General features: G+C 38.1%; 24 protein-coding genes, 2 non-coding genes and 1 pseudogene across 67 annotated transcripts; 12 read left to right on the top strand and 15 right to left on the bottom strand.

The window, feature by feature from the left end:
- Positions 1-12,369: 12,369 nt before the first annotated feature.
- On the top strand, positions 12,370-12,505 carry LOC129772056 (U4 spliceosomal RNA). The gene has a single exon (XR_008742555.1). It is a non-coding gene; the product is annotated as a U4 spliceosomal RNA (small nuclear RNA).
- A 12,087-nt stretch (positions 12,506-24,592) lies between these two features.
- Positions 24,593-40,000, bottom strand: LOC129771461 (calumenin). Of its 2 annotated transcripts, none has more exons than XM_055775118.1 (4): positions 39,854-40,000; positions 25,781-26,029; positions 25,115-25,633; positions 24,593-25,053 (listed from the first exon to the last, which is right to left on the bottom strand). In XM_055775118.1, exons 2-4 carry the CDS (start codon positions 26,005-26,007, stop codon positions 24,828-24,830), a joined length of 972 nt encoding a protein of 323 aa, XP_055631093.1. In that variant the 5' UTR covers positions 26,008-26,029; positions 39,854-40,000; the 3' UTR covers positions 24,593-24,827. The 2 variants fall into 2 exon arrangements, with proteins under 2 accessions (XP_055631093.1, XP_055631092.1); XM_055775117.1 differs by lacking the exon at positions 39,854-40,000 and adding an exon at positions 26,493-26,802.
- On the bottom strand, positions 39,927-48,647 carry LOC129771460 (protein MMS22-like). The gene is made up of 3 exons (XM_055775116.1): positions 46,766-48,647; positions 40,182-41,701; positions 39,927-40,118 (listed from the first exon to the last, which is right to left on the bottom strand). The coding sequence occupies exons 1-2, from the start codon at positions 48,555-48,557 to the stop codon at positions 40,206-40,208; spliced, it is 3,288 nt and encodes a 1,095-aa protein (XP_055631091.1). The 5' UTR covers positions 48,558-48,647; the 3' UTR covers positions 39,927-40,118; positions 40,182-40,205.
- Positions 48,648-57,070: 8,423 nt separating this feature from the next.
- LOC129766101 (uncharacterized protein K02A2.6-like) lies at positions 57,071-58,048 on the bottom strand. The gene has a single exon (XM_055766558.1). It carries the CDS (start codon positions 58,046-58,048, stop codon positions 57,071-57,073), a length of 978 nt encoding a protein of 325 aa, XP_055622533.1.
- An 876-nt stretch (positions 58,049-58,924) lies between these two features.
- Positions 58,925-60,580, bottom strand: LOC129766100 (uncharacterized protein K02A2.6-like). The gene has a single exon (XM_055766557.1). It carries the CDS (start codon positions 60,578-60,580, stop codon positions 58,925-58,927), a length of 1,656 nt encoding a protein of 551 aa, XP_055622532.1.
- A 3,870-nt stretch (positions 60,581-64,450) lies between these two features.
- LOC129771463 (60S ribosomal protein L21) lies at positions 64,451-65,736 on the top strand. Its single transcript, XM_055775122.1, has 3 exons — positions 64,451-64,504; positions 64,759-64,924; positions 65,328-65,736. The coding sequence occupies exons 2-3, from the start codon at positions 64,796-64,798 to the stop codon at positions 65,682-65,684; spliced, it is 486 nt and encodes a 161-aa protein (XP_055631097.1). The 5' UTR covers positions 64,451-64,504; positions 64,759-64,795; the 3' UTR covers positions 65,685-65,736.
- An 8,570-nt stretch (positions 65,737-74,306) lies between these two features.
- Positions 74,307-76,314, bottom strand: LOC129768165 (ubiquitin carboxyl-terminal hydrolase 46). Its single transcript, XM_055769623.1, has 5 exons — positions 76,114-76,314; positions 75,940-76,020; positions 75,113-75,880; positions 74,912-75,055; positions 74,307-74,849 (listed from the first exon to the last, which is right to left on the bottom strand). Exons 1-5 carry the CDS (start codon positions 76,114-76,116, stop codon positions 74,742-74,744), a joined length of 1,104 nt encoding a protein of 367 aa, XP_055625598.1. The 5' UTR covers positions 76,117-76,314; the 3' UTR covers positions 74,307-74,741.
- A 2,692-nt stretch (positions 76,315-79,006) lies between these two features.
- On the top strand, positions 79,007-81,833 carry LOC129767218 (eukaryotic translation initiation factor 3 subunit B). The gene is made up of 5 exons (XM_055767872.1): positions 79,007-79,227; positions 79,504-80,015; positions 80,084-81,109; positions 81,173-81,491; positions 81,552-81,833. Exons 1-5 carry the CDS (start codon positions 79,113-79,115, stop codon positions 81,644-81,646), a joined length of 2,067 nt encoding a protein of 688 aa, XP_055623847.1. The 5' UTR covers positions 79,007-79,112; the 3' UTR covers positions 81,647-81,833.
- A 6,468-nt stretch (positions 81,834-88,301) lies between these two features.
- LOC129771100 (kinase D-interacting substrate of 220 kDa) lies at positions 88,302-181,325 on the top strand. Of its 12 annotated transcripts, XR_008742283.1 has the most exons (12): positions 125,975-126,350; positions 151,825-151,956; positions 152,019-153,837; positions 156,699-156,834; positions 156,894-157,732; positions 157,795-157,960; positions 158,020-158,971; positions 159,071-159,103; positions 173,244-173,340; positions 174,381-174,551; positions 180,778-180,943; positions 181,115-181,325. XR_008742283.1 is itself a non-coding variant. In XM_055774422.1 (11 exons), the coding sequence occupies exons 1-11, from the start codon at positions 125,985-125,987 to the stop codon at positions 180,816-180,818; spliced, it is 4,752 nt and encodes a 1,583-aa protein (XP_055630397.1). In that variant the 5' UTR covers positions 125,975-125,984; the 3' UTR covers positions 180,819-181,043. The 12 variants fall into 12 exon arrangements, 11 of the variants coding, with proteins under 11 accessions (XP_055630401.1, XP_055630407.1, XP_055630408.1 ...); XM_055774422.1 differs by lacking the exon at positions 181,115-181,325 and having other exon boundaries at positions 180,778-181,043; XM_055774426.1 differs by lacking the exons at positions 174,381-174,551; positions 180,778-180,943; positions 181,115-181,325 and adding an exon at positions 88,302-88,753 and having other exon boundaries at positions 173,244-174,015.
- LOC129771101 (U4/U6 small nuclear ribonucleoprotein Prp31) lies at positions 181,013-183,058 on the bottom strand. The gene is made up of 5 exons (XM_055774434.1): positions 182,521-183,058; positions 182,254-182,458; positions 181,914-182,168; positions 181,492-181,855; positions 181,013-181,430 (listed from the first exon to the last, which is right to left on the bottom strand). The coding sequence occupies exons 1-5, from the start codon at positions 182,891-182,893 to the stop codon at positions 181,092-181,094; spliced, it is 1,536 nt and encodes a 511-aa protein (XP_055630409.1). The 5' UTR covers positions 182,894-183,058; the 3' UTR covers positions 181,013-181,091.
- Positions 183,059-185,915: 2,857 nt separating this feature from the next.
- LOC129767364 (transcription termination factor 3, mitochondrial) lies at positions 185,916-187,156 on the top strand. Its single transcript, XM_055768151.1, has 2 exons — positions 185,916-186,790; positions 186,848-187,156. The coding sequence occupies exons 1-2, from the start codon at positions 186,010-186,012 to the stop codon at positions 187,123-187,125; spliced, it is 1,059 nt and encodes a 352-aa protein (XP_055624126.1). The 5' UTR covers positions 185,916-186,009; the 3' UTR covers positions 187,126-187,156.
- On the bottom strand, positions 186,775-194,120 carry LOC129767362 (endoplasmic reticulum-Golgi intermediate compartment protein 3). Of its 2 annotated transcripts, XM_055768146.1 has the most exons (7): positions 193,810-194,120; positions 193,587-193,745; positions 193,305-193,521; positions 192,874-193,235; positions 187,432-187,633; positions 187,191-187,359; positions 186,775-187,125 (listed from the first exon to the last, which is right to left on the bottom strand). In XM_055768146.1, exons 1-6 carry the CDS (start codon positions 193,895-193,897, stop codon positions 187,224-187,226), a joined length of 1,164 nt encoding a protein of 387 aa, XP_055624121.1. In that variant the 5' UTR covers positions 193,898-194,120; the 3' UTR covers positions 186,775-187,125; positions 187,191-187,223. The 2 variants fall into 2 exon arrangements, with proteins under 2 accessions (XP_055624121.1, XP_055624120.1); XM_055768145.1 differs by lacking the exon at positions 186,775-187,125 and having other exon boundaries at positions 187,147-187,359.
- LOC129767366 (reactive oxygen species modulator 1) lies at positions 192,160-519,525 on the top strand. 2 transcript variants are annotated; one of them, XM_055768154.1, is made up of 3 exons: positions 192,160-192,445; positions 192,674-192,786; positions 518,992-519,525. In XM_055768154.1, exons 1-2 carry the CDS (start codon positions 192,309-192,311, stop codon positions 192,780-192,782), a joined length of 246 nt encoding a protein of 81 aa, XP_055624129.1. In that variant the 5' UTR covers positions 192,160-192,308; the 3' UTR covers positions 192,783-192,786; positions 518,992-519,525. The 2 variants fall into 2 exon arrangements, with proteins under 2 accessions (XP_055624129.1, XP_055624128.1); XM_055768153.1 differs by lacking the exon at positions 518,992-519,525 and having other exon boundaries at positions 192,674-192,866.
- On the top strand, positions 197,248-209,967 carry LOC129767359 (phosphatidylserine synthase). 3 transcript variants are annotated; one of them, XM_055768139.1, is made up of 7 exons: positions 197,248-197,515; positions 197,579-197,799; positions 198,272-198,530; positions 198,586-199,038; positions 199,093-199,428; positions 199,490-199,574; positions 199,983-200,542. In XM_055768139.1, the coding sequence occupies exons 2-7, from the start codon at positions 197,600-197,602 to the stop codon at positions 200,087-200,089; spliced, it is 1,440 nt and encodes a 479-aa protein (XP_055624114.1). In that variant the 5' UTR covers positions 197,248-197,515; positions 197,579-197,599; the 3' UTR covers positions 200,090-200,542. The 3 variants fall into 3 exon arrangements, with proteins under 3 accessions (XP_055624114.1, XP_055624116.1, XP_055624115.1); XM_055768141.1 differs by lacking the exon at positions 199,983-200,542 and adding an exon at positions 209,116-209,967 and having other exon boundaries at positions 197,252-197,515; XM_055768140.1 differs by lacking the exon at positions 199,983-200,542 and adding an exon at positions 208,928-209,967 and having other exon boundaries at positions 197,255-197,515.
- Positions 200,538-200,682, top strand: LOC129772430 (U11 spliceosomal RNA). Its single transcript, XR_008742625.1, has one exon. It is a non-coding gene; the product is annotated as a U11 spliceosomal RNA (small nuclear RNA).
- On the bottom strand, positions 239,032-275,084 carry LOC129767363 (mitogen-activated protein kinase p38b-like). Of its 3 annotated transcripts, none has more exons than XM_055768147.1 (8): positions 274,812-275,084; positions 274,294-274,750; positions 257,225-257,558; positions 256,855-257,089; positions 256,130-256,209; positions 239,697-239,851; positions 239,541-239,638; positions 239,032-239,480 (listed from the first exon to the last, which is right to left on the bottom strand). In XM_055768147.1, the coding sequence occupies exons 2-8, from the start codon at positions 274,395-274,397 to the stop codon at positions 239,410-239,412; spliced, it is 1,077 nt and encodes a 358-aa protein (XP_055624122.1). In that variant the 5' UTR covers positions 274,398-274,750; positions 274,812-275,084; the 3' UTR covers positions 239,032-239,409. The 3 variants fall into 3 exon arrangements, with proteins under 3 accessions (XP_055624122.1, XP_055624123.1, XP_055624125.1); XM_055768148.1 differs by lacking the exon at positions 256,130-256,209 and adding an exon at positions 239,953-240,032; XM_055768150.1 differs by having other exon boundaries at positions 275,010-275,076.
- On the bottom strand, positions 277,360-282,143 carry LOC129767358 (uncharacterized). Its single transcript, XM_055768138.1, has 3 exons — positions 280,777-282,143; positions 279,432-280,718; positions 277,360-279,374 (listed from the first exon to the last, which is right to left on the bottom strand). The coding sequence occupies exons 1-3, from the start codon at positions 280,801-280,803 to the stop codon at positions 279,153-279,155; spliced, it is 1,536 nt and encodes a 511-aa protein (XP_055624113.1). The 5' UTR covers positions 280,804-282,143; the 3' UTR covers positions 277,360-279,152.
- On the bottom strand, positions 282,334-339,195 carry LOC129767357 (peptide transporter family 1-like). Its single transcript, XM_055768137.1, has 5 exons — positions 338,457-339,195; positions 284,760-284,838; positions 284,471-284,699; positions 283,054-284,407; positions 282,334-282,990 (listed from the first exon to the last, which is right to left on the bottom strand). Exons 1-5 carry the CDS (start codon positions 338,490-338,492, stop codon positions 282,505-282,507), a joined length of 2,184 nt encoding a protein of 727 aa, XP_055624112.1. The 5' UTR covers positions 338,493-339,195; the 3' UTR covers positions 282,334-282,504.
- On the bottom strand, positions 316,383-316,544 carry LOC129772175 (U4 spliceosomal RNA; annotated as a pseudogene).
- On the top strand, positions 346,496-394,427 carry LOC129767353 (phospholipid-transporting ATPase ABCA3-like). 2 transcript variants are annotated; one of them, XM_055768124.1, is made up of 11 exons: positions 346,496-346,599; positions 367,013-367,096; positions 367,157-367,407; positions 367,462-367,663; positions 367,725-368,003; positions 373,175-373,562; positions 373,621-375,019; positions 375,081-375,525; positions 383,003-383,852; positions 383,907-384,957; positions 394,110-394,427. In XM_055768124.1, exons 1-11 carry the CDS (start codon positions 346,522-346,524, stop codon positions 394,288-394,290), a joined length of 5,208 nt encoding a protein of 1,735 aa, XP_055624099.1. In that variant the 5' UTR covers positions 346,496-346,521; the 3' UTR covers positions 394,291-394,427. The 2 variants fall into 2 exon arrangements, with proteins under 2 accessions (XP_055624099.1, XP_055624100.1); XM_055768125.1 differs by lacking the exon at positions 346,496-346,599 and adding an exon at positions 366,600-366,935.
- LOC129767360 (uncharacterized) lies at positions 366,249-396,136 on the bottom strand. Of its 3 annotated transcripts, none has more exons than XM_055768144.1 (4): positions 396,005-396,136; positions 395,823-395,945; positions 394,663-395,766; positions 366,249-366,263 (listed from the first exon to the last, which is right to left on the bottom strand). In XM_055768144.1, exons 2-3 carry the CDS (start codon positions 395,874-395,876, stop codon positions 394,663-394,665), a joined length of 1,158 nt encoding a protein of 385 aa, XP_055624119.1. In that variant the 5' UTR covers positions 395,877-395,945; positions 396,005-396,136; the 3' UTR covers positions 366,249-366,263. The 3 variants fall into 3 exon arrangements, with proteins under 3 accessions (XP_055624119.1, XP_055624117.1, XP_055624118.1); XM_055768142.1 differs by lacking the exon at positions 366,249-366,263 and adding an exon at positions 394,416-394,616 and having other exon boundaries at positions 394,678-395,766; XM_055768143.1 differs by lacking the exon at positions 366,249-366,263 and adding an exon at positions 394,416-394,616 and having other exon boundaries at positions 394,678-395,766; positions 395,823-396,126.
- LOC129767365 (serine protease easter-like) lies at positions 412,275-413,629 on the top strand. Its single transcript, XM_055768152.1, has 4 exons — positions 412,275-412,432; positions 412,536-412,758; positions 412,823-413,124; positions 413,179-413,629. The coding sequence occupies exons 1-4, from the start codon at positions 412,369-412,371 to the stop codon at positions 413,535-413,537; spliced, it is 948 nt and encodes a 315-aa protein (XP_055624127.1). The 5' UTR covers positions 412,275-412,368; the 3' UTR covers positions 413,538-413,629.
- On the top strand, positions 419,000-433,624 carry LOC129767356 (tudor domain-containing protein 3). Its single transcript, XM_055768135.1, has 5 exons — positions 419,000-419,295; positions 419,442-419,535; positions 419,881-421,683; positions 432,077-432,775; positions 432,834-433,624. The coding sequence occupies exons 1-5, from the start codon at positions 419,261-419,263 to the stop codon at positions 433,236-433,238; spliced, it is 3,036 nt and encodes a 1,011-aa protein (XP_055624110.1). The 5' UTR covers positions 419,000-419,260; the 3' UTR covers positions 433,239-433,624.
- Positions 450,248-471,666, bottom strand: LOC129767352 (uncharacterized). Its single transcript, XM_055768123.1, has 10 exons — positions 471,477-471,666; positions 471,177-471,412; positions 470,714-471,121; positions 470,460-470,650; positions 469,955-470,406; positions 468,681-469,895; positions 461,384-462,515; positions 460,320-461,329; positions 450,489-451,727; positions 450,248-450,430 (listed from the first exon to the last, which is right to left on the bottom strand). Exons 1-10 carry the CDS (start codon positions 471,570-471,572, stop codon positions 450,317-450,319), a joined length of 6,093 nt encoding a protein of 2,030 aa, XP_055624098.1. The 5' UTR covers positions 471,573-471,666; the 3' UTR covers positions 450,248-450,316.
- Positions 481,559-597,558, top strand: LOC129767354 (speract receptor). Of its 8 annotated transcripts, XM_055768128.1 has the most exons (18): positions 481,559-481,653; positions 481,904-482,050; positions 482,136-482,445; positions 551,714-552,536; positions 564,531-564,769; positions 564,869-564,991; positions 565,068-565,254; positions 565,571-565,821; positions 575,886-575,957; positions 588,293-588,438; positions 588,507-588,654; positions 588,782-588,793; positions 589,236-589,326; positions 589,760-589,947; positions 595,028-595,312; positions 595,382-595,628; positions 595,686-596,997; positions 597,060-597,558. In XM_055768128.1, the coding sequence occupies exons 4-18, from the start codon at positions 552,242-552,244 to the stop codon at positions 597,253-597,255; spliced, it is 3,792 nt and encodes a 1,263-aa protein (XP_055624103.1). In that variant the 5' UTR covers positions 481,559-481,653; positions 481,904-482,050; positions 482,136-482,445; positions 551,714-552,241; the 3' UTR covers positions 597,256-597,558. The 8 variants fall into 8 exon arrangements, with proteins under 8 accessions (XP_055624103.1, XP_055624105.1, XP_055624104.1 ...); XM_055768130.1 differs by lacking the exon at positions 481,904-482,050 and having other exon boundaries at positions 481,564-481,872; XM_055768129.1 differs by having other exon boundaries at positions 481,564-482,050; positions 482,139-482,445.
- Positions 597,559-620,714: 23,156 nt separating this feature from the next.
- Positions 620,715-895,031, bottom strand: LOC129767350 (disco-interacting protein 2). 13 transcript variants are annotated; one of them, XM_055768109.1, is made up of 18 exons: positions 724,829-725,295; positions 667,524-670,799; positions 650,222-650,299; positions 648,982-649,275; positions 643,087-643,554; positions 642,157-642,285; positions 641,032-641,941; positions 640,008-640,963; positions 634,729-634,865; positions 634,103-634,661; positions 632,941-633,140; positions 628,335-628,800; positions 628,183-628,273; positions 627,950-628,112; positions 627,389-627,886; positions 627,091-627,327; positions 622,690-623,041; positions 620,715-622,611 (listed from the first exon to the last, which is right to left on the bottom strand). In XM_055768109.1, exons 2-18 carry the CDS (start codon positions 670,672-670,674, stop codon positions 622,508-622,510), a joined length of 8,793 nt encoding a protein of 2,930 aa, XP_055624084.1. In that variant the 5' UTR covers positions 670,675-670,799; positions 724,829-725,295; the 3' UTR covers positions 620,715-622,507. The 13 variants fall into 13 exon arrangements, with proteins under 13 accessions (XP_055624084.1, XP_055624086.1, XP_055624085.1 ...); XM_055768111.1 differs by having other exon boundaries at positions 632,941-633,050; XM_055768110.1 differs by having other exon boundaries at positions 643,162-643,554.
- A 10,759-nt stretch (positions 895,032-905,790) lies between these two features.
- On the bottom strand, positions 905,791-997,495 carry LOC129766721 (failed axon connections). 2 transcript variants are annotated; one of them, XM_055767320.1, is made up of 5 exons: positions 996,425-997,495; positions 914,796-915,134; positions 914,458-914,604; positions 914,183-914,379; positions 905,791-909,617 (listed from the first exon to the last, which is right to left on the bottom strand). In XM_055767320.1, the coding sequence occupies exons 1-5, from the start codon at positions 996,818-996,820 to the stop codon at positions 909,440-909,442; spliced, it is 1,257 nt and encodes a 418-aa protein (XP_055623295.1). In that variant the 5' UTR covers positions 996,821-997,495; the 3' UTR covers positions 905,791-909,439. The 2 variants fall into 2 exon arrangements, with proteins under 2 accessions (XP_055623295.1, XP_055623296.1); XM_055767321.1 differs by having other exon boundaries at positions 914,458-914,595.
- Positions 997,496-998,540: the final 1,045 nt, after the last annotated feature.

The following is a 998,540-nucleotide window of genomic DNA, read 5'->3' as shown; positions in this document are numbered from 1 at the left end:
AAATGACAAAACAACGAAAAATCTCCAAACAAAAACATTGGCTAAAACCTACATTTATGATCCTGTAGGGGTACAATCCAATGGTTTTTTTTCTACATCACAATGTGTGTTCTTTTATCAAAGTAATACTGTATGAAAGTTTACATATTTTTTGCATTTTAGAAGGTTTTGTTTTTTATTAGTTTATGTGAGTTTATGTACTTTTCGCACATAGTTTCTTTAATCCGAATTTATTGTCCAATGCAGTTATACAAAATCGAATGAAATTGATGGTAAGCGATAACTAATAAATTGAGCTATTATTTGATGCCAAAACCTTACCATATGGTAGCTTTCCAAAGCAATGAAAAATTATCAAAGTTGCTGTTCGATTTTACGAACGCTTGGCCTGAAATCGGTTAAACATTTCTTCATTTTTTTCACGAATCAATTAACTTTCTGTAAAATTAATTGATTTCTCAATAACTTATTTCAATCGGGGCAGAGACTGATTAATTTGGCGTTGAATTGTTCTTAAGTAAACTGTTCGAATTTGATAAGTGATGTTTTGATAAGGATTTTAGCGGAGGAAAACCAAATAGCAATACAAATAACTTTTCGGGCAAGGTTAGTAAAAATATCAATGAGTCGTGAGTTTTCTGATGTATACATCGATTCTCCATTCCATCGGATTTGCATTCCGTTCGAATCCATTACTTCGTTCGAGATATAATTTTGCGTTCCCTATTTTTTTGAACAAAATGCAAAAACAACTTGAACGGAATACAGAATGGAATGTTATCAAGTCGATCGAAATATTTCGAATCGATCGAAATGTAGAATAGGAGTGGTAGTTTTTCCCGCGAACATTTTGAAAGCCATCTAGACACTCAATGAAGAATGGTCAATGGTCAAGCAATAGTAAGCAATAGAAAAATTAAAAAATATACATTGAAAATATTTCTAATACGCTATTAGTACCCTCTGAAAATTCCCGGAAATATTGCGGAAAAGGTTTCGCATTGCGCTGATGACTTAAAGTGAAGCGAATGTGTAAATGAATCGACATTTCCTGGGACCAATCGTACTCCGGAGTGAGCAAAAAAACTACACTCGACAAAAAAATAGAGGAGCAAAATGCGACATCGAAATTTTTTAATGATTTTGTGAAACGCTATAACTCTGTTATAAAATAATGCATTCGTCAAAGCAAAAACTGGACCTTGTATAGAATATTTGACCATCGATCTGCGGTGCGTTCATTATTTCATTAAATATTCATGATTCAAAATTAAAGGATAAACGAATCATTCGATAGAGAATACATCTGCAGAAAATTGTTCTACTGAAACTTTCTATGAATCAAATGAAAGCGAAATAATCAGGTTGATTGGGTTGATATTGTGAATATAATTTAAAATTTTTTAGAAATTTTGAAAGCAAACGTTTTATCTTTTCTTGCAATGTCTTTTGTCTACAACGCATATACACATTAAACTAAAATATGTACGTACGATATCCATAAACCAGAAATTTGTAGTTTGAAAATGCTGAATTTTTTGTCTTTATGTCATGATTTATATCGAAAGTACAGGCGTTTCGATATCGCTTAAAAATTTCGACCCTTTACTCCTCAATCCTTTATCGCATGAGGATCTTTAGATATCAGTGCATGGTCTCTATTCCATCTTTTCTTTTCTTGATATTCTTTTTAATTGATAAAAAAATCTGAGCATATAAAATTGTTCTGTTTGTTTTTGTGCGCTTCATAAACTCGAAAAGTTCGCCACTGATGGAGCTCATATTACGACACAATATAAAATCCACTTCAAGGTTTGTTGTTGCTACTGCCAATCCCTCGGGATGCTTTAAGATTTTAAGATGGAATAAGCACACTTCTGAAGTAAATCTGTGAGCCTAAACCAACTTTCTAGTATTGAATACGTATTCTATGTGGTAGCAACACAATTTTTTGCAAGTGTTTAAAAAATGGTGAACTAAAATTGTATCCGATAATGAATTCAAATCCATTTAATTTTATTCGATTGGCGCCGCTCAAGATCAATCTTTGGAATTGTGAGATGTAGATTCGGGTGCGGATTGTTCAACTGTATATTGCGCGTTTTTGTGTTGAAATACTAGATATCCAAAGCGTGGCAGGGTACAGCTAGTAAAATTTAAGTAAGTACAGCTAGTAAGCGCAATCCAGTTATTTTAAGCGTTTTCAGGTTTTTATGATCGGGAATAAATACCGTGCCTAAATATTAAATTGCTCTGTAAACAAATCTCTGGTGCTCAAAAATCAGTTGCCTGAAAAGAAATGATAGTTCGCTCGCATTTTATTATTCTTACTATATTCTATTACCTCATTTCTCGGCAACTGTCGAATGATTTTTTTCTGATATAACAGCAATAAAAATAAACATCTAAATCGACGAAGCAACGATACGATGATCACAATCTTGAATTCATTTAATCAAAACAGCAAACTTTTCGAAACTTTTAATAACTGATGCAGTCAAAGCTTAGCAAGAGTGTGTATAACTACCATCAAACACATGAGTAATTCGATGTTTGAGTACTATATTTTCAACAGATTTTTCTATGCAACCAATATTTTGATATTGGTTGCATAGAAAAATTTGATTGCGATAGAGATTTGTGAAAGAAATAGTACATAGGAAAAAGATTTCAGTATAACTGTGACAATGTGACAAAAATCAGAATGCTTGCAAAATACTTACTGCCCTCAAAGATTCAATGACATAACCTTTGTTTCTTTTTCGGAGTATACTATATTAGTGATGAAACGGATAGTGGTTTGACCGGATGCTGGATACCGGATACCGGCCAGCTTCGAGGTCGGATAGCCGAATATGCGGCGACCGGATATTCGGTTCTTTATTAGCAAATACAAAATTGAGAGAAACGGCGCATGACATGGTGCAAATAAAGTGTTAAATGTAAGAAAGAAATAAACACGTTTTTAAATAAAAATTTTGAACGAATATTCAATTTTTCGTTTAGAATAAGTGTCCAATTGGTCGGTTGTTGTTGTTGTTTTGAATTATAGAGACTTTGAGCTGTATGACAGTCATTCGTCTCTTTATTCCCCTTTACACACCGGGAGCAACCACTCAAAGTTACACAATACTTGTAGGTAATCATTTCAGGTGAGCGCAGGCGCCTCTTTTAGATTACCCTGGTACATGATACCAGGGTGTAAGCGTTCAAGTTTTGATTGCAGTATCAAATGTACAGAATCAGGTTAGCCTCTTTAAGGAAATCCAGAGTATCTCTTTCTTTCCGTGTGTCGTTCTGCAAAACGACATCTAGGCCACTAGTTAAGCCGTACCTCCTACGAAGGTCCGCAGTTCGCATGCTTTCCGTTAGAATATGCCCCACCGTCAGGCGGGTGCCGCAACAGGTAGGGGGCTCTTCTTTCTTTGCTAGGAAGTTATGAGTCAACCACGTATGCCCGATGCGAAGACGCGAGAGAATTCGCTGTTCATACGTGTTGGCTCGGTCCCTCCATTTGCCGGTTGATGCTTTAATTCTAAGAAAAAGGCAGGTCCCTTTCACGATTCCATTCAGCCTCCCAAGTGAGGAGAATGGAATTGTTCGCCCTTCTAATGAGGTCCTTACCAGGTATATCCATACTGGTAATGGAGCCTTTCCGCCCTTCGTTAGCAAGCCGATCGGCTTCCTCGTTCCCCGGGATCCCGGTGTGACCCGGAATCCAACATAGGATCGCACTACTTCCTCTCAGCTGCTCTGGGTGTTTGATAGTACCACCCTCTACAGCTTTGAGGACGCTCGCCGAATCCGAACAAACAACGACGCTATCAGCATTGGTGACGCTCTCTAATGCCAACTTAATGGCGAGACTCACACGAGAAGATTCTAAACTCATTGGGGACTCTCATGCTAGTCTTAAGCCAGCGCTACACGATGCTACGAACACCCTCGAATGCTGGACGCTCGATGATTCGACGCATCGTGTAGCCGACTTTCGAGCTACGAACCCCCAATGTCGAGTGTCGAATATTCGCGTTGGAAGGTGATCCGTTCGTTATGGATTACCTTCCAACGCGAGTGGCACGAGTCGAAGGATTTTTGTCATTCGCTCGATTCGACACTCGATGACATTCGATACACTGCTACCCTGCTACACAATTCGTCCGAGTATATTCTTGACAGATATGTTTGTTTACAAGTTGTAGGTGTAAGAGCTATGGAATTAATTCGTAAAATTCAAAATATGCGGTGCCGAAAGTGCTCTTGTTGATTGATTGGTTTGTTGTATAAAAAACACTATTCTTTGTGTTTCAATAAAATGTTTTTAATCAGTGGAAGGTTGGTGTGTTACTCTTCCGACGATTTTGTGTCCGCGCGGCATGAAACAGTTTTTTTCCGCTTCTAGGTTATGCTTGTGTTGGGTCAAAAAATAAACGAACGCTTAAGTCGTGATAAGCCAGGATGGCGCAAACTGATAGTGTCACGTCGATCCGGCTTGAGAGTGTTGGCCATTGTATGCACAAACCGAAGCCCCAGTTCGACGCTTGCTTCTCCGAATTTAGAGATTCGGCCGTGGGCGTGTTGATGTATCAAATCGCGACCAGCCTGGACAAAGTTATCAACATATCGCTAGGCAAAGCAAATTCCTCCGAAAGTCAAGTCTTTCGGATAGCGCTAGTCAAGGGAGTGTACGTTAAAATATTTTATCGTATATCACCTGTTTACACAAGCTTGCTTTTGTCAGACCTGTCTATAGATATCAATGAAAGTAGTATCGATTTTTCTAAATTTGCCTCTGCAATCCATATTTCACCAGGAAACCGACAATTTATTTAACAAATTTACTGATGAACGGCGTCATCGTTTTTCAAATATTCCAGACGCACGTTCCCTATATACTGCAATTTGTTATAGATTACAATTTGTATGGAATGAGCTTTCTCCGGGTTTCAGAACATGTGATTCACGAGCGAGCCATTTTTTTCCGATGAATACGGGAAATTCACCAGGAAGTGCCTCGCCAGCTGTTTTTACTACCTCAGGCGGATTGGTTAGAACTGTTGAGCTACAGCGCGTGTAGAAAAAACGAAAACATTCAAAGGCGAGATTATCATTAACTGCTGCATTTAAACAATTGATGGAATCCGCGCGTACTGAAAAAAAGTAAGGCGATTGAAGAAACTTTATCTGAAAGTTGGGCAACAGGCAGAGATAAAAGACATCGTAGATGGCGTTAAAACTTCTCAGAAAACCGACCTAAGCAAACTATCTGAAAGTCCTAACGTTACAGCATCCAATCAAAAAACGATATAATCGCACACATTCTTTTTGTTATGAGAATAATATCATTCGTGTATATCTCACAGATTCCTCACAGCGTGCAAGTGGCATCTATGAAAGAGCGACTTCTTGCCGATAGTTACCCGCAGCTGAACAATACGGGAAACATTTCTGCTACTACACCCAACAATAATACCAACGGCTTTATGGGTAACTTCAAAAATCATCTCCAGAAGGGCAAAGCGACGTGCGAAGTGTAACTTGTGCAGCATCCAACTAGCGCTAGAGCTTTGAAATGTTATTCAAACCAAGTGTTTACTCGAATGTTGATTCAGAATGAACTGTGTAATTTGAAAAAGGAGTAACTTTTTGTTATAAAACAGCATCTAATATTTTAGAGTTAGTAAATAATGACAAAATACACTATACTTTTCTTTACTATATGTTTTTTGATTGTAACAATAGATATTTATAAAATTATATTGTATTTTATTTATCTGCATTTCATCTTTCAGTCCTCCAGTAGGTGCCTGACAAACCACAAGGACGATTTTGCTTATAGACTGGTGAGATATTTTATATAGATACCCAAGGATGATAAAAGTATCACCAACTGCTAAGAACCGTAAAGCAACCGCTAGATTGACTTTTATTGGAATACCAAGTCTCATATTGGTGTCTTGTCTTGTTATTTCCTGTCCAATTTAGTTCAGCAAATATTTAAAATCTCAACTGACATTCCGTAGAAGTTATAAAATTTTCCTGACCATCAACCATAAATCCATCAATATATCCGATCCGTCGTACCTAAAAGTTTATATATATCTCATTACGGTTTGAACAAAATTTTTCTTTCAACTCACTTTTCTCTACTTTTATTTAAAGAATAACATCCACCAGCTCGTAGCACGTCTTTTGCGTTTATTTCTTTCAAGCATTTTTAATTCACATGCCGATATTGCTACGGCAGCAATTGGTAAATAAAAACAATAAACATTCGATCCAAATACTCGCCGATTGTTTGGACCGATTGCATTGAATCGAACATTCACTTCACCGTGTAGCAGCACATTCGTCACAACATTTGTCGATTCATCGAATCAAATGCTTGAGTCCAACATTCGAGTGAAACGTTGGACGATTCGTGTAGCGCCCGCATTAGCATTACAGTCGAGTATCCCAATGGCTGATGCGTCATCACCCTTAGAAAAATCCTCGGTCGAAAACTACTAAATACATTTGGTAATGCAAAATTAGTAGAATGTACAAATTTTTTGTATATATTGTCAACAAACCCGCATCCCAACCAGAGATTAGTATATTTTGCTCGATAACATTAGTAAGCTTGGATATTGTCATATCTGAAAACTGGTGAGAAAAGCGCGTATTAACCATTTTCATTGTTCCCATAAGGCAATACGGAGGTATAATAAGGATATAATTCTGATACGTGCATTTTCGGCGAGAAAATGTAGCCGATATTGGGCTTCCGAATCATGGTTCTGCTTGACATATGTGTTTATTAGTACGGTCGAAAATGACTATAGATTGGTAGTATTTACCAAAAAATTCGTTATATTTACTAATTATTTCTCTCAGTGCAGTGACGGACCCGTCAGTATAGACAATGCGTTTGTTAGCAAAGTCAGTACGTAGGGCCTCGTTCACCACCGCTTGCACCTTCTGGGGGTTATCCCCAGCCCTAACGAACCGTTTTACCCTCCAGCTGATGGAGGGAGGAACGGCATCCCAAGCTCTAGGAGAGCATCGACTTAACCGCAGGGGGCGAGGCAGTATCTCCCCCGTTAGGGTTTGATATTTTTGCCTGGCCCTAACCCCGTATGGGGTATCAAACGATAGGTTGGCTGGGCACTCCTCCCACCTGACTAGTGCATGGATCATCCTCTGCACACATACCATCTCGAAAGGTGGTTCCCCTATCTCAGCAAGTAGACTCTTAATAGGACTACTATAAAACGCACCCGTGATTATGCGAATTCCGCTGTTATAGGCTGATTCCAGCATTTGAAAATATTTATCCGCTTTACTAGCGAGGATGATACTGTACACCAGTCGTGGGATTATCCAGCTTTTGAAAATATTCAAAAGGGAGTCCCGTGGGCTGCCTTTCAGCCTTCCTTTAATCGCTTTTAGAACGTTCAGGTGATCCGCGATCTTTTTCTTGACCAGTTTTGCATTTAGCTTGAAATTCAAGTTTCTATCAATCGTGACTCCGAGGAGTGTAGAGTTGAATCCCTCTGGGATAGCTTTCCCATTCATAAAGATAGGAGCTCTTTGTGCACCCCTGGCCCGTCGTCTTATTGACAAAAAATACTTGATTTCTCACTAGAAATCGTGAACCCAACTTCGTCTGCCCACATCGATACACTCTTGACTGCGCTCTGCAATCGATTCCTGGATCTTTGCACTAAGCCTGATGATATTAGAAGTATGTCATCCGCATAGAGGATGACCTTCACTCCATCAGGGATGAAATCGAAAATCGAATTCATTGCTACCAGGAAAAGAGTGACCGATAGGATTGCACCTTGGGGAACTCCGTTTTCGGCAATTTTCTCACTGGAGAAGCGATCCCCAACTGCTACTTTGAAGGTTCTGTCGGTTAGAAAGCTAGCAAGGTATGCCATCATTCTTCCCGCAAAACCCCAGTTCGCAAGCGTTGCCAGAATATGGCGCCGCCACACCTGGTCGTAAGCCTTAGTAATGTCTAAGAGGGCACAGGTGCTAACATGTGAGGGCTTGAAATGCTTATGGAGGCATACTTCAAGTTCTACTAGGTAGCTTTCGACTCCCCTACCAGAGCGGAATCCAAACTGCCGTTCGTCCAAGAGCTTCTCTCTTTCCAGCGCCTCAGTCAGTCTTCTGTTAACCATCTTTCCCATTACCTTCCCCACGCAGCTGAGTAGCGTTATGGGTCTATAGCCACTGACACTAGATGTTTTCTCTTTGGACTTGGGTAAAGGTATTACGAACCCAGTCTTCCACACACTAGGGATGGTGCCACCCATCCATATGTCGTTATACACTTGCAGCAGCAAGCATTTCGCCGCGATTGGGAGGTGCTTTAACATGGGGTAGCCTATATCGTCTACACCGCATGCCTGCCCTTTCACTCTACTGAGTGCCCAATCAAGTTCGGATAGGCTATAAACTTCGTTATACTTGTCCGAGTTGTGTGTTGGGAAAACGAGAGGAAGCCTTTCACATTCCTCCTTTAGCTCTTTGAATTGCGTAGAATAAACATTCGAAGCCGACATTTCCGCAAAGTATTCGGCAAAAATTTCACTAGTACAAGCGGGGTCATCGGTAGTGGTATTACCGTTTACCAGCTTGATGGACTCTTGAATCGTCCTCCCACTAAGTGAATTGATTCTCTGCCATAACTTTTTAGCTGGCAGTTCAGAATTTATTTCACTAATGAACTTTACCCAGCTATCCTTCTTAGATTTCTATACACTCTTTTTAGCAACTCGCTGAGCTGTAAGGAAGGAAGTCAAAGCTTCCCTCTTTCTGGGATCGTCGTCACTCAACCTCCTAAGTGCTCCAAGAGTTTTCCGTCTAAGACGTATTGCCTCTTTAACTTCCCCGTTCCACCAAGGGACCCTCTTTCTACCGGGCAGCCCGCTAGTGCGAGGAATGTGCTTTGCAGCAGCATTCAACATAAGCTCAGTCAACTGGTCAAGATCAAGATGCGCGGAATCACGCAGTGAGCGATCTATATCGTCCCGATACCCCATCCAGTCAGCTCCATCAAACTTCCACCTTTTACGGTATCTGATCGATGGTTTGTTCCTATCAAGGGTGATAATAATTGGAAGATGGTCACTGCTGAAGGTGTCATCAGAAGTAGACCATTGAAGCTTACTGGTTAATGTGGGGGAGACCATAGTCAGGTCAATCGCAGTGGTTTGCCCTGACATATGGTCTATTCTGGTGTGAGCCCCATCATTTAAGAAGGTAAGGCCAAGATTATTGGCCAGCTCGATCACCGCCAAACCTCTACGGTTTGATTTGCTTGATCCCCAGAGAGGATCGTGCGCGTTCAAATCCCCTCCTAATAGGAGGGGAGCGATAAAGTTTAAAAGAATTTGCTCGATCTCTTGCACCACCGCCCTGTGATTGTGAAATCTAGGGGGTATGTACAAGTTAAAGGCGATGACATGTACGGGGTACATGATTTCAATGCCTAAGATCGGCAGACTCGATGTTATTGAGCATTCTTTAAACGTGATATCCTTGCGGATACCAATGGCAATACCATCTCTACCGGGGGTAGGATGTCCCTCTTTATAGATCCAACTATATTCTACGATGCTCTTCCAAGGGAAGATAGCATTCGGAACAAGTGTCTCTTGAAGTAGGATTATTGCCGGGGAGAACTTCCGGCTGAGAAGCTGTAAGTCTCCCACATTTTGTCGTAACCCTCTTATGTTCCATTGAATAATTAAATTCTCCGGAATATTGAAAATGAAAAATAAAAACATAGGGTCGAGTTAGCTAATGTCAATAATATTGGAATCAATACTAAGCGACGAGTTAGCGCTCGAAGGGGGATGTTCCGTTTTTCCACTCTTTTTGAGTGGCGGAGATAACCCCTCTGGGCTGCAGGGCTTACCAGACACGGTGTCCTTCTGCCTCTGCTTACGCTTCACACCGGCCACTCTCTCCACGAGGTGCATTTCCTCGGGAGAGAGTGCTGATATCGCTAACCCAGTATCAGCCGTGGAGTCGATAGCCGTACTGGCACCCGAAGCCGCGCACTGAGCATCCCCTCTAGGGGGATAACCCTTGCGGGTAACGGTACAGCAGCAGCACCAGAGCTAGGCTTAGGTGCCACGCTGGCCCTACCCTCCCCAGAGGAGGATGAGGTGCTGGGTTTGGACTTGCCGGTGCTAGGCAAGGAGCCAGACCCAGACTTAGAGACGGCGCTGGAACCCCCAACCTTAGCGGCGGGTGCCGCAGTCGATGTGGGTTTCCCAGCTGCCGATCTCGTGGTAGCCCCCTTCTTTGAGAAGGTACCTTGGGAGGAGTGGGCTTACGAGGATTTGAGGTGAGACCTGCACCGGGCCTCTTACTCAAACTAGTAGCTCCCCCTTTGGGAGTGCTACTACCCTCAGATAATTTTCTGGTTAGCTCGTTTACGACCTTCTCCAGCTCTGAGATCCTCTTTTTCAATTCTCCGATAAGAGCCTTATCGGAGGACAAACGCGTTGGTGTGCTATTGGTGCTGGCACTCTTAGGAGTGGCACTTGGCGCAGGGTCAGCTATCTTCGAGGACTTTAAGACAGCCGCATACGACGTTGCCGCCGTTTTGGCCGTCTCGAGTTTCCTTGCTTCTGCAAAGGAAACGTTAGCATTCATCTTTGTCCTGATGATATTTTGTTCTTTGAGAAAAACAGGGCAACTTCTGCTGTTTAAGCAGTGGCCGTTGCTCCTGCAATTCCTGCAGAACAGTTCATTGGTAACACTTAAAACATTGTGTTGGTTTGGGAATGTATTTTCTGGTCTTAATGACCAGAAAACCCAACCGAACACTTTCCGGCAGAATGGACGTATTAAACGTCAGGATAAGTAGAGGAGTGTTCACGACAACTCCCTCTACTTTCTTTGTTACGCGCTTAACTTTTATGACTTGTTGAAGTTTTAACTCCTTCTCCAAGTCACCTTCCGTCATATCTGTCGCATCGCGACAGAAAACCACCCCCCTGGACACATTAAGGGTGGGGTGGAACGAACATTTCACCTCTGTATTATCGATGAGTTTTCCAATTTTCACCAGCTGTTGGAAACTTCAACGATATACTTTCGACCTCTATCACTGGTCCTAGCTCCAACGATATACTCGCTGGGCCAGTGATTTACTGATAATGAAGGGTTTCCGAGGAAGCCCTTCCCCATTTTTGGCCTCTAGGACCAGAAAGGTGGTACCGCACACCACACTACACGCCGCGCTACTGCTATCTACCCTCTGGGGGTAGATAGTCTTCTTCTTATTCGTTTTGGATTTGATTTTTGTAAAACTCATAAAAGACCCACGAGTCGCTAGGAAAACACCGGTCCGCTGTGCCAGAGTCCTGCAGTAACACAGTAGGGGCAAAATTACTGTGGGGGGTGCCCTGGTACCCCACAGGTACCGTTAACGACTTCGTATTTGTATCGCCCCCTCCGCAATTCATCCATTGGCACGGTTACTGCACACCGTGGAATTAGGGGCCCGAATAGTCCATTTAGCGTTACCCAGGCTGCACCACGAGGAGGCGGACTACGCTACATTGAAAATTTCGAGTTATTGATTACATTTGATTAAGCATTATGTGAACTACATACCACATTTATCAGATTTGGAAAATCACGCATACAGCAGGAATAACGGATCGAAATTGTTATAATTGATCAACGAAAATCCATCATAGTATGCAGTCAGAGCGGACCATGTACCATTTATTATGGCGAAATGGCTCTATATCATGAGCAGACAAAGTGCACCATGTGACAATCATTTGTATGTTGAATTTAAACAATATCTAACCGCTGAATTCAAACCAACAAAACATTTTCTTGAAGCTAATAGGTAATAGCAAAATGTGCCTGAACCCGTTAGTGTAAAATGTGCAGATTTTGAGTATATTAAAAAATTAACATGGTCAACTTCGACTGAACGGATCAGTGAAAAATGCTGGTCTTCAGTGTGAATGATCGCAAAATGTACTATTTTAAAGTGCAATTTAGGCTGTAGCGATGACAATGAATTCAAATACTATTGACGAATATTGTCTAAGATGATTGAAAATGGGAAGTTTATGCTTAACATGTTTGCCGTGCAATCATATTTATGCCAACAGTAGATGGCAGAGACTATTATGCTGAACGCAAACAGATGTTTATGCAGTTTATGCAGTTGGCATGATACTTGATATTTTTTACAACTTTCATACGTCAAAGTATTGCCAGAGAGTAGCCAACAAAAAAATTGAATGCTTTGAAAATTGTAGAGCATTAAACTTTATGTTCGTTTTTCTCGAAATCAGAAAAATGTCACGTGGTCCGGTCTGACTTAACACCGACCAATTTAGCTTTGCGCAGTGGCGATATCGTAACCAATGAGGTTATACCGAGGTGCGATTATTGCTACTTGAAAAAAAATCTCATTTAATAGTTTATCATGTTTTCTACAAAGAATTTAGATCAGTTTTATTCTAATAATGGTTTCATATTATTATAAACAGATTTAATTAAAATAATTCGAATACTGGCCGTATGTATTAAAATAATTCGAATACTGGCCGAGTAAGAGTAAGAATAACATGCAATCAGCAATTAATTATTTTCGTTGAGATTGAGAACAAATTTAGAAATGTCTCCAGGGATGGTAGTCTGAGAGGGGGTACACTTACTTCACTACAAATCGAAATTATTATGATCGGCGACAAATTCATTAATTTGAAGACTTAACAACTGTTAGGCCTGGTGGAGAAGTGCGTTGGATTTTTATATATTCGAGATAATTTCACATGTTCCTGCATCAAAAGGTATTTGGATAAGGACGAGACTGCACAAAGAACACCAAACTTACTTCGTAGGAGATCATATTTGAACGCTTGAGAGTTCGTTCTAACTACTTAAGAGAAGATCAAATTATTTTGATTGCAACTTTTTTAGACCCGAGGTTCAGGTCAGACCATTTAGGTTTTCTCGAAACGTAAACAGACACACAAAAAATCATTAAAATCAAAATTGTCTCAAAAATATCTTGACACGAATCTTCGGAAAGTAACAGCTCATTGCCGTCTTCAAAGAAACGAAAGCGATGGAGCTGAATAAAACTTTGATGATATGAGTTGATAATAATTCAATTTCAATAGCATTCAATAACATTGACATGTCAGTAATCACACCTTATTTTTAATCACGTGTAAATGATGTTTATTTGCTACTATGTTATTTCGTATGTTATGTTATGTTATGTGTTATGTTAATAAGATATTTTTTTGACGTAGAACTACGTCTTTCAGGAAGGGTGCCAAATCAAAAAACAGGTCACGTTTTTATTAAATAAAGTTAACGTTAATAACTATTTTCATTGTGAATTCTCATGATTTGCATACCAATCGAATCGAAAGGAATCTCTAAGATTCGTTTGATATGCTATACATTACAATTCGCTAATCTCTAAACGGTTTAAATTCATGAAAACTGGAAGAACTTCCTTTTTCCCATACATTTGTTCCGCCGATTTGTGTGCTAACCCTACCCGTATTTCGAATGCTTATAACTCGAACATTCCTTAACAGATCGGAATGATGTTTGCATCAATTGATAAGAAATATTTCTACGCGTCTATCACAATTAATAAAATGTTATTTTTCATGAGATGAACAATTGAAAAACTGTAAAATGTCAAGTTTTATTTGAACGGCCAAGTTTGGCCCGATTTACGGTTTCCCCAACACAGACTTCAAAATCGATGTACCTGTGGAAATCCGCTCTGCAAATATACATGCAAGTTGAGGGTATTTTATTCCCACCGTGCTGTGTTTCCCTAACACGGACTTCAAAATCAATGTGCCTGGGGAATCTGCTCTGTCAAAACATGCAAATCAAGGGTATTTTTTCCCACTGAGCTGAATTTCCCCAACACGGACTTCTAAATTAATGTGCTTGGGAGAATCCACTTTGCAAATACATGCAAGTCGGGGTATTTTTGGTGTTGAGTACCTTTGTACTCGCTTGTCGTTGTGCAGACCGGAATATGTTTGTAGGTGAGTGAAGGTGAATGAACATTCACGGTTCAAGAACTACGTAAACATGAGATGTGAATATTTTCAGAGGGAGATGTAAAATACAATGATCGTTTGACAATTCTTCCGTTCACATATTTTGGTAGTCCTAGGCATCATATCAAACATAAAAGAACGTTCATCAAATTTATTTGTAACAAAGAACATAATTTATTGCAAAAATTTCGATGCATTCTAAAATAATATCTGAAGAAGTAAACAAGTGGATTGCAAAATATAATTGCGTAGTTCTACAACGAAAATATGCGGTCGTCTCCTAGATACAACCCCTTACAATTTTGTTTTGTTCAAATAACCGTGTCAATATCCGGTATCCGGTCGGATAGCAAATATTGGCCGGATAGGCCGGATACCGGATAGTTACCGGATATCCGTTTCATATCTATAAAGCGTGTGTCACATCAAATTGCATCACGGAAAAAACGCTGTAGAAATTCGCCCAGTAGACCGATCCTTTTGAAAATTTTAGACAGTAAAATAAAAACTATTAAACAACTTTTGGCATTTTCTTTTTATTCATACTTCGAGCCCAAGCCCGTATGCTCGCACCTTCCTCTTTACCCCGTCCATAAGGTTCTGTACAACGTCAGGTTGTAGTTTTTTTTGAACAGAAATCCATTTTCTCTTGAAGTCCGCCTCCGATTTGACAACTTTTGGGTTCTTCCGGAGGGCCTGCTTCATAATCGCCCAATATTTCTCTATTGGGCGAAGCTCCGGCGCGTTGGGAGGGTTCATTTCCTTTGGCACGAAAGTGACCCCGTTGGCGTCGTCCATTACCAGGCAATGCGGCTTCGTCAGCATTTCGGTGTACAGCTTCCGGGCTCGCGTCTTCCCCACCATGTTTTGCCTTTCGTCGCGGTTAGGAGCCTTCTGAACCTTGTATGTACGCAGGCCCTCCTGCTTGGTCCGCTGGACGAATGAACTTGACAAATTCAGCTTATTGGCGACATCCCGGACCGAACTTCTCGGATCACGTCTAAACTGCTTAACTACGCGCTTGTGATCTTTTTCACTGACGGAGCATCCATTTTTGCCGTTCTTCACCTTCCGGTCGATGGTTAGGTTCTCGAAGTATCGTTTTAGTACTCTGCTGACCGTGGATTGGACGATTCCCAGCATCTTACCGATGTCCCGATGTGACAACTCCGGATTCTCGAAATGAGTGGACAGGATTAATTCACGACGATCTTTTTCGTTCGACGACATTTTTCCAAATTTACGAAGTATTACCAGTGAAGCATGGCCAACGTGATCTATACACTCTTATCTGATTATAAGCGAACGCTGAAGATATAATTCCTAAAAATTAAATTTCTACAGCGTTTTTTCCGTGATGCAATTTGATGTGACACACCCTTTATTATATTTTTAAATAAACTTCGAAATCGGCACACTAACGACACGATGAACGCAAGATCATAGAATTTGGTTGAACATCGTAACGGCAAGTCGAAAATGTTATTGCTATCATTCAATAACATTTTCGACTTGCCGTTACGATGTTCAACCAAATTCTATGATCTTGCGTTGTGCAATTTAAATTTAGAAACATTATCTATAGGCATAATAACGAGTGATTCGAGGCTTCCAAATGTAAATGTGCATTTACAGCAAATGTAGTATTTGTAGTAAGTAAACGTTAATATGAAGTAAATAAAAAAGTTAATTTTGGCAAAAGCCAAACGAATGGGTAGTTTTCATGTTAATAAAACAGTTTTGACGTAGGACTACGTGTTTCATTTCTATACTGGGGTGTAAGTTCAAAGTTTCGAAAACGAAAGCGTTACGCCGGAGAACGAGATTTGAGCGTTAATAGCTTCTAAACAACTGAACGAAATGGTATGATAAACACTTCATTCGAAAGATTAAACGTCTACGCGTGATATGCTTGTTATTTTTTGATCCAAACTTGTTTAAATAGCCCTAAAATTGCTTTCAAAACAGGCTATTGAAATCACACCAATCGGTATATAAGCAAACGCCGCTCGGAAATCCACTCAGTTATGATTGCGCAACGATTGAGGTACGATCGCTGGAATGGATGGATGTTTCCCTAACACAGACATCAAAACCATATAGCCAGGGGAAATTGGCAATAGATGCAGACTACAAACCGGAATGTGTTTTCCCAATACAGATTCTGAAACCAAGATGTTGGGAAAATCGGCATTGCAGATACATTCAAGTCGGCAACACTTTTATATCCCCATGCATTTTTACACTCCGGAATTCGTTTTGCTAACAAGGTATACAAAAGCGGGTACAAATGCAACGCTTTGGCTCGATTATTCAAGACTGCTTTGGAAGATATCTCATCATGTCGCCAGCTCACTGAACTTCTACGCATACCGATGTTTACCCCTTCCGGACCAGGATGATCGATTTTTTCGGCTACAGTCTCTCACGCTTGAATACGATGACGAAAACGTGTCTGACCTGCACCTAGCTGGATCTGTTAGCCGTTTAAAAAAGCACATATCAAGATTTGAGACAATTGAAATAGTATTAAGATTAATATTGGGTTGTGTGAAAAGTTCATTCCGTCATTAATGTCAACCGAATCGAGACACTGATCAAGAATAATTACAAGCAATAATTCCACAAATTTTCCATAAAATCTATGTTTTTCAAGTCTTGTACAAAAGTCTTGTTTGTGGAAGTCACTACGATATATGGGTTCCTCACAATTTGACCGAAAAACAGGATCGCATCTCCATCTGTTACTAAGCTGTCCAAAATTTATCTCCACGTACATTTCGTTGCCTATAAGTAGGAATCCTTGATACCTCGTTAAAAGTTCGACTGAAAAATTCATAAGGTTGACGTCTAGATGGCGTCTCTTGCAAAAATCCACGATAGATACAATACGGTAGCGCGACTTGAGAGAAAGGCCTTTCAGCCATCTTGGATTTTGTATGTAAACAATCTACAATATTTTGCAATATCTTTTTTTTTGCTCTTTGTGTGTGGTATTGTTTTGGTGGGAATAAGAGCATTGAAAAGTTGAAAGGTAAGTCTTTTACGGTTAAAGTTAGGTTTGTAATATTCTCTATCTTATATGTTTCAGCTCAAGAGAATAAATCGACTTTCGGTGTCGGTCGGTGATGTAGGTATTTTTCCCGCGTTTTGCAGTTAGAGACGTCGGTTAATTATTCGATTGTATGGTTTCTGGAATTTCAAGTTTTCCTATATCTAATATTCTTTGTTTCTGTGTTCTTGGTTAACAAAAACTTAATGCCTGTTTTTGATGGGGCATAAAAAATGATATAAAAGGATATCTAGGAACTCCCTGCGACTTGTTTTATCGTCGATGTTGTTCAGCTCATATATTATAGAAAAAACCCGAAGCTGTAACTGTAAAAATAACCATAAGCCACCGATTAATTTATAATTTACAGTTTACAATTCTTCCGCAAGTGCATTTATTGCACAAGTGTGTATATGCGTGACCATTATATTTAGTGAACAACTATACGAATGTCAAACATTTGTACTTTACTTTTGCACGTATGAATATAACGACGAGTATATCGAAGAATAATATATGAATCCATTCAATCCGGTGACAAAAGGACTAAAATCAAATAAGAATAGTCCGAAAATGATATAATGCATTATATTTAATAAATATTCCACGCCACTCACATTAATTTATACATTTCATTGAACAGTATTCTAAAATAGGAAAAAAAGTCACTTGTCCAAACAAGTTACGCCTGTACGCGCGTCGGTGTCTCAGACCGAAGGTGGTGAAAAAGTGATATACGTCCCCTTCGTACCAACTTATACGATACGCTAAACGATGATGAACAACGAATGACGAAGCTAGAGAGAATCGCAATGTCGTAGTGTTGATGTTTTCTGAGAAATGAACGATTTATTGATTTCTTGGTCTCTCAGACCTATGCGCGAGTATAGGAGTGTTAACCGTCATGGTGTTTCGTAGAAATTCTTCGGATATGCTAAATCATTTACGGTTGAACCATAAAAATGATTCCCTGTTGGTGGAAGAGACTGGGAAGAAGAATTCAGGGTTTGCAGGAGTAAAATACGGACTTAAAGAAGGTGGTCTCAGCTCCCGTTCTAAAATAGTATTATTCAAATTCAGCGTGCCGAGGAAAATATACCATACTAGTGGTCAATGATTCTATAAATGTACCTCTTTTGAACTAGTAGCTATAAGAACCAAGCAGAAATATTCAAAGAAATCAGCTATTTCATTCAACATTCAAAGAACAGGTAATTTTGAACAGAAAAAAATTTATGTTGGTACAATAACAATACTGTGCATCATTCTCATTGTGTACTTTTTTTTTCAATCGTCCTCAAAAAATCATGAAATGGTAAATTTACCAATATACTAAAATACCATTTAATTCAAAAACAATTATTCTACACCATGTTTATTTCAAAATTATATTTAGTGTAACTTTTGAAATTATGACATCATACTTTTTTATTACAAATATGTCTGTTCTTTTTGATTACAAGAAATTAATATTCGCTCGGTTAATCGAATACTGAAAACAATTATTCGAATGAATCGAATATTTAAAAATGACCCCACGATTAATCGACAATTGAATAAACGAAAATCACAATGTTATAGTCATAAAATATTATTCGATTGCGATGAGTTTGGAAGAAATTTAATTCTGCGCAATTTCATATATAACATGTTATTTGCTTACCTTTTTCATTTGAGAAAACTGTATAAATATTGACAATGGTTGAATCAAAAAAGGAAATTCGAGAGCACAATCAAACACAAGTAGAAAAATGCACGATTCCTGCATGTGAGAACTACCTTGGAAAGCCCGGAAGAAAAATATACGTGATTTGTTTTTGATTTTTAGGTTACATTAGCATCATTTTCATAGTTCAAAAACAAAATCCAGATGTCTCACCGACCGTTTACGTTTTGCGTTAGATCGCCAATTGAGAGTTAAGCTACTTTTGTTATTGTGAAAAAAATGGAAAAATCACAAATCAATGAAAACGATGGCAAAATTGCATGAATTGGGCTTCGAATTGCTTCCGCATCCACCGTATTCTCCAGATCTGCCCCTCAGCGACGGAAGCGACGGAAGAGAATGCTCGCTGGCAAGAAATTTAAGACGATGAAGTGTTTACCGAAACTGAGGCCTATTTTGGAAAAACCGAAAGAGTACTATAAATATGGTATCGAAAAGTTGCAAGATCGCTATAATCGCTGTATCGCCCTCGAAGACAATTATGTTGAATAATAACATTGAATTTTGCAAAAAAAAAACTAGTTTTACTGTGTTATCTTATAAACTTTTCAACCGATGTGGTGGATTGCTGGTGCCAAAAGAACGATAAACTCTTCTTTCCTGTTCTTATTGTCAAACAGAGTATCCTGAGTTTGTTCTGATTAAGCTCAATACCTTTAAATGCAGCTTCCAATTGTAAATTCCACTACAACACGTCCGGTATTTCCATGGCCGAGAAACCAAATCAAGACGGATTTTAAATGAGGATGTCCAAAATTTTCTTCGAAATCTGACCACTTGTGTACATGAGCTTATCTCGCATATCTAAGGATAATTGAAAATCTATCATCGTTCGGCATAACGCTTGGTCACATGTTCGAAAGGTCGTCATGCATCTACACCCAAAATTAATTTTAAGCACATGTTTTGGCATCCCGATCTCTTACATCAAATGAGCTTTAAAATAACAGAAAATTTTCTACTCTCCCATACTGGTATAGGATTTGTATCAGCTAGGGTCAGCTAGTATTGACCCGGCAAACTTCGTCCCGCCCAAAGTTTAATTTTCGTTATCACATTCACGTTTTCTCACTAAGCTCATGGTTCATGGGTCAATCGCAGAACTGTTGATTGATGGATCTTCTCTTGAAAATTACCTTATGCTGTAAAATTCCTAGCACTTCTACCAAAATTCGTCAATATAATATTATTATTAGGGGGTTATTTTCAAACACAATTCTCGTTCAAGATTTTTCAACCACTTGCAAATAACATGTTTCTCCGTTACATGGAATAAATGTTTGATACAGAGAATATAATAGAATAAAGACAGCCCTAAATCGGCCAATTCCTTCCTCGAGTTTTGCTCTTATCAACACATTCGGCGATCCATTTTTATTTATATAGATAGAAGAAACTATAGGAGTGAGTTTTATCATATTAAAATCAATTTCCACTTTCTAACAAAGATCAATTTCGTTAGTGCAAACATCGAATGAACTAACAACGCTTGTCACTACGAAATTGTAGAACATATGGGAATTGAATTTTCGCAAATTTTTCCATTTTCTTCAGAGTTTTCCGAAAGTTTTCAATTGTTTGGTTGGAATATGTTTGATTGAAATATGTGTTTTAATTGTTTGGAACCTTCACATGTCAAATTTGGCTTTATTTACCCGATTGGTTTTCGAGGTATGCAGAAATTTGTGTTTCATTCGTATGGCAGCTCCCCCTTAGAGAACGGAGAGGAGTGTCTAACCACCATAGAAACATTTATTGCCCCCTAAAACCTTCACATGCCAAATTTGGCTCCATTTGCTTGATAGTTTTCGAGTTATGCAGAAATTTGTGTTTAAGTTGTATGACAGATTGCCGATTGCCGATGCATAGGTGGATTCACCATCAGGAAACGTTTATTCATCATAGTTTGATTTGTTTAGATCTACTAAAACGGCGGTATCAAAGATGAGTTTTTTGTACTTTTACCAAATTTATATAAAAAGAACTCGCTTTTGAGTTCCTTGACAGACATCTTTTACAGCTACTACATAAAACTTGTTCAGTTTCTGATGAGCTTTTAAAAAAATCAATGAAATGGCCATATTTCAGACTCATGTTTTTTGAATCGGTTATCCTCCATCGAACCATTTGCTCCGTTAGACCACACTTGCAGCAAATTTTCATTTCAGTAATCCGTCATTTGTTGTACAAAAACTACTTTGCAGTTAAAGAAACAAACGTATCTCTGACATATTTCCAGCTTCAATTTGATTTCCATCATAATTCAAATGACTAGTTTAATTACAGCTAATGATTGATTGTTGGGAAGCATTCGATATCTTTCATAATTTTGTTACATGTACAATTTTGATATTTTCATTTCACACCCTATATTTCCCTATTAAAAGTAGTCCTGCGTAAAAATTATTCAAACATGAAATCAACGCAACAGTTTTTGAAATACGATAAACGAATAGTACAGTAGAACCCCGATTATCCGCGAAATAGTCTGGCTAGCTCACCGCGAATAACGAAAATCGCGGATAATGCGATAAATGGCTAAAATGAGTTGTAACACGAAAAAAAGATATTTCAGCATGAGCACTGTTTTATCGATACAGAAATCATTCAACTATCCTTTTAGAAGGTCGTGTACACCAGTGGTCAGATAATATGAAAGCCATGACCAAAACAAAAGTACATGAGCCTATCATTCACTGACAAATTCCGGGAAGGTTTATGGATTTACTACGGAATTCGTTGTCGCGCATAATCCGCACCGCGGATCATCCCCTCGCGGATAATCGAGGTTCCACTGTATTTTGATATGTCTTACATATTACTATAGTTTATAAAAGACTGGAGCAAATATTTCTAGAGCCGTTAACTGTTTCGGTACGAATCTGTGCCAAAAATACTTCTGAGAAATGTCGAAGTCACGGAACAATATTATTGATAGTTAACTTATGTTTGAGTTTCATGACTGTTAAGTCACTCTGTATTTCAGTAGTGCTGTCAAAATATAATGACAAAATATAAACAAAAATAATGGGATTTCTCGTGAAATTTAATTTTTAATTTAATTTAATTTAACCCTTTAACGGGCCGTGGAAACTAGCTAACGAATCGACTCCAGCTTCAGAGAACATAATCCTTACATGAGGAATAACACATATCAACATTAAAAAAAATTTTAACTATTGAAACAGTTGAAAAAATTGGTGGCAATATAGCTGCCACTGCCCGGCTAGCGCAAAATGTTGGTGGCAATATAGTTGCCACTGCCCGGCTAGCGTAAAATGTTGGTGGCAATATAGCTGCCACCTGCCCGTAAAAGGGCTAGTGTTAGATGTTGGTGGCAATATAGCTGCCACTGCCCGGCTAGCGCAAAATGTTGGTGGCAATATAGATGCCACCTGCCCGGTTAGCGTAAAATGTTGGTGGCAATATAGCTGCCACCTGCCCGTAAAAGGGCTAGTGTTAGATGTTGGTGGCAATATAGTTGCCACCTGCCCGGTTAGCGTAAAATGTTGGTGGCAATATAGATGCCACCTGCCCGTCTAGCGGAAAACACTTGATGGTGAAAATTATCTTTTTGTAATTGAATTTTTGATGTTAGATTCAACAAAAACAACTAATAAAACTCATGATCAGACTCAACAGGTCCTAAACAATTCATATGCATTGAAAACTTAAGCAAAAAGACTGTATTTCAATGACTTTACGGGAAATTTGCTGTGGCTGCTATAAATCGAGAGTTGTTAACACAAAAATGGCTCAAAAATGAATAGTTTTTGATTTTTTCGTGCTTAAAAAAATCAGGCATGTTGCTAGACATCAGAACAAGTTACTACATAAGGTTTGAAGTGATAATTTATTGTTAAAGAAGAGAAAAAAATAAAATCGTTGGTGGCAATATAGATGCCGGCACCCGTTAAAGGGTTAATCTGATATCTACAGTACGAATTAACTAAATTTCTTCATCATCTTGGATGTGAACACATATTCTAGGAGAGGTGAACAGATATTTTGTGATCAATTCGCCTAAAAATTACTTTGTTGTTTGGGGGCAAAATTATCAGTGGTGAATAACGACTTAAAATGTTTTGTTTACTAAAGTTGATAAACCCAAATTACATGCTGCTCTTGAAGGGGCTCGTTTTGTAGCTTTAACCCTGGAAAAATATGGCACCACAACCAAAACCAAGCCTTATTATGCGAAGCGTTATGTGTTATTCAATCCCGCATTATAAATGTTCGATAGTACAACTTTTTTCCTTTTGGTGAGAAATGTACTATTTAGATACATAAGTTATCGCCAAGCCCATATTGCCAACGACGACATATCACATGGGACCCCCAACAATAAAACCAGCGAACATACCCACAGCATAAGACGAGCCGCAATTATAAACAACCCGGAACCAGATCGCAGCAGACGACCAACCACGGAGGCATCAAATTGTGCTGATTGATTCAATATCTTTCCAGTAATGAAAATAAGCAGATAATAATTTCCAACTTGTATTCAACCTGAAGAGATTCAATAAAGGCAGATATAGGCCCTGATTCTCGAATACACTTCACGGTGGAAACGAAATGAACGGCACGCCATTGAACTACGTTTTACGAGTTAGTGAAGTGTCGAAGATAGTGATGAGTTTTCAGGCAGAATGAGCACTTTTCAAATAAAAAATCATTAATGAAAATTATCTTCTTCGTATCAAACTGGTATTCAATGTGAGTGGAAAACTTTGTTTTCTTCATGTGGTATAATAATCCCATACAAAAATTTCATCTGAAGATAATTTGATATTATAATGATAAATTTAGTGGGAAACTAATCTCGCATCCAGATGTCGACACCGTACCGTTGTCATCGCGAATGCGTTTCATACCGTTTCCACCGTGAAGTGTATTCGTAGTGTATTCGAGAATCAGGCCCATAGTTAGTCAGCGGACGAAGACGGTCGTGTAATTATTTGCTCCTTTAGCTTTAGCTTTGGTTTAAATTTATATTTTTAAAAACATCACTTCCCCACATGGGAAGATAAGTCATATATTAGAACCCGTTTGCTATCTTGAACAACAATAAGTTGAGCTACAATATTTTTTGACAAGCTGGAATCGTAACAGTGGGCCTGATTCTCGAATACACTTCACGGTGGAAACGGAATGAAACGTATCCGCGATGAAAACGGTACGGTGTCGACATCTGGATACGAGATTAGTTTCCCACTAAATTTATCATTATAATATCAAATTATTTTCAGATGAAATTTTTGTATGATTTTATGGGCCTGATTCTCGAATACACTACGAATACACTTCACGGTGGAAACGGTATGAAACGCATTCGCGATGACAACGGTACGGTGTCGACATCTGGATGCGAGATTAGTTTCCCACTAAATTTATCATTATAATATCAAATTATCTTTAGATGAAATTTTTGTATGGGATTATTATACCACATGAAGAAAACAAAGTTTTCCACTCACATTGAATACTAGTTTGATACGAAGAAGATAATTTTCATTAATGATTTTTTATTTGAAAAGTGCTCATTCTGCCTGAAAACTCATCATTATCTTCGACACTTCACTAACTCGTAAAACGTAGTTCAATGGCGTGCCGTTCATTTCGTTTCCACCGTGAAGTGTATTCGAGAATCAGGCCCAGTATGTGGACACATCGAAAAAGCATATTCCTATACCCCCACTTCCCCTACCCATAACGCTTAGGAAAAAACTAATAATAATGTTTCTGTTAAAATCAGTTTTTTTATTATTACATGCAATACTAAACATGAATGGCTCAAATTTGTTAATGCGTTCACATAACTAGATCATAAATGCGAACTTAAAACGGTAATCTTATTTGTATTCTCGAGATTATTAGTATTTATGAAACACATAAAGGAAAGGAATACGTAATTAAGTTGCGTACGTTTGTCATGTCAGTCCAAATATTTATAAGCTCTAAAAATATAATCTGCCTAAAATTCGTCATGGCGTGTAAGCGCCTCTCCAAAATCGGTCGCTTGTGATCCTACAAATAGATCGTACTTCTCGATGATTTCATCTTTGGTTAACTTCTCATCGGCATCTGAGTCGGCTTCGTATATAAGGTGTCGAGCTTCCGCTTCCGCGTGGTCAAAATCGGCAGGAATGATCCAATCCCTCACTTCTTCTTGATTCATGAAACCATCCTTATTCTTGTCACTACAATAAAAGGTAATAAACATCAATTCATATACACGATTTTCACAGTGTTCAGACTTACCGGAAGTTAGCGAATGTCTCCCGTTCCTGTTTAATCCATTCTGGCTCCTCTTCGTTTTCCTCAGGAGCTTGGTACATTTCACCAATGTATTCTTCCACCGATACTTTTCCATCATTATCCTTGTCGATGTCCTCGATAGTTTCTTGCACTACGATATCCCTCATATACAAACTTTCTTCTGGGTGCAAGAACTCAGTGAACTCTGTTTTATTCAGGCGATCGTCACCATCTCGATCAGCAACACTCCACCGGCGTCGATCACGGGACAACATCGATTTGTACGAGAAATGCTCATCACCCTGCTCAAGATCCTTCGGATCCATATCGTCCAAAAAGCCATACACATTTTTCCGATAAACATCCCAGCTGATTTGATCGGTATTATTTGGATTGTGCTGTTTCCACTGACGACCCACATCATCCTCAATGTAGCGCCGCTGCGTATACTGTATCCAAGCCTTCAATTCCGCCTGGTTGACAAAATCATCTTTGTCCGCGTCGATTTTATCTACAATTATTCTACACCGCAAAAAGAAAAAAAAACAGGTCAATTACATATCGCACATAAATCTAACTAAATCTCAGACATCCGCAACGCGCGTCGCGTCTCGAGCTCAAATTATGTCATAGATGCAATTTAATGAATAACGCTGAGCGTTGTCTTACCCTAGCCTCCGTCTGCTTTCCTTTGGTTCTAGCTGATCGAACGTCTTGGCTTCCTCCCCCAGGAACGCTTCATGGTCGTACTGCTTGTTGTGCTCATCGTTCTGGAAGTGTTGTGCATGATTGAGAACGTCACGATCCAATACACGTTTTTCCTCCGGCTTAGGAATGCCCGACACGGCACAATTGAACAGTAAACAGATAGTGGACACTAGCAGCAGGAGATGCATTTTTTGTATATTTTTTTTCTAGCTGTAAGTAACGCAAAGGTTTCATAACTTGGATAAAATATAATGGTTCATGGTTCTATTCATGCTTAATTTCAAAACATATATATATTCGTTGAAACAAACATCCCTTCCTGTAATTGGAAAACCTAATCTGTTTCGTTTCTTGATAGCAGCTATTAGTTGATTCCGTATTTGGAGTGAGAAGAATGTATGTTCTAGAAATTTGAAGAAGCTGTCAATATCAGCCGTATTTTTTTCACAGACTTCATATTCTTATGTTAAAAACAACTTCAAAAAAGTATAAACTTAAAATTTATTCAGAACATCAATCATCAAATTTTTAAATCTTGCACTCTAAAAGAAAATTATCATCAAATATATATTTCAATTGCTTAGAATGTAACACTCCAGCCGTCAATGAAACATTCATAAATCGACAGAAAACTGATCCATTGACTGATAAACTCGTTCGATCTACAACGTACCCAGGTTTCTTTGGAGGCACTAATTTTGATTCACCGATCGTTCACGAAGTCGCAAATTCTGCCAAACAAAAATTGCCACGTTGCACCGTCCACGTCAGCTTCACACTACCGTTCTACACACTCAGTGACACGACTAGAATTCGCACGCATTTCAACAAACAATCCGTTCGGCGCGCAGATTAGAACTAACTGGCCGGAGGGAACTAATTTCTGTGAGTGCCAGAAAGAAAATGTAAACTAAACGATGAATTACATTTCTCCGGCATCTTTCTTCCTCGTTGTGCGTTCACTTGTTTCAAATTGTTTATCCCGACGCTCTGGTTTATATGCAGCAGCATCATAGCGCACGCATCTGTTACCGCCGCAATGGTATGAGATGAAGATAAGGAAGAGAGTGACAAATCTCAGTCACTCAGCATCATCGGGAAAAGCTCCACATTCGAGTGATGCCTACATATGGTGTTTGTGTTAATAATATCAATGCATCAGCGCAGTATGTGGCATATGGGAAACGCATGTCGACACAATTCAGGAGCACTGGACATAAGAAACACATTTGGAACAAACTGGGAAAATGCCCAAACGGGAACGTTGTACACACAACTTTTGTTGAAGTCGATTTCTTTTAACGAACATTATCATTTGAAAGATGTAAAACTACTATTGCTGAGCTTCTATTCTCTTATTTTTTCTGGTTGTCTGTAGAAACGGCGGATTTCTTTCACATGAGTCTAGAATCTTCCATCCAATTTGGGCGTGCTTGATGAGCTCCTCTGGACCGGTTGCAGTCGTACCATGTGACCAAACTACTCGTATAGTTAAGTTAAGAATGTGTTGCAACAACGATTTCGTGCTGAATTCATAATATTGAATTGAAAACATCCATAATAGCCGTTCGGAAATGCGAGAAGTGAAAAACGATCAAGAATGTCTTGACCCCTCTGAAGTCTCTATATCTGCGATGGCAATAACCAGTGTCAATCTATGAATGTGAATTGTTGGAAAATCGGTCCGACCATTCTCTCTATTCAGTAACAACTATCGTAAGTCGCGTAAGTCACGCAAACGATATCTGAATACCCGAACATTCAACAGTAAAAGCAGTCTCAGAATCGTCGAATCGCAATACAACGTACTTTTAAAGTCCATCCAAACGAACTGGAGTGAATGGTATCCCTTCGTCCCTTTCGAAATATTCGGCAAGTTCACATACTTCCCCGATTCCTTGTTCATAACGGGTTCACAAAGGTTTTTTGAGATATTGAGTTCAAATTTATTCTGGTTGTAGTTCAACTCTTACATTTTAAACATGAAATTCGAATTCGGACATATGACCACCACGGGCCCGTTTACAGCGATCAATTCGTTGGACCCAATTTTCCACTAACTCGGCCACACATTTCGACCGAAATGTTGCGATTTCGCGTTGGAGCTATCGGCGGCCAATCGACAAATCCATTTCACGAAATAACACGTTCACCGAACTTACTTTTCAATAAATCCATTGTAACGTGCGCTGTGTGGCAAGTGGCACCGTCTTCTTGAAACCACATATCATTGATGTTAAGATCTTCCAATTCTGATTCGCCAGAGCCCAATCGAAGAAATCTCGGCGCTTCATATGGCCAAGTTGCTTTAGTTCTTGAGTGAATTTGATCTTGTAAGGATGTAGCTCAAGATAATTTCGCAAAATACGCCACAATGAGGTTTGAGAGATGTCTAATTTTTGAGAACGACTGCAATTTATTGAATTGGCTCATTTTGGATGGGATCACTTGCGACTGCGATATTTTCGTTACTTATTGCGAGGCGGTTGAACCACAACAACTCTCCACTCAGCGAGAGAGTTGTTATATTATCAGCTCACAACCAAGCGCACCAACATCTGATCCCAAACCACGTTGTTCTCTGGCCCTTTTATCTATCGTAAAAATGCACAATTACATAAATTGTTAGTAGTAAGACCTACACGATAAAGACGTGAATTGAGCCCGAATTGATTGAACTTGGGGCATAATAGAGTAAAAACACCTTCAAGATCATCCCTCCATTGATTCTGCCAACTCATAAATGCCTGTTTGTCCGAAAAATGGAGATGGTTTTATATTATCCAGCACGTAGCGTAAACGGCACGTACCGACACGGGCAGACAAATACATGATGTATTCATATTATCAGGCACAGCAACTTCTCTGTACGGACCGGCAGCGCAGACGGAGAGGAGAAATTTGTTTTCGGAGTGGGAGTGTATTTGAGTGTAAATTGAGCCAAGCGTAGCTACTGGTGATTGAACCGATGTCGTACCGAAGAGCGACGAACGCACCCATACCACGAACATCGACGTTTGATTTGTATGTATGGTGCTACTCGCCTGTGTAGTTCGTGCCCGGCACCGGCTAAATATTCTTTTCGAGAATTTCTTCATGCATTTGTCTGAAACGTGCTGTGTATGCCCAGAGCAGTTCCGCTATATATACGCATACACATTTGAAACACACGCAATAATATTTGTCTTGCATGAAACGCGCCGTGCCGGTTACGCTACGTGCCTGATAATATAATATTACCTTAACTCTTGATACGCATCAAATCACATTGTGAGCTAACGCCGAAATGCAGGCGAAAAGATTGCTCGTTGCGTCAGAGAGGAAAGCGAGTGGTTAGCGCAATCGAAAAACCATGACGGGTCTATGGTACTAGGTGAGGCCGTTTCGTCACTAAGTTGGTTAGGGGAGCGGTATATGAAAACAGCACGGAAGAAAGTAGAAGGAGAATTATTTGCTTGTATCGTGAAAGAGACAGACTGATCACGAGCGAGCTTCGGCAATAGCGTATTGTGTTTTGTTTACAAACAAAACACAGTAGACTTCCAAGATGGCTGAAGAGTGTATATGAGTGTATACCTTAGTATATACTTCTAGGCGCCTTGCGAAAAACCATACCCATTTTAATCGTTACATTAGTTACTTTTCTACTAGGGGAAATGGGGGTAAGACGGACATGTTAAGTAGAACTTCGATTGTATCTTTGGAAACTCATGTTTTCCAAAACTTAAAAGCAGTTTCTTACAGTTCAATATAGGGTAAGTGTACCAATTATGGAGGACATATGTCACCAACTTGCAGAAATTGGCGAATAAATACTCTATTCTAGTTCAAAAGAATACAAAAGTATACTTTTTCTAGCCGTTTGAACTCTATTTTTGAAGATTCTCACTGATATTTCGATGATTAATTGACTAAATTGTATAAAAAACATGTTTGAAAATGCCACTTCCATGTACCCATTATGGTAATAGTGTTCCTGGAGTTTCGTCATAAGTGTACCCAATATGGTAATAGTCGGTGTCACATGGAAAAAGTGTTAATAGGATTCAAATAATACTTCAATAATAATTTTTAAATAAAACTATGCCTCTAAATTTCATTCCTAGTATGCAATATTATGTTGTTGATTCTACACTCGACAAAAATTGTAGGAACGAAGCGCGAAGTCGAAGTTTTTAAGTGATTTTGGGAACGCTTTAACTTTGTAAAAAACCAACGCATGAAGATGAGATATACATCATATTAGCTTCATTTAAAGCTTCAAGTCTGAGATGTAGATAACAATACTGAAAAAAAAATCATTTTTTTATGTTTTTTTAAAGATTTTGTAGATGACCACAGTGTTTTATTAACCAAGTCAATAGTAAATCCAATTAACCTTATCAATCAGCATTCATTTGATTCCAAGAACGCTGCTGTAGTTCATTTTACTACAGGAAAAAGTTTTGGTTCAATAACGCGATTTTTCCCAAATCAGAGACAGTTTTGAAAATTCCAATATATTCTGTTCAAGACTCATTATTTATTATTCATTATTCGGCAATGTTTGCCTAATTTTTGCTTTTGCTTTAATCGATTCTCTTAATTGACTTTCTCTTACGATAACCATGGCTTTCCAGACAGATATTGTGCCACATATTTACAATATGCAAAGAACATCAACCAATTACTTGTATTCAAAATGAAAAACAGGAAGTGGGTTATATCTGAGGTATAACCGCAAGGGTGACGTAGGACTATTGTTGATGTAGTGATCATTTGTTTTTAGTTGCGTCTGAATCAATTCTGAATGAATGAATAAATGAATATTTGGGGGACTTCGAAAACGAGAGCGTTACGTTGGAGGCACAATATTCAACAAAAGAATCAATCACACAAAAGTTGTATAATACATAATACATTGGTTGTATTGCGATATGATTTGTATTCCATTTCCAACAGACAAAATATCTGTTGCATCAAATCAGTCTGCATAATTTATGCGTTCGCTCATCCTTTCTCACAACACCCATTTCTCGTTAGAGAAATTGTTGAGTAAACATCGTTTGCCAGTGCGCGTAGAGCGGGAATTCCTTCTTAAGATTCGTTGCACCTCCAATAAAGTTGATCGCACTTGATTGAAAACTCACAAAACCAAATGTATTTGGTCGCAGTATTATATGGGTAGAAAACATCAAAATAAACTCTTTCGCTTGAATGTTTTTTTCAATTCCCAGGGTAACTGGCCGATTATTTTTCAGCAACGATGACATCTTTCCGGAATCTTCTCGATGCTGCATGGTAACCAAACGAAAATAGTTCCGCGCGTGTATGTGTGGTGGCTGCTCCAATGTCTCAAGCGGAACCATTTGTGGCATCATTCTCCTCCTGATGGATTCCCTTCTGGCCTAAGGTGCACAAACAGGCTCTTGGTGACACCGTTCATCAGTGCTTTCATGATAAACGAAGTTAGCTTCACCACAACAGCGACAACATGCTCCAATCGCTGTTCAATTATAACTGAGTGGATCTCTTTTTTTTTTACAACTTAAATGCATTTTTATTCAGATGTTTTGCAATTTGAATACATATTTTACAGTTCAAGTGACACAGTCTGGGCTTTACATCTTTGGTTCAGCTTTTGGATTTAAAATCATACTGTTGAGCAAAAGTTCCTTATTTTTAATTTGACAGTTGTTCACCATTTTAATGGTATTGTTTGAAATCTGAGTGGATTTCCGAGCGGCGCTCGCTTATATACCGATTGGTGATTTCAATAGCCTGTTTTGGAAGCAATTTTAAGGCTATTGAAACAAGTTTTTGGATGAAAAAGTAACAGGTATATAACGCGTAGACATTTTATCTTTCGAATGAAGTATTTATCATACCATTTCGTTCGGTTGTTTAGTTGATTTTACACCCCGGTATAGAAATGAAAGACGTAGTCATACGTCAAACATTAAAAACCTTCAGGATGATAATCTGAGAGAGGGCACACTTAATTAACTACAAATCAAAAAAAAATTATCGAGCATTACAAGTTCCGGTTATGATTTATCTTCTGTTAATGAGAAATTATTGTTTTTTTTTAATATCCGGTATCCGGCACATTGACCGGATAGGCAGGATACCGAATATCCGTTTCATCTCTAGATTATGCTTTTGTTAGTGCTTCCCGGTTGGCCTGCCGCTCGTTGCCTGGCCACTCTGCTAGCTGACAGAAGAAACACAAAGGCGTGAGGGTTGTGATGCAGTTTTCGCTTCTCTTCAGGAACTGAACAAAGTATATTAACACAATCACCTAAGACTTAATTTTCAACAGAGTGGATCAAACAAATATGCTCCAGTCGGACACGCATAGTTTCACTACACTACTGAGCGTTTAAAAACGCCCTATAATATGCAATTGCACTGCGTGAAAACGTGAGGTACAACCATAACAACATAACAACGTACAACCATAATAAGAACATAACGTGGCTCTGCTTTCCAGCTTTGCAGCGATTACGTACAACCATAATAGGAATAAGGCAGCTTTCGATATTGCGATAATTGGCAAGTAGATGTAAAATTGTACCAATTATGGTAATATAAAAATAAATGTTTATTTCGATAAAATAGTAGAATTGGGTCGATTACAACATCAAGAAGGTTGTAATGTATGCGTCTTCATTGTGTTTGCATCAAAACAGCCACTTCACAGAATAAAAATCTCATTATTTTTCGACAAAGAACAAAGAAGAGATTCCTGAATTTAAAAATAATATCAGAGCCTTCAAAAATAAGATATGCCACCGAAAAGTAGAACATTTTTCTCGATGCGGGTATAATGGACATGTAGGGGAGGGAATATGGACATGTTAATAATATACGAAGCGTGGAAGTTTATCGCTTGCGAGAGGAATAATTTTACTCTCTCAGTGCTCTCAGTGTTTGTGTGTCCAGTAACTGAAATAGAACCAAAAGAGAAATCAATATAAAAAAAAGTTGAATATTCTTCTCTTTACTTTTACACCAGAGCCAACATTTGGCTGCTAGATATGAGCCAAGTCACCCTCCCGACTATTGACCCATTAAGCAGAGTTGGTCAACGCCCATGGCACGCACATCCGCCAAACATAGACTGGTCAATCAAAAATGCTGTTAAGGCTGGGGAAGCCAGCAGCATTGTTACGGCCTGTTATAATAACCACCTCCATAACAAGTATCACACCCACCACCGAATCTTCACAGATGGGTCTTTTGATGGCAACCTAACAGGGTTCGGAGTTTTTGCTAATAACACGGAGCTAAAATTCCAACTGCCTTCCATATGTTCGGTATACTCCGCCGAAATTGCCGCTCTCCTTGTCGCGACATCACTCTGTGATAACGACAGTAAAGTGGTGATCTTCTCTGATTCCTATAGTGCATTACGGGCACTACAAAGTGGCGATAGTAAACACCCTTGGATACAAAACATTGAGGAAAAAATTACAGGGAAGGACATCACTTTCTGCTGGGTCCCAGGGCACTGCGGAATCCAGGGTAATGAACAGGCTGATCGTCTCGCCAAGGAAGGTAGGCTCTCCGAACTATGGACCACCTCCACCATCAGATGGGTCCGTCAATCCCTCAGATTGAGCTGGGAGAACAGTTGGTATTCCGCGACCTCTTCTTAAGAGGGATCAAGAATACTACCCTTCCCTGGAAGCATAGTATTCTCCGATCTACTCAAGTATGTCTGACATGTTTACGTATCGGGCATACATTTTTAACACACAAATTCATCATGCGTGGATTGGAACCAACACTATGTGAGTCGTGCAATGTAAGACTCACGGTGGAACACATATTAATCATATGCCCTAAATTTAATGCTTCAAGAATAAAGTTTCAGGTTGCAGACACCATAGGGACAGCACTATCGGACGACGCCGTCGAGGAAAAAAGGACCATCGATTTCCTAAAGGATACAGGTTTATTTGACCAGATCTAATGTCTAATTACTACATTTACTATACTGATAAAATTTTGTTTGGCTTCTCTTCTACTTTCAGCAAAAGATGAGCAGGTTTTTACGCCCCTTTTAGAAGCGAGCTCCTCAAGCACACTAAAAGGGTTTTTTCCCTGCTCCAATTGTTTGGTTGTGTGTGTAGGGTGCGGCGGTACGACATACATCCATGGCGGTTACTAGGTCGAGCGAGAATAATGAATTTTGCAGTAGTTTTCTTAGTTTTCTTTTTTCTTTTTCTTAGTTTTCTTTTTCCCGCCCTCAAGGGCAAGAGACGAATGAACTCTCAGAGTTTAAAGCCTCTTTAATTCAAAACCTTACCTTACCTTCTCTATACTTTCCATCATGCATTTGGATGTGATTATGGATGTTACTGTCCATTTCAACCCCACCAGTGCAATTATTTCAATAATTTAAATTTCTTCTTCCACTTCTTGAATCGCGTTAACGTTCCCTGTGGAACTTTTCCCGTCTCAACGTATGCATTAACTAGAGTCTTTTATTAATACTTATTTGAGATTTGTTAAGCCAAATAACACGCCTTGAATGTATTCCGAGGGGCAAGCTCTAGAATACGCGTGACCACAGTGCAAGTCGAAGGAAATTTCTCTGACGAAAAATCCCCCGGCCAGAACGGGAATCGAACCCGAACACCCGGCATGATAATGTGAGACGCTAACCACTCGGCCACGGGTGCACTCTAATAATTTAAATTTAACACTTACGAATGAATTTACTTTTCCGTACATACCTAATATCACTTCTCTGAATATCGTCACAAATCAAAATATAACCATTAGTGAATTCAATTTTGCATTAAACCACTCGGAATGCTTAATGTCGAAGCCGCAAAAATTACATCCACACGCGGAATCATGTTTGATTTTCGGTTTTTGTCTCCCTATTCCACTTTTGATCAGTATTCATTTTTATAGGATGGCTTAAATATTATAGAATATCATGAAGAATGGGTTCCCATCAACAGAAATTTGAAATTCATAATGCAACTTTACAAATCAACCACCTGTCCATTGTACCCCCACTGTCCGTCTTACCCGCGGTTCGCCTATATTTTCTGTTCGTATTTCAAATTGCTGTATAAATTTCTTGTCTAATGGTATTTAACACAACATACGAGGGTCGTTCAAAAAATAAGCTTCAGTGCCTCAGAAATCGCGGAAAAATAAAGTTAGGACAAAAACAAGGTGATTTTCGTGATCTACGTTTTATTTTCTCTTTTTCTACATAATCGCCGTAACGTTCGAGACATTTTTCATAGTGGCACGAGTTTTTCTATTTCGAGCGCGAAGTGCGTTGCGTCCAACTTTTTGGAGTACGATGTAACTGCGTCACGAATTTTTTCAGTGTTACCGAATCGTTGAACGCCGAACGCCTATTTCATCACCGGGAATAAGTGATAGTCGCTAGGGGCGAGGTCTGGGGAGTAAGGAGAATGCTCGAACGCAGTCCATTTGAATTTTTTTCAATTGCTCTTGAGTTACGCGAGCAGAATGTGGCCGCGCATTATCGTGGATGAGGAACACTCCTTTCGTCAATAAACCTGGCCTTTTGTTCTTAATCACGGTTCTTAATCGGTCCAAAACTTCACAAAAGTACTGTGATGAAATAGGCGTTCGGCGGTCAACGATTCGATAACACTGAAAAAAATCGTGACGCAGTTACGAATAGAAAAACTCGTGCCACGCTATGAAAAATGGCTCGAACGTTACGGCGATTATGAAGAAAAGTAGAAAATAAAACGTAGATTACGAAAATCACCTTGTTTTTGTCCTAACTTTATTTTTCCGCGATTTCTGAGGCACTGAAACTTATTTTTTGAACGACCCTCGTATGTCGCAATAACGATTTTGAGCAATATGCGTTTGAAACCTCTTAAAGAATCGTTACATTTTTCGTTCCCTATAAATCCCGGGACTTTACAGCCCATAAAGTATAAGCTGGCGCCCGCTTGGAAATCCATTTCATTGTAATTGTGAAGTGACTGGAAGATTATCTCGCTCACTCGCCTAGGCATTATGCTCTTCTCTACCAATCTAACTTCTATTCTGCCGTCAGCCGAACGGAAGTATCTGAACAAAGCATCGATGATAATACAGATTGCGTGCAAATGGTACCGTTGGCTATGGATTCGATAGCGGAGAATACGAAATGTTGGATATGGGGTAGAGAATATTTCACCATATCAAAGAAACCGCATTGTTTGGTGAAAGCAGCAGTTTCATTATCGAATTTTTACTAATCCTTCCATATATACTTATTCATCCACACACTAACAAAAAAAAACTTTCTCCAATCTTTCAAAATATTCTCTCATTCATTTATTGAGAATTATACCCGCATGCATTTTTGCCCTCCGGAATGTGTTCTCCTAACACGGACACATATTTTGGAAGTCCTCGGTAAATGGATACAATGACTTACTCACAACGAAGAATGTAAAATATCGCAATGCATGAAATGACCTAAATAGAGATTTATTCAAACCATTACATACAATGTAAATATATCGAATTAGAAAATTGTTTTATCCAATCGCTAGTTTAATCAATAATTAATTCAATTAAAACTAACTAGGCCAACGGTAGTCCTACGTCAAATTGAAACAAATAAACCATTACATACAATGTAAATATGTCGAATTAGAAAATTGTTTTATCCAATCGCTGGTTTAATCAATAATTAATGCAATTAAAACTAACTAAGCCAACGATAGTCCTACGTCAACCTTGCGGTTATATCATAGGTATAACCAGGGTTGCCAATAATATTGTTAACAAAACTGGAAGATTCTTCTTAAAAAAAGTGGAAGAGAACTGAATCCTGTAAAACCGTTTTATTTAAGATCGGCTTCGATTTATCCAAAATGATTAATTTTACCCAATTCAATGCTTGAGAAATAGAATTTCCTTCCAAGCCTCGTGTAATATTTATATGTAGCTCATAAAATAGGGTAATATACCATATGATATGATATGAATAATGCATCATTCTAGCAGATCAAAATGAAGTTTTCCGCCACTCGAACATCACTGTGAAAAAGTATTTGAGAATCTTTTTTTTTAAATTTTGTAATATAAGAAAATATGATTTCATTTAGGCAAAACTTGAAAAACCTCGTATTTTTTGCTCTATGAGTATAAAATCGCTAATAGAAGATCATCGCAAAACTGATCGCCAATGTGATTATTTAAGACGCATGGGGACACGGTTTCTGCTTGTAGATCACTGCTTCGAACCTTCGAACCTCAATCCTCTATTCTTTTTGTTCTAACGCGTATTTTGATATTTCTGTAATGTTTTTTTATCATCTTCATTGCTGTTTTTTCGCACTCACGAAGAAATGTTAAATGCAAAAAATTATAGTTCACTAAAAAATAGTTTTTCATTAAAAAGAAACGTACATTTTTTTCATTCATTAATGCCAGGTCGAACTGACATTTTGGCACTTCTCTAAACTTAATTATAATTCAATTTCACTTCTCGTCAAATGCTAAGTTTTTATGATTCTGAACGGTAGAATTATATTATTTGAACTTTTTTCTTTAATTAAAACAACTAACTAAATTCGAATTACACAAATTACAACATTTATTTCATTCGAGTTCATTCAAAAGATAGAAAAACAGGATCAATGCATAATACTTTGGATACGAATGCACCAACCTCGGTGTAAAGTATCCCAAATAAACAACAACAATGCATAATACTTGAATAAACATATTTCGCCTGTTGTGCTTCATTTTTCTCATTTTCCACAGTTTTTCCTGTATCAACGATTTTATGAAAAACGCTTCAAATCGTGGCAGTTAGATATAACTATTGAAACCGGCAACAAATTTTGATATTTGGAATGAACGTTTGACGTATTACGTTTACGTTAACATTTCACCTTATTACGTGACCTTACGTTTTCAGATATAACCCAACCATAGTTTTTTTTTTGTAAAAGCTTAATCGCATTATTGGAGGATGAAGTTTTTTTAGTGCCATCTATGAACTCTGAAAGTCTCGTAAATGAGGTTCAAAATGAATTTTTGAATGATCTTTTGTTATATTTTTTTCCATTTTTTTTGCTAGTTTTGCTCCTATTTAGGTGTAGCTATGCATCAAATTGTTCAAAAGTTATGTTTACTATGATATTTTTGATGAAAAAAGCACTGTGAAATTCACGGTGGTTCCAAAGAACGCAAACTCAAGTTCTGATGGCGTTCTCGAAAACCGGCAAGCCAATCTTCTCCGGCCAATTTGGATGTTTTGTCGAAAGAGTGATCCAAATTTTTTCACTTTGCGAACCTAGGGTATGTTCGGGATGTCGTGTGTTGTCAACCCATCAAATAACTTCTGCATATTAAGGCTGTGACTCACGAGTTACTCCTCCTGTTGTTAAGAAAACACAGTTTTAAAACGGCCTGACTTCTGCACATATTTGGCCAATGTTCTTCTGGGCAAACTATATTCCTCCGCAGCTCGTCTCCATGATTTACAGAATGTACGGCAACAACCATAGTTTCCATCTGCCACTAGTTTCGGAACGAAATCCGTTCATATTTACAAACCATGACCACGACAAACACAACCACGATTACACTATTTGCGTTTGACAGATCGAATTCGTGGTTACGACTATGGCATTTTTACCCCGGTAATAATGGCTCCTTTTGCCCCGGAAGTTGAGAGATAACAATTTTTTTTATTGAAATAATTGCGTACGATTTAAATTAGTTCATACAGTAAGTTGAAGAAAAATGATTATTCTATTTGTATTTATGGGTGAAGTCATGCAAACATATAGAAACTGAGAGTATTTCGTTAATTTGCGCCTGTGCGTTCTTATATAGATTGCAGTTGCAAGAAGCTCAGTTAGTATTTATCTGTTTTCCAATAAAAAAATATTTAAGGCTCTGACTTATAATATGTGAGATATATGCAGTATCTGTATAAAACAAAGTTTTGTAGTTAAATAATTGTAAAAGATGGAAATAGGCAAAATAATCAGATGGACACTCTTGCCCGGTATGGCACTCTTGCCCCGGGTTTCTCGGTTGGAAGTCTGTATCAAGTATTCTAAAGATAGTGGGCATTGATTAATGATGGGCATGTGAATAGAATCGATTTGGTTGTCAAAAAGAATCCAATAGAAATGTCAAAAGTGATCCAATAATCAGGAAGGGAAAAAGTGTTACTTTTCTTATAATAAACTTTTCTTATTATTATACATAGAGAAAGTATTTTTAAGAAACGAAAAAATAATCGAATTAAATAAAAGGAATGAACAACAATTTTTCATCGGTTAATGCTAGCGTTTGAAATCATGAAAACACAACTGACATTTCGGTAGATTCTGAAATTTCATTATTATTGATTTCTAAACCTCTCTAAACATAATTGAAATTCAATTTACTGCTCGCCAATTATGAGGTTTTTATTATTCTGAACACTAGAATTATATTATTTGAACTTTTTTCTTTCATTTAAAAAACTAAAAAAATGCGTTTTTACGAATCCACCTGAAAGTGTGGGAGCCCCTTTGATAGCTTTGTGTGGGTTTCAAAGCTTTTCAATCATTCAAATCGTTGGATGGGATAACCTAGGTGTCTGAAATGCTTATCAGAAGATAAATATTACGTTAAATAAATAGAATTGCATAAAAAACATCTTTAATTTGCTATAAGTTATATCTAAAATTTCACTTTGGTCAATTATAACGAAATACGGCAACAGATCTTCTGAACATTCAATACCTTCAGGTTCCCTTTATAGTGCACCCGTTGTCCCCAATCAAAGTGAGGCAAGTACTAGTACAGTAATACTAGAGCCCTACTCATCACATGATGTCCGGAAATGGGTTTAGGTAACGTGTGGGAATAATTAAATCTGGTTCGGTAGGTTGTTTGTTCATTTAATCGAACACCAGAACATGAGTAGAACGTGTCGATTTGTGTATTTATAGTATATTAGCGACAAGCCGGCTCGAAACAAGTAGTCAAAACAGCACAATCAGCAAGGCTCTCTTGAATCAAAATAGTAACTAAATCACTCACCTCTACAATCTTCTGACCGGCTTACTCTCTGTATGAGATCCTAAATCGTATCACCACTTCAAAAAAATTATCATTTGAAATATATATGATCTATATTTTATTTAACAAAACATCAGAATTTAAATGCCAGCTAGAGTAACTGGAATATGTTAGGAACGATGCTGCAATTTTTATTGTTTGCGTTTGCTATCCACTGTCATCCGTCGTTATTTCATCTGAGAAATCTCCATGTATTCATATCACAGCGACTGCGCACCAGCGCTACCTGCATGTGAGTGCGGGAAAACTTAAAATTTATAATTACAGTGAGTGCTGAATGTATTCGAACCTTATTTTCTATAAATGAACAGTTTCATTTATTCTGCCTATTCAAACTAGCTTCCACCGCTCCTTCTAGCTGCATCAGCAAACGTCGCAAGTGTTTGTCTTCTCCTACTCCTCGCAATCTTTCTGTTTCCGACAAATCCTCGCGTATCGTTGGTATAATTGATTTGATGAACGTTGGATTTTTGTCGGCTAGCTTGTACATGAAACGGAAATACTGAGCCGTTTCCATTGGTAGATGTTTCCTGGTGAATCCGGCTAGGCAAGACTTGAGCTCCAAATTGACAAGATTGGAATTATTGCGGGAGCATTCGAGCATTTTCATCACTATATCATTCGCAATAGCTTTGCTTGCACTTGATTCCGGAGCCATCAAGGCGTGATCCATTATAACAGATGCCATCAACCGAATAAATAATGCGATTTTTCCGTTATCTTCGGTTCTATGAAGAGTACTTAGCAAATGTAACAGAATGGTCATGCCGGTATCAGAATTTACTTTCGGGCAGGATGCTCGTAGCTCAACAAACCAAAATAAGAATCTGTTAAACGCAAATGCGACAAAAGCTTCGTTTTGCGATGAGAAAAACGTAATGAACGGTCTTACAGCATCCTTTATGTCCTTGTGTTTCATGAATTGAATAGCCCATTTGACCATCATATTTGATGCATGATCACTGATCAAAGGATCGTTGGTATAATTCATCGAACCCAACGCTTCCATTATCTTGTGCCAAACTCTTACCATAGCTAAAATCATTTCATTTGGGACATTCCTATCCGCGAGTACGGCAAGAGGTAAGAAGTATTGATGAAACGCTATGTGGTACAGACATGTCGGGTTAGTCTTTATGTAAACAATTGGACCGCATTCTTTCAGAGCTAACGCGAGCACTGCCATAATTTTTTTCAGCATAGCTACATTGGGGGTTGTTACCCATCTGTCGAAATGCTGGAACAACGCATGTATCCTAATGGCCATTTCCTGCTGGGCACGAATATCAATTGCTTCGTATTCCTTGCACTTCTTGCCGACGAATTTGAAAAATAATCCAATCGGTTCCTCATCTCCGTCACACAGATCATATTCCGGCACCTCACATAGAGATCGAAATTCGCCCATCCGACAGACGAATTGCGAGAAATCTCGCATCTCTGAATCTCGTCCAACCAATAGTGAAAATTTTAACCAAATTCGCAGCAGCAGCTTTTCCTCAATTTCACCTATCCGATCGCTAGCAACTATCAACTTGACAAAATGCAGACGCAGTTGCACGTTTGCGTTGGTATTATCCACGAAAAAGTTGAACAGCGTTAGAAAGTTGGGTGCATATGACTGGCCTGTGGAATACAGCGTAAAACGAACGGCCAGTTCTGCGATGAGAAGCGTTGTGGCTGTATCTTTAGCGAACGCATCCTTGATGTAGGGAAGCACATGGGTGTACATTGGCCGCAGAATCCTTACGTGGGCTTTTTCGTTGAGATTCTTCTTTCGGTCAATGCTTTCCACAACCCGGCAGAGACCTGAAACGCAAAATATAGATAAGTGTGATGTGAATAAATCATTATTGGACAAGTTATTTTAGCGTACGATTCTCATTTAGGGGCTGTCCATATACCAGGTGGACAGAAAAAGTACGATTTCAGACAACCCCCCCCCCTCCTCATCCGTGGACAAAAATGGACATTTTCTATAACGCTGCCTCTGTTGTCCACGTGGACATTTCTCCATTTCTTGGAAAACATAATCGGAAAATAGTTGAATTGCATCTAAATTCATTTTTATGTTTGTTTGCATTCTTCATCCTATGTTTCTACATTATATTACATTACATTACATTATTAATGATGAATTGCGGTGTCTCCTCACTTCTTCAAATAACTTTGGGGAACAACAACTCGTATTGCTGTTTGTTTTCTTCCAAATTCCATTTACGTTGTGGTCACGTTATAAAGTATTATATTTACGTTACTGGCGAATTTAATGCCAACTCGTCTTATGGCGGGTTTACATTAGGGAGATTTATAGCTATAGACGGATTTATTCACGCAAAAATAGATGTAAACGGTGAGAATATATATGATACAGGGATATGTAAACGTTGGTGAATTTCTCACTGGTGAGAAATAACTGAAGTTGAAAGCAGTTCTGCTTAAGTTGAATAAATTCACCGAAAAAATGAATATATTCATTATATAAGTTCGCGCTAGTGTAAACGGTTAATGCGATTTCTATAAATCTCATCATTATTCTTCACATGAATATATCACTAGTCTAAACCACCCACCGTTAGGAGTTGGCAGCACCATCTCAGATAGCAGCGAAACGTTGTGGTTGTAAACACATGGGTCTTTTAAGTAACGTTGCATACTTGAAATATTCAAAAAAGAATTAGACTACTTTTTTGAAAGGGCCAAACAATTTTTCTTGATTTTTTTACAAAAATTTATGACTCAATAACAAAAATTCAGGAATTTTTTTGAAAAAAATTTCGCTGGAAAAAAAATTATTTGAATTTTTTTTTTTCAAAAACGTATTTTTTTAAATTGTCAAGAAAAATTATATATATTATTTCCAAGAAGTTGTCCATACATCGGAAGATGAGCACTTTTACACGAAAAAAGTTTTTCTAACAACATTTTTTTCATGTTTTCTTTGAAAAACTTACAACTAATCCAAATTTTGTTTAAAGCCAAGATAGCAATATATTTGACAAAGTTTTAGATCTTATTGGAATATGAACTTTTGTCAAAGACGTCAACATGTTTGTATGGAGACCCCTGAAAAAATAATGTTTTACTCGTTACATTTTTGTGTGTTTTTTAATAATTCTCGCGTTTGACATGTTTTTGAATAGAAAAAATAGCAGAGCATGTATATCGCGATAATCTCTATATACATATAAAAATGTTCTGTTCGTTTGTGTACGCGTCAAAAACTCGAAAAGTACGGAACAGATTGAGCTCAAAGTTGTATACAATATACAATCCACTTCAAGGAGTGTTGTTACGGCATAAAAAATTGGAAAATTGAAAGAAAAATAATTTAATATATGACCAGAGTGCGTTTCTGAAATTGAGCTTCTAATGTAATGAATATGTGTTCTATGTGATGGAAACATCTTTTTCCCACGTGTTTGGTATAATCATGAACTGAAATTGAGTTTCGAAGTGATTAAAAAGTTATCGATTGTGTACGCATCAAAAACTCGAAAAAAACGGAACCGATTGAGCTCAAACTATGATACAATATACAAAACAACAAAACACATCTAGGATTGTTGTTACAACATAAAAAATGAAAAATTCAACTCAACCATGCAACCACAATGTGCCACAGCAAAGCGTGGCAGGGCACAGCTAGTTTATACATAAAAATGTTACGAACTAAACATTAATAGTACTTTTTCGAAAAAACATGAAAAAGTGCTGAAAACTCTGGCAGATTGGGGCGTTGACGGGAAATTACTGCACTTCATCAAGAACTTCGCCACACGCCGAACCTTTGAGGTCAAAATTGGTAACATCAGTTCCCGAGCTTTCCACGAGGAAACAGGAGTACCTCAAGGTTCTGTTCTTGCCGTCACCCTCTTTCTCGTCGCCATGAATAGCCTGTTCCATGTCCTGTCTGGGGGAGTCTTCGTGTTTGTCTACACGGACGACATTCTTCTGATGGCAGTGGGTGACACCCATAGGATTCCACGCATCAGGATACAGGCAGCTACCAATGCCATCGGCCGGTGGGCGGCCGAGAGAGGATTTAGACTTTCAGCGCAGAAGAGCGGCCATATGGTGATTTGCAGCGATAGACATCAGGGTCCCAACTCCAGGGTCCAGCTATACAAAAACAACATTCCCCGCCGAAAAACGCTAAAGATCCTTGGAGTATTTGTTGACCACAAACTTAACTTCCTCCGCCATTTCGAGGAAGTTAAGAAGAGCTGTGCCACCCGGTTGAACCTTCTGAAAACCATTTACAAACCGCACCGGAGCAACAACAGAAATATTCGGCTACGGGTGGCTAAAGCCATCATCAGCAGCCGCCTCACCTATGGCCTTGAACTGACGTGTTTGGCTGGAGACAAGCTCCCAAAATCTCTGGCACCGATCTACAACAAAGCACTACGGACTGTCTCCGGTCTCCTGCCATCAACACCAGCTGCCTCTGTCTGCGCCGAAATTGGAGAACCTCCTTTCGATCTGATCATAGACTCGGCGATCGTAGCCAGGACTGCCAGTTTCTTGTCGAAAACCAGCGGTAGAGGGGAGACCCACCTGACCGCCCTTAGCAACACGATCCTGCAGCGGGTGGCGCACGCCAACCTCCCCCCAGTGGCAAAACAATCCTGGTTTGGTGCGAACGACTGGAGGTTCCCAACTGTTCTCGTCGAGAACGGTATTAGGGACAACTTTCGAGCCAGGGTGAGCTCGATCGGTCTGCTAGAATATTTCAAGGACATCATAGCAGAAAAATACCGTCTCTACGAGATCAGATACTCGGACGGCTCAAAAGGACCATCGGGAGTTGGATTTGGGGTAAGCGATAATAATAATAGTCTGATTTCCAGCAAGAAACTCGCGGACATCTGCCAGGTCTTCTCGGCCGAAGTGGCCGGCATCTTCGAGGCAACTACAACTTCATCTTCCAAGCCGTTGTTGGTCGTCTCCGACTCGGCAAGCGCCATTGATGCCATCGGTGCGACCAGGTCCAAACATCCATGGGTACAGGCCATCAGGAAGAACATATTGCCCGACACTGTGCTCATGTGGGTCCCCGGACACAACGGCATCGCAGGGAATGAAGCGGCCGACCAGTTTGCCGGAATCGGTCACACCAGACCGTTCTTCACTCGGGATGTGTCGCTTGACGATGTGAAGTTGTGGATCACCAACTCTTTCCGCACCTTTTGGACCGAAAGGTGGTTTGCAGAGAGGGGGCAGTTCCTCAGAAAAGTCAAGGGCACGATTGTCAGGTTTGACGATGTTAAAGGAATGAGAGAACAACGAATCCTGTCCAGATTGAGGACCGGTCACTGCTCGGTCTCACACGGATTCAATAGAGGACCCTTCCATCTACTCTGCGACCTCTGCCAAATCCACAACTCCGTCGAGCACTTCTTGTGTGGTTGCCCGAAATTCGATGATCTACGAAACCTGCATGGAATCAGCGGGAGTGTAAGGGACATCTTGAAGGACGATCCAGCAAGAGTAGCAGCGCTTGTCTGCTACCTAAAAGATGCCGAACTATTTTTTAAGATCTAGCGTCTGAACAATGGATCAGTCAAGAAGATCCTTGTTCCTTCCCCTCCACGATGAAGGGGAATAAGAACACGCCGGCATCTTCAACGGCACGGCTTCCTCTCCACTGGCCTGAAGCCATGGTCCGAGGACATCCATGCCATCTGGTCCAACAAGCAAACAGCAAGTTCTTTGTTAAGTCATGTCTCGCAAAAGGATTTATATGTGTTAAATTTTTACGTCCAATTTTTATGTGATAATTTTATGTGCAATCTGTTCCCAACGAAACCTTGCGGCAATGCCGTCGATAAAGAGGCGAACCAGCCCAGGAGGCTGAAAACCTCTCAAATAAAAAAAAAAAAAAAAAAAAAAAAAATGAAAAAGTCGTTGTTGATTTTTTTTTGTTTTCATCAAAAAATATCAAGCAAATTTTTGAAAAAAAAATTCATTGAAAAAAAATATTTTGAAAAATAACATTTTTCGAAAAAATGTTTTCTTAAATTCTGAAAAAAATCGATGTGAAAACCACTTCTATTCAGAAACATGTCAAACGCGAGAATGTACACACAAAAACGTAACGAGTAAAACATTATTTTTTCAAGGGTCTCCGTACCGTATTTTTCAGAAACTATAAAAGATAGTAAGTTAACGTCTTCGACAAAAGTTCATATTTTAATAAGATCTAAAACTTTGTCGATATAGTGTATATCGCTATGTTGACTTTAAAGAAAATTGGGATTAGTTGTAATTTTTTCAAAGAAAACATGAAAAGATTGTTGTTAGAAAAACTTTTTTCCCTTTCATAAGAGACTTGTGACTTATGTCCATTTTGAAAGAGAGTACACTCTGTCCAACTTCTATAAGACCAGATGATGATCTTGCTGCTTTGTGTCATTGTAAACAAACAATGATTCAATTTATATTCTAGTGTGTATGTTAGGGTGCCAATGAAAATGATCATCTCCAATTTCAATCAATTCTAATTTCAAAAAGTTATTTAGAATTCTAATTTCAAAAAGTTACCTCATGAAAAATGTTCACCACGTCGAAAAAACACCCTATGCCAAATATCTGCTGTTATCTCGAAAAAAAAATTTGTCAAAAAAAAATGGTTTTTTTCCTGCGTTTAAACTGTAATGTTCACAGTGCAAGTCAGCAGATGTCGATGATTTTCAACACCATAGCTTTCCTTAAGTAAGGTATTTGGTTCTCGTTGGTGGAAATCCGAAAAATGACACCTTGTACTCAAAGTATGGAAAGTATTTTGCTAACGAGAGGATAAATGTTATCTAGTCATTTTACTTTCCGACCATAAACCATACAAGAGACTACAATGAATCTAATACTTACATTCCAATAGCGCATCACGCTCGCTCGCAGAGCAAACTTTCAGGTACGGCTCTAACCAGTCCCCTAGGAATGTTTCGTCTCCTTCATCCAATGAGCCCTTCGCCACAGCTTGGTCGTACACAAGACGCATTCCTTCGGCCAACACATTCAGCGCGGGTTGTAACCGCTCACCGTAAACCCGTAGAGCTTCGTTCACGTTTTGCAAGAAGATCCGCAAGTGGCTCGATTTGTCGAAACCCTTCTCTTTGAACACAATTATAAGTGCCATATTTGCCAAAACGATGGTCGTTATGCGTTGAATCGCGGAACTCACTGTTACCGTCTGGTTCGAGCAGTCATATTTAATCTGGAACAATTGTTTCGCTAGACGCGGATAGTCGTCTTGGTAAGTTGTCGCTTCCATCATGGTCATCATGAGAAGTGAGAAATTATAAATTGCTTGCTCAGTCATTTGTTCCAACTTAGGTGGGGTGATTCTGAAAATTGTGCGATTAAACAGAATCTGAACCTTAGTTTTTTGGGCGTTCTTCGAATAATGGCGCAGAGTGAAGGCAAGCAAAATAATGTAACATTTGAAACTGGATGTTTGTAAACTTAGACTATCAAATGCCTCTTGACTGGCTTGATAGCGAGCCTTTTCGATGAAATCTGTTGGAGACCGACTAATGCAAGCAAGATTACTGAGGGACTCAGATGGCACATGGAACGGTGAATTAAGGCGTTTACCGAAATAGTCCCAGAGAGAAACAATCAATTCATGTTTGATTTGCCACCATTGTGTGTAAATCGGTTTGATTAAAAGCAGAACTATTCTGGTTTGTTCTTCCGATTGATCTCTCTGTATGAGCTCCTTGATTGCCTTCTCCAGCACAGTATAATCTTCAGGAGTAGCGATTACCGGTTTCTCTTTAAATGTGACCTCATCAAGTAATCGATATTGATACAATGATGCAAGTCCGTTGATTAACCATGTTTGAAAAATAATATCATTCGCTTGAATTGAAACTGCTCCAAAACGTTTTTTCTGTTTGCTAGATGCGTCTCGATTGCCTTTTTGTATCCTCTCCAGCGTATTTTGTAAATCAGTCCAAAAACTAGAAATGTTTCTATAACTAGATATTGCCATTATTCCGATCCACATTTGTTTTATGCATGGACAATAAAATTGACGCTCCGTTACTAACTCCTTTCTGTTAGTTTTGCTGTATTTCCATAATGCCAACTCAACTAGACTTGCCAACATTTCCTCATATGATTGATCGAATTTTGTCTCCGTTTGTTCGTGTTTCTGAATCTCAAAGCTTATCAGTAATCCAAGCCATCGCCAATCCAACACGGCATGAAAATACTCATAGGACACAAGGGTCATTTCTTTTACGGGGACCAGCCCGAAATCCTCTACAATATCGACCAACGGCGGCAAACAGGCCTGTGTTATTGCTAGAATCTCCTGCAATTTACATAACGGAAAATTTTTCGATTGATCTAAGATGATCCTCAAGAATCGAGTAATTTCCGTTCGCCTCCGCCGGCATTCTGAGTCCCCAAGCTCGCGCCTAACTTCTGCTACTGTTAGTTTTCCAATATTGCCCCGCGCTGCATACACTAGAGTCTGTAGTAATTCCTCGTCCAAATAGTAAAAGTCGATACCGAACAGCTGCACTGGCGAATCTTCCTTTACTGCTACAGGAAACGAATAGCACTTCACGTAATGTTCGACCTCCACCAGCTGGCGTACATCATCGCCCACAAAACACGATACTTCAATTACTGGATTTTTACATTCGAACATAACTTTAGTGTAAAAACTTAAAAACAGAAAAATAATGTAAAATGCGTGCAGGAAATATTTCGCGGCAAAATCTGCATGAATAACGGATAAACTGATGTATAACTTTGAGTGCTAATGAGAACTGTGTTGACATAAAATGAATCGGATGAACATTGCAGAAAAAAACTATCAGGGATGCCAGATGTGAAGTCATATTCCGTTTCTCCCAAGGTGTTATAGTATAGGTGGACCGCAATGTCAAAGATGCTGTTCGGCCATTGCTTGTGAAAAAACAAATTTGTTTACAAAACAAATTGTATCTTTTGGTGACTTTGGTGACAAATGCATTCGTTGGCGAAATAGCTGCTCGCGCTTTGCTGTAGCCAGGTAATTTTCTCAGGAGGCGATCTGACGTAATTGGTATTATGTTGGTACCTCTCACGCAGAGGTCACGAGTTCAACCCAGCAAACATTAAATCGTATAATTTTCCACGTGCTTAGTCTTACAAGAAATCAGAATAAATCATAATCGCATATAATATCAATCAAAGAATGTATCGTGTATATTTGAAATAGCATAAAATGTAAAAACTCGATTTTATATACCATTATCAAATTAAGTCGCAATTCGGTATAATAAACATCAATTTTATGATGTACATTGTCGTAAAATATATTTAATCCGCATCATATGCGTATATTACGCTGATGCAAGTTGTGTGTCGTATAAGCGTATAATTTAAATCCGTTCAGTACTGCAGCAAATCGCGTTGCATGCTGAAGAAAATCATGAAACAGATATTAGATCCTAATAAAGAACATATTACATCATTATAAAATGTCAATGAAATGCTGATGCACTCGAAAGTTTTAACTGCTGTTGAATTAAATTTCAGATAGCCGCGCGAGATAGCTGGTGGCTGAGAATCCAGACGACCGGAGTTCGAACCCACATCGCAGCAGTTTTCACCAAACATCAATCTGTGCCATTTTTAACTTTCATATTTCACTCCCAACACAAGTCAATCAAACAATTATTATTTCTACAAACATAAAAACTCATATATAAAAATGGCGATTCGTGAGGCTATAATAAACATTTCACGAAAATACTGCGCCATTTGTTTTTTTCTATGTCTGTAATAAATCGTTTATGAGTATGGCAAAAGTCGTATTTGGTGCTTTGACAATTCTCGCGTAACTTTTGAAAAGGTCCTATGTAACAAATGTAAACAAATCGAGTTAATGGATGCACGCTATTAGTTTTCCATCATTGAATGTATTACAAAAACAATCGTTCACGTATCTATCTTCTTCATCTTTTTGTCACCGATACAAAAAATATCCAATGTACAGATTCGAATTTTAAGCACCCGGCTGTTACTTCGGACGCCACTTTCCTCCGACGGCCGAAACGTCCGAAGTAACAAAGCAGTCAAAACAACTCGCAGTCGTACTTTGGTCGTTTTGGAATTTGTTTCTTACAGGTGTTGTTATCGATTTCAGTGCAATTCAACGAGTGATAACAATAATAATCAGTCTTTAGAACGAAATGCTGATATTTCGATTGCTGTTTATTAGTTAGTTTCAAATTTTTATAGTGCAACGTAAGATGTCCAATGTGCAAACGCGGGCAGACAAAACGTCCAATGTAACATTTTTCGCTCCGAGGCTTCAACCTTAATCTCAAATCACGGAACAATAGTTACGATTGGTTTTACGAAGTTATTCTTGACAGCTCGTGGTGAAAACAGTGATAAAGATTAATAGCTTTTAAGATAATTCGCGAAATAATGTTCGGGTCTTCAACTACGTTTTTCTCGAGTTGGCGAAAATGTTACATTGGACCTTTTCAAAAGTTACGCGAGAATTCATGAATATATTCATATTAGATCGCAATTCAATTCAACATAATCGCTATTATAGCCGGTCAAAGTTGCATATTCATCCAAACAAATCAGGAGGAGAATGATTGGCCGACGAACAAAGTCACGACGGCGAGTAGAGCCGAAGAAGAGCTGCGTGCGGCATATGTCTGCAGTCACTTCATATCAGTGCCGTTAGTAGACGTGTCACGATTCTCGAAATATGAGCGGTTATTACGGAGCATGGCGTATGTGTACCGGTTCGTTGGAAAGCTGTTGCAACGTATCGAAAAACAGCCGAAGAATGGTGAGGAATGAAGAATGTCACCAGTGAAGAGTTGCTAAGAGCAGAACGAAGCCTGTGGTGACTAGCACAATCAGAGAGCTATCCGGACGAAATAGCCACACTGAATCGAAATGCACGTGTGGGACCAGAAAAGTAGAAGGCACTAGAGAGAAGCAGTTCGATAGCTACTCTGTCTCCTATACTCGATGAATACGGAATTCTTCGGATGGACAGCCGCATCTCGACTGCAGACTACTTGACATACGACACAAGATACCCTATAATTCTGCCGCGCAAACATCCGGTAACCAATTTATTGCTAGATTGGTACCACCGCAAATTTCGTCACGGCAATAACGAAACCATTGTCAACGAAGTTCGGCAGAGATTCCGCATTCCTCAGCTCAGAACTCAAGTACGAGCTGCAGAATATCGGTGCGAATGGTGCCGTGTGTATAAAACCAAACCAGAATCGCCAAAAATGGGTCCACATCTATTATGCCGTTTAACGCCGTTCCTACGACCGTTCACGTTTGTAGGAATCGGCTATTTTGGCCCTTACTTCGTAACGGTCGGACGAGCCTCAGTCAAGCGCTGGGTTGCGGTCTTTACTTGTCTGACAGTTCGCGCAATACATCTGGAGCTAGTCTACAGTTTGACAACGGATTCGTGTAAGAAGGCTATACGGCGGTTTATCGCTCGCAGAGGAGCGCCGCAAGAAATATATACGGACAACGGAACGAATTTTGTTGGCGCAAGCAGAGAGCTAGAAAGCCAGATACGGGAAATCAGCATCACGATGAGTAGCACCTTCACTGATGCGAACACCAAACGGCGGTTCAATCCCCCTGCTGCTCCCCACATGGGAGGATGTTGGGAACGTATGGTACGATCAGTGAAAACAGCGCTAGGAGAAATGCCTACGTTACGGAAATTGGACGACGAGTCATTCATGACATTGTTGAGTGAAGCAGAACATATGCTCAACTCACGGCCATTAACATATCTACCGCTGGATAATAGAGAAAAAGAGTCGCTGACACCGAATCATTTTCTGCTGCTCAACTCTAGCGGAGTCCGACAACTGGTGAAAGATCCGGAAAGATGCCAAGAAAGCCGTGGGAGAGAGCTGGAACATGTTTCAACATATGCTGGACCAGTTCTGGCGTCGATGGATAATGGAATATTTGCCAGTAATCTCGCGGAGGACTAAATGGTTCCAAGACGTCCCAGCGGTCAAAGAGAATGCACTGGTTTTGATAGTAGACGAAAGAGTTCGCAATCAGTGGATCCGAGGTCGTGTAATCCGCATATATCCAGGGAAAGATGGAGTGGTACGGCGAGCAGACGTGGAGACATCTGGCGGAATTATGCAGAGGCCCGTCTGTAAACTCGCAGTTCTCGATGTTCGTGGAGAAGATGGTGTTGAGGCAGGAGGCCATGAAGGCGATGCAGTCGAAGAAGAGATTGGCAGAGATGGTGACCTCGAACCATGCTCCGAGCGTCACGAGGGGGAGGATGTTGTGGTGAAACATTCCGCTCAAAGACCCCTTGTACAGCCATAAAGTAAATACGGTAGAATAGGTAGACGTAGATAACGTATGGGAGAAGTGTCAATAGATAAGAGCAACAAATCAAAAAATAGAATTGTAATCATTTGATTAAAAGCGTGAATTCGAATCTTTGAGGTGAATTAAATTATATTTCCTGATTATTAGACATACTAAACTTACAGCTGATTTCAGACAAAATCAACTAAAATTTATATTTAATTTGGAAACTGATAGAGAATGTATGATCTATGAATGAGACTAATTGTGAGTAATTTATTGATATAACCTGAATTTTGTACTCAATATTAAAATAAACCTTCCAGCTTTGAGCTAATCTCACCTGAAAAGAAACGAGTAGCTTCAAGGAACTCAGAAAGAAAAGTTCAAACAACAGTAAGCATTTGCCATGTATGTATATGGCCTCCACTTTTGCATGCATATGCCAGTTAGGCGCATTATATGCCAACCAAATTTTAGGGCATATGTTGTTATATATACGCTTGTTATGCGATTTAATGTTTGCTGGGAATTCTCACTCCCGACATTCTTCCAAAAATGGAAGTAAAAATGACGAACCAGCCGAAATGTGTTGAATGTCACTTTAATAGAGAAAAAAAAGGGAATTTTCTGAATGTCTATTATAACATTGTATTGCCAGGATTGAAGCAGTGCAGCGGAAATTCGTTCGATACTCTCTCCGCTCTCTCCCGTTGAGAGCTTCCCAGCAAACATTAAATCGCATAACAAGCGTATATATAACATCATATGCCCTAAATTTTGGTTGGCATATAATGCGCCTAATTGGCATATGCATGCAAAAGTGGAGGCCATATACATACATGACAAATGCTTATCGAATTAGTTTGGATGAATGTGCAACTTTGACCGACTATAATACACTGAGAGAAATAATTAGTAAATATAACGATTTTTTTGGTAAATACTACCAATCTATAGTCATTTTCGACCGTACTAATAAACACATTTGTCAAGCAGAACCATGATTCGGAAGCCCAATATCGGCTACATTTTCTCGCCGAAAATGCACGTATCAGAATTATATCCTTATTATACCTCCGTATTGCCTTATGGGAACAATGAAAATGGTTAATGAACTCTTTTCTCACCAATTTTCAGATATGACAATATCCAAGCTTACTAATGTTATCGAGTAAAATATACTAATCTCTGGTAGGGATGCGGGTTTGTTGACAACATGTACAAAAAATTTGTACATTCTACTAATTTTGCATTACCAAATGTATTTAGTAGTTTTCGACCGAGGATTTTTCTAAGGGTAGCGATTATGTTGATATTGAATTGCGATCTAATATGAATATATTCATGAATTGTCAACGCACCTAATACGACTTTTGCCATACTCATATACGATTTATTACAGACATAGAAAAAAAACAAATGGCTCAAAATATTTTCGTAAAATGTTTATTATAGCCTCACGAATCGCTATTTTTATATATGAGTATTTATATTTGTAGAAATAATAATTATTTAATTTACTTGTGTTGGGAGTGGAATATAAATGTTTAAAATGGCACAGATTGATGTTTGGTGAAAACTGATCCGATGTGGGTGGCGTGTTTCATTAGAATCATGTTTCATCGAACATCAGCAATTTCGAGTGCTGATATTCAGCAGTCCATTTTTGTAAATCCATAAAAAATCTATGGTTTCCTGTAATAGATTGAAATTAAACACGTTTTATGAAATCATTAAAAATTAAAAATAAATTACCATCATCAATGAAGTCATTGAATTGCTCTATTCCTGCAATCAAATCAAAATCCAAATTGTTTTGTTTTGGTGATTCATTCAACATTCCTTTTTCGTCTGTTAATTGGTTATGAGTTTCGCTAATATTTGTTTCGATCCGTTTAGCTTCTCTCCAGCGGTTGCGATGTTTTTTGAGTAATCGACTATAAGAGCCACTTTTTTTCAAATTTAATTATTTCATTCTTCCGTATGTGTTCAGACATTTCTGTTATGAAATTAAACTTGTCAATGTTAAAGCATTTCATTGACATTTCAATATGATGTCATATGATCTTTATTACGATCTAATATGATTTACTGTTTCATGATTTTCTTCAGCATACAACACGATTTTCTGCAGTACTGAATCGATTTAAATCATACGCTTATACGACATACAAACTGCATCAGCGTAATATACGCATATGATGTGCAAATTGCGACTTAATTTGATAATGATATATATAATCGAGTTTTTACATTTTATGCGATTTCAAATATACACGATACATACTTTGATTGATATTATATGCGATTATGATTTATTCTGATTTCTTGTAAGACCTAGCACGTGCAAAATTATACGATTTAATGTTTGCTGGGTTCTCGGTCTTCACACCCTTGAAAAACGACGATCTGTAGCTCAAGCAGTTTTTATGGCGAAAGTGCTGAAAGGAGAAATTGATGCCCCGAATATCCTCGCCGAAATCAATTTCCATAGAGAATCCAGGGCGAAGACTGCGACAGCGAGATTTCTTACAGCTTTGTATACGAAATGTAGAAAATGCACAACATGAACCAATTCGATATATGTGCAGTATTTTTAATGACAATATTGAGCTATTTTATTTTTATTTGACTACTAAGACGTTCCAACAACGACTCTATTCAAGACGATAACTGTTTGTTAGTATTGTTTATTGTGCGATTTTGTTCGTAGAGTATAAGAATTGAAATGTTCAATAAGACAAAAAAAAGTCAGTTGAAAAAATATTCAAAAACAATTTCTCATAATTGCTTCTATCTTTTCAGATATCTACAATAAGCAGTCGAATCATAACAGTGCAGAAGGATGTTTTAGTATATCTTTTCGCTTCTAGCCGCGCAATCAATGCCTTTCTTTCCAAGCCAGATGTATTTTTGTTTGGCTCCCATTGGCAGGGGAAAGAGTACTATCAGTTTACGACGAGGTGACAAGAAATGACGATGACGATGACGAGGTGACAAGAAATGACACCTATCGTTTCAGCATCTTGGTTTCTCCGGTTTATTTTTTTTAATTTTATGAACACTGAGGGAAATAATTAGTAAATATAACGAACTTTTTGGTAAATGCTACCAATCTATAGTCATTTTCTTCCGTACTAATAAACATATATGTCAAGCAGAGCTATGATGTCAAGTGTAAGTCAAATATCGACTACATTTTCCCGGCGAAAATGCACGTATTAGAATTACATCCTTATTATACCTCCGTATTGCAACAATAAAAATGGTTATTACGCGCTTTTCTCGCCAGTCTTCAGATATGACAACATTCAAGTTTACTAATGTTATTGAGTAAAATATACTAACCTCTGGTAGGGATGTGGGATTGTTGACAATATGTACAAAAAAATTGTACATTCTACAAATGTTTGCATTACCGAAATATATGGTAGTTTTTTACCGAGGATTTTTCTTAGTGAAAACATTTTGAATATACAGGCAAACCTCTTTTTGTGCACAAAACCGCACAAAAAAATCGTGCAAAACTTTACCAGTAGCTTTAAAAAATCGTGTTCGGTACACAATTTGAAAAAAACTTTTTTTTTGTGCGGTAGATAGAGACCGCATAAAAAAAGTTTCCCCCAAGAAAATAACTCCAATTCACGCCGTTCAATGTTGATTTTCCTTTTGTTTCTATGCTTTACGATGGGACAGTTTGCCTTTTCGGTTGCGCGTGGCTGTTTTGTACTTTTAGCTGCATGTCGAAACGTATTGCTGTTAGAAATCATGTCATGCAAAAACTTAGAAAAACAGCATTCGATGGGGGGAGGCGAATGATTTCAGAAGTGGATAATTGAAACGCAAATATGCTTTTTTTCGCACTGAAATGCATATAAACCATCGAAAAAAACGAAATGGACGATAACTTCGTCAAATATGCTTCTTTTCATATACCGCACAAAAAAAACCGCACAAAAAAAAATCTGTTGCAATTGAAAAGAACACGTGTTAAGAAAAAGCGTCTATCTTTATTTCTTGCTCCGCTCAAAACTAACTGAAGTGAAAAAATCACGTTGCTAATAGTAACCATCCTAGTTCATGCCTTCTACAGTAAAAACAACTAGGGATGCTAATATCTCCCCCCTGAGAAAGAACATAGTCTTGAAAACGTTGTGGAGGGTTGATGTTTCGTTTTGGCTTTGATCGTGCCAGCGTAGAACCATGTACTGCAGAAAATGGTCTAGGTTGAATAGGCTCCGGTTCATCGTCCGGCAGTTCAGGATCGTCTGGAAGTTCCGGATCGTCCGGAAGGTCAGGTAATTCTTGTGCTGAAACAAAAGAAGAATTTTCGTCGGGAAACTCCGCATTTGTTGTCATTCCGAAATCGCCCAAAAGAATGCTCAGCGGTAGTTCAATTTCTGTTTTTTCTTGTTTTCCAGAGTCGTTGGTCCGAAGATGATCGATGTGAAAACGAATTAGCCGCTTCCGTCCGGATGGTGCATCAAGGAGTAGATTGTAATGTACATTCCCAATCGCCTCGATGATGACTCCAGATTGCCACTTCCAGGTGGTGTTGTTTTTGTGTACCTTCGCAAATACCAGTGATTCGACTTAAAGTTTCCGTGCTTGGCAAGGCTTGGCTGCTACCGGTGGTTGTGGAAGTATGTTCGAAGGCTTCAGCATTTTTCTGCCGTTCAGCACTTCCGAAGGGGATTTGCCCTCGAGCAGATTGGACGGAGTTGCTCGATACACCTGCAGAAAGGTTTGTAGTGCTGCAGATGCTGGTAATCCTTCCCCCTCTTGGATTTTGCGCAGTGACCTCTTAAGCGTGTCGACGAATCTTTCCGCTTAACCATTCGATTGGGGGTGGAACGGTGCGGTGCGGAAATTTATGATGCCCAGCTTTTCGCGGAAGGAACGAAATTCGAATCCAGTGAACTGGGTTCCATTATCAGAAACAATTACCTTCGGTACGCCAAATCTGGCAAAGCTCTCAGTGAGGAACCCGATCGTCGAAGAAGCTGTCGTTGATTTCGTCTGGAACATCTCTGGCCACTTGGAAAAAGAATCGACGATGACCAGATAGCCGTCGATCGGTCCGGCATAGTCCACATGAATACGTTCCCATGGACCTTCTGCGGTCTGCCCCGGATGTGGCTCTGCTTGTGGTGGAGATTTTTTCGCATTCGCACAGCTGGTACAGCTTCGAATGTACTCAGTGATGTCGTCATCGATCTTCGGCCAGTAGATAATGCTCCGAGCGATGGCTTTGACTCGTTCGATTCCGGGATGACCTCGATGTAGCTGCTTCAATAGTTTCTTCCGGAAACACTCCGGAATCACCAACCGTTCCATCATCATCACGCAACCTTGTACAACGTATAATGATTCGCGCCGATGGACAAACGTCTGCAATGCTACATTCTGAATCGATTTTCCGTTCTTGGGCCAGCCGGAGTTGATGTACTGGATGAGTCGCTGCAACATTGGGTCTGCTGACGTAGCTTTCTGCACCATATCGAATGTGACTGGTAGGTGTTCGATGGTGCTGTCCAGAATGCACTGCTGATCGGGCTTGATGTTGACACTTGCCACCACAAATTCTTCCCCTGGTCGCTCGTGGCTGCTGATGAGCCTCGATAGTACATCCGCATAGCCGAAATTGTTGGTAGATACGAACTCGATATCGAAATCGTACCCAAGCAGTGTAAGTGCCCAACGCTTCAACCGATTTGCCGTGTGGATGGGAACTCTTTTCTTCGATCCAAAGACTTTCACCAGTGGCTGGTGGTCAGTCTGTAGCTTGAACCTTCGTCCCAATAGCATGCGGTGGAACTTGGTGACAGCAAAGACCAGAGCGAGCGCCTCCTTTTCGATTTGTCCGTAATTTTGTTCAGCCGACGACAGAGTCTTGGACGCATGAGCGACTGCCTTGATACTTGATACGACCGTCCGGGAAACGATGCATGATGACCGCTCCAATGCCGGTATTGGATGCATCACCCGCCACGATGATCTCCAACGCTGGGTCATAGTGGGTAAGTAATAGTTCCGACTGAAGAACTTGCTTGATGTCGGTGAAGGCTTGTTGGCATTCGGCACTCCAAACGAATTTTGCATCTTTTTTCAGAAGTTGATCCAGCGGTCTTCGGAGTTGATGCATTTCACGGATGAATTTTCCATAAAAATTCACTGCGCCCAAGAACGATCGCAGTGTGGAAATATCGGTTGGACGTGGCATCGTAGAAATTGCTGCTGTTTTCTCCGGATGCGGGCGTAGGCCATTTGCGTCGATGATGTGCCCCAGATATTTGATTTCCCGCTGATAGAAATGACACTTTTCCAGCTTCAGATGAAACCCATATTCTTGGAGGCAACTGAACAGGGTGCACAACGTCTGATAGTGTTGCTCCTCGTTTTTGCTGAAGATGATGAAGTCATCCAGGAACACCTCAACACCGGAAATCCCAGCAATCATGGTGTGCATTAGCTGTTGGAAAGCACCGGGTGCTGACTTTACACCAGGAGCCAGCCTGTTGAAGTTGAATAGGCCCCGGTGGGTGTTGATGGTGAGGAGTCGCTTCGATGCATCGTCGACTTCAACCTGTAGATCGATTATGTTAAACGCTTTGCTTCCAGCCAACTTCGAGAAGATGTCGTCCGGTGTGAGAAGCGGAAAATTGTGCGCCTCCAGCATCGAGTTCAGCCCAGTTGAGTAGTCGGCACAAATTCGAACCTTGCCACCCGGCTTCCGATAGGAGCTGCCCAGTCGGAGTAATCTACTGGTGAGATAATGCCCAACTGCTGCAGACGATTGAGATCGGTTTCGACCAAGGGAATGGCGTTGTATGGAACCGGGCGTTTGGGTCGAAAAATCGGTCTGGCATCTGGCTTCAGGTGAAGACTGATTTGAGCTTTCTGGCAATGCCCAAGAGTGTCCTGAAAAACTTCGGGAAACCGCATGAGGAAATGTTTTCCAGAAAAGGAATTTGAATTGGTTTGATTCACTTGATTAATGAACGATGACAATGGTTTCGTCCACATCTCGAAGAGGTCCATCCAATCCGAGCCGAACAGGTTGAGTCCCTTGAATGACGTTACTCGGCATAGTCCAGGCTTGATGACGTCGTTGACTCCTACGAGACAGGTGCATTCCCCCAGCAGCGGCAGAGGATCTTTGGTTGCAGAAAATGCTTCACAGGACGATGGCTTGAGTGCAGGTGATCCAACCTTCTTCCAGGTCTCTTCACTGATGATGGTGATTGGTGATCCACTGTCGAGTTGCAGTGTGACTTGACGTCCGTTCATCATTGTCGTGACGAAACGGGTGAGATTACCGGTGTGGTTTACAGTGTGAACGATGTTGGCTTGGTACTTGGTCTTCTTCTTCTGGTTCTTCTTACCCTTTTGGTTGGAATTATCCCCAGCAGGCGCGTTTGAAGTCTTGGTGAAGCATCCGCAGTACCCTTCCTTGTGCCCCACACGGTTGCAAGATTTGAACAGATGGCTGCTGTATGTGCAATCCTTCACGAAGTGCATCTGGCCGCATTGCCAGCACGGCATCTTTGGAGATTTGGCTTCCGGTTTAAACGAGGGCTTGGGGACTTCTGATGGTCTCTTCTTCTCACTGATGGCGTGTACTGCTGCTTTCGAGCTGGCTGGATGCTCAATTAAGCTGGTGTCTGATTTCAGATTAACGAGCTGCTGGAACTCGTCGATGAGAGTTTGAAGAGTCACTGGTGCGTCCGGTCTCTCGTTTTCCATCCGGGTGAGCAATCTGGTCCGAATATCAGCGTGCTTGGATGCCTTCAGTCCGGTCACGAAAACCAGACATTTGAACTGGTCGAATGTTAGGTTCGCAAAATCGAAATCTTCACACGCTCGGTTTACCTTTCCGCCGTAGGTTATGATGTCGTCTCTTACGCTTTTCGCCAGTTGGAGACACTGGAACCGGCGTCGGAAAAGTGAGGTTTGTTCTCCGAAAATTTTGGTTAACGTTTCCACGGTGTCCTTGAACGTAACATCCTTAGGGAGCCTTGGAAGGATGTAATTCAAATACCGACTGTGGGAAGCGGTGTCCAATTTTCGCAGCAACAGCCGAACCTTGGCTGCATCATCCAAATGCTGCGCGTCGCTCTCGAAAAGGTCGGTATAGCGTGCGAACCATTTCTTGAATGTGACGCAATTTTCTGGGTTGAAAGAAAACTCGCTGATGTTGGAAGAAAGGGCTTCCAACGTGTGTTCCGGATTTGGCTGCCTGAGAACTGCAAACCGCTGCAAGAGTTGGGTGATTTGCAAAATCGCCGTTTGCATGTCCTGGATCGCTTCTCCGGCTGGTTCTCCTCCTCCGCTTTCCATTTTAGATGATGTAAGCTTCTATTGACTCCGATTTTCACTTTGTCCTCGACGCCAAAATTTGTTGCAATTGAAAAGAACACGTGTTAAGAAAAAGCGTCTATCTTTATTTTGTGCTCAGCTCAAAACTAACTGAAGTGAAAAAATCACGTTGCTAATAGTAACCATCCTAGTTCATGCCTACTACAGTAAAAACAACTAGGGATGCTAATAAAATCGCACAAAAAAAATTATACAAAAAAACCGCCCAAAAACAGGTTTTACTGTACAGTAAGTTATATGTACATATTGCAATACGATGAGAGTTATGTATTTGAACGTAGGACTATGTTCAACAGAAACGTATAGAGTATAAGAAGAAACTAGAAATTGTGAATGTATGTGTTCGAGAAAGAATGACATTTTGTTTTGTTTTGAAATATTCCAGCCGCGTAGACGTATCCGGGTCAAGATCTCGACAACGAGAAACGTATTTTCAATTAGTGTCTGAGCCAAGTCGAACATAATTACAATATGAAAAATGAAATGAGAATTCGGGCATCTGCCACATCAAAATGAGTCAAAACAATAACAAACTAACTCGACTTTCCCTCGATCACGCACACAACGATGCCAAGTGAATTTTCTCGCACAATATGGAAAATGTGAATAAAAATAAGAAAATCAATCTAATTTTTCATGAACGGTTCTAAATGAGGGGCTTAGAATGAAAGGGTGTAAGTGATTTGATCGATTTCTCTACATCTACATCTCTCTTTTGGTCATAACTTAGCTGTAAATGCATTCCTAGCTGTATTTGAAAATGTGGAAGATAGGCCAGAACCTCATCTATCGGATTGTATAGCAAACTTAAATTGGAACGTTTTTGCAGTTGAGTTATTAACTAAATAAAAAGCTGAAAAAGAGAAATCGATCAAGTCACTTACACCCCTTGCATTCTGAGCCCCTCAAATAATATATAAATTATATAAATAATATTTATTCTGATTTATTGCCGTAATATCAAGACTTTGATTTAACAACTGGGGTAGAGGTAAGTTTACAGAACATAAAATGAGATTTGTAAAAAAATAGGGAAGATTTCATAGTATATTATGCAAAATCTTTATTTGCGATATATGTTATTATATACCCATACCTCGCTATACGGGCGCTCGTTATACGGCATTTTGTAAACAAATTCGGAACCGATCCGATAGAATTTGTATTCAAATAATTGATTCATTATACGGCATTTTTCTTAGTGGCTAAGGAACGTATCTATGCCGTAATGCGTGGTATGGTGTATAGATATCATTAGACGGGAAATTTATTTGCTCAAAAGACAAACAGTGAGGAGATCGAAACAAATAAACAATTGAACGAATAAAATATGTATGTTTTCTCGGTTTTACACGTCGGTCGAATTTTTCCCACAATGCGAGTTGCCACATTCCTGCATACGGTTCGCATTAGCTGTCATGATACTGCTTTTTCCTTAGTTCTTTGTTTTGAAATGTCTTCGCAAAATTAAATATCTTCATAGTGAATAAAATGGGAATAAAATAAAATCAAAATTGAGGCATGTATCTACATTTGGCAACCCTCCTCTCGCATGCGCGCTGTTATAAATTATGTCACTACTACCCAGCAAACATTAAATCGCATAACAAGCGTATATATAACATCATATGCCCTAAAATTTGATTCAACAGCGGTTAAAACTTTCGAGTGCATCAGCCTTTCATTGACATTTCAATATGATGTAATATGTTCTTTATTAGGATCTAATATGATTTACTGTTTCATGATTTTCATAAGCATGCAACACGATTTACTACAGTACTGAATCGATTAAAATTATACGCTTATACGACACACAAACTGCATCAGCGTAATATACGCATATGATGCGGATTAAATATATTTTACGACAATGTACATCATAAAATTAATGTTTATTATACCGAATTGCGACTTCACATTTTATACGATTTCAGCAAACATTAAATCGTATAATTTTGCACGTGCCAAGTCTTACAATAAATCCGAATAAATCATAATCGCATATAATATCAATCAAAGTATGTGTCGTGTATATTTGAAATCGCATAAAATGTAAAAACTCGATTTAATACACCATTACAAATTAAGTCGCAATTCGGTATAATAAACATCAGTTTTATGATGTACATTGTCGTAAAATATATTTAATCCGCATCATATGCGTATATTACGCTGATGCAGTTTGTGTGTCGCATAAGCGTATAATTTAAATCGATTCAGTACTGTAGGAAATCGTGTTGCATGCTGAAGAAAATCATGAAACAGTAAATCATATTGAATCCTAATAAAGAACATATTACATCATATTGAAATGTCAATGAAATGCTGATGCACTCGAAAGTTTTAACCGTTTAATTAAATTTCAGATAGCCGCGCGAGATAGCTGGTGGATGATAATCCAGACGACCGGAGTTCGAACCCACATCGGAGCAGTTTTCACCAAACATCAATCTGTGCCATTTTAAACGTTCATATTCCACGCCCAACACAAGTCAATCAAACAAATAATATTTTTACAAACATAAATAATCATATTTAAAAATGGCGATTCGTGAGGCTATAATAATCATTTCACGAAAATATTTTGCGCAATTTGTTTTTTTTTCTATGTCTGTAATAAATCGTATATGAGTTTGGCAAAAGTCGTATTTGGTGCTTTGACAATTCATGAATATATTCATATTAGATCGCAATTCAATTCAACATACTCGCTATTATAGTTGTCAAAGTTGCATATTCATCCAAACGAATTCGGTAAGCATTTCCGGGTGTGTCTCATATTCAACGGATTATAAAAATAAAATAATGTATGTATATGGCCTCCACTTTTGCATGCATATGCCAGTTAGGCGCATTATATGCCAACCAAATTTTAGGGCATATGATGTTATATATATACGCTTGTTATGCGATTTAATGTTTGCTGGGTACATAATACATGATAAAATAATACAATTCTACTTATTTTTTGAAAAATCGGTCAAACGGCCACCACGGCAGCTCGTTAAATAAAATAGAAGCAATCCATCATCAATGAAAATAGCAATAGCAATAGCATTAGCTGCAATGGAGCAAACAACGAAACTAATAAATTCCAAATCATCAAAATCACTAAACATCTAACCTTAACACACCTGGAAACCGAAAACAACCATAGTCAGCAGAATAAAAGAACAGCAAAGTGAAGCCGGCGCTTTCTAATTTCAACTAGGCTAGGGAACATAATTCTTATTCGAGGCCTCTGATATAGGAAAAGAAAATAAATTTATTTTAGTATCATTTGAATCTTCAAGTTCACCAAAGGTGTTTTAAGAAAGCCCCGAACTGCAACTTACGTTGAACCGGCGGCTTGTACTGCCGGCTAGACATTTATTTACCACTGATATCGCATTTTATCGCATCACATTTCATGCAATATCAATATATGTACGAATAATTCGTCCAGCAAAAAATACTATTCATTGGTCGTATTTACCAAAAAATTCGTCATAAATACAATTTTTTCATTATTTACTTTTTATTATTTTCATTAATAACATAATTTCAAAAGCGTTTTTATTTCTCTTGAAATACCTTACTTCAACCTAAATTGAACTAACAACACCTATTACAATCTTACTACATATATGGGAAACATATGGAAATCGAGTGAAAATTATATAAATTGAGGAATAACAACTACCAATCAATATTGTGAAATATACATTTAATTTCTTCCAGTTCACTTATTGTAACACTGATAAACATCGAAACCCCCCGAAAGGCCTTTTGGCTCAGAGCCTCTTACGTTTGACAACTCACCGGAACCCAGTGCTGCCAATATGATGTTGACATTTGAAATCCCTCGACACAACCTTTTCTTTAGCATACGTGAAGTTGACAGTACGTATTTGCTCTGTTTCCTCGTAATTTTTGTTGTATTTCGTTAGAAATAGTAGGTTATCTACCTATTTCAAGTGACCAAGTAATAGAATATGATCTGTTTAGTTAAATTGTTCGGAGTTTTTCCATGATACTAGAGACCATAAATTGAAATCGATCATAACAGTTGCTTGGCACACGATCCGTAGTTTCCTGAATGGGTGAACGATTTCAATGGTGCTGACCAAATAGTAACCAGTCTTATTCCGTTTCAGCATCGGGTCTACTTACATAACGCTATAATCCAGCAAAATGACTAACACCAAGGGTTATCGTCGTGGTACCAGGGACATGTTCTCGCGTCCCTTTAGAAAGCACGGTACCATCCCATTGTCAACCTATCTGAAGGTTTACAAAGCCGGTGACTATGTTGATATCAAGGTGAGTTTCTGAATTACATGTGTTGTATGTATTTCGTACGGAGATGTTCAGGAGAGGCAAACATCTGATTTTTGTTTGCCTTTTAACTTTTCTCCCAGAATATCGTGTGTTTTGTGTTGTTTCCCTATCCGTTTGATGCAGTTGGGGGTAACATAGATCGCCTACAAACAGCTAATATTGATTGCCCAAAACAATCTGTTTTAATTGTTACGACTGATGTTCATAATGATTTTTGAACGGAACAAATCTATATATATATATTTAAATATATATATATATATATATATATATATATATATATATATATATATATATTAAATATATATATATATATATTTAAAATAAATTGGCTTTAAAATTATATATTTAACATAAGTAACTGATATATTCTCGTATTTTGTAGGGTCACGGTGCTGTCCACAAGGGAATGCCCTACAAGGCGTACCACGGTAAAACTGGCCGTGTGTACAACGTCACCAAGCACGCACTCGGCGTTATCGTGAACAAACGCGTCCGTGGAAAGATCCTAGCCAAGCGCATCAATGTTCGCATTGAACACGTCAAGCCATCCCGTTGCCGCGAGGATTTCCTGCGTCGCGTGAAGAAGAACGATACCGAACGTCACGAATTGAAGGTGAAGAACCCGAAGGCTTTGATCTGCCTGAAGCGCAAACCCGTTCCACCCCGAGGCGAACAGGTTATTGTGAATCCACCCGAGCCCGTCTTTTTGGCTCCAATCCCGTACGAGTTCATCGCATAAGCAGTTGTATAGATGGGAAATACGTTTAATACAAATTAATTTAAAATTAAAATAGTTTTTTGTGATTTATCTTCATTCATTATCACCAATATTCCCGAAATGACTCCATTATGGGTTGTCTGTCTACCTTGTCTGGACAATTATCCAATTATCCATCTATCCATTTGAATTTCGACAATATCCTCAGCCTTATTTGACGTAGCCATTTACAGAACCATTAATTTCAATTACACAGGAGTTTGGTCGGATACCGGTTATCCGACAAGCTTCGAGGCCGGATGTCGGATATTCGGCTCTTTATTTGCGAATACCAAACTGGGAGAAATTGCATTTGTGCATGAAGTAAATAGAGGGTTACACTTCAGAAGAAATGACATAACATAAAATTTTTTTTTTTTACATAAAAATAATAAGCGATTATTAAATCTTCCTTCTAGAATGAATATCCTTTAACCCTTTTCAGGTAGTGGCAACTATATTGCCGCCATCGATTCTATCATTTCTAGCCTTATGTACCTAGTCTCGCTTCATAGCCTATTCTGATATCTAGCAACATGCCTGATTTTTATTTTATCTCGAAAAAATATCAGCTCGACCGGACTTAAGGGAGAGTGGTGCAAAGCGATCAAAGTTTGAGTTTTTTGAAAATCGAAAAATCACCCAAGGGGGGAAATCGGGGTTTTTGGAAAAAAAAAATTTGATGCCAAATGTTTAAATTTTGTTGAACTAGTTGTTTTCAAAGAGCATAATAATTGGTTGCATAAGTGTCTTACGCCATCTGAATAATTTCATGTAAATAAATTTTGTTTGTTAAAAGTGAAAAGTGCTTATCGTTTCGGATACAAATTGCTAACATTAATTACACATTTATTGCATCAATGGCAAAAGTGTCTCATATTCAACGGATTATAAAAATAAAATAATGTATTGATTATACTTCATAATTTTTATATAAAAACATCACATTAAAACACATTGTTAAGTTAATACATATATATATTCAAAAAATTTTTTTTCGTAATCTTGCATGTATTACTGCTTTTCCGACCAGTACTACACCCATGCCCAAATTTAATACGACCGCAAAGGGTTTAAATTGCATGAAACGTCGAGATCTAGTGTCATCTCGAATTTTTTTTTATCAAAAATCGACACTGGGACTTGTTTCGGAATACGAGACGAAACGTACAGCTCTCTCTTTCGATAACCACTGCCTTTTAGACAGATTTTGCTCCAGTTCTGCCATGTAATTTGATAAACAAGGCTCCCTTTCACTCTCCTCGAACACATCAGGAAATGCTGTTACTGCTGAGTTATTAATGAAAGAGAATGTAGATGAAGAGAATCGATCAAAGAAGATAGGCCCTTTTGACATGTCGATCTAGATATATTCGTGAGAGGTTATACTTATTACTTATGACAGACATACAACTGTACTAGCGTTGTACTTCGAAAATTGTATGTCTGTCACCATGTACAGTGCTAGAACCATGTAAGCAACTCGGTACAATCGTTGTACCTGTACCGACCTGTTTTACTGCTGCACTGAGAGAAATAATTAGTAAATATAACGAATTTTTTGGTAAATAGTACCAATCTATAGTCATTTTCGACCGTACTAATAAACACATATGTCAAGCAGAACCATGATTCGGAAGCCCAATATCGGCTACATTTTCTCGCCGAAAATGCACGTATCAGAATTATATCCTTATTATACCTCCGTATTGCCTTATGGGAGCAATGAAAATGGTTAATACGCGCTTTTCTCACCAGTTTTCAGATATGACAATATCCAAGCTTACTAATGTTATCGAGTAAAATATACTAATCTCTGATAGGGATGTGGGTTTGTTCACAATATGTACAAAAAATTTGTACATTCTACTAATTTTGCATTACCAAATGTATTTAGTAGTTTTCGACCGAGGATTTTTCTAAGGGTGTACATGGTTACAGTTGTACTGTGCGCAGCGCCATAGACGGTTGGTGGTGGGTAGCATGAACAAACCGAATCAAAGCACTTGGTAAACGTTCTTTTCATTGATTTTCTCTTATACCAGGGACAGACATACAGATGTACTTGCGTTGTACGTGTACAGCGTTGTACAGATACCATCGTACCATGACAGACATACTTTGGTTGTACATTGTACCGTATGTCAAACTGACAATCAGATATTTTTCCAATTTCCACCACATATTTCAATGAAAAAGGTTTTTATTTAGTGTCTAAACTATCAAACACAACAAAAAAGTTTCCAATCTGAGTTATTAACTTAAAAGAAAGTCAATGAAAAGAACGTTTATCAAGTGATTTGATTCTGCTTGTTCATGCTACCCACCACTAACCGTCTATGGCGCTGCGCACAGTACAACTGTAGCCATGTACAGCGGTAAAACAGGTCGGTACAGGTACAGCGATTTTACCGAGTTGCTTGCATGGTTTTAGCGCTGTACATGGTGACAGACATACAATTTTCGAAGTACAACGGTAGTACAGCTGTATGTCTGTCATAAGTATTAGACGTTAAATAAAAACCATTTTCATTGAAATATGTGGTGAAAATTGGGAAAATTTCTGATTGTCAGTTTGACATACGGTACAATGTACAACCAAAGTATGTCTGTCATGGTAAGATGGTACCTGTACAACGCTGTACACGTACAACGCAAGTACATCTGTATGTCTGTCCCTGGTATTACTTGCATGACACATTGTGCATCATTTGAGTTTGATCGATATCCAAACACTGATCGTTGCATCCTTTTTTTGTGAAGTGGAACAAAGGAAGCAGCGCTCTTGCAGCTTGCAGCCCTTGGCGGCTGTTGAACATCGGCATAACGGGAGCGCCATCGTGTGGCTGTCGTTAACGGGAATTATCATCACGTGACCGTGTGAGCTATTCTTGCGCTATTGTGTTGATCCATAGCGCGTAGCCTCTGTCTCTCCCTGATTAGGGCAGTAGAGCGCAGTATCGGAACAACTTTTATATTAAGGTACACATATTTAATATTAATAGTATTATTCAACTCATATGTTCATTGCTTAATATTATCATCATAATTTTTTGTTTGTTTGTTTTGTTATTTTTTTTTTTGAGATTATTGTTAAAATCAATAATAGATTAGAAATAAGACACAAATTTTTGTAAAATGGAGAATAGTGGAGGATCTCCAGAGATCTCCGATAATGAATCCCATGAATCCCATTTCGCTTCCCCCTTCTGATGTTTCCGATCCAACCCAATCCTCGTCCTCGTCCTCGTCCTCGTCTTCTCCCTCTGTTGTCTCCGCTCCACGTGTCAGAGTTTATCCAGAAGATGCACCTGGAACTGGCCCGTGGGTTGTTTTCCTCCGGCCAAAACCAAAAGGAAAAAGCCTTAACGTGATTCAGATCATGAAAGATCTGGCCAGATACTCTTCTGTATCTGAAATTCGCAGGGTTAGACTGAACAAATTGCGGGTTGTCGTGAATGAACGGAAACACGCAAACGAAATTGTTTCTGACCAACACTTCACTCTCGAATATAGAACATTTATACCCTCCCATAACGTAGAAATTGAGGGGGTGATAACTGAAGAGGGTCTGACGAGCGAACAAATAAAAAAAGAAGGAAAAGGCAAGTTCAAGAAGCTTCCCTCAATGGAAGTAAAGATCTTGGACTGTCGCCAACTCGGGAAACTCTCCCATGATGGGGACCAAACTAAATTTACGCCGTCAGACTCGTTTCGAGTCACCTTTGCTGGTGCCGCCCTCCCTGACTACGTTATGGTGGACAAATTGAGACTACCTGTGCGACTCTTCGTGCCAAAGCCCATGACTTGCAACAAATGCAAGTCAGTTGGTCACACTTCAGATTATTGTGCCAACAAGGAGCGCTGTGCCACTTGCGGAGAGCAACATGAGGGGAAATCCTGCAGTGCGACTGAGCATAAGTGTCCATATTGCGGAGGATCCCCACACGCGCTCTCAGCTTGTGAAACTTAGAAGAGTCGCTGGGAGAAACAGAAGCGCTCTTTAAAGGAACGCTCGAAGCGCACTTTTGCGGAAATTTTAAAGGGCGCTTCTCCACTGGCCCAACAACAACAACAACCAATCTCAACACACAATATCTTTTCCACGTTGCCAGTTGATGAAATGGAAGCGGACACAGCTAGCGGGAGCACACCGTTTATTTTCAAAGGGAATCCCCGGCGCAAAAATGTGACCACTCCCAAAGTTCAAGAACAAGTCCCCCCGGTGATATCCCCAGTTAGCTTGCCTAAAAAATCGAGTGCAGCGGACAAGCAAAATCAGGTTTCTCCTGGCTTCCGTGGGAATAGTTCACCTTCGAACGACCCAGCACTCGAGGGGACATCAAAAACCCCAACTGTCCCTGTTTTTCCGTCCAGCTCAACTTCCCAATCGGGATTTATAAAGTTGTCTGACCTTTTGGATCAAATCTTCAAGTGTTTTAATGTTTCCGACTCCATCAGAACCCTTGTCATCTCAATGCTTCCAGTATTAAAGACAATTTTACAGCAATTGATGCAAACATGGCCCCTCCTTGCAATGATTATCTCTCTTGATGTCTAATTTAGATAGAGAGGTCGGAGATATCACTGTTTTTCAGTGGAATTGTCGTAGTCTTATCCCTAAATTGGATACATTCAAATTTTTAATTCATAACTTCAATTGTGATGTTTTTGCTCTGTCCGAAACTTGGCTTTCTTCGCGAGATGATATCTCTTTCCACGATTTTAATATTATACGCTTGGACCGCGATGACAGATACGGAGGGGTACTATTGGGGATCAATAAGTGACACTCATTTTTTCGAATTGACCTTCCACCTATTGGAGGGATCGAAGCTGTTGCTTGTCCTGCAAACATCAGAGGCAAAGACTTCTGTATTGTCAGCTTGTATTGGCCTCCGAGAGCTGCGGTTAGCCGCAAACAACTTGATGACATGTGCTCCTTCTTGAGCCACGATTGATCTTGGGAGACTTCAACTCTCACGGAACTGCCTGGGGGGAACAGTACGACGACAATCGTTCATTGTTGATATATGACCTTTGTAACAACTTCAATATGACCGTTTTGAACACTGGGGAAACAACACGTGTGCCTAAACCTCCTGCTAACCCAAGTGCTCTTGACCTCTCGCTTTGCTCGAATTCACTATCGTTAGATTGCAAGTGGAATGTAATCCTGGACCCCAACGGTAGTGATCACTTGCCAATCAAAATTTCCATCACCATTGGGTCGAATTCTTCTGAATCTATAAACATGGCATATGACCTCACAAGACACATTGACTGGAAAAAATATGCGGACGCGATTGCTCTAGCCATCAATTCCAGAGATGGTTTACCTCCATTGGAGGAGTATAACTTCCTTTCTCGTTTGATCTATGACAGCGCGGTTCGCGCTCAAACGAAACCCATCCCAGGTTCCACTATTCGTCGAAGGCCTCCCAATCTATGGTGGGATAGCATATGTTCCAAGCTTTATGTAGAAAAATCGAATGCATTTAAAGCTTTACGGAAACGTGGAACCCCTGAAAATTTTCAGACGTATTTGGACCTTGAAAATCAATTTAAAAACTTGATCAAAGGGAAAAAACGTGCTTATTGGCGAAATTTCGTGGTAGGTTTGTCACGAGAAACGTCAGTGAAAAAATTATGGAAAGTGGCTCGAAACATGAGAAATCGCTCTTCAACGAATGAAAGCGAAGAATATTCACATCGATGGATTTTGAATTTTGCACGGAAGGTTTGTCCTGATTCCGCTCCTGTGCAAAAAATTGTTCGAGATATACCACAAGATAGGTGCGATCTTGATTCCGAGTTTTCGATGGTAGAATTCTCTCTTGCTCTCCTTTCATGTAACAATTCTGCTCCGGGATCGGATAGAATTAAGTTCAACTTGCTGAAAAATCTCCCTGATGTGGCGAAACATCGCTTGTTGAACTTATTCAATCGGTTTCTGGAGCATAATATTGTTCCAGATGATTGGAGACAAGTACGAGTTATAGCTATTCAAAAACCCGGAAAACCCGCGTCCGACTTCAATTCGTACCGCCCAATAGCAATGCTGTCTTGTATACGGAAATTGTTGAAGAAAATGATCTTGTTTCGCCTTGATCGATGGGTTGAAACGAATGGCCTACTCTCAGATACACAATATGGGTTCCGCAGGGGCAAGGGGACGAATGATTGTCTTGCGTTACTTTCTTCAGAAATTCAAATGGCTTACGCCGAAAAAAAACAAATGGCTTCAGTATTCTTGGACATAAAGGGGGCCTTTGATTCTGTTTCAATAGAGGTTTTGTCAGACAAATTACACTCTCGGGGTCTGCCGCCTCTATTGAATAATATGTTATATAACTTGCTTTGTGAGAAACACTTGAACTTTTCTCACGGAGATTCGGCAGTAAGTCGGGTCTCTTACATGGGCCTCCCCCAGGGCTCATGGGCTCAACTTCTATGTAAGCGACATCGACAATTGCCTTACACAAAATTGCAGCCTAAGACAACTTGCAGATGATGGAGTGGTGTCTGTCGTAGGATCAAAAGAATCCGACCTGCAAGGACTCTTACAAGATACTTTGAACAATTTTTCAACCTGGGCCATTGGGCTAAGGATCGAATTCTCCACGGAGAAAACAGAGATGGTGGTTTTTGGGTCTGGATGGGTCTGGTTCGACTCCAAATGTACTTGGGGAGCCCATATTAGGTATCTGAGTAAAAAATGTCAACAAAGAATAAACTTTCTCCGTACAATCACCGGCACATGGTGGGGAGCCCATCCCGAAGATCTTATTATGTTGTATCGAAAAACTATTCTCTCAGTGATGGAGTATGGCAGTTTCTGTTTTCAATCAGCTGCCAAAACACACCTCATTAAACTCGAGCGAATTCAGTATCTTTGTCTCCGTATTGCGTTGGGATGTATGCCCTCAACGCATACCATGAGTCTCGAGGTTTTGGCAGGCGTACTCCCACTAAAAGATCGCTTCAATTTATTATCTCTTCGGTTCCTCATCCGGTATAAGGTTATGAATCCATTGGTGATCGGAAATTTTGAGCAATTGATCGAGCTAAATTTTCATTCTGGATTCATGAGTTCATATCATGAATTCACCTCTATGCAGGTTGTTCCTTCTTCATATATTCCCAACCATGTTTGTTTTCCTGACTACATCAATTCCTCTGTACATTTCGATCGGTTCATGAAGGAGAAAATCCATGAAAATCCAGATTATCTTAGATTGGGGTTCGTTCCTACAATCTTCAATTCAAAGTATGGGCGTATCAATTGTGATAATATATACTTTACTGATGGGTGAATGAGTCCACAGAATTTGGAGTGTTCAACGTATTTTTTAGCACCTCACACAGTCTTCAGAATCCTTGCTCGGTATATATTGCTGAATTGGCAGCGTTATACTGGGCGCTGGACAGCGTCGCCTCACGACCTATTGAACACTATTACATTGTAACGGATAGTCTTAGCTCTGTCGAAGCTATCCGTTCAGTGAGGCCGAAAAAGCACTCGCCGTACTTCCTTGAGAGAATACGAGAAATTTTGAGTGCTTTATCCAGACGCTGTTATGTCATTACCTTTGTCTGGGTCCCTTCACATTGCTCAATTCCGGGTAATGAGAGGGCTGACTCATTGGCAAAGGTAGGTGCAATTGAAGGCGATATATATCAGCGTCAAATCGCCTTCAATGAATTTTATTCTTTAGTTCGCAAAAATACCATCGCTAACTGGCAACGCAAGTGGAATGAAGATGAATTGGGCCGGTGGTTTCACTCGATTATCCCAAAGGTTAGCCTCAAACCGTGGTTCAAAAGTCTGGACTTGAGTCGGGACTTTATTCGCACCTTCTCCCGACTCATGTCCAATCACTGTTCGTTAGATGCACTACTCTTCCGTTTCAATCTTGCCAGCAGCAATCTCTGCGTTTGTGGCCAAGGTTATCACGACATCGAGCACGTTGTTTGGTCGTGCGAGGTGTATCTGGTCGCCAGATCGAATTTAGAAAACTCCCTTCGGGCCCGAGGAAGACAGCCCAATGTGCCGGTGAGAGATGTGTTGGCTCGGTTAGACCTTGATTACATGTCCCATATATATGTTTTTCTTCGTGTGTGATTGTCCCTACAACCTTATACCCTCCTTTCCTTCCTTTGCGGGTAATTCGTCCCCTTGCTATAAATAGTAGAATAAGTTGAAATGTAAATAAACTATAGATATACGAATAGATTTAAGAATTGAGTGCTCATCAACATTGTTACAATTTCCTTATATCCCATCCTTCTCCTAAAAATATGTCACCCTTCTAAACTCGAGTACACCGCGAGTAATCGGTTTTCCACCTTACTAACCATAGATGTAAGAAAATTGTTTATATATATATATATATATATATATATATATATATATATATATATATATATATATATATATATATATATATATATATATATATATATAGTTTTAAAAATATATTTAAGAACTCGACTCCTTTAAACTTAAGTAACTGAGCCTGTAAAAATAAACGAATTAATAAAAAAAAACTGATAATTGCAGAATAATTTCGAATACTTTTGTAGAAAATAATAACCATTGGGTTACTTCTAACCAGTTGCATTTATTTTGACCCAGAGTCGTCACATTTCGGCTCCGTGGCCCTTCGGTAGCTTAGTTATGTTACACAACTGCTGCTATGTTTTTCCTACGGTATGGGTGCATATATAGGCTATTCTTTTCTGCATCTGCATCCTTGAAAACAGATTCACGCACTATTTGTACACATTCGATCTAAATAAGTATCTTCACAAGCGCGAAAAAAGCGTAATTTTATGCTATTGCTATTGATAAAAGCTACTATTGGGTGTTGGGGTCTATTTCGCCACATAACGCTATAAACAAATCGAAATATATTACTTTTCGAAGGAAAATAAATAAATTTAACGATCATAACCATCTCCTTCCATGATACAATCGAGAGTTCTCAGATGCTACGTTCCTACGCTGGAGACAGGACTTCCCCATTTAAACATATTTCAAGTCGCATCCCGCGACTGATAGAACAGTATGTAGCCAGTTTCGGAAGATTTTTGAATATCTGAAGTAAGACCATAAAAGTCTTCTATCGTCGATGCCTCGATTTTCTGAAAGATCAAATCCAAATTCAATTACTGTAATTTATCCTGTTCTGCAAATCGATACTTACATCAACCATGTCATCATCAAACAACAACCAGAATCCGTGACTTTTAACAATACTGATGTAATGCCCTCGGTTTGGTCCAGAACCACAATGAATAACTACGGCCATAAGGTCGTATAACCGATCCGGATTCACGGCATCGTCGGACTAAAATTATACCAAAATCAATATAATTTCCCTTCCAGCGTATGTTGTAGACGTTACCGTATTGAACAATCGTAACTCCAAAGGGAAAACCACTCTGTGCGAGACTTTAATGTGCCTATTGTACTGTTCCATATATTTAAAACGTTTTAGGTGTAATGCTAGGATCATAGGCAATTTTTTCACTCGCATTCGCTTCTGCGCTTCCTGATAACTACAACAGTTGTCACATTTGAATTTATTATCACTGCACAACGTTTCCGTGTTGCTGAAGCATCGCAAACAATGGGTGATGCTGGTATTCTGGTCCACGTCCACTTGCAGATCGAAGAAATTCTCATCTTTACTGCTAACCGTTTCACAATTTAGACATCGTGTTTCACTGGTGAGAATGCCCTGGAATATTTCGTGCACCCACGTGGGCTCTTGGGGTTGCTGTGAGTGATCCCCATTCATACTTGTTCCCATGCCTATGCTAGTTCCATTTTTGTTAGTACTTCCGTTGCCACCTTTAGCTTGATTACGCTCTGCCAGGATGATCTCGTTTATGTGGTTGATTAGAAAATTGAGAAACTCATGTGCATCTTGCTGCATGTAGTTATCAAATTCCTCCTTTTCTTTACGCAATCGTGCGATGAACTTTTTCGGGGCAATCGACCCAACTTTTTTCTTCTGTGTAGCAATGTTGTAAAACAAATCCGCCAAACAGGAAAGCAAGGTTTCCTTGGTGCGTTTGTTCTTCGCCTTATATTCGAGAACCTTTTCCCGGAAAGGTTTACAGAAGTATAGCGCTTGAAGCACAGAGTTGCTGTAACAAGTATTTCCGAACTAAAAACAAACAAATCGTTATACGATACAAATAATAGATTTCGGTATGCGCTAGTTACATTCACTAATCCAAAATAATGCTCATTTGGAGGGAACTGATCAGCGCCAATATCACGCTCGAGCTGGGAAATGTTTGCGCCCTGGAAGAAAGGTCATTTTAATTTGCATAACACAGAAATCTTATAAGCATTGCCGAGAGCGTCAAAACAGAGGAGCAGAACGTATGAACCTACCATTTCCTCGTAACAATCAACAATCACAAACAATGAATAGTAATGAACCACAAACTAATGTAACCAGTAGCTCAACGGAGAAGATATCGTAACAAAATCCTGCAGTTACAGTACGCTGGAAACATTTTTGCTAGTTTTTTCTACAGCTGATAGTTATTTCCTCTCTCTCCTGTGAATTTGATATTTTGAAGTGTTTTGCTTCTTCAGTTGACAGCCGATATAAGTTTTCAGGGGTGCTCAACACGCCCACCACTGTGTGGAAAAAAAATCTATACCATACTTTCATCAGGGCGAAAAAAAACAACACATCTCTATATATATAAAAATGTTGTGTTCGTTTGTGTACGCGTCAAAACAAAAAGACAAAAAGACAAAAAGGCTCTGTTCTAAACCACCTTCTCCCCCTCTGTGAACAAATGTGGAAATTGACAATACCTCTCCCACTGCAGTCAACAAGGATGCTCTTCTGTTTAAAAAGAATCAGTAAAATTATTGAATTTCGCCTAAATTTCATTTCAAGTTTGTGTTGTTTTGTTTTATTTTTTTATTGATGAAGAAGGAGATTCTAGAAAGCAAAAAAAAAGAATTAATTATTTTATCGGTAAAAAATGTTCACAAAGTCACAGAAATAATCGAATTTGACCGGTATGATCACGAGCTAAAGATCGACCATAAAACAATTTTAAGCCATTTGCGCAGAGCTGGATTCAAAAAGAAGCTCGATTTTTGAGTGTTACACCAATTAACACAAAAAACGGATGGCGACTGGAGATGAGAAATGAATCACATATTTTTTTAAATATTTTGCGAAAATGAATGCATGGTGGAGCAGCTCAACCAGTTTCCAAACAAGGACTGACGGCCAGGAAGGTTCTACTGTGTATTCAGTGGAACTTGAAAAAAAAATATTCCGTATGGTCAAGCACCAAATTGCGATTGACCAGAAACGTCCAAAATTGGCTAACAGATAAGATGTTATGTTCCATCAGGACATCGCAAGGTCACACAACATTTGTCTTGAAATACAAAATAATAATAAAACTATCTGTATATCTGTATATCTGCTATCTGTATATGATGTATGCCGAATGGTGAATTATTTACAAATTTAGAGGTGTTTCAGAAATTTTAGATTGTTTTTTTTATCATGCTGCATCCCCAAAAACATGTACCCGGGTATCGCAACCCCTACTCGATACCACTGATTATAAAAAATGTAAAGCATTGCAGATTTTCGGCGTTCTTTTATGGCTTGGATGTTTGCAGCGTGCTTCATTCAAAGAAAATGGTAATAAGATCCATTTCAGTTTACGAAATGCAAATAAAAGAAACTGTTTCTGAATTGTCTCAATGCGTTGTTCATGTACAGCATTATATGAGTTCTCCACGTTGTATTGCAGAATAGAACGTATATATGAAATTTATGATAGCTTTATAGTGTATAGATCCTGGAAGTTATATGAGAAGCGTTGGACAAAGTTTAACATACTATATGCCTTATTTATTACAGAGTTATAGTGTTCGATGAATGTTAGTCACTGTTCAGCACCGAATTTGTGAAAAAAGTAATTACAATAGCTGAAAAGGATAAAATTACATGAAGTTGCTCTAAAATCCAAACATAGTAGACATTAGAATACTATTTCTGATATAAGAAGAAATCAAAGAAAAATTAAACATTTGAGTTTGCGACATTTAATGTTTTTTTATAATGTAAAAAATATTTTTTGGAAATATGTAATTAGTTCCTGTATATCCTCTTTCAAAGCTATTCGTTGACACATTCAATTTTGTACCATTTGAGTAACTGACTGGTATTTCTGATATGTGAACTTCACATCTTCCTGGTTACTAATACAATCAAAGTTTAACATAACCAAAACCCGTGAATCTTCCCACCTTCTATTCTTCATCTCGCACTTTTATCATATGAATTTTTTTCCAATGTATTTTGGTTATCCACCGTCGGTTATCCACTATTATAAAAAAAGTAACATACATAAACAAAATCTGTGACGTCACAGATTTAAAAATCTTCCCACCTTTCATTTCCCATCTCCATCCACCGTACAGTATAAATAAAGGACGTGTTTTTGTATATGCTCTGTCTTTACACTGGTTCACGCGGTATCCGAAAAGTATCTGGTCGTATCGTGCTTGGCCGTCAAAGTGTTGTCCATCTTGCAATCTATCCGGGAATGTCGGTTTGTTTCCCCACAGCCTACAAAAATTCAGAGGGTTGAAATCCCTGTAAAAAATATGAATTGATTGAAGTATACGTTAGTGTGCTCCCGTGGCCGAGTAGTTAGCGTCACAACATTCCGGGGGTTCGGGTTCGATTCCTGTTTTGGTCGGGGGACTTTTCGTCAAAGAAATATTTGTCGACTTGCACTATGATCACGCGTATTCTAGAGGTTGCCACTCTAGAATATATTCAAGGTGTGTTATCCGGCGCGAGTAATACCTACGTCGAGAAGGCAAAAGTTCCACTGGGAACGTTAATGCCGTCCAAGAAGAAGAAGACCTAAAAATATTGGATCTATTTTTCTGGGAATATTCGAATTTTTAGTGACATGTTGAAGATGCAATTATGGGAATGGTGAGTTCCTCAGCTCAGTTCTTCATGCATAAAGGTGGTATTCTGTTAGGCCCTGTTAGGCCTTGTTTTGTCTAATTCCGTGCATTACACATGCAGATTGATGCCCTTCATGTACTTTGCTAGATTGCAAAAATGTATGTATCGTGTAGATAAATCCGATATTAAAATTACTTTCAGTGCGCATGGAAAAATATTTCCCAAATAAAAACAATTTACGTTTGTCGAGCTTGTCGACATTCGAACTGTCACCAAACTTTATTTATGTCACTCTCCGGTACCAACATACACGCGAAAAAATCCTCATTCATTCTTTTCCGGTGCGAGGTGTCAAAAACTGCGAAATCTCTCTGCTGTCTGGTACACTCTATCGAATAGTTTTCATACCGTGCAAAAAAAAAGAATGGCTAAAAAGAAAGGTGATACCTACGATAGTGACGGTGCCGATGATCAGGACTATGACGAGGAGCCTAATTTCGATGATACGGAGGGATTTGTGGACGATGTAACCGACGAAGGTGGGTTGTGTTGCTATTTGCCTGTGGTGGCTTCTTTATATTCTTGTGCCGCATCGAAGGTGTAAACTGACAAGTGAAAGGAAGGATGCCCACGTAGGCTCTTTGGATTAGATGCTTCGATTTATAGCTATTATTACTGGAGAATCCACAATCGTTTTCATACTTTTTGAATTCTAATGATTTTATAACTGAAAATTTTATTTATTTTTGCTTAGCAATTTTTGTTGTGTTTGGCTCATGACGAAATTTCATGGAGATATCTTTTCTATTCTACAGAATTGCTTGGTGACTTGCTGAAGCAGAAACCATGCGAATCGGATGGGGTCGAAAATGTCATAGTTGTAGACAACATACCGGTTGTTGGACCGGCTCGTTTCCCAAAGCTGCAAGGCGTGTTGGAGAAGATTTTCAAAAACGCCGGAACGATTGTGAATATTCACTACCCAAAGGATGAGGAAGACAACACGAAAGGATACGCCTTCATTGAGTTCAAGAACCCTGAGATGGCTGAGGAAGCAGTGAAAGCTTTCAACAATTATCGTTTGGATAAGTCGCATACCCTGCTGGTGAATCTGTTTTCCGACTTCCAAAAATACTCGGATATCCCGAAGGAATGGAGCCCTCCTGAGCCGCAGCCTTATAAGGTGCAAAATGATCTGTACACCTTCTTGATGGAACCTGATGCGCAGGATCAGTTTTGTGTAGTTGCCGAATCTACACCCGGTGCTGTACAAGTACAGTTTTGGCAAAATGCTCAACCGGAACCGGTGGAAATTTTAACTCGCGAGGTAAACTACAGGAAACGTTCAAACGTAATACGAAAATAAATTCAATTTTGGATTCGTTTTCTTTTTAGCGCTTCACTGAGACGTACATTAAATGGTCTCCCTTGGGAACGTATATCGTAACCTTCCACAAGCAAGGCGTGGTTATTTGGGGTGGTTCCAGCTTCATTAAAATCAACAAATTTGCGCATCCCGGAACTCAGTATGTCGATTTCTCCCCCTGCGAACAGTATTTGGTGACGTATGGTCCCAACGGTCAGAAGATAATGATTTGGGACATCAGAACCGGCACGGAGAAAAGATCTTTCGTTTCGGATGGAACCACTAACATGTCAATGTTCCGTTGGTCGCACGACGATAAATATGTGGCACGAATGGGTGATAATGCCATCCATGTGTACGAAACGAATACATTTTATCTGCTGGAGAAAAAGTCTATCAAAGTTCAAGGAATTCGTAACTTCAGCTGGTCTCCAACTGACAACATTATTGCTTATTGGATGTTGGAAGATATTGACGCACCAGCTCGAGTCACCCTTCTGGAGATTCCCAAGAAAATAGAAATCCGCAACAAGAATTTGTTCAACGTTGCTGACTGCAAGATTCACTGGCAGAAGTCCGGAGATTATCTTTGCGTGAAGGTCGATCGTTATTCGAAATCCAAGAAAGATAAGAAGGATGCCGACGTCAAATACTTGGGCATGTTTTATAACTTTGAGATATTCCATATGCGCGAAAAAGATATCCCAGTGGATTCCGTTGAAGTCAAGGAGACCATTTTAGCGTTCGCCTGGGAACCGGTAGGATCGAAATTTGCCATCATTCACGGCGAGCCATCGTCGGCGAACGTTAGCTTCTATGAGGCGAAGAAAGGCCAAGAGCCTACTATGCTGAAGAAAATGGAGAAGAAGGTGTGCAGCCATCTGTTTTGGTCTCCACGAGGCCAATTTATTGTCCTTGCCAATCTGCAAATGGGAGCGTTCGAATTTGTCGACACAAATGATTTCACTATTATGAAGAGTGGTGATCACTATCGTGCCTCTGAAGTAGAATGGGACCCTACTGGTCGGTACGTTGTAACTGGAACCTCAGGAAAGGTGAGTTGATCGCGGGTTCTATGATTTAGTTATGACCTAAAACCCTGATTTATTTTTACACAGGTTAAGGAAGATCACGGCTACTATATTTGGTCATTCCAAGGCCGGATATTGAAGCGTGTCAATTTGAAGAATTTCATGCTCTTTTTATGGCGTCCGCGACCACCTACCCTGCTTCCGGAAGAAAAACAGAAGGAGATCCGCAAGACTCTCAAGAAGTATTACGCACAGTTCGAAAGCAAGGATCGCGTCCGTATGACCCGTGCATCGAAGGAACTTCTAGAGAAGCGTGCCAAACTGCGTGAACAATTCGTGGAATATCGCGCCAAACGGGTGGCCGAATGGGAGGAGCAGAAATATCGTCGTTTGCAGTTGAGAAACAGTGAGTTCATAATTGTTTGTACACTACAGAAAATACTTAAACGTTTTGATATTTTCCCAGATGTCGATACCGATTCGCTGGAATCTGATCCAGTCAATGTTGAAGAAGAAATAGTTGAAATTCTAGTACGTGAAGACACAACCTTGCTCGAGTAGTCCGTAGAAGGCAACCAAGACTAGCCGGTTGTATGATATCGGCGCCCATTCATACCAGGAGAGAGTGAACACTTGTCAGCCAAAACGCTCTCTCTTATTATTCAGAAAACACAAAGAAAAATTGTAAGGAAATCCAAAATATCTGAACTAACAATAGTGATAATAAGAGGTTTTATTACAATTTTGACCGATAGTGTTTCAATTGTTAGACGAAAGAAATGTCCCGAGAAATCGTAACAGTTGTGTTTAACGGAGAAACATATGTTAAACTGCATATATGTTTTCAAATAAAACTGTATACGTCTTGGTCATGAATTCAAAAATGCATGTTTGTTTCTTGGAAATTCATAGTTTACTTTTGTTTACAACTTTGAATTATGGTTTCTAAGGATAACTATGCTTGCAAATGACGGATCTCTAGAGTAGCATGTCCGAGAAAGAACATGAGACTATTAAGAAACAGAGCAGCTGCTCAGTTAGATTCCATTCAGGATGCTCTACTCGGCCTGATTCTACGCGGCGTGTGAGGTGAGATGACAATTGTCACATCACCATCACGCAACTCTCCTCACTCTATTCCTACAGTCGTTTCGGATGCCGTGAGAGGTTCATTTGATGTATGTGAGAGGATGAACAGCAAGTGACAAGGCGTTCATTCTGCTGGTTGCCAAATCTGATCAGAGATGCCACATTCGCACATGTGTTCACGAATTTGTAGACATTTAACTTTTATCATAACCTTTTATTCCTGCTGCAGGCTATTTAAAATAGTGACAAAACATTATTGATTCCATATGATAAACGAAGCTGGTCAGTATGTCAGACATTAGCACATATTTACAAATATTTCAGATTTTTATCGCATATATTTGAGAAAAAACATCTGGCATCCCAGAATTTTATTTGTTTCGCTCAGAGAGGTCAGATATTTGTTTTGCTGCAGTCAGTACCGTATCTATAGATCTGATTTAACCTGGCCTGTTGTTAGTGTATCAGGACATTCTGCCGAATTTGCAGGTATTTGATTTAGATTTGGTGAAACAGTTGATTGCATCCTGTAAAGTTTAGCATTTTTGTTTGTTTTGGTCGTAGTTGCTGCTGCTCTCTGCACTCTCAGTGTTAAATTGTTGCTCTGGCTCCGGCTCGGGCATATACCACGGCTTCTGAAATGGATATGCAGTTCGGTGACGATGACTCGCGGATAGATAGATGAAACACAAGATCCATGTGAATGATATATTTTAGAGAAAATAAATAGATTTCATGAAATGAAAATAATTTCGGTGTGCTTATTCGTCCAATTGAGGAATAACAGACTCACTACCGCTTTCACAACAAAAAAAAACAAACTACTTGCAATTTGTCTCTCGTACTGTGAAAATTGAAGATAAATTGAATTTATTGATACATATAATACCATTACTATCGATTCTATACGACCCAAAAAACACTTATTATTACTCTTCAATTTTTCATTTGTTTTCATGCACTGTCGACACCTCAAGACATGTCGACGATTGTCACCTAGAAATCCCAGTTCATGTGACAATCGTCACGTATATTTGAGAGCGGGAATAAAGTGAGAGTTCATTCAAGTGAGATTTCTCACGGCATACGCCTGGTGGAATCGCGTGACATAAGTGACAATTGTCATCTCACCTCACACGCCACGCAGAATAAGGCCGACTGATTGCAATAGAGCAACAATGAAACAAACTGGTGGAACCAATGACACGAAACAGGTTGCTCTAGACCAGGGATTCTCAACGTGGTCCCAAGAGGTCGACACAAACGCAAACTGATTTTGAGGGTCGACGGGGTCTCAAAATCGTGTCCTATTAATAAACACAAGTTCTTATCTGAAACTTTCAAGATTAAAAATTACGTGAACCAAATTGTTATGAAAAAGACCAATTGTAATGAATTGTATTAATAATTATTAATTACACTTGATATTTACTTTATTTTCTTATCAATTAATAGACATAGTCATTGATAAGAAAATGATGTCGAGTTTACTCATTTGACCAACCGCAAAGTTTTTGAATTGGTAAGTATTTTGTGTGAATACAGAACAGCTCTATTCTGAATTCGATGGATTCCCATTTCGTTCCAAACCGTTCGAGTTATATTTCGAACGTTTTGCCTATTTAATGTGGGATTCACATAGAACGTTACGGAAAAGAACGTCCACGTTCCGTCACCGTCTCGACCAATTCACACATGCAGATAGAGACGTCGGTTAATCGTTCGATTAATTCAAATAATGGAATATCTGAAATTATAATCGAGTAATTTTGTATCGAATAATTCAAAATCAAAATATGAATAAATCGAATAATTGCCACTGTAATCGCGATTAATAAAAAAAGGAATCCTTCTCAAGGTTGACGCATTTTTAGGTTAAGAATCAGGCTATATAATTTTTTAATCGAACATTTTTATATCCATCCTTCTAACATCGACAACCAGATAGACCACGCGACCAGAATGACAACGTGATACGTGATTATTACAAAAATAAATATTCGCTCGATTAATCGAATATTGAAAAACAATTATTCGAATGAATCGAATATTGAAAAATTCCCCAACGATTAATCGATAATCGAATAAATGAAAAATTTAGACATCACTACATGCCGATTATGCTTGCAGCAGCACCGTCACGTCCCCTACCTGTTGCGGCACCCGCCTGACGGTGGGGCATATTCTAACGGAATGCATGCGAACTGCGGACCTTCGTAGGAGGTACGGCTTAACTGGTGGCCTAGATGTCGTTTTGCAGAACGACACACGGAAAGAAAGAGATACTCTGGATTTCCTTAAAGAGGCTAACCTGATTCAGTACATTTGATACTGCAATCAAAACTTGAACGCTTACACCCTGGTATCATGTACCAGGGTAATCTAAAAGAGGCGCCTGCGCCCACCTGAAATGATTACCTACAAGTATATGTGTACGTGTGACGCAAGAATACACAAGCGTTGATTGGAATGGTTACCATTAAAAGGTTTTAATGTTTTATTTTGTAGCAATGTAGTGTAATAATGCTGACGGCACAAACATATAGGGCCCTATTCTCCGGTGTGTAAAGGGGAATAAAGAGACGAATGACTGTCATACAGCTCAAAGTCTCTATAATTCAAAACAACAACAACCGTCACGTCAAATGTCAAACGAATGATTTATTTAATGTTATTCATGGTGTCGCCACCTACAACAGTTTTAAATTGCAATGCCCTCTTTCGAATGAGCCTGCTAAGGATCAGTTCTAAATTTAGAAAAATTCTATGAAAAAGACGTTGACGGAACGTGGACGTTCTTTTCCGTAACGTTCTATGTTAATGTGAATCGCACATTATGCGCTTTTCTTTATCTCGAAGGTGGTTTCGTTAATGCTTCCTATCTATCAATGGCACATGCTTTGAGAAGAAGAGACTTCGATGACTGTATTGTAGAATGGATTCATGGCATGCGCACACATAGACGAATCATCTCGGAGCTGGACGGGTCGCCGATATCTGTGATTGCAATAAAGGGTTGTCCACAAGGAGGCGTTTTATCACCTCGCCTTTGATCATTAGTTGTTGATGACCTTCTAAGTGATGGGCTTTGCTGATGATCTAGCCATAATGGTTCGTGGCAAGTTAGACGACGTTTGACGGCTACACTCTACCTTCTATGTCCCGAATTCCTATTAACCATTATTGGTTCGGCCAACGAGTGGTCAACATCCTCAACATCATTTTCGAAGCTCGATAGTGTGTCATGTTGTGAATGAATTTGCGATTTTGTTCGCAACGCCAAATTCAAAGTGAAACTCGATTGAATAATACAGAGGCGTCAGTTTTCAGGTCGCCTGGTAGTGAACACTTGTGTATTCTTACCAAGTACGCCTAAACACTAACAATGTGTACGTGTGACGCAAGAATACACAAGCGTTGATTGGAATGGTTACCATTAAAAGGTTTTAATGTTTTATTTTGTAGCAATGTAGTGTAATAATGCTGACGGCACAAACATATAGGGCCCTATTCTATATGACGACACGAATAATTCTAAGAATGCGACAACTCGGGAGCCTTATCAGTAAACTTTTAAAAGCACTAGCCCCACATACTAGCGGTATCTTAGCTTCGGGTTTCAGGAAGTGTGGAATTATACTGTGGGAACTCCATGAGGGCTTTACACCAGCCGCCATCTGGAGATATGATAATCGATTTGGTTGAAGAATTACTGGAGGATTTCTCAAACAACATCAGAAAGATGTCCAGGCTGCCCAGTAGGGCCTCAACGAAGAAGAACCCAAAAAACTCACCTGGAAAAAGTGTTTTATTTAATGAAGTCCCGTGTTTCCAAACCTTAGACATTTCATAGTTTACAGATTGTCCAAAATTATTTATTTTTCTGTTTATTTCAATACATTTTCAGAAATGTGGAAAGTAGCCCTCGACCTGGACATATAGAAAATTTTGGTTTTCGATATGATCAAAATTTCTGTTTTTAATGAATCCAGATTTTATTCAGCATAGTTATAGACATATAGACATTGAATTAATGTGAAAATATTCAGTACCACGATAGTTATAGTGTCTCTTTGCATCTGCAGAACGACGCACGGAAAGAAAGAGATACTCTGGATTTCCTTAAAGAGGCTAACCTGATTCAGTACATTTGATACTGCAATCAAAACTTGAACGCTTACACCCTGGTATCATGTACCAGGATAATCTAAAAGAGGCGCCTGCGCCCACCTGAAATGATTACCTACAAGTATTGTGTAACTTTGAGTGGTTGCTCCGGTGTATAAAGGGGAATAAAGAGACGAATGACTGTCATACAGCTCAAAGTCTCTATAATTCAAAACAACAACAACAACCGTCACGTCAAATGTCAAACGAATGATTTATTTAATGTTATTCATGGTGTCGCCACCTACAACAGTTTTAAATTGCAATGCCCTCTTTCGAATGAGCCTGCTAAGGATCAGTTCTAAATTTAGAAAAATTCTATGAAAAAGACGTTGACGGTTGACGTTCTTTTCCGTAACGTTCTATGTCAATGTGAATCGCACATTATGCGCTTTTCTTTATCTCGAAGGTGGTTTCGCTAATGCTTCCTATCTATCAATGGCACATGCTTTGAGAAGAAGAGACTTCGATGACTGTATTGTAGAATGGATTCATGGCATGCGCACACATAGACGAATCATCTCGGAGCTGGACGGGTCGCCGATATCTGTGATTGCAATAAAGGGGTGTCCACAAGGAGGCGTTTTATCACCTCGCCTTTGATCATTAGTTGTTGATGACCTTCTAAGTGATGGGCTTTGCTGATGATCTAGCCATAATGGTTCGTGGCAAGTTAGACGACGTGATATCGAGCTGATAGCTGAGCGTAAATTCATAAACAAAAAAAAACAATTATTCCTTTCACCAAAAAGAGAAGAAACATCTTCAGTCTTTGCATCTTGCATCTTGCAGCGCTTCAGTGAAACATCTAGACGTAATCCTAGATGCTAAATTAAACTGGAATGCACACTTAGATCCAATCATCCGTAAGGCCAATACAGTCCTATGGACATGTTCTAAAATGATAGGAAGAACATGATGTTTTGAACCTACGATGGTTATGTGCGTCTACACTATCATTGTGCGGCCTAGGATATTCTACACCTCAATAGCATGATGGTAAAATATTTAGGAAACTGTAGCTACAAAAAAAGCTAAACAAACTCCAACGACTAGCATGCGTTGCAATGACTGAAGCACACCTCCGAAGGCACTGGATGCTATCCTTCATCTATTCTTTGTTCATGTTCAGCTAGAGGCTAAGAAGAGCGCTCCAAAGCATAAAACATGGAAGATAATACTCGACGAGAACAAAACTGGTCACTTGAGCATCCTGAATTTCTTATTCATTGGATTATCCTCAGAGATGAACAATGAGTGGATGGAACCTAGGACAAATTACGAAATTCCGTACAGTTTAATTGAACCTTCTCGTTCAGTATGAAGGTAGTCCCAATGTTGGCTCAATCATGTTCTATACCGACGGGTTGAAAATGGGTATCAGAACAGGGGCTGGAGTGTATGTTCCAAAATCTCTATGGGAAAGTGGCGAACAGTTTTTCAGGCAGAAATAGCTGCAATAATAAAATCTTTGCCTCAAAAGAAAATATAGACATCCTAACATTTACATATTCTAAGAAAATCAAGCGGCACTTAAAGCATAAAAATCGAAAATTGCCTGGGAATGCATTTGCCTTTTACGGCAACTAATGCGGGCGCTACACGATTCGTCCAACGTTTCACTCGAATGTTGGACTCAAACATTTGACTCGATGAATCGACAAATGTTGTGACGATCTTGATAAGGCTATTCTGGAGCTCAAGGAAGTTCGGTTTGAGTCGCCGATCAGGATTATAAATTTCACTAAACAGATTATTCCTAATTTGCACTCGCTGTCAGTCTACTCCTTCATCAATGAGCCATTATTAAATTGAATTATTTTCATTAGCCAAAGAATATGCTCTACCGGCCAATCGAATTTTCTCCGCATTTTCCTAATCGGCAACACTTTCTGCAATGTAATTTTTGTTATTGTTATCATATGCTAACGTCAACAGCGATCAGCTGTCACTGGTGTCAGTGGACCGCAGAAAAGAAAAACTTTAGATTTATTTTCTATCGATGGGCTTCGTCCGTGCGTATTTTGATCGGTGCCTCGCTTAAAAAGCAATTAAAAACATTGTTTTTGAACTTGCGAAAGCATTACAAAAGTGCCGTGAGTATGCGTTTTAGCATATGAAGAGCGTTGCATTCGCTAGATAGGTTTAGAAAAATATATTCTATCCCGGCGGCAATGCACGACTTGTGTTAGTCGATAGTGTGCAAAAGGGCAGAGGGAAAATATTGTGCAACTGTGGTGTTTCTCAGTTGTTCATCTTCGGTAGTGACATTGAAAATTAATAAATCAAGTGCAATTTGAATTATAGTTGATTAGATCGATTGGTCTCCATCTCATTGTCTGCTACACATCTAGCTAGATTAGATAAGGGATCCTGAATTTGGATTCCCAGTACTCTATTGCACCGAATCGGGTAAGTTGGACCGAGTATTGAACTCACCTAAGTTATCATTCACTGTTGATTTAATTTCAGTTCCATTGTTTAATTTACTCATTAATTGAATAAATTATAACTGATCACATGTACAGAATACTTCTAAATTGATGGATATAGAAATCGTTTGGTTGAATCTACAGCGCGACATTCGTTTTTTTGTTATCCCTCGATGGGAAGCTGCTTTGAATGAACCTTGGCATATAAGAATTATACCACCATCTGATACCGATAGAGTTTGTTTATGCTTGATTGGCCCTTCGTACCACAAAATTACTCGTTGCGTGTACAGCAGGACTATTTTTAAACATTCCATCATCATACACTGTATGTTTCACCGTCTATTATCGAAGTTTATTTTTGTCTTATCTTCGCCGGTTCAACGTTCTAATGCTTTCTCACAATAATTAGCAGTGTCATTAGAACAATTCAAAGGTATGTGACCATTGGTGAGATTGACGATTGGACGCGCTTTAATGAATACATATTTTGTTAATTGGAATTCATCATTTCTTTAATGCACAATTATTTTGTTTACAGTTGAAGAGATTCGGTCCATCTTGCAGACTGCGTGTGATACAATTTCAATTTGGAGTACCGTCGTTTAGGGCAACTTTTGATACTCTTTAGATTTTTCCAGTTTGAAATACTATAACTATCGTGGTACTGAATATTTTCACATTAATTCAATGTCTATATGTCTATAACTATGCTGAATAAAATCTGGATTCATTAAAAACAGAAATTTTGATCATATCGAAAACCAAAATTTTCTATATGTCCAGGTCGAGGGCTACTTTCCACATTTCTGAAAATGTATTGAAATAAACAGAAAAATAAATAATTTTGGACAATATGTAAACTATGAAATGTCTAAGGTTTGGAAACACGGGACTTCATTAAATAAAACACTTTTTCCAGGTGAGTTTTTTGGGTTCTTCTTCGTTGAGGCCCTACTGGGCAGCCTGGACATCTTTCTGATGTTGTTTGAGAAATCCTCCAGTGATTCTTCAACCAAATCGATTATCATATCTCCAGATGGCGGCTGGTGTAAAGCCCTCATGGAGTTCCCACAGTATAATTCCACACTTCCTGAAACCCGAAGCTAAGATACCGCTAGTATGTGGGGCTAGTGCTTTTAAAAGTTTACTGATAAGGCTCCCGAGTTGTCGCATTCTTAGAATTATTCGTGTCGTCATATAGAATAGGGCCCTATATGTTTGTGCCGTCAGCATTATTACACTACATTGCTACAAAATAAAACATTAAAACCTTTTAATGGTAACCATTCCAATCAACGCTTGTGTATTCTTGCGTCACACGTACACATTGTTAGTGTTTAGGCGTACTTGGTAAGAATACACAAGTGTTCACTACCAGGCGACCTGAAAACTGACGCCTCTGTATTATTCAATCGAGTTTCACTTTGAATTTGGCGTTGCGAACAAAATCGCAAATTCATTCACAACATGACACACTATCGAGCTTCGAAAATGATGTTGAGGATGTTGACCACTCGTTGGCCGAACCAATAATGGTTAATAGGAATTCGGGACATAGAAGGTAGAGTGTAGCCGTCAAACGAATTTTATGGTTGAATGATGCAAATGTGAACAAATCATGTGTATTCCAACAGTACTTCGAGTTCCGTTTTTTTCTCGAATTCTACTGAAGTTTATAAAAAATAAGAATACGTAGGGGTAAAGTGCAACTTAGTGAAGCAGTTTTCATTTCATGAACCGTTTTTTATTTCGCTGATACACAATACAAAATCGAATAAGCGTACTCTTTTTCAGATAAGCATGCTTGAAGGCAGGTTTAAATTTTTAAAGAGATTTAAAAAAAATGGAAATTAGTTTTGAACGTTATTTGCATGCTTAGATCACATAGTCCTGACCCTTATACTATATGAGCTGAAAAGTCCCACGATTTTTCAGCAGATGGCGCCACCAAAAATGAACAAGATTCATTTCGAGAGGTTTATCTGTCACTAGCTTATGTGTGAAATTTCATGACATTTCGTTTATTTGTTCACAAACTACAGTTGTTTAAGTGTCACTACCTGAGCATTCGTATAGAAAATGGAAGAAAGTAATATTGTATTTTGAACAAACATTATTTTTTGATGAGGAAACTCCTGAACAATCAATGCAGTGATCGACGAAATGTTATTCCACTTCTGCTCCTTCGAGAACAACAGTTTATCGGTGATTTAGTGAATTTAAAATGGGCCGTACAAGCACCGCAGATGCACCCAGCTCTGGAAGACCAAAAGAGGCTACGAATCCAGAAATCGTAAAATAAGTGCATCGACTCGTTTTGAACGATAGTAAAGTGAAATTGCGTGAGTAAATGCCGTAGGCATTTCAAAGAGAAAAAAGGAGTGGGATACATTTTGCACGACATTTTGGACATGAAAAAGGTATCCGCGCAATGGGTGCCGCGTTTGCTGACCGTCGGGTGATGATTCAACAGTCGCTTTGGCGTTGTTGAAACATAATCGAATGGACTTCTTTCGACGTTTTGTGACAACGGATTAAACGTGGATCCATTACCACACTCCTGAGTCCAATAGGCGGTCTGCAGAGTGGCAATGAGGCATATTTCGAAGACTTAGACGTTTCGTACTATAGAAAGGGAATCGAAATGTTGGAAACTCGCTATACCAAGTTTATTGCCCTCGAAGGAAACTATGTTTAAGAATAAATACAGCTTTGTCCAAAAAACGATCCCGAGATTTTTCAGTCCATGTAGTTTGATAATTACTAAAAGACCTCCTAAATATTTTCATCAGAACATATGGGAAATAGACGAATTGTCCTGACAATAAGAAGATTGCTTATGTCAGAGCTACTGGAAGTTATAAGCATAACGCTGAAACTAATTGTAGTTCAATTTATATAGTGAATTGTGAATTAAGATATTGGCCAGCAATATCGTAACTTTTCATTGAAAACGGGTGAAACCTGCTGATCGATTAGCTTCAACGGCTTAGGATGAAAATTGAGCCGTTGATAACTAACCATGTAAAAAGTTTTCATATCAGCGAGTCGAATTTCCTTCCACCAAAAAAGGGGCTGTCCACATACCACGTGCCCATCTTGGGTTTTCTTGTGACACTGTTCATCTGACTGGCTGTGCTCAAAAAGTGCCAACATTTTCATCAGTGAACGTCAGTCAGTAGGGAACATAAAACTGTTTTTGCCATTTGACATTGTGGAACTCGAAAAAATGATGTATAGAACATGACATTCTCTCATATCAGTGAAAATAATCTGAAATAGTTCTGAATATAACTCACATAAACTGTGAGTAATCAGGGCAGGGGCATCTGTCCCATCGGTAGTAGAGAACTATTAATTCTAATTTTACTCCAATTTTTCTGGTCATACTATAAGGTGACAGTCCCTAAACCTTAAATATTATTCCGCTTGTCGCCCAACGCGACGTTTGATGAAGATCAAACTTAGTTTGTAGACAACTTTTACATGATCTAACAATATTTTTTATAATTTGAAGACGATTTGATAACAATAATACATGCCAAAATCATATTATATGGGTTTCGCAAACTTTCAACGAGTTTGTAATTGTCACGTATTTTTCGACGTGGATGTCCAGAATGAGTATACAGCGTTTTTTTAACAAAACAGGATGTATCGAATCATTCAGTACTGAAAATAGAACATTTTCAAATAAAACACTATCATTCCAAAACTGACTACTGCGAATGCTTCTGTAATCTGAATAGTGATTCTAATTGAATCGAACTTAGTTGGTAGCTACTCAGGCATACATTCAGGAGCATTTGAGTTAAGGAATCCTTCAGAAAATCCCTTCTTTAGTAGTTGATTCACTCGATCGATATCAACACAATATGTATAGATTATCAGAAACGTTGTAACTCGTTGCACTCACTAGTGGTTTAATATATGAACACCAAGGGAACGACAGTAATTTACACGCTACATGTGCACATCAGTTGTCTGATGATGTTAGAGCCGTGAAACTTTATTTATTCTAGCGTGGATTAATAGCCTAGACTGATAAGTCCGTTGCTACCACGAACCGCTTCATAGCAGCTACCGCACCGCGCCATCGTGCATGATAGAGATAGAACGAGTTAATACAACTACAAAATGAAGACAGGATTTGAAGTTCACCAGCATCTCGTCTAGTCTTAGCGAAACATTTACCACGAGCGCATAACCCGTCAACTCGGCTCGGGCATGAGTGTTGTTCGATTCGTACTTGTGTTAGATTTCTGTTCTGCCGGAATGTTAAAGTATGCTTTTTGTTCGTAGCGTGAATATATTGTATCGCATCAATTGTTTGTGAAAAATTGTACCGGCTTCGCTAGAGTGCACAACGCACAGTTCCTCACGCACACAATGGATAACAAGCGTCCTTTTATCAAGAACCGTACGCTTTCCGAGTTGTCCCCGCTGGCTGCACAGCCTTCCAGCAGTTCGGAGATGCAGCGGAATAACTCTTACGGTAGCATCAAATCATATGTTGGAATTCTACGAAACTCGCTGCTAAAGTCATCCTCATCGACTCAGGTACCACCACTGATAACGAAGTGTATACAAAACGATTGTTTTGTGTGACGTATGATTTTTGTGTTTACTTGATCGCGGCTCTGAGAATGTTTGCATCACTCGATGTGTACGAGCGAGGACTGTTATAAAATGTAATTGCACTGTCTGCGCTGATTTAACATTGAAACTACAAAATGTGAATAGTTCCACATTGAAGCGTGGCTATATTTGTAGCGATTTGTTCTGTATGAACGTGTCATTCGACGTTTTGATAAAAATATCCCATGCATACTTCATTGATTCGCATTTTGTTCTTCCGTCAAGCCATCAATTAAGTCACGAAGAATAATATGAAATTGAAGATACTTATCAGTCTGTCATTTTTTGTTTGTTTGAATCTCTGTCTGTATCTGTTTGCGGTTATTTCAACAATATTTTACTGTTTATAGTGGGGATGTAATCATTTTAATAAAAATTAGTTTGTTGATATTTCTTTACTGAGCCGTTTTTATTATATAGAAGGACTTAAGGGAATACGGACAGGTTAAAAAGAACTTCACTTGTATCTGTAGAAACTTGTGTTCTTCAAAACTTATATGTAATTCAATATACTGTTTTCCGAATTATTCCCTCTAATGTAGCACACAAAAATTTCGCTCCAAAGTTTTTAGTCAAACAAAAACAGATCGTTTTGACGTTTTTTCGTGAGGCGGGTAAAATGAACATATGGGGGGCAAGTGAACAGATAGAAATTTATTGCTCGCATAGAAACAATTTTATTCGACTAGGGCATGAAATTATTTCGAATGTTCGTGAGACGTTGAAAAAAAAGAATAATTCCACCTAGAAACGATATCGTGTATTCCTCATGATATTTATCTCCGAAACCTATCAAGTGATATTTACATTTGTCGATTTGATTTACAGAATAAACAGATGCATCAAAAACTTTTCACTGTCCGTCTTACTTCCGTTGTTCTTCTGAATACTGGGATTATTGCCTGATTTGTTGATTGAAACGACTTTCTGAATCATATACTTTCAGCAGCATAATAACTCATAAAGAGAGTTGCCTGATGACTTCCCAACTTCGCTGTCGGGAGCAGCGAATTCTCCACTTGATCCTTTGAGATTTTTTAGATAATCTCGACGTTTCATGCGATTTGAAGACATTAGACATCAACAATTTTTTTTTGAAAACACGGATTTCATGTAATACCTCCTTCAAACTTTGACGCCTTTGCAACATTAGTAAGTAGATTCCGATTGAGCTGAAATTTTGCATAGGGTATTTTTTACAGGAATCAACACTTCACAGGAAATCCCGTTCGAAAACTCGAAGGTCACTTTTTCCCCATACATTCATTGGCACTCTAATGGTCATACTGTTTTTCACTCTGAATTGTGGACAGATTAATCGACGCTATTAATGGTCGATTTTTTTGTGGTCAGCATTCGATCAATCGATTATTCGATCAATCGATTAATCGATTAGACGAATGATCACCGGACATCGTTAGTGATCCTAGGAAAAAATTACCTTTAGAACACTTTCAATTTCGCAACTCAAAATTTGAGATAAATTCTTTGTTGGTTATTTTCAGGCTTTGTAAAAATCACATGGTATTCAGTTTTAATCATAAAAATGAGATTTGTTCAAGGAAAATGCATTGACAAAAAGTGCCTAACGTAAATGATGTTGGTTAGTCCAGTCGAAAATTTGATATTGGTCTTTCCGCCGTTTTTTTTTTAGAATTTTAGCGACTTTCAACATTTTTTTTGGTTCGTAACTTTTTACTTCCATTTTTGGAAGAATGTCGGAAGTGAGAAATGAACTCGTGACCTTTAGCGTGAGAGGTATGGATGTTAGCACTACGCCAGATCGCCTCCAGGTCATCTGTGTCAAATTAGGTATTGAAATGTTTCAAAACATATAGGGTTGGGGAAAAAGAAATGTCGTATTTCTGATCGAAATTTGACGCTTTATTTACGGTTCCCGGAATAAATCGCCACAGAAAACGACTGCAACAGAAACCACCGCTTATAAAATGTGTAGTAGGCTATAAATATTGTGGCGCGGTATTGTATTTCAAAACAAGAATTAACCGGGCAAACGTATCGCCCCAGGCAAACGTAACGCCCCGGGCAGACGTATACCGTCCGACGCTCGCTAGAGCTCGGTCGGACATTGCTAAAGGATCGTATCCTATGTTTCAAACTAACCGGGCAATCAGTGGATCCCAGGTTTGCGTGCGAGACACCGCCGCTTCCGACGGCGGGTCGGCGGTGGACTCGGATTGCGTCATCTTGGCGGCATGGGCCGCCTCGATTCCTTATCCTCGCCAAATGGGGACTTCGTCCCCATTACATTGTCCTCAGAATAAATTTCGAAAAACGAGAACAAGAGAATAAATTTATAATAGAAATGTGAGGCACATGATGTTTTTCCCGCGCCAAATATTTCTAGCCTACTACACTTTTTCTAAGCGGTTGTTTCTGTTGCAGTTGTTTACTGTGGCGATTTATTCCGGTCACCTTATTTACATACACACCATTCCCAACACCATTCCTGTTGATCATTTCTGGCCGCTTCTGGTCAATCGCCTGCTTCAAACGGTCAAGCTGCTCACAGTAGAGAACCGAGTTGAGGGTCTGGCCAGTTGAGTAGTTCATAGTGGATGATTCCCTTCCAATCCCACCAAACATACAGCAAAACCTTCCTGGCCGTCAATCCGGGCTTGGCAATGGTTTGGGCCGGCTCACCGCGCTTCGACCACGACTTTTTCCGCTTCAGGTTGTTGTACGTGATCCACTTTTCATCACCAGTCACCATCTTCTTCAAAAATGGGTCGAGTTCGTTCCGTTTCAGCAGTGCATCGCAGGCGTTGATTCGGTCTAAAAGATTTTTTTGCGTCAACTCGTGTGGTACCCATACATCCAGCTTTTTTTGGAATCCAATCTTCTGCAAATGGTTCCAAACTGTTATACCCAGTTCCTGGCCAATCGAGCGAGTGATTCCAACGATTTTATCGGTTTCCACGACGATTGGCCTACCAGTACGGGGTGTATCTTCGACAGCTACTACACCAGAACGAAATCGATCAAACTAACGCTGTGCTGTGCGAATCGTTACAGTATCGGGTCCATAAACTACACGAATTTTTTCGGCCTCCTTCGTTGCAGTTTTACCTCGCAGGTAGTAAAAACGTAAAATAACGGGTGTTAAATAAAAAATGAGAATTTTTTTAATCACATATAAATTTTTTTTTCCATCGATTCTTTATTAATAACATAATGTATTTTCTTCAAAAAAATGTCAGTGAATGTTTAAATAAGGGCCGTGGTCTGCTGTTCGTCGCAACTTTGTCGCGATGCTCTCACAAGAACGTTGTACGGCACTTACGTCCATTTTCCGGATACAATTTCGGATTCTTGTACTCAGTTGCTTCGTGTCCTTGGCCCTCCAATTGTTTTTATACACTAGGGCAGTGAGCCAAAGAAATTGGGTTACGATCTTTCGGCACGAACGGTATCTTTTTCTACTCAAGATACGCCAGCGTCTTCTTGGTGTAATGGGAAGACGCCTTGTTCAGCCAGAAGACGTACTTCCCATCCGCGTGATGCTCGTTTAGGAACGGCAGCAGGATTTTATCGAGGCAATCTTCTCGATAGAATTGTTGGTTGATTGCCAGACCGCTCGGCTTAAACCAAGGCTTTGAAATGCCCCGGTCGGAAATGGCGATGTACAACATAACCTATTTTCAAACTTGTGCTTGAACTTGTATTTCACTTCAGGCGGTGTGGATGACTTGGAGTAGTAATTATCATTTCCTGGAATATGCGTTTTGGACAGCGGAAAATAGCTTTCGTCGTCCAAAACGAAAGACGTCCCGCGGTATTTTTTGGTCATCCACCGACACTGTGATTTAACCGTCTCATTCTGCTCCGGCATTCTGTGTACTCCGGCGACCTCGTCTTCTTCCTGCAGACGATTCGTCTTGAGGGTCCGATGGATCAATACGTGGGAGCAGCCATATTTCCGACCGGCGTCACGCAGGCTGGTTCCGTCCTTGTTGTCAAACAGCTTCTTTAACGATGTCTTCCTCTGCATCGTCATTATCGTCACCGGACGACCACTTCCGACCTCCCGCTCTACGTTCAGGGAACCCAGGATACGATATACCGTACTGACAGGTACATTTTCTTCCTTCTTCCTTTTTTCCTTGCTGGAAATGCGTTTCGTAGAACCGTACAATGCGTTCGCGGAGCACGTGCTGTTTCGACGCCATCTTTGCTTTGACTAAATTCAAACTAGCAAAACCAAACACGCCTACTGTTTCTAGGGAGCCCAAAAATCAAGTTTCTTGGAGAAAGAAAATTTTATGCTCTTTATTTGAGTTACTGAAAGGTATTGACAAAATTCTCATTTTTTTATTTAACACCCGTTATGGCGAATTTCTTGCTTGGTGGACTCCATCTTTGACGCACTATAACTTGAGACTGAAAAGGACAATCACAACACTGTCAAAACGACACTTGTAGCACAGATTGTCGTCTTTAAATAGCCGTATAGTATGACGGATGCGATAAGTACAACACAAGATATGTTTAAGTGTTGCCATATATTGACAATATACGAGTTTTCTTTTTCCCAACCTAATATAAATAAAATTGTCTTTTCCATGATTTACATTAGTTTTTCCCAATTCCAAATCCACCTTCTGTTGGTGTCGATGTGCCCCTCATTTGAGCTATCTTTTAATCAACCACCAGATGATTATTTGGTGCGTATTCAGACCTTCTCTGGATTATAACACTTACAAATATTGTAAACATCATGCTTGTACATCATTTGTATCAGATTTATATACACCCAGTTTTTTTTTTACGCGGGGGACACGTACCTCGTAAAAAAAACCGCGGTAAAAAAACCGCGTTAATTGGAAAAACCGCGTTAATTCGAAAATCCGCGTAAAAAAAACCGTGTTAATTGGAAAATCCGCGTTAATTGGAAACTCCCCGTAAAGAAAAAAAGGTCACATAAAAATCCTCTTGAGAATCGTGATGGAAATTACCGCATACGCTCTGAGGGAGCTTGAAAGGGAGAGATATGAACTGAGAGAGAGAAGTGATGTTGCTCAGGTTTACGCGCAAAAATCGGAAAATCCGAGAAAAAAACCGCGTAAATTGGAAAATCCGAATTCGAGTAAACATTTATTGTAACTCATTAGATGAGCGATTTTAGGGGGTATGACGAAGTGAGGTGGAGTGTGACAAAGTAGTTGTCCAGCCTAAGGTAAATTTTATGGTTTAAATGCTCAAAAAGGTGCGCCTGAGGGAGAGATGTGATATTGCTCAGATTAAAAATAACATAACAAATTAATTCAAAAAAATCCAAATGTTTAATATCTTTGTTTTTGAAATTAATAGAACACAGATTCAACCAAAAACTGATAGAATGTTTCGTACAATGCTTAATCGCTATCGTGGGGTTGGATGAAACTTCGTTGCACACGAAGGTCGTACGGAGGATTTCTGCTTCGCAGTGGTGTGCTCATCAACCCATTCTTGCACAAGCTTTATGCTATCTCGAGATACTTCTTCTTGCACTTGCAGATTCATCAGCTAGCGACCCAGCTTGTATTTCTCCTGGAAATGCTTTCTCTGCAGCGCTAATTGCCTCTGTTCCAACTCTAACTGCTTCTGGTCTAATTCTTTCTGTTCTGTCAGGCATTTGCGTTGCAAAATCTGCGACTTGACGTGGTCGTTCCCATCGAAACTGGCATAGGCGGTGGTGAACAACGCGGGCAAATTGAATCTGTGTTCGCTACAGATGCATCGAACCTGGCACAGATGAGGGACAGATTTGATATTGCTCAGTCTTTTTTACGCGGTGACCGCGTTAAAAAAACCGCGTTAATTGGAAAATCCGCGTAAAAAAAAACCGCGTTATTTGGAAAATCCGCGTAAAAAAAACCGCGTTAATTCGAAAATCCGCGTAAAAAAACCCGTAAAAAAAAACCGCGTAAAAAAAACCTGGGTGTATCTAGAAAAAGTAATTAATACATATTGGTAACCTCAGTTCTAATAATAGCTTGTCCGATTCACTGATGTTGGTTTGTCCACATGATTACTATGGTAACTGTTTGGCGCGCTGCAGTTTGTTTTTTTGTTCTATTGTCCTTAGCGCGATGCAAAAATAAAGTTTCTCTTTGTTGGGTGCTATTCACTTTTACAATGTCCAAGAAAAGACATTGTAAAAGTGAACAGCACAGCTTGAGAAAGTCTAAATTATGAATGGATCAGTATGATGACAGTAAACTCTAGCAATGAGAAATGTGGAGGCGATCTGGCGTAATGATAACATCCATACCTCTCACGCAGAGATCACGAGTTCAATTCTCACTCCCGACATTCTTCCAAAAATGGAAGTAAAAGCGACGGACCAGCCGAAAAGTGTTGAAAGTCACTATAATAGAGAAAAAAAAGAGAAATGCAATATTCACTTGAAAATTCGAATATTTTCGTTCAAAAATGGTGATTACTAAAACCCGACAAACCATGATCATTTTTTGGACAAACCATGATCATAATTCCTCTTTGAAGAAAATGGTTAAGAAAACCTTAATAAGGCGTCGTGCACAAATTACGTATCGCGATAGGGGAGGGAAGGGGATGCGTTACATTCTGTGTATTAGAGATAGGAAAATGCGTTACGTAGGGGAGGAGGGGGTCCAAAATCCGGATTTTTAGCGTTACGTAATTTGTGCACGACGCCTAAATTGAAAAATTTGAATGGTATTATTAGCAACTCGAGACTTGGGGCTTATCAACAAACCCAAACTCGCCTTGATTAATGTGATTTTCATGAATGTAAATCGATTTGCATATACTAGTTGCGTGAAAACACCCAAAAACGGACAAACCGACACCATTTATCTTACTACTATAACTTTTATTTTGGAGAACAATCCGAAGCATATTCAAAGTCCTTGTAAACGATGTGTCCTTTTGATTCCAGTACCTTTTATAGAGGTTTGGACATACTTTCCATGTAGTTCTTCAGACACTTTCAAGAACCTTAACACATTGCGGATGGATCACGAAATAATCCGTGTTTTCTACACTTGAAGGTTGAATCTTTGGTTTCCCAAGAATCTAACAAGACCTACCGATGGCTCGTCTTCGTCTCATCCACATCGAAGGAAACGATCTCATTCGTGGAATCCGAACAAATGAAGCGCTCAAGTTTGCCCCAAAACGTGCGGTCCTTAATGTGTTAAAGCAGTTCTGCGTGTTTGTACCATTGGTTTTACCTACGCGGGCATCGAGAATAGCCCTCAAACTATTCGTGGAGTATCTGGACTTTGTGGAGGTCACTCTTTTGATTTGATACGACAAAAGGAGGGGGGTGTCCGAGACACGACCGCATAGTTGACATAGAATTCCGTTAGGTTATCTGTTACATGATGATTACACAATTGTCACACTTATGGAAACAATTATAAATGTTTCTCACCACAAAAAAACATGGTACTTTTTTTAGAGAAAACATATTTAAAAGGAAAACGTCATTTTCATTTATGATTTTTACTTTCTGAGAGTGTCTATTCAATCCATTTCAATTTTCGCTTCAAACCCAACGGAATACGGTGCTATGTGCCCCAATGCAAATTTCAATTGGACTAACAGCACCTAATACGATACGTAGAGCCTATGAGAAATCACTTTTTCGAGTATTTCTTCACTTTTACAATTTTTTTCGCCGCATGAAGATGAACACGACAAAATTAATTAAAAATTAAAAATTAAAAATTTGTTAGAATTAATCGTATCACTCACCTTACTTGAAATACTAAAATGCCCCCGACTTTCTTTCTTTCTTTGTTTTTAAGAGGCTTTAAACTTTGAAGTTCATTCGCCTCTAACCCCCGACTTGCATATATTTGCAATGTGAAAATCCCCAGGCTGCTTGTCTTGAAATGTGTGTTAGGGAACACATTTCGGTGGCAACAAAAGTTCCTCCATCTTGCTTTTTTTTTCAATGCCGATCTCCCCAGGAACCTTGATTTGGAAGCCTGTAGTTTCATAAATTATTTTTTTTATCATTTTTCACTGTAATGGGCAAGCATGGAAAAGTTCTTTCGCTCATTTCTCCACACCTAATTATAAATCACTCTTGTATCTGCTTGGAATAATCATGGCGAAAAGAATGCAGCAAGCAATCGTGAGATTGCACGATGAATCATTTTACATTGACCGACCATCTTCATTCGGGAATGATAGTGAACATAACAAAACAAAGAGTGGAAAACAACATTCAACGAATGAATACTCCTTTGGAGAGATCGCACGAAACAAAATAACGATTGAGTCAAAATAGACTGAATCTGTGTGTATGTATGATTTTATTTTCTCTTATACTTTTTTCCTTGTCAGCATTCAAGTGCATATGAGTCCACTTTCCCGCTCACCAATAACTTGCGTTAATATAGTCTTTTGCGTTGACTTAGATCGTTTCATACTATAAACAAAAAAATGTCATGTAATAGTGCACAGGAAACAACTCGAATTCAACTATCTACCTATATTTTACTACCGCGATCGAGGCTCAATTGCTATTTGAGTGAAAACCGAATGATTTTACAGAGACAATCTCTGGCTCAAGCAAAAGTTTCCAGTTTGATTCTATCACCATCTAACGTCATTCCGAGAGGCAAATGAGGGAATGCAAAAATTTCTGAGAATAGATGAGCGGAATCGAGACAGTATTTTTCCGTTTTAATCGAGAATGAACTCTGCGAAGAGGATAGGTGAATGTTTTCTGTCTCTAATAAAGTGAGGCATAAACGAAAATAGAAGGGTGAGTTTTATGAATGAATGAGTGTTGTTGAACGAATTTCGATGCTATTTTGCCCATACCCGGTAATGAGTGCCCAATATTATTGACGCAAAACTCTCGTAAATCTATCAAAAAAGGGCTGGGCAACTATTGTGAGTATAAGAGGAAGCTTGTATCTTCGATTTCGACCAATCAGACCGAGGTATTTCTGTTTGGATAACGGTTGAGGTTTTTTAATTGTTCGATAGTTAGTTTCATGACATGTATTATTTATTCAATGTAAAAAAATGCTTTGGAGTGCCGAAATCGATTGACGTAAAAATCTCTGTAATCCATCGTGAAATGACTGAGCAATAAGCGTTTGAAATTAGATATTTTTCACGATGCGATCGATTTTCGTTTTGCAATTTGTACCCCCCAATATGTTCCCGAAAGACCTAATCCTACGTCAAAACATTGACTGTGTGTTTGGGATTGTTGTCTTGTTGTAACAAAAACTGGTTTTCCAGACCCATTTCGATAAGGGATTTTCACGCAGGAAGTTGGTGTGATAATTGGAAGTCATAATTACATCGTTTTTTTTTTAAACGACTCATGAAAACCCTCCAATCTATAAGGTTGCCTCCTCCATGCTTCACGGTGCCTGGAATATGTAGTTCCTGAAGATTCTCTCGGTTTACGCAAACGCCTTTCCTTATTGAAAATATCACACTTGGACTCATGCATCAACCTTCATCCTCGGGGCGATAGAAAAAAATCCCAACGGCTACTTTACTTATACACTGCGTTTCACAACTATAAAACCACTCGTTTTTTTCTAAGTTTCCTGAGATATGTAAGAAGTCGGTTGAATTGAAGTATATAGTATAGGATATAACAACTATCTTCATTTAATAGACTGGCTATTTAAGCTTTATTGTTGTGTTCAGGCGCGAAACATTCAAAAAACAAAAATTCCAGTGTTTCACAACTATAGAACCATATGGAAAAACTCTCACTACTTTACAAAATTAACGTCAATTTAACATGAATTACAATAACTTTCTAATTCGTAGGTCATCTTTAGTTCTCAATCAGTTCAAATAGAATTCCTTCATACTGGAAGGACTTATGGAACGTATCATGTAATTTTTCAACTCGTAACATTGCAGGCGGCAGTTTGATGGTTTTAGAAAATATTTCCAAAACGGCTTTGCTCAGATAGCAACACCAAGGTACAGTAAGAAGTGCAATGAAGTACTTCAGAATCATTTACTTCTGTTTTTGCATAAAAAAAACACCGTGATAATTGGGTAATTTGGCATCAATTCATAAAATCTGAAAAGTCATGGCATGGTTTAAAAAATAGGGGCTTCGGATTCTGGACTGGTCAGCTTTTTTACCAGATCAAAGGCCTATCGTAAACTAATGAGGAGTGATCGTACAAATAGTAGATGCAGCTTACAAGCAGTATGAATGATTTCGAGAGCCTAAACGAGCAGTATCCTCTGCGTAGAACGAGATACACACTACAACATGGTGCAGCTTGGTCGAAACCACACTGAATGGGTTATTTGAACTGATTGAGAGCTAAAGATGACCTGTGCGTTAGAAACTTATTGTAATTCATGTGAAATTGACGTTAATTTTGTTGAGGAGTGAGAGTTTTTCCATCTGGTTCTATAGTTATGAAACACTGGAATTTCTGTTTTTTGAATGTTTCGCCCCTGAGCACACCAATAAAGTTCAAATGGCCAGTCTTTCAAATGAAGATAGTTGTTATATCCTACACTATATATAATCCAATTCAACTGACTTCTTACATATCTCAGGAAACTCAGAAAAAAGAGGTGGTTTTATAGTTGTGAAACGCAATGAAGTAAAATGCGGTTAAAACGAACAAGGGTGGTGAAATGAAGCTGCGCTGTTTGGGGGCAAAATGAGCCGATACTTCACAACGACTTAGAATATTATGTTTTCTGAAGCTGATGTACCTTATCACATGTTGGAATTCCTTTTGTGGCTTTGGTCATGAAAAATATACCACCCCAAAACCCAGCCTCTTTATGCGAAACGTTGTGTTTTTTACTACGTTTTTGTTCGTATAAGAAAAATTCCAATTACGGCTTTAGGTAAATAGGCCCAGCTTATTTCATACACGCAATAAAAAAGCATATTCCTTATGATGTTCATTTTATCACCTTTTCCTCTACTGTTCTTTCCAGCATTATCCCGTTTCAATTCGCAATTTTTCACATCACAAACCTCCAGTTTACGGATACACAAAGAAATAGCTTTTTGAAAATATTGGGTTTTTCATGATTTTAAATTAACAGGTTTAGAAACAATGCAAACGTGTTACAAGAGCGCGAGAAATTGGATGTGGTGCGTCTAGACCAGGGTTTCTCAAAGTGGTCGACCCCCTGGGGTCGATTCCGGTTTCCCAGGGGTCGACGAAAACAAAAATTGATTTTGGGGGTCAACGAGTTTTGAATATCGACCCCTATAAAATAGCGCAAGTTCTTATTTGAAATATTCAAGATGCTACATAAGTTGTGTTATGTGAATCACTCTGTTATTAGAATGACTAATATTTTAGTAGAAAGTGTTATTGCTGTACATTTTAAAAATTCAACAAGACGATGAGCGTGTGCAAGATGGAAATAAAAAATTGCAAAAAGCACAAAATGATAAATTCGGCAAGTAAAAAAACTTGAACTGGTTCGTTCGAGACAATGTTTGAGAAATGCGTACAAGTCCTTCAGGCACGTTCTAAATTTCTCTGTATTTTAAACATATACGTCATCATCACATTCATGTCCAAACATGTCCTGTAAAACGAGCTTGTGCTTAGGTTGCAAGTTCATTTGCGTTCTGAAATGCGTAGTTGATGGAATGATAATATACTCATCTTCTAATTTAATTCAAGAGATTACAACATATTTACATAGCTAAATAAAGTGAACTAGTATAATGTGATTGAAAAAGAATTTACAAAATGCTTGCTTACCTATGTGCATGGCGTAACAAAAAAAAATATTTCAGGAAACTTGAGATGGCTCGCGAAAAGGATTGGGCGATCTTGGATCGAAGATCCAGAAGATCAAGAAGATCAATATTTTCCTTTCCGATTTTTTGGATCGATTCTTTGTTCTTAAGGAAATCGATCTTTTCTTTTCGATCTTTCCTATGTTTTTGATCGTAGAATATTTTTGTAAATTTGTTTTTCAGTGAACATTGATTTTAATCTCTCCCAACCACCTGACGATTTTCATAAACATTGGATCCCTTTTAAGGTTGTCTAATTAGTGATCGTAAATTTAGCAGAAGCAGATTGGTAAATTTGGTGATTACAAAACAAGTGGACATAAGTTATATTAGGCTGTCAAAAAAGTCCTGCGGTATTTCCGCGAGGTGTCGTTGTAAGCGCGTAGTTCTAGTTGTATTCATTGTATCGAGTCATGCTATAGCTTGTTGGAAAGGTATTTTTGCGCGCTATAATATAGTCCTTGGCAGTGTTTTGTTTGGTTAAGTAGTTCGTCAGTTATAGTGTCGCAAATATGGAGCAAAATAAAGAGAAAATCCGACATATTTTACAGTACTACTATGACAAAAGCAAAAATGCATCTCAAGCTGCCAATAAAATTTGTGCAGTTTATGGATACAGTTTCCATTTCCACCGCACAACGATGGTTTCAACGTTTTCGTTCTGGTCGTAGAGGTCGTCGAAGATGCGCCACGCTCCGGAGGGCCTGTCGTCGAAAATTGCGACAAAATCGCTGAATTAGCCGAGAAAGACCGGCATAGTAGCAGCCGTAGCATCGGCCAAGAGCTGGGGATAAGTCAAACCGTTATTAACCATTTGAAGAAGCTTGGATTCACAAAGAAGCTCGATGTATGGGTGCCACACACGTTGACGCAAAAAAACATCTTTGACAGTATCGACGCATGTGAATCGCTGCTGAATCGCAACAAAATCGACCCGTTTCTGAAGCGGATGGTGACTGGCGATGAAAAGTGGGTCACTTACGACAACGTGAAGCGCAAACGGTCGTGGTCGAAGCCCGCTGAAGCGGCTCAGACGGTGGCCAAGCCCTCATTAACGGCCAGGAAGGTTCTGCTGTGTGTTTGGTGGGATTGTCAAGGAATAATCTATTATGAGCTGCTTCCCTATGGCCAAACGCTCAATTCGGACCTGTACTGCCAACAACTGGACCGCTTGAAGGTAGCACTCATGAAGAAGAGGCCATCTTTGATAAACAGAGGCCGCATTGTCTTCCATCAGGATAACGCCAGGCCACACACTTCTTTGGTGACGCGCCAGAAGCTCCGAGAGCTCGGATGGGAGGTTCTTTTGCATCCGCCGTATAGTCCGGACCTAACACCAAGTGACTACCACCTGTTTTTGTCCATGGCGAACGAGCTAGGTTGTCAGAAGTTAGCCACAAAAGAGGCCAGTGAAAATTGGCTATCCGAGTTTTTTGCCAATAAGGAAGCGAGCTTCTATAACAGGGGTATTATGAAGTTGGCATCTCGTTGGGAACAATTCATCGAACAAAACGGCGCATATTTGACTTAAAACAGATGATTGTAACTAATTTTATGAATAATTGAAAATTCAAAAAAAATACCGCAGGACTTTTTTGACAGCCTAATATTTACACCACCACAAGACACATTCACATTCTGACAGTGAAAATTGTGACGAAATTGGATGGTGACAAGGGGCCGGAGCCGAAGCGTTCTTTTCTAAAACTGGAACTACCACCAAGATTTCGACTAAATGCCAGACATATGGCACGGTTGGATTTTATGAGATTATTGTTAGTGGAGTTCTGGATGAATATTAGCTGTTGAATTTCTGACAATAATTTTCAATTAATTTATTTAATTGAATAATTCCATGACAATTCAAGATGAATGCCCTAGGAAGTACTGTTTTATCTGGGCTTTCAAGTTTTTTTTACCTTAATTCTGAGAAATTTAAATTCCTCTGATGTATTAATAGAAATGTGAAATGTTTATACCATTTTTGAAAAAAAGACGACAGTTATATTGAACAAGTAGATAAATTGGGAAAAGGTATTCGATTTTTCAAAGATCGATTCTGCAAAGATCGAATTTTCGGTACCAATTTAATCAGTGAATCGATCCTTACGCCGTTTAGGAAATCGATCCGTCAAGATTATTGATCTTGATCTTATGTATATGTTGTTAGGGTATGTTCGAGATATTAAAGAAGAAAATATGTGCCAATAAATGATTTTTGCTACATAAATGAAGACTGATACCCGAGAAGAATCGATCATTCAGGCCGTGGAACGTTTTTTTAAATCGAGAAAGCTATTCCATGGAAGACTGATTTGGTTTCGTTGATTTGGATTTGGTTGGTCGTCAAAGTTGTTTTACAGCTCACGACTGCGTGAGGTACTGGTCATTCACTGCGTGATTCACAGAAAGCATTTAGTATCAAAAAATCGGAACCCTAGATCGCTTCAGTCTTCACTATATGTTACAAGTGCTATCAAAAAGCTTCGAAGCAATTCTTTGAGCACTCGATTATTTGCTCTGTTATATAAGAAAAACGACGAAATCTTTACTCGGTTGCTTCTACGCGCTGGAGCTCGCTGACTATCCTGAGCAGGGCCCGAAATCTTCGAAGGTGAAAAATGAAGACCGACTCTACTCTCAGTAGCTTCGCTTCGACTAGAACTGCTTCGGCAGTCGCCGGCAACAAAAAGTGAATTGACTATAAAATGAATTGACTAGCGTTGACTAGCGAGGATGACTGGTGAACTAGTCCAGTCAGTGGTTATTTTAACTGACGCGACTAATGAATACAAATCTGCCTCTTCATTCAACTGACTTCAATCCACACTTCCATTTCCCACTGATACTAATTTTATACCAGCGTATGCAATCTTATTTTATGTCCATATAAAGAGGAACGAAAACATGATTTCTGATGCAAAAAAGAAGTTACACCATCAATGGACGGTTTATTGTCTACCCATCGTGAACTTAAACCAACGAACTTAGATATTTATCAAGTATGCTATAAAGGTCCTCGCGTTAGTATTAGTTAGTATTAGGTGTGCAGAATAGCGCACACACTGCACGCTATTTTATACGTATGAGTAATTATCGTGTACGATACGAAAGAATCTAGCTTACCTGTAGCGTATGTCAAACCACGTTCAACTCAAACATCGATGCATGCACACGTACATGGGAGAGAGAAAGAGAGGAACGAATTCGTTTTGGGGGAAGTCACTACAAAATGAGGACAATTGGACTGGGAAGAATGAAATGATATAGTCGAGTCGGTAGAGGGAGATAGCGACTGAACGCTCGACTGACTGTTCAGTCGTTTTGGCGGAGAAACTGCGTGAAGAAGCCAAAAGTCGTTACTAATTAAATGCGGATGTAGTCAGTCAGATAGTCATCTGACTATCCTCAGTTGACTATGACTATGCAGAGCCCTGATCCTGAGGCTCTTAGCAAGATTTTCAGATATTTTTTTTGACTTGTGTTTCAGTTGCAGGGTGACGATTTCAACTCCATTGAAACAATATCGATGATATCGGCCTTTCTGACAAAACTTCAAAACCAAAATTTAAGCAGAAAAGAATATTCACAGTTTCCGCATTTGACAAAATTATCACAAAAACTTCAGGACCATGTTGTGTTATCATATGTCACTCACTTGGACGCATTACACTAAGATGTTTTAGGATTTTAAAAATTTTCAAATTAAAATGCCATGGAATGAGCCATAGTGATAATGCAAGAAAAGTTGACTATCATCAGCACAGATGAGGAGCTCAAGCAGGAGCACAGCCAAGGTTGTCAAAAGTTCTGGTTACAACGCAACATTGAAACACAGAATCCTGCGATGTGGGACATTGCTGAAAAATATGTTCTCGTTTTTCCATCATCATACTTTGTCGATAAAGGCTTCAGTGTGGTTACAAACAACCCGAAACCGGAGGAACTATTTGAAAATCAACGAACGCGGAGATTTAAGGCCAATATTAAACCGTATTTTGATATTTTGGTAGTTGCGGATAGATTAGTTTGCGATTTCAATGTGATTATAATTTGTGAGTAATTTGTATTATTAACTATTAATTACACTTGATATTTACAAAATTGTATGTCTATTTATTTGGTTGAATATGATGAGAAAATATTTTTTTCTGTATTATAGTGACTTTAAACACTTTTGGCTGGTTTGTCACATTATTTTCAATTTTTTTGAATATTGTCGGGAGTGTGAATTGAACTTGTGACCTTTTGCGTGAGAGGCACGGATGTTACCACTACGCCAGACCACCTCCATCAGAAAATAATGTCAAGTTTACTCATTCAACTAACTATAATGTTTTAAAATTGATAATTATTCATTAAGAAAAAAAATTTAAGATAGTGTTTTCGAAGAAATTTGGCTTTTATAAAATCGAATTATGACTATCATAAATCTCAAAACTGTGTGTTATATAAAGTGTAGCTACGAAGAATGGCGGCATTGATGACAAGTCCAGTTCATCATAGGGTAGTGCTACTCAAATTATGCGAATCAAACTTACTTGAGCATACCTGTACCTCTTCAAGGTATAGTGGTTTATGATCAAAAACAGTTCACAAATCTGAATTTCATTTGTTTACTTCGGATTATAATTTTTCACGAAAGAGTTTTAGTCAGCTGGAAAAGGCAGAATTGAATAAAAAATTTGATTGTATTTGCGGAACGATCCTTCGCTTTTGAACATCTCAGTGAATTTTATCTTCGTTGTTTGACAGACAGGTGACGATGACTTGACAGTAACACAAAGCCAAATGTGTCGTCGTACGGATATGATTTGTCAAATTCACAAGCTGACGTGAATTTAGTACCGTATCTCGAGATTTTCCAACAACTCTGGTAGAACCTATGTTTTTTAGTATTTCAATCTTCTACATTATAGTTTGTGGAAAATATTCAACTAGTTCACGTAGAAATTCATTCGCGCCGACCGTTATTTATATGACCGTGCTCTATAAAGGCAAATCGTGCGCGCAAAACCCGCTGTTTGCGTATATTAAGTGCCACTATCTTATGATTCAGTTGCTGTGCTAGACGTTCTCCGGACCAGATCGCTCTTCTCGTGGTCGACGCACTTCCGAGGGCTGAGGTGACTTCGCGGCATTCGCGTAATGAAACTACAGTGTGTGTTTATTGTTTTTCTTCCGTAAATTATCTTCAGTGAGGTGTAATATGTTTGGTGTGGCGCTGTTGAGAACACTCGAGCAAATATTAGCTATCAATACAAGTAGATGAAATTTTAAACAACGTTGTTTAGTAATTGGTTCCGGGCGCGCTGAATGTGTTTGCTTTCGGAAACATTCCGGCTTGTGCTAATCGAATGGAGCTATACTGGAGTATTTTGGGAATATGAAATCATGTCCGCACTGTCCAGTATTTGATGCGAGACCAATAGCCGATGAGAAATACGCTATTTTATATATGTAGGGTTGCTTAATATTCGATCCGACGATTCACTCGAAATTTATTGCGTTATCATGAGAATGCGATACTAGAATGGAACATTAAGTTCTTTGTTATCTACGTTCAAGTACTTAACATAGTTGAATTTACTTCACTACAAAACAACTTCAATTAAAAAAGTGAATCCACACGGTGTACAAAATAATTTAATACAATTTAATACATTTCATGACATAAGACAATTGAATGGTTGCGACATGCTCAATTTTTTAGTATATCTGTTATTTGAAAATTTTAGCTTGAATCAATTTAAATATTCGGAGGTATTTCAACTCCGACATTGGCTCTAGGATTCAAACCTAAGAGGACCTCGATATCAGTCCCTTATCTATAGCTATAAAACTTGATGTGGTTTGATGCGATTATCACTTGCAGCAGAGTTCGTACTCTGTTTGTGAAATCTGTGAATTACTCGAAGCAGCTGGTTTTGCTCACAAACACCACTCTGGTTCAATATTTCATAGGAATCGTTTCGTGAAATCAAATGTAAAAGTTTATTTTTCGAATATATATTGGCTTCTTCAGAGTACTATACAAAGTACATATATTGAACTCACATCTCTTAATTGCATTATGATCATTAGACCCGTCAGTAATTCCTCTGTTTTGGTTTTTGCTCGATCTTGTTTTAGGCGGAAATTCGCCTAATAATAGTGTTTCGCCCACCAATTATTTTCTGGTAAATTCCTTTAGGCACATAAACAATGCTTTAACACATAAAAAATCCGTCTTATCTATCTGATCTATTGGATCGTTAATAGTACCTTGTAGACATGGAGATCCAATCCTTCGTGCGATGCAGCTATAGATATGGTTAATTGAGGTGTTGAAATGAAGTAGTAAAGTTACTTTCAATCTGAATACGAATACCGATATGAATACGAATACGTTCCGGCGTCTTCACGTCGAGTATTGAGCAAATCTTCTAGATATTTTTTTACGTAGGACTCCATTTAACAGGAAGATATGGGGGGTAAAATGAAAATGTAAACACTGAACCAGAAACTCGATCATTTCTTAATAGATCGCAAAGCATTTATAACAGTAAATGAAATATTTTTTTGGAAGAGATTAGTTTAAGATAACAAGCATTATCTAAATGTGATAAATCTCACGTTTTGATTGGTCTAATTTGTTCTCCTTTAATTGTACCAAAAGGAGCAACTAGAGTAACAGCGGAATACAAATTCAATATGCAATACTACTGTGAAAACAAACGAAGCTATCCACCGTACACATCATTCTATCGAAGGGGAATAGGAAAAATAAGACAACGAAGGCAACACACACAAGTTGGCGAGCTGTTGTCTGCTTTCCTTTTTTTCCTAATGCTGCTGGCATATACAACGATATTGCTCGATACAATGGAAGCCTGAAGAGGAGCGAAACATCGCGTCGCAGCCAATTTTCTTCAAAGCTTCAAAGCGATCATAAGTGTTTGGATTTCGATCAAAATCGAATGATACACAATGTGTCATGCAAGTAACCTCTCACGATCATATAACCAAATATGAGAGGATCATTCAGATACTTGTATGAATGACAGTAACCACTTGTGTTACACTAAATGATAAAACCAACAGAGGAACGAAGACTGTTGTTTGCATATTCGAGCTGTATCAAACATCGCAAACCATTTTCGAAGCCTGCATACAAGTTTGAACTGCATATATCGTCCCACTCTACTATAGCGAAACCCACTGCACAGACAAGTGCAAAGCAATAAATGATACAAGAAAATGGGAATAGAGAGCGGTGTTGCTAGTAAAACTATGTGGTCTATATGAATATACATATTTCAAGGGATAGCGGCGTTAAAAATGGAAAATATTATCTGTCTACCCTTCCCTTAGCCTCTATCGAGCTAAATAATCATATAGTTTGCACACTCTGAGACTTTAAAATCAGGATCTGCTATATTAGCTGAATATGAATCATTCGCTTTGCGTAGTCCGTACGATCCTGCTGTTTCATGATGCATGGAGAGGTCGATATGCATATGTTAGAGGCAAAGAAGAACATAAACTTTCTGCACCGGAAGCGTATATGATGGTTCTACTTGCGTGTCGGTGTATCATGAAGTGCGAACCGATGCAGAGTTGTCTCATTCTATTTTGTGTTGTGATTTGCAGCACGTAACAACAAAAGAATGCCGCTGTGGTAAATGATTTGTGTATGATCATATTTGAACGAACGAAAGGGATTTTTTCAGTGAGTCGATCATTTGGCAAACACTGGCGATCATTCTTATTCTAACCGAAAAGCAATTCATATCAGAAAGAGCGATAACATAGTTGCAACATCAACGGACACAACCACAACCGCAGCATTAATATTGACAGGAAGCAGCAGCAAAGAGTTTCATTTTCCTTGCTCAATCTGAACCGTCTGCTTCGCTCCTGTCATAACAGAACATCACGCTTTCGGTAGTCATCCAGCTAGAAACCAGATGACGGCGTCAGCTAGAGACGAATGAACTGCAAAAGTTCAAATTTTCTATAATTAAACACTCACTCACCCCGAAGCGATGTATTTTCTGACCGATAGACAGTGTACATCAGGAACAAGAGCGATCGCAAAGCAGCAACAAATAAAGTTTTAGCAACAAAGTAGTCAGCAGCAGTTGTAATCGCAGCAAACGAGTTCAATTTGCTGGCATCCAGAGGAGAATAGTTACAGTGATGTAATCGTGGTGGTGATAACAGATGTAGAATGGTCTGTGGCTGCATTCAATGTGTCAAACAGCGGAGAAGTATTTCGTATTTTCAATAAGGACATAAATTTCGACACATGACCAGCTTGTTCTCGCGAGAACAAGAATGAATCTATGAATCATCCATCTTCAGCTGCTTCCGTTAAACCATTCTGCTTTTCAGAGCCAGAACCATGCAATTCAATGCAACAGTTCGACGTAGCTGTGTTCATTGGATGAAAACTTAAGGTGAGAATTCAACAATCGACATAATCGATTTTGAATTTTCTGTTGCCGTTCTGCGAAAGAAGCTGCACAGTATAATTTGTGGATTATTCCTTTGAGAATGATGATTTTGGGAGCAATGAAGATGTAATTTTAGTAAGAGGTATTGAAAAACTACATAGATATTCAAAAAGTTCAGTGTTTCAGTGTCGCTCTAGACAGTGAGCAACCAACAGTACATATGAGGCTGAGAGTTGATTTGGAAATTTTATTGCTTCCCCGCGTTGGAAATGGTTTGCGCCGCTCGCAAGCGTAGGAATACTTTGACACCTAGACACCACTAATCAAAAATGTCTGTTACCTTCTGGATGATCCTCGTATTACTCATATTACTATTGTATGCATTGATTTAAAGCATAAACAGTCCTGCTTCGTGTTCAAGTGATGTATATAAATCCACTACAGGCGCATCAGTGGAGTAAACTTACTAGAGATCTGCGATCCGTACATCGTTTATCCTTCCCAGCGTTCCTCTTTGATTTTCCATAGTTGCTATCAAACGATTGTTTGCGGCTTTGCTGACGATGAAGATGTAATGCTAAGAAACTTGGTCCTTGCGTAACTTTTTGTGTATCTAACGTTGAATTGAGTTGCTGACTATCAATCTATCAACCGGTGCTCGCATTGTAACAATTTTCCGGGCCCGCTTTGAAAAGTTTAGCAGTTAGTCTATCCACTTGTTGCTTTATGGTCCTCGATCTGATTGAGGGCCTCCTGAACTTTGTTATCCGTTAAAATGTTGTTGTTTATGTTTTGATATTTTGGTATGTTTTGGAGTAATCGGCTCGATCTGGTGCATTTGTACACGTGATTGCATTCGATTCAGTTGTAAAAATGGAGAATCGCACCGGGCTGTAGCTAGGAAGTACAGTATCAGCAAGGCAGTGGTTGGGAAAACTCTTCTAACAACTAGAAATGTTCGGATCAGTGGTGGACCGCGCTCGCAGAGACAGGAAGCGCAAAACAGATGAGAGAATGGAACCAAGCTCATGCGCGAAGTCAAAAAGAATCCGAAAGTAACTGCCCGTGAGATCCAGCAAACTTTTCAGCTATCAAATTCCGGTCGAACTGTTCGTCGCCTTCTCGTAGAACAGGGGTTGAATAGCAAAGTTGCCCGAAAACGCCCAATTATCAGCAAGACAAAACGGCTTATGTTTGTTACCGAGCATGCTGATAAGCCCAAAGGACTCTTTTAAACGGTTCTCTAGACGGGCGAGTCGAAATTGGAATTGTTTAACCAAAAGCGGCGGGTTCGTCTATGGCACAGAATGGGTGAGGAGCTTCAGGAACGTCATATCCAAGGCCCGGCGAAGCATGGAGAAGGAAATTTGATGGTCTGGAGGCGTTTTTCAAGGGGTGAAGTGAGAAACCCCACGAAAATTTACGGCGACAGATTCCTATCTCAACATCCTACGGAAAATTTTGCAGATTTCGCGGAACGAGTCTTGAAGAGAAGTTCGTATTTCAACAGGACAACGACCCGAAACATACTGTCAAATAGCCAAGTCTTTTTTTCGGTCTTGTCGGATCAAAACGTAGGAATGGTCTCCACAAAGCCCGGAACTCAACCCCACCGAGCATTTGTAGTCGATCAGGAATTGTTAACCGATTTTACCGTTACCGGTTTTACCGGTAATACCGGATAATTTTTCATTACCGAATTACCGGTAATTTTACAATTGTTAACCGTAATTTTCATTTTTACACCATAAATAATATTTGCCTTTATGCCGCTTTGAAATATGATTCGAGAATTAAAATAAGATCGAAAAATCACAACTGACAACACCTATTTACTGGTGTTTCGCCGATTCTACGACCTCCGAACTTCAGTTCAAAAACCGCTGCACGATCTGAAATCGAATCACAAGACAAGTTTCAGCGATGAAGACAGCGATAAAGGAATTGTTTGATGCCCTCGAACTAGTTCAGCTGTTAAACTGCTATTACGAAAGAAATGCATCCTTTATGAAGCTGACGTCAGATCGCAATTTATACTAGAACAGCTACCACAGCAACCATCAGAAATTTCGAAGAAGCATTTTTTTTTTTTTTTTGAATCCCTGATTGGAAGGATCTCAGAAATACGTTTCGTATATGAATAATCATTCTGCTCGTGGTTGTGACACAATAAATGATGATTATGGCGTGTTCTATCAAACGTCACGGACTGCATTGATCAAGCAGGCATTTGAAATTGTTCTGACTTGATCAAATTTGACGATGATGCTATTGATTCAGTAGCAGGACAACATGAGGAAATCCATTAGATGATGCAGAATCTGCAGAACAGCTGAACATCAAGGAGTAACTTGAACGACGATTGCAACAATCAAAGGTATCAACGTCCAGCCCAAGTCAACGTCTATAAACGGATTGATGAAAACCCTCGGACAAGAATTTTCGTACAGAGGGTATCAAAGAAAAATACATGACAATGGTATTCGATGCTCTTCGTACTGTACGCCCAACATAATTGAACTCTGAACGGGTGTATTCTTCTTCTGGAAACATTGTTAATGAGATCCAATCTAGATAAGAAGACGACAAAATTAACATTCTCTGTGTTCTTAAGTGATACTTTAACAAACTTTCCGTAAACTAATCATTATCAACAAAATCAACTTCTTCAAGAAAATGGTTTTATTTAAGAGTATTTTATACCTTTGGTAACAGCGACGAACAATGTGATGTAAATTGAATAAGGCAATCGCTGTGAACGCTTCTCGTTCATTATATTGATGAAGTTTTCTACCAGCGTTATTCTCTAACCAAACGAAAAGCTTGACCAGCTTGAATAAACCGAACGAAAAGCTGTACTCGAATATTTTGGACACGGTGCTTGCATATTGTGCTGATTAAGGGAGCATACATGTCGTTCCCTTAGCTAGCACGTTACGTCTACTGCAAGATTGTGTGTAAATCCAGCATTTCTATTTCTAGAGTTTGAACCATTTCTATTTCTAGATTTTTCATTGTAAATCATATTCGTCACAACGTTGGAGGGTGGATGTTTGGAACAGCGAGGGTTATCTTTAGTTGTAGATTTTAGTTTCTTTCATCTCACAGTTGTCACTGGAGATCGATGCAGAAACTGACGCTAGAAAATGACACAGATCGTTGATTTCGGAAATTCTCTTGATATGATTTTGCATCGAATTTGACTCAAAATCAATAAACGAGCAAGAGGCATAGAAACAGTTGCAACTCTTCCACAATGAGCAAATGTAAACACGAGATGGGCGGCCATTCGTTCTGTTGGCATTTTGAAAATAGTACACATGTAATGCCAAAGCAAAGAAACCGATGCGCGTCCCAACGATTCTTTCTACACTGGGTAGTATGGGTGGAGTGCATATTGGGTGATACTATGCTTCTTGTTTGCTGGTCCTCGCACTATCTCTGACAAACGAATTACAGAGCAATACACAATATTTGCCTCCAAACCCGACGTTGCTATAAAAGCTGCCGATTTCGAAAATATCAGTCGGTTGTTGGATGTGGATTCCAAAGTTTGGTTCCCGCTTTGTTCGGATCCGAATCCGGGTGTAGGAAAACCAGACAGCAAGTGTTGCCCTGCCGCCCTCGAAACAGCGATATTCTACCGATGAAAACTTGGAGCAACGTTATTGATTGATAGTTTCCAATATTGTGGAGTGTTCTCAACAGTCACGCTAGTCACGCCGACTAGGTATCGATTTATTCCCCGCGCTGTGTTTTTAAATAAAATTGATCGTAGGGTTTCAATTGTGAAACACTGTTATAGAATGTGGTTAGTTTGCTCGTGAAAATCTTCTTGGACACGTGGCTTTTATTTGAGTGATTTCAAATTCGGTAAAATGTTCCGACACAAGTTAAGAGCGTCGACTCTGGAACATCAGCAGGTAAATACAACACGCCACAAAATGCTTTACCAGCTCACACCTTTTTTTTAAAGATTAATGCTGAATATGAACTGTAGTAAATTTCATGTACAAATGACAGCTGCCTGCGGTGTAATAACATGTGAATAGTGTTAACTCAAATATTTCACTGCTCATTTAATTAGTTCAGTTAGAAACTTCCATCTTCATAATTTGATAACGACCGACTTCCAATAAGAAAGTGAATACATATGATATTCAAAGGCAACAACAAACATTTTTGGATCATCCGATTGATTAACCGTTTCATGGGATGCAGTTATGTTACAATATTGAGTAGTGTTCGACACACACAGGGTTATTTATAGTCAGGAAAGAGGATAAAAGGTTGGTTATATTGTGCGGCTTTTCTAATTCTGTTTTTTCCGATGAGCTACTGAACCGAACTATGTAATGCGCTGATGGACAATGACAGAAAGGGGACTTCATTCTCTACATTGGATGATGTACACAATTAGTTTCAGGGAGGCAAATAAAATGCGAAACAACAAATTTACATTCAATTCTAAACATCAAATTTCTTTATTTGTGCAGTACTCCACCTGCGAATCGACCAATGCGGAAATGGGTGTAAGGAAATCTTGTTCTAGGAGATCTACTCAGTTTGCCATAACTTCACCAGTATTTTATGCGTTTGAGATTATATGATTTATCAGCGAAAACGACCTGCATCGGAACCTTCGGGATATCGAAGATAGGATTGGGCGATCTTAGATCGACATTTAGAATATCGATCTTTTCCATTCCGATTTCCGATTTTTTCGATCTTAGAAGATTTTTTTGTAGATTTGTTTTGTACATTGTTCTGTAGATTTGTGATGTACTTTGAATCGATTTGAATTTCACCAAAAACCATCTAAACAAATTTATAAACATAATGTCAGCCTTTGGAGCGTTTTATTGGGCTTGCTGACGAAGTCAGTCTAACTCTTCTACGATTTAGTTCCGTACAGATGCTGACAGGATCAGAATTAGCGGGAGGTACTGAGAGGTGCTATGTACTGTATCCAATGGTTCATACGATCACTGAGCTAGATGATGACATCAGTTCCAGGCGAAAGGTTGGTTTTCTAGAACTGGCGCTAAAACAAAGAATTGGTTTCGACAAAATGACAGACGTATGGCACGGTTGGCTTTTATTGGATCGCTATCAGTTGAGTTATTGGCGGATATCAGTTGTTGAGTTTCTAATAATGCCTTTTCAATTAATTAAATGCTTCCATGACAGCAGAAGATGAATGAATGTTTTTTTAGGGTCTTCATGTTGACGAATAAAACGAAAATTGTTTTTGATGTTTGAAGAGAAATATTAAATTTGTATTTCATATTTATATTTTTTATTTAAGAAAAGACGACACTAATATAAAATAAGTAGGTAAAATGGAAAAAAAATACTTTTGATTTATCAAAGATCGATTCTTTGGTACCGATTTAATTGGTGGATCGATCCCTACACCGTTCAGAGAATCGATTCGCCAAGATCTATCTATTTATAAAGATCGCCCAATCCTAATCGGAGATACAGTTCCAACTAGTTAAATATTGAATGCAATCTTCGAAAAATAGATCTTGGGATATTGAGACGACAAGGATATTTAAAAAAAATATCAGTTTGATTGAGGGCAGCCCACTTCGACCTCTGTTCTTGAAATACGAGATTCAGTACAGAATAATTTGTGGTATTAGACCATGCCACATTACAAGAAACTCCTTTCGGCTTTATGTATACCACTTTCGCAAGAACTATCAACATTACTCTCATTCAGTCGATGATAGAGTAACGTGTGAGCAGCACAATTAGGGGATAATGCTTAGTTGTGTAACATTTTTCCGAATACCATTCATCCGAAACACGTTTACCCGAAACTCATTTTCCCGAATGCAATAAATACCCGAATAGCGATGAAAAATTCCTTCAAATCAGGTTATGCGTTTTGTCTAATCTCTTGATAATAAACAAGATTGAATCAATACGACATGAGAGAGACAAAACACGCAGTAAAATGAATAATATAATCGTATGTCGCCGTAGTTTTAATTTTTGTAATGAAATTTATTCTGAGATCAACGTAATGGGGGCGAAGTCTCCATCTAACAAGGATTAGGAACCGAATCGGCCGCCAACCCGCCGTCCGAAGCGGCGGCCTCTCGCAAGGTATCTGTTACGGAATTACTCATGTTACTATCACTGAGGAACTAGGACTTTTTTAGACTGATTCAAACATAGAAATAGAACGTCTGTTGAACGCAGAATCCGAGATGAAAAAACTGCCAAAAGAAGAATCAACAGTATATCAAATGTTCCTATTCAAAGTGTACTTGGCATAGGGGGCAGCTTGGAATACCGCGCCTCCTGAACTGAACACAGGATCAATACAACTTGGTAGTTCGACTCATGATGTCGCACGATTGTATCTCGACTATGAGTCTTGTTATGCAGCGATTTAAGTTGAAGTTAGGTGGCGTGTAGTCGGTCCGTTTTCAATAGCTCAAAAACTGCTATGAAAGCAAATTATTGAAATCACAAAATCTGTACATAAACGGACTACAGCACAGAAATCCATTTAGTTATGATTGTGCAGTAGTTGGAGCATGTTCTTGCTGTCAACTAATGCTCGCTGGCGGTTTGTATTTTGCTACCGGTCTTATCGGAGACGATGCATGTAAGGTCGCAGTGACACTGCTTGCAGCTTCTTAAGAAAATGTGGCTGCACGAAGCGCATGCAATCGTGAGAAGTAAACAACTACATAGAAGTGTATTGGTGTGGTTACATTGCTTCCCCCAGCTTCGTTTGAATTCGCCAGCTTCTAGCGAACTAAATTGTTTGCTTCTCCTTGTCAGTTGTCGTGCAATCAAATTTTCGTGCGTATTCCGATTCAAAGTCACCTCAACCTAAGCCACTTGTACTCGTATGCATTTGCAGCTCGGAATCTGTTTCCCTAATAGGAACTACTAATGTGCGATTCACATAGAACGTTAAGAACTTCATTCTCAGATGCAGTCTACACTTGCAGCAGCATCGTCACGTCAAATGTCAAACGAATGATTTATTCAATGTTATTCATGTTGTCGCCACCTAAAACAGTATTAAATTGCAATGCCATCTTTCGAATCAGCATGCCTAGAACCAGTTCTAAATTTAGAAAGATTCAATGAAAATCTTTGAATTATATTATTATAATGCTTAAACCCCGTAGTCCCGATCCAATAATAATATATAAACTATTTTCCTCACCTAGTCGCGTATGATTTTGACTCCAATGCTGACGGGTCGTTACGTTGCCGGCGTATGTGAATGTTTTCATTAGAATTGCATGGTAGAATAATTGACGTAACGTGACGTGACGGGACGTGAACATGACGTGGATGTTGTATGTGGATCGCACTCAAAGCGGACACCGTGGCGTTAACGTCACCGACGATCGAAGCAAGCTGCGAGAAATTAGTGATGTCATTGGCAGAGTTGCCAGGTGCATTGTTGGAAATAGTCTTGATAGTCTTGATTTGTCTGAATTTTTGTCGAACCTACATTTTCTATATTGAGTGTTTGATTGCGAATTTCATTGAACATTTTCACGTCTGATGTGTAAAAACGTGGTTGATTGTACACGTGTACACCTATTCCTTTCTTCGGTGTTCAATTCTTTGTGGCCAATATGCCAATATGCCAATATGCCATACAACTGAAGTTATATTCCGAAAACAAACGCTCTACCGAAGCAGACGAGTGTGGCAGAGCCAAAAGACTTGGGATGATTTTTTTCTTTATTGCGGGAATACAATTTCACTACCATATCTGGTTGTGGCTAGAACTTTACTCCAAAACATGGTAACATTGATTCGTTCATCCAGTGATAAGACTGAAAAATCAACATTGCGCAGTTCTCTGAATTCTTCATCATAAGCATAATTTCCTTGGAAACCAGATCATGAAATTTTGTCAGTAAGAGGTAGAATAGTTTGATGTTTTATTCCGATGTTATTGGGCGGGGCCAGCATGATCAATTTTATCATAACCGAATCATTCAAGTTCAATCTTTGAAGAATTTCATACGATAGTGTAATGTAGAAAAGAATTACATTAGCCTTAAATTCGTTGAGCTGATCAACAGATATTATACGTTTACGTACCCCTTAACAAGTAGTCCAGCCGTTGTCCCAGTTGTTTTTGATGCCAAATGTCTAGAAATTACATGAAACATCGAGATTATCTCAAAAAAAAATATAAAAAATTGACACTCAGGCACTCGGAATACGAGGCAAAACGTATGGTTTAGGGTGCCAATACAAATGATCATATCGATTTTTCATGTGGAACTTCGTGCGAAATGTTGATTTACACGATAAAAAACACAATGCAAAATATAAGCTCTATCGGACTTCATTCAGTGTCTTCTTCTTCTTCTTAAATGGCACTAAAGTTCCTAGAGGAACTTCGCCGTATCAAAGAAGCATTAATTGCGTCATTTTTATTAGTACTAAGTTGAGATTTCTATGCCAAATAACACGCCTTGAATGCATTCTGAGTGGCAAGCTCTAGAATACGCGTAAGCACAGTGCAAGTCGGAGAAAATCTCTTGACGAAAAATTTCCCTGACCAGAACGGGAATCGAACCCGAACCCCCAGCATGTTAGGTGTGACACTATCCACTCGGCCATGGGAGCACTTAAAGAGGTTAAGTTTATGTTTTTGGAAAACCGAAAAATCACCGGAAATCGGAATTTTCAAAATTTTGTTTGATGCCAAATATTTTATAATCGCACGAAACGTCGAGATTAAGTGTTATCTCGAAAAAAAAATAGTATTTTCGAAAAAAAAGTATTTTGAGCTAGTATTTTGTATTGGCTATATTATCGTGTAAATCAACATATCGCACGAAGTTTCATATGAAAGATCGAGATGATCATTTTCATTTGCGCCCGTTTTACCTCGTATTCCGGAAAAAAATCCCAGATTGCCGGTTTTTATAAAAAAAAAAAAAATATTTGCGATATGACAGTAGATCTCGACGTTTTATGTAATTTTTAGACATTTGACGTCATTTTTTTAAACACCATTTTCATGTACAATTTTGAAAGTGTGTTTCATTTTTTGAAAATGTGTTTAACTAGAATAATTACAGGCTGATGAAATGAGGGGGTTCAAAACAAAAGTTGTGCCATGGCGTACACGATTCCAGTCCTTCTGGTTTTCTGAAACAAAAAATCAAACAGATTCTGGATTAGTAAAAATGCCGCTATCGCATGAACCTCGGACAAGTCAAAAACATCTTTTTTGACAAGATAGAAAACGTTTGGAAAACAAAATGCGGTGTAAAACGTTTTTTCTTACGTTTCCCGATTTTTCAAAAAAAAGTCAAATTTAAAAAATATCGTTTTTAGTGGTTCATGCGATAGAGAGATCCTTGCAGATTGTATTCACTAAAATGGCTCTAACTCGGTAAATAATAGAATTTTCGATAAGTCCGTTCTATATATTCTTAAATACCTAAACTACAGAAATATGAAGAAAAAAGTTTTGTTTTTAATTCAAATTTTTAGACTAAAATACTGCCTTAAATTGCAATATTTCCTCTCTCCACAATGTCCCTTCACTTGTTGCAGTGCTTGTTCCCTGCTTTTGCATTTCCGATTAATTTAATATAAATATTGTACGTCGCCGATACATTAGGTGCTCGCTACTGAAGGCACGGATATGTAAGCACAGAAATGAACAGAAAAAATATATATGAGGGGCTTAGAATGAAAGGGGTGTAAGTGATTTCATCGATTTCCCTACATCGATTCTCTCTTTTGGTCATAACTTAGCTGCAAATACATTTCCAGCTGTATTTGACAATGCGGAAGACAGGTCAGAGCCTCATCTATCGGATTCTATAGCAAACTCAAATTGGAACGTTTTTGCAGTTGAGTTATTAACTGAAGAAAAAGTTGATGAAGAGAAATCGATCAAGTCACTTACACCCCTTGCATTCTAAGCCCCTCATATGGAAATGGGAATACTTTCAATTTTCGTTACTTTAAACGAGAAGTTGAGAACATTTCTAGGTCGGATTTAATCGTGTACATGAATCGTATCGACACATATGGTAAGTTACACAATATCGTCCTTTTTCGGCGTAAAAGTACTCCTTTCGTTCCACTGTTCAGTTGAACCAGATAGCGGAAACATTTTATATGAGACTTCTAACTGTTATGTTATTAATAGTACAGATAGTCCGATGTTTCTTGTTGAACGGAAACAGGCTGGATTATCATCACTTGATGTTTGTTGCTATAATACACACAAAGATCGTCGATTGAGGGCCCTGAGTTTTGAAGTGACTACGAGAACTTTACATATTTCTCTTGAGTCATACCTTAATTTTGGTTTTTATCGATCCATACTCCGATAAGTTTAGCATTTTTTCCCAGGAATGGTTTTCTTAGCCATGAAAGGCGAACCTAGTTTGCTCATCGATCGAGAGAACACTAGATTGCACTTTGCAATCTTTCTCTGGTAGATCAAGACTTTATTATCTGCTATTTTTGAAGATTCTGCTATAACAGAATCAATACTCAATAATTAACTTACTTAAACTCGAAAAAAATATGGAGGCATGATTTATGTTGTACTAGGTAGCTATCGTTGTACTAGGTAATGTTCTGGGTAAAAAAAACATGTTTAATTTGTCAACTCTCCCGCTCTTCCATTCAGTATAAATATCAGATATCTGATCGATTTTTTGTGTAGTTTATGAAAATTTGGTTTGATCGAAAATACGATGAATTCGTAGGTAATGAAGCTCGAATCCCGAAATTCTTTTTATTTGTATTATTTAAAAAAATATCCGTTTCCGATCTGATTTTCAAGACAACGATCAGTTCATATAAATTTCTTCCACTTCACATTATTAATTTTTCGATTTGAAATTAATGAATTGCATTCAATTTGTAGAAAGATAGTCTGGTGAAATTTTCAATTTCTAGGAGAATGGCAGTTTATGACGTGGAAAAAAATAAATGTCTCACTCTCGATCTCATAATTTTCCATTTCATATAATGATCGGAAGTGACACATCAACTCATCCATATTAATTCGTTATTGGGTGTATCTCCCTAAATCTACCAACATGATCATCATTTTTGCAGGGATTTTCACACCAACAAAAAAGACTGAAAAACGTCAAGCAAGCAAATGATTTCGTTGATCGATTTAATCTAGTATGCACGCCGAGAAACACGTACACTTCAAAGCAGCTTCCGCGAGATAATATGATTGCTGAGCGTATGAAAAATGTAGATTCAATTATTGACGATTTCACTTCCTGCCTCAGCGCCAACCGTTCAGATCACGTTGAAGGTAACGGATAGATCCAAAGGTTTCATTCGATAAAGTTGTCTGAACGTAGATTGTCACACGTTTGGCTGCTGGAGTAACAGAGCCACCGCAAATCATTCATTGCGGATCATATAAGAGCTTCGCGGAAACGCGAACCGAAGCATAAACACACCGAAACATGGTCATTGGTTTGAAGTAACCAGAATATGTTTTGTTTGTTGCCATATTTATTTCGACAGCAGAGACACCACATTTCGTAGCGTAAAGATATTGTTTCCAGGTGCATATAGATTCAACCAAGCCCAGTTAAGTGTTTACCACCGTCGTATTCAAATTAGCTACCGAGCCAAGATTGTTGCTACGCAGCTCGAAGTTGTTTCAATCAACGTATCTAATTCATACATTGTAATGCGCTTTAGATTTGAAATTGAAATCTAGAGTACTGGTCGAAATGTGATTGGTTATGATAACAAAAAAGTAAAAGATGGAATAACTGTTATTTGTTAAAAAATATTTCTGAACAGATAATTGTGATTAAAATATTATAGATTGATTTGGAACCATTTTAATTGTAGCGTATCATGCAAGAGGTTGAACATAGTTTATTTCACATATATTTTCTAACATTCATAACAATGACATTCACAACATTAATGTACTTTATTTGGAAAAATGTGCTTGTCATCATCATAGCGTATGAGAATACTATCCATATTAAATATTATGTATATATGTTCCATAATCAACAAAACAATGTTATTTGTCGTTTTATTTCCAGAATGTATATTTTCACTACAAAAATCGTTATTTGTTCGTACTGACCGATGCCTGTTACCGTAACTATCTGTCCTAGCGAATTGTTACCGAAAACGAACAAACTAACATTTAATCAGAGCAATTGGCATTCACAACCAACAATGATCATTACGTTTCACTCATATGTATTCGACTGGTTTTTGTATCTCATTACACAATTTATACGACCTCAGAAAGGGAATTTATGAGTTAGCTCTAGCTTCGACTCATCCAAGCAACAATATTGAGTAAATTTGCCTTTCTTGAATCTAGAGACGAAAGTATGGATCACAAGGGAAACTACAACCACGTAAAGGCTCTAGTTAGCAGCATCCATGGCTCATTTCCTAACACAGTATTTTTGGAGAACTCCTCCTTTCCGACTAGTGCTACCAGACCAACAGCCCCGATGACAGAAACCGAGGAGCGTTTCAATCGTCCCGATGCTACTCCATCAACCAATGATGCTAACACTGAGCCCGGTAGCCTTTCACCGAGCAAATTGCCCCATCTGCTCGGAATACCATCACTGGTGGTACCGGGCGCAACTTCACCCTTCCATCTGGGCAGTAATGCACCGGGATCTGGCGACGGTGAACATCATGCCAGACGGTTTAGCTTCGCCCTTATCAGACGTCATTCGAACATGGTACCTATGATTCAAGAAAAGTCACACTCAAATATGGAATGAGCAAGAGATTGTGTTCCTAATTTCCGCTGTTTTCTTTAATTATCTAAATTGATGTATCGCTATCACGAACTAATCTGCGCTCTTAACTCTCCTGCAATCAACAAAAGAGGTTAACAGGACATAAACTTTCTCCTTTGTTGCTCTTTCCCCTTTTTCACCACCCCGCAGTTGCTCCGAGACCTTCTCAATGTGTTGTTTTGGTTTGAAAATTCATATCAGTTTCAGAGTAGTTAATTCATCAACTGGATGCTCCAAACTTCATCATACCACACTGCACTATCTTTGCTCAATTACTCAACTGTGTTAGTCTTAGTGTGTAGTTATTAATGTTAAAGCCGTGTTAGCTTTGTTCTACTCATTTTGCTTGCCACATTCTGGCTAAGCAGAACTAATACACCACTAGAATATATATTTTTGATTTTCGTTGTTTGAATGATTCCCATCTCATGTCACAGTAGTTATTGCCTCATTAATCGTCGCGTCTAGTACCATATGCATGTGAAGTGTGTACCCTTTCACTATCAACGGCGCGGAGTGCTGCCAAATAACTAACAGAAAGTATTTGCGCTCGCACTGCACACGTGTAGAATGGCAAAATAGCTATTTTTGTCGAATAGTTCGGTAACTTACCCAGTGGATGTTGGCTTCAAAAACACATCGCATAGTTTGGTTACCAAATATTGTCGCAACCGATGCTGGAGACGATTTGTTGTTGATGCTGTGTTCTATGGAAGGATCCAAATTTACAAATATACATCATACGATGCCGAAAATAATATACTAAGCTAGCTGTAAAACTCGCGGTACGGAAAAAAAAGTAAATGATTCAAAAATTACTTTGTTCTTCATTCAATTAGTCTTTCCAAACGAAATAATCCATCAATTTTGCTATGTAGCATCTTTCGCAGAATGATAACAGAAAACCCAAACCGAATCGATTGTGTTGTGATGGCGGTGGTGGCGGGGTAATTTAGACCTTCAGTTTTCCACCAAAGAACACAGCACTTTCCGCTGGGAAACACTTTTTTCGCATCCGGTTTGCGCTGCACTTGTACGTCACTTTTCACCCGGAAATAATGCTCGAATTCACGAAAATTAAATGATCGATCAGAAAGAAGCACCAATAAGTAGTCATTCTCAATTCATCATTAATCTGGCTAGTGTCCTTTGTGAATCTTTCCAAACGATGATTCTCAAGGCTCAAGAGTTTTTTGACGTAGAACTTTCAGGAAGGGTGCCAAATCAGAAAACAGGTCACGTTTCTATGAAATAAAGTTAACATTAATAACTATTTTCACTGTGAACGAATTCTCATGATTTGCATACCAATCGAATCAGAAATTCTCTATGATTTGTTTGACATGCTATACATTACAATTCGCTAATCTCTAAACGATTTAAATTCATGAAAACTGGAACTCCTTTTTTCCCATACATTTGTTCTGCCGATTTGTGTGCTAATCCTACCCGTATTTCGAATGCTCTGAATAACTCGAACATTTCTCAACAGATCGGAAAGATGCTTGCATCAATTGATAGGAAATATTTCAACGTATCTATCGCAATTAATAAAATATTACTTTTCATGAGATGAACAATTGAATAACTGTAAAATGTCAAGCGTTATTGGAACGCCCTAACTGCCAAGTTTTGATTGGCCCGATTTACGGTTTCCCCAACACAGACTTCAAAATCGATGTACCTGTGGAAATCCGTTCTGCAAATATACATGCAAGACGGGGGTATTTTTGTTCCCACCGAGCTGTGTTTCCCTAACACGGACTTCAAAATTAATGTGCCTGGGGGAATCCGCTTTTCATATTGCATGTCAGGAGTATTTTATGGTGTAGAGTACTTTTGTACTCGCTTGTCGTTTTGCAGACCGGAATATGTTTCCCTAAAACGTACTTTTAAACTGAGAAGCCTGGGAAAATCGTCATTCCAGATACTAGAGGTGAATGAACTTTCGCGGTTCGCGAACTACGTAAACATGAGATGTGCAATAATTTCAGAGGGAAATGCAAAATACAATGATCGTTTGCCAATTCTTCCGTTCACATATTTTGGTAGTCCTAGGCATATTGTCGAACTTATGTAACGAAGAACATAATCTATTACAAAAATTTCGATGCATTCTAAAATAATATTTGAAGTGGTAAACAAATGGATTGCATAATATAATTGCATAGTTCTACGTTTCGGACTTCGAATCCGAAGATTGTAAGTTCGTGTCCTGTCACAGTCGCCATGTGGTGATATCGACAGCATTACAACGACGTATTATATTAAGTATTATACGACGTATTACATTAAGTATACATCGTTGTAATGTTGTTCAGAAACTGACCGACAAGAGTCCAGCTCCTCAGTTTTATTCATCTTTTGTTCCTGTGTAAATGACTATTCTACGTTGAATTAGAAGGCGCGGTCATATGCATTCTTCTAAATGAAAGAGTATAAACAGCTTCTCCAAATGCAGAAGTAAATAGGAAAAGGAAGTATAGGCTAGCATGTTATTGAAGCATGTGTTTAACATTCATTGCCGCTAGCCAAGCTAACGGCCTCAGAGGCCTTGACTATTGAAGAGCTAAACTATGTATGCGATCTCGAGTAATCATATTACCAGTATAAACGATCAAAACCTTGCACTCAAAACGTAACGCTCTCGTTTTCGAAATTTCAAACTTACACCCCACTACAGGAATGAGAAACATAGCCCTACGAAAAAGAATGCTTTCCACGCAGAAAATTTTAGAGTTTTTGGGACCAATGAAAATCTATTGTACATTGTCTTGATGATTGGAAGATATTTCCACTCTATTAAATAGGTCTTTTGCAATGAATGTTTTCACTGAAACCCAAAAGGAGTTTTCTAATATTAGGTTGGGGAAAAAGTAATCCATTATTTTTGGGTGAAATTCAAAACTATTTTTTATATACTTCGGATTGTCCGATTACACCGTTTTATTGTAAAATTTGTTGCCTTTCTAAAGGTAGCTTTATAATGTGTCTATCGTAGAAAAACTCTAGCAATAGATTTTTCTCTTGATCCCAATTTCTTATCACTCTGGAAATTTTGCAAAAATCAATATCTTGCGTTCGTATGTCGTAAACAAAATTTACTTTTGCATTTCAGGCAATAGAACCACCGACAACAGTATCCCACTTGTGAAACAATTTACACTCATGTAGACCACAAAGTGTTACAACAAAGCTTCTCTCGTTTTAGTTCTTCCCTCATTCGCCGCTTCTTCATCTATCTTTCATCGCTCTGCACTCGTCTGTGCAGCAATGATTCACAATAGGAAGAAAGAAACGATGTGTGCAGTTCAAAGCTGTACACAATCATTAAACGTGCTGTCCGTTGATATGTTCAGCTCGGATATGCAATCAATAGAATACATTCCTCGTTTTGTTTATTCATTTGGTGCAACAAAAGTGGATTCTTGCCGAAACCACAAAATGAGTGGAGGATTTAGATACTTGAACAGAGAACAGAACAGTTATTTGAATAATCTATTCATGTTGGGATATATATTCGTGAATTGTTGCATCTTTCATTTATATACTGGGGTACAAGTTCAATGTTTCGAAAACGAGAGCGTTACATTTTTGAGTTTTAATACTTATTTGCCAGCTGAACTAAATGGTATGAAAACCACTTCATTCGAAAGATAAAATGTCTACGCGTTTTATGCTTGTTACTTATTGATCCAAAACAATATTTCAATAGATAAAACATAGCTTTGAAAACAGACTATTGATATAAAAAAAATCTGTATATAAGCCGGTGCCCACTCGAAAATCGATTTATTTGTGATTATGAATCAATCGCTAGCTTACCAAAGGACTATGCTATCTCTCTCCCAATCCCGTTTCTATTCTGCCGTCGATCTGATCGGAGTGAAAAACGAACTATCGATGTTCATTCGATATAGATTACGTACAAATGGTGTCATTGGCTATGGATTCGATAGCGAAGAATACGAAATGTTTGATATGGAGCAGACTATATCGAGCATTTATAACATAAAATGTACACGAATACGGCAATCGATCGATGAATTTACTTGGCGGGGAGGAGGGTATTATTAACACTGGGTGTTTCCGAGGAGGATTCGATCCTTAGTTTGAGCGTGAATAATTCTTTCGCGGCTCAACGAAGTGATATAGTAATCATTTCATTTGAAAGACCAAATGTTTGAGATTTCTATGTTTGTTTATTATTGATCTGAAAAATTGTTTCAAGAGCATGAAAATACATAGCTTTAAAAACATGTAATTGAAATCACACAAATCTTTATGTAAGCCGATGCCCGCTCAGGAATCCGTTTAGTTGTGATTATGACGCCAGTATAGAATGGTCTCGCGCGCTTATCAAAGGATTATGCTCTCCCTCCCAATCCCGTTTCTATTCGGTTACCGATCTAATCGGAGCCTCCAGTGAAGTACGATATATCGATCCACACACTTCACTTCCTGATGCTTGTATAGTGAACACTGTTTACTAACAAGCATCGAACGAGAATGAATTGTTTGTAGACAGGTGAAGAAGGTGCATGGAGTACAGTTTTTTCCATAAGGGCCCTTTTAAGGGCTAAAGGCGAATGAACTGAAAAATAGATTACGTACAAATGTGCCATTGGCTATGGATTCAATAGCAGAGAATACGAAATGTTTGATATAAAGAATATTTCTCCATATAAAAAAACGCATTGTTTGTTAAAAGCAACAGTGCCAATGTTGAATTATCACGAAAGCCTTGAGTAGATCGCTACGGAAGCTCACTTGGGTTGTGTACATCGTTGGTTTTCATACCATTAGGTGCAGAGAGCATGCATACTGAGTCGCACGTAAGGGTTGTTGATTTTATGCGTTGACAAAGATATATGAGGGGCTTAGAATGAAAGGGGTGTAAGTGATTTGATCGATTTCTCTACATCGACTCTCTCTTTTGGCTATAACTTCGCTGCAAATACATTTCCAGCTGTATTTGACAATGTGGAAGATAGGTCAGAACCTCATCTATCGGATTGTATAGAAAACTTAATTTGGAACGTTTTTGCAGTCGAGTTATTAACTAAATAAAAAGTTGATGAAGAAAAATCGATCAAGTCACTTACACCCCTTGCATTCTAAGCCCCTCATATATTAATGGTCGTTGAACAAATATAGAATCGTCTGTGGCTGCGGTAAGAAGAGATACAAGGACACATATATCGTGTATTGTTCCTACGAGAACAAGAAATAATTATGTATCAAAAATCTTCAGTTGCTTCTACAACGCCATCCATCGATCCTTTTCAGGGCCAGTCAGTTCAAGACTCGAATTTTATGTTTTTTCTGTATCAATTATAATTCAATATATATACTCAGATATAACCCACCTCTAGTTTTTTATATCAGAATTTTATTATCAAAAACAATTAAAAATTTGTTGATTCGTTTCATCGAAAAATTGTCTTTAGCGATGAAACGCTGATTTTTTTTTTGAATCGATGATCATTGAAAAGTTTTTATGTTGAACGTGCAGGTGGTTTTATTTTTTTGACCATCACTGTATTCAAAAATTGCATTAAAACATAGGATAACATGGATGGGCTATTTTGTCGTTTCACCTTTTCAATGTTTATGCTCTACAATGTTTTCCCTCCGTGCTTCAACCCAATAGAGCGATGTGTTTGTATGACTAAAATTTCTCCAGTGCAATCTAACGTGAGAGCGAGAGCACTCGCGCATACCTGGCGTACATATTTGTAAGATGCCTCCGGTGTGCGGCATCCACCTTTGGCTTTATCTTCGCTCTTGGTGAACGTGAATTAATTCTCTCTCAGATGTTCTGACGATGCTGCTTCCGTACTATTCTCAGCTGATTCTTTGTCGCTGAACCCTTCCGACGATATCCGCGCGCTGAGCTTGAGCAGCGGTTTTGTTAGTTTCCGAGTTTGCTCGCATGTTTAAAGCATAAAACTTAGGTGAGCCAGCAGCTTGGGCAGCATTAGCGTATGAGCGTGCGATCCTGTCGATCGTGCTCGAATGGCGTGTTTCTGGCGGGCTCTCTCAGTCGAGAGTTGCACACGCGTTCGGTCGTTCAATGTTGTTAGTCCTAGAGTGGTCACTGCAACGCCACACCACCCTTAGCTGTAGTAATACATTATTGCTAGTTAGCGTACAAACAGCGGTGTGGTCAGTAATAATTGTCTCCGTCAACGTGAAATTAGTTTGCTGTCGTCGGCCGATGCACTACATTTTTTGTTATCGTATCCAGGAGTGGTCGGAAGAAATACGAAAAAATATCCGCGATTGAGAGCAGCGAATTCCAGTGAAATTCAATCATCTTCTCGGGCGATGCATACGCATACCGTTTGGCGCGTAAAAGTATGGAACAGTGCGTGATGTGTTGTTGTTGTTGACAAACTGTGTTGTAAAATATATTCATTTAACTAAAAATGTTGTCCCTTTATGAAGCTTTACTTAACCCGAATGCAGTATCAGTTGAATTCTCTAATGTCGATAATCGTTGAAAACTGCATAACACACTAGAATTCAAGCATGCTATGAGTCCATGAAGTGATAGTTTTGAAAATTAACTTTTAAGTATCTAACTGATGTGAAAAATTCAACCCATTTTCTACAATGGTTGCGATATTTTCGTGCTTTTTTCGACAAAACAAAGAAATGAATTTGTATGCAGATCGTGCAGTGTATTTGTTTCAGTAGTTCAGTGATTATAAATGGATGAATCGTGAAGCAATATGATCCTCTGTGTTATACGGTGCACCAGTGAAAATAGTAATTGTTTGAGTTAATCTTGTGATTTAGACGATGTTTTGTTTATGCTTGTATTTTTTTCTCGCCTGGTGATGAAAGTATGTCATTATCATTCCGAGTCTTGTGACACGGATATATTACTGAGGTATATCTTGGGACAAACTGTTGCTCATACTGATGTATTTAAATTTCATAATTCAAGTGGTTTTCAATTTCTCTCATCACGACGGTTGAAAAAACGTATTTTGCGTGTGCACTTAACTATTAATGTGGTAAACATTTCGAGAGTTAAATTCGTATTGCAATTGTAGATATCTGTGCTGTATAAATTTTCAACAATATGTATAGTTTCGGATTCCTCGTGTTACGAAAATTAAAAAAAAAACTCAGAAACCTACGATGAATGAATTTTTTTATATTCAGGTTTCCGTAGACACCAGTAATTATAGCAATTAGACTAAAATTATGAATCATGATGCAGAATTATTGTGTGGATCTTATACATACATAGGCGACTGATGGTTCCTTTGATATCCACGATATCTATCGGTCAATGAATTGCAAATAAAATAAGCAGCTTTTTTCTTCATTAGCGTACATATCATCTTGATCATATAACTTACCGAATCATCACAGTTAAAACAAAATGAGAACTACAAGAACCTTGGAAATGCTAGGGAAGTGTTTCAGTAACAAAATATTGCGTTGTCCGGAAAATTCCTGCACACATTGATATTTACCAAATAGAAACGCGGATTTGAAACAATTCTCGGTACATGCAGCATGAGTTAGCAGATTCAATACGCATGGCTAAAATCATCGTTCATGAGTATCTGGTGAAGTTTAGTTACATATATCCCAAAAGTATATGGCTTCTACACAATTTCGACCAAAAACATCTAATGGATCGCATCTCCAACTGTGGCTCGCTTCATAACCACAATGAAACCACATCGTTTTTGGAGTGAAACGTAACAGGGTATAACAAATTGAACATTTACAACAATGAACTATTATGAGCTACCCATTTGATTTTTTTTTTCAATGCATTTTTTTACCAAAAATCTCAGTGTCAAGAAGAAACTCAAACGTTTTCAAGATACTTCATCTTCTCAACACAGTTGAGTTTCTTTGAATAAAACACCCAAGATGTTCTTTCAATCAGCACAATCACAAAAAAATAGTGTGTTAGTACATGTTAAAACAACAAACACATAAATAGATGGTACTTAATACAGAAATATTGGCAGAAGTCGCTATAAATCGTATACAGTAGAACCCCGATTATCCGCGAAATAGTCTGGCAAGGTCACCGCGAATAACCAAAATCGCGAATAACGTGATAAAGGACTGCAAAAGAGCAAACACGAAATACAGATATTTTAACATGAAAACTATGCTGTATCAATACAGAAATCTTTAAACTGTCCATCTGTAAGGTCGTGTACACCAGTGATCAGATTATGTGAAGGCCATGACCAAAATCAAAAGAGCAAGTGCCTACCTCTCACTGACTAATTTCGAAAAGCTCTATAGAATTACTACGGAACTCGCTTTCGCGGATAAGCCACACCGCGGATCATCCGCTCGCGGATAATCGGGATTCACCTGTATTTTTGAATGGAACGGTGGGATAAATGTGAGGTGAACTGTGCAGCAAGGATATCTTCAGTGGGGGACACAATTGGCATTTGTATGTTTCCCTGTAGGGGATGCTATATTACAGTATCTGTTTAATTTGTTTTACGTGACCGTTTTACGTTTTTTATGTCCAATGGTCCTAACTTGAATCCAGGACGGGTGAGATTAGGATTTCTACACAATCACCGATACCGCTTTCCATGATATGAGATAAAATACCAGTATGCATCATAAATCATGTATTGAATTATACGTAACATTATGAATTGTAATCGTTTGATTGGATACTAGTTTCATCGTTCAACATTCTGTAAATAAACTCACGACGATTATCGGGAAGCAGAAATGCTATGGCCCTTATCCCTAGCTTGATTGTCGCTAATCACAAGTTTACTGAATTGTATCGTGTTAGATTATCTGTATCAATTCACCAAACAGGTAATTGTAACCCAAATCATGGCCCATGTTAAATGTTAGATTTCATAACTAGAAGCGACTGATAACTGACCAAACGTACCGTTTTGAGCGGGACAGTACCGTTTTTTCAGCCATTTTTGATTGTCCCGCCGTATTTCGAGTCTAAAGGAAAAAATATTTGTAATACTATCCTGTTGTACAACGATTAGTGATCTTTAAAACATCTATTGGCCGTGTAGGTGTTAAGCTCCGGTTGGTGGGCCGGTGCCTTGTCCCTGTGTTTGTCTTTAGATATCATTTTCAATTACTATAACAGTTTAGTCGGGTGGTCAGGTGAACATCGGGGCGTCATCCTTAGCGCCTTTTATGAATACAGTCAGATTGCAGTCAATATTTTTACTTAGAGTCGGTTCCATCTGAAGAAATTCTGAAGAAATGTTTCTTACAATCCCTCTACATGCATTTTTCATGAATCATCATGAGTGTAGCTTCCACCTGAAACGGGTTGCGTGCGAAAAATTTTAGCTATTGTGCTCCAAAGATTACAGCATACAGACTTTGAACCATTTCAGCACCTGAGTCCAGTGCGTGTGATGTTAAAATGTCGACGAAATGCGTTTTTGTCGCAATCTCTGACCGATTGTTTAAAAAAAAAAATCGATCCTCCAAAGCGTTTTTGCGTGAACTTTGTATCGAGGAAAACCGTTGTGTGAGACAACAGCATAAGAAGAGACTGCTGACTGCTTGCTAGTTGGAGCTAGATTGAGTATTAGAAAACGTGAATGATTTATTTCTTATTTATACCCAATAAGCTATGAACGGGCGGGGCTAATTTGCAATATCTCCTTTCTCCACATTATCCGTACAAATGAACGCTGCATTTGCATTTCGAGCGACCAATTTACGCACGCCTCATCCACAATAGTATTTGAACATTATATCTCGCGAATGCACAGACAAATGTATGGGAAAATGAGTATGCCACTGAGTGAGGATTGAAACATGGTAAACGCTCTAGAGCGAACCGAACAGGCCACTTCTGTACGGCTCCGATTCTGTTGACTCCATTCAGGTTAATAGGAATTCCAATTCGCTGAACAGTATTCCAGCTACTTAATCTTTCCTTCTATAGAAAGTGATCGTGAAGCTCTTATATGGATTCAGTGTCATACAGTTGGTGCGTTGACCATTTATGGAAAATTACAAAATTGCTGCTGGAGAAATAATGCGTCAATCAGACCTCACGTGGAAAACGACAGCTTCAAATCAACAGCGATGGGAAGCCAAAGACCTTCCATCGTGTTTTCGCATTGCATACGATTTCGGATACACATGATGCATCCTTTGATTGATATTTTATACGATTGTAATTTGATGCGAATTTATATGCGACCTAGCATGTGCAAAAGTTATACGATTTAATGTTTGCTGGAGAAGGGTCGGTAATGGCGGAGTTTTTTTTGGAATCGTTTCCGCTGGCATATCTCTTCATATCCAGTAAAGTACTCCTTATGGGACATAGGTTAAAATTTCCGCATCTCACCGAATACCCGTCTGGAAAGCGAATTTTCACGTTCGTTTCTCTCCATCATAATTTATTTTACACGTTTCAGTGATACTTTCGTATCCGACTGAAATATCCCATCCTGCGAGATGCGTAACCAAAGGAATAAAGGGTTCTAGTCAAAGCGAAAGCTGAAACATTGATATCTCCAGACCAAAGACCTCCTTGTCTGCTCGAACTTGGCGAGTTCTTTTCTTCATCTTTTGCTTCTTCTACTTCTTGGTTTTTTTTCTTATTTTTCTCCTTGTTCTTGTTCTTACATTTTCGTTTTCTTTTAGAATGACACTAACGTTTCTAGAGAAACTCCGCCATCTCAGCGTAGTATTTGACTACTACTGGAGGATGGGATGAAGGGAGAGAAGTAGTTAAAGGAGCGAGAAGTGTACGTTTTTTTACTTAAGTATTACTTGCATCATTTATATTAGTACTTAGTTGAGATTTCTATGCCGAAAAGCACGCCTTGAATGTATTTAGATAGGCAGGCTCTAGAATACGCGAGACCACAGTGCAAGTCGGAAAAGATTTTTTTAACACGTTCGTCGCTTCGTCACCAAGATATGGGTGACACTGACACACTCATTCAAATTGAATAGTATTTTTTAAAGGAATTTGATAGAATAGGCACCTAAATGTAACTATAGGATATGCAGACAAATCATAAAATCAAAACCATATTATTATATTTATACTATACTTTTTATCAATTTGGATTAAAGGGTGTGTCACATCAAATTGCATCACGGAAAAAACGCTGTAGAAATTTAATTTTTAGGAATTATATCTTCAGCTTTCGCTTATAATCAGATAAGAGTGTATAGATCACGTTGGCCATGCTTCACTGTCAATTATTCGTAAATTTGGAAAAATGTCGTCGAACGAGATCGTCCAATCCACGGTCAGCAGAGTACTAAAACGATACTTCGAGAACCTAACCATCGACCGGAAGGTGAAGAACGGCAAAAATTGATGCTCCGTCAGTGAAAAAGATCACAAGCGCGTAGTTAAGCAGTTTAGACGTGATCCGAGAAGTTCGGTCCGGGATGTCGCCAATAAGCTGAATTTGTCAAGTTCATTCGTCCAGCGGACCAAGCAGCGGGAGGGCCTGCGTACATACAAGGTACGCAGGCTCCTAACCGCGACGAAAGGCAAAACATGGTGGGGAAGACGCGAGCCCGGAAGCTGTACACCGAAATGCTGACGAAGCCGCATTGCCTGGTAATGGACGACGAAACCTACGTCAAAGCGGACTTTCGTCAGCTGCCGGGCCTGTTGTTCTTCTCCGCAGAGGACGAATTCCGCGTTCCGGAGAAGATTCGCAAGCAGAAACTATCCAAGTTTGCCAAAAAGTACATGGTGTGGCAAGCGATCTGCTCTTGCGGAAAGCGGAGCGCCCCCTTCGTGATGACCGGCACGGTAAACGGGCAGGTTTACCTAAAGAAGTGCCTACAGAAGCGCTTACTACCACTATTGAAGCAGCACGAGGGCCCGACCATCTTCTGGCCGGATCTCGCTTCGTGCCACTATTCAAAGGACGTGTTGGAGTGGTACGAAGCCAACGGGGTCACCTTCGTGCCAAAGGAAATGAACCCGCCCAACGCGCCGGAGCTTCGCCCAATAGAGAAATATTGGGCGATTATGAAGCAGGCCCTCCGGAAGAACCCAAAAGTTGTCAAATCGGAGGCGAACTTCAAGAGAAAATGGATTTCTATTCAAAAAAAACTACAACCTGACGTTGTACAGAACCTTATGGACGGGGTAAAGAGGAAGGTGCGAGCATACGGGCTTGGGCTCGAAGTATGAATAAATTTGGCAAGAAAATGCCAAAAGTTGTTTAATAGTTTTTATTTTACTGTCTAAAATTTTCAAAAGGATCGGTCTACTGGGCGAATTTCTACAGCGTTTTTTTCCGTGATGCAATTTGATGTGACACACCCTTTACAATATTACAGTTTTTAGCGAAACCCATATAAAATGACTTCGACATGTGTTTCTGTTGTCAGTTCGTCGTCAAATAAAAAAAATGCTAGATCATTTAAAAGTTGTCTTTGAACTAAGATTGGTCTTCATTCAAAAATTTATGCGCAAATTGGGCCCCGCAGAAAACTAAGTAACATCGCTTTAGGCGACGAAAGAAATATTAAATCTCAAAAAATCAATTGTATTTGATCTCTTTCATTCAAACTTGTTCACAGAGGAGCTATTGTTAGAGTTTTAATTTTTGAATATGCGCATTTTGCAGTGTTAGCAAGGCTTATAGTCATGAGACATAGTAACATTTTGTCATTGGTTAAAAAGTTATTATGTTAGGAAAAATGTAAGCAATTAAATTGCAGCTTTCTACATATCCCCATCCAACAATGTCCTGCAAACTACTCAGACACAGGCATCAAAATAAATACATTTTCCCGCCAAATGCGAGCAGTTGCATTTTAATATGTACATTATTCGATGGGTGATGACTGTCAACACATTAGCAAATCTATGCTAGTCTCATTTTTTCTGTTGAAGATTTTTCACCACTTTCATATTGCAAAATTCAACCTTTTCAGACATATTTGGTCTAGGCAGTCTACACTATTTTAGGGAAATTAAATATGCGAAAATGCTCAATTAGCGAACATCTTCACATCCACAAAGTTCAATTGAGAGAGTGAAACCAATCCCCTAGACGAGTTGACTGAGAACTGCATTATTTTCAAGTATTGAAATCCTGACAAATATAAGATCGAATGTTGTGAAACAATAGCGCAACAAGTTCACACGATTATTGTTTCATGTTTATTTTATTGTGGCTCCAAGATGTCGGTTTCTGCGTATGGGAATCGCTGATAAATCTTCGTACTAGATTCGTTCATTAATATATCATAATTTGTAACTTCGAATTATGGGTGGCCTCATTTTGGTCCAAATTTGCGTGGATAGGAATTTTAATCAATCCTGATCATTCAGCAATAAAGTATAGTTTCTCTTCCGCTCCACATGAGCGTGTGGCTCGCGAACATCCTAGCAAATGTAAAATGATATGATATTGAAATGATGAAGACACACATCATCATACTCAGGATCAGCTGATTGCTGAAAACGTTTTCTACAATTGAACGGCCGCAGGAAAAAAATAATAATGCAACCCAAATGTATTTCGTTATGACTACTCAAAAAAGTGGCTATAATCTTTTGTCGTCATCAGTATGTTACGACGGAGGTGAAGCCAGAATACCAAATTAACGAAACGTTTTGACTACGTATGATTGAATCAATGGAATTAGCATGCTAAAAGAGAACACAAATACCTGACGTGAGCCTCCAATTAGGTAGAGTAGGTGGGCCACACAGATTCATGTAATTTCTTCACTAATGCATCCGAGCATCAAAGTAGAATTTTCATAATTTGAAATAATACTATTATAAATGTAAGAAATAAAACTTTTGTCTACAGCTACATACTGGGCAGATGCGAGAAATCAGTTTTGTGGGAAATATATTACACTTGAACTCTTGGTTAAATTTGGATCACGATGAGCGAACACTATAGACACGATGATTCTGCATTTGCCAGATGCAAGTGAATCTAATGCAAGCATAAACAAAACACCATCAGCGAGAGAGATTTCAAGCACAGTCGGTAGCATACCTTTCACGCTGAGCCTCGATCTCGAATGTCACAAAGAGAACACCATATAAATTCCTCATAAATCGTGCGTGTCCTGAAAACAACCACCGTGTGAATGCATCTTCTTATGTGCTTTGTACCTGCCACAACGCAGCAGGAGACTGACCGCACTGCAGCAGTTCCAACAACAGCAGCAACAACAACTGCTCATCATTTACCAGAAAAACTCGGTGCAACAGCAATTGCTCATCACTGTCAGCCGCACTCCGAAAAGCATCGCCATGAAGATGATTGGCTACGACGAGTTGATTCTGAATGTACAACGCCTAAAGGAGTATAGCCGCCGGATCTCCCGATCAACAAAAGTGCACGTTAGTGTTGACTGATTGTCTGCTATTATCTATGCGCTTCTAGTAGCTGAAAACGGGCGAACCATTAAAAGCGTAGTATTTAAACAGGTTTCTAAAGAAATTGTTAATAAATATGTTGATTAAAGTAATACCAGATTCTTTCACTAGTGTTACACCGATATGCGCAGCTCTATAGCCACGCAGTCTTGACCCATTGCTCGTTTGGTAGCATTTACAATTGTGAGTTAGCTCTAGTGAAAAATATCATTGGTATGTTTGTTGCTGATATGTATAAATCAAACTCTCTGGCGTATGTCAATTAACTGGTGGGTAATTTGAATTTGTAATTGTGATATATCAAGTCAATACTATCCAAAGACATTTTATTTACTATAAAGGAGATTTTATGTCACGCTACTCTTCTACTGTGTGTTTCCTGTTTTCATTGGATCAAACTTTTGGTAAAAATCTCAATGAACTAAATATTCCAAGTCTATCGTAAATGTATGGCTGTGAGTGAAAACAAAAAAAAACTACTTATTTGTTGTTAGAAGGAAGATATACGATTCATATAAATATCTTTGAAATAAAAAATAGTAATTAGGTTCAAGGCTAGCTATATAGTAACGTATTAACAAGTAACACTCATTATTTTTCATAGTACATATAAATGATCAATTTCGTTCTCATTTTCTGAGAACCAAATAAAGACCAGTAAAGCGTTTGCGGCTGAGTCGATGGTCCCAATTACGCTGCATTCATGCATAGCTCGTTTGCCTCAAATAACTGCTACCATCATGCAATTTCGATTCATTAAGAACATCACGACTAATTCTGTTGTCTTGTTTGCTACGGATACAATCAATATTTGACATAACGCTAGACACGCAATATTTTTTTTTTTTGGCGAACCATTGCTAGTTTTCCCGGTATATAATGCTTCCAAGTATTTACGCGCCACCTAGTCGCGAGTGCGCTCGAATAATTGTGAAAAAAATACATTTAAACATTAAACTTCATAATTCACGAACAGGTCACAACGAGGGTACCGCTATATGGTTTCAATGTCGCTAGACATGTGCCACCACTCACCGGTTATAGGGTTACTACAACTGATGATGCAATTCTAAATCCTGTCTGGTTGATCTAACGTTTTCTGCAGAACTGTTTGATGGCCAACAACTTCGAGCTACGATTTTCTGCAAACTTAGACGCAAGACAGTATGTATTTTCTCACGCACGCGTAAGAGGGGTGTGTTTACAGTAACATATGCAAAAAATGGTCTGCTAGAAGAAAGTTCTTTATAAGGGATCTTGCTCCGTCTCGATTCGAATAAGTCGCACGATGAAATATATATCACTAGCGTCACTTTTTGTTTTTTGCCACTTTTCAACTAATATTGAGCAGATGTTTCCAGAAGACTAAGGTATTGAAATGTAGTTTGTGTTATCGATTCGTGTCAGGGAAAATGGTGGTGAATTCATCATTCATAAAATCCGCTTGAAGGAATTGTCAAAATTACACAGTCGCTAGGTTGGCACAATTGTGTTCAACATTGGTGTGAAGTTTCAGCGTGATCTGTTATTTAGCTTGGAACAAATTTTCGTTCAGCGCTCAACAGATATCTTGGAACCGGTTTTCCCTGATGTTTCTCCGTCTGACTTCATTTCTTTTCGAATCGCAAATTACCACTTCGTTATCATACTTTAGAAGGCATAATACAGCATTCTCCCCGCACAAGGAACCGTTCCAAACGCAGGAAGCATTAGAAGTTATCTGCTAAGCCATTCCCAGCGATTGCTCGTGTTCGGAATGATTCAAATACCAGGAACTTGGATTCCTTATGATTTGATGCCCAGGGACGCCTTTTTTTCGTCAATGAACAATTTTCCAATAGAGAAATTCTTATCGCATTGTGACTATGTATTTGGTGGGACCAGTTTGGTGTTATTTATGAGGAGCTGTTGAGACTGGACGAAACCAGCACTGGGAAACGAATTGAATTCAATTGATGTGATTGAGCTGAACTCTGAAGGAAAAACGACCACAAACCGAATAGAAGACTAAGGAAATAATTCTAAGACAGAGAAACGCTCGTCCTCATGTTGCCAAATCCGTTGGAAAATACTTGGAAACATTCCAATGAGAAGTCACACATTTTATCACCAAAAACTCATTTTAAATCGAATATTTTTGAATAAATAAACACACATTAGCTATGTTTTTGCGAAGTTGGTTTATTCAACCTCCTCTCCTAGACTAAATTCCCGCACCTTGGACCTCACGCTACCCATTCAACACTTGTGCCATCTTTCTTACACACTTTCATCCACTCCTTCTTCAAATCCTGGTCGTTTTTAAAGACCTTCATAATCGCCCAAATTTTTTCTATTGAGCGAAATTGTGGCGAATTTGGCGGATTTGCCTTCTTCGGCACAAAAACAACATCGTTGGTTTCGTACCACTCCAACAGCGGTTTCGCGTGATGGCACGATGCCAGATCCGGCCAAAACAGAGTGTCATCTTCACGAGACCGGAGCAAGGGCTGCAGGCGCTCTGAAAGCATTCTTCTTTATATATTTGGCCGTTGAGGGTGCCGGTTGTTATGTACGGCTTGCTGAATCTAGCACACCCTCAGATCGCCTGCCACACCATGTACTTCTTGACAAATTTGTCGACCTGCTTCCTCCGGAACTACCCCGGTACATCCAGGTGGGATTTGTCGACGAAAAACTTCAGGCCGGGGATCTGCTTGGCGTCCACTTTCAATGTATGTCTCGTCATCCATTACGATGCATTACGGCTACATCAACCACTCGCGGTACAGCTTACTGGTGCGGAATTTGGCCACCGTATTCTGTTTATTGGTTCGGTTAGGTGCCTTCCTTACCTTGAAAACATGAAGTCCTGTCCGCTTTATTGTCTGCTGGACGAACCATATGGAAGAATTGACCTTCTTGGCCACGTCCTACATCGAATGATTCGGATAGCGCTTCAAGTAATTCCTCATCTTCCTTGCCTTCATGGGGTTGGGACACGGGACCCTATCGAATCCACCTGTAGGGCTGGCCTGGATTTCCTGGCAACACATGACGTTCGAGAAAGATCTCAATTCGATAAGATTCTATAAGATTCTATTCTATAATATATTACAAAATACTAAAATTTGCTCGTTGTGATAGTTATAGGGATCGGATCAACAGTTCAATTCAATTTGCATAATAGGACCCATTATATCTGATGGACAGTTCTCTAGTACTATATTCATTTTCTAATGACTTTTTGATACAGTCAACATTAGTAAACCGCAGCCTAACATTTGAACAATTAGTCGCCCGTAATGTTCAAAAGTTGGCCCCCCCTGGTACCCCTGATTTTGTGACGTGACAACGCTTTGGAGGTCTTCGTAGCCACATTAGTTGCGCGTTCGCTTAGTAAACGATCGATCGTGAGTTCAAAATTCTGGACTCTCAACTGACCATCTTTGTGTTGTTACAGAATAACTACGTCCACGCGACAATCATCAGCGATGGAGATCGATCCACAGTCGAAATAAGATCAATTCATCCATACAATAGCTCTGCTCTGCAAGAAACATCGGGCTGGTGTTCTATTAATAACACATCAATGATCATATCAACTGTCTCCGCTGTCCGGTCTAACTGGACAATGGAAGAACAGAAATAATACTCTTACGCCTAAATGGCTGCTGTGTAATGTACCATATGCAATGGTATAGAAGGAATACTCTTACGCCTAATATGTCAATTGTGTAATGTGCTATTTATAGATAGATTCTGAATAGCTTTTTTTAATCCAATTGATCATTTATTTTGGCTCATTAGCATTTCATCTGTGGCCATGTAGATGTGTACATTTGATCGTGTACATGTTTATTGTCTAAGTACATATGGTAACACAATAGTCTTTTCGGCAAAAGAGTATTCCTTTTGTTCCACTGTACAGTTGGACCAGGCAGCGGAGACAGTTGATATGAGGCTTCCATTGTTGTGACATTAATAGCGCTTCCGACGGCGCATCGACGCTTTTTTCTGTGTGGCATTTACACCACTGTGATTTTTCTCCGCGCCAGCGTATTTCTTGTAGGCCTTTGTGGCATTACACTTTTCTCTCTGGGGTTATTTCCGTTGAGCTTATGACCATGAACAATTTTTACAGCCATTCCATGCTAAACTGATACTGTGGTTCTCAGATTTCCGTGAAAAGCGGTAGTTTTGTTTCTTATTACAAAATATTAGACCCTTATTTTTCTATTTTTAATATTTATGTTGTGGTCCAAAAAATCGTGTTTTCCACTTCTTCCCAAAAACTCTTTTTTTTCAAAAATTCATAACTGGACCGATTCCGATGATCAACATATCAAATCAAAGGTAATGAATTGGTCTTTTTTAAAAAAGAACTATTTGACTTGAAAAAACATTAATTTTGTTTTTGTAATTATTGATTGTTTTTGTTTTTCAATATATCAATTTGAAGCCAATGAGTTTGATTTCTTTAGAAAAATACCCCACTAGCATAGAAATTGGATTCTAGTTGCATAGATGTAGTATAGTCGCATAGAAATATTTGACGAAATCTGGAAACTTTGTAAATTTTAAAAATCATAACTCATAAACGAAAAAAAACACCTCTCTGATATTTAGATATGTTATGTAAAAAACCTCAGCTTTCAAGAAAAAATATTTAAAATAATGGCGCCTTTGGTCCCGAGACCTTGTAAACTATAAAAAACAAATACAGATCGGACTCGATTATCCGGAGTATTGATTTTTTTTTTCACTCCGTATAATCGAATCCTCCGGGTAATCGAGTCAAAACATTTTTTTTATTTGTTTTTTTTTTGCATGTATTTTTGGTTTTCTAAAAATAAAAGAGGAATTTGATTTTTGATTCATCCCCTTAAAGTCAGAAAACACCTTTCTCACATGAAAAAAAATAATTTATCCAGATTCTCTCAGGAGGTGATAGACGATCATATTTGATGAAAAAATCCTCCTACGCATACGTTCGAGTTTCAACAATGACAGAGTTACAGAACTTTTTTTGTTTCGGACTCTGTTGATTCATACTGACTATACATTAAAAAGTCTGAAAATTTAGTACAGGATATAGTAGTACAACTAAATTAGTGAATTTTAATAACATTTTGGAAGTGAAACACTTAAAAGTTATTATTTTTGAATGTGTTATTATTAATTTTATCCTAAAAATCTATATAAAATTAGATTTTTTCTATCAATTAAAATGAGGTTCTTTAACCGCTCCACAATTTGTTCTTTGACGCACAACTTCTATTCTATAAACAATTCCTGGTGAAAATTCAAGCAAAATCTTCAAAAATCACGATTTTTACCCCACTGTACATGTAATAGCCACTTAAACTTCACCTTAACGTTGAAAGGTTACATTTCTTCATGAAATAAGTCATATTTGAACTATAAAAAAAAATCCAAACTGAATATAATCGAGTCCCAAAATGGAATATAATCGAATCACATATAATCGAGTCCGACCTGTACTGTATTCTAGTAGTCAAATCATTTCATTTGATACCAATATTGAGGGGATTGCAAAAAATACATAGTCGACCATTTTGTGGCGGCGACCTTTTCGAATTTATGTTGCTCATAGTGTAGTGTATTCTCCCAATCAAGCCATTCAGCCATTTTTTTGCGGTGGCCAAATTGAATTTTTCAAGATCATGGAATACGCAGTTTTATAATGACAGTAGCTTTAAATGTTTTGTTCCAAATTTCAGATCAATCATTCAACAGAAAAGGGGTCAATTTTCTATTAATGTGGGACAACCCAACAAACATTCAAACATACATAAACAAACATACAGGTCAAGCTGAATGAAACCATTCAAAAGTAATTAGTTGTTTGGGGACTGCGGCCATCTTGAAATTGGATTTTTCGTTATCTGCTATGTTCTACTAGTCGAGAACTTTCTTTTGATACATTTTTGGGCATTTTTCATAAATAACTGTGTTCTAGTCAAGCCTTCACATTTGATACCCATATTGATGTGGTTCTGAGAAAATATGAAATCCGCCATTTTGTAGTGCCCGCCATCTTGGATTTGCATTTTTCATAAATAACTGTGTTCTACTAATCAAGCCCTTTCATTTGATACCCATATTGATGGAGTTCTGAGAAAATATGCAATCCGCCATTTTGTAATGGCCGCCATTTTGGATTTGCATTCTACTAGTCAAGCCCTTTCTTTTGATACGCATATTAGCTATTCAATATAGAATTATTATACAAATTGTTCAAAACTTCCGAAAATCAAAAATAAAATACTCCGGATAATCGAGTCTAAAATTCCGGATACTCGAATCCCGGATAATCGAGTCTCCGGATGGTCGAGTCCGACCTGTACAATCAATAATTACAAAAACAAAATCTAATTTTTTTTGCAAGTGTAATATTTTTTTAAAAGAAGACTAGTTTATTGCTTTTAATTCGATGTGTCGATCATTAGAATCGGTCTAGTACTTCAAAAGTTATGAATTTTTGAAAAAAGTCATATTTGGAAAAAGGGGAAAAAGTTGATTTTTCGGTCCACACTAAAATGGAAATGGGCACCCTAATGAAAAAATAGAAAAATATTGGTCTAATGGTTTGCAGTAAAGAACAAAATTATCACTTTTCACGAAAATCTGAGAACCAGTATATCGGTTTGACATGGACTGGCTGTATAGTAAAATATGTACCTACATATGGTGAAAATAGTTAAACGGTCGAAACCTAATCAATCTGTACGTAAGATGGCCATACAACTAGCAGATGTCTCAGTCGTCCATGTATCGTATTTCGGAAAACGTCCTCAGGCTTACAGCATACAGAAAACAACGCATTCTAAAATTTAGTAACAGTTGTGAAACATCTAAATTAATGGAATCAAATATAGCCACATTTTGGAAGTGACAAACATGAAAGTTTTCCGGATTTTATTTCATTGAAACGGTGGCTTCTTCGCCTGATTTCACGAAATTGTACACTCTGGCCACTGCAGTGGTAACCATCAGCGATTATCACTATAAATATGCTATTATCGGAACAATCTACTCAGCCAAATCGCAACTTAACCCTTTCTCTACGAGCGTCATCTATAGACGACATCCGCACGATGACTTGTGTGTACGAGCGTCGTCTTTAGACGACATGAGGGTGATACTGCCCATCGATCACACCAGCGCGATATGCATACTTTTCGGAGCTGTGCTCCGTACAGCGGTAGCACTCCGATGAAGCACACTGCCATATTGAAAGGGTTAAGTATGGTTGAAATACACCCAGGTTTTTTTTTACGCGGGGGATACGTACCTCGTAAAAAACCGCGTTAATTGGAGAATCCGCGTAAAAAAAAACCATGTCCCCTAATGATAAATATCAAATGGGACTATCTTTACGTAGAACGGATGTAAAAAGTTGAGTGTTGTTCGCTTCCGAAAACCCGTAGTTTTTCCTGCAATTTCGTTGGTTACTGGTAGCTATAGTTCGGTTTTCCTCACGAATGAGGTCATCTGCTGTTGCTAGAAGATTCCCTAGTAATTTGTACACTCTTCTGCCGAGGCACGTGCAGTACCACTGTTGGACCGTCCAGAGCTATGTAGACAGGGAAAGACATTCACGAATAGCTGCCCGTAAAAACCCCGTCCCGTTGTACCGCCCGGCGAGCTCCCCGTTACCCAACACCTAAAATCCACGTAAGAATCGTGATAAGGTGCGGCACTAAGCGCTAAACTCCGTTACAAGCACTAATTACCGTAATTTGCTCTGAGGGAACACGAGAGAAAAATGTGAGCTGAGGACCGCGTTAATTGGAAAATCCGCGTAAGAAACCGCGTTTATTGGAAAATCCGCGTAAAAAACCGCGTTAATTGTGTGTATGGCAAACCATATTTTCGATAAGATGAAAGTTTAGTGTTTTTCCTATAGCCTTCAAGTGCCAAATTGAGGCCCGTTTTCCAACACACTCAAATGAAAAATGGTATATTTTTTTTTAATTTTCATTTGTTCATAAAATTAGTTACAATCATCTTTTTTAAGTCAAATATGCGCCGTTTTGTTCGATGACTTGTTCCCAACGAAATGCCAACTTCATAATACCCCTGTTATAGAAGCTCGCTTCCTTATTGGCAAAAAACTCGGATAGCCAATTTTCACAGGCCTCTTTTGTGGCTAACTTCTGACTACCTAGCTCGTTAACCATGGAAAAAAACAGGTGGTAGTCACTTGGTGCAAGGTACGGACTATACGGCGGATGCAAAAGAACCTCCCATCCGAGCTCCCGGAGCTTCTGGCGCGTCACCAAAGAAGTGTGTGGCCTGGCGTTGTCCTGATGGAAGACAATGCGGCCTCTGTTTATCAAAGATGGCCTCTTCTTCATGAGTGCTTCAAGCGGTCCAGTTGTTGGCAGTACAGGTCCGAATTGAGCGTTTGGCCATAGGGAAGCAGCTCATAATAGATTATTCCTTGACAATCCCACCAAACACACAGCAGAACCTTCCTGGCCGTTAATGAGGGCTTGGCCACCGTCTGAGAAGCTTCAGCGGGCTTCGACCACGACCGTTTGCGTTTCACGTTGTCGTAAAGGGTGTGTCACATCAAATTGCATCACGGAAAAAACGCTGTAGAAATTTAATTTTTAGGAATTATATCTTCAGCTGTCGCTTATAATCAGATAAGAGTGTATAGATCACGTTGGCCATGCTTCACTGTCAATTTTTCGTAAATTTGGAAAAATGTCGTCGAACGAAAAAGAGCGTCGTGAATTAATCCTGTGCACTCATTTCGAGAATCGGGAGTTGTCACATCGGGACATCGGTAAGATGCTGAGAATCGTCCAATCCACGGTCAGCAGAGTACTAAAACGATACTTCGAGAACCTAACCATCGACCGGAAGGTGAAGAACGGCAAAAATTGATGCTCCGTCAGTGAAAAAGATCACAAGCGCGTAGTTGAGCAGTTTAGACGTGATCCGAGAAGTTCGGTCCGGGATGTCGCCAATAAGCTGAATTTGTCAAGTTCATTCGTCCAGCGGACCAAGCAGCGGGAGGGCCTGCGTACATACAAGGTTCAGAAGGCTCCTAACCGCGACGAAAGGCAAAACATGGTGGGGAAGACGCGAGCCCGGAAGCTGTACACCGAAATGCTGACGAAGCCGCATTGCATGGTAATGGACGACGAAACCTACGTCAAAGCGGACTTTCGTCAGCTGCCGGGCCTGTTGTTCTTCTCCGCAGAGGACAAATTCAGAGTTCCGGAGGAGATTCGCAAGCAGAAACTATCCAAGTTTGCCAAAAAGTACATGGTGTGGCAAGCGATCTGCTCTTGCGGAAAGCGGAGCGCCCCCTTCGTGATGACCGGCACGGTAAACGGGCAGGTTTACCTTAAGGAGTGCCCACAGAAGCGCTTACTACCACTATTGAAGCAGCACGAGGGCCCGACCAACTTCTGGCCGGATCTCGCTTCGTGCCACTATTCAAAGGACGTGTTGGAGTGGTACGAAGCCAACGGGGTCACCTTCATGCCAAAGGAAATGAACCCGCCCAACGCGCCGGAGCTTCGCCCAATAGAGAAATATTGGGCGATTAGGCCCTCCGGAAGAACCCAAAAGTTGTCAAATCGGAGGCGGACTTCAAGAGAAAATGGATTTCTGTTAAAAAAAACTACAACCTGACGTTGTACAGAACCTTATGGACGGGGTAAAGAGGAAGGTGCGAGCATACGGGCTTGGGCTCGAAGTATGAATAAAAAGAAAATGCCAAAAGTTGTTTAATAGTTTTTATTTTACTGTCTAAAATTTTCAAAAGGATCGTTCTACTGGGCGAATTTCTACAGCGTTTTTTCCGTGATGCAATTTGATGTGACACACCCTTTAAATGACCAGTCATCGCCAGTCACCATCCGCTTCAGAAACGGGTCGATTTTGTTGCGATTCTGCAGCGATTCACATGCGTCGATACGGTCAAAGATGTTTTTTGCGTCAACGTGTGTGGCACCCATACATCGAGCTTCTTTGTGAATCCAAGCTTCTTCAAATGGTTAATAACGGTTTGATGACTTATCCCCAGCTCTTGGCCGATGCTACGGCTGCTACTATGCCGGTCTTTCTCGGCTAATTCAGCGATTTTGTCGCAATTCTCGACGACAGGCCTTCCGGAGCGTGGCGCATCTTCGACGACCTCTACACCAGAACGAAAACGTTGAAACCATCGTTGTGCGGTGGAAATGGAAACTGTATCGGGTCCATAAACTGCACAAATTTTATTGGCAGCTTGAGATGCATTTTTGCCTTTGTCATAGTAGTACTGTAAAATATGTCGGATTTTCTCTTTATTTTGCTCCATATTTGCGACACTATAACTCACGAACGACTTAACCAAATAAAACACTATCAAGGACTATATTATAGCGCGCAAAATACCTTTCCAACAAGCTATAGTATGACTCGATACAATGAATACAACTAGAACTACGCGCTTACAACGACACCTCGCGGAAATACCGCAGGACTTTTTTGACAGCCTAATACAATCTATCAACTATTCCATAACCTCTACATCTTGTGTGTTCTTTTATGTTTGTTTATTGCGTTTCCGTTTTTGTCTTGGAAGTGTTTGCTTTATATTCTATGAATAATATGTCATGCTTCTAAATGTTGGAACATGCCCGACATAGTTACGATGTTTCATCTAGTTTCATACTTACCAAATTGTGTTCATTTATTTATAGTTCCCAAAATATACACCTAACCACAACATCAAAGTTTTGAACTGACGTCAAGCTTGGCAACCAATCGATATTTTTTAACCAAATATTAACAAAAATTTCAGCACTATAGGCGTTTTCTTTGTAATCGTTTTTCTGATTTTTCTATTAATTAGATATTCTTACAGATGTTTTTGGTATATAAAATAAAACAATTAAAATAAAAATATTTTTGTTCTGTTTTCTGTGAATCAACGCGAACTAGTTAAACATTCACTTAATGTATTTCCTTTGCTATCGCATTTCTGCGTGGATACTTGCGTTCTCTTTGCAGGCATTGAATCGGTGCGATTCAATGGGATCTCTGAGTCACCGCACTCTGCTTCAATATCTGGATTCAGATGATCTACCTGGTCTGAAGTCACTCCTTGGAACCCGTCAGCTGCAGGTCGACGATCGTGATGAAGTAAATATGAATAATAAAATATGAAATATGAACAAAACATTATTTTTGTGTTATTTCTCCAGAATGGAACCACCGTGCTGATGATCGCATGTGGTCGTGGAGCGGCAAATTTCGTCAAGGAACTGATTGCCCGTGGTGCAGACGTGCAGGCGCAAGATTTAGACAACTGGAGTGCACTTTTATTCGCTGCTAAGGCTGGACATGTGGAGATCGTTGAAATCCTTCTCGACAATGGCGCCGACATCGAGCATCGTGATATGGGCGGCTGGACCGCCCTTATGTGGGGCTCGTATAAGGGTCATACGGCAGTTGTTTCGTTGCTACTGCAACGAGGGGCCGACGTACAAGCTCATGGCAATTACCACCTGAATCCACTGCTCTGGGCTTCTGGGCGCGGTCATACAGAGATTGTCAAGCTGCTGGTAAATACCGGAGGAGCGAAGCCAAACGTTGGAGATAAATACGGGACAACACCTTTGGTTTGGGCTTGTCGAAAAGGCAATGCGGATATAGTGGATGTCTTGCTGAAGGCAGGTGCCAACGTAGATACAGCAGGCATGTACTCTTGGACCCCGTTGTTGGTTTCCGTGAGCGGTGGTCATCAGGAATGTGTATCGCTTCTGTTGGAACGTAAACCCAATGTGAACGCATTGGATAAGGATGGTATGACCGCTCTTTCGATAGCTTGCCGTGAGGGACTGACGGAGGTTGCATCGGCTCTAATATCTGCCGGTGCTTACCTTAATGTTCAAGATCGCGCAGGAGATACTCCGCTGATTAATGGTGTAAAAGGTGGTTATCGTAGTGTAGTGGAGATTCTTCTGAAGCGTCACGTTGACGTAGATATACAGGGAAAAGATAGAAAAACCGCATTATACACTGCGGTTGAGAAAGGTCACACATCGCTTGTTAAACTTATTCTACAATCTAATCCGGATTTGGAGCTGTCAACCAAGGATGGCGACACACCGCTTTTACGAGCAGTACGTAACAGAAACCTGGAAATCGTGCAAATGTTGTTAGAACGGAAATCCAAGGTTGGCGCTGCCGACAAACGAGGGGATACCTCTTTGCATGTAGCAATGAGAGCTCGCTCGAAAGCGATAGTTGAAGCACTACTTAGCAATCCCAAATATAGCCAATTATTGTACCGTTCAAACAAAGCCGGCGAAACGCCATACGGAATAGACGCGATGCATCAGAAAACAATTCTTGGTCAAGTGTTCGGTGCTAGACGGTTGAATGCAAATGAAGACTCAGAAGGAATGCTCGGATATGGACTTTACTCATCAGCGTTGGCCGATGTACTCAGTGAGCCCACGTTAACAACGCCGATTACTGTTGGACTCTACGCGAAATGGGGCAGCGGGAAAAGCTTTCTCCTTGCAAAGTTACGAGAGGAAATGAAAAGCTTCGCCCAGCAGTGGTCGGAGCCACCCATTAGAGCTCCGTCTTTGTTTTTCTTAGTGTGTCTCCATCTAGCACTGCTAATCGGTACAATAGTTGGCCTCGCCACATGGTGCTATGAATGTGGGATCATCACTGGAATTTCACTATTGGTTCTCGTTTACTTCGTTAACTATCTATTCAAATTTCTAGACAGACGGTATGATCTGGAGTGGCTTTATTCATTGAATTATGGTGTTTCGAAAAAGCTTGGGAGGCTTCGGTTGATCCTGCAAGTGGCTTTTTGTCATCCACCTGGCCCGCAGAATGATTCCCAACCTATGCCGGTGCGGTTTCATTTTGCAGAGGCAAGTAGTGCGGCACCGAATGGAGATACAGCTGTAGCATTTATGTTAGCCTCCATATTCGACGCGATCGAGGCTTATTATGGATCGTTGGCGACTGGACTTTATCGTGCATTTAGACCCAAACCTTGTGAGTTGAAGTGGAACAATTCCAACGCCAAATTAGCCGATCACGGACTCAACCCTCTTCGTTTTTGTTTGTAAATATACTGGCAACTACCTCAAATCACAATTTTCATTATCATTTGACAAATTTTAATCACGACTGCTTTTTTATAAGTATGCAGAAACATTGAACTTTTTTTCAAAAAATAACATTTGAAGTACGCCGTTAAAAGATTTTACACGAAAATCGAATTTAATGTTAAAAACCTTTCTATCTCAAAAAATCAATACATTCCGCCCCCTCAATGTTTGTCAATATATTTGACACTCCAATCTCCAACTTTAATCCAACAATTTTTTACATACAGTGGTGCGGCGTTGGACTTTTTAATGTAGAGATATGATTTTTTTCAAATTTATGGAATTTGAATTCTTTGCAAAATCCTATATACTCAAGAAAAGTAATATGAAAAATGGATTCTTTATGCGATTCTACATGAAAAATTATATACGTTTGCTCTAAGACTAACCGTTCTCAAGATATGACCAATTTCCAATATAATGAAAATAATGCTTGTAGAATTTCTATACAGTGTCGGAACCCTAGTCGTAATGTCCAGCTGCAGTATGGATTCTCCATTGGCTAATTTTACACCAACTCGTCTTAGAAATTGGCATCACCATTTCAAATTGCAGTGCAATGTTGTGGGTGTGAAGTAATAAGGATGAATCAGCAGCTGTTCTAACTGATGTCTTGAAAACGCGTAGCAAACGATTAGTTACGCAAAAGTTTGTATGTGTGAAAAACAGCTAGTACTTTTTGGTAAAGATACCATCATTGCTGTTTTCTTGGATCTAAAACACGCTTTCGAGACAATTTCTAGGCCCTTGTTGTTGAACACGATTAGAACACCACTTGGCTGCAAGGGCCTCGTCGGGGCCGTATCGGCTCTGTAGCGGACATGACTGAGTATTGGCTTATCATTTGACATTGCAATTTTAGAACTTATATTAACTTTTTTAACCGTGTATGTGTTTTGTGAGGAACCTGAATTCTTTAATTTGACTCGGAATGTGGACAAACAAAATTATATATTTATTGATTTGAATCGTCTAGTCGTGATTGATACTAGTGATTTTTCCGGTAGCAGCTCAGAATGACAGCGCTCTTCTAAATATACAACGAACCAAACTGGCCGCGCAGAATTTTGCCGGTGGCTGTTCGAAATGACAGTGCGAGATTTTATTGATAGTAGGTCGGGATGACCGCGTTAGATTTGTCGGTAGCGGCTCGAGACGACCGCGCAGGATTTTATCGATAGCGGATCGAGATGACCGTGCAAAATTTGTCGGGATGACCGCGTAGCATTTTATCTGAAGTGAATCGGGATGACCGCGCAAGATTTGTCGGTAGTGACTCGGGATTATTTTTTTTTTCAAAAAACGTTTATTAATCAGGCTCAATTACTTACCATCTAACGTTTACAGAGTCAAATTTAACCTTAAAAAAAATATTTTCTGTATATTCAACACTAACAATTTAATAATATCTAAATCAAACACTAGATTGTTTGGACAGGATTAGGATTTAGGACTAGGATAGAGCGAGTAAGATAGTCTGGATTGACGAGGAGGGAAAGACTCAAACAGTGACATCATTTCGTTTGAAAAATTGGTAAAGAGGGAGCATTAGACGGCTCGGATTATAACGATAGCGGGTCGGGATGATCGCGTAAGATTTGTCGGTAGAGGCTCGGGATGACCGCATAGAATTTTATCTGCAGCGGGTCGGGTTGGGCGGCCAAGATTTGTTGGTTACGACACGGGATTAGCCACGATTTCTTAAACTGATACCAGGACAAATCAACCGTGCAAGATTTCGTCGGTAGCGGCTTAGGATAGCCGCGCATTGCTGATTTGATAGCGCTCTAAACTTGCCGTTTCCGATTATTAAAGTTTTGCTCGTAACATTTTTGTGTGTAAATTCTCGCAATTGACATGTTCTGCAAACTTTTTGTTTTATTTCGAACTATGTCAAGAACATGTCAATCACGAGAATGTTACGAGTGAAACCTTAGTAGTAACTTTTCAAAGGAAGAAAAGGTTGGAAAAACTATTTCTATAGAAGTGCCCTTCTTTCGATGTTTGGATGAATTGTTGGTTATTATATGAGACGAAATTTAATGCCAACTCGTCTTAGGAGGTTCTGGTAATATTATTTCATAATTTAAAAAAATCTATTATTTTTTTTCAGTGTAATTTGAAAAAAAATATTTTTAATGAAAATTTAAACAATTTGCTATATTTCTTTCTTTAACCACAATTTTATAGGTCTTTTAGTATGAATGTTTTTTTTGTAAAAAATTAAGGAAAAAAATTTGGTCTTGAATTGGCAGTACCGTTGATGGGGGTGAGAATGGGTCAAAACGGAGAGGAGAAAGTTACTATTAGTAATATCTTGGCAAATATTGCGAATGTTTCTAAAAGTTGTGAACCCTTTAGTAAGAGACATATTTTCACTACTTTCAATAATTATTAATTACCTGTAGTACAAATAGTTATTGTTCAATACTTTTTCAAAGTTTGATTCGTAAATACATGTGTAAATATTTTTCTTAATTAAATTAACATTAAATTCAATTTTTGAGTATGGTTTTTTAGCGGTGTTTCCGCTTTTCTGAAAAATCAGTAGTAATTAAAATTGATCTTATGATAATGAAAATTGTGATTTCTGGTAATTACAAACATTAGTAGAAGGTTTCAAAAAAATCGGATAGGGCTGCATCAAAATCTGTCGTTTTTCGCCTGATTTGGCGTGGAAATGCTCAGTGTTCTATTTCTTATCGGTGTATGCCTATGAACTCATATTGTTTTTCTTTCCTCAAGTAAAATCAACCGGAGAATGGAGATGGCGTCGTATGTGTTGTGTTCCTGTGGTGCTACTGTTTGAATTGGGCATTTTGGGGCTAATCGCCACAGCTTCCCTATCGATTATCTATACTGAATACAACGTGGAGGGACGGTATGAATGACCATAATCCTACCATGAGAATAATAATTTTCGATGTTTCTTTTACACAGAGAGGCAATTGCGGTGGCCATTTACGTACTTCTAGGCTTCTTGCTAGCTGGTACAATTGCCAACCTACATGCGTGGTCCAAGCTGATAGGTGCGCTGTTCATGTCCCAGGGTAAACATCTCAAGCAGGCATTCAATGCTAACGAGGCGGCTCCATTAACGGCTCTCGGTGCAGAAGTGAGCCTTATGACCGACATGATTCGTTGTTTGGACGCTTTCACCAACCAACAAAGTCGACTAGTTGGAGTGGTCGATGCACTCGATTCCTGTGACACGGAGAGAACGCTCACCATTTTGAATGCCATCCAAACGCTACTTTCTGCTCCGCAGCGTCCATTTGTGTTATTATTGGCGGTGGATCCTCACGTGGTTGCCAAAGCAGCTGAGGCAAACAGCAAACGGTTGTTCACTGAAGGAGGAATCGGAGGGCATGATTTCCTGAGAAACCTTGTGCATCTACCGGTATATTTGCAGAACTCTGGGCTCAGGAAGGTGCAACGCGCCCAAAGCACCGCAATGGCCACATATCGTCGCATCATTCCGGATTCTAGCAGGGATGATGAACCACATTTAGGTCACTCAGTTTCCGCGCGTCGATTATCGAATGCTTCGGAGATTATGTCCAGCCAAGAAAAACTCAGGGCTATGCCGGGTACATCACGAGTTGGCAGTAAAAAGCTACGAGTATCGGATTCTATTTCTAGTTCTATCGGTTCCAATCTGCACAAACTGGGTCAAAATCCACCGGTGGATATGTCGAAGATTATACTGACGGACGATTACTTCAGTGATGTCAATCCCAGGAGCATGAGAAGATTGATGAATGTTATTTACATTACAGGTCTGTTTAGCCAATAGTTTACATGGATAATACTGACCATTAAAAACGTTTCGTACGTTCAGTGCGATTATTGAAGGCTTTTCAGATCGATTTCAGCTGGTATCGCCTTAGTTCGTGGATAAACCTCACAGAACAGTGGCCACTCAGGGCAAGCATGATCGTTTTAGAACATGATCAAGCCGGCGATAGTTTTGATGATGCGATGTCCCTACAAACTGTTTATGATAAGTATGACAGAAACACACATTGAAAGTCTGTTTCCGTTGAACTAACCTTCCGTTTTCCAGAGTGAGACCAAAGATCGCATGTTTGCGAGAAGCCGCCAATTTGCTGGATCTTGACAGAGACGAGCGAAAACTAGATGCCTTCCTACAATTACACAAGTCCGATTTATTAGTGTCGGATTTACGTATATTCTTGCCTTTTACTATTAATCTCGATCCTTATCTCAGAAAAGTACTTAAAGAAGACCAGCAAGCGTTGGAGGACGAAGGCATAATAATACCTGTTAAAAGCTCCATCCCTGCCTTGAAACCGCATAGCTTTGCCGCTACCCGTCACGCGCATCCGAACATGATCCATCCAACCCTGCACCATCCAAACAGTCTTCCACCAAGTTGGGCCGGGTTCTATAATGCACCACCTGCAATGGCTATGATGAATTACTATAATCAAAACATCGCCAGCCTTATTCAGCCTGAAAATAGCGGCCACAAAAAACCAAATTCAACAACCGTGTTGATTGAAAACGTGAACGATAACTATGCTGGTGCTCCATCGTTGACGGGAAACACTAGGGTTCCCTCGAAAAATCTTGGCTCACCTGGTACGCCACCGATCGATCTCGACATATCCAATACGCAACTTGCCAAGCTAACAGTAGAAGATCTTATCGACCTACTCGGCCGAGTGAATGATCTAAAGCCAGCACTCGAGAGAACGGCTCCTATCTTACGTGAGAATGCTATTTCTGGCAGGGTGTTGTCCTACTGTGACCTAGATGAGCTTAAAACAGTACTTAAACTGAACTTTGGACACTGGGAGATTTTTAAGATGCTCATCACTTCCTTGAGGGAGAACAATATTTCCAGAAACCAAAAAAAGAGTACCACTTACGCGAAGGGCTCCGGTGATAGCTCGGAAGTGACAGACAGCATGACATCGTCAACTCAAACATCGGCAACGCCATCCGTTTTCCAGCCGATTCGGCAGAAGTCACAAAACGTTATGGAAAAACAGGTAAGTCAACAGGCTGCTTGGAAGCGCTCATACGAAGACCGTTTTTTATTATTTGTAAATTGCCATGCTCTAACATATTGCCAATACTTGGATGTGCAGCCCGCCAAGATCCACGATTATGAATATCTACAGGTACAGATCTTACTCTTTCCGTGGTTAATATTCCTTGTATACCTTCCACGTTGTCTCTTACAAACTGAGTATTATTGCAGTTTCCCTATTGCGTATCACAATGTAGATTGTTCGTATTGATGTCTCTACTGGTTTCATTTTTTTTAAATCTATCTCTTAATAATAGATTAATTTCCCAAAAAAACTGACAGAACCATGTCTCAGTGATCGATGGAACTATTTTATTGTTTTGCATGAACCGTGTGTGTGATTATCAATACAGTGTGATTTTTGTATCTAAATCATAAGTTCCAATTATAAAGGGTTTGTCACATCAAATTGCATCACGGAAAAAACGCTGTAGAAATTCGCCCAGTAGACCGATCCTTTTGAAAATTTTAGACAGCGAGATTCGGCCAGAAGATGGTCGGGCCCTCGTGCTGCTTCAATAGTGGTAGTAAGCGCTTCTGTAGGCACTGCTTAAGGTAAACCTGCCCGTTTACCGTGCCGGTCATCACGAAGGGGGCGCTCCGCTTTCCGCAAGAGCAGATCGCTTGCCACACCATGTACTTTTTGGCAAACTTGGATAGTTTCTGCTTGCGAATCTCCTCCGGAACGCTGAATTTGTCCTCTGCGGAGAAAACAACAGGCCCGGCAGCTAACGAAAGTTCGCTTTTGACGTAGCTTCGTCGTCCATTACCAGGCAATGCGGCTTCGTCAGCATTTTGGTGTACAGCTTCCGGGCTCGCGTCTTCCCCACCATGTTTTGCCTTTCGTCGCGGTTAGGAGCCTTCTGAACCTTGTATGTACGCAGGCCCTCCGCTGCTTGGTCCGCTGGACGAATGAACTTGACAAATTCAGCTTATTGGCGACATCCCGGACCGAACTTCTCGGATCACGTCTAAACTGCTTAACTACGCGCTTGTGATCTTTTTCACTGACGGAGCATCCATTTTTGCCGTTCTTCACCTTCCGGCCGATGGTTAGGTTCTTGAAGTATCGTTTTAGTACTCTGCTGACCGTGGATTGGACGATTCCCAGCATCTTACCGATGTCCCGATGTGACAACTCCGGATTCTCGAAATGAGTGCACAGGATTAATTCACGATGCTCTTTTTCGTTCGACGACATTTTTCCAAATTTACGAAAAATTGACAGTGAAGCATGGTCAACGTGATCTATACACTCTTATCTGATTATAAGCGAAAGCTGAAGATATAATTCCTAAAAATTAAATTTCTACAGCGTTTTTTCCGTGATGCAATTTGATGTGACACACCATTTATGTAATTAAATCTATTAACGACATCCCGATGACGATAACGAAAAGAACTCTCAATACAAACCATCAGAAAGATAAATCTTGGAGAAAAATTTAAAGTCTTTGAAACTGCATTCAATGCGAGGAACATATGCCTGGAGTTATATCTTAAATTGGAAATTCTTATTTTAGGTGTGATTAAGAAACCTGTATCAAATAATCAGAGTTGATGTTTTTCATAAACTGATCATGAAAAAGTATTTCCGTTGTTTCGAAGTAGAATGGCTACTATGGCTGGCTATGAAAATAATTAATTCTAAATCAGTCATATTGGGTGTACAAATAAGTTTTGAAGGTCGTATAGTGGATTCACACATTTGATTTGATGAAATTAGATTTCTTCTAAAAGCTCACCAGAAAATTTAAACAAGGTTAATTATTGTTCAGTATATTATTATTTATGTAAAAACAAAGTTAATTCATGTGAGTTAAAAATGAAAAACTGAATTCTCTTGCATTTGAGACATGAAAAGTTAAAAAATAACACAAAAAAAGTATATTCACCCCTTTTGCGCTCATAGTTTTAGTATTTCATGTTACCACCTTTGGCTTCAATAACTGCTCGGCATCGACTCAACAAGCATAGCAATTGTTTACGGGATGATTTTGTCCCATTCAGTTGATATTAACTACCGCAATTGCTAGATGCTTGTTGGTTTTTGCTCCTGGAACATAATTTTCAAAATTGACTAGAGATGCTCGATCGAATTAAGATCGGTAGACTGTGCTGGCCACTCCATAACCTTGACACGCTTTTCCTTGAACCACTACGATATCAGCTTTGAGGTGTGCTTCGGATCTCCATCTTGTTGGAACGTATATCTGCGCCCCAAATTTGGCTTCTTTGCAGACGCTGGTAGTTTTCACTTCAAAATATCCAAATAAACCTCCTTGGTCATGATTAAATCGATGAACTCAAGTTCTCCAACGCCGGATATAGCCATAGATCCCCACATTTTGACTCTACCTGCAGGAAAAAATCAAAGTCATGCACAGTTGGTTGAAAAATCAGTGTTGGTAAAGTAACTCACCACCGCCATGCTTGACTGTAGGCCGCAAATACTCCTTTTTCAAACTTCCACCGGTTAGCTGCCATTTTTTCGTGATACCATCAGACCCAAATAGCATTACTTTCGTCTCTTCTAACCACATCACCTTAATCCAATCATCACTGGTCAATGAAATGTGGTCCTGGGCCCATGTAACGACAATTTGTTATTTTTTTATCGTTTCCTTTTCGTTTCCTATACTCGCATGATGGAGCTGTATATTAAGCCGCCATCATGCTAAAATTGAGCGTTACCTCATCAGTAGTCACCAATATTCACACACATACCTTGCCACCAATACGCATACGTACACTCTTCTACATACACTCACCTTTTGTTTGATCCGTGGAGCTTGCTGATTGGTTGTCCGCGTTCTTTGTCCTCACGCATCCATCTGAGAACCGGAAGTCCTTTCATTTCTGGATAAAGTCCTCCAGCCTCGTGCAACACCGAAACACACGTTTGCTTTTCTTTCCTTCTCTCAACAGAGAATCCAACGCGCGGTCCACAACACTAACTTGCTCTCATGGAGCCACTTCCGCCCTACCGGTGAATTGCCCCACCGACAATGTGATCCGACCACTACCGGATATTCTTCGATCCGCACAAAGAACTTTTCACGACCGCACTTTTCCATATTTAATTATTCGCGTCTATGCTATTTTTTTCCACGAGAAAACGCACCGCGATTTAATGGCCGCCAATCACTTCTTACAAACAGCCAATTTTGCCAACATCAGCAACAGCACATCCCTGCAATTCCAACAGCAGCAACAGAACTGAATTAAATCTCCGATGGTCGAAACCATTGGAGTATTCCTTGCCACGAGGCCTATGCAAATTTCACTTCCTTGCCACCAGGCCTATGCAAATTTCACTGTGCAATTCTTTCTCGCAAAAAAGTCTAATTTGATAAAAAAAGTCACAGGAGGGTTGTGTCCGAGACACGACCGCATAGTTGACGTAGGATTCCGTTAGGCTATCTGTTGGTTTTGGATATGTTTGAAGAATTACATCGTTAAACCCTTTAATAATGATTTGGTGGTCCTGAAAAGAGCTTTTTTGTTTGGTTGTTGGGTATTGTTTGTTCACTCCACCAGTGTTTACCGAGTGATGATGACAGAAAGATGGTAAATAGTCGTTGGATGTCGTGAAAAATATGAAAAAAATGTCGTGAAATAAGAAAAAAATATTTGAAATAGAAAAGGTAATTTTATTTTATAATTTTAACTTTCTGAGTGTTTATTCAACTCAATGCGAATTTTAATGGGACAACACTAAATACTATATGTAGAGTATATGGGAAATCACTACCCTCCTCTAATTTTCTTCATTTTTCCATTATTTCTCGCCGTATAAACTTTCCTTGGGTGAAAATGAACACAACAAAACAGACGGCTCAAACCAAACGACTCGTTCTCGAGCCGAAACACACCTTGGTTTTTACTTATGAAAATTGAAATAAATCGTTTCATATATCAAGTCATTTTTAACACAACTGCTACTATATACAATTTTACGCTTACACTTGTGCTAAATTTTTCACAGTACACGATCGGAAATCGGATGAAATTTACATTGGAACATTAAAGTTCCAAATTTAAATTATATTTGCTAGAATTAATCGTATCACTCACCTTACTTGCAATATAAAAATGCCCCCGACTTGCATATACTTGCAATGTCGATTCCCCCCAGGCAGATTTGTTTTAATGTCTCTGTTATGGAATACATTTCGGTAGGAACAAAAGTTCCCCCTACATTCATGTATTTGCAATGACGATTTCCCCCAGACAGCTTGGTTTTGATGTCTCTGTTAGGGACTCGTCGCATGTGTCGTCAATTTCGACCAATCAGAAGTGGGTATTTCCGTTAGGATAGGGGTTGAGATTTTTCAATTGTTCGATGATTAGTTTCATGACATATATTTTTTTCTTCAATATAAAAAATTGTTATGGAGTGGCGAAATCGATTGACGCGAAAATTTCATCAATCCATCATGAAATGACTGAGCAATAAGCGTTTGAAATTGTACAATTTTCACGATGTGTTCGATTGTCGACTTTCAGTTTGTACCCCAATATGTTCCCGAAAGACGTAATCCTACGTCAAAATGTGTAATATCTTACGGTGGGTTTAGACTAGGGATATATATTTATGTGAAGAAATATGATGAGAGTTATAGAAATCGCATCAATCGTTTACACTAGCGCCAACTTATATTATGAACATATTCATATTTTCGGTGAATTTATTCACCTGAAGTAGAGCTGCTTCCAACTTTAGTGATTTCTCACCAATGAGAAATTCATCAGCGTTATATGCCTGAATTTATTCTATTCATAGTAGTTATATACTCCTCGAAGAAGTGTATGATATATATTCTCACCCGTTTACATCTATTTTCGCGTGAATAAATCCATCTATAACTACAGATCTCCCTAATGTAAACCCGCCATTAGTTGAGAGTTTAAAGCGGCCCCTACACGATCATTCGTACTGACATTCCCTTTTATTCCGCGCGGCGAGTGACGTGAGATTGCAAAGTTTACTATTTTATTCTGGAAGCCACTTTACTTTTTAGCTCCTATTTGACGCTTGAGTCGATAACAAATGAGGACACGAGTTCAAATCTCAACTAGTGACGAACTATAGTCACGCCATTCGCCTACGGGAATGCAGTCACCTGAGCCATCTCACGTCATTCGCCGCGTAGAATAAGGGGGATTACCAGTAATGATATTCATTCGAGATTCACTTCAATCCACATTATCATTATTCTTCAGCCCTACACAATCATTTCCATTGTCATTACATTCCTACAGTATTGTTATGGTCTCTAATTTAAAATAATAAAAATAAAATTTCATTCTGTTGAACTAATGTCAACACGAATGATCGTGCAAGGGTCGCTTAAGATACATAGAGAGTTATACAAACAAAAAATAAAAAAGAAACATTCAAAAATGTATTTTTATGAAAAACCGACGGAAAAAGTTTATTTTCGTCTTGCAGAATTTAGCCTTGATGTCGTTTAACAACTGTACTGAGACACTTCTCCCTCGGATTTTAACAAATAATTTCGATTTGATAGTTGCGTTCACAGTTTCTGTAGCGAGACGATTTCAAACTTTTGTTTTGTTCGCATTATATTGCGAAAAAATATGATTTCCATTACTACTATATTTGACCCGTTTGACGGTAGCAAAATAGTTCAGTTCAGTACTGTTCGAATTGTCTGAATGAGTTTGTTGATTGTTACGTAAAATGATCAAATATTTAAAAATAATTATTGTTACAGAATCTGTATAAAATCTGCATTGATAACCAATAATCTGTAATCTGTATATACAGATTCTTGGTCAAAAAACATACTGAAAATCTGTATATGTGGCAACACTGCTCCGGCTGCTTCTAACTCGAAGCATGTATGAAACATTTCCGATTGTGTTGGATTTGGCCTAGCCGTCTTATACCAAAATTTCCATGCAAACATGTCGTTGTGCTCGCGCTAGCTAGATTATCGCGCCACCATGGTGAGGATGTTGCATGAGAGAGCGCTTGTTGTGTTGCGTCTTGGAATATGTGTGGTTGCCAACGTTAAGCGCTGCAACAATGTGACTACTAATGTTACACCCACTTCAATCTTTTTTGATATTTTTTGCGGACAACCATGGCTTCTTAAGTGCTACTCTGCCCTTAAGACCTTTCTTAGAAGACGGTTTCGTATGAATTGTGATGTCAGTTGAATGGAAAACTCGCTTCCAAGTTGTTTCGCTATCTTCGGAGCTGATAGTCCCCGGTCCAGCTCCGCCTTCTTCACTATAGCTCTGTTCATTCGGCCAGTTGTCTTTGAAGGACGCTTCGATCGCTTAGCTGGTGAGATAGAACCACGCTTTTTGTACATCCGCACAATCCTAAAACTTCAAGGGCACTAAATAATAGCTAGACACAATGTCGACATTCGAGAAAGTTTCAGAATACACACTAAAACTCTGTAAAACACACTTAAATCGTAATATCTGTTTAGGGTTGGATAAACTATTTTTTACGTTATCTTTCACCATCATATAAAATCTCAAGAAATTGGAAATTGAAATGCAAATCATCAAATTAACCTGATTTTCACCAGAAAAACAAAAAAATGTAAATGTAGGAGGGGTGGATAAACTCTTTTTGCATACGGTATGTCGAAAGACCTGACAAATTGATCTTTTTGTGCGGCATCCACATGTTTCAAAAATCATCAAGAAAACTCTGGATGGGTTCCTATGTGATGACATACTCCACCTGCTGTTTTAACTCGAATTCTATCACATTTTCCGGATGATGAATTATTACTTGGGCGGACAGCGCTTTACTTCTTTTGAAAAAGACATTTTTTTGGTCTATATTTGTGAGACTTTCAGTGAACAAGGAAGGGACCAGGATCTTTGGTTTGGATCACAAGTTATTATTTAATTTTTAAAACATAAGTCGGCATCCTTTCAAAAACAGAGTACGTCCCAGATGCTCCCGCTAATCCCGGAGGTTCTCGTATTTCGGTCAAACACAAGCGAGCCGGATATGCCGCTATGTATCCATGAGGGTCTAGATCTGCCCGCGCCAACAGCGTCGAAGGTGCTAGCCGAGTCGGTAATAGTCGGGATCGGTTTGGTTGACGAGATGGTGGTAGCTTTGGCCGAGAGTACTAGGCAGATGTCGGCGAGTTTCTTGCGAGTTTAAAACCCTCAGTGTATCGAATCTCTTAGTTGTGGTATCACCTCGAGATAATTCGACAATGGTTTGCTTTGTGGAGGTGATCTGGCGTAGTGGTAACATCCATACCTCTCACGCAGAGATCACGAGTTCAATTCTCACTCCCGACATTCTTCCAAAGATGGAAGTAAAAGTGACGAACTAGCCGAAATGTGTTGAAAATCACTATAATAGAAAAAAAACAAAGGTTTGCTCAGGCCCACTGAACTTGCCATAGCTCGAAAGTTGTTCCTATTTTCCTCTCGAACCGCCGGCATCCTCCAGTCATTGCCCCCAAACCAAAGTTGTTTAGCTATCGGTAGGAAGTGGATTTCATTTCTTAAGATAGTTAGGAGCGTCTCCTCGCCTCCGCTGGTTTTTGCAAGGAAAATCGTAGAAGCGTCCACAAGAATGTTAAAACCCTACCCTACTTCAGCGCATACCGAGGCTGCTGGTGTTGATGGTAGCAGACCAGATATAATCCGCATTGCATGGTTGTAAATCATAGACAGAGTTTTAAGGAGTTTATCTCCTAACCTAAACCTCCAGTAAGATTTGGAGATGGTTTCCAAAAGATTTAACCGGGTGACATATATATTCTTCACCACGTCGAAATTGTGCTTAAAGTGCAGACTACAGTCAACCGCATGCGTGTTATCCAGTTATATCGTATTTTGCCATTGTGCAAAGATTCATTTGTCAGAAAACAATAAGCGATAAGTGCGCTATCTCTTTCCGTACTCGTGAATCATAATGTCAACACGAAGAACTCTTCACAGCAACAGCGCAAATCTGAACATCAAAAAGCGCGTATGATCGGATTACGATGTAGATGCTACTCCCAGCCTCGTTAGAGGCTGTTATGCAGGCGATGAATCAACAGTTTGCGAAAACCTTAGCGCGGATGGAAGGGATCAATGAAAACAAGGCGGATTGCGCTGCAAAGCTCAAGGGCAACGATGATGCGCTGAATGTTTTGAATGGGAGAGTAGACGAAATATCACAATCTATTAACGGTCTTGAAACCAGGAATGAGTTGATCATGAGTGGAATCCCGTACTTGAAAAATTAAAACGTATTTCAATGCACTATGGAAGCATGCGGACTACCCGAGAACCCTATTCCTTCGGTCGATGTACGACGATTGAATTCGCGTACCCACAGCAATGGTTTGATCGTGGTGCAGTTTGCGTTCAAGAACGATGTCTCCAGAAACGAGATTTGAAACTGTGGCATCTGGATATTGATTCCCCCCGTCGGATCTATGTGAATGAGAACTTGACTGTCTAAGAACTGCTTTCCTTTTTTCGTATGATGCCGTATGAATTACAGTTACGCATCTTGTGCTCCGGAGTGGTTAGTGTCCCACGTTATCACGCCGGGGTTCGGGTTCGATTCCCGTTCTGACCGGGGAATTACTCGTCAAAGAAAATTCTTCCAGCTTGCACTGTGGTAACGCGTATTCTAGAGCTTGCCACTGCAGAGTACATTCAAGGCATGTTATTCGGCATAGAAATCTCAACCAAGTACTACTAATAAAAATGACGCAAGTAACACTACGATGAGAAGGCAAAAGTTTCACTGGAACGTTAGTGCCATCCAAGAAGAAGAAGATCTCACCTCCCCGGTGCAGAGTTGAATGCCGCTCTCCTCCCTGGTAAGTTGAATGCATGTCATGGAAACGCCCAAAAAATCAGTTAAATTGGATGAAATCAAGGACCTCCTGAGCGGTTCAAAGGTGTCAGTAGCTGGCTTCACGGAATCCTGGCTTTCGGATAGGAACAGCTCTCGTAGTATCTCCATCCCTGGATTTAATGTTGTTCGAAACGATCGATGCTATTGCCGTGGGGGTGGAATCGTGCTGTATTATAAGGATCACCTGTCCTGCTCTAAGATATTTAATACTCATTTGACACCCGAGTGGATATAACTGAGTGTCTGGCGGTGGAGTTGCGACTAGGAGTTGGAAAAATTTTGATTATGGTTATCTACAATCCCCCAGAGAACAACTGCTCACATTTCTTTGAAGAAAACCTATCAGATTTTGCCACTCGCTACAATAACGTTCGGCTAATTGGAGATATCAACACTGATATGTCGAAGCCTAGTAGACAGAGAATGCGGTTCGAGTCCATTCTAGTAAGGTTTGCCATGTGTTCCATGGGTGAAGAACCAATGTTTTTCCATAGAGACGGTTCGTCACAGCTGGATCTGTTTATCACAAGCTCTAGCGACAAAGTATTGCGATTCAGCCAAGTTAATTTCCCTGGACTATCACAGTATGACCTCATCTTTGGTTCACTGGACTTTGACGTCAGGCCTACTCAAAGGAACGTCACGTATCGAGATTATCTTAATTTCAATCCACGTTCAATCCACGTACGAAAGGCCAATCTTTCCATCCTCTGGAATATATTCTATATCCACGGTCCCAGCGAATTGGTTAATTTCTTCAACTATCACATAAACCAAACTCACGATGACTGCATCCCGCTTCGTACAAGAAAGAATGAAAAATCATCCAACTTGTGATTCAATAGCGAAATCCGTAAGGTTATGCGCGACATCGGTATAAAGTCCAGAGAAACCGGTTTCGGTTGCAAAAACGACGTATTTAAATCATCTGTTAGACGGCCGGGTACCATCAAATGTCCTTTGGAAACGGCTCAAAAGTATTGGAGTGGGTAAAGACAAAACGTTAACAATTTGCGAGTTTCACCCAGATGAAGTTAACCGTGTGTTCCTATCGAGCTATATCCTCAACGACAACCACAGTGAAATAAGGTGATAAGGATCTCATTCCGGTCAGTGGTGAACTGCCATCAATTGGTCTGGATGGCTTTCCAATCAAGTTCATCAAAATAATACTGCCGTTGGTCGTGCAGCAAATTACTTTTATATTCAACAGCATCATTGGGACCTCGACTTTTCCTTCATGTTCATTCCAAGGTTTCGCCACTTCGAAAGTGTCTTATCAACCTCTGGCGTTCCCCAAGGCTCGGTGCTCGAACCCCTGCTCTTCTGCTGTCACGTCAACGATTTAACATCCGTTCCCATGTGGTGATCGATTCAGCTGTATGCTGATGACGTTCAGCTCTATATCCGTCGCTTCGGCTCGTGTTCTAGCGAACTCATCAGAATGATGAATGAAGATCTCAAAAGAATCATGGAATGGTACCGTCGAAACCAGCTATTTGTGAATCCATCAAAGAGCAAAGCCATGTTGTTAAGGACCTTCGTATGAACACTGCTCAATCGAATCTGCTACCCCCTATTATTATGGATTGTTAAACTATAGAGTGGACGGGAAGCGCGACTATCCTCGGTTTCATTTTTCAATCGGATCTAAAATGGGATGGCCTGATCAATCAGCAATGCGGGGAAATTTATACAAGTCTTCGTTCGCTCTACTGTTATGCTTCTGCTGCTACCAACGAAACGCCCCTGAAACTGTTTAAAGCACTGATCCTACCTCACTTCGTATTGGGCGAACTCCTACATGTTAAACCAAGTTCCCATGCTATGGAAAGATTGCGGGTAGCGTTGTTTTCCTGTGTAAGATTTGTCAACGGCTTGAACCGCTACGCACACGTCAGCCATTTACAGAAAAACCTAATCGGATTTCCACTAGAGAAGTTCTACGTGTATCGCTCATGTATATTCCTGCGCAAGTTGATAATGACGTAATCTCCGCCAGTACTCTTTCAAAAGCTGTTGTTTTCCCAAGCCGCCTTCTGAGCTTAACTATTCCCCCAACAACTCAACCAGCTACTCAAGCACTTTGTTCGTTCGAGTTGTGGTAAACTGCAACTCTTTACCTCCTATCGTCAGACGCTCGACATCGATAGCAGTTTTTAAGAGGGACTGTCTGGAGTTTTTGAACCGCCAATAATGTTAAAAATGATAAATTTGTTAAATTTTTCTACATTAAGATAATTATAGTGTAGTTATAACCTCCAAAAAGCCGCAGGTAGCAAGGAAAAAAAGGTTTTCCTGTACGCTACCAGGTAATAAACAAACAAACAAATATCCTTTGTATGATAATACAACGGAATCACGCTATAGAGGCGACCCTTCTGACCGTAAACATCATATTAACATTCGTTCCCTTCTCCTAATGAAACTGAAGCTCGAATCACCGATACTTGCACAATGAGAATGATTTACTACTCTCAAGCGTCATTCAGTGTGTTCTTTGTGCAATTTCGCTGATTCAAATCAATGACGGAGATCAACGACGAAGTGTACCCAAGCTCTAGCTCAAGCTCAGCTACCACTTCTCCAAGGGATGCGAAATACGTATTTTCGTTTATACTGTTACGGAGAAGAGAGAGAGAAGAGGGAAGAGAGAGAGAGAGAGAGAGAGAGAGAGAAGAGAGAGAGAGAGAGAGAGAGAGAGAGAGAGGAAGAGAGAGAGAGAGAGAGAGAGAGAGAGGAAGAGAGAGAGAGAGAGGAGAGAGAGAGAGAGAGGAAGAGAGAGAGAGAGAGAGAGAGAGAGAGAGAGAGAGAGAGAGAGAGAGAGAGAGAGAGAGAGAGAGAGAGAGAGAGAGAGAGAAGAGAGAGAGAGAGAGAGAGAGAGAGAGACGAAGAGAGAGAGAGAGAGAGAGAGAGAGAGAGAGAGAAGAGAGAGAGAGAGAGAGAGAGAGAGAGAGAGAAAGCGTATAGAGACAGATGAAAATGAAGACAAGAAAGAAGGCTTCGAGCTTAGAAGGAAAGAAGGATAACTCGACTCCTTAGCTCACGGACCGTCGAAGGAATCGAGTCGAGATTCGAAAAAAGTTACAGTTGAAGTTACAAAAAGTTCAAGTGAAAGTGCGGGAGTAAGTAGGGGCAGGATAATGTTCGATTCACATAGAACGTTACGGAGAAGAACGTCTACGTTTCGTCAACGTCTCTATCAATTCACACATGCAGTCAATGCTTCCACCAGCACCGTCACGTCAAATGTCAAACGAATGATTTATTTAATGTTATTCATGGTGTCGCCAACTACAACAACTTTAAATTGCAATGCCCTCTTTCAAATCAGCATGCCTAGAATCAGTTCTAAATTTTGAAAAATTCAATGAAAATCATTGAATTCAATTATTTAAATGCTTAAATCCCGTAGTCTGACCCTTATTCAACAATAATGAAAAATAGAATATTTCTCACGAATGATTTTCACTCCGAAATTTGGAGCTAAGAGATATGTTGGCATAAAAAGTACAGTAAGTTACTTATAATTGATATGTTGAGGCACCACTCAGTGTCGCATTGGAGTCGATTTTGCCCAGTAATTGTGCATTCGCGACTGGTGGCGACATTCAATGTGGTGCCATAATTTGGGCCCCGAACTCAAAGTTTACAAAAATGTCCAAGTAAACGCGTTGCATCACAGATCTGTTCAATTATCTTAATGTCGAATTAGATGTAAATTACTGTACAACCAAATCAAAACAAAAGCCGAGACACAAAGCACAGACAAAAAACCAAACGAGCCGTCCGTCTCCGTCAATTATTCTTTTCTACAAATCCTTGCCGGTCGTTTTCGTTGAACGTATGCTGACGGGTCGTTACGTTGCTGGTGTATGTGAATGTTTTTCATGAGAATTGCATGGTAGAATCATTGACGTAACGTGTCGTGACGGAACGTGAACGTGACGTGGATGTTGTATGTGAATCGCACTTAAGTCACAGCTCCCAGAACCGTTCACGCTTGGTGACATCCGCTCCTCCTCCCAGAAGAAATCCAACGGTACCTCAGTGCCGGTGGTCAATGAGCCCCCTCGTTATCGTTGTTCCCCACGCATACGGGTAAGTCGGTTGGACGCAGCACGGTGAGGTCTGGTAGAGCCTAGCCCCCGCTCACCGATACTGGAACCGGTGAGACCGACCCCCCATGTGCGGGCACCCTGCGTGAGTAGAAAATACGCCAAACCTAACTGGATCCCATCTGTTCGGATCCTGTTCGGCCGCATCGAAATACTAACCTCCTAACCAGAAAAAAATAAATATATATAATTATAAATACTTACCATTCTCTTCTTATTGAGTAGCGAATGCTAGGGATAAAGTGGATCTATCTTGTTTCGAAATCCACCGTTGAAACTGTGAGTCCGCTTCGTGTTGTTTGTGAAGAGCCGACCCTGAGGTAATAATAACCTCTGAGCTAGCCGCTACTTACAATACGCGGTTGGAAGCCAATTGTCGGGGTGGTAAAATATTCTGTTTTCGGTCAAGTAGATGACGAGCCGTCGGTTCGGCAACCTCTCCAAGGTCTTGGAGGTACATGAGGTCAACGATATTGATCGGTACCCTTTCACGAAGCAGCTGTTCTGACCGGCTTTGGGGATGGGGATCACAATTCTATGTTTCTATTTGTTGTTTTGACGAGCTGTGCTGCTTCAGATTGATTACTGGTATTGGTGCGGGTCAACCATGATCTAGCTACGACGATCTCTTTTTGGTGAGAAGCGACGATTTCCTCTCTCAAGATCAATCGCTGCTCCATGGTCGCTGAAATGTTGGCCATCCGGCCCACTCTTTGAGGTGGTCCTTTTCAGTTATTATTTTTACTAGAACATTGTGGCTCTCATTCGGAGCGACCTCCATGGTTGCCCTGGTCCATTCACCTCCCTGATGATGCCTGCGATCGATCATTTTCTGTCTAGAAAATTAGTTGTGCGGTTCGATGGAACGATTTGGAATTCACCGCCTGAATCGAGTGGTTTTCAGTACAATTTTCACATGTTGGTGTGTCTTGTATAGATTTGGTTTTCGCATAGGCGACGGGTAGTAGAAGACAAAAGAAATGGGCACAATATTATGAATAAAATAAATTGCACTAATTTTCTCAAGTATATTTCAAAGTTACCAAAAATACTCTCAAAGCTTATTTACACACCTAATATTTTCATATTTCTCATGAATTTAAGTTCAGTAAATTATGCTCATATACGTATCTCCCATAACAATAAGCTTGGTCACCGTCAACGAATAAGATCTGAAAGTCTACTATCACTAATTACGTCCTATTCTATTTTTTTTCTCTACTGCTCTCTCCACTTGACAGGTCACCCTCGAGGAACAGATGATCTGCGGTGCGCTACAAACGTTGAACGAGGACGCCTTCGAGGATGTGGTAGGCAGCGAACGCCCTAGCCCCAGTGGTGAGATGTTTTCCCAATACCTAGCACCGATCCGTGAGAGCTCGGAGATTGGTTCACCGCCCAGGCTTAACTATAACTTCACTAATCCTAACCTACTTGATCACGCATCAACCACCAGTGGCGAACATTCATTTCAGCATCGCTCCCAGCTAAGATCACACAGCTTGCACGACGAGCCTCTTTCGAGTGTTGTTATCATGCCGCACTATCAGTCGAACTTCGATGATACCAAACTGTAGTTCTAATGATTACGTGCGATTTTCTTTCTTAGTATTATTATCATTATCATTTGAAAACACTGACGATAAAAGTGCGAATATTTGAAAAGAAAGATAAATGTTGAACGACGTGTTAAGTAGTTTAACTATTGTTAGTAGCAATTCAATGTTCATATAAACTTGTCATTGTGTGGCATACTATTTTTTTATTTACACGTACGTTGGGGATCTTCGAAAACGTCGGAAATCACAAAAAAAAAACCATTTGCTTGAGTGCGATAAACACTGATGTAATAATTCGTTTACTTGTTTTTGTGCGTAAAACGAAACTTTTTTTCCAGCAGGTATGATTAAGGCGAGATGATTTTTTGATTTCGAAGTTTCTGAATCAATTGCAAGAATAATAATATGGTGTACATCCAAAACATAGAATTACATAGAAACGTTGTAACCGAGATGGAGCATGATGTGTTTTATTTTGTATCTAGCTTGATTTGTTGTCGCATATGTACTCCGAGAAGGGTAACTAACAGGCACTAACAATGAGATGTAGTAAGTATGCTGAACTAAGCTGCTTTCAAATCGCGGGTAAAAGTAGAAGCAATGAGTTCAGGTAAGAAGTTATACGCATATATTTTGAAACTAATTATATGTTAGTGATGTGGAATAAATGTGCGTATTAGTGGCATAATTGGAATCACCTTCACCAGAAAATATGTATAAGAAATACACGAAATTGCAAAACCGTTTCACATCATTATCGCATCGGCATTTGATCCTATCGTTCACACTGGGCGAATAAATATTCTGTTTTTCTTACAGTATCCGTTCGAGGCTCTCCGCTTCCTTCGCCGAGGCAGTCGGTATCCATTCTCAAACCCACCGGAAGTATACGAAGAAGCGACAAACGTGTAACGGTATGCGATGGAAAGGGGAATTTGACTCCTACATTTATTGAAATTTTGAACGAAAATTTGAACCGCAAGACTTCCGGTAAGATATTTTACAATATTACATCTTTTAATCGTTCATATGTTTAATTCGATATTATCACATTATTTACAATTAATGTTTATAATTCCATCTCAAATCAATTTTGGATTAACCCTTTCCACTCAAGTCTCACATTTCAATACTTTCCACTAAAATATTAGTCACTCTTATAACGAGTTGGTTCACGTAACATAACACGTAACTATTTTGTCGACCCCTGGAAAACTGATATCGACCCCAAAGGGGTCGATATCAGTTTGTACCTTGGGCAATCCTGAAAAGGATGAAGATTCTACAGTGAATACTTGTTTTCACCGTTTGTTTGCAAGAATCTTTACTGTGTTTTTCACCACATTTACCACAACGAAATGTTTTCAGTTGATGCAATTGTAAACTTTCACATAATTTGGGAGAACGGATCCAGCGGAAGTCACTCGAAACGAGTGTGAAGGCCTGTAGACATTTTTGGAAAACTACAAAAATGTCTACAGGCCTTCACACTCGTTTCGAGTGACTTCCGCTGGATCCAGTTGCCTAACATCCAGAAACTTCACAAGCTCTGCAATTATCGAGTTGGTTAAACAATCCGACGATTTTTTTCAGTTCATCCGCACTCAAACTACGCCTTCTATTTCCCCATCTCGAGAAAGGATGTAAATGTGATACTCTCTATTAATAACCCCGCGGTCAACAATAGAGCTGGGCAAAACAGTTCACTTTGATGAACGGTTCAGTCACTAACCGTTCATCTAAGTGAATCAGTTCTTTTGCACCGTTCTTTTGTTCATTCGTTCAGCGGTGTTAATCTTTAGACAGCTATTCATTGATATCGTTGAATTGGATAGTGTACGTATGGGATTTATATTTTTGAAATTCAGTGGAGAAAGGTGCTTTTTCTTTAAAAGTCGCAAACTGTATGTGAAAATATGTTTATCGACCGACAAAAGTATATGTAATAAATTGATGCGAACAAATTGTGTGCAATTTTTCATATTTTCTGTTTGGACAACACACAGATTCCACGTAAAATCATATTTCATTTAGAGAGTGATTTTCTTTAAAAGTCGCAAACTGTATGTGAAAATATGTTTATCGACCGACAAAAGTATATGTAATAAATTGATGCGAACAAATTGTGTGCAATTTTTCATATTTTCTGTTTGGACAACACACAGATTCCACGTAAAATCATATTTCATTTAGAGAGAAAAATCAGCAGCGATTTTCACTAACAATCAATCATACAAACAATCACGATAACACGTACACGCAATAGGCCAAACAATGAATTGAAAGCAACGAAAAAACTTTTTTCTCAACTTGCCCTAACTATGAGATTTTATGTTTACCTAATTCATGAATCGCCCCAGCTTCCCCCAGATTTTTTTCATCAGGAAATATATGAATATTACGCGGAATTGGAAGAATACGTTCGCAAACAGTTCGCCCGTAATCACTCCGTTCTCAAACAGTTCACTCTCAATCAGTTCTTTCTCAAACAGTTCTTTCCCATACAGTTCACTCGCGAACAGTTCGTTCACTCTCAATCAGTTCGCTCTCAAACAGTTCACTTGCGAACCTTTTTTTCCGTTTTTTCGGAATCAGTTCATGGGGAGAACTATCGTTCTTTGACAAATAACGACCGTTCGTTCACTCTTTTCGGCGAACTAGTTGTATCGTACCGTTCGTGAACGGTTTGCCCATCTCTAGTCAACAATATTGTTTGTCACTTAAAAAGTCGGTGCTGCGATACACATGTCGTCGATAAAAATGACGGATTCTGGATTCACGTAGGAACGTGAATTCATAGAGTCCAAAAACTGTATTCACGGTTATAGCTTCAGGACGTCTACTGCTTCCACTAAATCGTCTTCCACAGGAGTAGAAACCGAAAAGATGTCATCGTTGCTGAAAAATAATCTATCAGTTTTGCTTTTTCCTATTTTCGAAAAACTGACATAGATAAAAATACAGTGTAAACAATACACTCCAAACTACTTCTACCCATTTTTTATGAGAATATACCCAATGGGTAATTTTCTACAGCGTTTCTTCCGTGATGCAATTTGATGTGAGACACCCTTAACTTCAAAATGTGGACATTAGGTGGGATATTAACGAAGAAGAATTCCACATCAGGAACAATATTTTGAAACCTTTGAGGAATGGTCTATAAGATTTTCAGTAACGGTGGATGGGTTATCTGATCATTGATACAGGAGCGACTTTTGTTGCCAATCAAACGATTTGATTTGTCTCAGATATTGATGGAGGTACCATTTGGACTTATGGCTAAAGTGACCAGACGTCCCGCATTTCAACAAAATGTCCCGCGTAAGATTACGTCCCGCGAAACGTCCCGCGTTTGGCAAAAGAAACGAAAATGTCTCGCGATATCAGTATATTTCAATATCACAATCTAATCATGTTGATTTTCTTAAATGGATGAACCTCAAAAAAAAAAACTTTTATTTGGCAGACTGTTCAAGAGCGCTTCTAATACATCCTAAGACTAATACGTTGAGCTGGTTTCATCGCACCGACAGTGGGCTTTTTGTGTAGAGAGTGTCAACTGGAAGCGACAGCAACAAAAATGTAAAATGATTTTTATAAAAGTCCCCTATTGATCCGCAGGGACCAACGCGAGTCAAACGAAAAGATCATCTTTGGTCCTCTAGCTCGGTCAGGGCTTAACGTTTTAAATAAGCCGGAAAAACTAGTGTATACTCGACAGGAAGAGGGAGGCTGTTTGATAAGTATCGTAAATGAAGCGCTGGGCGGTCTTACGGAAGTTGGTTGGAACCTCAACCATGGTCGATGAAAAGATGTATGTCGGCGTATTTTTTTACACTTCCGTGGCTTTGGTGGTCGACTGTCTCTCCATTTTGGCCATTCACCCAAAAGTTTTTAACGGTCGCAGCTGGGGAGTGTTGAGAAGGTTGGCGGTCTTCGCGACAATGATTATCTCCAGCCGATCCATCCTCCAGTGATCTTTTGGCATAATGGGCTGATCCCCGGTTCGGCATAAATACCACATCACCTTCGCAACTTCCGGCAATCACTTCGTACTATATATCTCCCCGTTCACAATATGATTAGAAAGAAAAGCGGCTTGGACATTCGCTTCACATCTGTCAGAGAAGGACCTTCTTCGAGAACTTGGTGTGGATGATATATTCGAAGTCATCGCTTACCTGGGGAACGTAAAGTACCCGATCCCCTGCCATTCGTTAAATTCTAGCATCAAGTACGTCTCGTCTTTCATTATAAGCACGGAAAGAAGTTTTTCACTTCTTTGGCCGGAAAGAGGATTTTCACCAGCACCTCAAGCTACTCCTTCTGGGTGATTGCTTGCTGCTCAGATACGGCCGGTTTCAGCTGACGCTTCCACATAAAATAAGTTTGACCAGATTCTCCTTCACCGTTTGGCCGGTTGCTTCGATGTCCCGGCTTAAGGAGCAGCAGGGATATGATGTTGTAAATACCAGATCGGCTATATCTGGCGGACACAAAGTGCCTCAGGATGTCCAACTCCTTCGCTGTGGGGTGGAGCTTGCAGTATGAAAAAATCATCAAGTTGCTTGACAGTGCTGCTGCTGCGTATCAACAGCCTTGAATAATTTTTGTTTTAGGCTTAATAAACGAAAGATTTAAGAAAAAATTCGAGCATTCCATTCGGTAATATTCGTAATTTCTTTTTCAAAGAAAATTGTAGAATTCAAATCGTGCTTGCCAGGCGTAAATGCTCTGATTGAGCGAGTGATTTTCAGGCGCAAACAAAATCTAAACCACCGAAAAATCACAACTGAGTGCCGATACTTAGAAAAAAATAATACATATCAGTTCAGACTCGCTAAACTATGGTATATGTTCCCAAAACCTATATACATAAGGTTTTGTTATTTGTGTCCCGCGTTAGACCTCTGACCATCTGGTCACTTTACTTATGGCGGATATGCAGTTGTTCTGTTTGATCTAACAATTTGCGTTTCTGGTCACTGTTAAGTTCTCGAGTGACCAGGGATGTAGTAGCGATTATTAGTTTTTGCCGTTTTTGCCGTTTTTGAACTTAGAGAACGTTCGGCTTAGTGAACACCGTTTGATTCAGCTGTATTTGAAGTTTCTTTTTGGCATTGTTCATTTGTTTCAGCAGTTCTGATGCGGGGAAGGTTGCGCCGTATTTCTATACTACGCGCTTGAACCTGGATTGCTCTCTCTGTTGAGATTCTTCTTCTTCTTTTTGACTTTAAGAGGGTTTAAACTTTTCAGTTCATTCGCCTCTAGCTCTGTTGAGATTTTTTCTTCATACAAGCGTATACGGTTCGCATGGAGACGCGCTGTTGTTTTTCTGCTTTGTTTAGAGCGAATGAAGACAAAGCGGGCGCTAGAATTTCATGTGTTTGCATGTGTTTGTGTGTATAGAATGAGACGCGCATCACACAAGTGAGAAGAGATGTTTAGCAACTGAATTTTGCGCCGAGTAGGGGTAGTGGGGGCAAATTGGTCATGGGGCAAAGTAGCCACCTGCTTGTTTGGTAGTATAACTATCAACTATAGATGTCGTATTGATAGTCACCTTATGTTTGAAGAATTTCACGACTTTTGAGTCACCCTGTACTTCAGTAGAGCTGTCAAAATGTCAAAATATGAATAAAAACAGAAATTGCTCTCTCCATAGCCATTGGGCCGTAGTTCTGTGCGCATGGTATCTAAGGAATTTCACGAAAATTTTGTATATTCAATCTGATATGTTGAACAAATCATCAGTTTGGACAACTACTCATCTATTCTAGGATAGGTGAACAGATATTTTGTTCAATCTCAGCGATTCATTAGCATAGAGATTTTTTGGTGTTTAGGGGCAAAGTGGTCATAGGTGTTATTCATGTAGTTCTGTTTACTAAAGCTGATATACCTCTTCACATTCTGTTTTTGAAGAGGTTTCTTTTGTGGCATTAACCTTGGAAAAATATGCCACTCCAACTAAACGAAGCCTTATTATGCGAAACGTTATGTGTTTCTTACTACGTTTTTGTATGCATGGGAAAAATTAAATAAATAAATTGAGACTCTAGGTGATTAGACCAAGCTTATTTCATACATGTACCTACTATATTAAATATGATTTGAACAAATTTGGACAAAAAACCCATAAATCTATCCCATTTAGCTTGATATGTGCGAGTGACCACTTTGTCCCTATTAGGTGACCAATTTACCTCCAAGCAAAAAAAAAAGTTCAATTTTTCACCTTTTTTTCTAATGATGAAAAATGTACTATTTTGAATTTTTATAGTAAAAGCCGAATGCTACCTTGAACAACAATGAGTTGAACTATAATATTCTTCGAAAAACTTGAAGCGGTATGTGAACGCTGGAAATGGACATATTCTTTAGGGTGACCACTATGCCCCACCTTCCCCTACATTTTGCACTGTCTTGTTTATGAATTTTGTGCAGTTAGCGCCAAGAGAGAATACCAGTTTGATTTGAACGCGCGCTGTTGAAAATTAAACTCAAGCGCAGCGCTGCGTTTGTTTTCTTAAGACTGGCTGTGACCGAAAATGCAGTATTCGGCCAACGGCCGTGTAGATGTACAATGTCGTAGGTGAAGCGAGTTTGACTTGTCGAACTGTGCTTGCCTTTACAGTGTAGACAGAATGGATCTGAGTTACAATCACTATAGAGGCTGTGGATTTCTAAGCAGTCGAGATATTTGTCCTTCACATTAGCACTTCCTTTTCCATACGCGTAATCCGTCTGATGGCAACTACTCCTTCCTTGTCGAGCCATTCCAGCATTCCTCCCTTCCTGTCATTATTCGATTTCGACTGGACGGAACTCAGCACCAATACTGTATTTCATATGATTGACTGTGGTTTGCAGCAAGTCTATCATTTTATTCAAATCTCACAATCTCACAATCTCAAACTCCACGAGCGTCGTCTATAGACGATATCCGCGCGATGAGCTGTGTGTACGAGCGTCTTCTTTAGACGACATCAGGGTGATACTGCCCATTGATCACACCAGCGGTATATGCATACTTTTCGGCGCAGTGCTCCGTACAGCAGTAGCATTCCGACGGAATGCCGTATTGAAAGAGTTAAACCATGATTGCTTCGAATTATTCCCACTGCGAAGAAGCGGAGGGCGACAAATGGAAACATTACATTTTCTTATCACAGTATAATCAATAACAATTTCAATTGTTGTTTCTTTTCAGTCAAAAGACAATTTAGTATCAGTGAATCGGACGTACAATGAAACCAAAAAATCGAGAAACAAAACTATGGTACTTCACACTTGCAGTCGAAGCGCATGTAGAGCTGTATCTCAACTAACAATTGCCTGTTTAGGCTGTCCAAAACTGTTATTTTTCGAAATATCGCGTAAGTACAGAATGGTAGAGATACGTTCCAAAGTTATATTTGACATCAGATTGTTGAAAATTCAAACGCTTGATTTTTAAAATAATTTATTAAACACATTGAAAAAAAAACAGTTCATTGTTTTAAGAACAATATCCGAACCAGATCCTTATGTGGTTTTCTTTCCGACAGATAAAAATCCCGATGTGTTTGAAAAATACTTTGCCGTACTTTCGCTAGCGGACTTCTCGGCCGCTTGTGGATTGACTATTTCAAGACCTTGCAATGGAGTGAAAGCTACGCTGGATGCAGTACCGGAGATTTGTTTTTTGACTGTGGTACTTCCACCCCACACCTGCTGCTGTTTTTGTAAGTTTTTCTGAAGCGTTTTACTAATCCGGACCTTAGTTTTTTCATCGATCTGTGGCAGTCGGATTCTGCCGGTGCCCGTCTTTCCAATGGTACCACGGGAATATCCCAAATCGTCTTGATATGCGTCCTCGTCAATCTTAGAAATAAAAAAAAAAATAATTGAAGGTGAATTCGAACAAATATTCTACAATTCTCACATCTCCAAAATTCATTCTGTTAGCCTGTTTGCGGAACTCAGTTATAGCGTATCGTTCCTTTATCTTTCGTACTCGCTTTCCCCCACGCTTCTTCTTACCACCTTCGATTGGTTTCGGCAGGGGTTTGATAAATTTGACAGGGGGAGGCTCTTGTAGCTTATCCAACTTCTTTTCGATCTCCTCGCGAAAACGTTGCCCGATTTCACCCAAATGGCTCTCGTGGCATGCGTCTACTCGAGCGGCTAACGTGCTCTTTGATGCTACCAAACGGGCTGCTTTCCTCCGCATATCAGGAGGAGTCTCTTGAACTATATCGGAATAGTACACATAACCGGCATGTGGCAGCATCGCCACTTTAGAAAACCTGAAAGAATGCTTCCATAAAACGATGTTTCATAATTTCCGAAAACTGGACACCTCACCCAGACAAAGTCTTTTTCTGTGCTCCCAAAACCAGAACGTTACATGCAGGCATTTTCGATAGTCTAGTTAGTCCACCAGCAAGCCCAACCAATTTTGCAGCTGTAGAAGCCCCGACGATCATAGACAAATTAGGTGCAATGAAAGTCATTCTGCTTTCCACATAATCGAAAATTTTGCTTTTGAAATCATTCAATTCTATAGCCATGCTGCAGGCCTCATATATTTGCTGGAGTTCCTTCTGCTCTAAACGAACTCTGTAAATATCAAATTCATTTTGATTAACAATGGTTCTTAAAATATATTGTTTTTGGTAGTATCATAGAATAGAAGTGAACCTACCCTTGTGTAGTAGAAGCTGTTACGGAGACGATCATAATAGTGGCCTGGGTTAAAATTTCCTGCAGTCGTTCATTGTTTTTCGCTTGATCCAGATCATTTCCCAGCTCTTTCACGCTCCGAATGTAATCCATTTCGACCATTATTAGGGAATCCAGTTCGGGAAATCTTTTTTGGTATTTATCTTTGACAAATTTGTGAACAATAGCTACAAAATGAAACTTATGAACATCGACAGTGAACTCGTGTAGAATCCTTCAAACTACTCACATATTTCATTATCGATATCCACAGCGATGTTGTTAGCCTCCACTATGAGCTGATACTCCGGATCCGACTCAACATTCCCAATCATTTCCGAAGTCTTCCGAGGATTCTTGGCGAACATTTCGATTTGAGATAGCACATTACACAAACGGTCAGAATCACGTAATTTGCAGATCTCTCTGATAGAATCAACTTTAACATCTACTTCCATCGGTTCATCTTTTACATCGGCTACGACCGCCGCCTCCTCTTCGTCTTCGGAAACCAGAGGTTCAGTAGCATCATACTTGGGTTCCTGTTTGACGGATTCCAGAAGTTCCTCGGTATCGTCATTATCGTCTTCAAGATCGGCTAGTAACTCATCTGCCAGAGACATTTTTCAGCACTAGAGCAGACTATGTAATGTTGATTGCTGTTTTTGAGAAAAGGGTAGGTATTTCGTTTTGCTGCTTCTGGTATACCAAAATATCTCCGAACGTTTATCCAACGTTGATAGTGGCAATGATGTCTCAGGCAAAAAAACGAAATATTGTAAACAATTACATTTGACGTTTCAATTTTTGCCGCTTGCATCAAGATAAATAGAAAACATGGGATTTTTCCTTTATAGGGTCGAGTGGCACATTTCGGACATCTAAGTACAATCAAAGAATGCAATTTTTTTTATTTTCGCTTATTTTTCGTCGGCCTATTTCCGCCACTTCAGTGCCAATCACCGACATCAGGGAGGCGACTCCACCTGTTCCTACCTATCAGACTCAACAACTCATGAGCCGGGCCAACTTATTTTACTTCCCCTCCGAAGGAAGACGTAACCAGACATTTTTCACCTCAGAAAATCCCAACGACGCCAGCTGGGATTGAACCCAGGCCGATCGGAATGTTGACTTCACGGTGACGGGACGTTGTATGTGTAGTGCACTTAATCCTCCTGTACTAGCGCACAAAATCATAATTCGTATACTCGCGCAGGGTGTCACAGACCAAAAGTTCAATATCTCTGTAACATTGCTATAGGAAGCGAATTGGTTTACATCCCTATCACTCAGGCCAAAGACCTAGTGAATGCGATGCGATGCGGGCGCGGGCAGGCTCGTTTACGGGAAAACCTCACTCTAACTACCGTCACTCTAACTACCGTCACTCTAACTACCGTCACTCTACTTACCGTCACCGCCTATCTCACTATTACTCTGCTGTGAAAGTTCATCATCGACATCACGATATGTAGATGGTGGTAAATTCTAGATCAACATGTCAAAAGGTCAAAAGGCTAAGCTGATGTTTGCGCCGGCTAGTGACCATTCTATCCTGGATTCCTCGAGTCGAGAAGACGCACCACGCTAGATATGGGGTACAGACTAGGGGGCGTTGCTGATTAATGGTCAGCTGCAATAGGAAGTATCCCGTGTCGGGCACAGGTACAGAGCATTGGACACAGCAACATCACAATTACGAAAACACTTGTAATACTAACCTCGAGCCAACCGCGAGTAATCGGTTACATATTACTAACATAGTTATAAGGCAAACATTGTCGAAATATTGAACTCCCGGCCCCGTCAGGTTGACGCCATATGAGCCTTAATAAAAATATATATTTTGGATAAAAAAAAATGTCAAAAGGTTGATCGATTCTCTTCACCGTCTTTCTCTTTCGATAATCACGGCCTTTCAGACAGATTTTGCTCCAGTTTTGCCATGTAGTTTGACAAACGAGGTCCCCTTTCATACTTCTTATCGTCGAACATATCAGGAAATCCTGTTACTGCTGAGTTATTAATGAAAGAGAATGTAGATGAAGAGAATCGATCAAAAAGATAGACCCTTTTGACATGTTGATCTAGAATTGGTAATTCGCGATGACAGTGGCAAATTAGGGCCATAATTTGGGACCAAAACTCGTAAGTGTAATCTCTATCTGATTAGAAGACACGAAGTCGGGTTTAAAATTTTAAAACTTGAATGAAAATTTTCACATCATGTTATTTATTTACTTGAAACACGTATTTCTGACTTTCATTCAACCATATAGCTATACAATTCCAACATTGTTACTGAATTTTTCCATTGTAATATAAAGTTGTCCTCATAAACAATTTTCGTATGAGACATTTCCCTCACATTCACACAAATTTGATAATTTGATACGGAAAAGCTAATTTTCATTTATAATTTTAATTTTTGAAAACGTTCATTAGGACTAAGTATCAGCTATTCTTCGACGCTCCCCTAAACTAGTAAACTCAAAGCTCAATGCCGTCAGCACGGATCGCTGTTTTGAAGAAAACAAATACTTTTGACGTTTGAGATGTTGGCACCAAAACATGGCGGGTGCTGTACAGCTGGATGCGGATTTCAATGCGGCGAAACTGTTTGTGAAGTGTTTTGCTGCGAGTGAACGCAAGTGATGGTTGCCAGACGATTTTCATAAATATCTTCACAATCGAACTCATCGAATTATACACGTTGTGAGAGTTATCTTTTAGAAACTTGATAAACCAACAGAAACAATAGTCCCGGAGATATGTTCCATTATGCATCGCGCGTACGCTTTATAGAAATTTAATTGCGACGGAGGAGAGTTATCTTTCTCTGCGTAAAAGCTATGGACAACAGCTATTAAAACCACCTTCCTTAGGGGCTTTGGACTCTTTGCTCTGGTTCTCAATAGTTTCAGGTTCATTTCCGGGCATGCTACTATAGAGATCCGTCATTTGCAGGTGGAGCTTTTTTTATTCCACATTCTTCGTAAGTGCGAAAAAGATAGCAACGAATATGTCAAAAGAAACTCTACAGAAATGTTAAAATTCGTGTTTGAAGTAAAAGAGCAGAGGATTGAGGTTCGGTTCGGCCATGCACCTCAGTTAATCACATTGTCGATCAATAAATACGATATTTTTCAAGTTTTATCCAAATAAAACCGTATTTACTAGAGGCTCTAGAAGGAAAAAAATTCTCAAAATAGTTTCACAGTAATGTTCGAGTGGTGGGAAACGTTATTTTGATTTGCTTGAATGGTTAATTAATGGTTTATTTCGCTATTCTATGAACTTCATATAAATAACACACGAAGCTTCGAAAGAAGGCCTTTTTCTTAAGCATTGGAATAGGTGAAAAAATCATTGTAGATCAATCAAAGCCAAACTTTTTAGAATAAAACGATTTTACAGAATCCAGTTTGCTTCCATTTTTTAAGAACAATCTTCCAGTTTTTTGAAAAAAAATATTCTTCCGCTCGTGGATAATCGGGGTTACACTGTATGTACAAAAATACGTACGTTCTATAAATGTTTGCAACGCCAAAGATATTGGGTTTATTTTTAGCAAGGATTTATCTGGGTGTAGGTACTGATTTCAACCGTTTGGTCAACTGATAAAAATATGATGATCCAGTAACACTGCTACACTGGAAGAGATGTGAGGAGATTCACACTTCACACATTATTGTTTACGTTCTGAGCATTATTTTATTTTCTGAATATTGTAAAAATGTTACCCGGGTACAGTTTATATTTCAGTAAAATACGTGATTGTGGCTGGAATCAATTTAGATGTCTGTTCAGAGGAATTTACAGTGCGTCAGTCGTTACATTTGAAGCGACACAGAAGTATGTTGATGACCTGAGTGCAGAATGTAGAGCCTTACAACCGGAAGCGCGATCCGTTTTGGAACCCATCGATGATACCGTTAGTGTGGAGGTGTATCCACAGACTCTACCGGCATTTAACTTCGCAGCCTACGTCAACAAATCGGAAACACTGAAACAACTGGTGAGATTGGGTGTAGACCTTCATAAATTGGAGAAACGAAAAGGAGTGCCTCAATTTATTTTGAAACTGGATTTCGACAGAGACATGAAAAATCACATCGAGTTCCTCATTGATGTTGGCGTGCCGTCGGAAGGTCTTGGCGAATTTATAACTAAAAATCCGCTTATATTTAAAGAAGACCTTGGTAATATGGAAGTTAGAATCAATTACCTCGAATCGAAACGATTTTTGTCCGATCAGATAGCTAGAATTGTATATAAGAACCCATATTGGTTGATGATAAATACACGTCGTATAGACAAACGATTAGGATATTTTCAAAAAACTTTCCGACTAAACGGCGGAGAGGTTCGACTGTTGACAACGAAACAGCCGCGAATAATCACATACAACCTGGAACACATTAGAAAAAATACATTCACAATCACAGAGGAGATGGGATTTGAGAAGGAAGAAATCAAATACTTGCTGCTAAGCAGTCCTAAACTTTGGATGATAAGTAAGTTTATTGTGCAAATAATTGTTCTGTATTTTTTTCTCATCCAATTCATTGCAGATCAAGATAAATTACAATACCGGTTTGATTTTGCGCATCACAAAATGAAACTTTCCCACGCGCAGATTTTGGAAGCACCTGAGATTCTTAACTCACGAGAATACCGATTGAAACATCGTCATGGATTTCTAAATTTCCTGGGGAAAGCACAGTATGATCCGCGGAAAGATCTGTACATTTCGTTGAAGACTTTGGTGGAAGGTACCGATGAATATTTTGTTACTAATGTTGCGAAATCAAATATGGAATGCTATAATAGCTATCTGAAGACATTGTAGCTTGAAAATAAAACAAACAAATAATTGCAAATCGTCGTATTCTTAAAACAAATACTTCTGCGGACCTAATTTTAATATTGCAGTTTTTATTTGGTGCTTTAGCTAAGTTTTCCTAGTTCGATCTTTCTTTTCAAGGCATGGATCGAGGTAAACAAAAACGAGTCGATTATACCAACAACGGTAAATATCCCTCCGATAATTGCGCACAAATTTGTTGCAAAGTGGCTGAATGAGCTGCAAATGTTGAAAAAGAGAATTATAATTCTGTTAAATCGAATCGAATCGAAATGTGAACACAATACATACTTTCTCTTTTCTGTGAATCTCACCATCAGAGGGGACAACTCGTAGTTAACGAATATTCCAGGCATGCCTGATTCTCCGCTCATCACCGATACGCTTTTCTGATGTTTCGTTACAGAAAACTGGTTTGTATGTAGGGTAGGGCCGTTGAGTGGAACAAATTCCGTTGGTACTATTTTTATATAGTACTGAAACATCATTGCTCCTGTAGGTGAAATTGGAAAAACATTCAGATTGATTATATAAATTACAAAAAACAGTTTTCATCTTTTAGCGTATAATTCCGATCTTAAATATTAACACGAACCTACGGAAATATTGGACCCTATTATGTAAATCGAATCGAGAAGACGGTACAATCATCACTATCACACCTAGCAATAATTTCGTATTTTCTTACCGGTATTCACTTACCGAGCACGAACTTCGTGTGTTGAAAATTGCATATAAAACCTGATCACGAACGTCACTTCACGGTGAAAACGAGATGAACGGCTTTATTACCGTTTCCACTTCACGTTAAAAACGAATTGAACGGCACGCTATTGAAATACGTTTTACGAGTTAGTAAAGCGTCAAAAATAATAATGGATTTTTAGGCAGAATGAGCACTTTACAAATAGAAATTATGAATGAAAACTATCTTCTCCGTATCAAATTAGTGTTCAATTTAATGTGAAACTTACGTTTTTTTTCATGTGGTAAAAAAATCTCTTTCAAAAATTGTATCGGAAAATTATTTTATATTATAATGATAAGTTTTAGTGGAAAACTAATTTCATTTTCACCGTGAAGTGGAAACGGAAATAAAGCCAGAAGTCTATATAACCTTGCAAACAAATCATTTTGTTTTCACCGTGAAGTGACGTTCTTGATCAGCTGCGCAACACATACAACCAGTGTTGCCACATTTTAATCTGTACCAGAGAGGTTAAAAATCTTTTTCATCTGTATTTTTTCTTCAAAAAATCTGTACCATCGAAAATATTCGTCGTAAAAAAAATATATGTTATTAGAATGAAAAAAAACCTCATTCATTTACTACAAATACTACATTTACATCCGAAAGTCATTCGAGTGTTTGATGATGCTGATGCCTGCTGGTAGCTAGTCAACTAAGACTGCATTAGATTCGCGAGTTCTGCGACGGTCATATCGCCGTCCGATTTAGCGGCTGAGTTACTGCGCAGTCGTGTCTGGTTCTCAACCATGGCGGGATTTAGCATATACAACTCCAGTGAACTACAGATCAACGCTTTTTATCTACCGCACAAATAATTTATGGTATTAGTCAGGAACGGTGATACTGGTTCTGATCATGAACGTCGCTTCACGGTGAAAACGAAATGATTTGTATGCAAGGTTATGTACCTTATATACCCGTTATTCCGTTTTCACTGTGAAGTGACATTCGTGATCAGGCCCACTCTCTTCAAATTATTACAAAGAGATAGGGTAAATGACCTTGGTTTGTCCAATTTAAGGTGTTTTCACGCAACTAGTAAATTTAAATCGATTTTTCTTCATGATAATTACATATAATCAATACGTTTGGGTTTGTTGAAAAGCCCCAAGTCTCTAGTTGCTAATGCTACCATAAGGCGTTGAAATTATTCAAATTTTTATTTTCCTTATTTTCCTTAAAGAAAATTATAATCATGGTTTGTCCACCTCTGATCATGGTTAGTCCAAAAATGATCATGGTTTGTCCGGTTTTAGAAATCACCATCTTTAAATGAAAAAAACGAATTTTCAAGTAGATGTTGCATTTCTCATTACTTGAGTTTGCTGTCATCATATTGATCCATTCATAATTTAGGCTTTCTTTAAAATATTGCCTTTTCTTGGGCATTTTAAAAGTGTTCATCTCAACACACTTAGTGATCTCCGATAATCGATCGATTAATCGATAAATCGGTTATTTGGGGCGATTAATCGTATCGAATAACAAACTGCTGAACAGTATTCGATTAGCTGATGAACGATTAATTTAAAAAATCGGGGATCAATAAATACACTCAACACAAAGAAACTACATTTCTGCTATGTACGAAGGACACAATAAACAAACTGCAGCGCGCCAAGCGGTTGCCATAGAAATCATGTGGACAAAACATGTGGAATCGGACAACTCCAGTCGGGTGCTATGATTGATACTAGGAACGATAGATACCCAATTCATGAGTAAACGGTGGAAACAAAGGGAAAATGTCAGTGTGTATTCGATATGTTGGCTCCTGTCAGGTCAATAGGGGTTCTCTAAAGACGTCACCCGGGTGGACAACTCATGATCAGAATTGTGTCATTTTCTTGAATGGCGTTAACGTTCCCTGTGGAACTTTTGCCGTCTCAACGTGTGCAGTAACTAGCGTCATTTACTAACCCATTTTAGGCCAAGCGTTCGAAAAATCGAACAGCGACTTCGATTTTTTCATGTCTTTGGAATGAAACCATATGGTAATGTTTTTGCACCAAAAGATAGCTTAATTTATTAGTTACCACTTACATCGATCTCATTCAATTTTGAGTAACTTTATTGGATAATTAATTCGATTTAAAGCAAGTATGTTTGGAAGGTGTTTTCAATTTCAATTAAAAACCCAATAAAATACAAAAATATGTGAACTTTTCTACAGTATTGTTTCGACAAAAGGACATACATTGTGATATAGAGCGAAAATCATTCGCTTGAGCCTCCTACAGGAAAAATACAGCCGGGGAAACTGTTAAAAAAATCGAACGTTGGCCATAACGAACATTTTTTTGTGCTGAATCAACACCAACACATCTAACCTCCGCTGCGCATTTTGATTTGTTTACTTTAGAAGACTTTAGAAGATTGTGAATGTTTGCAAATATCGATTAATTTAACAAATATTATTGAAAATCTGTATGGTTTTTTTTGTCCGTAATAGGTTATAGCGGCCCGTAGAATTTGTTTTATGGAGAAGCTGGAGGAAATGATCAGTACGTGTAACGGAATTCTAAAGAGATTGTTTGTGCGAATATTATTCTGCCAGACCTCCCAACCCTATATGCCATTGTTTTTTTTTGCAGTACTCTGGTACTTTGCAGGTTTTGGAAAATGTTCGATTTTCTCGAGAAATGGATAATTGTGGAGACTAATTTTTAAGCATTGACATTTCTCTACAGTTAACAATAAAAATAAGAGCATATGCTTTCGTTTGAAAGAAAAAGCCTGCCAGTAATTAATTAAAATTACATGAAATAAGAAATGCCACATCTCACCTTAGATGGATTCATTTGGGTTTATACTTAGAGACCTCCATTCACCTGTTCTTGTTTTTCCCGGAATCCAAAATTGATGCATTCATGAGTACCGTATATTTGCTAATTGAAGTGACTTTTAGTTAGCAGTATGTTCGTACTTGCAAAAAAAGGTGCGGGTTTCGGCCTATGTTCGATTCTTCGAACAGTCATTTCCCGGAAAATGGAAGATGGGAAAAAAATAATTCTTGAATATTGGAGTTCGAAATTACACCAATGGCTTTCGTCAGAAAAATAATTTTTACAGCTTGGTCGTTAAAGGGTTAATACTTATTTGAGATTTCTTAAGCCAAATAACACGCCTTGAATTTATTCCGAGGGGCAAACTCTAGAATACGCGTGACCACAGTGCAAGTCGAAGGAAATTTCTCTGACGAAAATTCCCCGGCCAGAACGGGAATCGAACCCGAACACCCGGCATGATATGAGATGCTAACCACTCGGCCACGGGTGCAAATAAAATTGAATTGGGTCATCGAAATGCATTAATTACATGGTTTAGCCATGTAAATCTGATACAAATGGTGTGCAAGCATGATGTTTACAATATTTGTAAGTGTTATAATCCAGAAAAGGTTTGAATATGTGCCAAATAATCATCTGGAAATGAGGGACGCATTGCCACCAATAGAAGGTGGATTTTATAATCCTTAAAAACATGTGAATCCGTAAAAATATACTATAAAACTACTGTAAATCATGAAAAAACAATATTATTTATATGTTTTGAAACATTCGAATACCTGATTTGACACAGATGAGCTGAATAAGAGCATTCAAAAGAGTGGACAAACCATGATCATTTTTTCGACTGGGCAAACCAAAATCATTTATCTCACGAGTTTTTTCTCAACTAAATTTACATGGAAGTTCCAAGACAATATTGAATCTAAAATGACACCCAGACTTTTAAAGTCATACACTTTTTCATTCAAAATCTGGAGATCAGCACATTGTTACTTTCTTCTTAGGTGACATGAAGAACATGTATTTGGTTTTCGCTAGGTTAAGTGAGAATAGATTTGACCTGAAAGTGATCCTCAAGGGGAGAGATGAAATAGTGCAGTATCGTTTTGCAGTCCTTTATAAAGGTAGTTTGCCAATATCGTTCACATACATAAAATAATAGAGGTTCAATATTGCTGTCTTGAGGTACCCTAATATTTATGAAATACAATGTGCTTTTTGCATTATTTATGGATAAAGATTCAGTTTTGATTTCAATACTTAAATCAAATAGGAGTACTACATTACAAAATAAATGTAACGTTTCTGTTGATTAATTAAGCATCAAAATTAGAAAGTCTTCTGTTTCAATTTAAGCATAGCGCTAAAATTTTAAATTTCCAATTTTTGAAACGGTTTTGTATGTCTTAGAGCGGTTCACATCTCTCTGAAAACATAAAGCGGCTGAATAAACGACGGCTGTAGCGAAGCTGTCAAAAATGAACGTCATAAACAAGACGATTACGTGATTGCATCACGCAAATTGTGCGGTGAAGTCAAATTAGCATTCACTTTTAACTTCACGATTAAACGTCGTTGTTTGCGATTTTCACCGGGAAGCAGACCAATACAAACGAAAAAGCACAATGCCGGCAGTACCAGGAAGTGTCTACGGTCAGAGTCAGCAGCCCTCCTGTTTTGATCGAATGAAAACTGGTTTCACTATCGGATTTTGTGTGGGAATGGCCAGTGGTGCTCTGTTTGGAGGATTTTCAGCATTGAGGTAGGTACATCCCATGGAACATGGTGTCGACCGCTCATCTGATTTGCAATCAATCGTTTCTGGATGGAATACACGAACAATTATCCCGTTTAACTTAGAAGAAATGTGTTGAACTGTTTTGTAGACTGAGCAAATAATTGAACTCATATCTTGCTACGGGTTTCCCTTGTGTTGTGCTTGCTATAACTGACAATTAAAACTATTTGATGCTATTTATTCTATTTGCAGGTATGGACTTCGTGGACGTGAGCTTATCAACAATGTCGGAAAAGTTATGATTCAGGGTGGAGGAACGTTTGGTACTTTCATGGCAATTGGAACAGGCATTAGGTGTTAAAATGATTAGAAGCTCGATAAATCAATGTGTGAAGAAAAAGGCAATAAAAAATATCAAAGCACCAACGGTATTATTCGATGTTCAAACTTACCTTCTTCGGCCATCACTTCAGTTGAGTCGAGTGGTCTCGTTTGACCATAACCGAATTCATCTCCGAATGAAAGCGTGTTGATGCGATGAGATGTGTTGAATTTGCCCGACGAGAAAGGCTGCACATCATGTACGTGGATATGACTGATAGAGAAACTCTTTCCCGGTGCAATGTGGAAGCTTCCACCAACACGATTTACTGCCATTGATCCATAAATTTGGCACCCTTCACTGAATGCTCTGGACTCAAGATTCGTTTTACCCAAAGCCGCTTCAATCTTACACTGTTCGAAGTTTTCCAGATTAGGATTCCACTTCTTCTCCCGATAAGCATCAATAACATCTTGGCAAGTGTTGCAACAGCTGAAAAAAATATGTGAAGAGAAAATTACAATTATCCGATTTTGAGGTGAAATGTTTGCTTTGCCGTACTGCGTACTGTTTGCCTGTGCCCCGTAACAAGAACCACACAATACTGTAGGTTTCATAGTAGAAGCATCTTCTTTCTTCACGTGTTTTATTGCTTGAATATCTTCTTTCTTGGCATCTTCTATCGGATTCCCGTGGAGATCGAGCCTTCTTTTGTAAATGCTATGCTCTATGTGCAGATGTTGTTCTCCGGTTGCATCCTGTGCATCCAACGAAACATCTAGAAATATGAACAAATATCGCTCATGAAAAAAAACCGACACATCGTTTCATTATAGTACTTACATTCACACGAGATTCTCGGGATGTAAAAGTCCAAATTGATTTTCAATTTTTGATCTCGTGTCGAATCGACAAACAATTCGTCGGTTATTGTGGGCGTCAAATAAGCTATTACTTCAGAATAAATGAGCATAACTATGATTATACTACTGGTGATGGTCACTGAAATAAAATACAACAAAATTTCATTATTGTGAGTTAGCACATTCAAAAGTATGATGCTTACGGGTAGCTCCTCCAACAGTCCTAATACTAAACTCGTTATCAATTTTTGGATACGCATCCAATCGTCGAAGCGAATCTAGTAACGGCATGGCGAATACGTGTCAAATATTTTCTTTTATATACACCGCAACAAAATAAACCAGGAATTAACTAGTTATCACTGAATAAACACTAAATCCGAATTGTACTGGGTATGCTGAACCATAACACCACTCAAAATAAGTATTTAACGTTGTGTAGATAAACTTTGAGTTTGTTATGACCTGTTATGACGTTTACTTGTTCCACAGATCAAATCGCGAAAGAAAAAGCAGCAACATCAATGCACCGGTGATTTTCAGTCAATTACGAATGAAGCATTACAAATGTTCAATAGGGTATGTGAACTAATGGGTGAGTAACGATATCTCTTTTACAATAGATGCCTTCAATAAAATCTGAGTTGAATCGGAGAGAAGAGCAGTACAGGAGAATATGGCTTTTTCTCGCATTGACGGTATTGAGCATCGTTTACTTGTTTAGGGGAGCGTCAAAAAATGATTGATTTTCAGGCGGAATTAACATTAAATTAAAATTAACTTTTTCGTATCAAATCAGTATTCTATTTAAATAAAAAAAACCCATTTAGCTTATTTTTTAGAAGTTTTGCACATTTTCAAATCAATATAACGTTTAAGGGGGGACTCGGGTCTGGAAAATCGAAAAAACCAAATTTTAGTTTTTTTTGCCCTTTTTAGAAAGCTTATGCCCTCATAAATGTTATCTCGAAAAGATCTTTCGATATATAATATCGTTGGAATCTTACAGCCAATAGTATGAGGTCACCTCAAGGGATGTAGTATCGCTGTACGAATTTTTAAACGCGTTTTTCTCGAAACCATATTTTTTCAACTGGTGGTATCGATATCTCAGGATCTACACGACCGATTTAGCTGAAATTTTTTATCAGTTTGTAAAAACGAATTATCTAATTTCATTTTTTTAGATTTTTTATGAGGTTCTAAACAGCGATTTTTCATGAAAAATAACTCATTTTTAACAAAATTGGCCGCCAATTTGGCTATTTTCCGAATTTTCAAAAATACCTATGTAACGTTTTAGGTATTGTCCTAAAGTTTCAAAATATTCATTGCAATTCGTTCTGCGACACCCCATTGCTTCAGAGCCGATACCACCAGCAAGGTACCGATTTACAGACAGCATCTATCATCCAGCTGTTAACAGCGTAATAATCACAAAATGGAAAATAGAACTTCAAATATACCTTAAACAATAACCAAAATACCCGAATACTTCACTTTATTCCTAACATAAAAAAATGACGAAAATTCATGATTTTTCGACCTTCCAGACAGGGTCCCCCTTAACACGTTTGATAAATGACCAAATCTCGTTCAATATGGAACCTTTTAGGTAAGCGTTCCATTGATAAATTTGGATGCGTTTTGCCGGATATATGACTATCGAAACCATTTGATGACAAATAACTGCAGATAATTTCCCAAAGGCTCAATATATGAAAAATGTGTAGTGGAGCTACTATCTTCTCGAAAAAAACGAAAACTACAAATAGAATGGCGAAAGTAGTACTAAGTTGAGGCTCCCCCAGTAAAGTTAGTAACATTCAAGAAGATGTAATAAATATTAAAATAAGCAAAGATTTTCATGCTCCAATTAATCCTTGAAGGCTGCTTTTTTGTTAACAATTCATTAGTTCAATTATAAAACGCGAGGTAAACATCTTGAAACGAAACATTTACTAATTGAAAAACATATTTAATCACAAATCATATTGATAAAAATGGATTAATTAAGTATTCCACTACGATTCTGAATTTCCGCCGTGGAATCGAGATGTTGGTAAATTCACCATAGTTCACCGGATTCGGTGAAAACAGTGGTGAATATAGACGTCAAAATATGTTTCTGTGTAAAATATATTTGATCAGTACCATCTGTATAAGTTGATCATATTTTATCTGCCAAAAAGTTTCAAATATTTGGCTTCGCTCAACCGGTGTATTTTAACCTTATTATTATTATTACTTCATAAAATACAAATATTTGATAACAGAAAACTAGAATTACGTCATATACAAATTGAAATGTTTAGGACCCCTTGGCGTAATGTTTTGAATAGATCCGGGACAGCCGAAGTCAGCTGTAGCGTTTGCTCACGATAGATACAATACGGTAGCGCAACTTATGAAAAAGGCCTTTCAGCATCTTGGAATTTTTATGTAAACAATCTGCAATATTTTGCAATGTTTTTTTGCTTCTTGTGTGTGGAATTGTTTTGGTGGCAATAAGAGCATTGAAAAGTTGAAAGGTAAGTCTTTTACGGTTAAAGTTACGTTTGTAATCTCATTCTCATTATATGTTTCAGCTCAAGAGAATAAATCGACTCGCGTCGATGATGGAGATATTTTGTCCGCGTTATGCAGTTAGAGACGTCGGTTAATTGTTCGATTAATTCAAATAATCGAATATCTAAAATTTTAATCGAGTAATTTTGTATCAAATAATGAAAAATCTTAATATGAATACATCGAATAATAATTAAAGTAATCGCGATTAATAAAAAAGGGAATATTTTTTTCAAAAAATACAGTGCAAAATTTGTTTCACCGTCGGTGTTTCATCGAAATTCATCGAATATGCTAAACCATTTACGGTTGAAGCATAAAAATGATTCCCTGCTGGTGGAGGATACTGGGAAGAAGAATTCAGGGTCTGCAGGAGTGACATGCGGACTTGAAGAAGGTGGTCTCAATTCCCGTTCTAAAATAGTAGTATTTAAACTCCGGGTGCCAAGGAAAATATACCATACTAGTGGTCAATGATTCTATAAATATACTTCTTTTGAACTAGTAGTTATAGGGAAAAAGCAGAAAAATACACACAAATCAGCTATTTCAACAACATTCGGTGAATAGGTAATTTTGAACAGAAAACATTTTATGTTGGTACAATAAAAATATTGTGCATCATTCTCATGGTGTGCTCTTTTTTCAATCGTCCTCAAAAAATCATGAAATGGCAAATTTATCAATACACTGAAATACCATTTCATTCAAGAACCATTATTCTGCACCATGTTTATTTCAAAATTATATTTAATGTAACTTTTAAAATTATGACATCAATTTTTTTTATTATAAATGACTGTTCGTCATTACAAGAAATAACTATTCGCTCGATTAATCGAATACTGAAAGACAATTAAAAATTTAAATTTAAAAATGACCCCACGATCAATCGAATAAACGTAAAATTTAGACATCTCTATTCGCAGTCAAATCCCTTTCCACAGTTCCATTTATTCCGTTTCCCCTCGCACACTTATTGACGAGACGGTCACACCTTTAGTTCAACATATTGGCGTTTGCTGTCATCAAACGTCAACTTTAAAGATTTTCTTATCGTTTTTAATGCGACCACTACCATACAATATTCTACTACTATTTTGCCCATATTCCAACACATGGGTTCTGCAGTCGGAGATTGAGATCTGAAAGCAAAACATCGATTTTTCTTCCGGTATAAGATGCAATTAGAGATGAATTCAATTGCATTTGTGGCGTGATGGCTCGGATTGTTGGATGCGAGTAGAAATCTTGATAGTGTTTAATCGTCCCGGGAAGGTGATAACGTAGCATCGTTGTGCTCTAGTTTTGATTGTCATCCATACAGTGTTTCTTGAAAAAGTAGGAATCTGGCAGGTACGGTTGGGAGCAAAATTATTTTTCTAATGCGAACATCACTTCCAGGGAGTGGTGTAATTAAGAAGGATGAGGAAGCGGACGCCACCACCGTATCTACTGGAAAATTCTCCAGTACATCCCGATCGAGGCGGAATGTCTATAAATGAGTTCAAATACATTAATGAACGGCCGGTGGACGACATTTCGCTGGATCTATTCTATAAACCCCACACGATTACCCTGCTGGCTGTATCCATCTTCGGTACCATGTATTTTGCCTTCGTGCGGTAAGTACTCATTTTCAGGGAATGGTCAATTAAAGTTGATTCAATTATAAAAATGGGAAAGAGCGACCCATGCTTTGAAGGATGGTTGTAACTTTTTCGATTGTTAGGTAATCGGATTGTAGAAGTGTTGAGTAGTGTGCGTGCATGTGTTTGTCAGTATGCCGTAGTTTTTTGCTTTGTTTTGGTTTCCTTCATTCGCCACGCGTTCTGACAAGAGTTAATGCTCTCTCGGTGTACAGAGCATGACTACAAATTTATATTGTTCTTACTTTATGGAAAGATGAGATTAGCTGCTTTCCAATTCGTGAATAAAATGTTTTGCATAGACAAATCACTTCTGATAAATTATCGTATTCCTCAAACTCATGAGAGCCATTCTTGTGGTGCGTTCGACTCACTTTAGTTCAGATATAAAATAGACATTGATCACATGAATCCTTCATTAAAATGCTATATTTTCTTTCGTTCGCAGTGACCAGTCTGACATCCAAGAGAACATATGGGCCGGCATGGTTTGCGTGATATTTTTCTTTCTGATCATCTCCATTCTCGCCTTCCCCAATGGTCCATTTACACGGCCACATCCCGTCGTATGGCGAATGCTGTTCGGCTTATCAGTACTGTATCTGTTGTTTCTACTGTTTCTGATGTTCCAAGGATACAGGTCAATTATGGGCATATTTTACTGGTTCGATCCAACTTTGCGCACGTTCAATATTGATATGGACAAAGTAGGTTTGTAATAATATATTCAGAATCAATTTACTAAGATTTTTGTTTTTGCAGGAGTATGGCGCAAATTGTTCGGACGTTAATCTAGAGCGTATATGGTCGCACTTGGATGTATTCGCATGGGGTCACTTCTTAGGCTGGGCCTTCAAAGCTGTACTTATTCGACATATGGGCATTTTATGGGCTATTTCGGTGATGTGGGAGATAACCGAGATAACATTCGCCCATTTGTTACCTAACTTCGCTGAGTGCTGGTGGGATGCTCTGATTCTGGACGTGCTCCTGTGCAATGGTTTAGGAATCTGGTGCGGCCTCAAAATTTGCCAACTGCTGGAGATGCGAGAATACAAATGGGCGAGCATAAGAGATATTTCATCGACGACGGGAAAATTGAAACGAGCTGTGCTCCAATTTACCCCGGAAAGTTGGGCTCCGGTACGATGGCTGGATCCTAAGTGCACGTATATGAGATTTTTTGCCGTAAGCCAGCTTGTATTGCTTTGGCAGGTAGGCGAATCATTCTCATTCTTAATTACCATGTTAATGAATTTTCATTTGCAGTTAACTGAACTGAACACATTTTTCCTAAAACACATTTTCGAGATGCCCCCTTCGCATCCTGTAGTTATTGGACGATTAGTTTTTGTAGGTCTTTTCACGGCCCCTTCGGTGCGACAGTATTACATATACGTTACCGATACGCGTTGCAAACGTTTGGGAACCCAATGCTGGGTATATATCGCCATTTTAGTTTCTGAGGCTATTTTGTGCATCAAAAATGGTAGAGAACTGTTCGAGCGAACACAAGTCAAAAACATCGTTTTCTGGTTGTTCATCCAAGCTGCAATTGCGGTACTGTTTGTCTACGGCTGTATGCTATGGCACAAATATGTGGATGTGAGTAGCGAAATGCACTATGGATGAGGCACAGTTTTGGAATTATGATGATTTTTTGCAGGAGAAAGAATCACAGGATTCCTCCCCGGCAAAGCAGCCAAGCCGAGAATTCAAAGATTCCGCGATTTTGTCAGGTGATTCTAAAGGTACGACAATTGATTGAAAATGGATTAATTTATTGATTGATAATTGTTAATTTTTTTTTATTTTGTCACCATTGGTTTATGCTTTTCATAATTTGCAGGTAATATTTTCAAACAACGAATAGTTGAACATTTATTAAAAGTAGTATAGTGATTATTCGACTATCCGAGAAACTCTTGCTATATATTGAATTATGCTTGAAAAGTATCGTTTACCGGATATCCGGAATGCTACTATTTCATTGAATTCTCTGCGGCATTCATGTTTTCAGTTTTGCAAATGCGAACCCCAACCTCAGATTTATGATTGACCTTCTGGTTATCGTGATTACATCTTCAATTATTTTGTGTTTTCCATTTTCTTCCCAACTGCGCGTCTCGCTATAAACATTACACTCCACATTGCACCAGGACCCGAATATTACGTTCATCCTATCTTCGTAGCTCACGCATACGGTAAACTTAAAGTTAATGACATTAACAGCACCAGTTATGATATTAAAATCAAAATTGTCTAGAATCGGAAATAGATGAATAGGATTTTACAGCCTCTTCTGCGCCTTTACCATTTTGAAGCGAAACAATACCAAACAAATGTGATAAATCCTAGATAGGTCATTTCAATGATGTCTGTTACAGTTCGGTTGATTATTCCAAAACGTTCAAATTGAAACAAAATAAATAATCGCCACGGAGATAAGCATTTAATACAAGCAGAATCGATTATCAACCACAAATTTAGATTCAGATTAAATATGAACCTACAACAAATATATTGTTTGCGCTGATAATGATAATTTGAATGAAGAGAAAACGTTTAGCGTAATTTCTAATCTAACTTTCTTCAGAAGTGCTCTAAACTTTCAAGATGTGTAAGTTTTGTTTGTGAGAAACATATATCCATCGCTAATGCAACATATCGTAGCATCTTGTAGCGTCTGTCGAGGCTCATCTTTCAACATTCTAAAAAAGGGTGCTTGCTGCTTTTGTATGGTACGTTTGGTCGAGTTTTCATCCCGGCCAGGCGAGGTATGGTTATCAAGACATACCTAGCACATAATTTTTATCCTTAGAGGGATGTTGATGATTGTTTCGACTAGTCGGCGCCCTCTTTCTATTGTCTTTGAAATATAATTTTGGGTTGTGGTCAATATTGTGCCACATTGAAATCTGTATTTCCGAGCTAAAAATCTATTTTATCTGTAGAGAAAATAGAAAATCTGTATTGCGGATTTGCACCTGATAATTCTTTTGTGTTAGAATTAAGTACGAAGTAATTAGTTGCATACTTGCTGTAATGCGATTAAAATAAAAGAAAATAGAGTTAAATTTCGGGAAAATTTATTTTATCTCCTTCAAATTACGATACATCTAAAGCAACACACATGTGCCAACGCTTGACCCAATCCTCCATGCATCCCTGGTAGGCCATTTAATTCGTAGGAATCGATACTTCTGCAACCATCTCAACCTAGATTTTGTTCTTGCGGAGGATAGTTGCTTGTGTACTCTGGAGATTCGGACTGGAACTTTCTGTTCAACTTATTCATTAGAGGAAAAACTTATTTCAAAAACTTCAGTATAGGTTTCGTCATTTGATCGTCCAAATGTGACAAGAGTGGTGTTATTAAGAAGTTGTATTCTTGTCATAACTGTACTGAAAGGAAAAAAAAAATCAATTTCGGTAAACACTTCAAGTTCCCTTTTACCACTGCTTCTAGAGAAAGCCATCGGGTCTGAGAGGTGTGAAGCGTACGTAATGGCTTAGTGGAGGCGATCTGGCGTAGTGGTAACATACCTCTCACGCAGAGATCACGAGTTAAATTCTCACTCCCGACATTCTTCCAAATAATGGAAGTAAAAGTGACGAACCAGCCAAAATGTGTTGAAAGTCACTATAATAGAGAAAAGAAAAAAAAAAACGTAATGGCTTGAATTCAACAATTTCTTGAATAGCTTTGAACTCAGATGAGCACATAACTTCAAAGAGTGGCATGTACATTTAACCACTATTATCCCTGGGTAATCTTTCTTACACCACAATTCTATCTATATATTATCACTGACCTCAAACTTGTCCTTTTCGTATTCATCCAACAGCCTAAAGTGCGATTCACATACAACATCCACGTCATGTTCACGTTCCGTCCAGTCACGTTGCGTCAATTATTCTTCCAAGCAGTTCTTATGCAAACATTCACATACACCGGCAACGGCAACTTCGACTTGCCGTTGCTGGTGTATGTGAATGCTTCAATAGGAATTGCATGGAAAAATAATTGACGCAACGTGACGGGACGGAACGTGAACGTGACGTGGATGTTGTATGTAAATTGCACTTAACAATCATGGCCAGAGTCTTCAATGTGCCCAGATCGGTCGATTCATCAATCATTAATGATTTTTTTTTGCTGCTGCATCTTCTTCACCAGTTCATCGTGCTGAACTTCCGCCAAAACGTCAGTCACCAGAGCTGCAGTCTTGAGTTTGGAGAACACTGTCGACTCAGGATCAATGTTTCTGAGAACTTAAACAAGATTATCCACGGCCGAGAATGAGATATTGTTTTCCACTGCCCACGAACAGAGTTTCATCTCCATGAACTTTTCGGGGATGGCATATTTCTCCATGCTTTTTATTGACTCATTCATAATCCTCAAAGCTACTTCCTGGTGCCTTTTTGTTTGCAGGTATGTTGTAAGGTTTGATTTCCCACCGTGTGAGACACTCAATCTATCCGAGCACACTTTACACAGTGCGGATCATTCTCATATTTTGTGAAACGAGAAAATTCGCTGGAAGAGCAATTCCAAATGAAATCGACAAATGACAAAACATGAGTATTTTTGATTCGAATGAAAGTTTGTATTCCGTTTGGGTTGAAGGAAATATGAGTTTTCCATAGCAATTGGGATTTTTTTGACTCAAGCGTAACTTTTGAAAAGGACGTATCGATTTTAGTAGGAGAAATCTTTGATAATTTATATCTAAAAAACTATGAGTCGTACCGACATAGTGTCTTAGAAAGAGTTATAGAGTATTCATGGCTAAACATGAAAAAAATATACACTGAGAAAAAAATTAGTACTCTTTTGTTTATTTACAAAAAACTTTAATTTGCATTATCCAAAATACAAATTTTTAATTATTTTTTTTTCATATAAAATAGAAGTCATGTAAAAAATTTTAAAAATGGGTCTAAGATGGTAAAACTAATTTTGACGAACTTTGTGGAACAGCGAATTTTTATGAATTTTCGAAACTTCGAATTTTTGTATGTTAACAATCATTTTTAGCCACAAATTATGATTCCTGATGAGATTCAAAACAAAAAAGCTCATTATAAATCTCCTTCTAAATGCAGATATCAAAATATCTCGAGATATTTTGAAACATATTTCTAATTTATTGTCTTTTTTATAGTAAATATTCCCTTTTAATATGTTTGTCGTGTTATACCGTCATGTTCATGAAGTTTTCTGAATTTGCTTATAATTTCCAACAACTTTTCTAAATACATAATCATGGTAAAAATATATGTTTAGGAGTTACGTTCAAAATCATTTGAACACATGTGGATTAATATGAAACGTAGCGATATTAAAAAATGCTTTTTTCATAACTTTTAACATGTTATACATGTTGCGCCAACAGAACACAAAATTTATAAAAAGAAAAAATATAATTCTTTACAATTTGGTCAAATAATTCCTATATTTATCGGAGTTTAACAGATACTAATAATAATACTAGATGTTGCGGTCAGAGGTTTGAATGTTCTAGGGCAAAACATACTATATATGTATTTGCCCTAAGGTAGATTATAGATATGGGCTGACCTGATCTCCAAGCGGCGTAAAGCTTATTCGTTTCCCGCGTGAGAATTCAGATCAGAGTGTCTGGGAGAGATTTCCTTGAGAGCTTTCGAGTATGCTACTTCTCGATCGCGAAAGCTGGAAAGCGGTGTTTCGACACTAGAATGAGACGGCCAGCTTTAGTATTGGATATCCGAGTGCGGCCGATAAGTTTTCGGGAAAAGCGAATTACTTAGCCTGATTCCATTTTCCCTGAGCTGAGGATTTCCAGGCTCGCACATTCTACTGCTGATAGCTTAAACCAGTGGAAGTGCTCGATTTTTGTTCGTCGTTTGAGTATTTGTGAAGTATAGTTTAAGAACGTTGCGAATTTCCAGGTGTTTAATTTTGTAATTTTTATAGTAGATCGTTCGTGCGTAGTGTCTGAAGAAAAAGCGTGTTAATTGTGTGTATGTGCAACCGATCACAAGGTAATCGATAAGCATTTTCAAATTGAATGCGAACCAGTGCTTATTTGAACGCAATAGCCGAAGGCTACGCTATTTCCCCGCAGGCAGCGCGTCCATCACAATTTCCCGTTCCAGCCGCATCGCACAGGAAGTACTGAACCGCAGAAGGAAGCTTCGCTGAACATCCGCTACAGCGAAATCATTTGGACCATCGGCTAAAGTTCACATCAAGTCGGTGAGTCCGTTCCATTGTTCGGCTTCTGTGGAGGGTGGTGTCCTGAAAGGACGCCACGGAGTTTTTTTTTTCTATTGTTCGTCAAAAGTTGGGATTATTGGACTGCGAGTCTGACGACGCGTCCAGTGAAAGAAATTCGACAAGCATTGATTTTGTGCCGTAATTCTCGGGCAATAGAACGTACATAAAGACGCTTGACACAAAGCCAAGAGACCCAAACGAAAACACAAAAGCACAAAGCACAGTCATGACACACGCACACACAAAGAATAGAAGCTATGAGAAGAGAAGTTAGGTATAAGAAAAACGATCAATCGTAATAAATGTAATTATTTATTAAATGTCGTTCATCAATAGATAGTAGCATACATTTATGATGTATAGATGTTTGGAAGTCCGATAACGGTTTGTAGCTATGGTTCTATTTGTTGTCCGTCTTTCGCTCGGCAAAATTTGAATTGGACTTATATGTGGTTCCATTGCGTTACGCTCTCTGGTGGAAAATAGCGGCCTGTGATGATATTCATTCAGGTACGAGTGAAATCTACCGTTCTCTTGGAGGCTAAATGAAGATTGAGGAGGCTTTAGTTGACTGTTGAGGTCTAGCTAGAGCATTGTAGCCTGGCTGAAACGATCCGTACTTCCATTACGGAAGTAGTTATACTTGAACTCGCCCTCAAAGGGAGTCTCTACCGGGCAAACGATCTTGGCGGGCAGTCTCCTTCGGGAGTGGCGCTTAAGCTGCGCGCTTTTAGAGGATCGGCCAGCCCACGGCTACATAGAATTTTTAGCATTTATTTTTTATCAACATTTATTTTTATCAACTAACAATTTTGTTGTTATAATTTAATTTTTTCATTATTTTCTTATATTTCTATACACATTATGATAACTTGCTGCATTGTCGTTAGAGTACAACTTTGCTGCTACTTCATTCTCGGATATAGGTTCAAAAGAATGATACTTTTGGGTACCTGGAATTTGTTTGGTGTTATCATACATGCTACTCAACTCTTCCACACCCTGATCATATTCTTCTTGTGACATATATGAAAATGACAATTTTTATGAGATAGTCTTCTGCTCGCTTGCTAGCCCAGTCAAATAACGTTTTGGCACTCGTAATCGGATGTTCATGCTGCTTAGCCAAACTAGCTCTTGTTGCCATCCGTCTTAATGTACCACCAATTGCATCACAAGGTCCTTTGCCGTGTGATGTTGCAAAAAAAAAGCCACTCAGCGTCAATGTCGTATTTCGATTTAAACTGACATAAACTCGCAAAATTTTTCCTATTTTTATACTGGGATGCAGCACCATCCGACATGAATTTTATTCTTTTTACCTGCATTTGTTGTTTCAAAAATGTTACCAATTTAGAAATTTTAAATTTGCCAGAGAACCTTTTTCATCTCTATAATAAACAACGAATGGATGGATTGTTGCTTGATCATTGTTCCAGTGATGACTTTGAACTTCATCTTGAAGCACAAATGAATTATTTTCGGAAAAATCGCAAATCACAACCTCATTTTATTGCAAATTAGCTTTTATATTGTTAAGAAATGTGGACTGTTGTGTTTTAATGTAATCATGAGTAAGTAATTTTTCGCAAAAATATGATACAAATTCTTCCACCGGTTTTACAAGAGTTTTAAATGGTGCATCGATCAGTAGAAATCCATTGTGCATAAGTGATTTCAATTAAATTGCGTTCCTGAAGCTCATCTAGAAACCAGTTTCCAAACTCGTCAATTGTTGGGTTTTTTTTAAAAACCCAACAATTGAAAAAACTGTTTTAAAAATTTTAAAAACTGTTAAAATTCTAACTTTTTCTTATCTTGTTGTCTCTGTGTGGTCAAATTTCTCTTTGAGCTGATTGATAATCTCTTCAAACTCTTTTGCCTTTTGTTTAAAGTTCGACTCTTCGTCTTCTTCATGTGAAAAGGAAAATAGATTTCTTTTAATACCTTTAGAAATTGATTTGAATTTTTGTTTGGGATAACTAGCCTGTCCAAGTCTTTTCGTCATTATTAGTGAAACGTTAATACCGGCGATTCCCTTGTTGAATAGCTCAATGTTGTTCGCTCGGGAATACTCTGGTATATTGCTGTTTTGGGAATCTTGCAAAGATGCTGAAACGACTGAAACTATTGATGGTTCTTCTTCTAAAGTATTTCCTACTGCTGTTCTGATCTGCTCCTCAGTATTACACTGCTTTGGTTTGGAAGAGTATACAGATTAACGGCATGATCCGCAAATTTTAAAAAATGTATCTAAAAGGATATTGCATCCCATTGACTTAAGTTTCTCAATCATTGACACGGTTAAGAAACGTTTTTCAGATGAACATTTCTTACCGTTTTTCGGAAACGGTCTACAACACGAAAAAAAATCTTTTAGTCCATTGTGGTATACTGTTATTCACATATAGAGGTACATTATAGAGGTACCTTAAAGGTACCTGACTTTATATACCTGTACAGAGGTAGCTTAAAGATACCTGATTTTATATACCTATACAGAGGTAGCTTAGAGATACCTGACTTCAGGTATAATCTAGGCATAACGTAAACAAGTTAATTATATTTGTACCCATAACGTCCGGTTGAATCAACAAGGTGTATTTGTTGTTGGGATTTCAATTCTACTGTTCGTGTTTTGATTGTGTTACCCTTTTCAAAAGTTACGCTTGAGTCAAAAAATTCCCAATTGCTGTGGAAAACTCATATTTCCTCCAACCCAAACGGAATACAAACTTTCATTCGAATCAAAAATACATGTTTTTAAAATCTGCATTATTTGGACGATTTCATTTGGAATTGCACGAAACGCGTCCATTCATCCTTGAACTTCCGCAGTATTGGCTTTTTCGTTTCGTTCCCTTTTAGCTATGGGAAAGGACTCTGTTCAGAGGCTGCGCATTCATGAGAAAATCGGTTGACTCATGATTGGCAACGGTTTCATTGAAAATATGTTGCTTACCTTCGATTGGAACGTTTGGTTTTAGAAAATACGCGTCTAAAGTTAGCTTGGACATCCAACAATCTGTAACCTGTATGTACAGATTCTTGGTAAAAAATGTTGAAAATCTGTGGCAACACTGGTCGTATTGCGAAAATGGTAATTGATTTTTCCAGGTGGAATGAACACAAAATTGAAAATGAAAATTACTTGAAAAAAAAATTAAGTAGGGGTCAGGAACTACGTGTTTTATTTTTCCTCGAAAAAAAATCAATTGATGGCATTTGCAAAAAATGCCAACGCTATAGAACATTTTTGGTAAAAGCCAGCAGTAGACGATTTTCGTCTACTGCTGGTTCGATTGTTTTATGGGCACAGGTGTAATCGTTCTGATTATTTGGAAGCGATTATGAGGCGAGGTCAAATTATGTCACATGGTCTATGTGGCATACCTGAGCGTTCGGTCAAAGTGAACCCCAACGATTTTGAGAAATGTACCTTCTATAATTGGGGTTTGATTGAGCATGAGTTTTGGTAACTTGCTAATATTTTTTCCATTATTGCTTATGTGCAGGAGTTGGGAGTTTCCTGAAGGAATTGAGAAGCCTGTTTCATCTTCCCATTCTTTAACGGAGTTGATAGATTGAAGTTTTTCCTGGTCATACGTTTGAAATGAAGGGAGGAGGTGAGAGTGATATCATTTGCATACACCAAAACATGAACATCAGGTAGAATATTAACGAAGAGGATTGCATACAGATCAAGAACAAAGTAGGAGCAATAATAGACACTTGAAAGATGTCAGCTTTAAACTCTATGATTCTTTTCACGGTCCACCGGAACAGTCCAACGGCAATTGAAATGTCTCTATGCGACATTTGCGCGTGGGACTAATCATGAACACGCTGTCACATGGTGTAACTGTCAAACTAAGGAGATCGGCTTCTTCTACTCGCAGCCTTTTATCATATGAATTACAGCTTCCGTGTATGCAAAGAGAACCGAAGTATTGTATGTACAACTAGAGATGATTAATTTTCAGATAATCTTCATTAAATTTTTAATAAACTTGAATTTTTTTTAATAATCTAAGAAATAAGAATTGGCAGGATAATCAAGGAACATAGTATATTCTCTGCTGATGATGAATCTCCGGATGTAGATGGATTTGTATTGACGGTCGAAGCTTGAAAACTATTACTGGTCTCGATTGATTGCTTTGTATTCATGTAGATCATGTTCATGTTTTGTGGGCATTTAAAACAAGTACCAGCAGATCAAGGTAATTTTGTCTTATCCCTCAGCTACTTGAACTAAGACTACACTGAATTTTTCCATAGAAAAATATTGCTTCACAAACTCATTGAGCACTTTCTCCGGTGGACCCTTGGTATTGCTTGCTGGTAGTTTCCTACCATAACTACCATGTGCCTCGAAGATGTAGATGTCTTCAGTCATATCCTCATAACAATAATTTATCAGGGAAATTGAAATTGTGGACGGTGAACACCTCGTTTAATGTTTTTGCATTCGCATATCGCGTCTAAAAATTTGTAGCATTATCACCTGCAATTGCAAATGTTATTAATATATTGTGCAAGAATTTTTCACCTTTTGCGCCACTTGTATGTTGTCTTCGGGGATGTTTAGATTCCAACTACAATTTCATGCTGATCAGGGATTCAGGGTACGTTTTAAAAGATCACATTCTGCATTTAAAAATATTAACAGTATAAAAAATGTGCCGAAAAAAATATCGTTCAAAAACACGCGCCATTCAAAATAATGTTTTATGTGACTAAGGATATGATTACTGTTCCGTCCACGAAAACCAATAGCTTCAGTCTTTTTTAGCTGTGTAATTTATTTTATTTTATTTTTTTTCTTATTTTTAGGCAAATCATCGGCTAGACTTTCGCCTAATTCCACTCCCACCAAAAATGCAAGATCTCATCACAATAGCGTTAAGGACGATTAAACTAAGTCTGACTGATTTACCTCCAAATGTTGTAGGATAATTTCCTAACTTCTTTCCATGTTAAACTCTAAACTCCGGAATATGCTCATAGCTTAATTTTTTTAGATCATAATGACAGTTTCAAAAACTATGAACGATGAGTACGCGATTGGGAGCGATGGATGTTTACTCTGGTGAAATTATCGTTAGATCAAATTGCCACCTGAAACAAACTTCCTAAAAGTGTACTAGTTCGCAACTACTTTTAACTACAGAGCTTTCTATAGTTGTTTAATAGGACAAGTCAAATGCTAGAACCAATAGTTCTATTACCAATATTGAACGTTGAGCGTTATGTGGAGGGTGTGCAAAGATTGCGTAATTTTAACTTTTCGCAAGTTCAAACAAGATGTGAATCTATACTATACTAAGATATTGAGTTCTTGTAACAAAGTTTTCTACAAAATGATTTCAGAACATTTATAATTGAATGGCAGAATAAGAATGTTATTTTTTCATTATTTCGACAGGCCTTTAGTATGCGAAGGGATACACAAAATATGCCTTGAAAATGAAAAGTGAATGTGAATGTTGAAAATAAAAACTTAACTGCGTTTCAAATTAGCACACTATGCGATCATTCGATACCATTTAATTAAACGCAGAAATCGATTCAATCGACATATCACTTTGATGAAATCGAAAAAAGGAAAATAAAACAGAACGACATATATGTTTGAATGGTAAGGAATTGTAAATATGTGGATTTGGATGTTGCTGTATGGCTTGTTTGTTTTAATGGAACGCATTGTTGCGAGTAAAAATCTTGATTAAATGTGCTGCAATGAATTTCCGACAATGTAGGTAAGATTTTGTTTCGTTTTAACGAAAGCGTCTAGTCAGTAAGATTCAACCGAAAGACATAGTGGAATATGAGTTTAATATATTATCTTAATAAAAAGGAATTACGGAAACATCCAGGATGTAGTTTTTTTTTCTGATGACATGAATGTCGATAGTCTCGAATTACATAATTTATATAACTATTGTCAAACTCTTCTTTTTGTGATACAACTTTGAGTGTTCATGTAATGGTTTTGGGTTCTTTCAATTGCGGCTACTCCGACTAATACCTTTATCAATTTATTTGTGTTGTGTGCTGCAACAAGATTAACAAAAGATCTCAACGAACTTAAGGAGCTAATTGCGTTGGGTAATGCGAAATTTCGTACCATGTAAGACCACATTGACTTTATAAAAGACTAGCTAACCCGGCAAACTTCGTCCCGCCCTTTTACTTGATTAATTCTCGAGTAATGCAGAAATTTGTGTTTTATTTGTATGGCAGCCACCCCTAAGAGAGGGGGGAGGGGTATCTAACCACCATAGAAACATTCATTGCACCCTAAAGTTTCCATATGCCTAATTTGGTTTAATTTGCTTGATTAATTCTCGGGTAATGCAAAAATTTGTGTTTCATTTGTACGGCAGCCCCCTCTAAGAGAGGGGGAAGGAGTATCTTAACACCATAGAAACATTTATTGCATCCTAAAACCTCCACATGCCAAATTTGGTTTCATTTGCTTGATTAATTCTCGAGTAATGCAGAAATTTGTGTTTCATTTGTATGGCAGCCCCCCTTTGAGTGGGGGAAGGACTGTCTAACCATCATAGAAACATTTATTGCACCCTAAAACTTTCACATGCCAACTTTGGTTTCGTTTGATTGATTAATTTCCGAGTAATGCAAAAAATTGTGTTTCATTTGTATGGCAGCCCCCTCTAAGAGAGGGGGAAGGAGTATCTTATCACCATAGAAACATTTATTGCATCCTTAAACCTCCACATGCAAAATTTGGTTTCATTTGCTTGATTAATTCTCGAGTAATGCAGAAATTTGTGTTTCATTTGTATGGCAGCCCCCCCTTAGAGAGGGGGGAGGGGTCTCAAAATATCACGAAAACCTTCCCCGGCCCCAAAAACCCCTACATACCAATTTTCATGTCGATCGGTTCAGTAGTTTCCGAGTCTATAAGAATCAGACAGACAGACAAACATCACTCCATTTTTATATATATAGATGATATCACAAACGCACTGGATATGGGCTTGATATGACAGAGATGCGTATCCAACAAGGTTATAACGCAGTACCAAGGATGCTTGCTCATGAACGACGAGGAGCCGTTCGTGAAGAGACAACGGCTTGAACAGATGTCTCAAGCAAATTCAAATTTATCTTTGCTGATAAATTGCATAAAAAATCATACTAAATCTGACGAATGATACCGTTCAAAAAAAGTCACAGGAGGGTTTGGTGCGAGGCATTATTGACGTAGGATTCCCTTGGGCATGCTGAATTTGGATATGTTTGAAGAATTACAACTTTAAATTCTCATAATGATTTGTGGCCCTGAAAAGGACCGTTTTTTGTTGTTGTTGGATATGGTTTGTTCACTTCACCAGTGTTTACAAACGAGTGATGATGACAAAAGGATAGTGATTAGTTGTAGGATGGTGCGTATCACAATAGAAGATGCCGAAGTGAAATGCGATATGATGAAAGCCGCCCTCTGTGGCCCTGGACGAGATGGCTCCTGTGTTATGTACGGATGAAATTAAGAAAAAAACATACCAATGTGATACAACATAATTATCATTATCGATTTTTTCTCACCAGAAAAAACATGTTACTTCATCATAGAGAAAACATATTTGGAAGGGAAAAGGTAATTTTCTTTAATAATTTTTACTTGCTGAGTGTTTGTTCAACCCATTTCCATTATCGCTTCAAGTTAGTGATGAAACGGTTAGTACTTTGGCCGGATACCGGTTATTCGGCTCTCTATTTGCGAATAGGAAACTGCGGGAAATTGCATGGGTCCATGAAGCAAATAAAGGATCACATTTTAGAGACAAATAAATACATTTTTCCATAAAATAATGAACAATCATAAAAATTTTCCGTTTAGAATGAATTTCTTTTGATGAAGTATCAAGGATTTTCTATTACTATGTAAAGTGTGTTGTGGATATTTTGAAATAATTTTAATACTAATCGAGTACTACTAATTCAAAAAAGCAAAGCACATCAATCAGCTATTTTCATTCGAGAATAGTTAACATAGAAATATCTTCAGGGATGATAATTTGAGAGAAGGCACTTATTAATTAGACTACACAACAGTGGAGCTTTATGGAGCAGTGCATTAAGCTTCTCTAGGCATTTGAAGAAATAACAGAAAATACAAGTTCTGGCTTCTCCTGTGTATCCGAGGTAAGTTCGTATGTTGCTGCATGAAAAAAGTATTCGGATAAGAATGAAACTCATAGAACACCGAACTTACCCTACATTAGAGCATCTTTCAATGCTGGATTGGGAAGTCATTTCAATTACTTAAAAATTCGGATTACCTAATAACAACCTATTTGGGACCGAAGTTCAAGTCAGACTGTTTTGGAGTTTTTGAACCGGAAACAGCCCGGCAGAAAATTTTATTAGAGTTTATAAAATAACTGGCGATGAATCTTCTAAGATTTTCATAGCATTTATGAGTATTTCAGTAATCAACCCTTATTTTCAATTATGTATGAATCATGTTAATGGCCTATTTTGTTAGGATTAATCTGTTGTAATGAAAAGTTGTAGATTTTTTCTATAGAGCTTGTTCTATCTCGAGAACAAGCAGCCTAAGGATAATAATGTCTGTATAGTTTTTCATGCAGAATTTCGTGTAGAATCATGTTTTCGCATTCTTCTTCTTGAATGGCGTTAACGTTCCCTGTGGAACTTTTTTTTTCATTAATACTTAGTTGAGATTTCTTAAGCCAAATAACACGCCTTGAATGTATTCCGAGGGGCAAGCTCTAGAATACGCGTGACCACAGCGCAAGTCGGAGGAAATTTCTCTGACGAAAAATCCCCCGGCCAGAACGGGAATCGAACCCGAACACCCGGCATGATAATGTGAGACGCTAATCACTCGGCCACGGATGCACATGTTTTCGCATTACTTTCCTCGAAAAGTTAGATTTTTTCAAAGTATTGGAATCCTGTCAATTTCTAGGAATTAATATTTACATTTGCGTGAAATGATCCATGCACCACTAGTCATCAAACTAGAATCAGTTGACCCAGTATTTCCTTTTTCTCAGAAAATTTCGCATGGATTGCAGTTGTAAAACATTTGAATTGATGGATTGAAGTGCCTTTTAGAAGTGAAAAAATACTTAAAATTTTTCGTTTTTTAAGGGTTTTACATTTTTTCCCCAAAAATACATGATAAACTTGATTGTGTCTATCAACAAAATTAAAGCTCTCTAACCCTTCTACAATTCTTTCCTCGACACCACAATGTTATTCCTATTGTAATCTTTCACTATTCCAAATGTTCTACAACAGAATATAATGGAAAATTTTCTCATCTTTCAAATGAATTCGTACTTTTGAATTGGGATCAATTTAAGGCAAAAACTGGGTCTCAAGAAATGTTCAACTTTCATAGTTAAGATTAAAGCTCGATTTCATAGTTGGGGATCAATGAATCGTGAATTGTCTGATGTCATTATTCCTCGCAAGCACTTTGAAAGTCATCTAGACACTCAATGCGGAATGGTCTATAAGCATTTGAAACATAATAAAATATCTTAATACGCTTTTAATACCCTCTGAAAATTCTCCGAGCTATGGCGGAAAAGGTTTTGAATTGCGCTACTGACTAAAGGTGAATCGGAAATCCAGAGTGAAGATGAATCGGCCATAGCAGTGATCGATCATATTCCGGAGTGGGCAAAGAATTTCTTCATCTAAAATTTTGAGTAACACTGTAACTCGGCCATAAAACAATGCATCTCTGTAGTAAAATATTCTACTGGAATTCCATATGAATCAAATGGAAGCGAATTAATCAAGTTGATTTGATTATTACTGGCGTCTATGCGATATCAACACATTTTTTTTGCAAGTGTTTAGAAAATCGTGAAAAAATGTATTTGAAAATGTTTTTAAATCCATTTATTTTTATTCGATTGGCGATTGGCAATCACAATTAGTAAAGCTCAAGATCAATCTTCGAAGTTGTGTAGTTTATATTCAGATGCGAATTATTCCTCACCTTAGTCAACTGTACATTGCGTGTTTCCGTGTTAGCAAACCAGATAGCCTTTATATATTCGCTTATAATGGAAAAACAAAAACTATCATATACTCATAAGTATTTCAAAATTAAACTCATATGAAGCATGTGCTTTGTTATGCTACCCAATAGGCCACAACTAGTACAGGGTACAGCTAGCGAAATTTGAAATAAAAACAATTTAAGGGGGGACCCGGTCTGGAAAATCGAAAAAAAGATTTTTTTTGCGTTTTTGGGAAGCTCCTTTTCGATACTTGATTTCGTTGGAAAGTTCTTCTGTAGGAGCATTGTACCACTGCGACCATTAGTTTGATCTATTGTAGTGACGTTGGAAAGTTACAACCACAAGTATGCCCTCACCCCAAGGGATGTATTATTACTGTACGAATTTTGAAACGCGTTTTTCTCGATACCATGTTATTTCGACTGGGGGTATCAATATCTTAGGATCTACTCGACCAATTTGGCTGAAATTTGTTTATCAGCCTGTAAAAATAGATTATCTAACGCGTTACAAAGCCGTTTTTTGATATCTAATTTTTTCGTTTCTTCATGAGCTTCTAAACAGCGATTTTTTATAAAAAATAACTAATTTTTAACAAAAATGGCCGCAATTTTTTCGAATTTGTGAAAACCCCTATGTGACGCTAGATATTGTCCTAATGTTTCTAAATATTCATTGGAATTTGTTCTACGACACCCCGTTGCTTCAGAACCGATACCACCAGCAAGGTACCGATTTTTAGACAGCATCTACGCATCCAGCTGTCTACAGCGTATTAATAATTATTCGTGTACTTAAAAAATGAAAAATACATCTTCAAATATACCTTATACAATACAATAAGACTCGAGCTCTTCACTTTATTCGTAACATTCGAAGAAAAAATACAAGAAAATTCATTGTTTTCCGACCTTCCAGACAAGGTTCCCCCTTAAATGGGATTAAAAATCAAATGGAATTTAGTCCTAAATCCTAATTTAAAAAGAAAAAATGTCCACGTGGACAAAGGGGGGTAGGGGTATAAAAATGTCCACGCTTGTCCACGGAGGGAGAGGGGCGAGTCTAAAACCGTGCTTTTTCTGTCCACGTGGTATGTGGACAGCCCCTAATCGAAACTAGTTGAAAGGAACAACCTCTGTTCCTGCTCCCTGCTCTACCTAGTTACGTTCAATTTTGTTCAAATAATCATATTTATAGAATATATTAACAAATTATTCAAAATTCTTGATAAAAAAAATCAAATCTCAAAAACTCCGGATAATCGAGTCTCCGAATAATCGAGTCCGACCTGTATTATTTTATTCAATGTAGACAAATTGTTATGGAGTGCCGAAATCGTTTGAGGCAAAAATCTCATCAATCCATCATGAAATGATTGAGCAATAAGCGTATGAAATTGGACATTTTTCACGATGCGGTCGATTTTCGTTTTCCAATTCTTATCCTCAAAATTTTCCCAAAAGACGTAATCCGTCAATACACTCGGTCCTACTTCTATAAGACCACCCTAAATATATTTCGTAGTAACACAAACAGTTAGAATTTCAACAAGATATTTTCATGCATTGTTGAATGCTTAGAATGAAGTCTATTAAACGTCAATTTCGTTCAAAAGAGTCGTTTGTTTATTTATTGAGGTTAAATATGATAATTTCAGATGTCCAGTTTTTATAAGACCATTTCAAAATCCATAAGTATTACAATGAAAAATTCAAAACAATCGGCAGGATTATATGTCAATGGTTGGTAACCTTGCCATTTCGATAAATCACCTGGAAAATTCGAGTTGGCATACAATTTATCGAAATCTGGAGAACAGATTTCTCGATGTTTTCCCATGTCTCCAATATTGCGGCCTTGAGCTTATCAACCGTTGTGTACCGTGTGTGTTTTTTTTGGTCCACATAAATCTTCCAAGGAATTTAGAAAATCGAAAAAAAAAATTCGATGCCAAATGACTTCAAAATGCATGAAACGTCGATATCTGGTGACATCCCGAAAAAAAATTTTTGGCCGAAAATCGACTTTTTGGGACTTAGTGGCTAAAAATTCAAAACTTTGAGTGCTTTGAGACACTCCTAAATCATGCCCGATTGAGCTGAAATTTTGCACAGGTCATTTTTTTGGGCCAATAAACAATATATACATGGTCGGTTTTTGAAATTCGATGATGATTTTTTTTCTCTTAACACCGACCAATTTGAAGCGAAGGAACTTGAGGCTGAAAAAATGAACATGCTGGCCGACGTCCAGAAAGATGCAGCATTGATGGACAAGAAATTAAAAGTGGTCAAAAAGTGTTGAAGATTGAACTGGATTTGTAATAACATCTCACAAACATAATACGATTAATTCTCATATCTTATGGCTTTCTCATGGTATCCAATGGAGACATTCATATCCTTGAAAAAATAGTAGCCGATAGATGAAATGTAGATCAAGTTGTAGTAAAAATGGGACACATTTCAAAGAGAAAGAAGTCAGATTCAGAGTCATTAGAAAAGTGTTACTCCGTGTTATTTACTTCATCTCATGTCATATGCTCCTATTCTTGCTTAGCATGTTTCCAGTGTTATTCAAACAAGACGGATTTTCTGTGTAATTTTATTATAGTAAATGAAATAATTAACTGCCGTAATTTTGCAAAGTGACGCAAGCGCCCGAGGGAAGAATTTTCAGTACGAGGCTTTTCTTAAAATTGCATGTATAATCAGCATACGTGTACACTACAAAAATCTGATCTGTACAAAATGTGTACACTAGATGAAAAAACATTGCCGTTGGCTTGATTTTTGAAAAAAATCAGTTTTATTTGAGTAAAATTACCAGCACCAGTTTTTTTTGTGGAAACAGTGAATTTAAAATCGCTGTTTCCACTACCTATTGGCGTTGATCCATCAAAGCATGTGAGAATCTGTCTCCAACTATTTTTGCACACAACCAGTCAAATTTCTTTCGCGTTTTCCAAGTTTTACCTAAATATAAGTGAGTGAAACGATATGGAGCTAATTCGTGAGTACGATAGCACTAGTGATAGTGAATCTGAAGAAGCGGCGGTCCATGAAGCACTTGTTGAGATCCGAAGAAAGCCACTTTGCAAGCGCCAGGAAGCTCATCAGCAGTATGTAGAGCGTAGAAAACTATCACGGGCCGTAATAGCTGTTGACTGTTTCTGTGATTTGAAGTGCTCTTCACACATTTCAAAAGGCAGAAGATTTGAAATCAATGAAATTTATTGGAACATATCTTTGGATAAGAAAAGATCGTTCATACTGGAACACAGCTCTCGTCAGGATATAAAACGTAGACGTGTTGAACGTGGTTCTGGATTCAAGCGGACGTATACGTATGCTTTTAGGCTGACCGATGAAAGGGATTCTGTCTATCCGGTATGCTTGAAATTCTTTCTAAACACATTAGGATATCAATCGAACAGCAAGTAAGTTACAGAATACGTTTATTATTTGTAACTAAAATTGTCAATATTTCATAATGTGTAATTTATTCTAGCAATTTAATATATAGAACACATAAATCAACCAACAAGGTGCTGCCTGTGAATAATCACAATTTAAGGAAGGTTCCATTGAAACCTCTTGCACAAGCTGTACAGGAAGATATACTGTCCTACAATCCAACCATTTCACACTACAGAAGAGAGCACGCGCCGAATGTCCGTTACTTACCGTCGGATCTAACATGTAAGAAAATGCATGAACTATTCATAGTCCGGCGTGAAGATAAGTCTCTAAAAGGATGCAGTTATTCATATTACAATAAGATACTATCGGATATGAAAATTCACTTCACCAAACTTGGTCATGAGCTCTGTGAAAAGTGTCGTGTAGCAGAAATTCATTTGAAAACGACTGGTTATCGAAAGCAGAACCACGAAGGGATTGAGTTTCGCAACGAAGTTTCAATGGCCAATGACAAAAGTGATGAGAATGAAAATCATCTTGAGCGAGCTGAAAGTAACTGTAGTTTCGAATTCGTCTCAGCTGCACCAGAAGTGAATGATGAGAAATGTGCTGAATGCATTGCTTGGTTAAAACACCGTGATGCAGCTATCACATCGCGACATGAATATGAAAAAGATAAAACACTTGCTGAAGGTCTTAAAGTTTCCGTGGATATGCAGAAGGTTTGAATTTTTTTTATATTTTTCAAGTTAATTAATACCTATATCTTTCCTTCGATCTAAAATAGGTAATTCAGTTGCTAAGAATGAAGCGATTTAAGGATGTCATTTTTGCCAGGAGAATTGTTGCCATGAATGAAACATTTGCACCACTAGCAGGAGGAAAGTTATGGAACGAAACCATAAGCGGACGAAAGTCATCAGATTTGATGAGTGTTTTCTAAAAACATCTGATTTTGAATGGTTCCACGAAAAGGGTTCTATACTGGTTAGACAATTGTTCTAGCCAGAACAAGAATTGGAACCTTTTCATTCACATGATTCTGTTAGTAAATTCTTCACTCGTGAACACTGAAGAAATAACGTTCAAATACTTAGAATCAGGACACACTTACATGTCTGCTGACGCGTTTCATGCCGCCGTTGAGCGAAGTATGAGGAAACATCAGAACGAAGAGCTCTACACATTTTCCGACTTTGTTACGTGCGTCAAACAATAATGAACTACACCGATTTTTTCCAAAACAAAATACAATTAAAGCCATCCGCATTAAAACACATGAAGCAGCGTCCCAAATTATCTGATGTAAAACATATACAGTTCACGCGAGGATGCTTTGAGTTTTGCTACAAGATACGTTTTGATGGAGAATTTAAGAGAGTACAACTGTTCACCAAAACTCAGCTGAAAGAAGTGAAGAAACCGTCATTTACCCTCCAATCAACACTAAGCTTCAATTCTTCCGAAAGAGGAATTGCGCAGTCGAGGAAAGAAAATATCGTCAAGAAGCTTTGTCCCTTGAAGCCTGAGAAAAAAACGACACTTCTGGGGAGACCTCACGATCAACAATAACACTGATGACGATTAATTATTTAGTTACAATAAAGATTGTAATGTGCAATATGATAACAGAAATACATCTCAATCTAGGATAAAATATTCCTTTAAGCTGACTTTCATTTTATGAACTTGAATATTGAACGAGATTTTAAAATAAAGATTCTAAATGCGTGGTTTACAGTTCTGATAGAAGATGGTTATTATAAATGTAGCACTGCGTGGGGATGGACTGTTTTCCATTAAAACATTAAAAGTGGTTTCTTACAAGAGAGATGTGACTCTCATTATGCTAAACGTCCATTATGGAATATGTTGCTGTGTGGAATTTACTGTCCCAGCTCGTTTATTCTATACCATCAAATCAGATAAAAAATAACATCGCATAACAATCAGCTTGATCTAATCATAGTGGAAATTGGCGCTTGCGCCGCCTCACAATGGAAATGGCGCTTGCACCACTTCGTTTTCAAGCTTTTACGGGGTCATTTTTCCACATTTCTGCAAAATTTCGCGGTTTATTGAAAGTATTTTGTATTCTTTATCGATCTATAACAAAAAACGAAAAACGTCAACCTTGGCGCTTGCGTCACTTTGCGAAATTACGGCAGTTAAGCACGCAGCAATCTGAACAAACTCACATGTTTCACTGAATCACATAATGAACTTCAAAAACATGATTGCTTAATTTTTTCATTCTGTTTGTTCAGGCATGCCAATTAAATTTGATTCAAGTAACTTACTTAATTTGACTTACACTGAATTTTGTGAAATTCAGTGTAAGTCAAATTAAGTGAATTTTGTGAAATTGTGAAAAAAATTGTGAGAAATTTCACAATTGTCTTCGATAGAAAAGTCGCATTATGGATTTTTGGTTCAACTCAGGAACTGATCATAAAAGGTACCCAGACATGCCCGAAATGTGTTTGGATGTGATCAATGAGGTTCTGGTCAGTTATTCTAACAAATAAAAATGTTTCAATTCTGAGTAAGTGAAGTTGGAGTCCGTATTCCCTGAACCCTACATCTAACCCAAAATTTTTTGCTGAGAAACACATCCACATGCGATACTTAGAAACAATAAAGAAAAAATATTTTCGCAATTTGGTTTCTACAATCATTTTTTAACTAACAACACAATTTTAGTAAATTTTCTTTTTTGAGAGTCGGGAATTTCGTGAAATCATGCGGGAAAAAGTCGGGAAAAATGCGGGAATTCTAAAACTAAAGTCGTGTGGCCACCATGTATATAGCAAAATGCATTCGTCTTAAAACATCCTTTGTCATTACCTAATACTTATGACAGACATACAGCTGTTCTACCGCTGTACTTCGAAAATTGTATGTCTGTCACCATGTACAGCGCTAGAACCATGCAAGCAACTCGGTACAATCGTTGTACCTGTACCGACCTATTTTACCGCTGTACATGGCTACAGCTGTACTGCGCGCAGCGCCATAGACGGTTAGTGGTGGGTAGCATGAACAAGCCGAATCAAAACGTTTGGTAAACGTTCTTTTCATTGACTTTCTCTTGAGTTATAAACTCAGATTTTAAACTTGGTTGTTATGTTTGATAGTTTGAATGCTAAATAAAAACTTTTTTCATTGAAATATGTGGTAAAAATCGGAAAAAATTCTGATTGTCAGTTTGACATACGGTACAATGTACAACCAAAGTATGTCTGTCATGGTACGATGGTACCTATACAACGTTGTACACGTACAACGCTAGTACAGCTGTATGTCTGTCCATGATATAAGATAAGATGAGACAACTGGCTTCTTAGGGTGGGTTTAGACTAGTGATATATTCATGTGAAGAAATATGATGAGATTTATAGAAATCGCATCAACCGTTTACACTAGCGTGAACTTCTATAATGAATATATTCATATTTTCGGTGAATTTATTCACCTGAAGTAGAACTGCATCCAACTTTAGTGATTTCTCACCAGTGAGAAATTCACAAGCGTTTACATATGCTGAATTTATTCAAGTTATATATACCTCGAATAAGTGTATCATATTTATTCTCACCCGTTTACACCTATTTTCACGTGAATAAATCCATCTATAGCTATAGATCTCCCTAATGTAAACTCGCCATTACTCTTCTTCGTCGTCCAAAAACGAAGCCATGACATGAAGATGCCAAAGTTGCCAAATATTATTAAATTTAGGATTTTTTTGGTTTTTATGAATCGTAACATTTGGTTGATGCGAATTTAATGATTTTGCATATTTTCAATTAGGCAATCTCAAAAATATGTATTAAAAAGATAAAATAAGTCTTTTAAATACCCATATCTATAATATAATAATGATATCCATAACAACTCGTCTAAAATTGTTTGGAGAGTCTTTTCTCCGTGCACAACAATGGCGCTCAACTCCATTGCTATTCAGGAACAACTTGAAAATTGTGACTCATTCGCAACACATGACCGTAGTACCGAATGCTTCGTATACAGCCGATACACAAGAACATCTTGTTGGATTGATGGACTTGTTATCAAAGCGACTAGAAGAATGTTCAGCCCAAAAATTGATGAACAGTGAAGCAGTATCGACATCATATCGATTTTCACCTTCATCTAATTTTAGTGATAATGTGCATGACATGAATATTGAATTCGACTATGAGTACACCGTCGGTGAAGCGAAAACTTTCCTCGACAGAACAACAAAATTCGTTGTTCTATATAGCTATTTACCTTATCAAAATAAGTCAGCGGGAAAGAACATGTCAGCAGTGTAACAATTGGTAGTTAGCAAAACACAACCTGGATGGTATCAATCATCTCTTTTTCATATTTACGAGCTAGAGCTAACAACTCTCCCATCCGCATAGTGAATGATGAGACTTTCCATTTCTTCTTAGCAATGGAAGTCATATTCGGAAATGTGAAATCGCATTAGGGACCTAACGAAGCTAAATTGACAAATGAGTGAACGGCACACTTTATTCTATTGTGAAAAAACACAACATAACCTGCATATAATTCCTGCACATTTCCTTCAAACTAAATATCGTAATATTCATTAAATTCACTATTTCTGAATTCAATACAAATCCAACGCTATTTATTTTTATTGGCAACACTGAAAAAATCTACTTTGTTTACAAAATTTATCGAAATCAGCCAATCAGAAATCAGAACGACTGACAGAAATTTGGTCCGTATATGACAGAAATTTGGTCCGTAAAAGACCTCCTATTGTCTGATCTTATCTTAGGTCATAACATACCATGCCCCACTGTCGGTTCATGTCGGGGCTTTGTCAACCCTATCCCAACCAATGCAAACTGAGCGTAGGCAGCATAAACAGGGCTCACGCTCTCAGGGCACTCAGGGCAAAACACAGTTGCAGGATCGCGCAGGAAACATTTAAATTTCTAAGATTGCTTTATTTACATAAGCGATTTTGAGGTATTCGAAGCTGTTCTAATTATTTCCCGCTTTAACCTGGTCAGAGAGCATATATTTACGTAGAGCTCTCTTCTTCCTAACCGTATCCTTGAGGATTCGCCAAATAATTGAGCATTACTTGATGGGTCCATCCAACCCGACGAGCAATTTCTCTGATACCAACATTTTATTGGTGAAATGCATCGAATTCTACGGCATTTTTCAGATTTATTGATCGAAATGAAAATTATGCAGTGTATGGTAGTCACCAATACACTAGAATATAAATACACTACATACAATACATACATACAATACACTAGAATATAAATTGAAGCATTGTTTGTTTACAATGACTTATAGAAGTTGGACAGAGTGTACATCCAGTTCGCGAACGACTATCGCACTACCTAAAAGTTGATCTTGTCCTTTGCCTTAGCCGATATCCACTTATTCCCTGGGATGACTTTTCCGAAGAGACCGAAGAGAGTACGTAAATGGTACTCTCTTCGGCCTTGTGTACATCTTCGTGTCGTATATCAAATGAAAGTGTTCTTATTCAAGTGAATGTTCCGTTTGGGTTCGAATCGTATTCACTAAAGGTAATGAAAACGGCAATGTGAAAGGATGTGCAGTATGTCAGTAGGAGTCATCAGTCGTCGGCGTCGATTGTGTGAATAATATGACCCCATTTGCCTGATAGTATAACTAAACTGTTACTCTCAAAATCAATTGTGATTATAATTTTATAGTTATATCATCAGGGTATTAAGCATTTCAATTTATTGTTACAGAGTGTCCGAAATATGATTCAAAACGGTATATGCGTTCATTTTTCACGAAGTTTCGGTGAAATCATTTAACATTTTTTGGCTTCGCCCTCTGTTCCTATAATTTTATATCGATTGTATATCAAATTGGTTTCCATTCGGCATATTCAAAAGGCACGAAATTTACTCCACTGTATCCTTGTTGGGACACTCATGGGTGCTCATTACACACAGCTAGTGGAATGCTTAAGTTGAATGAAATTTCGGTTGAGCATGTCAACACAATAGTTCCACTTACCCATAAGGAAGTTACCTGCTTATAAACACTAAAAGAAGGCTTTAATATTGGCATGTATAATTGATGATTTATGTTACGGATGCATATTAAAAATTGAACTAAATTCTTTTCACAATGTTATGAGCCTAAGAGGTAATGATTTGAATGTAAAGTTGTTGAAATAATATCGTCTTCCGACTAGAATTCTATCATCAAAAATATATTTTAAAACGTCTGTAAACTAATATGAATACAAATGTATTTTTCGAGACATTTACTGATTTTCCAATTCGAACCATTCACAATCAAAGTTGTTTCATTCATACATCTGTTGTGGGTGGCCACGAACATTGGATCCTATTTATTTATTATCATCTAAATCACAGTAAAGCATCACTAAAAGGGCATCATCTGTGCAGCATTATTTCATTCTTATCGCGCCTGTCCTTTCATCCTTCGGTGACACATTTGGGGGCACTCTTGCTGTAGGGAATCCGTTGTGTATCCCGTGTTGGTTATACTTCATTCGTGGGGCGTTTTTTTATCAGTTGCTTGCAGTGTTCACACTTGCGCAATAATTGAGCTCAATCGATGTATGAAATTGGAGACAAATGAAATTTCCGAACCAATCGCCTATCCTGCGAGCACAGATTGATACTCGAATCGTTGCTATAAAAGAGCCGTTACCGGAAGAATCCTGTCACAGTTCCCTCTTAGCTCTTTTAGCATCCGCGTTCTTCAAACAAACGAACGAAAACTGTAAGGGTACAATGGACAAGGTTAAAGTGCACTCAAAGTTGTTTTACTTTGGCTCAAGCGTGCTAGTTTTGTGCTTTGTGCAGCTCACCTTTGGTCTCCAGGATCAACGATTTTGCATGAGTGATGAGCTGCGTGAAGGCGAGAGTTGTTTCTATTCGGATCGACGAGTGGATCGATTGGACCAGGATCAGGAAAAACGGCTTCTTTTGTTCAATAGTGAATCCGAAAAAGAGACGAGATTTTCCGGACGGCTTGCCGTAGATCGAACCGATGAACGTCGCAGGATGAACGAACGTGATCAACGAGATGAACGCCATGCTGGGCGCTGGGAATTAAGGCGAATCACCGATGAAAATCGCCGGATGAATGTCCGTGAACGACAAGATGAGATCCGTGCGATGGATGATCGCATTGAACCTAGACGCGTGGAATCAAGGCTGTCTGATGAAACTAAACAAGATCGAATGGCCGATGAAAGTCGTAGGATGAGTATACGTGATCGAAAAGCTGAACGACGTTCGTTAGGCGATCGTGTTGATAGTGAGCGTCGAGAATCAAGACTGTCTGATAGAACCAATGGGGATGGAAGCCGCAGGATGAATTCACGCGATCGAAGAGACGAACGCCGATCGATGAGTGAGCGCCGAAGTTCAAGGCAATCAGATGAACGAAATGATCGATCTGGCGATGAAAGCCGAAGGGTGAGTGTACGCGATCGACGTGACAAACGCCAAGCATTGAGCGATCGGGTAGAAATTGAGAGCCGAGAATCAAGGCACCCTGACAAAAGCCACAGAATGAATGCTCGTGATCGGAGAATCGAAGGTCGGTCGTCGGGCGATCGTATTGACAGTGACCGCATAACGGATGAACGTCATCGACTAGATAACCGTCGATCACTAGACGATCGCCGAGTAAGCGAGCGCTGGGAATCCAGGGAAATTTGTGAAAGTACCATCAATCAAGTCACAGATGAACGCCGTAGGTTAAATGTACGTGATCGTCAAGATCGACTCGCCGATAAAGATCGTATTATGTCTGTGACCGATCGACGTGATGAACGCCGGTCATTGGATGAACGCGTCGAAACTGATCGTCAGGATTCAAGACGATCTGAGGAAATCGATCTGGATCGAGTGGCTGAAGAACGACGCAGGGTAACTATACGTGATCGTGACTCTACGAACGACCGACGAGAGGCACGCAATTCAATGCAATTCAGCCGTATCCATGATGATCCTAAAGACCGTCGAGTTCATGAAAGACTGAGTGATATTCAAGCCCGTGATAATCAGGCGCGTAAGTATAGACGTGAACGTATGGACAGGACTGGTGATAATGATAGAATAATCGAACGAATAACCCGCAACAACGAAGATGCCGAAGCAACAGAATCAAATGAGCGTGATACCCGTCTAGGAAATCGTCATGGTTCAGACCGTATCCATAGAAATCGTATTGAAGACAACCGTTTGATTGCCCATGATGAGAATCGCGAATTTTATTTACGTACCGAGAGACGTGAGCGTTTTGAGAGAGATAGAACTGAGAACCGAAGACATGTGTCTGATGATAGACTCGATCAACAAGAACGCCGTCAAAGTCATGAAATTCGTTCTCATCTCGAACAACTCAGCAATGGAAAACTACTTCTCAACGATAATATTCTAGCTATTCTATGCTGGAACATGGTCCAAGCTGCTTTGATTGCATACATTGGGGTCCAACTAATGAAGAAAAATGAGAAGAAATCTGAGCTCGGATTAAACAAAATGATGAAATTGTATAGTCCTCGTGGTTTTCTCACTTCCGCTGACTACTAAAACATCGCTTTCGTTGCATGGACCACGGAAAATGACCTATAATTTTCAAGAAAATCAACATAACCATTATTGTATAATGTTACAGAAACTTATTGCTCTGCACAGCGATTCATATGTAACCACAAAAGTAGCTTCCTGCTAGGCAAATAATCAAGGATCAGATACGCAGAGATTTATGATAATACTAACTTATGATCTCACACGCTGTTAGCTTCATGATTGAATATTCTTAGTTTTCATCCTTACAACAGCCAGGAGTAATTAAAGTTTGCTTCTTTCTCATGACCAGCTACATTTAGCTTATGTTTTGTAATCTGTATATACAATTTCATCAAATGATTGAAGAGCAAGTCAAGAAAATGCGTGTGATAATGTTAGAGATAGTAGAGGTATAGGTAATTGAGATTGAATATCATATAAAGATTATATATCCATACATATGCTGTGTACAGTTACATTCTGAATCGTGAAACACAAAAATATGCTGAAGAAAAACGAACTAAACTGCTGTTGACAACTATACCACTTAAAAATTAGAACTAATCACAAAGGGAGTCTGTTAAACTATCATTATTTTGTATCATTCACACAGCTTCTATTTTTCACAGAAGATATGGTTAGAGAGTTTTCTGATCTGTGTGCGTACTGTATGTAATATCAGAGGAAATATATATACACAAATACATATATCATAAACAAAACGTGTTGTGCTTTTACTAACGAAAATTATTCAGACTCTATTACCCTTTTTTGCCATCTCGTAAAGGTTATAAAACCTGCTAATACCCTAGATTGTGTCGTTTTTGAAATTGGGCTAACTCAAAAGTGTCTTGAGTAGACTGTCAATATCATTGTAATTCGTCTCCCATTGATTCCCGCAAACCAGAGGAGAGAATATATGTGGTGTTGGAAATTTCATACATTTACAAAAGTTTTATGTTGCATTGTTTTTCGATATATTTTTCCATTGATCGATCACCACTATGATCCCGTCGCAATTTCACGGCTTTCCAATGATAACATGAAGTTAAAGCAGTAGCAGAGAAAAGGGCTACCGGGCTATCTGAGCTTCAAGCGAGAGAGAATTCGACCAAGCACAGAGGAACACGGAACGAATTGATCACGTTCCTGAAACGGAAGAACCATCATCAGAAGATTCAGGAAATGAAATATGAACGGGCGCTAGAACTGTCTTTTCAATCATGGTAGGAGATCGTGTAGAAGTGGCAATCGTAGCAATATTTATGGCTGCCAGTTTCGGAACCACCCATTATTTCATTCAACAAGGCAGAGGGCATGTCTGTCAGCTCAATTAGCAGAGAATCACACTCATTGATATATTGGAAGAACACTCGATTTTGGATCGAAGTTGTAATGTAAGTAATTCTCGAGAGTGCTTTATGAACAAACAGGTGTCGTGAATACGTATGCCTGGGTGAAGGATTACCCCGGTCATTATTAAAGAGTGATATTGCAGAGCAGATCGGTGCGAAGGGAATAATTCAACCGTTGTGTACTGTAACTGAACCTTTTTGTCCGCTGATTACAATGAGATCTAGCTCAAAGAATCAGAGTCGCTTCGGATGTGGGGCGTTCTAAATCACGACAACTGGTTTTTAGACTAAACTAACCTTAACATCTATTGTTCACATGAATTTTCTTTGTCTCCGGATCCACCCAAGCCACCACACCATGTCTGTTGCTGCTGGTCCCCGATGTCCTGGATGACTCCTTTACATGAACTGCAGACATTCCGGAGAGAAAATATCTGCTGTCACGCAATGTTGTGCTTTATACCGTCACAAGGTGTACGTTCTCTCAAACAACTCCACAATTAGGAGGCGATCTAGCGTAACATCCATACCTTTCACGCTCAAGATCACGAGTTCAATTCTCACTCCCGATATTCTTCCAAAAATGGAAGCAAAAGTGACGAACCAGCCAGAAGTGTTGAAAATCACTATAATACAGAAAAAAAACTCCACAATTATTGGGGGAAGACCGTAGCACAATGAAAACTGTCACGCGGCTTTTCGTTCACTTGCATGAACGTTTTCTGGAGCATTCCCGCAGAATTTCCTTTTTTCTCACTCGAGTACACCGATATTGCATGATACAATCACCGGCGAATTACTTCTGCAAAACTTGTGGTTTATCAACGTGTTGCCTTTCAGACTCTTGAGGACCGAATAGAACCAACCTACGTCATCCTACGTCCTTTTATAATCTCTCTCATTACTATTGATCAGACACAGCGGGAATCGGATCCTTGGTTGTGGTGAATATGGCATGGTAGCTTGGGTGACTGGTGGCTGGCTTGGGCGGCGGTTGGTTGAATTTTTACTATATGATATTCATTGCGTATTGTGATCACTCGTACCTGCCTCACTCCGTTCAACTAACATTGACCGATCAGCTTGATGATGAGCTTCGACCACTGGGACGCATGAATAACAGCATCATGGAAGCCCCTACCGTACAACTCAGTCGAGCCCTGCAGCCTGTGTCAGAATAGCCGTCCCGGTCCTGCTGTTGAGTCTGGGGAAGGGGTCTTCCAACGTGCCATCCTAGGCGAGTATACTTCAATTGGGAACCATTCACGACCTGATCTGCCTTTGGTTTCTAGCGGGGGCGACACAAATGGTATATGGCTGTACTACCAAAACGTACGCGGCCTGAGGACGAAAATTGACGATCTCTTTGTGGCAGTAAGCGATTGCAATTACGACGTCATCATGTTGACCGAAACTGGACTTGACGAAAGTATCAACTCCCTGCAGCTATTTGGTACTGAGTTCAATTTTCGTGGCCGAACATTGGATCTGGTTTTCTGCGCACCCTACATTAACATAGCTATTAGCGAATCCGTATCGCCACTGTTACCGGTGGATCTGCACCATCCACCATTAGAACTGTCGTTATCAGCCACAGGTGGAGTAGTGTCGGCTGCTGAGGATCGTGACGAAGCTGAAAAATCGTTGAATTACTCTAAAATTGATTTCGCTGCATTCAATGAGTTTCTGTGTAGCTACGATTGGAGTGTCCTTGGTCAGGACATTAACAACATGGCGACGCGCTTTTGCGAAATTGTCTGTAGCTGGCTAGTAACGAATACTCCACGAAAAATATCTCAGATATCTCCAGCATGGAGTACTCCATTCCTACGCGTTCTAAGGCGCGACAAAAATTCCTGCCAACGCAAGTTGCGTCGTCGACGAAGTTTTGAAACAAAACACAACTTTCAACTCGCTAGCAATGCATACCGCAGTCTTCACAACTCTCTACAAATCATACGTACTTCGTATTCAGATGAACTTGCGCAGGAATCCAAGAAGTTTCTGGAAGTTTGTAAACTCTAAGCGGAAAACTGCAGATATCCCGTCTAAGGTGTTCTTATGAGATCGAGAGTCGTCCTCTGTTCCTGAAACGTGTGATTTGTTCTCAAAACACTTTGCTTCAGTGTTTGTAGCCGATGCAGCCACCCCGTCCGAAGCCAAATGTGCTGCAGCTAATGTACCGGAGGCTTTAATAGACTTGCGGTCATTCGCTGTTACTCCACTGATGATTGAGAGAAGCGTAAAAAAGTTGAAACGGTCAACAGTTCCTGGCCCAGATGGCATTCCTGCAATAGTTTTCTGTCGCTGTGCTCCAGCTTTGGCTTTGCCACTCTCCCGTATCTACACAGCTTCGCTGGATCAAGGAATCTTCCCAGATGTGTGGAAGCACTCCTATTTGTTTCCCGTCTTCAAAAAAGTAGATAACTGCCACATGATCGATTACCGCGGGATAACCAGCCTTTCTGCCGCATCTGAGCTATTTGAGATGATCGTGAACGATGTTGTCTTCTTCGAAGTGAAGAGCTATAACTCACCAATACAACATGGTTTTATGCCAGGACGCTCGGTTAGCACAAATCTTCTAGAGGTCTCATCGTTTTGTGTCAACCGCCTTGAAGAACGAGCTCAAGTTGATGTTATTTATATCGACATAAAAGCCACTTTCGACCGAATTGACCACCGCATCCTGTTGAGTGAACTATCTCGTCTTGGTGCTTCTGAAGGATTCATCTACTGGCTGAGGTCATACCTTTCTGGAAGGACGCTCCGTTTTAAGCTCCAGTCTCACACTTCATATCCGTTTGCTGTTTGTTCGGGAGCTCCACAAGGCAGCAATCTGCTGTTTGCGATATTTTACAACGACGAGTCGCTTATTCTCGCATCCGGCGGTGTATCGATCTACGCTGCCGATTTGAAGATCTATCTGGCTATCAAAACTCTCGAGGATTGCCTTCGGTTGCAGAGCTTGCTTCACCAGTAAGTATGTCGGTGCCGGCTGAACAAACTTACCATGCTGATGGCTAAGTGTGTGATCATGAGTTTTTATCGAAAAAGACAGCCAATTATATTTGAGTACATGATTGATGATATCATCTTGGAGAGAGTAAGTCAGGTCAACGACTTGGGTGTAGCGCTCGACTCTAAACAAGAATATCTAGGGACTTCCCCGATCCTTACTGCCTGAAGTCACTCTATTGTTCTTTTTTAAGGCCAATTCTTGAAACCGCATCGGTAGTTTGGAAACCTTACCAACATATGTGGAGCATCAGGATTGAACGAATTCAGAAACGCTTCATCCGTAGAGCGCTCAGGCATATACCTTGGCGTGATCCACGGAATCTGCCGCCATATATAGCTAGATGTCGATTACAGAATCTGGATACGCTTGAACGTCGTAGGCGTATTCAACAAGTCACTTTCGTTGCCAAACTAATTTGTGGTGAATTAGATGCACCTAACTAGAGATGGTTAACTTTCGCGCTCCCAGCCGAATCCTACGATCCTCGTATTTGCTGCGATCGTTCCGGCATCGTTCAACGTTTGGTCATCATGAACCGATAACGGGAATGATAAGGACATTTTCATTAGAAGAACATTTATTTGATTTCGGAGAACCGCCAAAACGCTTCAGAAACAGGATCGAGAATTCGAATGTGCTCAATGTAATTTATTTATGTGTTTTTAACTAGTTATAAGTATTTTATTTCATTAAGATGATGTTGTCAGATAAATTTAAACTCAAACAAATAAACAAATTATATGAATGATATTACGAATTTACAATTGTATTTTAGGATAACAAAACAAAGTACAAAGTAACAAAGTACCTCACAAATCGATGTAACTTAAAAAAGGAATACTCCTGTGTTACTCCTGTGGAGTGGGTTCTGAGAAACGCTTTAATCGCTCTCAATCTGTTCGACTCGAATCCAAGTGTGTTCATCCATATTTGTAAAGTAAATACTCTCTATCAGATTAGCAAGGCGGGATGCAGTTACAAATTGTTAGAATGAATCAATAAGAGGCGAACTAAATGCAAAGTTTAAAGCCTCTTCAATACAAACGAGGAAAAAAGAATGCATCAAATGAAGGAATGAAAATTATTACTTGCTGTAATTTGAATACCAGTTTTACGTGTTGCATGTGAAACAGCAGTGTTTGTCGATTGACCGTTCCACTGAATAATTCGCATTCGTTTAATCAAATATGATCGTACAGAAATAATTTTCCCCCAGTGACATTCTTTTGCTTTTACATCATGACACAAAAGAGAACGAGACAACTCTGTTTCGGTTCGCACTTCATGATACACGAGCAAGCAAACCATAACCGTCATGATCGGTTTTATCGTTTTCGTTGGTTCGTGGATGGGCACTGAACCTACCACGTATCGATTTGAACTTCTTCTCCTGGCCGATCTGAGTATTCAGATCACCGATGACGATTCATCGGTGCTACCTGGATGGGAGATGTGGACGTCGATGATTCTGATGTTGAAGAATGCCACGGGAGCACCTCCTGCAGCGCTACGAGGTTCAAATTCGGGTTCCCAATATTCTCGAAAGAATTCGGGTACTCGCAAAAAAAGTCGAAACACTCGTAGTTCCATGTCCCGAATTCCCAATCTCTAATCCGTGTTCTTTGCTTGAGTCTAGTCCGATTGTCTCGAATTTCTTTGTGAATTTTCCTGTGCGTTTCATTTTTCCGGATGGCTTGCAGGGCCAATCCCCTTATTCGCCGGAGAACCATCGTGCACAGCTTTGTTTAGAATCTCACGCTAGCACGAGGATATTGATCAACCGCCACTAACATGGGGAGCTATTTTGAGCCACACCTCTATGGTGAACAGACACTGTACAAAAATATGTTTTTGCCAAAAATCGACACTCTGGGACTTAGTTTTTTTCGGAATACGAGTCGAAACGTATGGTTCTGAGTGCCTATAAAAACAGTTATCTCGATTTTTCATTCGGAACTTATTGCGAAATGTTGATTTTCACGATAATATACCCTATGCAAAATATTAGCTCATTCGAACTTCATTTATTAGTGTTGCAGACGTTAAAATTTGAGTTTTTGACACTAATAAATGAAGTTCGAATGAGCTCATATTTAGAATAGGGTATATTATCGTGCAAATGAACATTTCGCAACAAGTTCCGAATGAAAAATCGAGATAACTATTTTTTTTGGTACCCAAAACCATACGTTTCGTCTCGTATTCTAAAAAAAACTAAGTCCCAGAGTGGAAATTCTCGGCAAAAATTTTTTTGCCGAAAATCCTGAAACGTGTGATTTGTTCTCAAAACACTTTGCTTCAGTGTTTGTAGCCGATGCAGCCACCCCGTCCGAAGCCAAATGTGCTGCAGCTAATGTACCGGAGGCTTTAATAGACTTGCGGTCATTCGCTGTTACTCCACAGATGATTGAGAGAAGCGTAAAAAAGTTGAAACGGTCAACAGTTCCTGGCCCAGATGGCATTCCTGCAATAGTTTTCTGTCGCTGTGCTCCAGCTTTGGCTTTGCCACTCTCCCGTATCTACACAGCTTCGCTGGATCAAGGGATCTTCCCAGATGTGTGGAAGCACTCCTATTTGTTTCCCGTCTTCAAAAAAGTAGATAAGTGCCACATGATCGATTACCGCGGGATAACCAGCCTTTCTGCCGCATCTGAGCTATTTGAGATGATCGTGAACGATGTTGTCTTCTTCGAAGTGAAGAGCTATAACTCACCAATACAACATGGTTTTATGCCAGGACGCTCGGTTAGCACAAATCTTCTAGAGGTCTCATCGTTTTGTGTCAACCGCCTTGAAGAACGAGCTCAAGTTGATGTTATTTATATCGACATAAAAGCCACTTTCGACCGAATTGACCACCGCATCCTGTTGAGTGAACTATCTCGTCTTGGTGTTTCTGAAGGATTCATCTACTGGCTGAGGTCATACCTTTCTGGAAGGACGCTCCGTTTTAAGCTCCAGTCTCACACTTCATATCCGTTTGCTGTTTGTTCGGGAGCTCCACAAGGCAGCAATCTGCTGTTTGCGATATTTTACAACGACGAGTCGCTTATTCTCGCATCCGGCGGTGTATCGATCTACGCTGCCGATTTGAAGATCTATCTGGCTATCAAAACTCTCGAGGATTGCCTTCGGTTGCAGAGCTTGCTTCACCAGTAAGTATGTCGGTGCCGGCTGAACAAACTTACCATGCTGATGGCTAAGTGTGTGATCATGAGTTTTTATCGAAAAAGACAGCCAATTATATTTGAGTACATGATTGATGATATCATCTTGGAGAGAGTAAGTCAGGTCAACGACTTGGGTGTAGCGCTCGACTCTAAACTCACCTTCGACGCACACCTCTCTGCGCTGATCACTGAAGCTAATCGTCAGCTTGGGTTCATTTCAAGAATATCTAGGGACTTCACCGATCCTTACTGCCTGAAGACACTCTATTGTTCTTTTTTAAGACCAATTCTTGAAACCGCATCGGTAGTTTGGAACCCTTACCAACATATGTGGAGCATCAGGATTGAACGAATTCAGAAACGCTTCATCCGTAGAGCGCTCAGGCATATACCTTGGCGTGATCCACGGAATCTGCCGCCATATATAGCTAGATGTCGATTACAGAATCTGGATACGCTTGAACGTCGTAGGCGTATTCAACAAGTCACTTTCGTTGCCAAACTAATTTGTGGTGAATTAGATGCACCTAACTAGAGATGGTTAACTTTCGCGCTCCCAGCCGAATCCTTCTTCTTCTTATATGGCACTAACGTTCCTAGAGGAACTCCGCCGTCTCAACGTAGTATTACTTGCGTCATTTTCATTAGTACTTAGTTGAGATTTTTATGCCAAATAACACGCCATGAATGCATTCTGAGTGACAAGCTCTAGAATACGCGTGACCACAGTGCAAGTCAGAGGAAATTTCTTTGAAGAAAAATTTCCCCGACCAGAACGGGAATCGAACCCAAACCCCCGGCATGTTAGGTTTGACGCTAAACACTCGGCCACGGGAGCACACAACAGTCGAATCCTACGATCCTCGTATTTGCTGCGATCGTTCCGGCATCGTTCAACGTTTGGTCATCATGAACCGATAACGGGAATGATAAGGACATTTTCATTAGAAGAACATTTTTTTAATTTCGGAGAACCGCCAAAACGCTTCAGAAACAGGATCGAGAATTCGAATGTGCTCAATGTAATTTATTAATGTGTTTTTAACTAGTTATAAGTATTTTATTTCATTAAGATGATGTTGTCAGATGAATTTAAACTCAAACAAATCAACAAATTATATGAATGATATTACGAATTTACAATTGTATTTTAGGATAACAAAACAAAGTACAAAGTAACAAAGTACCTCACAAATCGATGTAACTTAAAAAAGAATCAAAGTTACTCCTGTGGAGTGGGTTCTGAGAAACGCTTTAATCGCTCTCAATCTGTTCGACTCGAATCCAAGTGTGTTCATCCATATTTGTAAAGTAAATACTCTCTATCAGATTAGTAAGGCGGGATGCAGTTACAAATTGTTAGAATGAATCAATAAGAGGCGAACTAAATGCAAAGATTAAAGCCTCTTCAATACAAACGAGGAAAAAAGAATGCATCAAATGAAGGAATGAAAATTATAACTTGCTGTAATTTGAATACCAGTTTTACGTGTTGCATGTGAAACAGCAGTGTTTGTCGATTGACCGTTCCACTGAATAATTCGCATTCGTTTAATCAAATATGATCGTACAGAAATAATTTTCCCCCAGTGACATTCTTTTGCTTTTACATCATGACACAACAGAGAACGAGACAACTCTGTTTCGGTTCGCACTTCATGATACACGAGCAAGCAAACCATAACCGTCATGATCGGTTTTATCGTTTTCGTTGGTTCGTGGATGGGCACTGAACCTACCACGTATCGATTTGAACTTCTTCTCCTGGCCGATCTGAGTATTCAGATCACCGATGACGATTCATCGGTGCTACCTGGATGGGAGATGTGGACGTCGATGATTCTGATGTTGAAGAATGCCACGGGAGCACCTCCTGCAGCGCTACGAGGTTCAAATTCGGGTTCCCAATATTCTCGAAAGAATTCGGGTACTCGCAAAAAAAGTCGAAACACTCGTAGTTCCATGTCCCGAATTCCCAATCTCTAATCCGTGTTCTTTGCTTGAGTCTAGTCCGATTGTCTCGAATTTCTTTGTGAATTTTCCTGTGCGTTTCATTTTTCCGGATGGCTTGCAGGGCCAATCCCCTTATTCGCCGGAGAACCATCGTGCACAGCTTTGTTTAGAATCTCACGCTAGCACGAGGATATTGATCAACCGCCACTAACATGGGGAGCTATTTTGAGCCACACCTCTATGGTGAACAGACACTGTACAAAAATATGTTTTTGCCAAAAATCGACACTCTGGGACTTAGTTTTTTTCGGAATACGAGTCGAAACGTATGGTTCTGAGTGCCTATAAAAACAGTTATCTCGATTTTTCATTCGGAACTTATTGCGAAATGTTGATTTTCACGATAATATACCCTATGCAAAATATTAGCTCATTCGAACTTCATTTATTAGTGTTGCAGACGTTAAAATTTGAGTTTTTGACACTAATAAATGAAGTTCGAATGAGCTCATATTTAGAATAGGGTATATTATCGTGCAAATGAACATTTCGCAACAAGTTCCGAATGAAAAATCGAGATAACTATTTTTATTGGTACCCAAAACCATACGTTTCGTCTCGTATTCTAAAAAAACTAAGTCCCAGAGTGGCAATTCTCGGCAAAAATTTTTTTTTCGGGAGGACACTAGATTTCGACATTTCATGCAATTTTAAGACATTTGGCATCAAAATTGTTTTTTCGAAAACCCCGATTTCCTTTACTCCCCCTTTGGGTGATTTTTCGATTTTCAAAAATCTGGAACTTTGACCGCTTTGCGCCACTCTCCCTTAAGTCCGATTGATATTTGGCATAGAGTGTTTTTTCGAGGTGGTGAACATTTTTTATGAGATAACTTTTTGAAATTAGAGATGGCCATTTTCATTGGCACTCTAATGGACATTCACTGGGTGGTAGCGAAGTCAATAAATTTAATTATATGAGAAATATTTTTATTTATTCGTCTCCAACGTCAATGTCACTAATTTTTTTTGATCATGTTGAAATCGAAGTAAACTGTCTGAGGCTTTTGGGAGCGTTTGAGATGTAATTTTGCTAAGAGACATAGAAAAACTACTTAGATATTCGAAAAGTTAATTAAATTGACAGCGCTTGGTGTAAATTAGGATCGTCGTTGCAAGTCTGACGTAACAAGGCATCATGTTCATTTATCATTTATCGTGAACTTCCAAAATATGTGAAAAATATGTTAAACGATCTATGTATCTTACATTTCCCTCTGAAGGGCATCTCCCAAGTGTACTTACAGATATTCAGTTTTAGTTTTGATGTATACATGATATAAAGTGACCAGATGGTCAGAGGTCTAACGTGGGACACAAAAAACAAAACGTTATGTATATACGTTATGTGAACATAAACCATAGTTTAGCGAGTCTAAACTGATCAGTATTATTTCTTTCTGAGTATCGGTTTTGAGTATAGATTTTGTTTACGCCCGAAAATCACTCGCTCAATCAGAGCATTTACGCCTAGCAAGCACAATTAAAATTCTACAATTTTCTTCAAATTACCGAATGGAATGCTCGAAAATTCCAATTCATTTTTCATCGATTTTAGTGTTAACGTAGGCATTAAAAAAATGGACTAATCTCGGATGGCGATGAAAGATAATTAATAGGAACAAATTTTCTTCAAATCTCACGTTTATTAAGTGAACAACAAAAATGATTCAAGGCTGTTGATTCGCAGCAGCAGCACTGTCAAGCAACTTGATGATTTTTCCATACTGCAAGCTCCACCCCACAGCGAAGGAGTTGGACATCGTGAGGCACTTTGTGTCCGCCATATATAGCCGATCTGGTATTTACATTATCATCTCTTTGCCGCTCCTTAAGCCGGGAGATCGAAGCAACCGACCAAACGGTGGAGAAGAATCTGGACCGAGACCGGCCGTATCTGAGAAGCAGGAGGAGTAGCTTGAGGTGCTGGTGAAAAACTTCATTCCGGCGAAAGAAGTGAAAAACTTCTTTTCACACTCATTATGACAGACGAGACGTACTTGATGCTAGAATTCAACGAATGGCAGGGGACCGAGTACTTTACGTTCCCCAGATAAGCGATGACCTCGAATATACCATTCACATCATGTTCTCGAAGAAGGTCCTTCTCTGACAGGCGTGAAGGGAATGTCCAAGCCGCTCTTCTTTTGAGTTATATGGTGAACGGGGAACGAGTACGAAGAGCTTGCCGAAACTTGCGAAGGTGATGTGGTCTTTATGCCGAAACGGGGATCAGCCCATTATGCCAAAAGATCACTGGAGGATGAATCGGTGGGAGATAAACATTATCGCGAAGACCACTAACCTTCTCAACATTCCCCAGCTGCGCCCGATATAAAACTTTTGGGCGAATGGCCAAAATAGAGAGACAGACGACCACCAAAGCCACGAAAAGGTAAAATAACATGCCAATATACATCTATTCATCGGCCATGGTTCAGGTTCCGGCCAACTTCCGTAAGACCGCCCAGCGCATCATTTACGATATTTCATCAAACAACTCTGCCTCTTCCTGTCGAGTATACACTAGTTCTTCCGGCTTATTTAAAACGTTAAGCCCTGACCGAGCTAGGGGACCAAAAATGAACTTTTTGTCTAACTCACGTTGGTTCCTGCGGATCGATAGGGGACCTTTATATAAATCATTTTCCAATTTTGTTGCTGTCGCTTCCAGTTGACACTCTCTAAACAAACATCGCACAATGTCGGTGCGATGAAAGCAGCGCTCTTGAACAGTCTGCAAAATAAAAGTTTTTTTTGAAGTTCATCCATTTAAAAAAATCAACATGATCAAATTGTGATATTGAAATATAGTAAACGTTCACTAACTGGGCGAAAAGGGAAGACCAGTTATCGAAATTCACCTTTTAACTGGTCCGGCATGTTAAACGTCAAATAAAATCGAGGGGAACTTCATTGAATTGTTTGATTCGCGTTGATCATGAAATTGGATAAACAGAAGGATTCCAAGGGACGTTTCGCATTAAGTGCGACAACAGATATGGAATATAATTTGCGGAAATTGTTTTTCTGTAATTTAATCAATGTTTTTGTCATGCGAAAATAATGTCAATTTTCATATCATTTCAAATTACATTCGAATGCCCCTCACAGCAAATCTTCCATTTGAATATGGCGTCGATTGTTTACGAAATTCTGCTTTTTAACTGGTCCAAGGACCAGTTATCGTTCGCCTAGTTAAACAGCAGACCAGTTAAACCAGGACCAGTTAGCGAACGATGATATTGATATCGCGGGACATTTTCGTTTCTTTTGCCAAATGCGGGACGTTTCGCGGGACGGAATCTTACTGGTCAGTTTAACATAATACCTGTGGTCATGTGAGCCTTTAGAATACTTTTTATTCACAATTTTAGTATAAACTTAACAACCAAACATTTTTTTGTTATTTTTTCAAAGCTACACAATATCTTCTGATGCGTTTTTTAAATAATTCCCTGCCTGTTGGACATTGAGCTCATTGCCCTCAAGACACATCACATTTTTGTTTTGTTTTCAATAATGACGTCGAGTCTTTATAGCTTTAACGTAAATGGTGAATACTACGATTGAAAGATTACAGTTGGTTCGATTACTTAGTTCGTTACTTTTAAAGACTGATTTGCGCCTTCCACTGTACAAGAATACTCCTAACAGAAAAAAAGCTATTTTGAAAATGGCTATGTCTCGTTTGTATGTTTATTTCAGCTTCCCAAGCGCCTATTGTGCCTCTCCACCGATGTGTGCATGTTGTTGAGGGACAAAGTTGAGAACTTCTTGAAAAACAAGCTCTGAAAAGAAGAGAAAATTTTAACGAACTGCACAACACTAGGACTGTTCAATATACATACCCTTCCATTTTTCCACTGGAAGATCCATATCCTCAAAGCTTTGATCATACAACGAAGATGTAGGTTCGTCAGTAGGATCGGCATATTTTTCCAAATATCTAAAAAATATGTTTCGGTTATGCAAAGGTGAACAGACACATCTATACTCTAACTCACGGGTGTGCTAGAGCCTGCTCGGCGGTGATCCGGCTGTCAGCGTCCAATTCCAGCATCTTCTCCAGTAAATCCACCGCCAACGGATTAGCCCCGCGGAATACCTCGCTGAAGTTGCGTTTCTCCGTCTTCGGCAACGATCGGATGTAGTGCCTAGCCTGTCAACGAAAGGGTTCATGAAAGAATGCAGTTTGTTTGTGATTTAGCGTGTATGCACGTATTATAGGATGAGTAGCACTGCTTAAGCTTACGCACGTACCTCTTCACTTGTTATCTTTTGCATCTGCTCATCGCTAGGTATTCCACAAAAGAACATGATGCGGTCGAGATGATTTATATCTACGTTTGATTAGTGGGAGATGGCAAAATTGTACAACAATAATAGAGCCAGCGGATAAGGTGCATCAGAATCAGGCAGCATGTACATAACTTGAGTTAAGGTATTTCACGGTATAATTATTTCGCGGGGAAAATAATTTTGAATTGTCAGGGTGAAATTATACAGCCAAAATAGGGAAGAGAGCAGTAGGAGGAAAAGCAAGTTTTAACACCTCCACATTAATGCTGTCCATCAAAAAGCAGTATTACCTGAGGAATTTGTATACGACTGGCTTCAAAAACTTTCAGAGTACAAAATGGACGTCTTGCGAGATTTTTTGAAACGAATATTTGACGATAGCGACAAAAACCAAATGTCAGATCATTAATCATTTGTTGGCGTTCGACGTGATGTTGTCCATGAAAGAGTAAATTTCCAGGCAATGAATATTTTTCCGTCGCAATGTTAAATGAGATTGAGTGCTTATCAGAGCGACGCTAACACGCATTAGGTGTGTGTGTATAGCATATTTTCGAGAGCGCAGATTTTGCCGCAAAATTGTACTTACAATTGCGCCCGACCAATATAAAGTTATTGATGTCATTACATCACACTTTATCGTAAAATTGATAACATTTTTTTGGAAATAGTTGACCAAGTGGTTTCTGAACATACTTGAAAGCATTACTAAGAACGAAACTGAAACAGGAAATTGTAAGAAACCTGACTCCGCTTGTGAATGACGGATCTTAATAGTAGCATGTCCGAATAAGAACCTGAAATTATTGAGAACCAGAGCAGTGGGCCCAAAAAAGGAGGATGGTTGTAATAGATGTTATCCATGCTTATTAATAATAATAATGAAGGTCCCGCTTCATTCTCCTACATAGGTTTCAGTTGGTCGATTATCTAGGTGATAATTAAATAATACATAACCAGTTTTACAGAAGAAAACGAACTGATTTAATCTACAGATATGAAATCCCATCTTTGTGATACCAGTGTTTCACTAAGCTTCATCTATTCAATCGTTTCATTGGACATGCTTGAAGAGTAAACAGTAATTCCTTCAGTTCAGCCAATTCACAAGAAGAAACACGTGCTGTTCCGTCAAGCCATCCCACATCATCTTCTGAGTTCACTGTAACTTGACTGCCAAATTTGTCTGACAACCTGTTCTAATCTTCAGATTAACCATACATTTGACCCGTTGAATGAATTTCAGGTTGTAGCCTTTCCGTTCATTATGACGGTTGTCTGCTTGATCCTTCAGAAAAAGCTCTTTACACGACAACATTTGCTCTCACGATCTTCAACCAAACGTCAATCATAACTGAGCTTCTTTTTACCAAGATTTGCAAACTCAATTCCACAATAAGAACAAACTCTACTATGTTCCAATCGTTATCACAATTCAGATTTCTCATAGCTACATTCTATTTTCTTTCTTTCTTTCTTTCAATTTCTATAAACATATAAGAAATCCTTCATTATCATTGAGACGAAGATGGCAGTTCATTCTTCCATATATGCACAACTATATGAACTTCCATATACACACAACTCGTAAAAATTCGTTAAAAACTACTTCGTTAATCACAATCTCACTATCCAAATTACATTTTTGACATGTGAAATACATTGCCGTTTAAAATCCGCTAATGTGGTTGCCCTTTTAATGTGCCTAGGCATCGAATTGAAATGAGTAACACCTTTGGAAAACTGGGAGTTCTGTGACACTCTACTTAAGAAGTTTGGTGTTCATACCTCGTCAGCATTTCTAGTATTATATCGATGAATATCACTTCCTCTTTCAATTCGATCACACAAATATCGAGGCAGGAATCCTTTTAAAATTTTGAAAACAAACACCATGGTCAAATATACAGTTCTTTGCCTCTCAGATAGCCATTCTTAAACGGCACATGATACCGTATTTTTTGCAATTTTGTTGATGACATTATCTATGTGAGACTTAAAAAGCAGTTTGTCATCTATAGTAACACCAAGATACTTTATCTCTCTAACGCGATCAAGTGTCTCACTATTTATCTTTACAAAACAACGGTGTTATAATAGGCCGTATGAATAAAAACAAAATTCACCTTTACTTTACTTCATTCGAGCAGTCGAGCAGTGAGATTAAGTTTTTACTACGTTTGGTATGAATAAAAGAAACAACAAAGTGTTTACTTTTCGAAAATGGATGTTTAGCTGATTTCGTATGAATAAAACAGCATTCATCAAGTATTTACTTCGTTATTATCAAGTATGCTCATGAGCATACTTTGGATCTGAAAACACATTCATTCGTTCTGATGTCATATCCGATTTATGTTTAATGCTGCTATCTTGCGCTTAAAGTTAAACAAATTAACGATCCGCATTGATGTCATTGAGCTTCGTTTACTAGTTTAGGGGAGCGTAAAAAAAATTGATTGATTTTCAGGCGGGATGAACACGTTTTTAAAATTTAAATTATGAATGAAAAATAACCTTTCCGTACCAATTTGGCATTCTGTTTAAATGAAAAACACTTTTGTTTGCAGGTGGTGAAAAAATCTGGTACGAATATTGTTTTTGAAGACAACTTTATGTTATAATTAAAAGTTTCAGTAATGATGTTGGAAATGTATAGACAAAGGGTTAAATAAAAGTCGGAAAAAAGTGTTTTAAGTGATTAAATAACACGATGTGAACATTTTCATTCAAATTTTAACAATTGAAAACTGGCTTCGTGTCTTCTAATATGATAGGTATTACACTAACGAGATAGGTACCCAAACTATGGTCCCTAATTGAAAGTCGCCCCAGACGTCAACACTATTCCTTTTTCATCGCGAATTCTCGCTTTGTCAAAAAAAAAACCTTTTGAAACGAAACCTAAACAATCAGTTGATAGATGTTTGACAAAGTAAAAACTATGTTCGAATTCGAAAATCAAATTAGTAAAGTAAACTTTTATTCATACGGATTCAAGTAAATACTAGGAAAGTTTACTTTACTTGGAAACGGGCAGAATAAGTAAATACTTTTTTTTATTCATCTCTCGAAGAAAATACCATGTACTTGGTTTTTCCAACATTTAATTTTAACTGCTTATAGTTCAACCAAATACTGAGAGAAAGCATATCTCTATTTAAGTGCAATGCTGCGGATTCCAATTCTCTAGCAGCTACGAACAGAACTGTATCGTCAGCAAATAAATTTATGTCGCAAAAACGTAAGATGATGATGATGTTGGATTAAAGAGGCTTTAAACTTTTCAGTTCATTCGCCTCTAAAAAACGTAAGACTCGTTTCATGTCATTTATATACATTATGAATAAGATATGCCCTAACACGCTACCTTATGGAACACCAAACGTACTAGCTATTGGTTCAGAAACAGAATTAGCAAAAACAGTCCTCTGCATTCGATTACTCAAATAACTTTCGAACCATTTGAATGGAAAACCCTCCAAACCAAAGCGCCGTAGAGTTTGTAACATGGGCCTGGAAATAGTTTCAAAGGCGCGCTTCAGATCCAAGAATACTGCAATGACCGCTTCTTTGTTCTCGATGTATTCCTTCCATAGTGGAGGTGATCTGGCGTAGTGGTAACATCCATGCCTCTCACGCTTAAGCTCACGAGTTCAATTCTCACTCCCGACATTCTTCCAAAAATGGAAGTAAAAGTGACGAACCAGCCAAATGAGTTGAAAATCAATATAATACAGATAAAAAAAAAATATTCCCTCCATGGTGGTACTATCAAATTCAAAGCGGTTTCACAGGAATGTGATTCCCGATATCCCGATTACTCTGGTGCTAGTATTGAGTTATTATTCAAATGATTCACCAGCTGGCCTTTAACGACTAATTCTAGTAGTTTTTCTATGGTGTGCAACATATTGATAGGACAAAACTCTTCGGATTTAATCGTCCAGACAATTTTTTGTATTGGAACCACCAACGATTCATGTCATCGGACTATCCAGCAGGGAAGGTCCGATGACATGAAAGCAATCTTGAACAACTTTTGCGTTGACGTCATCAATACCAGCCGACTTTTCTCGTGTAAAACAAATTATGTGTAGGTCTGCAAAAGTTAATCGGTGAAAAAATCCAGTTTACATCCACTGGCCGTCGGCTGTATTATTTCGTCAGGTTCACTTACCAAATCAATACTTTCATTGATAAGTGAAACACTGTTAACGAAATATGAATTAAACTTTTTGGCAATTAGGTTTTCTGATGTTATCACTGAATTTCCGAAGGTCAACTGTTTTTAGCTTTTACTAAGCGTTTCAAAATTTTCCACAACTGTTTGCTATTATTTTTGTTCTGATCAATCTTTCTCTGGATATATTCTGTTCTGGCGATCTCGAATAAACATTGCGAGCAATTGTATAATAACGCCAATCGGTAGCTCTATTAGTTCTACGAAACTTTTTGTAACATCTATCCCTCGTACGTTTTTTTCGCACTAAGTCCAGAGTAGGGGAAAAGCGGTTAAAATGAATACCCTAAGGAATATGCCCATTTACTTCGCCTACATACTGCTACAATTTCCGTTCTTCGAAGAAAATTATAGCTTAACTAACTGTTGTTCATGATATCAAACGGTTTTTATTATAAAAAATAAAAATAGTACATTTTTCATTAAAGAAAATAAGATGTAAAATCGAGCTTTTTTTTTATCGTGCGGTTAAAATGATCACATGGTGGTGGTAAAATGAACGATTACACATAACATGCAAAATGGGATAGATTTATGCGTTGTTCCTTATCTAAATTTGTTTAAATCATTATTGAAATAGTAGGTACATGTATGAATCTAGCTGAGCTTATTCACCTAGAGTAGTAATTAGAATTTACTCATACGTGCGAATAAGTAGTAAGAAACACATAACGCTTCACATATTGAGGTTTGTTTTTGATCGAGGTGGCATATTTTGCAGGGTCAAAGCCACAAAAGGAACCCCTTGAAAAGCAACATTCGATGAGGTAGATTAGCTTTGGAAAACATGACATTGTTAGTCGTTATCAAGTGGTGGCTCATTTTGCCCCAAACAACAAAGTAATATCGAATGCGAATTAATCACTGAAACCAAACAAAATATCTCTTTACCTCTCATTGAATATGTGTACAGTTGTCCAAACTGATGATTTGTCGAAGATATCAGGTCGAATAAATTAAATTTCACGGGAAATTCCTTAAATACGATGCGCACAAAATTACATCAAAATGACTACCGTGATTTCTGTTTTATTTATTATTTTTTACATTTGACATTTTCATGTATAACAGGGTGTCTTAAACAGCTTCAAATGTTCTAAGAGTAGGATAATGAAGAAGTACCAATTTGTTTATAGTTAAAGTATCGAAGTTTGAGCACTGGTTCATTTTACCTACTCTGTTCATTTTAACCTCATTTACCCTATACCAAAAGTTCGTGTTTACAGTCTCGACCAAGCGCCACAACTACCAACACACGCAACCGGATCATCGCTGATCACAATTCCTTCGTTACACTCACTACATTCATCCATTGGCCTAGGCGCTTTATATCTAGCGAAATACAAACGCAATAGCGGATCTGTGATATCTAAATTCTACAAGCAGCAGCTTGTGGTTTAGCGGATAATGCTGGAAATAAATATCAGTTGAGGTAGCAACTTTTACTTATCTTTTGCAGAATCAATTACGCTTTCTTCTGGTTACGACTTATCACAAATTTAAACGGGATTTCACACACAACTATGTATTTTTTTTATAGACAAAAAACACAACGAACTGCAATCTTCGCCATTGTACACAATAGGAAACAAAGTAATGGCTAAACCCCTAAGCCAAGGTGTGATGCGACCCGTGCCGAGGGTTGAATGGGGGGGGGGGGGTCTAAACCCTGTCGTTAACGGAGCCTGTGGAGCACCAGGGCACCCTTGGTCGCAGTTGGGATCCCTGCAAAGGATGCTTGGCTGCAAGCACTGAGTCGGCAAATGGGTCAACAAAACGCCCCCGATGATCGGAGCTACCCAGTAGCGACGAAAAACCGATTCATAAAAAATCGAAGCAAAATCTCTGCCCCCGTAAAAGAGTGGAGCTGAATGAGCAGAAAAAAGATGCACATAACACGTTTCAAAACAACACCACAAAAACCACTATCAAATCTGGATTCTCCTTCAAAGAAGCCTTGAAGCAGATCCAAGTTGGAATTCTCCCGGAGAACTATCCCAACACTGAACTGACTACAGCTCAGCTAGATTCCATTCAGAATGCTCTACTCACTGCAATAGAGCAAAAAAGAAATGAACCGGTGAAACCCAAGTTTTTCAACTGCTGCCATAAGTCGGGTTATCTAATCCTTTCTTGTAAAGACCATCAAACTTCGGAATGGTTGAAGAAAGTGGTTTTCATGATAAACCTAGAAGAGAACATAAAACTGGTTGCTCTAGACGCAAAAAAATATTCCGCGTTCGGAAAGTCTTCATGCCTTTTTTCCACAAAGTGCAAAAACCTGTGCAACATACAGCGACGAGAGACTCAAAAGCCTCATAGAGAGCTAAAACGAAAATACCTCCACCGATAAATGCCCTATACTCAAGAGATCCAATCCCAATGAAATCCACTCGGATTGGACGCTAACAGTCGACGAAGGTTCAATGCGTCAACGTGTTAGCAACAACTTCAAAATAAAATTCCGATTCGTTGAAACTATGCTGAAACTATATAAATCCAAAGCAGCGCCAAACCACAAACTCAAAAAAAAAACTCCAGTGTGCTCGATGGACATCTGGTGCCAAGAAACGAGAAACCTCATAATTCCAAAAACCCAGGTAATCTGAAGTCTTCAGAGCCCAGTGACTCCAACCTTGTGGAGCCACAAAATGATCAAAAAGTCGTCAGCAGGGTTTCTGGTAAACCGAAGTTTCCTCGTGAAGAACCTCCGAAAAACATGAAGCTTGAATATCCTAGCATTGCTGGTCCTAGCGGTACAAACCCAACGGCGATCGCAAACAGATCAAGAACTTCGATTATTCCATGTGAAAAAAATGAGTTTCTTCGAACCCCCTATCAGCCCAGATTCAAAACGAACACGGCTCCTGGAATAAATAAAAGATCTGACCTTATTTTCAAAAAAAACAGGATTCCGAACCCCCGGATCAGTCAACCCAACCTAATGCAGAACACTAAAGTTTTGCAAATAAATCACGCTAATGCAGCGTCGAGCGTGTTATCCAGGAGGTTTACAAAAGACACTGTGGATCTAGTTCTTATCCAAGAGCCTACGGTTCACAAAGATGGAATACTAGGTATTCAAACAGGTTCATGTAAGTTGTTCTACGTTGACAAGCATGACTCCCCAAGAGCTGCCGTCTTAGTAAATGCAAACATTAAATGTTTTTCTATTACAGAGTTCATTCAACGGGACATCGTCGCGATCAGAGTGGAAGTACCGACCGCCAAAGGAAGATCCGACATCGTAATTGCATCGGCTTACTTTCCTGGCGACGTTCCTGAGGTTCCCCCACGAGAGGTAGCGGCGTTTGTAAACTTCTGTAGGGAAATCAACAAGGACTTCATCATCGGATGTGATGCCAACGCTCATCACACTATGTGGGCAAGTACCGACATTAACAATAGAGGTGAGTGTCTTTTAGAATTTCTCTCGTCAAACAACATAGATATCTCTAACAAAGGAAATCAACCAACACTCATAAACGCTATCAGACAAGAAGTATTAGACATAACGCTGTGCAGTCGGGTTATTTTAGGAAAAAATCATAACTGGCATGTGTCGGAAGAGGCATCTTTGGCTGATCATGGACACATTATTTTTGAATGGGATGGTGGCATGACAGCTCAGAGAGAAAACCGATATCCCAAAAAAAAAACAACTGGGATCGGTATTCCTTTGAATTCGAGTCAAAAACTCCAAACTCAAAAATTAGGTCGATTCAGCAGCTTGAATCAGCTTCAATAAGAATTGAACGAAACGACAGTCTCTGCCTACAACAGCAGTTGCCCACTAAGAAGAGTTTCTTCAACAAGAAACGTTCCTTGGTGGAATAAAAGGTTCGAACGGCTTCGCAAAACAGCGCGGAAACTGTTCAACAGAGCAAAAATTACTTCGGACTGGTCTCATTACAAAACCAGAGAACTGATACGATCCAAACGAAAATCCTGGGTATACAACTGCGAAAGCATTGAAAAAAACTCCAATCGTTGCTAGACTCAATAAGACTCTGGCAAAAGACCACTCGAACGGGTTAGGTTCCCTTGAAAAGGACGACGGTTCGTTAAAAAAAACTACCTCCGAAGTACTAGACTTACTGATGAAGACTCACTTCCCGGGATCTACATCTGTCCACTCGGATACAAATCCTGGCGCCTCACAGGACCTTGAAGTGCAAAGGATGTCGCAAACATAGTTGCTGGGTTAGTCTTCGCTAGGGCCAGAGTAGTGAACGCGGTGAGATCCTTTCTACCTTACAAATCTGCAGGTGCAGATGGGATTTCTCAAAACTAGTTCCGTCTCTAATCGAGATTTTTAAGGCAAGTCTGATACTAGAGCACATTCCTTCGATATGGAGACTTGTTAAAGTAGTTCTCATTCCGAAAGCGGGGAAACGTGACAATCACTCCCAAAGGCATTCAGACCAATTAGTTTATCGTCAATACTGCTGAAAACTATGAAAAAAGTAATATATGAATACATAAAGTCTGTATTCATGATAGGAAGAACATGGGGCCTTAAACCAAAAATGGTTATGTGGGTCTACACAGCAGTTGTGCGGCCTAGGATAACCTATCTTCTTCTTCTTAAATGGCGCTAACGTTCCTAGAGTAACTTCGCCGTCTCAACGTAGTATTACTTGCGTCATTTTTACTAGTATTTAGTTAAGATTTCTATGCCGGATAACACGCCTCGAATGTATTCTGAGTGGCAAGCTCTGGAATACGCGTGACCACAATGCAAGACGGAGAAAATTTCTTTGAAGAAAAATTCCCTGGCCAGAATGGGAATCGAACCCGAACCCCCGGCATGTTAGGTTTGACGCTAACCACTCGGCCACGGGAGCACACCTATGCCTCACTTGTATGGTGGCCAAAGACTTAGGATACTGTAGCTACAAAAAAAGCAAAACAAACTCCAACGTGCGTTGCAATTACTGGAGTAATGCGGAGCACACCCTCGAAGGCACTGGAGGCTATCCTTCACCTGCGACCTTTGAACCAAAATGTTCAGGTAGAGGCTAAGAAAAGCGTTCTAAAGCGTTCTAAAGATGGAAAAAATACTAGACGGGGGCAAAACAGGTCCCTTGAGCATCCTGAACCTCTTACCCATTGGACCAGCAACAGTTTTTCAGGCAGATATAATAATAAAAATAAAATATAGAGTCACGTTAGCATATCAGCCAAGTCAGCCCAGAAACGGACACCGCACGCGGCTACAGACTGCCAGATAAGCGCATCTTCACCAATGTGCACGATCAGCAGTTTTAGTCAATAAATAAGACCGATCGTGCTAGACCGAGTTAGTTAGTAAGAAGTACAGAGCGTAACCGGTAGTTGTAAAGTGAATAATTGTGAATAAAAGTGATTTAAAATAAACATTTCCCGTTTTTAAAAAGGCGATCACGGCCCGGGTAATGTGATTATAGCAATAAAATATAGACATGCTAACATCTGCATATTCTCAGACAGTCAAGCGGCACTTAAAGGCACTGAGAATGCATTTCCCTTTTAAGGCAATCAATTCAGATAAGTTCGGTACAACTGTACTGGATTCCTGGCCATTGCGGTATAGAGGGCAACGAACGAGTAGATGAACTTGCCAGGAACGGCTCAAACTCACCATTCATTGGTCCAAAATCATTCTGTGGACTTTCTGACTGTGTGTTGAAAAGTGAGCTGAATAAATGGGAAGACCGAGAAGTGACAGCCAATTGGATGGCTGCAAAACTTAAACAGGCAAAAAATATTACGCCGAGTATTAGGATTACTCAACAACTGCTGAGCCTTAATAAGAATGATTTCAGCACATTCACTGGTCTTGTAGCAGGACACTTTCCGAGTAAATACCACCTTGAAAACATAGGTTTAGCACAAAATGGTATTTGTCGCTTTTGTAATGCCGAAAGCGAAACCTCGGAACATTTGTTCTGTAACTTTTGCTCTAACAAGACGCAGACTTCAACACCTTGATAAAGCTATTCTGGAGACCAAGGAAATTTGGTCTGTGTCGCCGATCAGGATTATAAATTTTAGGAGGTACGCGAATGTCCACAGTTATCCACGGTGGGGGGGTAGGGGCTATGAATCATGTCCACGTGGGCACGCCTAATAACTATGGTATAAATGAAGTCTGAAATTTGTTCAGAACTTTCAACGATTTTTTTAAAACTGTCCACCCTTTGTACTTCGTATTTTTCTTAGTAAAATAATTTAGAGCTGCTTGATAGTGTTGCCCGGTCGAACATCCATCTTTTTCTCATATTTTTAAATTTCTTTACTGTAATGTATACTTTGAGACTAACTCACATAAAAATCACTGATATCTCGGGATCAAATGAGTTAGATACGCAAAAATACGCATTATGTATTTCACTTTATTTCTGATATATCTGTGTACTTTCCTTGTGACACCCACAATCCAACATTGCACAGCTGTAGTATCAAACTCTTTCGATAATTTGTCCCGAAGTTTTATCATCTGTGCAGTGTTCTTAGCTATTTTCCAATCTTCTTTATCCTCCGCTTCAAGCCTAATATTTTTCTATTTGGAGGAATTGAGGACAATTGGGTGGATCTGGGTTCTTGTCAATTAAATCCAAACCAAAACAACCAAAAAGTCCATCAAACAAACAATACTGTCACAAATATTTTGATTTTCGCTCCACCAGGGCAAATACCTTGCCAAATGACGAATTTACGAGCAAATTTATCCATGAATGTGTACACCCAAGTTTTTTTTACGCTTCATAAAAAAAACCGCGTTAATTGGAAAATCCGCGTAAAAAAACCCGCGTAAAAACATCTCACCTAATGATAGATATCAAATGGGACTATTCTTACGTAGAACGGAAGTAAAAAGTTGAGTGTTGCTCGCTTACGAAAACCCGTAGTTTTTTCCTGCAATTTCGTTGATTACTGGTAGCTATAGTTCGGTTTTCCTCACGAATGAGGTCACCTGCTGTTGCTAGAAGATTCCCTTGTGATCTGTACACTCTGCTGCCGATGCACGTGCAGTTCCACTGTTATATTGTTCAGAGCTAAGTAGACAGGGAAATCCATTCACGAATCGCTGCCCGTAAAAACCCCGCCCCGTTGTACCGCCCGGTGAGCTACCCGTTACCCAACACCTAAATGCACGTAAGAATCGTGATAAGGTGCGGCACTAATTTCCTTCATAAGCGCTAAGCTCCGTTACAAGCACTAATTACCTCCATATGCCAAATTTGGGTCCATATGCTTGATTAGTTCTCGAGTTATGCAGAAAATTGTGTTTCATTTCTAAAACTTCCACATGTCAACTGGTTTCGTTTGCTTGATTAATTCCCGAGTACAGGCAAACCTTTTTTTGTGCGGGGGATAGGGACCGCACAAAAAAATCGCATAAAAAAATCGTGCAAAACTTCACCAGTAGCTTTATAAAATCGTGTTCGGTACACATTTTAAAAAAACATTTTTTGTGCGGTAGATAGGGACCGCATAAAAAAAGTTTCCCCCAAGAAAATAACTCAAATCCACGCCATTCACCGTTCAATTACCTTTTGTTTTCCTACTTTGTGATGGGACAGTTTGCCTTTTCGGTTGCGCGTGACTGTTTTGTGTTTTTAGTTGTATGTCGAAGCGTGTTGCTGTTAGAAATCATGTCATGCAAACACTAAGAAAAACTTAGAGCATTTGATGGGAGGAGGGGAATGATTTCAGAAGTGGACAATTGAAACGCAAATATGCTTTTTTCGCACTGAAATGCATATAAACCATCGAAAAAAAAAAACTAAATGGACGATAATTTCGTCAAATATGCTTCTTTTCATATACCGCACAAGTACAAAAAACGCACAAAAAAAATTGCACAAAAAAAAATTCGCACAAAAAAAACCGCACAAAAACAGGTTTACTGTAATGCAGAAATTTGTGTTTTAATTGTATGGTAGACCCCTCTCTGAGAGGGAAGAGTAGTGTCTAACTACCATAGAAATATTTATTGCACCCCAAAACCTCCACATGCCAACTTTGGTTTAGTTTGCTTGATTAATTCCCGAGTAATGCAGAAATTTGTGTTTCATTTGTATGGCAGCACCCCCTTGGAGAGGGGGGAGGAGAGTCTAACTACTATAGAAATATTTATTGCATCCTAAGACCTCCACATGCCAACTTTGGTTTAGTTTGCTTGATTAATTCTCGAGTAATGTAGTAATTTGTGTTTCATTTGGATGGCAGCCCAACAAGAAAGGGGAGAGGGGTCTCGAACGAATCATTGGAACCTTCCCCGACCCCAGAAAGCCCTACATACCAATTTTCATGTCGATCGGTTTAGTAGTTTCCGAGTCCATAAGAATCAGACAGACAAACAGACAGACATAAATCCATTTATATATATAGACAATGACACATGAGGGGTTCGTGATAGCCAAAATCAATGGAGTCTTTGTGTGCAGCTGCTACGCACCCCCGAGGTGGATGATAGAACAATTTGACCTGATGCTCGACAAGTTAACAGAAGAGCTCATTGGTCGAAAGCCCCTCGTCATCGGCGGAGACTTCAACGCCTGGGCAGTGGAGTGGGGGAGTAGACTTACCAATACGAGAGGTTTTGATCTAATAGAAGCTCTTGCGAAACTAGAAGTGAAACTAGCTAACGAAGGCACAACCAGCACTTTCCACAGGAATGGTCGAGAATCGATCATCGACGTCACTTTTTGTAGTCCGATGCTAGCGGCGAATATGAATTGGAGGGTGTGCGACGACTACACTCACAGTGATCACCAAGCCATTCGATATAATCTCGGCAGTCGAAAGTCATCATCAACTCGAAGGCCAAGGCCCAGAGAACGGAGGTGGAAGATTAAGAATTTTGACAAAGATCTCTTCATCGAAGCACTTCGTGTACAAACTCCGCCCAACATGAATGCAAGCGAACTGACCGATACTGTGACAAGAGCCTGTGACACTGCCATGCCACGAATGCTACAACCAAAAAACGTACGCCAATCAGTTTACTGGTGGAGCGAAGAGATTAACTCTCTACGCGCTAGCTGTCTTCGAGCTAGGCGGAGCATGCAAAGAGCTAGGTCTCCCGCAGACAGAGAAGAACGCAGGGAAGCACTTAGAGTGGCGAAATCTTCACTAAAACGTGAAATCAGGCTCAACAAGAGACGATGTTTTAAAGAACTCTGCCATGACGTTGATGCAAACGCGTATAGAGTTGTGATGGCAAAAATCAAAGGCCCGTCGACCCTCACCGAACAGTGTTCGGAAAGGATAAATAGCATTATTGATGGGCTCTTCCCGCAGCATGCACCGACGAGTTGGCCACGTCCACCATACAGCCAAGAACGAGAAGGAGTCGAAATAGTAACCACGGAAGAACTATTAGCTGCAGCAAAAAGATTGAAGGGAAATAAATCCCCAGGCCCTGACGGAATCCCCAATGTGGCGTTAAAAGCGGCCATACAAGCGAACCCGAATATGTTCAGAGAAACTCTGCAAAATTGTCTGAATGAAGGAGTCTTCCCCGATATATGGAAGAGGCAGAAACTCATACTACTGCCGAAGCCGGGGAAAACACCAGGAGAGCCGTCATCATACAGGCCTATTTGTCTTCTAGATACACTTGGTAAGCTGCTGGAGAGAATTATACTAAACAGGCTGACGAAGTGTACAGAGAGCGAACATGGACTCTCATCGTCGCAGTTCGGGTTCCGGAAGGGTAGATCGACTGTGGATGCTATTATGCGCGTCATCGAAATAGCCGAGAAAGCTCTGAAACAAAAAATACGGGGCGACCGGTTCTGCGCCGTAGTAACAGTGGACGTAAACAACGCGTTCAATAGTGCCAGCTGGGAAGCCATTGCAAAGGCGTTACACAGGATGTTGGTACCGAACTAACTGTGCGCGATCCTGAAGAGTTACTTTGAGAACAGAATCCTGCTCTACAACGCAGGAAAGGCAGAAAAAGTGTTCAATATAACTGCAGGTGTCCCCCAGGGCTCCATTCTGGGCCCAACTCTTTGGAACGGGATGTACGATGGAGTGTTAAAGCTAAAATTGCCAAAAGGCGTCAACATCATAGGATTCGCAGATGACATCTCTCTAACAGTAACGGGCGAGACACTGGAGGAGGTGGAAATGCTGGCTACCGAGGCGATAAGAACGATAGAGAACTGGATGCTCGGGGCAAAACTGCAGATAGCGCATCACAAGACGGAAATTATACTGGTCAGCAACTGCAGGGCTGTACAAAGAGCGGAAATCACTGTGGGGGATCACACCATTACCTCCAAACGGGAACTTAAGTACTTGGGTGTGATCCTAGACGACCGACTTAACTTCAGGAGTCATGTCAGCTACGCCTGCAAGAAGGCGGCAAAGGCCATAACGGCGATAGCCAGAATCATGCCGAATAATGACTGGAATAGTAGCAGTAAAAGGCGACTTCTGGCTTGCGTATCCACATCGATACTCAGATATGCTGGTCCAGCCTGGGTGGCAGCGATCAACAATAAACAAAACAGAACGCTGCTGAACAGAACCTACAGAGCTATGGCGATGAGAGTAGCGAGTGCATATAGGACCATATCCATGGAAGCTGTATGTGTCATAGCGGGAATGATTCCCATCGATATTGTTCTGGCGGAAGACAATGCGTGCTATAAAGAGCGTGCTTCAACTGGACGGAATACCAGAGATGCTCGAAAACGAGCAAGAAGTGACTCGTTGAGGAAGTGGCAGCAAGAGTGGAACAACATCTCAAAAGGAAGATGGACCCACAGGCTGATTCCAGACATAACCAAGTGGATTACCAGAAATCACGGAGAAACGAACTTCCAGCTGACGCAGTTCCTGTCAGGTCATGGTTGCTTTCGGGAATATCTCCACAGATTCGGACATGCGAATTCGCCCCACTGCCCCCAGTGTGCACACATAGTGGAAACTCCGTTCCACGTAGTGTTCGAATGTCCTCGATTCGTCCAAGAACGTTCTGAAATGCTCGCATCTGATGTCGAAATCAACGAGAGTAATGTGACCCAAAAAATGTGCCGCGACGAGAGTACGTGGAATGCAGTAACAAAAGCGATTACGCTGATAATGTCAGAGCTTCAACGCAAATCGAGAGAAGACCAGAGAATGGCCCAATGAAATGAGTGCGTGAGCACTGCCTCCCCCTGAAGTAATACCAATGGGTGGTTCCGGGGGGGAAAAAAGGCACAGCGCATAGGAGGTGGTTTTAGTGAGTAAGAATCTCACACTACCCAGTCAACATGACGACTGGGTGTCTATGAAGATCTCCACCTTCTTCACCAAAAAAAAAAAATATATATATATATATAGACAATGTTCTACTGGTCTAGCCCTTTCATTTGAAACCCATATTGATGACCTTTTAAGAACATATGTATTCAGTCGTTTTGTGGCTGCCGCCATATTGGATTTGCATTTTTCATAAATGACTGTGTTCTACCAGTCAAGCCCTTTTATTTGATACCCATGTTGATGATGTTTTGAAAAAATAGTCCGCCATTTTATAGCGGTCGCCATCTTGGATTTTGAAGATCATGACAGAAATCGCATTTTAAGCGTTACGTACTTTGTATACCACACCTAACAAGCTCAGCAAAGCAATGCTTTTCTGGACATTTACTGCATGAAAGTTTGAAGTTAAATAGAACAAGCAAGAATAGTTGAAAGGCACCAGTCCTAAGAATCATCACTAGAAACTAAAACTAACAAAACGAAAGAAAGTATTCATGAGCATTTATGAAAAAGATGTACCTTTTTGGTTCATTAAATATTTCAATGTTATCTATATGTATGCAATATATTAAAAAGCAGTGCTACGCTAGAAATGGTTAATTTCAGGTGAACTTAACATAACGCAAACAACAGAATATTACTCACACTTTCCGAGGAGATTTTCGCCATAAATTCTTCATTCGGTGTCCCCAATATCTCCATTATAAGGTTAAGTTGATGGATGTCTGTATGGATTCAAGTTATTCAGCGAAAAGTTTTTCGAGTTTACATGAATTGAGAGAAAATCACGTGGCGATCAGTACATAAATCATCAGTTACAGAACGAGATCGTTGTTACGATTCACATGAATGAGAGAGTGGTAAAAATGCTTGGACATGTTTGCATGTTTGTTGACTGAACTTTTTTAAGCAGAATGTGAGAGAAGTCTGAATGCTATTTTATGCATTATGAATTAGTAAAACAATATATAAGAATGTTGTGCTTCTAGCCAAAAGAGGGCATCCCATATTAGTTCGTAGAATTGATTTGATGAATTAGTTGATTGTCTCGAGAACAATATGATTTTTTTAATCTGGTAAGGACAGTATCCCCAAAACTATTCTATATTCTAGGAAAAATGGTGCATTGTTTCCATGTGACAGGGTGTGACAGTTTTAACTCGATTAACACAAGAACAAATACACAGTGGTAATATCATAAAAAAATAGCTGTTAATATTAGAAGAGCAAATAATGATTTTGAGGTAGCGGTTATGAACCACACCATGAACACAAACATTTGAAGCAACAGGCAGTAAATGAAAACCCATAGAAGTAGACGCATAGTAAACCCAATCAACAAAAAAAGAATGTCTCTTTGTAAAGGATACGGTCTGTTCCGGGGAAAAGTGTCCGACCGGTTAGCAGTTCGGCCATAATGCATCCGACCGACCAGATATCCACCGTTTGATTGTAGTGCATCCAGTTGAGCATAATTTCCGGTGCCCGATACCATCGCGTCGCAACGTAACCTGTCATCTCGTTCTCCGTTGGCCGTGCCAAACCGAAATCCAATATTTTGAGCTCACAGTCCTCGTTCACTGCAATGTTGGACGGTTTCAAATCCTGTGGAAAGAGAACATTTTTATGATGCACCAATTAAGTGACAAAATGAGTATAAATAATTTACAACACAGCCCAATGCCGTCGGATGCAACTGAAAATCGATAGTACGATCGGTTAACCCATTCACTCACTTACCCTGTGTATAATTCCAGCGCTGTGAATGTATTTAAGGCCACGCAATATTTGATAGACTAGAAACTGTACATGGTCGTCTGAGAGTCGTTGCGTTCGAATAATGTTGTTTAGATCCGCTCCCATCAGGTGAGTAACCATGTAGACCTGCTGGAAGGAGTCCATCGTGTTACCTCCGGGGTGGAACACATCGAGCAGACCGATTATGTTCTCGTGGTTCATATGCTTCAGCATACGTAACTCACGATAGGTTCGCTTCGCGTGGACCGCAGACTGAAAGGGGCGTGCCAACTTTTTAATGGCAACTTTCACGTTGTGTTGAGTGTCTGTCGCTGAACTGTAAAAAATAAGAAAAAAAAGTAAGAACACTAGCACTTGCAGTTCTAGTGGACGAAGTTCTCTCTAGCCTACAGCTATGTAAATAATGTGTAGACATGTCTAATTACCATAATCACATGGGTAATTATTTTCTAGCGATCGATTGCTGTTCTGAAATCAGATATCAGATTCTTGTTTCAACAACTACAACCGACAGGGTAGTAATTGTGCAATTACAATAAGTCTGAAGAATAACATTCTTCATGCCAGAGGCATAATATATGGAGCATAAGCTTGCGATGTGAATATGTTGCTTCATCGATTCGATAACAACAAAAAATAATCCTTCTTATCACAAAGGCACACTCAGATTTCTCCAATTCCCAATTATTGTCATTTGTTTTGATATTCCTTCTTCTTCTTCTTTTTGGCTTTAAGAGGGTTTAAACTTTTCAGTTCATTCGCCTCTAGTTTTGATATTCCTTTCAATGGAAAAATGTTTTGTAGCAAAAAGTCGCCATCGAAGCCGTCTGAGCGACGATGTTTGTGACTTGTTGGCATTTATTACACGGTGCCAACAGCGTTAGTTTGATCCGCTGTGGTGTTTTTTTGTGAACGTCGCCGTCGTTGGAGACATTCTAAATCTTGTTGAATGGTTTTGTTTATCAATTCACTGGGTTTTCGATTCTTATTTCTGCTATTCTACTTATTACTATTCAAATAGTACATTTTTTCTCGATCGAAACAAACGTCATCATATCCATGGTAATTTATATATAACTTAACCCAGAATTTCTCACGTGAAGAATTTAGATCAGGGTCTGGATTTCTCGGTTCGTATGTTCTGCTCGACTCCGAGCATACCGGAGAAACTTGTTGCAGATTTTTTTATTTGTTTTATCACCTACTACAACACTTACCGTTGATTTTTGCATGATTTGAGCCGCAGAATTAGAGTTCGCCATTAGCATGAATGATCACACTCAGTTGCGGTTATTAGATGTGAACATTGTATGGGCTTGTGATGAGAGATATCTCCAATTGAATTCATTGGTTCGCACTCACAGAGCATGACTTCAAACATTCTATGAAAGTCACCACCAGATGTTCCATAATTTTGTATGTAGATTCTATTCCACAGTTCGGAATCACACCCCGATTCAGTTAAAACTGGTTTTATGCTTGTTTAAACTAGAACTGAATTGAACGGCATGTAATTTTTTATTATGATGATGATAGTTCCCGGATTAAATCGCCCCAGAAAACAACTGTAGCAGAAACAACCGCTAAGGAAAAGTGTAGTAGGCTAAAAGACATAGAGCATTTCCACCCTAGATCTGCCAAAACACAGCAAATTTTGACCCGACCCTCTCCGATTTTTTTAAAATTTAGTACTTATGATGAAAGCTACCCAAAATTAAAAAAAATATATCATAAAATGACCAATTTAAACTACGACTGATTTTTGGAAAGGGCGTATTCAAAATAATTGATCTTTATTTCAAGAAATCCTGACTTAAAATCCCGATGTCTGATTAAAATATGATGTTCGACAAAGTTGTTGAAAAATGAATTGGCAATTTAGGATAAATAACATTTACACACATAACACACTGTTATAAAATCTTACTCAAAAAATGAATTTAATATTATGGTCATGAATAGACTTCCATCATTCTTGACCAACGCAGTAGTGCAGTTACGCGGATTATGTAAAGATTCTCCAGCCAGTGAAACACATCGCTGACTGTCATCTGCTTCAGCAGGATTTGGACAATTTTGAGAGGTTCGTCGAGAGCAATGGACTGAGCGTAAACCCCAAAAAATGCTCCGTTAGAACCTTTACAAGGAGAGTTCAGCCAATAAGCTTCGACCATAGGCTGGGAGGTTCGAATCTACAACAAGTAGAGAATGTTCGTGACTTAGGCGTAACGATGGATCGATCTCTTTCGTTTGATTGCCACATAGAGCGAATCGTCAAAGAAGCGCTGAAACTATTTGCACTCACTCGTCGCTCCGGGCAGGACCTTACCGATCCGCACGCAATCCTAAAAATTTACACCTGCCTTGTACGATCCAAACTCGACCTTGCGAGTGTGGTGTGGCAACCGCAGTACGATCTACAAATTCAAAGACTTGAAAATGTTCAAAAGAAGTTTTAGAAATTTGCGCTGAGAAATCTGGAATGGAGAGAAGAACACCGGCCTCCATATAAAGGTCTCCGCTGTTTGGTAGATCTGCAGAAAATTGCAGACATAACATTTTTTTGCAACGCACTGAACGGACGGATCATAAGCCCACTACTCTACGACAGGATTCGTTTTTAGGTAAAGGTGGAAGCTAGCCACAATGGCGCTCATTTCTCTCTCCCTTACCCCTCGCCCGAAAATCAATAATTATGCGAAACAGTGTGAAGAAAATGATCGTTTTCACACACTTCCCATCAAGTAATATCAACCAAACTCTAATCGATTACTCACAAGATATTAAATTTTCATCTGCTGTCGCACTGTACAGTGCAAAACGTCGGAAAACTCGAGCTAGTTAGTGCTCTGAAAATTAAATTTTCATTTTTCAATTTTCGGCAATGGCTTTGTTTGTAATGGTGAAAGCATCGTCATTCATTCGATACTGATGCCAGACAACATCATCGAAACAGCTATAAAAACCACTCAATAAAATGTAATTCCTGAGCCATAGCGTTATTTTTACGTTTAATGGGTCTATAATGTAAGTTTTAGCAACTTCAATAATGGGTAAGAAAATTATATTGCAGAGCTCGAAACACTGCCACGGATGCCTATGCTTTCAAGTCAGTAAACGGAAAGTATTACATTCAATCAAAATGCCTCGGCCAACGAAGAGAAGGGTTAAGGCTCTCCAACGTGAATATGTGAAAACAATACGATCAACGAAGGAAATTCACTAAGACGCGACAAGACAAACACTTATTGTTCTTACTATTGAAACGGTTTAAAAATTACCTTAAATGTCGACCGGTTTCGGGCGCGAAGCTGCCCATCTACGGGACAATGTCCGAAAAGCAACGAAGGAAAATATTAAGGAATTATCAACATCGAGTTACTAGGAAGAACTTGTTAAAACCAAAAGAGCCCCAATTCGCATGTGTTATAAATTTGCTCATGTTACGCTCGCGTATAATCCGGATTTTACTTCATATGCAAATGCACCTTCTATATATATTTATATTTGCGATTGTTCATCGGAATATATCGTTCATACATTTTACTTTAGTATTGAATTGTTATTGACGTAGGGCTACGCCTTACATTAAGGGTGTCAAATCAGATCACGTTTTTATGAAATAAAGTTAACGTTAATAACTATTTTACTGCGAACGGATTTTAACGATTGGCATACCAATCGAATCGGAAATTTTCTAAGATTTGTATGATATGCTATACATTACAATCTCAAAGTTTGTATATGGTTTGAATTGATGAAACTTGGAAGCATTCCCATTTCCCCATACATTTGTTCTGTCCATTTGTGTGCTTACCTGAACAGAGCAGTCAATAACGGGCAACTTATGCAGCCGCTAGAATAGAAACAACGAAGGTGGATAGCAAAAAGAGAATATTTGCGAAGTAAACTCCACCCTTGCAGAGTTATTGCATAGTATGCATCCAATAGACGCGTGTTTGATGCTTGTTGGATGGCGATGCACGGAAGATGCCTCTCGTTAAAAACTGTTCAAAACTGTGTAATGCGTGCATTGATTTAAAGAAACAAATTGCGACATATGACCAATTAGTGTATTGCTCTCGCAAAGACAAGAAAGAATCGTTGTTTCTCGATTGATTCTACAAAACCACGCAAGCCATTAAACCTTTACAGGGTCCCGGAACTTTTTACTGAAGAGTTATTTATGAAATTTCGACGTATTTGCAAATAATATCCGAAATGATAAACCAACAAATTTAAAAAAAAAGAATGCGTAGTCCTACGTCCTAAGCGGAAAATCACCTGGCATCCCTGGTGGGGAAATGGCATGGAGTCATTTCCTTTCAACGTTAGCAATGCCAGAAGCATCAGGCATGTGGGTAATTTAGTTGCATGTTCATTATACAGGCCGGACTCGATTATATACAGACTCGCTTATATTTGATTATACAGTCAACTCTCCCTAACTCGATATCCAAAGGGACCATCGAGTTAGGGAGGTATCGAGATACAGAACATTTTTTCCTAATTTTTTTATGTCTTAAATTGTCATATATTAGGGTAAGTGTCCCAATTATGGTATTAATTTGAATTTTTGATTCATTCCCTTAAAGTGAAAAAACACCTTTCTCATATAAAAAAAATATTTTTTCCAGAATCTTTCAGGAGGTGATAGACGGTTATATTTCACGAAAAAAAATCCTTCTACGCATATGTTAGAATTTCAACGATGACAGACTTATAGAACTTTTTCTTTGTTTCGGATTCTGTTGGCTCAAACTGACTCTACATTGAAAAGTATGCTACGTAATCCGATTTTGTTGCTTTCATTTGAAAGATGAGAAAATTTAGTACAGGATATAGTAGTGGAACATCTAAATTAGTGGATTAAAATAACATTTTTGAAGTGGAAAATTTAAAATTTTTTTTTTATTTGTAATTATTAATTTTATCCTAAAAATTCATACTAAACTTGATTGTTTCTATCAATTAAATTAAAGCTCTCTAACCTCTCTACAATTTGTTCTTTGACGCCCAACTTCTATCTCTCTTAATTTCACTGCAATATCGATATAAACAATTCCTGATGAAGATTCAATCAAAATCTTCAAAAATCGCGATTTATAATCCACTGTACTTATAAAAGCCACTTAAATTTCACCTTAATGCTGAAAGGTTAATTTTTTTTCTTGAAATTATTCATATTTGAATTATAAAAAAAAACTTTTTTTTTCAAACTGTATACAATCGAGTCCTAAATTTTACATAATCTAATCATATATAATCGAGTTTGTATATAATCGAGTCCGACTTGCACGAGGCACTAGGTTAACAAAGAAAATATTGATTAAGTATGTTACTCAAACTGAATTGTAACGATCACGCAGGAACTGTTCAATCACAAAGAAATGTTCGAATAGTTTCACAGGAACATTTTCAGTTGATTTCAATATTCCGGATATATTCTTCAGGTTTGATTTAACGTTCGAATTAACATCTCAATAAAACTACTATCTTCAGCGTTTTTCTCAGGTTTTTCAACACTTTCTAGTATATCGGTATCTGGCATCAGATCACAGCAAATCACGTTTTGGTCCTTTTTGCACTAATTATTAAAATACATTGAGCAATCGAACGGTATTGTACCGTCGACATCGCTCACGACACATTAATTATGCCAGCGGAATATCACTCCCGTCCATGTTGGTTGTGCTTTAAAGTTAGGATTTCCCAGTTTCTGGACAAATTCTCAAGCCATATCCCGAAGAATAGAAGAGGGGTAAATTATTTTGTCTAGCTTGACAAGACAAAAATTCATTGACCGCTCCAGCTTCTCGATTCTGACCAACCTTATATGCTTTTGGTCTAGATACAATTTTCCATTCCGATTCCATTTTTACTTTAGTTTGAGTAGTGTTGATATCGCACTTTGTGCAATACTGAAATTATTTGCAGCTTCAGACCCCTTCCGTCCATATTTTTCGACCTGCTCGATGATGCTCAAACCTTGCGCAATGGTTAGCGTTTTGATTGTTCGCTTGAAAGGTTTCTCGTGGTTTTCCATACTTGAAAAGAAATTGTTTGATGACACGAACACTCCGTCTTCACTTTCAAGGGCAATTGAAATCTGAGGTAATAACGCACAAAAACATGTACGCGAAAATCAATCGAGTTAGGGAGGTGAAAATCCATGGAAAAATGAATCAAAACACATCGAGTAAGAGAGGCATCGAGTTAGGGAGGTATCGTGTTATGGAGAGAAGAATGCTTGTAAAATCGAAGGTGCCATGAAATCCATCGAGTTAGGGAAAATATCGAGATACAGAACATCGAGTTAGGGAGAGTTGACTGTATATAATTTTGGACAGTTTGAAACAATTTTTTTTATATATTTCAAAAATGACTTATTTCAGGAAAAAATGTAATATTTCAACGTTAAGGTTAAATTTACGTGGATATTATTAGTACGATAGGGTAAAAGTCGTGATTTTTTATGACTCTGCTTGAATTTTCACCAGGAGTTGTTTATATCGGTATTGCAATTTTGAAATTAAGAAAGATAGAAGTTGAAAGTCAAAGAAAAAATTGCACATCAGTTAGAGAACATTAGTTGAATTGATAGAAACAATCTAGTTTAATATGATTTTTTTGGATAAAATTTATAATAATAAATACATTAAATATTCCTACTAAGTTTTTCACTTTCAAAATGTTATTTAAATCTATTGATTTAGATGTTCCACTACTATATTCTAAATTCTCAAAGTTGTGTTACGCAGGGTCCTTTTTGATGTGGAGTCAGTTTTAGGCAACAGAGTCCGAAACAAAAAAAATTCTATAACTCTATCATTAATTAAATTCGAACATATGCGTAGGATATTTCCATCAAATATAATCGTTATCACCTATTGAGGATTCTGGATAATTTTTTTTTCATCTGAAAAAGGTGTTTTCTGACTTTAAGGAGATGAATCAAAAATTAAATTCTTCTTTTATATTCAAGAAACGAAAAATATATGCAAAAGAAAACGAATAATTTTTTTTAGATTCGATTATACACAGTGAAAAGAAATCCGAGACTGTATATAATCGAGTCCGCCCTGTATTTGGAAAAAAATATTCACAAAGGTTCAAGCGGATATTTGTTTGTGCCAACAATTAGCTTCAATCAATAACCGCGAAATGGGAATACACGTGCCGACCGTTTACCAAATATGCAAAACACGTGGAATGAGTTCGACGAGGTGCCATTCGTCACGCTTAGTGTTCGGGATGGATGTAAAATTATGATTTTGTACTAGAAAGTTAAGTTAAGAAACCGATCGTTGCCTGAAACTACTATAGATTTCTGTCAAGATATGTTCAAAGTTGTATATTTGCCTCGATTCTATCTTTTTCTCTAACGTATGCAGCTATAGTATGCAGTATGAAGCTGGAGAGGGAAACCTAGAGCAAGATAGTCTGTTCGTTCCACGCCTTGGGCCGGGAGGTCGGAGCACCGGCCAAACTGTGAACAAGTACATGGCTAAAATGGACTGAGCAGCAGAAAGAGCGGCTGAAGATAGACGTTGTACCGAAATCCGCCTACCCTCTCAAAGTCCCTCCCAGCCGCGACTGATAGAAAATTGCTGGCGAACCACAAATGTAGGAAGTTCTCCAATAATTTTGTGGTCAAACAAAAAAGCAACTGGCCACCAAGGTCACGAAAGATCTGGAGAACAACTGGAGAACATGAAAGATAAAAATAAGTGGACAGTTCCGAAACTAATTTAATTTCGATTGTTTCTTCATTTCTCGATTAGGTTAAAAACAGGATTAAAAAAAAAAAGTTATGCACCGGAGAACCAAATTTCAAATCTAGTTTAAGGAGAAAATTGAAAACGTTATTTGAATAAGCACTAGTTATATCATAAATTTTTTGTAACAAATTTAATCTTTATGCACCAACCTTTGAGAGAGGCGAGTTTAAAAAACTAAATAACTATATTTAAAATATTTTGGGTTTCCACTATTTTTATGTTTCTTGAGATATCTCTGCACATGCTTAACCGAACTTCAATGTCTATATATCATTGAATGAGTGAATAAATGCTGTTTGAAGAGCCGTGAGTAGACCTTCGTTTCATTATGTAATTTATGAGAAACAAGCATTTGAAAAACAGGTATTTTGAAGCGTTGTCACGTCTGAAAAATAAAGCATTTTTTTAGTTAATCAGATGAACATAACTTCAAACATTTTTTATACTTGGGTTTCTCTGAGCAAATAATGAAAGTCAACAGCCCACCAAATTTGGTTGAGATCGAACCACAAATAGAGGAGTATCAACTGTCCCTAGAAGTTGTTGTCACCTCACGAAAAGTATACGATCCATTCCAGTGTGACCTAACAATATTTTGACTAAGTACAAACACTTTTTTTGCGTTTTCATGAATAAAGCAAACAAAATTAAACGATGTTATAGACGAATTTCATGCCAACTCGTCCTAGGAGTTGGCAGCACCATCGCAGATAGTAGTGAAACGTTGTGGGTGTGAAGACATGGGTCATTTAAGCAACTTTGCATACTTGAAATATTCGAAAAACAATTAGACTACTTTTTGGGAAAAGCCAAAAATTTTTTCTTAATTTTTTATAGAAATTTATAACTTAAAAACTATGATACCTACAAAATTCTTGTCAAAGGATGAAATATAGGAAATTGTTTAAGAATGAAAGAATGAAATGAAATGTAGGAAATGACATAGGTTTTCATTAAAAATTATCAACAAATTTTTTGGAAAAGAAATTCATTGAAAAAAAAATATTTTGAAAATTAAAATTCATTTTTCTCGAAAACATGTGCTCTCAAAATTCTGAAAAAAAGAATATAAATAACCCTTAGAATTTCCAATAAGTTTTCCATACATCGGACGATGGGCACATTTGCATGGAAAAAGTTTTTCGAACAACAACTTTTTCATTTTTTTCTTTGAAAAAATACTATTAATGTTTAATTCGTAACATTTTTATGTATTAATTATCACAATTTACATGCTCTGCTAACTTTTCTCTATTTGGAAACATGTCAAGAACATGTCAAACGTGAGATTTACATACAAAAATGTTACGAGCAAAACATTATTTTTTCAGGAGTCTTCATACAAAAATGACATATATTCCAAAAACTATAAAAGATAGGAAATTGATGTCTTCGACAAAAGTTCACATTTTAATAAGATTTAAAACTTTGTCGAATACACTATATCTCTATCTTGACTTTAAACAAAATTAGGATTAGTAGTATTTTATTCAAAGAAAATATAAAAAAGTTGCAGTTAGAAAAACTTTTTCCCTGTAAAAGTGCCCATCTTCCGATGTATGGACGACTTGTTGGAAATTTAAAGGGCTGTTCATATATATATTTTTGGTAATTTTAAAAATATACGTTTTTGAGAAAAAAAAAGAAAAAAAAAATCCTACATTTCATCCTTTGACATGAATTTTATAGGTATCATAGTTTTTAAGTGATAATTTTTTTTTTATTTAAGAAAAAAAATTTGGCTTTTTCCAAAAAGGTGTCTAATTATTTTTTGAATATTTCAAGTATGCAAAGTTGCTTAAATGACCCATGTCTTTACACCCACAACGTTCCCCTGCTATTTGAGATGGTGCTGCCAATGGCCATTCGAGTTGGTATGAAATTCGTCTATAGTAAAATTAAGAAAATTTTCAACAAGAATCATCAGTTGGAGAATATGTTATAGTTAGATTGGCTTGTTGCCAGCTTTTTGCTGTTTGGGACTGTTGAGCATTCATGATTGAGTTAATTAATAACAGTTCCGTTTCAAAACATCATCTAGCTCCTATGTTTTATCAACAATATATGAACGTAGATAATATAAGATATAATCTTATTTCAACTTCCGGTTTGCTAAGTAGTATTGGATGTCGAATATCGTATTCCGATGCCATTTTGGAATCGAGAATGGTGATTTCCGGTTCATTAAAAACGGATAAAAAAGACTGGAAACCACACAATACGATCGTGAATGGTAATGTTGGCATATATCCATGGGTGCGCGAAGGAGGAATAAAAAAAAAGAATAACGTTTGATAGTGAGAGATAGGATTCAAGTGAGAGGGAAATAATGTTTGAGTGGAAAGAACTTAGCCTTAGAGCGACGTGTGTAGAGTTATACGAAGAAAGTGCACATACAACTGCACACGCAAACATCAACGATCAACGATCAACGATCAAAGTTAACGTCAAAGTCAATGTCATCTTCAACACGCAAACATAAACGCCCTTGCACAGGTATGTGCGCGTATGCATACAAAGAGTTTATCAAAAGTTTCTGATAGCAAAATCAAATGGGTTCTCCCGGTAGTGAGTGACACTCGATGAACCAGGATTGTGCTAGCCATTGATGGCAAGCGCTAGAGTGAACGTGTTTAACATACGATAACATTCTTGGCATCACTGCCGTGCTATTGAGTCGTGTTCTCCTATCGTTCCGTTTATTTATTGTTGTTTCATCGAAATTCCTCATCTACCATCGCTCAGCGCTGCATCTGCTCATCCGCTACGACTCGAATAAACCGCCTACGAAAAATCGCAATATTCCAGTCAGGTAGGATAAGTGAAAAATCATATTTTTCCGAGCTGGCTGGAGTGTGGTCGAAATAAACTGCCCGTCGCCATTGCCCCATATCAAAAGCCTCCCACCTCGCCGCTCTCCACCTGTACTGTTTTTTGCAACACTGTCGCCCCGTGCCGCCCACCGAAATAAGAACATTGGCTCATCATCCGTTCATCATCTCATCATCAATTTCCACTGTCATAAAAATTCATCTGTATCAATCTGATAATATATTTATCCCGCTGCTGCTCATCTTCTCACTCCGGATTCCGAAACAGACCCACAAGCAGCTCGCACATACATCCATCATCATCAGTTTTTCCGCATCGCGGCAGTTATCACCCTCATCGTCATCCAAGAGCAAAACGTAAACATACCAATCGTGAGTTAGTGTGCGTATTGCTCATAGTGATCCCCGATAATCGTTCGATTAATCGATTAATCGAATACTTCCTACAGAAATCGATTATTAATCGAACGAATACTGCATAACCAATAATCGAAGCGAACGAATAATTTACGTCGATTAATCGATCCAAACGCAGAGAGGAAAAAACGTACGGCTGCTGCAGTTTTGTCCTGAAAATCAATCATTATCTTTGACGCTCCCTTAAGTTCATAAACGTAGCTCAATGCCGTCAACGCGAATTGAGCTTCGTTTACGATTTTAGGGGAGCGTAAAGATAATAATTGATTTTCAGGCGGAATGAACATATTTTTGATTCCACATGGCTTTCTAGCAAATGAGGTTTAGGTATTAGTCTAACTAATTATTTCTCTCAGTGTTGCGATTAATCGATTAATCGATTATTTGGGTCGATTAATCGTATCGAATAACAAACTGCTGAAAACTATTCGATTAGCTGATGAACGATTAATTTCAAAAATCGGGGATCACTAATTGCTCAGAGCGAATAGTTTCTTTCTATTTCGTCGTCCCGTTCCGTTGCCTATTGTGTGTTTTGATTACCATCTGACATCTATACGTGCGCCCAGGTGGTGTTTTTCGAGAAGTATTACAGTGCTGCCAGTTTGTTTTGCTCCTCCGTAAAATGGAAATCTGCAATAGTTGCGCATCAAACATGACATCTGCTGAAGTTGTCTGTGGTGGTTTCTGTAAAGCGTCTTTCCATTTTAAATGCGCCAGAATAACGGATACATTATACAAGGAAATCTCTGGAAATCCCGCTATTTTCTGGATGTGTAAAGGATGTCGCGACATCATGGCAAACGCACGCTTTAAGAACACGATAACATCGATGAATGCTGCCACCAAGGAACTGAACGATGTGTACCAAAAGGTTGTCGATAATCTGAAGACGGAGATAAAAGACAGCTTGATTGCCGAGCTGAGAGTGGAGATACAAGGAGGCTTCAATAAAATTTCTCCAGCGGTATTGTCGCCCCTGCCTCACCGTTTTCAATTTGGCAATCGATCAACACCGAAAAGAGCCCGCGACGAAGATCCCGAACGACCTGAACGGCCAACGAAAATATTTCGTGGTACAGGTTTGATGGCGAACGGAGCAACTATCGCAGCCACAGAAAGATCAGATAACAGATTTTGGTTGTATCTTTCGAAAATTTCACCCGAAGTTTCTGAAGTGGAGATCCAAAACCTCGCCAAGGAATGTCTGCAGACGGATGATGTAGTGGCAAAATCGCTTATTCCAAGGGGCCGACCGTCAACCACGTTGACGTTTGTGTCGTTTAAGTTGGGAATCAACCAAAACCTGAAGATGAAGGCAATGGACCCCTCTACTTGGCCGCAAGGAATTGAATTTCGCGAATTCGTGGACAATGGCACCTCCACACGGCATTTTTGGAAACCTGTGCCAATAGCCGACCCGGGAGCAACGTCGACGTAACAATTCTGCCAACCTCAATCAGCACTCGTGATTTCTTGACCATTTATTATCAAAACGTCCGTGGTTTACGTACTAAAACGAACGCTTTGCTTCACTCGTTGCTCTCCTGTGATTTCGACGTGGTAATTTTCACCGAAACGTGGCTTCATTCCGACATTGCGAATACCGAGTTGGCAGCTAACTATACAATCTATCGTTGTGATCGGAACTCTCGCACCAGCTCATTTCAACGCGGCGGCGGCGTTTTGATTGCTGTCAATCCCAGACTTAATTGCAAATCTGTGCATCTGTTAGACAGTGAGAACCTTGAACAAATTGCCGTACAAATTGTTCTTCTACATCGATCGCTCTTCCTATGCTGCATCTATATTCGTCCCAACAGCCATCTGGATATTTATACCAAACACGCCGAGTCTGTGCAACAACTTATAGATATGGCAAAGCCTCATGATTCAACTATCGTCGTGGGTGATTATAACCTACCATATCTAGTGTGGAATTTCGAAGAAGACATCAACGGCCTGTTGCCACTCAATGCATCGTCTGAACAAGAACTTGCTCTTGTCGAGTCCATTTTGTCCGTTGGACTCAAGCAAATCAACGATCTAGTCAATGTGAATGGCAAGTTACTTGACCTGGTATTCGTTAGCGATTCAGACGGTATTGAGCTGTTTGATCCACCATCTGCTATTTTAAAAATCGACGATCATCATAAGCCGTTACTTTTAAAACTTGACGTCCATTCGCCTGGCCAGATCCGCCCGCCCGGTGTTCCAGCAGCTCGCAGTGAGTATGACTTTGCACGGTGTGACTTTAACGCTATCAACGAGCGAATCGGCTCGTTGAATTGGACAGAGCTTCTTGACCTCTCTGACATTGATGCAGCCGTCTCTGCCTTCTACGACAACATATATCAAATAATTCAAGACACCGTTCCTGTTAAAAGATGTAAGCCTTCCCTAAATTTCACACAACCATGGTGGAATTCCGAACTCCGTAATCTGCGTAACCATCTGCGAAAAGCTCGGAAACGTTATTTCCGCTCCAAAACAGCTGCTAATAAAACTGCTGTACAGTCGGCTGAAGCCGAGTATAGTGGTTTACATGAACTTAGCTTTCGGCAGTACATTGACAATTTGCAGAGTAGTTTCAAGATAAATCCATCATCTTTCTGGAATTTCGTAAATTCCCGAAAAGGCTCTGCACGTATTCCAGTGGACGTTACATACTGTAGTCAAAGCTCCTCTGACGCTGCTAGCTCTGCTAATCTCTTTGCGGAATTCTTCCGAACCGTTTACGAAGTCGATCAGACTCCGACTCCGCAGGAATACATCGATAACTTGCCGAGTTTTGATATTCGTCTACAGCAAATCACCTTCAGCCACGACGATATTTTCAAAGCCCTCTCTTCTGTTGACGCCTCGAAAGGTCCTGGTCCGGATCGAATTCCACCTTCCTTCATTAGGAATTGTGCTGCATCATTGACCATCCCTGTGAAGTTTATTTTCAATCGATCACTTCTTGACGGCGTCTTTCCTGAGTCATGGAAGCTAGCATCCATAACCCCGATCTTCAAATCTGGAAACATTCACAGCGTGGAAAACTACCGTCCAATCTCGATACTGGACTGTTTGGCGAAAGTCCTGGAAAGACTGCTACACGATAAGCTGTACACGGCAGTCCGATCGTTAATCTCGGAATTTCAGCACGGGTTTATGAAGAAACGCTCCACCATTACCAATCTGATGACCTTCACTAACACTCTGGTTGGTGCCATCGAGAAGCGTCGTCAAGTTGATGCCGTGTATATCGATTTCTCCAAGGCGTTCGACAAAGTTCCGCATGGTCTCGCTATCACAAAACTGAGCCGCCTCGGTCTTCCTTCGTGGATTGTTCGCTGGATAGAATCGTACCTTTCGTCCAGGAAAGCTTTCGTGAAGGTTCACGATGCCACATCGAATGCGTTTCAACTACCGTCCGGGGTTCCTCAGGGTAGTCACCTTGGTCCTCTCATCTTTATACTTTTTTTAAACGATGTATGCGACCACCTAAGCTGCTGCAAGCTCTTGTATGCAGATGACCTAAAACTCTACCGCATTATCAAGACGACGGTTGATTGCCTGGCTCTGCAAGCTGATATTGAACGCTTGTCATCGTGGTGTAAGATGAACGGAATGTTGGCAAACCCAGCCAAATGCAAAATCATCACCTTCAGCCGAAGTCGAACACCGGTCACGTTCGAATATTCGATGAATGAGTCACCGCTTGTGAGAGTATGCTCTATCAAGGACCTTGGGCTACTTTTAGACAGGAAATTGAGATTCAACGAGCACATATCGATGACAGTCACTAAAGCAAACTCCATGCTTGGCTTCCTGAGAAGAAATACAGCGCAATTTGACGACGTACATGCCATGTAGTCACTGTACTGTTCTCTGGTTCGCAGCGTATTAGAGTATGGAGTGCAGATCTGGGCCCCGTATCACAGTGTGCACGTAACACGTATCGAAAAAATCCAGAAACGTTTTATAAGAAGTGCATTACGGCGGCTCCCATGGACAAATCCCGACAATCTACCGCCTTACGAACATCGATGCGCGCTCATCGGACTCCAAACTCTGTCGAGCCGGCGTAGTTTTCTGCAAAGGCTGTTCATCTACGACGTACTAAGCAACAACATCGACTGCGGCAGCATACTGCAAAATATTAATATTCACGTTCCGAACCGCCAACTCCGAAGCACTTCCTTTCTCAGAGTTCAAGGGCACCGTACTACATACGGATATAACAATCCGCTAGATAGATGCTGTAGGCTTTTTAACGATGTGCACGATATTTTTGATTTTAACATAAGTAGACTAGTTTTTAAAGATAGAATTAAGAATGTCTAAATAGTCTGTGTGGTCTGTGACCAAAGATGGTAAATAAATAAATAAATAAATAGATATAAAAACTGGAGGTCGGTTTAGGACCACCCCAACTTTTCCCAAATAAAGACATACCGTGTATTACAGGTAACAGGTAGATTCAATTTATATAGCCTATTTTGATGAACATACCCTAAACAACTAAAATTTACTTGTTTCGCAGTGTTTCACAATCTAAAAGAACATAGAACTTGTTTTGCAGGGAAGAGAGCCAGAAAAAGTCACCATATTATCAAATTGTCAGCGTTATGACATCTTTCATTTGACACTAATAAAAATTCAGTAGGAAGCACCGTTCCTGAGATACAAAGAAGGGTAGGTTCAGGACCACCGGTTGCGTTAGGACCACCTTCCCCTATAGGATGGACTTTTTGAAGAGGAAGGGGAGATCTTAGAGGAGAGTAAGAAGTATTCAGAGTAATAAAAATATAAAAAATAGTATATCGCTTGCTACAATACGGTGAAAATCTTATTTAATACAACTTATTGATTGTGTGACGTGACAACGCTTCGTGGAGACTGTTTATTCGCACAGAGCGCGTTGTCACGTCACAAAATGCATGTTCTTGTGAGCTTTTTGAAAAACTGATTATACAGGAATCAACGTTCTTCTTTCATTGACAAATCATAGAACAACGTTTATTTGTATGTTTTGAAACGGAACTGAAAATACAACATCAATGTTCAAAAGTCGGAACCCGCAAAAAGACAAGTGTTGTCACGTCACAAAAGTATTGGGCTGGCAAAACTGCAAAATATTCTCCAATTGAAGATTCTTGTAGGAAATTTTCTCAATTTCACTTTAACCCTCTACCGCCCAAGTTTTTTTATTTATTTGAAAAAACCTACTCCACTTCTATCTCGAATTTCCGACTTTCATCATAAAATACTCCTAGCAGAAAGCTGCCAGCATAAAAACAATATGTATGTGTTATAGATGAAAATATTCTAAAGACGTTCTAGTGGGGGTGAACATTGAAAATAATGTAAAAATAATTTGAAAAGAGAATTCGCGAAGCCCGTCTATAGGCGGGCTTGGGCTGTAGAAGTTTAAAATCGTTTACCATTTCGAAATCGTGTGATTTATACATGAAAACGAGAAAAACCCTTTTTTTAGTGAGTCAAACCGTTGTCACGTCACGCTGGAATGGGTCATAATGACAGAAAAAATACAAGCGACGAAGAATTTTTTTATCAAACGTAATTCAAATAGAACAAGTTTTCACGGATGAAATTGACCATTATTCGCAATCGAAACAATTGGTTGAAGAGTATTTGCCGGTCAAACAATAATAGTTGCACAGCTTTATATAACGCCCCTTGATTTGCATTGGAAATAAAGTTGCCCCATTCACATTAGCAAAATAAACACGATATAGTTTCTTGATTCCTGGGATACACTACGAGAATGAGAGTTTTTGCTTTCGATGTATCAACAAACTGTTCATTTATCACGTGTGATGGTACTGGAGTGACTGTTTCGTAAAAACAACCGTGGGTAGTGGTGGGGCCGGTTTATAGATAATTTTGGTTGTGAGTGAGAGTTCGTATTCACTATAGATAGCACTTGTGAATGAAGCTACTAGAGTGACGTTATAAATTCACCAATCGGTTCATCGAATTCGTAGCTTATTGCGAAAAATCCTAAACTTACCACACTTGTCCATATGCTCCACTGCCGACTGGCGTGAGCATTTGGTACTTCTCCGGAACTTCCCATTCTGTTTTGTTGATCTCGACCTTGTAGTATTTCGGCATGGCGGAATCGCAGTTTTGTTTGGGTACGATCTGCTAGTATATAGTTCTGCACTGATTGGTTACACCTTTGCGCACTATTAACACATCTGTCGGTCAGCAAACAGCCCGAAATCCAATTGTGACCACAGGTATTAGTAAACGCCGTTTTACTGATATATCATCTAACAGAATACGAGATAAGAGAACAATCAAGGCACGTTGGGTTTGGGTTTCTTAGACATTCAACAGCACTGCACTGTTATCTTCTTTTTATTTTGTATATATTCTGCAGTCACTCAATCGCACAGAGCAAAAATATTATCACTATAGTTTCCACGGCTTGACTTTATGCAGCCAGTGTCCCATTCATCTTCCTAGAAATAGACCAAAAATAAACAAGCTTGGGCTTGGCTCGTCGCTTTATCTGTGTAATACCTGAAGTCAAACCCTGTCGATTACACATATATTCTTTTTTCGGTACAACACACAAGCTATATTAGAAGACACGTCACACAGATGTAATCACAAGAAGATCCAAATCACACTCATTCTTCGCTAATATGGGATGAAATTGAAACGGGATGATGTTTCTCGTTGTGATAGCGGTAAATGGGATATAATAATTGTATTTACAATCCCAAAGAACTGAAATATTTCTTATCACGCACGGTACACCTTACGAAACGACAGTCGAGGAGAGACTGACGATGATGGATGTCGGCAAAATCGTAAGCTGACAGTAACAAGGGACTGACAGGCGGAAATATTTTTTTTATCCAGAAGGAATTGGCGATCTAACGTACAAATCTACACCTAGGCGGCGCTGTGGTGAAAGTGATGATGGTTTTAAATTTTTTCATGAGAGCTTATGTAAGGTTTGTAGTTCTTTCCATGAATTACAATGTTATAATCATAAAAGATTATTTGATTGCGATGAGTTTGTAAGAAATTTAATTCTGTGCAATTTTATATATAACATGTTATTTATTTACCTCTTTCAGTAGTGAAAACTATAAAAATGTTCACAATGCTTGAATTAAAGAAGGAAATTCGAGAGCACAATCAAACACAAATAGAAAAATGTACGATTCCTGCATGTGAAAACTACCTTGGAAAGCCCGGAAGTAAAATATACGTGATTTGTTTTTGAGTTTTAGGTTACATTAGCATCATTTTCTTAGTTCAAAAACAAAATCCAGATGTCTCACCGATCGTTTACGTTTTGCGTTAGATCGCCAATTAGATCTCGTTTTTATTACCTTATCTACTTGATGTATGAATGCGCAGAATGCGAATCATAGGCATACAGACATAGACATCACGTTCTTATCGACATTCATTTTTCTTTTTGTTCGTGATGCAACACATAGTTTGCCAGATGTGTAGATTTGTACGTTAGATCGCCAATTCGCGTAGACAAAATCGTAAGCTGACAGTAACAAGGGACTGACAGGCGGAAATATTTTTTTTATCCAGAAGGAATTGGCGTGTCGAAGGAAGGAGGAAGAAGGAAGAAGGATGGTGTCGACATCTGGATACGACATTAGTTTTTATGAGGCCAACTATTTTCTATTGGCGATCTAACGTACAAATCTACACCTAGGCGGCGCTGCGGTGAAAGTAATGATGGTTTTAAATTTTGCCATGTGAGCTTATGGAAGGTTTGTAGTTCTTTCCATAAATTACAATGTTATAATCATAAAAGATTATTTGATTGCAATGAGTTTGTAAGAAATTTAATTCTACGCAATTTTAAATATAACATGTTATTTATTTACCTCTTTCAGTAGTGAAAATTATAAAAATGTTGACAATGGTTGAATTAAAGAAGAAAATTCGAGAGCACAATCAAACACAAGTAGAAAAATGCACGATTCCTGCATGTGAGAACTACCTTGGAAAGCCCGGAAGTAAAATATACGTGATTTGTTTTTGAGTTTTAGGTTACATTAGCATCATTTTCTTAGTTCAAAAACAAAATCCAGATGTCTCACCGATCGTTTACGTTTTGCGTTAGATCGGCAATTAGATTAGTCGGCCCTATGGCAGTTTTGAACTGCTAAAATTTGTATGAAATTTTTTTCTTGGCGTTATTTGCCTAATAAAGATACGTTCTTCTGACCCAAGTTTAAATTATTTTCTATGAATTTTCAGATATTCTCACCAAAACTGACCATTACAATATAAAATTATCTTTAAACTAAATTTGCGTGTGATATTTTTTCACTACTTGCAAGCAAAAGTGATTTTTATTTACATGGAGTACTAATTTGATTTGGGAAAAATAATTTTCATTCATAATTTTGATTTTATAGTTGTGTTCATTTCTTCTGCAAACCCATATTGTCATAACTACTCCCTCATTTCATAATACGAAGCTCAATGCCGTCAACGCGGATTGGCGATCTAACGCAAAACGTAAACGATCGGTGAGACATCTGGATTCTGTTTTTGAACTAAGAAAATGATGATAAGGTAACCTAAAATTGAAAAACAAATCACGTATGTTTTACTCCCGAACTTTCCAAGGTGGTTTTAACATGCAAGAGCCATGCATTTTTCTACTTGTTTTTGATGGTGCTCTCGAATTTCCGTCTTTGATTCAACCATTGTCAATATTTATACAATTTTCACTACTGAAAGAGATAAAAAAATAACATGTTATATAGGGCCTGATTCTCGAATACACTTCACTCACGGTGGAAACAAAATAAACGGCACGCCATTGAACTACGTTTTACGAGTTAGTGAAGCGTCGAAGATGATAATAAGTTTTCAGGCAGAATGAGCACTTTTAAAATAAAAAAATCATTTCAATGTGAGTGGAAAACTTTGTTTTCTTCATGTGATATAATAATCACATATAAAAATTTCAACTGAAGATAATTTGATATTATAATGATAAGTTTAGTGGGAAACTAATCTCGTATCCAGATGTCGACACCGTACCGTTGTCATCGCAGATACGTTTCATTCCGTTCCCACCGTGAAGTGTATCCATATACACTTCCACAGGTCCATATAAAAATGCGCAGAATTAAATTTCTTAAAAACTCATCGCAATCAAATAATCTTTTATGATTATAACATTGTAATTTATGGAAAGGACTACAAACCTTCCATAAGCTCACATGGCAAAATTTAAAACCATCATCATTTTCACCGCGGCGCCGCCTAGGTGTAGATTTGTACGTTAGATCGCCAATAGGCGCAAACGGCATCAAACAGCAGATTGGCGATCTAACGCAAAACGTAAACGATCGGTGAGACAGCTGGATTTTGTTTTTGAACTAAGAAAATGATGCTAATGTAACATAAAACTCAAAAAACAAATCACGTATATTTTACTTCCGGGCTTTCCAAGGTAGTTCTCACATGCAGGAATCGTGCATTTTTCTACTTGTGTTTGATTGTGCTCTCGAATTTCCTTCTTTAATTCAACCATTGTCAACATTTTTATAGTATTCACTACTGAAAGAGATAAATAAATAACATGTTATATATAAAATTGCGCAGAATTAAATTTCTTACAAACTTATCGCAATCAAATAATCTATTATGATTATAACATTGTAATTTATGGAAAGAACTACAAACCTTCCATAAGCTCACATGGCAAAATTTGAAACCATCATCACTTACACCGCAGCGCCGCCTAGGTGTAGATTTGTACGTTAGATCGCCAATAATACCATGGACAGACATACAACTGTACTAGCGCTGTACGTGTACAGCGTTGTACAGGTACCACGATAGCATGACACACATACTTTGGTTGTACATTGTACCGCATGTCAGACTGACAATCAGAAGTTTGAATTTATTGCATTGTATTTTCACCAATATTTCAATGAAAAAGGTTTTTATTTAGCGTCTAAACTATCGAACACAACAAATATGTTTCAATCTGAGTTATTAACTCAAGAGAAAGTCAATAAAAAGAATGTATACCAAATGTTTTGATTCGTTTTGTTCATGCTATCCACCACTATGGCGCTGCGCACAGTACCCTTAGAAAAATCCTCGGTCGAAAACTACTAAATACATTTGGTAATGCAAAATTAGTAGAATGTACAAATTTTTTGTACATATTGTCAACAAACCCGCATCCCTACCAGAGATTAGTATATTTTACTCGATAACATTAGTAAGCTTGGATATTGTCATATCTGAAAATTGGTGAGAAAGGCGCGTATTAACCATTTTCATTGTTCCCATAAGGCAATACGGAGGTATAATAAGGACGTAATTCTGATACGTGAATTTTCGGCGAGAAAATGTAGCCGATATTGGGCTTCCGAATCATGGTTCTGCTTGACATATGTGTACTATAGATTGGTAGTATTTACCAAAAAATTCGTTATATTTACTAATTATTTCTCTCAGTGTACAACTGTAGCCATGTACAGCGGAAAAATAGGTCGGTACAGGTACAGCGATTGTACCGAGTTGCTTGCATGGTTCTAGCGCTGTACATGGTGACAGACATACAATTTTCGAAGTACAACGCAAGTACAGCTGTATGTCTGTCATAAGTATAACACTATTCCCAGTCTAAAAAATATAATATCTATCCTAATTTACATATCCACATATTAAAACATTCTTTGGTGTGATAAAATATCTTTAAAAATCCACAATTTTTATGAACCTATTGGAACGTCTATCCCATTCAATTTTAAACCGAAAAAACGACTTGAATATTCACGAAAATTATCTTTGGAAAAACGTATCCTGAAAAATCCTGCAATAATCTTCGTGAGCACAGCTCAATTTTCAACCGGGAATGTAAATTGGATTCTGGTCGTAATGTTCATTAGTAAAAACCGTGGAGTCGACAGTAGAAACCCTGCAGCGTGGCATCCTCTCCCGCAGTTTTCCGAAAGAAAGATGCTCTGAAGAGTGGTCATTGCTGATGATGTAAAAGAAGCAGTTCTCTATGTTGAGTTTATACAGATGGGGCATCTTCAGCGGAAGATATGTCAGAAGAGAGATTTCCTGCGGACGAGAAAGTAAGTTAAATATTTTGTAAGTACGACACATGTCAACACTTACCGTAACGACAGTTTTTAGCTCCAGTTTCCGTAGAGTTGACAGCAGCGGGCATCTGGCGAATATTTGATTGGAGACAGACATATCCCGGATTGTTAACGTTTTCAGGAATTTCAATTCATCCAAATGTTTGAACGAGTCGGATGACAATTCATAATCGAAGTTCAACAAATTTAGAGTCTCGAGATTTGTAAACGTTTTCGTAATTTTCTGCACAAAATGAGCGTGATTTTTCTGTGAACTGCTATAAGACAATGTTCTCAGATGGTTGAGATTAGTGCATGGTAACATTGAGTAGTGCTTGTATGGCATGAGTAGTTCTCGGAGATTTGGAAGGTCCAAAATCAACGGTTCCCCTGTCGTTGAACATCCGCGCAAATTGAGATATTGCAGATTTCTGAATGTGGTTATAAAATCAACCACCATAGAATCTAGATGAATGTAATTCACCGTTAGATGTGTTAATTCTTTAGCATAAACGAACACTTTTAGGTAATTGTGCCTCAACATGTTGCATTTGTCAACAACTTCCAAGCATCTTAGATTTCCAATTGAACCCGTACAGATTTGTATATCGTCCCAAGTAATTGCAGCAGATGGCGATACAATATACGGCAGATATTTATCATTTTCTATAGAAAGATGTAGTTTTTCCAGGTTCTCAAAGCTACAAAGAAACAATTCAACAAGAAGATCTTTTGATTGAAAATTGACGGTGAGCTCTCTTAGTTGACCACTAACTCCTCTCAGTACATTCATATCGTTCGCATGTCTTATGACCATATCCAGGGATCTAAGCCTTGGTGTAATTAGAATGCATGGTGTGTTTTGATAGAACGTTAGCTTCAACTTCTCTAGTATGGCACTGTGAATTGGTAACCCATCTTTGTAGGCTTTCAACGCCTCATTTGCTAGTATTCTCAGACTTTTCAACCACGTCAGTTTCGGCAAGTTGGATATAACGAGATTGAATAGTTGTTCATGGTCCGATCTCAGAAACAGATCTATACATTCCACTGCTGCTTCACCACTTGGAAAACTTTGTGCCACTGTCAATAGTAGCTCCTTGGTATCGAGCATCGCGCTAGAGTGAAATTCGATAACCTTTTGTTTATTTAGTAGCTCCTCTTCAACGCCTGAGAAAAATTGAACTTTGGAATAGTTATATAGCACCAACTTTGTCTGGCGTAAGTATCTGTCAGAATTGACAATTTCGTTCCATCGACTGCATACCAGCGAGATTCGCTTCCGATTGCTCCACGGTAGTAAATCGAATATGCGACAAAGCACCTAAAATGAGCAACATTGTTTTCGTCTTGTTGAAATCAGAATGTTGGAAGAATATTACCTCGTTGGGCATGCACGAAATATCCATTTTTATGGTAAACGGTTTTAAATTTATACGCGCTTAAGTTCACTGCTGAGAGCGAAACGTGTTGGTATGATGCGTTGACTTGAACTGTCCAGTAATTACCGTGAACTGTGTCTATTCTACAGCTGATAACATTTTTGAGTAAACCAGATTTCCTGTTTGATCTAAACAAATACGCAAAAAAATTGACCACCCGTTAAAGCTAGAAAATATTACTGCACTCTATCACTTATAGGCAAGGTATTGAAAACATCAAATTTAGCTACGACGAACAAATAGTGTATCATGGGCTGAACATAATAGAATGATTGTAAATAAACTTCAATCCGGCATCCTTCAACCAAGGCGCGTAGAAGTATATCCTAAGGTGGGCCAACTTGCTAAAACCACTCTTCAGCCATATTGGAAGTCTACTGTGTTTTGTTTGTAAACGAAACACAATACGCTTGTGCCCAAGCTCGCTCGTGATCAGTCTGTCTCTTTCACACTTCAAGGAAAAAAATTCCCCTTCTGCTTTCTTCCGTACTGTTTTCATATACCGCTCCCCTAACCAACTTAGTGACGAAACGGCCTCACCTAGTACCATAGACCCGTCTTGTCATCAACATTCCAAAGCCCACACTATAAGGTGGGGAATTAGGCGAAGTTTATTCGCATTTGTAAATAAGGCGGCGGTGACACTGGATGCAGAAAAGTGGTCGTACGAATTGTATGCAATAGTGAAAGTAAACAACCACATTGAGTTGTATTGGTGTGGTTACATTGCTTTCTCCTTGCTTCGTTCGAATTCGTCTGCTTCTATAGAACAAAATTGTTTGTTTCTATTCGTACAATCATATTTTCGTGCGTACTCCTAGGCAATGTCACCTTACCCTAAAACGTCGTCACTATTTGTAACCTAAGGGTGGGTTTAGACTAGGGATATATTCATGTGAAGAAATATGATGAGATTTATAGAAATCGCATCAACCGTTTACACTAGCGTGAACTTCTATAATGAATATATTCATATCTTCGGTGAATTTATTCACCTGAAGTAGAACTGCATCCAACTTTAGTGATTTCTCACCAGTGAGAAATTCACAAGCGTTTACATATGCTGAATTTATTCAAGTTATATATACCTCGAATAAGTGTATCATATTTATTCTCACCCGTTTACACCTATTTTCACGTGAATAAATCCATCTATAGCTATAGATCTCCCTAATGTAAACCCGCCATAAGACCCTTTTCACGGTTCACCAGTGATTGAAATGTCTTCTTGCGACATTTGCGCTTGGGACAAATTACGAATACGCTGCCACTTCGTTATGGTGCAACTGTCAAGTTAAGGAGATCGGGTTCTTTTACCCGCAGCCTATTATGATATCAGTTACAGCTTCCGTGCAGGCAAAGAAAGCCAAAGCATTGTATGCACTGAAACGGGCGAAACGGGAACATTATTTGTTCGATGGTGCAAACATTATCATGCATACGGTATAGCTAGGATGTGATATGTAACCTAGGGAACGCGGAAATAAAAAGGTAGTATTAAAATATATGCACTGCTGCATGAATTAGTAATATATCTTCTGGCCTTATAGATATAGTATTATTAACAAACTTATTCGTAGACAGACCTGTTGCTTTGAATCACTTCAATAACTGAATATTGGCAGATTAAAATATACAAATAATACAATTAAAATGAGATTAGGATTTTCAACTTTCACAGCTCTCAGTCTTCTCGTAAGCATCGTTTGTATAGGCGGACTTAGCATTTTCCAACCCTTTCACCATTGGATCCTGATTAAGTTTGGACGGGTTCATATCCAGTCTATTATCGAGTTTTTTGACGTTACACGATTCAACATCATCTTCATTTTCGGCGTATGTATAGCGTGCGGCTAGAACCATGAAAAAGGCCATATCGAGGAACATAAGTGTTGCAAACAGGAAAAATTCGAGCGATTGCGAGTGGACAAATTTTGCTTCAGCAATAAACACGACCAACATATTCCCTATGGCGACCGTCAGCAGCCAGAACGCTTGTATTACTGATTTCATACTTTCGGGCGCTTGGGAATATGAAAATTGTAGACCTGTTATCGAGAACATTACTTCGCCGGCCGTGATTACAACGTATTGGGGAACGAGCCATAGCATGTGCAGCGAGTTGGGGGGTGTTATTATGTGTCGTTGAAGTGTCTATTAGGAATAAATACATGAAATCATTATTAGAAAATATTGGGTGCCGCATATAATACTTACAAATTCATTCTCCAAAACTTCATGTAGTATAACAGTGTAAACTCCTCCAAGCTCAAGCTTGAGTGCCCCAATTCGTCTCGTTCCATTATCGCTGAATACATCGTATTCCCCATCTGCAACCGTCATCTGATCAAAGCTTTCGAGTGAAACATTATAATGCGCATCAACGATCCAATTATTCTTCAGGGTTAAATTGTTGGTCGTTTTTGTGTTTCCGAGTATTCTGATTCGTGGCAATCCACGTTTATCCTTCTCAGTTGAGTCTGCAAACTCAAGCAGAGTCGTTTTATTCGATTTCTGACTAATGAAATAACTGACGGCATGTCCTGGATTTAAATAGAATGTTCCGGAAATCGTGGAAATGTTCGCTTGCACACAGAACGATTCGGTTGTTTCTGCTGTGAATCGGAACGTTGTGTTCTGCATGGTATTAACATGTACAGCTTCGAATGCCCCGAGTGATTGTACGGTGAACTGACTATATTCGGGTATATCAGTCTTGAAGTGGTAATCACAAGGAACTCCGTTAAAAATTCGCAATTGAGATTCGGTCGCCGCGGGAATCACAGCATTCGTTTTATCCAAGGCGATTTCAACAAACCCGGACAGGACGAAGGCAGCACCAGCCAGGATACCACCAAATGAAAGCTTCCGCAGGGGCGTTCTAATGCCAACTTTTTCCAGAACTGGGTATACTAGACTTTCGAAAAAAGGAATAAATGCAAGAATGAGCAGCGGGTTGATGACCTGCATTTGGTCTGGTTTGATAGTGAATGCACCGATTTCGCCGTTCATTCTCGTTGCCTGGAATGTCCACCGGGAGCCCTGTTGATCAAATAACGCCCAAAATACTGGCAGCGGAATGTAGAGTATCAAAATTTTCATTAGCGATTTTATATCGGAAACTATTTGTCGACCGTATTTAGTTTCGGCATAATCCAGCCAATGTTCACGTGGATTGGAGTGACGTTCTTTCATCCGCGTTGACAAAGCATTCGTTACACATTTGAATACCAGAACAACCATATTACCGGCAGGCTTCTTGATATTATACATTGATTTGCCACAGACAAATACAAAAATTGAAAATATCATAAGTACGGCTGGTACCCCGAAGGCAAGCGAGAAACAATCGGGACTGTCGAAGCAATGGACATCTTCGCGTAGAATTGGAGTTAGCGTCGTTGAGATCAGTGAACCTGCATTGATCGCGAAATAGAACAACGAAAAGAACTTTGCGAGTTGAACTGCCTGTTCGGGAAGTTTGAATTGATCTCCCCCGAACGCCGATACGCAAGGCTTAATGCCTCCAGATCCTACTGCTATGAATAACAATCCAAGTACAGTCATCGCTCTGCAACGAAGATTCGATTAAATTCATTCCGAAGGATGATGGTACAGGGTAAAATGTACTCACGTGGCTGGTAGATTGAGGGGCGGTATTGCCCCAAGTGCTATCAGTGTGCTTCCGATGCAGTATACCATAGACAGGTAGAAGATAGTTTTGAACTTGCCTAACCAGCTGTCGGCGAGGATGGCACCCATCAGAGGGAAGAAGTACGCCAGGCTAGTGAAAACATGATATATCACGGTAGCCGTATCATCATCGTAGTTGAGCTTTTGGGTAAGGTACAGGGCCAGCACCGCTATAACGAGGCGAAATGTTGTGATAATGCGGTCTAACGAATGAACGACTGGGTACTTACTTCGCATGCCATAGTAGTTGAAACGTTCGCTGAATTCATTGCTGATAATGAAAAATATTGACTTCGGATATCGTACAGGCTGTAAGCAAATGAGAGCACGTAGTTAGCAAATTGTGATACAAGTTTTATCATTTTATTCGTTGTGCAATATCGTGGTCTACAGGCTACATTTTAGTTTATCGTTGGGCTTTTATTCGTTGTGCAATATCGTGGTCTACAGGCTACATTTTAGTTTATCGTTGGGCTATAGCTTTTTAGTCGTTTCTAAATACGCGGGTGGGGAGGGTTTTTATTCTACAGTAGTTTGTCTCACTAGCTTGTACATAAATGTTCAGATCGATTGCTCAAACAGATGACATTCAAGAGCCTAATGAGCAAGGCGTCCTGATTGTCTACGTAAAAAAAGAGAATTCTAGGATGCGTGCGGTCATCGAGCAATTCTATGTAGAAGCCCTAACACCACTAAACTAATAGAACTACACACTGAGGTTCGATTACGTTAGAATCCAGGATCATTGTCCATTTTATAGAAGCGGTCGTAGAGGACGTATCTGAAATGTTTTGGCAGCAAATTGCTTGAAAAACATGTATCTTACGACGGTTAAAATTTCCTTCGATCCGTTTTTCTTTGAAAAAGTTTTACAGCCGAGAGAGAAAATTCGGTTTTGGACATCTACATTAAAAATCAGGCGTGGTTAGGTAATGAAACCATGAAATCGCTGAAAGTTGCTAAATCGACCATGTATGATATGCTGAAACGTTTCCGTGAACGTACAATTGTTGTTCGGTGGATCAGAGAACGCGTCGTAGTGGAACTTACGATCGGAAACTAAGGGTGAAGGTACTAAGAACAATTAAGGCAAACTCGGAACTCTCGGACTACGTCATCTCCAAAAACATAATTCTAGCAGAAGTACCATTCGAGAATACCATATGCGAGAAGTCGTAATTCGTAATTTCCTTGCCTGCAAGCAACCAAACAGGACGCTGAAGTAAAATCTGATGGCCAGAAGACGCGCTCGGAAGCTGTATAACAAGGTTTTTGACGAAGAACGATGGATGCATGCTGATAGATGACGAAACGTATGTGAAGATAGATTTTGGATCTGAAATTCTATAAGGCCACTGCCAAAGGAGAGTTAAGGCCCATTTATACGTTGCTAGTAGCTGACTTGACAATGAGCAGCTACTGACCCGGTGGACTCGCTTGACAATTGGTTGACTCGCCTTGTCCGTTCACATAGTGTGAGCTGCTGGCGAGAAACTAGATACTACGGCACGGGTTTACCTGGGATGCCAGGCGATTTTTCAAATGTCCATCAAATAGTCAGAAACAGCAATCAGGTCCGAATTTGTCAAATGATTGGTCCGAAATCGACTTCTTTATTGGTAGTTTTCATCTTAGGTTTTCAGTTGAATGTATCATTACACAATTTTATAGAGATTACAGAGCAGTGTTGAGAATAACACCTGAACAAGTGGAAAAACTGTTGAATTTAATTGCTCCACAAATACAACGCCAAGATACACTCATGAAGGATGCTGTACCTGCAAGAGTGATAATATAAATGACATTGATATGCCTTTCTTCTGGAATATTGTTCAGATTGTTGTCGATATTTTTTAGAATCTCGAAAGCATCCATAGCTAAGATAATTCCGGAAGTATGTGATGCTTTAAATGATAGTCTAGAAGACTTTTTAAAATTTTATTCACACGCGTCAAAAATTAAAATAATGAATGAAAATGTACTTTTTTAAATCGAATATGTATTCTGTTTCTTAGAACCTTACTTTTTTTCGCAAGTTGTGAGTGAATTTTGAATGAAAATTGTGCCTGATAATGATTCTATATTAGACATTCTCCAGAAAACTATCTCAAAAAGAAAGCGTGCCCCGCCAGCGTGCAAAACAGAATAACAATGATTTCGTTAAGAAACTATGAGGGTTTTATTTGTTTTTCCAATAATTTTCAAGTCTATAAATATCTTCGCATATTTTCAAATATCTTAAAAATAGAGACATTTCTTTACATTTGGCATCCCTGATTCGAACGCTAAATTCTGTTTTTGACGTTTTGAAGCATGCGAGTGCGAGTAAATTCAAAAAACTTTGAAGTAGCTCGCACGCCGGATCACACATGACAATAACTGGCATGATGTGTTCACACGGTGTGAGTAGCTGCACTGCAGTAACTGACTAGACCGACTCGTATGCTTGCTCGCACCGTCTGAACCCGGCTTTATGTTATGTATAACGGTAAGCTGAAGTGCTCCCGGGGGTTCGGGGGTTCGGGTTCTGGTAGGGATTTTTTTCGACGAAGAAATTTCTTCTGACTTGCACTGTGGTCATGCGTATTCCAGAGCTGGTCGCTCAGAATTCTTTTAAGGCGTATCATTTGTCATAGGAATCTCAACTAAGTATTAATAAAATTTCGCAAGTAATACTACGTTCAGACGGCGAAGTTTCTCTAGGAACGTTACAGCCAATCAAGAAGAAGAAAAGAAGGTGTGCTGATATTGAAGCTTTCCAAAGGCGTGGAGATTGTTGGCTTCGCGGATGACGTCGTACTAATAGTGACAGATGAAACACTCTATGAGGTGGAGATACTAGGTACAAATGCCACTGCACAATGGTCCGAGGAACGTATTTAGGTGAAAATTCGCATCTAGGGCTGAACAGTTATTCTTTAAACAAAAACTGTCTTCGACAAAGTTGTTACATATGATACAGCGCTCATTTTCATGTTGTCAAAAATAGGGTGACCAAAAAATAGTTCGACAATGTTATGGTCCCAGTTATTTTAAACATTCTTGTAGAACAAATTTTTTTCTATCTTTCAATACAATCGATTTAGCGCTTTTGTTCTAAATCAGATTAGGGTAAACATGAAAAACTGGGGTTTTTGCTCTTACTTTTATATTTCAAATTTTACATTCAAACTGCCTTCATAAGATTTCTAGAGTTTACCAAGATAAACATTTTACGATGCAGAACTTGTCAATATCTCAATTCTACTCAAAGTTATTAATATTTCTTCCCCAAAACTACGCCATTTTCATTTGATCATCGTTCTTTCCGAAGCAAGCAAAAAAAGGTTTTCGCGAGCATTAAATGCCCTTTGAATATTTGACCCATTCCATGAGGTCATGCATCAGAGAACCAAATTTCAAATCTAGTTTTAGGAGAAAATTGAAAACGTTATTTGAATAAGCACTAGTTATATCATATTTTTTTTGTAACAAATTCAATTTGTATGCACCAACCTTTGAGAGAGGCGAGTTTAAAAAACTACATAATTATATTTAAAATACTTTAGGTTTTCACTATGTTCATGTTTCTTGAAATATCTCTGCACATGCTTGACCAAACTTCAATGTCTGTATACCATTGAATGAGTGAATAAATGCTGTTTGAAGAGCCGTGAGTAGACCTACGTTTCATTATGTAATTTATGAGAAACAATCATTTGAAAAACAGGTATTTTGAAGCGTTGTCACGTCACAAAAATAGAGCATTTTTTTAGTTTATCAGAAGAACATAGTTTCAAACATTTTTATACTTGGGTTTCTCTGAGCAAACAATGAAGGTCAACAACCCACCAAATTTAGTTGAGATCGGTCCACAAATAGAGGAGTATCAACTGTCTCCAGAAGTTGTTGTCACGTCACGAAAAGTATACGATCCATTCCAGTGTGACGTAACAACATTTTGGTTCATTACAAATACTTTTTTGCGTTTTCATGAATAAAGCACACAAAATTAAACAATGTTATAGTAAAATTAAGAAAATTTCCAACAACAATCATCAGTTGTAGAATATTTTATAGTTGGATTGTCGGTAGTCAAATCAATCTGTGTCGTGCAACACCTGATTTTTTGTTATTTTGGATTAATGATTAATTTAATTTAATTATTTACAGTTCCGTTTCAAAACATACAGATGATCGTAGATTCCAATATATAATATATTATCTTATTTCAACTTCTGGTTTGCTGATGGTAGTATATGCAAATATTATAAGAGTTTTCAGTCTGTGCAACATTATAGCTAAAGACGTAGTGAAATAAAAAAAAAATAAAAATTCTAAAAAATATGGAAAACCCATACGATATGAGCTCACCAGCGGAAGTCGAATATTGTATTACGATGCCATTTTGGAATCGATGATGCTGACTTCCGGTTTGTTAAAAGCGGATACGAAAAACCGGGAATGGCTTGAAATCCCACAATATGGTCGTGAATGGTAATGTGAGAATATATCCATGGGTGCGCGAAGAGGAATAAAGAAAAAGAATAATGTTTGATAGTGAGAGATAGTATTTAAGTGAGAAGAAGATAATGTTTTAGTGTGAAGGACTTAGCCTTAGATCGACGTGTGTGGAGTTATACAAAGAAAGTTCACATACAAATGTACACGCAAACATCAACGATCAACGATCAAAGTCAACGTCAAAGTCAAAGTCATCTTCAACACGCAAGCATAAACGCCGTTGCATGTGCGCAGATGCATACGAAAAACTTATCAAAAGTTTCTGATAGCAAAATCAAATGCGTTCCCCCTGTAGCGAGCGCCACTCGATGAACCAGGATTGTGATAGCCATTGATGGCAAGCGCCAGAGTAAACGTGTTGATATAATCACGATATAAAAACTGAAGGTCGGTTTAGGACCATCCCGACTTTTCTCAAATAACGGCATACCGTGTATTACAGGTAACAGGTAGATTCAATTTATATAGCTTATGTTGATGAAATTACCATAAACAATTAAAATTGATTTGTTTTGAAATGTTTCACAATCTAAAAGAACATAGAACTTATTTTGCACACAGGTCGAATATATTTCTTCTCTGTTTTTGAAGGAATGAAAACGTAAAATGGCATAAAAACGTTAGAATGAAGAGATCCAGAAAAATGTCACCATATTATCAAATTGTTAGCGTTATGGCACCTTTCATTTGACACTATTGAAAATTCAGTAGGAAGCGCCGTTCCTGAGATACAAAAGAGGGTAGGTTCAGGACCACCGGTTGCGTTAGAACCACCTTCCCCTATAGGATGGGCTTTTGGAAGGGGAAGGGGAGATCTCAGAGGAAAGTAAGGAGTATTCAGAGTAACAAAAAAACATAAAAAATAGTATTTCGCTCGCTACAATACGTGAAATTCTTATTTAATACAATTTATGGATTATGTGACGTGACAACGCTTTGTGGAGACTGTTTATTCGTACAGAGCGCGTTGTCACGTCACAAAATGCATGCCGTCAAAATGCATGTTCTTGCGAGTTTTTTGGAAAACTGAGTATACAGGAATCTACGTTTATCTTTCAAAATATTCTCCAACTGATGATTCTTGTAGAGAATTTTCTCAATTTCACTTTAAAATCGTTTACCATTTGGAAATCGTGTGATTTATACAAACGAGTAAAAACGAGTTTTTAGTGAGTCAAATCGTTGTCACGTCACGCTGGAATGGGTCATTTGACTTGACATAATATAAGTTTTTCTTTCCGTTGTTTCCGAAAGAAAATATTTATTGGCAGCATTTCAAAGGGCATATTTGACACTACATAATATAAGACTTTGAAAAAAAAATCAAAAATCAAAAAAATCAATGTAAAGTTGAGATTTTGACAAGTTCTATATGGTCGGTGTTAAGTCAGAGGGGACCAAGTCGCAAAATTGAAAATTTCGAGTTATTGTTAGCATTAGGTTAAGCATTTCGTAAACTACATACCACATTAACCAGATTTGTAATATCACAAGTGCAGTAGAAATAACGTATCGAAATTGTTTCGAATGCTCTATAAAACCCCTTATAGCACCAAACTTCAAGCTCGTTTTTCTCGAAATCGTAAAAATGTCACATGGCCCGGTCTGACTTAACACCGGCCATATGTTCTCCAACCGCACTCTAATTTTTCACATTTTGCAATGTAACCAATGCAATAGATGAAATGTAAGAATGTGCGTCTGTCAATGTTGATAAAACAAGATGTCCGAAAAAATCCCAGATGATCGCTAGTTTTCCAGTATTTTTTCAGGAAAACTCCAGATGTAGACTATAAAATTCTTTATTAGTATTTTAGCCTCCTAAGACATTTAGTTAGCTTAAACAATGAAATTTAGGGACGTCTGTCAATATTTCGCAATAAATAATTGTTTGTAATTTTTTACTGAGTTAAACGACGACTGAGAAGAGCCGTAAAAAATAAAAAAAATGATTTACTTATACAGTTCAAAGTTATCTTGAAAGAGGCCTTGAACACTAGTAGAAAATTAATCATTTTATTTAGATTCGGATCAATTAACTGAATCATTTGACGTAAAAGCTTCTTTCTCCTGACTTTCTTTGTCTTCTAGATAAAGAGAATGACAATTTCGAATTCGTTGAATTCACTAGCTCAACATTTGATGCTATCTTCCGAAGTATATATAGTAGGGTGGCAGCGACTTTCATGCATTTTCAAGTCATTTGGCACCGGAAAAAAATTTCGATTTTCCAAATTTCCTTTACGAATGGAAGATTTTCGAGCATGATAAAATCAAAACTTCGAGCGCTTTGAGGCACCCCTAAATCATATCCGATTGAGCTGAAACTTTGCAGAGATAATTTTTTTGGGCCAATAAACAAAATGTACATGGTCGGTTTTTGAAATTCGATGGTGAATTTTTTTCCATACATCCATTGCCACCCTAATATATAGTATAGCATCATAAACTTGTGACATAGCACAATCGTTTTCTCATTCATGTTATCATAAAAACATTCGGTATTAAGGAGAAAAAAACGTTGGGGTTTCCACACGAGAGACAGAAGACCATTTTTGGTAAAAAGTACTGTGAACTTATTGAATCCATCCATCCTTTGGTGAACCCTGTAAAATATGCAATCCGAAGCTACCCAAATTCAAAAGTTTTTCTTCTCCATTTCGAATGTCCATTTGCAGCTCGCGTAATGTGACCAATTCGCGTTGGTACCATCCATCGATACAAGAAAAATTTTGTTCAAATATATAATTCCCAAGCATCCTCTAAAAGCTGCAAGTTGATATCTGATGTTTGAGAACGTCCCAAATACATTGACGTCATGTAACGATTTACAATTTCCTTCCCTTCTACATCCCAAAATCTCGCATTCAAATCCATCTGCAGTCTCTTTGAAGTCTTGTTCAAAGACTAGTTAGATGGTCTCAGTGTTCTGGCTGTCATCAAACTTTTTTTTTCAGTACAACCATGTCTTTTTCAGCAGTGCAGAGTGATTTGTGACACATAACTGTTTCCAGACATCACAGGATTTCAGCATGAATTTGTCGATAGTTTTCGAAGAAGAAAATAGGAAGGGAATGGGTTGAAGCTCAACTACTGGTACTGATTGCATATATAAGTGATCAGTAGCAATACAACCTGGATGTGACTGGCTCTCGATATGAATGCGGAACAGTGCGTCAAACATGACGAAATCTCCAGATTTTGCAGCTAAATTGACCTTGATGGGCAGTTTTGCCTGCAATTTCCTACTTATTATTTCATGCTTCCTATGTTACAGTAAAAATAGTATAATAGTAATATTTTCTTTAACATAGAGCTTGAGTTTGAGCTTGGGTAGACTATACGCTTCGTAAGTAGTATTTTCTTTAACATATAAATAATTTTTTTGAAATCATTTTAAATTGCCAAAACTCCATACTTTTGCTTCAGTTGACAAAAGGGAAGAAAGTCAAACAACTTTTATCGTACCTCTCTTTCTGCTTATGCCGGATTTACAATCATCCACGATGAGCGCGATTTTTTTCCTTCAATCGCGATTTTTACTCGTCAACCAATCAGAGCAAAGCGCGAAATCACCCATGACAGTGCGAAAAAAGATAGAGCTCTCCAAGCTTTGGCTGCGAAAATCGCGTTGCTTTGATAGGAGACACTATATACATCAGACAGGTGGAACAAAATATGCTTGATGTGTGGAACGATATATCGAAAGAAATGTTCAACTCTGTACATATGAAACGCTTCATAAAGTGAGAGCTGAATCGATCACTTATTGCAAGCGTATTGCTGCATAATCATAATTATTTTTACACATTTTTGTTAATATTTGATTGAATTCGTTAGTTTTTCAATTATTAATTATTTCGAGTTTTATACTTCCATTCACATTTCTAGCGATATGATTTTGTTCTACCAATCTAGTACGATCTTGTCCATAACAAATAATGACAGTATGATTAGCAGGGGTACGACTAAAAACGTCAAACGTCATATTGCCAGTGTACCCAATATTGCTGCGGTTCACTGACATTTTGGTTCTATCAATTACTGTTGTTTACAACTCAGTCCGGTTATATAGTCGAATAGTGGCTAACTTTAAACTCCATTTTCAATGTGAACACCTCCATGTGAAACCGAAATATGAAAATCGCTCATGCAGTTAGAATAAAGCAGCGCATTTTTCGATTTCAATCCTCGTAAATGATATGTTGATAAACAAATGACGCCATATTGATTTTGATTTTGGGTATCCTATATTCAATTGATGTCTAACCCCTGATGATTAGAGGGATGCAGGTTTGACAGATTATCGCGCGATATGGCTAAGCATTGTAAAGAGCTGCATTGAAAAATATCGCGAGTGAGTATTTCGCATGCGATTAAAAGCCTGCATTGTAAAGGAAGCATTACGCGAACATATCTGCCAAATGCCAGCAAAAATAGCGCGAATGTAAAAGCCGTCTACTTTTGCGCTGTTTACTCTTTGGTAGTACTAAGTTCACCTACAGGAAAAAGCAAACAATATATATTGAACAACCTACAGGGAGTCAAACTAGTCAAATACAATTTTTTTGGAATTATTAACTATCTAATTGTTGCAATAATCAAAATTCTAATTGGTGGAATTTCATTTTTTCCAGATTTCACAGAGAGCGTTGTTTCGATTTGACTTTTTTTTGCTGATTTATTTAAGCTCACAACTTCAAAATGCCAAAAGGAAAAGTTTTAAGTATCAAAGAGAAGAGGTTGATTGAAAACTATAATGAGGAGGATGCGATTAGAGTAAAATTATCATTTGAGGGATCCACAAAAGTATGCAACAGTATAGCGAAGCCCGAAAAAATCAAAGTTACATTAGGGTTACAATGAAAAAACTGTTTTTCTCGAATTAACTTTTATAATTAAAGTTCTTCATCAAAGCTGTCTTCGGAAGATTAATAGAGCTTGTCAAGACAAACATTTTGCAATACAGAACATATCAATATCTGGATCCTACCCAAAGTTATTGATGATTTTTCAGTCAAAATACATATAATAACATAGTTTTGAAAATCTTCCATTAAAAGTCAAATATGCCCTTTCAAATTTCGCCAATAAAAAAAAATATGTTTGCCCTAGAAAGAACGATTACAAATGAAAAGGTCGTTCTGAGGAAGAAATATCAATAACTTTGAGTAGGATTGAGATATTGACAAGTTCTGCATCGCAATATGTTTATCATGGCAAGCTCTAAAAATTTTATGAGGATAGTTTGAATGTAGAGTTGGGTATATAAAAGTTAAATATAAAAGTTTTCAAACTGGCGAGATCTACGGAAATAAATGCAGAACTTTTCAGGTGTAATATTGGGAAGAGAATGGTTTAGCTTGGGTTTTGTTCTACATGCAAGCGTGATATGGCGTTTACGTACTGTAAGATAAATTGTCAGTTTATGAGAAGTAGCTTGACCACATGTACGGTAATGTACAGTCCTAAAAAATAGTATTTGAACAAGATAACGCTCAACTACAATATTACGGGTTGATATACAAAAAAAAAAACGAATTTGGTGTAATGGTAGGGATACCATCTGGTCAGAGTTGAAAAATCAGGACACCTGTCACAGCAACGTTTATGATCGAAGGATCGTGATTCTTTGTGATATAAATACATAAAAAAGCGTGAAATTTATTTATTTAACATATTTCTTGGGGGATCCAAGCGGTGAAAATACTCCGGAGATGATGGCTTCTGTTTTTTTACGAGCACATGAGATTTTTTGGCGGTTTCAGAGTCATGAACCATCAAGTGCAATAATACAGAAGTACAAGCCACAGGTATTAAGCGCAAGAGCTCCTTCTGCAACCCAAATTTTGTGAGCTGCTGGATTTCTACACCACAGAGTTCAGCATGGATTTGGATGTGGATGCCAATCGAATATTCTAGCAATGTTTCGGTGTTTGGATATGCTTTTCCTAATCAGATCGATCTGTAATGTTTCATTGTTGATTTCAAACTTCTGTTTCAACAAAATGGCTAAATCTAAATACTGATTCGAGTCACCGACACTCACGAATCAAATATGCACCGTTGGCCTCATAATCCTAAGGTTTTTTTTTTGTGAAAAATGGGTGCTTCTGACACAGTTTATCGGTAAAATGACACTTTTGTTTAGCCATTTGAAAAAAAAAACAACTTGAAATATCGAGAAAAAATATCACCGTGTCCAGTGAAATGAAATCTCTAAATGGAAATAGTTGAAAGATCTCGTGGGAGATCCAACTATTCTTTATATGCTCACAAAACTTTGAGCAATACGATTTTCTTGGTTACTTAACATACAGCGGGCCTCCCTGATTATTAGCATTCTAAACATTTTCATAACATCGAATACTGGACCATCGCTTATTAAAGTAGAGGCGGTTTCAGAAAATTATCATGGAACTGTTTTTTATCCCATTTGTTTATTTTTAATTAGGCTCATTAGCATTTTAGCTGTAACAAAGCCGGAATTGTGTACATGTTACATGTTTTATCGTATCTATAAATTGCGGCCCTCCCTCTCTTAGGTGGGGCTGCCATACAAATGAAACATAAATTTCTGCATAACTACAGAATTAATCGAGCAAATCAAACCAAATTTGGCATGTGGAGGTTTTAGGGCTCCACCCCCTCTCTAAGGGGGAGCTGCCATACAAATGAAAGACAAATTTCTGCATAATACTAAAACTGATCAAGCAAATGGAGCCAAATATGTCATGTGAAGGTTTTAGGGTGCAATAAATGTTTCTCTAATGGTATGATATCCCTCCCTCCTCTGGAATGATCCATAAAAATATTACACATATTTCAACCGGAAATATTCCAACCAAACATGACAATTGAAAAATTTCGGTAAACTCTGAAGGAAAAAGGGAAAATTCTGAAAATTAAATTCCCATATGTTCAACAATTACATAGTGACTGTTAGTCCATTTGATGTTTGCGCTAGCTAAATTGATTTTTGTTCGAAACTGGAAATGGATTTTAACGTGATGAAACGGACTCCTATATCTACTTCTATCTATACCAAAAAAAAGGATCGCCGGATGTGTTAATAAGGGCAGAACTCGAAGAAGGAATTTAACGATTTAGGGCTGTCTTTATTCTATCATATTTTCTGTATAAAACATTTATTTCATGTAACGGAGAAACATGTTATTTGCAAGTGGTTGAAAAATCTTGAACGAGAATTATGTCTGAAAAAAACTGCTATTATAATGATGAGTTTGGTTAGAAATAAAGGATGTGTCACATCAAATTGCATCACGGAAAAAACGCTGTAGAAATTTAATTTTTAGGAATTATATCTTCAGCTTTCGCTTATAATCAGATAAGAGTGTATAGATCACGTTGGCCATGCTTCACTGTCAAATTTTCGTAAATTTGGAAAAATGTCGTCGAACGAAAAAGAGAATCGTGAATTAATCCTGTGCACTCATTTCGAGAATCCGGAGTTGTCACATCGGGACATCGGTAAGATGCTGGGAATCGTCCAATCCACGGTCAGCAGAGTACTAAAACGATACTTCGAGAAACTAACCATCGACCGGAAGGTGAAGAACGGCAAAAATGGATGCTCCGTCAGTGAAAATGATCACAAGCGCGTAGTTAAGCAGTTTAGACGTGATTCGAGAAGTTCGGTCCGGGATGTCGCCAATAAGCTGAATTTGTCAAGTTCATTCGTCCAGCGGACCAAGCACCGGGAGGGCCTGCGTACATACAAGGTTCAGAAGGCTCCTAACCGCGACGAAGGCAAAACATGGTGGGGAAGACGCGAGCCCGGAAGCTGTACACCGAAAAGCTGACGAAGCCGCATTGCCTGGTAATGGACGACGAAACCTACGTCAAAGCGGACTTTCGTCAGCTGCCGGGCCTGCTGTTCTTCTCCGCAGAGGACAAATTCAGCGTTCCGGAGGAGATTCGCAAGCAGAAACTATCCAAGTTTGCCAAAAAGTACATGGTGTGGCAAGCGATCTGCTCTTGCGGAAAGCGGAGCGCCCCCTTCGTGATGACCGGCACGGTAAACGGGCAGGTTTACCTTAAGGAGTGCCTACAGAAGCGCTTACTACCATTATTGAAGCAGCACGAGGGCCCGACCATCTTCTGGCCGGATCTCGCTTCGTGCCACTATTCAAAGGACGTGTTGGAGTTGGAGCCAACGGGGTCACCTTCATGCCAAAGGAAATGAACCCGCCCAACGCGCCGGAGCTTCGCCCAATAGAGAAATACTGGGCGATTATGAAGCAGGCCCTCCGGGAGAACCCAAAAGTTGTCAAATCGGAGGCGGACTTCAAGAGAAAATGGATTTCTGTTCAAAAAAAAAACTACAACCTGACGTTGTACAGAACCTTATGGACGGGGTAAAGAGGAAGGTGCGAGCATACGGGCTTGGGCTCGAAGTATGAATAAAAAGAAAATGCCAAAAGTTGTTTAATAGTTTTTGTTTTACTGTCTAAAATTTTCAAAAGGATCGGTCTACTGGGCGAATTTCTACAGCGTTTTTTCCGTGATGCAATTTGATGTGACACACCCTTTACTAGAATTGTTATAGTAAAAGATAAATTCAACGGGGTCGATTAGAAGATCAATCAATGAACATTTCTGCGATTGGACCCATGAACTTGCTCATAGTAAGAAAACGTGGATGTTTGAAGGTATTGATTACAAAACACAAACGAAGTTTGCCGGGTCAGCTAGTGTCATATAATACAACAAGTTCTTTTTAAAAATCAGTTCTCAAATTTCGCTTGAAATGTGTCGGACGTAGTTTTAAGACCGTTATGGTGTTCTACAAGGGCTGTCAAGAAAATAGCAGATCTTTTTGACAAACGCGGAAGCGGTCGCCGTTTTTGTGCCAAACGATTCCCACACTTAATACGCATTTAGCTAGGGTAGCAGGAGATCCGAATTTTGCTTACTTTTTCACTGCGACTAGTGAAAATGTGCGCTGTAATCCCGTCACTTGTGAAGGGCGTTCAGCAGTTTAGCCGTCATCGTGAACATTGGTGCGGGCCTTCTTGAAATCAATACACCATTGCTTTACATTACTTTCACTCATTATTTCATTCTCGTATATCCTACAAAGCTCGCGATGGTACGAGATTGGTTTGTTATTTTTTACCAACAAAACCATAATCACTGAACGCACTTAGAGGGTGACAGGATGTTCTATTGCAGTGCGGCTCTAGCTCCGCTCACCGTCACGCTGGTCAGAAACGTCTACTACTTTTTGGATAACCCCTTTTCAATATACCATAAGACGGGAAATCGGCCTAGCAAATTTTTAAAGTACAATAAAAATAGTGGCAATATTTGAGCAATTGAACAATAATTAAAGAATTAGCAAATAAAATAGGGAAGCTTCTTGAGCTATTTAGAAAAGCGGGAGAATAATCTCTGCTATGCAGGCTTCCCCATGATGCATACCACACGCAGTATTTTCTGTACAAGTTGTTTACAGTATGTAATTATGTATAATAATTCGTTATAAACATTTGATTTGCGTAATATGTGATTGAGATTTCATATTTCGTTGCATGGAATATAAGAATCGAATTCACTACGCTTGCCATTTTCGCAGCTGTATTAGACTCACGTGATAGTTCGCTATTGTGAACGAACATCATTTGCAATGGAAGCTAACACACGTTTCCTAAATTCCTCATCTAAATTTGGAATTCCCATCTATTCCATAAAAAACGACACGGCGTGCAGTTCGTTCCGAGCGACACTTTACATTTAACGACACTTGCAAAATCCCCGGTGGACGAATCGGAACAGAAAACAAATTCACTGCTGACATCGCAACGCGTCCGTGAGTCGTGCCTTAGTTTCACTCCCTTTTTCTGGGCCTCCCGATCGTAAGTTATTTCTGTAGCTATTAGACTTCACTCGCTAGAGAAAATCGTAAATTTTATCATTCCAACTGACCAACATACTCAAACTCTGATTTCTGCATGTGCATTAGAGTGTAAAAGAAATCGAAAGGCACTTTGTAGCTTAGATCTCAGTGGATAAAACGGCCAAAACGAAACCGTTCCACTGCTACATAATTCATGTACCCTTTCACTGTCGTAGGTCCGGTGCATTGCGGCCAGGCATTGGTTGCACTTTCAGTGTTGTATAATATTTAATTTTCGGAAACGTGATTTTGTGCGTAACGATAATCACAGCCGAACATTAACATGTCTCAGCGCTAGCGAATAAGTTCCTTCGTTTTGCGGTCATTGAAATTTTTCGTTTTGAAGGTAAAAGTATCGCGAAAAGCGTGTGGTGTCTGGTAGGTGCCAAGGCAATGAATCTCAACTGCGTGGGTGTTGTCAAGAATTTCAGTGACTATCCATGACATTTGAGAATTTTGTATACAGAAGTTGGTCAGAAATAGCTATTGCCTTAATCGGAGCTCTGGACCTTCAATGTTTTTCCGTAATAAATTGAGACCAATGCTACCACCCGCGCCAATCGACGATTGATGATGCGACAGACTTGTTCAGAAAAAGTTCTCTACTGCATGCTCACTTGATCAGCGCCGCATCGCTGGTCTTTACATACGGTATGCACACATCGCAAAAGAAGGTGAAGGCTGGAAGTCTCGTTTGAAATCTCGATTTATTTAAGCGGTTAAAGCTAGCTGTCTCGCACTTTTACTTATTTGTGTTGAAATAAAATTTTGAACGATTCATGTATACACAGCGGTTGGACAGAACAAAACACAAGACCATTACAATTTTTTCAGAGCCATAACACTTTGAAAAGTATATTTATTCTATCATTTTATTTATATGCAACGGGTTGCATTTGAGGGAGAAATTGCTGTTGTTCTATATGTTACATGCATGTACTTTTCTGACATGAGAAACTATCTATATTTTTACTGATTTAAAAACGAGCATTAATTACGAGTTTAATGTACAATGGTCCAGGCCAATTCATCGGTTTATTCACTTTGGGTCAAGTTGGAAGGAGCGTGCCTGTGGACGTTCTCATTGGAATTACCAATCGTCGAAGAATTATATCGAGAAACTGCAGCGATTTACGATTGGCCTTAGCGTTTTCGACTCTGCGTGTGAATGGTCGACCAATTTTGCCAAAAATGTTAATTCTGGATACTTTTATACCTTCAATAAAAATTTGGGTTTTTATCTCATTTTGTTCTCGAGTTATGAATTTTATAGGTATAGTACTGAATGCTTTCTAATTTAAAGTAAAAGATGAGTTAAAAAAAGTAAAGTAGAAAAAATCATTGCGGCCCGCGGCTATAATGAAAATTCTAATGTGGCCCGCATCATGTTCATACCTAGCCACCAATACTGTAAACGAACACTCCGGAACTAGCTACTCAAAAAAACAATTAATACGAGTTATTCGTATCGGCATCTTAACAAGGTACTTATACAAATAACGCAAGAAATGTTATTTAAAGAAACAGAAATTCTTTCATAAATATAAATGATGTTCAAGAAATAAGAAATATCACCGATTACGACATGGACTAATTATCTCGTTATATTCCGAATACTCAGTGTAAGTGTTAGTGTCTTCTTCTTCTTCTTCAATGGCACTAACGTTCCTAGAGGAACTTCGCCGTCTCAACGTAGTATTACTTGCGTCATTTTTATTAGTACTTAGTTGAGATTTCTATGCCAAATAACACGCCTTGAATGCATTCTGAGTGGCAAGCTCTAGAATACGCGTGATCACAGTGCAAGTCGGAGGAAATTTCTTTGACGAAAAATTCCCCCGACCAGAACGGGAATCGAACCCGAACACCCGGCATGTTAGTTATGACGCTAACCACTCGGCCACGGGAGCACCGTTAGTGTCAGTGTATGTAACTAAAACATATACGCTATAGTAGATTCAACTGAGCTGGTAACACCTGTCTAACAGAACCTCCATTACAATTATAATAATCTCCATTTTCACGCCAATTTGACGGTCCAATGGAAACGTCAATTAATATTAAAACTACCCTTGAACCGTTGCATCGGAAACAAATGAATGAAGTGAAAACGTTTTGGCACGCGATTGAACGGCTTCTTCTTTATTCGTAATTATGTTTAGCATTGACTGTTGCAAAAAAAAAAGTAATTGTAGGATATAAAATACCGAGTTAACTTTCGTTAACCACGTTAACCACTGATGAGCTTTACTTTTAGAGTTTAGAAGTAAACCTTACCTGTCATCGGACGTCATCGAAAATTAACTCACTATTCGATATCTTGAAAACAAATTTCTAAAAATTTAAATTTTACTTTAATTAGTACTGAAATATTCTACAGTATTTCTTCTTATCAAAGGGTATATCATTGATTACATATTCGATCTGGCTGGAAAGAATAACTCGTTATTTACATGCTCTGTTATTTTTTTTTATTTAGAAACATGCCAAGAACATGCCAAACGCGAGAGTTTACATATAAAAATGCTTTATATTCTAGAAACTATAAAAAAGAAAGTTGACATCTTGGACGAAAGTTCATATTTTAATAAGATCTGAAACTTTGTGGAATACACTATATCACTATCTTCACTTTTAACAACATGAAAAAGTTGTTGTTAGAAAAACTTTTTCCCTGTAAAAGTGCCCATCTTCCGATGTATGGATGACTTGTTGGAGATTATAAGGGCTATTTATATAATTTTTTGAGAATTTAAAAAAATACGTTTTTGTGAAAAATTATTATTAGTTAAAAAATAAAGTTAATTAATAAAAAAGTTTTGGTATTTTTTTAATGAAAATTTGAACAATTGCCTACATTTCATTCTTTGATCATAATTTCATAGGTATTTAAGTTTTTGAGTTATGTTTTTTTTTGGAAAAAACCAAGAGAAAATTTTTGGTCTTTTCCAAAAAGCAGTCTAATTCTTTTCTGAATATTTCAAGTATGCAAAGTTGCTTAACTCTTTGCGGTCGCTTGTCTGCTTTCAGTCCCCACAGCAAGGAAACATACTTATCTTATACTTTATTCAGCCATGTATCAATTTAGACTTTTTCTTAACGAATCTTGATGTCTGGTGAACCTGCTCACGAATTAATATAGTGCTTCTATGAATAATGGATAACGGTACTCAGTATAAACAATAGATGATTAGCGTAAAAACAACGAGAAAGAAATGAGAAATTTTGGTTGCAGTCCATTGTGGTATTTTTTTTCTATAATAGTGACTTTCAACACATTTTGGCTGGTTCGTCACATTAGTCTCAAGAATGTCGGGAGTGAGAACCGAACTCGATTCATGGTGTATTTGTGTTGTTGGGATCTCAATTCTACTTTAAAAACTGCTTATGTTTTTATTGTGCAACACGAATAATATGTTAAAAGTTTGTATTCGGATGAAAGAAAATATTTTTTAATATCGCCTAAAACATATATTTTTACCATAATGATGTATTTGGGAATTATAAGCAAATTGATGAAATTTCATGAATATGACGGTATATGACAAACATATTAAAAGGGCCTATTTACTATAACAAGACAATAAATTAGAAATATTTTGTTTAAATACCTCGAGAATGGCTGCATTTAGAAGGAAATTAATAAAGAGCTTTTTTGTTTAAAATCACATCAGGACTCATAACTTTCTGACTAAAAATGATTGTTCACATACAAAAAATCGAACTTTCAAAAATTCATAAAAATTCGATGTTCCACAAAGTTTGTCAAAAATAGTTTCACCATCTTGGACTGATTTTTAAAATTTTCTAAAGGGTGTGTAACATCAAATTGCATCACGGAAAAAACGCTGTAGAATGTTATAATCAGATAAGAGTGTATAGATCACGTTGGCCATGCTTCAATGTCAATTTTTCGTAAATTTGGAAAAATGTCGTCGAACGAAAAAGAGCGTCGTGAATTAATCCTGCGCACTCATTTCGAGAATCCGGAGTTGTCACATCGGGACATCGGTAAGATGCTGGGAATCGTCCAATCCACGGTCAGCAGAGTACTAAAACGATACTTCGAGAACCTAACCATCGACCGGAAGGTGAAGAACGGCAAAAATGGATGCTCCGTCAGTGAAAAAGATCACAAGCGCGTAGTTAAGCAGTTTAGACGTGATCCGAGAAGTTCGGTCCGAGATGTCGCCAATAAGCTGAATTTGTCAAGTTCATTCGTCCAGCGGACCAAGCAGCGGGAGGGCCTGCGTACATACAAGGTTCAGAAGGCTCCTAACCGCGACGAAAGGCAAAACATGGTGGGGAAGACGCGAGTTCGAAAGCTGTACACCGAAATGTTAACGAAGCCGCATTGCCTGGTAATGGACGACGAAACCTACGTCAAAGCGGACTTTCGTCAGCTGCCGGGCCTGTTGTTCTTCTCCGCAGAGGACAAATTCAGCGTTCCGGAGGAGATTCGCAAGAAGAAACTATCCAAGTTTGCCAAAAAGTACATGGTGTGGCAAGCGATCTGCTCTTGCGGAAAGCGGAGCGCCCCCTTCGTGATGACCGGCACGGTAAACGGGCAGGTTTACCTTAAGGAGTGCCTACAGAAGCGCTTACTACCACTATTGAAGCAGCACGAGGGCCCGACCATCTTCTGGCCGGATCTCGCTTCGTGCCACTATTCAAAGGACGTGTTGGAGTGGTACGAAGCCAACGGGGTCACCTTCGTGCCAAAGGAAATGAACCCGCCCAACGCGCCGGAGCTTCGCCCAATAGAGAAATATTGGGCGATTATGAAGCAGGCCCTCCGGAAGAACCCAAAAGTTGTCAAATCGGAGGCGGACTTCAAGAGAAAATGGATTTCTGTTAAAAAAAAACTACAACCTGACGTTGTACAGAACCTTATGGACGGGGTAAAGAGGAAGGTGCGAGCATACGGGCTTGGGCTCGAAGTATGAATAAAAAGAAAATGGCAAAAGTTGTTTAATAGTTTTTATTTTACTGTCTAAAATTTTCAAAAGGATCGGTCTACTGGGCGAATTTCTACAGCGTTTTTTCCGTGATGCAATTTGATGTGACACACCCTTTACATGACTTCTATTTAATATGAAAAAAATAATATATATATATATATATATATATATATATATATATATCTTATATATAAATTTATATAAAAATCTCGTGTCACGATGTTCGTGGTCGAACTCCTCCGAAACGGCTCGAAAACATGGTCGAACTCCTCCGAAAAACTTGGTAGGCATGAGAATAGGACGTAAACTATATATGATACCGATAGGATACCAATTACTATATGTTTAATACCGATTAGGGTGGCTCTATGCAAAAAAAATCTAAATAATTTTGATTTCAATTTTTTCTCAAATTTGGCATAAAAATACATATAACCTCAAAGGTTTACCCCCATCTCCTATTTTTAATCACGATTTTAGTATTTTGGTATAAATAATATTCAAATAAAAAAAATAATATTCAAAATTCGACCCGTAGTTTGTCAAAGAGAGCGAATTTATTTACGTTGTTAAATGACAGATGGCACTAAGTTCACTTCATTGAACACATTCATCCTCACATGCGCCAATAACCATTCAATGCGTATGTAGTTGGATACACTGCTGGAGTTATGGCAGGCGACTGCACAGTGACGCGAGAATTTGTGATTCGAAGAAGAAACAACAATCCGGAATTCATCGTTGACTCCCACCGTTCAAACGACACTCTCCATCTACTTCTTCAATGGTACTAATGTTTCTAATGTTCCTAACGTTCACCATCTCAACGTAGAATGAATTGCGAACGATATAGAGGTAGAGAGCGAACGACTGCGATTCTAAACAACCTGAAGCGGTGTGAGGAAAAATATACTCACATGTCAGATGCTATCATGAGCAACGCCGACGCAGCCTTCGATATTGCCAGGTCCAAACACATGCATTGTCATGATATTACAAAAAGTGTGTTCAAACAAAAAAAATAATAAAATGTAGAATGAGATTCATTACAACGTTACATGTATTTGGATCCACACCTTGCTGAATTTATTCGGCTGGATGGCAAAATTACAAAAAATTAGGATTACCTCATATGCACATTTTTAATTTGGATAATCGACAAAATACGCCCTGAGGATCGATTGTGTAATTTACTCAAAAATTCCAATCATTGAGCTTAGTGTTCCATTTCTGTGAAGTGTAAATTGTTATTTTTTCGAGTATAATAATAAACACGCTCTATTGTGTGTTCTGTGTAGTATTATATTCTATACAGGTATCTTGAACGAGAATAGTCTCTGATAATTATTTTATATTCTGAATGATATTTTGGTTGAAATGCAAGAACATCAATAGACGAATAGTTAAGTTAGGTACAGGACTATGTCCACTAAGTATTGAAACAACATCGAATAAAAATTTTCATTCAAATTTCAACAACTTAAAATTGCCTTCAGGTCAGGTCAGGTGATTGTTCGATATTGTTCAGGTGATAGATATTGTTATTGGATCATGACCGTGCGGTAATCTAAAACTTTTATAGCCTTGCATGGCAGACGGAAAATGTATAATGCATTTTCTTAAAGATTTCACCAACGACACGACCGCAACCTTAGGTGGATGCCCAATATATTAACGACTAAAAACTTATATAGACAGACAATCATTCATGAAAATTAACACACATACATTGACATGGAAAATCGTTCGGCAGTGCCATATTCGCCTCAGCTGAGCAAAACATTTAATGCTCATATGAATGTTGAGTTCAGTGGTTCGATGAAGAGCAACAAATACATTTGCAACAACGAAATTTATTTAGATATTCTTCATCAGGGCCTTGATTCCTTTCATTCTGCAAACAAAAGCGACGTTGGAAATCGTCACTTGGAAATTAATTTGAAGCATCCATGTATTGTGGCAGTTTGTATAGAAATGAATGTTTCCTTGCTGCATTCGAAACTTAAGCCGGGTTCAGACGGTGCGAGTAAGCATACGAGTCGGTCTAGTCAGTTACTGCAGTGCAGCTACTCACACCGTGTGAACACATCATGCCAGTTATTGTCATGTGTGATCCGGCGTGCGAGCTACTTCAAAGTTTTTTGAATTTACTCGCACTTGCATGCTTCACAACGTCAAAAACAGAATTTAGCGTTCGAATCAGTGATGCCAAATGTAATGAAATGTCTCTATTTTTAAGATATTTGAAAATATGTGAAGATATTTATAGACTTCAAAATTATTGGAAAAACAAATAAAACCCTCATAGTTTCTAAACGAAATAATTGTTATTTCGTTTTGCACGCTGGCGGGGCACGCTTTCTTTTTGAGATAGTTTTCTTGAGAATCTCTAATATAGAATCATTATCAGATCACAACTTACAAAAAAAAGTATTGTTCTAAGAAACAGAATACATATTCGATTTAAAAAAGTACATTTTCATTCATTATTAAAATTTTTGAAGCGTATTTATTGCACCTGCAAATCGACTATCATTTTCATTTCACAAAATAAATAAAATTAAAAAAAAATCTTTTAGACTACCATTTATAACATCACATCCTTTCGGAATTATCTGAGCTATGGATGTTTTCGAGATTCTAAAAAATATCGACAACAATCCCAACGATATTCCAAAACAAAGGCACATCAATGTCATTTCTAATTTAACTCTTGCAGGTACAGCATCCCTCATGACTGTATCTTGGCGTTGTATTCGTGGAGCAATTAAATCCAACAGTTTTTTCACTTGTTCAGGTGTTATTATCAACACTGCTCTGTAATCTCGGGGATCCTCATCGTAGAGTTCCTTCAATATTGTATTTGTTGCTCCTTTTCTTTGCATCTAATTCCTGGCCCGAATCCTTTTCTCTTTCTGCTTTTTCGGATAGTACCTTCAGTTCAAAGAAATTCAGCACAAAGTATGTATTTTTAAACACGATCAGCGTTTGTTTTGCTATAAAATTGTGTGATGATACATTCAACTGAAAACCTAAGATGAAAACTGCCAATAAAGAAGTCGATTTTGGACCAATCATTTGACAAATTCGGACCTGATTGCTGTTTCTGACTATTTGATGGACATTTGAAAAGTCGCCTGGCATCCCTGGTAAACCCGTGCCGTAGTATCTAGTTTCTCGCCAGCAGCTCACACTGTGTGAACGGACAAGGCGAGTCAACCAATTGTCAAGCGAGTCCACCGGGTCAGTAGCTGCTCATTGTCAAGTCAGCTACTAGCAACGTATAAATGGGCCTTTATTCACTGAAACTAATGGAAACGGTGCAGTGAGGGTTGTGTACAGGGTGGGCCATTTAAAGTGGAAGCATCTGGCAACCCCATAACTTTTGACAGAGATGTCAGATTAACAAATGTCATACCGCGTTGGAAGCGTCATTTCAGTACAATTTTAACCATGGCATTTATGCCGATAAAGTCATCGGCCCGTACTTCTTTGAAAACGAAAATGGAGCAACGGTAACCGTGAATGGGGAGCGTTATCGGACAATGATAACCGATTTTTTATTGCCATTTGTTCGTGAAAATGAATTGGACAATTACTGGTTCCAACAGGACGGCGCTACATGCCATACAGCGGCTGCCACGACCAAATTATTGCGCGAAATGTTCCCCGGAAGATTAATATCGAAAAACGGCGATTATGACTGGCCACCGAGATCACCTGATTTGACGCCTCCTGGCTTTTTTTTTAATGGGGATATTTAAAATCCAAGGTACACACTGGTAAACCAAGGACCCTGGCTGCACTGAAAGACAATATCCGACAAGAAATTGCTGCCATATCGGCCGAAACATTGGGCAAAGTGATGGAAAATGCCGAAAAAAGGGCACATTTTGCGGTCAAGGCCAGAGGCGGTCATTTACGAAATATCATAATCAAAAAGTAGTTAGAACAAATCTCCTTGGACCAAAATAAATGAATTTCAAAATTTTTTTTTTAAATTCCACTTCTTTACTTTGCTATTGCAAAAACAAATCCTTTCACTTTAAATGGCCCACCCTGTAGTATGCCTGCAGGAGTAATTATTTACCGACGCTAGTTGTAAGCGTGAAATTAGTGATGAAACGGATAGTGGTTTGGTCGGGTACTGGATACCGGTCAGCTGCGAGTCCGGATAGCCGAGTATTCGACAGCCCGATGTTTATGTTTGTGCTTGTTTGTGTGCGCGCATGTATGGGTGTGTTTGTGCGTGCACGTGTATTTGTGTGGGTGTTTGTGTATGTTCGCGCGTTTTTGGGTGTTTGTGTGTTTGTGCACATCGTGTTTTTGTGCACATGTTTGTGCATGTTTGCGTGTGCGTGTTTGTGCACGCATTTGATATGAGCGTGCTTCCGGCGTTGTGTATGCGTTTGTGCGTGCACTCGCAATTCTGCGTGGGCACGCTGAAAGCGCAGACCTAGTCGAAAATCGCGTAATTTCGAGCAAATCGTGTAAAAAAATCGCGTAATTTCAAGCAAATCGTATAAAAAAAATCGCGTAATTTTGAGCGAATAGCCTAAAAAATATCACGCAAAGAACGTATAAAAAATCCAGTGTACTTGCAACTAACATGCTTGTTCGTAACACGAAATACATGTTTGATACAGGAAATATAATGAAATGAAGACAGCTCAAATCGGACTATTCCTTTTAGCCTTAAGGCCCATTTATACGTTGCTAGTAGCTGACTTCACAATGAGCAGCTACTGACCCGGTGAACTCGCTTGACAAATGGTTGACTCGCCTTGTCCGTTCACACAATGTGAGCTGCTGGCAAGAAACTAGATACTATGACACAGGTTTACCAGAGATGCCAGGCGATTCTTCAAATGTCCATCAAATAGTCAGAAACAGCAAACAGATCTGAATTTGTCAGATGATTGATGCGAAATCGACTTCTTTATTGGCAGTTTTCGTCTTAGGTTTTCAGTTGAATTTATCATTACACAATTTTATCGCGAAACACACGCTGGCCGTGTTTAAAAATACTTTGTGCTGATTTTTTTTTAACTGAAGGTACTATCCGGAAAAAGACGAAAGAAAAAAGGATTCGGGCCAGGAATTGGATGCAAAGAAAAGAAGCAACAAATACAATATTGAAGTAACTCTACGATGATGATCCCCGAGAGTACAGAGCCGTGTTGAGAATAACACCGGAAAAAGTGAAAAAACTGTTGGATTTAATTGCTCCACAAATACAACGCAATATACACTCATGAGGAATGCTATACCTACATGAGTGAAACTAGAAATGGTGTGCCTTTCTTCTGGAATATCGTTCAGATTATTGTGGATATTTTTTTAGAATCACGAAAACATCCATAGCTAAAATAGTTCCGAAAGTATGTGGTGCTACAAATGGCAGTCTAAAAGATTTTTCAAAATTTGATTTATTTCGCCTTGACAACAGCTTCGTGTACCAATTTGTGAAATGAAAATGATAGTAAATTTGCAGGAGGAATAAATACGCCTCAAAAACTAAAATCGAATATGTAAAAAAAATCGAATATGTATTCTGTTTCTTAGAACAATACTTTTTTTGCAAGTTGTGAGTGAATTTTGAATGAAAATTGTGCCCGATAATGATTTTATATTTAGAATCCCAAGAAAACTATCTCAAAAAGAAAACGTGTCCCACCAGCGCGCAAAACAAAATAAAATGAGTAAAAAAACTTTTTAAGTTAAACGGTTTATTTGTGATTAAACATAATAATGTACTAAAAGCTAGAAAATAATTAGGCAAGTAGCAGTTAGAAGTTATCACACCTCTCCTTCATTAGTTTAGGGCATTGATAAGACTAAAATAAAATCGTGGGACATATGATGAAGTCACTAATTGTGGATAATGGAAATCCAACGTGCCCCACGATTTCATTTTAGTCTTATCAATGCCCTAGACTAATGAAGGAGAGGTGTGATAACTTCTAACTGCTACTTTCCTAATTATTTTCTAGCTTTTAGTACATTATTATGTTTAATCACGAATAAACAGTTCAACTTAAAAAGTTTTTTTACTCATTTTATTTTCTAGTTTTTAGTACATTATCTGTTTCATTAGAATATTTCTCTACAATAAAGCCATTGTACTGTATTCTATCAGTCAAAAAATTTCATTTGATACCGATATTGAGTGGATTGCAGAAAATACATAGTGTGTTCTCCAAGTCAAGTTCGTTGGTTTGATACACATATCTCAATCAACCTCTTGTTTTGAGATGATATGGAATCAGCTATTTTGTAGCCAAATTGGATTTTTCAAGATAAGCAGTTTTAAAATGACAGCAGAGAAAAAGGTATTTTAGAAATTCGGTCAGTTTCTATTGGTCAAATTTCTATTAATGTGGGACAATCCTACAGACATACGAACAGTTCAAGCTAAATAAAACCGTTTAATAAAGTAATTTGCTATTTTGTGATTACGGCCATCTTGGATTTTAATTTTTCATGATCTACTGTGAACTACTATTCAAGCCCTTTCATTTGAGAGCCATATTAATGGTGTTTTGACATAATATGTAGTCCGCCATTTGGTAGAATTTTGATGGATTTGCATTTTTCATAAATAACCGTGTTCTACTACTTCATTTGATACCCATAATAATAGGGTTTTTAGAAAATATGTAGTCCGCCATTTTGTAGTGGCAGCCATCTTGGATTTACATTTATCATAAATAACTGTATTCTGCTAGTCAGTCCCTTCCATTTGATACCCATATTAATGAAGTTATGAGGAAATATGTAGTCCGCCATTTTGTAGTGGCAGCCATCTTGGATTTGCATTTTTCTTAAATAACCGTATTCTGCTAGTCAAGCCCTTTCATTTGATACCCATATTGATGGGGTTTTGGAAAACCCACATTGATGAGGTTTTGAAGAAGAAAGGGATCCGCCATTTTGTAGCAGCCGCCATCTTGGATTTTCAAGATCATGAAATACGCAGTTTTGTAATGACTACAGATGTGTGTTTAATGTGAGTATTGGTTGATCTTCCTGTCTAACAACCATTTGGAGATATGCTTGTGCTAAATCCAGTTTAGAAAATTTCTCGCCACCGGCCATGTTGGCGAATAATTCATCTATGGTCGGTAAAGGATGTTCGTCCACTAACAGATTCTTGTTAACGGTCAGCTTGAAATCCCCACACAGACGCACCTTGTTGGCGGACTTCATCACAGGCACTATCGGAGTCGCCCATTCACTGTGGTTAACTTTCAACAAGATCCCCTTTTCCACCATCCGATTGATTTCGTTTTCCACAACATCTTGAATAGAAAAAGGTATTGAACGAGATTTCAAAAATACAGGTTTGCTATTCGGTTTCAGGGTTAGCGAAGCTTGAACTTTGGTGATCTCTCCAATAGAATCATCGAAAACTGAAGGGAACTCTTCGAGTACATTTCTCACCGTTCCGGATAACGGTGTACGCAGCGTTATTTTGTTGACACTAGAAAGATAGTTTTTCATGACATCGTTCCAATTGAACTGCAACGCACGCATCCACTCCCGCCCCAGCAACGGTTGCCTTTTCGAATCGACCACGAACAATCGCAAGACTTGTATTTTCCCGTTACACGCCACATCTACATCAATGGTACCGAAAACCTTTATTTTACTGCCGCAGTAACTACGCAATTCAACTTTTGTCTCATTAAGCGTAATGTCGTTAAACCATTTTACTCTGTCAGCAAGCCCAATCAAGGAAACTGGTGAACCACTGTCTACCTCAAATTTCATCAATACGTCGTTCACTTTAAGTTTCAAAAATATTTTCGAAAGAGGTTCTGCTCTAGAATCATCAAGTTTACCAACATCAACTACACATATTTCATCAATCTCTTCTTCTGAGTCTGACTCATTACCCTCCTCAACCAAATTTGTCTTATATTTGTATTGCTTACTCGAATTAATATTGTTTTTAATGTTGTGGCCCGGAAAGCTGAGACACACCCTTTGCAAATGACCGATTTTCTTACAGTGATTACAAACTGAGTTCTTATGTGAACATGCATTAGCCAGATGCGCTTCACTACCACACCTGTAACACTTAGGGTTAGTAGTATTAGTTACTTTAAAAAAAATACAAAAAAAATAAAAGAAAATACACAGTGTGTTCTCCAAGTCAAGTTCGTTGGTTTGATACACATATCTCAATCAACCTCTTGTTTTGAGATGATATGGAATCAGCTATTTTGTAGCCAAATTGGATTTTTCAAGATAAGCAGTTTTAAAATGACAGCAGAGAAAAAGGTATTTTAGAAATTCGGTCAGTTTCTATTGGTCAAATTTCTATTAATGTGGGACAATCCTACAGACATACGAACAGCTCAAGCTAAATAAAACCGTTTAATAAAGTAATTTGCTATTTTGTGATTACGGCCATCTTGGATTTTAATTTTTCATGATCTACTGTGAACTACTATTCAAGCCCTTTCATTTGAGAGCCATATTAATGGTGTTTTGACATAATATGTAGTCCGCCATTTGGTAGAATTTAGATGGATTTGCATTTCTCATAAATAACCGTGTTCTACTACTTCATTTGATACCCATAATAATAGGGTTTTTAGAAAATATGTAGTCCGCCATTTTGTAGTGGCAGCCATCTTGGATTTACATTTATCATAAATAACTTTATTCTGCTAGTCAGTCCCTTCCATTTGATACCCATATTAATGAAGTTATGAGGAAATATGTAGTCCGCCATTTTGTAGTGGCAGCCATCTTGGATTTGCATTTTTCTTAAATAACCGTATTCTGCTAGTCAAGCCCTTTCATTTGATACCCATATTGATGGGGTTTTGGAAAACCCACATTGATGAGGTTTTGAAGAAGAAAGGAGTCCGCCATTTTGTAGCAGCCGCCATCTTGGATTTTCAAGATCATGAAATACGCAGTTTTGTAATGACTACAGAGATAAAGGTGTGTTCCAAATTTCTGATCAATCGGTCAACAGGAAGGGGGTCAAATTTCTATTAATGTGGGTCAGCGCTACAGACAAACATGTCACAAACATACAAACAGATTACTGGGCAAGCTAAATAAAACCGTTTAATAACAACGATTCCGCTTAGAAACTATGAGGGTTTTATTTGTTTTACAATAATTTTCAAGTCTATAAATATCTTCGCTTATTTTCAAATATCTTAAAAATGTCTCTATGTAAAGAAAATGTAAAGATTTGGCATCTCTGATTCGAGCGCTAAATTCTGTTTTTGACGTTTTGAGGGATGCGAGTGTGAGTAAATTCAAAAAACTTTGAAGTAGCTCGCACGCCGGATCACACATGACACTAACTGGCATGATGTGTTCACACGGTGTGAGTAGCTGTACTGCAGTAACTGACTAGACCGACTCGTATGCTTACTCGCACCGTCTGAACCCGGCTTTAGAGAGGGTAGAAATCATAGAAATATTTCTTGCCCCCAAAAACTCGAGAAATGAATAGTCCGATATGTGCCGTCTTTCATTTTATTATATTTTCTGTAACAAACAAGTATTCCAAATCACAGAGATGTCATTTACAAGTGATTGAAGAACTTTGAATACGGTCCGCGACGATCCATTTTGGCAAAATAAAACTAACGTTTGAAAACAGCAAGCATCCTCTAACATGCGAAATGAAAATAAATATAACCCGTTCAAGTAGTTTTAATCGTCAGTGAAAGCTTCTGCTTTTATACTTGTAAGAGAACGAAAGAGGAAAGGAACGAAACAAAAGAATCAATGTTTCAGTATGCGTAGAGAATATTTCGTTTCCACTTCACCCCGATACACTGAAATTAATACACCGAAAATGACTGTAGTGGAAGTGAGAGCTGTATGAATAAAATTCAATCACTAGCCCTGTTCTTCATTTAATTTGTAAACTTTACGACAAAAATATATTCCTTTTTTCACTTCAGATTCGTTAATAAAATATATCGGGAATGGAATACAAAGAATGGATTGTGTTTTGTTTTTCAATCGTCATCGACTTGGCGCTCTATTCCTCGGTATGTCAAACACAAGAGTAACGAACGTTTCACGTATATGTAGATCGTTAAAACGTTTAAACACACTTACAATACATTAGTTATTTTTTATTTAACAACCAACATATTCACTAGAAATAATTTTTATGGCAAAACAACGTTTGTCGGGTCAGCTAGTATATATAAATTATAGATATTGCAAATTAATTTTTTTTTGTAAATAAAAAAAGAGTACTAATTTTTTTCTCAGTGTAAAGCGAAAGCGAAAAGTGAAAAGATCGTCAAAGAAGTAGGGCTTTTGTATCAGTGTCATTCGATCGCTTTTTTAATCAGTGTTAAGGCTCATTTATACGTTGCTAGTAGCTGACTTGAGAATGAGCAGCTACTGACCCGGTGAACTCGCTTGACAATTGGTTGACTCGCCTTGTCCGTTCACACAGTGTGAGCTGCTGACGCGAAACTAGATACTGCAGCATTGGCTTACCAGGGGTGCCAGATGATTTTTCAAATGTCCATCAAATAGTCAGAAACAGCAATCAGGTCCGAATTTGACAGATGATTGATCCGAATTCGATCCGTATTCGTCTCAGGTTTTCAGTTGCATTTATTTTATTTAGTTGCACAATTTTGTCGCGAAATACACGCTGACCGTGTATAAAAATACTTTGTGCTGAGTTTCTTCGAACTGAAGGTACTATCCGAAAAAGCAGAAAGGCAAAAGGATTTGGGCCAGGAATTGGATGCAAGGAAAAGGAGCAACAAAAACAATATTGAAGGAACTCTACGATGATGATCCTCTGGAGTACAGAGCAGTGTTGAGAAAAACACCTGAATTAGTGGAAACACTGTTGGATTTCATTGGTCCAAAAATACAACGCCAAGATACACTCATGAGGGATGCTATACCTGCAAGAGTGAAATTAAAAAACGACATTGATGTGCCTTGCTTCTGGAATATCGTTCAGATTGTTGGCGATATTTTTTTAAAATCTCGAAAGCTAAGATAATTTCGGAAGTATGTGATGCTAAAAATGACAACCTAAAAGTTTTTTTTTAATTTTATTTAGTTCGCCCAGCCAGCAGCTTCGTGTACCAATTTGTGAAATAAAAATGATGGTAGATTTGAATGAAAATGTACTTTTTAAAATCGAATATGTATTCTGTTTTTTAGAACAATGCTTTCTTTGCAAGTTGTGAGTGAATTTTGAATGAAAATTGTGCCTGATAGTGATTCTATATTAGAGATTCTCAAGAAAACTATCTCAAAAAGAAAGCGTCCCCGGCCAGCGTGCATATCAAAATAACAAGGATTTCGTTTAGAAACTATGAGGGTTTTTTTTGATTTTCCAATAATTTTCAAGTCTATAAATACCTTCGCATATTTTCGAATATCTTAAAAATAGAGACATGTCTTTACATTTGGCATCCCTGACTCGAACGCTAAATTCTGTTTTTGACGTTTTGAGAGATGCGAGTGCGAGTGAATTCAAAAAACTTTGAAGTAGCTCGCACGCCGGATAACACATGACACTAACTGGCATGATGTGTTCACACGGTGTGAGTAGCTGTACTGCAGTAACTGGCTAGACCGACTCGTATGCTTACTCACACCGTCTGAACCCGGCTTTACTTGTTTACTTTTGTTATTAGTAATCAACACGGACTTTTGCCTCGGATTGTTTTATAGCGAATTCGTTTTTAAAACTGAGTCAGTGCCACACTGACTCTGTAATAAAAAAACGTTTTCAGTTTCACGAATGCGGTGGTTTGTTGGTGTGCGTTATATAGTCTGATTTGTTTATATTTGCGACGACAAATGTACAGTGTCGACGTCTGGTGGCGATATTAGTGATTCTGAGGTAAATTATTCTCTATCAGATAAGAAGGGCCAAGTGCAGTGTAAAAATATAAAAGTTTGAATGACATTTTTTACTTCATATTGTTTGATTACCTAACACATGTAGTCCTGACACTCACTTAACCATTTGTCGTAGCATTTCCTGTTTGTTCCACAAATAATTACTATTATAATATAAAATCATCGTTAGACACAGTTTTCGTTCAATGTTTCTGCGATATCGGAAAAAAACCCTCTTATTTCATCACATAAAATAAATATTCGATACGTTAAAGTAAATTTTCATTCATAATTTTTATTTTGAGAGCATGTTTATTCCTCCTGAATATCCATAATAATTTTCGCCTCCCAATGAAAGCACACGGGGCTTAATGCCGTCTACACGACTATACTCTTCAAAATCAGAATCCGAATTGGATTACGATTCCAATAATACAACAACAAGAGCAGTAGCTTTTCCATTTTCATAGTCTTCATTTCTAGATTTTCCAAAACAATACTCGGAACTTGACAGTTCAGTATAGTTGTATTGGTGAACCCGAGTGCCAACCCGTGAAGCATCTCAGTGCGAAACTAGCAGCTTTCGGGACGAACTAGTGCGACACTGAGTGCGCAACTGAGTGAATAAAAAAACGTTTTGACAGCAGTTAGTGCGGCACTGGGGTTGAAACTGAACAAAAACGAATTCGCTATTAGTGTTCAACTAGCAATAATCACACCTCACATTAACCTCAATGGTTATGATATCGCCACTGCGCAAAGCTGGTCTCGGGGTCATTCACTCGCTTTTTTCAAACTTTTCCAAGTAGACAATCCACAAGTATATAGAATAAATTCAACTACGAGGGACCTCTAATGTCTCTAGAAGACATTAGTTCATTCGCACTAGAAAATTTGAATAATTGTGACGTTGTATTTTTATTAATTTGGACCTATATCGTACAATAGATTAACCTAGATCTTTCAAACGACCACTTCACAAAACGAAGGTATTCCGGTTACACACCGTTTCAATAATCAGTTATATGGATATGGTTTGGGCTACAACCAAAACTTCAAAGCTGAAATAAACAAATTGAGTTATCACAGTTCCGTTTTTGTGGAAAAACCGGGGCGATATTCACCCAATCAACGGTATATCAGGCTAATTATCATTTCTAAACTCATGAAATTAAGTTCGCCGTTCATTGTTCACATTTATTGAAATCAACTTCAAAACCTCAAGGCAAGTTAGTTTTGTGAAATATATAACAATGTCAATTAATATATATATTAAATAAGCTATCAATTTTTGTCCAAATGTAAGCTATGAATTTTAGTTTTTTCGATATGACTGTGAAGACATTTTTTCGTACCATGTGAAGACATTTGAAGACATATACCACCGAAAGTGGTATAAAAAGGACACACGTCCCCTTCGTAACGATGACAAACGACGAATGACGAAGATAGAGAGAATCGCAAAGTCGTAGTGTTGATGGTTTCTGAGAAATGAACGAATTATTGATTTTTCGGTCTGTGAGACCAGTGCGCGAGTATATGAGGAATGAAGCCGAAGATTTTAATCCCATCAACATGTAGCACACGTTAGAAAAAAATATTACAATAATTTGTTAAAGGCCAGCTGTTGGAATATTTAAATTGCTTTGTTAATACAGTGAAACCACATTGAACTTGATGCTAGCAAAATGGATAGAGAAAGTAGAGTGTGAAGATAATTGTTGAACCGTTTTTTCCGCTAGTTTTTGTTTGTGATTGTTATGACTGCTTGTTTTTTTCTTGAATCGCGAGTGGTTAGTATTGTATAAATGATCGATGTCCCTTTCAGGTAACTGTTACTGATAAAAAATAGTTCAAATGTCAAGTTCAAATCTGAATACAATACATCTAAATACACTGATAAGCAATGCACCCATAATTGGGGAAGACGACCTAAAGAAACTTCAGAAGCGCGCCTGGTGGATTTTCTGCAGCGGCTAACCTGATGTAAACGATGCGTTGTTCTGAAAGAGAGCTAAGTGATATCTAAGAATTTGTGGATGATGTGTTGTTGTAAGATGAGCAATATCACTTGTCCACCGCTGCCTTCGTCTGCCTTGAAGAGTTCGTAGAAAAATTTCTGTCGCGTTGGTAGGCTGCGTGACTTCGCTGGTCGGTTGCTTCCTTCGATGACAATGGCCGAACTCATCTTCACTCCACATGCGCTGCCAACTAACGAGTATGTGCTGACGAGGAATGTGAAAAAATTCGTTAAAAGCAATTTGCCTTTCAAAAAGTGTGCCTTCTGAAGCGCCCGAAATCGAGCAATGAGAGGACACCCATGCTAAGGTAATCTTGAATAATTTTTGACCAAAACACTCAATAGATGTCTTTTTCTTGTTAGGAAATAAGATGAGCGTTTATCGTTATGAGCGGATTGCCTCTATTGAGCTAAGACTGTCTGAAAAAATAAAATAATGGTCGATGGGCAGTGTTTCAATGATGCCTAGAGCATAGTATATCGCACCCATTTCAGCGACATACACGGAACAGGAATCTTTGAGTTTGAAAGAGGCACTGGAATTTTCATTAAAGATGCCGAAACCAGTGGACCCGTTTATCAATGAACCGCCAGTAAAGAACATTTGATCAGATCTAACTTTCTGATATTTTTCCGAAAATATCGACGGAATAACATTGGAGCGTAGATGATCTGGGATTCCATGGATTTTTTGTCGCATGGACAGATCAAAATTGACAGAGGAATTGATAAAGTATGGGAAGCAAACTTGATTGGAGATGCCTGGTGAAGGGTGCACATCGTGGGTAAGGTACTGATGGTATAAAGACATAAAGGTTGACTGAGTAGTCTGTTGAAGTAGATTTTCGAAGTTATCAATCACCATAGATTCATAATCTTGCAACGGATAAAAAATCTGTAAGATAATTGTGTGAACCGAAGAGTAAGTGGGGATACTCCTGCCAAGACTTCGAGACTCATCGTATGTGTCGAATGCAAACACCCCATGGCTATACGCAGGCAACGATATTGTATCCTCTCCAGCTTGAGAATATGAATCCTGGCAGCTGATCGGAAAAACTGCCATATTCTAACACTGATAATATCATTGTTTTGTACAACTGAATGAGGTCTCCTGGATGGGCGCCCCAACATGTTCCGGTTATTGTTTGGAGAAAATTGATTCTTTGCTGGCATTTCTGTTTCAAATACGCAATGTGTATTCCCCAGGTACTTTTAGAGTCAACATATACTCTAAGGTATTTGAAAAACATCGAGTGCCTGATCGTTTTGCCGGATAGTTAATAACCCGTTCGTTATTGTTTGTCATTGTTATCATTGTTTGTGCTTTCTGAATTGCATTTTGCATTATTTTTGCAGTTCGTATCCAGGTGATAAACCAATGGGAAAGTAAAAATGCCCTATGCAAAATTTCAGCTCAATCGGACTTTATTTGCTATTGTGACAAAGAACTTTGTTGATACCAAATGCTTTTAAATTCCATGGAACGTCGAGATGTACTGCTATCTCGTATATTTTTTTGGTAAAAAATTTGACTTTCTGGGATTGGGGTTGTTTATTTCAGGATACGAGGCAGAATGTATGGTAAGGGACCTCTTGCAAAATGAAAACTACGATTTCAAGTACTCCACCACTGGGTTATTTTTTTGATGTTCCAAAAAATCGAACTTCAACGTCTTTTTGACACTAGTAAATAAAGTTCGATTGAGCTGATATTCTGCATAGGGATTTTTTTTCGCGGAAATCGACATTTTATAGGAAGTCCCGTTCTAAAATTCTAAGGTAATTTTATCCCATACATTCATTGGCACACGGATGTATATAACCGAAAAAAACTTAGACGAAACACACGAAATGGTAGGTGAAGATATGTTTAAAGTAGCCCAGTAAATCTCGAAGTAAATTTCAAAGAATTATCCATCATTCGGTTAAGGGTGCAACGATTAAAATTTAGTTATCCCCAATTTAACGTAATTTTGAACGTGTATTAAAAAAAATGAACGCTCCTCATTTTGTAAATGTGTACTTGTAGAATAATTCCTCTGTTCTGATGTCGTTTATTCCACTATCATGTTGTTCTCGGCATTTTATTCCATCGTCTTTTTCCGATAATGTAAGTCTTCCAAATTCGACCATAAATGAACGAGTTTGTCGTATTTTGTTGAGGAAATACGACAAATGTTTCTCTAGGTATTTTTGGGGAACCTGATTAATTCATAGTTTGAAGATGTTTTCCACCTTTCCCCTACCCGTCGCTGGGTAGAACACCTGCCCCGGAAGTTGCTTGAAGTTCGATTTTGTCAACTTCGCGTGGGAGAAGCTTGGACTTTCGTTTTGCGCGAGCAACGCAACTAATCACAACTAATGTTACTCTCGAACTGGTTAAACTTGCATTGCTACACGTTCATCTTGAACTTCATGCTAAAAATATAAACATTTCATGTGGTTTGGAATCGTAATAGCAACTAAGATGGTTACCATGAGTGGAGTCTCAAGGAAAAAGCGAATTCTATCGGATTCATTCAGAAGAAATTTGTGCAGTGTGCATTTTAAAAAGGAAATGTTATCCGGTGACCGTCGTCATCGAAGGTTAATTCGGCTTTTTATATTCTGCTCAATTGCCGATTTTTTTTTTGAAGACGACATTCAATGCTAAACGAAATTCTCATGGGCAACGCGTAGGATACGACTAAAGGAGAATTCGTATTCAATATGTGATGCGGTACAACCAAAGTGTTTTTGCTCCATTCATGTTTTCGATGCAGCGCGGTTCAAGGACAGGTTTTTTTGAAATTTTATTAATTGTCGTTTCCATCGGACCGTCGAATTGGTGTGTAAATGGAGTTTATTGTAAACGTGACGGTTGTTTTCTTACACTACTGACACAGTTTCACAGTGTGGTGTGAATAAAAGTAGATTCCTTCGGGTCACCACTTGTTAGAAAAGGTTGTTCAGAAGTGTTCTGTAGATGGCGAGGTGAATGGTCCATTTTATGATCTGTAGTATCTGCTACATATGTTCATTGATTAATTCGAGACACTCATACACCGAGCAGATGTTTTCGTTTACATTTTGGTGACAGCAAAAGAGGAAGTGGAAGGCCACACATCTCGTTCAGTTATTTATATTCGATTGGCTTTTGATAAACAACAGACAGTTCAACGTTTCTTTTAGTAGTGCTAGAGGCCGCCAACATCTCGATCTGACTGGCTGGCTACATACACGGTGAATCGTGGGGGAGAAATAATGGGTGAAAGGCTTGCACAATCGGTCTGTGACACTTTTGGACGAAGGCCTGGCGAATTGATATCAATTAAATCTGAACAGTGATTTGTGCGTTGGCGGTTTTGGTTGCGATTGCTCGGAGGCGACGTCTTTTTTGGCAGGCGTATATGGATTTTGTTTCGATCAATATATAAGACTAGCTGACCCGGCAAACTTCGTCCCGCCCAAAATTTATTTTTCGTTATCACATTCACGTTTTTTTTACTAAGCGCACGGAGGTGACGTCTTTTTTGGCAGGCGTATATGGATTTTGTTTCGATCAAACCCCTACATACCCATTTCATGTCGATCGGTTCAGTAGTTTTCGAGTCCATAAGAACCAGACAGACAGAGAGACAGAAAGATAGAAAGACAGAAAGACAGACAGACATCACTCCATTTATATATATATAGATGTATACGTATGAATTTTGTACCGGAAAAAACTTTTTGCTGGAAATTGTATTGCATTATTTTCAAAAGTTTCGGTTCACAATTTGTCCAAACCGGAAGTGCACATATTTGAATGCTTTCTGAACGCGTATGTTACACACTATATGTTCTATCAGCATTAATTTGCGTCGAGCCTATTTGTACTTTAAAATACAGCGAAACGGTATTTATTTGTTTATTTACATAACGTGTCTTGTTACCTCATATGTTACTCAAAATTATCATATTTCATTAGATTCCATTACCGGAATCGATCACTTTAACCAGCATTTCACTTCTTCAGGATTACACTTAAGAAAATCAGTTTTCTTTGGCGCCAACAAGCTGCAATTCCCCACGGCTGCTTTCCTTTTCATCAGGTTCATTTATGTTAATGAAACACATAATTATCCCATCAACACCAAACATTGAGTTTCATCGACTTCATTACGAAAGCAGCGAACTCTCGAAGACTCGGCTCATAATTTCAAGAGCAAATCTTCCATTATCAATTAAAAACAACGAAACACGACCAAAGCAAAAGCGTGTCATAGCTCTCCCCATACGGAGGCGCGCAGCATCGAGCTTCTAGTTATTTTTAAAGTGAATTAGGCACATAATTATACACAGGCCGACATAGCTTTCCACTTGTCCGACGACGTAATTTAATGGATTTTTGACAATTGCTTTTTGTAGCACTAAAAATAGTGCACAAACAGTTTCAAGAGAATATTGAGCATTATGGTATGTAGGAAATTAATTCGCACTAACGATCAATTGAGTGGATGGATTATTCAAATTTCCGAGGTATTTGGGTTATTAAAATGTTCGAACAATAATAATAATAATGGAAAACTATTCTCATATCAAATAACAAAGACAGTTTGGATAGACAATTGTCATCCGAGATGGAGCATTGATGGGAGAATCCAAGGTTATTTGACACTAGTCATATATGACTATTGATGGTCATATATCGGGCAACACTAATGCAATTGTGCCAATGGAACGCGCGCCTAAAAGATGACATTTTAGTTTACATTTTTTGTAAACAAAGATTGGTGCAGCAGAGTCTCGATTATCCACAGGGGTGGCATTGTAGCTGCGGATAACACAATAAAAGATTAAAAATGACATTTCAGCCTGTAGACTAAGTTTTATTAAAATAAGAAAAATAATCGAACTTCAAAACTATATACAAACATATACATACCGACATATTCCGGGGAGACCAACATAATCACAATGCGCAATAAACTATATATCAGTAATGTAATTATATATTAGGCTGTCAAAAAAGTCCTGCGATATTTTTTTAAATTTTCATTTGTTCATAAAATTAGTTACAATCATCTGTTTTAAGTCAAATATGCGCCGTTTTGTTCGATGACTTGTTCCCAACGAGATGCCAACTTCATAATACCCCTGTTATAGAAGCTCGCTTCCTTATTGGCAAAAAACTCGGATAGCCAATTTTCACAGGCCTCTTTTGTGGCTTCTGACTACCTAGCTCGTTTGCCATGGACAAAAACAGGTGGTAGTCACTTGGTGCAAGGTCCGGACTATACGGCGGATGCAAAAGAACCTCCCATCCGGAGCTTCTGGCGCGTCAACAAAGAAGTGTGTGGCCTGGCGTTGTTCTGATGGAAGACAATGCGGCCTCTGTTTATCAAAGATGGCCTCTTCTTCATGAGTGCTACCTTCAAGCGGTCCAGTTGTTGGCAGTACAGGTCCGAATTGAGCGTTTGGACATAGGGAAGCAGCTCATAATAGATTATTCCTTGACAATCCCACCAAACACACAGCAGAACCTTCCTGGCCGTTAATGAGGGCTTGGCCACCGACTGAGCCGCTTCAGCGGGCTTCGACCACGACCGTTTGCGCTTCACGTTGTCGTAAGTGACCCACTTTTCTTCGCCAGTCACCATCCGCTTCAGAAACGGGTCGATTTTGTTGCGATTCAGCAGCGATTCACATGCGTCGATACGGTCAAAGATGTTTTTTTGCGTCAACGTGTGTGGCACCCATACATCGAGCTTCTTTGCGAATCCAAGCTTCTTCAAATGGTTAATAACGGTTTGATGACTTATCCCCAGCTCTTGGCCGATGCTACGGCTGCTAATATGCCGGTCTTTCTCGGCTAATTCAGCGATTTTGTCGCAATTTTCGACGACAGGCCTTCCGGAGCGTGGCGCATCTTCGACGACCTCTACACCAGAACGAAAACGTTGAAACCATCGTTGTGCGGTGGAAATGGAAACTGTATCGGGTCCATAAACTGCACAAATTTTATTGGCAGCTTGAGATGCATTTTTGCCTTTGTGATAGTAGTACTATAAAATATGTCGAATTTTCTCTTTATTTTGCTCCATATTTGCGACACTATAACTCACGAACGACTTAACCAAACAAAACACTGTCAAAGACTATATTATAGCGCGCAAAAATACCTTTCCAACAAGCTATAGTATGACTCGATACAATGAATACAACTAGAACTACGCGCTCACAACGACACCTCGCGGAAATACCGCAGGACTTTTTTGACAGCCTAATATAAGACGGATTTCGCGCAAACTCGACCAGATGTTGGCATGAACCTCTCTGAACTTAATGAAATTTTCTGGGCGTGAAGACCTTACCAAATAAGCAACTTGTCATACTTAGTTTTCCGAAAATTTATCTAGACTAACATATGGAAAAGGCCAAATATTTTTGATTATTTTGTTATAATATTTTTTTACTCGAAAATGGTAAGTCCTACAAAAAAGTGATCTAGGATCTAGTTTTAGGAAAATAATTGAATTTTCAGTAAAAAATTCTGAAAAATTATATTTTGAAATCCTACACTGAAAAAAATCGATTTTAAAAACTAAAAGTCGATTTTAAAAACTAAAAGGGTCTCAAACTATCACGAAAACCTTCCCCGGACCCAAAAACCCCTACATACCAATTTTCATGTTGATCGGTTCAGTGGTTTCCGAGTCCATAAGAATCAGACAGACTGACAGACAGACAGACAGAAATCCTTTTTTATATATATAGATAGATAGATTTTGAAGATTTTGGGATCATCTACTGCATTTGGAAACCTTTTAGCTGCGATTTTATTTTCATTTAGAGGAATAAAGCAATGAAATTTTTGTGTTCCCGATATTGTTTTCGCGTGATTGAATGGTTCCTCAAGCTCACTTGCCTTTTTGTATGCTGTTCTTTGGATAAGTAACAGACATTCAATTCCGTGATACATTTGTCACTTTGTTAAACTGCCCAATCATAAAGCTCAAGTGCTGTCGTTACAGAAGGGATTACAAATCTTCAGAATGTTAGATAAAAAGAAAAACTAGGAAAGATATGATGATTGTATCTCTTAGAACATAAGGTAACATGTACATCAGGGTGCTAATGAAAATGGTCATCTTGAATTTCAAAAAGTTACCCCATAAAAAACCAAAGCGGTCAAAGTTTGAGTTTTTTGATCGAAAAATCAACCAAGGGGGGGGGAGTAAAGGAAATCGAGATTTTTGAAAAAAAAAAAATTGATGCCAAATGTCTTAAAATTGCATGAGATCTGGTGTCATCTTTTTTTTTTGTCAAAAATCGGCACTCTGGGACATACTATCGTGTAAATCAACATTTCGTATTTCCGAATGAAAAATCGAGATAACTATTTTTATTGGCACCCGAAACCATACTTTTCGTTTCGTATTTCAGAAAAAAGGTCCCAGAGTGCCGATTTTTGACAAAAAAATTTTTTGGAGATGACGCTAGATCTCGACGTTTCATGCAATTTTAAACATTTGGCATAATAAAAAATTCGAAAACCCCGATTTCCTTTACTCCCCCCTTGGGTGATTTTTGGATTTTCAAAAAACTCAAACTTTGACCGCTTTGCGCGACTCTCCCTTGAGTCCGATTGAGCTGAAATTTGGCATAGGGTGTTTTTTCGAGGTGGTGAACATTTTGCATAGGGCAACTTTTCGAAATTTAAGGGTTGATTTTGACGTAGAACTACGTCTTTCATTAAGGGTGCCAAATCAGAAAACAGGTCACGTTTTTATGAAATAAAGTTAACGTTAATAACTATTTTTGCCGCGAACGGATTTTGACGATTTACATACCAAACTAATCGGAAATTCCCTAAGATTTGTTTAATATGCTATACATTACAATCCCATAATCTTTGTATGGTTTAAATTGATGAAAATTGGAAGTACTCCCATTTCCTCATACATTGGTTCTGTCCATTTGTGTGCTTTTCCGAACAGAGCTGTCAATAACAAGCAACATATCGACGAGCAACGAAGGGGAAATCGTAAGATGTAAAGTCTCCGTGAACAAAGGAAAAGAAGAAGAACGAAGTGGAATATTTGCCTAGAGTATAAACAGTGGATCTCGCTGAGGCAAATTTTCATTCTTTGTGTGGAAATCGACTGAACAACATCGTTGCTGGGCGAGCTGGACGGCGAGGGATCGAATGCCTTCTCAAGGCAATAGGGGTGGAGGTTTATGGATAAAGTAAAGTTTTCCAAGGGTCTTTTTGAAGGTTAGAGATGAATGAACTGAAGATGTTTAAAGTCTCAAGCAAGGAAGGTAGGCAAACTTTTAGTATCGTTCTGTATTCAAAGCAATGAATACCCTTGTTTTCCGTCATCACATGTCTTCGTTTCGGATTGAGCTGTGGACGCGGCCAACTTATTCACTCGCTGATATCTCTGGCATTGCAATCATTGCATCAAACTGACGCCATTACATTAAGGTTCTGAGCTACACAATTGTGTGGGGAATCATCAAGCTAGGATATCGTCAGCTCACCAAGAAAATAAATGTTCTGGCATTTTGTCTGTGATTTGGTTTCGCGTGCCAGTAGCGAAACATTCTCGACCAATGATGATAGCTACGCTTAACGAGACCGGCAATATTAACAGAAAGGGCTTCTGTTGGGAAAAGTTCAAAACGGAGATAAGTGTGTGTATATTTAGTTGCTTTAAGCGATCGATATATGGATATTTGTGTGCGTACGGGCGTGCTTTATAAACCGTACGTAAAAATAATGCATCTTCTCTACGCTGAAATCCCATTTGTATCTGCTCCCGTGTGCATTGGCCCTGTCACGATGCAACAATCGGAATTTTTTGATGCTGTGATTGACGTTTGGTGGTACAAACTATGCAGCCGTTATGATAAATATAAACAAGGAGGGGAGATAGCGGGAGGGACTAGGACTTGTATTTGCGCTAATCTTGATCATAATGAAGCAGTGCTACTCTTTTCGAGTTTGTTGAGATTACCAGAAAGAGTTTATTTAGTTTGGGTCTTGGTGACTAACAAGAAAGCAAACGTAGTTCTGAAATTTTGTATGTGATTTGGTTTCGCTTGCCAGCAGCAAAACTTTCTCCACTAAGGATGACAACTGCGTTTATCTCGAGCATGTATTGTTCTGCGAGCACAAGAATGATTCATCAAACAATTATCGTCAAATGATTCTATAATAAAAAAAACATTTCAGTGCGACCAAACTGGTAGAATGGTTATTTCAAAATTTTCGTAGCATTATAGAATAATATCCGCAGTTATAAACAAGCGACTTGAATTAAACTACAGAGTAGTTCTACGTCAAAAATGCGGTCGTGTCTTGAACACAACCTCCTATAATTTTTTACCATAAATTCATTGGCACCCTAATGTACATGTATAGGATCAGATGAATTAAAAATGAATTTAATGCCAAAAAATGTCATAAGTTTTATCACATTTGATTTGAAATAAAGACCTCTAACACACTCTTTCAACATTTTAATTATTATTATTTATTTTTTTTATTTTGGGTTGGCTTTCTGCACTGAACAAAAAAATAAACTTAATTTCAACAAAATACTGAAAAAGTTTTTGTTAGAAATTTTTTTTTGACTTAAATATGCACAAGTTGTAATGTATGGAAGAGTTGTAGGGCACATATTTATCTACCATTAATCTACCATTTCATCAAAATCTAAGATGACCATTTTGAGAAAATCGACTTTTAGTTTTTAAAATCGATTTTTTTCAGTGTAGGATTTCAAAAAATATTTTTTTAGTATTTTTTTCTGAAAATTCAATTATTTTCCTAAAACTCCCATAGATTACTTTTTTGTAGGACTTACCATTTTCGAGTGAAAAAGTTTTATAAAAAATGGTCAAAAATATTTGTTAGTCTAGATAAATTTTTGGAAAACTAAGTATGCCAAATTGCATAATTAGGTAAGGTCTTCACGCCCAGAAAGTTTCATTAATTCTGAGAGGGTCATGCCAATCCCATAGACGAGTTGGCGCGAAATCCGTAATAAGTAATTTACAATGTTCTAATTACAGTGCCTATTGTACTGTCCTGGTTGTTGGCACTTGCATTAAAATTCGTTTTCTTTGAGACTTTTTGGGCGGTTGGATTTGATGGTTATTTTTAGTCCGCAGTTTTTCGGTTTCTCCATGACCTACCATCGACTCTCAAAATATTAACAAAAAAGTCGCAGTTAAGCATGTCAGGCAAATTTTATTGCTGTTGATTCATTTCCATGATCTAAAAGTTCCCAAAATCACTTTGAATTGCGACTTCTTTTTCCCCCAGGGATAATTCTCGGAGTATTCTGTGTTCTGATCAATGTGGCATATATTTATATAGAATTATTCATTCGAGTCTCAAACAAACGGTTTGCAATCGTTATAGAAAAAAAAATGGTTGCAACATGTGTTGAACGCGGCGCGGTGCGAAATTAGTCTTCCCCACTGAATTGAATAATTGAACAAAAAGCAAAATGAACGATCACAATAAAATGCTTAACAGCGAAATCATAATTTATTGGAACGGTCTTATGAGACATATAAGTGGATAGAGACATCATTTTGAGGAAATAAAACTACAGCTATTAATAGAGTAGTTTTGTTATATGTCAGAACACATGTTTGAAGCTTTTTCACAAACCTGTTATTAAGAACAGTCATCGACCATTTCAGTTTCAATTAATTTTCAATGAATTCGGAGTTTTTTTTTGCATTTTTGAATGAGTATGCTTTCATACCCAAATTTCCGGGGTAATATTGAAATGAGAGAACATATTTTCAAACAACCAGTTAGAACATTGCTGATTACAGCATGATTTCAGTAATGTTAAGTCTGTTCACACTAGTATGTAATGTTTTAAACCTTTAGAATTATTTCCGCGTGTCAAATACTAATCACTGACAATAGGAAGTTTATGCCCTACCGAAATCGAAAAAAACGTATCAAAAAAACACAATCATCTCGGTTGGGATTGAACCAAAAAAATAATATAACCAATAATGCCTTCAAATTGGCGCATTTATGTTGGGTAACCATTTTTGATTACAAAACTCGCTTTCCATAAATTATATGCCATAACTGCGTATGATGACTTCAGTCGATAAGTAAGGTCGCTTACTGATTGATCTCTACGTTGCACATGCTGAAACAGTGATGAGCTTTGGCACTTTTTATGAACTGAGGCCTGCAAAATGTATGTTTCATTGGCTGACAGTAAACATAGTGCTGTGTAAAGCCCAGTAGCAGTGAAATGTTTTAAATATATGGTCAAAACATACGCGGTGTTGTGTGTTTGTCGTTTAGCTAACGGAAGTCGAGCCAAAATTCGCGATGTGACATGGTGTCGCAGTTATGAATGTAATTTTCAATGCCATTTGTAGTGGAAAGACTTTCCTTGTTTTACTCGCGATTGCCACTTCAACTCTTCCGTTACTGGTACTAAATACAGCGCTAGAAATGTCGATACAGAAGGGATTCCAGAGACAGGATTAACGTTGGGTTTCTCAATGCAGCCATTCCATGCCAAATCTATATATTGGATTGCAGATTTTCGTTGTTTTTGTAGTTTTGTTCCTTATCGCAAAATTTTAGACTTGCGTTTTTTACCTTTCCGTTAAGGTGACCATTTCTATTTTAAGATTGTCCGAAAAACCTTATTTTCCCCTTTTTTCCAAAAATGTTTCAAAAATTCATAACATTTGAACTACTAGACCGATTTGAATGATCGATATATCAAATTGAAACCAATGAGCTAGTATTCTTTAAAAAAGTATTGCACATGTAGAAAATTGGATTTCGTTTTCGTAGTTATTGTTATTTTTTTGTATTTTTTTACAGTTTAAATGGTCTCGGGACCAAAGACACTATATTTTTTACATTTATTCTAGAAAGCTAAGGGTGCCTTATTTTCATTGTAGGGTGGTTCGAAAATCAACATTCTACCTTTTTTTTTTTTTTTCCAAAAATGAGTTTTTTCAAAAAATTATAACATTTGAACTATTGGACCGATTCAGATGATCGACCTATTAAAATAGATCCAATTAGCCGATTCCAATTGGAAAAATATTACATTTGCCAAAAATTTAATGTATGTTATATATGTCCATATTAACCGCATTGAAAAAAAGTTCTACTTTTTGGTCTGTTTTAATTTCAGTAAAAACATTGAAAAGCACTTTTTGTTAGAACATTTGACAGATTATTTCAAAAAACAGTACAAACATTGTGAGAAACTGCATTAAATTTTTGGGAAAATTGGAGTTCTTCTTCACATGTCCTTACCACCACATGGTAATTTTATAGTTGTAGACTGCCGTTTTACGCATAGTTGTCCCATGTTACTTTTTGACGATTTTCACTTTTCTTCATAAAACGTTGTTTTTATGCAGAATCTTACGGAAAAACACAAAAAACATATAGTTTATTCCCAACTTTTAAAAAAACAACATCAAGCTCAATTGTCCCATGTTGATATTCTGTTCATAACTGTCCCACACCTTGTGTACACTTTGTTAGCGAATGCCTAATAACAATGAGATTTATATTCTGCGAAGGTGTTGCAGATCACTCATTTCTTCATAAGACGATGTTTCTATGCATAATCTTTCGAAAAAACACAAAACAATTATTATTTGTTCCCAGTATATCAAAAAACAACATCAAGTTCAATTGTCTCATGTTGATATTCTAGGCATAACAGTCCATGGAACATGGGACAACTATGCGTAGAACGGCAGTAGAGGAAATGCAAGACCTTGCGTACAGCAAAAACGATATTTTCATAATTCCAAAGAAACCTCTGTTGAAGGAATGAGTCGATTGCCATTTTAGGTTTTAATTGTTTATATTCTTATTGTTTCAAGTTTCAAAGGCCTCTCTAGAAAGGTAAACGTTTTGACCATAACCTAATCCGAAATGTGTTGTTTTTCGATTTGTATTGTTTACAGCCATTTAACAAATATATTTCCATACTCAGAAATATTTTCGCGCAATCATTTATCACGACTTTTGACAAGAACCATTAAGGAAAAGTGCATCGATCGATTCACTTCCACTTTTGGCAATTGGAGCCTCATTTATTGCCTGTGTTGAACGCTGCTATAACGAATTGAATCGTCTTAGGCGGCGGTGACACTGGATGCAGAAAAGTGGTCGTACGAATTGTATGCAATAGTGAAGCTAAACAACCACATTGAGTTGTATTGGTGTGGTTACATTGCTTCCCCCTTGCTTCGTTCGTATTCGTCAGCTTCAATCGAACAAAATTGTTTGTTTCTATTCGTACAATCAAATTTTCGTGCGTACTCCTATCCTAAGTAACCTTAGCCTTAGACGCGCATAAACCGACGAAAGCCACGAAGGCCATTCTAAATGAGTTTATATGTCCGAAAACATCGATGCTGCGCTAAAACGTGTAATAAAACTAACCGTCATGTGATATTTTGTGAGATATAGGCACCCATGGGTACTAGTTGCACTGAATATATGTCGATCTGGCAATTTAGCAATCAATCTGCCAAAGATGCAAGACAAAAGACATAGAATTAAAAATCTCGATGGCAATGCTTTTAAAGACTTAAGGACTCATTGATCTGCGAATATGAGTCGGAAAGTAAGCAGTAGTCGAATATATGAGTGCTTTAAAACAAACCAAATACGAACAAAAAAGCTGTTCGCGCTTAAAACAAATTGGTCACATGGTTTTGCGCATAAACTGGACATGTTGCATCAAAGCTTTCAAAGTAATGAATTCAGAAAGGATCACAATCATTTGTATGCCCGAGGGTGCGGGGGTTAAATAATCAAAACAAATAAGCGCCGTTGGATCACTACTAATCAAGGAAATGAAAATTGTCGCGCACCACATGTATTAACCAATAATTTGAGTACTGCAAAATAAAGTAAATAAATGTGTCATTCATCTTACAGTTCTGGTTTTTTACCCAATGACTTTGTTTTAGTTCTTGATTTCTCAAACAACGGTTTTCGTCGGCAGAAATAGCCATTAATGCATTGAAGGACCATATTTAGAAAAATAATAGAAAAATTGACAAAAATTGTGCACATATCTCTTATATACAAAACGAAGTCAGGGTCAGGACTACGAGTTTTAAGTATTTAGGTAACGTCATGTATTAATTTCCATTCAAATTTTACCAAATAAAAAATAAAAATATATCAGGATGAAGTGGTGGGCGATGTTTATTTGCAGTGATAACAAAAAATGGCGTAGTCATTGATTCAACTAAACATGAATTTCATATGAAAAACAAAACAGACAAATGTTCAAAATAAAACGGTATCATATTTTCATGGACTAAAACGCTTATGAAATCATAAAATGATTTGATTTTCAATGTATGCGAATTGTATTGTAACTTATTTTCATTATTGAAGTGATCATTATTTTAACGATACCGTGATAATATTTTGAAGCTTGTTTTAATGAAGGTAAGTGAGTAGAAATAACACAAAAACATCACATTTATTTTTTTTGTTCTGATCTGATTTCTCAAATGTTCACTGTACACTGTCACATTATTTTCATTTTCAGCAGGCAGTTGGGAAAAGATTACTGACAAAAAAAAAATCGGCAAAAGTAACCTTTTTCAAATGGAAGTAGTAATTTTCTAAATGGGAACACAGTTATCAATTTCAAAGGGATCAAACTAGTGTGAAAAGATATCATTAAAATATAAAATCATTTTCAGACATAATTTTCCTTCAGTATTTTTTACCACTTGCCAAAAACCTATTATTATTTTAATGTACACCGAGGCAAGTTGAAACGATTTTTTCGAAGTTCTTGGAAGTTAGCTTGAAAAATCACTAAATCACTACACTGATCTGTTTGCAGCATATACAAGGTATTACAGATGACCTTGATAAATAAATAGAGATTCAAACTGGATGTTTCGAAAAATATCAATTTTTAAAATGAGTAGTTTTCATAGGCTGTGTTTCAAGTTGTCCCGTAGATCGGAGCAATTTGAAACGCGGAACTATCATGAGCTTAATGTGCGGTTTTCCTTCCCGAACTACCTACTATCGGAAAATGAGGTTTTGGTACACTTAAGATGTGAGGGAGTAGTCTGATACACGCAATATGGATACTACATACTAGGAATTAACATACGAAACAATAACATCAAGAATACTATTTTAGACGCTTTCATGTCAGAGTAGAGCCACTTAAAACGACCACTAATGAGGTTTATAAGATCATTCAAATATTAATAAATGACGTAACACATTCAGGAAGGGAGGAGGGGACGCCTTGTTGAAACTTGTTTAAAAATAAAAAAACATGAGATGAGTTGAAATACTCAGAGCTATACGGGAAAAAAAATTCAGTTTAGGTTTCAAAACAATTTCACTTAATTCTCCCTATTTGGTTACCAGACGTGAAATTCTGGCGATATTTTTGAAAAAAATCAGTATTTTTTGACCGATTAGGCAAGCGCGCAAAAATGTTTGTTTTGATTTCAGGAACGAGGAAATGTAAACAAAGGCGCGGATTCCGTTAAGGCATTCCCATTTTCTGCCAATGGCTGTCATAAGGTGGGATGAAAGGTAATGTTTACTGAAACAATACATCACGTCAATCTATCATTCCTAGTAAAAGTTACGGTTTCCGTTATAACTTACCCCGAATTTCAACTTGCCCCGGTATACCTTACATAAAGTGTGTAAAAAAAGTTTATCCAACATTGCACATTAAGGACCGCACGTTTTGAGGCAAACTTGTACGCTTCATTTGTTCGGTTTCCACGAATGAGTTCCTTCGTTTGCTTCGGTGTGGACGAGACGGAGGCGAGCCATCGGTAGGCCTTCGTAGATTCTTGGCAAAACAAAGAACTTAACCATCAAGTGTAAAAAACACGGGTTATTTCGTGATCCATCCGTAGCAGACGGAACGCGAAACACGAGAAAACTCGTGAGCGGCCCGTAATGTTTTGATTTGCACATATTCTTTTTTGACGTAGGACTACGTCTTTCATTTCTATACCGGGGTGTAAAATCAAAGTTTCGAAAACGAAAGCGTTACGCAGGAGACCGAGATTTTGAGTGTTAATAGCTCCTAAACAACTGAACGAAATGGTATGATAAACACTTCATTCGAAAGATAAAATGTCTATGCGTTCTATACTTGTTACTTTCTGATCCAAAAACTTGTTTCAATAGTCTTAAATTTGCTTTCAAAATAGGCTATTGAAATCACCAATCGGTATATAAGCGAGCGCCGCTCGGAAATCCACTCAGTTCTAATTGAACAGCGATTGGAGCATGTTGTCGCTGTTGTGGTGAAGCTCTTCATTTATCATGAAAGCGCGGATGAACGGTGTCACCAAGAGCCTGTTTGTGCACCTTAGGCCAGAAGGGAATCCATCAGGAGGAGAGTGATGCTACAAACGGTTCCCCGGGAAGATCTCGAAGCAGCCGCTACACACACACACATACACGCACGGAATTCTTTCCGTTTGGATCGAGAAAGATCCGGAAAATAATTTGCCAGTTCCTCTGGGAATTTAAAATTACATTCATGTGAAAGAGTTTATTTTAATGTTTTCTATTCATGTAACACTGTGACCAAATACATTTGGTTTTGTGATTTTTGAATCAATCGCAATTAACAGGATAGCTTCTGAAGATTATTCTTCCCCATCAGTAGGATATTTCCGTATCCAATATTGGATGCATAAAACCTTGTGCCTCCAACGTAACGCTCTCGTTTTCGAAGTTCTCCAAATATTCATTCATTTAGAATTAATTCAGATTCAAATTCATACAAATGATCTCTAAATGAACGATAGTCCTACGTCACCTTTGCGGTTATACCATAGATATAACCCACTTCCTGTTTTTTTGATTGAAAACTGGGATAATCATTCGCTTATTTGTTTTGACGTGGGACTACTGTTCCCTTACACAGTCATCAAAACCAAGGTACCTGGGGAAATTGGCATTGCAAATACATGCAAGATGGGGGAGCCTTTGTTCCCACCGACATATGGTCGGTGTTAAGTCAGAGGGGACCAAGTCGCAAAATTGAAAATTTCGAGTTATTGATTGCATCAATAACAAACAAACAAATGATTACTAAGCCAACGGTAGTCCCACGTTAACCTTACGGTTATATAATAGATATAACTTACCCATTTTTATTTTATTTTTATTCCATATTGTTTCATCAAATTATCCTTACCTTAAGGAATTATGTTGTTTAAAATTAAAAACCAAATATGCTAAGTTCCATTTTGTAGTGTATTACGCCATTTCTGTCACTTTTTCGAATGTAACGTTGCATACAGTTGTTATTTGCAAAAAAAAAATGCAAATGCAAAATGCCCAAAAACCCACCTTGCTAATAAAACACTATGCCACCGACAAAAGATACGGTCAAATTGCAGATATCGTCCGACTAATCAAAGACGCGATTGCAGAAAAAGTTCAAAAATTCAAAAAGAGTAGTTCTTTCATACGAGCAACGTGATCAGGTCGTTCCTCAGAAACAACTTTTCGAATAAACGGAGCTATCGTCTTCTTCTTCTTCAATGGCACTAACGTTCCTAGAGGAACTTCGCCGTCTCAACGTAGTATTACTTGCGTCATTTTTATTAGTACTTAGTTGAGATTTCTATGCCAAATAACACGCCTTGAATGCATTTTGAGTGGCAAGCTCTAGAATACGCGTGATCACAGTGCAAGTCGGAGGAAATTTCTTTGACGAAAAATCCCCCCGACCAGAACGGGAATCGAACCCGAACACCCGGCATGTTAGTTATGACGCTAACCACTCGGCCAAGGGAGCACAACGGAGCTATCGTATCAAACGTTTATCGAAATCGAGGTTTATCCGCCTCTAACATTTCAAAACAAATAGATAGTAAGTGCACCCGCGTCCGAGTGATTAGCGTCTCACATTATCGTGTCGGGTGTTCGGGTTCGATTCCTGTTCTAGCCGGGGGATTTTTCATCAGAGAAATTTCCTTCGACTTGCATTGTCACGCGTATTCTAGAGCTTGCCCCTCGGAATACATTCAAGGCGTGTTATTTGGCTTAAGAAATCTCAACTAAGTATTAATAAATGACGCTAGTTAATGCATACGTTGAGACGGCAAAAGTTCCACAGGGAACGTTAACGCCATTCTAGAGATAGTGAGTTTTCCATCCATGTGACATGCGAAAACGACTTCATAAACAAACATCCGCATTCTTGTTTTCGAACGAATACAAAACGTTCCATCAAAATCAAGCCAAATCCATCAAAATAAGCTGTAAAACTGGAGCTCAAGACATTATGAATCAGATTTTTTGTAAACATGTAAATTTTTGCAGTAATAACTCTATTATTAAGAACGGAATTGATTGAATTGCATATACATCGATACGGAATTTCTCTACCATTTGTTTCATATGCTATTCGTTACGTTACGTTACGTTACGTTCATGAATAGTTTAATTAAACGAACGTTAGAAGCCTTTTTATTTTCAGTTACATTTGATGTCAAGTACGGTTGTTCTTTCTTTTTGTAGTTTTTTTTTCGTTCAAGATCGAAAGTGATTCTCTCCTATTGACCTATTAGATATCATAGGTGACTGCATGTGATATATATCGGCAATATTTTTTTGTGTACATTTGTTATCACTCTTGTAAGAAAATCGGAAAATGCCGAGTTTCAATTTCGTTTCATTCTGAAGAAATGTTAGGAATAATAAACAAGTAATTTAAAAGTAAACGTTTCGATTTATCTAAAGTTTTAGTTTATACTGTTTAGTGAATCAAATCAGGGATTAATTGAGTGGGTCGATTTCTGGATTTTTTCAAAACGCTGGTGATTTCTGCCTGAAAGTTGCAATTCGGGCGGTGGACATAAATATGAAATGTCTAAAAGCAGTAAAAAATGTAAAGTAATGAAATGATAAATCGGGATGGCCATTTCAAAATCGCTCCATACTTCCGGGATGTGTGAACGGATGGGAACAATGCCTGAACTCCTGATGTTCTGATTTGCTAAAAAAGTTTAAACCTTACATGTCGACAAAGCTTTTACGCATTCCAGAAACGGCCGAAAACAAGGGAAAACAATGAAAATTATCGCAATAATATTCAGAAAAGGATAAAAATTATTTGAAAAATTGTATCTAAAAATATGCGAAGTAGTATCTGTCTGAGTATTTTAGGTAGTATCATGCCATGAAGGATGTTTAAAGTTTCAGATATTATTGATTCAAGGTGAATATTGCGACATACAACGCGGAATTCTGATACCAGCTTAACACTTGAGCTCAAGTTTCGTCGTATCAATACAGGTCGAACTCGATTATATACAGACTCGAATTTATACAGACTCGATTATATGTGATTCGTATATATATATACAATTCTGGACTCGATTATATAAAGTTTGAATATAATATTTTTTTTATGTTTCAAATATGACTCATTTCAAGAAAAATGTAACCTTTCAACGTTAAGGTGAAATTTAAGTGGCTATGATGTGTACAGTGGGGTAAAAATCGTGAATCGTGGAGTTTTTTTTATATCGCAGAGAAATTACGAAAGATAGAAGTTGGGTGTCAAAGAACAAATTGTAGAACGGTTAGAGAGCTTCAATTTAATTGATAGAAACAATCAAGTTTAATATGAATTTTTAGGATAAAATTAATAATAACACATTAAAAGTTAGTAACTTTTAAGTTTTTCACTTCCAAAATGTTATTTAAACCCAATAATTTAGATGTTCCTCTTCTATATTCTGTACTAAATTTTCTCATCTTTGAAATGGAAGCAACAGAACCGTCTTCCGTAGCGTCCTTTTTATTGTAGAGCCAGTTTGAGGCGACAGAGTCCGAAACAAAAAAAAAGTTTTATAACTCTGCTATTGTTGAAATTCGTAGTATGTGCGAAGATGGATTTTTTTCATCAAATATGATCGTCTATCATCTTCTGAGAGATTCTGGATAATTTTTTTTTCAATGTGAGAAAGGTATTTTCTGACTTTGAGGGGATGAATAAAAAATTTAATTCTTCTTTTATTTTCAATAAATAAAAAAAGGATAAAAAACGAATCAAAAAAATGTTTTTTGACTCGATTATATACATCATTTGATTATATACAGTGAAAAGTAATCCTAGATTGTATATAATCGAGTCCGTCCTGTACCGCCATAAAACGACATAATACTTCTAGAAACTGGAACATAACTTTTTCCCAATATTAGACATAAATAAGTACACAGGTTTTTGTCGTATGAAAAATAGTATTAACCTGGTGGGAAATAAACTTTCAATACTTCCGAACCGTTTTTTTTTTCAGATTATGGGTTCGCATTAAGTATTTATATTATAGTCAATTATGCAATTGTACAAATAATCAATATTTCCATCATTTCAGCCTTCCTAAAAACTGCTATTAGTTCCATGGAACTTTTGCACGTTTGCGATCGCTTTTATCCTCTGGAAACACATTAACGTTATTTCTGCGAGAGCCGTACAGTTCACACAATTATCAAGATATGTTCAGCCCTTTCGGTGTACATCAGTGTACAGTGTACATGAGTGTACTCAGTCAGTTTATTGCAAGAACTGCTCAGCATAACTGATACCCACAGCTAATTAATATTTCTGATTATAATTACCGGTGAATTAGATACTTCGAACTGCGTTGAAACCATTTTCGTTATCGTTGCGTTGTCGGTGTTTTCCTGTCGCAATTTTCGAATTTTCCAGTGGGTTGCTTTTGAGCTAAACTATAAACCGCTTTCGACAGCTCCTCTAATCGACATTGATAGTAATGATCAGCGTGCATAAACTTTCTTTCCACCGACCACATGCAGTAACGACGTTCAATTAGTAAAATTTAACTTGCACGCGCGCTCATGTTCAACAGGTACTTTTGATCTTCACAAATTTTCCCCCGAGATCACAATACGTGCGCACTACTACACTTCGGTTTTGTATGTATATTTTATGGACACTCTTCTTTTATTTATTTATCATGAAGCACTGTTATTAACTTTTTTCAAAAGAAAGTACGATAATTTGATTCATCTCCTTTAGTGGTTAATTGCTCTGACGGTACGGGGGTGACACGGAAACGCGCGCTCGTAGCAATCTGCAACACTTCACTACGACAATGACGGAATAAATCCTGTCGCATTTATATCCTCTATTGATTCAGGCACCCTTAACACAATTAAATGGTCTTAAAATGCAAAAACAAACCAATGGTTACACATTTGCGGTAGCGAAAAATACAACACAAAACAATGACAAACACAACACACAGAGTATTTCGCAGCGAACTTCAAACCTCTCCGACTGCCGGTTAACGAAAGACTGAGCAACAACCGAACTGTTTTACTATAATAAACATATAGAAAATGAATTTTAATAAGATTTGCTGTACATGAGGCAAGGCCGCACTGCAAAGTTGTTCGCGACACAATAGTGTTAAAGTATTGTGATCGTAATATGGAACAACTGATCAGCTGTTGAGGATTGCGCTCAGATATCAATAGGGTCCATTGTATGTAACTTTGTTATTTCAAAACATAATATTATATTTCAACCATTAATATACTATTTTTCTGATTCAAAAACAGTAAGTGGGTTATATCTATGGTATAGTCGCAAGGGTGACGTAGGACTATTGTTGATTTAGAGATCATTTGTTTGAAGTTGAATCTGAATGAATGAATATTTGGAGAACTTCGAAAACGAGAGCGTTACGTTGGAGGCACAAGGTTTTATGCATCCAATATTGGATACGGAAATATCCTACTGATGGGGAAGAATAATCTTCAGAAGCTATCCTGTTAATTGCGATTGATTGAAAAATCACAAAACCAAATGTATTTGGTCACAGTGTTACATGGATAGAAAACATTAGAATAAACTCTTTCACATGAATGTAATTTTAAATTCCCAGAGGAACTGACAGATTATTTTCAGTAACGATTAGATATTTCCACATTTTCCTCGATACTGGAAGCCCACCAGTGGTTAATACTAACTCGATAACCACCTGTTAATAGCACTTGATTGAAACATATTTGGTCACAGTGCTACATGGATAGAAAACATTCAAATAAACTCTTTCACATGAATGTATTTTTAAATTCCCAGAGGAACTGACAGATTATTTTCAGTAACGATTAGATATTTCCACAGTTTCCTCGATACTGGAAGCCCACTAGTGGTTAATGCTAACTCGATAACCATCTGTTAATAGCACTTGATTGAAAAATATTTGGTCACAGTGTTACATGGATAGAAAACATCAAAATAAACTCTTTCACATGAATGTATTTTTAAATTCCCAGAGGAACTGGAAGATTATTTTCAGTAACGATTAGATATTTCCACAGTTTCCTCGATACTGGAAGCCCACTAGTGGTTAATGCTAACTCGATAACCACCTGTTAATACTGTTAAACTTGATTGAAACATATTTGGTCACAGTGTTACATGGAGAGAAAACATTCAAATAAACTCTTTCACATGAATGTATTTTTAAATTCCCAGAGGAACTGGCAGATTATTTTCCGGATCTTTCTCGATGCTGAATGGCATCCAAACGGAAAGAATTCCTCGCGTGTATGTGTGTGTGTGTAGCGGCTGCTTCGAGATCTTTCCGGGGAACCGTTTGTGGCATCACTCTCCTCCTGATGAATTCCTTTCTAGCCTAACGTGCACAAAAAGGCTCTTGGTGACACCATTCATCCGCGCTTTCATGATAAATGAAGAGTTTCACCACAACAGCGACAACATGCTCCAATCGCTGTTCAATTAGAACTGAGTGGATTTCCGAGCGCCGCTCGCTTATATACCGATTGGTGATTTCAATAGCCTGTTTTGAAAGCAAATTTAAGACTATTGAAACAAGTTTTTGGATCAGAAAGTAACAAGTATAGAACGCGTAGACATTTTATCTTTCGAATGAAGTGTTTATCATACCATTTCGTTCAGTTGTTTAGGAGCTATTAACACTCAAACTCTCGGTCTCCGGCGTAACGCTTTCGTTTTCGAAACTTTGATTTTACACCCCGGTATAGAAATGAAAGATGTAGTCCTACGTCAAAAAATGCTCTTTAAAATGAGATTAAGATATACGATACAGAATATAAAAATAGGATTATTGAGAGTACCGCATCGTTCACAACTGTCATATTGATATTTACTCGGTAAGATAGATAGTAGATAGTTTTACGGTATGTTAGTAGAAAGCGTGTATAGCAGTGGCGTCGACTGAAGGTGCGGAGGGGGCGGTCCGCCCCCGGGTGCACGATTTTAGGGGTGCAGAATGAACCAAATTTGTATGAAAAAAAATGGATAAATATGATTTATTTCTTTTCTGGCGGGGTGATGGTGGTGCAAATCGACTCTTCCGCCCCGGGTGCTAAAGATCCAATTGACGCCACTGGTGTAGAGGGTTTGCTTGTACAGTACATACACCTTTTATTCACGATGCAGAATGTAGGAATACAGTAGAGGTTTCTTTCACACATACAATATTTTCCCTCTTCAAGTACTTTTGTTCCTAATAAATTTCGTTTCGCCTATAAGCTGCCGAATTGGTTCGCACATTTGATCTTGGTTCAGTTAATTTCTTGAATATTTCATCCATCTTTCCGTTGTTGTTGGAGCACTAAATCACATTCATTGAAATTTGACAGCGCTATATGTTGAACTGCGTAGTTGAACTGTTGAACTGTTTTGGCGAAAATAGTAAAGCTGCGCTCCAAGGTTTTCCGCGTACTGGGAGCATCATCTCGTTGCAAAGAAAGTGGTCATCGCCAAGTACTTTGAGTCCGCCGGCAACGCCCGTTCCGGTATCTATAGTATTCTTACACCTATGGAGATAAATGAGAGCATTGAACGGAAACCTGGTTCCGGTCATTCGACGGTGTTACGCGATCGTAAACTTCAGCTGAAGCTAAAGCAGAAGACGAAGGAAACGGTGGCTACACCATTCGAACAACGGGGCTGACGGTGAAAAAATACCTAGCAGAGATGGACATCATCATGCGGAAACGTAAGTCAAGGCCGTCCGTGTCGAAACAAAGTCTGAAAGTGACGGAGAATGATTTTTTTCCGACGAAGCGGAACGTTGTGGTCGTCATGGACGACGGGACGTTTTTTATGCCGGATTGCAACGTCTGTCCCCCAACAAAGAGGTTCCGACGTGAAGTACATCTCCCACACCAAGATCCCACAGAAGGGGCTTCTGTGGCTAGCCATCAGCAAAAATGGGATGTCAAAGCTGCTTTTCTTCCGTTCAGGACTTGTGGTGAACGGGAAGATTTACATCACAAAGTGCCTACCGGAAGTTGCCTCCTTCATCAAAAAAATTCATCTGGACGAGAATGAGGTGCTTTAGCCAGCCGAAGGCCACTTACGCGAAGAAGTTGCTGGAGGAGATAAACCGTCTGAATATAGACGTTGTTTTGAAGTTCCCTAATCCTTCGAATGTCCCCCAATTACGTCCCATGGAGAATTTCTGGGCAAACCTAAAACGGAGGTCCAATTATCTCGTGGCGTTAACTGAGGTGAAACTAATAAATAAAGCTAATAAAAAACTGTAAAACATACCAACAAGTATGTTTTTGACAGCAATGGCGAAAATCCCGGGGACCCGAAACAGGTTTCTCCATCGGTGATCTTAAGGAAATATGGCCGGCCTGCACATCCGTAGACATAGCTGTATACTACTCGCGCCACTCATTGCTGAAATCAAGTCCTCAAGAGTTGGAAACTGGTAGAATTCTATCCTCAAAGCCTAAACCCTTGGCCTACGATTTATTTTCCAAAAGAGTAGGTCAAATGCAAACGCTATCGAATGAGTTGCTTTTCCGGAACATTAGTAAAATTTTTTACCGTTTGTCTCTGTCGCAATCAATTGTACAATTGATGCGCAACAGAGAAAAACTGAATCAACGTTTTTCTGTTTTTTTTGTTGTGAATTTGTGGATGAGCTCTTTAAAATGCACCGTTCTGCATATTCTTAAAAATTCGGAACATCTCCCATGTCCAGTACCCACTCATGGCCAGTGAAAGGGTAATGAAAGTAGTTTACTTTAAATTAATAAAATTTATTAATATAAAATTAATTGAAATTTTACATAGACATAGTTATATGTGTATAGTTAACACTCTGTAAGTTGATTTTATCAGGTGCGCGAAAGTATTCAAAATGGCGACGGAAGAATCGTGCTTGCGCCAAGAAGTTTTGCACAAGTACTTTGAGAATAAGGATCTTTCGCATCGTGCCATCGGAAAAAAAAGTTGGGAATCTCGTATTCCACGGTGTTTGGTATCATAAACGTTTCGAAGAACCGTCTGATTGTTGATCGGAAGCGAAGATCCGACAAAAAAACTGACCTGACGCAACGAGAACGATTACAAATGTGTGGTTGCTAAAAACTGCACGTGAGCAAGACTGTCGTGCAGTCACAGTCGTGCTAAAACTCGAGATGAAATATGTATGTTTATGGTTCAGAAGTCTCCAAACCGTGTCGAGAAGCAGAATACGGTCGCAGAAAGCCGTGCCGGAAGTTGTACGACCAGAAATTAACGAAACGACACTGTTGCGTAATGGATGACGAGGCATAGGGGTAGTCGGGGCAAACTGTTCATGGGGGGCAAAGTGGTCACCTGCTTGTTTATTTATTTATTTATTTATTCATTTCGTCAAACAAATGTAGACTACACACTTATACACTAATGTTACAATGTTTTCTTAGGTTAAATATTATTTTTGCGGTACATGTTTCTTTTTAGCTGTTTTTTATTCATTGTTGTGTCAATTATTTCGCAGTGCTGATTGTATATACGCATCATGCGATTGATAGGGGCGTTATTTGCATAATTTGTTCTGGATGTTTTGGTTAGAAACAAATTTCGCGTTCTTAGTTGACGCCCAGGTACATAGAAATTTAGTTTTTCTAGTAATTCAGCTGACTGTACTCGTTGCGAAATTAGGTCATTAACAAAAGAAAGCATTGCAAATTCACGGCGTTCTTTTAGTGTTTGGATGTTTATGAGCATGCAACGTGCTTCATATGAAGGAAGTGGAAATGAGGTCCAGTTGAGTTTACGAAGTGCAAATAGAAGAAACTGTTTCTGGACTGACTCAATGCGTTCTTCATGTACGACCATATACGGGTTCCAAACGATGTTACAGTATTCCAGAATAGGCCTTACATATGTAATATATAAAAGCTTTATTGTGTATGGGTCCTGGAAGTTATGTGAGAAGCGTTTGACAAAACTTAACACACTATTCGCCTTATTTATTACAGAGTTGTAGTGTTCTATGAATGTGAGTTTACAGTCCAGGACGACGCCTAGATCTCTAACTATTTCACATTTTTCTACATTTTGATTTCCAAGACATATTACAATATTTGGTACATGTTTTTTTCTGCTAAATGTTATAGAGTTGCACTTTTTCACATTTAGTGTTAGTAGATTTTTATCACACCAAGTATGGAATACATGTATTTCGTTTCGAAATGCTTCGATGTCGTTTTCATTTCCAATTTCCGCGAAAAGCTTCATGTCGTCGGCATACACAAGTACATCGATACGCTTGAGAACGAAGGAGATGTCATTAACGTACAGAATGAAAAGAAGAGGACCAAGATGAGAGCCTTGTGGGACTCCCGATGTGACTTTTACTGGATTTGAAAGAGAATTTTGAAAATGAACAATTTGTTCACGGTTTGTTAGATAAGAATTGAGCCAGTTTAGGAGTCTTTGTTTCATTCCTATTTTCTGCAATTTGAAGAGTAGTAATGGAATGTCGATGCGGTCAAACGCTTTACTGAAGTCAGTGTAAAGAGTTTCTACGTGTTTGCCATTTTCCATTGCATTCAAAATAAAAGTCACAAAAGCCAACAGCCAACGGCCTGCTTGTTTGGTAGTATAACTATTGACTATTGAAACCGTATTGATAGTCACCTAATATTTGAAGAATGTAATGACTTTTGAGTCACCCTGTACTTCAGTAGAGTTGTCAAAATGTCAAAATATGAATGAAAACAAAAATTGCTCTCTCGATAGCCATCGGGCCGTAGTTCTGCACACATGGCCTCTAAGGAATTTCACGTGAAATTTAGTATATACAATCTAATATGTTGAACGAATCGACAGTTTGGACAACTGTTCACCTATTCTAGGAGAGGTGAACATATATTTTGTTCAATCTCAGCGATTAATTAGCATAGAGATTTCGTGTTTAAGGAAAAAGTGGTCATAGGTGTTATTCACTTACAATGTTCTGTTTACTAAAGCTGATATACCTCGTCACATTCTGCTCTTGAAGATGTTTCTTTTGTGGCATTGACCCTGGAAAAATATGCCACTCCAACCAAACGAAGCCTTATTATGCGGAACGCCATGTGTTTCTTACTACATTTTTGTATGCATGACAAAAATTAAATTGAGAATCTAGGTGAATAGGCCAAGCTTATTTCATACATGTACCTACCAAGTATGATTTGAACAAATTTGGACGAAAAAACGCATAAATCTATCCCATTAAGCTTGATATGTGCGAGTGACCACTTTGCCCTCACTAGGTTACCACTTTACCTCCAAGCGAAAAAAAAAGTTCGATTTTTCACCTTTTTTTCTAATGATGAAAAATGTACTATTTTGAATTTTTATAGTAAAAGCCGAATACTATCTTGAACAACAATGAGTTGAACTATAATATTCTTCGAAAAACGGGAATTGAAGCGGTGTGTGGACGCTGGAAATGGGCATATTCCTTAGGGTGACCACTATGCCTCCACTTCCCCTATGTGAATGCGGACTTCAACCAGATTCCAGGAAACTTGTATATGCCTGCCAAGGATAAGTTGGATGTTCCCAAGAACCTCCGGACAAAAGATGTCGGCATTCGCCAAGAAGTTCCTAATTCTGCAAGCGATTTGTACTTGCGGAAAGCGGAGTACATCTTTCGTTACCGCAAGAACCAAGAATGGACAGGCGTATTTGGAAGAGTGCCTCCAAAAGCGGCGGCTTTGGACTTGGCATCATGCCAGTACACGAAGGGTGTGCTAGAGTGGTATAGAGCGAACGATATCGATTTCGTGTCAAAATTTCTCCGGAAATGCGACCAATAGAAAAATACTGTGCCATTATGGGCACCTTCTAAAACGACCTAAAGTGTCGTTGACAATAGAAGAAATGAAGAAAGCATAGGTTAATATGCAAAACGATTCTGATCGATTCTGAGGTCGTGCAGAACTTATGGCTAAGCGCATTCGTTTATAGGACCGAAATAAATGATGCCAAAACTAACTTGCTGTTTCCGTTTTTTTACTCCCTGAAAATTTGGTTATAATCGGATAAACTTTATGAGTTGATCACCGGTCAGAATAAAGAAACCTATATTCAGAATAGTTTAAACACCATCAATGTTACTTAGAGTTTGAATGCATTGTAAATCGTTCCTTTTCAGCCTTGCGACAAAACGTTTGCTACATAGGTCAAAACCGGCGCCAGTGGTTGTGTGGTTAGCGTAACATCCTCACAATCCGATCGGCCCGGGTTCAATCCCAGCTGGCGTCGTTGGGATTTTCTGAGGCGAAAAATCTCAGGTTACGTCTTCCTTCGAAGGGGAAGTAAAAGAAGTTGGCCCGGCTCATGAGTTGTTGAGTCTGATAGGTAGGAACAGGTGGAGTCGCCTCCCTGATGTCGGTGATTGGCACTGAAGTGGCGGAAATAGGCCGGCGAAAAATAAGCGAAGATAAAAAAAATAGGTCAAAACCGGTAAGTAAATCTGGAGATGTGTCACTCCTGAATGGAATGTATATATCGAATTCCCTTTGTTGATCGGGTACAATGTTAAAGTCATGTGTGAGTTGGAGACCGCCAGCAGATCTTGCTCGAGTAATATAATTGCTTGAACAACACAATGAAACCGAGCGGCTAGTATTGGCGTGCTTTTTTTCTCTTTGGTCAACTGAAGGCAGTCTACGCGTCAGCGTTTGTTGTTACGAGGAGAGAGAGAGGGAGAAACTGCAGCACTTCGGCGACCAGCAGCAACTCAATTTCAATAAGCCCAAAAGAGGTCTGCGTCTACACATACGCGAGGCGCAGACGATTCGTAATCACTCACTGTCTGAATCTTCAAGTGATCGTTCCTAATCGTTGGCGGCGTTGTTTGCAAGTGATCACATAATGATTAAAATGTTACCAGGTGCATTAGATTAGGCTGATGAAGATGCGATGATTGTATGTTGACGTGGGAAATGCGTACATGTAGATTACAACTGATAATCTGTAGCAACGTGTGATCTTCGAAAACAAGGATGCACGCCATTCGCAAATGCTTGTTCGTTTCGAACGACCGATCAAATGTCACGTGCGTTATCAAGCACAAACGCAGTGTGGTATAGAATTGATCACCAATACCCAAGTTATCCAGACACTGGAGACATTTTATATCTCCTAGTCTGGGAGTCTCCGAGGGTATACATCGTCATTTGAGCGAAAAAAACACGTGCTATTCCTTCGAACACTCGTCCGGATGCAACAGATACTGAGAAATTATTATATAAACTAGAAACAATGGTATTCAGCGTTACCACAAATTGATTATTAATAAGCATCTCTCGTGTGTGGATTATAACGATCAATGGTTGTGATGCTCTCAATGATATTCGTGGAACTTTTTTTCTGGACAATAGTTTTACTTGGGGAATTACCGAATGAAATGTCCAAAACATACTTTTGCTCACAAATGAATAATTTATGTAAAATATATTTCAGGAGATCATTCACATGAACTGCATTATTATTATTATCAATATAATTTGTGTATTCAATAATGTTTTAATGTGTAAACCTTTTTTCTGAGTCAATCTGAAGATCATCAAACGTTAATCTCTGATAATCGCTAAGCGTGGAAACACACTAGACGGCTCTACCGCGCGATTTTCACAATGACAAGTCGCAGCAGGAACTCGATGTAAAACACATTCAGCGGCTTTCGACGGTTTCACTATCTGCCATTATTATATGTTTATAGACGGATGCAAGACGATTCTATGGTACAAGGTACAACTGTTTGGACAGTAAGTGGATTAGAGAGGCGGTATATAAAGACAGAATGATGGGAAACGGAAGAGGGGATGTTTACCTGAGCGAGAGGGAGAGAGAACTTGATCACAAACGTCTGAAATATTGCATTTCTCTACAATTTGGATGGAATACGATTATCCGCAGCTACATGACCGCAGAGTGGAATTCACGTATTGGTTCACCTGAGAGTACATTTATTATTGCCTTGCTTTATTTTCACCTTTCAAAAGCGCATAAACACTAATACTCTCACAAAACCGTTGCGGCGCATCATCTCCATCGAGCCACCGCAGCGAATGGGGAACCGTACAACAGTGATTTTAGAATCGTACACACCCGCCCCGCCTTGTGTGTTTTATATCATACACATTCCATTATCGAGGCTCCGCGGCGGTTTGTCATTGCAAAATCCGCGCGGGAGAGCCGTCCAGTGTGTTCCTACGCTAAGCGTGGAAACACACTAGACGGCTCTACCGCGCGATTTTCACAATGACAAGTCGCAGCAGGAGCTCGATGTAAAACACATTCAGCGGCTTTCGATGGTTTCACTATCTGCCGTTATTATATGTTTATAGACGGATGCAAGACGATGCTATGGTACAAGGTACAACTGTTTGGACAGTAAGCGGGTTAGAGGGGCGGTATATAAAGACAGAATGATGGGAAACGGAAGAGGAGATGTTTACCTGAGCGAGAGGGAGAGAGAACTTGATCACAAACGTCTGAAATATTGCATTTCTCGTCAATTTGGATGGAATACGATTATCCGCAGCTACATGACCGCAGAGTGGATTTCACGTATTGGCTCACCTGAGAGTACATTTATTATTGGCTTGCTTTATTTTCACCTTTCAAAAGCGCATAAACACTAATACTCTCAAAAAACCGTTGCAGCGCATCATCTCCATCGAGCCACCGCAGCGAATGGGGAACCGTACAACAGTGATTTTGGAACCGTACACACCCGCCCCGCCTTGTGTGTTTTATATCATACACATTCCATTATCGAGGCTCCGCGGCGGTCTGTCATTGCAAAATCCGCGCGGGAGAGCCGTCCAGTGTGTTCCTACGCTAAGTGTTGCTACTTTTGTTACATGTGGCTCCATGTAGCGGATACTCTTGGGCATTTAGAAAACTTATGTTCCAGCGTCTCGATTTGCGTCAGCTCTCCCGCTGATGTGCAACAGTCCTCGATGTTTTGTGTTTTCGTTCACTAATAGGTAAGGGTGATACGTGTTTTTCGAATAAATATGTTGACACATGATTATCAGGCATAAAAATTCGCTAGGAGGAGGATCGTTTTGGAATAGAAAGAATCAGAAAAATGGAATAGCCATTTCTTTCAGGTGACAGTAATTGCAGTATTGGAACACGTGCTGGCAAGCCACGAAATAGAAACCTCTCTACTCTCTACTTTACTCTCTATCGCAGTCAGTCTTGCGGTGTGGAGGTTTTGTGGAGCTTTGAAAAACGCGATCCACCATGCTCTCGCTGTGGTGAACGTTTTCAGATTCATGACATGGTGCGACATGGTACTAAAACAAGGGTTCGAAAGCTTCATGAGCATATTCTGGATAATCCCAACCACTGCATTTTGATGTGCGACAAAACCTATTTCAATGGGACTCTAGAACGCTGTTGGCTGAGACCCCACCAAATCAGTTGGAGACAGTGTACCGACTATGGATACTACCAGGGATGCCAACCTTCCTGAATTTTCAGGATTTCCCAGACTTTTTGACACGTTCCCTGACATGCTGACAAACACTCAATTTTGTCTGATTTTTCTGAAATCCTGATTTTGTACTTTTAAGTTTTTCAGAACGAAGATTTTCCGTAAAAAAATATACTGGAGTCCCTGTCAAAGTTTTCTTGGTTGAAAATGATGGCTGTCATAATAGCTGTCCGGTCCGCTCATGTATAATGCTTAACAGTTCGGCTACAAAGTTCATAAGGTAGACGTCTAGATGGAGCCTCTTGCAAAAATCTACTTGACTTGATTGCTTCCGCATGCACTGTTTTCTCAAGATCTGGCCCCCTGCGATTATTTTCTGTTCGCAGACCTCAAGAGAGTGCTCGCTAGCAAGAAATTTAAGACCGATGATGAAGTGATTACCGAAACTGGGGCCTATTTTGGAAAAAACCGGTATTGAAAATTTGCAAGATCGCTATAATCGCTGTATCGCCCTCGAAGGCTATTAAAGGGTGTGTCACATCAAATTGCATCACCTAAAATACGCTGTAGAAATTCGCCCAGTAGACCGATCCTTTTGATAATTTTAGACAGTAAAATAAAAACTATTAAACAACTTTTGGCATTTTCTTTTTATTCATACTTTGATCCCAAGCCCGTATGCTCGCACCTTCCTCTTTACCCCGTCCATAAGGTTCTGTACAACGTCAGGTTGTAAATTTTTTTTGAACAGAAATCCATTTTCTCTTGAAGTCCGCCTCCGATTTGACAACTTTTGGGTTCTTCCGGAGGGCCTGCTTCATAATCGCCCAATATTTCTCTATTGGGCGAAGCTCCGGCGCGTTGGGCGGGTTCATTTCCTTTGGCACGAAGGTACCACTCCAACACGTCCTTTGAATAGTGGCACGAAGCGAGATCCGGCCAGAAGATGGTCGGGCCCTTGTGCTGCTTCAATAGTGGTAGTAAGCGCTTCTGTAGGCACTCCTTAAGGTAAACCTGCCCGTTTACCGTGCCGGTCATCACGAAGGGGGCGCTCCGCTTTCCGCAAGAGCAGATCGCTTGCCACACCATGTACTTTTTGGCAAACTTGGATAGTTTCTGCTTGCGAATCTCCTCCGGAACGCTGAATTTGTCCTCTGCGGAGAAGAACAACAGGCCCGGCAGCTGACGAAAGTCCGCTTTGACGTAGGTTTCGTCGTCCATTACCAGACAGTGCGGCTTCGTCAGCATTTCGGTGTACAGCTTCCGGGCTCGCGCCTTCCCCACCATGTTTTGCCTTTCGTCGCGGTTAGGAGCCTTCTGAACCTTGTATGTACGCAGGCCCTCCCGCTGCTTGGTCCGCTGGACGAATGAACTTGACAAATTCAGCTTATTGGCGACATCCCGGACCGAACTTCTCGGATCACGTCTAAACTGCTTAACTACGCGCTTGTGATCTTTTTCACTGACGGAGCATTCATTTTTGCCATTTGCATCTTTACCTTCCGGTCGATGGTTAGATTCTCGAAGTATCTTTTTAGTACTCTGCTGACCGTGGATTGGACGATTCCCAGCATCTTACCGATGTCCCGATGTGACAACTCCGGATTCTCGAAATGAGTGCACAGGATTAATTCACGACGCTCTTTTTCGTTCGACGACATTTTTCCAAATTTACGAAAAATTGACAGTGAAGCATGGCCAACGTGATCTATACACTCTTATCTGATTATAAGCGAAAGCTGAAGATATGATTCCTAAAAATTAAATTTCTACAGCGTTTTTTCCGTGATGCAATTTGATGTGACACACCCTTTATGTTGAGTAATAAAATTGAATTTTGCAAAAAAAAAATAGTTTTACAGTTTTACCTTATAAACTTTTCAGCCGAACTGTTACATTAAACTAAATTCTCCTGATACAAAGCTATATCTAACTTCATCGTACCTAATAGTCATTTCACGCTAAAGGTCACGAGCTCAATTTTTACTCCCGACATTATTCCGAAATGGAAGGTAAAAGTGACGAACCAGCCAAAAGTGTTGAAAGTCACTATAATACAGGAAGAAATGGTCATTAAAAATCGACTGAATAATATTTTCCCAAATGAGTGAATAAGTGAAAATTCCGAATCATTTTCACTACGCACAACTGTTTAGAGGCTTTTCAAAACAGTGCTAGATACTTTCATGAAACCAAAATATCTGAAGAATTTATGAAATAATAACGAAATTAAGTTAAAGACACAACATTACCTTGTATGATGTTTATGAACAAGCAGCCGCAATGTTATTCAATTAGTGAATAAGTGAAAATGGCGAATTATTTTCACTACGCACAAATGTTTAGAGGCTTTTCAAAACAGTGCTAGATAATTTAATGAAACCAAAATATCTGAAGAATTTACGAAATAATAACGAAGTTAAGTTAGAGACACAACATTACCTTGTATGATGTTTATGAACGAGCAGCCGCAATGTTATTGATGAAGGAATACGTTTCAGAGTGTAATATTACTCAAAAGAAACTTTAAGAATTCAAAGCCTAAAGACGCGTCCACATTACACTAATCGGCCTTGGCCGCCCGGTAAAGCCGACTAAATGTAGACGTACCGTGCCGAAAACCGACTCGAATCAAACCAAATCCAACCCGAAACAAGTGGGTCCGGTTCGATTCACTTTGATGGTGAAACTATATGAAATATATTATCGAATCAAATTAGATCAACATTGAAAAACATTCAACAATTTAACCACTGCTGATAGGTTTTCCTCATTCCAAAGTATTAAGAAAAATTCTGAATATTGATTTTTCTGCAATTCACTTAGTGATTTTTGGGAAAAAATATAAACGATCAAAAGAACCTGCAAATTTTTTTCAATGGAAAAAACTTCAACTCTATAGCCAGCATAAAAAAATACGACGGTTGGTTGGCTGGTAATTGATTGGTAAACGACTGGACTGAGCGTTCCATCGATACCTCTGCAGGCATAAAATAGACCCCATTCGTGGTCCTTAGCTTCTTGTCCAGTAACTCGGTTAACCAATCCCGGTGGGATCTTGGTCGTATGCTGACAGGGAAGGGGGCCTATCCGAGCGTCTGTTCACCATGGAGGTGCGGTTCAAAACAGCGTCTGTTCGCCATGTCAGGGGCGGCTGATCACTGTCTTTGTGCCCGCGGGGACTTTAAAAAGAGCTGTGCATGTCGGTCCTCCGGCGAGACCAGGGACAGACCCAACAAGCCGCCCTATAAAAACAAAAAGTTACAAATAACACAGAAGTAAATACGGATCGGAGCAATCGGCAAAGACCCAAGCGACGAAATACGGACTACGATTGGAAACTCGGAACATGGAACTGTAAATCGCTATGCTTCGCAGGTTGTGATAGGATAATATACGACGAACTCCAACCCCGTAACTTCGGAGTCGTAGAGCTGCAGGAACTTTGCTGGACAGGACAGAGGGTATGGAAAAGCGGACATCGTGGGGCTACCTTCTACCAGAGTTGTGGTACAAGCAACGAGCTTGGAACTGGCTTTGTAGTGCTGGGTAGTATGCGCCAACGCGTAATCGGCTGGCTGCCGATCAACGCAAGTATAAGTAGACTGAGGATCAAGGGTTTCTTCAACTACAGTATCACCAACATGCATTGCCCACACGAAGTGGGACCCGACGACGAAATAAAATCGTTCTACGCACAGCTGGAGCAAGTGTATGACAGCTGCCCACAGAGGGACGTGAAAATTGTCATCGGAGACATGAATGCTGTGATGCGGTGATAGGGCCGAACAGCCTGCATGTCGCATCAAATGATAACGGCTAACGATGTGTAAACTTTGCCGCCTCCCGTGGTTTGGTAGTCCGAAGTACTTTCTTTCCCCGCAAGGATATCCATAAAGCTACTTGGAGATCACCTGACCAACAAACGGAAAATCAAATCGACCACGTACTAATCAACGGAAAATTCTTCTCCGTCATCTTCAATATTCGTATGTATCGCAATGCGAATATAGATTCGAACCACTACCTAGTTGCAGTATGCATGCACTCAAAACTCTTAACAGTATATAACACGAGACGAAGTCGAACGCCGCGACACAACACTGAGCAACTAAGGGACAACGCTGTTGCCATGGAATACTCGCAGCGGCTGGAGGCAGCGCTACCAACAGAAGAGCAGCTAGGAGCTAACGTTGAACGATACAGACAGGCGGGAACAGGCAAAACTCGATCTTCCACACGAAAAAGTGCCAGCAGGAAGACAGGGATCGCGAAGCGATGGAACACCTGTACCACGCAAAAGACGCGCGAGAAACTTAACCGCTCGCGTAAAGGCTATGTGCCACAAGCCGATATGTGTCGAGATTTGGAGAGTAATCTTCTCACTAACGAGTGTGAGGCAACATTACGACGAATATCTTAACGGCGATGCAGTAGTGAATGTAAGCGGTACGACAATAGATCTAGGAGTACGTGCAGTCGATGACTGTTTTCCGGCCCCTGATCTCCAAGAAGTAAAGGAATAGATTGGGCGGTTGATAAACAATAAAGCCGCTGGTATCGATAATTTACCGAGCGAGCTACTAAAACACGTTGGTGAAGCACTAAGCATTGCACTGGGTAATCGTCAATATTTGGGAGGATGAGCGCTTACCGAAGGAGTGGATGGAAGGGATCGTGTGTCCAATCTACAAAAATGGTGACAAGCTGGATTGCTACAATTACCGCGCGATCACGCTGCTAAGCATCGCCTACAAGGTACTCTCTCAGATACTTTACCGCCGCCTATCACCGTTTGCAAAGGAGTTCGTGGGGCAATATTTGTTAATGACGTTTGCGTTTTTCTTAACAGTGTTAAGGCAATTATCTACGCAGATGATATGAAACTGTATATGGAAATAAAGAATGAAGAATACTTTCAAACATTCAAAAATGAAGTTGACATAGTTTATAATTGGTGCACTAAGAGTTTATTACAGCTCAATGTTAGGAAATGCACTTTGATTACTTTTACAAGAAGAAGAACACCATTGAACAATGGTGTTATACTGGGTAATCAACCCATCAGTAGATGTCAACGAGTAAGAGATTTAGGTGTGATCTTAGATTCGAAACTAACCTTCGTGGATCATTATAATACAATCATCCATAGAGCAAATAATATGTTGAGCTTCATTAAATGCTTTAGTTACCATTTCCACGATCCGTACACAATAAAAACATTGTATATTACATACGTCAGATCAATTCTCGAATACTGTAGTATTGTATGGTTCCCCTACATAACTTCACACGAAGACAGAATTGAATCTGTACAAAAACAATTTTTGTTATTTGCACTTCGTAAACTAGGTTGGTCTTCATATCATCTACCTCCATATGAAGCACGCTGTATGCTAATCAATATTAAATTATCCAGCCAGCTCTCTTTAGATTTTTAGTTTTATGTAAGTAGTTTCAAGTAGTATTAAGAATGTATCGGTCTACAATTTAGATTGACGACAATAAAATAAAAATAAAAAAAATATCAAGCGGGATTTATGGGTGCCCGAGGCCCACGGACCAGATTTTCGGGATAAGACATGTTCTGCAGAAATGTCGCGAGTTTTTGTTTCTTGTTTTTTTCAAAATCAAACAAAATCAATGCTTATTCTGCAAAATTGTCGATTGTCGTAATGAATTCACTTTTCATCGCCAGTAACGATTCGATGCAAAAATAAACCCTTTTTATGCCTTTGGAGCAATTCTTCGCACGTGAAAAACGGCATTCAACGGCTCGTGGCTTCAATTCATACGGCACCCAGTGTCCTATCTTTCGGATTATCCCCATTGCTTTTAAACGATCGGATATGGTTTGCTGAGCTACTCCAAGTGTATCTGCAAGTTCTTGTTGCGTTTGTCAATCGAGTAAAGTCACCAATTCTTTTTTGGCGGTCCGGAACGTTTTTCGTCTTCCAAGTCAAAACTACCACTTTTAAACCGTGCAAACGACGTCTGACACGTTCGCTCAGTTGGAGCATGGTCACCATAAACTTCCACCAAAATGCAATGACTTCCCGCAGCTTTTTTCTTCATACTGAAGTAACACTCCCCGCAAAAACACTCTCGTTGGTACGAAGTTCGACATATTCGAAGTGGCTAAAAACTATGTTGTTTACGCTTCAACTTTTTGACATACACTGAAAAAGATGCGCAATGACAGTAGCTTTCCAATGAATGTCTGGAAATTTGATTCACTGGAATAATAATCAAGTTACGCCATCTGTTATAAAAACCGAAAAAACTTACCGGTACACCTAATAATTCTAGTTGAACCGATCTCTATAGCTCTATTTTATTGTTATAGATATAATCGTGTGAAAGCTTTCGGTATAATTTTTTAGCTGTTTGGTTTGCTTGTTGCAATCCTGATACTTTGCTTTGGTAAACATTTCGGCAACGTTTCAAAATATGCAATTCGAAACATATGACGTTCGAGAAAGAACTCGATTCGAAAAGATTCTATCGATTTACGAAATACGAAAATTTGATATCGTGTAAGCTTCGAGGCCTGTAGGCCGAACATTCGGCTCTTTATTTGCAAATTTGAAACTGGGAGAAACTGCATGTGTGCATGAAGCTAAAAATGGGAGCAATAAACGCATTTTTACAAAAAAAAAGAGCTATGGTTAAATGATTATTTATGACTTACTTGTCTACTGTGGAACTGTAGAACTGATAGAAGTACAAATCAAATTAAACAAAGCAAAAGAGACGAAACTGAATTAAACCTTTCACGTGAAGCTCATGACACCTTTTGGAACAGTTTCAATGAAGTGGAAAATGAAAATGATATTCAGTTCCCATTTAAAGCAAATCCATTAGTAATGAAATCGACTGTTATGCGAAAACATTTCGAAACGATCGCAATAACATTCCTTACGTTTGGTGGTCATCAAACTCTAAGCAGTACCCCCAATTGACAAGGTTTGCTAGAGATTATCTTCCAGCTCCTTGCAGTAGTGTTTACAGCGAAAGAATGTTCTCTGAAGCTGGCCCGGTGTCCGAAGCAAAGCGTAATCGGTCGGTGAAAAAAAATTATAATAAAAGTAATAGTGATAATAAATTAATGTTATGAGTTAATATTAACTCATTTTAGAAAAAAATGTATGACTGATTTTATGCTAATGAGAAATTATTCATTTTTTTTCTAATATCTGGTAAATATTGGCCGGATAGTATGACCTATGATTTTCTGCTAATTAACCCTCTTATACTCGAGCATACGGTCTCACAGATCGAGAATCAATCATTTTGCTTTAGGAGGATGAATTAACTGTTCAATAGCCAATAGCCAGTAAATGAAGCTGAAGAAAAAATATTTTCTGGAGTTTTTTAATTTAATTATATTATTTTTTACTTTAAATAAATACCAGTAACGCCTACAAATACACAATAACAAAATTACAGAGACACGCACCATGCTCGAGTATAGGGATTATGACTTTGCGTACTAGTACGGGAGAGTTGGAACTTTATTTTATCGTCTAGTACAGGGGTTCTCAAAGTGGTCGATATCCCTTGGGGTCAATATCGGTTTCCTAGGGGTCGACGAGATCTAAAGATCGACCCCTGTTAATTAACATAAGTTCATATTTGAAACTTTCAAGATACTGCATAAGTTGTGTTACGTGAACCAACTTGTTATGACAATGACTAATATTGTTGACGATTCAGCCCCACATTTAGCAACCTTGCCGTTATCAGTGCCACTCACTGGCTAGATAAGGGAACTGACACAGGTATAAGCAAACGAGATCGGTTGAATGCTTGACGTAAAAAAAAAGAAGTTTTTTTGTTACTTGAGGAGAAAGAATGAAAGGTTGTATTCAATTCGATTCAATTATAGAAGTGTTCAATATTTTCTGAAGTGAATAATTAACACTATATTATAGCTGTCGTAGGTAGATAAAACTTATTATTATTGCGTACATATTCCTAAAGATTAAACTATGTTTCCATAGCAATCCCAGGAGTAAACGCACGCACAATTGAATTAGGTTAGCCTAATTCAATATATTTTAGAAGACCCCAAAAGGGAAGCCAAGATTTGTTCGGGGAGTAATAAGGCTTGAAGCCGTACCGAATTTGTAAGTTCATACATACGATAGACTTACACAATATGTAATTATCATCCAATAAATTTCTAGCTTGAAGCATTACGCTAAAAAGAATCGGCGATTGATTTTATTCCCGAACATAATCTTCAAGAAAATCGTTTAAGATGATCGAGGAAAGTTCTCAATATGATCCCGAGAACGCGTACAGTTGTGTCGCTTGCGAGCGGCCAGACTCGGCTGAGGATATTGTACAATGTGAAAATTGTAACGGTTGGTGGCACTACTCATGCGCAAACGTAACCGCTGCCGTCGCAGATGTTACGCATTGGGTATGCAAGAAATGCTCACCGTCACCACCGCCACGATCCACATCCATCAAGACGACATTGAGGAAATTGAGGCGAGAGATCTAGTTCAGCATGTTGAAAAGTGAGTTGGCGATTCAGTTGCGGCGCTTGAAGCGGATAAATCGCACGTCAAGTCAAAAAACCCAGCCAAACATGTGTCAGAACGCACTGCAGATGTTCCGAAAACCGACAAACGTTCGAATGAGGAAGAAGAAGGTGCAGTAGGCGGAACCATGGTACATGGGCCTATTCTTCCCCCACCAAATCCTTCATCGAAACTACGCGATCCTGCTCTCGGTAACGTTGAGGATAAACCGGGCAAAAAGCCTGAAAATAATAAAGATACATTGAAGTTTGCGAAAGAGAAAACTAAGGGACTCAGTGAGGACTATCACCTACTAAAGATGCAACTACGCAAGTGTGAAGAGGATTCAAAAATTGATCGCCAGAACCTTCACAAGCTTCAACAGCAACTTCGTGAGTTACAGCTAAAGCAATACCGTTCAGAACCAAGAGCAACAGAAAATCAGTTTGCACCGCCATTACGTGAGGTGTCGAGAGGGGCGATTCCTAAGGTTAAACCGTCAGTTCAAAGCGAGTGCGCACGATCGAAGGGCCTTTTGCATCCGACCACACGCGATCTAGATATAACTGATCCATTCCAAACACGTGCTCATGGGCAGCCGCGTAACAATTTCCCGCGCTCAACTGAAATTGGGCCATCTAGCACACCACAGAACTCACGCGAAAGAGACGACACTTTGTTCCGCCAAATGCATCGGCCGTCGCCAGAACAATTAGCTGCAAGGCAGGTGATGCCTAGAGACCTACCAGACTTCTCCGGGGACCCGGAAGAGTGGCCATTGTTTTTAAGCAGCTACAGCAATAGTACCTCTGCGTGTGGGTACAGCAATGTGGAAAACCTTGCTCGGTTGCAGCGTTGCCTAAAAGGCAATGCTCTCAAATCAGTACAATACAATCTGTTAAATCCTGAATCTGTACCAGATGTCATACGCACACTTCGAACGCTTTACGGACGTCCCGAAGTGATAATCAGTAAACTTATTAAGAGTGTGCGCGAAGCTTCAGCACCGAGATCAGAACGGTTAGAAACCCTCATTGATTTCGGAATGGCAGTGAGAAATCTAGTAAACCATCTTATCGCTGCCGACCAAACAAATCACCTATCCAACCCGGTTCTTTTGCAAGAGCTGGTGGAAAAGTTGCCGTCTAGTGTGAAGATGCAATGGGCTCAGTACTTGGTTCAGTTTCCCGTTGTGACACTACAGACGTTTAGCGATTTCATGTCCTCTGTGGTAGAGTCAGTGAGCAAAGTTGTCCTATACACCGGCGATCAGTACCAAAAGCCAGAAAAACCCAAACCAAGGGAAAAGGGATACATATATTCGCATACTGAAGTTGTAGAAAATTCGCAAAATAATACAGATCCATCTACATCCTGCTTGGTTTGCGGTAAGCGTGGTCATCGTATCAAAGATTGCGAGGCCTTCAAGAGAAGCAGCGTTGATAGCCGATGGAAAACCGTTTCTTCTTTGAAGCTTTGCCGCTGCTGTTTAGGCCAACATGGACGAAGGGCGTGTAGGAATTCGGCTCGTTGCGAGGTCGATGGCTGTCAATTCCGTCACCATAGAATGCTGCACTCAACAACGCCAAATATTGGCAAAACTATTATTCCAAAAGTTACAGAGCGCCACACTTATCATCACAGTGGACAGTCTGTGTTATTTCGAATCCTACCGGTGACCGTTTTCGGTCCATCAACGTCGATCGATACCTTCGCTTTTCTAGATGAAGGGTCATCAGCTACTTTGATGGAACAAGGATTAGCAGAGCAGCTAGGTATACAAGGTCCTGTTGTTCCTCTCTGTTTGAAATGGACTGCAGACGTGTTTCGTTCGGAACAGACTTCGCAGATGGTTTCGTGTGAAATATCGGAGCCAGGTTGCCGAAAGAGATATAGCTTGAAGAACGCTAGAACTGTGGAAAACCTAAATTTGCCACCTCAAACGCTCTGTTTTGAAGAACTGGAAAGCAAGTACCACCACTTAGCAGGATTGCCGATTCGCAGTTATGAGAAAGCCGTACCTCAACTGCTTATCGGATTACGTGATCTGTCCCTTGCGGTTCCCCAAAAAATTAAAGAAGGAAATGGAGGACCGATAGCGGTGAAAACACGTGTAGGTTGGTGTTTGTATGGAAATCTGTCAGGTGATACATATACGCAACAGTTCAGTTACCACATCTGCGAATGTGACAGTGCTATGGAACTAGACAAGTTGATCCACGATTATTTTGAAGCAGAAGATACTGGAGTCCGACCAGGTGAACCATTAGAGTCAGAAGAAATTCAGAGGGCGAGACAAATTCTTGAACGAACAACGCATAGAGAAGGTGACCGCTTCGTCACGGGACTTTTGTGGAAATACGACCACATCGAGTTTCCCGACAGTTTTCCGATGGCCGTACGGCGTTTGGAATGCTTGGAGAGGCGAATGGCTCGTGATGCTGCACTAAGAGAAAATATTCATAGACAAGTGCACGAGTATCAAGAGAAGGGCTACGCCCATCGTTCCAGTGCAGCTGAATTGGAAGTAGCAGATCCCAGACGTACATGGTATCTCCCATTAGGCGCAGTCACCAATCCCAAGAAATCGAACACGGTACGCTTAATCTGGGATACGACCGCAAAAGTGGATGGTATATCACTCAACACCTTCCTCCTCTCCGGACCCGATCAGCTGGTGCCTTTGCCATCGGTTCTTTTCCGGTACCGCCAGTATCCAGTGGCGGTCAGCGGTGACTTAAAAGAAATGTTTCACCAAATTCGAGTGACCGCAGCTGATCGTCACTCGCAGCGCTTTCTTTGGCGTGACAGCCCAGATAAAACTCCGGAAACTTTCGTCATGGATGTTCTGACCTTCGGAGCGACAAGTTCACCATCGTCAGCCCAGTTCGTGAAGAACATCAACGCGAGAGATTTCGAGGCTAAATTTCCTAGGGCGACGGAGGCTATCCAGAGAAGCCATTACGTTGATGACTTTCTCGACAGCTTCGAGAATGTGCACGAAGCTGGACAGATTGCTGAGCAAGTTCGTAACGTACACTCGAAGGGAGGCTTCGAGATTCGCAACTGGTCAAGCAATAAGCAAGAGGTTCTGGAACATCTGGGAGAAAAAGCAAAAAATTAAATAAAAAACTTCACTGAAGTAGGCAGCGTCGATTTCGAACGGGTTCTCGGAATGCTTTGGTTACCCGAAAATGACGTGCTGAGCTTTTCAACGTCATTCAGGGAGGAAATAGCATCGTTGATTGTGTCGAAAATGAGACCAACGAAGCACCAAATACTCAAGACCGTCATGAGTCTGTTCGACCCACTTGGGCTTTTAGCATCATTCTTAGTACACGGCAAAATAATAATGCAAGATGTATGGCGCAGTGGAATACGTTGGGACGAGTGTGTTGATGTCAAAATTGATGAGAGATGGCGAAAATGGATTGAATTATTCGACCGGGTCAGCAAAATACAGATACAGCGGTGCTATTTCAGAGATGCCAGCGTCGAGCGGTACAGAACTTTGCAAGTACACTTGTTCGTAGACGCTAGCGAGGTAGCATACTCGGGCGTGGTGTACTTCAGAATTATTGATGCGGAAGGAAAACCACAGTGTTCGCTGGTGGCTGCGAAAACTAAGGTTGCACCTTTAAAGTACATGTCGATACCACGCTTAGAGTTGATGGCAGCCCTCCTAGGAGCTCGACTACTGACGTTTGTTGCGGAGAACCATACGGTTCCAATTTATCAACGATTCTGCCTGGCTGCGCTCAGAACACCGCAAGTACAAACAATTTGTTGCTTGTCGCGTTGGAGAAGTTCTGTTGTTGACAAAAGAAAACGAATGGAGGTGGGTGCCGAGTAGATCCAACATCGCTGATGAAGCCACGAAATGGGGGAATGTTTTGATACTGAGAGTCGCTGGATTCGGGGACCAAAGTTTCTGAGCTTGCCGGAGGATCAATGGCCGAAAATGGAGAAACCGATTTTGGGAACCAACGAGGAGTTGCGGCCGTGTCATGTGCACTACGAGATGATAAAGCCTCTGATAATTTTCGAGCGGTTTTCCAACTGGAACAGACTGCTTCGAAGCATGGCTTTCGTTTTCCATGTTTTTACAGCTCAAAAGGCACGGAAAAACAGCGTGAAAGTCGAGTTTGAGGTAACACACGAAGACCTGAGAGCGGCCGAAAACCACATTTTGAAAATGGTGCAATGGTCGTCATACCCGGAAGAAATGACAATTATGTCGAACAACATAAATGCAGCATGCGGTGAACAGCGTCCACTTGATAAAAGTAGCTCTCTCTTCAAACTTACTCCCATGTTAGACGATGAAGGCATTCTACGCATCGACAGCCGCACAGGAGCGGCACGTGTGGACTCATATGACGTCAAGTATCCCATAATACTGCCTCGAAAACATTATGTGACGTATCTAATCGTGAACAACTATCACCGGAAGTTCCTTCACGGAAATGCAGAGACGGTGGTTAACGAGCTTAGACAGCGATATTATATTTCCCGAATGCGAGTTGTTGTGAGAGCTGTTTCGCGATCATGTCAGTGGTGCAAGGTGTACAAGAGTCAGCCAACCATCCCTAAAATGGGTCCACTGCCTGAAGCTCGTCTATCTCCTGGTGTCCGGCCATTTAGTTTTGTCGGGATAGACTACTTTGGGCCGATCCTCGTAAAGGTTGGTCGAGCCAACGCAAAACGATGGGTGTGTCTCATCACATGCTTGACCATACGAGCAGTGCATGTAGAAGTTGCAAGAGATTTGTCCACAGCGTCTTGCATAGAGTGCATCCGCAGATTCGTCGACCGAAGAGGAGCGCCACTGGAGATTTATTCCGACAACGGACGAAACTTTGTGGGAGCCAACGGAGTGCTACGACAGCAGATAAAAAAATTGATGAAGAAGTAGCTGCAACTTTTACCAACACACGGACTAAGTGGTATTTCATACCACCAGCATCCCCTCACATGGGGGGTTCCTGGGAGAGACTGGTGCGTTCGATTAAGGTAGCCATAACCAGTATACCCCAGAACAACAAACTCGATGACTTCGCCCTGTGGACGCTGGTGGTGGATGCAGAAGCAAACGTCAATTGCCGCCCACTGACATATTTACCACTAGATTCACCGGAACAGGAAGCACTCACCCCAAACCATTTCCTTCTGGGAAGTTCGAGGGGTGTAAAGCAACCTTCAATTAAATTAGGGCGTTCCGACAAGACCATCAGCAACACTTGGACGATTATACAAAATGACCTGGACCATTTTTGGAAACGTTGGGTTCGCGAATACCTGCCAACACTAACGAGGCGCACCAAATGGTTTGGGGATGTCAAGCCTGTTGGTGTTGGAGATATGGTGATCTTGATCGATGACAAGAAGCGCAACGGATGGGTTCGTGGCCGTGTATTAGACGTGACGAAAGGGAAAGATGGTCGAGTTCGACAAGCGGTTGTCCAGACGACAGACGGGTTATTTAGGAGACCGGTTTCGAAATTGGTGGTGCTGGACCTTTGTAGAAATAGTAACGCTGGAGTCAACACTCAGCCTTACGGGGAGGGGGATGTTGACGATTCAGCCCCACATTTAGCAACCTTGGCTAGATAAGGGAACTGACACAGGTATAAGCAAACGAGATCGGTTGAATGCTTGACGTAAAAAAAAGAAGTTTTTTTGTTACTTGAGGAGAAATGATGAAAGGTTGTATTCAATTCGATTCAATTATAGAAGTGTTCAATATTTTCTGAAGTGAATAATTAACACTACATTATAGCTGTCGTAGGTAGATAAAACTTATTATTATTGCGTACATATTCCTAAAGATTAAACTATGTTTCCATAGCAATCCCAGGAGTAAACGCACGCACAATTGAATTAGGTTAGCCTAATTCAATATATTTTAGAAGACCCCAAAAGGGAAGCCAATTTGTTCGGGGAGTAATAAGGCTTGAAGCCGTACCGAATTTGTAAGTTCATACATACGATAGACTTATACAATATGTAATTATCATCCAATAAATTTCTAGCTTGAAGCATTACGCTAAAAAGAATCGGCGATTGATTTTATTCCCGAACAAATATAATAGTAGAGAGTATTGTTTTTGTAATTTGTATTAATAATTATTAATTAAACCTGATATTTACTGAATTTTATGTCTATTTATTGATGAGAAGATTACGTCAAGTGGATATAGGGGTGGATGGTGTCACTCACTTCAATCTGGAAAAGGGGTCTCTGGCCAAAATAGTTTGAGAATCAAAATAGTTTGAGCCATTTAGGAGGCAACTTCATTATCTCTCCCTTATAAAGGGTGTGTCACATCAAATTGCATCACGGAAAAAACGCTGTAGAAATTTAATTTTTAGGAAATATATCTTCAGCTTTCGCTTATAATCAGATAAGAGTGTATAGATCACGTTGGCCATGCTTCACTGTCAATTTTACGTAAATTTGGGAAAATGTCGTCGAATGAAAAAGAGCGTCGTGAATTAATCCTGTGCACTCATTTCGAGAATCCGGAGTTGTCACATCGGGACATCGGTAAGATGCTGGGAATCGTCCAATCCACGGTCAGCAGAGTACTACGAGAACCTAACCATCGACCGGAAGGTGAAGAACGGCAAAAATGGATGCTCCGTCAGTGAAAAAGATCACAAGCGTGTAGTTAAGCAGTTTAGACGTGATCCGAGAAGTTCGGTCCGAGATGTCGCCACTAAGCTGAATTTATCAAGTTCATTCGTCCAGCGGACCAAGCAGCGGGAGGGCCTGCGTACATAAAAGGTTCAGAAGGCTCCTAACCACGACGAAAGGCAAAACATGGTGGGGAAGACGCGAGCCCGGAAGCTGTACACCGAAATGCTGACGAAGCCGCATTGCCTGGTAATGGACGACGAAACCTACGTCAAAGCGGACTTTCGTCAGCTGCCGGGCCTGTTGTTCTTCTCCGCAGAGGACAAATTCAGCGTTCAATTTCAGATTCGCAAGCAGAAACTATCCAAGTTTGCCAAAAAGTACATGGTGTGGCAAGCGATCTGCTCTTGCGGAAAGCGGAGCGCCCCCTTCGTGAGGACCGGCACGGTAAACGGGCAGGTTTACCTTAAGGAGTGCCTACAGAAGCGCTTACTACCACTATTGAAGCAGCACGAGGGCCCGACCATCTTCTGGCCGGATCTCGCTTCGCGCCACTATTCAAAGGACGTGTTGGAGTGGTACGAAGCCAACGGGGTCACCTCCGTGCCAAAGGAAATGAACTCGCCCAACGCGCCGGAGCTTCGCCCAATAGAGAAATATTGGGCGATTATAAAGCAGGCCCTCCGGAAGAACCCAAAAGTTGTCAAATCGGAGGCGGACTTAAAGAGAAAATGGATTTCTGTTCAAAAAAACTACAACCTGACGTTGTACAGAACCTTATGGACGGGGTAAAGAGGAAGGTGCGAGCATACGGGCTTGGGCTCGAAGTATGAATAAAAAGAAAATGGCAAAAGTTGTTTAATAGTTTTTATTTTACTATCTAAAATTTTCAAAAGGATCGGTCTACTGGGCGAATTTCTACAGCGTTTTTTCCGTGATGCAATTTGATGTGACACACCCTTTAAAACCCCCCCTCCTTATTTGCAAAAAACTCAGACAGCCACTTTTCGCAAGCCTCTTTTGAGGCCAATTTAGTATCACCAAGAGCGTTTTGCATGGACCGGAAGACATGATAATCACTTGGAGCCGGGTCAAGTCCGGTACGGTGGGTGCAATAGGACATCCCATCCGAGCTCCCGCAGCTTCTGGAGGGTCATCAAAGATGTGTGAGGCCGAGCGTTGTCCTGGTGGAAAACAACATCATTCCTATTGATCATTTCTGGGCGCTTCTGGTCAATCGCCTGCTCCAAACGGTCAAGCTGCACACAGTAGAGAACCGTGTTGAAGGTCTGGCCATAGTTGAGCAGCTCATAGTGGATGATTCCCTTACAATCCCACCACAGCAAAACCTTCCTGGCCATCAATCCGGGCTTGGCGATGGTCTGCGACGGCTTTTTTCGCATTAGGTTGTCGTACGTGATCCACTTTTCATCACCAGTCACCATCTTTTTCAAAAATGGGTCGAGTTTGCTCTGTTTCAGCAGTGCATCGCAGGCGTTCATTCGGTCTAAAAGATAAAAACGTAAAATATGGCGAATTTCTTGCTCGGTGGACTCTATCTTTGACGCGCTATAACTTGAGACTGAAAAGGACAATCACAACACTGTCAAAACGACACTTGTAGCACAGATTGTCGTCTTTAAATAGCCGTATAGTATGATCCGATGCGATAAGTACAACACAAGATATGTTTAAGTGTTGCCATATATTGACAATATACGACATTTCTTTTTCCCCAACCTAATATGTGGAAATCCTTAGGGTGGCGGTTTTACCCTGATTTCCCCTGCTGTATCACAGAACAGAATCGAAGCGTTTTGAAGATTTTATGGCAAGGTGCTATAATCGGATCGTTCGTTCGGTGTATCGCACAACATCGTTATTGCGCGTGCGTGCTGATCCACACACACTGTGGCGTAACACGTGCTTCAGGGCGAACGTGTTAGTGAATGGAATCTAGATTCTATGTTACGAATGGAAGAACTAACGAAACACGAACCTACACTAATAAAAAACAAACTATGATAAATCCGGATACGAACAAGTGTAGGAAAATCTTCCTCTGTTGCTTTTGTATGATGTCCGCCTACAGCTGATGTTTTGTTTATGGATTTTCCTCTCACTACACATTGTTGGTGGTAGCATAGTGGCTGGGCAAACTAGTGACAGCAAATGAATGGTGAGTCACAGTTCCAAGAATATGCTAGAGAAAAGTTTTACTCCGAGTAGTGTCTAAATTGCATCGTCACCCTCCAGGTCAATAGTGGAAACTATGAGGCAAACATTAAACTAAATAATTCTCTATATTGTGGAGCTGTACTTAGCGGACACCGGAGAAGGGTAAATTGAATTTCAATATGGTATTCTATCAATACAACCATACGTTTTATGTTAACTTAGGTAAATTTCGCTTGCCTTAAGAAATCACTGGTGCTGAAGATGACTACCACAGATTGGGACAAATTCAAACTGCTGTTATGGAAAAATTGGATCATACAAAAACGGCATTATATGCAGACCATTTTCGAAATCATGATCCCGGTTCTCGCGTGTTCGTTACTGATTCTCGTCAGAGGTCTGGTGAATCCATCCACGTATAAGAACTCGACTACATTCGACAGTCTCAACGTTAGCAGTATCGCTAGTATAAGGTAAATATGTCAGAAAAAAGCCCTATAGCATAGCATAAACTATTCTGACTGCAGGACAATGGTCACAAATCACCCAATCGACTTAACGCTGGCGTTTTCCCCAAAGAATAATTTGTTCGAGCAAGTGGTAAAAAAGGCAGCTAGAATGTTAGGAACGGACGTAAAAACGAAAGCCTTCAATGACAGTAAAAGTATGTATAATGTGTTGATAACGAACAATTACCTGGCTGGTATAGAATTTGGAGACGATCTGTATGTAGGTTTACAAAATGCTGTACCCCACTGTAGAGTAAGTTATCACTATATCTTCATTCTAGAACGCTACCTCAGTTCCTGATAATATATCGATTGCACTACGTTACCCCAGTGAGATGCGAACCACAATGCTACCAGGAGCGGAGTTCTGGGCTAATTGGCGGACCTTTCTAGTGTTCCCTCCTTTTCAAACATACGGTGCTAGAGCAATCAATAACAGCGATGGTGGATATCCAGCAAACTATTACAGTGAAAGTTTCGTCTCCGTACAGAATGCGGTTACACGAGCTCTTTTAAGTGCCAAGAATAGCTTTTATCAATTGCCCACAGTTACACTTCAGGTGAGTCTAACAATGGTGAGGGGAAAAGATACGAGGGTTTTTTCAGGAAGTAGTAGATTGGGCGATCTTGGATCGATATGTAGAATATCAATCTTTTCTATTCTGATTTCCGATTTGTTGGATCGATTCTTTGTAGGCGAAATAAGGGGAATTTGGACACCCTAAGCAAATCGTTTAATATTCCCAAACCAACACGGTCTAAATAAAAAATGTCACATTGTGCACTGAGCAACACTTGTCTTCTTTCAATCAATAATGTTTAATCATTACATCAAGCTTCAATTTACCAAATATATCATAAAATAAAAAAGATGATTTTTGGACATCAAAATTTGATGCGGGGTGATTTGGTCCAGGTGTGTTCCATCGAAAAAAACATACTTATGTTTATGTAAAGTATTTTGGGACAATGTTACAATCAATAACAGTGTTCTGATATCGATACCAGATGTCTTGGTCAGATTTCAGACCAGAAAAAATGCATTGAGACCATTTCGAATTCTGCATGAATTTTTTCACTGTTATTCGAGCATTTTCAAACACTTTCGATGCTTGGTCAAAGAAAATCCGTTCTTGATGGCCTGCGTTGCTGTTTCAAGCTCCTTCTTCTTCCAACGTTGTTTGCCCATCCTTTTTTTTTGTAATTCCGCGGCATCTAGAATCAATTAGACCAAAGAAAAGCTTCAAACCATTAGGACCAATTTACCCCACAGAAACGTGTCCATGTCACCCCACACAACAAGCAAAAATTAAAATGCAATAAATTTCCTTTGTTGTTATCAAATATACAGTTTCGATCCGTCAAATAGTTTCTCTGCTGTAGGCGAACAGAGCTTCACAGCACAATACACGAAACGTTTGTTTGTTGTAGCGGAAAAAACCTTAAAACCACGATAGAAAAACTCACATTTTCTGACAATTAAAGTTGCTTTGGTCATGGTACCGTTTCCCTCCACCTGTTAAATTTTACCAAAGTTTTTTTTACGTTACGTACATACGGTTCAACAATAGAAGGAGATGACATTATATAAAATCCAAGTTGAGATGTACATTTTGAGATAGAAGGGTGGTCCAAATCACTCCGTTTGACCAAATCATCCAGACTTACTCTACTTGAAAAAAAAACGCGAAATATTTCGCGAAAAGTTGTTTCGATTTATTCGATTTTAGAAATCCTTTATGTAGATTTGTTTTTCAGTGTTTTGTGTTTTTCAGTTCCACCAAAGACCACCTAAAAAATTCTAAAAACAAAATGATCGTTTCATTAAGCTTGCTGACAAAGTGAGTCTGATTCTTAAACGATTTATTTCCGTACAAATGCTGCCAGGATCAAAACAAGCGGCAGCTACTGAAGGGCGCGATGTACTATAACCAATGGCTCATACGATAACTGAACTGAACTGGATGGTGATATCAGTTTCAGCCGAATGGTTATTTTCTAGAACTGACACTAACACCAAGAATCGGCATCAACTAAAAGCCAGACGTATGGCAAGATTGGCTTTCATGAGATCGTTTTTTTTTATCCAAAATATATATTTTATTAAGGCTCATATGGCGTCAGCCTAACGGGGCCGGGAGTTCAATATTTTGACAATGTTTGCTTAGACTATGTTAGTAATATGTAACCGATTACTCGCGGTTGACTCGAGGTTAGTATTACAAGTGTTCTCATAAATGGTATGTCGCAGTCTTCGATGCTCTGTACGTGTGCCCGACACGGGATACTTCCTATTGGGATGCAGCTGACCATTAATCAGCAACGCCCCCCTAGTCTGTACCCCATATCTAGCGTGGTGCGTCTTTCTTGACTCGAGGAATCCAGGATAGAATGGTCACTAGCCGGCGCAATCATCAGCTCGTGTAGAGTTGTCATGAGCGGTACAACCTTTGGCTCTTGTTGAATAATCAGTGGACTGCACAACCTTCGGCCCGTGCATCTGTAAAGAGTGTGTGTTCATGAGATCGTTGTTAGCTGAGTTCTGGGACACCAGCTGTTGAATTTATAATAATGTTTTTTCAAATAATTTGTTTGATTAAATTATCTCATGACGGCACAAGACAAATGCATTTTCCAGGGCATTTGTGGGTTTTTTTTTGGGTTTAGCTGTGCCTTCATGCTAAGGAACAAACCAAATTATTTTGAGTTTGGATAAAAATATCGAATTTTTATTCCCTGTTCAAAGAAAATACGACACTCATATAGGATCTATATAAATAAAAATGGAAGGCCAAATATGTTGCTAAGCGCATTGTATTCGTCTCGGTCCGTAGATCAATGTTGTGGAGAGAAAACATCGGAAAATTTTCGGAAAACTCGGATGGAAAGTCGGAGATTCGGAAAATTGAATTCCAATGTGTTTTACAATTACATCATAATAAGTGTTGTTAGCCCATTTGATGTTTGCGCTAACGAAATTGATCTATGTTCGAGAGTGGAAATGGATTTTCAGGTTAAATAACGTACTCCTATTACTTCTATTCTATCTATATCAGCAGTAGTCAACTTTTTCGTCCATAGGGGCCACACACACGGGTTAGTCATGGTGTCGCGGGCCGCAGAAGAAAAAAAAACCGAAGACTGCATCGTTAACATAGAACTATGAATTATTACCGGCGAGAACAAACATTAAAGAAATTTTATAATAAAACTCTTTGATACAAATATTTGAATTACAAGGGCCGATAAATGGATTCATTCACTGAGTGAGGAACCTATGATGGCCCGCCTCATACCCATACACGTCTTTTGGAGTGTTTGGCTTACGGCTTACGTGGCTTACGAGCAGATATCTTTTGATATTTTTTTTTTCAATTCTGAGAGGTTCCTATTTTATCTTGCTTCACTTCCGTGTATTCCATTATTTTCACTTTACAAATATTTTTAAATTCTCTTGAATTATGTGCACGTTTTGCGGCTTCTGGAAGGTGGTTGAATAAGTGGTAACCCTTATAAAATAATGAATTTTGTGTGCATGTCTTTTTAAAATTCAGCAATCTTAGATCTCCAACTTGTCTTGTCTCGTAGCGATGCATATCCCTTCCATACCCTACCGTACTTATCAAGTACTGCCATTCCCTTTGAAAACTAATGTGTTGAATTCGACTCGTTGAAGACAGACATCCATTGAAGACAGTTCAACATACCTATCCTTGGTGTAAGCCGATCGCAACACAAAAATAATCGCATCGCCTTTTTTTTGGAGGATCTGCATCTGTCTCCTTTGTTGTTTCGTTGCGAAAAAAATGGAAGCACAATAATCAAAATGTAAGGGGGGGATTGTTGGCGATGATTGATTTGTAAATCAGAATTTTCGCATCTGTTGTCAGGAAGCGATTGATTCTGCACAGTACACCAAACTTTCGGGCTGCCTTGCGTATTGTATAGTTAATGTGTTCGTTAAAATTCAATTTCTCGTCCAACATAACTCCGTGGTACTTTATTGAATCTACTCTCTGAACTTCCTCATCGTCAATCTGGATTATCCTATGAATATCAGTACTCAACCGTGTAGTGACAACCATATATTTTGTTTTGGTAACGTTTAGCCTAAGCTTCCTCCATTTTACCCACTCGGAAAACATATTTAGCTTATGATTCATTTTATTCAAGCACTCGTCGAAACTATCTGCAATAAAGTTGCCTTCTAAATGGCAACAAGTTTGCGAACAAAACTACGTATATTTGACTTAAATTGGATAATTTTATGTTTGTTAAATAAAGTGTCAAATTTCGGTCAGAAATACGAAATTTCTTTTTCCCCAGCCCTATATATAGTATAAACAGCAAAGGTCCAAGTACCGTACCCTGTGGAACACCAAGCTTCACTGTTGCTGCCGTTGTACTTCGTCAATTGTACAAGATTTTCGAGATACCTGTGTAACCACTTCTGCACGGTCCCACGGATACCGATGCGCCTCAGCACTCTTTTCAGTTTCTCCCGAGCAATCGTTTCGAAGGCTCGTTTGAAGTCAACAAAAACAGCAAAAATTATTTCTCCTTGCTCTATGTACTGCTTCCACTTTAAGAGCAATAAGTTCAAAGCTGATCCATATGAGTGATGTTTCTGAAAACCGGATTTCTCTTCCAATAGTGTTCCGGTACTTTCCAAATACGCCATCAACTGTTCCTTCACAATCATATCCAAAACCTTTTCATAAAGCGGCAAAATGTTTATCGATTTATGGTCTTCTGGCTTCGTCGATTTCGGTATTTTTGGTATAGGAATCACCTCCGTCTTCTTCCATGGTTCTGGGAATATACCATGCTGAAGAGAACCGTTCACTATTAGAAGTAGTTGGTTCGCAATTACATTAAATGAATCAATCATCACTCACTTTGTAACACTGTCTACGACGGTGCAATCCTTTAGAGATGTAACCGTTTGCTTCAGCTTCCACATACTGATTGTTTGGAACTCATTAAAGCTATTTTGCGGCTCTTCATTTCCGTTGTTGCATCTCCTCCTGGTTTAAGAAGTGATTTCAGAAAATCCCATAGCTTTTTCGAATCACCATTGCACAATTTCACGTTGAACTGATTTGTTTTTGGATGCTCGATGTACCTATGTACGGGAGATGTCGCGCAGTAACCAATACTCTATCAAACCACGCAGGCTTCGGGTCCGTTTCCATGTGCGGTAGGCTCTATCCCTTTCGGCTTTCATCCATCCAGATCGGCTCCATACCAGCCCTGCGATCTGGCAGGTCTCAAATTGACTACACCTGTAAGTTGTTTTACCGCGGACACTAGTGAAACACTGAGTTGTTCAGCAGCATCGTGTACCGAAACATTGGTCCTGGCTAGCCCCCTCTCAGATCGTAGAATAGCTTATAGGCGATCTCTCGAATAACGCATCCAAGATACGATCTGTATCTTTCGCTCAGGTAGATGAACTCTTAGCTACGTCGAATCTATGAGTTCAGTACGGAGGAAAAAGTACTCGTCATACTTCCTTGGAAAAATACAGGAAATGTTCAATGTTTATCCAGACACTGTTATGTCACAGACCACCTTCGTCGAGTAGTGCTAAGCAAAGGTAAATAAATAGAATTTTACTCCTTAAACTACTTAAAAACTTGAATCAATGAAGGCCCCCATCATTAATCAATCAACAACGCTGGTTCTGATAAGATTTTTAATTCAATTGTTCTATCTCGTTGTCTTACAGAGATTTCCATACCCGCCGTTCTACAATGATCCGCTGTTGAGAGGATTGGAGAATCTTTTCCCAGTGATCATCATGATCGCATTTTTCTACTCGTGTATCAATACCGTCAAGTTCATAACACTAGAGAAGGAGAGGCAGCTGAAGGAATCGATGAAAATCATGGGTCTCAGTGGTTGGATTCACTGGACAGCTTGGTTCGTGAAAACTCTAATCTTGTTATCGATCTCAATTTCACTCATAACCATACTGCTATGCGTCAGCCTCACTACCAACACTGATGTGGCTATTTTCGAATTTTCGAATTGGTTTTTAGTATGGGTATTTTTGCTAATGTACAGCATCACCACGATCACGTTCTGCTTCATGTTGAGTTCATTCTTCTCAAAAGGTTTGTATGAGGACTGGATAGCAGGTAACTGTGAGCTTTCAAATTCTTTTTATTTCAGCCAACATCGCATCGGGTGTTTCTGGGATTATCTGGTTCTATTCCTTGACTCCATACAACATAACGTTCGGAAACTATGATAGGATGTCACTTGGCTCAAAACTGGCTTCCAGTTTGTGGTGCAATACAGCAATGGGATACGGGTTTATGCTTCTCATGAAACATGAGGGTACTTCGGCTGGTTTGCAGTGGTCTAATCTATTTTCTCCGGTAACTGTAGATGATCAACTCACGGTGGCACACATTTTGCTAATGCTGTTGGTAGACGCCCTGTTTTACCTATTGGTTGCACTATACGTAGAACAAGTTGCCCCGGGAAAATTTGGCATCCCCAAGAAATGGAACTTCATTTTTACGAGCGATTTTTGGAACATGAATAACCGTTACAGCAAGCAAACAGACAGTCTTAATAGAGAGCATCTCAACGAAGGCTCAACTGATAATACGGAGGATGAACCGACTGATAAACAGGCAGGAGTTAAGATATTGGAACTATCGAAAGTATTCGAAGGATCTAAGGGAACTAAGGCTGTCAATGGTTTATCTTTGAATCTGTATGAGGATCAGATATCAGTATTGTTGGGACACAATGGAGCTGGAAAGACTACTACAATGTCAATGTTGACCGGTATGTTCCCACCTACCTCCGGAACAGCGATTGTGAATGGGTACGACATTCGATTCGACATTCAACATATAAGGAACTCGATTGGGTTATGTCCCCAGCATAACGTCCTTTTTGATGAATTAACAGTATCGGAACATATTCGATTCTTTTCCAAACTCAAAGGGTTTGAAGAGGATGAAATCGCCGGAGAGATTGACAAATATCTCACTCTGTTGGAACTGGAGGACAAACGAAATGCACAAAGTCATACGCTGTCCGGGGGAATGAAACGGAAGCTCTCCATGGCAATCGCCCTTTGTGGTGGATCCAAAGTGGTACTGTGTGACGAACCAACGTCAGGAATGGATCCATCGGCGAGAAGATTGTTATGGAATGTGTTACAAACAGAGAAAATCGGGAGAACAATTCTGCTATCCACGCATTTTATGGACGAGGCGGATATTCTTGGCGATAGAGTTGCAATTATGGCTGAAGGAGAACTTAAAGCGGTGGGTTCTCCATTTTTCTTGAAACAAAAATATGGACGTGGCTATCGTTTAGTGTGTGTAAAAAACCCAGGCTGCAACTCAGCTATACTTACGAATTTCTTAAGGAAACATATACCGGACATTTGTGTAGAATCTGATATCGGTACTGAATTGAGTTATGTTCTGAAACATGAATATCGCCAAAATTATCAGAGTGTGCTAGCTGACCTGGAAGAACACTCACAGAAATGTGAAATTTCTAGTTATGGAATTACACTCTCGACGTTGGAAGAAATTTTTATGAGGTAAGATTCCCTTATTCTAGAATATCAAAATCCGGATTGAATATTAACATGCAACCTTTAGGTTGGGAAGCGATGGATACTTGACATCAGACACCTCAAACACACGTGACATAGGCTATCCGAATAACTCGAACGCCTTAGAACGACAAGAGCATTTGTATTCTTCTGAAATTGGCAGAACGTTGCTCTTCAATCACATCAAAGCTATGTTCCTAAAAAAATATCTTAGCTTTATCAGGACATGGAAAGTATCATCTCTGCAGACAACACTTTCGATGTTCTATATTATAGTGATAATTATTATCGTCCGCTCGTTTCCAAATAACGTAGTCTTACCTCCGTTGGAAATCTCATTTCATTCTTACGAAAAAACAGTAACTGTGTTGGAGACAACTGATACAAACGGTACCTTAGCCAAAAGTTACTCCCATCTATTCACTGGAATACCCAAAACGAACAAACTTATTACGATCTCAAGTTCATTTAGCGACTATATCTTAAGCAAGGTAATTTTCAATGTTAAAGGTCTATTCTCACTAATCCGTACCGTGTCCAGGCCGAGACCCATCAATGTTCGTCCGTCGTGCGATTCCGATTGATTGCATGTGTCCGTATTGATGTGCTTATACCAAGCCGCCCTTTCAGAATATCACTGCAATATTTGTTATATCCAAAGTGGAGGAAAAAGTAATCCATTATTTTTGCGAGAAATTCAAAATTTTTTTTTGGGTCAAAAATGCACTCTTTTGTTGTAAAATTTGTTGCCATTCTAAGACAGCTGTTGACCAATTCTGGACGTGTGGTCAATTGCTAGCTTCAAACGGTCCATTTGTTGACAGTAGAGATCTGAATTTAGTGTTTTGTTAATTTGTTAAAAACCTTCTAATTCACAGCTGAATGGAACAAAAAAAAAACAGCAAGAGATTTTTTTTAGTGTGAAATGTCACTTTTACAACGAGCCAAACTTGAAATTGTATGATCGATATTATGCGAGGTATTGATCACTAAAGCCAGTTATCGAGAAAATAATGGATTACTTTTTCCCCAACCTAATATTTTTCATGTTTGAACATTACAGGCGTTTGTATAATTGTATACTTGCATGCAGCTAAATATTATCGGAGACGTTTTATCAAACAAGTTTTTCATACATGTTCTCATAATTTAACAGTATCGCCATGCGAGGATACTTTCTTACCATTTTAGTTTTTATTGTTTTCTAACAGAAATCCCTTTTGAATTTATATTATATATTTTTTCGGCATTGTTATGAAATAATATTCTGGTACATTTGGCATAGTCCGCTTTAAAAATTCCGTCAAGGCTGCAAGAGTCGCATGGACATGATTTACTGTTCCAGGAACAATTTCCGGAACATCCGGAATCACTGTTCATTTTATAACAGCGGACACAGTAGGCGTGTTTTTTGGCGGCAAATTATTTCGAAAACCAGTATCTTTCGATGATAAAAATTTCAGGTTAATTCCCTTTGTTTTGAAAAAGTGTGGAAGCCGAGAGAAAAAAAGATATATTTTGGACACCCAAATTAAAAAGCCAGCGTGGTCAGGTATCGTGAAACCGCTGAAATTGGCTAATTCGAAAAAAGTTTCCTCGAATGTACAACTGTTGTTTGGATGGATCAGAGGACGCTTCGTAGTGGGACTTACGATCGGGAGCTGAGGTTGAAGGTATTGAGAACAGTTCAGGCAAACGTGGGACTCTCGGACTACGACATCGTCAAAAAATACAACTCTTACCAATGTATCATCCTGAGAATCCATTTGCGAGAAGGTTATCATAATTTCTGTGCCTTCACAAACCAAACAGGACGCTGCAGCAAAATCTGGTGACCAAAAAACGCGCTTAAAAGTTGTACCACAAGGTTTTGACGTAGTACAAAGAATGCATGCTGACGGATGACAAAACGTACGTGAAGATAGGCCCGCAAATAAATTTTCCAGAAACTTCTTGATGTTGTTAGCCTCACTGCTGGTTTCTTCGAGTCCTATCATACCCGAAAGTTTACGTCCCTTAACTCTTTCCCGTACAACGTTGAGTCTCACTCGTGATGTACTTGCATAACATAGGGCGCTAGAACGCTCAGCAGAGTAGTGAAATCACTTGATGTGTGACGTATTAAAAAAATCGGGAAGAGGTTAATTGGTCCGAGCGGTTAATAAATAAGTCGGGCACCGTGTCCTCGGTAGGCCAATAAACATTTATTGTTGGCCTCGTTGTCCTTTATTGTATCCTCATTATGGAACTGGAGCAGATCTCTATGGTGCACTTTGAACGGCGGGTGGTTCTTTCAGATGTTCGCGAATTTAATGCAGTTTATATTGTATTCCATGATTGTTGTTATTGATGTTATTGATGTTATTGATGTTCCACCAATATCCTTCAGCAACATGTTCAACCATACTGCTTCTTGGCTCGCCTTACTCAACTTGAGCTTGGGTAGACTGGGATAGTTGTTAGAATCAGGATTCACTATGGTGAGTGATTATGTTGAAATTGAATTGCGATATAATATGAATCTATCCATGAATTGTCAAAGCACCAAATACGACTTTTGCCATACTCATATACGATTTATAACAAACACAGAAAAAAAATGGCGCAAAATATTTTCGTGAAATGTTTATTATAGCCTCACGAATCGCCATTTTTATATATGAGTATTTATGTTCGTAGAAATAATAATTGTTTGATTGACTTGTGTTGGGAGTGGAATATGAATATTTAAAATGGCACAGATTTATGTTTGGTGAAAACTCCGATGTGGGTTCGAACTCCGGTCGTCTGGATTATCATCCACCAGCTATCTCGAGCGGCTATCTGAAGATTAATTCAACAGCGGTTAAAACTTTCGAGTGCATCAGCATTTCATTGACATTTCAATATGATGTGATATGTTCTTTATTAGGATCTAATATGATTAACTGTTTCATGATTTTCTTCAGCATGCAACACGATTTACTACAGTACTGAATCGATTTAAATTATACGCTTATACGACACACAAACTGCATCAGCGTAATATACGCATATGATGCGGAGTAAATATTAGGCTGTCAAAAAAGTCCTGCGGTATTTCCGCGAGGTGTCGTTGTAAGCGCGTACTTCTAGTTGTATTCATTGTATCGAGTCATACTATAGCTTGTTGGAAAGGTTATAATATAGTCCTTGACAGTGTTTTGTTTGGTTAAGTCGTTCGTGAGTTATAGTATCGCAAATATAGAGCAAAATAAAGAGAAAATCCGACATATTTTACAGTACTACTATGACAAAGGCAAGAATACATCTCAAGCTGCCAATAAAATTTGTGCAGTTTATGGACCCGATACAGTTTCCATTTCCACCGCACAACGATGGTTTCAACGTTTTCGTTCTGGTGTTGAGGTCGTCGAAGATGCGCCACGCTCCGGAAGGCCTGTCGTCGAAAATTGCGACAAAATCGCTGAATTAGCCGAGAAAGACCGGCATAGTAGCAGCCGTAGCATCGGCCAAGAGCTGGGGATAAGTCATCAAACCGTTATAAACCATTTGAAGAAGCTTGGATTCGCAAAGAATCTCGATGTATGGGTGCCACACACGTTGACGCAAAAAAACATCTTTTACCGTATCGACGCATGTGAATCGCTGCTGAATCGCAACAAAATCGACCCGTTTCTGAAGCGGATGGTGACTGGCGATAAAAAGTGGGTCACTTACGACAACGTGAAGCGCAAACGGTCGTGGTCGAAGCCCGCTGAAGCGGCTCAGACGGTGGCCAAGCCCTTATTAACGGCCAGGAAGGTTCTGCTGTGTGTTTGGTGGGATTGTCAAGGAATAATCTATTATGAGCTGCTTCCCTATGGCCAAACGCTCAACCTGTACTGCCAACAACTGGACCGCTTAAAGGTAGAACTCATGAAGAAGAGGCCATCTTTGATAAACAGAGGCCGCATTGTCTTCCATCAGGACAACGCCAGGCCACACACTTCTTTGGTGACGCGCCAGAAGCTCCGGGAGCTCGGATGGGAGGTTTTTTTGCATCCGCCGTATAGTCCGGACCTTGCACCAAGTGACTACCACCTGTTTTTGTCCATGGCGAACGAGCTAGGTAGTCAGAAGTTAGCCACAAAAGAGGCCTGTGAAAACTGGCTATCCGAGTTTTTTTGCCAATAAGGAAGTGAGCTTCTATAACAGGGGTATTATGAAGTTGGCATCTCGTTGGGAACAAGTCATCGAACAAAACGGCGCATATTTGACTTAAAACAGATGATTGTAACTAATTTTATGAACAAATGAAAATTCAAAAAAAAATACCGCAGGACTATTTTGACAGCCTAATATATTTTACGACAATGTACATCATAAAATTGATGTTTATTATACCGAATTGCGACTTAATTTGATAATGGTATATAAAATCGAGTTTTTACATTTTATGCAATATCAAATATACACGATACATACTTTGATTGATATTATATGCGATTATGATTTATTCGGATTTCTTGTAAGACTTGGCACGTGCAAAATTATACGATTTAATGTTTGCTGGGTAACCACCATAAAAACATTTATTGCACCCTAAAACCTCCACATGCTAAATTTGGTTTCAGAAATTTGTGTTTCATTTGTATGGCAATTTTGTCACAATCCAAATAAAAGTTCTGTTTGATAATCATTTATGATTTCAATATTGAGTCCTGAGTTTTCCGTTGTCCACATATCGTTCATCATGAAAAAATCATTCCAACTGATGCAGTACTGCTAGACACACATAAAATATAATAAGTAAACTAAGTTACACTATAGAAATTAATTTCCATTTTCGAGAATTTTTTACACTCAACGATTTGCAACTGGCAAGAATTATTAGATCCACCACCACCTTATCTAATCAATTTTAATTATTTTAGTTGTTGTGCACTCATCGGAATATTAGGAACTCCATCTAATAGGTTCACTTTCTCATCTTCGATGCTGGACGCTTTGCAATGGTTATCCGTGGAGCAAAGAATTGTTTATTTAAATATGTTGTTCATGTTTAAAGAAATTAACGGTTTGTCACCTCGATATTTGAGTGATCGAGTTAAAAGTGGAAGTGACTCTCATAGTTAAAACTCTAGAAACGCGAATGAATTAAGAACACCACATTTCTTGACATGTGCTTCACAAAATTCGTTGTATTTCAAAGAAAGAAATGTTTTCAAGTCGATGCCAAGACATATTTAAAGTGCAACAACATTAGCAGAATTTGAGAGAAACTGTGTTTCACATGTGAAAGATGTGTTTTCATAATAGCTGAATGATTTTTTTGTTACTTTATGACGAAAATTTTAACTGACGAAGTTTATGTGAATAATTTATTTATTAATAAAATCCATTTATATTGTTGTGCAGATACATCGTCTCTTTCAAGAAGACGAACAAATATTTGAAACGTCGCCAACTGATGTATCTGGTAGAAAGCAACTATAGTTTTAAGCATCGATTTCCAGTTGAATATCGTAGTACAAAAGGAACCTTTCCTTGCGAAAGAAAATTAGAGCGCAATCCCTCGAAAGCACTAAGAATCCTCTCGATAGAAGGTCCAAGAGAAAGTAATCGTGTGTTACTCTGCTCAAGCAATTTAGCATCATGTTCACCGACGAAATCACAAAAACTCTTAAATTTTTCTACACGAATCGTGCAAATATGAAGATATTCATAGAGTTTTATAACGAAGCTTTCAATATCGATTGAATGTTGAAGACAATTTTGTGAATACAACAATGTAAATCCCAATTCATTCAATAGGTGTTCATTCGAATAAAATTATTGGAAATAATGATAGTGGAATATTAAGGAATGTAAGAATTTTCTTTGGTCAGCATACACATATGCCTATTTTAATTCCATTTTTTTTTGAAAGACAGTCCGGGAACAAATATTAACTTTTTTTGTGTTTTTCCGGAAGATTAGGCATAAAAACATCGTTTTATGAAGAAAAATGAAATTTGTCAAAAAGTAACAAAAGACAACTATGCAACAAACGGCAGTATAACCCATTCAAATGATAATGAAATCGAGCAGTTTAAATCTTCACAAGAAAGCGTTTGCTTTCAAATTCAAAGGAAACGACAGCATAGCGAAATTAAAGAATACTCACAATCGAAAATTATTCTTGCTAAATAAAAAGGAAGAAGTTAAAAAAATCATTTTCATCGAAATTGTTATTGATTCGTTATTAATTTTTTTTATATTTTGTTTTTGAGTAAAAATTTTTTAACGTAGGATTACGTCTATCGGAAACATATTGGGGTACAACTGTAACTTTCTATTGGTGGCTAAAATTTTAAAATGTTTAAACGGAAGTATCATTTTACCGACAAATTGCACCAAAAGTATCTTTGTCTCACTGGAAGACCTAATGATTATAAGACCATCTATGTGTTGCATATGCGATTTATATGTGTTGATGGTAAATAGCGGTATAGTTTTTTTTTCATTTCGTTGAAACAGAAGTTTTGAATCCTTAATGAACCATTACAGGTAAATCTGATTTGGAAAAGCATATCCAAACATCAAAACATTGCAAGAATATTCAATTGGAATCCACTTCCAAAACCATGCTGAATTATATGGTGTAAAAAACACATCGCTCAGATAATTTGGGCTTCAGAAGGAACTATTGCGTTCCATATATCATAAAAAAATTCAAATCCATGGATTATCTCCGGCACTATTGCGCATGATGTTTGATGACTAGGAAACGGCCCAAAATCTCCTATTCTCGTACAGAACAGAAGCCATCGCCTTCGGAGTATTTTTACCGCATGGATCGTCCGAGAGATACGTTGAGTAAATAGATTTAAGTATTTAGGTCTCTTGAAGTGCAAATCACATACAACGTGTTTATGTTTATCTATATCTCAAAACAATGATAATGATTTGGTCGTAGCTGTGACAGGTGTCCTGATTTTCTACTCTGACCAGATGGTATCCCTACCTATAGCACTACCCCGCCACCAATCGTGCCTTGTACTTGGTAATCTCTCCAGCAGCACTCGACAAGCATGTGATGATCTCCTTATCATACACCTTGATGACGGCCGTTAGCGGCAGGAAATGCTTCGTTGTTGATCTCACGGAGCTGGAGCAAGAAGCAATGATAGATTCATCAACTTTTGGAACAGATTGTCGTGGAATTAGAATCGATATCTCCATTGGTTGGCGTGGCTGATTGATCGTTCCTGGCCTAACTGCTGATTCCATTCGGGATGGGGCAAGATATTATGTATGAGAACTTAGTACTGACTTGATGGCTTTTACGGAAATAATTGAAACACGCCTCCTCCTCCTTGATTTTGGTGTGCCGCTGAGTTACAGACATGTTCCTGAACACTGCGCATTTGAAGTTGAGATGCTGTTTAGGGAACCACTCACATGTGACGCTGTTAGGTAATATAGGGGCATGACACGCTCGTGGGACACTAAGGTTTCATGACTCTCACTGTTGACCGTCCGGCGTCTGACTGCGTCTATCACATTCTTGGCATTAAGCATTTCTCCAGATGATACAGATGAATGGAATCAATCGCTAAACTCGAGCATCTGGATATAAAACAACGAAATAAAAAATCTTCGATCTGAATGTGAAGTCAAGTGATCACTTTTTATGATGAATTATCCCTAATATGAAAAGCAAATAAAATGATTTTTATTGCGGGTTTTTCTTCGGTAAGTTTTCCTGTGTGCAAACCTATTCCCAAGCGCTATTCAGCGTGTTTTTTGTACTATTTCGCTTATTCAGCTCAATCACGGAGCGGAATAACAAAGTTTGCAGTCTAATCATCTCAATTTTCAATTCACACATTTTGCATAAATGTCACATACACAAAAATAAACAAAACAATAAAAAACGGCTCGGTCCCGGTCCGGACACAGTACGGAACAGTCAGAATAGACCAGACAGCTACAATAACTTTATTAACAATCCTTCATTTCTAGTCCTTCGAGAATATCAAAACAGTGGACAACATATATATGGTTGGCGCAACGCTGAACGAAATGGAGCAAAGCTTCACGGCTTGGTTTAATAATAAAGCGTACCACACAGCACCACTGTCGTTGAACCTGATCTACAATGCTATGCTGCAAACCTTTTGCAGTACCTGCCACGTGCAGATAATCAATAAACCTCTGCCTTACAGTTCGCGTGTGAGATTTTTAAGGTTACAAGCTGGCAGCAACATGGGATTCCAGCTGGCGTTCAACACCGGATTTGCGATGGCCTTCGTTGGGGCCATGTATATAATGTTTTACATCAAAGAAAGAGCATCCGGAGCGAAGCTGCTGCAATTTGTTAGTGGCGTGAATGCGATCACATTTTGGACTGTCTCATTTATCTGGGATTATTTGGTATTTTTAATGGCAGTGCTACTTTATATCCTTACCTTAGCAGCTTTCCAGGAGGATGGGTGGTCCTCTCCAACTGAGTTGCTGCGAGTTGTCGTTGTTATGCTCTGCTTTGGATGTGCGGTTATCCCGTTCACTTACCTCTGTTCGTACTTCTTCGATGTGCCCTCAACTGGTTTTATAAAGATGTTGATATTTAACATATTCACGGGAACGGTTATTTTCACGGGAATATTTTTGCTTAAATATAGCGAGTTTAATTTGAAGGACGTTGCAGAAACTATGGAGTGGTTCTATATGATATTCCCCCATTTTGCACTGAGTCACAGTTTGAACAATATCAACTTGGCATTGACCATAAAACAGATTTGTGATGCGCAATGTGAGGCGATGCCATTCTGTACCGAGAACTTGTTGTGTAGTTTTGATAAGAGATGTTGCGGTAAGTATTTCAATATTCATAATAAGCAGTATATGTTTGCAACACTATTTTCAGATACTGAAATTTTCTCATTCCGATCCAATGGAATCAGTCGCAATCTGGTATACATGCTAGCAGTAGGTTTTGTATCATTCGCGGCTTTATTGTGCAAGGAATTGGTTGTCATCAACTGCAAGATAAACTTTCGAAAGCCATGGAACTGTGTACCGATTGCATCAACAAGTGGATCAAAACAAACCATAGTGCTCGAAAATGATTCTGATGTATTGGACGAAAAACAACGGGTGCATTCATTCAGTGACACTGAGCTCGATAATCATACTTTAGTCGTTAAGGATGTCTCGAAATACTACGGTTCATTTCTAGCAGTAAACCAAATGTCACTGGCGGTTGAAGATTATGAATGTTTCGGCCTTCTCGGAGTCAATGGTGCTGGTAAAACGTCGACTTTTAAAATGTTAACCGGAGATGAAACCTTTTCAAGTGGAAATGCCTGGGTCCGTGGAATTGATATGAGAACAAAAATGGACGAAGTAAGTCGCCTTATCGGATATTGTCCCCAGTTTGACGCATTGTTTGAGGATTTGACGGGCCGTGAGACGTTGACAATGTTTGGCCTTCTGAGGGGTGTACCCAACTCTTCGATAAAACTAGTCTCCTTGATACTGGCGAATGATCTAAACTTCCTGCAGCATATAGACAAAAGGGTTGAGGCCTACAGTGGAGGTAATAAACGAAAGTTAAGTACAGCTCTGGCGTTGATAGGGAAGCCGATCCTGATCTTTCTGGATGAGCCTACAACCGGAATGGATCCCGCAGCAAGACGTCACTTCTGGGACACGATTTGTCGCATTCGAATGGCGGGGAAATTGATAGTCATGACCTCACACAGCATGGAAGAATGTGAGGCCCTTTGTACGCGTCTAGCGATCATGGTAAATGGTGAATTCAAGTGCCTTGGATCGTCGCAGCATCTCAAGAATAAGTTTACCAAGGGTTTTCATCTGACGATCAAGCTGAAAAAAAGTGATGTTAGTACCTCACAGGACCAGATGGATATGGTGAAACAATACGTAGAAGGCAACTTCGAGGGAGCTTGTTTAAGGTAACGTAATGCACTTGATTTTTATTTTTAAACTAGCTGGCCTGGCGAACATCATCCGGCCTGATGATCGACATCATATTGAATTATGGTCAGAGACGAATACAACAAAATAAAGATGGCTCAAATCAGACGATTCCTCTCTCGGGTTTCGCGCTTAGCAACAAATTTGGTGGTCCATTTTATATTATATAGATAGAAATTATGAAGCAATTCCCCTCCAAATCAGTCAAAATATAGCAAATTTGACATGCGATCCTCTTCGATTTTATTGAATCTTGGTACATACGATGGATGCTACCCAAAATCACAATTTTCTCTATCAGGAAGGCTCGGCATAGTCATATTCAACAGAGAATCATCAGGGAACTGTGGAGCCATCGACCTCCACATTCAATTGGATATGAGTTTTGTTTCTTCCAGCGGTTTCTCTGTCAACATAAATCGAAAGTCATTCGGGCCTTTTCGTCGCTATCTAAATGAAATGAACTTTACGGTATATCATGATGCACATTACAATCCCATAGTCTATAAATGGTTCAAATTGATGAAAATTGAACGGTATCGTTAACGTATAAAAGTTGCATTTCCTCTGAGGAAAATTTTCAGTCGCTTTCTATATCCAAAGCAACGAACATCACTTATTTTGCTCGTTTTATGTCATTCTCGTTTACCCTCAAGCTGTGGACGGGGGCGAATATTCGCCACATTATGTAGGGAAAAATCGAGCTGGGCCATTGTCGACGGCTCTCATGAAAAACGAAGAGTACATAATGTTTACAGGTGTGTGTATATATTATTTCGCTTCAAGACACAAATGTTTGGGTTTGTTTGTGTTACTTGTTTTTGTTTTGTTGGCTCGATTTACGATTTCCTCAACACAGACATGCAAGTTGGAGGAACTTTTGTTCCCACCGTCACATGTTTCCTAGCCATCAAAACCCATCATACATTACATGGCGTCTGTTCAAATTATTCACTTACACAGCAAATATGTTTCATTCAATCAATAATTTTATCAACAAACGAATGATTACTACATCAACGGTAGTCCCATGTCAATCTTGCGGTTATCATATATATAACCCATTTTTATATATTTTATCATATACAGTAAAAATTCACTAACTGGGCGAAAAGAGAAGACCACTTATCGACATTCGCGTTTTAACTGGTCCGGCATGTTAAACGTCAAATAAAATCGAGGGAAACTTCAATGAATTGTTTGATTCGCTTAGTTCCTGTAATTGGATAAATAAAAGGATTCCAATGGAAGTTTCGCATTGAGTGCGACAACAGGTATGACATATGATTTGAGAAAATTGTTTTTCTGTAGTTTAATCAATGTTTTTGTCGTGCGAAAATAATGTCAACTTTCATAACATTTAAAATTACATTCGAATGCCCCTCACAGCAAATCTTCCATTTGAATATGGCGTCGATTGTTTACGAAATTGTGCTTTTTAACTGGTCCAAGGACCAGTTAACGTTCGCCCAGTTAAATAGCAGACCAGTTAAACCAGGACCAGTTAGCGAACGATTACTGTATATAACCCATTTTTTCTGTATATTTTTATCTGTATATTTTTATCGAAAAAAATTTCCAACTCAACAAAGTTTAACGTACAGTGGAGCCGTGTTAAACACACCAAAATGGAAATATGGATTTACGAATATTTAAGAAATTTCAACATTTTCTGAAATATTACGCATTTGGGAAAAGTAACATGAAAAGTAATCTACGTGCGATTTTACACTGCGTTTCACAACTATAGAACCACTCATTCTTCCTGAGTTTCCAGAGATATGCAAGAAGTCGGTTGAATTGAAGTATATAGTGTAGAATACAATAACTATCTTCATTTCAGGTCATTTCAACTTTATTGTTGTGTTCAGGCACGAAACATTTAAAAAAACTAAAATTCCAGTGTTTCATAACTATAGAATCAGATGGAAAAACTCTCACTCCTTTACAAAATTAACTCGAATTCAACATGAGTTACGATAAGTTTCTAATTCGTAGGTCATCTATAGTTCTCAATCAGTTCAAATTCGCTGCTATTTTCATTTCGTCTTGTGATTTTCAATACTTCATTGTTTCATAGATTTGTTTGAAGTAAAAACAATCAGCAAACGGATTATTGTTCAATCAGTTTGTGTGATAGCAAATTTTGTTCGACAATCGAAAAGAATTGAATGTTTTCAATAGATATTATTTTTGATATGCTCTGAGTGATAAATTGGTTTGATATGATTTCGATTTCATAAATATTTTTTTAGACTACCTTACTTTTATTCCTATCACACACTTTTTTATAGCTTTTTAATGATTAATTTTGTGATGTTTAGCCCAAATTTATATTTCTTCCTCTACAGATTACTGTGATACGAAAATTTTCATCAATGGATTATTATGATTTTGATTTTATTAGATCGGAGATAAAATTTAAATAGTGAGAAAAGCGATTATTCTCACTAAAACGACAGTTCGCGCAGTTTTGCGCAGCGTCGGATAGTGTTCAATTGAAAGCTTATACTTTTACCTAAATTTAGAATGTAGCCTAAAGTGACCAGACGTCCCACGTTTCGCGGGACAGTCCCGCGTTTTAGCAAAATGTCCCGCGTTAGATTACGTCCCGCGTTTGTCAAAAAAATCGAAAATGTCCCGCGATTTCATTATATTTCAACATTACATAGGATACGTTACAAAGTTTGTGCCTGTAGCATCTCTATACGTTACAAAATGTAGCGATCAGGTGTAACTAACACTCCTGCAATGTCTTTCCTTCCTTACCTTGCTACTGATATATATTAGTTTTATGCTACGCTATTTTCAAACAGTTTTATCCGTTTTTTACGTCTTTCACTTTCAACATGGTGCGTGAATTGAGAAGAGAAAATAAATAGTTCAGTTTAATCGTAGAATCGCAACGTTTTTACTTAAAACTCAACTAGATTTTGGCGAACTTCGGAGTGACAAATTACGTGAGTTTTAGAAAGAAATAGTAGAGAAAAAAATTGTTATTTTTGCAAGGTAATATTTTTAAAACTTCATGTTATAATCATTTCAATCAGATAATCGTTCTACAGATTCCCATCAACCATGTCGAAAAAGCGTCAGTGTTCGTTTACTGACGAGCTGAGACATGAATTCCCTTTCCTCAAAAAGTCAAGAGTTACTGGAAATGTATTCTGTGGATCTGGAGGCAGAACCGATATTAAGAGTCATATATCGACAGAGAAGCATAAGCAAGCGCTGGAAGCGGGCGCAACTTCGTCAAAAGTTAGTGATTTTTACCGTAGAGCTGATTTTGGTGTGAAAGAACAGCAGCTTGCTCACGCCGAGGTTGTCTTTACATATCACACTGTAATGCACAGTCAATCTTTTCGATCGATGGACTGCACATCAAAGCTAGTTCGCTCTCTCTTTGAGCCAAAGTTCTTTTGCGGTCGCACAAAAACGGAAGCGATTGCAACGAATGTTCTGGCTCCGTATTCTGTTGAGCAAATAATAAACAGCATGGAGTACATAAATTTCCTCACATTTTTTTCCGATGCTTCGAATCATAAAGACATAAAACTGTTTCCTTCCGTCATTCGATTTTTCGATTACAAGCGTGGAATACAAGTCAAGTTATTGGATTTTGTGTCACTTCCTGGCGAGACAGCTGATATCATCGCGACATCAATATTTGAAATTTTGTGCAAATATAATATGCAGACCAAGATAATAGCGATTTGTGCAGATAATGACAACACGAACTTTGGCGGCCTTCTTAGGAAAGGTGCAAACAACGTTTACGCCAAGCTGAAGGATCGGCTTAAAAAACCGATAATAGGTGTAGGATGCGCTGCTCATATCGTGAGCAACACTATTCAGGCGGCAACAGATCAACTTCCCGTAGATGTAGAGGGCATCATGATCAAGATTTATAGTCATTTTTATATATATACCGTTAGAGTTGAGAAACTGAAAGATTTTTGTGTGGATGCAGAAGTAGAATATATGAAAATTCTGGGCTATAGTAAGACGAGGTGGTTAGCTCTGATGCCAGCAATCGAACGAGTGTTAAAAATGTTTGCTCCATTGAAATCCTATTTTTTGTTTATTGACAATAGCCCCAGAGTTCTTCGCGACTTTTTTGAAGATGAATGTTCTATAATGTGGTTGTATTTTATGTATAGTCAGGCTGCAGTATTTCATAGTACTGTGAAGAATATCGAGAGTGACAATGTTACAATCATAGAAGTTGTATCTGAAATTAACGATCTCATGTTTAAGCTCCGTGAATGATTAAGTCATCAGTTTCTGCCACTAAATGTACGAAATCAACTGAAAGTTCTTGAGGAAAATGGTTGGTCAAAATCAAAATCATTCAAGTCCAATGTAATTAACTTTTATCAGAAATGTATTGACTATTTTGAAGTACGAGTTTCACAATTTGATCATGTTGATTGTCTGAAATGGGTGAACCTCAAAAATGCTATCAATTGGCAGTCTGTTCAAGAGAGCTTTGAATATATCCGTGTTTTAAATAAGCCAGAAGATCTGGTAGTTGCTGACAAAGAAGAGACAGAGTTGTTTGATGAAGTATCGTACACGAAGAAATACGCGACAGATGAGAAAATTTCAAATTGGAATGACAATAATATTAAAATCGATGAAAGATGGGTAGAAATTTTCAAACACTTCGAAAATAATCATATTCCATTCGGTAATCTGAAGAAAATTGTAGAATTCGCATTGTGCTTGCCAGGTACAAATGCTGTGACTGAACGAGTTTTTTCGAGCGTAAACAAGATTTGGACCACCGAAAAATCACAACTAACTGTCGATACGTTGAAAGCAATATTACAAGTCAGGTTTAATTTCCAGGACACGTGCGAAGAATTTAGTAAAAACGTCTCTAACAATATTTCACTTCTACGTAAAGTACACGGAGCAGAAAAATATGTTTGATCTGAAAGCTCCAAAGGAATATGTTGTAATGTAATTATATCTCAAGTTAAGAATTTAACGAATAAATGACAAATGACACCAGTGTTTTCAACTATTTTTCGATTTTTGTGTACTTCTTTAGCTTTTGTTCACAGAACGTTTTTTTGGCTGGTGTCCCGCGTTAGGTCTTTGACCATCTGGTCACTTTAATGTAGCCACAACCGCGGCAAACTGCGGCAACAAAACTTTTAAGCTGGTTTTTTACAAAAAATCACAGTTTTTCATGATTTGTCTTTTGGGTCAGACCTTATGTGATCAAATTTTGCAATATCTAATGAAAGAGATTTGTTTTGTATAGTTTTTCAAACAACTTTTTATTTGGCGCCAAGAAAATCCAAACTATCATTGAAACTGCAGAGCGTTTCAAAGTAATGTACTTTCTTTCAAAAAATTGTCAAAAAATGTCACTATGCCAAGCTTTGAAGAGTCATAAAAAAATCAGATTTGATGATATTGCACTGAAATGTGGAATTTAAGCACTTGAATATTATATCTGCTATACGATGTCGAGACCTTAGTCATAATGTCCAGCAGCAGTAGATATGCATTTTAAAGGATTTCATGAACATGATTTTAATCATATAAAATTAGTTGAATCTCGAGAAGCTTTTCACGTAGAACAGCTTGTAAACTCTATTTTGTATGTTACTCTTCTTAAATGGTTACGATTTCACAAAGTATTGAAATTTCATAAATTTTCAAAAATTCATATTTCCATTTTGTTAATTTTCCAAATTTATCGAGCATCATACCTTAATCAGACATCTGAATTATGAGTAATGATTTTTTAAAAGTAAGGCCAATTATTTTGAATACGTCCTATGGAAAAATCAGTCGTAATTCGAATTGGTCATATGATAATGAAAATTGTGATTTCAGATAGTTTCCATCATAAGTACCAAGTTTAAGAAAACTCGGAGAGGGTAGGGTCATCGGCCGGCGGATTTGGCATGGAATTACTCTATACTACCATATTTGTATAGGTGACGTAAGCGACAAGATGAACAAAATCGACTTTTCCGTTGCTACGCATTCTACAAAATACAATACGTATGATCAACATGCAAACAAAAAAAAATGTTAGAAAACATTTGAGCAATTTTGGAAAAAACGTTTTCGAATAATCACAGTTGAATCCATAACTGACATAGTTCCATGCAACTTTCATTTCTTACAAAATTTACAGTAACAAGTTTCTTGTGATATATACGCTTGATTGTCCTCATAAATTGACAAAAGCATTTTCTAAATGCAACCATTTTTTTTTAATCGATAATATCCTTTAACTGAACAGATTGTCTCATTCGAAATGTGCATGGTTTTTGGATGCCGGCCATTTCCTTCTCCATATTGAACACCTTTAGTGCTTCCAGAAGTGTCTTCGGGACAATTCCAGTTCCAGAGAGAAAGACTGGAACAATTCTTGGGACCTCACTTAGCACAGTTCCTTGAGCTCCACGGCCAATGGTCGGTACTTTTTTGCGACCGTAGGCCTCCCCCAGATTTTTGTTCAGTGGAATAGCGAGATCGATGATGGTAAGGTGTCGGTCGCTCTTGTCATACACCATAATATCTGGACGGCACCGGCAGGCACCGGTAGTTGGGTACGTTGTTTTCCAGTAGACCACATTGGAGCGCCAGTTGTAGATGAACAATACGGGCCACGTTGTTGTGGCGCTCGGTGTATGCTGCGTTGGCCAAAACGGGAGAGCCTCCTATAATATGCTCTTTATTTTCTCCTGGTGGATGGCACATCCGGCAAATGTCATCAACGTCTTGATGCCAGACGTACCGCCTGCAGTTTCTTGTCGGCTTTATCCTGTCCTTGATGGCTATCATGTCGGCTTCTACTACTGAAGAGAATTCACCACGCGTTAGCCACAGATTAGATGGGGCCTTGTCGACTTGTGGCCGGACCAGTCGATGGAGGGTGGCACCATGCACTACTTTCTGCTTCCAAGCTGCAATCTTCTCCTCCACTGTCTGGAGATTGCAGTTGAGTTGGTACTGCGCTTGCGCCAAGTGCAGAGCGCTGTAACCTCTGTCAGCGACGTAGACAGTCCGGTATAGCGCGTTTTGTTTGGTGCAGTTGTCGTACCAGGGCAACACACAGTGCGGCTCTCCAGTGCCGATTGAGGATGGTGCATTCTGGTCTCTTTGAAAGGTCAGTTTTGCTCCACTTGACTATTCCAAACTGACGGTCAGCATTGGAACCGCGAATGTGTTGATCGCGCGTACCTTGTTCCCCGCGTTCAGGAAAGACTCAGGACACAGTTCACTCGACTCAAGAACACGAACCATGTCCCTAATAAATTCGCCCAGGACACAGTTCACATAAATTCGCTCAGGACACAGTTCACTCGACACAAGAACACGAACCATGTCCCTAATAAATTCGCCGTAATAGACACGATCATGGCTATAAAACAAGGTATGGTAATGGCGTACGCGAAGAAGTGACCCATACCGGCGGTCCGCAAAGGACCATGACCTTGACGAGTATATTATATTGTAATAAAATATGATTCATGCTATAAAATCTTTCATGGTTTTTATGTTCATTATGTCGTCTTACTGCATCTTTTATATCTGTACTGGGATGTGAATTCAAAGTCTCGTAAACGAGAGGGTGACGTTCGAAGGAAAGTATCCATCGGAAAATTGAACTCCCATATGATTTATAACTACGAGGGTCGTTCAAAATATAAGTTTCAGTGCCTCAGAAATCGCGGAAAAATTAAGTTAGGACAAAAAACAAAATGATTTTCGTAATCTACGTTTTATTTTCAATTTTTCTACATAATCGCCGTTACGTTCAAGGCATTTTTCATAGCGTGGCACGAGTTTTTCTATTCCGAGCACGAAGTGCGTAGCGTCCAACTTTTTGAAGTACGATGTAACTGTGTCACAAATTTAGATGCAACGTTAAACAAATGATTACTAAGCCAATGGTAGCTTTGCGTTAATCTAGCGGGTATATCAAAGATATAACCCACTCGTAATTTTTTTCGTTTTGGGTGGGAAAAACTGCAGACTGTAACGGCATTATTCAATAACTGGAAGGCCAGGGTTAGTTTTCATGAAGTCCCGTTCGCAGGCTATCGATCGCTCCAACCATGTCAGGATCAAATGAAGGAGTTCAGGATTTGTTTAGAAATCAAAACAAAAAATCCGTATCCATAGGGTTCGTGGACAACTCTTTGGGCTTTGGGCTAATTTTTCTTGCTGTTGAAAGGAACAGTCTAGACGAAATGGTCATTAAGAAGGTCTTATTAAAATACATCGATGAAAAATTTACTACTGAAAGGAGAATTTCTCATAAGATGAGTAAACCAAGTGAAAGACTTTCCGGGCCCGGTCCAACGGTGGAAGAGGACCTGGAGTGCATTAGTCATTTTTATTGGGAATTGCAAAAACGTCAAAATCGTCAAAAGAAGTGTCGGTCTCAGCTTCCATAGATATTTTAATCCTATCTTATTTGAGTCACATTTCGACATCCACAAATAAACATATTTTCTTATTTTGTAACTATTTGATTTTTCATTCGAAAACGAAAACTAAGTATTATAGACGGGTGACACTCTAGTAACCTGCCCCGGGTGTCAGCAGATCACGCTACGCCACTGCTAACAACGCTCATCACGATGTACGAGGCTCGTTCAAAAAATAAGGCGTAACAGGCGTTCGGCGGTCACCGATTCGATAACACTGAAGAAAGTTGTGACACAGTTACATCGTACTTCAAAAAGTTGGACGCTACGCACTTCGTGCTCGGAATGGAAAAACTCGTGCCACGCAATGAAAAATGCTTTGAATGTAACGACGATTATGTAGAAAAATAGAAAATAAAACGTAGATTACGAAAATCACCTTGTTTTTTGTCCTAACTTTATTTTTCCGCGATTTCTGAGGCACTGAAACTTATTTTTTGAACGACCTTCGTAGTTATAAATCATATGGGAGTTCAATTTTACGATGTTTCCCATTTTCCTTTCGAGTTTTACAAATTTTACCTCCGTAACATTGATATATGGATAGAGACGAATACAACAAAGCGAAGACGGCTCAAATCGGACGATTCGTTTTTCTGGTTTTGCGCTTACCAACACATTTGGCAATCCATTTTTATTCATATAGATATTACTATTATTCACAGGGAGCAGTATCAAGATTATTTGACATACCATTTAACCAAAACATCCCTAAAATGGTCAACGATGTTCGGATTAATGGAGAAGGCCATGGAACTATTCGATATCGAAGACTATGCTTTGGGGCAAACATCTCTGGAGCAAGTATTCCTAGCGTTAACTGCTTACCAAAGAGCGTGTGATTGAAACTGTGTTATCTGAAATCTATCAGTATTTGGCGATGGTCTCAATAAGAGGCATCAACTTATAACAATGCAAAAACGAGAACAAACAGTGATACTTAATAGATCTAGACGGAAGCTTACGTTAAATACGTTACGTTAAATAAATACATCATTATTGTGATATCACAGTCGTCCTATTGATACATCATCGAAAGCTACGCTTATGTGAGGATTTAGATATTTCAGCTTCTCAACTTCGTGTTTGGTGAATCCTGCACAGTGTGATATTTTAAGCCACCTAATTGCTGGAAATCGTTTCATAAGTATCAGGAGATGATTCTCTTCTAGCTGTGAAATAGGTAAGTACAATTATGTCGTCCCTCTAAAAACTCACCTAATTTCCACTTACTCTTTTGTAATTTGTAATATACAGCCTCTCGAGACTGTACGATGGAGTGAGCCGAAGCACTTCGGGATAAAACTTAACGTTGTTAAGTGCCAGAGTACCCATGTTGTCAAGCAGCATAAGGCGTTCAAACCAGTTCACATACGTACCAAAACCATATTTCACGGTGCCAAGCTCTAAACGCACTAGTTTTGGAAAATAAGCATCCAAAAGGTTTATTTTTTCTGCTGCGACCATCAACTTTTCCAGGCTCTTCAATTTACTTATATTGGACAGCTCAATGGTGCCCTCGCTGACTTCCAGTTTCAGCTCTTTCAAATTGGGAATACTACAACTGATCATCTGCATCACGTAGCTATCGATAAACTTTACGGTTAGATGTAATTTCGTCAAATGGCTCAGTTTCTCGAAGAAAGCAATGCTAATATCTTGTTCGCTTCTAGTCATCCCCTTGAGGACTCTCTCGATTGTGAGCTCTGTTAATTTTGGGAAGTCCATGTTGTAGAAATAGTACAAGTCTCTAGTACTGAATACCGCTGTTAATTTGCGAAGCTGTTCGCAGAACTGAGCTAATAAATCCAAATCATTTTGTGAGCAGATTAGCAGATGGAACTCATTGAGTTTTGGTGCATAAAGTCTGAAACAGTCAGCATAAAAAGCCTCTATCTTAAGTTTCTTCAAATTGCCGAAAGAAACACAAAGTTTGCCTTTCTCTGTTTTACATGTTCCCACAATGTGCAATTCTTCTAAGTTTTCGTGACTGAAGAAGATTTCCTCGAACATCCATCCGAAACGTTTATCTGTGCTCAAATTTTCAATTCGCAGGTACAATGGATACGGGCACATATTATCAACTAGTTTGAGATTCTTCATCATCTTGTTGGCGTTTTGATTGTCTAGCTTGAGAGATAAAGCATCATACTTTCTTCGGAAAATCAGTTTAGCGTCCATAACTCGGCCACCCTCTATGTGAAGAACAACATGCTTTTTGAGATATCTTTCCGACATCAATATGTTATTCCATCTGCTGCATACCAGTGATAAAGTTACGTGGTTTTTCAAATCAAGATATTTGAATATATTCTCAAGTATCTGAAATAAAAAAAATATGTTCATGAATCTGGCACCGAATTGACTTAGGAAATTACCTCATTGGGGAGGCGTGTGAAACAAGCCATCACATTAGTGGGTTGAATACTCATCGATATATATTGATGCTCTTATCAGTTCGCAAAAATAGTAATGCATTCATGGCATGCGTGTGATAAAACCTAAGACGATAAAACTGGTTTTGAAAATGTATCACATGATTCCTGATTTCGTATATCACTTGTTTTATCCATTAGTCAGCAAGGAAAGGTATAATCTAAGCTAACAATATCTTAAAGAAGTAATTGCACTAATATTTGTTGATACAGTCAGCAGGTTGTTTTGATACGAACAATCCCTTCGCGAGCGATGAACGACTACGAATGAACAATCACTGATGAACCAGAATGAATCTGTATCAGCATATCGAAAAGGCGCATACACATAATATTAAGTTAAATCAAAATGTGTTATAATTTCATTTAAAACTAGTTTTGTTTGAAACTAGCTAGTAAATATTTTGGCGGCTAAATAAAAAATAACTAATATATTGTAAGCGTGTTAGAATGTTCTAACAATCTAAACATTGAGCCAAATTTGATATAGTAGAGCTAAATTTCTTTTATAATTTTTGTTCTAAAAGCGTGCTTCTTGGATGGCACTAACGTTCTAATTGGAGGAATTTTTGCCTTCTCAACGTAGGTATTACTTGCGTCATTTTTATTAGTAGTACTTAGTTGAAATTTATATGCCAAATAACACGCCTTGAATGTATTTTGGAGTGGTAAGCTCTATAATACGCGTGACCACAGTCACTAATCCAAATATTCATTACATTTTTCGCATCACAGAAATGGAACACGAAGCTCAATGTAGTCTATGTCGAGTTGCGTGGCAAGGTTGAAATATTAGGCCAAAGAAAAAGTAATCCATTATTTTCTCGATAGCTGGCTTTAGTGATCAATATCTCGCGTAATATCGATCATACATTTTCAAGTTTAGGCTCGTTGTAAAGGTGACATTTCACACTAAAAAAACATTCTGTTGCAGTTCTTTGTTTGTTCCATTCAGTTGTGAGTTACAGGATGTGAACAATGGAGGTCAACAAAGAGAAAATTCGGTACATTCTACACTTTTTGGTTTTATAAAGGCGGAAATGTAAGCTAGGCCGCTGAAATTGTGAATGGTGTTAATTGTGCCGATACTGTAACGTAAAATAAGCGCAATTATTTTTTCTAATTTTAGTTTTTTGACGTAGGACTACGTCTTCCATTTCTATACCGGGGTGTAACATCAAAGTTTCGAAAACGAAAGCGTAACGCCGGAGAACGAGATTTTGAGCGTTAATAGCTCCTAAACAACTGAACGAAATGGTATGATAAACACTTCATTCGAAAGATAAAATGTCTACGCGTTATATACTTGTTACTTTTTCATTCAAAAACTTGTTTCAATAGCTTTAAAATTGCTTTCAAAACAGGCTATTGAAATCACCAATCGGTATATAAGCGAGCGCCGCTCGGAAACCCACTCAGTTATAATTGAACAGCGATTGGAGCATGTTGTCGCTGTTGTGGTGAAGCTCTTCGTTTATCATGAAAGCGCGAATGAACAGTGTCACCAAGAGCCTGTTTGTGCACCTTAGGCCAGAAGGGAATCTATCAGGAAGAGAGTGATGCCACGGTTCCGCTTGAAACATCGGAGCAGCTGCCATACACACATACACGCGCGGAACCCTCGTTGCTATCATCGTTGCTGAAAAATAATTTACCAGTTCCCCTGGGAATTGAAAAATACATTCATGTGAAAGAGTTTATTTTAATGTTTTCTATCCATACAACACTGCAACCAAATACATTTTGTTTTGTGATTTTTCAATCAATCGCAATTAACAGGAAAGCTTCTGAATATTATTTTTTCCCATCAGTAGAAAATTTTCGTATCCAATATTGGATGCATAACATGAAAAACGGAAAATGTTTCACATCGCGAAAATATTGTAATTTTCGAGCGATTATTTGCTTCCTACTCATAACGGGTGTTAAATATGAGAATTGAATGAGAATTTTTTCAATCACATATAAAAAAAGCGATTTCAGTATTTTTTTTTAATAGCCATACACACATACACGGAGCAGCTGCCATACACACATACACGCGCGGAACCCTCGTTGCTATCATCGTTGCTGAAAAATAATTTACCAGTTCCCCTGGGAATTGAAAAATACATTCATGTGAAAGAGTTTATTTTAATGTTTTCTATCCATACAACACTGCAACCAAATACATTTTGTTTTGTGATTTTTCAATCAATCGCAATTAACAGGAAAGCTTCTGAATATTATTTTTTCCCATCAGTAGAAAATTTTCGTATCCAATATTGGATGCATAACATGAAAAACGGAAAATGTTTCACATCGCGAAAATATTGTAATTTTCGAGCGATTATTTGCTTCCTACTCATAACGGGTGTTAAATATGAGAATTGAATGAGAATTTTTTCAATCACATATAAAAAAAGCGATTTCAGTATTTTTTTTTAATAACATAATGTATTTTCTTCAAAAAATGTCAGTAAATGTTTGAGTAAGGGCCGTGGTCTGCTGTTCGGCGCAACTTTGTCGCGATGCTCTCACAAGAACGTTGTACGGTAATTACGTCCATTTTCCGGATACAATTCCGGATTCTTGTAGTCAGTTGCTTCGTGTCCTTGGCCCTCCAATTATTTTTATACACTAGGGCACTGAGTGAGCCAAAGAAATCCTCTATTGGCCGGCACTGGGGCAAGTTGGTTGGGTTACGATCTTTCGGCACGAACGGTATCTTTTTCTCCTCAAGATACGCCAGCGTCTTCTTGGCGTAATGGGAAGACGCCTTGTCCGGCCAGAAGACGTACTTCCCATCCGCGTGATGCTCGTTCAGGAACGGCAGCAGGATTTTATCGAGGCACTATTCTCGATAGATTTGTTGGTTGATTGCCAGACCGCTCGGCTTGAACCAAGGCTTTGAAATGCCCCGGTCGGAAATGGCGATGTACAACATAACCTTTTTTTCAAACTTGTGCTTGAATTTGTATTTCACTTCAGGCGGTGTGGATGATATGTCGCTGGAGTAGTAATTATCATTTCCTGGAATATGCGTTTTGGACAGCGGAAAATAGCTTTCGTCGTCCAGAACGAAAGACGTCCCGCGGTATTTTTTGGTCATCCACCGACACTGTGATTTAACCGTCTCAATCTGCTCCTCCGTGTACTCCGGCGACCTCAGACGATTCCTTCCATCTTGAGGGTCCGATGGATCAATACGTGGGAGCAGCCATATTTCCGACCGGCGTCACGCAGGCTGGTTGTGTCCTTGTTGTCAAACAGCTTCTTTAACGATGTCTTCCTCTGCTTCGTCATTATCGTCACCGGACGACCACTTCCGACCTTCCGCTCTACGTTTAGGGAACTCAGGATACGATATACCGTACTGACAGGCACATTTTCTTCCTTAAAGTGTGCCACCGTGAACTTTTTTCCTTGCTGGAAATGCATTTCGTAGAACCGTACAATGCGTTCGCGAAGCACGTGCTGTTTCGACGCCATTTTTGCTTTGACTAAATTCAAACTAGCAAAACCAAACACGCCTACTGTTTCTAGGGAGCCCAAAGAGCAATTTTCTTGGAGAAAGAAAATTTTACGCTCTTTATTTGAGTTACTGAAAGGTATTGAAAAAAATCTCATTTTTTAATTAACACCCGTTATAATGCTGCGATCAAATACGCTTCGTTTTGGATTTTTCAATCAAGTGCGACAACGTAAGACCACATCTTACGGCAATTTATTAGAGGTGCAATGAATCTTTAGGAATTCCCGCTCTACGCGCATTGGCAAACGATGTTTATTCAACAATTTCTCAAACGAGAAATGGGTTTTGTGAGAAATGATTAGCGAACGCAAAAACGACGAACGGGAGAAAGAGATGTTTGGCGGTTGAAGGAAATTGGCAGAAAATATCTTCATTTTATTTTTCGAATAATGTGATTCATACCACTTCGTTTTGCCAGAAAAAGATTAGTAATGCTCAAAGGAAGAATCGAGTCCTCCGAGGAAATTACCCAGCGCAAATTAGAGTCGACTATTTATTGCGGCATTCGTACACAAATAATTTTATAATGCAGTTTCATCAAAGTGATTTCTTCGATATGGAGAAATATTCACTACATCATGTCATGTTTTTCATATTCTTCACTATCAAATCCATATCCATGGCACCTATCGGTATCGAATTATCATCGACACCACGATTTTTGCTAAATGCTCCTTTCAGTTCGGCCTGCAAAAAACGTCGCTATCAGAAGTCGACCGAATTGCTGATCCGCAAACTACCTTTGCAGCATTTGGTTCGTGGAATTGCTCAGGACTTCAAAACCGACTTTCGCTTCCAAAGTTCCACGGTTATGACGCTGCAGGAGGCCTATTCGAAGATACCAATTTGTGTGCTATCCACGCAAAACGCGTCACATCATGCCCAAGGACATTCAGCTTGCCCGTCGAATCCAAGGAGAGTGTGCTACATTAGCTTAGCATATAATCAACGTCCCTTTTCAGGGCTCTAAATTTGATGGATTACAGTTCAGAAACGTTTTTTGCAGGCCAAATTGAAAGGGGTATTTCCGTTTGGATACCATTCAGCATCGAGAAAATTCCGGAAAGTTCTAATCGTTGCTGAAAAATAATCTGCCAGTTCCCCTGGGAATTGAAAAATACATTCATGCGAAAGAGTTTATTTTAATGTTTTCTAACGATATAACACAGCGACCAAATATTTTTCAATCAAGTGCTATTAACAGGTGGTTATCGAGTTAGCATTAACCACTGGAGGGCTTCGAGTATCGAGGAAAATCTGGAAAAATCTAATCGTTTGCTGGAAATTAATCTGCCTGTTCCCTGGGAATTGAAAAATACATTCATGCGAAAGAGTTTATTTTAATGTTTTCTAACCATATAACACAGCGACCAAATACATTTGATTTTGTAATTTTTCAATCAAGTGTAATTAGCAGGAAAGCTTCTGAACATTATTCTTCCTCATCAGTAGGATATTTTCGTATCCAATATTGTATGCGCGCGCAACGGAAAATGTTTCGCATCGCGAAAATTATATAATTTTCAATCGATTATTGCTTAGTCGCCGAAAGTTTCAAACTCAGAGAGTTCATTCCCCTCTAGTTTGCCTTCCAAATTGCCATCGTAAACCACACCTTCTCTCGATTCAATCACGGACAAAAAGCATACTTAAGCGATATTCTGGTGCTGAAACGCGTTCATTTTTCGTGAGGACATCGACAAGACAATATCGTTACTAAACGAGCTGAACGTGTTAACACATTGCGGACCGCTCACGAGATTTCTCGTGTTTCGCGTTCAGTCTATTATGGATGGATCACGAAAAAACTCGTTTTTTCTACACCTGATGGTTAAATCCTTGGTCTGCCAGGAATCTAACAAGGACTACCGATGGCTCGCTTTCGTCTCATCCACGCCGAAGGAAACGATCTCATTCGTGGATTCTGAACAAATGAATGTGCGGTCCTTAATGTGTTAATGTTTTCTATCCATATAATACTGCGACCACATACATTTGGTTTTGTAATTTGTCAATCAAGTGCAGTTAGCAGGAAAGTTTCTGAAGATTATTCTTCAGAACAAGGCCTTGAGCCTCCAACGTAACGCTCTCGTTTTCGAAGTCCCCCAAATATTCATTTATTCATTCATTCAGAATGGATTTAAATTCAACTTCAAACAAATGATCTCTAAATCAACGATAGTCCTACGTCACCCTTGCGGTTATACCATAGATATAACCCACTTCCTGTTTTTTGTTAACTTTTAATTTGTTTTTTTTTATTTCCTGCTTTTTCATTTCAATGGACCGTTTGAAGCTAGCGATTGACCAGAAACGTCCAGAATCGGCCAAGAAAGGAAGTCTCGCGTAACTTCTGAAAAGGTCCTATGTAACAAATGTAAACAAATCGAGTTAATGGATGCACGCTATTAGTCTTCAATCATTGAATGCATTACAAAAACAATCGTTCACGTATCTATTTTCTTCATCTTTTTATCGCCGATACAAAAAATATCCAATGTACAGATTCGGGTTTTAAGCACCCGGCTGTTACTTCGGACGCCACTTTCCTCTGATGCCCGAAACGTCCGAAGTAACAAAGCAGTCAAAACAACACGAAGTCGTACTTCGGTCGTTTTGAGTTTTTGTTTCTCACAGTAGTTGTTATCGATTTCAGTTCAATTCAACGGGTGATAACAATAATAATCTGTCTTTAGAACGAAATGCTGATTTTTGGATTGTTGTTTAGTAGTAAGTTTCAAATTCTTATCGTGAAACGTAATATGTCCAATGTGCAAACGCGGGCAGTCAAAACGTCCAATGTAACATTTTCGCTCCTTGGAATCAACTTTAAACTCAAATCACGGAACAACATCTACGATTGGTTTTGGAGAGCTATTCTTGATCGCTAGTGGTGAGAGGAGCGATAAAGATCGATAGCTTTTAAGACAATTCGCCGAATAATGTTCGGGTCTTCAACTTCGTTTTTCTCGAGTTGACGAAAATGTTACATTGGACCTTTTCAAAAGTTACGCGAGAAGTGTTTTGTTCCATCAGGGCAACGCAAGGCCACACAACTCCAGGAGCCTTGATTGGGATGTTTTAATGCACCACATTTTCTCGCATTCTAAATCTTCCTAAGTGATAAGAAATTGGCATTTAGAGAAAATTGCAAAACTCTATTGCTAGAGTTTTTGTCCAATAAGAACCAAGACTTCGATGAGAGAGGCATCATGAAGCTACTTTTAGAATTGCAACAAATTCTACTACGAAACGGTGCATGTTTGACCCTAATCGGTCAATCCGAAGCATATTAAAAAATATTTTGAATTGCACCCAAAAATAATGGATAACTTTTTCCCCAACCTAATATTTTCACTGCTCGATTGGACTTGTGTTGAACGGATTACAGAATTCAAGATTACGAACCGTTCGGATAATTATGACTCGATCAGATTTGAGAATACGGGTCAGTAGTTGATCACTTTTTTTTTATTTCCAAGGAAATCGATTCCTCAGAGAGTATTCTGTCGACTAACTAAGTCGAAGAATGGCGTTGCCATGTCGATTCATCATATGATGTACATAAAAAATCCATAGAGCGCTCTCTCTTGTTTGTCCCGTTGTTTAATGTTTATGCAATATCCGCCTTTTCCTTCCAATATGGCTGGGAGATTTTACGCTAAAGAAATTCTTCTGACTTGCTCCATAGTCACCGTTTTTCTAGAGCTTGCATCTGAGAATACAATCAAGGTGTATAGTTTGGCGTTGAAATCTCAACTAAGTACTAATAAAAAGAATGCAAGTAATACTGCTTTGAGAAGGCGAACGTTATGAACGGTAGTGCCATTGAAGAAGAACACGAAGGGAGTCTATCAACGGTGTGTGTCAACAATGAATTCTTGATGATGATGAATTATCGTTTTTTCTCGAATCACAATTTTTCGCATCATTGTGCAGACGCCTACCAGCCTGATTCCAGCAGCGATTGCGCATTGATTCTATCCACATGCTCTCCAGCTGGTGTTTTATCAGAATTGATGATAATAGCGTGATTGTCATTTTGTAATCCGGGCAAGTGTGATTTGAAGAAATTCAATAATTCATTGTGCTCATTCAGAAAAGCTTCCAGTTCACCGGCGATGCGCCTGGCTGTAGACGAATCGAGGTTACTTGCGCATGTGAGGATAAAAGTTCGATGAAGCGGATGTAGCGCCATTTAACAATGTAAATGAATTCGTTCTATTTGAAAAACGAACTACGTTTAATTTTTTGAATACTGTTTATACAAACATATTAAAATAGCAATTACAATTAGGGATTGAAACTTTGGGGTAATATGTATAGTTTGGCCAAATTTAAGAAGAAAAAAATATTCAGAAAAAAAATTATGCTCAGTATCACGCTAATCGGTATTAAATTTATGGTAATCTGTATCATATTACGACCAAATCTCATGCCTACCAAGTTTTTGTGCATAATTTCATCAAAATCGGTTGAGCCGTTTCGGAGAAGTTCGACCACAAACACCGTGACACGAGATTCAAAAAAATCACTCAAGGGGGTAGTAAAGGAAATCGGGGTTTTCGAAAAAAAAATTATGCCAAATGTCCTCAAATTGCATGAAACGCCGAGATCTACTGTTATCTCGAAAACTTTTTTTTGTTGAAAATCGGCACTTTGGGTTTTTTCGGAATACCAGGCAAAACGTATGGCAAAACAGGGTGCCAATGAAAATCGTCATATCGATTTTTCATTCGGGAATCCCTGCGAAATGCTGATTTGCACGATAAAATACCCTCTGCAAAATATTAACTCATACGGACTTCTTTCATACTAACTTTATTTACTATTGTCGCGGATCTCAAAATTTTAGTTTTTCGGTTATTAAAAAACTCAAACTTTGACCGCTGTGCGACCCTAGTAAATGAGGTCCGATTGAGCTGATATTTTGCACAGGGTAGTTTTCCGTGGAAATCAACATTTTTTATCAAGTTCGCTTTGAAAATTCGCATGGAATGGCTGTAAAGATATGGGAAAATCATATTTCCTAGTGAGTTTTGAGTTGTAATCTTTGTCATGTAAGAATAGGTCATATGAATGAAATGATATTGGTTTTTTTATTTGCAAAAAAGAAACTGGAAGATACAGCATGTGTGCATGAACCAAATAAAGGATTACATTTTAGGGAGATAAGTCGACACATTTTTGCATAAAAATAATAAATAATGATGAAATTTTTTTTGTTTATAATCAATATCTTTCAATAGAGTATCAAGTTGTCTACAAGGAATGCTGAACAGATTTTTTTTTCTGATAAGGATTTCCTATCACAATAATGATATTTTTGTGGAATGTGTCTTCAAGGATGATAATCTGAGATATTCACTAAAAAACATGCTACAGGGCTTTAAGGAACAATGCGTTTGACTTCTGATATCGTTTGAAGAAATTACAAGAATTATAAGTTCTAGTCTCTCCTGTATATAGGAGGAGATGTCACGTTTTGCTGCATAAAAAAGCATTTGAAATAAGACGAAACTGCACATAGAATACCGAACTAACCTCGCATGAAAGCATATTTAGCATTTTATTAGGAAGCCATTTCAACTACTTGGGAAAAAAATCCAAATTACTTAACGCAACATTTCTGGACCCGAGGATCATATCAGACTATTTAGAAGTTCTTGAAACTAAGAAAAAGAGATATTTCATTACAAACGAAATCGACTGTTGTGTGAAAACATTTCGAAACGATCGCAATCATGATTCTTACATTTGATGGCAATTCTAAGTAGTATATTCAATTGAAAAGATTTGCTAGAAATAATGTCAAATTAATTTTGGGAAAAAAAATCTGGCATTTCAGTAATCAAACATTACTTTTAATTATGTATGAATGATGTTAATGAGCTATTTTGTTATTTTGTCTTGTGGTGAATAGAAATTATTTATATCTTCTAATATCCGGTATCCGGCCGGATAGTAGGTTACTATCCGGTCGGATAGCAAATATTGACCGGATAGGCCGGTTATCAGATAGCTACCGGATATCCGTTTCATCTCTGATAATTACAACATTTTTTGGACACGCTGGGGTTTTCTATCCCACCCATAATGTTAAAAAAAATCTATTTCGTGACCTTTCAATGTGATTTTTTTCTTTCCAGTCGCTTTGGTATCCGTCTTTTCTTTGATTCTCGCCTTCAAATTTTGCACTTTCTTGCTGAACTGTTTTCCAGACATCGAAATTCCGTACTAAATCAGAAGCTGTTCTTCTACCATTTTTAGCGCAGTTTTCTTTTTACGTATCACTTCTGGAACTTGACTTTTTTCCAAAAGAACCTTTTTCAAAACTTTGACGAATATTTCATCTTCGACCGCTGTTTTACTTGCTCCACTACGAGATTTATCTTCATCTTTGTCAGTATCTGGAATGTAATAATATGAAATAATAAATCATAAATGACTTTATGCTAATCTCGGCATAAGTTCAGACCTTGGTTGAATAAAATTATTCCTCTCGAGATCGGTAAACCTCTACGTTTCATATATTACAAACCTGTCCATATTACCCACACTATATGTCCATATTACCCGCATCGAAAAAAATGTTGTACTTTTCGGTCTGTTTTTATTTCAGTAAAAAACATTGAAAAACTCTTTTGGGTTACGTAAGAATTACAGGTTACGTAGCTCTCGAACAGTGAATAGGTGAGTATGCGAATATTTTTTACGATTAAATAACATGCCACACAAGTTAACAAGTAAAACTCGAATTCACAGCTGTACTGTTAACAAACTGTACTGAAAGGAACAATTAACCAATAGAAGAGGAATGATGTTCTATTAGAGTGGACCTGCGTCAAAAATCCGACGTGGTCCACTCTAAAAATCACGAGTAAATGTCGAATCGATTGTGTACGATGTGGTCAAACGGTTTCGTGAACGTTCATCTAAAAGTATTGAACACATTCGGGACAAACTGAGAGATCTGATGTCTCTAAAACATACAATTCCAACCACACTTTTCTACCAGTATACAACAAAATTTGGGAAGTCTCCAACTCAAAAACAGTATAAAGATTGTGTAAGGGGGATCCTGCTCGGATCTTCAAAATCTCCGACTTTTGCGCCAGAGGACAACGGCCCTCTGTCGGGATTCAAAGTTATAGTTGCCCGGACTAGCGTTTTCGCTTGGCCACGCGACAGTATCTACCTTCAATTGACCTTTCAACCAACTTTTTTTTTCCTGTTGGGTACATTTTCCACTACGACCAGTTATTTGATCTATTGTTATTAACCAACTTACCAAACCGATTCGAAATTTCCGATTTCGGAAACAACCAATTCGACCAAATCAGTTAGATTAACTAAATAAAAAAAAAGTGAAATTTAAAATAAAATAAGTAAAAAAAACTTTTTAAGTTAAACGGTTTAATTGTGATTCAACATAATAATGTACTAAAAGCTAGAAAATAATTAGGCAAGTAGCAGTTAACAGTTATCACACCTCTCCTTCATTAGTCTAGGGCATTGATAAGACTAAAATAAAAACGTAGGACATATGATGAAGTCACTAATTGTGGATAATGGAAATCCAACGTCCAACTTTTCCCTTGACTGAGGCAAACCATGGTGGAGTATTGCCGCTTGAAGAGTACGGCAGCCGTGGGACCGAGCTTCCTCACCGATGACCAACGCACTCCAGAATGGCCTATAGTAGTACGCAACTACGAGGCGATAGGCCACTCCGGGGGATTCTACCGACGCACCGATTCACAATGATGGATTCAATATCATCTGGAAGCGGAGCCATAAGGTTCCGTTCACTTGGTGCGCAAAAACTGCTGCAACCGTATTCCTTGTAGAATTGTTCTATAATAATCCTATTTACAAATAAAATTAAAGTTACACAAAGCTATTGTCTAATTCAATAAACGATTCACTTCTATTGTTTTTTTTTGGTTCCAAACAAACTCACAATTTTTTTTATATTTAAAAAAAATCCGAAGATTTCTGGAATACAAATTTCTAATTAAATCACAAAACTTTACTTGACTAAATGTTATTTCACCAAAACAACTACTGAAATTTAAAACCCTAAGAATCAACTGATTCGCTCGGCGGCTCAGAAGGAAATGATCGAGTCGGTTTTGTTTCGTGAATTCGAAACCTATCGAACATTCTAGAATACTTTTCTCTGTCCATTTTCCTTACTGCTTCCGGTTTCACGAATATTGTTCGTGACTTAATTCCCGCCGCGTCATTTTTGAATATGGAGTCTACATCGATTTATTACTTAAGTCTGATTCCAATAGGTTGTCTACTACTAGGTGTCAAATCTACTTAAACTCTATTTGAAACGACTATGCTCGTTTCAATTGGGTCTATGGACATCTCATCTCTGATTATCTCATCATCTTCAGCAAGTTTCAATTCGCTTTCGCCAACAAGTTTGATATAAAATTCTTCATCTTGTAAGGGGCTGTCCACATACCACGTGGACAGAAAAAGCACGATTTCAGACTCCCCCCTCCCAGTAACTAAGGAAATAACTGAATTGCGCCTAAATTCCATTTAAGTTTATTTTATTTCAAGTTTTACTAGCTGTACCCTACTGTACCAGCTTCGCTGTGGCTCATTGTTGTTTTACGGTAGAGAAATGAGTAGCATAACAAAGCACATGTTTCATTTAATTTTAAAATACATGTGAGTAAACAATTTTTTTTTGTTTTTCCATTGGCGATCTAACGTACAAATCTACACCTAAGCGACGCTGTGGTGAAAGTGATGATGGTTTTAAGTTTTGCAATGAGGGTTTATGGAAGGTTTGTAGTTTTTCCATAAATCACAATATTGTAGTCATAAAAGTTTATTTGATTGCGATGAGTTTAGAAGAAATTTATTTCTGCGCAATTTTATATATTGGGTTGGGGAAAAAGAAATGTCGTATATTGTCAATATATGGCAACACTTAAACATATCTTGTGTTGTACTTATCGCTTCGGGTCATACTATACGGCTATTTAAAGACGACAATCTGTGCTACAAGTGTCGTTTTGACAGTGTTGTGATTGTCCTTTTCAGTCTCAAGTTATAGCGCGTCAAAGTTGGAGTCCACCAAGCAAGAAATTTGCCATATTTTACGTTTTTACTACCTTCTAGGTAAAACTGCAACGAAGGCGGCCGAAAAAAATCGTGTAGTTTATGGACCCGATACTGTAACGATTCGCACAGCACAGCGTTGGTTTGATCGATTTCGTTCTGGTGTAGTGGCTGTCGAAGATATACCCCGTACTGGTAGGCCAATCGTCGTGAAAACCGATAAAATCGTTGAAATCATCCAAGTAGACCGGCATGTGAGCACTCGCTCGATTGGCCAGGAACTGGGTATAGACCATAAAACCGTTTGGAACCATTTGCAGAAGATTGGATTCCAAAAAAGCTGGATGTATGAGTGCCACACGAGTTGACGCAAAAAAATCCGAATCAACGCCTGCGAAACGGAACGAACTCGACCCATTTTTGAAGAATATGATAACTGGTGATGAAAAGTGGATCACGTACGACAACCTAAAGCGAAAAAAGTCGTGGTCAAAGCACGGCGAGCCGGCCCAAACCATCGCCAAGCCCGGCCCAAACGGCTAGGAAGGTTTTGCTGTGTGTTTGGTGGGATTGGAAGGGAATCATCCACTATGAGCTGCTCAACTATGGCCAGACCCTCATCTCGGTTCTCTACTGTGAGCAGCTTGACCGTTTGAAGCAGGCGATTGACCAGAAGCGGCCAGAAATGATCAATAGGAATGATGTTGTTTTCCACCAGGACAACGCTCGGCCTCACACATCTTTGATGACCCTCCAGAAGCTGCGGGAGCTCGGATGGGATGTCCTATTGCACCCACCGTACCGGACTTGACCCGGCTCCAAGTGATTATCATCTCTTCCGGTCCATGCAAAACGCTCTTGGTGATACTAAGTTGGCCTCAAAAGAGAAAAAAACTGGCTGTCTGAGTTTTTTGCAAATATGGATGGGGGGGGGGATAATGAAGTTGCCTTCTAAATGGCAACAAGTTTGCGAACAAAATGTCGCATATTTGACTTAAATTGGATAATTTTAAGTATGTTAAATAAAGCGTCAAATTTCGATCAGAAATACGACATTTCTTTTTCCCCAACCCTATATAACTAGCTGTACCCTGCCACGCTTTGCTGTGGCACATTGTGGTTGCATGGTTGAGTTGAATTTTTCATTTTTTTATGTTGTAACAACAATTCTAGATGTGTTTGGTTGTTTTGTATATTGTATCATAGTTTGAGCTCAATCGGTTCCCTACTTTTCGAGTTTTTAACGCGCATACAAACGAACAGAAATTTTTTATGTCTATGGAGATAGATGAGGGAAATCGATAAATTTTAAATCACTTCAAAACACAATTTCAGTTCATGATTTTGTCAAACACGTGGAAAAAAGATGTTTCCTTCACATAGAACACATATTCATTACTGAATAGTCAATTTTCATTAGAAGCTTAATTTCAGAAACGCACTCTGGTCATATATAAAAACATTTTTTTTCTCCAATTTTCCAATTTTTTATGCCGTAACAACACTTCTTGAAGTGGGTTGTATATTGTGTCCAGCTTTGAGCTCAATCGGTTCCGCACTTTTCGAGTTTTTGACTCGTACACAAACGAACAGAACATTTATATATATAGAGATATGTTATTTTCTTACCTCTTTCAGTAGTGAAAATTTTATAAATGTTGAATCAATAAAGGAAATTCGAGTGCACAATCAAAAACAAGTTGAAAAATGCATGGTTCCTGCATGTGAGAACCACCTTGGAAAGTCCGGGAGTAAAATATACATGATTTTTTTTGAGTTTTAGGTTACCTTATCATCATTTTTTTAGTTCAAAAACAAAATCCAGATGTCTCACCGATCGTTTACGTTTTGCGTTAGATCGCCAATTATCAGCGACGATATGCAGGCTATCTGGTTTGCCGACACGGAAACTCGTAATGTACAGTTGACCAGGTGAGGAACAGTCCGCATCTGAATATAAACTACACAACTTCAAAGATTGATCTTGAGCTTTACTATTTGTGATTGCAAACGCCAATCGAATAAAAATAAATGGATTTAAAATTATTTTCCAATACAATTTTAGTTCAGGATTTTTCCAACAATTGTAATAAAATGTGTTGATATCACACAGAATACATAGATACGATAATGTTAATTTAAGTTCACAGCTTTGTTTCAGAAGTGAACTTCGCCAATAATAATCCTATTAACGCAATTGATTCGCTTTCATTCGATTTAAGTGAAATTCCAGTAGATTTTTTTTCACAGAAATATTCTCGATCTAATGAAAATTTATCCTTTCATTTTGGATTATGAATAATGACAATGACATAACGATCGCGCAGCAAATCGATGGACAGTTTTGAAATGTTCTATACAAGACCCAGTTATTGCTTTGACAAATGCATCGTTTTATGACAGTTACAGCGTTCCAAAACCCACTTGAAATTTTCGATGTTGAATTCTGGTCCTTTATTTTTTTTGTTGAGTGCAGATCGTTGCCCACTCCGGAATATGGTCGATCACAGCAAATTCCGATTCATCTTCACTCTGAATTTCTGAATCACCTTTAGTCTGTAGCGCAATACGAAACCTTTTCCGCCATTGTTCGTAAAATTGTCAGAGGGTATTGAAAGCGTTTCAAAATATTATATTATTTTTCAAATCCTTATCGTCCGTTCTGCAATTCCTTAACCTTTTGGGGTCGTATGTCTGCTCTCAACCACCACAGCGAGGATTCATACTAAATACTTTATCCCACCGCATGCAATAATTTACACTACTTTTGTACGAATTTTAATGTCTAGTGAATTTGATCATGAATTGATACGCAGTTTCTATGGATAACAGATAACGGTACTCGGTATAAACAAAAGATTATTAGCGTGGAGAGATAAGAGGATCATAAGAAATTATGACGACTAGTGGTGCATGGATCATCTTTCGCAAATGTAAATATAAAATCCTAGAAATTGAAAAATTCCAATACTTTATAAATTGTTACTTTTCGAGAAAAGTAATCAAAAAATGGGTTTACACGTAATTTGGCATGAAAAACTATACAGACATTTTCATTCTAAAACTAACTGTTCTCGAGTTAGAAAAAAATCTATAGAAAAATATATTTGATGAATAAACCAAATATGTAATATCATGAAAACTCAACCATTATGGAATTGTTTAATGTTTATAGTTTTTGGTTATGAACGTCTATGTATAGCCCGTAACTATAAAAGTCATAGGATCACAGGAAATAGTTCGGCTGTTCACATTTTACGTGAGTTATTTTCAGAATATGGATTTCAGTGAAGAAGTCCAATGATTTAGTAAATATATATGATGCATTCTCAATAAATATCTGACTCTCAACTCAATCAGTTTATTGATAATTACGGAATACTCAGGTTGGGCGGAGTTTTGAAATTCGTGAATACGGAACGGTTTTTATTTAGTTTAGAGTGTATCGGTGATTATATTTGAAAAAATATTTATTCTTCGTATCCACGTGGACATAGTCTATACCCCCTCCATCCTCTCTGTGGACAAGCGATAGACCAGAAATCGATCCTTTGATAACCGGAAATAGTGAAAACAAAAATATACCTGATTGACTTTGTTGGATGTTTCAGTGTGACCTCTCCTGCAGCTGATATAAGACGAGCTAGGTATACTAGCGAATTTGCTGATAAGCATTCTCGTTTGAATTCTTTGTGCGAGAATGCAATAAGAAAGCTTCGACATGGGCATATGGTGGTTAGAACAGTAATAAAAATGATAAGCGAATGTAAACAAATGTACATCCGAGATTTATAAATACAAAATAATGTTCGGAAAAGATTTATTTCAATAAGTTCACAACGATTAGAACCAGTCTCTAACCAGCCGTTGAAGTGTACTGTGTTCATCATGGCGATTCGGAAAGAAGTGACCTGTTTTTTATTCCTTTTGCTTGCCTATCTCTACTCTGGGGGTACCAATTTTATCGTTAGAAAATAAATTACATTAGTTGTTGAATTATTCAATTTTCAACTACATATATGTATATCGATTTTGATGTTTACCTACCTTCGCAGAATGTTCCAGCCTACCGCAGCCCGGAGCATGTGGGGTTGACGCCTCCGATAGGATTTATGGCGGTAGTGTAACAAACATCGATAGCTATCCCTGGACAGCCATTTTAATTTTCCAAAATTCTCTCAACACTAACTTGTATCACTGTGGCGGAAGTTTAATTACGAATCGATACGTTCTCACTGCTGCACATTGCATTGATGGAGTCAGTGAAGACTACAATTTGTATGCATTGTTGGGTGGTTTTTGGATTATTTCATTTCATTTTTCCCCATGTTTGAAACTACAGGGTTGGAATCCGCTTGGGAGAATGGGATTTAAAAAGCGACACGGATTGTAACTCCGAATCTATCTGCAGTGATGCTCCGGTTGACGTTGGAATTGAGAGCATGGTGAAACATGCGGACTATAGTAGAGAAACTCTGGTGAACGATGTAGCATTAATCAAACTGAATGAAAGTGTTACATTCACCGATTACATAGCACCAGTTTGTCTACCGATCCCCGAAATCGCCAAAACGAAGAACACTGATGAAACAACTTTCACCGCTGTCGGTTGGGGCAATACGGAACACAAAAACGGAACTTATGGTAAGGTTGTTGTACATTTAAACCTTGTGATATTCTGATTATCGACGATTCTAGAATTCGGCAGTCGCTATAAACTACATGTGCAACTTAAAGGCGTTAACATGACCTATTGTAACGAAGCCTATGAAGAAGAGATCATCGATTCACAACTATGTGCTGGAGCCGAGAAAGGGGAGGACACTTGTCAAGGTGATTCTGGCGGTGGTTTAGTTGCTCCAGTTGACGGTTATTATTATGCGTATGGTATAGTTAGCTGGGGCTATGGATGCGGTCGGAAAGGTACACCTGGCGTGTATACAAGGGTAACAAGCTTCTTGGATTGGATCGAGAAAAACATGGATAAGGACGATAAAAAGAATGACGGAAAAAATGATGATGAAAAAAATAACGATGATAAAATCAATGAAAATTGAAGTGAACTAACACAAATGCAGTACGAAGTCAATGATAGACGCTCAGTAGATATGAACAAACAGTGAAAAGACAATTAAATGATAAAAACATATTTTACGTTTTGTTATTGATTTCGATGATCACCTACTTTCATGGACCTGTCACAGATCGAGCTCTTATTTATTGGTACTCCTATGTTAACGTTTGAAAGCGAAATGTTTAGAAAACAATACACTAATTGATAAATATTGTTAGCTTGAAGGTGACCGAAGGACAAAGCATAGAGCCTCTGCGATAATTCCACCGGGGAATTGTCTTGTTATTTACGCTATTTATTTTTAAGCCGTCGGAATCCAAGTGACCGCCAGTTCTATCAGTTTATTGTTTATAAACAGTTATATACATATAGGGGTAGTGGGGGTAGTGTGGTCACGTGGGGTAAAGTGGTCACCTGCTTGTTTGATAGTATAACTATTGACTATTGACACCGAATTGATAGTTATCTTATGTTTAAAAAATTTCATGTCTTTTGAGTCACACTGTACTATAGTGGAGCTGTCGCATGTCAAGAAATAAATAAAAACAAAAAACGCTCTCTCGGAAGCCGTAGTTTTGTGCGTTTTGAATTTACGGAATTTCTAGTGAAATTTAGTTTATTTGACCTGATATTTGCGACAAATCAACAGCTTGGACGACTGTTCATATATTTTAGGAGAGGTGAACAGATATTTTGTTCAATTTCAGCGATTATTTTGCGATTTCAGCGATTAATGTGCGAGTGACCACTTCGACCCCCACAGGTGACCACTCTACCTCCTCACTGAAAAAATGTTCGATTTTTCAATCTTTTTTCTAATAAAGAAAAATGAACGTATCTTGAACTACAATAAGTTAAGCTACAATATTCATCGAAGAACGGGAATTTTAGTGGTATGTGGACACAGGAAATGGACATGTTCCTTAGGGTGACCACATTCCCCCCAGTTCCCCTACGCGGTTCGCGGTATGAATCGTCATATGCACAGCAGCCACCGATACACCACGAGTGAGGTTCGATTTTGCAGGTGCAAGGTTTAATGAATGAGTGATATGTATATGAGTAATAAAATACAAAACACAATCCATTATCACTAATAACTTGAAAAAATAGGGGTGGGCTATATCTGTAATATAACCGCATGGTTAACGTAGGACTACCGTTGGCTTAAAAACATTTGTTTGAAGTTTAGAAGTCTTCTAAATCATTTCTTAATAAATTGTATTAATATTTTCGTATTTCTCTTGGATATAATGATACACCTTGGTAAGCTATTATTATTATCGCCATATCATTGGTTTTACTCAAACAGTATTTAGTATGCTCGTTTTAGACGGTACAATTTGAGATGCACAAATCGAACTAGCTAATACGTAGGATTTAGCACATTGACATAATGCTTGACATTTTACAGGGGGCGGGTTTTGAGAATTAGTGATAAGTAATATAATAAGGATAAAAGATAGTCATAGATAGTAATTGATTTTCAGGCGGAATTAACACGTTTTTTAAATTAAAATTTTGATTTTTTTCTGAGTTTCCAGAGATATTTATGAAGGCGGTTGAATTGAAGTGTATATTGTACGATATAACAACTATCCTCGTTCAAAAGACTGGTCATTTGAACTTTATTGTTGTGTTCAGGCGCGAAACATCCAAAAAACAAAAATTACAGTGTTTCATAACAATAGAACCAGATGAAAAAACTCTCACTCTTTTACAAAATCAACGTCTACTTCTCATGAATTATAATAAGTTAATAATTCGTAGGTCAGCTTTAGCTCTCAATCAGTTCAAATAACCCATTAGGGGTGGTTTTGACCAAGCTCCGCCATGTTGTAGTGTGTATCTCGTTCTACGCAGAGAATACTGCTCGTTCAAGCTCTTCAAATCACTCATACTGCTTGTAAGCTGCATCTACTATTCGTACGATCACTCCTCAATAATAACACAACAATAAAGTTCAAATGGCCAGTCTTTTAAATGAAGATAGTTGTTATATCCTACACATTATACTTCAATTCAACCGACTTCTTACGTATATCTGGAAACTTGGTTCTAACTATCTGAATGGTTCTATAGTTGTGAAACGCAGTGTATTATAATGAAAAGTTTCAGTAAAATTGACGAAAATATATAGACAAATGGTTAACTAACCCTTTCACGTACAACATCAAGTCTCACTCGATGTGAAATGATTGTGCCAAAACGTACAACATCGAGTCTCTTTCGTGGTGTGCTTGCATATCACAAGGCGCTAAGACGCTCAGTATAGTAGTAAAATTACTCGATGCGGGACCATCGAATCGTTTGCATTTGGTCCGGTCTTTTGGAAATAAAATCACACGCGAAGGGGTTAAGAGTCAGGAATACGTTTTTAAAATAACATTTTAATACTGACTTCGTGTCTTCTTATCTGACGTTTGGGACCCAAATGATGGCCCCTAATTGAAAGTCGCCAGTAGACGTTGACACCGTGACACTGTCATCGTGAATTGACGAACTTACGTTAGATTTACAACCAGACGCAGCGAGTAAAATGATGATGTTTGTTTTTTAATTTGAAATTTGATAGAATTTTTTAGAAAAATTAGATTTTTATTCAAATTTCCCGGTTTCAAATATTCGGGTGCTCCCGTGGCCGAGTGGTTAGCGTCACACCTAACATACCGGGGGTTCGGGTTCGATTCCCGTTCTGGTCGGTGGAATTTTTCGTCAAAGATATTTCCTCCGATTTGCACTGTGGTCACGCGTATTCTAGAGCTTGAAACTAAGAATGCATTCAAGGCGTGTTATTTGGCATAGAAATCTCAGCTAAGTGCTAATAAAAATGATGACGGCGAGGTTCCTCTAGGAGCGTTAGTGTCAGTTATTAAGAAGAAGAAGAAGAAGAAGAAGAAGAAAAAGAAGAAGAAGAAGAATTCCTTCTGCGCTGAAAATGGTAAGACAATGATTATTTTACATTGTTTCATCCATAACCCAACTGAAACTGAAACTGAAACTGTTGCCTTCTCAACATAGGTATTACTTGCGTCATTTTTATTAGTAGTTTTTAATTGAGATTTGCCGGATAACACACCTTGAATATATTCTGGAATGGCAAGCTCTAGAATACGCGTGACCACTGAGAGAACCGGAAGAAATTTATTTCTCAACATAGTCTCGTTTTAGCCCGATAAACATGACCCAGCGATGCTCCAACTTCTTTAATCCATCTGAAAAATACGTTTTCTCGAGGTCTGCAGAGGATGCCTCCGTGGCGGCGATGACCTTCTCATTCGACTCAAATTTCTGCCCGGCGAGTGACTTTTTCAAGTTTGGGAACAAAAAAAAGTGGCACGGGGCCTAATCTGGAGAATACGGTGGATGAGGTAGTATCAAGTACCAAGTACTTATCGGACCGTCGTCGTATATATTGTAATTCACATTTTTACAAGGAAAACTTGTTGCGCATATGTTACGTTTCAAATACTGCAGATCCTTCTCATATCTGCCGGACGGAATCCCCTGCATAGTCAATGATACCCAGTAACTTAGGCGGCGGCGACATTGCTTGCAGTTTTTTACGAAAATGCGGCTGCACAAAACGCATACAATCGTGAGAAGTAAACAACTACATATAATTGTATTGGTGTGGTTACATTGCTTCCCACTTGCTTCGTTCGAATTCGTCGGCTTCTAGTGAACAAAATTGTTTGTTTCTCTTCGTCATTTATTGTACAATCAAATCTTTCGTGCGTACTCCAATCCAATGTCACCTCGGCCTTAGGCGTGGTTAGTTCACAAATAGTTCACAAATTTCAAAGTTCGAGTTTTTCTTGTTGTTTTTCATGTCTTTGATGTGATATAATTCATTTTATATTTGTATATATATTTATATATATATTTAAACGAAATCATTTGTCAAACAAACTGCAAAACTAAAAACTTTTATACTGTGCCTTAATTTTTTGGGTGTAACATTCAAGGACCCTTCAATAAAAATGGCATTGAAACAACAGAGTAAAACTGACATACAATTATGACGGATGGCTACTTTTTGATTGGCGCGTGCTCCAACTAGCAAACCGCCAATTAAAAAGCACTCCAACTAAAAAAGCGCGTACTGAATGTGAATGTGTACTGTAAAACTGTAAAAAATATACAATCGAAGACTCTTTGTGTCGTTTATGAGTTTGTAATAATGAAGCAAAGGTAATAATGGATTTTTAATAACCATCTCAAAAAATATTGAAAAAAAACATTCCATTTTTAATTTCTCTTTCAATTTTGATAAAATTGCACTGAATAGTTGAAGAAGAGCAATATTAATATTTGAATAAACTTATGTAATTATAAATATGTTTATATAAACCTTCCCATCTTATAATTCATCATTAAAGACCTTGCGTCAAGACAGCTAGAAATCCATACACTCTCAAATCTAGTGTGCCTGAAAAAATTATATTCTTCACGTAAACAAGCGATGAAAATGTGGACACTTTTTAGTCAGTGAATTGTATGGAGTTCCACTGCTGTGCCGAAAGTGTTAAAAAGTGAAAAAGTGATACACGTCCCCTTCTCACCAACACATGCGATACGCTAAACGATGACGAACGACGAATAAAGAAGCTAGAGTTGTAGTGTTAATATTTTCTGAGAAATGAACGAATTATTGATTTCTCGGTCTCACAGACTCATACGCGAGTAAAGGAGTGTTAAAAACGCAACCTCAACCCCCTCTTCCACCTTCATGTGTTACGTAATTTGTGCACGACGCCTAAAATAAAAACATTCATGCCTAGACCAAGACGGGTCTATGGTACTAGGTGAGGCCGTTTTGTCACTAAGTTGGTTAGGGGAGCGGTATATGAAAACAGCACGGAAGAAAGGAAGGGGAATTATTTGCTTGTAGCGTGAAAGAGACAGACTGATCACGAGCGAGCTTCGGCAATAGCGTATTGTGTTTTGTTTACAAACAAAACACAGTAGACTTCCAAGATGGCTGAAGAGTGGTTTTAGCAAGTTGGCCCACCTTAGTATATACTTCTAGGCGCCTTGGCCTAGACCAAGGCGCCTCTATATATACCAGGTGAAACAATCATATGAAATGCACTTTCAGCCATATTGGAATTGCTGTCGGTATTGTTTACAAACAGCATCAGAACGCTGCCGGCGGCTCTCTACAAACTGCTGCGACGCTTATTCGAACGATGCCTACTTTGTTCGGCTTTCGCGAATTTATGTGAAAAAGACGGGATGATTTTGTAGAATTTCATTCTCATCCAGTTCATCCACTACTCTCGCATTTGAAAATGCAAAAATGGCGTATCCTAGCAATAACAAAACAAACAACCCCTGCTCTACAAACCGTAATCCCCTTCTCATTGAAGTGATGATGTTGCTTCACCTGTTATACATTTATACAAGCGCATGGCCTAGACAACAACCGAGCATTTCACGACACCTATTGACAAAAAAAAAACTGTTGACAACTGCCAGATAGTCTGACATTGAAAATGTCAGAAATCATAAATTCGGGAAAGTGTGAACAAAAAGTTCATATTCTTCTGCTTTAGGTGGCGGTGGTTCATACTGCTATCCATAAACCGAATTCGGAGTCAAAATAACCAGATTTTTGTTGACCATTAATTCGCCTGGTTCTTATTATATCGTTGATCGCTCACTGATTCGGGCTGAACAGCCGTGGAGCTCCAGGTCTACACGATGGGACTGCTAGAGCAGCTGAAGGACAAGGGATGGTAAGTCAGCAGAAAGTATCGATTTTCCGCTAAGGAGCCGAAATGTTTTGTGTCGAAATTTGTTTGGCCCATACGAACCGTGTATTGCGCTTAGATGTTAATTTCTTGCTGGCGTTGGCGCTATTATTAATGTTTCGATTTCGTAGGCATTTGCTGCCGGCCGGACTTGAGCGGCTGCTGGAAGGCGGAGTGACCGGAACAACCGTCGACGTGAATCAAGCTATTAAGCTGGCGCTGGACGTAAGTTGTGTTGTAAATATTGTAGTGGGTGGTGGTTGACATTCGAAATTTCGGGGGCGTTTGTTTTGATTTTGAAGAATCTCATAAATTACATGAAATATGTGATGGAGACTTCGCTGCCTTTTACCACTTCGGATAAGAAAGGCATCAGGAGACAACAACAAGACCTGTAAAGAGGAAATGTTTTGATTTTCTCCTCAATTTTAATTGACATGTTGTGTATATTCTGTGTTTATTTGAAATTGGAAGTGCCGGATGACGTGGAATTGACATGAATTTTTATTATTATTTCAAACATTTAAATGTTCATAAATTCATTGTTTATAATAAGTTCATCATTTTCAGGTCGATTTGAGGGAAATTGGAGGCGGAGCTCTGAGCTCGATCAGCTCCCGATTGAGCAAAGCTGATTCAATCGACGGGAACATAGTTGTTCAAATATTGAAAATAAGAAATATTTCCGCTCCCAAAAGCAATGAGGAATCTAAGGTTGCGCCTCGTCTCCTCAAACTGACACTCACGGATGGGCAAACTCAGTATTCGGCCCTGGAGGGTGAACACATTTCTGCGATAAGTCTGGATACACCACCGGGAACAAAGATCTATCTGAAGAACGGCCCGATTAAGATAACTCAGGGTTTACTGATTCTAGCCGCTGGTAATGTTTCAGTTTTGGGTGGCAAAGTTGCGTCTTTGGCGGAGAAATGGGAGTTAGGACGGGCCATGGCCAAATATGCCAAAGGAGGACGAATTCAACTGAGTGCTAACGGACCTCCACCATGGATTCCATTTGGACAAAAGATTCAGCAGAGTATCTCAAACGACAAAAACTTTAAAAGCTTGCAAACCAAGGAAAAAGATGACTCCAAAGAGAATGCCGAATTTACGGCGCTTAGGAATGATGCCATTGCCGAGGCGACCAAGCTTGGCACGAAGAAAACTTTCGGTGGAGGTGCAAAACAGTTGGTTGACGCAAATGTTCAGAAGATAATGGACAAAGGTTTCACTGAAGACCAAGCCAATCATGCCCTGAAGCTTACCCGCAACAATGTACATCGAGCTTTGAGTAATCTTCAAAGAATAGAAGACCGGAAACAGGTGCAAAATGATATTAAATCTGGTAAGATAGAACCTCCTCAACGACAGGGTAAACGAGGATTGAATGGAAAACGAGATTCCGAATCGGATGCGGGATCTAAGCCTTCAGCGAAGGTGTCCCTGTTTGATTTCCTTGAGGATATACTTCCCGAAAGTGACGCAGCAAACAAGAAGAGTACCAGTAAAGAAACAACACCAATTAATGGAAAGGATAGTAAACAGAGTACAGACATACATTCTAGCAAGGTTCCGCCGAATAATTCATACTCTGGAAGCTCTAACATTCGATCATCCAACTCAATATCTAGTGGCAGTGCATCCAATCAGCAGCAAACAAGCGTGTCATCACAATACAACAGCGCAAGTAAAAGCTTCAATCAGCAGCGTTTTGAAAACAACATTTCGAGCAGTTTTGCCAACAGGAATTCTCACAATGGTCCAAACAGTAGAAATTACAATCAGTTTCAGTCACAAGACCATAATGCCAACCATTCTTCTGGTACTAGACAATTCGCAGAGTATAATAATAACCGCTATCGCGGGTCAACCAATGCAGCGAGCGCAGACTATGAATCGTACCCTCGAAGTCGACAAGATTCAAAATATAACCACTCTCAATCGTCGTACAATTCGTATCAACAGCACTCGCACTACAAAAGTGACAATATGAATCCGGGGACGCAAGGCAACAAATTTAGTTCCAACACAAACAACAATGGGAAATTTCAGCAGTTCAATAGCGGTCACAATTCGAACACGGAGTCAGATAGTAAAGCTGGCCAATTTAACAATAATCCGGGTGATCCGAAGCATCCGAGGGCGAAGTCGAATCCCTATCAGCAACAACAACAATCTCATCCAACGCAGCAGGGTTTTCATTCTAGCAACAAACCAGTGCAGGGTTATACTAACCCTAGCATTAACAGCAACAGCAGTGATTCGGGTTCTCATTACGGCAACACAAACAATCATCATCATGCGCAGCCAAAAATGGGCAACCATAATAACAACAACCACTTTGATAGTGGCAATAGTGTCAATGATTCGAAGGTAAGGTCCTCTTCAAATATTAGGTTGGGGAAAACAGAAGTCCTTATTTTCTCGGTAGATGGCTGTAGTGATCGATATCCCGTATTATATCGATCTAAAGTTCAAGGCAACAAAGAGAAAGTCCGATATATTTTACAGCTTTTCTTTGATAAAGGCGAAAATGCAAGCCAGGACGCTGGAATTGTGAATAGTGTTTATGGTGCCGTTAATTGCGTGCATTTTTTTGCAGCTGATCACACTTTTTGAATATAACCATAATTTTCAAGAGCTTCTTAAAGCCAAAGAGGGACTAGATTCTGCGGAATTCACGTATCTGCATGCTCGTGTTGTTTAGTTCTGATTGAGGAATAGTCGGATAATCGCGCAGGAGCTAAGGATGACCGACTTTTGCCGGCCAATACCCGGGCAACACACAGTGCGAAAATTTCGATGATTCCAAATCCCCCTTCTTTGCGTGGTAGTTGTAGAGTTCTCCCCGGAGAATAACCTGCTAGAATCGAAACATGTTTTCTGAAGCACGCCGTTTATTTGCGACCGCTCACACCAATAGTTAATAATCTTCTGCCCTCTGGCAGCTTCTCCTAATCCTCGTTCCCTTCTCGTCATTGTCCACCATGCTTTCCCAATTTGTATCGTACCGGCGATGTATTACCGCGTTTGGGGCGTTTCGGAAGGTTGAGTTTCTGGATCCCATCCTGCGACCTCTTGCTGTGGAGTTCGGCTTGAGCAATGGAACGAACACGACGTGCTTGCTTGCGCTCTGTCTTCGTTTTCAAGTTTCGTAAATTTGATAGCTCAGAAAAGTGGAATACGGTGACTTTTATTTTTTTAATTCCGTTAATAGTTTACCAAAATTGTGGTTTTAAAGACTTTAATTGAGAAGTTTTGTTTTTTTTTTATATTGAAGTACGATCGCGTCGGTTGTTAATATGGCTTCGTGTTCGAAAAGATTTTCCGTTCCATCCGGCGTTTATAGTGCATGTGTGTTTGATCAGCTTGTAGTATGAAATGAAATGTTCTGTAATTGAAAATAAATACATAAATCGAGTGTAATAACTTCGCGTGTGTTAAGGTGAAGGTGGAAGCTAGCCACAAATGGCTGCCACAATGGCGCTCATTTCTTTCATCTCCCTCCCTCACCTCTCGCCCGAAAATCAATAATTTTGCGAAACAGTGTGAAGAAAATGATCGTTTTCGCACACTTCCCATCAAGTAATATCAACCAAACTCTAATCGATTACTCACAAGATATTAAATTTTCATCTGCTTTCGCACCGTATAGTGAAGAACGTCGGAAAACTCGAGCAAGTGCTCTGAAAGTTAAATTTTCGTTTTTCAATCTTCTGCAATGGTTTTGTTTGTATTGGTGGAAGCATCGTTATTTTTTCGACACTGATGCCAAACAACATCATCGAAACAGCTATAAAAACCACTCAATAAAATGTTATTCCGGAGTCATAGCGTCCCATGTCATGAAAATTAATAGAATAAAATTGTGTTGATATCAATACAACTATTATTTTTACGTTTAATGGGTCTATAATGTAAGTTTTAGCAACTTTAATATTGGGTAAGAAAATTGTATTGCAGAGCTCGGAACACTGCCACGGCTGCCTATGCTTTCAAAAACAGTAAACGGAAAAGTATTAAATTCAAACTAAATGCCTCGGCCAACGAAGAGAAGGGTTAAGGCTTTCCAACGTGAATATGTGAAAACAATACGATCAACGAAGGAAAATATTAAGGAATTATCAACATCGAGTTACTATGCGGAAGAACTTGTTAATACCAAAAGTGCCCCAATTCGCATGTGTTATAAATTTGCTCATGTTACGCTCGCGTATAATCAGAATCATATGCAAATGCACCTTCTATATATATTTATATTTGCAATTGTTCATCGGAACATATCGTTCATACATTTAACTTTAGTATTGAATTGTTATTTGTTTTTTTTTTCAAATGTATTCAAAGACTCGTGTCAATGAAGCGCCACACAGTCTGATAAGTGATCTATTTAGCGCCTAGAAGTATATCCTAAGGTGGGCCATCTTGCTTAAACCACTCTTCAGCCATCTTGGAAATCTACTGTGTTTTGTTTGTAAACAGAACACAATACGCTAGTGCCGAAGCTCGCTCGTGGTCAGTCTGCTCTTTCACGCTACAAGCAAATAATTACCCTTCTGCATTCTTCCGTACTGTTTTCATATATCGCACCCCTAACCAACTTAGTGACGAAACGGCCTCACCTTAGGATATACTTCTAGGCGCCTTGGTTCGAATAAGCGTCGTAGCAGTTTGTAGAGGGCCGCCGGCAGCGTTCTGATGCTGTTTGTAAACCATCCCCTTCATTCTGCGCGGCGAATGACGTGAGATTGCAAATTTTCTCTCTTTATTGTGGAATTCACCCAACTTTTCAGCTCCTATTTCATACCCAAGTGGATAACCTATGAGGGTACGACTTCAAATCTCACCTAAGCGACACGGGATACTTCCTATTGGGATGCAGCTGACCATTAATCAGCAACGCCCCCCCCTATTCTGTACCCCATATCTAGCGTGGTGCGTCTTTCTCGACTCGAGGAATCCAGAATAGAATGGTCACTAGCCGGCGCAAACATCAGCTCGTGTAGAGTTGTCATGAGCGGTACAACCTTTGGCTCTTGTTGAATGATCAGTGGACTGCACAACCTTCGGCCCGTGCATCTGTAAAGAGTGTGTGTATGTATTGCCGCGACTAAGTAAAAGTTTATCGGTCACTTTAATACAGAAAAAAATCATTGGGTGGTCGACCAGTTAACAGTTCCATTGGTGCTTTACCCGTTACCGAATAGGACGTTGTGTTGTATGCATATACATGATCTCGAATTGCCTTCCGCCAATCTGTATTGATTGCTTTGGCGATACGCGAGGTTCGCAAAATGCCTTGATTCTGTCTTTTCATTAGGCCATCCATTCGTACGCATTCTAGGCCATGGAATCGTACGCATTAGGCGAATATTTTTGCTTGTGCAGTAAACAAAAAAAATCTTTTCTTCGCTTTTAAAAGAAGTTCCGTTGTCGCTACGTATTTATTCTTAGTAGGTATGCTCCATAAGGATGGTCTCAAGGGCTTCAATTGTTTTACCTGCATTAGTGTCCTTCATTTCAATTACCTTGAGAAAGCAGCTGTAGTAGTCGACGGTCACAAGAAACGTTGCGCAGTCTTTAGTCGTGAAAAAATAAATGGCAATACCTTGCCAAGCCCTATCTGGCATTTCCTTTCGTATCATGATTTCCGATTGACCTTGCGAATTAACTGCTGCACATCCTGCACACCCTTGAATATAACCTCCGACATCGCGATCCATGTACGGCCACCATACTTTTTTCTCTAAGAATCCGTCGCATCGTAACTACTCCCGGGTGCCTACGATACGCTATTTCCAATGTTCGTCTGCGGAGATACCTCGGAAGAACAATCCTGCCATATCTGACCACGATACCGTAAAAAACTCCCAATTCTTTCAAAAAACTTGATAACGGAAAAGATCAGACGGCCAAACCTGGTTGTGTATCTTGCTTAGATTTGCGTCTTATTTCTTCTAATATGCCACAGCTTGCTGTTCTGACACAGCCGGTCATACGTTTCCTCATGAAGTCCATCTCCACTAGGTATTTTTTGCACTGTCTGGCCCGTTCCAGTACGCGTAAATCATGGATCGCAGTTGTTTTACTGTTTTCGCCATAACTTGCGCAGTTAGTGCTGTCAAATTTTGTTTGATAACTCTTGGGTTACTATGATTGACGATGCACAAGTGGTTTCATCTCTAGGCGTTAAGGTGAAAAATTGGCAAAAATTGGCAGTTTTTTTGTGCAAGCGTTAGACGCTGGCGTGAATCAGCGTAGACCGATCGTACGCACTTATTCGTGGGTGCCTTCGCCGTACCTCATAGCCGTATACGCCTGGTCTTTGCAGCCATGCGCATTTCTCTTGTATCCTTTCTGCTCTTCTGCGAAGATTTGGTGCTTTTCGTAGTTAGCAAAAACTTTGGCGATTATAATGCTGCTTAGTATTGTGTACAGGTTCGATAGGCATGTTATCAGTCTGTACATTTATGAGTTTAGTGTGTTGCGGTCTCTCGAGAGTAGGAAGATCGGAACATTTGTTTTTGTTCCTGGCGTTTTGCAGAGTCAGAGTGACGTTTCAGCCGTTTTGATACAACGCTTGATTGCTTGAAGAACGTGCTCGTTCATGAGCTTTACTGCACTTATCAGCTTGCGGGAAGGCTGCATTGAGTTTCGCATTGAGTGCGACAACAGGTATTGAATATAATTTGAGAAAATTATTTTTCTGTAGTTTAATCAATGTTTTGTCATGCAAAAATAATGTGAATTTTCATAACATTTCAAATTACATTCGAATGCCCCTCACAGCAAATCTTTCATTTAAGTATGGCGTCGATTGTTTACGAAATTCTGCTTTTTAATGACTGTTACTCCACACCGCTCGCTGCTCCCATTCAGTCCACGGTGGCGATGCAGCAGTAACAATGATTTGTGTGAAGAATCTGAAATAGGATATGAAACGAATATTACTGAAACTGTACGAAATAATGTCATAACTCTACCTACTCTGTCTGTTGTGAGTGATCGCATAGAGTATCGTCCTGTTAGTCCGTTGAACGTGGGAAACCATGTGGAAGAGGGAACAGTAATTATCATATACTATCAAAACATGAACAGTATCAAAGGGGTCGAAAGACAGAAGTACTTATATTTATCCTCTTTTGAACTAGACTACGATGCTTATGCATTTGTAGAAACTTACTTGGATTCTTCTGTGCAAGATAGTTTGTTGTTTACTTCGTGTTTTTCGGTCTATCGCTGCGACAGAAATACATTCAATAGCGATAAACGGTCCGGCGGTGGGGTGCTTGTTGCGGTTCATCATTCTATCGTCAGCACGGAGTATGCTCGAGCTGAAAACAATGAAGCGATCTGTGTTAAGATGAAAACATTGAATGGATACGTATTTTTGTGTTGTGGATACATTCCACCTACCTCGAATATTTCTCGATATCAGTCGTTCGTTGCGTTTGTTGGCTCCGTCATCGACGTCATTCAGCCGGGTGACACGGTGCTCGTGCCAGGTGATTTCAACCTGCCGAATTTAAGGTGGAATCAGTACATTGAAGAAGGAAATGACTCTTTTCTTACCTGAGCGAATTGTTTCGCAGAGTAAAGTAGCCATTGTTGATGGTTTTTCGACGTTTGGATTGATGCAAGTGTGTGATATACCGAACCAAAACAATACATATTTGGATCTTGTATTCACCACCGACACCGAAACCTGTCATGTTGCTGTGACGGACCCGATTATTAAGCATGAAATTCACCACTTTGCTATGCATATGACGATTGCGGTTGCTACACTGCGCGAAATAGAAGTTGGGAAGTCCAGAAAGCACTTAAATCTTAACCTAATGGATGTGGCGCTGGTTAAGGAGGCACTAAGGGATGTTTCGTGGAACGATATTTTCATATCTTCAGATGACTTTGAACGTGATGAGGAAACACATAAGCAACACGCCGCATCAATGTTCGAATATCTTAACTCACTGGACGTTTTTCACTGTGGACTCGATTGTTTTACGACCGTTTGCAACAGTACAGACTTCAACGTTATGTTGTTGTATTTCGTATTGTTCACCGTTTTCGCAAGGTTTGCCCCTTTCTACAGGAACCGCTCGAGATCGACAACCCCGTACCCGGAATGGTTTTCATCGACTATCATTCATGTTCTCAAAGAGAAACGCAAAGCGCTAAAAAACTGCAAAAGAATTCTTCCCCGAAAAATGTTGCCTCTTTACAAACAGTTATTGCGATCGTTCAAAGTGTTACACAGGGAAGCGTATCAAGTCTACATCAATGGTATGCAGAATGGGATAAAGGAAAATCCGAAATCTTTTTGGAAGTTTGTGAATAGCAGACGAAAGAACAGCGGAATTCCGGAGGTTATAACCTATGGTAACCGATCTTCGACTTGCGGACGGGAGACAGTCGAGCTCTTTGCGGAATACTTCAAGAGCGTTTATCAGGACTACAACCCAAGTACAGTCAACAATTCGATCTTCATGACCGCTGACTTGTTGGAGTTATCGCATCGGGAAGTGAAACAAGGCTTGTCGGATCTAGACTCGGGTAATTCAGCATGACCAGACAGACTCCCCGCAAAATATTTAAAGGAATTTAAGGATGAACTTGACTACCCCTGACTACCTTATTCAATTCTTCCCTTTCGTCCGGTTACTTCCCGCCGTTGTTTAAAATTTCCCATATTACTCCAATCCATAAGAAGGGCCCTCGCTCGGATGCTGAAAACTACCGGGGCGTTGCAATCTGCCCCATCTTTACGAACGTATTGCCGACCGTGTTTCACCAACACAGCATGGTTTCTTGAAAGGAAAGTCAGTTATCACGAACCTATGCGAGTTTTGCTCTACCGTCACGGACAGTATATCCAAAGGGTATCAGGTGGACTGTATTTATACAGATATGAGCAAGGCTTTCGATGTGGTAGGGATAAACAGCATAATGCGCGCAGTGGCTGATTTCGGCATTCACGGTAAAATGTTTGAATCTGGAGAGCAGAACGCAATATGTGAAAGTACACAACAATTCATCTAGGTAATTTGGTGTCCACTCATGAGTTCCACAAGGAAGTCATTTGGGGCCTATCCTGTTTGTCATGGTCATGAATAGTCTTCCATCATTCTTGACCAACGCAGTAGTGCTTATTTACGCGGATGATGTAAAGATTTTCCAGCCAGTGAAACACATTGCTGACTGTCATTTGCTTCAGCAGGATTTGGACAATTTTGAGAGGTTCGTCGAGAACAATGGACTGAGCGTAAACCCCAACAAATGTTCCGTTATGACCTTTACGAGGAGAGTTCAGCCAATAAGCTTCGACTATAGGCTGGGAGGTTCGAATCTACAACAAGTAGAAAATGTTCGTGACGATGGATCGATCTCTTTCGTTCAATTGCCACATAGAGCGAATCGTCAAAGAAGCGCTGAAACTATTTGCACTCACTCGTCGATTCGGGCAGGACTTTACCGATCCGCACGCAATCCTGAAAATTTACACCCACCTTGTACGATCAAAACTCGATTTTGCGAGTGTGGTGTGGCGACCGCTGTACGATCTACATATTCAAAGACTTGAAAATGTTCAACAGAAGTTCTTAAAATTTGCGCTAAGAAATCTAGGATGGAGAGAAGAACCCCGGCCACCATATAAAGATCTCTGCTGTTTGATAGATCTGGATACCATCAGCAGCAGGCACAAAATTGCAGAAATAACTTTTTTTTTGCAACGTACTGAACGGACGGATCAAAAGCCCGCTTCTCTACGACAGGATTCATTTTAACACCAGCCCCGTTTCTCTTCGTCGACGGAGGATGTTTGACCCACCCCTGAGGAACAGAAATTACACCCAGCATGAACCGACAGCCAAATTTATGCGTGAGTTCAACGTGCTGCAAAATGTTGTTTCTGTAAATATGACATCAGAAGAAATTTGAAGAAGATTAAGATTATATTTAAGAGACCAACTGAAAGTATAAGTTTTAAGTTTGTATTTTTTATGTTTTCTGTATTCATGTTTAATTTTAAGAAGGCCAACGGGCTTACAGCCTATAGGCCGAATAAATAAATAAAACCAGAACCAGTTAGCGAACGATTACTGTAGTACTTGTTAAGTGCGATTCATACTTCGACTTGCCGTTGCTGGTGTATGTGAATACTTCAATAGGAATTGCATGGAAGAATAATTGACGCAACGTGACGTGACGGAACGTGAACGTGACGTGGATGTTGTATGTGAATCGCGCTTTAATCTTCCGGCTCAGGGGGTTCTTGTACTGTGGCATCAACTGGTGCCAATGATTCACGAGCCCCACTAGTAGTCGTAATGTCGTTTTTTAATTATATTTTTTTAGTGCAATACACTAAATTCCGTTCCCTATTGTTAACAACTGGACCGTTTGAATCTAGCAGAAACGGCCTGGATTGGCCAACAGAAGAGGTGTTGTGTTCCATCAGGACAACGCAAGGTCACTTTAGTGCCAATGAAAATGGTCCTCTCATCGTCAAAATTTGTTGATGCCAAATGTCTTAAAATTGCATAAAACGCTGAGATTTGCTGTTATCTTATTTTTTTTCCAAAAATCGACTTTTCATTTTTCAGACGAAAAATGAGCTAGTGCCAAAAAGTCAACTATTGACAAATCTAGATAACAGTAATTCTAATATAAAAAAAATAAATATATAAAATCAAAACGTCGATTCTTTTTAGCGTAATGTTTAAGGCAGGAATTTAATGGTTCATTAATAATTACATGTTTAACAAGTCTATCGTATATACAAACTTACAAATTCGGTGCAACTTTCGAGCCTTATCACTCCTCGAACTAATATCTTGATTTCTTTCTGAGGTCTTAACACTTTGACGTCCGCACGATTCGTAAAAAAATCTTCGCTTGGCGACGGCAGCGCTAATTGGGATTACTTGGTTTGTCGCCGCCCGTTCTTGACATTATCGGGAAATTATAAATTGTTAAGTTTTACTAATCTCATCGATAGTTTTCATATGTTCTCAACCCTGTTCCCCTACTTTCATGACAAGATGATATACATACGTAAATTTTACAAACCTGTCCATATTCCCCCCACTATATGTCCATGCGGGTAATCATCGAAACAATGTTCTATTTTTCGGTCTGTTTTTATTGTAGTGAAAACATTGAAACACAGTCGGTCGATTAATTGAATTAATATTTGTCAGATTAACTTAATTGTGCGTGCGTTTACTCCTGGGAAAGCTATGGAAACATAGTTCAATCTTTAGGAGATCATAAACAATTATATACAATGAGTTTTTATCTACCTACGGCATCTATAGTGTAGTGTTAATTACTGCATAAATCACTTCAGAAAAATGTTAACACTTTTACAAAACGAAACTTAATGCCATATAACCAAGCAAACCATTTGTCATGACAATTGTCATGCGAAAATGCGAAAACAGAATAGAAACTGAGAGAGGTTGGCGTCGACATCATGCCTCATACCGTATGTTTCTATTCTGTTTTCGCATTTACGCATGACAATTGTCATGACAAATGGTTTGCTTGCATATAACCAATAATCCTTTATCCTCAAATAACGAAAAAAATCTTTTTTCAACGTCAGGCATTCAACGGATCTCATTTGCTCACGCCTGTATCAGTTTCCTCATCTAGCCTGTGTGTCAGTGATAACGGCAATGTTGCTAAATGTGGGGCTGAATCATCAACACTCGATGTTTTATAATGTTGAGACCTTTAGCTTACTTTTTTTTTGAAACCCGGTTTCATTTACTCTCCCTTGGATGATTTTTCGGTTTTCGAAAAAAATAGGGGTGTTATGTTAAAAAGGGGGTTATATCTATGATACAACCGCAAGTTTGACGAAAGACTACCGTTGGCTTAGTAATCATTTGTTTGAAATTGCACCTGAATCAATTTTCAAAGAATGATTTTTTATAAAAAACTAGCTGACCCGGCAAACTTCGTCCCGCCCAGAATTTGTTTTTTGTTATCAATAGCAATAAAAAAACAATACCTTCAAACATTCACGTTTTCTTACTAAGCGCAAGTTCATGAGTCCAATCGCAGAACTGTTCATTGACTGATTTTCTAATCGACCCCGTTGAATTTACCTTTTACTAAAAAAATCCTAGTACTTCTACCGAAACTCATCATTATAATATCAGATTATTTTCAGACACAATTCTCGTTGAAGATTTTTCAAAACTTGCAAATAACATGTTTCTCCGTTACATGGAATAAAAGTTTGATACAGAAAATATGATAAAAAAAGACAGACCCCTCTCCTCTTCTCCCCTTAGTGTTTGCCTGTTTTCGAAGCAATTTAAAATTTAAGCTAATAAAACGAGTTTTTGGATCAATCATAGAACTGTTGGTCATTTTATCTTTCGGAAGACGTGATTATCATATCACTCCGTGATTTGCCAGAAACTTGGTTTGAATGTTTCAATGCATCCACCATATAGTCCGGGCGATTATCATGTTTTTCGAGCATTGTAAAATTTCCTGGGTAATAAGACATCGGGATCAAGATCGATTACTAGAGTTTTTCGTCAATAAGGACCTAGGGCATTATGAATTAACTTTTAAAATTGCAACAAAATATACAACATAACGGTGCATATTTGGCTCAAATCGCGCACTCCGAAAAATCTTGAATAAAGTTGAGAATATTACTCAAAAATAATGGATTTCTTTTTCTCCGATCTAATATTAAGTTTTCTATCTAAGAAAATGTTTTTTTTTTTTACTTTTGTAGCCCCAAAAGGGTTCCCGGTATGGCAGGCAAAATGTGCAGCATATCTCAGGTCCTCTACCAAATGGTAACGCTACAAATGCTAGACAACCGACCCCAAAGGCGCCTCATTTACCTCAATCACAAGTCCCCGGAACTTCACATAACGATGACCACCAGTTTGTTGGTGGTAACAAGCATAGTTATACATCACATGACGGTACCGTCAATAAAATGGCTCAGCTTACGCAAGCTACCGCGAACATGCAAATAAGTAACAAGCATTTCAGCAACAATGCCCAAACCCCAGTCGTATCGAAGGTCCCCCATGGTCAAACAAACCGACCAACGGGTCCTACGACACCACCATCTGCGACGGCGATGACTCCAGTAGTACAGAAAAACTATATCCAGCTGCCGAACGGATTCAACTATAATCCGTACCAAATCATGGGTTTTCAGAACAAGCAAACCAACGAGTTTGCGCTGAATGTACTGAAAAGCCAACAGTTTGATGCGATGCAAACGGGACATTTGGCCGCATCACCACCGGGAGTGCCAAACGTGCAAGCTCCAATACCACCGGGTGTTACCATTCCATCGCCGACCGCCGTGGTTCCGTCTGCCCCAATTCTTCCAGTAATTTCGCCAGCCACCACAGCTGCGCTTCCGGTTTGGAAGGTTGGTGATCGATGTCTTGCCAAGTATTGGGAAGATGGAGGGGTAAGTTAAGCTGTGCTCGTAGAAAATATATTTTATCTCAACACTGTTTGTATTGCAGTTCTACAATGCTGAAATAACAGGAATCTCCGAGAATACTTTCGTCGTTTGCTTTCTCGAGTATGGGAACTTCGAGGAAGTTCTCAAGACCGACTGTATACCACTGACTCAACCCGCTCCGTCGGCTCCGACAGCGATGGGCTTCCACCCAGCGTCAGCCGCCCATCTACCACATCCTGGTGCGTCCATCATGCCTCAACCAACGCTTCCAAACGCTGCTTATATGGCCCATCATGGGACAGATAATCTAACCGCGTCGCAACATTTCAATCAAGGCTTCAAGGCCACAACGAGTCATCAGTACCCGCATCATCCGCCGATGCATCATGCAGCACACCAACAGCAAAGGCCTTCCAAGTTTCGAGAACAGCGACCCATGTATGTTCCGCCGGCACAAAGGAAATAATGTCCGTCGGCGGTATCCATCAATAGTAGTGCTATAAATTGTATCGTGAGAAGCAACCACGAAAATCATCGCATCGTTACTGTTGGACATGGTTTGTCCCTAAGCACAGAACATTTGCTTTTTGTGTGATGGATTGTTGTATGAACGTGAACGTGACATGATTTGACAGTAAGATAAATTTATTATGGACTATTTTCGTACTGTTCTTTTTTCTTGTTTATTTGTAAAAATGTTAGATATTTTTGAAGGAAAAATAGGAAAGATTTATATGAAACATGATCGGTACATGTGTACGTGTTTTGGAATAATATTTGTGTTACAAGTTCTCCACTGATTGTGGCTTCATCTGTAAGAATAAAAGTAATAACTTTATTGTAGAAATCCAACATCGCATATAAACATTTACCATTATGTTGTATTGAAAACGAAGCAGCATTTAATTGATTGGAAAAGAAAACCGAATTGCCAATCACATCAAACAAAGTATATCTACATCTATCGTTTGGTATGTTGGGTAACGACACATTCGAGAAGAAGGCGTCATCAACTATCACACCGCGAATTCAAATTAATCATTTATTATGTCCAAAGTGAATTAGATATGGTCATATTGTATTTTATTTTATACTAGCTGACCCGGCAAACTTCGTCCCGCCTAAAATTTGTTTTTTGTATTTTTGGGAAGCTTATGCCCTCAGACCAGAGCTGCGATTTGTCGTGAGAATCAAGTGATGGTACTCACACAAAGATAATCAACAAATTTTGTATTACGATTATCTTTGGTGACCATCTCAAAGCCAGTTCAATAGTGTGAGAAGAGTATTATCACAACACTAACACATGGTGAGCTTCTACTTGACAGTAGAAATCCGAGCTCTTTGGTGAGTGTCCTGTTGCTGAAATATCAAAATAGTGCGACACTCAAAGGTCTAGCTGATATTTGGTGTTTGGCGATATTCACAACATTCGCCTCTTTGTGTTCGTTCTTTACGGCCAGGGATGCCAGATGTGAATATACAGTTTCATTTTAAATACAATTTGAAGAATATTGTATTTTCGGGCATGTATTTTCTTTTCATCTTTTCAAATGGCCTTAATGTTTTTAGTGGCACTTCGCCTACTCTACATAGTATTACACGTGTCATTTGTATTAGTACTTAGTTTGTGGAATGACACACCTTGATTATCCCCTCTATTGCGGATCCCGATCGGGTTTGAAATTAGCAAAATGATGCATTTTGAAACCCGTTCGACTTCGATTTTTTTTACCAAATTTGTTTCTCATCATTGCAACGATGCTAAATTTGTAGACATTTGCAGGCTGCAGGGATATGGTATTTCTACTCTTTATGACTTGATTCCCTGCGCTAATAACCCCTTTTTTCATACATTGCTTTGCTATTCTCGAGGTTACCAGAATATATGTCGAAAACTATCAAAAAAAAAAAACATCGGCATCTCTGGAGGTGATGACATTTACTTTGACAAAGGCCAACACGAAAACAACACAATTTTTTTTTTAATTTCACAACGCCCTCGAACCGGAAAGTGGAAATCAGGAGCATCAGCAGTAATTACCACATCGAGTTGAATTCATCGGTTGCCGTGATATATAACAGGGTGGTCGTGTCGAATTTGATCAAGCAAATTGATCCCAGTTGGTAGAGGGAATATGAGACTCGTCTTGTCCGTAGTGGATTAGCTGACCAAAGATACCCAGGATGCACTGAGAAGAACCATTGAAAAGTATTTGTCTACGTGCAGATTGATTTTGTGCGCCAATTCTACTTCGTGGGTTATTCCCGCGGTTAGGAGTCGTTGCTTGAGTAAGAGTGCCGGCTCTATCTTAGGAGGATAATCTTAAAATTTTGTATGTAAGATTGTCATTTGTTTGTTTCTTGAATATAACAACACTATTTGCATATCAGCACATTCCTTCGGAGCTAACGAAAAGTACTATGAACACCGGATGCAGCAAGGAAGCAAACATATATTCCACCTGGAATTGTTCGTGGTGCAGTTAATGGCACGGTATAAGAAGTTTCACAATAAAGCCTCAATGCAAGTGGATGATTTTTGGGCGATTCTTTGAGATCGCAATTTTCTTTCGTTTTATGACAAAATAAAATTTTTGTGTTCATCACACGTTTATTAACTAAACTTCAATAGTTCTGGTAATGATTAACTCAAAATAAAAAAAACACGCATTGTCGGTTTTCAATCGGATCGTTTTCATGATCCGCAAAATAATTATGAAATGGTAAATTTATCAATATACTTAAATAACATTTCATTCAAAAACCATTATGCTGCACCATGTTCATTTGAAAATTATATTCAATGTAACTTTTAAAATCATGACACCATAATATTTTTTATTATATATGTCTGTTCATTTTAACTACAAGAAATAAACATTCGCTCGATTAATCGAATGCTGAAAGACAATTGTTCGAATGAATCGAATATTGGCCCCACGATAAATCGAATAAACGAAAAATTTAGACATCTCTAACAACAACAACAACTTCTACTTCAACAAACGAATCTAAACAACCGTCGCGATTGTCAAAAATGATTGGAACTGTCTGATCACTCACATTTCTACTACCATCATACGCCACAACCACCGCTCTCGTAACGTAAAGTTGTAAACAGAGCGATCGGCAGTGAGAGGCATTGGAACCAACCGTCATTTGGTTAGGTGTCAGAAACAAAATAGTGAGTATCACTACTGAATATTTGGATCTCACATGCCGTGAGAGGAATTGAGTGACTATGGTCAGCTTTTTTGTGACATTGACGGTGATGGATTGCAGCTCTGCCTCAGACATGTTATCCTAAGAGGATATTTTGATATTTGATTTCGTTGGAAAGTTACAGTGACAAATATGAAGTCATCTTAAGGGACATAGTATTGCTGTACTTAGCATGTAAAAATGGAATATACAATGCGTTACATAGGCGTTTTTTTGATATCTAATTTTTCCGATTTTTTATGAGGTTCTAAACAGCAATTTTCCATGAAAAATAACTAATTTTTATCAAAAATGGGCGCCATTTTGGCAATTTTTCGAATTTTCGAAACCCCTATGTAACGCTTTAGGTATTGTCCTAAAGTTCCAAAATATTCATTGGAATTTGTTCTACGACACCCCGTTGTTTCAGAACTGATACCACCAGCAAGGTACAGATTTTCAGACAGCATCTACGCATGCAGCTGTCAACAGGGTAATAATCATTATTCGTGCACTCAAAAAATGGAAAATACATCTCTAAATATACCTATTCCTAACATTCGAAAATAAATCAACAAAATTCATTATTTTTCGACCCTTAAAACAGGGATCCCATCTTAACCAAATTCGAACCCATTCGCAACACCTCTTTTACGCTTGGCGAGTTAAATTTTTTTACCTGAACAAAAACAACCAATAATTACAAAAACAAAATCCAATTTTTTCACAAGTATTGTATTTTTTTCAGAGAAGACTAGCTTCAATTTGATATGTTAATCATCGAAATCGGTCCAGTAGTTCAAAAGTTATGAATTTTTGGAAAAAGTAATTGTCGGAAAAAAGGGGAAAATTTGATTTTTCGGACCACCCTTATAAAAAAATAGAAAAATGCGGGTCTAATATTTTGCGATAAAGAACAAATCTACCGCTTTCCACGGAAATCTGAGAAGCACTATATCGGTTTAGCATAGAATGTCTGTGTAGTTAGTCAGCCTCTATGTAACAAAACATTTTGAAATGAAACTTTATTATTTTTGAATACATTCGCTTGCCCCCAAAATAAAAATAAAGCATCTAAAAAATTTGCCAGATTTGTGATAGCAGATCATCATTATCCATTCGAGGTGTATACGTATTTCCCAATATTTAGTTTGTTTTCACAGGCTCACATAGGTTTAAAGGACCCAAATTCTAAATTGATTACACAACGACCGAATTTGCCGCCTAGTACAAGATGATCGGCATCATTCCGTATAATGTGGACGCGCCTTTACACTATAGAGATACTAATTCTCGTGTAGCAAAGTCTAGCAATGTATTTGTCAACTCAGAATTATCAAGGGAACATAATTTTGTTTTGATGGTAGAGGATTCGTCGTTAGTCGCAGTTTGTACAGATTTGTGCAATTTACTATTAATCGTGGATCGAATCATGCTCTCTTGTTTTCCATCCTTGGTTCTGAGCACCCGGCGCACAGTGGGGTGCAAAAAAGCGTCGTTGCAAAAAAGCAAAAAAGTGTCGTTGAATGTGAAGAAAAACATGATATTTACATAATTTCGGGAGGCTGAACATCAATCCATTTTTCATTTGGGTGGTCCATAAAGCACGTGATCTTTTTTTTGGTTTGAACGGCACTCTTCCCCAGCAATATTTTTTGCATACTTTTTTATATAATTTTATGATCTTTGATCAAAAATAATCCCACTGAAAAAAACACGTAGTTTATGTACGACCCCTCAAATCAAACAACTTTGGTTGTGAAAATATAAATTATTTTTTTAAACTACAAATTGAAACAACACAGTCAATACAAATCAAAACCATCATCTTCTTCTTCATAACTGTCATCAGATTAATCATCATCTTTTCCTGATTCAACAATTGATTTCTTCAATAGAAATATTATTTCAACTGGAAGTTTTTGGCAATCATTTTTCTCCTTTTTGAAAAAAATTATAGGAGGTTGTGTCCAAGATACGACCGCATTGTTGACGTAGAACTACGCTGTTATTTTATATAAGTCGCTTGTTTATACCTTCGGATATTATTCTATAATAGCGTGAAATTCTAGAAACAACTGCTTAGTAGAATAATCTCTGAAATGATCTTTTCATTGTAGAATCAGTTGACGATAATTGATTGATGATTAATTTTTGCCCTCGCAAAACAATCGTATGTCGCAATTTATTTCATGTCAATGCATTGAAAATTTACCTCGAAGGCTATTCTGGTGGCCTTTTTCAAAATTGACATAGACTCTGCTACAGTCGATTATATATATGCGCTATTCTCAAAAGAAATGCTTCTGTTAATATTACTGGCCTCGAAAAGAGTTGCATTACTTTCTCATGCTCGAGAGAAGCGCAGCTGTCACCCTTAGTGGAGGAAGTTATGCTACTGGCAAGCAAAACCTTATCACATACAAAACAAAATTCCAGAACATTTACTTTCTTGATAACTAAACAGGAGAAATAAACTCTTTTTGTTAATAACAACCTCGAAAACAGTGGCAATGCTTCATTATGATCAATATTAGCGCAAATGCAATCCTAGTTGAAGGCAGTTTTGCGACTGGCACGCGAACCCAAATAACTTATAACATTCCAGTAAGACATTCAAGATGCTTGGTATTCCCAAATAATTTTTTGGTGCACAACCTTAACGTCTGCTTCGCCATAACGTCAGTTTAATGCATTGATGCATTCTCAAAGGCACCAACGAAACTCTTATGAAGACGGAAAATAAACAATATTAACTGCTTGGAAAAAGACTGAATTATGCCACACAGCTTCTACTCTGCTGTAACACCCATCGATGCGAATTCGCTGATGAGTTTGTCAAGAGCGACCGCCTTTACCACCAGCGGGGGGAGCTTGATTTTGGTTGCTGCCTGGCCGTTTACATTTTCGACCGACGCGCCGAAATCGCCTACTTCGCTGTTGTTCGGTGCGGTGTCACATTTGCGAAGGCTCGGTTCAGTGCGAGCGCTTTTCACTGCACCAACACCGCGTGCATCATTAGATGACGCTTACCTCGAAATTTTATTGCCCCTGGCAATGCGTTCGTTTTTTGCAGGGCTCGAGCCTGCCTTCCTCTTCTACTACGCGAAGCGTCCAATTTATGACGCGGAAAGAAGAACACACGATACGAATAACGCGAAAAACGAACAGAAAAATCAAACCACGATTTCCAAGTTGGATTACCACTGGTGGGGTCCAATCTTAGATCGAAGCGCAGCGAAAGCAAAGTGAACTGGATTACTCAACAGTCCAATGCCGAATGAAAGCTTGCCTCAGCGAGATCCACTGTTTATACTCTAGGCAAGTATTCCCCTTCATTCTTCTTCATTTTCTTTGTTCACGGAGACTTTAAATCATACGATTTCCCCTCTGTTGGTCGTCGATAAGTTGCTCGTTATTGATATCTCTGTTCGGGAAAGCACTCAAATGGACAGAACAAATGTATGGGAAAATAGAAACACTTAAAGTTTTCATGAATTTTAACCATTTATTAACCAGGGGATTCTATTGTATGGCATATTACACAAATCTTACGGAATTTCCGATTCGTTTAGTATGTAAATCGCCAAAATCCGTTCGCGGCAAAAATAGTTATTAACGTTAACTTTATTTCATAAAAACGTGACCTGTTTTCTGATTTGATACCCTTAATGAAAGTGTTTACTATTGTATCAGTGGAGATAAGAAGATGATTAACTAATATCAATAGGGACGCTACAAAAGTAGACCGATAGGGACGGCAAACGATGCCATATTTTTTCCCGCTCTCTTGACATTTTTCTTCAGTAAGGTTTCCGTCTCATGAAGGAAACTTTACTGAAGATATACGAACATACGTCTAGTCTAGTCTAGTACGTCTAGTGGAAGAATTTGAATCCACAGGCACAGTACAAAATGTTCTCCTGCCAGTGTGACAAAGAAGTGCCCTTAGTGTCGAGAATATTGCCGCCGCTAGCGCATCAATTGAGGAAGACCCAAATCAGTCTCTCACACGTCGTTCCCAAGCGTTGGCCATCCCTGTGACGTCGTTGTGGCGAATTTTGTGAAAAGATCTTGGCCTACATCCTTACAAGATCAAATTGACGCAAGAACTAAAGCCGCTTGACAACCAGAAGCATCGCATGTTCGTGAATTGGGCTGAGCAACAACTTGAAAATGATCCGGATTTTTTGCGATGAGCTTCATATTTTGCTTTTATGAGGCTCAGGCTGGATGGCTTCGTCAATAAGTAAAATATGCGTTATTGGTCAGGCAGCAATCCACACGAGTCACCATTGCATCTCGAAAAAAATACAATTTGGTGCAGTTTATGGTCCGGCATCGTCATTAAATAGAACTTCTTCCGTGATAATCAAGACATGTTACTGTGAATGGGAATCGCTACCGCAATGATAACCGAATATTTTTGGCCCGAATTGAATGATATGGACTTGGACAATATGTGGTTTCAACAAGACGGCGCCACAAGCCACACAGCGAATTTAAAAATCTATTTATTAAAAATCAAGTTCGGTGAGCGTGTTATCTCACGAAATGGCCCAGTCAATTGGCCGCCTCGGTCGATTTGACGCCATTAGACTATTTCCTGTGGGGCTACGTCAAGTCTGTGGTCTGTGCCAACAAACCCGCGACGATTGATGAACTTCGTACGAATATCGAACGTGAAATTGCTGCAGTATCGGCTGATTTATGCTTGAAACCCGTTAAAAATTGGGTTCAGAGTCATAACTTCTGCAAGCGTGCCCGTGGTGGCCATGCAAAAGAAATTGAGTTCCATACATAATGACATCAAATGTACATGAATAAAGAATTTCATTGATATCCAAAACCGTTTTTGTTTTATTAAGAAAAACTTTAATAGCGGTCTTATTCAAAATCCGATTTATCATGGTTAGTATTTCCTCGACTATTTTTACGAGTGAAATGTTCTCGGGCATATTTGATTATTTTATTACCCTTCTCTTGAGCACTCATTTCCTCAGTTCGGCACCGTTTTGATCGCTCACTACACTCGTGTGAACGTCGTCTATACAGTTTCGGTAGGATGTGGGAGATTCCCGAGATGGTGGTATAACATAATCCTTAAGCCATGTGACCATGTAAGTCTCCTTTGGTTGAAAGGTGACATTAAAGTACATGTATCATACCATGAATAAACAACTTACTAGACTTTATATTGTGTGGTGTGAAGGCTCCATTAAAGACTTAACGAATATGAATTTGATTTGCTAATATATCACTAATATCTATTTTGAACGAATCGTGGAAACAATGACACTGGAATAACACAACGTTGCAAATGAAACTTGCTATTGCTTTTCTCGCTAAAACGACAATTCGCACAGTTTTGCGCAGTGTCGGACAGTGTCCAATTGAAAGCCTATTGGCCCCTTTTCCAGAAAACGAGACGAGCAGACGAGCGCTCGTCTCGTTTGTTTTCATATTCCAGAAGCCGAGCTCGACTAAAAACAGACGAGTAGCTCGTCTGGCTCGACGACCGTTTGGCCGCGCTCGTCGATGAATCAGTCGAATCGTCTAGTTTGTTTGATGTGTTTGTTCACCTTGTTGATTGAAAGCATCGGTATTCTTCTGCTCCGCCTTTATCTTCAAAAATTGTTTCACGGCTAAACTAGTATTGCATAAGCAATGTATGTTTTCAACTGCAACCATCAAATTCAGTTCAGTAATTTCTAGAGGGATGCTAGATGACTGTTTTGAATATATTAACACGGCACGAAAAGGGTCTTCACATATTGAACGAAAATGAGTAATTCAAAACAACTACTTTATTGGAAATACATATATATATATATATATATATATATATATATATATATATATATATATATATATATATATATATATATATATATATATATATATATATATATATATATATATATATATATATATATATATATATATATATATATATATATATATATATATATATATATATATATATATATATATATATATATATATATATATATATATATATATATATATATATATATAGATTTAAAACTTTTCTCGTTGATTAGGTGAACAAACATTGCCCCCAATAAATCCATAATAACAAAACGTTTGAGTGATGAACCCATATGCTCGAGGAAAAATATCAATGGAACCAAAAGATATATTAAACTTATTTCTTTTTGTTATGTTTTTTTAAATATTTTGGCACTGAGAATGGAGTATCGATTGATCAATTTTTAAACTGTTTGTTGTTTTTCTCAAAACAAAAACATGTCTTCTCATCTGACATCACTGATCATACCGAGAAAAACTGACTGAAGTCTCTCCAGTCTACCAAATTAAACATGTACTGGAATAGGATATTTTGCTCGTCTCGATAGTGACTGAAACCGAGACAAGATGAGACGAATTGCTCGTCTCGTTTTCTGGAATAGGGCCCTATATGTTAACCTAAATTTTGAATGTAATCACAACCGCGAAAAACTGCGGCAACATAACTTTTAAGCTGGTTTTCTACAAAAAATCACAGTTTTTCATGATTTTTTTATAGTCTTTTGAACAACTTGTATTTTAACGCCAACAAAATCCAAGCTATCATTGAAGCTGCAGAACGTATGATGCACTTTCTTTCAAAAAATTGTCAAAAAACGCCACTATACCAAGCTTTGAAAAGTCATAACAAAATCAGATTTGATGATACTGTGCTCAAATGTGGGATTTCAAGCACATGAATATTATAGCAAGAAAGGAAAAGTATTACGAAACAGCTGACGCCAATTTCGGTTTGTGTCTGATGACCAGCGATTCCCCACTTCCTTCGCAGCCTTCGAAAACACTGGTTTTTGTTTTGTTTTGTGTGTGCATATCCTCTTCGAGCATCATCTATGCTTCATGCTCGCAGATAATGGTACACTTCGTACGGGTTTGTTGGACCATTGTGAATCCTTAATAGGCACAACTCTCGTTGATTATGCGCCTTCGATTTTCACGGTTGTTGTTGTTGTTGTCAGTTGTTATCAACGAGTTAAGGTAGACAAATTCCTCTATCATCTCGAGCTCATCGCCGTCGATTACAGCGCTGTCGCTACTCTAAAGAGAAATTCTGTGATCAGCCCCTCCTGCTAGCATGCATTTAGTCTTAGACGCATTGATCCCCAGCTCCACCATCCCTGCTTCGTGTTTCAATCGGGTATACAAGTGTGATACCGTCGCATGTGTTCTTCCGATTATGTCCACGTCGCACAGTGCGGCGTCCCATGGTACAATTTACTTCGAAGTACTTTGAATGAAATACATCCAAATTTTCTACCAAGTCTTTATGCATTGAAACAAGAAAAAAAAACTCCTAAATTGATCTCTGCGACCGAGACGTCTGCTGAAGTAGATTTACAAGATCTTATGAATTGCACCTCCGCTAGCATCGACAAACAAATTTCGCTAATGACTTCAACTTCAGTCAATCTCGTCTGTAAATGGAGTTTTGACGGCAGTTCAGGGCATAGTGCATACAAGCAAAAGTTTACGTAAGCAGGAAGTTCAGACGAAAGTTTGTTAGTCGTTGCACTCCCTTAAAACTGATCGACTCCACAAATAACGCTATCATCTGGATGAATCCTCGGCCAAGTTCAACATCGTACTGTAGACCGCTTAAATTTGTGTTCACGAAGGAAGACTCACAAGCTATTCATCAGAAATGGAGAAGAAAATTAAAGCGTTACAGATTTTCATCATCAAAAACAATAGCGCTAAGATCGTTGTAAGTTTTGAATTCCATCTTACTATGACAGATTGAAAGGTGGCAAAAGTGTTTTCCGGAAATAAAGCTTCTGCAAAATGCTTAATTTGTGGATCTTTTCCGAAAGAGAGAAAGACAAGTTAGCATTATAGAATGTTTAATAGTGTATAAATAATAACTATCATTCATCTCAACAGATTGCCATTCAAAACGTGGCGAGTGAAAACTGCTGAACATAAGCAAGAGTATGAAAGCAGAAAGCGAGAAATTCAAGAGGCGTTCAAGTCAAGGATGGGTCTAGTTGTCGACAAGCCGAAACCGGGGTATGGTTCAAGCAATGACAGCAACACCGCACGAAAATTTTTCTCGGATCCACAAAACCAGCTCGGAAATAACAGGGGTAAGTGTGGAGCTGATAACGAATTTCGCTACAATTCTCCATAAAATATCGTCGGGGCGAAAAATTAAAATGTCTAAATACCATAAACTATTGTCGGATACAAGAGATCTCTACATAAGCCTGTACGGATGGTATTTTATGCCTGTAACTGTGCATAAATTATTTGTACACAGTTCAGATATTATGGAAGCATTCGATTTGCCTATTGGCCAGTTATCGGAAGAGGCTTTAGAAGCTACACACGGGCTGATCAGGGAGAACAGGTTGAAGCATACAAGGAAAGCATCAAGAATTTACAGTAATAAGGACTCTATGAACTATATGCTGCTTTCTTCTGACCCTTCCATAGCAGGGTAGAAAAAACTATAGCGAATAATCATCACACGGATGTCAATGATATTTCTTCTTTTTTTTGCTGATACAGTTGAATTTGATTCTGTTTGTCTTTTTAATGAAACTGAATAATTTACAAAATAATCGAAATATGTAAGAAAAGAAATAAGACATAAGCTTTCTCATCACATTAATTAAAAGAGGTGTACTTATTCATAAACTAACAAATATGACGAGACAGAGAAAAAAATTACCTTTAAGGAAAATTCCAAAATAATAAATAAGTAATAAATAGTGTAGAGTTTCTCCTGCTATACAATACATGTATGGAATGTAAAAATTAAATGTGACCCTAGAATAGAAAACATTTAAAAATTGAAAAATCACCACAGTGGCGTTTGCGTAACTTTGCCATCGGATGAAAAATAAAAGATTATATTATTTGTGTATTATCCAAACAGGAGAAATATTCCGGAAAGTATTTTATTTCTTCATAACATTATTAATTTGGCGTTTAAGATACTTTTGTGATTATGTACAAAACATTAGTCTTTTATGCAAACATAATCGTATAAAGCATTAATCTTTTATGCAAACAGTATGAATATAAATATAAATCAAACATTGCCCTAGAATAAAATGTATTTAATTGTTAAAAATGAAGCAGACGAAAAAATGTATAAAAAAAGAAAAATCACCACGGTGGCGTTTAGGTCACTGTGTCGTCGGATGAGATATAAAAGATTGTGTATTATTAGCCTTTTATCTAAACAGGAGAAGCATTCTAGAGAACAATTTAATTTTATGTCACTATTAATATACTATACACTATTAATTTGGCGCTCCCACATTGTTTCAGATAACCAGAAGGGCTGGAATCGCGTACGCCATGGCAAAACGTTTTTTTTACCCTCCCACTTCATCAGCTCCTAACTATTCTAGTTATGAACATTTTTTCTCCGTTTAATTTCTGTTTTATGGATAAATAATGGATAGTAATAATATGCTTTGTTTATTTTTTACGGAACTCGAAATTCGTGTCTCTACACTAGAACACCCCCTTAACACTGAAAAATACATTACGTCACTTTAAGCCAGGAAACAACAAAAAACAAAAAAATGAAATCATAAAAATTGAATGATCGAATGAAAAAAAATATGAAACAAGTCATTCGTGATTTATCAGTCATCCAGCTGGCGATCGGACGGCAGCATGGCTTTCCAAGTAATATTTCTCAAGGTCGAGTTATTGACGGCGCCAGTGGTTGTATGGTTAGCGTAACAGCCTCACAATCCGATCGGCCTGGGTTCAATCCCAGCTGGCGTCGTTGGGATTTTCTGAGGCGAAAAATCTCTGGTTACGTCTTCCTTCGGAGCGGAAGTAAAAGAAGTTGGCCCGGCTCATGAGTTGTTGAGTCTGATAGGTAGGAACAGGTGGAGTCGCCTCCCTGATGTCGGTGATTGGCACTTAAGTGGCGGAAATAGGCCGACGAAAAATAAGCGAAGATAAAAAAAAAAAAAAAAAGGTCGAGTTGTTTAGTTTGGGTTTATTTCAAGACTAGAGGCGAATGAACTGAGAAAGCTTAACGTCTCTATATTTCAAAGCAAAATCATTACACCAATAAATCCGAACACACTCCTGAATTTCCAGAAATTCTTCCAGCCAAAAATAAATATAGAACAGATTTTTAGGGTGGGTTTAGACTAGTGATATATTCATGTGAAGAAATATGATGAGATTTATAGAAATCGCATCAACCGTTTACACTAACGTGAACTTCTATAATGAATATATTCATATTTTCGGTGAATTTATTCACCTGAAGTAGAACTGCACCCAACTTCAGTGATTTCTCACCAGTGAGAAATTCACAAGCGTTTACATATGCTGAATTTATTCAAGTTATATATACCTCGAATAAGTGTATCATATTTATTCTCACCCGTTTACACCTATTTTCACGTGAATGAATCCATCTATAGTTATAGATCTCTCTAATGTAAACCCGCCATTAGAATGCATCGAAATTTCTAAAATAACTCTGTAGTCGTCCTGAAAAGGAGCGATGATTTTGCGTTGTTTTGTAGATGCAGTTGAAGATGATTGATTAATCATTCATTCTCGCGAGAACAATACACGCACTCATAACAATACCCTTAATGCACTCAATACACTTTCCCCCACTACATTTATCTATTCGATATGGCATAAAATCATCAATTCGTACAATCTTCACGGTATCAAAATCGATTAAGTATGTCCTATTTAATATTTCTCTTCTGCTTTGAATCTGCTCTACACTTCTTGCGTATTCTGAAGAGGCGAATGAAATTTTTCAACACAGTAGTAAAATAGAAATTGAAGCCTGGGCGTTCACAATATTTATAAAACTTTCACTGACAGTCAACGACATGCGTCGACAAACGTAACGCTCTCGTTTTATAAATTTTAAAGTGTTCATTGCCCTGTAGCGATCACCTTTAATAAACTGTCATGTTCTGATCGGCATCATTTTTGAATTCCACCGGCCCATAAAGCGCATCAAATAATTATCTTTTCCAGATGTTCAAATTTTTCATCAAAAAAATCTTATGCTGAAAAAAAAAATTTCTTGTGAAGACACTTTTGCGATTACGTATAATACATAAGTCTTTAATGCAAATAGTAGATTTCATCATAACTAACTTTTGTTCCATTATACCTATCCGAAAAAATGACTATAAGGGTTGTTTTGATTTTTGTCCCGCATCCCCATATATTCAACGCACTGTGCGCCGTTTGGATTCGATAAGATCGATCTTTTCATAAAGATCGCCCAATCCTAGTGCGGGGACTCTAAATGCCGTCTTGGAAAACCAGTTGTGCCTGTCGTAGCTACCAGTCATATGGAAAATTTCTAAGGAGCCAATAAAATGATAAAAACGGATTAAACAAAAGGAAGAGATAGAAGACAGAAAAAAAGAGCTGAAGGTTGTAGGAAAAAAGGAACAGACGAAAAACAGAAAGTGGGTTATATCTATGGTATAACCGCAATTGTGACGTAGGACTATCGTTGATTCAGTGATCCTTTGTTTGAAGTTGAATCTGAATCCATTCTGAATGAATGAATAAATGGATATTTGGGGGACTTCGAAAACGAGAGTGTTACGTTGGAGGTACAAGGTTTTATGCATCCAATATTGGATACGAAAATATCCTACTGATGGGGAAGAATAATCTTCAGAAGCTATCCTGTTAATTGCGATTGATTGAAAAATCACAAAACCAAATGTATTTGGTCACAGTGTTACATGGATAGAAAACATTCAAATAAACTCTTTCACATGAATGTATTTTTAAATTCCCAGAGGAACTGGCAGATTATTTTCAGTAAAGATTAGATAATTCCACATTTTCCTCGATACTGGAAGCCCACCAGTGGTTAATGCTAACTCGATAACCATCTGTTAATAGCACTTGATTGTAACATATTTGGTCACAGTGTTACATGGATAGAAAACATCAAAATAAACTCTTTTACATGAATGTAATTTTAAATTCCCAGAGGAACTGGCAGATTATTTTCCGGATCTTTCTCGGTGCTGAATGGCATCCAAACGGAAATAATTCCGTGCGTGTATGTGTGTGTGTAGCGGCTGCTTCGATGGTCACCTTCTCTTCTCCTGAAGGATCGGCTTCTCTGTGCTCCCTCACAGTTTCAAACAAACTGCTTGCGTTTCAGGGCATATCTCGATCCTTCACCGTCCAGCATCCTCAGCAACGATGTTGTCTTGTCGATGTCCTCACGAAAAATGAATGCGTCTCACCACCAGAATATCGCTTAAGTATGCTTTTTGTGCGCGATTGAATCGAGAGAAGGCGTGGTTTACGATGGCAATTTGGGAGGCAAACTAGAGGGGAATGAACTCTCTGAGCTCGGAACTTTCGGCGACTGAGCAATAATCGATTGCGGGCGCATACAATATTGGATACGGAAATATCCTACTGATGGGGAAGAATAATCTTCAGATTGATTGAAAAATCACAAAACCAAATGTATTTGGTCACAGTGTTACATGGATAGAAAACATTAAAATAAACTCTTTCTCATGAATGTATTTTTAAATTCCCAGAGGAACTGGCAGATTGTTTTCAGTAACGATTAGATATTTCCACATTTTCCTCGATACTGGAAGCCCACCAGTGGTTAATGCTAATTCGATAACCACCTGTTAATAGAACTTGATTGAAAAATATTTGGTCACAGTGTTACATGGATAGAAAACATCAAAATAAACTCTTTCACATGAATGTAATTTTAAATTCCCAGAGGAACTGGCAGATTATTTTCCGGATCTTTCTCGATGCTGAATGGCATCCAAACGGAAAGAATTCCGCGCGTGTATGTGTGTGTGTGTGTAGCGGCTGCTTCGAGATCTTCCCAGGAAACGTCTGTGGCATCACTCTCCTCCTGATGGATTCATGTCTGGCATAAGGTGCACAAACAGGCTCTTGGTGACACCGTTCATCCGCGCTTTCATGATAAACGAAGAGCTTCACCACAACAGCGACAACATGCTCCAATCGCTGTTCAATTAGAACTGAGTGGATTTCCGAGCGGTGCTCGCTTATATACCGATTGGTGATTTCAATAGCCTGTTTTGAAAGCAATTTTAAGACTATTGAAACAAGTTTTTGGATCAAAAAGTAACAAGTATAGAACGCGTAGACATTTTATCTTTCGAATGAAGTGTTTATCATACCATTTCGTTCAGTTGTTTAGGAGCTATTAACGCTCAAAATATCGGTGTCCGGCGTAACGCTTTCGTTTTCGAAACTTTGATTTTACACCCCGGTATAGAAATGAAAGACGTAGTCTTACGTCAAAACGACCTAATCCTACTGTAGGTCATTCGATTATTTATTATTGGTTCTTTTGCGTCAATTCGTGTGGCACCCATACATCCAGCTTTTTTGGAATTCAATCTTCTGCAAATGGTTCCAAACGGTTTTATGGTATATACCCAGTTCCTGACCAATCGAGGGAGTGCTCACATGCCGGTCTACTTGGATGATTTCAACGATTTTATCGGTTTCCACGACGATTGGCCTATCAGTACGGGGTGTATCTTCGACAGCCACTACACCAGAACGAAATCGATCAAACCAACGCTGTGCTGTGCGAATCGCTACAGTATCGGGTCCATAAACTACACGAATTTTTTCGACCGCCTTCGTTGCAGTTTTATCTCGCAGGTAGTAAAAATGTAAAATATGGCGAATTTCTTGCTTGGTGGACTCCATCTTTGACGCGCTATAACTTGTAGCACAGATTGTCGTCTTTAAATAGCCGTATAGTATGATCCGATGCGATGAGTACAACACAAGATATGTTTAAGTGTTGCCATATATTGACAATACACGACATTTCTTTTTCCTCAACCCAATATGGCATATGATGGACGGGTCAATATTTGCGATGATGTGATAAATCTTCATATGGTCTCAAGCAACATGCGAACCACATTACGGGATCCTTTTTTTCAGAAGTATAGGAGTTTGGCAGCAACTCCCTCAACAGCACAGTTTACATAACAATTTACAATACAGTCAACTCTCCCTTACTTGATATTTTCCCTAACTCGATGAAATGGCACCTTTGAATGATTTTACAAGCATTCTTCTCTCCAAAACTCGACATAACCCTTGGATATCGAGTTAAGGAGTGGACTGTACTAAAAACGACTCTCAAGAAGTGGTATTTACTTTTTGAAAGCGATGGAAATTATAAGGAGACAAAAGATTCAATTTCTACATACTAATTTCATGCTGTGTAAAAGGGCCTTCTTCTCTCTATTTACGATTGTCTGCATTCTTTATGACTTTACATTTTTATTTCAGATTGATCTCACTAAATACCGCCTGGGTTACCACAGAAGCTATACCAAATTCTTCAAGTTCCATGATCTGCTGCCGGAGTGTGGGTTCCAGATTATTGGAAATAAGCTGCGAAAAAAAATATGCCGTTATCATTATGTGAATATACAGACTCAAAAATACGCACCTTTTTCAACACTTCTTTCTGATTCCCGTCAGCGTAAGGGATCAGAACGGCTGCCATGTTGATGCGATTAGCGTTTATACACAGTTCCGCTAAATCCACCAGATTGAGTGATGCAGAAATGGGACACTTTTGGAGCAGTACCAATGATTTGGCGAGCAATGCATCTTCTTCAAATGAACGAATCCTGCTTGCATTCTTAAATGGTGCCTTTATCACAGCCTCCCAAGCCATTCGGAAGCCTTCCAGATTGATCAACTGCTCGCGGGCGGAAATAATTTCCAACAGCATGGCCAAGTGAGGTATCATATTCGTACGAGCCATCTGTTTCAATACTCCGTTCCAGACTTGCGGTACATAAATGTTGTATCCCAGACAAATATAAGCAATCGCCTCCAATCCTTTCGAGGACGTAGCATAGTTCTGCCACAGGCGCTTCAATAAAGCCATCTTATCAGTTTCTTCGAATTTAACGACGGTAAGGCCATTGAAACCGAGCGATTTCAAAAACTGGACACATTTCAACACTGTATAGTGATTTGGATTGAAAACATCCACGTAAGGCATGCACTGGTCGTCGATCAGTTTGCTGAAACAATCGTAAATTTGCAGCTGTTTCTTGGCGTCCATATTTGTGTCCCCAACGCACAGCTGCGTTATCAAAAACTGTACGCTTTTCTCTTTGTTCCAGCTTTTCAGAATATAGTGCGCTCTTGCCACATATTCATCTGCCGAGGCAGCTATATCGGACTCGTCAACCGACATGTTGTGATCTTCATACACTGTTTCCTCCATGCTTCCACTCGAGTCATCGTTCGATGTATAAATGGACAACCATTTTTGAATTAGGTTCATTTGAATTACATCGATATCTAGCTGGTGGAGAGTGGCGATTTCACACACCAAGCTGTTGATGTCGACTTTCCTCTGTAAAGATTCACTATACAGGGCGTTGATCAGCTCGCGAGGGTTTTTCACCAAAGCAGACAATTTGTCGTCATTGATACCATACTGGAGGAGAAGATGCTGCGTTTTGAAGATAGGATACTTTCGGATTATTTTATCCACTTTATCCTTGGCCCCAGCGTTATTGGCCAGACTATCCCCATGTTTCATTGCAAATTTGTAACACTCATAGGCAGCTTCAACTTGATCGGCTCCGTCTGGTGCATTGTTCGTCACATAATACAAGATGAACAGCTTCGAAGAAAGATCAGACACACAATCCACCACGCGAAGAATCTGGAATTAAACAGAATCAAATTGAGTTGATTTCGCATATTTTCCGTTTTGATGTAGGACTATGTCTTTCATTTCTGTACCGGGGTGAAGGTTCAAAGTTTCGACAACGAGAGCTTTACACTTGGAGTGCAAGGTTTCAAACGTTAATACTTCTTTGCCGGCCAAACGGAGTGGTATGATAATCACTTTTACCGAAAACTAAAATGTCCAAAAGTTGTATGCTTGTCAGTTATTGAACCGAAAACTTGTTTCAATAGCTTAAAAATTGCTTGCTTTGAAAACAGGCTATTGAAATCACACAAATCTGTATATAAACTACCGCCCGCTCGATGATTATTCGATACAGATGGGTGTCATTGACTATGGATTTGATAGCGCAGAGTATGAAATGTTTGATATGGTGTAGAGCGGCCATACTCAACTAGTGACCCACGGGCCGCATTTGGCCTGGTAGGCTCTTTTGGTTGGCCCATCTAGTCCTAATTTTTCATATTGTGCAGAAACAAAAACCTAAGAAAATATTACCTATTTTTGCAAGTTACGAGAACGAGATATGCGTGAGGGGTTCAAGAATTTGAGCGTTAATACCTCTTTTCCGACTGAGAGAAGTGATATGACAATTACTTTCGAAAGATGAAAGGTTACCTTATTGACTTTTTTACTTGAACATATAGACCCAAAAAACTTTTTTGGATGGCTCAAAAACTGTTTTGAAAGCAAAACACTGTAACCACAAAAATCCGTAAATATCGGTGAATTACACAAATTGAAAATCCATCGAAGTTAGGATTGGTTGATACATGTCGTCGGATGGCCATGGAAGCACTATGAATATTGTGCTCGACCTGGCCAATGTCAGTTTCTATTTTCTACTGTATTGAACGGACGTGCGAAACTTTTCGCCTCAGAATTCATTCTCAGAATATGCGCAAAGTAAGCATACTGCAGCGCTTGCACTGATGGACAGAAGCTAAGCAGGAGAGAAATATTAAATAGGACGTACCGCGTCGGTTTTCATACCGTTATGTGGAGATTGGTTGTGTATGATCGAATCACTTGTACGCATTGTTAATTTTATGCATTATCAAATAGATGACGGTGGCAAAGGAATAAATATGTAATTGCTTCGGACCGCACTGTGTCTAGTGCGAGAAGAGTATTAGGGATTCACGCTACGTGCGTTACATGCAATGGAAGTAGGGACACAAATAATGTGTATTGTTCTCGTGAGAACAAAAATGAATCATAAATCACACATGAATCACTGCTTTTTAGGGCCACAACAATTATTATATCCGAAGTAATAAAAGTTTTGAATTATAGAGGCTTTCTCAGACTCTCAGATTTTCTTAGTTCATTCGATTTCACGGAAATGAATTGATTGATCGGAAAAAGTCATCAAAGAGTCATCATGGTCGCTAGCAGGATGACTGATAAAGATGATTTATGCCATGATGACTTTTTGATAACTTTTTCCGATCAATTTTCCGTGAAATCGAGCATTATTCCCGGGTTAAAAGTGGAGTCAATTGCCGGATGTGAAGAAGGTATTTTTCAGCAGTGAGAGCTTTATTCTTCGCTAGAAAACTGAAGGTGAAAATTCATTCCGCCACCCTACCAAACACCCGATTCGGTTGGAATTTTCTCTTACCACTCTGATTGTTTTTTGGAGCGTTTGGAATGTAATTTCGTAGATTCGTTTCTTATCGCAAACTATTTTTTAATTTGTTCGTTAGGGTGACCAGTCGGAAACATAAATTTTTCCCCCTTTTTCCAAAAAAATCTGTTTTTTAACTTTCGAACTGCTGGATCGATTCTGATGATCGGTACATCAAATTAAAGTAAATTAGCTAGTCTCCTTTGAAAAAATATGTAACTTGCAAAAAATTGGATGTTGTTTTTTAAAATTATTGATTGTATTTTTTATAGTTTACAAGGTTTCGGTACCAAGGGCGCTATAACTTCTTTTTTCTTTACATGACATATTCAAAAACCAGAGATGTGTTATTTTTTGTTTTTAAGTTATAATTTTCCAAAGTTAGGGGCTGTCCACATACCACGTGGACAACTTTAGGGGAAGTAGGGGTTACGAAAATGTCCACGATTGTCCACGGTGAGGGGGAGAGGGTTTAGATGATGTCCACGTGGACACGTAAATTATATTTTTAAGTGAAACATTCATATTTATAGTCAAAATTTAATGAGATTTACAAGACAGTTTTAACTTCATGCCTACCCTGAGTACTCTGTACTCAACAATAAAAAGACTGAGTTGCCTGAGAGTGTTGCAAACATCCATATTTTTTCATATGGCTGAATTTCTTTGCGGAGATGTATATTCTGGAAGGAACGCGCATGAACTGGCATTGATCAAATTATTCCAATCGGTGATAGAGGACCATGTATTCCGTCAGGATAAAGACACAAAGAATATTGGAATTTTTGTTGGATGAAAAATCACGACTTATGTGCAGGTTTCGATTCAGCTTCTGTTCTTGATGATAAAACGGCTTCATATTTGGTTTCCAAGAGCTCCCAAGGTTTTCCGAAAATTGAAACGAACAACAAAATCTTTCATGGGTGCCGTATCTGTGGAGATCTGTTTCTTGCAATGATGTTTTTTTTATTGCTATCTGGTAATTTTTGTAATACGCTTCTAGTTGGTTGTCTGTAAAACCATGCTATTTTTTTAGTTTTTTTTTATCCCGTTTGTTTATTTTAGGTTCATTAGCATTTAGCTGTAAAAGAGCCGACTTTTATTACCATGCTGCTATTGATGTCAATCAAATTGAGACATTTTTCAAGATTAATCCTCGGTACACGACACATGAATTAATGAATTCGCTACAAATACATATTCAGGCATTTGAATATATTGGGCATTTGAATATAACCCCGAAGTAGGTTCTCTGGGTCTGGTAGGACTGGAAGAAAATCTACATTATGAGCTTCTACCAAGCAACTAGTCTCGATGAATTCCAACAAGTACTGTTCGCAGCTGAATATATTAAAATCAACGATCTAGAACGCTTCAAAGGCGCTTCCAAGACTCCACCCGCTTTACTCACCAGATATTGTATCTTCAGATCAACTGTTATGATTTCTGTAAGACGAGAAAATATTTCGAAATCCGCGATCATGAATGTACAGTGTCAACATCTAGTGGCGACATCCGGGTTCTGAGACATATTACTTTCAATTGAGAATGGAAATTTTGACTTGGTGTTATTTGATTACTTGAAACACGTAGTACTTAACTACTATGATATTACCGCTAAAATTGATCATTATAATATAAAATCATTATTCGACATAACCTTCCTTTAAAATTTTTCACCACTCGAAAATTAATATAATTTTAAATTACATAGAAAACATATTTGATACGGAGGTAAATTTTGATAAATAATTTTTATTTTCAAAGTGTGTTCAATCCACCAATCCATTGTCATTATCCCTTCCCATAAACGAAGCACAAAGTTTAATGCAGTCAATACAAATACAAACGCGAATAGTAAACTAATGTTATTCTAAATCTTCGGATCAATTAAATGAACAGCAACAGAATTTGGACACTATACTGTTTATTCGTTTGAGTGACAATGTGACGGGTGTGTTGAACGATCCGAAACTAGCAATACATTACAAGATTTAGACGATTTGAACAGAGCGATGATATCAACATCGGTGAATTTAAAACAAATCGTTACTATTAATAAGGTTATTATTCCTATTAATAAAAACATGTAATAGAAAATTGAAACAAACTTGAAATTAAATTTAAGCGAAAAATATAGAATTCTCTTCATTTTCTTCCGAAAACTGGAGAAATGTCCACGTGGACATCAGGGGAAGGGGTATGTGGACAGCCTCTTAACACGTTTTCAGTCTTCATTCAATATTTCTATGCGACTAGAATCCAATAGCAGGTGTGATAGAAAAAAGCTAGCTAATGTGCTTTAATCCGGTACATTTGTTCAAAAGTTATGAATTTTAAAATAAAGTCATTTTTGGGACAAAGGTGAAAAATGATTTTTGCACCTTACCGATGGTTCAATTTGAAAAATCATAATTTAAAAACGAAACATACCATATCTGATTTTTGGGTATGTTGTGGAGAAAAACTTTGCTTTCAAGAAAAAATATAAAAAATATGGCACCCTTGGTCCCGAGACACAAATAACACACCAAATGACGCTTGGAAGTAGCAAAACCATTCTCATTGTACAAGTTTCGGTGATTCGAACTTTAAATAGTCAATAATAGACGCCGGCCACGTCCTTACAGTCACCAGGGGAAGGGAAGGAATGTTAGTATGATATTCGAAATTCAGAAGCGTCGCCTCAATAGCGTGGTTTCCTAGCGTTTATCAAGGAAGGGATAGGTGTTAGTAAGGGGAGGTAAGAATCAGGATTCACTGTGATGAGTGATTCCATTCCATTTATCCATTTCTTTCTTTCCCTAATAGCTATGGATAACAGCTATTACAACCATCCTCCTTATGGGCTTTGGACCCTCTGCTCTGGTTCTCAATAGTTTCAGGTTCTTTTCGGACATACTACTATAAAGATCCGGCATTCGCAGGAGGAGTTACATTCAAAATAGTTTTGCAAATGTAGTATTTTTACAAAAAAAAAAGGATTATACAAAGCTAATTGGCTTTAATTTGATATGCCGATCATCCAAATCGGTCAAATAGTTCAAAAGTTATGACTTTTAAAAAAAATTGGAAAAAGGGAAAAAATCGATTTTTTGGACCGTCCTAAATAGAAATGGGCACCCTAATAAAATAATGAAAAAATACGGATTTAATATTTTGTAGTAAGGAACAAAATTTCCACTTTTCGCGGAAGTCTGAGAACCACTATATCGGTTTGGCGTGGAATGGCTCTATAAATATATTAAACTTTTCAGGTACCTACAAATCATAACTGGGGGTTGGTTAATCTTTCTAGTTTAATATGTCCTTAATTTCAACTTAATCAACCGCTTTTTTGGTGGAACTAATCACCGAATAAGGATATCTGCACACGAATGTTAATTATAGTCTACTTCTTCAAGGAACCAGCATTGCAGGGCAAAAAGTACAAAGCCTACATGGGAACATACTTTACCCTTTACCCAATTCGGTTACACACTCGCAATGTGCAGTTTGCATTGTTCCTGTGAAACTTTTTGAATAACATCAATCTGCTTCCTTTGATATAGGTCATAGTCATAACAGAAATATCTATTTTCTTCTGTGTATCTGACTTTGACGCTAAAAGTAAATATTTTATGTAAAGACACGTATGTTCGCATGCTATCAATATAGAGTAGCGCGTAATTTTTGTAACTATTTCGTTAAAACAATTATTTAACAAAACACAATTTCATCGATCGATATACCACCTTGATCAAAAAGTTCCCGGAATTTATTTAGGAAATGAAAAATACAAGATCATCAATATCGATATTGTCCCCTTCAAAGTACTCCCCATCGACTGCAACGCACTCATGCCAGTGCTTGATCCAATCCTCGAAACATTCATTATATTTGATTTGCGGTATAGCCATCAGAGCCATCAGCCATCCATTATCTCATCTCGGGTGCTGAAACGTGGTTTCTTGAGTCGTTCGAATAGGAGTCAACCATGACCACCATTTTGCGATGCACTTAATCCTATATACAAAGTTATTGATGGATTTTTACCCATAAACTAATGATTTCAATTTTAATTCACTCAAAAACAAAAAATAACATGGTTTCAAAAATCTTACATTATGTAAAGTGAAACATGCTCTTTCAAATGCCGTCGATGAACATTTTTTATGTTTGTCTCAGAAAGAATAACAAGCGAATGAGGAGAGCGTATTTTTTGGAAAGAAATATCAATAACTTTATGTAGAGTTGAGATATTGACAAGTTCCGCATCACAAAATATATGTCGTAGTAAGCTCTAAAAGTCACGTATCGGTTATTTCAAGTAAGTATCGTAAGCAGGGCTCGGCAAAGTCATATTCAACTGAAGATAGTCAGCAGACTATGAAGAAAGTCGCCTTCGTATTCAATCGGAAATGAGTTTTGGCTTTTTCCAGCAGTTTCTCCGTCAATATGACTCAATAATCATTCGGGCGTTGCTATGTCACTATACGACTCGACTATCACATTTCATTCTTCCTCGTCAAATGGGCACTTCAATGCATATTGAAGTGACTCCCTCCAAAATGAATTCGTTTCTCTTTCATGTATCACGTATGCATGTATCAAAGTTTGAGTTCAACGTGGTTTGACATATACAGGGTTTTCCATTTCGGGTTTCCGAAAGTATACAGCCCTGCGCTGACAACCGTTTGACATAGCTGTCAACCAAAGCGTCATATCGTTAGTTGAATGTCTGCCATTTTACAATATGGATCGTTTTAGCATCGCACAACGTGTTAATTTTGTTAAATTATACTATAAAAATGATGAAAACCGGCAAATGTTTTTCGAGCATTACGGACGGATTTTGGTCGTCATGGACGGCCTATAGAGCACACAATCGCTAATGTAGTGCGTAAATTCGAACAAACTGGATCCGTAGCGGATATTGTGAAACCTGTGCATTATCGTAATGTGCGTTCGGCCGAAAATATTGCTGCTGTTGCTGCCAGTGTGGAGGATGACCCGAATGTTTCGATTCCACGGCGTGCTCAGCAATTGGGCTTGTCAAATACATCATTGTGGCGAATTTTGCATTTGGACTTGCACCTACATCCATATAAAGTCCAACTGGTACAAAAATTAGAGCGTGGTGACCATGGAATGCGTCGGGCATACGTCGATTGGGTGAATGAACAACAGCAGCAAAATGCTGAATTTTCGCATCAAATTTTCTTCAGCGATGAGGCACATTTCGAGCTCGATGGCTATGTGAACACCCAAAATTTTCGTATATGGGGCTCAGAAAATCCACACGTGATTGTTGAGAGGCCTTTGCATCCGACAAAAGTCACTGTTTGGTGCGCATTATGGTCTGATGGAGTCATCGGGCCGTATTTCTTTGAAAATGAGGACGGCGAGACGGTAACTGTGAATGGTGAGCGCTATGGCTGCATTTTAACCGATTTTTTTTGCCACAAATTGAAGATATGGATACGGATGACTTGTGGTTTCAGCAGGACGGCGTCACGTGCCACACAACACGACCGAACATGGCCATATTGCGAACGAAATTTGAGGGACGCATAACATATATAAAATAGCGTGCAGTGTTGTGTTTAGAAACACTGACAAATTTGTGAATTTTGTTGATATAAACCCGTTTTTCTGTATGTTTTTTTTTTCACAAAATTGAACACGGAGAAAAAGTTAATTAAAATTTTGTATAAAATTCTATACAAAATTATTTACTTTATTTACTAATACTAACGCGAGGACCTTTATAGCATACCTGACATATGCCTAAGTTCGTTGGTTTGAGTTCACGGTGGGTAGACAATAAAACGTCCATTAATGGTGTGACTACTTTTTTGCATCCGAAATTAAGCTTTCGTTTCACTTTATATGTAAGTAAAAATAAGATCGTGTAAGGGGGAGTAAAAGTGTGGATTGAAATCAGGTTGAATGAAGAAGCAGATTTATATTCATTGGTCACGTCAATTAGAATAACTATTGACTAGAATAGTTCATCAGTCATCCTCGCTCTCAACGCTCGTCAATTCATTTTCTAGTCAATTCAATTCATGTTGACTTCGAATGCCAAAGTAGTCCTAGTCGAAGCGAAGCTACTGAGAGGAGATTCGATTTTCATTTTTCATCTTCTAACATTTCGCACCCTGATCGTAAGTATCCGTTATTTCAAGAGATAGAGAAAAACTTGTTCTACAAAGTTGTCTCAAATAACTGGGACTACTAAATTGACGAACTATGTTTACCTCTACCTATAAAGATAAGAAGAGGGTCTGCGTAGCCACATTGGTTGTGCGTTCGCTTAGTAAGCGATCGATCGTGAGTTCAAAACCCAGGGCTCTCATTGACCAAGAGCCCTTCTCAGGACTAAAGACGAATGAGCTGCAAAGGCTTATAGTCTCTATAATTCAACACAGTTAGTCAGGATGTGGGATGTTTTCGCTTTCTCACCAATGCATTATTTCCCGTTCCTATTCTACTGTCAATCAGATCGGAGCCTGTAGTGAAAAACGAACTATTGATGGTAAATCGATATAGATTGCGTACAAATGATCGTTGAACAAATATAAAATCGTTTGTGAAGGCAGTAAATTTCTAAAAGAGTAGATAAACACTGATAATAAGGACATACTCCTGTATTATTCTCACGAGAACAAGAAATAATGATGTATCAACCATCTTCAGTTGTTTCTACAAAGCCAACCATCGATCCTTTCCAGGACCACCAGTCAGTTCAAAAGAGTTGAATTTTATGTTCTTCCCTGTAGCAACTATAGTTCAATATTTTTATTCAACCACTCACACACTTACGAGAAGAACAATCAGATAATTCTCAAAATATACATTCATTCATTGTGAGATGCAACTTCAAACGAATGATTACCTATGTTCTACGTCCAGCTTGTGGTTACCTACCTCTAGTATTTAACTACACTTACCGATTGCAAAAAAGCATTATTCACGGGCTGCAGGTGCCAACCGGTTGATGGTGATTGTTCCTCCACCTGAATCTTGTACTCCGAAATCGAATTAATCACTGCCGATTTGCTGAAGTAATCCTGCAGCTCGATGGGGTCCATATTCTCCAGCTGCGCTTTAAGTTGCACAAGCACCAACATCCTCTTGTAGTTTTCTATGGTGATTTCTTCCTTTATTAAACTTTTCAGCGGATTTCGTACGAGCAGGAGGAAGGGCAACCGATACTTTGCAATTTTAGGAAGCATACCGCCATCCGTTTGTATTTTCATCCATGCGTCCAGCTCAATTTGTCCAGCGCGGTGGGACCGCTTCATTGTCAGACTGTCTCGTAGATACACCAAGATTCTCTTCCAGGTATCCATTTCTTCCTGCATTTGATCAATCTGGGCAAATATTTCCAAAACAGCGAGATACATTTCGTAGAAATAATAATTCATCTCTTCCAAGTGTTTCGTTAGTTTAGTACTCAACAGGACACGATTGGTTACTTCATTCAGGTACGGCTGGCATTGCTTCAGTATATTTTCAGTGGTGGTTTTAATTACAATTTCCTCTTTCCCGAAACTATTTTGTTGAACGTCAAACTCGAGCTCCTGCATGTTCAGAATTGTCAGCACCTGGGAGATCAGTACATGCTGATAGTCCCAGGAGAAGTTCTCGCTCATTTTGCGCAAAAGATCGACGCTCAGAACCTTGCTTTTCATATCCTTCATCAGATCGGTGATGTTGTGGAAGGAAAGCGTTTTCTTTGCTTTGAGTGACGGATCCAACTTACACAATTCGTAGAAAAAGTTGAAACGAATTCGGTGGCCACGCTCTTCCACCGCTAGCTCCGTTTCGCCGATGTTCATGTAGTAAAATTCTAGCAGCGTATGGAATGCGGCTCTCTGCGATTCATTCAAAAGATTGTTGCGAAGATATTCCAAACATTTGTCACGAGCCTTGCACTGAAGCAAAATGAAGATGGGGACTGAAAGGAAAGAATATCATTTTCATGTGCTATTTTGAATGAAATCAAACTTACCGCTGTAGTCAGGCTCCTTTTGGGAAAGAAAATATTTCAGTGATTTTCTGTTCAAGCTTTCGGCAAAATCCTCTGGAATGATAGTGTCAGTCAAATCTTGGTAGGACAGAATTAGCTGCACTAATGTTACTGCCGCCGGGTACTTTTTGTGCTTGATTAGTGTTTCCAGGGTGGCTTGAAATTCCATTTGTGTGCTCGGGAGATCGATTGGATCGAGCAATTCGTTGAAAAAAAGATGAGGTGGTTCCATTGAATCGTTTTTTAAGCTTCCAGTAACAACTTGCAAGGCCTGACCAACGCACTTGATAATTGTTTCGTGATCATCTAAACTTTGGGTGACCTCCATAGCATCTTCATTTGTGTAAACCGTATCGAACGCAGATAACGAATCCCGTTTATATTTATCACCATTACTAATTTTGTTTTTCGTTCCGCTCGTTGTCTCGCACATGTTCTTGAATATCTTCTCTGGTAAATTAGTTCTTTTGCTGTATTCCTTAAGAACGTCAATTTCATAATATTGACTTCCTAGTTGTACCCACCGCAATAGTTGCAACTTCACAACGCAGTGGTACATGGACTCATTGTAACATCCCCTGAGTAGTCTATCGGCCAGGGGATATGTCAACGGATCCAGTTCCCAGTTTGAACTTGAATCTTTGAAATACTCAATTTGCTGAACCAAGAGCAGAGCTATTATGCGATATAAATTCTCGTGCACGTCTTGGTTAGCATCAATTATTTCCGCAACTTTCGCTAATACTGCACAACTGACGTGTATGTTTCCTATCAGCTTCAGCACATCATACAGTCCTTGCAGGAAATCGAACCTCAGCGCATAAGTTAGCCGCTGCAAGCCTCCCAGCAGATTCGAAACAAATTTATCGCGATTGTTTCGAATTTTCGACAGCAAGTTAGTTATCCCAACCTCGAGTGATCGTTTGCGATCGCTGTCGTTAGCAAGCTGCTCTCGGCTAATTTCTAGCTGGAACTCTTTTCGCACATTCAGTATGTTAAGCATTTCCTGCACCTCGTACTGATCTGTTGGGTCACAGCGGGATTTCAGCAGCTGCAGCAGTTCGGTGTAGTTTTCCACATTGGTTTCATCGACCGTGTTGTGGTCGAGCATTTGCTGCAAAAATAAATAATCATTATACGAGGGTCTTTTGGAAAGTCCGTGTAAAGCTAGAGAGATGGCAATACTGGCATGTATCGAGGTTATGTGTAGCTAGTAGCATCTCTTGGAATACACGCCAGACGTTAGACAGGTCGGTCGGTTTCTTTTTTTTATTAATAATAATTATTATTCCAAAAAAAGTATTATTTCACAAAATATGGAGTGTACTGTATTATCGTAGAGATATGGAGTTCCTTAATGCTACAATTCATACATTATCAGCTTATTGAGATTTCAGAAACAGTTTCAATCAATTATATATATTAAAGGAAAAAGTATAAAATAAAACCCTCGAATTCGTCTAAAGACTGGGTATAGAAAAGGGAATATTTTTTAAGCCTATTTGGTCGGTGTTAAGTCAGACCGGACCATTTGACATTTTCATGATTTCGAGAAAAACGTGCTTGAAGTTTGGTGTTATAAGGGGTTTTCATTGAGCATTCAAAACAATTGCGACGCGTTATTCCTTCTGTACGCGTGATTTTCCAAATCTTATGAATGTGGTATGTGGCTTATGAAATGCCTAACCTAATGTAATCAATAACTCGAAATTTTCAATTTTGCGAGCTAGTCCCCTCTGAGTTAACACCGTCCATTTGTTTTATGGAAAGTATGCCTGCAGTAGGGAGTTGCCAGATGTTCTACAGCTATTCCAGACTTTGGATGGAAATCAACTGTGAGGTCCAATTATCCAGAGGGGCCAAATTAGCTTGGTCATGCACTTCATCTGACGAGTGAAAGAGGCTTAGGTGAAGCGCTATCTTCAACAGCTTATTTTGCCTGATTTGTAGCTTTCGGCGATGACACTTGGCACAGTTATACCATACAGGAAACCCGTAAGTTAGGGTCGGTCTGAAGATCGTCTTGTAAAGCAGAGGTTTATTTATTGGTTGCAGTCTTGATCTGCGGTTTACCAGTAAGTACAGGCTTTTCGTAAGATAGGCACACTTTTGAAGACAGCGCGCGATGTGTCTTCCAAATGCAAGGTGACCACTCAATTTCAGTTTTAGAATTCCGGTATTTTTCCCGCATGGTTTCACGAAATTCCCGACTCTCAAAAATGAAAACTTTATAATATTGTGTCGTTAGTTGAAAATTGATTTTTGAAACCGGAATTGCGAAAATACCTTTACTTTATTGTTTCCAAGCTTCGCATGTAACAAAAAAAAATTGACGGTGTGTTTCTCGACAACAAATTTTGAGGGATTTATGGAGATATGGAGGGGATTACTTCTGGAATATATGCACCTGGAACCTGAAGCGCTTTAACTTTTTTACGGATAGTGGCAGTGGTAGTGGTTTGCCTATATTGCCACCGAGCATTTATTTATTTTTTCTTCTTTAACAATAAATTATCACTTCTAGCCTTATGTGCTAACTAGTTCTGATATCTAGTAACATGTTAGATTTTTCGAAAACTATTCATTTTGGAGCTATTTTCGTGTCAACAATTCCCAATTTAGAGCATCAAGAGCAAATTTCCCGAAAAATCATTGAAAAACAGTCAATTTGTTGAAATTTTTATAACATATGAACTGTTTAGTACCTGCTAAGTCTGATCATGAGTTTCATTAGTTGATTTTGTCGAAACTAACATAAAAAATTCAAATATGAAAAAATCATGTTTATCATCAAGTGTTTAGCGCGATACGGTTAGTGGCAACTATATTGCCACAATTTTTTTCAATGTTTCTCCTCACTGAATCAATCAAGCTTGATTATGGGTTTAAAAATTAATGGTGGGAAAATTATGCCTAGAATATCAACATGGGATAATTGAGCTTGATATTTTTTTTGAAGCTGGGAACAAACAATAAGTTTTTTGTGTTTTTTTCCGGTAGATTATGCATAAAACATCGTTTTATGAAGAAAAGTGAAAATTATCAAAAAGTAACATGGGACAACTATGCGTAAAACGCCAGATTAGGCGTTATTGCAAATCCAATTCAGCTTTCAACATTTTTGGAGCATTTTGATTTTCTCGTCCATCACGGTTACATTGCTTTGGGCGTCAGTCAACATCATCATCAACTCTGAGCAATAAAATCCGGGCAAAATGAGCAAAATTATTTCCGGTGAACTATCTGAATATCCAGTATCGTCAGCAAAAAAAATACTCAACTCCCTCTACCATTTCGATGTCCGAAACAAAAATGTTGTAGAGTATAGTACTCAACACGGAACCCTGGGGAACGCCGTAGGGAATACTCTTCGTCTCTGACAGACTACCACGGATAGACACTTGAAAACTTCTGTCCTTCAGAAACGATAACACAATTTTAGTTAGTGGAATCGGAAAGTTTGCTACGCACATTTTGTGGACTATCGCGTCCTACCAGACGCTGTCGTATGCCTTTCCAATGTCCAGCGTAATCAGACCCGAAGATTTCCTTGCAGCAAAGGCACTCTTGATGGAGTGTGTTAATCGCTCTAGCTGGTGGCTGGTTGAGTGACCACTTTTGAATCCAAATTGCTTGGAGGGAATTATATTGGCTGCTTCTACGTGACGATTTAACCGGTTCAGAATGATTCGTTCTAATAGTTTACTTAGTGATGATAATAGACTAATCGGGCGGTAGTTGTGCGGGTCTGATATGTCCTTCTGAGCTTTCGGTATTGCAGTTATGGTGGCGTGCTTCCAAGATGACGGAAAATAAGAAAAATGTAGACACGCGTTGAAAATTTGTGTAAGAAACACGAAGGTCTTCCTCGGCAGGTGCTTTAATGATTCGTTGCGTATTCCATCGTCTCCAGAGGCTTTTGTGTTCTTCGGGTTCTTGATAATATTGAACATTTCTGTGGGTGAGTTAGCATGGTAGGAACGAGATTCACAGGTGAATCTTGAACCATACCGACCGACTCAGCAACCGCCACAGCGACGTTAGTGTCTTTTGGAAGTGAGTTAGCATGTGATTTGGCAAAACTAACGGATAGTAATTCAGCTTTTTCGGAAGCAGCAGCGATGAGTTTATCACCATCTCTCAATGGTGGACTGCATTTGCAGTTCTTCCAAAGTGCTCTATTGATTTTCCACAGATCCTTACATCCGGGTTGCAAAGTGTCAAGTGTATCACCAAATTTCTAAAAACGAGCGAGGGAGAACTCTTCGCGAATGAGTCTGTTGAGAGACTCAAGCATCATTGCAATGTATGGATCCCTTGATCATATCCATTGTCTTCTACGCATATTTCGTAGTTGAACTAATTGTCTTGTCGATTCCGGAATCGCTGGTGTCTGGTAGTTTCTTCTCGGAACAAGTCGAACCACAGAAGCTTCAGCGGAAGTCACAATATTTTTAAAGAGTAGATCTGCTTCATCAATTGCATTTATGTCTGAAAGATGAGAGAACGGTGGCGATTGAAGGTGAATCCGTTCGTTGATGATTCGTCGAAAATGATGCCAATCAGCACATCAAATTGTTGGGAAGAACTATGTCCAAGGTAGATGGCCGGCTACGACCAGCTGGATAGTATGTATAATTCACTTTACGTGCCAACAAAGCTCCAGCTTTATTCGCCTTTGTGCAGTTCCAATTTCGGCGACGAGTATTGAAATCACCAACGATAAAAAAGGGAACGGAACTTCATCTCAGGATATCCAGGATATGCAAAGCGATTGAGATCCTCCCGAGAACTACTCCCGGGAAAGTATACTGTGTTGATATGTATATGTTGATGTCTTTGATATATATCGACACCAACCGATTCGATGACACTCGTCCTAATGTTGATTTGGGTATAGGTTATTCCTTTTTTGAGCCTAACCGCGACTCCTCCTCCCCGATCGGCTTCGTTGCTTTGTCTATCTAGCCGTATGCAGCAGAAAGATGGATGAAGAAATGATTTTGTTGATTTGAGCCACGTCTCAGTCACAACTGCTATATCAATGGAGTGCTTCTCGAGAAAGTCACAAAATTCAAGTATTTTTTTCGGGAAATGGATCTACCATTCCAATACATCACTAGAGCTTGTGAATTATCCATGGTAGATATATTTTATCATCAGCTTCGATGAGGCCATGAATTGTTCTCCATTAGACTGGCAAGCTTTTAAGCGAACGAACAGATCTCGCGCCAAACACAAGAATTCCGATATTGTGAAGACGTCGGGCTTTACGGTAGGCTCGCACGTGAAGCGAGCATACGGAGCTGTGATGGACATCGGTGGCTGCTTAAGCACCTGGACATACGATGGTCGGTTCGAATGGTTCGTTGAGCTTACACTGTGAGCTACAGCTAAGCGCTGGATAGGGTCCTGACGACGTGAGGGTGGATTTGATTTTCTGAATTTGCTTTCTGCCTGCATTTCCTATATTATCTGCAAGTTTTGCAGGTACATTTTCCGGGCTGGCACCCTAGATAGCTTGCAGTGTGTTTCCACTGCAGTTCGCGCACTTAATATGAGAACTTGTTTCGTCTCCGTTGCCAGTCTTCGGCGTAATTTTACTTTGGTTAGTAGTATGTTTATCTCCACATTTGACACATAGAGGTAGAAGATTGCAGTTTGATGCACCGTGACCAAATTTTTAGCAACGATAGCAATGTACGACATCCGATGACTTCCTAGTGAAGTATCTCTACGTGACGAATGTATTGAATAGAGTCTTCACCATTGTTGAAGTTTCACAGACCTCTCCGCAAAGTGCAGTAAGTACAAGGCACATTCGTTGCTTTTTGCAGTCAAAACCTTCACGTCCTGTGGGACCACTTGATGTTCCAGCAGCTCTTTTTGCAAAACGTTTATTTCAAACAAAGGCAATCTAGTAAGAAATACCTTAATAGGAATTTCATGGGAAATTCGATGAGTGAAAAACTGCCATTCGTGACTTACTAGTACATCAACGACACTATGGAAAACATTCCCATCAGCAGCGCTGATCGAAACTCCACCCTTAAAAACTTTGAGCTGATATTTTCTATCCGGAGTCTTGTTTAGCTTCAGGAAGGTAAACAAATCCTTTGAGTTTTTTCCAAATATGGTGATAGGGGGCACCGAACACGTTTTTTGTGTTGAGCTGATGCTTGGAGATGCCCATTGTTGTCAATCCTTTCGTGCAACTTCAATGGTCACATTGATCTCTAGTGTTCAGAATTCCGTTAGAACTCAAGCTTGCCATAAATATCTCGAAAATAATTTAAAAAAATGGAAAATACTGTGAAACAATCGCGGATAAAGAAAACACTACCAATAACTACTACCAGTTCCGAATCATCATTGGAATTAGGTTGGAATCATGGTTGGAATTAGGAACACTAATTAACGGAATTAGGAAAAAGGTACTTTCGTATTAGCGTTTGTGGAGGGGGGTCGAGGTTGCGTTACTTTCTATGTATTAGAGATAGAAAATTGCAAAAAAACGACCAGGAGGGGGGGAGGGGGTCAAAAATCCGGATTTTTAGCGTTACGTATTTTGTGCACGACGCCCAAGTAGTTATTTTCAGAGCACACAAAGGTTGAATATTGTCTTAGATGAGCGGTATACGGATAAAGTAATCGTTCGCTAACTGGTCCTGGTCTAACTGGTCTGCGTTTTAACTGGGCGAACGTCAGAATTTTGCAAACAATTGACGCCATATTCAAATGGGAGATTTGCTGTGAGGGGCATTCGAATGTAATTTGAAATGTTATGAAAATTGATATTATTTTCGCATGATAAAAACATTCATTAAATTACAGAAAAATCATTTCTTATCTATGTCACACTCAATGCGAAACTTCCATTGGAATTCTTTTGTTTATCCAATTTCACGATTAACGCGAATCAAACAATTCATTGAAGTTCCCCTCGATTTTATTTGATGTTTAACATGCCGGACCAGTTAAAACGAAAATGTCGACAACTGGTCTTCCCTTTTCGCCCAGTTAGTGAATGTTTACTGTACTACACGATACGAGAAGTATACCAAAGAAAAAAATGTTGGCATCCCCACCCGCATCACCTCCCATTGGAAGATGGTCCTTGACGGACACTGGTACTGGAGCGTAGGTGAGCCTTATATGGGCCATATCTTTCGGATAAAATGTTTGATGGTCTGCCTTCTATGAGGTATACAATCCGAATGACATTTTCCACATGAAGCTTCTATATCTTAAATCAATAATATGATGCAAAATTACTTACTATTATGACTTCCACTACCGCACGACAACAGTCTTGTTTGCGTGGCTCCGTCAGCCCGTCTATGTAACGCACCGCGGAGGAAAATTCACTGTACTCTGCAAGTCGAATCATCGTATTCAAATCCACAGCGTATGCAATCTCCGGAGCAGAGTTTGTCAACTCGTTGATATCCCCCAGCATACTGTCCATTCGCATTTTCAACACCCGATTGGCCAACATTCGCAAACATTCCTGACTTTTGGCCGGCCAGCCATATTTTACCTTGATTATTTTAACCATTTGAGTTCGCTGTTCGATGATAATTTTCTCCACTACCGGATGATCCGAATTGGCGTATTTCATCAGAGCAGTGATGGTTGTGGACCAGGGTACAGGTGACGCCTTCAAGATGTCCAGAATACAGCCTAGTTTAAGGTCTTCGTTATGAATAACCTCAACCAGGATGACGCAACGCTCTTCCCAGTAGCTGATGTTCTGATTCGTAATCAGAAAATTAATGTACTGTATGATGGAATTCAACAGTTTTGTTTCCTGCCCGACAAACATTGGGTACATGAACTCGTTCACAATTCGTTTCAGATTAGAGAGCTGCACTATCTGAAGAAGTTTGAACGCTTTCTCTTCCTTACTCTCCTGAAGATAGCTGTCAATGTTCGTGTTCAGATTGAATTTTTCCTTCAGAACAGTCAAATCCTTCAGAGCATCACTTAAACCAAGCATCTCATCCATGTTCGATTCGTACTGCAATCGCATATCCATAATTGGAAATTTCACATCCTTAAAGATCCCGATCACATCGTCTATGAACGTAAGACCAACTTTCGGCCAGAAAGGAGCAAACTGCAGAGCCTTCGTCTTTCCAATCACGAACGTTACCAGAATACGCATCATCTGGGGAAGGTGTTGTAAAATTGGTGGGACGAAATGCATCAGCCATTGGATGAGTTGCAGTGGCGGAGTTCCTTCGGGGATTGATTTCAACAGTGTTGTAATTTTCAAACCATCCATGTTCAGAATGATTGACGAAATATGCCTTGACCATATGAGGCATGCCGCAGGCATATCTGTCTTGAACAATTCTATACAATGTTTTGTGAGATTCTGATGGTAAACGAAGTTCTGCCACTCGGGATCCACTCCGTAGGGATCGATCAATTTCAACGTATCCAACCTTAGCAATTGTTCGTTGATCTCCGCTGCCTCATTACATTTTTGCTGAAACAGAACAATAAGATTAGTTGAAAGTGAATCTTTACCGTGGTCATTAGACTTACGTCAATTTTTCCTAGCAGAAACTGCAGAAATTGTTTCTTCATGTTTCTCTCCGGGATAGCAGTCAATCGAATAGTTAAGAAAAACGAAGGGTCCTCAATCAAATGCAACCTTTCCATTAATCTTCCGAACATTTGCTGCAACTCTTCTTCGCTTACATTTTTGCTAGTAACCAGCTGAGCCAGCGAAAGCCTAATATTAGCCTGATGAATGAGCTGCGAGTTCAAATCGAACTGCTTGGCGAACTCTTCGGCTTCGGCGAGTCTTCCTTTGCGGATGAGTTTGTCCAAACGCAGTGATGGCTGCGTTTCGGAGAGTATTTTCATTTCAATTTCCTGAACATATTGGTGATTGTTAGTATTTCCAGTGATGTAATACATATTAACGGCACTCTTGGGCTGCTGCACTAACCATATATGCTCGGTCATATCCAGTTCATATTTGCATTCCATCGCTAAAAATAAAGTCATTGAATATTAAGAAAAGAATGGCGATGTAACGACATACATGGAAAATCAACAATTTTCATCAATCTACCACCACTTAAATCTGGTTTTGTGAGTAGAAGTAGTTCTATAGCATCAGCTGTACATTCCATCACGTTGAAGTCATGTATTCTGTATGGCACATTTAATTCTGAAACCAACTTTGTAATTTGACAAATTTCAAGCAGCTGGCCGCTTTCGGCTAAAGCGATGCTGAAATGAAAAAAAAACATTGACACTATATTTTATGCTCACGAATGGGTTTTGTTAACTTACTAGCAGTGAACCAGATTGAACATTTTTTTGATCCCGCAATATTCCGGTTTAAGCGGAACTTTTTCAATGCGATCAGATTGTTGGAAGTAAATTGATTCCGAGCTCGTGGACAACATCAATTGGTAGTTCTGATCATGCATTAAATTATAGCTGATCATAGGAACGAAACTAGTAACACATTCGTGCAGATGCCTTTCAAGAACCCGATTTATGATAACACAATCATCAACATTCAACGTGGTGTCCAAATCACTGCAATCAAGTTTTTTTATGGCTTCACCTAGTCTAACTTCATCGAGAATAATTTGATAGACTGGACCACGGACACATTGCACAAAATAATTCCCCTCGATCTGTCGAATTTCAGAAAACGTCCGTTCGGGATTATAATCATCTGGATGAATTGATCTAAAAGGGAAAAGTTACATTTTCAAAACTATCGACAAATAGTGAGCTATATTACAAATCAAATAAGTTGACTCCTCGTACATGGAACCCGGTAATTGTGCCGTTAGAAAGGGCACATATGACCATATCTCCGTTTTCGGAGGCAGCGAGACACTCGATGTTATGGGAAACTTCCAAAAAGTTCATATCATTGCAACGGTTCTCATCCTGAAATAGTATCAATGCCTTGTCGATCGATATTATTAACCGACCGTTCTGAAGAGTTCCTGTCACATTGGGATTTTTCTCCACCTACAATGTATCAGATATCCATATCAACTGCCAATTTTTAGGGTACAAATACAAAATTTCTTACCAGTGCCTCGTTGGAAATTCGGAACAGACCGTTTGTGCAAAATGCACTGTTAAGGGTTTCATCCTCGATTGAAACAAGTTCAAAATTGGACCACATTTTCAGCACAGGAACACTATTTGTCCGAACAATAAGTAGCAAATCAATTGGATATTTTTACGAGCGCAATCGAAAACTATAAACGACTGTCGGAACGACCGCCAACAAAGCTTCTGTCAAATTCAAAAAATTGTTTAGTGCTCCATTCAAAATGAAACGAACTGGAGCTTGCGATGTTTCAAAATTGGACCGCAGGGGTGTACGATATATCAAAAATGCTGATGCACTCGAAAGTTTAACCGCTGTTGAATTAAATTTCAGATAGCCGCGCGAGATAGCTGGTGGATGATAATCCAGACGAAAGGAGTTCGAACCCACATCGGTGCAGTTTTCACCAAACATCAATCTGTGCCATTTTAAACATTCATATTCCACTCCCAACACAAGTCAATCAAACAATTATTATTTCTACAAACATAAATACTCATATATAAAAATGGCGATTCGTGAGGCTATAATAAACATTTCACGAAAATATTTTGCGCCATTTGTTTTTTTTCCATGTCTGTAATAAATCGTATATGAGTATGGCAAAAGTCGTATTTGGTGCTTTGACAATTCATGAATATATTCATATTAGATCGCAATTCAATTTCAACATAATCGCTATTATAGCCGGTCAAAGTTGCATATTCATCCAAACAAATTAGGTAAGCATTTGCCATGTATGTATATGGCCTCCACTTTTGCATGCATATGCCTGTTAGGCGCATTATATGCCAACCAAATTTTAGGGCATATGATGTTATATATACGCTTGTTATGCGATTTAATGTTTGCTGGGTAGAACCAAACAAGCAACTCGGTACATTCGCTGTACATGCAGGGATGCCAGGTGATTTTTTTCAATTGTCTTCACATAGTACGAAGAAATGTCTCCATAGGTCTTCACCATCTTATCGGAGAAAACTAAAATTAATTATTTACTTTTGAACAAAGTTGATAGCTCATTTAATGTTTATATTTATTGGTATTGTTATATAGCGCATTTCATTAAACATACCTTCAGGTTTTGAAGTATATTCCAATAAAAATGTACAAAGAATAAAATGTAGTTCACAATTGCGCAATAATTGTGAACTACATTTTATGAGTTTAGAAATGATAATTGGCTTGATAAACCGTTGATTGAGCGAATATAACCCCAGTTCTTCCACATAAACGAAATTGTGATAACTCAATTTGTTTATTTCAGCTTTGAAGTTTCGGTTGTAACTCAAACCATATCCATACAACTAATTATTCAAATGGTATGTAACCAGAAAACCTTCGATTTTTGAAGTAGTTATTTAAATGATTTAGGTTATTCTATTGTATAGTATAGTGCCAAAATAATATAAATACAATGTCACGATCATTCGAATTCTCGAGGACAAATGAACTGATGTCTCCTAGAGACAATATATATTCAGATCGCTTGAAGTTCTCCAGAATTTGGAGTAAAAGTTGCTTTATTTTTGAATTCATTCTATACGCTTGTAGATTTTCTGCTTGGAAAAGTTTGAAAAACAGCAAATGAACGACCACGAGAAAAAAGTCTTCGTTGATTACTAAGAACAAAAGTAAACTATTGACACCGATAAAAAACAAGCGAATGACACCGAAACAAAAGACTTCTTTTGAGTATATTTTTGGACAATAGTTAGAATTTAATGGAAATTATACCTCTCAAAAACCCACGTACGCTATCATACTGAAATGTCTTCACATTATTCATAATGTCTTCAAAATGTCTTCACAAAATCAAATGTCTTCACAGAATATCAAATGTCTTCAAAATGAAGACATATCTTCAAACCTGGCATCCCTGTGTACATGGCTACAGTTGTACTGTGCGCAGTGCCATAGACGGTTAGTGGTGGGTAGCATGAACAAACCGAATCAAAACACTTAGCAAACATTCTTTTCATTGACCTACTTTTGAGTTCATAACTCAGATTGCAAACTTATTTATTGTGTTTGATAGTTTAGTCGCTAAATAAAAACTTTTTCCATTGAAGTATGTGGTGAAATGTACAACCAAAGTATGTGTGTCATGGTACGATGGTACCTGTACAACGCTTTACACGTACAACACTGGTACAGCTGTATGTCTGTCCCTGATATAACTGGAAGATATAGAAGGTAAAATGAAAATCTAGATACTGAACATGTAGGAAAAAAATAAAGGATTTCAAACGCTTAAAACTCGGGCATTTCTTAATAGAGTGCAAAGATGTTTGCATTAATTGATGGGAAATAATTCTAAGCATGTATCACAATGATTAACATCGTGGATCATATTTTCTTAACCTGACCCAAGGTACAGGGTATTTCAGATTAAACGCTCACGCAACAAATTTTAATAACTTCTACAAACGTGAACCGATTCTTATTTTTAAAAAACGAAAATAAAGCTTATTTTAGGACATTTTCGATGTCACCATCCCTTTTTTCGATAACGAGTTTTAAACGGTGAACAAAATTATTCATGCACAACTCTAACATTACGGCTTCGATGCTGTTGAGAAATTGAATTATTTCTTCTTTAAGTTCCTCCAAATTTTGTGGCTTATAAACATAACAACGGTCTTTCACGTACCCCCAGAGGAAGTAATCGACGACGAGAAATGTTGAAATTCTTACCATAAGAGGATAAAGTTTCATTAAGGCTTCGGTTGCTCGAGTAATACGATTTCACTAAAAATACACGTTCTTGTAAATTGTACATCTTGACACTAATAACCATCTGATCAGACTAAACGAGTAGCCGAATATTATCGTCCCGAAGTGGGGAATGCAGTGTTAACATCGACGGAGCGAAAAAAAGATAAAAGGACCTATTCGATTTTTTTTTGCGTGAGCGTTTAATCTGAAAGACCCTGTACGTAGAATAAGAAACTAGTCTCCTCCCTGCTTAGTTCAAGTAGTGGTAGGCAAAGAAAAAAAGCAAAAAAATAGTAATAAACCATCGATCGAATCCATATAAATTCGAACTTTATTTTATTGTCTAAAAAATTGTAACACAAGAACTGTCTCAAAATATGTTTCGAAATTATGAAATAGCAGTCCACTTAATCATTTTAAAATTGAAAACAGTAAAATTATCGCACGTGTATTATACAAATAATGCAAAAGGCGAGGAACAAATTTGTGGAGAATTTATATCGAAACAGTGTCGTTCCCGCAAATTGGTAATATGATGAAAGATTGGGTCCCACACTGCTGATTTTTTCTCTTTCATTAAAGCATCCATCAAGAGTCATCGCGACGCTTTCATTGGTTTCGGTTTGGAGTGTTCAGCCGTAGTGGGGCCACTTTAAGGGACAAATTTGACGTATTTGGAAAACGAGAAAATTTTTTCCTTCATCCCGGGTCTTCTGAAGTGATTGCAAATTAATATATTGCACTTCTGCAAGAAGAAGTGGAGTAATGTGAGAGTATAAAACAGGGATTGCGTGTGTAACCATTGGAATTATGTTCCAAGTGTTCTGCTACTATTCAAAATTATTCAGCTCCGGCATCGCAGGACGCAGAATATAAAAAAAAACTGTGAAAACTTCAGAACCTCGAACAAATTGTGTATTTTTTTACTGTGTTTTTTTTTGTGTGTGTAATACCAGGGACAGACATACAGCTGTACTAGAGTTGTACGTGTACAGCGTTGTACAGGTACCACGGTAGCATGACACACATACTTTGGTTGTACATTGTACCGCATTTCAAACTAACAATCAGAAATTTGACCAATTTTTACCACATATTTTAATGAAAAAGGTTTTTACTTGCCGTCTAAACTATCAAACACAACAAACAAGCTTCCAATCTCAGTTATTAACTCAAGAGAAAGCCAATGAAAAGAGTGTTTACCAAGTGTTTTGAAACAGGTCGGTACAGAAACAGGTCGGTACAGATACAGCGATTGTACCGAGTTGCTTACATAGTTCTAGCGCTATACATGGTGACAGACATACAATTTTCGAAGTACAACGGTAGTACAGCTGTATGTCTGTCATAAGTATAACACATGCACTCTCCGTGTGTATACACATGAAAATATCCCTTACCTTCTATTCTACGTACTTAGACCACTGTCACTCGCGAGAACTGCCAAAATCACAAACTGTGTGAATCAATACTCTTAAAAATACATTATAAGGTGGGCCAATATATCATACCCTCTGCAGCAATCTTATAAATATAGTTTTTTTTTGTACACAAAACACAATACAATTGTACATCGTTTTGTGAGCTCTATTCATCACGATATTTTACGTTGCAAAAGTTTCGTCTTTTCTATACCCAAAACACTTATGTTGGAATAAAGCTTGCGTCTGTGTTGCTTTCATACACCGCTCCGAGTTTTAATTTTGCTGCAGACTTTCCACCGGCCGATAATTTTGGACGGTTTGGGCTAGTGCAAACATCGATCCAACTGAATCGATGCATTGTGTGCGAATGCAGACGTCTCCGTACTGATCAATATATTGGATGAAACTACACCCAAAGTTAATTTTTAGCACATGTTATGGGATCCCGATTCATTTCATTAAATGAGCTGAAAAATAACAGAAAATGTTCTACTCCCTAATACGATATACATGTATTATTTGTATAAATATATGCTAGAGCCAATATGAGCGAGCGAAACACATTTAAATAAAAGCATATGAAAGCTTTTCGTATAGTTTGCCAAATACACGGCACAGACAGAGAAATATATATTCTCGTTCATGTTCTTTTTTATCCTCTTAGAAAACACTTTCCAACTTCATTTTATGATGAGGTGTAATATTATCACGCTTCAATATAACAGCACTGGCAGTTATATGGATAGCGTGGTCGTGTGAAATAGCTTTGCATTCCAGCCGGCCTTGGTTCGATCCTCATTGACGTCGTATGGACTTTTTTTTTGGCACAATCCCAAATGAAATGAGAAAAGAAAACAGAAAGAGATGTCTGCTCGCATGCATACAAACCATTTTTAAGCTTTTAAAACAGCTCATTATTTGCGCATTTGACTCTCCAGCACACGAAATGGCATCATTTCTGCCAAAGATGAAATGTTTTCTGCCAACGCTAGTTTGAGTGTAAAGTCTGCAGTCTGCGGTTGAAGTCCCCTGGCAACTGTTCCACGTATATCATCAGCAACGACCAATGAGTTTTCAGCAAATGGACAACTGTCACCCATCGCTTTCGTGTAATAGACACAGGGCCACCATACCTTTAGCAAAAGAGTTTTAGAAGTTATTCAGAATACGATGCATTCTAAAGTGATATCCGGATAATAAAATAGTATAGTTTGTGAATTATTTGTTTGGGAATGATGTTTTTGGGAGCGTTGGAGGTGTAATTTTACTGATAGGGACAGAAAAACTACTCGTACATTCGAAGTTATTTAAGGGGGAACCCCTGTCTGGAAAATCGAAAACATCGAATTTTTGTTTTTTGTATTTTTGGGAAGCGTATGCCCTCAGAAATGTTATCCTTAAAGGATTTTTCGATATCTGATTTCGTTGGAGCAGCATTCTCTTTAACGAAAAAGTAAGAATGATCGTGCAGTAGAAAACTCAGGAAAAAGTCTTAGAGAGTCTTTAAAAGGTGGATCCTCTCAAAACCCACCAACTCAGCAGAATGGCAATAATGGCAGCAATAACTTTATGAAAAGTCACCTGAAACTTTCCGAGAAAGTTGCTTATAACTATGTCAAGCGGTTAGTTTTGTACGAAGACGATAGTCGCACATGGTTTTTATCGACTATAAATAAATCATAAAATAAATTTCACAACTTTTGTTCATTATTGATGTTTGTTTAAAGATTATAATAGAATAACAATGAAATAATAAGCTTTATAAAAATCAATAACTAACTCCAAGTGTGTCCGAAATATAGCAGTATTCTAGTCTAGAATTTTGGAAAAAAAACTTCATATTTCAGAAATTTAGTCATTCAAGAATATACCCTAGAATCTTTTCAAAAATCCCATAATTTATCGAGCTATAGCCATTTTATTGATGCGGTATCTAATCTAGTACGGTCATAAAAATGAACTTCAAACGCGTTTTTCTCGAAACTATTATTTTCAAACTATGGTACACGATATCTCAAGTTCAACTGAATTGATTTATGTAGAATTTTAATGAATACAATCTGTATGCATCTCTCTATCCCATGAACCAATGAAACATAATAATTTTCTAATTTTACTACAGGTCGGACTCGATTATATATAGACTCGATTATATACAGACTCGATTATATGTGATTCGATTATATACAATTTTGGACTCGATTATATACAGTTTGAAAAAATTTTTTTTTTTATATTTCAAATATGACTTATTTCAAGAAGAAATTTAACCCTCCAACGTTTAAGTGGTTATTACATGTACAGTGCGGTAAAAATCGTGATTTTTGAAGATTTTGCTTGAATTTCCATCAAGAATTGTTTGTATCGATATTGCTGCCAAATTAAGAAAGATAGAAGTTGGGTGTCTGAGAACAAATTGTAGGGCGGTTAGAGAGCTTCAATTTAATTGATAGAAACAATCTAGTTTAATATACATTTCTAGGATAAAATTAATAATAACACATTAAAAATTATTAACTTTTAAGTTTTTAACTGCCAAAATGTTATTAAAATTCACTAATTTAGATGTTCCACTACTAAATTTCCTCGTCTTTCAAATGACAAAACAAAGTCCGAAACAAAAAAAAGTTCAATAACTCTGTCATTGTTGAAATTCGAACATATGCGTAGGAGGATTTTTTTCATCAAATATGATCGTCTATCACTTCCTGAGAGAATTTGGATAAATTAATTTTTATCATGTGAGAAAGGTTTTTTTCTGACTTTAAGGGGATGAATCAAAAATCAAATTCCTCTTTTATATTCAAAAAACGAAAAATACATGCAAAAAAAAACGAATAAAAAAAAATTTTTTTTGACTCGATTATATACAGTGAAAAGAAATCAGAAACTGTATATAATCGAGTCCGCGCTGTATTTTTTTTAAATCGGGAAACGTAAAACAAAAAAACATTTTAAGCAGCATTTTTTCTTCAAACGGCCGCTATTTTGTAAAAAACATGTTTTAGCTTGTCCGAGGTTCATGCGATAGCGGCATTTTTACTGATTCAGAATCTGTTCGATTTTTGTTTTGTTTCAGATAACCAGAAAGACTGGAATGGTGTGTACCATGGCTCAAATTTTTTGTTGAACCCCCTCACTTCACCAGTTTGTAAATATTCTAACTATGAATATTTTTTCCGTTCCATTTTTATTTTATTGTTATAAAAGATTGAAAATAATGATATAATGAATAGAAAAAATATTCATCCTGTTATTTTTTTGGACTTTTGGAAATGAACGTCCGGAATTCGTGCCCCTACACTAGAATACCCCTTTAAGCCTGGACAGCACGCGAGTGAAGTCCTGACCTGTTGGTTTTATTCAATCTTTTTACCTTTTTATCAAATTCTCTGTAGGATACATTCAATCCATTGAACCTTGAGTTTTTTGATACCTTAGAGATAATTTTATGTAACAAGCGACCCATGATGCCTAGCTCTGATTGTGTTGCTTCTTACTTGCTGTTTTAGGAAAAAAAATGTAAGGGGTTATATCTAGGACACGACCGCTTATTTTCAATGTAGAACTACGCAATTGTATTATGCTATCCACTTGTTTACCACTTCGAATATTATTAGAATGCATCGAAATTTTTGTAATATTAGGCTGTCAAAAAAGTCCTGCGGTATTTCCGCGAGGTGTCGTTGTAAGCGCGTAGTTCTAGTTGTATTCATTGTATCGAGTCATACTATAGTTTGTTGGAAAGGTATTTTTGCGCGCTATAGTCCTTGACAGTGTTTTGTTTGGTTAAGTCGTTCGTGAGTTATAGTGTCGCAAATATGGAGCAAAATAAAGAGAAAATCCGACATATTTTACAGTACTACTATGACAAAGGCAAAAATGCATCTCAAGCTGCCAATAAAATTTGTACAGTTTATGGACCCGATACAGTTTCCATTTCCACCGCACAACGATGGTTTCAACGTTTTAGTTCTGGTGTAGAGGTCGTCGAAGATGCGCCACGCTCCGGAATGCCTGTCGTCGAAAATTGCGACAAAATCGCTGAATTAGCCGAGAAAGACCGGCATAGTAGCAGCCGTAGCACCGGCCAAGAGCTGGGGATAAGTCATCAAACCGTTATTAACCATTTGAAAAAGCTTGGATTCACAAAGAAGCTCGATGTATGGATGCCACACACGTTGACGCAAAAAACATCTTTGACCGTATCGACGCATGTGAATCGCTGCAGAATCGCAACAAAATCGACCCGTTTCTGAAGCGGATGGTGACTGGCGATGAAAAGTGGGTCACTTACGACAACGTGAAGCGCAAACGGTCGTGGTCGAAGCCCGCTGAAGCGGCTCAGACGGTGGCCAAGCCCTCATTAACGGCCAGGAAGGTTCTGCTGTGTGTTTGGTGGGATTGTCAAGGAATAATCTATTATGAGCTGCTTCCCTATGGCCAAACGCTCAATTCGGACCTGTACTGCCAACAACTGGACCGCTTGAAGGTAACACTCATGAAGAAGAGGTCATCTTTGATAAACAGAGGCCGCATTGTCTTCCATCAGGACAACGCCAGGCCACACACTTCTTTGGTGACGCGGTCTGAACAACGACAAGCGAGTACAAAAGTACTCAACACCAAAAAATACCCCCAACTTGCAAGAATTTACAAAGCGGATTCCCCCAGGCACATTCATTTTGAAGTCCGTGTTAGGAAAACACACCTCAGTGGGAAAAAAATACCCCTGACTTGCATGTTTTTATAAAGCGGATTCCCACATTGATTTTGAAGGCACATTGATTTTGAAGTCCATGTTAGGGAAACACAGCTCGGTAGGAACAAAAAATCCTCCGACTTGCATGTATATTTGCAGAGCGGATTTCCACAGGTACATCGATTTTGAAGTCTGTGTTCGGAAAACCGTAAATCAGGCCAATCAAAACTTGGCAGTTATGGAGTTTAAATAACGCTTGACATTTTACAGTTATTCAATTGTTTATCTCATGAAAAATAATATTTCTTAATTGTGATAGACGCGTAGAAATATTTTATATCAATTGATGCAAACGTCTTTCCGATCTGTTATAAATGTTCGAGTTATAAGCATTTGAATTACGGGTAGGGTTAGCACGCAAATCGGCAGAACAAATTTTTGGGTGGGAAAAAAGGAAGTTCTTCCAGTTTTCATGAATTTAAACCGTTTAGAGATTAGCGAATTGTAATGTATAGCATATCAAACAAATCTTAGAAAATTTCCGATTCGATTAGTAAATCATGAGTATTCGTTCACGTTAACTTTATTTCATAAAAACGTGACCTGTTTTCCGATTTGGCACCCTTCTTGAAAGACGAAGTTCTACGTCAAAAAGGATCTGTAGCGAGTACAAAATCGAATAATATACGCAAATAAAATACATCTTCGTCAACGACAATTGAATCATACTCAAATTATACCCTATGAGTATTACCAATTATGTTCCCATAATTGTGATAAGAAAATGAGCAAATTGGTGACAGCTGCTTTCCATAAACCACGCGTCTCCATCAGCAATAGCAACTGCATTTCTGCGCTCCAAAGAAGCATGGAATGAATGGAAACAACCGAGCAGCCGAACCGTACCCGAGCGAGCACATGGCCGGTGCTCGTGTGTTCCTCTGTGTTGCATCGTTTACACATTGTAACGTTATCCGCGCGTAAGCGTATTTATTCTTAGCGGCATTCGATACTCGTGTCGCGGCTTTTACTGTTTCGCAGGAGGCTGCTTGTATTTACGTTGTTTGTTTGCTTCTGCTTCGGTTATGCTCGTGCTTCGGCTGGGGACGGTTCGTCCGGAGAAAGATAAATCGCGAAAAAAAAAGTTTTCACTTGTGTCACGATTTTGATGCCTAGGGAGCTGTTGCATTGGAACGACAACGTTCAGTTGGTCGCGTGACTTCTCCGGGTTCGGACGTGTTTTAAAGGTTTTATTGCATGAAGTGGTAGTGTGACAAGTGGACGGTTCAAGCTGAAAAGGTGCAATTAGGTATACAGATGGTTGATCGAGTGATCTGCGTGTGTTTGTTGCAACCGCACGGCGGTGGTTGCAGTTGTTGAGTTGGGCGGCGCGTTGAAGTTGAAAAAGTGCAGTTCACTTTCACCTGTGCAATTTTGGCACTCCTGTAAATTCCCTGTGTGTTGTAAAATCGAATCGGCATAGTTTTGTGAATCCATGATAGACTTCTGTGTTGCTGTCTTAAAATAGGTATATTTTGCGTGTTTCGCACTCATTTCAGCGCAGAGTTCAATGCTCTTGAAATATATATTGTTTATGATTTCGTCAATTTTTGGGGGTCTGTAGTGTGCCAATGTGCCGTAAAGTGAAGCTATATTTATAAAATAAGCAGACAGATATCTGCGTGTAGTAAAAAGCGATTGCGTTGGTAAGGATCGGTTGTTGAACGTTGAGAGTGTCGATGTGTTCTAGTTTTATAATTTTAGTTCTCCGTTTTTTTTCTTCATCTGCAGCAGTGTGAGTTCGCGTGGACATTTCGTCGCGCTCGCGATCGCGCGGCATAGGGCAGCCTTGAGAATGCTGAAAAGTGGAATGGATTTTCAATCCGCGACTGGATAATTTCGGGGATTTTGTATTTCTGCTGCAGTGGTTTGTTGTGTGGAGAGCGTTTGTGTGGAAAAAAAGATGCCGTGACATGACCCGAAAACATGTGTCACAAATGAACATTTAAGTTCAGTCTCTGAAGAGGAATCCAGCGCTGTTAGACGTCTACGCTGTTGTCTAACGCAAAATTAATTTGAAGCCAGTTCTGTACTCATTAAGGTGAGATTGAGAGTTTGAGCTTTTTAACTGGACCGGAAATCGTGGATATTATTTGTCAATTAGCAACTTTGTGAAGATTTAGCTTGAGTTTTCACCAGGAATTGTTTATATCGATATTGCAGCCAAATTAAGAGAGATAGAAGTTGGGTGTCAGAAAAAAATTGTACAATCTAGAAACAATCTAGTTTAATATAAACTTTTAGGATAAAATTAATAATAACACATTAAAAATTATTAACTTTTAAATTTTTCATTTTCAAAATGTTATTAAAATCCACTAATTTAGTTTTTCCACTACTATATCCTGTACTAAATTTTCTCGTCCTCCAAATGAAAGTATCAGAATCGTCTTCCGTAGCGTACTTTTTAATGTAGAGCCAGTTTGAGGCAACAGAGTCCAAAACAAAAAAAAAGATCTATAACTCTGTCATTGTTGAAATTCGAACATATGCGTAGGAGGATTTTTTTCATAAAATATGATCGTCTATCACCTCCCGAGAGAATCTGGGTAAATTTATTTTTTTCATGTGAGAAATGTGTTTTCTGACTTTAAGGGGATGAATCGAAAACCAAATTTTTCTTTTATTTTCAAAAAACAAAAAAATACATGAAAAAAAAAAGAAATAAAAAAAATATTTTGACTCGATTATATACAGGATTCGATTGTATACAGTGAAAAGAAATCGAAAACTCTATATAATCAAGTCCGCGCTGTATTTAAATTCGCATTGTTTTTTAATGAAAGACTCTTTTAAGCAAAGGAATGCTTTTACAGGATATTCTTCAGATTCTGATCCAAATGGTGAAGTGATGGTTTGCTGTTTTCAAACACTTTCGTGTTTCAGTGAACATAAAGAATATCTTAAGATATCTTGATCTTGTCATAGCCCAGCTCTAATGTATTAATTATGATAAGTGATGTGAAGTGATAGTAAAAACTTTCAATTCTGTATCTTGATTTTTATTTTTCGGTGGCTTTTTGTGTTCTTTATCATTCAAACGAATCGTTTGAATCGTTCAAACCACTTATTATACATGCTTAATGTAGCAGCTTTTTTATATTTCGAAAAGCAGAGACCAGACATACGAACGCAAAGGGTTAGTATATTTCTTATTTTTTTGGTCTTGTAGTTTTAGTTTTACTAGTTTCGTATCTTTGTTTTTAAACAAATTCTAGTAATTTGTTTATCCTTTCATCCTTTTGTTCATTTTGTAGATTATTTATTTCTTCACTTATTATTTATCGTTTATTTTTGTTCTCTCAGTGATTGTTTACTGTACTGTACTTTATTTTCGGTTTTGGAATTTTTTTTATATTAGTTGAAAGTGTTTTCAATCCGACATGGTCGATTCTAGGTTGTGCAACAACTTTATGATAGCTGCTATACTCGGCTGCAATCAATTTTCTCCTTTCCACGTACGTCGTTTGTAACAATTTCTTCGCCTGGGTTGTCTTTTTAGTTTAAGTGACTGAGTTGATTGGTAGATCAGCTTCTTACCGATTTTTCAGTGAAGTGGAGGTATCCCAAAATCTATTTCTTGAGCCTATACTCAAAAGCAGGAGAAAAAATCATTTTTGACGGAAAAAATGCTTTTCCGTGCGCAGAAGGGTGAAATGAACAAATAAAAGCACCTCTCTTTCTCTCAGACTGGACGCCAGCTTGGTATTGTAACCAAAAAAAAAGGGCCAGCGATGTCCAACCAAAATCGGCTTGAATGCAAGGCTGTTTTACACGACTACTCTATCCATATAGCTACTAATGCTGTTGCGTAAATACGTGAGAATGTTACGCCACATCATAAAATTATGTTGGATTTTAAAAGACTACATGAAAAATGTTTTCTAAGAGTAAACAGGAGAACATAAACGTGGACCTATATCCTTTTCGGTCGGAGGCAGGGAGGTTAATGCGTGCGCTTTTGCAATGTGTTTCTTGTTTCGCTTTCTCACATTGCTCTTATATTGATATGGCATACATATTATATGAATGCTGTACCAGTATGGGAGGGTAGCAAATTTTTTGTTATTTTTAAACTCATTTAATGTTAGAAATCAGGATGCCAAAACGTGTGCATAAAATTAATTTTGGATGTATGTCAATAGCCTTTGAGTCTATCCCGCTCGCCTATCTACATGTGCTTAACATCCTTCTAACCAAAATATTTTTAAGGCGATGGAGAGACTGCGTTTTATTTTGGTTATATATCGGATAATGTCTTGAGGAAAATTAAGATTACGTAACAAACAATAAAAAGAAGAACGTGTGCTCATTCGATCGTGGTTACCTGAGGAGTCGTGAATGAGAAAGGAATCAAAAGTGACAGCTGTGCCAAAGCCGATAGATGTAAGGTGTAGCCACCGCCGAATGACAGCAGTGTGTGCACTATATCATTGGGTTGTAATCAGTGATGCCAGGTTTGAAGACAGGTCTTTTACTTCAAATTCTGGAGAACTTCAAGCGGTTTGAATACATATTGTCTCTAGAAGACCTTAGTTCATTTGTGCTCAAGAATTAGTGACATTATGACATTACATTTTTATTATTTTGGGCCTATACTATACAATGAATTAACCTAGATCTATCAAACGACCACTTCAGAAATCAAAGGTTTTCCGGTTACATTTCGTTTCAATAATTAGTTTTATGGATATGGTGTGAGTTACAACCAAAAGTTCATAGCTGAATTAACCAATGAGCAGGAATTATAGGTGGAGTATCGATGTATCTGATCTGAGAAAAAAAAGTTTAATAAAGTAACATTACATTGAAAATGTTGCTATTCCGAATTATCATTATCATCTTGTAAAAAAACAACCAGTTACATGATTTCATGAAAAATTTTGTTCATAACGTAAACCGTGAGTTATTTAAACATGTTTCGTTTCTTCCATATTCAATTTCATATTGAATGCAAATAATGACGACACCATATCTTGTTTACCAACACAAGTATACTTTTCCTACTGTTCCACCTCATATGTACTTCATTGGGTTCTTCTTCTTTTCTGGCTTTAAGAGGGTTTAAACTTTTCAGTTCATTCGCCTCTAGACTACTTCATTGGGTTGTAACCCAATAATCACGTTCTTGTATTTGAGCTTTCAAAATTAGATGGAGCAGTGTGACATACAATTTTTTGAATTCGATGGGGACGCAAACTATGATATGGCTGTTTCTTTTCTTGTACCCAAGTTGATAAAATGGTGTAACCTTTTGGATGGCGCTAAATTGGAGAATTCTGTTCCAACTCTCGGATGGGTTAGCTCTCAAGCTTAAATGGACGCAAAATATTTGGTTTCAATGATCTTAGTAAAGCAAGCAATTGGTAACTGTTGGAGATTGAATTATTTTTTCGACATAAATCGGTTCAATAGAACATGGAATATTGTGTACGCTATTTGAAAAAACTAGTTTCGAAAAAACGCGTTCGAAGTTAAATGCTATGACCATACTAGATTGTATACCGCATCGCTAAAATGGCTCTCGGTAAATAATGGGATTTTCAAAAACTCTTTCTAGGGTGTATTCTTGAATGCCTAAAAAATAAAAAAAACATTTTTGATTTTTTTTTCAATTGCTAGACTAGAATACTGCCTTGAAGTCACTCGACAATTATGTGTCACCCAGAAAAAAGTTACATTAGTTACATGAAATTTATTGGTAATTTCATTCCTCTTTTGGCGATGAAGAACAATCGTTTGTCATGATACAGATATAATGAGTTGAACCGTGGTTGAAGTTGTCTTATCGACGAAAGCCTTGAAGGGTCGTCCGAAATCACATATCATGTCGAAAACATTGACGCAGATTAAAAGTTAATCAGGTACGATCGTCATGCCACAAGCATATAGAACGTATTGCGAGATCATTAATCCATGAGAAAAGTTCGTTCTGTTTGGATTCCACTTAATCTGACAAAATTCGAAAGGATGCTCTTGTGAAATGATGTGTATGAATCGGAAACTAAACAGAAATCGATTAAAAGCGCTTCGAAACAAATTATCACATTTTTTCTAGAGAAACTGGTCGTGTCACAACAGTATGGTTAGAGACACGTAGAACAGTCAATTCAGAATGACAATCATTCGTTAATCTGAATACTGCAGTGAAATTAGTAAGATAAACAAACGCCTACGGGTCTCTCTTCATCAAGACAATGCAAGCTGTCGTACATCTTTTCAAACTAATGACTATTTCGTCACTGAAAAGAATAAATGAGTCATACAGTGATAGGCATTCGTTTAGCCGCACTTGAAAAAAAACTTGAAACACTTACAAAACAACTAGGAATGTTCTTTTTATCGGGATACTTATTTGCTGTAGTGGTAGTATATTTAAGTCAATTTTATTGAAAGGACGTGCGTCACAATCACACACACACACACAAGGCGGCATCGGTGGATATAAACATTCAAACGTCGTTTTTCCCGAGACATACGTTTAGCCGCAGGGCATAAAAATCGAGTTTTCGCATAATCACCAAGCCTTTCTGTGTTTTTTGAAAAAATACTTGGGAATGTTCAATTTACAAAATAAATATTAGATGTGCAACGTAAGAAGTTAGTCAGATTAGTGATTTACGTAGAATTTGAAGGAATGGCGAAAGGTATTCTATTGACGGAAGAGGTATGGAAAATAATAAAGATATTCAGTGAACAACAGTTTTCTAACCGCTCGATCGTAACAAAAATTGGTGGATCTGAGAAAGTGGTACGGGATTTCTTTGGATAGTGCCAGAAATATGGGATATAACGACCAACAAATGGGAACACCAAAGTTACTTTGCGTCTTACAGGACGAATAAGACACGACCAGGAAACGATGTCCTGCTCATGCATTATGGTAGAATCGGATGTTCCAGTAACGAAGAGGCATATTGCGCGCATCTTAAACGAGTCACCAAACATCATGTGAAAGAAACTTCAAGGGAAGCCGAAACTGACCGCCACCTATAAGCAGAACCATCTTATTTTCGCCCGGCAATACATGGAATGGAAACTAGGAGGATGAAGTATGGAGAATGTATTTTCCGACGAAAAAAGTTCAATTTGGACTGTTACAGTTACTATTGGTACAATTTAAGTCGACGGAATGTCGTGAGATCGAAGCGAAACTTTGGGGGCGGAAGTTTGACAGTGTGGGGAGCCGTTTCCTATCACGGAAAGATTCCCATTTGTTTCATTTTCACCCGAATGAACTCCGAAAAGTATATTCAATTACTGGAGGACGTTTTGATTGGCCATATTGAGAATAACGCTACCGAGGATGTCGTTTTTTCAGCAGGATTATGCATAGATCCACGTTTCCAAGCAATCGAAGGCATGGTTTGCCGAGAAGGACATTCCGCTTCTTGAATGACCTGCTTGCAGTCGATTGCAATCCCATAGAGAACGTATGGAGAATCTTGGCCGAGATGGTCTATGCAAACGGATGACAATTTAACAACATTTCCAGACTCGAGGCAGTAATTCAGAAGTGTTGGGCTATAATCAATATGGCAACACTTTAAAAGCTGTCTGACTCGATGCCAAATCGGGTTTTCAAAGTGATACGAGATGGATGTGGACATTCTAAATATTAGCTACCGATTGGACTCGAAATTTGCCGCACAAATTTTCTTTTATTAACATTTTAGGATGCGGCTAAACGAATGTCCACCCTGATTCCATATATTTGAATTACTTAGAAAACAAAAAATGAATTTATACTTTTTTTAGAATGAATTCGATGAAAATAAACAATAATAGTCTTTTATGAACAAAACTGTACAAAGAATTGACTTATTTTGAAAAATATTGAGGAAAAATAGATTGCGGCTAAACAAATGTCTACCACTGTATGTTGCAAAGTTTTGACTTGGTACCAAATGGCTCCACTTGTTTCTATATGTCAAAATTAAATTGCGTAGTCAACGATTTTCGTAGGCTGTAAATGGATTCTAAAACCGTGTTTGAGGGTGTCTCAAGCGGAATTTAAAAATGCTTTGACAATCAATTGGAATGTATAAGAACGTATAGAACATAAACAAGAATATTTTGAGAAACATTATAATCATTTAAATTATAAATTACTGTTTGTTATTCGGCTTTAAATATAAATAGTGACACTTGTATTTGTGCGATCGAAAAAAAAGAAGTGATCTAATTTAGAAAACCCCATTCGGACCCGAGGAAAAAAGCCCAATGTGGTACCAGTGTGGAATACATTGCCTAGGTTATATTTTGTTTACATGTTTCGACATTTTCCTCTATGTCTTGTGTATGATTATCAATGTTGTCTCAATCTCCTTATATCCCCTCTTCTTCTTGATAATAATATTTCACCCTACTGAACTCGAGTCAAAGAATCATTAAAATCTATATTACCGATCCTGTAAAAAATCAAGTTGAAAAGAAATGATGTTCATCGAAATGGTGACTTCCGGAACAAAAAAACATCGGTTAAAATTCTTGTCATTTTGCACTGTTCTTTTTATAAATTCATAATAAATATCCATTGATAGCCATTCATGGAAATATAGAACTCTAAAATTTATTTAAGGTACATTTCAGACAACAAATTCCACAAATCGTTTATCATCTTCTGATTATCACTCGTTGCAATTGATGTCGCAAAGATTGACTAAATTCGATAATTTCGAGGCTGTGTGTTATAGTGTGACGATGCGTTCTGTGAATCATTACGAATTCCAATAGTTCGAGTACTTGTTAGTCAAAAAATAGTTATTAGGTTACAATTCACAAACAACCCCTCAATATGCATACCGTTAAATTTGAAATTCCTTCCATTTGATTTTTTGTTGTGTTTGACAATTTGACACACAATCCGAAAGTATTACATTATACCATAAATTACCATAAAGTCTCTATCAATGTTGCAACTTGAATGAAATGGAACTCTCGTAGAAAATCAAAAACACACACAAATGATCTCCCTATTTTCAGTTTCCCATCCCACCAAACGTGTATATCTCTCGCGCGGCGGCGGAAACAGCTGACTATCTCATACCTCCATCGTCGTCAGACGATGCTATTTACGCACAGCCAAAACGACACCCCAAAACAGCTTGTGTGTTTTATAGCACCTTCAAATTCATTCAGTTTTAGCGAACCGGCTCTGCAAGAGACCTACATTTGTGGCCGGTTGAATTTGCGAAAAACTCGTGTCTCGCATTTTGTTCTTTTTTTGTGTCTTGCTGTTGTCGGCTACAGTCGCTACAGTTTCTGTTGAGTGGCAAGGTCTGCGAGACATTTACGGGCCCCCGTCAGACATCGTTTTGCCCATAAGAGTGAACCTACCGATGGGCACCGCTTAAGCGACGACGGTCCATTGCCTTCGCGAATTTTTGCGGTTTTCACAGGCGGATTGAGCTTCCAGTTTGATATTTTGCCATTTTATTGTTGACAGTTTATATGGGTGTTTAAATTGCCAGAAACCATGGATCCGTGCTATTGGTGGTGTAACTTAACCATTAAGAGGCCAGTTATCGGATGCTGGTGGTTGGTGAAGTGGCACGAAGGTTACAGCTCAAATATGAGTCATTAAGGCGCTCACTCATACGTGGAGGATGCGAACCCGGGAAAAATTGTATCGCTCGAAATCGAAGTAAAATTGAAATTGAGTGGAAAGTGGATTATATTAACATTATTCAATTTATATAGCATATGTAGATATCTGAAGACGAGAATAACATTTGGTCTCGAATAAAAAAAAAAATTCTGGTCCGAGCGTTGAATGAAATTGACGGTTTCTCTTGTCTTACTTCATATTATGCAGGATTTAAACTATAAAGTTCATAATTTTGAAAATCTCGTTGACGGTTCACAGGCAGGGCGAGACCAGAACAAAAATCGCAAATACCGTTCGTACATTCATCCGATGCAATTTTAAGTTGCGAATGTGTCCCTTCTACTTAGTGTCCTCAGTGTCAAATACACCACTGCACTGCGTATACCCAGCAAACATTAAATCGCAAAACTTGGCATATTCTGAGTCGCATATAAAGTGGGATCGAATAAAAATCATATGTAATGTCGATCAAAGCTTACATTGTATATATCTAAAATCGTATAAAATGCAAAATATTCGATTTTATTAGCATTACAGATTAGGTCATAATTCGATTTTATGATATACTAAATCCATCTAAAATCTAAATAAATCCATGATATACTAAATCGTAAAATCGAGCTAAACGAAACCATATATGCATATCAGGCTGATGCAGTTCGTGAGCAGGGTTACCATATCTACAGAATAATCTGTATTTATACAGATTTTTAAGACTTTTTGAAACCAAGAATCTGTAGATACAGATTACAGATTTTTTTGGTTTTCATACAGATTTATAGATTTTTCAAAATAACGATCCAGTATTAGTTACGGCTTGATCACAATAATATTTTTCTCCAACTCATCAATTTTATTCCAATAGCATTCGAAACAGTATGAATGAGTGTCATTTTATCATTCATATGTAGCGTGAAGTACTGCTTTCTCATGTTCAATCTAAGGCGAAAAGATGCAAAAGTCTTCGTCATCGGCTAGCTTTACAATAAATAAATAACACTGTGTATCCTTTTTCCACTAAAACACAGTGAATACGAATTTTTACGTGGATACCATCAACATGGTCAAATAATAACTATGCCAATCAATGATACCAAAACTAAGATTATGCTTCAAGATTGAAGATTGAAATTTAACCCTTTACGGAATTATTAAATTTCGACAAGTGTCTCGTACTGGTCGCATTTATTTTTACATGAAAAAGCAATGATGTATAACTTTGTGAGATTATGAAAGATAAACAAGATTCCTATATTTTTTGTAAACCTCTGATAAGTATTCACTAAATATTGTTTTTATGTTTATGTTTAAAAAAATATTTGCTATAATTCTTCTTCGTATGATATCCTTCGCATGTGTCACAAAAATAATTAGTTCGGCGTCTTTCGCCTTTTATCTTTCTATTTAAACATACAGAATAATGCTCATTACATATACACAGTGCCGCAATACATGGATTTTTCCATTAATCCTTTCCTCAAGCATGGATGACAACTTTTGTTTATGCTGAGTACCGTTATCTATTATTCATAGTAGCATCGTTTCAGTCCGTGAATAAGTTCACAAGACATCAAAATTCGTTTGGAAAAAGTGTGAACTGCATAAATTATAATATTAGTATACTTATTTGCTGTGGTGGCTGAAAGCAGACAAACAACCCCAAAGGGTTCATACATATTAGGCTGTCAAAAAAGTCCTGCGGTATTTCCGCGAGGTGTCGTTGTAAGCGCGTAGTTCTAGTTGTTTTCATTGTATCGAGTCATACTATAGTTTGTTGGAAAGGTATTTCGCGCGCTATAATATAGTCCTTGACAGTGTTTTGTTTGGTTAAGTCGTTCGTGAGTTATAGTGTCGCAAATATGGAGCAAAATAAAGAGAAAATCCGACATATTTTACAGTACTACTACGACAAAGGCAAAAATGCATCTAAAGCTGCCAATAAAATTTGTGCAGTTTATGGACCCGATACAGTTTCCATTTCCACCGCACAACGATGGTTTCAACGTTTTCGTTCTGGTGTAGAGGTCGTCGAAGATGCGCCACGCTCCGGAAGGCCTGTCGTCGAAAATTGCGACAAAATCGCTGAATTAGCCGAGAAAGACCGGCATAGTAGCAGCCGTAGCATCGGCCAAGAGCTGGGGATATATCATCAAACCGTTATAAACCATTTGAAGAAGCTTGGATTCACAAAGAAGCTCGATGTATGGGTGCCACACACGTTGACGCAAAAAAACATCTTTGAGCGTATCGACGCATGTGAATCGCTGCTGAATCGCAACAAAATCGACCCGTTTCTGAAGCGGATGGTGACTGGCGATGAAAAGTGGGTCACTTACGACAACGTGAAGCGCAAACGGTCGTTGTGGAAGCCCGCTGAAGCGGCTCAGACGGTGGCCAAGCCCTCATTAACGGCCAGGAAGGTTCTGCTGTGTGTTTGGTGGGATTGTCAAGGAATAACCTATTATGAGCTGCTTCCCTATGGCCAAATGCTCAATTCGGACCTGTACTGCCAACAACTGGACCGCTTGAAGGTAGCACTCATGAGGAAGAGGTCATCTTTGATAAACAGAGGCCGCATTGTCTTCCATCAGGACAACGCCAGGCTACACACTTCTTTGGTGACGCGCCAGAAGCTCCGGGATCTCGGATGGGAGGTTCTTTTGCATCCACCGTATAGTCCGGACCTTGCACCAAGTGACTACCACCTGTTGTTGTCCATGGCGAACGAGCTAGGTAGTCAGAAGTTAGCCACAAAATAGGCCTGTGAAAATTGGCTATCCGAGTTTTTTGCCAATAAGGAAGCGAGCTTCTATAACAGGGGTATTATGAAGTTGGCATCTCGTTGGGAACAAGTCATCGATCAAAACGGCGCATATTTGACTTAAAACAGATGATTGTAACTAATTTTATGAACAAATGAAAATTCAAAAAAATTACCGCAGGGCTTTTTTGACAGCCTAATATTTCGATACAGATTTCCTGAGAAAAAAACACAGATAAAAAGATTTTTTGAGACCAGAAACACATATTTTATTATGGCAACCCTGTTCGTGAGTTACATGAACGTTTAAAATTAATCAATGTAATACTGCAAAAAATTGTAATTGTAAAAACAGTAAATCATATTAGATCGTAATTTGATCCTCGATGATGTATATACAGTGTCGATTTTTAATGGTGATATGGGGATTTAGGGAAGCTAATTAATCTCTATCATATCAGCAGACCTCAAATAAGCTTTAAATAATTAATATTTGAGTAAAAAATTCTACTTCATGTTATTTGATTACTTAAAACACGTAGTATTGAACTTTAATTGATCATTTCTATATGAACTTCAAGACGTTTTCACTCAAACACAATAGACGACCTGGAATGACGTATCCGATTGCATCTTTTTCGTATTATATGTACGGTTTTCAAGTGCTCTATAATTATATTCCATATAGCCGTGTGAGATAGCTATTGCTTATCATCCAAACAACCGGAGCTCGAATCCCATCGGAGCAATTTTCTTTATCATCACCACCACTTATTTTAAATATTTATATACCCTCCCAAAAGTCAGATTATAATAATAACTAGCTGACCCGGCAAACTTCGTCCCGCCCAAAATTTTTTTTCGTTATAACATCCAGGGGTCCAATCGCAGAACTGTTCATTGATTGATCTTCTAATCTACCCTTTAAAATTACCTTTAATTATAAAATTCCTAGTACTTCTACAAAAACTTGTCATCGTAATATCAGATTATTTTCAGACACAATTCTCGTTCATGATTTGTCAAACACTTGCAAATAACATGTTTCTCCGTTACATGGAATAAATGTTTGATACAGAAAATGTGATAGAATAAAGACAGCCTTAAATCGGACAATTCAACACATTCGGCGATCCATTTTTATCGATATAGTTAGAAGACGATATAGGAGTGCGTTTTATCACATTGAAATCCATTTCCCTTTTCGAACGAAGATCAATTTCGTTACCGCAAACATCAAATGGACTAACAACGCTTGTCAATATATAATTGTAGAACATATGCGTGTTGAATTTTTCGAATTTTCCCATTTTCCTCCAGAGTTTTCCGAAAATTTTCAATTGTCATGTTTGGTTGAAATATGTGTATTATTTTTATGGGACCACCTCTCCATTCCAGAGGGTCATACCATCATAAAAACATCATATATATATAGATAATTATAACCTCACGAACTTTTTCCGCCATTCGTGGTTTTGTTTGCCTGTAGTAAATTGCATATACCTATGGCAATATTCGTACTAGATACATGTGTTAGTCGTATATTCATCCAATCCTAACCGCAAGAAATTGTCATGTATGTATATCGTCTCCACTTTTGCATGTATATGTCAGTTGGGCGCATATACCACCCAATTTTTTTTGACGAAAGCCATTGATGTTTTTTGATCACTGGCGGTCAAGAAACCACAATGTTCAAGATTTTTTACTCATTTTCCAGAAAATTACGAAAAATCGACAAAATCAAGAAATCGAAAATTGGCCAAACCCTGATTTTTTTTTCTGTGGGAGATTCAATTATATATTTTTTCTACATCGCAATATGTGTTCCTTCATCAAAGTAATACTGTACAAAAGTTTACATATTTTCGTATTCGGCTCGGTGTTGTTATTTGTTAGGCTATGTTAGGTTATGCATATTTTGCACAAAGTTTCTTGAAACCAAATTTATTGCCCAAGAAAGATATACAAAACTGAATGAAATTGATGGAAAGTGGTATCATTGCTTCCCAAAGCCAGAATTGCCATTGGAAATGGCTTTAAAGTCAACATAACTATTTTTTGACGCTCAGATGCAAACAAACAAATTTCATATTGCTTACACGTTTTTGTCGGATTTTGTGAAAGATTTAATTATTCTACACTTCGCGTAGCGTTTCTTCATAAGATGCACGTATTCTCACTAATTTGAATGATAATATTTACGTAAAAGGCATGCGTTACCATTGGCCTTCAACTTCAACTTCGCACCATTCAAAATATCTATAAGAGAAACTTTCAAATGATCTTATACAAGACGAATTTACAAGTATTAATCAAGCAAATGAAACCAAATTTGGCATGTTGAGGTTTTAGGATGCAATAAATGTTTTTACGGGGGTTAGACACTCCACCCTCCTCTCTAGAGGGGGCTGCCATTCAAATGAAAGACTAATTTCTGCATTTCTCGAGAATTAATCAAGAAAACGAAACTAAATTAGGTATATGGAGGTTTTAGAGCGCAAAAAAAATTTTCACGGTGGTTAGACACTTCAGCCCCCCTCTCTAAGGGGGGACTGCCATACAAATGAAACACAAATTTCTGCATTACTCGAGAATTAATCAAGCAAACGAAACCAAATTTCGCATGTGGAGGTTTTAGGGTGTAATAAATGATTCTATGGTGGTTAGATACTCCTCCCCTCTCTTTTAGGGGGGCTGTCATACAAATGAAACACAAATTTCTGCATTACTCGAGAATTAATCAAGCAAACGAAAACAAATTAGGTATATGGAGGTTTTAGGGCGCATGAATGTTTTCACGGTGACACTCCATCCTCCTCTCTAAAAGGGGCTGCCATACAAATGAAACACAAATTCCTGCATTACTCGAGAACTAATCAAGTAAATGAAACGAAATTTAGCATGTAGAGGTTTTAGGGTGCAATAAATGATTCTATGATGGATAGATACTCCTCCCATCTCTCTTAGGGGGGGCTGCTATACAAATAAGACACAACTTTCTGCATTACTCGAGAATTAATCAAGCAAACGAAACCAATTAGGTATATCGAGGTTTTAGGGCGCAATAAATGTTTTCACGGTGGTTAGACTCTCCACCCTCCTCTCTAAGGGGAACTAATCAAGTAAATGAAACGAAATTTGGCATGTGGAGGTTTTAGGATGCAATAAATGTTTCTATGGTGGTTCGACGCTCTCCCCCCCACTCTTAGGGTGGGCTGTCATACAAATGAAAAACAAATTTCTGCATAACTCCAAATCTTATCAAGCAAATGAAGTCAAATTTGGCATGTGAAGATTTTAGGGGGCACGAAACGTTTCTATAGTGACTCCTCCCACCTCTCTTAGGGGGAGCTGCCATACAAATAAAACACAAATTTCTGCATTAATCGAGAATTAATCAAGCAAACGAAACCAAATTAGGTATATGGAGGTTTTAGGGCGCAATAAATGTTTTCACGGTGGTTAGACACTGCACCCCTCTCTCTAAGGGGGAGCTGCCATACAAATGAAAGACAAATTTCTGCATAACTCGAAAACTAATCAAGAAAATGTCAAATTTTGCATGCGAAGGTTTTAGGGGACACATAACGTTTCTATGGTTAATAGACACTCCTCCTGTCTCCTGTCTGAAGGGGGAGGGGGCTACCATACAAAAGAAGCATATATTTCCTCATAATTCAAGAACTAATCAAGCAAACGGAACTAAATTTGGCATATGGAGGTTTTATGGGGGACAAAAATTTTTAGGTGGTTCGACACTACTCCCCGTGCTCCCGTGGCCGAGTGGTTAGCGTCATAACTAACATGCCGGGTGTTCGGGTTCGATTCCCGTTCTGGTCGGGGGAATTTTTCGTCAAAGAAATTTCCTCCGACTTGCACTGTGATCACGCGTATTCTAGAGCTTGCCATTCAGAATGCATTCAAGGCGTGTTATTTGGCATAGAAATCTCAACTAAGTACTAATAAAAATGACGCAAGTAATACTACGTTGAAACGGCGAAGTTCCTCTAGGAACGTTAGTGCCATTGAAGAAGAAGAAGACACTACTCCCCCCTCACTAATGGGGGCTCCCATACAAATGAAACACAAATTTCTGCATAACTCGAGAACTAATCAAGCAAACGAAACCAAATTTGGCATGTGGAGGTTTTAGGGTGCAATAAATATTTCTATGATGGTTAGACAGTCCTTCCCCCACTCAAAGGGGGGGCTGTCATACAAATGAAACACAAATTTCTGCATTACTTCTCCTCCGACTTGCACTGTGATCACGCGTATTCTAGAGCTTGCCACTCAGAATGCATTCAAGGCGTGTTATTTGGCATAGAAATCTCAACTAAGTACTAATGAAAATGACGCAAGTAATGCTACGTTGAGACGGCGGAGTTCCTCTAGGAACGTTAGTGCCATATAAGAAGAAGAAGAAGAAGGTTTTATGATGCAATAAATGATTCTATGGTGATTCGACACTACTCGCCAATTAGGTATAATGGGGGCTGTCATATAAATGAAAAACAAATTTCTGCATAACTCAAAAACTAATCAAGCAAATGGAGCCAAATTTGGGATGTGAAGATTTTAGGGGGCACGAAACGTTTATATGGTGAATAGACACTCCTCCCCCCTCTCTGAGGGGAGAAGAGGGGAGGGGTCTATCTTTATTCTATCATGTTTTCTGTATCAAACATTTATTCCATGTAACGGAGAAACATGTTATTTGCAAGAGATTGAAAAATTTTGAACGAGAACTGTGTCTGAAAATAATCTGTTATTATAATGATGAGTTTTGGTAGAAGTACTAGGAATTTTATAGTAAAAGGTAAATTCAACTGGGTCGATAAGAAGATCAATCAATTAACAGTTCTGCGATTGGACTCATGTACTTGCGCTTAGTAAGAAAACGTGAACGTTTGAAGGTATTGATAACAATAAACAAATTTTGGGCGGGACGAAGTTTGCCGGGTCAGCTAGTCTATCTATCTATATATATATAAATGGAGTGATGTCTGTCTGTCTGTCTGATTCTTATAGACTCGGAAACTACTGAACCGATCGACATGAAAATTGGTATGTAGGGGTTTTTGGGGCCGGGGAAGGTTTTCGTGATATTTTGAGACCCCTCCCCCTCTCTAAGGGGGGGCTGCCATACAAATGAAACACAAATTTCTGCATTACTCGGAAATTAACCAAGCAAACGAAACCAAAGTTGGCATGTGAAAGTTTTAGGGTGCAATAAATATTTCTATGATCAGAGATGCCAACCTTCCTGATTTTTCAGGATTTCCCAGACTTTTTGGCTCGTATCCTGACATCCTGATAAACACTTGATTTTGCCTGATTTTTCTAAAGTGATCCTGATTTTTCCTGATTTTTTAGTTTTTTATGTTATCACAATAAAAAGGATCCTGGTTGGAAATGAGAACTGTCAGAATAGCCTACATAAAAAGCTATCCGGTTCTCCCTTGTATAGTGCTCTTTCTTTCGTTTATTATTTATTATTACGTGTTAAAACTTATTTGAATGCTTAAAATGCGTAGTGCGTTTATTCCACTTGAAAATCCATTATGTTTTTCAGTTCACAATGACGGAAAATGAACGCCAATTGAATGAATGAACATTAAAGATAATTTTGCGAGATCTTTTTTTTCACTCTCTCTCACTCCCTCTAGAATCTTATGTCAAGGATTACAGAGTTATAGATATTTAGTAGATTTATTTTTGTAAAGTATATAATTATAAATTATTCTCTCGTCAGACCCGTTTCAGTTATCACCCCCTCAATTTCTACGTTATGGGAGGGTATAAAGTGAAGTGTTGGTCAGCAACAATCTCGTTTGCGTGTTTCCGTTCATTCACGACAACCCGCCATTTGTTCGATCTAACCCTGCGAATTTAAGATACAGAAGAGTATCTGGCCAGATCTTTCATGATCTGAATCACGTTAAGGCTTTTTCCTTTTGGTTTTGGCCACGGACCAGTTCCAGGTGCATCTTCTGGATAAACTCTTACACGTGGAGCGGAGACAACAGACGGAGAAGACGAGGACGAGGACGAGGACGAGGACGAGGACGAGGACGAGGATTGGGTTGGATCGGAAACATCAGAAGGGGGAAGCGAATTCGATAATGGGAGAGGGGGATTGAAAGTAATAGGGGGTTCAGAAGGGAGGCTTGCTATTTTCTTAGAGGGGGGCTTGGAAGGATGAGCAGATTCGTCCCCAGAAGAATTATCTTCTTTTTGATGGACTCGTTTATGTTTTTTCCCAGATCTTGTATGGGATTCATTATCGGAGATCTCCATCTCTGGAGATTCTCCACTATTCTCCATTTTACAAAAATTTGTGTCTTATTTTTAATCTATTATTGATTTTAACAATAATCTCAAAAAAAAATAACAAAACAAACAAAAAAAATATGATGATAATATTAAGCAATGAACAAATGAGTTGAATAATAATATTAATATTAAATATGTGTACCTTAATATAAAAGTTGTTCCGATACTGCGCTCTACTGCCCTAACCAGGGAGAGACCGAGACTACGCGCTATGGATCAACACAATAGCGCAAGAATAGCTCACACGGTCACGTGGTGATAATTCCCGTTAACGACAGCCACACGATGGCGGTCCCGTTATGCCGATGTTCAACAGCCGCCAAGGGCTGCAAGCTGCAAGAGCGCTGCTTCCTTTGTTCCACTTCACAAAAGGTCAATTCGAAAGCGGACAGCAATGACCTTCACTCGTACACTATACCAAAAGCACAATAGTAAAAGTGGCAACGCACAATACCGACACTGAACTTTACTCGTCAAGAGTTGGATAGCGAATGTATAAATTATTCAAAAATCATAAAATATGTATGCCATTTATTGTCATAGTCATAGTATCACGGACCACAATACTAATAATGCAAAGTTGTGGAAATGCATAAGAAAGAACAAGTGGAAGTTTGCTCAAGTAAGGTTCAAGTCTCTACAAAATTCATTCAAGGGCAAGAACTTCGATTTTATGGATAGTGTAAAATTAAGGCATAATTTTAAGGCTGTATGAAACATGACGAAAGGTTGTGGAACAAAACTGTGCACATAAAATTGAATAAATTTATGCCTGTCTATGAAAATGATGCCTTTGTTCTCCTAAAAATCTGCACGAACTTTCCGGACATCCCAAAACGAGTTATCCTGATTTATCCTGATTTTTATTCCACATTTTCCCTGATTTTTGAAAATTATAGTTGGCAACTCTGTCTATGATGATTAGACAGTCCTTCCCCCACTCAAAGGGGGGGCTGTCATACAAATGAAACACAAATTTCTGCATTACTCGAGAATTAATCAAGCAAATGAAACCAAATTTGGCATGTGGAGGTTTTAGGATGCAATAAATGTTTCTATGGTGATAAGATACTCCTTCCCCCTCTCTTAGAGGGGGCTGCCATACAAATGAAACACAATGTTTTGCATTACTCGGAAATTAATCAATCAAACGAAACCAAAGTTGGCATGTGAAAGTTTTAGGGTGCAATAAATGTTTCTATGATGGTTAGACAGTCCTTCCCCCACTCAAAGGGGGGGTTGTCATACAAATGAAACACAAATTTCTGCATTACTCGAGAATTAATCAAGCAAATGAAACCAAATTTGGCATGTGGAGGTTTTAGGATGCAATAAATGTTTCTATGGTGTTAAGATACTCCTTCCCCCTCTCTTAGAGGGGGCTGCCGTACAAATGAAACACAATTTTTTGCATTACCCGAGAATTAATCAAGCAAATTAAACCAAATTAGGCATATGGAAACTTTAGGGTGCAATGAATGTTTCTATGGTGGTTAGATACCCCTCCCCCTCTCTTAGGGGTGGCTGCCATACAAACAAAACACAAATTTCTGCATTACTCGAGAATTAATCAAGTAAATGGGCGGGACGAAGTTTGCCGGGTTAGCTAGTAAATAAATAAAACATTTCATGATAGGTACACGATGTTTTAACTCCCTAACAATTTATTGCGTCCGAACTAGAAAATCGGTCTAGCTCGTATTAGATAAACACATTGCGGTCTAGACATTTATAGTTATTTTTCGCACAACTCAAAGCGAAAAGAAGGGATTAACTCAATTCAAGAAATATTGAAGCTCAAACTATTCAAAAGCTTGAATTTGCCGCAACAAAATAGCTCTCACTGGAATCCGTCGTTAAACAAAACCCAGAGAGATTCAACTACGACCAAAACCAATAAATGAAACGAAGTTTGAATCATTTGAACGACTTGATGACCAAACCTATTTTACTGTTTTTTGAACGACGTTTTACTATCGATTGTTGAATTGAACAAAACAAACTGAAACACCCGAGTCCACTCAAATGAATTCGGAAACCAGAACACTTCACTCTCACGAGCAATATATGCCAAAAATCTTACATCGAATCTTATGTAGCAGGACCAGTCTTTGGGGATTTTGGAAAGCGTCCGAAGATATCTACGTAGGTGTTGAAGTTGTAGAAACAGAAGCTACTGAACTGGTCGAGAAAAAAACAATAGCTTTTAGGACCATCTGCTGAATCTTCAAATGGTTGAACAACGAAAGTTTGAATAAAGAATAGAAATTTAAATGAAAACATATTCCATTAATGAGCTTCAGAGTAACTTTATGTTCCCGTTTCAAGCGTTGACAGTTCTCCAGTTTTTTAATTGTTGCTTTATTATGCTGTTGAGAGGCTCATTACAATCATAACATTCTATGTACATGAAATATATGATAATGAGGATTTTCAAGTTGCGCGATATAAACAAGCATGTTTTGGTAAGTTTCCATTACATCTCAATGAAGCATTGATTTTTTTTTCTACTGCGTATGTGCTTGCGTGAATTTTATCAACTAATTAATAATAAATAAGTAAAATCTCAATATGTCAAAATACTCACGGTAAAATTATGCTTCAAAATTGAACTTTAAGTTTTATACAGATTTCAATACAGATGTTTTGAGAAAAAACTAAGATAATTTTTTTTCTGATTTCATTATGGCAATCCTGTGGTCAGCTTGTATATTGTTCTCGCGAGAGGAAATATGATTCATTCAGCTCTCCGCATAATTCCCTTCATAGCACGTTGAATATGCATCTGGAAAGTTCTCCTTCTCCTAGAAGATCAAAACAATTTTTCACTGCAGTATTTTTCCACACTATCGAACCTGTTAAACTTCTTGTCAAACGAAATCTCTGTGTGTGATTGTTGGTTTCCCGCTGGCTGAAATAAGAATAGAATGAAACTACAAATGTATGTTTCTTTAATACTTTGTCCGGTGGAACGGCGGAGCTCATGTTGCAATATTTTAGTTCTCCCCTTTTCCTGCACTGCATTTGAATTTTGAGCGAGCGATTTAAGCGCGGGTGATTTGCACAGCAGGCTTCGCAGTGGTGTTGCTATATAAGAACTGTACCATGCAGCTGCATAAGTTAGGGTAACACGGGGTGAGTTGCAGCGAAACTGTGAGTTTGGTAACAATAAATGAAATTAATTGCATTTTAATTTTTGCATGTTGTGTGGGGTGACATGGACACGTTTCTGTGGGGTGAATTGGTCCTACAGGTTTGGGGCTTTTCTTTGGTCTGATTGATTCCAGATGCCGCTGAAATACAAAAAGAGGATGCGCAGACAACGTTGGAAGAAGGAGGAGCTTGAAAGAGCAATGCAGGCCATCAAAAACGGATTTTCTTTGACCAAACAAACATCGAAAAATTCAACAAGTCTTCCACTGCTGATATACTTTCCTCATTTGTCGAGTAAAGATTCATTCATTTGAATTCAATAAAAATTTGAATATTGATTTCTCTGCAACTCTGCACTGTAGTGATGCTGTAGGTCTTTCGGAAAAAATATAAACGATCAAGAATTCAGGTGAAACACTAACATTTCAGCTTATGTGAGGATTTATACCATGCTTATTAATTCTTTCACATATTCGGTCTTCACCCAAAGAAATATATACTCTGTTTCTGGTGAGTTTTGGAATGGATTCTGTCTTATGAGCTACTGCCAAGCAACCTGTTTCATATATGTATGGCTCGCAGCAGTCTTCGACGAGGGAGCAAACATTTTCTGGATAGAATATTTAAGCTGTGCGTCGCAAAATACTTTACATAAACATAAGTATGTTTTTTTTCGATGAAGCACACACTGGACCAAATCACCCCACAGACGATTCAAATCACCCCGCATCAAATTTTAATGTTCAAAAATAATCTCTTTTATTTTATGATATATTTGGCAATTTGAAGCTGGATATAATGATTAAACATTATTGATTGAGAGAAAACAAGTTTAGCTCAGTATACAATGTGACATTTTTTATTTAGACCGTATTGCTTTGGAAATATAAGGCGATTTGCTTAGGGAGTCCAAATTCCCCCCCATTTCCCTTACTCGTTATAGACGGTGCGTACTTTCCTATAGACAAGCTCACCTAAAGCATAGAAATGTCAGAACGAATCTTTGGGGAAAGGGGAATGCTCCCCATTTTCATCAATTTTATGCCATTCATGGTTTATGGTGAAGTAATGTGTGGCATATCAAACAACTGGGTAGTATATAAATTCTAGAGAAATCCCAGTTCAGTTGGCATGCAGATCATTAAAAATCCGTTCGCCCCAACAACAGTTGATAACGTTGAAACTATGTCATAAAAACGTTACCTGTTTTTTTTTTATTTGGTACGTCAAAATATCTGGTTTGGCAGACCGTTTGCGATATTGTCATCGCCAGTGGGATCTTTTCTTTATATAATATCCATTGAACAACTAAAGAAAAAAATAGATGATTTTTTTAACCAAACTACACCAAAGTTTACCCTGGTATCGATTTTACCTGCACTTCCATTCTTTTACCTAAAAACAAGATTTGTTGTATTCTATAAAAATTCTAATTCTACTCAATAAATTATCAACATATTCTGTAGAATAGTCCATGTAGAGTATAAGAGAGGTTCTGCAACGATTTGAAGTAAAAAAAAAACATGGGAGGTCTTGAAAATATGTGAAAATCCTTAGGGTGTCGATTCTACTTTGATTCCTCCTACAACGTTCAATATCATTAGCTCTGTTTGTCGATAGTCAATTGGAAATGGATGAAACTTTATATGATAGAATTCATTGTAACGGAGTTCGAGGCAATCCAAGGGCAGCCGAACATTTCTAGAAACCAAATTCACGGAATTGTGTATACCGATTTTTGACTTTAATCCGAACGCTCAAATCTCAAGAACAAGTGATTTGCAAAAAATCTCTTCACTACATGCTATGCTGTACCAGAATAAAACCTCTCGATTAGCATAACTTCTCTCGGTAATTAACATAGGGTTGACACCGCTCAGTAAGGAAACTAGACAAGGGTCAGTAAGATTTCGATCTTGCGAGAAAAGAGATAAACTTTTTATATATATTATATTTTAGTTTACGACTCGTGCATTTTCGCATAGAACTCTTTTACTCGGGTACGCTACTTGATGCGAAAAAATTGCGAGTTCGAGTGAGGCAATAAACATGTTCAACTGGCATGAATTGGTTTACGTCACGTCACATGAAGAAGGAGGGGATGCATGATTGATAGTGTGCAAATATTGGCCAATCGAGAGTGTGTGTAGCTGTGTGTATTCTTTATCCGCTATACCCGCTTTATTCGCTATGGGTCACCTGCCAATTACCAAGGCCATGGATCAAGGTTTGAGTCACTTCTGTACGGTTCAGTGGGCCAACTATTTCCCTTTTTGTGCGCTCTTACGCCTTCACCGACTTACGCATCCTTGAAGGAGCAAGTTTCGTTCGCTGCAAAAGGTAATCCACGCGAAATTTTTAGTTTTGCCTGCCGCCATCGTCATATCCATCCGGCGGTTATTGGCCTTGGGCCATACCTGGGAGGTGTCATTTGTAAACGAGATTTGTTTTTTCCCCATGCGACGTTGAAAAGTGGATTGTATAATTTATTTATTTTTTGGCGAGAAAGCAATTAAGCAAACTTCCTTTTTGTTGAATGTTTTATAACACACGACGATGGGTTTTGAGAGATTTATTTTTATTCATACTCGAATGATTCCAGGCTGTTTTTTTCCTACAAAAAAAAAATTTACAGAGCAAGAACGACAAATGCATCGTAGATTTGTTCGGATATTATTCAGTACGAAGACAGCTGTCCATATATTATCTACTCTCCTCATAAGAGTTATGATTACTGCTGAATGGCACATATAGGTTTCATATGGATGTTCAAAAAATTTTCTTCAGTCTTTTCTTTTGAGCTGTGTTGTGATGTGACTGTTGTTGTCTTCCTACGGCATTGTTGTTGGCACGAACTTTCCTGAAAACCCAGTATGTTACAACACAATATCTTCAAAATATCTTGAACAGATTTACGATTGTAAAATTTTCAAGCTCGTACCGCCTGAAATGTTTTGAGAAGAGCAGCTGTGGATCAACCACGATATAGAAATACAAAAACCGCTGGGACATGATCCTTAATCAAATCATTCAAATTGGGTTGGAACTGGGAACGAACACCAGAGCGGTTCGCTATATAAGATTTCATTCTATTCACCCCATCTAATTAGTTAACAATTCATTCCTTCGGATGAAGATTGCCCATTTGATGGATGCCTCGTTCCTACATTCCTACAAGGCTTCGAGGTTATTTTATATTGAATAGATCCGGCTATTGTTATTATAACATTGGAACAAGACCTACTGTCTCATTTTTTTCTAAACAACTGAGTTGTATATTTATGCTTCAGAAATCGAAGTGTAGACAGCGAATTTCGCCGCTAGCATGTAAATGCCAATTTTGCGCACCGATGGATCAAGTTTTGCAAAGTTGGACTACAGTCAGAACAGGTAAACCGGTTTCGCAGCAACAAAATTTACTCTCACCGTGGCAATCTGTGTTGGTTATGATGATATTTCGTTATTGACGGAACATGTACATGATGCGGTAAAACTGAAAGATTTTCCCGTATGCATTTGCAAAATCCAAGTGAAGTAGGGTTGAAAGTAAATCATCTCATATTTATTTAAATAAATTCGAGATTGAAAAACACTAGCAAGGATATTATTTTATCAACGATAAGTGGTGAGGAAAAAATTCTGTCCAGCGAGCAAAATACCCAAAGTATAGTACTAGCGGATTATCAGCATGCTTTCTACTTCCCTTCGGGTCAATGCCACGGTCCTGCTCGAATGGGAAATCATATCCTCGTACCGATGAGAATTCGAACATCTTTCCGTTTTCTACATCGGAAGGGCAGAATATATCGCAGTGGTGGATAGAATTATAATATTGTATACTATTGATATAGAAGTAAATTGCGCTTGGCCGAATAGATAAATTGCTAACTCGTTAGATGGGATGAACAGGATGGAATCGCATGTAGCAAACTGCTTCGGTGCTTGATACTAGTTTCGAATGAATTGGAGTGGTCTGACTAAAAGCTTATCTCATCGGCATTGGTGTTTCCATGTCGTAATTGAACTTCAGTAGCTACACCAGGAGGATTTTTATACATCGATCCATTGAATGGATTCCTCTTCTGAGCATGCAAAAAGTATCATTAGCCATAAACGTAACAAGGATTGTCGTAGATTATCTGTTATATTGGTTTCTTCCAATCAGTTACCCCCATTGCTAACCATCTGAACAATGGCTGCTAAGTGCTTTCAAAATAAACTCGCACCTGTGTAAATATCCGAAATGAAAACTGAAAAACAAACAATACTACTCCGTTGGAACGATCCCACCCACTCTGTATGTGTAATCAATCGTTGTCGAACTGTGCAAACTATCTGCCCCTCTGCAAATCCAGCGCGCAGTATGGATACGTGATACAATTAATGTCCACCCATATATGTGAGTGCAATTGCAATTGCAATTGTTTGTGGGAGCTCCCTCTAGTGTAAAAACCTCTTAACGGTTCAGTCGGTTTGTTTTCACGGTTGCATTCTCTAGCACATGAAAGTCTGAATCGATGCACGAGACGCTGGAAGATGCATATAAAATATAAATTTAATTGAAATCGCCAGTGTAACTATGTAGACGCCGGAATTTGATGCAGGAGTCTTCACCATAGCTAATTGCCACGGCTCTCGATAAATCATCGATCATAGAATATAATTCGTCTAAAAATTTTTTATGGTTTCAAATGTCAGTTATCTAATATGAGAATAGTAAAAACATTGATAGGGGATATCAGGGAAAAATCGACATTTTGGGTAAAACCGACACCACCTAATTTTTTTTCAGTTAGGAGTAATTTTTTGCAAATTTTCTGATGTCCCTTGTACACATTTTTCATTTCTTACGTTTCATTTCTACTGCTACGGAAGTCGTTTTGCTGTCAAAACAAAGAACAAAACAGAATCGGTCAGCAAACAGGAGTTAGTCCGTGTAAAATTTCGCTTGTGGAATTTAAGTGTTCTAGTCGGAAAATTTTGATAAATTTGATGCTTTTGTGAGCCTAATTCATCTTAGATCATTGTTCAGAGTATTTTGTGAGACGGTAGGTGGTTTCGTTGCTTATCGATGCTCAAAAACTTTGTTTTGAAATTTCGAGTCCATTCGGGGTAACATCGACTCCTTCAGTCAGGGTAAAACCGACACCTGGTTTGTGTTTCACTGACAGGAACAATGCGTTCTTATTTTCTGTAGATACCTCGTGTTTATATTTGGAAGACAAAACGGCAGAGTTGGACTGATGGAATAGACACAACCAACGTTGAACAGAAAGGAGTTCGGCTCCTTTAAACCTATGTAACTGAGCCTGTAAAAATAAACGATTTAAATTAAAAAAAAACGTTGAACAGGTCTTTTCAACCGAAATCGTAGCAGAGCTAAAGGTATCTCTTCGCTCAATGCTCATTGGCACATCTCCCATGGATGCTTCGTCCCTGGAGCAGGAATCTGTCCATCACCTGCTAATTTTCCGTACAGGTCAAAAATCTATCTTTTCCTTTTTTTACGCATCGAAAACACAAAACGGTGTCCAAATGCTAGAATGACTGGATGACAGCAAATGGTCACGATGCCTTCCATTTAACATTACCAAAAAATCGGGAGGTAACACCATTCCCGAGATCCAAGGGGTGGTCGGCTCAGGGTCACCGGTCGGATCAACCTTTCCCTATATAGTAAAACCTGGTTTTGTGCGTTTTTTGGTGCGATTTTCTGTTTTTGTGCGGCTTATGAAAAGACGCATATTTTTCGTCCATTTAGTTTTTTTTCGATGGTTTATATGCATTCCAGTGTGAAAAAGCATATTTGCGTCTCAATTTTGCACTTCTGAAATCATTCCCCTCCTCTCATAAAATGCTCTAAGTTTTTCTAAGTTTTTGCATGACATAATTTCTAACAGCAACACGTTTCGTCATGCAACTAAAAGCACAAAACAGCCACGCGCAACCGAAAAGGCAAAATGTCCAATCGCAAAGCAGGGAAACAAAAAGAAATTGAACGGTGAATGGCGTGGATTTGAGTTATTTTCTTGGGGGAAACTTCTTTTATGCGGTCCCTATCTACCGCACAATTTTTTTTTTCAAAATGTGTACCGAACACGATTTTAATAAAGCTGCTGGTGAAGTTTTGCACGATTTTTTTTATGCGGCTTTTTTGTGCGGTCCCTATCACCAAAGGTTTTGCCTGTACATTTTTGAGGCTCAACTAGTATAAATATAAATAAAATAAATTAATAATTCAAAGCTACTGCACTGGAAATTGAATCATACATAACATGACATGTGTAATCAACGAGTGTTTTCATTTGAATGTTCATCGAATGTGAAATATTCTACACCCAGCTCTATTGCATAACATACACTCCTACCCGTCAAGCTGATTAAAGTCAGTTCCATACATCATAGTAGATCGCGCAGGTCATCTTGGTCACGCCTAATGATGTAATTAAACGAAACCGTTTCAATGTAAATAACGAGAACATTGTTCGCTATGATAATGTTGTTGATTTGTTCGTTTGTGTTGGATTCTCCTAGATGATTTTCATCGGAACAGTTTCGTCACATTACGTCACGTCACAAACATATTCAGAACAAGTACTAAGCTCAGCCGATCATTTCAGCCATCACGGAGCTGATGCATTATAAATAGTTACCATTGATCATTCTTCACTGAGTGCACTGATTCAATAATTTTACAACACATCAGAACGCAATCCTTAATACATAGCACACAATACTGAATTCACATTCGTTCGATACGGTGATTGAAACGTACAAATGTATGGATTTGTTCAAAATAACAAGATAAGAGGGTGTCTACGAGTCAGGCTGTAATTTTTCGGTAAATCTGCTCGAAATTGCGTTTCGGTCCCTTTCTTTACGCGTGGGTGTTCACGGAACCGCATTCTTACAGTGAGCTCCATGCAACAGGCAGCATCTCGTTATTTTATTGTTTGGAGGATAAATTGAATGAAGGTAAACATTTTGTTATGGTGATCCAATGGATCCCATCATATACAGGGGTTACCAAAAATGTGTAAACAACTATCTCTTCAATACAAAGGGTTATTCAGATTTCTATAACATACTAACAAAACAATACTAGTCTTTTTCGGAAGTATAACCGTTTGTTGATTGAAGAATTTGAATCTTCTATAGCATTTTTTAATCTCGCTTCCAGGGCTTGGAAATATTGAGCTTGTTAAGTAATATTGTTCGACCGCGAGTAATCGGTTTCCTATTTCATTAACCATAGAATTAAGGAAACAACTTGTTGATATATGCTAGTTGAAATATAGTTAAGAGTTTGGCTCCTTTAAACTTATGTAACTGAGCCTGTAAAAATAAACGGATTAATAAAAAAAATAAAAGTAATATTGAAAATATATTTTTATCAGTGAAACGCGTTTATTTTGCTTGTCGATGCTGCTGTCATTCATTCGACGGCAAACAAATTTACAACTGTGTTTATTCACATTCATTCTGTGCTATCTGAGCTTTCCTTAAAGCTCGAGTCATGAGAATTCATTCACATTCATTGTCATTGAAAAAATTTGTAAAAAAAAAATTTCGGAAAAATTCTGGCATAGCGGAATACCCATGAGATACGTTTATTCTCAATACTTTCCACCCATTTTTCAAAAATTTGATTATTAAAGAGAAATTGGCGATGACTTACATATAATTGAAAATCGTTTAGAACTGCAGAAAACTGCTCCTAGATCATATACAGTGGTAGACATTCGTTTAGCCGCACCCTATTTTTCCTCAATATTTTAAAAAATAAGTCAATTCTTTGTACAGTTTTGTTCATAAAAGACTATTATTGTTTATTTTCATCGAATTCATTCTAAAAAAAAGTATAAATTCACTTTTTGTTTTCTAAGTAATTCAAATATGTGGAATCAGAGTGGACATTCGTTTAGACGCATCCTAAAATGTTAATAAAAGAAAATTTGTGCGGCAAATTTCGAGTCCAATCGCTAGCTAAGATTTAGTATGTCAACCTCCATTTCGGATCACTTTGAAAACTCGATTTGGCATCGAATCAGACAGCTTTTAAAGTGTTGCCATATTGATTATAGCCCAACACTCCTGAATTACTGCCTTCAGACTGGAAATGTTGTCAAATTGTCATCCGTTTGCATAGACCATCTCGGCCAAGATTCTTCATAGGTTCTCTATGGGATTGCAATCGACTGCAAGCAGGTCATTCAAGAAGCGGAATGTCCTTCTCGGCAAACCATGCCTTCGATTGCTTGGAAACGTGGATCTATGCATAATCCTGCTGAAAAAACGACATCCTCGGTAGCGTTATTCTCAATATGGCCAATCAAAACGTCCTCCACATCTAATATTTATCTTGTAAATTGAACATTCCCAAGTATTTTTTTCCAAAAAAAACAGATAAAGGCTTGGTGATTATGCCAAAACTCGATGCCCTGCGGCTAAACGTATGTCTCGTGAAAAAAACACGTTTGAATGTTTATATCCACCGATGCCGCCTTGTGTGTGTTTGATTGTGACGCACGTCCTTTCAATAAAATTGACTTATATATACTACCACTACCGCAAATAAGTATCCCGATAAAAAGAACATTCCTAGTTGTTTTGTAAGTGTTTAAAGTTTTTTCAAGTGCGGCTAAACGAATGTCTATCACTGTATACTAGGGTGCCAATGAAAATGGTCATCTCGAGTTCAAAAAGTTACCCCATAAAAAATGTTCACCACTTCGAAAAAACACCCTATGCCAAATATCAGCTCAATCGGACTTAAGGGAAAGTGGCACAAAGCAGTCAAAGTTTGAGTTTTTTGAAAACCGAAAAATCTCGACGAATAATGCAATTTTAAGACATTTGGCATCAATTTTTTTTAAACCTCGATTTTCTGTGATTTTTCGTTTTTCAAAAAAAACTCAAATTTTAACGTTTGTGACACCAGTAAATGAAGTCCGAATGAGCTAATATTTTGCATAGGGAATATTATTGAGGACATTTGGCATCAAAAATTTTTTTTGGAAACCCCCGATTTCCTTTACTCTCCCCTTGGGTGATTTTTCGATTTTCAAAAAAACTCAAATTTTGACCGCTTTGCGCCACTTTCCCTTAAGTCCGATTGAGCTGATATTTGGCATAGGGTGTTTTTTGAGGTGGTGAACATTTTGTATAGGGTAACTTTTTGATATTTTAGGGTCGATTTTTTCCCATACATTCATTGGCACCCTACTGTATACCCTCAAAGAGGACATACTTTGTAATAATTATATGGAGATTTGAGAGCGGAAGTCGGTGGAAGTTTTTTTTAAAACGATGTCTAAAGTTGGAATTTTGATGTAATATATTTTTTTTTTGCAAGTTCAACTTTCCCGTTCCGGTCATCGCTCAGAAAATGATGACTGCTGATGACTGACGACTGATGAATGATGACTGCTGATGACTTTCCTCTGTATCCGAGCACTGTTCGTTTTTACAAAGTTCACACGCGAAAGTTACAGACCAGATACATATGTAATGTGCTAATGGAATCCCCCCGAATGTGTGTTTGTCGGCTGTTCCTTTCGTCTGCCGGATATTACATGCTTCGCGCTCAACTTCCTGTGAACTTATCTCTGGTCTCTGTGGTGAATTCGTTCGTACGCGCGATTTTATTTTCGTTGGAATTTGCTGAACAGCAATATGCTAGCTATGTTGCATATGGTATTTGTGCATACTTGCATGAATTGCGTGGTGTGGCCAACTGAGACGTGCCAAAAATAGATATTTGAGGTTAGAATTCCGAGGAAAACCGGGGACAGATCATGGAAATCATCTATCTCTTCCGCGTGTTCAATCATCGTTGTATTATTTATCTGACATTGAGTGACGATTTGAATCGAAATTGAAGTTGAATAATTCTCAGCGTCGTATCTTAAAGTGAAGGAAACATGTAATTCTCAATCGGTTTGCACTCAACGGGAGTGTATTTCATATATTTCGATATTTTGCAGAAACATATCCCGTCCCGTCCGTTTTGCTGATGGTGTTTTCCGTTTCATTTCACTGTTGGTGAGTGTGCTCGAGCAGAGCGATGTACTCTAATGCAGGCATTTACAGAGCACTTGAGTACTTCATTTCTAGTGCCGATCTCGTCGAGTGAAACGCTAGCAGAAATCGAACAACGGAATTCAATTAGAATCCGCTGCGAGACGTGGTTGTATTATGAGGCGCTTTACACGCTTTGATGAAGTTTCTCTACTGGATGCTGCTGCTTTTCTGGACGCAAGATGAAAGAGCATAATGCTCGTAATCTGACACAGTTTCACCACAATCGCTATTGTTCCCACGGTATGACATATATGGGACGCGCTAATGGAGGTTTAAATGCGAGTCAAATGATATTGATGCTAGGCAGTGCTTTTCATTTGTACTATTCTTACGGATCAGAGCAATTTCTGTACGGTCGGAAAATGCGTAATCAATTGCGTATAAACAGTTCAATGAATATATTGTATCGGCACCAGGGTTCTTGGTTTCCATATAGCAGAAAATTCATTACACTCATTTGATCATAAAAGTCGATAGTATCATAAAAACAATATTGGAATGGGATCGCCGATGTTGAACGATGTAACATTGGAAGGCTTCTTCTGATTTTCCCAAAAAGGCATTGCTTTGTAATAAAACGATTTCACGAAGGATTGCTGCTCTTTGCGAGCGAATCGCGTACAATGATTTTCTTGATATTTTCCAAGCTGCAATGGCTTTTCCCCCTTCAGTCAATCGAGATTGTACCGAACGAGGCAACTCACAATCCCACACAAACTGACTGACTGCGGTTACATGTTCCTTTGACGGGTTGAGGTCGTTACGCTAAGCAAAATATTCTGTATTTCTACAAAAAAAAACCCGTTTACAATATCCCGTTCATTAAACAAGAAACTTCAGAGGAGTAAATTAAATATTAAAAAAGTAAAAGTAAAAAGTTCCCTACAAATGAATATTTCAGAACACAGTGTGTGAGGGAAAGCGGGAAATCTTTGACCTATTTTCCGAGTATCCTGCATATCTAGATAGCAGTTCCAGTTCCCGCTAAATTCTGTACCCCAAAATATGCTTTCCCCTCTTATTTTGTTTTTATTTTCGCGTGGTTAAGATTGATTTATCCTCATATTTTCCCTATCCCCAAGCGGACAAACGCATCAGAGTGTGAACAGTATCATGAAACCGTGTGTTTGTGTTTGGGGAAACAAACATTGGAGATCATTCTCGCCCCTACACCCCCTCTGTTTAGCGGACGTATCGAAGTATGTCATCTTTCAGACACGCTGGTCGGTCGAAATCGGTATTCTAATAAGGGCAATGAAAGGCAACAACATCCAAACGGAATGGTAATACTGTCGGGGAAAATCAATTCCTGACTAACAGCCACCGCGTGGTCGCACAAACACGGCGGTGTAATTATAACTATGTTTTATTGTCGTCCCAATTTTGTACATAGGTACGATAACAATTAACCCAGATTTTCTGGTTGGTTTCCAAACGTTGGAGCAGACTACCCGACAGTGTGTCGAGGTGTCTGCTGTCGAAGCGTTTGCGGTGGCACCTGTCTCGCGGGTGAGGATGGTAAGGTTTCCCAGTAGTCGACTGGTTGAAACATTATTTACTGATTAGGTTTTTTTTGTAATTATGGCTAATTAGAAAAAAAAACTGGCTGACAACTACGGTTGACAATGTGAATCGTGAGGAATGATTGTGAATGCGGATGCTTTGGCTTTTGTTGCTGACGCTGAATAAGAAGGAATAACAATGGACATAACTCAATGCATTATTTTCTTTTTTCTTAGCGGTCAGCTTCCTTGAGTCCTCTTCTTTGAGATAAGCTTTCTTCCAACACATTTAATTTCAAGTGGTTAAGGAACGGAAGGCATCAATGAGCCTTAGGGCAGAGAACGAGGAATGTGAGCAGAATACTTTAAACGCTCGCGGATGAATGAGCAACAGTACACTGCGTTTCACAACTATAGAACCACACATTTTTTCTGAGTTTCCAGACATATGTAAGAAGTCGGTTGAATTGAAGTATATAGTGTAGAATACAATAACTATCTTCATTCATAAGACTGGCCATTTCAACTTTATTGTTGTGTTCAGGCGAGAGACATTCAAACAACTAAAATTCCAGTGTTTCATAGCTATAAACCAGATGGAAAAAAATCTCACTCTTTTACAAAATTAACGCCAATCAAACATGAATTACGATAAGTTTTTCATTCGTAGGTCATCTTTAGTTCTCAATCAGTTCAAATAACTCATTCGGGGTGGTTAGGACCAAGCTGCGCCATGTTGTAGTGTGTATCTCGTTCTACGCAGTGGATACTGCTCGTTTCAGTTCTTCACATCACTTGTACTGCTTGTAAGCTGCATCTATTATTCGTACGATCACTCCTCATAAGTTTTTGACAGTGTTTTGATCTGGTAAACAAGCTGACCATTCCAGAATCTGCCCTTATTCACCATAACCTTATAACCATGCTATGACCTTCTGGATTTTATGAATTGATGCCACATTACCCAATTATCACATTGTTCTTGATGCAAAAACAGCAGTAAATGATTCTGAAGTACTTCATTGCACTTCTGACTGTTCATTCGTGCTGATGGTAAACTATCTAAACCAGAGGTTTTTATGGTTTTTACATCAAGAACAATGAATTAATTGGGTAATTTGGCATCAATTCATAAAATCTAGAAGGTCATAGCATGGTTATAAAGTTATGGTGAATAAGGGCTTCAGATTCTGGAATGGTCAGCTTGTTTACCAAATCAAAACCCTGTCAGAAACTTATGAGGAGTGATCGGACGAATAGTAGATGCAGCTCACAAGCAGTATGATTCATTTAAAGATCTTAAACGAACAGTATCCTCTGCGTAGAAGGAGATACACACTACAATATGGCGCAGCATGGTCGTGTTATATGTTTTAATAGTTAAAATATTTGTATTATTATTTTCAATAGTTAAAATTTTTTCAAAGGTACATATGTGTTCTTCCTCATGTAAGAATTATGTTTTCTGAAGTTTAAATCGATCTCTTGCCTAGTTTCCACGGCCTCATAAAGGGTTGAAGCAAGACTGACGCTGCAATATGCTTCCCAATAGGGATCACACTGTTTTTTCCAGGTTTTCTTTTTTATTTATGTGGAATTACTGTATGACACGGATACTAGTGATATTTTTGTGTATCATTTTCACTTCCTCAACATCACAGAAACAAACGAACTTTCATTATTTTAGCGGTACCAAGACGATAGTTTGCTCTCCCAGTGACGATGTGTGTGATGTGGGAAAATAGTCTGCAATTAAGCAGCATTTCACCGCAAAAGCTACTGGTTTCGAAGACTCGGAGTACGATTTCTCTCTGGACCTTTATACCACTTTAATAATTAATATAAACCTCAGTAGTACTGTCATCTTTTAACAAACAATCGTAATACTTCATGAGCATTTTGAATAAAAATATCATGAAAACATGAGATTTTTTGACCAATGTTTTGTTTATATACACTTCATATTGAATGCAAATAATTGCGACACCAAAAATGGTCCGTGTTAAGTCAATCAGAAGAGCAGATTGGTGCTATAAGAGGTTTTCGTTGAGCATTCAAAACAATTTCGATACGATACAGAGCCACGGCTCATTTGTAAAGAACCATTGACTGTACGCTCGTTTTGACGAACCGCATTAAATAAGTGGCTCATGAGCGTTCGCTCATCTCTGATATGAGCTAATCAATGACGCGACGGACGTTATTTGCCGGTGATTTCTATATGAACGAATGGTGATAAATTTAAAAAAAATGAGAAACATAATGCTAGAAACGAATGAACTGAAAAGTTTAAAGCCTCTCAAATCCAAAAAAAGAAGAAGATGAAAAAAAACATATTTATTCCGTTACTCAGTATATTGTACGTAATTTATGAATACACATACATGAGACAATTCTAATTTTTTAATTTTTCATCAATATTATCTGTTACGTAACATAACACGCAACAAATGATTATTTACATAAGACTGTTTAGACTTATAGAACTTCTCCGTTTCTGAATGCGCAACGTAATATTTTAATATTTGAGTGATCCCATAAAGCTCATAAGTGGCCGCTTTGAGTCTCTGATATGATAGCACCTGAAATAGTATTCTTTATTTTATTGTTTCGGATATTATATCCTAGCATGTCGTGTACATTTTGCGTGCATTTGACTCCTCCCCCACATCTTACGTGTACCAAACTATTCCAATAGTTCATATAAACTAAGGTCTTAAGGTTCTGTGCTATATGGAAACATGGTAGAGGTTTGAGCTCTAGACTAGAGAACTGATTTATTTCACATAGCTTCACATTTTTATATCCGGCAAGAAACATTGGTTATTTACCCGTTTCGCCACACGCGGATTTCCTATATTTATATTAGTCAGCTGCTAATCCTTTATTCACCCTTCTTATAACCATTATCTTTGTTATATGACTACCCACCTTCTTCTATGGTTGTATACCTGGTGGGTCTGAATACACCCAGGTTTTGTTTTACGCGGGGCATACGTACCTCGTAAAAAACCGCCTAAAAACAGTGTTAATTAGAAAATTCGCGTAAAAAAAATCGTAAAAACCCTTGTAAAAAACCGCGTAAAAAACCTGGGTGTATAGGGATCTTTACTTATATAATTCCTAATTTAGTGTTTCATAAATCAGTTGTAGATTCATGAAACACTTTAAAGGGCGCGGATTGCGTTAGGGGGGTATTCTAGTGTAGAGGTACGAATTTCGGATGTTTTTTCGAGCTCCGAAAAAAATAAAACAAAGATTATTTTCACTATCCTATGTATCCATTGTAACTAATTTTGAACGGGAAAATATATTCATAATTGGAATAGTTTTAGATTGATAAAGTGAGAAGGTCAAAAAAAATGTTGTACCGTGGCGTACATGATTCCAGTCCTTCTGGTTATCAGGAACAAAAACATCGAACAGATTCTGAATTAGTAAAGATGCCGCTATTGCATGAACCTCGGACAAGTCAAAAACACGTTTTATTACAAAATGGCTGTTGAAGAGAGAAATGCTGTTTTAAACATGTTTTTTACGCTTCCAGATTTTTTCAAAATTGTGAAATTAAAAAATTATAATTTTTTATTGATTAATGCGATGCATACAGATTGTATTCATATGAATTCGGCATAAATCGGTTCAGTAGAACTTGAGTTATCGTGTACACCATTTTGAAAAAAAAAACTAGTTCCGAGAAAAACGCGTTTGAAGTTAATTGTTACAGCCGTACTATATTAGATACCGCATCACTAAAATGGCTATAGCTCGGTAAATAATGGGATTTATGAAAAATCCAGTCTAGGGTATATTATTGAATGCCTAAACATCAGAAATATGATGAATAAAAAAGTTTTTTTTCAAATTTCTAGACTAGAATACTGCCTTAAGGTGAATGTGGAACGAATCCATTGTAGTAGTCAAGGTAAAACCACGTGTTTTTATGGGGTAACAGTATTAGTGAGGTGGTATGAATACTTAAAAATGAATTTTCTGCTTTATCCTCATTTTTTGTTCAATAACTCAACGACAATTTTTAATTTGCTTATTCTTTATTTTGTTTCGAAAAACGTGATATAATCGAAACATTTACAGTGATAAAATCGAGAGTGATATAAGCGAGACGTGATAAAAATGCCCAGTGATATAATCGAGACGTTACTGTATTTCCCCCTTCTAAGTGCACGTAGAACGAACACTGCATTTACATTTTGAACAATCTACTATCGCGCGCCTGATTCGCTGTGGTATATAAGTACCTCGCCGCTGCATTAGTTGCTCGTTGTCAACAATAGAAATGCACAGAATAAAAGTTTGAGAATATAGGAATACTTTCAATTTTCGTTAATTTAAACTAATTACGGACTAGGGAATCATAATGTATAACATGTCAAAAAAGATTCAGAGAATTTTCGATTCAATTGATATATCAAAATTTGTTCGCAGCAAAAAACGATTTTATATAGACGGAACATGTTTTCTGATTTAGCATCCTTACTGTAGTCCTACATCTACAATCTGGTAAATCCATCAAGAAATGACTGCATAATCCACTAAGAAACAATTTTACGTCCGGCGACACCATAGTGGTTACGTGCGCATAGTAATTCAGTGGCCGGTGACAACCCCTCTAGTATCGTTTGCATTCTGTTGGTGTTTTGCTTTGGTAACAATAACTTTCACATGTCAACAAGTTTTATATTCATATAAGTAGGGAAGATGGGGGAATACGGACATGTTAAGAAGAACTTCAATTATATCGAAACTCATGTTTCCTCGAACTTAAATGCAGTTTCTTGCAAATCAATATGCTGTTTTCGAATTAATCGGCCAAATGTTTTTTTTTACTGAAATTAAAATAGACCGAAAAGTAGAACTATTTTTTAAAATGATAGCCCGCATGGAATTATAGTGGGGGAAATATGGAAAGGTTTTTAATATTTACGTATGTATATCTTTGAAATTTCATGAAAGTAGGGGAACAGGATTGAGAACAGGGCCCGAAATCTTCGAAGATGAAAAATGAAGACCGAGAGTAGAGTCGGCAGCTTCGCTTCGACTAGAATTGTTCCGGCAGTCGCCAGCAACAAAAAGTGACTTGACTAGAAAATGAATTGACTAGCGTTGATATGATAGAATGGTGACCGGAATAAATCGCCACAGTAAACAACTGCAACAGAAACAACCGCTTAGAAAAAGTGTAGTAGGCTAGAAATATTTGGCGCGGGAAAAACATCATGTGCCTCACATTTCTATTATAAATTTATTCTCTTGTTCTCGTTTTTCGAAATTTATTCTGAGGACAATGTAATGGGGACGAAGTCCCCATTTGGCGAGGATAAGGAATCGAGGCGGCCCATGCCGCCAAGATGACGCAATCCGAGTCCACCGCCGACCCGCCGTCGGAAGCGGCGGTGTCTCGCACGCAAACCTGGGATCCACTGATTGCCCGGTTAGTTTGAAACATAGGATACGATCCTTTAGCAATGTCCGACCGAGCTCTAGCGAGCGTCGGACGGTATACGTCTGCCCGGGGCGTTACGTTTGCCTGGGGCGATACGTTTGCCCGGTTAATTCTTGTTTTGAAATACAATACCGCGCCACAATATTTATAGCCTACTACACATTTTATAAGCGGTGGTTTCTGTTGCAGTCGTTTTCTGTGGCGATTTATTCCGGGAACCGATAGAATAAAGACAGCCCTAAATCGGACAATTCCTTCCTCGAGTTTTGCTCTTATCAACATATTCGGTAATCCATTTTAGAAGATAGAAGATAAGATATTTCGTTAAAGATTAGATTTAGAAGATAAAGATATTTCGTTAGCGCAAACATCAAATGGATTAACAACGCTCGTCACTATGTAATTGTAGAACATATGGGAATTTAGATTTTCCGAATTTTCCCTTTTTCCTTCAGACTTTTCCGAAAATTTTCAATTGTCATGTTTGATTGGAATATTTTTGGTTGAAATATGTGTAACATTTTTATGGGACCTCCTCTCCATTCCAGAGGAGGGAGGGGTGTCGTACCATCATAGAAACATTTCTCATACCAAAAAACCTTCACATCCCAAATTGTGCTTGATTAGTTCTTGAGTTATGCAGAAGTTTGTATTCGATTGGTATGGCAGCCCCCCTTAGAGAGAGGGGAGGAGTGAATTCATTATAGAAACGTTTCGAGTCCCCTAAAACCTTCGCATGCCAAATTTGGCTCCATTTACTTGATTAGTTTTCGAGTTATACAGAAATTAGTCTTTAATTTGTATGGCAGCTCTCCCTTAGAGAGGGGGTGGAGTGTCCACCATAGAAACATTTGTTGCACCCTAAAATCTCCATATGCCTAATTTGGTTTCATTTGCTTGATTAATTCTCGAGTAATGCAGAAATTTGTGTTTTATTTGTAAGGCAGGCCCCCCTTAGAGAAGGGGGTGGTGTGTCTAACCATCATAGAAACATTTATTGCATCCTAAAACCCCCATATGCCTAATTTGGTTTCTTTTGCTTGATTAATTCTCGAGTAATGCAGAAATTTGTGTTCCATTTGTATGGCAGTCTCACCTTAGAGAGGAGGGAGGAGTGTCTAACCACCATAGAAACATTTGTTGCACCCTAAAACCTCCATATGCGTAATTTTGTTTCATTTGCTTGATTAATTCTCGAGCAATGCAGAAATTTGTGTTTCATTTGCATGGCAGCCCCCCCTCAGAGAGCGGGGAGGGGTCTCAAACTATCACGAAAACTTTCCCTCAGTTTCAAAAACCCCTACATACCAATTTTCATGTCGATCAGTTCAGTAGTTTTCGAGACCATAAGAATCAGACAGACAGACAGACAGACAGACAGAAATCCATTTTTGTATATATATAGAAGAGATAAGGTTCTCACGTTACTAAATTGCTAGCAAAATAGGTGATAGTGTGAATGTGAGTAATTTTCGTGTACGATGTGTACAAATAAATCTAGCTCTAGTATCTAAAACCACGTTGAACTCAAACATCGATGCATGCATAAAGATACATGGGAAAGAGAGGGAGGAACGAATTCGTTTTGGGGGAAGTCACTTCAAAATGCAATGAAGACAATTTGACTAAGAAGTATGAGATAGCGACTAAACGCCTGACTGACTGTTTAGTCGTTTTGGCGGAGAAACTGCGTGAAGAAGCTAAAAATCATTTCCGACTGAATACGGATATAGTCAGTCAGATAGTCAGCTGACTATCCTCAGTTGACTATGACTATGCCGAGCCCTGGTTGAGAACTTATGAAAAGTAAAACTCAACAATTTATAATTTCCCGATAAGGTGACAAGCCAAGTTATCCGAATTAGCGGTGCCGCACAGTGGTCCCTGAGAAAATTTAGGCGGCCAAAACTCAAAAAATGAAGTTGCAAAAAAACACAAAAATCCTACAGTCCCTTATTATGTCCCCTCATTATGTTTCTTGAAGCATTTTTAACGGAGAATTTAATTTTTTGTAGTCAGTTTCAAAATTCGGTTGGTTGTAGTATGTGTTAACTCCACACAAAGTATGTACTATTTTGGAAGTTTAATTTTGCTTCGGATGGACTTATAAAACGTGTCCCGCATTTCCCCTCAGAACTTTTTTAATGAAAGTATTCCTCAAAGTGTCTTTTTTCACTCAGCACTTGAGTTTTTCACCCGAAATCCCCCCTTTGGATTTTTCTCAATAATAACCCGAAATCAGCCATTCCATGCTAAACCGATATAGTGGTTCTCAGATTTTCGTGAAAAGTGATAGTTTTGTTCTTTACCGCAAAACATTAGACCCGTATTTTTTATTTTTGACGTATGACTACGTCTTATAGAAGGGGTATAGAAGGGGTGTAAAATCAAAGTTTCGAAAACGAAAGCGTTACGCCGGGGACCGAGATTTTGAGCGTTAATAGCTCCTAAACAACTGAACGAAATGGTATGATAAACACTTCATTCGAAAGATAAAATGTCTACGCGTTCTATACTTGTTACTTTCTGATCCAAAAACTTGTTTTAATAGTCTTAAAATTACTTTCAAAACAGGCTATTGAAATCACCAATCGGTATATAAGCGAGCGCCGCTCGGAAATCCACTCAGTTATAATTGAACAGCGATTGGAGCATGTTGTCGCTGTTGTGGTGAAGCTCTTCGTTTAACATGAAAGCGCGAATGAACGGTGTCACCAAGAGCCTGTTTGTGCACCTAGGCCTAAAGGGAATCCATCAGGAGGAGAGTGATGCCACAAGCGGTTCCCCGGGAAGATCTCGAAGCAGCCGCTACACACACAAACACACATACTCGCGCGGAATTCTTTCCGTTTGGATGCCATTCAGCATCGAGAAAGATCCGGAAAATAATCTGCCAGTTCCTCTGGGAATTTAAAAATACATTCATGTGAAAGAGTTTATTTGAATGTTTTCTATCCATGTAACACTGTGACCAAATATGTTTCAATCAAGTGCTATTAACAGATGGTTATCAAGTTAGCATTAACCACTGGTGGGCTTCCAGTATCGAGGAAAATGTGGAAATATCTAATCGTTACTGAAAATAATCTGCCAGTTCCTCTGGGAGTTTGAAATTACATTCATGTGAAAGAGTTTATTTTAATGTTTTCTGTCCATGTAACACTGTGACCAAATACATTTGGTTTTGTGATTTTTCAATCAATCGCAATTAACAGAATAGCTTCTGAAGATTATTCTTCTCCATCAGTAGGATATTTCCGTATCCAATATTGTATGCGCCCGCAATCGATTATTGCTCAGTCGCCGAAAGTTCCGAGCTCAGAGAGTTCATTCCCCTCTAGTTTGCCTTCTAAATTGCCATCGTAAACCACGCCTTCCCTCGATTCAATCACGCACAAAAAGCATACTTAAGCGATATTCTGGTGGTGAGATGCATTCATTTTTCGTGAGGACATCGACAAGACAACATCGTTGCTGAGGGTGCTGGACGGCGAAGGATCGAGATCTGCCCTGAAACGCTAGCAGTTTGTTTGAAACTGTGAGGAAGCACAGAGAAGCCGATCCTTCAGGAGAAGAGAAGGTGACCATCGAAGCAGCCGCTACACACACACATACACGCACGGAATTCTTTCCGTTTGGATGCCATTCAGCATCGAGAAAGATCCGGAAAATAATCTGCCAGTTCCTCTGGGAATTTAAAAATACATTCATGTGAAAGAGTTTATTTGAATGTTTTCTATCCATGTAAAACTGTGACCAAATACATTTGGTTTTGTGATTTTTCAATCAATTGCAATTAACAGGATAGCTTCTGAAGATTATTCTTCCCCATCAGTAGGATATTTCCGTATCAAATATTGGATGCATAAAACCTTGTGCCTCCAACGTAATGCTCTCGTTTTCGAAGTCCCCCAAATAATCATTCATTCAGAATGAATTCAAATTCAACTTCAAACAAATGATCTCTAAATCAACGATAGTCATACGTCACCCTTACGGTCATACCATAGATATAACCCACTTCCTGTTTTTCAGTAGGGTGACCATTTCCATTATAGGGATGTCCGAATAATAAAGTTTTTCCTATCCTTTCCAAAAATGACTTTTTTCAAAAATTCGACATATCACATTAAAGCCAAGCCAATCACCTGGTCTTAATACTACTCCTGCAGAAAATTCGAATTCTGTTCTCTTTATTATTGATTGCATTCGTTTTTTATTGTTTTCATAGTCTCGGAACCAAGGGTGCTATGTGTTTTCATATTTTTTCTGAAAAGCTGAGGATTTTTCACATAATATATGTTGAAACCAGAGAGGCGTTTTTTTCGTTTTTGAGCAATGATTTTTCAAAGTTAACTAACATAGTTAACTGCGTATCCGAAAACATACATTTTGATACCAAACACGATAAAAATTTAAAATTTTGAACTTTTCCCCCTTGCATCTCCCTCCCGCTTTTGGTTATTTGGTGAAACAGAGTTGAAAAACGAACACAGCGTATCCGAAAACCCCAGTCTACCAAAAATTGGGTTTTTAGCTAAAAAATCTGAGTTTTGACCGCCTAAATTTTCTCAGGGACCACTGTGTGTCATCGCCAAGCTAATATTTTTTTACGACATCAAACTGTTAAGCGCTCAATATTGGACGATTTTCTGTGACGCTGCCGATTTTTAGTTTTTCTATTCGTATTTTTAATATTAGGTTATCAAAAAAGTCCTGCGGTATTTCCGCGAGGTGTCGTTGTAAGCGCGTAGTTCTAGTTGTATTCATTGTATCGAGTCATTCTATAGCTTGTTGGAAAGGTATTTTTGCGTGCTATAATATAGTCCTTGACAGTGTTTTGTTTGGTTAAGTCGTTCGTGAGTTATAGTGTCGCAAATATGGAGCAAAATAAAGAGAAAATCCGACATATTTTACAGTACTACTATGACAAAGGCAAAAATGCATCTCAAGCTGCCAAAAAAATTTGTGCAGTTTATGGACCCGATACAGTTTCCATTTCCACCGCACAACGATGGTTTCAACGATTTCGTTCTGGTTTAGAGGTCGTCGAAGATGCGCCACGCTCCGGAAGGCCTGTCGTCGCAAATTGCGACAAAATCGCTGAATTAGCCGAGAAAGACCGGCATAGTAGCAGCCGTAGCATCGGCCAAGAGCTGGGGATAAGTCATCAAACCGTTATAAACCATTTGAAGAAGCTTGGATGCTCGATGTATGGGTGCCACACACGTTGACGCTAAAAAACATCTTTGTCCGTATCGACGCATGTGAATCGCTGCTGAATCGCAACAAAATCGACCCGTTTCTGAAGCGGATGGTGATTGGCGGGTCACTTACGACAACGTGAAGCGCAAACGGTCGTGGTCGAAGCCCGCAGAAGCGGCTCAGACGGTGGCCAAGCCCTCATTAACGGCCAGGAAGGTTCTGCTGTGTGTTTGGTGGGATTGTCGAGGAATAATCTATTATGAGCTGCTTCCCTATGGCCAAACGCTCAATTCGGACCTGTACTGCCATCAACTGGACGGCTTGAAGGTAGCACTCATGAAGAAGAGGCCATCTTTGATAAACAGAGGCCGCATTGTCTTCCATCAGGACAACGCCAGACCACACACTTCTTTGGTGACGCGCCAGAAGCTCCGGGAGCTTGGATGGGAGGTTCTTTTGCATCCGCCGTATAGTCCGGACCTTGCACCAAGTGACTACCACCTGTTTTTGTCCATGGCGAACGAGCTAGGTAGTCAGAAGTTAGCCACAAAAAAGGCCTGTGAAAATTGGCTATCCGAGTTTTTTGCCAATAAGGAAGCGAGCTTCTATAACAGGGGTATTATGAAGTTGGCATCTCGTTGGGAACAAGTCATCGAACAAAACGGCGCATATTTGACTTAAAACAGATGATTGTAACTAATTTTATGAACAAATGAAAATTCAAAAAAAAATACCGCAGGACTTTTTTGACAGCCTAATATGTTCCCAAAAGACATCACGTCAAAAGAGCACTAAGAGAAATGTTTCTGGGGGAGTAGATTTCCTATTGTAAAAACAGACTGTGAAAAACTCCAAACACAAAATTCAATTGAAAAATGATAAAGCGAAAAAACGAATTGTTCCGTTCATTTCTGTACTTACCGACCAGTATAACAAGCAATAATTTATCAACGATAATATAAACTACAAAGGAAGATAGCTAGAAAAGAATATTCGCAACTTAATCTCAGCCCGTGCACAACTATTACACTGTCGTTAGGGTATAAACAGTACATTTCGCTACGGCAAATTGGTAGTCTCATTCAATACTCGAAGTACCGAACATAGCTTGTTCAAAAATTCGTTTTCTCTAGAGCTGTGAACGCGGCGGGTAGCTTACTTTCTGCTGTACGCCACATCGAACCAACGATTTCCATGGAAACTTATTTCACACTCCTGTACTCGCGCGAAAAATCTTAACTCTTGTACTCACAGACTGTACGCGTCTCTGTAGTATTGCTATTATGTATTTTAGGCGTTATTGGTATTTATTCAAAGAAAAATATATAACTGAATGAAAAAACTCCAGAACATATTTTTTCTATAACTTCATTCAGTTCTAATAGTCATTTAATTCAGCCACCTCATTCATTCTCGGTCTTTCAGACCTATGCACGAGTACAGGAAGGTTAAATATGTAAGAGCGCGTCTTCGCTACGGCAAATCTTCCTTTGTATCTACTCATATTGTGGATCGGTCCCGTTGTGAAGCAACAATCTACAGACTTTGATAGTTTTGACCGACAATGTTTCATGAACCGAAACGTTTTCTGAAACACTCATTTTTGTGATGTTACATGTTTTGACGCTGCACCAGAGTATGGCTCTGTATGCGAGCTCCGTTGGTTTGCGTTGCACAAAAGTTATCTTAAGGTGCGATTTCGCTGAGGCAACCCTGAAACATGTACAATGCCACCTATCTGAATACGTCTGCAAAGTATAGAAGAAAAATCAATGTGGCATGCGAAATTTGTTACACTTGGTCGCATATTCTAGTCCATGCGTGTGAACTATATCTTAAGTGAATCCATAGTGAGAACCATTTTGTAGGGAAGTTTTCATGGGTGCTTTTCTGTGTACATTTTTAATTTCGATCTAAGAATTTTTGAATGTTGGAATATCTACATTGACTTTGTCTTCTGATGCGTGATCGGTATTTTCAGAGCCACCGAAACTTTCTACTAATTAGTGAATTCTCACATTTCGTTTGACTCTGCATCAATTGATGCAATATCAATCGATTTCAATGAAACAATTTCGTAGTCCTGCATTAACAGAGCAATTGTGTCTTGGGCACAAACTTCGGTTTTTTTGGGAAAACGTGACTGGTGATGAAAAATGAATAAGTTACATCATTGTTGAAGGAACAAAAATCTTGGGATAAGATAAATTAACCACCATTAGCTACTCCAAAGCCGATCTTCTCCACTAGAAAGTCATGCTCTATGTCTGGTGGAATTGGAAGGTAATTCTGCATTATGAGTATCTCTCTTAAGTGGATGCATTAGGGGCAGTGAACCTGGACAAACGTACGAAATTAGCCAATAGAAAATGCGTCGTATTCCTCCAGGACTGTTATTCCACACGCTATACTTACCAGATATTGCACCCTTTTATTATCATATATAAACTTCTTTTAAAACTTGGGTTTTGTATGAATGTAGGTACGAGTAGCTAGAATAGTTCGGAATATTATGTATGTTAATTACAAAATATTTGTAAGTATTGTAATGTTCATCTATAGGGAATGAAATGAACAAAAAGTGACAAAGGTCCCCGGAGCAAGTACACTTGCGATTATCTGTTCACGCACTGAATTACAAATGTTAATTCAGAATAAGATTTTTCAGAATTGGTGTCAATTTGACCAACGTGAATCTGTTCTGCGACATTGTAATCCAATTCATTACAGGCCGTTATCAATAAGCACTTTATTCTTATCGATCCTATCGCTAATTTCGAGCTGCGTATGTATGACTGAGACACTGACTCAAATAAATAGTAAAAATATATACACCACATATGTTTACAAGCCAGTGTCTTGTCATACTTCGAAGTGAGTACTTTTTTTCTTCAATCAATAAGTACATTGATAGTGCTAGCAAGTCGCATATTTTTTTAGTTTGTTTAGTTGAAATATCACGTAGAGTGGCCCTAACGAATGACCTCAATTTAGCCGTTATCAGCGCGATGAAATTCTTCTGAATCGAACCCGGGTTAACTTTTACTCGATAGAACACGGTAAACTGTTTATTTAGTATCGTTCGCTTTCCGGCAGCTTAAAATCAGGTCAAACGCTTCATTAGCGGGATTATCTTATAAATCATTGCGTTGTCTGCTGGTTTCGCAAAGCATCGATAGTGGTGCCGTATTTGAATATATCCCCCGGAGGAATTAAATAGCTCGACCCACAGAAGCTAATCTTCGGTGTAGTCTATTTACATAATGTGTTGACTTTACATCGGCTAATTTTATGTGTCAATCGGTCTGTTGGGATTCGTCTGTCTGTATTCGTTCAGGGATGCGGAAAGTTGATATTGTCTCCACGTGGGAGTGCGAATAACACGAGGAGCCACCAAAAACTCAATCAGCGCAAAACCAGCATCGTCTCATGCGATCCCTTGTAGTAAGCCAGGATTAGCGTTTGGTTTGTTCGTCAAGCGTCAACTGGAAGGATGCAAATTTGAGAACGGCAATTTCCTGCCAAATTTACTGTTATTATTGCTGGTACGCAGCAATGAAGACGCTGACGCTGAAATGCAAAATTCCCGTCTCACATCTGTTGATAGAATTTGTCAATGTGCAATGCTGCGTGGGGTGCGAGTTGACGTGGGAACTCAAACTTTTCGGAAAGTTCTGATTAAGATTGTTTTCGGTCGTTGTTGCTGCTGCTGGCTTGCCTAAAAAGCATTCTCGAAAACATCGAGTCGAAAAATAGGGGATACATATGATTACTGTCTTCAATCTCTTGCATCGTGAATGACCAATAAAACATAGTTATTACTTTGCGGTTTGTTGAATTTAGTTTGAAACAAACAGACGGTCCAAGCGTGACTTCATCATTGCAAGAACCATATGCCAGCGTTGGGAACATGTACATATTTACGATGAACTCGGATTTAACGACTGTTTCACTCGGAAGCATCATAGTCGTATATCAAATAACGTCATAGCGAGATAAACCAATCCGCCGTGAAGCTGAAAAATAATATAGTCGCTTGGAGTTGCGACTGATTCGACAACCGTACAAATATTCTGTTTCCTAGCAAAAACAGTTGTAGGTTTGCTATTTATTTAGAAATCAGCCCGTTAAATCAATAATGTTGACCGAGTTTTGGTAAAATTTGTGCGTTACGTACACACAACTTGCTTGAGCAATTTCTTTACATGCAGTCGAAAATGTTTGTGTTGCTTCCCAAATAACCAAATATTCCACTGAGCCACGACACTCTATCGTCGACGTTAGCATAATCTATGCATATCCCATCGGTGAGTTTGTGTGAAATACATGATAAATAATTTACGACCCTATTAGCACATGCATAGTTCCACGGACGCTCGGTGGTTGCATGCGGCAGATTACAACATTATTAGGACGAGGGAAGAGAGCCATATGCTGTTTCACAAATCAAATGCAGATGTAGAAGATAACGTACGAACGTGGTTGACCAGACCAGTAGCTGCACTTCGTTATTGATCAGAAACAGGGAAACTACACAAAGTACCGGAGGAGTGTGCTCGAGAGACGCAATACATCCTTCACTGGGCATTGCTTAGAACCTCATGGAAACGAAGTAAAAACTGAAATGATTGGATATAAAACAATATAGGAGTTTTTTGTTTATTAATATTGCAATTGAGTCCCAACAATGACCACATGAACATACATCATGACAGTTTCAAAACAAAAATGTGGCATTATTTCGATAAAATCGTGTTCTGCGCGTATGTAATACATACATGCAAACCATGTTTCTCTACTGGGCACATTGAAAAACATAAAATTTACAATTTACGATTCCCATCAGCTAGCTGATTACGCCGAGGTTAAAGATTGGTAAAATAAGAACTTCAGAACCACATAAATGTATGAAAGCAAATGTCATGGCATCACTTACCGTTTGCTGTTTAATTGCATGTATTTTTTCCCCTTTCTTTACACACTTAATGGGGCACTCGACAAGCTAATTAAAACAAATTGATGACCATTTGGTGCGTCGTCGTTAAATCACATGCATGAAATTAGCAGTCATTAAGAAATGCGGCATCAATTTCTTAAGTGACAGCTTCGCATCAAAGCAAACAATCAGCGGACTGTGTGGGGCTATCGAGTGGCTATATTTGCTCGCGAAATTCTCACATTCGCAAACGAGCATCGGGATGATTTATAGTCTGGGACGGCAGGACAATAAAATGACTGAATTTGTCATGCTGCTGCTTAACCCCTTCGCGTACGATTCAATTTTCAAAAGAGTGGACCAAATGCAAACACTTCGATAGTTCACGCATCGAGTAATTTCACTACTCTGCTGAGCGTCTTAGCGCCGCGTGATATGCAAGCGCACCACGAGAGAGACTCGAAGTTGTTCGTTTTGGCACAATTATTTTACATCGAGTGAGACTCGATGTTGTACGTGAAAGGGTTAACTTAAGCGTGGGAAGTAGTAAGTGTTAAAAACACTTTCGATCATTCGAATTGAAATGAAACAATACCGTTTTGAATTGCATGCACGATGCTGGTACTTGATAATCCAACTCCAATTCACGGAATGCGGGCCATTCCGTGTCACCTGTATTATCTGGATTACCATACCACTCTTGAGGGTGGCATATTCAACTATTAAAGCTTTGTTTGCAATGTGAACATTGTTTTTGCCATTGTCATTTTTTGTTGCTGTAGGAAGATTAGTCATAAGCGTGCAGGCTCGCCTTTGCATGGGCTCATTTCTGCCAGTTAGGTTATGTCAATAAACCTATAAGGTTGGCTAAGGCCAAAAGCATGTGCGTTAATGAGTTGCTCCAATTGCAAAATAAAAAAATACCCGCCTGTTGCATGAAGGAGAGTCAACGTACGATTAAGTTGCAGACTGTTTATGATGAAAATACAATGATTCCTCAAGGGTTTTGTACCGGGGTTGAATATGTTTCAACTACATATATTTTTTTTACACAAAATGGTTTGCGTTAAGATCAAGGTGGTCATACATCAGCAAGCCGTGGAATAAAGGTGACGTATAATTTTCATCAAAACGAATATTGCAGATTTTCTTCGTGATTTTTTTTTCTTGTAGGTCATTTCAGTGTTTTGAAGACTATTTCTCGAAGAAGTTGTGAAGTTATTTGAGCCATTTGTTTAGCGAGTGGAATTCCCCGAAGAAGATATACGAATTTTGAATTTTCAAGTGTTTTTCGGTGTGTGTGAAGCTTCCCGCTGTATTGAACCTTGGTGCAGGATTTCTGAAGATTCCCTGCCTCTGGAAAATATAAAACAGCTAAGTTTTTGTTTTGTGTTACTTAATTAATTAATTAATTTAATTTTATTTTTTTTATATATACAAAAATAATAGTTTTATTTTCTGTGAGTGTTAGGCATTTTATGCTCTCTCTGCTCTCATTTTTATTACACAATTCTATCTAAATGGAGGGGAACGAACCCTCCGATGTTGAAATGAGCATCGTAGCTTCTCCTAGTAATTGTTTTTCTGAAGTTCGTCCTTTGAAGAAAAATAAAAAACAATCACAGTTAAATTCGACACAGCCAACAATTGATTCTGTTTCACTCAGTTCGGTTCAAAATCTAATTAATTCTCCTCAACATCCAATCATTGAGAATATTCCTCCCAAGAATCTTTCTCGAATACGACAATACCAGAACGTTTCGGGTTCATCGAAAAATCGTTGGGTGGTATTCTTCCGTCCCAAAGGGAAACCGTTAAGAGTGACCCAAATTTGTAAAGACTTGAAATCTAATTACTCAAGTGTCTTGGAGATTACAAAAGTTAATAAAGACAAACTTCGTGTTGTGCTCTCGGATTGTAAAGACGCTAACGCAGTTGTAAATAATTCTTTGTTCACTGCTGAATATCGAGTGTATATTCCGGCACACATTGTTGAAATCGATGGTGTGGTTTCGGAAAAATCTCTCCAACTAGCAGATTTCGAAAAAGCAGAGGGTATTTTTCATGATGTAAAACTTCCTCATGTGAAAATTTTAGAAGTTCGATCGCTGAATTCATTTATAATTGATGGCAACGAGAAGAAATATTTCCCATCTGGTTCTTTTAGAATCACCTTCGAGGGCACAGCTCTTCCAAATTATGTGCTCATTGATAAGCTTCGTCTTCCAGTTCGATTATTTACTCCCAAAATAATGTCATGCACTAATTGCAAACAGTTAGGTCACACTAAAACCTTCTGTTGCAATAAAATTAAATGTTCTAAGTGTGGAGTCGATCATGATGAAAGTATTTGCAACAAGGATGCTGATAAATGCATTCTTTGTGGGGGTGTTCCTCACACAGTTAAAGACTGTCCAAAATACAAATCCCGTTCAATTAAACTTAAACAGTCACTTAAAGATCGTTCTAAGCGATCCTTTGCTGATATACTCAAGGCAGCTCAGGTATCCGAGATTTCAGAAAATCGTTTCTCTGCTTTATCAGAGGATGATGAATCGGATACTACTTTCGATCCAATAATCGCGGGAAGAACCAGGAAGAGAAAAAATACTTACTCCTCCAAGCCTGCTAAAAAAAGAGGATTATCCTCTAATCAACCAGAAGCTTCTTCTCATTTTTCTGCTCCTTCCAACAGTAACCCTCCTGGTTGGGGATCCTCTAACTATGACGCTCATTTCCCTGAATTGTCAAGTCATCCCAGATTTGCTTCTCGATCGGTTCCTGAACCCCAATCATTTTCAGGAGGTATTTGCTTTTCTTCAATTGTTAGATGGATCTTTGATATTTTCGGAATTTCAGATTCATTGAAATGTCTCATTTCTGCTTGGCTTCCTACTATCAGTCAGTTAGCTAAACAAATGGTTGCAAAGTGGCCCCTCCTCTCCTTCATTAATTTCGATGCCTAATTTATTGGATGAGTCAGAGAATTCTACTATTCTACAGTGGAATTGTAGAAGTCTTCTTCCAAAACTTGACTCTTTCAAGCAAATGCTCCATTTTTTGAATTGCGATGTGTTTGCTCTATCTGAAACATGGCTTCGTTCGGACAATATATTAAACATCCATGATTTCAATATTATTCGTTTAGACCGTGATGATTCCTATGGAGGAGTTCTCATAGGTATTAGAAAATGTTATCCATTTTACAGGATTCCCCTGCCTTTAGTCACAGGAATTGAAATTCTTGCGTGTCAGGCACGCATCAAGGGTAGAGATTTGTGCATTGCTTCTATTTATATTCCACCAAGTACAATGCTTAATTATCGAAACCTTGTGAATATAATTGAGCTTCTTCCACAACCTCATCTTATTTTGGGAGATTTCAACTCACATGGCATTGGCTGGGGTGAATCTTTTGATGATCGAAGAGCTAATTCTATTTATGATCTTTGCGATGAATTCAACATGACAGTTTTAAATACAGGTAATATAACAAGAATTGCTCCTTCATCAGGCCGCGCAAGTCGCTTAGATTTATCCCTTTGTTCTTCCTCTTTATCAGTAGATTGTCATTGGAAGGTTATCCAAGATCCACATGGAAGTGATCATTTGCCGATCACCGTTTCTATTTCAAATTATTCTAAATCGTCTGAAACTATAAATGTTCAGCATGATTTATCTAGAAACATTGATTGGAAGAGATATTCTTCAATTATTTCAGAATCAGTGGCATTAGTTAATGAGTTACCCCCGTTAGAAGAATATAATTTTCTAGCTGGTTTAATTCATGACAGTGCTATTGATGCCCAAACGAAACGTTTTCCTGGGAATTCGTTTCGCAGACGTTCTCCTAATCTGTGGTGGGATCAAAATTGTACAAATCTCTATAAAGAAAAATCGAATGCTTTCAAGAATTGGCGTAAATCAGGCTCCTGCGAACGTTACGACAATTACATTTATCTGGAGCGTAAATTCAAAAGCTTCATAAAAGCCAAAAAGAGAGGCTATTGGCGTAATTTTGTGAATGGGCTTTCCCGAGAGTCTTCCTTGAGCACTCTTTGGAGAGTTGCCAGACAAATGAGAAATTCAACTCATTCAAATGAACAAGTTGAATATTCTGAAAGGTGGATCTTTGACTTTGCCAAGAAGATATGTCCAGACTCAGCACCTGCTCCACCTCCCTTCTTGGAGACATCTGATGATATTGCGCCTCCGTTCAGTATGGCTGAATTTTCGTTTGCACTTCTGTCATGTAACAATTCGGCGCCGGGGTCAGATAGGATCAAATTCAACTTATTGAAAAATCTACCTGATAATGCGAAGAAACGTTTGTTAAAATTGTTCAATGTTTTTCTTGAGCAGAACGTTGTTCCGCATGAGTGGCGACAGATTAAAGTTATAGCTATTCTGAAACCTGGTAAACCTGCGTCTGATTATAATTCTTATAGACCAATTGCAATGCTCTCTTGCATTCGAAAATTATTAGAGAAAATGATTCTATGTCGCTTAGACAGCTGGATAGAATCCAACAACCTCCTCTCACCTTCGCAGTTCGGGTTTCGTAGAGGTAAAGGAACTAATGATTGTCTTGCTCTGCTTTCATCAGAGGTTGACATAGCCTTGTGTAGTAAGCAACAAATGGCATCAGTGTTCCTAGATATCAAGGGTGCGTTTGATTCAGTTTCCATTGAGGTTCTTTTTGAAAAACTTCATCTAAATGGGTTTTCTCCAAAATTAAATAGTTTTTTGTTTAACCTAATGCATGAAAAACATATGAGTTTTTCCCATGGTTCTTCGTCAGTTTTACGGATTAGCTACATGGGCCTTCCTCAAGGCTCATGTCTTAGTCCAATCCTTTACAACTTTTATGTAAATGACATCGATGTTTGTTTATCAGGAAACTGTACTTCGAGACAATATGCAGATGATTGTGTAGTGTCGGTAACAGGCAAAGACAGTATTCATCTGTATAATCCCTTGCAGATTTCTCTTGATAATTTGGTTGAGTGGGCTTGTATTGTATTGGGTATTGAGTTTTCTTCTGAAAAGTCAGAAATGGTTGTGTTTTCAAGAAAACACCGTCCCGCACAATTGCAACTTAAACTTTTGGATAGAACAATTAGGCACTCGCCGTCATTCAAGTATTTAGGAGTTGTGTTTGATTCTAGAGGCACATGGGGTAAACACATAGGTTACTTGAAACAAAAATGTCAGAAACGAATAAATTTTCTCCGATCCATAACAGGGACTTGGTGGAGGGCGCATCCCGTCGATTTGATTAGGTTGTATAAAACAACCGTTCTATCTGTTATGGAGTATGGAAGTTTTTGCTTCAGGTCCGCTGCCCGTACTCATATTATGCAACTGGAAAGGATCCAATATCGCTGTTTGCGTATTGCTCTAGGATGTATGCAGTCAACACATACAATGAGCCTAGAAATTTTAGCTGGTATCCTTCCTCTTTCTGTGCGCTTTTTCGAGTTATCATTTCGTTTTTTGATACGTTGTGAAACACTCAATCCGATAGTGATAACAAACTTTGAAAAAATGCTAACCTTAGGCACTCAATCTAAGCGAATGTCGCTATATCTTGAATTTCTGACCCTGGAAAGCCCATCTGCTTTACTTGGTTTCCAGACCATTCCTTCAGTTTTGTTCAATCCTTCTATTAATTTTGACTTGTCAATGAAAGTTTATGTGAGTGGTATTTCCAGTGATCTCCGCCAAATAGTCATGCCTGCAATTTTCTTGTCAAGATATAAACATATTGACTCAACCAAATTTTTTTTTACTGATGGATCTAGTCTTAATGGTTCCACAGGTTTTGGGGTATTTAATATTAACTTCTCCATATTCCGTAAGCTTAGTTTACCCTGTTCGGTGTTTGTTGCGGAATTGGCTGCAATATACACTGCATTACAACATATTCAGACCTTGTCCCCTGAACATTTTTACATTTTTTCTGATAGTCTCAGCTCTTTAGAGGCACTTCGTTCGGTAAGGTCTAGATATTCTTCGTATTTCTTGTCTGGAATCCAACATCTTTTAAGTGTTTTGATAAGTAGATCATTTAATATCACTTTTGTATGGATTCCCTCTCATTGTTCGATACCAGGAAATGAAAAAGCTGATCTTCTTGCTAAGAAGGACGCTACGGAAGGACTGTTATTTCATAGGCCAATTACTTTTGATGAATATCTCCATTTTCCTCGTGAACGTGCACTTCAATGTTGGCAGACAAGTTGGAATGGTAGTGATAAAGGTCGGTGGCTGTATTCTATCGTTCCTCAAGTTTCCGTCAAACCATGGTTCAAAGGATATAATTATTCTCGTGATTTCATTCGAGTAGTGTGCAGACTCATATCTAATCATTATTCCTCGAATGCACATCTTTTTCGAATTAACATCAGTGATAGTAACCTATGTATTTGTGGTACAGGTTACCACGATATTGATCACATTGTATGGTATTGCTCTGAATTTCAAAATAAAAGGTTATCTTTAATAGAAAATTTTCGCAAAAAGGGAATGCCACTCAATGTTTCGATCCGTGACGTTCTGGCTACTCGTAATCTCGATGCAATTATGTTGATTTATTACTTCCTCAAATCCATACATTTTCAAGTATGAGTATGTGTATTTTTCTTTTATTTTTGATTATCGTTTACTTCTCCAACTTTTTTGTTTTTTGTTATGAATATTTTTATTATTTATCAATAATATATGGTTATTAACGTTTTCATTTTTCTTCAACTATTTTCCTCAGAACTCAAAAATACTCAGATGCACGCAATTGCTCGCAATCTTCAAGGAGGTGGTTTTCTCTATGAAAAATCCTCAAGAAGAAGTCTTAAATAATATTTCATAATGAATTGTTGTATAATTATTTATATTGTTCTATTTCTTGAAAAAATCATAGGGTTTTTATGCCTTTATGAGAAAGAACATTTGCATAGTTCTACTGACAGAGGCTTTTCCCTATACATAAACACGGCTCATTGATGCTTAACGTTGCTGAGCCAGTTGAAAATAAATTAAATAAAAAAAAAAAAGATCAAGGTGGAAAAATGAATGATAATGTGACAGTACCAAAGTCACATTTTTTGTAAATTTGTGTTAAAGTGTGTTACCATCAAAATTTAATCAAACAAGAATGCGTGTAATTGAGTTTTTTTTCATTTAAAATCAAATCATTATTTTTTCGAAGTTTAATTAATACATATATTTAGAAAACATAAGCTTCCTAGGTGCCGGGCCTTTCGTTTAACTCTTGCCATTTGTAAGGCATCCGCCCACTTTGTTTGCCATAGAACGTCATTTTTCCTCTAACTATTTTTCGCCCCCAACAGTTTTTTTTCAATAGCACGGTTCAATATTGTTGCTTCAATAAAGGTAGCAGACGTTTTTCCTGGTTCGCAGCCCCGGTTGCAAAGCCACGCTTTTAAAGCAACAGCTACATATAACCTGCCGAACCAGACATATCTCAGTGAACTTCGACGGTTTTACATTCTCGAAAATGCCTGCCATATTCCCCTCCGACATTTCTTCGCTTCTTGGAAACAAAATTCGGGGAAAAAATTGTGTTGCGTATAAATTATATTTTAAATTCGTGTTCATTTTCTATTCTCTGTTTTTACTTGATAAAAATGTTAGCTTCATTAGTAATAGCGGTTTGTAATCAATTTTTGGTTTATTGCCTAACATTACCCGTGAAGTTATTTGTATCGCTGTTTAGTTAGAAACATCAATAGTGAATCTAGTCTCGCACATTTTCTGTCATAAATCAACCTAAGCTGGTTGAGCTGTTTCAGTTTTTAAGCTGGAATGTTCTTTAAGCTTCCGAATGAAATGGATTATATAGTGTAGGATATAATAACATTTGTAAGACAATCCATTTGAACTTTATTGTTTCGTTCAGGCGCTAAAAATTAAAAAAACAAAAAATGCCGGTGATTCATAAATAAAGAATCAGTTGGAAAACTATCACTCCTTTCCAAAATTTAAATCGATTTTGCATGAATTACAACCACTTTCTAATCCGTAACTTATTTTTAGTTCAATGTCCGTTCAAATAATGTTACTGCTTTTAAGCTACATCTACCCTTCATAAGATTATTCATCACAAGTTCTCGAATGGGTTTTGATCTGGGAAGCACCGAGTCCATGAAGACCGTCCGGATTTCGTTAACTGGTGCCCAATTACCCAATAATCGCGGTGGTTTTGACACAAAAACAGCAACAAATGATTCCGAAATACTTCGTTCTACTCCTGATTTTCCGATTTCCATCTGGTTCTATAGTTATGAACACTGGCGGTTTTGTTTTTTAATGTTTCACGCCTGAATAGAACAATTAAATTCAAATGGCCAATCTTATAAATGCTCGAAAAATAATATCTCCCTAATAGTTGATGCTGTTCACTTAACTCTTCTAAACAAAATCTATCCTCGTCTAATCATCAATCTGCACTACAAAAATCTACCAATGATCTTTCTGTACAACTTCGTAAGTTGTGGGATATGTAGGGTTATTTGAAATATTTTCAGGGGAAAAACAAAAGCATAATTTTTAAGATACACACTCATACAATTCTACACTTCAAGGGGGGGGGGGGGTCTCCGTAGCCACATTGGTTACGCGTTCGCTTAGTAAGCGATCGATCGTGAGTTCAAAACTCAGGGCCCTCATTGACCATCTTTGTGTTGTTACAGAATAGTTACGTCCACGCAACAATCATCAGCGATGGAGATCGATCCACGGTCGAAATAAGATCGATTCATCCATACAACTGCTCTGCTCTGCAAGACACATCGGGCTGCTGTTCTATAAATAACTCAACAATGATCAATCAACTGTCTCCGCTGTCCGGTGGTCCAACTGGATAATGGTAGAACAGAAAGAATACTCTTACGCCTAAATGGCTACTGTGTGAATGTACCATATGTAATGGTATAGAAGGAATACTGGCGAATGACAACTGTGTAATGTGCTAATTATAGATATGATAACCATGTGACATGTATACGATTAAAATTCGGCTCTGTTACATCTAAAATGCTAATGAGCCTTAAATAAATAAATGGGATAAAAAAAAAATCTACACTTCGTTCCAAAACTATAGAACCACTAATTTTTTAGCCTTTAGAGATGCGAAAGATATCGGTCCAAATAATAAAATGGTATACAATGACTATTTTAATTTATAAAACAAACATTGTTTTGAAATCCTTCAAAAAAAAGTATTAGTGTTTCATAACTTTAGAACCAGATGTTACTCCCCATTCAACATTATCACTCCTTTATAAAATTAACGAAGATAGTTAATGTTTCCCACTATTTACACTTTGTTTCAACCGAGCTTTTCCTGATCGCTGAAAAATTCAAAAACATGAATGGTTCTAACTTCTTGAAAGATACTGTATGTGCACCGTTTTTTTCTCCATAAATTCACAGACCTTTTTATTTTCTCGTCAAAAAACTGTACAGGATACCTTTTATGTCATCCCATGAGTCGAAATTCCCCTTTTTTTCAACGTCAACTGAAGATGCAATATCTGGTGGGTACGGCCCAAATAGGTACTACACCGAGTACCACATCCCAGTCACACTCCAGGTTTTTTTTTCGGGCTGTCAAAGAGACAAGGGGTTTGGCATAATTCTGGTGGAACAGCTTACCTATCATATTGACCAATTATGAATCGCTGATTTTGGTTCGTTTAGTTGCGTACTTGAACTTGCTGGAATTTATAATGCATGATGCAGAATTCCGTTCGAATCTCACCAGATACAAAGATGACTTTATCCGGGTGAAGACCAGTTTTGAGGATAGCTGATTATTGTTCATTCCGCTTGCCTCAAAGATACACTCCAAAATACATTCTCAGAATATACCTTTTAGCAAAGAAGTTCAACTATATGAAAATAATGGATGTTCAGCACTATCAGACAGTTCAATCCTTTTTGTCGATAAATACGAATGAATTTTTTGAAAATGCAGAATGTAGAAATTTCCATATATTGTGTTCAGATGTGAATATTTTTTTTTTTCAAAATATTCATTCAACGTGACCACGTGGATATTGTTTTTCTATATCTCCTCCCCCCTCACCGTGGACAATCGTGGACATTCCCGTAACTCCTACCCCCCCTAAAATTGTCCACGTGGTATGTGGACAGCGCCTTAGTAAGTCTACCTAGCAAACTGTTTGGAGTCTGTAGGTTTCGTCGTCTATCACCACGCAATCGAACTTAGTCAGCATCATCGTACAGCTTCCGTTTTGTTTTTCTCCACAGAGTCACTACTCTCTTATAAATCAGCAGTCCGACTCGTTTTTAATTCGATGCACGGTAATAGACGACCTCCCAGCTTGTTTGTAATATTTCGGCCGGATAAGTTGGGGTTACGCTTAAAAGAGCTGGCCACTCTTTGTGTCGTCCCTGTGGCTTTTGATTCCTCCCCGAGCCAGGCTTCCTGTCGACGGGTGAACGATTCCCGAACACTTTTATCATGTCAGTTTTTTTAATTCACGATTGAAAGAAATGCGTTAGATTCAAGTCGACTTAATTTTGATCGTAACACCCTTCAAGAAAAAAACATGTCGAATTTGGGTTGAAAAAAAAAGATACGGAAATAACAAAAAAAAAATTTGAACTTTGGACTTTTTATTAATTTTTTTAGTCTTGGTTTTTGGCAAAACAACTAGTGCCAAATGACCTTCAAATGGAAGCAAATAGACCACTGTTTTAACCTTTTGCATTCGAAGTCTTTTTCGCTTGCACACTTTTATAAACAAACAAACGTATGCAAAGACTAAAATTTCATATGTTTATTTATTTACATGTAAAAAAACATCGATAATTACAACAATATATCATTGGAGGTGCAAAAATCCTGCCAACTGGTCATTGGCAGCACCATCTCAGATAGCAGTGAATCGTTGTGGGTGTAAACAATAGGAATAAAAAGCAACTTGGCATATTATGAATTTAAAAAAAAAACTAGAATATTTGCTGAAAAGGGCAAAACATTTTTTTCTTTAATTTTCATCAAGTTTTCTAACTTAAGGACTGTAAGACCTACAAAGTTTTGGTCAAAGAAGGAAATGTAGTAAATTATTTAAATTTTCTTTAGGAACACCGACCATATGGTGTTCTGTCATAGCGAACTAAGTAACATAATTATAATTTCGAGTGAATCGAACTGAAAGTTTGAAGCTGTGTAGTTTTAATAGCTTTCAATCATTCTCCCCAGTGTTGTTTTTCTACAGCTCTTAGTTACTCTTTAACGAGGTCCGGTAATTATATTATTACAAAAAAAAAAACTCTTTAAGGTCAATCAAGAGGGTTTTACGACTGGCTTTGTGTACTTGGTCCATCCCAGCAAACAATAAATCGTATAACTTGTCATATTCAAAGACATATATAAAATGGCATAGAATCACAATCGTATATAATATCGGTCAAAGTATACATCGTGTAGATCTAAAATCATGTTAAATTCGAAAAAAAATGTTTATCTACGTCGACAAATTATGTAGTAATTGGGTATAACAAGCATCGGTTTTGTGATAGGCACTATTGTTAATTGGAACATATCGACATAAATCGTGTTACATGCTGTGGAATATCTTTCAACAGTAAATCATATTAGATCCTACTAGAGGACATTTTACATCGTATTAGGTTGGTAAATCCATTATTTTTGGGTGAAACTCAACTATTAAATATAACTATTTTAAACATGCTTCGGATTGTCTGATTTGGAAATATGCACCGTTTTGTTGTAAAAATTGTTGCCATTCTAAAGGTAGCTTCATCGTGGCTCTATCATAGAAGTTTTGGTCCTTATTGGCGAAAAACTTTAGCAATTGATTTTTACAATCTTCTCTTGATCCCAATTTCTTATCATTCTGGAAATTTTGCAATGCGAGGAAAAGGTGGTAATCGTTTGGTACCAGTTCCGGACTATATGGTGAATGCATCAAAACATTCTGATTAAGCTGGAATCATTGGCGATTCACTATAGACATGCGTTGTCCTTATGGAACACGACACCTCTTCTATCGGCCAATTCTGAACGTTGCTGGTCAAGAACCAGCTTCAAACGGTACTGTTATTGACATTAGAGATCTGAATTTTAGTGTATTGCACTAAAACAAAAAAAAAAAAATCAAAAAAATTAAAAAATTTGAAACAAAAAAATTAAATTACACGTATTTTTCTGTTACAGTATCGACACCACAAACACCATTCACAATTCCAGTGGTCTGGCTTGTATTTTCACCTTTATTAGAGAAAAGGTGTAAAATGTACCAAGTTTTTTATTTATTTTTTAATCGTTTATTTGGAGCGTTTGTTAAGGAGCCAAATCATATATTTAATTTTAGTTCTAAGGCATATTTACAATTTTGCTTATTCTACGGTTAATAGGATGGGAAACCGATTACTCGCGGACGACTCGAGGTTAGTAGGTCATGGAGATGAAGGGACATAAGAAGGTACAATACTGATGGCTGAACACGCAGATCGATAGTTCTGAGGAAAAGATAGATTTGGGATATGTATTCAAGGTCTCACCGAGCCAAAATAACCGAAGAGACGTAGGACTACACGTAGGTAGAAGAGAACAGGACTAAGGGCTGTCAATTTAACTTATAACTTATCGAATATCTGAGTTGTTTTTCTGTAACTAATGGCTTAATTACACCTTCAACGCTCCCAAAAACATCATTCCCTAACAAATAATTCACAAATTACACTATTTAGCATTTTTCGCAGCACGGCAACTAAAAATCAGAAATCGATTGTGTTGGTGGTAACTATAATAATGAACACATCTCTCGCTTTTGAAAAAATATTCTACTTCCTTCGTTCAACTTGGAAACCATGCAAGAATTGTAAAAACTGAATGATCGATCTGAAAGACCCTAACCACCAATAAGTTCAAAAATAAGTCTAAATTAATACCTTCACTTCACGTTAATACCTTCACTTCATCACTTCATCCGAAAGATAAAATGTCAACGAATTATATGATTGTCGCTTATTGGTCCAAAAAAACGTTTCAATAGCTTAAAAATTGTTTTGATAGCAAGCTATTGAAATCATAACAATCTAGCTCATTGACGATGATTGGTGATCGCAATGTGTTCCCGAACACGGACGCAAAATCTAGGCACCTGGAGAAACCGTCATAGCGAATATATGCGAGCTGTGATTTGTTTTGCTCGCTCGCATTAGTGTTTGGGAAACCATAGCGGACACACGCAAGGCGTGAGTACTTCCACTCGCATCAGTTTCTGTTCTGCTTTCGCATGGAACAGTCATGACAAATTGTTTGCGTGTGAATGAGTCCGAGCGAAGGAATATTCGCACCCATTTACGCATTCGGCTTGGTGTTCCCGTGATGCAATCCAATAGGATCAGTTTCTGTTCTGCTTTCGCATGGAACAGTCATAAAATTTGCCACATCACGATAAAAACGAAATGAATTTTATGCAAGGTTATATAGACTTTATTTCGTTTTCACCGTGAAATGGCGCCTTCAGATTCTATTCTGCGTATGGAGTGATCATGAAAAATCTCGTGTCATTCTCACGGAAACAAAAATGAATCATGTATCAACATCTTCAGTTGCTTTTACAAGGCTTTTACAAGGTTCGAAAGAGTTGAATTTTATGTTAATAACAATTCCAAACTTATACTCATCCATCCACACACTAACTAGAAAAACTTTCAGCAATCTTTCAAAATATTCATTAATTCATGCATTAAGAATTTATTCAGATCCAATTTCAAATAAATGATTGCCGAGCCAACGGTAGTCCTACGTCTACCTTGCGGTTATATTACAGATATAACCCACTTCTTCTTTTGGAGAAGTTGTTGTATCTATGTTTTGTGGTTCAAACTATTGTTTACCCTTAGGTTTATCGTTGTGTTAGCGTTTCTGTGTATGTGAATTGTACTTCGGTTTTCACCGGTTGCAGGTGGTTCCAGGCATGATGTTACGTCACTGCTCTTTTTGAATCCTGATTCTAACGTCTTCTCACTAACAACTATTTCTTTCATGATAATCGCTAGGGAATAATGCTATAGAGGCGACCATTCTGGCCTTCGGGCGGCGGATATCCTATAAACATTCCTTCCCTTGACTGTAAGGACGTGGCGGCGTCGTTATTGATTATTTAAGGGGTAGGACACTATGGAAACAAGAAGAAATATTAAAAAAAAACAAGCTTAAAATGTTCTCTGGGGTGTCTACTTTACTGTAGTTTTCATCCCAGGTTTGCCCGATACTCCGTTCCGAAGTTACAAACCAATTAGTGAACAATTAAAGGGTGTGTCACATCAAATTGCATCACGGAAAAAACGCTGTAAAAATTTAATTTTTAGGAATTATACCTTCAGCTTTCGCTTATAATCAGATAAGAGTGTATAGATCACGTTGGCCATGCGGAAAAAACGCTGTAAAAATTTAAGTTTTAGGAATTATATCTTCAGCTTTCGCTTATAATCAGATAAGAGTGTATAGATCACGTTGGCCATGCTTCACTGTCAATTTTTCGTAAATTTGGAAAAATGTCGTCGAACGAAAAAGAGCGTCGTGAATTAATCCTGCACACTCATTTCGAGAATCCGGAGTTGTCACATCGGGGCATCGGTAAGATGCTGGGAATCGTCCAATCCACGGTCAGCAGAGTACTAAAACGATACTTCGAGAACCTAACCATTGATCGGAAGGTGAAGAACGGCAAAAATGGATGCTCCGTCAGTGAAAAAAGATCACAAGCGCGTAGTTAAGCAGTTTAGACGTGATCCGAGAAGTTCGGTCCGGGAGGTCGCCAATAAGCTGAATTTGTCAAGTTCATTCGTCCAGCGGACCAAGCAGCGGGATGGCCTGCGTACATACAAGGTTCAGAAGGCTCCTAACCGCAACGAAAGGCAAAACATGGTGGGGAAGACGCGAGCCCGGAAGCTGTACACCGAAATGCTGACGAAGCCGCATTGCCTGGTAATGGACGACGAAACCTACGTCAAAGCGGACTATCGTCAGCTGCCGGGACTGTTGTTCTTCTCCGCAGAGGACAAATTCAGCGTTCCGGAGGAGATTCGCAAGCAGAAACTATCCAAGTTTGCCAAAAAGTGCATGGTGTGGCAAGCGATCTGCTCTTGCGGAAAGCGGAGTGCCCCCTTCGTGATGACCGGCACGGTAAACGGGCAGGTTTACCTTAAGGAGTGCCTACAGAAGCGCTTACTACCACTATTGAAGCAGCACGAGGGCCCGACCATCTTCTGGCCGGATCTCGCTTCGTACCACTATTCAAAGGACGTGTTGGAGTGGTACGAAGCCAACGGGGTCACCTTCGTGCCAAAGGAAATGAACCCGCCCGACGCGCCGGAGCTTCGCTCAATAGAGAAATATTGGGCGATTATGAAGCAGGCCCTCCGGAAGAACCCAAAAGTTGTCAAATCGGAGGCGGACTTCAAGAGAAAATGGATTTCTGTTCAAAAAAACTACAACCTGACGTTGTACAGAACCTTATGGACGAGGAAAAGAGGAAGGTGCGAGCATACGGGCTTGGGCTCGAAGTATGAATAAAAAGAAAATGCCAAAAGTTGTTTAATAGCTTTTATTTTACTGTCTAAAATTTTTAAAAGGATCGGTTAACTGGGCGAATTTCTACAGCGTTTTTTCCGTGATGCAATTTGATGTGACACACCCTTTAGTAAGTATTTGCATAAAGAGCGCGTCAAAAATGCATTCATGTAATACAACAAAACCGATTGTTTATTTGAGTAAAATAGACTTATATCTAAAACAAGGAAAGCTTACTTCGATGTTAATTACGTTGTCTGTAAAGTTCACGAATTTTCTTGGGAACATCTGCCATTAGGTTCCGTACAGTATCCTCAGATATGCTGTCGGCGGCGCTTTTCCATCTCCTCTTGAAATCATTAATGCCATTCGCTTTCTTCTTAGTTTCGAATAGTTTTCGCTTAATCAGAGCCCGGTGGATTTACAATATTGATGCGTGCAACCAAAAGTCAAAAGTTTAGGAAATTGCAACAGGAATAGCAACGTGTAACTTCAATGATGGTCTACAAGGCGTTTTGGAGATAATGAAAGAAATTGAGTATGAAATTGGACCGGAGTGCAACAATTTCTGCGGAAAATCGGATAAGGAACGAATCGAACGAGCAGAGATGCGAATGTCAGAAGCAGCTAGAGAAGTCCGCAAGTTTAATTTGGCAACAAAAAAGCGACAATAGAATTAAGGAAAATTGTTCATAGATTTATAGATATAGTTAATATGTTTAGTTAAGAATTCGGCTCCTTTAAACTTATGTAACTGGAGTCGAATTCTTAACTAAGCATATTAACTATATCTATAAATCTATGAACAATTTTCCTTAATTCTATTAATTCTAAACTTATGTAACTGTGTGCACCCGTGGCCGAGTGGTTAGCGTCTCACATTATCATGCCGGGTGTTCGGGTTCGATTCCCGTTCTGGGCGGGGGATTTTTCGTCAAAGAAATTTCCTTCGACTTGCACTGTGGTCACGCGTATTCAAGAGCTTGCCCCTCGGAATACATTCAAGGCGTGTTATTTGGCTCAGGAAATTTCAACTTAGTATTAGCAAATGACGCTGGTTAGTAAATACGTTGAGACGGCAGAAGTTCCACAGGGAACGTGAACGCCATTCAAGAAGAAACTTATGTAACTGAGCCAGTATAAATAAACGAACTAATAAAAAAAACAAAAAGCGACAGGAGGATCACCTTTTGAGCGTCGAAAGGCAGTTTTAGGGTTGCAAACTTAAGATACTATGTAAAATAAACGAAATAAATGTATCCAAAATTTAAAACGAGTTTTTCTCGAAACCGTGTTTTGAAAACTGATGGGAGTTCTACCTCCGGAACGATCCATCCGATTTTGATGATTTTTTTTCCCTGATTCAACACTAAATTTTCTATAATCGCACGTAGATTTTTTTTTGCTGTTTGAAAAATAAAATTTTGGTGAAATGGAAGAAATAATGGAAAGTATAAATGTTTTTCTCGAAACCGAAAAACATTTATACTTTCCATTGAATAGTGGTCCCATTGCCATATCCGTTTCAGACCAATGTGATATGAAGCTAAATGCGTTAACGCAAATTTCAATTGATCCTATAACTCAACAATATAGACAGCGTCGGACGATCCGTGCTCGAATGATTGTGATTTCAATATTGGAAAAACAGGAAGTGGGTTATATCTATGGTATGACCACAAGGGTGACGTAGGACTATCGTTGATTTAGAGATCATTTGTTTGAAGTTGAATCTGAATTCATTCTGAATGAATGAATATTTGGGGGACTTCGAAAACGAGAGCGTTACGTTGGAGGCACAAGGTTTTATGCATCCAATATTGGATACGGAAATATCCTACTGATGGGGAAGAATAATCTTCAGAAGCTATCCTGTTAATTGCAATTGATTGAAAAATCACAAAACCAAATGTATTTGGTCACAGTTTTACATGGATAGAAAACATTCAAATAAACTCTTTCACATGAATGTATTTTTAAATTCCCAGAGGAACTGGCAGATTATTTTCCGGATCTTTCTCGATGCTGAATGGCATCCAAACGGAAAGAATTCCGTGCGTGTATGTGTGTGTAGCGGCTGCTTCGATGGTCACCTTCTCTTCTCCTGAAGGATCGGCTTCTCTGTGCTCACAGTTTCAAACAAACTGCTTGCGTTTCAGGGCAGATCTCGATCCTTCGCCGTCCAGCACCCTCAGCAACGATGTTGTCTTGTCGATGTCCTCACGAAAAATGAATGCATCTCACCACCAGAATATCGCTTAAGTATGCTTTTTGTACGTGATTGAATCGAGAGAAGGCGTGGTTTACGATGGCAATTTGGAAGGCAAACTAGAGGGGAATGAACTCTCTGAGCTCGGAACTTTCGGCGACTGAGCAATAATCGATTGCGGGCGCATACAATATTGGATACGGAAATATCCTACTGATGGGGAAGAATAATCTTCAGAAGCTATTCTGTTAATTGCGATTGATTGAAAAATCACAAAACCAAATGTATTTGGTCACAGTGTTACATGGATAGAAAACATTAAAATAAACTCTTTCACATGAATGTAATTTCAAATTCCCAGAGGAACTGGCAGATTATTTTCAGTAACGATTAGATATTTCCACATTTTCCTCGATACTGGAAGCCCACCAGTGGTTAATGCTAACTCGATAACCATCTGTTAATAGCACTTGATTGAAACATATTTGGTCACAGTGTTACATGGACAGAAAACATTCAAATAAACTCTTTCACATGAATGTATTTTTAAATTCCCAGAGGAACTGGCAGATTATTTTCCGGATCTTTCTCGATGCTGAATGGCATCCAAACGGAAAGAATTCCGCGCGTGTATGTGTGTTTGTGTGTGTAGCGGCTGCTTCGAGATCTTCCCGGGGAACCGCTTGTGGCATCACTCTCCTCCTGATGGATTCCCTTTAGGCCTAGGTGCACAAACAGGCTCTTGATGACACCGTTCATTCGCGCTTTCATGATAAACGAAGAGCTTCACCACAAAAGCGACAACATGCTCCAATCGCTGTTCAATTATAACTGAGTGGATTTCCGAGCGGCGCTCGCTTATATACCGATTGGTGATTTCAATAGCCTGTTTTGAAAGTAATTTTAAGACTATTGAAACAAGTTTTTGGATCAGAAAGTAACAAGTATACGCGTAGACATTTTATCTTTCGAATTAAGTGTTTATCATACCATTTCGTTCAGTTGTTTAGGAGCTATTAACGCTCAAAATCTCGGTCTCCGGCGTAACGCTTTCGTTTTCGAAACTTTGATTTTACACCCCGGTATAGAAATGAAAGACGTAGTCATACGTCAAAAATAATTTTATTTAGATTAGAAGATATTTTCAGCAAAACTGCTTCCAGATAGTTACGCTTACAGCAAAGATTTTGCGATGCACAATCGATTTTTGTGATGGAATTTCGCGAAGCAACCAATAGGTTAAATCATACACTCGTTTCAGCTCCGATGCATGTTTACGGAATCGCGTGGCCAAATTTTGTGATATATTTCGCCCTATTCTGCGCCTCGCTTGGAGAGTCACTCCACTCGCATGATTTTTTAAGAAACAGTAGAAGATGGTTGATCACATTTTCTCTAATATATGTTTTTAGATATGGATTCCCTGTTTTAGATAGATGAGGAGCAATATTATTATCTAGTTCAACTATCATCATTATTAAACTTCACTAGCGCATTTACTATTGTCGCTCGTTCCGAAGCTCGCTTCACTTTCATTCAGCTTGATACCTACAGGAAAACTTTTTTCTTCACCTACTGCTAAGAAAGAGCAATGATATCCGTTGTCATGCTCCTATCATGAAATATTTACTTTCTAAGTGTCGTTTTGTATTTCCGATTGGTCCTTGCGATGAAGAAATCAATAAGAGTCTATATCGGAATTTCACTCTTACTTTTCACTTTGTGATGTGATACAATGTATCAATAACCGTTTTAACAGTTGTTCAGTAATCAACATTTATTTTTACGTAATTGATTTAATTCTTACTTTTCCTCTTGGTTTATTGGTAACTATGAAGCAGTACTCACATATATAAGGTTGAAGTATCATTGAAGTATTACAGGTTGTCGTTTTATCGGAATGGTGTTGAGAGGGGACCCCTGTCTGGAAGGTCGAAAAATAATGAATTTTCGTGTTTTTTTCGGTTATTAGGAACAAAGTGGAGTGCTCGGGTATTTTAATTATAGTTTAAGGTATGTTTGAAGATGAATTTTCCATTTTATGAGAACACGAACAATGATTATTACACTGTTGACAGCTGGATACGTAGATGCTATCTGAAAATCAGTATCAGTTCTGAAGCAACGAGGTGTCGCAGAATGAATTGCAACGAATATTTTGAAACTTCAGGACAATACCTAAAGCGTTACAATTTGGAAAATTCGAAGAATTGCGAAATGGGCGGCCATTTTTGTTAAAAAATAGTTATTTTTCATGAAAAATCGCTGTTTAGAAGCTAATAAAAAATCGAAGAAATGAGATATCAAAAAACGGCTATGTAACGCTTTAGATAATTCATTTTTACATGGTGATAAAAAGTTTCAGCCGAATCGGTCGAGTAGATCCTGAGATATCGATACCACCAGTTGAAAAAACATGGTTTCGGCAAAAACGCGTTTAAAATTCGTACAGCAATACTATATTGTTTGGGGTGACATACTAAAGGGTGTGTCACATCAAATTGCATCACGGAAAAAACGCTGTAGAAATTTAATTTTTATGAATTATATCTTCAGCTTTCGCTTATAATCAGATAAGAGTGTATAGATCCCGTTGGCCATGCTTCACTGTCAATTTTTCGTAAATTTGGAAAAATGTCGTCGAACGAAAAAGAGCGTCGTGAATTAATCCTGTGCACTCATTTCGAGAATCCGGAGTTGTCACATCGGGACATCGGTAAGATGCTGGGAATCGTCCAATCCACGGTCAGCAGAGTACTAAAACGATACTTCGAGAACCTAACCATCGACCGGAAGGTGAAGAACGGCAAAAATGGATGCTCCGTCAGTGAAAAAGATCACAAGCGCGTAGTTAAGCAGTTTAGACGTGATCTGAGAAGTTCGGTCCGGGATGTCGCCAATAAGCTGAATTTGTCAAGTTCATTCGTCCAGCGGACCAAGCAGCGGGAGGGCCTGCGTACATACAAGGTTCAGAAGGCTCCTAACCGCGACGAAAGGCAAAACATGGTGGGGAAGACGCGAGCCCGGAAGCTGTACACCGAAATGCTGACGAAGCCGCATTGCCTGGTAATGGACGACGAAACCTACGTCAAAGCGGACTTTCGTCAGCTGCCGGGCCTGTTGTTCTTCTCCGCAGAGGACAAATTCAGCGTTCCGGAGGAGATTCGCAAGCAGAAACTATCCAAGTTTGCCAAAAAGTACATGGTGTGGCAAGCGATCTGCTCTTGCGGAAAGCGGAGCGCCCCCTTCGTGATGACCGGCACGGTAAACGGGCAGGTTTACCTTAAGGAGTGCCTACAGAAGCGCTTACTACCACTATTGAAGCAGCACGAGGGCCCGACCATCTTCTGGCCGGATCTCGCTTCGTGCCACTATTCAAAGGACGTGTTGGAGTGGTACGAAGCCAACGGGGTCACCTTCGTGCCAAAGGAAATGAACCCGCCCAACGCGCCGGAGCTTCGCCCAATAGAGAAATATTGGGCGATTATGAAGCAGGCCCTCCGGAAGAACCCAAAAGTTGTCAAATCGGAGGCGGACTTCAAGAGAAAATGGATTTCTGTTCAAAAAAAACTACAACCTGACGTTGTACAGAACCTTATGGACGGGGTAAAGAGGAAGGTGCGAGCATACGGGCTTGGGCTCGAAGTATGAATAAAAAGAAAATGCCAAAAGTTGTTTAATAGTTTTTATTTTACTGTCTAAAATTTTCAAAAGGATCGGTCTACTGGGCGAATTTCTACAGCGTTTTTTCCGTGATGCAATTTGATGTGACACACCCTTTATTGGCTGTAACTTTCCAACGAAATCAAATATCGAAAAATCCTATTAGGACAACATTCCTGAGGGCATAAGCTTACCAAAAATGCAAAAAACAAAAATTCGAATCTTTCGACTTTCCAGACCGGGGTTCCCCCTTAAGTGGTTTTAGCGACGCCTTCTTCGTGTTGTCGATGTTTGTAAAACGTTGGCGTTTCAATTGTTTTTGAGCCGAATGATGCATATTTAACCTCAATCGGATCATTGCAACTATACTAATAATGTCTGGAAGTTTAGATAAAAATAACGGATTTCTTTTCCTCCATCGTAATATCATGCACGTGTGTCCTAATTCAAAGTAGACGTAAAGAGTACAAAAAGTTCAACGGTCTAGCAGTGAACTTTTGTTTCATTGCAGAAGTAGAAACAAAGTTAATTAGTTATTCGTATATGAACTGATTTTCGACTATTCTGATCGACTGTTTACCGCATCATTTTTTTAAGAAAACGTGTAATTTTGCGTAACCAGTGATAAAATACACCACAACAACCCTATTGATCCTGAAACCAAAAAATATCTACAAAAACATTTGTGTTGGTGTGCATGTTTTAATAGTCACCTATTTCCCATCATATTTCAATTTATTGCAAGCGTGACTAATAGAGCAAACATTCTTGTTTCTCACATTTCAGCTCTGGTCGGGGTTAAGCTGCTTAGGAAAACCAATAGCAACAGGCGAACAACACTGCACTCCCGAATATAAGCACCAGAATATTCGGTTTCAAAGCATTCTGGAGCATCGGGCACGGTTCCAAGGAAACCGGTTGTCTGCAGAGTGGTGTGTGTTATCAGTGATTTGGGGAAGTACATAACGTCGCGCAAATGAAAAATGATCAATGAAAACCATAGCTGCAGCAGGTGTAACCTCGTCGGAATCAGTTTGGGCCGCATGTTAACGCTGTCACACCACTAAGCGCGGTGATAATAACACAGCGGATGTACTTCCCATAGGTGTGAATGCTGATAGAATAATCGAGCAGGAAGTGAATAGGGCTGTGGAATGAAATATGCGAAAAATGTGTGGTTGCTTGAAAATGTTAAACCGAGTGCATAGTTCTGGCAGCAGTGAATACATTCGTCGTGAAATTCGCAAAGTGTTACTTTGGAAGGCTAACCTTCACCGCGGGTGGTTGTGTGATAAAACGTAATAGCGAAGTAGCATGAAGTGCGAAAGAAACGTGTTCGATGCCGTTGAAGAAGCCGATGATGAAGTGTCCGAGTGTCCGAGAAAATACCACCGAGTGCAGCAGACCGGCAACGGTTGGCACGGTCACGCCAATAGCCATAAGTGTAAACTATATTATGCGCCCAGTTGTCGATGTCGATTGATGTTTGTTGCCGTTGTTGTGATCATTCTAACCAGTTTTACCGTGATGATTGGCGGCGATGTGTTCACCATTGGATATCTTACTGGATCCCAGCGAAGACCCGGGGATCGGGAGTACGCGAGGCCAGGTAGGTTGAATGCTTTTTAGTTTATCGTTGTCGATTAATTTGCGAATATGTTCATTTTTGGTAATAACTTCTGACGTGTTACGGGCCCATTTTGGTACGTGCGAGCTTTGGTTTTCAAAATCAATTCACTGTTTAGTTGTCAACGAATATTCTCAATTAGGTTTGAGACAATATGTTCGGGACTGTTTAATTAGAGCAAGCAATAAGCATGATGTAATTCACATAATCCTGTACTGCGATAATCGTTGGCGACTCAAATGATGGTTAACTAATGTATGAATATAGGTCATCAGAGTAACGATTATTTGTGCGTGTTTTCATTTGATACTTCAGATGTTGAAATCACCGAAAACGATTACACTATCGCGGATTGTAGCTAATGAGTCTACGGTGAGTCTAAACCAGGGGCTCTCAAAGTGGTTCTCAGGAGTCGACATCAACCAAAATTGATTTTGGGGGTCGACGAGGTCTAAGAATCGACCCCCATTAATTAACACAAGTTCTTGTTTGAAACTTTCAAGATACAGTATAGTTTGTGTTACGTAGAAAGTAGCAGTTCGGCTGAAAAGTTCATAAGGTTGACGTCTGGGTGGCGCCTCTTGCGAAAATCTACTTGACTATCACAAAGCACCATATTTCAATGGATACGTGTCAAAATTTGGCAGCAATCGGTCGATTGGTTCGTGAGTTACTGCATTGAGCATTGATGCATTGAAGCAACTTTTGTTATTGTGAAAAAAATCACAAATCAATGAAAACGATGGCAAAATTGCATGAATTAGGCTTTGAATTGCTTCCGCATCCACCGTATTCTCCAGATCTGGCACCCAGCGATTATTTTCTGTTCGCAGACCTGAAGTGAATGCTCGCTGGCAAGAAATTTAAGACCGATGATAAAGTGATTACCGATGCTGAGGTCTATTTTGGAAAACCCGAAAGAGTACTATAAAAATGGTATCGAAAAGTTGCAAGATCGTTATAATCGTTGTATCGCCCTCGAAGACAATTATGTTGAATAACAAAATTGAATTTTGCAAGAAAAAAATAGTTTTACTGTGATACCTTATAAACTTTTCAGCCGAACTGTTATGATTGTTGTACTTTTCAAAAACTCAACAAATAGATGAGCGCGCATAAGTTCGTATTACAATTTGGCAAGTGCATTAGGCATTTGCGTTCTGAAATTTGTTGGAACTTGAATACACTCATTTACTAATTTATTTCAAGAGATTGCATTAGCAGAAATAGAAAGCAAGTCACCAGGTTAATCTCATAACACTGATTTTGTCAAATTTGTTTTACCATTAACGTGCGATGTTTATATTTTTTTCAAAAATGAATTGCCTACTCCAGTATTTGAGAGTAATTTGTATCAACATATTTACAATTATTAATATTTATATGATTTTAAATCCATTTATTTTGTTGAAATTTGATAGGAAAATGATGTTTTCCAAACTTCCTGATTTATATGAAATCTTCCAGATTCTGGTAAAGCATCCAGATATTCAGACCGTCCTTTGTCTAGTCCAAAATTTCCGCCCTTTGCCCAGATTTTTCCATATTTAAAAAAAAATTCTTTAATCACATTTGACTTTATTGGGTTGATTTGGTGAGCTAGTTTGTGCTAGTTTTATTGAAACAGTTAAGCAATTGACACTATTTGACAGATTAAGTTGGGTTGAAATTTGTACAAACACTATTTTGTTTGCACTCTTCAATCATCAACAGTGGCAAATAATTTCAAACATTGTACATGAAAAAATAACGACTGAAATACTTAAGGTAACCTAACCATGTACCGACAGGTTCGAAAACAGCCCAAAAAATATGTTGGGTATTAAAGTTCTGCCTTATGTACTTCGTATTCCAGATGAAGTTGAGCAAACCAATAGCATATGTCATAATGTCATATTTATATGACATTTTTGTCATACATACTCAAAGTGATTAACAACATGAGCAAGCTATTTTAAAGTGAGAGTCCTACCGAATCTTCATTCGAGCATTACACGACTTTACACGGTATTGGATATTTTTTCACAGATGAGTTCATGCAAACGCTAAAAGATCTGAATAAAGTTGCGTTTGATCAATAAAATTACGAGAGCTTAGAATGTGTTGTGGTTGGAACAACGGCTGAACAACTCATTAGGGAGTACGTAAACGATGGAAAAATATCTGTTGATCGGCTCAACGAATTTAAGGCTAATGTAATGTATCAACTTCGATTTCAACTACTTGGTTATGATAAATCTAAGCATGCTGGACTAGTCCAAAGTCATCAGAAAACACCAAATCCTTCTACCGCTTATTGAAAATTTTCCTAATCTAGTTCCTAGAGAAATCATTCAGCCAATTGATGCGAAATTCAGAGAGACTATCCTTCGGATGAACCAATGTAGGCATATTTTGGGGTAAAGTTCAAGCCACAACTACCCGTGGTGGTGAAATGGCATACCCGCAATTATGAAAATTTATCCCAAAAATTTACTGAACACCGAAGAATTATACGGCACCCAATGTCCTATCTTTAGGATCAAAATTTACTGATACGTCAGAATTTCGTTCTAAAAATGCCATCAGGCGGGTAAATTGCTCTTTGTTTATCTTTTGTTTCTTAAACAAGACAAGACAAGATTCAAAATGTTAGCATAAAAGCTAAATAAATACGAAAATAAACATACTCCATTCCGCGTGACTAGCTTTCACCATCTAAAACACAAGAGACAATTATACCAGTTTTCCTCCGTGACATGACAGTATCGTGGTATTCTAATAACACCGAGTTCATCAAAGTTGTCACGACGGATGAACTCTTCTGGATTCTACACACACGGTGACAGCCGTTGTGTTGTATACAATTCGCTTCGTTTTCACCGTGAAGTGACGTTCGTGATCAGGCCCAATATCTCTAGTGCAGCGAAAAAAAATTGTTTTATATACTTACAAGAAAAAACATAAAATTAAAATTTTTCATCAAATACACCTTTTTTACTTGAAGAAACTGCATGAAATTATACAGCAGATCATAAATAGAACGCTTATAGTGAAAAATGCATGTTCAACGAATTTAAACAAATTATAACTTATAACAGGTTAGCCAACCGCAAAGTCTGTAAATTAGTAAGTATTTTGTGTGAATAAGACAAAAACAAGAAATACATTTTTTGTTTAAAATATTTGGCTATAGGGGTCTGGGGTATAACATAATTCTGGAAAAGGGGTCTGTTGCTCAAAATAGTTTGAGAACCACTGGTCTAAACAATGATGGTGTTGAACAAGATTTTTTTCCGCTACTACATTACAAAATCAATCCGTTTATTGATGTGAAAGATGATTCATTTGTTAGCTGTTTATATGATCGTTCTCATAACTTATTTGTTTATTTTGATTTACAATGATGCTACTTCCCATGAAGTGATTGGATCTCATTCACAACAATGTTCCGGCAATGAACTCCATTCATTGCTGCAGTTTTCTCGGCCGCACCGATTCTCGCCAAGTACTAATCCACCTGGTCCAACCACCTCGCTCGCTGGACCCAGCTTTTTCTTGTACCCACCGTATTCGATACGAAAACCATCTTTGCCTGTTCCTGCTCATAATGAGGGTCCCAAAATTAGATTAGGTTCCAAACCTCACACTTCGGTTCACACTAAAATTTTGCATATTCACATATATATATTGCATCAAATGGTCCGACAAAAATATTGTCAAATGATAAATACACAAGTATAATTGTTTGAAACACACATAGAAGAATAAAATAAGTCTCTCCTGTTTCCCTTCACATACGGTACTCCCAAACGTTCCAATTACAGCAAATGAACGAACAATTAACATCATTCACTCTCAAGTAAAAAGAAAAATGTATCCCCCACTTGTCTGAACGATGCGGCTAATGAATTAGTCAACTTCATTTTGCTTTGCCCAAAGTGACTGTGTCAGTGGAAGATGAATGGGAGACCGAGACACAGAATGGAGTTCTAATTTCGCACTTCCACTGTACACTTCCAACTTCCAACACACCAACGCGCGGACAATACAAACAAGCGAAACCGGAACAACAGTTCGTTTGCGAAAGTCGGCCAAGAAGTGAGTTCCGCAGAAAAAAAAAACAAACAAACCATATTCGTTCTACTCGACAGTCTCCGGTCTCTTTGAAAACAAAAACAAGAATTTAATTAGAGAAATGTACAATGGATGGGAAAAAATAAGAGTATCCTTCAATGTTTTGTGGATTATTTGAAGTAATTGAGGGAATTTTAAATATCACTGTCATATAGGGAAAACATAACTTCAAGTCATTTTGTGGCTTTTCTTGAATGGGATGAGTCAGTTATTGCCTTTGCAATGTTGAATATGCTCATATGCTTGTGCGGCCAGTCCACAAAGTGATTTTCCTCACAGCATGAATGCTATGGAACAACGCAAGAATGTATAATAAATTACGATGCGAGATAAGTGGCTCATTTTTCATTGCCTGAACGTAATTTCATGCATTGACTGACTGAACCTCCTTCGTTCATGAGTATGGCGAAATCCTCTGTCGACGCAAATGAGCAGTGAAGTTGGGGATTCTTAGTGCTTATAGGAAAGAACAGATGTTTTTCGGAAGATTAGATTCTCGAAAATTCTGAAAGATTAGAAAGTTACTTATAGACTTATATCTTATCTCAATTTGTCAATATGAGGATACATTTTAGTAACATATTCCATTGTTTGTGTATCGCACCTATTTTTGGTACAAACATGTCATTGGAACTTTCTTTGCATAATGGTGGAAATATCATTGAATACCCAAAAATTATTAAGTGTACCGGTAAGTTTCTACAATTTTACAACATCAAGTTTCCAGACATTCGTTGGAAAGCTACTGTCATTGCGCGTCTTTTCAGTATATGTCAAAAAGTTGAAGCGTAAGCAACATAGTTTTTTGCCACTTTGAATATGTCAAATTTCGTACCAACGAGAGTGTTTTTGCGGGGAGTGTTACTTAATTACTTCAATATGAAGAAAAAAGCTGCGGAAAGTCATCATATTTTGGTGGAAGTTTATGGTGACCATGCTCCAACTGAGTGAACGTGACAGACGTGGTTTACACGGTTTGAAAGTGGTAATTTTGGCTTGGAAGACGAAGAACGTTCCGGACCGCCAAAAAAGATTGAAGATGAAGAATTGGAGACTCGATCAAGATCCGTCACAAACGCAACAAGAACTCGCAGATACGCTTGGAGTAGCTCAGCAAACCATATCCGATCGTTTAAAAGCAATGGGAATGATCCGAAAGATAGGACATTGGGTGCCGTATGAATTGAAGCCACGAGAGGTCGAACGCCGTTTTTTCACGTGCGAACAACTGCTTCAACGGCATAAAAGAAAGAGTTTTTTGCAACGAATTGTTACTGGCGATGAACAGTGGGTCCATTACGACAATCCTAAACGTCAAGCAACGTATGGATACCCTGGCCATGCATTAACATCGACAGCCGCGCGGAATATTCACGGCCAGAAGGTTATGCTGTTTATTTGGTGAGACCAGCTGGGTGTGGTGTACTATGAGCTGCTAAAACCGAATGAAACCATTACGGGGAACCTCTACCGACGACAATTGATGCGTTCAAGCCGTGCACTGAAGGAAAAACGGCCACAATACGAGCAAAGACACATTAAAGTTATTTTGCAGCACAACAATGCTCGGCCGCTTGTCACAAAACCGGTCAAAACATACTTAGAAACGCTGAAATGGGTGGTCTTATCCCACCCGCCGTATTCTCCAGACATTGCTCCGTCCGATTACTACATTTTTCGAAAATTGGATCGATTCGTGGTTAGCCGACAAACCGGCCGATTATTTTCGCAAAGGGATCCGTGAATTGCCAGAAAGATGGGAAAAAGTTGTGACTAGCGATGGACTTGCGGGGCCAAATTCAACTGTCGGTGCGCTAGAGAAATAAGCGAACATCAATAATGAATTCGGGTTCGATTCGAGACTACTTTTCTGTTGAATCCGAATTAAATCAACCGACGTATAAAAATAATTCTTCAGCCAATTATACAGTGTTGCTAATGATAGTAAACCGGCAAACTTCGTCCAACCCAAAATTTGTTTTTTGTTATCAATACCTTCAAACATTCACGTTTTCTTACCAAGCGCAAGTTCATGAGTCCAATCGCAGAACTGTTTATTGATTGATCTTGACCCCGTTGAATTTACCTTTTACTAAAACAATCATTTATAACACCCTGAAATCTCCACATGCCTAATTTGGTTGCATTTGCTTGATTAATTCTCGAGTAATGCAGAAATTTGTGTTTCATTAGTATGGCAGCCCTCCCCCCCTCTTAGAGAGGGTGGTGGGGTCTCAAACTATCATGAAAACCTTTCCCGGCCCCAAAAACCCCTACATAACAATTTTCATGTCGATCGGTTCGAAAATCGAAATCGCATCGTGAAAAATGTCCAATTTCAAACGCTTACTGCTCAGTCATTTCATGATGGATTGATGAGATTTTTCCGTCAATCGATTTCGGCACTCCATAACAATTTTTTCAATTGAATAAAATTATATGTGTCATGATACTAACTATCGAACAATTGAAAAATTTGAACCTCTATTCCTACGGAAATACCCAGCTCTGGTTGGTCGAAATTGACGACACAAACGGCGTCTCATGTATTTCCAATTATTGTTCAGTTATTTCCTGATGGATTTACGAGATTTTTGCACCAATCGATCTGAGCACATCAGAACAATCCATCGCAATGAATAAAATATTATATGAAACTAAATATAAAATATTGGTCGAAATTGAAGATACAAACTTCCTCTTGTACTCACGATTATTGCTCAGTAATCGTCTGATAGATTTACGAGAGTTTTGCATCAATCATTATGGGCACTCCATATTTAACAACTAATTTCAGTGAAAATTGCAGTTATGTTATGTTGTAGTTGTCTGGCGAAATCGGCATTGCAAACGGAGACGAATAAATCGTAAGGGTGCTCATACACAAAATATTTGACACTTGCAATTCGATGATGTAGTAGTTTACATTTTTTCTAAACGAGTTTGAATGTTTGATGAACTTTTCACGAATGTATACGGAGTTTCTATGAATAGAAAGTAGCGGTACTCGGTATTAAAAGAAAAATTTCGTTATAACGAAATAAAGATAATACAGGGTGGGCCATTTAAAGTGGAAGGATTTGTTTTTGCAATAGCAAAGTAAAGAAGTGGAATTTTAAATTTTTTTTTTGAAATTTATTTATTTTGGTCCAAGGAGATTTGTTCTAACTACTTTTTGATTATGATATCTCGTAAATGACCGCCTCTGGCCTTGACCGCAAAATGTGCCCTTTTTTCGGCATTTTCCATCACTTTGCCCAATGTTTCGGCCGATATGGCAGCAATTTCTTGTCGGATATTGTCTTTCAGCGCAGCAAGGGTCCTTGATTTACCAGTGTATACCTTGGATTTTAAATATCCCCATAAAAAAAAGTCAGGAGGCGTCAAATCAGGTGATCTCGGTGGCCAGTCATAATCGCCGTTTTTCGATATTAATCTTCCGGGGAACATTTCGCGCAATAATTTGGTCGTGGCAGCCGCTGTATGGCATGTAGCGCCGTCCTGTTGGAACCAGTAATTGTCCAATTCATTTTCACGAACAAATGGCAATAAAAAATCGGTTATCATTGTCCGATAACGCTCCCCATTCACGGTTACCGTTGCTCCATTTTCGTTTTCAAAGAAGTACGGGCCGATGACTTTATCGGCATAAATGCCACACCACACAGTAACTTTTTGGTCGTAAAGAGGTTGCGTTTCGATGAATTGAGGGTTTTCAGTAGCATAAAACCGACAATTTTGTTTATTCACTCCTCCATTCAAGTTGAAATGCGCCTCATCAGACATTATGATTTTTTGCCAAAAGCCACGTTCATTTTTGGTTATTTCGATGGTCCATTTCGCAAAATCAAGTTGACGTGGTAAGTCAGATGGGTTAAGTTGTTGAGCCAAAATTCAAATGGAACGGAAACATTTTCAAATCAACACGAATTATGCGTCGGAGAGTGGTTCGAGCGATGCCTAACTCTTGCGAACGATGGCGACCTGATGTCGATGGAGTCTCTGCAACACTGGCTCGAACGGCATCAATATTCTCGTAGAAACGTCTTGGTCGTTGTCTGGATAGATGACTGGCATTACCAACACTACCAGACGATATAAAATTGGCATATAATCGACGTGTAGTGTTGTCTCCAGGCGATGTTTTAACTTTATTTTTATTTTTCCACGCACGTTCAGTTAACACAATTGAGAAGTTATTTTGAATGTACAGCTGAACAATTTCAGCGCGTTGTTTAGGTGTGTATTGTTCCATGGTTAAAATTGTACTGAAATGACGCTTCCAACGCGGTATGACATTTGTTAATCTGACATTTCTGTCAAAAGTTATGGGGTTGCCAGATGCTTCCACTTTAAATGGCCCACCCTGTATGATCTTTTTCAAGGGAAATTTAATCCGAAAATTTAAATTTGGAACTTTTATGTTGGTTGTTTCTTGTAATTTCATATCAATGACTGATAATGCATTGTGAATCATTATACACAAGTGTTAAAGTAAAATTGTATATGGTAGCGGTTGTGTTAAAATAACTTGAAATATGAAACGATTTATTTCAATTTCATAAATAAAAACCGACGTGTTTTCTCGCTCCAGAACTGATCTTCTGGTTTGAGCTGTCTGTTCTGTTGTGTTTATTACCCAAGGAAAGTTCATGCAATGAGAAAAATTAGAAAAGTGAAAGAATATCGGAAAAAGAGATTTCCCATATGCTTTACATATCGATAAGATAAAAATTATAAAAGAAAACTACCTTTTCCATTTCAAATATGTTTTCTCTATAATAAGTAACATTTTTTTCTGGTGAGAAAATTGATATTTGTGTTCGATAATGATAATTATTTCAGTTAACATTTTTTTCTTTATTTCATCCATACATAACATCCAGGGCCACGGAGGATAGCTTTCATCATATCTCGTTCCACTTCGGCATTTTCTATCGTGATACGCACCATCCTACGACTAATCTCCATTCTTCTGTCATCATCACTCGGTTGTAAACACTGATGGAGTGACAAACAATACCTAGCATCCGAACATTTTCAGGGCCACCAATTAGCGATGCAATTCTTCAAACATATCCAAAATCAGCATGCAACAGATAGCCCAACGAAATCCTACGTCAACCATGCGGCCATGTCTCGGACAAAACCCTCTTGTGATTTTTTTTTTTATTTTCTTGTTTACCTTGGATAGAATTATATGCACGGTGGGTAGTTACGATTGTTTTCGTATTGGTATTGATGCATTTAATTTGTATTTCGCTGCTACTCTAGACGCTCCTTTTGTTCGATACAATTTGAAGATCACAAATTGGGCCAATCAAAACGTATGATTTAGCGCGTTAAGATAACGCTTGACATTTTACAATTATTCAATTGTTGACGTAAGGCAGTAAGCAGTTGGCAGTAAGATTGGCAATCTGAAAACAGGTCACGTTTTATAGAAAAAAAAATTCTACTCTTGCTGCTGAAGATGAAACTGCCAACCACTACAGAGGTTATGATGCTGATATTGTTATTACTGTCCCGCTGATGCAATGCTGCTGTTGAATGCACTGCTACTGTTGAATGCGCTGACTGATCCTTTTTGATTAGTGCTTGGCTCACGGTTGCATTGATACTGAATGGGGGCGCTTCTTCTTCTTCTTTTCTTTTTCAGTTCATTCATCTCTAGTCCTGAGGAGTGCTCATGTGAAGAATATAAAATTCTACTTCAAACTCCTTCCTACCTGCCTTGAGAAAGACACTTTATTTTCGTTCGACGCTCGTTAGAAAACCGTTTCTGCTCCAAGATCACCAAACGAAACTCAGTTGAAGGGGACATGGGACAGTTAGGACAGTTGCTTATATACCCCACCTTTGTACAAGTGCATCACGAAGGAATGAAAGAAGGCGAGGCTTACGAAGCGAATCTTCTTCAGTGCATTTCTTGGACTGAACAATAGCTGTTATAGCTATAATGCTAAGAAGAAGAATAAAGCTTGCGATGTATGCTCGGTGGATTGCCAGCTTGTGTATTATTCTCGCGAGGGAAAAAAGTGAATCATGAATCAACCATCTTCAGCAAAGCAGATTCTCTAAAAAATCACGGCTCTTTTCAGCATAACTTAAACTTTCTACTAAAGAGTTGTATCAAAAAATTCCGATGCAAAATGATATACGCAGCCATTGTAAGGCGACCATTATGCTAAGAAATCACTGGTCCATTTTCTGACCGATTAAAAAAAACCTTGTACCGAAGACTGGCAACCGTCCCGACGTTCCCCAGATGCGACCAATAGAAAATTTTTGGGTGAACCTAAAACGGAGGATCTACTCCAATAATTTCGTAGCCAGAACGAAGAAGCAGCTGATCGCCAAGTCCACGATACTATTCTTTTCATCGGTTATGGCTAAGGCCGCCCGTCAGGGTGTTGGAGAATTAGATTAGAATTAGAAATTAGGTTGCTTATGATTCGGTAAATGAATAGATTTTCGAAAAGTCCTTTCTAGGGTATATACTTGAACGTCTATACTTCAGAAATATGAAGAAAAAAGACGTTGTTTTTAAAATTTGTAGACTAGAATATCCTCCTAACAGTGAATTCGATATGTTATTCTTCCTAAAATGTTCAACTTTCCTACAACTTTGTCAAACACAATTTGAGTACACCCTTATAGAAACCGATCGCAAATAAAATTGGTCATATGGTAAGCTTGCCACTCAGGATGCATTCAAGGCGTGTTATTTGGCATAGAAATCTCAACTAAGTACTAATAAAAAAAAAGCGCGAGTAATACTACGTTGAGACGGCGAAGTTCCTCTAGGAACGCTAGTGCCATTCAAGAAGAAGAAGAAGATATGGGAATTATGGGAATATTCAGGTATATGTCACATTATGTAAAAGTTTCAAAAAATCGGAGACGGTCGGGGCAGCGGCCGGTTAACCCCTTCCCGTATTATTTAATACGTCAACCATCAAGTGATTTCTCTAGCCTGCTGAGCGTTCTAGCGCCCTATGTTATTTAAGTACCCACGAGTGAGACTCGATGTACGCCAATACAACGCCACCGTTACCGTCCCGTCAACTGGGACTAATTTTGCCGTTGAATGTGTAGCGCACTTAATTTGGAATGGAATTCCTCAATATTCAACTACTACTTTTGAAAATCACTTATTCAGGCGGTTTACTTACCACGAAAACTTAACATTTTGACATAATCCAAGCTTAACTTGGATTGTCTGAAGAGACCAGAACTCATCCAGGTATCTAGTACAGGTATCTGTAAATTACACAAGATGTTATTGGTTGAACAATTTTTTGAACACATGCAAATATATTTTATTTTTCTAAAAAGAGCAGAATCATATTCACACATTGTTTCATTACTTGCATCAGTTGGGTTCAATTAAAACATATGTGGTTTATATGAAGTAATTGTGACAGCTTATTTGCGACTGAAAGCATCGATGTCTCCATTAATATTAATCACGAAGAATGGCGAACGTCATGAATCAAAACAGCCTTTGTTGTGTAACGACGATTGGTATTCCTTAGTTGCACCGCGATATTCATTCCGATTAGTAGGTAATGCTTATGGTAATTAATTCATTTACAGTACCATCGGGAGCTGCGAATTATCGCTGTACAGTAAAGATTTCACGATAGCAACACCTTCCAGAGTGCGCTTTGTGAGTGCATTATGATAATTGCTACTCACGGTATTAAAGAGTTATTCTATCAAACCTTCGAATGCCTTGTCTCCGAGTGCCTTCGGAACACAGCGATTGTGACGAACTTCAACTACAGCTTATCGTAGATTGACATTATTTCTATTCTATCATATTTCCCTCTTTTCGATTTGATTGCAATTTCACAGGTCTGCAGATTTCCGGTGCCATCACAATGGCGTTTGAGGAAGTGAATGAGCTGTACTTAAGTAAGCACGGTCACCAGTTGCAGTTTGAGGTGGCGGAGACGTATGGCGAAGAGGTTACTAGTATAAGGAGAACCGCAGATCTCTGGACAAAAGATGTGATAGGCTATATAGGGCCCCAGGAAACCTGTGTTCACGAGGGCAGGATGGCTGCTGCCTTCAACTTACCAATGATTTCCTATGTAAGTAAGTATATTATGTTTTTTATTCTTTTGCTACTTTTGGTTGCGGAGCAGATGCTTTGAATTGCATTGAATTAAAAATGTTCATTCACATTGCAGTTTTGTACGCACAACGAAACTTCAAATAAGAAGCACTTTCCCACATTCGCCAGAACTAGACCCCCTGATTTGCAAATATGCAAATCGGTCGTTTCACTGTTGCTGGCATACAATTGGACTCAGGCGAGTGAGATCTATTGCATTATGATGTGTGTTTAAAAATGAGACCCTTTTCCCCAACGATTATTATATTCCACAGGTAACTTTTTTCTATCGTGCTTCGGACGACGAGGAGTACGATGCGGTTGCCGAAACCTTAAAAATAACCCTGAAATCCAATGGCGTCCGTATCAGATCGACTCGCACCTGGAGTACAATCTACCACCATGGTTATTCGCCTAATCCTTTCGATCGTCTAGTGGAAGAAACCTTCGTTGACACCAGGAGTAAGTAACTGTTAATCGTCGTAATACAAACTCAATCAGAAACAATTGCGTGGGAAAATAAATCCCATCGGTAGCCCTTCGTCAGTCATGATTGTATAAAGGATTGGCGCTACTTAAACAAGCAACTTCAAATTGACGTTTTTTGATGGATTGTTTTCAATATTGGCTATCCGCAAATAACGCGTGTTCATTGGTCGTATTTATTTTTTCACTAGTATCTTTCGCTCGCCAATCGCTATCATTAATCATCCTGTTGACAGCGCTGTCGTTAGTTGTGTCCTTTTCACATTGGCACGTTTTTTCCCCTTTTCCGCAGTTTATCTGGTGTTGGGTCACCACGACGAGCATATCGGTCTGCTGGTGAGTTTGAAGCGGAAAGAGTTGCTTGCCGGTGGCGAATACTTTGTGGTGGGAGTCGATCTCGAGCAATATGATGCTGCACTGCCAAATAAATACCTGCACGGGCTGCTGCAGACTGAACCCGATAAGGACGCTGTGCAGGCGTTACAACACTACCTCGGAGTCGTTCCGTCGGCTCCCGTCAAGTTTGAGGAGTTCGCTGCTAAGGTGAGAATATGAAACAGCTGTTATTTATTGTTTGGCCCCAAATTGCAACGGGGCCGATCTATAATTTTGCATTGATGCATAAATAAGCACGCGAATCCTTGTATATTTCACTCTCCAGAAGTAAAATAAACACATCTGTTGGAATGATACAAAATGTGCAACGAGCCAGATTGAGGAGAAAATATATAAAATATGAAACGATGACGGAGGTGTTGATGAAGTGAGCTTCGATTTGTGTCTGCTGTGCCCAAATAATGTGTCTGGCTGAAAGGTGACATGGTGATGATGCTACACTTCGCTGATGATGAATACACTTCGAATACACTTCACGGTGGAAACGGAATGAAAAGTATCCGCGATGACAACGGTACGGTGTCGACATCTGGATACGAGATTAGTTTCCCACTAAACTTATCATTATAATATCAAATTATCTTCAGATGAATTTTTTGAATGAGATTATTATACCACACGAAGAAAACAAAGTTTTCCACTCACATTGAATACTAGTTTGATACGAAGAAGTTAATTTTCATTAATGATTTTTTTATTTGAAAAGTGCTCATTCTGCCTGAAAACTCATTATTATCTTCGACACTTCACTAACTTGTAAAACGTAGTTCAATGGCGTGCCGTTTATTTCGTTTCCACCGTGAAGTGTATTCGAGAATCAGGCCCGAAGTGAATTGTATATATTAGGCTGTCAAAAAAGTCCTGCGGTATTTCCGCGAGGTGTCGTTGTAAGCGCGTAGTTCTAGTTGTATTCATTGTATCGAGTCATACTATAGCTTGTTGGAAAGGTATTTTATATATAGGAAAGGCGCTATAATATAGTCCTTGACAGTGTTTTGTTTGGTTAAGTCGTTCGTGAGTTATAGTGTCGCAAATATAGAGCAAAATAAAGAGAAAATCCGACATATTTTACAATACTACTATGACAAAGGCAAAAATGCATCTCAAGCTGCCAATAAAATTTGTGCAGTTTATGGACCCGATACAGTTTCCATTTCCACCGCACAACGATGGTTTCAACGTTTTCGTTCTGGTGTAGAGATCGTCGAAGATGCGCCACGCTCCGGAAGGCATGTCGTCGAAAATTGCGACAAAATCGCTGAATTAGCCGAGAAAGACCGGCATAGTAGCAGTTGTAGCATCGGTCAAGAGCTGGGGATAAGTCATCAAACCGTTATTAACCATTTAAAGAAGCTTGGATTCACAAAGAAGCTCGATGTATGGGTGCCACACATTTACGCAAAAAAACATCTTTGACCGTATCGACGCATGTGAATCGCTGCTGAATCGCAACAAAATCGACCCGTTTCTGAAGCGGATGGTGACAGGTGATGAAAAGTGGGTCACTTACGACAAAGTGAAGCGCAAACGGTCGTGGTCGAAGCCCGCTGAAGCGGCTCAGACGGTGGCCAAGCCCTCATTAACGGCCAGGAAGGTTCTGCTGTGTGTTTGGTGGGATTGTCAAGGAATAATCTATTAAGAGCTGCTTCCCTTTGGCCAACCGCTCAATTCGGACCTGTACTGCCAACAACTGGACCGCTTGAAGGTAGCACTCATGAAGGAGAGGCCATCTTTGATAAACAGAGGCCGCATTGTCTTCCATCAGGACAACGCCAGACCACACACTTCTTTGGTGACGCGCCAGAAGCTCCGGGAGCTCGGATGGGAGGTTCTTTTGCATCCGCCGTATAGTCCGGACCTTGCACCAAGTGACTACCACCTGTTTTTGTCCATGGCGAACGAGCTAGGTAGTCAGAAGTTAGCCACAAAAAAGGCCTGTGAAAATTGGCTATCCGAGTTTTTTGCCAATAAGGAAGCGAGCTTCTATAACAGGGGTATTATGAAGTTGGCATCTCGTTGGGAACAAGTCATCGAACAAAACGGTGCATAAGGACCGTATCGTTAATTATGGGTACGCTCAAAACACAGCTTTATTTCAAATATTGCATTTGTTTTTCAGTTCTGATATCAAAATATTGTATCTTATGAATGAAAGAAAGGAGTAACAGTAAAAAATAATCAAGATTCTGATTTTCGCGCCAATGATCGCACCTGCTTCTTGATGTCCCTCATTAGGTTCTGGACAACCGTCTCATCGACTTGTTTGCTCACATTTATCCAATCCTTTTTGAACTGCTCAAGGTCATCGGCTGCCTTGTCCTTCTTCCGCAGTCGTCCCTTCATCAAAGCCCAAAATTTTTCAATAGGTCTTATTTGCGGACAATTTGGAGGATTCATCTCCTTTTCCACAAAATCGACATTATTCTCGCGATACCAATCCAAGGTCAAACGTGCATAGTGGCATGATGCCAAATCAGGCCAAAATAGTGTCGGACCAGTGTGCTTTCGGATGAGCGGTAACACACGCTTTTGGAGACATTCTTTCCGGTAAATTTCACCATTCATATTCCCGAGAGTGAAGAAAGGAGATGATTTCATGCCACATTGACAAACAGCTTGCCAAACCAGCACTTTCTTACCGAATTTTTCGCAAAAAATTGACTTCTCCGCGTTCGGGACATCTGTTCCTTGCTTTACAGTGTAAAACTGTGCCCCAGGAAGAGTTTTGTAGTCCAGTTTGACGTAGGTTTCATCATCCATGACGATGCACAGTTCGCGTTTGCTTAAAATCCAATCGTAAAGCTTACGGGCACGGGTTTTCACGGAACTTGCCTGAATTTGGCTGCGTTTGGGACATTTTTGCTTTCTATATGCCTTCAGTGAGTTACGTTCTTTGGCACGTTGAACCATACCGATTGATGTTCCACACTTTTTTGCGCAATCCCGTATCGATAATTCCTTTTTTCTTTCAAATTGCCTGCAAATCTTTTTATCCAAGTTTGGCTTGGATGGCCCAGGTTTTCTGCCGCGACCGGGTAGATCCTTCAATGTATTATACATACCAAATCGCTTGATAGCGTTTTGGACCGCATGGACGCTTACTCCTTCCGCCTTCGCCAATTTTCTCATTGATATTCCTGTTTCGGAGCAGTATCTGGTCACAATGGATTTTCGTTTTTCTTCTGTTAGCCCTCTCATGATTGCACTTTTAGGAAAAAACGATCTTTTAACAATGCTAACTGAACGCTAACTGTGTCAACAACAGGAGAAAAATAAACAGCTGTCAAAACAAGCTATAGTATTTTTCAGACGGAGACTCTAAGGCGTACCCATAAATAACGATACGGTCCTTATTTGACTTAAAACAGATGATTGTAACTAATTTTATGAACAAATGAAAATTCAATAAAAATACAGCAGGACTTTTTTGACAGCCTAATATATATTCTTAAAATAACAAAGAAAAATCGAGTTTTCATTTCTTCCCGATATTGTTGCTCACTACTCCTACACACACCAAGATAAAAACATGTACGTAAAATATTCCAATACCTGAAAGTTGTAACTTCAAAATGATGCGCACACCATCGATATGTGTTGATTTTTCACGAAGTTACAGCATGTTAAAAATCACTTAAAATTTCCGACCTCGCACTCTGTTCCTCTAATTTTTTTTGTCGAGTGTATATAAAAGTTTATATTAAAATATCTAATGTTTTTTCATGATAAGAAAACATTGATGCAAGTTTTGTTTATTACCATCATGGTTATTAATGCAAATTAAATGGGAATAATACTTTGCAAAAACACCGTAGAACAGCAAGTAGATCCACTTTAACCATACACCCAACCAGGATCTGTCAGATTTTTTCATCTTCATCAGAGAGCACAGGTTTCGATGCTTTCCTGAATAACAAGGAAGCAAATGACGTCGTCTCGGAATAGGGAATAAGAAGAAAAACCTTCCGCTGAACATCCTTCGGAGTGAAATCCAAGCTTATTTACCAGAAATTGAAAAATATGACCGATCGTGCAAGATGACAGTACATGAAGGGCCTGATCACGAACGTCACTTCCCGGTGAAAACGAAGGGCCTGATTCTCGAATACACTTCGAATACACTTACAACGGTATGGTGTCGACATCAGGATACGAGATTAGTTTCCCACTAAACTTATCATTATAATATCAAATTATCTTCAGATGAATTTTTTGTGTGAGATTATTATATCACATGAAGAAAACAAAGTTTTCCACTCACGTTGAATACCAGTTTAGAAGTTAGACCAAGACAATGGTCCAGAGCTCAAAACATATGAAGTTCGCACATGATTACATTACAATTACTCAAAAATTATTGATAATCTTCCGACATCAATCCTAGTAAAACACTAAGGAAGTTATCTGTTTAGGAAATTTAGAAACCATTAAATTTCTAAAAACAACGATTTTAAAAACCACTTAATGGAAAAATTGATAAATATACCTTCTGAATACACAAAAAAACTCGTATATAAGGCTAATGACAGCTGAAGATAGTTGCAATGAACAAGGGATACCATAATAATGATGGAATTAGGGAATTGGCCTACGCGTTCGAATTCGTGTAGATATTTCAACCAGCGTACGATTATGAGTTTGAATCAATTTTCATACATTAGCAAATACATTCGTCATTTTTAGAGAAATAAAAATCATTATGATGGCAAACCTTTTAACCCTTTCATTACGAGCATCGTCTATAGACGACATTCGCGCGACGAGCTGTGTGTACGCAAATATGGAAAAGTTCATTCGCTCATTTCTCCACTCCTAATTGTAAATCACTCTTGTATCATCTTGGAACAATCATGGCGAAAAGAATGCAGCAAGTAATCGTGAGATTATACGATGAATCTTTTCCCAATCCCCAACCATCTTCTTTCGGGACTGAAAGTGAACATAACAGAACAAAGAGTGGAAAACAACATTCAATGAATGAATACTCCTTTGGAAGGATCGCACGAAACAAAATAACGAGTGAGTCAAAATAGGCTGAATCTGCATGTATGTATGATTTTATTTTCCCTTGTACTCTTTTCCTTGTCAGCATTGAAGTGCACACAGTCACATGAATCCACCTTCACGCTCATCAATAACTTGTGTTAATATGGTTTTTTGCGTTGGCTTAGCTCGTTTCATACTAGAAACAAAAAAATGTCATTGCAATATATCACATGAAACAACTCGATTTCAACTATCTACCTATATTTTACTGCCGCGATCGAAGCTCAATGATTGCTATTTGAATGAAAACCGAATGAATTTACAGAGACACTCGCTGGCTTGAGCAAAAGTTTCCAAATTGATTCTATCACCATCTAACGTCATTTCGAGAGGTCAATGAGGGAATGCAAAATTCTCTGAGAATAGATGAGCGGAATCGAGACAGTATTTTTCCGTTAAAATCGAGAATGAACTCTGCGAAGATGATAGGTGCCTGTGTGTAAGAGCGTCGTCCTTAGACGACATGAAATTCATACTGCTCCTCGATCATACCAGCGCGATGTGCATACTTTTCGGCGCAGTGCTCCGTACAGCGGTAGCACTTCGGCGGAGCACACCGCCGTAATGAAAGGGTTAACTCTCATATGACACTATAACTTTATCTAAATAGAATGTTCCGAAAGCTTGTTTTCGACTTTCAAAAGAAGGAAAAGAGATCTGCATGGTGGAGTACGATTACGGATTTGAGTCAATGTGTAATCGATACGAGTTTGAGTTTGTTGGAAAGCCCCAAGTCTCTAGTTGCTGATACTACCATAAGGCGTTGAAATTATTAAAATTTTTATGTTTTTTAACGATTTTCCTCGAAGAGAAATTATGATCATGGTTTGACCAAAAATGATCTTGGTTTGTCCGGTTTTAGGAATCACCATTTTTAAATGAAAATATTTGAATTATCAGGTAGATGTTGCATTTCTCATTGCTTGAGTTTACTGTCATCATATTGATCCATTCATAATTTAGGCTTTCTTCAGAATATAACCTTTTCTTGGGCATTTTAGAAGTGTTCACCTCAACAAAATCAACACAGAAAAACCTTACTTCTGCTATGCGCAAAGCACACCATAAACAAACATAAACAAACTGCAGCGCTCCAAGCGGTTGCCATAGAAATCATGTGGACAAAACAACATTAGTGAATTGGACAATTCATGATCAGAATTGAGGTCATCGAAATGCGTTACCATTTGTATCGAACTTACATAGCTAAACCGTCAAAGCTATGTAAATTCGATACAAATGGTGTGCAAGCATGATGTTTACAATATTTGTAAGTGTTATAATCCAGAAAAGGTCTGAATACGTGCCAAATAATCATCTGGTGATTGGTTAAAAGTTAGCTCGAATGAGGGGCGCATTGACACCAATAGAAGGTGTATTTTATAATCCTTTAAAACATTTGGATCTGTAAAAATATACTATAAAACTACTATAAATCATGAAAAAGACAATTTTATTTATATGTTTTGAAACATTCGAATACCTTATTCGACACAGGTGTGCTGAATTAGAGCATTCAAATAAAATAAGTAAACAAACCTTTTTAAGTTAAACGGTTTAATTGTGATACTAAATAAAGCTAGAAACTATACTAAAAGCTAGAAAATAATTAGGCAAGTAGCAGTTAGCTGTTATCACGCCTCTCTTTCATTAGTCTAGGGCATTGATAAGACTAAAATAAAATCGTGGGACATATGATGAAGTCGCTAATTGTGGATGATGGAAATCCAACGTACCCCACGATTTTATTTTGAGTTTGAGCCGAAAAATCTCCCAGAGGGGGAATACATTAGATTGAGGGTTTCAAACAAAAAAATTGCTATGAAAAATGTCTTAAAATTGCATGAAACAAAACGCAACACAATTTTTTTTGGGATAATATTAAATTTCGACGTTTGATGTAATTTTAAGACATTTGACATCAAAAAAATATTTTAAAACCCCGATTGCATGTACTCCTTCCTTCTTTCGGTTATGAAAAAACTGACCATTTTCGAAACTGATTTTTTTTCGAAATGCAAATTTTTATTGGCATTAAAGAAGGGTGTGTCACATCAAATTACATCACGGAAAAAACGTTGTAGAAATTAAATTTTTAGGAATTATATCTTCAGCTTTCGCTTATAATCAGATAAGAGTGTATAGATCACGTTGGTCATGCTTCACTGTCAATTTTTCGTAAATTTGGAAAAATGTCGTCGAACGAAAAAGAGCGTCGTGAATTAATCCTGTGCACTCATTTCGAGAATCCGGAGTTGTCACATCGGGACATCGGTAAGATGCTGGGAATCGTCCAATCCACGGTCAGCAGAGTACTAGAACGATACTTCGAGAACCTAACCATCGACCGGAAGGTGAAGAACGGCAAAAATGGATGCTCCGTCAGTGAAAAAGATCACAAGCGCGTAGTTAAGCAGTTTAGACGTGATCCGAGAAGTTCGGTCCGGGATGTCGCCAATAAGCTGAATTTGTCAAGTTCATTCATCCAGTGGACCAAGCAGCGGGAGGGCCTGCGTACATACAAGGTTCAGAAGGCTCCTAACCGCGACGAAAAGCAAAAGATGGTGGGGAAGACGCGAGCCCGGAAGCTGTACACCGAAATGCAGACGAAGCCGCATTGCCTGGTAATGGACGACGGAACCTACGTCAAAGCAGACTTTCGTCAGCTGCCGGGCCTGTTGTTCTTCTCCGCAGAGGACAAATTCAGCGTTCCGGAGGAGATTCGCAAGCAGAAACTATCCAAGTTTGCCAAAAAGTACATGGTGTGGCAAGCGATCTGCTCTTGCGGAAAGCGAAGCGCCCCCTTCGTGATGACCGGCACGGTAAACGGGCAGGTTTACCTTAAGGAGCGCCTACAGAAGCGCTTACTACCATTATTGAAGCAGCACGAGGGCCCGACCATCTTCTGGCCGGATCTCGCTTCGTGCCACTATTCAAAGGACGTGTTGGAGTGGTACGAAGCCAACGGGGTCACCTTCGTGCCAAAGGAAATGAACCCGCCCAACGCGCCGGAGCTTCGCCCAATAGAGAAATAATGGGCGATTATGAAGCAAGTCCTCCGGAAGAACCCAAAAGTTGTCAAATCGGAGGCGGACTTCAAGAGAAAATGTATTTCTGTTCAAAAAACAGGAAGTGGGTTATATCTATGGTATGACCGCAAGGGTGACGTAGGACTATCGTTGATTTAGAGATCATTTGTTTGAAGTTGAATCTGAATTCATTCTGAATGAATGAATATTTGGGGGACTTCGAAAACGAGAGCGTTACGTTGGAGGCACAAGGTTTTATGCATCCAATATTGGATACGGAAATATCCTACTGATGGGGAAGAATAATCTTCAGAAGCTATCCTGTTAATTGCAATTGATTGAAAAATCACAAAACCAAATGTATTTGGTCACAGTTTTACATGGATAGAAAACATTCAAATAAACTCTTTCACATGAATGTATTTTTAAATTCCCAGAGGAACTGGCAGATTATTTTCCGGATCTTTCTCGATGCTGAATGGCATCCAAACGGAAAGAATTCCGTGCGTGTATGTGTGTGTGTAGCGGCTGCTTCGATGGTCACCTTCTCTTCTCCTGAAGGATCGGCTTCTCTGTGCTCCCTCACAGTTTCAAACAAACTGCTTGCGTTTCAGGGCAGATCTCGATCCTTCGCCGTCCAGCACCCTCAGCAACAATGTTGTCTTGTCGATGTCCTCACGAAAAATGAATGCATCTCACCACCAGAATATCGCTTAAGTATGCTTTTTGTACGTGATTGAATCGAGAGAAGGCGTGGTTTACGATGGCAATTTGGAAGGCAAACTAGAGGGGAATGAACTCTCTGAGCTCGGGACTGTCGGCGACTGAGCAATAATCGATTGCGGGCGCATTCAATATTGGATACGGAAATATCCTACTGATGGGGAAGAATAATCTTCAGAAGCTATTCTGTTAATTGCGATTGATTGAAAAATCACAAAACCAAATGTATTTGGTCACAGTGTTACATGGATAGAAAACATTAAAATAAACTCTTTCACATGAATGTAATTTCAAATTCCCAGAGGAACTGGCAGATTATTTTCAGTAACGATTAGATATTTCCACATTTTCCTCGATACTGGAAGCCCACCAGTGGTTAATGCTAACTCGATAACCATCTGTTAATAGCACTTGATTGAAACATATTTGGTCACAGTGTTACATGGTCAGAAAACATTCAAATAAACTCTTTCACATGAATGTATTTTTAAATTCCCAGAGGAACTGGCAGATTATTTTCCGGATCTTTCTCGATGCTGAATGGCATCCAAACGGAAAGAATTCCGCGCGTGTATGTGTGTTTGTGTGTGTAGCGGCTGCTTCGAGATCTTCCCGGGGAACCGCTTGTGGCATCACTCTCCTCCTGATGGATTCCCTTTAGGCCTAGGTGCACAAACAGGCTCTTGATGACACCGTTCATTCGCGCTTTCATGATAAACGAAGAGCTTCACCACAACAGCGACAACATGCTCCAATCGCTGTTCAATTATAACTGAGTGGATTTCCGAGCGGCGCTCGCTTATATACCGATTGGTGATTTCAATAGCCTGTTTTGAAAGTAATTTTAAGACTATTGAAACAAGTTTTAAGAAAGTAACAAGTATAGAACGCGTAGACATTTTATCTTTCGAATGAAGTGTTTATCATACCATTTCGTTCAGTTGTTTAGGAGCTATTAACGCTCAAAATCTCGGTCTCCGGCGTAACGCTTTCGTTTTCGAAACTTTGATTTTACACCCCGGTATAGAAATGAAAGACGTAGTCATACGTCAAAAACTACAAGCTGACGTTGTACAGAACCTTATGGACGGGGTAAAGAGGAAGGTGCGAGCATACGGGCTTGGGCTCGAAATATGAATAAAAAGAAAATGCCAAAAGTTGTTTAATAGTTTTTATTTTGCTGTCTAAAATTTTCAAAAGGATCGGTCTACTGGGCGAATTTCTACAGCGTTTTTTCCGTGATGCAATTTGATGTGACACACCCTTTAGAATACATATATTGCAGAAATGGTTCCGTTTATAACTTTCATTGAAAATCGTAAAAAAATCCTCTTTGCTTACATCATTGTTAAACAAAAATTATGCTCAATTATCGACACTTGATAATTATCGTTCCACTTTTCCTCCCGACAGGTCAACAAATACTTGGAGCTACCACCGTTCAACTATCGCAATCCGCTTGTGTACTTCGGAGGTGTTAAGCAGGTAAATATTTTCATAATCGTAAATCAGTTTCGCACCGATGGAATATCGCTCCCCGAATAATCGTGTGTGCGAGAAATGATGAATGACTTTGATTTGTGTTTACGCGAATGTCTTGCCATCGTCTTGATTGGCGTGCAAAAGTGCAGAGTCAAGTGAAAGACGGGGAATGCTATGGGGAATGTAAATAAATCAGATGTTTATACTACTCAGATGCTTCGACTGTAATCACATCTCCTCGAGAATCGTTGGCAGCTGGTTCATTTCAACCATTCTGACAGAAAAGATCAACACACAATCGTAATTTAAGATTCGCACTATCCTACATACCACTTTAGTTGCACTCATGGCATAATTTTCGACTCATTTTTCGCCACATCGATAAAATTGAGCGATCTAATTAATAAGAAAAGTTGTTTTTCGGCCATTTTTATTGAGACAAAATGTGGATTGGAACATACGCAAAAATGCACAACTTTCTCTTCATTCCTCCGATATTTTCAATCTGTTCGTATCCTCTGACACCATTCTACGTACTTCAGACGAGCAAAGGGTGAAGATTGTGCACCGGATATACGCTTACGCGCTACAAATTGCCCCTGATGATGTGATGTATTCTGCAATCAAAAAGTTTCAAAGCATGAAACGGTTGAAGAGGCTGCACTCTAGAGAGAATAGGTTCAACGAATAGATGAACTCCGGCCGGGGGAAGTATTCTCTACTGAACCAATCTGTTCAAAGTGAGAATAGTTCAGGTCGATAGTTTATCTCGACAAATGCAATAAAGGTCAGAGATGATTTTGTCTTCATTCGTCCTGAAATAGTATCAACTACGGGTGCAATAATGGTCGGAGACCACGAAAAGTTGCTCAAATGCCGGCCTATTCATATACTCTCGAGCTCGTTAAAACACAACGATACTTCATAGAACATGCACCGCTTTGTGCATTTGTGCTCTCTCTTCGTGGGTGTTAACCGGCCAGGGATTATCACCAAGGGATTGTATCGCCCGAAATATCCTCCCACATCGTCAGGTAGTAAGTTTATCGTTATGTCATTATCTGAGAATTATTTTTTCTGCGTTTTCCCGATACAATCAAGCCCGATACAATCTTCGAGCATTGTATCGTTTGTTATGTTTGCTAATGTTATTCGTATTACGAATCCCTTTTGTGTATTTTAGGAACAAACAAATGAAAAAAATTAGCGTGTCAACAACGAGAATCATTTTTTGGAAACGTTCCTCTCGCTCCGACCAGCATAACTTTAAATCTGATTCTGTTCCTACAACTGTACGTGTTTGCACATCACTTGGAAGTTCCCAGCTAGTTAGAATCATTTTTAGACATTCATCTTTATCCATCAACATACTCTACTTCAACAATGACACATTCCTTCCAACTCTCTTCAAACTTTTTGTTTGCATCGTTAGTTAAACATTTTGTATCTGCTCTCATAACAGGCCTAATTTTCAACATTTTTTCGAGTAAAATTTTATTTTCTTAACTCTTTCACGTACAACATCGCGTCTCACTCACCGACAGCTGAAAATGGTTGATTCATTGATTCATTCTTGTTCTCCCGAGAACAATACAAAAGCTGACTATATAGCCATTTTACATTTGTATCACCACCACTATTACATCAGTATGTGTGTTAGATGGATAACACGAATGCGGTGGGAGACGGTTCTTCTTTGGATGCCAGGAAAATTGAAATTCCGGTTAGAAATTGAATGATCGGTTCGGTGCGGAGCAGTGAAATTGACTGGCTGTTGAATCACATAGGGGTGGGGCATGTGACGCAATGTTTCGTGTCTCTTCAGGCTTCCATTGTATTGAAGGAAAAGATAACGGACAACAGATTCGATTCCCGGGAAGTGAGTCTTCATCAGTAAGTCTAATACTTCTGAGGGATTTTGTGAACCAACTAGGGATTGTTAACCGGTTTTACCGTTACTGGTTTTACCGGTAATACCGGATCATTTTCCATTACCGAATAATCGGTAATTTTACAATCATTAAACGGTAATTTTGGTAATTTTTTACGCCATAAATAATATTTGCCTTTATACCGCTTTGAAATATTACTCAAGAATCAAATAAGATCTATGACTTCCGACCTACGACCTAAGAACTTCAGTTCAAAAAATCTCTGCTCGATCTGAAAACGAAACACAAGGTTCAGCTTCAGCGATGAAGAACTGACAGCGATAATGAAATTGGTTGGAACCCTCGAACCAGTTCTGGTCGCTGTTGAACTGCTATTGCGGAAGAAATGCATCCTTTATGAAGCTGACGTCAGATTGCAATTTATGCTAGAATAGCTATCAGAGCAACTATAGGTTTCGAAGCAGCTGCTCGAAGCCCCGATTGGAAAGATTGCAGGAAGACGTTTCGTATATGCAGATTTGTTCCTGTATATCAGGGATGGCCAAACGGTAGTCAACGGTCTACCGTTCGCCAGCGTAGGTACTCCTAGGCGCCCGCCACCTGGTCTAGAATGGTGACACTATCCAAACGCAATGGATTAAGATGTAAAACTAGATATTTCTTCATAAAAGTTTTCGTTTAAATATCTTTTCTCAGATTGTTAGTTATTTAGGCATATCATTTGTTAAATGACCAATTGAAAATTCTGGAAACATCCGAAAATCAACCGAAACTAAATTTTTGGAGAAAACTTCGATTTTGAAGACTGCGAATGCGAGTTTTAATGAAGTATTGTTATTTTTATTTTTAAACTATGTGAATGTGATTTAATTATGCAGATTTCTTCCATGAAATATATTCATGAATAGAACAACATTGATGAACGAGAAATTAGAAATTTCTGAAATTAAATATTGAATTATGAATAATAGAATTATGCTCTATTTTGCAGTCGGGTGAAAGCTGTCGGTATAATTCACCGAGCTGTTTGTTTTACTTGTTGCATTTCTGATGTTTTGCTTTGGGAGAAAAATCCCAAATTTCGTTTCAAAATATGCAATTGACCGTTCGATTTAATTTACATAATAGGGGTCAATATTTCTGACAGATAGTTCTTATACCTCTCGGTAATTGAGAAATATAATAATCATGTTGGATGTATTTTTATGGAAAATAAATGTTTTGAATCTTCAGAGGGGCAATTTTCTTGAAAAAATAACGATATCGATTGATGAGATTTACACAAAATAAAGTATTATTTATCAATGATTTAGTAACCGATAATTATTTTTATTTTATAGAATAATTTATTATTGAGTTTTTATTAGTTTGACCTTTTTCCCTTTAATTAGCCATCCTGTACTCGAGTATACGATCTCACAGACCGGGAATCAATAATTCTGATCTGAAAAGGCTGAATTAAATGACTATTGAAACTGAGTGAAGTTGAAGAAAAAATATTTTCTGGAATTTGAAGATTCAATTATATTATAATTTTTTACTTCAATTAAATACCATCACGCCTAGAAAAACACAATAGCAAAATTACAGTATGTGACACCGTGCGCGAATATACGAGTTATGATTTTGCGCTCGAGAACAGGAGATTTAAAACTAGAGATGAAGAGCATATCCGTCCGGGTACCGGATAGTGACAGGATATTACAATAAAAATTATTAGCTTAAGATAAATCATAAGACAATAAACAAAAAATAACTTTCACAAGTAAATAAGGTGTGATGACTGACATGTCAGAAATGTTATTATGTTATCAAGGTGTTATAATTTTATTATATATTAAATATTAATTATTATCAACGCTTAACAGTATTAACTTTATAACATTACTCAAAATTAACCAGTGGTAAATTATGGTGAATAATGATGATGATGAAATAATGAATTTCCAGCAGAGCACCGAAGTGAAATCGATTTTCTTTGGGCGGTCTCGTCTCTGTCCAGATACTTTTTTGATGCAACAACATGCAAAATTACCTCGAAAAGGTATAATAAAAATATAAAAGTTATAATAAAATATATAAAAGCGAACTTCTTCTACCGCCGGTCGCCGGTCATAATAATTCAGATTGGATTTGTAGTGAAGTAAGTGTACCTCCTCTCAGATTACCATCTCTGAAGACAACTCTAAGTCCAACTTACAAAAATTTCAAAATTATGATATAAAATCATTATCAGGAAAAAAAAATGTTCCAGATTTTTTTCCTGAAAACTTGATATACTATTAAATAGGATATTTATTCAGAACGAAAAATTTAATATTCGTTTATAGTTATTATAATGACAGGCGAATATGAGGCAAATGAATCGTTAAATTTTAGAAATAAATAAACACATTTCTATGTTTATTTATTTCTAAAATTTAACGATTCATTTGCCTCATATTCGCCTGTCATTTCTCTTAGTCTTGTATAAACTTATAAAGGGCTGAGGCTCGAGGCTGGCTGGATTTGTTATCCGGTATCCGACCAATCTATTTTCATCACTAGTTAAATACAGTCAACGTTGGTAGACCGCAGCCTAACATTTGAACAATTAGTCGTCCGTAATGCCCTAAAGTTAGGCCACCCCTGTCGTATATGAATAATTATTCTGCTCGTGATCGTGACACAATTAATTATGACTTTGGCGACAAATTTGACGATGATGATATTGATTCAGTAGCTGGACAAGCTGGAAAGCTGGAAAAACTTGAACAACGATCGTAACAATCAAAAGTATCAACGTCCAGCCCAAGCTCAATGTCTATAAACGGATTGATGAAAACCCTCGGACAAGAGTTTCCGTACAGAGGACATCAAAGGCAAATACATGACAATGGTATTCGGTACTCTTCGTACTGTACGCCCAACATAATGAGATCCGATCTAGGTTAGAAGACGACAGACTTAACGTTCTCTGTATCCTTAAGTATTACTTTAACCAACAAAATCTTGCAAAATGTTTTTTTGTAAACTAATCATCCTAAATAATAGCCGTTTCTTCAAGAAAATTGGGTATTTTAAAGTATGTTTTTCACCGGCGATTTACCGGTTTTACCGGTAATGAAATTACCGAATCATTACCGAATAACCGGTTGTTGAAATTTTGGCACGGTAATGCAATCCCTAGAACCAACCGTCGTCCTTATAAAGGGGGCCTAGCCCGTTCGAGTGGTCTTTTGCAAGGCTCTTTCTTTTTAATGCTTCTGCCGTTATGTACGCAGGATATTCGTTCAGATCGTCTGAGTTCTCTGCTGCATTCGGTTAGGCTTTCTTATAGTGAGTCCAGTCCGAAGTAATGCTTGCTCTATTGAACAGATTCCGCGCTGTTTTGCGAAGTCTTTTGAGCCTTTTGTTCCACCAAGAAACGTTTCTTGTGGAAGAAACACTTTCAGTTCACTATTACTGTTGTAAACAGAGACTAATTCGTTCTTTTGAAGCTGATTCAAGCTGCTGAATCGACCTTTTTCTTATATTGAGAGTTCTTGGCTCGAGACCTTTGTGGTCGTATTAAATTTGGACATGGGTTTTTATTTTTATTTGAAAAAGCAGTGATGTCTTATTTTGTGAGATTATGAAAGATGAGCAAGATTGTTTCTTTTCTGTAAACTTCAGATATGTATTTCCTAAATAATGTGTTTTATGTGTTATTTTCAAATAAAAAAAGTTGATGGGTCTGGGCCTAGAGGCACTGTCGGGATCTTGACGAAGGGCTGTGATTGTGTGTAGAAATTGCTTTTGAATTGAGTTTTTCATTGTTCAAAATCTGTAATTTTTTTTCTTTTGATACATCAAATGGAAGCCCTAAAAAAACACCATTTCCTGTATGAACTTGTCGCGATCTTAATATTATGCTCCCCATATATGTCTTCCTAAAAAACTCGCTGTGGAGTCTTAGAATGTTATTTCAGCTAACCCGTTAATTAGATGAAATAACATTCTAAGTATCCTTTAACGGGTTAGATGAAATAACATTCTAAGACTCCACAGCGAGTTTTTTAGGAAGACATATATGGGGAGCATAATATTAAGATCGCGACTACTGAAGCTATCATAATCTGATATGCGTGAGTATACCCTTTCGATCTTCTAAATCAGTAGCCAGTAGCCAAATAACATTCTCGATATTATAACATCCTGGACCACAATTACATAAATTGTTACTAGCTAGACCTAAACGATTAAAACGTGAATTGAGCACGAATTGGTTGGGCAACATACACTATAATAACTGATAAATCCCTATTATCGGTAAATGGAGAATCATTCATTATACGCATCAACACACATTGTAAGCTAACGCCCGAATTTAGGAAAATAGATTGCTCGTTGCTTCGGGGAGGAAGGCGAGTGGTTAGTGCAATCGAAAGAAAACATACCAAGTTTAATCGTCAAATTGTTAACTTCTGAATATTCTTGTTCTTAGCAAAAAAAAATCCTGCTTACATAACGGGGCGGAAGCATTGCTGGATAAATTTCCTGTCTAATGGTATATAGCACAACATATGTCGCATTAACGGTTTTGAGTTTAGATGTTCCAGCAGTGAGAGATGGTTTCGGCACTTCAAATTTTTTTTTCCATTTCGGCCGAGAAACGATGCTTTGTGTGTGGTGGGACTAGGAGGGTATGGTATATCATGAGCTACTAAAACGTGAGACGGTGTATACAGATCGCTATCGACAACAAATGATAAATTTAAACTAGGTGTTACTTTTTTCAATTCGATGCCTAGGCACAGTGAAAGAACAACTACAAAAGCTGATTTTAAACGGCAGTGCATTTCACATGTCAAAAATGTATGATGAACGTTGAGATTGTAATAGACAAAGTTGTTTTCAACTAATTAGCAAGAAAAAAATGCCATCTTCGTCTCAATGATAATGAAGGATTTTTTACATGTTTACAGAAATTTAAAAAAAATAATAGAAAGTGACCGAGGTGACACTGCCTGCAGCTTCTTACGAAAATGTGCATGCAGGAAACGCACATAAACGTTCGATAGAAGCTGGCGAATTCGTTCGAATTCGCCAGCTTCTATCGAACAAAATTGTTTATTTCTTTTCGTCAGTTTTCGTACAATCAAATTTTCGTGCGTACTCCGATCCAATGCCACCTCGGCCTTATTTCCAAATACACTACACGCGAAAACAAGGTGAATTGAGTGCAATCTTATTCCGGTTCACGCGCAAGTGTAGACATTTGGTAAAATTCTAAAATTTTCAAAGATTTTAAAAATTCAGAATCGAAAAAAAAACATTATGAACACATCGAGTTCATCCATCGATGCTATTCTGGTTTACATTCAACGCTCAAATCAGTGTTAACAGAGGGGAGGAAAAAATCACAGGAGGGTTGTGTCCGAGACGCGACCGCTTAGTTGACGTAGGATTCCGTTAGGCTATCTATTGATTTTGGAAATGTTTGAAGAATTACATCGTTAAACTCTTTGAGATATGATGAAAACCGCCCTCTGTGACCCTAGCGAGATGCCTCCTGTGTTATGTATGGATGAAATAAAGAAAAAAAACTTACCAATGTACCAATGTATAAGATAATTACCAATACCGAACACAATTATCAATTTTTCTCATCAGTAAAAACATGTTATTTTAATATAGAGAAAACATATTAGAAAAGGAAAAGGTAATTTTCTTTTATAAATTTTACTTTCTGAGTGTTTATTCAACCCAATACGAATTATAATTGGACTAACAACACCTAATACTTTATGTAGAGCATATGGGAAATAACTTTCTCGAATATTTCTTCATTGTTCCAATTTTTTCTCGCCGCATGAGCTTTCCTTCGGTGAAAATTCTCCCAGGCAGCTTGGTTTTGATGTGTCTGTTAGGGAATATATTTCGGTAGGAACAAAAGTTCCCCCTACTTTAATGTATTTGCAATGTCGATTTCCCCCAGGCAGCTTGGTTACGATGTCTCTGTTAGGGAACACATTTCGGTAGGAACAATAGCTCCCCCTACTTTCATCTATTTGCAATGCCGATTTCCGCCAGGCAGCTTGGTTTTGATGTCTCTGTTAGGGGACCGCCGCATGTGTCGTCAATTTTGACCAATTAGAAGTGAATGTTTCCGTTAGAATAGGGGTTGAGATTTTTCAATTGTTCAATAGTTAGTTTCATGACAAATATTATTTTATTCAATATAAAAAATTGTTATGGAGTGCCGAAATCGATTGACGCAAAAATTTCAACAATCCATCATGAAATGATTGATCAATAAGCGTTTGAAATTGGACAATTGTCACGATGTGCTTGATTTTCGATTTTCAATTTGTACTCCAATATGTTCCCGAAAGACGTAATCCTACGTCAAAAATCATGTTATATGAAGTAAGAACAAATTTGTATTTATTCTCGTATTTTAGCAAAAGTTAATAATCAACAATTCTCCCGAGTTCTGATCGTCATGAAACAGAATCCCAACGTGGCCAAAGGATGTAAAAATGTTTCTCTCACATATTGTAGAACCGAATTCCGTCATCGTTATAAAATCGTTGAATTCCGGCACAATATCTATATATAGGGTTGGGGAAAAAGAAATGTCCTATTTCTGATCGAAATTTGACGCTTTATTTAACATACTTAAAATTATCCAATTTAAGTCAAATATGCGTCGTTTTGTTCGCAAGCTTGTTGCCATTTAGAAGGCAACTTCATTATCCCGCCTTATAAAACCCCTCCTCCTTATTTGCAAAAAACTCAAACAATCAGTTTTCGCAAGCCTCTTTTGAGGCCAACTTAGTATCACCAAGAGCGTCTTGCATGGACCGGAAGAGATGATAATCACTTGGAGCCAGGTCCGGACTATACAGTGGATGCAATCTTCAAAGTCTTCAAAGATGTGTGAGGCCGACCGTTGTCCTGATGGAAAACAACACCATTCCTACTGATCATTTCTGGCCGCTTCTGGTCAATCGCCTGCTTCAAACGGTCAAGCTGCTCACAGTAGAGAACCGAGTTGAGGGTCTGGCCATAGTTGAGCAGCTCATAGTAGATGATTCCCTTCCAATCCCATCTAACACAAAGCAAAACCTTCCTGCCCGTCAATCCGGGCTTGGCGATGGTTTGGACCGGCTCACCGCGCTTCGACCATGACTTTTTTTGCTTTAGGTTGTCGTACGTGATCCAATTTTCATCACCAGTCACCATCTTCTTCAAAAATGGGTCGAGTTCGTTCCGTTTGAGCAGTGCATCGCAGGCGTTGATTCGGTCTAAAAGATTTTTTTGCGTCAACTCGTGTGGTACCCATACATCCAGCTTTTTTTGGCATCCAATCTTCTGCAAATGGTTCCAAACGGTTTTATGGTCTATACCCAGTTCCTGGCCAATCGAGCGAGTGCTCGCATACCGGTCTACTTGAATGATTTCAACGATTTTATCGGTTTCCACGACGATTGACCTTCCAGTACGGGGTGTATCTTCGACAGCCACTACACCAGAACGAAATCGATCAAACCAACGCTGTGCTGTGCGAATCGTTACAGTATCGGGTTCATAAACTACACGATTTTTTTCGGCTGCCTTCGTTGCAGTTTTACATCGCAGGTAGTAAAAGCGTAAAATATGGCGAATTTCTTGCTTGGTGGACTCCATCTTTGACGCGCTATAACTTGAGACTGAAAAGGACAATCACAACACTGTCGAAACACTTGCAGAACAGATTGTCGTCTTTAAATAGCCGTACAGTATGACCCGATGCGATAGGTACAACACAAGATATGTTTAGATGCTGCCATATATTGACAATATACGACATTTATTTTTCCCCAACCCAATATTACATCGGGCTACTCTTTGAAGATTACTTTTTTTGTTTTTATTCACATTTTTAATAGAAAGCCAGCTAGGGTTTCACAGTAGGTCAATGGTATGGATACACAAAAATGTAATTTATCAATTATACAGGGGTGTCCGTCTCTCCCGACTTTCCCCTACACGTTGATCAAATTTTATCTGTCAAAAAGAGCCAAATATTTGGCTTCGGTCAAACAGTGTATGAGCACCCTTAGCTTGAGTGTCATTGATTGACACAGTTATTATGGATTTGGCGATATTGATGATATTCACGTAAAAATTCGCATTTACTGTGCTTTAGTAGGAAACAGATAAGCAGTGTTATTTATTTATTGTAAAGCTAGCCGATAACGCAGACTTGTGCATATTTTCGCATTAGATTTAACATAAGATGACAGTACTACACACATGAATGCCAAAATAACTCTCATTCAGACTAATTCGAAGGCTATAGGAATACAATTGGTGATTTGGGAAAAAATATTATTGAGATCAAGCCGTAACTAATATTGGAAAGATATTTTGAAAAGTCTGTATAAAGACAGAATATTAATATATTTTGTAGATATGGTAACCTTGATAGCGACGATGTTCCGTTTAATAAACTCTGTTAACCCTCCTATACTGGCGCATACGGTCTGACAGACCGAGAATCAATGAGGTTGGAGCTCTAAAATGATGTACATCTCATCTGTATGCGTTTATTTTCCATAAAGGTGCAGCATGTCTAAAATCACTTGAAATTTTCGACTTCGCGCTATGTTTCACCATTTTTTTTCGTGTGTAGTTTCTCCATTGTTATTTTTGCTTTAAACCAATGGTAAACGAATCTAATTGCGACAACGCAATCTTCAATTGGCCAACAACGATCTTACGGCAGAACATATGGGAAATATTTTTTTCTGAAAATTCCACCTTTAATTTTTTACTCGTCGTATAAACCTGCCTTGGGCGGAAAGGAACAAACATTTGTTGCGATTGATTTCAACTCCTTAGCTTATGATTTTATTTCCAAAAGAGTGAACCAAATGCAAACGCTCCGATGGATCGCGTATCGAGTAAAAATACACTACACTGCTGAGCGTCCTTGTCCCCTATGATATGAAGGTGTACCATGCATGAGTGAGAGAGAGTGTTTGGCGTAGTCATTTTGTCTACTATAAAACCCGATTCACACTTTTATGCAGCTCTGACTGACTAATGAATAACAAAGGGTGGGGCTTGCGATGTAGTGTTTGCCCTTCTGCAGGGACTGCACGCCGAGCGATCTGCACCAATGTATGAGCAACTCTCGATTGATAGCAAGAGCCGCCGCAGCTTGACTGTATCATCAGTGATGATAATGATGTTTGATATAATAGAGGCTGGATAATGTGATTTTGAAAAACTTGAACTAGGCGTGAATGAACTCTCCGAATTTTAAGTCTTTAGCATCAACAAAAACAACAATTCAAACCAAAATGTTGGCCCTCAGAAACATGTGATATGTGTGATGCACATAGTACAATTCCAAATGAAATCGACAAATGACAAAACATGAGTATTTTTGACTCGAATGAAAGTTTGTATTCCGTTTGGTTTGGAGGAAATATGAGGTTTAAACAACATTTGGAAATTTTTTGACTCAAATGTAACTTTTGAAAAAGGTGTATCGATTTTAGTAAGAGAAATCTATGATAATATATATCTCAAAAACTATGAATACCACCGTAATAGAGTCTTAGCAAGAGTTATAGAGTATTGATGTCCAAACGTGAAAAAAATACACCGAGAAAAAAAATTAGTACTTTTGTTTTTAATTTGCAAAAAAAAATTGATTTGCAATATCTAATACCTACCTAATACATTTTTTTTTTATTTTTTCATATAAAATAGAAGTCATGTAGAAATGGGTACAAGACGGTAAAACTATTTTTGACGAACTTTGTGGAACAACGAATTTTTATGATTTTTATTTTTGAATTTTAACAATCAACAATTTAGGCACAAATCATGAAACCTGATGTGATTTAAAACAAAAAAGATCTTCAGCAATCTCCTTCTAAATGCACCCATTCTCGAAATATTTAAAAAAAATCCAATTTATTGGGAAAGAGAATTGATCTTGCGATTTTATATTGTAATGATTTTTTTTGCTACTTCATTTGCTCCAAGAAAAGCTCCTCACAATCACTAGTTTGTGGGTGATTTTCTCCGCGCGTATAACTTCTTGTTTGAGTTACAGTTCATTTGATTGATGTGAACTCTTTCAATACTACTGACGCGAATGACAGAAACTCAATTGCACTACTCAATTCCGTTGCGCAACATTGTCAAGCCCGTAATTGATAGATCTAACCTCGAATTAACTGTTCTGAAAACTGAAAACTAGTATCGATGTATTATCTTCTTCTTCTTTTTGGCTTAAAGAGGCTTCAAACTTTTCAGTTCATTCGCCTCTAGTCGATGTATTATGATTTCGAGATATTTCTTGTCAAAGGATATATGATAACACAGTGATTGTTAAAAGGTGTCTAATAAATAACCCAAAAAATACGGCTTCTTATTCTTCAATAACACGCTAATCCTCTTCAATCTCTTTCAATTCAACAGATCCGCGCAGAGGCAGCGTATCTCTACGATGCGGTCCATTTGTATGCTAATGCACTGTTGCGAGTGCTGCTGGAAGGTGGCAACCCAAAAAATGGCACCGCCATAATTGAAGCAACCAAAGGTCGAGCTTACATGAGTGCGATGGGGTAAGTGAGGAGTGGAGAGATATTGTGGATCGATCACGAACCAAAACATTAATAACCATTTTTACCAGCTACCTAACACATATCGACGAGAACGGTGATGCCGCGGGAAATTACACAATCCTGGCCAGAAAACCCTTCGCTTCGGCTTCCTCGGGGAGAGAATTCGGACTGTTTCCAATCGGACGTTTCAGTGCACCCAACACTGAGCATGTTCCGGTGAGTTTAGTTGTTAGTTTTTTGTTCGTCGTATATTTTTTGGTACTTTAGCACTACGGATAACCATTAGGGAGCTTCTATTAATGCGCACTCGATTTTCTTTCATTTTCCTTCACATCACATTCAGTTTGAGGTACAGGTAAGTCGGTAATCTCGAGGTATTTTTATGTGAGCTTTTTTGTCTCCTATCCGTTTTTATCTGTTTCACGAGAGTGGGTTTTGTGATCACGATCCTTTGAAAAATTACAACAAAAAATAATAAATCTTTTCCTTAACCTTGTCCTTGAAAGTGAACTCAATGTTCCTGACGCAACGATGACTTTGACTGATTGCCCCTCCACAGTTAATCCTTTTATCGGTCTACTTCTCTCCGCTCGCATTTGCTTTTCCTGACATCCACACCTATGTTAATGTTGGCTCGAAGAAAACCGTCACTTGTATTTTATCATTCATCTTCAGAACCACCAGTTCGTCTTTCGTTGGCTTGTTTTCGCTGTGTCACGAATTTGTTTTTTATATGCCGCATATTATTTCGCCGCTCTTTTCACAGTCTCCCCCAATTTTCCCCCTGCGTCTTTCAGGACATTAAGCTATTCGATGCCATTGACTGGGCTGGATCAGGACCACCCATCGCAGAGCCACCCTGTGGATTCCGTGGCGAGAAGTGTATCAGTGAGTATAGACGGAAAGTGATTCTCGTGTTTTGGTTGCGTGAGACTGCTTGATGATGCATGCGAGAGATATAAAATGAAGCCACAGTCAATCTGGTCTGATCGAGATGCGAATCGATACGAATGTAAATACAATTAGTAACTAGAACCAATTTATCAACACATTCGAAGGAATGAAATCAATCATCATTATTTCGTCCATTACCATAAATACTTTGACATAATAACGATCGACCCGATTCCCTCCAGCACTCCCACACGAGTTATGACCGGATGCTGATGTGTTATTTGATTTATATCGCTTCATGTCAACGCTCGCAGTTTCTCGTGCATTCCACTAATAGTCACATTTTATTCATAGCACGCGACACCTTATCTTTAATTCATGTTGTTTCGTGTGTTTTTTTTCTGTTCCGTTGCTTCTTCTCATGCAGGTTATACAGGTGAAATTTCGGCTGGAGTAGCCGGTGGTGCTTTGCTGCTGCTCGGGGTCGTGTCCCTCGTCCTGTACAGGAATTGGCGCTACGAACAGGAGCTGGACAGTTTACTGTGGAAAGTAGACTTCAAGGATATTCAGATGCACGAAAACGAAAAGGAGAGCACGGGTCAGAAACTGACAAGGGTAAGAGAATAGATGCGGCCAGTTGAGTACACGCATTTTGTTGGGCTTCCGCTCGAGTAGGGGAATTAAAACGAGCGCGATAAAAATGGGCGACAGAAGTGGTCGTTGAGATGCATGTGTCGATAAAAGTGTGATTTACGGTGTTTATACTTTTTGCAGGTTGTACCAGTTCTCACTCAGTTTGGGATTGAGAAATACATTATGGTGCAATAGTAGAGTTGAAGGTCAATTAAAGTTTTTTCGTTTCTACTAATTTTGTGGCATTAAAGTTACTCTAACAAGTAACGGAAACGTTCATCCATGATAACGTTCGTGGTGAATTCAACTTTTGTTAGTTTAAAGAAACTTGAAATGTAAGACCGAAAACGTTGTGACCGAAAATCCCGAAGTAAAATTCAGCAAATAGTTTCCCGGCTGGTTGTCACATCCGATCATGACTTGAGCACGTTACGATGAATGTCGGCTTTTTCTCATTACCATATAAATTTTGTTATAAACGTAGGACCGCGTAGAACCTCATACAAAATTAGCGAAATGAAACTCAGCTAATCAGCGTTCAACCTTTCTTTGATTGTTTTTTAGACTGCCATACAAAAAAAGCATACATTTCTGCATGATTCAAAAACTAATCAAGCAGACTGAACCAAATTTAGCATGTGAAGATTTTAGGGGGCAAGAAACATTTCTAAGGTGGTTCAACACACCTTTCTAGGGGGGGACTGTCATAGGAATGAAACACAAATTTCTACATAATTCGAGACCTAATCAAGCAAATCGAACCAATTTTGAGATGTGAGGGTTTTTGGGTACGAAAAATGTTTCTATGATGGTATGGCACCCCTCCCTCCTCTGGAATGGAGAGGGAGTCCCATAAAAATATTACACATATTCCAACCAAACATGACAATTGAACATTTTCGGAAAACTCTGAAGAAAAAAGGGAAAATTTGGAAAATTAAATTCCCATATATTGTACAATTACATAGTGACAAGCGTTGTTAGTCCATTTGATGTTTGCGCTAACGAAATTGATCTTTGTTCGAAAGTGGAAATGGATTTTCAGGAGATGAAACGCACTGCTATATCTTCTTCTATCTGTACCAATAAAAATGTGTAGCCGGATGTGTTGATAAGAGCAAAACTCGAGTAAGGAATTGTCCGATCTAGGGCTGTCTTTATTCTATCATATTTTCTGTATCAAACATTTATTCATGTAACGGAGAAACATGTTATTTGCAAATGGTTGAAAAATTTTGAACGAGAATAATCTACTATTATGATGATGAGTTAGGAATTTTATAGTAAAAGGTAAATTCAACGAGGTCGATTAGAAGATCAATCAATGAACGGTTCTGCGAATGGACCCATGAACTTGCGCATAGTGAGAAAACGTGAATGTTTGAAGGTATTGAAAACAAAAAACAAATTTTGGGCGGGACGAAGTTTGCCGGGTCAGCTAGTCATCAATATAATACAACAGAACAATGTAATAACTATTACTGTCAGGCGAATGAGCTCAAAGTTTGGTGCCTCTTCAATACAAACAAAACAAGTCAAGTATTACAGTCATATTACGTATTATTTTACTTGATGTTTACTTCAAGTGAATGAAAATCCTGACGATTTATTTCACTGTTTTTTTTTACAATGAACCCTATCAAATTGTCACATATTTGTTATAGAGTAGTAATACCTTCAAAATATTTCGCTTTAGAACACGGCTCTTGATGTGACTGTTCTCAAGAAATTGAAATAATATTGAAAAAATTATTCCGTTACAGTTTTGATGAATTTCCGTACTTTTCTTCGGATACCCTCCATCAATATTTAGACTCTCTGTTGTCTATGTTTTCATGTCTGTAGCATCCCTAGTCACTTTGGCACCCTTCTTAATTTCCCGCTTGACAATTGCCAATATTTTCAATCGGCCGTAATTGGAGACAATTTTGTCTTTTTCAATGTAATCGACCACATTGGTAGCTTGCCAAATCTGGCCAAAACTTCACCGTACCTTTGTGAGCCTTAATAAGCGGAAGGAGACGTTTCTGCAAGCAGTCTTCCCTATACATTTTCGAGTAGGGGAAAAGGAGGGAATTTTGACCACCTAAGCAAATCGCCTAATATTTCCAAACCAATACGGTCTAAATAAAAAATGTTACATTGTATACTGAGCTACACTTGTTTTCTCCCAATAAATAATGTTTAATAATTATATAAAGCTTCAATCTACCAAATATATCATAAAATAAAAGAGATGATTTTTGGACATTAAAATTTGATGCGGGGTGATTTGGACCGCCTGTGGGGTGATTTGGTCCAGTGTGTGTTTCATCGAAAAAAAACATACTTATGTTTATGTAAAGTATTTTAGGAGAATGTTACAATCAGTAACAATATTTTGGGATCGATACCAGGTGTCTTGGCCAGATTCCAGACCAGAAAAGTTGGATTGACACCATCTCGAATTCTGCATGAATCTTTACACTGTAAGTCGAGCATTTTCAAATACTTTTGATGCTTGGTCAAAGAAAATCCGTTCTCGATTGCCTGCGTTGCTCTTTCAATCTCCTCCTTCTTCCAACCTTGTCTGTCCTTCCTCTTTTTGTAATTCAGCGGGATCTGGAATCAATTAAACCAAAGAAAAGTCTCAAACCTGTAAGACCAATTCACCCCACAGAAGCGTGTCCATGTCACCCCACACAACACGCAAAACTTAAAATGCAATTAATTTCATTTATTGTTATCAAACTTACAGTTTCGCTACATCAAATTGTTCCTCTTCTGTAGGCGAACAGAACTTTACTGCACAATACACGAAAAGTTTGTTTAATTAGCGGGAAAAACCTTGGAACCACTATCGGAAAACTCACATTTTTTGACGATCAAAGTGCTTGCTGTATTCATGCTACCGTTTCCCTCTACTTGTGAAGTTTTACCAAAGATTTTTTTACTTTAGGTACAAACGGTTCAACAATAGAAGGAAATGACGTTATAAAAAATCCCAGTTGTGTCGTTATTTTAGAGATAAAGGGGTGGTCCAAATCACCCCATATGACCAAATCACCCCATATGACCAAATCACCCCGTGGTACCCTACATGATCTTGTTTGTGGCGAGAGCCATGGTTTTCTGTCTACAACGGCATATCCCTTGCCAATTCAAGAACTTCTTGGCTAATTTATCGACTAAAAAAACAGGAAGTGGGTTATATCTATGGTATGACCGCAAGGGTGACGTAGGACTATCGTTGATTTAGAGATCATTTGTTTGAAGTTGAATCTGAATTCATTCTGAATGAATGAGTATTTGGGGGACTTCGAAAACGAGAGCGTTACGTTGGAGGCACAAACGGAAATATCCTACTGATGGGGAAGAATAATCTTCAGAAGCTATCCTGTTAATTGCAATTGATTGAAAAATCACAAAACCAAATGTATTTGATCACAGTTTTACATGGATAGAAAACATTCAAATAAACTCTTTCACATGAATGTATTTTTAAATTCCCAGAGGAACTGGCAGATTATTTTCCGGATCTTTCTCGATGCTGAATGGCATCCAAACGGAAAGAATTCCGTGCGTGTATGTGTGTGTGTAGCGGCTGCTTCGATGGTCACCTTCTCTTCTCCTGAAGGATCGGCTTCTCTGTGCTCCCTCACAGTTTCAAACAAACTGCTTGCGTTTCAGGGCAGATCTCGATCCTTCGCCGTCCAGCACCCTCAGCAACGATGTTGTCTTGTCGATGTCCTCACGAAAAATGAATGCATCTCACCACCAGAATATCGCTTAAGTATGCTTTTTGTGCGTGATTGAATCGAGAGAAGGCGTGGTTTACGATGGCAATTTGGAAGGCAAACTAGAGGGGAATGAACTCTCTGAGCTCGGAACTTTCGGCGACTGAGCAATAATCGATTGCGGGCGCATACAATATTGGATACGGAAATATCCTACTGATGGGGAAGAATAATCTTCAGAAGCTATTCTGTTAATTGCGATTGATTGAAAAATCACAAAACCAAATGTATTTGGTCACAGTGTTACATGGATAGAAAACATTAAAATAAACTCTTTCACATGAATGTAATTTCAAATTCCCAGAGGAACTGGCAGATTATTTTCAGTAACGATTAGATATTTCCACATTTTCCTCGATACTGGAAGCCCACCAGTGGTTAATGCTAACTCGATAACCATCTGTTAATAGCACTTGATTGAAACATATTTGGTCACAGTGTTACATGGACAGAAAACATTCAAATAAACTCTTTCACATGAATGTATTTTTAAATTCCCAGAGGAACTGGCAGATTATTTTCCGGATCTTTCTCGATGCTGAATGGCATCCAAACGGAAAGAATTCCACGCGTGTATGTGTGTTTGTGTGTGTAGCGGCTGCTTCGAGATCTTCCCGGGGAACCGCTTGTGGCATCACTCTCCTCCTGATGGATTCCCTTTAGGCCTAGGTGCACAAACAGGCTCTTGGTGACACCGTTCATTCGCGCTTTCATGATAAACGAAGAGCTTCACCACAACAGCGACAACATGCTCCAATCGCTGTTCAATTATAACTGAGTGGATTTCCGAGCGGCGCTCGCTTATATACCGATTGGTGATTTCAATAGCCTGTTTTGAAAGCAATTTTAAGACTATTGAAACAAGTTTTTGGATCAGAAAGTAACAAGTGTATAACGTGTAGACATTTTATCTTTCGAATGGAGTGTTTATCATACCATTTCGTTCAGTTGGTTAGGAGCTATTAACGCTCAAAATCTCGGTCTCCGGCGTAACGCTTTCGTTTTCGAAACTTTGATTTTACACCCTGGTATAGAAATGAAAGACATAGTCATACGTCAAAATAATCTAAATTTGCTGGGGACATCTCCTGTGAGAGTGGCCTCATAGAATTTCAGGCCTGGGATCTGTTCAAAATCCATCTTCACGTACAATTTGTCACCCATCAGCTTGCATCCTTCGTTGTTTAGATATTGTGCAAATGTCTTCCGAAATTGCACAATTTCATGAAGATTGCGTTAACTCGTCTGCTTGTCTACTATGTAATAATCTCAAAATATTTTTCTAGGCAACTCATCCCCTGATCCGCACCAGCCAGGTCAGCTTAAGCTCCAACCCTGATACCGACTTTCGCTATTCGACTATTTTCACCCCAATCGGGCTGTACAAGGGACAACTGTACGCAATAAAGAAGGTCCGCAAGAAGAGTATCGATATCACGCGGGAGATGAAAAAGGAGCTGAAACTGCTGCGCGATATGCGCCATGACAATCTGAACGCGTTCATTGGCGCCTGCACTGAACCACCGAATATATGCATCATAACGGAGTACTGCCCCAGGGGAAGTTTGAAGGTATGGCTCGAGATTCATAATTCCGAAAGTTTGACAATGACGTGTTTTTTTCGGAAATACTTTTGAAAGGATGTACTGGAAAACGAGGATTTCAAGCTGGACAATATGTTCACAGCATCGCTGGTGGCGGATATTTTGCGTGGGATGATCTACCTGCACGAATCGCCGCTGCGATTCCATGGAACACTGAGGACATCCAACTGTCTGATCGATTCCCGATGGGTGGTCAAACTGAGTGACTTTGGTTTGTATGCGTTCAAACAGGGAACGGATGAGATTCATGAAGAGAAGCAGAGCAACGCTGAGAAATGTCAGAGTATGTACCCATAAAATATGGAAAGAAGTCAAAAACACGATCATGTCTGTCTTTCAGAACTACTGTATCAGGCACCGGAACTACTGCGAGCTGGTGCCACGTGTTTCGTGTCCGGGACTCAGAAGGGAGACGTTTACTCGTTCGGGATAGTGTTGTATGAAATTTTCACCCGCAGAGGACCTTTCGGTGAAATTGAATGCTCTCCAGCGGAATGCCTCAAACGGGTTATGAACCCGCTGGATCCGAATACACTCTTCAGACCCGCAATTCAACCATTGGAGGCCTCTTTTGATTGTATTCGGGACTGTTTGAAAGAATGCTGGTCTGAAAGGCCTGAAGATCGACCGGATTTCAAAACTATTAGGAATAAGCTACGAGCGCTGCGGAAGGGAATGAAGCCAAACATTTTCGACAATATGATGGCGATGATGGAAAAGTATGCGAATAACCTTGAGCAGTTGGTAGATGAGCGAACGGATCAGCTTCAGGAAGAGAAGAAAAAGACGGAAGCTTTGCTGCTGGAAATGCTTCCAAGGCCAGTTGCTGAACAGTTGAAACGAGGACATAAAGTGGAGGCGGAAAGCTATGATCTAGTCACGATTTACTTCAGCGATATTGTTGGGTTCACATCAATGTCCGCCGAAAGTACTCCCTTGCAAGTGGTCGATTTCCTAAACGATTTGTACACTTGTTTCGATTCGATTATTGGGCATTATGATGTCTACAAGGTGGAAACGATTGGAGATGCATATATGGTGGTTTCGGGTCTTCCCATTCGCAATGGTTTGACGCATGCCGCTGAGATTGCTTCAATGTCTCTGCAATTGTTGGACGCTGTGTCGGAGTTCAAAATTAGGCACAGGCCAAATGATCGACTTTATCTAAGAATCGGCATCCACTCGGGTCCGGTATGTGCCGGTGTGGTGGGACTAAAAATGCCACGTTATTGTCTGTTTGGAGACACAGTAAACACTGCCTCACGCATGGAGTCTACTGGCTTACCACTTAAAATTCACTGTAGTTTACAAACCAAAGAAATTCTCGATTCACTTGGTGGTTATCATTTCGACGATCGTGGCATGATACCAATGAAGGGAAAGGCCGACCAGCACACTTTTTGGCTCACCGGAGAGGATCCGGAAGCGAGGGCTAAGCGGACGCAGGAACGAGCGGAGCGAAGGGGCTCACGGGCTTTGCGGCAATACCTTGGGCTACTGAAGCAGCAGAACAGTATTGTTGGTGTGCGAAGCTCACTTAAAAATCGTGGTCTAATGGGACGAAATTCACTGCCCCGTTCGTCTAGTCTTGAATCTCCTAAGAGGCTCAGATTCGCTAGTGGTTCCATGCTGGAGCAACATCGTTACCACCGGTAGGTTATCGTATATCCAATCACGATGAAATATCACTTTTTTTCTGTGTCCTCGTTTTCAGATACAGCGATGATGCTCTGATGGAGGTTATTTCCGACAGCAGTATGCGAAAATCTGACAACAGTCTGGCTGACACGGAGGACATCACCTCGTCCTGTCCGTGCATTGATAATCTCGGTATACACAGCGAACGGTTCCTAATGCAATCCTACCCAACGGTTACAACGCCACTACTCACGAAAACAATCGTTACCTAATTTTGATGTGCTCAATAGGCGGAACAATCTACATCCTCGTATAATGAGCTGTATCTAGTCATTAAATGTTAAACAGTCATTAGTTCATATTAATGTTAACACACAATAATCATACAGCACACGAAATGTGAAAGTGAAACATTTTCATGAAGGAATGGAATCCAACCTTAATTATTTGATAAGAAAAATGGCTATTAGTGGAAGGCTAGTGTTGAGTTATGAAAAAGGACGAATAAAACCAGAAGCTGTTCAACGAATAACAATAAACAACAACTGAAAATCAAAAGCATGACGTACTTCAATAAACGGTTTTATTAAATGTTAACAACAAACTTTGCTTTTGATTCATCTTGACCATCTCTTCATCATCACAGCCTAATATTTGTAAAAAAAATGGGTGGGTTATATGTATAATATAACCGCAAGGCTGACTTAGGACTACCGTTGGCTTAGTAATCATTTGTTTGCATTGATTAAATTATAGATTGAATAGAACAATTTCCCAATTCAATTCAATTGACCATATTTACTTTGTAAGTGAAGAGTTTAAGTTTGAAATCCCATGTTTGGTCAATTTGTGCCTAGTGATAGATTATGTTCTTCGTTATAAGAAAATTTATGAAAACAGTGTCGGACGAAACATTAAGACCACTGCTCAAGCAAAAAAAGAAAGTGACAAAACTTTGAGAAAATATAATCCAATCCAGCGCTTCAATCCAATTAAAACAATTTATTTACATTGTTCAAAATTTAGGACATCTTTAGTTAAAACAATAGTCATTCATTAAAAATGCGTTTTATGCATACTCAACAACTTAAATGACGCGACAAAAATTAAGACCGGTTTTAAAATTCATGGTAAAAAATTTAATTCAATATATTTGCTTTGTGAGTAAAAAGATTGTGTAATTCAATCGGAACAAAAATGCCCCCGATTTTGCATGTATTTGCAATGCCGATTTCTCTAACGCTGCTTGATTTTGAAGTCTGTGTTAGGGAACATATTTCGGTGAGAACAAAGGTCCCCATATTTTCATGTATTTGCAATGCTGATTTCCCCAAGGCTGCTTGGTTTTGATGGTTGTGTTGGGGAAACCGTAAATCGGACCAATCAAAACGAGGTAGTTAGGGCGTTTAGATAACGCTTAACATTTTACAGTTATTCAATTGTTTATCTAATGAAAAATAACATTTTATTAATTGCGATAGAAGCGTAGAAATATTTCCTATGAATTGATGCAAACATTTTTCCGATCCAGTAAGAAATGTTCGAGTTATAAGCATTCGGAATCTTTCATTTTGCCCTGCATGTTCTGTGTTTCGGTTTTCATTTCACCCCCCATATACTCCGGTTAGACGTAGTCCCACATCAAAATGGAAGGCCAAATGTTTTGGTAAGCGCAAAACCCGAGGAAGGAATGGTTCAATTTGAGTCATCTATATTTCGTTGTATTCGTCTCTTCCCGTAGATCAATATAGTGGAGAGAAAAATCGGAAAATTCGGAAAATTGGATTCCCATATGTTCTACAATTAGCTAAGCGTTGTTAGTCCATTTGATGTTGGTGTTAACGAAATTGATTTTTGTTCCTATATTTTCTATCTATATAAACAAAAATGGAAGGCCAAATGTGTTGGTGTGCCCTAAACCCGAGGAAGGAATGGTCCGATTTGAGCTGTCTTTATTTTGTAATATTCTCTTTATCAAACATGTATTCCATGCAACGGAGAAACATGTTATTTCCAATTGCTTGATGAATCTTGAACGAGAATTGTGTCTGAAAATAATTTTATATTATAAGGACCAATGTTTGTAGAAGTACTAGACAATTTATAGTAAAAGGAAATTGTGAAGGTTCAAAGGGTAATCAATCAATGAAGAGTTCAGTGATTGGACTCACTAACGTTCACTTAGTAAGAAAACGTGGATGTTTTAAAGTATTCAAATAAAAAAAACTATTGTGGGCGGGACGAAGTTCCCTGGGTCAGCTAGTGAAAAATAAAAATATGAATACATCGAATAATTATCACAGTAATCGCGATTATCGAAAAAAGGATTTTTTTTTAAATACTGTGTAAAATTTGTTTAACCGTCAAAAAGTTGTATGTTGGTTCAATAAAAATATTGTGCATCATTTTCATGAGGTGCTCTTTTTCAATCGTCCGCAAAAAATCAATCATGAAATGGTAAATTTATCAATATGCTGAAATACCATTTCATTCAAAATTCACTATTTTGCACCATGTCTTTTATAAATTATATTTCATGTAACTTTTAAAATTATGACATCATGATTTGTTTTTATAAATGTCTGTTCATTCTGATTACAAGAAATAAATATTCGCTCGATTATTCGAATACTGAAAGACAATTATTCGAATGAATCGAATATTCAAAAATGACCCCACGATTAATCGGTAATCGAATAAATGAAAAATTTAAACATCTGTAAATGCGTTTCATCACCAGAATATCGCTTAAGTATGCTTTTTGTCCGTGATTGAGAGGAGGTGTGGCTTACGATGGCAAGTTGGAAGGCAAACTAGAGGTGAATGAACTCTCCGAGTTTGAAACTTTCCGCGATTGAGCAATAATCGATTGAAAATTATATGATTCTCGCGATGCGAAACATTTTCTCTTGCGTGCGCATCCAATATTGGATACGAAAATATCCTACTGATGGGGAAGAATAATCTTTAGAAGCTTTCCTGCTAAAGCATTGCACTTGGTTGAAAAATCACAAAACCAAATGTATTTGGTCGCAGTATCATATGGATAGAAAACATTAAAATAAACTCTTAAACTTGAATGTACTTTTCAATTCCAAGGGGAACAGGCAGATTATTTTTTAGCAACGATAACATCTTTCCGGAATCTTCTCGATGCTGGCTTACAATCGAACGAAAAGAGTTCCGCGCGTGTATGTGTGTGTGGTGGCTGCTCCGATGCTTCAAGCGGAATCGTTTTTCGAAGCTAGTACTTTCTTGGTCGCTTTTTCAGTTGCATCACTCTCCTTCTGATAGATTCCTCTCTGGCCTAAGGTGCACACAGTCTCTTGGTGACACCGTTCATCAGCGCTTTCATGATGAACGAAGTTAGCTTCACCACAACAGCTACAACATCCTTTAATCGCTGTTCAATTATAACTGAGTGGATTTCCGAGCGGTGTTCGCTTATATACCGATTGGTGATTTCAATAGCCTGTTTTGAAAGCAATTTTAAGGCTATTGGAACAAGTTTTTGGATCAAAAAGTAACAAGTATATAACGCGTAGACATTTTATCTTCCGAATGAAGTGTTTACCATACTATTTCGTTCAGTTGTTTAGGAGCTGTTAACGCTCAAAATCTCGGTCTCCAGCGTAACACCTTCGTTTTCGAAACTTTGATTTTACACCCCGATATAGAAATGAAAGACGTAGTCCTACGTCAAAACAAGAAAAAATCATACCATGGAAGGCTCTTAGGTTTAGTACAGTTCGTCTCGGATCTTTTTCGAGGCTTTTGTACTTACAATTATTGCTCAGTCGTTTTCTGATAGATTTACGAGAGTTTTGCATTACTCATTTTGGGCACTCCATAACAATTCATTACAGTGAAAATAAATAAAATTATATATTCCAACGTAAAAACCAAGGTCGGTGTTGGGGAGCCTACCCGTAAAACTTCGATAACTCTGTTACTGGCCCACATCATCGAGAGGGAAAACTTTTCTTTTTAAGCCTCAACCTCAACATATATTTCATAAATTATTTAACAGATCGTTACTCCGTGGTGGAGCGAACACATCAGTTGGGATTGGTTCTTTCGAACCATCTGGCGTTAAGCTGAGAGGAACATTGACTGTTATAAATTGATGTTGATTTACACCACTCCTTCGTTCAATGTAGCAGTTCCTGTCGTTACATTTCACTACTTGCAAAAGGCCCTGGGATGTCCTTACGTGACGAGCAAGCCATTCGGCTTAATATTGTGCCAATTCCGCTTCATCGATTTGGAATTTGCGAACTCAACATATTCTTTGAGGGAATATCCGTCGATCGCTAGATTATTCCACACATCAGCTAACGATTCCCCTGCATCCTTAAAATGTTCCGTTTCCAGTTGCGATCCCTCATGATCATGAGGAAGTATTGAAGCTACCAACTCCCGGGGAAGATGAACCATCCGACGTTCAACGTTTGAAAGCACTGCGTCCTGGAGCACTAGTAGTAATGCGTATTGGATCAAGATTCAATTGATCAAAATGATAAATCGAAAGTATCTATGATTTTTTTGAAACACGTCCTCGTCTGGTCATTCACCCACATTATTTATGATTACCGGCTTGATTATTCCTTGAAACTGAATAATCTCGAATTAAGGCAGCTCGCTCAACCTTTTAAAACCCTTTTTAATTGATTAGATGATGTTGATGGTATCCACGTAATGCCAGGAAACATATACACTGTGATTCATAAAGACGAAATTTATGAATCATTCATTCTGAGAGTCGCGTAGAATTTTGTACTTCAGATACGATTCGCGATTAAATGCTCCTCTAATTTACTCCAAACTTTGAAAAATCGGCTAGAGAAAACGGCTGAAAGTCTCAATATGAAACGTTCACGGATGTTTAGGGAATACACTAGGATAAAAATTTGCCTGCAAACATTAGAACTTACTGCGACATTTGCAGAATTACAGTGGATTTTGTAAAGCACTATAAAAATCCTGTTTTTAGCACTTTTTTGAAATCGATGCAAAAAAAAATAATATTGGGCTGTCAAAAAAGTTCTGCGGTATTTTTTTTGAATTTTCATTTGTTCATAAAATTAGTTACAATCATCTGTTTTAAGTCAAATATGCGCCGTTTTGTTCGATGACTTGTTCCCAACGAGATGCCAACTTCATAATACCCCTGTTATAGAAGCTCGCTTCCTTATTGGCAAAAAACTCGGATAGCCAATTTTCACAGGCCTTTTTTGTGGCTAACTTCTGACTACCTAGCTCGTTCGCCATGGACAAAAACAGGTGGTAGTCACTTGGTGCAAGGTCCGGACTATACGGCGGATGCAAAAGAACCTCCCATCCAAGCTCCCGGAGCTTCTGGCGCGTCACCAAAGAAGTGTGTGGCCTGGCGTTGTCCTGATGGAAGACAATGCGGCCTCTGTTTATCAAAGATGGCCTCTTCTTCATGAGTGCTACCTTCAAGCCGTCCAGTTGATGGCAGTACAGGTCCGAATTGAGCGTTTGGCCATAGGGAAGCAGCTCATAATAGATTATTCCTTGACAATCCCACCAAACACACAGCAGAACCTTCCTGGCCGTTAATGAGGGCTTCGCCACCGTCTGAGCCGCTTCAGCGGGCTTCGACCACGACCGTTTGCGCTTCACGTTGTCGCAAGTGACCCACTTTTCATCGCCAGTCACCATCCGCTTCAGAAACGGGTCGATTTTGTTGCGATTCAGCAGCGATTCACATGCGTCGATACGGTCAAAGATGTTTTTTTGCGTCAACGTGTGTGGCACCCATACATCGAGCTTCTTTGCGAATCCAAGCTTCTTCAAATGGTTAATAACGGTTTGATGACTTATCCCCAGCTCTTGGCCGATGCTACGGCTGCTACTATGCCGGTCTTTCTCGGCTAATTCAGCGATTTTGTCGCAATTTTCGACGACAGGCCTTCCAGAGCGTGGCGCATCTTCGACGACCTCTACACCAGAACGAAAACGTTGAAACCACCGTTGTGCGGTGGAAATGGAAACTGTATCGGGTCCATAAATTGCATAAATTTTATTGGCAGCTTAAGATGCATTTTTGCCTTTGTCATAGTAGTATTGTAAAATATGTCGGATTTTTTCTTTATTTTGCTCCATAATTGCGACACTATAACTCACGAACGACTTAACCAAACAAAATACTGTCAAGGACTGTATTATAGCGCGCTAAAATACCTTTCCAACAAGCTATAGTATGACTCGATACAATGAATACAACTAGAACTACGCGCTTACAACGACACCTCGCGGAAATACCGCAGGAATTTTTTGACAGCCAAATTTTTTTTTTCGTCAAAGTACCAAATTATGCTTGTGCAGAATTTATTGGAGTTTTCGAAACAACCTTTCCGATTTGGGGTGCCAAATTAAGACTGGTTCATAAGGTTAATTAGATTTGCTGTTGAGTTGGTTAGCAAAAAATGTCCAGAATATTCTTGAAAAAACTAATAAAAATCGATTTTCCATTTCTTCCCGATGTTGTTGTCCACTTCACCTACACACACCAAGATAAAAATATGTACGTAAAATATTCTAGTACCTGAGTACCTTGTAGCTTCAAAATGATGTACATCCTATCGATATGCGTTGATTTTTCACGAAGTTACAGCAGGTCAAAAATCAGGGTTGCCAACTATTATTTTCAAAAATCAGGGAGAATGAAAATAAAAATCAGGAGAAATCAGGATGCTCAAATTATATTGTCCGGAATTTCGAACCGATTTTTGGAAACACAAATGCATGATTTTCATAGGCAGACATACATTTATTCAAATTTATGTGCACAGTTTTGTTCCATGATCTTTCACTATCTTTCATACAACATAAAAATTTTATCCTCTCAGAATGTGTCTGCTTACGCGCCGAAAACTGTTTTATATACAAAAGAAAGATGGTTTGTATACTGTCCATAATGTCGAAGTTCGTATGCTTGAGAGAATTTTGCAGGGACCTTAACGTGTGATAATCTAAAGGTGCAATATCCGGTTAGTTTAGCTGGTGGGATAACACATCCCAGGCAGACTCCAACATAAATTGTCGTGTTGACAAAGAAACATGTAGTTTGGCACTGCTCTGATTGAACACAACGGCTATCTCATAGTCTAATTCTGGTGGTTCCTCTAGTTTATTGCGAGCAGTAATTGTGGGAATTTATCGACTGATTCTAATTCTAGCAAATAAAATTTAAATTTGGAACTTCAATGATTTATTTCAATTTTCATAAATAAAAACCAAGTATGTTCCCGCTCGAGAACGGGTCGTTCGGTTTAAGCTGTCTGTTTTGTTGTGTTCATTTTCACCCAAGGAAAGTTCATGCGGCGAGAAAAAATTGGAACAATGAAGAAATATTCGAGAAAGTGATTTCCCATATGCTCTGCATAAAGTATTAGGTGTTGTTAGTCCAATTAGAATTCGTATAGGGTTGAATAAACACTCAGAAAGTAAAAATTATGAAAGAAAATTACCTTTTCCTTTTCTAATATGTTTTCTCTATATTAAAATAACATGTTTTTACTGATGAGAAAAATTGATAATTGTGTTCGGTATTGGTAATTATCTTATATTACATTGGTAAGTTTTTTTCTTTATTTCATCCATACATAACACAGGAGGCATCTCGCCTAGGGTCACAGAGGGCGGTTTTCATCATATCTCATTCCATTTCGGCATCTTCTATCTGATACGCACCACCCAACGACTGTTTACCATATTTTTGTCATCATCACTCGGTCAACACTGGTGGAGTGAACAAACAATACCCAACTACCAAACAAAATCGCCCTTCTCAGGGCCACCAAATCATTATCAAAGAGTTCAACAATGTAATTCTTCAAACATATCCAACATAGCCTAACGGAATCCTACGTCAACTATGCGGTCGTATCTCGGACACAACCCTCCTGTAATTTTTTCGTTTAAATTTCATTTCAAGAGTGTTTCTATTTTTTTGTTTTTTTTCATATGTTTATTGATAAAAATTAAAGCCTTACCAATGGTAACGATTTGTCTTGAAATCTTTGATTTTTTTTAACATTGGCCGGGAGCTCATTATTTTCTTCCTAATTCCATTTACGTTATCTCCATATTCATTTTAAAATGTCGATTGTGAGCTTATTCTCGAGCATTTTTATTAAAGCTGGCTGGCTGTTTGAGTTTTCAAAAAATCAGACAATGAAATCAAGCACTTTGTTTGAAAATAGAATTTTCTCGTCTAAACATCAATGACTTTCGCTTTTACAGGTTCTGTAGTGCCTGACGGCTATAATGAACTTAGTAAAAACAAAACATCTGCAGTATCATCGTGATCGATGATTCCGTTGACTTACAACTCTTAATTGTTAAATCATGCTAAATATTGTCTTGGAAAATTCGTGCCGGTGCTAAGGAAAAAACCAAAAGCATATTTTTGTAGACATACATCTTTTCGATCATATATGCACCATTTTATCCAGAATATTTCAGCATCCTTCATGCAACTTGAGAATTCCATTCTCTCAGAACTTATGCTATGCAGTAAGTTTAAGTTCTTACAAGAATCTTAACAGTAAATAATCTGATGTGGTATGTATATCTGGTGTGTAAGGTGGAATTTTTAAAAGTGCCCTAGAAGCGTTCTGGATCGTTAATTTTCATACGTTCAGTTGCTAGCAGCACTTGTTTGAATTCATCGGAACTAGTTGCTTGGTAGAAGTTCATAATACATATTATATTCCAGTCCTACCAGACCCAGCCATAACATTCTTCAAGCGAAAACCTGCTTCGGGTTTCCATTCCATTCTTTACTGATTCAGAATCTGTTCAATTTGTTTGTTTCAGATAACCAGAAGGGCTGAAATCGTGTACGCCATGGCACACCTTTTTTTGAACCCCCTCACTTGATCAGCTTCTAATTATGGATATATTTTTTTCCGTTCAATTTTTGTTTTATTGTTGAAAGATAGATCAACAAATAGTGATATAATGGATGGTAAAAATATACTTTGTATTACTTTTTCTGAACTCGAAGAAACGTCCGAAATTCGTGTCTATATCCCCCTTAATCTGATCGAGTCAAATCCTATCGGATTGTGCAAATGCTGCAACCTTGAAATGCAGAATGCGAAAGTTTATTTCGTTCGTATTGCGATATGTCAAATCCGATCAGGTTCCGTAATGTGGGTTAATATGTAGTGCATGCATTGTTGCATGCATGTTTTTCGTGATGTTTCGTTTCTCATGAACGACGATTTTCGACATCTTTAGCGAATCTACTAATTCATGTGCATTAAGGATTAATCTTTTCTTTTAATTGATCAGCAGTAGCAGCATGAACTTTCCAGACAACTCAAAAGAAGTGTATTACAAAAATTACCAGACATCAATGAAGAGCAACATCATTGCAAGAAATAGATCTCCAGAGATACGGCCCGTACACTCATGAAAGAATTTGTTGTTCGTTCGTTCAGAAATCCTTGAGATTTCTCGAAAATAAAACAGTTTTGTCATCAAGAGCAAAAGCTGAATTCAGCCCGCACTTAAGTCGTGATTTTCAATACAACAAAAAATCCAACATTCTTTATGTTATTGGGTGTCTTTATCCTGACGGATTTGATGGCCATCTAATAATGATTGGAATAAATTGATGGATCCGAGTTCATGTGCGTTACCTTCAGAATATACATTTCAGGAAAGAGATTCAGTCATATGAAAAAGTATATGGATGTTTGACCGAGCAGCACTCTCAGGCAGCTCAGTATTTTTATTGATGAATACTGAGTAAAGGGTGTGTCACATCAAATTGCATCACGGAAAAAACGCTGTAGAAATTCCCAGTAGACCGATCCTTTTGAAAATTTTAGACAGTAAAATAAAAACTATTAAACAACTTTTGGAATTTTCTTTTTATTCATACTTCGAGCCCAAGCCCGTATGCTCGCACCTTCCTCTTTACCCCGTCCATAAGGTTCTGTACAACGTCAGGTTGTAGTTTTTTTTTAACAGAAATCCATTTTCTCTTGAAGTCCGCCTCCGATTTGACAACTTTTGGGTTCTTCCGGAGGGCCTGCTTCATAATCGCCCAATATTTCTCTATTGGGCGAAGCTCCGGCGCGTTGGGCGGGTTCATTTCCTTTGGCACGAAGGTGACCCCGTTGGCTTCGTACCACTCCAACACGTCCTTTGAATAGTGGCACGAAGCGAGATTCGGCCAGAAGATGGTCGGGCCCTCGTGCTGCTTCAATAGTGGTAGTAAGCGCTTCTGTAGGCACTGCTTAAGGTAAACCTGCCCGTTTACCGTGCCGGTCATCACGAAGGGGGCGCTCCGCTTTCCGCAAGAGCAGATCGCTTGCCACACCATGTACTTTTTGGCAAACTTGGATAGTTTCTGCTTGCGAATCTCCTCCGGAACGCTGAATTTGTCCTCTGCGGAGAAGAACAACAGGCCCGGCAGCTGACGAAAGTCCGCTTTGACGTAGGTTTCGTCGTCCATTAACAGGCAATGCGGCTTCGTCAGCATTTCGGTGTACAGCTTCCGGGCTCACGTCTTCCCCACCATGTTTTGCCTTTCGTCGCGGTTAGGAGCCTTCTGAACCTTGTATGTACGCAGGCCCTCCCGCTGCTTGGTCCGCTGGACGAATGAACTTGACAAATTCAGCTTATTGGCGACATCCCGGACCGAACTTCTCGGATCACGTCTAAACTGCTTAACTACGCGCTTGTGATCTTTTTCACTGACGGAGCATCCATTTTTGCCGTTCTTCACCTTCCGGTCGATGGTTAGGTTCTCGAAGTATCATTTTAGTACTCTGCTGACCGTGGATTGGACGATTCCCAGCATCTTACCGATGTCCCGATGTGACAACTCCGGATTCTCGAAATGAGTGTGCAGGATTAATTCACGACGCTCTTTTTCGTTCGACGACATTTTTCCAAATTTACGAAAAATTGACAGTGAAGCATGGCCAACGTGATCTATACACTCTTATCTGATTATAAGCGAAAGCTGAATATATAATTCCTAAAAAATAAATTTCTACAGCGTTTTTTCCGTGATGCAATTCGATGTGACACACCCTTTACTCAGGGCGGGCGTGAAGTTCAAAAAATCGTGTAAATACAAAACATATCTCATTCAATTTTGACTATTAACTTGAATGTTTTACTTTAAAAAATACTTAACGTGTCCACGTGGACATTATCAAAACCCCCTCCCCCATCACCGTGGACAAACGTGGACATTTTCGTAACCCCTATCCCCCCCAAAGTTGTTCACGTGGATGGGGACAGCCCCTATCTTCGATAAAGCGAATCGCTTCGGAAAACATAGATAATAAACAAAAAAAGATTACACATTATACAAGCGCGGACTGGAAAGGTTTTTTATGTAGGCTATTATGACAATTCTCATTTCTAACCAGAAAAACTTCGTATATTTATTACGGATAATTTTCATTCTAATAAAGTAAAAAGTACAAAATCAAGAAAAATCAGGGCAAATTTAGTATTCGTCAGGATATCAGGGAAGGTGTTAAAAAGTCTGGGAAATCCTGAAAAATAAGGAAGGTTGACATCTCTGGGTGAGATGGGAAAAAATATTATTAACCTCAAGCCATTATTGCAACGTTATTTAAAAAAAATCTGTAAATTCTGTATGAAACACAAAAAAAAATGCAGAATGCAAAAAAGTACAGATTCTTGGTTTAAAAAAGTTTAAAAATTTTGTAGAAATACAGATTATTATGTAGATATGGTGATCCGAGCTATACATTGGTACGTTGGAGCTACTTAATATATAAACTCTTCATACCATTTTGCACTATTATCAAAAGAAACTCTTTCTGTTAATATTATTGGCCTCTAAAAGTTGCATTACTTTCTCATGCTCGAGATAAACGCGCGTTAGTAGAGAAAGTGTTTTCATGGTGGCTAAATAAATTAAATAAACACATTCCATTAATCTTAATAACCTCGAAAAAAGTTGCATTGCTTCATAATGATCAAGATTAGCGCAGATGGCATTCTTTTTTCCAATTCATTTATTTGTAAGACTCAATCGCATGAGCTTTGCGGAGTCACTAATTCATGATTTGTTTAGACAGAATAAATCTATGTTTAGTAGGTTTCGACCGATTACTCGCGGTTTACTCGAGGTTAGAGGGGTTTCAATTTCTGTGGGACGGGTCAGGTTAGGGATATGGATATGAGGTATCGTTGTCTCAACCGAGAGTTGCCGCACGCACTGTAGCAGTGTGCATAATGACCAGGGATAGAATCTGGTGTTCGATTATCTGTCGAGGGTGGGCGACGGTGAGATGCGGGGACAAGACAAACAAACTAAAGGGTGTGTCACATCAAATTGCATCACGGAAAAAACGCTGTAGAAATTTAATTTTTAGGAATTATATCTTCAGCTTTCGCTTATAATCAGATAAGAGTGTATAGATCACGTTGGTCATGCTTCACTGTCAATTTATCGTAAATTTGGAAAAATGTCGTCGAACGAAAAAGAGCGTCGTGAATTAATCCTGTGCACTCATTTCGAGAATCCGGAGTTGTCACATCGGGACATCGGTAAGATGCTGGGAATCGTCCAATCCACGGTCAGCAGAGTACTAAAACGATACTTCGAGAACCTAACCATCGACCGGAAGGTGAAGAACGGTAAAAATGGATGCTCCGTCCGTGAAAAAGATCACAAGCGCGTAGTTAAGCAGTTTAGACGTGATCCGAGAAGTTCGGTCCGGGATGTCGCCAATAAGCTGAATTTGTCAAGTTCATTCGTCCAGCGGACCAAGCAGCGGGAGGGCCTGCGTACATACAAGGTTCAGAAGGCTCCTAACCGCGACGAAAGGCAAAACATGGTGGGGAAGACGCGAGCCCGGAAGCTGTACACCGAAATGCTGACGAAGCCGCATTGCCTGGTAATGGACGACGAAACCTACGTCAAAGCGGACTTTCGTCAGCTGCCGGCCCTGTTGTTCTTCTCCGCAGAGGACAAATTTAGCGTTCCGGAGGAGATTCGCAAGCAGAAACTATCCAAGTTTGCCAAAAAGTACATGGCAAGCGATCTGCTCTTGCGGAAAGCGGAGCGCCCCCTTCGTGATGACCGGCACGGTAAACGGGTAGGTTTACCTTAAGGAGTGCCTACAGAAGCGCTTACTACCACTATTGAAGCAGCACGAGGGCCCGACCATCTTCTGGCCGGATCTCGCTTCTGCCACTATTCAAAGGACGTGTTGGAGTGGTACGAAGCCAACGGGGTCACCTTCGTGCCAAAGGAAATGAACCAGCCCAACGCGCCGGAGCTTCGCCCAATAGAAATATTGGGCGATTATGAAGTAGGCCCTCCGGAAGAACCCAAAAGTTGTCAAATCGGAGGCGGACTTCAAGAGAAAATGGATTTCTGTTCAAAAAAAACTACAACCTGACGTTGTACAGAACCTTATGGACGGGGTAAAGAGGAAGGTGCGAGCATACGGGCTTGGGCTCGAAGTATGAATAAAAAGAAAATTCCAAAAGTTGTTTAATAGTTTTTATTTTACTGTCTAAAATTTTCAAAAGGATCGGTCTACTGGGCGAATTTCTACAGCGTTTTTTCTGTGATGCAATTTGATTTGACACACCCTTTAATAACGAAAAAGAAAAAACACAAAAGCATTAAATTCTTATACTAGACCGTTTCACAAACATATAGATCAACTGCATACAGCAGATGTCGCGAGATCCCAACACGTCTCAAACAGGAACATAGGGTTGTCTTCCTTGGGCCCTAAAGGCATTCAAAAGGTACTCTCTGGCTGCGTAGTTATCCGTACATTGCCAAACTGCGCGATCGATATCACCGTAACCGTTTCCACACCGACAGACATTGCTTTGAACAAGATTTATTCTGTGGAGATGCACATCTAGCGAGTAGTGGTTGGACATAAGTCTACTCATTACACGAATGAAGTCACGACTTACGTCCAAACCTTTGAACCACGCTCTCGAAGAAACATCAGATGGCATCCTTGTTGAAGGCAGTTTTACGACTGGCACGCGAACCCAAATTACTCATGACATTCCGGCACGAGATTCACGATGGTCTGGTTTGAGGATTCCCCAAATAATTATGTGCCACACAACCTTAACGCCTGCCTAGCCATAGCGTCAGTTCGATGCATTGATGCAATGTCAAGGTTACCAACGAAGCCCTCATGATTACGGAAAACAATCGATGTATTGTTAACTGCTTCGAATGAAGAAAAGTCTGAATATTTGCCTCAGCAGAGATCCATTATTCATAGCCTAGCGCAAGTACTCCTCTTTCGCTATTTCCCTCTTTGTTCATATTTATTATCGTGGCTCCATAATTTGCACCACCAAACAATCGTCCATCATAGCATCAAAATAATAGGCGATTGTTGCATCGCTACAGTGTCAATGCACATGGTAGCAGATACAAATGGGGTTTCAGCGTAGCGAAGATGTGCTATTTGTACATATGGGTTATGAAGCACGCACGAATGCACCCAAAGCTTGAAGCAACTAAATGTACACAGACTCATCTCTGCTTTGCGCTCTCCTCAACAGAAACCCTTTCTATTAATATTGCCGGTCTCGATTAGCTTAGCTATCATCCTTGGTGGAGAAAGTTTTGCTACTGTCATGCGAAACCAAATCACACACAAAATTCATGAACAATTTTTTTTTGGTGAGCCGATAATAGCCTAGTTTGATGATTCCCCACACAATTGTGTAGTTCTGAACCTTAATGGAATGGCGTCAGTTTGATGTAACGAAGGCAGAGACAGAGACAGCGAGTAAATAATTTGGTCGCGTCCACAGCTCAATCCGAAACAAAGACATGCAATGACGCAAAACAAGGAAGAACAAGCAATGTTCATTGCTTCGTATCTAGAACGATACTGAAAGCTTGGATGGTCTGCCTTACAAATGAAACACAAATTTCCTCATTACTCGAGAATTAATCAAGCAAATGAAACCAAATTTGGCATGTGAAGGTTTAGATACTCCTTCCCCCTCTCTTATGCGGGGCTGCCATACAAATGAAACACAATCTGCATTTCACGAGAATTAATCAAGCAAATGAAACCAAATTAGGCATTTGAAGGTTTTAGGGTGCTATAAATCTTTTTATGGTGGTTAGACTCTCTACCCCTCTCTCTAAGAGGGGAGGGGGGGGGGGGTTGCCATACAAATGAAACACAAATTTCTGCATTACTCGAGCACTAATCAAGCAAATGGAACCAAATAAGGCATATGGAGGTTTTAGGGTGCAATAAATGTTTCTATAGTGGTTAGACTCTCCACCCACCTCTCTAATGGGGGGCTGCCATATAAATGAAACTCAAATTCCTGTATTACTCGACAATTAATCAAGCAAATGGAACCAAATTTTGCATGTGGAGGTTTTAGGGTGCAATAAATGATTCTTCTTCTTTAATGGCGTTAACGTTCCCTGCAGAACTTTTGCCGTCTCAACGTATGAATTAACTAGCGTCATTTATTAATACTTAGTTGAGGTTTCTTAAGCCAAATAACACGCCTTGAATGTATTCCGAGGGGCAAGCTCTAGAATACGCGTGACCACAGTGCAAGTCGAAGGAAATTTCTTTGACGAAAAAATCCCTCGGCCAGAACGGGAATCGAGCCCGAACACCCGGCATGATAATGTGAGACGCTAACCACTCGGCCACGGGTGCAATAAATGATTCTATGGTGGTTAGATACTGCTCCCCCTCTCTTAGGTGGGGCTGCCATGAAAATGAAACACAAATTTCTGCATAACTCGAGAATTAATCAAGCAAATGAAACCAAATTTTGCATGTGGAGTTTTTAAGGTGCAATAAATGTTTTAATGGTGGTAAGACACTCCACCCACCTCTCTAAGGGGAACTGCCATACAAATGAAAGTCAAATTTCTGAATAATTCGAAAACTAATCAAGCAAATGGAGCCAAATTTTTCATGTGGCTAAAATATAATGCAATAAATGTTTCTATAAAGGTATGACACCCCTCCCTCCTCTGGAATGGTCCCATAAAAAGTCCCATAAAATTATTACACATATTTCAACCGAAAATATTCCAACCAAACATGACAATTGAAAATTTTCGGAAAACTCTGAAGGAAAAAAGGAAAATTAACGCCTGCTTAGCCATAGCGTCAGTTCGATGCATTGATGCAATGTCAAGGTTACCAACGAAGCCCTCATGATTACGGAAAACAATCGATGTATTGTTAACTGCTTCGAATGAAGAAAAGTCTGAATATTTGCCTCAGCAGAGATTCATTATTCATAGCCTAGCGCAAGTACTCCTCTTTCGCTATTTCCCTCTTTGTTCATATTTATTATCGTGGCTCCATAATTTGCACCACCAAACAATCGTCCATCATAGCATCAAAATAATAGGCGATTGTTGCATCGCTACAGTGTCAATGCACATGGTAGCAGATACAAATGGGGTTTCAGCGTAGCGAAGATGTGCTATTTGTACATATGGGTTATGAAGCACGCACGAATGCACCCAAAGCTTGAAGCAACTAAATGTACACAGACTCATCTCTGCTTTGCGCTCTCCTCAACAGAAACCCTTTCTATTAATATTGCCGGTCTCGATTAGCTTAGCTATCATCCTTGGTGGAGAAAGTTTTGCTACTGTCATGCGAAACCAAATCACACACAAAATTCATGAACAATTTTTTTTTGGTGAGCCGATAATAGCCTAGTTTGATGATTCCCCACACAATTGTGTAGTTCTGAACCTTAATGGAATGGCGTCAGTTTGATGTAACGAAGGCAGAGACAGAGACAGCGAGTAAATAATTTGGTCGCGTCCACAGCTCAATCCGAAACAAAGACATGCAATGACGCAAAACAAGGAAGAACAAGCAATGTTCATTGCTTCGTATCTAGAACGATACTGAAAGCTTGGATGGTCTGCCTTACAAATGAAACACAAATTTCCTCATTACTCGAGAATTAATCAAGCAAATGAAACCAAATTTGGCATGTGAAGGTTTAGATACTCCTTCCCCCTCTCTTATGCGGGGCTGCCATACAAATGAAACACAATTTTCTGCATTTCACGAGAATTAATCAAGCAAATGAAACCAAATTAGGCATTTGAAGGTTTTAGGGTGCTATAAATCTTTTTATGGTGGTTAGACTCTCTACCCCTCTCTCTAAGAGGGGAGGGGGGGGGAGTTGCCATACAAATGAAACACAAATTTCTGCATTACTCGAGCACTAATCAAGCAAATGGAACCAAATAAGGCATATGGAGGTTTTAGGGTGCAATAAATGTTTCTATAGTGGTTAGACTCTCCACCCACCTCTCTAATGGGGGGCTGCCATATAAATGAAACTCAAATTCCTGTATTACTCGACAATTAATCAAGCAAATGGAACCAAATTTTGCATGTGGAGGTTTTAGGGTGCAATAAATGATTCTTCTTCTTTAATGGCGTTAACGTTCCCTGCAGAACTTTTGCCGTCTCAACGTATGAATTAACTAGCGTCATTTATTAATACTTAGTTGAGGTTTCTTAAGCCAAATAACACGCCTTGAATGTATTCCGAGGGGCAAGCTCTAGAATACGCGTGACCACAGTGCAAGTCGAAGGAAATTTCTTTGACGAAAAAATCCCTCGGCCAGAACGGGAATCGAGCCCGAACACCCGGCATGATAATGTGAGACGCTAACCACTCGGCCACGGGTGCAATAAATGATTCTATGGTGGTTAGATACTGCTCCCCCTCTCTTAGGTGGGGCTGCCATGAAAATGAAACACAAATTTCTGCATAACTCGAGAATTAATCAAGCAAATGAAACCAAATTTTGCATGTGGAGTTTTTAAGGTGCAATAAATGTTTTAATGGTGGTAAGACACTCCACCCACCTCTCTAAGGGGAACTGCCATACAAATGAAAGTCAAATTTCTGAATAATTCGAAAACTAATCAAGCAAATGGAGCCAAATTTTTCATGTGGCTAAAATATAATGCAATAAATGTTTCTATAAAGGTATGACACCCCTCCCTCCTCTGGAATGGTCCCATAAAAAGTCCCATAAAATTATTACACATATTTCAACCGAAAATATTCCAACCAAACATGACAATTGAAAATTTTCGGAAAACTCTGAAGGAAAAAAGGTAAATTCGGAACATTAAATTCCCATATGTACAATTACATATTGACAAGGGCTGTTAGTCCATTTGATGTTTGCGCTAGCGAAATTGATCTTTGTTCGAAACTGGAAATGGATTTTAATGTGTTGATAAGAGCAGAACTCGAGGAAGGAATTGAACGATTCAGGGCTGTCTTTATTCTTTTATATTTTCTGTATAAAACATTTATTCCATGTAACGGAGAAACATGTTATTTGCAAGTGTTTGAAAAATCTTGAACGAGAATTGTGTCTGAAAATATTTTGATATTATAATGATGAGTTTTGTTAGAAATACTAGGAATTAAAAAAAAGTAAAAGTAAAAGATAAATTCAACGGGGTCGATTAGAAGATCAATCAATGAACAGTTCTGCGATTGGACCCATGAACTTGCTCATAGTAAGAAAACGTGGATGTTTCAACAAACACAAATTTTGGGCGGGACGATGTTTGCCGGGTCAGCTAGTATAGCATAAAAAACAAATTTTAGGGAATTTCCGATTTGTTTGGTATGTAAATCGTTAAAATCCGCTCGCGACAAAAATAGTTATTAACGTTAACTTTATTTCATAAAAACGTGACCTGTTTTCTGATTTGGCACTCTTAATGAAAGTTCTACGTAGTTCTACGTCAAAATAGTAGCCGTACCATCACGTACGCGGACTTGTTTGAGACAATAGGCCACGATTACGATGACTGACCCAAGCGCATTGTTGATTTTGACCCTAATAGCTTTAATAAATTTAGGATTTAAAATCTAGCTTCAACCGGCAGATGATGCTTCATTTAATTACAGCAGCTACTCTCCCGCCAATCAGAAACCTGTGTGACCAGCAAGACTGAAGTTGTTCTCCGGCTTCAAATATACCAGATGGTCAGTAAGTCTAAAGCACGGATCTGCTCTTGTCTCGTTTGACGATTGGTAAGTGGGTACACATCTCGTCGAAAATATCGAACAGTTGCTCCATGGTGTATTTGTCTGTCGAAGGTAATTCGTTGTTCATTTCTTTCTGCTGTTGAGAATGCGCAACATAGAGCTGGGAGATTCTGGTCCCTGGCTCCAATTGGCTTGGACCAGCTGATGGAGAGACACTGGAATAAGCAGCAACGGTAGTTTCCAGTGCAGTTCGTGGTGAAGCGACCCTTGCTACTACTAGAGCCCAGGTTAGGTTGGTCGGTGTAGAAGCAGCTGGTGCCGCGTTGTTGACGTGCAATGCAGGATAATGTTTCCGCCGTGTTCCGCGATGGATTGAAGCTTGAAGCGATTCACAAAATTCAACTCTATGATCTTGACGTCCATGTTCGACAATCCTCTCACCACAGACTGCAACGGTTCCTCTATGCTATAATCGTGGAAGTAGTATTATACCTGCCTTTCGGTGGAGGTTCCTTATTGATGACAACTGGAGCCAGAGGTTCAGCTGACATCAAAGATGTTTCAACTGTTTCAACAAGCACATCAGTATACGGCGGTAGTAGAACACAGAATATATATCCGCGATTGTCGGTTGTCTTCTTAGCGATCCTTATACCTTTTTCGCGCAACTATCTTATTCTCATAACTCGCTCAGCTTTTGAGACGTGCAGACGTATTTTATCGATTGCGCTTATCACAAAGTAAAGCATCCACCGTCGAAAGTTTCTTTATTTTACTGTGCCGCGTCGCGCGATAAGTGTTCCGCGATGAGGCGAGAAAACACATTTAAAATCGATTACTCTCAACTCGTCGTAAAGCCGTCAGTTGAGAAACTTTTTAGTTTTTGTACATCGGTTCTCGGTTTAAAAAGAGAAGACATCAAACGACTTCAATGTCACAGAGGTGAAGGCTGTGCGTTCGTAAGGGTCAGTGACTTGGCGCTTGCACACAAAATCGTCGACGAACATGACGGGAAGCATGAAGTGGAGAGTGAGGGGAAAAAACACAAACTTCGAATCACATTGGAAGATGGTAGTGTTGAAGTGCGTGTTCACGACCTCCCCGAAGATGTATCGGAAAAAAAGATCGTCTATTTCCTAACGCAATTCGGTGAAGTAATATCGATCCGCGAAGTGTCGTGGAGCGAAAACACCGAGGCCGAAGGCATACCACTCGGCATTTGGTCTGCTCGAATGTTAGTGAAGCAGAACATCGACTCGTGGGTCACTATCGACGGAGAACAGGCGTTTATTGTGTACAAGGGGCAGCTGCAATACTGCCGCCACTGCAAAGAACAAGCGCACACAGGCATATCATGTGCCCAAAATAAGAAACTTCTATACCAGAAGAGTTACGCAAACGTGACGAAGCAATCGGGAAAGGTTAACAGGCCAACGACTGGTCAACAACTCAGAAAATCAGCTGGGGCGAGACTAAGAGACACGAAGCTACTCGATCATAAGTCCGCCGCTCCACCACTAACATCATCGAAAGATTTCCCAGAACTACCGAAAACCACGAACCAAGATGATCCGTCAGGTTCGAAAACGCTCAAAAATAGCCAGCCCGAAACCGTCACGGGGTCGAGAGCGAATACAAGCAGCCAGCCTGTAGCTCAAACGCAACGAAACAAAGCCTCATCGTCTTTACTAGCGCCACCACAGGCTGTCGTGGCAGTCGACGATTTCTTCAAAAAGCCGTCGCTACGATCGCAAAGTAAGAGTAGCAATAGTAATGAAACTGACGATTCTACCACATCCATAAGCAGCAAACAGAACCGAGGACGACCGGCTGGTAAAAAACCCCGCCGGGAGGACACAGACGACGATAGGATTGAGGTAATGCTCATTTGAATGGCTCTCACGTCGTACAACATCTCGTCTATCAACATCGCTACTATTACGAACCCCACGAAACTAAATGCGCTACGAAGCTTCATCAACAGTCAAAGTTTAGATATCGTGTGTCTGCAAGAAGTGAAAAACGAACTGCTCTCCTTGCCCGGCTACGTCGTTTTCTCTAATGTAGACCACACGAGAAGAGGAACGGCTATCGCTTTGAAGGAACATATACAGGTGACTCTCTGAGTTCCTTCAAAGTCTGATGCTGGTATGTTCCTTCAGAAGTCTGGACAGCCGACTGATCGCGCTACGAGTGCAAGACACGACGATCTGCTATATTTACGCTCCCTCCGGCTCTTCGCAACGCGCCGTTCGGGAGAACTTTTTTCACGAAACGCTTCCCTACTATCTTCGTCATCACACACCGCATGTAATCTTAGCTGGCGATTTCAACTGCGTGCTTCGAACCTGCGATTCAAGCAGCCCGAATGCGAGTCCCGCTCTTAAAGCAGTCGTCCAACAATTACAGCTGCATGACGAATGGGAGAAACTGTGCCCTCGTGATAATGGCTTCACATACGTCTGTCGCAACGCTCAGTCGCGTCTAGACCGCATTTATGTCAGCAGTGGTTTGCGCGACCATTTGCGAGTAGCACACGCCCACGTTTGCTCATTCACGGACCACAAGGCACTGACACTCCGACTTTGCCTCCCCCATCTTGGTTCAGAGCATGGCCGTGGCTTTTGGTCTCTCAGACCATATCTTCTGACCGACGAAAATATTGCGGAATTCCAGTACAAGTGGCAGTACTGGACCCGTCAACGCAGAAATTATGACTCATGGGTTGAATGGTGGATCTTGTTCGCTAAACCAAAAATAAAACGTTTTTTCAAATGGAAGTCTCGAACCGTTTTCGATGCATTTCACAGCGAGCATCAGCGTCTCTATAGTGAGCTACGGCAAGCTTACGACGGGTACTATCAGCATCCAGAAATGCTGACCACCATCAATCGTCTAAAAGGCGAAATGTTAGCACTTCAGCGACGTTTTTCTCACACATTCATGCGGATCAATGAAACGTACGTGGCAGGAGAACCCATTTCCATATTTCAGTTGGGGGAGAGGAGGAAAAAGAAAACTGTCATAACACAGCTGCAGACAGAGCAGGACGAAGCAATAACAGAGCCGCGAGCGATTGAAACGCACATGGTCACATATTTCTCGACCCTCTCAGCTCAGGCAGACTCAGAAGCGAGTGGAAATAATGAGAACAGTTTTGTCTGCGAAAGTGTTATTCCACCAAACGACGAAACGTGCATGAGTGAAATTACGACGGCAGAAATCTGGTCTGCAATAACAGCGAGCGCACCACGAAAATCTCCTGGCTGTGATGGTATACCGAGAGAGTTCTACCACCGCATGTTCGACGTCATCCACCGCGAGCTGAACCTGTTGCTAAACGAGGCGCTCAGCGGCAATATTCCTCCAGATTTCGTAGAAGGTATCATCGTACTTGTTAAGAAGAGAGGCGGCGGCCATACGGCTCGATCATATCGTCCCATTACACTACTAAACAACGACTACAAGCGTTTGTCTCGGATCCTCAAATCCAGATTGGAACGAGTGATGAGAGAACACCACGTGCTAAGCGATGGGCAGAAATGCTCAAACTCAGAGCACAACATCTTCCAAGCCACTCTTGCTTTGAAGGATCGGATAGCGAGTCTCCGTCATAATCGTCGTGCCGGAAAACTGATTAGTTTTGATCTCGATCATGCGTTCGATCGGGTTCGGCACTCTTTCCTTCTTTCCCAAACAAATCCTCGACCACGAATCCCAATAGACCTTCCCGACCTAAAATTAATCCTTTCACATATATCCCAAATTCCCCACCAAACCCGACAAAACCCCACCGCTGATCAAATCCATCAGCATTTTGTGAATCAAACCGAAATACCAAGAGTGGAACGAAATAGCCCAGCAATAAACTGGCGGCGTACGTGGCGAAATATTGCGTCGAGGCAGCTTAGTTCAGCACAGCGGACAAATCTATACTTGCTCGTGAACGAGAAAATTGAGCATCGTAAATTGTTATTCGTGATGCGACGAGTAGACAACGAGATTTGTTTAAACTGCGACAACCGAACTGTAGAAACACTCATTCACAAATTTTGCACTTGTGTTCGCGTTAGACCGGCTTGGACGGTATTTCAACAGAGGATCTCAGGCATCTTAGGTGGATGGAGATGGCTCGATTTCGAGGACTTGGCTAAACCTGCTTTAGCAGGAATGAACAAATCGTGTAAAGTGAGAATTTCAAAACTTTTTAGTAACTATATCTGCTTTGTCAATAGATATAACGGTATAATTGATGTAGCTGAATTAAATTTTCATTTAGATGTAGAAGCTTAACGAATTGATGAGCATACCAAAATGTTGTAAAATTAAATTTGACAAATAAAACTATTTAACTATTTTTACAAAAAAAAAAATTCTTGAAAATTCAACTGTCCGTCTCGGTAGAGGCGAATGAACTGCAAAGTTTAAAGCCTCTTAAAAACAAAGAAGATAAGATAAGATTCAACTGTCCGTCTCGAAAACTACTTTGTTTCTCTGTGCTTCGATACATTTCTGGGTACTCAAATTGACCTACAATAGCATCATGCGGTGCACCTCACTGTGTGTTCAATCAACATCTTGTCAACAACACCTGAAAATTCATGAAATCAACTTTAAATCCCTGGACTCTCTGGAGTTTCGAAGCATTCCACACAATACACGTGTTGCTGAATACATTTATTTTTGAAATTATATACTTACTTCAATTTGTTTTTGTTTATTCGTTCTTCACTAATAGAAATACAAAGGAATTGATTAGCGTTCCACCATTTCTTTTTCAATATCTGACAAAATACATGAACTTATGTTTCCTGTGTACGATGTAAAAGGTGTCTCAAGCTAGTGGTACAGTGCTTTTACAAATGTCGAATAATGCACTGTTTTCCGTTCGGAGACTGATCCGTTCGTTTTAGTTTTAGACGAACTCGGAGAATCCCCAGAATCCGTTGAATTATTCCACATTTGGTGAATCGTTGTGGTAACACACTAGCTACTAGAATGCATTATCCATTCCTTCGTGCGGCGTCTTTGTTGCCTCTAGTTGACAAATTGAACAAAAGTAACAACAATGTGTTGCATATAAATGTGCTTCCGGGGTTTTTGTCTTCTTTTATTTGTCCTCATCACCACTAGAGTTTGTCCTAACAATAAATTCACAGTTCGTTGGCTTTTGCTCAAGTTGTGTTTGTCGGAAAACATTTGTGTATGTGTGTGTGTGTATGTGTGCTTTGTTTATTTTGGGTTGTATATATAGGTTAGAGAAAAACGCGAAAATGTTATAAATGTTATGATCAACTAATTGGCTAATTTCTGCTTTTGTTGCTTTTGACATGCTTCTTCATTCTAAGATATACGATTCACAGTCTCCGATAATAGAGTAATTTGAAGCTTAACGTATATCGACCTTAAAATTATCAAATGACACTGACTTTTTTCTCTTCTAAACAGACCAAATGTCAGTTGGCTAATCAATTGAAAGATACTTGTATATCTTATCTAATCAATGCGACTGATTACGATTATAATTGCTAGTGCCGTATAAATCGCGTTTGGAACAAGATGCAAGTTCCGAGGAAATTTGGAGAAGTGTTGAGTGTATTGTTAGGCAATTTTTCGATTGTTTATCTGGGAATGGCGTTGAAACAACAGAGAGATGTCAAGATAAACTATAGTGTTAAAAAATACATAATTTACAATTAAAGATAATGATCACAATTAAAATCAAAATGATGATTTGAACTTACGTTATACGAACAAATAAGCGGAACCATTTTGATAAAAATATACAAAAAAAATAAATTGAAAGAGACTAGATTACGAAGTTAAATTCAACAGTGTATCAATGTATAATCCTCGCTTCGTGACAATGAACCACATCGGAGGTATACATAGTAAACAAAATGAATACTGAGAACGATCGTTAGGCGGAACCGACTCAAATTTTGTGCAAGTGAAACAAATCTACAACTTCTACAGCTTTCTTAGCGCAGGGAAACAACTGTATCTGCGGCTATACCGATCTAACGTAGGATACGTTGTATTCAACCGATGAAAATACACAATTTTATCTCAATTGAAGTGTTTGTCATTTTAAATGAAAACATACCATTTTTGTTTGTTCGAATGATGTACATACTATTTACAGTTTACATTATATTGTAAAACATTCCTTGTCTTAGGAAACACCATAGAGCACAGCTGGTTTCCTTTCAGATTTTTTTTCCCAGGTGAGCATTTGTCTTATTTCCTGTCCATGATAACGAGACACGTTGTCATATATGTAAAAGTGATGTGCGTAGATTTTCCCTCTCATAGTTTTTTGTGTGTTTGTGTTTGTCTGTTTCTTCATTATCACTATTGCTTTCTTGGCTGTCCGAGAGCATCACTTACAAAGTCTAACAAATAAGAGGCACATATCACGTTCAGTGAACCGTTGGGTTATGTTTGTGTATGTTTTCCTCGAATTTACATATTATAGGCAACGTAGATAGGATCCAGCTGATCGGCCAGGAACCCATCGCGGAGGTGCATTCGCTGTTTTTCACCTCTACTATTTATCGGTACCACTCCTAAAAAAAGTTAAATTTTAATTTACCTCGTTCCATCAACGATCTATGCAATTTGGAAGTGTTTTTCATTATACTCACCCGGATCCACCACAACCACAACACCCACAATCAACTGATGTTCCTCTAGCACGGTATTCGTTACGAGCGGTACCAAATCCAGTGCCTCCGATTCGTTCCCGTCCAGTTCAACCACAACCACGAGTAGGTTTGTCCAGGTGAAAACGGCACACTCGGCGATCTTTTTGTGGCAACGTAGCACCGAGTTCTCGATATCGATCGGATGATAGTACATGCCGCGCAGTGTTATGACCTCATCGAGCGCTCCTACGATGTAGACGGCGTCGTGCAGTTCCTGCTCGTTGCCACCGGTAGTACCGATTGTTGTATTGCCAGCATTGGAGCTCGTTGTCGAATTCAGTGTGTTGTGGCCCTGTGAATGTAAAGGGATAGTTTAACTAAAGATACCAAGTATTCTGATAATAATCTGAACAATCTGACAATCTGAAAATCTGAAGAATATATTAACACGTTGACTGCCACGTCAGTCATTGGTGACTGACACCAAGCTTTCCGTTCAGGACGCGTCAGTCACTGACGGTATAAAATATGATGATAAAGATAGAAAAAAAATTTTTTTTCGCAGACATTTTTGCGTTCAAAAATTTCTATCAAGTAAATTCTAATTTTTCAGTATTGCGCTTTGCATTGTTGTACTACGCTATGAGCGCTTGGCCTTACGGGAAGTCGCTATAAAACCGCGTGGCACTCAACGTGTTAACTGTGTTTAGAACTTTTCATATTTCCTATTCGTTGGTATAAATATCTATGCGAAGATCTGTAGCTGACTATGGTCTCGCACAGCCAGTCTACAGGAAACACACGCTGCGCTACACTGGAGTTTAATTTTCAGCGCGCGTTCAAAACAAACACGTGTTCTCTCTTGGAACGAAGTGTACCAAACTCATTAAAATATGAGAGTGGGATTTGAACACGTCGCAGAATTCAGATACGAAACATCGCATAAAAACAACAGCGTTGCATCCATACCAACCGTATGCGTATTCCGTAACCGTATTCGGTTAGAGTGGAACTTCGCCCCATTCTCAACAAACGACGCTGTGTCATTTAATGCCATGAAATTATTGATGAGACAGAAGAGAATCTTATGAAATGGCTAGACAAAGAGGGAGTTAGACGGATAACGCGCACGGAGAAGGAAGTTCAAATTAACACTCCTACTATTATCCTGACCATCAGTGGTACATCAGTACCAGAATATATTAGAATCGGACCGCTGCGCATCAGGACACGAATGTACATTCCGGATCCCATACAATTCTACAGATGTTTTGCATACGGGCACACCAAATTGCGCTGCCAAAATGAACTGTCCAAATGCCGCAATTGTTCATAGGAACACAACTTGGATGGTATTTGAAGTGCAGATCCATGTTGCATACGTTGCAACGACAAGCACAATTCAACAAATCGAACTTGTCCCAAATACGTGATGGAGAAGGAGATCGCCCGTCTTCACTTCACCAAAGGAATCTCATACCAAGAAGCAACGAAACAATTGAAGGCAGGAGCTGGTTCCTACGCCAAATTCAACAACGTTTGGTTACAGTTCGTGAAAGTTCACCCGAATCGGAACAGTTGAAACAAAAACACGAACTCATAAAGCAGCCTACCGAAACCATCGCCGCACTTTCAAAACGAGTGGAAGAGCTGGAAGAAAGAAAATACCAAAAAAGATAGGAAACGCAACAAACAGCAACATGGAAACCGGCAGCGAAATGGAAACCAATACGATAAACGAACAAGGCAATCCTGGAGAGATCAGCGAAACTTTGAAGATGGGTGAGTCCCAAGTAAGTCGGAACTCTTCAAAGCCGAACGTTCTTAAAGCACAAAAAAGGCAAAATTCTACTGAAATTTCATAACCAACTAAGAAAATCTCCGAAATAATTAATAATTCCCAACACATCCTTCTCAACGCTCCCTTGACTTCCCACGTAATTTAACCAAAAATGGCCAACAACACAGCACCAAGAAATAACACAGCCAACCATAACCAGTCTCTTTTTCAAACTCTTGCTATGCAATGGAATATATTGGGTCTAAGAGAAAGACTTTGAGAGCTACAAATTTTGATAAATCCACAAAAGCCAATAGCAATAGCTCTCCAAGAAACCATGATCCCAGAATCACTCATCCCTCCGAATTTCATCAAAGATTATGATATTTACATTAAAGAAAATACTGATAATCCGTAAAAACTAGGCATAGGTCAAGCAATCAAATCTAACATTCTCCACCGTCGAATCAACCTCGCTCCCTCTTCTCCTGCAATAGCTTTAGAGGTTGATTTCCCTATCAAAATTATACTCCTATCCATATATATATTCCTCACTCACAACCCAATTCCACACTAAAATCCAGCCTCAACCTTTTCAATTCACTGTGAGGTGTGTCGCTGTCATAACATGTGTCGAGCTTGAATTGCTTTAAAATTTTCGACTTCTTCTTTAGACGATTTTGATTGATCTTGTAATTCCAAATTGCAAATATTCTGCGCTAGATCTACTTTATGCAGTTTAACGCAACAGTCCTCATAAGCGCAAAAAGTTGTCTACAAACCCTATGGATAAGGCTTTTTTGTTTCGCTTTCTCAATAAAACCTGAACTCCTTTATTTGATTCTGATATGGTTGGAGCGGTCGATAACCTGCGAACAGAACTTCATAAAAACTAAACCCTGACCTTCCAGTTGTTGACAGATGTCGTTATTCAAATCTGCAGCTTTTCCCACTCAAAACGAAAAAACTAGGAGTGAGTTATATCTGATATACAACCGCAAGGTTAACATAGGACTACCATTGGCTAAGTAATCATTTGTTTGAATGTGCATCTAAAGCAATCTCAATAAATGGATGAATGGATATTTTGTATTCCCTTGGAATTGTCTTGCGATCTGTTCAAATATATACGAAACAATATTCTTTCGCTTGCGATCTCTTTCTGAAGTTCGACACTCAAATCGTCAATACAACCTTATCCAATCCTCCGTATATCCGAAATATCTTTTCCGTGACATCAAAAATCATCACAGGAACACCTAGTTAACTTCACAAATGTGTGCGAAATCATATTTCACCCCTTGGGTACATTCACAAGCAAACGATTTTGCATGTCCGTTCATCAGCAAAAGAGAAACGGACATAGGTTGGCCACCGGACACATCACGCATGATGCACCAACCGCAGACCAATCGAGACTGAAATGAAATGTCAAGAAGCTATCGCTTTTTATAAAGATTTAAATAAATTTGAATAAATTCAGATAATTATAATGCTTTCGATGCAGTTTTCAGCTATTGAAACAAGTTTTTATGGCCAATAAGTAAAAAATATCTCTCATAGATCTTTTATCTTTCGAATCATGTTATTTTCATAAAACTTCGTTCACCCGGTGGAGAGATATTAACGCTTAAACCCTTGTACTTCGAACGTAACCCCCTCGTTTTTGAAGCTTTAAATTTACACCCCAGAACAGAAATGAAAGTATGACGAAAAAAGTGGACATAAAAACCATGAAAGATTCTATAACATGGACTTGTAGTGTTAGAAAATACCTTAAGTAATAACTGGTTACCTCCATTCAAAAGGTGTCACCCCTCTAAGGGTGAAACCCGAGGTGAATCGCCTACTCTGCCCAACAAAGCCACACCCCCCCCCCCTCCCTACACCACACCACTGCCTGTGAGTGAAAACGGATAGTTTTTCTTTCAAAACGACGAGCATTTCAATCTCTGCTTACACCCCTCTCCTTCTGATCCCCTCTCATTATAATGACATGTTTTGATATAAGTGCATACTAGAAAATTTATAGTAAAGGGAATTAGGAAAAGTCCAGTTGGAAGATCAATTAATTAAGAGTTCCAACCCACGAACGTTCATTTAGTATAAAAAACGTGAATGTTCGAAAGTATTCATATCAAAAATACCATTTTAGGCGGGACGAAGTTTGCCGGGTCAGATAGTTTCAAATAAATTAGATCAGATATTCATTAGGCCACTCCTATTCTGGCTTGGGTATTTTTTCTTTGTGGTTTTTCTGTATATAATGGAACTTCATTGTGTATAATCTTCAGAACATGAAATGAGAGAGCGCTGAAGAGTAACACACGTTTGATTATGGTTCTCGAGACCGGTTGGTTAGCGTAATACATAATAAGCCGGAAACCTCAAGTACTTCCTATTCTGGCCAGAAGACTTTTCGTTAATGAAATTTCTTCACAAAAGCAGAGAAAGAAATTAACATTTTTTCTGTTCAAATATTTTTCTCGAAAATTAAAAAAAAACTTTTTTCCTAACCCACCCTGATTGAACGAATCCAACATAATGAAAAATGAGAAATACTCGTATACTCGAGAAATTTGTACAGCAGATAAGAAAAACAATATCAAAACATAACTGACCTGTGAGTGAATCGACTCGGTGTCAGAATCGCGGCTTGCGATACTCGGTGTTGTCTCATCCAGAATCGAGCCAGCCTGTGAACATTCGGTGCGCCTCAAGAATCCAAGGTAGCCCGTGCGAGCCCACGATTCGCTGATACTGCATCCTGTCACCAGTTTAGCGTTGAAATGATCGTTGTAATCTGTTTCATCTCCGTATATTGTGAAATATCCGTTCGAGCTGTGAGGCGATTGAACCTTTTGAAACGAGAACACCATTAAAAACGACTTTTCTATACGGAGAAGATAGTCGCTATACCCATATTTCTCCTAAATGTGAATCACCACATTGGCCTTTGCTGTCGGGGTTGGCAATGATCACTTTCACTCCTGGAAGGAGCTTACCAGACTCGACGAGACAGAGTGAATTCGGAGCACCTCTCTCAACCAAAGCTACCCGGTTGTTACGAAGCGCCCGCAGATCCACGTACACTTGAGCACTTTCAGCTGAGCTCGCACCTTGCACGCAAATAGCTGGGTTCACTCGACATCCGAATGACGTGGATACGCATCGAGTGTTCAGTCCCAGCGCTTGGAACAATTTGCAAAATTGCTGCGTCAGCTGCACGCGTGGCCGTTCCTCCGCCACTACCACACACGTTCGCACACAGCCAAGATTGACGTTGCGCTGTTTGAGCATCTGAATGGAATTACTCAGTGCTTTCGTGCATAGTTCAATTACTCCGTACGAACAGAACGTGTCGCGAACTCGGTATTGTGACAGCGTACTTAGCCATAAACTTGGATTAGCCTCAACCTAGGATGAAGGAAAAATGATTCGATTAGAGCGGAAATGAGAGGGAATTGGAATAGAACCGACCTCATATGGAGCTATAAGAATCGAATGATGGCCACTATAAACGCTGATCAATGTCCACATCGAGAAACCAAGTCCACAGTATGGATCCAGGCAGAGGGCCACATGGCGACTAGGATACAATTCACAGGCTAGTTTCAAACTGGCACACAAACTTGATAGAGATCTGAAATTTGAATGAATTGTGGCGCAATGAGATGACAATTTGATAGTTGAACTTGTGAACTTGTACATACCTATGTGTTATGATGACTCCACTCAGTCGTCCACAGGTGGAGACGCTGAAGTCCAGGTAGGCAGTCGAATCCAGTGTGCTATTGGCGATGGCTGCAATAAAATAAAATTTCATTCATGTTTTTATTCCGAGAGCAAAAAATCAAGATCGTACCAGCTAATTTTCGCTTAGGATTATCCTCAATGTCCAAAATCACTGGCCAACTCTTCGGGTCGATCGAGGTGGCGGCTTCACGAGATTTGAGCAGTTTGATGATGCTTTGGATTGACAGAATGATACCACTCTTGGAAACATCCACTATCATCCGTACGGTGGGCAGGGTGGTAATCAGATTTTGCGGATGTGGTGGGCGTATTGTAACGGGAATAGCACCGAGATAGAGACACCCGTAGAACGCACATATCAGATCGAGACCGGGGGGAAAGATAAGGGCTACGTGGTCGCCCGGATTCACCTTGCCACGTTCCTGCAGCAAAGCCGCAATCTTCTCCGCTCGTTTGTGCAGTTCGGAGCATGTGAGCGTCTTCGCAACGGCACCCTTCGAATTTAGCAGGGTGTACAGTACGTGGTCTGGTGAAGAATTGGCACGCCATCGGAGTACTCCGGTGATTAGTTGATGCTATATATGGGGAGAAAAAGAGATTCAAATGATTAGATAAATATCCAATCGAGTATACAGTTATTATATAATATTGCTAATGGTCCGTACAGAAGTTTTTAAAACAAGAACTTGTCTTGAAATTCTTTTAATTCAATGTTTTCACTTTGATGTTTGAAATACAATTGAACAATAGGAAGCACTTCAAAGACACCAATATTCTTTGGTTCTTTGGCCTTAAAATACTCTCATCGGTCAATTTATGTTGGAGCCATTGAGGACAAGGTGATTAAACACTCTCTAGCTTTGGAAAGAGGAAATAATAATAGCTACTTGCCAGGTCCAGAAAATGCAATGAATGGGAATACAATTTGCACTTGACCTTTTTTTCTTTTTCACTTAAATTAATAAATCTATTAAGTTCTCCCTTTTTCAGAGTATTATCATCTTCGTGAGTTTACCCTTAATCCTAAAACCAAATTTTATCAACTGTTTTTTTCCAGTTTTCCAAAATCGTTGAGCCACATAATCATAAATTTAAACGACCACACTTGAATTATCATTCGGTTAGCAAGTCTGTTTTATATTCGCGGAGCGATTCTGCATCATGTGGGCAAATTAATTGAGTTTTAACGATTCGAGCAGCATGTGACCGAGCATTGTCGTGCAGAAAAATAATTTTCATGCAGAAAAACCAAATCAATGTTTGCTCTTAATGAGAACATTTTTTCATCAATGCTCTTCTCAAACTAGGGGTTGTTAACCGGTTTTACCGGCAATACCGGGTCATTTTCCATTACCGAATTACCGGTAATTTTACAATCAATAACCGGTAATTTTGGTAATTTTTTTTCACGCCATAAATAATATTTGCTTTTCAAGGAAATCAAGGAAAAACTTGAATGACGAATGCAACAATCAAAGATATTAACGTCCAGCCCAAGCTCAACGACTATGAACGGATTGATGAAAACCCTCGGACAAGAGTTTTCGTACAGTGGGCATCAGAGGGAAATACATGACAATGGTATTGAAACTTTGCTATTGAAACTTTCATTACCGAATAACCGGTTATTGAAATTTTGGCACGGTAATGCAATCCATATCTCAAACGTATAAGTTCTGTTGGGTAATGAGTTTCTGTGGAGGTTTCACCTGGTTTCAACAGTTCATCACATAGAAGGCCTCCCAAATTCACTTCGTACCATCGATGTGTGACTTGACCGTCGATTGTGGTTGAAGGTCGCGATAATTCCACGATTTTTTCGCTTTATATTGCGAAACTGTAATCTTTTGTAAAACTTTTTGGGACTAATAACGTATATTGAGAATTCTTACCAGAACCAGCTAGCAATACTGATCCATTTTGGAGTCTCTTACGCGAGATAAACTTTCAAATCTACATAAAAGCTACTGTAGGTTTCCTCGTATATTTCGATCCAACGGATACCTGGTTACGGGTGCAAACCCTACCGAATTTGGAGTGATTTTTCTTCATGAAAAGCAAAGGAACGAGAATCATTACATTTAGCAGTAAGTCTCTGATAGATTCAGAAAAACATATTTATCAACTGAACGGGAAGCTGTGGCATGGGCAATCGAGAAATTTTGGGCCCTATTCCAGAAAACGAGACGAGCAGACGAGCGCTCGTCTCGTTTTTTTTCATATTCCCGAAGCCGAGCTCGACTAAAAACAGACGAGTAGCTCGTCTGGCTCGACGACCGTTTGGCCGCGCTCGTCGATGAATCGATGAGTCGAATCGTCTAGTTTGTTTGATGTGGTTGTTCACCTTGTTGATTGAAAGGATCGGTATTCTTCTGCTCCGCCTTTATCTTCAAAAATTGTTTCACGGCTAAACTAGTATTGCATAAGCAATGTATGTTTTCAACTGCAACCATCAAATTCAATTCAGTAATTGCAAGATTTTACAGATTTTCAAATGGACCTCTCCCAAACAACACAACCAAATGTAAACATTGAAATCATATCCAGGGATGCTAGATGACCGTTTTGAATATATGAACATGGCACGAAAAGGGTCTTCACATATTGATCGAAAATTAGTAATTCAAAACAACTACTTTATTGGAAATACGTATATATGGATTTAAAACTTTTCTTGATAAATCGTTGATTAGGTGAACAAACATTGCCCCCAATAAATCCATAATAACAAAACGTCTGAGTGATAAAACCATATGCTCGAGGAAAAATATCAATTAAACCAAAAGATATATGAAACTCGTGAAATGGGATATTTTGCTCGTCTCGACAGTGACTGAAGCCGACACAAGACGAGACGAATTGCTCGTCTCGTTTTCTGGAATAGGGCCCTTTGTCTTTATCTTCTAGGAACTTCAAATAAATATGGATTAAATTAATATGGATTGCAAGCCTTTGAATTTTCTCTCCAGCCATCGTTCTAAACCCTGCCCTTGGACCGAAACAGAAGTCTTCCGTGTCCAAGCTTATCGGTTCCAGGAAATCTACCAACCAGAACCTACAAATATAGCGGATGTACTTTCGCGGCTATCGAGTTCTGGACCGAAGCCGTTTAATGGGGATAGTGTTTATAGGGAGTTCAGTAGCAGCAACCACTCCGGAGACGGTTATCGTACGCGAGGTGGATGAAGAAACAGTTAAGTACGATGTTCTGAAAAACCTATTGATAGCTTTGGAAGAAGAGAAATAGTCAGAATGTGCGAAAAAGTATAAAGCATTTGAGTCGGATTTGTATTGTACAGGAAAATTGATTATGAACGGAGATCGGTTGGTTATCCATTCTGCGCTCCAGGGTAAAATACTTGAACTCGCTCTTGAGTCCTATCTCGGTATCGACTCAATGAAGGTGAGGTTGCAACAAGAGTTCGCATGGTGGTCAGATATCGAAAAGCAAGAAGAAAAGGTTGTAAAACATTGCAAATAAGATCTACAAAGATACCTAAGGAAACCATTGCATTCAACCATTGCTATCTAGAGTCTAGATTCTAGACATAATATGCCGATGATCGGTTTATTGAAGTTATTTTTATGAAGCAAATTACAGCGAAGTTGACTGTGAGAGCTCCCCACTAGCCGTTTTATTGTTTTGATATGCCAGAATTTTTTAAGACAGACAACGGTCGCAGTTTATTAGTGAGCTCTTGTGAACAACGCCATACCTGCCACAGGCTACTGGAAAATTCGAAAGGATTTCAAAGAAAATCTCAAGATTAGTCAAGCTGAAGATTCGAATTGGGAAAGGAATCTGCGTATGTGCGTGTTGACGTACAATTCAACACCGCATGGTGCCACCGGGGAGGCTCCGTTCGTCCTTTTGTTTGGAAGAGTCATGAATGACGAACTCCCGGCTCTCCAGGGTAACTACAATAGGGTTTCGAAAACGCCAACTACTTTCTGGGTAGCCCTTGTAATTGTCAGCCGAGTATGTAATGGCTGCTTTCTAAGTCGGACCAGAACTTCACAGAACCTCGGTGTGATCGAATGAACAATAAAATTAACTTCTGAAGACACTTCATCTTGTTAAGTTGTCCATTCATAATTGCTCCAGCGATGAAAACCTTTGTTTCCTTTCCACATTTACAGATACCTTGTCAAATCATCAATTTGCGAGCAAATTTATCTGCGAAGACAAATTTGAACTTATCCGGGTAAGGGGGATTATTTTGGCAAGGTAATATTTTTGTCCCGAGATTTGTCCAAAGTCCATTTTACATTGCATTAAATTTGTGTCGTCGTTTATCAAAACACATTCGCTGTACGTCCAGAGATTCCTGGATTATTTCAGACTGTATTGATGATCTTTGCTCGTAGTCTCCGATCATATGTCCCACTTTTACGTTTGGTTTTCTTTGTGCAATCCAACGTAAATGTTCTCCGGTAACGTTTGTGCATGATATTCACAGTTGTATTTGGAAATTTGTTACTCTTGGTGATCATTTCTCCTGACAACGTTGGGTGTTCAGCGTGAGTGTGCAGTATTTTTTCATAACCTTACTTTTTTCTGTCATCCAACAAATATTAAAATTTGCCGCTTTTTCATACGACAATAACTGTAACAACTATTTCTTGTGATTGATAACTTATTTGTATAATCTTATAACATATCTGTCACAGACAAAAGAATAAAACATTTAAAAGAAACATCTTTCAATGCTCACCTTTCGTTCGTTGTCGTCGGCCAGCCCAATGTCGCGCCCCTGTGCGGATGCCAGCCGATTGCCCTGCACTAGATTCCCAACCATCACCGATGCCGGCCCAACGGAGGCATCTGTTCCAGCAGCAGTGTTGATGTTGGTGGTGGCGGCAATCGACGACGTTGATGGGGTGGTGCCGGAAATTTGAAGTTGTTGGATAGAACCTGGATTTAGTTTTTCGGTTCGTTTTCACGGTTTCACGACGGTTGTTGTTAGAGGGTGTGATCATTTTTTTTTTTCAAATGTGGTTTTTGTGGTGATGTGATACGTGTTCGTTTGAGGGTGTGGGTGAAAGCGCGAGAGAATGTTTACATTTGTTTTTTTTTCGTTTTTCAAAGTGTTGGTGTGTGCGTTTAGTGCGGAATAGGAGTCAATGAGATTTTATGCGATGCAATTATCAATGTAGTAGTGGTGTGTCAATTAAAATGTTGTTAGAGTTATTATTATTTACAGTTGCGAGATCGAACGATCCACGGTCAAATACCAGAACCAAACAATTTTGATGATTGTAGGCGATGACGAGCGATTTTAGGGATGTTGATGAGGGTGTTATTCGGCCAATTCGATGGTGAAGATGGTGATATAGTCATGATGATGGAACCATTTTTCATCAACAATTTTGTTACGTTATTTGCATCAAAACACACGTGTCGATTTTGCAGATTAAATTTTTTTTAGTATTTGTGAGGAGCAGAGCAGCATTTCAAAAGAAAATCAAGAGAGAAAAACTATATTAATTTTGGGAAATGAAGGTTTACAAAATTAATGAAAACAAATGATATAGTCATTAGTACAGCCAATTAGATAAGACGATACAGTTAGTATAAAAGTGCAATTTGAACAAACTTAAATATAGCCAAAGTACACACACATTAGTTTCTTCTAGGAGGATTCGTTTCAAGAGGTACAAGTCTACAGCAGCGGGTACTAATCAATACGTCTTGCAAGAAGCCCCCTAATCTTCATAAATTTTTGTGCGATATAAACAACAAAACTCAACATGTGCTCTACTCTACAAACAGAAAGCAGTAATGGCAATTACGAGTTCGAGTCACGATAAAACAAAACATAAAATGAAACAAATCAGGTGCAAGAGATGGTCATTACACGTTTTTGTTGTACATACCGTGATGGAGTTCTCTTGGCTTGGGGAGGTTTGTAACGCATGTGTGGGGACACATGAGAACGTTCGCTGGATGCAGTGACCCTTCCAGGAATCGTCGCCTGGCTTCAGTTAGATGTATTCCTCCTAGCGGGGTCTTCGGCAGGTGGTTCGGTGGTACCAGCGCTAGACAGTAGATGCCAACCTGATGAATTGAATCCACGGCTTGCAATACCCGAGACATCCATTGGAATGATTCCTCCTCGGAACAGTCTGGTCGTTGTTCAGCAATTACGCACACTCTCTCGTCGCGTAGCACCTTGATGCTGAAGACGGCAATGCGGCCACGGTAAATGAAGCGCATTGGCTCAACAGCCAACACCGTTGCTATTATATCGTCGGCGTTGTGTTTACGTCCAGTGACGGTCATCAGCCCGTCTCTCGATCCACACACGAACACCAAACCACCTGGACCAAGAAAACCTAGCAATCCACTGCGAACGTACAGTTCTTCACTGATGGGTTTGCCCAACGTTTGAACTTCACCTTCCTTTGCCAAAGGTGATTCGGTTAAAGGTTGAACCTGTTCGAAAACAGAGAACGAATCCTGAATAACTCAGGTTTGGTATAGCATATGCTGATACACCTACCTTGAAGGTAGAGTTTGTCATACCATCGAGCCCGAAGTAAGTGGTACCTGTGGATCCTGAAGTTACACAAATCTCTCCAACCTGATCCGTCTTGCACAATACGGGTGTTCCTTCGGGGTTGACCACAACCATTGTTGCTGTAAGGTGAGATTATTCATGAATAACTTAATCTTATACCTTATACCGAACCATTTATTTTTGGGTTTCCAGAGATATCATCTGTCATACAAATGAAAAACAAATTTCTGCATTACTCGAGAACTAAGCAAGCAAACGGAACCAAATTTGGCATGTGGAGGTTTTAGAGAGCACGCTACGTTTCTATGATGTTTCGATACTCAACTTCTGTATCAAATATGTAATCCATGTAAGGGAGAAACATTTTATTTGCAAGTGATTGAAAAATCTTGAACGTGAATTGTGTCTGAAAATAATTTGATATTACAATGACGAGTTTTGGTAGAAGTACTAGGAAATTTAGAGGAAAAGAAAATTGTAAGGGTCAATTAGAAGATCAATCAATGAATAGTTCTGCCATTGGATCCATGAACGTTCGCTTAGCAAGAAAACGTAAATGTTTGAAGGTATTGATAGTATAAAAAAACATTTTGGGCGGAACGAAGTTTGCCGGATCAGCTAGTATTTTATAAAAATTAAAACAATTTTCTATATTTTATTCTTTGATAAAAAATTTGCTGGTGTTATAGTTTTTGAGAAAATTTTGGAACAAAACTTTGGCCCTTTTCAAAAAGTAATCTAGCTTTTTTCAATTCGAGTTTGTCAACTTTGGCTATCCTTGCGATTGATGTTAGATGAATCGTTAAAAATGCGTGCAATGTGAGTGGTTGTTACCCAGCAGACACCTTGTATGCGGTATGTGGTCCGGCAGCCTGTTCTGGTTGACCCATCTGATGTTATTTTATTTTAACGTATTTTGTATGTGTAACAATAACGAAAACCTTAGAAACCAGTACCTTTTTGTTACCAAATCAGAAAAAAGGGCTCGTTTTTATGAAATAGAGACAGCAAACGCTGCGTTTGGTCTACGGAAAATGTGTATAGAGAAAATATTACGTTTTAAGCTCAGCCATTTTCGATTGATTAAGAATAAACAAACTATTCGCAATTTACGATTCATCAGTTATTTAGCCATGAGCGAGTAAATGGCCTTCCTCAAGACCGAGAGTTCAGTTTAGTTTTTCAAATTCGACTTTTTCAAGGCTAGAGGCGAATGAATTTATAGATATAAAAGATCCTTAAATTCAATCACTATTCAAGTCACAGTCTTGCTCCAGTTAGTAGTCTGTCTTTCTCAATACTGATGTCCGACGTATTGCTTTTTCTCAATGCTCATGTCGGACATATTGCTCTTTCTCAATGTCCGACATATTGTTCGATACTAAGGAAGAAAGCAAGTTTGATACACAGTGGTGCAGTTTTGTTCAATGGAGGCACCGGGTCGATTTTCAAAAAACTTATTACCAAAGCTCAAAAACTGCTTTGAAGGCAAACTATTGAAACCATATCGGAATTTATAAATATGTTTGGAAGTTTATGTCAAGATTGGTCAGCGGTCGATAAATACGGTCGGTCAATATTGTGCTCGTTTTGGTCAAGCTCAGTTTCTATTTTGTTACCGTGTTGAACGGACGTGCAACATTTGTCGCCTCAGAAAACATTCTCAGAATATACGCGAAGTCAGCATAGTGCAGAGCTTTCAGAAGAGAAGTGTTGAATAGAACGTACCACGTCAGTTTTCATACCGTTACGTGGAGATTGGATGTGTGTGATTCAATCACACGTACTAATTGTTAATTTTATGCGTTATCAAGTAGATAACGGTGGTGGGGGAATAATTATGTAATCGCTTCGGACTGTACTTTGTCTAGAACGGGAAGAATATTCGCGATGCTTTTCAACTGCTTCTACAAAACCACTCATCCGTTATTTTCGAGACGACCTACCTTTTTAAATTTCAAAAATTTCTATTCATTCTAAAATAATATCCGAAGTTATCAAAAGTGGATTGATTTTTATATTTTTTCCCGAAAGAGGTGTGCTTCTGTGGATTTAGGAGCGGGTTCGGATTTATTGGTGTAATGATGATGATTTTTTGAATCAAACTCTCAGACTTTCTCAGTGCATTTGCCGGTAGCCCTAAAAAAACAAATTTGGAAAACTGAACTAAAATCTCGGCCATGATAAAGGAGATTTGGAAAGCCTCGCTGCCGTTGCCTTCTGATCGCAAGATGATCGAAAAATCGTGAAACGGTTCCGAAAGTGAAAATTTGTTCCGCAGCGGATGCTGTCTACACCACCACAAAATCGAATCGGTTCGGATTTTCTGTTGCCGTACTAAGTGTTTTGGAGCGTTGGGAGCGCAATTAATAGTAGGGGAAGTAGGGGTAAGACGGACAAGTTAAAAAGAACTTCAATTGTATTTTTGGAAACTCATGATTTCCATACTGGTTTTCGAAATAATTGGCCAAAGGTTTTTTTTGATAATGTGTTTTTCCATGTTGTTACTGAAATTAAAACAAACCGAAAAGTAGATCATTTTTATCGATGCGGGTATAATGGAATGGAATTGAGGGTAATATGGACAGGTTAATAATATACGAAGCGTAGAAGTTTATCGCTCACGAGAGAAATAATTTCGCTCTCTCAGTGTTTGCGTGTTCAGTAACTGAAATAGATCAAACAGAGAAAGCAATATAAAAAAGAGTTACATATTCTTCCCTTCACTTTCCATCATGCATTGGATGTGATTATGCATGTGACTATCCTTTTCAACCCCACCAGTGCAATTATTTCAATAATTTAAATTCACCATATATGAATGAATTTACTTTCCCGTACTCAAAATCAAAATCAGCGAATTCAATTTTGCAATTAAACCACTCAAAACGCTTAATATAAAAGCCGTAAAAATTACATGCACACGCGGAATCATGTTTGATTCTCGGTTTTTGTTTCCCTATTCCACTTTTGATCAGTGTTCATTTCATAGGAAAGTTTCAATATCATAATAGAATAGCGTATAGAAGAGGTTCCCATCAACAGAAATTTGAAATTCATAATGCAACTATACAAATCAACCACCTGTCCATTATACCTCCAATGTCCGTCTTACCCACACCTCCACCTACATGTTAACTCTGAAAGTTAATTTTAAAATCTGCTCAAATTGGCGTTTTATTGCTTCGCGAAACGTTCGCACCTCTCACTCAGTGAAAGCATCCATTCATCGGCCTTTCTCAGTTCTACAAAAATGTTTGTATTGAAGAGTTTCATTCTTGAATTTCTACAATGTTTGTTTCTCGTCGGTTATAATTTCGTAGTCCTACGTTAAAAATTCAGTCGCGTTGAAAACACAACACTTCTTTGTTTATTTTTGTAGTTCGCGACACCATGACTAACACGGCATCTCTGAAAAAAAAGTTGAGTTCCACTGACCTAACCGGATGATAAAATAACATAATCTCCAATACTGATCTACATGGTGTTCTTGTTGAAGATCAGTCAGCGATTGCACTAGAACTTTGAAAGCATTTCCGATATACGTTGGATTTTAAAATTAAATTCCCCATATTAAACAGCTGAAAGTTGTCAAATGATATCAATTAATATTGACGGATCTCGCTGACCTCGTATGTTGGTAAGGTATTCGAAAGAACGGTGAACCGCAGAGTGATTCTACACTTAGATAATACAGGTCGACCCGCCAACGAACAAAATGCCTGTCGCTCAGGCAGGTCTACTAATTATTTCAAGACACCATTGAGAGAAACGAACATATGGAAATCGTTCTCCTTGATATCGAAAAAGCTTACGACCGACATGGAAGCCGCATATCTTAGACCAGATCTGTGAGAGCGGCTTAGGTCACAGAGATTTTTTATTTACTCGGCAATCGTTACTGTGAGGATGGAGTGCCACAAGGTGGGGTCTTTTCACCCACACTCTCCTGGTTGCCTGTTAATCCCATTTACGATATTCCATTATTTTGCTGTATCCTCCGTTGCTTGGCAAACGATTTAGAGATTTCATGTTAAGGCAAGTATACGGCTGTTGCCTGTAAGCACCTCCATCGTAACATCGATAGACAAACGGGAATGCTACTATAACCTCGCCTATGCTTTTTACGTGTGTTGTCTGGTGCAATCAGATCATCTTCTATTCTTCCTCTCTACACTGCATGTGGAGTTCGTTATTTTACTTCGTTCCTTTCGAAGATATCATCAGACGTACTGACTGTCAGCTAGATCATCAGCAGATTATCTGGTATTAGGCTTCCAGGAACACAAAACTTCGGAAAGTAAAAAATTCTATCAAAGGCTAAGTTGTTTGAATTTTTCGCTCCTGGCCAAAACAATAAAGTGTAGACAACTAATCTTAAAAATAGATAGTTACTATATCCTGCTCAATCTACATCACTTCAACCAAGACCTTATATACGAGGGTCGTTCAAAAAATAAGTTTCAGTGCCTTAGAAATCGCGGAAAAATAAAGTTAGGACAAAAAAACAAGGTGATTTTCGTAATCTACGATTCATTTTCTATTTTTCTACATAATCGCCGTAACGTTCGAGGCATTTTTCATAGCGTGGCACGAGTTTTTCTATTCCGAGCGCGAAGTGCGTAGCAAACTACTTTTTGAAGTACGATGTAACAGCGTCACAATTTTCTTCAGTGTTATCGAATCGTTGACCGCCGAACGCCTGTTTCATCATCGTACTATTGTGAAGTTTTGAACCGATTAAGAACCGCGATTAAGAACAAAAGACCAGGTTTACTGACGAAAGGAGTGTTCCTCATCCACGATAATGCGCGTCCCCATTCTGCTCGCGTAACTCAAGAGCTATTGAAAAAATTCAAATGGACTGTGTTCGAGCATCCTCCTTACTCCCTTAGCGACTATCACTTATTCCCGGTGATGAAACAGGCGTTCGGCGGTCAGCGATTCGATAACACTGAAGAAGTTCGTGACGCAGTTACATCGTACTTCAAAAAGTTGGACGCTACGCACTTCACGCTCGGAATAGAAAAACTCATGCCACGCTATGAAAAATGCCTCGAACGTTACGGCGATTATGTAGAAAAATAGAAAATAAAACGTAGATTACGAAAATCATCTTGTTTTTTGTCCTAACTTCCTTTTTCCGCGATTTCTGAGGCACTGAAACTTATTTTCTGAACGACCCTCGTATCTCTGAAAACTCAAAAAATTGTGATTCTATAGTTATGAAACGGAGTGCGTTTAGTAGTGCTGTAACTTACCACTCGGCATCACTTGTCCGCAGTCCTGCAGCGTAAGTGAGGTCAGCGAGTCTTCACTGTCAACACGAACCACCCCATGAGATAGGGCTGCCATCGAAAGTACACCTCGTCCGGTAGCTGATTGATTACAGCCACCCGCAGATCGACCCGGACGTCTAAGTGACACAGTAAACACTTCCGAACTACTGGCACACGGACAAATAGCATCGGCACGCAATCCCTTGGATTGGAAAACACTCAGGAATTGATCACAGCTAGAGAGAGACCATGGGTTGGCACCATCTGCCACCAGCAGCATCCGTAACGATGCGAGTGAAATGTCTTTGTGATCTTTCGTAGCCAGCAGACCCCAGTGTAGATCACGACTCTTCACCAGACAGCATGAAGCGCGATATTTGGTGATCAGCTGCATCCACGACGATGGTTTAAGCTTCATCAACGCGTATGGAATGAAAAGCACATGCATTCCGTTTAGCACCGACGTAAGGATGCTATGCCACAATCCAACTTCTCGCTTGAAGTCCAGCACACAAACGATGGTCTCACCCTCGGTGTAATGACAGGCCATGGTCAGCGCTCGGCAGTGATTGATCATTGATTGTCGCGTAACGGTGACCCCCATAACGCTACCTTCCTTATCGGTCGTGTACTCAATGTACGCGATGGAGTCTTCACTTATGCGATTGTTGTTCGTGTTGAAGTCCTTTGGAACTTTCGGAAGATGTTCAGTGACGAACCAATGCAACCGTGGCCATCCCTTGAGCTTGGCTACCTCTCCGGTCGATGATTTGGGTAGTCCCTTCAGGCAAGCTTCCGAAGTGAGTGCAACTTGCACTCCACAAGAGCTGAGAAGGAAACCCACTTGCTGCGGGGGAGAGTCGGAACTGGAGAGAGGTAGCTCGATCGGTAGCGGAACCAGCCCACGGAACATACAACCATACCAAGCAGTGAGGAAACTGGAATGATACAGAGAGAGCAAAATTAATACACGCCAATAACAAACAAAGCCATCTCGATGATCTACCTTAGAGGATCACTGTTTGGGTAGACGAGAGCAACTCGATCTCCTGCCTTCAGAGATATCTGTTCTGGTCCTTTGCTGAACACCTTCGTGGACAGAGCGTATGCAATTTTCTGTGCACGTGATAACAGCTTACCATAGGTGAGGGTTGTTGTCATTTTTCCATTCGGATCCAGCACGGTCGCCATGGGAGCTTTGAACGAACTGGTACCATACCGTTGCAGAGCGGCTTCCAGGGTTCTGGGTAGACCCGAGGGCACGATCAACTGTTCACCCTGTACAGCCGACATGACGCTACCCTCCGGCTTGGGAGCATTGGGGTCCTTTGGATTCGCGGCAATCTCCAGCTCGATGTCATTGTCTTCATAGAACTCCGGCAGTGGTCGTCGTTTGGGTCGCTTCAGTGTATTCAGCAGCTGTTGGATTTTGGCCGATACCTTCCATCGACCCGCAGTGCTTGTGTCACCCGGTTCCTGGTTGGCAAGGTTAACGTATCGCGTAACCCGATCAGCACCTCGACGCGTGTTGGCACTGAATTGCGTAATGTCGGGGGCAACGTACGACCGCTGTTGATACTCCGAAATGTCAGTGATGTCGTAGCTGTTCTTCTGATTGTAATAAGTGCGATGGATAGCCGGCGGAGATCCCGCACTGGAAGTGTCCGACAGTGTCGCATGTTGGGTGTTCTGTGTCGGTATACTCTGCGGCGGTCGTCGTTCAATGGGGGCCGGTTGGGTTTGTTGCGGCTTCTGCTGAGCTACGACGTGATGGTGATCGCGGGACGATGGAAGCTTCATCGGTTCTCGACCGAGAATGTGATCCCGTGGCAGGTTGTAGTTATCACGATCCGGTGTAGATATTCTACCGCCAATGATGCCTTCCTCTGGAATGGATTCGTCGTCGGTGCTGGAATCTAATAGAATTGGTTGATGAAACATTTGTTCGAAGCAGCACTGGACGACGCATTAGGAGACCGACTGGGACAAGCCAAGGCCATGATCATCAAAACCAAAATTACAGTCTAAATAAGCAACTAAACTCAAATCGATGGGACGAACCGAATGGAAATCTTTTTTTTGCGTTTTTGTGGGGCACATTTGTTCAAAGGTGTGAATGTTGAGAATTTACCTGAGTCGTCTTGATCACGCTCGGGACTACGGTTAAGCACAGAGCTGCGTTTGGATGGCATTGGTAAGCTAGGTTTGGGGCGATTTTTTAAAGCAGCTAATGCTTGCTGTACAGCTTCCTGTCGTACTTCTGTGGTGAGTTAGGTTAGGTGAATCGATTGGTAATCGTATTGACAATTTGTTGTTGGTTGGTTGATCGTGGTGTACGTGTGATGGGTGGTGCCGTTCGATGGATGGATTTTTGATGATGGATCATGATCGATGAGTTGATGCGACATACACAATTCACACAACACGCACAATGGGACAACAGGTTTTATATGTGAGAAAAAGAGAAAAAGAAAAGCGAGAAAATATAACCGATCAGATAATGGTGTTCTTATGTGTGTGTGTGAGATCATGATGTGTTTGCGTTCCTCACTATGCAATTCATTATTTCTAGTACAGATTTTTGGACGTTGATCACACGACATAGACTTCGCATCCTGTGGTTTCAACAACATTAGAAGAAGATAAGTGTGATCAACGTTAGAGTAAGTGTTAGTTGAGGGTTTATTCCGGTTCTTGTTATAGTTCGTTTGGCCGTAACTGTTCACGATTCACAATGATGGACCAAAGCAAAGAAATCGTGCATTTTCTGGCAAAGAATTTATAACAGCATGCAACATGCATGAACGATAGAATAAAGTAGTAAATCTGTATATGGGATATTAACATCAGATGTCTTTGTCGTTTGCATTCCTGTGACTTTGGCATGTATTTGTTCCAACTAACATTTTCCGATTCTTAAGTTTGTTAGTAGACGATAGTAGAAGAAAAGGAGGAAACAACAACTACATAGATTCATATTGTCGATGGAAAGAAACAACATAAATATAAAATTTCTTCAGCAGGAAAAAATACTGTTTGAGGTATAAATATTCATTTTTACCACTGGTGTAACGACTTTCGTGTCGACCAATTCTTCTATTATTTCTACTACTATTTGCAGACGCTTGGTTATTACTTGTTCGGTCAAAACTAGTTTCTAGCGGCGGTGGCGGCTGAAGAGGGGTCATCGCTTGCTGTCTCGTGTGATGTTGCTGCTGCTGGTTGTGTGGTTTCTGTCGCATTATCACACCGCGAGTTTCCACCGCCCCGTGTTCAGCACTACTACTGCTCTCAGGTACGCCCCCATAAGCGGCGACCAATTTGGATGGTGACTTCGTTAGTGCGGCTGCCGCGGCTACTATGGCCGGTGAATGTAACGCTAGATTGCTAAAGTTGGTACTCAACGATGGTGGCAACTCTTTCCTCTGCTGCTCGCAGGAAGACGATCCCGATGAGGTAGTCGATGAGTGAATGAGGTTTTGCGGTGTTTGCGTTTGAGGAGAATGATTACCTCCTTCTCGTTGGACATCTGGATGTACCCCGTGAGTGTTCAATGTAAGCGATTAGGGTGCACAGGTGCGCAGAATAAATCCAGAAGTTGTTTTTTGGAACATAGTCCAAAGTGCAGTAGTGGAGTTAGGCCAGTTATGATTGTGTGTAAACCAGGTACGAAATGAAACAACACAAGTGGCACAGCGCATGCAAAAAAAAGAGAAAAGAACAGAACAAATGAACAAACATGAAATAAGAACAAATAAGAACAAAATTTTTTTTTTTTTGTAAAATGAAACCACAACATATGAATTTAGCCCGTAACCAGCTTAACCAATTTATAACAGCATATATGATATGAAAATAATTAGTTATATCGAGAGATGAACGCACCACACAACAACGTTTGCAAATGTATAAAATGAGTTGTAATGATCGACATGTAAGACGTGATTAATTCGGAAAAAGTCACACAATGACAATAATAATGTACGAATCATTAATAAATCATTCAGTATTCTGTCTCATTAAACGACCCTTCCTGCGCGATGTAGATGTGTAAAGACGATTGACAGCTTGATATTAGAATGACTGCAAGTGTAACTAACGATGAAGTTTTTTTTTCTCTGCTGTACAAGATTCAATTGAAGCAATCAAACTGTTGTGCAAGCTGAACGTGCTGATTCAAATTGTTTCGATCACGATGCAAGAGCGATTCGCGACGGTCGCCAGTTATGGTTGTATCAACTTTTTCATGTATTCTGGATAATGCACCACTAGACTTCAACTTCAAGAATTAACATTTTTTAAAGGTAGGCCATGTTAAATGCATCCCCCTTTCATCGACCTCAAAATGCTAGATGCCAGACGTAGACTTATAAGTTTGACACGCAATTAGTGAAATCGGTATGACGCAAAAGACAGCATTCAAGACGCGATTCTGGGAGCTTTTCGGTCAAGAGATATGATACTCCCAGAAGAAAGAAAGATTTTTTCTTCTGGGAGTATCATTTCAAATAAGAAAAAAACTAAAAGTCATCGAATTTACCATGTGACTTATATCTGCTCGTTTCAGTGGGAAAGCCATAGAAACTTCAGCAAATAATGGTGAATTCAAACCGAAATCCGAGTATCGGAAATGTTTCGTGACCTCGATCAATTTCTGGCATGAGTAAACTACAAAAAATACTTTGGATAAAAAGGATAAAAAGGGGTGATAAAAAAATACAAACGACAATTTTCATGAAGAAAAAAATCTACGAAAAGCCATAGTCAAGAGAGTCAAGAAGCGAAAATTTGGAAAACCCTCATCGTTCCCAGCAGGAAAAGAAGATTTTGTGGATTATAACTGTATTGTACATCATAAATTTTCCCAAAAATTAGCAGAAACAAAATCTTGGGTTTTCTTGGATTCTCTTGGAGTCTCTTAGATTCTCTTGGAGTCTCTTGGAGTCTCTTAGATTGGAGTCTCTTAGATTTGATTTGACTTTTCTGCATTCTCTTGGATTCTTGTGAATTTTCCTGATTTCCTGATGATATTTTAATTCTCTTGGATTTTCTTGGATTCTGTTGAGAACCTTTGGATTATTTTTTTGGATACCCTAGATTTTTTAAAAATTCTCATGATTTTTCTTGAATTCTCTTGAATTCTTTATGATGTTCTGTTGGATTCCATTGAAAGTTTTATTCGATTTTATTTCTCCAAACTGGATTGTTCCGGATCGTTTACCAAAAAAGAGGCATGTTAGTCAAACAACCGTCGCCGGCTACTGATTACTCCTGTTGACACACATCACCACCTTTTACATAACCGTTTTCTTTAGTTTCAGTGAGTACATCTCGAATTCAAACGAAACTTTCTTTTGAATATACATTTTCATTCAAATATTTTCTTCAATTTTAAAAATAGGTTTAAGAAGAATTACGAATAATGTAAGAACAATAAAGAATGAAAAAAATGAACGTGAAGCGAAACGAGCAAGTACAGTAAAAAAATGATCCTATTGAGCGTGAAGCGAGAGCAGCAATAAATTCAACCTGCATGAGTCTGCTGCGAATTGAAATGCGATAGGATCATTATAGAGTGACGATGTCGTGTCGATTGAAGTGAAAGGTCCTGCACTTGGAATCGATTGGATTCTGGATTCTCTTGAATTATCTTTGATTCACTTGGATTCACTTGAATTCTCTAGATTTCTTTGGGATTCTCTTGGATTCTATTAGATTCTCTTGTATTCTCTTGGATTCTTCAGAACTCTAGTGGGTTCTGTTGGATTTTCTTGCATTCTTTTCGATTCTTCGAAAGTAACACCTCTTAATTCTCTTGGATTTTTATTGGTTTCTCACGGATTCTCTCGAATTCTTTTAGATTATCTTGAATTCACATGGGTTATCATGAGTTCTTCACGATTCTCTTGGACTATCTTTTGATTATTTTGAATTCTCTTGGATTCTCTTGGATTATCTTGGATTCTCTTGGATCTAATTGGATTCTATCGAATTTTATTAGTCTTTTGGATTCTCTTGCCTTCGTAGCCACATTTGTTGGGCGCCCGCTAACTAAGCGAACGATCGTGAATTAGAAACTCACGGCCCTCAATTGTCTATCTTTGTGTGTTATTATAGAATAACTAAGCCCACTAAATGTTGGAGAGCGAATCATGGTTAGAAACATGGCCTCTCTCCGTCTACACATGCTTTGCTTGCATCAAGAAGCATCGAGCTATTTGTGCTGTCAATAACACACCAATGGAAACCTCAACTTAACTGTCTCTGGCGTCCAGTCCAATTGTACACATTGGAATATTCTCTCAACGAAGAGGAAATTAAAAAATTTCAAAATTTTGTATTTTTGTGTTTTTGTATTTTTGTATTTTGAGATTCTGGATTTTTTGCTTTTCAAATCAATGGATTTTCAGTTTTTTATTTATGGGTCCTCTATCTTTTGAATTCATGAATTCCTGTATTCATGAATTTTTGGATTTTTAGATTCTTGAATTGTTGAATTGTTGAAGTTTTAAATTCATGGATTCTTGCAATCCTGGTTTCTTGGATCCTTGAATTCTAGGATTCTTGGTTTTTGAGATCCTTGGCTTCTGGAATCCATGGATTTTAGGATTGTGGAATTTTTGCATTTTCAAACGATCGGATTTTCGGATTGTTGTATTTTTGAAATCTTGGATCCTTGGATTTTTTATTTTTTATTTCTTGGATTTTTGGATTCTTGAATTCTTGAATTTTTAGATTCTTGAATTCTTAGACTCATGGATACATGGTTTCTTGGACTCGAGGGTTCATTCTCGAATCGTCGGTCTCGAATCGAATTGTCGATTTCTTGAATTATTGGATTCTTGGATTCATGGATTTTTAGATTCTTGGATTCTTGGACTATTGGATACGTGGTTTCTTGGTTCATGAATTGAGGTTCATGAATCTTGGATTTTTGGATTCTCTGGTTCTCGATTTCTTGAATTCTTGGGTTATTGGATACTTGGATTCTTGGATTCTTGGATTCATGGACTCATTGTTTCATGGATTCATGGATACCTGGATTCTTGAATTCTTAGAGTCTTTGATTAATGGATTCTGTAATTCTTAGATTTTTGGGATCTTGGATTCTTATATTTTAGAGATTTGAGATTTTAAGCGATTCTAGCAATTTTAGAAATTTTTGAGAATGTTGAAGCGGTAGGAAACTCCACTCTAGTGGAATCGTCAGTAGGAAATGTACCACTAATAAAATTGAACAGACCCTCAAAGCCTTAACCCTTTGAGGCACAGAATTTTAGAAAATAAAAATACCCAAGTTGCACATAAATTTCATATCATTCAAAATGGTGTGTTTTATTAATAAAGATACACAATTATATATGATGATATACCATGCCAGCGCAATTGAATATATTTCTGATATTTGCTAATGGTGTTGCCAACTACTTTAAATAAGAGGGTTCCGAAAAAAAATATGAGCACGCAGTTATTCTAATATTTCTAGGTGGGTCAAAAAATGTCCCACCATGCGTTATTACGCATCAAAAAGGTTTTTTGAATACCACCGAGCCCCAAAGGGTTCAGCAACCCTAAACAAAAGGACGGAATAATTCAACCCAATCACGAACAAAACTTTTGAATTCGTTAAATCTCTTGAAATTTTGGATTTTTATATTTCAGATTTTTTGGAGATTTTAAGTATTTTAGAGATTTTCAAAGATTTTAGTAATTTTAGAAATTTTATAGATTTTAAAAATTTAAGAGATTTGACAAATTTCAGTGATATTGTAGATTTTAGCGATTTCAGTGATTCAAAAGATTTAAGAGATTTCGGAGGTTTAAACAAATTTAGGTTTGTATACGTTTTATTAAAGATTTGAGAGATATTTATGATTTTGAAAATTTTAGAGTTTTCAGAGTATTTAGAGTATTCAGGATTTTAAAGATTTAAGAGAATCTTTGGACGCCGTCGGTAAGGACTTTGTACTTTGTTTTAACACCAAATTTCTGTATGATGAATATTAGAAATATCAACAATATTTATATGATTCGCAATAAAACCATCCTTTTTTTTATGAAATATGAATTATTTATGAGGTTTCATGAGATTGTTATGATTTGTTTCGAATGAATTTATTTCCGTTTGGTGATTTTACCAAATCATTAACGATCATAAAAATGTAACATTTATGCAGTAAAAATACATGCTTCAAATATTCTATTGGATTTTAATATTTATACAATTATTGGAATATAATCAACAGCAAAGCAAATCGGAAGATTTGTAACGACTATCTATATGAAACCATTTAATGGAAAACCAGCGGAAGATATGAAGGTGAAACTACAGTGCAAAAAACTATGAAACTAATCTTAAACGATATACGAGGTTCGCTACACGTGTAACATGTGTAATATCTTACAAGTGTACCAGGTTTTTGGTTCAATGCAGTACGCACAAAATTGTGGTTCAAAAATTGGTACATTGAGGAAATTGCTCTGGACATGATTCCGTGAAGCTGCTCTTCTAGTTATAAACACTAACTTTCATGGATACACAGTATCATGAAAGATTCGTGAACCCATAGATATCCCTAGATATAGACTAAAAGTGCTATGAATGATGGATAAATAGAGGAACTACTTGCATATCAAATAAGTTTCGTGGTCAAAGCATGGGTCATACAAAATCTGTAATGAGTAATGAGTTTGTATAATCCGCACTCTTTGGGTGGTCATTTGTGTGAAACCTGCCCATGACAGAGTCCATGTAGAGTTGTCTTCATAATAAAAATACTTCTAAGTGTTAACCCTCGTATATCTTCTAAGAAATGATGACAGCGCGTTTACGAAATATGTGGCAGTGTAAGAAATGGTTTGGGTTCATTTGCGTCGGATTGGGGAAAACGAACGTGCAATGAGTTTTTTTTTGGTTTTATCCGATGGGTTCAATTTTTTCCGTGCAAGCGCTAACCTGAGTGATATCGTTTCTCGTTGTGAGTGACCCTTCGTTGGGTGCTGCGTCGAGATCGATTTTGCTGCAATTGTTGCTGCTGCTGCTGCTGTTGTTGATGATGATGATGGCCACTACTGGGTCGGTCATTCCGTTCCCTACTACCTCCACCACCACCACCGACGCCTCCTCCGCCACCACTCCCGGCAGAGGCAAAGATATTTTGTTTCTGCTGGGATGAGGGATGGTACAGGTGCGATTGGATGTCATTTACATAGCCGGGGTTATTGCTTCCGCCACCACCACCACCAACACCTGACGGTACAAATTATTATGAACAACAAGCGGTTTACTGGGATTTGAACAGATAGAATTTAAAGATATTGGGATACCGCAATTTAATGTGAAAGTTTCTTTCAGCGACAAACCACCGGCAATGTACGCATTACAATATAATAGAACAAATGTGTTCCAGAAAACGATACGGTTCTCAAATTTGGAGATTATAAAACAATTTCTCAAATAATGAAGTCATTGAGTATCAAACATTGAATATCGGACTAGATGTTTAGTTCAACGGGAAACAGCATAGTGAACTGTTCAATTTGATCTGATTTTTTGGTTTTGGTTCGCGTCAAAAAATAAACCAATTTGACTTTACAATTGTAGGTTCCAAGATCAAATAAAATTTCCCTTGGTCAAAAAGTTCTCACAATCTCCAGAGTAAGGCACGGAAACTACAATAGAATACCAAACGATTTCGAGAATTTTTCCGTCGAAAGGCTAGTTCAGATGCTTCTAACTTTGGACGAACTCGAATTTTCCAAGCAGAAGTTTACAAGCAAGGTCGATTTAGAAAAAAACACTTACTAAAAAGCCTCACTGTACACCGTAGAATTCATAATCTGAGAAATCCTTATCCAGGGCTTTTTTCCAATATTTCTGAATAACCAATTTTCTAACGGAATGAAAAGATCTTAACGTTGTTTACAGAACGGAATCGACCAAAAATCTACATTTGATTTTATACACAATGCCACAGTTAAAAAAACAAAGCTGAACAATCATTACCAGCCTATTTACCACGAGATGTATGTGCCGGTGGCTGTCGTGCAAATACTAAATCAAATCCAATAGAACCCATGATTACAACTAATTGCACTCCGACATTTAATGCCCGATTCAATAGTTTTAATGTGACATCTACTGATTGCACTCTACATTTTACAGAGAAAAAAAAGTATAATCGTCGCATATCTACCTTGCTGTACATTTTTGGTTAAATATGGCTGCAACAGTCGCGTCCTTTTCTTCTCGTATCCCTTCTGAGTGATGTCGCCTGAAAAAAAGGAAAAATGAAGGAACTTTGTTAGTCGCGGGATGACATAAAGGGCAGAGAAATTTATCAATTGAAATTTACTCAGTTATTTCAATTCTATATCCAATTGGTACTTTTTTTTATAAATGGAAAATAAATACCCTATATACAGGGTTGTGAAAAAGAAATGTCGTATTTCTGATCGAAATTTGACGCTTTATTTAACATACTTTATTATCCAATTTAAGTCAAATATGCGTCGTTTTGTTCGCAAATTTGTTGCCATTTAGAAGGCAATTTCATTTCACTTGAGACTGAAATGAACCATCACACTGTCAAAACGACACTTGTATTTGTTTTATCTGTATTATAGTGATTTTCAACTCATTTGGCTGGTTCGTCACTTTTTACTTCCATTTTTGGAAGAATGTCGGGAGTGAGAATTGAACTCGTGACCTTTAGCGTGAGAGGCATGGATATTACCACTACGCCAGATCGCCTCCAACGACACTTGTAGCACAGATTGTCGTCTTTAAATAGCCGTATAGTATGACCCGATACGTAAGTACAACACAAGATATGTTTAAGTGTTGTCATATATTGACAATATACGACATTTCTTTTTCCCCAACCCAATATCATTCTATTAATGCCTACAAAAAGAACGAATGATATCTCTGTTTGATTCCTTCCCTCCTCATCAAACCAAACTACCTCACTCGCTCCATCCTAGTCCTAAATCCTAATCCGATTCAATTAATCTAGTGTTAGATTTAGTTATTATTAAATTGTTAGTCTTAATCCATAGAAAATAAGTTATATTTTAAGGTGAAATTTGACTCTGTAAACGTTAGATAATAAGTAATTGAGTCTGATTTATAAACGTTTTTGGAAAAAAAAATACAAAAAGAACGCGCCGTGTTACAAGCACAAGTTACAAGTTACAATCAATCATTGTAAAAGTCACGCAGAATGAGAACAGAAAGCTCTTGATTGTATAAAACAAAAAATCAAATACCGAAGAAAATTACTTTTTCTTCTTTACGTGCTCATTATATACTGACGAAATTTTGATAAAAATAACACGGCGCGATAATGTTTTTGTATTAACTTGAATATTTTTTGAATATTGTCCACCGGATAGTTACCGGTAGTTACATTAAATTTTACCGGATATCCGTTTAATTTCTAGTAAAAATTAAAAATCCTTTCATAAAAAATCTTTGACATAAAATCAGAAAGTCAATATATAATCGAGTTCGACCTGTATTGGAATTTAAAATTTTATGTTTCGGACTTCAGATATTATGGAGTATTTATTTTACAATTTGCGGTTTTCGATTTAAAATTTTTGTATTTTTCGTTTCCAGATCTTTGGATTTTGATATATGGATTTATGACTTTTAGATTTTAGAATTTAATGTTCATATGTTGGGTTTTATGTTTCCGGACTCTACATTGAAATTTTTGGAAAAAATGATTTTTAGTTTTTTGATTCGAAATTTTTGTATTTTTCGGTTCCAAAATTTTGGATTTTCAAATTTTGCATTTCATACATTAAATTTTTCCGATTTTTGGAGCACTGGATCTTAAATTTTTGGATTCGATTATATACAGTGGGAAGAGTTCAGAAACTGTATATAATCGAGTCCGCACTATACATGTATAAGGGATTCTATATTTTTGGAGCGTGAAGTTCTAGGTTTTTAGAATTTCAAAAAAAAGCCATTTTTGTTTTTTTGTGGTTTAAAATTTTTGCAATTTTGTCCTGAAGTTTTTTTTACAAATTTTGATATTTTTCAATTTTGGATTTTTGGTTTTCAAAGTTTTATATGTACGTTATTAAATTTTTAGGGTATTCGAAGTGTTGTTTTTATTTGGGTTATTGGTGTAATAATAGGAGTACACCAATTTCGCGTTTGTGACGGATCTTGATTGAGAAAAGTCTCCAATTCTACATCTTCAAACATTTTTGGCGGCCCGGAACGTTCTTTGTCTTCCATGTTGAAAATCACCACTTTTAAACCGTGCAAAGCTCGTCTGACACGTTAACTCAGTTGGAGCATGGTCACCATAAACTTCCACCAAAATGCGATTTTAAAATGCAGCTTTTTTCTTCATATTGAAGTTATGAAGTAACACTCCCCGCAAAAACACTCTCGTTGGTACGAAATTCGACATATTCGAAGTGGCAAAAAACTATGTTGTTTACGCTTCAACTTTTTGACATCTACTGAAAAAGACGCGCAATGACAGTAGTTTTCCAACGAATGCCTGGAAATTTGATTCACTGGAATAATGATCAAGTTACGCCATCTGTTGTAAAACCGAAGAAACTTACCGGTACACCTAATACAATTTTCAGACTTTTTAATCTTCGAGTTTTATGTAAAATTTTGTTCGATGAAGGTTCAATTTTTTTTATTTTTGGTTTCAGATTTTTGGAATCCATTCATAGTTTATTGAATATCATGAATTAGGTATTTATATTTTTGGATTTTTGGAGCGTTAAGTTCTAGATTCTTGGATTTCAAAAAAATCCATTTTCGTTTTTTTGTGCTTTGAAATTTTTGCAAATTTAATTTGCATTTTTTTATTTTGGTATTTTTTAATTTTTGTTTTTTAATTTTTGTTTTTTAAATTTTGTATTTTTCGATTTCAGATTTTTGGATTTGATTTTTTTCGGAAATTCCTTAATTTGGGGATTTGATGTGTTTTCGGGTACATGTTTAAGTTTTATATTTTGAATATATGATACAAGTTTTCTGAACTTTTGTATTTAAAATTTCAGAATTTAATTTTTTGCAATTTTTGCTTTCAATTTTTTCATCATTTTTTTTTAATTTTTCGATTTCTGATTTTAGGTTTAAAGTTTATGGATTTCCAATTTTCTGACATACTGATTTTCAGTTTTAGTGATTTTGTATTAATGGATTTAAAATTTTTACATCCTAGATTTCCTACTTTTGAATTTTAGAAACATCTTGTTTCTAAATTTTCTAATTTTAGATTTTCGGTTTTCATTTTTTAGAATTTTACATTTCAGGATTTTCCTTTACCTTAAGTTTTTGTATTTTTCTATTCTAGATTCTTCTATTTGAATTTTAGAATTTTTAGATTTTTTGTTTTGGGTTGGGTTTTGAATTCTTATATGTAAGATTTACAAGTTTTGGACATAATTTTTATAACATTCAGGTTTTTGATTTGTATATTTGAAGTTTATGTATTTCTTTATTTCGGATTATTTTTGGATTTTAAATTTATGAATTAAAAATTTGTAGATTTTCGGATTTTAGATTTTAGGTATATTATATTATATTTCTATTTTCGGTTTTTCAGATTTAGATTTTTAGAATTGAGATTTCGAATACCTTTGGTTTTTGGATTTGAAATTTCTTGATTTGTTTTTTTTTAATTTTTTCAAGACTATAGATTGCTGGATTTTAGATTTTTACGTGTTAAATGTTCAATTTTTGAATTTTGGGAGCGCGAGATCACAGATTTTTGGATTGTTGGAAATTTAATTTCTGGATTTTTATATTTTTCTTGGATTTAAGATTCTTGGGTTGCATTTCACATTTTCATTTTGTTATTCCTAATATTTGGCTTCAAAATCATGAATTTAAAATTTCTGGATTTGGAATGATGAAATTTTCGGATTTTATGTTTCATGGACTTTAGGATCTAGAATTTTAACATGTTAGACTCCCAATTTACGATTTTCAGAGTATTTATTTTTCTTGGAGTTTTAGTTTTCTAATTCAACATTTCTGGATTCTTAAAATTTAGATTTTTAGATTTCATGTTTTAGAATATATTAAGAATTTAGTTTTTTGGATTCTACCTTTGCATTTCAGATTTATTTTTTTTATTTTCAATATTTGGATTTTAGATTTATGGATGTTGGATCTCAGGATTTCAAATTTTAAGACTTTCATTTTCACTATTCGCTATTGTTGATCATTATTAAATTTGTTCATTTGACGTTTGACGGCACTAACAATTCCTTCAGCTCGTAGTGCAGCACTTTATGCAGATCTCACCAAACATAAGTATTACATTGTGAAAGGGAATGTTCTGTTCTGAATGCGACTTGTCTTAGGTTCACTTTTTTGTCTGGTGAAACTGTAATATTGAAACGGTTGTGAAAGACCCTTTTCGAAGTTCTTCTAACATTTGAGCTTGGCTCTCATGCATTATCGCTAACAATTCATTGTCCAGATTTTTTTGTAGTCCTGAGCGTGATTTGTCATGAAAGAGTTTGACCACCATTACCTTTTTCAGGTAATCGATGATCTTCTACTACAAAAGCTACATAAGTTTTGTTGAAAAAATGCTTCATTGCAAATGTTTCTACGTCCTGATTGAATGTTATCAAGAAATGTCAACACTATGAAAAATGTACCAGGTACATTAGTGAAGACTACTAAAACTGTTTGCATTAGGGTCTAAAATTTGCTGAACGAAATTAAGTTAGGGTCCTTATATTTGAATCTGCATAACTAGTCCTATAAATGATTCATAACAGCTGAATGATTGATTAATTTGGGATTTATTTATTCTCAGTTTCACATTCTTTGAATTGTTCAATTCAATATACAATTGATTTATGCAACCAAAAATCATATGAGTCGTTGATTGAATTATTCAGTTATGTGGGTGCCACCTTCCGCTATTTCGCAAGACTTGTTACGGCCTTCCTATATTACGCTTACCCGTAAAATCTGACACGACGGTGAATAGATAAATTAAAAATTATAATGTAGGAAACAATTGAATTCCACTAAAGAGATCGCTTTCAATCGTAATGATGATGAATGAATCATAGCGGATCACAGCAACAGCATACACAGGCAGGCTTGGTTCCCGAGATATTGCCTATCCTCTCAACATATTTTACTTGCAAATTATGGATTTTATTCTGTGTTCTGATTTTATATGCGAACCCTCGAAGGTACAGCATATGATATACGTGAATATTTATTTGGTGATTATTGGAGACGTTTGATGGGGTTTCATGTGTTTCGAACTCAATTCGGAACCGTGGGTGGATTATTACTTTCAATGGGATTCAAAATCAGAGTTCGAATAAGAATCAATCGTTGCAGAAGACTATCTCAAGTTGACACGTAACTGACATGGGCAACAAACACTTTGATCATTTTATAGAGTCATTTAAAATATGGGTTATTCTTGAAAATACTCCACAAACTATAACATCATGCTTTCAAGAGATGAAGTTTCTGATGAATTCACACTGGCCCATATTTCTACTGTTCTATTTGCAGATGGAAAAACTTATGAACACGTATTTACAACAAGTGCTATTTTTAGAAACCACTGAAATAACTACAATCTAAATTGACATAGTTTTTTTTATAATAATGATGAACTATTTTACTTCAACTCAATGTAAGTTGAACATATTGTTTACAATATAGTAATCAATTAACATCACTTTTCTGGAACCACAACCGGAACCAAAAATTAATCTATCAGGTGATTGTCACCCCCAAAGAGCGCATTTGATTTTATGAACTGCAATGATACACAATAATCAGAGACATTACGAGATCAAATTTGGGTGCATTGCTCATCATCTCCTTCCTCAAACAAGATCTTTCAGTCAGCTCACAAAAAATCGGTAGCGATATTACCAAGCGTCGTTATTTGTAAACAATGCAAGGTTACGCACATAATGATCACCATGGGAAAGTGGGAAAACAAAGACGCATTTATTATTTGTACACACGCTTGGCACTTATTTTTCCAGCTGAGCGCCAACAGCAAAACACGTTTTGAATGAACGAACGCGCGGCGCTGCTCTGCTTCGAGCGTTTACTCATCTGATAATTGGCCTGAAATCCGGGTTGGGCGTTTTGTGCCAGAAATGATACGAAATAAACGAAGCACTTGGCCGGCAATTGAACTAATTTACGTTATCGGTTGCCTGCGGGGTTATCTAATGCATAACTGATCAGCGCATCCGAATGATACGATATCATTCATGATAACTGATTCTACAGAAGCTGGATGAGTGCTTGCGATACCAGCTATAGTCGGAAAATGTTTCATAACATTTTTTCCGTAAGGTATCAAATCGTATATGAAAAAAATAGAAACCTTCGTTTTAAGGTTCCGAAGCTCGATAACATTTTATTATTTAGTTTTCCAAAGAAAAACTACCATTTCATTTCAATTTTTTATAAACAAAAAACACTACTTCTATTTTTAGTTTTTTGTTTTAATTTGTAGAATTTGTTATATGAAATCGCTGCACCTGTGTTCTCCACGTCATGCCCCTTACGCCGATTATGTGTTGCTGATCTCCAGTGAATGTTATACGCGCTCTTTCAAGATCGTCTGCCTTCGTATTTTGATTAAAGAAATGTTCGAAGATATAGATCGGAGGCCTCTAAAGGATTATTCTCAACGAAAACATATACGGATGGGTACGCGACGTGATTTTCCTAACTTAGACCAGGTATTCATCAACCTCCAACTTATCATTCTAGGACAATTGAAACGTACACTTCATATACACTTTAGAAGTAATATTGAGTATTTAATTCCGTATCTTAATGCGATTTTTAAAGGCATCAACCTTACTTGGATCCGTGGACTGTTCAAAAATATCTGGATAGAAAAAAATATAGTTTTCCTTTTTTTTAGTTTTTTAGACTAAAAAAATGTATTTCTAATCAAAACAATAACAAATCCAAATACAATTGATCCTATTTGATTCCCATGGCGACCATTTACTAAATACATATTTTTTATTGAATGAAAAAAAATCCTTGTCTTTGATTGTAAGAATTACACGGAATAATGATCGCACATTGATACGCAATTTGAAATGTCTAGAATGTGGTAATATACACTCGACAAAAAAAATACAGGAACAGATTGCGAAGTCGAAAATTTTGAGTGATTTTTGGCATGCTGTATCTTCGTAAGAAATCATCGCATATCGATGGAAGGCGCATCATTTTGAAGCTACAAATTTCAGGTATTAGAATATTTTACGTACATATTTTTACAACAACGTTCCTGTAGTACCTTCCCACACTGAGATACTTCAGTTTGAATGAAAAATCACCTTCTCGTCCTTGATGATGAATAATTCAATGAACAACCATCGCACCGCAAATCGAAAGGCAGTTTTGAAAACTCCAATAAAATTTTTCACAATGATAATTTGTTACTTTGAAGAATAAAAATTATTAATTTTTTTTGCATCGATTTCAAAATGTGCCAAAAACAGGATTTACATAGTGCTTTACAAAATTCACTGTTATTTCAGTTTGAATGAAAAATCACCCCTTCGTCTTTGATGATGAATAATTCCATAAACAACCATCGCACCGCAATTCGAAAGGTAGTTTTGAAAACTCCAATAAATTTCGCACAAGGATAATTTGTTGCTTTGACACAGAAAAAAATTATATTTTTTGCATCGATTTAACAAAAATGCCAAAAACAGGATTTTTATAGTGCTTTACAAAATTCACTGTAGTTCTGCAAATATCGTAGTAAGTTCTAAAGTTGGCAGGCAAATTTTTAGCCTAGTATATTCCCTAAACATCTGTGAACATTTCATATTGATTCGTTCAGATTTTTCAAAGTTTGGAGTAAATTAGAGGAGCATTTGATCGCAACCGTATCAGAAGTACAAAATCCTACGCGACTCTCAGAACGAACGATTCGTAACTTTCGTTTTCATGCATTTGTGTGTACAAAAATTGTAAGGAGTGATGATACTCACACATATTCATACGCATTTCCACACATACACGCACTATTCACCCACAAACTCATAAAAACGAAAGTTACGAATCGTTCATTCTGACAGTCGTGTACGATTTTATACTTCTGGTACGATTTGCGATTAAATGCTCCTCTAATTTTTCCAAACTTTGAGAAATCGGCTAGAAAAAACGGTTGAACGTATCAATAAGAAGCGTTCACAAATGTATAGGGAATTCACTAGACTAAAAATTTGTCTGCAAACATTAGAACTTACTGCGATATTTGCAGAACTACAGTGAATTTTGTAAAGCACTATGAAAATCCTGTTTTTGGCACTTTTGTTAAATCGATGCAAAAAATATAAATATATTTTTTTTGCGTCAAAGTAACAAATTATCCTTGTTCCAAATTAATTGGAGTTTTCAAAACTGCCTTTCGATTTGCGGTGCGATGGTTGTTTATTGAATTATTCATCATCAAAGACGAAGGGGTGATTTTTCATTCAAACTGAAATATCTCTGTGTGGGAAGATCCTACAGGAACGTTCTCGAAACCAGAAAAAATCTGATTGATGAGGTTAATTGGATTTGCTGTTGAGTTGTTTGGCAAAAAATTGTGTTAGTCCAGAATATTCTTGAAAAAATAAAGAAAAATCGATTTTTCATTTTTTTTTCCGATATTGTTGCCGATATTGTATGTACGAAAAATATTCTAATACCTGAAAGTTGCAGCTTCAAAATGATGCTACTCCCATCGATATGCGTTTATTTTTCACGAAGTTACAGCATGTCAAAAATCACTTAAAATTTCCGACTTCGCATTCTGTTCCTCTAATTTTTGTCGAGTGTAGAACTACGGAGGGGTATGTTTTGTCAAGGCAATAAAAACCTCTCATATATTTTTTTTTCAAGTTTTCGAAACGACCTTTCAATTTGTTGTGCGAATATTATTCAATGAAATATTCATAATCGAAGACGAAAGAGTTATTTTCATCAGGTCAAAGATATATTGATGTGGCAAAAGATCTCACTGAAACGTTCTGTGTATTAAGTGAAAGCTCATTAACAACGTCGATTTTTTAAGTATAGAGAATCCATTTCAACTTTCAAAATTTACTGAAAAAAATCGATGTCGTAGTATAATTAACAAATGCATTCAAACAAGTATAAAGTTCGCATTAATGAAAATCATGATTATTAACCTGTCCTGGAAAATTACCGTTTCAAGCTGTACTGGGATCGCACTGTTCTGATCGACCTCTCGATCCACCACAACCGCCCAGATATAATGGTTTACGACAAGAGCGACCGCAAAGTCACCATCATCGATGTCGCTATTCCACTGAACCAGAATCTGGAGGAGACCCACGGTCGCAAAATCTGTAAGTACCGACCATTGGCCGTGGAGCTCAAGGAACTGTGGGGGCTAAGGGAGGTCCCAAGAATTGTTCCAGTCGTTCTCTCTGGAACTGGAATTGTCCCGAAGACTCTTCTGGAAGCGCTAAAGGTGTTGAACATGGAGAAGGAATTGGCCGACATCCAAAAGTCGGTCATCCTTAGCACCTGCGCGATTGTCCGACAATTTCTCGGTCAGGACTAAAACAGCACGAGCATGCAGATACGTGCATTCCGCAGAGCCTAGTCCCCCTTTGGCATTCAGAAGCCCGGGGACAGGTGAAAATTCTGGCTAGGTTCGCCTAGTTAAGAAGTGAGATAAGTCTGCCTAAAAATAAAAAATAAAATAAAGTGGGGAAGCTTTTTTCCCACCGAAATGTGTTTCCTAACACAGCCATCAAAACCATATTTGATGCAAGCAGCTTTGCGATCTATTAAGAAATGGTCGAGTTATAGGCGTTCGAAATTTTTAATTATTTCCTACATGTTCAGTGTTTAAATTTTCATTCTACCCCTACCCCATAATATAGTCCTGTTAGACATAGTCCTGCGTAAAAAAAAACGAAGACGTTGAGCTGAAGAAATTATTCGATGAGGATTGCTACCAAACGTAGGAAGCATTTAGAAGATTCGCGTCAAACCACTTCCAAAGCGATTACTTACTTTAGGAATGATTCAAAAACGAGAAACTAGGATTCATTATGATCTGAAGCCAAGGGACGCGTTAAGCGTCGTTTTTCTATCTGAGAAAAACTGCTCCAACGGCGAAAACGGAATGGTTTTCTCAATCGCATCGTGGCGGGAGACCCAAATAATAAATATTAAAGGTGACTTTGTCCAAAATGCGACCGTCTTTTTCACAGGTGAGACAGACTGATTAATCACAGGATTAGGAAAGAATGTTATCTGTTCCCTACCTGGATCGAGACTGTGATTTAAAATCGCGAATGGATTATTTTTCCCAAAAAGTTAAAAATGATCGGAGCTTAAATTGTAATATTTCCTTTATCCACATTAAGCCATATGAATAAAAATCAAAATTCAACTTTACTTTACCTGAATCGAGCAGTCGAGCAGTTAGATTGAATTTTTTCTATGTTTGGTATGAATGAAAAAAACAACTAAGTCTTTACTTTTCGAAAATGAAAGTTTACTCGATTTCGTATGAATAAAACAGCATTTATCAGGCATTTACTTCGTAATTATCAAGTTTGCTCATGAGCATACTTTACGTTTGAAAACACTTTAATTCGTTTTGATATCATATTCGATTTATGTTTAATGCTGGTATCTTGCGCTTAAAGTAAAATAAGTTAAAAATATACTTTGAAGCGCCAAACATTCCTTTTTCACTAGTTTGAGGCATTGATACTGAATCTGCAAAAATTGGATTAACAAAACTTACAAACTACGCAAAGGAGGAGATGACGACAATTTTAAGCAGCTGTACAGGTTTAAGGTAATATTATACTATCAGGCACGTAGCGTAACCGGCACGGCACGTTTCATGCAAGACAAATATAATTGCGTGTGTTTCAAATACGTATGCGTATATATATAGCGGAACGGCTCCGGGCATACACAGCACATTTCAGACAAATGCATGAAGGAATTCTCGAAAAGAATATTTTGCCGGTTTCGGGCACGAACTACACGGGCGAATAGCACCATACATACAAATCAAACGTCGAAGTTCGTGGTATGGGTGCGTTCGTCGCTCTTCGGTACGGCATCGGTTCAATCACCAGAAGCTACGCTTGTCAACGCGAATTAACTCTCTCGCTCCGAAAGCAAATTTCTCCGCACCGTATGCGCTGCCGGTCCGTACAGAAAAGTTGCTATGCCTGATAATATAAATACATCATGTATTTGTCTGCCCCTGTCGGTACGTGCCGTTTATGCTACGTGCTGGATAATATAAAACCGCCTTTAGTCGAGAAATGTTATTTTTTAGCAATACAGTAACCTTTCTACACAACTATGGAGAAACCAGATGTGGAGAGTTGTAGAATATGCAAAAAAAACAAAATTTCCTGCGTTATGTTGGCGATCCCGAATTCCCTCTTTATTACTTAAATTTTAGATTGGTTTCAGTTTTTTCTTTAACAGCGGTCTTCCTCCAGCACATCCGCAAACACAACATCTGTTTCTTTTTGCTTGGATTGGTTCTTTCCCTTTCTGCCGCGGTCGCTGCCTTCCGGTTGCTGGGAATCGACTATCTGATCAATGATTTTTCCAATTCCGCGTTTACCGCTTCTGATCGATTTCTCAAATAAACAATCCGACTGTAAATTTAAGATTGCAAATTAGTATTTTTAGTAACAATGAAAAAACTCAACTTACCATTGTTTACCAAAATATATTCTTCAAGGACCTCGATGTTTTTGTCGTCAAAATCGTCGTAATTGCACTCTCTATCCAACAAAACAAACAAATCACAAAACAGGCAAGCAAAATGTCGTTTTGAAATCAAACCGAAACAATCAGCTAACAAATGTTTGACAATGTAAAAACTTTGTTCGAAATTCGAACATGCGTTAAAATGAAATTAGTAAAATAAACTTTTATGCTTCTAAGCAGCGATTTTTTATTAAAAATAACTCATTTTTCTAGTCTAGAAATTTGAAAAAAAATCACTTTTTTTCTTTCATATTTGTTTAGTTTAGTCATTTAAGAAAATACCCTAGGACTTCTCGGAAATCCGATTATTTACCGAGTTAGAGCTATTTTAGTGATGCGGTATCTAACCTGGTACGGCCATAACAATAAACTTCAAACGCGTTTTTTTTTCAAACTGGCGTACACGATATTCTACTGAACCGATTTATGTGGAATTTATATGAATACAATCTGTATGCATCTCTCTATGAACCTCTAAAAATAATATTTTTTTTAAATAAACTATTTAAAAAAAAATCGGGAAACATAAAAAAAGCGTTTTAAACCAGATTTTGTTTTTCAAACGGCCGCTTTTTTTGTCAAATAACCTATTTTTGACTTGTCCGCGGTTCATGCGATAGCGGTATCTTTACTGATTGAGAATCTGTTCGATTTTTTTTTGTATCAGATAACCAGAAGGACTGGAATCGTGTACGCCATGGCACAACTTTTTTTTTTAACCCTATCTTTTTTTAACCGCTCTCAAGTTATGAATATTTTTTCTTCGTTCCATTTTTGTTTTATTGTCAAAAGATAGATGAACAAATAATGATATAATGGGTAGTAAAAACATTCTTTGTTTTATTTATACGGCTCGAAAAAACGTCCGGAATTCGTGTCCCTACACTAGAATACCCTCTTAAATAATAACCAAAATATCCGAACACTTCACTTCGCAACATCCGAAAAAAAATCCACGAACATTCATTATTTTCCGACTTTCCAGACAGGGGGCCCCCTTAAACCTACTTGAAAGTACTCAACTGGGAAGTCCTCAAATCCAAACAAATCTACCATATTCACCAGATTCTACACCGTTCGATTGTTCCTTGTTCCGTTCAATGGCAAATAGTGAAACTGATCCGCAGTTCCGCTTATATGAAGACATAGAAAATGGTTATAGCCACAAAATACGAAGATTTTCACCGCAACGGTATTTGTGCTCTGCCAGAAAGATAGGAAAAAGCAGTAGTTGGCGATGGAAAATTCTAGAATGAAGATTCTGATGGTGAAATGGAATTAGAAAAACGTGGAACATGGAGAATCGATTTTCCGATTTCGATTTCTTCAGGAAATGAGTCGATAATTTGCCGAAAAGATGGCCGAAAGTTGTAGCTCCATATAGAGCAGCGGTACTCAACCATATGGGCCACAAATACGTGTTAGTCATGGTGTCGCGGGCCACAAAAAATAATAGATAAAGAAGACACAACCGCATTGTCAATAGAACTACGAAATTATTGGCGAGATGGCGAGAACAAACATGAAATAAATTTCATAATAAACTTCTTCGATACAAATATTTGATAGCAATGACAAATGCCGACAAATGAACGCTTTCGCTGAGTGAGGAGCGCGAACGTTTCGCGAAACAAATTGAGCATTAACATGTACTGTTGATTGCTCGCTGTCTAGAACACTGAATCTGAAATCCTGAACTTCTTGAATATCTAAGTAGTTTTTCAACATCTCTCAGCTAAATTACACCTCCAACGCAGAACGGTTACATAAAACCCGAACCAAATCATCTAAAGATTTTCACCGAAAAGCACAACTCTCAAGCTGAAAAATATTTTACGTCACTCTCAATCCGGAAGCGGATCGACAAAAAATCACAAACAAGTTATTCACGATTTATCAGTCATCCTACTAGCGATCAGACGGCAGCAAGGCTTTCCAAATGATAGTTCTCAAGGTCTAGTTATTTAGTTTAGTTTTTCAAATAGGTTTTTTTCAAGGGTAGAGGCGGATTAACTGAGAAATCTCAAAAACTCTATAATTCAAAACACCAATAAATCCAAACACACTCTTGAATTCTCAAACGCTTCTTTCAGCCAAAAATAAAAATGAAAGAGTAGAAATAAATATTTGGTAGAAAGTTATAGTGGCCCTGAAAAGGACCGATGAGCTTCCGTTGTTTTGTAGGTGCAGCTGAAGATGGATGATTCATGATTCATTCTTGTTTTTCATTCATTCATTCGAGAACAATACACGTAACGCACTCAGTGTGAATTGTATGCATTTTTCTCGTACTACGCATAATGCGGCTCCAGGCGATAATATTTCAGTTTGTGTTTCCAATAGTTTGATTTCAAAGCAGATTTGAACTATTGAAACAAGTTTTTAGTCAATAAGTAAACACACCTTTTATTTTTCGAATTTAGTGATTCACACTCCACCCCAAACGCAATGCTCTCGTTTTAGAAATTTCAAACTTTCACCCCGTACAGATTCAAATATGAAGTGATGCAAAAATACAGAGGCACTCTTCACCGGCATGCAAATCGACGCGGTGTCCCCACCGAACAAAATTGCACCATACTGTGCGATATCTATCTTTCACTCTTTCTCAGAATCGAGCATAACCGCTGCGTGTGACATCAGTATTAAGATAGAATGCTGTCTGATAGCTAGAGCGAGATGACTTGAATGATGATGATGATGATTTCCAGAATTAAAGAGGCTTTTTCATCAGTTTGTTCGCCTCTAGTCTTGAAAAAGACTAAAATGGAAAACTAAACTTAAATCTATAGTGTGGGGGCGGCGGAGCATCGAAACAAATGTTCACCTTAAGTTTTCCACCGAAGAGCCCAATCTCAACGCTGAAAAATACCTTACGCCAATTCTAATCCGGTAACAACAATTGAACAATTCACGCCCGTCTGATTAGCACTGTTATTTAATTGTTATACCTTGGCTATGAGAACATGATAGGGAAATGTGTCTTCTTCAAATTTTCTTTAACTTCAATCATTTATGGGTTAGAGAACCATAATGTATAACGTACCGAAAAAAAATTAGAAAATTTTCGATTTGATTGGAAGGCAAACCATAAAAATACATTCAGAGCTATAATAATTATGGACGTTAGAAATATTTCATAAAAAAAATGTGACCTATTTTCTGATTTGGTACCATTACTGAAAGACATAATCTTACATAAAAAAATAGGTAATTATTTCATATTCATATTTTCATATCCATATTTTCATTTTTATTCACTAACGTCAACAATATTAACATTGTTTGATGTGTAAATGTGTAATGTGTCATACTCCATTGCCCTCTGCTCATGTTTCCAAGATGATTTCTTATGTTTTCGTGATTTTTAAACATACGAAATGGTAACGGGCCAATCGGGCCAACCAGAAGAGCCCGGTGGGCTGCAGGTTGAGTATGGATGATATAAAGCATAAGCATATATTGAAACGAGAAAAATCTCAATATAGAATGTTCTAAAACAAGCATATATATATTTTGTTTCTACGAGAAAAAATCTCATTTTACACAATTTGACGCATTTTCTACAAACAGTAATACCATTAGGATAGATTGGCGCAGTGGCGATATCGTTACCAATGAAGTTTTAGCGAGGTGCGTTTATTCATGCTTGAAAATACCATAAAGATGCCAAATTCATCGTATTTGCCCGATATGGTCATCTGTGATCTTTTCCGTTTCCCGAGGCAGGAGTGAAACAATGAATTAATGACGATTTACCGACAATGGTGACATAAAGATGGAATCATTGAAGGGATTCGAAGTACCTCGGATATTCATTTGTAGGGAAAAGACGGACAAAGTAGGGAAGACGGACACCCCTGTAAATTACATTTTTATTTCAAATTTTAATGATGTACAAACTTTCAATACAGTGTATCAATACGTTTGACACTTACTGTGTCCACCTAGCTGGCTTTCTGTTTAAATTATAAATAAAAAAAAACAGGAATCTACAAAGAGCAGCTCGATGTTAATTTTCTTCTGCAAAAAATAAGGTTTTCATTGTTATCGAATAATTTTTGGGGCATTTTACGTTACGTGATTGTTTCACCATCGCTTCCCTTCCAAAAATATTGACGAAAATAAAATACTAATCAAGTCGGATAAGACGAACACTCCACCGACAAAGGACAAACATTTTGTTTTGAAAACAAGTTGATTATATCCTCCTTCTTCTATTAACAGATTCCCACTAAGTTTGCAAGTGCAATCACATATCATGGACGCATCAACAGAGCGGTTTTCAAAACGTAATCCGAATTGGTCATCCCGAACACCGGAAGCTATTTTAGACATGAAAAAATGAAAAAAAATAAAAGCCCTACTAGGTGACTTTAGTCTAGCCTTTTTGTTAGATCATTTTTAATGCATATTTGAAGATCTCCAAAACTTATCGAGCACATAAAACTGAATTTTCAGCTAGTTCCCCAATTATTCACCCTTCCCCAATTATTCGTAGGAGGTACGATTTTAACACTAGATTTCCCAAGCATCCCTTCTTTGTCAATATAAATTCTTAGCTATTCTTTAACACTAGATTGCCCAAGCAAGTCATTTTGACTACTTTTTAATTTCAATTAGAAAAATAATTAGGACACATTATGACACAATTTCTAAAAAAGTTGTGCTTTTTGTACAACTTATTAATACGTTTTTGGTCATAATTATTTTTCTAATTGAAATTGAAAAGCAGTCAAAGTGACTTGCTTGGGCAATCTAGTGTTAAAGAATGGCTAAGAATTTATATTGACAAAGAAGGGATAATTAATCGTATAACTCGAGAGCTAGTTGAGTTCAAAAATCATGAAAAATGTGCATCGGAAATGAGAAAAAGTTCAAGAATGGATCTATAGGTAGATTGATCCTCTTTTCCCCCGCAGATGCATTGCAACAAGCCCCTTCATTATGTCCAAGGTGATACATTTTCTTATTACACACTTTTATGCATTGAAAAAGCCCCCGGGGGGCTTGATAATTAATTCAGCACAACGAGAAAGTTGAACTGGTCATTTCTAGGAGCAGCCCCCTAATTGCTACGTAATGTTTTTGCAAGCAAGTGTGTACACAAGTTCTTCTGGGCTGTCCAGCGCACGAAGACCTTCACCCAGACCTTCGGAATGTTGAAACAAAAGACTTCCAGAAGAAGCCCGGAGCCCTTCTTTACGAGGCGGGTCGTGAGATTCTGGTTTTTTTCTTTTGCTTCTTGCTTTCGAACCGAGAAGAATATACAACCGTTTTCGTTTGCCTCGTTTTCTCCGATGGCAGCAAACCGAACATGAGCGGCCCCGGCCACCAAACAACCGGTTGGGACGTCTCGAGATAACGGTGAACGTTGATTACCATTGTTCCGATGGCTGGGATCCGATTACAGCCAACAGGCGCAAGACTTTGGGTCTGAAATTTATCGGAATTAATCAGCGGCTTTGACATTTTGATAAAGGTCGTGCCTCTAATTGTACCCGCGAGGGGAATCGCATCTATTATTAGGTTCGTTTCGTGATATAAAATTTTTAGTGGATCAATCCGAGATGGCACAAATTTGTCAGTTGAGTGAGGTGTGAACCGCACTAATTACGTAAATGAAGCATAACCAAGCAGTTGTTTACCTTTTAAAATATGCGTTGAATACATTCTGAATATCAAATATTCCGCCTACTTACCGCAGTAGAAGTCACGCCTCAGGGTCGAATGATTCTTGCGAATTCGCTTTTTGGACTTTTTCCTTTTCACTTTTTTCTTGTGGTTCACATGTACTATATTGAACTCATCATAATCAAACACATCGCAATAATTTTTATCGTCATCATCAACCGTTTCGTTCTCCCCACACTCCTCACTTCCCCCTGTCCCATGATTTTCTTCATCTTGTTCGTCATCGTTATAATTACTGTTGCCATTGGCCGTTTCGTTCGACTCTTCGTAACATTCGCAATCACTGTTCACTTTGTCACAGCCAACACAATACAAATTTTCACCAATGCTATTAATTAGAAATTCATTTTCACTGAACTCCTCATCGTCATCGTCGTCATCATCATCCTCTTCCTCCTCTTCTTCCTTTTCTTCTTCATCGTCATTCCTCGCCTGACTTGGATTCGTTTTCCCATTAACTGAAGGAAATACGTTCGCCAGTGATATCGTATGCTGCACTTGAACTTCCTTGTCATTGTTGATGTCACTCGAATTTCGACTAATTTTCCGAGACGCTACCAGCTGAAAATTAGTGTCAGCTTTACCGGAAGCTGCAGCCGATCGCGAGCATTTTAAATCTTGCGTCAATTCGGATTCGTTCGTTTTGTCATGTTCCGCATAAATTGGCGGCTCCGATGGACTTCCGTATGCGCGCACCTCGTGAAATAGATGCCGTTTCGCTTTACCCTTCTGCTTTATCGCTCCGCTACATCCTTTTCGTCGTTTGTCCGGATGTGGAAACATGAAATCCATCGCAGCCTCGGCTTGCTTCTCCTGAAAGTATCGCTTCTGGATGTTGTTCTTGAAACGGATCGTCTCACTTTTGGTCGCAATGAACGAATCATAGTAGTCGTTATCGTCCTCAATAGTCTCTCCGTTGTGGTCCCGATAAAACTCCTTAATCGCAGCCTCATTGAGCTTCTTCTTTTGGATATAGTAATGCTTCAATCTTCTAAGATGTTCTTCATAGAACGCTTCGAGATCATGGATTTCCTGGTTGTATCTTCGATCGTTGCAAAAATTCTCAAAATCTTGCGCGAAATCGGGTACCGGTGCATCGCCGAACTCATCCCCCAGCTTGACCCAATTCTCGTCGTACAAGTCTCGGAATATGTCTTTGCCCTGAACCCGCGCCTTCCGCAGCGATCGCTTCCGTTTCGAAGAGTTCCTCTGAACAACCATCACCCGTTTGAAGTACCCATCTCGACTGACAGCAAGTTTCGGTTTTCTCCGCTGCAGCAAGGTGGACTTCTTCGACTTCCTCCGGAACAGATTCTTCGGCTTCGTAAGAGTCAAACTGAAGCCCGAATCCCTGGAGGACATCGATTTGAACGATTCGTTCTTGGTCTTTGGTACGGCTAGACGTGGAGCTGCGGATAGTATCGAAAGATCCTCCTCCTGACCCAGATTCAATTGCTTCCAAATTCGGCCCGTGTTGATGGAATAAAATTCCTTGTTCTTCGTGAACGGGTTCTCCTTTATCCGCAACGCGTACGGGATACTGTTCTCCGGAGAGGGAACCTCCGTATCGTCGAACACCGTTTGCTCATAGAAGATGTTGTTCTCCTCCTCGAAATAATTGCTCGGGAAGATGAACTTTGGCTCGGGGCGGTCCCTCGAGGTGCGACCTCCGGCTTTTTCAAGCGCGAAGTTTTCGTGACTCTTGAAAGTACTGTTCCTGCAATCCTCAAAGTCGAGCGTTGCCGTTTTATCGGCCGCCTTCTTGGCTTTCTTTTTGTACTTATTTTTCGCATTTTTGAGCTCAATCGTGTGGCTCTGCATATCCTTCTCGTCGACCTTGATATCAATGTCGATCAAATCGAGAGCCGAATCGTTGCTGAGCTGACGGTTGAGATTATCCGACTCTTTGTCGCCCATATCAGCCTTTTTATCGTGGCTACCAGCGTCCACATCAACCGCCGGTATCCGAATGACGATGCCCTCTCTCGATTTACTTCGAATCATCTTGAACGTCTGGGTGTTGATTTTCGGCCGAATGTCTTTGAGTGACGATGTTTTCGAACCGTTTTGACTGGCTTTGTTGAGATTCATGGAAATTTTGTTCAAACTGGATGTTTTTGGACGACTCACCACTTCCGCTTTCGTCGTCGCAACCGGGCTGGTAGTGTCCTCCGTGTAGCTATCGAAACTGGTCTCCAAGTACTTCTCGTTAACGTGGGTTATCGATTGAATGGAAGCGTTCGGCTCGCAGTAGGTTTTAATGGTTACCAAGGTGGGCAATTCCTTCGTTCTAGTCGAAGTGCTGAAGCTACTACGAAAGGATTTCTTCGAAGAAGCGTTGGTGTTGTTCAGGGTGTTGCTCTCAATAGTAAATGTGCTTATGCTGTAGAAGGATTTATCGTCAGCATCATCCACTTTCCGACTTGAAGATTGTTCGCGTCGGTCAGGTTCATGGATCGGGTTAATAGCTTGATTCTCATCCTCTTCGGGAATAATTTCCGAAGCGTTGATATTTACATGAGAAATATTTTTAGCACGGCTATTCGACTCGATGGTATCATTGGAGGTGAGCGTGTTATAGGAATCAGTACTTTCTGATTTGAGATCGCTTGGATTCACCGTTTGTACCTCGATTTCACGGGTCTTTCTGAAACCTTGCTTCGAGGGTCTCGGTGGTTTTTTAATTTTGGCCTTTTCGACATTTTTGGTAACATCACAGGTTTTTTCAACCAGGTTTTGATTTTCACTAACATACCGATCGTTGATTTCCTGGAGCGCACGGATCTTCTCATCGAGGGAGGCATCATTGGATTCCAGTTTTTCCTCGAACGTGAGCTCATGGATAGGCCTAGAAGGTGCCTCCTTTGTTGTCGCATTACTGGCCGCCTCATTGCTACTGCTTGATTTCGTCAGCTTGTCCGGCTGCTTTATTACCTTTGCCTGACCCTCGAACTCATTGATATTGACCAAATTTTTCGTGGAACTCCGTAGTGCAGCGGCGGCATTACGCTTTCGGCCCCGTTCCAGATAACTTTTCCGGATACTGATGCGCTTGAAGGAATCGCTTCGCTTGAAGCTCTGATCTATGCTTGATTTGTCTTTTTGCTTTTTCTTCGTCTTCAGCAAGTTACGAATCGCTTCAAACGTGATGGGCTTCATGTTGGCTGCTGCGTATCCACGCGTTCGCGCATTCCCCTAACGCAGCGCCGCTCACACCACAGTGAGGCATTGGTTTCTATACCTCATAGTTGATTGTTGCCACAGTTCTTCTACACGCATGGTGTCTAGAAATGAAATTAAAATTACCTTCCGTGCTTGAAATTAGTTATATTTAACTACACCAGGGCGTGGTTCACAGGCGAGCATGTTTTTATCGGAACGGTTCGACGTTATTAGCTATATAAGTTCATGGTTTTACACTCTTAAATAAATTTTTTGCCTACATTCACACTCAGAGCCTCTGCTCGACGTGGAATCTGAGAACGGAATCGATTCGGAGAGTCGACAGTGTGTTGTGGAGGAAAAAAATCACATCGTGGCGCAATTCTGATCTTTTTTTGAACTTTTCGTTTTCTTAAATCTGTTGGAGGCTAGATGAAAAGAAGTATCGCATCGGTTTTCATGTTGTCAGGTGAAGTTGTCAGTAATTTTAGTATGGTTGAATCACACGTAAGCTTCGTTGATTTCATATTAAAAAAAGGTGTTCGCACCTGACGTTTCGAATGCAGAATAAAAAATAATCAAAATTTATAAACACGTCCACCGGAAATGTGCATTATAGTGCCAATGAATGTATGGAAAAAATGACCTTCGAATTTCGAAATCAAGGTTTTCGAAAAAAAAGATGCCAAATGTCTTCAAATTGCATGAAACGTCGAGATTTAATTTTTTTTTTTATCAAAAATCGACTTTTCAGACGAAAAAACAACCAAGTGTCAAAAGTCAATTTTTGACCAAAAATGTTTCTTTAAAATAACAGTAAATCTCAACGTTTCATGCAATTTGAAGACAATTGGTACCAATTTTTTTTCGAAAACTTCGATACGCACAAACTTTATACGCACACCCCTTCCCTCCCCTTGAGCGATTTTTTCGGTTCCCAAAAAATTTAAACTTAGACGGTTGTACGACACTAGTAAATGATTAAGCCGATATTTTGCATAGGGTAGTTTTTCGTGGGAATCAATATTTTTAACCATTTGAAAATTCGAAATGGCCATTTTCATTGGCACTCTAATGTGTATAAATGCAACCCGCATTGCGTGCATGAAGCGCTCCGCGTCCAGTATTCTTTCGTCCAGCAGGCAGTAACCAGTGTTTCATCGACAGAAGGAGAATAAAAGTACAGTTACATCTCACTGACGGTGCAAGTTTCCTACGTGTGAACGCACAATGGTGTAATTTCTTTCCAATAGCGCGAGTAAGAAATACCAATTTTCTAACCGATACACCATTCGTTCTTCCATCCAACGTGGAAATCCATTCACGGCAACTATCACAAGCAGTTCTTTTCAGAACTATTTATTGAGAGTTATGTTCTCCAGCGAGTGATAATTATGAATATAATTCTGACGGGTTGCGATTACGCCGGAACAATTACGTGGGCAATACGGATACACATCTCGGCATATGACCAGCTTGTATATTGTTCTCGCGAGATCAAGAATGAATCATGAATAAACCAACTGCTCCTACAAAACCACGCAAAACTTTAACCAATTTTCAGGGTCGTCAGAACTTCTTACTAAAAATTATTTCTAAAATTTCGATCCATCCAAGAGCAATATCCGAAGTAATAAAAAGCAGTTTATTTTTATGATTTTGATGCTGGTGGAGAGCTGAGTTTAGGAGTGTGTTCAGACTTATTAGTGACTTTTTTAGAATAATCATTCAATTTTCAATATTTTTTTAGAACATTGTTTTCGAGTTGAAGTGACTCCAAAATGCAGCGCATTTAAAGCCTGATGTGATGAAGGTATTTTACAGCGAAGAGTGCTGTGTTCTTCGGCGGATAAATGAAGGTTCGACAGCGATTGCTTCCTAGAAAAAAATCCTTTGCCTAAAAAAAATCTTCCATCTCATATATATAAAAAAAACTCGTACGTATGACCGCGTATAACTCGAGAACGAATCGTTCGATTTGATCTGCTTTTATTTTTTTTGTGCACGCCTCTACATTTTGATGGCGAAAAAAAGGAAAACTTTGAAAGAAAAATGAAAAAATCTCGAGGAAAGTTTTTCTAACTGAAATTTATTACTCCAATTGGAATTCGGATTGATGGCATTGAGCTTATGTTGGCGTTATGTGAGGCGAAAATGATAATGAAATAAGCACATCTTCAAATAAAACCTATGAATGAAAATTAACTTCTCAATACCGACTATGTGTTATAGGTAGTAGAGTACTCTGGATTTTTTTTGTACGTGATTTTTTTGCGTGATTTTATTTTACGCGAGAGCGTTTGCGAGTGTGGTGGTGACGTACGCGTCCCGGTGATGGAGCAATCTTTTTTTATGTGATTCTCTCGAAATTATGCGATTTTTTTACGCGATTTGCTCGAAACAACGCTATTTTTTCCGCGCACGCATTAGTTGCGTAAAAAAGAATTCAGTGTAATACATTTTCAGTTGTCAATGGAAACTGTGCTTGACAATGATTCTATAGTTTTTAATGGTGAATTTTGGTGGGAAAAGAAGGCAACTTATATGAACATGATCAAATCAGGATCAGAACTTCTTGTTCTATGTATTCAATAACCTCGAGTAAAAAATTTCATTCAAATTTTAACAATTTTGCACTGCATTCGGTCCTGCTATCCTTATACATCCATACCTCGCTATACGGCCGCTCTTTATAAGGCATTTTGCTATAACGGCCCTCTTCAATTAAGGCACGTTTTCGATCTACGACCTTAAATGTTTCGCTATAGAGGCAAAAAAAATTGTATATGTATTTTTGGAGAAAATTTATTTTATAATTTCATTATTTTTCAGACAAAACACCGCCAAAATGATTATCGACTTCGGAGACTGATAAAAAGAATAACTGATAATCAGTCACGCTGGGAACTAAACTAAAACTAAACATTGGGCTGAAATTTTGCATGGGGTTTGTATGATTTTTTATTATAATAATTGTTTCCTAATACGGCTTTTCGCTTTGCGGCTAAGCTTCGTGGTACCTATCTAGACCGTAAAACGAGGTATGGGTGTACACCTAAACTAGCGTTGGCAGAAAACATTTCATCTTTGGCAGAAGTTATGCCATGTAGTGTGCTGGAGAGTCAAATGCGCAAATAATGAGCTGTTTTAAAAGCTTAAAAATGGTTTGTATGTATGCGAGCAGACATCTCTTTCTGATTAATTTTCTCATTTCATTTGGGATAGTACCAAAAAAAAAGTCCATCCGACGTCAATGGGGATCGAACCAAGACAGGCTGGAATGCAAAGATATTTTACACGACCATGCTACCCACATGGCTAATGATGCTTCAGCAGTTCTTCAGCAAATACGTGATAATATCACACTTGATTATAAAATGAAGTTGGGTAGTGTTTTCTAAGAGTAAAAAAGGAGCGCATGAAAAAATATCTATCTCGGTCTGGGCCGTGTATGTGGCAAAGTGTGCGGAAATCTTATTTGTTTTTTTTTTGAGTGGATTTTCCAATTAACGCGGTTTTTTTTACGCGGATTTTCGAATTAACGCGGTTTTTTACGAGGATTTTCCAATTAACGGGTTTTTCTTTACGCGGTACCCAGTGCAATATCACATCTTATTTATTTATTTATTTGTGATTAAAATGCTAGTGATTCCGTAGATTTGAGCAATTCTGAGTGCGAATCAAACTCCTCATCAACTTATAGAGCAGCAGCTTCAAGAAAATCTGTCGCGAATTTGTACAGTACGAACGCAGGAGGAACTTAAATCACATGCAGCTGTTGAACGCCGCATTACAATAATACTGCACGATTAACTACAGCGATGTGATATGCCAATATTGCAATACGCTAAAGTTTTATTAGGAGATACCAGCATTGTGTTGTGCAGGTGGCAAAGTCAAATTATCAGTTGCTTTGGCCACCAATGAATTAGAGAACTGCAAAATCTACTACTTCACGAACATGTAATTGGGAGAAAGGACATCATTTTCTCGATTTAGAATGATCATTCCAGCGACCGGTTAGTAATTGTGGAATTCTAAATTTTCACAGTATCAGTGCGATGTTTCTGAATTGTGTTTAAGGTGAGTGAACAGACTAGAATGTAAGCTCACTGATTTTATACACATACCGTTTGATGATCCGTGGAAGATTTTCCCATTGCCTTTGCATAAATTAGTGTGGAATATTATACCAATTGTATGCACCACATAATTGTGTACAATTATTAACAATTCTAAACAAATTAATTATATCACATGTTGACGTAGGATTATCATACTGAGGGTATGTTTACGAAATTGGCATGTAACAGTAATTGAGGAGTGAGCAATAAAGTTTTTGTGATATAAGTTTAAACAATATACCATTAGTCGGCAAATTCATTCAGCATTTTATTGTCTTAGAATACAAATAGTGGCAATAGTTGAGCAATTTAACGAACTATGGAATGCTCTGAGAATTATTCAAAAGAGTGTATGGAATTTAACAATCTGAATCCTCCGACACGCACATGGTTGGCACTCGCTCATAACGCTATAATAAATGACTATGAAACGCATCGGGGATTTTTACTTTAATACTGTGCTTGGCCTCTACGGTGCCACTCGAATTCAGAAACGAAAAGAAGGCTTAAACCTCATTAGACGATAAGCTAATGTGGTTTGAGGTAATGGTTTCAAAATGAAGATTTTTTTTGAAAATAGGAGCTGCGCATTCACATTATATCAATTCACATGATTTGTTCTCACAACTAAATTTTCAAAATTTTTCCTTCTTCAATCGGGCAAATATTACACTCAGGCAATGTAACAATCGAGAGCAAAGTAAAAAAAAAAGAAATTCGGAGCAATTTTTTAGAGCCGGATGGCACATGCTAACGAATGGCAATAAACGCAAAGAGCACTGTAACGTATGCATACCAAACCATACTTGCAAAAATGTATACACTAGGATTGGGCGATCTTTAGAAAAAGATCGATCTTGGGAGATCGATTCCACAGAATTGATCTTTGAGGAATCGAATACTTTTTCCCTTTTTGACGTAGAACTACGTCTTTCAGGAAGGGTGCCAAATCAGAAAACAGGTCACGTTTTTATGAAATAAAGTTAACGTTAATAACTATTTTCGCTGTGAACAAATTCTCATGATTTGCATACCAATCGAATCGAAAATTCTCTAAGATTTGTTTGATATGCTATACATTACAATTCGCTAATTTCCAAACGGTTTAAATTCATGAAAAGATCTTCCTTTTTTCCCATACATTTGTTCTGCCGATTTGTGATGTACCCTACCCGTATTTCGAATGCTTTTAACTCGAACATTCCTTAACAGATCGGAAAAATGTTTGCATCAATTGATAGGAAATATTTCTACGCGTCTATCACAATTTATAAAAAAATATTTTTCATCAGATTAACAATTGAATAACTGTAAAATGTGAAGCGTCATTCAAACGCCCTAACTGTCCAGTTTTGATTGGCTCGATTTGCGGTTTCCCCCACACAGACTTCAAAATCGATGTACCTGTGAAAATCCGCTCTGCAAATATACATGCAAGTGGGGGTATTTTTGTTTCCATCGAGCTGTGTTTCCCTAACACGGACTTCGAAATCAATGTGCCTGGGGGAATCCGCTTTGTCAAAATATGCAAGTCGGGGGTATTTTTCCCACTGAGTTGCGTTTCCCTAACACGGACTTCAAAATGAATGTGTCTGGGGGAATCCGCTTTGCAAATACATGCACACGTCGGGGGTATTTTTTGGTGTTGGGTACTTTTGTACTCACTTGTCGTTGCGCAGACCGGAATATGTTTCCCTAAAACGTACTTTTAAACTGAGAAGCCTTGGGAAATCGTCATTTCAGATACTAGAGGTGAATAAACTTTCGCGGTTCGAGAACTACGGAAACATGAGATGTGCAATATTTTCAGAGGGAAATGTAAAATACAAATATAGTTTGACAATTCTTCCGTTGACATATTTTGGTAGTCCTAGGTATCGTATCAAACGCATCGCATCGTATCAAACGTAAAAGGACGTTCATCAAATTTACTTGTAACGTTGAACATAATCTATTATAAACATTTCGATGCATTCTAAAATAATATTCTAAGTGGTAAACAAGTGGATTGCATAATATAATTGCGTAGTTCTACGTCGAAAATATGCGGTCGTGTCCTAGGTACAACCCCTTACAATTTATGGCTTTTTCTATTTCTATATTCTATATTTTCTTTTATTATTATATAAATGTCGTCTTTTATTCAAACATGGAATAAACATTTCACATTTCTATTTAAACATCGATAGCATTTAATTTTGATTCTCAGCATGAAAGTCACATTTGAAAGCCCAAAAAATTGTATCCGGGATTATACACTTATCTTGTGCCGTCTTGGTCACTTGTTTTATAATAACCAAACTTACAAAATTGATTCTTCTAAATTTACGAACACTAATTTGACAAGATCGAAAGGGATCCAAAATAATGGTTATGAAATTAGTCATGTGAGTTTTTGTGAGATTAAAATCAATGTTCACTGAAAAAGACATAAACAAAAAGTTTCTACGACCAAAAAGATCGGAAGATCGATTTTCCCGATTTTTAGGAGTACAAAAAATCGGAAATCGAACAGGAGAAGATCGATCTTCTGAATATCGATCCAAGATCGCCCAATCCTAGTCTACACACATGGCTCAATTAAATAAAAAACGTAATAATTATGTACAAAGATCACTTGGCAATGAGCTCCATGGATAATTCAAACAAAGGGTAACAGTATAAGGAAAAATATTTTAGCAAACAAAACATTCATCAGTACACAAAAAAAATGTATTAAATTTTTGTTCCGATTTCAGATTTTTCCTCTTGTATTTTTTTTTTCTTTTAATTTTGATTTGAAGTCATTTTTGGATTTGCGTATATTTTGTCATAAAGCTCCTGAGCGACCTTGGAGGTTTTTGGAGCTATTACTTTGGTTTGTCTTGGAAAACATCAAAAATACCTTCCATCCGGGAAAAATACTTAAAAATACTTATACTCTCGTACTGAAAGTCGAAACTGGGAACATTATTGATCAAGTATGTTTTCGAACTGAGCTGATTCTCATTCAAATATTGTGATTCTGTAATCGGGAGTGCGAGATTCTTTAAACTTTTTTTTTTCAAAGAACTGATCTAAGATTTTCATTTGGTGGGTTTGGAAACAGAAAAAACAAACCGTCAATCCATGTCAAGATTGATCCTGACCTTGAATAGCACCCTCCCAGTAAGCAGAATTATGTCTGAGCCACCTTGAACTTGAAGTGCAGGAAAGCGCTAAATTTCACGCGTACGTGTAAATGGTCGATCGATTTACATATTTTTTTAGAACATTAGCAGTGAAGCGTGTGGTTAGGTAAAACCTCCGCACTGCATTGGTTGTCGATATACCTCTCATTGAAATCGAACGGTACAACAACCATCGATACGCGATCGACTGTCGGAAGTCGTGTAGTGGTAAAAATGTTAGTTCGAACGTTTTAAAATCAATTCAATTCAACCACTTCAACGGAGTTGAGTTGATTATATGATATATTTGTGATGCAAATATTATACCGAAACAAGCCCCCCACAAACGACGACTGTTTATCACTAGTCCAAATTACCATGATAACGATAATTATGTTTCCCATTCAGCGGAGCCATAGAAACGCAACATAAGTCAATAACACACAAGTGCATAACAGCGTGCAGCCCCCGTCCGCGAATGATGTATGCATAGAAATCGCGCTCTGATGGGAAAATGAAAACGCTCCGACGAAGACGATTTGGTCCACGGCGATGATATGAGCATTCAGTGACGTGAAGTAAACTAGGAGAAAATGATGGACTTTTTTGCTGGCGGGAAATGGATGGCGCATCAAATCGCGCTTGTGATTGAAAAGAGGGGGCTTTCTTTTCACTTTGATGGGCGAGTTCTACATACATACGATGACGAGACGCCGAGCATCGCGGTGCTTACTCATTTTCACCATAATTGAAATCTTTAATCCACTTTAGTTGCCACACTTTCCAGATTCCCTGAAGGGGTTGCTCTCTCGTTGGCGGCGATGCAGCGTAAAATTAAAGCTGATCTGATTTTCTAGCACTTACATATGTATGTGCGCAAACACCGCCCTTCCCGTCATTATAGGGCTCGGCATCATATATTCGTTATGCATATATTACGATTTCACACCAGCACTTCGGGTTCTGTCGTTTCCACAGGGCTTCTGAGCCATAAGGTATCGTTGTAATAGTGCGTAGCTAGTGTTTATCACCAAATTAAAACCGTTAAACTTTGTAATCACAACTGTTCAACTGTTATTTCTATAATGAAAAATAAGATTCAGAAATTATTGATACAGGAGTGATGAAAATTCGAAAGTTCGAAATATGAAAAGTTTTCCATTTATCAAAAGTCAACTCTTATATTTTTATTCTTCAAATCATGGAGTTTATCAGTAAATTTTGATCTTCAAATTCACACTTCCAAAACATTTACGAAACCAATTTTAGTTGTTCAAACAAAAAAAAACAATAAAGATTCTTCATTGCTTGATGAAAAACTGAAAAATCATACATAAATTGTTAATTAAAGAATGCCTGTTCTCGAAAAATAGCCAAACAGTAACAGTAGCGAACCCATATGCTATTTAACAAACACATTGCAAAGAATGATTGCACTGAGCTACGCGGTAAAACGACAAAACAGATCGACCAATCAACAATATTCTCAAATTAACTCTCAGCCATCAACATGTGACGTTGATGATCGCTGTCTAGAGTGTCACTAGCAGAAAATCCCGCAGTCACGTAATTTATATCTCCGTTTGATGACACATCACATGTTGCATCATTATTGCTACATTACTTGATTTGTTACAGCACAACTGAGAGAGCATAAATTGCTCATGCCATTCGACCAATCAGAGCGCGCGGTTTTCGTTTAGATAATGATGGAGAATGCTACTCAATAGTTTGTTTCAAAGAGCGTATAGTTTTCTTTACTGTAATATGTGGGTGAAATATTTCTTATCGATTGATGTAAACATCTTTACGATCTATGTGTGTGACATCAGCATTAGGAATCAACTTTGTCCGATCGCTAGCTGGGTTGACACTATGATTCCAAATCGTGGATGGCTTATTTATACCTAACAAGTAGAAAACGAGCAGGAACAGATGCATTAGTTTTTGACGGTACGATAGACACAAATGGCAGAACGAGGGGACAATCGGAATGCTTCCAATTGTCATTAATTTAATCCGTTTTAGAGTACCCTAATGTACAGCACATCAAACGAATCCTAGAGAATATTCGATTCGATTGGTACGCAAACCTTTTTCGTTCGTTCGAATTCGTTCGAAGCGAAAATAATCATTCACGTTAATTTTATTTCATGAAAACGTAACTTGTTTTCTGGTTTGGCACACTTCTTGAAATTCCTACGTCAAAATAAGGATAAAACAAAAAAAAATGCATCGATCTGCTTAACCTTAATATTTTCCTTATCGAAAAAATGTTTTAAAAATGTGGAAGGGTCCTAAATTAAGATGGACCAAAAATTTAGCGTTTTGACGATTTTTCTAATTATACTCACGTTTGGAAATTCTTTACCTTTCAAATATTACTTACTTACCAACAAATGAAAGGAATTTAACAAATTTTCTAAAAAAATCTTAACCGCGCCCCAAATATCTACTTTTAGACGAAACATTGAAAACAGTTTTTTGCGGGTTCTGATGTGCCAAAACCAAAAGAATTCTTGCTGTTTATTTGTTTTTGGAAATTTGAGACTTATTTTTTACAAAAGATAAGAAAAAAGCAGCACGGTATATATTTTGATAGATATTTTTATATTTCTTCAAATTTTTTTAATGATAAGTAATGTATATATTTTAATAGAAGTATGTCTTATTTTTATTTTTCGGTTTTTCCCTTTTCCAAAAAAATATATTTCCATTTTGGTAAGTTCGACATTGCGCCGCTATTCGTCAAACTTTGTTGAATTTACCCTTTTGTGGCCGGAATTATTTTTGTTAGAAAAAACAGTGATGTATAACTTTGTGAAATTATATGGAGAATACGTATAATAAATAAGCTTTTTCAAGCAAAAATAAAGTGAGATTATGAAAGATGAACAAAATTTGTTTATTTTCATGTACACTTCAGATAAGTATTTACTAAAAAATGTGTTTTAGCCTTTAACGAACTTTAACGGACATTTTCTCGACGGATTTCAAATAAATTAGATGCTTTATTTCCAGAGCGAGAAAAGGTGCTCAAAAAGAAATTCTCCAGATCACGTTGCATGCATAAAAAAGGCATAAACTAACAGAATTCCTGAAATATAGCGATTTTTTTAGGATATTTGTAATGTCGCGAGTATGGCGGCATTCGCTAAGGGTTAATGTGCCCCCCCAAACGCAGATCAGGTGTTCGCATGTATCACCAAGCGTCCTCCGCTTTTTATCTTTCTGTTTGAACATACAGAACAATGCTCTTTGCCGCAATACATGAAGTTTCCCATTAAGCCTTTCCTCAAGCATGGGTGACAACTTTTGTTTATGCTGAGCATCGTTATGTATTATTCATAGCACCGTGTGAACAGATTCACTAAACATTATTTTTTCAGAAAAAGTTTGAACTGATATATTGTTGCATAAAGTACAAGATTAGTGATGAACAGTGTTTAATGAAAATATTTAAAAATTTGCGAAGAGGGCCGTTTTGAGATATCAAAAATTTTAATATTAAATTCAATAATTGTCAAGCAAGTTTTTGAAGAGTGTATTTAAAATGCGGTTTTTCCTAGAAAATTCATTGAATTTACAACAACTTTGTTGATCACCATAGTTCAATCGGATAACAGGGATTTTTATATTGGATTTTTTTCGAAAAAAAGGTTATTGTGAATATGCCCGCATAAAAAAATCAGTTGCTAATGAAATTATTCATTCATATTGTAATTTTGGGTGTCTGGCACTCATTGCACAAATTAAGAAAACAGAGAAGGTCACATAAAAACAGTGTTTTAGCTAATTTGGCGTATTTGTTCTTGAGATATTTGTATTTTCGCTTTCTTGCCGACTTCGCCAAACATACCATTTGAAAAAATATAACTTTTGAACCGCTTGAGCGATTTGTGATGTGACTATTTCACAACAAACAAAGGATATTTATATGAAACATTCAAGAAAAAAGTGAACAAAGAAACAAGTGTTTGATTTTAGTGTTAAATGTGGTGTATATTTCACCCACATGTGTTTATTTATACTTCGTTTATTTATACTTCGTTTATACTTCATATAGTTTTTTCGAAAATCACTTTTTTGTATTTTTTTTCTGTCAGCTATTTATGTGTATCAGTTAGCTAATTCTATGTACACTCAAAATTAATTTTTAGGCACATGTTTTGACATCCCGATTTATTACATTAAATGAATCTAAAAATAACAGAAAATGCACTACTCCCCAGTATGTGTATATCATTTGTTTAATATATATGCAATTTCAATAAAAGATCAATTTGAGCGAGTGTTACAGTAGGCACATTGCATATAAGCACGTATTAAAGCTTTTCGTATAGTTTGCCAAATACACGGCCTAGCCCGAGAAAGATATAGATCCTCGTTTACGCTCTTCTTTTCACTCTTAGAAAACACCTTCCAACTTCATTTTATAATGAGGTGTAATATTATCATGCATTTATGCAACAGTACCAGTAGATATGTGGATAGCGTGGTCGTGTTAAACAGCCTTGCATTCCATCTGACGACATTGATTCGATCCCCGTTGATATCGCATGGACTTTTTTGTACAATCTCAAAAGATATGATAAAAGAAAAAAAGAGATGTCTGCTCTCATAAAGACAAACATTTTAAAGCTTTTAAAACCACTCATTATTTGGTTATTTGATTCTTCAGCACACGAAAAAGCATTATTTCTGTCGAAGATGAAATGTTATCTGCCAACGCTAGTTTGGGTGTAGAACCAAAATTGTGAAAATTTTAAACTTCATTTTTATATAACCGTTTACTATATGCTATAGCTTAGTAAAATTGAGTCTGTATTCTTTGATATTTAAGATTTTAACAATGTATTTCAGTTCATCTGTTAGTGTGGATCATTAATTTTTCAACAACTCGTCAAGATCAAGCATGGAAAAAATGCTCTATGAAACAAAATAGTCTCAACATCAACAGTATTACAATTAAAATGACATTTAGTGGCCACTCGACCAATTGAGTTGTTTCAGGAAACCAATATTATAACATTACAATCAATCACTTTCCATGTTATCATGTTTTAATGGGGCCATTTTTAATCACACAATTCATCGCCAACAATATGTTAATGAATTACTTCCATGCAGTCAACATGCCGGTACAACAACATACCTTCCTTACGAAGTATTTTAGCTCAAAATAATGCACTTCCTCGGCTCGGTCCAATTGGGAAGGGTGTGCAGAAGTGGTTAAACATGTTCGAAACTAGCACATTTGCAATATGCATGGCACGTGAAAACAAAAGTGATTGGAGTCGTTGACTTAATGTGTGTATTTTTGATACATGAGTCACCAAACGTAAGCACATTTTAGGACATGCTAAACGTTTCGTTGTCGCACCAATTCCCCGAAACCGGTTGGTATGGATCCTGAATTCCTCGAGTTCGCAAGTGGTGCACTTAATATATCATCATACCTCGGAACATAAATTCCTTTCTGAAACCAACACATAAAACTTCCGTCTCACGGTAGCGCCCTGGGGGAAGGGTTCATTCAGTATGTCACTATCTGTGAACCGCGTAAAACAAATTAAAATTTCACCGATACGTAGGATTACTGCAGAGGAGGCCACGCAGTGAGAATCCCATAATTTTGTAATTGCCTCCATCCGTTTCTTTTTTTTTATTTTCAAATTTACTGCGGAACGCGACGCTAACTCTCCAGTGTTTTGTGATGAAGTAACAACAGCACAGCTCTCGGTCGGAAGCAATGCTGGTGGAAGTGCAACCGCAGTTTTATTAACCCTAACCATTGCGCGCAGTGGTTGTTGTTATGTGACGGATCGGATCTTTATGGTTCCGAAAACGATGCCAAGTGAAAAGTGATTGCGCTATAAGTTGCTTTGTTTTTATAACATCGAACGAATTGTCAGCGTTTTTCCCAAATAAATCATATTGTTACTTCGGTAGCCGTAGTGATTAGCGGTAGCGTTAGTGTTCTGGGGTTATATACTCTCCATTATGGTTGGATGCTTTCCGTCATTACGACTGGTGTCTGATCCAAGTCATAACTGATATCTTCATAATGTCGTTGAAATGTTTTGCCGCTTGAAAAATAAGTAAATTTAGTTTCTGGATACCTATCAGCCATTCCAGGCCAAACCGATATAGTGGTTCTCAGATTTTTATGAAAAAGTGGAAATTTTTGTTCCTTATCGCAAAATAGTAGACTCATATTTTTTATTTTTTCATTAGGGTGCTCATTTGCACTTTAGGGTGGTCCAAGAATTCAATTTCTTCACATTTTCACCAATGAGCTAGCCTTATGAAAAATTAAAACACTCGAAAAAAAATGAATTTTGTTTTCGTAATTATGTATTGGTTGTATTTGTTTTAGTTTACATGGTTTCGGAACCAAGGGCAGTATACTTTTTCATATTTTTTCTTGAAATTTGAGTTTTTTTTCACATAATACAGGATGGACTACAATGAAGTCAGTCTCCGATTTCGTTTAACTGTATTTAACACTTTAAGGACTGGTAAGAAATATGTAAGACATACGCCTGGGATCGCACGTTTTGACTTGTGTGAAGTAGCTTGCTTTGCTTGCAAGTTTTTAAGAGGCTTTCAACTTTGCAGTTCATTCACCTCTATCTGTGAAGTTAGCGGATGAAAGTTTGTTGCGTGCAAGTTCAATGTCTTGCTTGATTTAATGAATAATGAATTATTTCAGTTGAAATAAATAGATTGTTTATCAAGACACAACCTTCAAAATCATGCCCATTAGATAGAGAATTGAATCATTCATCTTTCCACATAATCCTTTTTTTTTTCTTGATCGTGACAGAGAAAAGTTATAGACTGCAACGTGAGCATGGGTCAATATTGAAAATTTACGGAATTTTGAAATTCAAAAAAGTTGTTCGAATAGGGTTATCGATATTATTTCATCTACCTTCCAGCTACAATTTTATCAATCGAAAAAGGGTACGAGAAAATTATAAGCCAAGTTGTATGGAAGGAATAATTATGTTAAAGAAAATTGAAAAGACTTATTTGAAAGGACCCAAAACCCATTATCGAGATAGTATTTATTCGATATAGAATATTTTATGTATCTTTAGCAAAATTTCCATTGGTCGGAAAAGGGTCTAAGAAAAGTTATAGCCCAAAACCTATACAACTTGTATGGGGGTAATAATTTAGTTTAAAGAAAATTGAAAAAAGTTATTTGAAAGGGCCGAAAAGACATTCTCGAGGTAGTACTCATTCGATAAATAATATTTTTATTTATCTTTAGCAAAATTTACATTAGTCGGAAAAGGGTCTAAGAAATGTTATAGCCCAAAACCTGTACAACTTGTATGGGGGTAATAAATTAATTTGAAGAAAATTAAAAAAAGTTATTTGAAAGGACCCAAAACACATTTTCGAGATAGTACTCATCCGATAAAGAATATTTTTATTTATATTTAGCCAAATTTTAATTGGTCCGAAAAGGGAAAAGAAAGAAAAGTTATTGACAAAAAAATTTTTTTTTCTAGATGACACTAGATCTCGACGTTTCATGTCATTTCAAGACATTTGGCATCAAAATTTTGCGCGATTTGGGCCACTCTCCGCGCCAGTCCGATTGAGCTGAAATTTTGCATAGGGTGTTTTTTCCGAGGTGGTGAATATTTTTTATGGTGTAACTTTTTGAAACTCGAGATGACCATTTTCATTGGCATCCTAATATTCATACTTTAATTTCTCAAAATCGGTTCGAAAATGGGTTTGTTTGTTTTAACAATTAAACTATTTTGTGAAATGAGAAAGGTTTTATTTTCGCTAGTATGGACAAAAATGTTCAGATAGGCAGCACCCTCTTCGAGTTAATTCAATTAATCAAATGTACTTTTATTTATAAAAATAGCACGAATCGTGCCTTTGTGTTCATCAGGTCGATGAGTAGAATTTCACTTGCGTGTGTGGTCACACAAGAGGCCATTAACACGCGAACCTCACTGTTAATCCACAAAAGTCCCGCAAGCTCCACTTGAAAAATCAAATAAGTGTTGCTTCCTCAACATATAGGTATGTATAGCTGAGAGGGAATAGCAAAAACGGAACACTTGGTTTGAATAGCAGCGCCGATACGAGAGGATGCTAAGCAGCACCGGCTATGTTTCGAGCTGTACAATCATATACTAGGTCTAGCTTTCTTTATGGTGTTTTTTTTGTTTTCAACAACTCTGGGCGAGTTCGAAAGTAATTTACGATTTGTAACTATTATTTCAAAGTATTGGAACCATTTGGAACGGACGTGCACTAAAAATGTGCAAAAAAATCTTTTGCTTCAATTACCCTTCGCTAAGTTACTCCCATCGAAAGATGATGCTGGCAATATCATAAGTGCAAGAAATTAGGCTATCATCCGAATATGGTGTGTGTGTGTGTGTGTGTTTTTTTTGATGCAGTTTTTCGTTCTCAGAAGATCATTCGAAGCACTAAAAACGGGAAAAAAGTCCAAACTAAATATCATCTCGCCACAGCATCTTTCTATCGCTGCCTACGCAGCGCAGTTCGGAAGTTTTCATTTGATGAAGAAATGCCATTTCACCCCACGTGCCTACGAACGGTTGGTTCGTCGTTCATCCGCGGAATGGAACTTCGCACTAATGTAGGTTAATTCGCGCTAATTACCGTCGAGAGCAGCCCCACGCGCACTCTTCCCATAGCGAAGATTCTATTTGCTAACTAGCCCGGGTAGCATCCGGTCGTTCCATGAGATGGACAGAACCACGCGCATAATCAGATGATGAATGCGGTGCTAATAATAAGAAGAGATTATCAGCAATTAGAGTCTGAATGGTGCGCATTTTGTTACCCAGTGACACTTGCGAGATATGACCGATGGGAAAAGCTAGAAGTACTATTAATCACAAATTTGTGAAGTGGTGGAAAAGCCGGGCGCGGGATGTTCGTCAATCATACACCATCCGACAGTATTCTATTGCATGCACAGCGTGGTTGATGCTTCACCAAATCTAGGCTACTGCTCATTTCAAAACGAAAACAGCCGCTGGATGTACGATTTTACGGCACCCACATCTTGTACCTTCAACATAAAAGGGTGCTGCTTGAGAGTGAGTATGCACTGGTAATCAAATACTGTAGAAGCGTATGCCACTATCACACCGTTGGTATATTTTTACAGACACACACACCTTGCGCTAGTTGAACGTGTAATGGGCATGAATTATGTGCCTTGAGCTATCCTTAGTTTTGATGCCTTCTGGTGTCATTCTGAACTCCCTGGCTTGGAAAACTTCAAAATTTAGACAAACTCCAAGTACAGAATTTGAAAGTGTACATACAAAGGTTTTGCTCTTCGTGCTTATGTTCTTTCATAATTATACAAGGATGCATGGACGGAAGAATATAAAATAGGGAGTTAAAAGTATGCAGGTTAATTGCTGTATAAATAGGCGAAACGTCTGATAAATTACAGAAGAGAAATTCATATCATGCCACTACACTGACGTGTTTTTGTATGTTTTTCGGAACAACATTTTTATTCACGATAGCGTCGAGTTTTGTGTTGTTAAAGTAGAGGAACTGGTACAAATTCGGTACCCCATTTTGGTTTTTTGGACTTAGCTCTTGGCCAATGCTCGGAATTTCTTCATATTGCGTCAGCTTACGAAGGGATCTATTGCGGACATTTCCCCGCATACCGATTTCAAAAATCTTGATTTGGCTCGGAGCTTTGAGTATAGAGGTGAAACAACTCAAATTCGAGTACCCGAGATGCCTGGGTATAAATTTGGCACCCCATTTTTTTATTTTTTCAAATTAAAAGAATCGTCCTGAAATCACTGGAAAATGTATTTTTTGACATGTTCATACGGAATAGAAGTGAAGTACCCTATATTACGTAAATTAACTCAAGTTTGACGAAAAAGCATGCAATTTTACAAAACAAAGAGGAACAAAAAAAAAACGATTTTTTCAAGAAAAAGTGAACAAATTTCATCTCGATTTATTTCTAATTAAAAAATTAAAACGAATCAAAAGCCTTTACAAAAGTCGCAAGCGTAGTAATCAGTCTCGCAATCGGTGCAGGCGGAAATTTTCACTTTGGAATGAAATTTGTGATTCAAATCTCGATACACTTACTCGAATTCGTTGAAGAACATAAATTTCTTGATCCAAATCAGCTTTAATATTTTAAATCGGCTCACTATTCGATTTTTAATGATTTTTCAAAAGACGCACATGAAAAATTTTTAAGATTTCAAAAACAACAAAACTTGAATTTTTTTTTAAAAACACAGATATTTTGGTTTTTGGCATCTGACGTTTGTTACGACGACATTACGATGATGAGGGCACTATTCTACGCTCATTACCGCCAGAGATCCGGGTGGGTACCAAATTACCCACTGGATATCGAATTTGTAGCAGTTCCTCTAACAGTAATTCTACGCAGAATCCTTCATTCCCTGCTTGGTCCACTGGTTACTACTCAGAATGTTTTTTTTTTATTTTCATGTGAATTTTTCATGAAAAGAGATTTTTGAGGATTTTTTTTTGAAAAGCCTCAATAATCCACAATACATTGCATTTGCCTTCGAGAAATCGTAAATCTAAAAAGCGGTTCAATAGATACAAATTTTTAAAAATTGAAGTACCGACAACCACTAAATTTTTCATGCCATCCTAATTTTGGAATCCTGACAGCACAGTAATGCTCAACGTACTTCAAAACCCTAATACACAAATTTTCACGTTTATCGATCGGTGTATATAAATTTAAATAACAGAGATAAAGTTAGGACAAAAAACAAGGTGATTTTCGTAATCTAAAGCCTGTCCACATTAAATTTCGGACACTTTTGTTCCAGTGTAGTTTATGAAATATTTCACTAATCAATGAAATATTCACTTACATGACAGCTGAAGCACTCCTCTTTATTTCAATGTCCAACCTGTTTACATTCTTCTTCTGTTTGGTAAAATGGCGTCGAATCAAATCCAGCACTGTCGGTACGCGATCTCACCAAAAAGCTAAAACTGCCGAAGAGAACCGTGTTTAGTGTGTGCAAATCGTTTGACCAGCGCTTAACTGGGGATCGGAAGTGTCGAAAAGTGTGCTCCCGACCGATGGACCGAAAGGTGGTTGCCATTATTGAGAAACATCCCAGCCTTCCAGTTAGAAATGTGGCTCGAAAGGTTGAAAATTAAAATCTTATGTACAAAAAGTTTAGCAGAGACATGGACTGAAGGCGTACAAATTGAAAAGGTGCCCAATCGTGATGATAAGCAAAATTTCACTGCAAAAAGCAGTGCTAAGGTGCTCTACTCCCAGTTTTTGCAAAAATGTTCATGCATCATAATGGACGATGAAACTTTTGTTCTCGAAGACTTCAAACAGCTTCCGGGTCTCGCTTTTTATACTGCAATGCGAAGGAATGTCGTAGCCGAGTGTTTCCGGACCAAGAAGCAGTCTAAATTCCCCAAAAAGTACTTGTAATTGTTATTTTTTTACTTGTTATTTTTAAGTTCATTAAATGTAGTAAATCGAGATGTCAAAACATGTGTAAATTTATTTTGGGTGTGGATAATAAAACAATTGGTATCATCATTGATTTGGGAAGAAATATATATAATTGAAATTAAAAAAAATCTTTGAAAAAAAATCTTCTAATCCGGATCTTCGTTTCATGAATGACGCACAAAAGAGTATCTTTAATTCAACTTTTTATTCAAATATATTTTTCTAGTGAAGCCCTTACTGAAACTAAACAATGAAAATAAGATACTGATAACATTAAAATTGTGTTTGGCTTAACGAAGTATTCATTTATCAACTTCGAGACAGGAACAAGAAAGCTTTCATTCCATAAAAACATCTAGCCTTAGGGCGCATCAACCTGAATTAGAGCGGTCAAAAATTCGGACGTTAGCGTTAGCAGAAAACATTTCATCTTCGGCAGAAATAATGCTTTTTCGTGTGCTGAAGGGTCAAATGAGCAAATAATGAGCTGGTTTAAAAACATTAAAATATATGTATGGGAGTTGACATCTTTTTTTTTCGTTTTTCATCTTGTTTGGAATTGTTCAAAAAAAAGTCAATGTCAACGGGGATCGAATCAAGGCCAGATGGAATGCAATACTGTTTAACACGACCCCGCTATCCACATAGCTACTGTTGCTGTTGCATCAATGCGTGAAAATATTGCACCTCATTGTAAAATGAAGTTGGAAAGTGTTTTCTAGGAGTAAAAAGGAGAGCATAAAGGAGAACTATATTCATCTCGGTCTGGCAAACTATACGTGTAACTGAACTATATTTGTGTATTTGGCAAACTATACGAAAAACTTCAATACGTGCTTATTTGCAATGTGTCTCCTGTTTCGCTCGCTCAAATTGCTCTTATCCGTGTTTAGTGTGTGCAAATCGTTTGACCAGCGCTTAACTGTGGATCGGAAGTGTCGAAAAGTGTGCTCCCGACCGATGGACCGAAAGGTGGTTGCCATTATTGAGAAACATCCCAGCCTTCCAGTTAGAAATGTGGCTCGAAAGGTTGAAAATTAAAATCTTATGTACAAAAAGTTTAGCAGAGACATGGACTGAAGGCGTACAAATTGAAAAGGTGCCCAATCGTGATGATAAGCAAAATTTCACTGCAAAAAGCAGTGCTAAGGTGCTCTACTCCCAGTTTTTGCAAAAATGTTCATGCATCATAATGGACGATGAAACTTTTGTTCTCGAAGACTTCAAACAGCTTCCGGGTCTCGCTTTTTATACTGCAATGCGAAGGAATGTCGTAGCCGAGTGTTTCCGGACCAAGAAGCAGTCTAAATTCCCCAAAAAGTACTTGGTTTGGCAGGCCATATGCCAGTTGTGGCCGAAAATCCAAATATTTCGTCTCTACCGGCACTATCAACAAAGATGTCTACGAGAAGGAATGTCTCCAGAAGCGGTTGCTACTATTCATAAGAAGCCACGTTGTTTTGGCCAGATTTGGCCTCTTGTAACTATGCAAAATCCATCCTGGAATGGTATAATCCACATGATGTCAAATGTGTGCCAAAAACAGCAAATCCACCAAACTGTCCAAAACTTCGCCCAGTGGAAAAGTACTGGGCTCTGATTAAGCGAAAATTATTCGAAACTAAGAAGAAAGCGAATGATTTCAAGAGGAGATGGGAAAGCACCGCCGCCAGCATATCTGAGGATACTGTACGGAACCTAATGGCAGGTTTTGTTGTATTACGTGAATTTTTGTTTTACTGGCATCATCTTGGTGTCCGAAATTTAACGTGGACAGGCTTTACGTTTTATTTTCTATTTTTCTACATAATCGCCGTACGTTCGCATTTTTCATAGCGTGGCACGAGTTTTTCTATTCCGAGCGCGAAGTGCGTTGCGACCAACTTTTTGAAGTACGATGTAACTGCGTCACGAATTTCTTCAGTGTTATCGAATCGTTGATCGCCGAACGCCTGTTTCATCACCGGGAATAAGTGACAGTCGTTACGAGGGGCGAGGTCTGGGGAGTAAGCAGGATGCTCGAACACAGTCCATCAGAATTTTCTCAATTGCTCTTGAGTTACGCGAGCAGAATGGGGCCGCGCATAATCGTGGATGAGGAACACTCCTTTCGTCAATAAACCTGGCCTTTTGTTCTTAATCGGTCCAAAACTTCACAATAGTACGGTGATTAAACAGGTGTTCGGCGTAATTGCTGTCGTAATTATTGATTGTATTTGTTTTTTAATGTTTACATGGCTCTCTAGTTCAAGAGGGCGATATATTTTTTGGATATTTTTTTTTCTTGTAAGCTGAGATTTATTTACATGAGATTAACATCCAAAAATCAGAGATGTGATTTTATTCGTTTTAGAGTTGAGGGGCTCAGAAGGAAAGGGGTGTAAGTGACTTGATCGATTTCTCTTCATCAACTTTTTCTTTAGTTAATAACTCAATCGCAAAAACGTTCCAATTTAAGTTTGCTATAGAATCTGATAGGTGAGGTTCTGACCTATCTTCCACATTGTCAAATACAGCTGGGAATGTATTTGCAGCTAAGCTATGACCAAAAGAGAGAGTCGATGTAGAGAAATCGATCAAATCACTTACACCCCTTTCATTCTAAGCCCCTCAATTAATAACTCAACTGCAAAAACGTTCCAATTTAAGTTTGCTATAGAATCCCATAGATGAGGTTCTGACCCATCTTCCACATCGTCAAATACAGCTGGGAATGTGTTTGCAGCTAAGTTATAACCAGAAGAGAGAGTCGATGTAGAGAAATCGGTGATGTCACTTACACCCCTTTCATTTTGAGTTCCTCAGTTATGAATTTCCAAAGTTAACCGATTGTCCGAAAAATAAATTATTGCCTTTTTTCCAAAAATAAATAAACTTTCAACAACTAGACTGGTTCATATGATCGACATTTCAAATTGAAGCCAATGAGCAAGTCTTCTTTGAAAGAATATTACATTTGTGAAAAAATTGGATTCTAGTCACATAGGAATATTGAACTAAAACTGAAAACAAGTTAATTTAGAAGAATCATAACACAGAAACGAAAAAAAGCACATGTCTGATTTTAGCACATATTATGTAAAAAAAACTTCAGCCTTCAAGAAAAAATATTAAAAAAATATAGCGCTCTCTATCTTCAATCATTTAAGCTATAAAAAACAAACACAATCAATGGTTACGAAAACGAAATCCAAGTTTTTTGCGAGTGTAATATTTTTCCATAAACGACTAGCTAATTGACTGGTCGAATAACTTGGTATGTCGATCATATGTATCGGTCAAGTAGTTCAAGAGTGAAGAATTTTTGAAAAAAGTCATTTTTTTTTTTTTAAATGGTAAGGAATTAATTTTTTTTACCCATCGATTAACTTTAAAAAATCATAACTTTAAAACGAAAAAAACACATTTCTGATTTTGGATATGTTATGTAAAAAAATCGCAGCTTTCAAGAGAGAATATATAAAAATATTGCGCCCTCTAGTAACCATGTAAAAAAGTCATGTAAACAATAAAAAAAATACAATCGAAAATTACGGAACAAAATTTTAGCCTAAAATATTAGCCTAACAGTGGACATTCGAGGCGCAGTTTACAATTTTCCCTAGAAAGTTCATTCAACTATGAATTGTTGTAAAAAGATACAAAAATGGTCAAAATGTTAACGTTACAAAGTCTGTCAACTACGACGATTGTATAAAAATTTCACAAACATGGTAAAAAAGTAACTATATCTCGAGAATGGCAAGTCTCAGGATGAAACGTTATGTATAATTTTTCATGTGGGATTGCATGTAGATTCGATTGTCACATCACTATTCTCAAATGGAAACGATTTCGCTACGCGTTGAAATTTTATAAATATTTCAAAAATCATGTCTTCAATAAAATTACTATATTTGTATTTGGTAATTAATGTTACTAGAAATACTTATCACAGAGCGTTCGGCAGGCAGTTCATAGAGAGTTTAGGAAGGCATTAAAAAATTGTACAAGCTAAGCCGTGTCGCGAAAAAACATTTCTCAACTTGTTTGTATCAATTTGGAATAATTAGAAAACATGGACTTGTAGAGTTGAAGAAAATTTACTGTATGTATGCAAATATTGTTGTAATTATTACAAATAAATGCTAAAATTCAAATCAATAATTTAAACGTTAAAAAATTGTACAAGCCAAGCCGTGTCGCGAAAAAAAATATCTCAACTTGTTTGTATCAATTTGGTATAATTAGAAAACATGGACTTGTAGTGTTGAAGAAAATTGACTGTATGTATGCAACTTTTATTGTATTTATTACAAATAAATGCTAAAATTCAAATCAATAATCTATAGGGTTTCTGAAAATGGTTTCTCGGTAAATGATAATACAATAGGTTTCTGAAAATGTTTTCTCGGTAAATGATAATTATACATAAAAGAGGTATTACTTGAACGTTATAGGTTCTTAATGAATAAAACAATCGCTTCATCCAAACTACCGTTGACAGAAAACATTTCAGCTTCGGCAGCAAAAAATGCTGTTTCGTGTGCTGAAGGGTGATATGAACAAACGAAAGCACCTTTTTTCAAAAGCTTTGAAATGTTTGTATGTATGGAAGCAGACATCTCTTTCTCTTAGACTGAACGTTAGCTTGGAATTATACCCAAAAAAAGTCCAAAGGATGGCAACGGGGTTCGAACAAAGGCCAGCTGGAATGCAAGGCTATTTTACACGACCACGCTATCCACATAGCCACTGGTGCTGTTGCAAAAATGCGTGATAATATTACGCCTCGTTATAAAATGAAGTTGGAAAATGTTTTCTAAGAGTAAGGAGGAGAGCATACACGTTAATCTATATACTTTTCTCCTCTCTATTATAGTGACTTTCAACACATTTCAGCTTGTTCGTCACTTTAACTTCGATTTTTGGAAGAATGTCGGGAGTGAAAATTGAACTCGTGATCTCTGCGTGAGAGGTATTGATGTTACCACTACGCCAGATCGCCTTCACGAATCTACATCCTTTTCGGTCTGGGCCGTGTATGTGGCAAATTATGCGAAAAGCTTTAAGATGAAGGTGGAAGCAAGCCTTTGTAGTGGTATAGGTAAAACCACGTGTAAAATGGGGTAATAGTGTTTGTGAGAGAAGAGCAATTTGTTTCGTTTGTTTTGATCTTTGTACGTAAATAGAACAATTCACTTATCAGACTGTGTGGCGCTTCACTGACACGAGTCTTATAGAATACATTTGAAAAAAATAATACTTCAATATTGAAGTTAAATGTATGACCAATTGCAAATATAAATATATATAGAAGGTGTATTTGCATATGAAGTAAAATTCTTAGCGTAACATGAGCAAATTTATAACACAAGCGAATTAGGGCTCTTTTGTTATCAACAAGTTCTTCCGCACAGTAACTCGATATTGATAACTCCTCAATATTTTCCTTCGTTGATCATATTGTTTTCACATACTCACGTTGGAGAGCCTTAACCCATCTCTTCGTTGGCCGAGGCATTTTTATTGAATGTAATACTTTTCCGTTTACTATTTTTGAAAGCATAGGCAGCCGTGGCAGTGTTCCGAGCTCTGCAATACAATTTTCTTAACCAATGTTCAAGTTGCTAAAACTTACATTATAGATCCATTAAACATAAAAAAAATAGTTGTATTGATATCAACACAATTTTATTTTATTGATTTTCATGACATGAAACGCTATAACTCAGGAATAACATTGAGTGGTTTTTATATCTGTTTCAATGATGTTGTATGGCATCAGTGTCGAAAAAATAAAGATGTTTTCACCAATACAAACAAAACCATTGCGGAAAATTGAAAAATAAAAAGTTAACTTTCAGAGCACTAGCTCGAGTTTTACGACGTTTTCCACTATACATTGCGACGGCAGATGAAAATTTAATATTTGGTGAGTAATCGATTAGATTTTGGTTAATATTACTTGGTGGGAAGTGTGTGCAAACGATCATTTTCTTCACACTGTTTCGCAAAATTATTGATTTTCGGGCGAGGGGTAAGGAAGGGAGATGAAAGAAATGAGCGCCATTGTGGCAGCCATTTGTGGCTAGCTTCCACCTTCACCTCAATGCGTGCTTATTTGCAGGTTGTCTCTTGTTTCGCTCGCTCATATTGATCTTATATAGCTATAACATATGTGTTATACAAATACTATACCAATATGGGAAAGTAGCACATTTTCTGTTATTTTTAAGTTCATTAAATGTAGTAAATCGAGATGTCAAAACATGTGTAAATTTATTTTGGGTGTGGATAATAAAACAATTGGTATCATCATGGATTTGGGAAGAAATATATATAATTGAAATTAAAAAAAATCTTTGAAAAAAAATCTTCTAATCCGGATCTTCGTTTCATGAATGACGCACAAAAGAGTATCTTTCATTCAACTTTTTATTCAAATATATTTTTCTAGTGAAACCCTTACTGAAACTAAACAATGAAAATAAGATACTGATAACATTAAAATTGTGTTTGGCTTAACGAAGTATTCATTTATCAACTTCGAGACAGGAACAAGAAAGCTTTCATTCCATAAAAACATCTAGCCTTAGGGCGCATCAACCTGAATTAGAGTGGTCAAAAATTCGGACGTTAGCGTTAGCAGAAAACATTTCATCTTCGGCAGAAATAATGCTTTTTCGTGTGCTGAAGGGTCAAATGAGCAAATAATGAGCTGTTTTAAAAACATTAAAATATATGTATGGGAGTTGACATCTTTTTTTTTTCGTTTTTCATCTTGTTTGGAATTGTTCAAAAAAAAGTCAATGTCAACGGGGATCGAATCAAGGCCAGATGGAATGCAATACTGTTTAACACGACCCCGCTATCCACATAGCTACTGTTGCTGTTGCATCAATGCGTGAAAATATTGCACCTCATTGTAAAATGGAGTTGGAAAGTGTTTTCTAGGAGTAAAAAGGAGAGCATAAAGGAGAACTATATTCATCTCGGTCTGGCAAACTATACGTGTAACTGAACTATATTTGTGTATTTGGCAAACTATACGAAAAACTTCAATACGTGCTTATTTGCAATGTGTCTCCTGTTTCGCTCGCTCAAATTGCTCTTATATTGGAATAGAATATACACAGTATGTTCAGTAAATAAGGGAACTTTTCATTTAAATCATGGAACACGTAACGCAATCTGTTGAACGTTGATAACATTAGAAAGGTAAAGGTCTCACCTCAAACGCAGCCAACTTTATGTAAATCGGTTGCCAGGTTAAAAAGTTACGCGCTTTTTATTAACAGTATGTTTTGTGCTTGTGTCGTAAAAATACAATGGAACAAAAGGCAAATATTAAAATTTGTTTCGTGGATATTTTCGTAAATTCGTGAATTTTTGAAGAAAAACAGATTTGTGTCATCGACCACCCTCCGTATTCTCCTGATCTATCACCATGCGACTATTTTCTGTTCCCTAAACTTAAAAAAATCACGAAACAAAATTTAATATTTGCTCTTTGTTGTTGTTGTCATTAAAAAGCGCGTAACTTTTTAACCTGTCAACCGATATACATAAAGTTGACTGCGTTTGAAAGGCGAGACCTTTACCTTTCTAATGTATCAACGTTCAACAGATGGCGTTATGTGTTCAATGATTAAAATAAAACGTCCCTTATTTATTGAACATACTGTGTATATTATACCAATGATATACAAGTATTGGGGAGTAGCGTATTTTCTGTTATTTTTAGGCTCATTTAATGTGATAAATCTAGATGCTAAAATAAAGGGTGTGTCACATCAAATTGCATCACGGAAAAAACGCTGTAGAAATTTAATTTTTAGGAATTATATATTCAGCTTTCGCTTATAATCAGATAAGAGTGTATAGATCACGTTGGCCATGCTTCACTGTAAATTTTTCGTAAATTTGGAAAAATGTCGTCGAACGAAAAAGAGCGTCGTGAATTAATCCTGCACACTCATTTCGAGAATCCGGAGTTGTCACATCGGGACATCGGTAAGATGCTGGGAATCGTCCAATCCACGGTCAGCAGAGTACTAAAATGTTACTTCGAGAACCTAACCATCGACCGGAAGGTGAAGAACGGCAAAAATGGATGCTCCGTCAGTGAAAAAGATCACAAGCGCGTAGTTAAGCAGTTTAGACGTGATCCGAGAAGTTCGGTCCGGGATGTCGCCAATAAGCTGAATTTGTCATGTTCATTCGTCCAGCGGACCAAGCAGCGGGAGGGCCTGCGTACATACAAGGTTCAGAAGGCTCCTAACCGCGACGAAAGGCAAAACATGGTGGGGAAGACGCGAGCCCGGAAGCTGTACACCGAAATGCTGACGAAGCCGCATTGCCTGGTAATGGACGACGAAACCTACGTCAAAGCGGACTTTCGTCAGCTGCCGGGCCTGTTGTTCTTCTCCGCAGAGGACAAATTCAGCGTTCCGGAGGAGATTCGCAAGCAGAAACTATCCAAGTTTGCCAAAAAGTACATGGTGTGGCAAGCGATCTGCTCTTGCGGAAAGCGGAGCGCCCCCTTCGTGATGACCGACACGGTAAACGGGCAGGTTTACCTTAAGAAGTGCCTACAGAAGCGCTTACTACCACTATTGAAACAGCACGAGGGCCCGACCATCTTCTGGCCGGATCTCGCTTCGTGCCACTATTCAAAGGACGTGTTGGAGTGGTACGAAGCCAACGGGGTCACCTTCGTGCCAAAGGAAATCAACCCGCCCAACGCGCCGGAGCTTCGCCCAATAGAGAAATATTGGGCGATTATGAAGCAGGCCCTCCGGAAGAACCCAAAAGTTGTCAAATCGGAGGTGGACTTCAAGAGAAAATTGATTTTTGTTCAAAAAAAACTACAACCTGACGTTGTACAGAACCTTATGGACGGGGTAAAGAGGAAGGTGCGAGCATGCGGGCTTGGGCTCGAAGTATGAATAAAAAGAAAATACCAAAAGTTGTTTAATAGTTTTTATTTTACTGTCTATATTTCAAAAGGATCGGTCTACTGGGCGAATTTCTACAGCGTTTTTTCCGTGATGCAATTTGATGTGACACACCCTTTATGTGCTAAAAATTTATTTTGAGTGTAGTTTTGACACAGTTTGAGGAGCACGGATTGGACCATTCACAAAGCGGAAGTATCGTATATGTAATGTTTGACTATTTTTATTTGTTCAAAAAATCTTTTTGATCGCTGCCTAGGAATATCCCCAATCGATTTATGCAAACATCACTGCAATCTATCAGGAAATTATCGAGTTATAAGGGTTCGTAATCGTTTATTATTTCGTTACATGCTCAATCTTTCTAGATAATCATTTCACACGTAGTTTTTCGTTGAAAAATCATTTCAGATTATTAAGATAGTTAATAACAGCGTTTTTAGATATTTTTAGCTCATAATTTGTATAACAGCTTTCTCGTTTACCCCATTCGATAAGACGTTTGCTGTAACCAAATAAACAAACTTTAAAAACCGATTGAGGTCGGGGCAGCGGATGGACGATTTTGCCTGCAATTGTTTAAATTTTCAACTTCCCTACTAAAACTGCATGATTAAAAACCCGGATTAAAAAACATTGAACCCAATGTTCACCCTATGCGAACGAGACCACAAATTACAGTTACCAAGCGAGAAGAGAACCAAAACAGATCAGAGCCACCAAAAAGTGATCGAAGAATAACGAAGGTCGGTTGAGGTAAAACACCCGAAAAAATAATCCTCAACTGGTTGTCGACCTAATGTATACCCCGTAAATTACATCCAAATGTGCTACGAATAACATCCCACACAAATTCGGATAGTTCGAGCACGGAGGTTGTTGCTCAAGCTTCAGCACTTGCTGAAAACTCGGCACTTTAAATTTTCGCCGGAGCAAAACAAAAAAATTCTTGTTCGCATTCACTCCTCTGGTAAAAAAGCATCAGCGGCGTTCGCTCAGCGCATCTTGTAAGTCTGTGTTTTTGGGCTGCGTTCTCTGCCTTGAGATTCGACATGCAAACTGCAACATCTGCTGTCGCGGTTTTTCTGTGCATTAATTAGTGGCACACTTCAAACTTTTAATTGGAACATTGATTGTATCATTATTATTCCAGCGGATTCCAGTAACCAGCGGAATCGCTGGAATCGTGCGAAGGTTCATTCTCTCCACAACTAAAATAATCTTGCGTGATCACGTCGCGTGATCGTTTCCTATTCTACTATTTTTCTGCTATTCTTCCACAATTAGTTTGCACAAAGTGAGCTAACAAGAACTTCATCTTCCACCTCAATTTCATTCATTTCATAGAAGCGAAGAATACTAGATATATATCAATATCAAGAATGAATCAACCACTCACAATGTGTCCAAAACACGTTTCAGGTTCGAAATACCAACGGGGTATGAAGTTATTACAGAAGGAAACACTCCACTCCGATTACCACGACAAATATAGCAGTGACCGGATCGGTGGGGTGTGGGCGTTAGAATAAGCAACAACCAAAAAAAAACTGACAATACAAATCCAGCTGGTCACTTAAATTCACTACAGGAATGCTGCTGCATGTACGGCTATGGCGATCTTGGCCAGGAGATTATGAGTAGGAAATTAGAAGCATGTTTCCATATAAGGTTCGGCAAAAAAGCAAGAAATCAGTATACATTTGATCGCTAGGATTAGTTCGAACGTGATTCCATCGTATCCAAGATTGTGAGTTGTCGCAAAAATTTTATACAATGGAGTTAAGCTCATCTTCGCTGCGGAGGAACATATTTCATTGATTATTTTAAGGTAATGGGAAAATGGGAATGCGTCCGCATCAATGCACTATGCATGATGTACATCAATCAATATATTGGAAGATCTTGTTAATCTTCTAGATAAGTAACAACAACATGGAGGATGAAATAAATTAATATACTGAAATAATACAGATTATTCGGTGCCAAAATTTAAGCTGTAATGCTAATTCATCTACGTGTACGATTTCAATGCCGTATTAATGTATCATTTGCTTTCAATAGCTTCAATCTGCCATGAAAACCACTGGTATATGTAAAATTCAATATCCTTACTGTGCATAATTCGTAACATCAATGAATGAGTCTTTCCAACGGAACAAATGTTTTATTCCGATATGTTAATGACAGCCATCTACCCAGACAACACATATACTAACAACATCGCAATTCTTACTCGGCTCATATAGGTCATTACCTCTATTGACCATCAATCTAAGAATAACCAAGATGAGTGTTGTATCAATTACCACCACTAGATTCTATCAAGTGTTCACTTTTAACGCCGCATCCAAAAATGTTCTAGTCATCACCTTCAATGCATTACACTTTGTGCATTAATGGTACACACGAGGTCTATTCGGGTCTATAGTTCGAAAATTAGCAGCTTCCTCGAGTAGTTATTAATTTTGTGCTTCTCTCACAAATGGTGATTTAGCAAAAAAAAAGCAATACCAGCCTTCAACTAGCAATAATTCGATTGAAAATGGTTCGAAATGGTTATACACTTGGGGTCGAAAAGCTAATTTGTGTTGAAAAAAAAAACCCTCTTCTCATACCCAGTTAATACCGCTGAAAGAGTTGAACGCTGGGGTTCTGTACAAAATATCTTCGACATCCATCTGCGCGACATGTGAAAATTTCTCATTCCACGTTATTTTGCTACGTGATGGGCAGAAGGGAATTTTTAGCAGCAACAGAAAAATACACCTGACAACTTGACCGCTGAAGTACCTCAGCTGCGGTGACGACCTCACTCACTCATGGCTTACAGGTGGTGATGGTTACTGCGGCGCATATTTGAATTTGGCGGCGGCGAAAACACGTGCTATTTTTGATGGAAGGTAAAATGCAGACGAAAGCTTTTTATTTCTCAAAGTGTTGTGTTTCAGTGAAGAGTTAGCTTGAATGGAGGCTTATGTTGAATGTCAATCCAAGCAAAATGGAATACATGTTTATTTCTTTCTGATACTTAGCTAAGCAGAAATTTATTTGACCAAAAATAAAACGAAAATAGTATGATGGACCAGTTTTAGATCGAATCAAATGGCTTAATGTTGTTGTGCTTTATTGACAAAAGTCTTCGTCGAGCACTGGGTACATAAATTCTTCAATTCATATACGACTTGTTTCCAAATAAGTCTCAATGATGAACAAAATTATGAGCACTTCCATATTCCAAAAATAGCTTGAAATTTAGTCTTCTTGGGTCTAATTTGGGTAATTATTATTTAAGCTAGTAGCAAGGTTAATAACATTCGTGTCAAGTTTCAGCTTTACAGTCACTCACTAGTTTTCAGAACAAATGATTAATTTACATCAACTCTTTGTGTGGTCGATACATTAAAAATGTTAGGGCGCGGACCTTCTATCGAAAAAAACAAATGTACCAGTAATATGAACGCTTGAAAAGTAGTCGCAAGACTCTTGATGAAAAAGATAGCCTTCAACGCCATCGGAAACTGAAGGAAACATCGATGCAAATCGCAATTTTCTTTTGTTACTTCATTTATTTAATTCAAATAATAAGGAAAAAATAGTTGATAATGTTAAATGTTAATCAATGGATATTTAGTACTCTAACACATAAAGCTACTGAAGTTTGAATTTGATTCAAGTGAATCGACTTGTTACAAGCGATCAAGTTACTTTAGCAGAAACCCATTTGAACCTAGAAATCGATACAAATGTTTTAAATGTTTTTTTTTGTCCTGAGAAAGGCGATTCCAGTAAACAGTCACAGTACTGGGAACGACAGCAATAAAGTTAGAAAATGATTTTAATAAAAGTCCACCATCGATCCACAGGAATCGATGTGGGCCAGGCGGAAAGATGTATGAATGGAGCAAAACTCGAGAGAAAAGGGTAAATCGTTAATTTAATGGAAAACGAAAATAGTAGTAGCCTATGATAGTACCCTTCGGAACATTTGCATCAATATAGCGGAACGAAGACAAATTTCCATTTTAGACATTATAATCTAAAAATCATGGTCATATTCCTTATACGTTGCAGTTAATCAATTGTGGTACTTTGTACGCAGCTTTCAACTATTTGAGGGGAATTTTTGCACATGAAAAATTAGGGAAACTGAGGTCTATTAACGTGCTTTGTAAGTGAGAAAGACTAGAATATATTGAACATACCCTGCGCAAATTTCAGTACTTTGAAACAAAGAATTGTTTTTATCATCCATTGTTTTTATTATTATTTTATATATTATATTATTTTAAATACAAAAAAAAATAAAAATAAATTAAATTAAAAAATAATACTCAAAATAAAAAAAAAATACAAGTGATGTTGACCGCTCGCTGGCAGGAGGAAATCCGATTAATAGAAATTACAAATGTTCCACTTTACGCACTGACCACGTGAGCAAGTTGCCATCGAACGAGAATGCTCCTATTTTTGATCAATTTGAAGCATTCCCAGGCCCTGGAATTGTAATGTATCGCACATCAAGGAATTCTTAGCGAATTATCGATTCGATTGTTATGCAAATCATTAAAACACGTTGGCATCAAAAATAATTGTGAAAGTTCACATTATTTCATTAAACCTTTGTGATACAGTGGCAACTATATTTTCACGAACGAAAAATATGTTTTTCGCTGCACTTGAAATATTATTTTAATATTTTACTGAACCAAAAAATTCTAAAGGTATCTGACATTTTTTTGGGTTGCTAAAAATGTACGATATTGATTTGGGAGACATTTCTATGTAACAAAACCACGATTTTAGAGCGTTAACAAAAAATCAGTTCATACGTTTGTTCATTGTATGCGTTCTACTTAGGATCTACTGTATGACATCAAGCAGTTTTTCAACAAAATAAATGGTTTTATTTGATGAAAAATTCAAATTCTCATTTTTTTTTCTTTGTAAGTCTATGCAACAAAAAATTTTTTTCTCGATGCACTAGCCATAGCGATTGCCATAAATTTTCTCAACTGTTTCAATAGTTTATTTTTACCTATAGTAAACATGTGTTCTTCCTCATGTAAGGTTAATGTTCTCTGAAGTTGGAATCGATTCGTTGTCTAGTTTCCGCGCCCTCTAAAGGGTTTAAAGCGTGTGACCTGTTTTTGACTTGGCACTTTCACTGAGGGATGAAGTTCTACGTTAAAACATTTTTCAGACATAATTGTGGCCATTCGCACAAATAAATTGTTTCAGCATGTTTTTATGACGACATTATGACCTCTCATTTCCAGGTATGAGATCAAGTATCATTCAAGTGATTTGAAAGTTACAAATTCTCAAAAATGCAACAGCAAAATCGACAATAAGCTGATTGTTCAGATCATGCTGATTCGGGATGGGTTCCGTAAAGACGAAATAAATTAAGACGAAATTCAAGTTGCTTCGGATAATATTTTCAGACGCATTGAAATTTTTGAAGCATCTCTTTAACCTTCTCGCGATCTTTAAACTCGCGCACAGGTCTGGCAGACCGAGCACCAATTAGGTGCCTGAATTGAATGTTAATAGTCTGAATGACTGAATGAAGTTAAAGAAAAAATATTTTCTGGGGGTTTTCACTCAATTTTCTATTTTTCTTTGAATAAATAAGAGAAACGCCTAAAAATACACAATAGCAATATCACAGAAACGCGCATAGTCCAGAGTACACAAATTACGATTTTTCGCGAAACCTTTGGTGGCCCTGAAAAAAGCCAATAGTTTGCGAGGATTTGTAGAATCAACTGTAGATGATTGAATCATGATTCTTCTCCCTCACGTTCCGCGACGGTATTTTTCCAATTGACGAACACATTAGGGTGGCAATGAAGATGTGAAGAAAAATTATCGAATTTCAAGAACCGACCATGTACATTTTGTTCATTGACTCAAAATAATGACCTGTGTAAAGTTTCAGCTCAATTAGACATGATTTGGGAGTGCCTCAAAGCACACAAAGTTTTGATTTTTTTGGCCACCTGAAAGTCCTGAGTCCCAAAAGGTAGATTTTTGGCCAAAATTTTTTTTTCGAGATGACACCAGATCTCGACGTTTTAAGTAATTTGGCTTCGAATTTTTTTTTTCGATTTTCAAATTTTCCTTTACTTACTGGAAGAATTTCGAGGATCAAAAAATCAAAACTTTGAGCGCTTTGAGGCACCCCTAAGTCATACCCGATTGAGCTGAAACTTTGCACAGGTCATATTTATGGGCCAATAAAAAAAATGTACATGGTCAGTTTTAAAATTTGACATGACCATTTTCGCTGCCACCCTAGTACACATACATATGTTTATTCCACCACCACCATCATTCCACATTTGTAATGCAAAAATGCAAAAATACACGAGCATTTTTCACCAGATGGCATGAAAATCAATGTTTCAATATTACTCAAGTCAAGTTACACCGTAAATTTGAAGTTGCGAGCAGAATCGCACTGCGATTTGATGTTAACGGCCCGCTGGTGGGAGCAAGACTGTTAACAATAAGTTACCATATCTTTACAGTGTTTATTCATGAGTCATAAGTTTATAAAGTTGAAAAGTGAAAAATAAAAAAACGGGCGTATTGATAAAAAAAATAATTTTCAGACCACCCTTTTTTCGAATAATGGATCCTAGGGATGAAATGAAGAGAAACGCAATGAAATAAATACACATGGTGTAGGAAGAAAACAAACGTTTTTTTGAGTACGTCCTGTTTTCATGGACGTTTTTGTTGATGCATATATAAACAAAATACTGTATTTTTTATTGTATTGTCCTAAAAGTTGACACTAAAAGTGCAGTTTAATATTATTATAGAGAATTCATCTCAATATCTTTCATGTACTGTAAATTAATTAAAAATAGGCCTATGCGCTTCAAAGGCATCAAATTCCAAAAATTAGTGTCTTTGGCTGAATCGGCAAACAGTAGAACTTGACAAGGAACAAAAATACAAGATTTGAGCAAGCTATGAACTTTGAGCTTTTTTGTGTTGAATTCCTGTATGAATAAATAAAATAAAATGGAAAACCGCATGCGATGGAAAAAATCAGATGGAAAACATAACCTTCGGAAATCTGGAACTACAAATTGCATCAGAAGTAGTTTATCCCCCTGTAGGATTCGCAAATCAGAAGGATGATTGTTTCTCATCATTTACTGGTGGGTTCGGCTGAATTTTCTGCAAATAATGTTCCATTCAGCGCCGTTAGTCGCGCTGAACTGGACCATTCCACATTCCAGACGTGTACATGAAGCATTGCTGCACGAATTCTCATTTACCTCCGCCTATTTAAACATGGCGCCGACCATTGAACCAAGAGTGTCGGGGGAATTGTATGTGGGCAATGAGAGTTATTTGGCCGCTGGAACCGATTCTTTCCCTGAAAAAACTATAAATAGAAAGGCTAACAATGTATAATAGCCCAGCAGCAGCAGCCAGTAATGTGCGGGTGTGAAATACCAGGTGTTCGCTGAATCGGATTTATATTTATTTGTCCCAAGGTCATCCCCCATTCGTGTTGTTGTTTCAAGCACTCAGACAGAGTGCTTCGAAGAACGAAAAACAAACGATCCGAGGAAATTTAATCTCTCCAGTCACGAATGCCTTGGCCAGTTGAACAGACATACTTGGAACATGGAACAGCCATCCATATTCTACTGATAAAATGGAGTCAGATCAATGTCATTCACACTGATCTAGCAAACGTCGGAAACAATCCATGCCTCGTTCCATATCTGAGGATCAACCAAACGAAACAACGTCAAATCATCTAACCCAATTTCTTGGGAGCGACCACCACTTTTTTCTATCAGTTCATCCACATCGTTTCTACGAAAAAAAAACACAATCCTCCATTCCCAGCATCGCGCGCATCAAACGATGAGATACGTTGAGAGGCACGTATTTTGGTTGGGTGCTTTATATCCGTCAAAATCGAGAGGGCTTAGTTTTTGGAAGCTGGCTGGCCCTGCTCATTATGTATGGACGCAGCTGGGCATCAAAAGCTGCCACAAAAGTACATGCCATGGTGCCGAGCGCGATCGAAAAAAAGAGGTATTGAAACAAGGAATCTCCCTTGCTGTTGAGCTGCTGCTGCTGCTGCTGCTGACGTCTAACTGTCGAATGAAATCCCATTTTTACGTAATTGAAAACCTGAAGATTGATGGAAGAATGGACCGGTGGAGAAAAGCAAATGAAGAAATAGCATTTAATGAGAGACGGACGAGCAAATAGTACGGAGGCAATCAATCTCGGCGTTTTTAGTGTCAGGCGCTCCCACATAAAAACATTTTTCCCGTCGCTAGGAGGTTCCTCCATCGTTTCATTTGGGAGAGCCCCACGTGAAATGTGAATGAAGTTTGCTGCCAGCATTTTTTTGCTGCTCTGTGTGCTCTTTTCGTCGGTTACAGTTAGAGATTCTAATTAGTGAGTTACGCGGATATAGGTCAGCCCGCTGAAGTTTATGTGCATATACAACGACGGGCGAATGTGTTGCTGCTCGGCTGAATTTCGCTAGCCCAGCTCTAGATTCTTTGATTCGATAGTTTGTTGATGCAAACGATCTTAAACGTAAACCGTTACAGTAACGTATAACCAGAGAGATTTCGTTTATTAATAATGTTCGATAAGTACAACAGTTTCTCCCAAATCAAACATTGTCTCGATATATATTCCTCCTAGAACTATGGTAGGCCGCCATCAGTTTTTCGATATCGTCAAGGCATTGCCGGGGCCGCGGCCAATTCTAGGTGACTTCAACTCCCATGGGGATCACTCTACGATGACAACCGTGCCACATTGATTTATGATCTGTGCGACTACTTCAACGTGACAGTTTCAAATACTGGAGAAGCAACTAGGATAGCCAAACATCCTGCACGGGTAAGCGTGCTAGACATATCTCTCTGCTCTTCTTCGTTATCCCTGGATTGCATGTGGAAGGCAATCCAAGATCATTGCAGTTGTTTTTTCCCGCATTGGTACTTATTGGTGTTGCGCGTGAATTAATATAGTGTCCGTGATAACAGTAGGAGAAGAAAAGTTCGCCGTCATTACGGCTATTAAAATATTCTTCTGTGGTCGAAATTTGCAAGGTTAGACGGGACAAATTGCGTGCTGTCGTGGCTGATCGGAAGCAAGCAAACGAGATTGTTGTCGACAAGTGGTTCGTATTAGAATATCGCATGTACGTACCTTCCTATAACGTAGAAACTTCGGGGGTGATTACAAAAACGGTTCTGACGAGCGAATTAATCAAAAAAGTGAGATGCAAACTTAAGAAGGTCCCTTTGGTGCAATGTTAGAATTTTGGGCTGCTATCAATTAGGAAAAATTTCCCAGGAAGAGGGAAAAACAAAATTCACGCCGTCCGACTCGTTTCGGGTAACTTTTGCTGGTTCCGCCCTCCCTGACTACGTTATGGTGGACAAATTGAGGCTACTAGTGCGACTCTTCATGCCAAATGCAGGTCAGATGGTCTTGCAGTCAGATGGTCTTACAGCAGCTTATGACGCGAAGAAGGAGCGCTGTGCCACTTGCGGAGAGCGACAAGTGGAGAAATCCTGCAGTACGTCTGAGCATAAGTGTCCATATTGCGGAGGATCCCCACACCTGCTCTCATCTTGTGAAACTTACAAGAGCCACTGGGAGAAGTAGAAAAGGGCGCTTCTCCACTGACTCAACAACAACCAATCAACACACACAATGTCTTCAAGGGAATTGCCGCAATTTTCCAAGGCGTAAAATGTGACCAAAATTCAAACACATGTCCCTCCGGTGACATCCCCTGTTAGCTTGCCTAAAAAGTCGAGTGTAGCGGACAAGCATAATCAGGTTCCTCCTGGCTTCCGTGGGAATAGTTCACCTTCGATCGACACAGCGCTCGAGGGGACATCAAAAACCCCAACTGTCCCCGTTTTTCCGTCAAGTTCAACTTTCCAATCGGGATTTATCAAGTTGTCTGACATTATGGATCAAATCTTCACGTGTTTCCGACTCCATCAGAACCATTGTCACCACAATGCTTCCAGTGTTAAAGACAATTTTGCAGCAATTGATGCAAACATGGCCCTTCCTTGCAATGATCATAGAGAGGTCGGAGATATCACTGTTTTACAGTGGAATCGTCGTAGTCTTATCCCTAAATTGGATACATTCAAATTTTTAATCCATAAGTTCAATTGCGATGTTTTGCTCTGTCCGAAACATAGCTTTCTCCGCGAGATGATTTCTCTTTCAACGATTTTAATATTATACGCTTGGACCGTGATCACAGATACGGAGGGGTACTATTGGGGATCAATAAGTGCCACTCATTTTTTAGAATTGACCTTCCACTTATTGGAAGAATCGAATCTGTTCCTTGTCATGCAAACATCAAAGGCAAATACCTGTATATTGTCACCCTGTATTGGCCTCCGAGAGTTACAGTTAGCCGGAAGCAGCTTACAGATATATGCTCACTTCTTTATGAGCCAATGGTTGATCTTGGGAGACTCCAACTCTCACGGAACCGCCTGGGGGGAACAGTACGACGAAAACCGTTCATTGTTGATATATGACCTTCAATATATGTGTTCCCGTGGCCGAGTAGTTAGCGTCCCACATTATAAAGCCGGAAGTTCGGGTTCAATTCCCGTTCTGGCCGGGAGATTTTTCGTGAAAGAAATTTCTTCCGACTTGCACTGTGGTCACGCGTATTCTAGAGCTTGCCACTCCAGAATACATTCAAGGTGTATTATTCGACATGGAAATCTCAACTAAGTACTACTAATAAAATTGACGCAAGTGACACCTACGTTGAGAAGGCAAAAGTTTCACTGGGAACGTTAGTACCATCTAAGAATAAGAAGAACAGATTCAATATTACCGTTTTGAACACTGGGGAAACAACACGTGTACCTAAACCTCCTGCTAACCCAAGTGCTCTTGACCTCTCGCTTGGCTCCAATCCACTATCGTTAGATCCAGGTTAATCCAGGACCCCAACGGTAGTGATCACTTGCCAATCAAAATTCCCATCACCATTAGGTCGAATTCTTCTGAATCTATAAACATGGCATATGACCTCACAAGACACATTGCCTGGAAAAAAATGCGGACGCGATTGTTCTAGCCATCAGTTCCCCCCCCCTCCCCTATAGGATGGACTTTTGGAAGGTGAAGGTGGAGATCTCAGAGGAAAGTAAGAAGTATTCAGAGTAATAAAAAACATAAAAAATTATATATAGATTGCTACAATAAGAAATTCTTAATTATTTAAATTCATTGATTATGTGTCGCGAAAACACTTTGTGTAGACTGTTTTTTCGCACAGAGCATGTTGTCACGTCACAAAATACATGCATTTTCATTTCAGAATAAAGCACGCGAAAACGTATGAAAGTGTAGTAATTCTGAATGAATCAATCGAAATGCATAGACTATTAGACACTGGCAAAATTTGATCAATTTCGACCTTTTTGTTCCTGTATAATATTTAAAACCAAAGTTTTGGTATAGCATAACTATACTATACCTACTTATGCTATTGAGTAAATATACTATGTCGTAACTAGCCCCGAAGACCCTCTAGGAACCTCATTTTCAATTTTCCATACCATATTTTCGGGTATGAGAAAGCGAGTCACCTATTCATCTCTATTTATGGTTCACAATACACATTGGTACTGGTAACAATCATTATAACAAAAAAGCCCGCTAGTGCCGAAGACATGTCACCGAACTACTAATGCACCGCGAGTGAATTTACTTTGATGCAGCCGACTCGTCTCTCAATATGTATAACAACATATTGGACACAAGGAATCGTGGTGCGCGCCCAAGTCGCGATGCAAGAAACTTGATCCCCGGGCGGCGTCGGGCATTCGTTATGGCCGACAACCACAGCGGTTTTGCACGGCCATTGAGGGACCCCCCTGCAACTAATGGTTCATTGGTTCGCTTGAATGAATTTGTGATAGTTCTTCAAAGTGTGACGACAATAGCTGCAAATAGAGAGAGCACAAGATGAAGAATAATAAATGGAGTCAGAGTAATCAGTGTCCAACGCACGCGGTGTGATTGCTCGGTGTTATGTGTTCGTTTAGCTCAATTAGGTAATCACATTCAGGTCACGTGCGCGCGAGTTGAAACAGAAGAATGATACTCTTAATTTGTCACTGGTACGTGATATCAGACGAATCTGCAACTGAGCTGTTTAGAACCCACGCAAAGCCATTTCTTGTTGCTTGTTTCAAGGAAAAGGATCATCACAGAAGCACTCTATATCATGAGAAAACAAATTGTTAATTCTCCGCTTCGTTCGTCAATCAAAAACCCATAAAGGCTGACTTTGATTGGGAAGATGCTGCCGGTGGCAAACGAGAGCTAAAAAAAACAAATGAATTAAATCTGCAATAAAGAAGCATTATAAAACACTAGGAAATAAAAATGTACTCCATTTAAGCTGTTATTGTCTATTGGGATTAATTGATTTATTGGCGGAGAGCAACTACGAATTGTACAGTCTACCCAAGCTCATTCGGATTAAATGATACATTGGCTTAGAATGCATCATCCTTTGAATCTTTTATTACGGCTGGAATTTCAATTATTTTGAAAATTTATCACTGATCACCAAAGTCACAACGATATAACCGAATACTTTGGATTCAGTGTTGATTATAACGTAACAGATTTACATTCAAATTACACTATTGATGAGGTCACAATGTATACTGTATTCTATAGGTGTCAAATCTCATAATCGAGCCAGTTGAGTCACGTTTGCATTGAGCGAGATTCAGCGATCACCAAACTTGGACTGCAATAAATCCTTGTACAATACATAGTTTGTCCTTTTTCTTCATTTTTATAGTATAAATAAATAACTTCAACATGATATTCAATCGTATACGGTTCCTTGGCGATATTTTGTCTGAACGAAGCTTGTACGATGTAAACACAATAAAATCTGTAAAAGTAGGTAATTTGGACGTGAAAGCTATGCTGTTCCTCGGCAAAATCATTGCTGCAAGCATTTGAGGTGATATTGTAAATATTATCTCATAATTATCAGAATATTTTATGATCAATATTTTTGCATCGAATATACAAAAAAAATATTTGCAATTTATTGAAAAACTTTATAGGAATAAGTTTTGAAGTAATAAAAATAATGTTATTTTTGTAATCGTTTCCATATCAATTTTGCTACCATCTATAAGACATCATTCCAGTAAATAGGATGCTGCATGTCGCCTATACACTGCGTTTCACAACTATAGGAATCACTAATTTTTTTCTGAGTTTCCAGAGATATGTAAGAAGTCGGTTAAATTGAAGTATATAGTATAGGATATAACAACTATTTTCATTTAAAAGATTGGCCAATTGAATTTTATTATTGTGTCCAGGTGCGAAACATTCAAAAAACTAAAATTCCAGTGTTTCATAACTTTAGAACCAGACTAAAAAACTCTCACTACTTTTTAAAATTAACGTCAATTCCACATGCATTACAATAAGTTTCGAATTCATAGGTCATCTTTAGTTCTCAATCAGTTCAAATAACTCATTCGGGGTGATTCTGACAAAATTGCGCCATGTTGTTGTGTGTATCTCGTTCTACGCAGATGATATTGCTCGTTTAGGCTCTTCAAGTCACTCATACTGCTTGTAAACTGCATCTACTATTCGTACGGTCATTCTCCATAAATTCTTGATAGGGTTTTGATCTGGTATTCAAACTGATCAGTCCAGAATCTGAATCTCCTATTCAATAAATCATGCCTTAACTTTCCGGATGTTACGAATTGATGCCAAATTACCCAGTTACCAAATTGTTTTTGATGTAAAAAGAGCAGTAAATGATTCTGAAGTACTCAGAGTACTTCTTTGCACTTCTGATTGTTCATGTGCGTTGATGATAAGCTACTAGACCTTTTTGAGAAAATTCTCCCAAAACCTTATAGTTTTCCCATCTCCAAAGCAGCGGGTCCAAAATCTAATATGGAAGCTAAACCCATGGGTTTCACTAATTTAGGAGAACTTCTCTGATAGAAAGAAATCCAACTTGAATAGAATTTCTTCATACTAGAAGGACTTATGGAACGTGTCGTGTAATTTTCCAACTCGTAACTTTGCAGGCGGCAGTTTGATGGTTTGAGGAAAATATTTTCAAAATGGTCTGGTTCAGATAGCTCTTCATCAACACCAATGTACAGTCAGGAGTGCAAGGAAGTATTTCAGAATCATTTATTTCTATTTTTGCATCAAAAACACCGTGATAATTGAGTAATTTGGCAACAATCCGTAACATCCGGAAAGTCAAGGCATGGAATAGGGGATTCAGATTCTGGACTGATCAGCTTGATTAACAGATCAAAACCCTATCAAGAATTTATGGAGAGTGACCATACGAATAGTAGATGCAGTTTACAAGCAGTATGAGTGATTTGAAGAGCCTAAACGAGCAGTATCCTCTGCGTAGAACGAGATACACACAACAACATGGCGCAATTTGGTCAAAACCAAACGCAATTTTGGTTATTTGAACTAATTGAGAACTAAAGATGACCTACGAATTAGAAATTTATTGTAATTTATTTGAAATTGACTTTAATTTTGTAATGGAGTGAGAATTTCTCCATCTGGATCTATAGTTATGAAACACTGGAATTTAAGTTTTTTATTGTTACGCGCCTGAACACAAGAATAAAGCTCAAATGGCCAGTTTTTTAAATGAAGATAGTTATTATATCCTATACTATATACTTCAATTCAACCGACTTCTTACATATCTCTGGAAACTCAGAAAAAAATGAGTGGTTCTATAGTTGTGAAACGCAGTGTATGTCATTGGCATATTGAGGTTGAGAAGGGTACGTTCTTATTTTAAATTTCCAAAATGTGAACATTGAACGCTTCCAACAACGATTCGAATTACAATTCGCATGATAATCGACCAGAATAACCCAAAAGAGATCATTTTTCCTTATGATAATATCTCTTCCAGCAAGCCAGGTACGCGACACAATGTAAGCACTCAGTTTTACAATTTTATCCTATGTTACTTACTCATCAATGTTGGTTCCATCCTTATCTGCTTTGATCCTCATGAAAATTTGCGAAAATAGCTTGAAGTTTGGTTTGCTTCAGTTATTGCTTGGCATTCACAAATTTCACAATCACAAAGATGAGAAATTGCATAGCTATCTTGGGCAACGTTTTGGTCTCTTTAGAGCTCTTTCATTTGGTACTCTCTTGGTTTGGAAATCAATTTTTGTGCAACTCCTTATCAGTTTGAAAAACCCTATTGAACGTTTACAAAATCTGCTATTTTAAAATTTCCTTTAGAATCATTTTTACTACTACTATTCTTATATATTTTTTTTACTACTACTATTTTTATATATTTGATATAACTGTTCGGGAACTATATTATTCCATTTCTCATTACAATCTTAGAAAAACAAGATATATTCACGAAAAGGCGTACATTCCTTTTCTCTGCATTAATCGCTTCAATTCTCTAAATTTCAAACTGCCCCTTTAATGGTAGTCTCCGTTGGCTACGATGCGCTTTTGTGATGCGGTTGACTTACTAATCGAATATTATCTTGAGCATGGTTTTCTTATATCCATTAGTACCTCCAAAGTCTCAGAACAAATTCTTCGTTGTGATTTGTTTTTGAGTTCATCGAATAGAAAGAAGTCACTTGGTGTAACAAGTTTTTTTGTTGTACTCAGTTGAGCTCTTACTTCTTATATACACACGCGCTCTGCGTGATTATGAATTTGGTACACTTCGTACGAAGAGCGAATACGTGTTTGTTATAAACACGAGCTGATGAAAAATAAACTCAAGTGCAGCGCATCGTATGCTTTCTGAAGACTGATGTCAGGTTAGATTTTTTTTGCATAAATTCGCAAGTGAGCCGCCCATTATGATACATAACGCATTATCATCATACAAGATTCAATTTTCTAAATTTTCTATAAGGTTTTTAAAAATTGTAAAAATGACACCGCCCGAAAGAAACGTCGAGAATAGATTCTGTACCTGGAAACCTGGAAAATTCTCAACTCTCTTATCGGGACATCGGAAAACAACTTGGAATCGTGCAGTCAATGGTGAGTCGTATTATTCAACGTTACTACGAAACTCCATTCCATTAGTGATCGGTATCACAAACGTGTCGAGAAGCGTTTGACGTTGTATGTGTATTGCGCTTAACTGTGTTCCACTATTACTACGTCACGGTTCTTCTCACTTCTTGAACCACGTTTCTTCCGGCAGCTTCCGGGGCCACTGTTCTTCACCGCCCAACACAAGTTTGATGTTCCGGAGGAAGTAAGGAAGCAGAAACATTCAAAGTTTGCCAAGAAATACATGATTTGACAAGCGATCTACTCATGTGGCAAACGGAGTGCGCCGTTCGTGACTACTGAGCATATTTACCTCAAGGAGTGTCTACAGAAGCGTCTGCTTCTTCTGTCGAAGCAACACGAGGGCCCTACGATCTTCTGGTCGGATCTAGCTTCGTGCCACTATTCAAAGGATGTCCTGGAGTGGTAAGAAGCCAACGAAGCCCAAGGTCATGAACCATGAATTGTTTGAAAGCTTGAAAAGGATCGGTCAACTGGATAATTTTCTACAGCGTTTTTTCCGTGATGCAATTTGATGTGGGACACCCTTTATTTCTTGGGGATAGCTTTATTCATCTTAATTTTACCGTCACGTCTCGTAAATATTATTCCACAATTTCGTGAAAAAGGATAGACGAAAAATACTCCGATGCTGCCCATCGGTATTTTTTTGTTAGTGAAATGTTTTTGACCATTTTTTTTATGTGGCTTTCTTTCTTAACACATTGCGGACCGTTCACGATTTTTCTCGTGTTTCGCGTTTCACTGCTACGGATGGATCATGAAATAACCCGTGTTTTCTACATTTGAATATTAAATGCTTGGTTTGCCAAGTATCTAACAAGGCCTACCGATGGCTCGCCTTCGTCTCATCCACATCGAATGAAAACGATCTCATTCGTGGAATCCGAACAAATGAAGCGTTCAAGTTTGCCCCAAAACGTGCGGTCCTTAATGTGTTAATTGGGGTGGTTGGAATTTTTTCCAGTCGATTTTGCCGACTTTCATCTTATCTGCTGATTCTGACGAATATGATAAGGTCGTAACATCAGGAACATCCGGGCTAGGAAACTTTATGCTCAATTTTACCCAAGTTTTCGTGTATCGTAATAGGCGACGAAGCATACCATACCATGGAGATTCTGAACACCCCAGTGTTTCGGAACGAAAAAGCTTCCCAAATTCAGCGTGAAATGTTTGCCCAGATACCTCACAAAAAATGAAATTTTTACGAGCACCTGAACCGAGAAAAGTTTCTGCGTCAAGTTGCTTTATTGCTCGAAAAATAGACAGAGGAAACATTTAATTCGAAACAAAACAAAATAATTGAATGATAAACACATGAGATAACGAGCAAATTAGTCAGTTTTATCAATAACACACATAATTCGTGAACCATATATAAATACTATTAATTGGAGAAAGAGAGAATTGAGAAATGTGCGGAAAATTGCATCTTCAAATTAACTAATAATTTCCTAATCGTTGGGGATATCAACACGGAAATCAAATTAGATGAATGGCTTTCCCCACACAAATGAATTGGCGTTTCCATTGTTCGAATAGGGCCGTTGGGGTGAACCCATTAACAACCCTCGATCACTATTAATGCAGCTATGCGCCGCCTCGATGAAATGGATCTCCCACGGACGGGCGTGAAAAATTAAACCATAATGGTTTGTTGTTCTTGGTGGCTTATGTGTCAATTTTTGCGTGGCTGGGAAAATTGAAGTAACGACCGATTGCTGGCGGATCCCGTGGAAATGTGCCTCCCCAAAGCGCAGAAAAAAGAGAAACTTACTACGCCAGTTTGCGTCTAAACAAATGTGAGCATAGCGTTTTTTTTTGCTTGTAAGAGAAAATACGTTTCAGGCCGATGGATTGAAGAATATCTATGCCTTTTTCCGTTTTCTGTGATTGATAACTTCGATACCGGATTTGGAGAGCGTAGAATGATCTTTGCTCAACATCATTATCGTAATTAAGCTCATTTCACTATTCAATTGATTAGAACACAATTTGCGGTATGTATATAAAGACGGAAATAACGCAATAATGGTAAGTGTAGAGAAGATTACATCTGTGTTTTCCTCAGCTTTGTTAGAACTAGATTGTTCATGGGTTCATGTCTGTGTACTCACGCAATAATCACATTCTGCGCAAAACATCATTGCTCAAGGAAACATGCTCTGACACAGCAGTGATTATTGTCAGTGGTGTCGGTGAAGTAATCTCCGCAATTTATACAGAAAACAACATCGAATAGAAGAAGGAACGAAAAATTATGAGTTTATTACACGCAAAATTCGAGCTCACAAAATCACAGGTACGTAAACTGTCCGTGGTGAATCATGCGTGAAAAATAAAAAAAAAACAGATTACAGACGCTCGCGTTCAATGAAAATCTATTTGAGCGGTCATTCTCCATGACAGCGAAACAGCGAGTTTGTCGTTTCGCGAGACACAAAAAGTGGTTTCAACCATCCGACGGCATGTGAGAACTGCAGCAGAGCGACGCTGGTACACATAGATTGCAACGATGAATGTGCATTGAATATATACGGGCGGGTGTTCATTTCAACATCCTGATGCACCAGTGTATTTGGAAAACAATTAGGTCGTTTTGTTGATCTGCGCTGTTTGTCGTCATCGTAGCGCTTCGAAAATACTCAGATGTGGCTGTAAGCGACCGTACTCATGAAACTGAATTGAATTGATCAAAAACATTCGATTTCGTGGTTTGTTTAATTAACCATAAATTTGAAGCTTCTTTTTGGATAATTGTGGTGTAGATACAAGTGAGCAAACTGGAGCTTTTCGACTCATTATTATTACATGCGATCGAGTACCGAATTACCATACACTGGTGGAAATATCTCAACTGTGTGTTATGGTCGCAAATGAAGCTATTGCGTTGAAAACCCATACAAGGTTTGACCAACAAATACAAAATCGATTAGTACTTCTGCCATTCACGAAAAAATATTCAGTTTATAGTTCACAATTAACATGATAGGTACCATAAGCTTGGTGTGTTCAGCGATCTTCATTTGAATAGGAAAAATAGAATATTGCATAATGATTCGCTTGAAAATAAAGTAAAGTTGGCAAAGCTTCCGAAATATTTACTAATGCTTTCAATAAATTTTCTCTCAATGCAACAATGGTTACGCTTTCAGTCCGTTCCGCTGCTTCTCTTATGAAACATACGGCGCCGATTTTATGTTTGAAGTTCGCAAGTCAAATTCCAACCTAAAAGATTTGATTTTTGACGTAGAAAGGGAAGGGTGCCAAATCAGATACAGGTCGCGTTTTTATGAAATAAAGTTAACGTTAATAACTATTTTCACTGTGAACGAATTCTACCAATCGAATCGGAAATTCGCTAAGATTTGTTTGATACACTATACATTACAATTCGCTAATCTCTAAACGGTTGAAATTCATGAAAACTGGAAGAACTTCCTTTTTCCAATATATTTGTTCTGCCGATTTGTGTGCTAACCCTACCCGTATTTCGAAAGCTTATAACTTATAACAGATTTCAAAATCGATGTACCTGTGGAAATCCGCTTTGGAAATATACATGCAAGTCGGAGGTATTTTTGTTCCCGCCGAGCTGTGTTTCCCTAACACGGACTTCCAAATCAATGTGCCTGGGGAAATTCGCTTTGTCAAACCATGCAAGTCGGGGGTATTTTTTCCCACTGAGCTGTGTTTCCCTAACACGGATTTCGTTGCGCAGACCGGAATATGTTTCCCTAAAACGTACTTTTAAACTGAGAATCCTGGGAAAATCGTCATTTCAGATACTAGAGGTGAATGAACGCTCGCGGATCGAGAACTACGTAAACATGAGATGTGCAATAATTTCAGAGGGAAATGTGAAATACAACGATCGTTTGACGATTTGTCCGTTAACATATTTTGGTAGTCCTAGGCATCATATCAAACGTAAATGGACGTTCATCCAATTTATTTGTAACGAAGAACATAATCTATTATAAAAATTTCGATGCATTCTAAAATAATATTCGAAGTGCTAAACAAGTGGATTGCATAATATAATTGCGTAGTTCTACGTCGAAAATATGTGGTCGTGTACTAGATACAAGCAAGTATGGAAAAGTTCATTCGCTCATTTCTCCACCCCTGATTATAAATTACTCTTGTAACTCGATTTCAACTATCTACCTATATTTTACTGCTGGCTCAAGCAAAAGTTTTCAGTTTGATTCTATCGCCATCATTCCGAGAGGCAAATGAAGGAATGTAAAAATTTCTGAGAATAGATGAGGGGAATCGAGACAGTACTTTTCCGTTCTAATTGAGAATGAACTTTGCGAAGAGGATAGGTGAAAGTTTTCTGTCTCAAATAAAGTGAGGCATAAACGGAGAATACAAGCTCTTACAATTTTTTTTCCTAATAACGACTAGCACCTTATCTTTTTCAGATAACATTTTTTCCAATTTTCACCGATTCCAAGTATCCGACCGACATTTTTAATCTTTAATTACGGGTGATATTTTGATAAGAGACTAGCTGACCTGGCAAACGTTGTTCTGCCATATCAATTATTGCTAGTGGATATGTTATTTGTTAAATAAAAAAGTTATCAATATGTTGATAGTGTGATTAAATGTTTTAACGATCTATAGAATCGATCGAATGTGATCGATAGAATAGAACGAATGAAACGATTTGAACGAAAGTGTGTTTGATGTTTATGCTGCCGAAAGTGACGACACGCATCGTCATTCGATAAACAAAGTTAAATGTTCGTGACTCATGTGTTCATAGTTGTGTTTGACATACCGAGGAATGGATCCGCCGACGAAAAAAAAATATAAAACAAACAATTACTTTTCTTAATTCAATTCAATTTTCCTTATTCAATGTATTTCATTAATGTAACTGACGTGTTTCATCTCGCAATGAAAATAATTAATTCAAATTATTCATCTGTCATGAAAATTATTGCTCAAAATTGTTTAAATACTTAGAAAACATAGTCCTGACCTAACTTAACTATCTTTCCATTAAATTCCGCTAAAACTTTATCCATAAAATTAAATTATTATCAAATACAATTTTTGTTCAAGATTTTCCCTCGCTTGTCTCTATCTTCATTTATAATTTTTTTTTTAAAAGTGTGCTTATTTCATCCGAAAATTCATTACCATTTTCCTTTCACAAAAATTAAACATGATGCACAATTTGCACAACACAATTGGATTTGAACTGAACGGATTACATAATTCAATATTGCGATTCGTTTGGGTAATTCTGATTCGGTCGGATTTCAGAACATAGGAGAGTAGGTGATCAGTAGACGGATATAGAATTTCAGATGAAATAACGCTACCGAGCGTATTTTTTCGACAAACTAAAGTTAAAATGTGCGTATGAGGTAATCCTCGCTTTTGCCATTAAATCTCATACATCCAGCAACATCTGGGACCGAATACGTATAATGTAGTGATGGAGCTCATTAAAGACATAATTTTTGTTTGAAAAGACTGTGTTGGTTCTGCTCATGATAGCGTCTCGCAAGTGAATGCATTCTTCTTCACGTCGCTTTTGTTGATTCTGTCCAACAAATCGCAGTCGTTCGCTCTCTACCTTTGCATACATGTCGATCATGAACTGTTGGTATAGCTCACGACATCGTAGAATGAAGTTGTCCTGATCACGTCGACTCATCATACAAAACATATAAAAACCCACACATTGCTTGTTTTGTATCCTTTAAACCATATGTTCATAAATATTAATTCAAAATGAGTAATAATTTTCATAATGAATGAAGTGTCTGTGGCGGGATCTCGTTTTTTAAAGTTCGTGCAATATCCGTGTTGTCCCTTCAGAACGGCCAGTGGATTTTCGTCGAAGAGATTCCTGGTGACTTGCACTGTGGTCACACGTATTGTAGAGCCTGTCACTACGTTGAGACGGCAAACTTTAGGAACGTTAGTACCATCGAAGAAGAGGATCGAAAGCATCGTATGATCGATGAGTGTCGATGATGAACTTCCTATTATTGTTTCATCTTCTAATCACAATTTCTTGTGTCGCTGTACATTCAATGTCTTCAACAACATTCGCATTGGATATACACACGTTCTCTTTAGCTCGTGTTTTATCAGTGACTTGCAGGATTGATGATAATAGCGTGATTTTCATTTTGCAATCCGAGTATGTGTTTTTTCCGTTTCATGGAATACATGATTGATACAGAAAAGTAAATTTTCATTCATAATTCCTATTTTTATTTTTATTTTTTGCCATTTTCGCTTAACTCCAGTGGAACACGAAGTTTGATTCCGCAAACGCGAAAACCAATTGAACTAACAACGATGTCATTGCAGGATATAAAGAAACTAATTTCTTTTAAAACTATTCCTTAAAGTGCTTCAAAATTTTCTAAAAAAAATTTTCACCATAATATTGATCTACGGGCAGAGACAACAATATAAAGATGGCTCAAATCGGACGATGTCTTCCTAGGATTTTGCGCTTAGCAACACATTTGGCGATTCATTTTTATTTGTATAGATAGATAGAATATATAGGAATGCGTTATTTCATCTGAAAATCCATTTCCACTTTCGAGCAAAGATCAATTTCGTTAGCGCGTACATCGAATGGACTGACATCGCTTTCACTATGTAATTGTAAAACATATGGGAATTCAATTTTCCTTCAGAGTTTTTTCGAAAATTTTTCCGATTTTTCTCTTCATAACATTAATCTACGGGCAGAGATGAATACAACAATATAAAAACGGCTCAAATCGGACGATTCCTTCCTCGGATTTCTCGCTTAGCAACACGTTTGACGATCCATTTTTATTTATATGAATGGCCCTGGCAATTGAGAGGAACGGATCAGGGCCACCTTCCCATATTGTTTGGCTCAGATGGTTAGCGCATGTTTGTTAGAGTGCATAATTCCTATTCCTAATCATGGTGATGAGATGTTTTTCATAGAACGTATACCAGGGATTATGGACGCATTCGGTCATGTGGAATTATTGCGAAATGTCACGTCCTTTTGCTAAGTAGGAAATGTCCTTTCATCCGGATCATAATCCTAAATATACGAGTACAAAAGCATGATTTCAAGACAGTAAAATTGATGTGATGGATTGACAAGCTCAGTGAACTGATTTAAAATCCAATCACATACTTGTGGGATGACATCAAAAGGGGCGGTTACGAAGCTATGCCCATAAAGGGATAAACCGGAGCTATGGTTATAGACTGGTAGATAAGGTCGGACTCGATTATCCGGGATTCGATTATCCGGAATTTGAGACTCGATTATCCGGAGTATTTTATTTTTGATTTTCGGAAATTTTCAATAATTTGTATAATAATTCTATATTGCATAGCTAATATGGGTATCAAACGAAAGGCCTTGACTAGTAGAACACAGTTATTTATGAAAAATTCAAATCCAAGATGGCGGCCACTACAAAATGGCGGATTACATATTTTCTCAGAACCCCATAAATATGGGTATCTAATGAAAGGGCTTGACTAGTAGAATACAGTTATTTATGAAAAATTAAAATCCAAAATGTCCACCACCACAAAATGGCGCCATATATATTTTTTCACAACCCCATCAATATGGGTATCAAATGAAGGAGCTTGACTAGTAGAATACAGTTATTTATGAAAAATGCAAATCAAAGATGGCGGCCACTACAAAATGGCAGATTACCTATTTTCTCAGAACTCCATCAATATGGGTATCAAATGAAAAGGCTTGACTAGTAGAACACAGTTATTTATGAAAAATGGCCAAAAATGTATCAAAACAAAGTTCCCGACTAGTAGCACATAGCAGATAATGAAAAATCCAATTTCAAGATGGCCGCAGTCCCCAAACAACTAATTACTTTTTGAATGGTTTCATTCAGCTTGACCTGTTTCTATGTATGTTTGAATGTTTGTTGGGTTGTCCCACATTAATAGAAAATTGAATCCGTTCCTGTTGAATGATTGATCTGAAATTTGGAACATACATTTAATTCTACTGTCATTATAAAACTGCGTATTCCATGATCTTGAAAAATTCAATTTGGCTGCCGCAAAAAAATGGCTGAATGGCTTGATTTGGAGAATACACTACACTACGAACAACATAAATTCGAAAAGGTCGACGCCACAAAATGGTCGACTATGTATTTTTTGCAATTCCCTCAATATTGGTATCAAATGAAATGATTTGACTAACAGAATACAATACAGGTCGAACTCGATTATATACAGATTCGATTATATGTGATTCGATTATATACAATTTTTGACTCGATTATATTCAGTTTGGATTTTTTTTTAATATTTCTAATATGACTTATTTCATGAAGAAATGTAACCTTTCAACGTTAAGGTGAAGTTTAAGTGGTTATTTCATGTACAGTGGGGGTAAAAATCGTGATTTTTGAAGATTTTGCTTGAATTTTCACCAAAAATTGTTTATATCGATATTGCAGCCAAATTAAGAAAAATAGAAGTTGTGCGTCAAAGAACATATTGGGGAGCGGTTAAAAAACTTCATTTCAATTGATAGAAACAATCTAATTTAATATAAATTTTTAGGATAAAATTAATAATAACACATTAAAAACTATTAACTCTTAAGTGTTTCACTTCCAAAATGTTATTGAAATTCACTAATTTAGTTGTTCCACTACTATATCCTGTACTAATTTTTTTCATCTTTCAAATGAAAGCATCAGAATCGTCTTCCGTAGCGTACTTTTTAATGCAGAGCCAGTTTGAGGCAACAGAGTTCGGAACAAAAAAAAAAAGTTCTGTAACTCTGTCATTGTTGAAATTCGAACATATGCGTAGGAGGATTTTTTTCATCAAATATGATCGTCTATCATCTCCTGAGAGAATTTGGATAAATGATTTTTTTTTCATGTGAGAAAGATGTTTTCTGACTTTAAGGGGATGGATCAAAAATCATATTCCTCTTTTATTTTCGAAAAACGAAAAATACATGCAAAAAAAAAACAATAAAGAAAAAAAAAATGTTTTGACTCGATTATCCGGAGGATTCGATTATCCGGGGTGAAAAAAAAATCAATACTCCGGATAATCGAGTCCGACCTGTACTATACTACTGGTAGGTATTAAACTACGAAGATGTGCAGCGTTAATCAGAAATAACGTATACATTACAAAGAACTGACATATAAATGAGCTTCTGATCAAGGAAAATATGAGCTGATAGGACATTTCCAAAAAAAAACATTTTACAGCATCTGTATTGATCAAAAAGACTATAAAAACCACAATGATATACTCAGTATGGCCTATTTAATAAATGCTGTTCAAAATCCGGATCGCTCCTGACGCCGGTGGTCTACCTAAACTGACGATCGAACTTCGTGATCATCACTCCCACTACTTTGAGGAATCACCATCATTGGGCACTTACACGGAGACATGATTTCGAATGGAAGAATACATGAGCAAACGAAAATCACTGAAAAATAGGCACCGCACGATTAAAAATTTATCGCGGCAATACATCTTTCCTCTCCCTGCTGCTGCTGCTTTTGCTCTTCTACTTTTGTTGCAAAAAGTGTTCAAGATTCATGAATAACCACCCCAGTCTTAGCGCACTAGCGATGCTGGCAAACATAGCGATGCTGGATGCAACTCTCATGTACCATCGAAGTTGAAGCGTCGAACAAACGCGATCGGGAGGTAGAAAGAACAAGAAGAAAAAGAAAAAAAAAACAAATATCAATCTGCCTGTAAGGGGTGTCGCCATCGGGTGTTGGGTGCGATTTACGAATCACGATTCCGTTTGCCATAGGTCCTGGGCTCTGTTACGCGTCATGCCACAGCATCCCAGAGGCGCAGCCTAACTCGCTCTCCGCAACATCAGTGCGCACTTATTGCGAAAATGTTTAATTGGCTTTCTTCGTTTAAATAGTTGTGTGTGTGTGTGTGTGTGTGTGTGTGTGTGTGTGATAGGATGTGGAAACTTGAGTTGAGCACTTAAAATTATGCCCCAAAACTGATACCAAATACGGACTAATAACGATACCATATAATCCAAATGTTGGCTACACTCCTTCTTAGATAAACGAGTTAATCCAAATGAAGTTGTGGGTGGGATAATTCAACCAGCCGCCGTTTAATCCAATAAGCGTGAAGTAATCCACAATTGCTAAAAGTGTATGCTCGCCGATGAACCGCGCCATGGCATTTTCTACGCTGTTTACACTAATCACTTACTCAATCTCGGTTGGATCAGTTCAACTTGTGTCCCCCCGCTCGTTTTCCAGTTTAATTATATAACCGCAACTCCAATTAAAACAATCATCTGCTTGCTTGCACAATTCTGCTGCTGCTGTTGTTGCTCTTCTAATCCATTCTAAATCGCTTCCAATCGCACTATTGCTTCCACACTACACACCACTTGTTCACTTGTTCTTTCGAATCTTCTCTCTTCTTTACCAGCGTATAGAACTGAGAAAGACCTTTTTTCCTATCGGACTTCCTCCGGTCGATCGTAACCTCCCACAGTTTAGCAAATATTCTATGATTAGCTCACTTCCATCCTTTTTCATATTTTTTTTATATGATAGCACGAAACGCACTCTGTGTCACGATTCCACAAAAAAAAATCGAAAGACGAACGAACTGCTTCGCACCAAAAGTAAGTTAAACCGATCGCGCCGAGAGTCTACGATGAACTGAAAAACGAAGAGCGAATCATAACTTGCGGACTTGCACAGCCGTAAACAAATTCCCAGCGATCCACAAGCTTGTGTTCATACTCGATCGAGCATTGCTGGAACGACAGAGAGAGAGAGAGAGAGCTAGACAGAGACACAGCAACTCGTCGTCGAGAATGAAAAATCAAAACAAAACACGAATCCTCGCGCAGGTAGCCAGCCAGCCACCACGATCGGATCGATGAAGAGCAACGATCTTTTCCTTGATGCTTAACAGAGCGAGAGAAGAAGTTGGCGTTTTCCATATGCACATAAATATATCCCATGCATGGGTATACCGTACCCTCCACACAACATAGGACTGGACCCCAATGGTTACTGGGCAAGAGAAAGAGAGTCCAAGTTCAGCCCGATGCTGGATGGTGTTGAAACTGGATGGACACTTGGAGCGAGTGGTTGGAAACTGGTTTCCGCGGCTACCCAAGAAGATCTGCGGTGTTCGTCTCCGATTCGGTTTGCTCTGATTGAAGTTATACCTTTTTTTCCCTCTCCGGTAAACAGCAATGGATATGCGCGGCGTTCAATGTTCGGTATGGCATTGAGGCAGTGGAGTAGCACATCTTGGATGTGATGAGGCGAATTAAAAATAATGCGGTTAGTGGAGAAAGGAGGCACAGAGATCAACGGCAATATGCGATGAGGTGTGCACGAGAGTTAAAATGTATATAGTAGAACTGATCGCAACTAATCTGAGGATCCCAATACATGAGGTATACTTCAAATTGGAGATCGCTGTCTACGAAAGTCCACGAAAGTTTAATGGATTATCAACGCTAACTAAAAAGCTCTCAATGAAACGGCTTTGTGCCTGCATGGAATGATCCAGTTACTTATGGGTTGATTCGTTCTTCATTCGTTTTGATTAGCTCAGTTTCCACTCGGTTTTCCATATCCAATCACCAGACTAGATCCAATGGGTAACCCCAATCGAAATATTTTGGATTATTCGTAGCAAACAAATTCCGAAAAATGATGAATTATTTCACATGACGATCGGACATCCAATCGCCTACTCGATTTTTACTAAACTATAGAGCAGGGGTTTTCAAATGGTGCTCCGCGGGAAATTTGTGCACCGCGAAGTTATAGCAAATGCTCCCACTTGAAAACCCTCCTTGAAGGAAACCATTTTTCAATTTAATTTCGCTGGGCATATAGTGATTTATCTTGTTTTCTCCGGGTCAGATATCACGTAACTGCGATTCGCAACCGATATAGAGTTGCTCCCAGTTGAGTAATGTCAATGCAAATAGGATTTGTTTTATTGATTAAAAAATGCAGGTGCTCCGTCTAATAATTTTGCTATAAAAAGTGCTCTGCCATAAAAAAAATCTGAAAACCCCTGCTATAGAGGTATCTTTACAAACAATCCAACATTTTCCCTCAATACAGGTCGGACTCGGTTATCGGGAGTATTGATTATTTTTCACTGCGGATAATCGAATCCTCCGGATAATCGAGTCAAAACATTTTTTTTCTATATTTATTTTTTTACATGTATTTTTCGTTTTTTTGAAAATAAAAGAGGGATTTGATTTTTGATTCATCCCCTAAAAGTCAGAAAACACCTTTCTCACATGGAAAAAAATAATTTATCCAGATTCTCTCAGGAGGTGATAGACTATCATATTTGATGGAAAAAAATCCTCCTACGCATATGTTCGAATTTCAACAATGACAGATTTACAGAACTTTTTTTTTGTTCCGAACTCTGTTGCCTCAAACTGGCTCTACATTAAAAAGTACGCTACGGAAGACGATTCTGATACTTTCATTTGAAAGATGAGAAAATTTAGTACAGGATATAGTAGTGGAACAACTAAATTAGTGAATTTTAATAACATTTTGGAAGTGAAACACTTTAAAGTTAATAATTTTTAATGTGTTATTATTAATTTTATCCTAAAAAGTTATATTAAACTAGATTGTTTCTATCAATTAAAATGAAGTTCTTCAACCGCTCCACAATTTGTTCTTTGACGCACAACTTCTATCTTTCTTAATTTGGCTGCAATATCGATATAAACAATTCCTGGTGAAAATTCAAGCAAAATCTTCAAAAATAGATAGATAGGTCCTATTGAAAAGTTAAGCGTGATTTCATTGTATTATTGAGGCATTTCTAGTCGACTCATACCGGGGTTAAGACGGCCACTAAAAATAAAATATATCAATTGAACGTCACACCACTTGATTTGTTGGTTGCATAACTCGAGGCGCATTCATACGTATTAACGCTCCTGTACTCGCGTGCAAAATCATAACACATATACTCGCGCACGGTGTCACAGACCGAAAATTGAACTTCTCTGTAATGTTGCCATTATGTATTTTTCAGGCTTTATTGGCATTTATTTGAAGAAGAGGGTATGATTGAATGAAAAAATTCAAAAAAATATGTTTTCTTCGTCTTTATTATGTTTTAATTCAGCCTCCTCAAAACAGAGTAATTTTCGATACTCCAACACAAATAACGAAATTCAAAATTTCCACTGTTATTAATTAAAAGTAAGCAACTGAATATAATCCAAGGAAGTATAAAGAGTTATAAAATAACATAAAAACGTATTCATCGATTGTGGTTTCATTGGAGTAAGAATCAGAACATAACATAACTGCATGCTCGAAACAAACATATTTTTCACATTTCATGCAGCTGTTGTCTGTTTTTCGGGTCTTTTATCGAAGAAAAGAATGCATAACGACCTTTTAGATAATTACCAGATGATGAAGGTTCTGGAATATGAAGATTGCATATTCTTCGTCTCTGTATTCTTGGTAAACTAAGAATTGATGCCTTTTTTTAGATGGGGCATAAAAAGATGATATAAAATGATTTCTAGGAACTTCCTTTTCTTTTTTTGTTTTCTTGTCGATATTGTCCATTATAAAAAAATATCCCCTAAACTGTAACTGTTAAAAATTACCATAAGCCATAAGCCATAAGCGAATCAAGCGGTCAAGCGCTACTAAAGCCGCATTTTTTTTAAATGAGTATACCGTTAAGTCGTCATTCACCGTGCATTTAAGTAAATTTGATGTAACTTTAGTCTTTAATGTAATAATAAAACGATAATCGTACTTTACAAATACCATAGAATATCTTCACCAAGCATAACAATTCTCAAAAAAATAAGAGATTTTAGGATTCCGAGCAAAAAAATGGCTTTGAACATCTCATTATTTCAAAAAAATATTGGAACATATTTCGATGCACTGTGAATGGCGACTTGACGGTATTCGCAATCAAAATCAAAATATTAAAAAAAACAATTTTTTTATGTTATGTAAAAAAGACTCAACCTTTCAAAAATAATACAAACAGCTAGGGTTTCTTTGGTTTATAAACCTCGAAACCCACAAAAAACTTTTTTTTTCAAGATTTCACACTAAATATACGAATTTTGAGCAAAACCAAACACCCATTCCATGACAAACCGATATAGTGGTTCTAAGATTTTCAACATCAGACCCGTTTTTTATTTTTATAGGGTGTCCATTTCCATTTTAGGGTGGTTCGAAAAAATTGTTTTTTTTTTCATTTTTTGAAAACAAAAGAATGAAACAGAGCTTCTCTAATATCGAGATGTATTATGTAAAAAATCCTCAGCTTTCAAGAAAAATATAAAAAAAAATGCGCCCACAAGTCCGAAGCCATGAAAACAATAAAAAACAATTACAATCAATAATTACGAAAATAAAATCCAATTTTTTTGCACGTTCAATATTCTTTTTAATAAATGCTTATTAATAAGTTAGCTCATTGGCTTCAATTTGACACGTCGATCAACTAAATCGGTTCAGTGGTTCAAAAGTTATTAATTTTTGAAAAAAGCCATTTTTGGGAAAAAGTGGAAAAAAATTGGCACCCTAATAAAAAAAATTAAAAAACGGGTCCAATGTTTTGCGATAAAGAAAAAAATTCCACTTTTGACGTAAATCTAAGAACTACTATATCGGTTTGGCATGGAATGGATGATTTTAAATATCAATGCTCGAAATGAAAATAGAAATTTCCAATTGAAGACATCTCATCACAAAATGCAATACTCCTTTTTCTTCAATATACAGTTATGAGTCAAGGTCTCTCTATGGGGTTTTGCCCACTGTAAATCATCATTCCAATGATCGATTTTCGAATCACTCATTTCAAATACCAATGTTTCGGTCACTGTTCACAGTCAATTGGTGTCAAACCAGAGGAATGCAACGCAACCCAACGAAACAAATTTCTTCGGTTCTCTCTTTTTTTTTTGTTGTACATTCTTCACCTTTTGTGCCGAATTCCGCGCTGAGCAGAAGTAGCCTTTCACTCGATTCAGAACGATGCCAGCATACCTCACAATAGCCCGTAATCGGTGCGAATTTGCCAACATATTTCTACAAGTGGCCGCGCAGCATTACCGTCGTGGCCAGCTCAGTGTCATTTCTCCCGGGGATATTAATGCGCCACGTTCTGCCTCGAAAACAAACCCTCCACAAACTCTCACTCTCTTCTTCCAAGCATCCAGGTATACGAGATCTTGTTTTTATTTCGGTCTTCGGGTGCCGTTCCACATTTTCATCTCCGTCAGCAGCCAGCCAACGTGTTTTGACCGGTCCTTGCCGTTCCGATCGACGAACCCCGAAGGTGTACCCCTTAATTCCACGGGGGACCACGAAATTTACCTCGCCACAACCACAACGCGACGAACGTGTCGTCGTCGGTCGATTTCTTCGCGGACAGAAACCTGTTATTTCGATAATTTCATTCCTGTTTTTGTGTTCAATTTCTTCCACATTTCGCCACGTTCTGCGCTCCCTGCCATCAAAAAGCCCCACGGGCTACGACGAATGGATGCACGGTGTCCGACGAGGGCAGGCAGGCTGGCTAAGTTGAACCGACGATGGCCATTGGGTTCAGGTTGGGAAGAGTGTAGGTATCAGGCGGCAAAGCTACCTTCGCGTTGATCTGGTCTGGTCACGCTGGTCGTCGTCTTACCTTGCGTTGTTTTCTTCGCTAACCCAACGGACACGCGAATCAAGACAGCAAAGGGAAAATGCAAAACACTTGCTCGAAGAAAAATGATGAAATTGCAAACGCTGCCAAAAAGAAAGGCTTGTAGTATACACACATATATCAATCAGGAAGCAGAATGCTATCAAACAAGTCGGAAACCTGCCGTAAATGTGGGTAAGGTGGAGAAAATGAGCTGTATTAATTGCGGAGCCGAAAATAAACACAATACTCGGAAAACGTCGTTGATTATAACCATCGAGATCTGCTATTGACGGAATGAACCGTAATAACCGTGTAGCTATAACAATTCCCTTCACTAATTAGTGAATTAGTGAATGAAAATGAATCCAATTGGCACACATACTTAATCATAAAACAATAGCTCCGTGACATGTTTACGTTGAAACAATTTCACGTTTCATTGACTTTTGAGACCTTTAGTCTTTGACAGTTACGCAATACGGAGAGGTTTGCATATTGCCCATCCTAGCACAGACTTACAGGCATACGGGTCAGTCTGATGGCGTGAGGATATATCCTTTTTTTGGTCTTTGAAGTTTCTAAAACACTTACACTTATGTTTGACCTACTTCAGCGCTCGAGTTGACTCACGAGACTCAACTGTTTTAACGCCTGAATACTTCAATCAGCAGCTAGGGCACCTGCAGTTTACTTGCATCCACATGACGCGGCATCGCTTACCTGTGAATAGAGAGAAAAACATGAACAGCGGTTAGTTAGCGAAAATTACGGCACCAAAACAAAGATAGGAACGGAAGGGATGCCCATTATCGCCTCAATGACTCGCCATGGAATGATGCTGCTGCTGCTACCTATCCGAATGCGTTATAATTCCTCGTAATTAATTTTACCGATTGGCGTTGGAGATCCAACGGCCAACTATGCCGAGACTTCCATGGCTTCGATGCACACACAAGCTACTGGAAAATTAGTATCAGTTGACCGAGTTGGAGTGTTGATAGACGGCGAAATCCGCCGTTTCCGCCTGCTTTGGATAACAGTGCATCGCGAGCGTGCGTGGAATTAAGTTGGAAGATGGAATAAGATTTACGCTGAGGCTGTGGCTAGACTTCCCATAGGTGTGTGATGTAGGTTTGATGGTCGTTTATTTGGGTTAAATGCAAAGAAATCACGCGTTGGCTATTCAACGATGCAGAACACCAGACTGTTAGAATTTTGTAGATATATTTGACATTCAATGTTTAGTTTTAAATGCAAGTTTCGTCAAAGTTTTAATAAGAATAGAAGCAGGGTGGCCACTCGTTTTCAATTTTTGAATTCCCGTATTTTTCCCGACTTTTCCCGCATGATCTCACGAAATTCCCGATACTCAAAAATAAAAATTCAATTATTATTGAATATTGTATCGTTAGTTAATAATCGATTTTTGAAACCCAATTGCGAACATATGTTTACTTTATTGTTTCCAAGTTCTACATATGACAAAATATAGAACTGTGTGTATCTCAGCAACAGATTTTCGGTCGGATGTACGGCTCAGGAGATGCGGACGGGATTGTTTTTATTTAAGTCATTTATTTTTACAGGCTCAGTTACATAGGTTTAAAGGAGCCGAACTCTTAGCTATACTTTTATTATATACTGCATGTTTCCTTAAATCTAGGGTTAATAAAGTAGGAAACCGATTACTCGCGGTCGACTCGAGATTAGAAGGGTGACATAGTTTCTTTTGGAAAAGGAGGGGATATAAGGATATTGTACAATGTTCACACTCGCATTCACACTCACGGGGATTGTTTTTGGACTATGTGACCTGAACCTCTTTAGAACGTATCAGATCTACCCCACTTCTACTTACTCAGATTTCAAAAAGTTTCATGTTTTCAAACGAGATGATGTAAATAACACGAAGTAAGTGGTACTTTTGAATGGTCCTGAATCTGACTCCTTTTTGGTTAAAACGAGTCCCATTCTTACTCCAAAGCCTTGGTTTATTTTGAAGACTTGTTTCGACCCATATGCTGGATCTACATTTCAATTATCAACTACTATTTCTTGAAAAATACAAATGTTTCTATTGGATGCCATAAAAAAAGCCATAAGAAAAAAAAGGTAAATGGATCGTATTATGTTGATCAAGCGTTAATACAAACCAAAAGTTATACTATCAATTCTTTCTGAGCATTTGAAAGTTTTTGGGAGGGAGAAGACTGACACTATAAAATGTCCAACATTTGAAACAGATTTTTTTTATTGACAAATCAAGTTTATCAATACTTAATAACCTTCACCTGATTTATTTGAAACTTATTGTAGAAAAAAAAACAATTTTTATTTGAAGTTTGTGAAAACATAAACGAAACTTAACCGTTATTCAATTGAATGCACGGTGGAAATAAAAACATTTTTAATTTGAAATTTATTTTAAGCAATTGTTTATTTGCATTTCTGTAGTGCATTTCTTAAAATTAGTTTTCTTCTAGTGAGCCCCGTTAAAAAATTGGCTGAAAACATTTTATGAATACTTTGAGAGCAAAACGCTGGTGCGCACTTTTGTGCCACAAGCAATTTTACAACTAATCGAATTTCTAAAAAAAGCTCTTGATTTTTTTCACAAAAACGAATACGCATTATTATCTACTATAGAATGAAGGTTTCCTTGACAATTTATTTTCGAACTTTCCAGTTATTTTAGGTAACTAAATCGTCATCCCCAAAACTTTAAAAAAAATAGATCAAAACAACGCAAAAGTTTAACTTTTCGCCACTTTAATGAAATGTATCTCGTTTATATGTGTGAACTGCTGGTGTAATAATGTGTCAAACGAATACACTGTTGCTGGTTTTTTATGCGCGTTTGTTTCAAAAAGACCAATGCGCACTTTTGCCCCGCACTACTCTATTTATTCTTATTTTATCTGCACAAGCGCCAGGCAAATGTTGTTTATCGACGAATACATCCAAGCATAACTTCATCCGTTTCTTCGCTATATCCGGAATGTAGGAAACCACATCCGGGTTAATACACGTAGGTAACGAGTGATGGGATATGTCAAAGGTGATCGTATGAACAATTTCTTCAAAAATTCGCAGTAGAACTCAACTGGAACTAGTATGAAATATTAGGAAATCTTTACCGGTAATTCTGATGGAATCCCGTGCTGTTTTGATTGCGGATTTCGTTGCGAATCCAATTTCTAGATTTATAGGTAGCAGAAGAATGGTTACTGTGAGTTCAAGTTCAAGAAGTGATTTAGATTTCACTTTCAGTCGTTCGGGCTTCATAATTTCCCATAACATAATTTTCCACCTGTCGATGCTGCCGTAACACAAAATTTTAAAGCAAAGTATCGGTTGAATGAAGGTAGTTCAAGTGAGACAGAAACAAATTGCGATAAAAACAAGACGTCCTTCAAGATTAAATTTTAGCATTTCGTGGGACATTTCAATGCGCTAAACCACATTCAGTCACATTTTAGAGTGCAGAAAAAACACTGGACAAAAAAATCCCGACTTAATGAAGCCTTTCCCGACTTTTTCCCGCATTTTTCCCGATGGATTTTGATTCCCGACTTTTTCCCGCATTTACCGCTTTTCCCGAATGGGTGGCCACCCTGTAGAAGCATGAAGAGTCTGCAGCTTCCATGCGAAACAAAAATTACGAGGGCAGATGAATATTAGACTTTGCCCAAATATACATGGGACAGACGAAAAAAAAAGCACTTAGCAAAATGTTGTCAACGTTCAAATAGTCATAACACCTCGAAAAATATATCCATTTAGAAACTAGTTGTATTTCACGTGAAAAGCATCTGAAAGGGTAGGCACATGAAAATTGCCCAAAACCAGATCAGCGATACTACGGAAAATGTTGTATGAGGTACCAAATAAGAAATTCACTGTCCGATTTTTCTCGAAATTTCATTCATGTGATGGCAGCTATCCAAAATCATGATTTTCGTTGTTATATGACCAATTTCTATGACCAAAACAAACTGATTTTGTACAAAGGAGTATTCAAAATCATGATCTTTATTTCAAAAAATCAAGAAATCCAGATGGTTGATAAAATATAGTGTTTGTTGGGAAATCTATGAACTATTTAGGAAAAATAACACTTTAAACACCGTCTAGAAATCTTACTCAAAAATTGAATTTGATGTTAAACGCTTTCATATATTAAAATACCCCCTTCCATTCGATAGTTTTTCACAAATGTTTATTCGAAAACTCTACAATTTAACGAAGTTTGACGTATAGTGATGCCATGTTGGACTCACCAAAATGTAAATATTTTTTTTTAATTTATGAAATTATTCATGAATGTTCAGTACTTTGGAAAATCATAAACTTTTGAGATAAGAAACATGAAGAATTAAATCGGCAATGCATTCTACATGGAAAACAACATATAATGTTTTATCCTAGGACTAACCGTTCTCGAGATATAACTAATTTTATATAATGAGAATAATGTTTGTGATATTTTTTAGAATAGCTTTTCAGTGAAAGGTTCGGTGTCCCTGAAAAGTGTGGACCGAATTTTCACCATCAGTTAGGTTAGTATATGAGCCATCGATTTAGAAAGGACCTGCGAAATTCATTGAATTTGACCCTTGTGACATCCAGGGGTGGGGCTTACTATACAATTTTTCTCTTCACGCACCCATTATATTGAGAAAAACCATTGTAAGTACCAACAGTCATATGTACCAAATGCACGATGGATAGCAACGATTGATTCCGCTACTACTCTAGTTGCTCTTCTTGGTCGGTACAATTTGAGCAGCCCAAATTGGGCCTATCGAAACTTGGTATTTGCGCTTTTACATAATGCTTGGCATTTTCATCCCAAAATCCCAAAGTATTCAATTATTCATCCCAAAAAATGTATTGTGATAGATGCATAGTACATTTCTAATCAATTTATGCAAACAAACATCTTATTACGATATATTAAGAATTATTTAAATTCAAATATGAATATAGGGTCCACTGGCTTTGGCATCTTCAATGAAAATTCCAGTGCCTCTTTCAAACTCAAAGATCCTTGTTCCGTGTATGTTGCTGAACTGGGTGCGATATACTACGCACTGGGGATCATTGAAACATTGCCCATCGACCACTATTTTATTTTTTTCAGACAGTCTCAGCTCATTAGAGGCAATCCGCTCAATGAAGGTTGATAAACGCTCATCTTATTTCCTAACAAGAATAAGACAACTATTGAGTGTTTTGGTCGAAATATTATTCAAGATTACCTTAGCATGGGTTCCCTCTCATTGCTCGATTCCGGGGAATGAGAAAGCGGACTCGCTAGCTAAGGTGGGCGCTTCAGAAGGCACTCTTTTTGAAAGGCAAATTGCTTATAATGAATTTTTCCACATTCCTCGTCAGTATACGCTCGTAAGTTGGCAGCGCATGTGGAGTGGAGATGAGTTCGGTCGTTGGTTACACACGATTATCCCTAAGGTCTCGACGAGGGCATGGTTCAAGGGATTGAATGTAGGTCGCGATTTCATTCGCGTGATATCTCGGCTTATGTCCAATCACTACAACCTAAACGCGCATCTCTATCGCATTGGGCTCGCAGCAAACAATCTTTGTGATTGTGGCGATGGCTACCACGACATCGAGCATGTTGTCTGGTCGTATATCCGGTTCCATGCTGCTCGCTCTCAGCTCTCTAGAGCACTGAGAGCACAAGGCAGACAATCGGATATCCCCGTCCGGGATATCTTAGGCCGTGATCCTGATCTTCTGCTTCATCTATACCTGTTCCTCAGAAACGCCGATGTCAACGTTTAATGATGTTTCCTTCGTTGTGTCCCCGTTTCATATCCCTCCTATCCGATCGATAAACTTTTACTTAGTCGCGGCAATACATACACACACTCTTTACAGACACACGGGCCAAAGGTTGTGCAGTCCACTGATCATTCAACAAGAGCCAAAAGTTGTACCGCTCATGACTCTACTCTACACGAACTGATGATTGCGCCGGCTAGTGACCATTCTATCCTGGATTCCTCGAGTCGAGAAAGACGCACCACGCTAGATATGAGGTACAGACTAGGGGGCGTTGCTGATTAATGGTCAGCTGCATCCCAATAGGAAGTATCCCGTGTCGGGCACACGTACAGAGCATTGGAGACAGCAACATCCCAATTACGAAAACACTTGTAATACTAACCTCGAGCCAACCGCGAGTAATCGGTTACATATTACTAACATAGATAATAAGAAAAATTGTATTGAACTCCCGGCCCCGTGAGGCTAACGCCATATGAGCCTTAATAAAAATATATATTTTGGAAAAAAAAATTAATATAGGCTAAGGAGTTAAGGCTCAGAGTTATGGACGAGTTTCATGTCAACTCGACTGGCCGTTGGTAGCAATATCTAAGATTAGAGTGAAACGTTGTGGGTGTGAAGACATTGGTCACTTAAGAAACTTTGCATACTTTGAAATATTCTAAAAAGAATTAGACTGCTTTTTGAAAAGAGCCAAAGTTTTTTTTTTCTTTTTTTTCACAAAAAACTTATAACTGAATCATTAGAATACCTTCCAAGTTTTGGTAAATAAAATGAAATGTAGGAAACTTTTCAAATTTTCATAAAAAATACTTTCAATACAAAAATACACACATTGAAAAAAAATATAATTAAAAATTGAAATTCATTTTTCTCAAAAACGTTTTTTTTAACAACTTTTTAACGTTTCCTTAAATTACAACTAACCCTAATTTTGTTCAACGTCAAGATAACTATGTCGAATACACTATATTCGACAATGCTTTAGATCTTATTAAAATATAAACTTTTGTCGAAGACATCAACATCCTATCTTTCATAGCTTCCGGAATATACGGCATCTTTGTAGAAAGACTTCTGAAAAAACTCGTAACATTTCTGTATGTAAATTCTCGCGTTTGACATGTTCTTGAAGTGTTGCAAAATAGCGAAAAGTTTGCAGTGATTATTGACACACTAAAATGTTACGAGTTAAACATTTGTGGTAATTTTTCAAAGAAAATATGAAAGAATTTTTCGTACATTTCATTCTTTGTCCAAAATTTTGTGGGAATTAAAGTGTTTGAGTTATAATTTTTTCTAAAAAATAAGAAAAACAACTTTGGTAAAAAGGCAGTCTAATTTTTTTTTAATATTTAAAGTATACAAAGATGGTTTTTTTTTCTCTATTATAGTGACTTTCATCACATTTCAACTGGTTCGTCACTTAAACATAGATGGTTAAATAACCAATGTCTTACACCCATATCATTGCACTGTTACCTGAGAAAGTGCTGCCAACTCCTAATACGAGTTGGAATTAAATTCGGGATCAGAGTATGAGATTTTTTAAAGGGATTTATGGCTATGGCTAATTAAAGAGCGTTCCATCAGGACACACTCACTCCGATAGTGACTCGTCTGACGCTTCAAGAGCTAGGTTGAGGGTTCATATGCACCCATTTTCGCAGTTGCACTCCGTGATTGACCTGAGCCAGCGAAGTTGTACAAAGAACTTACTGAACTTACTTACAATAAGTGATGTGATTTTGTAATCGCGGACAATCAACGACGGAACGGAAACCGAGAATTTATTATCCATCTATAATAAATTCTCAATAGGTTTAAGCAATTTGTACCGGCTCAGATATTCGAAATATTGTATAATCTTGATAAATGACAATTTGTGTAGCACCCCTTCTATACAAAACATTTATATTTTTTATTTTTTTATTTTTGCCTTGAATATTTCTTTTAAATCGGTTTTCTAATTCATTCGAAACATTCCGTCTCGTCAACATTCAACGTTTTGGTCCTAGATTACTTGAATTTTCTGGAGCAATAACTTAATTCCTAACGCATATAAATACTTCAAATTTCGCTACAGCCTGCTCATCTCCCCAAAACTGTATGGAAATTGTCCTAATTGTATAGCTGTGAATATTCATCGCATCGTTTGGCTACCTGTTTCGACGGCCGTTTGTGCAAAATTAATTCCGATTACTCAACCAACGCACCCACTAAGAATAACATGCGTTAAGAGAGTAACGATCAAAAGCCCCGACATGTTCCTGCAACCACCATCAAACCAGTTCTTATCGTGATCGACTATAATAGGAAGAAGGACACTTAATTAATGCCCCATTCGTGGGAGAACAGCCTATTACTTTGCTTGATTGTTCAATACAAATGTCAGATACCTTTTCCATAACTCCTGCTACGAAAGCTGCGAACGACAACGACTTGCTATCAATCGCGTCTGGCAAAGGAACTTCTTCCTGCAGCAAAAGCAAGCCTATTGTACAAAACTAATGAGACGTCGGGATTGATTGCACGGCTCGGCAAAGCTATCGTAAACGAGTTTGCTATTTTTAACCCAGCACACGATGTAAAGGCAGTTTTTCCTTTTCCATTGCTTAGAATGTAAAATACGACCATTTATTAATAAAGTTCTGCATCGCGATCACATGCGCGGCGATACAAATACCAATCAAGAGAGAGAATGTAATCTACGTTGAAACACAACAATTATTCTAACCGGTGATCTCACTGTCCTTTGCTGCATCATTATACTTCTTTTTCATCCAGTTTCATAAAGAGTCCTCTCTCTGGACGGACACGACAATGTTGAATCATTTCTAAAATTAAATAAGCATTCTGCTCCGGTTAAACGCCTTTCGAGAATCGAGAACGACATCCACCGGCGGACCACTTTTTGTTGTGGGTAATTTCATGAATTTAAATATTTTATCTACTCTTTTCTTCGGCGAGAAGAAAACATGTCGAAGCTCTTGCATTTCTACAGGAACGAGATGCCTCCGACGACGGATCGGAAAACAGGTTTTTCTCGGCGGTAATGGCGGTTTGTAACGATCACATTTTGCCCGTTCCGTTTTTGGTTAATGTTCTTATTCTTCGGAGTTTATCACTGGTTTGTGTCTGCGTTTGCTGTGTCCGCTCCAGCGCTTCAGGATGTGATGGGCCGAAAGTGTGCAGCACTAAGGATACCCCTACCGAGAACGTGGGAGCACAAGTAACTCCTGAATCACGACACTACGCCGATATACAGCGGAATATTTCTGAGCGGTATACAGAGAGGTTTGTCTCATGTTGAAATTGCTTCGGAAGTACGACAATATAATGGGCAGAGTGATTGTGTTGAAAAATGCAAATGCAAATGAGCGCACTTTTCGGGATCATTGGCTTTGAAAAAGAGACAATTGTTACCACTGCTGTGATGTAAAAGAAACAATGTTAATGTTTTTATAAAACAATGTTCAAGCAAAATAAATGATGAGGACCGAAGAACTACAAGAGAAACAAGTAAAATTATTCATTATGTTGTAAAAAAGTGATTTATTTGTATATATCGGCCCTACAAGACTCTCTTAGAATAAATGTGCAATGTTATTGATGTTATTGAAACATTCGGTGGGGATATATTTTTCAATATAATCTGACCAATTGTGACTATATTGTCTGAAGGCCCTTTTTTCAAGAATTATAACATTTACTATAAATTGTGACAATTTTCGTGTTTTGACGTAGTACTATATCTAACAGAAATATGTGGGGTGCCAAATGAAAATCTGAAAACTTAACATGTAAGAAATAATGAAAGACTTCGAACGCAATGAACCCATTTCCTGATAGTCTGCAAATATGTTTGCATAAATAATTGGAACTATTTCTATGCATCTATCACAATAAAGAAAATTGTATGGGTTTTGGAACAAACAATTGAATAATTATAAAACGCCACACATTATCTAAACGCACTAAATCTTACGTTTGATTGGTCCAATTTGTGCTCCTCAAATTAAGATAAGATAACAATTAAAAAATATGGTAATTTTTCTGAATTTTTATATGGTTCACTATAAGAGCTATCGTTCAGATCTGAAAAATTGACCTAAATGATGATTTTCACGGCGAAACATACATATGCGTACCTTTTTTTTTCTTTCAAATTTTCGCTTTTTATTTAAAATATCCTTGTTTTCTATATGCATAGTAATTTTTTTAGAATTTTAATTTTTTTCTCAAATAGTATTCTATCATTTTAATTTGGATGAAGACAAACTCACAAAAAATATAGAATACACAGGTCTGATCACCCGTTCTCCTGTGATGATGAGTTATACGTTCGTGGGAAAAACATTGTTTTATATATAAGATAAAATTTTGCTAATAAGTCAGCCCTCTCATTACCCAGAATTGAGCAATGTGAAGGGACCCAGACAAAGGTAATGACATAACAGCGTCTGGATAAAGCACTCAAAATTTCTCGTATTCTCTCAAGGAAGTACGGCGAGTGCTTTTCCGGCCTCACTGAACGGATAGCTTCGACAGAGCTAAGACTATCCAATACAATGTAATAGTGTTCAACAGGTCGTGAGGTGACGCTGGACACCGTAAAAACATTTATTGAACCGTAAAACCTCCACTTGCTAAATTTGGTTTCATTTGCTTGATTAATTCTCGAATAATGCAGAAATTTGAGTTTCATTTGTAGGGCAGCCCCCCTTTAGAGAGGGGGGTGGAGAGTCTAACCACCATAGAATAATTTATTGCACCCTAAAACCTCCATATGCCAAATTTCGTTTGATTTGCTTGATCAATTCCCGAGAAATGTATAAAAGTGTGTTTAATTTGTATGGCAGCCCCCTCTTAGAGAAGGGGGAGGGGTCTCAAACTATCACGAAAACCTTCCCCGGCCCCAATACCCCTACATACCAATTTTCGTGACGATCGGTTTAGTAGTTTCCGAGTCCATAAGAATCAGACAGACAGAAATCCATTTTTATATTGGGTTGGGGAAAATGAAATGTCGTATATTGTAAATATATGGCAGCACCTAAACATATCTTGTGTTGTACTTATCGCATCGGGTCATACTATACGGCTATTTAAAGACGAAAATCTGTGCTACAAGTGTCGTTTTGACAGTGTTGTGATTGTCCTTTTCAGTCTTAAGTTATAGCGCGTCAAAGATGGAGTCCACCAAGTAAGAAATTCGCCATATTTTACGTTTTTACTACCTGCGAGGTAAAACTGCAACGAAGGCGGTCGAAAAAAAATCGTGTAGTTTATGGAACCGATACTGTAACGATTCGCACAGCACAGCGTTGGTTTGATCGATTTCGTTCTGGTGTAGTGGCTGTCGAAGATACACCCCGTACTGGTAGGCCAATCGTTGTGGAAACCGATAAAATCGTTGAAATCATCCAAGTAGACCGGCATGTGAGCACTCGCTCGATTGTATAGATCATAAAACCGTTTGGAACCATTTGCAGAAGATTGTATTCCAAAAAAAGCTGGATGTATGGGTGCCACACGAGTTGAAGCAAAAAAAATCTTTTAGACCGAATCAACGCCTGCGATGTACTGCTGAAACGGAACGAACTCGAATCATCCACTATGAGCTGCTCAACTATGGACAGACCCTAACCTCGGCTCTCTCTCTCTCTCTCTCTCTCTCTCTATATATATATATATATATATATATATATATATATATATATATATATATATATATATATATATATATTACGAAAAAAAAGATCACCAATATCACAAACCTAAAAAAAATCCAATTTTGAAGATATATTTTTGTACCTCGCGACTCTGTTAACCCTTTGCGGTAGGAATCCCTTGAAAGAGATCCTGTTATCTTTCCACGCTGATAATATTTTGTTTGTACCGAGTACCGCTGCCTTATATTCATAGAAACTCCGTATACATTCGTGAAAAAGTTCTCTAGATATTAAGATTATTTTAGTAAAATGTAAACTTTTACATCGTTGAATTATGTATTAAGTATGATTCCTTGTTGTGATGACCGAGAGCAGACAAACGACCGCAAAGGGTTAACACTAGAACTACCGACAGTTTTTATATACCCATTTCTAACAAACCGATCATTTTGATCAGTGTGGTATTTAGTTGTCAGAATATGAAAAAAAAAACTAAGGAAGTGAACTGTATTTGGACAAGGCATAACATTATTGGAAACAATTAAGTAAAATTACAAGAAAAAATCTTGTGAACAAATGATACAACCGGTCATTTTGATAGTTCTATTGTTAATATGTTTTGAAAAAGGACGTTGACCTGATGTTCTCCGGCTATTATATCGTTTGCTTTGGTCAAATTTCGCTGCCTGAATTCGATGGATATAAATTTATCGAAAACAAAAAAACAACTCCTCGGCATAACGCAATTGCCATCTTTCCAGTAGAATCATTCCAGGACAACGCCTTCGCAACGCGTTACCTCTTTCATCACAAAATAAACAATCGAGGATTTCAGAAAAAAAACAACCCAACAATCCCAACATTTTCGGGACCGATTCAACCCTTGAGGGGGCAAAAAAAGGCTAATGACATCGAAATGTTCTGTTTCAGGACAGAAATGCAGAGAAAATCGACAAGAAATACACAGAAGCGCGTTATCCATTCCGCCACAGAACACAAAACACAAATGACCTCGTTGTCGGAGAATATGCTTATCGCTTTTAGCCGTTTCTTTTGCAGCAGCCTTTCGGCCGAGGCTCTTCGCCCACTGCTTTGCTGCTTCCGTAAGGTGGGCGGAATACAGAAGTCGCGCAGGAGTGAAGCGAAAAGTGAATAAACTCACAACTCAACTAGCGCGACTAGACTTTCCACCACACCCAATCGGTGTTCGATTTTTCATAGTTTCGTACGGAACAACGTTTGTAATTGTATTGATTCTCGACATTTTAAAGGGTGCACTGCCTTCCACTCGATCAATCGAAGACAGCGAACAGCGTCAGTGATTCGAAAATGAAACAATCTGTGTTGAACATGATGTAATACCAGCTTCACTGATGGGTGGTGGGTGGATGAGTGCAATGTTTTCGTTCCGTCCAACACTCCAATGCTCGAGGTGGGCATCCTCCAGTTCTGTCTACCCCAATGAACACCAACGAGAAATACTTTCCAGCGGTAATACACCAAACATTGGAAAGTTTTACAAAGCGATAAATTGTGTTTCAATTCCAAAGACGTCTTAATTCAGTGCTGCAAGTCATATATGGATTATGTAAATGGAACTAACTACGGATGAAGTTTCACTTGAGCATCACTCCAACTGTTGTAATAACTTGTGGTTTGTTGTATAATTAGATAAGTTGGCGTGAAAAAAAAAACTATTTGAGTGCAATAATCTTTGACTGATTTAGAGTCAACAATAAAAACGCAGGAAACAAATATTTGATTTCAGGTGAAACGCTTCCAATGAAACTGTACCAATAAAAACAAGAACATCATACCGCAGATGATGTTTCAAAGAGCAGCAGCTGATACCATTGGAACCTGTTTTTGCGTTGCGATGCTCACAAATAAGTTGAAGTAAAATGAGAAAAAAAAACTATCGTCTCTTGACCTTCTCCGCCCAGAATGGAAGAGCAATTTGCAGTTCCGAGCGTATCCCAAATCGCGCTGGGCGCCTAAAGGGTTGTTGTCAGTCTCACTTTACTTTAACATTCCACCAACGGTTTGGCCGCCTCCCCGAAGCAAAATGTTGTACAAAAGGTGCAAGAACCGTGCCGTCCTGCAGAACACAACAGACCACTGCCACGTTGAGGTTTATGGATTAATAAAATTTATGAATTATCGTTGAAGCTGTCAAATGCCGTTATCTCCGCCCAGTTGTCTGCTGTTTACAGCGAGGGCGATCGATGGTCCACCTAACCTGCTGCTGCTGCCCTTGCTGGACCAATCAAACAGGAAAGGGATTGTATGCAGATGTCACCGCCAGAGCAACAGCCCTCACGCTGAGAACCTTTCGTGTCTTATAACCAATCATCATTAGATGGGACAAGCAGAACAACGGTCGCACCGTTAAGTACGCCCAGGGCGTTGCTAAAGCAATTTGTTTTTCTTTTCTACTGCGCTCAATGATAAAGATTTTCCTCGCGTAAATGATGTGCTCTCGAAGTGTAACAGAAGAAAAATACAACTCAAAAGATGACAATATTTTGAGTTTAATTTTGATTGATTGGAGAGATATTCAAAGTTCTAAAATGTATCATATGAAAGATGGATCGTTACGGAGCAATTCCACGCAAAATCAACCGGTTGCTGACCGATAGTTAACATTTTTTAAAGAACAATTCAAAATAAAGTTTTCATTATCATATGACACTCTTGAATTGCGATTTATAACACATTTTATAAGCGCATATACAAAATGATTGACCTTCCGTTAAAAAAATGGTACCTCAAAATCCATAAAAATATGGATTCGGCTTGAAATACGCTACACTTTGATACCACTTCTAACCAAGAAACAATGCTCGAATTCCGGAAAAAATAAATGATCAATCGGGAAAAAATTACCAATGCATCAAATATAGGGTTGGGGAAAAAGAAATGTGGTATTTCTGATAGAAATTTGACGCTTTATTTAACATACTTCAAATAATCCAATTTAAGTCAAATATGCGCCGTTTTGCTCGCAAACTTGTTGCCATTTAGAAGGCAACTTCATTATTCCCCCCTTGTTGACTTTTTTGCTCCTCTTGAGCTACCAAATTGGTTCGACTGAATTTTGGCAAGATTTCTCCTCACTTGAGCCACCAATGGTATCCGAGGAAACTTTTTCCCTGGATTTTGCAAGTCTTGCCGATTATTCTCTTATGGGCCCTTATTACGAGATTTCCTGACTAGGGTAGACGCAAAACTTCGGAATCCGATGATTCCAGAATGGTCCATCCAAGCGAAGTTTGTATACTACTTTTCGGATTTCGGATTTCTCATGGTTTTACCTTATTCCGTGCGTGGCGCCAGGTTGCCAACGCTTGATCGAGGATGTCGGTTTTAGAACAACTGCTTTCCGAACTTAAGATTGAACTTGATCTTGTTTCTCTGAATGAATTGAACTTTTTTCTTGAAACGCATTGAACTTCACACGAATATGAAACGAATTGAATTGACTCGTTCGGTTAACTTAATTGATTGAGGGATTTGATCTGACTTCCTGGACAAGAATCCTGACTATTTATACATGAATTCTTACCCAGGCCTGAATCTATAAGGGAGAGAAAAAATCTCCTTTTCCTATTCAGATAACCGAAACCGCATCGGTTATCTGCCTGCCTATAGCAAATTCTTAAAATCATCCCACTTGTTTCCATCCTTCGTTATCCGTTATCGCTAAAAGGGGCTCAATCTGGTGAAGATTTTACCAACTAACTTTTTTCTGATTGCTAGCAAAGGAATCCCTATCTAAATTTTTCTGTCCATATATATACGCTTCTCGCGTAGGATCTTACATAAATATTTTTGCTTATGTGCCCTTTCCTTCTCTGTTCTTCGCACTTATTTTATGCGCGATAAGGGGCAATACCTGAACAAAACATGCTCTCACGAAAACGTTTCAAATGGGAAACATCTAGCTAATTGCCAGCAATATTATATGTACTTCTATTCCTTCATTTAGCACACTATCGCTTAGCGTTCTATTTTATTTTCCCTTTCTTTTTTGAAGCTATAAAAAACAGAAATTGAAGGAGAAGAACATTTTCCTTCGTTCTCCGGTTTGATCAGCTGAGCCGGGAATTTGTGTTTTTATAGAAAACGCATAATTCATCATCTAAATTTGTATCATCGTCTTCAAAATAGGTCCTTTCTGAAATAATACACATTTTTCAACGAACAATCCAGCCATAAGAAAACCTTTTTTAGCTGTATTCAGGAATTGCTTTCAGTCCACGCAGCGATTTTGTCAAAATGGGTCCAATGAAACAATAATTTGAGTTTTGGAAATAGGAAAAAATCACATTAAAGAAAACTTAAAGAAAATTAGGCTCTTTGGCACTAGTCGTGCTGCGTTTTTTTATGACCGTAACATCAACCAAAATAAACGGTTTCGAGAGAAATATTTAATTCACAGGTTCTCATAATCTAAAAAAAAAGAAGCATTTCCGACCACGGTTCCTTTTATTTTATCGATGTTTTCATCAGTTGAAGAGGTGGATGGTCCTCCTTGACGTGGCAAATCGTTCATCTCTTCTCGGCCCTCTTTGAATGCTTTATACCATTCATACACCCGTGTTTCCGACATAGTTGCGTCACCAAATGTATTCTGCATCATTTTCAACGTTTCGACACATGACATTTTGTTCGTAACACAAAATTTCACACAATATCTTTGATCAATGAAATTATACATATCAAAAATCGCCGAGCAAGAAAAAAAACCTGTTCTATAAATAAACTAAATGACAGATCACGCTCAAAATTGACATTAGAACCAGCTAAAAAAAATAAAAATGTTCAGATTTAAAATTACAATTCTCAGCATATATTTGATAAAATGTAAGTTCGAACACGCTCCAAAATTCACACTGACTATCTCCCGGCATAAAAATATAAATATCAATTTGTTGTTCATTACATCGGCTGACGAATTGCATGCCAACTCGACCGGCCGTTGGCAGCACCATCTCAGATAACCATATACATTGTGGGAGTAAACACATGGGTTTTTTAAGCAACTTTGCATATTCAAAACATTAAAAAAAAAATTAGACTACTTTCTGAAAAAAAATTCATTATTTTGTCAAAAAAAAAACTCAAAAAATATAATATCTACAAAATTCTGGTAAAAAAAAGGAAATGTAGGAAATTGTTTGAATTTTCATAAAAAATACCAATTATTTTAATTTTTTTTAATATTAAAATTCATTTTTCTCAAAAACGAATTTACTTAAGTTCTCAAAAAATTTATATGAATAACTGCAGTGACCCTCTCCCACGAATAGAACATCTCAGATAATTTCAATATGAATAAGTATTTACAATAAGAAAGATTCCTACTGAAGATAGGGGAGAATCCAACCAAGGATTTTCCAACAGGAACGATGGAATTTTCCATACTGTGCAAGTTGAAAATTCCCTACACATAGCAGGTAGCCAGTAAGTTAGTTCTAACGTTTTCAGAGTTCTGTACATCCTCACAGAGGGATCGAGGATTAGAGAGAAAAAATAAATCAGTTGATAGTTGAACATCGAGAAGAACAGTTGTTTCTCTCGATAGAACAAAAAAGAAAAGTGCCCCAGACCGCTCGGGCGCTACATTTGGTGACAGTGGTGGGATACTGTCCATGTGGGGACAGCAGCCCACCCATAAAAGTGTTTCAATTTTGACTGCTGCTGTTGTGTATTTTGGCGTTCCGCTGCTGCCAGAAGGGACGAAATTTTGTGCTATCAAGAATTATTTTTTGTGACCCATGTTGGTGCATGTGAGATCGAAGCTAAAGCAAATGAAGAGATCGAAAGAGTAAAAAGAATGTGACGTTGAACCGAAAAAGTGCTTACCAAAACAAGAAAAGATAATTCCTAAATTAAATGCCACTGCGCAAGTAAGTTAATCTAATGGTGGCTAAAGTGTCCTCCGTTCAACGCTGAGCGGAGTCACCCTTCAAATATATGATGAATGAATTAAAAGAGTAAATAGGGGAGTATTAATAAACGTATTATACGAAGAAATTTGAAAAGAAAAGAAAACTATTTTTATTGTAGCTGTAAAAGCACAAGTGTTTATCGATAAGGCGTTTTGGATAATTTTATGGAGATATGATAATTTTATTCTTCATTTGGAATTGCGGAATTTCAGAATTGAGGGAGTTGAGATAAATAAATACAGATATCATAGCAAATGAAGAACACACAAAAATTGAAATAATATACAATCAGTTATATATAAAAATAACCTCACAGACCAATTTTAGAGGAAACTCTTCTAGTTTCCCCTAAAACTCATTGAGTAGGGGGAGATGCAGTGACCCTCTCCCACGAATAGAACATCTCAGATAATTTCAATATGAATAAGCATTTACAATAAGAAAGATTCCTACTGAAGATAGGGGAGAATCCAACCAAGGATTTTCCAACAGGAACGATGGAATTTTCCATACAGTGCAAGTTGAAAATTCCCTACACATAGCATGTAGCCAGTAAGTTAGTTCTAACGTTTTTAGAGTTCTGTACATCCTCACAGAGGGATCGAGGATTAGAGAGAAAAAATAAATCAGTTGATAGTTGAACATCGAGAAGAACAGTTGTTTCTCTCGATAGAACAAAAAAGAAAAGTGCCCCAGACCGCTCGGGCGCTACATAACTCTTTCAATCTCAAACAAGTCTTCCATACATCGGAAGATGGGCACTTTTTTTTTTGTTTAACATGTTGTTGACATGTTTCTAAATAGAAAAAAGTTAGCAGAGCATGTAAATCGCGATAATTCACACATGAAAATGTTACGAATTAAACATTAATAGTAATTTTTCAAAGAATAACATGAAAAAGATGTTGTTCGAAGAACTTATTCCCTGTAAAAGTGCCCATATTCCGATGTATGGGTGACTTGTTGGAAATTGTATGGGCTATTCATATATATTTTATAAAAAATATGCTTCCGAGAAAAATGAATTTTATTTTCCAATTTTTTTTTCAATGAATTTTTTATTCAAAAAATGGCTTGATAGTTTGTAATGAAAACGTAAATAATTTCATACAAAAATGCCTTATATTACAGGTACTTTAAAAGATAGAAAGTTGACGTCTTCGACAATAGTTCCTATATTAATAAGATCTAAGACTTATATTTACTTAATTAAGATTTCTTGAATTTTTTTGAACGAAAACATGAAAAAATTGTTGTTAGAAAAACTTTTTCCCTGTAAAAGTGCCCATCTTCCGATGTATGGACGTCTTGTTGGAAATTTTAGGGGCTGATCATTTTGATCATCAAATAATTGTTTTCAGCAATTTTTTTTCAATTTTGGTATTATTTTTCTGGCAATTTTAACAATTTCCTACAATTCATCTTTTGACCAGAATTTTGTATGTATCATAATTTTTGAGCTATATTTTTTTGTAAAAAATCAAGAATTTTTTTTTAATTCTTTTTTGAATATTACAAGTATGCAGAGTTGCTTATATGACCCAAGTCTTTACACCCACAACGTTTCACTGCTGCCTAAGATGGTGCTGCGAACTCCTAAGACGAGTTGACATGAAATTCGTCATAAGCTTTATTAAAGAATGAGTAACTTGGGCTCATGCTAATAAAAAACAGATTTTCCTATGCAACATATATTTCAATAGTACAGTTTTAGTATAGATTTTTGAAAGAAAAAGTACAGATAAAAATGATTGTCTCTCCACAGAATAATCCGTGGAAACATATGACTTTTGCATTTCCAGCGAGCTGTTTACGCGTGATCGTTTTGCACTGCTAGATAAAAATCGTGCCTCGCCGCTGAATTAGTTGCTCGTTATTGAAAGACATGCATGCAGAAATACATTGAATAAATATATGGAAAATTAGAAGCATTCATTTCAAAGCTATTTTATTTATTCAAAAAAGGTATCATGTTCTAGATTGTAATACTTTTACTACAATTAGAACAATTAGTTGTTGGGGTGTGTCCCCATCGATGTTTCAGTTTACATGGCATGCTTTTCCAACAATTCAATCAATTAATCAATCAATCAAAGGATCAAATAATTCGAGGGTTCCTAGATTTGGAAGAAAACTTCAACGATATAGAGGTTCAACACATGACTTTCAATGATTCACGGCGCATTCTAAATTTTGATGAATAGAGATTCTAGCTTCTATCAGCAAGGTGTAAAGCTCTGAGTGAAGCTCATGCCTGCAATATTTACTTCGTGAACATTAACTGCAATAATGAGAATTCCCCTGATCTGGTTCAACAGATTACCACATTTTTGCTTCAATGGAACATACATTTGCAAAGCAACACTTAACGGAATATAAAGATGTCGAAAATTGGGTCGACGAATGGTTTTCGTAGAAACAAAAAGTTTGATTGAAAACAAATCCACAATTCGCATAAGAAAAGAGCGAAATATTTATAATCAAACGGGGATTGCTTCGAATGAAAATATTTTGAGGCTCTCCTGAAAATTATGTGTTTTCTCCATAAAAAAAAATCGGACAATTTCGACGCATTCCAATGATGTAGTGTATTGTATATGTCCAAAACTATTACTTTATATAACCTCATTTTTTATGGATGATCGATCCGTCCCTAGTTCTGAACTGAACACGAACGTTAGCGCTTTCCTCGATACCCCCATACGCAGCGCGATACAATGATGCTAATTGAATCAGCCACCGACATATTTCACGAGCCACAGCCACAGAGAGGCTCCCTGTCGCACCGTGGTGAGCTATCCAGTCTCCGTCCTTCGCTCTCACGATTTCAAATCAAATTGTTTGACCTTTCCCTGCTAGACCAAAGCCGAGAATCGGTGGGTTTTGAATTAAAAGTATCGCTAGGCAGCAGCAGCAGCTGAACGCGCGCGCCTTACCTTTTCCATATGAACCCAAGAAATGGGTTTGATGAATCGTTATATCACCGTTTATGAGCCCCAACTAAACACTGGGTACGGACTATCCGCCGAAACCAGTCTAGCGTCTAGGCGAATTGCTCTTCATAAAAGCTGCTACAATCGAAAACAACTAGCCGCCAACAGAAGAGATGCAATGCAAACGCAGAAACATAAAAAACAAGATTGCACACAAACATTTTGATTGATATAACTTACTTTCACGTCGGACCAGATACCATCTCTATCTCTACAAACGCGCGGCAAATTGGTTCGTTAGGTGCGCTTCGAGGGGACTGTTCGACATTTAGTGTGTGAACGACCTTCGCGTTGGGTTTACCTATCTTTAGATGAATTGGTTTTTACATGGCGGGAAAAAACTGTAAGCTGATGGTAGGTCAAACAGACCCCGTTTGTTTATTACTAGCCGAAGAAATTTATTAATAGCCGAAGACCCCTAAAAATATAATTGTACCCTATTGAAACTAGATCAAATGGAAATCGTTATCGCGCTCTTCCACTCTGCAAGCTTCCACAAGGGATTATTTTATTTCACAGCTGAGATGCAAAATATAAACAATAACACTGCTGCATCACTCCACCGATTCCGCACGATTCGCTCATCCGCCGAGATAATAGTGATATGCAATCTTTATTTTGAACAATGTATTTAGCACCGATTTCGAACATCACAATTTTTATTTCTCGTGGATTTCGATAGCCCGAGACTCGATTACAATGGACTTATTTCCTCATTACGAACCACTGGGCACTTGGGTTGTGTGCTTGGTGGTGGTGGACAAACGAAAAAAAAAACATTTCAGACCACAATTGCACTCTTCCCGTGGCGCTCGAACGAAAAACGCGTACACATACAAAACAAAATGACTTCCACGCTTCGCTGGATTAACCCGACACGGACGGTTACGGTGGGATGGAATAATTTACGATGTGATGGCTATTTCGTACTTATCGTTATCATAGAAGAGACATGATGTCATAATGTGATTACTAGTGGTCCAACGAAACCACCACCACGGTTAATCAATTTAGTCCCAAAATATATGGTGGTTAGTGGTTTGCAAATTATTGTTGGGCAATTTCACGCGAAATCGCCACGATTCGAACACATTCGACCATGTTCAATTTAGATTATGTACATTCACACATTATGTACATTCACACGTACCTGTATAAAATATAAGGTATCTTTAGCGGATGAAAACAAATTCTGTCTGAAGGGTTACAGGGTCTTTCAGATTAAACGCTCACGCAACAAATTTTAATAACTTGTACAAAAGTGAACCGATTTTTATTTTTTAAAAACGAAAATAAAGCTTATTTTAGGACATTTTCGATGTGACCACCAGTGTTACCACACGTACAGATTTATCGCGAAAGGTACAGTTTTTTTCGTTATTTTTAGTACAAATTCCGTACGGTACAGCGTACAGATTTTCGTCAAAAGGTACAGATTGGTATATATTTTTCTCGCGTGTGAATTAAGGTACATGACCAGCGATGCCAACATTCCTGATTTTTCAGGATTTCCCAGACTTTTTGGCACGTTCCCTGATATTCTGACATACACTCTATTTTCCCTGATTTTACTGAAATGATCCTGATTTATCCTGATTTTTGTATTTAGATCATCAGAATAAAAATTATCCGCAATAATTATAATGGGATCTCTGCCAAAGTTTCCTTGATTGGAACTGAGAGCTGTCATAATTCGCGTTGACGGCGTTGAGCTTCTTTATACTACACCCAAAATATCATGACTCACAAATACTGGTAAGCATTTGTATAATATACATGGTACAGCAATATAAGATTGATACGAGCGAGCAAAACAAAAGACAAATAAGCTTTCCGCATACTTTGCCACATACACGGCCCAGACCGAGATAGATATTGTTCTCCTTCATGCGCTCCTTCTTTACTCTTAGAAAACACTTCCCAACTTCATTTTATAATCAGGTGCAATATTATGTGAATAGCGTGGTCGTGTAAAATAGCTTTGCATTCCAGCCGGCCTTGGCTCGATCCCCATTGACATCGTATGGACTTTTTTTTTTGACACAATCCCAAATGAAATGAGAAAAGAAAACAGAAAGAGATGTCTGTTCGCATACATTCAAACCATTTTTAAGCTATTAAAACAGCTCATTATTTGCGCATTTGACTCCCCAGCACACTAAATGGCATCATTTCTGCCAAATATGACATGTTTTCTGCCAACGCTAGTTTGGGTGTAGTTACGGGGAGCGCCAAATATAATCATTGATTTTCAGGAGGAATTATGGAAATGAAAAACATATTTTTGCAGGTGGTCAAGAAATCGCATACGAAAATTTTGTCACAAATCTATGTTATAATGAAGAGTTTCAGTAACGATATCGGAAATGTATAGACAAATTGTTAAATTAGAGTCAAAAATACGTGTGTGAAATAATTAATTTCGTTTATTATTGATCTATTCCAATTCGCGTAATCGAAGGTGCATTGTTGACATTTATAAAAACTTAAGTTAGCGTGAAAGAAAAATCAGATTTGCACCTTTGCACGCTCGAAAGGACATAGGAAAGGCACATAGTTTTGAATAATATTATTTACTTGATGTTTTTTGAAGCTCTTTTGCATTTCTAATATACATTTTCTCCAGTCGTGGTGATAATATCACTGCAGTAATAAAACACAGCGTTAGTGGTAGTCACCGGTATTACCAAATAATCGTCAGACATTTTAACACTTGATGTCAAAGTTGTTTACATTGCGACGGCTTATTTGCAAAAACTTGTAGATCTCGCGAGATTTGTAACTCTGTTCGATCTACCGAGCTCAAAGAATCAAGATTGTGTAACACAACTGTGCATATAAAACTGAATAAATGTATGTCTGCCTTAAAAAATGATGCTTTTGTTCTCCCAAAAATCGGAACGAACTTTCTGGACAACCCAATATGAACGATCCTGATTTCTCCTGATATTTATTTTCATTCTTCCTGATTTTTGAAAATTATAGTTGGCAACTTTGACTTTTACGCCGCAGTATTGCTTGGAGCGATTTTTTTTAAATTTTAATTCATGATAGTACGCAATCTAGATTTAACAAAAACTATGTATAAGCATTATAAAACACACGAAGGACTTGCAAATGTAAATGTAGTATTTGTAATAAGTAAATGAGTATTCTTTCATGCTAAATTTCTACAACGAATATTTTCGATGGTACAGATTTTTGATACAGATTTTTGGACGAAAAAGTACAGGTGAGAAAGATTTTTAACCCCTCTGGTACAGATTAAAATGTGGCAACACTGGTGACCCCCTCTTTTCCCGATAACGCATTTTAAACGGTGAACAACATTCTTCATGCACAACTCCAACATTACGACTTCGATGCTGTTGGAAATCCGAGTTATTTCTTCTTTAGGTTCCTCCAAATTTTGTGGCTAATTAACATAGCAACGGCCCTTCACGTACCCACAGAGGAAGTAATCGACGACGAGAAATGTTGAAATTCTTACCATAATAGAATAAGGTTCATTGAGGCTTCGGTTGCTCGAGTAATACGATTCCACTAGAATTACACGTTCTTGTAAATTGTACATCTTGACACTAAAAACCATCCGATCAGACGTTGCCTACGAAAGTTTGAACCACGCGCGCGTTTGGTGGGCCTGGACGAATGTTAATGAACACTGGCAGAAAACTGACAAATGATGAAATTTTTATATAGGGTCTGGAGTGAACTGGAATTGGGATAGCTCATTCGGAATTGTCGTAAACTATCTTTCATCAGATGGTTATATCGATTATTTCTGATTGTAGCAGATCTCTTTTATGTTCTAAGTAGAAACTTTTAGATATTGGGTTCAATTCCCAATCAGTCAAGGATCTTCCCGGGTTGGAAATTTTCTTGACATGCCTTAGAAAAAACATTGGGCCTGAAGTTGAGACTATGACTATGTTAATGTCAATATGGATAGGAACATTGTTTGTTTTTTCGCAGTTTGTGCCTATTTTCACTGTTCTATTAATAGATATTTATGCCTGCAACAGATCCAGTTCGCTTTGTTTTTCTTATAATACTGATCTCTTGATATTTTTAAACTTAATTATTATCTATAAGATAAATCGTCCTGCTCAAACCTTTGTAGGGGTATGAGGTGGGTCATCATCATCTTATAGTATTGCCATCGACGGAGCGAAAAACAAATTTTATAAGGAGCTATTCGTTTACTTTTTACGTCAGCGTTTAATCTGAAAGACCCTGTACAATAAACGTTTTTATATTCGGACAGACTTGAATTAAAAAACTGTAGCTCGAAAACCTTTGGTTACGTAAAAAACTGTGTAAGAACATGCTAGACAGTTTAATTTGTATGAATAAATAAGAAAATAATAAATAATTATAAGGTATTGCATTTAGGACGCGACAGCATTGTTGACGTAGGACTACGGAATTATTTCATACAATTCGCTAAATTCTTGAAAAACAAAATATAGTGCAATTCCATGCCAAATCGACCAAAAAACAGCAAAATTTGCCCGGTCCTCTCCATTTTTTTTGTAACTTATGATGGAAACTCCCTAAAATCACAATTTTCGTTGTCATATGACCAATTTTAATTACAGCTGATTTTCGAAAAGGGCGTATTCATAATCACTGATCAAGAAAAACGAAAAAAGAAATAATCACTGATCTTTCGTTGAAAAAATCGTAACTCAAAATCCAGATGTCTGATTGAAAAATTATGTTTGACAAAGTTGTTGGAAAATGAACTATTTAGAAATTGTAACATTTAAAATACATTGTTAAAAATCGTACTTAAAAATTGAATTTAGTGTTGAAAACTTTTACAAGCAAACCTTTTTAGAGGCGAATGAACTGCAAAGTTTAAAGCCTCTTAAAAACAAAGAAAGAAGAAGAAGCAAACCTTTTTTTGTGCGGGAGATAGGGACCGCACAAAAAAATGGCATAAAAAAACGTGCCAAACTTCACCAGTAGCTTTAAAAAATCGTGTTCGGTATACAATTTGAAAAAAACATTTTTTTTGTGTGGTAGATAGGGGCCGCATAAAAAAAGTTTCCCTAAGAAAATAACTCAAATCCACGCCTCCCACCGTTCGATTTTCTTTTGTTTCCCTGCTTTGCGAAGGGACAGTTTGCTTTTTTCGGTTACGCGTGGCTGTGTTGTGCTTTTAGTTGCATGTCGAAACTTGTTGCTGTTAGGATGCGTCCACATTACGCCAATCGGCCTTGGCCGCCTGGTGAAGCCGAATAAGCATGGGCGTGCCGCTTGCCGACATGCCGAACCCCGATTCGAATCAAACCGTATCCAACCCGAAACAAGTCGGTCCGGATTAAAGAAAGTCGAACCAACACAAAACGAAGTAAATTGGCGTTGATGGGGCTTCGTCTTCGTGCACTCGATGGGGTGTCCACATTACATAACGAACCGAATATGCCGCCTGGTACAGACCGATCGGCATCTTTCTGCATAATGTGGACGCGCCTTTAGAAATCATGTCATGCGCAACTTAGAGCATTTAATGGAAGGATGGGAATTATTTGAGAAGTGGAAAATTTAGACGCAAATATGCTTCATCGCACTGATAAACCATCGAAAAAAACTAAATGGTCAAATATGCTTCTTTTCATATACCGCACACAACAAACCACACAAGAACAGAAACCGCACTAAAAAAATCGCACAAAAACAGGTTTTCCTGTATATCTCAAAACACCGCCTCCTCCCCCCTCCTTCGATTTTTTTTTTTTTTTTTGATAACACTTCTAATTTCACAAAGTTTGACGTATAGTGGTGCCGTGTCGGACTCATCAAAATAAAGATATAAATTTTTGAAAATTTATTAAATTTCCATACTTTGTGAAATCGTTACCATTCAAGAAAGGTAACATAAAAAGAGAATCTACATGCAATTGAACACGAAAAATTATATATAACGTTTTATCCTAGGACCAACCGTTCTCGAGATATAATCAATTTCTTAGAATGAAAATAATAAAAAAATGGTGTAAAAATAAAATGTTGAATTCTCAGTCGTAATGTCCAGCAGCATTGTACATTTTCAAATAAATTACGAGCATGATTTTTATTATATTAAATTGCTTATATCTCGAGAACGGTTAGTCCTAGGACAAAACGTTATATATAGTTATTCATGTTGAACCGCATGTAGATTCCATTTTTGATGTTACTTTTCTTAAATGGTTACGATTTCACAATGCTTTGAGATTCTAAAAATTTTCAAAAATTTATATCTCAATTTTGGTGAGTCCGACACGGCACCACTATACATCAAACTTTTTTCAAATCAGAAGTATTTTCCAATAAAAATATACTAAAAAATATAAAAGGAGGGGTGTTTTTAGATAAATAAGTTTTTAACATTAAATTCAATTTTTGAGTAAGATTTTTAACAGTGTTTTTTAAGTGTCATTTTTCCTAAATAGTTCATTCATTTTCCAACAACTTTGTCAAACATCATATTCAAACATCTGGATTTTGAGTTACGATTTAAGAAAAAAAGGTCAATGATTTGAATACTTCCTGTTCAAAAATCAGCCGTGATTACAATTGGGCATATGACAACGAAAATTTTAATTTTAGGTAGTTTCCATCATAAGTATCAAGTTTCAAAAAAATTGAAAGGGTCGGGTTAGCGGCCGGCCGATTTGGCATGGAGTTGCTATATATTGAACCAGTGTGAATGAAGTGCATCTCGAAGAATAGTAGGTTTATTTTTGAGCGACAATTCGTCAGAATGACTTTGTAAGAACCTGCTGCATTCAATGCTTTTCATATAGCATGTAAAGCAGCATGTAAAAATGGATTATCTAATTACAAAATTTTGGTCAAAGAATAAAATGTAGGAAATTTGGAATTTTCATTGAAAAATATCAAACGAATTTCTCAAAAAAATGTACTTGGAGACTCCTGAATAACTAATTTTTCATACTTACCTTTTTTGTGCTTTTTTATTGTTTGACACTTTTTAATGAAATTCAAACATTTTCCCACATTTAATTCTTTGACAAAAAAATCAAATCTAATTATAAGTTTTGAGTTTTTTGTACAAAATTATTAAAAAAACTCAAAACTACGAAAAAAAATCTAACTCGAAGACCTTCAACAACTGTGATCAAAAAATGAAATGTAGGATATTGTTTGAATTTTCTTCAAAAAATCTAATAAAAATCGAAAAAAAAATTTTGAAAACTTAAATTTATTTTTCTCAAAAATTCTGAAAAATATAATATGATTGGCCCATACAATTATCTACAAGTCATCCATGAAAGGAACGCTGATAAAGAAAAAGAGTTTTTCTAGCAACTTTTTTATGGTTAGTTCTTATTTTTTGTCCAACGCAATTTTTAGAAAATGTGTTTGATATTTTTCGGTTAGAATTTCAACAATTGTGGGTCTTTTAGACTCTGAGTTCGATTTTTTTGTGAAACTAAAAAATCGCCATTTTCAAACAATATTCTATATTTGAATTTGAAATATTTGGAGAATTTAAGTACACAAAGTTTCTTAAATGTCCATCGCTTTCACACCAACAAAGTTTCACTGCTATTCAAAGAAAATTAAAAAAAATAGTCTATCAAAATTAATTTTAAAAAATATTTTCAAAAATATCGAATCAGGAAAAACCGAATGAAAATGAAAATAAAAAAGAAATAAGGAATTTGAATAAGAATTAATGAGTCCCAAAAATTTTTAAAATTAAAAGCATAGAAGATCAATAAATCCAACAAATTGAAGTTGGCTTTTCAATCTGAATATTGAAAGGCAAAACAAATTAGAGAATCTGAAAGAAATATAATTTAATTTTATTCAAATGTATTGAAAATCTAAAGCACAAAAAAAGATTAACTTAAAAAAACAAAAATGTAAAAACATAAATATAGGAAAACGACTAAAATAAGCAAACTATGTTGCCGTTGTGGGAGTAATCAATGCTCTTGAATATGATGTAGATGGTGGATGAATTCCTTGACGTTGAATTTGGTTGGATGTGCGATGTGATAATAGTTCTGTTCTAACTTGTAAACTGATCGAAGACCACCCGATTTTTTTGTGAACCGCGCTTTCTAAGCTACGCATTATCAGATAAAATTTTTAGGGAGGAGTACATGAAATAGAGGTTTTCTAATAAAAAATATATGTTGATGCCAAATGTCTTTAAATTGAAACGTCGAGATCTACTCATCTACTCTACTCTGCCGTTCTATGCATAGTTGTCCCATGTTACTTTTTGACAATTTTCACTTTTCTTCATAAAACGATGTTTTTCTGCCTAATCTTCCTGAAAAACTCAAAAAAAAGTCATAGTTTGTTCCCAGCTTGTAAAAACAACATCAAGCTCAATTGTCCCATGTTGATATTCTATTCATAACTGTCCCACCATGTATTTTTGTAGATCCATATCAAATAAACCGGTTTAAGTACAATCATTTTATGCCACGGTTTCAGCTAGACTAAAATTTATTTCTGATTTGGAAGAACAAACTAATTCTCAAAGTTCAACGGATCACGTGTACACCTTGTTAGATAATGCCCAATAACAATGAGATTTATATTTTGCAAAGTGCAACACCTCACTCCCTGCTTCATAAAACGATGTTTTTATGCATAATCTTCCGGAAAACACAAAAAAACTTATTGTTTGTTCCTAGTATTTCAAAAAACAACATAAAGTTCAATTGTCCCACGTTGATATTCTAGGCATAACTGACCCACCATGAGTTTTTAAGCCCGTAACCAAGATAGATTGATTCAAATGAGGGGACCTATTCACATTTCATTAAACAATAGTTTTCTGCTTATAAAAAACCCAGTATATTACTAAACCGATGTGCTTAAAGCCTCTGGTAGACAAATATGCTAAACAACTTTGAATGCGTTTTTTCTCAGTTGCTGATTTTGGAACATGGGACAACTATGCGTAGAACGGCAGTACTATCTCAAAAAACAGGAAGTGGGTTATATCTATGGTATGACCGCAAGGGTGACGTAGGACTATCGTTGATTTAGAGATCATTTGTTTGAAGTTGAATCTGAATTCATTCTGAATGAATGAATATTTGGGGGACTTCGAAAACGAGAGGGTTACGTTGGAGGCACAAGGTTTTATAAATCCAATATTAGATACGGAAATATCCTACTGATGGGGAAGAATAATCTTCAGAAGCTATCCTGTTAATTGCAATTGATTGAAAAATCACAAAACCAAATGTATTTGGTCACAGTTTTACATGGATAGAAAACATTCAAATAAACTCTTTCACATGAATGTATTTTTAAATTCCCAGAGGAACTGGCAGATTATTTTCCGGATCTTTCTCGATGCTGAATGGCATCCAAACGGAAAGAATTCCGTGCGTGTATGTGTGTGTGTAGCGGCTGCTTCGATGGTCACCTTCTCTTCTCCTGAAGGATCGGCTTCTCTGTGCTCCCTCACAGTTTCAAACAAACTGCTTGCGTTTCAGGGCAGATCTCGATCCTTCGCCGTCCAGCACCCTCAGCAACGATGTTGTCTTGTCGATGTCCTCACGAAAAATGAATGCATCTCACCACCAGAATATCGCTTAAGTATGCTTTTTGTGCGTGATTGAATCGAGAGAAGGCGTGGTTTACGATGGCAATTTGGAAGGCAAACTAGAGGGGAATGAACTCTCTGAGCTCGGAACATTCGGCGACTGAGCAATAATCGATTGCGGGCGCATACAATATTGGATACGGAAATATCCTACTGATAGAGAAGAATAATCTTCAGAAGCTATCCTGTTAATTGCGATTGATTGAAAAATCACAAAACCAAATGTATTTGGTCACAGTGTTACATGGATAGAAAACATTAAAATAAACTCTTTCACATGAATGTAATTTCAAACTCCCAGAGGAACTGGCAGATTATTTTCAGTAACGATTAGATATTTCCACATTTTCCTCGATACTGGAAGCCCACCAGTGGTTAATGCTAACTCGATAACCATCTGTTAATAGCACTTGATTGAAACATATTTGGTCACAGTGTTACATGGATAGAAAACATTCAAATAAACTCTTTCACATGAATGTATTTTTAAATTCCCAGAGGAACTGGCAGATTATTTTCCGGATCTTTCTCGATGCTGAATGGCATCCAAACGGAAAGAATTCCGCGCGTGTATGTGTGTTTGTGTGTGTAGCGGCTGCTTCGAGATCTTCCCGGGGAACCGCTTGTGGCATCACTCTCCTCCTGATGGATTCCCTTTAGGCCTAGGTGCACAAACAGGCTCTTGGTGACACCGTTCATTCGCGCTTTCATGATAAACGAAGAGCTTCACCACAACAGCGACAACATGCTCCAATCGCTGTTCAATTATAACTGAGTGGATTTCCGAGCGGCGCTCGCTTATATACCGATTGGTGATTTCAATAGCCTGTTTTGAAAGCAATTTTAAGACTATTGAAACAAGTTTTTGGATCAGAAAGTAACAAGTATAAAACGCGTAGACATTTTATCTTTCGAATGAAGTGTTTATCATACCATTTCGTTCAGTTGTTTAGGAGCTATTAACGCTCAAAATCTCGGTCTCCGGCGTAACGCTTTCTTTTTCGTAACGCTTTCTTTTTCGATTTTACACCCCGGTATAGAAATGAAAGACGTAGTCATACGTCAAAAAATGTTTTGTTAAAAATCGACTCCCGGGAACTTGGTGTTTTTTTTTCGGTATGATTTAGAGTGCCAATGAAAATGGCCATCTCGATTTTTCAAACGGGACTTCCTGCGAAATGTTCATTTGCGCGATAAAATACCCTCTGCAAAATATTAGCTCAAGCGGACTTCATTTTCAAGTGTCCCAGATGTCAACATTTGAGATTTTAAAAATGAAAAATCACACTGAAAGGGAGTACACTCAGCTTTTTTTACACGGATTTTCCAATTAACGCGGGTTTTTTTTTTACGCTGACTTTCCAATTGACGCGGTTTTTTTACGTGGATTTTCCAATTAACGCGGTTTGCAGTGCAATATCCCATCTCCTCCTCAGCTCACTTTTTTCTGTCATGTTCCCTCAGAGCACATCAGGGTAATTAGTGTTTGTAACGGAGCTTAGCGCGCCTATGAAGGAAACAAGTGCCGCACCTTATCACGATTCTTAAGTGGATTTTAGGTGCTAGATAACGGGTAGCTCACCGGGCTGTACAACGGGGCGGGGTTTTTACGGGCAGCGATTCATGAATGGATTTCCCTGTCTACTTAGCTCTGGACGGTCCAACAGTGGTACTGCATGTGCATCGGCAGAAGAGTGTACAAATTACTAGGGAATCTTCTAGCAACAGCAGATGAGGAAACCCGAACTATAGCTACCAGTAACCAACGAAATTGCAGGAAAAAACTACGGGTTTTCGGAGGCGAGTAACACTCAACTTTTTACTTCCGTTCTACGTAAGGATAGTCCCATTTGATATCTATCATTAGGTAACATGGTTTTTTTCGATGCGGATTTTCCAATTAACGCGGTATTTTTTACGCGGATTTTCGAGATAACACGATTTTTTACGGGCATTTTCCAAATAACGCGGTTTTTTTTACGAGGTACGTATCCCCTGCGTAAAAAAAAACCTGGGTGTACATGAAATCGGGATTTTCAAAAAAAATGTTTAAGAAATGGCATGAAACGTCGAGATTTATTGTTATCTCGAAAAAAAATTGTCAAATATTAATTTTTTATCACTCGGTTGTTTTTCCGTCTGAAAAGCCAATTTTGTAGATAACAGTAAAGTGCGACGTTTGATGCAATTTAAAGACATTTGCCATTGTTTTTTTAAATCGCGATATCATGGAGTACATGATATGGGTGATTTTTCGGTTTTCAAAAAACTCAAATTTCGACGTTTGCGACACTTGAAAACGAAGTCCGATTGAACAAATATTTTGCAGAGAGTCCCCTTTGAAAAATCGAGATGGGTATTTTCTTTGGCACTCCCTGATAGTCCCAGAGGGTCGATTTTTGACAAAAAAATATTTCGAGATGACAGTAGATTTCATGCAATTTGAAGACATTTAGCCTATGTTATGTAAAATTATCATTATAAGCTTTACGATAGAGTATACTGCTAGGATAATATTTAATCATCGGAATATGCGAGGTAATTACTGAAAGAATTCCGGTATCCTTTTCTTCTTAAGACTGATTTTATTTTCAATCCTTTCTGCCTTCAAGTGATAAGCACTTTTGATGACTGGTTTATACTGGAGTTTTATATGCGATGTTCATAACTTATGATCTTTAAGAAACTATTATATTTTGAGTACATCCAACCTGGAAATCTAATTCAAATATCCGCCTTAATTTCACACATAGAAATTAAAATAGGATGCATATCTTTTTTATCCCTTTTTTCTCTTGACTTAGACTCATTAGCATTTTTAACAGTAGAAGACCCACATTTATCTCTTCGACTATTCATTCCACTGCTCAGCTGGACCGTATAGTGGGACTGTTGACAATAGGCTAAATCATTCTCCTATCCAAACAAAGGTTTCCGAGATGCAATTACAATTTGTCCTGAAATACATACGCCACTACCAAAAATGACTCTCCAGTTAGAATAATCTTTCTAATCATAATACTGTGCAGTTTTGCAGTTTATCCTAAATCGGAGACAACTGAATTATTTTCAAAAATTTTCAAATTATGTTCAATTATTTTAAAAAATTATAACTAAGTAATTTAAGTAACCGAAACACTGAATTTCAAGTAAATGATAATATTCAGAGAAAAAAAACCTTATAATGGACTCAATTTTGCCAGCATTGAATTCACGGATTCGTAGATATACCTGACCTTCGAAAAATTGTATGTTTATTACGTAGAAATATTTTCCAAATCATTCGACATTCGGACGTAAAGAGTTATAGTAGGTAGTTTAGCATAAACGGTTAGATAATGCAAATTCGCCAAACTTACTCCTACTACATTGAATGAAATTTTTTTGATCTGCTCCGTCTCTGAGATTAGCATTTTTATACATACGTGAGAATACTTTGCCAGAGAGCGGAGCGGCAGCCAACGTAAGCTGAGCTGTGTTGATAAGCTATGCTTCATTTGTCAAAATTGTCGATTCCTCGGAAGATTCCGTATTTCGGCGCTTCGTCGTCACTAATGTGAAATTGATACCCAAATCCTGTCTGACGCCAAGCAAGCGATTAAACCGGTATGCCTTTTTTAGAACGGGCTTGGCTTCAACATTCCAATTTTGCCCGATATCTTGTTTTTGTTATTCATTAGCATGCATTCACATCGTCGTAAAGTGAGTTTTTTTTCTTCCTTTCATTCCAACATAAATCTTGGATTGCAGCTTTTTGGTTCGGTCATCTGTACTGTTAGACACACGTTTCTCATTAGCATCGGGAGTGTAACATAAAACGAATCGAAATTTCTAATCAATAAAAGTGATTTGATAAAATTAACTATTTCTGCAGTGCTGATACTTCACGAGTTGAGCTTGCAAACATCAATCAACGTTTGTTGTTTCTGTGAAGCATACGATTCTACTCGTTATGCTCAAAAGTACGTACCAATGTTGCTGTCAATCGAATTTACGCAAATCTATTTACAGGTATGCAATTCCATTCGAGCCGATGTTTATTCGCTTAGTAAGCATGACGATGATGATGATTCGGCGTTGTGCAAAGAGCCTAGGTAGATGGAAGGCAATGAGTTTTTCGTTCCCAGGGCCAGGGTCGCGTGATTGGAGAAACTATATTACGCGATGCATCTACTGCCACTTAGCTGCCTAAGAAAATAATCAATTACTTTTTTCTATTCATATATTTTGACGATATAAACACGATATGTAATATTGAATATTAATTTTTGCTGATATATAAACTTAAAAAAGGTTTTAGGTTACTCAGTGTTAATATTTTAAAGTAAAATATCTTTCTCCTTTAAGACCCCTGTCTGGAAGGCCGGAAAATAATAAGTTTTCGTGGATTTTTTTCGGATGTTACGAATAAAGTGAAATGTTCGTGCATTTTATTGTTTATTGTTGAACCGTTTGAATACGGAGGAGCGTTATAGCGCTCCTCTTGTTGTATGTGAAAAGTGCGAGGAGCGCGATAGCGCTCTTCTTGTTCTATGTTATTATTTTTGACTGAGCACCTCTTAACGTAGGATTTCGTCTTTCGGGGACATTTTTTAAGGAGGACTTCACGCGCTTTGTGCAGCAAACCATAATTTTGAATGAAATTGTTTAAATATTATTTTTCATCATTTAAAAAAAAATTTATTTAATTATTAAATTTATTTATGTATAGATAAGGGAGTTTATGTTAGTAAATTTTATAAACCTCACTTTTTATGTTTTTTTTTCTATTAATACAACTTTTGTGACCTAATAAGTTATCTAAGCTCTTTATTTTTTTTTAAATATACCCAAACTCATCCGCATTTTTTGGCATATGCTAACAAAATTTGCTCCGCACTCAAACGGTTAAGATATACAGTCAACCCTCCTATAACGCGGTACTCTCAGAACGCGGTTCCCATATTACGCGGCGATGAAATTGCGACAGCCCTCCTATAACGCGGTACTCTTATAGCGCGGTTTCCGTTCAATAACGTCCCATCAGTTCTTTTCTTGCAACCAATGCATGATTTTAACTGGATATGTTTATATAAACATTCAAGGTAATCTCATAGCCGTTTACGACATCGGTTTCAGGCATGCTCCGGCTTAGAGGATATGATTCGCAAGTCAAGATGTGCTGCAAAATTAGCTGTCATTGCCAAACCTATCAAACTACTTGATGAGCTTAAGGCAGATCTACGGATAAGGTGCGCCCGTTTGGTTATTTAGCTGGGTTAGAGGAGCGGTAGAAAATATTACGGCAGAAAGCGGAAGGAGGTTTATCTGAAATGTTAAAGAGATGATCACAAGAGTTTGAATGAATTCTGCACTCTCTCAATATTTCAGTAATATTCAGCCGCTACTAGTACTTTATTCGAAGATAAACGTTTGCAACATAAACTGTTGTAGAGTTCTCAAGCGTATTGTGTTTTGTTTTCAAAAAATCAGTATACAGGCCGGACTCGATTATCCGGAGTATTGATTTTTTTTTCACTCCGGATAATCAAATCCTCCGGATAATCGAGTCAAAAAAATATTTTTTTTAACTGTTTTTTTTTTGCATGTATTTATCGTTTTTTAAAATAAGAGAGGAATTTGATTTTTGATTCATCCCCTTAAAGTCAGAAAACACCTTTCTCACATGAAAAAAAAAATTATCTATATTCTCACAGGAGATGATAGACGATCATATTTGATGAAAAAAATCCTCCTACGCATATGTTCGAATTTCAACAATGACAGAGTTACAGAACTTTTTTTTTTGTTCCGGACTCTGTTGCTTCAAACTGGCTCTACATTAAAAAGTACGCTACGGAAGACGACTCTGAAGCTTTCATTTGAAAGATGAGAAAATTTAGTACAGGATATACAGGTAAACTTCGATATAACGAACATTTCACTTTCAAAATTGTACGTTGTATCGAATTGTACGTTATATCGAAGCATAATAAAGTACTCACAAACGTAGTCTATAATACATTATTGTGTTGCTGTTTTAGTACAGTTAATGAATAACTTAAATCAGAAGACGAAGCCAGCCTTTCTCATGATGTTTCCCTTCGTACTGTTGATTAAAGCTTGATTCATTTAGAATAGAAATTTTTCATTTAGAATAGAATCACAAAACCAGCTGTATTTCGGGATTGATTGAAGGTACAAAACTTGTTTTAGCATCACAATACAGATAATTCATTGTTCTATCAGAAAAAGAATATTGAAAAAAAATTTCCTTTACACTTTGGAAATATGTACGTTATATCGAGGGTACGTTATAACGAGGGTACGTTATATCGAAGTTTCCCTGTAGTAGTGGAACAACTAAATTAGTGAATTTTAATAACATTTTGGAAGTGAAACACTTAAAAGTTAATAATTTTTAATGTGTTATTATTAATTTTATCCTAAAAATTTATAATAAACTAGATTGTTTCTATCAATTAAAATGAAGTTCTCTAACCGCTCCACAATTTGTTCTTTGACGCACAACTTGTATCTTTCTTAATTTGGCTGCAATATCGATATAAACAATTACTGGTGAAAATTCAAGCAAAATCTTCAAAAATCACGATTTTTACCTCACTGTATATGTAATAGACACTTAAACTTCACCTTAACGTTGAGAGGTTACATTTCTTCATGAAAAAAGCCATATTTGAAATATAAAAAAAAAAAAAATTTCCCAAACTGAATATAATCGAGTTCAAAATTGTATATAATCGAATCACACATAATCGAGTCTCTATATAATCGAGTCCGACTTGTACTGTATTCCATTAGTCGAATCACTTCATTTGATACCAATATTGAGGGGATTGCATACATAATATTGAGGGGCATACATAATCGACCATTTTGTGGCGGCGACCTTTTCGAAATTATGTTGTTCATAGTGTAATGTATTCTCCAAATCAAGCCATTCAGCCATTTTTTTGCGGCGGCCAAATTGAATTTTTCAATATCATGGAATACGCAGTTTTATAATGACAGTAGAATTAAATGTATATTCCAAATTTCAGATCAATCATTCATCAGGAACGGGGTCAATTTTCTATTAATGTGAGACAACCCAACAAACATTCAAACATACATAGAAAAAGGTCAAGCTGAATGAAACCATTCAAAAAAGTAATTAGTTGTTTGGGGACTGCGGCCATCTTGAAATTGGATTTTTCATTATCTGCCATGTTCTACTAGTCGAGAACTTTCTTTTGATACATTTTTGGGCATTTTTCATAAATAACTGTGTTCTACTAGTCAAGGCCTTTTTCATTGGATACCCATATTGATGGGGTTCTGAGAAAATATGTTATCCGCCATTTTGTAGTGGCCGCCATCTTAGATTTGCAGTTTTCATGAATAACTGTATTCTACTGGTCAAGTCCTTTCATTTGATGCCCATATTGATGGGGTTGTGAAAAAAATATATATGGTGCCATCTTGCGGTGGCGGCCATTTTGGATTTTCATCTCTCATAAATAACTGTGTTCTACTAGTCAAGCCCTTTCATTTGATACTCATATTGGTAGGGTTCTGAGAAAATATGAAATCCGCCATTTTGTAGTGGCCGCTATCTTGGATTTGCATTTTTCATAAATAACTGTGTTCTACTAGTCAAGCCCTTTCATTTGATACCCATATTGGTAGGGTTCTGAGAAAATATGCAATCCGCAATTTTGTAGTGGCCTCCATCTTGGATTTGCATTTTCCATGAATAACTGTGTTCTACAAGTCAAGCCCTTTCGTTTGATACCCATATTGATGTGGTTCTGAGAAAATATGTAATCCGCAATTTTGTAGTGGCCGCCATCTTGGATTTGCATTATTCATGAATGACTGCATTCTACTGGTCAAGCCCTTTCTTTTGATACCCATATTAACTATTCAATATAGAATTATTATACAAATTATTCAAAATTTCCGAAAATCAAAAATAAAATACTCCGGATAATCGAGTCCGACCTGTACTTGGTTACAGAAATAATGTACAGATTAAGTATGCGAAGCCATTTCTTTAACTTCAGCATCATCAACGTCCGTAGTCCCCATCTAAGTAGGGATCCACTTTTATCAGAGAAGAACGCCGGAATGCAGTTTTGAAATTTTAATATTTAAATGAAAATTTTTAGTTTAGTTTTGACGTAGGACTACGTGTTTGATTTCTATATAGAGGGTCACTCTACGAAAAATGTAATGTTTGTCTAAGAGTTTTCAAATGCATATTACGCTAAATCGTTCTTACGATTTCTGTTATAATATATACCATTAGACAGCAAATTTATCCAGCATTTTTTTCGCCTGAGGCATCAACAGTGGAAATAATAACACAAGTGTACAATTGATAAAATAAAAAAGGTTCGTTAATTGGGCCGAAAAATCAATACACTTATCGAATTTTACTCGCTAACTGGACTGCAAAACAGCAAAAGCAATACTTCGAATTGAAGATAACATCTGTTATTGATACATAACTGCTTTGCATCCCCTGTTATAGATAAGTCCAGTTGAAGATATTCCAGTTAGGGAATGACTTTTGTATATGACGGGGTGACGAACATCATAATCGTTTGATGATGTATTTAGTATGATTCCTTGTTGTGGTGACAGAGGGCAGACAAACGACCGCAAAGGGTTAATCTTTATGACTCATATTCATAATTCTTAATGACTCAATTCCTACTATGATAGATTGAGCAGTACAACCAATACGACTTGATTGTGATAGTCTGCGAACGAGCATTTTTCCACCGAAAAAGCTACTACTCTCGATTATGAGTACAAACCGTTACAAATCGTTTGACGGTTTCCGGCCTTTTCAGGGCTACTATTTAGAGTTTCAAAAGAACTAAACTAACAGATTTCTGAACAATGGAAAGAATTACATTTAAAAAAACAACTGTTCTGAACAATTACAGTCCTACGTCAAACTTCCGTCCGTGCCCCTAGGCTTAGACCCTTCTATTTTTTGTTCTATTTTTTCATCATTTCCTTTTATGATCTCTCATTCTGCCGTTCTACGCATAGTTTTCCCATGTTCCAAAATCAGCAACTGAGAAAAACGTAATCAAAGTTTTTTAGCATATTTGTCTACCAGAAGCTTTAAGCACTTCGGCTTAGCAATACACCGGATTTTTTATAAGCAGAAAACTATTGTTCAATGAAATGTGAAAAGATCCCCTCATTTGAATCAAGCAATCGTGGTTACGGGCTTAATAACTCATGGTGGAACAATTATGCCTGGAATATCAACATGGGACAATTGAACTTGATGTTGTTTTTTGAGATACAATAAGTTTTTTGTGTTTTTCCGAAAGATTATTTATAAAAAAAAACATCGTTTTATGAAGAAGGGAGGGATTTGCAACACCTCATTGTTATTGGGTATTCGCTAGCAAGGTGTACACGTGTTCTGTTAAACTTTTTTTTCTATTTGTTTGAGAATTAGTTCGCTTCTCCAAACCAGTAATGCATTAGCCTTGTTGAAAGCATGGCATAAAATTCTTATACTCAAACCGATTTATTTGATATGGATCTACCAAAATACATGAAGGGACAGTTATGAATAGAATATCAACATGGGACAGTTGAGCTTGACGTTGTTTTTTAGAAGCGGCGTAAATTACAAATTACATTAAGCGTAAAAACATCGATTTATGCAGAAAAGTGAAAATTGTCAAAAAGTAACATGGAACAACTATGCGTAGAACGGCCGCATTGGTCTCCATACTACGCGGTACGAATAATGTGATTTGTACTTATTCTGAGTTTCTTATAGCGCGGTTTGCATACAATACGGTAGATGGTTTCCATACAACACGCTACGGATTAGCCTGGTTTGTATGTAAAATCTGAGTTTCTTATAGCGCGGTTTCCATATAACGCGGTATGCACTCACCGCGTTATAGAAGGGTTAACTGTATTTGAAAATGTATTTTCTATTTTTGTGTGCACGAATAATGATTATGACACTGTTGATGACTGGATGCGTAGATGCTGTCTGAAAATCAGTACCTTACTGGTGGTTCCAATGAATATTTTGAAACTTTAGCACGAAACCTAGAGCGTTACATAGGGGTTTTTGAAAATTCGAAAAATTGCAAAAACGCGGTCATTTTTGTTAAAAATTAGATATTTTTCATAAAAAATCTCAAAATAGCGAACATAAAAAAATCGGAAAAATGAGATATCAAAAAACAGCTATGTAACGCCTTAGATAATTCATTTTTACATGATGATAAAAATTTCAGCCAAATCGGTCGAATAGATCCTGAGATATTGATACCACCAGTTGAAATAACATGGTTTCGAGAAAAACGCGTTTTAAAATTCTTACAGCAATACTATATCCCTGGAGGTGACTTCATACTTTTGGCTGTAACTTTCCAACGAAATTAAATGTCGAAGAACCCTTTTAGGACAACATTTCTGAGGGCAAAAACTTCTCAAAAATGCAAAAAAACAAATTTTAATTTTTTCAATTTTCCAGATCGGGGTCCCACCTTAAATGAAAGCAATCGAATTGTTCTAAAAATAAAAAAAATAACTAGTTCCATCTGCACTACCATGGAAGACTTCACTCTTTGCCCTTCTCCAACCCGCCATAACCAAAATACGGTGCAACTATTTGGACCATCGTCGCGTAACCTTGACGTTGGTGGACATGTACACCATCCAGTTGTACTCAAAATTCAAATCAACATAACTGTTCTGCGAAACACTACCACCGTTCGACGTTGGAGACGAGTAGATCAGTCCATGGGAATGCTGTCCCCACCAAGAGCCTCCTTCGGAGTGTGCATAATTAATTAAAGTGTTAAAATAAGGGACATCGGCACTTGACAGATCAGCGGCAGCAGTATCCCCATCAAGGTAGTATGATGATGCTCGCCGAAAGACGCGCACACTAATCAATTAGTGCTTACAAATTGCACCCATTAAGCAGCAATTCACTGTTTTGGAAAAAAAAATAGCTGTAAGTGACTACTCGACGAATTTGGTATCGTGACTCGGAGAGAGCGCCTGATTTGAACTCATTCGGCGGCTGTCTGACCAACTACGCGTAGTCGGCGTGATATACACATTTTCCCCCACGGCGCAATTATAGAGTTGTTGCAGCAACACGGGGATTCGTCTGATTTCCACCGAAAAAATGTTATGGGCTTGACACCAACAGTCACAGGGGGAGTTTGATGATGATAAATGCGATATTTGGTGTTATGGTGGAATGCGAGAACTTACACAAAGTAATTGTATCGATTGTATTGGTTCAAAGATGCTGGGATTTGCCGTTGCACGTCATGTTGATTACATTACAGCGAAATGCTTGATCCGGGCAATGATCACAGAGAATTTTCGAATGTTGCTTACCTGGAATGATGAATACAAAATAATGGATATTAATCACCTTATAAAATGAAATATATTTCTTTGTGAAAGTTTGTATAATATAAGTATATTCACAACTAGTGATGAAACGGATAATGGTACTGGATATTCGGCCAGTTTCGAGGCCGGATACCCTGCTATTCGGCTCTTTATTAGCAAATACAAAATTGAGAGAAACGCAATGGTGCAAATAAATTTAACACTTGATTTGCACCATGTCACATCTGCCGTAATCTTGCAAAATAACGCAAGCGCCAGAGGGACGAATTTTCAGTACGAGACTTTTCGTAAAATTGCATGTATAATCAGCTTACAAATTATGTACACTTGATGGAAGAACATTGTCATCGGCTTGATTTTTGAAAAAATGCCGTTTTATTTAAGCTATGTTACCAACGCCAGTTTGTTGTGGAAACTGCAAATTTTAATCGCTGTTTCTACAACCGATTGGCGTTCATCCATAAAAGTATGCGAGAATCTGTTTCCAATTATTTTCTCCAAAGTGCCGCCGTTGAGCGGAGCATGAGAAAGCATCAGGGAGAAGAGTTCTACACATTTTCCGACTTTGTAACATGCGTTGAACAGACTAACATAGTTGAGAACCCGATTGTAACAATTAAAGACAGCTCCATTTTTTTCCAATCCAAAATGCAATTGAAAACATTGAAAACATAAAATAATGCCGTCCAAAATCATCCGATGTAAAGCAGATACAGTTTATGCGAGGATGTTTTGAGTTTTGTTACAAGATGCGTTTCGATGGAGGATTTAGAAAAGTGCAGCTTTTCACCAAATCCGACATCTAACCTTCAATCAACACTCAGCTTCAATCCTTCCGAAAGAGAAATGAGCAGGTGGGAAAGTAAACAGCGTCAAGAAGCTTTATCGCTTGATACCTGAGAATAGAAGACGTCATTGCCATCAAAAGACATCAATTCTGGTAATCAACAATGAAATTGATGAGTTCAAACTAAATTAGTTACAATTTTTATGTGCAATATGTGATCGATCAAGGATAATTTCTTCCTTTGAGATGAGTTTGATTTTATGAATTTAAACATTTGACGAGATTTATAAACAGAGCAAAGTACATGATTTGTAGTTCTGAAACAAAATTGCTATTATAAGTGTAGCACTGCATGGGGATGGACTGTTTTGATTAAACTATTTGGCATGACGAGCTTTTCGGAAAAGTGATTTTCATTATGCTAAACGTTTATTACGGAAGATGTTGTTATGTGAAATTTGCTGTCCCTGCTCATCCATTCTATGCTATCAGATCAGATAAAAAAATCTCTTCGCATCACAATCAAATTTCGACACACCATAGGGATAATGGCGCTTGCGCCACTCCGTTTTTAGGCTTTTGCGAGGTCATTTTTTCATATTTCTGTAAAACTTCGCAGTTGTTTGAAAGCATTTGGTATTCTTTATCGATCTATAAGAAAAGTAAAATGTCAATTTTGGCGCTTACGTCACTTTGCGAGATTACGGCAGACATGCCGTAAGAAAGAAATGAACACATTTTTAAATAAAAAAATTGAGCGAATATTAATTTTTTCGTTTAGAATAAGTATCCAATTTACTTTTACATAGAGGCGATATCGCAACCAATGAGATTATAGCAAGGTACGATTATTCCTAAATGAAAAAAAATCCTATTTAATAGAGTATCATGTTTTCTACAAGAAATTTAGAGCAGTTTTATTTTGATTATGGTTTAATATTATTATAAATAGATTTTTGTGAGTGTATTGAGACAATTCGAATACTGGCCGAGTAAGAGTTAGAAGTAAATGCAATCAGCAATCAGTTATTTTCATTGAAATTGAGAGCAAACATAGAACTGTCTTCAGGGATAGTAGTCTGAGACACTCACTTCACTACAAACGAAATTATTATGATCGGCGACCAATTCACTAATCTGAGGACTCAACAACCGTTAGGCCTGGTGGAGAAGTGCGTAGGCCTGGTGGAGAATGTTTCTATGCTGGATAGACACACCTCCTTCCTCTCTAAAGGGGGGCTGCCATACAAATGAAACACAAATTTCGGTATAACTCGAGAATTAATCAAGTAAATGAACCTAAATTTGGCATGTGAAGGTTTTAGGGTGCAATAAATGTTTCTATGTTGGAAATACACTCCTCCTCCTCCTTTCTAAACGGGGGGCTGACATGCAAATGAAACACAAATATCAGCATAACTCGATAATTAATCAAGCAAATGAATCCAAATTTGACATGTGGAGGTTTTAGGGTGCAATAAATGCTTATATGGTGGATAGACACTCCTCCTCTCTCTCTAAACTGCCAAACAAATGAAGCATAAATTTCTGCATAACTCAAGAACTGATATAGCAAACAACCAAATTTGGCATGTGGAGGAATTCCTCCCTAATTAGGGGGCAGTAATTGTTTCTATAGAAGTTTGACAATCCTCTCCTCCTCTCTGAAGGGAAGAGAAGTTGAATAACTCGAGAACTTATCCAGCAAATGGAATCAAACTTGGCATAAAATGTTTTTAGGGATCGATAAATGTTTCTATGGTAGTTTGACACTCCTCCCTCTTCCCTCAGGGGGGGATTCTGAAGAACTCGAGAATCAATGAATAATAATAATATAAGGCGCAATAAATGTTACTATAGAGGGCATGTGGAGGTTTTAGAGGGAACGAGATGTTTCTATGGTGGTTCAACACTCCTCTCCCCTCTCTAAGCGGGAAGGAGGCTGCCATACAAATGAAACACAAATTTCTGCATAACTCATGAATCAATCAAGCAAATGGAGCCATATTTGGGATGCGAAGGTTTTTGGGTACGAGGAATGTTTCTATGATGATACGACACCCCTTCCTCCTCTGAAAAGGAGAGGGGATTCCATAAAAATAATGCACATATTTTAACCAAACATATTCCAACCAAACATGACAATTGAAAATTTTCGGAAAACTGAAGCAGAATGGGAAAATTGGAAAAATTCAATTCGCATGTGTTCTACAATTACATATTGACAAGCGTTGTTAGTGCAGTAACGAAATTGATCTTCGTTCGAAAATGGAAATGGATTTTCATGTGATAAAACGCACTCCTATATCGTCTTCTATCTATATAAAATGAAATGGATCGCCGAATGTGTTGATAAGAGCAAAACTAGAGAAAGGAATTGTCCAATTTAGGGCTGTCTTCATTGTATCATATTTTCTGTATTAAACATTTATTCCATGTAACGGAGAAACTTGCACGAATGGATGGATGAAAATTCTTGCACGAGTATTGTGTCTAAAAATAATCTTATATTATAATGTCGAGTATTGGCAGACGTGTGTTTAGAAATAAAACGTGGATTTGATAACGAAAAATAAATTTTGGGCGGAACGAAGTTTGCCGGGTCAGCTAGTAAGAAATAATTTCTTTTTAATATTCCGTATCTGGCCGGATAGCAAATATTGGCCGGATACCGTATAGTTACCGGATATCTGTTTCATCTTTATTCCTAACTATAGAAGCTCATTTGAAATTGCTTTGTATTGCTTTGAGAAAATATGGAGCTCGATTAAAATTATGAAAATAAGTTTGCATATAGTAACTATCTTTCTGTATGAGGCAAGCTCCATAATCTTTCATGTTTTGGTTGGGCACAACAGAATATCGGTGTTTCATAACTATAGAAACAACATGAAATTTTTTTCACACGCTACAAAATTAACATCAATTTCGCATGAATTACAACAAGTGCATAGTTCGTAGATTCAACCATATATTGTCTGGAGAATCTGTTGCGCAAAAAGGCTCTAAAGAAGGTTCAATGTCTAAAGATACTTACTAATGAACAACAAAACGTGAATGAACACAGATTCTGGAAAGTCTCAACACCAAAAGTTCAAGAAAGGTACGACTCGAAGAGATGGCCCATGCAAATTTAAGTTCGTTTTTATTGACAAAATAAAAAAATTCTTGATCTTAGAAAGCATTTACAGTTGTCGATTTTTTCATCACAAACGGAACTATGAATTCGAAGATCGTATGGATGTCTTCGAATCTAACATCTAACTTCAAGTTAGCAACGCCGTTTTGACATCTGTCACTTGTTTTGTGTTCAGTTTGATTCGCCATTTTATCATGAATAGAAGCAACGCCCTAAAATTGCGAAGATTTTCACGAAACCTATGCTGCCGTTCTACGCATATTTGTCCTATGTATCTTTTTGACAATTTTCACTTTTCTTCATAAAACGATGTTTCTATGCCTAATCTTCCGAAAAAAATAGTTATAGTTTGTTCCCAGCTCCTGAAGAAATAAAATGAAGCTCAATTGTCCCATGTTGATTTTCTAGGCATAACTGTCCCACTATGTATTTTTGTAGATCGATAATAAATAAATCGGTTCAAGTACAACAATTTTATGTCACGCTTTAAGCAGGACTACTGCACTCATTTCTGGTTTGGAAGAACAAACTAATTCTCAAACAAATAAAAAAAAGGTTTAACAGAACACGTGTACATCTTTTTAACCTAATAACAATAAGATTTATATTCTACAAAGGTATTGCAGATCACTCTCTTCTTCATGAAACGATGTCTTTCGATGATCTTTCGGAAAAACACAAAAAAAAATTGTTTGTTTCAGGTATTTCAAAGAACAACATCAAGTTCAGCTATCCCATGTCTATATTCTAGGCATAACTACCCCGCCATGATTTTTTAAGCCCGTTACCAAGATTGATTGATTCAGCTGAGAGGATCTGCTCACAATTCATAAAACAATAGTTTTCTGCTTATAAAAAACCCAGTGTATTGCTAAACTGAAATATTTAAAGCTTCTGGTAGACAAATATGGTTGGTTGCGTTTTTCTCAGTTGCTGATTTTGGAACATGGAACAACTATGTGTAGAACGGCAGCATGGTTCGATCTTCAAGGAAACATGGAATTCACAATAAAAAATTTTTTAGCATAAGATTTTTTTTGGTGAAATAGATACGACAAAACTGCCGCACTCGCAGTCGACACGCCATTACATCTGGAAAAGATAATTGTTTGATGCGCTTTATGGACCGGTGGAATTAGACATTTAATAACGGTGATCGCTACAGTGCAATGAACAGTTTAAAAATTCTAAAACGAGAGAGTTATGTTTGTCCACGCATGTCGTTGACTGTCAGTGAAAGTTTTATAAATATTGTGAACGCTCAGGCCGCAATTTCTATTTTGCTACTGTGTTGAAAAATTTCATTCGCTTCTTCAGAATACGCAAGAAGCAAGCATAGTGTAGAGTAGATTCAAAGCAGAAGAGAAATGTTAAATAGGACATACTGCGTCAATTTTCATACCGTGGACATTGTACGAATCGATGATATCAAATAGATAACGGTAGTGAGGAACAGTGTATTGAGTGCATTAAGGGTATTGTTAAGAGTGCGTGGACCACTAAAACTTTCGACTACAGAGTTATTTTAGAAATTTCGATGCATTCTGAAAATCTGTTTTATATTTATTTTTGGCTGGAGTGATTTCTGTGAATTCAGGAGTGTGTTTGGATTCAGTAATGTGTAATGATGTTGTTTTGAAATATAGAGACGTGAAACTTTCTAAGTTCATTCGCCTCTAGCCTTGAAATACAGCCAAATTAAACAACTCGACCTTGAGAAATATCACTCGGAAAGCCTTGCTGCCGTCCGATCGCCAGATGATAAATCACGAATGACTTGTTTGTGATTTTTTCATTCGATCACTCAATTTTTGTGATTCAATTGTTTTTTTTTTTGTTTTTTATTGTTTCCGGGTTTTAAGTGACGTAAGGTGTTTTTCAGTGTTAAGTGTTTCGATGGAAAACTGAAGGTGAAAATTTGTTTCGATGTTATTGCTTTCGAATAGATTCTTGTTACTGTTCTGCATTGGAGATGTAATTTTGGTAAGAGATACTGAAAAACTATTTAGATATTCTAAAATGTTCAGTACTGTCATCCGGAGGTAAATTGATTGTCCACAACGAATCGTTTATTTAATTGCATAAAAATTATTCTTCTGTATTCTTCTGAATAGTATTTTCATTTCCATTTTTAAGCATGACAAAGAAACATATCATATAGAAGCAGTAATCAAATAGTTGAAATTACAATTGCAAGAAGTGAGAAAAAGTAACTTTACGGAAAAGCACCACGAAAAACAACTTTATTCCTTAACCGGCCAACCTGAATTTCACTCGAGGAAACTTTGCATCTAAAGACCTACTAATCTAACAGTATCATTGTACAGCCATCCCATGCTAAACCGATATAGTGGTTCTCAGATTTTCGTGAAAAATTAGACCCGTATTTTTTTATTTTTTTCATTAGGGTGGCCATTTCCATTTTAAGGTTGTCCGAAAAATCTTTTAAAAAAAACTTTTTTAAAAAATTCATAACTTTTGAACTACTACACCGATTCAGATGATTCACATGATAAAAATTAAAGCCAATGTCCTGGTCTTTTTTTTACTATAACTGCAGAAAATTTGAATTCTGCTCTCGTTATTATTGATTGTATTCGTTTTTTATTGTTTTCATAGTCTCGGGACCAAAGGCGCTATATTTTTTTATATTTTTTTCTGGAAAGCTAAGGATTTTTCACATAACACATGTAATGATGCGTTTTTTTTTTGTTTTTGATTTATGATTTTTCAAAGTTAACCGATGGTCCGAAAAATCATTTTTCCCCATTTTTTTCACTACAAAAAATCATAATTTTTGATCTACTGGACCGAATCAGATGATCGACATATCAAATTAAAGCCAATGAGTCTTGTTTCAAAAAATATTACACTCTGAATAAAAAAGGATTTTGTTTTCGTAATTATTGATTATATATGTTTTTAATTTTTTCCTGAAAGCTGAGGTTTTTTCACATAATATATCCAAATACCAAAGAGGTGTTATTTTTCCTTTTTAGGTTATGATTTTTCAAAGTTAACATGTTTTCGGTTTTCGTTCAATATCTCTGTGCGACTAGACTGGATGTATGTGACTATAATCCAATAAATTGGCAAGTGTGTTATTTAAAAAAAAGTGGCTAGCTAGTAGGCTTTAATTTGATACATCGATCATCTGAATCGGTCCGGTAGTTGAAAAGTAATAAATTTAAAAAAAAATCATTTTTGGGAAAATAGGGAAAAATGTTTTTTGGACCATCGGTTAACTTTTAAAAATCATCTCAAAAACGAAAAAAACGCTTCCCTGGTTCCAAGATATGTTATTTGAAAAATCTTCAGCTTTCCAGAAAAAATATAAAAAAAATATATAGCGCCTTTGGTCCCGAGACCATAAAAACCATAAAAAACAAATACAATCAATAATAACGAAAACATAATTCAAATCTTCTGCTACTGTAGTGTTTTTCCAAAAAAAAAGACCAGCTAATTAGCTTTAATTTAATATGTCGAACATCTGAATTGGTCCAGTGGTTCAAAAGTTATGAATTTTTGAAAAAAGTCATTTTTGGCAAAAATGCGAAAAAATAGATTTTTTGGACCACCCTAAAATGAAAATGGTCACCCTAACAAAAAAATAAAAAAAAATACTGGTCTAATAATTTGCGATAAAGAACAAAACTACCACTTTTGACGAAAATCTGGGAACCACTATATCGGTTTGACATGGAATGGCTGTGTATTGAGCTTTAAAATAACCATACTGTTTATTTACTTTTTCATCCTGCGTTCAGAAAATCTTTGAGTATTGTTTAAACCAAGATGAAAAGTTTTGTTTCCGTTCAAAATGATGATAACTTACAATACGTTGTTGGGTGCAAGAACCGATCTCAACTATTCATTCGAAACAGCTAAAAAACATATTAATTAATTTCACCCCAAAGCTATCTTTTCATTTTGTCCGCTAAAAATTTATCAAGCTAATGCTCCGGACATTTCTCAACAAAAGCTTTCATAACGAATTGTAGTCTTTAAATGTTTTTAATTAGAATTTCGGAAATATTTACATTTTTCTGAAAATCGTGATCAATTTTGTTTATGGTATTTCAGTTTCAGTGCTCGAGACAATCTACTCAAATTGCTTGGTGAAACGTCCGCGCTCCTCACTCAGTGAACGCATTCATTCATCGGCCCTTGTCATTGATATCAAATATTAGTTCAAAAAATTTTATTATTAAATTTCTTTAATGTTAGTTCTTGCCGGAAATAATTTCGTATTTCTATGTTAAGAATGCAGTCGTGTCTTGGACACTACCGTTCTAATTCTATTCAGCGTTTCCGCACACTTGTCCGATTTTTTTTTAAATATTTGGTTATTCGATTACATTGGAGCGATTATTGGTATTGAGTAACAGCTGAAAAATATTTCATTAGTTGATAAACTATAAATTTGAAAAGTAAGACATCACTAGACGCACAAGCTGTATCATTTTGACAGCACTCACCATGCAGCAATTTTGATGAAGTTCCAAAATTCCCCTAAAACTATGTTACAATCAACATACATAACGTATAACCCCAGCTCTTCTGCAGCGTTTGAATGATCGAGAAATAACACCAAACGGATCGCGTAACGCCCGTAACAGACGAGTGTCCGAACTAAACTATAAAGGCGCACTCTGTACGACTGCAGCCGGTAGCTGTAACGTAAACAAACAGAATAAGACACGTATCAAAATTCCTCCGCTCTGCTCACACGATGAGGTGTTCGATTGACTAATACAGGTATCTTACTCACCGTCTTCGGTCAGTGGTGGCTACCTTTTGCTTCTCGGAGGAAACGTGAAGTTGGAGATAAACCTGAACCTCTACAAACACATATTCCTCCGATATCTGCCTGATTGGTTAGTTGAGAGTAGCGTACACTCGTCTATCGTAAAATCGGACCCCTTTTTTGAGATAGTTTGTATTGATATGTGTAGGTCAATCTTAATACGTTCGGATAAGCATACGTCTATGATGTTTAGTCTATATTATTCAATTTCAAGCATGAGACATAAGAGGATAACTTGTTTTAAATGCTCAAACAGGATTTGATGATTCAATGCTTCAATGATGGATCATTGCCAAAAATGTGGGGTTTGCCGCCACCGAATTCTCAAATTCATCATCAAAACACTTTTATGCGATGATAATAAATATATGTCGAAAAGTGAAAGCGATCCATACGCGGCGGTGGCGGCTAGACGTTCTTTATGCTTATTTATGTACCAAAACACGAACGTGTTTTTAGTCGGTGGTTGTCTATTTTTATCGGTTGTGAGTGTTCTCAAAATATACATAAACACACACAAATTATAGATTATTAAACCACCGTCAAGCGGGATGGGTGAGATGTTTTCCTGTCGAACTCAAAGTGTTGCTCAAACTGGATGAACTGCAGATCTAGGGCACATGTTATGTTTTGAGAGAAGAGCCAGAAAAAAAATTGTTTTGAAACTCACATGAAATTCTATGTGTGTCGACATTGAGAATGAAGACACCTGTTCATGCATATTCATAGACGAATATTGTGCCATTTGACTTTCGAATTGTCAATATTGTTTCTCAAAATAGGACGAAAATAGATGAACCACTATAACTGCATCATAACATTAACACATTTAGAAATACATGGACAAGTATGAATCCATACTAGAAAAATACGAATATGCAATTTTGTTTATTCCAGCGACAAGAAAATTTATTTTTCTGATGAAGCAGTACACACATTATCTAAATAGACTAATGGACGCATATATTAGGAAAGAGTTGCCCCAAAAGTCACCACTCGGACGTGTTGATTATCGCACACGAAAAACGGCACTGATTTGTGAAATATTTAATCACGTCAAAACAAAATTAATTTAGATTAGCGCACTCTGAGCCAATGGAATGAAGGATTTAGTCGTGGCCTCAGCAGTGCACAACACTAAGAAGTATACGATGAGCAGTGCGTCTGATGAATGTGCGAACGTGACGAGGAAAAAAACAATACTTCACACAGAAGAAGAAGAAGCTGAATTTTTAGAATGCGATCCATCGTGGTTCTCGCTTCTCGCCATACGCTACCACGTTGTCACTTCTCGAGCGCGATGAGACACTTTGAAACCAACCAAAAGTCTAACAGTCGCGAAATGTTTTGGTTCGTGAGTTCATTCTTCGATCGAAGGAACAATTTTTCAATGTGCCCTAACAGCAAAATTGTTAGTTTCTCACATTTATTCACAAAATCAAATCAGTATGTACATCAGTTTGAATATGATGATGGTAAACTAAACTTTGAAACGTTTTCCTCCATAAAACTTCACAAAAGGAAATATCGAATGACAAATTACATCCGCTGACTGTATTTTATCAAAGTATTCGACCATTGCCTGCCGCCGGTAGAGAAAGTATCACCTAGCGGCTATAACCATATCCGTTTGATCCGGATTAACTCGCGCAATGGCCATGATGACAGAGCTAACGGAGAGTGAGTATGGATTAAGATGAAATGGTGAAGCATGCCTTGTATAACACAAATATGATTTAAGAAAGCATTAGTATGAGAAAAATTTGAAAATACCATTCGGATTATAATTTACCTCTAAACCTCTAAAAACCTGATCGTTGAATCAAGATATTAGCCAGTTACACTTTGATGTTGTGCTCATAACATATGAAATAAAATGAAATCATTTTCAATTGGACAAAGCGTCAAATATTTGCGGCTATTGATTCTGTGGAAATCAACAGCTTCCAGCACGGATTTAATCGAGCTACAAAACTGACAGGAAAAGATTGATCATCTAGCTTCCTGAGGAAGCGTTGTCTGTCCCTTCGAACCCCCAACAAATCAGCCTGTCCAAAATCATAGAATTCAACAAATATTTCGAATTTGTCAAACGAAAGCGTCGGGATCCTTTGCTTTTGAATGCCGTCAGGAATCTTTGTACATGAATGGTGAACAATTCTTAAAATGACCTCAATACTTATGCTTGTGGCGGAACTCTCAGAACCGAATTTCAAGATGATCAATAAATAGAAGTAAATGCTTGTTTAGTATTAATTCACAATTAATTTCTTGTAAGTTTCTATATTGCAAGTCCCCTTCTTCCTAAAAATTTTCTTTTGGCACGTGGATGGTCTCTTATTATATTTCTAGGTGCTGAAAATCAATCAGCAAATAGACCATCGTACCTTAATTCAAATCGATAAATTACATGACAAAATCATTTTCGACCATAACAACCGCCCCAACCAGGTTTACCATATCTATAGAATAATGTGTAATTATTTCTACAGATTTTTTCGACTTTTTGAAACCAAGCATCTGTAAATACAGATTACAGATTTTTCGGATACAGAAACACAGAATTTACAGATTTTCTAAAATAATGTTCCAATAAGAGTTACGGCTTGACTTTAATGATTTTTTTTCCATCTCACCAATTTTATTCATACAGCCTTCGCATCGTTTTGCATAGGGCATTTTATCGTACAAATCAACATAGCAGGAAGTCCCGTATGAGAAATCAAGATTACCATTTTTATTGGTAACCTGAACCATATGTTTTGCCTCGTATTCCGAAAAACGTCCCGGAGAGTCGATTCTTGACAAAAACAAATTTTCGAGATGACAGTAGATCTCGACATTTCATGCAATGAAGACATTTGGCATAAAACTTTTTTTTAAAAACCCCCGATTTCATGAGATTTTCGAGGGTCAAAAAATCTAAACTTTGAGCGCTCCGAGGAACCCCTAATTCATGTTCGACTGGCCAAAAAATTTTGCACAGGTCATTTTTTTTGGGGCCAATAAACTAAATGTACGAGGGCAGTCCGCAAAGTACTTAGCCAAAAAAAAAAATTGGAAAAGTGGCGATTTATTTCTCAACATAGTCTCCTTTTAGCTCGATACATTTGACCCAGCGATGCTCCAACTTCTTTAATCCATCAGGAAAATACGTTTTCTCAAGGTCTGCAAAGTATGCCTCCGTGGCGGCGATAACCTCCTCATTTGACTCAAATCTCTTCCCGGCGAGTGACTTTATCAAGTTTGGAAACGAAAAAGTCACACGGGGCCAAATCTGAAGAGTACGGTGGATGGGACAGCAGTTTGTAGTGCAATTCGACCAATTTGGCCGTGGCGATGGCGGAGGTGTGAGTCGGTGCGTTGTCATGGTGGAAGAGCATTTTTTTTCTTCGCCAATGGGTTTTTTTTCTGCAATTTGGCGTCGAATCGGCCCAATAATTCGGCATAATAGAGCCCTGTGACCGTATCCATCACCTTCCCGGCCGATTGGACAGCCTTCGCCGGGTGAAATCCACTGTTTCGACAGGGGATCCATGTTGCGTCGACGGTCACGAAACGACACAGAAACTCCTTCGGATTGCGCTTAAGGGGGTGTTCTAGTGTAGAGACACGAATTTAGGACGTTTCTTCGAGTTTCGTAAAAATAAAACAAAGAGTATTTTAATATAGATTATATCACTATTTTTTCATCAATCTTTTAACAATAAAACAAAAATTGAACGGAGAAAAAATGTTCATAGCTAGAATAGTTACACACAATAGTTACAAGTTACAAGAAGTCCCTTCTGGTTGTCTAAAACAAAACAATCGAACAGATTCTGAGTCAGTAAAGATGCCGATGTCGCATAAACCTCGGACAAGTTAAAAACATCTTTTTTTACAAAATGGCGGCCGTTTGAAAAACAAAATGAAACAAACGATTTTTCTTACGTTTCCAGATTTTTCAAAAATATTAAAATTTGAAATTTTTTTTTCAGAGGTTCACGCGATAGAGAGATGCGTACAGATTGTATTCATATAAATCGACATGAATCGGTTTAGTAGAACTTGAGATATCGTGTACGCCAGTTTGAAAAAACTAGTTTCGAGAAAAACGCGTTTGAAGTTCATTGTTATGGCTGTACCAGGTTAGATACCGCATGACTAAAATGGCTCTAACTCGGTAAATAATGTGATTTTCGATAAGTCCTTTCTAGGGTATATTCTTGAATGCCTAATCTACAGAAATATGAAGGAAAAAAAAATTATTTTTTTTCAAATTTCTAGACTAGAATAAGGACCGTATCGTTAATTATGGGTACGCTCAAAACACAGCTTTATTTCAAATATTGCATTTATTTTTCAGTTCTGATATCAAAATATTGTATCTTATGAATGAAAGAAAGGAGTAACAGTAAAAAATAATCAAGATTCTGATTTTCGCGCCAATGATCGCACCTGCTTCTTGATGTCCCTCATTAGGTTCTGGACAACCGTCTCATCGACTTGTTTGCTCACATTTATCCAATCCTTTTTGAACTGCTCAAGGTCATCTGCTGCCTTGTCCTTCTTCCGCAGTCGTCCCTTCATCAAAGCCCAAAATTTTTCAATAGGTCTTATTTGCGGACAATTTGGAGGATTCATCTCCTTTTCCACAAAATCGACATTATTCTCGCGATACCAATCCAAGGTCAAACGTGCATAGTGGCATGATGCCAAATCAGGCCAAAATAGTGTCGGACCAGTGTGCTTTCGGATGAGCGGTAACACACGCTTTTGGAGACATTCTTTCCGGTAAATTTCACCATTCATATTCCCGAGAGTGAAGAAAGGAGATGATTTCATGCCACATTGACAAACAGCTTGCCAAACCAGCACTTTCTTACCGAATTTTTCGCAAAAAATTGACTTCTCCGCGTTCGGGACATCTGTTCCTTGCTTTACAGTGTAAAACTGTGCCCCAGGAAGAGTTTTGTAGTCCAGTTTGACGTAGGTTTCATCATCCATGACGATGCACAGTTCGCGTTTGCTTAAAATCCCATCGTAAAGCTTACGGGCACGGGTTTTCACGGAACTTGCCTGAATTTGGCTGCGTTTGGGACATTTTTGCTTTCTATATGCCTTCAGTGAGTTACGTTCTTTGGCACGTTGAACCATACCGATTGATGTTCCACACTTTTTTGCGCAATCCCGTATCGATAATTCCTTTTTTCTTTCAAATTGCCTGTAAATCTTTTTATCCAAGTTTGGCTTGGATGGCCCAGGTTTTCTGCCGCGACCGGGTAGATCCTTCAATGTATTATACATACCAAATCGCTTGATAGCGTTTTGGACCGCATGGACGCTTACTCCTTCCGCCTTCGCCAATTTTCTCATTGATATTCCTGTTTCGGAGCAGTATCTGGTCACAATGGATTTTCGTTTTTCTTCTGTTAGCCCTCTCATGATTGCACTTTTAGGAAAAAACGATCTTTTAACAATGCTAACTGAACGCTAACTGTGTCAACAACAGGAGAAAAATAAACAGCTGTCAAATCAAGCTATAGTCTTTTTCAGACGGAGACTCTAAGGCGTACCCATAAATAACGATACGGTCCTTACTGCCTTAAACAGCGTCAAACACTGCTCTGGAGTGGTCTCACGGTTGCGCTCGTTGTCCGGAGTGAGCAAACGCGGCACCCATCGCGCTGACAGCTTTCTCATGCAGAAATTTCATGCAGGATATGACCACGAAATCCTGACGTATTCAGAAGACGTAAATTTGTTTATTTGAACTCGGAAAATTGCGATATGAGGAGTAATTATGAACTAAAAATGTAGTTCCCGCAAGCCCATTGAAACATGACAAAAGATAAGTAAATCTACTTTCGATTGTCCTAAATGAATAGCAGTGATAATAGTGATAATTTAATGTTTCTTAAAAACAAAGAACTGAACTGAGAATAAGTTTCAAACAAGGAAAAAATGAGTCTATCATTATAAAGCATTCACAAGAAACTGTTTTGAAATTCTTTTTTCATAATTTTGATATCCATCTAAAAAAAATCTGCATCACTTTAAGGAAAATTCCTTGAATTCCATCGGATGTTTTATATGAAAACTAGCTGACCCGGCAAACTTTATCCCGCCCAAAATTTATTTTTCGTTGCCACATTCACGTTCAAAATCTCATTCAAGATTTTTCAACCACTTGCAAATAACATGTTTATCCGTTCCGTGGAATAAAGGTTTGATACAGAGAATATGATAGAATAAAGACAGCCCTAAATCGGACAGTTCCTTTCTCGAGTTTTGTTCTTATCAACGCATTCGGTGATCAATTTTTATTTGTATAGGTAAAAGAAGATATAGGAGTGCGTTTTTTCACATTAAAAAAAATCAATTGTCATGTTTGGCTCGAGTTATGCAGAAATCTATGTTTCATTTCTTTGGCAGCACCCCTCTTAAAGAGATGGGAGGAGTGTTGTACCACCCCCCTAAAACTTCCAAATGCCAAATTTGGTTCCGTTTGCTTGATTAGTTCTTGAGTTATGCAGCAATGTATGCTTCATTTGTATGGCAGCCCCCTCCTTCAGAGAGAGGGGAGGAGTGTCTATCTACCATAGGAACGTTTCGTGCCCCCTAGGACCTTCACATGCCGAATTCGGCTCCATTTGCTTGATTAGTTTTCGAGTTATGCGACAATTTGTGTTTCATTTGTATGGAAGCCCCCCTAAGAGAGGGGGGAGGAGTATCTAACCACCATAGAAACATTTATTGCATCCTAAACCCTCCACATACCAAATTTTATTTCGTTTGCTTGATTAATCCTCGAGTAAGGTAAATGATTTTGGTTTGTCCAGCCGAAAATATGATCATGATTTGCCCACTTTTTTGAATGCTCTAATTCAGCGGTCCTGTGTCAAATAATGTATTCGAATATTACATAATTCTCGTTCAAGATTTTTCAACCACTTGCAAATAACATGGCTCTCCATTACATGGAATAAATATTTTATACAGAAAATATGATAGAATAAAGACAGCCCTAAATCGGACAATTCCTTCCTCGAGTTCTGCTCTTATCAACACATTCGGCGATACTTTTTTTATTGGTATAGATAGAAGAAGGTATAGGAGTGCGTTTCATCACATTAAAATCCATTTCCAGTTTCGAACAAAGATCAATTTCGCTAGCGCAAACATCAAATAGACTAACAGTACTTGTCACTATGTAATTGTAAAACAAATGGGAATTTAATTCTCCGAATTTTCTCTTTTTCCTTTTCCCGAATATTTTCAATTGTCATGTTTGGTTGGAGTATTTTTGGTTGAAATATGTGTAATATTTTTATGGAACCCCCTCTTCATTCCAGAGGAGGGAGGGGTGTCATACCATTATAGAAACATTTCTCATATCCAAAAACCTCAAGCTATGCAGAAGTTTGTGTTTCGTTTTTCTGGCAGCCCCCCTTAGAGAAGGGGGAGGAGGGTATTCACGTTTCGTGCCCCGTAAAACCTTCACATGCCTAATTTGGCTCCATTTGCTTGATTAGTTTTCGAGTTATGCAGAAATTTGTGTTTCATTTGTATGACAGCCCACCCTCAGAGAGCGGAAGGAGTGTCGAACCGCCATAGAAATACTTATTACATCCTAAAACATTCATAAATTTGGATTCATTTGCTTGATTAATTCTCGAGTAATGCAGAAATGTGTGTTTCATTTGTATGGCAGCCCCCCTAAAGAGGAGGGTGGAGAGTCTAACCAACATAGAAACTATTATTGCACCCTAAAACCTCCATATGCCTAATTTGGTTTCATTTGCTTGATTAATTCTCGAGTAATGCAGAAATTTGTGTTTCATTTGTATGGCAGCCCAACCCAAGAGGGGAAGAGTCTCAAACTATCACGAGAACCTTCCCCGGCCCCAAAAACCCCTACATACCAATTTTCATGTTGATTTGTTCAGTAGTTTCCGCTTGGCGCGCTGCAGTTTGTTTATGGTGTGCTTCGCGCATAGCAGAAGTATGGTTTTTCTGTGTTCATTGTGTTGAGGTAAACACTTTTAAAATGCCCAAGGCAACATTCTGAAGAAAGCCTAAATTATGAATGGATCAATACGATGACAGTAAACTCAAGCAATGATAAATGCAACATCTACTTGTGAATTCGAATGTTTTCATTCAAAAATGATGATTCCTAAAACCGGACAAACCATGATCATTTTTTGGGCAAACCATGATCAGAGGTGGTCAAACCATGATTATAACTCCTCTTTAAGGAAATGGTTAAAATAAAAATTTGAATACTTTCAACACCTTATGGCAGTATTAGCTTTTCAACAAACCCAAACTCGTATCGATTATGTGTGATTTTCATGAAGAAAAATCGATTTACATTTACTACTTGCGTAAAACCACCCCAAATCGGACAAACCAAGATCATTTACCCTAATACAGAAATTTGTGTTTCATTTGTATGGCAGCCCCTAATTAGAGAGGGGGGACGGGTCTCAAACTATCATAAGAACCGACCCCAAAAAACCCTAGCTACAAATTTTCATGTCGATCGGTTCAGTAGTTTCCGAGTCCATAATATATATATATATATATATATATATATATATATATATATAGATTAAATAATTAAATAAATCCTCGTGTCCCGTATATCAAATTACACGAGAAAAGGATAGATAAAAGGAATGATATTCAGAATCCCATATGAGAGTAGATCAGATTATACTGATCGTGAGGTGAATAAAATCGTATTTTCTATGAGTTAAAGAAGGTATTATTCACCCCTATTCTGTATTTCGATCGATTCGAAATATTTCGAACGACTTGATAAAATACCATTCTGTGTTCCGTTCGAGTTGTTTTTGCATTTCGTTCGATCTGTTTCTCTTCGAACTTTAAATGGGCAAAACGTTCGAGATAGGGAACGCGAAATCATAACTCGAACGAAAAAACAGTTTCGAACGAAATGGAAATCAGAATTGTTGAAATGGTTCCTCCAAAATAATTCTTACCTTGACTTATACTAAATACTTCTCACTATTCAAACGAGTAACACAGAGCTAAGAAAAAGAATATACGAGATGTTAATTATTATACATAATAGTCAAGTTTTTTTCTCTAGAGTTGTTTATAGAAAGGGAATATAAAATTACATTCCCACATGTTCAACAACTACATTATTCACGAGCAACCAGGGATTCCTCCTCGTCTTTCAACCAGCGTTTGATTCAGCATACTAACGCACCAAACAAATGAATCATGGGATGAGCCCGAATAGTTGGCATTGAAATACCGAATCATCGAGATATAATCGCAAACTTGTCATTCTAAAACATATGCTTAAGGTGAAGGTGGAAGCTAGCCACAAATGGTTGCCACAATGGCGCTCATCTCTTTCATCTCCCTCCTTCATCCCTCACCCGAAAGTCAATAATTTTGCGAAACAGCGTGAAGAAAATGACCGTTTTCGCACACTTCCCATCAAGTAATATCAACCAAACTCTAATCGGTTACTCACTGGATATTAAATTTTCATCTGCTGTCGCACTGTATAGTGAAAAACGTCGGAAAACTCGAGCTAGTGCTCTTTATTTTTTCGTTTTTCAATTTTTTGGTTTTGTTTGTATTGGTGAAAGCATCGTTATTTTTTCGACACTGATGCCAGACAACATCATCGAAACAGCTATAAAAACCATTCAATAAAATGTTATTCCTGAGTCATAGCGTTTCATGTCATGAAAATCAATAGAATAAAATTATGTTGATATGAATACAATTATTATTTTTACGTTTAATGGGTCTATAATGTAAGTTTTTTGCAACTTTAACATTGGGTGAGAAAATTGTATTGCATAGCTCGGAACACTGCCACGGCTGCCTATGCTTTCAAAAATAGTAAACGGAAAAGTATTACATTCAATAAAAATGCCTCGGCCAACGAAGAGATGGGTTAAGGCTCTCCAAGGTGAGTATGTGAAAACAATATGCTCAACGAAGGAAAATATTGAGGAATTATCAACATCGAGTTACTATGCGGAAGAACTTGTTAATACCAAAAGAGCCCCAATTCGCATGTGTTATAAATTTGCTCATGTTACGCTCGCGTATAATCAGAATTTTATTTCATATGCAAATGCACCTTCTATATATATTTATATCTGCAATTGTTCATCGGAACAAATCGTTCATACATTTTACTTTAGTATTGCATTGTTCTTTTTTTTTCAAATGTTTTCAACGACTCGTTTCAATGAAGCGCCACACAGTCTGATAAGTGAATTAGTCTTTTTACGTGTGCTTTGCTCTTTTCTCACAAACACTATTACCCCATTTTTACACGTGGGTTTACCTATACTACTACAATGGCTAGCTTCCACCTTCACCTTAATTAAATGGAATATTATCTCATACACTGTATTTTAACTACATAAGGTTCAAACGTCCGAAATTATGCAACCGACATGTCTCTTATAAACGGGAATGAACTCTTTCACTTCACGGAGTTTATTTTTACACGCAACTGTCCGTGACAATGATGACAGACACAAATAGATCAAGTGAAGTGTAAGTGACTTAAAGCGTACGTGGATGTGATGTTCGTGATCAGGTCCTATATGTTTGATAGCACCTCTATTATTTTTTTCGAGTTATGTATTGCACCTAATGCGCCTTTTTGATAAATTCGAATGCTCTAATATGAAAATTCCTCTCACTCCCAATTGGGATCCAATTAATTTACTGTCACTATAGTTCATCTAATGCAATTAATCTACGGAATCATTAAACCGTATGATGTGAACGAGTTTCAGAACGGTAATCGTTGTAAGAGGTTGCCGTCCGACAAAGATCTCGCTCTCGTAGAAGTCGTCCAGCGCCAGCCGTAATTGAACGCAATTAAAATTGATCATATTTAAATGATTCTCCGCGGCGCGAAGTGTGAAGTCATAGCACGCGAGAGTGCTAAAAATATCGAGTTTTGTTAAACGGTACACACAACATCCATATCAGCGAACACACCCCGGGGTCTATCGTATCGTGATGGCACACAGGTTATAACGCCACGACGTTATTGCGGAATCTTCAGGGAACAGTATGACTCGCAGAAAAACCAACAAAGCATGTGAAAATTCGCATACATTAACGAGGTTCCAGACAGCGTCGTCTTTGGTAGCTGCTACAGCCGCATACACGCGTTATAACAGTTGATTAAATGCCGTTAGAATGACCTCTTCCCAAATAGAACCATATTTGAATGCAAAGTACAGCAACTTTGGGCCAAGCGCGCACTTTACATATTAATGGCGTTATGATTTTAACACCTCAAAATCACAATCAAGTGTGTTATGATAGGAATCTCAACAATATATCCTAGGAATATGATACAATTGATGATGATCCCATTTCTCGGATACCCGATTGCATAACGGCATTCAATAACTCTCAAACCTGTCCATTATTTTACGATAAGCAATTATACAGCCACAAAGCGTGAACAACTATTTCCCCTCTCATACATTTTCACAACCACTCTTCCGCAGTTTCTTTGCTGATGCACAGCATCCAATTCCGATATATTCATTTTGATTGCAATCATCAGTTTTGAACAAAACCGTTTACACGGTTCGTTGGTGGAACTAATAGTGCTTACCAGAGTAGGGCAGATAAAATAACACTATTTATTATTCAGTAGTGACCAGTGGTAACAACCAAGCAACAGTTCGAAGACCGCGGAAGAGTGATGTGGCCGGAACTCATAACATTTGGAATCGCCGATTCTAAACGGATGCGAGTTTAATCGAAAAATCATGTCCCGCGGGGAATGTTTATAATGGGCGTGTGCGTGTATTCGATGGTGTTGCTTTTTTCGGGACATTTAAAACATTTTTGCCTATTTTGGATCATTCTCTTTACTTCACACACAAATTATAGTCGATATGGATCCAGAAAAAAATTGTACGTAGAATGAAATTCAATGGTATACAAAAAAAATTTAAAAAAAAATAGGTTATAATACAGATGAACACATGTTTTGGCCTACTTTTTTGTTCAATTTTTGCAAAAAGTAACTCTAAATGAATCGCTCATTTCATCCTAAAAATTCCAAATTCATCTTTCCCTCCAATATTGATCGAAAAATGTCTGAAACGCGAATCAAAAATTCGATTATTTCTTAGACATCATAGGGACATTAAAATAAAACGAATGTTGAAGGATTATCGATCGCGATTGACGAGCGTTGCAATTTAAATTTTACTAGAATTGCCACGTGATGTGTAAACGTTGCTGAATCGCGCGGAAATAAAATTTTGAAAAACACATTTAAAAAAAAACCCTGTACATACAAGTTCTGGATTTAAACTGATTAAAAATTCAAAATTACCGATTAAAAATTTGAAAATTAAAATTTTTGATAATGATTTAAAAGTTATGTAATCCTATATTCTATTTTTTGAATAACAATTCCAGATTTAAATTGAATATACAATTGTTTAAGATTTTCGATTCCAAAGTTAGGTTTAAGACTTTGATTTACAATCGCAAACTTCATCTCATAGCAAACTAATTTTTTTTTTCGAATTCTAAGATTCTTGAATTCTAGATTTCGAATACTACTGATTTTAAATTTAGGTATCATATGCGTATATCAGATTCGGGAATCCCGATGCCGACTCTGGATCGGACTCAAATTTGAAATGTACGATAACAGAAAGGATTTTATCTTCTACTTTCCGATTCCGAACTCTTCAGATTTTAGATTCAGATTACGTATTATACATGTTATAGAAGTTTTTAATATTGAATTCAATCTTTAAGAAGAATATTTAACGGTGTAAATATTTATTAATAAGATAGCTCAAACCAAATCAAAAATGCTATTTTTCCTAAATAATTAATTGATTTTTTAACTTTTCTGTGCAACAACAATCAGGCATCTAGATTTATAGTTAAGTTTTTTTTTGCAACAAAGTCCAACGATTCTGAATACGGCCTTTTGAAAAATCAGTTTCTATTAAAATTGTTGCTGCAACCATATGTACAAAATTCAAAAAAAAAAAATCAGGGAGGACGGCGTCAAAATCAACAAGGTTTTCAGCTGATTCGGCGAGGAATCGCTCCATATGTAGATCACAGAGACGGATTTTATAGGCATGTTGCATATTTCAAATGTAGACACAAATTCACAAAATATACTGATTACTAATTCCAAATTTGATATTTTATATACACTGCGTTTCACAACTACAGAACCACTCATTTTTTCTGAGTTTCCAGGGATATGTATGAAGTCGGATGAATTGAAGTATATAGTGTAGGACATAACAACTATCTTCATTTGAAAGACTGGCCGTTTGAACTTTATTGTTGTGTTTAGACACGAAACATTCAAAAAGCAAAAATTCCAGTATTTCATAACTGTAGAACCAGATGGGAAAACACTCATTTCTTTTCAAAATTAACGTCAATTTTGCAGAAATTACAATGAGCTCATAATTCGTAGGCCATCTTTAGTTCTCAATCAGTTTAAATAATCCATTCGGGGTGGTTTTGACCAAGATGCGCCATTTTTTGTGTATCACTCATACTGCTTGTAAGATGCATCTACTATTCGTACGATCACTCCTCATAAGTTCATGATTGAGTTTTTATCTGATAAATAAACTGACCAGTCCTGAATCTGAAGCCCCTATTCAATAAACCATGCCTTGACTTTCCGGAAGCTACGAATTGATGCCAAATTACCCAATTATCACGGCGTTTTTGATCCAAAAACAGAAGTAAACGATTCTGAAGTACTTCATTGTACATTGGTGTTGATGAAAAGCTATCTGAACCAGGCCGTTTTAAAAATATGTTTCTCAAACCATCAAACTGCCGCCTGCAAAGTTACGAGTTGAAAAATCACCTGACACGTTCCGTAAGTCCTTTCAGTATCAAGAAATTCTATTCAAGTTGTATTTCTTTTTATCAGAGACGTTCTTCTGTTATAGTGAAACCCATGGGATTAGCTTCCAAATTAGTTTTTGGACCCGCAGGTTTGGAGATGAGATTTTTATGGTTTGGGGAGAATTTTCTCAAAAAGGCCTGGTTTAGGTAGCTTACCATCAACACGAATGAACAGTCAGAAGTCCAAAGAAGTACTTCAGAATCATTGACTACTGTGTTTACATCAAAAACAATGTGATAACTGGGTAATTTGGCAACAATTTATAAAATCCGGGAAGTTATGGCATGGTTCAATGAATAGGGGCTTCAGATGCTGGGCAGGTCAGTTTATTTACCAGATCAAAACTAAATCAAGAACTTATGAGGAGTAATCGTACGAATAGTAGATGCAGCTTATAAGCAGTATGAGTGATTTGAAGAGCTTAAATTAGCAGTATATTCTGCGTAGAACGAGATACACACTACAACATGGCGCATCTTGGTCAAAACCACCCCGAATTGATTATTTAAGTTGATTGAGAACTAAATATGACCTTCGAATTAGGTACTTATTGTAATTTATGTGAAATTGACGTTAATTTTGTAAAGGAGTGAGAGTTTTCTCATCTGGTTCTATAGTTAAGAAAACACTGAAATTTTTGTTTTTTTGAATGTTTCGCGCCTGAACACAACAATAAAGTTCAAACAGCCAGTCTTTTAAATGAAGATAGTTGTTATGTCCTACACTATATACTTCAATTCATCCGACTTCTTACATATCTGTGGAAACTCAGAAAAAATTAGTGGTTCTATAGTTCAAGTTTTCAAACCATCTGACTTCCCACTTGTTTTCAGGGTTGTAACTTGACATTTGTAACAAAAAATACGCAGTTTTTGAAACATCGACATCAGCGTGTGATTTACGATTATTCCTGTTTTAGAAACGAATCTATATTTAAAACAACAAGTTTGTATCAACTTTTAACGTAGGACAACGATTAGCTGGGAGGTATCATGTGTAAAATGAAAATTTAAAAATTGAACTTGTAACGAAATTATGAAAGATTTCCAACGTTTATAACTCGGTCATTTCTTGATAGATCGCAGTGATGTTTACATCAATCGATTGTAAATATTTCCACGTATAATATAGAAAATTCCTTATCTTCAAACAAACCAATGAGGAATCGAAAAATGTTAAGCATTATCTAAACGTACACTTGTCTTAGGAGTTGGCAGCACCATCTCAGATTGTAGTAAAACATTGTGGGTGTAAAAACATTGGCCAAGTCTTGAAATCTACAAAAAAAAACTGGATGACTGGAAAGGCCCAAGTTATTTTCATAAACTTTTACCAAAATGTCTAATTTAAAAAATTACCTTTCCTGACCTTTTTTTCTTTTGCAGGAGCCTTGAACCACTGCGGCCATTAGTTGATCTATTATAGTGTTGCTGACCTATATCCGAACTACAAAGTTTTGGCCAAAAATGAAATGTAGGAAATTGTTTGAATGTTTGTTGAACAAATCTATATATATATATATATAAATGGATTTCTGTCTGTCTGTCTGTCTTATGACTCGAAAACTACTGAACCGATCAGCATAAAAATTGGTATGTAGGGTTTTTGGGGCCGGGGAAGGTTCTTGTAATAGTTTGAGACCCCTCCCCCCTCTCTAAGGGGAGGCTGCCATACAAATGAAACACAAATTTCTGCATTACTCGATAATTATTCAAGCAAATGAAACGAAATTTGACATATGGAGGTTTTAGGGTGCAATAAATGATTCTATGGTGGTAAGACTCTCCACCCCCTTCTCTAAAGGGGGGCTGCCATACAAATGAAACACAAATTTCTGCATTACTCGAGAATTAATCAAGCAATTGAAACCAAATTAGGCATCCAAAGGTTTTAGGGTTCAATAAATGTTTCTATGGTAGTTAGACTCTCCGCCCCCCTCCCTAAGGGGGGGCTGCCATACAAATGAAACACAAATTTTTGCATTACTCGAGAATTATTCAAGCAAATGAAACGAAATTTGGCATATGGAGGTTTTAGGGTGCAATAAATGATTCTATGGTGGTAAGACTCTCCACCCCCCTCTCTAAAGGGGGGCTGCCATACAAATGAAACATAAATTTCTGAATTACTCGAGAATTAATCAAGCAAATGAAACCAATTCAGGCATCTGAAGGTTTTAGGGTGCAATAAATGTTTCTACGCCCCTCATGTGGAGGTAGCAAGAAACATTTCTAAAATGGTTCAACACTCCTCCTACCTTTCTGAAGAGGGGAGGGGGGAGGTCTGCCATAGAAATGCAATAGTTTTGTTAGAAATACTAGGAATTTTATAGTAAAAGGTAAATTCAACGGGCTCAATTAGAAGATCAATCAATGAACAGTTCTGCGATTGGACCCATGTACTTGCTCATAGTAAGAAAACGTGGATGTTTGAAGGTATTGATAACAAAACACAAATTTTTGGGCGGGACGAAATTTGCCGGGTCAGCTAGTATCAAATAAATTAAGAAATAAATATCATTGAAAAAGAATATTTTTAATTTTTTTCTCATAAACGTATTTTCTCAAACTCTAAAAATATCTATGAATAGCCATTATTTGAATTCTATGAATGGTGCTGCCAATGACAACGCATAGTAGGTTATTACGCGTAATTAAATTATTGAGAAATATTACCGTAATAGATATTGCAAATTGATAAGGTGGCAGCAATCTGAGCTAAGTTCTCCTTATTTATATTCTTTTATGTTTTTTTTAAACGTTTGTCAATAATATTTAACATAAATTGATTGATCTATATAAACAGAAATGGAGCGCCAAATCGTCCGACTTGATCCGTCTTCATTTTCATGTATTCATCTCTGATCACAGGTCAATGTTACGGTGAGAAAAATCGGAAAATTATTGGAAAATTTTGAAGGAAAAAATCGGAAAATTCAATTCTCATAAGTTCTAAAATTATCCATTCGATATTTGTGTTATTGAAATTTATTTTTGATCGAAAGTGGTAATGGATTTCCAGGTAGAATAACGCACTCATATATCTTGTATCTACATTGATAGAAATGGATCGCCAAATGTGTTGCTAAGCGCGAAACTCGTGGAAAGGATCGTCGATTTGAGCTATCTTTATTTTGGAGTATTCATCCCAACCCATAGATCAAAGGTAAATTGAGAAAAATCAGAAAATTTTTAGAAAACTTTTAAGGAAAACTCATATGTTCTGAAGGAATGCCGTAGAAGGCGTTGTTAGTTCAACTGTAATTTGCGATGAGTTTTTAGTGATTGATTCTCAAATCGAATAACTCAATTTCAAAATGAAAATTATGAATGAAAATTTATTTTTCCGTATCGAAAATGTGTTCCATGTAATGCAAAAACATGTTTTTTTGCAAATGCTTAGAAATCTTGAGCGAGAATTGTGTCCAACAATAATTTTTCTGTTATAATGACGGGTTTTGTTAGAAAGATTAGAAACTTTATAGAAAGAGAAAATTTTAAAACGGCCAATACAAAGATCCATCAATTAATAGTTTTGAGAATTACCCCAACATTGTGCTAAGTAAGAAAATATGAAAGTTCGAATGTATTCATATTAAAAATCTTTTTAGGCGGTACGAAGTTCGTCGGATCAACTAGTTAAGAATAAAACATCTCGAACTCTAATATTACGATATAAGATTATAAAATTCTAAAATACTTAAATAATAAAATTTAAATATTGGAAAACTATATAATCCAACAATTCTACAAATCTACAATCCTACAACTGTATAATTCTACATCTCTGCAAATTTTCAATTCTGCAATTCTTAAATTTCACAACTGTACAATTCTAGAACTCTACAATTAATTCTACAATTCTACAACTCTACAGCTTTACAATTCTCAATTCTACAATACTACAATACTACAATTCTATAATTCTATAATTCTACAATTCTACAATTCTACAATTCTACAATTCTACAATTCTACAATTCTACAATTCTACAATTCTACAATTCTACAATTCTACAATTCTACAATTCTACAATTCTACAATTCTACAATTCTACAATTCTACAATTCTACAATTCTACAATTTTACAATTCTTCAGTTTTGCAATCCTGCAATTCTTCAATTTTTCAATTCTGCAATTTTCCAAATCTACATTTCTATAATTCGATGGCTAGTCGAATTGGTATGAAATTCGTCATTTGCGCATTTGATTTCCAGTCTCGCCAACGAGCAGCCAACATTCACACACCGAGATTTTACCCGACTTTAAGTCTGAGAGCGAAATCGACCTGAAAAATCGATAGCATGTAATGAATCATAGATGTCAAACCGTAGTGAAAGTTTTAAAACTATTTGTTCTCAAATTCGGAAAATGCACTCAATGATGGTTTTCATGCTGTCTGTGAGAGACTGTTTTTGTATGATTGAACCACACGTACGAATTGTTATTTTTATGCGTTGTCATTGGTAGTGGAACAAATATATACCTAAAATACCTAAAATATTCTAAAATTCCAAAATTCTAAAATTCTAAAATTCTAAAATTCTAAAATTCTAAAATTCTAAAATTGTATAATTCTAAAATTCTAAAATTCTAAAATTCTAAAATTCTAAAATTCTAAGATTCTGAAATACTAAAATTCTAAAATTCTAAAATTCTGAAATTCTAAAATTCTAAAATTCTGAAATTCTGAAATTCTAAAACTCTAAAATTCTAAAATTCTAAAATTCTAAAATTCTAAAATTCTAAAATTCTAAAATTCTAAAATTCTAAAATTCTAAAATTCTAAAATTCTAAAATTCTAAAATTCTAAAATTCTAAAATTCTATAATTCTAAAATTCTAAAATTCCAAAATTCTAAAATTCTAAAATTTTAAAATTCTAAGATTCTAAAATTCTAAAAGTCTAAAATTCTAAAATTCTAAAATTCTAAAATTCTAAAATTCTAAAATTCTAAAATTCTAAAATTCTAAAATTCTAAAATTCTAAAATTCTAAAATTCTAAAATTCTAAAATTCTAAAATTTTATAATTCTAAAATTCTAAAATTCTAAAATTCTAAAATTCTAAAATTCTAAGATTCTGAAATACTAAAATCTAAAATTCTAAAATTCTGAAATTCTAAAATTCTAAAATTCTAAAATTCTGAAATTCTGAAATTCTAAAATTCTAAAACTCTAAAATTCTAAAATTCTAAAATTCTAAAATTCTAAAATTCTAAAATTCTAAAATTCTAAAATTTTAAAATTCTAAAATTCTAAAAGTCTAAAATTCTAAAATTCTAAAATTCTAAAATTCTAAAATTCTAAAATTCTAAAACTCTAAAATTCTAAAATTCTAAAATTCTAAAATTTTAAAATTCTAAAATTCTAAAATTCTAAAATTCTAAAATTCTAAAATTCTAAAATTCTAAAATTCTAAAATTCTAAAATTTTAAAATTCTAAAATTCTAAAATTCTAAAATTTTAAAGTTCTAAAATTCTAAAATTCTAAAATTCTAAAATTCTAAAATTCTAAAAGTCTAAAATTATAAAATTCTAAAATTCTAAAATTCTAAAATTCTAAAATTCTAAAATTCTAAAATTCTGAAGTTCTAAAATTCTAAAATTCTAAAATTCTAAAATTCTGAAGTTCTAAAATTCTAAAATTCTAAAATTACAGAATTTTAAAATTTGAAATTTCTAAAATTCTACAATTATAAAATTTCGAAATTCTAAAACAAACTCAAAAACTTTTAAAATTCAAAATTGTAAGATTATAACATTGTAAAATTATGAAATTGTTGAATCTTCAAATTTCTAAAACCTAAAATAATAAAATCTAATGTAAATTACTTGTATACTCGTCCGTTGTTTTTATTGCTGAGGTTTTCCTCCAACTGTATTCTCAAGATACGCTCAGCCGTCGGATGTTGAAATATGTTAAATATTTAAGAATTCGCGACGCGATTAGTCATTAAACACATTATCTGTTTCAACGTTGAGGCTTGTCTTTTTAGGTTATCCTCACGCCGCCGGGTGTTAAAATATGTGAAAACCCCAATTGAAATATGTGTTCCAGAATGTGTTTCATATTCGGTGGACACACTGGGGACATATTTCGTTGAGATGTTGAAAGTTCGCGTTTACATAATCACAGGTAAATAAATTCGAATTGAGCGATTTGTGATGATTCCATTTTCGAACGTGTTCAATTCTCAAAAGGTAACGAAGAAATCACGTTAAAAATATCAATATCAAAAATTTCCAAAAGTATCAAATCGTTTAACTTATTCTGCTTAATGGAATAAAACATAATCCATTCCTCAGAAATTCTGATAAAGATAAGCGATGCGATGAAATGTAATGCAGATTGTGCAGTAATAATTCATGACAGGTTAGAGGTTGCGATATATATTATGCTAATTGTCTGCCATGTAATGAGCTAAATATAAAATACGAAAGACGATACGGAAAGCGAAGCTCATGGGTGCTGCGGTGACACTCCTGCCATCACTGAGGTCATAGTTTGAAGCACTGCTTTCATGCGTGTTTCGTACTTGCAGAATGTTGGGGCGTAGTTCAGGGTTAACGTGATGTCATACATATCATCGGTGAACATTGTGATCGAATAGGACATACCTGGAAAGAGAAAAAAAAAATCATGGTTCAATGAAAAAGTTTTTACATGGTCAAGAGGAATATAACTATGAAAATAATACACATGTTTTGAACCATCAGGTCACTACACTTCTGTGCAATAAGCTAACGTAAGTATCATAAGCGCACACAAACAAATTCGATTCTAAACATCTATCGACTTCATTGATCAATATTCAGCCTACGTACGCGAAAGAATCAGGAATACATGTGAACAAACTCATTTTTATAGCGTTAATCGCGTTGAGTGTTAGCGATAAAAATTGTTACTCAAGCCGTTGGGAACAAAATTGAAACGGTGAATTGCACCGATATAGAATGGGAAGCAACGTTCCGGGGTAACTTGTTTGTGTTTGAACTAGCCAAATATCGTTACTAATGCTAATCACTGCGAAAGGAGCACAACTGGAGAGTCAATTATCAATTACTTGATTTAAACGGTTAGTTTACTTTGCAAACATACAGGTGCGCTTCGGAGTAATCCATTCAACAAACAAGCTGAATATAGTCTGAGTTTGACATCGGGGATTTCCAACGGACGGTTGATTGCGCTCTTCGTTCTCACTCGGACTAATGGGAAGTGTTTTCGTAATTGTATTTGTCTTAATTTTTATTAATTAAAATACACAGCCCTGAAAGTAATCTCGGTGTGAATATTTAAAGACAGAATACAGAACGAACATTCTGGTTCTAGGAGCACACGAGAAATTATATTTCATGATTTTGTCAGCTGATACGGCCTTGTCGCAGCATATAGTCTGTGAGTTCTGACCATGTACCATCAAACGAATGGAACGAGAGAAAAAAAAACAACAGAAACCATATGAACTTGTCATTGGGACAAGGGTGTTCCACAGGCCTAAGCAAAACGGACGATTGCAAAACAAACCGAGCGTGTCCGCAACAATTTGGGGCTGAGTGAGTAATGAAGCCTGATACAGACAGCTGTTTTGATTGCGTTGCTTTTCCAGGCAGACACAGGCAACGATGGTGAAAATTGTATAGCTCACGTTTAAAGCGAAACCATAAAGGCACAGCAGCTGAACAAATAGAACAGCAGAAAGAGATTATAGAAAAATCAATTCCGTCCATCCGGGCCGAGCATTTATGCTAAATGTATTGATACTTGTGTCGAGGAATCACAAACCGCAGGATATATGAATTCGTCGATGTTATCGATTTTGTCCCAAACCCGTGGGATTATTTGAATTTTTTTTAAAAAATTTCCGTTTGCTCCGTTGGACCGTTTGCTATACCAAATTATATTTTTTGACGTCGAACTACGTCTTTCATTAGGGGTGCCAAATCAGAAAACAGGTCACGTTTTTATGAAATCAAGTTAACGTTAATAACTATTTTTCCCACGAACGGATTTTAGCGATTTACATATCAAACGAATCGGAAATTCCCTAGGATTTGTTTGATATGCTATACATTATAATCTCATAGTCTGTATATGGTTTAAATTAATGAAAATTGGAAGCATTCCTATTTCCTCATACATTTGTTCTGTCCATTTGTGTGCTTTCCCGAACAGAGCTGTCAATAACGAGCAACTTATCAACGAGCAACGAAGGGAAAATCGTAAGATGTAAAGTTTCCGTGAACAAAAGAAAAGAAGAACGAAGGGGAAAATTTGCCTATAGTATAAACAGTGGATCTCGCTGAGGCAAACTTTCATTCTTCGTGAGGAAAGACAAAGGAAGACAAACTTTCAGTATCGTTCTGTATTCAAAGCTTGTTCTTCCTTGTTTTGCGTCATCACATGTCTTCGTTTCGGATTGAGCTGTGGAAGCGACCAAATTACTCACTCGCTGATGTCTCTGGCATTGCAATCATTGCATCAAACTGACACCATTGCATTAAAGTTCTGAGCTACACAATTGTGTGGGTAATCATCAAGCTAGGCTATCGTCAGCTCACCAAGAAAATAAATGTTTTGGAATTTTGTCAGTGATTTGGTTTCGCATGACGGTAGGAAAACTCTCTCCACGAAGGAAGACAGCTAAGCTAATCTAGACTGGCAATATCAACGGGAAAAGCTTCTGTTGAGAAAAGCACAAAACGGAGATAAGTGTGTGTATATTTAGTTACTTCAAGCAAAGATATATGAATATTTGTGGGCGTACGTGCGTGCTTCATAACCCGTACGTGAAAATAGTGCATCTTCGCTACGTTAAGCCCCCATTTGTATCTGCTCCCGTGTGCATTGACCCTGTAACGATGCAACAACCGTCTTATTTTTTTATGCTATGATTGATGATTGTTTGGTGTTGCAAATTATGCAGTCGTAATGATAAATATAATCAAGAAGGGGAGATAGCGGGAGGGAAATATTTACTCTAGGATATTGGTAATGAATATCTGCTGAGGCAAATATTCAGCTTTTTTCCAAGCAGTTAACATTGTTTGTTCTCTGTCATCAATTCATTGAACTGACACTATGGCGAAGCAGGTGTTAAAGTTGTGCACCAAAAAGTTATTATTTTATTTGGGCTCGCGTGCCAATCGCAAAACTGCTTTCAACTAGGATTGCATCTGCGCTAATCTTGATCATAATGAAGCAGTGCTACTCTTTTCGAAGTTGTTAAGATTAACAGATAGTGTTTATTTCATTTATTTAGTCACCAAGAAAGTAAATGTCGTTCTGAAATGTTGTATGTGATTTGGTTTCGCTTGCCAGTAGCAAAACTTTCTCCACTAAGGATGACAGCTGCACCTATTTCGAGCATGTATTGTTCTGCGAGCATAATAATGAATCATCAAACAATTATCGTCAAATAATTCTACAATAAAAAAAACATTTCAGGGCGACCAAACTGGTAGAATGGTCATTTTAAAATTTTCGTAGCATTATAAAAAATATCCGCAGTTATAAACAAGCGACTTGAATTTAACTACAGCGTAATTCAACGTCAACATTGCGGTCGTGTCTTGAACACAACCTCCTATAATTTTTATTTGTATTTAAAGTACCAAAGAGTGAGGCTACTTTTAACACTCGGGGTTACATGTTGGATTTAAATGTTTCAATGTGTTCTAGTAGAAGTATATTTTTGAATGTTTTATTATGTTATTTTTGTTTATAAAATAGTAAGCAAATGCCGTTTTCCAAAAATTTGCCATCACTATTTGTCAAACCATGAACAGCTCCAAAAAGCAGAAGTGATATTCATAAATTACGGTAATTTGATAAAAATATTTGCTACCTGGAATTTCACGCATGTTTTTCGACAGCTGATTTTAATCCTGTTCCCAATTTGTTCAAACCTTGTACATACAGTTCAGCTACCTAAAGTTACAATTTTTTTATCATATGATCAATTTTAATTGCGTCTGAACGTATCCACAATCATTAACCTCTTGGCCTCTTAACCTCAACATCTTTCAGTAAGCTTGCCAAATATGAAAACGGGTCAAGTTCTTATGAAATAAAGTTAACGTAATAATTAAGTTATTTTTGCCATTATTTTTCGTGCTTACCTACCCGTACTGTATATAATTAGCAACTAATGGCATTCGTTTCTACCCGTTTTCAATTTATTTGGTAGAAATAAGCCATTCGTAAATTGAAATCACAGTTTCAATCCAACCACCGAGCGGACAACATTCATTCCTAATGCTGATATCACACAATAATACCCACACAATTCGACACACAAACGAAAGTAATGGAAGACATTTAAAAACAGCAGTACAAATTTGTTCGGTAGAAGCGGCGCATCGATTTTCATGTCATTACATGTCATGTGAATTATGGCGCTGAATGCTGCAAGTGAACGTTATTTTTTAGGAGAGAATTGAATGATCTTTTTCCAATCATTTGCATTTCAGCTACCCTCCGAAAGACGCTAACACATGAACCAAATGCAGCATTACGGGCAATGCGAAGCGAAAGAGAATATATCGCGATTTTCAGCACCGCCATTTTTTTATGGATCGCAGAGAAATTTGCATCAATCGATAGGAAATATTTCTACGCACCTTTCACAATAAAGAAAACTATGCGTTCTTTGAAACTAATGCCAACGTTAAGCAGAAAAATGCCAAGCTTCTATATGAAAATCCCGCGTTGATTGGTCGAAGGGCATAAGCAATTTGTGCCCTCTCAGTTGAGCTGTAAAAAGAGCAAGTAATGAGATATAACTTACGTGAATGCGGCATTTTCTGTTAGTGAAACTCTAGACATCGATCGGCTAACGTTGTATATTGAAGCTGAGAAATAATTTGGAAATATTGCATTTCATCGAAGTGTCTCTTTGGCTTCGACCTGTATTGTACCGTGTTCGAGCATCTTTGCTCGTATGCTGACATCCAGCAAAAATAACTAAAGCATATCGCGGCCGCATCACAGGAATGAGTAAAGAAGTGTCACCAAGCCGGAGATGTACAAGAACCAGCCTTTATCGACTGTTGTTTCGTTCAAACCAAACAAACGTGGCGATTCCCACCTTAGGGGAGCCTGATGTTCCACCCAGCGGATAATATCAGATAGAGGACAGGGAATATTATGAGGTTCTTCTTTTCTCTCTCTGTCAACCGGCTTGTCGGCGGTTGTGTTTCCGAGAATTCCGCAATAACTAGGAACCCAATAGATTTTTTGGAAAGTATGCGTTTGTTGCTTGATTTAGCTTATATGTAATCGATTCCGGTTATGTCACGTTGCGAACTTTTAAGTATGAAGGCCCTATAAAATAAATAAACATAACAAGCATGTAACATTGCACCAATTGAAAGAAATACTTTTTTGTTGAATCAGTGACTTTCTTTTTTTTTAGTTTCACTATAGACAGCGATCAGCCAGCGTCATATGCTGAGGCTAAAACTCAATATGAAAATTGTAATATATCTGAAGGCTACGACCAAATTTCAACAAAATCACGAATCAGGACCACAAATAAATGTACTATAGAGGATTCTAGGATCATACCGAAATTGATAATTGAATTGTTGACGAATTAAATGCAAAAGTCCTTAGTTCTACGTTAATGGTGAGGTCGTGTCTTGGACATCACCCTCCAATTTTTTTTTTATATTAGCATCTTAAGTAACGATTTTTAGAACAAATACAAAAATTGAAAAAAATGACATTGTTTTGAGTGTCGAAAAACCCGTAAGAGAACACATTTTTACATATTTCAGCTAAACCAGCCGTATAATTCCCGAGATAAATGTTCCACCAGAGGGGTACCAGCGTCCTAATGAAGAATATTTTTAGTACCAAACTTTTTGTTTAATACATCTCCAGAAACGCACCGCAAGGGATTTGAGAACTTGACTAAATCTCAAATGATCAAATGACATAATAAAACGTTAGAAAGGCATGTTTTTTGGCATGTTCGGAGTCTCCTCTCAATCTTCTTTGTCTAATGGTTCTGGAATGAGGAATTTGCGCGCGAGTGAAAGGATAAAGGATAAAGGATGAAGAACAAGAGGAAAGAAGAAAGAAAAAGAAAGGAAATGAAGAAAAAAAAGAACATGAGAAATACTTAAAAAGAAAAAATAAGAATAAATAATATCGTTAACAGTTTACTGCGATTGTTTGGTAAGTGTTTCACAGTTCACTATAAAATATAATCAAGTGTAATGTAGTTTTCGTTCAAAAATTTACAAAATAAAGTGTCCGAAATTTGAATTCAATCTGTCCGAAATTTGATTTTTATTCGCCTCATTTGAAAAGCATTTTATTCGATGATTTTTTCATGTTATCAATCAACTAGGTACCAAAGTAGAAAGCTTAAAAGCATATTGAAATAATTTATTTAAGATATCAACCAAAATACCTATGCATAAAGTTAAGACCTGTTTTCTGCTTCATAGGCCTTAAGCGTCCGAAATGTGATTCAGAACGGTATGTTCAATCAGCCATTCCATGCCAAACCGATATAATGATTCTCAGATTTTCGTGAAAAATGGTAGAGTTGTTCTTTATTGTGAAATATTAGACAGGTATTTTTGAATTACTTATTAGGATGTCCATTTTAGGGTGGTCCGAAGAATCAACTTTTTCACCATTTTTCCAAAAATGACTTTTTAAAAAAATCACAATTTTTGAACTATTTTGGTTTTGTAATTATTGATTGTATTTGTTTTTTATAGTCTACTCGGTTAAAGATAGAGAGTGCTATTTTTTATGTTTTTTCTTGAAAGCTGAAGTTTTTTTAACATAATATATCCAGAAATCAGAGAAGAGTTTTCTTCCGTTTTGAGTTATTATTTTCAAATTTAACATATTTTCGGACTTCATTCAACATTCCTATGCGACTAGACTAGATTTTTTCGCAAATCAAATACCGTCGATGGGGGTGAAAATAAGTCAAAAAAGGTAGTTTTCGAACTTTTTGTTGAATAACTATCGTAAATTAGAGTAAAACACAATTCTGATTACGTAGAATTGTTCTCTAATGATGAACACTCGTAAGCGTTCACGGAATTGTTGGATGATATTAATTTTTCACTGAACTACGATTAAATGAAAGTTGACCCAATCTCACCCATTAGAGGGGGTGACAATGGGTCAAAGTAGTGAATATTGCTTTCTATTAAGAATTGTGTTTAGAAATCAATTTCTCAATTATTTCAATAATCTCAATAAAATGGAAAAAAAAGGTTTTTTGAGCAACCTTAAAATGGAAATGATCACCATAATGATACATAATGGAAGAATGAAATGAGATAGTCGAGTCGTAGAGGGGGAAAGCGACTAAACGCCCGACTGACCCTTTAGTCGTTTTGGTTGAGAAACTGCGCGAAGAAGTCAAAAGTCATTTCCAACTGTCTTCTTTTGGATATTTTATGCACAAAAAATTTCACTCTTGTCCAGAGTCATGAAAATAAAAACAAAAAAAAACAAATACGATCAATAATTACAAAACCATAATTTTTTACAAGCGTAATATTTTTCATATGAAGATTAGCTAATTGGCTTTAATTTGATATATCGATCATGTAAATTCCAGTAGTTCAAAAGCTATGAATTTTTTTAAAGTCATTTTTCGAAAAAAGGGAAAAAAGTTGATTTTTCGGATCACTCAAAAATGGAAATGGGCATCCTAATGAAAACATAAAAAATACGGTCTAATATTTTGCGATAAAGAACAAATTGACATTTATAATGATTAATGTAAACCGCAAGCCAATCTTTCTTCTCGGTAGTACCCATCTTTAATGAAAATAACTATTATTATACAGTATTTGCCATATTCACTTAAATCTTAAAAACGTTTGTACAGGGCACCCGTGATTAACGTCCGTATCAGAATTAACATATGTATTACCATATGAATTCTGTTTTTTTCGAGAAAAAAATGCAAAACACTAGTTTAGAGTTTAAATGCTTACTATTCCCGTCATACTATTGATTTAATTCATAATTCATAATTATTGATTCATGATTAGTTCATTCTATTCCGGATAATAGCGGCCCATACGTAGTTTTAAAAATTTCTACTTTGTATAAAAATGTAATCGAAAGAATTTCAACCATCAACACGTTTTTTGTATACAGGACGGACTCGATTATATACAGTTTCTGATTTCTTTTCACTATATATAATCGAATCCTGTACATAATCGAATCAAAAATTTAAAAAATATATTGTTTTTTTTGCATGTATTTTTGGTTTTTTGAATATAAAATAAGAATATGATTTTTGATTCATCCCCTTAAAGTCAGAAAACACGTTTCTCACATGAAAAAAATAAATTTATCCAGATTTTCTCAGAAGGTGACAGACGATCATATTTGATGAAAAAATCCTTCTACGCATATGTTCAAATTTCAATAATGAAAGAGTTATAGAATTTTTTTTTCTGTTTCGGACTCTGTTACATCAAACTGGCTCTACATGAAAAAGTACGCTACGAAAGACGATTTTGATGCTTTCATTTGAAAGATGAGAAAATTGAGTACAGGATATAGTAGTGGAACAACTAAATTAGTGGATTTTAATAACCTTTTGGAAGTGAAAAACTTAAAAGTTAATAATTTTTAATGTGTTATTATTAATTTTATCCTAAAAATTTATTTTAAATTATAATACTTCCATCAATTAAATTAAAGCACTATAACCGCTCTACAATTTGTTCTTTGACACCCAACATCCATGTTTCCTAATTTTGCTACAATATCGATATAAACAATTCCTGGTGAAAAATTAAAGCAAAATCTTCAAAAATCGCAAAATTTTTTACCCCATTGTACATGTAATAGCCACCTAAATTTCATCTTAACGTTGAAAGGTTACATTTCCTCTTGAAATAAGTTAAATTTGAAGTATAAAAAAAAATATTTTTTTCAAACTGTATATAATCGAGTCCAAAATTGTATATAATCGAAGCACATATAATCGAGTCCGACCTGTATTTTTTGTAAATTTAATATCTTATAAAGGAAAATTATTATTAACATAAATTATTTCACCGCTAATATCATTCTGTAAAAACAAATAAGCACATGTCAAAAAGTACCACGAAAATGATACTCAATACACTGAAGTCGCTTTTCACGAGTTTTTTACGCGATTATTTTTATTAAGAATAAAGTAGCTGAGAAATGAAAAGAAAAACAGATATCATAATTGTAGCAAAAAAATCAGTCAATCAATTCTTAGAATATGGGTTGTATTTTAAACTAATAATTCACTGTTTGTTAATTTTTTACCTTAATTTTGAAATTTACGCAGTTTATTTTTACGCGGATTTTGGAATTTAAGTGTTTTTTACGCGGATTTTGGGATTAACGCGCTTTTTTACGCGCCACGTATCCCCCACGTACAAAAGCGACTCCAGTGTACTTTGCCGGAATTTTGGCGTTTGACTACGTTTAATCTTTCAAATATAGGAACTAATTTCTATGTTTTCAACTCAATAAGAACTTCATTCAATAGACTTCAATTTTGATTCCAAATACACAAAATAATAGGAAATACCCCTAGCATTTCTTTTAGTATTTTTTCGTGGGAATCAACATTTTCAATCAAGTCCGCTTTGAAAATTCGAGACGGCCATTTTCATTGGCACTCTAATATATATAGATTATTTAAATCGCTCCAGTAGTTCAAAAGTTATGATTTTTTGAAATAGTTATATATGGAAGAAAAGGCAAAAAAATATTTTTCGGACCATCGGTTGACTTTAGAAAATCATAACTTTAAAACAAAAAAAATCACATCTCTGATTTTTGGATATGTTATGTAAAAACCAGCTCAGCTTTCAAGAAAAAATATAAAAAATATAGCGCCCTCTAGTCTAAAGTCATAAAAACCACAAAAACAAATACAATCAATAATTACGAAAATAAAATCCAAATTTTTGACGAGCGTAATCCCAAAAAAAGACTGAGTAATTGGCTTTAATTTGATATATCGATCATCTGAATCGGTCCAGTAATTCGAAGGTTATGAATTTTCTAAAATAGTCATTTTTTTGAAAAAGGCGAACAAATTGATTTTTCGGATCACCCTAAAGTGGAAATGGGCACCCCAATTTCTATAAATAAATAATAAAAAAATACGGGTCTAACGTTTAGCGATAAAGCACAAAATTACCACTTTTGACGAAAATCTGAAAACCACTATGTCGATTTGACATGGAATGGCAGTAAAATGAACAGAGAAGATCTGTGGGATCGATTTTTAGTTTCACTCTAGACAGCGATCAGCCAACTTTTTTTATGGCATATGTTTGTTGTTTCTCTCGTCCTATTTAATAGGCGATTCCGCACATGTCACGTTGCATCGAGGTTAATTGTTAATTATTTACGCTGTAGTTTCCCTTTTTAGCAGCACTCACAATTCGACATTCATCCAGCTAGAAACTAGTCGTAGGCAGCGGCAAGGGTGACCAAAATGGCTTTTCTCAAGGCTGAGAGTTTAGTATATTTTTTTTTAATTGGCAAATCCAGAAGCGAGTGAATAGCAAACGGTTTAAGCCTTTTTACTCTCTAAAGAATGTTACAACATTATCACGCATCAGGGTCACCAATAATAAACTAAAGAGTTTATTTTTTGATTTCGTTCTCTCCTAACATAATATTGGAAATAATAAATGAGCAAATTTTTTTTTATAAATTCGTTTATTTTTACAGGCTCAATTACATTAGTTTAAAGGAGCCGATAAATAAGCTAATTAAATGCACTTATTCCGTAGTCCTACGACAACAATACGAACAAAACGATCGTTTCCTCCACCTCCTAGGATTTTTTTACAGAAGCTTTTTCATGTCGCTTACTAAATATGCTAGTAACATAACCCATTCTAGATAATCAAACAAAAAAATGCTTGAAGAAATGAATTAAACGTTGGACATATTTTTATATAACTTTTAAAACTCATTTTTTATAACGCAACAAACTCATAAAAACCACTGTATTCATCCGATTTAGCACCGGCTATCATTCTTCCGTTTTCCAAAACTATGTAAACTATACCGAACGTTAAGGTTTCTCGATCGTAGTGGAATAGAAAAACGGAAAACAGTTGTAGATCAGTAATTTAGGATCAGAATGTAAAATGGCTCCTGACTTTATTCTCGCAGCTTGATAACTTGTCACGTGTCAAGACAAAACTCTACTATTGTTGTCAGAGTGACAGAGAGAGTCTTGTCGCGCTCCATTTCATCAAATTATTTATAACCTCACCATCATTTGTATATCTTAATGCGCTGGGAAAAGTGTAAATATTTGCTGAAAAGTGATTTTTGTATATTTTTTTTCATATGATGCAATATGAATTAATAAGACAAATTTAATGATGCGATTCATTATTTACAAGTACAAATTAATTAAGACGCTAAACAAGGTACTAAATATAACGTCGTGATTCCAAATTAACTCCCTCAAAGCAATTAACAGAGCAATATCCACATATCACACAAAGCAAAACAAACAGGTGACCCAACCCGTGAACCGCAGAGCACTTAGCCGTCCCAATGCCTCATTTGGAGGAGATTTCACAAAACAGTTTCATCCCGCCGGGGATCATCATTCATTCTTCACATTTCAAGTGCGCGCGTCACAGTCATCAGCGTTCGCTCACCGAAAAAAAACGTCGCGCAAATAGAGCTCATTCTGCTGGATAATAAGTTCTGTGAACTCTGGAAATAACTTTTTCGTCATTTTCTCCATTACCTTCTCTATGCACAGTTTTTTGTGTGGCAGTTTTATTTTGCTTGTTTGCAAAAAAAGGAAAAAAAGAGAGGAAAAAACGCAGACTAGTTCATTGTGAATGGTTGCCATCAGTGGCCCGAAGTGTGACACCATCATTATTTCTTATCCCCCGACTGGAGCCAACCGACCCAGACATAAAGACGAGAACGTGAACGGATATAATTGGAATGTCTCCCGACTAAATGCCGGGAGCCTTCACTCTTTCTCCGTCGGGTTTTCGTCCTCCATCCGTCGAATCAGTGCAGCATCCTCACACACATTGGTCGTTGGTGTGGTAGCATAAATTTGAAAATAAAGCTGTTAGAGTTAATTTTTTTATTAGGCGCCTGTTGGAGATGTTGACTTTTTTTTGCTGATCAATTGTTGCTAATTTCATTGCATTTGTTGAATGATCATTTCTTCTTTAAAAATCTTCTGCAGTAGACTTCAATTCCATGATGCTATTTCAGAAGTGGACAATGCAATATGATAGGCACAAAGCAATGATCACAAAAAGAACCAAAGCCACGCAATGCAGCCCTAATTTTATATGGCGATGGAAGATCATTCCGGTGTGAGCAAGAAGCAATTTTTCAATTAGCCGAGATTGCAGCTCGGCTTTCGACAATGCATGCTAAATTGGGTATCTTACGAACATATGAAAACGCTCAAAAAATGTTGGGACGAAGACACGGCTCCACGGTATTGTTGGACTTCGTTAAAAGTGTTGGACATTATAGAGAAGCTGTGCCAACAATGGATCTCAGAATTGGCGCTGCCTACTGAACTTGGAAACATGAATCTTTAAAACAGATTTTTTGTGTAACGATCTTAATCTTGTTAGAACGCTTCCTGTGAGCGTTCAGAACCAGGACCATGTCTAGAGAACATGGTGTTCGGTAAAAACCTCATTTTTAACTCATACTGCGATATCAACTAACATGAGTAATTGTTTGATCGAAGCATTAGTAAATATCGTTTTTTTTAATGAGTTGAGTAGTTTATTCAAGATAGATTACAACAAATTATACGCTTCCAGTGAGAACAAATCTCTTTGAAGGAAGCATACTGTCCTATTCTATAGTTGACTCAAAAACTGATTCATAACACAATTTCAACTGTTTCCAATATTTATGTTTAAAATGACAAACTATGAGACTATGGTCGATCAAAAAGATGATAATGAGGGAGGATGGCTTGGCGTATCGGTTGATAGCTACGGATGTGCGGTTTTCATAAGCAGGAAGAGATTACAGTTGAGATGTTTCCTGGCAAAGATGGGAATTCCGTTTGGCCTTCGCGCCCGGAAGCAGTTCAACCGACAGATGTCCACGGCGTATAGAGGACGGGATTGTATCACGAAGATGCATCAGCAGATGACCTAGCTGCAGGTTGGGTGGTGTCCGCGGCACAGAAGAGGCACAGTCAAGGATGGTAGTCTTCAATCGTGTTTGTTGTCCGCGTGAAAAATTGCTCAGGCAGGACTGAAGTTTTTGACGGATCATGTACATTGCGTGTACGAGACATGATCGAGGAAGGGAGTTCTAGAACTGTTTAGGCTACATTAGGCGCGCAGTATCACTGGCTTCGGCCAGACATATACCAGTCTTTTACCTTACAAAATCTGTTTTCCGCTTGGCGTCGGGATGCTGCTCCAGGGACCGTTAAGTTTCTCGCTTGTTCGCTGCGTCAGGATACCACATCACAGATTGTTGTTCCCTGGACGAATTACTCGAGTAGAACAAAAGCATTTCACATCGAGAAAACGATGTCGAATGCCTTAAAATACAACCATTGAGGTTCACAAGACCAGGAGCGTCAAGTATATCTCAGAACGTTCTGTTTCAGCTTGGTAGGACCGACGGCTTTGAAAGTTTTAATACGGCGAATACTTTTTATCTGTTCCGTAAGGTTGTTATACAACTTGGTTCCTAGATAGGTAAACCTTTTCTTCCCTAGTTCCGTGTTTGATCTCATTACAGCAAAATTTCCGGCTTGTCTGGTTACTCGTGTCAAATTACTTCTTCGTAAACCTGTATTATGATGTAATGAAGGGTCACTGATGTTTTTTTGCATTTAAGCATCGGTTTTGTAGAACTTGCAACTCCCGCAGATTTGATTTGCTAGCAGAACCTCAGTTTGCCACGAGATACTGCAGTCGGGAATGAACTAATCCAAAATACATGATTTTTAGGCATAATTGTGGCATAACGATGAAATTTTCCGTAAAAAATCGCACAAGGAGCCAACTTTCCTTTTCAAAGAATTGATATGTGCAGTCCATCGCATAGTGCAATCTAAGGTTAGTCCTAAGAACTCGTACTGAGACACTTCTTCCAAATCATGGCCATGAATCGTGATCGGAGTATGATCAGGAATACTTCTCCTAGGACTGTGTATCATCATGTACTTTGTTTTCATTAGATTTAGGGACAATACATTTGCGCTAAAGAACTCCAACAATGTTTCCAGGTCTTCTTTGATATAATTACGGATTGTTCCAGTATCTGTACCGGGATAAAAGACAGCAGTGTCATCGGCAAAGAATCGCAATTTACCATGAAGCTTTAGTTTTGCTAGGTCGTTAATTAAGAGCAGAAATAATATAGGGCCCAAATTGCTTCCTTGCGGTACTCTAGTTGAGATGTGCCGTAACGTGCTACAGCAATCTCCAATTGTTACAAATTGACAACGGTTTGTAAGATAACTTTCCAATAAATTCCTGACATTTCCTCTCATACCATATGCTTCCATCTTCTTAATAAGTAGCTGATGATCCACCGTATCGAAAGCCTTTTTTCAATCGATGAATAAGGCTTCAACATGTTTTTTTGTTATTATCTAAAGCCTTATAAATCTCTTAAACTAGTTCATTACACGCAGGTAACCTTGCCTAAACCCATATTAGTGGTTGTATGATATACGACTATGAGTGATGAATTCCACAATCCTGAACACAATAAGTTTATCTAGTATGTTATCCATTATAGATAATGTGGACATAGGTCTGTAATTATTCATGTTCATCGGATCACCTGACTTATAGATGGGCACTACACGAGCAATTTTAAGGCAGTCCGGGAATTGGTCAGTATAGATAACTTCATTAAATACGTCTACCAGCAGTGACGAGAAAAACTCATGGTGTTTTTTGATGAATGATACTGGCATAGAGTCTGGTCCAGATGCTTTCTTAGGATCCAATTGGTTGATTATAACGATTACCTCATTAAGAGAGGTAGGTCTTAGAAACATCGAAGACTGTAGTGGTTGCATGGTTTCAAATCGATTAATGTTCCGATTAATATTGATCGTGGAAGCAAGGCTAGGACCAAATTCGCAGAAGAATTCATTGAACTTAGTACAAATGTAACTCGGATCCGTTATTATTTGCGTGCCGTCACGTAACGTGATCAATTTATTGTGATTGTCCGTTTTCGTGCCACGTCGTTAATGAGATTCCATACCATTTTCTGATTATTACCACTCAATATCCGTTCGTAATATTCGCGATTGGCTTTCACTTTCCTTTCTTGTAGCATCCTCGAAACGTGTATTGGTATCTCTGATGCATGTACGTCGTCCGGATTTCCACGTTTACGTTTAAGAGCATTATCCTTCACTTTGATCAATCTGCATAAATCGAGCGACATCCAGGGGCAGAAACCTTTGAGTTTGGCTTTAGCTGAGACTGTTTTTGTGCATTCTTCTAAATTCGCTTTGTATCCATTTATTACATATGTTAGTTTTTCGTTAGCAGATGAATTGTGTGGAAGATTTGCTATGGTTTGTCTTAATCGGTCATCCAAGCGAGAATGGTTAACGATTCGTTTCGTCAGAAGCTTTATTGAGGTATGGCATGTCATATTGAATGATGTGCAAATCAGGCAATGATCGCTTAGCTCAGTGAATACAGTTTCATTTACAACAGATTCAGTTAAAGTGTCAGAGCAAGCTACATAATCTAATATATTGTTACTGATATGCCTCGTTACAATCGTGTTAGTTATCCGTATATTGTATGTTAAAAGCAGCGCTGGCTTGTTAGAATAATTATTTCACCAATTATATCACGGTGGGAATTCAAAAATAATGAATTTCGAAAACTTTTATTCTAATATATCATAGTGACCGACTTTCGAGAGCGATTAAAAAACCGGCGAGAATTGAGAGCCTGCAGTTCTCATGGATTATGATAAGTAACGACGCTGTTAATCACCCAGCAACTAGGCTTACATTGTGTGTGGACCAGTACTGTTCAAACTATAGTCATGATGAAATAGATCCGATGACGAAGCTAATTGTTTCAATCTCCTGCAGAAGGGGAAAGAAAATGCAACAATCACCATTCACAAGTTAAATGAACCAACTACGGAGAAACCTAGACAAACATAATTGTCCGTATTCATGAGCATATATTCTCTTTCAAGGTTGCTATAATTTTAATGCCAACGTCGCTCGTTTACGGTACATACGTGAGAACAGTTTGGGTGCTCGTACGGCTTGAATCGTGCTTGCTTACGCCATATATAAACTGATTTTTTTGCAAGCGAAATCTATTTAGAAGGTACATTTATCACAAACACTATGGAACGATTCTAAAAATCACCTGTATCATGGTTGCTTCCCAAACAGTCCGCGGCTAATGAACTAATGACTAAGCCAAAGTGTAATTAACATCGGGACATTCAACAATAAAACTATCAAACGACAAATCATTCAAAAAGCGACTGTCTGCATTCCACCGTTAGCTGCAGCATCAAACAGAGAAAAAAAAACATTGCAATAACCAGACAACGCTGGTACGAAATAGTAGTAGCAGCAGCAGCTCAGAATTGGTTTCATCGAGAAATTAAATTGAGATAAATAAATAATAGGTTTGACCCATTTCAACGGGCCGAGCTGAAACGCGTCAACCCTGTGCCTGGCCATTTACGTGCAGCATGCATACTTGTCCCCGTTGTCACTATTAGTGTATGCAATTCCACTATTCGAAGCGCTGGCGAAAGAGAGCCGATTTGTTCAAATGGAATCCCAGCTTCTTTTCTATTATTTTATGAACTGTGTTTTACAGTGCTATCAGTCTATTAAAATAGTAATAACGAATGTTTAGACACTAATATTAACTTTCACTGCATAACTACAAATTATTTTGAAGTGTATGACCTATTTCATGCTAACTCCACTGACTATAACAATTTTTTTAGTGTTATTTTTTTTTAAATCTGTTTGATAATTTTTAATTGAAATTTAAAATTTCCTGCATTTCATTCTATCATAAGACCTAAAACACGATTGTCAAAGAATGAAGAAATGAAGGAAAAATGAACTGTTCTAATTCAAAGCGAATTTGAAAAAAAATACACTGAAAAAAAATATTTGAAAAATAAAATTTATTTCTCTCAAAACCGTATACTTTTTTAATGCTGAAAAAATATGAACAGCCTTTGTAATAACCACTCACAACACTCAAGTCACTCAAAAACCGGTATGAAAAAGAGGGACGAGGGATAACGGTTTTGCTCACATTTTTTTATATAAATGTAACAGAGAAGTCATCCACAGATTTTTAACGTAAACTACGTCTTTCACGAAGAGTGCCAATTCAGACAACAGGTCACGTTTTGATGAGATAACGTCAACGGTCATAACTATTTTCACAACGAACGTATTCTGATGATTTGCAAACCAATCGAATCAGAAATTCTCTATGATTTGTTTGATATACATTTCAAATCCCTAATCTCTTAATGGTTTAGAAATAAAGGAAACATTCCCATTTTCTCATACATTTGCTCCGCTGATTTGTGTGCTTACCTTCCCGTACCGTCAATAACGAGCAACTAATACATTCATTTCTGCCCGTTGTCAACTTATTTGGTATAAATAAGCCATTGGCGATTCGAAATCACAGTCGAGAGCGAGTTAGCAAGCACAGCACAACGAGCGGACATCATTCATTCCCAACACTGCTTACACACACATATACAGACACAGCGCTATACAAGAATGGATTGAATGGGAGATATTACGAAGTCATCGAAATTGGAGTTTTAAAAAAATTATGCTAAATGTCTTCAAATTTCATGAATCGTTGAGATCTACTGTCATCTTGAAATTGTTATGGTTTGGTTTAGGGTGCCAATGATAATAGTTATCTCGATTTTTCATACGGAACTTGTTGCGAAATGTTGACTTGCACGATAGTATACTCTATGCAAAATATTTGCTCATTCGGATTTCATTACTGGTGTCACAATTGTCACAATTTAAGTTTTATGAAAGCCGAAAAATTACCCACGGGGGTTCCAGAAATCGCGGTTTTCAAAAAAAAAAATTTTGATAGCAAATGTCTTAGAATTGTATGAAGCGTCGAGATTTATTGTGATCTTCAAAATTTTTTTGATCAAAATTGACTTTTTGGCGCTTGGTCGTTTTTCAGTTTGAAAAGTCGATTTTTGACAAAAAAAAAGTTTTTCTAGACAACAGTAAATCTTGACATTTGATGCAATTATAAGACATTTGGTATCGATTTTTTGTACTTCCCTATTTTTCGGTTTTTAAAAAAACATAAATTTTAACATTTGCGACACTAGTAACGTAATCCGAATGAGCTGAGAATGAGTTTGTATAGTCCCAGAGATTCAAATTTTTTTTCACCAAAACTCCAAAATTTCCTCTTCAGTTTTCTACCAAAGATCATAGCTCTCACCGCTGGATAACACTATATTTACATTCGGCTTGAAATACGCTGCACTATAGTGCAATTCCAAATGAAATCGTCCAAAAAATGCAGATTTTAAAAACATGTATTTTTGATTCGAATGAAAGTTTGTATTCCGTTTGGGTTGGAGGAAATATGAGTTTTCCACAGCAATTGGGAATTTTTTGACTCAAGCGTAACTTTTGAAAAGGACGTATCGATTTTAGTAGGAGAAATCTTTGATAATTTATATCTAAAAAACTATGAGTCGTACCGAAATAGTGTCTTAGAAAGAGTTATAGCGTATTAATGTCTAAACATGAAAAAAATATTCACTGAGAAGAAAAATTAGTACTCTTTTTTTTATTTACAAAATAACTTTAATTTGCAATATCCAAAATACATATTTTTTTATATTTTTTTTTTATTTTTTCATATAAAATAGAAGTCATGTAGAAAATTTAAAAAATGGGTCTAATTGCGGAACATCGCATTTTTATGAATTTCCGAAACTTCGAATTTTTGTATGTTAACAATCATTTTTAGCCACAAATTATGATTTCTGATGTGATTTAAAACAAAAAAGCTCATTATAAATCTCCTTCTAAATGTAGCCATTCTCGAGATATTTTGAAACATATTTCTAATTTATTGTCTTTTTTATAGTAAATATTCCCTTGTAATATGTTTGTCGTCTTATACCGTCATGTTCATGAAATTTTATGACTTTGCTTATAATTTCCAACAACTTTTCCAAATACATCATTATGGTAAAAATATATGTTTAGGAGTTACGTTGAAAAACATTTGAAGACATGTGGGTTAACACAAAACGTAGCGATATTAAAAATATTTTTTTATCTTAATACAAACTTTTAACATATTATTCGTGTTCCACAATCAAAACACGAACAGTAGAATTAAAATCCCAACAACAAATACACCTTGTTGATTCAACCGGACGTTATGGGTACAAATATAATTAACTTGTTTACGTTATGCCTAGATTATACCTGAAGTCAGGTATCTCTAAGCTACCTCTGTATAGGTATATAAAGTCAGGTATCTTTAAGCTACCTCTGTACAGGTATATAAAGTCAGGTGCCTTTAAGGTACCTCTATAATGTATATAAAGTTACTCATATTCAAACATCGTTCATCAGTCGAACAATCTTCCTTATAGAGTGAATAACAGTATACCACATACTTGTTTATCACTCCTAGTCTTATTTTAGAAGGTATCGGGGGTTTTAAAATAAGTCTTTAATATAAAGTTTTGGTGGGCGCGAAGAGGCTCGAAGGTTGTGTTAATTTATTATTATCCTCATGGAAACAGTACACAAGCTGGCCATTTGTCGAGATATTTTTATGCATCGACTTTTTTTAAGCCCCTCGGTAGTTCGCATGATTTTGTGGAAGCAGCTAAAAATGATTGACTCATAATTCACTCTACACATGCTGGCCATTTAGGTGCCGATGAAAATGGTCATCTCAAATTTTCAAGTGGAAATTCCTCAAAACTTTAGTTTCTCACAAAAAACTACCTTATGCAAAATCTCAACGTCCAATTGGGGTTCATTTACTGATGTCGCACAGCCGTCAAAGTTTGAGGTTTTTTGAAAACCGAAAAATCAGCCATGAAATTGGTGATGTGAGAAACGTCTTCAAATTGCATGAAACGTCGAGATCTAATGTCATCAACTTTTTTCTTAGTCAAACATCGACTGGGCCTTTTTTTCGATTTTTTCGGAATACGAGACAAAACGTTTCTCTTCTACTTTGTTCTCTGTGCATCAGTGCACAATGGTCCAGGAGATGCATTTAAGTGGAAATTAGCATTCAGAGCTCGACAGTTATTCTAATAAATGTTTTGTTCTACAAAGTTGTTTAAAATAACTGGTGCTACAACATTGTCAAACTATGTTTATCTCTATCTATAAAGATAAGTTAGATATTTTATTTCATCGACAATTTTGGTCACCCTATTTTTGATAACATGAAAATGAGCGCTCTATCATATGTAACAACTTTGTCGATGACAGTTTTTGTCTAAAGAATAAATATCTCCCACAAAGCTGTTTTTAGCGCTTTCTATCTAAGTTACATTAGGGTAACCATTAAGAAACGGGTTTTTTTCACTTTAACTTTTATATTCAAAATTCTACATCAAAACTACCTTCGTACAACTTTTAGAGCTTATCAATACCAACATTTTGCGATGCAGAATTTGTCAATATCTTAATCCTGCTCAAAGTAATTGATGGGTTTTCATTCAAAAACTCATGATTTGAATTTTAATTTACTCAAACACGAAAAATAACATAGTTTTGAAAATCACATATTATATAGAGTGCAACTTGTTCTTCCTAATTCCATCAACAAACATTTTTTATGTTTGTCCCCCGTGGAGGCGATCTGGCGTAGTGGTAACATCCATACCTCTCACGCAGAGATCACGAGTTCAATTCTCACTCCCGACATTCTTTCAAAAATGGAAGTAAAAGTGACGAACCAGCCGAAATGTGTTGAAAGTCACTATAATAGAGAAAAAAAAAGTTTGTCCCAAAAAGAAGGACAAACAAATGAAAAGAGCGTGTTTTTTGGGAAGAAATATCAATAACTTTGAGTGAAGATGAGGTATTGACAAATTCTGCTTCGCAAAATGTTTATATTAGTAAGTTGTAAAAGTCTTTCGAAGACAGTTTGTATGTAGAATTTGAAATATGAAAGTTAGAGCAAGGAAACAGTTTTTTTCATGATGACCCTAACGTAACTTAGGAAAAAGGTGCTATATCGGTTATTTCAAGAGATAGAAAAAAAAACTTTGTTCTACAAAGATGTCTCAAATAACTGGGAATACAACATTGTCGAACTATGTTTACCTCTATCTTTAAAAATAAGAAAGTTATATTTTTATTTTATCGATAATTTTGGTCACCCTATTTTTGATAACATAAAAATGAGCGCTCTATCATATGAAACAATTTTGTCTCAGACAGTTTTTGTCTGGAGAATAACTGTCGAGCTCTAAATGCTAATTTCCACTTAAATGCATCTCCTGAATCATTGTGCAGTGCAAACTCTGCACTGCACAGTTTGCTTTGTGCATATTCTGAGAACGCATTCTGAAACAAACAGCTTAACATGTCCGCTCAGCGCAGTAGCAAATCATAATCTGGAGGTTTGCCGCAGCGGCAATGCGATGTTTATTTTGCTGATTTATTTTCTTGTTTTCCTTAAATATAACAAATGGCGCATGATGGTCACCTACGATAGTTTTCGCAATGGTATGGATATACTCAAACTGTGCTTTGCTGCTCTTGTAGTTTGTCCGTTTTAGATGTAACGATTTAGCGCATTTAGATAATGCTTGACAACATAACGCAGTCATAGATTGACAGTTCAATGTTGTTATCAATGTTCCGGCCTAGGCAGAACTGTCAATCAAAATTATGAAAAAGCTGGAATAATTTGAAAAAAAAACGTAAAGCTGGAAAATTTCTTATCCTCGTTAGTTGAGGGCTTCGCCTTCCATTACATCAGCATCAGAATAAATATTATTTATAAATTCATAAAAAAATAAGCTACAATGGCGTTAATAAGTACCGTAGTGTTTTTAATTTCCCTCATCCTGTTTGTGATCATACATTTTAACACAATATTTTTGTTTTACATTGATTGTTGACTGACTGTTCTTTATGCATGTCTACATAATTGTTGGAAGCTAGAGCTCCTCGCACAGTTTTTGTTCCTGTTCTATTTCATAGTTTTGTTTTGTTCAAATTGAATTCTGAAAACAATCGTTCAACTGCTGAGGAATGCGGAAGAATCAGAAATGTTGGAATATTTTTTCTCAATTTGGGAAAAGAAAAATTATTGTCATTCCCTATTAGTGACAAAATTATACTCCAAAAAAAAAGCGTACTTGCGTTCGTTTACAGTGAAGTTAGCAGAAGCCAGGCTTCGAATTTTCCTAAATTGATTATTGATATTCTTGACATATTCCTTCCTATGACATTAGTTGGATCAATTATCGTCATGTTGGTGATCAAAGGATCATTGAAATTAAATCGTTCTAGAACTTGATTGCAGAGGGCAATATAAAAACTTATCGAACCGATCTTGAAATCAGCTACGACATTGTCTAAAATTTTACATAGATACAAACATTCATTGATTCACTTTAGTCGCGGCACTCACATAACCATTATTCAAACTGACATAATTTTCCTGATCGAAGTGAATATCAATTAAAGGGAGACAAATTAGTGAGAAAACAGCATACCGAAATTTTTGTGTGCTTATAACAGATAGATAGATATGGATAGAGTGGGAACAAAAATACCCCCGAATTGCATGTATATTTGCAAAGCGGATTTCCACAGGTACATCGATTTTGAAGTCTGTGTTGGACCGTAAATCGGGCCAATCAAAACATGGCAGTTAGGGCGTTTAGATAACGCTTGACATTTTACAGTTATTCAATTGTTCATGAAAAATAACATTTTATTAATTGTGATAGACGCGTAGAAATATTTCCTATCAATTGATGCAAACAACTTTCCGATCTGTTAAGAAATGTTCGAGTTATAAGCATTCGAAATACGAGTTCTTCCAGTTTTCATGAATTTAAACCGTTTAGAGATTAGCGAATTGTAATGTATAGCATATCAAACAAATCTTAGAGAATTTCCGATTCGATTGGTATGCAAACTATGAGAATTCGTTCGCAGTGAAAATAGTTATTAACGTTAACTTTATTTCATAAAACGTGACTTGTTCTCTGATTTGGCACCCATCCTGAAAGACGTAGTTCTACGTCAAAAAAACTAGAGATTTTTGCCTTCGGCTGATTCGCCGGAAAACTGTTGGCAACTCTGGGTCTAGAGATTGATTGCCTTCTCAGTAAAAAGATGGAAAGTTGTGTCCAACACACGGACCGCCTAGTTGACATAGGATTGATTACGTTATGATATTGATTGCATGTTGATTTTTAAATTAAGCTAATTAAGTATAAAATAAATCAATTCTTGAAAAAAGGATAGTTTTGTATACAGCAAATATTTGGGAAATGTCCGAATAGCAATGATCTCGCGAATCCATCAAGAAATTGTTGTTTTTTCGTTTTTGTATCTCTAAAACTACCTGAAAAAATGTGGAGGCGATCTGGCGTAGTGGTAACATCCATGCCTCTCACGCTAAAGGTCACGAGTTCAATTCTCACTCCCAACATTCTTCCAAAAATGGAAGTAAAAGTGACGAACCAGCCAAATGAGTTGAAAATCACTATAATACAGACAAAAAAAAAAAAAAAACTACCTGAAAAATATGTAGAAAACTGTAGAAAAAATTAATAATTCTAGCAACCTTGTTCACTTTATCAGTCGTCGACCAATGGGGCTTAGGCTGTGTAAAATTGTCTGTGGAAAACTAAGCAACTAAGAAGCTCTCTTTCCAATATCACGTATACAAACAAAAACAGAATAATGAATTAATCCACATGCACATCACGGTTCGAGGAGAGCACAACTCACTACCATACATGCTGCAATATCTGTCAACAAAATAGTAGGAATCGAAAACGAAACAACAAGGAAATAGAGCTCTCTGTCGTGTCAATCGTGTTCAGGGGTTTCATTTCCCATGGAATCGAAACTTGATGCTGCTGGTACTGCATTGATCCAACCACAGCCTCGAAACTGGTCGATACATCATTATCAGTCTGCCGCCGCTAAGTGGAGTAGCTTATGAGAATATATCGTGCGATGTTATACATAGAGGGTGCGGAATGCAACGTGCAATCTAAACCCAACCATGCTTTTCGGGTTTTAGAAGGGGAATGAACGGGTGGGGAGGACTAAAGAAGTGGTAATCAGGTACCAGCAATAGCTGCGACATTTATACGGTTGGGTCGTGGATACGTGAGAAAATTTCCCACATAATTTGCAACCACAATGTGACAGACGCGGTCGGCCTCAAAGATGGCTTCATTCGAGCACCTGTCTTCAGCAGCATTGTATACGTGATGCAGACCGTTTTTAATTTATCATTTCCTATCTTGGGAGGAGTGAGTGAATTTAAACCCCGTTGCTGTTAATATTGAACGAATCCGATTAGTGTGGAGCTCCTTTTCACCCTAAAACTTATGTCCACAATCGTTGAAACACACGAAAGTGCACCGAAATCGATTTTCACGTTTTTAAGCGGAGTTCTCTTGTTTCTATTTTATGGATGCAGAACGCCAAATGCATCGGAAACACATAAACCGATCGATGATGGACGACGACGGCCTAACTGTGAAGTGTTTTGATTTTTGTTTTAGTTCACGCGTGTTCCACTTTCAATCCCGCGTGCTACTTCTGAAGTGGATGGACAAGTGCTGCAGGCAAAGTCAAATATGCCATCAGCCGATGTCGATGTATGAACGTGCGTGTTGATATTGATATGTTTTTTATGGAAGCAGATGACGAAAAAGGAGAATGTGTATGAAAGTAGCAAACCAAGAGAGAGAGGAATGAAGGGTAATGTAGCTCATCAACAATGGTTTCTTGTACCGGCCTCAGAAGTTCAACTTCGGAATCACTGCACGATTCAGCTATGGCAATCAAAACTGTGCCGCTACGGCTAAATATCAATTTGGAATGCAGATACTATCGCTTCAGCGAATTGTCTAGAATAGCAAAGTGTTTTTTCAACTGTCTTCAAGATGCAGTGATTGATAGTGTTTCGCTTGCTATCATGATTAGATATATCTGAAGCTACGCTGCGTAACATTTGTTATACTATGCGTGAAATTATTAGTTAAAGAATACATAACTAGGCAGCAATGGATATACATTTTTTCGAGATCAAAAGTCAAATGAAATAAAATTTTATATCTACACTCCGACTGATAAAAACCGATTGCATGAGAAATTGTACCACGATAATTCAAACATAATCAGCAAACAGTTAGCTGTTGGTAAATGATATTTTTTGCAACTGAATATTTTATTGGATTTAAAAAAATATATTATGAGGCGTCTCGACATTTCAGTTGTTAGTTGTCTGCTCACTGACTGGATTGAGACTGTGTGTTACAATCGCGAATGGGTTATATAAGTTCAATTGACAACAAGCGGAGCTCTCATTGCAATATTTCCTTTCTCCACATTGCAGTGGTATGAAATTATTGTAACAGATTGAATGTTTTTTTTTCTATCGAAGAGGCTTGAAACTACGAAGTTCCTTCTCCTATATATCCTGTAAATTGAACCTTGTTGACAGCCCAGTTCTCTACTTTTTCATAAATTTGCCGTCTATGATGTATTAATTAAGCATCTTGTATTCAGTTACGGGTTTTTAAAGAATTAGATCAATAATTTATAATACGCACTTATCAAATCAGTCGTAATTAAAATTGGTGATATGATAATCAAAATTGTGATTTCCGGGTAACTGCCAGCTTATGTACAAGGTTTGAAAAAAATGGAGAGGTTCACGTCATATTTTCTACAGTTTTGTTCGCGTTATGTTCCGCGTTTCAAATTGAAGCCGGATTTTCGAAATCAATTTCTGTGAATAAGGACTGCGCACGAACAAACAATTCAAAAAAAAATGTTAAGGGTTGCGAACGAGACACGAGTTGTTTTTGAATATCATTGAGAAAGATTCGAAACCGTCGCAGATGATCTTATGCAGCATCAGCCTTACCGCTATTGATTCCATCCTACTCGTGGTGAGTTGTCTATTGGGGATGGTATTAGGTATAGGGGAAACATAATACTTCATATTCCAAAAAGTTACCCCATAAAAATTTCCACCACCTCGAAAAAACACACAGAATTTCAGCTCAATTGGAATTATTAGATTGGTGTTTTCGAAAATTTTGTGCTGATGCCAAATGTCTTGAAATTACATAAAACGTCCAGAACTACTGTCATGAATTTTTTTGTCAAAAATCTAGTTTCAGGGACATAGTTTTTTTTCGGAATACAAGGCAAATAGTATAATTTAAGGTGCCAATGAAAATGATCATCCCAATTTTTCATATAGAATTTCGTGCGAAATATTGATTTACACGATAAAATATCAAATACAAAGTATTAGCTCAATCGGATTACATTCATAAGTGTCACAGATGTTAAACTTTGAGTTTTTTGAAAACCGAAAAGTCATCCAACAGGAAAACGGGATTTAAAAAAATGATGCCAAATGTCTTATTATTTTACGAAACGTCAACTCAGTGAAAAATTTAGCAATCCATCTTCGTCAAAACAAACACTACAGAAATGTTCAAATTCGCGTAAGAAGTAATAGGACAGAAGATAGAGATTAGGTTCGGTGCAGTAATCTATAACCAGAAAACGTGCCGCTATGTACCTCGATTGATCATATTATCGAGCAGTTTTGCGACGATCTTCCATCTGCGATTTTATGGACATAAATACGAGACTTTTCAGTTTTTGCCAAAATAAAACCGTTCCTCAAATATTGTTTCACAATTGAGGGGCTCAGAAGGAAAGAGATGTAAGTAACTTGATCGATTTCTCTTCATCAACTTTTTCTTTAGTACAGCTGCATTTGTAATCCTTGCAAAATGATGCTATTTCTTTTCCGCCACTTTACATTTGCTGCCGGCCAAGACTGGTAATTTTCAAACAACTGCAGAGCCATTTTATTCATCCTTTAGGTACCGACCGATAAAGAGATTTTTGGCAGATGGCTATTGTTTGAGAGCTGTTGTTGCTCGCTGAATTGAAACATATTGTATTTGACTATAAAAAAATAAGCTGAAAACTGTACCTTAGCACCCAAGGGTCACCATAAATCCATTCCTACCTGTTATTGATTTTTTCTATAACTGTACAATAGAGTGCGTCAATGAAAATGGCCATCTCGAATTTTCAAAGCGAACTTGATTAAAAATGGTGATCCCCACGGACTTCATTTACTAGTGTCGCACAGCGGTCAAAGTTTGAGTTTTTTGAAACCCACAAAATCACTTAAGGGGGGAGTAAAGGAAAACGAGGTTTTCGAAAAAAAAAATTTGATACCAAATTTCTTCAAATTGCATGAAACCAGATCTACTGTCATTTCTGGTTTCAGTAATTGCCGATTTGCTGACAACATTTTTTTTTCGAAATGACAGTAGATCTGGTTTCATGCAATTTGAAGAAATTTGATACCAAATTTCTTCAAATTCCATGAAACCAGATCTACTGTCATTTCGAAAAAAAAATGTTGTCAAAAATCGGCACTCAGGGTTTTTTCGGAATACGAGGCAAAATGTATGGTTTAGGGTGCCAATGAAAATCGTCATAGCGATTTTTCATACGGGACTCCCTGCGAAATGTTGATTTGCACGATAAAATACCCTCTTCAAAATATTAACTTGTTCGGACTTCATTTACCATTGTCGCAGATCTCAAAATTTCAATTTTCTGAAAATCGAAAAATCACTAAAGGGGGGTGTAAAGGAAATCGGGGTTTCGCTTTGAAAATTCGAGGGTCACTTTTTTCCCATACATCCATTGGCACTCACTCTACTGTATAACAATAAAATAAGAAAATTTTCGAGAAAAAATCTTGAAAAAGTTTTTGTTAGGAAAACTTTTTTGCCTTAAATATGCACAAGTTTCGATGTATGAAAGAGTTGTAGAGCATATATTCATCTATCATTTCATCAAAATCTGAGATGACCATTTTGAGAAAATCGACTTTTAGTTTTTGAAATCGATTTTTTTCAGTGTTTTTCAAACACAAATTTCAAAAAAATTTTTTTTAGGTATTTGTTTATGAAAATTCAATTATTTTCATAAACTATTCCATAGATCACTTTTGTAGGACTTACCATTTTTGAGTAAAACAAAATTATAAAAAAAATGGTCAAAAATATTGGGCCCTTTCCATATGTTAGTCTAGTTAAATTTTGGGAAAACTAAGTATGTCAAGTTGCTTAATTAGGTAAGGTCTTCACGCCCAGAAAGTTCTATTAAGTTCTGAGAGGGTTATGCCAATCCCATAGGGGAGTTGGCGCGAAATCCGTCAAATATATAGACAAATTTCATGCCAACTCGATACCATCGAGGAAGGTAATGAAAAGTTGTGGGAGTAGAGACGCCGGTCATCTAAGCAAATTTGCATACTTGAAATCTCCTAAACAATTGACTACTTTTTGATGAGGGCCGAAGTTATTTTTTAAATTTTTACAAAAATTTCTAACTCAATTACTACAAGACCATAATCTTGGTCGGAGAAAGAAATTATTAAAAACATATAAAAAAAATATTTTAAATTACACTAAAAAGACGGGTGGGTAATGTCGGGGACATAACCGGAGTGACGTAGGACTATACAAAGAGGACAGCTTTTGCTAAATATATATTTTAAATATATTGTTTTATTTTCTTCTCCTGCGTGAGACTTTGGGGGTTCTGAAAAAAACCTTTGGTGTTGTGTTTTTGCGTTTTTTTTACAAACTTGATTCTTGATTTTTTTTCTGTAGGCTTTGTACTTATTAAATGTTCAACGCCGGGCATCTTTCGGCGTATGCACATATCGTACAATCAAAATGATGGCTGTGATAGGGAATGCATAGGTGGTCATTAGCTCATTCACTATCATATATTTCACTATTGAGTACATTACCGTACCTTAAACTGTGGTTTCGGAGACGAATGAATTGTAAGATTTGTAGTCTTCGCAAACAAATTAAATAAAAATGAAAAAGAACTGAGGTTTTGGAGACGAACTCTACGATCTTTCGAGAAATAAACGAGTTATAAGCGTTCTGAAAAACCAACAGTATATATAGGGACGGATGACCTTCGGATTAAAGTCCTTTAAAATAAGAACAGAGCAGCAGGAAATACATAGCTCATCATGTTGCTCCTTAGTTATTTTTCTATACAATGCAGATGTAACGTCAGTCAATTTTCAACATCAGTTATCAACCAAAAGAAGCAGTTCTTGCTACCGAGAAAATTCGTTAATGCCATCCTGCAAACAATGTGTTGTAATTTGAAGCCACTTTTAATTCGGAAACCATGCATGGGTTTGTGAAAACTGAATGATCAATTTAAAAGACCCCAACCACCAATAAGTTCAAGAACAAGCATAAACAAAATAAATCAGTTTATATTATATGTCATATTATGTCACTTTAAAATGTATTGGTATTGTGAAAAACTTTTAATAACTCTTCTTTGAAAGGTTTAATGGCCCTGAAAAGCGCCGTGTTTTACGGTGACTGGTTTTGCCACCAAAGCAGTCTGTATAAACAAACTTTTTCCTTCTTCTACCTGCTGCCGTTTTGCGATTGCGTTTGCCACTCGCTGAAACTAGTTGTTGCCACCTAACCGAATGTGCTCTGTACTGTAGGCGGGTTTTCTTATTGTCGTGAGCAGCTTTGAAAGCCAACTCGAGCACTCTGACGGCCGAAACTCTATAATCGCTGTTAGGTATACTGGTGCTCCGGCACCAATCCGTTCGGCCTAGTTACCCTTGCGGAGCAATCAGTGAATGCGACCAAAAGGGACCTGGAGACCTGCACGGTTCGAGTGTGAGACTTTGACTTTCCCTTAACTTGTCCTCCTTTGTTACGTCCACACGTCCACGTTGCTGCTTGTTTTCTTTTTATGATGTGATGCGATGCGATGTTAAACGATGCCGTACAACCACACTGGTTTACGGTTTGAAAGAAAATGAGATATTTTTTTGAGGTCCGCGCGTTTTGTACTCTACCAGTACACACTCACAGGATAGAGACAGATCGGCAGACTCAGCCAAAGGGGCTAGTCCAACGAGACGAACGAATGAGCGTTAAAAGGCAGCGATGGCAAAAAAAATACATTCATTACGATTTGTTCGTTCGTTGTATTCACATGCAGGCTAAAAAGGGTCCTTTTCAGGATCACAAAATTATCTTCAATCTAAAAAGTTTATTGTTTTGTTATCACTCGATATCCCCATCTTGTTCGGCTAAACCTTTCTGTTTAGCTATTGCGTTTGCCATTCGCCACAGCTTTCACAGTTGGAAAATTTCCAGCTTGTGACATATTGAACAGTAAATTACATTCAATGGCACGTCGCATTACCACCACTCAGTGTCGGATTGGAGGTAATTTTAACCTGTAATTGAACATTTGCGATGACAGTGGTACAGTGTCGACTTTCAATGTGGAGTCATAATTTGGACCCCGAACTCTATGTTTACAAAAATGTCCAACTAAATATGTCGCATTACATGTCCGTCCAATTAGCTAAATGTCGAACTAATTGTAAATTACTGTACTTTCAATCTGGAAACAATTTAAGAATTGGTGAAAATTGAATAATCAGGAAAGTCCCCAACTATCAATAAGCTCAGCCAGAACAACTGCCAAATCACATACTCATCATATCCTGGCAAACAAATTATGAAAAAATCAATTTGTGTTTTATTATTATTTTGGATATTGTTTTAGAAAGCATTGAACTGTATTTCCTAAACTCTTTTTTGGAAGGTTTAATGGCCCTGAAAAGCGCCTTGTTTTATGAAATGGTTCCAATTTAGAAAATTTAGTACTCGTGGTTTTGAAAAAAACCATTTCGAACGCCCTCGATGCCGCCTTGTTCTGGATTTGCCACCAAAGCAGTTTGTATAAAGAACAAACTTTTTTCTTCTGCTACTTGCTGCCGTTTTGCGATTGTGTTTTCCACTCGCCACTCGCTGCAACTGCCTGTTGTTGTCTTGATGTCCACCGAACCGAATGTGGTCTGTTCTGAATGCGGGTTTTCTTATCGTCGCAAGCAGCTTTGCCAGCCAACTCGATCACTTCGGCGGCCGAAACTATATAACGCCGGCTAGGTGGACTGGTGCACTGCCTTTCCCTTCACTTTTCCTCCTTTACCATGTCCAGACATGGCTGCTTGGGTTGGTTTGTTGATGTGTTGTGATGCGAACCGATGTGGTGTACGGTTTGAATGAGAATGATCGTTACGGTGGTGGTGGTGGTTTTGTATTATAGAGACTTTAAACTTTTTAGTTCATTCGTCTCTAGCCTTGAGAAAGGCCCTTGGAACTCTACTCTAACTCCTGCATTACACCTCCGCCCCCATTGCATTGAGAAAGGCACTCGATCCCTCGCCGTCCAGCTCGTCCAGCAACGATGTTGTCCAGTCGGTGTCCACACAAAGAATGATCGTTACGGCAGCGGAGCGGGGATTTTTAAGCTGACTGGCTGGCTCGAGAATTACGCATGTGTGAGACTGCGCCCAATGTTTCGTTCATTTTTTTTCTTTTTCCTTTCCTATCGTGCTTCATTCTATTTCGCTGCTGCTCTGGTTGCCCGTTTTGGTCGGTACGATTTGAGGAGCACAAAATGGACCAATCAAAAATGGGCACATAGTGCATTTGGACAATGCTTGATATTTCACAATTATTCAATTATTTATCTCAAGAAAAATTAAATGTTATTCGTTATGATAGATGCGTAGATATATTTCCTATCAATTGATGCAAAAAATCTTTGCGATCTATTGAGAAATGCTCGAGTTATAAGCGTTCCAAATCTTGCATTTTTTCCTACTTGTTCAGTGCCTAGATTTCCATTTCACCCCCTATATCTTCCGGTTAGACGTAGTCCTACGTCAAAAAATTAAAAATTCTAATTAATTTTTTAATGTGTTTTTATTCAACGACAGATTTCAAGAAAACATTGTTCGAAAAACTGTTCTGCTGTAGAAGTGTGCTTTTTTCTGTGTATGGGTGGCTTTTTGGTATGTATAAATAGCAAATCTCCCCAAAATATCATTAGTAAACCATCCCAATCCCATTATCACTCCATTGTTAGTTCACTTTAGCTAAAAAAAGAATAAAACAGAATTCTCTCCATCGTTTCCACGTAGATATTATGTTTGTCCGGAACATTGTTTGTAATGTGTCGTAATCGCCAATTGATATAGAATAAATACCCTATGGCCGTGAGTAATAAAATCGTAAATTGGGCACGAATTTATTGGACAATTCAGGCTCTCGTCGAAACTTTAGGAATAATAGAATATAATCATCCTTCAAGATCATCTCCTATTGATGATTCTGCCAAGTGATAAGCGCCTGTAACCATACCATGTAAACTCGAATTGTACGTAATAATGTTGCATAATACCCGCATTGAATGCAATACAGTTGCTTAAGATTTTTTTTACGCGATTTACGATACTTTTCGAACAGATCTCATATATTTCAATAACGATTTTGTGTAATATGCGTTTGATATCTCTCAATATTTCGTTACATGCTTCTTATTCAATTTTGTATAGTGACCACCAGTCTTCCGTGTTTCACATAGAACACTGCGTACGAGACGAACAGTGTTCACGCTACTCTCGCAGGATTGTAAGATATTTGAAAACAAACTTGATTTTCTCGTATCTTATGTTTGAAAATGTGACATGTTTGTTTCACATGATGTCCAAACATCATGTACAGTTTCTCTTGTATTTTCACCCAAGCAACGGCAACGTGTAGAGTTAAAGAAGCGAATTAAACACCACACCACCACTCAACACACGGTGTGTTGGTGTTATGACATGGAAAAGGGAAGGGAAGAATCTATCATGACAATGGGTGTTTCGTCTAAAATTTTGAGCAAATAAAATACTCATCTTTATCTGTTCTGAACAAAATAAGCGTCAATTGATATCGAAAAATCACACCATTATTAAGTCCATTGAGTCCACGCATCAATTTATAAATTGAATTTATGTAACATCCGCTATTATCAGCTATTTGAACAAGTACTAAAATTGATTAGAGTGTGGCGGAGATGTTTAGTTTCTCACATCAAAATACCAAGAATAGGTGTGAACTTTCCCGAAAACATCCATCTAAAACTAATTTATTATTTTATTTATTCGGCCAGCATTAGTATGACGTAGCCCCGCTGTGCACTCGGTTCACCAGACTTCAATTCGCAACATGCACGGAGAAAAAAATCTCAGAGAAAGCTTCTTTCTATTCAGAGAATGTTTCCTTTTCACGGGAAATAACAATGGATTATTTAATCCACGTAGGTGACGTCCAATTCCAAGTTGAATTCCCCACTGACATGTTCCCTTTGTTTTGCATTGAATTAAGTTCCCAACTGACAGTTCTGAGATTTTCCAAACGATCCTAACACCAATCATAGCATCCAGCTGATTTGATCAGACTTGCAAAATGTGCGGGAATTCATAGTCTCTGAGTTCACGTAATTTTTGCAATACGAACTAAATTTCTAGTTAGTTTCTGTGAAAAAATGCTCTACAAAGAAATGTTCTAGGAGTAATTGTTTTTCCGCAATCCGCGGTGACGGCAATGAGCTTCGTTTACTAGTTTAGGGGAATAACAAAATATAATTGATTTTCAGGCGGAATGAACACGTTTTTAAAATTAAAATTATAAATGAAAATTAACGTTTCCGTATCAAAGTAGTATTTTATTTAAATGAAAAACCCTTTTTTTTGCAGGGGGTAAAAAAATCTCATACAAAAATTGTTTTTGAAGACAACTTTATACTATAATGAAGAGTTTCAGTAATAATCTTAGAAATGTATAGACAAATGATTAAATAAAAGTTATAAATACGTGTTTCGAGTAATTATATAACATGATGTAAACATTTTCATTCAAATTTTAACTGTTTAAAATTGGCTTCGTGTCTTCCAATCTGATAGAGATTACGCTAACGAGTTTGGGACCCAAATTATGGCCCCTAATTGGAAGTCGCCACCAGACGACGACACTATCCCACTGTCATCGCGAATGAATACTGCGACAACGGGTGGTATGTTTGGACACGATGTGCTTGAATTATAAACATCGTGTTTGTTTATGATGTGAGAAACGCATGTTTATGTTTGAGTATCATTGTTCGTGTTTGGGGCGAACATTGAACACTAGCGAAAAGCATGTTCATGTTCAAACAAAAACATGATATTTTCACATCCCTTGGACAGGTGTAAGTGTTTTTTTGGAAGACTGGTGACCACCTATTAAACTAAATTAAAACTAATTTTTCTTAAAAAAGTATTTTTTGAAATCCAGCAAAAAAATGTATACTGAAATTCGTCATTTTAGTTCTTTACTGCATTTTAGTATACAATAACCAATAAGTCATGCATATATCGAAAAAAGGCATTGTTCGGTCACCGTACTCAAAAATATGTTTTTGTACGAAGAGAAAACTTCGTATCACATATTGTAAAACATACGAGAACAAACCATATTTTCTTATTCGCTCATTTTGAAAATGTCAGTCCCTGTGGTTAACGTTTTTCTAACGAAAAGCCCAATGTCAGTCCCTAGGGACCGACACCACACTCACAACGTCTCACTGCAATCTGAGATAGAGAAAAAGAGAGAAAAAAACAAAAAAAAGTCATATGATCAGCTTGTTCTCGCGGGAGAGAGGAATGATTGTGATTTAGCAGAGATCTTCTAATCGTGTGTCACGTTCAGAAGTTATATTCTCCTTCAACAGAGGATGAACCAAATTCATTATTTTTGTGCATTTCAAACTGAAGAATGAAAAACGAAAGAAATTTGGCGAATTTTATGCCAATTCGTCTTAGGAGTTATTAGCATATAGGGTTCGACAGTTATTCCCTAGACAAGAACTGTCTTCGACGAAGTTGTTACATATAAAAGAGCGCCCTTTTTTTCTTAACAAAAATAGGGTGAACAAAATTTTCGATGAAATAAAAAATATAACTTTCTTATCTTTATAGATAGAGGTAAACATAGCTCGACAATGTTGTAGACCCAGTTATTTGAGACATCTTTGCAGAGCAAAAGTTTTTCCCTGTTTTTATCGAAGACAGTTTTTGTCTCAAGAATAAATATCTCCAACAAACTTGTTTCGCGCTTTCTATCTAAGTTGCATTAGGGTAACCATGAAAAACAGGTTTTTTTACTCAAACTTTTATATTTACATCAAAATTGTCTTCGTACGACTTTTAGAGCTTATCAATACCAACATTTAGCGATGCAGAATTTGTCAATATCTTGATCCTACTACTTTTGTTTTCAACCAAAAACTCATGATTTCACTTTTAAATTACTCAAACACAAAAAATAACACATTTTTGAAAATCACATATTATTTACAGTGAAATTTGTTCTTTTTAATTCCGTCAACAAGCACTTTTAGGCTTGCCCCAGAAAGAATGACAAACAAATGAAAAGAGCGTATTTTTTGGGAAGAAATATAAATAACTTTGAGTAAAGTTGATATATTGACAAGTTCTGCATCGCAAAATATTTGTATTAGTAAGTTCTAAAAGTCTTTCGAACTTAGTTTGTATGTAGAATTTGAAAAATAAAAGTCAGAACAAAAAAACAGTTTTTTTCATGGTGACCCAAACGGAACTTAGAAAAGAGACGCTATATCGGTTCAAGAGATAGAAAAAAAAACTTTGTTCTACAAAGATGTCTCAAATAACTGGGGCTACAACATTGTCCAACTATGTTTACCTCTATCTATAAAGATAAGAAAGTTATATTTTTTATTTCATCGATAATTTTGGTCACCCTATTTTTGATAACATAAAAATGAGCGCTCTTTTATATGTAACAACTTTGTCGAGGACAGTTTTTGTCTAGAGAACAACTGTCAAGCTCTAAATGCTAATTTCCACTTAAATGCATCTCCTGGACCATTGTGCATTGTGACAAAATCAGGATTCTTCATAGTGCAACCACCTACGAAAACTATCAACCCGTCTGTTGAACATATTCCTCACGTTAGTACCAACGAAATTATGCAGACATCGTCGAGCGCATGCTTATGTGCGTCGGTATGATTTACCTCGCGAGAGACACCACTTTTGTGGTTCCACGTTGGAGATAGAAGCCCTCTCATTCCTGTTGCAATGTAAATCTTTCGGCAGCAGCAGCAACGAACGATAGCAAAAAGATAAATCCGTCAACCGTGAGTCATGCCCGAAGTCAGACGAAATGGACTCATCGAAAAACACAACTGCGAACGTTTCACGAATCTGATGAGTTAAATCATCCGTGTTGTCAGCAAGAGGTGCAAAGAAAAAGTGCCTTCGTACGAGTCACTCTGTTATGGCCAACAGAATATGACGTTCTGCTTCTTCAGCCTATAATGGCAATCTCTCTTGCCATTCGCCATAGGTACACAATTATCTCCTAGTTTACAACATTTGCTGAAATGAGACAGACCCCAAAAGCCTCCGGACCTTCATTAGTGTGCATAATTTGTATGTTGACTGTCAAGACCACAGAGTCACTACCGCATGGACCATTGAAAGGAAACAAGCGGAAAGGGAACGCTTTATCATTTGGTATTTGGACTGCCACAGTCAACCGCAAATACTCATTAGAATTTGCGGTTGAGTGGCGGCTGTATTGATCCATTATCAAAAACGCTTCAGATAGTGATGCTTTTCAACTCCAAGCTTCTTAATTCATTGTCGAGAAGTACTTTTTGTGTGTGTGTGTATCAGTGCCAGTGAATCATCTCAGCGAAGCCAAACCTGTTTGGGACACGTTTTATGAACGGCGGGATGATTCATCGAAATGGGATGCTGAGGTTCATGTGAAGCAGTGTAGGTCACCTTTTTTGATTTATTCAATTTGTGTACATAACGGAAATTTTATCCAGCAGCAGCCACCATCAAGCGGAACAACCACATCGTAAAAATGTGAATCTAGGCTAGATAATATGTACTGTGATGCTTAATTGATGCGCTAGACGGCTAGACAAACAAACGTTAAGCATGCTAAAATAGTAGCACAAAAAATGTTTGCTATGCAAATCATACTTGGATTGAATGAGGTATAAGCATGTATATCGTCGTTCAAGGCGGTTACGAAACATGAATTGCCCAGAACAACAACAACAAAAAATCAGGAATGTTTTTGGTTTTAGGTTATATTTCTCAAAATACAGTAGTGTCTCAAATTTCATCTTTTATTGTGGTTTTTGTTGACTCGTATATCATTGTCCTGTTTTTGGAATTTAGAGAACCGTTGGTGAAAGACGCACGCAATGATCTTCTATTTATCGATATATTCGACAGATTTTTTTTTCTGTTTGTACGGACAACGATTAAATTGATTGAAAATTTGTCATCCATGGCATACTGTGAAGAAAGAATGAATAATATCTTGCCAATTCAATCGCGTTTAAATTTGAACAAAATCATTCGTTGCCTATGAGGATTCTTCAATTTTGTTCAATTAAGTTGAAGTACCGACAATTCACATTACATTTACGATTTTTTAGAGCCATAAAATTATTTATTTTATTCGTAACACAATATATTTCTCCTTACCAATTTCTTTATCTTTTGTCTTTTAGTCGTGACCAGTCTTCCGTGTTTCACATTAAACATTACGTACGAGACGAACAATGTTCACGCTGCTCTCGCAGTTTTGTGTTTGCAGACAAACATGATTTTTTCGTATCTATGTTGAAAAATGTGACATGCGTAGAGTAGAAGAAGTGAATTGGATACCACTCCACCACCACTCAACACACAGTGTGTTGGTGTGAGGACATGGAAAAAATGCTTCCCTATCATGACAATGGGTGCTTCGTCTAAAATTTTGGGCAAATAAAATAATCCTCTTTATCTGTTCTGTACAAAATAAGCATCAATTGATATCAGCGTTCTTCACAAGTGATATCATTATTCAGTGCAGGCATCAATTTATAAATTGAACTTATGTAACATCCGATATTATCAGCTACTTTTTTTTTATAAATCGTTTATTTTTACAGGCTCAGTTACATTAGTTTAAAGGAGCCGAATTCTTAAATGTATTTTTTAAAACTATACATATACAATTTTCCTAACACTATGGTTAGTAAGGTGGAAAACCGATTACTCGCGGTGTACTCGAGTTTAGAAGGGTGACATATTCTTTCAGGAAGGGGATGGGATATAAGGGAATTGTTACAATGTTGATGATCACACTCAATTCTTAAATCTATTCGTATATCTATTGTATATTTACATTTCAACTTATTTTATTGTTTATACCAAGGGGGGGCAATCGCTCGCAATGGATGAAAAGGAGGGTATGAAGACATAGGGACAATCACACACGAAGATCGATAGTTTTAAGGAAAACATATATTTGGGTCATATAATCAAGGTCTAACCGAGCCAACACATCTCTCACCGGCACATTGGGCTGTCTTCCTCGGGCCCGAAGGGAGTTTTCTAAATTCGATCTGGCGACAAGATACACCTCGCACGACCAAACAACATGCTCGATGTCGTGATAACCTTGACCACAGACGCAGAGATTGTTGCTGGCCAGATTGAAACGAAAGAGTAGCGCATCTAACGAACAGTGATTGGACATGAGTCGGGAGAAGGTGCGAATAAAGTCCCGACTCAAGTCCAGACTTTTGAACCACGGTTTGAGGCTAACCTTAGGGATAATCGAGTGAAACCACCGGCCCAATTCATCTTCATTCCACTTTCGTTGCCAGTTAGCGATGGTATTTTTGCGGACTAAAGAATAAAATTCATTGAAGGCGATTTGACGCTGATAAATATCGCCTTCAATTGCACCTACCTTTGCTAATGAGTCAGCCCTCTCATTACCCGGAATGGAGCAATGTGAAGGGACCCAGATAAAGGTAATGACATAACAGCGTCTGGATAAAGCACTCAAAATTTCTCGTATTCTCTCAAGGAAGTACGGCGAATGCTTTTCCGGCCTCACTGAACGGATAGCTTCGACAGAGCTAAGACTATCCGTTACAATGTAATAGTGTTCAACAGGTCGTGAGGCGACGCTGTCCAACGCCCAATGAATTGCTGCCAATTCAGCAATATACACTGAGCAAGGATTCTGAAGACTGTGTGAGGTGCTAAAAAATTCGTTGAACACTCCAAATCCTGTGGACTCATTTATAGTGGACCCATCAGTAAAGTACATATTATCACAATTGATACCCCCATACTTTTCATCGAAGATCGTTGTTATCAGCTACTTGAACAAGTACTAATATTGAATAGATCGTGGCGGAGATGTTTAGTTATCCACATTTAAATACCAAGAATAGGTGTAAACTTTCCTGAAAACATGCATCTGGAACTAATTTTTGGCTATTTGTTTATTTATTTGGCCAGCATTTTTACGACGTCGCCCGCTGTGCAGTCGGTTCTCCAAACTTCAATTGGAAACATGCACGTGAAAAATTCTCAAAGAATGTTTCTTTCTATTCAGAGAATGTTCTCCTTGCATGGGAGAAAACCAAGGATTATTTAATCAGACTTGCAAAATGTGCATCTGAGTTCATGCAATTTCTGCAATGCGAACTAAATTTCAAGTTAATTTCTGTGAAAAAGTATTCTACACAGGAATGTTTTAGGATGATTAATCTTTTTTCCGTGCATGAAAAGAAACGAAGAACAATGAATACTGAGACAACGGGTGGTATGTTTTGTACATGATGTGTTTGAAAAATGGACACCACGATTGCTTATGATGTGAGAGACGCGTGTGATTTAAACATGTTTGGGTTTTTGCATCATTAGACGTGTTTGGGATAAACATTGAACACTAGCGAAAAGTAAATTCGTGTTCAAACAAAACCAAGAAACTTGAACATCGCGCGCACATTTGTAAGTGTTTTGCGGAAGAATGGTCGTGACTATGAAACACTTTGTATTTGAAATATAATTTTGAATTGACTAAAGATTATTATAATCGATTTAAGAGCTTAAAGAATTTATTAACACGTTGAGCCCCACGTCGGTCTCTAAGGAGAACGTTGATCTCTGAGACTGATAGTTATAAAGTAAAGAAAGAAAAAATTGATGGGTTATATCTATGATATTTTTTTCCAATTTATCTATTTATTTTATATGAGTATCGCCTTTGTTAACCCCATAGTCATTACTGCTCATTTCGTAGTGTTGTGTAGTGTTGCGTGCGGGTTGTGTGGTGTAGTCAAGTGTAGCCATCAGATTACATTCTTCACGGTGGAAAAGTTTCACCCAAATAGAAAAGAAAATTAGAATATCTGAAATAATATGGAAATTACAAATAGTTACCTTCGAAAATTCCTCATGCTACCTGGTTACCTGTCCTATGAACAGGTTGAACAGGCCGACGAGATGCCACTGTCAACATTAAGGCCACAAAAAATTTGATCTCCGAATAGAAGTGTTTTCCAGAGCATTCATCTTGTACCATCATGGAATCATTAAATTAAATAAATTAATTGAAAAAGCATCATTAGAAACTCAACTCAACAACCCTTAGTAGCTGTCGCTAGTTCCGATCCTGTCAGAACTTGTACGGAATTAAATCGATGAATGATGAAACTGACTTTGTTAGCAAGCCAAATGAAGTGCTTCAAAGCGGTCAAACGTTGCCATTATGTTTATAAAATTTGTCAAGCGATCTTTGGTGAGATTGAAACCGATATATATTGAAGGACAAATTTACAAACGGTTTGTCTTAGATCAAAAAAATCGAAAAAAGTCGATCTTCTAATCCTAATCCACTCCTAGGCCAAACATACACAGCAGCTTCACCTAGATTCGATATCACAAATTTGACATCCTCGAAAGCGATCCAAACGTTGACATTATGTTTATAAAATGTGTGAGGTGGCGAGATTAAAATCAACATACACCGAAAACAAAATTCTAAGATCGAAAAAAAATTGAAAGAAAAAGATCTATCTTCACGACTTTTTCGAGTACAAAAAATCGATCCGAAAAGTCGGAAATCGAAATGGAAAAAAAAAACAATCTTCTGAAAATCGATCAAAGATCGCCCAATACTACTGAGGACTTGCAAGTTCAAGTGTTCAGAATCACGTCCCCATCAGAAACCCGCGCGCCATCGGACCAGAGGTTGCGCTCTTATGCTATCAATTCAAGACGATTGTGTCACATTTACCCGAAACCCACTCACCCGAAAGACATTCACCCGAATGTAACAAATACCCGAATGCGACAGCTACCCGAATGTAACATCTACCCGAACTGACACTTCCTGACACTTAAATGTCGCATTCGGGTATTTGTCACATTCGGGTAAATGTACATTCCAGTATTTTCCCCATTCGGTAAATGTCCACTCGGGTATATGTTGCATTCGGGTATTTGTTACATTCGGGTGAATGTCATTCGGGTATGTGATACATTCGGGTAAATGTGCTCCGTGGGAACGTGTTTCGGATGAATGATATTCGGGTGAATGGGATACAACAATTCAAAACACAGGTGCATATTTATGTTTGGTGAAAGCATCGCGTCGTTTGTTTTGAGATATAGAGGTACTCAATATCAAATTCAACTTTTGAATAAGATTTTTTAACAGTACATTAAAAATGTTATTTTTCTCAAATGGATCATTTATTCTCCAACAACGTTGTTGAACATCATATTTTAATCGAACATCTAAATTTTGAGTTACAATTTTTTGAAAGAAAGATCAATGATTTTGAATACGCCCTTTTAAAAAATCAGTAGTAATTTAATGAAATGTAATGAAAATGAAAATTGTCATTTTAGGTAGTTTCCGTCATAAGTACCAAGTTGTCTTGTTCAAAGACTCGTCGTAACCTAGAGGGTCGATTCCGGATCAGTTTTCGGGCCAGCTGCTGATTAGTCAATTCTAAAGGGTTGCCAATAATATTTGAAAATGTACTTCTACATAATGTACTAATGGTTTGTACTCTCACACTAGTTTTCATGATAGAACATAACAGAAAAATACAATTTGTTGTGAAATACGCGACAATTTTGCTCTACATCATCCAAATGTAATTAATCATAATTCATAAAATATAAGATACGAAAACATACGAGTATGTTAGGGACATATGTCGGTAGGGACAACAGTCTCCAGAAACTATATTTCATTTGGAAACTTGACATCTGTGGGAGGCGATTTGGCGTAATGGTAACATCAGTACCTCTCACGCTAAAGGTCACGAGTTCGATTCTCACTCCCGACATTCTTCCGAAATGTAAGTAAATTTACGAACCAGTCAAAAATTGTTGAAAGTCACTATAATACAGAAAGAAAAAAAACTTGTCGTCTCTAGTGATTCGGTATCCCTGTTGCTCGCACTTGATCGAAGAAAAGGCAAACGAAGGATAAGGAAGCCAGTTGTCATGTCTTGTCTTAAGGGGCGAACACGAAATTATTGCGACATTGAAAATGTAATGCCAATTTTCTTACAATGTTTAGAATCAAACCAAAATTTTAGGGTAGTTTCATACATATATTTACTTCAAAAATCAAAAGAAAAGTTAATCGATGGAGTCTTGAGTGTAAAATTGAACGCATTTTCGCTTGATGCCCTCCATCAAAGTCTTTACAGTGTCATCCGGTACCAGTTTCTCAGTTTTTTTTTTCCATTTTCTTAACATGTCCTTCTCGTCTTTGATTGTCTTCTTGCTCTTCCGAAGTTCCCGCTTCATTATTGCCCAGTACTGCTCCACCGGGCGCAGCTCCGGACAGTTTGGCGGATTCATGTCCTTTGGAACAAAATGAACAGAATTGGCCTCATACCACTCCAGGACACTTTTAGAATAGTGGCATGATGCCAAATCTGGCCAAAATAGCGGAGCTTCGTCGTGCTGCTGCAAGAACGGCAAAAAGGCGCTTCTCGAGGCACTCAGATTTGTAGATCTCGCCATTTACTGTGCCCTTTGTCACGAAAGGCTCACTCCTCAGTCCGCAAGAGCAGATGGCCTGCCAAACGAGATATTTGAAGGCGAACTTCGACATTTTCTTCTTCTTAAATTTGTCGTCCACATCGAACTTGCTCTTGCCGGTGAACAACCCCGGAATTTGCTTAAAATCGGCTTTTAAAGGGTGTGTCACATCAAATTGCATCACGGAAAAAACGCTGTAGAAATTCGCCCAGTAGACCGATCCTTTTGAAAATTTTAGACAGTAAAATAAAAACTATTAAACAACTTTTGGCATTTTCTTTTTATTCATACTTCGAGCCCAAGCCCGTATGCTCGCACCTTCCTCTTTACCCCGTCCATAAGGTTCTGTACAACGTCAGGTTGTAGTTTTTTTTAACAGAAATCCATTTTCTCTTGAAGTCCGCCTCCGATTTGACAACTTTTGGGTTCTTCCGGAGGGCCTGCTTCATAATCGCCCAATATTTCTCTATTGGGCGAAGCTCCGGCGCGTTTGGCGGGTTCATTTCCTTTGGCACGAAGGTGACCCCGTTGGCTTCGTACCACTCCAACACGTCCTTTGAATAGTGGCACGAAGTGAGATCCGGCCAGAAGATGCTGCTTCAATAGTGGTAGTAAGCGCTTCTGTAGGCACTCCTTAAGATAAACCTGCCCGTTTACCGTGCCGGTCATCACGAAGGGGGCGCTCCGCTTTCCGCAAGAGCAGATCGCTTGCCACACCATGTACTTTTTGGCAAACTTGGATAGTTTCTGCTTGCGAATCTCCTCCGGAACGCTGAAATTGTCCTCTGCGGAGAAGAACAACAGGCCCGGCAGCTGACGAAAGTCCGCTTTGACGTAGGTTTCGTCGTCCATTACCAGGCAATGCGGCTTCGTCAGCATTTCGGTGTACAGCTTCCGGGCTCGCGTCTTCCCCACCATGTTTTGCCTTTCGTCGCGGTTAGGAGCCTTCTGAACCTTGTATGTACGCAGGCCCTCCCGCTGCTTGGTCCGCTGACCGAATGAACTTGACAAATTCAGCTTATTGGCAACATCCCGGACCGAACTTCTCGGATCACGTCTAAACTGCTTAACTACGCGCTTGTGATCTTTTTCACTGACGGAGCATCCATTTTTGCCGTTCTTCACCTTCCGGTCGATGGTTAGGTTCTCGAAGTATCGTTTTAGTACTCTGCTGACCGTGGATTGGACGATTCCCAGCATCTTACCGATGTCCCGATGTGACAACTCCGGATTCTCGAAATGAGTGCACAGGATTAATTCACGACGCTCTTTTTCATTCGACGACATTTTTCCAAATTTACGAAAAATTGACAGTGAAGCATGGCCAACGTGATCTATACACTCTTATCTGATTATAAGCGAAAGCTGAAGATATAATTCCTAAAAATTAAATTTCTACAGCGTTTTTTCCGTGATGCAATTTGATGTGACACACCCTTTATATACGTTTCGTCGTCCATCACACAGCAGCCATATTTTGTCAGCATCTTCTCGTAGAGCTTCCGTGCCCGAGTTTTAGCCGTCGATTGTTGCCGCTCATCGCGGTTTGGGAAGTTCTGTACCTTGTATGTATGTAGTCCAGCTCTCTTCTTTGCATTCTGGACGTAGATCTTTTTAGCCAAATCACGGCTTGAGACGTTGGGATTTGCTTTAATCATCCGCTTCACCTTTCCCTCCGTCTTTTTGTTCTTCGGTCCCGGTTTTCTTCCAGCTCCTTTACCGTGGTCCAACGTCAACCGCTCCTGGAACCGCTTCAACACTCTGGAGACGGTTGAATGGTGAATGTTCAACATTTTTCCCAACTGCCGGTGCGACAGGTCAGGAAATTCCAGGTGTTTGAAAAGAATTTGTTCTCTCGACTCGCGTTGGTTCAACTCCATTTTCGTTGAATCGAAAAACACTACTTCGAGTTTGACAGCATGTAGACAATACACATCAAGAAGAAAGTGTGCAAAATTTGGTTGATTTTTACCCAATGGTAAAAAAGTTATGCCCTGTTGAAGGTGTCGCAATAATTTCGTGTTCGCCCTTTAGGTCGAAACCAACGACAATGTATAGTTTTTCAAAGTTTCATCGAGCTCAGATTTAGAATTCGGGGCAAAGCCAAACGTCATCTGAAGCTCATTTTATCACGCTCGGTTTTCAAGCATGAATTTATCGATAGTTTTCGAAGGAAAAACAGGAAGTAGATTGGTTGAAACTAAACTGCAGGTACTGATGTAAAAGCCGTCTACTTTTGCGCTGTTTACCCTTCGGAAAGGCTAAGTTTACGCACAGGCAAAAGCAAACAACACATACTGAAAACCCACATAGTGTCAAACTAGAAAAATACAACTTTTTTATTATTACATTCACCATAATCTACTAATTACTGCAATAAACAAAATTATAACTGGCGGAATTTATTTATTTTTTCAGATTGATGACGAAATTCCCTGATATTCCTCGATTTTCCCTGACATCGTTTGAATTCCATGATATTCCCTGATTTTCAAGGTTTTTCAAGGTAGTCTACATCCTGATTACAATTAAATTTAATTCATGCTCGCCGGCTGGTCTGTATTGGGGAAACCGTATTCCGCTATTACTTTGGTTGCTCCTTTTGGTCGGTAAAATTTGATCGGGCCAATCAAAATGGGAGACTTAGCGACAATGTTTAACATTTCACAATTATTTTATTTTTTGTCTCAATAAAAATAATATTTTATTTTTGTTTTGGGTGCGTAGAAAGATTTCCTATCAATTGATGCAAACATCTTTGTGATCTTTCAAAAATGCTCAAATTATAAGCATTTGAAATCTTTCATTTTTTACCACATGTTCAGTGTTTAGATTTTCATTTTACCCCCCATATATCTCTGCTAGACGTAGTCTTACCTCAAAACAAAATCGTCAATTAAGCGGAACCCCCAAATATGTATCATTTTTTTCATAATTCAAATCTTCCAAAAACGCTGAAATCGTTTACGGGTGTCATCCCATTTTTCGAGCACTCGATTTTCAATTAGAGGCATAAACAACGACCATCATAACACATGTAAAGACAATGTTGTTGGTTTTACAAAGGAAAAACGTGATGTTCTATGAATCATTTGCGCACCGAAGGAAGCGAACGAATGATGCAATTGTTTATCTACTCATTACAACACGACATTCTCACCGAGCTATTATTGTTGTTAATTCCAATGGATTGCAGGAACCGCACAACGCTCGACACATTTTTAACATGCATGCTTCAGACGAAATCGTAACTTCAATTAAATTTCAGGTGACTATAGTACCCGAAAAATCAACAAATAACGAATTGGTTCACTCCCTCCATTAGATAGCAACAAACTCACGAAAAATGTACACACCTGATGAAGTCATGCTTGTTCCGCTCCTACACTCAAATTGAAACCCACCTGTTTGCAGCAACACAAACACAAGCTTTCGGCGGAACATTTCAGCACTCTCTTCCAAACGATATTTTTCCGGTGTTTTATGAATCGTTACGTTCATATTGTTCACGTGATTGCTTTTCAGTAAATAATGACTTGTAAAACTTCACATCCCAAACAAATGGAGAGAAAAAAGTTCCGTTTGTATTGGGAATCTCTGCCTCAGCTCAGGCTAGGATTTGTATGTTGAATAAATGAGATGAAAATTATGTCAATACGTTGTAAGCTATATGGGAGGACACGCATGAGTTATTTTCGTTCGCAACAATTTAGCATTCCGTGATGGGTCTATGTTAATAGCAATGAATTTTCCGAGCTCGGATGGCAATAATGGGGCGCTCGTACGTGCGTTAGTGTGTATGATGATTTAAATGTGATTCTTCTGTTCCCGCAATTGTATGACCGATTAAGCCACCATCAAGCGAAATCCACGCAGATTGCGTGCAATTTGCACGCAATGCACATCCCACACTTAACATTAATACACACATCCTGTTGACCATATATCGACCTCGGTTGTTCCAAACGAGTGCCATATTCAGAGAAAATGTATAAAAGCAAAACTACACCACGAGTTTAAGATAAATATTTCGTGATTACCAACAAACACAGTCCATATTTAGAAAGTCGATGAGATGCAACAGTTTGCAGCAATGACCACAATTTAATCATCCCCATTAAGATCCGTGTGCACACGTAAGTGCTGCTGCTGCTGCTGCTGCTATAAACGGAGAAAATGACTATAGACCCCGTCAGCAGCACCAATATGCCTGCGTGCATAAAGAAACCGGAGAGAAAGAGAACAAAGGGACGAAGATAAAAGTGTGTAAAGCATATTACGTAAAGAAATGTCCAATGAGTGTTCGATTTATGCTTGCGAACCCTTAGCGGGAATTATGAATTTGCTTTCTCAGGTGTTATTACCAACACAGTCTGCTTGTCTACTTCTGTGATTCAGATATGAGATCACGTAGGTTGGTGTTGGCTACCTTTTTTCTACGAATTTTGTGTGGTAATGGACGATGCTCATATGGGTATCGTTGCTGTCGAGTTTAAATTTCATCCAATCGTAAAATGACAACGATCAATATAAACGTTGATGATTGTAATTGTTTGTAGTCTTCGGTCTAAAAGGGCCGGAAGGAATTTAGGGGCTTTGTAAAGTGCCTCAGCAGCTCATAAAGGTCCAACACCTGTCCGTAATGTCTTCAGTAAACATACTTTATCCATCATCTTTATCATTTTCATTCTGCAGTAGCAGAGGAGAACTAACTACAAAAAGTGACGATTACTGTCCATTTTTTAAAACTCGAGGTTTTTTTCCGATTTTGACGTAGGATGACGTCTTTCGTTTCTGTACTGGAGTGTAAGTTTCAAGTTTCGAAAACGAGAGTACTACGTTTGGAGTACAAGGTTTTGAGCGTAGATACCTCTTTGCCGGTTGAGCGAAGTTGATGTGGTATCACTTCATTCGAAAGATAAAATGAGTTGTATGCTGTATGCTTACTGTTTTTGGGTCGATTTGGGACAAAAACTGCTTTTACTCGTCGCCCACATGTTTCGAAAATACTAATATGGTACGGTTTCTTTCTTCGATGTATCGTTGCATCGAGAGAAAGAGAAATATAAATTGACCGCTCTGTAGATGCACTAAACTTTATCAGTTCCATTCTAGACAGCGATCAGCCAACGTCACGTGTTAAAGCTGAGAGTTAATTTGGATACATTGCTGCTGTGCACGGTGCGCGTGCCGCTCAGTAGAAGCATTCTGAGCAATGAAATATGCGTTATGGAATACGTTTACTGCTTCTATCGTGAGGTTTCAACTTTCAGCAGCAATTACGATTCGGCAGTCAACCAGCTAACAACCAACCGGCGAAAGCGGCTCTGATATACAAATGAGTCTTTTTACAACCGGGAGATGATAGTTCAGGTTTAGTTTTTAGATCTGCACGGTTACATATTATCTCAATTGGAAGAGCTAAATCGATTTGCGCTCCATAGTGCAAGCGCAAAGCAATAAAAAGCCAATTGTCGAATTGAATCTTATCATTAACCTGTACTGTTAACTGCTCAGCAAAATTGCATTTCACACGCTCACAAAAACACCATTCGGCATGAAACCCGATGCGATGCCTCCATCGAACGAAATTGCACCGCTGTTTGCAATATCTTCCTTCTTTCAGTTTTACCTTTATATCGAGCACAAACCTCTGTTTGTGTTATCAGCAATTAAAACAGAATACAGCTTGTTCATTACCCGAACTGAGACTGTGATTTGAAATCGCGAATGACTTCTTTGAATGACGCTAATATTCCCAGTGGAACTTATGCTATTTCATCGTAGGTATTACCTAGCGTCATTTTCTAAGAATACTTAGTTGAGAGATTTCATATGTCAAATAACACGCCTTGAATGTATTCTGAGTGGCAAGCTGTAAAATACGCGTGTACCAGTGCAAGTCGGAAAAACTTTTTATTACGAAAGATCCCTCGGCCAGAACGGGAGTCTAACCAAAACTTCCGGCATGATAGTATGTGACGCTAACCACTCGATCACGGGAGCACGGATCGAGAATGACTGATTTATACCAAATAAGTTGAAAACGTACGGAAAAATAAACCGCACTATTTCCACTCTCTACATGATGCGTAGAAGCACTCAAATGAGCAGAACAAAAGTATGGAAAAATGAGAATGCGTTCATTTTGTAACCGCTTCATCAATAAAAAAGTTCTCAAAAGACGTAATCCTACGTCAAAAATACATACAATAAAATGCTCAAATCCTATATGCTATGTAATAACTGAAAGAGTTTAAAAATAAGAGTTATATTCCTTAACGCTACTAAATTATTTAATTTTAATTCGCTTGGTTATTAGCACGGATATTATTTTAGAACTACAGGCAAGCCTTTTTTTGTGCGGGGGATAGAGACCGCACAGAAAGAGTCGCATAAAAAAATCGTGCAAAACTTCACCAGCAGATTTAAAAAATCGTGTTCGGTACATATTTTGAAAAAACCTTAGAAAAACTTAGAGCATTTGATGAGAGGAGGGGAATGATTTCAGAAATAGATAGTTGAGACGCAAATATGCTTTTTTCGCACTGAAATGCATATAAACCATCGAAAAACACTAAATGGACGATAAATTTGTCAAATATGCTTCTTTTCATACACCGCACAAAAAAAATCGCACAAGAACGAAAAATCACACAAAAAACATCACACAAAAAAACCGGTTTTACTGTAATCAGAATTTTAGAACTAACTCTTTAACACGTTCGTCCCGTCACCCAGATATGGGAGACACTTTCCTCGTTCAAATTGAATAGGCTTTTTAAAAGGAATTTGATGGAATAGGCACCTAAATGTAACTATAGGATATGTAGAAAAATAATAAAATCATAACCATATTGTTATAATGTTTATACTATACTTTTTATTGGCTTTTAGTATGATTGGTTTGTACTGCAGTTTTTTGCGAAACCCATATTATATGACTTTGGCATGTGTTTTTGTTGTCAATTCATCTTCAAATTAAAAAAAAAATACTAGATCATGTAAAAGTTGTCTAAAAACTAAGTTTGATCTTCATTTAATAACTTATTCGCAAGTTGTACCCTGTAAAAAAAAACTCAACAACATCGCGTTGGGCGACGAACGTGTTGATAAGAAGTTTCGGTGGTTCAATAGTTTGTGGTTTTGTTTTTGTGGAATCTGCTGAAGATAGTTAAAATTAATGAATCATTCTCACCCTCGCGAGAACAATGCACAAGCTGGTCACAAGTAAGATCTTTTCCACGGATTTGAAAACAATGATTTTAGAAAAATATCAAAATTGCAATGACGGGTGTGACCCTCATTTGACGCGTAATTTGACGCATTTTTAATTTTTATTTTTTTAATTTATTATTATCTAATATATAATTTTAATAATCAAATTTTGAAATTTTCAATTTATACTTTACTCTTTACTTTACTACTTTGCTCTGCTAAACAGGACAGGATACATTTCTCAAAAGATGCATGAATGTTGGCAACGGTTTTTGAAATTATGCCTCTTTTCAAACAGATTTACGCCAAAATAATAAGCAGCTCGATTTTAAGCTACAATTTTTCAATAAGATCTGTGATACATACGCTTTTGGTCATATGGCAATAAAAATTATAATCATCGTATAAGACTTAAAAAAAGAAAGAGGGAAAAAATTGAAATTATCGCAGTCTGTTAGATGTATATTTTCCAGATTCTAATAATGTGATTTGATATTTAGGTATGACAGGTAGAGAAGTTGAAGTAGTAAGAGTGGAGTATCGGTTGTGAAGAGTTTTTCGTTAGCCATTTACGAGAGAGTGAAAAAAACGTAGAATGAAATATGATTTCCTGTGATACGTCATCATCGCATTCGTACACCAGAGATATTTTTTTCTCACTCTCTCTTTTCCTTTCTGTTCACATGTATGTGTGTTAAGCGAAGAGAGGCAATTTTGGTGATTCGTTTTCTCAGCTTAGACGTTTGCTCTCTGTGGAAATCACAGCGCTGCTCTCTCTAAAATAAATCTCATGGGTCAAACAAAGATATCTAGAGATGCTCATGTCGAAAGGTACTGTGTAAGCTATAACATCAAAATTGTCAACGACCACAAACACATGAAATAACTTATGTGTAAATAATTTGCTTCATTCATTACAACGCATAGCAGTATAAGTGAGATCAGACGCGTTTTTCTTGAAACTTTGTTTTTTTCACCTGATGGCACATTTGTTTCGGGATTTGTGCGACCGATTCAGCTAAATTTTCTTCAGCAGGTGGCGGTTGTTCGATATATTTTTTTGTGGATTTTGAGAAAATGAACGTACAATTTCAGAGGATTTTTCTTCGGTTTTTTCAGATTTCGTACATGCGTACATGCGATGAAGGTAATATATCGCCTCGATTTATCTTAGGGGAATTCTCTGGGTTATCTTCCCCGGAGATAACTCTACGCATTCGCGTTAAAAAAGGATTAAGTGCGATAAATAATAGAATATATGAATTTCTCTCTGTTACCCTCTCAGGTTTCTCAAAGATAACGCGGAGAATGATTTCGATGAAAACTACATATGATAAATAATACAATATATCAGCCATTCCATGCCAAACCGATATAGTGGTTCTCGGATTTTCATGAAAAGTGGTAGTTTTGTTCTTTATCGCAGATCCGTATTTATCTATTTTTTCGTTAGGGTGACCATTTCCATTTTAGGGTGGTCCGAAAAATAGTTTTTTCCACTTTTTTCAAAAATGGCTTTTTTTTCAAAAATTCATAGCTTTTGAATCACTGAACCGATTTAGATGATCGACATATCAAATGGAAGCCAATGAGCTAGCCTTTATTAATATTATTATTGTAAAAAAATGGATTTTATTTTCGTATTTCGCATTTTTTGTATTCGTATTTTATTGATTGTAGTGTTTTTATTGTTTACATGGCTTTGGAATAGAGGGCGCTATATTTTTTTATATTTTTTCTTGAAAATTGAGGATTGTTTACATAACATGTCTCGATATCAGACATGCTATTGTTTTCGTTTTTGAAATATGATTTTTCAAAATTTACCGATGGTCCGAAAAATCATTTTTTCCCTTTTATCCAAAAATGATTGAACCGGTCTGGCGTAGTGGCAACATCCGTAGATGCTCATGCTCAAGGCCATGAGTTCAATTCTCATTTCCGACATTCTTCCAAACATGGAAGTTAAAGTGACGAACTAGCCAAAAGTATTGAAAGGCACTATAAACAGAAAAAAATGTATCCCGTGTAAGGTAGACACACGTTGCAAGTGATCGAAAAATCTTGAACGAGAATTGGGTCTGAAAATAATTTGATGTTATAATGACGAGTTTTGGTAGAAGTACCAGGAAATTTATGGTAAAGAAAATTTATAAAGGGTCAAAATTTATCAATGAACAGTTCTACGATTGAAGCCGTGGACGTTCGCTTAATAAGAAAACGTGAATATTTGAAAGTATTTATAACAAAAAACAATTTATGGCAAGACGAAGTTTGCAGGGTCAGCTAGTGTTGTATAAAAAAAAGTCTCAGCTTCCCAAAAGAAACATATAAACAATTAAGATATTAAAACCATAAAAATATTTTTTTTGAATATTTATCTGGATGTACAACAGTTTTTTTGATTTTTTTGTCTAGATAGTTTATTGAAATATTTTTTATTTGCTGCGAATCTATAAAACGGTTCTAAGGTTTATTTTTCATTTACAACAGACATTATTTTTTAAAGGTTTCGACAAAAAGCAGACACGTTATTGGTACAGTTCAGGTATTCTTGAAATACCTTTCTTTGATGAAAAAATGGGTGGATTATATCTATGATATAACCGCAAGGTTGACGTGGGACTACCTTAGCTTTGCAATTATTTGTATGTATTGATTTAATTTTTGATTGAATAAAACAATTTCCGAATTCAATTCAATATATTTGCTTTGTGAGTAAAAAAGTGAGGTCAATTCATGCATTTGAATAGATTATGTTCTTCGTTACAAGTAAATAAAATGACAGTCCTTTTACGTTTGGTATGATGACATCTAGGTTTAAAAGTCTGTGTTGGAAAAACACATTTCAGTCGGAACAAAAATGCCCCCGATTAGCATGTATTTGCAATTCCGAGTTCTCCGGATACCTTTGTTTAGAGGTCTGTAACAGGTAAACACATTTCAGCCGGAATAAAAATGCCCCCGACTTGCATGTATTTGCGATGCCAATTTCCCCACGCTCCTTGGATTTAAAGTCTGTTAGAGAAACACATTTCAGTCGGAAGAAAAATACACCCGACCTGCATGAATTTGTAATGCCAATTTACCCAGACACCTTGGTTCTTGCATGTATTTGCAATGCCAATTTCCGCACGATCCATGGATTTGAAGTCTGTGTTAGGGAAACACATTTCAGTCGGAATAAAAATACCCACGACTTTCATGTATTTGCAAAATGGATTCTCCCAGGCACATTGATTTTGAAGTCCGTGTTAGGGAAACACAGCTCGGTTGGAGTAAAAATATCCCCTACTTGCATGTATATTTGCTATGCGGATTCCCTCAAGTACATTGAATTTTAAGTCTGTGTTCGGAAAACCGTAAATCGGGCCAATCAAAACTAGGCAGTTAGGGCGTTTAGATAACGCTTGACATTTCACAGTTTTTCAATTGTTTATCTAATGAAAAATAACATTTTATTAATTGCGATAGAAGCGTAGAAATATTCCCTATCAGTTGATGCAAACATCATTCCGATCCAGTAAGAAATGTTCGAGCTATTAGCATTCGGAATCTTTCATTTTTTCCTGCTTGTTCTGTGTTTAGGTTTTCATTTTACCCCCCATATACTCCGGTTAGACGTAGTCCCACGTCAAAATCGCTCAAGCGGTTCGAAAGAAATGTATTTTCAAAAACCGATAAATTCAACGGCAAAAAGCAACATGTTCGGATCACTTCTTAACAAAATTTAGTCTCAATAATCATTCTTGTTGTCATCCTTTTGCTTTCCGGGCACCAGGAAGGACCAAATTCCTCAACGGGCAAATAATTCTCTAATTCTATAAAATTCAAGGATACTCAAGGATATTCCAGGAAGATTGAATTTAATCTATAATGAAACTGTAATATAGGGTTGGGGAAAAAGAAATGTCTTATTTCAGATCGAAATTTGACGCTTTATTTAACATACTTAAAACTATCCAATTTGAGCCACATATGCGTCGTTTGTTCGCAAACTTGTTGCCATTTAGAAGGTTCCCGTAGCTTCTGGCGGGTCATCAAAGATGTGTGAGGCCGAGCGTTGTCCTGGTGGAAAACAACACCATTCCTATTGATCATTTCTGGCCGCTTCTGGACAATCACCTGCTTCAAACGGTCAAGCTGCTCACAGTAGAGAACCGAGTTGAGGGTCTGGCCAAACACACAGCAAAACCTTCCTGGCAAAACCTTTCGATCCGGGCTTGCCGATGGTTTGGGCCGGCTCACCGCGCTTCGACCACGACTTTTTTCGCTTTAGGTTGTCGTACGTGATCCACTTTTCATCACCAGTCACCATCTTCTTCAAAAATAGGTTGAGTTTGTTCCGTTTCAGCAGTGCATCGCAGGCGTTGATTCGGTCTAAAAGATTTTTTTGTGCGTCAACTCATGTGGCACCCATACATCCAGCTTTTTTTGGAATCCAATCTTCTGCAAATGATTCCAAACGGTTTTATGGTCTATACCCAGTTCCTGGCCAATCGAGCGAGTGCTCACATGCCGGTCTAGTTGGATGATTTCAACGATTTTATCGGTTTCCACGACGATTGGCCTACCAGTACGGGGTGTATCTCCGACAGCCACTACACCAGAACGAAATCGATCAAACCAACGCTGTGCTGTGCGAATCGTTACAGTATCGGGTCCATAAACTACACGAATTTTTTCGGCCGCCTTCGTTGCAGTTTTACCTCGCAGGTAGTAAAAACGTAAAATAAGGCGAATTTCTTGCTTGGTGGACTCCATTTTTGACGCGCTATAACTTGAAACTGAAAAGGACAATCACAACACTGTCAAAACGACACTTGTAGCGCGGATTGTCGTCTTTAAATAGCCGCATAGTATGACCCGATGCGATAAGTACAACACATGATATGTTTCAGTGTTGCCATATATTGACAATATACGACATTTCTTTTTCCCCAACCCAATATTTTAATTAGATTCAGGTAGCAGAAGAAAAAAGTTTGTTCTTTATACAAACTGCTTTGGTGGCAAATCCAGAACAAGGCGGCATCGAAGGCGTTCTAAATGTTTTTTTTTTAAAACCACGAGTACTAAGTTTTCTAAATTGGAACCATTCCATAAAACACGGCGCTTTTCAAGGCCATTAAACCGTCCAAAAAAGAGTTTACGAAATACAGTTCAATGCTTTCTGGAACAATATCCCAAATAATAATAAAACACAAATTGATTTTTGACGTGGGACTACGTCTAACCGGAATATATGGAGGGTAAAATGAAAACCTGAACACAGAACATGCAGGAAAAAATGCAAGATTTCGAATGCTTATAACTCGAACATATCTCACTGGATCGGAAAGATGTTTGCATCAATTGATAGGGAATATTTCTACGCATCTATCGCAACTAACAAAATGTTATTTTTCATTAGATAAACAATTGAATAACTGTAAAATATTAGGCGTTATCTAAACGCCCTAACTGCCTCGTTTTGATTGGCCCGATTTACGATTTCCCTAACACAGCCATCAAAACCAAGCAGCCTTGGGGAAATCGGCATTGCAAATACATGAAAGTAGGGGGACTTTTGTTCTCAACGAAAAATGTTCCCTAACACAGACTTCAAACCCAAGCAGCGATGGAGAAATCGGCATTGCAAACACATGAAAGTATGGGGAGCTTTTGTTCCCACCGAAATGTGTTCTGGAGGAAATCGGCATTTCAAACTCATGCAAGTCGGAGGTATTTTTGTTCCGACTGAAATGTGTTTCCCTAACACAGACTTCAAATCTAGGAGCTTGGGGAAATTGGCATTGCAGATACATGTAAATCGGGGGTAGTTTTGTTCCGACTGAAATGTGTTTCCCTAACACATACTTCAAATCCGTGGAGCGTGGGGAAATCGGCATTGCGAATTCATACAAGTCGGGGGTACTTCTGTTCCGATTGAAATGTGTTTCCCTAACACAGACTTCAAAACCAATGTTTCTGGGGAAATCGGCGCTGTACTTTTGTCCTCGCTTGCCTTCTGCAGACTGGAATATGTCTGTTCTAACACGACCTTCTAAACTTAGGAACCTGGGAAAATCGTGCAGACACTAGAAGTAAATGAACTTTCCAGTTTCAAGCAAATTCGCGATTTGAGAAGTACGTACACTTGAGAGATGTAAAATTCAGAGGGAAATGTAAAATAAAATAATCGTTTGATAGTTCTTCCGTACATATATTTTGTCCTAGGCATCATACCAAACGTAAAAGGTATGACATTAAATTTACTTGTAACGAAGAACATAATCTATCACAATGCATGATTGACCTTACATGGCAATATACAATCTTTTTACTCACAAAGCATTGAATTTAATTGAATTTGGAAACTGTTTCATTCAATCAAGAATTTAAACGAATGATTGCTAACCTAAGGTAGTCCCACGTCAACCTTGTGGTTGTATCATAGATATAACCCACCCATTTTTTTCATAATTTGTTTGCCAGGATATGATGAGTATGAAAATTTGGCAGTTGTTCTGAGCTTACTGATGGTTGGGGACTTTCCCGATTATTCCATTTTCACCAATTCTTAACTTGCTTCTAGATTGAAAGTACAGTCGACATTTAGCTAGTTGGACGGACCTGTAATGCGACATATTTAGTTGAACATTTTTGTAAACATAGAGTTCGGGGTCCATATTATGACCCCACATTGAAAGTCGACACTGTACCACTGTCATCGCAAATGTTCAATTACAGGTTAAAATCGCCTCCAATGCGACACTGAGTGGTGCTTCGGCACGTCGCATTAAATGTAATTTACTGTACAACATGTCACAAGCTGGATAGGAAGAAATTTTCCAACTGTGAAAGCTGTGGCGAGTGGCAAACGCAATCGCTAAACAGGAAGGATTAACCGAACAAGATGGGGATATCGAGTGATAACAAAAACACAACACCAAAGGTTTTTTTCAGAACCACCAACATGTTCATAAAGAGTAAACAGTAAACTAATCCATTTTTCAGGTAGATAGGTAGGTATTCACGTAGGAGTAGAAAATAAAACAATATATTTAAAATATATATTTAACAAAAGCTGTCCCTTTTGTATAGTCCTACGTCACTTCGGTTATGTTCCCGACATTACCCACCCGTCTTTTTTTATTATTTTGTTACTTAGTTCGGGCTGACTTAACACTGACCATATAAGTACCTCGGTTCCGATAAGCTTGAGTGGGGCAATATTCAACATACCTGAAAAAAGGAAAAAAATATTTATTAGTGTTATCATTTTATTGAATTAAGGCAGTATCCTAGTCTAGAAATTTGAAATAATCAAAAGTTTTTTTCTTCATATTTCTGTAGTTTAGGCATCCAAGAATATACCCTAGAAAGGACTTATCGAAAATCCTATTATTCACTGAGTTAGAACCATTTCAGTGATGCGGTATCTAACCTGGTACGGACATAACAATGAACTTCAAACGCGTTTTTCTCGAAACTAGTTTTCCCAAACTGGCGTACATGATATCTCAAGTACTACTGAACCGATTCATGTCGAATTAATATGAATACAATCTGCAGGAACCTCTAAAATATGACATTTTTTTAAGTTTAACTATTTTCAAAAAATTGGAAACGTAAGAGAAAACGTTTTGAACCGCATTTTGTTTTTCAAATGGCTGCCATTATGTAAAAAAAAAGTTTTTGACTCGTCCGAAGCACATGTGATAGCAGCATCTTTACTAATTCAGAATCTGTTCGATTTTTTCGTATCAGATAACCAGAAGAGCTGGAATCATGTACGCCATGGCACAACTTTTTTATCTCTCTCGTTTCATCAGCTTATAACTATTCTAGTTATGAATATTTTTTCTCCGTTCAATTTTTGTTTTATTGTTAAAAGATAGATGAACAAATAATGATATAATGGATACTAAAAATATTCTTTGTTTAATTTTTACGGAACTCGAAAAGTCGTCCGAAATTCGTGACCCTACACTAGAATACCCCCTTAAGTAAATGTTGTATCCTCAAAATCTAAATCAATGAAAATCAGATGCTAACGTCAAACCACTATCACTAAACCGTAACATGATAGTAGACAGCATAGTGACATTGGAAGTATGTATTCCTATTCATTTATTGTTATCGCAATATTTGGGCGCTATGACGTTAATGTGAAAATTGAACGCGTAAATGATTATATCAATTGAGAGTCATTCAACTGCAGTTTTCGCAAGTTAACGCCAGTTGTGCCATCTGATCTGAAAATCCAGTATAAAAGATATACTCACAATAGTGATATAACACCTATTGAACGAAATTAAAATGAAATGCATACAAATATAACGAAAATAACGAGTTTCCTTCTGATACTCCCAATACTATGACGTTAGAGATCACCTGCCAGAGACAACTCAATTGCTTACTTTCGATATATCTCTTCCGTGACCCGCCTCAATCGGGTTACTCTACTCAAGGTTTCATCTATCGCTACGTGTCCCAATGGTCGTCGTAGGGGCTGCACATGTGTCCCCCAAGACTAACAGCAAATTGCTCCATTGGTCGAAAGAGGAAGAAAGATAGCCGGACGAAGAACTGGTTTCGTTTGGTCACGACTCACGTCGACGACGGCGGTGGCGAGTTTTGTATACTCATGCGATCTGTGCGCGCCTTCAAGCGAGAAACCAGAAATGGGTTTCAACAGTGGCAGCAACAATCTCAGAGAGCAAATGTAAAATATAAACAACAACAAACTGAAACAGTGAATGGTGACGTATCCGAAATGGCTATGTACGAGGAGATCGAATTACAATTGATTTCAATTCAGCTTTGTATGGATGTGAAGCAGATTTTTAAGCATAGTAACGCAAGGCCGGACAAGTTTATAAACACTATTGAATACTCCTAGATAAAAAAAAACTTTTATTTTGCAACTTCGGAATCGGAATAACAAGGCCAACCAACTAAACCAATCAACGCACCTACGAGACTGCTAAAAACATTCTTGTGTTTAAATGCAGTTGTTCTCACATATCGACCATAAGTTCCACTTACTGCTCAGAATGGAGAAAAAACCAACACAAAACAATTGCATTCCGATTAGGAAATTCGTTGGATAGAATCGATTAGCGACAATTAAATGCGGAATGACAGTGTGAAAGGAGTTATGGCGTGACAAGAAGGAATATGTGACAACTAGAAGCGAACAGAAGCTGCCCGGCCCGTTTGACAGTAAATTATACAGCACCGTTCAAGCTGCTGCTAGCTGCTAAACAAACAAATATATTATATGCGGATATATCACGCATGCATCGGAATTAGCATTCTAAAGTGATATAGCTACGCGCGGCAGGCTGTCTTTCTAAATGTATACCACCGTTAACTCGCTACAGCTAACGCCTAGAAAAGGTAAGTGGAAATGAATGTCCATTACCGTTGCAATTGTACGCATGCTCTACCTGAATTATATAGATGGTTACCGAAGAATTTGCTCAGTCATTTGTTATGAGTGCAGCTAAACGAGTTATGGTACTCTTGCTCTAAATATTGAACTTGAGCTCAGATAGATTATACATTTCGACGCTACACCCCATGATTGATCTGAACTAGTTGTCTGTCTGGAGTACCTCTTCGTTCCAACTACGCAGGTTCCAGTAACTCGAACGTTAATTAGCTACATCTTCATCCATCAGTTTAGATAGGAAGGAACGTGTATACCAGGTGTACGAGTTGAAATTGTCCAGGTTTTCGATGAAGTAAACAGATAATTTTCCCGAGAACCTCAAAATATTTTTATTGTAATTCTCGTTTCTACACAATTCGCCTATCTCTCAGGCAAATTGTGGATTCTTCTCCAGTTAAACCTTTTATGATTCGACGAAATCCATCCCTTCTCATTTATCGACATCTTTGTATTCGGCTCTGAAAGATCACCTATCTTGTTGAAGCAAACATAATCTTACGAGCAAAGTCTGGAGAATACGGCGGGTGCGATAACGCTACCCAAGTAAGGATTTTTATTGCGTCCTTCACGACTTTAGCGGTGAGCGCCGGTGCGTTGTCAAGCTGTACTTTTTTCATCAATGCAAAGTTAAAAAAAATCATTTGTTGTGGGTAGCGATCTATGTTCACCGTTTCATCCGGTTCTGGTACACCATCGAAATCATTTGGCTTTGCAGTCGATGGACTGCACCAGCCTGAAGTCATGTTCTTTTGCGCTTAGAGTTCTCGAAATAAATCCATTTTTCGTCGTCAGTGACAATCCGCTCAATTTTCGTGATACCCATTTTCCAAGCATCTGCATCTTCTTCTTGGCTTTCAAACGATATTCAATTGGCTATTGTTTCTGCTTTTTTTATTATTGTGTTTGGGTGAGGTATGCTTACAACAACTGCAATTATTCGCCTTCAAACCGTTTCGCTGCACCAGGATGGTCCTAATCTTTCAGGTCGAAATCATCACTTTCGAATTGCCGAAACCTCACATCTCTCACATGTTTTCACTGCTGGGGCAAGTTCAACACAAGCAAATGATGTGCTTCGACCGCAAATGCTCTTTGTTTGGAACGACATCCGACTTTTGAATATGCTGAAAATCAAGTCAATTTGAGTTTCGCAGAATGACGCTTGCACATTTCTGACGTTTAATGGCAAATGAAAAAAAATACGGATATGTCAACTCGGATTACTTTGAGATAAAACCCTTCTAGCAACATCTAACACATCATCCGGACAATTTCAAGTCGTACACCTGGTATACTACTCGATACCAGAGAAGCATGGTTTCCTTATGTTTAACCTCTAATGGCGTGATCAGACAAACTCGGTCTGTGGGCCACTAGGCGAAACGAAATCCCATAGATCTGTAGAGGAACTCTGGGTAAGACGGACAGTGAGGATAAAACGTAAGACGTAAGACGGACAGATTGGTGGTGGTATGACAGACAATTGAAAGTTAATGATGAAAAAAATATTCGATTCGCGGTTTTTTTCTCTCTCCCTACGAGGTCTGTTTCGCGTAAATTCGAAAGTCTCGATACTTTTTAAACATACCTCGTATGTTTACATTTCTGAAACGTAGGAATACGTCTACCAGAAAGGCATGGACTGTAAAATGAAAATCTCAAAACTAATGTTCTAGATAAATCGCAAAGACGTTTGTATCAGTCGATTGGAAATATTAGTACACATCTATCACGATAAAGGAAATTATTATACAGTCAACTCTCCCTAACTCGATGTTCTGTATCTCGATATTTTCCCTAACTCGATGGATTTCATGGCATCTTCGATTTTACAAGCATTCTTCTCTCCATAACACGATACCTCCCTAACTCGATGCCTCTCTTACTCGATGTGTTTTGATTCATTTTTCCATGGATTTTCACCTCCCTAACTCGATTGATTTTCGCGTACATATTTTTGTGCGTTATTACCTCAGATTTCAATTGCCCTTGAAAGTGAAGACGGAGTGTTCGTGTCATCAAACAATTTCTTTTCAAGTATGGAAAACCACGAGAAACCTATCAAGCGAACAATCAAAACGCTAACCATTGCGCAGGTCGAAAAATATGGACGGAAGGGGTCTGAAGCTGCAAATAATTTCAGTATTGCACAAAGTGCGGTATCAACACTACTCAAACTAAAGTAAAAATGGAATCGGAATGGAAAATTGTATCTAGACCAAAAGCATATAAGGTTGGTCAGAATCGAGAAGCTGGAGCGGTCAATGATTTTTTGTCTTGTCAAGCTAGACAAAATAATTTACCCCTCTTCTATTCTTCGGGATATGCTTTGAGAATTTGTCCAGAAACTGGGAATTCCTAACTGCAAAGCACAACCAACATGGACGGGAGTGATATTCCGCTGGCATAATTAATGCGCCGTGAGCTTGCTGATGTCGACGGTACAATACCGTTCGATTGCTCAATGTCTTTTAATAATTAGTGCAAAAAAGACCAAAACGTGTTTTGCTGTGATCTGATGCCAGATACCGATATACTGGAAAGTGTTGAAAAACCTGAGAAAAACACTGAAGATAGTAGTTCTATTGATATTGTTAATTCGAACGTTTAATCAAACCTGAAGAATATGTCCGGAATATTGAAATCAACTGAAAATGTTCCTGTGAAACTATTCGAACATTTCTTTGTGATTGAACAGTTCCTGCGTGATCGTTACAATTCAGTTTGAGTAACATACTTAATCAATATTTTCTTTGTTAACCTAGTGCCTCATGCAAGTTGGACTCGATTATATACAAACTCGATTATATATGATTCGATTATGTAAAATTTAGGACTCGATTGTATACAGTTTGAAAAAAAAAAGTTTTTTTTTATAATTCAAATATGAATAATTTCAAGAAAAAAAATAACCTTTCAGCATTAAGGTGAAATTTAAGTGGCTTTTATAAGTACAGTGGGTTAAAAATCGCGATTTTTGAAGATTTTGATTGAATCTTCATCAGGAATTGTTTATATCGATATTGCAGCGAAATTAAGAGAGATAGAAGTTGGGTGTCAAAGAACAAATTGTAGAGAGGTTAGAGAGCTTTAATTTAATTGATAGAAACAATCAAGTTTAGTATGAATTTTTAGGATAAAATTAATAATTACAAATAAAAAAAACTTTTAAATTTTCCACTTCAAAAATGTTCAATCCACTAATTTAGATGTTCCACTACTATATCCTGTACTAAATTTTCTCATCTTTCAAATGAAAGCAACAAAATCGGATTACGTAGCATATTTTTCAATGTAGAGTCAGTTTGAGCCAACAGAATCCGAAACAAAGAAAAAGTTCTATAAGTCTGTCATCGTTGAAATTCTAACATATGCGTAGAAGGATTTTTTTCGTGAAATATAACCGTCTATCACCTCCTGAAAGATTCTGGAAGAAATATTTTTTTATATGAGAAAGGTGTTTTTTCACTTTAAGGGAATGAATCAAAAATTCAAATTCATACCATAATTGGGACACTTACCCTAATATATGACAATTTGAGACATAAAAAAAATTAGGAAAAAATGTTCTGTATCTCGATACCTCCCTAACTCGATGGTCCCTTTGGATATCGAGTTAGGGAGAGTTGACTGTATGTTTAACTCAAAAAAAATTAATAATTGTGAAATGTCAAATAGTGTTTTTGTTTTTATTTCATGTTTTTGACGTTTTTAATCAGTCTTTCAATTTTCGTGAATTCGTGCACAGTTTCCGGCATAAAAATGCAGCGCATTTCAAGCCGGATGTAGAAAAGGAATTTTCAACATTGAAAGCTGTATTCTTTGGTTGAAAACTGGAGAATAAAATTTGTTTCGCAGCGGTTGCGTTTCGCCTAGTGTCTGATGCCGTCCTACGAACGGTGACTGCATAGTGGTGTTTTTTTTTCTTCTGTAGGAGCATTGTACCACTGCGACCAAACATAGTGGTGTTATATAGTATACTATTTCATTGGGGTTAACTTATGTATTATTGATTAACTAGCTGACCCGACGTACTTCGTCCCGTCCAAAATAGGTTTTTTTCATTTCAATACTTTCAAACATCCACGTTTTCTTACTAAATGAACGTTAGTGAGTCCAATCACTGAACTCTTCATTGATTGTTTACCCTTTGACCCTTTACAATTTCCTTTTGCTATGAATTGTCTAGTACTTTTACAAAAATTCGTCCTTATAATATGAAATTATTTTCAAACAAGATTCTTCAAGCATTTGGAAATAACATGTTTCTCCGTTGCATGGAATACATGTTTGATACAGAGAATATTACAAAATAAGTACTGCACAAATCGGACCATTCCTTCCTCGGGTTTAGGGCACACCAATACATATGGCCTTCTATTTTTGTTTATATAGATAGAAGATATAGGAATGCGTTATTCCGTCTGAAAATCCTTTTCCACTTTCGAACAAAAATCAATTTCGTTAGCGCCAACATCAAATGGACTAACAACGCTTAGCTAATTGCAGAACATATGGGAATTCAATTTTCCGATTTTTCTCTCCACTATATTGATATACGGGAAGAGACGAATACAACAAAATACAGGAGGCTAAAATCGGACCATACCTTCTTCGGGTTTTCCGCTTACCAACAAATTTAGCCTTACATATTTATTTATCTTCTTCTTCTTCTTCTTCAATGGCACTAACGTTCCTAGAGGAACTTCGCCGCTCAACGTAGTATTACTTGCGTCATTTTTATTAGTACTTAGTTGAGATTTCTATGCCAAATAACACGCCTTGAATGCCTTCTGAGTGGCAAGCTCTAGAATACGCGTGATCACAATGCAAGTCGGAGGAAATTTCTTTGACGAAAAATTCCCCCGACCAGAACGGGAATCGAACCCGAACACCCGGCATGTTAGTTATGACGCTAACCACTCGGCCAAGGGAGCACACATATTTATTTATATAGATATAAAATATGGAAATGCGTTATTTCGCCTGAAAATCCATTTCCACTTACGAACAAAGATCGATTTCGATAGAACAAACATCGAATGGACTAACAACGCTTATTATGATGTAATTTTCGAACATGTGGGAATTCAATTTTCCGAATTTTCCGACCTTCCTTCAGAGTTTTCCGAAAATTTTCCAGTTTTTCTCTCCACTATATTGATCTACGGGAAGAGACGAATACAACAAAATAAAGAAGGCTAAAATTGGACCATTCCCATTCGGGTTTTCCGCTTACCAACAGATTTTGCTTTACATTTTTTATTTATATAGATGTAAGGGGTGTGTCACATCAAATTGCATCACGGAAAAAACGCTGTAGAAATTTAATTTTTAGGAATTATATCTTCAGCTTTCGCTTATAATCAGATAAGAGTGTATAGATCACGTTGTCAATGCTTCATGGTCAATTTTTCGTAAATTTGGAAAAATGTCGTCGAACGAAAAAGAGCGTCGTGAATTAATCCTGTGCACTCATTTCGAGAATCCGGAGTTGCCACATCGGGACATCGGTAAGATGCTGGGAATCGTCCAATCCACGGTCAGCAGAGTACTAAAACGATACTTCGAGAACCTAACCATCGACCGGAAGGTGAAGAACGGCAAAAATGGATGCTCCGTCAGTGAAAAAGATCATAAGCGCGTAGTTAAGCAGTTTAGACGTGATCCGAGAAGTTCGGTCCGGGATGTCGCCAATAAGCTGAATTTGTCATGTTCATTCGTCCAGCGGACCAAGCAGCGGGAGGGCCTGCGTACATACAAGGTTCAGAAGGCTCCTAACCGCGACGAAAGGCAAAACATGGTGGGGAAGACGCGAGCCCGGAAGCTGTACACCGAAATGCTGACGAAGCCGCATTGCCTGGTAATGGACGACGAAACCTACGTCAAAGCGGACTTTCGTCAGCTGCCGGGCCTGTTGTTCTTCTCCGCAGAGGACAAATTCAGCGTTCCGGAGGAGATTCGCAAGCAGAAACTATCCAAGTTTGCCAAAAAGTACATGGTGTGGCAAGCGATCTGCTCTTGCGGAAAGCGGAGCGCCCCCTTCGTGATGACCGGCACGGTAAACGGACAGGTTTACCTTAAGGAGTGCCTACAGAAGCGCTTACTACCACTATTGAAGCAGCACGAGGGCCCGACCATCTTCTGGCCGGATCTCGCTTCGTGCCACTATTCAAAGGACGTGTTGGAGTGGTTTGAAGCCAACGGGGTCACCTTCGTGCCAAAGGAAATGAACCCGCCCAACGCGCCGGAGCTTCGCCCAATAGAGAAATATTGGGCGATTATGAAGCAGGCCCTCCGGAAGAACCCAAAAGTTGTCAAATCGGAGGCGAACTTCAAGAGAAAATGGATTTCTGTTCAAAAAAACTACAACCTGACGTTGTACAGAACCTTATGGACGGGGTAAAGAGGAAGGTGCGAGCATACGGGCTTGGGCTCGAAGGATGAATAAAAAGAAAATGCCAAAAGTTGTTTAATAGTTTTTATTTTACTGTCTAAAATTTTCAAAAGGATCGGTCTACTGGGCGAATTTCTACAGCGTTTTTTCCGTAATGCAATTTGATGTGACACACCCTTTAACATATGGAAATGCGTTATTTCGCCTGAAAATCCATTTCCACTTACGAACAAAGATCAATTTCGATAGCGCAAATATCGAATGGACTAACAACGCTTATTATGATGTAATTTTGGAACATGTGGGAATTCAATTTTCCGATCTTCCTACAGGATTTTCCGAAAATTTCCCGATTTTTCTCGCCACTATATTGATCTACGGGAAGAGACGAATACAACAAAATACAGGAGGCTAAAATCGGACCATCCTTTCTTCGGGTTTTCCGCTTACCAACTGATTTTGCCTTACATTTTTATTTATATAGATGATGTACAAACTTGCAATACAGTTGTTGCGGCGAGCGAAAGGAAAAAGTCCAAGAAGTAAAATTCGTATTTCACCGGGTTCTCAGCAGCAAACAAACTAAATTTTATAGTTTTGCGCAGCTTTTAACTGCAAATATATTATATTTATCAATTAATATAATTGTGGTTATGTTCCTAACATTACCCACACTTTCGGTGTACAAAGCGAGTACAAATATGATCTCCGCCTTTTGGTTTCCATTCAACAATACAAATAGGGTAAATATTATAAATAAAATAATGATAAATTCGACGGTACCTCGTAGAAACAAATTCTTGTAGGAACGATTCCAGAAATTTTCAATTCATCAAACTACTCAAATTCACTTTTAGTTAAACGTGTCGATGTCTTGCTGGATAATGGAGTTTTCATTTTTTCTTCACCGCTGTCAGATTTCCGTTCGTGGGCTGTTGACAGTAGACGAGATTCAGTTACAGTTACACCGTGAAACGCTTGAGAATGCAGTGCGCCTAGCGGAAACAACCAACAGTGTATCAATACTTTTGACACTTAGAGTGTACCCCTAGCTGATCTTCTATCAGAATTGTAGATAGAAATATAAAGGCGATCTGCAAACAACAGTTCGATGTAAATTTTCTTCAGCGGAAAATGAGATTCTTATTATAGTAAAACCTGTTTCTGTGCGGTTTTTTTATGTGTGATTTTTTTTGTGCGATTTATTTGCGCGGTTTTCTGTTCTTGTGCGGCTTTTTATGCGGTTTTTTGCGGTATATGAATAGAAGCATATTTGACGAAGTTATCGTCCATTTAATTTTTTTTTCAGTGGTTTATATGCATTTCAGTGCGAAAAAAGCATATTTGAGTCTCAATTACCCACTCCTGAAATCATTCCCCTCCTCCCATTAAATGCTCTAAGTTTTTCTAAGTTATTGCATGGACATGATATCTAACAGCATCACGTTTCGGTATGCAACTAAAAGCACAAAACAGCCACGCGCAACCGAAGAGGCAAACTATCCCATCGCAAAGCAGGGAAACAAAAGGAAATTAAACGGTGAACGGGGTGGATTTGAGTTATTTTCTTGGGGCAAACATTTTTTATGCGGTCCCTATCTACCGCACAAAAAAAGTTTTTTCAAAATGTATACCGAACACGGTTTTTTAAAGGTTATTCGATTTTTTTATGCGATCCCTATCCCCCGCACAAAAAAAAAAGGTTTGCCTGTATTACTAAGTAATTTTTTGGGTATTTTTCGTAACGTGAGTGTTTTACCATCACTTCCCTACCATTTTATCAAATCAACGATAATTTCTCTCATTTTTACTCCAGAGATATTAATATTGAAAAAAATCGGTTAAGACGGATACCCCATCGAAGGAAAAGAGAAAAATTTCCTCCTCCTTTTTTGACAGATGCCCGCTAACTATGTTCGTAAGAGCAACCGGAAGTTATGGACAAACCAGCGGATGGAAGAGTTTGTAAAAGCACAACTTCACTGAATTCCAACATTCCGAGAACTCATACGGCACCACAAATATTCAAATTCTCCTCAAAGTCTCCTCGACCTAGACAAGAGATTCTATGGGAAAACGGTTTTCGAATTAGCGGGAAAAACGGGCTGAAGCATTCGCTCAACAAACCAACTCAGATGACTGGGAAAGCCATCGGAAGGGACGTTATCTGGAGAATACAGCTGGTGGGGAAGAACGTCCCATTGAAGTTTTACCAGGTAAGTTTTAACGACTTGAGCCGGGCCTTTTCGTGCAACAGAATCAATCTATCGTATCTTTGTCCATTTTACGGTCGAAATTGGGGTCGATATCGTTTTCCCAGGACTCTGAAAAAGGGGTCTCATTCCCAAAATTGTTTGAGAATATATGTTCTAGAGCATTTACAAAAAAAAACAATTTTAACATTCCAATTTTCTGGAATTATTGAATTTTGATATTTACATTTTGTAAATGCAACTTAAATGTTCAAAACGAAACGAATAAACGCGAAGGAACAGCTCATGTTTGAAAAAATTCAACAAAATATTGCATTTCGTTTTCTTGACAATTCTCTTCACATTTTCAAGACTTTTCTGCTTCAGATTTTCAGTGTTAAAATTACCAGCTACATTTTCGAAAAATGTTCCAAAACTTCTGTTAATGTATTAATAACATCTGAGCCTTAAAAAAGATTACGGAATAATAATCTGAATTTTGGGATAACTCGCATCCAGGTGTTTGTTACATTCGGGTAAAAGGAAGCTCTCATCAAGTCTAGTATGACGAAGTTGTGAATGCAGTTCTTGTGAACTCAGATGCGACATGTCTCGTATCAAACAAACGTTGTTAATTGATGTTAACTACTGTGCGCAACTGTGATATTTGTGAGGTACGTCTACTCTGACGATATCTAGGAAGACAAATAAAGAACTTAGAAAATGGCTAAACAGCTTACTTCAAGCGTCAAGGTTGTTCATTTTATCCATTCGTCCATACGCCCTGTCGGAACTATTGCCACAAATACTAGATTTGGTTCGTTCATTCAACGAACTGTCCAGAACAAATATATTCAGACCACGAGGTTCTTCTATTCCTACACAAAGGTAATGTACTCATTTGTGCTTGTGAATTAGAGAACGAGATCGTAATGGTTCATGGAAATGCTTAACACTAGATTGCCTAAGCAAGCCATTTTGACTGCTTTCAATTTCAATTAGAAAAAATATTATGACACAATTTCTCAAAATGTTGTCATAATAAATTATGACACATCATGTGTTATACTCCTTATTGAAATTGAAAAGTAGTCAAAATGGCTTGCTTGGGCAATCTAGTGTTGAGGAAAAAACGATCCAACGCTCACAATATTTTTGAACATTTGAATTAGGGAATCTAATAGAAATTATATTAGAAAAAAGCTTCGAAAATAGTTCAAGACTTCAAAAGCATCAAAGCACATTCCAACTGTCAAACTGCAATAGTAGAACGCTAACAGGACTAACTAACTCAATTAGTCAAGTTTTCAAATTTTATTTATGCTGATTTTCAGAATAAGAAAGAAGTGAGCTGTTTTGACAGACAACGCTCCTACCCTTACAATTTGTTCCATTTGTTCCAATTATGTTCCATACCTAGGGTTTTTAGAATGGAATATTCACGGAATAGCTTCAGTCCATCAGTTGGTTCAACAACTAGGTCAAAAGACAACAATGCCATTGCGTTGGCCAATATACCACATATGCCCGCCCACCGCCGCCGAGTCACATTTATCAGCAATGCCATTATTCACTTACCTATTTATGGACCAACAACAACTCCGTCGTCTCCCATGGATGGTTTGGTAAGTCAGGCGCAAACCGAAATACCTGTTTTCGAGATAAACTATTTACATGGGTGCGACAGCAGCTTGCAATACAGCGCAACAAAGGAATGGGGAACAACAACCAGACGCATTATTTTTTTTTTTGGGATTGCATCTGATCATTCTCTCTGCCAACAACCATCTGTTCGCCTTATGGGTATATCATTCCTTTGAAGGGTTAAACTGTCATGACGTAGGTTAACAAGGCCGACGGTGTGCTTCAATTAATCCAATCGGGGATCATTTATTATCCAGTCTATTTGTTTTCCAATCGACATAACACAGCGAAATGTAGTTTTCGCTTTTTCAAAATTGTTTCTGTGGAGACACTATTGTTCAAAACTAGAATGTTTCATATGACGCCATGCAAAAGCGCATTTGATATTCAGACACGACGTTTCACATATTTGCTGCTCGATTACACGTTGAAATATGAACCAGCGGTCGAATAAAATTGCAATGGCCGAGGAGACAGTGTCAACAAGCCGAGTGCCGTCAAATACACCGACACTTAGGTGTCATCACATTGCTCTTGCAATGGACACGAGCAAGTATGTGCATAAATCAAATGCTCAATAAGCACAAGCAGCAGCGATCGTGATGATGGAATATAGGAGGAAGTAATCCAATCCGAGAGGAAAAACATGTTTGAAAATTCACACGATATGTGGTTTTGTGTGTGTGCTCGTTTTTCACGGTGTTGTGAAGCCGACGAAGCGAATGAACGCGGGAAGAGCGAAGTTGACACCTAGCTAATAATCGCTTAATAAATGAGCTAAACGGAAGTTGTCGTATGAATGTATGAATAAATGAATGCTATCGGCTGACATCGGCGACTTCGCGTTTGAAGATTGGAACTGATGTAAAATACGGTAGTCGATTCCACTGCCTATTTTAGAAAATTTATTTCGTACATACATTCTGCCGAATATATACTGGTAATTTGTAATTTCTCATCTTGCCACTGAACATTCTTCAATTTTTTTAATGTTGATACTACTGTCAGTGGTCTTAACCCTTTCTCTATGACAGTGTACTCCGTCGAAATGCTACCGCTGAACGGAGCACTGCGCCGAAAAGTATGCATATCGCGCTGATGTGATCGATGTGCTGTATCACCCTGATGTCGCCTATAGACGACGCTCGTAGTGAAAGGGTTAATGTCCATTTTGAGTGCTATCTGTCATTTAGTGTCATTAAGAACAAGTTAATTTTTTTGTACGGCTTTTTTATATGGAGCAGTGTTTGGATATCGATCAATATCGAATGATACACAATGTGTCATGAAAGTAACCTCTCACGAACATATAACCAAAAATGAGTGGATCGTTCAGATACTTGTATGAATGACAGTAATCACTTGTGTTACACTAAATGATTAAACAAAGAGAGGAACGAAGATTGTTGATCGCATATCCGAGCTGTACCAAACATCGCACACCATTTTCGAAGCCTGCATACAAGTTTGTACCGCGAAAACCACTGCACAGACAAGTGCAGAGCGAAAAATGATATAAGAAAAATTACGTCTTCATTCGATCACCATTTGCGGAGAGCAGCAAAAGGGTAAAGAGCTAAAACGAGAGAGTTTTTGTTTCTCACTGGAGCGGTGTTGCTAGTAAAACTGTGCGCTAAATAATCATATAGTTTGCACTCTCTGAGACTTATGAATCAGGATCTGCTATATTAGTTGAATATGAATCATTCGCTTTACGTAGTCCGTATTAGAGATGGGCAAAACAGTTCACTTTGATGAACGGTTCAGTCACTAACCGTTCATCTAAGTGAATCAGTTCTTTTGAACCGTTCTTTCGCTCTTCCGTTCAGTGGTATTAAGAACAACATAGAATATTAGCTGGAACCAAACATCAATAGACAGCCATTAATTGATATCGTTAGATTGGATAGTGTACGTGTGGGATTTATATTTTTTAAATTCAGTGGCTCTTCTTTAAAAGTCGTTTATCGGCCGACAAGTATATGTAATAATTTGATGCGCACAAAATATGTGTAATTTTTCTGTTTGGACAACACACAGGTTCCACATAAGATTATATTTCATAATCTTCATTCAGAGAAAAAACTCAGCAGCGATTTTCACTAATAATCAATCATAAAAACATTCACGATAACACGTATACGCAATAGACCAAACAATTGAAAGCAACGAAAAAACTTTTTTATCAATTTGCCTTCACTATAAGATTTTATGTTTACCTAATTCATGAATCACCCCAGCTTTCCCCGGATTTTTCCTGTTAATCAGAAAGTAGATGAATGTTACGCGGAATTGAAAGAATACACGAAATAAAAAATATAGAGTTTTGCCTTTGAAACTACTAAAATCTAATTTAATTTTTCACCAAAAATTGAGTAAGGTGATTTGATTTTGGTTTGTCCAGTCGAAAATGGGATCATGGTCTGTCCACTGTTTTGAATGTTCTAGTTCAGCGCACCTGTGTCAAATTAGGTATTCGAATATTTCAGAACATATAAATAATATTGTCTTCTTCATTATTTACAGTAGTTATATAGTATATTTTTACGGATTCACATGTTTTTAACGATTATAAGATCCACATTCTATTGGTGTCAATGCGCCCCTCACTTGAGCTAACTTTTAATGAACCAACAGATGATTATTTGGCACGTATTCAGACCATTTCTGGATTATAACACTTACAAATATTGTAAACATCATTCTTGCACACCATTTGTATCAGATTTACATAGCTAAACCATTAAATTAACGCATTTTAATGAACTCAATTCTGATCATGAGTTGTCCAATTCAATAATGTTGTTTTGTCATCATTATTTCTATGGCAACTGCTTGGAGCGCTGCAGTTTATTGTTGTCTGTTGTGTCCTTCGCGTATAGCAGAAATAAAGTTTCTCTATGTTGAGTGTCTTGAGGTGAATACTTTTAAAATGCCAAAAAAATGCGATATTCTGAAGAAAGCCTAAATTATGAATGGATCAATATGATGACAGTATACTCAAGCAATGATAAATGCAACATCTACTTGAGAATTCGAATGTTTTCATTCAAAAATGGTGATTTCTAAAGCCGGACAAACCATGATCATAATTCCTCTTTGAGGAAAATCGTTAAAAAACATAAAAATTTGAATAATTTCAACGCCTTATGGAAGTATTAGCAACTAGAGACTTGGGACTTTTCAACAAACCCAAACTCGTATCGATTATATGTGATTTTCACGAAGAAAAATCGATTTGCATTTACTAGTTGCGTAAAAACTCCCGTAAAAACAAATCGAGATCATTTACCCTATACATTAACAAAATAAACCCTGCGTTACATGCATTTTGCTCATAAATGACAATATCGTTTTATTTTTTTACAAGCGTTCTCTTCATATTTATCCATTTTGTCCAGCGCAAATCAGTTCAGCTGCACTCGTTCGTTCGCAAACAGTTCGCCCGCAAACACTTCGTTCTCAAACAGTTCTTTCCCATACAGTTCACTCGCAAACAGTTCGTTCTCAAACAGTTCTTTCATATACAGTTCACTCGCAAACAGTTCGTTCTGAACCAGTTCGTTCACAAACAGTTCCCTCTCAATCAGTTCGTTCTCAAACAGTTCACTATCAACCCGTTCTTTCGGAATCAGTTCGTCCACAAACCGTTCACTCGCAGTCAGTTCGTGGGAAGAACTACCGTTCTTTGAAAAAGAACGACCGTTCGTTCACTCTTTTCGGCGAACTAGTTCTTTCGTACCGTTCGTGAACGGTTTGCCCATCTCTGGTCCGTATGATCCGGCTGTTTCATGGTGCATGGAGAAGTTCCATATGTATATGTTAGAGGCAAAGAAGGAAATAAACTTTCTGCACCGAAGCCGTACACGACGATTTTGATGTGTTGGCTCGTATGTCATAAAGTGCGAACCGAAACAGAGTTGTCTCGTTCCCTTTTGTGCCGTGATTTGTAGCACGTAAAAGTAAAAGAAGGCCGCGGGGGAAAAAATTCTGTAAGAACTGTAAGAACTGTAAGAACGATTTCTGTAAGAACTGTAAGAACGAAGGCAAATTATTCAGCGAAAGGATCAGTCAGCAAACACTGTATTACAGAATACATTTGGTGACTCAACTATTTCGAAAACACAGGTGTATCCACCTGATGGAAGCATCGACAAAATAGACGGAATGGTTTTTGTTGTAAATGTAATTTACAATATTTATCTGCTGTTTTGCTTCTGCACATCAGCGCAAGCTCCGCGCTTTGCTTGATTTGTGCATATTTTGAGAAGGCATTCAGAAATTGAAACAACGCACGTTCATCCAACATAATAACAAAATTAAAACTGGGACTGTAGAGTGAACCTAATATTTAGGGTAGCTTTGATAGATAGGATTGATGCAAAGTTCTTTGCAATCTATCAAGAATCTTTTCTTATCACTTATGCATTCGTAATCTGTATTATTTCTTATATGTTGAATTCTTAGATTTTTATTTACACCTTATAGCTTTCTGTTGAACGTAGTCCTATGTTAAAAGAAATCTTAGTTTAAGTTGCTTCCCGAGCGTACTAGCGAATGAGCGAACAGAAGAAAAATGAACAATATCACTTGTTATCGAGCTCTACAGACAAAGTTCATTATAAACCATGATTTTGAATAAATATTGATCAATTGCATAATTTCAATAGAACATTTGATATGCTGTTACCAAAACCTTGGTTCAGCAATATGAGAGAGGTATATAATTTTGTCAAATTTTATGTAGGTATTTATTTCATGAACGAATGTAATATAGTCATCTACATATACCAGGCTATCGGACACTTCATTCGTTACTGATGATATTGATGACAAATTCGGCAGTCTCATCGAAACCTATATTGAATTGTAACTTGAGTGTATCATAATTGTTACTAAAATTGTTGAAGTAAATGGAACACTGTATGACTTGTAGACTTTGGAAGATCAACCTAAAATAAACTTATTCTTTTCTAATAGGAGTATCGGTAAGTTTTTTATTTTCTTATCAAAAATTAATGGTTTATTCTGCATAAATGGTTACAAATTTAATATTCATTAATAGTATTGCCCATCGCTAATCACAACTTTTTCCCATCTTTCTGGCAATTCACGGATCCTTTTGCGGAAATAAACGACCGGTTTGTCGGCAAACCACGAATCGATTTTTTGACTTAATCAAAATTGGACAAGTGCTGGTCAACCAGGCCATGTTGTTGTGAGATAGGACCTCCCATTTCAGCGTTTCCAAGTATTTTTTGACCGGTTTCGCGACATGCGGCCGAGCATTGTCGTGCTGCAAAATAACTTTATCATGTCTTTGGTCGTATTGTGGACGTTTTTCTTTCAGTGCACGGCTCAAACGCATCAATTGTCGTAGGTGGAGGTTCCCCGTAATGATTTCATTCGGTTTTAGCAGCTCATAGTACACCACACCCTGCTGGTCCTACCAAATAGACAACACAACCATCTGGCTGTGAATATTCCGCGCGACCGTCGATGTTGATGCATGACCGGGGTATCCATACGTTGCCCCACGTTTGGGATTGTCGTAATGGTCCCACATTTCATCGCCAGTAACGATTCGATGCAAAAAACCCTTTCTTTTATGCCGTTGGAGCAGTTGTTCGCACGTGAAAAAACGGCGTTCGACGTCTCGTGGCTTCAATTCATACGACACCCAATGACCTACCTTTCGGATCATTCCCATTGCTTTTACTCAATACTCCAAGTGTATCTGCAAGTACTTGTTGCGTTTGTGCCGGATCTAGATCGAGTAAAGCCTCCAATTCTTCATCTTCAAACTTTTTTGGCGGTCCGGAACGTTCTTCGTCTTCCAAGTCAAAATTACCACTTTTAAACCATGCAAACCACGTCTGACACGTTCGCTCAGTTGGAGCATGGTCACCATAAACTTCCACCAAAATGCGATGACTTTCCGCAGCTTTTTTTCTTTATATTGAAGTAATGAAGTAACACTCCCCGCGAAAACACTCTTGTTTTTTTTTTTTTTTTTTTTATCTGTATTATAGTGACTTTCAACTCATTTGGCTGGTTCGTCACTTTTACTTCCATTTTTGGAAGAATGTCGGGAGTGAGAATTGAACTCGTGACCTTTAGCGTGAGAGACATGGATGTTACCACTACGCCAGATCGCCTCCGCAAAACACTCTTGTTGGTACGCAATTCGACATATTCGAAGTGGCAAAAAACTATGTTGTTTACGCTTCAACTCTTGACAAATACTGAAAAAGACGCGCAATGACAGTAGCTTTCCAACGAATGTCTGGAAATTTGATTGATAGGAATAGTAATCATGTTACGCCATCTGTTGTAAAACCGAAGAAACTTACCGATACACCTAATATAATTTTGGGCATTCAATGTTATGATGGAAATTTCCACCATTATGCAAAGAAGGGTTAATTAGCTCTTGTCAATGTGTGGAAAACCTGAATCAAATTTCGCTTTAAACATAGATCAAAAAACAAAATTGAATTGAGAAATGATGATAAAATTTCTCTAGTATTAACAACAATTTGAACTACCAATAAATAATTCTTTTCATTTGAAACCAGTACAATATATTGAGTGTTCAATATATGCATTTTTAAATAAAAAAAAACTGTGATATAACCGCAAGCTAGAATGGAATTGCTCTATATTTATAGTGATTTCGATTGTATGTTTCGCAGCAGTTTTTCAGCCATTGAAACAATTGTTTGGAGCAATAACTAACAATCATATAAATCTTATGTCTTATGTTTCGAATGAATTCATTTTCATACCACTCCGTTCAGCCGGAAAAGAGGTATTAACGTTCAAAACCTTGCAGTCCAGCGTCAGTCTTTTGTTTTCGAAACTTTGAACATACACCCCGGTACAGAAATGAAAGACGTAGTCCTACGTCAAAAGGCCTTTGATAAGGTTTGAAACAGGCAACTTAATGCTACTTTATAAACGTATGCTCAATCGAGAGCCACAGCCTTGTCCAAATGGCAATGCACGGATTCCTGATAGATGTTTAGATGTTCCAAAGTGATACAGTTATTAATCCAATTTTTGATTTCTTCATAAGAAATAAAATTCAAATTGAATATTTCAATGTTGAGGTGAAGGTTAATTGGCTTTTGCAAGTACAGCAAAAAATCATTATTTTTTATTCTCAATTTGAGTCTTCAAAAACCATCAAAAATCTTATTATTGCAGTAATATCAAAAAAACGATAGGAGTCAGGTGGCAAAGAATTTTTTTAAGAGGTTAGAGAGTTGGTTGATGAATACAATTAAGTTTACTACATATTTTTGTGAGAAAATCAATAACAACACCTTAGAAACCACAAAATTTGAGTTTTTGACGTAGGACTACGTCTTTGAATTCTATATAGGGGGGTCGCTCTACAAAAAAAGGAACGAAAATTGAGAGTTTTCAAATGCATATTACGCAGAAACGTTTTTACGATATATGTTATAATATATATCGTTAGACGGCAAATTTATCCAGGAATGTTTTCGCCTGAGACATCAACAGTATAAATAGTAGAACAAGTGAGCTATTTGACCAATAAAAGAGGTATGTTTGCAACAAATTGGACATCCAGTCAATGTGTAGGAATAAGAGTGATGTAGATGGTGGAGTGGGTTAACCCTTTCCCGTACAACATCGAGTCTCACTCGTGGTGTACTTGCATAACATAGGGTGCTAGAACGCTCAATAAAGTAGTGACAGAGTAGTAGTGAATGTGTGACGTATTAAGGGGGACCCCAGTCTGGAAAATCGAAAAAAATGAATTTTTGTTTTTTGCATTTTTGGGAAGCTTATGCCTTCAGAAATGTTGTCCTAAAAGGATTTTCGATATTTGATTTCGTTGGAATGTCAGCCTAAAGTATGAAGTCACATCAAAAGATATAGTATTGCTGTACGAATTTTAAAACGCGTTTTTCTCGAAATCATGTTATCTCAACTGGTGGTATCGATATCTCAGGATCTACTCGACCGATTTGCCTGAAATTTTTTATTAGCATGTAAAAATGAATTATCTAAGGTGTTACATAGCAGTTTTTTGATTTTTTAAATATCGTTATTCAGAGATTTTTTATGAAAAATATTTAATTTTTAACAAAAATGGCCTCCGTTTTGGCAATTTTATAGGTATTGTCCTAAAGTTTCAAAATATTCATTGGAATTTGTTCTACGACACCCCGTTGCTTCAGAACCGATACCACCAAAAAGTACCGATTTTCAGACAGCATCTACGCATCCAGCTGCCAACAGCGTTATTGTCATTATTCGTGCAGTCAAAAAATGGAAAATACATCTTCGAATATACCTTAAACAGTAACCAAAATACACGACCACTTCTCTTTATTCGTAACATCCGAACAAAATCCACGAACATTCATTATTTTCCGACCTTCCAGACAGGGGTCCCCCTTAAATAATACGGAAAGATGGCTACTATTCAATAGAAATTCATTGGGTCTTATTTCTGAATACACTTCACGGCAGAAACGGAATGAAGTTCACCCGCGACGACAACGGTACGATGTCGACATCTGAACACGAAATTAATTTTCCTCTAAAACTTATCATTATAATATAAAATTATCTACAAATACAATTTTTGTAAGAGATTATCTTACTACATGACGAAAACAAAGTTTTCCATTTACATTGAACACTAATTGGATACGGAGAAGCTAGTTTTCATTCATAATTTTTATTTGAAAGGTGTTCATTCTGCCCGAAACCCCATTATTATCTTTGACGCTTCACTAATTCGTAAAACGTAGTTCAATGTGCACCCGTGGCCGAGTGGTTAGCGTCTCACATTATCATGCCGGGTGTTCGGGTTCGATTCCCGTTCTGGCCGGAGGATTTTTCGTCAAAGAAATTTCCTTCGACTTGCACTGTGGTCACGCGTATTCTAGAGCTTGCCCCTCGGAATACATTCAAGGCGTGTTATTTGGCTTAAGAAATCTCAACTAAGTATTAATGAATGACGCTAGTTAATGCATATGTTGAGACGGCAAAAGTTCCACAGGGAACGTTAACGCCATTCAAGAAGAAGAAGAAGTTCAATGTTGTGCTGCTCATTTCGCTTTCACCGTGAAGTGTGTACGGGAATAAAGCCCATAGTCTGCAAACTAGAATTATTTCACCGAAATACTACACCCAAACTAGTGTTGGCAGAAAACATGTCATCTTTGGCAGAAAAGATGCCATTTCTTGAGCATGAGAGTCAAATGCGCAAATAATGAACTATTTTAAAAGCTTAAAAATGGTTTGTATGTATGCGACAGACATCTCTTTCTGTTTTCTTTTCTCTTTTCATTTAGGATTGTGCAAAAAAAAAGTCCATACGACGTCAATGGGGATCGAATCAAGGCCGGCTGGAATGCAAAGTTACTTTACACGACCACGCTATCCATATAGCTGCCAGCGCTATTATAAAGGAGCGTGATAATATTACACTTCATCATAAAATGAAGTTGGAAGGTGTTTGCTAAGACGATAAAGAGGAACATGAACGATAATATATCTTTCTCTGTCTGGGGCGTGTATTTATACGAAAAGCTTTCATATGCTTTCATTTGAATGTGTTTCCTGTTGCGCTCCCTCATATTGGACCTAGCATATATATTATACAAATGATATACATGTATTGGGAAGTAGAACATTTTATGTTATCTTTCAGCTCATTTGATGTAATGAATCGGGATGCCAGAAAATGTGCTAAAAATTAACTTTGGGTGTACAAACGGCCCGTTTCAGGGCCCTTAATTTGAATTAAAAAAGATTCAAAATAACAGATTTCTGAACAATGAAAAGCATTACATAAAAAACAATTGTTACGAACAATCACAGTCCTACACCAAACTTACGTCCGTGCCCCTAGGCTCAGACCCTTCTACTTTTTTACCTCTGAAATGTTATTTAGATCCGCTAATTTAGAGCTTGAGCTTGAGCTTGGATAGTCTGTACATTTCGTAGTTACTCTCTGTGATTGACCTGAACCAGCGAAATTGCACAAAGAACACACCGGATGACGCTTGGGAGTAGTAGACCAGTCTGATTGTGCAAGTATAAGAGATTCGCTTAAATCCGCTAATTTAGATGTTTCATAACTGTATACCGCACCAAATTATCATATCCTTAAAACTGAAACGATAGAATTGCCTTATGTAGCGTGCTTTTTTAAATAGAGCCAATTTGAGGTAAACAGATAGTTCGTTCGATAGGTTGATGCATTCACGAGTTATTGAGAAGGAACAAAAGGACGAATACAATAAAAGACTGCCATCACTGCCAACAAACTTCGTTCGTGATGTCCGACAGCAACAAACATTACTCAACGTGAATCCACAAATCTACAACATTCGAAGCAATGAGAACCACAGATAGAACCGACGGATAGATTTGATATGATGACTTTAATCCACGTCTTTGTCACGTTCTGCTGTGTGTGCTACGCTTTGATGCTCCGCTTTTTTAGCGATGTGAGTGAAAAGTCCAATCATCCAACGGAAGTGGTAAATCGATTGTCCAACCCGCATACAATCTGTGTAGACATTGTTTCAGCACAATGTTTCGATGTTCAAGAAAAACATACCGTCATAACGATGGGCGCATTCGAACATGTCACTAACTGTTTAATGTACATCTTTTCCGGAATATTTTCTCTCGGGTAGTGGTAACCCAGGTCGATTTGCGCACCTCAAAACATGAAAGAAACATATTTTTATGTCAACCACAAGCCAGAATGCATTGGACCGTGTATGCAAGTTAATAACTTATCTCCACATGTTTGTTCGTCGCACAAAAAAAAACACGCTGGTTTGGTCACTATTACACACAGACACCCGATCTGTTCAAACAACTGTGTATGTGTTTTTTGTGCATACGTTAGAAGAAAAAATTCAAAACATCCCACTTCCCGATATGCGCAAACCAACAGAGACGACGAGAGTGCACCCAAGCAGATGCTAGACGTTTGTTTACACTTCACGAACTTATCTACGGCGGCATGATGTTACAACACTCGCGGTTATCAATCGCCCCTCCGCTTGATCGTTTTAACTCACCGCATAGCTAGCCACAAACTGGCTGAGTTGAATCATTCGTCGTTATTACTCGTGTGGTGAATATTCCCCCCCTTCGCAACAAAATGATCATGACAACCTAGATGGAATCATAAGAACTCTAAGTTCTGAATTCATCCCCAAATCGATTAGATATCGTTATGGTTGTATATTGTAGAATTATAACTGATTCAAATTGCTGCTTGTATTTTATACAGACCTTATCTTGCCTTCCGTTGTTTAGTTGAGATATTAGCGATGTTAACACAGTTCAAGCATCATCGCTTCTAAAATGCAGTTTACACTGGGTATAGTACGAATGTCATTTTTTTGTGTTCAGAAGCACAGCAATACTGAGTGTTTCAGGTGTCATCTGACGATACCAGACACGTTCAATTATTCGAGTTCAATTTGTATTGTAACGTCATTTCACAGTGTCTCGCCGAAATTAATATGAAAAAGTGGATGGGGCTGGACCGAAGGGCACGGGCGGGAGCTTGACGCAGGACCGTGATTGTTAGGGACAATTGCGTTCACATTGAGTTCTGTTCAAAAGTTACTCTAAATTTTTATTCTTTTGATGCTTCTTCATTTTTTGTGTTATATAAACTGGTACGGGTTGTAAGAGTTACAGTGGTAGATGGAATTCAAAACCTTCAATTATTATTGCAGTATGTTTTTGAAAGTCAACTTTAAAAAAATCATTCAGATTTTCCAACATAAAACGAGAAACTTGACACTCTCTGATTTTCTTATATCGATTTTCGCCGATGTGCACAAAAATACAAATAATAAAACCATCCCTACTATTTTTAATTTATTTACGAAAATTCCTTCTGTGTAGCGAAAATGAGCTGATATTATTGACCACAATAACATAAATTGTTAGTGGCAAAACGTACACAATAAAGAATTGACCATAAATTGATTGCACATCAACCTGAACATTATTCTCATAAAATCTCGATCGACGCTAACCATTGAAACCAGGTTCTCGTCGAAACTTTGAGAGATTTAGAGTATAACCATCTTCCAAGATCACCTCTCCAAAGATTCTGCCAACTGATAGACGCATGTTGGCAAATCAGCAAATTTAGATATGAGAATTCGTAATACACATCGACTCACCTTTTCACTTCGTGAAAAAAGGCGATTTTAGAGGTAACGCCAAATGCGCTTTACTAGCATTGTGGGGAATAAACACAGATAATAGTATCCATAGAACCGGCGGGACAGATAGAACCCTTAACTTGTAACAAAGGGCTTGCTACGCCCAGCTGCCCGCATGTACTCCTTTCCATTCCTTCCCAGGGTCGGCTCAAATCCAGCCAAACAAGTTTTCTCAAGATAAAGGGAAAACACCACGTTATTATTCCTAACGAGACGGTCTTTATTCAGTTTATTGTCTGCCCTAATTCCCTAACTGCTACTCAGATTTACAAGTACTCACAGGTGTGTATTGTGTCGTGTCAGGGCTCGCCTCTGATACTCCCTCGTTCCTGCGTTGACTTGACTTTCGGCGTAGATCCTGATCGCCGCTGCTCGTCTCCCGTTCCTGCGTTGGTTCTCCTGTTTGGCGGAGATTCGGATCGTCACCGCCTTGTTCTCTCGTTCACCGTTCAGGGTGCCGGTACTGATCCTCGGCCACGCCACACGCCACACCTCGCTCGGATTATATGACGGTAATCACCGATCTTCTCAATCATTTCGCGTTACTGCGCGACCGCTACAACCCGCTGGATGGGTTTTGTACGGAAGGTGACTCCTTCTTCGACGGCACACTTTATGCCATCCTGGATATCCACACTGTTACGGTGTTTTGTTCCCCTCAGCAGCATAGTAGAAAGTCCAGATTCACAAAAATACAACGAAAATAACAACACTCGTAACGCTTATTCTGCATATCAAGATGAGAATCGATCATTTGAAGATCGATGAGTTTGTTCTGAAATTGATCCGAAACTTTCGTCACTGCCAGCCGGAAGGGATTTCAAACCATGTCCAGATCTTGTTCTTTGATATGAGGAAAATATGTTTCAAGTTTAACTTGTTGTAAAGAGTCTTGACAAATGCGGAGCAATATCCTTTTCTATGGTCTTCTGGTCTGGTCTGGTCTACTGTTTCGTTATCTGTTCCATCATCATTCACTGACGAAATTCTTTCAAACATTGCGAAGTTATTCAATTGAACATTACATTTCAGATTTGGAAATGTTTGGCGAGAATCGCAAATTTTAGCATATCCAATAAAGTTTTTATGGAAATTTTTGCTAATAATTCCCATCTTCAATGCGAAGTAAATATGCAATATTCACTTGCACAATTCCCTCTTTTGATGACCGAATTACCCACTAGGGGGAATTCCCCACCGGTTGAAAATCACTACTCTAAAGCGTGGCTCAGACAAGTCCCGACTCAATCCCACCGGAACTCTTACGACCCGCCAAATTTGGGTTTGTTTTCACCGCTTTCAGTACTACCAACCACAGCGATGTTTTTTAATGTGTCGTGTAATGTTGTTTGTGCTGTATATAAACTTTAATTCGTGTGGTGTATGACTATGTGCCGTCTTTTTTATCAAACGGTTTTATTTAGCTTGCCCTGTAATATGTTTGTATGTTTGTATTTGTCTGTAGCGCTAACCCACACTAATAGAAATTTGACCCACTTTCTGTTGACCGATTCATCTGAAATTTGGAACACACCTTTATCTCTGTAGACTTTATAAAACTGCGTATTTCATGATCTCAAAAATCCAAGATGGCGGCCGTATAAAATGGCGGATCACATATTTCCTCAAAACCTCATCGATATCAATTTTCCAAAACCCCATCAATATGGGTATCAAATGAAAGGGCTTGACTAGTAGAATACAGTTATTTATGAAAACAGCAAATCCAAGATGGCTGCCACTACAAAATATATTTCCACTACAAAATGGCGGAATACATATTTTCTCAAAACCTCATTAATATGGGTATCAAATGAGAGGGCTTGACTAGTAAAACACGGTTATCTATTAAAAATACAAATCCAAGATGGCTGCAACTACCAAATGGCGGACTACATATTTTCTCAAACCCTCATTAATATGGGTATCAAACAAAAGAGCTTGAATAGTAGATCACACATGAAATTTTCGCAATTTCCTGCTATACAAATGAAACATTTCGCATAATTCAAAAACTATTCAAGCAAACGGAACCATATTTGGAAAGGAGAGGGGGTCCCATGAAAATAATGCACATATTTCAACCAAACATATTTCAACCAAACATATTTCAACCAAACACAATGCCAATTAAGGGGCATTTGATTCAGTTTCCATGGAAATTCTCTCAGAGAAGCTTCATAATCGTGGACTTTCACCAATTATCAATAATTTCCTGTACAATTTACTGTCAGAAAAGCACATGATTTTCTCTCATGGCAGCTCGAAATCTTCTCGTTACAGTTTTATGGGCCTACCACAAGGCTCCTGCCTAAGCCCCCTCTTGTACAGTTTTTACGTCAATGATATGGATGATTGTCTAACTAGAGACTGCACGTTGAGACAACTTGCAGACGATGGAGTTATTTCCATCACGGGTACTAATCCCGTCGTTCTGCAAAAGTCGTTGCAAGATACCCTGAACAATCTGTTCACGTGGGCCCTCAAGCTGGGTATCGAATTCTCTACGGAGAAAACTGAAATGGTCGTTTTTTCTAGGAAGCACGAACCCGCCCAATTCCAGCTTCACCTATCCGGCAAAACGATCCAACACTCTATGTTTTTCAAATACCTGGGTGTATATTTTGATTCTAAGTGTACCTGGGGGAGACACATTGCGTATTTGAAACAGAAATGCCAGCAAAGAATCAATTTTCTCCAAACAATTACCGGAACATGGTGGGGTGCCCATCCAGGAGACCTCATTCAGTTGTACAAAACAACTATATTATCAGTGTTAGAATATGGCAGTTTTTGCTTCCGATCAGCTGCCAGGATTCATATTCTCAAGCTGGAGAGAATACAATATCGTTGCTTGCGTATAGGCATGGAGTGTTTGCATTCGACACATACGACGAGTCTCGAAGTTTTGGCAGGAGTACCCCCGCTTACTCTTCGGTTCACAGAATTATCCTACAGATTTCTCATCCGTTGCAAGATCATGAATCCATTGGTGATTGATAACTTCGAAAATCTACTCCAACTGACTCCTCAGTCAAGTTTTATGTCTTTATACCATGAGTACCTTACCCACGACGTGCACCCTTCACCAGGCATCTCCAACCAAGTTTGCTTCCCATACTTCTGCAATTCCTCTGTCATTTTTGATCTGTCCATGCGACAAAAAATCCATGGAATCCCAGATCACCTACGCTCCGATTCTATTCCGCCGATATTTTCGGCAGAATATGGGAAAGTTACATCTGATAAAATGTTCTTTACTGACGGTTCATTCATAAACGGGTCCACTGGCTTCGGCATCTTCAATGAAAATTCCAGTGCCTCTTTCAAACTCAAAGATCCTTGTTCCGTGTATGTCGCTGAACTGGGTGCGATATATTACGCATTAGGGATCATTGAAACATTGCCCATCGACCACTATTTTATTTTTTCAGACAGTCTCAGCTCAATAGAGGCAATCCGCTCAATGAAAGTTGATAAATGCTCATCTTATTTCCTAACAAGAATAAGACAACTATTGAGTGTTTTGGTCGAAAAATTATTCAAGATTACCTTAGCATGGGTTCCCTCTCATTGCTCGATACCGGGGAATGAGAAAGCGGACTCGCTAGCTAAGGTGGGCGCTTCAGAAGGCACACTTTTTGAAAGGCAAATTGCTTATAATGAATTTTTCCACATTCCTCGTCAGAATACGCTCGTAAGTTGGCAGCGCATGTGGAGTGAAGATGAGTTCGGTCGTTGGTTAAACACGATTATCCCTAAGGTCTCGACGAGTGCATGGTTCAAGGGATTGAATGTAGGTCGTGATTTCATTCGCGTGATATCTCGGCTTATGTCCAATCACTACAACCTAAACGCGCATCTCTATCGCATTGGGCTCGCAGCAAACAATCTTTGTGATTGTGGCGATGGCTACCACGACATCGAGCATGTTGTCTGGTCGTGTATCCGGTTCCATGCTGCTCGCTCTCAGCTCTCTAGAGTACTGAGAGCACAAGGCAGACAATCGGATATCCCCGTCCGGGATATCTTAGGTAGCCGTGATCCTGATCTTCTGCTTCATCTATACCTGTTCCTCAGAAACGCCGATGTCAACGTTTAATGATGTTTCCTTCGTTGTGTCCCCGTTTCATATCCCTCCTATCCAAACGATAAACTTTTACTTAGTCGCGGCAATACATACACACACTCTTTACAGATACACGGGCCAAAGGTTGTGCAGTCCACTGATCATTCAACAAGAGCCAAAGGTTGTACCGCTTATGACAACTCTGCGCCGGCTAGTGACCATTCTATCCTGGATTCCTCGAGTCGAGAAAGACGCACCACGCTAGATATGGGGTACAGACTAGGGGGGCGTTGCTGATTAATGGTCAACTGCATCCCAATAGCAGGTATCCCGTGTCGGGCACACGTACAGAGCATCGAAGACGGCAACATACCAATTATGAGAACACTTGTAATACTAACCTCGAGCCAACCGCGAGTAATCGGTTACATATTACTAACATAGTTGTAAGCAAACATTGTAGAAAAATTGAACTCCCGGCCCCGTTAGGCTGACGCCATATGAGCCTTAATAAAAATATATATTTTGGTTAAAAAAAAAAAAAATATTCCAACCAAACATGACAATTGAAAATTTTCGGAAAACTCTGAAGGCAAATGGGAAATGGCGCATTAAACATCTCAAAAGGACCGGGTCCTGACGGAATTCCACCGGTATTTATCGATAATTTGGCAGCTGAATTGACTCACCAACTTTTATGACTTTTAAATAAGTCGTTTGAATCGGAAATGTTCCCAAAAATATGGAGAAAAACAAACTCCTTTGTCGTACCAATCTTCAAATCCGGTAGTCCGGATCCGACGTAAGAAATTATCGTGGTGTGGCAATTCTTGCATCACAAAACTTTTTGATATCATAATAAATGAAAAACCTTCTCAACAAACAAAAACATCAATTACGAATAAGCAACACGGATTTTTGAAAAGTTGCTCAACAACAACAAATTTGTTGGAATTTGTCACTATCGCTTTGAATGCAATGGATAATGGTAATCAAGTTGAACCTCTAGTAAAGCTTTCGATCATTGTGGCAAACCATTACTTCTCTTTAAACTTCAAAAAATAGGAACAGAAGTAAAGCTATTGAGATTACTCGAATCATACTTGACTGACCGTATGCAAATAGAAAGATTTAATAGAAAAAAATCGAAATCAATATTTGTTACATCTGGGGTTTTTTTATTAATACTTCCAAACATTCATTTCTTACTTATTTTTTTACTAAGCGAACGTTCGTGTGTGCAATCTCAGAGCTATGCATTGATTGATATTTAAATGTTGAAAGCACAAAGTCATTGGCCTTACTTAATCATTTTTAATATATTTATAATACTTCTACCAAAACTCAACATTATAATATAAAATTCTTATCAGCCACAATTCTCGTTCAAGATTCTTTAATCATTTGCAACACAAACACACTACTCCGTTCCATGGAATACATATTTGCTTACCACGGTGTTGTTTTCGTGTTTTGTCAAGCTGATTTTTTATGCCTAAATGAAAGTGTTATTCTGCCGACGAATTGCGCTGGAAGTATATTATAAGACTGGATGCGCTAAATGATAATTATATTATTTTCGAAAAAAATCAGTCAAAATTTAGAACGAACGTCACCCGTTAATGATTCTTCTTTGTTTGATTTATAGAGGCATGACAAATGACAAATGACAAATTCGTTGACACTACGTCTTTCATTAGGGTTGCCAAATCAGAAAATAGCTCACGTTTTTATGAAATAGAGTTAACGTTAATAACTATTTTCGCCGCGAACAGATTTTGACGATTTACATACCCAACGAATCGGAAATTCCCTAAGATTTGTTTGATATGCTATACATTACAATCCCATAGTCTGCATATGGTTGAAATTGATGAAAATTAGAAGCATTCCCATTTCCTCATACATTTGTTCTGTGCATTTGTGTGCTTTCCCGAACAGAGCTGTCAATAACGAGCAACTTATCGACGAGCAACGAGCAACGAAGGGGAAATCGTAAAATGTAAAGTTCCCGTAAACAAAGGAAAAGAAGTAGGACAAAGGGGAATAATTGCCTAGAGTATAAACAGTGGATATCGCTGAGGCAAACTTATAGAGACGAATGAACTGCAAAATTCGTAGCCTCTCAAAAACAAAGAATAGAATAGGCAAACCTTCATTCTACTTGAGGACACCGACTGGACAACTGGACAACACCGTTACTGAGAAATCAAAACAAAAAAAAAGCTGATCACACCCATTAAAATCTGCGAGATCCCACCGAACTATCTGTACTTCTGGTTCGATTCACTACGCGAAGTAGATCTAGCGCAGAACTATTTACAAACCAAAGGATTGTAATTGATTGTAATGTAATCTGGGTAATGCTGTGAACAGACTCAATGCACTTTTTTTTTTGTAGCTCAAAGGAACATTGATCGTTTTCATTGAAAATTACAAGAGTGGTGGATCACATCATTGAGTAAAAGGCGAATCCTTCGGCTAAAGGAGGCCTAAATGTTGACAGCTCAGGCTGTGGAATTTGGCACTTTGGTCTTGTGGAAGACCAAACCGTTTGGATGTGAACTTGTATGAAGAATTAAAATACAATTACTACACACGGAATGGATTTATTCGCAATGCTTAAATTTCAACGGTGGGATTTGGAATGAAATGTGGTTTTGGTAGGAATCGGTTTGTATGTTTCGTTTGTTTTCGTTGCGTTTTATGTTGCACTTCGGGTTTTGCTACGGTTGTATGTGTTGTATGCACTACATACTACATTTCGAAAGAGAGGGAGAGGCTTGGATGGTAAAAAGGATAGGGATAGAATTGGGAATCTAACTTTTTTTATACTTGCTCCTTTTTCGCGCTGTTTGTCGCGGACAAAGAGGGATCACAAATCTTCAAAGATTTTGTTTTATTGATTTTTTTTTATTGAAAAACAGAAAGTGGGTTATATCTATGGTATAACCGCAATGGTGACGTAGGACTATCGTTGATTCAGTGATCCTTTGTTTGATGTTGAATCTGAATCCAATCTGAATGAAAGAATAAATGAATATTTGGGGGACTTCGAAAATGAGAGCGTTACGTTGGAGGTACAAGGTTTTATGCATCCAATATTGGATACGAAAATATCCTACTGATGGGGAAGAACAGTCCTCAGAAGCTATCCTGTTAATTGCGATTGATTAAAAAATCACAAAACCAAATGTATTTGGTCACAGTGTTACATGGATATAAAACATTCAAATAAACTCTTTCACATGAATGTAATTTTAAATTCCCAGAGGAACTGGCAGATTATTTTTAGTAACGATTAGATATTTCCACATTTTCCTCGATACTGGAAGCCCACCAGTGGTTTATGCTAATTCGAAAACCACCTGTTAATAGCACTTGATTGAAAAATATTTGGTCACAGTGTTACATGGATAGAAAACATCAAAATAAACTCTTTCACATGAATGTAATTTTAAATTCCCAGAGGAACTGGCAGATTATTTTCCGGATCTTTCTCGATGCTGAATGGCATCCAAACGGAAAGAATTCCGTGCGTGTATGTGTGTGTGTAGCGGCTGCTTCGATGGTCACCTTCTCTTCTCCTAAAGGATCGACTTCTCTGTGCTCCCTCACAGTTTCAAACAATCTGCTCGCGTTTCAGGGCAGATCTCGATCCTTCGCCGTCCAGCATCCTCAGCAACGATGTTGTCTTGTCGATGTCCTCACGAAAAATGAATGCGTCTCACCACCAGAATTTCGCTTAAGTATGCTTTTTGTGCGTGATTGAATCGAGAGAAGGCGTGGTTTACGATGGTAATTTGGAAGGCAAACTAGAGGGGAATGAACTCTCTGAGCTCGGAACTTTCGGCGACTGATTATTGCTCGATTGCGGGCGCATACAATATTGGATACGGAAATATCCTACTGATGGGGAAGAATAATCTTCAGAAGCTATCCTGTTAATTGCGATTGAATGAAAAATCACAAAACCAAATGTATTTGGTCACAGAGTTACATGGATAGAAAACATTCAAATAAACTCTTTCACATGAATGTATTTTTAAATTCCCAGAGGAACTGGCAGATTATTTTCCGGATCTTTCTCGATGCTGACTGGCATCCAAAAGGAAAGAATTCCGCGCGTATATGTGTGTGTGTGTAGCGGCTGCTTTGAGATCTTCCCGGGGAACCGTTTGTGGCATCACTCTCCTCCTGATGTATTCATGTCTGGCCTAAGGTGCACAAACAGGCTCTTGGTGACACCGTTCATCAGCGCTTTCATGATAAACGAAGAGCTTCACCATAGCAGCGACAACATGCTCCAATGTTCAATTAGAACTGAGTGGATTTCCGAGCGGCGTTCGCTTATATACCGATTGGTGATTTCAATAACCTGTTTTGAAAGCAATTTTAAGACTATTGAAACAAGTTTTTGGATCAAAAAGTAACAAGTATAGAACGCGTAGACATTTTATCTTTCGAATGAAGTGTTTATCATACCATTTCGTTCAGTTGTTTAGGAGCTATTAACGCTCAAAATCTCGGTCTCCGGCGTAACGCTTTCGTTTTCGAAACTTTGATTTTACACCCCGGTATAGAAATGAAAGACGTAGTCCTACGTCAAAAGTCGCTTGGGGGCAAGTTGGCGAGATGCAACATTATGTTAATTTTGGTTTTTTATTGCATACTTAAAAGCGAAAAAGAGATCAATATTGGTCGGACACCAGTTTGGAGAATTTGAGACGCTATCGACGAAAATATCCAGACATGGAGGTTAGATTTTCAATTCAGCACTTGCGTTTCCATGTTCTTTACGCAAGAAATATTAAATCTGTATCAATTTCAGGATACGTCGTCCAATAAAGGCCGCTTTAAAGCCACATTCAGGTCCAGCTTCGAAGAATTGCCTATTCGTTTGCGGTTAAAAATGGCATAGAGCACACTTTCAAAGGAACATGCGCTGGACGGACATGGGTTGAAATGTTTATGAAGGCTCATAAGCTATCTTTGAGAAAGCCAGAAAATACCTCAGCGGCTCGATTAATGGCGTTCAATAACGAAAATTGTGACTCATTTTTTCGAACATTGGGAGATATACGAGCTCAGTATCGTTTTCCTGCGTGTGACATTTACAGTGTTGATGAAAATGGCATTTCCACTGTTCCAACCAAGAATAAATAAATAATTGATATTACATTTTGTTGATTGTGACCAAACCATATTCGCCAACTTGCCTCCAGGTATTCGCCATCTAGCCTTCACGTGGAGGCAAGATGGCGAATTCGACGCTTTTTGCGCAAAGCTTTTGGGTGGACAAGTTTTTTAGTTTTTTTGCCCATCCAATAGATAATATGATAGAAAACACTTCAGGCTATATGAATCAGCATCAACATTAAAAAAAATAATTCCAAGATCCAGGGCTCGCCAAAGCTTAACGTCGCCAACTTGCCTCCCTCTCCCCTACTCACAGACTGTGCGCGTCTCTGTAATATCACTATTGTGTATTTTTAGGCGTTGTTGGTAGTTATTCAAAGAAAAATATATATAATTGAATGAAAAACTCCAGAAAATATTTTTTTCTTGAACTCCTTTCAGTTTTAATAGTCTTTCATTTGAGTCACCTCATCCATTCTCGGTATGTCAAGCCTAAGGTAAAACATTGCTGTAGATGCCGGACTTGTCGGTGATTGCTGTATGAATGAATGATAAATAGATAAATTCGAAAAATACGAATCATTCATATTTCTTTCCTTAGTATGTTCTATGTAACTTATGAACACACAGACATGATACAAGTCAAATTAGTTGATTTCGCAACTAGAGGTCATTCAAATATTCTTCTTCTTCTTCAATGACACTAACGTTCCTAGAGGAACTTCGCCGTCTCAACGTAGTATTACTTGCGTCATTTTTATTAGTACTTAGTTGAAATTTCTATGCCAAATAACACGCCTTGAATGCATTCTGAGTGGCAAGCACTAGAATACGCGTGATCACAGTGCAAGTCGGAGGAAATTTCTTTGACGAAAAATTCCCCCGACCAGAACGGGAATTGAACCCGAACACCCGGCATGTTAGTTATGACGCTAACCACTCGGCCAAGGGAGCACCCCTCATTCAAATATTACGTAACGTAATTTGTTCACTATTTTAGATTCCTTCTTCCCTACATAACATGTAACAAATTTCATTTGCCGAAAAATATTTAGACTTATTCGGATTTTTTTCTAAAAAAGTTTCCACAAGGCATCCCCTTTTCCATTCCTGAGTGTGTTACGTAATATATGAAAATATTTTAATGATCCCATGAACCTTATTAGTGCCCATTTTGAGTGGGTCTACATGAAAGCGTCTGAAATAGTATTCTGGGTTTAGTTTTGTATATTAATTCCTAGTATGTATGTTCGTGTATTATAATATTCCCCCACATCTCACATGTACCAAAACCACTTTTTCAAATGTTTGTATGTAAATTCTCCAATTTAGTGTTTCATAAAATAATTATAGATAGTTCGAGAAGGAAAGCCGCACATTAAACTCATGATAGTTCCGCGTTTCAACTTACTCCGCAATACGGACAAGTTGAAACAATGCATATGAAAACTAAACATTTTCAAAATTGATATTTTTCGAAGCATTCATTGTGAGTGCTACATGCTGCAAACAGATTTCAATTTAGTGGCTTAGTGATTCTTCAAGATAATTTTCAAGTTGAACTTCATAAAAATCGTTTCAACTTGCCCCAGTGCACCCTAATTTACTGCTGTTAAGTTGAGACGCGGGAAGATTATGTATTTTTTGTTCGTTCATCTAATATTATTCTTAATTCTTTCACGTTCCTGACTTAGAATTTGCAATTTGAAGAATATCTCTACATTCTGTAAAAAAATCAATGTAATGTTTACATTCTTGAAACATTTTAATTGTCAACAACTGTAAGAAACTTTTGAGTTCTATGCAAATTTAAAGAGCCTCCTTTTAGGGCCCACTGCTCACCAGGACTTTCCGTCGTCGCGTTTATACAAATGACAAACACAATGAAAACCCATAGTCGTTGTGCGGAGGAAACTCTGGTTACAGTGTATGGAGCGAAAGGAAAGCCGGGCTCCCCAACGGAACGACGACATAGAGTGGGAGAATGGGAGCATGCGGTGGAACCAACTATGAGAGAACATGTCATTAAATTATCGATCCGTCTGCAAAAATTTCGCGAATGAATTCGCATAGGCTCCGAAACACTCTGGCCAGCATTATAAACATCGCCAAACATACCTTCAGATAGCTCCAATTCCAGTTCGGCCAGCTTCTCCCGGACATCCTCGGGGAGACTCCCGTAATCCACAATGATGTCACTCATATTTTCCTACGAACTGCGGTCTCAGCTCCGCTTCAATTTCTGGGCGCTGTGAATCCCTATCCCTCGACAGTCGGCTCAGCACAAAATGCGTCTTCACCCAGTTCACACACTATCACCTCAATTCACAGACAATTTCCTCCAATTTTCAATTAATCGAGAGCATTATTTTCTCATTAATTTCCTCTATTTTTCCACTTTTCTGCTTCTTCCCAAAACTGATACACAATCAGTCGCGAAGAAATGCAAAAACAACACCAACACAACAGCATGTGATTACGCACACCTATGCAGGAGGTGTAACCATTCTGACCATTTTGACGGAACAAGCGTTTGACGTTTGCAACAGCACCAGCAGCAGCAGCAGCAGCAGCATCAACATAGGAGAGAGAGAATGTAATTTTGCACTAACACAAAACTCCCTCGCGCAAGTTGATTTACGAGATGGCAGAGAATGTGAAAAAATAACACAGACGGGAAGGACAAGGCGACACAAGAAACGGTTCGCTCACGGATCGCCTCTTAGATCACATTCGATTAAATTTACACTTCTCACTTGTTTTACGGTTTTCCATTTAACTTTTTTTCTGTATCTTCTTGCTTCTACACTTCACAAATTTCCTCTTGGACACTACTTAATTCGCTCCTTTTTTGCACATAGCCGCCTACTGACAAGCACCGTTTGCTTGTCGCAAATTATGTTCCATCCGAAGAAACATCCAAGAAAAACACACCATTCCCCATCACATATTAAAAACCCGCATTCCACACTCGGGCAATCAGACAATCAATTGAAATCGCTTTTTATTTCATTAAAGTTTTTAATATTCCTTGATAAGAGATTTTTATATCCAACCGATTTGACACGGAGCACAGCAAATCGCACAACACTTCGCTTGTATCAACTCGGTAGTTACACAAAAACTGCAGCTGAAGATGAGAGACCAATCCGAGCTGGGCTCGGAGAGAGGGTGCTGTTGAGGAGCGTATTTCTCTCAGAGCTTTGTTTATAAAGTGGATCTGCGATTGTCGCGCTTAGAGATGTCTGACTTTTTTTATTTAATCGATTAAGGATTATTCGTTGAGGTATTTTACAATGATCAATTTATACGAATAATTTTCGCGCAACTTTTGAAAGGGTCCTATTCGCTTCGATCGATACTCTTCATCAACATTCTCGTTCGTTGATAACTCAGCGGTAGAAGCACTAGTATGCGTGACGATCAGGAGCATGGATGGTAAAAAATCACATTCAACGATCAATGAATAAGTATATCCCTCCTGTCGGATGTTTTTAAATCACCCCCAGCAGGCGATGCTCTTTTATTCTTCATATGTACACAGAGAGAATACATGGAACGGTGAGCTACCAAGCTACTCAAAAAAGCAATATGAAAGAGGAATCCCCACTGCATGCACTCTCGAAGCATTACTTCTACTACTCAAGGTCTATTCGCGTCATCGAAGGTACAGTGTCGCCACCTATGAAAGTTTCGCGTGTGAGTGAAAAATATGTAAACAAACCGTTGCATATTTTCTCTGTAATTAATATACTGATTTCTCGAAAACTTGTACCGTGTTTATCTTACGATTAGTGGAAATTGTTGAAAAATAGTTTTTCTTAGCTGTTTCGATGCTCCGAACCAAAATTTATTGTCGTTTAGTAGTGAAAAAAAGCCGTTGAAGTACTCAATCTCTCTCAATCTACGTGCGAGAGAGGTAAACCGAATTAATGAAATTTGATATAAAAATATCCGCTTAGTGTTCATAAAATACCTAAAATACAAAGATCTGGCTTCTATTCAATCAGTGCTCTAATATTTTCCTTAGAACGTGTGAAATATAGACGTCAAAAGCTGCGCAAATTGCCCGGAGAACATGCAAGTCGGACGAAATTTGCTTGAAGCTGACTCCGAACAATCTGCAAAATTCAAAAGCCGTATTGTTTGAGTCGTCCCCGGATGTAAGCAGAGATATCGCCCCGGAATTTCTTTTCATGCCTTCCCTCCGAAAACGGACAAATCGCGGTATCTAGACTGGATCCAACTACTACGACTAAAGATAGAACCTACAAAAACCTCCCGTATTTGTAGCCTCCATTTCACCGTGTCGAACTTCTAATCTCCAAGTATTCACACTCACATTTTCGCACTTTTGAAAAAGTGTGAAACAGTCTAACTTGGTGCAAAATGTGCAATAATAAAGAAATAAAATAAAACATACTTAAGCAAATGATGTATCATCATTTGAAAGTGCAAACAGCCATGACGTGTTTGCACTTTCCTTTGCCAGCTTTACAGGCACTGGAGGCAGGACGAGAAAATACTGAAGCCTTCATCGTGAACTTCTTCAACACCAACTTTTTAAAGATGTCCAGCTTTGAATACTTTTTCGCCTTCGACGACTAAACGGCTTCCACCCGCAGCGTAATCGAACACATCCGCAAACTCCACAGCCACGTAGCAGGTTTCATTTTCTCCGACTGATGGCTCCTGATAATGCATGAAACAAGGTCACAGAAAAACACTTATAAGTTAAATTCAGTTAAAGCTACGGCAAAGTTTTTTTCACTGCATAAGGAAAACTCATTTTCCAACCGTTTGGAAGATATATTTTGCACACAATTATTAATTTTTATTAAAATTTAGTATCCTGAAAGTTTGTTTACTTTCCCACAAGTAAAGACAGTGTCCTTCGGATGCGGTAGGAAAACGTTTTCCCCTGCAGTAAATTTATGTGATTTAACTAAATTAGCATCCTAGAGGATAGTTCTTTCGATACATACTCACCATTACGAAAATTTCTGCAAAAAACGTTAAAAACGGCGCGTTTAAAAATCACATTATTTTTGCAATTTCATTGTTGACATTCGCTTCACGCACACATGCTGTCAAATTCAGCTTCGTAGTCGCGAATCGTGAGTGCAAGCCACAAACGATTAATCCCATTCCATAGAGAGGATGATGAGCTCTTGTTCGTAAAATGTACAAGAGACGATCATCTGAGATCTTATGACACTCGTCGTGGGATTTTTAATTCTCTATTGCACTGACCGAAGACTCATTCTCGTGTCGATTTTATTTTGCTGTCGTCTCCCACCCGATAAACAGCAGAAGGGTAATCGATGCAATTGATTAATTTTATTACCAGCAGGTTTGGGCGAATCTCATCCCGCCCAAAATCGTTTTTTAAATTCCAATAATTCTGAACATGCACATTACTCTTCAAATAGTTTTTGTAATAATAATTCAATTAGTGATTTCACGAAACACTTTTCGAATTCGATTGAATTTAAGACCCTTTCTTATTTTGTAGATAAAAAGGATCACATATTTGATTAATTCAATTCTGTGTGGTTACGTTTTTCTGAATAAAAAAAATCACATTGTATGCTGAGCTACACTTGTTTTCTCTCAATCAATAATGTTCAATAATATCAAGCTTCAAATTACCAAATATATCATAAAATAAAAGAGATGATTTTTGGACATTAAAAGTTGATGCGGGATGATTTGGTCCAGTGTGTGTTTCATCGGAAAAAAAACATACTTATGTTTGTGTAAAGTATTTTGGGATAATGTTACAATCAGCAACAGTGTTCTGGGATCGATATTAGGTGTCTTGGCATGATTCCAGACCATAAAAATTGGATTGAGACCATCTTAAATTCCGCATGGATTTCATTGTTGTTCGAGTATTTTCTAACACTTTCGATGCTTGGTCAAAGAAAATCCGATCTTGATGGCCTACGTTGCTCTTTCAAGCTCCTCCTTCTTACAACGTTGTCTGCCCATCCTCTTTTTGCAATATAGCGGCATCCGGAATCAATTAGACGAAAGAAAAGCCTCAATCCTGAAGGACCAATTCACCCCACAGAAACGTGTCCATGTCACCCTACACAACATGCAAAAATTCAAATGCAATTTATTTAATTAATTGTTATCGAACTTACAGTTTCGCTGCATTAAATTGTTCCTCTTCTGTAGGCGAACAGAACTTTACTGCACAATACACGAAAATTTTGTTTAATCAGCGGAAAAAACCTTAAAACCACGATCGGAAAACTCACATTTTTTGACAATCAAAGTGCAAAGTGTTTCCTTCCACCTGTCGAATTTTACCAAAGTTTTTACGTTAGGTACATACGGTTCAACAATAAAAGGAGATGACATTATAAAAAATCCAAGTTGAACCGTACTTTTTGCGATAAAGGGTCCAAATCACCAAACCCCGTATGTCCAACTCACCCCGTATTACCCTACATACTGCTTTGACCGCAGACTTGCTTGTTTGTATCTGGATAATTCCAGGTATTCAGTCTCCATATTGTCGAATGCATACTGTTGGAACAATCGGTATCGCAGCAAATGATTATCAACATCCTACCTAATCATCAAATGGTATGCGACGAATTTCAGTGAACTGACGGCATTGGAATATATGCTTTGTGAGGACCACATAATCATTACCAGAGCGGATAAACGTCCGACTGGAATTCATGAACATCAATTTAATGTCCACAAGGAAAATTTATCCTTTGAAGGTCAATAACCTTTCTAAAGATGATCAGATGGAATATATTCCAATATCGTCTGGAATAACCGAACCAACACCTTATGATCGAGATGTTGTTTTTGCTATTGTTCTGATCTTTCATAATACGGCACCCTATTGATTATTCGCCGAAAAAGAATAACAAATATCCTTGAAGTTAGCCTACAGTTTTAGTAGCATTGCAATATGGTGAGCCAGTTTCAGGATAAGAAAACATTTTAAAATAAAACTTTTTTTTTAACGCATCAGTAGTAAAAACAAAACGCTAAAACTTTCTCAGCTTTGTGATAGTAGATAATCATGACTTATTTGAGTTGTATGAGTATTTCCACCACAAACTGTGAATAATCTATCTGCAGACAAATTATGTAGAGTTCCACAATCCTGAAATTTTATGAATATTTACGTGTTTACACAAAAAAACACGTGTTGACATATTTGCGCTAATTTATGTTTTTGATTAATTCAAGGTAATCAAGGTCTTTTCTAGCCACCAGTTTACTCGGGCTCGAAAGGAGTGTTCTGTATTTGAGCTGGCGGAAAAATATATCTCGCAAGACCACGTGTTCGATGTCGTAATAGCCTTGGCCAATAACGCGTTTACATTAGCTCATAAAGTTATTGATTTGAGGAGGATTATTGTTTGTAGTCTCTTATAGATGAATTTTAACACCATCTGAGAATTCCTCTGTGGAAAATTAAACATCAAAGTCGTCATATCTGCTGTAGCGCTTTTTTTTACTTCAGTTTCATCGAAGTAAACGCGCTCAGAGAGGAAAATTGAACGCCCGGATGGGAGAGCAAGAATCGTAAAGCGTACGCCATAGAGATACTCATTTCCATGGAGCAAATTATTGTTACGAGTTGTAAACAAAACGAGGAAGAAGAGAAACTCAATTATTCGATTCAGTCTAGCAATGCTTTGATCAACTCAGAGTTGCCAAGAGAAAAAACATTTGGTTATGATGGAAGAGGATTCATTGTTAGTCGCAGTTTGTACAGATCGCGATCTGTGCAGTTTGCGATTAATCGTAAACTCATCATGCTCCCTTGTTTTCCATCCTTGATCAGGAGTGTAGAAGTGAACCTCGTTTATAAAACTATGTGCCATAAATGGCGCAAAATTCATTTGCAAGGCCGTAGTTGTTGAGAGAAAGAGAAAATCAATTAAGAGAATCAATCTTATCAGATAGGTCCTTTTCAAAAGTTATGTGCGAATTGTTTTTCAGTTTTTGATTAATTGAGCGCATTTTTTTTTTGTAATAATTACCATACATTGACAGTAAAATATAAGATAATGATGTCAAGACTTTAAAAATTACATAAAGTGAATCGTATCTATCTATCTATCTATCTATATATATATATAAATGGAGTGATGTCTGTCTGTCTGTCTGATTCTTATAGACTCGGAAACTACTGAACCGATCGACATGAAAATTGGTATGCCGGGGAAGGTTTTCGTGATATTTTGAGACCCCTCCCCCCTCTCTAAGGGGGGGGCTGCCATACAAATGAAACACAAATTTCTGCATTACTCGGAAATTAACCAAGCAAACGAAACCAAAGTTGGCATGTGAAAGTTTTAGGGTGCAATAAATGTTTCTATGGTGATAAGATACTCCTTCCCCCTCTCTTAGAGGGGGCTGCCGTACAAATGAAACACAAATTTTTGCATTACCCGAGAATTAATCAAGCAAATTAAACCAAATTAGGCATATGGAAACTTTAGGGTGCAATGAATGTTTCTATGGTGGTTAGATACCCCTCCCCCCTCTCTTAGGGGTGGCTGCCATACAAATAAAACACAAATTTCTGCATTACTCGAGAATTAATCAAGTAATGAAACAAAATTAGGCATATGGAGGTTTCAGGGTGCAACAAATAATTCTATGGTGGTTAGACACTCCAGCCCCCTCTCTAAGGGGGGGCTGCCATACAAATGAAACACAAATTTCTGCATTACTCGAGAATTAATCAAGGAAATAAAACCAAATTTAGCATGTAACGTAACGAAGAAACATGTTATTTGCAAGTGGTTGAAATATCTTGAACGAGAATTGTGTCTGAAAATAATCTGATATTATAATGTCGAGTTTTGCTAGAAGTACTAGGAATGTTACAGTAAAAGGTAATTTTAAAGGGTAGATTAGAGGATCAATCAATGAATAGTTCTGCGATTGGGCGGGACGAAGTTTGCCGGGTTAGCTAGTATTATATAATGATACAGGTCGAACTCAATTATATACAAACTCGATTAATACTGCCTCGGATTATATATAATTCGATTATATACAGTTTGAAGAAAGATTTTTTTTTATATTTAAAATATGTATTATTTAAAAAAAAAGTGATGTGATGTGATGTGAATATTAGATTAGATATTATTAGATTTTGGATAAATTTACTTTTTCATGCGAGACAATTGTTTTCTGTTTTTAAGGAGATGAATTAAAAATTAAGTACCAAACCAAAACCAAAAATAAATGTATAAAATAAAAAATATATATATTTTTTTAACTCGATTTTATACAGAATTCGACTATATACAATGAAAAGAAATCAGAGGCTGTACTACATGGGCTGAAAAGTCCCGGAATTTTTCAACAGATGGCACCACTAAAAAATTAAAAAGATTGATTTCAAGAGGTTCATCTCTCACTAGCTTATATGTGAAGTTTCATAACAGTGGTTGACGAAATGTTATACCACTTCTGCTCGTTCGAGAACAACAGTTCATCGGTGATTTAGTGAATTTAAAATGAACCATACAAGCACCGTAGATACACCTCGCTCTAGAAGACCAAAAGAGTCAGCTTTTTCCAAAAAATGATTGTTTTCATTTTGAAAAACCCCGGGTTTTTTTCAGCACTTCCTTTTGTGCCGTTCGAGCCACATTTCGGGCAAACAAATCCGCCGTTTGACATCTCTCGCTTTCAATTCGTACGAAAAATAAAATTTTGCTTTTGGATCTATTCTACGGCGTTGTGTCGTTCAGAAATAGTTTGTTAGTTAGTTTCAATGATTCTGCAAGCTCTGTTTGCGTTTGACAGGAAACTTAAGAGAGTAATGACCAATCAACGAAAAATTGGGCAGATTGAGGATGCGAGGCAACTTCTTCAACATCAGCATCACTGACGTTCACAGCCCCCATCTAGGAAGCATCGATGACGATAAAGTAGAATTTTACGCGTAGTTGAAGCGTGGGTTTCTGCCCAAAACACGACATCAAAATCATCATCGGCGATTTGAACGGAGGTAATTGATAGATTCAGCTCCCATCCATGAACTTCCAGTAAAATCTCCAATACCGCAACACCTGTAGATCACCCCAGCAAACGGAAACACAAATTGACGTTTTAATCGATGGTTGGCATGATTTTCAACAATTCCAATCAGTCTATTTGATTCGCCAATGACGTTGACATAATTAAAAGAACACAACATGTGACGATAGCGGACTTGTATACCTGACTCAAACACGAAGCAGGGCTGATTGGGCTTGCGATCGATGCGTCTAACACCAAATACACGCTAGCAGAAAGGGCTGATTGTAACAGGATTCTACTTAATGGTAGCATTGTGGTCGTTGTGGCGTTGATAACAACTGACGACAACAACAGACGAGAAATTGGAAAACGCATAGTCAACGGAAGTCTTGTCTACTATGGGCTCCACTAATCCCTAAGCCCTTATAAACTCCCACCCAGTGCGAAGTGTACAAATTCCTGATTTAATCGATAGTCATCTACGTGCACGAATCATGAACAATGCTTGAAGAGGACTCGCAGGTGTTTTCAAATGCCGTATACAGTTCATAGAACTTAATTAAAGTATTAGGAAGTCTTAAAACACCATTCAACGAAAACATAATTAAATTAACGAAAGACAGTGTGATTATATTATTTTCCGAAACTGAGCCTCTATCAAAACTAATTATTGGATGTTATCATATTTTAATTTTGCATTATACGATACAAAATTACTCGATTTCAATTTCCGATATTCGATTAATAGAAATAATCGAGCGATTAACCGACATCTCTAGTCGAGCTTGTAGTTTTATATGTACTGTGGCCGTCAGTAAACGTCAGTCTGATGTCGGTTTTTGGTTGAGGCGCTTATATAAATGTATAACAGGTGAAGCAACATCATCACTTCATTAAGAATGGAATAACGGTTTGTGGAGCGGGGGTTGTTTGTTTTGTTATTGCTAGGATACACCATTATTGCATTTTCACATGCGACAGTAGTGGATGAACTGGATGAGAATGAAATTCTACAAAATCAACCCTTCTTTTTCACATAAATTCGTGAAAGCCGAACATAGTGAGCATCATTCGAATAAGCGTCGTAGCAGTTTGTAGAGAGCCGCTGGCAGCGTTCTGACGATCTCGTCGTTTGCAGTTGTTGCTGACTATGTGGTCCACTGGGCTGAGTCGATCCGCCTTGACCGCCTGTAGTATTGTCTGCTTACTCTAATCATTGCTATCCGTTCTTGTTCAACATTTTTATATCGCTTCATTTATACAATTTCAAATGTTGAGTAAAGATTTTCACCAGAGCTGTTTGTAAACAATACCGACAGCAATTCCAATATGGCTGAATGTGCATTTCATATGATTGTTTCGCCTGGTAAATATAGAGACGCCTTGGTTTTTGGTACTCGTGATGACAGTGGTACAGTGTCGACTTCTGGTGGCGACTTTCAATTTGGGACCATAATTTGGGTACCAAGCTCGATAGTATAATCACCATCAGATTAAAAGGCACGAAGCCTGTTTTAAAATCTTAAAATTTGAATGAAAATTTCTAAATCATGTTATTTAATGACTTGAAACACGCATTCCTTATTCTTATTCAACAATTTTTTTTATACATTTCCGATATTTTTACTGAAACTTTTCATCATAATACAAAATTGTCTTCAAACACTATTTTCGAATAAGATTTTTTAGCGACCTGCAAAAAAAGGTGTTTTTCATTTAAATAAAATACTAATTTGATACGGAGAAGCTAATTTTCATTCATAATTTTAATTTTAAAAACGTGTTCATTCTCCCTTAAAATCAATTACTATCTTTGACGCTCCCCAAAATCATAAAACGAAGCTCAATGCCGTCAACGCAACGAATACATATGAGGTGGAGCAGTAGGCAGAGTATATTTGCATTGGTAAACAAAATATGGTGTTGACATTATTTGTATTCAATATGAAATGTAAATGAAAGAGACGAAAAAATATTTAAATAACTCACATGAAACAAAATACTTATGAAATCTTGTAAGTGATTGTTTTTTAATAGATGATAATTGTATTGTGACATATTCCAACATTTGATCCTCAAACAAAGGCGTCCAGAGAACAGTCGTATTCGTATAAACTATTTTCCTCAAATCACATACAACGGTACTGGGAATATAAAAAAATTCAAAATATAATCATATCATCGGGAAAATTACGAAAATTTGTTCGTTTCTATGAAGATGAAAGAGTGAAAATGACACATAAAAATATCACTTTTATTCATCTTTTCCGACATCATTTCACAAATATCCACTGCACACTGTCACATTCGGCCTGATTCTACGCGGCGTGTGAGGTGAGATGACAATTGTCACATCACCATCACGCAACTCTCCTCACTCTATTCCTACAGTCGTTTCGGATGCCGTGAGAGGTTCATTTGATGTATGTGAGAGGATGAACAGCAAGTGACAAGGCGTTCATTCTGCTGGTTGCCAAATCTGATCAGAGATGCCACATTCGCACATGTGTTCACGAATTTGTAGACATTTAACTTTTATCATAACCTTTTATTCCTGCTGCAGGCTATTTTAAATAGTGACAAAACATTATTGATTCCATATGATAAACGAAGCTGGTCAGTATGTCAGACATTAGCACATATTTACAAATATTTCAGATTTTTATCGCATATATTTGAGAAAAAACATCTGGCATCCCAGAATTTTATTTGTTTCGCTCAGGAGGTCAGATATTTGTTTTGCTGCAGTCAGTACCGTATCTATAGATCTGATTTAACCTGGCCTGTTGTTAGTGTATCAGGACATTCTGCCGAATTTGCAGGTATTTGATTTAGATTTGGTGAAACAGTTGATTGCATCCTGTAAAGTTTAGCATTTTTGTTTGTTTTGGTCGTAGTTGCTGCTGCTCTCTGCACTCTCAGTGTTAAATTGTTGCTCTGGCTCCGGCTCGGGCATATACCACGGCTTCTGAAATGGATATGCAGTTCGGTGACGATGACTCGCGGATAGATAGATGAAACACAAGACCCATATGATAGATATATTTTAGAGAAAATAAATAGATTTCATGAAATGAAAATAATTTCGGTGTGCTTATTCGTCCAATTGAGGAATAACAGACTCACTACCGCTTTCACAAAAAAACAAACTACTTGCAATTTGTCTTTCGTACTGTGAAAATTGAAGATAAATTGAATTTATTGATACATATAATACCATTACTATCGATTCTATACGACCCAAAAAAACACTTATTATTCCTCTTCCTTTTTTCATTTGTTTTCATGCACTGTCGACACCTCAAGACATGTCGACGATTGTCACCTAGAAATCCCAGTTCATGTGACAATCGTCACGTATATTTGAGAGCGGGAATAAAGTGAGAGTTCATTCAAGTGAGATTTCTCACGGCATACGCCTGGTGGAATCGCGTGACATAAGTGACAATTGTCATCTCACCTCACACGCCACGCAGAATAAGGCCGAGTGACTTGATCCATTTCTCTTCATCAACTTTTTCTTTAGTTAATAACTCAACTGCAAAAACGTTCCAATTTAAGTTTGCTATAGAATCCGATAGATGAGGCTCTGACCTATCATCCCCATTGTCAAATACAGCTGGGAACGTATTTGTAGCTAACTTATGATAAAAAGAGAAGGTCGATGTAGAGAAATCGATCAAATCACTTACACCCCTTTCATTCTAAGCCCCTCAAATAAAAGTGGTTCGATTAGACTAGCTTCCGCTTTCATTCTGGTGGTTCAGCTTAATTATTTATTATTCACGGGTTTTTGAACCTATCTGCTGATGGACGCGATAATATCACTTGCGTAATGAAACCACCTTATTGTTATATATTTTTATTGACAATATTCAATGTAATACAGATTACATACATTTTCTGTTATTTGTTTTCATTACACAATATTTCATTACCTTTGATTTGTTCTGTTTTTTTTTTTTTGTTGTCTTCAATATTTCAAGCTCACACTTAATCTATATAATTACTTGTTCTTACTTACGGAACGAAAAGTGATGAAATGTGAATGGTTCATAACAAGCCTGTTTTATTTTTTGTTTCATGTCGGAAGCTTTCGGTTTCGCAAACTTTTCGTCAGTTCGTGTTAGTGTTGATTTTGCGCCGTCAAATTAATCTATGTTTATCCCCGCCGTCCAGCTCACTATGTTCTTCACTCAACAAGATCTGATCCGTGGGATCGGTTGCGAATGGGTCACAAAGACACGAAGATGCGCGTTTGAGTGCTAATGGAGATCGGGGTATGGAAGGTGTTATTGTTTCTTATTCTTGGCTAAACTACGCGTAACTATTATGCTCTCTTCATTGTGTTATCATTTCTTCTTCTTTAAACAGGAATCTGTACTGCGGACCGTCCTTCGTACGCGATCACACGCAAACTTTGCAAATATCGAAATATACTTTCTCGTTTTTTTTTTCGTTTCTGGTTTCAAATGGCTGCAATTATGTCTTGAATAGAAACCGAGTAAAAGAATCGGATTCCATCGTGGACACGACATGATTTTATTTCTTAGAAATGTGAATTTGTGTCTGATCAACTTACGTTTTTATGATTATTTTATTACCTACTTATTAGTAATTATGTGTTTACCTTTTTAGTGGAAATTTAATATATTTTTTGTTTATCTGTTTTTGTGTGTGGATGTTTGCCTTGACTGGATGTATGTGTGTATGTGTAATACAACAATGATTTTTCTTCCCTTCATTTGTTTTTTGATTTCAGATGTTTTACACGTTGAATGTGGTGGTGACTATTTCTCAAACATGCAGATGTAAAATTTTATTTTCTAACTTGGCAATAGATGTTTTCTCTGTGATGATAAAACCATGACTTGTTTTGTTATTATTATTATTCTCACATACAGTATAGAATCAATATAAAAAATGGCAATAACCACTTGGAGTGGTTTCTCGAAAAAAAATTGTAAAAATGTTGAGCGAATGACAATTGTTTTTTTCCCTTCACTCTTGGCTTTCTCAGCATGTTTTGCGGGCGTTGCTCGTTTGCTCCGGAGAGTTCTTCATTTGATTCGTTTACTGTATATAACTGTATTAACACCTTCAATTGGAGTTCGGTAGGATAATTTCGTTTATTTCTCTAACAGTTTTTTCTTCTTCTTTTGTTTAAGCTGTCTATTTTGGTTTAAATTTTAAAATGTGCTGGTTTTCGTATTTCTACGTTTCGTTTCTATCTCAAAATTGTTCCTGTGCGCGTTACGCGCTTGCATACCAGATGTGAAAGCAAAACAAAAATTAACCCAAATGAGAAATCATGATTTTGTTACGAATTAATGACAACTACTCGTCAAATAAAACAAAAGCAACTAGTCAGTTCTTACAAGTACAATCAGTCTAGCATCAATTTGTTGACCATTGGGTGACTATTCGAAAGACGCAAATTTGACTAACCAAACCTCAGCGCTCGCTTCATCAACGAGGATCAATGTGTGGGTCTCACATTATGTTACAAGAAGTGAACCCATCAATCAACATTTGATTACTAAAGTATGGATTAATAAAATAACAAAAAAATAACTTACCAATGCTCTCGCGCTATACAATTATAATTCAACACAAAACCTAAAGCCAAACTCAGAGATGAAATGACCCTGTGGGAGAAAAAAAAAGATATTTAGAGAGGATCGCTACTGTTTGGGGGGTATAACACTATTGGACCGAAATTGTGCGACAAGGAAATGTTTCTCCAAAACTTTTGGCAGTGTTTGGAACATTCTTGAATAAGGTTCCAAGTTTTTTTTACTCAATTCGAAAGCATTTTGTACGTTTCATTTCCGTAAATCGGCGTTGAAAAAAAAAGAGTATTGTACAACAGAGGAAGTCTCTCCCCCGATGTGGCGGCAACACAAAAAGGTGGATATTGTGTTTTTTTTCGTTATCACTCTTTTATTTTATTCATCAGAATTCTAATCCTATTTAAACGAAGGTTTCGCTATTTTATATGAATCATGTTTGTTTGCATGTGTGTGTTTGCTTCAATTGTACCAATCGATTATTGAAATGAATGTTTTCTCTGGAACTGTTTTCTTGTATGCGGAAGGAGGAGGTATCTCGAGAACGCGAATAGTCTAGCCATAATCTAGTTGCTCCAGTACTTCTATAGCAGGAAAGAGGGAAGGAACTTGATGAAGAACATTTTTTACAGAGAAAAATGAAAGTGGAAAGGGAACAAAAATTTGTCTAAACTATCTTATTGCATGTAAAAAAAAGGAAATATAGATTAGAATGTTTTGAGATATTTATCGTTTATGTTATATGCTCTTTACGTAAATTGCAACCGTTTTCGTTTTTATTACTTCACATAAATCCTAAACGTACCACGTTACAAGTTCCGACGAAATAACACCATGAACAAAATTTTCCTTCACCTGGTTTTTACTCTTTAGCTTCAATCTGAAGAATAAAAACGTAATGAAAAAATGGGAGAATTTCTTCATTTTGCAAAATTTTGTACAAAACTTAATTTGGAATTTGACAAACTAACGTTTTTTCTGTTCATTCTTCGTTTTATCCTTAAACTAACATAAAGGGAAAGAGAGACTGTATTATACATAAAATTGTATAAAATACTATAAATATATACGAAAAATAATATAAAATGTATAGTTATAAATCATTACTACATACTTTCTTTAGGTTATATTACTACAAAATAATATTTATGTGTTGTGCAGAGTGAACGGACGATTTGTCGCTGTGCTTGCCTTTCATCCTCGCAGTCATATTTCATTTTTACGCTTAGCGGAGTGACAACAAAAAAGGTTGATTTTTTTCAATCCATCTCACATTTCTGAGTATTATTGTAGTAAATGTCGCAATAAAAAAATTGCCTACCTCTAGAAAGTAAAAATAAATCTGATGTCGTAAACAAACATTAGCTCAAGCAGTGAACATTGTCGGGATGTTTCCATTTCCATTTAATATTGGCGTTGAATTCTCTGTGGTTCAATTGTTCCGATAATTTTCCTACTAATAAAACACTATAAGCATTCCCGTTCCGTGTTGTCCTTTTTCGTTCTTATAGAGCAAATTGTTTTAGTTTCTGTTTGTTTTCCTGCCCATGCTACCATTCTTCACAATCTTTGCCTTGGTGCGTTTGTTCCACAACAACACACGTCTATATTAAAAATTAAACAATCTTCGCCGGCCTTAATTATGTTTTCAGTTTCGTACAGAAAACGAATAGCATAAAGAGTAGCTATCAACAATTACAAGAAATGCCGTTCAGCCCTAATTTTCTAATTCTTTTTCGTGCACTATCCAGCCATTTTTCTCCCTTTCGCAGCGATTTGTCTCACTAAAGACGGCACTGAAAACAACATCAATGAAATGGTCAACCATTATATAAAAAAAAGAAAAATAAAACTTGGAAATTGTTAGCCAATAGTTAAAAATCTGATAAATAGTTGCTTCATCTGTGTACAGCGGCAGCAACTCCTTATTTAGCGGCTGCCTCCTCTTTTTCCTTGTTCTCCTCCACCTTTTCGGGCTTCTCCTCCTTCTTCTCTGTCTTCTCGTTGGAATTGTCCTTCTCGAGTTCCTTCTCCGACTCGTTCTTGTCCTGCTCGGTGGTCTTCTCGGTATCGGCACCCTCCTTGTTCTCTTTGGTTTCTGGCCTGGAAATAGGGTAGAGGAAAGAAGAACAATGGATGGGATGAGCAACTGGTCTGTACTCTATCGCGTTATGTTGCCTCTTGAGGCTGAAAAATAGACTGACGACAAAAAAGTTCAACATAAAAATAGGAACAACCGTTCTCCGTTAGAGTCCGATAAAGAATACCTTTTTCGTTTATTTATCTGTTCCTAAGATATTGCACGGCCTGCTCTTACATACATTTCTCTACAATCCCTTCTTGTTTTCATTGAAAATAATTAAATGTAGCTCATAATCCTTGAATTAATAAGATTCTCTACACATTATTTTGTTTGGATTATTATCTATTTCTTCATCCTATACTTCATCCAATTATTTGTCCTTATCTTCATCTCCGCCTCCAATTTTCTTCAAATGTGCAACATTACGCTTATATTCTCCTCTCTTTTTCCATAGACTTCAAAATACAGTCTGTTCCATTTCTCCGTGTAACAACAAATTTACGCTTCCACAAGCTTTCAATTTCCGATCACAACCTTTCGTTGGCGAATACCAACAGCCTTCAACAGGTTCCAAGCCTCCGGTGTAATCAAATTGCGATTGGCTCCGGAATCAACTAACATGTCCATGTTCACGCTACCAATGCAGCATGAAATCAAATTAGACTTGTTTCCGGAGTAAAAAAAAGCATAATACGTCTTATCAGATTCAACATTTTCAACTTTCGTATCAGATTTCGTTTCAGCGGATTCAACAAGCCGTACTTCCTTCAATGGCTTAATCTTTCTGAACAAGTGAAATTAGTTTCTTTCCTTTACGACACACAGTCTCAAAATGACCTCGCATTTTACAGATCCTGCATTCTTGATGACATGACGCGCCGGACAATGCGGGTAATTCGAAAAATTGACCGTGTCTTCCGCAAATGAAACACGCTACACGATCATGTGAATTTTGGTTGCTGCGGATCATCGAATTTTTCAGTCCAGTGAACTGCCTCATCGAATTTTGGAGCCTGCAATCCTCCAATTTTCCGCTCTTCAACATAATACTCTCTCTTATCATTTAGTTGAGAGCTAGACAGACTCTCAACTTGTACCTCGCCACTTTCATTCATAACTCCTAAAGCCTCGATGAGCAACTGGTCTGTACTCTATCGCGTTATGTTGCCTCTTGAGGCTGAAAAATAGACTGACGACAAAAAAGTTCAACATAAAAATAGGAACAACCGTTCTCCGTTAGAGTCCGATAAAGAATACCTTTTTCGTTTATTTATCTGTTCCTAAGATATTGCACGGCCTGCTCTTACATACATTTCTCTACAATCCCTTCTTGTTTTCATTGAAAATAATTAAATGTAGCTCATAATCCTTGAATTAATAAGATTCTCTACACATTATTTTGTTTGGATTATTATCTATTTCTTCATCCTATACTTCATCCAATTATTTGTCCTTATCTTCATCTCCGCCTCCAATTTTCTTCAAATGTGCAACATTACGCTTATATTCTCCTCTCTTTTTCCATAGACTTCAAAATACAGTCTGTTCCATTTCTCCGTGTAACAACAAATTTACGCTTCCACAAGCTTTCAATTTCCGATCACAACCTTTCGTTGGCGAATACCAACAGCCTTCAACAGGTTCCAAGCCTCCGGTGTAATCAAATTGCGATTGGCTCCGGAATCAACTAACATGTCCATGTTCACGCTACCAATGCAGCATGAAATCAAATTAGACTTGTTTCCGGAGTAAAAAAAAGCATAATACGTCTTATCAGATTCAACATTTTCAACTTTCGTATCAGATTTCGTTTCAGCGGATTCAACAAGCCGTACTTCCTTCAATGGCTTAATCTTTCTGAACAAGTGAAATTAGTTTCTTTCCTTTACGACACACAGTCTCAAAATGACCTCGCATTTTACAGATCCTGCATTCTTGATGACATGACGCGCCGGACAATGCGGGTAATTCGAAAAATTGACCGTGTCTTCCGCAAATGAAACACGCTACACGATCATGTGAATTTTGGTTGCTGCGGATCATCGAATTTTTCAGTCCAGTGAACTGCCTCATCGAATTTTGGAGCCTGCAATCCTCCAATTTTCCGCTCTTCAACATAATACTCTCTCTTATCATTTAGTTGAGAGCTAGACAGACTCTCAACTTGTACCTCGCCACTTTCATTCATAACTCCTAAAGCCTCGATTAGTGAAAGAGTTTGACCCTTCTTCAATATGCCATGGTAAATACCTAACAACTTTGTTCTAATTTTAAATTAATTGTAAAAATTTAAATTTCGCTACCAGCAGGTAGAAACATCAAGAATTCAGAATACCATCGCACCATCAAGGTAGAATCTCCTTTTACAGGATCCGAGATACCATCGCTACCATATAGATAGAAACTCCATAGTATGGATTCGAAATCCAAACGCTGCCAAATGGTAGAAACTCCATTATTTGAGTCCGAAACTCGCACACCAATTTCGAAGCCTGCATACAAGTTTGAACCGCATATATCGTCCCGTTCTACCATAGCGAAACCCACTGCACAGACAAGTGCAAAGCAATAAATGATACAAGAAAAATTACGTCATCATTCGGTCATCATTTGCGGAGAGCAACGAATGGGAAAAGAGAGCGGTGTTGCTAGTAAAACGATGCGGTTTATATGAATATACATATTTCAAGGGATAGCGGCGTTAAAAAAGGAAAATATGATCTGTCTACCCTTCCCTTAGCCTCTATCGAGCTAGTACTATTTTTAATTTTTATAGTAAAAGCCGGTTGTCATCTTGAAGAACAATGAGTTGAACTATAATATTATTCGAGGAACGGGAACCACTATGCTGCCACTTCCCTAATATGTTAGAGGCAAAGAAGAAAATAAACTTTCTGCACCGGAAGCGTATATGATGGTTTTGCTTGCGTGCTGGTGTATCATGAAGTGCGAACCGATACAGAGTTGTCTCGTTCTATTTAGTGTCGTGATTTGTAGCACGTAATAACAAAAGAACGCAGCTGGGGGAAATGATTTCTGTATGATCATATTAGAACGAACGAAAGCGATTTTTTCAGTGAATGGATCATTTGGCAAACACTGCTCACTACACTTGAACATAGCAGGGAGTAGACTACCTTTTTATTCTATGTACTTTGGTCAACGACATTAGTTTGTATGAGGCAAACTATTCTCTATCAGATTAGTCGGCCCAAAGGCAGTTTTAAATTGCTGAAATTCGTATGAAATTTTTTCTTGGCGTCATTTAATTACTTGAAGTACGTTATCCTGTCCCTAATCTAAACTAATTTCTATAAATTTTTAGATATTTACACCAAAACTTACCATTATAATATAAAATTATCTCTGGACACCATTTTTGTATGACATTTTTTCATCACTTGCAGGCGAAAATGTTTTTCATTTACATAGAGTGCTAATTTGATTTGGGAAAAATAATTTTCATTCATAATTTTGATTTTAAAAGTGTGTTCATTCCTTCTATAAACCCATATTGTCATGCCAACTCCCCAACTTGTAATACGAAGCTCAATGCAGTGAACGCAGATTGGAAGAATGAAAAAAAGAACTAATTATGCAAAAAAGTTATAAAAACCCGACATGGTCGTGTACATGGATTGCAAAGGAGTTGAAAATTGCTAAAAAAAAACCAACAGTGCAGTGCTATTTTTTTTCTAGGAACGTTTGTCTGTTCCGTGGAAGGTTTTATCAGTCGACCTGAAACTGCATCAGTACGTAATGGAAGCTTCTTCAGACATGGATGTGGCAAAAAAACTCGGCACTGTTCGCACAGCATAGTTCGGAATATGCACATCCGAAAAGGTTCCTTCCAAATATCGGACTATTATGAAACCAAACAGGACCGTAAAGCAAAACATTACGGTAAAAAAAAATCAGACCCGAAAGCTGTATGAAAAGGAACTGACCGAATTCAACGGAAGTATTCTTATGGACGATGAAACGTATGTTAAATTGAACCTCAAACAAAGCTTCTGGGACAATTTTTTTTGTAGAGATCATGGAGATGTTCCCAATAACATGTTTGTTTTTGCGGTAAGCGAATGCTCTGGCACGGAATCTGCAGCTGTGGTCGAAAAACTCCACTCACCATTACAAACAACAATATAAACGTGATAGCTGCTTCTGAATAGCTCATTAGGTCCGGGTTCCGTCAACTTTTGGTCGGATTTAGTGAGTTGCTAATACAGTAAGAATGCGCAACATTGCTATTGCGGTAACGGAGTAGCCCCGAAACTGCCCAGCCATTCGAAATCTATTGAGTAATCATCAAAGCTAAACTGAAGAAATGGGCAATAATGGCTGGAAATGTTACTGCAATGACCAGACAGTGGAAAAAAAGCAGTCGATGATGTTGATGAAGTTGAGGGTACGTATCGAGCCCAAAATTCGGATTTTCAGTCGATAGTTTTAATCTTCGCAAACCCCATATTGTATCTTTGAACTACAACAAATACACAAAACTTTATGCTTATAACGCGAACTTATTCTAAATTGGCAGGGCTTTACTGGCTGTCATGCGAATGAAATTCATGGGCCTACTTACTCTGGCTTGGGCAGATGTGCGTTCAGATCCAGCTTCGTGCAGATGTCATCCCAGTCGGGGAAGCAACGTTCCTTGATCCGCGAAACGTGGCCGACTAGATTCGGACAGTTCTCCTGCATGAATTCCTTCAGGGCGTATTTAACCTCATCCGAAATGTAGTGAATTTGGGCGAGCACAGAGAACGCGACACAATCGAGCTAAAAAGAAAAGTTTCAAATAATTTTTGTTTACTTTTATCTTTTTCGTCGTTTTTGAGTTGAGAGGCGAATACTCACGGTGGTTGGCTCATCACCGAAGAAGAATGGCTTGTCGGCCAACAGCTCCGACAGCACCTTCAGATCCTGTTTGCCGAATTCTTCGATTTCCTCCGGTTTGTGCACGCCAAGTCCTTGCGCCTTCACCTTTTTGGAGCCCTGGAAGTACTTGGGTTGTGAATGGTGTTGCATTAAAAACGGGTGCACACTACAGATATATTTCATGCGTTCGAGAGGCCTTGTTAGTATGTAGAGTGGGACACACGAGTGTGCAGGAATACATGTAATATATTGGAAACAGGAATTTGTGGAGCGGGATGAGGCCACATCTATAATTTCAACGAAAAACACCGAATTACCTTGCGTCCGAACTGGAACTTGAACAAAAAGTTGAGGACTGAGTTTGGCAGACGGCTTCCGAGGGCGTGCTGCAGATTCACCTTGTAGCCCTTGATCATTTGGTCGGGATTTTTGCTGCGCCAGAAAAGCAGCACCCAGATCAGATGATTTTCCAGCATCGAAATCATGGCATGGGCAATGTTGCGCTGTTCCTGAGTGAGAGCCGCATCCAGGTCCTTCTCGTGGCGCTGCGTGAGCTCCTTGATGATGATCGCCGAGTCGGCGATTTCCTCTCCATTCACCTCGACGAACGGCAGCTGACCCTTCTTGGAACGCAGCTTCAGCTTGTGGTCAATGTTCTGCGAATGGGGAGAGGAAAAGAAATAGAATATTAGTATCGATATTTATCCAGATGTATAGATTAGTGATTTGGTCCGAAAACTGACGTAGATATATGCCTATTCTGCAGAGTAAAGCTATTGACTTTGTTATCTCACGTCAATAACATTGCAGAATAAATGGGATAATATTTTCATAAACATAATCATAATTTCATTTCATGAATTTCTAAATCGAATCCGTCAAAATGATCTAGCTTGAGGGCATATATATTTGGATATGACGATTGACAAATTAAAGCAACCTAAATTTTAACTAATTAAATTGACTTTAGATGAACCTTTTTTGTGATCCAACTTTCTTATATGCGTGAATTAGTGGCTTTCATGCATTGAGAATTTTTTTTCTAAGAAATGGGTAGTATTTAAAATGAAGGCTCGATTTTTTCGGCTAACCGTCATGTTCTAAATTCAAATAAAACGATAGCCTGCCGCCGCGAGGGAATCGACAAATAGAGTTTATCATACAGAGAGAGAGAGAGAGAGTAGTATGGGCGGCGCGGGAGATGAAACGATCGATAAAGGCAGACATACTTCTGCTCGGTTGCCCTACATTTTGCATCTTTCCAGGTCCTGGGAGTGATAACAATGAAGTGCGCGGTTGATTGTGGGAGGAGAATCATCATGATCTCATCTCACCGAACCGAGAAGAGTATAATGCCTCCAACGGCGACGGATACTGCTGACGCTGGGAGTCTGCGTCCGAGCAGCTAAATTTGTCCCACTCAAGGGTGTGGTTGTTCCCTACACGAATACACGAGTACACGTGATAGAGACATTGGCTGGAGAAAGGAAGAAAAATCCAGTTCGGAACCCACCGTCACCGCTGCCCCTCTTCTGTCCTGTTTTCGCGTTCCGGCCGGGCCTTTCTAACGGAGTGTGTGGGTTCATGTGTAATACACCCTCTTCTGTCAGTGTATCCTTCCCGAAGGCGCTGTTAGTTTCGAGGGTTCGCGTTCAGTTTCGGCTGGTGCCTATCCAATACAGTGAGGCATTCCGAAATGAGCTCCTTGTGTGGGTGTAATTGACTTCATTTTATGAAGACATAGTGTGCACGTGGGGAAATAATATAAATTAGTCTATAGTTGGAATGCTTCACAATCACATGGCTTCCAGTCGTGGAACGAAGCTAAAAATATACCGCTTGAAAAATGATCCGATGTAAGTTGATTAATGATAGCTAGAGCATCAACTACTTAAAACATAATACCGGGAAATCCGAATGCAAATGATATGAACAATCCTTGCTTTTTATGTGTATGTATTTTCTACCCTATAGTAGTTCTGATAGAATGTATGTGTAACTTCTGGAACGAGTTCCTGATTTATGGGGACGACGCCTACGCTAAATTTGTTGAAAAATAAGAGAATCGTTCATTTCAGCCCTCTTTGACGATAAGAATTCACAAGTGTCTAATCACACGACGAAGCATAGTTTCAAATCGCTACGTTGATCATGATTTATCAATTTAAAAAATGATTCATCTGGAGCAACTGCGCATGTGTGTGGGTTCGTGGAACCACCAACACAGCTTCACATCCAACCGTTATCGATTCATCCTAGCTATAGTAAGCCATACACACTTGTGTGAGGTGCCCTAGCAACAAGCTCGATTTCAAGCTTCTATAATTTTTACCGCGTTAATACCTGCTACTTCTAGTTAAAATAATGAATCGGAAACGAACGTCGTCAGTAGCATTGTCATATGATACCGGCGGCTTACCGGATGCACCTATGGCCCAGAAAAGTGTATTGGTGTGGCCATGCCATGGCGTTCAAGATTATAAACAGTGACTCAAATCCGTAATCGTACTCCACCATGCAGATCTCTTTTCCCTTCTTTTGAAAGTCGAAAACAAGCTTTCGGAACATTCTATTTAGATATAATTATAGTGTCATATGAGAGTTAAAAGGTTTGCTATCTGTTTTCAGAATAATGGTTTTTATTTCTCTAAAAATGGCGAATGTATGTGCTAATGCATGAAAATCGACTCAAACTCATAATCGTACGCTGGTTGAAATCTCTACTCGATTTCGAAGGCGTTGGCCAATTTCCTAATTCCATCATTATTCTGGTATCCCTTGCTAATTGCAACTATCTTTAGCTGTCTTTAGATTTATCTACGAGTTTTTTGGTGTATTCGGAAGGTATATTTATCAATTTTTTCATTAAGTAGTTTTTGAAATCGTTATTTTTAGAAATTTAATGGTTTCTAAATTTCCTACACAGATAACTTCCTTAGTTTTTTACTGGGCTTGATGTCGGAAGATTGTGGAGGAATATCAATAACTTTGGAGTAATTGTAAAATAACCATGTGCGAACTTCATATGTCTTGATCTCTGGGTCATTGTCCTGGCAAAACTTGAATCCTCGATTCCATCTCATTTTGTTCACACTTTGCTACATGCTACACCTTTAGGATGTTCAAGTAAACATTCTGATCCATTACACCATCAATAAAAACCAAATTGAGCAAACAAAAAGTTTTTAATGTGCCTCGGAAGGGCAGCTTCAATGTCCGAACACAGAGAAACAATTACGGATTTGAGTCACTGTAGATCGACCACAATCAATGACATGCATGCATGTTCGGCTCATCGCGATGCCCCACACGCCTTGTTCAAACTCCTCATAAAAATGCATAAGCGCCAAATCAGCTTCCTTCCGCAATTAAATTGAGCCATTAATTGTGGCGCGTAAGTTCCACCGAGAAGAAAACGGAACGGAAAGAGTTTGTGGTTTGTGACCATAAAACTGTCCTGTTGATAGTGCGCCAAAGGAAATCAAGGTGATTGTTGATACGTTTTGAATTGGTTTTTCATTCTTTATAGTATTAGTAGTATAGTGTGGACAGAGAAGAATGAAAAGGCTATCACCACCAAAAAAATTACAGAGTAATTGACTGCTGGCGTCGGTTGGAGTAATAAAGATTGAAAAACTGATGTAGGGTAGATAGGGGCAATATGAGCAGGCGGAGCGAAATGGGGCACCCTGAGTTTGGACTTGTTATTGAACCAATAACACTTATTTTCTTATTTTTATTTTATGGCCAGGTATTTTTTTCAACATAACCTGTAAATACAGCTGTCAAAATTTGTAAACATAGTTGGAAATAGCTAGATGTGGAATCATACGGAATTATACCAGATTATCCGATCGTAAAAAGTCCAGTTTGAACACGGCAATCGTAGCAATGAAAAGTGCTACGTCAGTGCGACATGCAACCTTAGTGCATTGTGTCCCGCGAGAAACACTTAAAAGTTATTTACGTTGTGAAGATCTTCGCAGCTTAGAGGCGAATGAACTGAAAAGTTTAAACCCTCTTAAAGCCAAAAAGAAGAAGATGAAGATCTTCGCAGCTCCAGGTGTTCGGATAATTTAGTAATGTTTTTTTACGACGGAGCAAGAGAATGAGCTTGTAGATCATATTCTCTCTATGGAACAACGGTTCTACGGTGTTACGATTAAAGAAATCCGGAAACTGACGTATGATTTGACCGAAGGAAATGGTACTTATCACCCTTTCAATAGCCAAAAGCAATTAACCGGAATAGATTAATTGGCTGGTTTTGGAAAGCGCTACCCACAACTCTCAATTCGGATACCATAAGCAACTCCCGCTGCCAGGACATAAGAATTCAATCGCGTTGCAGTCGGGAAATTCTACGATTTACTGGAGGACGTACAGCAGAAATACAACATTCCACCAGTAAGGCAATTAAACGTCGATGAGACATCAGTGATTCCAGTCACTATCTTTTATCGATAGAAGAAAGAAGTAAACTAAAAAATTTATCTTCATTCAACAGGTGCAGACCAAAAATTCCAAAATACTAGCAATGCTGGGAAAAAGGCAGATCAACGCTGGCTGCTGGGCACGGAATAACGATTATAGAATCATCCACAGGACACCCTATGTTACTTTCCTTTTATGAACTTGTTACGTTATTTCCTAGCCAAAACATGCTTAAAAAATTAAATCAACTAACATGGTCATATTGCCCAGCAGCTCACACATATAAAAAAAGATACATTTCATGAAAGTGGCAAAAAGTTATGAGGCAAAAAGAGTTTTGCGATTTTTTGATCTAATTTTTCCAGTTTTGGGGATGACGATTTACTTACCTAAAATAACTGGAATGTTCGAAACTACACTGTCAAGGAAACCTTCATTCTATAGAAGATGATAGTGCGTATTCGTTTTTGTGAAAAAGTTTAGTAGATTAGTTCAAATATTGCTTGTGGGGCAAAGATGCGCTGTGGCTGTGGGGTAAAAGCTCGCACTAGCGTTTTGCTCTGAAAAAAAAATTATAAAATGTTTTCATCAAATTTTTAACGGGACCCACAAGAAGAAAACTGATTTGAAGAAATGCACTCCAGAAATGCTTAAATGGCCCGACAGAGTATTTCTGAATCAGCTCTGAGGAAGAGGCTCATATCAGAAAGTGATTCATGATTTGAATCTTCTTTTATTGACATTTCTACTTCTGCTGGAATGCGGTTCAGATAGGTATTGACGAGTGAGCAGTCTGAGTATCTGCAGGTCACTGGACAAAGTTTTCTATGGTATGACTCTCAAAGATTTACGGCGCATGGCGTTCGATTTTTTGGAAGCCAACAACCTCCAGCACAAAGTTGCAAAACTTGCAGGAAGAGATTGGGATTCTAGCTTCATGTGGAACCACCGTCTCTTCTCTTCGCCACAACAGCGCAACGGAGGAACAGCGCTCCAAGGCAAAGCATCGGAATTCTCAAAACCGAAACCCAAGATGAGGAATAAAAATAAATAATTGCTTAAAAATAATTAAAACTGAATTTCAAATGAAAAATGTTTTTATTTTAACCATGTATACAATTAAATAACGGTTATGTTTCGTTTGTAAACTTGATCTATATAAATAAAAATGATTTGGTGTCCGTTCCTCAGGATTTAACTGAAGAACGGAGCCACGGATTTCAACAGTCAGTATCAGGATTGATGCGTCTTAGTTTGCATCAGGTTTATATGTCAAAAAATAAATTATATACCGCGAGTATAGATTACGTGCATAAGAATAATTTACCACTATGGGGCAAAGGTGCGCATTTGTCTTTTTGTATTAAAATAGGTATTTGTCTAATTACAAACACAACTCGAGAAATGTTTGTACTACGTTTCGAATGTAATATATATGGTTACAATTTGGTAAGCAAACGGAATTTTATTTGCTTTTATTTCAAGAGTTATTGGACGACAACAGTTAGGTGCGCACATTTGCCCTGCATTACTCTAATGCTCTCGATCGAATTAAAGGGAACACATTTTTAAAAGTGTAAATTTTCCACAAAATCTTTTTTGAAGCATATACATACAATGTACATCGATCAATAAGGTTTCAAATCGTGAGTTTTTAACATGTAGCATAATTTAAAAATGTTCCTACATGATTTAGGACGTTTCATTCTTAGGGGGACCATATTGCCCTTATCTACCCTTCTGGACTAATTTCAAATGTAAAAATGAACTCTTTTTCTGCGTTCACAAGCTTCTTCTTCATAAATGTGAACTACGATTGTTTCGTAGAATTTGCTTTCATGGGTTGTAGGGATCGGCTCGGCACCGAAAATAGAGCTCGTAGATGGGCGATTACTCCAATCACGTTCAGAGTAGTTCAATTGACACTGAACAGTTCGAAAGCATCTATATTATCAATCCTCTTTGAAAATAAATTATCCCCTTAGCATCATTGGATAGATTCAATCAGTTATCAATAATTAGAAGAATTCTAAACACGGAGATTAAGATAGACTGCATACAGAAACCATCGCTGGAGAAGGTGAAGATCTCGGACTTTACGAACAAATCCTTGTTGTACTGTGGAGAAATCTACGTTTTCAGATGATTAGGCATCAGCTGCATTTCAGGGTTGGATGTTTGATCAAACGATACAAAATCTTGTAGTTTTGGAGCAAGTAATAGCTCGGTTTTGTCTAGGTCGAGGAGTTCAGAAAGATCGACTCTTGACTTTTATTGGCCCTGTTTTTGTGAAAATAGAAATGATTTGGATTTAATCATAATCATCTAATTTGAGATGTGAAGGATATGGCCACGGGTAAACAATCGAAAACATTTAAAAAATGCTATCTTGTAAGGGGTCGTAAACAAATTACATAACACTAAAAATCCGACACTCGCGATAGACAAAATGCGAGTCATCATAATATCGATCAGCCAGCGGACGATCGATAAACATTCTTAAGCCAACCGGATCAACACATCATCACGCCACCCAGATCGTTCCCGAGAAATATGCTAAATTAAGATAAACAAAATATTGTAAACTATTCAATTTAACCGAAGATAGATAATCATTGAGAGTTCAGTTCTATCTGAACAGTGAATAAAGTGGAAGCAGCTTAGCTTCAAAAGAAAATATTATTTTTATTCTCTAAGTCCGAAAGTTTACTTATATATATTATTATCAACTCATGTATAATTGTTACATTAAAATCTCGTGATACTAAGCTGTACCTAACTTTTTTATCAATATGTATGATCGTGGCAAATCGACTGAATAAGCTTTGTGGAAGTGGAATCCCGAATTATTTTCACTACGCACAAATGTTTCGAGGCTTTTTAAAACAGTGTAGTTTGATGAAACCAAAATATCTGACGAATTCAAGAAAAAAACTTATAACAAGATTAGGTTCGAGGAACAACTTTATCTTGTATGATGAGAACTCGTACATGAAAAGTTATTGATGAGGAAATACGTTTCAGATTGCACTATTACTGAAGAGAAGTAATGTAGTTATATTTTATCTAACATTTGCTCGTCAGATTCAGATAGAATCAGCATTGATGGTGTAACTATAGTGAATATATCGAAAATCGAATCAAATAACATCAAAATTGAATAAAAAAAATCAACAATTCATCAACTGCTGATATGCTTTCCTCATTTGGTGAGTAAAGATTCATTCCAAAGTATGGACGAATGAATTGGTGGATTTCAAAGAAATTCTGATGATTGATTCCTCTGCAATCCACTTCAATGATACTGTAGATTTTTTGGAAAAAATATAAACGATTAAAAGATCCATGCAAAAGTCTCTCAATGACAAAAACTTCAACTCTATGATACCAACTAGATAAAAAATACGAGAAAACAAACATGTTTTGGGAGGATAGAATTTTCAAGCTGCGTGAAAGATGGCGAAAGATTGCAGAACAAAATGATTAGAATGTAGAATGTAGAATAAAATAGAAGATATTGTTTGCCCAAAATACGACGCTTGTCAAATGTAAACGAAACGCTTTGCTTTATTGATTCTACACCCATATTAGGCCAAGCGTTTGAAAAATCGAACAACGCCTTTGATAATTTTCTTGGCTTTGGAAAGCAACCATATGGTAAGGTTTTGGCATCAAATGATAGATTAGTTTATTAGATATCACTTACTATCAATTTTATTCAATTTTGTAGAACTTCAATAGTGGGGTTTCTGTAACGCCAATAATCAAAATTGCATCAATAGCTTTCGTTAAAAAAATATTTTTTACAGCTTGGTCGTTAAATGGGTTAACTGTTGATGAAAAACGGAAGAAAAATGGAAAAAATAGAAATTCCGTCATCGCCACGACGGAATTTGTCGAATTGCACTACGAACTGCTGCCCCATCCACCGTATTCTCCAGATTTGGCCCCGTGTGACTGTTTTTTTGTTTCCAAACTTGAAAAAGTCACTCGCCGGGCAGAAATTTGAGTCGAATGAGGAGGTCATCGCCGTCACGGAAGCCTACTTTGCAGATCTCGAGAAAACGTATTTTTCAGATGCATTAAAGAAATTGGAAGATCGCTGGGTCAAATATATCGAGCTAAAAGGAAACTAGGTTGAGAAATAAATCGCCAATTTTCCAAAATTTCTGTTTTTTTGTAGGCTAAGTACTTATCGGACTGCCCTCGTATATCGCTACTCTTTTTTCTGTTCGTCTTCTTCGTGCACATGCCTTTCATTTTTCGAGCGAATTGGATCATTCATTCATTCGAGTTGTTTATGCTCAAATGAACGCTTCTTTGTTGCATTCGAAGCGTACTCACTGAAACTTATGGAAACGGTGAAATGAAAAGTTGTGTAGGAGACCGCCATGAATAATAAGTGGCCAGCATCGGTGGTGTAATGGTAAGCGTGACTGCTATGTTATGTTATGGTATGTGATTTGTTTGGTAATGCATTCCGTTAGCCACCGCTGGTACTTGGCTTTTTGGTCAGATGGTTTTTAATAAAATTTTATAAAAAAAAATGTGAATTTTTCTACAGTATTGCTTCGACAAAAGGACACACATTGTGATATAGAGCGAAAATCATTCGATTGAGCCTCCTACAGGAAAATAACAGCCGGGGAAATTGAGTGTTCGAAAAATCGAACGTTGGCCATAACGAAAATTTTTTTTCTGCTGAATCAACACCAACACATCTAACCTCCGCAGCGCATTTTGATATGTTTACTTTAGAAGACGGAAGGTTTTTCATTTATTCTTGCATTTTCAATTGTGAATGTTTGCAAATATCGATTAATTTAGCAAATATTATTGAAAATCTGTATGATTTTTCGTCCGTAATAACTTTAGGTGATAACGTCCCGTAGAATTTGTTTTATGGAGGAGCTGGAGGAAATGATCAGTACGTGTAACGAGGATTTTAATGAGATTGTTCTTGTGAATAATATTCCGCCAGAACGAGTAATAACCTCCCAACCCTCTATGCCATTGTTTTTTCGCAGTACTCTGGTACTTTACAGGTTTTGGAAAATGTTCGATTTTTTCGGGAAACGGATAATTGTGGAGACTAATTTTAAGCATTGACATTTCTCCACAGTTAACAATAAAAATAACAGCATATGCTTTCGTTTGAAAAAAAAGCCTGCCAGTAATAAGTTAAAATTACATGAAATCAGAAATGCCACATCTCACTTTAGGTAGATTGATTTGGGTTTGTACTTAGAAACCTCCATTCTCCTGTTCTTGTTCTTCCCGGAATCCAAAATTGATGCATTCGTGAATACCGTATGTTGGCTAATTGAAGTGACTTTTAGTTCGCAGTATGTTTGTACTTGCAAAAAAAGTGCGGGTTTCGGCCAATGTTCGATTTTTTGAACAGTCATTTCCTGGAAATTGGAAGATGGGAAAAAAATAATTCTTGAACATTGGAGTTCCTTTAGCGTCAATAATCGCATTACACCAATGGTTTTTATCACAAAAATATTTTTTGCAGCTTGGTCGTTAATTGGTTAATTAAAAACTGCGAGCGCCCTTCGACTGAAAATGAAAACCTTGAAACGATGACAATGAATATATTCTCTTCGTGCAGTTTCAATCGTCAACAAAAGCTCTCGCTTTCTAAATTGAAATGAAACGACAGCAGAAATGAACGGAACAGAAAAATCGATGTTTTAGTGTGAGAATATGTTGATTTCACTTTACCCTGACAGACTAAAATTAATCTGGTTACATTGAAAGGAACAAGTAAAAAAATTCATTCCTTGGATTCGAAAATGACAAGCCCTGTTTCTTGGTCCCAGAAAATCATTTTTTTTGCAGTGAATTCATAAATTGCAAGTAAAATGAGAGATTGCTGTTTCTTATGGATTAATCACATTTTGATTTTGAAATTACATCTCGATGAAATTTATTCAGACGAATCGCTATATCATGGAATATTATTGCGAAAAAAGTATTAAAAGTGGAAGTACATGCAACTGTATTTGCGTTAATTAGTTTTCTAACCCAAGTAATTAGTTCTGGCAGCGTTAGAGTCTTGGAATGCAATTCAATAGGATTTCGTTCCCGCAAGTCATTCACCCCATAATTTGCATATGGACAGCATCGAAGCTATCAAATATTTCATTCATTCATTTTGCCCTTTCCTTACACCATCCACGCGCATATTTGTGATAAACTGAAGGCAACATTCTTCGTTAGTTGTCACTTCCTTTTTCGGCAAAATTCATTCATATCGTGTCGATCTTTTCAAACTATTGTCTTTTACACCATGCAAATAACAGCACCAGTCACGACGCACCGTTATGAGTGAATAGATGTATCATTTGCATAACAACGTTAAAAGTTTCCCTCTGCAGCGCTGCTGTTTATACCTGGAGAGCTCCAAAGCCATAATGCGCCTAGAGTGTCGATTCATCTATAGAAATAATAGTAGGGGTGCGTTATATAATCGCACGTCAACTGTCAACAGGAACAGGTAAGGCTCTTCGAAGTTTGACGCGCGACGATATCAAACCAATTAAAATCTACACGCCAAAGAGCTTGGCTCTGTTTAGGGTTGGCCTTTAACAAGCACCTAGAGCGCGTTGGCTCCCATATCCAATCTATCACACAATAAATATATGTTGTTAATGGGTTATCCAGCACTAGGTTGACAACCGATAATTTATCTATCCGCAGCTCGAGGTGGAGCCTTAATTGATATAGATTTTGAGTGAAAGGCTCGGATCATGGTGAAGATGCTTCTGAATCAACGACGTTTGCCTTGCTTGTTCATCAACATCACCGGAAATAGAGGAGAATTGAAAAGTTTAGATAATCCTGAACATAATTACTAATTCCTTATGTCATCCCCATAAATTGCGGTGATTAATTATGCAATACGACAGCTGTAACAACTTATGTTTTGCTAAGTCAGAACAGGAAAGAACTTCCGCTCATTTGTGGATCCATATGAACAATAATAGTACTGTTTATTCTGTTTTGTTCAGATGGACGCGGAGAGAATTGAAAATTAGTCTCAATTTGTGTTCTACGGAATTAGAATTTTGCCAGGTGCCTCAATCTCCTATTTTTTGTATTCAACATTTGCGATAGGTTAGAGTTTTATGTTTGACCTAACATCAAATGGTTCTTTTGAAGGAGTATTTGAGGATCCATCAATCTTTCCAACTCCAACCTGTGTGTATGTTAAGGCGTAACGGGTCAATGAATTTCACTTTGTAATCAGAGAAACTTTGCTCCAATCCCATGTCAAAAGTCAATTCAAAGAAAAACAAACAGCACAAAGCACACATAAATGGGATGGGATGAGCATTGATAATACCAGTCGAGTAGTAGCCCCATGAGAGCAAAATTCTGAGATTAAATCATCGACGAGAATAATCATAGAAATAACTGTTCCGTGTAACAACAAACAAAACGGCAGCCGTTGAATGATTAACATAAGAGAAGGGAGCAGCCATGGAAAATTATTATTTGTTGTTACAGCTTATTGACAAGTTGAGTTCTGCATATGCAATCGATGTTTAATGGTTGAGAAAAAAAGCGATAGGATCCAGGAAACAATGCCAATTTACAGAGGTTTGAAATGCGATAAGAATAATCTGTAAAACTTTAAAGAAGAATGTCGATGAAGATGAATGGAAAATACGTTCAAATTGTGCGCACAAATTAATAATAGTATGACGATATTCAATGGAGGATAATCCCTAGTCCAGTTGGACTTCAAAACAGCTGACAAATTACAGAACGCTTATTGATTTCCTGAATAATCTTCCCAAGTAATGAACACATTTTAAACATTGGATGGATCTGAATCATTTTGACTCTGTGGTCCGTACTTTTAACGGACTTTGGGCTCTTCCCCAAACATAGAGAGGTAGTCATTTTAACTCATTTTCTGAATCTTTGTAAACATTGTAACCTTGTAACCAATTATTCCAAGATGTTTCTGCAAAAAATCGGTTTCAATTTCTCGCCTTAAAACAACACAAAACGGTTAATTTCCATGAGCGGCTCTGAATGTCCAATTCAACGAATCTGTTTATGAGCGGCTCAATGGTTAATTTTAAAATAAATAACTGACTGCTGACATGGTAGTAGCTCAAAATAAGGCGACAATAAATAGAGAATTAGAATTAAGAAAACCATTTTCACATTCCCGTTTGCCATCCACTCAATGTTGTGATTTAGGACACACACATGCGTCATTTTGCAACAAACAAGTTATCCAAAATGCTTTCGATACAGTGCATCAATTAAAGTTAAAGTTTTTTTCCTCCTTTGCTGCATTGATTCTGTGCGTGAAACTTGCATTTTTGCATATTCTGCAATCATAAAAAAACAGCATGAAAACTTCAGTTGTCAAACTACCATCTACAAGGTCCTGTATACCAATGGTCAAATAATGTGAAGACTAAAACCAAAACAAAACAGCATGAGCCTACCTCAAATTCCGAGAAGGCCTATAGATTTAATATGGAACTCGCTGTCGTGCATAATACGCACCACGGATGCGGATAATCGGAGTTCCACTGTATTTATTGCGATTTTTACTATCTTGGATAGCATTTGAAAAGTACAGATTGGACCAATCAGAACATGGGATTTGCGTTCAAATAATACTTGACATTTTTCAATGTTTGTCTCAACACATTCATAATTTTCTTTCTTGTGATGCGTAGAAATATTTACCATCGATTGATTCAAACGTCTATCAAGATCTATCAAGAAATTGTCGATTTATAAAGGGTCGAAATCCTGCATAACTTCGTTACATGTTCAATTTTTAGCTTTTAATTTCATCCAAATCTTCCTGTTAAACGTTATAAAACGTTACAAATGGTCGTTACAAACGTCTCCTGCCCTGAGTGTTGAACGAGACTTGCCTCCATCTTCTTTATTCGTGGCTTAAATCATTAAAGCTCATTGCCTTGAATAAGGGCAATTTGAATATGAAATTTGGGCATTGAATGTTTTCAATGTGAAGGTCAATTTGAAAGTCAACTTTTGGCCTTAAGAAAGACTGTTGATTGTTCGCTGGTTGGAGCTAAGATGGAAATCGCCAATGACATTTGCTTTATACTCTCGCCGGTGCAGCTTTATGTGCAAGATTTAAGCGCGACCGGAAAAAATAGTGGAACAAGGTATCACATATGTTTGCTTATAATCTGACCATTTTTTGGTAGATGCATAACAAATGCAAAAAAAAATCGTAGCTAACTATGGTGCATTATTCTATCCACGAACAAAAAAAAAAGAATTAGCCACACTCGCTCTAGCCAACTTTAGTTTCTATTTTGCTACCGTGTTGACGGTGCGTGTATTGACGTAGGACTGCATCTAAAAGAAAAAATTAGGGGTGTAAAACGAAAATCTATGAGCTAAACATGTAAGAAAATAATGAAAATAATGAAACACGCTAAATCCCACGATCACCTATGAGAGGTTCAATTTGTGCTCCTCAAATTGTACCGACCAGTTCGACTAGGATAGCAGCGAAATAAAATTTGAATACATCAATACCACTGCGAAAAAAATCATAGCCATCAACCGTGCATATAATTGTATCAAAGAGAAACAGACGGATTTCATGCCAACTTGTCTTAGAAGTTGGCAGTACCATATCAGATAGCATTGGAACGATGTGAGTTTGAAGACATTGGCCGTTTAGGCAACTTTGCATACTTAAAATATTCGAATAAGAATTGAACTACTTTTTGAAAAAGGTAATTTTTTTCTTCATTTTTTACAAAAAAATTATAGGAGGTTGTGTACAAGACACGACCGCATTGTTGACGTAGAACTACGCTGTAGTTTAACTCAAGTCGCTTTTTTATAACTGCGGATATTATTTTATAATGCTTCGAAAATTTTGAAATAACCACTCTACCAGTTTGGTCGCCCTGAAATGATTTTTTTATTGTAGAATCATTTAACGATAATTGTTTGATGATTCATTCTTGTTCTCACAGAACAATACATGCTTGAGATAACCGCAGCTGTCATCCTTAGTGGAGAAAGTTTTGCTAATGGCAAGCGAAACCAAATCACATACAACATTTCAGAACGATATTTACTTTCTTGGTGACTAAATAAACGAAATAAACTCTATCTGTTAATCTCAACAACCTCGAAAAGAGTAGTACTGCTTCATTATGATAAAGATTAGCGCAAACGCAATCCTGTTGAAAGCAGTTTTGCGACTGGCATTCGTCTGTAACCTTCAAAAAGGTCATTGGAAAACTTTACTTTATCCATAATATTAATCCTCCATCCCCATTGCCTTGAGAAAGGCATTCGATCCCTCGCCGTCTTGCTCGCCCAACAACGATGTTGTTCAGTCGAGTTCCTCACGAAGAATGAAAGTATGCCTCAGCGAGATCCACTGTTTATACTCTAGGCAAATATTCTCCTTCGTTCTTCTTCTTTTCCTTTGTTCACGAATACTTTACATCTTACGATTTCCCCTTCGTTGCTCGTCGACAAGTTGCTCGTTATTGACAGCTCTGTTCGGGAAAACACACAAATGGACAGAACAAATGTATAAGGAAATGAGAATGCTTCCAATTTTCATTAATTTAAACCATATACAGACTATGGGATTATAATGTATAGCACATCAAACAAATATTAGGGAATTTCCGATTCGTTTGGTATGTGAATCGCCAAAATCCGTTCGCGGCAAAAATAGTTATTAACGTTAACTTTATTTCATAAAACCGTGACCTGTTTTCTGATTTGGCACCCTTAATGAAAGACGTAGTTCTACGTCAAAAAAAAACTATAACTCAAAACCTATTATATAAAAAAATGCTGGTCAAAAGATAACATAAAGGAAATTGTTAAAATTCTCATAAAAAATAACAATACTTTTTAAAATAAAAATTACGCTAAAAAAAAATATTTCAAAAATTGAAATTTATTTTTCTTATAAACATTTTTTTGTCATTTGTCGATTTCATTTGGAATTGCTCGAGGTAAACATTAATAGTAATTTTTCAAAGAAAACATGAAAAAGTTGTAAGAAAACTCTTTCCCTGTAAAAGTGCCCATCTCCCGATGTATGAGTGACTTATTGGAAATTGTAATGGCTATCTATAATATAATATTTTTTTCGGAAATTCAAAAAAATATATTTTTGAGAAAAAGAAATTTTAATTTCCAAACCAATTTTTTTAAATGAAATTCGTTTGATATTTTTCAATAAAAAACATAAATTATTTTCTATATTTCATTCTCTAACCAACATTTTGTAGGTCTTATAGTTTTTGAGTTAGGAAAGTAGGAAATTATTTAAGTTTTGATTAATAAAAAATCTAACAATTTTTTTAGTACAATTTCTTTAAAAAAATATATTAAAAATTAAAATCCTTTTCTCAAAAATGTGCTTTTTTTAATTTTGCAAAAAAATATATGAACAGCCCTTACAATTTCTAACAGGTGACTCATACATTGGAAGATGGGCACTTTTACAGGGAAGGAGTTTTTCTCCAACAACAACTTTTTCATGTTTTCTTTGAAAAATTACTATTAATGTTTAATAAATGAAAAAAATTGGCCCTTTTCTTTTGAAGATTTAAAGCAGGGGTTCTCAAAGTGGTCGATATCGACTCCTTGGGGTGAATTTCGGTTTCCCAGGGGTCGATGAGATCTAAAGATCAATCCCTATTAATTAACACAAGTTCATATTTGAAACTTTCAAGATATTGCATAAGTTGTGTTACGTTAACCAACTTGTTATAAGGATGACTAATATAATAGTAGAGAGCATTCTTTTTGTAATTTGTATTAATAATTATTGATTACACCTGATAAGCACTGAATTTTACATTTATTTCTTGATTAGAAGATTACGTCGAGTGACTATAGGGGTCGAAGGTATCACTTGAACTTGAAAGAGGTCTCTGGCCAAAATAGTTTGAGAATCCCTGATTTAAAGCATGCAAAGTTGCTTAAGTGACCAATGTCTTTAGACGCACAACGTTTCACTGCTGTTTAAGACGGCGCTGCCAATTCCTATGACATGTTGGCATTAAATCCGTCAATAGATGTAATCTCTTGAATTGAATTAGCAAATGAGTGTAAATGTAAATTGAGGTTCCAACAAATTTCATAACGCAAAGGCAAAAAAAATCATCTTACACGAATGTATGCACGCTCATTGAACTGATGCAAAATAAATGAAAATTAGAAAGTGTTTGAGAAGTACAACAATAATACTTGAACTACTTTCTACTAGAATATTAGTAAAGTTGATTCACGTAACACAATTTCTACAGTATCTTGAAAGTTTGAAACAATAAATTGTGTTAATTAATACGGTCCAATTTTTAGACCTCGTCGACCGCTTAAATCAGTTTTCGTTCATGTCGACCCTTGAGAATCCGATAGCGACCCCTTAGGGAACCCCGAGTTACAGAATATTTAACCATGTCAAAGAAGCCGTCTAGGTTGATGCAAGCAACAGTGCCAATATTGAATGTTAACAAATGGTGCAACCGACCGTCGATTCGAATTAGTGGGGAGAATAGTTTGAGACACAAATTTCGTATACTGTTTTCACGAGAACAAGAATGAATCATGTATCAGCCATCTCAAGTGTTGCCATCTGGTGTAGAATGCCAGTTTTCAAGTTACACTCTCATGTGGCATGAACATATTAGAAAAACAGAAAATTATCGTTGATCTTTGGAACAATATCGTTTAAATAATAACCATTTAACACTAACGAATCGTGACAGGAGAGTTCAACACGGGTCCTCTCACAAGTGCACGCGCTGGTTAGGAAATTTACTTGATCGCTCAATAAACCATCAATCCCCCCGTGATAGACATCCATATCGGGCGTATACGTTTGAAGCGTTGTCGTTTTTTTTGCGCATCGCGTTCTCCTATAAGGAAATAGCGCCATAATGTGACATCTCCAGTAGGTTTCCCACACATGGAAATTCATTTGTCACGGCTTAATCCGAATCTTTAGAAGGTGTATCGTGCGCGTCAAACAGCGATTCTTTGTTGACGACCGACGCCCGGTTAGAGGCGCAGACCTGTGTCTGTATGTGTGATGTGTGTGTGTAACAGCAAACAAACCGGCTGCCACATTCGTTCCGATGATAATACAGAATGGAATGCGAACAATTTGCTTACCGTTCGGGGCATGTTCCAATGCTGCTGCTGTACGCAAAAACACCGCGCGGCCTCATTTGTATTTCAGAGGGATATCTTATTGGGTGGGTGGGTGTCTGTGAGCGGTGTAGTTTATGGCAACTAGAATGCAACCGCGATTTATCAACATGGGTAATCGAGTCGAGCAGGTGAATATAGGAGGCCATTAAGATGTGTTGTTGAAGGCATTCATTGGATATACTGCCGGCGTTCTCTCTCTGATTCGTGCGCCTTTTTGTCCTTCCATTTGAGCACGATAACTAGTGGAATCGATATGCCCGAAAAAGCGATAAGTATCCAAAGTATGAAGCAGCCTAAGGTATATCGTTCGAATGTATGAAAATACGACTGGAATGCTTCAGGAAATACATGTTTGAGAAAGAGGTGTACTGACGACGTATTTGCATTTCTACATTACATATATCGAGTGACATTATGGCCGGTATTCCGGTTCTTTGTCATGTAACTTCCCCAAACCGTACATAAATGATGGCGATCTACGGTCATGTTTCATTGTTGTGTGCTGTCGTAACATCCAACAACAAGTGCTCTGTAGAATAGTTCCGGACTGAGTAAAATTATTACATTTGGAGCGGATACTAATTAGGTGCGCTGTATCCGCTGATTCAGAAACCGGTTGTCGAGGCTGACATTCTCGCTGGTATTAATGAGATTTGTATAACATTAATTATGGTGTTTGTGTTTTGATGACATCTTCATGTTGAGAGTTCTGTTCGCTACTTCAAGAAAATGTTCCGTTCAATAATAAGGTAATGTGGTACTGATGGATAACTATCCAAATATCATACAAAATTCACTAAATTCAATCGCCGAAGCCATAATTTGTTCTCAACAATACAATGGTTATTGTGTATAAGATTCCCTAGGCTTCCCGGCAGCGGAGCCGCCATATATTGCAGCAAAAACTGAATCGGATGACCCAGAACTCTCTGTGATAGCTTCATTCCATCGCACTTCGCACTTCGGTGGAATGCAACAGAGAATGACAACGCCGCCGCCGCCGCCGTCAATTATACTCACAAGACACATTATTTTCCTGATAAAGTAAAACGCGATCATCAGCCCATAACTTGTTTGCTGCGGCAGCCCAGAACCGGTTCTGCGACCACACTGAAGAACTGGTTGTTCTTCATTCTGAGGGTGTTGGTGGTAAGACATACCAGAGGCAGAGCGTCCATTCTTCGAACGATAAGCATCGAGAACAAAGAAACATTACGGGCGTCCTTGGTATTCTCTCCCAAGCGTAGCATTTTTTTCCGGCCTGGTCCGCGAGTTAATTGTTCCTAACCTGACACGTATTGATGACCCAACATTACCAACGATTTGGAGTGAGTACATATCGGATCCACTTTTGCGGTGCGGATTTATTGGATTTTTTATACCCAAACTATTTTTGGTTTATTACGATCGTTAATATTGACAGAACTTTCGCTTTCGAGCAATCGATCGAACTCTCAATGGCCGCGGCGTCCGACGACGTTACGCACTGCTATATTTCACTTTCATATATACACATATATTATCTGGAATCACGGCAGTCTGCCATCAGCATTATTTGTTTATCTAATACGAGGTTTGTTGTCTTTACACACTCTTGAAATATCCGTTTATATTTGTAGCCGTCTCGAATTTGACCCGACGAAAAGCAAGGACACGCGTCAGACAACGCACGAGAGACCGCTCAAGCGTTCAGTATTCTAATTTTTCTCCATTGTTTGCTCGTGAACTTAGCGCTCTTCGTAAACATGGCGTGCCGGCGGTAGCGCGGCTGGTCACATTTGGGTCTGTGCCTGGGACAAGACACTTTCGGCATGAACAATAGGCGCGTGAACACACACGTAATGATTCAGAGAATGGTCGCGTTTGACATGTTGTCATTTGTCGGGGGAATAGTCCTCCATTGTGTTTTACACACATGACCGAGCTTACCGAAAAAAATTCCCATGCGCTTGTCATGGGTCAAATATTTAGAGAACCACTTACGCTTTATTACCGCGATTAACTGTTGATAAAATGCCCGCTGAGCACTTTCAGCCTTTTTTGCCGAGAGAATTTGGCACAAACAATTTGAAACAAATTGTAGACATTTTTTATCAGGGTTCTCTATATTTCTGTCCGAAATAAAATGATTCAGTTTCGCTGATCGATTCAAATTCACTCAATAAATTCTTCGTATGTTGACTAATAACAAATCACTATACAACCGTCAAGAAATGTTGGTTGTGTCGTCCCTTTTCTCAGTTTCAGAGATTCAGAAATCCAACACATTAGTCGACCCGAATAATAGAAGCATATTTCTGACATTCAGAAACTAACAGGCTGGCTGTCCAGTGGACTAAATCCTTCTCAACTGTGGGACAATGACTTATACTGGATCGAAATTGAATGGTTGAGGGGAGAATCACACAGCTGGTCACGAGAGAAAAATTCGAAGAATTAGAGAGTTCACTTTCATACTTCATACGCAATTCAAATCATTGATATACATAACATTTTTGTAACATTTTGTTCATCATATTTGAATACAATACGACTAATAGCTTGGATTTGTTGATTCAGTTATAAATTGACAAAATCGGAATAACAGAAGGAAGATGGATTGTTTTATATATGCTGAGCAAAACCAAGTTTCACTGTTTCTGGCGTACCGAATCGTATAGCTTAATCCGAAAACTTTTCTAACGAATTAATCGTATTATCTGCAGGGACGGAAGTGAAATCTACGGCTTGAATCTCTTGTAACTCGTATGATGAATGATGTGTTTGAAAAGATTCAAGTTTTTTTCAAAAAAAATAATTCTAGACCAGCGGTACTCAACCACATACGCGTGATGGTGGCGCAGGCCGCAAAAAAAAAAAGAAAGACGGGTGGTATCTAAAACACGACCGCATTCTTAACGTATGACTACGAAAATATAACCGGCGAGAAACAAACATATTAAAGAATGAAAACTTTTATACACACTTTTGGCAGCACTGACAAGGGCCGATGAATGCTTTCATTCAGTGTGGAACGCGAATGTTTCGCGAAGCACAATTTTTTTTCAATTTGAGTAGAACTTCAAATTAACTCTCAAAATTAACATGTACTGTTGATTGCTAGCTATCTAGAGCGGCACTGAACTTACTGAATACCCGAGTAGTTTTTCAGTATCTCTTAGAAAAAATATATTTCGAACACAAAAACTAAAACACTCAGAACAGCAACAGAAAATCCGAACCGAATCGGATGTGTGGTGGCGGGTGTCAACAGCGATCGCTGAGGCAAAAAAATTTCACCTTCAATTTCTTACCTAAGAACGCAGCTATCACCGCTAGAAAACACCTTCTTCATATCCGACACAAAATGCGCTGCACTGACGTCGTTTTCAACCCGGGAACCAAAATTAATTGATCGATTGGAAAACCAATAAATACTTCACGATTTATCAGTCGTCCTGCTAGCGACCAGATGCCAACGACAATGAGGCTTTCCAAATAGACTTTCTCAAGGCCGAATTTTTCGTTTAGTTTTCCAAATTGGCCTTTTTTAAGACTAAAGGAGAATTAACTGAGAAAGTCTCTATAATTTAAAACATCATCATCATTACACTAATAAATCTGAACAAGCTCCTATATTCACGGATGCCCTTCTCAAAAAAGAATAGATCATTATTGTTCTTTGCTTCTGTCTATCAGTGCAAACTCTGCACTATGCCTCATTCGCGCATATTCTGCGAATGGATTCTGAGGTGAAAATTTTTGAGACTTCACCAATTTTTTAGATGCTCGTGATTTCAACAGTTTGCTTTCAATGCAGTTTTTGAATCATGAAAAATGTTCTTGACTCAGTAATGTCATACCACTTCTTTCAGTTAGTATAGAGGTATTAACGCTCAAATCTTCGCACTCCAAACGTAACGCAAACGAATAGCTTGTTTCTACTCAATAAATTCAAAACGGGCTGATCAAAAATTGCAGTATTTTTTATATCCATTTTTTTCCGTAGAAATGAACACTGTATTTGCTGTTACGATTTCATGAAAATTTACCCATAAAAAATAGTTATCTGATTTGGCATCATCAATAATAGACATAGTCCCACGTCAAAAAAAAGAGAATGATTTGTTAGGTTTTGTTATCGTTACACTTACAAAATTGTTTAAAATAAAACAACACCACATGGGCCAACAGGTTTTTTTCAATTTTCCAGGTCTGCGTTTTCCTTTTACCTTTTGCACGGTACCCTGCTGATTTTAAATGAGAAATTTTATGTTTTGTTTACGTTTAATCTATATTATAATGGAGTGATGCCTGTCTGTCTTTCATTTTCTTATGGACTCGGAAATTACTGAACCGATCGACATGAAAATTGGTATGTGTGAGTTTTTGAGGCCGAGGAAGGTTCTTATGATAGTTCGAGACCCCTCCCCAAATTTCCCAAATTTCTGCATTACTTCAGAATTAATAAAGCAAATGAAACCAAATTTGGCATGTCGAAGTTTAAGGGTGCAATAAATGTTTTTATGGTGGAGCAAAGGATCCAAGTTTGGCATGTGGAGGTTTAAGGGTGCAATAAATGGTTATGGTTAGATACCCCTATGGTGGTTAGATACCCCTTTCCTCCTCTCTAAGGAGGAGGACGGTTCCCTTACAAACGCAACACAAATTCCTGCATAACTCGAGAACTAATCAAGCCAATAGAACCAAATTTGCCATATGGAGGTTTTAGAGAGCAATAAATGTTTCTATGGTGGTTCCAAATACCTACCCCCATATAAATGAAACATAAACTTCTGCATAACCCGAGAACTCATCAAGCAAATAGAGCCAAATTTGGGATGTGAGGGTTTTTGAGTACGAGAAATTTTTCTATGATGGTATGAAACCCTTTCCTCCTCTGGAATGAAGAGGGGTCCCAAAAAAATATTATACCTATTTCCACCAAACATGACAATTGAAAATTTCCAGAAAACTCTGAAGGAAAATGGGAAAATTCGAAAAATTCAATTCCCATATGTTCTACAATTAACTGTGCTCCCTTGGCCGAGTGGTTAGCGTCATAACTAACATGCCGGGTGTTCGGGTTCGATTCCCGTTCTGGTCGGGGGAATTTTTCGTCAAAGAAATTTCCTCCGACTTGCACTGTGATCACGCGTATTCTAGAGCTTGCCACTCAGAATGCATTCAAGGCGTGTTATTTGGCATAGAAATCTCAACTAAGTAATAATAAAAATGACGCAATTAATACTACGTTAAGACGGCGAAGTTCCTCTAGGAACGTTAGTGCCATTGAAGAAGAAGAAGATGTTCTACAATTACATAGTGACAAGCGCTAACCAAATTGATCTTTGTTTGAACGTGAAAATGGATTTAATGTGATAAAATGCACTTCTATATCTTTTTCTATCTATATGAATAAAAATAGAACGCCAAATTTGTTGATAAGAGCCAACTCGAGGAAAAAATTGTCCGATTTAGGCCTGTCTTTGTTCCGTCATATTTTCTGTATCAAACATTTATTCCATGTAACGGAGAAACATGTTATTTGCAAGTGGTTTAAAACATTATGAACGAGAATTGTGTCTGAAAATAATCTCATATTATAATGACGATTTTTGGTAGAAGTACTAGGAGTGTTATAGTAAAAGGTTATTTCAAAGGGTCGATTAGAAGATCAATCAATAAACAGTTCTGCGATTGGACCCATGAGCGTACGCTTAGCAAAAAAAACGTGATTGTTTGAAGGTATTGATAACAAAAAATAAATTTTGGGCGGGACGAAGACTGACCCGGTAAAGTCAGCTAGTATTAAATAAAAATGGTCCAAATATGGATCCTTGAGGAACACCAGTGTATATAACAGCTAAATTACTTAAAGTATCGCCTATACTGCAAAATTGTTGTTGATTTGTTAGATATGATTCTATCAGATTAATTGCAGAGACAGATAAGCAATAAAAACTCAGTTTATGCTGAATAATGAATGAGGTATAGATGACTGTATGTGAAATACAGTCATCTATACCTCATATCACATAATTTATGAGCTCCGAAGAAGCTGATTCTATACTGTGTTTGGCATTAATCCGAATTGTCTATCGTTTATTAACACGTTGAGTACAGCATCGGTCCGTAGGGACCGACGTTGAGCTTTTTGGTAGAAAAGTGCTGGCTGACTGGGACTGACAGTTAAAAAATAATGAAATAAAAATATATACGATTTGTTTTCGGATATTTTACAAAATGTGACTGCTTTCTAGTCGAACTGCTGACTATTTTCTATTAATACAATAAGTATCTATGGAAACTGGGACCGACACTGATATTTTGCAAACGCGCTTGATGCGCGCTGAATGGAAAGCGCAGCAAGAAAAAATCGGGGCTTAACGTGTTAGTTGTTTTTGATTCATGTACGTTTTTAATTGCTGATTGAATATTTTTTCTTGAATTTTTGAGATGTCTGGTAAACATTTTAGAAGATGTACAAGCGCAAAATCGTGACTTTCTATTTTTTTAGTAATGATACTGACCTACAACAATTACAGATAATATTCAAAAGTGTTATCTGGCCCAATTTCCCACCGTAAATCAGCAGTCGTCACTTTGTCACATACTTCTCAATTGTACCACATTCAAGTCCTATTTGTCATTCGCGTCTGCTATTTATAAACGTACACATAATACTCCATTTGCAGCATATATGTGGTGACATAGACGATCCACTCGCCATGCTGTCCTCTCTATCTCTCCCACCATTGCGCTGGCGTTTGTTTTTATCACGTTCATTGATTGTCGACATGAATAAAACATAGTTCCCCACAGGGCGGCAGCAAGCAAAGTGACTAGTAGTAGTAAGTAGCATAGAGAGTTTGGTCAAATAACGCTCGATTAGTGTCGCCGCCGCCGGCCGGATGGATTCCTCTCCACACACATCAAGTATGTAACACTTAATGCTTGGTTTGTCACACTCAATTAAGGTGTAATAAATTCGTTCGACACGCGACTAAATCTGCCACACCCGCGCGCACCTCAGCGTACAAAAGCGTGCGCGCCTCTCAGGTTTCCCACAGCGCGCGCATCGGTTCATTGACCAAGGAATTTGAATCTCGCGGCTGCTGTCGCTACTAGAATGATCTTTGATGCATGCAGTGTGCGCTAATGATGTAAAATTGAAATTGAATCTCATCTGAGCATTATTCGGTATTTATATTGTATCTCAAACGATTATCGCAGGGGGATGCAAAGATCGCGGCATACCGGCACATAAAAACTGATTCACATCTGTACGCGGCGAGATCGCTGCACACACGTAGAGTAGAAAATTGGAAAGTGTAAACATAATGGAAAATTGAAATGGAGAAGAAAAACAATTTTGCAGAAATTCAATAACCAAATGTTGCTTGCTTCGAAAACGGTGTGTTATGCTAGCAATAGCCAGACGCATTGGAATGCAAAGTACACATTCGCGCGGGCCCGAGTGAAAATATCGACTAGGCAAATATCATTATTTTGCACGTACAATGCGTGAATAAGGTGCTGTATGTTGCTTCAGTGCTACCCATTCAGTTTGCTAGTTGGAGCAATTTGATAAACTCAATTGCTATGTGGTTGATAGGTTGCGATGATAGCGCGGTGCGAATATTATCACGTTCCTACTAATAGCACCAACCACCATTTTTGGTCACACGATTTTTGGCCAGCCAACCTTCGATTGATGTTTTTTTGCGAACTGTGAAATTTGCGACTATTCTCAAGTCTGAGTATCGAATAGGTAGAGTCCACAAATATCTCCGAATTGATTTTGCTCTCGCTTTGTCAAACCGGAGTTCCACGAACAAAAGTTAATCAAAATACCAGAAGTGAATGAACCGTGCAATTCCGCGACATGATTTATTGTTAATGGGACACGTGCAAGCCCCTCATTCCTGGCAGCCTTTTTGCATCCCTACGTAAAGAAATTGTAGAAGAAAGATAGCGCGAGCAGCTAATGGCAGATATACTCCTACCCACCAGCTGCCTCGGTATTAGCCTTCTAATGGCATGCGATTCGTATAATATTCGTATAAGACGCAGACAAAAATCAATTCCATTTCCAGGAGCCCCGGGAGAAAAGAAAGCGTTGTACGATTATTATCGTACAACGTTCATTCTATTTTCTCTATGATTTATAAACAATGTTCTTCAACCGCGCGCGTTCGGTGTAAAATTCAACAGATAGATTAGCTGGAAGTGCCCCCCCCCCCGGGGCAAGACTGAATAATCAATGTGAAACATATATCAAAGAACTTATTTGTTTATACATTTGATAAATTAGCGTGCGCAACGTTGTGAGTTATGCATTTGAAAGACTGCCCACAGCCGTCGTGGAAACGCTGGTTGTTATTCCACAATTTCAATGGCTTCCGTCGTCTTTCGGTGGTTGAAGTGGTCTTTAACACGTTGGAAAATTTGCAATAGAATGGTCCACATTCATGTCACCGCCGATTAAGAGACTAATTCTCCTCCTGGCGTTGTTCCATCATATCGCAACAGCTGCAGCTGTGCTCTGAATGAGACGTTAATGGTGATAATTAATTTACACGCCTGTTTAAATACGCTCCCGGTCCCGGTCAATTGGTATAAGGTAATCTGTTCCGACGGTACACTATGTGAACTACACACACCCTGCTTGAGCTGCTGTTTCGCACGAATCGCAGCAGTCTTTTATCCAACTACAGAACGGTAGTGCGAGATTGAGGGCTTTCATGGCTGTTAGACGCGCTCCCCAAATTATGAACTTTATTTTATGAGTTGATTTTATGCTTTGTTGAGATTACTGTTGACAGGCGGCGGCGGAGGCGGTGGCGTTTTTGCTGCGGTTTGGGTACAGGTTTGAATGAACTGAAAGCGCCTGCAGTAGTCGTATACTTAGATAAATATTCACACGTATAATCCTATTGGACTGAGTTGAATCTTAGCCGAGGTCGTAAAATTTTCGGTGGTGAAAATCTATGGTATCGATTATAAATTAAGAATAGAAATTTTTGATAGGGGAAGTATGAATGAGTAACTTTAACTACAAACTTGTTACATGAATGATCTATGTTCACTAGGGGGTGCCAATGAATGTATGGGAAAAATTCGATCCTATACAAAATTTTCACCACCTCGAAAAAACACCCTATGCAGAATTCCAGCTCAATCGGACTTAAGGGAGAGAGGCACAAAGCGGTCAAAGTTTGAGTTTTTTGAAAATCGAAAAATCACCCAAGGATATCGGTTTTTTCGAAAAAAAATGTTGATGCCAAATGTCCTAAAATTACACGACATATCGAGATTTACAGTCACAGTGTGTCGATTTTTGACAAAAAAATTTTTCTAGATGACAGTAGATCTCGACGTTTCATGCAAATTCAAGAAACTTGGCATCAAAAAATTTTTTTGAACACCCCGATTTCCTTTGCTCCCCCCCCTTTTGAATATTTTTTTGATTTTCAAAAAACTCAAACTTTGATCGCTTTGCGTCACTCTCCCTTAAGTCTGATTGAGCTGATATTTTGCATAGGGCGTTTTTTCGAGGTGTTGAAAAATTTAATGGGGTAACTTTTTGAAATTCGAGATGACCATTTTCATTGGAACCCTAGTGTAGATGTAGTGGGCAACAATATCGGGAAGCAATGAAAAATCGATTTTTCTCTGATTTTTCAAAGATTTTTTGGACTAACACATTTTTTTCCTAATCAACTTAACAGCAAATCAAATCAATCTTAGCAACCAGCTTTTATTTGGTTCATAGAACATTCCTGTAGGACCTTCCCATACAGAGATATTTCAGTTTGAATGAAAAATTACCCCTTCGTCTTTGATGATGAATTATTTAATAAACAATCATCGCACCGCAAATCGAAAGGCAGTTTAGACAACTTCAATAAATTCTGCACAAGGATAATTTGTTACTTTGATAAAAAAAAAATTCAATTTTTTGTATCGATTTCTAAAAAGTGCCTAAAACAGGATTTTATAGTGCTTTAAAAATTCCACTGTAATTCTGCAAATATAGGAGTAAGTTCTAATGTTTGCAGACAAATTTTTGACCTAGTGCATTCCCTTAACATCTGTCAACGTTTCATATTGACGTCAGCTGTTTATTCTAGCTGATTTTTCAAAGTTAGGAGTAAATCAGAAAAGCATTTAATCGCAAATCGTACCAGAAGTACAAAAGCCTACGCGACTCTCAGAATGAACGATTCGTAATGCATTTCTTCCCGATATTGTTGCCCACTACACCTACACACCAAGATAAAAATATGTACGTAAAATATTCTAATACCAGCAAGTTGTAGCTTCAAAATGATGAACAGTAAAACCTGTTTTTGTGCGAATTTTTTTTGTGCGATTTTCTGTTCTTGTGCGGTTTTTTTTGTACGATTTTTTTTGTGCGGTGTATGAAAAGAAGCATATTTGAAGAAGTTATCGTTCATTTAGTTATTTTTCGATGGTTTATATGCATTTCAGTGCGAAAAAAGCATATTTGCGTCTCAATTATCCACTTCTGAAATCATTCCCCTCAAATGCTCTAAGTTTTTCTATGTTTTTGCATGACATGATTTCTAACAGTAACACGTTTTGACATGCAACTAAAAGCACAAAACAGCCACGCGCAACCGAAAAGGCAAACTGTCCCATCGTAAACATCGTAAAGCAGGGAAACAAAAGGAAATTGAACGGCGAATGGCGTGGATTTGAGTTATTTTTCAAAATGTGTACCGAACACGATTTTTAAAGCTGCTGGTGAAGTTTTGCACGATTTTTTTATGCGATTTTTTTTTGTGCGGTCCCTATCCCCGCACAAAAAAAGGTTTGCCTGGGATGTACATACGCGTAGTTTTTCACGAAGTTACAGCATGTCAAAAATCACTTAAAATTTCCGACTTCGCACTCTGTTTCTGTAATTTTTTTGTCGAGTGTATTTGTTTTTTTTAATACGCCCTAACCGTTCAAATCATTTTTAGAAGGCTGAGACATTTCACACAAAATATTAAAATTTATGAAATACTTGCTTTTCTGTTTTTGCGTTATATGATTTTTCAATTATTATGCTGATTTTTCTGTTTCTGTGTTCAGTAAACTTTCTAGTAAGTAATTGTAAGCTATTCCGAACGACTGTTTTTAAGCGAGAAATTTGAAAAATTTTGTTTTCAGGTTTTTGAAATGAGTTACGATTTTTGACTGAATGTTTTGTTTACATAACATGTCAAAAAATCAGGATTAGGAATCAGGAATTTACGTTATTCAGATATATATTTTTAATTATGTCATATGTTTTATTCAATGAAAAATATCTCAATAACCGAGATCCATACTTTCCTCATTTTTGAGATGTTATATAAACAATATTGTCCTTCCAGAAATCGTAAAAAGCTTAAAAAGTGTTTCAAAAAGGTTTTTGCCTCAAAGTAGACATTTGAACGCATTCGTACTTTTCATTTGTTGTGAAAAGATCGAATATCAGGTTTGAAAATTACACATTTCGAAAATCGAAATCAGCATAAAAATTGAAAAAAATAAGAAAGTATTTCAAAAACAAAAAATAGGTGCATTTTGAAAGCTTCCCGGTTGCTACAGTTACTGACGAGGCAACGCATTCATGGTCACATTCACAGTACAGCTTGAGCCATGATTTTTACGAAAGGTCACTGTGTGAATGTCCCCAAAGATGTCAACCTTTTACAAAACTGGTGTCCACGTCGTTTGATGTTGTTAAAAACGGACACGGTTTGCTGAGAAGCGTCGAACTAAAATGAAGTGTCTTTGTCAAGGCAGTTAAAGAAGGAGATTGGAGTGAGGTTGTCCACATCGGCCCTTTTCAGGGCTAGAGACGAATGAACTGCAAAAGTTTGAAGTCTCTATAATTCGATACCATACCAAGCTGCGAACACGGGAAGATTGAATACAATGATTTAAAGTTTCTGTCAACAAAAGAAAAAAAAAGAAAATAGCTGCGAAGGGGGACTCCTTAGCATAAATGGCTGCGCGTCCGCTTAACCAGCGAACCGAACGATCATGGGTTCAATCCCAGGTTCAATTCATTAGTTTAAAGCCTCTATAAAAAATCAATCAAATCTATCAAGCTGCGAGCTCGGAGACGAATGAATCGAATTATTTAAAATCTCCGTTGACAAAAAAAAAGACGAAGAAGAAGCTGCGGGTTGGAAGCAAATAAATATTTCACAAGCCCGAGGAAATGGGAGATGGGTCAAACATGTTGCGGGCCGTCCGCTTAGCGACTGATCGAGGTTCAATCGTGGGACCCTTCATTGACAATCTTTCAAATAGCATTTTTCTACACCCAAAACTAATTTTTAGCACGTTTTGTCATTCCGATTTATTACAATAAATAAGCTTTCAAATAAAAAAAATGTCATGACTCTCAAATTTTGTTAAGCATTTGTAGAATATATATGGTACACCCAGGTTTTTTTACGCGGTTTTTTACGAAGTTTTTTTTACGTGGATTTTCCAATTAACGCGGTTTTTTACGCCAATTTTCCAATTAACGCGGTTTTTTACGAGGATTTTCCAGTTAACGCGGTTTTTTTTACGCGGCACCCGCGGATTTTCCCATTAGCTCGGTTTTTTTACGAGGTACGTATCCTCCGCGTAAAAAAACCTGGGTGTATAGCAATATAAGTTCAATATGAGCGAACGAAATAAGAGACACATTGCAAATAAGCACGCATTGAAGCTTTTCGCATACTTTGTCACTAACACGGTCCAGACCGAAAAGAATATAGATTCATGTTTAAGAGTAGAAACTCTTCGAAAACACTTTCCAACTTCATTCTATAATGAGGTTTAAGATTATCACGCATTTACGCAACAGCACCAGTAGCTATGTGGATAGCATGTTCGTGTAAAACAGGCTTGCATTCCAGACGGTTTTGGTTCGATCCCCGCTAACATCATTTGGACTTATTTTCATGCAATCCCGAAAGAGATGAAAAAAGCAAAAAAAAAGATGTCTGCTTCCATACATACATACAATTAATTTAATTTTGGTTTTTTAATTTTCTTGCATTTTTTTAGGTGTTTTAATTGCAATACACTACGTATAGATTTCTACTGTCAACAAATGAGCCGTTTGGAGCTAGCGATTGACCAGAAAAGTCCAGAATTGGCCAATAGAAGAGGTGTTGGGTTTCATCAGGACAACGCAAGGCCATACAATTCCGAGAGCTTGATTGGGATGTTTTAATGCATCCACCATATGGTCCGGACATGGCACCAAGCGATTACCACCTTTTTCTCGCATTGCAAAATTTCCAGAGTGATAAGAAATTGGGATCAAGAGAAGATTGTAAAAATCTATTACTAGACTTTTTGTCAATAAGAACCAAGACTTCCTTGATAGAGACATTATGAAGCTACATTTTGAATGGCAACAAATTTTGCAACAAAACTTATTTGTGCATATTTGACTTAAATCGGACAATCCGAAGCATTTTAAAAACTGTTTTGAATTTCTCCAAAAAATAATGGATTACTTTTTCCCCAAACAAATATTTTTTTCTAGCCGCCCTGGAGTTTTTTTTCGGAAAGTCAAATGTTCGTGAAACATAATATTCGTGAACTTATTGTTTCTTGGAGAAAAATCTTATCTTACATTACCGTATTACTACAGTGAATTATGCTCTGAATGCCCCCGATTGGCTGAAGAGCCATTGGGATGTGGGCTTTCTTCCTTACATACGACCTTCTGTTGATCGTTTGTCATCGTTCGATATAACTTTGTGAATTGATGTTCTTACAGACATATGAACTATTCAGAATCAGCCAGTATGTATACCATTGTGCTTACCTGGAAGAAAAATGCGAAAAATGTCATTAGATAATGAAGAAACAATTTATTTCAAGACTAAAAAAATACAAAAAGCATCTGCATATCAAATGAAATCTCACAAATCCGAATTTGTTAAGAGACTAACATTTGCGATATTTGATTGTTCACATATAATTTCCAACAAATGAAGTATTTTTAATACCAGTAATTATTCTGTTTTCTTGATACTATGCTTATCCCGAACTGTAAATAATTTTCAGGCGTTTCTTTTCCTTTTCGATAATTATACGAATTAAGCTATGTTTGAGGTGCAAGAAATTCATTCAAACAATGACTCACACACTTCAGACCATTGAGTTATTAGATATTTTCCTAATTTTTGCATCGAGTTTAACAGGTTTTTACTTTTTTCCCCCGTTGGGAGATGAGTTCGTGCTATCATTCTGTGCCGAAGAGAGGTATGCGCAATTTTGCTTCCTTTCACTTTCTTCCGCCGCACAGCAAGGAATGAAGACTTGCACAGCAGAATAATTACTCATTTAAAATGTATTCAAATCGACGCTAAACATACTCTTGTTACATTAACACTCCTCTCTCTATATTTGGGGTGCGGTGTGTTATGCGCATGGGTTTGCTGTTTCCTACAGCCAGCCGAGACGATGAGAGCCTGGCAACACCATCTGGGGAGATGGTGCCGATCCGGTGGTGTTGTGCACGTCGAAATTACCAATTGAAGAGGGAAAGCCAAATTAAACGATCCGACGTACAATTATTACGCTGCTGCTGAAAGAATGTTTAAGCGCTCTTTTCGCAACGGTCCCGGTTGAGCGCTATGGGAGAAATATGCAACAACTACTTTCTTTCATCGCCGTGAATTTCGTTGGACTTTCCTTGTTCGTTGATTAAGTATCATAAAAGTGAATTAGACGGTCGATTGTACTTTATTTTTTTGTGAATCATTGACATTTGGAAGCAATGATTTTATTCTGTTTGTTTCTACAATTTGATTTATTGTCATTATTTTTTTTGTGGTAATTACTTCATTTAGTTTTGTTGGTGGTGATCTGGGAACATGTTTCTGTTAGCTTTCTCTTTCAACCGGGTATATATTCAAGGAAATAGCAACGTGATCACGGTTCACCACTTTCATTACGATATCCGCGCTACTGTTGTGAGAAGAGAGCATAAGCTGCTTCCGGTTGATCGAAGCCGTTCAATTGCCCACTAAATAATTAATGAAGCTCGCTGCTCAGTTTTCACAGCCACTCTCGATGGCCTACCAAACGTGGAAATGATGTAAAATTGTTCGGAAACTCGCAATAAATAATGACAAGGATATAATACAATTAACGTTATTGCTCAAACTTTGTTTCAGCTTTAACTTTCTCATCTTTCCATTAATTAGTCGAGAGAAAACGACAAAATGTGCGCGCAGCAGAAAATTGAACAATGCACCCAAAATCTGATTATCGTGAATTTGCTCCCCCCTCAGGGCCAATTACTGCAGCAGTGTATGGAGGAACGGTTCAAATTGAATTATGCTGCTGCGAAAGAGCACTATTTTCGATAATTTCGTATTCCAGTCACACTCATCGAAAGGGCATTGTGATAATCGAATTTTCTGGGAATGTGATGCTGTCGAGTGCCGAGTAATTCACAATGTGAAAACAAATACATGTAAGTACATCGAATCAATGCCACTCGTGTCCTTTTTACGTTGTTCAATCATCGTGAGATTTGTTCTTTCATCTTTTTGGTAACGAATTTTCTAAGAGGATTATTTATCTTCTCATCAGTGAAATTCCCGTTTGAGAGTTTATGTACACAATCATATTATTGAAACAAATGCGTCAACCGAAGAAGGTCAGATTGTAAACAACCACGGTGGTCGAGTTGGTTTTCAAGACCGGAAAATACGTGACCTTAGACTACAATCGACAAACTTGTCGGTTCTATTGACTGATCTGTTCACTTCCCGATCTTCGCATGCTCTAGCATCGTACGACAACTCCCATATGTTCCATCATCTCTATGTTTGCTTCCAAAATAAAACCGCTTGAAGTGGGGGAAAACACATAATCTCAATCCACCGGATAGAACTACCATACGCGCGATACGATACGCCGCGATGCGAGGAGCATCGACTGTCCAACAAAATTGCGTCAGTCCAGTCAACAGCAGATGTTGCCATTCTCCTGCGGCCACATTTCGCAAGGTTCTATTTATCCAAACGACCGGAGAGCACATTCCAGAGCACATCAATCTATAACAGCGATAGTTAACCTTCGATAGTATTTTTTTTCTTACAACATCTTATCCCCGCGCAAGATAGTCGATCAATGAATGTGTATAGTACTTGACCAATGGCGACCCAGCGCGCGCGCTTTCGTATAGATCAAAGCCTAGAAGACCTTGTGCTTGTGAGCATATTTTTCATATCGGGATAAGAAACGAGGTGTGGCCTTAGCGCATTTTTTGTTGTTGTAATCGCCTGAAGGATTCAAAGAACATTTTTCAGACAAAAATGTTCACAATCAGATGGAAAATGGATATGATGATAAGGTGCTTGACTCTTCAAACAATCCGAGTGTTACGTGATTTCATTCTTTGCGGAGACACATCTTTAAAGTCACTGTAAATAATACAACTAGCCACCGTAAAACAAAATGTTTCTAGTGCTTGCGAATCTCCTCCGGAACGCTGAATTTGTCCTCTGCGGAGAAGAACAACAGGCCCGGCAGCTGACGAAAGTCCGCTTTGACGTAGGTTTCGTCGTCCATTACCAGGCAATGCGGCTTCGTCAGCATTTCGGTGTACAGCTTCCGGGCTCGCGTCTTCCCCACCATGTTTTGCCTTTCGTCGCGGTTAGGAGCCTTCTAAACCTTGTATGTACGCAGGCCCTCCCGCTGCTTGGTCCGCTGGACGAATGAACTTGACAAATTCAGCTTATTGGCGACATCCCGGACCGAACTTCTCGGATCGCGTCTAAACTGCTTAACTACGCGCTTGTGATCTTTTTCACTGACGGAGCATCCATTTTTGCCGTTCTTCACCTTCCGGTCGATGGTTAGGTTCTCGAAGTATCGTTTTAGTACTCTGCTGACCGTGGATTGGACGATCCCCAGCATCTTACCGATGTCCCGATGTGACAACTCCGGATTCTCGAAATGAGTGCACAGGATTACCTCACGACGCTCTTTTTCGTTCGACGACATTTTTCCAAATTTACGAAAAATTGACAGTGAAGCATGGCCAACGTGATCTATACACTCTTATCTGATTATAAGCGAAAGCTGAAGATATAATTCCTAAAAATTAAATTTCTACAGCATTTTTTCCGTGATGCAATTTGATGTGACACACCCTTTATTCTGGTAGTTTGGTTATTGTTTAAGGTATATTTGAAGATGTATTTCCCATTTTTTATGTTCACGAATAATGATCATTACGCTGTTGACAGCTGGATTCGTAGATACAGTCTGAAAATAGGTACCTCGCTGGTGGTTTCGGTTCTAAAGCAACGGGGTGTCGTAGAACGAATTCCAATGAATTTTTATAAACTTTAGGACAATACCTAAAGCGTTACATAGGGGTTTATGAAAATTCGAAAAATTGTCAAAATGGCGGCCATTTTTGTTAAAAACAAGTTATTTTTCATACTATATCGAAGAAATGAGACGCTTTAGAAGCTTTAGATAATCCATTTTTACATGCTGAGATATCGATATCACCAGTTGAAAAAACATGATGTGGAGAAAAACGGGTTGAAAAATTAGTACAGTAATACAATGTCCCTTGAGGTGACTTCACACTTTTGGCTGTAACTTTTCAACGGAATCAAATATCGAAAAATCCTTTTAGAACAACATTTCTGAGGGCATAAGCTTCACAAAAATGCAAAAAAACAAAAATTCCATTTTTTTATTTTCTCGATCGGGGTCCCCTTTTAAAACATCATCCTTTTCATCAATAAATCCAAGCACACTCCTGAATTCACAGTAATTTCCTTCAGCCAAAAATAAATATGAGATATATTTTTAGAATGCATCGAAATTTCAAAAATAACTCTTAGGTCAAATTTTAGTGGTCTGAAAACGACCGATGGGTTTGTGCGGTTTTGGACTTTCTTGCTATTCTTTTTTTTCTATATATATGAGTTCCTAATGTGATGCAACTATAGAGGCACTCTTCGCCAGACGGCATGCAAATCGACGCGGTGCCCCCACCGAACATAATTGCATCATATTGGGCGAAATTTATCTTTCATTCTTCCCTATAATCGAGCAAAACCGCTGTGTGTGATATCAGCATTAAGAAAAACTGCTGCCGGATAATTGAAGCGAGGCAACTTGAATGATGATGACGATGATGTTTGGAATTATAGAGGCTTTGAAATTCATCAGTTCATTCGCCTTAAAAAGGCTAATTCGGAAAAGTAAACTAAACACTCGGCCTTGAGAAAGGTCAATTCGAAAGCCTCGCTGTCGTCTGGTCGGATGACTGATGAATTGTGAATAGTGTAATTAGAAGTTGCAAATGGCTTGTTTAAAAAAATGTGTATTCTTCCAATTTGATCCAGACCATCAAAATACGTTCAGAGCTAAAATAATTATTAACTCTAAAACTATTTCATAAAAAAAAACTGATTCTGATTTGATAATTCATATGAAATTGACGCTAATTTTGTAAAGTAGTGAGAGTTTTCCCATCTGATTCTGTGATTTTAATTTTTGAATGTTTCGCACATGAACACAACAATAAAGTTCAAAGGGCAAGTCTTATAAATGAAGATAGATATTGTATTCTACACTATATACTTCAATTCAACCGACTTCTTACGTATCTCTGGAAACTCTCAAAAAATTAGTGGTTCTATAGCTATGAAACGCAGTGTATCAAGCAAGTGCTCTGTTTTTTACGCTCTGACCCGTGTCAGAAAGATGGGCGGAGCTTAAACTGCATTTTTTCCTCTATCCACAGTGTCTGTTCACATATAAAAATTGGATTTTTCGTGAAGAATTCGCCTCACAGACCGAATGAACAAGCTAAATTGTAAGTAATTTGGTTAAGCAGAAAAATTGAATCAAATTGGAAAATTAGCTAACTTTACACTTGGGCCGCATTGTTTGAAACGCCTTTTGAGAATCGTTGGATAAAATTATTCTGCTAATTCAAACAAATTGTTCTTGTGCTGATCGTTCAGAGGAATAATAATGACTGAATTATTTATCTAGACTCTACATGTCAATCAATGTCACAAAAGTTCTTCCGGCTGAACAGCGATGATCGCAACTCATTCTACAGCTCCGAATGAATCACATTGCGCTTATAAAAACAATATTGTATCATGGGAACAGAATCTTAATCACAATATTGTCATGGGAACAGAATCAGTTTAGTTATGTAGAATAGGAAGAGAACGATATAATAATAAAACAATATGAAAACTTGCGCGAACAATTAATCAACGGGCACGATGCATTAATTATCATTGATGAAGATATATGGTTTAGCTAGGAACCGCATTCCATTGCATAAATTGCATGTTGATTCTAGTGGCTCTCCCCGCTACTACTACTACTACTTTCTGCTCTGGAATCCAATTCAGGTGGTCGCCGGCATCGCCTAGGAGTAAACAACTTTTTGAATAGATGGAATCTCCCTCGTCTGGGTGGTGAAGATGTTACACACAAAAAGCGATTTGTAAGTACGATGTTAATGAGTTATGGAAATTTGTATTAGCCACCGCCGACGATCAACAAAGTTGGTTTCATTCTGTTGGCGGGAATTTAGAAAATACAATCAGCTTCTTTCTTTCGCTTAGTCTGCTCTCATCTGTTCATTGAATCCGGGGACCTGCAGTAGTATTTCTTGGGAATTGTGCATTAGGCACTTTTGCGTTATAAAAAATAGAAACAACTCTATTGTGTGGTGCATTGCGTCGGTTGCGAAATTGTTTGACAACTTTTTGCAGCCGGCTTGCGTTTGTATAATCGATTCTCATCATTTTCCTTGTTGAGAAACTGATATTGCACAGTTGCCGGGTGATTTGATAATTTTCACAACCGGAAAAAATTGACTCTCTAGCTTAAAAATACAATTTTAGCGTTCACTCCAGTTTGAAGTTGGCCAATTTTCCACCGGAAAAGAAAGACATTTTTATAACACGCAGCTTTCGAAAACGAACACCCCAACAAATCAAAAGCAAATGAAACATCCGCACAGATGAGAAATGTGAATCAATTTGTTTCTTCATAATGGTTTCTTTTATAGGAGACGACGATACAACAACAACTGCTGCAGACATTATATCAATCGCTTAATCGTCTTAATTTTTCACTTCCCCTGAACCCAAGCTTGATGATTGCCCCCACTCAATATGACATGGTAGCAGCCAGCAGCTAACAAACACAAGAGTCATTCATGAATTGGTTGTGCATCTCTCCATCAAATATAATGTTGCGTGCAGCGGCGGATGAACCGCCAAGGACTGCGAAACTGTTAAGTGGGTCAGCTTTGTGATACACAAAATGCCTGTTTGTCTAAACCTCGGAAGATGCAGGAAATCTTTAACTCACTCAATAAGGCTTTGCACCAAGAGTTCCGCTGACTGTTGTTATCTTTGTTTCCCAAAAAATAAAAGTATGCTCTTGAATGACATTTAGAATGGGAAGTATTCAACGGAAGATGTTATGGGGTGATTCTGCATTGTGCATTCTAAATTTCCGGAAGGAAGAAATCTATCTTCCCTGTACGAATTTTGATGGTTTCGTTTCTTTGCCAAATGCGGGACGTTTCGCGGGACGTAATCTTACGCGGAAAATTTTGTTGAAATGCGGGACTGTCCATCTGGTCACCAGTTCTGTTGCCTTCATTTGAAAGATGAGACAATTTAGTACAGGATATAGGATACAATTCCTGGTGAAAATTCAAGCAAAATCTTCAAAAATCGTGATTTTTCCCCCTGTACTTACAAGCCCCACTTAAATTTAACTATAACGCTGAAAAGTTACATTTTTTCTTGAAATAAGTCATATTTGAATGGTAAAACAAATTTCAAACTGTATATAATCGAGTCCAAAATTGTATATAATCGAATCACATATAATCGAGTCCGACCTGTATTCGTATACCACTGCGATTCAAATGATACATGAGATAGGAAAGAAGAAATATTGCAATTTAAGCTCCGCTATTTATCGATAGATCTCAGAGATATTTACATCATTCGATTGAAAATATTTTTACGTATCCACTAGAATAAAGAAAATTATACATGTTCTTTGAAACTAACAATTGAACCATTGGAAAATGTCAAGCATTATCTGAGTGAACATCTCCCGTTTTGTTTGGTCGTTTGGCACAATTAATCTTTGCTCTCTCAGTAGTGCTGTAAAAAAGCATATAATCTAGTGATAATAATGCAACATGTCACATTGCATCTAATGAAAGATAAATTACGTGATTCTGCATTACATTTTCTATTAGTTTCACTCTGGACAGCGATCAGGCAACATCATTTTTCAAAGCAGAGTATTAATTCGAAAATATTGTTGCTTGGCCGATCGCTCGCGCAGCTCAGTGCAAGCATGACTTGCAATGAATTATGCGTTTGTTCAATAGAATAAGAGTCTGCTTCGAAGCATGCGCTTTATTCAAGGCGGATTATATAAGATGGAGTACAGGGAATATTTAGAGGCCCTTCTTTTCTACAACTGCCAATTCCGGAATGACCAAGAACTCAACTTAGTTTTAGCTTAGACGAGAGGTATAAATTAAGAGACTGAAACTTAAAATCTGAAAATCTGTTTCTGAAAATTACTATAAAATTCACGTATCAGGGTCACAAAAAATCTCTTGAAGAGTCAATCAGTTTACTTTTTTTTTAATTATTTTCTGATATCACTTCAGCATGCATCAAACGGTTGCATTGAATTGTATTGTAATAAATATTTTGTGAATGGTTTGGTGGCTCTGAAAAACGCCAATGAATTCGCGAGAACAAATTGCCATATGTTGAAATTTGTGCCCTTACTTTGCCAATGCACTTTTCTAGATGAACTAAATGCAGCCACAGACAATTTTGCATCAGTATCATCACTGTGTGCTGGATCGAATACACGAAAGCGATGGGTGATGGTTGTCCGTTGGATGTCAACAAAATTAAAACTCGTTGGCCGCTGCTGTTATTCGGAGTGATGCTGGAACGGTCACCTTGAAGCCCCCGCAGACTGCAAAATATTTGATCGTCCAAAAGTTTGATCGGCTGTTTGATCAGTACGGAGAGGTATGGTATGGCGATTTTGGGCGGGAGGAAGCTCGTCAAAATTGTTATTTCGCCGATGCATTAGGTGCTCGTTATTGACAGCAGGCAGACTGAGCTCATGTATTAGAAAATAGAACCGTTTCCAATTTTTGGCTTATTTGAACCGTTCATCGGTTAGGGAATTGTAATGCATAGCATGTATATCATTTGCTCTACCCATTTGTGTGCTTACCCACCCTACTGTCAGTAACGAGTAACTGTAATAAGATGAAATGTAGGAAATTGTTTAAATTTTCATATACAAATAACAATAATTTTTAAACTCAAATAACAAAAAAAATATTTGAATAGCTCTTACAATTTCCAACAAGTCACCCATACATCGGAAGATGGGCACTTTTAAAGGGAAAAAGGTATCCTAGCAAAAACTTTTCCATGTGCTCGTTGAAAAAATTACAACTAATACTAATTTTGTTTAAAGTCAAGATAGCAATATAACGTATTCGACAATGTTTTAGATCTTATTGAAATATGATCTATTGTCGAAGATATCAACTTTTCATATTTTATAGTTTCTGGAATAAATTACATTTTTGTACGGAGATTCCTGAAAAAGTGATGTTTTACTCGTAATATTTTTGTGTTTAAATTCTCGCGTTTGACATGTTCTTGAGATGTTTCTAAATAGAAAAAAGTTTACAGAACATGTAAATCGTGATAATTTATACATAAAAATGTTAGGAGTTGAACATTAATTGTAATTATTCGAAGATAAATAATTTCCTACACTTCATCCTCTAACCAACTTATAGTTTTTTAATTGAAATTTTTCGAAAAAAAAATTGAAAAAAACTCAAAATTTAAATGAAAAATCACTCAAAACTATATAACCTACGAAATATTGGTTGGTGAATGAAATTTAGAAAATTATTTAAGTATTCTTAAAAAAATATCAAACATTTTTTTTAACAATTTAATTGAAAAAAAAATATTTTGAAAATTTAAATTCTTTTCTCTCAAAAATGTTTTTTTTATTCCGAAAAAATAGATATGAACAGCCCTAACAATTTCCAGCAAGTCACCCGTACATCGGTAGATGGGCACATTTACAGGATAAGAGATTTTTCAACAACTTTTTCATGTTTTCTTACAAAAATTACTATTGATGTTTACCCCGAAAATTTTTTATGTATAAACTATTGTGATTTATATGTTCTGCAAACTTTTTTCTATTTGAAAACAAGTCAAGAATATCTCTAAAGCGAGAATTTGCACACAAAAATTTTACGAGTAAAACATTACTTTTTTTCAAGAGTCTCAATACAAAAATGCCGTTTCTTCAAAAACTATAAAAGATAGAAAGTTGATGTCTTCGACAAAAGTTCATATTTTGATAAGATCTGAAATATTTTCGAATATGTCATATCGCTATCTTGACTTAAAAAAAAACTAGGATTAGTAGTAATTTTTTCAAAGAAAAAATGAAGAAGTTGTTGTTAGAAAAACTTTTTCCCTGTAAAAATGCCCATCTTACGATGTATGGGGGCAACTTGTTCGAAATGGAAGGGCTATTCACATCTTTTTGAAAATTAAAAAAAAATACAATTTTGTGAAAACCAAATTTTAATTTTTAGAATAATTTCTTTTCAGCGATTTTTTTTTTTTCAAAAAACGAATTTTATGACAACTCGACTGGCCATTGGCAGCATTGGCTGAGATAGCAGTGAAACGTTGTGGGTGTAAAAACATGGATCTTATAAGCAACTTTGCATACATGAAATATTCAAAAAAGCATTGAACTATACTAAAAAATGAACATTATTTCTGTTCGCAACTTCAAATTCAAGAAGGAACCCGATGAAATGATACAAAGTGTCGCATGAATGCCATCTGGTTTTGCTTTTTTTTTGCAGGTTTAGATTGTTATCATAGTGTTGTGTTTATTTTTTGTTAAATGTGGAATAATGGTGGAGGTGGAACGAATATTGAATCGCTTGCGACTGCAATACAGCCCTGTGATAGCTACTATGTCTATAATACAAAACAGAAATAAGAAGAATGTTCGCGATGAATTCCCAGTGCAGCGCGAGCTTTGACATAAGAGAACAAATTGCGACATATGGCAAGCTTGTATATTGTTCTCCTGAGGGCAAGAAGAATCACAGCTGATTCTACAAAACCACGCAAATCATCGGTCTTTTACAAAGCCACCAAATATTCTACTTCAAAATCAGTTCTAAAGCTTCAATACATTCTAAAATAACATGCGAAGTAATAAACAAGTGAAAGGAATAAAATAATTTTATTGGTTTACGTGAACAATGCGACCGTGTCCAGGACACGACTCTGCACGATTTTTTGAAGGTTAATGAAATATGTTATTATTCCTTGAAAGTCAATTAAATTTTGACACAACGGCTTTGTTGAACACTATATTTCAATTAGATAGCGGGATCAATCAATCGTGTCAAAACAATGGACAAACTCTTATTAAAAAAATAGTCACAATCAAAGTTGGTCATATGACAACGAAAATTCAATTTTGGAGTGGTAGCCACCTTTGGTACAATGTCTAAAAACTGTAAAAAAACGGCCCATTAATCAAAAAATCGGAAAGGCGATGCAGAATCGGGTACTTTTTATCTTATTCAATGTCGAACAGTTTGTTTACAGTGTGCGATTGTGTCAGTTCATGTCAATTGTGTTGTAGGTTTGCAAATATGGTTTAAATTAAATTTTGTATGTCGATCGGCGATTTATCAAAAACACGTGCCAATGCATTCAAGAGCGGCCAGGATGTGTTGGATATACCTTGCTTCGGTAGTACATCAACGTCTTTAACTGAAGTTAAATCGATAAAATGAAAGAAATTATTATATCGTCATTTTGGTTGAAGAGTAACGATTCGTACCATATTACACGATTTTATTGGGCATCGAGCGCGTTATCGCTCAACCTGTTTCGAATAGTCTAAATTTGCTGTGAAATCTCGATCGTGCAAATGATGCTGAATACATGCCATAGCAAATCAATTTCTTTATGGTAAAAAAAAACATGAATTCTGCATTACCATGCGCAGCATTCCATTGAGCAATTTTTATGAACGAAACTTCTTGGTTGAAAATTTAACAAATATCATCGTAATGACACGATATTCACCTGAAATGGCTTACTTGGACAACTTTTATCTGTTTCCAAAACTAAAATTATCAGTTCCCGAAACCCGTTCTTTGTCGATCTGACAAATGACAAATAAAACAAAATTCGCGACGAGAGTTGAAGTCGTCTAAGGAAACCTCGTTTGAAAAACGTTTAAACGGTTATTCGATAGCGTTTCTTGCTATACATGCGATACGATAAATTCGAACGAATAATAAAAATTGATTTATCTCCTTTCCAAATTTCGCTAGGTACAATGCTAATTTCTACGAACTACTTCAACTCTTCTAAATTTTCCACTGATTGATATCCGATCACTCATAACGCTTGCTATCTTTCCTCTACACATCTCTTACTTCGCCAACGGAACCGCGATCCGCGGTTCAACCTTGAAAAAATCTATTTTTATGATTCCAGCAACCCATTTCGCAATTTTCTCCAGCACTTGATGCGCTTTGGGATTTTTGGGGTGAACCACTTGAGAGCACACCATCATAATAACTGTAAAGGAGGCGAAAAATGTTGCAATCTTCGGGTGTGCTAAATCATCTCATGGTGGAGCTCTCGAGACATAAAAAAAAGATAGACAAGTGTGTTCTAAGCCTAAGCTTTGTGGACCTCACACTTTGTGTCGGTCGTTTCTTGATTTTTTTATCAACGTGTTGGCGGGATTCTGTTATGCTGTATGTCACGAACTCACGAATGGAGAGAACCGTGAAAAAATACAACAATGTCTTATTCACGAGGGACTTACAAAAAGAAAACAAATAAGATGATGGTGAAATATGCCGATGGTTTCAATCATGGCGATAACTGTACATTTTTCGACAGAAGCTGTATTAAACTGGTGTAATTGGTTTCATTCCAGTTCGTATTTTGGCGCAATAATTCGGGATCAGAGAGGTCGATAACGGAATGTTCATCAAATAAACTCATTCAGAGCACTACACGAGACGTAATTGCTCAGTATATTCAAAATTATGTCTGAAAAAAATGTCTTGTTAAATTGATCCTATTTCTAACGCATACTAATCTGCATTCAAAAGTTCCGTATGCCGACCCTGCTAGCTGTGACTCATCAAAGGCCGCCAATAGAGAAGGCAAATCCCTGTTTCTCACTTTTTCTGAACATACCCAAAATGAGACAGGAAGCATAAATCCAACACGAAACGGGGTACATCGCAGCAAACGATGAGTCATTTATCAAGATTTGATTTAGCTTCAAATAATCACATTCGATATATCCCTTTCTGTCATAGGATTAACCATTAAGGAGCAACAAAAAATAACACACACACACATCCTGTGTTCCTTTTTTCCAAACAACGGATGTCTAGGGTTTTGGAGTCAATAAATTGTTTAAATTGATGCTTGGGACACCACAGAGTGGATTTTTCACCGCAGGGAACACAACATCACACGAGGTGATGTATGCTTTGAAACCCTAGAAATAACGCCTACGGCAAGGGTAAAGAAAACTGATTACTGAGTTAATATCAGCCTTTGGTGAAGTCTTGTCTTTCGTTTTTCGTAGCTTTCGGTTCCCATGAATGGAATAAAATAAAATAAAATGAGGGCGGGCGATACGCCCGAGGCGTTTGAGGTTGAATGGAACCCTCAACGGTTCGAAGAAGGGTTCTGAGAATTTTTTAAAACACAAGGACTGTGCGTTGACCACAGTTTCTCACATGGGCTAGTGACCGGCTGAAGTTTGGGTTTTTTTTTATCGATTTGAGCATAAATCGAAATTCAGAAAAAAAACATCTCCACTACAATCACGAACATGCTGCTCAAAATATAGAATATTCAAACATCTATTTTTCGACAAATGAACAAAAACACAACCATGAGCATCATACATCAATTGGGTGAAATCTGCGGCCGGCTTGCCGGTGGCTGATTCGATGAATTTCAAATGCTTTCGAAGCGCTCCGTTGATCGCAAACGGAACAAAACAAAAACAACTTCTAAAATCAACTATGCGTTGGAAAACAGAAAGTGAAACTGCAAGAAAAAAGCCCAACAATGTTTTTTTGTGGTTCCAGTTATCAGAAAAAATGTGAACTTTAATAAACCTATCGCTGCCGAAGTATAATTTAATTTGGTGTAAACATTCTGATAGCAATCCAATTCGTTGTTTTATTGACCTTTTGTTTTCAAAAAGATCCAAGAACACATTTGAGCCATCTTCTGAAGAAACAAAAGACAGCATTTGATAGGATCTTATTTCCTATGTCTGTCTTGAGTGCAAAGCTCCGCTTCATTTCTTGACACTACTTGAACAAAAAACAGAAGAGCCCCAATTACTTAACCGCCACAGAGAGACAACATCGCCGCCAATTAGCCGTGAAGAGCTGCGACGATGTAATAACGGATCGAGAGACCCGCAATGTTGTTACAATAAAGTATAAATAGCTATCCACTATCCACTACTGCTGTTCACCATTTATGCTCCCGCAAACCATCAATTCTTCCATTTACAAATTTTATGGCCTGTCGACTTTCTCTCCTCCTCCCTTCAATGGTTCATGTTGATGGGTTTTGGTCATGTCAGAAAGCTGGTTGGCAGGCAGGCCTCGCCTCATTCGGCGCGCACTGACATTCAATCGTGTAATTGTCGATTGACCTCTTGAGAGAGTAGTGCGCGGCAAAGCAAGTAGATGGTGGAAGTCACCGCTCAGGCAGATTAAATGAGAGCTGCGCGTCGGTTTCTTGGTTGAACTTCTCCAAATCCCAGCAAAGCACCGAAAACGAGCGAAAGTGAAAGGGGTTACACGGGCGGCGGCAAACGACAACGTAAACCGGTGCAATTTATTTTGGGGATAACTTGAGCTTTATGCAGTTCTCGCGAAAGTACATAGAGCAATTCCACACAGAGCTGTCCATCCGCTGTTGCATTCTCGATGCTATCCAAAATGTAAAAAATATTGCTATTTACATATTAGCGTCGCCGAAGCGCAGCGCAGTATTTTTTCGTAACCAAATTTATTCTGAGGACAGGACAATGTAATGAGGGCGATGTCCCTATCTAACAGGGATGATGTATCGAATACACGAGCAAGCAAACCAAAACCTTCATGAACGGTTTCGGTGCAGAAAGTTCATATTCTTCTTTGTCTCTAACTCATTACATGTCGAGCCTCTCCATGCATCATGAGCCACAGGATCATACGGACTACGAAAAACGAATGAATCATATTCAATTAATGCAGCAGATCCTGAGCCATAAGTCTCAGAGAGTGCAAACTATGTGACTATTTAGCTAGATAGAGTCTCAGGGAAGGGTAGTCAGATAATATTTTTCATTTTCAACGATGTTATCTCTTGCAACATATATATTCATATAGGTCGCAAAGTTTCACTAAAGGGTGTGTCACATCAAATTGCATCACGGAAAAAACGCTGTAGAAATTCGCCCAGTAGACCGATCCTTTTGAAATTTTTAGACAGTAAAATAAAAACTATTAAACAACTTTTGGCATTTTCTTTTTATTCATACTTCGAGCCCAAGCCCGTATGCTCGCACCTTCCTCTTTACCCCGTCCATAAGGTTCTGTACAACGTCAGGTTGTAGTTTTTTTTGAACAGAAATCCATTTTCTCTTGAAGTCCGCCTCCGATTTGACAACTTTTGGGTTCTTCCGGAGGGCCTGCTTCATAATCGCCCAATATTTCTCTATTGGGCGAAGCTTCGGCGCGTTGGGCGGGTTCATTTCCTTTGGCACGAAGGTGACCCCGTTGGCTTCGTACCACTCCAACACGTCCTTTGAATAGTGGCACGGAGCGAGATCTGGCCAGCAGATGGTCGGGCCTTCGTGCTGCTTCAATAGTGGTAGTAAGCGCTTCTGTAGGCACTCCTTAAGGTAAACCTGCCCGTTTACCGTGCCGGTCATCACGAAGGGGGCGCTCCGCTTTCCGCAAGAGCAGATCGCTTGCCACACCATGTACTTTTTGGCAAACTTGGATAGTTTCTGCTTGCGAATCTCCTCCGGAATGCTGAATTTGTCCTCTGCGGAGAAGAACAACAGGCCCAGCAGCTGACGAAAGTCCGCTTTGACGTAGGTTTCGTCGTCCATTACCAGGCAATGCGGCTTCGTCAGCATTTCGGTGTACAGCTTCCGGGCTCGCGTCTTCCCCACCATGTTTTGCCTTTCGTCGCGATTAGGAGCCTTCTGAACCTTGTATGTACGCAGGCCCTCCCGCTGCTTGGTCCGCTGGACGAATGAACTTGACAAATTCAGCTTATTGGCGACATCCCGAACCGAACTTCTCGGATCACGTCTAAACTGCTTAACTACGCGCTTGTGATCTTTTTCAATGACGGAGCATCCATTTTTGCCGTTCTTCACCTTCCGGTCGATGGTTAGGTTCTCGAAGTATCGTTTTAGTACTCTGCTGACCGTGGATTGGACGATTCCCAGCATCTTACCGATGTCCCGATGTGACAACTCCGGATTCTCGAAATGAGTGCACAGGATTAATTCACGACGCTCTTTCTCGTTCGACGACATTTTTCCAAATTTACGAAAAATTGACAGTGAAGCATGGCCAACGTGATCTATACACTCTTATCTGATTATAAGCGAAAGCTGAAGATATAATTCCTAAAAATTAAATTTCTACAGCGTTTTTTCTGTGATGCAATTTGATGTGACACACCCTTTAGCAACACCGCTCCAGTGAAGAACAAAAACTCTCTCGTTTTAGCTCTTCTTCCACTCGCTGCTTTCCGTAAATGGTGACCGAATGATGACGTAATTTTCCATGTATCATTTATTGCTTTGTACTCGTCTGTGCAGCGGTCATCGCAAAGCTAGAACGGGACGATATAAGCGGCTCAAACTTGTATGCAGGCATCGGGAGTGGTGTGCGATGTTTGGTACAGCTCGGGTATGCAATCAACAAGCTCTGTTCCTCACTTCGTATTATCATTTGGTGACACGTTGTGTATCATTCAATATTCACAGATATCCCAACACTACCAACTATACGTATTATAAATTTATCAGTCCAAATAACTCTCTGTAATTTAGGATAAAAATCTGTATTCTGTGTGCTTAGCTATGCGTTGTCTCAGTAGCGAACAACAAAGTACAATTAGGCGAAGTACAATATTTATATACCACTGCGAATAAAGGGTGTGTCACATCAAATTGCATCACGGAAAAAATGCTGTAGAAATTTAATTTTTAGGAATTATATCTTCAGCTTTCGCTTATAATCAGATAAGAGTGTATAGATCACGTTGGCCATGCTTCACTGTCAATTTTTCGTAAATTTGGAAAAATGTCGTCGAACGAAAAAGAGCGTCGTGAATTAATCCTGCGCACTCATTTCGAGAATCCGGAGTTGTCACATCGGGACATCGGTAAGATGCTGGGAATCGTCCAATCCACGGTCAGCAGAGTACTAAAACGATACTTCGAGAACCTAACCATCGACCGGAGGGTGAAGAACGGCAAAAATGGATGCTCCGTCAGTGAAAAAAATCACAAGCGCGTAGTTAAGCAGTTTAGACGTGATCCGAGAAGTTCGGTCCGGGATGTCGCCAATAAGCTGAATTTGTCAAGTTCATTCGTCCAGCGGACCAAGCAGCGGGACGGCCTGCGTACATACAAGGTTCAGAAGGCTCCTAACCGCGACGAAAGGCAAAACATGGTGGGAAAGACGCGAGCCCGGAAGCTGTACATCGAAATGCTGACGAAGCCGCATTGCCTGGTAATGGACGACGAAACCTACGTCAAAGCGAACTTTCGTCAGCTGCCGGGCCTGTTGTTCTTCTCCGCAGAGGACAAATTCAGCGTTCCGGAGGAGATTCGCAAGCAGAAACTATCCAAGTTTGCCAAAAAGTACATGGTGTGGCAAGCGATCTGCTCTTGCGTAAAGCTGAGCGCCCCCTTCGTGATGACCGGCACGGTAAACGGGCAGGTTTACCTTAAGGAGTGCCTACAGATGCGCTTACTACCACTATTGAAGCAGCAGGAGGGCCCGACCATCTTCTGGCCGGATCTCGCTTCGTGCCACTATTCAAAGGACGTGTTGGAGTGGTACGAAGCCAACGGGGTCACCTTCGTGCCAAAGGAAATGAACCCGCTCAACGCGCCGGAGCTTCGCCCAATAGAGAAATATTGGGCGATTATGAAGCAGGCCCTCCGGAAGAACCCAAAAGTTGTCAAATCGGAGGCGGACTTCAAGAGAAAATGGATTTCTGTTTCAAAAAAAAACTACAACCTGACGTTGTACAGAACCTTATGGACGGGGTAAATAGGAAGGTGCGAGCATACGGGCTTGGGCTCGAAGTATGAATAAAAAGAAAATGCCAAAAGTTGTTTAATAGTTTTTATTTTACTGTCTAAAATTTTCAAAAGGATCGGTCTACTGGGCGAATTTCTACAGCGTTTTTTCCGTGATGCAATTTGATGTGACACACCTTTAAGACGCGCGTGAATCGATCGCTTGAAATGCAAATGCAGTGAACAAGCATTGCAACTAGAGATGGACGAGCGCTCACGAGGCGCTCATTTAGGCCGGTTCGTCAGTAAGAGCGTACGATCCATGGTTCTTTAAAAATGAATCGCGGCTCTTAAATGAACCACGGTTCATAAAAGAACCGTGGTTCTTTGAAGAGCAGGCTTATTTGTAAAGCCGTATTGTAAATCGTGGATCGTACACTAGTTGACAAACCGTAGCCTGCAGCAGGGTGGAAGAAATATAATGTTTGAGACATGCTGCTTTTTAAATAGTTTTATTTTGCTGTTTGTATGTTTGTAAATTTTGAAGGACTACATATTTTCTCGAAACTTCACCAATATGGATATCTAATAAAAAAAACTTGACTAGTAAAATACAATTATTTATGAAAAATGGAAATCAAAGTTGGTCGACGTTACAAAATGACGGACTACATATTTTGTCAAAACCCCAAAAATTTGGGTATCAAATGAAAGGGCTTGTCTACTAGAACACAGTTATTTATAAAAAATGGAAATTCAAGATGGCGGCCGTTACAAAATGACAGACTACATATTTTGTGAAAACCTCATCAACAATTTTGCAGTGAAAGACGACGAATACTTTCTTCTGATAACATTGAAAAGATAATGCTCATAAATCAAAATATGTAATTAAGATTATTGTGATGGAAATATATCAGAGAAAACCTTCAGTAAAGTAATATATTTTACAATGGCTAAATGAGCCGTTCGGGATTTCAAATACACACTGCCGCTCCTGCTAGCGAGCAGAAAATAAACTTTATTAATGCGGATAACACACATAGCGGTTTTGCACGATATAAAACCCAAGAGCGAAATCCCTCCGGAGTGTCGATGGTATTGGGAATGAAAGATGTCGGTGGAGCCAACGCGTCAATTTTCATGCCATCTGGTGGAGAGGGCTACTGTATTGTTGCATCACATGGACACATTTTTGTTGTTTTTATGCATTGGCAAAGGATGATTGAAATGGATACTCTGTACAATGCGTGCATCGACATAAGGAAACAAATTGCGACATACAGGGAAACTTCGATATAACGTAACCTCGGTATAACGTTACTCGATATAACATGCACATTTCAATGTGTAAAAAATCTTTTCGGAATACTGAAAGTTTCATGTCAATCGCACAAGTTAAAACAAATCACTTATTGGCCTAGGCATATGTTCCCGTCCTTAGAGATGAACCAGCCTTTGGCTGAAAATCTCTTTAATAAAGAAAGAAAAAAAATATATGTTCCCGAACTTCAATTTGAGCATTGTAAATTCCAAAAAAAAAATTCCAAAATCCATATGTGAGAAGGTTTTCTTAATTTATGTGCCTGCAAGCAACCAAACAGGATGCTGAAGCAAATTCTGGTGGCCGAAAGACGCGCTTGAAAATTGTACAACAAAGTTTTAACGAAGTACGAAGGATGCATACTGATGGATGACGAATCGTACGTGAAGATGGATTTTGGGCAACTCTCAGGTCTGAAATTATATAAGACCACTGCCGGAGGAGACGTTCCCAGCAACTGAGGTTCCTTTTCGCTGATACATTTGCGCCAGTGCTTGATTTGGCAAGGGATTTGCAACTGTGGACAAAAAAAACAAGGTTCTCGTCACAAGCATGACAATGGACTAAAAAATGTATAGGAGAGAATGCCGTCCGGTTAAGTTTTGGTCTAATTTGGCAAGCTCAGTCGAGATGTGCTTCAGTGGGACAATGGGATCGATTAAATTGAAAAAAAAAAACCTCCATCGTCCCAATTTTCTCCAATTCCGCCTAATCGAAAAATATTGACAAATTGTCTAGCGGAGTTGAAGAAGTGTGCTAAAGATGATCGGGGTGCTACAGACATGAAGAGATGGTGGAATAAAATTACAAATGAGCGTAACCAACAGAGAGTCCAAACTTTGATGCAGGATATAAAAAATTCATCAAAACTGTGAAGGAATAATTCTGAATGAACAATAAATGATCTGTATTTTGATTAATTTCGAGAGGTTCGTCTATCACTGTCGTATTTCGATCAAACATTGTTTTTTGATGGGGAAAACTCCTGAACAATCAATGCATGGGTCGACGAAATGTTATTCCACTTCTGCTCCTTCGAGAACAACAGTTTATCGGTGGTTTAGTGAATTTAAACATGCACCTCGCTCTGAAAGGCCAAAAGAGGCTACGAATCCAGAAATCGTAAAACAATTTGTGCCGCGTTTGCTGACCATCGACCAAAAACAGCGGCGCGTTGATGATTCAACAGTCGGTTTAGCGTTGTGGAATGATTTTTCAGCCCATGTAGTACGTACGTATGGACAGGGCAAGAATCATCAATTAACCATACTGAAACTTTATTCCATAAAACTCCCTATAAATTTTAATGAAAAAGCTAATTGATTTATTTTATAATTTGTTTGCCGAGGAAGAGCTTGTGTGATTTTAGGAGTGTTTTTGGGATTATTGATGATTGTGGACTTTCCAATCGATAATTCAATAAATAAAATCGATATCGGATCTTCTGTTGCCGTTCTGCGAAAGGTGCTGCATAGTATAATTTGAAGAAATGATATTCTGCTTTTATAATAAAAAAAACAAAAAATATATGTATAAGAAACAAATGAAAACATTTTTTTTTGACTCGATATATACAGGATTCGACTATATACAGTGAAAAGAAATCGAAAAGTATATAATCGAGTCCGCGCTGTATACTTATTGCGTTAATATGATGAAGTTTCACAAACAAATGATGAGATGGTGAAATAAAAGGGCCGATGAGTTTAACCAACAGAGAGTCCAAACTTTGATGCAGGATATCGAAAATTCATCAAAACTGTGTGTATTTTATTAAGGGGACGAATCAGAAATTACATTTTGCTTTTAAAATGAAAAAAAAAATATATGTATAAGTAACAAATAAAAAAAATTTTTTTTTTGACTCGATTATATACAGTCTTCGATTTCTTTTCACTGTATATAATCGAGTCAAAAAAATAATTTTTTTTATTTGCTGTATACTTATTGCGTTGATATGATGATACTTATTGCGCTGTATACTTATTGCGTTGATATGATGAAGTTTTACAAACAAATGACTGCCTTAGCCGAAGACGCAATAGCATCAAATTAGTTTGAACAGAGGAACCCAATGTCCAACTGATGACCTCTCGATATTAGACACAATTTTTATGTAACTGTCACATATAAAATGTGCAATGGAAAAATATTCCCTGACATCTCTCTTTCACGAGATATACAATGGTGAAATCGGAGATGGGTTATGTCATAAATTAGTTACTGTTTTACTCATCACATTCAACATACATCCGCATCAAAAACAAAAAAAAAGACAGTAGCAAGAAGCTCCAATCGGTGTCAATGCAATGTAATTGCTGCGCTCGCCATTTCCGCCTATTCGGATGGAAAACTTAGAAATTTGGAAGACGAGCAGCGGAACACAACACACTCATTAATTGAAAATAAAATAATAACGCAGAAGTAGGAAGAGAAGACTAGAAAAAAACACGACGTCAGCCGACGATCTCCAACAATTCGAATTGGAGAAATAACAATAAAATTAGAGTGCATTCAGAGAGACCGCCGGGCTGGGCGAAGCCACTATAAGAGATGAAAATGATGGATGGTTGACTGACTGAATGACGACGAGCTCGATGATGATCAAACAAGCAAAAGAGGAAAAAAGAAGAATCAGAAACAAATTATCTAACTGACACATGGCGACCCCACCCAAGTGGAGCGAATGAGCAGACCATACCCACATTAAAGATCTCGACGGAAAGTTGGATTATAATACAGCGCACTGTACGCGGATTATGTACCAAACAAAAGGGAAAACAGTGTCCGGAAAGTGTTTCGAAATGTGGTCCATAACCATGTACATATTGTGCAAACTGTATTCATGCAGCGTCGTGTGTTGCGTCCAATATTCCCGTGGAGTTGCAGTATGACGATTAACGGCAAAGTGCCGTTCCGTTCAGGGGTTTTAAATGGCATGGTGTGATGTCGATGAATGAATTGTCGGAAATGTGTTTTTCCACAGTAAAACTTTGCTTTGAAGTGGAGTATTTTTGTATGAAAAATTGAGCGGTCAGCACGTTGTGTATTTATTGATTTGGTTTTACTTTTATGGCAAAGAACAATGAAATAGAATAAATTGTGGGTTGCATCCATTGATTTAAGCTCAACTGTATATTAAGCTCGCAAAAACAACTCACTCTTTTCTTCTCGATGATTCATTTTGCCTCTTTCTAATATTTATTTGTTTGGTAATAAGTCTTGGGGACGCTATTAAATTATTTTCCCATGTATCGTATTTACTGAATTACTAGAGAAAAAAAATGTGTACATCATATTCTACCGAATTGAATCCATGATTGTGTCTCTGTTCTTCTTATTTTATCTTTACAACTTCTGAACATCGTTCCACGCTGCACATTTGCGTTTCGGAATGGATGGATTCAATATACAAACAATTCCACATCTTTACCGTCATTTCTCTCCGCACATCGCGCTACATGTTATTTACAAAAAAAGGAGCCATTTCCGGTGACGAACACGCTAATCGCGTGTAATAAACTTGGTTCCAGTCGGTTCATGTGTGGCTGCTCTGTTAGGCGTAACGCATGTGTCTAGATTTTCCTCAGCCCTTATACGGGAGACACGCAACGCACAAAGTTCGAAGGTTCTTTGCTGGAAGACGTGCATTTTCAAAGCAGGGCGCACACGCAGGCCTGTCTTAAAAACGAAACAACGAAAAAACACTGTTTTCAATATGCTGCTGCGCGCTGTTCCTCTTCCCGGATTGTTCAGAAGTGCAGAGAGCGTGTTGTGTACTGAAGACAGTTTATCGTCGAAATGAGGCAATAAAAATCATAAACATTTCATTGCATGTCTAATCGCTTCGAATACTGGCTCTCTTTTTTCTATAATCACTTGTGTGTTGCAACGCTGGAAGCTGTAACAAACAATAATTCAAGATAAGACTGAAACCGGAATGGGGTGTAAGAAAATGAAACCCGATTGAGGCGCGTAATCTTAGAAGATGGAAAAACAACTTGACAGTCGATACGAGATGTGTTTCATCTTTTACACGAAACTGTGAAATTAGTATTTTGCTTGAGATTTCGGGTTCTGAAAGTGAAAATTGATATATCTGGTCGTATTCTTCACGTAAAAATTCTGAGTCTAGAAATTGGAGTAGAATGTAAAAGACCTGCATAATAAAAACTTGACCTATCCTAGCCATGGCGATGCTAGTCTTTGAAAAAAGTCCTTCTTCGCAAATATTCTAAACATAAAAAAATGGTGAAAATAAAACGGCGATATTTTATATTCGCCATTCGTCGTTTTCTTTAAAAAAAACAGCATTTCATCACACCTTGAGCTTGCAATCCCTCACACTTTTGACTGACTTTGTAGAAATGTGTAACTAACATCACTAATTGTAATGATTTTTGCATGAACTATCATCATGTTATTTTGCACGGAGGTTAACTTTTGCAGGAACTGTTGTTTTCGGTGCAAATATTGATATTTTCGGTCAAATATGGTATACGTGACCTGATTTGTGTTATCAGAAAAGTCCATTGATCTTAGTTTTATCCAAGAACAATTAGAGGGGAACTGTCAATCTGATCACATGACCGTAGGCTCCGCCTGCTATTCACAAACAGCATTGTGCATATCTGTTTTAGAATTTTGAGTACCTGTTACCGAGAAGCCTGAATAAACCACTGTTTCTCATACCTGCAATAAAAAATAGAAAAAATAATATTAGTATTATAATTCTTGCGTTTCAAGTTAGTAAAAGCAAAAATTACGTTTTTCTGAATGAATGATATAGGGTTAGGGAAAAAGAAATGATTTGACGCTTTATTTAACATACTTAAAATTATCCAATTTAAGTCAAATATGCACCGTTTTGTTCGCAAACTTGTTGCGATTTAGAAGGCAACTTCATTATCCCCCACTTATAAAACCCCCATCCTTATTTGCAAAAAACTCAGACAGCTAGTTTTCGCAAGCCTTTTTTGAGGCCAACTTAGTCTCACCAAGAGCGTTTTGCATGGACCGGAAGAGATGATAATCACTTGGAGTCAGGTCCGGACTATACGGTGGGTACAATAGGACATCCCATCCGAACTTCCGTAGCTTCTGGCGGGTCATCAAAGATGTGTGAGGCCGAGCGTTGTCCTGGTGGAAAACAACACCATTCCTATTGATCATTTCTGGCCGCTTCTGGTCAATCGCCTGCTTCAAACGGTCAAGCTGCTCACAGTAGAGAACCGAGTTGAATGTTTGGCCATAGTTGAGCAGCTCATAGTGGATGATTCCCTTCCAACCCCACCAAACACACAGCAAAACCTTCTTGGCCGTCAATCCGGGTTTTGCAATGGTTTGAGCCGGCTCATCGCGCTTCGACCACGACTTTTTTTGCTTTAGGTTGTCGTACGTGATCCACTTTTCATCACCAGTCACCATCTTCTTCAAAAATGGGTCAATTCGTTCCGTTTGAGCAGTGCATCGCAGGCGTTGATTCGGTCTAAAAAATTTTTTTGCGTCAACTCGTGTGGCACCCATACATCCAGCTTTTTTTGGAATCCAATTTTCTGCAAATGGTTCCAAACGGTTTTATGGTCTATACCCAGTTCCTGGCCAATCGAGCGAGTGCTCACATGCCGGTCTACTTGGATGATTTCAACGATTTTATCGGTTTCCACTACGATTGGCCTACCAGTACGGGGTGTATCTTCGACAGTATCAACGCTGAGCTGTGCGAATCGTTACAGTATCGGGTCCATAAACTACACGAATTTTTTCGGCCGCCTTCGTTGTAGTTTTACCTCGCAGGTAGTAAAAACGTAAAATATGGCGAATTTCTTGCTTGGTGGAGTCCATCTTTGACGCGCTATAACTTGAGACTGAAAAGGACAATCACAACACTGTCAAAACGACACTTGTAGCACAGATTGTCGTCTTTAAATAGCCGTATAGTATGACCCGATGCGATAAGTACAACACAAGATATGTTTAAAGACGGGATTCCACCCATTCGATTTGATGCATGCTACAAGTCAATGCTTCTTGCTTATTGGAGTGTATCATTTTACGACATAATTGGTATTGTTGAGCGATGTTGCCCTTATCCAATGACTTGCGGATCGGTGCAAGCCATTGGATAAGGGATTCGGTTGCCATACAAATCACTGCATTACTCGAGAATTAATCGAGCAAACGAAACCAAATTTGGCATTTGGAGGTTTTAGGGTGGAATAAATGATTCTATGGTGGTTAGATACTCCTCCTCCTTCTCTTAGGCTTCTCATTTGCCATGCAAATGAAACACAAATTTCTGCATTACTCGAGAGTTAATCAAGAAAATGTCACTCCTCCCCCCTCTCTGAGGGGGGCTCTCATACACATGAAACACAAATTTCTGCATAACTCAAGAACTAATCAAGCAAACGAAACGAAATTTGGCATGTGGAGGTTTTAGAATGCAATAAATGTTTCTATGGTGGTTCGACAATCCTCTCCCATCTCTTAGGGTGGGCTGTCATACAAATGAAGAACAAATTTCTGCATAACTCGAAAACTGATAAGCAAATGGAGCCATATTTGGCATGTGAATATTTTAGGGGGCAGGAAACGTTTCTATGGTGAACTCCTCCCGCTATCTAAGGGGAGAAGAGGGGAGGGGTCTGTCTTTATTCTATCAGGTTTTCTGTATCAAACATTATTTTTCATGTAACGGAGAAACATGTTATTTGCAAGTGGTTAAAAAATCTTGAGCGAAAATTGTGTCTGAAAATAATCTGTTATTATAATGATGAGTTTTGGTAGAAGTACTAGGAATTTTATAGTAAAAGGTAAACTTAACGGGTCGATTAGAATATCAATCAATCAACAGTTCTACAATTGGACTCATGAACTTGCGCTTTGTATTGATAACAAAAAAAAAATTTGGGCGGGACGAAGTTTGCCGGGTCAGCTAGTTGGAAATAAATCTAGCGGCAAAAAACACATTTTCAAAAATTTCAAATCGACAAAAAAGCTGACCACGTATTTGTATGACTTCATAAGAATCTTTTTTTTTATGAGAAAAATATGTGACCTGATTATTATTTATAAATAATACTTGACAACGCTTGGCGGAGCTGTGAAACAGCGCATAACAACGATAGTGCCTGCATGTGACAGAACGGACGTGAAAAATAGAGAAAAAATCACTTTTCCAAAACTTTTTCAAAGCTTCTGTGGACTAAGACATTATTTTTGCTTTTCGAATCCAATAAGCCGTTCGTCTGATTTTTGGAAAATGTGAATCTTACGTTTATGTCTCTAGCAGCAGCAATAATCTAACGTATTGTCTCCTTTTTGTAAATTCGTGAAACAAATGAAAAGCAAAATATAATCATTGAATAGGCCTTTTGGTCGAAATTATGGTTCGTTGATTTCAAATGAGGCCCTAGAAAGACCGAGTATGCTGAAGGTCTTGAAAATTGCCGAAATTAGTAAAATAGCTGACATAGCTGACAACTCAAAGATAAGGAAAGGTGGTGACTAATATGAATGCAATATTGTACATGAGAAAGCTTTTAAACCTGCACTACACCGGCACTGACATCGCTTATCAACCATTGAATCTCTAGCTTTTTTAATGTAGCTACAAATGCATATTTCTAGCTGAAACACACATCCTTGAGTTTTGCCATGATCCAAACCTATATTCTATTCCTCAATTGACATTAATTGTGCACGCCGGAAACCGTCCCATTTCTGTCCACGATGAGCTCACTCTAGCCAACGCGAAATGAGACAGCAACAAACCAAAAAAAAAACAACAGTACAAATAATTTTCCTCTCTTGGACACATCATACGCGCGTCAGGCATTCCACACAGCATTTACTTTAAAAGTGACACTAACTAGCGCCCCCACGAGATGGTTCCATTGTTGGACAGCGGTGGTTTGCATAATTTGGTGGTGTCATTGCTGATAGCAACTAGGATCACGCACCCGCCGCCACGCCCCTGAGAGTGCAGCACTAAGGTTGGCTCGGCTGGCCGGCTGACTTGCTGCCGGTCAGCTATCTTGATGGCCGCTACAAATTGTTATTGCAATCGCACAGATCATTGCATATATCTAGATTAGGGAAGCGTAACTGGCTGTCGCTGCCAACTGCTCTGGAATTTGTGAGTATATCTAGAGCGTCATCAACTAATTTGAACGAGAAATTACTGATATAGTCTAGCCGAAGGGGCGCGATATCTTAATTCATTGTGAATAATTAAACTTACGGAATAATTGTATTCAAGGGAAAGAACTTACTAAACTTTGCATATTTATGATGATTACAGTTTCAGATGATATGGAATACTTTTGGGAAACATCCATCTGACGAGGTGGAACAGAAAAACCCAAAGGGTGCATATAACAATGAAAACCTGCGGGTTATCTGATACAGACAGAGGAATTTGACATAGCCTTCATATAATTTACTGATTTCCCCCTCAGTGCAGCTGACTCTTTTATAGGCCCACATACAATGTTAATTCGATAAATGGCTTTATAGCAATCGAAAGGGTTCCACATCCATCATTTCAGTCTAATTAATACTAAGCAACAGCTGCGTGTATACAGAAGATGCTACCATTTCGATCAATTATTGAATTAGCTTTTCCGAGATTCTGCTGGTATTGAATGAATATTTTATATGGAACCGATAATTCGATTTATTTTGATAGAAGAAAATCAATTTACTATAGAAGTGTAGTACACCATCATGTCTCGCATCCCATATTGATTCACCCTGAAGATTTATCAGAGATAATGCACGAACTGTGGCCCTCGAACAAAATGTAGCTGTACGGATCAAAGATGCCTCTCCATCGGTTGATAGCCTGTAAGCCAGGTCAAGTAACAGAAATATACACTCTGTCACACGATATCAACAAGACTTGATAACTGGTTGTTTGTAACGCTTTTCGTCAATGGATATAGCTGTGGAGCTAAACTAAGTCAGGTGTGTTTTTAACAGTTTCATTGGCGTTGTTAAAAACAATATTGAATTGAATGTTTAAAGGGATAAATTAAGCTTATTTTTCAATCAGACTTCTTTTTCTAGTTATGCAGCCGGAATGTCGCTGCTTCTGTTTGAAAATTATGTTTTCAAAGTCTAAATTCCACTCAAAACGACGGATGGAAATACTCAAATAATCGATTTAATTTTTTTTTAATATTTTGAAATATTAATATTGCAGCACCTACACCCAAACCAGCGTTGGCATAAAACATGTCATCTTTGGCAGAAATGATGCCATTTAGTGTGCTGGAGAGTCAAATGCGCTAATAATGAGCTGTTTTAAAAGCTTAAAAATGGTTTGTATGTGTGCGCACAGACATCTCTTTCTGTTTTCTTTTCTCTTTTCATTTGATATTGTGCCAAAAAAAGTCCATTCGACGTCAATGGGTATCGAACCAAGGCCGGCTCGAAAGCAAAACTATTTTACACGACCACGCTATCCACATGGCTAATGATGCTTCAGCAGTTGATCAGCAATTACGTGATAATGTTGCACCTGATTATAAAATGAAGTTGTGAAGAAGTGTTTCCTAAAAGTAAAAAAGGTGCGCATGAAGGAGAACAATATCTATCTCGGTCTGGGCAAAGAATGCGGAAAGCTTATTTGTCTTTTATTTCGCTCGCTCTTTTCTGATCTTTTCTGGCAAAATAAGAAAGGGTGATTATGAAAACTGAAGCAGGAAATCATATTTTCATTTCACACATTTACACTTTAGAGCGAGCAATTTTTCTATCAGCGCTGTAACTAGACAGTGCATTCAAAAAGTTCCCGGACTATCGCGCGCTAAAAACGGGAAGAGGCGCTATCTTTGCGCTAAAATCGGGAAGTGGCGCTATCTTTGCGATTCAGTAGCTAGTTTTGGCTGATAAGAGTAACGCAGTGATTTTTTGACGCGTCACAATTTTAATTATGGAGTAGAGAGCCGCCATCAAATGTTATGCCTCCAGGGCCAACAGTGAATGCGTTCTTCTACAAAAGTGTCCTGGAACGTTTATTTGCACGGATACGGAACGTGCGGCCCGACCAGTACCGATCTGGAGAATGGTTTATGCTTCATGACAATGGTAGCGCATTTTCTAGCCAAACGAAAGGTGACTGTCATCACCCATGAAGATGTTCTAGACATTCAACGAAATGTGACGCGTATTATGAACTCCATACCGGCTGAGCAGTTTTAGCGCGATTTCGACACCTCTACAAACGTTCCAAAATTTGTGTGGGAAGAGAAGACCTATATGTACACTAATATCTAATCTTTTGAGTATCTCGTGTTTTCTTTGTTTCAAAAAATAGTCCCGGAACTTTTTGAATGCACTGTGTAAGCAAACATCTTTTTCTATTATCAGAAGGGTTGATGCCTACAAATAAAAGAAGAGAAAGTTCTGGCGGGTCGTGTAAAGGGTGTGTCACATCAAATTGCATCACGGAAAAAACGCTGTAGAAATTCGCCCAGTAGACCGATCCTTTTGATAATTTTAGACAGTAAAATAAAAATTATTAAACAACTTTTGGCATTTTCTTTTTATTCATACTTCGAGCCCAAGCCCGTATGCTCGCACCTTCCTCTGTACCCCGTCTATAAGGTTCTGTACAACGTCAGGTTGTAGTTTTTTTTTGAACAGAAATCCATTTTCTCTTGAAGTCCGCCTCCGATTTGACAACTTTTGGGTTCTTCCGGAGGGCCTGCTTCATAATCGCCCAATATTTCTCTATTGGGCGAAGCTCTGGCGCGTTGGGCGGGTTCATTTCCTTTGGCACGAAGGTGACCCCGTTGGCTTCGTACCACTCCAACACGTTCTTTGAATAGTGGCACGAAGCGAGATCCGGCCAGAAGATGGTCGGGCCCTCGTGCTGCTTCAATAGTGGTAGTAAGCGCTTCTGTAGGCACTTCTTAAGGTAAACCTGCCCGTTTACCGTGCCGGTCATCACGTAGGGGGCGCTCCTCTTTCCGCAAGAGCAGATCGCTTGCCACACCATGTACTTTTTGGCAAACTTGGATAGTTTCTGCTTGCGAATCTCCTCCGGAACGCTGAATTTGTCCTCTGCGGAGAAGAACAACAGGCCCGGCAACTGACGAAAGTCCGCTTTGACGTAGGTTTCGTCGTCCATTACCAGGCAATGCGGCTTCGTCAGCATTTCGGTGTACAGCTTCCGGGCTCGCGTCTTCCCCACCATGTTTTGCCTTTCGTCGCGGTTAGGAGCCTTCTGAACCTTGTATGTACGCAGGCCCTCCCGCTGCTTGGTCCGCTGGACGAATGAACTTGACAAATTCAGCTTATTGGCGACATCCCGGACCGAACTTCTCAGATCACGTCTAAACTGCTTAACTACGCGCTTGTGATCTTTTTCACTGACGGAGCATCCATTTTTGCCGTTCTTCACCTTCCGGTCGATGGTTAGGTTCTCGAAGTATCGTTTTAGTACTCTGCTGACTATGGATTGGACGATTCCCAGCATCTTACCGATGTCTCGATGTGACAACTCCGGATTCTCTAAATGAGTGCACAGGATTAATTCACGACGCTCTTTTTCGTTCGACGACATTTTTCCAAATTTACGAAAAATTGACAGTGAAGCATGGCCAACGTGATCTATACACTCTTATCTGATTATAAGCGAAAGCTGAAAATATAATTCCTAAAAATTAAATTTCTACAGCGTTTTTTCCGTGATGCAATTTGATGTGACACACCCTTTTATTCACTCTGAAATGCAATGTAAAATATTGGATCTATTTGATTCCTGTTTAAAATGAAACTTCAATGCGAAGATCGTTCCAAATATGATGCACAAAATGGTAACACCTGCTTATCAATTATCAAGAGCCCTGAATAGTGATATTCAGATCGAACTCGGCGGACTCTGGTCATCAAATGCTTCAACATTATTGGATCTGGGTAACCGTTTGGCCAGGTGGAACAAACTTCTTAGTTGGCACCCCGTGATTTCAAAGATTGATTTGATTGAGTCCCAGAAGTTCATTGACACACTGTGTAATTCAAATAGCTTCAATCGTAGTTTAACATTTTTATCAATTTAATTCTCATCACTGAATAAAAGTTAAGTCAAACTACAAATCTATATGGAAAGGGTGTTGTAAAATCCAGACGTATTTTCTTCTGTGTTTGTTTATTAGTTAAATAATAAGCCCCAGCAATTTTAGATTATCGTTTTTTGGCAAATTATTTTCTAGAATACAAAAGATGGTCACAGTATCCAAAAAAACGATATCTGTAATTTTTTATGACAGATTTAATCAGGGACGATTTTTGTCCCTTACCAAACTGTTAGTTTAAGTATCTGGCAATTCCACGAAAAAGCGTCCATCCGCTGTCTCAACCCTCTCTGTTTTTTTATAAGTTGTACATATGGTTAGATAACTACACGAAATGCCATTCTGCGTAACAAACAAAATCGAAACATGAAAACTCCTTGTCTCGTCGAAATATGTGTCGACAAAATTGCTAGAAAGGGTCTGGATGGGTAAGGAAGTAAAAAATATCCCCACACCAAACCATCAGCTCTATGGAAAATATTCTATAGGGTACCAAATAAGAAATTTAGACTACTCTTTTGAACCGCTATGTGGTTCACCATTTTCAATTCATTGCACACCATTCTCAATAGCTTCGAGATAAACATTTGAAAAAATACTGAAAGTGCATCTTATTATGGTGTATCGAGAAATATCAACAAAAAAAATTTTCATCAAAAATTGAAATACTAAAAAAAATCTTAAAATATTGAACTTTTTTTTTTTGAGGATTTAGAGATTTACTAAACTTTGTTCAGAATATTTCGAAGAATATAATCAAAATAGGTTACCTTTTGATGTTTTGATTATATTCTTCCCATACATTGAATACATATTAGGATGGGAACAGATAATTTTTTTTCTGTAGATGACTGAAGATATCTCGTGAAGTATCGTTCGAAAAAATACAGATTTATCCTCGTTGAGAAGATGACATATCGCATTCTTGCCTTTTCTGTTTGTTGTTGGTCCATTCAGCTGTGAGCATAAAAAAATGGAATACGACAAAAAAACGCCCATCCCTTCTTTATATATTTTTTTTATAGAAACGAAAAAGTAAGCCGAGCGGCAGAAATTGTGAACAGTGTTTAGGGTTCCGATACTGTAATCGTCAATTTTACGTGCAGTTATGGCTACGTCTCTTCCGTTCATGTGTTTTTGATGTTAAAAATGCACCTCACTAAGGCTCGGCTGGCCGAAAGTGTGCAGCATATCACAAACATGATTGGAGTTGACCTACGTGTAAGAACTGTTTCACCGCATCTCCACGTTGCCCAAAAAATGCTTGGATAAGGTTGTATACAAAAAGAAACTCCTACGAAAAGAAACTGCTACGCAAGATTACGCTAAAAACCCCATGGAACGAATTTTAATTTGAAAATTGGTGATGAATCGCAATGAAATCGACTGATTTCCGAGGTGGATGGTGCTGGTGATGACGAGTGATTCAATTGCGACAACGTTAAGTGAAAACGGACGTCTATGCGTGATGAGCCGACGCAATTGGTCATCAAGCCAAAATTGGTAGCCAGGAAGAATTAATTCTATGTTGTACATCAGACTACCCATGCTCATCGCCAGAATATTTTTCTTAATCTAATTTCTTTTTTAACTATGCAACTATGCTAAATAAGGACTTTAAATTCACACAGGTTTTCTGTTTTTCCTAAAGCTTTTCTTTTCGAAAATGCTATTTTTGTCAGAAATTCATTGAAAATCGTGCGATATCACCAAAAAAAATCATTTTCTATAGTGATTTAGAAACTACTACCAAATCTGGTGATATGAATGCTAAAATCAATTCAGTTTTCGAACCAGGGGAATTTTGGGAAAAGTAAATAGGGTCTGTATCGATGGTTCCAGCAATGTTTGGTAACAGATAAAAAAACGGGCTTCAAATGCAAAAGATATTTATGTTATCTTTCATTGATATGCCTTTGTCAGCAGGAAACATTACTGAAACTTTACAGGAAGTATTTGATTCGATTATCAACATTTGTTAACTACATCGGATAGCTGGCCGATTTTCTTGAACATCTGTATTCTCTAGACTTGATACTACAATATGGTTCAGTTCCAAGTCAATCTCGAATCATTTGTAGTAAAAGCTAAAAACTGTCGACGAGAGCTAAGAATTCCAGAACAGAGGGTCCAAACCGCCTAAGGAGGATGGTTGTAATAGCTGTTATCCTCGGTTATTGTGCAAAGAAAGACATTGATAAGCTCCTAATCACATCACTCATCACAGTAAATCCTGTTCTTAGCTCCCCCCACTAACAACTATTCCTATTGTTGATAATCGCTAGATAACCATGCTATAGAGGCGTCTTTTCTGACCTTCGAGTGACGAATATTTTACTAACATTCCTTCCCATGGTGACTGTAAGGACGTGGTCGGCGTCGTTATTCACTGTTAAAAGCTTGAATCACCGAAACTTGCACAATGAGAATGATTTGCTACTCCCAAGCGTCATTCGGTGTATTCTTTGTGCAAATTCGCTGGTTCAGGTCAATCACGGAGAGTAACTACGAAGTGCACAGTCTACCCTAGCTCAATTTGGTAGCCCTGATACTGGCCGATGACATCGAAATTTCTTGCAGTTCACTTTCATCACAATTATTTTCTTCCTTATTGGATATGGTTAGTCTTCGATTTGTAAAGGGTGTCCCACATCAAATTGTATCACGGACCAAGAAGTTGAATCTGTCCAAGTTTTTCGTTCAGAGACCCGAGGACCGGGATGGGACTGCATGCGTACAAAATTCAGAAGGCTCCAAATCATGAAGAATGGAAAAATACGTTGGGAAAGCCACAGATCCGGAAACTGTACACCCTGATGCTGACGAAGTGTCATTCTCTTATCATAGATGTTTGCCAAGAAATGCATGATTTGGCAAGCGATCTGCTCATGTGGTAAACGGAGTGACTACCGGGACTGTAAACGGGCAGATTTACCTCAAGGAGCATCTACAGAAGCGCCTGCTTCCTCTGTTGAAGCAACACGAAGACCCTACGATCTTCTGGCCGGATCTAGCTTCGTGTCACTATTCAAAGGGTGTCCTGCAGTGGTACGAAGCCAACGGGATCACTTTTGTACCCAAGGACATGAACCCCCCAACGCACCGGAACTAAGACCCATGGAAAAATACTGAGCTATTATGGAGCAGGCACTATGGAAGCATTCCAAGGAGATCAAATCGGAGGAAGACATGAAGAAAAGTGGGTTTCCCTACATAAGAAGCTGCAGCCAGATTTTGTACAGAATCTTATGCAGTGCAGTTAAGTGTAAGGTGTAAGTGTAAGTGTAAGCAATGAAATAAATATGCCAAAAGCTTAATAAAGAGTTATATTTTATTGTCTGAAAGTTTGAAAAGGATCGCCCAATTAGGTGATTAGGTAATGACATTATTTGCCTATTTGGCCTGTGCTGATCATCACTCCAATACACCCTAATACGAGCCTGAAAAAAAATAAATTTGGAATATATTATCAGAATCTGTCGATCAGCATAACGAAGCATTTTAGGTACGAATTAATTAACGAAAGTGCGAATCCTAAATAGGCAAATAATGTCATCTGTCCCCCAACGCTCTGAACGACAACGGGGATCGAACCAAGGCCGGCTAGAGCGCAATGCTGTTTTACACGACCACGCTATCCACATGGCTAATGATGCTGTTCAGCAAATGCGTGATAATATTGCACCTGGTTATAAAATGAAGTTGGAAAGTGTTTTCTAAGAGTAAAAAAAGGATAGCATGAAGGAGAGCCAATATCTATCTCGGTCTGGGCCGTGCATTTGGCAAAGTATGCGGAAAGCTTATTTGCCTTTTGTTTCGCTCGCTCGTATTAATCTTAATGTAATAAATCGGGATGACAAAACAAGCTAAAAATCAATTTTGGGTGTAAGTGGGAGTTTTTTTCCAGTAGTTTTTTGAAAAGTACTACTCATTCTGATGATACTAATCCTACGAAATGAACTCATTTTTTTAACCGGGTGGCTCAATCTGGGAAAAAGTTGTAGCTGTTTGTGTCGATGTCTCCAATTATGTTAGTAGCAAATCAGGATTCCAGAAAAGGTTGAAGAGCGAATTGGAAATTTTAAAGGTGTTCATTGTATGAGTCATTGATGAGCTCTTACCAGTGAGGCCCTTTCGGAAACATTGGTGAATATATTCAGCAATGATTCAATATTTTTGAATTGCATGGAATAATCAGCAAATTTTATTGAGCATCTATATTCGCTAGACTTGATGCTAGGATCTGATCAATTCCAAGTCAATCTGATCAGCATTTGTGATAAAACTGAAAAAAGCACTCAATAAGTTATACTTTCACGAACTGACATTAGAAGATGCTGCCTTTATCCGCAAACCATTTTCTTCTTCATATGGATGTGGCTAGTCATTCCGATGAAATACAGGATTGATCTTTGGAAATGGTAAAAGATTTCTTTGTTCGTGGTATATTTAGTGAAAACGTTTTGGTTCAATTTTGGCGAGCCATGCCACAAGTCGTTTTGCAAGCATTGAAAATTCAGGACTTCAACTCTTTAAAGCAAGATCAAGACAAGTGCAAGAAACGCACTGGACTTGAGAAGAATATGATATTGGAATTGTCGCAAACTCAACCATGTTCCACAAAACTGAATACCAAATGCATGTGGACCTGATTCTTGTTTTGCTTCCTAAGCGATTGAAAAATTTGAAACTTGTAATACCTTCAGATCGTTGAAAGACAACTAATGAAATTGGTGGGGATTTGAAAGAAAGGAATCGACGTTTCTATTTCAGGTGTTAGACACAAATAACTGTAATCCAATTGATTTTTTCAGCAAAACAATCTGCATTGGATTCGTGCGTTTTTTTCTAAAACACTTGATCCATTGTTGGATTGGTGGGATGAAATCGAAATGTAAGTGAAACTACGAAATTACACACCAGTAACAATGCAGTACAATCCAATCTAATTATTGCACAGACTATGTGAATCGGCATCCAATGATGCGCGCCTCACATCATAGGTAGTGAGATGGAAGCATCGAATCGTGAGAGACCGATGAATCAAAGTGAAAACTTTTCCCCTATTGCCCTGAATTTCAAACAATAAACAACAACAAAAAAAAACGCTTGGTATGCGAAAATTCTTCTTCAATGCAGTACCTAGTAGCAAGTGATTACCGTTGAGTTGCAGAGCGACGTTGGATGTCAACGAAGAGCGCCTGGGGCAAATGCTGATCCCTTATGTTTGGGTGGCATCAATCGGATGTTTATCGATTCAACAACTACGGACGATACCATTATTTCATTGGGGCACACCAAAAGCACTAAAAAGTTATCGTTCAAGTGTATCTATGTATTTATAACGCAATCAAAGACAGGAAATTGCGAGGAGCGGCAATGCAATGGAAAGCCACCAACTATCCATCCGGTAGGCGATAGTTCGCACAATTGCACAATTATGATGATTTATTATTCCGCACGCCTTAGTTGTGTGAAGCATCGGAATGAAATAACATCCAGATACCTACTATTTCATATGATTCTGATATCTTTCCCCTGAAGGATTCTTCGGAATTTGGAAAAACTTCAACTAAAATCAAATCGTTTCCAGATGCATTCAAACTGAGCGCGCATTTCGATAACAAATGTTTCACTCATCAGGCATCATGTAAACATGAGTCGATATCGTCTTTTGCGTTCAAGTACACTTCACTTCGCTCAATTTATCCGGCGCGGCGGTTACCCCTCACGCGCCTGGCCCATTCAAAATGACCGTCAGTCGTGCAGAAAACTTTCTTTTCGTCGCGCTTCGGAACAGGCCGTGTTGGTTATCGCGTGCGCGCAACTTGCCATGGAGCATACCATTCTTGAAGGCGAAAGTTGACCTACTTTTGCTATCTGGATATAATGGGTTTTATGATTTGCTCATTACAGGTACACAGGTTTTTCTGCGTGAATAGATTGCTACAATTGGTGTTATCGTTGTTTTTTCATGTTCGGATTTAATGTCTACATTTTCGTGTACGTCTGGTTAATAAATATGAGATAATTTTCGCTGACGGCTTTAGTGTTGAAAACGATTTTGCGCTTCCAGCTGCTTAAGCTTCGAAATAGAATCGAAATGCAATTTGAAAAAGAAATTGGTTTCTTGCACTGAACTGCATGATATTGTCGTAAATGTGCGAGATGCCTCAAGCGGAGAATAAATATTGTTTATATATGTTATTCATGTTCGCATCATAAACAACGAGCAAACATTTATTTTTCGCTTGCAACAGTATGCACGACTTTACTATTCGCAACTAACTGACAATGAATAAAAATAAAACAGTACATAATAAATGACTCAAATGGCTACAGAAGTTAATTCGATTTTCATTGAAATAAATTGAGTTGATTTATGGACTATTGGAAACGTATGTATGTTCAAAATATTACGTTGATAAATGATTTTTAAGATTTTTAAAATTTTTAAGATATTTTTTAATTGATCATTAGGAACGCTGGTCTCGTTTTGCTATACATAATTACAAAAAAAAATTAGTACCGGGTTTTCGAGCGGGAATGAAAATTGTCTTTCTTAAGACATGGAGAATTTAGTTTATGTTATCAAAGAGGGTCTTTCTCAACGAAAGATTCGCTCAAAATAGTCTCTTAATGAAATCTTACCGCACTGCGTTGGTTCAATGTTTTCCTATTTTCAAAAATTCATAACTTTTGAACTACTAGACTGATTTAGATGATCGATAAAACAAATTAAAACCAATAAGCTAGACTTCTTTTATTATATCTGCGAGAAAAATGAATCTTGTTTTCGTGATTATTGATTTTATTTGTTTTTTATGGTTTACATGATTTCGGGAATATAGCGCCCTCTATATTTTTTTATTTTTTCTTGAGAACTGAGTATTTTTTTTTAAATGCAGTCAACTCTCCCTAACTCGATGTTCTGTATCTCGATATGTTCCCTTACTCAATGGGTTTCATGGCACCTTTGATTGATTTTACAAGCATTCTAACTCGATGGTCCCTTGGATATCGAGTTAGGGAGAGATGACTGTATATCCAAAAATCAGAGATGGGTTCTTTTTCGTTTTTAAGTTATGATTTTTCAAAGTCAACATGTTTTTAGTCTTCGTTAAATATTTCTATGCAACTATACTGGATCTATGCAGCTAGAATGCAATTCACTCGCTAGTTTGATATTTTTTCAAAGAAAACTAGCTAAAGGGCTTCAATTCGGTATGTCAATCATATGAATCGGTTCAGTAGTTCAAAAGATACGAATTTTTAAAAAAGTAATTTTTGGGATAAATTTGAGAAACTATTTTTTGAACCATCGATTAAATTTGAAAAATCATAACTTAAAAACGAAGAAAAACACGTTTTGAGATATTTTATGTAAAAAATCCTCAGCTTTCTAGAAAAAATATAAAAAAATATAACGCCCTTGGTCCATAGAAAACAAATACAATCACAAATACAATCAAACATAAGCAAAATTTCAAATTTTCGTGATTAAAGTATTTTTCCTAAAAAGATTAGCTAATTGGTAGATTTGATATGTCGATTATTAGAATCGGTCCAGTAGTTCAAAAATCATTTTAGGAAAAAAGGAAAAAAAATAGATTTTTCGGCACTTTTCAAGAAAATCGGAGAACCACTATATCAGTTTGGCATGCAATGGCTGTACATTAGGGTGGCAGCGAAAATGGTCATGTCAGATTTCAAAAACCTACCATATACATTTTGTTTATTGACCCAAAAAAAAATGACCTGTGCAAAATTTCAACTCAATCGGACAAAAGCGGTGCCTCAAAATGCTCAAAGTTTTAGATTTTTTCGCTCTCGAACATTTCCCAAGAGGAGAGTACATGAAAACGGGGTTTTCAAAAAAACTGTTTTGATGTCAAATGTCTTCAAATTGCACGAAACGTCGAGATTTGGTGGAAAATCGACCCTTTGAGACTTAGCCTGATTGGCCAAAAAATCAAAACTTTGAGTGCTTTGAGGCACCCCTAAATCTATCCGATTGAGTTGAAATTTCATTTTTTGGGCCAATAAACAAAATGTACTTACAATACAAATGAAACATACGAATGAAACACGAATTTCTGCATAACTCAAAAACTAAACAAGTAAATTTGCAACCAAATTTGGTGTGTGGAGATTTTAGAAGGTAAACAATGTTTTTATGGTGTTTCGACACACCTTTATATTTTCTGTATCAAATATGCATCCATGTAAGGGAGAAACATGTTATTTGCAAGTGATTGAAAAATTTTGAACGAGAATTGTGTCGGAAAATACAATGATGAGTTTTGATAGAAGTATCAGGAAATTTATAGTACACCCAGGTTTTTTTTACGCGGGGGATACGTACCTCGTAAAAAAACCGCGTTAATTGGAAAATCCGCGTAAAAAAACATGTCACCTAATGATAGATATCAAATGGGACTATCCTTACGTAGAACGGAAGTAAAAAGTTGAGTGTTACTCGCTTCCGAAAACCCTTTTTTTTCCCGCAATTTCGTTGGTTATTGGTAGCTATAGTTCGGTTTTCCTCACGAATGAGGACATCTGCTGTTGCTAGAAGATTCCTTTGTGATATGTACACTCTACTGTCGAGGCACCTGCAGTACCACTGTTGGACCGTCCAGAGCTAAGTAGACAGGGAAATCCATTCACGAATCGCTGCCCGTAAAAACCCCGCCCCGTTGTACAGCCCGCTGAGCTACCCGTTACCTAACACCTAAAATCCTCGTAAGAATCGTGATAAGACACTAATTTCACTTCATAAGCGCTAAGCTCCGTTACATGCACTAATTACCGTAACATGCTCTGAGGGAGAAAAAAAAAGAGAAAAATGTGAGCTGAGGGGAAGATGTGATATTGCACCGGTCTTTTTTTTACGCAGGTACCGCGTAATCTTTGTTTAAATTTAAAGATGAGATAAGACGGGATAATGAAGTTGCCTTCTAAGTGGCAACAAGTTTGCGAACCAAACGGCGCATATTTGACTTAAATTGGATAATTTTAAATATGTTAAATAAAGTGTCAATTTCGATCAGAAATGCGACATTTCTTTTTCCCCAACCCTATATAAACATAAACATTCCCACCTTCATTGAACACCTCGTGTAAAAATCTGTCAGTTATGCATACATTCTTCGCCAAAACATAGTGGGAAAAATTATATTCGTCGATATAAACAAGCAGTGAAAATGGAGACACTTTTCGAAGAGTGATTTGTATGGAGTTCCACTGCCGTGCTATTCGTTTCAGGCTACAATTTATATCTGGGACCAAAGCAATCAGTGATAACCGCGGTTCTCAGTTTTTATATACAACTAATCCGACCTGAGAAGACCTGACAAAACGTCAGTGAAAGTTGTACCTTCCTTGTACACACCTTGTGGTATATACAACACAGGCGAATTTCCAAACTTGTCGGACAATATGACATTGAAAATATTGAAATTTGATCTACTATCACACTGAATAATGGCTCCATTCCCATCGTCTGTCTCATTACAATCAATCATTCGAGGCTCTCTACCATCTCCGCGCCGCTAGGCGGAAGACCATTACCCCGTAAAGCTGGTCGATTTTCGCTCTTCCTGACCAAAGACAAAGCCAAAGTCGGCGACTGTAATAGTCATTATCATCGTCATCAGCTGACGTTATTGAGCTAGCTAGCTACTTTCTCATGAACGGTGCAGAGAAACCTGTGAAATTGCGCTTCCATGATTGCATTCATTCGAGAGCATCGTGGCTCTACGGCAAGAAACAGAATGAAAAAAAACAAGGGTACAATTTTCCTCTTCCGAAACACACTTCACTCTGTTCTTTTTTTTCTAATTCAGCTCCTACACACCATTACCGTGTTGATGGTGGTTAGTTTGGGTGTTAACACGATGGGTCAGCAGCTGTTGCATCCTTCAATGCAATTTATTTATTATGGTTCATTGCGGCAAATTGCGTACTCCTCGGCGTAGTTTTGTTGTGCTGTTGATGAATAAGTCGCAACGGTTTGAAGCGTTTCTCAGATGCCTAGCTGCCGATAGTAGCAAACACCATCATCTTGGTCTTGCTCTGTCACCTTTCCAGCGTTTTCATATGCTCAGCCCATCCGCCCATTGGCTTTCGGTACCGCGCGCGCGAGAGCATCATCATTCATACGCCTCGATGCAATTACAAAAATACATAGCGAAAGAGTACGACGCGGCGTTCAAGCGGTCATTGAACGCTGGAGTTGCGCTGGCAGTGAAAACCACTTTGCGCAAAACAGCGCCTTCTCACTCCGGTGGACTCTGCGGTCGACGTGAGCTGTGGATTGGGTGGGGTTTAGCTTCGATGTGGGCGAAATCCGGCGGAGGGTTAAAACGAAAATTATAATTGTTTATGATGGAGTAGCTTGCCTTTTTCCTCATTTATCATGCATTCTCTTCTGTGTGTGCGCGCGCGAGATGTAGGATAGGCGTTCAAATTTTGTGCATATGTCGTTATGGTGGCAGTGGAATTAATTTCATAGGTAGGATAATAGTAAAAGAAAAACGAGAGATTGCGCGGTCTCTCGCGCCATATGCATCGCGCGTTTCCACCACTGGTCAACGTGACTATTGTAGTTATTGCACATGACGGGTTCACTGAACCGAACTGTGCTTGCGTCCATGAAGATCGCGGCTGTGCTAGTGGATGTATGTTATGATGTAATGGAAAGTTGGTACGGTTTGGACACAACAAGTATCGAAAGTGAAACGCGGCAAATTTTCGGTTGGTTGTAACCCTCCGAACAAATGTGGATGACACGTCGGGCATTAACTGAAAGGTCTAGTACCAGGGCAATGTTATAAATAATACCAATTCATGAACTGCCCTAAACCGTCATAAACGAGAAACTTTTAAGCCGAACCAAGTTTGTATTCTGGGAACAACAAAAACGCCTTTATTGGATGCATTCTCATGAAAAAACTTGTTTTCCCAAAATCTGTCAGCAGGTAGAATATTACTGTATTTTTATGACCTTATTAAATGCGCAGACAAAGCATATGCATCGACTCATCGGCAAACTGTTCTTCCTAATCACCCCTCTGCTCTGTCTGGACTGACGCGGCAGGTAGGCTGGCTTGCAACAAGTTTCGTTCGTCGATTGGGAAGAAGAAATTCGGAGCCGTAGGCGGTAAATATTTACATATGAAATGGAAATTGTCTTCGCCGTTAAACTGGATGCTAGAGGTCTACTGAAGTCTAGACTGGTTGTTGGTAAGTGACCCGACGACGACGGTCGTAAATTGCAGATCTTGATCGGCAATTTAGTGAGGGGAAAGAGATCTAGAGGAGTTTACTGCGTTTTCGATACTGTTATTGACGGAATGGGCCCCGGTAAATTCGAATCTTAAAATATGTGCGTTTCTAATTATGGAATACTAAAAATGTCCAGTGAGAGTTCCAAATTGTATAGACAATTTGACAATACCAAGATATTCACCCAGAAAACAATAATCTACGTATTTGGGCTTTATAATTATTTTTTTTCGATATGAAGAAAATATCAATAACGGAAGTGTGTACGGAATGTCTAAAAAATGTATATTTTGTTCACATTTGTCGGAAACCAGAAGATGTAATTAGGAAATTTCATACTTTTTAGACCCGAGGTTCAAGTCAGACTATTTAAAAGTTCTTGATATGGAAACTGCCCGACAAAAAAAATCTAATTAGAGTATATAAAATATTTTGCATAAATCTTCAGAGATTTTCAGAGCATTTGTGGGAATTTCAATGATCAAACCTTATTTTTAAGTATGTATGAATTATGTTGATCAGCTGTTTTGTTATGATTTATCTTGTGAAATTATCTTTTTTTTCAATATCCGGTATCCGGCCGGATATTTACCAGATATCCATTTCATCTCTACTTTAAATCATTCGAATCCAAACCATTAGTCATCCGAGAGTTGGCAAGAAAAAGATCAAAAGCTAATGGATGTAATCTATCATAAAGCTCGAGCATTTTGACTATGCGAAATAAAAAAAATAAGACTCCGTGGTAAGCATTATGGGCCCCATTCCAGAAAACGAGACGAACAATTCGTCTCGTCTCGTCTCGGTTACAGTCACTGTCGAGACGAGCAAAACATCTTATTCCAGTACACCAGTTTCATCGAAATTTTTTATTTGATAGATTGGAGAGACTTGTGTCACGTTTTCTCGGTATTGTCAGTGATGTTAGCTATGAAAAAATGTTTCAATTTTGAGAGCAACAACAAACATTTCTAAAATTCTTTAATCGAGACTCTTTCATAATCATAACAAAGAAGAATAAGTTTCATATATCTTTCGGTTTCATTATTATTTTTTCTACCAGTATATGGTTTCATCACTCAGACTTTTGTTATTATGGATTTATTGGGGTCAATGTTTGTTCACCTAATCAACGACTCATCAAGAAATGTTTTAAACCTACGATGTTTGTTAAAAAGGATCGCGACTATCGAATTCACGCGGGTTACGTATATTCGATTCTAGATTTTTTTTTGTGGCATTATGTTGGTACTCGTGTCTCTCACTTATGCTGACAAGTACGGATATTTTGAATGTTCAGTTATTGGTTCATCTTCGATTTTTGCCCATTGCAAAAATGGATCAAAGAATCTGTATAAAATTTGTATGTGAGAACTAAAAAATTAAGTGCGCGAACACATTCCGAATGTTGATTGTGACATCTGGTGGGCCTACCTTGGAGCGAAACAATGTTTATCGGAATTCGAAAAAAATTTCTCGGACTCGAAAAGATGTAAACGACGCAAAGCGTGCCGTAAAAAGTTTTTTTCACATTCATAGCAATAAACTTCGAATGAAACGTATTAATGTAATATGTAAATAAAAACAAACATTGGCTCATCAAAAATGCTCAAAAAATGAATCTTGAATTTCTCATTTTCGTTCAATTTGATGTAAACTCTTTTCGTGCCGTGTTTATATATATTTAGAACAGTAATCTGACATCCCTGGATATGTGTTCTATGTTTACAATTCTAGTTTATCCGTGAAACAGTTTCTGAAAATGAATAAGGTCCAAAGGAATACCGACGCTTTCAATCAACAAGGTGAACAAACAAACTAGACGACGAATCTATTGATTCATCAGCGACCGCGTCCGAACAATGTCCATGAAAATACTTTTGGCCAACCGTAAACAGATTTTTGTGGAATATTGAACGTATAACTCAAAAACAGAAAAAGGCTTAAAGACATTCAAGATATTGTCCATTATATTCTTTACTTTTTCTATGTTTCTGTCTATTTATGGAACCTCTGCCAAATAAATGCTCGTCTTTTGATCCCAAGAACGAACTATGTCAATTTACGCAATTTGTTCTGCGATAAAGCGTATACCAAAGATAGTCATAAGGGAATCTAGGTAATAAGGCATGTAAGGGAAAAACGTCCCATTCAGCATTTCATTAACAGTTCTATACCGATGTGATTGGTTTGCCGTTGGTTCTTATGAAGCAATATTATGGTCTCGTTGTTGGTTGAACATTCTAATTACGAGAGTCCTTCAAAAAATAAGTTTCAGTGCCTCAAAAATCGCGGAAAAATAAAGTTAGGACAAAAAACAAGATGATTTTCGTAATCTACGTTTTATTTTCTATTTTTCTACATAATTGCCGTAACGTTCGAGGCATTTTTCATAGCGTGGCACGAGTTTTTCTATTCCGACCGTGAAGACGACGCTGCGCATCCACCTTTTTGAAGGGCCTATTGACTACAATTGCGTTTTCTCATAGCTACTATGTCCACGCCTAGCTTCTCTCCATTCACACAGACTCTCTTGCTTGCAACATAAAACATCGGACTTTTTGTGCTATTAATAACACCACAATTGGAAGCCTCATATCAACTGTCTTCGCTGATCAGTCCAACTGAACAGTAGAACCAAAAGAATACTCTGACGTCCAGGGTTGTAAATACTATTTTTCAAAAAACTGGAAGATCGGCTTTCATTTGTCTAAAACAATTTTCTACCCATTGAAATGTATGAGAAAAGAATATCTTCAGAAGTTTCGTGTAATATTTATATGCAGTTTATAAGATGGCAAAATAAACAATTAATCATATCATTCGGACAGATTAAAATGACCTTTCCCGCCACTCGAGTGTTACTGTAAAACAATATTTGAGAACTTTTTTGATACCCGATTCAACAACATCTGAGGACACGATTTCGAATCTCACCTAAGTGACAAACTATAGTCACTCCATTCGCCTACGCAGTAGGCCCTACGAGAACACCGTGACCTGAACCATCTCACGTCATTCGTCGCGAGGAATAAAGGGGAGAGTTCTTCTGTGATATTTCTACCCAGTCTCGACCGGCCATAATGAATGGCCCATGTTGGTTCTCCCAAATAGACACCATAACCATAGTGTTGTGTTTCTAATTGTTTTTTTTTGCCCTTTGGTTTTTGTTGTACCTACTTCTCCGGCGTGAGCAGCGCTGCCAATGTTCCAGTTAAAACTGGATTCTTTCAGTTTTTTACTCGATCCAATCAAACAGTTAAATCCTCCAGTTTTTTTGAAATATCATCCAAGTTCTTCCAGTTTTTTATATGTGTGCTTCAGTTTTACCCATTTTATGTAAAATAAATTCACAATGTATATATATTATCCCTACCATACTCTTTCAAACCCTGTGGAAACAACGGAATAACTTTTCCTGAGTATAACCAAAACAATACGAAGAATAAAAACAGGCTAGGAAACATTTTGTTGAAAGCAGGGCTATGAAATCGGAGTCGGAAGGAATTTCATCGAATTAGGAGGCGGATTCGGAGTAGGAAAACTTTATTCCCAGTGACCCAATAAAATCAAAATATTTAGCTCATTAAACAAAGTTTTATTTCATGATCTTATTAATTTCTATTCACGTCCGAACCATTTGCTTGTGCGTTGGTCAACCACAGCTCACTACTTTCTTCGTAAGCGACAAGATAACGGTTAGCTTCTTCTTCTTCTTCTTAAATGGCACTAACGTTCCAATAGGAACTTCGCCGTCTCAACGTAGTATTATTTACTTGTGTCATTTTTATAGGTACTTAGTTGAGATTCCTATGCCAAATAACACGTCTTAGATGCATTCTAGAATACGCGTGACCACAGTGCAAGTCGGAGGAAATTTCTTCGATTTCTTCGGAGGAATTTTCTCCGACCAGAACGGGAATCGAACCCGAACCCCCGGCATGTCAGGTGTGACGCTAACCACTCGGCCACGGGAGCACACAACGGTTAGCATGGCTGCTGAAATGCTCTAGAAGAGCATGGTGAATATGGTTGTGAAAAACAGCATCCCGCTGATATTCTTGTTGCAACCAGTTTTCATGGCTTTAAACGGGGAAATGCTAATAAAACTTGGAATTTATCTTCGAATCCAAAGCATCAGTTTCACGGTGATTAAAGAAGCGAACATTAAAAAAGTGAACGTTGGAGTTAATTTAATGCCGTAATAGATGAAGTTGTCGATATGTTCAAGATCCTCCACATGCGTTGTGTCGTTCACACACTCCAGTTTACGATTCCTGGCGGACTGTATGATCTTTATGATACTACCTTGATTGGGAAAATTGAGGCATGTTCCTATAGCTGCTAGAACCCCGAAAACGGATGCAATTCTTAGAAGAAAAGCAGGGAAACAAGAAAATTTAAGATCAGACCACTCACTAAAGAAGTACGTATCTCACGATGAAAACAAAACAGTTTTTTTTTTTGCGGAGTCAATGGTATTTCTTGAAGTACATGTGGGTTTGCATGTGACCAATAACGCATATTCGCATTTCGACAAAGCCATTTGGCCAGAAATCCTCACTTAATCGCCGAAGATGATTTTAGGATGAAAATCATCGTCCGATTCGCCAGAACCCAATCGGAAAAGTTTCGGCGCTCCATATGGTCAAGTGGCTTTAGTTCTTGAGTTAATTTGATCTTGTAAGAATATAGTCCATGATCGTTTCGCAAAATACGTCACAACGTGGTTTGGGGGATGCCCAATTCTTGAAAACGCGGTGCAATTGATTGATTTTGAGTCATTTCGGATGGATTTGATTGCGGCTATGATATTGCCGTTGCTTCGCGCGGGGCGGCTTCTCGATGTCACGGGAACATTCAACAGCGAAAAGGAATACTCAAATTTGGACACTAAACACTAAAGCTGTGCATACTTGCCGGCTGAGACGATTATTACAGCCGAAAATTGAAGTAAGCGCTCTTAAAATTTAATAACTATTAAGCGTTGCTTGCTCGTGTACTGTATGATGAAAATCATGTTGACTCTGACTAACGTTTTGACATTGATCGTTCTGACTTTCAATAAAGTTTTTTCAAGTTTTACCCAAATAAAACCGCATTTTCTAGAGGTTCTAGAAAAAAAAACCTCATATATTGTTTTACAGTAATACTCGAGTGGTGGGAAATGTCATTTTAATCTGTCCGAATGATATGATTAATTGTTTATTTTGCCATCTTATAAACAACATATAAATATTACACGAAACTTCTAAAGATATTCTTTTCTCATACATTTCAATGGGTAGAAAATTGTTTTAGACAAATGAAAGCCGATCTTTTTTGAAAAATAGTATTTACAACCCTGGACGTCAGAGTATTCTTTTGGTTCTACTGTTCAGTTGGACTGATCAGCGAAGACAGTTGATATGAGGCTTCCAATTGTGGTGTTATTAATAGCACAAAAAGTCCGATGTTTTATGTTGCAAGCAGGAGAGTCTGTGTGAATGGAGAGAAGCTAGGCGTGGACACAGTAGCTATGAGAAAATGCAGTTGTAGTCAATAGGCCCTCATGATCAGGGTTGCAATAATAAAATCTGTGTTTTTAATCTGAAAAAATCTTTTTATATTAAGGTAAACGATTTTGGTTTGTCCAGTCGAAAATATGATCATGGTTTGCCCACTTTTTTTAATGCTCTAATTCAGCGCTCCTGTGTCAGATGAGGTATTCGAATGTTTTAATCATATAAATAAAATTGTCTTTTTCATGATTTACAGTAGTTTTATAGTATTTTTTTACGGAATCACATGTTTTAAAGAATTATAAAATACACCTGCTATTTGTGTAAATGCGCCCCTCATTCGAGCTAACTTTCAATCGATCACCAGATGATTATTTGGCACGTATTCAGACCTTTTCTGGATTATAACACTTACAAATATTGTAAACATGCTTGCACAGCATTTGTATCAGATTTACATAGCTAAACCATTAAATTAACGCATTTTGATGAACTCAATTCTGATCATAAGTTGTCCAACTCAATAATGTTATTTTGTCCACATGATTTCTATGGCAACCGCTTGGCGCGCAGCAGTTTGTTTATTTTGTCCTTCGCACATAGCAGAAATAAAGTTTCTCTATGTTGAGTGTGTTGAGGGTAACACTTTTAAAATGCCCAAGAAAAGGCAATATTCTGAAGAAAGCCTAAATTATGAATGGATAGATATGACGACAGTAAACTCAAGCAATGATAAATGCAACATCTACTTGTGAATTCGATTTTTTTCATTCAAAACTGATGATTTCTAAAACCGGACAAACCATGATCATTTTTTGGGCAAACCATGATCAGAGGTGGTGAAACCATGATCAGAGATGGTAAAACCATGATCATAATTCCTCTTTAAGGAAAATCGTTAAAAAAACATAAAAATTTGAATAATTTCAACATTTTATGGTAGTATTTGCAACTAGATACTTGAAACTTCTCAACAAACTCAAATTCGTATCGATTATGTGTGATTTTCATGAAGAAAAATCGATTTGCATTTACTAGTTGCGTAAAAACACCCCAAATCGAACAAACCAAGATCATTTACCCTAGTAGTGAAACAACTCAATTAGTGGATTTTAATAACATTTTGGAAGTGAAAAACTTAAAAGTTAATAATTTTCAATGTTTTATTATTAATTTTATCCTAAAAATTTATATTAAACTATATTGTTTCTATCAATTTCTTTACCCGCTCTACAATTTGTTATTTAACGCCCAACTTCTATATTTCTTAATTTGGCTGCATTATCGATAAAAACAATTCCTGGCGAAAATCCTAGAAAAATCTCCAAAAATCGCGATTTTCAACCCACTGTACATGTAATAACCAATTAAACTTCACCTTAACGTGGAAAGGTTACATTTCTTCTTGAAATTAAGCTATATTTGAAATACAAAAAAAAAATTTTCCAAACTGTATATAATCGAGTCCAAAATTGTATAGAATCGAGTCCGACCTGTCCTAAAATAAAGGGACAAGTATTCCTAAAAAAGTGGTTTTATTAGGCATCCTATAAACTGTTTGGGTGATATGTTGTTTTATAGCGTGAATTAGTGTCAAATTCCAATCCAAATTTTAGTTTTGACACGAAAAAGTTACAGTTCTCTCTCTACGTTATCCGGAATAACTCTGTGTGATGAGGCATTATATTTCAAAAAAGTTCACAAGTCATAAATAAGTTTTAAATTCCACTGAAAGGTATATAGCCCAAACGTCGTTGAAGTGAGTTACCCATTTTTGCTCTTTTCTGGAAGTGTCTTGGCCGCCACTCTTCTGCATACCTGACGTGTGAACCCACACAAAGGTGACGGACATGAAAGGAAACGGAGTGCCAGCCAGTCAGTCAGTCAGCCAACCCAACCAAGCCCATTTGAAACCATCCCGTCACATTCCGTCCACATATACACACACATATACAGAAACGCGTTCGTGCAGGGTGTGGTGGAGGTCAGGATGGGAAAACTGCGACGATCATGAGCAGAAGCATCTCTTCCCACGATATCACTCGCACTCGCTCCAGCATCCTTACTAGCTGGAAGGGCGCTCTTCTTTCGCACCAACATACGACACGTATAGCCGACTGCTCCTTTTTAATATCATTAACATCTTCGTCGGGTCACAAATGGACACACACGAAAAATCTCAGCGCGAGGGTATGTGTCAGTGCGCTTATCATTTTCCCCCGGTTGACGATAATGGCTGACTGCTCAGACTTTGGTTTAGCAGGAAGATGTGAGAAGGTGTGGAACGCGCACCCAAAAAAGGATTTCCGTACATGACGACGGCGAAGGATGGTGAGAGGTCTTACGCACGCACACATAAAGTATGAAGGTGACAAACGATGAAGAGACAAACACATATCAACATTTGAGCCCACGCACTATGCACGTAGAGGATACATCATTTTAGCAAGCATCTCGAAAGCAAATACAGACGGAAAGGTTTTCCTTCATTGGACATTGGTGGGATGCAGTGAACTTTGATAATGAAGACAAGAAATCAGGGTTGCCATATTAGACGATAATCCACTATTCAGTGGCGCGCGAAATAAATGATCATTCATTACGATCAATTAGAAATTCGATCGGATCTAGTAACTTACCTCGTACGTCAGTCCAGCCAGCCTCAGCCAGGTCTCCACCTTGAGACAGTACGGGGAAAGCGATGGCAGCAGTGGGGTTCGGGTGAACTGATACAGATAGACAACATCCTTTTCAAAGTTAGCCTTGTGGACGGTGGGCTTAACTTCCTTTTCCTTTTTGGCTGGGGCAGCGGTCGTCTCTGGAGTAGCACCAGAAGCCGCTGCGTCACCGCCCGCTCCAGCATCTGCAGCGTGATTTTCAGCCGCGGATTTGTCTCCCTCGGCAGCTTTTTTCTCGCCATCAGCGGCGGCTACCACTGCTGCGGAATCATCCTTTTTCTCAGCACCGGCTGGTTGCTCAACCTTCTTCTCCTCCTCGGCGGTGGCCAAAGGCTTGTTATCTACTTCTGTGGCCATTTTTTCCTGATACTATTTGTGGGGTTTCTTGTCCGAAAGCAAATCTGGTAAATTCTCACACACACACAGCGCTTGGTTACCGACTAAAATGCACTTTCAATAAACCCTTTCCTGCTCTTCAGCGCCTACTGAAAAAAAAACTGCCGGAAATCACTTGGGAGGTTTCGAGATTAAATTCACACGAATCCCTTTTTGTCAATCACAGTGCTTTAAGTTTCGCGCACACAAGAATCACTTATATTCCACTACTTATTAATCCAAAATGCGTATTAAATTCCGGGCTTAATCCAGGTTTCTTATTTTTCTCGATCCAAGCAATCCAGTTTCACTTCTATCTCAGGATGCGAAAATCCCGTTTGGCTGTAGGCGTTGTGCGACGGAAAAAAGCACACGGATGGACATGGGTCGACGAACACAACGGAACGAGTGAATACTTTTTAGTGCTGTACCCTGTGCGAACTCCAGGCTCAATATATGTGGCTTTGGAAAAAAACGGAAAATATCCCAAAGAATTGAAACACCAATGAAGATAAATTTTTCAAACAGAGCGCAGGAAAATATCTTCTCTGCTAAACGCTGAGGCGGTTGGCTCTATACAAAACTATAGGCGGCTGTGACTGTGCTGCTGTTGCTACTGCTTCTGCTGCGTTGGTTCAACTCACAAAGAAGAGCAAGACGCGAAATGTCTGTCTACGAACCTGAAAACCCGAACGGCGAATCGGCGTCTTTTACCAACACTAGCGCACGCGACACAACCATGAGTTCAACCAAAGTATGCTGCTACATACTGATTTTCCAGCGAGATTCCAGCCGTGGAAAAGAGAGTCTAGCCGGCTTTCGGGGGGTTGTGTGCACAGGCAGTAGCATATAATGCACGCCGCACTTACACACGTTTGTCTCGATTGAGTTGTTTGTTTCATTTGGAACTGTCCGCTTTGGCTGTAATATTATAATGATTCAGCATAGTATCAAAACCAAAGAGTTGGAGTCTGACAGCAATTTGATTTTGGCTGAGAATAATAGATACTGTTTGCCTATTGAAAATAAATAATTTTATTTTACAAAACAATTCGATATCATCGGACAGTTCGCAGTGAAACCACCTCGCACATAATGTTGCCTAGCAACGCTAGGGTGCGGCAGCGTATTCTGTGGTATGGGAAACACACTACTACCCCCAGCTCAGATCACATACCACGCATCACTAACACATAGCAAGCAATGAGCAACCCCTCTCAGGGAAGTGTGCACTGGAAGTGATCTTCATTCTGGCGTGAATCACTATCAAACGTATGTATCCGTCCGTTCGTCCGTCCGTCCATCCATTCACTCGTATATACATTTATATATGCTGGAATATGGAATGCACGCGTTGAACGGGGAAACTATGCATGTGGGTAACGTCAAAACCGTCAACATGTTCTATGCTACTCTATATGGGCATACCGTTAGGAGCTTTTAATTTGGGAAGTTGGTTCCTGAAGTCCATCTTCTTCCAGTTTGTATTGTTACGGTGCGAAAGTTTAGCGAAAAAATATAATAATATTCTGAAGTGAGGTCAATCAGCTGTATTGAAAATATATTTTGTTTTATGAATTTAAAGTATTATTACTATTAATTATAAACATTTTATGGTGTTCTTTTGTTTATTCCTGGATGACTTTTTTTACAAATGCAGAATTAAATTCACGAGGCGAAAATGGTAAAGGCATTACACATG

The sequence above is a fragment of the Toxorhynchites rutilus genome, chromosome 2 (genome assembly GCF_029784135.1).
Source record: "Toxorhynchites rutilus septentrionalis strain SRP chromosome 2, ASM2978413v1, whole genome shotgun sequence".
Classification (NCBI taxonomy): domain Eukaryota; kingdom Metazoa; phylum Arthropoda; class Insecta; order Diptera; family Culicidae; genus Toxorhynchites; species Toxorhynchites rutilus.
The sequence above is the reverse complement of the archived record's forward strand: the minus strand, read 5'-3'. Positions and strand labels throughout refer to the sequence as shown.

Bases quoted from the DNA above. Each gene is read 5' to 3' on its own strand.
- LOC129771461 (XM_055775118.1), bottom strand. From the start codon at position 26,007: ATGCATCTCCTGCTGCTAGTGTCCACTATCTGTTTACTGTTCAATTGT. The intron at 25,634-25,780 runs GTAAGACAACGC...TTTGCGGTGTAG, and splicing joins GAAAGCAGACGGAGGCTAGG to AATAATTGTAGATAAAATCG. The intron at 25,054-25,114 runs GTAAGTCTGAAC...CTTTTATTGTAG, and splicing joins GAGACATTCGCTAACTTCCG to TGACAAGAATAAGGATGGTT.
- LOC129771460 (XM_055775116.1), bottom strand. From the start codon at position 48,557: ATGTTCGAATGTAAAAATCCAGTAATTGAAGTATCGTGTTTTGTGGGC. The intron at 41,702-46,765 runs GTAAGTATTAGA...TTTGCGTTTCAG, and splicing joins GCGTGATGCGCTATTGGAAT to GTCTCTGCCGGGTTGTGGAA.
- LOC129766101 (XM_055766558.1), bottom strand. From the start codon at position 58,048: ATGCTATTGGGACGAAGGTTCAAGCTACAGACTGACCACCAGCCACTG.
- LOC129766100 (XM_055766557.1), bottom strand. From the start codon at position 60,580: ATGGAAAGCGGAGGAGGAGAACCAGCCGGAGAAGCGATCCAGGACATG.
- LOC129771463 (XM_055775122.1), top strand. From the start codon at position 64,796: ATGACTAACACCAAGGGTTATCGTCGTGGTACCAGGGACATGTTCTCG. The intron at 64,925-65,327 runs GTGAGTTTCTGA...CGTATTTTGTAG, and splicing joins GTGACTATGTTGATATCAAG to GGTCACGGTGCTGTCCACAA.
- LOC129768165 (XM_055769623.1), bottom strand. The intron at 75,056-75,112 runs GTAACGTCTACA...GTATAATTTTAG, and splicing joins AGTTACGATTGTTCAATACG to TCCGACGATGCCGTGAATCC. The intron at 74,850-74,911 runs GTAAGTATCGAT...TTGATCTTTCAG, and splicing joins TTGATGATGACATGGTTGAT to AAAATCGAGGCATCGACGAT.
- LOC129767218 (XM_055767872.1), top strand. From the start codon at position 79,113: ATGGCTAAAAAGAAAGGTGATACCTACGATAGTGACGGTGCCGATGAT. The intron at 80,016-80,083 runs GTAAACTACAGG...TTTTCTTTTTAG, and splicing joins TGGAAATTTTAACTCGCGAG to CGCTTCACTGAGACGTACAT. The intron at 81,492-81,551 runs GTGAGTTCATAA...ATATTTTCCCAG, and splicing joins TCGTTTGCAGTTGAGAAACA to ATGTCGATACCGATTCGCTG.
- LOC129771100 (XM_055774426.1), top strand. From the start codon at position 125,985: ATGGATCACAAGGGAAACTACAACCACGTAAAGGCTCTAGTTAGCAGC. The intron at 126,351-151,824 runs GTACCTATGATT...TTCTCTTTGCAG, and splicing joins TCAGACGTCATTCGAACATG to GCATTGAATCGGTGCGATTC. The intron at 156,835-156,893 runs GTATGAATGACC...TCTTTTACACAG, and splicing joins GAATACAACGTGGAGGGACG to AGAGGCAATTGCGGTGGCCA.
- LOC129771101 (XM_055774434.1), bottom strand. From the start codon at position 182,893: ATGTCTCTGGCAGATGAGTTACTAGCCGATCTTGAAGACGATAATGAC. The intron at 182,459-182,520 runs GTGAGTAGTTTG...TTCATTTTGTAG, and splicing joins GGATATCGATAATGAAATAT to CTATTGTTCACAAATTTGTC. The intron at 181,856-181,913 runs GTGAGGTGTCCA...GCATTCTTTCAG, and splicing joins CAGAAAAAGACTTTGTCTGG to GTTTTCTAAAGTGGCGATGC.
- LOC129767364 (XM_055768151.1), top strand. From the start codon at position 186,010: ATGTTACCCGGGTACAGTTTATATTTCAGTAAAATACGTGATTGTGGC. The intron at 186,791-186,847 runs GTAAGTTTATTG...AATTCATTGCAG, and splicing joins TCCTAAACTTTGGATGATAA to ATCAAGATAAATTACAATAC.
- LOC129767366 (XM_055768154.1), top strand. From the start codon at position 192,309: ATGCCGGCAGTACCAGGAAGTGTCTACGGTCAGAGTCAGCAGCCCTCC. The intron at 192,446-192,673 runs GTAGGTACATCC...TTCTATTTGCAG, and splicing joins GGAGGATTTTCAGCATTGAG to GTATGGACTTCGTGGACGTG.
- LOC129767362 (XM_055768146.1), bottom strand. From the start codon at position 193,897: ATGCCGTTACTAGATTCGCTTCGACGATTGGATGCGTATCCAAAAATT. The intron at 193,236-193,304 runs GTACGGCAAAGC...TATTTTTTTCAG, and splicing joins GCACAGGCAAACAGTACGCA to CTGTTGCAACACTTGCCAAG. The intron at 187,360-187,431 runs GTATGTATTGTG...CAACATTTGCAG, and splicing joins AGATTCACAGAAAAGAGAAA to CTCATTCAGCCACTTTGCAA.
- LOC129767359 (XM_055768139.1), top strand. From the start codon at position 197,600: ATGAGGAAGCGGACGCCACCACCGTATCTACTGGAAAATTCTCCAGTA. The intron at 199,039-199,092 runs GTAGGCGAATCA...TTTCATTTGCAG, and splicing joins AGCTTGTATTGCTTTGGCAG to TTAACTGAACTGAACACATT. The intron at 199,429-199,489 runs GTGAGTAGCGAA...GATTTTTTGCAG, and splicing joins TATGGCACAAATATGTGGAT to GAGAAAGAATCACAGGATTC.
- LOC129767363 (XM_055768147.1), bottom strand. From the start codon at position 274,397: ATGCCGAAATACTACAAGGTCGAGATCAACAAAACAGAATGGGAAGTT. The intron at 257,559-274,293 runs GTAAGTTTAGGA...TATTTTTTACAG, and splicing joins GGAGCATATGGACAAGTGTG to TTCAGCGACAGACACTCAAC. The intron at 239,639-239,696 runs GTGAGTTAGAGT...CATATTTTTTAG, and splicing joins GAGCAGGCTCTAGCACACCC to ATATTTGGAAAAATATGCCG.
- LOC129767358 (XM_055768138.1), bottom strand. From the start codon at position 280,803: ATGGATATTTCGTGCATGCCCAACGAG. The intron at 280,719-280,776 runs GTAATATTCTTC...TGCTCATTTTAG, and splicing joins TTTCGTGCATGCCCAACGAG to GTGCTTTGTCGCATATTCGA. The intron at 279,375-279,431 runs GTAAGTGTTGAC...TCTCGTCCGCAG, and splicing joins AGCTAAAAACTGTCGTTACG to GAAATCTCTCTTCTGACATA.
- LOC129767357 (XM_055768137.1), bottom strand. From the start codon at position 338,492: ATGGTTTCAACGCAGTTCGAAGTATCTAATTCACCG. The intron at 284,408-284,470 runs GTGAGTACATTT...TCTTCGTTGCAG, and splicing joins CCCCTCAATCTACCAGCCAC to AGCGATGACTGTACTTGGAT. The intron at 282,991-283,053 runs GTAAGTATTATA...TATTCCTAATAG, and splicing joins AAGTTTTGGAGAATGAATTT to ACACTTCAACGACACATAAT.
- LOC129767353 (XM_055768124.1), top strand. From the start codon at position 346,522: ATGTCGGTGATTGGCACTGAAGTGGCGGAAATAGGCCGGCGAAAAATA. The intron at 346,600-367,012 runs GTAAGTAAATCT...GTCACCCTCCAG, and splicing joins AAAAAAATAGGTCAAAACCG to GTCAATAGTGGAAACTATGA. The intron at 375,020-375,080 runs GTAAGATTCCCT...TGCAACCTTTAG, and splicing joins TTGGAAGAAATTTTTATGAG to GTTGGGAAGCGATGGATACT.
- LOC129767360 (XM_055768142.1), bottom strand. From the start codon at position 395,876: ATGAGTATTCAACCCACTAATGTGATGGCTTGTTTCACACGCCTCCCC. The intron at 395,767-395,822 runs GTAATTTCCTAA...TTTTTATTTCAG, and splicing joins TCACACGCCTCCCCAATGAG to ATACTTGAGAATATATTCAA. The intron at 394,617-394,677 runs GTAAGTGGAAAT...CCTATTTCACAG, and splicing joins ATATTACAAATTACAAAAGA to CTAGAAGAGAATCATCTCCT.
- LOC129767365 (XM_055768152.1), top strand. From the start codon at position 412,369: ATGGCGATTCGGAAAGAAGTGACCTGTTTTTTATTCCTTTTGCTTGCC. The intron at 412,433-412,535 runs GTACCAATTTTA...CTACCTTCGCAG, and splicing joins TGCCTATCTCTACTCTGGGG to AATGTTCCAGCCTACCGCAG. The intron at 412,759-412,822 runs GTATGCATTGTT...TTGAAACTACAG, and splicing joins GTCAGTGAAGACTACAATTT to GGTTGGAATCCGCTTGGGAG.
- LOC129767356 (XM_055768135.1), top strand. From the start codon at position 419,261: ATGGGACTGCTAGAGCAGCTGAAGGACAAGGGATG. The intron at 419,296-419,441 runs GTAAGTCAGCAG...TCGATTTCGTAG, and splicing joins CAGCTGAAGGACAAGGGATG to GCATTTGCTGCCGGCCGGAC. The intron at 421,684-432,076 runs GTAAGGTCCTCT...TTACTTTTGTAG, and splicing joins ATAGTGTCAATGATTCGAAG to CCCCAAAAGGGTTCCCGGTA.
- LOC129767352 (XM_055768123.1), bottom strand. From the start codon at position 471,572: ATGTGGTCCAATTTTGAACTTGTTTCAATCGAGGATGAAACCCTTAAC. The intron at 471,122-471,176 runs GTAATATAGCTC...TTTCCCTTTTAG, and splicing joins GGAGTCAACTTATTTGATTT to ATCAATTCATCCAGATGATT. The intron at 469,896-469,954 runs GTAAGTCTAATG...GTTCTGTTTCAG, and splicing joins TTCTGCTAGGAAAAATTGAC to CAAAAATGTAATGAGGCAGC.
- LOC129767354 (XM_055768128.1), top strand. From the start codon at position 552,242: ATGAAGTGCGAAAGAAACGTGTTCGATGCCGTTGAAGAAGCCGATGAT. The intron at 565,255-565,570 runs GTAAGTAACTGT...CCTTTTCCGCAG, and splicing joins AACCTTCGTTGACACCAGGA to TTTATCTGGTGTTGGGTCAC. The intron at 565,822-575,885 runs GTGAGAATATGA...TCCTCCCGACAG, and splicing joins TTGAGGAGTTCGCTGCTAAG to GTCAACAAATACTTGGAGCT.
- LOC129767350 (XM_055768109.1), bottom strand. From the start codon at position 670,674: ATGAAGCCCATCACGTTTGAAGCGATTCGTAACTTGCTGAAGACGAAG. The intron at 627,887-627,949 runs GTCGGTTCTATT...CCTTCATCCTAG, and splicing joins TTCTTATAGCTCCATATGAG to GTTGAGGCTAATCCAAGTTT. The intron at 623,042-627,090 runs GTCAGTTATGTT...TTACATTCACAG, and splicing joins CCGAGTCGATTCACTCACAG to GGCCACAACACACTGAATTC.
- LOC129766721 (XM_055767320.1), bottom strand. From the start codon at position 996,820: ATGGCCACAGAAGTAGATAACAAGCCTTTGGCCACCGCCGAGGAGGAG. The intron at 914,605-914,795 runs GTAATTCGGTGT...TCACAACCCAAG, and splicing joins AGTTCCAGTTCGGACGCAAG to TACTTCCAGGGCTCCAAAAA. The intron at 914,380-914,457 runs GTGAGTATTCGC...TTTTCTTTTTAG, and splicing joins TCGGTGATGAGCCAACCACC to CTCGATTGTGTCGCGTTCTC.